Below are 1099078 nucleotides of genomic sequence, written 5' to 3' on the forward strand. Positions count from 1 at the left end.
GCAATACAACATCACTGCCAGAAACTTGGCACTTTTCTAATGTATCCTTCCTTCAGAAACATTGTCTTTATAATAGCTGTAAATGAGATAGACCAAAACACGACACCCTACGCTCAGACATTTGTTTCTAGCGACATATAAAGTAAAATCTTCTTTCAAAGCTATTTATGGTATATTCTCTTTGTGTTTTTGTATTGTTAACCAATTGTATGTCTGCACTTTTTATCCAGTTCTTTTTTATTAAGGTATGGAATTGTTGTCCAAACCAATTCACTTGGCAAGAAAATACTGTAATACCCTATTCTCCGAATTTATCCCTAAAGGAACAAAGGTGTAGTTCAAGGTTTCACCCAGAAGTGTGATTCTTCTACAGACATTTTATGTTTCAGAAAACAATTATTCTTTCTTGTATCCCAGAAGGCTTGATAATATGATGTGAAGTAAACACCGGATTGACAAAACTTCGATCATCCCTTAATGTACGCAAGTTGATTTTCATCTGGCTCTGTGGCGCAATGGATAGCGCGTTGGACTTCTAAGTGAATTGGCAAAGTCATTCAAAGGTTATGGGTTCGAATCCCACCAGAGTCGCTTTTTTTACTTTCTTATTCAAACAAGGAACATTATGCATGTGAGGAATGTTTATTTTTGGCCGATGCTTTAATCTTAGTATTTGACCCAAGTTGAACCTATGTATCTAATATAGCATGCAACTGAATCAAAAGCAGTCTGCCTTCCATTGCAACAGGAACATATTGCTCATAAGCAATACAACATCACTGCCAGAAACTTTGCACTTTTCTAATGTATCCTTCCTTCAGAAACATTGTCTTTATAATAGCTGTAAATGAGATAGACCAAAAACACGACACCCTACACTCAGACATTTGTTTCTAGCGACATATAAAGTAAAATCTTCTTTCAAAGCTATTTATGGTATATTCTCTTTGTGTTTTTGTATTGTTAACCAATTGTATGTCTGCACTTTTTATCCAGTTCTTTTTTATTAAGGTATGGAATTGTTGTCCAAACCAATTCACTTGGCAAGAAAATACTGTAATACCCTATTCTCTGAATTTCTCCCCAAGCGAACAAAGGTGCAGTTCAAGGTTTCACCCCGAACTGTGATTCTTGCTACAGACATTTTATGTTTCAGAAAACAATCATTCTTTCATGTATCCCAGAAGGCTTGATAATATGATGTGAAGTAAACACTGGATTGACAAAACTTCCATCATCCCTTACTGTACGCAAGTGGTTTTTTATCTGCCTCTGTGGCGCAATGGATAGCGCGTTGGACTTCTAAGTGAATTTGCAAAGTCATTCAAAGGTTGTGGGTTTGAATCCCACCAGAGTCGCATTTTTTACTTTCTTATTCAAACAAGGAACATTATGCATGTGAGGAATGTCTATTTTTGGCCGATGCTTTAATCTTAGTATTTGACCCAAGTTGAACCTATGTATCTAATACAGCATGCAACTGAATCAAAAGCAGTCTGCCTTCCATTGCAACAGGAACATATTGCTCATAAGCAATACAACATCACTGCCAGAAACTTTGCACTTTCCTAATGTATCCTTCCTTCAGAAACATTGTCTTTATAATAGCTGTAAATGAGATAGACCAAAAACACGACACCCTACACTCAGACATTTGTTTCTAGCGACATATAAAGTAAAATCTTCTTTCAAAGCTATTTATGGTATATTCTCTTTGTGTTTTTGTATTGTTAACCAATTGTATGTCTGCACTTTTTATCCAGTTCTTTTTTATTAAGGTATGGAATTGTTGTCCAAACCTATTCACTTGGCAAGAAAATACTGTAATACCCTATTCTCTGAATTTCTCCCCAAGCGAACAAAGGTGCAGTTCAAGGTTTTACACAGAAGTGTGATTCTTGCTAGAGACATTTTATGTTTCAGAAAACAATCATTCTTTCATGTATCCCAGAAGGCTTGATAATGTGATGTGAAGTAAACACTGGATTGACAAAACTTCGATCATCCCTTACTGTACGCAAGTGGGTTTGCATCTGGCTCTGTGGTGCAATGGATAGCGCATTGCACTTCTAAGTGAATTGGCAAAGTCATTCAAAGGTTGTCGGTTCGAATCCCACCAGAGTCGCATTTTTTACTTTCTTATTCAAACAAGGAACATTATGCATGTGAGGAATGTTTATTTTTGGCCGATGCTTTAATCTTAGTATTTGACCCAAGTTGAACCTATGTATCTAATATAGCATGCAACTGAATCAAAAGCAGTCTGCCTTCCATTGCAACAGGAACATATTGCTCATAAGCAATACAACATCACTGCCAGAAACTTTGCACTTTCCTAATGTATCCTTCCTTCAGAAACATTGTCTTTATAATAGCTGTAAATGAGATAGACCAAAACACGACACCCTACACTCAGACATTTGTTTCTAGCGACATATAAAGTAAAATCTTCTTTAAAAGCTATTTATGGTATATTCTCTTTGTGTTTTTGTATTGTTAACCAATTGTATGTCTGCACTTTTTATCCAGTTCTTTTTTATTAAGGTATGGAATTGTTGTCCAAACCAATTCACTTGGCAAGAAAATACTGTAATACCCTATTCTCTGAATTTCTCCCCAAGCGAACAAAGGTGCAGTTCAAGGTTTCACACAGAAGTGTGATTCTTGCTACAGACATTTTATGTTTCAGAAAACAATCATTCTTTGATGTATCCCAGAAGGCTTGATAATATGATGTGAAGTAAACACTGGATTGACAAAACTTCGATCATCCCTTAATGTACGCAAGTTAATTTTCATCTGGATCTGTGGCGGAATGGATAGCGCGTTGGACTTCTAAGTGAATTGGCAAAGTCATTCAAAGGTTGTGGGTTTGAATCCCACCAGAGTCGAATTTTTTACTTTCTTATTCAAACAAGGAACATTATGCATGTGAGGAATGTTTATTTTTGGCCGATGCTTTAATCTTAGTATTTGACCCAAGTTGAACCTATGTATCTAATACAGCATGCAACTGAATCAAAAGCAGTCTGCCTTCCATTGCAACAGGAACATATTGCTCATAAGCAATACAACATCACTGCCAGAAACTTTGCACTTTCCTAATGTATCCTTCCTTCAGAAACATTGTCTTTATAATAGCTGTAAATGAGATAGACCAAAAACACGACACCCTACACTCAGACATTTGTTTCTAGCGACATATAAAGTAAAATCTTCTTTCAAAGCTATTTATGGTATATTCTCTTTGTGTTTTTGTATTGTTAACCAATTGTATGTCTGCACTTTTTATCCAGTTCTTTTTTATTAAGGTATGGAATTGTTGTCCAAACCTATTCACTTGGCAAGAAAATACTGTAATACCCTATTCTCTGAATTTCTCCCCAAGCGAACAAAGGTGCAGTTCAAGGTTTCACACAGAAGTGTGATTCTTGCTACAGAAATTTTATGTTTCAGAAAACAATCATTCTTTCATGTATCCCAGAAGGCTTGATAATGTGATGTGAAGTAAACACTGGATTGACAAAACTTCGATCATCCCTTACTGTACGCAAGTGGATTTGCATCTGGCTCTGTGGCGCAATGGATAGCGCGTTGCACTTCTAAGTGAATTGGCAAAGTCATTCAAAGGTTGTGGGTTCAAATCCCACCAGAGTCGCATTTTTTACTTTCTTTTTCAAACAAGGAACATTATGCATGTGAGGAATGTTTATTTTTGGTCGATGCTTTAATCTTAGTATTTGACCCAAGTTGAACCTATGTATCTAATATAGCATGCAACAGAATCAAAAGCAGTCTGCCTTCCATTGCAACAGGAACATATTGCTCATAAGCAATACAACATCACTGCCAGAAACTTTGCACTTTTCTAATGTATCCTTCCTTCAGAAACATTGTCTTTATAATAGCTGTAAATGAGATAGACCAAAAACACGACACCCTACACTCAGACATTTGTTTCTAGCGACATATAAAGTAAAATCTTCTTTCAAAGCTATTTATGGTATATTCTCTTTGTGTTTTTGTATTGTTAACCAATTGTATGTCTGCACTTTTTATCCAGTTCTTTTTTATTAAGGTATGGAATTGTTGTCCAAACCAATTCACTTGGCAAGAAAATACTGTAATACCCTATTCTCTGAATTTCTCCCCAAGCGAACAAAGGTGCAGTTCAAGGTTTCACACAGAAGTGTGATTCTTGCTAGAGACATTTTATGTTTCAGAAAACAATCATTCTTTCATGTATCCCAGAAGGCTTGATAATGTAATGTGAAGTAAACACTGGATTGACAAAACTTCGATCATCCCTTACTGTACGCAAGTGGATTTGCATCTGGCTCTGTGGCGCAATGGATAGCGCGTTGCACTTCTAAGTGAATTGGCAAAGTCATTCAAAGGTTGTGGGTTCGAATCCCACCAGAGTCGCATTTTTTACTTTCTTATTCAAACAAGGAACATTATGCATGTGAGGAATGTCTATTTTTGGCCGATGCTTTAATCTTAGTATTTGACCCAAGTTGAACCTATGTATCTAATATAGCATGCAACTGAATCAAAAGCAGTCTGCCTTCCATTGCAACAGGAACATATTGCTCATAAGCAATACAACATCACTGCCAGAAACTTTGCACTTTCCTAATGTATCCTTCCTTCAGAAACATTGTCTTTATAATAGCTGTAAATGAGATAGACCAAAACACGACACCCTACACTCAGACATTTGTTTCTAGCGACATATAAAGTAAAATCTTCTTTCAAAGCTATTTATGGTATATTCTCTTTGTGTTTTTGTATTGTTAACCAATTGTATGTCTGCACTTTTTATCCAGTTCTTTTTTATTAAGGTATGGAATTGTTGTCCAAACCAATTCACTTGGCAAGAAAATACTGTAATACCCTATTCTCTGAATTTCTCCCCAAGCGAACAAAGGTGCAGTTCAAGGTTTCACACAGAAGTGTGATTCTTGCTACAGACATTTTATGTTTCAGAAAACAATCATTCTTTGATGTATCCCAGAAGGCTTGATAATATGATGTGAAGTAAACACTGGATTGACAAAACTTCGATCATCCCTTAATGTACGCAAGTTAATTTTCATTTGGATCTGTGGCGGAATGGAAAGCCGTTGGACTTCTAAGTGAATTGGCAAAGTCATTCAAAGGTTGTGGGTTCGAATCCCACCAGAGTCGCATTTTTTACTTTCTTATTCAAACAAGGAACATTATGCATGTGAGGAATGTTTATTTTTGGCCGATGCTTTAATCTTAGTATTTGACCCAAGTTGAACCTATGTATCTAATACAGCATGCAACTGAATCAAAAGCAGTCTGCCTTCCATTGCAACAGGAACATATTGCTCATAAGCAATACAACATCACTGCCAGAAACTTGGCACTTTTCTAATGTATCCTTCCTTCAGAAACATTGTCTTTATAATAGCTGTAAATGAGATAGACCAAAAACACGACACCCTACACTCAGACATTTGTTTCTAGCGACATATAAAGTAAAATCTTCTTTCAAAGCTATTTATGGTATATTCTCTTTGTGTTTTTGTATTGTTAACCAATTGTATGTCTGCACTTTTTATCCAGTTCTTTTTTATTAAGGTATGGAATTGTTGTCCAAACCAATTCACTTGGCAAGAAAATACTGTAATACCCTATTCTCTGAATTTCTCCCCAAGGGAACAAAGGTGCAGTTCAAGGTTTCACACAGAAGTGTGATTCTTGCTACAGACATTTTATGTTTCAGAAAACAATCATTCTTTGATGTATCCCAGAAGGCTTGATAATATGATGTGAAGTAAACACTGGATTGACAAAACTTCGATCATCCCTTACTGTACGCAAGTGGATTTTTATCTGCCTCTGTTGCGCAATGGATAGCATGTTGGACTTCTAAGTGAATTTGCAAAGTCATTCAAAGGGTGTGGGTTTGAATCCCACCAGAGTCGCATTTTTTACTTTCTTATTCAAACAAGGAACATTATGCATGTGAGGAATGTCTATTTTTGGCTGATGCTTTAATCTTAGTATTTGACCCAAGTTGAACCTATGTATCTAATACAGCATGCAACTGAATCAAAAGCAGTCTGCCTTCCATTGCAACAGGAACATATTGCTCATAAGCAATACAACATCACTGCCAGAAACTTGGCACTTTTCTAATGTATCCTTCCTTCAGAAACATTGTCTTTATAATAGCTGTAAATGAGATAGACCAAAACACGACACCCTACGCTCAGACATTTGTTTCTAGCGACATATAAAGTAAAATCTTCTTTCAAAGCTATTTATGGTATATTCTCTTTGTGTTTTTGTATTGTTAACCAATTGTATGTCTGCACTTTTTATCCAGTTCTTTTTTATTAAGGTATGGAATTGTTGTCCAAACCAATTCACTTGGCAAGAAAATACTGTAATACCCTATTCTCCGAATTTATCCCTAAAGGAACAAAGGTGTAGTTCAAGGTTTCACCCAGAAGTGTGATTCTTCTACAGACATTTTATGTTTCAGAAAACAATTATTCTTTCTTGTATCCCAGAAGGCTTGATAATATGATGTGAAGTAAACACCGGATTGACAAAACTTCGATCATCCCTTAATGTACGCAAGTTGATTTTCATCTGGCTCTGTGGCACAATGGATAGCGCGTTGGACTTCTAAGTGAATTGGCAAAGTCATTCAAAGGTTGTGGGTTCGAATCCCACCAGAGTCGCTTTTTTTACTTTCTTATTCAAACAAGGAACATTATGCATGTGAGGAATGTTTATTTTTGGCCGATGCTTTAATCTTAGTATTTGACCCAAGTTGAACCTATGTATCTAATATAGCATGCAACTGAATCAAAAGCAGTCTGCCTTCCATTGCAACAGGAACATATTGCTCATAAGCAATACAACATCACTGCCAGAAACTTTGCACTTTCCTAATGTATCCTTCCTTCAGAAACATTGTCTTTATAATAGCTGTAAATGAGATAGACCAAAACACGACACCCTACACTCAGACATTTGTTTCTAGCGACATATAAAGTAAAATTTTCTTTAAAAGCTATTTATGGTATATTCTCTTTGTGTTTTTGTATTGTTAACCAATTGTATGTCTGCACTTTTTATCCAGTTCTTTTTTATTAAGGTATGGAATTGTTGTCCAAACCAATTCACTTGGCAAGAAAATACTGTAATACCCTATTCTCTGAATTTCTCCCCAAGCGAACAAAGGTGCAGTTCAAGGTTTCACACAGAAGTGTGATTTTTGCTACAGACATTTTATGTTTCAGAAAACAATCATTCTTTGATGTATCCCAGAAGGCTTGATAATATGATGTGAAGTAAACACTGGATTGACAAAACTTCGATCATCCCTTAATGTACGCAAGTTAATTTTCATCTGGATCTGTGGCGGAATGGATAGCGCGTTGGACTTCTAAGTGAATTGGCAAAGTCATGCAAAGGTTGTGGGTTTGAATCCCACCAGAGTCGAATTTTTTACTTTCTTATTCAAACAAGGAACATTATGCATGTGAGGAATGTTTATTTTTGGCCGATGCTTTAATCTTAGTATTTGACCCAAGTTGAACCTATGTATCTAATACAGCATGCAACTGAATCAAAAGCAGTCTGCCTTCCATTGCAACAGGAACATATTGCTCATAAGCAATACAACATCACTGCCAGAAACGTTGCACTTTCCTAATGTATCCTTCCTTCAGAAACATTTTCTTTATAATAGCTGTAAATGAGATAGACCAAAAACACGACACCCTACACTCAGACATTTGTTTCTAGCGACATATAAAGTAAAATCTTCTTTCAAAGCTATTTATGGTATATTCTCTTTGTGTTTTTGTATTGTTAACCAATTGTATGTCTGCACTTTTTATCCAGTTCTTTTTTATTAAGGTATGGAATTGTTGTCCAAACCAATTCACTTGGCAAGAAAATACTGTAATACCCTATTCTCTGAATTTCTCCCCAAGGGAACAAAGGTGCAGTTCAAGGTTTCACACAGAAGTGTGATTCTTGCTACAGACATTTTATGTTTCAGAAAACAATCATTCTTTGATGTATCCCAGAAGGCTTGATAATATGATGTGAAGTAAACACTGGATTGACAAAACTTCGATCATCCCTTACTGTACGCAAGTGGATTTTTATCTGCCTCTGTGGCGCAATGGATAGCGCGTTGCACTTCTAAGTGAATTGGCAAAGTCATTCAAAGGTTGTGGGTTCGAATCCCACCAGAGTCGCATTTTTTACTTTCTTATTCAAACAAGGAACATTATGCATGTGAGGAATGTTTATTTTTGGCCGATGCTTTAATCTTAGTATTTGACCCAAGTTGAACCTATGTATCTAATATAGCATGCAACTGAATCAAAAGCAGTCTGCCTTCCATTGCAACAGGAACATATTGCTCATAAGCAATACAACATCACTGCCAGAAACTTTGCACTTTCCTAATGTATCCTTCCTTCAGAAACATTGTCTTTATAATAGCTGTAAATGAGATAGACCAAAACACGACACCCTACACTCAGACATTTGTTTCTAGCGACATATAAAGTAAAATCTTCTTTCAAAGCTATCTATGGTATATTCTCTTTGTGTTTTTGTATTGTTAACCAATTGTATGTCTGCACTTTTTATCCAGTTCTTTTTTATTAAGGTATGGAATTGTTGTCCAAACCAATTCACTTGGCAAGAAAATACTGTAATACCCTATTCTCTGAATTTCTCCCCAAGCGAACAAAGGTGCAGTTCAAGGTTTCACACAGAAGTGTGATTCTTGCTACAGACATTTTATGTTTCAGAAAACAATCATTCTTTGATGTATCCCAGAAGGCTTGATAATATGATGTGAAGTAAACACTGGATTGACAAAACTTCGATCATCCCTTAATGTACGCAAGTTAATTTTCATTTGGATCTGTGGCGGAATGGAAAGCCGTTGGACTTCTAAGTGAATTGGCAAAGTCATTCAAAGGTTGTGGGTTCGAATCCCACCAGAGTCGCATTTTTTACTTTCTTATTCAAACAAGGAACATTATGCATGTGAGGAATGTTTATTTTTGGCCGATGCTTTAATCTTAGTATTTGACCCAAGTTGAACCTATGTATCTAATACAGCATGCAACTGAATCAAAAGCAGTCTGCCTTCCATTGCAACAGGAACATATTGCTCATAAGCAATACAACATCACTGCCAGAAACTTGGCACTTTTCTAATGTATCCTTCCTTCAGAAACATTGTCTTTATAATAGCTGTAAATGAGATAGACCAAAAACACGACACCCTACACTCAGACATTTGTTTCTAGCGACATATAAAGTAAAATCTTCTTTCAAAGCTATTTATGGTATATTCTCTTTGTGTTTTTGTATTGTTAACCAATTGTATGTCTGCACTTTTTATCCAGTTCTTTTTTATTAAGGTATGGAATTGTTGTCCAAACCAATTCACTTGGCAAGAAAATACTGTAATACCCTATTCTCTGAATTTCTCCCCAAGGGAACAAAGGTGCAGTTCAAGGTTTCACACAGAAGTGTGATTCTTGCTACAGACATTTTATGTTTCAGAAAACAATCATTCTTTGATGTATCCCAGAAGGCTTGATAATATGATGTGAAGTAAACACTGGATTGACAAAACTTCGATCATCCCTTACTGTACGCAAGTGGATTTTTATCTGCCTCTGTTGCGCAATGGATAGCATGTTGGACTTCTAAGTGAATTTGCAAAGTCATTCAAAGGGTGTGGGTTTGAATCCCACCAGAGTCGCATTTTTTACTTTCTTATTCAAACAAGGAACATTATGCATGTGAGGAATGTCTATTTTTGGCTGATGCTTTAATCTTAGTATTTGACCCAAGTTGAACCTATGTATCTAATACAGCATGCAACTGAATCAAAAGCAGTCTGCCTTCCATTGCAACAGGAACATATTGCTCATAAGCAATACAACATCACTGCCAGAAACTTGGCACTTTTCTAATGTATCCTTCCTTCAGAAACATTGTCTTTATAATAGCTGTAAATGAGATAGACCAAAAACACGACACCCTACACTCAGACATTTGTTTCTAGCGACATATAAAGTAAAATCTTCTTTAAAAGCTATTTATGGTATATTCTCTTTGTGTTTTTGTATTGTTAACCAATTGTATGTCTGCACTTTTTATCCAGTTCTTTTTTATTAAGGTATGGAATTGTTGTCCAAACCAATTCACTTGGCAAGAAAATACTGTAATACCCTATTCTCTGAATTTCTCCCCAAGCGAACAAAGGTGCAGTTCAAGGTTTCACACAGAAGTGTGATTCTTGCTACAGACATTTTATGTTTCAGAAAACAATCATTCTTTGATGTATCCCAGAAGGCTTGATAATATGATGTGAAGTAAACACTGGATTGACAAAACTTCGATCATCCCTTAATGTACGCAAGTTAATTTTCATCTGGATCTGTGGCGGAATGGATAGCGCGTTGGACTTCTAAGTGAATTGGCAAAGTCATTCAAAGGTTGTGGGTTTGAATCCCACCAGAGTCGAATTTTTTACTTTCTTATTCAAACAAGGAACATTATGCATGTGAGGAATGTTTATTTTTGGCCGATGCTTTAATCTTAGTATTTGACCCAAGTTGAACCTATGTATCTAATACAGCATGCAACTGAATCAAAAGCAGTCTGCCTTCCATTGCAACAGGAACATATTGCTCATAAGCAATACAACATCACTGCCAGAAACTTTGCACTTTCCTAATGTATCCTTCCTTCAGAAACATTGTCTTTATAATAGCTGTAAATGAGATAGACCAAAAACACGACACCCTACACTCAGACATTTGTTTCTAGCGACATATAAAGTAAAATCTTCTTTCAAAGCTATTTATGGTATATTCTCTTTGTGTTTTTGTATTGTTAACCAATTGTATGTCTGCACTTTTTATCTAGTTCTTTTTTATTAAGGTATGGAATTGTTGTCCAAACCTATTCACTTGGCAAGAAAATACTGTAATACCCTATTCTCTGAATTTCTCCCCAAGCGAACAAAGGTGCAGTTCAAGGTTTCACACAGAAGTGTGATTCTTGCTACAGAAATTTTATGTTTCAGAAAACAATCATTCTTTCATGTATCCCAGAAGGCTTGATAATGTGATGTGAAGTAAACACTGGATTGACAAAACTTCGATCATCCCTTACTGTACGCAAGTGGATTTGCATCTGGCTCTGTGGCGCAATGGATAGCGCGTTGCACTTCTAAGTGAATTGGCAAAGTCATTCAAAGGTTGTGGGTTCAAATCCCACCAGAGTCGCATTTTTTACTTTCTTTTTCAAACAAGGAACATTATGCATGTGAGGAATGTTTATTTTTGGTCGATGCTTTAATCTTAGTATTTGACCCAAGTTGAACCTATGTATCTAATATAGCATGCAACTGAATCAAAAGCAGTCTGCCTTCCATTGCAACAGGAACATATTGCTCATAAGCAATACAACATCACTGCCAGAAACTTTGCACTTTTCTAATGTATCCTTCCTTCAGAAACATTGTCTTTATAATAGCTGTAAATGAGATAGACCAAAAACACGACACCCTACACTCAGACATTTGTTTCTAGCGACATATAAAGTAAAATCTTCTTTCAAAGCTATTTATGGTATATTCTCTTTGTGTTTTTGTATTGTTAACCAATTGTATGTCTGCACTTTTTATCCAGTTCTTTTTTATTAAGGTATGGAATTGTTGTCCAAACCAATTCACTTGGCAAGAAAATACTGTAATACCCTATTCTCTGAATTTCTCCCCAAGCGAACAAAGGTGCAGTTCAAGGTTTCACCCCGAACTGTGATTCTTGCTACAGACATTTTATGTTTCAGAAAACAATCATTCTTTCATGTATCCCAGAAGGCTTGATAATGTGATGTGAAGTAAACACTGGTTTGACAAAACTTCCATCATCCCTTACTGTACGCAAGTGGATTTTTATCTGCCTCTGTGGCGCAATGGATAGTGCGTTGGACTTCTAAGTGAATTTGCAAAGTCATTCAAAGGTTGTGGGTTTGAATCCCACCAGAGTCGCATTTTTTACTTTCTTATTCAAACAAGGAACATTATGCATGTGAGGAATGTCTATTTTTGGCCGATGCTTTAATCTTAGTATTTGACCCAAGTTGAACCTATGTATCTAATACAGCATGCAACTGAATCAAAAGCAGTCTGCCTTCCATTGCAACAGGAACATATTGCTCATAAGCAATACAACATCACTGCCAGAAACTTTGCACTTTCCTAATGTATCCTTCCTTCAGAAACATTGTCTTTATAATAGCTGTAAATGAGATAGACCAAAAACACGACACCCTACACTCAGACATTTGTTTCTAGCGACATATAAAGTAAAATCTTCTTTCAAAGCTATTTATGGTATATTCTCTTTGTGTTTTTGTATTGTTAACCAATTGTATGTCTGCACTTTTTATCCAGTTCCTTTTTATTAAGGTATGGAATTGTTGTCCAAACCTATTCACTTGGCAAGAAAATACTGTAATACCCTATTCTCTGAATTTCTCCCCAAGCGAACAAAGGTGCAGTTCAAGGTTTCACACAGAAGTGTGATTCTTGCTAGAGACATTTTATGTTTCAGAAAACAATCATTCTTTCATGTATCCCAGAAGGCTTGATAATGTAATGTGAAGTAAACACTGGATTGACAAAACTTCGATCATCCCTTACTGTACGCAAGTGGATTTGCATCTGGCTCTGTGGCGCAATGGATAGCGCGTTGCACTTCTAAGTGAATTGGCAAAGTCATTCAAAGGTTGTGGGTTCGAATCCCACCAGAGTCGCATTTTTTACTTTCTTATTCAAACAAGGAACATTATGCATGTGAGGAATGTCTATTTTTGGCCGATGCTTTAATCTTAGTATTTGACCCAAGTTGAACCTATGTATCTAATATAGCATGCAACTGAATCAAAAGCAGTCTGCCTTCCATTGCAACAGGAACATATTGCTCATAAGCAATACAACATCACTGCCAGAAACTTTGCACTTTCCTAATGTATCCTTCCTTCAGAAACATTGTCTTTATAATAGCTGTAAATGAGATAGACCAAAACACGACACCCTACACTCAGACATTTGTTTCTAGCGACATATAAAGTAAAATCTTCTTTCAAAGCTATTTATGGTATATTCTCTTTGTGTTTTTGTATTGTTAACCAATTGTATGTCTGCACTTTTTATCCAGTTCTTTTTTATTAAGGTATGGAATTGTTGTCCAAACCAATTCACTTGGCAAGAAAATACTGTAATACCCTATTCTCTGAATTTCTCCCCAAGCGAACAAAGGTGCAGTTCAAGGTTTCACACAGAAGTGTGATTCTTGCTACAGACATTTTATGTTTCAGAAAACAATCATTCTTTGATGTATCCCAGAAGGCTTGATAATATGATGTGAAGTAAACACTGGATTGACAAAACTTCGATCATCCCTTAATGTACGCAAGTTAATTTTCATTTGGATCTGTGGCGGAATGGAAAGCCGTTGGACTTCTAAGTGAATTGGCAAAGTCATTCAAAGGTTGTGGGTTCGAATCCCACCAGAGTCGCATTTTTTACTTTCTTATTCAAACAAGGAACATTATGCATGTGAGGAATGTTTATTTTTGGCCGATGCTTTAATCTTAGTATTTGACCCAAGTTGAACCTATGTATCTAATACAGCATGCAACTGAATCAAAAGCAGTCTGCCTTCCATTGCAACAGGAACATATTGCTCATAAGCAATACAACATCACTGCCAGAAACTTGGCACTTTTCTAATGTATCCTTCCTTCAGAAACATTGTCTTTATAATAGCTGTAAATGAGATAGACCAAAAACACGACACCCTACACTCAGACATTTGTTTCTAGCGACATATAAAGTAAAATCTTCTTTCAAAGCTATTTATGGTATATTCTCTTTGTGTTTTTGTATTGTTAACCAATTGTATGTCTGCACTTTTTATCCAGTTCTTTTTTATTAAGGTATGGAATTGTTGTCCAAACCAATTCACTTGGCAAGAAAATACTGTAATACCCTATTCTCTGAATTTCTCCCCAAGGGAACAAAGGTGCAGTTCAAGGTTTCACACAGAAGTGTGATTCTTGCTACAGACATTTTATGTTTCAGAAAACAATCATTCTTTGATGTATCCCAGAAGGCTTGATAATATGATGTGAAGTAAACACTGGATTGACAAAACTTCGATCATCCCTTACTGTACGCAAGTGGATTTTTATCTGCCTCTGTTGCGCAATGGATAGCATGTTGGACTTCTAAGTGAATTTGCAAAGTCATTCAAAGGGTGTGGGTTTGAATCCCACCAGAGTCGCATTTTTTACTTTCTTATTCAAACAAGGAACATTATGCATGTGAGGAATGTCTATTTTTGGCTGATGCTTTAATCTTAGTATTTGACCCAAGTTGAACCTATGTATCTAATACAGCATGCAACTGAATCAAAAGCAGTCTGCCTTCCATTGCAACAGGAACATATTGCTCATAAGCAATACAACATCACTGCCAGAAACTTGGCACTTTTCTAATGTATCCTTCCTTCAGAAACATTGTCTTTATAATAGCTGTAAATGAGATAGACCAAAACACGACACCCTACGCTCAGACATTTGTTTCTAGCGACATATAAAGTAAAATCTTCTTTCAAAGCTATTTATGGTATATTCTCTTTGTGTTTTTGTATTGTTAACCAATTGTATGTCTGCACTTTTTATCCAGTTCTTTTTTATTAAGGTATGGAATTGTTGTCCAAACCAATTCACTTGGCAAGAAAATACTGTAATACCCTATTCTCCGAATTTATCCCTAAAGGAACAAAGGTGTAGTTCAAGGTTTCACCCAGAAGTGTGATTCTTCTACAGACATTTTATGTTTCAGAAAACAATTATTCTTTCTTGTATCCCAGAAGGCTTGATAATATGATGTGAAGTAAACACCGGATTGACAAAACTTCGATCATCCCTTAATGTACGCAAGTTGATTTTCATCTGGCTCTGTGGCACAATGGATAGCGCGTTGGACTTCTAAGTGAATTGGCAAAGTCATTCAAAGGTTGTGGGTTCGAATCCCACCAGAGTCGCTTTTTTTACTTTCTTATTCAAACAAGGAACATTATGCATGTGAGGAATGTTTATTTTTGGCCGATGCTTTAATCTTAGTATTTGACCCAAGTTGAACCTATGTATCTAATATAGCATGCAACTGAATCAAAAGCAGTCTGCCTTCCATTGCAACAGGAACATATTGCTCATAAGCAATACAACATCACTGCCAGAAACTTTGCACTTTCCTAATGTATCCTTCCTTCAGAAACATTGTCTTTATAATAGCTGTAAATGAGATAGACCAAAACACGACACCCTACACTCAGACATTTGTTTCTAGCGACATATAAAGTAAAATTTTCTTTAAAAGCTATTTATGGTATATTCTCTTTGTGTTTTTGTATTGTTAACCAATTGTATGTCTGCACTTTTTATCCAGTTCTTTTTTATTAAGGTATGGAATTGTTGTCCAAACCAATTCACTTGGCAAGAAAATACTGTAATACCCTATTCTCTGAATTTCTCCCCAAGCGAACAAAGGTGCAGTTCAAGGTTTCACACAGAAGTGTGATTCTTGCTACAGACATTTTATGTTTCAGAAAACAATCATTCTTTGATGTATCCCAGAAGGCTTGATAATATGATGTGAAGTAAACACTGGATTGACAAAACTTCGATCATCCCTTAATGTACACAAGTTAATTTTCATCTGGATCTGTGGCGGAATGGATAGCGCGTTGGACTTCTAAGTGAATTGGCAAAGTCATTCAAAGGTTGTGGGTTTGAATCCCACCAGAGTCGAATTTTTTACTTTCTTATTCAAACAAGGAACATTATGCATGTGAGGAATGTTTATTTTTGGCCGATGCTTTAATCTTAGTATTTGACCCAAGTTGAACCTATGTATCTAATACAGCATGCAACTGAATCAAAAGCAGTCTGCCTTCCATTGCAACAGGAACATATTGCTCATAAGCAATACAACATCACTGCCAGAAACGTTGCACTTTCCTAATGTATCCTTCCTTCAGAAACATTGTCTTTATAATAGCTGTAAATGAGATAGACCAAAAACACGACACCCTACACTCAGACATTTGTTTCTAGCGACATATAAAGTAAAATCTTCTTTCAAAGCTATTTATGGTATATTCTCTTTGTGTTTTTGTATTGTTAACCAATTGTATGTCTGCACTTTTTATCCAGTTCTTTTTTATTAAGGTATGGAATTGTTGTCCAAACCAATTCACTTGGCAAGAAAATACTGTAATACCCTATTCTCTGAATTTCTCCCCAAGGGAACAAAGGTGCAGTTCAAGGTTTCACACAGAAGTGTGATTCTTGCTACAGACATTTTATGTTTCAGAAAACAATCATTCTTTGATGTATCCCAGAAGGCTTGATAATATGATGTGAAGTAAACACTGGATTGACAAAACTTCGATCATCCCTTACTGTACGCAAGTGGATTTTTATCTGCCTCTGTGGCGCAATGGATAGCGCGTTGCACTTCTAAGTGAATTGGCAAAGTCATTCAAAGGTTGTGGGTTCGAATCCCACCAGAGTCGCATTTTTTACTTTCTTATTCAAACAAGGAACATTATGCATGTGAGGAATGTTTATTTTTGGCCGATGCTTTAATCTTAGTATTTGACCCAAGTTGAACCTATGTATCTAATATAGCATGCAACTGAATCAAAAGCAGTCTGCCTTCCATTGCAACAGGAACATATTGCTCATAAGCAATACAACATCACTGCCAGAAACTTTGCACTTTCCTAATGTATCCTTCCTTCAGAAACATTGTCTTTATAATAGCTGTAAATGAGATAGACCAAAACACGACACCCTACACTCAGACATTTGTTTCTAGCGACATATAAAGTAAAATCTTCTTTCAAAGCTATCTATGGTATATTCTCTTTGTGTTTTTGTATTGTTAACCAATTGTATGTCTGCACTTTTTATCCAGTTCTTTTTTATTAAGGTATGGAATTGTTGTCCAAACCAATTCACTTGGCAAGAAAATACTGTAATACCCTATTCTCTGAATTTCTCCCCAAGCGAACAAAGGTGCAGTTCAAGGTTTCACACAGAAGTGTGATTCTTGCTACAGACATTTTATGTTTCAGAAAACAATCATTCTTTGATGTATCCCAGAAGGCTTGATAATATGATGTGAAGTAAACACTGGATTGACAAAACTTCGATCATCCCTTAATGTACGCAAGTTAATTTTCATTTGGATCTGTGGCGGAATGGAAAGCCGTTGGACTTCTAAGTGAATTGGCAAAGTCATTCAAAGGTTGTGGGTTCGAATCCCACCAGAGTCGCATTTTTTACTTTCTTATTCAAACAAGGAACATTATGCATGTGAGGAATGTTTATTTTTGGCCGATGCTTTAATCTTAGTATTTGACCCAAGTTGAACCTATGTATCTAATACAGCATGCAACTGAATCAAAAGCAGTCTGCCTTCCATTGCAACAGGAACATATTGCTCATAAGCAATACAACATCACTGCCAGAAACTTGGCACTTTTCTAATGTATCCTTCCTTCAGAAACATTGTCTTTATAATAGCTGTAAATGAGATAGACCAAAAACACGACACCCTACACTCAGACATTTGTTTCTAGCGACATATAAAGTAAAATCTTCTTTCAAAGCTATTTATGGTATATTCTCTTTGTGTTTTTGTATTGTTAACCAATTGTATGTCTGCACTTTTTATCCAGTTCTTTTTTATTAAGGTACGGAATTGTTGTCCAAACCAATTCACTTGGCAAGAAAATACTGTAATACCCTATTCTCTGAATTTCTCCCCAAGGGAACAAAGGTGCAGTTCAAGGTTTCACACAGAAGTGTGATTCTTGCTACAGACATTTTATGTTTCAGAAAACAATCATTCTTTGATGTATCCCAGAAGGCTTGATAATATGATGTGAAGTAAACACTGGATTGACAAAACTTCGATCATCCCTTACTGTACGCAAGTGGATTTTTATCTGCCTCTGTTGCGCAATGGATAGCATGTTGGACTTCTAAGTGAATTTGCAAAGTCATTCAAAGGGTGTGGGTTTGAATCCCACCAGAGTCGCATTTTTTACTTTCTTATTCAAACAAGGAACATTATGCATGTGAGGAATGTCTATTTTTGGCTGATGCTTTAATCTTAGTATTTGACCCAAGTTGAACCTATGTATCTAATACAGCATGCAACTGAATCAAAAGCAGTCTGCCTTCCATTGCAACAGGAACATATTGCTCATAAGCAATACAACATCACTGCCAGAAACTTGGCACTTTTCTAATGTATCCTTCCTTCAGAAACATTGTCTTTATAATAGCTGTAAATGAGATAGACCAAAAACACGACACCCTACACTCAGACATTTGTTTCTAGCGACATATAAAGTAAAATCTTCTTTCAAAGCTATTTATGGTATATTCTCTTTGTGTTTTTGTATTGTTAACCAATTGTATGTCTGCACTTTTTATCCAGTTCTTTTTTATTAAGGTACGGAATTGTTGTCCAAACCAATTCACTTGGCAAGAAAATACTGTAATACCCTATTCTCTGAATTTCTCCCCAAGGGAACAAAGGTGCAGTTCAAGGTTTCACACAGAAGTGTGATTCTTGCTACAGACATTTTATGTTTCAGAAAACAATCATTCTTTGATGTATCCCAGAAGGCTTGATAATATGATGTGAAGTAAACACTGGATTGACAAAACTTCGATCATCCCTTACTGTACGCAAGTGGATTTTTATCTGCCTCTGTTGCGCAATGGATAGCATGTTGGACTTCTAAGTGAATTTGCAAAGTCATTCAAAGGGTGTGGGTTTGAATCCCACCAGAGTCGCATTTTTTACTTTCTTATTCAAACAAGGAACATTATGCATGTGAGGAATGTCTATTTTTGGCTGATGCTTTAATCTTAGTATTTGACCCAAGTTGAACCTATGTATCTAATACAGCATGCAACTGAATCAAAAGCAGTCTGCCTTCCATTGCAACAGGAACATATTGCTCATAAGCAATACAACATCACTGCCAGAAACTTGGCACTTTTCTAATGTATCCTTCCTTCAGAAACATTGTCTTTATAATAGCTGTAAATGAGATAGACCAAAACACGACACCCTACGCTCAGACATTTGTTTCTAGCGACATATAAAGTAAAATCTTCTTTCAAAGCTATTTATGGTATATTCTCTTTGTGTTTTTGTATTGTTAACCAATTGTATGTCTGCACTTTTTATCCAGTTCTTTTTTATTAAGGTATGGAATTGTTGTCCAAACCAATTCACTTGGCAAGAAAATACTGTAATACCCTATTCTCCGAATTTATCCCTAAAGGAACAAAGGTGTAGTTCAAGGTTTCACCCAGAAGTGTGATTCTTCTACAGACATTTTATGTTTCAGAAAACAATTATTCTTTCTTGTATCCCAGAAGGCTTGATAATATGATGTGAAGTAAACACCGGATTGACAAAACTTCGATCATCCCTTAATGTACGCAAGTTGATTTTCATCTGGCTCTGTGGCACAATGGATAGCGCGTTGGACTTCTAAGTGAATTGGCAAAGTCATTCAAAGGTTGTGGGTTCGAATCCCACCAGAGTCGCTTTTTTTACTTTCTTATTCAAACAAGGAACATTATGCATGTGAGGAATGTTTATTTTTGGCCGATGCTTTAATCTTAGTATTTGACCCAAGTTGAACCTATGTATCTAATATAGCATGCAACTGAATCAAAAGCAGTCTGCCTTCCATTGCAACAGGAACATATTGCTCATAAGCAATACAACATCACTGCCAGAAACTTTGCACTTTCCTAATGTATCCTTCCTTCAGAAACATTGTCTTTATAATAGCTGTAAATGAGATAGACCAAAACACGACACCCTACACTCAGACATTTGTTTCTAGCGACATATAAAGTAAAATTTTCTTTAAAAGCTATTTATGGTATATTCTCTTTGTGTTTTTGTATTGTTAACCAATTGTATGTCTGCACTTTTTATCCAGTTCTTTTTTATTAAGGTATGGAATTGTTGTCCAAACCAATTCACTTGGCAAGAAAATACTGTAATACCCTATTCTCTGAATTTCTCCCCAAGCGAACAAAGGTGCAGTTCAAGGTTTCACACAGAAGTGTGATTCTTGCTACAGACATTTTATGTTTCAGAAAACAATCATTCTTTGATGTATCCCAGAAGGCTTGATAATATGATGTGAAGTAAACACTGGATTGACAAAACTTCGATCATCCCTTAATGTACGCAAGTTAATTTTCATCTGGATCTGTGGCGGAATGGATAGCGCGTTGGACTTCTAAGTGAATTGGCAAAGTCATTCAAAGGTTGTGGGTTTGAATCCCACCAGAGTCGAATTTTTTACTTTCTTATTCAAACAAGGAACATTATGCATGTGAGGAATGTTTATTTTTGGCCGATGCTTTAATCTTAGTATTTGACCCAAGTTGAACCTATGTATCTAATACAGCATGCAACTGAATCAAAAGCAGTCTGCCTTCCATTGCAACAGGAACATATTGCTCATAAGCAATACAACATCACTGCCAGAAACGTTGCACTTTCCTAATGTATCCTTCCTTCAGAAACATTGTCTTTATAATAGCTGTAAATGAGATAGACCAAAAACACGACACCCTACACTTAGACATTTGTTTCTAGCGACATATAAAGTAAAATCTTCTTTCAAAGCTATTTATGGTATATTCTCTTTGTGTTTTTGTATTGTTAACCAATTGTATGTCTGCACTTTTTATCCAGTTCTTTTTTATTAAGGTATGGAATTGTTGTCCAAACCAATTCACTTGGCAAGAAAATACTGTAATACCCTATTCTCTGAATTTCTCCCCAAGGGAACAAAGGTGCAGTTCAAGGTTTCACACAGAAGTGTGATTCTTGCTACAGACATTTTATGTTTCAGAAAACAATCATTCTTTGATGTATCCCAGAAGGCTTGATAATATGATGTGAAGTAAACACTGGATTGACAAAACTTCGATCATCCCTTACTGTACGCAAGTGGATTTTTATCTATCTCTGTGGCGCAATGGATAGCGCGTTGCACTTCTAAGTGAATTGGCAAAGTCATTCAAAGGTTGTGGGTTCGAATCCCACCAGAGTCGCATTTTTTACTTTCTTATTCAAACAAGGAACATTATGCATGTGAGGAATGTTTATTTTTGGCCGATGCTTTAATCTTAGTATTTGACCCAAGTTGAACCTATGTATCTAATATAGCATGCAACTGAATCAAAAGCAGTCTGCCTTCCATTGCAACAGGAACATATTGCTCATAAGCAATACAACATCACTGCCAGAAACTTTGCACTTTCCTAATGTATCCTTCCTTCAGAAACATTGTCTTTATAATAGCTGTAAATGAGATAGACCAAAACACGACACCCTACACTCAGACATTTGTTTCTAGCGACATATAAAGTAAAATCTTCTTTCAAAGCTATCTATGGTATATTCTCTTTGTGTTTTTGTATTGTTAACCAATTGTATGTCTGCACTTTTTATCCAGTTCTTTTTTATTAAGGTATGGAATTGTTGTCCAAACCAATTCACTTGGCAAGAAAATACTGTAATACCCTATTCTCTGAATTTCTCCCCAAGCGAACAAAGGTGCAGTTCAAGGTTTCACACAGAAGTGTGATTCTTGCTACAGACATTTTATGTTTCAGAAAACAATCATTCTTTGATGTATCCCAGAAGGCTTGATAATATGATGTGAAGTAAACACTGGATTGACAAAACTTCGATCATCCCTTAATGTACGCAAGTTAATTTTCATTTGGATCTGTGGCGGAATGCAAAGCCGTTGGACTTCTAAGTGAATTGGCAAAGTCATTCAAAGGTTGTGGGTTCGAATCCCACCAGAGTCGCATTTTTTACTTTCTTATTCAAACAAGGAACATTATGCATGTGAGGAATGTTTATTTTTGGCCGATGCTTTAATCTTAGTATTTGACCCAAGTTGAACCTATGTATCTAATACAGCATGCAACTGAATCAAAAGCAGCCTGCCTTCCATTGCAACAGGAACATATTGCTCATAAGCAATACAACATCACTGCCAGAAACTTGGCACTTTTCTAATGTATCCTTCCTTCAGAAACATTGTCTTTATAATAGCTGTAAATGAGATAGACCAAAAACACGACACCCTACACTCAGACATTTGTTTCTAGCGACATATAAAGTAAAATCTTCTTTCAAAGCTATTTATGGTATATTCTCTTTGTGTTTTTGTATTGTTAACCAATTGTATGTCTGCACTTTTTATCCAGTTCTTTTTTATTAAGGTATGGAATTGTTGTCCAAACCAATTCACTTGGCAAGAAAATACTGTAATACCCTATTCTCTGAATTTCTCCCCAAGGGAACAAAGGTGCAGTTCAAGGTTTCACACAGAAGTGTGATTCTTGCTACAGACATTTTATGTTTCAGAAAACAATCATTCTTTGATGTATCCCAGAAGGCTTGATAATATGATGTGAAGTAAACACTGGATTGACAAAACTTCGATCATCCCTTACTGTACGCAAGTGGATTTTTATCTGCCTCTGTTGCGCAATGGATAGCATGTTGGACTTCTAAGTGAATTTGCAAAGTCATTCAAAGGGTGTGGGTTTGAATCCCACCAGAGTCGCATTTTTTACTTTCTTATTCAAACAAGGAACATTATGCATGTGAGGAATGTCTATTTTTGGCCGATGCTTTAATCTTAGTATTTGACCCAAGTTGAACCTATGTATCTAATACAGCATGCAACTGAATCAAAAGCAGTCTGCCTTCCATTGCAACAGGAACATATTGCTCATAAGCAATACAACATCACTGCCAGAAACTTGGCACTTTTCTAATGTATCCTTCCTTCAGAAACATTGTCTTTATAATAGCTGTAAATGAGATAGACCAAAACACGACACCCTACGCTCAGACATTTGTTTCTAGCGACATATAAAGTAAAATCTTCTTTCAAAGCTATTTATGGTATATTCTCTTTGTGTTTTTGTATTGTTAACCAATTGTATGTCTGCACTTTTTATCCAGTTCTTTTTTATTAAGGTATGGAATTGTTGTCCAAACCAATTCACTTGGCAAGAAAATACTGTAATACCCTATTCTCCGAATTTATCCCTAAAGGAACAAAGGTGTAGTTCAAGGTTTCACCCAGAAGTGTGATTCTTCTACAGACATTTTATGTTTCAGAAAACAATTATTCTTTCTTGTATCCCAGAAGGCTTGATAATATGATGTGAAGTAAACACCGGATTGACAAAACTTCGATCATCCCTTAATGTACGCAAGTTGATTTTCATCTGGCTCTGTGGCGCAATGGATAGCGCGTTGGACTTCTAAGTGAATTGGCAAAGTCATTCAAAGGTTATGGGTTCGAATCCCACCAGAGTCGCTTTTTTTACTTTCTTATTCAAACAAGGAACATTATGCATGTGAGGAATGTTTATTTTTGGCCGATGCTTTAATCTTAGTATTTGACCCAAGTTGAACCTATGTATCTAATATAGCATGCAACTGAATCAAAAGCAGTCTGCCTTCCATTGCAACAGGAACATATTGCTCATAAGCAATACAACATCACTGCCAGAAACATTGCACTTTCCTAATGTATCCTTCCTTCAGAAACATTGTCTTTATAATAGCTGTAAATGAGATAGACCAAAAACACGACACCCTACACTCAGACATTTGTTTCTAGCGACATATAAAGTAAAATCTTCTTTCAAAGCTATTTATGGTATATTCTCTTTGTGTTTTTGTATTGTTAACCAATTGTATATCTGCACTTTTTATCCAGTTCTTTTTTATTAAGGTATGGAATTGTTGTCCAAACCTATTCACTTGGCAAGAAAATACTGTAATACCCTATTCTTTGAATTTCTCCCCAAGCGAACAAAGGTGCAGCTCAAGGTTTCACACAGAAGTGTGATTCTTGCTAGAGACATTTTATGTTTCAGAAAACAATCATTCTTTCATGTATCCCAGAAGGCTTGATAATGTGATGTGAAGTAAACACTGGATTGACAAAACTTCCATCATCCCTTACTGTACGCAAGTGGATTTGCATCTGGCTCTGTGGTGCAATGGATAGCGCATTGCACTTCTAAGTGAATTGGCAAAGTCATTCAAAGGTTGTGGGTTCGAATCCCACCAGAGTCGCATTTTTTACTTTCTTATTCAAACAAGGAACATTATGCATGTGAGGAATGTTTATTTTTGGCCGATGCTTTAATCTTAGTATTTGACCCAAGTTGAACCTATGTATCTAATATAGCATGCAACTGAATCAAAAGCAGTCTGCCTTCCATTGCAACAGGAACATATTGCTCATAAGCAATACAACATCACTGCCAGAAACTTTGCACTTTCCTAATGTATCCTTCCTTCAGAAACATTGTCTTTATAATAGCTGTAAATGAGATAGACCAAAACACGACACCCTACACTCAGACATTTGTTTCTAGCGACATATAAAGTAAAATCTTCTTTCAAAGCTATTTATGGTATATTCTCTTTGTGTTTTTGTATTGTTAACCAATTGTATGTCTGCACTTTTTATCCAGTTCTTTTTTATTAAGGTATGGAATTGTTGTCCAAACCAATTCACTTGGCAAGAAAATACTGTAATACCCTATTCTCTGAATTTCTCCCCAAGCGAACAAAGGTGCAGTTCAAGGTTTCACACAGAAGTGTGATTCTTGCTACAAACATTTTATGTTTCAGAAAACAATCATTCTTTGATGTATCCCAGAAGGCTTGATAATATGATGTGAAGTAAACACTGGATTGACAAAACTTCGATCATCCCTTAATGTACGCAAGTGAATTTTCATTTGGATCTGTGGCGGAATGGAATGCCGTTGGACTTCTAAGTGAATTGGCAAAGTCATTCAAAGGTTGTGGGTTCGAATCCCACCAGAGTCGCATTTTTTACTTTCTTATTCAAACAAGGAACATTATGCATGTGAGGAATGTTTATTTTTGGCCGATGCTTTAATCTTAGTATTTGACCCAAGTTGAACCTATGTATCTAATACAGCATGCAACTGAATCAAAAGCAGTCTGCCTTCCATTGCAACAGGAACATATTGCTCATAAGCAATACAACATCACTGCCAGAAACTTTGCACTTTCCTAATGTATCCTTCCTTCAGAAACATTGTCTTTATAATAGCTGTAAATGAGATAGACCAAAACACGACACCCTACACTCAGACATTTGTTTCTAGCGACATATAAAGTAAAATCTTCTTTCAAAGCTATTTATGGTATATTCTCTTTGTGTTTTTGTATTGTTAACCAATTGTATGTCTGCACTTTTTATCCAGTTCTTTTTTATTAAGGTATGGAATTGTTGTCCAAACCTATTCACTTGGCAAAAAAATACTGTAATACCCTATTCTCTGAATTTCTCCCCAAGCGAACAAAGGTGCAGTTCAAGGTTTCACACAGAAGTGTGATTCTTGCTAGAGACATTTTATGTTTCAGAAAACAATCATTCTTTCATGTATCCCAGAAGGCTTGATAATTTGATGTGAAGTAAACACTGGATTGACAAAACTTCGATCATCCCTTACTGTACGCAAGTTGATTTGCATCTGGCTCTGTGGCGCAATGGATAGCGCGTTGCACTTCTAAGTGAATTGGCAAAGTCATTCAAAGGTTGTGGGTTTGAATCCCACCAGAGTCGCATTTTTTACTTTCTTATTCAAACAAGGAACATTATGCATGTGAGGAATGTTTATTTTTGGCCGATGCTTTAATCTTAGTATTTGACCCAAGTTGAACCTATGTATCTAATATAGCATGCAACTGAATCAAAAGCAGTCTGCCTTCCATTGCAACAGGAACATATTGCTCATAAGCAATACAACATCACTGCCAGAAACTTTGCACTTTCCTAATGTATCCTTCCTTCAGAAACATTGTCTTTATAATAGCTGTAAATGAGATAGACCAAAACACGACACCCTACACTCAGACATTTGTTTCTAGCGACATATAAAGTAAAATCTTCTTTCAAAGCTATTTATGGTATATTCTCTTTGTGTTTTTGTATTGTTAACCAATTGTATGTCTGCACTTTTTATCCAGTTCTTTTTTATTAAGGTATGGAATTGTTGTCCAAACCAATTCACCTGGCAAGAAAATACTGAAATACCCTATTCTCTGAATTTCTCCCCAAGCAAACAAAGGTGCAGTTCAAGGTTTCACACAGAAGTGTGATTCTTGCTACAGACATTTTATGTTTCAGAAAACAATCATTCTTTGATGTATCCCAGAAGGCTTGATAATATGATGTGAAGTAAACACTGGATTGACAAAACTTCGATCATCCCTTAATGTACGCAAGTTAATTTTCATTTGGATCTGTGGCGGAATGGAAAGCCGTTGGACTTCTAAGTGAATTGGCAAAGTCATTCAAAGGTTGTGGGTTCGAATCCCACCAGAGTCGCATTTTTTACTTTCTTATTCAAACAAGGAACATTATGCATGTGAGGAATGTTTATTTTTGGCCGATGCTTTAATCTTAGTATTTGACCCAAGTTGAACCTATGTATCTAATACAGCATGCAACTGAATCAAAAGCAGTCTGCCTTCCATTGCAACAGGAACATATTGCTCATAAGCAATACAACATCACTGCCAGAAACTTTGCACTTTCCTAATGTATCCTTCCTTCAGAAACATTGTCTTTATAATAGCTGTAAATGAGATAGACCAAAACACGACACCCTACACTCAGACATTTGTTTCTAGCGACATATAAAGTAAAATCTTCTTTCAAAGCTATTTATGGTATATTCTCTTTGTGTTTTTGTATTGTTAACCAATTGTATGTCTGCACTTTTTATCCAGTTCTTTTTTATTAAGGTATGGAATTGTTGTCCAAACCTATTCACTTGGCAAGAAAATACTGTAATACCCTATTCTCTGAATTTCTCCCCAAGCGAACAAAGGTGCAGTTCAAGGTTTCACACAGAAGTGTGATTCTTGCTAGAGACATTTTATGTTTCAGAAAACAATCATTCTTTCATGTATCCCAGAAGGCTTGATAATTTGATGTGAAGTAAACACTGGATTGACAAAACTTCGATCATCCCTTACTGTACGCAAGTGGATTTGCATCTGGCTCTGTGGCGCAATGGATAGCGCGTTGCACTTCTAAGTGAATTGGCAAAGTCATTCAAAGGTTGTGGGTTCGAATCCCACCAGAGTCGCATTTTTTACTTTCTTATTCAAACAAGGAACATTATGCATGTGAGGAATGTTTATTTTTGGCCGATGCTTTAATCTTAGTATTTGACCCAAGTTGAACCTATGTATCTAATATAGCATGCAACTGAATCAAAAGCAGTCTGCCTTCCATTGCAACAGGAACATATTGCTCATAAGCAATACAACATCATTGCCAGAAACTTTGCACTTTCCTAATGTATCCTTCCTTCAGAAACATTGTCTTTATAATAGCTGTAAATGAGATAGACCAAAACACGACACCCTACACTCAGACATTTGTTTCTAGCGACATATAAAGTAAAATCTTCTTTCAAAGCTATTTATGGTATATTCTCTTTGTGTTTTTGTATTGTTAACCAATTGTATGTCTGCACTTTTTATCCAGTTCTTTTTTATTAAGGTATGGAATTGTTGTCCAAACCAATTCACTTGGCAAGAAAATACTGTAATACCCTATTCTCTGAATTTCTCCCCAAGCGAACAAAGGTGCAGTTCAAGGTTTCACACAGAAGTGTGATTCTTGCTACAGACATTTTATGTTTCAGAAAACAATCATTCTTTGATGTATCCCAGAAGGCTTGATAATATGATGTGAAGTAAACACTGGATTGACAAAACTTCGATCATCCCTTAATGTACGCAAGTTAATTTTCGTCTGGATCTGTGGCGGAATGGATAGCGCGTTGGACTTCTAAGTGAATTGGCAAAGTCATTCAAAGGTTGTGGGTTCAAATCCCACCAGAGTCGAATCTTTTACTTTCTTATTCAAACAAGGAACATTATGCATGTGAGGAATGTTTATTTTTGGCCGATGCTTTAATCTTAGTATTTGACCCAAGTTGAACCTATGTATCTAATACAGCATGCAACTGAATCAAAAGCAGTCTGCCTTCCATTGCAACAGGAACATATTGCTCATAAGCAATACAACATCACTGCCAGAAACTTTGCACTTTCCTAATGTATCCTTCCTTCAGAAACATTGTCTTTATAATAGCTCTAAATGAGATAGACCAAAAACACGACACCCTACACTCAGACATTTGTTTCTAGCGACATATAAAGTAAAATCTTCTTTCAAAGCTATTTATGGTATATTCTCTTTGTGTTTTTGTATTGTTAACCAATTGTATGTCTGCACTTTTTATCCAGTTCTTTTTTATTAAGGTATGGAATTGTTGTCCAAACCTATTCACTTGGCAAGAAAATACTGTAATACCCTATTCTCTGAATTTCTCCCCAAGCGAACAAAGGTGCAGTTCAAGGTTTCACACAGAAGTGTGATTCTTGCTACAGACATTTTATGTTTCAGAAAACAATAATTCTTTCATGTATCCCAGAAGGCTTGATAATGTGATGTGAAGTAAACACTGGATTGACAAAACTTCGATCATCCCTTACTGTACGCAAGTGGATTTGCATCTGGCTCTGTGGCGCAATGGATAGCGCGTTGGACTTCTAAGTGAATTGGCAAAGTCATTCAAAGCTTGTGGGTTCGAATCCCACCAGAGTCGCGTTTTTTACTTTCTTATTCAAACAAGGAACATTATGCATGTGAGGAATGTTTATTTTTGGCCGATGCTTTAATCTTAGTATTTGACCCAAGTTGAACCTATGTATCTAATACAGCATGCAACTGAATCAAAAGCAGTTTGCCTTCCATTGCAACAGGAACATATTGCTCATAAGCAATACAACATCACTGCCAGAAACTTGGCACTTTTCTAATGTATCCTTCCTTCAGAAACATTGTCTTTATAATAGCTCTAAATGAGATAGACCAAAAACACGACACCCTACACTCAGACATTTGTTTCTAGCGACATATAAAGTAAAATCTTCTTTCAAAGCTATTTATGGTATATTCTCTTTGTGTTTTTGTATTGTTAACCAATTGTATGTCTGCACTTTTTATCCAGTTCTTTTTTATTAAGGTATGGAATTGTTGTCCAAACCAATTCACTTGGCAAGAAAATACTGTAATACCCTATTCTCTGAATTTCTCCCCAAGCGAACAAAGGTGCAGTTCAAGGTTTCACACAGAAGTGTGATTCTTGCTACAGACATTTTATGTTTCAGAAAACAATCATTCTTTGATGTATCCCAGAAGGCTTGATAATATGATGTGAAGTAAACACTGGATTGACAAAACTTCGATCATCCCTTAATGTACGCAAGTGAATTTTCATTTGGATCTGTGGCGGAATGGACTGCCGTTGGACTTCTAAGTGAATTGGCAAAGTCATTCAAAGGTTGTGGGTTCGAATCCCACCAGAGTCGCATTTTTTACTTTCTTATTCAAACAAGGAACATTATGCATGTGAGGAATGTTTATTTTTGGCCGATGCTTTAATCTTAGTATTTGACCCAAGTTGAACCTATGTATCTAATACAGCATGCAACTGAATCAAAAGCAGTCTGCCTTCCATTGCAACAGGAACATATTGCTCATAAGCAATACAACATCACTGCCAGAAACTTTGCACTTTCCTAATGTATCCTTCCTTCAGAAACATTGTCTTTATAATAGCTGTAAATGAGATAGACCAAAACACGACACCCTACACTCAGACATTTGTTTCTAGCGACATATAAAGTAAAATCTTCTTTCAAAGCTATTTATGGTATATTCTCTTTGTGTTTTTGTATTGTTAACCAATTGTATGTCTGCACTTTTTATCCAGTTCTTTTTTATTAAGGTATGGAATTGTTGTCCAAACCTATTCACTTGGCAAGAAAATACTGTAATACCCTATTCTCTGAATTTCTCCCCAAGCGAACAAAGGTGCAGTTCAAGGTTTCACACAGAAGTGTGATTCTTGCTAGAGACATTTTATGTTTCAGAAAACAATCATTCTTTCATGTATCCCAGAAGGCTTGATAATTTGATGTGAAGTAAACACTGGATTGACAAAACTTCGATCATCCCTTACTGTACGCAAGTTGATTTGCTTCTGGCTCTGTGGCGCAATGGATAGCGCGTTGCACTTCTAAGTGAATTGGCAAAGTCATTCAAAGGTTGTGGGTTTGAATCCCACCAGAGTCGCATTTTTTACTTTCTTATTCAAACAAGGAACATTATGCATGTGAGGAATGTTTATTTTTGGCCGATGCTTTAATCTTAGTATTTGACCCAAGTTGAACCTATGTATCTAATATAGCATGCAACTGAATCAAAAGCAGTCTGCCTTCCATTGCAACAGGAACATATTGCTCATAAGCAATACAACATCATTGCCAGAAACTTTGCACTTTCCTAATGTATCCTTCCTTCAGAAACATTGTCTTTATAATAGCTGTAAATGAGATAGACCAAAACACGACACCCTACACTCAGACATTTGTTTCTAGCGACATATAAAGTAAAATCTTCTTTCAAAGCTATTTATGGTATATTCTCTTTGTGTTTTTGTATTGTTAACCAATTGTATGTCTGCACTTTTTATCCAGTTCTTTTTTATTAAGGTATGGAATTGTTGTCCAAACCAATTCACTTGGCAAGAAAATACTGTAATACCCTATTCTCTGAATTTCTCCCCAAGCGAACAAAGGTGCAGTTCAAGGTTTCACACAGAAGTGTGATTCTTGCTACAGACATTTTATGTTTCAGAAAACAATCATTCTTTGATGTATCCCAGAAGGCTTGATAATATGATGTGAAGTAAACACTGGATTGACAAAACTTCGATCATCCCTTAATGTACGCAAGTTAATTTTCGTCTGGATCTGTGGCGGAATGGATAGCGCGTTGGACTTCTAAGTGAATTGGCAAAGTCATTCAAAGGTTGTGGGTTCGAATCCCACCAGAGTTGAATCTTTTACTTTCTTATTCAAACAAGGAACATTATGCATGTGAGGAATGTTTATTTTTGGCCGATGCTTTAATCTTAGTATTTGACCCAAGTTGAACCTATGTATCTAATACAGCATGCAACTGAATCAAAAGCAGTCTGCCTTCCATTGCAACAGGAACATATTGCTCATAAGCAATACAACATCACTGCCAGAAACTTGGCACTTTTCTAATGTATCCTTCCTTCAGAAACATTGTCTTTATAATAGCTCTAAATGAGATAGACCAAAACACGACACCCTACACTCAGACATTTGTTTCTAGCGACATATAAAGTAAAATCTTCTTTCAAAGCTATTTATGGTATATTCTCTTTGTGTTTTTGTATTGTTAACCAATTGTATGTCTGCACTTTTTATCCAGTTCTTTTTTATTAAGGTATGGAATTGTTGTCCAAACCAATTCACTTGGCAAGAAAATACTGTAATACCCTATTCTCTGAATTTCTCCCCAAGCGAACAAAGGTGCAGTTCAAGGTTTCACACAGAAGTGTGATTCTTGCTACAGACATTTTATGTTTCAGAAAACAATCATTCTTTGATGTATCCCAGAAGGCTTGATAATATGATGTGAAGTAAACACTGGATTGACAAAACTTCGATCATCCCTTAATGTACGCAAGTGAATTTTCATTTGGATCTGTGGCGGAATGGACTGCCGTTGGACTTCTAAGTGAATTGGCAAAGTCATTCAAAGGTTGTGGGTTCGAATCCCACCAGAGTCGCATTTTTTACTTTCTTATTCAAACAAGGAACATTATGCATGTGAGGAATGTTTATTTTTGGCCGATGCTTTAATCTTAGTATTTGACCCAAGTTGAACCTATGTATCTAATACAGCATGCAACTGAATCAAAAGCAGTCTGCCTTCCATTGCAACAGGAACATATTGCTCATAAGCAATACAACATCACTGCCAGAAACTTTGCACTTTCCTAATGTATCCTTCCTTCAGAAACATTGTCTTTATAATAGCTGTAAATGAGATAGACCAAAACACGACACCCTACACTCAGACATTTGTTTCTAGCGACATATAAAGTAAAATCTTCTTTCAAAGCTATTTATGGTATATTCTCTTTGTGTTTTTGTATTGTTAACCAATTGTATGTCTGCACTTTTTATCCAGTTCTTTTTTATTAAGGTATGGAATTGTTGTCCAAACCTATTCACTTGGCAAGAAAATACTGTAATACCCTATTCTCTGAATTTCTCCCCAAGCGAACAAAGGTGCAGTTCAAGGTTTCACACAGAAGTGTGATTCTTGCTAGAGACATTTTATGTTTCAGAAAACAATCATTCTTTCATGTATCCCAGAAGGCTTGATAATTTGATGTGAAGTAAACACTGGATTGACAAAACTTCGATCATCCCTTACTGTACGCAAGTTGATTTGCTTCTGGCTCTGTGGCGCAATGGATAGCGCGTTGCACTTCTAAGTGAATTGGCAAAGTCATTCAAAGGTTGTGGGTTTGAATCCCACCAGAGTCGCATTTTTTACTTTCTTATTCAAACAAGGAACATTATGCATGTGAGGAATGTTTATTTTTGGCCGATGCTTTAATCTTAGTATTTGACCCAAGTTGAACCTATGTATCTAATATAGCATGCAACTGAATCAAAAGCAGTCTGCCTTCCATTGCAACAGGAACATATTGCTCATAAGCAATACAACATCATTGCCAGAAACTTTGCACTTTCCTAATGTATCCTTCCTTCAGAAACATTGTCTTTATAATAGCTGTAAATGAGATAGACCAAAACACGACACCCTACACTCAGACATTTGTTTCTAGCGACATATAAAGTAAAATCTTCTTTCAAAGCTATTTATGGTATATTCTCTTTGTGTTTTTGTATTGTTAACCAATTGTATGTCTGCACTTTTTATCCAGTTCTTTTTTATTAAGGTATGGAATTGTTGTCCAAACCAATTCACTTGGCAAGAAAATACTGTAATACCCTATTCTCTGAATTTCTCCCCAAGCGAACAAAGGTGCAGTTCAAGGTTTCACACAGAAGTGTGATTCTTGCTACAGACATTTTATGTTTCAGAAAACAATCATTCTTTGATGTATCCCAGAAGGCTTGATAATATGATGTGAAGTAAACACTGGATTGACAAAACTTCGATCATCCCTTAATGTACGCAAGTTAATTTTCGTCTGGATCTGTGGCGGAATGGATAGCGCGTTGGACTTCTAAGTGAATTGGCAAAGTCATTCAAAGGTTGTGGGTTCGAATCCCACCAGAGTTGAATCTTTTACTTTCTTATTCAAACAAGGAACATTATGCATGTGAGGAATGTTTATTTTTGGCCGATGCTTTAATCTTAGTATTTGACCCAAGTTGAACCTATGTATCTAATACAGCATGCAACTGAATCAAAAGCAGTCTGCCTTCCATTGCAACAGGAACATATTGCTCATAAGCAATACAACATCACTGCCAGAAACTTTGCACTTTCCTAATGTATCCTTCCTTCAGAAACATTGTCTTTATAATAGCTGTAAATGAGATAGACCAAAACACGACACCCTACACTCAGACATTTGTTTCTAGCGACATATAAAGTAAAATCTTCTTTCAAAGCTATTTATGGTATATTCTCTTTGTGTTTTTGTATTGTTAACCAATTGTATGTCTGCACTTTTTATCCAGTTCTTTTTTATTAAGGTATGGAATTGTTGTCCAAACCAATTCACTTGGCAAGAAAATACTGTAATACCCTATTCTCTGAATTTCTCCCCAAGCGAACAAAGGTGCAGTTCAAGGTTTCACACAGAAGTGTGATTCTTGCTACAGACATTTTATGTTTCAGAAAACAATCATTCTTTGATGTATCCCAGAAGGCTTGATAATATGATGTGAAGTAAACACTGGATTGACAAAACTTCGATCATCCCTTAATGTACGCAAGTTAATTTTTGTCTGGATCTGTGGCGGAATGGATAGCGCGTTGGACTTTTAAGTGAATTTGCAAAGTCATTCAAAGGTTGTGGGTTCGAATCCCACCAGAGTCGAATCTTTTACTTTCTTATTCAAACAAGGAACATTATGCATGTGAGGAATGTTTATTTTTGGCCGATGCTTTAATCTTAGTATTTGACCCAAGTTGAACCTATGTATCTAATACAGCATGCAACTGAATCAAAAGCAGTCTCCCTTCCATTGCAACAGGAACATATTGCTCATAAGCAATACAACATCACTGCCAGAAACTTTGCACTTTCCTAATGTATCCTTCCTTCAGAAACATTGTCTTTATAATAGCTCTAAATGAGATAGACCAAAAACACGACACCCTACACTCAGACATTTGTTTCTAGCGACATATAAAGTAAAATCTTCTTTCAAAGCTATTTATGGTATATTCTCTTTGTGTTTTTGTATTGTTAACCAATTGTATGTCTGCACTTTTTATCCAGTTCTTTTTTATTAAGGTATGGAATTGTTGTCCAAACCTATTCACTTGGCAAGAAAATACTGTAATACCCTATTCTCTGAATTTCTCCCCAAGCGAACAAAGGTGCAGTTCAAGGTTTCACACAGAAGTGTGATTCTTGCTACAGACATTTTATGTTTCAGAAAACAATAATTCTTTCATGTATCCCAGAAGGCTTGATAATGTGATGTGAAGTAAACACTGGATTGACAAAACTTCGATCATCCCTTACTGTACGCAAGTGGATTTGCATCTGGCTCTGTGACGCAATGGATAGCGCGTTGGACTTCTAAGTGAATTGGCAAAGTCATTCAAAGCTTGTGAGTTCGAATCCCACCAGAGTCGCGTTTTTTACTTTCTTATTCAAACAAGGAACATTATGCATGTGAGGAATGTTTATTTTTGGCCGATGCTTTAATCTTAGTATTTGACCCAAGTTGAACCTATGTATCTAATACAGCATGCAACTGAATCAAAAGCAGTCTGCCTTCCATTGCAACAGGAACATATTGCTCATAAGCAATACAACATCACTGCCAGAAACTTGGCACTTTTCTAATGTATCCTTCCTTCAGAAACATTGTCTTTATAATAGCTCTAAATGAGATAGACCAAAAACACGACACCCTACACTCAGACATTTGTTTCTAGCGACATATAAAGTAAAATCTTCTTTCAAAGCTATTTATGGTATATTCTCTTTGTGTTTTTGTATTGTTAACCAATTGTATGTCTGCACTTTTTATCCAGTTCTTTTTTATTAAGGTATGGAATTGTTGTCCAAACCAATTCACTTGGCAAGAAAATACTGTAATACCCTATTCTCTGAATTTCTCCCCAAGCGAACAAAGGTGCAGTTCAAGGTTTCACACAGAAGTGTGATTCTTGCTACAGACATTTTATGTTTCAGAAAACAATCATTCTTTGATGTATCCCAGAAGGCTTGATAATATGATGTGAAGTAAACACTGGATTGACAAAACTTCGATCATCCCTTAATGTACGCAAGTGAATTTTCATTTGGATCTGTGGCGGAATGGACTGCCGTTGGACTTCTAAGTGAATTGGCAAAGTCATTCAAAGGGTGTGGGTTCGAATCCCACCAGAGTCGCATTTTTTACTTTCTTATTCAAACAAGGAACATTATGCATGTGAGGAATGTTTATTTTTGGCCGATGCTTTAATCTTAGTATTTGACCCAAGTTGAACCTATGTATCTAATACAGCATGCAACTGAATCAAAAGCAGTCTGCCTTCCATTGCAACAGGAACATATTGCTCATAAGCAATACAACATCACTGCCAGAAACTTTGCACTTTCCTAATGTATCCTTCCTTCAGAAACATTGTCTTTATAATAGCTGTAAATGAGATAGACCAAAACACGACACCCTACACTCAGACATTTGTTTCTAGCGACATATAAAGTAAAATCTTCTTTCAAAGCTATTTATGGTATATTCTCTTTGTGTTTTTGTATTGTTAACCAATTGTATGTCTGCACTTTTTATCCAGTTCTTTTTTATTAAGGTATGGAATTGTTGTCCAAACCTATTCACTTGGCAAGAAAATACTGTAATACCCTATTCTCTGAATTTCTCCCCAAGCGAACAAAGGTGCAGTTCAAGGTTTCACACAGAAGTGTGATTCTTGCTAGAGACATTTTATGTTTCAGAAAACAATCATTCTTTCATGTATCCCAGAAGGCTTGATAATTTGATGTGAAGTAAACACTGGATTGACAAAACTTCGATCATCCCTTACTGTACGCAAGTTGATTTGCTTCTGGCTCTGTGGCGCAATGGATAGCGCGTTGCACTTCTAAGTGAATTGGCAAAGTCATTCAAAGGTTGTGGGTTTGAATCCCACCAGAGTCGCATTTTTTACTTTCTTATTCAAACAAGGAACATTATGCATGTGAGGAATGTTTATTTTTGGCCGATGCTTTAATCTTAGTATTTGACCCAAGTTGAACCTATGTATCTAATATAGCATGCAACTGAATCAAAAGCAGTCTGCCTTCCATTGCAACAGGAACATATTGCTCATAAGCAATACAACATCATTGCCAGAAACTTTGCACTTTCCTAATGTATCCTTCCTTCAGAAACATTGTCTTTATAATAGCTGTAAATGAGATAGACCAAAACACGACACCCTACACTCAGACATTTGTTTCTAGCGACATATAAAGTAAAATCTTCTTTCAAAGCTATTTATGGTATATTCTCTTTGTGTTTTTGTATTGTTAACCAATTGTATGTCTGCACTTTTTATCCAGTTCTTTTTTATTAAGGTATGGAATTGTTGTCCAAACCTATTCACTTGGCAAGAAAATACTGTAATACCCTATTCTCTGAATTTCTCCCCAAGCGAACAAAGGTGCAGTTCAAGGTTTCACACAGAAGTGTGATTCTTGCTACAGACATTTTATGTTTCAGAAAACAATAATTCTTTCATGTATCCCAGAAGGCTTGATAATGTGATGTGAAGTAAACACTGGATTGACAAAACTTCGATCATCCCTTACTGTACGCAAGTGGATTTGCATCTGGCTCTGTGACGCAATGGATAGCGCGTTGGACTTCTAAGTGAATTGGCAAAGTCATTCAAAGCTTGTGAGTTCGAATCCCACCAGAGTCGCGTTTTTTACTTTCTTATTCAAACAAGGAACATTATGCATGTGAGGAATGTTTATTTTTGGCCGATGCTTTAATCTTAGTATTTGACCCAAGTTGAACCTATGTATCTAATACAGCATGCAACTGAATCAAAAGCAGTCTGCCTTCCATTGCAACAGGAACATATTGCTCATAAGCAATACAACATCACTGCCAGAAACTTGGCACTTTTCTAATGTATCCTTCCTTCAGAAACATTGTCTTTATAATAGCTCTAAATGAGATAGACCAAAAACACGACACCCTACACTCAGACATTTGTTTCTAGCGACATATAAAGTAAAATCTTCTTTCAAAGCTATTTATGGTATATTCTCTTTGTGTTTTTGTATTGTTAACCAATTGTATGTCTGCACTTTTTATCCAGTTCTTTTTTATTAAGGTATGGAATTGTTGTCCAAACCAATTCACTTGGCAAGAAAATACTGTAATACCCTATTCTCTGAATTTCTCCCCAAGCGAACAAAGGTGCAGTTCAAGGTTTCACACAGAAGTGTGATTCTTGCTACAGACATTTTATGTTTCAGAAAACAATCATTCTTTGATGTATCCCAGAAGGCTTGATAATATGATGTGAAGTAAACACTGGATTGACAAAACTTCGATCATCCCTTAATGTACGCAAGTGAATTTTCATTTGGATCTGTGGCGGAATGGACTGCCGTTGGACTTCTAAGTGAATTGGCAAAGTCATTCAAAGGGTGTGGGTTCGAATCCCACCAGAGTCGCATTTTTTACTTTCTTATTCAAACAAGGAACATTATGCATGTGAGGAATGTTTATTTTTGGCCGATGCTTTAATCTTAGTATTTGACCCAAGTTGAACCTATGTATCTAATACAGCATGCAACTGAATCAAAAGCAGTCTGCCTTCCATTGCAACAGGAACATATTGCTCATAAGCAATACAACATCACTGCCAGAAACTTTGCACTTTCCTAATGTATCCTTCCTTCAGAAACATTGTCTTTATAATAGCTGTAAATGAGATAGACCAAAACACGACACCCTACACTCAGACATTTGTTTCTAGCGACATATAAAGTAAAATCTTCTTTCAAAGCTATTTATGGTATATTCTCTTTGTGTTTTTGTATTGTTAACCAATTGTATGTCTGCACTTTTTATCCAGTTCTTTTTTATTAAGGTATGGAATTGTTGTCCAAACCTATTCACTTGGCAAGAAAATACTGTAATACCCTATTCTCTGAATTTCTCCCCAAGCGAACAAAGGTGCAGTTCAAGGTTTCACACAGAAGTGTGATTCTTGCTAGAGACATTTTATGTTTCAGAAAACAATCATTCTTTCATGTATCCCAGAAGGCTTGATAATTTGATGTGAAGTAAACACTGGATTGACAAAACTTCGATCATCCCTTACTGTACGCAAGTTGATTTGCTTCTGGCTCTGTGGCGCAATGGATAGCGCGTTGCACTTCTAAGTGAATTGGCAAAGTCATTCAAAGGTTGTGGGTTTGAATCCCACCAGAGTCGCATTTTTTACTTTCTTATTCAAACAAGGAACATTATGCATGTGAGGAATGTTTATTTTTGGCCGATGCTTTAATCTTAGTATTTGACCCAAGTTGAACCTATGTATCTAATATAGCATGCAACTGAATCAAAAGCAGTCTGCCTTCCATTGCAACAGGAACATATTGCTCATAAGCAATACAACATCATTGCCAGAAGCTTTGCACTTTCCTAATGTATCCTTCCTTCAGAAACATTGTCTTTATAATAGCTGTAAATGAGATAGACCAAAACACGACACCCTACACTCAGACATTTGTTTCTAGCGACATATAAAGTAAAATCTTCTTTCAAAGCTATTTATGGTATATTCTCTTTGTGTTTTTGTATTGTTAACCAATTGTATGTCTGCACTTTTTATCCAGTTCTTTTTTATTAAGGTATGGAATTGTTGTCCAAACCAATTCACTTGGCAAGAAAATACTGTAATACCCTATTCTCTGAATTTCTCCCCAAGCGAACAAAGGTGCAGTTCAAGGTTTCACACAGAAGTGTGATTCTTGCTACAGACATTTTATGTTTCAGAAAACAATCATTCTTTGATGTATCCCAGAAGGCTTGATAATATGATGTGAAGTAAACACTGGATTGACAAAACTTCGATCATCCCTTAATGTACGCAAGTTAATTTTCGTCTGGATCTGTGGCGGAATGGATAGCGCGTTGGACTTCTAAGTGAATAGGCAAAGTCATTCAAAGGTTGTGGGTTCGAATCCCACCAGAGTCGAATCTTTTACTTTCTTATTCAAACAAGGAACATTATGCATGTGAGGAATGTTTATTTTTGGCCGATGCTTTAATCTTAGTATTTAACCCAAGTTGAACCTATGTATCTAATACAGCATGCAACTGAATCAAAAGCAGTCTGCCTTCCATTGCAACAGGAACATATTGCTCATAAGCAATACAACATCACTGCCAGAAACTTTGCACTTTCCTAATGTATCCTTCCTTCAGAAACATTGTCTTTATAATAGCTCTAAATGAGATAGACCAAAAACACGACACCCTACACTCAGACATTTGTTTCTAGCGACATATAAAGTAAAATCTTCTTTCAAAGCTATTTATGGTATATTCTCTTTGTGTTTTTGTATTGTTAACCAATTGTATGTCTGCACTTTTTATCCAGTTCTTTTTTATTAAGGTATGGAATTGTTGTCCAAACCTATTCACTTGGCAAGAAAATACTGTAATACCCTATTCTCTGAATTTCTCCCCAAGCGAACAAAGGTGCAGTTCAAGGTTTCACACAGAAGTGTGATTCTTGCTACAGACATTTTATGTTTCAGAAAACAATAATTCTTTCATGTATCCCAGAAGGCTTGATAATGTGATGTGAAGTAAACACTGGATTGACGAAACTTCGATCATCCCTTACTGTACGCAAGTGGATTTGCATCTGGCTCTGTGGCGCAATGGATAGCGCGTTGGACTTCTAAGTGAATTGGCAAAGTCATTCAAAGCTTGTGGGTTCGAATCCCACCAGAGTCGCGTTTTTTACTTTCTTATTCAAACAAGGAACATTATGCATGTGAGGAATGTTTATTTTTGGCCGATGCTTTAATCTTAGTATTTGACCCAAGTTGAACCTATGTATCTAATACAGCATGCAACTGAATCAAAAGCAGTCTGCCTTCCATTGCAACAGGAACATATTGCTCATAAGCAATACAACATCACTGCCAGAAACTTGGCACTTTTCTAATGTATCCTTCCTTCAGAAACATTGTCTTTATAATAGCTCTAAATGAGATAGACCAAAAACACGACACCCTACACTCAGACATTTGTTTCTAGCGACATATAAAGTAAAATCTTCTTTCAAAGCTATTTATGGTATATTCTCTTTGTGTTTTTGTATTGTTAACCAATTGTATGTCTGCACTTTTTATCCAGTTCTTTTTTATTAAGGTATGGAATTGTTGTCCAAACCAATTCACTTGGCAAGAAAATACTGTAATACCCTATTCTCTGAATTTCTCCCCAAGCGAACAAAGGTGCAGTTCAAGGTTTCACACAGAAGTGTGATTCTTGCTACAGACATTTTATGTTTCAGAAAACAATCATTCTTTGATGTATCCCAGAAGGCTTGATAATATGATGTGAAGTAAACACTGGATTGACAAAACTTCGATCATCCCTTAATGTACGCAAGTGAATTTTCATTTGGATCTGTGGCGGAATGGAATGCCGTTGGACTTCTAAGTGAATTGGCAAAGTCATTCAAAGGTTGTGGGTTCGAATCCCACCAGAGTCGCATTTTTTACTTTCTTATTCAAACAAGGAACATTATGCATGTGAGGAATGTTTATTTTTGGCCGATGCTTTAATCTTAGTATTTGACCCAAGTTGAACCTATGTATCTAATACAGCATGCAACTGAATCAAAAGCAGTCTGCCTTCCATTGCAACAGGAACATATTGCTCATAAGCAATACAACATCACTGCCAGAAACTTTGCACTTTCCTAATGTATCCTTCCTTCAGAAACATTGTCTTTATAATAGCTGTAAATGAGATAGACCAAAACACGACACCCTACACTCAGACATTTGTTTCTAGCGACATATAAAGTAAAATCTTCTTTCAAAGCTATTTATGGTATATTCTCTTTGTGTTTTTGTATTGTTAACCAATTGTATGTCTGCACTTTTTATCCAGTTCTTTTTTATTAAGGTATGGAATTGTTGTCCAAACCTATTCACTTGGCAAGAAAATACAGTAATACCCTATTCTCTGAATTTCTCCCCAAGCGAACAAAGGTGCAGTTCAAGGTTTCACACAGAAGTGTGATTCTTGCTACAGACATTTTATGTTTCAGAAAACAATCATTCTTTCATGTATCCCAGAAGGCTTGATAATGTGATGTGAAGTAAACACTGGATTGACAAAACTTCGATCATCCCTTACTGTACGCAAGTGGATTTGCATCTGGCTCTGTGGCGCAATGGATAGCGCGTTGCACTTTTAAGTGAATTGGCAAAGTCATTCAAAGGTTGTGGGTTCGAATCCCACCAGAGTCGCATTTTTTACTTTCTTTTTCAAACAAGGAACATTATGCATGTGAGGAATGTCTATTTATGGCCGATGCTTTAATCTTAGTATTTGACCCAAGTTGAACCTATGTATCTAATACAGCATGCAACTGAATCAAAAGCAGTCTGCCTTCCATTGCAACAGGAACATATTGCTCATAAGCAATACAACATCACTGCCAGAAACTTTGCACTTTCCTAATGTATCCTTCCTTCAGAAACATTGTCTTTATAATAGCTGTAAATGAGATAGACCAAAAACACGACACCCTACACTCAGACATTTGTTTCTAGCGACATATAAAGTAAAATCTTCTTTAAATGCTATTTATGGTATATTCTCTTTGTGTTTTTGTATTGTTAACCAATGGTATGTCTGCACTTTTTATCCAGTTCTTTTTTATTAAGGTATGGAATTGTTGTCCAAACCAATTCACTTGGCAAGAAAATACTGTAATACCCTATTCTCTGAATTTCTCCCCAAGCGAACAAAGGTGCAGTTCAAGGTTTCACACAGAAGTGTGATTCTTGCTACAGACATTTTATGTTTCAGAAAACAATCATTCTTTGATGTATCCCAGAAGGCTTGATAATATGATGTGAAGTAAACACTGGATTGACAAAACTTCGATCATCCCTTACTGTACGCAAGTGGATTTGCATCTGGCTCTGTGGCGCAATGGATAGCGCGTTGGACTTCTAAGTGAATTGGCAAAGTCATTCAAAGCTTGTGGGTTCGAATCCCACCAGAGTCGCGTTTTTTACTTTCTTATTCAAACAAGGAACATTATGCATGTGAGGAATGTTTATTTTTGGCCGATGCTTTAATCTTAGTATTTGACCCAAGTTGAACCTATGTATCTAATACAGCATGCAACTGAATCAAAAGCAGTCTGCCTTCCATTGCAACAGGAACATATTGCTCATAAGCAATACAACATCACTGCCAGAAACTTGGCACTTTTCTAATGTATCCTTCCTTCAGAAACATTGTCTTTATAATAGCTGTAAATGAGATAGACCAAAAACACGACACCCTACACTCAGACATTTGTTTCTAGCAACATATAAAGTAAAATCTTCTTTCAAAGCTATTTATGGTATATTCTCTTTGTGTTTTTGTATTGTTAACCAATTGTATGTCTGCACTTTTTATCCAGTTCTTTTTTATTAAGGTATGGAATTGTTGTCCAAACTTATTCAGTTTGCAAGAAAATACAGTAATACCCTATTCTCCGAATTTATCCCTAAAGGAACAAAGGTGCAGTTCAAGGTTTCACCCCGAACTGCGATTCTTGCTACAGACATTTTATGTTTCAGAAAACAATCATTCTTTCATGTATCCCAGAAGGCTTGATAATATGATGTGAAGTAAACACTGGATTGACAAAACTTCGATCATCCCTTAATGTACGAAAGTTGATTTTCATCTGGCTCTCTGGCGCAATCGATAGCGTGTTGGACTTCTAAGTGAATTGGCAAAGTCATTCAAAGGTTGTGGGTTTGAATCCCACCAGAGTCGCATTTTTTACTTTCTTATTCAAACAAGGAACATTATGCATGTGAGGAATGTCTATTTTTGGCCGATGCTTTAATCTTAGTATTTGACCCAAGTTGAACCTATGTATCTAATACAGCATGCAACTGAATCAAAAGCAGTCTGCCTTCCATTGCAACAGGAACATATTGCTCATAAGCAATACAACATCACTGCCAGAAACTTTGCACTTTCCTAATGTATCCTTCCTTCAGAAACATGGTCTTTATAACAGCTGTAAATGAGATAGACCAAAAACAAGACACCCTACACTCAGACATTTGTTTCTAGCGACATATAAAGTAAAATCTTCTTTCAAAGCTATTTATGGTATATTCTCTTTGTGTTTTTGTATTGTTAACCAATTGTATGGCTGCACTTTTTATCCAGTTCTTTTCTATTAAGGTATGGAATTGTTGTCCAAACGTATTCAGTTTGCAAGAAAATACAGTAATACCCTATTCTCCGAATTTATCCCTAAAGGAACAAAGGTGTAATTCAAGGTTTCACCCAGAAGTGTGATTCTTCTACAGACATTTTATGTTTCAGAAAACAATTATTCTTTCTTGTATCCCAGAAGGCTTGATAATATGATGTGAAGTAAACACTGGATTGACAAAACTTCGATCATCCCTTAATTTACGCAAGTTGATTTTCATCTGGCTCTGTGGCGCAATGGATAGCGCGTTGGACTTCTAAGTGAATTGGCAAAGTCATGCAAAGGTTGTGGGTGTGAATCCCACCAGAGTCGCATTTTTTACTTTCTTATTCAAACAAGGAACATTATGCACGTGAGGAATGTTTATTTTTGGCCGATGCTTTAATCTTAGTATTTGACCCAAGTTGAACCTATGTATCTGATACAGCATGCAACTGAATCAAAAGCAGTCTGCCTTCCATTGCAACAGGAACATATTGCTCATAAGCAATACAACATCACTGCCAGAAACATTGCACTTTCCTAATGTATCCTTCCTTCAGAAACATTGTCTTTATAATAGCTGTAAATGAGATAGACCAAAAACACGACACCCTACACTCAGACATTTGTTTCTAGCGACATATAAATAAAATCTTCTTTCAAAGCTATTTATGGTATATTCTCTTTGTGTTTTTGTATTGTTAACCAATTGTATGGCTGCACTTTTTATCCAGTTCTTTTCTATTAAGGTATGGAATTGTTGTCCAAACGTATTCAGTTTGCAAGAAAATACAGTAATACCCTATTCTCCGAATTTATCCCTAAAGGAACAAAGGTGTAGTTCAAGGTTTCACCCAGAAGTGTGATTCTTCTACAGACATTTTATGTTTCAGAAAACAATTATTCTTTCTTGTATCCCAGAAGGCTTGATAATATGATGTGAAGTAAACACTGGATTGACAAAACTTTGATCATTCCTTAATTTACGCAAGTTGATTTTCATCTAGATCTGTGGCGCAATGCATAGCGCGTTGGACTTCTAAGTGAATTGGCAAAGTCATTCAAAGGTTGTGGGTTCGAATCCCACCAGAGTTGCATTTTTTACTTTCTTATTCAAACAAGGAACATTATGCATGTGAGGAATGTTTATTTTTGGCCGATGCTTTAATCTTAGTATTTGACCCAAGTTGAACCTATGTATCTAATACAGCATGCAACTGAATCAAAAGCAGTCTGCCTTCCATTGCAACAGGAACATATTGCTCATAAGCAATACAACATTACTGCCACAAACTTGGCACTTTTCTAATGTATCCTTCCTTCAGAAACATTGTCTTTATAATAGCTGTAAATGAGATAGACCAAAAACACGACACCCTACACTCAGACTTTTGTTTCTAGCGACATATAAAGTAAAATCTTCTTTCAAAGCTATTTATGGTATATTCTCTTTGTGTTTTTGTATTGTTAACCAATTGTATGTCTGCACTTTTTATCCAGTTCTTTTTTATTAAGGTATGGAATTGTTGTCCAAACCAATTCACTTGGCAAGAAAATACTGTAATACCCTATTCTCTGAATTTCTCCCCAAGCGAACAAAGGTGTAGTTCAAGGTTTCACCCAGAAGTGTGATTCTTCTACAGACATTTTATGTTTCAGAAAACAATTATTCTTTCTTGTATCCCAGAAGGCTTGATAATATGATGTGAAGTAAACATTGGATTGACAAAACTTCGATCATCCCTTACTGTACGCAAGTGGATTTTTATCTGGCTCTGTGGCGCAATGGATAGCGTGTTGGACTTCTAAGTGAACGTGCAAAGTCATTCAAAGGTTGTGGGTTTGAATCCCACCAGAGTCGCATTTTTGACTTTCTTATTCAAACAAGGAACATTATGCATGTGAGGAATGTCTATTTTTGGCCGATGCTTTAATCTTAGTATTTGACCCAAGTTGAACCTATGTATCTAATACAGCATGCAACTGAATCAAAAGCAGTCTGCCTTCCATTGCAACAGGAACATATTGCTCATAAGCAATACAACATCACTGCCAGAAACTTTGCACTTTCCTAATGTATCCTTCCTTCAGAAACATTGTCTTTATAATAGCTGTAAATGAGATAGACCAAAAACACGACACCCTACACTCAGACATTTGTTTCTAGCGACATATAAAGTAAAATCTTCTTTCAAAGCTATTTATGGTATATTCTCTTTGTGTTTTTGTATTGTTAACCAATTGTATGGCTGCACTTTTTATCCAGTTCTTTTCTATTAAGGTATGGAATTGTTGTCCAAACGTATTCAGTTTGCAAGAAAATACAGTAATACCCTATTCTCCGAATTTATCCCTAAAGGAACAAAGGTGTAGTTCAAGGTTTCACCCAGAAGTGTGATTCTTCTACAGACATTTTATGTTTCAGAAAACAATTATTCTTTCTTGTATCCCAGAAGGCTTGATAATATGATGTGAAGTAAACAATGGATTGACAAAACTTCGATCACCCCTTAATTTACGCAAGTTGATTTTCATCTGGCTCTGTGGCGCAATGGATAGCGCGTTGGACTTCTAAGTGAATTGGCAAAGTCATTCAAAGGTTGTGGGTTCGAATCCCACCAGAGTCACATTTTTTACTTTCTTATTCAAACAAGGAACATTATGCATGTGAGGAATGTTTATTTTTGGCCGATGCTTTAATCTTAGTATTTGACCCAAGTTGAACCTATGTATCTAATACAGCATGCAACTGAATCGAAAGCAGTCTGCCTTCCATTGCAACAGGAACATATTGCTCATAAGCAATACAACATCACTGCCAGAAACTTGGCACTTTTCTAATGTATCCTTCCTTCAGAAACATTGTCTTTATAATAGCTGTAAATGAGATAGACCAAAAACACGACACCCTACACTCAGACATTTGTTTCTAGCGACATATAAAGTAAAATCTTCTTTCAAAGCTATTTATGGTATATTCTCTTTTTGTTTTTGTATTGTTAACCAATTGTATGTCTGCACTTTTTATCCAGTTCTTTTTTATTAAGGTATGGAATTGTTGTCCAAACCAATTCACTTGGCAAGAAAATACTGTAATACCCTATTCTCTGAATTTCTCCCCAAGCGAACAAAGGTGCAGTTCAAGGTTTCACACAGAAGTGTGATTCTTGCTACAGACATTTTATGTTTCAGAAAACAATCATTCTTTGATGTATCCCAGAAGGCTTGATAATATGATGTGAAGTAAACACTGGATTGACAAAACTTCGATCATCCCTTAATGTACGCAAGTGAATTTTCATTTGGATCTGTGGCGGAATGGACTGCCGTTGGACTTCTAAGTGAATTGGCAAAGTCATTCAAAGGTTGTGGGTTCGAATCCCACCAGAGTCGCATTTTTTACTTTCTTATTCAAACAAGGAACATTATGCATGTGAGGAATGTTTATTTTTGGCCGATGCTTTAATCTTAGTATTTGACCCAAGTTGAACCTATGTATCTAATACAGCATGCAACTGAATCAAAAGCAGTCTGCCTTCCATTGCAACAGGAACATATTGCTCATAAGCAATACAACATCACTGCCAGAAACTTTGCACTTTCCTAATGTATCCTTCCTTCAGAAACATTGTCTTTATAATAGCTGTAAATGAGATAGACCAAAACACGACACCCTACACTCAGACATTTGTTTCTAGCGACATATAAAGTAAAATCTTCTTTCAAAGCTATTTATGGTATATTCTCTTTGTGTTTTTGTATTGTTAACCAATTGTATGTCCGCACTTTTTATCCAGTTCTTTTTTATTAAGGTATGGAATTGTTGTCCAAACCTATTCACTTGGCAAGAAAATACTGTAATACCCTATTCTCTGAATTTCTCCCCAAGCGAACAAAGGTGCAGTTCAAGGTTTCACACAGAAGTGTGATTCTTGCTAGAGACATTTTATGTTTCAGAAAACAATCATTCTTTCATGTATCCCAGAAGGCTTGATAATTTGATGTGAAGTAAACACTGGATTGACAAAACTTCGATCATCCCTTACTGTACGCAAGTTGATTTGCTTCTGGCTCTGTGGCGCAATGGATAGCGCGTTGCACTTCTAAGTGAATTGGCAAAGTCATTCAAAGGTTGTGGGTTTGAATCCCACCAGAGTCGCATTTTTTACTTTCTTATTCAAACAAGGAACATTATGCATGTGAGGAATGTTTATTTTTGGCCGATGCTTTAATCTTAGTATTTGACCCAAGTTGAACCTATGTATCTAATATAGCATGCAACTGAATCAAAAGCAGTCTGCCTTCCATTGCAACAGGAACATATTGCTCATAAGCAATACAACATCACTGCCAGAAACTTTGCACTTTCCTAATGTATCCTTCCTTCAGAAACATTGTCTTTATAATAGCTGTAAATGAGATAGACCAAAACACGACACCCTACACTCAGACATTTGTTTCTAGCGACATATAAAGTAAAATCTTCTTTCAAAGCTATTTATGGTATATTCTCTTTGTGTTTTTGTATTGTTAACCAATTGTATGTCTGCACTTTTTATCCAGTTCTTTTTTATTAAGGTATGGAATTGTTGTCCAAACCAATTCACTTGGCAAGAAAATACTGTAATACCCTATTCTCTGAATTTCTCCCCAAGCGAACAAAGGTGCAGTTCAAGGTTTCACACAGAAGTGTGATTCTTGCTAGAGACATTTTATGTTTCAGAAAACAATCATTCTTTCATGTATCCCAGAAGGCTTGATAATTTGATGTGAAGTAAACACTGGATTGACAAAACTTCGATCATCCCTTACTGTACGCAAGTGGATTTGCATCTGGCTCTGTGGCGCAATGGATAGCGCGTTGCACTTCTAAGTGAATTGGCAAAGTCATTCAAAGGTTGTGGGTTCGAATCCCACCAGAGTCGCATTTTTTACTTTCTTATTCAAACAAGGAACATTATGCATGTGAGGAATGTTTATTTTTGGCCGATGCTTTAATCTTAGTATTTGACCCAAGTTGAACCTATGTATCTAATATAGCATGCAACTGAATCAAAAGCAGTCTGCCTTCCATTGCAACAGGAACATATTGCTCATAAGCAATACAACATCATTGCCAGAAACTTTGCACTTTCCTAATGTATCCTTCCTTCAGAAACATTGTCTTTATAATAGCTGTAAATGAGATAGACCAAAACACGACACCCTACACTCAGACATTTGTTTCTAGCGACATATAAAGTAAAATCTTCTTTCAAAGCTATTTATGGTATATTCTCTTTGTGTTTTTGTATTGTTAACCAATTGTATGTCTGCACTTTTTATCCAGTTCTTTTTTATTAAGGTATGGAATTGTTGTCCAAACCAATTCACTTGGCAAGAAAATACTGTAATACCCTATTCTCTGAATTTCTCCCCAAGCGAACAAAGGTGCAGTTCAAGGTTTCACACAGAAGTGTGATTCTTGCTACAGACATTTTATGTTTCAGAAAACAATCATTCTTTGATGTATCCCAGAAGGCTTGATAATATGATGTGAAGTAAACACTGGATTGACAAAACTTCGATCATCCCTTAATGTACGCAAGTTAATTTTCGTCTGGATCTGTGGCGGAATGGATAGCGCGTTGGACTTCTAAGTGAATTGGCAAAGTCATTCAAAGGTTGTGGGTTCGAATCCCACCAGAGTCGAATCTTTTACTTTCTTATTCAAACAAGGAACATTATGCATGTGAGGAATGTTTATTTTTGGCCGATGCTTTAATCTTAGTATTTGACCCAAGTTGAACCTATGTATCTAATACAGCATGCAACTGAATCAAAAGCAGTCTGCCTTCCATTGCAACAGGAACATATTGCTCATAAGCAATACAACATCACTGCCAGAAACTTGGCACTTTTCTAATGTATCCTTCCTTCAGAAACATTGTCTTTATAATAGCTGTAAATGAGATAGACCAAAAACACGACACCCTACACTCAGACATTTGTTTCTAGCGACATATAAAGTAAAATCTTCTTTCAAAGCTATTTATGGTATATTCTCTTTGTGTTTTTGTATTGTTAACCAATTGTATGTCTGCACTTTTTATCCAGTTCTTTTTTATTAAGGTATGGAATTGTTGTCCAAACCTATTCACTTGGCAAGAAAATACTGTAATACCCTATTCTCTGAATTTCTCCCCAAGCGAACAAAGGTGCAGTTCAAGGTTTCACACAGAAGTGTGATTCTTGCTACAGACATTTTATGTTTCAGAAAACAATAATTCTTTCATGTATCCCAGAAGGCTTGATAATGTGATGTGAAGTAAACACTGGATTGACAAAACTTCGATCATCCCTTACTGTACGCAAGTGGATTTGCATCTGGCTCTGTGGCGCAATGGATAGCGCGTTGGACTTCTAAGTGAATTGGCAAAGTCATTCAAAGCTTGTGGGTTCGAATCCCACCAGAGTCGCGTTTTTTACTTTCTTATTCAAACAAGGAACATTATGCATGTGAGGAATGTTTATTTTTGGCCGATACTTTAATCTTAGTATTTGACCCAAGTTGAACCTATGTATCTAATACAGCATGCAACTGAATCAAAAGCAGTCTGCCTTCCATTGCAACAGGAACATATTGCTCATAAGCAATACAACATCACTGCCAGAAACTTTGCACTTTCCTAATGTATCCTTCCTTCAGAAACATTGTCTTTATAATAGCTGTAAATGAGATAGACCAAAACACGACACCCTACACTCAGACATTTGTTTCTAGCGACATATAAAGTAAAATCTTCTTTCAAAGCTATTTATGGTATATTCTCTTTGTGTTTTTGTATTGTTAACCAATTGTATGTCTGCATTTTTTATCCAGTTCTTTTTTATTAAGGTATGGAATTGTTGTCCAAACCTATTCACTTGGCAAGAAAATACAGTAATACCCTATTCTCTGAATTTCTCCCCAAGCGAACAAAGGTGCAGTTCAAGGTTTCACACAGAAGTGTGATTCTTGCTACAGACATTTTATGTTTCAGAAAACAATCATTCTTTCATGTATCCCAGAAGGCTTGATAATGTGATGTGAAGTAAACACTGGATTGACAAAACTTCGATCATCCCTTACTGTACGCAAGTGGATTTGCATCTGGCTCTGTGGCGCAATGGATAGCGAGTTGCACTTCTAAGTGAATTGGCAAAGTCATTCAAAGGTTGTGGGTTCGAATCCCACCAGAGTCGCATTTTTTACTTTCTTTTTCAAACAAGGAACATTATGCATGTGAGGAATGTCTATTTTTGGCCGATGCTTTAATCTTAGTATTTGACCCAAGTTGAACCTATGTATCTAATACAGCATGCAACTGAATCAAAAGCAGTCTGCCTTCCATTGCAACAGGAACATATTGCTCATAAGCAATACAACATCACTGCCAGAAACTTTGCACTTTCCTAATGTATCCGTCCTTCAGAAACATTGTCTTTATAATAGCTGTAAATGAGATAGACCAAAAACACGACACCCTACACTCAGACATTTGTTTCTAGCGACATATAAAGTAAAATCTTCTTTAAATGCTATTTATGGTATATTCTCTTTGTGTTTTTGTATTGTTAACCAATGGTATGTCTGCACTTTTTATCCAGTTCTTTTTTATTAAGGTATGGAATTGTTGTCCAAACCAATTCACTTGGCAAGAAAATACTGTAATACCCTATTCTCTGAATTTCTCCCCAAGCGAACAAAGGTGCAGTTCAAGGTTTCACACAGAAGTGTGATTCTTGCTACAGACATTTTATGTTTCAGAAAACAATCATTCTTTGATGTAAATCAGAAGGCTTGATAATATGATGTGAAGTAAACACTGGATTGACAAAACTTCGATCATCCCTTAATGTACGCAAGTTAACTTTCGTCTGGATCTGTGGCGGAATGGATAGCGCGTTGGACTTCTAAGTGAATTTGCAAAGTCATTCAAAGGTTGTGGGTTCGAATCCCACCAGAGTCGAATTTTTTACTTTCTTATTCAAACAAGGAACATTATGCATGTGAGGAATGTTTATTTTTGGCCGATGCTTTAATCTTAGTATTTGACCCAAGTTGAACCTATGTATCTAATACAGCATGCAACTGAATCAAAAGCAGTCTGCCTTCCATTGCAACAGGAACATATTGCTCATAAGCAATACAACATTACTGCCACAAACTTGGCACTTTTCTAATGTATCCTTCCTTCAGAAACATTGTCTTTATAATAGCTGTAAATGAGATAGACCAAAAACACGACACCCTACACTCAGACTTTTGTTTCTAGCGACATATAAAGTAAAATCTTCTTTCAAAGCTATTTATGGTATATTCTCTTTGTGTTTTTGTATTGTTAACCAATTGTATGTCTGCACTTTTTATCCAGTTCTTTTTTATTAAGGTATGGAATTGTTGTCCAAACCAATTCACTTGGCAAGAAAATACTGTAATACCCTATTCTCTGAATTTCTCCCCAAGCGAACAAAGGTGTAGTTCAAGGTTTCACCCAGAAGTGTGATTCTTCTACAGACATTTTATGTTTCAGAAAACAATTATTCTTTCTTGTATCCCAGAAGGCTTGATAATATGATGTGAAGTAAACATTGGATTGACAAAACTTCGATCATCCCTTACTGTACGCAAGTGGATTTTTATCTGGCTCTGTGGCGCAATGGATAGCGTGTTGGACTTCTAAGTGAACGTGCAAAGTCATTCAAAGGTTGTGGGTTTGAATCCCACCAGAGTCGCATTTTTGACTTTCTTATTCAAACAAGGAACATTATGCATGTGAGGAATGTCTATTTTTGGCCGATGCTTTAATCTTAGTATTTGACCCAAGTTGAACCTATGTATCTAATACAGCATGCAACTGAATCAAAAGCAGTCTGCCTTCCATTGCAACAGGAACATATTGCTCATAAGCAATACAACATCACTGCCAGAAACTTTGCACTTTCCTAATGTATCCTTCCTTCAGAAACATTGTCTTTATAATAGCTGTAAATGAGATAGACCAAAAACACGACACCCTACACTCAGACATTTGTTTCTAGCGACATATAAAGTAAAATCTTCTTTCAAAGCTATTTATGGTATATTCTCTTTGTGTTTTTGTATTGTTAACCAATTGTATGGCTGCACTTTTTATCCAGTTCTTTTCTATTAAGGTATGGAATTGTTGTCCAAACGTATTCAGTTTGCAAGAAAATACAGTAATACCCTATTCTCCGAATTTATCCCTAAAGGAACAAAGGTGTAGTTCAAGGTTTCACCCAGAAGTGTGATTCTTCTACAGACATTTTATGTTTCAGAAAACAATTATTCTTTCTTGTATCCCAGAAGGCTTGATAATATGATGTGAAGTAAACAATGGATTGACAAAACTTCGATCACCCCTTAATTTACGCAAGTTGATTTTCATCTGGCTCTGTGGCGCAATGGATAGCGCGTTGGACTTCTAAGTGAATTGGCAAAGTCATTCAAAGGTTGTGGGTTCGAATCCCACCAGAGTCACATTTTTTACTTTCTTATTCAAACAAGGAACATTATGCATGTGAGGAATGTTTATTTTTGGCCGATGCTTTAATCTTAGTATTTGACCCAAGTTGAACCTATGTATCTAATACAGCATGCAACTGAATCGAAAGCAGTCTGCCTTCCATTGCAACAGGAACATATTGCTCATAAGCAATACAACATCACTGCCAGAAACTTGGCACTTTTCTAATGTATCCTTCCTTCAGAAACATTGTCTTTATAATAGCTGTAAATGAGATAGACCAAAAACACGACACCCTACACTCAGACATTTGTTTCTAGCGACATATAAAGTAAAATCTTCTTTCAAAGCTATTTATGGTATATTCTCTTTTTGTTTTTGTATTGTTAACCAATTGTATGTCTGCACTTTTTATCCAGTTCTTTTTTATTAAGGTATGGAATTGTTGTCCAAACCAATTCACTTGGCAAGAAAATACTGTAATACCCTATTCTCTGAATTTCTCCCCAAGCGAACAAAGGTGCAGTTCAAGGTTTCACACAGAAGTGTGATTCTTGCTACAGACATTTTATGTTTCAGAAAACAATCATTCTTTGATGTATCCCAGAAGGCTTGATAATATGATGTGAAGTAAACACTGGATTGACAAAACTTCGATCATCCCTTAATGTACGCAAGTGAATTTTCATTTGGATCTGTGGCGGAATGGACTGCCGTTGGACTTCTAAGTGAATTGGCAAAGTCATTCAAAGGTTGTGGGTTCGAATCCCACCAGAGTCGCATTTTTTACTTTCTTATTCAAACAAGGAACATTATGCATGTGAGGAATGTTTATTTTTGGCCGATGCTTTAATCTTAGTATTTGACCCAAGTTGAACCTATGTATCTAATACAGCATGCAACTGAATCAAAAGCAGTCTGCCTTCCATTGCAACAGGAACATATTGCTCATAAGCAATACAACATCACTGCCAGAAACTTTGCACTTTCCTAATGTATCCTTCCTTCAGAAACATTGTCTTTATAATAGCTGTAAATGAGATAGACCAAAACACGACACCCTACACTCAGACATTTGTTTCTAGCGACATATAAAGTAAAATCTTCTTTCAAAGCTATTTATGGTATATTCTCTTTGTGTTTTTGTATTGTTAACCAATTGTATGTCCGCACTTTTTATCCAGTTCTTTTTTATTAAGGTATGGAATTGTTGTCCAAACCTATTCACTTGGCAAGAAAATACTGTAATACCCTATTCTCTGAATTTCTCCCCAAGCGAACAAAGGTGCAGTTCAAGGTTTCACACAGAAGTGTGATTCTTGCTAGAGACATTTTATGTTTCAGAAAACAATCATTCTTTCATGTATCCCAGAAGGCTTGATAATTTGATGTGAAGTAAACACTGGATTGACAAAACTTCGATCATCCCTTACTGTACGCAAGTTGATTTGCTTCTGGCTCTGTGGCGCAATGGATAGCGCGTTGCACTTCTAAGTGAATTGGCAAAGTCATTCAAAGGTTGTGGGTTTGAATCCCACCAGAGTCGCATTTTTTACTTTCTTATTCAAACAAGGAACATTATGCATGTGAGGAATGTTTATTTTTGGCCGATGCTTTAATCTTAGTATTTGACCCAAGTTGAACCTATGTATCTAATATAGCATGCAACTGAATCAAAAGCAGTCTGCCTTCCATTGCAACAGGAACATATTGCTCATAAGCAATACAACATCACTGCCAGAAACTTTGCACTTTCCTAATGTATCCTTCCTTCAGAAACATTGTCTTTATAATAGCTGTAAATGAGATAGACCAAAACACGACACCCTACACTCAGACATTTGTTTCTAGCGACATATAAAGTAAAATCTTCTTTCAAAGCTATTTATGGTATATTCTCTTTGTGTTTTTGTATTGTTAACCAATTGTATGTCTGCACTTTTTATCCAGTTCTTTTTTATTAAGGTATGGAATTGTTGTCCAAACCAATTCACTTGGCAAGAAAATACTGTAATACCCTATTCTCTGAATTTCTCCCCAAGCGAACAAAGGTGCAGTTCAAGGTTTCACACAGAAGTGTGATTCTTGCTAGAGACATTTTATGTTTCAGAAAACAATCATTCTTTCATGTATCCCAGAAGGCTTGATAATTTGATGTGAAGTAAACACTGGATTGACAAAACTTCGATCATCCCTTACTGTACGCAAGTGGATTTGCATCTGGCTCTGTGGCGCAATGGATAGCGCGTTGCACTTCTAAGTGAATTGGCAAAGTCATTCAAAGGTTGTGGGTTCGAATCCCACCAGAGTCGCATTTTTTACTTTCTTATTCAAACAAGGAACATTATGCATGTGAGGAATGTTTATTTTTGGCCGATGCTTTAATCTTAGTATTTGACCCAAGTTGAACCTATGTATCTAATATAGCATGCAACTGAATCAAAAGCAGTCTGCCTTCCATTGCAACAGGAACATATTGCTCATAAGCAATACAACATCATTGCCAGAAACTTTGCACTTTCCTAATGTATCCTTCCTTCAGAAACATTGTCTTTATAATAGCTGTAAATGAGATAGACCAAAACACGACACCCTACACTCAGACATTTGTTTCTAGCGACATATAAAGTAAAATCTTCTTTCAAAGCTATTTATGGTATATTCTCTTTGTGTTTTTGTATTGTTAACCAATTGTATGTCTGCACTTTTTATCCAGTTCTTTTTTATTAAGGTATGGAATTGTTGTCCAAACCAATTCACTTGGCAAGAAAATACTGTAATACCCTATTCTCTGAATTTCTCCCCAAGCGAACAAAGGTGCAGTTCAAGGTTTCACACAGAAGTGTGATTCTTGCTACAGACATTTTATGTTTCAGAAAACAATCATTCTTTGATGTATCCCAGAAGGCTTGATAATATGATGTGAAGTAAACACTGGATTGACAAAACTTCGATCATCCCTTAATGTACGCAAGTTAATTTTCGTCTGGATCTGTGGCGGAATGGATAGCGCGTTGGACTTCTAAGTGAATTGGCAAAGTCATTCAAAGGTTGTGGGTTCGAATCCCACCAGAGTCGAATCTTTTACTTTCTTATTCAAACAAGGAACATTATGCATGTGAGGAATGTTTATTTTTGGCCGATGCTTTAATCTTAGTATTTGACCCAAGTTGAACCTATGTATCTAATACAGCATGCAACTGAATCAAAAGCAGTCTGCCTTCCATTGCAACAGGAACATATTGCTCATAAGCAATACAACATCACTGCCAGAAACTTGGCACTTTTCTAATGTATCCTTCCTTCAGAAACATTGTCTTTATAATAGCTGTAAATGAGATAGACCAAAAACACGACACCCTACACTCAGACATTTGTTTCTAGCGACATATAAAGTAAAATCTTCTTTCAAAGCTATTTATGGTATATTCTCTTTGTGTTTTTGTATTGTTAACCAATTGTATGTCTGCACTTTTTATCCAGTTCTTTTTTATTAAGGTATGGAATTGTTGTCCAAACCTATTCACTTGGCAAGAAAATACTGTAATACCCTATTCTCTGAATTTCTCCCCAAGCGAACAAAGGTGCAGTTCAAGGTTTCACACAGAAGTGTGATTCTTGCTACAGACATTTTATGTTTCAGAAAACAATAATTCTTTCATGTATCCCAGAAGGCTTGATAATGTGATGTGAAGTAAACACTGGATTGACAAAACTTCGATCATCCCTTACTGTACGCAAGTGGATTTGCATCTGGCTCTGTGGCGCAATGGATAGCGCGTTGGACTTCTAAGTGAATTGGCAAAGTCATTCAAAGCTTGTGGGTTCGAATCCCACCAGAGTCGCGTTTTTTACTTTCTTATTCAAACAAGGAACATTATGCATGTGAGGAATGTTTATTTTTGGCCGATACTTTAATCTTAGTATTTGACCCAAGTTGAACCTATGTATCTAATACAGCATGCAACTGAATCAAAAGCAGTCTGCCTTCCATTGCAACAGGAACATATTGCTCATAAGCAATACAACATCACTGCCAGAAACTTTGCACTTTCCTAATGTATCCTTCCTTCAGAAACATTGTCTTTATAATAGCTGTAAATGAGATAGACCAAAACACGACACCCTACACTCAGACATTTGTTTCTAGCGACATATAAAGTAAAATCTTCTTTCAAAGCTATTTATGGTATATTCTCTTTGTGTTTTTGTATTGTTAACCAATTGTATGTCTGCATTTTTTATCCAGTTCTTTTTTATTAAGGTATGGAATTGTTGTCCAAACCTATTCACTTGGCAAGAAAATACAGTAATACCCTATTCTCTGAATTTCTCCCCAAGCGAACAAAGGTGCAGTTCAAGGTTTCACACAGAAGTGTGATTCTTGCTACAGACATTTTATGTTTCAGAAAACAATCATTCTTTCATGTATCCCAGAAGGCTTGATAATGTGATGTGAAGTAAACACTGGATTGACAAAACTTCGATCATCCCTTACTGTACGCAAGTGGATTTGCATCTGGCTCTGTGGCGCAATGGATAGCGAGTTGCACTTCTAAGTGAATTGGCAAAGTCATTCAAAGGTTGTGGGTTCGAATCCCACCAGAGTCGCATTTTTTACTTTCTTTTTCAAACAAGGAACATTATGCATGTGAGGAATGTCTATTTTTGGCCGATGCTTTAATCTTAGTATTTGACCCAAGTTGAACCTATGTATCTAATACAGCATGCAACTGAATCAAAAGCAGTCTGCCTTCCATTGCAACAGGAACATATTGCTCATAAGCAATACAACATCACTGCCAGAAACTTTGCACTTTCCTAATGTATCCGTCCTTCAGAAACATTGTCTTTATAATAGCTGTAAATGAGATAGACCAAAAACACGACACCCTACACTCAGACATTTGTTTCTAGCGACATATAAAGTAAAATCTTCTTTAAATGCTATTTATGGTATATTCTCTTTGTGTTTTTGTATTGTTAACCAATGGTATGTCTGCACTTTTTATCCAGTTCTTTTTTATTAAGGTATGGAATTGTTGTCCAAACCAATTCACTTGGCAAGAAAATACTGTAATACCCTATTCTCTGAATTTCTCCCCAAGCGAACAAAGGTGCAGTTCAAGGTTTCACACAGAAGTGTGATTCTTGCTACAGACATTTTATGTTTCAGAAAACAATCATTCTTTGATGTAAATCAGAAGGCTTGATAATATGATGTGAAGTAAACACTGGATTGACAAAACTTCGATCATCCCTTAATGTACGCAAGTTAACTTTCGTCTGGATCTGTGGCGGAATGGATAGCGCGTTGGACTTCTAAGTGAATTTGCAAAGTCATTCAAAGGTTGTGGGTTCGAATCCCACCAGAGTCGAATTTTTTACTTTCTTATTCAAACAAGGAACATTATGCATGTGAGGAATGTTTATTTTTGGCCGATGCTTTAATCTTAGTATTTGACCCAAGTTGAACCTATGTATCTAATACAGCATGCAACTGAATCAAAAGCAGTCTGCCTTCCATTGCAACAGGAACATATTGCTCATAAGCAATACAACATCACTGCCAGAAACTTTGCACTTTCCTAATGTATCCTTCCTTCAGAAACATTGTCTTTATAATAGCTGTAAATGAGATAGACCAAAAACACGACACCCTACACTCAGACATTTGTTTCTAGCGACATATAAAGTAAAATCTTCTTTCAAAGCTATTTATGGTATATTCTCTTTGTGTTTTTGTATTGTTAACCAATTGTATGTCTGCACTTTTTATCCAGTTCTTTTTTATTAAGGTATGGAATTGTTGTCCAAACCTATTCACTTGGCAAGAAAATACTGTAATACCCTATTCTCTGAATTTCTCCCCAAGCGAACAAAGGTGCAGTTCAAGGTTTCACACAGAAGTGTGATTCTTGCTACAGACATTTTATGTTTCAGAAAACAATAATTCTTTCATGTATCCCAGAAGGCTTGATAATGTGATGTGAAGTAAACACTGGATTGACAAAACTTCGATCATCCCTTACTGTACGCAAGTGGATTTGTATCTGGCTCTGTGGCGCAATGGATAGCGCGTTGGACTTCTAAGTGAATTGGCAAAGTCATTCAAAGCTTGTGGGTTCGAATCCCACCAGAGTCGCGTTTTTTACTTTCTTATTCAAACAAGGAACATTATGCATGTGAGGAATGTTTATTTTTGGCCGATGCTTTAATCTTAGTATTTGACCCAAGTTGAACCTATGTATCTAATACAGCATGCAACTGAATCAAAAGCAGTCTGCCTTCCATTGCAACAGGAACATATTGCTCATAAGCAATACAACATCACTGCCAGAAACTTGGCACTTTTCTAATGTATCCTTCCTTCAGAAACATTGTCTTTATAATAGCTGTAAATGAGATAGACCAAAAACACGACACCCTACACTCAGACATTTGTTTCTAGCGACATATAAAGTAAAATCTTCTTTCAAAGCTATTTATGGTATATTCTCTTTGTGTTTTTGTATTGTTAACCAATTGTATGTCTGCACTTTTTATCCAGTTCTTTTTTATTAAGGTATGGAATTGTTGTCCAAACTTATTCAGTTTGCAAGAAAATACAGTAATACCCTATTCTCCGAATTTATCCCTAAAGGAACAAAGGTGCAGTTCAAGGTTTCACCCCGAACTGCGATTCTTGCTACAGACATTTTATGTTTCAGAAAACAATCATTCTTTCATGTATCCCAGAAGGCTTGATAATATGATGTGAAGTAAACACTGGATTGACAAAACTTCGATCATCCCTTAATGTACGAAAGTTGATTTTCATCTGGCTCTCTGGCGCAATCGATAGCGTGTTGGACTTCTAAGTGAATTGGCAAAGTCATTCAAAGGTTGTGGGTTTGAATCCCACCAGAGTCGCATTTTTTACTTTCTTATTCAAACAAGGAACATTATGCATGTGAGGAATGTCTATTTTTGGCCGATGCTTTAATCTTAGTATTTGACCCAAGTTGAACCTATGTATCTAATACAGCATGCAACTGAATCAAAAGCAGTCTGCCTTCCATTGCAACAGGAACATATTGCTCATAAGCAATACAACATCACTGCCAGAAACTTTGCACTTTCCTAATGTATCCTTCCTTCAGAAACATGGTCTTTATAACAGCTGTAAATGAGATAGACCAAAAACAAGACACCCTACACTCAGACATTTGTTTCTAGCGACATATAAAGTAAAATCTTCTTTCAAAGCTATTTATGGTATATTCTCTTTGTGTTTTTGTATTGTTAACCAATTGTATGGCTGCACTTTTTATCCAGTTCTTTTCTATTAAGGTATGGAATTGTTGTCCAAACGTATTCAGTTTGCAAGAAAATACAGTAATACCCTATTCTCCGAATTTATCCCTAAAGGAACAAAGGTGTAATTCAAGGTTTCACCCAGAAGTGTGATTCTTCTACAGACATTTTATGTTTCAGAAAACAATTATTCTTTCTTGTATCCCAGAAGGCTTGATAATATGATGTGAAGTAAACACTGGATTGACAAAACTTCGATCATCCCTTAATTTACGCAAGTTGATTTTCATCTGGCTCTGTGGCGCAATGGATAGCGCGTTGGACTTCTAAGTGAATTGGCAAAGTCATGCAAAGGTTGTGGGTGTGAATCCCACCAGAGTCGCATTTTTTACTTTCTTATTCAAACAAGGAACATTATGCACGTGAGGAATGTTTATTTTTGGCCGATGCTTTAATCTTAGTATTTGACCCAAGTTGAACCTATGTATCTGATACAGCATGCAACTGAATCAAAAGCAGTCTGCCTTCCATTGCAACAGGAACATATTGCTCATAAGCAATACAACATCACTGCCAGAAACATTGCACTTTCCTAATGTATCCTTCCTTCAGAAACATTGTCTTTATAATAGCTGTAAATGAGATAGACCAAAAACACGACACCCTACACTCAGACATTTGTTTCTAGCGACATATAAAGTAAAATCTTCTTTCAAAGCTATTTATGGTATATTCTCTTTGTGTTTTTGTATTGTTAACCAATTGTATGTCTGCACTTTTTATCCAGTTCTTTTTTATTAAGGTATGGAATTGTTGTCCAAACTTATTCAGTTTGCAAGAAAATACAGTAATACCCTATTCTCCGAATTTATCCCTAAAGGAACAAAGGTGCAGTTCAAGGTTTCACCCCGAACTGCGATTCTTGCTACAGACATTTTATGTTTCAGAAAACAATCATTCTTTCATGTATCCCAGAAGGCTTGATAATATGATGTGAAGTAAACACTGGATTGACAAAACTTCGATCATCCCTTAATGTACGAAAGTTGATTTTCATCTGGCTCTCTGGCGCAATCGATAGCGTGTTGGACTTCTAAGTGAATTGGCAAAGTCATTCAAAGGTTGTGGGTTCGAATCCCACCAGAGTCGCATTTTTTACTTTCTTATTCAAACAAGGAACATTATGCATGTGAGGAATGTTTATTTTTGGCCGATGCTTTAATCTTAGTATTTGACCCAAGTTGAACCTATGTATCTAATACAGCATGCAACTGAATCAAAAGCAGTCTGCCTTCCATTGCAACAGGAACATATTGCTCATAAGCAATACAACATTACTGCCACAAACTTGGCACTTTTCTAATGTATCCTTCCTTCAGAAACATTGTCTTTATAATAGCTGTAAATGAGATAGACCAAAAACACGACACCCTACACTCAGACTTTTGTTTCTAGCGACATATAAAGTAAAATCTTCTTTCAAAGCTATTTATGGTATATTCTCTTTGTGTTTTTGTATTGTTAACCAATTGTATGGCTGCACTTTTTATCCAGTTCTTTTCTATTAAGGTATGGAATTGTTGTCCAAATGTATTCAGTTTGCAAGAAAATACAGTAATACCCTATTCTCCGAATTTATCCCTAAAGGAACAAAGGTGTAATTCAAGGTTTCACCCAGAAGTGTGATTCTTCTACAGACATTTTATGTTTCAGAAAACAATTATTCTTTCTTGTATCCCAGAAGGCTTGATAATATGATGTGAAGTAAACACTGGATTGACAAAACTTCGATCATCCCTTAATTTACGCAAGTTGATTTTCATCTGGCTCTGTGGCGCAATGGATAGCGCGTTGGACTTCTAAGTGAATTGGCAAAGTCATGCAAAGGTTGTGGGTGTGAATCCCACCAGAGTCGCATTTTTTACTTTCTTATTCAAACAAGGAACATTATGCACGTGAGGAATGTTTATTTTTGGCCGATGCTTTAATCTTAGTATTTGACCCAAGTTGAACCTATGTATCTGATACAGCATGCAACTGAATCAAAAGCAGTCTGCCTTCCATTGCAACAGGAACATATTGCTCATAAGCAATACAACATCACTGCCAGAAACATTGCACTTTCCTAATGTATCCTTCCTTCAGAAACATTGTCTTTATAATAGCTGTAAATGAGATAGACCAAAAACACGACACCCTACACTCAGACATTTGTTTCTAGCGACATATAAATAAAATCTTCTTTCAAAGCTATTTATGGTATATTCTCTTTGTGTTTTTGTATTGTTAACCAATTGTATGGCTGCACTTTTTATCCAGTTCTTTTCTATTAAGGTATGGAATTGTTGTCCAAACGTATTCAGTTTGCAAGAAAATACAGTAATACCCTATTCTCCGAATTTATCCCTAAAGGAACAAAGGTGTAGTTCAAGGTTTCACCCAGAAGTGTGATTCTTCTACAGACATTTTATGTTTCAGAAAACAATTATTCTTTCTTGTATCCCAGAAGGCTTGATAATATGATGTGAAGTAAACACTGGATTGACAAAACTTTGATCATTCCTTAATTTACGCAAGTTGATTTTCATCTGGCTCTGTGGCGCAATGCATAGCGCGTTGGACTTCTAAGTGAATTGGCAAAGTCATTCAAAGGTTGTGGGTTCGAATCCCACCAGAGTCGCATTTTTTACTTTCTTATTCAAACAAGGAACATTATGCATGTGAGGAATGTTTATTTTTGGCCGATGCTTTAATCTTAGTATTTGACCCAAGTTGAACCTATGTATCTAATACAGCATGCAACTGAATCAAAAGCAGTCTGCCTTCCATTGCAACAGGAACATATTGCTCATAAGCAATACAACATTACTGCCACAAACTTGGCACTTTTCTAATGTATCCTTCCTTCAGAAACATTGTCTTTATAATAGCTGTAAATGAGATAGACCAAAAACACGACACCCTACACTCAGACTTTTGTTTCTAGCGACATATAAAGTAAAATCTTCTTTCAAAGCTATTTATGGTATATTCTCTTTGTGTTTTTGTATTGTTAACCAATTGTATGTCTGCACTTTTTATCCAGTTCTTTTTTATTAAGGTATGGAATTGTTGTCCAAACCAATTCATTTGGCAAGAAAATACTGTAATACCCTATTCTCTGAATTTCTCCCCAAGCGAACAAAGGTGTAGTTCAAGGTTTCACCCAGAAGTGTGATTCTTCTACAGACATTTTATGTTTCAGAAAACAATTATTCTTTCTTGTATCCCAGAAGGCTTGATAATATGATGTGAAGTAAACATTGGATTGACAAAACTTCGATCATCCCTTACTGTACGCAAGTGGATTTTTATCTGGCTCTGTGGCGCAATGGATAGTGTGTTGGACTTCTAAGTGAACGTGCAAAGTCATTCAAAGGTTGTGGGTTTGAATCCCACCAGAGTAGCATTTTTGACTTTCTTATTCAAACAAGGAACATTATGCATGTGAGGAATGTCTATTTTTGGCCGATGCTTTAATCTTAGTATTTGACCCAAGTTGAACCTATGTATCTAATACAGCATGCAACTGAATCAAAAGCAGTCTGCCTTCCATTGCAACAGGAACATATTGCTCATAAGCAATACAACATCACTGCCAGAAACTTTGCACTTTCCTAATGTATCCTTCCTTCAGAAACATTGTCTTTATAATAGCTGTAAATGAGATAGACCAAAAACACGACACCCTACACTCAGACATTTGTTTCTAGCGACATATAAAGTAAAATCTTCTTTCAAAGCTATTTATGGTATATTCTCTTTGTGTTTTTGTATTGTTAACCAATTGTATGGCTGCACTTTTTATCCAGTTCTTTTCTATTAAGGTATGGAATTGTTGTCCAAACGTATTCAGTTTGCAAGAAAATACAGTAATACCCTATTCTCCGAATTTATCCCTAAAGGAACAAAGGTGTAGTTCAAGGTTTCACCCAGAAGTGTGATTCTTCTACAGACATTTTATGTTTCAGAAAACAATTATTCTTTCTTGTATCCCAGAAGGCTTGATAATATGATGTGAAGTAAACAATGGATTGACAAAACTTCGATCACCCCTTAATTTACGCAAATTGATTTTCATCTGGCTCTGTGGCGCAATGGATAGCGCGTTGGACTTCTAAGTGAATTGGCAAAGTCATTCAAAGGTTGTGGGTTCGAATCCCACCAGAGTCACATTTTTTACTTTCTTATTCAAACAAGGAACATTATGCATGTGAGGAATGTTTATTTTTGGCCGATGCTTTAATCTTAGTATTTGACCCAAGTTGAACCTATGTATCTAATACAGCATGCAACTGAATCGAAAGCAGTCTGCCTTCCATTGCAACAGGAACATATTGCTCATAAGCAATACAACATCACTGCCAGAAACTTGGCACTTTTCTAATGTATCCTTCCTTCAGAAACATTGTCTTTATAATAGCTGTAAATGAGATAGACCAAAAACACGACACCCTACACTCAGACATTTGTTTCTAGCGACATATAAAGTAAAATCTTCTTTCAAAGCTATTTATGGTATATTCTCTTTTTGTTTTTGTATTGTTAACCAATTGTATGTCTGCACTTTTTATCCAGTTCTTTTTTATTAAGGTATGGAATTGTTGTCCAAACCAATTCACTTGGCAAGAAAATACTGTAATACCCTATTCTCTGAATTTCTCCCCAAGCGAACAAAGGTGCAGTTCAAGGTTTCACACAGAAGTGTGATTCTTGCTACAGACATTTTATGTTTCAGAAAACAATCATTCTTTGATGTATCCCAGAAGGCTTGATAATATGATGTGAAGTAAACACTGGATTGACAAAACTTCGATCATCCCTTAATGTACGCAAGTGAATTTTCATTTGGATCTGTGGCGGAATGGACTGCCGTTGGACTTCTAAGTGAATTGGCAAAGTCATTCAAAGGTTGTGGGTTCGAATCCCACCAGAGTCGCATTTTTTACTTTCTTATTCAAACAAGGAACATTATGCATGTGAGGAATGTTTATTTTTGGCCGATGCTTTAATCTTAGTATTTGACCCAAGTTGAACCTATGTATCTAATACAGCATGCAACTGAATCAAAAGCAGTCTGCCTTCCATTGCAACAGGAACATATTGCTCATAAGCAATACAACATCACTGCCAGAAACTTTGCACTTTCCTAATGTATCCTTCCTTCAGAAACATTGTCTTTATAATAGCTGTAAATGAGATAGACCAAAACACGACACCCTACACTCAGACATTTGTTTCTAGCGACATATAAAGTAAAATCTTCTTTCAAAGCTATTTATGGTATATTCTCTTTGTGTTTTTGTATTGTTAACCAATTGTATGTCCGCACTTTTTATCCAGTTCTTTTTTATTAAGGTATGGAATTGTTGTCCAAACCTATTCACTTGGCAAGAAAATACTGTAATACCCTATTCTCTGAATTTCTCCCCAAGCGAACAAAGGTGCAGTTCAAGGTTTCACACAGAAGTGTGATTCTTGCTAGAGACATTTTATGTTTCAGAAAACAATCATTCTTTCATGTATCCCAGAAGGCTTGATAATTTGATGTGAAGTAAACACTGGATTGACAAAACTTCGATCATCCCTTACTGTACGCAAGTTGATTTGCTTCTGGCTCTGTGGCGCAATGGATAGCGCGTTGCACTTCTAAGTGAATTGGCAAAGTCATTCAAAGGTTGTGGGTTTGAATCCCACCAGAGTCGCATTTTTTACTTTCTTATTCAAACAAGGAACATTATGCATGTGAGGAATGTTTATTTTTGGCCGATGCTTTAATCTTAGTATTTGACCCAAGTTGAACCTATGTATCTAATATAGCATGCAACTGAATCAAAAGCAGTCTGCCTTCCATTGCAACAGGAACATATTGCTCATAAGCAATACAACATCACTGCCAGAAACTTTGCACTTTCCTAATGTATCCTTCCTTCAGAAACATTGTCTTTATAATAGCTGTAAATGAGATAGACCAAAACACGACACCCTACACTCAGACATTTGTTTCTAGCGACATATAAAGTAAAATCTTCTTTCAAAGCTATTTATGGTATATTCTCTTTGTGTTTTTGTATTGTTAACCAATTGTATGTCTGCACTTTTTATCCAGTTCTTTTTTATTAAGGTATGGAATTGTTGTCCAAACCTATTCACTTGGCAAGAAAATACAGTAATACCCTATTCTCTGAATTTCTCCCCAAGCGAACAAAGGTGCAGTTCAAGGTTTCACACAGAAGTGTGATTCTTGCTACAGACATTTTATGTTTCAGAAAACAATCATTCTTTCATGTATCCCAGAAGGCTTGATAATGTGATGTGAAGTAAACACTGGATTGACAAAACTTCGATCATCCCTTACTGTACGCAAGTGGATTTGCATCTGGCTCTGTGGCGCAATGGATAGCGCGTTGCACTTTTAAGTGAATTGGCAAAGTCATTCAAAGGTTGTGGGTTCGAATCCCACCAGAGTCGCATTTTTTACTTTCTTTTTCAAACAAGGAACATTATGCATGTGAGGAATGTCTATTTATGGCCGATGCTTTAATCTTAGTATTTGACCCAAGTTGAACCTATGTATCTAATACAGCATGCAACTGAATCAAAAGCAGTCTGCCTTCCATTGCAACAGGAACATATTGCTCATAAGCAATACAACATCACTGCCAGAAACTTTGCACTTTCCTAATGTATCCTTCCTTCAGAAACATTGTCTTTATAATAGCTGTAAATGAGATAGACCAAAAACACGACACCCTACACTCAGACATTTGTTTCTAGCGACATATAAAGTAAAATCTTCTTTAAATGCTATTTATGGTATATTCTCTTTGTGTTTTTGTATTGTTAACCAATGGTATGTCTGCACTTTTTATCCAGTTCTTTTTTATTAAGGTATGGAATTGTTGTCCAAACCAATTCACTTGGCAAGAAAATACTGTAATACCCTATTCTCTGAATTTCTCCCCAAGCGAACAAAGGTGCAGTTCAAGGTTTCACACAGAAGTGTGATTCTTGCTACAGACATTTTATGTTTCAGAAAACAATCATTCTTTGATGTATCCCAGAAGGCTTGATAATATGATGTGAAGTAAACACTGGATTGACAAAACTTCGATCATCCCTTACTGTACGCAAGTGGATTTGCATCTGGCTCTGTGGCGCAATGGATAGCGCGTTGGACTTCTAAGTGAATTGGCAAAGTCATTCAAAGCTTGTGGGTTCGAATCCCACCAGAGTCGCGTTTTTTACTTTCTTATTCAAACAAGGAACATTATGCATGTGAGGAATGTTTATTTTTGGCCGATGCTTTAATCTTAGTATTTGACCCAAGTTGAACCTATGTATCTAATACAGCATGCAACTGAATCAAAAGCAGTCTGCCTTCCATTGCAACAGGAACATATTGCTCATAAGCAATACAACATCACTGCCAGAAACTTGGCACTTTTCTAATGTATCCTTCCTTCAGAAACATTGTCTTTATAATAGCTGTAAATGAGATAGACCAAAAACACGACACCCTACACTCAGACATTTGTTTCTAGCAACATATAAAGTAAAATCTTCTTTCAAAGCTATTTATGGTATATTCTCTTTGTGTTTTTGTATTGTTAACCAATTGTATGTCTGCACTTTTTATCCAGTTCTTTTTTATTAAGGTATGGAATTGTTGTCCAAACTTATTCAGTTTGCAAGAAAATACAGTAATACCCTATTCTCCGAATTTATCCCTAAAGGAACAAAGGTGCAGTTCAAGGTTTCACCCCGAACTGCGATTCTTGCTACAGACATTTTATGTTTCAGAAAACAATCATTCTTTCATGTATCCCAGAAGGCTTGATAATATGATGTGAAGTAAACACTGGATTGACAAAACTTCGATCATCCCTTAATGTACGAAAGTTGATTTTCATCTGGCTCTCTGGCGCAATCGATAGCGTGTTGGACTTCTAAGTGAATTGGCAAAGTCATTCAAAGGTTGTGGGTTTGAATCCCACCAGAGTCGCATTTTTTACTTTCTTATTCAAACAAGGAACATTATGCATGTGAGGAATGTCTATTTTTGGCCGATGCTTTAATCTTAGTATTTGACCCAAGTTGAACCTATGTATCTAATACAGCATGCAACTGAATCAAAAGCAGTCTGCCTTCCATTGCAACAGGAACATATTGCTCATAAGCAATACAACATCACTGCCAGAAACTTTGCACTTTCCTAATGTATCCTTCCTTCAGAAACATGGTCTTTATAACAGCTGTAAATGAGATAGACCAAAAACAAGACACCCTACACTCAGACATTTGTTTCTAGCGACATATAAAGTAAAATCTTCTTTCAAAGCTATTTATGGTATATTCTCTTTGTGTTTTTGTATTGTTAACCAATTGTATGGCTGCACTTTTTATCCAGTTCTTTTCTATTAAGGTATGGAATTGTTGTCCAAACGTATTCAGTTTGCAAGAAAATACAGTAATACCCTATTCTCCGAATTTATCCCTAAAGGAACAAAGGTGTAATTCAAGGTTTCACCCAGAAGTGTGATTCTTCTACAGACATTTTATGTTTCAGAAAACAATTATTCTTTCTTGTATCCCAGAAGGCTTGATAATATGATGTGAAGTAAACACTGGATTGACAAAACTTCGATCATCCCTTAATTTACGCAAGTTGATTTTCATCTGGCTCTGTGGCGCAATGGATAGCGCGTTGGACTTCTAAGTGAATTGGCAAAGTCATGCAAAGGTTGTGGGTGTGAATCCCACCAGAGTCGCATTTTTTACTTTCTTATTCAAACAAGGAACATTATGCACGTGAGGAATGTTTATTTTTGGCCGATGCTTTAATCTTAGTATTTGACCCAAGTTGAACCTATGTATCTGATACAGCATGCAACTGAATCAAAAGCAGTCTGCCTTCCATTGCAACAGGAACATATTGCTCATAAGCAATACAACATCACTGCCAGAAACATTGCACTTTCCTAATGTATCCTTCCTTCAGAAACATTGTCTTTATAATAGCTGTAAATGAGATAGACCAAAAACACGACACCCTACACTCAGACATTTGTTTCTAGCGACATATAAATAAAATCTTCTTTCAAAGCTATTTATGGTATATTCTCTTTGTGTTTTTGTATTGTTAACCAATTGTATGGCTGCACTTTTTATCCAGTTCTTTTCTATTAAGGTATGGAATTGTTGTCCAAACGTATTCAGTTTGCAAGAAAATACAGTAATACCCTATTCTCCGAATTTATCCCTAAAGGAACAAAGGTGTAGTTCAAGGTTTCACCCAGAAGTGTGATTCTTCTACAGACATTTTATGTTTCAGAAAACAATTATTCTTTCTTGTATCCCAGAAGGCTTGATAATATGATGTGAAGTAAACACTGGATTGACAAAACTTTGATCATTCCTTAATTTACGCAAGTTGATTTTCATCTAGATCTGTGGCGCAATGCATAGCGCGTTGGACTTCTAAGTGAATTGGCAAAGTCATTCAAAGGTTGTGGGTTCGAATCCCACCAGAGTTGCATTTTTTACTTTCTTATTCAAACAAGGAACATTATGCATGTGAGGAATGTTTATTTTTGGCCGATGCTTTAATCTTAGTATTTGACCCAAGTTGAACCTATGTATCTAATACAGCATGCAACTGAATCAAAAGCAGTCTGCCTTCCATTGCAACAGGAACATATTGCTCATAAGCAATACAACATTACTGCCACAAACTTGGCACTTTTCTAATGTATCCTTCCTTCAGAAACATTGTCTTTATAATAGCTGTAAATGAGATAGACCAAAAACACGACACCTTACACTCAGACTTTTGTTTCTAGCGACATATAAAGTAAAATCTTCTTTCAAAGCTATTTATGGTATATTCTCTTTGTGTTTTTGTATTGTTAACCAATTGTATGTCTGCACTTTTTATCCAGTTCTTTTTTATTAAGGTATGGAATTGTTGTCCAAACCAATTCACTTGGCAAGAAAATACTGTAATACCCTATTCTCTGAATTTCTCCCCAAGCGAACAAAGGTGTAGTTCAAGGTTTCACCCAGAAGTGTGATTCTTCTACAGACATTTTATGTTTCAGAAAACAATTATTCTTTCTTGTATCCCAGAAGGCTTGATAATATGATGTGAAGTAAACATTGGATTGACAAAACTTCGATCATCCCTTACTGTACGCAAGTGGATTTTTATCTGGCTCTGTGGCGCAATGGATAGCGTGTTGGACTTCTAAGTGAACGTGCAAAGTCATTCAAAGGTTGTGGGTTTGAATCCCACCAGAGTCGCATTTTTGACTTTCTTATTCAAACAAGGAACATTATGCATGTGAGGAATGTCTATTTTTGGCCGATGCTTTAATCTTAGTATTTGACCCAAGTTGAACCTATGTATCTAATACAGCATGCAACTGAATCAAAAGCAGTCTGCCTTCCATTGCAACAGGAACATATTGCTCATAAGCAATACAACATCACTGCCAGAAACTTTGCACTTTCCTAATGTATCCTTCCTTCAGAAACATTGTCTTTATAATAGCTGTAAATGAGATAGACCAAAAACACGACACCCTACACTCAGACATTTGTTTCTAGCGACATATAAAGTAAAATCTTCTTTCAAAGCTATTTATGGTATATTCTCTTTGTGTTTTTGTATTGTTAACCAATTGTATGGCTGCACTTTTTATCCAGTTCTTTTCTATTAAGGTATGGAATTGTTGTCCAAACGTATTCAGTTTGCAAGAAAATACAGTAATACCCTATTCTCCGAATTTATCCCTAAAGGAACAAAGGTGTAGTTCAAGGTTTCACCCAGAAGTGTGATTCTTCTACAGACATTTTATGTTTCAGAAAACAATTATTCTTTCTTGTATCCCAGAAGGCTTGATAATATGATGTGAAGTAAACAATGGATTGACAAAACTTCGATCACCCCTTAATTTACGCAAATTGATTTTCATCTGGCTCTGTGGCGCAATGGATAGCGCGTTGGACTTCTAAGTGAATTGGCAAAGTCATTCAAAGGTTGTGGGTTCGAATCCCACCAGAGTCACATTTTTTACTTTCTTATTCAAACAAGGAACATTATGCATGTGAGGAATGTTTATTTTTGGCCGATGCTTTAATCTTAGTATTTGACCCAAGTTGAACCTATGTATCTAATACAGCATGCAACTGAATCGAAAGCAGTCTGCCTTCCATTGCAACAGGAACATATTGCTCATAAGCAATACAACATCACTGCCAGAAACTTGGCACTTTTCTAATGTATCCTTCCTTCAGAAACATTGTCTTTATAATAGCTGTAAATGAGATAGACCAAAAACACGACACCCTACACTCAGACATTTGTTTCTAGCGACATATAAAGTAAAATCTTCTTTCAAAGCTATTTATGGTATATTCTCTTTTTGTTTTTGTATTGTTAACCAATTGTATGTCTGCACTTTTTATCCAGTTCTTTTTTATTAAGGTATGGAATTGTTGTCCAAACCAATTCACTTGGCAAGAAAATACTGTAATACCCTATTCTCTGAATTTCTCCCCAAGCGAACAAAGGTGCAGTTCAAGGTTTCACACAGAAGTGTGATTCTTGCTACAGACATTTTATGTTTCAGAAAACAATCATTCTTTGATGTATCCCAGAAGGCTTGATAATATGATGTGAAGTAAACACTGGATTGACAAAACTTCGATCATCCCTTAATGTACGCAAGTGAATTTTCATTTGGATCTGTGGCGGAATGGACTGCCGTTGGACTTCTAAGTGAATTGGCAAAGTCATTCAAAGGTTGTGGGTTCGAATCCCACCAGAGTCGCATTTTTTACTTTCTTATTCAAACAAGGAACATTATGCATGTGAGGAATGTTTATTTTTGGCCGATGCTTTAATCTTAGTATTTGACCCAAGTTGAACCTATGTATCTAATACAGCATGCAACTGAATCAAAAGCAGTCTGCCTTCCATTGCAACAGGAACATATTGCTCATAAGCAATACAACATCACTGCCAGAAACTTTGCACTTTCCTAATGTATCCTTCCTTCAGAAACATTGTCTTTATAATAGCTGTAAATGAGATAGACCAAAACACGACACCCTACACTCAGACATTTGTTTCTAGCGACATATAAAGTAAAATCTTCTTTCAAAGCTATTTATGGTATATTCTCTTTGTGTTTTTGTATTGTTAACCAATTGTATGTCCGCACTTTTTATCCAGTTCTTTTTTATTAAGGTATGGAATTGTTGTCCAAACCTATTCACTTGGCAAGAAAATACTGTAATACCCTATTCTCTGAATTTCTCCCCAAGCGAACAAAGGTGCAGTTCAAGGTTTCACACAGAAGTGTGATTCTTGCTAGAGACATTTTATGTTTCAGAAAACAATCATTCTTTCATGTATCCCAGAAGGCTTGATAATTTGATGTGAAGTAAACACTGGATTGACAAAACTTCGATCATCCCTTACTGTACGCAAGTTGATTTGCTTCTGGCTCTGTGGCGCAATGGATAGCGCGTTGCACTTCTAAGTGAATTGGCAAAGTCATTCAAAGGTTGTGGGTTTGAATCCCACCAGAGTCGCATTTTTTACTTTCTTATTCAAACAAGGAACATTATGCATGTGAGGAATGTTTATTTTTGGCCGATGCTTTAATCTTAGTATTTGACTCAAGTTGAACCTATGTATCTAATATAGCATGCAACTGAATCAAAAGCAGTCTGCCTTCCATTGCAACAGGAACATATTGCTCATAAGCAATACAACATCACTGCCAGAAACTTTGCACTTTCCTAATGTATCCTTCCTTCAGAAACATTGTCTTTATAATAGCTGTAAATGAGATAGACCAAAACACGACACCCTACACTCAGACATTTGTTTCTAGCGACATATAAAGTAAAATCTTCTTTCAAAGCTATTTATGGTATATTCTCTTTGTGTTTTTGTATTGTTAACCAATTGTATGTCCGCACTTTTTATCCAGTTCTTTTTTATTAAGGTATGGAATTGTTGTCCAAACCTATTCACTTGGCAAGAAAATACTGTAATACCCTATTCTCTGAATTTCTCCCCAAGCGAACAAAGGTGCAGTTCAAGGTTTCACACAGAAGTGTGATTCTTGCTAGAGACATTTTATGTTTCAGAAAACAATCATTCTTTCATGTATCCCAGAAGGCTTGATAATTTGATGTGAAGTAAACACTGGATTGACAAAACTTCGATCATCCCTTACTGTACGCAAGTTGATTTGCTTCTGGCTCTGTGGCGCAATGGATAGCGCGTTGCACTTCTAAGTGAATTGGCAAAGTCATTCAAAGGTTGTGGGTTTGAATCCCACCAGAGTCGCATTTTTTACTTTCTTATTCAAACAAGGAACATTATGCATGTGAGGAATGTTTATTTTTGGCCGATGCTTTAATCTTAGTATTTGACTCAAGTTGAACCTATGTATCTAATATAGCATGCAACTGAATCAAAAGCAGTCTGCCTTCCATTGCAACAGGAACATATTGCTCATAAGCAATACAACATCACTGCCAGAAACTTTGCACTTTCCTAATGTATCCTTCCTTCAGAAACATTGTCTTTATAATAGCTGTAAATGAGATAGACCAAAACACGACACCCTACACTCAGACATTTGTTTCTAGCGACATATAAAGTAAAATCTTCTTTCAAAGCTATTTATGGTATATTCTCTTTGTGTTTTTGTATTGTTAACCAATTGTATGTCTGCACTTTTTATCCAGTTCTTTTTTATTAAGGTATGGAATTGTTGTCCAAACCAATTCACTTGGCAAGAAAATACTGTAATACCCTATTCTCTGAATTTCTCCCCAAGCGAACAAAGGTGCAGTTCAAGGTTTCACACAGAAGTGTGATTCTTGCTAGAGACATTTTATGTTTCAGAAAACAATCATTCTTTCATGTATCCCAGAAGGCTTGATAATTTGATGTGAAGTAAACACTGGATTGACAAAACTTCGATCATCCCTTACTGTACGCAAGTGGATTTGCATCTGGCTCTGTGGCGCAATGGATAGCGCGTTGCACTTCTAAGTGAATTGGCAAAGTCATTCAAAGGTTGTGGGTTCGAATCCCACCAGAGTCGCATTTTTTACTTTCTTATTCAAACAAGGAACATTATGCATGTGAGGAATGTTTATTTTTGGCCGATGCTTTAATCTTAGTATTTGACCCAAGTTGAACCTATGTATCTAATATAGCATGCAACTGAATCAAAAGCAGTCTGCCTTCCATTGCAACAGGAACATATTGCTCATAAGCAATACAACATCATTGCCAGAAACTTTGCACTTTCCTAATGTATCCTTCCTTCAGAAACATTGTCTTTATAATAGCTGTAAATGAGATAGACCAAAACACGACACCCTACACTCAGACATTTGTTTCTAGCGACATATAAAGTAAAATCTTCTTTCAAAGCTATTTATGGTATATTCTCTTTGTGTTTTTGTATTGTTAACCAATGGTATGTCTGCACTTTTTATCCAGTTCTTTTTTATTAAGGTATGGAATTGTTGTCCAAACCAATTCACTTGGCAAGAAAATACTGTAATACCCTATTCTCTGAATTTCTCCCCAAGCGAACAAAGGTGCAGTTCAAGGTTTCACACAGAAGTGTGATTCTTGCTACAGACATTTTATGTTTCAGAAAACAATCATTCTTTGATGTATCCCAGAAGGCTTGATAATATGATGTGAAGTAAACACTGGATTGACAAAACTTCGATCATCCCTTAATGTACGCAAGTTAACTTTCGTCTGGATCTGTGGCGGAATGGATAGCGCGTTGGACTTCTAAGTGAATTTGCAAAGTCATTCAAAGGTTGTGGGTTCGAATCCCACCAGAGTCGAATTTTTTACTTTCTTATTCAAACAAGGAACATTATGCATGTGAGGAATGTTTATTTTTGGCCGATGCTTTAATCTTAGTATTTGACCCAAGTTGAACCTATGTATCTAATACAGCATGCAACTGAATCAAAAGCAGTCTGCCTTCCATTGCAACAGGAACATATTGCTCATAAGCAATACAACATCACTGCCAGAAACTTTGCACTTTCCTAATGTATCCTTCCTTCAGAAACATTGTCTTTATAATAGCTGTAAATGAGATAGACCAAAAACACGACACCCTACACTCAGACATTTGTTTCTAGCGACATATAAAGTAAAATCTTCTTTCAAAGCTATTTATGGTATATTCTCTTTGTGTTTTTGTATTGTTAACCAATTGTATGTCTGCACTTTTTATCCAGTTCTTTTTTATTAAGGTATGGAATTGTTGTCCAAACCTATTCACTTGGCAAGAAAATACTGTAATACCCTATTCTCTGAATTTCTCCCCAAGCGAACAAAGGTGCAGTTCAAGGTTTCACACAGAAGTGTGATTCTTGCTACAGACATTTTATGTTTCAGAAAACAATAATTCTTTCATGTATCCCAGAAGGCTTGATAATGTGATGTGAAGTAAACACTGGATTGACAAAACTTCGATCATCCCTTACTGTACGCAAGTGGATTTGTATCTGGCTCTGTGGCGCAATGGATAGCGCGTTGGACTTCTAAGTGAATTGGCAAAGTCATTCAAAGCTTGTGGGTTCGAATCCCACCAGAGTCGCGTTTTTTACTTTCTTATTCAAACAAGGAACATTATGCATGTGAGGAATGTTTATTTTTGGCCGATGCTTTAATCTTAGTATTTGACCCAAGTTGAACCTATGTATCTAATACAGCATGCAACTGAATCAAAAGCAGTCTGCCTTCCATTGCAACAGGAACATATTGCTCATAAGCAATACAACATCACTGCCAGAAACTTGGCACTTTTCTAATGTATCCTTCCTTCAGAAACATTGTCTTTATAATAGCTGTAAATGAGATAGACCAAAAACACGACACCCTACACTCAGACATTTGTTTCTAGCGACATATAAAGTAAAATCTTCTTTCAAAGCTATTTATGGTATATTCTCTTTGTGTTTTTGTATTGTTAACCAATTGTATGTCTGCACTTTTTATCCAGTTCTTTTTTATTAAGGTATGGAATTGTTGTCCAAACTTATTCAGTTTGCAAGAAAATACAGTAATACCCTATTCTCCGAATTTATCCCTAAAGGAACAAAGGTGCAGTTCAAGGTTTCACCCCGAACTGCGATTCTTGCTACAGACATTTTATGTTTCAGAAAACAATCATTCTTTCATGTATCCCAGAAGGCTTGATAATATGATGTGAAGTAAACACTGGATTGACAAAACTTCGATCATCCCTTAATGTACGAAAGTTGATTTTCATCTGGCTCTCTGGCGCAATCGATAGCGTGTTGGACTTCTAAGTGAATTGGCAAAGTCATTCAAAGGTTGTGGGTTTGAATCCCACCAGAGTCGCATTTTTTACTTTCTTATTCAAACAAGGAACATTATGCATGTGAGGAATGTCTATTTTTGGCCGATGCTTTAATCTTAGTATTTGACCCAAGTTGAACCTATGTATCTAATACAGCATGCAACTGAATCAAAAGCAGTCTGCCTTCCATTGCAACAGGAACATATTGCTCATAAGCAATACAACATCACTGCCAGAAACTTTGCACTTTCCTAATGTATCCTTCATTCAGAAACATGGTCTTTATAACAGCTGTAAATGAGATAGACCAAAAACAAGACACCCTACACTCAGACATTTGTTTCTAGCGACATATAAAGTAAAATCTTCTTTCAAAGCTATTTATGGTATATTTGAAGTGGGAGAATGGAAAACCAGACTCCCGTCCTTCACCTCTCGCGCTTGGCCTAGAGGGTCGCGGCCCAGACACCCGCCACGAGAAGAGTTTGCCCATTTACCAGATGACCAAATACCCTGGTACAGAAACATACGGATGTGTCCATCTGCCTGCCCAACAGCCCGCACTGGCCATGCCGACACCTGCGGCACGGACCAACTAGACTGAAATCTACACATCGTTAGAGATGCCATGACGACCTAGATAACGGGAAGCACCGCTGAACTATTATACACGCTGAACATTTCCACACCAATCTACACGAAGAACATACTCAGTGCTCTGACGTAGGCGACAGGCTTATTCACGGACGTGCATCTTTATTATTTTTACATAGGCTTTCAGAATGCAGAAACGCAAGACGCACCATGAGCTCATTTATAACGCTTGCTCACGCTTCTCTTGAAACCCGTTACCATCATGAGAGATATAATGGAAACACGATACTGGCCATGAAACTGTATGCCACTATAACCTAAAGCATCCATGCACTAAATGGATTACCCGTGCACCAGGCCCAAGTAGGCCTCAAGCAAGAGTTCCCGTGAACATTAACAAAGCAAAAGTCAGGTTGCTGAGCCTGCAGAAAGAACCCAGTGGAGCAACCAGCCAAGGTCGTAATGTTGCAAACCCACAGTCAAGAAACAAATCTTCAAAGGCACGATGTTGCAACCTCGCACTCCACGTACCAATGTTAAAATCATATCTGCAAATTAAACCAGACATACAGTGGAAAAACAATATTAATTGTGCAGAATTATGCCTCAAACACGGTCCCTCCCCACGTGACCAAGCCGAACCTGACGAGATGCCAAAACCCAGGAGAGAAAAGGCGTCTGGGTACCTCGCTACGAGACGCAGGCCGACACACTTGAAAGGCTCAATGGACACCTGCTACAGTGGGAACGGTCAGTCTCCCACCTATGAATAAATCCTCACATTGCCTGCACGTACCCATATTGAAACACTGTTGCAACCACAGGTGCACCGTGTGCTGGGAACAACGGTGGTCCCAGGCTGGGGAGCTCACGGATGCACCAATCAGAACATGAGGTTCTTATCTCAGACGTCAGTAACGTTAGCCAATCCTCAGGGGTCTTCATGTAACAATTCTTATGTATCTAATTGTAGGGACAACCCAGATATACCACCTGACTACATCTTAACCACTAATATCATTCTCTATATGCGTACTATACTAACCCCACCACTCGAGCAACCAATCAAGAGTGGCGATAGGTTCTTTTGGTAACTTTTTGGAATGACGCAAGTAGCGCGTCATAATGTAGTAAAAAGGGCCTGCGAGCCCCACTATTGTGTGTGTGTCAGGACGAACGCGTACGCTCCTTGACCCATCCCTGCCGTTTGCATAATAAACGACAGAAGTTGCCTTGCTCCTTGTGTGTGCCTCATACTCTGTCTCGATCCGAGATATACACGGGAGGAGTTGGGGCCTCCCTGCCCGGAGGTCTGCGGACGGCCCGGCCGACCCCGGCAGAATCCCCCCCGACAAGTTGGAGGCACTGCTGAGATCTGTTTAAGATCGACTTTTATTTTTTATTTTTCCAGGCACTCCCGTTGCGGGGAGGCCCGGCGGCGCGGCCCCCTCTGCCGTTGCCCCCTTCTGAGGACTACAGGACCATCGCGGAGCTGCGAGAGGACCGGACAGCGCAATCCGGATATTGGCCCTCGGGAGCCGGTTGAGAAGTATCCCGCCCGCGGTCGGCGAGTGTCCAGACGTGGTCCAGACGAGGGGAGGTGGCGAGCCGCTTGGAGGGGTGCACGCAGTCGAGCGGCCCTGCATCGAGGGAACTTGGTGAGCATGACACGCACAACAAGCAATGCGAAATTGTGAGGGAGGGGGCGGAAGTAAATAAGGGAGGAGGGAGGTATTGTAAAAAGGTGGGGTGAAGGTTTAATTGAGTGATGATAATGGAATGAATGGTAGTGAATTGAGTGCGAGAGAAGGCGGCTAACGTTACGCGAAAGAGGGGGGCAGGGCACGAGAACAACACGTGCAGACGCTCGCAACAAAAAGCTAACGTTACGCGAAAGAGGGGGGCGGGGCACGAAAACATCACGTGCAGCCGCTCGAAAGACACTGATTGGCCTAAATCGCGACTACGTGTGAGGGTGGGTGTGTGTGGTTTCCTACGATTTGACATTTATCATTCAATGAGTAGATGAGGTTCCCTATTGTTCGAGCAAGAAACTCGATAGGTAGATGAGGTTCCCTATTGTTCGAGCAAGAAACTCGATAGGTAGATGACGTTTCCCTGTGGGCGGTGGCTAGTTACGTAGTTGCCCAAAACGGAAGATAATTGGCTGGTTAAGCCCTCCTGTTGAGGGGCGTATCACACGCGAGGCGACGCAGCGTGCGCAGTCCGGTTATAGTATTGATGAGATTACCTTGTTCCAGGAGAGACAGGAAGACAGCTGTAGGGTTAGCGGGGTAGATTGCAAGTGTATTTTGAATTTAAAGAACATAACACGAATATACCAGTAGTTCGAAGAAATAGGTGACGTCACCAGTAGGGATTTAGTAAGATATCGTGAACACAAGAAGCTTTGGGTTTGACATTGGTGGGGAAGAGAAACATGATAAAGGAGCGGACACGGAGATAAACGATAAACGAGTGGATCAAAGAAGAGAAGGGGAAGGGGGCGTGGCTGCGCACGGAGAACGCCGGCCACGGCAAGTGTAAAGGTGGGAGGAGAACGGGGAAAAAGGACGACTGTGTAAGATCGTCGTAAGGGGTACGCAGCTGCAGGGGGCTGCGTGCGCTTCGGCCGCAGGGGGCCGTAGGGGAAGGAATATAATATAACATCATAAATATATTTGTTTTATAATTTTTTTTTTTTGTGATTATTATCATTGCATAATTTGTCAAAGGATTGTCGTAAGTCCCCACACTTGCGGGGCAAGGTAAGCAATAAAAGGTTGTATGTTGCAAACTGGTAGCAAGGGGAAGGGTAAGAAAGGGTGCGCTAGTATGTCATACGGGAGAGGGTTGGGAGGGTGGGGGAATACCCTCACTACCCCACTACAACATATATGCACCACACTGCCACCACATAGGGAGAAGTTAATTAAGTACAGCATAGAGTGGACCCAGGGGACGGACAACAAAATGTTGACACCATGGCCGCCTAATGGTAGCTTTGACCCATATGCCCAACATTCACTATTAAACCATCTGCACAATACATACAAGGGGAAGAAGTTGGCAAACCATGTGGAGGTGTTTAACTTATGGAGGATGTTCCAGGGGTCTAGACCAGGACCAAATGGAATGTTCACTATGGGGGAAACACCGGAAGAAAAGGAGATTAAGAAAGAAGGAACGGATGGGGAAAAGGAGAGTGAAGGAACAAAGAATATGGGGAATGAAAAACTGGGTGGAGGAAAGGTTGATAAATTAGCTGACATAAAACAGGAACCGAGCAATGAGATACCCTTAACACCGGGAGTGAAAACAGAGGGAGGAGGGTTGTACCCTTTAAGAGAATTAGGAGAAATAAAAGGACAGTTAAGGGCGGCTGAAGGATACTCAAACCCGGCATACAGCCCTCCACCATATGTGGCTCATGGAAAGATACCAATGGGGGACGGGAGGAGAGAAGAGCAGACTGTCGAGATAGGAAACGATGAGTGGGTAGCTGCACAGATATTGTTGAAATTACGAGGATCACTAACTGGAGAGGAAAGGGAGACGGTAAAGAGAACAAACGAGGATAGTGAAAGAGAGAGTGAAATGAGGGGAGAGGAGCTGCTACGGCAGAAGGAAGAGATTTTGGAGGAAAGATTAGCTAAACTAAGGGATGAGCAGAATGAACTGATAAAACAACTTGAGGGGGAGGAAAGAGAGAGAGTGAGGAAAAGGAAAGAAGATAAGGACGAATTGGAAAAATTAAGGGAGCAAAGTGAGGAGAGAAAGAGGGAAGCTGTAAGGGTAAAAGCAGCAGCAGAAAGGGTATCAAGAGTAGTGATGAGGGAGAAGAAGAAGGAAGAAGAAGAAAATGAAAAAGAAATGGAAATATGGAGCGACGATTTTTTATATTTTCACATTGCGACTCAGCAGTAATGAAAGCAGTATTGGCCCAAAAGACTAGCATGGGCTATAAACCAGTAGCATTTTACAGCGGTCACTTAGATCCAATAATGTTAGGACAATTCTCTTGCGAACAAGGCCTTGCTGCAGCTGCATTTGCAGTAGAAAAAGCATCATCAATAACTATGGGGTGTCCAACTACACTATTTGTAGAACATGCACTATTTGCGATATTGAATAAACCTAAGTCCACACTGACGACACAGAGGGCAACAGGTTATGAGATTATTTTGTCCAAAGCTGAACTGGCAATTGTTAGATGTAGCACGGTTAACCCTGCAAGGTTCCTAGCAGAAGTAATTGAAGAGGGAGATTACGCCCACGACTGCACCCAAGTAACTGAGATGTACTCATGTACTAGGAAAGTTGAAGAAAACGCACTAGAGGGAGGTGAGCTTTTGTTTATTGATGGGTCATCAACTATTGATCAAGGAGACGGGATAAGGAGGACTGGGGCAGCAGTAGTACAAATGATGGAAGCGCCAGTGTGTGTGGCTATTAAGTGTGTACAATTACCACAGCATTACTCTGCTCAAGCGGCGGAACTGGTTGCACTCATATTGGCACTAAAGGAAAGTTTTGATAAAAAAGTTACTATATATTCCGACAGTGCATATGTTACATCCACTGTCCACTCAGGGCTATCAAAGTGGAGAAGAAGAGGGTTTAGGAGAGCTGACGGCACTCCAGTACAACATGCCCTCTTGTTGGCTGAACTAATTGAAGTAATAAACGATCCCCAAGAACTAGCCCTAGTAAAATGCACAGCACACACCAATGGAGAAGACTATATATCAAAAGGAAATGCAGCAGCAGACGCACATGCAAAATATGCTGCATATTTTGGTGAGATATGGAACCCCACAGACTCACAGAGAGGGAGAGGGAGGGGAATAGCGAGGGAGATGTTAATAAAAGAAGGGTACACCCATCTCCCAGCCACCCAGATTATGGAGTTACAAGCGGCTGCACCAATGGCCGAAAAAGAAGTATGGGTGAAAAGAGGATGCACAATGTCACCAACCGACGCACTATGGCGCCAGGGTGGCACTGGGAAAGTTGTAATACCATTGGCATTGTTAAATACCGCCTTGAACCAATTACATCACCCTGCCCATACAGGCAAAGAAATAATAGCAGCACGAATTAGAGAAGATTGGTTCTGTCCCGAGTTAACATCCCATGTGTCAAATTTTATCAGCAATTGCCTTACATGTCAACAGTTCACGGCCGGTCACACTTTAAAGGTGATAAGAGGTACCATACCCCGACCAGAAGGACCTTTTCGGCACCTCCACATTGACTATGTTGATATGATCAACATTTGTCAAGGCAATAGATACATGATAGTAGTAGTATGCCCATTTTCTAGGTGGATCGAAGCAGGGCCCTGTTCACACCCTGATGCGTTTAGAGCAGCCAAATTTATAGTAAGGGAGGTATTCCCCAGGTGGGGAGTGTGCGAGGTGTTAAGATCAGACAACGGACCCCATTTCGCAAATGAAATGTTCCAGCATATCACATCCCTACTGAACATTAAACACAAATTTGCATGTGCGTACCACCCACAGGCCAATGGTGTATGTGAACGCCTGAATGGCCTATTGAAGGAGGCAATTGCTAAAATACAGCAAACAACAAAGAAAAGTTGGTTGTATTGCCTTCCGTTAGCACTGTTCGAACTTAGAAACAGGCCAGGGTCCGACCACCACCTCACCCCACACGAGGTGGTTACTGGACGCCAAATGCGCCTTCCCCTAACACCAACGTCAAGGGCATTCACCGACCAAGAAAGTTCTGCGAATGTGTTAGGTGATGAAATGTATCAATATGTGTCTTCTTTGATTACTAGCGTTGTGTTTGTGTCTCAACAGCTCGAGCGCACACGGGGCGGGTCCACCAGCAACCAAGAAATAGACGAAAATACAGAATTGGGAAAGGAGAACTTGTGCCAACTTGCCAAAGGTGACCACGTACTACTTCGAAATTTTAATAGAAGGTGGAACCAGCAGAGGTTCACTGGCCCCCATTTAGTAGAGGACGTATCAACAAGAGCAGTAAAACTAAAGGATAAGCGTGCGTGGAACCACCTGCATGATGTAAAAATCTACAAACTGCAGACCCGCCCCAGCGCCAACGACAGGTCCATTGGAAAAACGCCAACAACATCCCCGGCAGCGGAAGAAAACACAACCACAGACAACGACCCAATTGTTCCCTCGGAGAGAATAACGGACGAAGAAGGGGGTGATCCCCACACTGCCCACCCCATGGTCACACGTTCAAAGAGTAAAACTGCTCCCGCCATCTGAGCAAACCCCCCCCCCCATTGACTACTAAATACAATTGTAATAAAAACTAAGGACTTCGCTTGCACCAATACACATGTAAACACGTGAATGTTCTCTTTTTCTCTCGCACATACAGGAGCTGCGTAATATTGTATTGTTAAGAAAAGTTATCTAACAAATTCAGTGTGCAGGCGTAGATGGTGCTGCCAGACGATAGTTACCCAGAAGAATTGTCACACCAATTTGTATACGAAATAAAAAGGCCAACATACTTAAAAAGGAAAAGGGTACGTGTATACTACACGGCCTTCCTCCTGGCCATAGAAAATTACATGCCCCACCTCCGCCCATACTTGCCGGTCTTGAGAGACCGATCACTTAGAGTAGCATGGGAGCAACTCTTCACCTGGGCACTGAATGACTATTTGATAGGGAGAGCTTAATGAAACAAAACTAACATTTAATAACAAGCACTTTTTGAGAATTTTTAGGCGGGCAACTTTAACGTCGCAAGAATACGCTGCCAGGACTGCAGCAAGGTAAGAGCAAAAATGTCGGTGAGGTTAGCATATGTAATAAAAATAATAGGGATTTTTATGATCACCGGAGTTTTGGCTGCCTCTGTATGGCAGTACAGCTATGCTATGAGTTTTTTTGCTGCACCCAAACCTAATGTACCCCACCTCCCTGCTGCAACAGGTGTTACGTCAGGTGGTAACAGTAACAATGAACAAAAGCGAAATAAAGTTAAACGCAGCACATACTCAGACAATAAAGGTATTGATAATTATGTACAAGATTCAGCACACGTCACAAACAACATATGGTACCAGCACATGACCCGCATTGGTAAGCAGACAACTGAGGATAGCTGTTACGTTTGCTCATTAATACCATACGCCATGAGCGCTTCACGAACATTTGTTGCCACAGAAATAGATGAAAAAACAGCACAGTGCATAATATATTTGGCCCTGTTCCAAACGAAAGGAAGATTCCAAGGAACAGTAGTGCACATGACATGGAAAACACGAGACTCATACCCATATGAAAACAACTTCCTCAAGACCTATCTGAGTTATCACAAGACCAGTTTACATGCTGAAGCATTCAGATACATAACAAGTGGCCCTGAAAAAGGAGAAACAAAGAAGGTAACACTGCAGTATCTACCATGTGATTGGTACGCCACGGAAGTTCCGGGTAAACAAGGATGCTGGGAGAGGCCATTACTGACGATAACAGGAAAGGTGTTCCTGGGTACCAGCTGGGAGATAGGAGTGGTTGGCAGCAACATGGTAACAAAAGAAACTATCTCAACCATCGAGACACACAATCATCGATGTTGGACGACATGGATCAAGTATGTACCAATGCTCACGTGGGTAGAAGAAGATGAAGACCCGATAACTATATTACCATTGACTGCGCCCAAAGTATGTTACCAGCATAAAGGAGAGGTGGACGTGGGATATAACACCAATTGTGCAAGTGTGATGGAGTTACCTGAGGGGGGAGCGGGAACAGCAGTAATAATGGACCATTATTGGGCCTGCGGAGAAAAGGCATATCATACACTGCCTCCCCTGTGGAGTGGTGTGTGCACAATGGTACACGTCAATGTACCATCACTAGTGGTACCTAAGAAGCATGTCGATGTGGCGAAATTTCCGAAAATGGATGAAGGAGACAGGAGAAGAAAGAGATCTGCACCACTCCAGAAGGAGCAAGAAAACAGGACCAACAGCAATGATACTGTCCTAAACAGGAGAAAAAGACAAGGAGAGCCATTAACAGGAAATTATCTGTGGGGAAGGTCGGAAACGGAACTAACCTCAATACCGCCAGAACACAGACTATTCAGCAGAGCAGCAATGTTCTTCTCCTCAATAATACATCCGGGACTGCAGGCATACGCAAACGCAAAATGGCTGCAAATAACCAGATGGGAACTAATGATGACCATAAATTCGACAGTAAATGGGTTTAACGCAATTAAAGAGGAGCTGCGAGCTGTAAGGATGGTAGCACTACAGAACAGATATGTATTGGACCTTCTCACAGCAATGGAAGGAGGAGTTTGTGCAAAGATAGGACAATCATGCTGCACGTTCATACCTGCCAACGATGCCGACAATGGTACACTAACAGAAGCAGTTTCACAATTGGCCCAGATGCACTCCAAAATGATGGACGAAAGTAACGGCGTAAACAAGGATAAAAGCTGGTTTTCACTATTATGGTCATGGATGCCATCTTGGCTGTCAGATGGACTGAAAATAATAGTGGGATGTGCTATTTTGGCTGGAGCTGCACTGATAATAATTAGATTTTGGAAAGCCCGGAAGGCGCGCTCAACTGATGAGTTGCTGGAAATGGTGGGAATGCACCCCTTGATGCCAGCGGATGACGGCCAGCACACAGGTGTGATAATACACGAAAGGGAGAAGTTGCGCACCCAAATCATCGCCAATCATCTAGACCCACCATCAGTGAAGATCGAGAACCCAAGGAACCCTAGGAGCTACATAGGAAGATGGGTGTACTGTACTCCTGGAGGAACATGCGAATACATGTATTGGTCATTTGAAGATCACGTAAACCATTATGGACATCTCGGAGGGATAACCAAGATATGGAGAGTAAGAGGAGATAACGAGAAGGATATGTTTGTGGTCGACAAGTCGACCAGAGGGGGGACTGAAGTGGGAGAATGGAAAACCAGACTCCCGTCCTTCACCTCTCGCGCTTGGCCTAGAGGGTCGCGGCCCAGACACCCGCCACGAGAAGAGTTTGCCCATTTACCAGATGACCAAATACCCTGGTACAGAAACATACGGATGTGTCCATCTGCCTGCCCAACAGCCCGCACTGGCCATGCCGACACCTGCGGCACGGACCAACTAGACTGAAATCTACACATCGTTAGAGATGCCATGACGACCTAGATAACGGGAAGCACCGCTGAACTATTATACACGCTGAACATTTCCACACCAATCTACACGAAGAACATACTCAGTGCTCTGACGTAGGCGACAGGCTTATTCACGGACGTGCATCTTTATTATTTTTACATAGGCTTTCAGAATGCAGAAACGCAAGACGCACCATGAGCTCATTTATAACGCTTGCTCACGCTTCTCTTGAAACCCGTTACCATCATGAGAGATATAATGGAAACACGATACTGGCCATGAAACTGTATGCCACTATAACCTAAAGCATCCATGCACTAAATGGATTACCCGTGCACCAGGCCCAAGTAGGCCTCAAGCAAGAGTTCCCGTGAACATTAACAAAGCAAAAGTCAGGTTGCTGAGCCTGCAGAAAGAACCCAGTGGAGCAACCAGCCAAGGTCGTAATGTTGCAAACCCACAGTCAAGAAACAAATCTTCAAAGGCACGATGTTGCAACCTCGCACTCCACGTACCAATGTTAAAATCATATCTGCAAATTAAACCAGACATACAGTGGAAAAACAATATTAATTGTGCAGAATTATGCCTCAAACACGGTCCCTCCCCACGTGACCAAGCCGAACCTGACGAGATGCCAAAACCCAGGAGAGAAAAGGCGTCTGGGTACCTCGCTACGAGACGCAGGCCGACACACTTGAAAGGCTCAATGGACACCTGCTACAGTGGGAACGGTCAGTCTCCCACCTATGAATAAATCCTCACATTGCCTGCACGTACCCATATTGAAACACTGTTGCAACCACAGGTGCACCGTGTGCTGGGAACAACGGTGGTCCCAGGCTGGGGAGCTCACGGATGCACCAATCAGAACATGAGGTTCTTATCTCAGACGTCAGTAACGTTAGCCAATCCTCAGGGGTCTTCATGTAACAATTCTTATGTATCTAATTGTAGGGACAACCCAGATATACCACCTGACTACATCTTAACCACTAATATCATTCTCTATATGCGTACTATACTAACCCCACCACTCGAGCAACCAATCAAGAGTGGCGATAGGTTCTTTTGGTAACTTTTTGGAATGACGCAAGTAGCGCGTCATAATGTAGTAAAAAGGGCCTGCGAGCCCCACTATTGTGTGTGTGTCAGGACGAACGCGTACGCTCCTTGACCCATCCCTGCCGTTTGCATAATAAACGACAGAAGTTGCCTTGCTCCTTGTGTGTGCCTCATACTCTGTCTCGATCCGAGATATACACGGGAGGAGTTGGGGCCTCCCTGCCCGGAGGTCTGCGGACGGCCCGGCCGACCCCGGCAGAATCCCCCCCGACATATTCTCTTTGTGTTTTTGTATTGTTAACCAATTGTATGGCTGCACTTTTTATCCAGTTCTTTTCTATTAAGGTATGGAATTGTTGTCCAAACGTATTCAGTTTGCAAGAAAATACAGTAATACCCTATTCTCCGAATTTATCCCTAAAGGAACAAAGGTGTAATTCAAGGTTTCACCCAGAAGTGTGATTCTTCTACAGACATTTTATGTTTCAGAAAACAATTATTCTTTCTTGTATCCCAGAAGGCTTGATAATATGATGTGAAGTAAACACTGGATTGACAAAACTTCGATCATCCCTTAATTTACGCAAGTTGATTTTCATCTGGCTCTGTGGCGCAATGGATAGCGCGTTGGACTTCTAAGTGAATTGGCAAAGTCATGCAAAGGTTGTGGGTGTGAATCCCACCAGAGTCGCATTTTTTACTTTCTTATTCAAACAAGGAACATTATGCACGTGAGGAATGTTTATTTTTGGCCGATGCTTTAATCTTAGTATTTGACCCAAGTTGAACCTATGTATCTGATACAGCATGCAACTGAATCAAAAGCAGTCTGCCTTCCATTGCAACAGGAACATATTGCTCATAAGCAATACAACATCACTGCCAGAAACATTGCACTTTCCTAATGTATCCTTCCTTCAGAAACATTGTCTTTATAATAGCTGTAAATGAGATAGACCAAAAACACGACACCCTACACTCAGACTTTTGTTTCTAGCGACATATAAATAAAATCTTCTTTCAAAGCTATTTATGGTATATTCTCTTTGTGTTTTTGTATTGTTAACCAATTGTATGGCTGCACTTTTTATCCAGTTCTTTTCTATTAAGGTATGGAATTGTTGTCCAAAAGTATTCAGTTTGCAAGAAAATACAGTAATACCCTATTCTCCGAATTTATCCCTAAAGGAACAAAGGTGTAATTCAAGGTTTCACCCAGAAGTGTGATTCTTCTACAGACATTTTATGTTTCAGAAAACAATTATTCTTTCTTGTATCCCAGAAGGCTTGATAATATGATGTGAAGTAAACACTGGATTGACATAACTTCGATCATCCCTTAATTTACGCAAGTTGATTTTCATCTGGCTCTGTGGCGCAATGGATAGCGCGTTGGACTTCTAAGTGAATTGGCAAAGTCATGCAAAGGTTGTGGGTGTGAATCCCACCAGAGTCGCATTTTTTACTTTCTTATTCAAACAAGGAACATTATGCACGTGAGGAATGTTTATTTTTGGCCGATGCTTTAATCTTAGTATTTGACCCAAGTTGAACCTATGTATCTGATACAGCATGCAACTGAATCAAAAGCAGTCTGCCTTCCATTGCAACAGGAACATATTGCTCATAAGCAATACAACATCACTGCCAGAAACATTGCACTTTCCTAATGTATCCTTCCTTCAGAAACATTGTCTTTATAATAGCTGTAAATGAGATAGACCAAAAACACGACACCCTACACTCAGACATTTGTTTCTAGCGACATATAAATAAAATCTTCTTTCAAAGCTATTTATGGTATATTCTCTTTGTGTTTTTGTATTGTTAACCAATTGTATGGCTGCACTTTTTATCCAGTTCTTTTCTATTAAGGTATGGAATTGTTGTCCAAACGTATTCAGTTTGCAAGAAAATACAGTAATACCCTATTCTCCGAATTTATCCCTAAAGGAACAAAGGTGTAGTTCAAGGTTTCACCCAGAAGTGTGATTCTTCTACAGACATTTTATGTTTCAGAAAACAATTATTCTTTCTTGTATCCCAGAAGGCTTGATAATATGATGTGAAGTAAACACTGGATTGACAAAACTTTGATCATTCCTTAATTTACGCAAGTTGATTTTCATCTGGCTCTGTGGCGCAATGCATAGCGCGTTGGACTTCTAAGTGAATTGGCAAAGTCATTCAAAGGTTGTGGGTTCGAATCCCACCAGAGTCGCATTTTTTACTTTCTTATTCAAACAAGGAACATTATGCATGTGAGGAATGTTTATTTTTGGCCGATGCTTTAATCTTAGTATTTGACCCAAGTTGAACCTATGTATCTAATACAGCATGCAACTGAATCAAAAGCAGTCTGCCTTCCATTGCAACAGGAACATATTGCTCATAAGCAATACAACATTACTGCCACAAACTTGGCACTTTTCTAATGTATCCTTCCTTCAGAAACATTGTCTTTATAATAGCTGTAAATGAGATAGACCAAAAACACGACACCCTACACTCAGACTTTTGTTTCTAGCGACATATAAAGTAAAATCTTCTTTCAAAGCTATTTATGGTATATTCTCTTTGTGTTTTTGTATTGTTAACCAATTGTATGTCTGCACTTTTTATCCAGTTCTTTTTTATTAAGGTATGGAATTGTTGTCCAAACCAATTCATTTGGCAAGAAAATACTGTAATACCCTATTCTCTGAATTTCTCCCCAAGCGAACAAAGGTGTAGTTCAAGGTTTCACCCAGAAGTGTGATTCTTCTACAGACATTTTATGTTTCAGAAAACAATTATTCTTTCTTGTATCCCAGAAGGCTTGATAATATGATGTGAAGTAAACATTGGATTGACAAAACTTCGATCATCCCTTACTGTACGCAAGTGGATTTTTATCTGGCTCTGTGGCGCAATGGATAGTGTGTTGGACTTCTAAGTGAACGTGCAAAGTCATTCAAAGGTTGTGGGTTTGAATCCCACCAGAGTAGCATTTTTGACTTTCTTATTCAAACAAGGAACATTATGCATGTGAGGAATGTCTATTTTTGGCCGATGCTTTAATCTTAGTATTTGACCCAAGTTGAACCTATGTATCTAATACAGCATGCAACTGAATCAAAAGCAGTCTGCCTTCCATTGCAACAGGAACATATTGCTCATAAGCAATACAACATCACTGCCAGAAACTTTGCACTTTCCTAATGTATCCTTCCTTCAGAAACATTGTCTTTATAATAGCTGTAAATGAGATAGACCAAAAACACGACACCCTACACTCAGACATTTGTTTCTAGAGACATATAAAGTAAAATCTTCTTTCAAAGCTATTTATGGTATATTCTCTTTGTGTTTTTGTATTGTTAACCAATTGTATGGCTGCACTTTTTATCCAGTTCTTTTCTATTAAGGTATGGAATTGTTGTCCAAACGTATTCAGTTTGCAAGAAAATACAGTAATACCCTATTCTCCGAATTTATCCCTAAAGGAACAAAGGTGTAGTTCAAGGTTTCACCCAGAAGTGTGATTCTTCTACAGACATTTTATGTTTCAGAAAACAATTATTCTTTCTTGTATCCCAGAAGGCTTGATAATATGATGTGAAGTAAACAATGGATTGACAAAACTTCGATCACCCCTTAATTTACGCAAATTGATTTTCATCTGGCTCTGTGGCGCAATGGATAGCGCGTTGGACTTCTAAGTGAATTGGCAAAGTCATTCAAAGGTTGTGGGTTCGAATCCCACCAGAGTCACATTTTTTACTTTCTTATTCAAACAAGGAACATTATGCATGTGAGGAATGTTTATTTTTGGCCGATGCTTTAATCTTAGTATTTGACCCAAGTTGAACCTATGTATCTAATACAGCATGCAACTGAATCGAAAGCAGTCTGCCTTCCATTGCAACAGGAACATATTGCTCATAAGCAATACAACATCACTGCCAGAAACTTGGCACTTTTCTAATGTATCCTTCCTTCAGAAACATTGTCTTTATAATAGCTGTAAATGAGATAGACCAAAAACACGACACCCTACACTCAGACATTTGTTTCTAGCGACATATAAAGTAAAATCTTCTTTCAAAGCTATTTATGGTATATTCTCTTTGTGTTTTTGTATTGTTAACCAATTGTATGTCTGCACTTTTTATCCAGTTCTTTTTTATTAAGGTATGGAATTGTTGTCCAAACATATTCACTTGGCAAGAAAATACTGTAATACCCTATTCTCTGAATTTCTCCCCAAGCGAACAAAGGTGCAGTTCAAGGTTTCACACAGAAGTGTGATTCTAGCTACAGACATTTTATGTTTCAGAAAACAATCATTCTTTCATGTATCCCAGAAGGCTTGATAATGTGATGTGAAGTAAACACTGGATTGACAAAACTTCGATCATCCCTTACTGTACGCAAGTGGATTTTCATCTGGCTTTGTTGCGCAATGGATGTTGGATTTCTAAGTGAATTGACAAAGTCATTCAAAGGTTGTGGGTTCGAATCCCACCAGAGTCGCATTTTTTACTTTCTTATTCAAACAAGGAACATTATGCATGTGAGGAATGTTTATTTTTGGCCGATGCTTTAATCTTAGTATTTGACCCAAGTTGAACCTATGTATCTAATACAGCATGCAACTGAATCAAAAGCAGTCTGCCTTCCATTGCAACAGGAACATATTGCTCATAAGCAATACAACATCACTGCCAGAAACTTGGCACTTTTCTAATGTATCCTTCGTTCAGAAACATTGTCTTTATAATAGCTGTAAATGAGATAGACCAAAAACACGACACCCTACACTCAGACATTTGTTTCTAGCGACATATAAAGTAAAATCTTCTTTCAAAGCTATTTATGGTATATTCTCTTTGTGTTTTTGTATTGTTAACCAATTGTATGTCTGCACTTTTTATCCAGTTCTTTTTTATTAAGGTATGGAATTGTTGTCCAAACCTATTCACTTGGCAAGAAAATACTGTAATACCCTATTCTCTGAATTTCTCCCCAAGCGAACAAAGGTGCAGTTCAAGGTTTCACACAGAAGTGTGATTCTTGCTACAGACATTTTATGTTTCAGAAAACAATAATTCTTTCATGTATCCCAGAAGGCTTGATAATGTGATGTGAAGTAAACACTGGATTGACAAAACTTCGATCATCCCTTACTGTACGCAAGTGGATTTGCATCTGGCTCTGTGGCGCAATGGATAGCGCGTTGGACTTCTAAGTGAATTGGCAAAGTCATTCAAAGCTTGTGGGTTCGAATCCCACCAGAGTCGCGTTTTTTACTTTCTTATTCAAACAAGGAACATTATGCATGTGAGGAATGTTTATTTTTGGCCGATGCTTTAATCTTAGTATTTGACCCAAGTTGAACCTATGTATCTAATACAGCATGCAACTGAATCAAAAGCAGTCTGCCTTCCATTGCAACAGGAACATATTGCTCATAAGCAATACAACATCACTGCCAGAAACTTTGCACTTTCCTAATGTATCCTTCCTTCAGAAACATTGTCTTTATAATAGCTGTAAATGAGATAGACCAAAAACACGACACCCTACACTCAGACATTTGTTTCTAGAGACATATAAAGTAAAATCTTCTTTCAAAGCTATTTATGGTATATTCTCTTTGTGTTTTTGTATTGTTAACCAATTGTATGGCTGCACTTTTTATCCAGTTCTTTTCTATTAAGGTATGGAATTGTTGTCCAAACGTATTCAGTTTGCAAGAAAATACAGTAATACCCTATTCTCCGAATTTATCCCTAAAGGAACAAAGGTGTAGTTCAAGGTTTCACCCAGAAGTGTGATTCTTCTACAGACATTTTATGTTTCAGAAAACAATTATTCTTTCTTGTATCCCAGAAGGCTTGATAATATGATGTGAAGTAAACAATGGATTGACAAAACTTCGATCACCCCTTAATTTACGCAAATTGATTTTCATCTGGCTCTGTGGCGCAATGGATAGCGCGTTGGACTTCTAAGTGAATTGGCAAAGTCATTCAAAGGTTGTGGGTTCGAATCCCACCAGAGTCACATTTTTTACTTTCTTATTCAAACAAGGAACATTATGCATGTGAGGAATGTTTATTTTTGGCCGATGCTTTAATCTTAGTATTTGACCCAAGTTGAACCTATGTATCTAATACAGCATGCAACTGAATCGAAAGCAGTCTGCCTTCCATTGCAACAGGAACATATTGCTCATAAGCAATACAACATCACTGCCAGAAACTTGGCACTTTTCTAATGTATCCTTCCTTCAGAAACATTGTCTTTATAATAGCTGTAAATGAGATAGACCAAAAACACGACACCCTACACTCAGACATTTGTTTCTAGCGACATATAAAGTAAAATCTTCTTTCAAAGCTATTTATGGTATATTCTCTTTGTGTTTTTGTATTGTTAACCAATTGTATGTCTGCACTTTTTATCCAGTTCTTTTTTATTAAGGTATGGAATTGTTGTCCAAACATATTCACTTGGCAAGAAAATACTGTAATACCCTATTCTCTGAATTTCTCCCCAAGCGAACAAAGGTGCAGTTCAAGGTTTCACACAGAAGTGTGATTCTAGCTACAGACATTTTATGTTTCAGAAAACAATCATTCTTTCATGTATCCCAGAAGGCTTGATAATGTGATGTGAAGTAAACACTGGATTGACAAAACTTCGATCATCCCTTACTGTACGCAAGTGGATTTTCATCTGGCTTTGTTGCGCAATGGATGTTGGATTTCTAAGTGAATTGACAAAGTCATTCAAAGGTTGTGGGTTCGAATCCCACCAGAGTCGCATTTTTTACTTTCTTATTCAAACAAGGAACATTATGCATGTGAGGAATGTTTATTTTTGGCCGATGCTTTAATCTTAGTATTTGACCCAAGTTGAACCTATGTATCTAATACAGCATGCAACTGAATCAAAAGCAGTCTGCCTTCCATTGCAACAGGAACATATTGCTCATAAGCAATACAACATCACTGCCAGAAACTTGGCACTTTTCTAATGTATCCTTCGTTCAGAAACATTGTCTTTATAATAGCTGTAAATGAGATAGACCAAAAACACGACACCCTACACTCAGACATTTGTTTCTAGCGACATATAAAGTAAAATCTTCTTTCAAAGCTATTTATGGTATATTCTCTTTGTGTTTTTGTATTGTTAACCAATTGTATGTCTGCACTTTTTATCCAGTTCTTTTTTATTAAGGTATGGAATTGTTGTCCAAACCTATTCACTTGGCAAGAAAATACTGTAATACCCTATTCTCTGAATTTCTCCCCAAGCGAACAAAGGTGCAGTTCAAGGTTTCACACAGAAGTGTGATTCTTGCTACAGACATTTTATGTTTCAGAAAACAATAATTCTTTCATGTATCCCAGAAGGCTTGATAATGTGATGTGAAGTAAACACTGGATTGACAAAACTTCGATCATCCCTTACTGTACGCAAGTGGATTTGCATCTGGCTCTGTGGCGCAATGGATAGCGCGTTGGACTTCTAAGTGAATTGGCAAAGTCATTCAAAGCTTGTGGGTTCGAATCCCACCAGAGTCGCGTTTTTTACTTTCTTATTCAAACAAGGAACATTATGCATGTGAGGAATGTTTATTTTTGGCCGATGCTTTAATCTTAGTATTTGACCCAAGTTGAACCTATGTATCTAATACAGCATGCAACTGAATCAAAAGCAGTCTGCCTTCCATTGCAACAGGAACATATTGCTCATAAGCAATACAACATCACTGCCAGAAACTTTGCACTTTCCTAATGTATCCTTCCTTCAGAAACATTGTCTTTATAATAGCTGTAAATGAGATAGACCAAAACACGACACCCTACACTCAGACATTTGTTTCTAGCGACATATAAAGTAAAATCTTCTTTCAAAGCTATTTATGGTATATTCTCTTTGTGTTTTTGTATTGTTAACCAATTGTATGTCTGCATTTTTTATCCAGTTCTTTTTTATTAAGGTATGGAATTGTTGTCCAAACCTATTCACTTGGCAAGAAAATACAGTAATACCCTATTCTCTGAATTTCTCCCCAAGCGAACAAAGGTGCAGTTCAAGGTTTCACACAGAAGTGTGATTCTTGCTACAGACATTTTATGTTTCAGAAAACAATCATTCTTTCATGTATCCCAGAAGGCTTGATAATGTGATGTGAAGTAAACACTGGATTGACAAAACTTCGATCATCCCTTACTGTACGCAAGTGGATTTGCATCTGGCTCTGTGGCGCAATGGATAGCGCGTTGCACTTCTAAGTGAATTGGCAAAGTCATTCAAAGGTTGTGGGTTCGAATCCCACCAGAGTCGCATTTTTTACTTTCTTTTTCAAACAAGGAACATTATGCATGTGAGGAATGTCTATTTTTGGCCGATGCTTTAATCTTAGTATTTGACCCAAGTTGAACCTATGTATCTAATACAGCATGCAACTGAATCAAAAGCAGTCTGCCTTCCATTGCAACAGGAACATATTGCTCATAAGCAATACAACATCACTGCCAGAAACTTTGCACTTTCCTAATGTATCCTTCCTTCAGAAACATTGTCTTTATAATAGCTGTAAATGAGATAGACCAAAAACACGACACCCTACACTCAGACATTTGTTTCTAGCGACATATAAAGTAAAATCTTCTTTAAATGCTATTTATGGTATATTCTCTTTGTGTTTTTGTATTGTTAACCAATGGTATGTCTGCACTTTTTATCCAGTTCTTTTTTATTAAGGTATGGAATTGTTGTCCAAACCAATTCACTTGGCAAGAAAATACTGTAATACCCTATTCTCTGAATTTCTCCCCAAGCGAACAAAGGTGCAGTTCAAGGTTTCACACAGAAGTGTGATTCTTGCTACAGACATTTTATGTTTCAGAAAACAATCATTCTTTGATGTATCCCAGAAGGCTTGATAATATGATGTGAAGTAAACACTGGATTGACAAAACTTCGATCATCCCTTAATGTACGCAAGTTAACTTTCGTCTGGATCTGTGGCGGAATGGATAGCGCGTTGGACTTCTAAGTGAATTTGCAAAGTCATTCAAAGGTTGTGGGTTCGAATCCCACCAGAGTCGAATTTTTTACTTTCTTATTCAAACAAGGAACATTATGCATGTGAGGAATGTTTATTTTTGGCCGATGCTTTAATCTTAGTATTTGACCCAAGTTGAACCTATGTATCTAATACAGCATGCAACTGAATCAAAAGCAGTCTGCCTTCCATTGCAACAGGAACATATTGCTCATAAGCAATACAACATCACTGCCAGAAACTTTGCACTTTCCTAATGTATCCTTCCTTCAGAAACATTGTCTTTATAATAGCTGTAAATGAGATAGACCAAAAACACGACACCCTACACTCAGACATTTGTTTCTAGCGACATATAAAGTAAAATCTTCTTTCAAAGCTATTTATGGTATATTCTCTTTGTGTTTTTGTATTGTTAACCAATTGTATGTCTGCACTTTTTATCCAGTTCTTTTTTATTAAGGTATGGAATTGTTGTCCAAACCTATTCACTTGGCAAGAAAATACTGTAATACCCTATTCTCTGAATTTCTCCCCAAGCGAACAAAGGTGCAGTTCAAGGTTTCACACAGAAGTGTGATTCTTGCTACAGACATTTTATGTTTCAGAAAACAATAATTCTTTCATGTATCCCAGAAGGCTTGATAATGTGATGTGAAGTAAACACTGGATTGACAAAACTTCGATCATCCCTTACTGTACGCAAGTGGATTTGCATCTGGCTCTGTGGCGCAATGGATAGCGCGTTGGACTTCTAAGTGAATTGGCAAAGTCATTCAAAGCTTGTGGGTTCGAATCCCACCAGAGTCGCGTTTTTTACTTTCTTATTCAAACAAGGAACATTATGCATGTGAGGAATGTTTATTTTTGGCCGATGCTTTAATCTTAGTATTTGACCCAAGTTGAACCTATGTATCTAATACAGCATGCAACTGAATCAAAAGCAGTCTGCCTTCCATTGCAACAGGAACATATTGCTCATAAGCAATACAACATCACTGCCAGAAACTTGGCACTTTTCTAATGTATCCTTCCTTCAGAAACATTGTCTTTATAATAGCTGTAAATGAGATAGACCAAAAACACGACACCCTACACTCAGACATTTGTTTCTAGCGACATATAAAGTAAAATCTTCTTTCAAAGCTATTTATGGTATATTCTCTTTGTGTTTTTGTATTGTTAACCAATTGTATGTCTGCACTTTTTATCCAGTTCTTTTTTATTAAGGTATGGAATTGTTGTCCAAACTTATTCAGTTTGCAAGAAAATACAGTAATACCCTATTCTCCGAATTTATCCCTAAAGGAACAAAGGTGCAGTTCAAGGTTTCACCCCGAACTGCGATTCTTGCTACAGACATTTTATGTTTCAGAAAACAATCATTCTTTCATGTATCCCAGAAGGCTTGATAATATGATGTGAAGTAAACACTGGATTGACAAAACTTCGATCATCCCTTAATGTACGAAAGTTGATTTTCATCTGGCTCTCTGGCGCAATCGATAGCGTGTTGGACTTCTAAGTGAATTGGCAAAGTCATTCAAAGGTTGTGGGTTTGAATCCCACCAGAGTCGCATTTTTTACTTTCTTATTCAAACAAGGAACATTATGCATGTGAGGAATGTCTATTTTTGGCCGATGCTTTAATCTTAGTATTTGACCCAAGTTGAACCTATGTATCTAATACAGCATGCAACTGAATCAAAAGCAGTCTGCCTTCCATTGCAACAGGAACATATTGCTCATAAGCAATACAACATCACTGCCAGAAACTTTGCACTTTCCTAATGTATCCTTCCTTCAGAAACATGGTCTTTATAACAGCTGTAAATGAGATAGACCAAAAACAAGACACCCTACACTCAGACATTTGTTTCTAGCGACATATAAAGTAAAATCTTCTTTCAAAGCTATTTATGGTATATTCTCTTTGTGTTTTTGTATTGTTAACCAATTGTATGGCTGCACTTTTTATCCAGTTCTTTTCTATTAAGGTATGGAATTGTTGTCCAAACGTATTCAGTTTGCAAGAAAATACAGTAATACCCTATTCTCCGAATTTATCCCTAAAGGAACAAAGGTGTAATTCAAGGTTTCACCCAGAAGTGTGATTCTTCTACAGACATTTTATGTTTCAGAAAACAATTATTCTTTCTTGTATCCCAGAAGGCTTGATAATATGATGTGAAGTAAACACTGGATTGACAAAACTTCGATCATCCCTTAATTTACGCAAGTTGATTTTCATCTGGCTCTGTGGCGCAATGGATAGCGCGTTGGACTTCTAAGTGAATTGGCAAAGTCATGCAAAGGTTGTGGGTGTGAATCCCACCAGAGTCGCATTTTTTACTTTCTTATTCAAACAAGGAACATTATGCACGTGAGGAATGTTTATTTTTGGCCGATGCTTTAATCTTAGTATTTGACCCAAGTTGAACCTATGTATCTGATACAGCATGCAACTGAATCAAAAGCAGTCTGCCTTCCATTGCAACAGGAACATATTGCTCATAAGCAATACAACATCACTGCCAGAAACATTGCACTTTCCTAATGTATCCTTCCTTCAGAAACATTGTCTTTATAATAGCTGTAAATGAGATAGACCAAAAACACGACACCCTACACTCAGACATTTGTTTCTAGCGACATATAAAGTAAAATCTTCTTTCAAAGCTATTTATGGTATATTCTCTTTGTGTTTTTGTATTGTTAACCAATTGTATGTCTGCACTTTTTATCCAGTTCTTTTTTATTAAGGTATGGAATTGTTGTCCAAACTTATTCAGTTTGCAAGAAAATACAGTAATACCCTATTCTCCGAATTTATCCCTAAAGGAACAAAGGTGTAGTTCAAGGTTTCACCCAGAAGTGTGATTCTTCTACAGACAGTTTATGTTTCAGAAAACAATTATTCTTTCTTGTATCCCAGAAGGCTTGATAATATGATGTGAAGTAAACACTGGATCGACAAAACCTCGATCATCCCCTGATGTACGCAAGTTGATTGTCATCTGGCTCTGTGGCGCAATGAATAGCGCGTTGGACTTCTAAGTGAATTGGCAAAGTCATTCAAAGGTTGTGGGTTCGAATCCCACCAGAGTCGCATTTTTTACTTTCTTATTCAAACAAGGAACATTATGCATGTGAGGAATGTTTATTTTTGGCCGATGCTTTAATCTTAGTATTTGACCCAAGTTGAACCTATGTATCTAATACAGCATGCAACTGAATCAAAAGCAGTCTGCCTTCCATTGCAACAGGAACATATTGCTCATAAGCAATACAACTTCACTGCCAGAAACTTTGCACTTTCCTAATGTATCCTTCCTTCAGAAACATTGTCTTTATAATAGCTGTAAATGAGATAGACCAAAAACACGACACCCTACACTCAGACATTTGTTTCTAGTGACATATAAAGTAAAATCTTCTTTCAAAGCTATTTATGGTATATTCTCTTTGTGTTTTTGTATTGTTAACCAATTGTATGGCTGCACTTTTTATCCAGTTCTTTTTTATTAAGGTATGGAATTGTTGTCCAAACGTATTCAGTTTGCAAGAAAATACAGTAATACCCTATTCTCCGAATTTATCCCTAAAGGAACAAAGGTGTAGTTCAAGGTTTCACCCAGAAGTGTGATTCTTCTACAGACATTTTATGTTTCAGAAAACAATTATTCTTTCTTGTATCCCAGAAGGCTTGATAATATGATGTGAAGTAAACACTGGATTGACAAAACTTCGATCATCCCTTAATGTACGCAAGTTGATTTTCATCTGGCTCTGTGGCGCAATGGATAGCGCGTTGGACTTCTAAGTGAATTGGCAAAGTCATGCAAAGGTTGTGGGTGTGAATCCCACCAGAGTCGCATTTTTTACTTTCTTATTCAAACAAGGAACATTATGCATGTGAGGAATGTCTATTTTTGGCCGATGCTTTAATCTTAGTATTTGACCCAAGTTGAACCTATGTATCTAATACAGCATGCAACTGAATCAAAAGCAGTCTGCCTTCCATTGCAACAGGAACATATTGCTCATAAGCAATACAACATCACTGCCAGAAACTTTGCACTTTCCTAATGTATCCTTCCTTCAGAAACATGGTCTTTATAACAGCTGTAAATGAGATAGACCAAAAACAAGACACCCTACACTCAGACATTTGTTTCTAGCGACATATAAATAAAATCTTCTTTCAAAGCTATTTATGGTATATTCTCTTTGTGTTTTTGTATTGTTAACCAATTGTATGGCTGCACTTTTTATCCAGTTCTTTTCTATTAAGGTATGGAATTGTTGTCCAAACGTATTCAGTTTGCAAGAAAATACAGTAATACCCTATTCTCCGAATTTATCCCTAAAGGAACAAAGGTGTAGTTCAAGGTTTCACCCAGAAGTGTGATTCTTCTACAGACATTTTATGTTTCAGAAAACAATTATTCTTTCTTGTATCCCAGAAGGCTTGATAATATGATGTGAAGTAAACACTGGATTGACAAAACTTTGATCATTCCTTAATTTACGCAAGTTGATTTTCATCTGGCTCTGTGGCGCAATGCATAGCGCGTTGGACTTCTAAGTGAATTGGCAAAGTCATTCAAAGGTTGTGGGTTCGAATCCCACCAGAGTCGCATTTTTTACTTTCTTATTCAAACAAGGAACATTATGCATGTGAGGAATGTTTATTTTTGGCCGATGCTTTAATCTTAGTATTTGACCCAAGTTGAACCTATGTATCTAATACAGCATGCAACTGAATCAAAAGCAGTCTGCCTTCCATTGCAACAGGAACATATTGCTCATAAGCAATACAACATTACTGCCACAAACTTGGCACTTTTCTAATGTATCCTTCCTTCAGAAACATTGTCTTTATAATAGCTGTAAATGAGATAGACCAAAAACACGACACCCTACACTCAGACTTTTGTTTCTAGCGACATATAAAGTAAAATCTTCTTTCAAAGCTATTTATGGTATATTCTCTTTGTGTTTTTGTATTGTTAACCAATTGTATGGCTGCACTTTTTATCCAGTTCTTTTCTATTAAGGTATGGAATTGTTGTCCAAACGTATTCAGTTTGCAAGAAAATACAGTAATACCCTATTCTCCGAATTTATCCCTAAAGGAACAAAGGTGTAATTCAAGGTTTCACCCAGAAGTGTGATTCTTCTACAGACATTTTATGTTTCAGAAAACAATTATTCTTTCTTGTATCCCAGAAGGCTTGATAATATGATGTGAAGTAAACACTGGATTGACAAAACTTCGATCATCCCTTAATTTACGCAAGTTGATTTTCATCTGGCTCTGTGGCGCAATGGATAGCGCGTTGGACTTCTAAGTGAATTGGCAAAGTCATGCAAAGGTTGTGGGTGTGAATCCCACCAGAGTCGCATTTTTTACTTTCTTATTCAAACAAGGAACATTATGCACGTGAGGAATGTTTATTTTTGGCCGATGCTTTAATCTTAGTATTTGACCCAAGTTGAACCTATGTATCTGATACAGCATGCAACTGAATCAAAAGCAGTCTGCCTTCCATTGCAACAGGAACATATTGCTCATAAGCAATACAACATCACTGCCAGAAACATTGCACTTTCCTAATGTATCCTTCCTTCAGAAACATTGTCTTTATAATAGCTGTAAATGAGATAGACCAAAAACACGACACCCTACACTCAGACATTTGTTTCTAGCGACATATAAATAAAATCTTCTTTCAAAGCTATTTATGGTATATTCTCTTTGTGTTTTTGTATTGTTAACCAATTGTATGGCTGCACTTTTTATCCAGTTCTTTTCTATTAAGGTATGGAATTGTTGTCCAAACGTATTCAGTTTGCAAGAAAATACAGTAATACCCTATTCTCCGAATTTATCCCTAAAGGAACAAAGGTGTAGTTCAAGGTTTCACCCAGAAGTGTGATTCTTCTACAGACATTTTATGTTTCAGAAAACAATTATTCTTTCTTGTATCCCAGAAGGCTTGATAATATGATGTGAAGTAAACACTGGATTGACAAAACTTTGATCATTCCTTAATTTACGCAAGTTGATTTTCATCTGGCTCTGTGGCGCAATGCATAGCGCGTTGGACTTCTAAGTGAATTGGCAAAGTCATTCAAAGGTTGTGGGTTCGAATCCCACCAGAGTCGCATTTTTTACTTTCTTATTCAAACAAGGAACATTATGCATGTGAGGAATGTTTATTTTTGGCCGATGCTTTAATCTTAGTATTTGACCCAAGTTGAACCTATGTATCTAATACAGCATGCAACTGAATCAAAAGCAGTCTGCCTTCCATTGCAACAGGAACATATTGCTCATAAGCAATACAACATTACTGCCACAAACTTGGCACTTTTCTAATGTATCCTTCCTTCAGAAACATTGTCTTTATAATAGCTGTAAATGAGATAGACCAAAAACACGACACCCTACACTCAGACTTTTGTTTCTAGCGACATATAAAGTAAAATCTTCTTTCAAAGCTATTTATGGTATATTCTCTTTGTGTTTTTGTATTGTTAACCAATTGTATGGCTGCACTTTTTATCCAGTTCTTTTCTATTAAGGTATGGAATTGTTGTCCAAACGTATTCAGTTTGCAAGAAAATACAGTAATACCCTATTCTCCGAATTTATCCCTAAAGGAACAAAGGTGTAATTCAAGGTTTCACCCAGAAGTGTGATTCTTCTACAGACATTTTATGTTTCAGAAAACAATTATTCTTTCTTGTATCCCAGAAGGCTTGATAATATGATGTGAAGTAAACACTGGATTGACAAAACTTCGATCATCCCTTAATTTACGCAAGTTGATTTTCATCTGGCTCTGTGGCGCAATGGATAGCGCGTTGGACTTCTAAGTGAATTGGCAAAGTCATGCAAAGGTTGTGGGTGTGAATCCCACCAGAGTCGCATTTTTTACTTTCTTATTTAAACAAGGAACATTATGCACGTGAGGAATGTTTATTTTTGGCCGATGCTTTAATCTTAGTATTTGACCCAAGTTGAACCTATGTATCTGATACAGCATGCAACTGAATCAAAAGCAGTCTGCCTTCCATTGCAACAGGAACATATTGCTCATAAGCAATACAACATCACTGCCAGAAACATTGCACTTTCCTAATGTATCCTTCCTTCAGAAACATTGTCTTTATAATAGCTGTAAATGAGATAGACCAAAAACACGACACCCTACACTCAGACATTTGTTTCTAGCGACATATAAATAAAATCTTCTTTCAAAGCTATTTATGGTATATTCTCTTTGTGTTTTTGTATTGTTAACCAATTGTATGGCTGCACTTTTTATCCAGTTCTTTTCTATTAAGGTATGGAATTGTTGTCCAAACGTATTCAGTTTGCAAGAAAATACAGTAATACCCTATTCTCCGAATTTATCCCTAAAGGAACAAAGGTGTAGTTCAAGGTTTCACCCAGAAGTGTGATTCTTCTACAGACATTTTATGTTTCAGAAAACAATTATTCTTTCTTGTATCCCAGAAGGCTTGATAATATGATGTGAAGTAAACACTGGATTGACAAAACTTTGATCATTCCTTAATTTACGCAAGTTGATTTTCATCTGGCTCTGTGGCGCAATGCATAGCGCGTTGGACTTCTAAGTGAATTGGCAAAGTCATTCAAAGGTTGTGGGTTCGAATCCCACCAGAGTCGCATTTTTTACTTTCTTATTCAAACAAGGAACATTATGCATGTGAGGAATGTTTATTTTTGGCCGATGCTTTAATCTTAGTATTTGACCCAAGTTGAACCTATGTATCTAATACAGCATGCAACTGAATCAAAAGCAGTCTGCCTTCCATTGCAACAGGAACATATTGCTCATAAGCAATACAACATTACTGCCACAAACTTGGCACTTTTCTAATGTATCCTTCCTTCAGAAACATTGTCTTTATAATAGCTGTAAATGAGATAGACCAAAAACACGACACCCTACACTCAGACTTTTGTTTCTAGCGACATATAAAGTAAAATCTTCTTTCAAAGCTATTTATGGTATATTCTCTTTGTGTTTTTGTATTGTTAACCAATTGTATGTCTGCACTTTTTATCCAGTTCTTTTTTATTAAGGTATGGAATTGTTGTCCAAACCAATTCATTTGGCAAGAAAATACTGTAATACCCTATTCTCTGAATTTCTCCCCAAGCGAACAAAGGTGTAGTTCAAGGTTTCACCCAGAAGTGTGATTCTTCTACAGACATTTTATGTTTCAGAAAACAATTATTCTTTCTTGTATCCCAGAAGGCTTGATAATATGATGTGAAGTAAACATTGGATTGACAAAACTTCGATCATCCCTTACTGTACGCAAGTGGATTTTTATCTGGCTCTGTGGCGCAATGGATAGTGTGTTGGACTTCTAAGTGAACGTGCAAAGTCATTCAAAGGTTGTGGGTTTGAATCCCACCAGAGTAGCATTTTTGACTTTCTTATTCAAACAAGGAACATTATGCATGTGAGGAATGTCTATTTTTGGCCGATGCTTTAATCTTAGTATTTGACCCAAGTTGAACCTATGTATCTAATACAGCATGCAACTGAATCAAAAGCAGTCTGCCTTCCATTGCAACAGGAACATATTGCTCATAAGCAATACAACATCACTGCCAGAAACTTTGCACTTTCCTAATGTATCCTTCCTTCAGAAACATTGTCTTTATAATAGCTGTAAATGAGATAGACCAAAAACACGACACCCTACACTCAGACATTTGTTTCTAGCGACATATAAAGTAAAATCTTCTTTCAAAGCTATTTATGGTATATTCTCTTTGTGTTTTTGTATTGTTAACCAATTGTATGGCTGCACTTTTTATCCAGTTCTTTTCTATTAAGGTATGGAATTGTTGTCCAAACGTATTCAGTTTGCAAGAAAATACAGTAATACCCTATTCTCCGAATTTATCCCTAAAGGAACAAAGGTGTAGTTCAAGGTTTCACCCAGAAGTGTGATTCTTCTACAGACATTTTATGTTTCAGAAAACAATTATTCTTTCTTGTATCCCAGAAGGCTTGATAATATGATGTGAAGTAAACAATGGATTGACAAAACTTCGATCACCCCTTAATTTACGCAAATTGATTTTCATCTGGCTCTGTGGCGCAATGGATAGCGCGTTGGACTTCTAAGTGAATTGGCAAAGTCATTCAAAGGTTGTGGGTTCGAATCCCACCAGAGTCACATTTTTTACTTTCTTATTCAAACAAGGAACATTATGCATGTGAGGAATGTTTATTTTTGGCCGATGCTTTAATCTTAGTATTTGACCCAAGTTGAACCTATGTATCTAATACAGCATGCAACTGAATCGAAAGCAGTCTGCCTTCCATTGCAACAGGAACATATTGCTCATAAGCAATACAACATCACTGCCAGAAACTTGGCACTTTTCTAATGTATCCTTCCTTCAGAAACATTGTCTTTATAATAGCTGTAAATGAGATAGACCAAAAACACGACACCCTACACTCAGACATTTGTTTCTAGCGACATATAAAGTAAAATCTTCTTTCAAAGCTATTTATGGTATATTCTCTTTGTGTTTTTGTATTGTTAACCAATTGTATGTCTGCACTTTTTATCCAGTTCTTTTTTATTAAGGTATGGAATTGTTGTCCAAACATATTCACTTGGCAAGAAAATACTGTAATACCCTATTCTCTGAATTTCTCCCCAAGCGAACAAAGGTGCAGTTCAAGGTTTCACACAGAAGTGTGATTCTAGCTACAGACATTTTATGTTTCAGAAAACAATCATTCTTTCATGTATCCCAGAAGGCTTGATAATGTGATGTGAAGTAAACACTGGATTGACAAAACTTCGATCATCCCTTACTGTACGCAAGTGGATTTTCATCTGGCTTTGTTGCGCAATGGATGTTGGATTTCTAAGTGAATTGACAAAGTCATTCAAAGGTTGTGGGTTCGAATCCCACCAGAGTCGCATTTTTTACTTTCTTATTCAAACAAGGAACATTATGCATGTGAGGAATGTTTATTTTTGGCCGATGCTTTAATCTTAGTATTTGACCCAAGTTGAACCTATGTATCTAATACAGCATGCAACTGAATCAAAAGCAGTCTGCCTTCCATTGCAACAGGAACATATTGCTCATAAGCAATACAACATCACTGCCAGAAACTTGGCACTTTTCTAATGTATCCTTCGTTCAGAAACATTGTCTTTATAATAGCTGTAAATGAGATAGACCAAAAACACGACACCCTACACTCAGACATTTGTTTCTAGCGACATATAAAGTAAAATCTTCTTTCAAAGCTATTTATGGTATATTCTCTTTGTGTTTTTGTATTGTTAACCAATTGTATGGCTGCACTTTTTATCCAGTTCTTTTTTATTAAGGTATGGAATTGTTGTCCAAACGTATTCAGTTTGCAAGAAAATACAGTAATACCCTATTCTCCGAATTTATCCCTAAAGGAAGAAAGGTGTAGTTCAAGGTTTCACCCAGAAGTGTGATTCTTCTACAGACATTTTATGTTTCAGAAAACAATTATTCTTTCTTGTATCGCAGAAGGCTTGATAATATGATGTGAAGTAAACACTGGATTGACAAAACTTCGATCATCCCTTACTGTACTCAAGTGGATTTTCATCTGGCTCTGTGGCGCAATGGATAGCGCGTTGGATTTCTAAGTGAATTGGCAAAGTCATTCAAAGGTTGTGGGTTCGATCCCACCAGAGTTGCATTTTTTACTTTCTTATTCAAACAAGGAACATTATGCATGTGAGGAATGTTTATTTTTGGCCGATGCTTTAATCTTAGTATTTGACCCAAGTTGAACCTATGTATCTAATACAGCATGCAACTGAATCGAAAGCAGTCTGCCTTCCATTGCAACAGGAACATATTGCTCATAAGCAATACAACATCACTGCCAGAAACTTGGCACTTTTCTAATGTATCTTTCCTTCAGAAACATTGTCTTTATAATAGCTGTAAATGAGATAGACCAAAAACACGACACCCTACACTCAGACATTTGTTTCTAGCGACATATAAAGTAAAATCTTCTTTCAAAGCTATTAATGGTATATTCTCTTTGTGTTTTTGTATTGTTAACCAATTGTATGGCTGCACTTTTTATCCAGTTCTTTTCTATTAAGGTATGGAATTGTTGTCCAAACGTATTCAGTTTGCAAGAAAATACAGTAATACCCTATTCTCCGAATTTATCCCTAAAGGAACAAAGGTGTAGTTCAAGGTTTCACCCAGAAGTGTGATTCTTCTACAGACATTTTATGTTTCAGAAAACAATTATTCTTTCTTGTATCCCAGAAGGCTTGATAATATGATGTGAAGTAAACAATGGATTTGCAAAAATTCGATCATCCCTTAATTTACGCAAATTGTTTTTCATCTGGCTCTGTGGCGCAATGGATAGCGCGTTGGACTTCTAAGTGAATTGGCAAAGTCATTCAAAGGTTGTGGGTTCGAATCCCACCAGAGTTGCATTTTTTACTTTCTTATTCAAACAAGGAACATTATGCATGTGAGGAATGTTTATTTTTGGCCGATGCTTTAATCTTAGTATTTGACCCAAGTTGAACCTATGTATCTAATACAGCATGCAACTGAATCAAAAGCAGTCTGCCTTCCATTGCAACAGGAACATATTGCTCATAAGCAATACAACATCACTGCCAGAAACTTTGCACTTTCCTAATGTATCCTTCCTTCAGAAACATTGTCTTTATAATAGCTGTAAATGAGATAGACCAAAAACACGACACCCTACACTCAGACATTTGTTTCTAGCGACATATAAAGTAAAATCTTCTTTCAAAGCTATTTATGGTATATTCTCTTTGTGTTTTTGTATTGTTAACCAATTGTATGGCTGCACTTTTTATCCAGTTCTTTTCTATTAAGGTATGGAATTGTTGTCCAAACGTATTCAGTTTGCAAGAAAATACAGTAATACCCTATTCTCCGAATTTATCCCTAAAGGAACAAAGGTGTAGTTCAAGGTTTCACCCAGAAGTGTGATTCTTCTACAGACATTTTATGTTTCAGAAAACAATTATTCTTTCTTGTATCCCAGAAGGCTTGATAATATGATGTGAAGTAAACAATGGATTGACAAAACTTCGATCACCCCTTAATTTACGCAAATTGATTTTCATCTGGCTCTGTGGCGCAATGGATAGCGCGTTGGACTTCTAAGTGAATTGGCAAAGTCATTCAAAGGTTGTGGGTTCGAATCCCACCAGAGTCACATTTTTTACTTTCTTATTCAAACAAGGAACATTATGCATGTGAGGAATGTTTATTTTTGGCCGATGCTTTAATCTTAGTATTTGACCCAAGTTGAACCTATGTATCTAATACAGCATGCAACTGAATCGAAAGCAGTCTGCCTTCCATTGCAACAGGAACATATTGCTCATAAGCAATACAACATCACTGCCAGAAACTTGGCACTTTTCTAATGTATCCTTCCTTCAGAAACATTGTCTTTATAATAGCTGTAAATGAGATAGACCAAAAACACGACACCCTACACTCAGACATTTGTTTCTAGCGACATATAAAGTAAAATCTTCTTTCAAAGCTATTTATGGTATATTCTCTTTGTGTTTTTGTATTGTTAACCAATTGTATGTCTGCACTTTTTATCCAGTTCTTTTTTATTAAGGTATGGAATTGTTGTCCAAACATATTCACTTGGCAAGAAAATACTGTAATACCCTATTCTCTGAATTTCTCCCCAAGCGAACAAAGGTGCAGTTCAAGGTTTCACACAGAAGTGTGATTCTAGCTACAGACATTTTATGTTTCAGAAAACAATCATTCTTTCATGTATCCCAGAAGGCTTGATAATGTGATGTGAAGTAAACACTGGATTGACAAAACTTCGATCATCCCTTACTGTACGCAAGTGGATTTTCATCTGGCTTTGTTGCGCAATGGATGTTGGATTTCTAAGTGAATTGACAAAGTCATTCAAAGGTTGTGGGTTCGAATCCCACCAGAGTCGCATTTTTTACTTTCTTATTCAAACAAGGAACATTATGCATGTGAGGAATGTTTATTTTTGGCCGATGCTTTAATCTTAGTATTTGACCCAAGTTGAACCTATGTATCTAATACAGCATGCAACTGAATCAAAAGCAGTCTGCCTTCCATTGCAACAGGAACATATTGCTCATAAGCAATACAACATCACTGCCAGAAACTTGGCACTTTTCTAATGTATCCTTCGTTCAGAAACATTGTCTTTATAATAGCTGTAAATGAGATAGACCAAAAACACGACACCCTACACTCAGACATTTGTTTCTAGCGACATATAAAGTAAAATCTTCTTTCAAAGCTATTTATGGTATATTCTCTTTGTGTTTTTGTATTGTTAACCAATTGTATGGCTGCACTTTTTATCCAGTTCTTTTTTATTAAGGTATGGAATTGTTGTCCAAACGTATTCAGTTTGCAAGAAAATACAGTAATACCCTATTCTCCGAATTTATCCCTAAAGGAAGAAAGGTGTAGTTCAAGGTTTCACCCAGAAGTGTGATTCTTCTACAGACATTTTATGTTTCAGAAAACAATTATTCTTTCTTGTATCGCAGAAGGCTTGATAATATGATGTGAAGTAAACACTGGATTGACAAAACTTCGATCATCCCTTACTGTACGCAAGTGGATTTTCATCTGGCTTTGTTGCGCAATGGATGTTGGATTTCTAAGTGAATTGACAAAGTCATTCAAAGGTTGTGGGTTCGAATCCCACCAGAGTCGCATTTTTTACTTTCTTATTCAAACAAGGAACATTATGCATGTGAGGAATGTTTATTTTTGGCCGATGCTTTAATCTTAGTATTTGACCCAAGTTGAACCTATGTATCTAATACAGCATGCAACTGAATCAAAAGCAGTCTGCCTTCCATTGCAACAGGAACATATTGCTCATAAGCAATACAACATCACTGCCAGAAACTTGGCACTTTTCTAATGTATCCTTCCTTCAGAAACATTGTCTTTATAATAGCTGTAAATGAGATAGACCAAAAACACGACACCCTACACTCAGACATTTGTTTCTAGCGACATATAAAGTAAAATCTTCTTTCAAAGCTATTTATGGTATATTCTCTTTGTGTTTTTGTATTGTTAACCAATTGTATGGCTGCACTTTTTATCCAGTTCTTTTTTATTAAGGTATGGAATTGTTGTCCAAACGTATTCAGTTTGCAAGAAAATACAGTAATACCCTATTCTCCGAATTTATCCCTAAAGGAACAAAGGTGTAGTTCAAGGTTTCACCCAGAAGTGTGATTCTTCTACAGACATTTTATGTTTCAGAAAACAATTATTCTTTCTTGTATCCCAGAAGGCTTGATAATATGATGTGAAGTAAACAATGGATTTGCAAAAATTCGATCATCCCTTAATTTACGCAAATTGATTTTCATCTGGCTCTGTGGCGCAATGGATAGCGCGTTGGACTTCTAAGTGAATTGGCAAAGTCATTCAAAGGTTGTGGGTTCGAATCCCACCAGAGTTACATTTTTTACTTTCTTATTCAAACAAGGAACATTATGCATGTGAGGAATGTTTATTTTTGGCCGATGCTTTAATCTTAGTATTTGACCCAAGTTGAACCTATGTATCTAATACAGCATGCAACTGAATCAAAAGCAGTCTGCCTTCCATTGCAACAGGAACATATTGCTCATAAGCAATACAACATCACTGCCAGAAACTTGCCACTTTTCTAATGTATCCTTCCTTCAGAAACATTGTCTTTATAATAGCTGTAAATGAGATAGACCAAAACACGACACCCTACACTCAGACATTTGTTTCTAGCGACATATAAAGTAAAATCTTCTTTCAAAGCTATTTATGGTATATTCTCTTTGTGTTTTTGTATTGTTAACCAATTGTATGGCTGCACTTTTTATCCAGTTCTTTTCTATTAAGGTACGGAATTGTTGTCCAAACGTATTCAGTTTGCAAGAAAATACAGTAATACCCTATTCTCCGAATTTATCCCTAAAGGAACAAAGGTGTAGTTCAAGGTTTCACCCAGAAGTGTGATTCTTCTACAGACATTTTATGTTTCAAAAAACAATTATTCTTTCTTGTATCCCAGAAGGCTTGATAATATGATGTGAAGTAAACAATGGATTGACAAAACTTCGATCACCCCTTAATTTACGCAAATTGATTTTCATCTGGCTCTGTGGCGCAATGGATAGCGCGTTGGACTTCTAAGTGAATTGGCAAAGTCATTCAAAGGTTGTGGGTTCGAATCCCACCAGAGTCACATTTTTTACTTTCTTATTCAAACAAGGAACATTATGCATGTGAGGAATGTTTATTTTTGGCCGATGCTTTAATCTTAGTATTTGACCCAAGTTGAACCTATGTATCTAATACAGCATGCAACTGAATCGAAAGCAGTCTGCCTTCCATTGCAACAGGAACATATTGCTCATAAGCAATACAACATCACTGCCAGAAACTTGGCACTTTTCTAATGTATCCTTCCTTCAGAAACATTGTCTTTATAATAGCTGTAAATGAGATAGACCAAAAACACGACACCCTACACTCAGACATTTGTTTCTAGCGACATATAAAGTAAAATCTTCTTTCAAAGCTATTTATGGTATATTCTCTTTGTGTTTTTGTATTGTTAACCAATTGTATGTCTGCACTTTTTATCCAGTTCTTTTTTATTAAGGTATGGAATTGTTGTCCAAACATATTCACTTGGCAAGAAAATACTGTAATACCCTATTCTCTGAATTTCTCCCCAAGCGAACAAAGGTGCAGTTCAAGGTTTCACACAGAAGTGTGATTCTAGCTACAGACATTTTATGTTTCAGAAAACAATCATTCTTTCATGTATCCCAGAAGGCTTGATAATGTGATGTGAAGTAAACACTGGATTGACAAAACTTCGATCATCCCTTACTGTACGCAAGTGGATTTTCATCTGGCTTTGTTGCGCAATGGATGTTGGATTTCTAAGTGAATTGACAAAGTCATTCAAAGGTTGTGGGTTCGAATCCCACCAGAGTCGCATTTTTTACTTTCTTATTCAAACAAGGAACATTATGCATGTGAGGAATGTTTATTTTTGGCCGATGCTTTAATCTTAGTATTTGACCCAAGTTGAACCTATGTATCTAATACAGCATGCAACTGAATCAAAAGCAGTCTGCCTTCCATTGCAACAGGAACATATTGCTCATAAGCAATACAACATCACTGCCAGAAACTTGGCACTTTTCTAATGTATCCTTCGTTCAGAAACATTGTCTTTATAATAGCTGTAAATGAGATAGACCAAAAACACGACACCCTACACTCAGACATTTGTTTCTAGCGACATATAAAGTAAAATCTTCTTTCAAAGCTATTTATGGTATATTCTCTTTGTGTTTTTGTATTGTTAACCAATTGTATGGCTGCACTTTTTATCCAGTTCTTTTTTATTAAGGTATGGAATTGTTGTCCAAACGTATTCAGTTTGCAAGAAAATACTGTAATACCCTATTCTCTGAATTTCTCCCCAAGCGAACAAAGGTGCAGTTCAAGGTTTCACACAGAAGTGTGATTCTAGCTACAGACATTTTATGTTTCAGAAAACAATCATTCTTTCATGTATCCCAGAAGGCTTGATAATGTGATGTGAAGTAAACACTGGATTGACAAAACTTCGATCATCCCTTACTGTACGCAAGTGGATTTGCATCTGGCTCTGTGGCGCAATGGATAGCGCGTTGGACTTCTAAGTGAATTGGCAAAGTCATTCAAAGCTTGTGGGTTCGAATCCCACCAGAGTCGCGTTTTTTACTTTCTTATTCAAACAAGGAACATTATGCATGTGAGGAATGTTTATTTTTGGCCGATGCTTTAATCTTAGTATTTGACCCAAGTTGAACCTATGTATCTAATACAGCATGCAACTGAATCAAAAGCAGTCTGCCTTCCATTGCAACAGGAACATATTGCTCATAAGCAATACAACATCACTGCCAGAAACTTGGCACTTTTCTAATGTATCCTTCCTTCAGAAACATTGTCTTTATAATAGCTGTAAATGAGATAGACCAAAAACACGACACCCTACACTCAGACATTTGTTTCTAGCGACATATAAAGTAAAATCTTCTTTCAAAGCTATTTATGGTATATTCTCTTTGTGTTTTTGTATTGTTAACCAATTGTATGTCTGCACTTTTTATCCAGTTCTTTTTTATTAAGGTATGGAATTGTTGTCCAAACTTATTCAGTTTGCAAGAAAATACAGTAATACCCTATTCTCCGAATTTATCCCTAAAGGAACAAAGGTGCAGTTCAAGGTTTCACCCCGAACTGCGATTCTTGCTACAGACATTTTATGTTTCAGAAAACAATCATTCTTTCATGTATCCCAGAAGGCTTGATAATATGATGTGAAGTAAACACTGGATTGACAAAACTTCGATCATCCCTTAATGTATGAAAGTTGATTTTCATCTGGCTCTCTGGCGCAATCGATAGCGTGTTGGACTTCTAAGTGAATTGGCAAAGTCATTCAAAGGTTGTGGGTTTGAATCCCACCAGAGTCGCATTTTTTACTTTCTTATTCAAACAAGGAACATTATGCATGTGAGGAATGTCTATTTTTGGCCGATGCTTTAATCTTAGTATTTGACCCAAGTTGAACCTATGTATCTAATACAGCATGCAACTGAATCAAAAGCAGTCTGCCTTCCATTGCAACAGGAACATATTGCTCATAAGCAATACAACATCACTGCCAGAAACTTTGCACTTTCCTAATGTATCCTTCCTTCAGAAACATGGTCTTTATAACAGCTGTAAATGAGATAGACCAAAAACAAGACACCCTACACTCAGACATTTGTTTCTAGCGACATATAAAGTAAAATCTTCTTTCAAAGCTATTTATGGTATATTCTCTTTGTGTTTTTGTATTGTTAACCAATTGTATGGCTGCACTTTTTATCCAGTTCTTTTTTATTAAGGTATGGAATTGTTGTCCAAACGTATTCAGTTTGCAAGAAAATACAGTAATACCCTATTCTCCGAATTTATCCCTAAAGGAACAAAGGTGTAATTCAAGGTTTCACCCAGAAGTGTGATTCTTCTACAGACATTTTATGTTTCAGAAAACAATTATTCTTTCTTGTATCCCAGAAGGCTTGATAATATGATGTGAAGTAAACACTGGATTGACAAAACTTCGATCATCCCTTAATTTACGCAAGTTGATTTTCATCTGGCTCTGTGGCGCAATGGATAGCGCGTTGGACTTCTAAGTGAATTGGCAAAGTCATGCAAAGGTTGTGGGTGTGAATCCCACCAGAGTCGCATTTTTTACTTTCTTATTCAAACAAGGAACATTATGCACGTGAGGAATGTTTATTTTTGGCCGATGCTTTAATCTTAGTATTTGACCCAAGTTGAACCTATGTATCTGATACAGCATGCAACTGAATCAAAAGCAGTCTGCCTTCCATTGCAACAGGAACATATTGCTCATAAGCAATACAACATCACTGCCAGAAACATTGCACTTTCCTAATGTATCCTTCCTTCAGAAACATTGTCTTTTTAATAGCTGTAAATGAGATAGACCAAAAACACGACACCCTACACTCAGACATTTGTTTCTAGCGACATATAAATAAAATCTTCTTTCAAAGCTATTTATGGTATATTCTCTTTGTGTTTTTGTATTGTTAACCAATTGTATGGCTGCACTTTTTATCCAGTTCTTTTCTATTAAGGTATGGAATTGTTGTCCAAACGTATTCAGTTTGCAAGAAAATACAGTAATACCCTATTCTCCGAATTTATCCCTAAAGGAACAAAGGTGTAGTTCAAGGTTTCACCCAGAAGTGTGATTCTTCTACAGACATTTTATGTTTCAGAAAACAATTATTCTTTCTTGTATCCCAGAAGGCTTGATAATATGATGTGAAGTAAACACTGGATTGACAAAACTTTGATCATTCCTTAATTTACGCAAGTTGATTTTCATCTGGCTCTGTGGCGCAATGCATAGCGCGTTGGACTTCTAAGTGAATTGGCAAAGTCATTCAAAGGTTGTGGGTTCGAATCCCACCAGAGTCGCATTTTTTACTTTCTTATTCAAACAAGGAACATTATGCATGTGAGGAATGTTTATTTTTGGCCGATGCTTTAATCTTAGTATTTGACCCAAGTTGAACCTATGTATCTAATACAGCATGCAACTGAATCAAAAGCAGTCTGCCTTCCATTGCAACAGGAACATATTGCTCATAAGCAATACAACATTACTGCCACAAACTTGGCACTTTTCTAATGTATCCTTCCTTCAGAAACATTGTCTTTATAATAGCTGTAAATGAGATAGACCAAAAACACGACACCCTACACTCAGACTTTTGTTTCTAGCGACATATAAAGTAAAATCTTCTTTCAAAGCTATTTATGGTATATTCTCTTTGTGTTTTTGTATTGTTAACCAATTGTATGTCTGCACTTTTTATCCAGTTCTTTTTTATTAAGGTATGGAATTGTTGTCCAAACCAATTCACTTGGCAAGAAAATACTGTAATACCCTATTCTCTGAATTTCTCCCCAAGCGAACAAAGGTGTAGTTCAAGGTTTCACCCAGAAGTGTGATTCTTCTACAGACATTTTATGTTTCAGAAAACAATTATTCTTTCTTGTATCCCAGAAGGCTTGATAATATGATGTGAAGTAAACATTGGATTGACAAAACTTCGATCATCCCTTACTGTACGCAAGTGGATTTTGATCTGGCTCTGTGGCGCAATGGATAGCGTGTTGGACTTCTAAGTGAACGTGCAAAGTCATTCAAAGGTTGTGGGTTTGAATCCCACCAGAGTCGCATTTTTGACTTTCTTATTCAAACAAGGAACATTATGCATGTGAGGAATGTCTATTTTTGGCCGATGCTTTAATCTTAGTATTTGACCCAAGTTGAACCTATGTATCTAATACAGCATGCAACTGAATCAAAAGCAGTCTGCCTTCCATTGCAACAGGAACATATTGCTCATAAGCAATACAACATCACTGCCAGAAACTTTGCACTTTCCTAATGTATCCTTCCTTCAGAAACATTGTCTTTATAATAGCTGTAAATGAGATAGACCAAAAACACGACACCCTACACTCAGACATTTGTTTCTAGCGACATATAAAGTAAAATCTTCTTTCAAAGCTATTTATGGTATATTCTCTTTGTGTTTTTGTATTGTTAACCAATTGTATGGCTGCACTTTTTATCCAGTTCTTTTCTATTAAGGTATGGAATTGTTGTCCAAACGTATTCAGTTTGCAAGAAAATACAGTAATACCCTATTCTCCAAATTTATCCCTAAAGGAACAAAGGTGTAGTTCAAGGTTTCACCCAGAAGTGTGATTCTTCTACAGACATTTTATGTTTCAGAAAACAATTATTCTTTCTTGTATCCCAGAAGGCTTGATAATATGATGTGAAGTAAACAATGGATTGACAAAACTTCGATCACCCCTTAATTTACGCAAATTGATTTTCATCTGGCTCTGTGGCGCAATGGATAGCGCGTTGGACTTCTAAGTGAATTGGCAAAGTCATTCAAAGGTTGTGGGTTCGAATCCCACCAGAGTCACATTTTTTACTTTCTTATTCAAACAAGGAACATTATGCATGTGAGGAATGTTTATTTTTGGCCGATGCTTTAATCTTAGTATTTGACCCAAGTTGAACCTATGTATCTAATACAGCATGCAACTGAATCGAAAGCAGTCTGCCTTCCATTGCAACAGGAACATATTGCTCATAAGCAATACAACATCACTGCCAGAAACTTGGCACTTTTCTAATGTAACCTTCCTTCAGAAACATTGTCTTTATAATAGCTGTAAATGAGATAGACCAAAAACACGACACCCTACACTCAGACATTTGTTTCTAGCGACATATAAAGTAAAATCTTCTTTCAAAGCTATTTATGGTATATTCTCTTTGTGTTTTTGTATTGTTAACCAATTGTATGTCTGCACTTTTTATCCAGTTCTTTTTTATTAAGGTATGGAATTGTTGTCCAAACATATTCACTTGGCAAGAAAATACTGTAATACCCTATTCTCTGAATTTCTCCCCAAGCGAACAAAGGTGCAGTTCAAGGTTTCACACAGAAGTGTGATTCTAGCTACAGACATTTTATGTTTCAGAAAACAATCATTCTTTCATGTATCCCAGAAGGCTTGATAATGTGATGTGAAGTAAACACTGGATTGACAAAACTTCGATCATCCCTTACTGTACGCAAGTGGATTTTCATCTGGCTTTGTTGCGCAATGGATGTTGGATTTCTAAGTGAATTGACAAAGTCATTCAAAGGTTGTGGGTTCGAATCCCACCAGAGTCGCATTTTTTACTTTCTTATTCAAACAAGGAACATTATGCATGTGAGGAATGTTTATTTTTGGCCGATGCTTTAATCTTAGTATTTGACCCAAGTTGAACCTATGTATCTAATACAGCATGCAACTGAATCAAAAGCAGTCTGCCTTCCATTGCAACAGGAACATATTGCTCATAAGCAATACAACATCACTGCCAGAAACTTGGCACTTTTCTAATGTATCCTTCGTTCAGAAACATTGTCTTTATAATAGCTGTAAATGAGATAGACCAAAAACACGACACCCTACACTCAGACATTTGTTTCTAGCGACATATAAAGTAAAATCTTCTTTCAAAGCTATTTATGGTATATTCTCTTTGTGTTTTTGTATTGTTAACCAATTGTATGGCTGCACTTTTTATCCAGTTCTTTTTTATTAAGGTATGGAATTGTTGTCCAAACGTATTCAGTTTGCAAGAAAATACAGTAATACCCTATTCTCCGAATTTATCCCTAAAGGAAGAAAGGTGTAGTTCAAGGTTTCACCCAGAAGTGTGATTCTTCTACAGACATTTTATGTTTCAGAAAACAATTATTCTTTCTTGTATCGCAGAAGGCTTGATAATATGATGTGAAGTAAACACTGGATTGACAAAACTTCGATCATCCCTTACTGTACTCAAGTGGATTTTCATCTGGCTCTGTGGCGCAATGGATAGCGCGTTGGATTTCTAAGTGAATTGGCAAAGTCATTCAAAGGTTGTGGGTTCGATCCCACCAGAGTTGCATTTTTTACTTTCTTATTCAAACAAGGAACATTATGCATGTGAGGAATGTTTATTTTTGGCCGATGCTTTAATCTTAGTATTTGACCCAAGTTGAACCTATGTATCTAATACAGCATGCAACTGAATCGAAAGCAGTCTGCCTTCCATTGCGACAGGAACATATTGCTCATAAGCAATACAACATCACTGCCAGAAACTTGGCACTTTTCTAATGTATCTTTCCTTCAGAAACATTGTCTTTATAATAGCTGTAAATGAGATAGACCAAAAACACGACACCCTACACTCAGACATTTGTTTCTAGCGACATATAAAGTAAAATCTTCTTTCAAAGCTATTTATGGTATATTCTCTTTGTGTTTTTGTATTGTTAACCAATTGTATGGCTGCACTTTTTATCCAGTTCTTTTTTATTAAGGTATGGAATTGTTGTCCAAACGTATTCAGTTTGCAAGAAAATACAGTAATACCCTATTCTCCGAATTTATCCCTAAAGGAACAAAGGTGTAGTTCAAGGTTTCACCCAGAAGTGTGATTCTTCTACAGACATTTTATGTTTCAGAAAACAATTATTCTTTCTTGTATCCCAGAAGGCTTGATAATATGATGTGAAGTAAACAATGGATTTGCAAAAATTCGATCATCCCTTAATTTACGCAAATTGATTTTCATCTGGCTCTGTGGCGCAATGACTTCTAAGTGAATTGGCAAAGTCATTCAAAGGTTGTGGTTTCGAATCCCACCAGAGTTGCATTTTTTACTTTCTTATTCAAACAAGGAACATTATGCATGTGAGGAATGTTTATTTTTGGCCGATGCTTTAATCTTAGTATTTGACCCAAGTTGAACCTATGTATCTAATACAGCATGCAACTGAATCAAAAGCAGTCTGCCTTCCATTGCAACAGGAACATATTGCTCATAAGCAATACAACATCACTGCCAGAAACTTGCCACTTTTCTAATGTATCCTTCCTTCAGAAACATTGTCTTTATAATAGCTGTAAATGAGATAGACCAAAACACGACACCCTACACTCAGACATTTGTTTCTAGCGACATATAAAGTAAAATCTTCTTTCAAAGCTATTTATGGTATATTCTCTTTGTGTTTTTGTATTGTTAACCAATTGTATGGCTGCACTTTTTATCCAGTTCTTTTCTATTAAGGTACGGAATTGTTGTCCAAACGTATTCAGTTTGCAAGAAAATACAGTAATACCCTATTCTCCGAATTTATCCCTAAAGGAACAAAGGTGTAGTTCAAGGTTTCACCCAGAAGTGTGATTCTTCTACAGACATTTTATGTTTCAAAAAACAATTATTCTTTCTTGTATCCCAGAAGGCTTGATAATATGATGTGAAGTAAACAATGGATTGACAAAACTTCGATCACCCCTTAATTTACGCAAATTGATTTTCATCTGGCTCTGTGGCGCAATGGATAGCGCGTTGGACTTCTAAGTGAATTGGCAAAGTCATTCAAAGGTTGTGGGTTCGAATCCCACCAGAGTCACATTTTTTACTTTCTTATTCAAACAAGGAACATTATGCATGTGAGGAATGTTTATTTTTGGCCGATGCTTTAATCTTAGTATTTGACCCAAGTTGAACCTATGTATCTAATACAGCATGCAACTGAATCGAAAGCAGTCTGCCTTCCATTGCAACAGGAACATATTGCTCATAAGCAATACAACATCACTGCCAGAAACTTGGCACTTTTCTAATGTATCCTTCCTTCAGAAACATTGTCTTTATAATAGCTGTAAATGAGATAGACCAAAAACACGACACCCTACACTCAGACATTTGTTTCTAGCGACATATAAAGTAAAATCTTCTTTCAAAGCTATTTATGGTATATTCTCTTTGTGTTTTTGTATTGTTAACCAATTGTATGGCTGCACTTTTTATCCAGTTCTTTTCTATTAAGGTATGGAATTGTTGTCCAAACGTATTCAGTTTGCAAGAAAATACAGTAATACCCTATTCTCCGAATTTATCCCTAAAGGAACAAAGGTGTAGTTCAAGGTTTCACCCAGAAGTGTGATTCTTCTACAGACATTTTATGTTTCAGAAAACAATTATTCTTTCTTGTATCCCAGAAGGCTTGATAATATGATGTGAAGTAAACAATGGATTGACAAAACTTCGATCACCCCTTAATTTACGTAAATTGATTTTCATCTGGCTCTGTGGCGCAATGGATAGCGCGTTGGACTTCTAAGTGAATTGGCAAAGTCATTCAAAGGTTGTGGGTTCGAATCCCACCAGAGTCACATTTTTTACTTTCTTATTCAAACAAGGAACATTATGCATGTGAGGAATGTTTATTTTTGGCCGATGCTTTAATCTTAGTATTTGACCCAAGTTGAACCTATGTATCTAATACAGCATGCAACTGAATCGAAAGCAGTCTGCCTTCCATTGCAACAGGAACATATTGCTCATAAGCAATACAACATCACTGCCAGAAACTTGGCACTTTTCTAATGTATCCTTCCTTCAGAAACATTGTCTTTATAATAGCTGTAAATGAGATAGACCAAAAACACGACACCCTACACTCAGACATTTGTTTCTAGCGACATATAAAGTAAAATCTTCTTTCAAAGCTATTTATGGTATATTCTCTTTGTGTTTTTGTATTGTTAACCAATTGTATGTCTGCACTTTTTATCCAGTTCTTTTTTATTAAGGTATGGAATTGTTGTCCAAACATATTCACTTGGCAAGAAAATACTGTAATACCCTATTCTCTGAATTTCTCCCCAAGCGAACAAAGGTGCAGTTCAAGGTTTCACACAGAAGTGTGATTCTAGCTACAGACATTTTATGTTTCAGAAAACAATCATTCTTTCATGTATCCCAGAAGGCTTGATAATGTGATGTGAAGTAAACACTGGATTGACAAAACTTCGATCATCCCTTACTGTACGCAAGTGGATTTTCATCTGGCTTTGTTGCGCAATGGATGTTGGATTTCTAAGTGAATTGACAAAGTCATTCAAAGGTTGTGGGTTCGAATCCCACCAGAGTCGCATTTTTTACTTTCTTATTCAAACAAGGAACATTATGCATGTGAGGAATGTTTATTTTTGGCCGATGCTTTAATCTTAGTATTTGACCCAAGTTGAACCTATGTATCTAATACAGCATGCAACTGAATCAAAAGCAGTCTGCCTTCCATTGCAACAGGAACATATTGCTCATAAGCAATACAACATTACTGCCACAAACTTGGCACTTTTCTAATGTATCCTTCCTTCAGAAACATTGTCTTTATAATAGCTGTAAATGAGATAGACCAAAAACACGACACCCTACACTCAGACTTTTGTTTCTAGCGACATATAAAGTAAAATCTTCTTTCAAAGCTATTTATGGTATATTCTCTTTGTGTTTTTGTATTGTTAACCAATTGTATGTCTGCACTTTTTATCCAGTTCTTTTTTATTAAGGTATGGAATTGTTGTCCAAACCAATTCATTTGGCAAGAAAATACTGTAATACCCTATTCTCTGAATTTCTCCCCAAGCGAACAAAGGTGTAGTTCAAGGTTTCACCCAGAAGTGTGATTCTTCTACAGACATTTTATGTTTCAGAAAACAATTATTCTTTCTTGTATCCCAGAAGGCTTGATAATATGATGTGAAGTAAACATTGGATTGACAAAACTTCGATCATCCCTTACTGTACGCAAGTGGATTTTTATCTGGCTCTGTGGCGCAATGGATAGTGTGTTGGACTTCTAAGTGAACGTGCAAAGTCATTCAAAGGTTGTGGGTTTGAATCCCACCAGAGTAGCATTTTTGACTTTCTTATTCAAACAAGGAACATTATGCATGTGAGGAATGTCTATTTTTGGCCGATGCTTTAATCTTAGTATTTGACCCAAGTTGAACCTATGTATCTAATACAGCATGCAACTGAATCAAAAGCAGTCTGCCTTCCATTGCAACAGGAACATATTGCTCATAAGCAATACAACATCACTGCCAGAAACTTTGCACTTTCCTAATGTATCCTTCCTTCAGAAACATTGTCTTTATAATAGCTGTAAATGAGATAGACCAAAAACACGACACCCTACACTCAGACATTTGTTTCTAGCGACATATAAAGTAAAATCTTCTTTCAAAGCTATTTATGGTATATTCTCTTTGTGTTTTTGTATTGTTAACCAATTGTATGGCTGCACTTTTTATCCAGTTCTTTTCTATTAAGGTATGGAATTGTTGTCCAAACGTATTCAGTTTGCAAGAAAATACAGTAATACCCTATTCTCCGAATTTATCCCTAAAGGAACAAAGGTGTAGTTCAAGGTTTCACCCAGAAGTGTGATTCTTCTACAGACATTTTATGTTTCAGAAAACAATTATTCTTTCTTGTATCCCAGAAGGCTTGATAATATGATGTGAAGTAAACAATGGATTGACAAAACTTCGATCACCCCTTAATTTACGCAAATTGATTTTCATCTGGCTCTGTGGCGCAATGGATAGCGCGTTGGACTTCTAAGTGAATTGGCAAAGTCATTCAAAGGTTGTGGGTTCGAATCCCACCAGAGTCACATTTTTTACTTTCTTATTCAAACAAGGAACATTATGCATGTGAGGAATGTTTATTTTTGGCCGATGCTTTAATCTTAGTATTTGACCCAAGTTGAACCTATGTATCTAATACAGCATGCAACTGAATCAAAAGCAGTCTGCCTTCCATTGCAACAGGAACATATTGCTCATAAGCAATACAACATCACTGCCAGAAACTTTGCACTTTCCTAATGTATCCTTCCTTCAGAAACATTGTCTTTATAATAGCTGTAAATGAGATAGACCAAAAACACGACACCCTACACTCAGACATTTGTTTCTAGCGACATATAAAGTAAAATCTTCTTTCAAAGCTATTTATGGTATATTCTCTTTGTGTTTTTGTATTGTTAACCAATTGTATGGCTGCACTTTTTATCCAGTTCTTTTCTATTAAGGTATGGAATTGTTGTCCAAACGTATTCAGTTTGCAAGAAAATACAGTAATACCCTATTCTCCGAATTTATCCCTAAAGGAACAAAGGTGTAGTTCAAGGTTTCACCCAGAAGTGTGATTCTTCTACAGACATTTTATGTTTCAGAAAACAATTATTCTTTCTTGTATCCCAGAAGGCTTGATAATATGATGTGAAGTAAACAATGGATTGACAAAACTTCGATCACCCCTTAATTTACGCAAATTGATTTTCATCTGGCTCTGTGGCGCAATGGATAGCGCGTTGGACTTCTAAGTGAATTGGCAAAGTCATTCAAAGGTTGTGGGTTCGAATCCCACCAGAGTCACATTTTTTACTTTCTTATTCAAACAAGGAACATTATGCATGTGAGGAATGTTTATTTTTGGCCGATGCTTTAATCTTAGTATTTGACCCAAGTTGAACCTATGTATCTAATACAGCATGCAACTGAATCGAAAGCAGTCTGCCTTCCATTGCAACAGGAACATATTGCTCATAAGCAATACAACATCACTGCCAGAAACTTGGCACTTTTCTAATGTATCCTTCCTTCAGAAACATTGTCTTTATAATAGCTGTAAATGAGATAGACCAAAAACACGACACCCTACACTCAGACATTTGTTTCTAGCGACATATAAAGTAAAATCTTCTTTCAAAGCTATTTATGGTATATTCTCTTTGTGTTTTTGTATTGTTAACCAATTGTATGTCTGCACTTTTTATCCAGTTCTTTTTTATTAAGGTATGGAATTGTTGTCCAAACATATTCACTTGGCAAGAAAATACTGTAATACCCTATTCTCTGAATTTCTCCCCAAGCGAACAAAGGTGCAGTTCAAGGTTTCACACAGAAGTGTGATTCTAGCTACAGACATTTTATGTTTCAGAAAACAATCATTCTTTCATGTATCCCAGAAGGCTTGATAATGTGATGTGAAGTAAACACTGGATTGACAAAACTTCGATCATCCCTTACTGTACGCAAGTGGATTTTCATCTGGCTTTGTTGCGCAATGGATGTTGGATTTCTAAGTGAATTGACAAAGTCATTCAAAGGTTGTGGGTTCGAATCCCACCAGAGTCGCATTTTTTACTTTCTTATTCAAACAAGGAACATTATGCATGTGAGGAATGTTTATTTTTGGCCGATGCTTTAATCTTAGTATTTGACCCAAGTTGAACCTATGTATCTAATACAGCATGCAACTGAATCAAAAGCAGTCTGCCTTCCATTGCAACAGGAACATATTGCTCATAAGCAATACAACATCACTGCCAGAAACTTGGCACTTTTCTAATGTATCCTTCGTTCAGAAACATTGTCTTTATAATAGCTGTAAATGAGATAGACCAAAAACACGACACCCTACACTCAGACATTTGTTTCTAGCGACATATAAAGTAAAATCTTCTTTCAAAGCTATTTATGGTATATTCTCTTTGTGTTTTTGTATTGTTAACCAATTGTATGTCTGCACTTTTTATCCAGTTCTTTTTTATTAAGGTATGGAATTGTTGTCCAAACCTATTCACTTGGCAAGAAAATACTGTAATACCCTATTCTCTGAATTTCTCCCCAAGCGAACAAAGGTGCAGTTCAAGGTTTCACACAGAAGTGTGATTCTTGCTACAGACATTTTATGTTTCAGAAAACAATAATTCTTTCATGTATCCCAGAAGGCTTGATAATGTGATGTGAAGTAAACACTGGATTGACAAAACTTCGATCATCCCTTACTGTACGCAAGTGGATTTGCATCTGGCTCTGTGGCGCAATGGATAGCGCGTTGGACTTCTAAGTGAATTGGCAAAGTCATTCAAAGCTTGTGGGTTCGAATCCCACCAGAGTCGCGTTTTTTACTTTCTTATTCAAACAAGGAACATTATGCATGTGAGGAATGTTTATTTTTGGCCGATGCTTTAATCTTAGTATTTGACCCAAGTTGAACCTATGTATCTAATACAGCATGCAACTGAATCAAAAGCAGTCTGCCTTCCATTGCAACAGGAACATATTGCTCATAAGCAATACAACATCACTGCCAGAAACTTTGCACTTTCCTAATGTATCCTTCCTTCAGAAACATTGTCTTTATAATAGCTGTAAATGAGATAGACCAAAACACGACACCCTACACTCAGACATTTGTTTCTAGCGACATATAAAGTAAAATCTTCTTTCAAAGCTATTTATGGTATATTCTCTTTGTGTTTTTGTATTGTTAACCAATTGTATGTCTGCATTTTTTATCCAGTTCTTTTTTATTAAGGTATGGAATTGTTGTCCAAACCTATTCACTTGGCAAGAAAATACAGTAATACCCTATTCTCTGAATTTCTCCCCAAGCGAACAAAGGTGCAGTTCAAGGTTTCACACAGAAGTGTGATTCTTGCTACAGACATTTTATGTTTCAGAAAACAATCATTCTTTCATGTATCCCAGAAGGCTTGATAATGTGATGTGAAGTAAACACTGGATTGACAAAACTTCGATCATCCCTTACTGTACGCAAGTGGATTTGCATCTGGCTCTGTGGCGCAATGGATAGCGCGTTGCACTTCTAAGTGAATTGGCAAAGTCATTCAAAGGTTGTGGGTTCGAATCCCACCAGAGTCGCATTTTTTACTTTCTTTTTCAAACAAGGAACATTATGCATGTGAGGAATGTCTATTTTTGGCCGATGCTTTAATCTTAGTATTTGACCCAAGTTGAACCTATGTATCTAATACAGCATGCAACTGAATCAAAAGCAGTCTGCCTTCCATTGCAACAGGAACATATTGCTCATAAGCAATACAACATCACTGCCAGAAACTTTGCACTTTCCTAATGTATCCTTCCTTCAGAAACATTGTCTTTATAATAGCTGTAAATGAGATAGACCAAAAACACGACACCCTACACTCAGACATTTGTTTCTAGCGACATATAAAGTAAAATCTTCTTTAAATGCTATTTATGGTATATTCTCTTTGTGTTTTTGTATTGTTAACCAATGGTATGTCTGCACTTTTTATCCAGTTCTTTTTTATTAAGGTATGGAATTGTTGTCCAAACCAATTCACTTGGCAAGAAAATACTGTAATACCCTATTCTCTGAATTTCTCCCCAAGCGAACAAAGGTGCAGTTCAAGGTTTCACACAGAAGTGTGATTCTTGCTACAGACATTTTATGTTTCAGAAAACAATCATTCTTTGATGTATCCCAGAAGGCTTGATAATATGATGTGAAGTAAACACTGGATTGACAAAACTTCGATCATCCCTTAATGTACGCAAGTTAACTTTCGTCTGGATCTGTGGCGGAATGGATAGCGCGTTGGACTTCTAAGTGAATTTGCAAAGTCATTCAAAGGTTGTGGGTTCGAATCCCACCAGAGTCGAATTTTTTACTTTCTTATTCAAACAAGGAACATTATGCATGTGAGGAATGTTTATTTTTGGCCGATGCTTTAATCTTAGTATTTGACCCAAGTTGAACCTATGTATCTAATACAGCATGCAACTGAATCAAAAGCAGTCTGCCTTCCATTGCAACAGGAACATATTGCTCATAAGCAATACAACATCACTACCAGAAACTTTGCACTTTCCTAATGTATCCTTCCTTCAGAAACATTGTCTTTATAATAGCTGTAAATGAGATAGACCAAAAACACGACACCCTACACTCAGACATTTGTTTCTAGCGACATATAAAGTAAAATCTTCTTTCAAAGCTATTTATGGTATATTCTCTTTGTGTTTTTGTATTGTTAACCAATTGTATGTCTGCACTTTTTATCCAGTTCTTTTTTATTAAGGTATGGAATTGTTGTCCAAACCTATTCACTTGGCAAGAAAATACTGTAATACCCTATTCTCTGAATTTCTCCCCAAGCGAACAAAGGTGCAGTTCAAGGTTTCACACAGAAGTGTGATTCTTGCTACAGACATTTTATGTTTCAGAAAACAATAATTCTTTCATGTATCCCAGAAGGCTTGATAATGTGATGTGAAGTAAACACTGGATTGACAAAACTTCGATCATCCCTTACTGTACGCAAGTGGATTTGCATCTGGCTCTGTGGCGCAATGGATAGCGCGTTGGACTTCTAAGTGAATTGGCAAAATCATTCAAAGCTTGTGGGTTCGAATCCCACCAGAGTCGCGTTTTTTACTTTCTTATTCAAACAAGGAACATTATGCATGTGAGGAATGTTTATTTTTGGCGATGCTTTAATCTTAGTATTTGACCCAAGTTGAACCTATGTATCTAATACAGCATGCAACTGAATCAAAAGCAGTCTGCCTTCCATTGCAACAGGAACATATTGCTCATAAGCAATACAACATCACTGCCAGAAACTTGGCACTTTTCTAATGTATCCTTCCTTCAGAAACATTGTCTTTATAATAGCTGTAAATGAGATAGACCAAAAACACGACACCCTACACTCAGACATTTGTTTCTAGCGACATATAAAGTAAAATCTTCTTTCAAAGCTATTTATGGTATATTCTCTTTGCGTTTTTGTATTGTTAACCAATTGTATGTCTGCACTTTTTATCCAGTTCTTTTTTATTAAGGTATGGAATTGTTGTCCAAACTTATTCAGTTTGCAAGAAAATACAGTAATACCCTATTCTCCGAATTTATCCCTAAAGGAACAAAGGTGCAGTTCAAGGTTTCACCCCGAACTGCGATTCTTGCTACAGACATTTTATGTTTCAGAAAACAATCATTCTTTCATGTATCCCAGAAGGCTTGATAATATGATGTGAAGTAAACACTGGATTGACAAAACTTCGATCATCCCTTAATGTACGAAAGTTGATTTTCATCTGGCTCTCTGGCGCAATCGATAGCGTGTTGGACTTCTAAGTGAATTGGCAAAGTCATTCAAAGGTTGTGGGTTTGAATCCCACCAGAGTCGCATTTTTTACTTTCTTATTCAAACAAGGAACATTATGCATGTGAGGAATGTCTATTTTTGGCCGATGCTTTAATCTTAGTATTTGACCCAAGTTGAACCTATGTATCTAATACAGCATGCAACTGAATCAAAAGCAGTCTGCCTTCCATTGCAACAGGAACATATTGCTCATAAGCAATACAACATCACTGCCAGAAACTTTGCACTTTCCTAATGTATCCTTCCTTCAGAAACATGGTCTTTATAACAGCTGTAAATGAGATAGACCAAAAACAAGACACCCTACACTCAGACATTTGTTTCTAGCGACATATAAAGTAAAATCTTCTTTCAAAGCTATTTATGGTATATTCTCTTTGTGTTTTTGTATTGTTAACCAATTGTATGGCTGCACTTTTTATCCAGTTCTTTTCTATTAAGGTATGGAATTGTTGTCCAAACGTATTCAGTTTGCAAGAAAATACAGTAATACCCTATTCTCCGAATTTATCCCTAAAGGAACAAAGGTGTAATTCAAGGTTTCACCCAGAAGTGTGATTCTTCTACAGACATTTTATGTTTCAGAAAACAATTATTCTTTCTTGTATCCCAGAAGGCTTGATAATATGATGTGAAGTAAACACTGGATTGACAAAACTTCGATCATCCCTTAATTTACGCAAGTTGATTTTCATCTGGCTCTGTGGCGCAATGGATAGCGCGTTGGACTTCTAAGTGAATTGGCAAAGTCATGCAAAGGTTGTGGGTGTGAATCCCACCAGAGTCGCATTTTTTACTTTCTTATTCAAACAAGGAACATTATGCACGTGAGGAATGTTTATTTTTGGCCGATGCTTTAATCTTAGTATTTGACCCAAGTTGAACCTATGTATCTGATACAGCATGCAACTGAATCAAAAGCAGTCTGCCTTCCATTGCAACAGGAACATATTGCTCATAAGCAATACAACATCACTGCCAGAAACATTGCACTTTCCTAATGTATCCTTCCTTCAGAAACATTGTCTTTATAATAGCTGTAAATGAGATAGACCAAAAACACGACACCCTACACTCAGACATTTGTTTCTAGCGACATATAAATAAAATCTTCTTTCAAAGCTATTTATGGTATATTCTCTTTGTGTTTTTGTATTGTTAACCAATTGTATGGCTGCACTTTTTATCCAGTTCTTTTCTATTAAGGTATGGAATTGTTGTCCAAACGTATTCAGTTTGCAAGAAAATACAGTAATACCCTATTCTCCGAATTTATCCCTAAAGGAACAAAGGTGTAGTTCAAGGTTTCACCCAGAAGTGTGATTCTTCTACAGACATTTTATGTTTCAGAAAACAATTATTCTTTCTTGTATCCCAGAAGGCTTGATAATATGATGTGAAGTAAACACTGGATTGACAAAACTTTGATCATTCCTTAATTTACGCAAGTTGATTTTCATCTGGCTCTGTGGCGCAATGCATAGCACGTTGGACTTCTAAGTGAATTGGCAAAGTCATTCAAAGGTTGTGGGTTCGAATCCCACCAGAGTCGCATTTTTTACTTTCTTATTCAAACAAGGAACATTATGCATGTGAGGAATGTTTATTTTTGGCCGATGCTTTAATCTTAGTATTTGACCCAAGTTGAACCTATGTATCTAATACAGCATGCAACTGAATCAAAAGCAGTCTGCCTTCCATTGCAACAGGAACATATTGCTCATAAGCAATACAACATTACTGCCACAAACTTGGCACTTTTCTAATGTATCCTTCCTTCAGAAACATTGTCTTTATAATAGCTGTAAATGAGATAGACCAAAAACACGACACCCTACACTCAGACTTTTGTTTCTAGCGACATATAAAGTAAAATCTTCTTTCAAAGCTATTTATGGTATATTCTCTTTGTGTTTTTGTATTGTTAACCAATTGTATGGCTGCACTTTTTATCCAGTTCTTTTCTATTAAGGTATGGAATTGTTGTCCAAACGTATTCAGTTTGCAAGAAAATACAGTAATACCCTATTCTCCGAATTTATCCCTAAAGGAACAAAGGTGTAATTCAAGGTTTCACCCAGAAGTGTGATTCTTCTACAGACATTTTATGTTTCAGAAAACAATTATTCTTTCTTGTATCCCAGAAGGCTTGATAATATGATGTGAAGTAAACACTGGATTGACAAAACTTCGATCATCCCTTAATTTACGCAAGTTGATTTTCATCTGGCTCTGTGGCGCAATGGATAGCGCGTTGGACTTCTAAGTGAATTGGCAAAGTCATGCAAAGGTTGTGGGTGTGAATCCCACCAGAGTCGCATTTTTTACTTTCATATTTAAACAAGGAACATTATGCACGTGAGGAATGTTTATTTTTGGCCGATGCTTTAATCTTAGTATTTGACCCAAGTTGAACCTATGTATCTGATACAGCATGCAACTGAATCAAAAGCAGTCTGCCTTCCATTGCAACAGGAACATATTGCTCATAAGCAATACAACATCACTGCCAGAAACATTGCACTTTCCTAATGTATCCTTCCTTCAGAAACATTGTCTTTATAATAGCTGTAAATGAGATAGACCAAAAACACGACACCCTACACTCAGACATTTGTTTCTAGCGACATATAAATAAAATCTTCTTTCAAAGCTATTTATGGTATATTCTCTTTGTGTTTTTGTATTGTTAACCAATTGTATGGCTGCACTTTTTATCCAGTTCTTTTCTATTAAGGTATGGAATTGTTGTCCAAACGTATTCAGTTTGCAAGAAAATACAGTAATACCCTATTCTCCGAATTTATCCCTAAAGGAACAAAGGTGTAGTTCAAGGTTTCACCCAGAAGTGTGATTCTTCTACAGACATTTTATGTTTCAGAAAACAATTATTCTTTCTTGTATCCCAGAAGGCTTGATAATATGATGTGAAGTAAACACTGGATTGACAAAACTTTGATCATTCCTTAATTTACGCAAGTTGATTTTCATCTGGCTCTGTGGCGCAATGCATAGCGCGTTGGACTTCTAAGTGAATTGGCAAAGTCATTCAAAGGTTGTGGGTTCGAATCCCACCAGAGTCGCATTTTTTACTTTCTTATTCAAACAAGGAACATTATGCATGTGAGGAATGTTTATTTTTGGCCGATGCTTTAATCTTAGTATTTGACCCAAGTTGAACCTATGTATCTAATACAGCATGCAACTGAATCAAAAGCAGTCTGCCTTCCATTGCAACAGGAACATATTGCTCATAAGCAATACAACATTACTGCCACAAACTTGGCACTTTTCTAATGTATCCTTCCTTCAGAAACATTGTCTTTATAATAGCTGTAAATGAGATAGACCAAAAACACGACACCCTACACTCAGACTTTTGTTTCTAGCGACATATAAAGTAAAATCTTCTTTCAAAGCTATTTATGGTATATTCTCTTTGTGTTTTTGTATTGTTAACCAATTGTATGTCTGCACTTTTTATCCAGTTCTTTTTTATTAAGGTATGGAATTGTTGTCCAAACCAATTCATTTGGCAAGAAAATACTGTAATACCCTATTCTCTGAATTTCTCCCCAAGCGAACAAAGGTGTAGTTCAAGGTTTCACCCAGAAGTGTGATTCTTCTACAGACATTTTATGTTTCAGAAAACAATTATTCTTTCTTGTATCCCAGAAGGCTTGATAATATGATGTGAAGTAAACATTGGATTGACAAAACTTCGATCATCCCTTACTGTACGCAAGTGGATTTTTATCTGGCTCTGTGGCGCAATGGATAGTGTGTTGGACTTCTAAGTGAACGTGCAAAGTCATTCAAAGGTTGTGGGTTTGAATCCCACCAGAGTAGCATTTTTGACTTTCTTATTCAAACAAGGAACATTATGCATGTGAGGAATGTCTATTTTTGGCCGATGCTTTAATCTTAGTATTTGACCCAAGTTGAACCTATGTATCTAATACAGCATGCAACTGAATCAAAAGCAGTCTGCCTTCCATTGCAACAGGAACATATTGCTCATAAGCAATACAACATCACTGCCAGAAACTTTGCACTTTCCTAATGTATCCTTCCTTCAGAAACATTGTCTTTATAATAGCTGTAAATGAGATAGACCAAAAACACGACACCCTACACTCAGACATTTGTTTCTAGCGACATATAAAGTAAAATCTTCTTTCAAAGCTATTTATGGTATATTCTCTTTGTGTTTTTGTATTGTTAACCAATTGTATGGCTGCACTTTTTATCCAGTTCTTTTCTATTAAGGTATGGAATTGTTGTCCAAACGTATTCAGTTTGCAAGAAAATACAGTAATACCCTATTCTCCGAATTTATCCCTAAAGGAACAAAGGTGTAGTTCAAGGTTTCACCCAGAAGTGTGATTCTTCTACAGACATTTTATGTTTCAGAAAACAATTATTCTTTCTTGTATCCCAGAAGGCTTGATAATATGATGTGAAGTAAACAATGGATTGACAAAACTTCGATCACCCCTTAATTTACGCAAATTGATTTTCATCTGGCTCTGTGGCGCAATGGATAGCGCGTTGGACTTCTAAGTGAATTGGCAAAGTCATTCAAAGGTTGTGGGTTCGAATCCCACCAGAGTCGCATTTTTTACTTTCTTTTTCAAACAAGGAACATTATGCATGTGAGGAATGTCTATTTTTGGCCGATGCTTTAATCTTAGTATTTGACCCAAGTTGAACCTATGTATCTAATACAGCATGCAACTGAATCAAAAGCAGTCTGCCTTCCATTGCAACAGGAACATATTGCTCATAAGCAATACAACATCACTGCCAGAAACTTTGCACTTTCCTAATGTATCCTTCCTTCAGAAACATTGTCTTTATAATAGCTGTAAATGAGATAGACCAAAAACACGACACCCTACACTCAGACATTTGTTTCTAGCGACATATAAAGTAAAATCTTCTTTAAATGCTATTTATGGTATATTCTCTTTGTGTTTTTGTATTGTTAACCAATGGTATGTCTGCACTTTTTATCCAGTTCTTTTTTATTAAGGTATGGAATTGTTGTCCAAACCAATTCACTTGGCAAGAAAATACTGTAATACCCTATTCTCTGAATTTCTCCCCAAGCGAACAAAGGTGCAGTTCAAGGTTTCACACAGAAGTGTGATTCTTGCTACAGACATTTTATGTTTCAGAAAACAATCATTCTTTGATGTATCCCAGAAGGCTTGATAATATGATGTGAAGTAAACACTGGATTGACAAAACTTCGATCATCCATTAATGTACGCAAGTTAACTTTCGTCTGGATCTGTGGCGGAATGGATAGCGCGTTGGACTTCTAAATGAATTTGCAAAGTCATTCAAAGGTTGTGGGTTCGAATCCCACCAGAGTCGAATTTTTTACTTTCTTATTCAAACAAGGAACATTATGCATGTGAGGAATGTTTATTTTTGGCCGATGCTTTAATCTTAGTATTTGACCCAAGTTGAACCTATGTATCTAATACAGGATGCAACTGAATCAAAAGCAGTCTGCCTTCCATTGCAACAGGAACATATTGCTCATAAGCAATACAACATCACTGCCAGAAACTTTGCACTTTCCTAATGTATCCTTCCTTCAGAAACATTGTCTTTATAATAGCTGTAAATGAGATAGACCAAAAACACGACACCCTACACTCAGACATTTGTTTCTAGCGACATATAAAGTAAAATCTTCTTTCAAAGCTATTTATGGTATATTCTCTTTGTGTTTTTGTATTGTTAACCAATTGTATGTCTGCACTTTTTATCCAGTTCTTTTTTATTAAGGTATGGAATTGTTGTCCAAACCTATTCACTTGGCAAGAAAATACTGTAATACCCTATTCTCTGAATTTCTCCCCAAGCGAACAAAGGTGCAGTTCAAGGTTTCACACAGAAGTGTGATTCTTGCTACAGACATTTTATGTTTCAGAAAACAATAATTCTTTCATGTATCCCAGAAGGCTTGATAATGTGATGTGAAGTAAACACTGGATTGACAAAACTTCGATCATCCCTTACTGTACGCAAGTGGATTTGCATCTGGCTCTGTGGCGCAATGGATAGCGCGTTGGACTTCTAAGTGAATTGGCAAAATCATTCAAAGCTTGTGGGTTCGAATCCCACCAGAGTCGCGTTTTTTACTTTCTTATTCAAACAAGGAACATTATGCATGTGAGGAATGTTTATTTTTGGCGATGCTTTAATCTTAGTATTTGACCCAAGTTGAACCTATGTATCTAATACAGCATGCAACTGAATCAAAAGCAGTCTGCCTTCCATTGCAACAGGAACATATTGCTCATAAGCAATACAACATCACTGCCAGAAACTTGGCACTTTTCTAATGTATCCTTCCTTCAGAAACATTGTCTTTATAATAGCTGTAAATGAGATAGACCAAAAACACGACACCCTACACTCAGACATTTGTTTCTAGCGACATATAAAGTAAAATCTTCTTTCAAAGCTATTTATGGTATATTCTCTTTGTGTTTTTGTATTGTTAACCAATTGTATGTCTGCACTTTTTATCCAGTTCTTTTTTATTAAGGTATGGAATTGTTGTCCAAACTTATTCAGTTTGCAAGAAAATACAGTAATACCCTATTCTCCGAATTTATCCCTAAAGGAACAAAGGTGCAGTTCAAGGTTTCACCCCGAACTGCGATTCTTGCTACAGACATTTTATGTTTCAGAAAACAATCATTCTTTCATGTATCCCAGAAGGCTTGATAATATGATGTGAAGTAAACACTGGATTGACAAAACTTCGATCATCCCTTAATGTACGAAAGTTGATTTTCATCTGGCTCTCTGGCGCAATCGATAGCGTGTTGGACTTCTAAGTGAATTGGCAAAGTCATTCAAAGGTTGTGGGTTTGAATCCCACCAGAGTCGCATTTTTTACTTTCTTATTCAAACAAGGAACATTATGCATGTGAGGAATGTCTATTTTTGGCCGATGCTTTAATCTTAGTATTTGACCCAAGTTGAACCTATGTATCTAATACAGCATGCAACTGAATCAAAAGCAGTCTGCCTTCCATTGCAACAGGAACATATTGCTCATAAGCAATACAACATCACTGCCAGAAACTTTGCACTTTCCTAATGTATCCTTCCTTCAGAAACATGGTCTTTATAACAGCTGTAAATGAGATAGACCAAAAACAAGACACCCTACACTCAGACATTTGTTTCTAGCGACATATAAAGTAAAATCTTCTTTCAAAGCTATTTATGGTATATTCTCTTTGTGTTTTTGTATTGTTAACCAATTGTATGGCTGCACTTTTTATCCAGTTCTTTTCTATTAAGGTATGGAATTGTTGTCCAAACGTATTCAGTTTGCAAGAAAATACAGTAATACCCTATTCTCCGAATTTATCCCTAAAGGAACAAAGGTGTAATTCAAGGTTTCACCCAGAAGTGTGATTCTTCTACAGACATTTTATGTTTCAGAAAACAATTATTCTTTCTTGTATCCCAGAAGGCTTGATAATATGATGTGAAGTAAACACTGGATTGACAAAACTTCGATCATCCCTTAATTTACGCAAGTTGATTTTCATCTGGCTCTGTGGCGCAATGGATAGCGCGTTGGACTTCTAAGTGAATTGGCAAAGTCATGCAAAGGTTGTGGGTGTGAATCCCACCAGAGTCGCATTTTTTACTTTCTTATTCAAACAAGGAACATTATGCACGTGAGGAATGTTTATTTTTGGCCGATGCTTTAATCTTAGTATTTGACCCAAGTTGAACCTATGTATCTGATACAGCATGCAACTGAATCAAAAGCAGTCTGCCTTCCATTGCAACAGGAACATATTGCTCATAAGCAATACAACATCACTGCCAGAAACATTGCACTTTCCTAATGTATCCTTCCTTCAGAAACATTGTCTTTATAATAGCTGTAAATGAGATAGACCAAAAACACGACACCCTACACTCAGACATTTGTTTCTAGCGACATATAAATAAAATCTTCTTTCAAAGCTATTTATGGTATATTCTCTTTGTGTTTTTGTATTGTTAACCAATTGTATGGCTGCACTTTTTATCCAGTTCTTTTCTATTAAGGTATGGAATTGTTGTCCAAACGTATTCAGTTTGCAAGAAAATACAGTAATACCCTATTCTCCGAATTTATCCCTAAAGGAACAAAGGTGTAGTTCAAGGTTTCACCCAGAAGTGTGATTCTTCTACAGACATTTTATGTTTCAGAAAACAATTATTCTTTCTTGTATCCCAGAAGGCTTGATAATATGATGTGAAGTAAACACTGGATTGACAAAACTTTGATCATTCCTTAATTTACGCAAGTTGATTTTCATCTGGCTCTGTGGCGCAATGCATAGCACGTTGGACTTCTAAGTGAATTGGCAAAGTCATTCAAAGGTTGTGGGTTCGAATCCCACCAGAGTCGCATTTTTTACTTTCTTATTCAAACAAGGAACATTATGCATGTGAGGAATGTTTATTTTTGGCCGATGCTTTAATCTTAGTATTTGACCCAAGTTGAACCTATGTATCTAATACAGCATGCAACTGAATCAAAAGCAGTCTGCCTTCCATTGCAACAGGAACATATTGCTCATAAGCAATACAACATTACTGCCACAAACTTGGCACTTTTCTAATGTATCCTTCCTTCAGAAACATTGTCTTTATAATAGCTGTAAATGAGATAGACCAAAAACACGACACCCTACACTCAGACTTTTGTTTCTAGCGACATATAAAGTAAAATCTTCTTTCAAAGCTATTTATGGTATATTCTCTTTGTGTTTTTGTATTGTTAACCAATTGTATGGCTGCACTTTTTATCCAGTTCTTTTCTATTAAGGTATGGAATTGTTGTCCAAACGTATTCAGTTTGCAAGAAAATACAGTAATACCCTATTCTCCGAATTTATCCCTAAAGGAACAAAGGTGTAATTCAAGGTTTCACCCAGAAGTGTGATTCTTCTACAGACATTTTATGTTTCAGAAAACAATTATTCTTTCTTGTATCCCAGAAGGCTTGATAATATGATGTGAAGTAAACACTGGATTGACAAAACTTCGATCATCCCTTAATTTACGCAAGTTGATTTTCATCTGGCTCTGTGGCGCAATGGATAGCGCGTTGGACTTCTAAGTGAATTGGCAAAGTCATGCAAAGGTTGTGGGTGTGAATCCCACCAGAGTCGCATTTTTTACTTTCATATTTAAACAAGGAACATTATGCACGTGAGGAATGTTTATTTTTGGCCGATGCTTTAATCTTAGTATTTGACCCAAGTTGAACCTATGTATCTGATACAGCATGCAACTGAATCAAAAGCAGTCTGCCTTCCATTGCAACAGGAACATATTGCTCATAAGCAATACAACATCACTGCCAGAAACATTGCACTTTCCTAATGTATCCTTCCTTCAGAAACATTGTCTTTATAATAGCTGTAAATGAGATAGACCAAAAACACGACACCCTACACTCAGACATTTGTTTCTAGCGACATATAAATAAAATCTTCTTTCAAAGCTATTTATGGTATATTCTCTTTGTGTTTTTGTATTGTTAACCAATTGTATGGCTGCACTTTTTATCCAGTTCTTTTCTATTAAGGTATGGAATTGTTGTCCAAACGTATTCAGTTTGCAAGAAAATACAGTAATACCCTATTCTCCGAATTTATCCCTAAAGGAACAAAGGTGTAGTTCAAGGTTTCACCCAGAAGTGTGATTCTTCTACAGACATTTTATGTTTCAGAAAACAATTATTCTTTCTTGTATCCCAGAAGGCTTGATAATATGATGTGAAGTAAACACTGGATTGACAAAACTTTGATCATTCCTTAATTTACGCAAGTTGATTTTCATCTGGCTCTGTGGCGCAATGCATAGCACGTTGGACTTCTAAGTGAATTGGCAAAGTCATTCAAAGGTTGTGGGTTCGAATCCCACCAGAGTCGCATTTTTTACTTTCTTATTCAAACAAGGAACATTATGCATGTGAGGAATGTTTATTTTTGGCCGATGCTTTAATCTTAGTATTTGACCCAAGTTGAACCTATGTATCTAATACAGCATGCAACTGAATCAAAAGCAGTCTGCCTTCCATTGCAACAGGAACATATTGCTCATAAGCAATACAACATTACTGCCACAAACTTGGCACTTTTCTAATGTATCCTTCCTTCAGAAACATTGTCTTTATAATAGCTGTAAATGAGATAGACCAAAAACACGACACCCTACACTCAGACTTTTGTTTCTAGCGACATATAAAGTAAAATCTTCTTTCAAAGCTATTTATGGTATATTCTCTTTGTGTTTTTGTATTGTTAACCAATTGTATGTCTGCACTTTTTATCCAGTTCTTTTTTATTAAGGTATGGAATTGTTGTCCAAACCAATTCATTTGGCAAGAAAATACTGTAATACCCTATTCTCTGAATTTCTCCCCAAGCGAACAAAGGTGTAGTTCAAGGTTTCACCCAGAAGTGTGATTCTTCTACAGACATTTTATGTTTCAGAAAACAATTATTCTTTCTTGTATCCCAGAAGGCTTGATAATATGATGTGAAGTAAACATTGGATTGACAAAACTTCGATCATCCCTTACTGTACGCAAGTGGATTTTTATCTGGCTCTGTGGCGCAATGGATAGTGTGTTGGACTTCTAAGTGAACGTGCAAAGTCATTCAAAGGTTGTGGGTTTGAATCCCACCAGAGTAGCATTTTTGACTTTCTTATTCAAACAAGGAACATTATGCATGTGAGGAATGTCTATTTTTGGCCGATGCTTTAATCTTAGTATTTGACCCAAGTTGAACCTATGTATCTAATACAGCATGCAACTGAATCAAAAGCAGTCTGCCTTCCATTGCAACAGGAACATATTGCTCATAAGCAATACAACATCACTGCCAGAAACTTTGCACTTTCCTAATGTATCCTTCCTTCAGAAACATTGTCTTTATAATAGCTGTAAATGAGATAGACCAAAAACACGACACCCTACACTCAGACATTTGTTTCTAGCGACATATAAAGTAAAATCTTCTTTCAAAGCTATTTATGGTATATTCTCTTTGTGTTTTTGTATTGTTAACCAATTGTATGGCTGCACTTTTTATCCAGTTCTTTTCTATTAAGGTATGGAATTGTTGTCCAAACGTATTCAGTTTGCAAGAAAATACAGTAATACCCTATTCTCCGAATTTATCCCTAAAGGAACAAAGGTGTAGTTCAAGGTTTCACCCAGAAGTGTGATTCTTCTACAGACATTTTATGTTTCAGAAAACAATTATTCTTTCTTGTATCCCAGAAGGCTTGATAATATGATGTGAAGTAAACAATGGATTGACAAAACTTCGATCACCCCTTAATTTACGCAAATTGATTTTCATCTGGCTCTGTGGCGCAATGGATAGCGCGTTGGACTTCTAAGTGAATTGGCAAAGTCATTCAAAGGTTGTGGGTTCGAATCCCACCAGAGTCACATTTTTTACTTTCTTATTCAAACAAGGAACATTATGCATGTGAGGAATGTTTATTTTTGGCCGATGCTTTAATCTTAGTATTTGACCCAAGTTGAACCTATGTATCTAATACAGCATGCAACTGAATCGAAAGCAGTCTGCCTTCCATTGCAACAGGAACATATTGCTCATAAGCAATACAACATCACTGCCAGAAACTTGGCACTTTTCTAATGTATCCTTCCTTCAGAAACATTGTCTTTATAATAGCTGTAAATGAGATAGACCAAAAACACGACACCCTACACTCAGACATTTGTTTCTAGCGACATATAAAGTAAAATCTTCTTTCAAAGCTATTTATGGTATATTCTCTTTGTGTTTTTGTATTGTTAACCAATTGTATGTCTGCACTTTTTATCCAGTTCTTTTTTATTAAGGTATGGAATTGTTGTCCAAACATATTCACTTGGCAAGAAAATACTGTAATACCCTATTCTCTGAATTTCTCCCCAAGCGAACAAAGGTGCAGTTCAAGGTTTCACACAGAAGTGTGATTCTAGCTACAGACATTTTATGTTTCAGAAAACAATCATTCTTTCATGTATCCCAGAAGGCTTGATAATGTGATGTGAAGTAAACACTGGATTGACAAAACTTCGATCATCCCTTACTGTACGCAAGTGGATTTTCATCTGGCTTTGTTGCGCAATGGATGTTGGATTTCTAAGTGAATTGACAAAGTCATTCAAAGGTTGTGGGTTCGAATCCCACCAGAGTCGCATTTTTTACTTTCTTATTCAAACAAGGAACATTATGCATGTGAGGAATGTTTATTTTTGGCCGATGCTTTAATCTTAGTATTTGACCCAAGTTGAACCTATGTATCTAATACAGCATGCAACTGAATCAAAAGCAGTCTGCCTTCCATTGCAACAGGAACATATTGCTCATAAGCAATACAACATCACTGCCAGAAACTTGGCACTTTTCTAATGTATCCTTCGTTCAGAAACATTGTCTTTATAATAGCTGTAAATGAGATAGACCAAAAACACGACACCCTACACTCAGACATTTGTTTCTAGCGACATATAAAGTAAAATCTTCTTTCAAAGCTATTTATGGTATATTCTCTTTGTGTTTTTGTATTGTTAACCAATTGTATGGCTGCACTTTTTATCCAGTTCTTTTTTATTAAGGTATGGAATTGTTGTCCAAACGTATTCAGTTTGCAAGAAAATACAGTAATACCCTATTCTCCGAATTTATCCCTAAAGGAAGAAAGGTGTAGTTCAAGGTTTCACCCAGAAGTGTGATTCTTCTACAGACATTTTATGTTTCAGAAAACAATTATTCTTTCTTGTATCGCAGAAGGCTTGATAATATGATGTGAAGTAAACACTGGATTGACAAAACTTCGATCATCCCTTACTGTACTCAAGTGGATTTTCATCTGGCTCTGTGGCGCAATGGATAGCGCGTTGGATTTCTAAGTGAATTGGCAAAGTCATTCAAAGGTTGTGGGTTCGATCCCACCAGAGTTGCATTTTTTACTTTCTTATTCAAACAAGGAACATTATGCATGTGAGGAATGTTTATTTTTGGCCGATGCTTTAATCTTAGTATTTGACCCAAGTTGAACCTATGTATCTAATACAGCATGCAACTGAATCGAAAGCAGTCTGCCTTCCATTGCAACAGGAACATATTGCTCATAAGCAATACAACATCACTGCCAGAAACTTGGCACTTTTCTAATGTATCTTTCCTTCAGAAACATTGTCTTTATAATAGCTGTAAATGAGATAGACCAAAAACACGACACCCTACACTCAGACATTTGTTTCTAGCGACATATAAAGTAAAATCTTCTTTCAAAGCTATTAATGGTATATTCTCTTTGTGTTTTTGTATTGTTAACCAATTGTATGGCTGCACTTTTTATCCAGTTCTTTTCTATTAAGGTATGGAATTGTTGTCCAAACGTATTCAGTTTGCAAGAAAATACAGTAATACCCTATTCTCCGAATTTATCCCTAAAGGAACAAAGGTGTAGTTCAAGGTTTCACCCAGAAGTGTGATTCTTCTACAGACATTTTATGTTTCAGAAAACAATTATTCTTTCTTGTATCCCAGAAGGCTTGATAATATGATGTGAAGTAAACAATGGATTTGCAAAAATTCGATCATCCCTTAATTTACGCAAATTGTTTTTCATCTGGCTCTGTGGCGCAATGGATAGCGCGTTGGACTTCTAAGTGAATTGGCAAAGTCATTCAAAGGTTGTGGGTTCGAATCCCACCAGAGTTGCATTTTTTACTTTCTTATTCAAACAAGGAACATTATGCATGTGAGGAATGTTTATTTTTGGCCGATGCTTTAATCTTAGTATTTGACCCAAGTTGAACCTATGTATCTAATACAGCATGCAACTGAATCAAAAGCAGTCTGCCTTCCATTGCAACAGGAACATATTGCTCATAAGCAATACAACATCACTGCCAGAAACTTTGCACTTTCCTAATGTATCCTTCCTTCAGAAACATTGTCTTTATAATAGCTGTAAATGAGATAGACCAAAAACACGACACCCTACACTCAGACATTTGTTTCTAGCGACATATAAAGTAAAATCTTCTTTCAAAGCTATTTATGGTATATTCTCTTTGTGTTTTTGTATTGTTAACCAATTGTATGGCTGCACTTTTTATCCAGTTCTTTTCTATTAAGGTATGGAATTGTTGTCCAAACGTATTCAGTTTGCAAGAAAATACAGTAATACCCTATTCTCCGAATTTATCCCTAAAGGAACAAAGGTGTAGTTCAAGGTTTCACCCAGAAGTGTGATTCTTCTACAGACATTTTATGTTTCAGAAAACAATTATTCTTTCTTGTATCCCAGAAGGCTTGATAATATGATGTGAAGTAAACAATGGATTGACAAAACTTCGATCACCCCTTATTTTACGCAAATTGATTTTCATCTGGCTCTGTGGCGCAATGGATAGCGCGTTGGACTTCTAAGTGAATTGGCAAAGTCATTCAAAGGTTGTGGGTTCGAATCCCACCAGAGTCACATTTTTTACTTTCTTATTCAAACAAGGAACATTATGCATGTGAGGAATGTTTATTTTTGGCCGATGCTTTAATCTTAGTATTTGACCCAAGTTGAACCTATGTATCTAATACAGCATGCAACTGAATCGAAAGCAGTCTGCCTTCCATTGCAACAGGAACATATTGCTCATAAGCAATACAACATCACTGCCAGAAACTTGGCACTTTTCTAATGTATCCTTCCTTCAGAAACATTGTCTTTATAATAGCTGTAAATGAGATAGACCAAAAACACGACACCCTACACTCAGACATTTGTTTCTAGCGACATATAAAGTAAAATCTTCTTTCAAAGCTATTTATGGTATATTCTCTTTGTGTTTTTGTATTGTTAACCAATTGTATGTCTGCACTTTTTATCCAGTTCTTTTTTATTAAGGTATGGAATTGTTGTCCAAACATATTCACTTGGCAAGAAAATACTGTAATACCCTATTCTCTGAATTTCTCCCCAAGCGAACAAAGGTGCAGTTCAAGGTTTCACACAGAAGTGTGATTCTAGCTACAGACATTTTATGTTTCAGAAAACAATCATTCTTTCATGTATCCCAGAAGGCTTGATAATGTGATGTGAAGTAAACACTGGATTGACAAAACTTCGATCATCCCTTACTGTACGCAAGTGGATTTTCATCTGGCTTTGTTGCGCAATGGATGTTGGATTTCTAAGTGAATTGACAAAGTCATTCAAAGGTTGTGGGTTCGAATCCCACCAGAGTCGCATTTTTTACTTTCTTATTCAAACAAGGAACATTATGCATGTGAGGAATGTTTATTTTTGGCCGATGCTTTAATCTTAGTATTTGACCCAAGTTGAACCTATGTATCTAATACAGCATGCAACTGAATCAAAAGCAGTCTGCCTTCCATTGCAACAGGAACATATTGCTCATAAGCAATACAACATCACTGCCAGAAACTTGGCACTTTTCTAATGTATCCTTCGTTCAGAAACATTGTCTTTATAATAGCTGTAAATGAGATAGACCAAAAACACGACACCCTACACTCAGACATTTGTTTCTAGCGACATATAAAGTAAAATCTTCTTTCAAAGCTATTTATGGTATATTCTCTTTGTGTTTTTGTATTGTTAACCAATTGTATGGCTGCACTTTTTATCCAGTTCTTTTTTATTAAGGTATGGAATTGTTGTCCAAACGTATTCAGTTTGCAAGAAAATACAGTAATACCCTATTCTCCGAATTTATCCCTAAAGGAAGAAAGGTGTAGTTCAAGGTTTCACCCAGAAGTGTGATTCTTCTACAGACATTTTATGTTTCAGAAAACAATTATTCTTTCTTGTATCGCAGAAGGCTTGATAATATGATGTGAAGTAAACACTGGATTGACAAAACTTCGATCATCCCTTACTGTACTCAAGTGGATTTTCATCTGGCTCTGTGGCGCAATGGATAGCGCGTTGGATTTCTAAGTGAATTGGCAAAGTCATTCAAAGGTTGTGGGTTCGATCCCACCAGAGTTGCATTTTTTACTTTCTTATTCAAACAAGGAACATTATGCATGTGAGGAATGTTTATTTTTGGCCGATGCTTTAATCTTAGTATTTGACCCAAGTTGAACCTATGTATCTAATACAGCATGCAACTGAATCGAAAGCAGTCTGCCTTCCATTGCAACAGGAACATATTGCTCATAAGCAATACAACATCACTGCCAGAAACTTGGCACTTTTCTAATGTATCTTTCCTTCAGAAACATTGTCTTTATAATAGCTGTAAATGAGATAGACCAAAAACACGACACCCTACACTCAGACATTTGTTTCTAGCGACATATAAAGTAAAATCTTCTTTCAAAGCTATTAATGGTATATTCTCTTTGTGTTTTTGTATTGTTAACCAATTGTATGGCTGCACTTTTTATCCAGTTCTTTTCTATTAAGGTATGGAATTGTTGTCCAAACGTATTCAGTTTGCAAGAAAATACAGTAATACCCTATTCTCCGAATTTATCCCTAAAGGAACAAAGGTGTAGTTCAAGGTTTCACCCAGAAGTGTGATTCTTCTACAGACATTTTATGTTTCAGAAAACAATTATTCTTTCTTGTATCCCAGAAGGCTTGATAATATGATGTGAAGTAAACAATGGATTTGCAAAAATTCGATCATCCCTTAATTTACGCAAATTGTTTTTCATCTGGCTCTGTGGCGCAATGGATAGCGCGTTGGACTTCTAAGTGAATTGGCAAAGTCATTCAAAGGTTGTGGGTTCGAATCCCACCAGAGTTGCATTTTTTACTTTCTTATTCAAACAAGGAACATTATGCATGTGAGGAATGTTTATTTTTGGCCGATGCTTTAATCTTAGTATTTGACCCAAGTTGAACCTATGTATCTAATACAGCATGCAACTGAATCAAAAGCAGTCTGCCTTCCATTGCAACAGGAACATATTGCTCATAAGCAATACAACATCACTGCCAGAAACTTTGCACTTTCCTAATGTATCCTTCCTTCAGAAACATTGTCTTTATAATAGCTGTAAATGAGATAGACCAAAAACACGACACCCTACACTCAGACATTTGTTTCTAGCGACATATAAAGTAAAATCTTCTTTCAAAGCTATTTATGGTATATTCTCTTTGTGTTTTTGTATTGTTAACCAATTGTATGGCTGCACTTTTTATCCAGTTCTTTTCTATTAAGGTATGGAATTGTTGTCCAAACGTATTCAGTTTGCAAGAAAATACAGTAATACCCTATTCTCCGAATTTATCCCTAAAGGAACAAAGGTGTAGTTCAAGGTTTCACCCAGAAGTGTGATTCTTCTACAGACATTTTATGTTTCAGAAAACAATTATTCTTTCTTGTATCCCAGAAGGCTTGATAATATGATGTGAAGTAAACAATGGATTGACAAAACTTCGATCACCCCTTAATTTACGCAAATTGATTTTCATCTGGCTCTGTGGCGCAATGGATAGCGCGTTGGACTTCTAAGTGAATTGGCAAAGTCATTCAAAGGTTGTGGGTTCGAATCCCACCAGAGTCACATTTTTTACTTTCTTATTCAAACAAGGAACATTATGCATGTGAGGAATGTTTATTTTTGGCCGATGCTTTAATCTTAGTATTTGACCCAAGTTGAACCTATGTATCTAATACAGCATGCAACTGAATCGAAAGCAGTCTGCCTTCCATTGCAACAGGAACATATTGCTCATAAGCAATACAACATCACTGCCAGAAACTTGGCACTTTTCTAATGTATCCTTCCTTCAGAAACATTGTCTTTATAATAGCTGTAAATGAGATAGACCAAAAACACGACACCCTACACTCAGACATTTGTTTCTAGCGACATATAAAGTAAAATCTTCTTTCAAAGCTATTTATGGTATATTCTCTTTGTGTTTTTGTATTGTTAACCAATTGTATGTCTGCACTTTTTATCCAGTTCTTTTTTATTAAGGTATGGAATTGTTGTCCAAACATATTCACTTGGCAAGAAAATACTGTAATACCCTATTCTCTGAATTTCTCCCCAAGCGAACAAAGGTGCAGTTCAAGGTTTCACACAGAAGTGTGATTCTAGCTACAGACATTTTATGTTTCAGAAAACAATCATTCTTTCATGTATCCCAGAAGGCTTGATAATGTGATGTGAAGTAAACACTGGATTGACAAAACTTCGATCATCCCTTACTGTACGCAAGTGGATTTTCATCTGGCTTTGTTGCGCAATGGATGTTGGATTTCTAAGTGAATTGACAAAGTCATTCAAAGGTTGTGGGTTCGAATCCCACCAGAGTCGCATTTTTTACTTTCTTATTCAAACAAGGAACATTATGCATGTGAGGAATGTTTATTTTTGGCCGATGCTTTAATCTTAGTATTTGACCCAAGTTGAACCTATGTATCTAATACAGCATGCAACTGAATCAAAAGCAGTCTGCCTTCCATTGCAACAGGAACATATTGCTCATAAGCAATACAACATCACTGCCAGAAACTTGGCACTTTTCTAATGTATCCTTCGTTCAGAAACATTGTCTTTATAATAGCTGTAAATGAGATAGACCAAAAACACGACACCCTACACTCAGACATTTGTTTCTAGCGACATATAAAGTAAAATCTTCTTTCAAAGCTATTTATGGTATATTCTCTTTGTGTTTTTGTATTGTTAACCAATTGTATGGCTGCACTTTTTATCCAGTTCTTTTTTATTAAGGTATGGAATTGTTGTCCAAACGTATTCAGTTTGCAAGAAAATACAGTAATACCCTATTCTCCGAATTTATCCCTAAAGGAAGAAAGGTGTAGTTCAAGGTTTCACCCAGAAGTGTGATTCTTCTACAGACATTTTATGTTTCAGAAAACAATTATTCTTTCTTGTATCGCAGAAGGCTTGATAATATGATGTGAAGTAAACACTGGATTGACAAAACTTCGATCATCCCTTACTGTACGCAAGTGGATTTTCATCTGGCTTTGTTGCGCAATGGATGTTGGATTTCTAAGTGAATTGACAAAGTCATTCAAAGGTTGTGGGTTCGAATCCCACCAGAGTCGCATTTTTTACTTTCTTATTCAAACAAGGAACATTATGCATGTGAGGAATGTTTATTTTTGGCCGATGCTTTAATCTTAGTATTTGACCCAAGTTGAACCTATGTATCTAATACAGCATGCAACTGAATCAAAAGCAGTCTGCCTTCCATTGCAACAGGAACATATTGCTCATAAGCAATACAACATCACTGCCAGAAACTTGGCACTTTTCTAATGTATCCTTCCTTCAGAAACATTGTCTTTATAATAGCTGTAAATGAGATAGACCAAAAACACGACACCCTACACTCAGACATTTGTTTCTAGCGACATATAAAGTAAAATCTTCTTTCAAAGCTATTTATGGTATATTCTCTTTGTGTTTTTGTATTGTTAACCAATTGTATGGCTGCACTTTTTATCCAGTTCTTTTTTATTAAGGTATGGAATTGTTGTCCAAACGTATTCAGTTTGCAAGAAAATACAGTAATACCCTATTCTCCGAATTTATCCCTAAAGGAACAAAGGTGTAGTTCAAGGTTTCACCCAGAAGTGTGATTCTTCTACAGACATTTTATGTTTCAGAAAACAATTATTCTTTCTTGTATCCCAGAAGGCTTGATAATATGATGTGAAGTAAACAATGGATTTGCAAAAATTCGATCATCCCTTAATTTACGCAAATTGATTTTCATCTGGCTCTGTGGCGCAATGGATAGCGCGTTGGACTTCTAAGTGAATTGGCAAAGTCATTCAAAGGTTGTGGGTTCGAATCCCACCAGAGTTACATTTTTTACTTTCTTATTCAAACAAGGAACATTATGCATGTGAGGAATGTTTATTTTTGGCCGATGCTTTAATCTTAGTATTTGACCCAAGTTGAACCTATGTATCTAATACAGCATGCAACTGAATCAAAAGCAGTCTGCCTTCCATTGCAACAGGAACATATTGCTCATAAGCAATACAACATCACTGCCAGAAACTTGCCACTTTTCTAATGTATCCTTCCTTCAGAAACATTGTCTTTATAATAGCTGTAAATGAGATAGACCAAAACACGACACCCTACACTCAGACATTTGTTTCTAGCGACATATAAAGTAAAATCTTCTTTCAAAGCTATTTATGGTATATTCTCTTTGTGTTTTTGTATTGTTAACCAATTGTATGGCTGCACTTTTTATCCAGTTCTTTTCTATTAAGGTACGGAATTGTTGTCCAAACGTATTCAGTTTGCAAGAAAATACAGTAATACCCTATTCTCCGAATTTATCCCTAAAGGAACAAAGGTGTAGTTCAAGGTTTCACCCAGAAGTGTGATTCTTCTACAGACATTTTATGTTTCAAAAAACAATTATTCTTTCTTGTATCCCAGAAGGCTTGATAATATGATGTGAAGTAAACAATGGATTGACAAAACTTCGATCACCCCTTAATTTACGCAAATTGATTTTCATCTGGCTCTGTGGCGCAATGGATAGCGCGTTGGACTTCTAAGTGAATTGGCAAAGTCATTCAAAGGTTGTGGGTTCGAATCCCACCAGAGTCACATTTTTTACTTTCTTATTCAAACAAGGAACATTATGCATGTGAGGAATGTTTATTTTTGGCCGATGCTTTAATCTTAGTATTTGACCCAAGTTGAACCTATGTATCTAATACAGCATGCAACTGAATCGAAAGCAGTCTGCCTTCCATTGCAACAGGAACATATTGCTCATAAGCAATACAACATCACTGCCAGAAACTTGGCACTTTTCTAATGTATCCTTCCTTCAGAAACATTGTCTTTATAATAGCTGTAAATGAGATAGACCAAAAACACGACACCCTACACTCAGACATTTGTTTCTAGCGACATATAAAGTAAAATCTTCTTTCAAAGCTATTTATGGTATATTCTCTTTGTGTTTTTGTATTGTTAACCAATTGTATGTCTGCACTTTTTATCCAGTTCTTTTTTATTAAGGTATGGAATTGTTGTCCAAACATATTCACTTGGCAAGAAAATACTGTAATACCCTATTCTCTGAATTTCTCCCCAAGCGAACAAAGGTGCAGTTCAAGGTTTCACACAGAAGTGTGATTCTAGCTACAGACATTTTATGTTTCAGAAAACAATCATTCTTTCATGTATCCCAGAAGGCTTGATAATGTGATGTGAAGTAAACACTGGATTGACAAAACTTCGATCATCCCTTACTGTACGCAAGTGGATTTTCATCTGGCTTTGTTGCGCAATGGATGTTGGATTTCTAAGTGAATTGACAAAGTCATTCAAAGGTTGTGGGTTCGAATCCCACCAGAGTCGCATTTTTTACTTTCTTATTCAAACAAGGAACATTATGCATGTGAGGAATGTTTATTTTTGGCCGATGCTTTAATCTTAGTATTTGACCCAAGTTGAACCTATGTATCTAATACAGCATGCAACTGAATCAAAAGCAGTCTGCCTTCCATTGCAACAGGAACATATTGCTCATAAGCAATACAACATCACTGCCAGAAACTTGGCACTTTTCTAATGTATCCTTCGTTCAGAAACATTGTCTTTATAATAGCTGTAAATGAGATAGACCAAAAACACGACACCCTACACTCAGACATTTGTTTCTAGCGACATATAAAGTAAAATCTTCTTTCAAAGCTATTTATGGTATATTCTCTTTGTGTTTTTGTATTGTTAACCAATTGTATGTCTGCACTTTTTATCCAGTTCTTTTTTATTAAGGTATGGAATTGTTGTCCAAACTTATTCAGTTTGCAAGAAAATACTGTAATACCCTATTCTCTGAATTTCTCCCCAAGCGAACAAAGGTGCAGTTCAAGGTTTCACACAGAAGTGTGATTCTAGCTACAGACATTTTATGTTTCAGAAAACAATCATTCTTTCATGTATCCCAGAAGGCTTGATAATGTGATGTGAAGTAAACACTGGATTGACAAAACTTCGATCATCCCTTACTGTACGCAAGTGGATTTGCATCTGGCTCTGTGGCGCAATGGATAGCGCGTTGGACTTCTAAGTGAATTGGCAAAGTCATTCAAAGCTTGTGGGTTCGAATCCCACCAGAGTCGCGTTTTTTACTTTCTTATTCAAACAAGGAACATTATGCATGTGAGGAATGTTTATTTTTGGCCGATGCTTTAATCTTAGTATTTGACCCAAGTTGAACCTATGTATCTAATACAGCATGCAACTGAATCAAAAGCAGTCTGCCTTCCATTGCAACAGGAACATATTGCTCATAAGCAATACAACATCACTGCCAGAAACTTGGCACTTTTCTAATGTATCCTTCCTTCAGAAACATTGTCTTTATAATAGCTGTAAATGAGATAGACCAAAAACACGACACCCTACACTCAGACATTTGTTTCTAGCGACATATAAAGTAAAATCTTCTTTCAAAGCTATTTATGGTATATTCTCTTTGTGTTTTTGTATTGTTAACCAATTGTATGTCTGCACTTTTTATCCAGTTCTTTTTTATTAAGGTATGGAATTGTTGTCCAAACTTATTCAGTTTGCAAGAAAATACAGTAATACCCTATTCTCCGAATTTATCCCTAAAGGAACAAAGGTGCAGTTCAAGGTTTCACCCCGAACTGCGATTCTTGCTACAGACATTTTATGTTTCAGAAAACAATCATTCTTTCATGTATCCCAGAAGGCTTGATAATATGATGTGAAGTAAACACTGGATTGACAAAACTTCGATCATCCCTTAATGTATGAAAGTTGATTTTCATCTGGCTCTCTGGCGCAATCGATAGCGTGTTGGACTTCTAAGTGAATTGGCAAAGTCATTCAAAGGTTGTGGGTTTGAATCCCACCAGAGTCGCATTTTTTACTTTCTTATTCAAACAAGGAACATTATGCATGTGAGGAATGTCTATTTTTGGCCGATGCTTTAATCTTAGTATTTGACCCAAGTTGAACCTATGTATCTAATACAGCATGCAACTGAATCAAAAGCAGTCTGCCTTCCATTGCAACAGGAACATATTGCTCATAAGCAATACAACATCACTGCCAGAAACTTTGCACTTTCCTAATGTATCCTTCCTTCAGAAACATGGTCTTTATAACAGCTGTAAATGAGATAGACCAAAAACAAGACACCCTACACTCAGACATTTGTTTCTAGCGACATATAAAGTAAAATCTTCTTTCAAAGCTATTTATGGTATATTCTCTTTGTGTTTTTGTATTGTTAACCAATTGTATGGCTGCACTTTTTATCCAGTTCTTTTTTATTAAGGTATGGAATTGTTGTCCAAACGTATTCAGTTTGCAAGAAAATACAGTAATACCCTATTCTCCGAATTTATCCCTAAAGGAACAAAGGTGTAATTCAAGGTTTCACCCAGAAGTGTGATTCTTCTACAGACATTTTATGTTTCAGAAAACAATTATTCTTTCTTGTATCCCAGAAGGCTTGATAATATGATGTGAAGTAAACACTGGATTGACAAAACTTCGATCATCCCTTAATTTACGCAAGTTGATTTTCATCTGGCTCTGTGGCGCAATGGATAGCGCGTTGGACTTCTAAGTGAATTGGCAAAGTCATGCAAAGGTTGTGGGTGTGAATCCCACCAGAGTCGCATTTTTTACTTTCTTATTCAAACAAGGAACATTATGCACGTGAGGAATGTTTATTTTTGGCCGATGCTTTAATCTTAGTATTTGACCCAAGTTGAACCTATGTATCTGATACAGCATGCAACTGAATCAAAAGCAGTCTGCCTTCCATTGCAACAGGAACATATTGCTCATAAGCAATACAACATCACTGCCAGAAACATTGCACTTTCCTAATGTATCCTTCCTTCAGAAACATTGTCTTTATAATAGCTGTAAATGAGATAGACCAAAAACACGACACCCTACACTCAGACATTTGTTTCTAGCGACATATAAATAAAATCTTCTTTCAAAGCTATTTATGGTATATTCTCTTTGTGTTTTTGTATTGTTAACCAATTGTATGGCTGCACTTTTTATCCAGTTCTTTTCTATTAAGGTATGGAATTGTTGTCCAAACGTATTCAGTTTGCAAGAAAATACAGTAATACCCTATTCTCCGAATTTATCCCTAAAGGAACAAAGGTGTAGTTCAAGGTTTCACCCAGAAGTGTGATTCTTCTACAGACATTTTATGTTTCAGAAAACAATTATTCTTTCTTGTATCCCAGAAGGCTTGATAATATGATGTGAAGTAAACACTGGATTGACAAAACTTTGATCATTCCTTAATTTACGCAAGTTGATTTTCATCTGGCTCTGTGGCGCAATGCATAGCGCGTTGGACTTCTAAGTGAATTGGCAAAGTCATTCAAAGGTTGTGGGTTCGAATCCCACCAGAGTCGCATTTTTTACTTTCTTATTCAAACAAGGAACATTATGCATGTGAGGAATGTTTATTTTTGGCCGATGCTTTAATCTTAGTATTTGACCCAAGTTGAACCTATGTATCTAATACAGCATGCAAATGAATCAAAAGCAGTCTGCCTTCCATTGCAACAGGAACATATTGCTCATAAGCAATACAACATTACTGCCACAAACTTGGCACTTTTCTAATGTATCCTTCCTTCAGAAACATTGTCTTTATAATAGCTGTAAATGAGATAGACCAAAAACACGACACCCTACACTCAGACTTTTGTTTCTAGCGACATATAAAGTAAAATCTTCTTTCAAAGCTATTTATGGTATATTCTCTTTGTGTTTTTGTATTGTTAACCAATTGTATGTCTGCACTTTTTATCCAGTTCTTTTTTATTAAGGTATGGAATTGTTGTCCAAACCAATTCACTTGGCAAGAAAATACTGTAATACCCTATTCTCTGAATTTCTCCCCAAGCGAACAAAGGTGTAGTTCAAGGTTTCACCCAGAAGTGTGATTCTTCTACAGACATTTTATGTTTCAGAAAACAATTATTCTTTCTTGTATCCCAGAAGGCTTGATAATATGATGTGAAGTAAACATTGGATTGACAAAACTTCGATCATCCCTTACTGTACGCAAGTGGATTTTGATCTGGCTCTGTGGCGCAATGGATAGCGTGTTGGACTTCTAAGTGAACGTGCAAAGTCATTCAAAGGTTGTGGGTTTGAATCCCACCAGAGTCGCATTTTTGACTTTCTTATTCAAACAAGGAACATTATGCATGTGAGGAATGTCTATTTTTGGCCGATGCTTTAATCTTAGTATTTGACCCAAGTTGAACCTATGTATCTAATACAGCATGCAACTGAATCAAAAGCAGTCTGCCTTCCATTGCAACAGGAACATATTGCTCATAAGCAATACAACATCACTGCCAGAAACTTTGCACTTTCCTAATGTATCCTTCCTTCAGAAACATTGTCTTTATAATAGCTGTAAATGAGATAGACCAAAAACACGACACCCTACACTCAGACATTTGTTTCTAGCGACATATAAAGTAAAATCTTCTTTCAAAGCTATTTATGGTATATTCTCTTTGTGTTTTTGTATTGTTAACCAATTGTATGGCTGCACTTTTTATCCAGTTCTTTTCTATTAAGGTATGGAATTGTTGTCCAAACGTATTCAGTTTGCAAGAAAATACAGTAATACCCTATTCTCCAAATTTATCCCTAAAGGAACAAAGGTGTAGTTCAAGGTTTCACCCAGAAGTGTGATTCTTCTACAGACATTTTATGTTTCAGAAAACAATTATTCTTTCTTGTATCCCAGAAGGCTTGATAATATGATGTGAAGTAAACAATGGATTGACAAAACTTCGATCACCCCTTAATTTACGCAAATTGATTTTCATCTGGCTCTGTGGCGCAATGGATAGCGCGTTGGACTTCTAAGTGAATTGGCAAAGTCATTCAAAGGTTGTGGGTTCGAATCCCACCAGAGTCACATTTTTTACTTTCTTATTCAAACAAGGAACATTATGCATGTGAGGAATGTTTATTTTTGGCCGATGCTTTAATCTTAGTATTTGACCCAAGTTGAACCTATGTATCTAATACAGCATGCAACTGAATCGAAAGCAGTCTGCCTTCCATTGCAACAGGAACATATTGCTCATAAGCAATACAACATCACTGCCAGAAACTTGGCACTTTTCTAATGTAACCTTCCTTCAGAAACATTGTCTTTATAATAGCTGTAAATGAGATAGACCAAAAACACGACACCCTACACTCAGACATTTGTTTCTAGCGACATATAAAGTAAAATCTTCTTTCAAAGCTATTTATGGTATATTCTCTTTGTGTTTTTGTATTGTTAACCAATTGTATGTCTGCACTTTTTATCCAGTTCTTTTTTATTAAGGTATGGAATTGTTGTCCAAACATATTCACTTGGCAAGAAAATACTGTAATACCCTATTCTCTGAATTTCTCCCCAAGCGAACAAAGGTGCAGTTCAAGGTTTCACACAGAAGTGTGATTCTAGCTACAGACATTTTATGTTTCAGAAAACAATCATTCTTTCATGTATCCCAGAAGGCTTGATAATGTGATGTGAAGTAAACACTGGATTGACAAAACTTCGATCATCCCTTACTGTACGCAAGTGGATTTTCATCTGGCTTTGTTGCGCAATGGATGTTGGATTTCTAAGTGAATTGACAAAGTCATTCAAAGGTTGTGGGTTCGAATCCCACCAGAGTCGCATTTTTTACTTTCTTATTCAAACAAGGAACATTATGCATGTGAGGAATGTTTATTTTTGGCCGATGCTTTAATCTTAGTATTTGACCCAAGTTGAACCTATGTATCTAATACAGCATGCAACTGAATCAAAAGCAGTCTGCCTTCCATTGCAACAGGAACATATTGCTCATAAGCAATACAACATCACTGCCAGAAACTTGGCACTTTTCTAATGTATCCTTCGTTCAGAAACATTGTCTTTATAATAGCTGTAAATGAGATAGACCAAAAACACGACACCCTACACTCAGACATTTGTTTCTAGCGACATATAAAGTAAAATCTTCTTTCAAAGCTATTTATGGTATATTCTCTTTGTGTTTTTGTATTGTTAACCAATTGTATGGCTGCACTTTTTATCCAGTTCTTTTTTATTAAGGTATGGAATTGTTGTCCAAACGTATTCAGTTTGCAAGAAAATACAGTAATACCCTATTCTCCGAATTTATCCCTAAAGGAAGAAAGGTGTAGTTCAAGGTTTCACCCAGAAGTGTGATTCTTCTACAGACATTTTATGTTTCAGAAAACAATTATTCTTTCTTGTATCGCAGAAGGCTTGATAATATGATGTGAAGTAAACACTGGATTGACAAAACTTCGATCATCCCTTACTGTACTCAAGTGGATTTTCATCTGGCTCTGTGGCGCAATGGATAGCGCGTTGGATTTCTAAGTGAATTGGCAAAGTCATTCAAAGGTTGTGGGTTCGATCCCACCAGAGTTGCATTTTTTACTTTCTTATTCAAACAAGGAACATTATGCATGTGAGGAATGTTTATTTTTGGCCGATGCTTTAATCTTAGTATTTGACCCAAGTTGAACCTATGTATCTAATACAGCATGCAACTGAATCGAAAGCAGTCTGCCTTCCATTGCAACAGGAACATATTGCTCATAAGCAATACAACATCACTGCCAGAAACTTGGCACTTTTCTAATGTATCTTTCCTTCAGAAACATTGTCTTTATAATAGCTGTAAATGAGATAGACCAAAAACACGACACCCTACACTCAGACATTTGTTTCTAGCGACATATAAAGTAAAATCTTCTTTCAAAGCTATTTATGGTATATTCTCTTTGTGTTTTTGTATTGTTAACCAATTGTATGGCTGCACTTTTTATCCAGTTCTTTTTTATTAAGGTATGGAATTGTTGTCCAAACGTATTCAGTTTGCAAGAAAATACAGTAATACCCTATTCTCCGAATTTATCCCTAAAGGAACAAAGGTGTAGTTCAAGGTTTCACCCAGAAGTGTGATTCTTCTACAGACATTTTATGTTTCAGAAAACAATTATTCTTTCTTGTATCCCAGAAGGCTTGATAATATGATGTGAAGTAAACAATGGATTTGCAAAAATTCGATCATCCCTTAATTTACGCAAATTGATTTTCATCTGGCTCTGTGGCGCAATGACTTCTAAGTGAATTGGCAAAGTCATTCAAAGGTTGTGGGTTCGAATCCCACCAGAGTTGCATTTTTTACTTTCTTATTCAAACAAGGAACATTATGCATGTGAGGAATGTTTATTTTTGGCCGATGCTTTAATCTTAGTATTTGACCCAAGTTGAACCTATGTATCTAATACAGCATGCAACTGAATCAAAAGCAGTCTGCCTTCCATTGCAACAGGAACATATTGCTCATAAGCAATACAACATCACTGCCAGAAACTTGCCACTTTTCTAATGTATCCTTCCTTCAGAAACATTGTCTTTATAATAGCTGTAAATGAGATAGACCAAAACACGACACCCTACACTCAGACATTTGTTTCTAGCGACATATAAAGTAAAATCTTCTTTCAAAGCTATTTATGGTATATTCTCTTTGTGTTTTTGTATTGTTAACCAATTGTATGGCTGCACTTTTTATCCAGTTCTTTTCTATTAAGGTACGGAATTGTTGTCCAAACGTATTCAGTTTGCAAGAAAATACAGTAATACCCTATTCTCCGAATTTATCCCTAAAGGAACAAAGGTGTAGTTCAAGGTTTCACCCAGAAGTGTGATTCTTCTACAGACATTTTATGTTTCAAAAAACAATTATTCTTTCTTGTATCCCAGAAGGCTTGATAATATGATGTGAAGTAAACAATGGATTGACAAAACTTCGATCACCCCTTAATTTACGCAAATTGATTTTCATCTGGCTCTGTGGCGCAATGGATAGCGCGTTGGACTTCTAAGTGAATTGGCAAAGTCATTCAAAGGTTGTGGGTTCGAATCCCACCAGAGTCACATTTTTTACTTTCTTATTCAAACAAGGAACATTATGCATGTGAGGAATGTTTATTTTTGGCCGATGCTTTAATCTTAGTATTTGACCCAAGTTGAACCTATGTATCTAATACAGCATGCAACTGAATCGAAAGCAGTCTGCCTTCCATTGCAACAGGAACATATTGCTCATAAGCAATACAACATCACTGCCAGAAACTTGGCACTTTTCTAATGTATCCTTCCTTCAGAAACATTGTCTTTATAATAGCTGTAAATGAGATAGACCAAAAACACGACACCCTACACTCAGACATTTGTTTCTAGCGACATATAAAGTAAAATCTTCTTTCAAAGCTATTTATGGTATATTCTCTTTGTGTTTTTGTATTGTTAACCAATTGTATGGCTGCACTTTTTATCCTGTTCTTTTCTATTAAGGTATGGAATTGTTGTCCAAACGTATTCAGTTTGCAAGAAAATACAGTAATACCCTATTCTCCGAATTTATCCCTAAAGGAACAAAGGTGTAGTTCAAGGTTTCACCCAGAAGTGTGATTCTTCTACAGACATTTTATGTTTCAGAAAACAATTATTCTTTCTTGTATCCCAGAAGGCTTGATAATATGATGTGAAGTAAACAATGGATTGACAAAACTTCGATCACCCCTTAATTTACGCAAATTGATTTTCATCTGGCTCTGTGGCGCAATGGATAGCGCGTTGGACTTCTAAGTGAATTGGCAAAGTCATTCAAAGGTTGTGGGTTCGAATCCCACCAGAGTCACATTTTTTACTTTCTTATTCAAACAAGGAACATTATGCATGTGAGGAATGTTTATTTTTGGCCGATGCTTTAATCTTAGTATTTGACCCAAGTTGAACCTATGTATCTAATACAGCATGCAACTGAATCGAAAGCAGTCTGCCTTCCATTGCAACAGGAACATATTGCTCATAAGCAATACAACATCACTGCCAGAAACTTGGCACTTTTCTAATGTATCCTTCCTTCAGAAACATTGTCTTTATAATAGCTGTAAATGAGATAGACCAAAAACACGACACCCTACACTCAGACATTTGTTTCTAGCGACATATAAAGTAAAATCTTCTTTCAAAGCTATTTATGGTATATTCTCTTTGTGTTTTTGTATTGTTAACCAATTGTATGTCTGCACTTTTTATCCAGTTCTTTTTTATTAAGGTATGGAATTGTTGTCCAAACATATTCACTTGGCAAGAAAATACTGTAATACCCTATTCTCTGAATTTCTCCCCAAGCGAACAAAGGTGCAGTTCAAGGTTTCACACAGAAGTGTGATTCTAGCTACAGACATTTTATGTTTCAGAAAACAATCATTCTTTCATGTATCCCAGAAGGCTTGATAATGTGATGTGAAGTAAACACTGGATTGACAAAACTTCGATCATCCCTTACTGTACGCAAGTGGATTTTCATCTGGCTTTGTTGCGCAATGGATGTTGGATTTCTAAGTGAATTGACAAAGTCATTCAAAGGTTGTGGGTTCGAATCCCACCAGAGTCGCATTTTTTACTTTCTTATTCAAACAAGGAACATTATGCATGTGAGGAATGTTTATTTTTGGCCGATGCTTTAATCTTAGTATTTGACCCAAGTTGAACCTATGTATCTAATACAGCATGCAACTGAATCAAAAGCAGTCTGCCTTCCATTGCAACAGGAACATATTGCTCATAAGCAATACAACATCACTGCCAGAAACTTGGCACTTTTCTAATGTATCCTTCGTTCAGAAACATTGTCTTTATAATAGCTGTAAATGAGATAGACCAAAAACACGACACCCTACACTCAGACATTTGTTTCTAGCGACATATAAAGTAAAATCTTCTTTCAAAGCTATTTATGGTATATTCTCTTTGTGTTTTTGTATTGTTAACCAATTGTATGGCTGCACTTTTTATCCAGTTCTTTTTTATTAAGGTATGGAATTGTTGTCCAAACGTATTCAGTTTGCAAGAAAATACAGTAATACCCTATTCTCCGAATTTATCCCTAAAGGAAGAAAGGTGTAGTTCAAGGTTTCACCCAGAAGTGTGATTCTTCTACAGACATTTTATGTTTCAGAAAACAATTATTCTTTCTTGTATCGCAGAAGGCTTGATAATATGATGTGAAGTAAACACTGGATTGACAAAACTTCGATCATCCCTTACTGTACTCAAGTGGATTTTCATCTGGCTCTGTGGCGCAATGGATAGCGCGTTGGATTTCTAAGTGAATTGGCAAAGTCATTCAAAGGTTGTGGGTTCGATCCCACCAGAGTTGCATTTTTTACTTTCTTATTCAAACAAGGAACATTATGCATGTGAGGAATGTTTATTTTTGGCCGATGCTTTAATCTTAGTATTTGACCCAAGTTGAACCTATGTATCTAATACAGCATGCAACTGAATCGAAAGCAGTCTGCCTTCCATTGCAACAGGAACATATTGCTCATAAGCAATACAACATCACTGCCAGAAACTTGGCACTTTTCTAATGTATCTTTCCTTCAGAAACATTGTCTTTATAATAGCTGTAAATGAGATAGACCAAAAACACGACACCCTACACTCAGACATTTGTTTCTAGCGACATATAAAGTAAAATCTTCTTTCAAAGCTATTAATGGTATATTCTCTTTGTGTTTTTGTATTGTTAACCAATTGTATGGCTGCACTTTTTATCCAGTTCTTTTCTATTAAGGTATGGAATTGTTGTCCAAACGTATTCAGTTTGCAAGAAAATACAGTAATACCCTATTCTCCGAATTTATCCCTAAAGGAACAAAGGTGTAGTTCAAGGTTTCACCCAGAAGTGTGATTCTTCTACAGACATTTTATGTTTCAGAAAACAATTATTCTTTCTTGTACCCCAGAAGGCTTGATAATATGATGTGAAGTAAACAATGGATTTGCAAAAATTCGATCATCCCTTAATTTACGCAAATTGATTTTCATCTGGCTCTGTGGCGCAATGGATAGCGCGTTGGACTTCTAAGTGAATTGGCAAAGTCATTCAAAGGTTGTGGGTTCGAATCCCACCAGAGTTGCATTTTTTACTTTCTTATTCAAACAAGGAACATTATGCATGTGAGGAATGTTTATTTTTGGCCGATGCTTTAATCTTAGTATTTGACCCAAGTTGAACCTATGTATCTAATACAGCATGCAACTGAATCAAAAGCAGTCTGCCTTCCATTGCAACAGGAACATATTGCTCATAAGCAATACAACATCACTGCCAGAAACTTGCCACTTTTCTAATGTATCCTTCCTTCAGAAACATTGTCTTTATAATAGCTGTAAATGAGATAGACCAAAACACGACACCCTACACTCAGACATTTGTTTCTAGCGACATATAAAGTAAAATCTTCTTTCAAAGCTATTTATGGTATATTCTCTTTGTGTTTTTGTATTGTTAACCAATTGTATGGCTGCACTTTTTATCCAGTTCTTTTCTATTAAGGTACGGAATTGTTGTCCAAACGTATTCAGTTTGCAAGAAAATACAGTAATACCCTATTCTCCGAATTTATCCCTAAAGGAACAAAGGTGTAGTTCAAGGTTTCACCCAGAAGTGTGATTCTTCTACAGACATTTTATGTTTCAAAAAACAATTATTCTTTCTTGTATCCCAGAAGGCTTGATAATATGATGTGAAGTAAACAATGGATTGACAAAACTTCGATCACCCCTTAATTTACGCAAATTGATTTTCATCTCGCTCTGTGGCGCAATGGATAGCGCGTTGGACTTCTAAGTGAATTGGCAAAGTCATTCAAAGGTTGTGGGTTCGAATCCCACCAGAGTCACATTTTTTACTTTCTTATTCAAACAAGGAACATTATGCATGTGAGGAATGTTTATTTTTGGCCGATGCTTTAATCTTAGTATTTGACCCAAGTTGAACCTATGTATCTAATACAGCATGCAACTGAATCGAAAGCAGTCTGCCTTCCATTGCAACAGGAACATATTGCTCATAAGCAATACAACATCACTGCCAGAAACTTGGCACTTTTCTAATGTATCCTTCCTTCAGAAACATTGTCTTTATAATAGCTGTAAATGAGATAGACCAAAAACACGACACCCTACACTCAGACATTTGTTTCTTGCGACATATAAAGTAAAATCTTCTTTCAAAGCTATTTATGGTATATTCTCTTTGTGTTTTTGTATTGTTAACCAATTGTATGTCTGCACTGTTTATCCAGTTCTTTTTTATTAAGGTATGGAATTGTTGTCCAAACATATTCACTTGGCAAGAAAATACTGTAATACCCTATTCTCTGAATTTCTCCCCAAGCGAACAAAGGTGCAGTTCAAGGTTTCACACAGAAGTGTGATTCTAGCTACAGACATTTTATGTTTCAGAAAACAATCATTCTTTCATGTATCCCAGAAGGCTTGATAATGTGATGTGAAGTAAACACTGGATTGACAAAACTTCGATCATCCCTTACTGTACGCATGTGGATTTTCATCTGGCTTTGTGGTGCAATGGATGTTGGACTTCTAAGTGAATTGACAAAGTCATTCAAAGGTTGTGGGTTCGAATCCCACCAGAGTCGCATTTTTTACTTTCTTATTCAAACAAGGAACATTATGCATGTGAGGAATGTTTATTTTTGGCAGATGCTTTAATCTTAGTATTTGACCCAAGTTGAACCTATGTATCTAATACAGCATGCAACTGAATCAAAAGCAGTCTGCCTTCCATTGCAACAGGAACATATTGCTCATAAGCAATACAACATCACTGCCAGAAACTTGGCACTTTTCTAATGTATCCTTCCTTCAGAAACATTGTCTTTATAATAGCTGTAAATGAGATAGACCAAAAACACGACACCCTACACTCAGACATTTGTTTCTAGCGACATATAAAGTAAAATCTTCTTTCAAAGCTATTTATGGTATATTCTCTTTGTGTTTTTGTATTGTTAACCAATTGTATGGCTGCACTTTTTATCCAGTTCTTTTTTATTAAGGTATGGAATTGTTGTCCAAACGTATTCAGTTTGCAAGAAAATACAGTAATACCCTATTCTCCGAATTTATCCCTCAAGGAACAAAGGTGTAGTTCAAGGTTTCACCCAGAAGTGTGATTCTTCTACAGACATTTTATGTTTCAGAAAACAATTATTCTTTCTTGTATCCCAGAAGGCTTGATAATATGATGTGAAGTAAACAATGGATTTGCAAAAATTCGATCATCCCTTAATTTACGCAAATTGATTTTCATCTGGCTCTGTGGCGCAATGGATAGCGCGTTGGACTTCTAAGTGAATTGGCAAAGTCATTCAAAGGTTGTGGGTTCGAATCCCACCAGAGTTGCATTTTTTACTTTCTTATTCAAACAAGGAACATTATGCATGTGAGGAATGTTTATTTTTGGCCGATGCTTTAATCTTAGTATTTGACCCAAGTTGAACCTATGTATCTAATACAGCATGCAACTGAATCAAAAGCAGTCTGCCTTCCATTGCAACAGGAACATATTGCTCATAAGCAATACAACATCACTGCCAGAAACTTGCCACTTTTCTAATGTATCCTTCCTTCAGAAACATTGTCTTTATAATAGCTGTAAATGAGATAGACCAAAACACGACACCCTACACTCAGACATTTGTTTCTAGCGACATATAAAGTAAAATCTTCTTTCAAAGCTATTTATGGTATATTCTCTTTGTGTTTTTGTATTGTTAACCAATTGTATGGCTGCACTTTTTATCCAGTTCTTTTCTATTAAGGTACGGAATTGTTGTCCAAACGTATTCAGTTTGCAAGAAAATACAGTAATACCCTATTCTCCGAATTTATCCCTAAAGGAACAAAGGTGTAGTTCAAGGTTTCACCCAGAAGTGTGATTCTTCTACAGACATTTTATGTTTCAAAAAACAATTATTCTTTCTTGTATCCCAGAAGGCTTGATAATATGATGTGAAGTAAACAATGGATTGACAAAACTTCGATCACCCCTTAATTTACGCAAATTGATTTTCATCTGGCTCTGTGGCGCAATGGATAGCGCGTTGGACTTCTAAGTGAATTGGCAAAGTCATTCAAAGGTTGTGGGTTCGAATCCCACCAGAGTCACATTTTTTACTTTCTTATTCAAACAAGGAACATTATGCATGTGAGGAATGTTTATTTTTGGCCGATGCTTTAATCTTAGTATTTGACCCAAGTTGAACCTATGTATCTAATACAGCATGCAACTGAATCGAAAGCAGTCTGCCTTCCATTGCAACAGGAACATATTGCTCATAAGCAATACAACATCACTGCCAGAAACTTGGCACTTTTCTAATGTATCCTTCCTTCAGAAACATTGTCTTTATAATAGCTGTAAATGAGATAGACCAAAAACACGACACCCTACACTCAGACATTTGTTTCTAGCGACATATAAAGTAAAATCTTCTTTCAAAGCTATTTATGGTATATTCTCTTTGTGTTTTTGTATTGTTAACCAATTGTATGTCTGCACTTTTTATCCAGTTCTTTTTTATTAAGGTATGGAATTGTTGTCCAAACATATTCACTTGGCAAGAAAATACTGTAATACCCTATTCTCTGAATTTCTCCCCAAGCGAACAAAGGTGCAGTTCAAGGTTTCACACAGAAGTGTGATTCTAGCTACAGACATTTTATGTTTCAGAAAACAATCATTCTTTCATGTATCCCAGAAGGCTTGATAATGTGATGTGAAGTAAACACTGGATTGACAAAACTTCGATCATCCCTTACTGTACGCAAGTGGATTTTCATCTGGCTTTGTTGCGCAATGGATGTTGGATTTCTAAGTGAATTGACAAAGTCATTCAAAGGTTGTGGGTTCGAATCCCACCAGAGTCGCATTTTTTACTTTCTTATTCAAACAAGGAACATTATGCATGTGAGGAATGTTTATTTTTGGCCGATGCTTTAATCTTAGTATTTGACCCAAGTTGAACCTATGTATCTAATACAGCATGCAACTGAATCAAAAGCAGTCTGCCTTCCATTGCAACAGGAACATATTGCTCATAAGCAATACAACATCACTGCCAGAAACTTGGCACTTTTCTAATGTATCCTTCGTTCAGAAACATTGTCTTTATAATAGCTGTAAATGAGATAGACCAAAAACACGACACCCTACACTCAGACATTTGTTTCTAGCGACATATAAAGTAAAATCTTCTTTCAAAGCTATTTATGGTATATTCTCTTTGTGTTTTTGTATTGTTAACCAATTGTATGGCTGCACTTTTTATCCAGTTCTTTTTTATTAAGGTATGGAATTGTTGTCCAAACGTATTCAGTTTGCAAGAAAATACAGTAATACCCTATTCTCCGAATTTATCCCTAAAGGAAGAAAGGTGTAGTTCAAGGTTTCACCCAGAAGTGTGATTCTTCTACAGACATTTTATGTTTCAGAAAACAATTATTCTTTCTTGTATCGCAGAAGGCTTGATAATATGATGTGAAGTAAACACTGGATTGACAAAACTTCGATCATCCCTTACTGTACTCAAGTGGATTTTCATCTGGTTCTGTGGCGCAATGGATAGCGCGTTGGATTTCTAAGTGAATTGGCAAAGTCATTCAAAGGTTGTGGGTTCGATCCCACCAGAGTTGCATTTTTTACTTTCTTATTCAAACAAGGAACATTATGCATGTGAGGAATGTTTATTTTTGGCCGATGCTTTAATCTTAGTATTTGACCCAAGTTGAACCTATGTATCTAATACAGCATGCAACTGAATCGAAAGCAGTCTGCCTTCCATTGCAACAGGAACATATTGCTCATAAGCAATACAACATCACTGCCAGAAACTTGGCACTTTTCTAATGTATCTTTCCTTCAGAAACATTGTCTTTATAATAGCTGTAAATGAGATAGACCAAAAACACGACACCCTACACTCAGACATTTGTTTCTAGCGACATATAAAGTAAAATCTTCTTTCAAAGCTATTTATGGTATATTCTCTTTGTGTTTTTGTATTGTTAACCAATTGTATGGCTGCACTTTTTATCCAGTTCTTTTTTATTAAGGTATGGAATTGTTGTCCAAACGTATTCAGTTTGCAAGAAAATACAGTAATACCCTATTCTCCGAATTTATCCCTAAAGGAACAAAGGTGTAGTTCAAGGTTTCACCCAGAAGTGTGATTCTTCTACAGACATTTTATGTTTCAGAAAACAATTATTCTTTCTTGTATCCCAGAAGGCTTGATAATATGATGTGAAGTAAACAATGGATTTGCAAAAATTCGATCATCCCTTAATTTACGCAAATTGATTTTCATCTGGCTCTGTGGCGCAATGGATAGCGCGTTGGACTTCTAAGTGAATTGGCAAAGTCATTCAAAGGTTGTGGGTTCGAATCCCACCAGAGTTGCATTTTTTACTTTCTTATTCAAACAAGGAACATTATGCATGTGAGGAATGTTTATTTTTGGCCGATGCTTTAATCTTAGTATTTGACCCAAGTTGAACCTATGTATCTAATACAGCATGCAACTGAATCAAAAGCAGTCTGCCTTCCATTGCAACAGGAACATATTGCTCATAAGCAATACAACATCACTGCCAGAAACTTGCCACTTTTCTAATGTATCCTTCCTTCAGAAACATTGTCTTTATAATAGCTGTAAATGAGATAGACCAAAACACGACACCCTACACTCAGACATTTGTTTCTAGCGACATATAAAGTAAAATCTTCTTTCAAAGCTATTTATGGTATATTCTCTTTGTGTTTTTGTATTGTTAACCAATTGTATGGCTGCACTTTTTATCCAGTTCTTTTCTATTAAGGTACGGAATTGTTGTCCAAACGTATTCAGTTTGCAAGAAAGTCAGTAATACCCTATTCTCCGAATTTATCCCTAAAGGAACAAAGGTGTAGTTCAAGGTTTCACCCAGAAGTGTGATTCTTCTACAGACATTTTATGTTTCAAAAAACAATTATTCTTTCTTGTATCCCAGAAGGCTTGATAATATGATGTGAAGTAAACAATGGATTGACAAAACTTCGATCACCCCTTAATTTACGCAAATTGATTTTCATCTGGCTCTGTGGCGCAATGGATAGCGCGTTGGACTTCTAAGTGAATTGGCAAAGTCATTCAAAGGTTGTGGGTTCGAATCCCACCAGAGTCACATTTTTTACTTTCTTATTCAAACAAGGAACATTATGCATGTGAGGAATGTTTATTTTTGGCCGATGCTTTAATCTTAGTATTTGACCCAAGTTGAACCTATGTATCTAATACAGCATGCAACTGAATCGAAAGCAGTCTGCCTTCCATTGCAACAGGAACATATTGCTCATAAGCAATACAACATCACTGCCAGAAACTTGGCACTTTTCTAATGTATCCTTCCTTCAGAAACATTGTCTTTATAATAGCTGTAAATGAGATAGACCAAAAACACGACACCCTACACTCAGACATTTGTTTCTAGCGACATATAAAGTAAAATCTTCTTTCAAAGCTATTTATGGTATATTCTCTTTGTGTTTTTGTATTGTTAACCAATTGTATGGCTGCACTTTTTATCCAGTTCTTTTTTATTAAGGTATGGAATTGTTGTCCAAACGTATTCAGTTTGCAAGAAAATACAGTAATACCCTATTCTCCGAATTTATCCCTAAAGGAACAAAGGTGTAGTTCAAGGTTTCACCCAGAAGTGTGATTCTTCTACAGACATTTTATGTTTCAGAAAACAATTATTCTTTCTTGTATCGCAGAAGGCTTGATAATATGATGTGAAGTAAACACTGGATTGACAAAACTTCGATCATCCCTTACTGTACTCAAGTGGATTTTCATCTGGCTCTGTGGCGCAATGGATAGCGCGTTGGATTTCTAAGTGAATTGGCAAAGTCATTCAAAGGTTGTGGGTTCGATCCCACCAGAGTTGCATTTTTTACTTTCTTATTCAAACAAGGAACATTATGCATGTGAGGAATGTTTATTTTTGGCCGATGCTTTAATCTTAGTATTTGACCCAAGTTGAACCTATGTATCTAATACAGCATGCAACTGAATCGAAAGCAGTCTGCCTTCCATTGCAACAGGAACATATTGCTCATAAGCAATACAACATCACTGCCAGAAACTTGGCACTTTTCTAATGTATCTTTCCTTCAGAAACATTGTCTTTATAATAGCTGTAAATGAGATAGACCAAAAACACGACACCCTACACTCAGACATTTGTTTCTAGCGACATATAAAGTAAAATCTTCTTTCAAAGCTATTTATGGTATATTCTCTTTGTGTTTTTGTATTGTTAACCAATTGTATGGCTGCACTTTTTATCCAGTTCTTTTTTATTAAGGTATGGAATTGTTGTCCAAACGTATTCAGTTTGCAAGAAAATACAGTAATACCCTATTCTCCGAATTTATCCCTAAAGGAACAAAGGTGTAGTTCAAGGTTTCACCCAGAAGTGTGATTCTTCTACAGACATTTTATGTTTCAGAAAACAATTATTCTTTCTTGTATCCCAGAAGGCTTGATAATATGATGTGAAGTAAACAATGGATTTGCAAAAATTCGATCATCCCTTAATTTACGCAAATTGATATTCATCTGGCTCTGTGGCGCAATGGATAGCGCGTTGGACTTCTAAGTGAATTGGCAAAGTCATTCAAAGGTTGTGGGTTCGAATCCCACCAGAGTTGCATTTTTTACTTTCTTATTCAAACAAGGAACATTATGCATGTGAGGAATGTTTATTTTTGGCCGATGCTTTAATCTTAGTATTTGACCCAAGTTGAACCTATGTATCTAATACAGCATGCAACTGAATCAAAAGCAGTCTGCCTTCCATTGCAACAGGAACATATTGCTCATAAGCAATACAACATCACTGCCAGAAACTTGCCACTTTTCTAATGTATCCTTCCTTCAGAAACATTGTCTTTATAATAGCTGTAAATGAGATAGACCAAAACACGACACCCTACACTCAGACATTTGTTTCTAGCGACATATAAAGTAAAATCTTCTTTCAAAGCTATTTATGGTATATTCTCTTTGTGTTTTTGTATTGTTAACCAATTGTATGGCTGCACTTTTTATCCAGTTCTTTTCTATTAAGGTACGGAATTGTTGTCCAAACGTATTCAGTTTGCAAGAAAGTCAGTAATACCCTATTCTCCGAATTTATCCCTAAAGGAACAAAGGTGTAGTTCAAGGTTTCACCCAGAAGTGTGATTCTTCTACAGACATTTTATGTTTCAAAAAACAATTATTCTTTCTTGTATCCCAGAAGGCTTGATAATATGATGTGAAGTAAACAATGGATTGACAAAACTTCGATCACCCCTTAATTTACGCAAATTGATTTTCATCTGGCTCTGTGGCGCAATGGATAGCGCGTTGGACTTCTAAGTGAATTGGCAAAGTCATTCAAAGGTTGTGGGTTCGAATCCCACCAGAGTCACATTTTTTACTTTCTTATTCAAACAAGGAACATTATGCATGTGAGGAATGTTTATTTTTGGCCGATGCTTTAATCTTAGTATTTGACCCAAGTTGAACCTATGTATCTAATACAGCATGCAACTGAATCGAAAGCAGTCTGCCTTCCATTGCAACAGGAACATATTGCTCATAAGCAATACAACATCACTGCCAGAAACTTGGCACTTTTCTAATGTATCCTTCCTTCAGAAACATTGTCTTTATAATAGCTGTAAATGAGATAGACCAAAAACACGACACCCTACACTCAGACATTTGTTTCTAGCGACATATAAAGTAAAATCTTCTTTCAAAGCTATTTATGGTATATTCTCTTTGTGTTTTTGTATTGTTAACCAATTGTATGGCTGCACTTTTTATCCAGTTCTTTTTTATTAAGGTATGGAATTGTTGTCCAAACGTATTCAGTTTGCAAGAACATACAGTAATACCCTATTCTCCGAATTTATCCCTAAAGGAACAAAGGTGTAGTTCAAGGTTTCACCCAGAAGTGTGATTCTTCTACAGACATTTTATGTTTCAGAAAACAATTATTCTTTCTTGTATCCCAGAAGGCTTGATAATATGATGTGAAGTAAACAATGGATTTGCAAAAATTCGATCATCCCTTAATTTACGCAAATTGATTTTCATCTGGCTCTGTGGCGCAATGGATAGCGCGTTGGACTTCTAAGTGAATTGGCAAAGTCATTCAAAGGTTGTGGGTTCGAATCCCACCAGAGTTGCATTTTTTACTTTCTTATTCAAACAAGGAACATTATGCATGTGAGGAATGTTTATTTTTGGCCGATGCTTTAATCTTAGTATTTGACCCAAGTTGAACCTATGTATCTAATACAGCATGCAACTGAATCAAAAGCAGTCTGCCTTCCATTGCAACAGGAACATATTGCTCATAAGCAATACAACATCACTGCCAGAAACTTGCCACTTTTCTAATGTATCCTTCCTTCAGAAACATTGTCTTTATAATAGCTGTAAATGAGATAGACCAAAAACACGACACCCTACACTCAGACATTTGTTTCTAGCGACATATAAAGTAAAATCTTCTTTCAAAGCTATTTATGGTATATTCTCTTTGTGTTTTTGTATTGTTAACCAATTGTATGGCTGCACTTTTTATCCAGTTCTTTTTTATTAAGGTATGGAATTGTTGTCCAAACGTATTCAGTTTGCAAGAAAATACAGTAATACCCTATTCTCCGAATTTATCCCTAAAGGAACAAAGGTGTAGTTCAAGGTTTCACCCAGAAGTGTGATTCTTCTACAGACATTTTATGTTTCAGAAAACAATTATTCTTTCTTGTATCCCAGAAGGCTTGATAATATGATGTGAAGTAAACAATGGATTTGCAAAAATTCGATCATCCCTTAATTTACGCAAATTGATTTTCATCTGGCTCTGTGGCGCAATGGATAGCGCGTTGGACTTCTAAGTGAATTGGCGAAGTCATTCAAAGGTTGGGGGTTCGAATCCCACCAGAGTTGCATTTTTTACTTTCTTATTCAAACAAGGAACATTATGCATGTGAGGAATGTTTATTTTTGGCCGATGCTTTAATCTTAGTATTTGACCCAAGTTGAACCTATGTATCTAATACAGCATGCAACTGAATCAAAAGCAGTCTGCCTTCCATTGCAACAGGAACATATTGCTCATAAGCAATACAACATCACTGCCAGAAACTTGCCACTTTTCTAATGTATCCTTCCTTCAGAAACATTGTCTTTATAATAGCTGTAAATGAGATAGACCAAAACACGACACCCTACACTCAGACATTTGTTTCTAGCGACATATAAAGTAAAATCTTCTTTCAAAGCTATTTATGGTATATTCTCTTTGTGTTTTTGTATTGTTAACCAATTGTATGGCTGCACTTTTTATCCAGTTCTTTTCTATTAAGGTACGGAATTGTTGTCCAAACGTATTCAGTTTGCAAGAAAATACAGTAATACCCTATTCTCCGAATTTATCCCTAAAGGAACAAAGGTGTAGTTCAAGGTTTCACCCAGAAGTGTGATTCTTCTACAGACATTTTATGTTTCAAAAAACAATTATTCTTTCTTGTATCCCAGAAGGCTTGATAATATGATGTGAAGTAAACAATGGATTGACAAAACTTCGATCACCCCTTAATTTACGCAAATTGATTTTCATCTGGCTCTGTGGCGCAATGGATAGCGCGTTGGACTTCTAAGTGAATTGGCAAAGTCATTCAAAGGTTGTGGGTTCGAATCCCACCAGAGTCACATTTTTTACTTTCTTATTCAAACAAGGAACATTATGCATGTGAGGAATGTTTATTTTTGGCCGATGCTTTAATCTTAGTATTTGACCCAAGTTGAACCTATGTATCTAATACAGCATGCAACTGAATCGAAAGCAGTCTGCCTTCCATTGCAACAGGAACATATTGCTCATAAGCAATACAACATCACTGCCAGAAACTTGGCACTTTTCTAATGTATCCTTCCTTCAGAAACATTGTCTTTATAATAGCTGTAAATGAGATAGACCAAAAACACGACACCCTACACTCAGACATTTGTTTCTAGCGACATATAAAGTAAAATCTTCTTTCAAAGCTATTTATGGTATATTCTCTTTGTGTTTTTGTATTGTTAACCAATTGTATGTCTGCACTTTTTATCCAGTTCTTTTTTATTAAGGTATGGAATTGTTGTCCAAACATATTCACTTGGCAAGAAAATACTGTAATACCCTATTCTCTGAATTTCTCCCCAAGCGAACAAAGGTGCAGTTCAAGGTTTCACACAGAAGTGTGATTCTAGCTACAGACATTTTATGTTTCAGAAAACAATCATTCTTTCATGTATCCCAGAAGGCTTGATAATGTGATGTGAAGTAAACACTGGATTGACAAAACTTCGATCATCCCTTACTGTACGCAAGTGGATTTTCATCTGGCTTTGTTGCGCAATGGATGTTGGATTTCTAAGTGAATTGACAAAGTCATTCAAAGGTTGTGGGTTCGAATCCCACCAGAGTCGCATTTTTTACTTTCTTATTCAAACAAGGAACATTATGCATGTGAGGAATGTTTATTTTTGGCCGATGCTTTAATCTTAGTATTTGACCCAAGTTGAACCTATGTATCTAATACAGCATGCAACTGAATCAAAAGCAGTCTGCCTTCCATTGCAACAGGAACATATTGCTCATAAGCAATACAACATCACTGCCAGAAACTTGGCACTTTTCTAATGTATCCTTCGTTCAGAAACATTGTCTTTATAATAGCTGTAAATGAGATAGACCAAAAACACGACACCCTACACTCAGACATTTGTTTCTAGCGACATATAAAGTAAAATCTTCTTTCAAAGCTATTTATGGTATATTCTCTTTGTGTTTTTGTATTGTTAACCAATTGTATGGCTGCACTTTTTATCCAGTTCTTTTTTATTAAGGTATGGAATTGTTGTCCAAACGTATTCAGTTTGTAAGAAAATACAGTAATACCCTATTCTCCGAATTTATCCCTAAAGGAAGAAAGGTGTAGTTCAAGGTTTCACCCAGAAGTGTGATTCTTCTACAGACATTTTATGTTTCAGAAAACAATTATTCTTTCTTGTATCGCAGAAGGCTTGATAATATGATGTGAAGTAAACACTGGATTGACAAAACTTCGATCATCCCTTACTGTACTCAAGTGGATTTTCATCTGGCTCTGTGGCGCAATGGATAGCGCGTTGGATTTCTAAGTGAATTGGCAAAGTCATTCAAAGGTTGTGGGTTCGATCCCACCAGAGTTGCTTTTTTTACTTTCTTATTCAAACAAGGAACATTATGCATGTGAGGAATGTTTATTTTTGGCCGATGCTTTAATCTTAGTATTTGACCCAAGTTGAACCTATGTATCTAATACAGCATGCAACTGAATCGAAAGCAGTCTGCCTTCCATTGCAACAGGAACATATTGCTCATAAGCAATACAACATCACTGCCAGAAACTTGGCACTTTTCTAATGTATCTTTCCTTCAGAAACATTGTCTTTATAATAGCTGTAAATGAGATAGACCAAAAACACGACACCCTACACTCAGACATTTGTTTCTAGCGACATATAAAGTAAAATCTTCTTTCAAAGCTATTTATGGTATATTCTCTTTGTGTTTTTGTATTGTTAACCAATTGTATGGCTGCACTTTTTATCCAGTTCTTTTTTATTAAGGTATGGAATTGTTGTCCAAACGTATTCAGTTTGCAAGAAAATACAGTAATACCCTATTCTCCGAATTTATCCCTAAAGGAACAAAGGTGTAGTTCAAGGTTTCACCCAGAAGTGTGATTCTTCTACAGACATTTTATGTTTCAGAAAACAATTATTCTTTCTTGTATCCCAGAAGGCTTGATAATATGATGTGAAGTAAACAATGGATTTGCAAAAATTCGATCATCCCTTAATTTACGCAAATTGATTTTCATCTGGCTCTGTGGCGCAATGGATAGCGCGTTGGACTTCTAAGTGAATTGGCAAAGTCATTCAAAGGTTGTGGGTTCGAATCCCACCAGAGTTGCATTTTTTACTTTCTTATTCAAACAAGGAACATTATGCATGTGAGGAATGTTTATTTTTGGCCGATGCTTTAATCTTAGTATTTGACCCAAGTTGAACCTATGTATCTAATACAGCATGCAACTGAATCAAAAGCAGTCTGCCTTCCATTGCAACAGGAACATATTGCTCATAAGCAATACAACATCACTGCCAGAAACTTGCCACTTTTCTAATGTATCCTTCCTTCAGAAACATTGTCTTTATAATAGCTGTAAATGAGATAGACCAAAACACGACACCCTACACTCAGACATTTGTTTCTAGCGACATATAAAGTAAAATCTTCTTTCAAAGCTATTTATGGTATATTCTCTTTGTGTTTTTGTATTGTTAACCAATTGTATGGCTGCACTTTTTATCCAGTTCTTTTCTATTAAGGTACGGAATTGTTGTCCAAACGTATTCAGTTTGCAAGAAAATACAGTAATACCCTATTCTCCGAATTTATCCCTAAAGGAACAAAGGTGTAGTTCAAGGTTTCACCCAGAAGTGTGATTCTTCTACAGACATTTTATGTTTCAAAAAACAATTATTCTTTCTTGTATCCCAGAAGGCTTGATAATATGATGTGAAGTAAACAATGGATTGACAAAACTTCGATCACCCCTTAATTTACGCAAATTGATTTTCATCTGGCTCTGTGGCGCAATGGATAGCGCGTTGGACTTCTAAGTGAATTGGCAAAGTCATTCAAAGGTTGTGGGTTCGAATCCCACCAGAGTTGCATTTTTTACTTTCTTATTCAAACAAGGAACATTATGCATGTGAGGAATGTTTATTTTTGGCCGATGCTTTAATCTTAGTATTTGACCCAAGTTGAACCTATGTATCTAATACAGCATGCAACTGAATCAAAAGCAGTCTGCCTTCCATTGCAACAGGAACATATTGCTCATAAGCAATACAACATCACTGCCAGAAACTTGCCACTTTTCTAATGTATCCTTCCTTCAGAAACATTGTCTTTATAATAGCTGTAAATGAGATAGACCAAAACACGACACCCTACACTCAGACATTTGTTTCTAGCGACATATAAAGTAAAATCTTCTTTCAAAGCTATTTATGGTATATTCTCTTTGTGTTTTTGTATTGTTAACCAATTGTATGGCTGCACTTTTTATCCAGTTCTTTTTTATTAAGGTATGGAATTGTTGTCCAAACGTATTCAGTTTGCAAGAAAATACAGTAATACCCTATTCTCCGAATTTATCCCTAAAGGAACAAAGGTGTAGTTCAAGGTTTCACCCAGAAGTGTGATTCTTCTACAGACATTTTATGTTTCAGAAAACAATTATTCTTTCTTGTATCCCAGAAGGCTTGATAATATGATGTGAAGTAAACAATGGATTTGCAAAAATTCGATCATCCCTTAATTTACGCAAATTGATTTTCATCTGGCTCTGTGGCGCAATGGATAGCGCGTTGGACTTCTAAGTGAATTGGCAAAGTCATTCAAAGGTTGTGGGTTCGAATCCCACCAGAGTTGCATTTTTTACTTTCTTATTCAAACAAGGAACATTATGCATGTGAGGAATGTTTATTTTTGGCCGATGCTTTAATCTTAGTATTTGACCCAAGTTGAACCTATGTATCTAATACAGCATGCAACTGAATCAAAAGCAGTCTGCCTTCCATTGCAACAGGAACATATTGCTCATAAGCAATACAACATCACTGCCAGAAACTTGCCACTTTTCTAATGTATCCTTCCTTCAGAAACATTGTCTTTATAATATCTGTAAATGAGATAGACCAAAACACGACACCCTACACTCAGACATTTGTTTCTAGCGACATATAAAGTAAAATCTTCTTTCAAAGCTATTTATGGTATATTCTCTTTGTGTTTTTGTATTGTTAACCAATTGTATGGCTGCACTTTTTATCCAGTTCTTTTCTATTAAGGTACGGAATTGTTGTCCAAACGTATTCAGTTTGCAAGAAAATACAGTAATACCCTATTCTCCGAATTTATCCCTAAAGGAACAAAGGTGTAGTTCAAGGTTTCACCCAGAAGTGTGATTCTTCTACAGACATTTTATGTTTCAAAAAACAATTATTCTTTCTTGTATCCCAGAAGGCTTGATAATATGATGTGAAGTAAACAATGGATTGACAAAACTTCGATCACCCCTTAATTTACGCAAATTGATTTTCATCTGGCTCTGTGGCGCAATGGATAGCGCGTTGGACTTCTGAGTGAATTGGCAAAGTCATTCAAAGGTTGTGGGTTCGAATCCCACCAGAGTCACATTTTTTACTTTCTTATTCAAACAAGGAACATTATGCATGTGAGGAATGTTTATTTTTGGCCGATGCTTTAATCTTAGTATTTGACCCAAGTTGAACCTATGTATCTAATACAGCATGCAACTGAATCGAAAGCAGTCTGCCTTCCATTGCAACAGGAACATATTGCTCATAAGCAATACAACATCACTGCCAGAAACTTGGCACTTTTCTAATGTATCCTTCCTTCAGAAACATTGTCTTTATAATAGCTGTAAATGAGATAGACCAAAACACGACACCCTACACTCAGACATTTGTTTCTAGCGACATATAAAGTAAAATCTTCTTTCAAAGCTATTTATGGTATATTCTCTTTGTGTTTTTGTATTGTTAACCAATTGTATGGCTGCACTTTTTATCCAGTTCTTTTCTATTAAGGTACGGAATTGTTGTCCAAACGTATTCAGTTTGCAAGAAAATACAGTAATACCCTATTCTCCGAATTTATCCCTAAAGGAACAAAGGTGTAGTTCTAGGTTTCACCCAGAAGTGTGATTCTTCTACAGACATTTTATGTTTCAAAAAACAATTATTCTTTCTTGTATCCCAGAAGGCTTGATAATATGATGTGAAGTAAACAATGGATTGACAAAACTTCGATCACCCCTTAATTTACGCAAATTGATTTTCATCTGGCTCTGTGGCGCAATGGATAGCGCGTTGGACTTCTAAGTGAATTGGCAAAGTCATTCAAAGGTTGTGGGTTCGAATCCCACCAGAGTAGCATTTTTTACTTTCTTATTCAAACAAGGAACATTATGCATGTGAGGAATGTTTATTTTTGGCCGATGCTTTAATCTTAGTATTTGACCCAAGTTGAACCTATGTATCTAATACAGCATGCAACTGAATCAAAAGCAGTCTGCCTTCCATTGCAACAGGAACATATTGCTCATAAGCAATACAACATCACTGCCAGAAACTTGGCACTTTTCTAATGTATCCTTCCTTCAGAAACATTGTCTTTATAATAGCTGTAAATGAGATAGACCAAAAACACGACACCCTACACTCAGACATTTGTTTCTAGCGACATATAAAGTAAAATCTTCTTTCAAAGCTATTTATGGTATATTCTCTTTGTGTTTTTGTATTGTTAACCAATTGTATGGCTGCACTTTTTATCCAGTTCTTTTTTATTAAGGTATGGAATTGTTGTCCAAACGTATTCAGTTTGCAAGAAAATACAGTAATGCCCTATTCTCCGAATTTATCCCTAAAGGAACAAAGGTGTAGTTAAAGGTTTCACCCAGAAGTGTGATTCTTCTACAGACATTTTATGTTTCAGAAAACAATTATTCTTTCTTGTATCGCAGAAGGCTTGATAATATGATGTGAAGTAAACACTGGATTGACAAAACTTCGATCATCCCTTACTGTACTCAAGTGGATTTTCATCTGGCTCTGTGGCGCAGTGGATAGCGCGTTGGACTTCTAAGTGAATTGGCAAAGTCATTCAAAGGTTGTGGGTTCGATCCCACCAGAGTTGCATTTTTACTTTCTTATTCAAACAAGGAACATTATGCATGTGAGGAATGTTTTTTTTTGGCCGATGCTTTAATCTTAGTATTTGACCCAAGTTGAACCTATGTATCTAATACAGCATGCAACTGAATCGAAAGCAGTCTGACTTCCATTGCAACAGGAACATATTGCTCATAAGCAATACAACATCACTGCCAGAAACTTGGCACTTTTCTAATGTATCCTTCCTTCAGAAACATTGTCTTTATAATAGCTGTAAATGAGATAGACCAAAAACACGACACCCTACACTCAGACATTTGTTTCTAGCTACATATAAAGTAAAATCTTCTTTCAAAGCTATTTATGGTATATTCTCTTTGTGTTTTTGTATTGTTAACCAATTGTATGTCTGCACTTTTTATCCAGTTCTTTTTTATTAAGGTATGGAATTGTTGTCCAAACCAATTCACTTGGCAAGAAAATACTGTAATACCCTATTCTCTGAATTTCTCCCCAAGCGAACAAAGGTGTAGTTCAAGGTTTCACCCAGAAGTGTGATTCTTCTACAGACATTTTATGTTTCAGAAAACAATTATTCTTTCTTGTATCCCAGAAGGCTTGATAATATGATGTGAAGTAAACATTGGATTGACAAAACTTCGATCATCCCTTACTGTACGCAAGTGGTTTTTTATCTGGCTCTGTGGCGCAATGGATAGCGCGTTGGACTTCTAAGTAAACGTGCAAAGTCATTCAAAGGTTGTGGGTTTGAATCCCACCAGAGTCGCATTTTTGTCTTTCTTATTCAAACAAGGAACATTATGCATGTGAGGAATGTCTATTTTTGGCCGATGCTTTAATCTTAGTATTTGACCCAAGTTGAACCTATGTATCTAATACAGCATGCAACTGAATCAAAAGCAGTCTGCCTTCCATTGCAACAGGAACATATTGCTCATAAGCAATACAACATCACTGCCAGAAACTTGCCACTTTTCTAATGTATCCTTCCTTCAGAAACATTGTCTTTATAATAGCTGTAAATGAGATAGACCAAAACACGACACCCTACACTCAGACATTTGTTTCTAGCGACATATAAAGTAAAATCTTCTTTCAAAGCTATTTATGGTATATTCTCTTTGTGTTTTTGTATTGTTAACCAATTGTATGGCTGCACTTTTTATCCAGTTCTTTTCTATTAAGGTACGGAATTGTTGTCCAAACGTATTCAGTTTGCAAGAAAATACAGTAATACCCTATTCTCCGAATTTATCCCTAAAGGAACAAAGGTGTAGTTCAAGGTTTCACCCAGAAGTGTGATTCTTCTACAGACATTTTATGTTTCAAAAAACAATTATTCTTTCTTGTATCCCAGAAGGCTTGATAATATGATGTGAAGTAAACAATGGATTGACAAAACTTCGATCACCCCTTAATTTACGCAAATTGATTTTCATCTGGCTCTGTGGCGCAATGGATAGCGCGTTGGACTTCTAAGTGAATTGGCAAAGTCATTCAAAGGTTGTGGGTTCGAATCCCACCAGAGTCACATTTTTTACTTTCTTATTCAAACAAGGAACATTATGCATGTGAGGAATGTTTATTTTTGGCCGATGCTTTAATCTTAGTATTTGACCCAAGTTGAACCTATGTATCTAATACAGCATGCAACTGAATCGAAAGCAGTCTGCCTTCCATTGCAACAGGAACATATTGCTCATAAGCAATACAACATCACTGCCAGAAACTTGGCACTTTTCTAATGTATCCTTCCTTCAGAAACATTGTCTTTATAATAGCTGTAAATGAGATAGACCAAAACACGACACCCTACACTCAGACATTTGTTTCTAGCGACATATAAAGTAAAATCTTCTTTCAAAGCTATTTATGGTATATTCTCTTTGTGTTTTTGTATTGTTAACCAATTGTATGGCTGCACTTTTTATCCAGTTCTTTTCTATTAAGGTACGGAATTGTTGTCCAAACGTATTCAGTTTGCAAGAAAATACAGTAATACCCTATTCTCCGAATTTATCCCTAAAGGAACAAAGGTGTAGTTCAAGGTTTCACCCAGAAGTGTGATTCTTCTACAGACATTTTATGTTTCAAAAAACAATTATTCTTTCTTGTATCCCAGAAGGCTTGATAATATGATGTGAAGTAAACAATGGATTGACAAAACTTCGATCACCCCTTAATTTACGCAAATTGATTTTCATCTGGCTCTGTGGCGCAATGGATAGCGCGTTGGACTTCTAAGTGAATTGGCAAAGTCATTCAAAGGTTGTGGGTTCGAATCCCACCAGAGTCGCATTTTTTACTTTCTTATTCAAACAAGGAACATTATGCATGTGAGGAATGTTTATTTTTGGCCGATGCTTTAATCTTAGTATTTGACCCAAGTTGAACCTATGTATCTAATACAGCATGCAACTGAATCAAAAGCAGTCTGCCTTCCATTGCAACAGGAACATATTGCTCATAAGCAATACAACATCACTGCCAGAAACTTGGCACTTTTCTAATGTATCCTTCCTTCAGAAACATTGTCTTTATAATAGCTGTAAATGAGATAGACCAAAAACACGACACCCTACACTCAGACATTTGTTTCTAGCGACATATAAAGTAAAATCTTCTTTCAAAGCTATTTATGGTATATTCTCTTTGTGTTTTTGTATTGTTAACCAATTGTATGGCTGCACTTTTTATCCAGTTCTTTTTTATTAAGGTATGGAATTGTTGTCCAAACGTATTCAGTTTGCAAGAAAATACAGTAATGCCCTATTCTCCGAATTTATCCCTAAAGGAACAAAGGTGTAGTTAAAGGTTTCACCCAGAAGTGTGATTCTTCTACAGACATTTTATGTTTCAGAAAACAATTATTCTTTCTTGTATCGCAGAAGGCTTGATAATATGATGTGAAGTAAACACTGGATTGACAAAACTTCGATCATCCCTTACTGTACTCAAGTGGATTTTCATCTGGCTCTGTGGCGCAGTGGATAGCGCGTTGGACTTCTAAGTGAATTGGCAAAGTCATTCAAAGGTTGTGGGTTCGATCCCACCAGAGTTGCATTTTTACTTTCTTATTCAAACAAGGAACATTATGCATGTGAGGAATGTTTTTTTTTGGCCGATGCTTTAATCTTAGTATTTGACCCAAGTTGAACCTATGTATCTAATACAGCATGCAACTGAATCGAAAGCAGTCTGACTTCCATTGCAACAGGAACATATTGCTCATAAGCAATACAACATCACTGCCAGAAACTTGGCACTTTTCTAATGTATCCTTCCTTCAGAAACATTGTCTTTATAATAGCTGTAAATGAGATAGACCAAAAACACGACACCCTACACTCAGACATTTGTTTCTAGCTACATATAAAGTAAAATCTTCTTTCAAAGCTATTTATGGTATATTCTCTTTGTGTTTTTGTATTGTTAACCAATTGTATGTCTGCACTTTTTATCCAGTTCTTTTTTATTAAGGTATGGAATTGTTGTCCAAACCAATTCACTTGGCAAGAAAATACTGTAATACCCTATTCTCTGAATTTCTCCCCAAGCGAACAAAGGTGTAGTTCAAGGTTTCACCCAGAAGTGTGATTCTTCTACAGACATTTTATGTTTCAGAAAACAATTATTCTTTCTTGTATCCCAGAAGGCTTGATAATATGATGTGAAGTAAACATTGGATTGACAAAACTTCGATCATCCCTTACTGTACGCAAGTGGTTTTTTATCTGGCTCTGTGGCGCAATGGATAGCGCGTTGGACTTCTAAGTAAACGTGCAAAGTCATTCAAAGGTTGTGGGTTTGAATCCCACCAGAGTCGCATTTTTGTCTTTCTTATTCAAACAAGGAACATTATGCATGTGAGGAATGTCTATTTTTGGCCGATGCTTTAATCTTAGTATTTGACCCAAGTTGAACCTATGTATCTAATACAGCATGCAACTGAATCAAAAGCAGTCTGCCTTCCATTGCAACAGGAACATATTGCTCATAAGCAATACAACATCACTGCCAGAAACTTGCCACTTTTCTAATGTATCCTTCCTTCAGAAACATTGTCTTTATAATAGCTGTAAATGAGATAGACCAAAACACGACACCCTACACTCAGACATTTGTTTCTAGCGACATATAAAGTAAAATCTTCTTTCAAAGCTATTTATGGTATATTCTCTTTGTGTTTTTGTATTGTTAACCAATTGTATGGCTGCACTTTTTATCCAGTTCTTTTCTATTAAGGTACGGAATTGTTGTCCAAACGTATTCAGTTTGCAAGAAAATACAGTAATACCCTATTCTCCGAATTTATCCCTAAAGGAACAAAGGTGTAGTTCAAGGTTTCACCCAGAAGTGTGATTCTTCTACAGACATTTTATGTTTCAAAAAACAATTATTCTTTCTTGTATCCCAGAAGGCTTGATAATATGATGTGAAGTAAACAATGGATTGACAAAACTTCGATCACCCCTTAATTTACGCAAATTGATTTTCATCTGGCTCTGTGGCGCAATGGATAGCGCGTTGGACTTCTAAGTGAATTGGCAAAGTCATTCAAAGGTTGTGGGTTCGAATCCCACCAGAGTCACATTTTTTACTTTCTTATTCAAACAAGGAACATTATGCATGTGAGGAATGTTTATTTTTGGCCGATGCTTTAATCTTAGTATTTGACCCAAGTTGAACCTATGTATCTAATACAGCATGCAACTGAATCGAAAGCAGTCTGCCTTCCATTGCAACAGGAACATATTGCTCATAAGCAATACAACATCACTGCCAGAAACTTGGCACTTTTCTAATGTATCCTTCCTTCAGAAACATTGTCTTTATAATAGCTGTAAATGAGATAGACCAAAACACGACACCCTACACTCAGACATTTGTTTCTAGCGACATATAAAGTAAAATCTTCTTTCAAAGCTATTTATGGTATATTCTCTTTGTGTTTTTGTATTGTTAACCAATTGTATGGCTGCACTTTTTATCCAGTTCTTTTCTATTAAGGTACGGAATTGTTGTCCAAACGTATTCAGTTTGCAAGAAAATACAGTAATACCCTATTCTCCGAATTTATCCCTAAAGGAACAAAGGTGTAGTTCAAGGTTTCACCCAGAAGTGTGATTCTTCTACAGACATTTTATGTTTCAAAAAACAATTATTCTTTCTTGTATCCCAGAAGGCTTGATAATATGATGTGAAGTAAACAATGGATTGACAAAACTTCGATCACCCCTTAATTTACGCAAATTGATTTTCATCTGGCTCTGTGGCGCAATGGATAGCGCGTTGGACTTCTAAGTGAATTGGCAAAGTCATTCAAAGGTTGTGGGTTCGAATCCCACCAGAGTCGCATTTTTTACTTTCTTATTCAAACAAGGAACATTATGCATGTGAGGAATGTTTATTTTTGGCCGATGCTTTAATCTTAGTATTTGACCCAAGTTGAACCTATGTATCTAATACAGCATGCAACTGAATCAAAAGCAGTCTGCCTTCCATTGCAACAGGAACATATTGCTCATAAGCAATACAACATCACTGCCAGAAACTTGGCACTTTTCTAATGTATCCTTCCTTCAGAAACATTGTCTTTATAATAGCTGTAAATGAGATAGACCAAAAACACGACACCCTACACTCAGACATTTGTTTCTAGCGACATATAAAGTAAAATCTTCTTTCAAAGCTATTTATGGTATATTCTCTTTGTGTTTTTGTATTGTTAACCAATTGTATGGCTGCACTTTTTATCCAGTTCTTTTTTATTAAGGTATGGAATTGTTGTCCAAACGTATTCAGTTTGCAAGAAAATACAGTAATGCCCTATTCTCCGAATTTATCCCTAAAGGAACAAAGGTGTAGTTAAAGGTTTCACCCAGAAGTGTGATTCTTCTACAGACATTTTATGTTTCAGAAAACAATTATTCTTTCTTGTATCGCAGAAGGCTTGATAATATGATGTGAAGTAAACACTGGATTGACAAAACTTCGATCATCCCTTACTGTACGAAAGTCGGTTTTCATATGGCTCTGTGGCGCAGTGGATAGCGCGTTGGACTTCTAAGTGAATTGGCAGTCATTCAAAGGTTGTGGGTTCGAATCCCACCAGAGTTGCATTTTTACTTTCTTATTCAAACAAGGAACATTATGCATGTGAGGAATGTTTATTTTTGGCCGATGCTTTAATCTTAGTATTTGACCCAAGTTGAACCTATGTATCTAATACAGCATGCAACTGAATCAAAAGCAGTCTGCCTTCCATTGCAACAGGAACATATTGCTCATAAGCAATACAACATCACTGCCAGAAACTTGCCACTTTTCTAATGTATCCTTCCTTCAGAAACATTGTCTTTATAATAGCTGTAAATGAGATAGACCAAAACACGACACCCTACACTCAGACATTTGTTTCTAGCGACATATAAAGTAAAATCTTCTTTCAAAGCTATTTATGGTATATTCTCTTTGTGTTTTTGTATTGTTAACCAATTGTATGTCTGCACTTTTTATCCAGTTCTTTTTTATTAAGGTATGGAATTGTTGTCCAAACCAATTCACTTGGCAAGTAATACCCTATTCTCTGAATTTCTCCCCAAGCGAACAAAGGTGTAGTTCAAGGTTTCACCCAGAAGTGTGATTCTTCTACAGACATTTTATGTTTCAGAAAACAATTATTCTTTCTTGTATCCCAGAAGGCTTGATAATATGATGTGAAGTAAACATTGGATTGACAAAACTTCGATCATCCCTTACTGTACGCAAGTGGATTTTTATCTGGCTCTGTGGCGCAATGGATAGCGCGTTGGACTTCTAAGTAAACGTGCAAAGTCATTCAAAGGTTGTGGGTTTGAATCCCACCAGAGTCGCATTTTTGACTTTCTTATTCAAACAAGGAACATTATGCATGTGAGGAATGTCTATTTTTGGCCGATGCTTTAATCTTAGTATTTGACCCAAGTTGAACCTATGTATCTAATACAGCATGCAACTGAATCAAAAGCAGTCTGCCTTCCATTGCAACAGGAACATATTGCTCATAAGCAATACAACATCACTGCCAGAAACTTTGCACTTTCCTAATGTATCCTTCCTTCAGAAACATTGTCTTTATAATAGCTGTAAATGAGATAGACCAAAAACACGACACCCTACACTCAGACATTTGTTTCTAGCGACATATAAAGTAAAATCTTCTTTCAAAGCTATTTATGGTATATTCTCTTTGTTTTTTTGTATTGTTAACCAATTGTATGTATGCACTTTTTATCCAGTTCTTTTTTATTAAGGTATGGAATTGTTGTCCAAACCAATTCACTTGGCAAGAAAATACTGTAATACCCTATTCTCTGAATTTCTCCCCAAGCGAACAAAGGTGTAGTTCAAGGTTTCACCCAGAAGTGTGATTCTTCTACAGACATTTTATGTTTCAGAAAACAATTATTCTTTCTTGTATCCCAGAAGGCTTGATAATATGATGTGAAGTAAACATTGGATTGACAAAACTTCGATCATCCCTTACTGTACGCAAGTGGATTTTTATCTGGCTCTGTGGCGCAATGGATAGCACGTTGGACTTCTAAGTAAACGTGCAAAGTCATTCAAAGGTTGTGGGTTTGAATCCCACCAGAGTCGCATTTTTGACTTTCTTATTCAAACAAGGAACATTATGCATGTGAGGAATGTCTATTTTTGGCCGATGCTTTAATCTTAGTATTTGACCCAAGTTGAATCTATGTATCTAATACAGCATGCAACTGAATCAAAAGCAGTCTGCCTTCCATTGCAACAGGAACATATTGCTCATAAGCAATACAACATCACTGCCAGAAACTTTGCACTTTCCTAATGTATCCTTCCTTCAGAAACATTGTCTTTATAATAGCTGTAAATGAGATAGACCAAAAACACGACACCCTACACTCAGACATTTGTTTCTAGCGACATATAAAGTAAAATCTTCTTTCAAAGCTATTTATGGTATATTCTCTTTGTGTTTTTGTATTGTTAACCAATTGTATGGCTGCACTTTTTATCCAGTTCTTTTCTATTAAGGTATGGAATTGTTGTCCAAACGTATTCAGTTTGCAAGAAAATACAGTAATACCCTATTCTCCGAATTTATCCCTAAAGGAACAAAGGTGTAGTTCAAGGTTTCACCCAGAAGTGTGATTCTTCTACAGACATTTTATGTTTCAGAAAACAATTATTCTTTCTTGTATCCCAGAAGGCTTGATAATATGATGTGAAGTAAACAATGGATTGACAAAACTTCAATCATCCCTTAATTTAAGCAAATTGATTTTCATCTGGCTCTGTGGCGCAATGGGTAGCGCGTTGGACTTCTAAGTGAATTGGCAAAGTCATTCAAAGGTTGTGGGTTCGAATCCCACCAGAGTCGCATTTTTTACTTTCTTATTCAAACAAGGAACATTATGCATGTGAGGAATGTTTATTTTTGGCCGATGCTTTAATCTTAGTATTTGACCCAAGTTGAACCTATGTATCTAATACAGCATGCAACTGAATCAAAAGCAGTCTGCCTTCCATTGCAACAGGAACATATTGCTCATGAGGAATACAACATCACTGCCAGAAACTTTGCACTTTCCTAATGTATCCTTCCTTCAGAAACATTGTCTTTATAATAGCTGTAAATGAGATAGACCAAAAACACGACACCCTACACTCAGACATTTGTTTCTAGCGACATATAAAGTAAAATCTTCTTTCAAAGCTATTTATGGTATATTCTCTTTGTGTTTTTGTATTGTTAACCAATTGTATGGCTGCACTTTTTATCCAGTTCTTTTCTATTAAGGTATGGAATTGTTGTCCAAACGTATTCAGTTTGCAAGAAAATACAGTAATACCCTATTCTCCGAATTTATCCCTAAAGGAACAAAGGTGTAGTTCAAGGTTTCACCCAGAAGTGTGATTCTTCTACAGACATTTTATGTTTCAGAAAACAATTATTCTTTCTTGTATCCCAGAAGGCTTGATAATATGATGTGAAGTAAACATTGGATTGACAAAACTTCGATCATCCCTTACTGTACGCAAGTGGATTTTCATCTGGTTTTGTGGCGCAATGGATGTTGGACTTCTAAGTGAATTGACAAAGTCATTCAAAGGTTGTGGGTTCGAATCCCACCAGAGTCGCATTTTTTACTTTCTTATTCAAACAAGGAACATTATGCATGTGAGGAATGTTTATTTTTGGCCGATGCTTTAATCTTAGTATTTGACCCAAGTTGAACCTATGTATCTAATACAGCATGCAACTGAATCAAAAGCAGTCTGCCTTCCATTGCAACAGGAACATATTGCTCATAAGTAATACAACATTACTGCCACAAACTTGGCACTTTTCTAATGTATCCTTCCTTCAGAAACATTGTCTTTATAATAGCTGTAAATGAGATAGACCAAAAACACGACACCCTACACTCAGACATTTGTTTCTAGCTACATATAAAGTAAAATCTTCTTTCAAAGCTATTTATGGTATATTCTCTTTGTGTTTTTGTATTGTTAACCAATTGTATGTATGCACTTTTTATCCAGTTCTTTTTGTATTAAGGTATGGAATTGTTGTCCAAACCAATTCACTTGGCAAGAAAATACTGTAATACCCTATTCTCTGAATTTCTCCCCAAGCGAACAAAGGTGTAGTTCAAGGTTTCACCCAGAAGTGTGATTCTTCTACAGACATTTTATGTTTCAGAAAACAATTATTCTTTCTTGTATCCCAGAAGGCTTGATAATATGATGTGAAGTAAACACTGGATTGACAAAACTTCGATCATCCCTTACTGTACGCAAGTGGTTTTTTATCTGGCTCTGTGGCGCAATGGATAGCGCGTTGGACTTCTAAGTAAACGTGCAAAGTCATTCAAAGGTTGTGGGTTTGAATCCCACCAGAGTCGCATTTTTGTCTTTCTTATTCAAACAAGGAACATTATGCATGTGAGGAATGTCTATTTTTGGCCGATGCTTTAATCTTAGTATTTGACCCAAGTTGAACCTATGTATCTAATACAGCATGCAACTGAATCAAAAGCAGTCTGCCTTCCATTGCAACAGGAACATATTGCTCATAAGCAATACAACATCACTGCCAGAAACTTTGCACTTTCCTAATGTATCCTTCCTTCAGAAACATTGTCTTTATAATAGCTGTAAATGAGATAGACCAAAAACACGACACCCTACACTCAGACATTTGTTTCTAGCGACATATAAAGTAAAATCTTCTTTCAAAGCTATTTATGGTATATTCTCTTTGTGTTTTTGTATTGTTAACCAATTGTATGGCTGCACTTTTTATCCAGTTCTTTTCTATTAAGGTATGGAATTGTTGTCCAAACGTATTCAGTTTGCAAGAAAATACAGTAATACCCTATTCTCCGAATTTATCCCTAAAGGAACAAAGGTGTAGTTCAAGGTTTCACCCAGAAGTGTGATTCTTCTACAGACATTTTATGTTTCAGAAAACAATTATTCTTTCTTGTATCCCAGAAGGCTTGATAATATGATGTGAAGTAAACATTGGATTGACAAAACTTCGATCATCCCTTACTGTACGCAAGTGGATTTTCATCTGGTTTTGTGGCGCAATGGATGTTGGACTTCTAAGTGAATTGACAAAGTCATTCAAAGGTTGTGGGTTCGAATCCCACCAGAGTCGCATTTTTTACTTTCTTATTCAAACAAGGAACATTATGCATGTGAGGAATGTTTATTTTTGGCCGATGCTTTAATCTTAGTATTTGACCCAAGTTGAACCTATGTATCTAATACAGCATGCAACTGAATCAAAAGCAGTCTGCCTTCCATTGCAACAGGAACATATTGCTCATAAGTAATACAACATTACTGCCACAAACTTGGCACTTTTCTAATGTATCCTTCCTTCAGAAACATTGTCTTTATAATAGCTGTAAATGAGATAGACCAAAAACACGACACCCTACACTCAGACATTTGTTTCTAGCTACATATAAAGTAAAATCTTCTTTCAAAGCTATTTATGGTATATTCTCTTTGTGTTTTTGTATTGTTAACCAATTGTATGTCTGCACTTTTTATCCAGTTCTTTTTTTATTAAGGTATGGAATTGTTGTCCAAACCAATTCACTTGGCAAGAAAATACTGTAATACCCTATTCTCTGAATTTCTCCCCAAGCGAACAAAGGTGTAGTTCAAGGTTTCACCCAGAAGTGTGATTCTTCTACAGACATTTTATGTTTCAGAAAACAATTATTCTTTCTTGTATCCCAGAAGGCTTGATAATATGATGTGAAGTAAACATTGGATTGACAAAACTTCGATCATCCCTTACTGTACGCAAGTGGTTTTTTATCTGGCTCTGTGGCGCAATGGATAGCGCGTTGGACTTCTAAGTAAACGTGCAAAGTCATTCAAAGGTTGTGGGTTTGAATCCCACCAGTCGCATTTTTGTCTTTCTTATTCAAACAAGGAACATTATGCATGTGAGGAATGTCTATTTTTGGCCGATGCTTTAATCTTAGTATTTGACCCAAGTTGAACCTATGTATCTAATACAGCATGCAACTGAATCAAAAGCAGTCTGCCTTCCATTGCAACAGGAACATATTGCTCATAAGCAATACAACATCACTGCCAGAAACTTTGCACTTTCCTAATGTATCCTTCCTTCAGAAACATTGTCTTTATAATAGCTGTAAATGAGATAGACCAAAAACACAACACCCTACACTCAGACATTTGTTTCTAGCGACATATAAAGTAAAATCTTCTTTCAAAGCTATTTATGGTATATTCTCTTTGTGTTTTTGTATTGTTAACCAATTGTATGGCTGCACTTTTTATCCAGTTCTTTTCTATTAAGGTATGGAATTGTTGTCCAAACGTATTCAGTTTGCAAGAAAATACAGTAATACCCTATTCTCCGAATTTATCCCTAAAGGAACAAAGGTGTAGTTCAAGGTTTCACCCAGAAGTGTGATTCTTCTACAGACATTTTATGTTTCAGAAAACAATTATTCTTTCTTGTATCCCAGAAGGCTTGATAATATGATGTGAAGTAAACAATGGATTGACAAAACTTCGATCACCCCTTAATTTACGCAAATTGATTTTCATCTGGCTCTGTGGCGCAATGGATAGCGCGTTGGACTTCTAAGTGAATTGGCAAAGTCATTCAAAGGTTGTGGGTTCGAATCCCACCAGAGTCACATTTTTTACTTTCTTATTCAAACAAGGAACATTATGCATGTGAGGAATGTTTATTTTTGGCCGATGCTTTAATCTTAGTATTTGACCCAAGTTGAACCTATGTATCTAATACAGCATGCAACTGAATCGAAAGCAGTCTGCCTTCCATTGCAACAGGAACATATTGCTCATAAGCAATACAACATCACTGCCAGAAACTTGGCACTTTTCTAATGTATCCTTCCTTCAGAAACATTGTCTTTATAATAGCTGTAAATGAGATAAACCAAAAACACGACACCCTACACTCAGACATTTGTTTCTAGCGACATATAAAGTAAAATCTTCTTTCAAAGCTATTTATGGTATATTCTCTTTGTGTTTTTGTATTGTTAACCAATTGTATGTCTGCACTTTTTATCCAGTTCTTTTTTATTAAGGTATGGAATTGTTGTCCAAACATATTCACTTGGCAAGAAAATACTGTAATACCCTATTCTCTGAATTTCTCCCCAAGCGAACAAAGGTGCAGTTCAAGGTTTCACACAGAAGTGTGATTCTAGCTACAGACATTTTATGTTTCAGAAAACAATCATTCTTTCATGTATCCCAGAAGGCTTGATAATGTGATGTGAAGTAAACACTGGATTGACAAAACTTCGATCATCCCTTACTGTACGCATGTGGATTTTCATCTGGCTTTTTGGTGCAATGGATGTTGGACTTCTAAGTGAATTGACAAAGTCATTCAAAGGTTGTGGGTTCGAATCCCACCAGAGTCGCATTTTTTACTTTCTTATTCAAACAAGGAACATTATGCATGTGAGGAATGTTTATTTTTGGCCGATGCTTTAATCTTAGTATTTGACCCAAGTTGAACCTATGTATCTAATACAGCATGCAACTGAATCAAAAGCAGTCTGCCTTCCATTGCAACAGGAACATATTGCTCATAAGCAATACAACATCACTGCCAGAAACTTGGCACTTTTCTAATGTATCCTTCCTTCAGAAACATTGTCTTTATAATAGCTGTAAATGAGATAGACCAAAAACACGACACCCTACACTCAGACATTTGTTTCTAGCGACATATAAAGTAAAATCTTCTTTCAAAGCTATTTATGGTATATTCTCTTTGTGTTTTTGTATTGTTAACCAATTGTATGGCTGCACTTTTTATCCAGTTCTTTTTTATTAAGGTATGGAATTGTTGTCCAAACGTATTCAGTTTGCAAGAAAATACAGTAATGCCCTATTCTCCGAATTTATCCCTAAAGGAACAAAGGTGTAGTTCAAGGTTTCACCCAGAAGTGTGATTCTTCTACAGACATTTTATGTTTCAGAAAACAATTATTCTTTCTTGTATCGCAGAAGGCTTGATAATATGATGTGAAGTAAACACTGGATTGACAAAACTTCGATCATCCCTTACTGTACTCAAGTGGATTTTCATCTGGCTCTGTGGCGCAGTGGATAGCGCGTTGGACTTCTAAGTGAATTGGCAAAGTCATTCAAAGGTTGTGGGTTCGATCCCACCAGAGTTGCATTTTTTACTTTCTTATTCAAACAAGGAACATTATGCATGTGAGGAATGTTTATTTTTGGCCGATGCTTTAATCTTAGTATTTGACCCAAGTTGAACCTATGTATCTAATACAGCATGCAACTGAATCGAAAGCAGTCTGACTTCCATTGCAACAGGAACATATTGCTCATAAGCAATACAACATCACTGCCAGAAACTTGGCACTTTTCTAATGTATCCTTCCTTCAGAAACATTGTCTTTATAATAGCTGTAAATGAGATAGACCAAAAACACGACACCCTACACTCAGACATTTGTTTCTAGCGACATATAAAGTAAAATCTTCTTTCAAAGCTATTAATGGTATATTCTCTTTGTGTTTTTGTATTGTTAACCAATTGTATGTCTGCACTTTTTATCCAGTTCTTTTTTATTAAGGTATGGAATTGTTGTCCAAACGTATTCAGTTTGCAAGAAAATACAGTAATAACCTATTCTCCGAATTTCTCCCCAAGCGAACAAAGGTGCAGTTCAAGGTTTCACCCCGAACTGCGATTCTTGCTACAGACATTTTATGTTTCAGAAAACAATCATTCTTTCATGTATCCCAGAAGGCTTGATAATATGATGTGAAGTAAACACTGGATTGACAAAACTTCGATCATCCCTTAATGTACGAAAGTCGGTTTTCATATGGCTCTGTGGCGCAATGGATAGCGCGTTGGACTTCTAAGTGAATTGGCAGTCATTCAAAGGTTGTGGGTTCGAATCCCACCAGAGTCGCTTTTTTTACTTTCTTATTCAAACAAGGAACATTATGCATGTGAGGAATGTTTATTTTTGGCCGATGCTTTAATCTTAGTATTTGACCCAAGTTGAACCTATGTATCTAATACAGCATGCAACTGAATCAAAAGCAGTCTGCCTTCCATTGCAACAGGAACATATTGCTCATAAGCAATACAACATCACTGCCAGAAACTTGGCACTTTTCTAATGTATCCTTCCTTCAGAAACATTGTCTTTATAATAGCTGTAAATGAGATAGACCAAAAACACGACACCCTACACTCAGACATTTGTTTCTAGCGACATATAAAGTAAAATCTTCTTTCAAAGCTATTTATGGTATATTCTCTTTGTGTTTTTGTATTGTTAACCAATTGTATGGCTGCACTTTTTATCCAGTTCTTTTTTATTAAGGTATGGAATTGTTGTCCAAACGTATTCAGTTTGCAAGAAAATACAGTAATGCCCTATTCTCCGAATTTATCCCTAAAGGAACAAAGGTGTAGTTCAAGGTTTCACCCAGAAGTGTGATTCTTCTACAGACATTTTATGTTTCAGAAAACAATTATTCTTTCTTGTATCGCAGAAGGCTTGATAATATGATGTGAAGTAAACACTGGATTGACAAAACTTCGATCATCCCTTACTGTACTCAAGTGGATTTTCATCTGGCTCTGTGGCGCAGTGGATAGCGCGTTGGACTTCTAAGTGAATTGGCAAAGTCATTCAAAGGTTGTGGGTTCGATCCCACCAGAGTTGCATTTTTACTTTCTTATTCAAACAAGGAACATTATGCATGTGAGGAATGTTTTTTTTTGGCCGATGCTTTAATCTTAGTATTTGACCCAAGTTGAACCTATGTATCTAATACAGCATGCAACTGAATCGAAAGCAGTCTGACTTCCATTGCAACAGGAACATATTGCTCATAAGCAATACAACATCACTGCCAGAAACTTGGCACTTTTCTAATGTATCCTTCCTTCAGAAACATTGTCTTTATAATAGCTGTAAATGAGATAGACCAAAAACACGACACCCTACACTCAGACATTTGTTTCTAGCGACATATAAAGTAAAATCTTCTTTCAAAGCTATTAATGGTATATTCTCTTTGTGTTTTTGTATTGTTAACCAATTGTATGTCTGCACTTTTTATCCAGTTCTTTTTTATTAAGGTATGGAATTGTTGTCCAAACGTATTCAGTTTGCAAGAAAATACAGTAATAACCTATTCTCCGAATTTCTCCCCAAGCGAACAAAGGTGCAGTTCAAGGTTTCACCCCGAACTGCGATTCTTGCTACAGACATTTTATGTTTCAGAAAACAATCATTCTTTCATGTATCCCAGAAGGCTTGATAATATGATGTGAAGTAAACACTGGATTGACAAAACTTCGATCATCCCTTAATGTACGAAAGTCGGTTTTCATATGGCTCTGTGGCGCAATGGATAGCGCGTTGGACTTCTAAGTGAATTGGCAGTCATTCAAAGGTTGTGGGTTCGAATCCCACCAGAGTCGCATTTTTTACTTTCTTATTCAAACAAGGAACATTATGCATGTGAGGAATGTTTATTTTTGGCCGATGCTTTAATCTTAGTATTTGACCCAAGTTGAACCTATGTATCTAATACAGCATGCAACTGAATCAAAAGCAGTCTGCCTTCCATTGCAACAGGAACATATTGCTCATAAGTAATACAACATTACTGCCACAAACTTGGCACTTTTCTAATGTATCCTTCCTTCAGAAACATTGTCTTTATAATAGCTGTAAATGAGATAGACCAAAAACACGACACCCTACACTCAGACATTTGTTTCTAGCTACATATAAAGTAAAATCTTCTTTCAAAGCTATTTATGGTATATTCTCTTTGTGTTTTTGTATTGTTAACCAATTGTATGTCTGCACTTTTTATCCAGTTCTTTTTTTATTAAGGTATGGAATTGTTGTCCAAACCAATTCACTTGGCAAGAAAATACTGTAATACCCTATTCTCTGAATTTCTCCCCAAGCGAACAAAGGTGTAGTTCAAGGTTTCACCCAGAAGTGTGATTCTTCTACAGACATTTTATGTTTCAGAAAACAATTATTCTTTCTTGTATCCCAGAAGGCTTGATAATATGATGTGAAGTAAACATTGGATTGACAAAACTTCGATCATCCCTTACTGTACGCAAGTGGTTTTTTATCTGGCTCTGTGGCGCAATGGATAGCGCGTTGGACTTCTAAGTAAACGTGCAAAGTCATTCAAAGGTTGTGGGTTTGAATCCCACCAGAGTCGCATTTTTGTCTTTCTTATTCAAACAAGGAACATTATGCATGTGAGGAATGTCTATTTTTGGCCGATGCTTTAATCTTAGTATTTGACCCAAGTTGAACCTATGTATCTAATACAGCATGCAACTGAATCAAAAGCAGTCTGCCTTCCATTGCAACAGGAACATATTGCTCATAAGCAATACAACATCACTGCCAGAAACTTTGCACTTTCCTAATGTATCCTTCCTTCAGAAACATTGTCTTTATAATAGCTGTAAATGAGATAGACCAAAAACACGACACCCTACACTCAGACATTTGTTTCTAGCGACATATAAAGTAAAATCTTCTTTCAAAGCTATTTATGGTATATTCTCTTTGTGTTTTTGTATTGTTAACCAATTGTATGGCTGCACTTTTTATCCAGTTCTTTTCTATTAAGGTATGGAATTGTTGTCCAAACGTATTCAGTTTGCAAGAAAATACAGTAATACCCTATTCTCCGAATTTATCCCTAAAGGAACAAAGGTGTAGTTCAAGGTTTCACCCAGAAGTGTGATTCTTCTACAGACATTTTATGTTTCAGAAAACAATTATTCTTTCTTGTATCCCAGAAGGCTTGATAATATGATGTGAAGTAAACAATGGATTGACAAAACTTCGATCACCCCTTAATTTACGCAAATTGATTTTCATCTGGCTCTGTGGCGCAATGGATAGCGCGTTGGACTTCTAAGTGAATTGGCAAAGTCATTCAAAGGTTGTGGGTTCGAATCCCACCAGAGTCACATTTTTTACTTTCTTATTCAAACAAGGAACATTATGCATGTGAGGAATGTTTATTTTTGGCCGATGCTTTAATCTTAGTATTTGACCCAAGTTGAACCTATGTATCTAATACAGCATGCAACTGAATCGAAAGCAGTCTGCCTTCCATTGCAACAGGAACATATTGCTCATAAGCAATACAACATCACTGCCAGAAACTTGGCACTTTTCTAATGTATCCTTCCTTCAGAAACATTGTCTTTATAATAGCTGTAAATGAGATAGACCAAAAACACGACACCCTACACTCAGACATTTGTTTCTAGCGACATATAAAGTAAAATCTTCTTTCAAAGCTATTTATGGTATATTCTCTTTGTGTTTTTGTATTGTTAACCAATTGTATGTCTGCACTTTTTATCCAGTTCTTTTTTATTAAGGTATGGAATTGTTGTCCAAACATATTCACTTGGCAAGAAAATACTGTAATACCCTATTCTCTGAATTTCTCCCCAAGCGAACAAAGGTGCAGTTCAAGGTTTCACACAGAAGTGTGATTCTAGCTACAGACATTTTATGTTTCAGAAAACAATCATTCTTTCATGTATCCCAGAAGGCTTGATAATGTGATGTGAAGTAAACACTGGATTGACAAAACTTCGATCATCCCTTACTGTACGCATGTGGATTTTCATCTGGCTTTTTGGTGCAATGGATGTTGGACTTCTAAGTGAATTGACAAAGTCATTCAAAGGTTGTGGGTTCGAATCCCACCAGAGTCGCATTTTTTACTTTCTTATTCAAACAAGGAACATTATGCATGTGAGGAATGTTTATTTTTGGCCGATGCTTTAATCTTAGTATTTGACCCAAGTTGAACCTATGTATCTAATACAGCATGCAACTGAATCAAAAGCAGTCTGCCTTCCATTGCAACAGGAACATATTGCTCATAAGCAATACAACATCACTGCCAGAAACTTGGCACTTTTCTAATGTATCCTTCCTTCAGAAACATTGTCTTTATAATAGCTGTAAATGAGATAGACCAAAAACACGACACCCTACACTCAGACATTTGTTTCTAGCGACATATAAAGTAAAATCTTCTTTCAAAGCTATTTATGGTATATTCTCTTTGTGTTTTTGTATTGTTAACCAATTGTATGGCTGCACTTTTTATCCAGTTCTTTTTTATTAAGGTATGGAATTGTTGTCCAAACGTATTCAGTTTGCAAGAAAATACAGTAATGCCCTATTCTCCGAATTTATCCCTAAAGGAACAAAGGTGTAGTTCAAGGTTTCACCCAGAAGTGTGATTCTTCTACAGACATTTTATGTTTCAGAAAACAATTATTCTTTCTTGTATCGCAGAAGGCTTGATAATATGATGTGAAGTAAACACTGGATTGACAAAACTTCGATCATCCCTTACTGTACTCAAGTGGATTTTCATCTGGCTCTGTGGCGCAGTGGATAGCGCGTTGGACTTCTAAGTGAATTGGCAAAGTCATTCAAAGGTTGTGGGTTCGATCCCACCAGAGTTGCATTTTTTACTTTCTTATTCAAACAAGGAACATTATGCATGTGAGGAATGTTTATTTTTGGCCGATGCTTTAATCTTAGTATTTGACCCAAGTTGAACCTATGTATCTAATACAGCATGCAACTGAATCAAAAGCAGTCTGCCTTCCATTGCAACAGGAACATATTGCTCATAAGTAATACAACATTACTGCCACAAACTTGGCACTTTTCTAATGTATCCTTCCTTCAGAAACATTGTCTTTATAATAGCTGTAAATGAGATAGACCAAAAACACGACACCCTACACTCAGACATTTGTTTCTAGCGACATATAAAGTAAAATCTTCTTTCAAAGCTATTTATGGTATATTCTCTTTGTGTTTTTGTATTGTTAACCAATTGTATGTCTGCACTTTTTATCCAGTTCTTTTTTATTAAGGTATGGAATTGTTGTCCAAACCAATTCACTTGGCAAGAAAATACTGTAATACCCTATTCTCTGAATTTCTCCCCAAGCGAACAAAGGTGTAGTTCAAGGTTTCACCCAGAAGTGTGATTCTTCTACAGACATTTTATGTTTCAGAAAACAATTATTCTTTCTTGTATCCCAGAAGGCTTGATAATATGATGTGAAGTAAACATTGGATTGACAAAACTTCGATCATCCCTTACTGTACGCAAGTGGATTTTTATCTGGCTCTGTGGCGCAATGGATAGCACGTTGGACTTCTAAGTAAACGTGCAAAGTCATTCAAAGGTTGTGGGTTTGAATCCCACCAGAGTCGCATTTTTGACTTTCTTATTCAAACAAGGAACATTATGCATGTGAGGAATGTCTATTTTTGGCCGATGCTTTAATCTTAGTATTTGACCCAAGTTGAACCTATGTATCTAATACAGCATGCAACTGAATCAAAAGCAGTCTGCCTTCCATTGCAACAGGAACATATTGCTCATAAGCAATACAACATCACTGCCAGAAACTTTGCACTTTCCTAATGTATCCTTCCTTCAGAAACATTGTCTTTATAATAGCTGTAAATGAGATAGACCAAAAACACGACACCCTACACTCAGACATTTGTTTCTAGCGACATATAAAGTAAAATCTTCTTTCAAAGCTATTTATGGTATATTCTCTTTGTGTTTTTGTATTGTTAACCAATTGTATGGCTGCACTTTTTATCCAGTTCTTTTCTATTAAGGTATGGAATTGTTGTCCAAACGTATTCAGTTTGCAAGAAAATACAGTAATACCCTATTCTCCGAATTTATCCCTAAAGGAACAAAGGTGTAGTTCAAGGTTTCACCCAGAAGTGTGATTCTTCTACAGACATTTTATGTTTCAGAAAACAATTATTCTTTCTTGTATCCCAGAAGTCTTGATAATATGATGTGAAGTAAACAATGGATTGACAAAACTTCGATCATCCCTTAATTTACGCAAATTGATTTTCATCTGGCTCTGTGGCGCAATGGATAGTGCTTTGGACTTCTAAGTGAATTGGCAAAGTCATTCAAAGGTTGTGGGTTCGAATCCCACCAGAGTCACATTTTTTACTTTCTTATTCAAACAAGGAACATTATGCATGTGAGGAATGTTTATTTTTGGCCGATGCTTTAATCTTAGTATTTGACCGAAGTTGAACCTATGTATCTAATACAGCATGCAACTGAATCGAAAGCAGTCTGCCTTCCATTGCAACAGGAACATATTGCTCATAAGCAATACAACATCACTGCCAGAAACTTGGCACTTTTCTAATGTATCCTTCCTTCAGAAACATTGTCTTTATAATAGCTGTAAATGAGATAGACCAAAAACACGACACCCTACACTCAGACATTTGTTTCTAGCGACATATAAAGTAAAATCTTCTTTCAAAGCTATTTATGGTATATTCTCTTTGTGTTTTTGTATTGTTAACCAATTGTATGTCTGCACTTTTTATCCAGTTCTTTTTTATTAAGGTATGGAATTGTTGTCCAAACATATTCACTTGGCAAGAAAATACTGTAATACCCTATTCTCTGAATTTCTCCCCAAGCGAACAAAGGTGCAGTTCAAGGTTTCACACAGAAGTGTGATTCTAGCTACAGACATTTTATGTTTCAGAAAACAATCATTCTTTCATGTATCCCAGAAGGCTTGATAATGTGATGTGAAGTAAACACTGGATTGACAAAACTTCGATCATCCCTTACTGTACGCATGTGGATTTTCATCTGGCTTTTTGGTGCAATGGATGTTGGACTTCTAAGTGAATTGACAAAGTCATTCAAAGGTTGTGGGTTCGAATCCCACCAGAGTCGCATTTTTTACTTTCTTATTCAAACAAGGAACATTATGCATGTGAGGAATGTTTATTTTTGGCCGATGCTTTAATCTTAGTATTTGACCCAAGTTGAACCTATGTATCTAATACAGCATGCAACTGAATCAAAAGCAGTCTGCCTTCCATTGCAACAGGAACATATTGCTCATAAGCAATACAACATCACTGCCAGAAACTTGGCACTTTTCTAATGTATCCTTCCTTCAGAAACATTGTCTTTATAATAGCTGTAAATGAGATAGACCAAAAACACGACACCCTACACTCAGACATTTGTTTCTAGCGACATATAAAGTAAAATCTTCTTTCAAAGCTATTTATGGTATATTCTCTTTGTGTTTTTGTATTGTTAACCAATTGTATGGCTGCACTTTTTATCCAGTTCTTTTTTATTAAGGTATGGAATTGTTGTCCAAACGTATTCAGTTTGCAAGAAAATACAGTAATGCCCTATTCTCCGAATTTATCCCTAAAGGAACAAAGGTGTAGTTCAAGGTTTCACCCAGAAGTGTGATTCTTCTACAGACATTTTATGTTTCAGAAAACAATTATTCTTTCTTGTATCGCAGAAGGCTTGATAATATGATGTGAAGTAAACACTGGATTGACAAAACTTCGATCATCCCTTACTGTACTCAAGTGGATTTTCATCTGGCTCTGTGGCGCAGTGGATAGCGCGTTGGACTTCTAAGTGAATTGGCAAAGTCATTCAAAGGTTGTGGGTTCGATCCCACCAGAGTTGCATTTTTTACTTTCTTATTCAAACAAGGAACATTATGCATGTGAGGAATGTTTATTTTTGGCCGATGCTTTAATCTTAGTATTTGACCCAAGTTGAACCTATGTATCTAATACAGCATGCAACTGAATCGAAAGCAGTCTGACTTCCATTGCAACAGGAACATATTGCTCATAAGCAATACAACATCACTGCCAGAAACTTGGCACTTTTCTAATGTATCCTTCCTTCAGAAACATTGTCTTTATAATAGCTGTAAATGAGATAGACCAAAAACACGACACCCTACACTCAGACATTTGTTTCTAGCGACATATAAAGTAAAATCTTCTTTCAAAGCTATTAATGGTATATTCTCTTTGTGTTTTTGTATTGTTAACCAATTGTATGTCTGCACTTTTTATCCAGTTCTTTTTTATTAAGGTATGGAATTGTTGTCCAAACGTATTCAGTTTGCAAGAAAATACAGTAATAACCTATTCTCCGAATTTCTCCCCAAGCGAACAAAGGTGCAGTTCAAGGTTTCACCCCGAACTGCGATTCTTGCTACAGACATTTTATGTTTCAGAAAACAATCATTCTTTCATGTATCCCAGAAGGCTTGATAATATGATGTGAAGTAAACACTGGATTGACAAAACTTCGATCATCCCTTAATGTACGAAAGTCGGTTTTCATATGGCTCTGTGGCGCAATGGATAGCGCGTTGGACTTCTAAGTGAATTGGCAGTCATTCAAAGGTTGTGGGTTCGAATCCCACCAGAGTCGCTTTTTTTACTTTCTTATTCAAACAAGGAACATTATGCATGTGAGGAATGTTTATTTTTGGCCGATGCTTTAATCTTAGTATTTGACCCAAGTTGAACCTATGTATCTAATACAGCATGCAACTGAATCAAAAGCAGTCTGCCTTCCATTGCAACAGGAACATATTGCTCATAAGCAATACAACATCACTGCCAGAAACTTGGCACTTTTCTAATGTATCCTTCCTTCAGAAACATTGTCTTTATAATAGCTGTAAATGAGATAGACCAAAAACACGACACCCTACACTCAGACATTTGTTTCTAGCGACATATAAAGTAAAATCTTCTTTCAAAGCTATTTATGGTATATTCTCTTTGTGTTTTTGTATTGTTAACCAATTGTATGGCTGCACTTTTTATCCAGTTCTTTTTTATTAAGGTATGGAATTGTTGTCCAAACGTATTCAGTTTGCAAGAAAATACAGTAATGCCCTATTCTCCGAATTTATCCCTAAAGGAACAAAGGTGTAGTTCAAGGTTTCACCCAGAAGTGTGATTCTTCTACAGACATTTTATGTTTCAGAAAACAATTATTCTTTCTTGTATCGCAGAAGGCTTGATAATATGATGTGAAGTAAACACTGGATTGACAAAACTTCGATCATCCCTTACTGTACTCAAGTGGATTTTCATCTGGCTCTGTGGCGCAGTGGATAGCGCGTTGGACTTCTAAGTGAATTGGCAAAGTCATTCAAAGGTTGTGGGTTCGATCCCACCAGAGTTGCATTTTTACTTTCTTATTCAAACAAGGAACATTATGCATGTGAGGAATGTTTTTTTTTGGCCGATGCTTTAATCTTAGTATTTGACCCAAGTTGAACCTATGTATCTAATACAGCATGCAACTGAATCGAAAGCAGTCTGACTTCCATTGCAACAGGAACATATTGCTCATAAGCAATACAACATCACTGCCAGAAACTTGGCACTTTTCTAATGTATCCTTCCTTCAGAAACATTGTCTTTATAATAGCTGTAAATGAGATAGACCAAAAACACGACACCCTACACTCAGACATTTGTTTCTAGCGACATATAAAGTAAAATCTTCTTTCAAAGCTATTAATGGTATATTCTCTTTGTGTTTTTGTATTGTTAACCAATTGTATGTCTGCACTTTTTATCCAGTTCTTTTTTATTAAGGTATGGAATTGTTGTCCAAACGTATTCAGTTTGCAAGAAAATACAGTAATAACCTATTCTCCGAATTTCTCCCCAAGCGAACAAAGGTGCAGTTCAAGGTTTCACCCCGAACTGCGATTCTTGCTACAGACATTTTATGTTTCAGAAAACAATCATTCTTTCATGTATCCCAGAAGGCTTGATAATATGATGTGAAGTAAACACTGGATTGACAAAACTTCGATCATCCCTTAATGTACGAAAGTCGGTTTTCATATGGCTCTGTGGCGCAATGGATAGCGCGTTGGACTTCTAAGTGAATTGGCAGTCATTCAAAGGTTGTGGGTTCGAATCCCACCAGAGTCGCATTTTTTACTTTCTTATTCAAACAAGGAACATTATGCATGTGAGGAATGTTTATTTTTGGCCGATGCTTTAATCTTAGTATTTGACCCAAGTTGAACCTATGTATCTAATACAGCATGCAACTGAATCAAAAGCAGTCTGCCTTCCATTGCAACAGGAACATATTGCTCATAAGTAATACAACATTACTGCCACAAACTTGGCACTTTTCTAATGTATCCTTCCTTCAGAAACATTGTCTTTATAATAGCTGTAAATGAGATAGACCAAAAACACGACACCCTACACTCAGACATTTGTTTCTAGCTACATATAAAGTAAAATCTTCTTTCAAAGCTATTTATGGTATATTCTCTTTGTGTTTTTGTATTGTTAACCAATTGTATGTCTGCACTTTTTATCCAGTTCTTTTTTTATTAAGGTATGGAATTGTTGTCCAAACCAATTCACTTGGCAAGAAAATACTGTAATACCCTATTCTCTGAATTTCTCCCCAAGCGAACAAAGGTGTAGTTCAAGGTTTCACCCAGAAGTGTGATTCTTCTACAGACATTTTATGTTTCAGAAAACAATTATTCTTTCTTGTATCCCAGAAGGCTTGATAATATGATGTGAAGTAAACATTGGATTGACAAAACTTCGATCATCCCTTACTGTACGCAAGTGGTTTTTTATCTGGCTCTGTGGCGCAATGAATAGCGCGTTGGACTTCTAAGTAAACGTGCAAAGTCATTCAAAGGTTGTGGGTTTGAATCCCACCAGAGTCGCATTTTTGTCTTTCTTATTCAAACAAGGAACATTATGCATGTGAGGAATGTCTATTTTTGGCCGATGCTTTAATCTTAGTATTTGACCCAAGTTGAACCTATGTATCTAATACAGCATGCAACTGAATCAAAAGCAGTCTGCCTTCCATTGCAACAGGAACATATTGCTCATAAGCAATACAACATCACTGCCAGAAACTTTGCACTTTCCTAATGTATCCTTCCTTCAGAAACATTGTCTTTATAATAGCTGTAAATGAGATAGACCAAAAACACGACACCCTACACTCAGACATTTGTTTCTAGCGACATATAAAGTAAAATCTTCTTTCAAAGCTATTTATGGTATATTCTCTTTGTGTTTTTGTATTGTTAACCAATTGTATGGCTGCACTTTTTATCCAGTTCTTTTCTATTAAGGTATGGAATTGTTGTCCAAACGTATTCAGTTTGCAAGAAAATACAGTAATACCCTATTCTCCGAATTTATCCCTAAAGGAACAAAGGTGTAGTTCAAGGTTTCACCCAGAAGTGTGATTCTTCTACAGACATTTTATGTTTCAGAAAACAATTATTCTTTCTTGTATCCCAGAAGGCTTGATAATATGATGTGAAGTAAACAATGGATTGACAAAACTTCGATCACCCCTTAATTTACGCAAATTGATTTTCATCTGGCTCTGTGGCGCAATGGATAGCGCGTTGGACTTCTAAGTGAATTGGCAAAGTCATTCAAAGGTTGTGGGTTCGAATCCCACCAGAGTCACATTTTTTACTTTCTTATTCAAACAAGGAACATTATGCATGTGAGGAATGTTTATTTTTGGCCGATGCTTTAATCTTAGTATTTGACCCAAGTTGAACCTATGTATCTAATACAGCATGCAACTGAATCGAAAGCAGTCTGCCTTCCATTGCAACAGGAACATATTGCTCATAAGCAATACAACATCACTGCCAGAAACTTGGCACTTTTCTAATGTATCCTTCCTTCAGAAACATTGTCTTTATAATAGCTGTAAATGAGATAGACCAAAAACACGACACCCTACACTCAGACATTTGTTTCTAGCGACATATAAAGTAAAATCTTCTTTCAAAGCTATTTATGGTATATTCTCTTTGTGTTTTTGTATTGTTAACCAATTGTATGTCTGCACTTTTTATCCAGTTCTTTTTTATTAAGGTATGGAATTGTTGTCCAAACATATTCACTTGGCAAGAAAATACTGTAATACCCTATTCTCTGAATTTCTCCCCAAGCGAACAAAGGTGCAGTTCAAGGTTTCACACAGAAGTGTGATTCTAGCTACAGACATTTTATGTTTCAGAAAACAATCATTCTTTCATGTATCCCAGAAGGCTTGATAATGTGATGTGAAGTAAACACTGGATTGACAAAACTTCGATCATCCCTTACTGTACGCATGTGGATTTTCATCTGGCTTTTTGGTGCAATGGATGTTGGACTTCTAAGTGAATTGACAAAGTCATTCAAAGGTTGTGGGTTCGAATCCCACCAGAGTCGCATTTTTTACTTTCTTATTCAAACAAGGAACATTATGCATGTGAGGAATGTTTATTTTTGGCCGATGCTTTAATCTTAGTATTTGACCCAAGTTGAACCTATGTATCTAATACAGCATGCAACTGAATCAAAAGCAGTCTGCCTTCCATTGCAACAGGAACATATTGCTCATAAGCAATACAACATCACTGCCAGAAACTTGGCACTTTTCTAATGTATCCTTCCTTCAGAAACATTGTCTTTATAATAGCTGTAAATGAGATAGACCAAAAACACGACACCCTACACTCAGACATTTGTTTCTAGCGACATATAAAGTAAAATCTTCTTTCAAAGCTATTTATGGTATATTCTCTTTGTGTTTTTGTATTGTTAACCAATTGTATGGCTGCACTTTTTATCCAGTTCTTTTTTATTAAGGTATGGAATTGTTGTCCAAACGTATTCAGTTTGCAAGAAAATACAGTAATGCCCTATTCTCCGAATTTATCCCTAAAGGAACAAAGGTGTAGTTCAAGGTTTCACCCAGAAGTGTGATTCTTCTACAGACATTTTATGTTTCAGAAAACAATTATTCTTTCTTGTATCGCAGAAGGCTTGATAATATGATGTGAAGTAAACACTGGATTGACAAAACTTCGATCATCCCTTACTGTACTCAAGTGGATTTTCATCTGGCTCTGTGGCGCAGTGGATAGCGCGTTGGACTTCTAAGTGAATTGGCAAAGTCATTCAAAGGTTGTGGGTTCGATCCCACCAGAGTTGCATTTTTTACTTTCTTATTCAAACAAGGAACATTATGCATGTGAGGAATGTTTATTTTTGGCCGATGCTTTAATCTTAGTATTTGACCCAAGTTGAACCTATGTATCTAATACAGCATGCAACTGAATCAAAAGCAGTCTGCCTTCCATTGCAACAGGAACATATTGCTCATAAGTAATACAACATTACTGCCACAAACTTGGCACTTTTCTAATGTATCCTTCCTTCAGAAACATTGTCTTTATAATAGCTGTAAATGAGATAGACCAAAAACACGACACCCTACACTCAGACATTTGTTTCTAGCGACATATAAAGTAAAATCTTCTTTCAAAGCTATTTATGGTATATTCTCTTTGTGTTTTTGTATTGTTAACCAATTGTATGTCTGCACTTTTTATCCAGTTCTTTTTTATTAAGGTATGGAATTGTTGTCCAAACCAATTCACTTGGCAAGAAAATACTGTAATACCCTATTCTCTGAATTTCTCCCCAAGCGAACAAAGGTGTAGTTCAAGGTTTCACCCAGAAGTGTGATTCTTCTACAGACATTTTATGTTTCAGAAAACAATTATTCTTTCTTGTATCCCAGAAGGCTTGATAATATGATGTGAAGTAAACATTGGATTGACAAAACTTCGATCATCCCTTACTGTACGCAAGTGGATTTTTATCTGGCTCTGTGGCGCAATGGATAGCACGTTGGACTTCTAAGTAAACGTGCAAAGTCATTCAAAGGTTGTGGGTTTGAATCCCACCAGAGTCGCATTTTTGACTTTCTTATTCAAACAAGGAACATTATGCATGTGAGGAATGTCTATTTTTGGCCGATGCTTTAATCTTAGTATTTGACCCAAGTTGAACCTATGTATCTAATACAGCATGCAACTGAATCAAAAGCAGTCTGCCTTCCATTGCAACAGGAACATATTGCTCATAAGCAATACAACATCACTGCCAGAAACTTTGCACTTTCCTAATGTATCCTTCCTTCAGAAACATTGTCTTTATAATAGCTGTAAATGAGATAGACCAAAAACACGACACCCTACACTCAGACATTTGTTTCTAGCGACATATAAAGTAAAATCTTCTTTCAAAGCTATTTATGGTATATTCTCTTTGTGTTTTTGTATTGTTAACCAATTGTATGGCTGCACTTTTTATCCAGTTCTTTTCTATTAAGGTATGGAATTGTTGTCCAAACGTATTCAGTTTGCAAGAAAATACAGTAATACCCTATTCTCCGAATTTATCCCTAAAGGAACAAAGGTGTAGTTCAAGGTTTCACCCAGAAGTGTGATTCTTCTACAGACATTTTATGTTTCAGAAAACAATTATTCTTTCTTGTATCCCAGAAGTCTTGATAATATGATGTGAAGTAAACAATGGATTGACAAAACTTCGATCATCCCTTAATTTACGCAAATTGATTTTCATCTGGCTCTGTGGCGCAATGGATAGTGCTTTGGACTTCTAAGTGAATTGGCAAAGTCATTCAAAGGTTGTGGGTTCGAATCCCACCAGAGTCACATTTTTTACTTTCTTATTCAAACAAGGAACATTATGCATGTGAGGAATGTTTATTTTTGGCCGATGCTTTAATCTTAGTATTTGACCGAAGTTGAACCTATGTATCTAATACAGCATGCAACTGAATCGAAAGCAGTCTGCCTTCCTTTGCAACAGGAACATATTGCTCATAAGCAATACAACATTACTGCCACAAACTTGGCACTTTTCTAATGTATCCTTCCTTCAGAAACATTGTCTTTATAATAGCTGTAAATGAGATAGACCAAAAACACGACACCCTACACTCAGACATTTGTTTCTAGCGACATATAAAGTAAAATCTTCTTTCAAAGCTATTTATGGTATATTCTCTTTGTGTTTTTGTATTGTTAACCAATTGTATGGCTGCACTTTTTATCCAGTTCTTTTTTATTAAGGTATGGAATTGTTGTCCAAACGTATTCAGTTTGCAAGAAAATACAGTAATGCCCTATTCTCCGAATTTATCCCTAAAGGAACAAAGGTGTAGTTCAAGGTTTCACCCAGAAGTGTGATTCTTCTACAGACATTTTATGTTTCAGAAAACAATTATTCTTTCTTGTATCGCAGAAGGCTTGATAATATGATGTGAAGTAAACACTGGATTGACAAAACTTCGATCATCCCTTACTGTACTCAAGTGGATTTTCATCTGGCTCTGTGGCGCAGTGGATAGCGCGTTGGACTTCTAAGTGAATTGGCAAAGTCATTCAAAGGTTGTGGGTTCGATCCCACCAGAGTTGCATTTTTACTTTCTTATTCAAACAAGGAACATTATGCATGTGAGGAATGTTTTTTTTTGGCCGATGCTTTAATCTTAGTATTTGACCCAAGTTGAACCTATGTATCTAATACAGCATGCAACTGAATCGAAAGCAGTCTGACTTCCATTGCAACAGGAACATATTGCTCATAAGCAATACAACATCACTGCCAGAAACTTGGCACTTTTCTAATGTATCCTTCCTTCAGAAACATTGTCTTTATAATAGCTGTAAATGAGATAGACCAAAAACACGACACCCTACACTCAGACATTTGTTTCTAGCGACATATAAAGTAAAATCTTCTTTCAAAGCTATTAATGGTATATTCTCTTTGTGTTTTTGTATTGTTAACCAATTGTATGTCTGCACTTTTTATCCAGTTCTTTTTTATTAAGGTATGGAATTGTTGTCCAAACGTATTCAGTTTGCAAGAAAATACAGTAATAACCTATTCTCCGAATTTCTCCCCAAGCGAACAAAGGTGCAGTTCAAGGTTTCACCCCGAACTGCGATTCTTGCTACAGACATTTTATGTTTCAGAAAACAATCATTCTTTCATGTATCCCAGAAGGCTTGATAATATGATGTGAAGTAAACACTGGATTGACAAAACTTCGATCATCCCTTAATGTACGAAAGTCGGTTTTCATATGGCTCTGTGGCGCAATGCATAGCGCGTTGGACTTCTAAGTGAATTGGCAGTCATTCAAAGGTTGTGGGTTCGAATCCCACCAGAGTCGCTTTTTTTACTTTCTTATTCAAACAAGGAACATTATGCATGTGAGGAATGTTTATTTTTGGCCGATGCTTTAATCTTAGTATTTGACCCAAGTTGAACCTATGTATCTAATACAGCATGCAACTGAATCAAAAGCAGTCTGCCTTCCATTGCAACAGGAACATATTGCTCATAAGCAATACAACATCACTGCCAGAAACTTGGCACTTTTCTAATGTATCCTTCCTTCAGAAACATTGTCTTTATAATAGCTGTAAATGAGATAGACCAAAAACACGACACCCTACACTCAGACATTTGTTTCTAGCGACATATAAAGTAAAATCTTCTTTCAAAGCTATTTATGGTATATTCTCTTTGTGTTTTTGTATTGTTAACCAATTGTATGGCTGCACTTTTTATCCAGTTCTTTTTTATTAAGGTATGGAATTGTTGTCCAAACGTATTCAGTTTGCAAGAAAATACAGTAATGCCCTATTCTCCGAATTTATCCCTAAAGGAACAAAGGTGTAGTTCAAGGTTTCACCCAGAAGTGTGATTCTTCTACAGACATTTTATGTTTCAGAAAACAATTATTCTTTCTTGTATCGCAGAAGGCTTGATAATATGATGTGAAGTAAACACTGGATTGACAAAACTTCGATCATCCCTTACTGTACTCAAGTGGATTTTCATCTGGCTCTGTGGCGCAGTGGATAGCGCGTTGGACTTCTAAGTGAATTGGCAAAGTCATTCAAAGGTTGTGGGTTCGATCCCACCAGAGTTGCATTTTTACTTTCTTATTCAAACAAGGAACATTATGCATGTGAGGAATGTTTTTTTTTGGCCGATGCTTTAATCTTAGTATTTGACCCAAGTTGAACCTATGTATCTAATACAGCATGCAACTGAATCGAAAGCAGTCTGACTTCCATTGCAACAGGAACATATTGCTCATAAGCAATACAACATCACTGCCAGAAACTTGGCACTTTTCTAATGTATCCTTCCTTCAGAAACATTGTCTTTATAATAGCTGTAAATGAGATAGACCAAAAACACGACACCCTACACTCAGACATTTGTTTCTAGCGACATATAAAGTAAAATCTTCTTTCAAAGCTATTAATGGTATATTCTCTTTGTGTTTTTGTATTGTTAACCAATTGTATGTCTGCACTTTTTATCCAGTTCTTTTTTATTAAGGTATGGAATTGTTGTCCAAACGTATTCAGTTTGCAAGAAAATACAGTAATAACCTATTCTCCGAATTTCTCCCCAAGCGAACAAAGGTGCAGTTCAAGGTTTCACCCCGAACTGCGATTCTTGCTACAGACATTTTATGTTTCAGAAAACAATCATTCTTTCATGTATCCCAGAAGGCTTGATAATATGATGTGAAGTAAACACTGGATTGACAAAACTTCGATCATCCCTTAATGTACGAAAGTCGGTTTTCATATGGCTCTGTGGCGCAATGGATAGCCCGTTGGACTTCTAAGTGAATTGGCAGTCATTCAAAGGTTGTGGGTTCGAATCCCACCAGAGTCGCTTTTTTTACTTTCTTATTCAAACAAGGAACATTATGCATGTGAGGAATGTTTATTTTTGGCCGATGCTTTAATCTTAGTATTTGACCCAAGTTGAACCTATGTATCTAATACAGCATGCAACTGAATCAAAAGCAGTCTGCCTTCCATTGCAACAGGAACATATTGCTCATAAGTAATACAACATTACTGCCACAAACTTGGCACTTTTCTAATGTATCCTTCCTTCAGAAACATTGTCTTTATAATAGCTGTAAATGAGATAGACCAAAAACACGACACCCTACACTCAGACATTTGTTTCTAGCGACATATAAAGTAAAATCTTCTTTCAAAGCTATTTATGGTATATTCTCTTTGTGTTTTTGTATTGTTAACCAATTGTATGTCTGCACTTTTTATCCAGTTCTTTTTTATTAAGGTATGGAATTGTTGTCCAAACCAATTCACTTGGCAAGAAAATACTGTAATACCCTATTCTCTGAATTTCTCCCCAAGCGAACAAAGGTGTAGTTCAAGGTTTCACCCAGAAGTGTGATTCTTCTACAGACATTTTATGTTTCAGAAAACAATTATTCTTTCTTGTATCCCAGAAGGCTTGATAATATGATGTGAAGTAAACATTGGATTGACAAAACTTCGATCATCCCTTACTGTACGCAAGTGGATTTTTATCTGGCTCTGTGGCGCAATGGATAGCGCGTTGGACTTCTAAGTAAACGTGCAAAGTCATTCAAAGGTTGTGGGTTTGAATCCCACCAGAGTCGCATTTTTGACTTTCTTATTCAAACAAGGAACATTATGCATGTGAGGAATGTCTATTTTTGGCCGATGCTTTAATCTTAGTATTTGACCCAAGTTGAACCTATGTATCTAATACAGCATGCAACTGAATCAAAAGCAGTCTGCCTTCCATTGCAACAGGAACATATTGCTCATAAGCAATACAACATCACTGCCAGAAACTTTGCACTTTCCTAATGTATCCTTCCTTCAGAAACATTGTCTTTATAATAGCTGTAAATGAGATAGACCAAAAACACGACACCCTACACTCAGACATTTGTTTCTAGCGACATATAAAGTAAAATCTTCTTTCAAAGCTATTTATGGTATATTCTCTTTGTGTTTTTGTATTGTTAACCAATTGTATGGCTGCACTTTTTATCCAGTTCTTTTCTATTAAGGTATGGAATTGTTGTCCAAACGTATTCAGTTTGCAAGAAAATACAGTAATACCCTATTCTCCGAATTTATCCCTAAAGGAACAAAGGTGTAGTTCAAGGTTTCACCCAGAAGTGTGATTCTTCTACAGACATTTTATGTTTCAGAAAACAATTATTCTTTCTTGTATCCCAGAAGTCTTGATAATATGATGTGAAGTAAACAATGGATTGACAAAACTTCGATCATCCCTTAATTTACGCAAATTGATTTTCATCTGGCTCTGTGGCGCAATGGATAGTGCTTTGGACTTCTAAGTGAATTGGCAAAGTCATTCAAAGGTTGTGGGTTCGAATCCCACCAGAGTCACATTTTTTACTTTCTTATTCAAACAAGGAACATTATGCATGTGAGGAATGTTTATTTTTGGCCGATGCTTTAATCTTAGTATTTGACCGAAGTTGAACCTATGTATCTAATACAGCATGCAACTGAATCGAAAGCAGTCTGCCTTCCTTTGCAACAGGAACATATTGCTCATAAGCAATACAACATTACTGCCACAAACTTGGCACTTTTCTAATGTATCCTTCCTTCAGAAACATTGTCTTTATAATAGCTGTAAATGAGATAGACCAAAAACACGACACCCTACACTCAGACATTTGTTTCTAGCGACATATAAAGTAAAATCTTCTTTCAAAGCTATTTATGGTATATTCTCTTTGTGTTTTTGTATTGTTAACCAATTGTATGTCTGCACTTTTTATCCAGTTCTTTTTTATTAAGGTATGGAATTGTTGTCCAAACATATTCACTTGGCAAGAAAATACTGTAATACCCTATTCTCTGAATTTCTCCCCAAGCGAACAAAGGTGCAGTTCAAGGTTTCACACAGAAGTGTGATTCTTGCTACAGACATTTTATGTTTCAGAAAACAATCATTCTCTCATGTATCCCAGAAGGCTTGATAATGTGATGTGAAGTAAACACTGGATTGACAAAACTTCGATCATCCCTTACTGTACGCAAGTGGATTTTCATCTGGCTTTGTGGCGCAATGGATGTTGGACTTCTAAGTGAATTGACAAAGTCATTCAAAGGTTGTGGGTTCGAATCCCACCAGAGTCGCATTTTTTACTTTCTTATTCAAACAAGGAACATTATGCATGTGAGGAATGTTTATTTTTGGCCGATGCTTTAATCTTAGTATTTGACCCAAGTTGAACCTATGTATCTAATACAGCATGCAACTGAATCAAAAGCAGTCTGCCTTCCATTGCAACAGGAACATATTGCTCATAAGCAATACAACATCACTGCCAGAAACTTTGCACTTTCCTAATGTATCCTTCCTTCAGAAACATTGTCTTTATAATAGCTGTAAATGAGATAGACCAAAAACACGACACCCTACACTCAGACATTTGTTTCTAGCGACATATAAAGTAAAATCTTCTTTCAAAGCTATTTATGGTATATTCTCTTTGTGTTTTTGTATTGTTAACCAATTGTATGGCTGCACTTTTTATCCAGTTCTTTTCTATTAAGGTATGGAATTGTTGTCCAAACGTATTCAGTTTGCAAGAAAATACAGTAATACCCTATTCTCCGAATTTATCCCTAAAGGAACAAAGTTGTAGTTCAAGGTTTCACCCAGAAGTGTGATTCTTCTACAGACATTTTATGTTTCAGAAAACAATTATTATTTCTTGTATCCCAGAAGGCTTGATAATATGATGTGAAGTAAACACTGGATTGACAAAACTTCGATCATCCCTTAATTTACGCAAGTTGGTTTTCATCTGGCTCTGTGGCGCAATGGATAGCGCGTTGGACTTCTAAGTGAATTGGCAAAGTCATTCAAAGGTTGTGGGTTCGAATCCCACCAGAGTCGCATTTTTTACTTTCTTATTCAAACAAGGAATATTATGCATGTGAGGAATGTTTATTTTTGGCCGATGCTTTAATCTTAGTATTTGACCCAAGTTGGACCTATGTATCTGATACAGCATGCAACTGAATCAAAAGCAGTCTGCCTTCCATTGCAACAGGAACATATTGCTCATAAGCAATACAACATCACTCCCAGAAACATTGCACTTTCCTAATGTATCCTTCCTTCAGAAACATTGTCTTTATAATAGTGTAAATGAGATAGACCAAAAACACGACACCCTACACTCAGACATTTGTTTCTAGCGACATATAAAGTAAAATCTTCTTTCAAAGCTATTTATGGTATATTCTCTTTGTGTTTTTGTATTGTTAACCAATTGTATGGCTGCACTTTTTATCCAGTTCTTTTCTATTAAGGTATGGAATTGTTGTCCAAACGTATTCAGTTTGCAAGAAAATACAGTAATACCCTATTCTCCGAATTTATCCCTAAAGGAACAAAGGTGTAGTTCAAGGTTTCACCCAGAAGTGTGATTCTTCTACAGACATTTTATGTTTCAGAAAACAATTATTCTTTCTTGTATCCCAGAAGGCTTGATAATATGATGTGAAGTAAACACTGGATTGACAAAACTTTGATCATTCCTTAATTTACGCAAGTTGATTTTCATCTGGCTCTGTGGCGCAATGTATAGCGCGTTGGACTTCTAAGTGAATTGGCAAAGTCATTCAAAGGTTGTGGGTTCGAATCCCACCAGAGTCGCATTTTTTACTTTCTTATTCAAACAAGGAACATTATGCATGTGAGGAATGTTTATTTTTGGCCGATGCTTTAATCTTAGTATTTGACCCAAGTTGAATCTATGTATCGAATAAAGCATTCAACTGAATCAAAAGCAGTCTGCCTTCCATTGCAACAGGAACATATTGCTCATAAGCAATACAACATCACTGCCAGAAACTTGGCACTTTTCTAATGTATCCTTCCTTCAGAAACATTGTCTTTATAATAGCTGTAAATGAGATAGACCAAAAACACGACACCCTACACTCAGACATTTGTTTCTAGCGACATATAAAGTAAAATCTTCTTTCAAAGCTATTTATGGTATATTCTCTTTGTGTTTTTGTATTGTTAACCAATTGTATGTCTGCACTTTTTATCCAGTTCTTTTTTATTAAGGTATGGAATTGTTGTCCAAACATATTCACTTGGCAAGAAAATACTGTAATACCCTATTCTCTGAATTTCTCCCCAAGCGAACAAAGGTGCAGTTCAAGGTTTCACACAGAAGTGTGATTCTAGCTACAGACATTTTATGTTTCAGAAAACAATCATTCTTTCATGTATCCCAGAAGGCTTGATAATGTGATGTGAAGTAAACACTGGATTGACAAAACTTCGATCATCCCTTACTGTACGCAAGTGGATTTTCATCTGGCTTTGTGGCGCAATGGATGTTGGACTTCTAAGTGAATTGACAAAGTCATTCAAAGGTTGTGGGTTCGAATCCCACCAGAGTCGCATTTTTTACTTTCTTATTCAAACAAGGAACATTATGCATGTGAGGAATGTTTATTTTTGGCCGATGCTTTAATCTTAGTATTTGACCCAAGTTGAACCTATGTATCTAATACAGCATGCAACTGAATCAAAAGCAGTCTGCCTTCCATTGCAACAGGAACATATTGCTCATAAGCAATACAACATCACTGCCAGAAACTTTGCACTTTCCTAATGTATCCTTCCTTCAGAAACATTGTCTTTATAATAGCTGTAAATGAGATAGACCAAAAACACGACACCCTACACTCAGACATTTGTTTCTAGCGACATATAAAGTAAAATCTTCTTTCAAAGCTATTTATGGTATATTCTCTTTGTGTTTTTGTATTGTTAACCAATTGTATGGCTGCACTTTTTATCCAGTTCTTTTCTATTAAGGTATGGAATTGTTGTCCAAACGTATTCAGTTTGCAAGAAAATACAGTAATACCCTATTCTCCGAATTTATCCCTAAAGGAACAAAGGTGTAGTTCAAGGTTTCACCCAGAAGTGTGATTCTTCTACAGACATTTTATGTTTCAGAAAACAATTATTCTTTCTTGTATCCCAGAAGGCTTGATAATATGATGTGAAGTAAACACTGGATTGACAAAACTTCGATCATTCCTTAATTTACGCAAGTTGATTTTCATCTGGCTCTGTGGCGCAATGTATAGCGCGTTGGACTTCTAAGTGAATTGGCAAAGTCATTCAAAGGTTGTGGGTTCGAATCCCACCAGAGTCGCATTTTTTACTTTCTTATTCAAACAAGGAACATTATGCATGTGAGGAATGTTTATTTTTGGCCGATGCTTTAATCTTAGTATTTGACCCAAGTTGAATCTATGTATCGAATACAGCATGCAACTGAATCAAAAGCAGTCTGCCTTCCATTGCAACAGGAACATATTGCTCATAAGCAATACAACATCACTGCCAGAAACTTGGCACTTTTCTAATGTATCCTTCCTTCAGAAACATTGTCTTTATAATAGCTGTAAATGAGATAGACCAAAAACACGACACCCTACACTCAGACATTTGTTTCTAGCGACATATAAAGTAAAATCTTCTTTCAAAGCTATTTATGGTATATTCTCTTTGTGTTTTTGTATTGTTAACCAATTGTATGGCTGCACTTTTGATCCAGTTCTTTTTTATTAAGGTATGGAATTGTTGTCCAAACGTATTCAGTTTGCAAGAAAATACAGTAATGCCCTATTCTCCGAATTTATCCCTAAAGGAACAAAGGTGTAGTTCAAGGTTTCACCCAGAAGTGTGATTCTTCTACAGACATTTTATGTTTCAGAAAACAATTATTCTTTCTTGTATCGCAGAAGGCTTGATAATATGATGTGAAGTAAACACTGGATTGACAAAACTTCGATCATCCCTTACTGTACTCAAGTGGATTTTCATCTGGCTCTGTGGCGCAGTGGATAGCGCGTTTGACTTCTAAGTGACTTGGCAAAGTCATTCAAAGGTTGTGGGTTCGATCCCACCAGAGTTGCATTTTTTACTTTCTTATTCAAACAAGGAACATTATGCATGTGAGGAATGTTTATTTTTGGCCGATGCTTTAATCTTAGTATTTGACCCAAGATGAACCTATGTATCTAATACAGCATGCAACTGAATCGAAAGCAGTATGACTTCCATTGCAACAGGAACATATTGCTCATAAGCAATACAACATCACTGCCAGAAACTTGGCACTTTTCTAATGTATCCTTCCTTCAGAAACATTGTCTTTATAATAGCTGTAAATGAGATAGACCAAAAACACGACACCCTACACTCAGACATTTGTTTCTAGCGACATATAAAGTAAAATCTTCTTTCAAAGCTATTAATGGTATATTCTCTTTGTGTTTTTGTATTGTTAACCAATTGTATGTCTGCACTTTTTATCCAGTTCTTTTTTATTAAGGTATGGAATTGTTGTCCAAACGTATTCAGTTTGCAAGAAAATACAGTAATAACCTATTCTCCGAATTTCTCCCCAAGCGAACAAAGGTGCAGTTCAAGGTTTCACCCCGAACTGCGATTCTTGCTACAGACATTTTATGTTTCAGAAAACAATCATTCTTTCATGTATCCCAGAAGGCTTGATAATATGATGTGAAGTAAACACTGGATTGACAAAACTTCGATCATCCCTTAATGTACGAAAGTCGGTTTTCATATGGCTCTGTGGCGCAATGGATAGCGCGTTGGACTTCTAAGTGAATTGGCAGTCATTCAAAGGTTGTGGGTTCGAATCCCACCAGAGTCGCTTTTTTACTTTCTTATTCAAACAAGGAACATTATGCATGTGAGGAATGTTTATTTTTGGCCGATGCTTTAATCTTAGTATTTGACCCAAGTTGAACCTATGTATCTAATACAGCATGCAACTGAATCGAAAGCAGTCTGCCTTCCTTTGCAACAGGAACTTATTGCTCATAAGCAATACAACATTACTGCCACAAACTTGGCACTTTTCTAATGTATCCTTCCTTCAGAAACATTGTCTTTATAATAGCTGTAAATGAGATAGACCAAAAACACGACACCCTACACTCAGACATTTGTTTCTAGCGACATATAAAGTAAAATCTTCTTTCAAAGCTATTTATGGTATATTCTCTTTGTGTTTTTGTATTGTTAACCAATTGTATGTCTGCACTTTTTATCCAGTTCTTTTTTATTAAGGTATGGAATTGTTGTCCAAACATATTCACTTGGCAAGAAAATACTGTAATACCCTATTCTCTGAATTTCTCCCCAAGCGAACAAAGGTGCAGTTCAAGGTTTCACACAGAAGTGTGATTCTAGCTACAGACATTTTATGTTTCAGAAAACAATCATTCTTTCATGTATCCCAGAAGGCTTGATAATGTGATGTGAAGTAAACACTGGATTGACAAAACTTCGATCATCCCTTACTGTACGCAAGTGGATTTTCATCTGGCTTTGTGGCGCAATGGATGTTGGACTTCTAAGTGAATTGACAAAGTCATTCAAAGGTTGTGGGTTCGAATCCCACCAGAGTCGCATTTTTTACTTTCTTATTCAAACAAGGAACATTATGCATGTGAGGAATGTTTATTTTTGGCCGATGCTTTAATCTTAGTATTTGACCCAAGTTGAACCTATGTATCTAATACAGCATGCAACTGAATCAAAAGCAGTCTGCCTTCCATTGCAACAGGAACATATTGCTCATAAGTAATACAACATTACTGCCACAAACTTGGCACTTTTCTAATGTATCCTTCCTTCAGAAACATTGTCTTTATAATAGCTGTAAATGAGATAGACCAAAAACACGACACCCTACACTCAGACATTTGTTTCTAGCGACATATAAAGTAAAATCTTCTTTCAAAGCTATTTATGGTATATTCTCTTTGTGTTTTTGTATTGTTAACCAATTGTATGTCTGCACTTTTTATCCAGTTCTTTTTTATTAAGGTATGGAATTGTTGTCCAAACCAATTCACTTGGCAAGAAAATACTGTAATACCCTATTCTCTGAATTTCTCCCCAAGCGAACAAAGGTGTAGTTCAAGGTTTCACCCAGAAGTGTGATTCTTCTACAGACATTTTATGTTTCAGAAAACAATTATTCTTTCTTGTATCCCAGAAGGCTTGATAATATGATGTGAAGTAAACATTGGATTGACAAAACTTCGATCATCCCTTACTGTACGCAAGTGGATTTTTATCTGGCTCTGTGGCGCAATGGATAGCGCGTTGGACTTCTAAGTAAACGTGCAAAGTCATTCAAAGGTTGTGGGTTTGAATCCCACCAGAGTCGCATTTTTGACTTTCTTATTCAAACAAGGAACATTATGCATGTGAGGAATGTCTATTTTTGGCCGATGCTTTAATCTTAGTATTTGACCCAAGTTGAACCTATGTATCTAATACAGCATGCAACTGAATCAAAAGCAGTCTGCCTTCCATTGCAACAGGAACATATTGCTCATAAGCAATACAACATCACTGCCAGAAACTTTGCACTTTCCTAATGTATCCTTCCTTCAGAAACATTGTCTTTATAATAGCTGTAAATGAGATAGACCAAAAACACGACACCCTACACTCAGACATTTGTTTCTAGCGACATATAAAGTAAAATCTTCTTTCAAAGCTATTTATGGTATATTCTCTTTGTGTTTTTGTATTGTTAACCAATTGTATGTCTGCACTTTTTATCCAGTTCTTTTTTATTAAGGTATGGAATTGTTGTCCAAACCAATTCACTTGGCAAGAAAATACTGTAATACCCTATTCTCTGAATTTCTCCCCAAGCGAACAAAGGTGTAGTTCAAGGTTTCACCCAGAAGTGTGATTCTTCTACAGACATTTTATGTTTCAGAAAACAATTATTCTTTCTTGTATCCCAGAAGGCTTGATAATATGATGTGAAGTAAACATTGGATTGACAAAACTTCGATCATCCCTTACTGTACGCAAGTGGATTTTTATCTGGCTCTGTGGCGCAATGGATAGCGCGTTGGACTTCTAAGTAAACGTGCAAAGTCATTCAAAGGTTGTGGGTTTGAATCCCACCAGAGTCGCATTTTTGACTTTCTTATTCAAACAAGGAACATTATGCATGTGAGGAATGTCTATTTTTGGCCGATGCTTTAATCTTAGTATTTTACCCAAGTTGAACCTCTGTATCTAATACAGCATGCAACTGAATCAAAAGCAGTCTGCCTTCCATTGCAACAGGAACATATTGCTCATAAGCAATACAACATCACTGCCAGAAACTTTGCACTTTCCTAATGTATCCTTCCTTCAGAAACATTGTCTTTATAATAGCTGTAAATGAGATAGACCAAAAACACGACACCCTACACTCAGACATTTGTTTCTAGCGACATATAAAGTAAAATCTTCTTTCAAAGCTATTTATGGTATATTCTCTTTGTGTTTTTGTATTGTTAACCAATTGTATGGCTGCACTTTTTATCCAGTTCTTTTCTATTAAGGTATGGAATTGTTGTCCAAACGTATTCAGTTTGCAAGAAAATACAGTAATACCCTATTCTCCTAATTTATCCCTAAAGGAACAAAGGTGTAGTTCAAGGTTTCACCCAGAAGTGTGATTCTTCTACAGACATTTTATGTTTCAGAAAACAATTATTCTTTCTTGTATCGCAGAAGGCTTGATAATATGATGTGAAGTAAACACTGGATTGACAAAACTTCGATCATCCCTTACTGTACTCAAGTGGATTTTCATCTGGCTCTGTGGCGCAGTGGATAGCGCGTTGGACTTCTAATTGACTTGGCAAAGTCATTCAAAGGTTGTGGGTTCGATCCCACCAGAGTTGCATTTTTTACTTTCTTATTCAAACAAGGAACATTATGCATGTGAGGAATGTTTATTTTTGGCCGATGCTTTAATCTTAGTATTTGACCCAAGTTGAACCTATGTATCTAATACAGCATGCAACTGAATCGAAAGCAGTCTGACTTCCATTGCAACAGGAACATATTGCTCATAAGCAATACAACATCACTGCCAGAAACCTGGCACTTTTCTAATGTATCCTTCCTTCAGAAACATTGTCTTTATAATAGCTGTAAATGAGATAGACCAAAAACACGACACCCTACACTCAGACATTTGTTTCTAGCGACATATAAAGTAAAATCTTCTTTCAAAGCTATTAATGGTATATTCTCTTTGTGTTTTTGTATTGTTAACCAATTGTATGTCTGCACTTTTTATCCAGTTCTTTTTATTAAGGTATGGAATTGTTGTCCAAACGTGTTCAGTTTGCAAGAAAATACAGTAATAACCTATTCTCCGAATTTCTCCCCAAGCGAACAAAGGTGCAGTTCAAGGTTTCACCCCGAACTGCGATTCTTGCTACAGACATTTTATGTTTCAGAAAACAATCATTCTTTCATGTATCCCAGAAGGCTTGATAATATGATGTGAAGTAAACACTGGATTGACAAAACTTCGATCATCCCTTAATGTACGAAAGTCGGTTTTCGTATGGCTCTGTGGCGCAATGGATAGCGCGTTGGACTTCTAAGTGAATTGGCAGTCATTCAAAGGTTGTGGGTTCGAATCCCACCAGAGTCGCTTTTTTACTTTCTTATTCAAACAAGGAACATTATGCATGTGAGGAATGTTTATTTTTGGCCGATGCTTTAATCTTAGTATTTGACCCAAGTTGAACCTATGTATCTAATACAGCATGCAACTGAATCAAAAGCAGTCTGCCTTCCATTGCAACAGGAACATATTGCTCATAAGTAATACACCATTACTGCCACAAACTTGGCACTTTTCTAATGTATCCTTCCTTCAGAAACATTGTCTTTATAATAGCTGTAAATGAGATAGACCAAAAACACGACACCCTACACTCAGACATTTGTTTCTAGCGACATATAAAGTAAAATCTTCTTTCAAAGCTATTTATGGTATATTCTCTTTGTGTTTTTGTATTGTTAACCAATTGTATGTCTGCACTTTTTATCCAGTTCTTTTTTATTAAGGTATGGAATTGTTGTCCAAACCAATTCACTTGGCAAGAATATACTGTATTACCCTATTCTCTGAATTTCTCCCCAAGCGAACAAAGGTGTAGTTCAAGGTTTCACCCAGAAGTGTGATTCTTCTACAGACATTTTATGTTTCAGAAAACAATTATTCTTTCTTGTATCCCAGAAGGCTTGATAATATGATGTGAAGTAAACATTGGATTGACAAAACTTCGATCATCCCTTACTGTACGCAAGTGGATTTTTATCTGGCTCTGTGGCGCAATGGATAGCGCGTTGGACTTCTAAATGAACGTGCAAAGTCATTCAAAGGTTGTGGGTTTGAATCCCACCAGAGTCGCATTTTTGACTTTCTTATTCAAACAAGGAACATTATGCATGTGAGGAATGTCTATTTTTGGCCGATGCTTTAATCTTAGTATTTGACCCAAGTTGAACCTATGTATCTAATACAGCATGCAACTGAATCAAAAGCAGTCTGCCTTCCATTGCAACAGGAACATATTGCTCATAAGCAATACAACATTACTGCCAGAAACTTTGCACTTTCCTAATGTATCCTTCCTTCAGAAACATTGTCTTTATAATAGCTGTAAATGAGATAGACCAAAAACACGACACCCTACACTCAGACATTTGTTTCTAGCGACATATAAAGTAAAATCTTCTTTCAAAGCTATTTATGGTATATTCTCTTTGTGTTTTTGTATTGTTAACCAATTGTATGGCTGCACTTTTTATCCAGTTCTTTTCTATTAAGGTATGGAATTGTTGTCCAAACGTATTCAGTTTGCAAGAAAATACAGTAATACCCTATTCTCCGAATTTATCCCTAAAGGAACAAAGGTGTAGTTCAAGGTTTCACCCAGAAGTGTGATTCTTCTACAGACATTTTATGTTTCAGAAAACAATTATTCTTTCTTGTATCCCAGAAGGCTTGATAATATGATGTGAAGTAAACAATGGATTGACAAAACTTCGATCATCCCTTAATTTACGCAAATTGATTTTCATCTGGCTCTGTGGCGCAATGGATAGCGCATTGGACTTCTAAGTGAACTGGCAAAGTCATTGAAAGGTTGTGGGTTCGAATCCCACCAGAGTCGCATTTTTTACTTTCTTATTCAAACAAGGAACATTATGCATGTGAGGAATGTTTATTTTTGGCCGATGCTTTAATCTTAGTATTTGACCCAAGTTGAACCTATGTATCTAATACAGCATGCAACTGAATCGAAAGCAGTCTGCCTTCCTTTGCAACAGGAACATATTGCTCATAAGCAATACAACATTACTGCCACAAACTTGGCACTTTTCTAATGTATCCTTCCTTCAGAAACATTGTCTTTATAATAGCTGTAAATGAGATAGACCAAAAACACGACACCCTACACTCAGACATTTGTTTCTAGCGACATATAAAGTAAAATCTTCTTTCAAAGCTATTTATGGTATATTCTCTTTGTGTTTTTGTATTGTTAACCAATTGTATGTCTGCACTTTTTATCCAGTTCTTTTTTATTAAGGTATGGAATTGTTGTCCAAACGTATTCAGTTTGCAAGAAAATACAGTAATGCCCTATTCTCCGAATTTATCCCTAAAGGAACAAAGGTGTAGTTCAAGGTTTCACCCAGAAGTGTGATTCTTCTACAGACATTTTATGTTTCAGAAAACAATTATTCTTTCTTGTATCGCAGAAGGCTTGATAATATGATGTGAAGTAAACACTGGATTGACAAAACTTCGATCATCCCTTACTGTACTCAAGTGGATTTTCATCTGGCTCTGTGGCGCAGTGGATAGCGCGTTGGACTTCCAATTGACTTGGCAAAGTCATTCAAAGGTTGTGGGTTCGATCCCACCAGAGTTGCATTTTTTACTTTCTTATTCAAACAAGGAACATTATGCATGTGAGGAATGTTTATTTTTGGCCGATGCTTTAATCTTAGTATTTGACCCAAGTTGAACCTATGTATCTAATACAGCATGCAACTGAATCGAAAGCAGTCTGACTTCCATTGCAACAGGAACATATTGCTCATAAGCAATACAACATCACTGCCAGAAACCTGGCACTTTTCTAATGTATCCTTCCTTCAGAAACATTGTCTTTATAATAGCTGTAAATGAGATAGACCAAAAACACGACACCCTACACTCAGACATTTGTTTCTAGCGACATATAAAGTAAAATCTTCTTTCAAAGCTATTAATGGTATATTCTCTTTGTGTTTTTGTATTGTTAACCAATTGTATGTCTGCACTTTTTATCCAGTTCTTTTTTATTAAGGTATGGAATTGTTGTCCAAACGTATTCAGTTTGCAAGAAAATACAGTAATAACCTATTCTCCGAATTTCTCCCCAAGCGAACAAAGGTGCAGTTCAAGGTTTCACCCCGAACTGCGATTCTTGCTACAGACATTTTATGTTTCAGAAAACAATCATTCTTTCATGTATCCCAGAAGGCTTGATAATATGTTGTGAAGTAAACACTGGATTGACAAAACTTCGATCATCCCTTAATGTACGAAAGTCGGTTTTCATATGGCTCTGTGGCGCAATGGATAGCGCGTTGGACTTCTAAGTGAATTGGCAGTCATTCAAAGGTTGTGGGTTCGAATCCCACCAGAGTCGCTTTTTTACTTTCTTATTCAAACAAGGAACATTATGCATGTGAGGAATGTTTATTTTTGGCCGATGCTTTAATCTTAGTATTTGACCCAAGTTGAACCTATGTATCTAATACAGCATGCAACTGAATCAAAAGCAGTCTGCCTTCCATTGCAACAGGAACATATTGCTCATAAGTAATACAACATTACTGCCACAAACTTGGCACTTTTCTAATGTATCCTTCCTTCAGAAACATTGTCTTTATAATAGCTGTAAATGAGATAGACCAAAAACACGACACCCTACACTCAGACATTTGTTTCTAGCGACATATAAAGTAAAATCTTCTTTCAAAGCTATTTATGGTATATTCTCTTTGTGTTTTTGTATTGTTAACCAATTGTATGTCTGCACTTTTTATCCAGTTCTTTTTTATTAAGGTATGGAATTGTTGTCCAAACCAATTCACTTGGCAAGAATATACTGTATTACCCTATTCTCTGAATTTCTCCCCAAGCGAACAAAGGTGTAGTTCAAGGTTTCACCCAGAAGTTTGATTCTTCTACAGACATTTTATGTTTCAGAAAACAATTATTCTTTCTTGTATCCCAGAAGGCTTGATAATATGATGTGAAGTAAACATTGGATTGACAAAACTTCGATCATCCCTTACTGTACGCAAGTGGATTTTTATCTGGCTCTGTGGCGCAATGGATAGCGCGTTGGACTTCTAAGTGAACGTGCAAAGTCATTCAAAGGTTGTGGGTTTGAATCCCACCAGAGTCGCATTTTTGACTTTCTTATTCAAACAAGGAACATTATGCATGTGAGGAATGTCTATTTTTGGCCGATGCTTTAATCTTAGTATTTGACCCAAGTTGAACCTATGTATCTAATACAGCATGCAACTGAATCAAAAGCAGTCTGCCTTCCATTGCAACAGGAACATATTGCTCATAAGCAATGCAACATTACTGCCACAAACTTTGCACTTTCCTAATGTATCCTTCCTTCAGAAACATTGTCTTTATAATAGCTGTAAATGAGATAGACCAAAAACACGACACCCTACACTCAGACATTTGTTTCTAGCGACATATAAAGTAAAATCTTCTTTCAAAGCTATTTATGGTATATTCTCTTTGTGTTTTTGTATTGTTAACCAATTGTATGGCTGCACTTTTTATCCAGTTCTTTTCTATTAAGGTATGGAATTGTTGTCCAAACGTATTCAGTTTGCAAGAAAATACAGTAATACCCTATTCTCCGAATTTATCCCTAAAGGAACAAAGTTGTAGTTCAAGGTTTCACCCAGAAGTGTGATTCTTCTACAGACATTTTATGTTTCAGAAAACAATTATTATTTCTTGTATCCCAGAAGGCTTGATAATATGATGTGAAGTAAACACTGGATTGACAAAACTTCGATCATCCCTTAATTTACGCAAGTTGGTTTTCATCTGGCTCTGTGGCGCAATGGATAGCGCGTTGGACTTCTAAGTGAATTGGCAAAGTCATTCAAAGGTTGTGGGTTCGAATCCCACCAGAGTCGCATTTTTTACTTTCTTATTCAAACAAGGAACATTATGCATGTGAGGAATGTTTATTTTTGGCCGATGCTTTAATCTTAGTATTTGACCCAAGTTGGACCTATGTATCTGATACAGCATGCAACTGAATCAAAAGCAGTCTGCCTTCCATTGCAACAGGAACATATTGCTCATAAGCAATACAACATCACTGCCAGAAACATTGCACTTTCCTAATGTATCCTTCCTTCAGAAACATTGTCTTTATAATAGTGTAAATGAGATAGACCAAAAACACGACACCCTACACTCAGACATTTGTTTCTAGCGACATATAAAGTAAAATCTTCTTTCAAAGCTATTTATGGTATATTCTCTTTGTGTTTTTGTATTGTTAACCAATTGTATGGCTGCACTTTTTATCCAGTTCTTTTCTATTAAGGTATGGAATTGTTGTCCAAACGTATTCAGTTTGCAAGAAAATACAGTAATACCCTATTCTCCGAATTTATCCCTAAAGGAACAAAGGTGTAGTTCAAGGTTTCACCCAGAAGTGTGATTCTTCTACAGACATTTTATGTTTCAGAAAACAATTATTCTTTCTTGTATCCCAGAAGGCTTGATAATATGATGTGAAGTAAACACTGGATTGACAAAACTTCGATCATTCCTTAATTTACGCAAGTTGATTTTCATCTGGCTCTGTGGCGCAATGTATAGCGCGTTGGACTTCTAAGTGAATTGGCAAAGTCATTCAAAGGTTGTGGGTTCGAATCCCACCAGAGTCGCATTTTTTACTTTCTTATTCAAACAAGGAACATTATGCATGTGAGGAATGTTTATTTTTGGCCGATGCTTTAATCTTAGTATTTGACCCAAGTTGAATCTATGTATCGAATACAGCATGCAACTGAATCAAAAGCAGTCTGCCTTCCATTGCAACAGGAACATATTGCTCATAAGCAATACAACATCACTGCCAGAAACTTGGCACTTTTCTAATGTATCCTTCCTTCAGAAACATTGTCTTTATAATAGCTGTAAATGAGATAGACCAAAAACACGACACCCTACACTCAGACATTTGTTTCTAGCGACATATAAAGTAAAATCTTCTTTCAAAGCTATTTATGGTATATTCTCTTTGTGTTTTTGTATTGTTAACCAATTGTATGGCTGCACTTTTGATCCAGTTCTTTTTTATTAAGGTATGGAATTGTTGTCCAAACGTATTCAGTTTGCAAGAAAATACAGTAATGCCCTATTCTCCGAATTTATCCCTAAAGGAACAAAGGTGTAGTTCAAGGTTTCACCCAGAAGTGTGATTCTTCTACAGACATTTTATGTTTCAGAAAACAATTATTCTTTCTTGTATCGCAGAAGGCTTGATAATATGATGTGAAGTAAACACTGGATTGACAAAACTTCGATCATCCCTTACTGTACTCAAGTGGATTTTCATCTGGCTCTGTGGCGCAGTGGATAGCGCGTTTGACTTCTAAGTGACTTGGCAAAGTCATTCAAAGGTTGTGGGTTCGATCCCACCAGAGTTGCATTTTTTACTTTCTTATTCAAACAAGGAACATTATGCATGTGAGGAATGTTTATTTTTGGCCGATGCTTTAATCTTAGTATTTGACCCAAGATGAACCTATGTATCTAATACAGCATGCAACTGAATCGAAAGCAGTCTGACTTCCATTGCAACAGGAACATATTGCTCATAAGCAATACAACATCACTGCCAGAAACCTGGCACTTTTCTAATGTATCCTTCCTTCAGAAACATTGTCTTTATAATAGCTGTAAATGAGATAGACCAAAAACACGACACCCTACACTCAGACATTTGTTTCTAGCGACATATAAAGTAAAATCTTCTTTCAAAGCTATTAATGGTATATTCTCTTTGTGTTTTTGTATTGTTAACCAATTGTATGTCTGCACTTTTTATCCAGTTCTTTTTTATTAAGGTATGGAATTGTTGTCCAAACGTATTCAGTTTGCAAGAAAATACAGTAATAACCTATTCTCCGAATTTCTCCCCAAGCGAACAAAGGTGCAGTTCAAGGTTTCACCCCGAACTGCGATTCTTGCTACAGACATTTTATGTTTCAGAAAACAATCATTCTTTCATGTATCCCAAAAGGCTTGATAATATGATGTGAAGTAAACACTGGATTGACAAAACTTCGATCATCCCTTAATGTACGAAAGTTGGTTTTCATATGGCTCTGTGGCGCAATGGATAGCGCGTTGGACTTCTAAGTGAATTGGCAGTCATTCAAAGGTTGTGGGTTCGAATCCCACCAGAGTCGCTTTTTTACTTTCTTATTCAAACAAGGAACATTATGCATGTGAGGAATGTTTATTTTTGGCCGATGCTTTAATCTTAGTATTTGACCCAAGTTGAACCTATGTATCTAATACAGCATGCAACTGAATCGAAAGCAGTCTGCCTTCCTTTGCAACAGGAACTTATTGCTCATAAGCAATACAACATTACTGCCACAAACTTGGCACTTTTCTAATGTATCCTTCCTTCAGAAACATTGTCTTTATAATAGCTGTAAATGAGATAGACCAAAAACACGACACCCTACACTCAGACATTTGTTTCTAGCGACATATAAAGTAAAATCTTCTTTCAAAGCTATTTATGGTATATTCTCTTTGTGTTTTTGTATTGTTAACCAATTGTATGTCTGCACTTTTTATCCAGTTCTTTTTTATTAAGGTATGGAATTGTTGTCCAAACATATTCACTTGGCAAGAAAATACTGTAATACCCTATTCTCTGAATTTCTCCCCAAGCGAACAAAGGTGCAGTTCAAGGTTTCACACAGAAGTGTGATTCTAGCTACAGACATTTTATGTTTCAGAAAACAATCATTCTTTCATGTATCCCAGAAGGCTTGATAATGTGATGTGAAGTAAACACTGGATTGACAAAACTTCGATCATCCCTTACTGTACGCAAGTGGATTTTCATCTGGCTTTGTGGCGCAATGGATGTTGGACTTCTAAGTGAATTGACAAAGTCATTCAAAGGTTGTGGGTTCGAATCCCACCAGAGTCGCATTTTTTACTTTCTTATTCAAACAAGGAACATTATGCATGTGAGGAATGTTTATTTTTGGCCGATGCTTTAATCTTAGTATTTGACCCAAGTTGAACCTATGTATCTAATACAGCATGCAACTGAATCAAAAGCAGTCTGCCTTCCATTGCAACAGGAACATATTGCTCATAAGTAATACAACATTACTGCCACAAACTTGGCACTTTTCTAATGTATCCTTCCTTCAGAAACATTGTCTTTATAATAGCTGTAAATGAGATAGACCAAAAACACGACACCCTACACTCAGACATTTGTTTCTAGCGACATATAAAGTAAAATCTTCTTTCAAAGCTATTTATGGTATATTCTCTTTGTGTTTTTGTATTGTTAACCAATTGTATGTCTGCACTTTTTATCCAGTTCTTTTTTATTAAGGTATGGAATTGTTGTCCAAACCAATTCACTTGGCAAGAAAATACTGTAATACCCTATTCTCTGAATTTCTCCCCAAGCGAACAAAGGTGTAGTTCAAGGTTTCACCCAGAAGTGTGATTCTTCTACAGACATTTTATGTTTCAGAAAACAATTATTCTTTCTTGTATCCCAGAAGGCTTGATAATATGATGTGAAGTAAACATTGGATTGACAAAACTTCGATCATCCCTTACTGTACGCAAGTGGATTTTTATCTGGCTCTGTGGCGCAATGGATAGCGCGTTGGACTTCTAAGTAAACGTGCAAAGTCATTCAAAGGTTGTGGGTTTGAATCCCACCAGAGTCGCATTTTTGACTTTCTTATTCAAACAAGGAACATTATGCATGTGAGGAATGTCTATTTTTGGCCGATGCTTTAATCTTAGTATTTGACCCAAGTTGAACCTATGTATCTAATACAGCATGCAACTGAATCAAAAGCAGTCTGCCTTCCATTGCAACAGGAACATATTGCTCATAAGCAATACAACATCACTGCCAGAAACTTTGCACTTTCCTAATGTATCCTTCCTTCAGAAACATTGTCTTTATAATAGCTGTAAATGAGATAGACCAAAAACACGACACCCTACACTCAGACATTTGTTTCTAGCGACATATAAAGTAAAATCTTCTTTCAAAGCTATTTATGGTATATTCTCTTTGTGTTTTTGTATTGTTAACCAATTGTATGTCTGCACTTTTTATCCAGTTCTTTTTTATTAAGGTATGGAATTGTTGTCCAAACCAATTCACTTGGCAAGAAAATACTGTAATACCCTATTCTCTGAATTTCTCCCCAAGCGAACAAAGGTGTAGTTCAAGGTTTCACCCAGAAGTGTGATTCTTCTACAGACATTTTATGTTTCAGAAAACAATTATTCTTTCTTGTATCCCAGAAGGCTTGATAATATGATGTGAAGTAAACATTGGATTGACAAAACTTCGATCATCCCTTACTGTACGCAAGTGGATTTTTATCTGGCTCTGTGGCGCAATGGATAGCGCGTTGGACTTCTAAGTAAACGTGCAAAGTCATTCAAAGGTTGTGGGTTTGAATCCCACCAGAGTCGCATTTTTGACTTTCTTATTCAAACAAGGAACATTATGCATGTGAGGAATGTCTATTTTTGGCCGATGCTTTAATCTTAGTATTTTACCCAAGTTGAACCTCTGTATCTAATACAGCATGCAACTGAATCAAAAGCAGTCTGCCTTCCATTGCAACAGGAACATATTGCTCATAAGCAATACAACATCACTGCCAGAAACTTTGCACTTTCCTAATGTATCCTTCCTTCAGAAACATTGTCTTTATAATAGCTGTAAATGAGATAGACCAAAAACACGACACCCTACACTCAGACATTTGTTTCTAGCGACATATAAAGTAAAATCTTCTTTCAAAGCTATTTATGGTATATTCTCTTTGTGTTTTTGTATTGTTAACCAATTGTATGGCTGCACTTTTTATCCAGTTCTTTTCTATTAAGGTATGGAATTGTTGTCCAAACGTATTCAGTTTGCAAGAAAATACAGTAATACCCTATTCTCCTAATTTATCCCTAAAGGAACAAAGGTGTAGTTCAAGGTTTCACCCAGAAGTGTGATTCTTCTACAGACATTTTATGTTTCAGAAAACAATTATTCTTTCTTGTATCGCAGAAGGCTTGATAATATGATGTGAAGTAAACACTGGATTGACAAAACTTCGATCATCCCTTACTGTACTCAAGTGGATTTTCATCTGGCTCTGTGGCGCAGTGGATAGCGCGTTGGACTTCTAATTGACTTGGCAAAGTCATTCAAAGGTTGTGGGTTCGATCCCACCAGAGTTGCATTTTTTACTTTCTTATTCAAACAAGGAACATTATGCATGTGAGGAATGTTTATTTTTGGCCGATGCTTTAATCTTAGTATTTGACCCAAGTTGAACCTATGTATCTAATACAGCATGCAACTGAATCGAAAGCAGTCTGACTTCCATTGCAACAGGAACATATTGCTCATAAGCAATACAACATCACTGCCAGAAACCTGGCACTTTTCTAATGTATCCTTCCTTCAGAAACATTGTCTTTATAATAGCTGTAAATGAGATAGACCAAAAACACGACACCCTACACTCAGACATTTGTTTCTAGCGACATATAAAGTAAAATCTTCTTTCAAAGCTATTAATGGTATATTCTCTTTGTGTTTTTGTATTGTTAACCAATTGTATGTCTGCACTTTTTATCCAGTTCTTTTTATTAAGGTATGGAATTGTTGTCCAAACGTGTTCAGTTTGCAAGAAAATACAGTAATAACCTATTCTCCGAATTTCTCCCCAAGCGAACAAAGGTGCAGTTCAAGGTTTCACCCCGAACTGCGATTCTTGCTACAGACATTTTATGTTTCAGAAAACAATCATTCTTTCATGTATCCCAGAAGGCTTGATAATATGATGTGAAGTAAACACTGGATTGACAAAACTTCGATCATCCCTTAATGTACGAAAGTCGGTTTTCGTATGGCTCTGTGGCGCAATGGATAGCGCGTTGGACTTCTAAGTGAATTGGCAGTCATTCAAAGGTTGTGGGTTCGAATCCCACCAGAGTCGCTTTTTTACTTTCTTATTCAAACAAGGAACATTATGCATGTGAGGAATGTTTATTTTTGGCCGATGCTTTAATCTTAGTATTTGACCCAAGTTGAACCTATGTATCTAATACAGCATGCAACTGAATCAAAAGCAGTCTGCCTTCCATTGCAACAGGAACATATTGCTCATAAGTAATACACCATTACTGCCACAAACTTGGCACTTTTCTAATGTATCCTTCCTTCAGAAACATTGTCTTTATAATAGCTGTAAATGAGATAGACCAAAAACACGACACCCTACACTCAGACATTTGTTTCTAGCGACATATAAAGTAAAATCTTCTTTCAAAGCTATTTATGGTATATTCTCTTTGTGTTTTTGTATTGTTAACCAATTGTATGTCTGCACTTTTTATCCAGTTCTTTTTTATTAAGGTATGGAATTGTTGTCCAAACCAATTCACTTGGCAAGAATATACTGTATTACCCTATTCTCTGAATTTCTCCCCAAGCGAACAAAGGTGTAGTTCAAGGTTTCACCCAGAAGTGTGATTCTTCTACAGACATTTTATGTTTCAGAAAACAATTATTCTTTCTTGTATCCCAGAAGGCTTGATAATATGATGTGAAGTAAACATTGGATTGACAAAACTTCGATCATCCCTTACTGTACGCAAGTGGATTTTTATCTGGCTCTGTGGCGCAATGGATAGCGCGTTGGACTTCTAAATGAACGTGCAAAGTCATTCAAAGGTTGTGGGTTTGAATCCCACCAGAGTCGCATTTTTGACTTTCTTATTCAAACAAGGAACATTATGCATGTGAGGAATGTCTATTTTTGGCCGATGCTTTAATCTTAGTATTTGACCCAAGTTGAACCTATGTATCTAATACAGCATGCAACTGAATCAAAAGCAGTCTGCCTTCCATTGCAACAGGAACATATTGCTCATAAGCAATACAACATTACTGCCAGAAACTTTGCACTTTCCTAATGTATCCTTCCTTCAGAAACATTGTCTTTATAATAGCTGTAAATGAGATAGACCAAAAACACGACACCCTACACTCAGACATTTGTTTCTAGCGACATATAAAGTAAAATCTTCTTTCAAAGCTATTTATGGTATATTCTCTTTGTGTTTTTGTATTGTTAACCAATTGTATGGCTGCACTTTTTATCCAGTTCTTTTCTATTAAGGTATGGAATTGTTGTCCAAACGTATTCAGTTTGCAAGAAAATACAGTAATACCCTATTCTCCGAATTTATCCCTAAAGGAACAAAGGTGTAGTTCAAGGTTTCACCCAGAAGTGTGATTCTTCTACAGACATTTTATGTTTCAGAAAACAATTATTCTTTCTTGTATCCCAGAAGGCTTGATAATATGATGTGAAGTAAACAATGGATTGACAAAACTTCGATCATCCCTTAATTTACGCAAATTGATTTTCATCTGGCTCTGTGGCGCAATGGATAGCGCATTGGACTTCTAAGTGAACTGGCAAAGTCATTGAAAGGTTGTGGGTTCGAATCCCACCAGAGTCGCATTTTTTACTTTCTTATTCAAACAAGGAACATTATGCATGTGAGGAATGTTTATTTTTGGCCGATGCTTTAATCTTAGTATTTGACCCAAGTTGAACCTATGTATCTAATACAGCATGCAACTGAATCGAAAGCAGTCTGCCTTCCTTTGCAACAGGAACATATTGCTCATAAGCAATACAACATTACTGCCACAAACTTGGCACTTTTCTAATGTATCCTTCCTTCAGAAACATTGTCTTTATAATAGCTGTAAATGAGATAGACCAAAAACACGACACCCTACACTCAGACATTTGTTTCTAGCGACATATAAAGTAAAATCTTCTTTCAAAGCTATTTATGGTATATTCTCTTTGTGTTTTTGTATTGTTAACCAATTGTATGTCTGCACTTTTTATCCAGTTCTTTTTTATTAAGGTATGGAATTGTTGTCCAAACGTATTCAGTTTGCAAGAAAATACAGTAATGCCCTATTCTCCGAATTTATCCCTAAAGGAACAAAGGTGTAGTTCAAGGTTTCACCCAGAAGTGTGATTCTTCTACAGACATTTTATGTTTCAGAAAACAATTATTCTTTCTTGTATCGCAGAAGGCTTGATAATATGATGTGAAGTAAACACTGGATTGACAAAACTTCGATCATCCCTTACTGTACGCAAGTGGATTTTCATCTGGCTTTGTGGCGCAATGGATGTTGGACTTCTAAGTGAATTGACAAAGTCATTCAAAGGTTGTGGGTTCGAATCCCACCAGAGTCGCATTTTTTACTTTCTTATTCAAACAAGGAACATTATGCATGTGAGGAATGTTTATTTTTGGCCGATGCTTTAATCTTAGTATTTGACCCAAGTTGAACCTATGTATCTAATACAGCATGCAACTGAATCAAAAGCAGTCTGCCTTCCATTGCAACAGGAACATATTGCTCATAAGTAATACAACATTACTGCCACAAACTTGGCACTTTTCTAATGTATCCTTCCTTCAGAAACATTGTCTTTATAATAGCTGTAAATGAGATAGACCAAAAACACGACACCCTACACTCAGACATTTGTTTCTAGCGACATATAAAGTAAAATCTTCTTTCAAAGCTATTTATGGTATATTCTCTTTGTGTTTTTGTATTGTTAACCAATTGTATGTCTGCACTTTTTATCCAGTTCTTTTTTATTAAGGTATGGAATTGTTGTCCAAACCAATTCACTTGGCAAGAAAATACTGTAATACCCTATTCTCTGAATTTCTCCCCAAGCGAACAAAGGTGTAGTTCAAGGTTTCACCCAGAAGTGTGATTCTTCTACAGACATTTTATGTTTCAGAAAACAATTATTCTTTCTTGTATCCCAGAAGGCTTGATAATATGATGTGAAGTAAACATTGGATTGACAAAACTTCGATCATCCCTTACTGTACGCAAGTGGATTTTTATCTGGCTCTGTGGCGCAATGGATAGCGCGTTGGACTTCTAAGTAAACGTGCAAAGTCATTCAAAGGTTGTGGGTTTGAATCCCACCAGAGTCGCATTTTTGACTTTCTTATTCAAACAAGGAACATTATGCATGTGAGGAATGTCTATTTTTGGCCGATGCTTTAATCTTAGTATTTGACCCAAGTTGAACCTATGTATCTAATACAGCATGCAACTGAATCAAAAGCAGTCTGCCTTCCATTGCAACAGGAACATATTGCTCATAAGCAATACAACATCACTGCCAGAAACTTTGCACTTTCCTAATGTATCCTTCCTTCAGAAACATTGTCTTTATAATAGCTGTAAATGAGATAGACCAAAAACACGACACCCTACACTCAGACATTTGTTTCTAGCGACATATAAAGTAAAATCTTCTTTCAAAGCTATTTATGGTATATTCTCTTTGTGTTTTTGTATTGTTAACCAATTGTATGTCTGCACTTTTTATCCAGTTCTTTTTTATTAAGGTATGGAATTGTTGTCCAAACCAATTCACTTGGCAAGAAAATACTGTAATACCCTATTCTCTGAATTTCTCCCCAAGCGAACAAAGGTGTAGTTCAAGGTTTCACCCAGAAGTGTGATTCTTCTACAGACATTTTATGTTTCAGAAAACAATTATTCTTTCTTGTATCCCAGAAGGCTTGATAATATGATGTGAAGTAAACATTGGATTGACAAAACTTCGATCATCCCTTACTGTACGCAAGTGGATTTTTATCTGGCTCTGTGGCGCAATGGATAGCGCGTTGGACTTCTAAGTAAACGTGCAAAGTCATTCAAAGGTTGTGGGTTTGAATCCCACCAGAGTCGCATTTTTGACTTTCTTATTCAAACAAGGAACATTATGCATGTGAGGAATGTCTATTTTTGGCCGATGCTTTAATCTTAGTATTTTACCCAAGTTGAACCTCTGTATCTAATACAGCATGCAACTGAATCAAAAGCAGTCTGCCTTCCATTGCAACAGGAACATATTGCTCATAAGCAATACAACATCACTGCCAGAAACTTTGCACTTTCCTAATGTATCCTTCCTTCAGAAACATTGTCTTTATAATAGCTGTAAATGAGATAGACCAAAAACACGACACCCTACACTCAGACATTTGTTTCTAGCGACATATAAAGTAAAATCTTCTTTCAAAGCTATTTATGGTATATTCTCTTTGTGTTTTTGTATTGTTAACCAATTGTATGGCTGCACTTTTTATCCAGTTCTTTTCTATTAAGGTATGGAATTGTTGTCCAAACGTATTCAGTTTGCAAGAAAATACAGTAATACCCTATTCTCCTAATTTATCCCTAAAGGAACAAAGGTGTAGTTCAAGGTTTCACCCAGAAGTGTGATTCTTCTACAGACATTTTATGTTTCAGAAAACAATTATTCTTTCTTGTATCGCAGAAGGCTTGATAATATGATGTGAAGTAAACACTGGATTGACAAAACTTCGATCATCCCTTACTGTACTCAAGTGGATTTTCATCTGGCTCTGTGGCGCAGTGGATAGCGCGTTGGACTTCTAATTGACTTGGCAAAGTCATTCAAAGGTTGTGGGTTCGATCCCACCAGAGTTGCATTTTTTACTTTCTTATTCAAACAAGGAACATTATGCATGTGAGGAATGTTTATTTTTGGCCGATGCTTTAATCTTAGTATTTGACCCAAGTTGAACCTATGTATCTAATACAGCATGCAACTGAATCGAAAGCAGTCTGACTTCCATTGCAACAGGAACATATTGCTCATAAGCAATACAACATCACTGCCAGAAACCTGGCACTTTTCTAATGTATCCTTCCTTCAGAAACATTGTCTTTATAATAGCTGTAAATGAGATAGACCAAAAACACGACACCCTACACTCAGACATTTGTTTCTAGCGACATATAAAGTAAAATCTTCTTTCAAAGCTATTAATGGTATATTCTCTTTGTGTTTTTGTATTGTTAACCAATTGTATGTCTGCACTTTTTATCCAGTTCTTTTTATTAAGGTATGGAATTGTTGTCCAAACGTGTTCAGTTTGCAAGAAAATACAGTAATAACCTATTCTCCGAATTTCTCCCCAAGCGAACAAAGGTGCAGTTCAAGGTTTCACCCCGAACTGCGATTCTTGCTACAGACATTTTATGTTTCAGAAAACAATCATTCTTTCATGTATCCCAGAAGGCTTGATAATATGATGTGAAGTAAACACTGGATTGACAAAACTTCGATCATCCCTTAATGTACGAAAGTCGGTTTTCGTATGGCTCTGTGGCGCAATGGATAGCGCGTTGGACTTCTAAGTGAATTGGCAGTCATTCAAAGGTTGTGGGTTCGAATCCCACCAGAGTCGCTTTTTTACTTTCTTATTCAAACAAGGAACATTATGCATGTGAGGAATGTTTATTTTTGGCCGATGCTTTAATCTTAGTATTTGACCCAAGTTGAACCTATGTATCTAATACAGCATGCAACTGAATCAAAAGCAGTCTGCCTTCCATTGCAACAGGAACATATTGCTCATAAGTAATACACCATTACTGCCACAAACTTGGCACTTTTCTAATGTATCCTTCCTTCAGAAACATTGTCTTTATAATAGCTGTAAATGAGATAGACCAAAAACACGACACCCTACACTCAGACATTTGTTTCTAGCGACATATAAAGTAAAATCTTCTTTCAAAGCTATTTATGGTATATTCTCTTTGTGTTTTTGTATTGTTAACCAATTGTATGTCTGCACTTTTTATCCAGTTCTTTTTTATTAAGGTATGGAATTGTTGTCCAAACCAATTCACTTGGCAAGAATATACTGTATTACCCTATTCTCTGAATTTCTCCCCAAGCGAACAAAGGTGTAGTTCAAGGTTTCACCCAGAAGTGTGATTCTTCTACAGACATTTTATGTTTCAGAAAACAATTATTCTTTCTTGTATCCCAGAAGGCTTGATAATATGATGTGAAGTAAACATTGGATTGACAAAACTTCGATCATCCCTTACTGTACGCAAGTGGATTTTTATCTGGCTCTGTGGCGCAATGGATAGCGCGTTGGACTTCTAAATGAACGTGCAAAGTCATTCAAAGGTTGTGGGTTTGAATCCCACCAGAGTCGCATTTTTGACTTTCTTATTCAAACAAGGAACATTATGCATGTGAGGAATGTCTATTTTTGGCCGATGCTTTAATCTTAGTATTTGACCCAAGTTGAACCTATGTATCTAATACAGCATGCAACTGAATCAAAAGCAGTCTGCCTTCCATTGCAACAGGAACATATTGCTCATAAGCAATACAACATTACTGCCAGAAACTTTGCACTTTCCTAATGTATCCTTCCTTCAGAAACATTGTCTTTATAATAGCTGTAAATGAGATAGACCAAAAACACGACACCCTACACTCAGACATTTGTTTCTAGCGACATATAAAGTAAAATCTTCTTTCAAAGCTATTTATGGTATATTCTCTTTGTGTTTTTGTATTGTTAACCAATTGTATGGCTGCACTTTTTATCCAGTTCTTTTCTATTAAGGTATGGAATTGTTGTCCAAACGTATTCAGTTTGCAAGAAAATACAGTAATACCCTATTCTCCGAATTTATCCCTAAAGGAACAAAGGTGTAGTTCAAGGTTTCACCCAGAAGTGTGATTCTTCTACAGACATTTTATGTTTCAGAAAACAATTATTCTTTCTTGTATCCCAGAAGGCTTGATAATATGATGTGAAGTAAACAATGGATTGACAAAACTTCGATCATCCCTTAATTTACGCAAATTGATTTTCATCTGGCTCTGTGGCGCAATGGATAGCGCATTGGACTTCTAAGTGAACTGGCAAAGTCATTGAAAGGTTGTGGGTTCGAATCCCACCAGAGTCGCATTTTTTACTTTCTTATTCAAACAAGGAACATTATGCATGTGAGGAATGTTTATTTTTGGCCGATGCTTTAATCTTAGTATTTGACCCAAGTTGAACCTATGTATCTAATACAGCATGCAACTGAATCGAAAGCAGTCTGCCTTCCTTTGCAACAGGAACATATTGCTCATAAGCAATACAACATTACTGCCACAAACTTGGCACTTTTCTAATGTATCCTTCCTTCAGAAACATTGTCTTTATAATAGCTGTAAATGAGATAGACCAAAAACACGACACCCTACACTCAGACATTTGTTTCTAGCGACATATAAAGTAAAATCTTCTTTCAAAGCTATTTATGGTATATTCTCTTTGTGTTTTTGTATTGTTAACCAATTGTATGTCTGCACTTTTTATCCAGTTCTTTTTTATTAAGGTATGGAATTGTTGTCCAAACGTATTCAGTTTGCAAGAAAATACAGTAATGCCCTATTCTCCGAATTTATCCCTAAAGGAACAAAGGTGTAGTTCAAGGTTTCACCCAGAAGTGTGATTCTTCTACAGACATTTTATGTTTCAGAAAACAATTATTCTTTCTTGTATCGCAGAAGGCTTGATAATATGATGTGAAGTAAACACTGGATTGACAAAACTTCGATCATCCCTTACTGTACTCAAGTGGATTTTCATCTGGCTCTGTGGCGCAGTGGATAGCGCGTTGGACTTCTAATTGACTTGGCAAAGTCATTCAAAGGTTGTGGGTTCGATCCCACCAGAGTTGCATTTTTTACTTTCTTATTCAAACAAGGAACATTATGCATGTGAGGAATGTTTATTTTTGGCCGATGCTTTAATCTTAGTATTTGACCCAAGTTGAACCTATGTATCTAATACAGCATGCAACTGAATCGAAAGCAGTCTGACTTCCATTGCAACAGGAACATATTGCTCATAAGCAATACAACATCACTGCCAGAAACCTGGCACTTTCCTAATGTATCCTTCCTTCAGAAACATTGTCTTTATAATAGTGTAAATGAGATAGACCAAAAACACGACACCCTACACTCAGACATTTGTTTCTAGCGACATATAAAGTAAAATCTTCTTTCAAAGCTATTTATGGTATATTCTCTTTGTGTTTTTGTATTGTTAACCAATTGTATGGCTGCACTTTTTATCCAGTTCTTTTCTATTAAGGTATGGAATTGTTGTCCAAACGTATTCAGTTTGCAAGAAAATACAGTAATACCCTATTCTCCGAATTTATCCCTAAAGGAACAAAGGTGTAGTTCAAGGTTTCACCCAGAAGTGTGATTCTTCTACAGACATTTTATGTTTCAGAAAACAATTATTCTTTCTTGTATCCCAGAAGGCTTGATAATATGATGTGAAGTAAACACTGGATTGACAAAACTTCGATCATTCCTTAATTTACGCAAGTTGATTTTCATCTGGCTCTGTGGCGCAATGTATAGCGCGTTGGACTTCTAAGTGAATTGGCAAAGTCATTCAAAGGTTGTGGGTTCGAATCCCACCAGAGTCGCATTTTTTACTTTCTTATTCAAACAAGGAACATTATGCATGTGAGGAATGTTTATTTTTGGCCGATGCTTTAATCTTAGTATTTGACCCAAGTTGAATCTATGTATCGAATACAGCATGCAACTGAATCAAAAGCAGTCTGCCTTCCATTGCAACAGGAACATATTGCTCATAAGCAATACAACATCACTGCCAGAAACTTGGCACTTTTCTAATGTATCCTTCCTTCAGAAACATTGTCTTTATAATAGCTGTAAATGAGATAGACCAAAAACACGACACCCTACACTCAGACATTTGTTTCTAGCGACATATAAAGTAAAATCTTCTTTCAAAGCTATTTATGGTATATTCTCTTTGTGTTTTTGTATTGTTAACCAATTGTATGGCTGCACTTTTGATCCAGTTCTTTTTTATTAAGGTATGGAATTGTTGTCCAAACGTATTCAGTTTGCAAGAAAATACAGTAATGCCCTATTCTCCGAATTTATCCCTAAAGGAACAAAGGTGTAGTTCAAGGTTTCACCCAGAAGTGTGATTCTTCTACAGACATTTTATGTTTCAGAAAACAATTATTCTTTCTTGTATCGCAGAAGGCTTGATAATATGATGTGAAGTAAACACTGGATTGACAAAACTTCGATCATCCCTTACTGTACTCAAGTGGATTTTCATCTGGCTCTGTGGCGCAGTGGATAGCGCGTTGGACTTCTAATTGACTTGGCAAAGTCATTCAAAGGTTGTGGGTTCGATCCCACCAGAGTTGCATTTTTTACTTTCTTATTCAAACAAGGAACATTATGCATGTGAGGAATGTTTATTTTTGGCCGATGCTTTAATCTTAGTATTTGACCCAAGTTGAACCTATGTATCTAATACAGCATGCAACTGAATCGAAAGCAGTCTGACTTCCATTGCAACAGGAACATATTGCTCATAAGCAATACAACATCACTGCCAGAAACCTGGCACTTTTCTAATGTATCCTTCCTTCAGAAACATTGTCTTTATAATAGCTGTAAATGAGATAGACCAAAAACACGACACCCTACACTCAGACATTTGTTTCTAGCGACATATAAAGTAAAATCTTCTTTCAAAGCTATTAATGGTATATTCTCTTTGTGTTTTTGTATTGTTAACCAATTGTATGTCTGCACTTTTTATCCAGTTCTTTTTTATTAAGGTATGGAATTGTTGTCCAAACGTATTCAGTTTGCAAGAAAATACAGTAATAACCTATTCTCCGAATTTCTCCCCAAGCGAACAAAGGTGCAGTTCAAGGTTTCACCCCGAACTGCGATTCTTGCTACAGACATTTTATGTTTCAGAAAACAATCATTCTTTCATGTATCCCAGAAGGCTTGATAATATGTTGTGAAGTAAACACTGGATTGACAAAACTTCGATCATCCCTTAATGTACGAAAGTCGGTTTTCATATGGCTCTGTGGCGCAATGGATAGCGCGTTGGACTTCTAAGTGAATTGGCAGTCATTCAAAGGTTGTGGGTTCGAATCCCACCAGAGTCGCTTTTTTACTTTCTTATTCAAACAAGGAACATTATGCATGTGAGGAATGTTTATTTTTGGCCGATGCTTTAATCTTAGTATTTGACCCAAGTTGAACCTATGTATCTAATACAGCATGCAACTGAATCAAAAGCAGTCTGCCTTCCATTGCAACAGGAACATATTGCTCATAAGTAATACAACATTACTGCCACAAACTTGGCACTTTTCTAATGTATCCTTCCTTCAGAAACATTGTCTTTATAATAGCTGTAAATGAGATAGACCAAAAACACGACACCCTACACTCAGACATTTGTTTCTAGCGACATATAAAGTAAAATCTTCTTTCAAAGCTATTTATGGTATATTCTCTTTGTGTTTTTGTATTGTTAACCAATTGTATGTCTGCACTTTTTATCCAGTTCTTTTTTATTAAGGTATGGAATTGTTGTCCAAACCAATTCACTTGGCAAGAATATACTGTATTACCCTATTCTCTGAATTTCTCCCCAAGCGAACAAAGGTGTAGTTCAAGGTTTCACCCAGAAGTTTGATTCTTCTACAGACATTTTATGTTTCAGAAAACAATTATTCTTTCTTGTATCCCAGAAGGCTTGATAATATGATGTGAAGTAAACATTGGATTGACAAAACTTCGATCATCCCTTACTGTACGCAAGTGGATTTTTATCTGGCTCTGTGGCGCAATGGATAGCGCGTTGGACTTCTAAGTGAACGTGCAAAGTCATTCAAAGGTTGTGGGTTTGAATCCCACCAGAGTCGCATTTTTGACTTTCTTATTCAAACAAGGAACATTATGCATGTGAGGAATGTCTATTTTTGGCCGATGCTTTAATCTTAGTATTTGACCCAAGTTGAACCTATGTATCTAATACAGCATGCAACTGAATCAAAAGCAGTCTGCCTTCCATTGCAACAGGAACATATTGCTCATAAGCAATACAACATTACTGCCACAAACTTTGCACTTTCCTAATGTATCCTTCCTTCAGAAACATTGTCTTTATAATAGCTGTAAATGAGATAGACCAAAAACACGACACCCTACACTCAGACATTTGTTTCTAGCGACATATAAAGTAAAATCTTCTTTCAAAGCTATTTATGGTATATTCTCTTTGTGTTTTTGTATTGTTAACCAATTGTATGGCTGCACTTTTGATCCAGTTCTTTTTTATTAAGGTATGGAATTGTTGTCCAAACGTATTCAGTTTGCAAGAAAATACAGTAATGCCCTATTCTCCGAATTTATCCCTAAAGGAACAAAGGTGTAGTTCAAGGTTTCACCCAGAAGTGTGATTCTTCTACAGACATTTTATGTTTCAGAAAACAATTATTCTTTCTTGTATCGCAGAAGGCTTGATAATATGATGTGAAGTAAACACTGGATTGACAAAACTTCGATCATCCCTTACTGTACTCAAGTGGATTTTCATCTGGCTCTGTGGCGCAGTGGATAGCGCGTTTGACTTCTAAGTGACTTGGCAAAGTCATTCAAAGGTTGTGGGTTCGATCCCACCAGAGTTGCATTTTTTACTTTCTTATTCAAACAAGGAACATTATGCATGTGAGGAATGTTTATTTTTGGCCGATGCTTTAATCTTAGTATTTGACCCAAGATGAACCTATGTATCTAATACAGCATGCAACTGAATCGAAAGCAGTCTGACTTCCATTGCAACAGGAACATATTGCTCATAAGCAATACAACATCACTGCCAGAAACTTGGCACTTTTCTAATGTATCCTTCCTTCAGAAACATTGTCTTTATAATAGCTGTAAATGAGATAGACCAAAAACACGACACCCTACACTCAGACATTTGTTTCTAGCGACATATAAAGTAAAATCTTCTTTCAAAGCTATTAATGGTATATTCTCTTTGTGTTTTTGTATTGTTAACCAATTGTATGTCTGCACTTTTTATCCAGTTCTTTTTTATTAAGGTATGGAATTGTTGTCCAAACGTATTCAGTTTGCAAGAAAATACAGTAATAACCTATTCTCCGAATTTCTCCCCAAGCGAACAAAGGTGCAGTTCAAGGTTTCACCCCGAACTGCGATTCTTGCTACAGACATTTTATGTTTCAGAAAACAATCATTCTTTCATGTATCCCAGAAGGCTTGATAATATGATGTGAAGTAAACACTGGATTGACAAAACTTCGATCATCCCTTAATGTACGAAAGTCGGTTTTCATATGGCTCTGTGGCGCAATGGATAGCGCGTTGGACTTCTAAGTGAATTGGCAGTCATTCAAAGGTTGTGGGTTCGAATCCCACCAGAGTCGCTTTTTTACTTTCTTATTCAAACAAGGAACATTATGCATGTGAGGAATGTTTATTTTTGGCCGATGCTTTAATCTTAGTATTTGACCCAAGTTGAACCTATGTATCTAATACAGCATGCAACTGAATCGAAAGCAGTCTGCCTTCCTTTGCAACAGGAACTTATTGCTCATAAGCAATACAACATTACTGCCACAAACTTGGCACTTTTCTAATGTATCCTTCCTTCAGAAACATTGTCTTTATAATAGCTGTAAATGAGATAGACCAAAAACACGACACCCTACACTCAGACATTTGTTTCTAGCGACATATAAAGTAAAATCTTCTTTCAAAGCTATTTATGGTATATTCTCTTTGTGTTTTTGTATTGTTAACCAATTGTATGTCTGCACTTTTTATCCAGTTCTTTTTTATTAAGGTATGGAATTGTTGTCCAAACATATTCACTTGGCAAGAAAATACTGTAATACCCTATTCTCTGAATTTCTCCCCAAGCGAACAAAGGTGCAGTTCAAGGTTTCACACAGAAGTGTGATTCTAGCTACAGACATTTTATGTTTCAGAAAACAATCATTCTTTCATGTATCCCAGAAGGCTTGATAATGTGATGTGAAGTAAACACTGGATTGACAAAACTTCGATCATCCCTTACTGTACGCAAGTGGATTTTCATCTGGCTTTGTGGCGCAATGGATGTTGGACTTCTAAGTGAATTGACAAAGTCATTCAAAGGTTGTGGGTTCGAATCCCACCAGAGTCGCATTTTTTACTTTCTTATTCAAACAAGGAACATTATGCATGTGAGGAATGTTTATTTTTGGCCGATGCTTTAATCTTAGTATTTGACCCAAGTTGAACCTATGTATCTAATACAGCATGCAACTGAATCAAAAGCAGTCTGCCTTCCATTGCAACAGGAACATATTGCTCATAAGTAATACAACATTACTGCCACAAACTTGGCACTTTTCTAATGTATCCTTCCTTCAGAAACATTGTCTTTATAATAGCTGTAAATGAGATAGACCAAAAACACGACACCCTACACTCAGACATTTGTTTCTAGCGACATATAAAGTAAAATCTTCTTTCAAAGCTATTTATGGTATATTCTCTTTGTGTTTTTGTATTGTTAACCAATTGTATGTCTGCACTTTTTATCCAGTTCTTTTTTATTAAGGTATGGAATTGTTGTCCAAACCAATTCACTTGGCAAGAAAATACTGTAATACCCTATTCTCTGAATTTCTCCCCAAGCGAACAAAGGTGTAGTTCAAGGTTTCACCCAGAAGTGTGATTCTTCTACAGACATTTTATGTTTCAGAAAACAATTATTCTTTCTTGTATCCCAGAAGGCTTGATAATATGATGTGAAGTAAACATTGGATTGACAAAACTTCGATCATCCCTTACTGTACGCAAGTGGATTTTTATCTGGCTCTGTGGCGCAATGGATAGCGCGTTGGACTTCTAAGTAAACGTGCAAAGTCATTCAAAGGTTGTGGGTTTGAATCCCACCAGAGTCGCATTTTTGACTTTCTTATTCAAACAAGGAACATTATGCATGTGAGGAATGTCTATTTTTGGCCGATGCTTTAATCTTAGTATTTGACCCAAGTTGAACCTATGTATCTAATACAGCATGCAACTGAATCAAAAGCAGTCTGCCTTCCATTGCAACAGGAACATATTGCTCATAAGCAATACAACATCACTGCCAGAAACTTTGCACTTTCCTAATGTATCCTTCCTTCAGAAACATTGTCTTTATAATAGCTGTAAATGAGATAGACCAAAAACACGACACCCTACACTCAGAAATTTGTTTCTAGCGACATATAAAGTAAAATCTTCTTTCAAAGCTATTTATGGTATATTCTCTTTGTGTTTTTGTATTGTTAACCAATTGTATGTCTGCACTTTTTATCCAGTTCTTTTTTATTAAGGTATGGAATTGTTGTCCAAACCAATTCACTTGGCAAGAAAATACTGTAATACCCTATTCTCTGAATTTCTCCCCAAGCGAACAAAGGTGTAGTTCAAGGTTTCACCCAGAAGTGTGATTCTTCTACAGACATTTTATGTTTCAGAAAACAATTATTCTTTCTTGTATCCCAGAAGGCTTGATAATATGATGTGAAGTAAACATTGGATTGACAAAACTTCGATCATCCCTTACTGTACGCAAGTGGATTTTTATCTGGCTCTGTGGCGCAATGGATAGCGCGTTGGACTTCTAAGTAAACGTGCAAAGTCATTCAAAGGTTGTGGGTTTGAATCCCACCAGAGTCGCATTTTTGACTTTCTTATTCAAACAAGGAACATTATGCATGTGAGGAATGTCTATTTTTGGCCGATGCTTTAATCTTAGTATTTTACCCAAGTTGAACCTCTGTATCTAATACAGCATGCAACTGAATCAAAAGCAGTCTGCCTTCCATTGCAACAGGAACATATTGCTCATAAGCAATACAACATCACTGCCAGAAACTTTGCACTTTCCTAATGTATCCTTCCTTCAGAAACATTGTCTTTATAATAGCTGTAAATGAGATAGACCAAAAACACGACACCCTACACTCAGACATTTGTTTCTAGCGACATATAAAGTAAAATCTTCTTTCAAAGCTATTTATGGTATATTCTCTTTGTGTTTTTGTATTGTTAACCAATTGTATGGCTGCACTTTTTATCCAGTTCTTTTCTATTAAGGTATGGAATTGTTGTCCAAACGTATTCAGTTTGCAAGAAAATACAGTAATACCCTATTCTCCTAATTTATCCCTAAAGGAACAAAGGTGTAGTTCAAGGTTTCACCCAGAAGTGTGATTCTTCTACAGACATTTTATGTTTCAGAAAACAATTATTCTTTCTTGTATCGCAGAAGGCTTGATAATATGATGTGAAGTAAACACTGGATTGACAAAACTTCGATCATCCCTTACTGTACTCAAGTGGATTTTCATCTGGCTCTGTGGCGCAGTGGATAGCGCGTTGGACTTCTAATTGACTTGGCAAAGTCATTCAAAGGTTGTGGGTTCGATCCCACCAGAGTTGCATTTTTTACTTTCTTATTCAAACAAGGAACATTATGCATGTGAGGAATGTTTATTTTTGGCCGATGCTTTAATCTTAGTATTTGACCCAAGTTGAACCTATGTATCTAATACAGCATGCAACTGAATCGAAAGCAGTCTGACTTCCATTGCAACAGGAACATATTGCTCATAAGCAATACAACATCACTGCCAGAAACCTGGCACTTTTCTAATGTATCCTTCCTTCAGAAACATTGTCTTTATAATAGCTGTAAATGAGATAGACCAAAAACACGACACCCTACACTCAGACATTTGTTTCTAGCGACATATAAAGTAAAATCTTCTTTCAAAGCTATTAATGGTATATTCTCTTTGTGTTTTTGTATTGTTAACCAATTGTATGTCTGCACTTTTTATCCAGTTCTTTTTATTAAGGTATGGAATTGTTGTCCAAACGTGTTCAGTTTGCAAGAAAATACAGTAATAACCTATTCTCCGAATTTCTCCCCAAGCGAACAAAGGTGCAGTTCAAGGTTTCACCCCGAACTGCGATTCTTGCTACAGACATTTTATGTTTCAGAAAACAATCATTCTTTCATGTATCCCAGAAGGCTTGATAATATGATGTGAAGTAAACACTGGATTGACAAAACTTCGATCATCCCTTAATGTACGAAAGTCGGTTTTCGTATGGCTCTGTGGCGCAATGGATAGCGCGTTGGACTTCTAAGTGAATTGGCAGTCATTCAAAGGTTGTGGGTTCGAATCCCACCAGAGTCGCTTTTTTACTTTCTTATTCAAACAAGGAACATTATGCATGTGAGGAATGTTTATTTTTGGCCGATGCTTTAATCTTAGTATTTGACCCAAGTTGAACCTATGTATCTAATACAGCATGCAACTGAATCAAAAGCAGTCTGCCTTCCATTGCAACAGGAACATATTGCTCATAAGTAATACACCATTACTGCCACAAACTTGGCACTTTTCTAATGTATCCTTCCTTCAGAAACATTGTCTTTATAATAGCTGTAAATGAGATAGACCAAAAACACGACACCCTACACTCAGACATTTGTTTCTAGCGACATATAAAGTAAAATCTTCTTTCAAAGCTATTTATGGTATATTCTCTTTGTGTTTTTGTATTGTTAACCAATTGTATGTCTGCACTTTTTATCCAGTTCTTTTTTATTAAGGTATGGAATTGTTGTCCAAACCAATTCACTTGGCAAGAATATACTGTATTACCCTATTCTCTGAATTTCTCCCCAAGCGAACAAAGGTGTAGTTCAAGGTTTCACCCAGAAGTGTGATTCTTCTACAGACATTTTATGTTTCAGAAAACAATTATTCTTTCTTGTATCCCAGAAGGCTTGATAATATGATGTGAAGTAAACATTGGATTGACAAAACTTCGATCATCCCTTACTGTACGCAAGTGGATTTTTATCTGGCTCTGTGGCGCAATGGATAGCGCGTTGGACTTCTAAATGAACGTGCAAAGTCATTCAAAGGTTGTGGGTTTGAATCCCACCAGAGTCGCATTTTTGACTTTCTTATTCAAACAAGGAACATTATGCATGTGAGGAATGTCTATTTTTGGCCGATGCTTTAATCTTAGTATTTGACCCAAGTTGAACCTATGTATCTAATACAGCATGCAACTGAATCAAAAGCAGTCTGCCTTCCATTGCAACAGGAACATATTGCTCATAAGCAATACAACATTACTGCCAGAAACTTTGCACTTTCCTAATGTATCCTTCCTTCAGAAACATTGTCTTTATAATAGCTGTAAATGAGATAGACCAAAAACACGACACCCTACACTCAGACATTTGTTTCTAGCGACATATAAAGTAAAATCTTCTTTCAAAGCTATTTATGGTATATTCTCTTTGTGTTTTTGTATTGTTAACCAATTGTATGGCTGCACTTTTTATCCAGTTCTTTTCTATTAAGGTATGGAATTGTTGTCCAAACGTATTCAGTTTGCAAGAAAATACAGTAATACCCTATTCTCCGAATTTATCCCTAAAGGAACAAAGGTGTAGTTCAAGGTTTCACCCAGAAGTGTGATTCTTCTACAGACATTTTATGTTTCAGAAAACAATTATTCTTTCTTGTATCCCAGAAGGCTTGATAATATGATGTGAAGTAAACAATGGATTGACAAAACTTCGATCATCCCTTAATTTACGCAAATTGATTTTCATCTGGCTCTGTGGCGCAATGGATAGCACATTGGACTTCTAAGTGAACTGGCAAAGTCATTGAAAGGTTGTGGGTTCGAATCCCACCAGAGTCGCATTTTTTACTTTCTTATTCAAACAAGGAACATTATGCATGTGAGGAATGTTTATTTTTGGCCGATGCTTTAATCTTAGTATTTGACCCAAGTTGAACCTATGTATCTAATACAGCATGCAACTGAATCGAAAGCAGTCTGCCTTCCTTTGCAACAGGAACATATTGCTCATAAGCAATACAACATTACTGCCACAAACTTGGCACTTTTCTAATGTATCCTTCCTTCAGAAACATTGTCTTTATAATAGCTGTAAATGAGATAGACCAAAAACACGACACCCTACACTCAGACATTTGTTTCTAGCGACATATAAAGTAAAATCTTCTTTCAAAGCTATTTATGGTATATTCTCTTTGTGTTTTTGTATTGTTAACCAATTGTATGTCTGCACTTTTTATCCAGTTCTTTTTTATTAAGGTATGGAATTGTTGTCCAAACGTATTCAGTTTGCAAGAAAATACAGTAATGCCCTATTCTCCGAATTTATCCCTAAAGGAACAAAGGTGTAGTTCAAGGTTTCACCCAGAAGTGTGATTCTTCTACAGACATTTTATGTTTCAGAAAACAATTATTCTTTCTTGTATCGCAGAAGGCTTGATAATATGATGTGAAGTAAACACTGGATTGACAAAACTTCGATCATCCCTTACTGTACTCAAGTGGATTTTCATCTGGCTCTGTGGCGCAGTGGATAGCGCGTTGGACTTCTAATTGACTTGGCAAAGTCATTCAAAGGTTGTGGGTTCGATCCCACCAGAGTTGCATTTTTTACTTTCTTATTCAAACAAGGAACATTATGCATGTGAGGAATGTTTATTTTTGGCCGATGCTTTAATCTTAGTATTTGACCCAAGTTGAACCTATGTATCTAATACAGCATGCAACTGAATCGAAAGCAGTCTGACTTCCATTGCAACAGGAACATATTGCTCATAAGCAATACAACATCACTGCCAGAAACCTGGCACTTTTCTAATGTATCCTTCCTTCAGAAACATTGTCTTTATAATAGCTGTAAATGAGATAGACCAAAAACACGACACCCTACACTCAGACATTTGTTTCTAGCGACATATAAAGTAAAATCTTCTTTCAAAGCTATTAATGGTATATTCTCTTTGTGTTTTTGTATTGTTAACCAATTGTATGTCTGCACTTTTTATCCAGTTCTTTTTTATTAAGGTATGGAATTGTTGTCCAAACGTATTCAGTTTGCAAGAAAATACAGTAATAACCTATTCTCCGAATTTCTCCCCAAGCGAACAAAGGTGCAGTTCAAGGTTTCACCCCGAACTGCGATTCTTGCTACAGACATTTTATGTTTCAGAAAACAATCATTCTTTCATGTATCCCAGAAGGCTTGATAATATGTTGTGAAGTAAACACTGGATTGACAAAACTTCGATCATCCCTTAATGTACGAAAGTCGGTTTTCATATGGCTCTGTGGCGCAATGGATAGCGCGTTGGACTTCTAAGTGAATTGGCAGTCATTCAAAGGTTGTGGGTACGAATCCCACCAGAGTCGCTTTTTTACTTTCTTATTCAAACAAGGAACATTATGCATGTGAGGAATGTTTATTTTTGGCCGATGCTTTAATCTTAGTATTTGACCCAAGTTGAACCTATGTATCTAATACAGCATGCAACTGAATCAAAAGCAGTCTGCCTTCCATTGCAACAGGAACATATTGCTCATAAGTAATACAACATTACTGCCACAAACTTGGCACTTTTCTAATGTATCCTTCCTTCAGAAACATTGTCTTTATAATAGCTGTAAATGAGATAGACCAAAAACACGACACCCTACACTCAGACATTTGTTTCTAGCGACATATAAAGTAAAATCTTCTTTCAAAGCTATTTATGGTATATTCTCTTTGTGTTTTTGTATTGTTAACCAATTGTATGTCTGCACTTTTTATCCAGTTCTTTTTTATTAAGGTATGGAATTGTTGTCCAAACCAATTCACTTGGCAAGAATATACTGTATTACCCTATTCTCTGAATTTCTCCCCAAGCGAACAAAGGTGTAGTTCAAGGTTTCACCCAGAAGTTTGATTCTTCTACAGACATTTTATGTTTCAGAAAACAATTATTCTTTCTTGTATCCCAGAAGGCTTGATAATATGATGTGAAGTAAACATTGGATTGACAAAACTTCGATCATCCCTTACTGTACGCAAGTGGATTTTTATCTGGCTCTGTGGCGCAATGGATAGCGCGTTGGACTTCTAAGTGAACGTGCAAAGTCATTCAAAGGTTGTGGGTTTGAATCCCACCAGAGTCGCATTTTTGACTTTCTTATTCAAACAAGGAACATTATGCATGTGAGGAATGTCTATTTTTGGCCGATGCTTTAATCTTAGTATTTGACCCAAGTTGAACCTATGTATCTAATACAGCATGCAACTGAATCAAAAGCAGTCTGCCTTCCATTGCAACAGGAACATATTGCTCATAAGCAATACAACATTACTGCCACAAACTTTGCACTTTCCTAATGTATCCTTCCTTCAGAAACATTGTCTTTATAATAGCTGTAAATGAGATAGACCAAAAACACGACACCCTACACTCAGACATTTGTTTCTAGCGACATATAAAGTAAAATCTTCTTTCAAAGCTATTTATGGTATATTCTCTTTGTGTTTTTGTATTGTTAACCAATTGTATGGCTGCACTTTTTATCCAGTTCTTTTCTATTAAGGTATGGAATTGTTGTCCAAACGTATTCAGTTTGCAAGAAAATACAGTAATACCCTATTCTCCGAATTTATCCCTAAAGGAACAAAGTTGTAGTTCAAGGTTTCACCCAGAAGTGTGATTCTTCTACAGACATTTTATGTTTCAGAAAACAATTATTATTTCTTGTATCCCAGAAGGCTTGATAATATGATGTGAAGTAAACACTGGATTGACAAAACTTCGATCATCCCTTAATTTACGCAAGTTGGTTTTCATCTGGCTCTGTGGCGCAATGGATAGCGCGTTGGACTTCTAAGTGAATTGGCAAAGTCATTCAAAGGTTGTGGGTTCGAATCCCACCAGAGTCGCATTTTTTACTTTCTTATTCAAACAAGGAACATTATGCATGTGAGGAATGTTTATTTTTGGCCGATGCTTTAATCTTAGTATTTGACCCAAGTTGGACCTATGTATCTGATACAGCATGCAACTGAATCAAAAGCAGTCTGCCTTCCATTGCAACAGGAACATATTGCTCATAAGCAATACAACATCACTGCCAGAAACATTGCACTTTCCTAATGTATCCTTCCTTCAGAAACATTGTCTTTATAATAGTGTAAATGAGATAGACCAAAAACACGACACCCTACACTCAGACATTTGTTTCTAGCGACATATAAAGTAAAATCTTCTTTCAAAGCTATTTATGGTATATTCTCTTTGTGTTTTTGTATTGTTAACCAATTGTATGGCTGCACTTTTTATCCAGTTCTTTTCTATTAAGGTATGGAATTGTTGTCCAAACGTATTCAGTTTGCAAGAAAATACAGTAATACCCTATTCTCCGAATTTATCCCTAAAGGAACAAAGGTGTAGTTCAAGGTTTCACCCAGAAGTGTGATTCTTCTACAGACATTTTATGTTTCAGAAAACAATTATTCTTTCTTGTATCCCAGAAGGCTTGATAATATGATGTGAAGTAAACACTGGATTGACAAAACTTCGATCATTCCTTAATTTACGCAAGTTGATTTTCATCTGGCTCTGTGGCGCAATGTATAGCGCGTTGGACTTCTAAGTGAATTGGCAAAGTCATTCAAAGGTTGTGGGTTCGAATCCCACCAGAGTCGCATTTTTTACTTTCTTATTCAAACAAGGAACATTATGCATGTGAGGAATGTTTATTTTTGGCCGATGCTTTAATCTTAGTATTTGACCCAAGTTGAATCTATGTATCGAATACAGCATGCAACTGAATCAAAAGCAGTCTGCCTTCCATTGCAACAGGAACATATTGCTCATAAGCAATACAACATCACTGCCAGAAACTTGGCACTTTTCTAATGTATCCTTCCTTCAGAAACATTGTCTTTATAATAGCTGTAAATGAGATAGACCAAAAACACGACACCCTACACTCAGACATTTGTTTCTAGCGACATATAAAGTAAAATCTTCTTTCAAAGCTATTTATGGTATATTCTCTTTGTGTTTTTGTATTGTTAACCAATTGTATGGCTGCACTTTTGATCCAGTTCTTTTTTATTAAGGTATGGAATTGTTGTCCAAACGTATTCAGTTTGCAAGAAAATACAGTAATGCCCTATTCTCCGAATTTATCCCTAAAGGAACAAAGGTGTAGTTCAAGGTTTCACCCAGAAGTGTGATTCTTCTACAGACATTTTATGTTTCAGAAAACAATTATTCTTTCTTGTATCGCAGAAGGCTTGATAATATGATGTGAAGTAAACACTGGATTGACAAAACTTCGATCATCCCTTACTGTACTCAAGTGGATTTTCATCTGGCTCTGTGGCGCAGTGGATAGCGCGTTGGACTTCTAATTGACTTGGCAAAGTCATTCAAAGGTTGTGGGTTCGATCCCACCAGAGTTGCATTTTTTACTTTCTTATTCAAACAAGGAACATTATGCATGTGAGGAATGTTTATTTTTGGCCGATGCTTTAATCTTAGTATTTGACCCAAGTTGAACCTATGTATCTAATACAGCATGCAACTGAATCGAAAGCAGTCTGACTTCCATTGCAACAGGAACATATTGCTCATAAGCAATACAACATCACTGCCAGAAACCTGGCACTTTTCTAATGTATCCTTCCTTCAGAAACATTGTCTTTATAATAGCTGTAAATGAGATAGACCAAAAACACGACACCCTACACTCAGACATTTGTTTCTAGCGACATATAAAGTAAAATCTTCTTTCAAAGCTATTAATGGTATATTCTCTTTGTGTTTTTGTATTGTTAACCAATTGTATGTCTGCACTTTTTATCCAGTTCTTTTTTATTAAGGTATGGAATTGTTGTCCAAACGTATTCAGTTTGCAAGAAAATACAGTAATAACCTATTCTCCGAATTTCTCCCCAAGCGAACAAAGGTGCAGTTCAAGGTTTCACCCCGAACTGCGATTCTTGCTACAGACATTTTATGTTTCAGAAAACAATCATTCTTTCATGTATCCCAGAAGGCTTGATAATATGTTGTGAAGTAAACACTGGATTGACAAAACTTCGATCATCCCTTAATGTACGAAAGTCGGTTTTCATATGGCTCTGTGGCGCAATGGATAGCGCGTTGGACTTCTAAGTGAATTGGCAGTCATTCAAAGGTTGTGGGTTCGAATCCCACCAGAGTCGCTTTTTTACTTTCTTATTCAAACAAGGAACATTATGCATGTGAGGAATGTTTATTTTTGGCCGATGCTTTAATCTTAGTATTTGACCCAAGTTGAACCTATGTATCTAATACAGCATGCAACTGAATCAAAAGCAGTCTGCCTTCCATTGCAACAGGAACATATTGCTCATAAGTAATACAACATTACTGCCACAAACTTGGCACTTTTCTAATGTATCCTTCCTTCAGAAACATTGTCTTTATAATAGCTGTAAATGAGATAGACCAAAAACACGACACCCTACACTCAGACATTTGTTTCTAGCGACATATAAAGTAAAATCTTCTTTCAAAGCTATTTATGGTATATTCTCTTTGTGTTTTTGTATTGTTAACCAATTGTATGTCTGCACTTTTTATCCAGTTCTTTTTTATTAAGGTATGGAATTGTTGTCCAAACCAATTCACTTGGCAAGAATATACTGTATTACCCTATTCTCTGAATTTCTCCCCAAGCGAACAAAGGTGTAGTTCAAGGTTTCACCCAGAAGTTTGATTCTTCTACAGACATTTTATGTTTCAGAAAACAATTATTCTTTCTTGTATCCCAGAAGGCTTGATAATATGATGTGAAGTAAACATTGGATTGACAAAACTTCGATCATCCCTTACTGTACGCAAGTGGATTTTTATCTGGCTCTGTGGCGCAATGGATAGCGCGTTGGACTTCTAAGTGAACGTGCAAAGTCATTCAAAGGTTGTGGGTTTGAATCCCACCAGAGTCGCATTTTTGACTTTCTTATTCAAACAAGGAACATTATGCATGTGAGGAATGTCTATTTTTGGCCGATGCTTTAATCTTAGTATTTGACCCAAGTTGAACCTATGTATCTAATACAGCATGCAACTGAATCAAAAGCAGTCTGCCTTCCATTGCAACAGGAACATATTGCTCATAAGCAATACAACATTACTGCCACAAACTTTGCACTTTCCTAATGTATCCTTCCTTCAGAAACATTGTCTTTATAATAGCTGTAAATGAGATAGACCAAAAACACGACACCCTACACTCAGACATTTGTTTCTAGCGACATATAAAGTAAAATCTTCTTTCAAAGCTATTTATGGTATATTCTCTTTGTGTTTTTGTATTGTTAACCAATTGTATGGCTGCACTTTTGATCCAGTTCTTTTTTATTAAGGTATGGAATTGTTGTCCAAACGTATTCAGTTTGCAAGAAAATACAGTAATGCCCTATTCTCCGAATTTATCCCTAAAGGAACAAAGGTGTAGTTCAAGGTTTCACCCAGAAGTGTGATTCTTCTACAGACATTTTATGTTTCAGAAAACAATTATTCTTTCTTGTATCGCAGAAGGCTTGATAATATGATGTGAAGTAAACACTGGATTGACAAAACTTCGATCATCCCTTACTGTACTCAAGTGGATTTTCATCTGGCTCTGTGGCGCAGTGGATAGCGCGTTTGACTTCTAAGTGACTTGGCAAAGTCATTCAAAGGTTGTGGGTTCGATCCCACCAGAGTTGCATTTTTTACTTTCTTATTCAAACAAGGAACATTATGCATGTGAGGAATGTTTATTTTTGGCCGATGCTTTAATCTTAGTATTTGACCCAAGATGAACCTATGTATCTAATACAGCATGCAACTGAATCGAAAGCAGTCTGACTTCCATTGCAACAGGAACATATTGCTCATAAGCAATACAACATCACTGCCAGAAACTTGGCACTTTTCTAATGTATCCTTCCTTCAGAAACATTGTCTTTATAATAGCTGTAAATGAGATAGACCAAAAACACGACACCCTACACTCAGACATTTGTTTCTAGCGACATATAAAGTAAAATCTTCTTTCAAAGCTATTAATGGTATATTCTCTTTGTGTTTTTGTATTGTTAACCAATTGTATGTCTGCACTTTTTATCCAGTTCTTTTTTATTAAGGTATGGAATTGTTGTCCAAACGTATTCAGTTTGCAAGAAAATACAGTAATAACCTATTCTCCGAATTTCTCCCCAAGCGAACAAAGGTGCAGTTCAAGGTTTCACCCCGAACTGCGATTCTTGCTACAGACATTTTATGTTTCAGAAAACAATCATTCTTTCATGTATCCCAGAAGGCTTGATAATATGATGTGAAGTAAACACTGGATTGACAAAACTTCGATCATCCCTTAATGTACGAAAGTCGGTTTTCATATGGCTCTGTGGCGCAATGGATAGCGCGTTGGACTTCTAAGTGAATTGGCAGTCATTCAAAGGTTGTGGGTTCGAATCCCACCAGAGTCGCTTTTTTACTTTCTTATTCAAACAAGGAACATTATGCATGTGAGGAATGTTTATTTTTGGCCGATGCTTTAATCTTAGTATTTGACCCAAGTTGAACCTATGTATCTAATACAGCATGCAACTGAATCGAAAGCAGTCTGCCTTCCTTTGCAACAGGAACTTATTGCTCATAAGCAATACAACATTACTGCCACAAACTTGGCACTTTTCTAATGTATCCTTCCTTCAGAAACATTGTCTTTATAATAGCTGTAAATGAGATAGACCAAAAACACGACACCCTACACTCAGACATTTGTTTCTAGCGACATATAAAGTAAAATCTTCTTTCAAAGCTATTTATGGTATATTCTCTTTGTGTTTTTGTATTGTTAACCAATTGTATGTCTGCACTTTTTATCCAGTTCTTTTTTATTAAGGTATGGAATTGTTGTCCAAACATATTCACTTGGCAAGAAAATACTGTAATACCCTATTCTCTGAATTTCTCCCCAAGCGAACAAAGGTGCAGTTCAAGGTTTCACACAGAAGTGTGATTCTAGCTACAGACATTTTATGTTTCAGAAAACAATCATTCTTTCATGTATCCCAGAAGGCTTGATAATGTGATGTGAAGTAAACACTGGATTGACAAAACTTCGATCATCCCTTACTGTACGCAAGTGGATTTTCATCTGGCTTTGTGGCGCAATGGATGTTGGACTTCTAAGTGAATTGACAAAGTCATTCAAAGGTTGTGGGTTCGAATCCCACCAGAGTCGCATTTTTTACTTTCTTATTCAAACAAGGAACATTATGCATGTGAGGAATGTTTATTTTTGGCCGATGCTTTAATCTTAGTATTTGACCCAAGTTGAACCTATGTATCTAATACAGCATGCAACTGAATCAAAAGCAGTCTGCCTTCCATTGCAACAGGAACATATTGCTCATAAGTAATACAACATTACTGCCACAAACTTGGCACTTTTCTAATGTATCCTTCCTTCAGAAACATTGTCTTTATAATAGCTGTAAATGAGATAGACCAAAAACACGACACCCTACACTCAGACATTTGTTTCTAGCGACATATAAAGTAAAATCTTCTTTCAAAGCTATTTATGGTATATTCTCTTTGTGTTTTTGTATTGTTAACCAATTGTATGTCTGCACTTTTTATCCAGTTCTTTTTTATTAAGGTATGGAATTGTTGTCCAAACCAATTCACTTGGCAAGAAAATACTGTAATACCCTATTCTCTGAATTTCTCCCCAAGCGAACAAAGGTGTAGTTCAAGGTTTCACCCAGAAGTGTGATTCTTCTACAGACATTTTATGTTTCAGAAAACAATTATTCTTTCTTGTATCCCAGAAGGCTTGATAATATGATGTGAAGTAAACATTGGATTGACAAAACTTCGATCATCCCTTACTGTACGCAAGTGGATTTTTATCTGGCTCTGTGGCGCAATGGATAGCGCGTTGGACTTCTAAGTAAACGTGCAAAGTCATTCAAAGGTTGTGGGTTTGAATCCCACCAGAGTCGCATTTTTGACTTTCTTATTCAAACAAGGAACATTATGCATGTGAGGAATGTCTATTTTTGGCCGATGCTTTAATCTTAGTATTTGACCCAAGTTGAACCTATGTATCTAATACAGCATGCAACTGAATCAAAAGCAGTCTGCCTTCCATTGCAACAGGAACATATTGCTCATAAGCAATACAACATCACTGCCAGAAACTTTGCACTTTCCTAATGTATCCTTCCTTCAGAAACATTGTCTTTATAATAGCTGTAAATGAGATAGACCAAAAACACGACACCCTACACTCAGAAATTTGTTTCTAGCGACATATAAAGTAAAATCTTCTTTCAAAGCTATTTATGGTATATTCTCTTTGTGTTTTTGTATTGTTAACCAATTGTATGTCTGCACTTTTTATCCAGTTCTTTTTTATTAAGGTATGGAATTGTTGTCCAAACCAATTCACTTGGCAAGAAAATACTGTAATACCCTATTCTCTGAATTTCTCCCCAAGCGAACAAAGGTGTAGTTCAAGGTTTCACCCAGAAGTGTGATTCTTCTACAGACATTTTATGTTTCAGAAAACAATTATTCTTTCTTGTATCCCAGAAGGCTTGATAATATGATGTGAAGTAAACATTGGATTGACAAAACTTCGATCATCCCTTACTGTACGCAAGTGGATTTTTATCTGGCTCTGTGGCGCAATGGATAGCGCGTTGGACTTCTAAGTAAACGTGCAAAGTCATTCAAAGGTTGTGGGTTTGAATCCCACCAGAGTCGCATTTTTGACTTTCTTATTCAAACAAGGAACATTATGCATGTGAGGAATGTCTATTTTTGGCCGATGCTTTAATCTTAGTATTTTACCCAAGTTGAACCTCTGTATCTAATACAGCATGCAACTGAATCAAAAGCAGTCTGCCTTCCATTGCAACAGGAACATATTGCTCATAAGCAATACAACATCACTGCCAGAAACTTTGCACTTTCCTAATGTATCCTTCCTTCAGAAACATTGTCTTTATAATAGCTGTAAATGAGATAGACCAAAAACACGACACCCTACACTCAGACATTTGTTTCTAGCGACATATAAAGTAAAATCTTCTTTCAAAGCTATTTATGGTATATTCTCTTTGTGTTTTTGTATTGTTAACCAATTGTATGGCTGCACTTTTTATCCAGTTCTTTTCTATTAAGGTATGGAATTGTTGTCCAAACGTATTCAGTTTGCAAGAAAATACAGTAATACCCTATTCTCCTAATTTATCCCTAAAGGAACAAAGGTGTAGTTCAAGGTTTCACCCAGAAGTGTGATTCTTCTACAGACATTTTATGTTTCAGAAAACAATTATTCTTTCTTGTATCGCAGAAGGCTTGATAATATGATGTGAAGTAAACACTGGATTGACAAAACTTCGATCATCCCTTACTGTACTCAAGTGGATTTTCATCTGGCTCTGTGGCGCAGTGGATAGCGCGTTGGACTTCTAATTGACTTGGCAAAGTCATTCAAAGGTTGTGGGTTCGATCCCACCAGAGTTGCATTTTTTACTTTCTTATTCAAACAAGGAACATTATGCATGTGAGGAATGTTTATTTTTGGCCGATGCTTTAATCTTAGTATTTGACCCAAGTTGAACCTATGTATCTAATACAGCATGCAACTGAATCGAAAGCAGTCTGACTTCCATTGCAACAGGAACATATTGCTCATAAGCAATACAACATCACTGCCAGAAACCTGGCACTTTTCTAATGTATCCTTCCTTCAGAAACATTGTCTTTATAATAGCTGTAAATGAGATAGACCAAAAACACGACACCCTACACTCAGACATTTGTTTCTAGCGACATATAAAGTAAAATCTTCTTTCAAAGCTATTAATGGTATATTCTCTTTGTGTTTTTGTATTGTTAACCAATTGTATGTCTGCACTTTTTATCCAGTTCTTTTTATTAAGGTATGGAATTGTTGTCCAAACGTGTTCAGTTTGCAAGAAAATACAGTAATAACCTATTCTCCGAATTTCTCCCCAAGCGAACAAAGGTGCAGTTCAAGGTTTCACCCCGAACTGCGATTCTTGCTACAGACATTTTATGTTTCAGAAAACAATCATTCTTTCATGTATCCCAGAAGGCTTGATAATATGATGTGAAGTAAACACTGGATTGACAAAACTTCGATCATCCCTTAATGTACGAAAGTCGGTTTTCGTATGGCTCTGTGGCGCAATGGATAGCGCGTTGGACTTCTAAGTGAATTGGCAGTCATTCAAAGGTTGTGGGTTCGAATCCCACCAGAGTCGCTTTTTTACTTTCTTATTCAAACAAGGAACATTATGCATGTGAGGAATGTTTATTTTTGGCCGATGCTTTAATCTTAGTATTTGACCCAAGTTGAACCTATGTATCTAATACAGCATGCAACTGAATCAAAAGCAGTCTGCCTTCCATTGCAACAGGAACATATTGCTCATAAGTAATACACCATTACTGCCACAAACTTGGCACTTTTCTAATGTATCCTTCCTTCAGAAACATTGTCTTTATAATAGCTGTAAATGAGATAGACCAAAAACACGACACCCTACACTCAGACATTTGTTTCTAGCGACATATAAAGTAAAATCTTCTTTCAAAGCTATTTATGGTATATTCTCTTTGTGTTTTTGTATTGTTAACCAATTGTATGTCTGCACTTTTTATCCAGTTCTTTTTTATTAAGGTATGGAATTGTTGTCCAAACCAATTCACTTGGCAAGAATATACTGTATTACCCTATTCTCTGAATTTCTCCCCAAGCGAACAAAGGTGTAGTTCAAGGTTTCACCCAGAAGTGTGATTCTTCTACAGACATTTTATGTTTCAGAAAACAATTATTCTTTCTTGTATCCCAGAAGGCTTGATAATATGATGTGAAGTAAACATTGGATTGACAAAACTTCGATCATCCCTTACTGTACGCAAGTGGATTTTTATCTGGCTCTGTGGCGCAATGGATAGCGCGTTGGACTTCTAAATGAACGTGCAAAGTCATTCAAAGGTTGTGGGTTTGAATCCCACCAGAGTCGCATTTTTGACTTTCTTATTCAAACAAGGAACATTATGCATGTGAGGAATGTCTATTTTTGGCCGATGCTTTAATCTTAGTATTTGACCCAAGTTGAACCTATGTATCTAATACAGCATGCAACTGAATCAAAAGCAGTCTGCCTTCCATTGCAACAGGAACATATTGCTCATAAGCAATACAACATTACTGCCAGAAACTTTGCACTTTCCTAATGTATCCTTCCTTCAGAAACATTGTCTTTATAATAGCTGTAAATGAGATAGACCAAAAACACGACACCCTACACTCAGACATTTGTTTCTAGCGACATATAAAGTAAAATCTTCTTTCAAAGCTATTTATGGTATATTCTCTTTGTGTTTTTGTATTGTTAACCAATTGTATGGCTGCACTTTTTATCCAGTTCTTTTCTATTAAGGTATGGAATTGTTGTCCAAACGTATTCAGTTTGCAAGAAAATACAGTAATACCCTATTCTCCGAATTTATCCCTAAAGGAACAAAGGTGTAGTTCAAGGTTTCACCCAGAAGTGTGATTCTTCTACAGACATTTTATGTTTCAGAAAACAATTATTCTTTCTTGTATCCCAGAAGGCTTGATAATATGATGTGAAGTAAACAATGGATTGACAAAACTTCGATCATCCCTTAATTTACGCAAATTGATTTTCATCTGGCTCTGTGGCGCAATGGATAGCACATTGGACTTCTAAGTGAACTGGCAAAGTCATTGAAAGGTTGTGGGTTCGAATCCCACCAGAGTCGCATTTTTTACTTTCTTATTCAAACAAGGAACATTATGCATGTGAGGAATGTTTATTTTTGGCCGATGCTTTAATCTTAGTATTTGACCCAAGTTGAACCTATGTATCTAATACAGCATGCAACTGAATCGAAAGCAGTCTGCCTTCCTTTGCAACAGGAACATATTGCTCATAAGCAATACAACATTACTGCCACAAACTTGGCACTTTTCTAATGTATCCTTCCTTCAGAAACATTGTCTTTATAATAGCTGTAAATGAGATAGACCAAAAACACGACACCCTACACTCAGACATTTGTTTCTAGCGACATATAAAGTAAAATCTTCTTTCAAAGCTATTTATGGTATATTCTCTTTGTGTTTTTGTATTGTTAACCAATTGTATGTCTGCACTTTTTATCCAGTTCTTTTTTATTAAGGTATGGAATTGTTGTCCAAACGTATTCAGTTTGCAAGAAAATACAGTAATGCCCTATTCTCCGAATTTATCCCTAAAGGAACAAAGGTGTAGTTCAAGGTTTCACCCAGAAGTGTGATTCTTCTACAGACATTTTATGTTTCAGAAAACAATTATTCTTTCTTGTATCGCAGAAGGCTTGATAATATGATGTGAAGTAAACACTGGATTGACAAAACTTCGATCATCCCTTACTGTACTCAAGTGGATTTTCATCTGGCTCTGTGGCGCAGTGGATAGCGCGTTGGACTTCTAATTGACTTGGCAAAGTCATTCAAAGGTTGTGGGTTCGATCCCACCAGAGTTGCATTTTTTACTTTCTTATTCAAACAAGGAACATTATGCATGTGAGGAATGTTTATTTTTGGCCGATGCTTTAATCTTAGTATTTGACCCAAGTTGAACCTATGTATCTAATACAGCATGCAACTGAATCGAAAGCAGTCTGACTTCCATTGCAACAGGAACATATTGCTCATAAGCAATACAACATCACTGCCAGAAACCTGGCACTTTTCTAATGTATCCTTCCTTCAGAAACATTGTCTTTATAATAGCTGTAAATGAGATAGACCAAAAACACGACACCCTACACTCAGACATTTGTTTCTAGCGACATATAAAGTAAAATCTTCTTTCAAAGCTATTAATGGTATATTCTCTTTGTGTTTTTGTATTGTTAACCAATTGTATGTCTGCACTTTTTATCCAGTTCTTTTTTATTAAGGTATGGAATTGTTGTCCAAACGTATTCAGTTTGCAAGAAAATACAGTAATAACCTATTCTCCGAATTTCTCCCCAAGCGAACAAAGGTGCAGTTCAAGGTTTCACCCCGAACTGCGATTCTTGCTACAGACATTTTATGTTTCAGAAAACAATCATTCTTTCATGTATCCCAGAAGGCTTGATAATATGTTGTGAAGTAAACACTGGATTGACAAAACTTCGATCATCCCTTAATGTACGAAAGTCGGTTTTCATATGGCTCTGTGGCGCAATGGATAGCGCGTTGGACTTCTAAGTGAATTGGCAGTCATTCAAAGGTTGTGGGTACGAATCCCACCAGAGTCGCTTTTTTACTTTCTTATTCAAACAAGGAACATTATGCATGTGAGGAATGTTTATTTTTGGCCGATGCTTTAATCTTAGTATTTGACCCAAGTTGAACCTATGTATCTAATACAGCATGCAACTGAATCAAAAGCAGTCTGCCTTCCATTGCAACAGGAACATATTGCTCATAAGTAATACAACATTACTGCCACAAACTTGGCACTTTTCTAATGTATCCTTCCTTCAGAAACATTGTCTTTATAATAGCTGTAAATGAGATAGACCAAAAACACGACACCCTACACTCAGACATTTGTTTCTAGCGACATATAAAGTAAAATCTTCTTTCAAAGCTATTTATGGTATATTCTCTTTGTGTTTTTGTATTGTTAACCAATTGTATGTCTGCACTTTTTATCCAGTTCTTTTTTATTAAGGTATGGAATTGTTGTCCAAACCAATTCACTTGGCAAGAATATACTGTATTACCCTATTCTCTGAATTTCTCCCCAAGCGAACAAAGGTGTAGTTCAAGGTTTCACCCAGAAGTTTGATTCTTCTACAGACATTTTATGTTTCAGAAAACAATTATTCTTTCTTGTATCCCAGAAGGCTTGATAATATGATGTGAAGTAAACATTGGATTGACAAAACTTCGATCATCCCTTACTGTACGCAAGTGGATTTTTATCTGGCTCTGTGGCGCAATGGATAGCGCGTTGGACTTCTAAGTGAACGTGCAAAGTCATTCAAAGGTTGTGGGTTTGAATCCCACCAGAGTCGCATTTTTGACTTTCTTATTCAAACAAGGAACATTATGCATGTGAGGAATGTCTATTTTTGGCCGATGCTTTAATCTTAGTATTTGACCCAAGTTGAACCTATGTATCTAATACAGCATGCAACTGAATCAAAAGCAGTCTGCCTTCCATTGCAACAGGAACATATTGCTCATAAGCAATACAACATTACTGCCACAAACTTTGCACTTTCCTAATGTATCCTTCCTTCAGAAACATTGTCTTTATAATAGCTGTAAATGAGATAGACCAAAAACACGACACCCTACACTCAGACATTTGTTTCTAGCGACATATAAAGTAAAATCTTCTTTCAAAGCTATTTATGGTATATTCTCTTTGTGTTTTTGTATTGTTAACCAATTGTATGGCTGCACTTTTTATCCAGTTCTTTTCTATTAAGGTATGGAATTGTTGTCCAAACGTATTCAGTTTGCAAGAAAATACAGTAATACCCTATTCTCCGAATTTATCCCTAAAGGAACAAAGTTGTAGTTCAAGGTTTCACCCAGAAGTGTGATTCTTCTACAGACATTTTATGTTTCAGAAAACAATTATTATTTCTTGTATCCCAGAAGGCTTGATAATATGATGTGAAGTAAACACTGGATTGACAAAACTTCGATCATCCCTTAATTTACGCAAGTTGGTTTTCATCTGGCTCTGTGGCGCAATGGATAGCGCGTTGGACTTCTAAGTGAATTGGCAAAGTCATTCAAAGGTTGTGGGTTCGAATCCCACCAGAGTCGCATTTTTTACTTTCTTATTCAAACAAGGAACATTATGCATGTGAGGAATGTTTATTTTTGGCCGATGCTTTAATCTTAGTATTTGACCCAAGTTGGACCTATGTATCTGATACAGCATGCAACTGAATCAAAAGCAGTCTGCCTTCCATTGCAACAGGAACATATTGCTCATAAGCAATACAACATCACTGCCAGAAACATTGCACTTTCCTAATGTATCCTTCCTTCAGAAACATTGTCTTTATAATAGTGTAAATGAGATAGACCAAAAACACGACACCCTACACTCAGACATTTGTTTCTAGCGACATATAAAGTAAAATCTTCTTTCAAAGCTATTTATGGTATATTCTCTTTGTGTTTTTGTATTGTTAACCAATTGTATGGCTGCACTTTTTATCCAGTTCTTTTCTATTAAGGTATGGAATTGTTGTCCAAACGTATTCAGTTTGCAAGAAAATACAGTAATACCCTATTCTCCGAATTTATCCCTAAAGGAACAAAGGTGTAGTTCAAGGTTTCACCCAGAAGTGTGATTCTTCTACAGACATTTTATGTTTCAGAAAACAATTATTCTTTCTTGTATCCCAGAAGGCTTGATAATATGATGTGAAGTAAACACTGGATTGACAAAACTTCGATCATTCCTTAATTTACGCAAGTTGATTTTCATCTGGCTCTGTGGCGCAATGTATAGCGCGTTGGACTTCTAAGTGAATTGGCAAAGTCATTCAAAGGTTGTGGGTTCGAATCCCACCAGAGTCGCATTTTTTACTTTCTTATTCAAACAAGGAACATTATGCATGTGAGGAATGTTTATTTTTGGCCGATGCTTTAATCTCAGTATTTGACCCAAGTTGAATCTATGTATCGAATACAGCATGCAACTGAATCAAAAGCAGTCTGCCTTCCATTGCAACAGGAACATATTGCTCATAAGCAATACAACATCACTGCCAGAAACTTGGCACTTTTCTAATGTATCCTTCCTTCAGAAACATTGTCTTTATAATAGCTGTAAATGAGATAGACCAAAAACACGACACCCTACACTCAGACATTTGTTTCTAGCGACATATAAAGTAAAATCTTCTTTCAAAGCTATTAATGGTATATTCTCTTTGTGTTTTTGTATTGTTAACCAATTGTATGTCTGCACTTTTTATCCAGTTCTTTTTTATTAAGGTATGGAATTGTTGTCCAAACGTATTCAGTTTGCAAGAAAATACAGTAATAACCTATTCTCCGAATTTCTCCCCAAGCGAACAAAGGTGCAGTTCAAGGTTTCACCCCGAACTGCGATTCTTGCTACAGACATTTTATGTTTCAGAAAACAATCATTCTTTCATGTATCCCAGAAGGCTTGATAATATGATGTGAAGTAAACACTGGATTGACAAAACTTCGATCATCCCTTAATGTACGAAAGTCGATTTTCATATGGCTCTGTGGCGCAATGGATAGCGCGTTGGACTTCTAAGTGAATTGGCAGTCATTCAAAGGTTGTGGGTTCGAATCCCACCAGAGTCGCTTTTTTACTTTCTTATTCAAACAAGGAACATTATGCATGTGAGGAATGTTTATTTTTGGCCGATGCTTTAATCTTAGTATTTGACCCAAGTTGAACCTATGTATCTAATACAGCATGCAACTGAATCGAAAGCAGTCTGCCTTCCTTTGCAACAGGAACTTATTGCTCATAAGCAATACAACATTACTGCCACAAACTTGGCACTTTTCTAATGTATCCTTCCTTCAGAAACATTGTCTTTATAATAGCTGTAAATGAGATAGACCAAAAACACGACACCCTACACTCAGACATTTGTTTCTAGCGACATATAAAGTAAAATCTTCTTTCAAAGCTATTTATGGTATATTCTCTTTGTGTTTTTGTATTGTTAACCAATTGTATGTCTGCACTTTTTATCCAGTTCTTTTTTATTAAGGTATGGAATTGTTGTCCAAACATATTCACTTGGCAAGAAAATACTGTAATACCCTATTCTCTGAATTTCTCCCCAAGCGAACAAAGGTGCAGTTCAAGGTTTCACACAGAAGTGTGATTCTAGCTACAGACATTTTATGTTTCAGAAAACAATCATTCTTTCATGTATCCCAGAAGGCTTGATAATGTGATGTGAAGTAAACACTGGATTGACAAAACTTCGATCATCCCTTACTGTACGCAAGTGGATTTTCATCTGGCTTTGTGGCGCAATGGATGTTGGACTTCTAAGTGAATTGACAAAGTCATTCAAAGGTTGTGGGTTCGAATCCCACCAGAGTCGCATTTTTTACTTTCTTATTCAAACAAGGAACATTATGCATGTGAGGAATGTTTATTTTTGGCCGATGCTTTAATCTTAGTATTTGACCCAAGTTGAACCTATGTATCTAATACAGCATGCAACTGAATCAAAAGCAGTCTGCCTTCCATTGCAACAGGAACATATTGCTCATAAGTAATACAACATTACTGCCACAAACTTGGCACTTTTCTAATGTATCCTTCCTTCAGAAACATTGTCTTTATAATAGCTGTAAATGGGATAGACCAAAAACACGACACCCTACACTCAGACATTTGTTTCTAGCGACATATAAAGTAAAATCTTCTTTCAAAGCTATTTATGGTATATTCTCTTTGTGTTTTTGTATTGTTAACCAATTGTATGTCTGCACTTTTTATCCAGTTCTTTTTTATTAAGGTATGGAATTGTTGTCCAAACCAATTCACTTGGCAAGAAAATACTGTAATACCCTATTCTCTGAATTTCTCCCCAAGCGAACAAAGGTGTAGTTCAAGGTTTCACCCAGAAGTGTGATTCTTCTACAGACATTTTATGTTTCAGAAAACAATTATTCTTTCTTGTATCCCAGAAGGCTTGATAATATGATGTGAAGTAAACATTGGATTGACAAAACTTCGATCATCCCTTACTGTACGCAAGTGGATTTTTATCTGGCTCTGTGGCGCAATGGATAGCGCGTTGGACTTCTAAGTAAACGTGCAAAGTCATTCAAAGGTTGTGGGTTTGAATCCCACCAGAGTCGCATTTTTGACTTTCTTATTCAAACAAGGAACATTATGCATGTGAGGAATGTCTATTTTTGGCCGATGCTTTAATCTTAGTATTTGACCCAAGTTGAACCTATGTATCTAATACAGCATGCAACTGAATCAAAAGCAGTCTGCCTTCCATTGCAACAGGAACATATTGCTCATAAGCAATACAACATCACTGCCAGAAACATTGCACTTTCCTAATGTATCCTTCCTTCAGAAACATTGTCTTTATAATAGCTGTAAATGAGATAGACCAAAAACACGACACCCTACACTCAGACATTTGTTTCTAGCGACATATAAAGTAAAATCTTCTTTCAAAGCTATTTATGGTATATTCTCTTTGTGTTTTTGTATTGTTAACCAATTGTATGTCTGCACTTTTTATCCAGTTCTTTTTTATTAAGGTATGGAATTGTTGTCCAAACCAATTCACTTGGCAAGAAAATACTGTAATACCCTATTCTCTGAATTTCTCCCCAAGCGAACAAAGGTGTAGTTCAAGGTTTCACCCAGAAGTGTGATTCTTCTACAGACATTTTATGTTTCAGAAAACAATTATTCTTTCTTGTATCCCAGAAGGCTTGATAATATGATGTGAAGTAAACATTGGATTGACAAAACTTCGATCATCCCTTACTGTACGCAAGTGGATTTTTATCTGGCTCTGTGGCGCAATGGATAGCGCGTTGGACTTCTAAGTAAACGTGCAAAGTCATTCAAAGGTTGTGGGTTTGAATCCCACCAGAGTCGCATTTTTGACTTTCTTATTCAAACAAGGAACATTATGCATGTGAGGAATGTCTATTTTTGGCCGATGCTTTAATCTTAGTATTTTACCCAAGTTGAACCTCTGTATCTAATACAGCATGCAACTGAATCAAAAGCAGTCTGCCTTCCATTGCAACAGGAACATATTGCTCATAAGCAATACAACATCACTGCCAGAAACTTTGCACTTTCCTAATGTATCCTTCCTTCAGAAACATTGTCTTTATAATAGCTGTAAATGAGATAGACCAAAAAAACGACACCCTACACTCAGACATTTGTTTCTAGCGACATATAAAGTAAAATCTTCTTTCAAAGCTATTTATGGTATATTCTCTTTGTGTTTTTGTATTGTTAACCAATTGTATGGCTGCACTTTTTATCCAGTTCTTTTCTATTAAGGTATGGAATTGTTGTCCAAACGTATTCAGTTTGCAAGAAAATACAGTAATACCCTATTCTCCTAATTTATCCCTAAAGGAACAAAGGTGTAGTTCAAGGTTTCACCCAGAAGTGTGATTCTTCTACAGACATTTTATGTTTCAGAAAACAATTATTCTTTCTTGTATCGCAGAAGGCTTGATAATATGATGTGAAGTAAACACTGGATTGACAAAACTTCGATCATCCCTTACTGTACTCAAGTGGATTTTCATCTGGCTCTGTGGCGCAGTGGATAGCGCGTTGGACTTCTAATTGACTTGGCAAAGTCATTCAAAGGTTGTGGGTTCGATCCCACCAGAGTTGCATTTTTTACTTTCTTATTCAAACAAGGAACATTATGCATGTGAGGAATGTTTATTTTTGGCCGATGCTTTAATCTTAGTATTTGACCCAAGTTGAACCTATGTATCTAATACAGCATGCAACTGAATCGAAAGCAGTCTGACTTCCATTGCAACAGGAACATATTGCTCATAAGCAATACAACATCACTGCCAGAAACCTGGCACTTTTCTAATGTATCCTTCCTTCAGAAACATTGTCTTTATAATAGCTGTAAATGAGATAGACCAAAAACACGACACCCTACACTCAGACATTTGTTTCTAGCGACATATAAAGTAAAATCTTCTTTCAAAGCTATTAATGGTATATTCTCTTTGTGTTTTTGTATTGTTAACCAATTGTATGTCTGCACTTTTTATCCAGTTCTTTTTATTAAGGTATGGAATTGTTGTCCAAACGTGTTCAGTTTGCAAGAAAATACAGTAATAACCTATTCTCCGAATTTCTCCCCAAGCGAACAAAGGTGCAGTTCAAGGTTTCACCCCGAACTGCGATTCTTGCTACAGACATTTTATGTTTCAGAAAACAATCATTCTTTCATGTATCCCAGAAGGCTTGATAATATGATGTGAAGTAAACACTGGATTGACAAAACTTCGATCATCCCTTAATGTACGAAAGTCGGTTTTCGTATGGCTCTGTGGCGCAATGGATAGCGCGTTGGACTTCTAAGTGAATTGGCAGTCATTCAAAGGTTGTGGGTTCGAATCCCACCAGAGTCGCTTTTTTACTTTCTTATTCAAACAAGGAACATTATGCATGTGAGGAATGTTTATTTTTGGCCGATGCTTTAATCTTAGTATTTGACCCAAGTTGAACCTATGTATCTAATACAGCATGCAACTGAATCAAAAGCAGTCTGCCTTCCATTGCAACAGGAACATATTGCTCATAAGTAATACACCATTACTGCCACAAACTTGGCACTTTTCTAATGTATCCTTCCTTCAGAAACATTGTCTTTATAATAGCTGTAAATGAGATAGACCAAAAACACGACACCCTACACTCAGACATTTGTTTCTAGCGACATATAAAGTAAAATCTTCTTTCAAAGCTATTTATGGTATATTCTCTTTGTGTTTTTGTATTGTTAACCAATTGTATGTCTGCACTTTTTATCCAGTTCTTTTTTATTAAGGTATGGAATTGTTGTCCAAACCAATTCACTTGGCAAGAATATACTGTATTACCCTATTCTCTGAATTTCTCCCCAAGCGAACAAAGGTGTAGTTCAAGGTTTCACCCAGAAGTGTGATTCTTCTACAGACATTTTATGTTTCAGAAAACAATTATTCTTTCTTGTATCCCAGAAGGCTTGATAATATGATGTGAAGTAAACATTGGATTGACAAAACTTCGATCATCCCTTACTGTACGCAAGTGGATTTTTATCTGGCTCTGTGGCGCAATGGATAGCGCGTTGGACTTCTAAATGAACGTGCAAAGTCATTCAAAGGTTGTGGGTTTGAATCCCACCAGAGTCGCATTTTTGACTTTCTTATTCAAACAAGGAACATTATGCATGTGAGGAATGTCTATTTTTGGCCGATGCTTTAATCTTAGTATTTGACCCAAGTTGAACCTATGTATCTAATACAGCATGCAACTGAATCAAAAGCAGTCTGCCTTCCATTGCAACAGGAACATATTGCTCATAAGCAATACAACATTACTGCCAGAAACTTTGCACTTTCCTAATGTATCCTTCCTTCAGAAACATTGTCTTTATAATAGCTGTAAATGAGATAGACCAAAAACACGACACCCTACACTCAGACATTTGTTTCTAGCGACATATAAAGTAAAATCTTCTTTCAAAGCTATTTATGGTATATTCTCTTTGTGTTTTTGTATTGTTAACCAATTGTATGGCTGCACTTTTTATCCAGTTCTTTTCTATTAAGGTATGGAATTGTTGTCCAAACGTATTCAGTTTGCAAGAAAATACAGTAATACCCTATTCTCCGAATTTATCCCTAAAGGAACAAAGGTGTAGTTCAAGGTTTCACCCAGAAGTGTGATTCTTCTACAGACATTTTATGTTTCAGAAAACAATTATTCTTTCTTGTATCCCAGAAGGCTTGATAATATGATGTGAAGTAAACAATGGATTGACAAAACTTCGATCATCCCTTAATTTACGCAAATTGATTTTCATCTGGCTCTGTGGCGCAATGGATAGCGCATTGGACTTCTAAGTGAACTGGCAAAGTCATTGAAAGGTTGTGGGTTCGAATCCCACCAGAGTCGCATTTTTTACTTTCTTATTCAAACAAGGAACATTATGCATGTGAGGAATGTTTATTTTTGGCCGATGCTTTAATCTTAGTATTTGACCCAAGTTGAACCTATGTATCTAATACAGCATGCAACTGAATCGAAAGCAGTCTGCCTTCCTTTGCAACAGGAACATATTGCTCATAAGCAATACAACATTACTGCCACAAACTTGGCACTTTTCTAATGTATCCTTCCTTCAGAAACATTGTCTTTATAATAGCTGTAAATGAGATAGACCAAAAACACGACACCCTACACTCAGACATTTGTTTCTAGCGACATATAAAGTAAAATCTTCTTTCAAAGCTATTTATGGTATATTCTCTTTGTGTTTTTGTATTGTTAACCAATTGTATGTCTGCACTTTTTATCCAGTTCTTTTTTATTAAGGTATGGAATTGTTGTCCAAACGTATTCAGTTTGCAAGAAAATACAGTAATGCCCTATTCTCCGAATTTATCCCTAAAGGAACAAAGGTGTAGTTCAAGGTTTCACCCAGAAGTGTGATTCTTCTACAGACATTTTATGTTTCAGAAAACAATTATTCTTTCTTGTATCGCAGAAGGCTTGATAATATGATGTGAAGTAAACACTGGATTGACAAAACTTCGATCATCCCTTACTGTACTCAAGTGGATTTTCATCTGGCTCTGTGGCGCAGTGGATAGCGCGTTGGACTTCTAATTGACTTGGCAAAGTCATTCAAAGGTTGTGGGTTCGATCCCACCAGAGTTGCATTTTTTACTTTCTTATTCAAACAAGGAACATTATGCATGTGAGGAATGTTTATTTTTGGCCGATGCTTTAATCTTAGTATTTGACCCAAGTTGAACCTATGTATCTAATACAGCATGCAACTGAATCGAAAGCAGTCTGACTTCCATTGCAACAGGAACATATTGCTCATAAGCAATACAACATCACTGCCAGAAACCTGGCACTTTTCTAATGTATCCTTCCTTCAGAAACATTGTCTTTATAATAGCTGTAAATGAGATAGACCAAAAACACGACACCCTACACTCAGACATTTGTTTCTAGCGACATATAAAGTAAAATCTTCTTTCAAAGCTATTAATGGTATATTCTCTTTGTGTTTTTGTATTGTTAACCAATTGTATGTCTGCACTTTTTATCCAGTTCTTTTTTATTAAGGTATGGAATTGTTGTCCAAACGTATTCAGTTTGCAAGAAAATACAGTAATAACCTATTCTCCGAATTTCTCCCCAAGCGAACAAAGGTGCAGTTCAAGGTTTCACCCCGAACTGCGATTCTTGCTACAGACATTTTATGTTTCAGAAAACAATCATTCTTTCATGTATCCCAGAAGGCTTGATAATATGTTGTGAAGTAAACACTGGATTGACAAAACTTCGATCATCCCTTAATGTACGAAAGTCGGTTTTCATATGGCTCTGTGGCGCAATGGATAGCGCGTTGGACTTCTAAGTGAATTGGCAGTCATTCAAAGGTTGTGGGTACGAATCCCACCAGAGTCGCTTTTTTACTTTCTTATTCAAACAAGGAACATTATGCATGTGAGGAATGTTTATTTTTGGCCGATGCTTTAATCTTAGTATTTGACCCAAGTTGAACCTATGTATCTAATACAGCATGCAACTGAATCAAAAGCAGTCTGCCTTCCATTGCAACAGGAACATATTGCTCATAAGTAATACAACATTACTGCCACAAACTTGGCACTTTTCTAATGTATCCTTCCTTCAGAAACATTGTCTTTATAATAGCTGTAAATGAGATAGACCAAAAACACGACACCCTACACTCAGACATTTGTTTCTAGCGACATATAAAGTAAAATCTTCTTTCAAAGCTATTTATGGTATATTCTCTTTGTGTTTTTGTATTGTTAACCAATTGTATGTCTGCACTTTTTATCCAGTTCTTTTTTATTAAGGTATGGAATTGTTGTCCAAACCAATTCACTTGGCAAGAATATACTGTATTACCCTATTCTCTGAATTTCTCCCCAAGCGAACAAAGGTGTAGTTCAAGGTTTCACCCAGAAGTTTGATTCTTCTACAGACATTTTATGTTTCAGAAAACAATTATTCTTTCTTGTATCCCAGAAGGCTTGATAATATGATGTGAAGTAAACATTGGATTGACAAAACTTCGATCATCCCTTACTGTACGCAAGTGGATTTTTATCTGGCTCTGTGGCGCAATGGATAGCGCGTTGGACTTCTAAGTGAACGTGCAAAGTCATTCAAAGGTTGTGGGTTTGAATCCCACCAGAGTCGCATTTTTGACTTTCTTATTCAAACAAGGAACATTATGCATGTGAGGAATGTCTATTTTTGGCCGATGCTTTAATCTTAGTATTTGACCCAAGTTGAACCTATGTATCTAATACAGCATGCAACTGAATCAAAAGCAGTCTGCCTTCCATTGCAACAGGAACATATTGCTCATAAGCAATACAACATTACTGCCACAAACTTTGCACTTTCCTAATGTATCCTTCCTTCAGAAACATTGTCTTTATAATAGCTGTAAATGAGATAGACCAAAAACACGACACCCTACACTCAGACATTTGTTTCTAGCGACATATAAAGTAAAATCTTCTTTCAAAGCTATTTATGGTATATTCTCTTTGTGTTTTTGTATTGTTAACCAATTGTATGGCTGCACTTTTTATCCAGTTCTTTTCTATTAAGGTATGGAATTGTTGTCCAAACGTATTCAGTTTGCAAGAAAATACAGTAATACCCTATTCTCCGAATTTATCCCTAAAGGAACAAAGTTGTAGTTCAAGGTTTCACCCAGAAGTGTGATTCTTCTACAGACATTTTATGTTTCAGAAAACAATTATTATTTCTTGTATCCCAGAAGGCTTGATAATATGATGTGAAGTAAACACTGGATTGACAAAACTTCGATCATCCCTTAATTTACGCAAGTTGGTTTTCATCTGGCTCTGTGGCGCAATGGATAGCGCGTTGGACTTCTAAGTGAATTGGCAAAGTCATTCAAAGGTTGTGGGTTCGAATCCCACCAGAGTCGCATTTTTTACTTTCTTATTCAAACAAGGAACATTATGCATGTGAGGAATGTTTATTTTTGGCCGATGCTTTAATCTTAGTATTTGACCCAAGTTGGACCTATGTATCTGATACAGCATGCAACTGAATCAAAAGCAGTCTGCCTTCCATTGCAACAGGAACATATTGCTCATAAGCAATACAACATCACTGCCAGAAACATTGCACTTTCCTAATGTATCCTTCCTTCAGAAACATTGTCTTTATAATAGTGTAAATGAGATAGACCAAAAACACGACACCCTACACTCAGACATTTGTTTCTAGCGACATATAAAGTAAAATCTTCTTTCAAAGCTATTTATGGTATATTCTCTTTGTGTTTTTGTATTGTTAACCAATTGTATGGCTGCACTTTTTATCCAGTTCTTTTCTATTAAGGTATGGAATTGTTGTCCAAACGTATTCAGTTTGCAAGAAAATACAGTAATACCCTATTCTCCGAATTTATCCCTAAAGGAACAAAGGTGTAGTTCAAGGTTTCACCCAGAAGTGTGATTCTTCTACAGACATTTTATGTTTCAGAAAACAATTATTCTTTCTTGTATCCCAGAAGGCTTGATAATATGATGTGAAGTAAACACTGGATTGACAAAACTTCGATCATTCCTTAATTTACGCAAGTTGATTTTCATCTGGCTCTGTGGCGCAATGTATAGCGCGTTGGACTTCTAAGTGAATTGGCAAAGTCATTCAAAGGTTGTGGGTTCGAATCCCACCAGAGTCGCATTTTTTACTTTCTTATTCAAACAAGGAACATTATGCATGTGAGGAATGTTTATTTTTGGCCGATGCTTTAATCTCAGTATTTGACCCAAGTTGAATCTATGTATCGAATACAGCATGCAACTGAATCAAAAGCAGTCTGCCTTCCATTGCAACAGGAACATATTGCTCATAAGCAATACAACATCACTGCCAGAAACTTGGCACTTTTCTAATGTATCCTTCCTTCAGAAACATTGTCTTTATAATAGCTGTAAATGAGATAGACCAAAAACACGACACCCTACACTCAGACATTTGTTTCTAGCGACATATAAAGTAAAATCTTCTTTCAAAGCTATTTATGGTATATTCTATTTGTGTTTTTGTATTGTTAACCAATTGTATGGCTGCACTTTTGATCCAGTTCTTTTTTATTAAGGTATGGAATTGTTGTCCAAACGTATTCAGTTTGCAAGAAAATACAGTAATGCCCTATTCTCCGAATTTATCCCTAAAGGAACAAAGGTGTAGTTCAAGGTTTCACCCAGAAGTGTGATTCTTCTACAGACATTTTATGTTTCAGAAAACAATTATTCTTTCTTGTATCGCAGAAGGCTTGATAATATGATGTGAAGTAAACACTGGATTGACAAAACTTCGATCATCCCTTACTGTACTCAAGTGGATTTTCATCTGGCTCTGTGGCGCAGTGGATAGCGCGTTTGACTTCTAAGTGACTTGGCAAAGTCATTCAAAGGTTGTGGGTTCGATCCCACCAGAGTTGCATTTTTTACTTTCTTATTCAAACAAGGAACATTATGCATGTGAGGAATGTTTATTTTTGGCCGATGCTTTAATCTTAGTATTTGACCCAAGATGAACCTATGTATCTAATACAGCATGCAACTGAATCGAAAGCAGTCTGACTTCCATTGCAACAGGAACATATTGCTCATAAGCAATACAACATCACTGCCAGAAACTTGGCACTTTTCTAATGTATCCTTCCTTCAGAAACATTGTCTTTATAATAGCTGTAAATGAGATAGACCAAAAACACGACACCCTACACTCAGACATTTGTTTCTAGCGACATATAAAGTAAAATCTTCTTTCAAAGCTATTAATGGTATATTCTCTTTGTGTTTTTGTATTGTTAACCAATTGTATGTCTGCACTTTTTATCCAGTTCTTTTTTATTAAGGTATGGAATTGTTGTCCAAACGTATTCAGTTTGCAAGAAAATACAGTAATAACCTATTCTCCGAATTTCTCCCCAAGCGAACAAAGGTGCAGTTCAAGGTTTCACCCCGAACTGCGATTCTTGCTACAGACATTTTATGTTTCAGAAAACAATCATTCTTTCATGTATCCCAGAAGGCTTGATAATATGATGTGAAGTAAACACTGGATTGACAAAACTTCGATCATCCCTTAATGTACGAAAGTCGATTTTCATATGGCTCTGTGGCGCAATGGATAGCGCGTTGGACTTCTAAGTGAATTGGCAGTCATTCAAAGGTTGTGGGTTCGAATCCCACCAGAGTCGCTTTTTTACTTTCTTATTCAAACAAGGAACATTATGCATGTGAGGAATGTTTATTTTTGGCCGATGCTTTAATCTTAGTATTTGACCCAAGTTGAACCTATGTATCTAATACAGCATGCAACTGAATCGAAAGCAGTCTGCCTTCCTTTGCAACAGGAACTTATTGCTCATAAGCAATACAACATTACTGCCACAAACTTGGCACTTTTCTAATGTATCCTTCCTTCAGAAACATTGTCTTTATAATAGCTGTAAATGAGATAGACCAAAAACACGACACCCTACACTCAGACATTTGTTTCTAGCGACATATAAAGTAAAATCTTCTTTCAAAGCTATTTATGGTATATTCTCTTTGTGTTTTTGTATTGTTAACCAATTGTATGTCTGCACTTTTTATCCAGTTCTTTTTTATTAAGGTATGGAATTGTTGTCCAAACATATTCACTTGGCAAGAAAATACTGTAATACCCTATTCTCTGAATTTCTCCCCAAGCGAACAAAGGTGCAGTTCAAGGTTTCACACAGAAGTGTGATTCTAGCTACAGACATTTTATGTTTCAGAAAACAATCATTCTTTCATGTATCCCAGAAGGCTTGATAATGTGATGTGAAGTAAACACTGGATTGACAAAACTTCGATCATCCCTTACTGTACGCAAGTGGATTTTCATCTGGCTTTGTGGCGCAATGGATGTTGGACTTCTAAGTGAATTGACAAAGTCATTCAAAGGTTGTGGGTTCGAATCCCACCAGAGTCGCATTTTTTACTTTCTTATTCAAACAAGGAACATTATGCATGTGAGGAATGTTTATTTTTGGCCGATGCTTTAATCTTAGTATTTGACCCAAGTTGAACCTATGTATCTAATACAGCATGCAACTGAATCAAAAGCAGTCTGCCTTCCATTGCAACAGGAACATATTGCTCATAAGTAATACAACATTACTGCCACAAACTTGGCACTTTTCTAATGTATCCTTCCTTCAGAAACATTGTCTTTATAATAGCTGTAAATGGGATAGACCAAAAACACGACACCCTACACTCAGACATTTGTTTCTAGCGACATATAAAGTAAAATCTTCTTTCAAAGCTATTTATGGTATATTCTCTTTGTGTTTTTGTATTGTTAACCAATTGTATGTCTGCACTTTTTATCCAGTTCTTTTTTATTAAGGTATGGAATTGTTGTCCAAACCAATTCACTTGGCAAGAAAATACTGTAATACCCTATTCTCTGAATTTCTCCCCAAGCGAACAAAGGTGTAGTTCAAGGTTTCACCCAGAAGTGTGATTCTTCTACAGACATTTTATGTTTCAGAAAACAATTATTCTTTCTTGTATCCCAGAAGGCTTGATAATATGATGTGAAGTAAACATTGGATTGACAAAACTTCGATCATCCCTTACTGTACGCAAGTGGATTTTTATCTGGCTCTGTGGCGCAATGGATAGCGCGTTGGACTTCTAAGTAAACGTGCAAAGTCATTCAAAGGTTGTGGGTTTGAATCCCACCAGAGTCGCATTTTTGACTTTCTTATTCAAACAAGGAACATTATGCATGTGAGGAATGTCTATTTTTGGCCGATGCTTTAATCTTAGTATTTGACCCAAGTTGAACCTATGTATCTAATACAGCATGCAACTGAATCAAAAGCAGTCTGCCTTCCATTGCAACAGGAACATATTGCTCATAAGCAATACAACATCACTGCCAGAAACATTGCACTTTCCTAATGTATCCTTCCTTCAGAAACATTGTCTTTATAATAGCTGTAAATGAGATAGACCAAAAACACGACACCCTACACTCAGACATTTGTTTCTAGCGACATATAAAGTAAAATCTTCTTTCAAAGCTATTTATGGTATATTCTCTTTGTGTTTTTGTATTGTTAACCAATTGTATGTCTGCACTTTTTATCCAGTTCTTTTTTATTAAGGTATGGAATTGTTGTCCAAACCAATTCACTTGGCAAGAAAATACTGTAATACCCTATTCTCTGAATTTCTCCCCAAGCGAACAAAGGTGTAGTTCAAGGTTTCACCCAGAAGTGTGATTCTTCTACAGACATTTTATGTTTCAGAAAACAATTATTCTTTCTTGTATCCCAGAAGGCTTGATAATATGATGTGAAGTAAACATTGGATTGACAAAACTTCGATCATCCCTTACTGTACGCAAGTGGATTTTTATCTGGCTCTGTGGCGCAATGGATAGCGCGTTGGACTTCTAAGTAAACGTGCAAAGTCATTCAAAGGTTGTGGGTTTGAATCCCACCAGAGTCGCATTTTTGACTTTCTTATTCAAACAAGGAACATTATGCATGTGAGGAATGTCTATTTTTGGCCGATGCTTTAATCTTAGTATTTTACCCAAGTTGAACCTCTGTATCTAATACAGCATGCAACTGAATCAAAAGCAGTCTGCCTTCCATTGCAACAGGAACATATTGCTCATAAGCAATACAACATCACTGCCAGAAACTTTGCACTTTCCTAATGTATCCTTCCTTCAGAAACATTGTCTTTATAATAGCTGTAAATGAGATAGACCAAAAAAACGACACCCTACACTCAGACATTTGTTTCTAGCGACATATAAAGTAAAATCTTCTTTCAAAGCTATTTATGGTATATTCTCTTTGTGTTTTTGTATTGTTAACCAATTGTATGGCTGCACTTTTTATCCAGTTCTTTTCTATTAAGGTATGGAATTGTTGTCCAAACGTATTCAGTTTGCAAGAAAATACAGTAATACCCTATTCTCCTAATTTATCCCTAAAGGAACAAAGGTGTAGTTCAAGGTTTCACCCAGAAGTGTGATTCTTCTACAGACATTTTATGTTTCAGAAAACAATTATTCTTTCTTGTATCGCAGAAGGCTTGATAATATGATGTGAAGTAAACACTGGATTGACAAAACTTCGATCATCCCTTACTGTACTCAAGTGGATTTTCATCTGGCTCTGTGGCGCAGTGGATAGCGCGTTGGACTTCTAATTGACTTGGCAAAGTCATTCAAAGGTTGTGGGTTCGATCCCACCAGAGTTGCATTTTTTACTTTCTTATTCAAACAAGGAACATTATGCATGTGAGGAATGTTTATTTTTGGCCGATGCTTTAATCTTAGTATTTGACCCAAGTTGAACCTATGTATCTAATACAGCATGCAACTGAATCGAAAGCAGTCTGACTTCCATTGCAACAGGAACATATTGCTCATAAGCAATACAACATCACTGCCAGAAACCTGGCACTTTTCTAATGTATCCTTCCTTCAGAAACATTGTCTTTATAATAGCTGTAAATGAGATAGACCAAAAACACGACACCCTACACTCAGACATTTGTTTCTAGCGACATATAAAGTAAAATCTTCTTTCAAAGCTATTAATGGTATATTCTCTTTGTGTTTTTGTATTGTTAACCAATTGTATGTCTGCACTTTTTATCCAGTTCTTTTTATTAAGGTATGGAATTGTTGTCCAAACGTGTTCAGTTTGCAAGAAAATACAGTAATAACCTATTCTCCGAATTTCTCCCCAAGCGAACAAAGGTGCAGTTCAAGGTTTCACCCCGAACTGCGATTCTTGCTACAGACATTTTATGTTTCAGAAAACAATCATTCTTTCATGTATCCCAGAAGGCTTGATAATATGATGTGAAGTAAACACTGGATTGACAAAACTTCGATCATCCCTTAATGTACGAAAGTCGGTTTTCGTATGGCTCTGTGGCGCAATGGATAGCGCGTTGGACTTCTAAGTGAATTGGCAGTCATTCAAAGGTTGTGGGTTCGAATCCCACCAGAGTCGCTTTTTTACTTTCTTATTCAAACAAGGAACATTATGCATGTGAGGAATGTTTATTTTTGGCCGATGCTTTAATCTTAGTATTTGACCCAAGTTGAACCTATGTATCTAATACAGCATGCAACTGAATCAAAAGCAGTCTGCCTTCCATTGCAACAGGAACATATTGCTCATAAGTAATACACCATTACTGCCACAAACTTGGCACTTTTCTAATGTATCCTTCCTTCAGAAACATTGTCTTTATAATAGCTGTAAATGAGATAGACCAAAAACACGACACCCTACACTCAGACATTTGTTTCTAGCGACATATAAAGTAAAATCTTCTTTCAAAGCTATTTATGGTATATTCTCTTTGTGTTTTTGTATTGTTAACCAATTGTATGTCTGCACTTTTTATCCAGTTCTTTTTTATTAAGGTATGGAATTGTTGTCCAAACCAATTCACTTGGCAAGAATATACTGTATTACCCTATTCTCTGAATTTCTCCCCAAGCGAACAAAGGTGTAGTTCAAGGTTTCACCCAGAAGTGTGATTCTTCTACAGACATTTTATGTTTCAGAAAACAATTATTCTTTCTTGTATCCCAGAAGGCTTGATAATATGATGTGAAGTAAACATTGGATTGACAAAACTTCGATCATCCCTTACTGTACGCAAGTGGATTTTTATCTGGCTCTGTGGCGCAATGGATAGCGCGTTGGACTTCTAAATGAACGTGCAAAGTCATTCAAAGGTTGTGGGTTTGAATCCCACCAGAGTCGCATTTTTGACTTTCTTATTCAAACAAGGAACATTATGCATGTGAGGAATGTCTATTTTTGGCCGATGCTTTAATCTTAGTATTTGACCCAAGTTGAACCTATGTATCTAATACAGCATGCAACTGAATCAAAAGCAGTCTGCCTTCCATTGCAACAGGAACATATTGCTCATAAGCAATACAACATTACTGCCAGAAACTTTGCACTTTCCTAATGTATCCTTCCTTCAGAAACATTGTCTTTATAATAGCTGTAAATGAGATAGACCAAAAACACGACACCCTACACTCAGACATTTGTTTCTAGCGACATATAAAGTAAAATCTTCTTTCAAAGCTATTTATGGTATATTCTCTTTGTGTTTTTGTATTGTTAACCAATTGTATGGCTGCACTTTTTATCCAGTTCTTTTCTATTAAGGTATGGAATTGTTGTCCAAACGTATTCAGTTTGCAAGAAAATACAGTAATACCCTATTCTCCGAATTTATCCCTAAAGGAACAAAGGTGTAGTTCAAGGTTTCACCCAGAAGTGTGATTCTTCTACAGACATTTTATGTTTCAGAAAACAATTATTCTTTCTTGTATCCCAGAAGGCTTGATAATATGATGTGAAGTAAACAATGGATTGACAAAACTTCGATCATCCCTTAATTTACGCAAATTGATTTTCATCTGGCTCTGTGGCGCAATGGATAGCGCATTGGACTTCTAAGTGAACTGGCAAAGTCATTGAAAGGTTGTGGGTTCGAATCCCACCAGAGTCGCATTTTTTACTTTCTTATTCAAACAAGGAACATTATGCATGTGAGGAATGTTTATTTTTGGCCGATGCTTTAATCTTAGTATTTGACCCAAGTTGAACCTATGTATCTAATACAGCATGCAACTGAATCGAAAGCAGTCTGCCTTCCTTTGCAACAGGAACATATTGCTCATAAGCAATACAACATTACTGCCACAAACTTGGCACTTTTCTAATGTATCCTTCCTTCAGAAACATTGTCTTTATAATAGCTGTAAATGAGATAGACCAAAAACACGACACCCTACACTCAGACATTTGTTTCTAGCGACATATAAAGTAAAATCTTCTTTCAAAGCTATTTATGGTATATTCTCTTTGTGTTTTTGTATTGTTAACCAATTGTATGTCTGCACTTTTTATCCAGTTCTTTTTTATTAAGGTATGGAATTGTTGTCCAAACGTATTCAGTTTGCAAGAAAATACAGTAATGCCCTATTCTCCGAATTTATCCCTAAAGGAACAAAGGTGTAGTTCAAGGTTTCACCCAGAAGTGTGATTCTTCTACAGACATTTTATGTTTCAGAAAACAATTATTCTTTCTTGTATCGCAGAAGGCTTGATAATATGATGTGAAGTAAACACTGGATTGACAAAACTTCGATCATCCCTTACTGTACTCAAGTGGATTTTCATCTGGCTCTGTGGCGCAGTGGATAGCGCGTTGGACTTCTAATTGACTTGGCAAAGTCATTCAAAGGTTGTGGGTTCGATCCCACCAGAGTTGCATTTTTTACTTTCTTATTCAAACAAGGAACATTATGCATGTGAGGAATGTTTATTTTTGGCCGATGCTTTAATCTTAGTATTTGACCCAAGTTGAACCTATGTATCTAATACAGCATGCAACTGAATCGAAAGCAGTCTGACTTCCATTGCAACAGGAACATATTGCTCATAAGCAATACAACATCACTGCCAGAAACCTGGCACTTTTCTAATGTATCCTTCCTTCAGAAACATTGTCTTTATAATAGCTGTAAATGAGATAGACCAAAAACACGACACCCTACACTCAGACATTTGTTTCTAGCGACATATAAAGTAAAATCTTCTTTCAAAGCTATTAATGGTATATTCTCTTTGTGTTTTTGTATTGTTAACCAATTGTATGTCTGCACTTTTTATCCAGTTCTTTTTTATTAAGGTATGGAATTGTTGTCCAAACGTATTCAGTTTGCAAGAAAATACAGTAATAACCTATTCTCCGAATTTCTCCCCAAGCGAACAAAGGTGCAGTTCAAGGTTTCACCCCGAACTGCGATTCTTGCTACAGACATTTTATGTTTCAGAAAACAATCATTCTTTCATGTATCCCAGAAGGCTTGATAATATGTTGTGAAGTAAACACTGGATTGACAAAACTTCGATCATCCCTTAATGTACGAAAGTCGGTTTTCATATGGCTCTGTGGCGCAATGGATAGCGCGTTGGACTTCTAAGTGAATTGGCAGTCATTCAAAGGTTGTGGGTTCGAATCCCACCAGAGTCGCTTTTTTACTTTCTTATTCAAACAAGGAACATTATGCATGTGAGGAATGTTTATTTTTGGCCGATGCTTTAATCTTAGTATTTGACCCAAGTTGAACCTATGTATCTAATACAGCATGCAACTGAATCAAAAGCAGTCTGCCTTCCATTGCAACAGGAACATATTGCTCATAAGTAATACAACATTACTGCCACAAACTTGGCACTTTTCTAATGTATCCTTCCTTCAGAAACATTGTCTTTATAATAGCTGTAAATGAGATAGACCAAAAACACGACACCCTACACTCAGACATTTGTTTCTAGCGACATATAAAGTAAAATCTTCTTTCAAAGCTATTTATGGTATATTCTCTTTGTGTTTTTGTATTGTTAACCAATTGTATGTCTGCACTTTTTATCCAGTTCTTTTTTATTAAGGTATGGAATTGTTGTCCAAACCAATTCACTTGGCAAGAATATACTGTATTACCCTATTCTCTGAATTTCTCCCCAAGCGAACAAAGGTGTAGTTCAAGGTTTCACCCAGAAGTTTGATTCTTCTACAGACATTTTATGTTTCAGAAAACAATTATTCTTTCTTGTATCCCAGAAGGCTTGATAATATGATGTGAAGTAAACATTGGATTGACAAAACTTCGATCATCCCTTACTGTACGCAAGTGGATTTTTATCTGGCTCTGTGGCGCAATGGATAGCGCGTTGGACTTCTAAGTGAACGTGCAAAGTCATTCAAAGGTTGTGGGTTTGAATCCCACCAGAGTCGCATTTTTGACTTTCTTATTCAAACAAGGAACATTATGCATGTGAGGAATGTCTATTTTTGGCCGATGCTTTAATCTTAGTATTTGACCCAAGTTGAACCTATGTATCTAATACAGCATGCAACTGAATCAAAAGCAGTCTGCCTTCCATTGCAACAGGAACATATTGCTCATAAGCAATACAACATTACTGCCACAAACTTTGCACTTTCCTAATGTATCCTTCCTTCAGAAACATTGTCTTTATAATAGCTGTAAATGAGATAGACCAAAAACACGACACCCTACACTCAGACATTTGTTTCTAGCGACATATAAAGTAAAATCTTCTTTCAAAGCTATTTATGGTATATTCTCTTTGTGTTTTTGTATTGTTAACCAATTGTATGGCTGCACTTTTTATCCAGTTCTTTTCTATTAAGGTATGGAATTGTTGTCCAAACGTATTCAGTTTGCAAGAAAATACAGTAATACCCTATTCTCCGAATTTATCCCTAAAGGAACAAAGTTGTAGTTCAAGGTTTCACCCAGAAGTGTGATTCTTCTACAGACATTTTATGTTTCAGAAAACAATTATTATTTCTTGTATCCCAGAAGGCTTGATAATATGATGTGAAGTAAACACTGGATTGACAAAACTTCGATCATCCCTTAATTTACGCAAGTTGGTTTTCATCTGGCTCTGTGGCGCAATGGATAGCGCGTTGGACTTCTAAGTGAATTGGCAAAGTCATTCAAAGGTTGTGGGTTCGAATCCCACCAGAGTCGCATTTTTTACTTTCTTATTCAAACAAGGAACATTATGCATGTGAGGAATGTTTATTTTTGGCCGATGCTTTAATCTTAGTATTTGACCCAAGTTGGACCTATGTATCTGATACAGCATGCAACTGAATCAAAAGCAGTCTGCCTTCCATTGCAACAGGAACATATTGCTCATAAGCAATACAACATTACTGCCACAAACTTTGCACTTTCCTAATGTATCCTTCCTTCAGAAACATTGTCTTTATAATAGCTGTAAATGAGATAGACCAAAAACACGACACCCTACACTCAGACATTTGTTTCTAGCGACATATAAAGTAAAATCTTCTTTCAAAGCTATTTATGGTATATTCTCTTTGTGTTTTTGTATTGTTAACCAATTGTATGGCTGCACTTTTTATCCAGTTCTTTTCTATTAAGGTATGGAATTGTTGTCCAAACGTATTCAGTTTGCAAGAAAATACAGTAATACCCTATTCTCCGAATTTATCCCTAAAGGAACAAAGGTGTAGTTCAAGGTTTCACCCAGAAGTGTGATTCTTCTACAGACATTTTATGTTTCAGAAAACAATTATTCTTTCTTGTATCCCAGAAGGCTTGATAATATGATGTGAAGTAAACAATGGATTGACAAAACTTCGATCATCCCTTAATTTACGCAAATTGATTTTCATCTGGCTCTGTGGCGCAATGGATAGCGCATTGGACTTCTAAGTGAACTGGCAAAGTCATTGAAAGGTTGTGGGTTCGAATCCCACCAGAGTCGCATTTTTTACTTTCTTATTCAAACAAGGAACATTATGCATGTGAGGAATGTTTATTTTTGGCCGATGCTTTAATCTTAGTATTTGACCCAAGTTGAACCTATGTATCTAATACAGCATGCAACTGAATCGAAAGCAGTCTGCCTTCCTTTGCAACAGGAACATATTGCTCATAAGCAATACAACATTACTGCCACAAACTTGGCACTTTTCTAATGTATCCTTCCTTCAGAAACATTGTCTTTATAATAGCTGTAAATGAGATAGACCAAAAACACGACACCCTACACTCAGACATTTGTTTCTAGCGACATATAAAGTAAAATCTTCTTTCAAAGCTATTTATGGTATATTCTCTTTGTGTTTTTGTATTGTTAACCAATTGTATGTCTGCACTTTTTATCCAGTTCTTTTTTATTAAGGTATGGAATTGTTGTCCAAACGTATTCAGTTTGCAAGAAAATACAGTAATGCCCTATTCTCCGAATTTATCCCTAAAGGAACAAAGGTGTAGTTCAAGGTTTCACCCAGAAGTGTGATTCTTCTACAGACATTTTATGTTTCAGAAAACAATTATTCTTTCTTGTATCGCAGAAGGCTTGATAATATGATGTGAAGTAAACACTGGATTGACAAAACTTCGATCATCCCTTACTGTACTCAAGTGGATTTTCATCTGGCTCTGTGGCGCAGTGGATAGCGCGTTGGACTTCTAATTGACTTGGCAAAGTCATTCAAAGGTTGTGGGTTCGATCCCACCAGAGTTGCATTTTTTACTTTCTTATTCAAACAAGGAACATTATGCATGTGAGGAATGTTTATTTTTGGCCGATGCTTTAATCTTAGTATTTGACCCAAGTTGAACCTATGTATCTAATACAGCATGCAACTGAATCGAAAGCAGTCTGACTTCCATTGCAACAGGAACATATTGCTCATAAGCAATACAACATCACTGCCAGAAACCTGGCACTTTTCTAATGTATCCTTCCTTCAGAAACATTGTCTTTATAATAGCTGTAAATGAGATAGACCAAAAACACGACACCCTACACTCAGACATTTGTTTCTAGCGACATATAAAGTAAAATCTTCTTTCAAAGCTATTAATGGTATATTCTCTTTGTGTTTTTGTATTGTTAACCAATTGTATGTCTGCACTTTTTATCCAGTTCTTTTTTATTAAGGTATGGAATTGTTGTCCAAACGTATTCAGTTTGCAAGAAAATACAGTAATAACCTATTCTCCGAATTTCTCCCCAAGCGAACAAAGGTGCAGTTCAAGGTTTCACCCCGAACTGCGATTCTTGCTACAGACATTTTATGTTTCAGAAAACAATCATTCTTTCATGTATCCCAGAAGGCTTGATAATATGTTGTGAAGTAAACACTGGATTGACAAAACTTCGATCATCCCTTAATGTACGAAAGTCGGTTTTCATATGGCTCTGTGGCGCAATGGATAGCGCGTTGGACTTCTAAGTGAATTGGCAGTCATTCAAAGGTTGTGGGTTCGAATCCCACCAGAGTCGCTTTTTTACTTTCTTATTCAAACAAGGAACATTATGCATGTGAGGAATGTTTATTTTTGGCCGATGCTTTAATCTTAGTATTTGACCCAAGTTGAACCTATGTATCTAATACAGCATGCAACTGAATCAAAAGCAGTCTGCCTTCCATTGCAACAGGAACATATTGCTCATAAGTAATACAACATTACTGCCACAAACTTGGCACTTTTCTAATGTATCCTTCCTTCAGAAACATTGTCTTTATAATAGCTGTAAATGAGATAGACCAAAAACACGACACCCTACACTCAGACATTTGTTTCTAGCGACATATAAAGTAAAATCTTCTTTCAAAGCTATTTATGGTATATTCTCTTTGTGTTTTTGTATTGTTAACCAATTGTATGTCTGCACTTTTTATCCAGTTCTTTTTTATTAAGGTATGGAATTGTTGTCCAAACCAATTCACTTGGCAAGAATATACTGTATTACCCTATTCTCTGAATTTCTCCCCAAGCGAACAAAGGTGTAGTTCAAGGTTTCACCCAGAAGTTTGATTCTTCTACAGACATTTTATGTTTCAGAAAACAATTATTCTTTCTTGTATCCCAGAAGGCTTGATAATATGATGTGAAGTAAACATTGGATTGACAAAACTTCGATCATCCCTTACTGTACGCAAGTGGATTTTTATCTGGCTCTGTGGCGCAATGGATAGCGCGTTGGACTTCTAAGTGAACGTGCAAAGTCATTCAAAGGTTGTGGGTTTGAATCCCACCAGAGTCGCATTTTTGACTTTCTTATTCAAACAAGGAACATTATGCATGTGAGGAATGTCTATTTTTGGCCGATGCTTTAATCTTAGTATTTGACCCAAGTTGAACCTATGTATCTAATACAGCATGCAACTGAATCAAAAGCAGTCTGCCTTCCATTGCAACAGGAACATATTGCTCATAAGCAATACAACATTACTGCCACAAACTTTGCACTTTCCTAATGTATCCTTCCTTCAGAAACATTGTCTTTATAATAGCTGTAAATGAGATAGACCAAAAACACGACACCCTACACTCAGACATTTGTTTCTAGCGACATATAAAGTAAAATCTTCTTTCAAAGCTATTTATGGTATATTCTCTTTGTGTTTTTGTATTGTTAACCAATTGTATGGCTGCACTTTTTATCCAGTTCTTTTCTATTAAGGTATGGAATTGTTGTCCAAACGTATTCAGTTTGCAAGAAAATACAGTAATACCCTATTCTCCGAATTTATCCCTAAAGGAACAAAGTTGTAGTTCAAGGTTTCACCCAGAAGTGTGATTCTTCTACAGACATTTTATGTTTCAGAAAACAATTATTATTTCTTGTATCCCAGAAGGCTTGATAATATGATGTGAAGTAAACACTGGATTGACAAAACTTCGATCATCCCTTAATTTACGCAAGTTGGTTTTCATCTGGCTCTGTGGCGCAATGGATAGCGCGTTGGACTTCTAAGTGAATTGGCAAAGTCATTCAAAGGTTGTGGGTTCGAATCCCACCAGAGTCGCATTTTTTACTTTCTTATTCAAACAAGGAACATTATGCATGTGAGGAATGTTTATTTTTGGCCGATGCTTTAATCTTAGTATTTGACCCAAGTTGGACCTATGTATCTGATACAGCATGCAACTGAATCAAAAGCAGTCTGCCTTCCATTGCAACAGGAACATATTGCTCATAAGCAATACAACATTACTGCCACAAACTTTGCACTTTCCTAATGTATCCTTCCTTCAGAAACATTGTCTTTATAATAGCTGTAAATGAGATAGACCAAAAACACGACACCCTACACTCAGACATTTGTTTCTAGCGACATATAAAGTAAAATCTTCTTTCAAAGCTATTTATGGTATATTCTCTTTGTGTTTTTGTATTGTTAACCAATTGTATGGCTGCACTTTTTATCCAGTTCTTTTCTATTAAGGTATGGAATTGTTGTCCAAACGTATTCAGTTTGCAAGAAAATACAGTAATACCCTATTCTCCGAATTTATCCCTAAAGGAACAAAGTTGTAGTTCAAGGTTTCACCCAGAAGTGTGATTCTTCTACAGACATTTTATGTTTCAGAAAACAATTATTATTTCTTGTATCCCAGAAGGCTTGATAATATGATGTGAAGTAAACACTGGATTGACAAAACTTCGATCATCCCTTAATTTACGCAAGTTGGTTTTCATCTGGCTCTGTGGCGCAATGGATAGCGCGTTGGACTTCTAAGTGAATTGGCAAAGTCATTCAAAGGTTGTGGGTTCGAATCCCACCAGAGTCGCATTTTTTACTTTCTTATTCAAACAAGGAACATTATGCATGTGAGGAATGTTTATTTTTGGCCGATGCTTTAATCTTAGTATTTGACCCAAGTTGGACCTATGTATCTGATACAGCATGCAACTGAATCAAAAGCAGTCTGCCTTCCATTGCAACAGGAACATATTGCTCATAAGCAATACAACATCACTGCCAGAAACATTGCACTTTCCTAATGTATCCTTCCTTCAGAAACATTGTCTTTATAATAGTGTAAATGAGATAGACCAAAAACACGACACCCTACACTCAGACATTTGTTTCTAGCGACATATAAAGTAAAATCTTCTTTCAAAGCTATTTATGGTATATTCTCTTTGTGTTTTTGTATTGTTAACCAATTGTATGGCTGCACTTTTTATCCAGTTCTTTTCTATTAAGGTATGGAATTGTTGTCCAAACGTATTCAGTTTGCAAGAAAATACAGTAATACCCTATTCTCCGAATTTATCCCTAAAGGAACAAAGGTGTAGTTCAAGGTTTCACCCAGAAGTGTGATTCTTCTACAGACATTTTATGTTTCAGAAAACAATTATTCTTTCTTGTATCCCAGAAGGCTTGATAATATGATGTGAAGTAAACACTGGATTGACAAAACTTCGATCATTCCTTAATTTACGCAAGTTGATTTTCATCTGGCTCTGTGGCGCAATGTATAGCGCGTTGGACTTCTAAGTGAATTGGCAAAGTCATTCAAAGGTTGTGGGTTCGAATCCCACCAGAGTCGCATTTTTTACTTTCTTATTCAAACAAGGAACATTATGCATGTGAGGAATGTTTATTTTTGGCCGATGCTTTAATCTCAGTATTTGACCCAAGTTGAATCTATGTATCGAATACAGCATGCAACTGAATCAAAAGCAGTCTGCCTTCCATTGCAACAGGAACATATTGCTCATAAGCAATACAACATCACTGCCAGAAACTTGGCACTTTTCTAATGTATCCTTCCTTCAGAAACATTGTCTTTATAATAGCTGTAAATGAGATAGACCAAAAACACGACACCCTACACTCAGACATTTGTTTCTAGCGACATATAAAGTAAAATCTTCTTTCAAAGCTATTTATGGTATATTCTATTTGTGTTTTTGTATTGTTAACCAATTGTATGGCTGCACTTTTGATCCAGTTCTTTTTTATTAAGGTATGGAATTGTTGTCCAAACGTATTCAGTTTGCAAGAAAATACAGTAATGCCCTATTCTCCGAATTTATCCCTAAAGGAACAAAGGTGTAGTTCAAGGTTTCACCCAGAAGTGTGATTCTTCTACAGACATTTTATGTTTCAGAAAACAATTATTCTTTCTTGTATCGCAGAAGGCTTGATAATATGATGTGAAGTAAACACTGGATTGACAAAACTTCGATCATCCCTTACTGTACTCAAGTGGATTTTCATCTGGCTCTGTGGCGCAGTGGATAGCGCGTTTGACTTCTAAGTGACTTGGCAAAGTCATTCAAAGGTTGTGGGTTCGATCCCACAAGAGTTGCATTTTTTACTTTCTTATTCAAACAAGGAACATTATGCATGTGAGGAATGTTTATTTTTGGCCGATGCTTTAATCTTAGTATTTGACCCAAGATGAACCTATGTATCTAATACAGCATGCAACTGAATCGAAAGCAGTCTGACTTCCATTGCAACAGGAACATATTGCTCATAAGCAATACAACATCACTGCCAGAAACTTGGCACTTTTCTAATGTATCCTTCCTTCAGAAACATTGTCTTTATAATAGCTGTAAATGAGATAGACCAAAAACACGACACCCTACACTCAGACATTTGTTTCTAGCGACATATAAAGTAAAATCTTCTTTCAAAGCTATTAATGGTATATTCTCTTTGTGTTTTTGTATTGTTAACCAATTGTATGTCTGCACTTTTTATCCAGTTCTTTTTTATTAAGGTATGGAATTGTTGTCCAAACGTATTCAGTTTGCAAGAAAATACAGTAATAACCTATTCTCCGAATTTCTCCCCAAGCGAACAAAGGTGCAGTTCAAGGTTTCACCCCGAACTGCGATTCTTGCTACAGACATTTTATGTTTCAGAAAACAATCATTCTTTCATGTATCCCAGAAGGCTTGATAATATGATGTGAAGTAAACACTGGATTGACAAAACTTCGATCATCCCTTAATGTACGAAAGTCGATTTTCATATGGCTCTGTGGCGCAATGGATAGCGCGTTGGACTTCTAAGTGAATTGGCAGTCATTCAAAGGTTGTGGGTTCGAATCCCACCAGAGTCGCTTTTTTACTTTCTTATTCAAACAAGGAACATTATGCATGTGAGGAATGTTTATTTTTGGCCGATGCTTTAATCTTAGTATTTGACCCAAGTTGAACCTATGTATCTAATACAGCATGCAACTGAATCGAAAGCAGTCTGCCTTCCTTTGCAACAGGAACTTATTGCTCATAAGCAATACAACATTACTGCCACAAACTTGGCACTTTTCTAATGTATCCTTCCTTCAGAAACATTGTCTTTATAATAGCTGTAAATGAGATAGACCAAAAACACGACACCCTACACTCAGACATTTGTTTCTAGCGACATATAAAGTAAAATCTTCTTTCAAAGCTATTTATGGTATATTCTCTTTGTGTTTTTGTATTGTTAACCAATTGTATGTCTGCACTTTTTATCCAGTTCTTTTTTATTAAGGTATGGAATTGTTGTCCAAACATATTCACTTGGCAAGAAAATACTGTAATACCCTATTCTCTGAATTTCTCCCCAAGCGAACAAAGGTGCAGTTCAAGGTTTCACACAGAAGTGTGATTCTAGCTACAGACATTTTATGTTTCAGAAAACAATCATTCTTTCATGTATCCCAGAAGGCTTGATAATGTGATGTGAAGTAAACACTGGATTGACAAAACTTCGATCATCCCTTACTGTACGCAAGTGGATTTTCATCTGGCTTTGTGGCGCAATGGATGTTGGACTTCTAAGTGAATTGACAAAGTCATTCAAAGGTTGTGGGTTCGAATCCCACCAGAGTCGCATTTTTTACTTTCTTATTCAAACAAGGAACATTATGCATGTGAGGAATGTTTATTTTTGGCCGATGCTTTAATCTTAGTATTTGACCCAAGTTGAACCTATGTATCTAATACAGCATGCAACTGAATCAAAAGCAGTCTGCCTTCCATTGCAACAGGAACATATTGCTCATAAGTAATACAACATTACTGCCACAAACTTGGCACTTTTCTAATGTATCCTTCCTTCAGAAACATTGTCTTTATAATAGCTGTAAATGGGATAGACCAAAAACACGACACCCTACACTCAGACATTTGTTTCTAGCGACATATAAAGTAAAATCTTCTTTCAAAGCTATTTATGGTATATTCTCTTTGTGTTTTTGTATTGTTAACCAATTGTATGTCTGCACTTTTTATCCAGTTCTTTTTTATTAAGGTATGGAATTGTTGTCCAAACCAATTCACTTGGCAAGAAAATACTGTAATACCCTATTCTCTGAATTTCTCCCCAAGCGAACAAAGGTGTAGTTCAAGGTTTCACCCAGAAGTGTGATTCTTCTACAGACATTTTATGTTTCAGAAAACAATTATTCTTTCATGTATCCCAGAAGGCTTGATAATATGATGTGAAGTAAACATTGGATTGACAAAACTTCGATCATCCCTTACTGTACGCAAGTGGATTTTTATCTGGCTCTGTGGCGCAATGGATAGTGCGTTGGACTTCTAAGTAAACGTGCAAAGTCATTCAAAGGTTGTGGGTTTGAATCCCACCAGAGTCGCATTTTTGACTTTCTTATTCAAACAAGGAACATTATGCATGTGAGGAATGTCTATTTTTGGCCGATGCTTTAATCTTAGTATTTGACCCAAGTTGAACCTATGTATCTAATACAGCATGCAACTGAATCAAAAGCAGTCTGCCTTCCATTGCAACAGGAACATATTGCTCATAAGCAATACAACATCACTGCCAGAAACTTTGCACTTTCCTAATGTATCCTTCCTTCAGAAACATTGTCTTTATAATAGCTGTAAATGAGATAGACCAAAAACACGACACCCTACACTCAGACATTTGTTTCTAGCGACATATAAAGTAAAATCTTCTTTCAAAGCTATTTATGGTATATTCTCTTTGTGTTTTTGTATTGTTAACCAATTGTATGTCTGCACTTTTTATCCAGTTCTTTTTTATTAAGGTATGGAATTGTTGTCCAAACCAATTCACTTGGCAAGAAAATACTGTAATACCCTATTCTCTGAATTTCTCCCCAAGCGAACAAAGGTGTAGTTCAAGGTTTCACCCAGAAGTGTGATTCTTCTACAGACATTTTATGTTTCAGAAAACAATTATTCTTTCTTGTATCCCAGAAGGCTTGATAATATGATGTGAAGTAAACATTGGATTGACAAAACTTCGATCATCCCTTACTGTACGCAAGTGGATTTTTATCTGGCTCTGTGGCGCAATGGATAGCGCGTTGGACTTCTAAGTAAACGTGCAAAGTCATTCAAAGGTTGTGGGTTTGAATCCCACCAGAGTCGCATTTTTGACTTTCTTATTCAAACAAGGAACATTATGCATGTGAGGAATGTCTATTTTTGGCCGATGCTTTAATCTTAGTATTTTACCCAAGTTGAACCTCTGTATCTAATACAGCATGCAACTGAATCAAAAGCAGTCTGCCTTCCATTGCAACAGGAACATATTGCTCATAAGCAATACAACATCACTGCCAGAAACTTTGCACTTTCCTAATGTATCCTTCCTTCAGAAACATTGTCTTTATAATAGCTGTAAATGAGATAGACCAAAAACACGACACCCTACACTCAGACATTTGTTTCTAGCGACATATAAAGTAAAATCTTCTTTCAAAGCTATTTATGGTATATTCTCTTTGTGTTTTTGTATTGTTAACCAATTGTATGGCTGCACTTTTTATCCAGTTCTTTTCTATTAAGGTATGGAATTGTTGTCCAAACGTATTCAGTTTGCAAGAAAATACAGTAATACCCTATTCTCCTAATTTATCCCTAAAGGAACAAAGGTGTAGTTCAAGGTTTCACCCAGAAGTGTGATTCTTCTACAGACATTTTATGTTTCAGAAAACAATTATTCTTTCTTGTATCGCAGAAGGCTTGATAATATGATGTGAAGTAAACACTGGATTGACAAAACTTCGATCATCCCTTACTGTACTCAAGTGGATTTTCATCTGGCTCTGTGGCGCAGTGGATAGCGCGTTGGACTTCTAATTGACTTGGCAAAGTCATTCAAAGGTTGTGGGTTTGATCCCACCAGAGTTGCATTTTTTACTTTCTTATTCAAACAAGGAACATTATGCATGTGAGGAATGTTTATTTTTGGCCGATGCTTTAATCTTAGTATTTGACCCAAGTTGAACCTATGTATCTAATACAGCATGCAACTGAATCGAAAGCAGTCTGACTTCCATTGCAACAGGAACATATTGCTCATAAGCAATACAACATCACTGCCAGAAACCTGGCACTTTTCTAATGTATCCTTCCTTCAGAAACATTGTCTTTATAATAGCTGTAAATGAGATAGACCAAAAACACGACACCCTACACTCAGACATTTGTTTCTAGCGACATATAAAGTAAAATCTTCTTTCAAAGCTATTAATGGTATATTCTCTTTGTGTTTTTGTATTGTTAACCAATTGTATGTCTGCACTTTTTATCCAGTTCTTTTTATTAAGGTATGGAATTGTTGTCCAAACGTGTTCAGTTTGCAAGAAAATACAGTAATAACCTATTCTCCGAATTTCTCCCCAAGCGAACAAAGGTGCAGTTCAAGGTTTCACCCCGAACTGCGATTCTTGCTACAGACATTTTATGTTTCAGAAAACAATCATTCTTTCATGTATCCCAGAAGGCTTGATAATATGATGTGAAGTAAACACTGGATTGACAAAACTTCGATCATCCCTTAATGTACGAAAGTCGGTTTTCGTATGGCTCTGTGGCGCAATGGATAGCGCGTTGGACTTCTAAGTGAATTGGCAGTCATTCAAAGGTTGTGGGTTCGAATCCCACCAGAGTCGCTTTTTTACTTTCTTATTCAAACAAGGAACATTATGCATGTGAGGAATGTTTATTTTTGGCCGATGCTTTAATCTTAGTATTTGACCCAAGTTGAACCTATGTATCTAATACAGCATGCAACTGAATCGAAAGCAGTCTGACTTCCATTGCAACAGGAACATATTGCTCATAAGCAATACAACATCACTGCCAGAAACCTGGCACTTTTCTAATGTATCCTTCCTTCAGAAACATTGTCTTTATAATAGCTGTAAATGAGATAGACCAAAAACACGACACCCTACACTCAGACATTTGTTTCTAGCGACATATAAAGTAAAATCTTCTTTCAAAGCTATTAATGGTATATTCTCTTTGTGTTTTTGTATTGTTAACCAATTGTATGTCTGCACTTTTTATCCAGTTCTTTTTATTAAGGTATGGAATTGTTGTCCAAACGTGTTCAGTTTGCAAGAAAATACAGTAATAACCTATTCTCCGAATTTCTCCCCAAGCGAACAAAGGTGCAGTTCAAGGTTTCACCCCGAACTGCGATTCTTGCTACAGACATTTTATGTTTCAGAAAACAATCATTCTTTCATGTATCCCAGAAGGCTTGATAATATGATGTGAAGTAAACACTGGATTGACAAAACTTCGATCATCCCTTAATGTACGAAAGTCGGTTTTCGTATGGCTCTGTGGCGCAATGGATAGCGCGTTGGACTTCTAAGTGAATTGGCAGTCATTCAAAGGTTGTGGGTTCGAATCCCACCAGAGTCGCTTTTTTACTTTCTTATTCAAACAAGGAACATTATGCATGTGAGGAATGTTTATTTTTGGCCGATGCTTTAATCTTAGTATTTGACCCAAGTTGAACCTATGTATCTAATACAGCATGCAACTGAATCAAAAGCAGTCTGCCTTCCATTGCAACAGGAACATATTGCTCATAAGTAATACACCATTACTGCCACAAACTTGGCACTTTTCTAATGTATCCTTCCTTCAGAAACATTGTCTTTATAATAGCTGTAAATGAGATAGACCAAAAACACGACACCCTACACTCAGACATTTGTTTCTAGCGACATATAAAGTAAAATCTTCTTTCAAAGCTATTTATGGTATATTCTCTTTGTGTTTTTGTATTGTTAACCAATTGTATGTCTGCACTTTTTATCCAGTTCTTTTTTATTAAGGTATGGAATTGTTGTCCAAACCAATTCACTTGGCAAGAATATACTGTATTACCCTATTCTCTGAATTTCTCCCCAAGCGAACAAAGGTGTAGTTCAAGGTTTCACCCAGAAGTGTGATTCTTCTACAGACATTTTATGTTTCAGAAAACAATTATTCTTTCTTGTATCCCAGAAGGCTTGATAATATGATGTGAAGTAAACATTGGATTGACAAAACTTCGATCATCCCTTACTGTACGCAAGTGGATTTTTATCTGGCTCTGTGGCGCAATGGATAGCGCGTTGGACTTCTAAATGAACGTGCAAAGTCATTCAAAGGTTGTGGGTTTGAATCCCACCAGAGTCGCATTTTTGACTTTCTTATTCAAACAAGGAACATTATGCATGTGAGGAATGTCTATTTTTGGCCGATGCTTTAATCTTAGTATTTGACCCAAGTTGAACCTATGTATCTAATACAGCATGCAACTGAATCAAAAGCAGTCTGCCTTCCATTGCAACAGGAACATATTGCTCATAAGCAATACAACATTACTGCCAGAAACTTTGCACTTTCCTAATGTATCCTTCCTTCAGAAACATTGTCTTTATAATAGCTGTAAATGAGATAGACCAAAAACACGACACCCTACACTCAGACATTTGTTTCTAGCGACATATAAAGTAAAATCTTCTTTCAAAGCTATTTATGGTATATTCTCTTTGTGTTTTTGTATTGTTAACCAATTGTATGGCTGCACTTTTTATCCAGTTCTTTTCTATTAAGGTATGGAATTGTTGTCCAAACGTATTCAGTTTGCAAGAAAATACAGTAATACCCTATTCTCCGAATTTATCCCTAAAGGAACAAAGGTGTAGTTCAAGGTTTCACCCAGAAGTGTGATTCTTCTACAGACATTTTATGTTTCAGAAAACAATTATTCTTTCTTGTATCCCAGAAGGCTTGATAATATGATGTGAAGTAAACAATGGATTGACAAAACTTCGATCATCCCTTAATTTACGCAAATTGATTTTCATCTGGCTCTGTGGCGCAATGGATAGCGCATTGGACTTCTAAGTGAACTGGCAAAGTCATTGAAAGGTTGTGGGTTCGAATCCCACCAGAGTCGCATTTTTTACTTTCTTATTCAAACAAGGAACATTATGCATGTGAGGAATGTTTATTTTTGGCCGATGCTTTAATCTTAGTATTTGACCCAAGTTGAACCTATGTATCTAATACAGCATGCAACTGAATCGAAAGCAGTCTGCCTTCCTTTGCAACAGGAACATATTGCTCATAAGCAATACAACATTACTGCCACAAACTTGGCACTTTTCTAATGTATCCTTCCTTCAGAAACATTGTCTTTATAATAGCTGTAAATGAGATAGACCAAAAACACGACACCCTACACTCAGACATTTGTTTCTAGCGACATATAAAGTAAAATCTTCTTTCAAAGCTATTTATGGTATATTCTCTTTGTGTTTTTGTATTGTTAACCAATTGTATGTCTGCACTTTTTATCCAGTTCTTTTTTATTAAGGTATGGAATTGTTGTCCAAACGTATTCAGTTTGCAAGAAAATACAGTAATGCCCTATTCTCCGAATTTATCCCTAAAGGAACAAAGGTGTAGTTCAAGGTTTCACCCAGAAGTGTGATTCTTCTACAGACATTTTATGTTTCAGAAAACAATTATTCTTTCTTGTATCGCAGAAGGCTTGATAATATGATGTGAAGTAAACACTGGATTGACAAAACTTCGATCATCCCTTACTGTACTCAAGTGGATTTTCATCTGGCTCTGTGGCGCAGTGGATAGCGCGTTGGACTTCTAATTGACTTGGCAAAGTCATTCAAAGGTTGTGGGTTCGATCCCACCAGAGTTGCATTTTTTACTTTCTTATTCAAACAAGGAACATTATGCATGTGAGGAATGTTTATTTTTGGCCGATGCTTTAATCTTAGTATTTGACCCAAGTTGAACCTATGTATCTAATACAGCATGCAACTGAATCGAAAGCAGTCTGACTTCCATTGCAACAGGAACATATTGCTCATAAGCAATACAACATCACTGCCAGAAACCTGGCACTTTTCTAATGTATCCTTCCTTCAGAAACATTGTCTTTATAATAGCTGTAAATGAGATAGACCAAAAACACGACACCCTACACTCAGACATTTGTTTCTAGCGACATATAAAGTAAAATCTTCTTTCAAAGCTATTAATGGTATATTCTCTTTGTGTTTTTGTATTGTTAACCAATTGTATGTCTGCACTTTTTATCCAGTTCTTTTTTATTAAGGTATGGAATTGTTGTCCAAACGTATTCAGTTTGCAAGAAAATACAGTAATAACCTATTCTCCGAATTTCTCCCCAAGCGAACAAAGGTGCAGTTCAAGGTTTCACCCCGAACTGCGATTCTTGCTACAGACATTTTATGTTTCAGAAAACAATCATTCTTTCATGTATCCCAGAAGGCTTGATAATATGTTGTGAAGTAAACACTGGATTGACAAAACTTCGATCATCCCTTAATGTACGAAAGTCGGTTTTCATATGGCTCTGTGGCGCAATGGATAGCGCGTTGGACTTCTAAGTGAATTGGCAGTCATTCAAAGGTTGTGGGTTCGAATCCCACCAGAGTCGCTTTTTTACTTTCTTATTCAAACAAGGAACATTATGCATGTGAGGAATGTTTATTTTTGGCCGATGCTTTAATCTTAGTATTTGACCCAAGTTGAACCTATGTATCTAATACAGCATGCAACTGAATCAAAAGCAGTCTGCCTTCCATTGCAACAGGAACATATTGCTCATAAGTAATACAACATTACTGCCACAAACTTGGCACTTTTCTAATGTATCCTTCCTTCAGAAACATTGTCTTTATAATAGCTGTAAATGAGATAGACCAAAAACACGACACCCTACACTCAGACATTTGTTTCTAGCGACATATAAAGTAAAATCTTCTTTCAAAGCTATTTATGGTATATTCTCTTTGTGTTTTTGTATTGTTAACCAATTGTATGTCTGCACTTTTTATCCAGTTCTTTTTTATTAAGGTATGGAATTGTTGTCCAAACCAATTCACTTGGCAAGAATATACTGTATTACCCTATTCTCTGAATTTCTCCCCAAGCGAACAAAGGTGTAGTTCAAGGTTTCACCCAGAAGTTTGATTCTTCTACAGACATTTTATGTTTCAGAAAACAATTATTCTTTCTTGTATCCCAGAAGGCTTGATAATATGATGTGAAGTAAACATTGGATTGACAAAACTTCGATCATCCCTTACTGTACGCAAGTGGATTTTTATCTGGCTCTGTGGCGCAATGGATAGCGCGTTGGACTTCTAAGTGAACGTGCAAAGTCATTCAAAGGTTGTGGGTTTGAATCCCACCAGAGTCGCATTTTTGACTTTCTTATTCAAACAAGGAACATTATGCATGTGAGGAATGTCTATTTTTGGCCGATGCTTTAATCTTAGTATTTGACCCAAGTTGAACCTATGTATCTAATACAGCATGCAACTGAATCAAAAGCAGTCTGCCTTCCATTGCAACAGGAACATATTGCTCATAAGCAATACAACATTACTGCCACAAACTTTGCACTTTCCTAATGTATCCTTCCTTCAGAAACATTGTCTTTATAATAGCTGTAAATGAGATAGACCAAAAACACGACACCCTACACTCAGACATTTGTTTCTAGCGACATATAAAGTAAAATCTTCTTTCAAAGCTATTTATGGTATATTCTCTTTGTGTTTTTGTATTGTTAACCAATTGTATGGCTGCACTTTTTATCCAGTTCTTTTCTATTAAGGTATGGAATTGTTGTCCAAACGTATTCAGTTTGCAAGAAAATACAGTAATACCCTATTCTCCGAATTTATCCCTAAAGGAACAAAGTTGTAGTTCAAGGTTTCACCCAGAAGTGTGATTCTTCTACAGACATTTTATGTTTCAGAAAACAATTATTATTTCTTGTATCCCAGAAGGCTTGATAATATGATGTGAAGTAAACACTGGATTGACAAAACTTCGATCATCCCTTAATTTACGCAAGTTGGTTTTCATCTGGCTCTGTGGCGCAATGGATAGCGCGTTGGACTTCTAAGTGAATTGGCAAAGTCATTCAAAGGTTGTGGGTTCGAATCCCACCAGAGTCGCATTTTTTACTTTCTTATTCAAACAAGGAACATTATGCATGTGAGGAATGTTTATTTTTGGCCGATGCTTTAATCTTAGTATTTGACCCAAGTTGGACCTATGTATCTGATACAGCATGCAACTGAATCAAAAGCAGTCTGCCTTCCATTGCAACAGGAACATATTGCTCATAAGCAATACAACATCACTGCCAGAAACATTGCACTTTCCTAATGTATCCTTCCTTCAGAAACATTGTCTTTATAATAGTGTAAATGAGATAGACCAAAAACACGACACCCTACACTCAGACATTTGTTTCTAGCGACATATAAAGTAAAATCTTCTTTCAAAGCTATTTATGGTATATTCTCTTTGTGTTTTTGTATTGTTAACCAATTGTATGGCTGCACTTTTTATCCAGTTCTTTTCTATTAAGGTATGGAATTGTTGTCCAAACGTATTCAGTTTGCAAGAAAATACAGTAATACCCTATTCTCCGAATTTATCCCTAAAGGAACAAAGGTGTAGTTCAAGGTTTCACCCAGAAGTGTGATTCTTCTACAGACATTTTATGTTTCAGAAAACAATTATTCTTTCTTGTATCCCAGAAGGCTTGATAATATGATGTGAAGTAAACACTGGATTGACAAAACTTCGATCATTCCTTAATTTACGCAAGTTGATTTTCATCTGGCTCTGTGGCGCAATGTATAGCGCGTTGGACTTCTAAGTGAATTGGCAAAGTCATTCAAAGGTTGTGGGTTCGAATCCCACCAGAGTCGCATTTTTTACTTTCTTATTCAAACAAGGAACATTATGCATGTGAGGAATGTTTATTTTTGGCCGATGCTTTAATCTCAGTATTTGACCCAAGTTGAATCTATGTATCGAATACAGCATGCAACTGAATCAAAAGCAGTCTGCCTTCCATTGCAACAGGAACATATTGCTCATAAGCAATACAACATCACTGCCAGAAACTTGGCACTTTTCTAATGTATCCTTCCTTCAGAAACATTGTCTTTATAATAGCTGTAAATGAGATAGACCAAAAACACGACACCCTACACTCAGACATTTGTTTCTAGCGACATATAAAGTAAAATCTTCTTTCAAAGCTATTTATGGTATATTCTATTTGTGTTTTTGTATTGTTAACCAATTGTATGGCTGCACTTTTGATCCAGTTCTTTTTTATTAAGGTATGGAATTGTTGTCCAAACGTATTCAGTTTGCAAGAAAATACAGTAATGCCCTATTCTCCGAATTTATCCCTAAAGGAACAAAGGTGTAGTTCAAGGTTTCACCCAGAAGTGTGATTCTTCTACAGACATTTTATGTTTCAGAAAACAATTATTCTTTCTTGTATCGCAGAAGGCTTGATAATATGATGTGAAGTAAACACTGGATTGACAAAACTTCGATCATCCCTTACTGTACTCAAGTGGATTTTCATCTGGCTCTGTGGCGCAGTGGATAGCGCGTTTGACTTCTAAGTGACTTGGCAAAGTCATTCAAAGGTTGTGGGTTCGATCCCACCAGAGTTGCATTTTTTACTTTCTTATTCAAACAAGGAACATTATGCATGTGAGGAATGTTTATTTTTGGCCGATGCTTTAATCTTAGTATTTGACCCAAGATGAACCTATGTATCTAATACAGCATGCAACTGAATCGAAAGCAGTCTGACTTCCATTGCAACAGGAACATATTGCTCATAAGCAATACAACATCACTGCCAGAAACTTGGCACTTTTCTAATGTATCCTTCCTTCAGAAACATTGTCTTTATAATAGCTGTAAATGAGATAGACCAAAAACACGACACCCTACACTCAGACATTTGTTTCTAGCGACATATAAAGTAAAATCTTCTTTCAAAGCTATTAATGGTATATTCTCTTTGTGTTTTTGTATTGTTAACCAATTGTATGTCTGCACTTTTTATCCAGTTCTTTTTTATTAAGGTATGGAATTGTTGTCCAAACGTATTCAGTTTGCAAGAAAATACAGTAATAACCTATTCTCCGAATTTCTCCCCAAGCGAACAAAGGTGCAGTTCAAGGTTTCACCCCGAACTGCGATTCTTGCTACAGACATTTTATGTTTCAGAAAACAATCATTCTTTCATGTATCCCAGAAGGCTTGATAATATGATGTGAAGTAAACACTGGATTGACAAAACTTCGATCATCCCTTAATGTACGAAAGTCGATTTTCATATGGCTCTGTGGCGCAATGGATAGCGCGTTGGACTTCTAAGTGAATTGGCAGTCATTCAAAGGTTGTGGGTTCGAATCCCACCAGAGTCGCTTTTTTACTTTCTTATTCAAACAAGGAACATTATGCATGTGAGGAATGTTTATTTTTGGCCGATGCTTTAATCTTAGTATTTGACCCAAGTTGAACCTATGTATCTAATACAGCATGCAACTGAATCGAAAGCAGTCTGCCTTCCTTTGCAACAGGAACTTATTGCTCATAAGCAATACAACATTACTGCCACAAACTTGGCACTTTTCTAATGTATCCTTCCTTCAGAAACATTGTCTTTATAATAGCTGTAAATGAGATAGACCAAAAACACGACACCCTACACTCAGACATTTGTTTCTAGCGACATATAAAGTAAAATCTTCTTTCAAAGCTATTTATGGTATATTCTCTTTGTGTTTTTGTATTGTTAACCAATTGTATGTCTGCACTTTTTATCCAGTTCTTTTTTATTAAGGTATGGAATTGTTGTCCAAACATATTCACTTGGCAAGAAAATACTGTAATACCCTATTCTCTGAATTTCTCCCCAAGCGAACAAAGGTGCAGTTCAAGGTTTCACACAGAAGTGTGATTCTAGCTACAGACATTTTATGTTTCAGAAAACAATCATTCTTTCATGTATCCCAGAAGGCTTGATAATGTGATGTGAAGTAAACACTGGATTGACAAAACTTCGATCATCCCTTACTGTACGCAAGTGGATTTTCATCTGGCTTTGTGGCGCAATGGATGTTGGACTTCTAAGTGAATTGACAAAGTCATTCAAAGGTTGTGGGTTCGAATCCCACCAGAGTCGCATTTTTTACTTTCTTATTCAAACAAGGAACATTATGCATGTGAGGAATGTTTATTTTTGGCCGATGCTTTAATCTTAGTATTTGACCCAAGTTGAACCTATGTATCTAATACAGCATGCAACTGAATCAAAAGCAGTCTGCCTTCCATTGCAACAGGAACATATTGCTCATAAGTAATACAACATTACTGCCACAAACTTGGCACTTTTCTAATGTATCCTTCCTTCAGAAACATTGTCTTTATAATAGCTGTAAATGGGATAGACCAAAAACACGACACCCTACACTCAGACATTTGTTTCTAGCGACATATAAAGTAAAATCTTCTTTCAAAGCTATTTATGGTATATTCTCTTTGTGTTTTTGTATTGTTAACCAATTGTATGTCTGCACTTTTTATCCAGTTCTTTTTTATTAAGGTATGGAATTGTTGTCCAAACCAATTCACTTGGCAAGAAAATACTGTAATACCCTATTCTCTGAATTTCTCCCCAAGCGAACAAAGGTGTAGTTCAAGGTTTCACCCAGAAGTGTGATTCTTCTACAGACATTTTATGTTTCAGAAAACAATTATTCTTTCATGTATCCCAGAAGGCTTGATAATATGATGTGAAGTAAACATTGGATTGACAAAACTTCGATCATCCCTTACTGTACGCAAGTGGATTTTTATCTGGCTCTGTGGCGCAATGGATAGTGCGTTGGACTTCTAAGTAAACGTGCAAAGTCATTCAAAGGTTGTGGGTTTGAATCCCACCAGAGTCGCATTTTTGACTTTCTTATTCAAACAAGGAACATTATGCATGTGAGGAATGTCTATTTTTGGCCGATGCTTTAATCTTAGTATTTGACCCAAGTTGAACCTATGTATCTAATACAGCATGCAACTGAATCAAAAGCAGTCTGCCTTCCATTGCAACAGGAACATATTGCTCATAAGCAATACAACATCACTGCCAGAAACTTTGCACTTTCCTAATGTATCCTTCCTTCAGAAACATTGTCTTTATAATAGCTGTAAATGAGATAGACCAAAAACACGACACCCTACACTCAGACATTTGTTTCTAGCGACATATAAAGTAAAATCTTCTTTCAAAGCTATTTATGGTATATTCTCTTTGTGTTTTTGTATTGTTAACCAATTGTATGTCTGCACTTTTTATCCAGTTCTTTTTTATTAAGGTATGGAATTGTTGTCCAAACCAATTCACTTGGCAAGAAAATACTGTAATACCCTATTCTCTGAATTTCTCCCCAAGCGAACAAAGGTGTAGTTCAAGGTTTCACCCAGAAGTGTGATTCTTCTACAGACATTTTATGTTTCAGAAAACAATTATTCTTTCTTGTATCCCAGAAGGCTTGATAATATGATGTGAAGTAAACATTGGATTGACAAAACTTCGATCATCCCTTACTGTACGCAAGTGGATTTTTATCTGGCTCTGTGGCGCAATGGATAGCGCGTTGGACTTCTAAGTAAACGTGCAAAGTCATTCAAAGGTTGTGGGTTTGAATCCCACCAGAGTCGCATTTTTGACTTTCTTATTCAAACAAGGAACATTATGCATGTGAGGAATGTCTATTTTTGGCCGATGCTTTAATCTTAGTATTTTACCCAAGTTGAACCTCTGTATCTAATACAGCATGCAACTGAATCAAAAGCAGTCTGCCTTCCATTGCAACAGGAACATATTGCTCATAAGCAATACAACATCACTGCCAGAAACTTTGCACTTTCCTAATGTATCCTTCCTTCAGAAACATTGTCTTTATAATAGCTGTAAATGAGATAGACCAAAAACACGACACCCTACACTCAGACATTTGTTTCTAGCGACATATAAAGTAAAATCTTCTTTCAAAGCTATTTATGGTATATTCTCTTTGTGTTTTTGTATTGTTAACCAATTGTATGGCTGCACTTTTTATCCAGTTCTTTTCTATTAAGGTATGGAATTGTTGTCCAAACGTATTCAGTTTGCAAGAAAATACAGTAATACCCTATTCTCCTAATTTATCCCTAAAGGAACAAAGGTGTAGTTCAAGGTTTCACCCAGAAGTGTGATTCTTCTACAGACATTTTATGTTTCAGAAAACAATTATTCTTTCTTGTATCGCAGAAGGCTTGATAATATGATGTGAAGTAAACACTGGATTGACAAAACTTCGATCATCCCTTACTGTACTCAAGTGGATTTTCATCTGGCTCTGTGGCGCAGTGGATAGCGCGTTGGACTTCTAATTGACTTGGCAAAGTCATTCAAAGGTTGTGGGTTTGATCCCACCAGAGTTGCATTTTTTACTTTCTTATTCAAACAAGGAACATTATGCATGTGAGGAATGTTTATTTTTGGCCGATGCTTTAATCTTAGTATTTGACCCAAGTTGAACCTATGTATCTAATACAGCATGCAACTGAATCGAAAGCAGTCTGACTTCCATTGCAACAGGAACATATTGCTCATAAGCAATACAACATCACTGCCAGAAACCTGGCACTTTTCTAATGTATCCTTCCTTCAGAAACATTGTCTTTATAATAGCTGTAAATGAGATAGACCAAAAACACGACACCCTACACTCAGACATTTGTTTCTAGCGACATATAAAGTAAAATCTTCTTTCAAAGCTATTAATGGTATATTCTCTTTGTGTTTTTGTATTGTTAACCAATTGTATGTCTGCACTTTTTATCCAGTTCTTTTTATTAAGGTATGGAATTGTTGTCCAAACGTATTCAGTTTGCAAGAAAATACAGTAATAATCTATTCTCCGAATTTCTCCCCAAGCGAACAAAGGTGCAGTTCAAGGTTTCACCCCGAACTGCGATTCTTGCTACAGACATTTTATGTTTCAGAAAACAATCATTCTTTCATGTATCCCAGAAGGCTTGATAATATGATGTGAAGTAAACACTGGATTGACAAAACTTCGATCATCCCTTAATGTACGAAAGTCGGTTTTCATATGGCTCTGTGGCGCAATGGATAGCACGTTGGACTTCTAAGTGAATTTGCAGTCATTCAAAGGTTGTGGGTTCGAATCCCACCAGAGTCGCTTTTTTTACTTTCTTATTCAAACAAGGAACATTATGCATGTGAGGAATGTTTATTTTTGGCCGATGCTTTAATCTTAGTATTTGACCCAAGTTGAACCTATGTATCTAATACAGCATGCAACTGAATGAAAAGCAGTCTGCCTTCCATTGCAACAGGAACATATTGCTCATAAGTAATACACCATTACTGCCACAAACTTGGCACTTTTCTAATGTATCCTTCCTTCAGAAACATTGTCTTTATAATAGCTGTAAATGAGATAGACCAAAAACACGACACCCTACACTCAGACATTTGTTTCTAGCGACATATAAAGTAAAATCTTCTTTCAAAGCTATTTATGGTATATTCTCTTTGTGTTTTTGTATTGTTAACCAATTGTATGTCTGCACTTTTTATCCAGTTCTTTTTTATTAAGGTATGGAATTGTTGTCCAAACCAATTCACTTGGCAAGAATATACTGTATTACCCTATTCTCTGAATTTCTCCCCAAGCGAACAAAGGTGTAGTTCAAGGTTTCACCCAGAAGTGTGATTCTTCTACAGACATTTTATGTTTCAGAAAACAATTATTCTTTCTTGTATCCCAGAAGGCTTGATAATATGATGTGAGGTAAACATTGGATTGACAAAACTTCGATCATCCCTTACTGTACGCAAGTGGATTTTTATCTGGCTCTGTGGCGCAATGGATAGCGCGTTGGACTTCTAAATGAACGTGCAAAGTCATTCAAAGGTTGTGGGTTTGAATCCCACCAGAGTCGCATTTTTGACTTTCTTATTCAAACAAGGAACATTATGCATGTGAGGAATGTTTATTTTTGGCCGATGCTTTAATCTTAGTATTTGACCCAAGTTGAACCTATGTATCTAATACAGCATGCAACTGAATCGAAAGCAGTCTGACTTCCATTGCAACAGGAACATATTGCTCATAAGCAATACAACATCACTGCCAGAAACTTGGCACTTTTCTAATGTATCCTTCCTTCAGAAACATTGTCTTTATAATAGCTGTAAATGAGATAGACCAAAAACACGACACCCTACACTCAGACATTTGTTTCTAGCGACATATAAAGTAAAATCTTCTTTCAAAGCTATTTATGGTATATTCTCTTTGTGTTTTTGTATTGTTAACCAATTGTATGTCTGCACTTTTTATCCAGTTCTTTTTTATTAAGGTATGGAATTGTTGTCCAAACGTATTCAGTTTGCAAGAAAATACAGTAATAACCTATTCTCCGAATTTCTCCCCAAGCGAACAAAGGTGCAGTTCAAGGTTTCACCCCGAACTGCGATTCTTGCTACAGACATTTTATGTTTCAGAAAACAATCATTCTTTCATGTATCCCAGAAGGCTTGATAATATGATGTGAAGTAAACACTGGATTGACAAAACTTCGATCATCCCTTAATGTACGAAAGTCGGTTTTCATATGGCTCTGTGGCGCAATGGATAGCACGTTGGACTTCTAAGTGAATTTGCAGTCATTCAAAGGTTGTGGGTTCGAATCCCACAAGAGTCGCTTTTTTTACTTTCTTATTCAAACAAGGAACATTATGCATGTGAGGAATGTTTATTTTTGGCCGATGCTTTAATCTTAGTATTTGACCCAAGTTGAACCTATGTATCTAATACAGCATGCAACTGAATGAAAAGCAGTCTGCCTTCCATTGCAACAGGAACATATTGCTCATAAGTAATACACCATTACTGCCACAAACTTGGCACTTTTCTAATGTATCCTTCCTTCAGAAACATTGTCTTTATAATAGCTGTAAATGAGATAGACCAAAAACACGACACCCTACACTCAGACATTTGTTTCTAGCGACATATAAAGTAAAATCTTCTTTCAAAGCTATTTATGGTATATTCTCTTTGTGTTTTTGTATTGTTAACCAATTGTATGTCTGCACTTTTTATCCAGTTCTTTTTTATTAAGGTATGGAATTGTTGTCCAAACCAATTCACTTGGCAAGAATATACTGTATTACCCTATTCTCTGAATTTCTCCCCAAGCGAACAAAGGTGTAGTTCAAGGTTTCACCCAGAAGTGTGATTCTTCTACAGACATTTTATGTTTCAGAAAACAATTATTCTTTCTTGTATCCCAGAAGGCTTGATAATATGATGTGAAGTAAACATTGGATTGACAAAACTTCGATCATCCCTTACTGTACGCAAGTGGATTTTTATCTGGCTCTGTGGCGCAATGGATAGCGCGTTGGACTTCTAAGTAAACGTGCAAAGTCATTCAAAGGTTGTGGGTTTGAATCCCACCAGAGTCGCATTTTTGACTTTCTTATTCAAACAAGGAACATTATGCATGTGAGGAATGTCTATTTTTGGCCGATGCTTTAATCTTAGTATTTGACCCAAGTTGAACCTATGTATCTAATACAGCATGCAACTGAATCAAAAGCAGTCTGCCTTCCATTGCAACAGGAACATATTGCTCATAAGCAATACAACATCACTGCCAGAAACTTTGCACTTTCCTAATGTATCCTTCCTTCAGAAACATTGTCTTTATAATAGCTGTAAATGAGATAGACCAAAAACACGACACCCTACACTCAGACATTTGTTTCTAGCGACATATAAAGTAAAATCTTCTTTCAAAGCTATTTATGGTATATTCTCTTTGTGTTTTTGTATTGTTAACCAATTGTATGGCTGCACTTTTTATCCAGTTCTTTTCTATTAAGGTATGGAATTGTTGTCCAAACGTATTCAGTTTGCAAGAAAATACAGTAATACCCTATTCTCCTAATTTATCCCTAAAGGAACAAAGGTGTAGTTCAAGGTTTCACCCAGAAGTGTGATTCTTCTACAGACATTTTATGTTTCAGAAAACAATTATTCTTTCTTGTATCGCAGAAGGCTTGATAATATGATGTGAAGTAAACACTGGATTGACAAAACTTCGATCATCCCTTACTGTACTCAAGTGGATTTTCATCTGGCTCTGTGGCGCAGTGGATAGCGCGTTGGACTTCTAATTGACTTGGCAAAGTCATTCAAAGGTTGTGGGTTCGATCCCACCAGAGTTGCATTTTTTACTTTCTTATTCAAACAAGGAACATTATGCATGTGAGGAATGTTTATTTTTGGCCGATGCTTTAATCTTAGTATTTGACCCAAGTTGAACCTATGTATCTAATACAGCATGCAACTGAATCGAAAGCAGTCTGACTTCCATTGCAACAGGAACATATTGCTCATAAGCAATACAACATCACTGCCAGAAACCTGGCACTTTTCTAATGTATCCTTCCTTCAGAAACATTGTCTTTATAATAGCTGTAAATGAGATAGACCAAAAACACGACACCCTACACTCAGACATTTGTTTCTAGCGACATATAAAGTAAAATCTTCTTTCAAAGCTATTAATGGTATATTCTCTTTGTGTTTTTGTATTGTTAACCAATTGTATGTCTGCACTTTTTATCCAGTTCTTTTTATTAAGGTATGGAATTGTTGTCCAAACGTATTCAGTTTGCAAGAAAATACAGTAATAACCTATTCTCCGAATTTCTCCCCAAGCGAACAAAGGTGCAGTTCAAGGTTTCACCCCGAACTGCGATTCTTGCTACAGACATTTTATGTTTCAGAAAACAATCATTCTTTCATGTATCCCAGAAGGCTTGATAATATGATGTGAAGTAAACACTGGATTGACAAAACTTCGATCATCCCTTAATGTACGAAAGTCTGTTTTCATATGGCTCTGTGGCACAATGGATAGCACGTTGGACTTCTAAGTGAATTTGCAGTCATTCAAAGGTTGTGGGTTCGAATCCCACCAGAGTCGCTTTTTTTACTTTCTTATTCAAACAAGGAACATTATGCATGTGAGGAATGTTTATTTTTGGCCGATGCTTTAATCTTAGTATTTGACCCAAGTTGAACCTATGTATCTAATACAGCATGCAACTGAATGAAAAGCAGTCTGCCTTCCATTGCAACAGGAACATATTGCTCATAAGTAATACACCATTACTGCCACAAACTTGGCACTTTTCTAATGTATCCTTCCTTCAGAAACATTGTCTTTATAATAGCTGTAAATGAGATAGACCAAAAACACGACACCCTACACTCAGACATTTGTTTCTAGCGACATATAAAGTAAAATCTTCTTTCAAAGCTATTTATGGTATATTCTCTTTGTGTTTTTGTATTGTTAACCAATTGTATGTCTGCACTTTTTATCCAGTTCTTTTTTATTAAGGTATGGAATTGTTGTCCAAACCAATTCACTTGGCAAGAATATACTGTATTACCCTATTCTCTGAATTTCTCCCCAAGCGAACAAAGGTGTAGTTCAAGGTTTCACCCAGAAGTGTGATTCTTCTACAGACATTTTATGTTTCAGAAAACAATTATTCTTTCTTGTATCCCAGAAGGCTTGATAATATGATGTGAAGTAAACATTGGATTGACAAAACTTCGATCATCCCTTACTGTACGCAAGTGGATTTTTATCTGGCTCTGTGGCGCAATGGATAGCGCGTTGGACTTCTAAATGAACGTGCAAAGTCATTCAAAGGTTGTGGGTTTGAATCCCACCAGAGTCGCATTTTTGACTTTCTTATTCAAACAAGGAACATTATGCATGTGAGGAATGTTTATTTTTGGCCGATGCTTTAATCTTAGTATTTGACCCAAGTTGAACCTATGTATCTAATACAGCATGCAACTGAATCGAAAGCAGTCTGACTTCCATTGCAACAGGAACATATTGCTCATAAGCAATACAACATCACTGCCAGAAACTTGGCACTTTTCTAATGTATCCTTCCTTCAGAAACATTGTCTTTATAATAGCTGTAAATGAGATAGACCAAAAACACGACACCCTACACTCAGACATTTGTTTCTAGCGACATATAAAGTAAAATCTTCTTTCAAAGCTATTAATGGTATATTCTCTTTGTGTTTTTGTATTGTTAACCAATTGTATGTCTGCACTTTTTATCCAGTTCTTTTTTATTAAGGTATGGAATTGTTGTCCAAACGTATTCAGTTTGCAAGAAAATACAGTAATAACCTATTCTCCGAATTTCTCCCCAAGCGAACAAAGGTGCAGTTCAAGGTTTCACCCCGAACTGCGATTCTTGCTACAGACATTTTATGTTTCAGAAAACAATCATTCTTTCATGTATCCCAGAAGGCTTGATAATATGATGTGAAGTAAACACTGGATTGACAAAACTTCGATCATCCCTTAATGTACGAAAGTCGGTTTTCATATGGCTCTGTGGCGCAATGGATAGCACGTTGGACTTCTAAGTGAATTTGCAGTCATTCAAAGGTTGTGGGTTCGAATCCCACCAGAGTCGCTTTTTTTACTTTCTTATTCAAACAAGGAACATTATGCAGGTGAGGAATGTTTATTTTTGGCCGATGCTTTAATCTTAGTATTTGACCCAAGTTGAACCTATGTATCTAATACAGCATGCAACTGAATGAAAAGCAGTCTGCCTTCCATTGCAACAGGAACATATTGCTCATAAGTAATACACCATTACTGCCACAAACTTGGCACTTTTCTAATGTATCCTTCCTTCAGAAACATTGTCTTTATAATAGCTGTAAATGAGATAGACCAAAAACACGACACCCTACACTCAGACATTTGTTTCTAGCGACATATAAAGTAAAATCTTCTTTCAAAGCTATTTATGGTATATTCTCTTTGTGTTTTTGTATTGTTAACCAATTGTATGTCTGCACTTTTTATCCAGTTCTTTTTTATTAAGGTATGGAATTGTTGTCCAAACCAATTCACTTGGCAAGAATATACTGTATTACCCTATTCTCTGAATTTCTCCCCAAGCGAACAAAGGTGTAGTTCAAGGTTTCACCCAGAAGTGTGATTCTTCTACAGACATTTTATGTTTCAGAAAACAATTATTCTTTCTTGTATCCCAGAAGGCTTGATAATATGATGTGAAGTAAACATTGGATTGACAAAACTTCGATCATCCCTTACTGTACGCAATTGGATTTTTATCTGGCTCTGTGGCGCAATGGATAGCGCGTTGGACTTCTAAATGAACGTGCAAAGTCATTCAAAGGTTGTGGGTTTGAATCCCACCAGAGTCGCATTTTTGACTTTCTTATTCAAACAAGGAACATTATGCATGTGAGGAATGTCTATTTTTGGCCGATGCTTTAATCTTAGTATTTGACCCAAGTTGAACCTATGTATCTAATACAGCATGCAACTGAATCAAAAGCAGTCTGCCTTCCATTGCAACAGGAACATATTGCTCATAAGCAATACAACATTACTGCCAGAAACTTTGCACTTTCCTAATGTATCCTTCCTTCAGAAACATTGTCTTTATAATAGCTGTAAATGAGATAGACCAAAAACACGACACCCTACACTCAGACATTTGTTTCTAGCGACATATAAAGTAAAATCTTCTTTCAAAGCTATTTATGGTATATTCTCTTTGTGTTTTTGTATTGTTAACCAATTGTATGGCTGCACTTTTTATCCAGTTCTTTTCTATTAAGGTATGGAATTGTTGTCCAAACGTATTCAGTTTGCAAGAAAATACAGTAATACCCTATTCTCCGAATTTATCCCTAAAGGAACAAAGGTGTAGTTCAAGGTTTCACCCAGAAGTGTGATTCTTCTACAGACATTTTATGTTTCAGAAAACAATTATTCTTTCTTGTATCCCAGAAGGCTTGATAATATGATGTGAAGTAAACAATGGATTGACAAAACTTCGATCATCCCTTAATTTACGCAAATTGATTTTCATTTGGCTCTGTGGCGCAATGGATAGCGCATTGGACTTCTAAGTGAACTGGCAAAGTCATTGAAAGGTTGTGGGTTCGAATCCCACCAGAGTCGCATTTTTTACTTTCTTATTCAAACAAGGAACATTATGCATGTGAGGAATGTTTATTTTTGGCCGATGCTTTAATCTTAGTATTTGACCCAAGTTGAACCTATGTATCTAATACAGCATGCAACTGAATCGAAAGCAGTCTGCCTTCCTTTGCAACAGGAACATATTGCTCATAAGCAATACAACATTACTGCCACAAACTTGGCACTTTTCTAATGTATCCTTCCTTCAGAAACATTGTCTTTATAATAGCTGTAAATGAGATAGACCAAAAACACGACACCCTACACTCAGACATTTGTTTCTAGCGACATATAAAGTAAAATCTTCTTTCAAAGCTATTTATGGTATATTCTCTTTGTGTTTTTGTATTGTTAACCAATTGTATGTCTGCACTTTTTATCCAGTTCTTTTTTATTAAGGTATGGAATTGTTGTCCAAACGTATTCAGTTTGCAAGAAAATACAGTAATGCCCTATTCTCCGAATTTATCCCTAAAGGAACAAAGGTGTAGTTCAAGGTTTCACCCAGAAGTGTGATTCTTCTACAGACATTTTATGTTTCAGAAAACAATTATTCTTTCTTGTATCGCAGAAGGCTTGATAATATGATGTGAAGTAAACACTGGATTGACAAAACTTCGATCATCCCTTACTGTACTCAAGTGGATTTTCATCTGGCTCTGTGGCGCAGTGGATAGCGCGTTGGACTTCTAATTGACTTGGCAAAGTCATTCAAAGGTTGTGGGTTCGATCCCACCAGAGTTGCATTTTTTACTTTCTTATTCAAACAAGGAACATTATGCATGTGAGGAATGTTTATTTTTGGCCGATGCTTTAATCTTAGTATTTGACCCAAGTTGAACCTATGTATCTAATACAGCATGCAACTGAATCGAAAGCAGTCTGACTTCCATTGCAACAGGAACATATTGCTCATAAGCAATACAACATCACTGCCAGAAACCTGGCACTTTTCTAATGTATCCTTCCTTCAGAAACATTGTCTTTATAATAGCTGTAAATGAGATAGACCAAAAACACGACACCCTACACTCAGACATTTGTTTCTAGCGACATATAAAGTAAAATCTTCTTTCAAAGCTATTAATGGTATATTCTCTTTGTGTTTTTGTATTGTTAACCAATTGTATGTCTGCACTTTTTATCCAGTTCTTTTTTATTAAGGTATGGAATTGTTGTCCAAACGTATTCAGTTTGCAAGAAAATACAGTAATAACCTATTCTCCGAATTTCTCCCCAAGCGAACAAAGGTGCAGTTCAAGGTTTCACCCCGAACTGCGATTCTTGCTACAGACATTTTATGTTTCAGAAAACAATCATTCTTTCATGTATCCCAGAAGGCTTGATAATATGTTGTGAAGTAAACACTGGATTGACAAAACTTCGATCATCCCTTAATGTACGAAAGTCGGTTTTCATATGGCTCTGTGGCGCAATGGATAGCGCGTTGGACTTCTAAGTGAATTGGCAGTCATTCAAAGGTTGTGGGTTCGAATCCCACCAGAGTCGCTTTTTTACTTTCTTATTCAAACAAGGAACATTATGCATGTGAGGAATGTTTATTTTTGGCCGATGCTTTAATCTTAGTATTTGACCCAAGTTGAACCTATGTATCTAATACAGCATGCAACTGAATCGAAAGCAGTCTGCCTTCCTTTGCAACAGGAACATATTGCTCATAAGCAATACAACATTACTGCCACAAACTTGGCACTTTTCTAATGTATCCTTCCTTCAGAAACATTGTCTTTATAATAGCTGTAAATGAGATAGACCAAAAACACGACACCCTACACTCAGACATTTGTTTCTAGCGACATATAAAGTAAAATCTTCTTTCAAAGCTATTTATGGTATATTCTCTTTGTGTTTTTGTATTGTTAACCAATTGTATGTCTGCACTTTTTATCCAGTTCTTTTTTATTAAGGTATGGAATTGTTGTCCAAACGTATTCAGTTTGCAAGAAAATACAGTAATGCCCTATTCTCCGAATTTATCCCTAAAGGAACAAAGGTGTAGTTCAAGGTTTCACCCAGAAGTGTGATTCTTCTACAGACATTTTATGTTTCAGAAAACAATTATTCTTTCTTGTATCGCAGAAGGCTTGATAATATGATGTGAAGTAAACACTGGATTGACAAAACTTCGATCATCCCTTACTGTACTCAAGTGGATTTTCATCTGGCTCTGTGGCGCAGTGGATAGCGCGTTGGACTTCTAATTGACTTGGCAAAGTCATTCAAAGGTTGTGGGTTGGATCCCACCAGAGTTGCATTTTTTACTTTCTTATTCAAACAAGGAACATTATGCATGTGAGGAATGTTTATTTTTGGCCGATGCTTTAATCTTAGTATTTGACCCAAGTTGAACCTATGTATCTAATACAGCATGCAACTGAATCGAAAGCAGTCTGACTTCCATTGCAACAGGAACATATTGCTCATAAGCAATACAACATCACTGCCAGAAACCTGGCACTTTCCTAATGTATCCTTCCTTCAGAAACATTGTCTTTATAATAGTGTAAATGAGATAGACCAAAAACACGACACCCTACACTCAGACATTTGTTTCTAGCGACATATAAAGTAAAATCTTCTTTCAAAGCTATTTATGGTATATTCTCTTTGTGTTTTTGTATTGTTAACCAATTGTATGGCTGCACTTTTTATCCAGTTCTTTTCTATTAAGGTATGGAATTGTTGTCCAAACGTATTCAGTTTGCAAGAAAATACAGTAATACCCTATTCTCCGAATTTATCCCTAAAGGAACAAAGGTGTAGTTCAAGGTTTCACCCAGAAGTGTGATTCTTCTACAGACATTTTATGTTTCAGAAAACAATTATTCTTTCTTGTATCCCAGAAGGCTTGATAATATGATGTGAAGTAAACACTGGATTGACAAAACTTCGATCATTCCTTAATTTACGCAAGTTGATTTTCATCTGGCTCTGTGGCGCAATGTATAGCGCGTTGGACTTCTAAGTGAATTGGCAAAGTCATTCAAAGGTTGTGGGTTCGAATCCCACCAGAGTCGCATTTTTTACTTTCTTATTCAAACAAGGAACATTATGCATGTGAGGAATGTTTATTTTTGGCCGATGCTTTAATCTTAGTATTTGACCCAAGTTGAATCTATGTATCGAATACAGCATGCAACTGAATCAAAAGCAGTCTGCCTTCCATTGCAACAGGAACATATTGCTCATAAGCAATACAACATCACTGCCAGAAACTTGGCACTTTTCTAATGTATCCTTCCTTCAGAAACATTGTCTTTATAATAGCTGTAAATGAGATAGACCAAAAACACGACACCCTACACTCAGACATTTGTTTCTAGCGACATATAAAGTAAAATCTTCTTTCAAAGCTATTTATGGTATATTCTCTTTGTGTTTTTGTATTGTTAACCAATTGTATGTCTGCACTTTTTATCCAGTTCTTTTTTATTAAGGTATGGAATTGTTGTCCAAACCAATTCACTTGGCAAGAATATACTGTATTACCCTATTCTCTGAATTTCTCCCCAAGCGAACAAAGGTGTAGTTCAAGGTTTCACCCAGAAGTGTGATTCTTCTACAGACATTTTATGTTTCAGAAAACAATTATTCTTTCTTGTATCCCAGAAGGCTTGATAATATGATGTGAAGTAAACATTGGATTGACAAAACTTCGATCATCCCTTACTGTACGCAAGTGGATTTTTATCTGGCTCTGTGGCGCAATGGATAGCGCGTTGGACTTCTAAATGAACGTGCAAAGTCATTCAAAGGTTGTGGGTTTGAATCCCACCAGAGTCGCATTTTTGACTTTCTTATTCAAACAAGGAACATTATGCATGTGAGGAATGTTTATTTTTGGCCGATGCTTTAATCTTAGTATTTGACCCAAGTTGAACCTATGTATCTAATACAGCATGCAACTGAATCGAAAGCAGTCTGACTTCCATTGCAACAGGAACATATTGCTCATAAGCAATACAACATCACTGCCAGAAACTTGGCACTTTTCTAATGTATCCTTCCTTCAGAAACATTGTCTTTATAATAGCTGTAAATGAGATAGACCAAAAACACGACACCCTACACTCAGACATTTGTTTCTAGCGACATATAAAGTAAAATCTTCTTTCAAAGCTATTAATGGTATATTCTCTTTGTGTTTTTGTATTGTTAACCAATTGTATGTCTGCACTTTTTATCCAGTTCTTTTTTATTAAGGTATGGAATTGTTGTCCAAACGTATTCAGTTTGCAAGAAAATACAGTAATAACCTATTCTCCGAATTTCTCCCCAAGCGAACAAAGGTGCAGTTCAAGGTTTCACCCCGAACTGCGATTCTTGCTACAGACATTTTATGTTTCAGAAAACAATCATTCTTTCATGTATCCCAGAAGGCTTGATAATATGATGTGAAGTAAACACTGGATTGACAAAACTTCGATCATCCCTTAATGTACGAAAGTCGGTTTTCATATGGCTCTGTGGCGCAATGGATAGCACGTTGGACTTCTAAGTGAATTTGCAGTCATTCAAAGGTTGTGGGTTCGAATCCCACCAGAGTCGCTTTTTTTACTTTCTTATTCAAACAAGGAACATTATGCATGTGAGGAATGTTTATTTTTGGCCGATGCTTTAATCTTAGTATTTGACCCAAGTTGAACCTATGTATCTAATACAGCATGCAACTGAATGAAAAGCAGTCTGCCTTCCATTGCAACAGGAACATATTGCTCATAAGTAATACACCATTACTGCCACAAACTTGGCACTTTTCTAATGTATCCTTCCTTCAGAAACATTGTCTTTATAATAGCTGTAAATGAGATAGACCAAAAACACGACACCCTACACTCAGACATTTGTTTCTAGCGACATATAAAGTAAAATCTTCTTTCAAAGCTATTTATGGTATATTCTCTTTGTGTTTTTGTATTGTTAACCAATTGTATGTCTGCACTTTTTATCCAGTTCTTTTTTATTAAGGTATGGAATTGTTGTCCAAACCAATTCACTTGGCAAGAATATACTGTATTACCCTATTCTCTGAATTTCTCCCCAAGCGAACAAAGGTGTAGTTCAAGGTTTCACCCAGAAGTGTGATTCTTCTACAGACATTTTATGTTTCAGAAAACAATTATTCTTTCTTGTATCCCAGAAGGCTTGATAATATGATGTGAAGTAAACATTGGATTGACAAAACTTCGATCATCCCTTACTGTACGCAATTGGATTTTTATCTGGCTCTGTGGCGCAATGGATAGCGCGTTGGACTTCTAAATGAACGTGCAAAGTCATTCAAAGGTTGTGGGTTTGAATCCCACCAGAGTCGCATTTTTGACTTTCTTATTCAAACAAGGAACATTATGCATGTGAGGAATGTCTATTTTTGGCCGATGCTTTAATCTTAGTATTTGACCCAAGTTGAACCTATGTATCTAATACAGCATGCAACTGAATCAAAAGCAGTCTGCCTTCCATTGCAACAGGAACATATTGCTCATAAGCAATACAACATTACTGCCAGAAACTTTGCACTTTCCTAATGTATCCTTCCTTCAGAAACATTGTCTTTATAATAGCTGTAAATGAGATAGACCAAAAACACGACACCCTACACTCAGACATTTGTTTCTAGCGACATATAAAGTAAAATCTTCTTTCAAAGCTATTTATGGTATATTCTCTTTGTGTTTTTGTATTGTTAACCAATTGTATGGCTGCACTTTTTATCCAGTTCTTTTCTATTAAGGTATGGAATTGTTGTCCAAACGTATTCAGTTTGCAAGAAAATACAGTAATACCCTATTCTCCGAATTTATCCCTAAAGGAACAAAGGTGTAGTTCAAGGTTTCACCCAGAAGTGTGATTCTTCTACAGACATTTTATGTTTCAGAAAACAATTATTCTTTCTTGTATCCCAGAAGGCTTGATAATATGATGTGAAGTAAACAATGGATTGACAAAACTTCGATCATCCCTTAATTTACGCAAATTGATTTTCATTTGGCTCTGTGGCGCAATGGATAGCGCATTGGACTTCTAAGTGAACTGGCAAAGTCATTGAAAGGTTGTGGGTTCGAATCCCACCAGAGTCGCATTTTTTACTTTCTTATTCAAACAAGGAACATTATGCATGTGAGGAATGTTTATTTTTGGCCGATGCTTTAATCTTAGTATTTGACCCAAGTTGAACCTATGTATCTAATACAGCATGCAACTGAATCGAAAGCAGTCTGCCTTCCTTTGCAACAGGAACATATTGCTCATAAGCAATACAACATTACTGCCACAAACTTGGCACTTTTCTAATGTATCCTTCCTTCAGAAACATTGTCTTTATAATAGCTGTAAATGAGATAGACCAAAAACACGACACCCTACACTCAGACATTTGTTTCTAGCGACATATAAAGTAAAATCTTCTTTCAAAGCTATTTATGGTATATTCTCTTTGTGTTTTTGTATTGTTAACCAATTGTATGTCTGCACTTTTTATCCAGTTCTTTTTTATTAAGGTATGGAATTGTTGTCCAAACGTATTCAGTTTGCAAGAAAATACAGTAATGCCCTATTCTCCGAATTTATCCCTAAAGGAACAAAGGTGTAGTTCAAGGTTTCACCCAGAAGTGTGATTCTTCTACAGACATTTTATGTTTCAGAAAACAATTATTCTTTCTTGTATCGCAGAAGGCTTGATAATATGATGTGAAGTAAACACTGGATTGACAAAACTTCGATCATCCCTTACTGTACTCAAGTGGATTTTCATCTGGCTCTGTGGCGCAGTGGATAGCGCGTTGGACTTCTAATTGACTTGGCAAAGTCATTCAAAGGTTGTGGGTTCGATCCCACCAGAGTTGCATTTTTTACTTTCTTATTCAAACAAGGAACATTATGCATGTGAGGAATGTTTATTTTTGGCCGATGCTTTAATCTTAGTATTTGACCCAAGTTGAACCTATGTATCTAATACAGCATGCAACTGAATCGAAAGCAGTCTGACTTCCATTGCAACAGGAACATATTGCTCATAAGCAATACAACATCACTGCCAGAAACCTGGCACTTTTCTAATGTATCCTTCCTTCAGAAACATTGTCTTTATAATAGCTGTAAATGAGATAGACCAAAAACACGACACCCTACACTCAGACATTTGTTTCTAGCGACATATAAAGTAAAATCTTCTTTCAAAGCTATTAATGGTATATTCTCTTTGTGTTTTTGTATTGTTAACCAATTGTATGTCTGCACTTTTTATCCAGTTCTTTTTTATTAAGGTATGGAATTGTTGTCCAAACGTATTCAGTTTGCAAGAAAATACAGTAATAACCTATTCTCCGAATTTCTCCCCAAGCGAACAAAGGTGCAGTTCAAGGTTTCACCCCGAACTGCGATTCTTGCTACAGACATTTTATGTTTCAGAAAACAATCATTCTTTCATGTATCCCAGAAGGCTTGATAATATGTTGTGAAGTAAACACTGGATTGACAAAACTTCGATCATCCCTTAATGTACGAAAGTCGGTTTTCATATGGCTCTGTGGCGCAATGGATAGCGCGTTGGACTTCTAAGTGAATTGGCAGTCATTCAAAGGTTGTGGGTTCGAATCCCACCAGAGTCGCTTTTTTACTTTCTTATTCAAACAAGGAACATTATGCATGTGAGGAATGTTTATTTTTGGCCGATGCTTTAATCTTAGTATTTGACCCAAGTTGAACCTATGTATCTAATACAGCATGCAACTGAATCGAAAGCAGTCTGCCTTCCTTTGCAACAGGAACATATTGCTCATAAGCAATACAACATTACTGCCACAAACTTGGCACTTTTCTAATGTATCCTTCCTTCAGAAACATTGTCTTTATAATAGCTGTAAATGAGATAGACCAAAAACACGACACCCTACACTCAGACATTTGTTTCTAGCGACATATAAAGTAAAATCTTCTTTCAAAGCTATTTATGGTATATTCTCTTTGTGTTTTTGTATTGTTAACCAATTGTATGTCTGCACTTTTTATCCAGTTCTTTTTTATTAAGGTATGGAATTGTTGTCCAAACGTATTCAGTTTGCAAGAAAATACAGTAATGCCCTATTCTCCGAATTTATCCCTAAAGGAACAAAGGTGTAGTTCAAGGTTTCACCCAGAAGTGTGATTCTTCTACAGACATTTTATGTTTCAGAAAACAATTATTCTTTCTTGTATCGCAGAAGGCTTGATAATATGATGTGAAGTAAACACTGGATTGACAAAACTTCGATCATCCCTTACTGTACTCAAGTGGATTTTCATCTGGCTCTGTGGCGCAGTGGATAGCGCGTTGGACTTCTAATTGACTTGGCAAAGTCATTCAAAGGTTGTGGGTTCGATCCCACCAGAGTTGCATTTTTTACTTTCTTATTCAAACAAGGAACATTATGCATGTGAGGAATGTTTATTTTTGGCCGATGCTTTAATCTTAGTATTTGACCCAAGTTGAACCTATGTATCTAATACAGCATGCAACTGAATCGAAAGCAGTCTGACTTCCATTGCAACAGGAACATATTGCTCATAAGCAATACAACATCACTGCCAGAAACCTGGCACTTTCCTAATGTATCCTTCCTTCAGAAACATTGTCTTTATAATAGTGTAAATGAGATAGACCAAAAACACGACACCCTACACTCAGACATTTGTTTCTAGCGACATATAAAGTAAAATCTTCTTTCAAAGCTATTTATGGTATATTCTCTTTGTGTTTTTGTATTGTTAACCAATTGTATGGCTGCACTTTTTATCCAGTTCTTTTCTATTAAGGTATGGAATTGTTGTCCAAACGTATTCAGTTTGCAAGAAAATACAGTAATACCCTATTCTCCGAATTTATCCCTAAAGGAACAAAGGTGTAGTTCAAGGTTTCACCCAGAAGTGTGATTCTTCTACAGACATTTTATGTTTCAGAAAACAATTATTCTTTCTTGTATCCCAGAAGGCTTGATAATATGATGTGAAGTAAACACTGGATTGACAAAACTTCGATCATTCCTTAATTTACGCAAGTTGATTTTCATCTGGCTCTGTGGCGCAATGTATAGCGCGTTGGACTTCTAAGTGAATTGGCAAAGTCATTCAAAGGTTGTGGGTTCGAATCCCACCAGAGTCGCATTTTTTACTTTCTTATTCAAACAAGGAACATTATGCATGTGAGGAATGTTTATTTTTGGCCGATGCTTTAATCTTAGTATTTGACCCAAGTTGAATCTATGTATCGAATACAGCATGCAACTGAATCAAAAGCAGTCTGCCTTCCATTGCAACAGGAACATATTGCTCATAAGCAATACAACATCACTGCCAGAAACTTGGCACTTTTCTAATGTATCCTTCCTTCAGAAACATTGTCTTTATAATAGCTGTAAATGAGATAGACCAAAAACACGACACCCTACACTCAGACATTTGTTTCTAGCGACATATAAAGTAAAATCTTCTTTCAAAGCTATTTATGGTATATTCTCTTTGTGTTTTTGTATTGTTAACCAATTGTATGGCTGCACTTTTGATCCAGTTCTTTTTTATTAAGGTATGGAATTGTTGTCCAAACGTATTCAGTTTGCAAGAAAATACAGTAATGCCCTATTCTCCGAATTTATCCCTAAAGGAACAAAGGTGTAGTTCAAGGTTTCACCCAGAAGTGTGATTCTTCTACAGACATTTTATGTTTCAGAAAACAATTATTCTTTCTTGTATCGCAGAAGGCTTGATAATATGATGTGAAGTAAACACTGGATTGACAAAACTTCGATCATCCCTTACTGTACTCAAGTGGATTTTCATCTGGCTCTGTGGCGCAGTGGATAGCGCGTTGGACTTCTAATTGACTTGGCAAAGTCATTCAAAGGTTGTGGGTTCGATCCCACCAGAGTTGCATTTTTTACTTTCTTATTCAAACAAGGAACATTATGCATGTGAGGAATGTTTATTTTTGGCCGATGCTTTAATCTTAGTATTTGACCCAAGTTGAACCTATGTATCTAATACAGCATGCAACTGAATCGAAAGCAGTCTGACTTCCATTGCAACAGGAACATATTGCTCATAAGCAATACAACATCACTGCCAGAAACCTGGCACTTTTCTAATGTATCCTTCCTTCAGAAACATTGTCTTTATAATAGCTGTAAATGAGATAGACCAAAAACACGACACCCTACACTCAGACATTTGTTTCTAGCGACATATAAAGTAAAATCTTCTTTCAAAGCTATTAATGGTATATTCTCTTTGTGTTTTTGTATTGTTAACCAATTGTATGTCTGCACTTTTTATCCAGTTCTTTTTTATTAAGGTATGGAATTGTTGTCCAAACGTATTCAGTTTGCAAGAAAATACAGTAATAACCTATTCTCCGAATTTCTCCCCAAGCGAACAAAGGTGCAGTTCAAGGTTTCACCCCGAACTGCGATTCTTGCTACAGACATTTTATGTTTCAGAAAACAATCATTCTTTCATGTATCCCAGAAGGCTTGATAATATGTTGTGAAGTAAACACTGGATTGACAAAACTTCGATCATCCCTTAATGTACGAAAGTCGGTTTTCATATGGCTCTGTGGCGCAATGGATAGCGCGTTGGACTTCTAAGTGAATTGGCAGTCATTCAAAGGTTGTGGGTTCGAATCCCACCAGAGTCGCTTTTTTACTTTCTTATTCAAACAAGGAACATTATGCATGTGAGGAATGTTTATTTTTGGCCGATGCTTTAATCTTAGTATTTGACCCAAGTTGAACCTATGTATCTAATACAGCATGCAACTGAATCAAAAGCAGTCTGCCTTCCATTGCAACAGGAACATATTGCTCATAAGTAATACAACATTACTGCCACAAACTTGGCACTTTTCTAATGTATCCTTCCTTCAGAAACATTGTCTTTATAATAGCTGTAAATGAGATAGACCAAAAACACGACACCCTACACTCAGACATTTGTTTCTAGCGACATATAAAGTAAAATCTTCTTTCAAAGCTATTTATGGTATATTCTCTTTGTGTTTTTGTATTGTTAACCAATTGTATGTCTGCACTTTTTATCCAGTTCTTTTTTATTAAGGTATGGAATTGTTGTCCAAACCAATTCACTTGGCAAGAAAATACTGTAATACCCTATTCTCTGAATTTCTCCCCAAGCGAACAAAGGTGTAGTTCAAGGTTTCACCCAGAAGTGTGATTCTTCTACAGACATTTTATGTTTCAGAAAACAATTATTCTTTCTTGTATCCCAGAAGGCTTGATAATATGATGTGAAGTAAACATTGGATTGACAAAACTTCGATCATCCCTTACTGTACGCAAGTGGATTTTTATCTGGCTCTGTGGCGCAATGGATAGCGCGTTGGACTTCTAAGTAAACGTGCAAAGTCATTCAAAGGTTGTGGGTTTGAATCCCACCAGAGTCGCATTTTTGACTTTCTTATTCAAACAAGGAACATTATGCATGTGAGGAATGTCTATTTTTGGCCGATGCTTTAATCTTAGTATTTGACCCAAGTTGAACCTATGTATCTAATACAGCATGCAACTGAATCAAAAGCAGTCTGCCTTCCATTGCAACAGGAACATATTGCTCATAAGCAATACAACATCACTGCCAGAAACTTTGCACTTTCCTAATGTATCCTTCCTTCAGAAACATTGTCTTTATAATAGCTGTAAATGAGATAGACCAAAAACACGACACCCTACACTCAGACATTTGTTTCTAGCGACATATAAAGTAAAATCTTCTTTCAAAGCTATTTATGGTATATTCTCTTTGTGTTTTTGTATTGTTAACCAATTGTATGTCTGCACTTTTTATCCAGTTCTTTTTTATTAAGGTATGGAATTGTTGTCCAAACCAATTCACTTGGCAAGAAAATACTGTAATACCCTATTCTCTGAATTTCTCCCCAAGCGAACAAAGGTGTAGTTCAAGGTTTCACCCAGAAGTGTGATTCTTCTACAGACATTTTATGTTTCAGAAAACAATTATTCTTTCTTGTATCCCAGAAGGCTTGATAATATGATGTGAAGTAAACATTGGATTGACAAAACTTCGATCATCCCTTACTGTACGCAAGTGGATTTTTATCTGGCTCTGTGGCGCAATGGATAGCGCGTTGGACTTCTAAGTAAACGTGCAAAGTCATTCAAAGGTTGTGGGTTTGAATCCCACCAGAGTCGCATTTTTGACTTTCTTATTCAAACAAGGAACATTATGCATGTGAGGAATGTCTATTTTTGGCCGATGCTTTAATCTTAGTATTTTACCCAAGTTGAACCTCTGTATCTAATACAGCATGCAACTGAATCAAAAGCAGTCTGCCTTCCATTGCAACAGGAACATATTGCTCATAAGCAATACAACATCACTGCCAGAAACTTTGCACTTTCCTAATGTATCCTTCCTTCAGAAACATTGTCTTTATAATAGCTGTAAATGAGATAGACCAAAAACACGACACCCTACACTCAGACATTTGTTTCTAGCGACATATAAAGTAAAATCTTCTTTCAAAGCTATTTATGGTATATTCTCTTTGTGTTTTTGTATTGTTAACCAATTGTATGGCTGCACTTTTTATCCAGTTCTTTTCTATTAAGGTATGGAATTGTTGTCCAAACGTATTCAGTTTGCAAGAAAATACAGTAATACCCTATTCTCCTAATTTATCCCTAAAGGAACAAAGGTGTAGTTCAAGGTTTCACCCAGAAGTGTGATTCTTCTACAGACATTTTATGTTTCAGAAAACAATTATTCTTTCTTGTATCGCAGAAGGCTTGATAATATGATGTGAAGTAAACACTGGATTGACAAAACTTCGATCATCCCTTACTGTACTCAAGTGGATTTTCATCTGGCTCTGTGGCGCAGTGGATAGCGCGTTGGACTTCTAATTGACTTGGCAAAGTCATTCAAAGGTTGTGGGTTCGATCCCACCAGAGTTGCATTTTTTACTTTCTTATTCAAACAAGGAACATTATGCATGTGAGGAATGTTTATTTTTGGCCGATGCTTTAATCTTAGTATTTGACCCAAGTTGAACCTATGTATCTAATACAGCATGCAACTGAATCGAAAGCAGTCTGACTTCCATTGCAACAGGAACATATTGCTCATAAGCAATACAACATCACTGCCAGAAACCTGGCACTTTTCTAATGTATCCTTCCTTCAGAAACATTGTCTTTATAATAGCTGTAAATGAGATAGACCAAAAACACGACACCCTACACTCAGACATTTGTTTCTAGCGACATATAAAGTAAAATCTTCTTTCAAAGCTATTAATGGTATATTCTCTTTGTGTTTTTGTATTGTTAACCAATTGTATGTCTGCACTTTTTATCCAGTTCTTTTTATTAAGGTATGGAATTGTTGTCCAAACGTGTTCAGTTTGCAAGAAAATACAGTAATAACCTATTCTCCGAATTTCTCCCCAAGCGAACAAAGGTGCAGTTCAAGGTTTCACCCCGAACTGCGATTCTTGCTACAGACATTTTATGTTTCAGAAAACAATCATTCTTTCATGTATCCCAGAAGGCTTGATAATATGATGTGAAGTAAACACTGGATTGACAAAACTTCGATCATCCCTTAATGTACGAAAGTCGGTTTTCGTATGGCTCTGTGGCGCAATGGATAGCGCGTTGGACTTCTAAGTGAATTGGCAGTCATTCAAAGGTTGTGGGTTCGAATCCCACCAGAGTCGCTTTTTTACTTTCTTATTCAAACAAGGAACATTATGCATGTGAGGAATGTTTATTTTTGGCCGATGCTTTAATCTTAGTATTTGACCCAAGTTGAACCTATGTATCTAATACAGCATGCAACTGAATCAAAAGCAGTCTGCCTTCCATTGCAACAGGAACATATTGCTCATAAGTAATACACCATTACTGCCACAAACTTGGCACTTTTCTAATGTATCCTTCCTTCAGAAACATTGTCTTTATAATAGCTGTAAATGAGATAGACCAAAAACACGACACCCTACACTCAGACATTTGTTTCTAGCGACATATAAAGTAAAATCTTCTTTCAAAGCTATTTATGGTATATTCTCTTTGTGTTTTTGTATTGTTAACCAATTGTATGTCTGCACTTTTTATCCAGTTCTTTTTTATTAAGGTATGGAATTGTTGTCCAAACCAATTCACTTGGCAAGAATATACTGTATTACCCTATTCTCTGAATTTCTCCCCAAGCGAACAAAGGTGTAGTTCAAGGTTTCACCCAGAAGTGTGATTCTTCTACAGACATTTTATGTTTCAGAAAACAATTATTCTTTCTTGTATCCCAGAAGGCTTGATAATATGATGTGAAGTAAACATTGGATTGACAAAACTTCGATCATCCCTTACTGTACGCAAGTGGATTTTTATCTGGCTCTGTGGCGCAATGGATAGCGCGTTGGACTTCTAAATGAACGTGCAAAGTCATTCAAAGGTTGTGGGTTTGAATCCCACCAGAGTCGCATTTTTGACTTTCTTATTCAAACAAGGAACATTATGCATGTGAGGAATGTCTATTTTTGGCCGATGCTTTAATCTTAGTATTTGACCCAAGTTGAACCTATGTATCTAATACAGCATGCAACTGAATCAAAAGCAGTCTGCCTTCCATTGCAACAGGAACATATTGCTCATAAGCAATACAACATTACTGCCAGAAACTTTGCACTTTCCTAATGTATCCTTCCTTCAGAAACATTGTCTTTATAATAGCTGTAAATGAGATAGACCAAAAACACGACACCCTACACTCAGACATTTGTTTCTAGCGACATATAAAGTAAAATCTTCTTTCAAAGCTATTTATGGTATATTCTCTTTGTGTTTTTGTATTGTTAACCAATTGTATGGCTGCACTTTTTATCCAGTTCTTTTCTATTAAGGTATGGAATTGTTGTCCAAACGTATTCAGTTTGCAAGAAAATACAGTAATACCCTATTCTCCGAATTTATCCCTAAAGGAACAAAGGTGTAGTTCAAGGTTTCACCCAGAAGTGTGATTCTTCTACAGACATTTTATGTTTCAGAAAACAATTATTCTTTCTTGTATCCCAGAAGGCTTGATAATATGATGTGAAGTAAACAATGGATTGACAAAACTTCGATCATCCCTTAATTTACGCAAATTGATTTTCATCTGGCTCTGTGGCGCAATGGATAGCGCATTGGACTTCTAAGTGAACTGGCAAAGTCATTGAAAGGTTGTGGGTTCGAATCCCACCAGAGTCGCATTTTTTACTTTCTTATTCAAACAAGGAACATTATGCATGTGAGGAATGTTTATTTTTGGCCGATGCTTTAATCTTAGTATTTGACCCAAGTTGAACCTATGTATCTAATACAGCATGCAACTGAATCGAAAGCAGTCTGCCTTCCTTTGCAACAGGAACATATTGCTCATAAGCAATACAACATTACTGCCACAAACTTGGCACTTTTCTAATGTATCCTTCCTTCAGAAACATTGTCTTTATAATAGCTGTAAATGAGATAGACCAAAAACACGACACCCTACACTCAGACATTTGTTTCTAGCGACATATAAAGTAAAATCTTCTTTCAAAGCTATTTATGGTATATTCTCTTTGTGTTTTTGTATTGTTAACCAATTGTATGTCTGCACTTTTTATCCAGTTCTTTTTTATTAAGGTATGGAATTGTTGTCCAAACGTATTCAGTTTGCAAGAAAATACAGTAATGCCCTATTCTCCGAATTTATCCCTAAAGGAACAAAGGTGTAGTTCAAGGTTTCACCCAGAAGTGTGATTCTTCTACAGACATTTTATGTTTCAGAAAACAATTATTCTTTCTTGTATCGCAGAAGGCTTGATAATATGATGTGAAGTAAACACTGGATTGACAAAACTTCGATCATCCCTTACTGTACTCAAGTGGATTTTCATCTGGCTCTGTGGCGCAGTGGATAGCGCGTTGGACTTCTAATTGACTTGGCAAAGTCATTCAAAGGTTGTGGGTTCGATCCCACCAGAGTTGCATTTTTTACTTTCTTATTCAAACAAGGAACATTATGCATGTGAGGAATGTTTATTTTTGGCCGATGCTTTAATCTTAGTATTTGACCCAAGTTGAACCTATGTATCTAATACAGCATGCAACTGAATCGAAAGCAGTCTGACTTCCATTGCAACAGGAACATATTGCTCATAAGCAATACAACATCACTGCCAGAAACCTGGCACTTTTCTAATGTATCCTTCCTTCAGAAACATTGTCTTTATAATAGCTGTAAATGAGATAGACCAAAAACACGACACCCTACACTCAGACATTTGTTTCTAGCGACATATAAAGTAAAATCTTCTTTCAAAGCTATTAATGGTATATTCTCTTTGTGTTTTTGTATTGTTAACCAATTGTATGTCTGCACTTTTTATCCAGTTCTTTTTTATTAAGGTATGGAATTGTTGTCCAAACGTATTCAGTTTGCAAGAAAATACAGTAATAACCTATTCTCCGAATTTCTCCCCAAGCGAACAAAGGTGCAGTTCAAGGTTTCACCCCGAACTGCGATTCTTGCTACAGACATTTTATGTTTCAGAAAACAATCATTCTTTCATGTATCCCAGAAGGCTTGATAATATGTTGTGAAGTAAACACTGGATTGACAAAACTTCGATCATCCCTTAATGTACGAAAGTCGGTTTTCATATGGCTCTGTGGCGCAATGGATAGCGCGTTGGACTTCTAAGTGAATTGGCAGTCATTCAAAGGTTGTGGGTTCGAATCCCACCAGAGTCGCTTTTTTACTTTCTTATTCAAACAAGGAACATTATGCATGTGAGGAATGTTTATTTTTGGCCGATGCTTTAATCTTAGTATTTGACCCAAGTTGAACCTATGTATCTAATACAGCATGCAACTGAATCAAAAGCAGTCTGCCTTCCATTGCAACAGGAACATATTGCTCATAAGTAATACAACATTACTGCCACAAACTTGGCACTTTTCTAATGTATCCTTCCTTCAGAAACATTGTCTTTATAATAGCTGTAAATGAGATAGACCAAAAACACGACACCCTACACTCAGACATTTGTTTCTAGCGACATATAAAGTAAAATCTTCTTTCAAAGCTATTTATGGTATATTCTCTTTGTGTTTTTGTATTGTTAACCAATTGTATGTCTGCACTTTTTATCCAGTTCTTTTTTATTAAGGTATGGAATTGTTGTCCAAACCAATTCACTTGGCAAGAATATACTGTATTACCCTATTCTCTGAATTTCTCCCCAAGCGAACAAAGGTGTAGTTCAAGGTTTCACCCAGAAGTTTGATTCTTCTACAGACATTTTATGTTTCAGAAAACAATTATTCTTTCTTGTATCCCAGAAGGCTTGATAATATGATGTGAAGTAAACATTGGATTGACAAAACTTCGATCATCCCTTACTGTACGCAAGTGGATTTTTATCTGGCTCTGTGGCGCAATGGATAGCGCGTTGGACTTCTAAGTGAACGTGCAAAGTCATTCAAAGGTTGTGGGTTTGAATCCCACCAGAGTCGCATTTTTGACTTTCTTATTCAAACAAGGAACATTATGCATGTGAGGAATGTCTATTTTTGGCCGATGCTTTAATCTTAGTATTTGACCCAAGTTGAACCTATGTATCTAATACAGCATGCAACTGAATCAAAAGCAGTCTGCCTTCCATTGCAACAGGAACATATTGCTCATAAGCAATACAACATTACTGCCACAAACTTTGCACTTTCCTAATGTATCCTTCCTTCAGAAACATTGTCTTTATAATAGCTGTAAATGAGATAGACCAAAAACACGACACCCTACACTCAGACATTTGTTTCTAGCGACATATAAAGTAAAATCTTCTTTCAAAGCTATTTATGGTATATTCTCTTTGTGTTTTTGTATTGTTAACCAATTGTATGGCTGCACTTTTTATCCAGTTCTTTTCTATTAAGGTATGGAATTGTTGTCCAAACGTATTCAGTTTGCAAGAAAATACAGTAATACCCTATTCTCCGAATTTATCCCTAAAGGAACAAAGTTGTAGTTCAAGGTTTCACCCAGAAGTGTGATTCTTCTACAGACATTTTATGTTTCAGAAAACAATTATTATTTCTTGTATCCCAGAAGGCTTGATAATATGATGTGAAGTAAACACTGGATTGACAAAACTTCGATCATCCCTTAATTTACGCAAGTTGGTTTTCATCTGGCTCTGTGGCGCAATGGATAGCGCGTTGGACTTCTAAGTGAATTGGCAAAGTCATTCAAAGGTTGTGGGTTCGAATCCCACCAGAGTCGCATTTTTTACTTTCTTATTCAAACAAGGAACATTATGCATGTGAGGAATGTTTATTTTTGGCCGATGCTTTAATCTTAGTATTTGACCCAAGTTGGACCTATGTATCTGATACAGCATGCAACTGAATCAAAAGCAGTCTGCCTTCCATTGCAACAGGAACATATTGCTCATAAGCAATACAACATCACTGCCAGAAACATTGCACTTTCCTAATGTATCCTTCCTTCAGAAACATTGTCTTTATAATAGTGTAAATGAGATAGACCAAAAACACGACACCCTACACTCAGACATTTGTTTCTAGCGACATATAAAGTAAAATCTTCTTTCAAAGCTATTTATGGTATATTCTCTTTGTGTTTTTGTATTGTTAACCAATTGTATGGCTGCACTTTTTATCCAGTTCTTTTCTATTAAGGTATGGAATTGTTGTCCAAACGTATTCAGTTTGCAAGAAAATACAGTAATACCCTATTCTCCGAATTTATCCCTAAAGGAACAAAGGTGTAGTTCAAGGTTTCACCCAGAAGTGTGATTCTTCTACAGACATTTTATGTTTCAGAAAACAATTATTCTTTCTTGTATCCCAGAAGGCTTGATAATATGATGTGAAGTAAACACTGGATTGACAAAACTTCGATCATTCCTTAATTTACGCAAGTTGATTTTCATCTGGCTCTGTGGCGCAATGTATAGCGCGTTGGACTTCTAAGTGAATTGGCAAAGTCATTCAAAGGTTGTGGGTTCGAATCCCACCAGAGTCGCATTTTTTACTTTCTTATTCAAACAAGGAACATTATGCATGTGAGGAATGTTTATTTTTGGCCGATGCTTTAATCTCAGTATTTGACCCAAGTTGAATCTATGTATCGAATACAGCATGCAACTGAATCAAAAGCAGTCTGCCTTCCATTGCAACAGGAACATATTGCTCATAAGCAATACAACATCACTGCCAGAAACTTGGCACTTTTCTAATGTATCCTTCCTTCAGAAACATTGTCTTTATAATAGCTGTAAATGAGATAGACCAAAAACACGACACCCTACACTCAGACATTTGTTTCTAGCGACATATAAAGTAAAATCTTCTTTCAAAGCTATTTATGGTATATTCTATTTGTGTTTTTGTATTGTTAACCAATTGTATGGCTGCACTTTTGATCCAGTTCTTTTTTATTAAGGTATGGAATTGTTGTCCAAACGTATTCAGTTTGCAAGAAAATACAGTAATGCCCTATTCTCCGAATTTTTCCCTAAAGGAACAAAGGTGTAGTTCAAGGTTTCACCCAGAAGTGTGATTCTTCTACAGACATTTTATGTTTCAGAAAACAATTATTCTTTCTTGTATCGCAGAAGGCTTGATAATATGATGTGAAGTAAACACTGGATTGACAAAACTTCGATCATCCCTTACTGTACTCAAGTGGATTTTCATCTGGCTCTGTGGCGCAGTGGATAGCGCGTTTGACTTCTAAGTGACTTGGCAAAGTCATTCAAAGGTTGTGGGTTCGATCCCACCAGAGTTGCATTTTTTACTTTCTTATTCAAACAAGGAACATTATGCATGTGAGGAATGTTTATTTTTGGCCGATGCTTTAATCTTAGTATTTGACCCAAGATGAACCTATGTATCTAATACAGCATGCAACTGAATCGAAAGCAGTCTGACTTCCATTGCAACAGGAACATATTGCTCATAAGCAATACAACATCACTGCCAGAAACTTGGCACTTTTCTAATGTATCCTTCCTTCAGAAACATTGTCTTTATAATAGCTGTAAATGAGATAGACCAAAAACACGACACCCTACACTCAGACATTTGTTTCTAGCGACATATAAAGTAAAATCTTCTTTCAAAGCTATTAATGGTATATTCTCTTTGTGTTTTTGTATTGTTAACCAATTGTATGTCTGCACTTTTTATCCAGTTCTTTTTTATTAAGGTATGGAATTGTTGTCCAAACGTATTCAGTTTGCAAGAAAATACAGTAATAACCTATTCTCCGAATTTCTCCCCAAGCGAACAAAGGTGCAGTTCAAGGTTTCACCCCGAACTGCGATTCTTGCTACAGACATTTTATGTTTCAGAAAACAATCATTCTTTCATGTATCCCAGAAGGCTTGATAATATGATGTGAAGTAAACACTGGATTGACAAAACTTCGATCATCCCTTAATGTACGAAAGTCGATTTTCATATGGCTCTGTGGCGCAATGGATAGCGCGTTGGACTTCTAAGTGAATTGGCAGTCATTCAAAGGTTGTGGGTTCGAATCCCACCAGAGTCGCTTTTTTACTTTCTTATTCAAACAAGGAACATTATGCATGTGAGGAATGTTTATTTTTGGCCGATGCTTTAATCTTAGTATTTGACCCAAGTTGAACCTATGTATCTAATACAGCATGCAACTGAATCGAAAGCAGTCTGCCTTCCTTTGCAACAGGAACTTATTGCTCATAAGCAATACAACATTACTGCCACAAACTTGGCACTTTTCTAATGTATCCTTCCTTCAGAAACATTGTCTTTATAATAGCTGTAAATGAGATAGACCAAAAACACGACACCCTACACTCAGACATTTGTTTCTAGCGACATATAAAGTAAAATCTTCTTTCAAAGCTATTTATGGTATATTCTCTTTGTGTTTTTGTATTGTTAACCAATTGTATGTCTGCACTTTTTATCCAGTTCTTTTTTATTAAGGTATGGAATTGTTGTCCAAACATATTCACTTGGCAAGAAAATACTGTAATACCCTATTCTCTGAATTTCTCCCCAAGCGAACAAAGGTGCAGTTCAAGGTTTCACACAGAAGTGTGATTCTAGCTACAGACATTTTATGTTTCAGAAAACAATCATTCTTTCATGTATCCCAGAAGGCTTGATAATGTGATGTGAAGTAAACACTGGATTGACAAAACTTCGATCATCCCTTACTGTACGCAAGTGGATTTTCATCTGGCTTTGTGGCGCAATGGATGTTGGACTTCTAAGTGAATTGACAAAGTCATTCAAAGGTTGTGGGTTCGAATCCCACCAGAGTCGCATTTTTTACTTTCTTATTCAAACAAGGAACATTATGCATGTGAGGAATGTTTATTTTTGGCCGATGCTTTAATCTTAGTATTTGACCCAAGTTGAACCTATGTATCTAATACAGCATGCAACTGAATCAAAAGCAGTCTGCCTTCCATTGCAACAGGAACATATTGCTCATAAGTAATACAACATTACTGCCACAAACTTGGCACTTTTCTAATGTATCCTTCCTTCAGAAACATTGTCTTTATAATAGCTGTAAATGGGATAGACCAAAAACACGACACCCTACACTCAGACATTTGTTTCTAGCGACATATAAAGTAAAATCTTCTTTCAAAGCTATTTATGGTATATTCTCTTTGTGTTTTTGTATTGTTAACCAATTGTATGTCTGCACTTTTTATCCAGTTCTTTTTTATTAAGGTATGGAATTGTTGTCCAAACCAATTCACTTGGCAAGAAAATACTGTAATACCCTATTCTCTGAATTTCTCCCCAAGCGAACAAAGGTGTAGTTCAAGGTTTCACCCAGAAGTGTGATTCTTCTACAGACATTTTATGTTTCAGAAAACAATTATTCTTTCTTGTATCCCAGAAGGCTTGATAATATGATGTGAAGTAAACATTGGATTGACAAAACTTCGATCATCCCTTACTGTACGCAAGTGGATTTTTATCTGGCTCTGTGGCGCAATGGATAGCGCGTTGGACTTCTAAGTAAACGTGCAAAGTCATTCAAAGGTTGTGGGTTTGAATCCCACCAGAGTCGCATTTTTGACTTTCTTATTCAAACAAGGAACATTATGCATGTGAGGAATGTCTATTTTTGGCCGATGCTTTAATCTTAGTATTTGACCCAAGTTGAACCTATGTATCTAATACAGCATGCAACTGAATCAAAAGCAGTCTGCCTTCCATTGCAACAGGAACATATTGCTCATAAGCAATACAACATCACTGCCAGAAACATTGCACTTTCCTAATGTATCCTTCCTTCAGAAACATTGTCTTTATAATAGCTGTAAATGAGATAGACCAAAAACACGACACCCTACACTCAGACATTTGTTTCTAGCGACATATAAAGTAAAATCTTCTTTCAAAGCTATTTATGGTATATTCTCTTTGTGTTTTTGTATTGTTAACCAATTGTATGTCTGCACTTTTTATCCAGTTCTTTTTTATTAAGGTATGGAATTGTTGTCCAAACCAATTCACTTGGCAAGAAAATACTGTAATACCCTATTCTCTGAATTTCTCCCCAAGCGAACAAAGGTGTAGTTCAAGGTTTCACCCAGAAGTGTGATTCTTCTACAGACATTTTATGTTTCAGAAAACAATTATTCTTTCTTGTATCCCAGAAGGCTTGATAATATGATGTGAAGTAAACATTGGATTGACAAAACTTCGATCATCCCTTACTGTACGCAAGTGGATTTTTATCTGGCTCTGTGGCGCAATGGATAGCGCGTTGGACTTCTAAGTAAACGTGCAAAGTCATTCAAAGGTTGTGGGTTTGAATCCCACCAGAGTCGCATTTTTGACTTTCTTATTCAAACAAGGAACATTATGCATGTGAGGAATGTCTATTTTTGGCCGATGCTTTAATCTTAGTATTTTACCCAAGTTGAACCTCTGTATCTAATACAGCATGCAACTGAATCAAAAGCAGTCTGCCTTCCATTGCAACAGGAACATATTGCTCATAAGCAATACAACATCACTGCCAGAAACTTTGCACTTTCCTAATGTATCCTTCCTTCAGAAACATTGTCTTTATAATAGCTGTAAATGAGATAGACCAAAAACACGACACCCTACACTCAGACATTTGTTTCTAGCGACATATAAAGTAAAATCTTCTTTCAAAGCTATTTATGGTATATTCTCTTTGTGTTTTTGTATTGTTAACCAATTGTATGGCTGCACTTTTTATCCAGTTCTTTTCTATTAAGGTATGGAATTGTTGTCCAAACGTATTCAGTTTGCAAGAAAATACAGTAATACCCTATTCTCCTAATTTATCCCTAAAGGAACAAAGGTGTAGTTCAAGGTTTCACCCAGAAGTGTGATTCTTCTACAGACATTTTATGTTTCAGAAAACAATTATTCTTTCTTGTATCGCAGAAGGCTTGATAATATGATGTGAAGTAAACACTGGATTGACAAAACTTCGATCATCCCTTACTGTACTCAAGTGGATTTTCATCTGGCTCTGTGGCGCAGTGGATAGCGCGTTGGACTTCTAATTGACTTGGCAAAGTCATTCAAAGGTTGTGGGTTCGATCCCACCAGAGTTGCATTTTTTACTTTCTTATTCAAACAAGGAACATTATGCATGTGAGGAATGTTTATTTTTGGCCGATGCTTTAATCTTAGTATTTGACCCAAGTTGAACCTATGTATCTAATACAGCATGCAACTGAATCGAAAGCAGTCTGACTTCCATTGCAACAGGAACATATTGCTCATAAGCAATACAACATCACTGCCAGAAACCTGGCACTTTTCTAATGTATCCTTCCTTCAGAAACATTGTCTTTATAATAGCTGTAAATGAGATAGACCAAAAACACGACACCCTACACTCAGACATTTGTTTCTAGCGACATATAAAGTAAAATCTTCTTTCAAAGCTATTAATGGTATATTCTCTTTGTGTTTTTGTATTGTTAACCAATTGTATGTCTGCACTTTTTATCCAGTTCTTTTTATTAAGGTATGGAATTGTTGTCCAAACGTGTTCAGTTTGCAAGAAAATACAGTAATAACCTATTCTCCGAATTTCTCCCCAAGCGAACAAAGGTGCAGTTCAAGGTTTCACCCCGAACTGCGATTCTTGCTACAGACATTTTATGTTTCAGAAAACAATCATTCTTTCATGTATCCCAGAAGGCTTGATAATATGATGTGAAGTAAACACTGGATTGACAAAACTTCGATCATCCCTTAATGTACGAAAGTCGGTTTTCGTATGGCTCTGTGGCGCAATGGATAGCGCGTTGGACTTCTAAGTGAATTGGCAGTCATTCAAAGGTTGTGGGTTCGAATCCCACCAGAGTCGCTTTTTTACTTTCTTATTCAAACAAGGAACATTATGCATGTGAGGAATGTTTATTTTTGGCCGATGCTTTAATCTTAGTATTTGACCCAAGTTGAACCTATGTATCTAATACAGCATGCAACTGAATCAAAAGCAGTCTGCCTTCCATTGCAACAGGAACATATTGCTCATAAGTAATACACCATTACTGCCACAAACTTGGCACTTTTCTAATGTATCCTTCCTTCAGAAACATTGTCTTTATAATAGCTGTAAATGAGATAGACCAAAAACACGACACCCTACACTCAGACATTTGTTTCTAGCGACATATAAAGTAAAATCTTCTTTCAAAGCTATTTATGGTATATTCTCTTTGTGTTTTTGTATTGTTAACCAATTGTATGTCTGCACTTTTTATCCAGTTCTTTTTTATTAAGGTATGGAATTGTTGTCCAAACCAATTCACTTGGCAAGAATATACTGTATTACCCTATTCTCTGAATTTCTCCCCAAGCGAACAAAGGTGTAGTTCAAGGTTTCACCCAGAAGTGTGATTCTTCTACAGACATTTTATGTTTCAGAAAACAATTATTCTTTCTTGTATCCCAGAAGGCTTGATAATATGATGTGAAGTAAACATTGGATTGACAAAACTTCGATCATCCCTTACTGTACGCAAGTGGATTTTTATCTGGCTCTGTGGCGCAATGGATAGCGCGTTGGACTTCTAAATGAACGTGCAAAGTCATTCAAAGGTTGTGGGTTTGAATCCCACCAGAGTCGCATTTTTGACTTTCTTATTCAAACAAGGAACATTATGCATGTGAGGAATGTCTATTTTTGGCCGATGCTTTAATCTTAGTATTTGACCCAAGTTGAACCTATGTATCTAATACAGCATGCAACTGAATCAAAAGCAGTCTGCCTTCCATTGCAACAGGAACATATTGCTCATAAGCAATACAACATTACTGCCACAAACTTTGCACTTTCCTAATGTATCCTTCCTTCAGAAACATTGTCTTTATAATAGCTGTAAATGAGATAGACCAAAAACACGACACCCTACACTCAGACATTTGTTTCTAGCGACATATAAAGTAAAATCTTCTTTCAAAGCTATTTATGGTATATTCTCTTTGTGTTTTTGTATTGTTAACCAATTGTATGGCTGCACTTTTTATCCAGTTCTTTTCTATTAAGGTATGGAATTGTTGTCCAAACGTATTCAGTTTGCAAGAAAATACAGTAATACCCTATTCTCCGAATTTATCCCTAAAGGAACAAAGTTGTAGTTCAAGGTTTCACCCAGAAGTGTGATTCTTCTACAGACATTTTATGTTTCAGAAAACAATTATTATTTCTTGTATCCCAGAAGGCTTGATAATATGATGTGAAGTAAACACTGGATTGACAAAACTTCGATCATCCCTTAATTTACGCAAGTTGGTTTTCATCTGGCTCTGTGGCGCAATGGATAGCGCGTTGGACTTCTAAGTGAATTGGCAAAGTCATTCAAAGGTTGTGGGTTCGAATCCCACCAGAGTCGCATTTTTTACTTTCTTATTCAAACAAGGAACATTATGCATGTGAGGAATGTTTATTTTTGGCCGATGCTTTAATCTTAGTATTTGACCCAAGTTGGACCTATGTATCTGATACAGCATGCAACTGAATCAAAAGCAGTCTGCCTTCCATTGCAACAGGAACATATTGCTCATAAGCAATACAACATCACTGCCAGAAACATTGCACTTTCCTAATGTATCCTTCCTTCAGAAACATTGTCTTTATAATAGTGTAAATGAGATAGACCAAAAACACGACACCCTACACTCAGACATTTGTTTCTAGCGACATATAAAGTAAAATCTTCTTTCAAAGCTATTTATGGTATATTCTCTTTGTGTTTTTGTATTGTTAACCAATTGTATGGCTGCACTTTTTATCCAGTTCTTTTCTATTAAGGTATGGAATTGTTGTCCAAACGTATTCAGTTTGCAAGAAAATACAGTAATACCCTATTCTCCGAATTTATCCCTAAAGGAACAAAGGTGTAGTTCAAGGTTTCACCCAGAAGTGTGATTCTTCTACAGACATTTTATGTTTCAGAAAACAATTATTCTTTCTTGTATCCCAGAAGGCTTGATAATATGATGTGAAGTAAACACTGGATTGACAAAACTTCGATCATTCCTTAATTTACGCAAGTTGATTTTCATCTGGCTCTGTGGCGCAATGTATAGCGCGTTGGACTTCTAAGTGAATTGGCAAAGTCATTCAAAGGTTGTGGGTTCGAATCCCACCAGAGTCGCATTTTTTACTTTCTTATTCAAACAAGGAACATTATGCATGTGAGGAATGTTTATTTTTGGCCGATGCTTTAATCTCAGTATTTGACCCAAGTTGAATCTATGTATCGAATACAGCATGCAACTGAATCAAAAGCAGTCTGCCTTCCATTGCAACAGGAACATATTGCTCATAAGCAATACAACATCACTGCCAGAAACTTGGCACTTTTCTAATGTATCCTTCCTTCAGAAACATTGTCTTTATAATAGCTGTAAATGAGATAGACCAAAAACACGACACCCTACACTCAGACATTTGTTTCTAGCGACATATAAAGTAAAATCTTCTTTCAAAGCTATTTATGGTATATTCTATTTGTGTTTTTGTATTGTTAACCAATTGTATGGCTGCACTTTTGATCCAGTTCTTTTTTATTAAGGTATGGAATTGTTGTCCAAACGTATTCAGTTTGCAAGAAAATACAGTAATGCCCTATTCTCCGAATTTATCCCTAAAGGAACAAAGGTGTAGTTCAAGGTTTCACCCAGAAGTGTGATTCTTCTACAGACATTTTATGTTTCAGAAAACAATTATTCTTTCTTGTATCGCAGAAGGCTTGATAATATGATGTGAAGTAAACACTGGATTGACAAAACTTCGATCATCCCTTACTGTACTCAAGTGGATTTTCATCTGGCTCTGTGGCGCAGTGGATAGCGCGTTTGACTTCTAAGTGACTTGGCAAAGTCATTCAAAGGTTGTGGGTTCGATCCCACCAGAGTTGCATTTTTTACTTTCTTATTCAAACAAGGAACATTATGCATGTGAGGAATGTTTATTTTTGGCCGATGCTTTAATCTTAGTATTTGACCCAAGATGAACCTATGTATCTAATACAGCATGCAACTGAATCGAAAGCAGTCTGACTTCCATTGCAACAGGAACATATTGCTCATAAGCAATACAACATCACTGCCAGAAACTTGGCACTTTTCTAATGTATCCTTCCTTCAGAAACATTGTCTTTATAATAGCTGTAAATGAGATAGACCAAAAACACGACACCCTACACTCAGACATTTGTTTCTAGCGACATATAAAGTAAAATCTTCTTTCAAAGCTATTAATGGTATATTCTCTTTGTGTTTTTGTATTGTTAACCAATTGTATGTCTGCACTTTTTATCCAGTTCTTTTTTATTAAGGTATGGAATTGTTGTCCAAACGTATTCAGTTTGCAAGAAAATACAGTAATAACCTATTCTCCGAATTTCTCCCCAAGCGAACAAAGGTGCAGTTCAAGGTTTCACCCCGAACTGCGATTCTTGCTACAGACATTTTATGTTTCAGAAAACAATCATTCTTTCATGTATCCCAGAAGGCTTGATAATATGATGTGAAGTAAACACTGGATTGACAAAACTTCGATCATCCCTTAATGTACGAAAGTCGATTTTCATATGGCTCTGTGGCGCAATGGATAGCGCGTTGGACTTCTAAGTGAATTGGCAGTCATTCAAAGGTTGTGGGTTCGAATCCCACCAGAGTCGCTTTTTTACTTTCTTATTCAAACAAGGAACATTATGCATGTGAGGAATGTTTATTTTTGGCCGATGCTTTAATCTTAGTATTTGACCCAAGTTGAACCTATGTATCTAATACAGCATGCAACTGAATCGAAAGCAGTCTGCCTTCCTTTGCAACAGGAACTTATTGCTCATAAGCAATACAACATTACTGCCACAAACTTGGCACTTTTCTAATGTATCCTTCCTTCAGAAACATTGTCTTTATAATAGCTGTAAATGAGATAGACCAAAAACACGACACCCTACACTCAGACATTTGTTTCTAGCGACATATAAAGTAAAATCTTCTTTCAAAGCTATTTATGGTATATTCTCTTTGTGTTTTTGTATTGTTAACCAATTGTATGTCTGCACTTTTTATCCAGTTCTTTTTTATTAAGGTATGGAATTGTTGTCCAAACATATTCACTTGGCAAGAAAATACTGTAATACCCTATTCTCTGAATTTCTCCCCAAGCGAACAAAGGTGCAGTTCAAGGTTTCACACAGAAGTGTGATTCTAGCTACAGACATTTTATGTTTCAGAAAACAATCATTCTTTCATGTATCCCAGAAGGCTTGATAATGTGATGTGAAGTAAACACTGGATTGACAAAACTTCGATCATCCCTTACTGTACGCAAGTGGATTTTCATCTGGCTTTGTGGCGCAATGGATGTTGGACTTCTAAGTGAATTGACAAAGTCATTCAAAGGTTGTGGGTTCGAATCCCACCAGAGTCGCATTTTTTACTTTCTTATTCAAACAAGGAACATTATGCATGTGAGGAATGTTTATTTTTGGCCGATGCTTTAATCTTAGTATTTGACCCAAGTTGAACCTATGTATCTAATACAGCATGCAACTGAATCAAAAGCAGTCTGCCTTCCATTGCAACAGGAACATATTGCTCATAAGTAATACAACATTACTGCCACAAACTTGGCACTTTTCTAATGTATCCTTCCTTCAGAAACATTGTCTTTATAATAGCTGTAAATGGGATAGACCAAAAACACGACACCCTACACTCAGACATTTGTTTCTAGCGACATATAAAGTAAAATCTTCTTTCAAAGCTATTTATGGTATATTCTCTTTGTGTTTTTGTATTGTTAACCAATTGTATGTCTGCACTTTTTATCCAGTTCTTTTTTATTAAGGTATGGAATTGTTGTCCAAACCAATTCACTTGGCAAGAAAATACTGTAATACCCTATTCTCTGAATTTCTCCCCAAGCGAACAAAGGTGTAGTTCAAGGTTTCACCCAGAAGTGTGATTCTTCTACAGACATTTTATGTTTCAGAAAACAATTATTCTTTCATGTATCCCAGAAGGCTTGATAATATGATGTGAAGTAAACATTGGATTGACAAAACTTCGATCATCCCTTACTGTACGCAAGTGGATTTTTATCTGGCTCTGTGGCGCAATGGATAGTGCGTTGGACTTCTAAGTAAACGTGCAAAGTCATTCAAAGGTTGTGGGTTTGAATCCCACCAGAGTCGCATTTTTGACTTTCTTATTCAAACAAGGAACATTATGCATGTGAGGAATGTCTATTTTTGGCCGATGCTTTAATCTTAGTATTTGACCCAAGTTGAACCTATGTATCTAATACAGCATGCAACTGAATCAAAAGCAGTCTGCCTTCCATTGCAACAGGAACATATTGCTCATAAGCAATACAACATCACTGCCAGAAACTTTGCACTTTCCTAATGTATCCTTCCTTCAGAAACATTGTCTTTATAATAGCTGTAAATGAGATAGACCAAAAACACGACACCCTACACTCAGACATTTGTTTCTAGCGACATATAAAGTAAAATCTTCTTTCAAAGCTATTTATGGTATATTCTCTTTGTGTTTTTGTATTGTTAACCAATTGTATGTCTGCACTTTTTATCCAGTTCTTTTTTATTAAGGTATGGAATTGTTGTCCAAACCAATTCACTTGGCAAGAAAATACTGTAATACCCTATTCTCTGAATTTCTCCCCAAGCGAACAAAGGTGTAGTTCAAGGTTTCACCCAGAAGTGTGATTCTTCTACAGACATTTTATGTTTCAGAAAACAATTATTCTTTCTTGTATCCCAGAAGGCTTGATAATATGATGTGAAGTAAACATTGGATTGACAAAACTTCGATCATCCCTTACTGTACGCAAGTGGATTTTTATCTGGCTCTGTGGCGCAATGGATAGCGCGTTGGACTTCTAAGTAAACGTGCAAAGTCATTCAAAGGTTGTGGGTTTGAATCCCACCAGAGTCGCATTTTTGACTTTCTTATTCAAACAAGGAACATTATGCATGTGAGGAATGTCTATTTTTGGCCGATGCTTTAATCTTAGTATTTTACCCAAGTTGAACCTCTGTATCTAATACAGCATGCAACTGAATCAAAAGCAGTCTGCCTTCCATTGCAACAGGAACATATTGCTCATAAGCAATACAACATCACTGCCAGAAACTTTGCACTTTCCTAATGTATCCTTCCTTCAGAAACATTGTCTTTATAATAGCTGTAAATGAGATAGACCAAAAACACGACACCCTACACTCAGACATTTGTTTCTAGCGACATATAAAGTAAAATCTTCTTTCAAAGCTATTTATGGTATATTCTCTTTGTGTTTTTGTATTGTTAACCAATTGTATGGCTGCACTTTTTATCCAGTTCTTTTCTATTAAGGTATGGAATTGTTGTCCAAACGTATTCAGTTTGCAAGAAAATACAGTAATACCCTATTCTCCTAATTTATCCCTAAAGGAACAAAGGTGTAGTTCAAGGTTTCACCCAGAAGTGTGATTCTTCTACAGACATTTTATGTTTCAGAAAACAATTATTCTTTCTTGTATCGCAGAAGGCTTGATAATATGATGTGAAGTAAACACTGGATTGACAAAACTTCGATCATCCCTTACTGTACTCAAGTGGATTTTCATCTGGCTCTGTGGCGCAGTGGATAGCGCGTTGGACTTCTAATTGACTTGGCAAAGTCATTCAAAGGTTGTGGGTTTGATCCCACCAGAGTTGCATTTTTTACTTTCTTATTCAAACAAGGAACATTATGCATGTGAGGAATGTTTATTTTTGGCCGATGCTTTAATCTTAGTATTTGACCCAAGTTGAACCTATGTATCTAATACAGCATGCAACTGAATCGAAAGCAGTCTGACTTCCATTGCAACAGGAACATATTGCTCATAAGCAATACAACATCACTGCCAGAAACCTGGCACTTTTCTAATGTATCCTTCCTTCAGAAACATTGTCTTTATAATAGCTGTAAATGAGATAGACCAAAAACACGACACCCTACACTCAGACATTTGTTTCTAGCGACATATAAAGTAAAATCTTCTTTCAAAGCTATTAATGGTATATTCTCTTTGTGTTTTTGTATTGTTAACCAATTGTATGTCTGCACTTTTTATCCAGTTCTTTTTATTAAGGTATGGAATTGTTGTCCAAACGTATTCAGTTTGCAAGAAAATACAGTAATAATCTATTCTCCGAATTTCTCCCCAAGCGAACAAAGGTGCAGTTCAAGGTTTCACCCCGAACTGCGATTCTTGCTACAGACATTTTATGTTTCAGAAAACAATCATTCTTTCATGTATCCCAGAAGGCTTGATAATATGATGTGAAGTAAACACTGGATTGACAAAACTTCGATCATCCCTTAATGTACGAAAGTCGGTTTTCATATGGCTCTGTGGCGCAATGGATAGCACGTTGGACTTCTAAGTGAATTTGCAGTCATTCAAAGGTTGTGGGTTCGAATCCCACCAGAGTCGCTTTTTTTACTTTCTTATTCAAACAAGGAACATTATGCATGTGAGGAATGTTTATTTTTGGCCGATGCTTTAATCTTAGTATTTGACCCAAGTTGAACCTATGTATCTAATACAGCATGCAACTGAATGAAAAGCAGTCTGCCTTCCATTGCAACAGGAACATATTGCTCATAAGTAATACACCATTACTGCCACAAACTTGGCACTTTTCTAATGTATCCTTCCTTCAGAAACATTGTCTTTATAATAGCTGTAAATGAGATAGACCAAAAACACGACACCCTACACTCAGACATTTGTTTCTAGCGACATATAAAGTAAAATCTTCTTTCAAAGCTATTTATGGTATATTCTCTTTGTGTTTTTGTATTGTTAACCAATTGTATGTCTGCACTTTTTATCCAGTTCTTTTTTATTAAGGTATGGAATTGTTGTCCAAACCAATTCACTTGGCAAGAATATACTGTATTACCCTATTCTCTGAATTTCTCCCCAAGCGAACAAAGGTGTAGTTCAAGGTTTCACCCAGAAGTGTGATTCTTCTACAGACATTTTATGTTTCAGAAAACAATTATTCTTTCTTGTATCCCAGAAGGCTTGATAATATGATGTGAGGTAAACATTGGATTGACAAAACTTCGATCATCCCTTACTGTACGCAAGTGGATTTTTATCTGGCTCTGTGGCGCAATGGATAGCGCGTTGGACTTCTAAATGAACGTGCAAAGTCATTCAAAGGTTGTGGGTTTGAATCCCACCAGAGTCGCATTTTTGACTTTCTTATTCAAACAAGGAACATTATGCATGTGAGGAATGTTTATTTTTGGCCGATGCTTTAATCTTAGTATTTGACCCAAGTTGAACCTATGTATCTAATACAGCATGCAACTGAATCGAAAGCAGTCTGACTTCCATTGCAACAGGAACATATTGCTCATAAGCAATACAACATCACTGCCAGAAACTTGGCACTTTTCTAATGTATCCTTCCTTCAGAAACATTGTCTTTATAATAGCTGTAAATGAGATAGACCAAAAACACGACACCCTACACTCAGACATTTGTTTCTAGCGACATATAAAGTAAAATCTTCTTTCAAAGCTATTTATGGTATATTCTCTTTGTGTTTTTGTATTGTTAACCAATTGTATGTCTGCACTTTTTATCCAGTTCTTTTTTATTAAGGTATGGAATTGTTGTCCAAACGTATTCAGTTTGCAAGAAAATACAGTAATAACCTATTCTCCGAATTTCTCCCCAAGCGAACAAAGGTGCAGTTCAAGGTTTCACCCCGAACTGCGATTCTTGCTACAGACATTTTATGTTTCAGAAAACAATCATTCTTTCATGTATCCCAGAAGGCTTGATAATATGATGTGAAGTAAACACTGGATTGACAAAACTTCGATCATCCCTTAATGTACGAAAGTCGGTTTTCATATGGCTCTGTGGCGCAATGGATAGCACGTTGGACTTCTAAGTGAATTTGCAGTCATTCAAAGGTTGTGGGTTCGAATCCCACAAGAGTCGCTTTTTTTACTTTCTTATTCAAACAAGGAACATTATGCATGTGAGGAATGTTTATTTTTGGCCGATGCTTTAATCTTAGTATTTGACCCAAGTTGAACCTATGTATCTAATACAGCATGCAACTGAATGAAAAGCAGTCTGCCTTCCATTGCAACAGGAACATATTGCTCATAAGTAATACACCATTACTGCCACAAACTTGGCACTTTTCTAATGTATCCTTCCTTCAGAAACATTGTCTTTATAATAGCTGTAAATGAGATAGACCAAAAACACGACACCCTACACTCAGACATTTGTTTCTAGCGACATATAAAGTAAAATCTTCTTTCAAAGCTATTTATGGTATATTCTCTTTGTGTTTTTGTATTGTTAACCAATTGTATGTCTGCACTTTTTATCCAGTTCTTTTTTATTAAGGTATGGAATTGTTGTCCAAACCAATTCACTTGGCAAGAATATACTGTATTACCCTATTCTCTGAATTTCTCCCCAAGCGAACAAAGGTGTAGTTCAAGGTTTCACCCAGAAGTGTGATTCTTCTACAGACATTTTATGTTTCAGAAAACAATTATTCTTTCTTGTATCCCAGAAGGCTTGATAATATGATGTGAAGTAAACATTGGATTGACAAAACTTCGATCATCCCTTACTGTACGCAAGTGGATTTTTATCTGGCTCTGTGGCGCAATGGATAGCGCGTTGGACTTCTAAGTAAACGTGCAAAGTCATTCAAAGGTTGTGGGTTTGAATCCCACCAGAGTCGCATTTTTGACTTTCTTATTCAAACAAGGAACATTATGCATGTGAGGAATGTCTATTTTTGGCCGATGCTTTAATCTTAGTATTTGACCCAAGTTGAACCTATGTATCTAATACAGCATGCAACTGAATCAAAAGCAGTCTGCCTTCCATTGCAACAGGAACATATTGCTCATAAGCAATACAACATCACTGCCAGAAACTTTGCACTTTCCTAATGTATCCTTCCTTCAGAAACATTGTCTTTATAATAGCTGTAAATGAGATAGACCAAAAACACGACACCCTACACTCAGACATTTGTTTCTAGCGACATATAAAGTAAAATCTTCTTTCAAAGCTATTTATGGTATATTCTCTTTGTGTTTTTGTATTGTTAACCAATTGTATGTCTGCACTTTTTATCCAGTTCTTTTTTATTAAGGTATGGAATTGTTGTCCAAACCAATTCACTTGGCAAGAAAATACTGTAATACCCTATTCTCTGAATTTCTCCCCAAGCGAACAAAGGTGGAGTTCAAGGTTTCACCCAGAAGTGTGATTCTTCTACAGACATTTTATGTTTCAGAAAACAATTATTCTTTCTTGTATCCCAGAAGGCTTGATAATATGATGTGAAGTAAACATTGGATTGACAAAACTTCGATCATCCCTTACTGTACGCAAGTGGATTTTTATCTGGCTCTGTGGCGCAATGGATAGCGCGTTGGACTTCTAAGTAAACGTGCAAAGTCATTCAAAGGTTGTGGGTTTGAATCCCACCAGAGTCGCATTTTTGACTTTCTTATTCAAACAAGGAACATTATGCATGTGAGGAATGTCTATTTTTGGCCGATGCTTTAATCTTAGTATTTTACCCAAGTTGAACCTCTGTATCTAATACAGCATGCAACTGAATCAAAAGCAGTCTGCCTTCCATTGCAACAGGAACATATTGCTCATAAGCAATACAACATCACTGCCAGAAACTTTGCACTTTCCTAATGTATCCTTCCTTCAGAAACATTGTCTTTATAATAGCTGTAAATGAGATAGACCAAAAACACGACACCCTACACTCAGACATTTGTTTCTAGCGACATATAAAGTAAAATCTTCTTTCAAAGCTATTTATGGTATATTCTCTTTGTGTTTTTGTATTGTTAACCAATTGTATGGCTGCACTTTTTATCCAGTTCTTTTCTATTAAGGTATGGAATTGTTGTCCAAACGTATTCAGTTTGCAAGAAAATACAGTAATACCCTATTCTCCTAATTTATCCCTAAAGGAACAAAGGTGTAGTTCAAGGTTTCACCCAGAAGTGTGATTCTTCTACAGACATTTTATGTTTCAGAAAACAATTATTCTTTCTTGTATCGCAGAAGGCTTGATAATATGATGTGAAGTAAACACTGGATTGACAAAACTTCGATCATCCCTTACTGTACTCAAGTGGATTTTCATCTGGCTCTGTGGCGCAGTGGATAGCGCGTTGGACTTCTAATTGACTTGGCAAAGTCATTCAAAGGTTGTGGGTTCGATCCCACCAGAGTTGCATTTTTTACTTTCTTATTCAAACAAGGAACATTATGCATGTGAGGAATGTTTATTTTTGGCCGATGCTTTAATCTTAGTATTTGACCCAAGTTGAACCTATGTATCTAATACAGCATGCAACTGAATCGAAAGCAGTCTGACTTCCATTGCAACAGGAACATATTGCTCATAAGCAATACAACATCACTGCCAGAAACCTGGCACTTTTCTAATGTATCCTTCCTTCAGAAACATTGTCTTTATAATAGCTGTAAATGAGATAGACCAAAAACACGACACCCTACACTCAGACATTTGTTTCTAGCGACATATAAAGTAAAATCTTCTTTCAAAGCTATTAATGGTATATTCTCTTTGTGTTTTTGTATTGTTAACCAATTGTATGTCTGCACTTTTTATCCAGTTCTTTTTATTAAGGTATGGAATTGTTGTCCAAACGTATTCAGTTTGCAAGAAAATACAGTAATAACCTATTCTCCGAATTTCTCCCCAAGCGAACAAAGGTGCAGTTCAAGGTTTCACCCCGAACTGCGATTCTTGCTACAGACATTTTATGTTTCAGAAAACAATCATTCTTTCATGTATCCCAGAAGGCTTGATAATATGATGTGAAGTAAACACTGGATTGACAAAACTTCGATCATCCCTTAATGTACGAAAGTCTGTTTTCATATGGCTCTGTGGCACAATGGATAGCACGTTGGACTTCTAAGTGAATTTGCAGTCATTCAAAGGTTGTGGGTTCGAATCCCACCAGAGTCGCTTTTTTTACTTTCTTATTCAAACAAGGAACATTATGCATGTGAGGAATGTTTATTTTTGGCCGATGCTTTAATCTTAGTATTTGACCCAAGTTGAACCTATGTATCTAATACAGCATGCAACTGAATGAAAAGCAGTCTGCCTTCCATTGCAACAGGAACATATTGCTCATAAGTAATACACCATTACTGCCACAAACTTGGCACTTTTCTAATGTATCCTTCCTTCAGAAACATTGTCTTTATAATAGCTGTAAATGAGATAGACCAAAAACACGACACCCTACACTCAGACATTTGTTTCTAGCGACATATAAAGTAAAATCTTCTTTCAAAGCTATTTATGGTATATTCTCTTTGTGTTTTTGTATTGTTAACCAATTGTATGTCTGCACTTTTTATCCAGTTCTTTTTTATTAAGGTATGGAATTGTTGTCCAAACCAATTCACTTGGCAAGAATATACTGTATTACCCTATTCTCTGAATTTCTCCCCAAGCGAACAAAGGTGTAGTTCAAGGTTTCACCCAGAAGTGTGATTCTTCTACAGACATTTTATGTTTCAGAAAACAATTATTCTTTCTTGTATCCCAGAAGGCTTGATAATATGATGTGAAGTAAACATTGGATTGACAAAACTTCGATCATCCCTTACTGTACGCAAGTGGATTTTTATCTGGCTCTGTGGCGCAATGGATAGCGCGTTGGACTTCTAAATGAACGTGCAAAGTCATTCAAAGGTTGTGGGTTTGAATCCCACCAGAGTCGCATTTTTGACTTTCTTATTCAAACAAGGAACATTATGCATGTGAGGAATGTTTATTTTTGGCCGATGCTTTAATCTTAGTATTTGACCCAAGTTGAACCTATGTATCTAATACAGCATGCAACTGAATCGAAAGCAGTCTGACTTCCATTGCAACAGGAACATATTGCTCATAAGCAATACAACATCACTGCCAGAAACTTGGCACTTTTCTAATGTATCCTTCCTTCAGAAACATTGTCTTTATAATAGCTGTAAATGAGATAGACCAAAAACACGACACCCTACACTCAGACATTTGTTTCTAGCGACATATAAAGTAAAATCTTCTTTCAAAGCTATTAATGGTATATTCTCTTTGTGTTTTTGTATTGTTAACCAATTGTATGTCTGCACTTTTTATCCAGTTCTTTTTTATTAAGGTATGGAATTGTTGTCCAAACGTATTCAGTTTGCAAGAAAATACAGTAATAACCTATTCTCCGAATTTCTCCCCAAGCGAACAAAGGTGCAGTTCAAGGTTTCACCCCGAACTGCGATTCTTGCTACAGACATTTTATGTTTCAGAAAACAATCATTCTTTCATGTATCCCAGAAGGCTTGATAATATGATGTGAAGTAAACACTGGATTGACAAAACTTCGATCATCCCTTAATGTACGAAAGTCGGTTTTCATATGGCTCTGTGGCGCAATGGATAGCACGTTGGACTTCTAAGTGAATTTGCAGTCATTCAAAGGTTGTGGGTTCGAATCCCACCAGAGTCGCTTTTTTTACTTTCTTATTCAAACAAGGAACATTATGCATGTGAGGAATGTTTATTTTTGGCCGATGCTTTAATCTTAGTATTTGACCCAAGTTGAACCTATGTATCTAATACAGCATGCAACTGAATGAAAAGCAGTCTGCCTTCCATTGCAACAGGAACATATTGCTCATAAGTAATACACCATTACTGCCACAAACTTGGCACTTTTCTAATGTATCCTTCCTTCAGAAACATTGTCTTTATAATAGCTGTAAATGAGATAGACCAAAAACACGACACCCTACACTCAGACATTTGTTTCTAGCGACATATAAAGTAAAATCTTCTTTCAAAGCTATTTATGGTATATTCTCTTTGTGTTTTTGTATTGTTAACCAATTGTATGTCTGCACTTTTTATCCAGTTCTTTTTTATTAAGGTATGGAATTGTTGTCCAAACCAATTCACTTGGCAAGAATATACTGTATTACCCTATTCTCTGAATTTCTCCCCAAGCGAACAAAGGTGTAGTTCAAGGTTTCACCCAGAAGTGTGATTCTTCTACAGACATTTTATGTTTCAGAAAACAATTATTCTTTCTTGTATCCCAGAAGGCTTGATAATATGATGTGAAGTAAACATTGGATTGACAAAACTTCGATCATCCCTTACTGTACGCAATTGGATTTTTATCTGGCTCTGTGGCGCAATGGATAGCGCGTTGGACTTCTAAATGAACGTGCAAAGTCATTCAAAGGTTGTGGGTTTGAATCCCACCAGAGTCGCATTTTTGACTTTCTTATTCAAACAAGGAACATTATGCATGTGAGGAATGTCTATTTTTGGCCGATGCTTTAATCTTAGTATTTGACCCAAGTTGAACCTATGTATCTAATACAGCATGCAACTGAATCAAAAGCAGTCTGCCTTCCATTGCAACAGGAACATATTGCTCATAAGCAATACAACATTACTGCCAGAAACTTTGCACTTTCCTAATGTATCCTTCCTTCAGAAACATTGTCTTTATAATAGCTGTAAATGAGATAGACCAAAAACACGACACCCTACACTCAGACATTTGTTTCTAGCGACATATAAAGTAAAATCTTCTTTCAAAGCTATTTATGGTATATTCTCTTTGTGTTTTTGTATTGTTAACCAATTGTATGGCTGCACTTTTTATCCAGTTCTTTTCTATTAAGGTATGGAATTGTTGTCCAAACGTATTCAGTTTGCAAGAAAATACAGTAATACCCTATTCTCCGAATTTATCCCTAAAGGAACAAAGGTGTAGTTCAAGGTTTCACCCAGAAGTGTGATTCTTCTACAGACATTTTATGTTTCAGAAAACAATTATTCTTTCTTGTATCCCAGAAGGCTTGATAATATGATGTGAAGTAAACAATGGATTGACAAAACTTCGATCATCCCTTAATTTACGCAAATTGATTTTCATTTGGCTCTGTGGCGCAATGGATAGCGCATTGGACTTCTAAGTGAACTGGCAAAGTCATTGAAAGGTTGTGGGTTCGAATCCCACCAGAGTCGCATTTTTTACTTTCTTATTCAAACAAGGAACATTATGCATGTGAGGAATGTTTATTTTTGGCCGATGCTTTAATCTTAGTATTTGACCCAAGTTGAACCTATGTATCTAATACAGCATGCAACTGAATCGAAAGCAGTCTGCCTTCCTTTGCAACAGGAACATATTGCTCATAAGCAATACAACATTACTGCCACAAACTTGGCACTTTTCTAATGTATCCTTCCTTCAGAAACATTGTCTTTATAATAGCTGTAAATGAGATAGACCAAAAACACGACACCCTACACTCAGACATTTGTTTCTAGCGACATATAAAGTAAAATCTTCTTTCAAAGCTATTTATGGTATATTCTCTTTGTGTTTTTGTATTGTTAACCAATTGTATGTCTGCACTTTTTATCCAGTTCTTTTTTATTAAGGTATGGAATTGTTGTCCAAACGTATTCAGTTTGCAAGAAAATACAGTAATGCCCTATTCTCCGAATTTATCCCTAAAGGAACAAAGGTGTAGTTCAAGGTTTCACCCAGAAGTGTGATTCTTCTACAGACATTTTATGTTTCAGAAAACAATTATTCTTTCTTGTATCGCAGAAGGCTTGATAATATGATGTGAAGTAAACACTGGATTGACAAAACTTCGATCATCCCTTACTGTACTCAAGTGGATTTTCATCTGGCTCTGTGGCGCAGTGGATAGCGCGTTGGACTTCTAATTGACTTGGCAAAGTCATTCAAAGGTTGTGGGTTCGATCCCACCAGAGTTGCATTTTTTACTTTCTTATTCAAACAAGGAACATTATGCATGTGAGGAATGTTTATTTTTGGCCGATGCTTTAATCTTAGTATTTGACCCAAGTTGAACCTATGTATCTAATACAGCATGCAACTGAATCGAAAGCAGTCTGACTTCCATTGCAACAGGAACATATTGCTCATAAGCAATACAACATCACTGCCAGAAACCTGGCACTTTTCTAATGTATCCTTCCTTCAGAAACATTGTCTTTATAATAGCTGTAAATGAGATAGACCAAAAACACGACACCCTACACTCAGACATTTGTTTCTAGCGACATATAAAGTAAAATCTTCTTTCAAAGCTATTAATGGTATATTCTCTTTGTGTTTTTGTATTGTTAACCAATTGTATGTCTGCACTTTTTATCCAGTTCTTTTTTATTAAGGTATGGAATTGTTGTCCAAACGTATTCAGTTTGCAAGAAAATACAGTAATAACCTATTCTCCGAATTTCTCCCCAAGCGAACAAAGGTGCAGTTCAAGGTTTCACCCCGAACTGCGATTCTTGCTACAGACATTTTATGTTTCAGAAAACAATCATTCTTTCATGTATCCCAGAAGGCTTGATAATATGTTGTGAAGTAAACACTGGATTGACAAAACTTCGATCATCCCTTAATGTACGAAAGTCGGTTTTCATATGGCTCTGTGGCGCAATGGATAGCGCGTTGGACTTCTAAGTGAATTGGCAGTCATTCAAAGGTTGTGGGTTCGAATCCCACCAGAGTCGCTTTTTTACTTTCTTATTCAAACAAGGAACATTATGCATGTGAGGAATGTTTATTTTTGGCCGATGCTTTAATCTTAGTATTTGACCCAAGTTGAACCTATGTATCTAATACAGCATGCAACTGAATCAAAAGCAGTCTGCCTTCCATTGCAACAGGAACATATTGCTCATAAGTAATACAACATTACTGCCACAAACTTGGCACTTTTCTAATGTATCCTTCCTTCAGAAACATTGTCTTTATAATAGCTGTAAATGAGATAGACCAAAAACACGACACCCTACACTCAGACATTTGTTTCTAGCGACATATAAAGTAAAATCTTCTTTCAAAGCTATTTATGGTATATTCTCTTTGTGTTTTTGTATTGTTAACCAATTGTATGTCTGCACTTTTTATCCAGTTCTTTTTTATTAAGGTATGGAATTGTTGTCCAAACCAATTCACTTGGCAAGAATATACTGTATTACCCTATTCTCTGAATTTCTCCCCAAGCGAACAAAGGTGTAGTTCAAGGTTTCACCCAGAAGTTTGATTCTTCTACAGACATTTTATGTTTCAGAAAACAATTATTCTTTCTTGTATCCCAGAAGGCTTGATAATATGATGTGAAGTAAACATTGGATTGACAAAACTTCGATCATCCCTTACTGTACGCAAGTGGATTTTTATCTGGCTCTGTGGCGCAATGGATAGCGCGTTGGACTTCTAAGTGAACGTGCAAAGTCATTCAAAGGTTGTGGGTTTGAATCCCACCAGAGTCGCATTTTTGACTTTCTTATTCAAACAAGGAACATTATGCATGTGAGGAATGTCTATTTTTGGCCGATGCGTTAATCTTAGTATTTGACCCAAGTTGAACCTATGTATCTAATACAGCATGCAACTGAATCAAAAGCAGTCTGCCTTCCATTGCAACAGGAACATATTGCTCATAAGCAATACAACATTACTGCCACAAACTTGGCACTTTCCTAATGTATCCTTCCTTCAGAAACATTGTCTTTATAATAGCTGTAAATGAGATAGACCAAAAACACGACACCCTACACTCAGACATTTGTTTCTAGCGACATATAAAGTAAAATCTTCTTTCAAAGCTATTTATGGTATATTCTCTTTGTGTTTTTGTATTGTTAACCAATTGTATGGCTGCACTTTTTATCCAGTTCTTTTTTATTAAGGTATGGAATTGTTGTCCAAACGTATTCAGTTTGCAAGAAAATACAGTAATGCCCTATTCTCCGAATGTATCCCTAAAGGAACAAAGGTGTAGTTCAAGGTTTCACCCAGAAGTGTGATTCTTCTACAGACATTTTATGTTTCAGAAAACAATTATTCTTTCTTGTATCGCAGAAGGCTTGATAATATGATGTGAAGTAAACACTGGATTGACAAAACTTCGATCATCCCTTACTGTACTCAAGTGGATTTTCATCTGGCTCTGTGGCGCAGTGGATAGCGCGTTGGACTTCTAAGTGACTTGGCAAAGTCATTCAAAGGTTGTGGGTTCGATCCCACCAGAGTTGCATTTTTTACTTTCTTATTCAAACAAGGAACATTATGCATGTGAGGAATGTTTATTTTTGGCCGATGCTTTAATCTTAGTATTTGACCCAAGTTGAACCTATGTATCTAATACAGCATGCAACTGAATCGAAAGCAGTCTGACTTCCATTGCAACAGGAACATATTGCTCATAAGCAATACAACATCACTGCCAGAAACTTGGCACTTTTCTAATGTATCCTTCCTTCAGAAACATTGTCTTTATAATAGCTGTAAATGAGATAGACCAAAAACACGACACCCTACACTCAGACATTTGTTTCTAGCGACATATAAAGTAAAATCTTCTTTCAAAGCTATTAATGGTATATTCTCTTTGTGTTTTTGTATTGTTAACCAATTGTATGTCTGCACTTTTTATCCAGTTCTTTTTTATTAAGGTATGGAATTGTTGTCCAAACGTATTCAGTTTGCAAGAAAATACAGTAATAACCTATTCTCCGAATTTCTCCCCAAGCGAACAAAGGTGCAGTTCAAGGTTTCACCCCGAACTGCGATTCTTGCTACAGACATTTTATGTTTCAGAAAACAATCATTCTTTCATGTATCCCAGAAGGCTTGATAATATGATGTGAAGTAAACACTGGATTGACAAAACTTCGATCATCCCTTAATGTACGAAAGTCGGTTTTCATATGGCTCTGTGGTGCAATGGATAGCACGTTGGACTTCTAAGTGAATTGGCAGTCATTCAAAGGTTGTGGGTTCGAATCCCACCAGAGTCGCTTTTTTTACTTTCTTATTCAAACAAGGAACATTATGCATGTGAGGAATGTTTATTTTTGGCCGATGCTTTAATCTTAGTATTTGACCCAAGTTGAACCTATGTATCTAATACAGCATGCAACTGAATGAAAAGCAGTCTGCCTTCCATTGCAACAGGAACATATTGCTCATAAGTAATACACCATTACTGCCACAAACTTGGCACTTTTCTAATGTATCCTTCCTTCAGAAACATTGTCTTTATAATAGCTGTAAATGAGATAGACCAAAAACACGACACCCTACACTCAGACATTTGTTTCTAGCGACATATAAAGTAAAATCTTCTTTCAAAGCTATTTATGGTATATTCTCTTTGTGTTTTTGTATTGTTAACCAATTGTATGTCTGCACTTTTTATCCAGTTCTTTTTTATTAAGGTATGGAATTGTTGTCCAAACCAATTCACTTGGCAAGAATATACTGTATTACCCTATTCTCTGAATTTCTCCCCAAGCGAACAAAGGTGTAGTTCAAGGTTTCACCCCGAACTGTGATTCTTGCTACAGACTCTTTGTGTTTTTGTATTGTTAACCAATTGTATGGCTGCACTTTTTATCCAGTTCTTTTCTATTAAGGTATGGAATTGTTGTCCAAACGTATTCAGTTTGCAAGAAAATACAGTAATACCCTATTCTCCGAATTTATCCCTAAAGGAACAAAGGTGTAGTTCAAGGTTTCACCCAGAAGTGTGATTCTTCTACAGACATTTTATGTTTCAGAAAACAATTATTCTTTCTTGTATCCCAGAAGGCTTGATAATATGATGTGAAGTAAACAATGGATTGACAAAACTTCGATCATCCCTTAATTTACGCAAATTGATTTTCATCTGGCTCTGTGGCGCAATGGATAGCGCATTGGACTTCTAAGTGAACTGGCAAAGTCATTGAAAGGTTGTGGGTTCGAATCCCACCAGAGTCGCATTTTTTACTTTCTTATTCAAACAAGGAACATTATGCATGTGAGGAATGTTTATTTTTGGCCGATGCTTTAATCTTAGTATTTGACCCAAGTTGAACCTATGTATCTAATACAGCATGCAACTGAATCGAAAGCAGTCTGCCTTCCTTTGCAACAGGAACATATTGCTCATAAGCAATACAACATTACTGCCACAAACTTGGCACTTTTCTAATGTATCCTTCCTTCAGAAACATTGTCTTTATAATAGCTGTAAATGAGATAGACCAAAAACACGACACCCTACACTCAGACATTTGTTTCTAGCGACATATAAAGTAAAATCTTCTTTCAAAGCTATTTATGGTATATTCTCTTTGTGTTTTTGTATTGTTAACCAATTGTATGTCTGCACTTTTTATCCAGTTCTTTTTTATTAAGGTATGGAATTGTTGTCCAAACATATTCACTTGGCAAGAAAATACTGTAATACCCTATTCTGTGAATTTCTCCCCAAGCGAACAAAGGTGCAGTTCAAGGTTTCACACAGAAGTGTGATTCTAGCTACAGACATTTTATGTTTCAGAAAACAATCATTCTTTCATGTATCCCAGAAGGCTTGATAATGTGATGTGAAGTAAACACTGGATTGACAAAACTTCGATCATCCCTTACTGTACGCAAGTGGATTTTCATCTGGCTTTGTGGCGCAATGGATGTTGGACTTCTAAGTGAATTGACAAAGTCATTCAAAGGTTGTGGGTTCGAATCCCACCAGAGTCGCATTTTTTACTTTCTTATTCAAACAAGGAACATTATGCATGTGAGGAATGTTTATTTTTGGCCGATGCTTTAATCTTAGTATTTGACCCAAGTTGAACCTATGTATCTAATACAGCATGCAACTGAATCAAAAGCAGTCTGCCTTCCATTGCAACAGGAACATATTGCTCATAAGCAATACAACATCACTGCCAGAAACTTTGCACTTTCCTAATGTATCCTTCCTTCAGAAACATTGTCTTTATAATAGCTGTAAATGAGATAGACCAAAAACACGACACCCTACACTCAGACATTTGTTTCTAGCGACATATAAAGTAAAATCTTCTTTCAAAGCTATTTATGGTATATTCTCTTTGTGTTTTTGTATTGTTAACCAATTGTATGGCTGCACTTTTTATCCAGTTCTTTTTTATTAAGGTATGGAATTGTTGTCCAAACATATTCACTTGGCAAGAAAATACTGTAATACCCTATTCTCTGAATTTCTCCCCAAGCGAACAAAGGTGCAGTTCAAGGTTTCACACAGAAGTGTGATTCTAGCTACAGACATTTTATGTTTCAGAAAACAATCATTCTTTCATGTATCCCAGAAGGCTTGATAATGTGATGTGAAGTAAACACTGGATTGATAAAACTTCGATCATCCCTTACTGTACGCAAGTGGATTTTCATCTGGCTCTGTGGCGCAATGGATAGTGCGTTGGACTTCTAAATAAATTGGCAAAGTCATTCAAAGGTTGTGGGTTCGAATCCCACCAGAGTCGCTTTTTTTACTTTCTTATTCAAACAAGGAACATTATGCATGTGAGGAATGTTTATTTTTGGCCGATGCTTTAATCTTAGTATTTGACCCAAGTTGAACCTATGTATCTAATACAGCATGCAACTGAATCAAAAGCAGTCTGCCTTCCATTGCAACAGGAACATATTGCTCATAAGCAATACAACATCACTGCCACAAACTTGGCACTTTCCTAATGTATCCTTCCTTCAGAAACATTGTCTTTATAATAGCTGTAAATGAGATAGACCAAAAACACGACACCCTACACTCAGACATTTGTTTCTAGCGACATATAAAGTAAAATCTTCTTTCAAAGCTATTTATGGTATATTCTCTTTGTGTTTTTGTATTGTTAACCAATTGTATGTCTGCACTTTTTATCCAGTTTTTTTTTTTCAAGGTATGGAATTGTTGTCCAAACCAATTCACTTGGCAAGAAAATACTGTAATACCCTATTCTCTGAATTTCTCCCCAAGCGAACAAAGGTGCAGTTCAAGGTTTCACCCCGAACTGTGATTCTTGCTACAGACATTTTATGTTTCAGAAAACAATCATTCTTTCATGTATCCCAGAAGGCTTGATAATATGATGTGAAGTAAACACTGGATTGACAAAACTTCGATCATCCCTCACTGTACGCAAGTGGATTTTTATCTGGCTCTGTGGCGCAATGGATAGCGCGTTGGACTTCTAAGTGAATTGGCAAAGTCATTCAAATGTTGTGGGTTCGAATCCCACCAGAGTAGCTTTTTTTACTTTCTTATTCAAACAAGGAACATTATGCATGTGAGGAATGTTTATTTTTGGCCGATGCTTTAATCTTAGTATTTGACCCAAGTTGAACCTATGTATCCAATACAGCATGCAACTGAATCAAAAGCAGTCTGCCTTCCATTGCAACAGGAACATATTGCTCATAAGCAATACAACATCACTGCCAGAAACTTTGCACTTTCCTAATGTATGCTTCCTTCAGAAACATTGTCTTTATAATAGCTGTAAATGTGATAGACCAAAAACACGACACCCTACACTCAGACATTTGTTTCTAGCGACATATATAGTAAAATCTTCTTTCAAAGCTATTTATGGTATATTCTCTTTGTGTTTTTGTATTGTTAACCAATTGTATGTCTGCACTTTTTATCCAGTTCTTTTTTATTAAGGTATGGAATTGTGGTCCAAACCTATTCACTTGGCAAGAAAATACTGTAATACCCTATTCTCTGAATTTCTCCCCAAGCGAACAAAGGTGCAGTTCAAGGTTTCACACAGAAGTGTGATTCTTGCTACAGACATTTTAGGTTTCAGAAAACAATCCTTCTTTCATGTATCCCAGAAGGCTTGATAATATGATGTGAAGTAAACACTGGATTGACAAAACTTCGATCATCCCTTACTGTACGCAAGTGGATTTTTATCTGCCTCTGTGGCGCAATGGATAGCGTGTTGGACTTCTAAGTGAATTGGCTAAGTCATTCAAAGGTTGTGGTTTTGAATCCCACCAGAGTCGCATTTTTTTACTTTCTTATTCAAACAAGGAACATTATGCATGTGAGGAATGTCTATTTTTGGCCGATGCTTTAATCTTTGTATTTGACCCAAGTTGAACCTATGTATCTAATACAGCATGCAACTGAATCAAAAGCAGTCTGCCTTCCATTGCAACAGGAACATATTGCTCATAAGCAATACAACATCACTGCCAGAAACTTTGCACTTTCCTAATGTATCCTTCCTTCAGAAACATTGTCTTTATAATAGCTGTAAATGAGATAGACCAAAAACACAACACCCTACACTCAGACATTTGTTTCTAGCGACATATAAAGTAAAATCTTCTTTCAAAGCTATTTATGGTATATTCTCTTTGTGTTTTTGTATTGTTAACCAATTGTATGTCTGCACTTTTTATCCAGTTCTTTTTTATTAAGGTATGGAATTGTTGTCCAAACGTATTCAGTTTGCAAGAAAATACAGTAATACCCTATTCTCCGAATTTATCCCTAAAGGAACAAAGGTGCAGTTCAAGGTTTCACCCCGAACTGCGATTCTTGCTACAGACATTTTATGTTTCAGAAAACAATCATTCTTTCATGTATCCCAGAAGGCTTGATAATATGATGTGAAGTAAACACTGGATTGACAAAACTTCGATCATCCCTTAATGTACGAAAGTTGGTTTTCATCTGGCTCTGTGGCGCAATGGATAGCGTGTTGGACTTCTAAGTGAATTGGCAAAGTCATTCAAAGGTTGTGGGTTTGAATCCCACCAGAGTCGCATTTTTTACTTTCTTATTCAAACAAGGAACATTATGCATGTGAGGAATGTCTATTTTTGGCCGATGCTTTAATCTTTGTATTTGACCCAAGTTGAACCTATGTATCTAATACAGCATGCAACTGAATCAAAAGCAGTCTGCCTTCCATTGCAACAGGAACATATTGCTCATAAGCAATACAACATCACTGCCAGAAACTTTGCACTTTCCTAATGTATCCTTCGTTCAGAAACATTGTCTTTATAATAGCTGTAAATGAGATAGACCAAAAACACGACACCCTACACTCAGACATTTGTTTCTAGCGACATATAAAGTAAAATCTTCTTTCAAAGCTATTTATGGTATATTCTCTTTGTGTTTTTGTATTGTTAACCAATTGTATGGCTGCACTTTTTATCCAGTTCTTTTCTATTAAGGTATGGAATTGTTGTCCAAACGTATTCAGTTTGCAAGAAAATACAGTAATACCCTATTCTCCGAATTTATCCCTAAAGGAACAAAGGTGTAGTTCAAGGTTTCACCCAGAAGTGTGATTCTTCTACAGACATTTTATGTTTCAGAAAACAATTATTCTTTCTTGTATCCCAGAAGGCTTGATAATATGATGTGAAGTAAACACTGGATTGACAAAACTTCGATCATCCCTTAATTTACGCAAGTTGATTTTCATCTGGCTCTGTGGCGCAATGGATAGCGCGTTGGACTTCTAAGTGAATTGGCAAAGTCATTCAAAGGTTGTGGGTTCGAATCCCACCAGAGTCGCATTTTTTACTTTCTTATTCAAACAAGGAACATTATGCATGTGAGGAATGTTTATTTTTGGCCGATGCTTTAATCTTAGTATTTGACCCAAGTTGAACCTATGTATCTGATACAGCATGCAACTGAATCAAAAGCAGTCTGCCTTCCATTGCCACCGGAACATATTGCTCATAAGCAATACAACATCACTGCCAGAAACATTGCACTTTCCTAATGTATCCTTCCTTCAGAAACATTGTCTTTATAATAGCTGTAAATGAGATAGACCAAAAACACGACACCCTACACTCAGACATTTGTTTCTAGCGACATATAAAGTAAAATCTTCTTTCAAAGCTATTTATGGTATATTCTCTTTGTGTTTTTGTATTGTTAACCAATTGTATGTCTGCACTTTTTATCCAGTTCTTTTTTATTAAGGTATGGAATTGTTGTCCAAACGTATTCAGTTTGCAAGAAAATACAGTAATAACCTATTCTCCGAATTTCTCCCCAAGCGAACAAAGGTGCAGTTCAAGGTTTCACCCCGAACTGCGATTCTTGCTACAGACATTTTATGTTTCAGAAAACAATCATTCTTTCATGTATCCCAGAAGGCTTGATAATATGATGTGAAGTAAACACTGGATTGACAAAACTTCCATCATCCCTTAATGTACGAAAGTTGGTTTTCCTATGGCTCTGGCAATGGATAGTGCGTTGGACTTCTAAGTGAATTGACAGTCATTCAAAGGTTGTGGGTTCGAATCCCACCAGAGTCGCTTTTTTTACTTTCTTATTCAAACAAGGAACATTATGCATGTGAGGAATGTTTATTTTTGGCCGATGCTTTAATCTTAGTATTTGACCCAAGTTGAACCTATGTATCTAATACAGCATGCAACTGAATCAAAAGCAGTCTGCCTTCCATTGCAACAGGAACATATTGCTCATAAGCAATATAACATTACGGCCACAAACTTGGCACTTTTCTAATGTATCCTTCCTTCAGAAACATTGTCTTTGTAATAGCTGTAAATGAGATAGACCAAAAACACGACACCCTACACTCAGACATTTGTTTCTAGCGACATATAAAGTAAAATCTTCTTTCAAAGCTATTTATGGTATATTCTCTTTGTGTTTTTGTATTGTTAACCAATTGTATGGCTGCACTTTTTATCCAGTTCTTTTCTATTAAGGTATGGAATTGTTGTCCAAACGTATTCAGTTTGCAAGAAAATACAGTAATACCCTATTCTCCGAATGTATCCCTAAAGGAACAAAGGTGTAGTTCAAGGTTTCACCCAGAAGTGTGATTCTTCTACAGACATTGTATGTTTCAGAAAACAATTATTCTTTCTTGTATCCCAGAAGGCTTGATAATATGATGTGAAGTAAACACTGGATTGACAAAACTTCGATCATTCCTTAATTTACGAAAGTCAATTTTCATCTGGCTCTGTGGCGCAATGGATAGCGCGTTGGACTTCTAAGTGAATTGGCAAAGTCATTCAAAGGTTGTGGGTTCGAATCCCACCAGAGTTGCATTTTTTACTTTCTTATTCAAACAAGGAACATTATGCATGTGAGGAATGTTTATTTAAGGCCGATGCTTTGATCTTAGTATTTGACCCAAGTTGAATCTATGTATCGAATACAGCATGCAACTGAATCAAAAGCAGTCTGCCTTCCATTGCAACAGGAACATATTGCTCATAAGCAATACAACATCACTACCAGAAACTTGGCACTTTTCTAATGTATCCTTCCTTCAGAAACATTGTCTTTATAATAGCTGTAAATGAGATAGACCAAAACACGACACCCTACGCTCAGACATTTGTTTCTAGCGACATATAAAGTAAAATCTTCTTTCAAAGCTATTTATGGTATATTCTCTTTGTGTTTTTGTATTGTTAACCAATTGTATGTCTGCACTTTTTATCCAGTTCTTTTTTATTACGGTATGGAATTGTTGTCCAAACGTATTCAGTATGCAAGAAAATACAGTAATAACCTATTCTCCTAATTTCTCCCCAAGCGAACAAAGGTGCAGTTCAAGGTTTCACCCCGAACTGCGATTCTTGCTACAGACATTTTATGTTTCAGAAAACAATCATTCTTTCATGTATCCCAGAAGGCTTGATAATATGATGTGAAGTAAACACTGGATTGACAAAACTTCGATCATCCCTTAATGTACGAAAGTTGGTTTTCATATGGCTCTGTGGCGCAATGGATAGCGCGTTGGACTTCTAAGTGAAATTGCAAAATCATTCAAAGGTTGTGGGTTCGAATCCCACCAAAGTCGCATTTTTTACTTTCTTATTCAAACAAGGAACATTATGCATGTGAGGAATGTTTATTTTTGGCCGATGCTTTAATCTTAGTATTTGACCCAAGTTGAACCTATGTATCTAATACAGCATGCAACTGAATCAAAAGCAGTCTGCCTTCCATTGCAACAGGAACATATTGCTCATAAGCAATACAACATTACTGCCAGAAACTTGGCACTTTCCTAATGTATCCTTCCTTCAGAAACATTGTCTTTATAATAGCTGTAAATGAGATAGACCAAAAACACGACACCCTACACTCAGACATTTGTTTCTAGCGACATATAAAGTAAAATCTTCTTTCAAAGCTATTTATGGTATATTCTCTTTGTGTTTTTGTATTGTTAACCAATTGTATGTCTGCACTTTTTATCCAGTTCTTTTTTATTAAGGTATGGAATTGTTGTCCAAACCTATTCACTTGGCAAGAAAATACTGTAATACCCTATTCTCTGAATTTCTCCCCAAGCGAACAAAGGTGCAGTTCAAGGTTTCACACAGAAGTGTGATTCTTGCTACAGACATTTTATGTTTCAGAAGCCAATCATTCTTTCTTGTATCCCAGAAGGCTTGATAATATGATGTGAAGTAAATACTGGATTGACAAAACTTCGATCATCCCTTACTGTACGCAAGTTGATTTTCATCTGGCTCTGTGGCGCAATGGATAGTGCATTGGACTTCTAAGTGAATTTGCAAAGTCATTTAAAGGTTGTGGGTTCGAATCTCACCAGAGTAGCATTTTTTACTTTCTTATTCAAACAAGCAACATTATGCATGTGAGGAATGTTTATTTTTGGCCGATGCTTTAATCTTAGTATTTGACTCAAGTTGAACCTATGTATCTAATACAGCATGCAACTGAATCAAAAGCAGTCCGCCTTCCATTGCAACAGGAACATATTGCTCATAAGCAATACAACATTACTGCCAGAAACTTGGCACTTTCCTAATGTATCCTTCCTTCAGAAACATGGTCTTTATAACAGCTGTAAATGAGATAGACCAAAAACACGACACCCTACACTCAGACATTTGTTTCTAGCGACATATAAAGTAAAATCTTCTTTCAAAGCTATTCATGGTATATTCTCTTTGTGTTTTTGTATTGTTAACCAATTGTATGTCTGCACTTTTTATCCAGTTCTTTTTTATTAAGGTATGGAATTGTTGTCCAAACGTATTCAGTTTGCAAGAAAATACAGTAATAACCTATTCTCCTAATTTCTCCCCAAGCGAACAAAGGTGCAGTTCAAGGTTTCACCCCGAACTGCGATTCTTGCTACAGACATTTTATGTTTCAGACACCAATCATTCTTTCATGTATCCCAGAAGGCTTGATAATATGATGTGAAGTAAACACTGGATTGACAAAACTTCGATCATCCCTTCCTGTACTCAAGTGGATTTTCATCTGGCTCTGTGGCGCAATGGATAGCGCGTTGGACTTCTAAGTGAAATTGCAAAATCATTCAAAGGTTTTGGGTTCGAATCCCACCAAAGTCACATTTTTTACTTTCTTATTCAAACAAGGAACATTATGCATGTGAGGAATGTTTATTTTTGGCCGATGCTTTAATCTTAGTATTTGACCCAAGTTGAACCTATGTATCTAATACAGCATGCAACTGAATCAAAAGCAGTCTGCCTTCCATTGCAACAGGAACATATTGCTCATAAGCAATACAACATTACTGCCAGAAACTTGGCACTTTCCTAATGTATCCTTCCTTCAGAAACATTGTCTTTATAATAGCTGTAAATGAGATAGACCAAAAACACGACACCCTACACTCAGACATTTGTTAATAGCGACATATAAAGTAAAATCTTCTTTCAAAGCTATTTATGGTATATTCTCTTTGTGTTTTTGTATTGTTAACCAATTGTATTTCTGCACTTTTTATCCAGTTCTTTTTTATTAAGGTATGGAATTGTTGTCCAAACCTATTCACTTGGCAAGAAAATACTGTAATACCCTATTCTCTGAATTTCTCCCCAAGCGAACAAAGGTGCAGTTCAAGGTTTCACACAGAAGTGTGATTCTTGCTACAGACATTTTATGTTTCAGAAGTCAATCATTCTTTCTTGTATCCCAGAAGGCTTGATAATATGATGTGAAGTAAACACTGGATTGACAAAACTTCGATCATCCCTTACTGTACGCAAGTTGATTTTCATCTGGCTCTGTGGCGCAATGGATAGTGCATTGGACTTCTAAGTGAATTTGCAAAGTCATTCAAAGGTTGTGGGTTCGAATCCCACCAGAGTAGCATTTTTTACTTTCTTATTCAAACAAGCAACATTATGCATGTGAGGAATGTTTATTTTTGGCCGATGCTTTAATCTTAGTATTTGACCCAAGTTGAACCTATGTATCTAATACAGCATGCAACTGAATCAAAAGCAGTCCGCCTTCCTTGCAACAGGAACATATTGCTCATAAGCAATACAACATTACTGCCAGAAACTTGGCACTTTCCTAATGTATCCTTCCTTCAGAAACATGGTCTTTATAACAGCTGTAAATGAGATAGACCAAAAACACGACACCCTACACTCAGACATTTGTTTCTAGCGACATATAAAGTAAAATCTTCTTTCAAAGCTATTTATGGTATATTCTCTTTGTGTTTTTGTATTGTTAACCAATTGTATGTCTGCACTTTTTATCCAGTTCTTTTTTATTAAGGTATGGAATTGTTGTCCAAACGTATTCAGTTTGCAAGAAAATACAGTAATACCCTATTCTCCGAATTTATCCCTAAAGGAACAAAGGTGGAGTTCAAGGTTTCACCCAGAAGTGTGATTCTTCTACAGACATTTTATGTTTCAGAAAATAATTATTCTTTCTTGTATCGCAGAAGGCTTGATAATATGATGTGAAGTAAACACTGGATTGACAAAACTTCGATCATCCCTTACTGTACTCAAGTGGATTTTCATCTGGCTCTGTGGCGCAATGGATAGCGCGTTGGACTTCTAAGTGAATTGGCAAAGTCATTCAAAGGTTGTGGGTTCGAATCCCACCAGAGTCGCATTTTTTACTTTCTTATTCAAACAAGGAACATTATGCATGTGAGGAATGTTTATTTTTGGCCGATGCTTTAATCTTAGTATTTGACCCAAGTTGAACCTATGTATCTAATACAGCATGCAACTGAATCAAAAGCAGTCTGCCTTCCATTGCAAGAGGAACATATTGCTCATGAGCAATACAACATCACTGCCAGAAACTTGGCACTTTTCTAATGTATCCTTCCTTCAGAAACATTGTCTTTATAATAGCTGTAAATGAGATAGACCAAAACACGACACCCTACACTCAGACATTTGTTTCTAGCGACATATAAAGTAAAATCTTCTTTCAAAGCTATTTATGGTATATTCTCTTTGTGTTTTTGTATTGTTAACCAATTGTATGTCTGCACTTTTTATCCAGTTCTTTTTTATTACGGTATGGAATTGTTGTCCAAACGTATTCAGTATGCAAGAAAATACAGTAATAACCTATTCTCCTAATTTCTCCCCAAGCGAACAAAGGTGCAGTTCAAGGTTTCACCCCGAACTGCGATTCTTGCTACAGACATTTTATGTTTCAGAAAACAATCATTCTTTCATGTATCCCAGAAGGCTTGATAATATGATGTGAAGTAAACACTGGATTGACAAAACTTCGATCATCCCTTAATGTACGAAAGTTGGTTTTGATATGGCTCTGTGGCGCAATGGATAGCGCGTTGGACTTCTAAGTGAAATTGCAAAATCATTTAAAGGTTGTGGGTTCGAATCCCACCAAAGTCGCATTTTTTACTTTCTTATTCAAACAAGGAACATTATGCATGTGAGGAATGTTTATTTTTGGCCGATGCTTTAATCTTAGTATTTGACCCAAGTTGAACCTATGTATCTAATACAGCATGCACCTGAATCAAAAGCAGTCTGCCTTCCATTGCAACAGGAACATATTGCTCATAAGCAATACAACATTACTGCCAGAAACTTGACACTTTCCTAATGTATCCTTCCTTCAGAAACATTGTCTTTATAATAGCTGTAAATGAGATAGACCAAAAACACGACACCCTACACTCAGACATTTGTTTCTAGCGACATATAAAGTAAAATCTTCTTTCAAAGCTATTTATGGTATATTCTCTTTGTGTTTTTGTATTGTTAACCAATTGTATGTCTGCACTTTTTATCCAGTTCTTTTTTATTAAGGTATGGAATTGTTGTCCAAACCTATTCACTTGGCAAGAAAATACTGTAATACCCTATTCTCTGAATTTCTCCCCAAGCGAACAAAGGTGCAGTTCAAGGTTTCACACAGAAGTGTGATTCTTGCTACAGACATTTTATGTTTCAGAAGTCAATCATTCTTTCTTGTATCCCAGAAGGCTTGATAATATGATGTGAAGTAAACACTGGATTGACAAAACTTCGATCATCCCTTACTGTACGCAAGTTGATTTTCATCTGGCTCTGTGGCGCAATGGATAGTGCATTGGACTTCTAAGTGAATTTGCAAAGTCATTCAAAGGTTGTGGGTTCGAATCTCACCAGAGTAGCATTTTTTACTTTCTTATTCAAACAAGCAACATTATGCATGTGAGGAATGTTTATTTTTGGCCGATGCTTTAATCTTAGTATTTGACCCAAGTTGAACCTATGTATCTAATACAGCATGCAACTGAATCAAAAGCAGTCCGCCTTCCATTGCAACAGGAACATATTGCTCATAAGCAATACAACATTACTGCCAGAAACTTGGCACTTTCCTAATGTATCCTTCCTTCAAAAACATGGTCTTTATAACAGCTGTAAATGAGATAGACCAAAAACACGACACCCTACACTCAGACATTTGTTTCTAGCGACATATAAAGTAAAATCTTCTTTCAAAGCTATTTATGGTATATTCTCTTTGTGTTTTTGTATTGTTAACCAATTGTATGTCTGCACTTTTTATCCAGTTCTTTTTTATTAAGGTATGGAATTGTTGTCCAAACGTATTCAGTTTGCAAGAAAATACAGTAATACCCTATTCTCCGAATTTATCCCTATAGGAACAAAGGTGGAGTTCAAGGTTTCACCCAGAAGTGTGATTCTTCTACAGACATTTTATGTTTCAGAAAACAATTATTCTTTCTTGTATCGCAGAAGGCTTGATAATATGATGTGAAGTAAACACTGGATTGACAAAACTTCGATCATCCCTTACTGTACTCAAGTGGATTTGCATCTGGCTCTGTGACGCAATGGATAGCGCGTTGGACTTCTAAGTGAATTGGCAAAGTCATTCAAAGGTTGTGGGTTCGAATCCCACCAGAGTCGCATTTTTTACTTTCTTATTCAAACAAGGAACATTATGCATGTGAGGAATGTTTATTTTTGGCCGATGCTTTAATCTTAGTATTTGACCCAAGTTGAACCTATGTATCTAATACAGCATGCAACTGAATCAAAAGCAGTCTGCCTTCCATTGCAACAGGAACATATTGCTCATGAGCAATACAACATCACTGCCAGAAACTTGGCACTTTTCTAATGTATCCTTCCTTCAGAAACATTGTCTTTATAATAGCTGTAAATGAGATAGACCAAAACACGACACCCTACACTCAGACATTTGTTTCTAGCGACATATAAAGTAAAATCTTCTTTCAAAGCTATTTATGGTATATTCTCTTTGTGTTTTTGTATTGTTAACCAATTGTATGTCTGCACTTTTTATCCAGTTCTTTTTTATTAAGGTATGGAATTGTTGTCCAAACCAATTCACTTGGCAAGAAAATACTGTAATACCCTATTCTCTGAATTTCTCCCCAAGCGAACAAAGGTGCAGTTCAAGGTTTCACCCCGAACTGTGATTCTTGCTACAGACATCTTATGTTTCAGAAAACAATCATTCTTTCATGTATCCCAGAAGGCTTGATAATATGATGTGAAGTAAACACTGGATTGACAAAACTTCGATCATCCCTTACTGTACGCAAGTGGATTTTCATCTGGCTCTGTGGCGCAATGGATAGCATGTTGGACTTCTAAGAGAATTGGCAAAGTCATTCAAAGGTTGTGGGTTCGAATCCCACCAGAGTCGCATTTTTTACTTTCTAATTCAAACAAGGAACATTATGCATGTGAGGAATGTTTATTTTTGGCCGATGCTTTAATCTTAGTATTTTACCCAAGTTGAACCTGTGTATCTAATACAGCATGCAACTGAATCAAAAGCAGTCTGCCTTCCATTGCAACAGGAACATATTGCTCATAAGCAATACAACATCACTGCCAGAAACTTGGCACTTTCCTAATGTATCCTTCCTTCAGAAACATTGTCTTTATAATAGTTGTAAATGAGATAGACCAAAAACACGACACCCTACACTGAGACATTTGTTTCTAGCGACATATAAAGTAAAATCTTCTTTCAAAGCTATTTATGGTATATTCTCTTTGTGTTTTTGTATTGTTAACCAATTGTATGTCTGCACTTTTTATCCAGTTCTTTTTTATTAAGGTATGGAATTGTTGTCCAAACCTATTCACTTGGCAAGAAAATACTGTAATACCCTATTCTCTGAATTTCTCCCCAAGCGAACAAAGGTGCAGTTCAAGGTTTCACACAGAAGTGTGATTCTTGCTACAGACATTTTATGTTTCAGAAAACAATCATTCTTTCATGTATCCCAGAAGGCTTGATAATGTGATGTGAAGTAAACACTGGATTGACAAAACTTCGATCATCCCTTACTGTACACAAGTGAATTTTCATCTGGCTCTGTGGCGCAATGGATAGCGCATTGGACTTCTAAGTGAATTGGCAAAGTCATTCAAAGGTTGTGGGTTCGAATCCCACCAGAGTGGCTTTTTTTACTTTCTTATTCAAACAAGGAACATTATGCATGTGAGGAATGTTTATTTTTGGCCGATGCTTTAATCTTAGTATTTGACCCAAGTTGAACCTATGTATCTAATACAGCATGCAACTGAATCAAAAGCAGTCTGCCTTCCATTGCAACAGGAACATATTGCTCATAAGCAATACAACATCACTGCCAGAATCTTTGCACTTTCCTAATGTATCCTTCCTTCAGAAACATTGTCTTTATAATAGCTGTAAATGAGATAGACCAATAACACGACACCCTACACTCAGACATTTGTTTCTAGCGACATATAAAATAAAATCTACTTTCAAAGCTATTTATGGTATATTCTCTTTGTGTTTTTGTATTGTTAACCAATTGTATGGCTGCACTTTTTATCCAGTTCTTTTTTATTAAGGTATGGAATTGTTGTCCAAACATATTCACTTGGCAAGAAAATACTGTAATACCCTCTTCTCTGAATTTCTCCCCAAGCGAACAAAGGTGCAGTTCAAGGTTTCACACAGAAGTGTGATTCTAGCTACAGACATTTTATGTTTCAGAAAACAATCATTCTTTCATGTATCCCAGAAGGCTTGATAATGTGATGTGAAGTAAACACTGGATTGACAAAACTTCGATCATCCCTTACTGTACGCAAGTGGATTTTCATCTGGCTCTGTGGCGCAATGGATAGCGTGTTGGACTTCTAAATAAATTGGCAAAGTCATTCAAAGGTTGTGGGTTCGAATCCCACCAGAGTAGCATTTTTTACTTTCTTATTCAAACAAGCAACATTATGCATGTGAGGAATGTTTATTTTTGGCCGATGCTTTAATCTTAGTATTTGACCCAAGTTGAACCTATGTATCTAATATAGCATGCGACTGAATCAAAAGCAGTCCGCCTTCCATTGCAACAGGAACATATTGCTGATAAGCAATAAAACTTTACTGCCAGAAACTTGGCACTTTCCTAATGTATCCTTCCTTCAGAAACATTGTCTTTATAATAGCTGTAAATGAGATAGACCAAAACACGACACCCTACACTCAGACATTTGTTTCTAGCGACATATAAAGTAAAATCTTCTTGCAAAGCTATTTATGGTATATTCTCTTTGTGTTTTTGTATTGTTAACCAATTATATGTCTGCACTTTTTATCCAGTTCTTTTTTAGTAAGGTATGGAATTGTTGTCCAAACCAATTCACTTGGCAAGAAAATACTGTAATACCCTATTCTCTGAATTTCTCCCCAAGCGAACAAAGGTGCAGTTCAAGGTTTCACAAAGAAGTGTGATTCTTGCTACAGACATTTTATGCTTCAGAAAACAATCATTCTTTCATGTATCCCAGAAGGCTTGATAATGTGATGTGAAGTAAACACTGGATTGACAAAACTTCGATCATCCCTTACTGTACGCAAATGGATTTTTATCTGGCTCTGTGGCGCAATGGGTAGCGCGTTGGACTTCTAAGTGAATTTGCAAAGTCATTCAAAGGTTGTGGGTTTGAATCCCACCAGAGTCGCATTTTTTACTTTCTTATTCAAACAAGGAACATTATGCATGTGAGGAATGTCTATTTTTGGCCGATGCTTTAATCTTAGTATTTGACCCAAGTTGAACCTATGTATCTAATACAGCATGCAACTGAATCAAAAGCAGTCTGCCTTCCATTGCAACAGGAACATATTGCTCATGAGCAATACAACATCACTGCCAGAAACCTTGCACTTTCCTAATGTATCCTTCCTTCAGAAACATTGTCTTTATAATAGCTGTAAATGAGATAGACCAAAACACGACACCCTACACTCAGACATTTGTTTCTAGCGACATATAAAGTAAAATCTTCTTTCAAAGCTATTTATGGTATATTCTCTTTGTGTTTTTGTATTGTTAACCAATTGTATGTCTGCACTTTTTATCCAGTTCTTTTTTATTAAGGTATGGAATTGTTGTCCAAACCAATTCACTTGGCAAGAAAATACTGTAATACCCTATTCTCTGAATTTCTCCCCAAGCGAACAAAGGTGCAGTTCAAGGTTTCACCCCGAACTGTGATTCTTGCTACAGACATCTTATGTTTCAGAAAACAATCATTCTTTCATGTATCCCAGAAGGCTTGATAATATGATGTGAAGTAAACACTGGATTGACAAAACTTCTATCATCCCTTACTGTACGCAAGTGGATTTTCATCTGGCTCTGTGGCGCAATGGATAGCGTGTTGGACTTCTAAGAGAATTGGCAAAGTCATTCAAAGGTTGTGGGTTCGAATCCCACCAGAGTCGCATTTTTTACTTTCTAATTCAAACAAGGAACATTATGCATGTGAGGAATGTTTATTTTTGGCCGATGCTTTAATCTTAGTATTTTACCCAAGTTGAACCTGTGTATCTAATACAGCATGCAACTGAATCAAAAGCAGTCTGCCTTCCATTGCAACAGGAACATATTGCTCATAAGCAATACAACATCACTGCCAGAAACTTGGCACTTTCCTAATGTATCCTTCCTTCAGAAACATTGTCTTTATAATAGTTGTAAATGAGATAGACCAAAAACACGACACCCTACACTGAGACATTTGTTTCTAGCGACATATAAAGTAAAATCTTCTTTCAAAGCTATTTATGGTATATTCTCTTTGTGTTTTTGTATTGTTAACCAATTGTATGTCTGCACTTTTTATCCAGTTCTTTTTTATTAAGGTATGGAATTGTTGTCCAAACCTATTCACTTGGCAAGAAAATACTGTAATACCCTATTCTCTGAATTTCTCCCCAAGCGAACAAAGGTGCAGTTCAAGGTTTCACACAGAAGTGTGATTCTTGCTACAGACATTTTATGTTTCAGAAAACAATCATTCTTTCATGTATCCCAGAAGGCTTGATAATGTGATGTGAAGTAAACACTGGATTGACAAAACTTCGATCATCCCTTACTGTACACAAATGAATTTTCATCTGGCTCTGTGGCGCAATGGATAGCGCATTGGACTTCTAAGTGAATTGGCAAAGTCATTCAAAGGTTGTGGGTTCGAATCCCACCAGAGTGGCTTTTTTTACTTTCTTATTCAAACAAGGAACATTATGCATGTGAGGAATGTTTATTTTTGGCCGATGCTTTAATCTTAGTATTTGACCCAAGTTGAACCTATGTATCTAATACAGCATGCAACTGAATCAAAAGCAGTCTGCCTTCCATTGCAACAGGAACATATTGCTCATAAGCAATACAACATCACTGCCAGAATCTTTGCACTTTCCTAATGTATCCTTCTTTCAGAAACATTGTCTTTATAATAGCTGTAAATGAGATAGACCAATAACACGACACCCTACACTCAGACATTTGTTTCTAGCGACATATAAAATAAAATCTACTTTCAAAGCTATTTATGGTATATTCTCTTTGTGTTTTTGTATTGTTAACCAATTGTATGGCTGCACTTTTTATCCAGTTCTTTTTTATTAAGGTATGGAATTGTTGTCCAAACATATTCACTTGGCAAGAAAATACTGTAATACCCTCTTCTCTGAATTTCTCCCCAAGCGAACATAGGTGCAGTTCAAGGTTTCACACAGAAGTGTGATTCTAGCTACAGACATTTTATGTTTCAGAAAACAATCATTCTTTCATGTATCCCAGAAGGCTTGATAATGTGATGTGAAGTAAACACTGGAGTGACAAAACTTCGATCATCCCTTACTGTACGCAAGTGGATTTTCATCTGGCTCTGTGGCGCAATGGATAGCGTGTTGGACTTCTAAATAAATTGGCAAAGTCATTCAAAGGTTGTGGGTTCGAATCCCACCAGAGTAGCATTTTTTACTTTCTTATTCAAACAAGCAACATTATGCATGTGAGGAATGTTTATTTTTGGCCGATGCTTTAATCTTAGTATTTGACCCAAGTTGAACCTATGTATCTAATATAGCATGCGACTGAATCAAAAGCAGTCCGCCTTCCATTGCAACAGGAACATATTGCTGATAAGCAATAAAACTTTACTGCCAGAAACTTGGCACTTTCCTAATGTATCCTTCCTTCAGAAACATTGTCTTTATAATAGCTGTAAATGAGATAGACCAAAACACGACACCCTACACTCAGACATTTGTTTCTAGCGACATATAAAGTAAAATCTTCTTGCAAAGCTATTTATGGTATATTCTCTTTGTGTTTTTGTATTGTTAACCAATTATATGTCTGCACTTTTTATCCAGTTCTTTTTTAGTAAGGTATGGAATTGTTGTCCAAACCAATTCACTTGGCAAGAAAATACTGTAATACCCTATTCTCTGAATTTCTCCCCAAGCGAACAAAGGTGCAGTTCAAGGTTTCACAAAGAAGTGTGATTCTTGCTACAGACATTTTATGCTTCAGAAAACAATCATTCTTTCATGTATCCCAGAAGGCTTGATAATGTGATGTGAAGTAAACACTGGATTGACAAAACTTCGATCATCCCTTACTGTACGCAAATGGATTTTTATCTGGCTCTGTGGCGCAATGGGTAGCGCGTTGGACTTCTAAGTGAATTTGCAAAGTCATTCAAAGGTTGTGGGTTTGAATCCCACCAGAGTCGCATTTTTTACTTTCTTATTCAAACAAGGAACATTATGCATGTGAGGAATGTTTATTTTTGGCCGATGCTTTAATCTTAGTATTTGACCCAAGTTGAACCTATGTATCTAATACAGCATGCAACTGAATCAAAAGCAGTCTGCCTTCCATTGCAACAGGAACATATTGCTCATAAGCAATACAACATTACTGCCAGAAACTTGGCACTTTCCTAATGTATCCTTCCTTCAGAAACATTGTCTTTATAATAGCTGTAAATGAGATAGACCAAAAACACGACACCCTACACTCAGACATTTGTTTCTAGCGACATATAAAGTAAAATCTTCTTTCAAAGCTATTTATGGTATATTCTCTTTGTGTTTTTGTATTGTTAACCAATTGTATGTCTGCACTTTTTATCCAGTTCTTTTTTATTAAGGTATGGAATTGTTGTCCAAACCTATTCACTTGGCAAGAAAATACTGTAATACCCTATTCTCTGAATTTCTCCCCAAGCGAACAAAGGTGCAGTTCAAGGTTTCACACAGAAGTGTGATTCTTGCTACAGACATTTTATGTTTCAGAAGCCAATCATTCTTTCTTGTATCCCAGAAGGCTTGATAATATGATGTGAAGTAAATACTGGATTGACAAAACTTCGATCATCCCTTACTGTACGCAAGTTGATTTTCATCTGGCTCTGTGGCGCAATGGATAGTGCATTGGACTTCTAAGTGAATTTGCAAAGTCATTTAAAGGTTGTGGGTTCGAATCTCACCAGAGTAGCATTTTTTACTTTCTTATTCAAACAAGCAACATTATGCATGTGAGGAATGTTTATTTTTGGCCGATGCTTTAATCTTAGTATTTGACTCAAGTTGAACCTATGTATCTAATACAGCATGCAACTGAATCAAAAGCAGTCCGCCTTCCATTGCAACAGGAACATATTGCTCATAAGCAATACAACATTACTGCCAGAAACTTGGCACTTTCCTAATGTATCCTTCCTTCAGAAACATGGTCTTTATAACAGCTGTAAATGAGATAGACCAAAAACACGACACCCTACACTCAGACATTTGTTTCTAGCGACATATAAAGTAAAATCTTCTTTCAAAGCTATTCATGGTATATTCTCTTTGTGTTTTTGTATTGTTAACCAATTGTATGTCTGCACTTTTTATCCAGTTCTTTTTTATTAAGGTATGGAATTGTTGTCCAAACGTATTCAGTTTGCAAGAAAATACAGTAATAACCTATTCTCCTAATTTCTCCCCAAGCGAACAAAGGTGCAGTTCAAGGTTTCACCCCGAACTGCGATTCTTGCTACAGACATTTTATGTTTCAGACACCAATCATTCTTTCATGTATCCCAGAAGGCTTGATAATATGATGTGAAGTAAACACTGGATTGACAAAACTTCGATCATCCCTTCCTGTACTCAAGTGGATTTTCATCTGGCTCTGTGGCGCAATGGATAGCGCGTTGGACTTCTAAGTGAAATTGCAAAATCATTCAAAGGTTTTGGGTTCGAATCCCACCAAAGTCACATTTTTTACTTTCTTATTCAAACAAGGAACATTATGCATGTGAGGAATGTTTATTTTTGGCCGATGCTTTAATCTTAGTATTTGACCCAAGTTGAACCTATGTATCTAATACAGCATGCAACTGAATCAAAAGCAGTCTGCCTTCCATTGCAACAGGAACATATTGCTCATAAGCAATACAACATTACTGCCAGAAACTTGGCACTTTCCTAATGTATCCTTCCTTCAGAAACATTGTCTTTATAATAGCTGTAAATGAGATAGACCAAAAACACGACACCCTACACTCAGACATTTGTTAATAGCGACATATAAAGTAAAATCTTCTTTCAAAGCTATTTATGGTATATTCTCTTTGTGTTTTTGTATTGTTAACCAATTGTATTTCTGCACTTTTTATCCAGTTCTTTTTTATTAAGGTATGGAATTGTTGTCCAAACCTATTCACTTGGCAAGAAAATACTGTAATACCCTATTCTCTGAATTTCTCCCCAAGCGAACAAAGGTGCAGTTCAAGGTTTCACACAGAAGTGTGATTCTTGCTACAGACATTTTATGTTTCAGAAGTCAATCATTCTTTCTTGTATCCCAGAAGGCTTGATAATATGATGTGAAGTAAACACTGGATTGACAAAACTTCGATCATCCCTTACTGTACGCAAGTTGATTTTCATCTGGCTCTGTGGCGCAATGGATAGTGCATTGGACTTCTAAGTGAATTTGCAAAGTCATTCAAAGGTTGTGGGTTCGAATCCCACCAGAGTAGCATTTTTTACTTTCTTATTCAAACAAGCAACATTATGCATGTGAGGAATGTTTATTTTTGGCCGATGCTTTAATCTTAGTATTTGACCCAAGTTGAACCTATGTATCTAATACAGCATGCAACTGAATCAAAAGCAGTCCGCCTTCCTTGCAACAGGAACATATTGCTCATAAGCAATACAACATTACTGCCAGAAACTTGGCACTTTCCTAATGTATCCTTCCTTCAGAAACATGGTCTTTATAACAGCTGTAAATGAGATAGACCAAAAACACGACACCCTACACTCAGACATTTGTTTCTAGCGACATATAAAGTAAAATCTTCTTTCAAAGCTATTTATGGTATATTCTCTTTGTGTTTTTGTATTGTTAACCAATTGTATGTCTGCACTTTTTATCCAGTTCTTTTTTATTAAGGTATGGAATTGTTGTCCAAACGTATTCAGTTTGCAAGAAAATACAGTAATACCCTATTCTCCGAATTTATCCCTAAAGGAACAAAGGTGGAGTTCAAGGTTTCACCCAGAAGTGTGATTCTTCTACAGACATTTTATGTTTCAGAAAATAATTATTCTTTCTTGTATCGCAGAAGGCTTGATAATATGATGTGAAGTAAACACTGGATTGACAAAACTTCGATCATCCCTTACTGTACTCAAGTGGATTTTCATCTGGCTCTGTGGCGCAATGGATAGCGCGTTGGACTTCTAAGTGAATTGGCAAAGTCATTCAAAGGTTGTGGGTTCGAATCCCACCAGAGTCGCATTTTTTACTTTCTTATTCAAACAAGGAACATTATGCATGTGAGGAATGTTTATTTTTGGCCGATGCTTTAATCTTAGTATTTGACCCAAGTTGAACCTATGTATCTAATACAGCATGCAACTGAATCAAAAGCAGTCTGCCTTCCATTGCAAGAGGAACATATTGCTCATGAGCAATACAACATCACTGCCAGAAACTTGGCACTTTTCTAATGTATCCTTCCTTCAGAAACATTGTCTTTATAATAGCTGTAAATGAGATAGACCAAAACACGACACCCTACACTCAGACATTTGTTTCTAGCGACATATAAAGTAAAATCTTCTTTCAAAGCTATTTATGGTATATTCTCTTTGTGTTTTTGTATTGTTAACCAATTGTATGTCTGCACTTTTTATCCAGTTCTTTTTTATTACGGTATGGAATTGTTGTCCAAACGTATTCAGTATGCAAGAAAATACAGTAATAACCTATTCTCCTAATTTCTCCCCAAGCGAACAAAGGTGCAGTTCAAGGTTTCACCCCGAACTGCGATTCTTGCTACAGACATTTTATGTTTCAGAAAACAATCATTCTTTCATGTATCCCAGAAGGCTTGATAATATGATGTGAAGTAAACACTGGATTGACAAAACTTCGATCATCCCTTAATGTACGAAAGTTGGTTTTGATATGGCTCTGTGGCGCAATGGATAGCGCGTTGGACTTCTAAGTGAAATTGCAAAATCATTTAAAGGTTGTGGGTTCGAATCCCACCAAAGTCGCATTTTTTACTTTCTTATTCAAACAAGGAACATTATGCATGTGAGGAATGTTTATTTTTGGCCGATGCTTTAATCTTAGTATTTGACCCAAGTTGAACCTATGTATCTAATACAGCATGCACCTGAATCAAAAGCAGTCTGCCTTCCATTGCAACAGGAACATATTGCTCATAAGCAATACAACATTACTGCCAGAAACTTGACACTTTCCTAATGTATCCTTCCTTCAGAAACATTGTCTTTATAATAGCTGTAAATGAGATAGACCAAAAACACGACACCCTACACTCAGACATTTGTTTCTAGCGACATATAAAGTAAAATCTTCTTTCAAAGCTATTTATGGTATATTCTCTTTGTGTTTTTGTATTGTTAACCAATTGTATGTCTGCACTTTTTATCCAGTTCTTTTTTATTAAGGTATGGAATTGTTGTCCAAACCTATTCACTTGGCAAGAAAATACTGTAATACCCTATTCTCTGAATTTCTCCCCAAGCGAACAAAGGTGCAGTTCAAGGTTTCACACAGAAGTGTGATTCTTGCTACAGACATTTTATGTTTCAGAAGTCAATCATTCTTTCTTGTATCCCAGAAGGCTTGATAATATGATGTGAAGTAAACACTGGATTGACAAAACTTCGATCATCCCTTACTGTACGCAAGTTGATTTTCATCTGGCTCTGTGGCGCAATGGATAGTGCATTGGACTTCTAAGTGAATTTGCAAAGTCATTCAAAGGTTGTGGGTTCGAATCTCACCAGAGTAGCATTTTTTACTTTCTTATTCAAACAAGCAACATTATGCATGTGAGGAATGTTTATTTTTGGCCGATGCTTTAATCTTAGTATTTGACCCAAGTTGAACCTATGTATCTAATACAGCATGCAACTGAATCAAAAGCAGTCCGCCTTCCATTGCAACAGGAACATATTGCTCATAAGCAATACAACATTACTGCCAGAAACTTGGCACTTTCCTAATGTATCCTTCCTTCAAAAACATGGTCTTTATAACAGCTGTAAATGAGATAGACCAAAAACACGACACCCTACACTCAGACATTTGTTTCTAGCGACATATAAAGTAAAATCTTCTTTCAAAGCTATTTATGGTATATTCTCTTTGTGTTTTTGTATTGTTAACCAATTGTATGTCTGCACTTTTTATCCAGTTCTTTTTTATTAAGGTATGGAATTGTTGTCCAAACGTATTCAGTTTGCAAGAAAATACAGTAATACCCTATTCTCCGAATTTATCCCTATAGGAACAAAGGTGGAGTTCAAGGTTTCACCCAGAAGTGTGATTCTTCTACAGACATTTTATGTTTCAGAAAACAATTATTCTTTCTTGTATCGCAGAAGGCTTGATAATATGATGTGAAGTAAACACTGGATTGACAAAACTTCGATCATCCCTTACTGTACTCAAGTGGATTTGCATCTGGCTCTGTGACGCAATGGATAGCGCGTTGGACTTCTAAGTGAATTGGCAAAGTCATTCAAAGGTTGTGGGTTCGAATCCCACCAGAGTCGCATTTTTTACTTTCTTATTCAAACAAGGAACATTATGCATGTGAGGAATGTTTATTTTTGGCCGATGCTTTAATCTTAGTATTTGACCCAAGTTGAACCTATGTATCTAATACAGCATGCAACTGAATCAAAAGCAGTCTGCCTTCCATTGCAACAGGAACATATTGCTCATGAGCAATACAACATCACTGCCAGAAACTTGGCACTTTTCTAATGTATCCTTCCTTCAGAAACATTGTCTTTATAATAGCTGTAAATGAGATAGACCAAAACACGACACCCTACACTCAGACATTTGTTTCTAGCGACATATAAAGTAAAATCTTCTTTCAAAGCTATTTATGGTATATTCTCTTTGTGTTTTTGTATTGTTAACCAATTGTATGTCTGCACTTTTTATCCAGTTCTTTTTTATTAAGGTATGGAATTGTTGTCCAAACCAATTCACTTGGCAAGAAAATACTGTAATACCCTATTCTCTGAATTTCTCCCCAAGCGAACAAAGGTGCAGTTCAAGGTTTCACCCCGAACTGTGATTCTTGCTACAGACATCTTATGTTTCAGAAAACAATCATTCTTTCATGTATCCCAGAAGGCTTGATAATATGATGTGAAGTAAACACTGGATTGACAAAACTTCGATCATCCCTTACTGTACGCAAGTGGATTTTCATCTGGCTCTGTGGCGCAATGGATAGCGTGTTGGACTTCTAAGAGAATTGGCAAAGTCATTCAAAGGTTGTGGGTTCGAATCCCACCAGAGTCGCATTTTTTACTTTCTAATTCAAACAAGGAACATTATGCATGTGAGGAATGTTTATTTTTGGCCGATGCTTTAATCTTAGTATTTTACCCAAGTTGAACCTGTGTATCTAATACAGCATGCAACTGAATCAAAAGCAGTCTGCCTTCCATTGCAACAGGAACATATTGCTCATAAGCAATACAACATCACTGCCAGAAACTTGGCACTTTCCTAATGTATCCTTCCTTCAGAAACATTGTCTTTATAATAGTTGTAAATGAGATAGACCAAAAACACGACACCCTACACTGAGACATTTGTTTCTAGCGACATATAAAGTAAAATCTTCTTTCAAAGCTATTTATGGTATATTCTCTTTGTGTTTTTGTATTGTTAACCAATTGTATGTCTGCACTTTTTATCCAGTTCTTTTTTATTAAGGTATGGAATTGTTGTCCAAACCTATTCACTTGGCAAGAAAATACTGTAATACCCTATTCTCTGAATTTCTCCCCAAGCGAACAAAGGTGCAGTTCAAGGTTTCACACAGAAGTGTGATTCTTGCTACAGACATTTTATGTTTCAGAAAACAATCATTCTTTCATGTATCCCAGAAGGCTTGATAATGTGATGTGAAGTAAACACTGGATTGACAAAACTTCGATCATCCCTTACTGTACACAAGTGAATTTTCATCTGGCTCTGTGGCGCAATGGATAGCGCATTGGACTTCTAAGTGAATTGGCAAAGTCATTCAAAGGTTGTGGGTTCGAATCCCACCAGAGTGGCTTTTTTTACTTTCTTATTCAAACAAGGAACATTATGCATGTGAGGAATGTTTATTTTTGGCCGATGCTTTAATCTTAGTATTTGACCCAAGTTGAACCTATGTATCTAATACAGCATGCAACTGAATCAAAAGCAGTCTGCCTTCCATTGCAACAGGAACATATTGCTCATAAGCAATACAACATCACTGCCAGAATCTTTGCACTTTCCTAATGTATCCTTCCTTCAGAAACATTGTCTTTATAATAGCTGTAAATGAGATAGACCAATAACACGACACCCTACACTCAGACATTTGTTTCTAGCGACATATAAAATAAAATCTACTTTCAAAGCTATTTATGGTATATTCTCTTTGTGTTTTTGTATTGTTAACCAATTGTATGGCTGCACTTTTTATCCAGTTCTTTTTTATTAAGGTATGGAATTGTTGTCCAAACATATTCACTTGGCAAGAAAATACTGTAATACCCTCTTCTCTGAATTTCTCCCCAAGCGAACAAAGGTGCAGTTCAAGGTTTCACACAGAAGTGTGATTCTAGCTACAGACATTTTATGTTTCAGAAAACAATCATTCTTTCATGTATCCCAGAAGGCTTGATAATGTGATGTGAAGTAAACACTGGATTGACAAAACTTCGATCATCCCTTACTGTACGCAAGTGGATTTTCATCTGGCTCTGTGGCGCAATGGATAGCGTGTTGGACTTCTAAATAAATTGGCAAAGTCATTCAAAGGTTGTGGGTTCGAATCCCACCAGAGTAGCATTTTTTACTTTCTTATTCAAACAAGCAACATTATGCATGTGAGGAATGTTTATTTTTGGCCGATGCTTTAATCTTAGTATTTGACCCAAGTTGAACCTATGTATCTAATATAGCATGCGACTGAATCAAAAGCAGTCCGCCTTCCATTGCAACAGGAACATATTGCTGATAAGCAATAAAACTTTACTGCCAGAAACTTGGCACTTTCCTAATGTATCCTTCCTTCAGAAACATTGTCTTTATAATAGCTGTAAATGAGATAGACCAAAACACGACACCCTACACTCAGACATTTGTTTCTAGCGACATATAAAGTAAAATCTTCTTGCAAAGCTATTTATGGTATATTCTCTTTGTGTTTTTGTATTGTTAACCAATTATATGTCTGCACTTTTTATCCAGTTCTTTTTTAGTAAGGTATGGAATTGTTGTCCAAACCAATTCACTTGGCAAGAAAATACTGTAATACCCTATTCTCTGAATTTCTCCCCAAGCGAACAAAGGTGCAGTTCAAGGTTTCACAAAGAAGTGTGATTCTTGCTACAGACATTTTATGCTTCAGAAAACAATCATTCTTTCATGTATCCCAGAAGGCTTGATAATGTGATGTGAAGTAAACACTGGATTGACAAAACTTCGATCATCCCTTACTGTACGCAAATGGATTTTTATCTGGCTCTGTGGCGCAATGGGTAGCGCGTTGGACTTCTAAGTGAATTTGCAAAGTCATTCAAAGGTTGTGGGTTTGAATCCCACCAGAGTCGCATTTTTTACTTTCTTATTCAAACAAGGAACATTATGCATGTGAGGAATGTCTATTTTTGGCCGATGCTTTAATCTTAGTATTTGACCCAAGTTGAACCTATGTATCTAATACAGCATGCAACTGAATCAAAAGCAGTCTGCCTTCCATTGCAACAGGAACATATTGCTCATGAGCAATACAACATCACTGCCAGAAACCTTGCACTTTCCTAATGTATCCTTCCTTCAGAAACATTGTCTTTATAATAGCTGTAAATGAGATAGACCAAAACACGACACCCTACACTCAGACATTTGTTTCTAGCGACATATAAAGTAAAATCTTCTTTCAAAGCTATTTATGGTATATTCTCTTTGTGTTTTTGTATTGTTAACCAATTGTATGTCTGCACTTTTTATCCAGTTCTTTTTTATTAAGGTATGGAATTGTTGTCCAAACCAATTCACTTGGCAAGAAAATACTGTAATACCCTATTCTCTGAATTTCTCCCCAAGCGAACAAAGGTGCAGTTCAAGGTTTCACCCCGAACTGTGATTCTTGCTACAGACATCTTATGTTTCAGAAAACAATCATTCTTTCATGTATCCCAGAAGGCTTGATAATATGATGTGAAGTAAACACTGGATTGACAAAACTTCTATCATCCCTTACTGTACGCAAGTGGATTTTCATCTGGCTCTGTGGCGCAATGGATAGCGTGTTGGACTTCTAAGAGAATTGGCAAAGTCATTCAAAGGTTGTGGGTTCGAATCCCACCAGAGTCGCATTTTTTACTTTCTAATTCAAACAAGGAACATTATGCATGTGAGGAATGTTTATTTTTGGCCGATGCTTTAATCTTAGTATTTTACCCAAGTTGAACCTGTGTATCTAATACAGCATGCAACTGAATCAAAAGCAGTCTGCCTTCCATTGCAACAGGAACATATTGCTCATAAGCAATACAACATCACTGCCAGAAACTTGGCACTTTCCTAATGTATCCTTCCTTCAGAAACATTGTCTTTATAATAGTTGTAAATGAGATAGACCAAAAACACGACACCCTACACTGAGACATTTGTTTCTAGCGACATATAAAGTAAAATCTTCTTTCAAAGCTATTTATGGTATATTCTCTTTGTGTTTTTGTATTGTTAACCAATTGTATGTCTGCACTTTTTATCCAGTTCTTTTTTATTAAGGTATGGAATTGTTGTCCAAACCTATTCACTTGGCAAGAAAATACTGTAATACCCTATTCTCTGAATTTCTCCCCAAGCGAACAAAGGTGCAGTTCAAGGTTTCACACAGAAGTGTGATTCTTGCTACAGACATTTTATGTTTCAGAAAACAATCATTCTTTCATGTATCCCAGAAGGCTTGATAATGTGATGTGAAGTAAACACTGGATTGACAAAACTTCGATCATCCCTTACTGTACACAAATGAATTTTCATCTGGCTCTGTGGCGCAATGGATAGCGCATTGGACTTCTAAGTGAATTGGCAAAGTCATTCAAAGGTTGTGGGTTCGAATCCCACCAGAGTGGCTTTTTTTACTTTCTTATTCAAACAAGGAACATTATGCATGTGAGGAATGTTTATTTTTGGCCGATGCTTTAATCTTAGTATTTGACCCAAGTTGAACCTATGTATCTAATACAGCATGCAACTGAATCAAAAGCAGTCTGCCTTCCATTGCAACAGGAACATATTGCTCATAAGCAATACAACATCACTGCCAGAATCTTTGCACTTTCCTAATGTATCCTTCTTTCAGAAACATTGTCTTTATAATAGCTGTAAATGAGATAGACCAATAACACGACACCCTACACTCAGACATTTGTTTCTAGCGACATATAAAATAAAATCTACTTTCAAAGCTATTTATGGTATATTCTCTTTGTGTTTTTGTATTGTTAACCAATTGTATGGCTGCACTTTTTATCCAGTTCTTTTTTATTAAGGTATGGAATTGTTGTCCAAACATATTCACTTGGCAAGAAAATACTGTAATACCCTCTTCTCTGAATTTCTCCCCAAGCGAACAAAGGTGCAGTTCAAGGTTTCACACAGAAGTGTGATTCTAGCTACAGACATTTTATGTTTCAGAAAACAATCATTCTTTCATGTATCCCAGAAGGCTTGATAATGTGATGTGAAGTAAACACTGGATTGACAAAACTTCGATCATCCCTTACTGTACGCAAGTGGATTTTCATCTGGCTCTGTGGCGCAATGGATAGCGTGTTGGACTTCTAAATAAATTGGCAAAGTCATTCAAAGGTTGTGGGTTCGAATCCCACCAGAGTAGCATTTTTTACTTTCTTATTCAAACAAGCAACATTATGCATGTGAGGAATGTTTATTTTTGGCCGATGCTTTAATCTTAGTATTTGACCCAAGTTGAACCTATGTATCTAATATAGCATGCGACTGAATCAAAAGCAGTCCGCCTTCCATTGCAACAGGAACATATTGCTGATAAGCAATAAAACTTTACTGCCAGAAACTTGGCACTTTCCTAATGTATCCTTCCTTCAGAAACATTGTCTTTATAATAGCTGTAAATGAGATAGACCAAAACACGACACCCTACACTCAGACATTTGTTTCTAGCGACATATAAAGTAAAATCTTCTTGCAAAGCTATTTATGGTATATTCTCTTTGTGTTTTTGTATTGTTAACCAATTATATGTCTGCACTTTTTATCCAGTTCTTTTTTAGTAAGGTATGGAATTGTTGTCCAAACCAATTCACTTGGCAAGAAAATACTGTAATACCCTATTCTCTGAATTTCTCCCCAAGCGAACAAAGGTGCAGTTCAAGGTTTCACAAAGAAGTGTGATTCTTGCTACAGACATTTTATGCTTCAGAAAACAATCATTCTTTCATGTATCCCAGAAGGCTTGATAATGTGATGTGAAGTAAACACTGGATTGACAAAACTTCGATCATCCCTTACTGTACGCAAATGGATTTTTATCTGGCTCTGTGGCGCAATGGGTAGCGCGTTGGACTTCTAAGTGAATTTGCAAAGTCATTCAAAGGTTGTGGGTTTGAATCCCACCAGAGTCGCATTTTTTACTTTCTTATTCAAACAAGGAACATTATGCATGTGAGGAATGTCTATTTTTGGCCGATGCTTTAATCTTAGTATTTGACCCAAGTTGAACCTATGTATCTAATACAGCATGCAACTGAATCAAAAGCAGTCTGCCTTCCATTGCAACAGGAACATATTGCTCATGAGCAATACAACATCACTGCCAGAAACCTTGCACTTTCCTAATGTATCCTTCCTTCAGAAACATTGTCTTTATAATAGCTGTAAATGAGATAGACCAAAACACGACACCCTACACTCAGACATTTGTTTCTAGCGACATATAAAGTAAAATCTTCTTTCAAAGCTATTTATGGTATATTCTCTTTGTGTTTTTGTATTGTTAACCAATTGTATGTCTGCACTTTTTATCCAGTTCTTTTTTATTAAGGTATGGAATTGTTGTCCAAACCAATTCACTTGGCAAGAAAATACTGTAATACCCTATTCTCTGAATTTCTCCCCAAGCGAACAAAGGTGCAGTTCAAGGTTTCACCCCGAACTGTGATTCTTGCTACAGACATCTTATGTTTCAGAAAACAATCATTCTTTCATGTATCCCAGAAGGCTTGATAATATGATGTGAAGTAAACACTGGATTGACAAAACTTCTATCATCCCTTACTGTACGCAAGTGGATTTTCATCTGGCTCTGTGGCGCAATGGATAGCGTGTTGGACTTCTAAGAGAATTGGCAAAGTCATTCAAAGGTTGTGGGTTCGAATCCCACCAGAGTCGCATTTTTTACTTTCTAATTCAAACAAGGAACATTATGCATGTGAGGAATGTTTATTTTTGGCCGATGCTTTAATCTTAGTATTTTACCCAAGTTGAACCTGTGTATCTAATACAGCATGCAACTGAATCAAAAGCAGTCTGCCTTCCATTGCAACAGGAACATATTGCTCATAAGCAATACAACATCACTGCCAGAAACTTGGCACTTTCCTAATGTATCCTTCCTTCAGAAACATTGTCTTTATAATAGTTGTAAATGAGATAGACCAAAAACACGACACCCTACACTGAGACATTTGTTTCTAGCGACATATAAAGTAAAATCTTCTTTCAAAGCTATTTATGGTATATTCTCTTTGTGTTTTTGTATTGTTAACCAATTGTATGTCTGCACTTTTTATCCAGTTCTTTTTTATTAAGGTATGGAATTGTTGTCCAAACCTATTCACTTGGCAAGAAAATACTGTAATACCCTATTCTCTGAATTTCTCCCCAAGCGAACAAAGGTGCAGTTCAAGGTTTCACACAGAAGTGTGATTCTTGCTACAGACATTTTATGTTTCAGAAAACAATCATTCTTTCATGTATCCCAGAAGGCTTGATAATGTGATGTGAAGTAAACACTGGATTGACAAAACTTCGATCATCCCTTACTGTACACAAATGAATTTTCATCTGGCTCTGTGGCGCAATGGATAGCGCATTGGACTTCTAAGTGAATTGGCAAAGTCATTCAAAGGTTGTGGGTTCGAATCCCACCAGAGTGGCTTTTTTTACTTTCTTATTCAAACAAGGAACATTATGCATGTGAGGAATGTTTATTTTTGGCCGATGCTTTAATCTTAGTATTTGACCCAAGTTGAACCTATGTATCTAATACAGCATGCAACTGAATCAAAAGCAGTCTGCCTTCCATTGCAACAGGAACATATTGCTCATAAGCAATACAACATCACTGCCAGAATCTTTGCACTTTCCTAATGTATCCTTCTTTCAGAAACATTGTCTTTATAATAGCTGTAAATGAGATAGACCAATAACACGACACCCTACACTCAGACATTTGTTTCTAGCGACATATAAAATAAAATCTACTTTCAAAGCTATTTATGGTATATTCTCTTTGTGTTTTTGTATTGTTAACCAATTGTATGGCTGCACTTTTTATCCAGTTCTTTTTTATTAAGGTATGGAATTGTTGTCCAAACATATTCACTTGGCAAGAAAATACTGTAATACCCTCTTCTCTGAATTTCTCCCCAAGCGAACAAAGGTGCAGTTCAAGGTTTCACACAGAAGTGTGATTCTAGCTACAGACATTTTATGTTTCAGAAAACAATCATTCTTTCATGTATCCCAGAAGGCTTGATAATGTGATGTGAAGTAAACACTGGATTGACAAAACTTCGATCATCCCTTACTGTACGCAAGTGGATTTTCATCTGGCTCTGTGGCGCAATGGATAGCGTGTTGGACTTCTAAATAAATTGGCAAAGTCATTCAAAGGTTGTGGGTTCGAATCCCACCAGAGTAGCATTTTTTACTTTCTTATTCAAACAAGCAACATTATGCATGTGAGGAATGTTTATTTTTGGCCGATGCTTTAATCTTAGTATTTGACCCAAGTTGAACCTATGTATCTAATATAGCATGCGACTGAATCAAAAGCAGTCCGCCTTCCATTGCAACAGGAACATATTGCTGATAAGCAATAAAACTTTACTGCCAGAAACTTGGCACTTTCCTAATGTATCCTTCCTTCAGAAACATTGTCTTTATAATAGCTGTAAATGAGATAGACCAAAACACGACACCCTACACTCAGACATTTGTTTCTAGCGACATATAAAGTAAAATCTTCTTGCAAAGCTATTTATGGTATATTCTCTTTGTGTTTTTGTATTGTTAACCAATTATATGTCTGCACTTTTTATCCAGTTCTTTTTTAGTAAGGTATGGAATTGTTGTCCAAACCAATTCACTTGGCAAGAAAATACTGTAATACCCTATTCTCTGAATTTCTCCCCAAGCGAACAAAGGTGCAGTTCAAGGTTTCACAAAGAAGTGTGATTCTTGCTACAGACATTTTATGCTTCAGAAAACAATCATTCTTTCATGTATCCCAGAAGGCTTGATAATGTGATGTGAAGTAAACACTGGATTGACAAAACTTCGATCATCCCTTACTGTACGCAAATGGATTTTTATCTGGCTCTGTGGCGCAATGGGTAGCGCGTTGGACTTCTAAGTGAATTTGCAAAGTCATTCAAAGGTTGTGGGTTTGAATCCCACCAGAGTCGCATTTTTTACTTTCTTATTCAAACAAGGAACATTATGCATGTGAGGAATGTCTATTTTTGGCCGATGCTTTAATCTTAGTATTTGACCCAAGTTGAACCTATGTATCTAATACAGCATGCAACTGAATCAAAAGCAGTCTGCCTTCCATTGCAACAGGAACATATTGCTCATGAGCAATACAACATCACTGCCAGAAACCTTGCACTTTCCTAATGTATCCTTCCTTCAGAAACATTGTCTTTATAATAGCTGTAAATGAGATAGACCAAAACACGACACCCTACACTCAGACATTTGTTTCTAGCGACATATAAAGTAAAATCTTCTTTCAAAGCTATTTATGGTATATTCTCTTTGTGTTTTTGTATTGTTAACCAATTGTATGTCTGCACTTTTTATCCAGTTCTTTTTTATTAAGGTATGGAATTGTTGTCCAAACCAATTCACTTGGCAAGAAAATACTGTAATACCCTATTCTCTGAATTTCTCCCCAAGCGAACAAAGGTGCAGTTCAAGGTTTCACCCCGAACTGTGATTCTTGCTACAGACATCTTATGTTTCAGAAAACAATCATTCTTTCATGTATCCCAGAAGGCTTGATAATATGATGTGAAGTAAACACTGGATTGACAAAACTTCTATCATCCCTTACTGTACGCAAGTGGATTTTCATCTGGCTCTGTGGCGCAATGGATAGCGTGTTGGACTTCTAAGAGAATTGGCAAAGTCATTCAAAGGTTGTGGGTTCGAATCCCACCAGAGTCGCATTTTTTACTTTCTAATTCAAACAAGGAACATTATGCATGTGAGGAATGTTTATTTTTGGCCGATGCTTTAATCTTAGTATTTTACCCAAGTTGAACCTGTGTATCTAATACAGCATGCAACTGAATCAAAAGCAGTCTGCCTTCCATTGCAACAGGAACATATTGCTCATAAGCAATACAACATCACTGCCAGAAACTTGGCACTTTCCTAATGTATCCTTCCTTCAGAAACATTGTCTTTATAATAGTTGTAAATGAGATAGACCAAAAACACGACACCCTACACTGAGACATTTGTTTCTAGCGACATATAAAGTAAAATCTTCTTTCAAAGCTATTTATGGTATATTCTCTTTGTGTTTTTGTATTGTTAACCAATTGTATGTCTGCACTTTTTATCCAGTTCTTTTTTATTAAGGTATGGAATTGTTGTCCAAACCTATTCACTTGGCAAGAAAATACTGTAATACCCTATTCTCTGAATTTCTCCCCAAGCGAACAAAGGTGCAGTTCAAGGTTTCACACAGAAGTGTGATTCTTGCTACAGACATTTTATGTTTCAGAAAACAATCATTCTTTCATGTATCCCAGAAGGCTTGATAATGTGATGTGAAGTAAACACTGGATTGACAAAACTTCGATCATCCCTTACTGTACACAAATGAATTTTCATCTGGCTCTGTGGCGCAATGGATAGTGCATTGGACTTCTAAGTGAATTGGCAAAGTCATTCAAAGGTTGTGGGTTCGAATCCCACCAGAGTGGCTTTTTTTACTTTCTTATTCAAACAAGGAACATTATGCATGTGAGGAATGTTTATTTTTGGCCGATGCTTTAATCTTAGTATTTGACCCAAGTTGAACCTATGTATCTAATACAGCATGCAACTGAATCAAAAGCAGTCTGCCTTCCATTGCAACAGGAACATATTGCTCATAAGCAATACAACATCACTGCCAGAATCTTTGCACTTTCCTAATGTATCCTTCTTTCAGAAACATTGTCTTTATAATAGCTGTAAATGAGATAGACCAATAACACGACACCCTACACTCAGACATTTGTTTCTAGCGACATATAAAATAAAATCTACTTTCAAAGCTATTTATGGTATATTCTCTTTGTGTTTTTGTATTGTTAACCAATTGTATGGCTGCACTTTTTATCCAGTTCTTTTTTATTAAGGTATGGAATTGTTGTCCAAACATATTCACTTGGCAAGAAAATACTGTAATACCCTCTTCTCTGAATTTCTCCCCAAGCGAACAAAGGTGCAGTTCAAGGTTTCACACAGAAGTGTGATTCTAGCTACAGACATTTTATGTTTCAGAAAACAATCATTCTTTCATGTATCCCAGAAGGCTTGATAATGTGATGTGAAGTAAACACTGGATTGACAAAACTTCGATCATCCCTTACTGTACGCAAGTGGATTTTCATCTGGCTCTGTGGCGCAATGGATAGCGTGTTGGACTTCTAAATAAATTGGCAAAGTCATTCAAAGGTTGTGGGTTCGAATCCCACCAGAGTAGCATTTTTTACTTTCTTATTCAAACAAGCAACATTATGCATGTGAGGAATGTTTATTTTTGGCCGATGCTTTAATCTTAGTATTTGACCCAAGTTGAACCTATGTATCTAATATAGCATGCGACTGAATCAAAAGCAGTCCGCCTTCCATTGCAACAGGAACATATTGCTGATAAGCAATAAAACTTTACTGCCAGAAACTTGGCACTTTCCTAATGTATCCTTCCTTCAGAAACATTGTCTTTATAATAGCTGTAAATGAGATAGACCAAAACACGACACCCTACACTCAGACATTTGTTTCTAGCGACATATAAAGTAAAATCTTCTTGCAAAGCTATTTATGGTATATTCTCTTTGTGTTTTTGTATTGTTAACCAATTGTATGTCTGCACTTTTTATCCAGTTCTTTTTTAGTAAGGTATGGAATTGTTGTCCAAACCAATTCACTTGGCAAGAAAATACTGTAATACCCTATTCTCTGAATTTCTCCCCAAGTGAACAAAGGTGCAGTTCAAGGTTTCACAAAGAAGTGTGATTCTTGCTACAGACATTTTATGCTTCAGAAAACAATCATTCTTTCATGTATCCCAGAAGGCTTGATAATGTGATGTGAAGTAAACACTGGATTGACAAAACTTCGATCATCCCTTACTGTACGCAAATGGATTTTTATCTGGCTCTGTGGCGCAATGGGTAGCGCGTTGGACTTCTAAGTGAATTTGCAAAGTCATTCAAAGGTTGTGGGTTTGAATCCCACCAGAGTCGCATTTTTTACTTTCTTATTCAAACAAGGAACATTATGCATGTGAGGAATGTCTATTTTTGGCCGATGCTTTAATCTTAGTATTTGACCCAAGTTGAACCTATGTATCTAATACAGCATGCAACTGAATCAAAAGCAGTCTGCCTTCCATTGCAACAGGAACATATTGCTCATGAGCAATACAACATCACTGCCAGAAACCTTGCACTTTCCTAATGTATCCTTCCTTCAGAAACATTGTCTTTATAATAGCTGTAAATGAGATAGACCAATAACACGACACCCTACACTCAGACATTTGTTTCTAGCGACATATAAAGTAAAATCTTCTTTCAAAGCTATTTATGGTATATTCTCTTTGTGTTTTTGTATTGTTAACCAATTGTATGGCTGCACTTTTTATCCAGTTCTTTTTTATTAAGGTATGGAATTGTTGTCCAAACCTATTCACTTGGCAAGAAAATACTGTAATACCCTATTCTCTGAATTTCTCCCCAAGCGAACAAAGGTGCAGTTCAAGGTTTCACACAGAAGTGTGATTCTAGCTACAGACATTTTATGTTTCAGAAAACAATCATTCTTTCATGTATCCCAGAAGGCTTGATAATATGATGTGAAGTAAACACTGGATTGACAAAACTTCGATCATCCCTTAATGTACGAAAGTTGGTTTTCATATGGCTCTGTGGCGCAATGGATAGCGCGTTGGACTTCTAAGTGAAATTGCAAAATCATTCAAAGGTTGTGGGTTCGAATCCCACCAAAGTCGCATTTTTTACTTTCTTATTCAAACAAGGAACATTATGCATGTGAGGAATGTTTATTTTTGGCCGATGCTTTAATCTTAGTATTTGACCCAAGTTGAACCTATGTATCTAATACAGCATGCAACTGAATCAAAAGCAGTCTGCCTTCCATTGCAACAGGAACATATTGCTCATAAGCAATACAACATTACTGCCAGAAACTTGGCACTTTCCTAATGTATCCTTCCTTCAGAAACATTGTCTTTATAATAGCTGTAAATGAGATAGACCAAAAACACGACACCCTACACTCAGACATTTGTTTCTAGCGACATATAAAGTAAAATCTTCTTTCAAAGCTATTTATGGTATATTCTCTTTGTGTTTTTGTATTGTTAACCAATTGTATGTCTGCACTTTTTATCCAGTTCTTTTTTATTAAGGTATGGAATTGTTGTCCAAACCTATTCACTTGGCAAGAAAATACTGTAATACCCTATTCTCTGAATTTCTCCCCAAGCGAACAAAGGTGCAGTTCAAGGTTTCACACAGAAGTGTGATTCTTGCTACAGACATTTTATGTTTCAGAAGCCAATCATTCTTTCTTGTATCCCAGAAGGCTTGATAATATGATGTGAAGTAAATACTGGATTGACAAAACTTCGATCATCCCTTACTGTACGCAAGTTGATTTTCATCTGGCTCTGTGGCGCAATGGATAGTGCATTGGACTTCTAAGTGAATTTGCAAAGTCATTCAAAGGTTGTGGGTTCGAATCTCACCAGAGTAGCATTTTTTACTTTCTTATTCAAACAAGCAACATTATGCATGTGAGGAATGTTTATTTTTGGCCGATACTTTAATCTTAGTATTTGACTCAAGTTGAACCTATGTATCTAATACAGCATGCAACTGAATCAAAAGCAGTCCGCCTTCCATTGCAACAGGAACATATTGCTCATAAGCAATACAACATTACTGCCAGAAACTTGGCACTTTCCTAATGTATCCTTCCTTCAGAAACATGGTCTTTATAACAGCTGTAAATGAGATAGACCAAAAACACGACACCCTACACTCAGACATTTGTTTCTAGCGACATATAAAGTAAAATCTTCTTTCAAAGCTATTTATGGTATATTCTCTTTGTGTTTTTGTATTGTTAACCAATTGTATGTCTGCACTTTTTATCCAGTTCTTTTTTATTAAGGTATGGAATTGTTGTCCAAACGTATTCAGTTTGCAAGAAAATACAGTAATACCCTATTCTCCGAATTTATCCCTAAAGGAACAAAGGTGGAGTTCAAGGTTTCACCCAGAAGTGTGATTCTTCTACAGACATTTTATGTTTCAGAAAACAATTATTCTTTCTTGTATCGCAGAAGGCTTGATAATATGATGTGAAGTAAACACTGGATTGACAAAACTTCGATCATCCCTTACTGTACTCAAGTGGATTTGCATCTGGCTCTGTGACGCAATGGATAGCGCGTTGGACTTCTAAGTGAATTGGCAAAGTCATTCAAAGGTTGTGGGTTCGAATCCCACCAGAGTCGCATTTTTTACTTTCTTATTCAAACAAGGAACATTATGCATGTGAGGAATGTTTATTTTTGGCCGATGCTTTAATCTTAGTATTTGACCCAAGTTGAACCTATGTATCTAATACAGCATGCAACTGAATCAAAAGCAGTCTGCCTTCCATTGCAACAGGAACATATTGCTCATGAGCAATACAACATCACTGCCAGAAACTTGGCACTTTTCTAATGTATCCTTCCTTCAGAAACATTGTCTTTATAATAGCTGTAAATGAGATAGACCAAAACACGACACCCTACACTCAGACATTTGTTTCTAGCGACATATAAAGTAAAATCTTCTTTCAAAGCTATTTATGGTATATTCTCTTTGTGTTTTTGTATTGTTAACCAATTGTATGTCTGCACTTTTTATCCAGTTCTTTTTTATTAAGGTATGGAATTGTTGTCCAAACCAATTCACTTGGCAAGAAAATACTGTAATACCCTATTCTCTGAATTTCTCCCCAAGCGAACAAAGGTGCAGTTCAAGGTTTCACCCCGAACTGTGATTCTTGCTACAGACATCTTATGTTTCAGAAAACAATCATTCTTTCATGTATCCCAGAAGGCTTGATAATATGATGTGAAGTAAACACTGGATTGACAAAACTTCGATCATCCCTTACTGTACGCAAGTGGATTTTCATCTGGCTCTGTGGCGCAATGGATAGCGTGTTGGACTTCTAAGAGAATTGGCAAAGTCATTCAAAGGTTGTGGGTTCGAATCCCACCAGAGTCGCATTTTTTACTTTCTAATTCAAACAAGGAACATTATGCATGTGAGGAATGTTTATTTTTGGCCGATGCTTTAATCTTAGTATTTTACCCAAGTTGAACCTGTGTATCTAATACAGCATGCAACTGAATCAAAAGCAGTCTGCCTTCCATTGCAACAGGAACATATTGCTCATAAGCAATACAACATCACTGCCAGAAACTTGGCACTTTCCTAATGTATCCTTCCTTCAGAAACATTGTCTTTATAATAGTTGTAAATGAGATAGACCAAAAACACGACACCCTACACTGAGACATTTGTTTCTAGCGACATATAAAGTAAAATCTTCTTTCAAAGCTATTTATGGTATATTCTCTTTGTGTTTTTGTATTGTTAACCAATTGTATGTCTGCACTTTTTATCCAGTTCTTTTTTATTAAGGTATGGAATTGTTGTCCAAACCTATTCACTTGGCAAGAAAATACTGTAATACCCTATTCTCTGAATTTCTCCCCAAGCGAACAAAGGTGCAGTTCAAGGTTTCACACAGAAGTGTGATTCTTGCTACAGACATTTTATGTTTCAGAAAACAATCATTCTTTCATGTATCCCAGAAGGCTTGATAATGTGATGTGAAGTAAACACTGGATTGACAAAACTTCGATCATCCCTTACTGTACACAAGTGAATTTTCATCTGGCTCTGTGGCGCAATGGATAGCGCATTGGACTTCTAAGTGAATTGGCAAAGTCATTCAAAGGTTGTGGGTTCGAATCCCACCAGAGTGGCTTTTTTTACTTTCTTATTCAAACAAGGAACATTATGCATGTGAGGAATGTTTATTTTTGGCCGATGCTTTAATCTTAGTATTTGACCCAAGTTGAACCTATGTATCTAATACAGCATGCAACTGAATCAAAAGCAGTCTGCCTTCCATTGCAACAGGAACATATTGCTCATAAGCAATACAACATCACTGCCAGAATCTTTGCACTTTCCTAATGTATCCTTCCTTCAGAAACATTGTCTTTATAATAGCTGTAAATGAGATAGACCAATAACACGACACCCTACACTCAGACATTTGTTTCTAGCGACATATAAAATAAAATCTACTTTCAAAGCTATTTATGGTATATTCTCTTTGTGTTTTTGTATTGTTAACCAATTGTATGGCTGCACTTTTTATCCAGTTCTTTTTTATTAAGGTATGGAATTGTTGTCCAAACATATTCACTTGGCAAGAAAATACTGTAATACCCTCTTCTCTGAATTTCTCCCCAAGCGAACAAAGGTGCAGTTCAAGGTTTCACACAGAAGTGTGATTCTAGCTACAGACATTTTATGTTTCAGAAAACAATCATTCTTTCATGTATCCCAGAAGGCTTGATAATGTGATGTGAAGTAAACACTGGATTGACAAAACTTCGATCATCCCTTAATGTACGAAAGTTGGTTTTGATATGGCTCTGTGGTGCAATGGATAGCGCGTTGGACTTCTAAGTGAAATTGCAAAATCATTTAAAGGTTGTGGGTTCGAATCCCACCAAAGTCGCATTTTTTACTTTCTTATTCAAACAAGGAACATTATGCATGTGAGGAATGTTTATTTTTGGCCGATGCTTTAATCTTAGTATTTGACCCAAGTTGAACCTATGTATCTAATACAGCATGCAACTGAATCAAAAGCAGTCTGCCTTCCATTGCAACAGGAACATATTGCTCATAAGCAATACAACATTACTGCCAGAAACTTGGCACTTTCCTAATGTATCCTTCCTTCAGAAACATTGTCTTTATAATAGCTGTAAATGAGATAGACCAAAAACACGACACCCTACACTCAGACATTTGTTTCTAGCGACATATAAAGTAAAATCTTCTTTCAAAGCTATTTATGGTATATTCTCTTTGTGTTTTTGTATTGTTAACCAATTGTATGTCTGCACTTTTTATCCAGTTCTTTTTTATTAAGGTATGGAATTGTTGTCCAAACCTATTCACTTGGCAAGAAAATACTGTAATACCCTATTCTCTGAATTTCTCCCCAAGCGAACAAAGGTGCAGTTCAAGGTTTCACCCCGAACTGCGATTCTTGCTACAGACATTTTATGTTTCAGAAAACAATCATTCTTTCATGTATCCCAGAAGGCTTGATAATATGATGTGAAGTAAACACTGGATTGACAAAACTTCGATCATCCCTTAATGTACGAAAGTTGGTTTTGATATGGCTCTGTGGCGCAATGGATAGCGCGTTGGACTTCTAAGTGAAATTGCAAAATCATTTAAAGGTTGTGGGTTCGAATCCCACCAAAGTCGCATTTTTTACTTTCTTATTCAAACAAGGAACATTATGCATGTGAGGAATGTTTATTTTTGGCCGATGCTTTAATCTTAGTATTTGACCCAAGTTGAACCTATGTATCTAATACAGCATGCAACTGAATCAAAAGCAGTCTGCCTTCCATTGCAACAGGAACATATTGCTCATAAGCAATACAACATTACTGCCAGAAACTTGGCACTTTCCTAATGTATCCTTCCTTCAGAAACATTGTCTTTATAATAGCTGTAAATGAGATAGACCAAAAACACGACACCCTACACTCAGACATTTGTTTCTAGCGACATATAAAGTAAAATCTTCTTTCAAAGCTATTTATGGTATATTCTCTTTGTGTTTTTGTATTGTTAACCAATTGTATGTCTGCACTTTTTATCCAGTTCTTTTTTATTAAGGTATGGAATTGTTGTCCAAACCTATTCACTTGGCAAGAAAATACTGTAATACCCTATTCTCTGAATTTCTCCCCAAGCGAACAAAGGTGCAGTTCAAGGTTTCACACAGAAGTGTGATTCTTGCTACAGACATTTTATGTTTCAGAAGTCAATCATTCTTTCTTGTATCCCAGAAGGCTTGATAATATGATGTGAAGTAAACACTGGATTGACAAAACTTCGATCATCCCTTACTGTACGCAAGTTGATTTTCATCTGGCTCTGTCTGTGGCGCAATGGATAGTGCATTGGACTTCTAAGTGAATTTGCAAAGTCATTCAAAGGTTGTGGGTTCGAATCTCACCAGAGTAGCATTTCTTACTTTCTTATTCAAACAAGCAACATTATGCATGTGAGGAATGTTTATTTTTGGCCGATGCTTTAATCTTAGTATTTGACCCAAGTTGAACCTATGTATCTAATACAGCATGCAACTGAATCAAAAGCAGTCCGCCTTCCATTGCAACAGGAACATATTGCTCATAAGCAATACAACATTACTGCCAGAAACTTGGCACTTTCCTAATGTATCCTTCCTTCAGAAACATTGTCTTTATAATAGCTGTAAATGAGATAGACCAAAACACGACACCCTACACTCAGACATTTGTTTCTAGCGACATATAAAGTAAAATCTTCTTTCAAAGCTATTTATGGTATATTCTCTTTGTGTTTTTGTATTGTTAACCAATTGTATGTCTGCACTTTTTATCCAGTTCTTTTTTATTAAGGTATGGAATTGTTGTCCAAACCAATTCACTTGGCAAGAAAATACTGTAATACCCTATTCTCTGAATTTCTCCCCAAGCGAACAAAGGTGCAGTTCAAGGTTTCACCCCGAACTGTGATTCTTGCTACAGACATCTTATGTTTCAGAAAACAATCATTCTTTCATGTATCCCAGAAGGCTTGATAATATGATGTGAAGTAAACACTGGATTGACAAAACTTCGATCATCCCTTACTGTACTCAAGTGGATTTGCATCTGGCTCTGTGACGCAATGGATAGCGCGCTGGACTTCTAAGTGAATTGGCAAAGTCATTCAAAGGTTGTGGGTTCGAATCCCACCAGAGTCGCATTTTTTACTTTCTTATTCAAACAAGGAACATTATGCATGTGAGGAATGTTTATTTTTGGCCGATGCTTTAATCTTAGTATTTGACCCAAGTTGAACCTATGTATCTAATACAGCATGCAACTGAATCAAAAGCAGTCTGCCTTCCATTGCAACAGGAACATATTGCTCATGAGCAATACAACATCACTGCCAGAAACTTGGCACTTTTCTAATGTATCCTTCCTTCAGAAACATTGTCTTTATAATAGCTGTAAATGAGATAGACCAAAACACGACACCCTACACTCAGACATTTGTTTCTAGCGACATATAAAGTAAAATCTTCTTTCAAAGCTATTTATGGTATATTCTCTTTGTGTTTTTGTATTGTTAACCAATTGTATGTCTGCACTTTTTATCCAGTTCTTTTTTATTAAGGTATGGAATTGTTGTCCAAACCAATTCACTTGGCAAGAAAATACTGTAATACCCTATTCTCTGAATTTCTCCCCAAGCGAACAAAGGTGCAGTTCAAGGTTTCACCCCGAACTGTGATTCTTGCTACAGACATCTTATGTTTCAGAAAACAATCATTCTTTCATGTATCCCAGAAGGCTTGATAATATGATGTGAAGTAAACACTGGATTGACAAAACTTCGATCATCCCTTACTGTACGCAAGTGGATTTTCATCTGGCTCTGTGGCGCAATGGATAGCGTTTTGGACTTCTAAGAGAATTGGCAAAGTCATTCAAAGGTTGTGGGTTCGAATCCCACCAGCGTCGCATTTTTTACTTTCTAATTCAAACAAGGAACATTATGCATGTGAGGAATGTTTATTTTTGGCCGATGCTTTAATCTTAGTATTTTACCCAAGTTGAACCTGTGTATCTAATACAGCATGCAACTGAATCAAAAGCAGTCTGCCTTCCATTGCAACAGGAACATATTGCTCATAAGCAATACAACATCACTGCCAGAAACTTGGCACTTTCCTAATGTATCCTTCCTTCAGAAACATTGTCTTTATAATAGTTGTAAATGAGATAGACCAAAAACACGACACCCTACACTGAGACATTTGTTTCTAGCGACATATAAAGTAAAATCTTCTTTCAAAGCTATTTATGGTATATTCTCTTTGTGTTTTTGTATTGTTAACCAATTGTATGTCTGCACTTTTTATCCAGTTCTTTTTTATTAAGGTATGGAATTGTTGTCCAAACCTATTCACTTGGCAAGAAAATACTGTAATACCCTATTCTCTGAATTTCTCCCCAAGCGAACAAAGGTGCAGTTCAAGGTTTCACACAGAAGTGTGATTCTTGCTACAGACATTTTATGTTTCAGAAAACAATCATTCTTTCATGTATCCCAGAAGGCTTGATAATGTGATGTGAAGTAAACACTGGATTGACAAAACTTCGATCATCCCTTACTGTACACAAGTGAATTTTCATCTGGCTCTGTGGCGCAATGGATAGTGCATTGGACTTCTAAGTGAATTGGCAAAGTCATTCAAAGGTTGTGGGTTCGAATCCCACCAGAGTGGCTTTTTTTACTTTCTTATTCAAACAAGCAACATTATGCATGTGAGGAATGTTTATTTTTGGCCGATGCTTTAATCTTAGTATTTGACCCAAGTTGAACCTATGTATCTAATACAGCATGCAACTGAATCAAAAGCAGTCCGCCTTCCATTGCAACAGGAACATATTTCTGATAAGCAATAAAACTTTACTGCCAGAAACTTGGCACTTTCCTAATGTATCCTTCCTTCAGAAACATTGTCTTTATAATAGCTGTAAATGAGATAGACCAAAACACGACACCCTACACTCAGACATTTGTTTCTAGCGACATATAAAGTAAAATCTTCTTTCAAAGCTATTTATGGTATATTCTCTTTGTGTTTTTGTATTGTTAACCAATTGTATGTCTGCACTTTTTATCCAGTTCTTTTTTATTAAGGTATGGAATTGTTGTCCAAACCAATTCACTTGGCAAGAAAATACTGTAATACCCTATTCTCTGAATTTCTCCCCAAGCGAACAAAGGTGCAGTTCAAGGTTTCACCCCGAACTGTGATTCTTGCTACAGACATCTTATGTTTCAGAAAACAATCATTCTTTCATGTATCCCAGAAGGCTTGATAATATGATGTGAAGTAAACACTGGATTGACAAAACTTCGATCATCCCTTACTGTACTCAAGTGGATTTGCATCTGGCTCTGTGACGCAATGGATAGCGCTAAGTGAATTGGCAAAGTCATTCAAAGGTTGTGGGTTCGAATCCCACCAGAGTCGCATTTTTTACTTTCTAATTCAAACAAGGAACATTATGCATGTGAGGAATGTTTATTTTTGGCCGATGCTTTAATCTTAGTATTTGACCCAAGTTGAACCTGTGTATCTAATACAGCATGCAACTGAATCAAAAGCAGTCTGCCTTCCATTGCAACAGGAACATATTGCTCATAAGCAATACAACATCACTGCCAGAAACTTGGCACTTTCCTAATGTATCCTTCCTTCAGAAACATTGTCTTTATAATAGTTGTAAATGAGATAGACCAAAAACACGACACCCTACACTGAGACATTTGTTTCTAGCGACATATAAAGTAAAATCTTCTTTCAAAGCTATTTATGGTATATTCTCTTTGTGTTTTTGTATTGTTAACCAATTGTATGTCTGCACTTTTTATCCAGTTCTTTTTTATTAAGGTATGGAATTGTTGTCCAAACCTATTCACTTGGCAAGAAAATACTGTAATACCCTATTCTCTGAATTTCTCCCGAAGCGAACAAAGGTGCAGTTCAAGGTTTCACACAGAAGTATGATTCTTGCTACAGACATTTTATGTTTCAGAAAACAATCATTCTTTCATGTATCCCAGAAGGCTTGATAATGTGATGTGAAGTAAACACTGGATTGACAAAACTTCGATCATCCCTTACTGTACACAAGTGAATTTTCATCTGGCTCTGTGGCGCAATGGATAGCGCATTGGACTTCTAAGTGAATTGGCAAAGTCATTCAAAGGTTGTGGGTTCGAATCCCACCAGAGTCGCTTTTTTACTTTCTTATTCAAACAAGGAACATTATGCATGTGAGGAATGTTTATTTTTGGCCGATGCTTTAATCTTAGTATTTGACCCAAGTTGAACCTATGTATCTAATACAGCATGCAACTGAATCAAAAGCAGTCTGCCTTCCATTGCAACAGGAACATATTGCTCATAAGCAATACAACATCACTGCCAGAATCTTTGCACTTTCCTAATGTATCCTTCCTTCAGAAACATTGTCTTTATAATAGCTGTAAATGAGATAGACCAATAACACGACACCCTACACTCAGACATTTGTTTCTAGCGACATATAAAATAAAATCTACTTTCAAAGCTATTTATGGTATATTCTCTTTGTGTTTTTGTATTGTTAACCAATTGTATGGCTGCACTTTTTATCCAGTTCTTTTTTATTAAGGTATGGAATTGTTGTCCAAACATATTCACTTGGCAAGAAAATACTGTAATACCCTCTTCTCTGAATTTCTCCCCAAGCGAACAAAGGTGCAGTTCAAGGTTTCACACAGAAGTGTGATTCTAGCTACAGACATTTTATGTTTCAGAAAACAATCATTCTTTCATGTATCCCAGAAGGCTTGATAATGTGATGTGAAGTAAACACTGGATTGACAAAACTTCGATCATCCCTTACTGTACGCAAGTGGATTTTCATCTGGCTCTGTGGCGCAATGGATAGCGCGTTGGACTTCTAAATAAATTGGCAAAGTCATTCAAAGGTTGTGGGTTCGAATCCCACCAGAGTAGCATTTTTTACTTTCTTATTCAAACAAGCAACATTATGCATGTGAGGAATGTTTATTTTTGGCCGATGCTTTAATCTTAGTATTTGACCCAAGTTGAACCTATGTATCTAATACAGCATGCAACTGAATCAAAAGCAGTCCGCCTTCCATTGTAACAGGAACATATTGCTGATAAGCAATAAAACTTTACTGCCAGAAACTTGGCACTTTCCTAATGTATCCTTCCTTCAGAAACATGGTCTTTATAACAGCTGTAAATGAGATAGACCAAAAACACGACACCCTACACTCAGACATTTGTTTATAGCGACATATAAAGTAAAATCTTCTTTCAAAGCTATTTATGGTATATTATCTTTGTGTTTTTGTATTGTTAACCAATTGTATGTCTGCACTTTTTATCCAGTTCTTTTTTATTAAGGTATGGAATTGTTGTCCAAACCAATTCACTTGGCAAGAAAATACTGTAATACCCTATTCTCTGAATTTCTCCCCAAGCGAACAAAGGTGCAGTTCAAGGTTTCACAAAGAAGTGTGATTCTTGCCACAGACATTTTATGCTTCAGAAAACAATCATTCTTTCATGTATCCCAGAAGGCTTGATAATGTGATGTGAAGTAAACACTGGATTGACAAAACTTCGATCATCCCTTACTGTACGCAAATGGATTTTTATCTGGCTCTGTGGCGCAATGGGTAGCGAGTTGGACTTCTAAGTGAATTTGCAAAGTCATTCAAAGGTTGTGGGTTTGAATCCCACCAGAGTCGCATTTTTTACTTTCTTATTCAAACAAGGAACATTATGCATGTGAGGAATGTCTATTTTTGGCCGATGCTTTAATCTTAGTATTTGACCCAAGTTGAACCTATGTATCTAATACAGCATGCAACTGAATCAAAAGCAGTCTGCCTTCCATTGCAACAGGAACATATTGCTCATGAGCAATACAACATCACTGCCAGAAACCTTGCACTTTCCTAATGTATCCTTCCTTCAGAAACATTGTCTTTATAATAGCTGTAAATGAGATAGACCAAAAACACGACACCCTACACTCAGACATTTGTTTCTAGCGACATATAAAGTAAAATCTTCTTTCAAAGCTATTTATGGTATATTCTCTTTGTGTTTTTGTATTGTTAACCAATTGTATGTCTGCACTTTTTATCCAGTTCTTTTTTATTAAGGTATGGAATTGTTGTCCAAACCAATTCACTTGGCAAGAAAATACTGTAATACCCTATTCTCTGAATTTCTCCCCAAGCGAACAAAGGTGCAGTTCAAGGTTTCACAAAGAAGTGTGATTCTTGCTACAGACATTTTATGTTTCAGAAAACAATCATTCTTTCATGTATCCCAGAAGGCTTGATAATGTGATGTGAAGTAAACACTGGATTGACAAAACTTCGATCATCCCTTACTGTACGCAAGTGGATTTTTATCTGGCTCTGTGGCGCAATGGATAGCGCGTTGGACTTCTAAATGAATTTGCAAAGTCATTCAAAGGTTGTGGGTTTGAATCCCACCAGAGTCGCATTTTTTACTTTCTTATTCAAACAAGGAACATTATGCATGTGAGGAATGTCTATTTTTGGCCGATGCTTTAATCTTAGTATTTGACCCAAGTTGAACCTATGTATCTAATACAGCATGCAACTGAATCAAAAGCAGTCCGCCTTCCATTGCAACAGGAACATATTGCTGATAAGCAATAAAACATTACTGCCAGAAACTTGGCACTTTCCTAATGTATCCTTCCTTCAGAAACATGGTCTTTATAACAGCTGTAAATGAGATAGACCAAAAACACGACACCCTACACTCAGACATTTGTTTCTAGCGACATATAAAGTAAAATCTTCTTTCAAAGCTATTTATGGTATATTCTCTTTGTGTTTTTGTATTGTTAACCAATTGTATGTCTGCACTTTTTATCCAGTTCTTTTTTTATTAAGGTATGGAATTGTTGTCCAAACGTATTCAGTTTGCAAGAAAATACAGTAATACCCTATTCTCCGAATTCATCCCTAAAGGAACAAAGGTGTAGTTCAAGGTTTCACCCAGAAGTGTGATTCTTCTACAGACATTTTATGTTTCAGAAAACAATTATTCTTTCTTGTATCACAGAAGGCTTGATAATATGATGTGAAGTAAACACTGGATTGACAAAACTTCGATCATCCCTTACTGTACTCAAGTGGATTTTCATCTGGCTCTGTGGCGCAATGGATAGCGCGTTGGACTTCTAAGTGAATTGGCAAAGTCATTCAAAGGTTGTGGGTTCAAATCCCACCAGAGTCGCATTTTTTACTTTCTTATTCAAACAAGGAACATTATGCATGTGAGGAATGTTTATTTTTGGCCGATGCTTTAATCTTAGTATTTGACCCAAGTTGAACCTATGTATCTAATACAGCATGCAACTGAATCGAAAGCAGTCTGCCTTCCATTGCAACAGGAACATATTGCTCATAAGCAATACAACATTACTGCCACAAACTTGGCACTTTCCTAATGTATCCTTCCTTCAGAAACATTGTCTTTATAATAGCTGTAAATGAGATAGACCAAAAACACGACACCCTACACTCAGACATTTGTTTCTAGCGACATATAAAGTAAAATCTTCTTTCAAAGCTATTTATGGTATATTCTCTTTGTGCTTTTGTATTGTTAACCAATTGTATGTCTGCACTTTTTATCCAGTTCTTTTTTATTAAGGTATGGAATTGTTGTCCAAACGTATTCAGTATGCAAGAAAATACAGTAATAACCTATTCTCCTAATTTCTCCCCAAGCGAACAAAGGTGCAGTTCAAGGTTTCACCCCGAACTGCGATTCTTGCTACAGACATTTTATGTTTCAGAAAACAATCATTCTTTCATGTATCCCAGAAGGCTTGATAATATGATGTGAAGTAAACACTGGATTGACAAAACTTCGATCATCCCTTAATGTACGAAAGTTGGTTTTCATATGGCTCTGTGGCGCAATGGATAGCGCGTTAGACTTCTAAGTGAAATTGCAAAATCATTCAAAGATTGTGGGTTCGAATCCCACCAAAGTCGCATTTTTTACTTTCTTATTCAAACAAGGAACATTATGCATGTGAGGAATGTTTATTTTTGGCCGATGCTTTAATCTTAGTATTTGACCCAAGTTGAACCTATGTATCTAATACAGCATGCAACTGAATCAAAAGCAGTCTGCCTTCCATTGCAACAGGAGCATATTGCTCATAAGCAATACAACATTACTGCCAGAAACTTGGCACTTTCCTAATGTATCCTTCCTTCAGAAACATTGTCTTTATAATAGCTGTAAATGAGATAGACCAAAAACACGACACCCTACACTCAGACATTTGTTTCTAGCGACATATAAACTAAAATCTTCTTTCAAAGCTATTTATGGTATATTCTCTTTGTGTTTTTGTATTGTTAACCAATTGTATGTCTGCACTTTTTATCCAGTTCTTTTTTATTAAGGTATGGAATTGTTGTCCAAACCTATTCACTTGGCAAGAAAATACGGTAATACCCTATTCTCTGAATTTCTCCCCAAGCGAACAAAGGTGCAGTTCAAGGTTTCACACAGAAGTGTGATTCTTGCTACAGACATTTTATGTTTCAGAAGCCAATCATTCTTTCTTGTATCCCAGAAGGCTTGATAATATGATGTGAAGTAAATACTGGATTGACAAAACTTCGATCATCCCTTACTGTACGCAAGTTGATTTTCATCTGGCTCTGTGGCGCAATGGATAGTGCATTGGACTTCTAAGTGAATTTGCAAAGTCATTCAAAGGTTGTGGGTTCGAATCTCACCAGAGTAGCATTTTTTACTTTCTTATTCAAACAAGCAACATTATGCATGTGAGGAATGTTTATTTTTGGCCGATGCTTTAATCTTAGTATTTGACTCAAGTTGAACCTATGTATCTAATACAGCATGCAACTGAATCAAAAGCAGTCTGCCTTCCATTGCAACAGGAACATATTGCTCATAAGCAATACAACATCACTGCCAGAATCTTTGCACTTTCCTAATGTATCCTTCCTTCAGAAACATTGTCTTTATAATAGCTGTAAATGAGATAGACCAATAACACGACACCCTACACTCAGACATTTGTTTCTAGCGACATATAAAATAAAATCTACTTTCAAAGCTATTTATGGTATATTCTCTTTGTGTTTTTGTATTGTTAACCAATTGTATGGCTGCACTTTTTATCCAGTTCTTTTTTATTAAGGTATGGAATTGTTGTCCAAACATATTCACTTGGCAAGAAAATACTGTAATACCCTCTTCTCTGAATTTCTCCCCAAGCGAACAAAGGTGCAGTTCAAGGTTTCACACAGAAGTGTGATTCTAGCTACAGACATTTTATGTTTCAGAAAACAATCATTCTTTCATGTATCCCAGAAGGCTTGATAATGTGATGTGAAGTAAACACTGGATTGACAAAACTTCGATCATCCCTTACTGTACGCAAGTGGATTTTCATCTGGCTCTGTGGCGCAATGGATAGCGTGTTGGACTTCTAAATAAATTGGCAAAGTCATTCAAAGGTTGTGGGTTTGAATCCCACCAGAGTAGCATTTTTTACTTTCTTATTCAAACAAGCAACATTATGCATGTGAGGAATGTTTATTTTTGGCCGATGCTTTAATCTTAGTATTTGACCCAAGTTGAACCTATGTATCTAATACAGCATGCAACTGAATCAAAAGCAGTCCGCCTTCCATTGCAACAGGAACATATTGCTGATAAGCAATAAATCTTTACTGCCAGAAACTTGGCACTTTCCTAATGTATCCTTCCTTCAGAAACATTGTCTTTATAATAGCTGTAAATGAGATAGACCAAAACACGACACCCTACACTCAGACATTTGTTTCTAGCGACATATAAAGTAAAATCTTCTTTCAAAGCTATTTATGGTATATTCTCTTTGTGTTTTTGTATTGTTAACCAATTGTATGTCTGCACTTTTTATCCAGTTCTTTTTTATTAAGGTATGGAATTGTTGTCCAAACCAATTCACTTGGCAAGAAAATACTGTAATACCCTATTCTCTGAATTTCTCCCCAAGCGAACAAAGGTGCAGTTCAAGGTTTCACCCCGAACTGTGATTCTTGCTACAGACATCTTATGTTTCAGAAAACAATCATTCTTTCATGTATCCCAGAAGGCTTGATAATATGATGTGAAGTAAACACTGGATTGACAAAACTTCGATCATCCCTTACTGTACTCAAGTGGATTTGCATCTGGCTCTGTGACGCAATGGATAGCGCGTTGGACTTCTAAGTGAATTGGCAAAGTCATTCAAAGGTTGTGGGTTCGAATCCCACCAGAGTCGCATTTTTTACTTTCTTATTCAAACAAGGAACATTATGCATGTGAGGAATGTTTATTTTTGGCCGATGCTTTAATCTTAGTATTTGACCCAAGTTGAACCTATGTATCTAATACAGCATGCAACTGAATCAAAAGCAGTCTGCCTTCCATTGCAACAGGAACATATTGCTCATAAGCAATACAACATCACTGCCAGAAACTTTGCACTTTCCTAATGTATCCTTCCTTCAGAAACATTGTCTTTATAATAGCTGTAAATGAGATAGACCAAAAACACGACACCCTACACTCAGACATTTGTTTCTAGCGACATATAAAGTAAAATCTTCTTTCAAAGCTATTTATGGTATATTCTCTTTGTGTTTTTGTATTGTTAACCAATTGTATGTCTGCACTTTTTATCCAGTTCTTTTTTATTAAGGTATGGAATTGTTGTCCAAACCAATTCACTTGGCAAGAAAATACTGTAATACCCTATTCTCTGAATTTCTCCCCAAGCGAACAAAGGTGCAGTTCAAGGTTTCACCCCGAACTGTGATTCTTGCTACAGACATCTTATGTTTCAGAAAACAATCATTCTTTCATGTATCCCAGAAGGCTTGATAATATGATGTGAAGTAAACACTGGATTGACAAAACTTCGATCATCCCTTACTGTACGCAAGTGGATTTTCATCTGGCTCTGTGGCGCAATGGATAGCGTGTTGGACTTCTAAGAGAATTGGCATAGTCATTCAAAGGTTGTGGGTTCGAATCCCACCAGAGTCGCATTTTTTACTTTCTAATTCAAACAAGGAACATTATGCATGTGAGGAATGTTTATTTTTGGCCGATGCTTTAATCTTAGTATTTTACCCAAGTTGAACCTGTGTATCTAATACAGCATGCAACTGAATCAAAAGCAGTCTGCCTTCCATTACAACAGGAACATATTGCTCATAAGCAATACAACATCACTGCCAGAAACTTGGCACTTTCCTAATGTATCCTTCCTTCAGAAACATTGTCTTTATAATAGTTGTAAATGAGATAGACCAAAAACACGACACCCTACACTGAGACATTTGTTTCTAGCGACATATAAAGTAAAATCTTCTTTCAAAGCTATTTATGGTATATTCTCTTTGTGTTTTTGTATTGTTAACCAATTGTATGTCTGCACTTTTTATCCAGTTCTTTTTTATTAAGGTATGGAATTGTTGTCCAAACCTATTCACTTGGCAAGAAAATACTGTAATACCCTATTCTCTGAATTTCTCCCCAAGCGAACAAAGGTGCAGTTCAAGGTTTCACACAGAAGTGTGATTCTTGCTACAGACATTTTATGTTTCAGAAAACAATCATTCTTTCATGTATCCCAGAAGGCTTGATAATGTGATGTGAAGTAAACACTGGATTGACAAAACTTCGATCATCCCTTACTGTCACAAGTGAATTTTCATCTGGCTCTGTGGCGCAATGGATAGCGCATTGGACTTCTAAGTGAATTGGCAAAGTCATTCAAAGGTTGTGGGTTCGAATCCCACCAGAGTGGCTTTTTTTACTTTCTTATTCAAACAAGGAACATTATGCATGTGAGGAATGTTTATTTTTGGCCGATGCTTTAATCTTAGTATTTGACCCAAGTTGAACCTATGTATCTAATACAGCATGCAACTGAATCAAAAGCAGTCTGCCTTCCATTGCAACAGGAACATATTGCTCATAAGCAATACAACATCACTGCCAGAATCTTTGCACTTTCCTAATGTATCCTTCCTTCAGAAACATTGTCTTTATAATAGCTGTAAATGAGATAGACCAATAACACGACACCCTACACTCAGACATTTGATTCTAGCGATATATAAAATAAAATCTACTTTCAAAGCTATTTATGGTATATTCTCTTTGTGTTTTTGTATTGTTAACCAATTGTATGGCTGCACTTTTTATCCAGTTCTTTTTTATTAAGGTATGGAATTGTTGTCCAAACATATTCACTTGGCAAGAAAATACTGTAATACCCTCTTCTCTGAATTTCTCCCCAAGCGAACAAAGGTGCAGTTCAAGGTTTCACACAGAAGTGTGATTCTAGCTACAGACATTTTATGTTTCAGAAAACAATCATTCTTTCATGTATCCCAGAAGGCTTGATAATGTGATGTGAAGTAAACACTGGATTGACAAAACTTCGATCATCCCTTACTGTACGCAAGTGGATTTTCATCTGGCTCTGTGGCGCAATGGATAGCTTGTTGGACTTCTAAATAAATTGGCAAAGTCATTCAAAGGTTGTGGGTTCGAATCCCACCAGAGTAGCATTTTTTACTTTCTTATTCAAACAAGCAACATTATGCATGTGAGGAATGTTTATTTTTGGCCGATGCTTTAATCTTAGTATTTGACCCAAGTTGAACCTATGTATCTAATACAGCATGCAACTGAATCAAAAGCAGTCCGCCTTCCATTGCAACAGGAACATATTTCTGATAAGCAATAAAACTTTACTGCCAGAAACTTGGCACTTTCCTAATGTATCCTTCCTTCAGAAACATTGTCTTTATAATAGCTGTAAATGAGATAGACCAAAAACACGACACCCTACACTCAGACATTTGTTTCTAGCGACATATAAAGTAAAATCTTCTTTCAAAGCTATTTATGGTATATTCTCTTTGTGCTTTTGTATTGTTAACCAATTGTATGTCTGCACTTTTTATCCAGTTCTTTTTTATTAAGGTATGGAATTGTTGTCCAAACGTATTCAGTATGCAAGAAAATACAGTAATAACCTATTCTCCTAATTTCTCCCCAAGCGAACAAAGGTGCAGTTCAAGGTTTCACCCCGAACTGCGATTCTTGCTACAGACATTTTATGTTTCAGAAAACAATCATTCTTTCATGTATCCCAGAAGGCTTGATAATATGATGTGAAGTAAACACTGGATTGACAAAACTTCGATCATCCCTTAATGTACGAAAGTTGGTTTTCATATGGCTCTGTGGCGCAATGGATAGCGCGTTAGACTTCTAAGTGAAATTGCAAAATCATTCAAAGATTGTGGGTTCGAATCCCACCAAAGTCGCATTTTTTACTTTCTTATTCAAACAAGGAACATTATGCATGTGAGGAATGTTTATTTTTGGCCGATGCTTTAATCTTAGTATTTGACCCAAGTTGAACCTATGTATCTAATACAGCATGCAACTGAATCAAAAGCAGTCTGCCTTCCATTGCAACAGGAGCATATTGCTCATAAGCAATACAACATTACTGCCAGAAACTTGGCACTTTCCTAATGTATCCTTCCTTCAGAAACATTGTCTTTATAATAGCTGTAAATGAGATAGACCAAAAACACGACACCCTACACTCAGACATTTGTTTCTAGCGACATATAAACTAAAATCTTCTTTCAAAGCTATTTATGGTATATTCTCTTTGTGTTTTTGTATTGTTAACCAATTGTATGTCTGCACTTTTTATCCAGTTCTTTTTTATTAAGGTATGGAATTGTTGTCCAAACCTATTCACTTGGCAAGAAAATACTGTAATACCCTATTCTCTGAATTTCTCCCCAAGCGAACAAAGGTGCAGTTCAAGGTTTCACACAGAAGTGTGATTCTTGCTACAGACATTTTATGTTTCAGAAGCCAATCATTCTTTCTTGTATCCCAGAAGGCTTGATAATATGATGTGAAGTAAATACTGGATTGACAAAACTTCGATCATCCCTTACTGTACGCAAGTTGATTTTCATCTGGCTCTGTGGCGCAATGGATAGTGCATTGGACTTCTAAGTGAATTTGCAAAGTCATTCAAAGGTTGTGGGTTCGAATCTCACCAGAGTAGCATTTTTTACTTTCTTATTCAAACAAGCAACATTATGCATGTGAGGAATGTTTATTTTTGGCCGATGCTTTAATCTTAGTATTTGACTCAAGTTGAACCTATGTATCTAATACAGCATGCAACTGAATCAAAAGCAGTCTGCCTTCCATTGCAACAGGAACATATTGCTCATAAGCAATACAACATCACTGCCAGAATCTTTGCACTTTCCTAATGTATCCTTCCTTCAGAAACATTGTCTTTATAATAGCTGTAAATGAGATAGACCAATAACACGACACCCTACACTCAGACATTTGTTTCTAGCGACATATAAAATAAAATCTACTTTCAAAGCTATTTATGGTATATTCTCTTTGTGTTTTTGTATTGTTAACCAATTGTATGGCTGCACTTTTTATCCAGTTCTTTTTTATTAAGGTATGGAATTGTTGTCCAAACATATTCACTTGGCAAGAAAATACTGTAATACCCTCTTCTCTGAATTTCTCCCCAAGCGAACAAAGGTGCAGTTCAAGGTTTCACACAGAAGTGTGATTCTAGCTACAGACATTTTATGTTTCAGAAAACAATCATTCTTTCATGTATCCCAGAAGGCTTGATAATGTGATGTGAAGTAAACACTGGATTGACAAAACTTCGATCATCCCTTACTGTACGCAAGTGGATTTTCATCTGGCTCTGTGGCGCAATGGATAGCGTGTTGGACTTCTAAATAAATTGGCAAAGTCATTCAAAGGTTGTGGGTTTGAATCCCACCAGAGTAGCATTTTTTACTTTCTTATTCAAACAAGCAACATTATGCATGTGAGGAATGTTTATTTTTGGCCGATGCTTTAATCTTAGTATTTGACCCAAGTTGAACCTATGTATCTAATACAGCATGCAACTGAATCAAAAGCAGTCCGCCTTCCATTGCAACAGGAACATATTGCTGATAAGCAATAAATCTTTACTGCCAGAAACTTGGCACTTTCCTAATGTATCCTTCCTTCAGAAACATTGTCTTTATAATAGCTGTAAATGAGATAGACCAAAACACGACACCCTACACTCAGACATTTGTTTCTAGCGACATATAAAGTAAAATCTTCTTTCAAAGCTATTTATGGTATATTCTCTTTGTGTTTTTGTATTGTTAACCAATTGTATGTCTGCACTTTTTATCCAGTTCTTTTTTATTAAGGTATGGAATTGTTGTCCAAACCAATTCACTTGGCAAGAAAATACTGTAATACCCTATTCTCTGAATTTCTCCCCAAGCGAACAAAGGTGCAGTTCAAGGTTTCACCCCGAACTGTGATTCTTGCTACAGACATCTTATGTTTCAGAAAACAATCATTCTTTCATGTATCCCAGAAGGCTTGATAATATGATGTGAAGTAAACACTGGATTGACAAAACTTCGATCATCCCTTACTGTACTCAAGTGGATTTGCATCTGGCTCTGTGACGCAATGGATAGCGCGTTGGACTTCTAAGTGAATTGGCAAAGTCATTCAAAGGTTGTGGGTTCGAATCCCACCAGAGTCGCATTTTTTACTTTCTTATTCAAACAAGGAACATTATGCATGTGAGGAATGTTTATTTTTGGCCGATGCTTTAATCTTAGTATTTGACCCAAGTTGAACCTATGTATCTAATACAGCATGCAACTGAATCAAAAGCAGTCTGCCTTCCATTGCAACAGGAACATATTGCTCATGAGCAATACAACATCACTGCCAGAAACTTGGCACTTTTCTAATGTATCCTTCCTTCAGAAACATTGTCTTTATAATAGCTGTAAATGAGATAGACCAAAACACGACACCCTACACTCAGACATTTGTTTCTAGCGACATATAAAGTAAAATCTTCTTTCAAAGCTATTTATGGTATATTCTCTTTGTGTTTTTGTATTGTTAACCAATTGTATGTCTGCACTTTTTATCCAGTTCTTTTTTATTAAGGTATGGAATTGTTGTCCAAACCAATTCACTTGGCAAGAAAATACTGTAATACCCTATTCTCTGAATTTCTCCCCAAGCGAACAAAGGTGCAGTTCAAGGTTTCACCCCGAACTGTGATTCTTGCTACAGACATCTTATGTTTCAGAAAACAATCATTCTTTCATGTATCCCAGAAGGCTTGATAATATGATGTGAAGTAAACACTGGATTGACAAAACTTCGAACAAAGGTGCAGTTCAAGGTTTCACAAAGAAGTGTGATTCTTGCTACAGACATTTTATGTTTCAGAAAACAATCATTCTTTCATGTATCCCAGAAGGCTTGATAATGTGATGTGAAGTAAACACTGGATTGACAAAACTTCGATCATCCCTTACTGTACGCAAGTGGATTTTTATCTGGCTCTGTGGCGCAATGGATAGCGCGTTGGACTTCTAAGTGAATTTGCAAAGTCATTCAAAGGTTGTGGGTTTGAATCCCACCAGAGTCGCATTTTTTACTTTCTTATTCAAACAAGGAACATTATGCATGTGAGGAATGTCTATTTTTGGCCGATGCTTTAATCTTAGTATTTGACCCAAGTTGAACCTATGTATCTAATACAGCATGCAACTGAATCAAAAGCAGTCCGCCTTCCATTGCAACAGGAACATATTGCTGATAAGCAATAAAACATTACTGCCAGAAACTTGGCACTTTCCTAATGTATCCTTCCTTCAGAAACATGGTCTTTATAACAGCTGTAAATGAGATAGACCAAAAACACGACACCCTACACTCAGACATTTGTTTCTAGCGACATATAAAGTAAAATCTTCTTTCAAAGCTATTTATGGTATATTCTCTTTGTGTTTTTGTATTGTTAACCAATTGTATGTCTGCACTTTTTATCCAGTTCTTTTTTATTAAGGTATGGAATTGTTGTCCAAACGTATTCAGTTTGCAAGAAAATACAGTAATAACCTATTCTCCTAATTTCTCCCCAAGCGAACAAAGGTGCAGTTCAAGGTTTCACCCCGAACTGCGATTCTTGCTACAGACATTTTATGTTTCAAAAAACAATCATTCTTTCATGTATCCCAGAAGGCTTGATAATATGATGTGAAGTAAACACTGGATTGACAAAACTTCGATCATCCCTTCCTGTACTCAAGTGGATTTTCATCTGGCTCTGTGGCGCAATGGATAGCGCGTTGGACTTCTAAGTGAAATTGCAAAATCATTCAAAGGTTTTGGGTTCGAATCCCACCAAAGTCGCATTTTTTACTTTCTTATTCAAACAAGGAACATTATGCATGTGAGGAATGTTTATTTTTGGCCGATGCTTTAATCTTAGTATTTGACCCAAGTTGAACCTATGTATCTAATACAGCATGCAACTGAATCAAAAGCAGTCTGCCTTCCATTGCAACAGGAACATATTGCTCATAAGCAATACAACATTACTGCCAGAAACTTGGCACTTTCCTAATGTATCCTTCCTTCAGAAACATTGTCTTTATAATAGCTGTAAATGAGATAGACCAAAAACACGACACCCTACACTCAGACATTTGTTAATAGCGACATATAAAGTAAAATCTTCTTTCAAATCTATTTATGGTATATTCTCTTTGTGTTTTTGTATTGTTAACCAATTGTATTTCTGCACTTTTTATCCAGTTCTTTTTTATTAAGGTATGGAATTGTTGTCCAAACCTATTCACTTGGCAAGAAAATACTGTAATACCCTATTCTCTGAATTTCTCCCCAAGCGAACAAAGGTGCAGTTCAAGGTTTCACACAGAAGTGTGATTCTTGCTACAGACATTTTATGTTTCAGAAGTCAATCATTCTTTCTTGTATCCCAGAAGGCTTGATAATATGATGTGAAGTAAACACTGGATTGACAAAACTTCGATCATCCCTTACTGTACGCAAGTTGATTTTCATCTGGCTCTGTGGCGCAATGGATAGTGCATTGGACTTCTAAGTGAATTTGCAAAGTCATTCAAAGGTTGTGGGTTCGAATCCCACCAGAGTAGCATTTTTTACTTTCTTATTCAAACAAGCAACATTATGCATGTGAGGAATGTTTATTTTTGGCCGATGCTTTAATCTTAGTATTTGACCCAAGTTGAACCTATGTATCTAATACAGCATGCAACTGAATCAAAAGCAGTCCGCCTTCCTTGCAACAGGAACATATTGCTCATAAGCAATACAACATTACTGCCAGAAACTTGGCACTTTCCTAATGTATCCTTCCTTCAGAAACATGGTCTTTATAACAGCTGTAAATGAGATAGACCAAAAACACGACACCCTACACTCAGACATTTGTTTCTAGCGACATATAAAGTAAAATCTTCTTTCAAAGCTATTTATGGTATATTCTCTTTGTGTTTTTGTATTGTTAACCAATTGTATGTCTGCACTTTTTATCCAGTTCTTTTTTATTAAGGTATGGAATTGTTGTCCAAACCAATTCACTTGGCAAGAAAATACTGTAATACCCTATTCTCTGAATTTCTCCCCAAGCGAACAAAGGTGCAGTTCAAGGTTTCACAAAGAAGTGTGATTCTTGCCACAGACATTTTATGCTTCAGAAAACAATCATTCTTTCATGTATCCCAGAAGGCTTGATAATGTGATGTGAAGTAAACACTGGATTGACAAAACTTCGATCATCCCTTACTGTACGCAAATGGATTTTTATCTGGCTCTGTGGCGCAATGGGTAGCGCGTTGGACTTCTAAGTGAATTTGCAAAGTCATTCAAAGGTTGTGGGTTTGAATCCCACCAGAGTCGCATTTTTTACTTTCTTATTCAAACAAGGAACATTATGCATGTGAGGAATGTCTATTTTTGGCCGATGCTTTAATCTTAGTATTTGACCCAAGTTGAACCTATGTATCTAATACAGCATGCAACTGAATCAAAAGCAGTCTGCCTTCCATTGCAACAGGAACATATTGCTCATGAGCAATACAACATCACTGCCAGAAACCTTGCACTTTCCTAATGTATCCTTCCTTCAGAAACATTGTCTTTATAATAGCTGTAAATGAGATAGACCAAAAACACGACACCCTACACTCAGACATTTGTTTCTAGCGACATATAAAGTAAAATCTTCTTTCAAAGCTATTTATGGTATATTCTCTTTGTGTTTTTGTATTGTTAACCAATTGTATGTCTGCACTTTTTATCCAGTTCTTTTTTATTAAGGTATGGAATTGTTGTCCAAACCAATTCACTTGGCAAGAAAATACTGTAATACCCTATTCTCTGAATTTCTCCCCAAGCGAACAAAGGTGCAGTTCAAGGTTTCACAAAGAAGTGTGATTCTTGCTACAGACATTTTATGTTTCAGAAAACAATCATTCTTTCATGTATCCCAGAAGGCTTGATAATGTGATGTGAAGTAAACACTGGATTGACAAAACTTCGATCATCCCTTACTGTACGCAAGTGGATTTTTATCTGGCTCTGTGGCGCAATGGATAGCGCGTTGAACTTCTAAGTGAATTTGCAAAGTCATTCAAAGGTTGTGGGTTTGAATCCCACCAGAGTCGCATTTTTTACTTTCTTATTCAAACAAGGAACATTATGCATGTGAGGAATGTCTATTTTTGGCCGATGCTTTAATCTTAGTATTTGACCCAAGTTGAACCTATGTATCTAATACAGCATGCAACTGAATCAAAAGCAGTCCGCCTTCCATTGCAACAGGAACATATTGCTGATAAGCAATAAAACATTACTGCCAGAAACTTGGCACTTTCCTAATGTATCCTTCCTTCAGAAACATGGTCTTTATAACAGCTGTAAATGAGATAGACCAAAAACACGACACCCTACACTCAGACATTTGTTTCTAGCGACATATAAAGTAAAATCTTCTTTCAAAGCTATTTATGGTATATTCTCTTTGTGTTTTTGTATTGTTAACCAATTGTATGTCTGCACTTTTTATCCAGTTCTTTTTTATTAAGGTATGGAATTGTTGTCCAAACGTATTCAGTTTGCAAGAAAATACAGTAATAACCTATTCTCCTAATTTCTCCCCAAGCGAACAAAGGTGCAGTTCAAGGTTTCACCCCGAACTGCGATTCTTGCTACAGACATTTTATGTTTCAGAAAACAATCATTCTTTCATGTATCCCAGAAGGCTTGATAATATGATGTGAAGTAAACACTGGATTGACAAAACTTCGATCATCCCTTCCTGTACTCAAGTGGATTTTCATCTGGCTCTGTGGCGCAATGGATAGCGCGTTGGACTTCTAAGTGAAATTGCAAAATCATTCAAAGGTTTTGGGTTCGAATCCCACCAAAGTCGCATTTTTTACTTTCTTATTCAAACAAGGAACATTATGCATGTGAGGAATGTTTATTTTTGGCCGATGCTTTAATCTTAGTATTTGACCCAAGTTGAACCTATGTATCTAATACAGCATGCAACTGAATCAAAAGCAGTCTGCCTTCCATTGCAACAGGAACATATTGCTCATAAGCAATACAACATTACTGCCAGAAACTTGGCACTTTCCTAATGTATCCTTCCTTCAGAAACATTGTCTTTATAATAGCTGTAAATGAGATAGACCAAAAACACGACACCCTACACTCAGACATTTGTTAATAGCGACATATAAAGTAAAATCTTCTTTCAAATCTATTTATGGTATATTCTCTTTGTGTTTTTGTATTGTTAACCAATTGTATTTCTGCACTTTTTATCCAGTTCTTTTTTATTAAGGTATGGAATTGTTGTCCAAACCTATTCACTTGGCAAGAAAATACTGTAATACCCTATTCTCTGAATTTCTCCCCAAGCGAACAAAGGTGCAGTTCAAGGTTTCACACAGAAGTGTGATTCTTGCTACAGACATTTTATGTTTCAGAAGTCAATCATTCTTTCTTGTATCCCAGAAGGCTTGATAATATGATGTGAAGTAAACACTGGATTGACAAAACTTCGATCATCCCTTACTGTACGCAAGTTGATTTTCATCTGGCTCTGTGGCGCAATGGATAGTGCATTGGACTTCTAAGTGAATTTGCAAAGTCATTCAAAGGTTGTGGGCTCGAATCCCACCAGAGTAGCATTTTTTACTTTCTTATTCAAACAAGCAACATTATGCATGTGAGGAATGTTTATTTTTGGCCGATGCTTTAATCTTAGTATTTGACCCAAGTTGAACCTATGTATCTAATACAGCATGCAACTGAATCAAAAGCAGTCCGCCTTCCTTGCAACAGGAACATATTGCTCATAAGCAATACAACATTACTGCCAGAAACTTGGCACTTTCCTAATGTATCCTTCCTTCAGAAACATGGTCTTTATAACAGCTGTAAATGAGATAGACCAAAAACACGACACCCTACACTCAGACATTTGTTTCTAGCGACATATAAAGTAAAATCTTCTTTCAAAGCTATTTATGGTATATTCTCTTTGTGTTTTTGTATTGTTAACCAATTGTATGTCTGCACTTTTTATCCAGTTCTTTTTTATTAAGGTATGGAATTGTTGTCCAAACCAATTCACTTGGCAAGAAAATACTGTAATACCCTATTCTCTGAATTTCTCCCCAAGCGAACAAAGGTGCAGTTCAAGGTTTCACAAAGAAGTGTGATTCTTGCCACAGACATTTTATGCTTCAGAAAACAATCATTCTTTCATGTATCCCAGAAGGCTTGATAATGTGATGTGAAGTAAACACTGGATTGACAAAACTTCGATCATCCCTTACTGTACGCAAATGGATTTTTATCTGGCTCTGTGGCGCAATGGGTAGCGCGTTGGACTTCTAAGTGAATTTGCAAAGTCATTCAAAGGTTGTGGGTTTGAATCCCACCAGAGTCGCATTTTTTACTTTCTTATTCAAACAAGGAACATTATGCATGTGAGGAATGTTTATTTTTGGCCGATGCTTTAATCTTAGTATTTGACCCAAGTTGAACCTATGTATCTAATACAGCATGCAACTGAATCAAAAGCAGTCTGCCTTCCATTGCAACAGGAACATATTGCTCATGAGCAATACAACATCACTGCCAGAAACTTGGCACTTTTCTAATGTATCCTTCCTTCAGAAACATTGTCTTTATAATAGCTGTAAATGAGATAGACCAAAACACGACACCCTACACTCAGACATTTGTTTCTAGCGACATATAAAGTAAAATCTTCTTTCAAAGCTATTTATGGTATATTCTCTTTGTGTTTTTGTATTGTTAACCAATTGTATGTCTGCACTTTTTATCCAGTTCTTTTTTATTAAGGTATGGAATTGTTGTCCAAACCAATTCACTTGGCAAGAAAATACTGTAATACCCTATTCTCTGAATTTCTCCCCAAGCGAACAAAGGTGCAGTTCAAGGTTTCACCCCGAACTGTGATTCTTGCTACAGACATCTTATGTTTCAGAAAACAATCATTCTTTCATGTATCCCAGAAGGCTTGATAATATGATGTGAAGTAAACACTGGATTGACAAAACTTCGAACAAAGGTGCAGTTCAAGGTTTCACAAAGAAGTGTGATTCTTGCTACAGACATTTTATGTTTCAGAAAACAATCATTCTTTCATGTATCCCAGAAGGCTTGATAATGTGATGTGAAGTAAACACTGGATTGACAAAACTTCGATCATCCCTTACTGTACGCAAGTGGATTTTTATCTGGCTCTGTGGCGCAATGGATAGCGCGTTGGACTTCTAAGTGAATTTGCAAAGTCATTCAAAGGTTGTGGGTTTGAATCCCACCAGAGTCGCATTTTTTACTTTCTTATTCAAACAAGGAACATTATGCATGTGAGGAATGTCTATTTTTGGCCGATGCTTTAATCTTAGTATTTGACCCAAGTTGAACCTATGTATCTAATACAGCATGCAACTGAATCAAAAGCAGTCCGCCTTCCATTGCAACAGGAACATATTGCTGATAAGCAATAAAACATTACTGCCAGAAACTTGGCACTTTCCTAATGTATCCTTCCTTCAGAAACATGGTCTTTATAACAGCTGTAAATGAGATAGACCAAAAACACGACACCCTACACTCAGACATTTGTTTCTAGCGACATATAAAGTAAAATCTTCTTTCAAAGCTATTTATGGTATATTCTCTTTGTGTTTTTGTATTGTTAACCAATTGTATGTCTGCACTTTTTATCCAGTTCTTTTTTATTAAGGTATGGAATTGTTGTCCAAACGTATTCAGTTTGCAAGAAAATACAGTAATAACCTATTCTCCTAATTTCTCCCCAAGCGAACAAAGGTGCAGTTCAAGGTTTCACCCCGAACTGCGATTCTTGCTACAGACATTTTATGTTTCAGAAAACAATCATTCTTTCATGTATCCCAGAAGGCTTGATAATATGATGTGAAGTAAACACTGGATTGACAAAACTTCGATCATCCCTTCCTGTACTCAAGTGGATTTTCATCTGGCTCTGTGGCGCAATGGATAGCGCGTTGGACTTCTAAGTGAAATTGCAAAATCATTCAAAGGTTTTGGGTTCGAATCCCACCAAAGTCGCATTTTTTACTTTCTTATTCAAACAAGGAACATTATGCATGTGAGGAATGTTTATTTTTGGCCGATGCTTTAATCTTAGTATTTGACCCAAGTTGAACCTATGTATCTAATACAGCATGCAACTGAATCAAAAGCAGTCTGCCTTCCATTGCAACAGGAACATATTGCTCATAAGCAATACAACATTACTGCCAGAAACTTGGCACTTTCCTAATGTATCCTTCCTTCAGAAACATTGTCTTTATAATAGCTGTAAATGAGATAGACCAATAACACGACACCCTACACTCAGACATTTGTTTCTAGCGACATATAAAGTAAAATCTTCTTTCAAAGCTATTTATGGTATATTCTCTTTGTGTTTTTGTATTGTTAACCAATTGTATTTCTGCACTTTTTATCCAGTTCTTTTTTATTAAGGTATGGAATTGTTGTCCAAACCTATTCACTTGGCAAGAAAATACTGTAATACCCTATTCTCTGAATTTCTCCCCAAGCGAACAAAGGTGCAGTTCAAGGTTTCACACAGAAGTGTGATTCTTGCTACAGACATTTTATGTTTCAGAAGTCAATCATTCTTTCTTGTATCCCAGAAGGCTTGATAATATGATGTGAAGTAAACACTGGATTGACAAAACTTCGATCATCCCTTACTGTACGCAAGTTGATTTTCATCTGGCTCTGTGGCGCAATGGATAGTGCATTGGACTTCTAAGTGAATTTGCAAAGTCATTCAAAGGTTGTGGGTTCGAATCCCACCAGAGTAGCATTTTTTACTTTCTTATTCAAACAAGCAACATTATGCATGTGAGGAATGTTTATTTTTGGCCGATGCTTTAATCTTAGTATTTGACCCAAGTTGAACCTATGTATCTAATACAGCATGCAACTGAATCAAAAGCAGTCCGCCTTCCTTGCAACAGGAACATATTGCTCATAAGCAATACAACATTACTGCCAGAAACTTGGCACTTTCCTAATGTATCCTTCCTTCAGAAACATGGTCTTTATAACAGCTGTAAATGAGATAGACCAAAAACACGACACCCTACACTCAGACATTTGTTTCTAGCGACATATAAAGTAAAATCTTCTTTCAAAGCTATTTATGGTATATTCTCTTTGTGTTTTTGTATTGTTAACCAATTGTATGTCTGCACTTTTTATCCAGTTCTTTTTTATTAAGGTATGGAATTGTTGTCCAAACCAATTCACTTGGCAAGAAAATACTGTAATACCCTATTCTCTGAATTTCTCCCCAAGCGAACAAAGGTGCAGTTCAAGGTTTCACAAAGAAGTGTGATTCTTGCCACAGACATTTTATGCTTCAGAAAACAATCATTCTTTCATGTATCCCAGAAGGCTTGATAATGTGATGTGAAGTAAACACTGGATTGACAAAACTTCGATCATCCCTTACTGTACGCAAATGGATTTTTATCTGGCTCTGTGGCGCAATGGGTAGCGCGTTGGACTTCTAAGTGAATTTGCAAAGTCATTCAAAGGTTGTGGGTTTGAATCCCACCAGAGTCGCATTTTTTACTTTCTTATTCAAACAAGGAACATTATGCATGTGAGGAATGTCTATTTTTGGCCGATGCTTTAATCTTAGTATTTGACCCAAGTTGAACCTATGTATCTAATACAGCATGCAACTGAATCAAAAGCAGTCTGCCTTCCATTGCAACAGGAACATATTGCTCATGAGCAATAAAACATCACTGCCAGAAACCTTGCACTTTCCTAATGTATCCTTCCTTCAGAAACATTGTCTTTATAATAGCTGTAAATGAGATAGACCAAAAACACGACACCCTACACTCAGACATTTGTTTCTAGCGACATATAAAGTAAAATCTTCTTTCAAAGCTATTTATGGTATATTCTCTTTGTGTTCTTGTATTGTTAACCAATTGTATGTCTGCACTTTTTATCCAGTTCTTTTTTATTAAGGTATGGAATTGTTGTCCAAACCAATTCACTTGGCAAGAAAATACTGTAATACCCTATTCTCTGAATTTCTCCCCAAGCGAACAAAGGTGCAGTTCAAGGTTTCACAAAGAAGTGTGATTCTTGCTACAGACATTTTATGTTTCAGAAAACAATCATTCTTTCATGTATCCCAGAAGGCTTGATAATGTGATGTGAAGTAAACACTGGATTGACAAAACTTCGATCATCCCTTACTGTACGCAAGTGGATTTTTATCTGGCTCTGTGGCGCAATGGATAGCGCGTTGGACTTCTAAGTGAATTTGCAAAGTCATTCAAAGGTTGTGGGTTTGAATCCCACCAGAGTCGCATTTTTTACTTTCTTATTCAAACAAGGAACATTATGCATGTGAGGAATGTCTATTTTTGGCCGATGCTTTAATCTTAGTATTTGACCCAAGTTGAACCTATGTATCTAATACAGCATGCAACTGAATCAAAAGCAGTCCGCCTTCCATTGCAACAGGAACATATTGCTGATAAGCAATAAAACATTACTGCCAGAAACTTGGCACTTTCCTAATGTATCCTTCCTTCAGAAACATGGTCTTTATAACAGCTGTAAATGAGATAGACCAAAAACACGACACCCTACACTCAGACATTTGTTTCTAGCGACATATAAAGTAAAATCTTCTTTCAAAGCTATTTATGGTATATTCTCTTTGTGTTTTTGTATTGTTAACCAATTGTATGTCTGCACTTTTTATCCAGTTCTTTTTTATTAAGGTATGGAATTGTTGTCCAAACGTATTCAGTTTGCAAGAAAATACAGTAATAACCTATTCTCCTAATTTCTCCCCAAGCGAACAAAGGTGCAGTTCAAGGTTTCACACAGAAGTGTGATTCTTGCTACAGACATTTTATGTTTCAGAAGTCAATCATTCTTTCTTGTATCCCAGAAGGCTTGATAATATGATGTGAAGTAAACACTGGATTGACAAAACTTCGATCATCCCTTACTGTACGCAAGTTGATTTTCATCTGGCTCTGTGGCGCAATGGATAGTGCATTGGACTTCTAAGTGAATTTGCAAAGTCATTCAAAGGTTGTGGGTTCGAATCCCACCAGAGTAGCATTTTTTACTTTCTTATTCAAACAAGCAACATTATGCATGTGAGGAATGTTTATTTTTGGCCGATGCTTTAATCTTAGTATTTGACCCAAGTTGAACCTATGTATCTAATACAGCATGCAACTGAATCAAAAGCAGTCCGCCTTCCTTGCAACAGGAACATATTGCTCATAAGCAATACAACATTACTGCCAGAAACTTGGCACTTTCCTAATGTATCCTTCCTTCAGAAACATGGTCTTTATAACAGCTGTAAATGAGATAGACCAAAAACACGACACCCTACACTCAGACATTTGTTTCTAGCGACATATAAAGTAAAATCTTCTTTCAAAGCTATTTATGGTATATTCTCTTTGTATTTTTGTATTGTTAACCAATTGTATGTCTGCACTTTTTATCCAGTTCTTTTTTATTAAGGTATGGAATTGTTGTCCAAACGTATTCGGTTTTCAAGAAAATACAGTAATACCCTATTCTCCGAATTTATCCCTAAAGGAACAAAGGTGGAGTTCAAGGTTTCACCCAGAAGTGTGATTCTTCTACAGACTTTTTATGTTTCAGAAAATAATTATTCTTTCTTGTATCGCAGAAGGCTTGATAATATGATGTGAAGTAAACACTGGATTGACAAAACTTCGATCATCCCTTACTGTACTCAAGTGGATTTTCATCTGGCTCTGTGGCGCAATGGATAGCGCGTTGGACTTCTAAGTGAATTGGCAAAGTCATTCAAAGGTTGTGGGTTCGAATCCCACCAGAGTAGCATTTTTTACTTTCTTATTCAAACAAGCAACATTATGCATGTGAGGAATGTTTATTTTTGGCCGATGCTTTAATCTTAGTATTTGACCCAAGTTGAACCTATGTATCTAATACAGCATGCAACTGAATCAAAAGCAGTCTGCCTTCCATTGCAACAGGAACATATTGCTCATGAGCAATACAACATCACTGCCAGAAACTTGGCACTTTTCTAATGTATCCTTCCTTCAGAAACATTGTCTTTATAACAGCTGTAAATGAGATAGACCAAAACACGACACCCTACACTCAGACATTTGTTTCTAGCGACATATAAAGTAAAATCTTCTTTCAAAGCTATTTATGGTATATTCTCTTTGTGTTTTTGTATTGTTAACCAATTGTATGTCTGCACTTTTTATCCAGTTCTTTTTTATTACGGTATGGAATTGTTGTCCAAACGTATTCAGTATGCAACTAAATACAGTAATAACCTATTCTCCTAATTTCTCCCCAAGCGAACAAAGGTGCAGTTCAAGGTATCACCCCGAACTGCGATTCTTGCTACAGACATTTTATGTTTCAGAAAACAATCATTCTTTCATGTATCCCAGAAGGCTTGATAATATGATGTGAAGTAAACACTGGATTGACAAAACTTCGATCATCCCTTACTGTACTCAAGTGGATTTTCATCTGGCTCTGTGGCGCAATGGATAGCGCGTTGGACTTCTAAGTGAATTGGCAAAGTCATTCAAAGGTTGTGGGTTCGAATCCCACCAGAGTCGCATTTTTTACTTTCTTATTCAAACAAGGAACATTATGCATGTGAGGAATGTTTATTTTTGGCCGATGCTTTAATCTTAGTATTTGACCCAAGTTGAACCTATGTATCTAATACAGCATGCAACTGAATCAAAAGCAGTCCGCCTTCCTTGCAACAGGAACATATTGCTCATAAGCAATACAACATTACTGCCAGAAACTTGGCACTTTCCTAATGTATCCTTCCTTCAGAAACATGGTCTTTATAACAGCTGTAAATGAGATAGACCAAAAACACGACACCCTACACTCAGACATTTGTTTCTAGCGACATATAAAGTAAAATCTTCTTTCAAAGCTATTTATGGTATATTCTCTTTGTGTTTTTGTATTGTTAACCAATTGTATGTCTGCACTTTTTATCCAGTTCTTTTTTATTAAGGTATGGAATTGTTGTCCAAACGTATTCGGTTTGCAAGAAAATACAGTAATACCCTATTCTCCGAATTTATCCCTAAAGGAACAAAGGTGGAGTTCAAGGTTTCACCCAGAAGTGTGATTCTTCTACAGACTTTTTATGTTTCAGAAAATAATTATTCTTTCTTGTATCGCAGAAGGCTTGATAATATGATGTGAAGTAAACACTGGATTGACAAAACTTCGATCATCCCTTACTGTACTCAAGTGGATTTTCATCTGGCTCTGTGGCGCAATGGATAGCGCGTTGGACTTTTAAGTGAATTGGCAAAGTCATTCAAAGGTTGTGGGTTCGAATCCCACCAGAGTCGCATTTTTTACTTTCTTATTCAAACAAGGAACATTATGCATGTGAGGAATGTTTATTTTTGGCCGATGCTTTAATCTTAGTATTTGACCCAAGTTGAACCTATGTATCTAATACAGCATGCAACTGAATCAAAAGCAGTCTGCCTTCCATTGCAACAGGAACATATTGCTCATAAGCAATACAACATCACTGCCAGAATCTTTGCACTTTCCTAATGTATCCTTCCTTCAGAAACATTGTCTTTATAATAGCTGTAAATGAGATAGACCAATAACACGACACCCTACACTCAGACATTTGTTTCTAGCGACATATAAAATAAAATCTACTTTCAAAGCTATTTATGGTATATTCTCTTTGTGTTTTTGTATTGTTAACCAATTGTATGGCTGCACTTTTTATCCAGTTCTTTTTTATTAAGGTATGGAATTGTTGTCCAAACATATTCACTTGGCAAGAAAATACTGTAATACCCTCTTCTCTGAATTTCTCCCCAAGCGAACAAAGGTGCAGTTCAAGGTTTCACACAGAAGTGTGATTCTAGCTACAGACATTTTATGTTTCAGAAAACAATCATTCTTTCATGTATCCCAGAAGGCTTGATAATGTGATGTGAAGTAAACACTGGATTGACAAAACTTCGATCATCCCTTACTGTACGCAAGTGGATTTTCATCTGGCTCTGTGGCGCAATGGATAGCGCGTTGGACTTCTAAATAAATTGGCAAAGTCATTCAAAGGTTGTGGGTTCGAATCCCACCAGAGTAGCATTTTTTACTTTCTTATTCAAACAAGCAACATTATGCATGTGAGGAATGTTTATTTTTGGCCGATGCTTTAATCTTAGTATTTGACCCAAGTTGAACCTATGTATCTAATACAGCATGCAACTGAATCAAAAGCAGTCCGCCTTCCATTGTAACAGGAACATATTGCTGATAAGCAATAAAACTTTACTGCCAGAAACTTGGCACTTTCCTAATGTATCTTTCCATCAGAAACATGGTCTTTATAACAGCTGTAAATGAGATAGACCAAAAACACGACACCCTACACTCAGACATTTGTTTATAGCGACATATAAAGTAAAATCTTCTTTCAAAGCTATTTATGGTATATTCTCTTTGTGTTTTTGTATTGTTAACCAATTGTATGTCTGCACTTTTTATCCAGTTCTTTTTTATTAAGGTATGGAATTGTTGTCCAAACCAATTCACTTGGCAAGAAAATACTGTAATACCCTATTCTCTGAATTTCTCCCCAAGCGAACAAAGGTGCAGTTCAAGGTTTCACAAAGAAGTGTGATTCTTGCTACAGACATTTTATGCTTCAGAAAACAATCATTCTTTCATGTATCCCAGAAGGCTTGATAATGTGATGTGAAGTAAACACTGGATTGACAAAACTTCGATCATCCCTTACTGTACGCAAATGGATTTTTATCTGGCTCTGTGGCGCAATGGGTAGCGCGTTGGACTTCTAAGTGAATTTGCAAAGTCATTCAAAGGTTGTGGGTTTGAATCCCACCAGAGTCGCATTTTTTACTTTCTTATTCAAACAAGGAACATTATGCATGTGAGGAATGTCTATTTTTGGCCGATGCTTTAATCTTAGTATTTGACCCAAGTTGAACCTATGTATCTAATACAGCATGCAACTGAATCAAAAGCAGTCTGCCTTCCATTGCAACAGGAACATATTGCTCATGAGCAATACAACATCACTGCCAGAAACCTTGCACTTTCCTAATGTATCCTTCCTTCAGAAACATTGTCTTTATAATAGCTGTAAATGAGATAGACCAATAACACGACACCCTACACTCAGACATTTGTTTCTAGCGACATATAAAGTAAAATCTTCTTTCAAAGCTATTTATGGTATATTCTCTTTGTGTTTTTGTATTGTTAACCAATTGTATGGCTGCACTTTTTATCCAGTTCTTTTTTATTAAGGTATGGAATTGTTGTCCAAACCTATTCACTTGGCAAGAAAATACTGTAATACCCTATTCTCTGAATGTCTCCCCAAGCGAACAAAGGTGCAGTTCAAGGTTTCACACAGAAGTGTGATTCTAGCTACAGACATTTTATGTTTCAGAAAACAATCATTCTTTCATGTATCCCAGAAGGCTTGATAATGTGATGTGAAGTAAACACTGGATTGACAAAACTTTGATCATCCCTTACTGTACGCAAGTGGATTTTCATCTGGCTCTGTGGCGCAATGGATAGTGCGTTGGACTTCTAAATAAATTGGCAAAGTCATTCAAAGGTTGTGGGTTCGAATCTCACCAGAGTAGCATTTTTTACTTTCTTATTCAAACAAGCAACATTATGCATGTGAGGAATGTTTATTTTTGGCCGATGCTTTAATCTTAGTATTTGACCCAAGTTGAACCTATGTATCTAATACAGCATGCAACTGAATCAAAAGCAGTCCGCCTTCCATTGCAACAGGAACATATTGCTGATAAGCAATAAAACTTTACTGCCAGAAACTTGGCACTTTCCTAATGTATCCTTCCTTCAGAAACATGGTCTTTATAACAGCTGTAAATGAGATAGACCAAAAACACGACACCCTACACTCAGACATTTGTTTATAGCGACATATAAAGTAAAATCTTCTTTCAAAGCTATTTATGGTATAGTCTCTTTGTGTTTTTGTATTGTTAACCAATTGTATGTCTGCACTTTTTATCCAGTTCTTTTTTATTAAGGTATGGAATTGTTGTCCAAACCAATTCACTTGGCAAGAAAATACTGTAATACCCTATTCTCTGAATTTCTCCCCAAGCGAACAAAGGTGCAGTTCAAGGTTTCACAAAGAAGTGTGATTCTTGCTACAGACATTTTATGCTTCAGAAAACAATCATTCTTTCATGTATCCCAGAAGGCTTGATAATGTGATGTGAAGTAAACACTGGATTGACAAAACTTCGATCATCCCTTACTGTACGCAAATGGATTTTTATCTGGCTCTGTGGAGCAATGGGTAGCGCGTTGGACTTCTAAGTGAATTTGCAAAGTCATTCAAAGGTTGTGGGTTTGAATCCCACCAGAGTCGCATTTTTTACTTTCTTATTCAAACAAGGAACATTATGCATGTGAGGAATGTCTATTTTTGGCCGATGATTTAATCTTAGTATTTGACCCAAGTTGAACCTATGTATCTAATACAGCATGCAACTGAATCAAAAGCAGTCTGCCTTCCATTGCAACAGGAACATATTGCTCATAAGCAATACAACATCACTGCCAGAAACTTTGCACTTTCCTAATGTATCCTTCCTTCAGAAACATTGTCTTTATAATAGCTGTAAATGAGATAGACCAATAACACGACACCCTACACTCAGACATTTGTTTCTAGCGACATATAAAATAAAATCTACTTTCAAAGCTATTTATGGTATATTCTCTTTGTGTTTTTGTATTGTTAACCAATTGTATGGCTGCACTTTTTATCCAGTTCTTTTTTATTAAGGTATGGAATTGTTGTCCAAACATATTCACTTGGCAAGAAAATACTGTAATACCCTCTTCTCTGAATTTCTCCCCAAGCGAACAAAGGTGCAGTTCAAGGTTTCACACAGAAGTGTGATTCTAGCTACAGACATTTTATGTTTCAGAAAACAATCATTCTTTCATGTATCCCAGAAGGCTTGATAATGTGATGTGAAGTAAACACTGGATTGACAAAACTTCGATCATCCCTTACTGTACGCAAGTGGATTTTCATCTGGCTCTGTGGCGCAATGGATAGCGCGTTGGACTTCTAAATAAATTGGCAAAGTCATTCAAAGGTTGTGGGTTCGAATCCCACCAGAGTAGCATTTTTTACTTTCTTATTCAAACAAGCAACATTATGCATGTGAGGAATGTTTATTTTTGGCCGATGCTTTAATCTTAGTATTTGACCCAAGTTGAACCTATGTATCTAATACAGCATGCAACTGAATCAAAAGCAGTCCGCCTTCCATTGTAACAGGAACATATTGCTGATAAGCAATAAAACTTTACTGCCAGAAACTTGGCACTTTCCTAATGTATCTTTCCATCAGAAACATGGTCTTTATAACAGCTGTAAATGAGATAGACCAAAAACACGACACCCTACACTCAGACATTTGTTTATAGCGACATATAAAGTAAAATCTTCTTTCAAAGCTATTTATGGTATATTCTCTTTGTGTTTTTGTATTGTTAACCAATTGTATGTCTGCACTTTTTATCCAGTTCTTTTTTATTAAGGTATGGAATTGTTGTCCAAACCAATTCACTTGGCAAGAAAATACTGTAATACCCTATTCTCTGAATTTCTCCCCAAGCGAACAAAGGTGCAGTTCAAGGTTTCACAAAGAAGTGTGATTCTTGCTACAGACATTTTATGCTTCAGAAAACAATCATTCTTTCATGTATCCCAGAAGGCTTGATAATGTGATGTGAAGTAAACACTGGATTGACAAAACTTCGATCATCCCTTACTGTACGCAAATGGATTTTTATCTGGCTCTGTGGCGCAATGGGTAGCGCGTTGGACTTCTAAGTGAATTTGCAAAGTCATTCAAAGGTTGTGGGTTTGAATCCCACCAGAGTCGCATTTTTTACTTTCTTATTCAAACAAGGAACATTATGCATGTGAGGAATGTCTATTTTTGGCCGATGCTTTAATCTTAGTATTTGACCCAAGTTGAACCTATGTATCTAATACAGCATGCAACTGAATCAAAAGCAGTCTGCCTTCCATTGCAACAGGAACATATTGCTCATGAGCAATACAACATCACTGCCAGAAACCTTGCACTTTCCTAATGTATCCTTCCTTCAGAAACATTGTCTTTATAATAGCTGTAAATGAGATAGACCAATAACACGACACCCTACACTCAGACATTTGTTTCTAGCGACATATAAAGTAAAATCTTCTTTCAAAGCTATTTATGGTATATTCTCTTTGTGTTTTTGTATTGTTAACCAATTGTATGGCTGCACTTTTTATCCAGTTCTTTTTTATTAAGGTATGGAATTGTTGTCCAAACCTATTCACTTGGCAAGAAAATACTGTAATACCCTATTCTCTGAATGTCTCCCCAAGCGAACAAAGGTGCAGTTCAAGGTTTCACACAGAAGTGTGATTCTAGCTACAGACATTTTATGTTTCAGAAAACAATCATTCTTTCATGTATCCCAGAAGGCTTGATAATGTGATGTGAAGTAAACACTGGATTGACAAAACTTTGATCATCCCTTACTGTACGCAAGTGGATTTTCATCTGGCTCTGTGGCGCAATGGATAGTGCGTTGGACTTCTAAATAAATTGGCAAAGTCATTCAAAGGTTGTGGGTTCGAATCTCACCAGAGTAGCATTTTTTACTTTCTTATTCAAACAAGCAACATTATGCATGTGAGGAATGTTTATTTTTGGCCGATGCTTTAATCTTAGTATTTGACCCAAGTTGAACCTATGTATCTAATACAGCATGCAACTGAATCAAAAGCAGTCCGCCTTCCATTGCAACAGGAACATATTGCTGATAAGCAATAAAACTTTACTGCCAGAAACTTGGCACTTTCCTAATGTATCCTTCCTTCAGAAACATGGTCTTTATAACAGCTGTAAATGAGATAGACCAAAAACACGACACCCTACACTCAGACATTTGTTTATAGCGACATATAAAGTAAAATCTTCTTTCAAAGCTATTTATGGTATAGTCTCTTTGTGTTTTTGTATTGTTAACCAATTGTATGTCTGCACTTTTTATCCAGTTCTTTTTTATTAAGGTATGGAATTGTTGTCCAAACCAATTCACTTGGCAAGAAAATACTGTAATACCCTATTCTCTGAATTTCTCCCCAAGCGAACAAAGGTGCAGTTCAAGGTTTCACAAAGAAGTGTGATTCTTGCTACAGACATTTTATGCTTCAGAAAACAATCATTCTTTCATGTATCCCAGAAGGCTTGATAATGTGATGTGAAGTAAACACTGGATTGACAAAACTTCGATCATCCCTTACTGTACGCAAATGGATTTTTATCTGGCTCTGTGGAGCAATGGGTAGCGCGTTGGACTTCTAAGTGAATTTGCAAAGTCATTCAAAGGTTGTGGGTTTGAATCCCACCAGAGTCGCATTTTTTACTTTCTTATTCAAACAAGGAACATTATGCATGTGAGGAATGTCTATTTTTGGCCGATGATTTAATCTTAGTATTTGACCCAAGTTGAACCTATGTATCTAATACAGCATGCAACTGAATCAAAAGCAGTCTGCCTTCCATTGCAACAGGAACATATTGCTCATAAGCAATACAACATCACTGCCAGAAACTTTGCACTTTCCTAATGTATCCTTCCTTCAGAAACATTGTTTTTATAATAGCTGTAAATGAGATAGACCAAAAACACGACACCCTACACTCAGACATATGTTTCTAGCGACATATAAAGTAAAATCTTCTTTCAAAGCTATTTATGGTATATTCTCTTTGTGTTTTTGTATTGTTAACCAATTGTATGGCTGCACTTTTTATCCAGTTCTTTTCTATTAAGGTATGGAATTGTTGTCCAAACCTATTCACTTGGCAAGAAAATACTGTAATACCCTATTCTCTGAATTTCTCCCCAAGCGAACAAAGGTGCAGTTCAAGGTTTCACACAGAAGTGTGATTCTAGCTACAGACATTTTATGTTTCAGAAAACAATCATTCTTTCATGTATCCCAGAAGGCTTGATAATGTGATGTGAAGTAAACACTGGATTGACAAAACTTCGATCATCCCTTACTGTACGCAAGCAGATTTTCATCTGGTTCTGTGGCGCAATGGTTAGCGCGTTGGACTTCTAAATAAATTGGCAAAGTCATTCAAAGGTTGTGGGTTCGAATCCCACCAAAGTCGCATTTTTTACTTTCTTATTCAAACAAGCAACATTATGCATGTGAGGAATGTTTATTTTTGGCCGATGCTTTAATCTTAGTATTTGACCCAAGTTGAACCTATGTATCTAATACAGCATGCAACTGAATCAAAAGCAGTCCGCCTTCCATTGCAACAGGAACATATTGCTGATAAGCAATAAAACTTTACTGCCAGAAACTTGGCACTTTCCTAATGTATCCTTCCTTCAGAAACATGGTCTTTATAACAGCTGTAAATGAGATAGACCAAAAACACGACACCCTACACTCAGACATTTGTTTATAGCGACATATAAAGTAAAATCTTCTTTCAAAGCTATTTATGGTATAGTCTCTTTGTGTTTTTGTATTGTTAACCAATTGTATGTCTGCACTTTTTATCCAGTTCTTTTTTATTAAGGTATGGAATTGTTGTCCAAACCAATTCACTTGGCAAGAAAATACTGTAATACCCTATTCTCTGAATTTCTCCCCAAGCGAACAAAGGTGCAGTTCAAGGTTTCACAAAGAAGTGTGATTCTTGCTACAGACATTTTATGCTTCAGAAAACAATCATTCTTTCATGTATCCCAGAAGGCTTGATAATGTGATGTGAAGTAAACACTGGATTGACAAAACTTCGATCATCCCTTACTGTACGCAAATGGATTTTTATCTGGCTCTGTGGAGCAATGGGTAGCGCGTTGGACTTCTAAGTGAATTTGCAAAGTCATTCAAAGGTTGTGGGTTTGAATCCCACCAGAGTCGCATTTTTTACTTTCTTATTCAAACAAGGAACATTATGCATGTGAGGAATGTCTATTTTTGGCCGATGATTTAATCTTAGTATTTGACCCAAGTTGAACCTATGTATCTAATACAGCATGCAACTGAATCAAAAGCAGTCTGCCTTCCATTGCAACAGGAACATATTGCTCATAAGCAATACAACATCACTGCCAGAAACTTTGCACTTTCCTAATGTATCCTTCCTTCAGAAACATTGTTTTTATAATAGCTGTAAATGAGATAGACCAAAAACACGACACCCTACACTCAGACATATGTTTCTAGCGACATATAAAGTAAAATCTTCTTTCAAAGCTATTTATGGTATATTCTCTTTGTGTTTTTGTATTGTTAACCAATTGTATGGCTGCACTTTTTATCCAGTTCTTTTCTATTAAGGTATGGAATTGTTGTCCAAACCTATTCACTTGGCAAGAAAATACTGTAATACCCTATTCTCTGAATTTCTCCCCAAGCGAACAAAGGTGCAGTTCAAGGTTTCACACAGAAGTGTGATTCTAGCTACAGACATTTTATGTTTCAGAAAACAATCATTCTTTCATGTATCCCAGAAGGCTTGATAATGTGATGTGAAGTAAACACTGGATTGACAAAACTTCGATCATCCCTTACTGTACGCAAGCGGATTTTCATCTGGTTCTGTGGCGCAATGGTTAGCGCGTTGGACTTCTAAATAAATTGGCAAAGTCATTCAAAGGTTGTGGGTTCGAATCCCACCAGAGTATCATTTTTTACTTTCTTATTCAAACAAGCAACATTATGCATGTGAGGAATGTTTATTTTTGGCCAATGCTTTAATCTTAGTATTTGACCCAAGTTGAACCTATGTATCTAATACAGCATGCAACTGAATCAAAAGCAGTCCGCCTTCCATTGCAACAGGAACATATTGCTGATAAGCAATAAAACATTACTGCCAGAAACTTGGCACTTTCCTAATGTATCCTTCCTTCAGAAACATGGTCTTTATAACAGCTGTAAATGAGATAGACCAAAAACACGACACCCTACACTCAGACATTTGTTTCTAGCGACATATAAAGTAAAATCTTCTTTCAAAGCTATTTATGGTATATTCTCTTTGTGTTTTTGTATTGTTAACCAATTGTATGTCTGCACTTTTTATCCAGTTCTTTTTTATTAAGGTATGGAATTGTTGTCCAAACGTATTCAGTTTGCAAGAAAATACAGTAATACCCTATTCTCCGAATTCATCCCTAAAGGAACAAAGGTGTAGTTCAAGGTTTCACCCAGAAGTGTGATTCTTCTACAGACATTTTATGTTTCAGAAAACAATTATTCTTTCTTGTATCAAAGAAGGCTTGATAATATGATGTGAAGTAAACACTGGATTGACAAAACTTCGATCATCCCTTACTGTACTCAAGTGGATTTTCATCTGGCTCTGTGGCGCAATGGATAGCGCATTGGACTTCTAAGTGAATTGGCAAAGTCATTCAAAGGTTGTGGGTTCGAATCCCACCAGAGTCGCATTTTTTACTTTCTTATTCAAACAAGGAACATTATGCATGTGAGGAATGTTTATTTTTGGCCGATGCTTTAATCTTAGTATTTGACCCAAGTTGAACCTATGTATCTAATACAGCATGCAACTGAATCAAAAGCAGTCTGCCTTCCATTGCAACAGGAACATATTGCTCATAAGCAATACAACATCACTGCCAGAAACTTGGCACTTTTCTAATGTATCCTTCCTTCAGAAACATTGTCTTTATAATAGCTGTAAATGAGATAGACCAAAAACACGACACCCTACACTCAGACATTTGTTTCTAGCGACATATAAAGTAAAATCTTCTTTCAAAGCTATTTATGGTATATTCTCTTTGTGTTTTTGTATTGTTAACAATTGTATGTCTGCACTTTTTATCCAGTTCTTTTTTATTAAGGTATGGAATTGTTGTCCAAACCAATTCACTTGGCAAGAAAATACTGTAATACCCTATTCTCTGAATTTCTCCCCAAGCGAACAAAGGTGCAGTTCAAGGTTTCACCCCGAACTGTGATTCTTGCTACAGACATTTTATGTTTCAGAAAACAATCATTCTTTCATGTATCCCAGAAGGCTTGATAATATGATGTGAAGTAAACACTGGATTGACAAAACTTCGATCATCCCTTACTGTACGAAAGTGGATTTTTATCTGGCTCTGTGGCGCAATGGATAGCGCATTGGACTTCTAAGTGAATTGGCAAAGTCATTCAAAGGTTGTGGGTTCGAATCCCACCAGAGTCGAATTTTGTACTTTCTTATTCAAACAAGGAACATTATGCATGTGAGGAATGTTTATTTTTGGCCGATGCTTTAATCTTAGTATTTGACCCAAGTTGAACCTATGTATCTAATACAGCATGCAACTGAATCGAAAGCAGTCTGCCTTCCATTGCAACAGGAACATATTGCTCATAAGCAATACAACATTACTGCCACAAACTTGGCACTTTCCTAATGTATCCTTCCTTCAGAAACATTGTTTTTATAATAGCTGTAAATGAGATAGACCAAAAACACGACACCCTACACTCAGACATTTGTTTCTAGCGACATATAAAGTAAAATCTTCTTTCAAAGCTATTTATGGTATATTCTCTATGTGTTTTTGTATTGTTAACCAATTGTATGTCTGCACTTTTTATCCAGTTCTTTTTTATTAAGGTATGGAATTGTTGTCCAAACCAATTCACTTGGCAAGAAAATACTGTAATACCCTATTCTCTGAATTTCTCCCCAAGCGAACAAAGGTGCAGTTCAAGGTTTCACAAAGAAGTGTGATTCTTGCTACAGACATTTTATGTTTCAGAAAACAATCATTCTTTCATGTATCCCAGAAGGCTTGATAATGTGATGTGAAGTAAACACTGGATTGACAAAACTTCGATCATCCCTTACTGTACGCAAGTGGATTTTTATCTGGCTCTGTGGCGCAATGGATAGCGCGTTGGACTTCTAAGTGAATTTGCAAAGTCATTCAAAGGTTGTGGGTTTGAATCCCACCAGAGTCGCATTTTTTACTTTCTTATTCAAACAAGGAACATTATGCATGTGAGGAATGTCTATTTTTGGCCGATGCTTTAATCTTAGTATTTGACCCAAGTTGAACCTATGTATCTAATACAGCATGCAACTGAATCAAAAGCAGTCCGCCTTCCATTGCAACAGGAACATATTGCTGATAAGCAATAAAACATTACTGCCAGAAACTTGGCACTTTCCTAATGTATCCTTCCTTCAGAAACATGGTCTTTATAACAGCTGTAAATGAGATAGACCAAAAACACGACACCCTACACTCAGACATTTGTTTCTAGCGACATATAAAGTAAAATCTTCTTTCAAAGCTATTTATGGTATATTCTCTTTGTGTTTTTGTATTGTTAACCAATTGTATGTCTGCACTTTTTATCCAGTTCTTTTTTATTAAGGTATGGAATTGTTGTCCAAACGTATTCAGTTTGCAAGAAAATACAGTAATACCCTATTCTCCGAATTCATCCCTAAAGGAACAAAGGTGTAGTTCAAGGTTTCACCCAGAAGTGTGATTCTTCTACAGACATTTTATGTTTCAGAAAACAATTATTCTTTCTTGTATCACAGAAGGCTTGATAATATGATGTGAAGTAAACACTGGATTGACAAAACTTCGATCATCCCTTACTGTACTCAAGTGGATTTTCATCTGGCTCTGTGGCGCAATGGATAGCGCGTTGGACTTCTAAGTGAATTGGCAAAGTCATTCAAAGGTTGTGGGTTCGAATCCCACCAGAGTCGCATGTTTTACTTTCTTATTCAAACAAGGAACATTATGCATGTGAGAAATGTTTATTTTTGGCCGATGCTTTAATCTTAGTATTTGACCCAAGTTGAACCTATGTATCTAATACAGCATGCAACTGAATCAAAAGCAGTCTGCCTTCCATTGCAACAGGAACATATTGCTCATAAGCAATACAACATCACTGCCAGAAACTTGGCACTTTTCTAATGTATCCTTCCTTCAGAAACATTGTCTTTATAATAGCTGTAAATGAGATAGACCAAAAACACGACACCCTACACTCAGACATTTGTTTCTAGCGACATATAAAGTAAAATCTTCTTTCAAAGCTATTTATGGTATATTCTCTTTGTGTTTTTGTATTGTTAACAATTGTATGTCTGCACTTTTTATCCAGTTCTTTTTTATTAAGGTATGGAATTGTTGTCCAAACCAATTCACTTGGCAAGAAAATACTGTAATACCCTATTCTCTGAATTTCTCCCCAAGCAAACAAAGGTGCAGTTCAAGGTTTCACCCCGAACTGTGATTCTTGCTACAGACATTTTATGTTTCAGAAAACAATCATTCTTTCATGTATCCCAGAAGGCTTGACAATATGATGTGAAGTAAACACTGGATTGACAAAACTTCGATCATCCCTTACTGTACGAAAGTGGAATTTTATCTGGCTCTGTGGCGCAATGGATAGCGCATTGGACTTCTAAGTGAATTGGCAAAGTCATTTAAAGGTTGTGGGTTCGAATCCCACCAGAGTCGAATTTTTTACTTTCTTATTCAAACAAGGAACATTATGCATGTGAGGAATGTTTATTTTTGGCCGATGCTTTAATCTTAGTATTTGACCCAAGTTGAACCTATGTATCTAATACAGCATGCAACTGAATCGAAAGCAGTCTGCCTTCCATTGCAACAGGAACATATTGCTCATAAGCAATACAACATTGCTGCCACAAACTTGGCACTTTCCTAATGTATCCTTCCTTCAGAAACATTGTCTTTATAATAGCTGTAAATGAGATAGACCAAAAACACGACACCCTACACTCAGACATTTGTTTCTAGCGACATATAAAGTAAAATCTTCTTTCAAAGCTATTTATGGTATATTCTCTTTGTGTTTTTGTATTGTTAACCAATTGTATGTCTGCACTTTTTATCCAGTTCTTTTTTATTAAGGTATGGAATTGTTGTCCAAACCAATTCACTTGGCAAGAAAATACTGTAATACCCTATTCTCTGAATTTCTCCCCAAGCGAACAAAGGTGCAGTTCAAGGTTTCACAAAGAAGTGTGATTCTTGCTACAGACATTTTATGTTTCAGAAAACAATCATTCTTTCATGTATCCCAGAAGGCTTGATAATGTGATGTGAAGTAAACACTGGATTGACAAAACTTCGATCATCCCTTACTGTACGCAAGTGGATTTTTATCTGGCTCTGTGGCGCAATGGATAGCGCGTTGGACTTCTAAGTGAATTTGCAAAGTCATTCAAAGGTTGTGGGTTTGAATCCCACCAGAGTCGCATTTTTTACTTTCTTATTCAAACAAGGAACATTATGCATGTGAGGAATGTCTATTTTTGGCCGATGCTTTAATCTTAGTATTTGACCCAAGTTGAACCTATGTATCTAATACAGCATGCAACTGAATCAAAAGCAGTCTGCCTTCCATTGCAACAGGAACATATTGCTCATAAGCAATACAACATCACTGCCAGAAACTTTGCACTTTCCTAATGTATCCTTCCTTCAGAAACATTGTCTTTATAATAGCTGTAAATGAGATAGACCAAAAACACGACACCCTACACTCAGACATTTGTTTCTAGCGACATATAAAGTAAAATCTTCTTTCAAAGCTATTTATGGTATATTCTCTTTGTGTTTTTGTATTGTTAACCAATTGTATGGCTGCACTTTTTATCCAGTTCTTTTCTATTAAGGTATGGAATTGTTGTCCAAACGTATTCAGTTTACAAGAAAATACAGTAATACCCTATTCTCCGAATTTATCCCTAAAGGAACAAAGGTGTAGTTCAAGGTTTCACCCAGAAGTGTGATTCTTCTACAGACATTTTATGTTTCAGAAAACAATTATTCTTTCTTGTATTCCAGAAGGCTTGATAATATGATGTGAAGTAAACACTGGATTGACAAAACTTCGATCATCCCTTAATGTATGCAAGTGGATGTTTATCTGGCTCTGTGGCGCAAGGGATAGCGCATTGGACTTCTAAGTGAAGTGGCAAAGTCATTCAAAGGTTGTGGGTTCGAATCCCACCAGAGTCGCTTTTTTTACTTTCTTATTCAAACAAGGAACATTATGCATGTGAGGAATGTTTATTTTTGGCCGATGCTTTAATCTTAGTATTTGACCCAAGTTGAACCTATGTATCTAATACAGCATGCAACTGAATCAAAGGCAGTCTGCCTTCCATTGCAACAGGAACATATTGCTCATAAGCAATACAACATTACTGCCACAAACTTGGCACTTTCCTAATGTATCCTTCCTTCAGAAACATTGTCTTTATAATAGCTGTAAATGAGATAGACCAAAAACACGACACCCTACACTCAGACATTTGTTTCTAGCGACATATAAAATAAAATCTTCTTTCAAAGCTATTTATGATATATTCTCTTTGTGTTTTTGTATTGTTAACCAATTGTATGTCTGCACTTTTTATCCAGTTCTTTTTTATTAAGGTATGGAATTGTTGTCCAAACCTATTCACTTGGCAAGAAAATACTGTAATACCCTATTCTCTGAATTTCTCCCCAAGCGAACAAAGGTGCAGTTCAAGGTTTCACAAAGAAGTGTGATTCTTGCTACAGACATTTTATGTTTCAGAAAACAATCATTCTTTCATGTATCCCAGAAGGCTTGATAATGTGATGTGAAGTAAACACTGGATTGACAAAACTTCGGTCATCCCTTACTGTACGCAAGTGGATTTTTATCTGGCTCTGTGGCGCAATGGATAGCGCGTTGGACTTCTAAGTGAATTTGCAAAGTCATTCAAAGGTTGTGGGTTTGAATCCCACCAGAGTCGCATTTTTTACTTTCTTATTCAAACAAGGAACATTATGCATGTGAGGAATGTCTATTTTTGGCCGATGCTTTAATCTTAGTATTTGACCCAAGTTGAACCTATGTATCTAATACAGCATGCAACTGAATCAAAAGCAGTCTGCCTTCCATTGCAACAGGAACATATTGCTCATAAGCAATACAACATCACTGCCAGAAACTTTGCACTTTCCTAATGTATCCTTCCTTCAGAAACATTGTCTTTATAATAGCTGTAAATGAGATAGACCAAAAACACAACACCCTACACTCAGACATTTGTTTCTAGCGACATATAAAGTAAAATATTCTTTCAAAGCTATTTATGGTATATTCTCTTTGTGTTTTTGTATTGTTAACCAATTGTATGGCTGCACTTTTTATCCAGTTCTTTTTTATTAAGGTATGGAATTGTTGTCCAAATGTATTCAGTTTGCAAGAAAATACAGTAATACCCTATTCTCCGAATTTATCCCTAAAGGAACAAAGGTGTAGTTCAAGGTTTCACCCAGAAGTGTGATTCTTCTACAGACATTTTATGTTTCAGAAAACAATTATTCTTTCTTGTATCCCAGAAGGCTTGATAATATGATGTGAAGTAAACACTGGATTGACAAAACTTCGATCATCCCTTAATGTACGCAAGTTGATTATCATCGGGCTCTGTGGCACAATGGATAGCGCGTTGGACTTCTAAGTGAATTGGCAAAGTCATTCAAAGGTTGTGGGTTCGAATCCCACCAGAGTTGAATTTTTTACTTTCTTATTCAAACAAGGAACATTATGCATGTGAGGAAAGTTTATTTTTGGCCGATGCTTTAATCCTAGTATTTGACCCAAGTTGAACCTATGTATCTAATACAGCATGCAACCGAATCAAAAGCAGTCTGCCTTCCATTGCAACAGGAACATATTGCTCATAAGCAATACAACATTACTGCCAGAAACTTGGCACTTTCCTAATGTAGCCTTCCTTCAGAAACATTGTCTTTATAATAGCTGTAAATGAGATAGACCAAAAACACGACACCCTACACTCAGACATTTGTTTCTAGCGACATATAAAGTAAAATCTTCTTTCAAAGCTATTTATGGTATATTCTCTTTGTGTTTTTGTATTGTTAACCAATTGTATGTCTGCACTTTGTATCCAGTTCTTTTTTATTAAGGTATGGAATTGTTGTCCAAACCTATTCACTTGGCAAGAAAATACTGTAATACCCTATTCTCTGAATTTCTCCCCAAGCGAACAAAGGTGCAGTTCAAGGTTTCACACAGAAGTGTGATTCTTGCTACAGACATTTTATGTTTCAGAAAACAATCATTCTTTCATGTATCCCAGAAGGCTTGATAATGTGATGTGAAGTAAACACTGGATTGACAAAACTTCGATCATCCCTTACTGTACGCAAGTGGATTTTCATCTGGCTCTGTGGCGCAATGGATAGCGTGTTGGACTTCTAAGTACATTGGCAAAGTCCTTCAAAGGTGGTGGGTTCGAATCCCACCAGAGTCGCATTTTTTACTTTCTAATTCAAACAAGGAACATTATGCATGTGAGGAATGTTTATTTTTGGCCGATGCTTTAATCTTAGTATTTGACCCAAGTTGAACCTATGTATCTAATACAGCATGCAACTGTATCAAAAGCAGTCTGCCTTCCATTGCAACAGGAACATATTGCTCATAAGCAATACAACATCACTGCCAGAAACTTGGCACTTTTCTAATGCATCCTTCCTTCAGAAACATTGTCTTTATAATAGCTGTAAAGGAGATAGACCAAAAACACGACACCCTACACTCAGACATTTGTTTCTAGCGACATATAAAGTAAAATCTTCTTTCAAAGCTATTTATGGTATATTCTCTTTGTGTTTTTGTATTGTTAACCAATTGTATGTCGGCACTTTTTATCCAGTTCTTTTTTATTAAGGTATGAAATTGTTGTCCAAACCAATTCACTTGGAAAGAAAATACTGTAATACCCTATTCTCTGAATTTCTCCCCAAGCGAACAAAGGTGCAGTTCAAGGTTTCACCCCGAACTGTGATTCTTGCTACAGACATTTAATGTTTCATAAAACAATCATTCTTTCATGTATCCCAGAAGGCTTGATAATATGATGTGAAGTAAACACTGGATTGACAAAACTTCGATCATCCCTTACTGTAGGCAAGTGGATTTTCATCTGGCTCTGTGGCGCAATGGATAGCGCGTTGGACTTCTAAGTGATTTGGCAAAGTCATTCAAAGGTTGTGGGTTTGAATCCCACCAGAGTCGCATTTTTTACTTTCTTATTCGAACAAGGAACATTATGCATGTGAGGAATGTTTATTTTTGGCCGATGCTTTAATCTTAGTATTTGACCCAAGTTGAACCTATGTATCTAATACAGCATGCAACTGAATCAAAAGCAGTCTGCCTTCCATTGCAACAGGAACATATTGCTCATAAGCAATACAACATCACTGCCAGAAACTTGGCACTTTTCTAATGTATCCTTCCTTCAGAAACATTGTCTTTATAATAGCTGTAAATGAGATAGACCAAAAACACGACACCCTACACTCAGACATTTGTTTCTAGCGACATATAAAGTAAAATCTTCTTTCAAAGCTATTTATGGTATATTCTCTTTGTGTTTTTGTATTGTTAACAATTGTATGTCTGCACTTTTTATCCAGTTCTTTTTTATTAAGGTATGGAATTGTTGTCCAAACCAATTCACTTGGCAAGAAAATACTGTAATACCCTATTCTCTGAATTTCTCCCCAAGCAAACAAAGGTGCAGTTCAAGGTTTCACCCCGAACTGTGATTCTTGCTACAGACATTTTATGTTTCAGAAAACAATCATTCTTTCATGTATCCCAGAAGGCTTGACAATATGATGTGAAGTAAACACTGGATTGACAAAACTTCGATCATCCCTTACTGTACGAAAGTGGAATTTTATCTGGCTCTGTGGCGCAATGGATAGCGCATTGGACTTCTAAGTGAATTGGCAAAGTCATTTAAAGGTTGTGGGTTCGAATCCCACCAGAGTCGAATTTTTTACTTTCTTATTCAAACAAGGAACATTATGCATGTGAGGAATGTTTATTTTTGGCCGATGCTTTAATCTTAGTATTTGACCCAAGTTGAACCTATGTATCTAATACAGCATGCAACTGAATCGAAAGCAGTCTGCCTTCCATTGCAACAGGAACATATTGCTCATAAGCAATACAACATTACTGCCACAAACTTGGCACTTTCCTAATGTATCCTTCCTTCAGAAACATTGTCTTTATAATAGCTGTAAATGAGATAGACCAAAAACACGACACCCTACACTCAGACATTTGTTTCTAGCGACATATAAAGTAAAATCTTCTTTCAAAGCTATTTATGGTATATTCTCTTTGTGTTTTTGTATTGTTAACCAATTGTATGTCTGCACTTTTTATCCAGTTCTTTTTTATTAAGGTATGGAATTGTTGTCCAAACCAATTCACTTGGCAAGAAAATACTGTAATACCCTATTCTCTGAATTTCTCCCCAAGCGAACAAAGGTGCAGTTCAAGGTTTCACAAAGAAGTGTGATTCTTGCTACAGACATTTTATGTTTCAGAAAACAATCATTCTTTCATGTATCCCAGAAGGCTTGATAATGTGATGTGAAGTAAACACTGGATTGACAAAACTTCGATCATCCCTTACTGTACGCAAGTGGATTTTTATCTGGCTCTGTGGCGCAATGGATAGCGCGTTGGACTTCTAAGTGAATTTGCAAAGTCATTCAAAGGTTGTGGGTTTGAATCCCACCAGAGTCGCATTTTTTACTTTCTTATTCAAACACGGAACATTATGCATGTGAGGAATGTCTATTTTTGGCCGATGCTTTAATCTTAGTATTTGACCCAAGTTGAACCTATGTATCTAATACAGCATGCAACTGAATCAAAAGCAGTCTGCCTTCCATTGCAACAGGAACATATTGCTCATAAGCAATACAACATCACTGCCAGAAACTTTGCACTTTCCTAATGTATCCTTCCTTCAGAAACATTGTCTTTATAATAGCTGTAAATGAGATAGACCAAAAACACGACACCCTACACTCAGACATTTGTTTCTAGCGACATATAAAGTAAAATCTTCTTTCAAAGCTATTTATGGTATATTCTCTTTGTGTTTTTGTATTGTTAACAATTGTATGTCTGCACTTTTTATCCAGTTCTTTTTTATTAAGGTATGGAATTGTTGTCCAAACCAATTCACTTGGCAAGAAAATACTGTAATACCCTATTCTCTGAATTTCTCCCCAAGCGAACAAAGGTGCAGTTCAAGGTTTCACCCCGAACTGTGATTCTTGCTACAGACATTTTATGTTTCAGAAAACAATCATTCTTTCATGTATCCCAGAAGGCTTGATAATATGATGTGAAGTAAACACTGGATTGACAAATCTTCGATCATCCCTTATTGTACGAAAGTGGATTTTTATCTGGCTCTGTGGCGCAATGGATAGCGCATTGGACTTCTAAGTGAATTGGCAAAGTCATTCAAAGGTTGTGGGTTCGAATCCCACCAGAGTCGAATTTTGTACTTTCTTATTCAAACAAGGAACATTATGCATGTGAGGAATGTTTATTTTTGGCCGATGCTTTAATCTTAGTATTTGACCCAAGTTGAACCTATGTATCTAATACAGCATGCAACTGAATCGAAAGCAGTCTGCCTTCCATTGCAACAGGAACATATTGCTCATAAGCAATACAACATTACTGCCACAAACTTGGCACTTCCCTAATGTATCCTTCCTTCAGAAACATTGTTTTTATAATAGCTGTAAATGAGATAGACCAAAAACACGACACCCTACACTCAGACATTTGTTTCTAGCGACATATAAAGTAAAATCTTCTTTCAAAGCTATTTATGGTATATTCTCTTTGTGTTTTTGTATTGTTAACCAATTGTATGTCTGCACTTTTTATCCAGTTCTTTTTTATTAAGGTATGGAATTGTTGTCCAAACCAATTCACTTGGCAAGAAAATACTGTAATACCCTATTCTCTGAATTTCTCCCCAAGCGAACAAAGGTGCAGTTCAAGGTTTCACAAAGAAGTGTGATTCTTGCTACAGACATTTTATGTTTCAGAAAACAATCATTCTTTCATGTATCCCAGAAGGCTTGATAATGTGATGTGAAGTAAACACTGGATTGACAAAACTTCGATCATCCCTTACTGTACGCAAGTGGATTTTTATCTGGCTCTGTGGCGCAATGGATAGCGTGTTGGACTTCTAAGTGAATTTGCAAAGTCATTCAAAGGTTGTGGGTTTGAATCCCACCAGAGTCGCATTTTTTACTTTCTTATTCAAACAAGGAACATTATGCATGTGAGGAATGTCTATTTTTGGCCGATGCTTTAATCTTAGTATTTGACCCAAGTTGAACCTATGTATCTAATACAGCATGCAACTGAATCAAAAGCAGTCCGCCTTCCATTGCAACAGGAACATATTGCTGATAAGCAATAAAACATTACTGCCAGAAACTTGGCACTTTCCTAATGTATCCTTCCTTCAGAAACATGGTCTTTATAACAGCTGTAAATGAGATAGACCAAAAACACGACACCCTACACTCAGACATTTGTTTCTAGCGACATATAAAGTAAAATCTTCTTTCAAAGCTATTTATGGTATATTCTCTTTGTGTTTTTGTATTGTTAACCAATTGTATGTCTGCACTTTTTATCCAGTTCTTTTTTATTAAGGTATGGAATTGTTGTCCAAACGTATTCAGTTTGCAAGAAAATACAGTAATACCCTATTCTCCGAATTCATCCCTAAAGGAACAAAGGTGTAGTTCAAGGTTTCACCCAGAAGTGTGATTCTTCTACAGACATTTTATGTTTCAGAAAACAATTATTCTTTCTTGTATCACAGAAGGCTTGATAATATGATGTGAAGTAAACACTGGATTGACAAAACTTCGATCATCCCTTACTGTACTCAAGTGGATTTTCATCTGGCTCTGTGGCGCAATGGATAGCGCGTTGGACTTCTAAGTGAATTGGCAAAGTCATTCAAAGGTTGTGGGTTCGAATCCCACCAGAGTCGCATTTTTTACTTTCTTATTCAAACAAGGAACATTATGCATGTGAGGAATGTTTATTTTTGGCCGATGCTTTAATCTTAGTATTTGACCCAAGTTGAACCTATGTATCTAATACAGCATGCAACTGAATCAAAAGCAGTCTGCCTTCCATTGCAACAGGAACATATTGCTCATAAGCAATACAACATCACTGCCAGAAACTTGGCACTTTTCTAATGTATCCTTCCTTCAGAAACATTGTCTTTATAATAGCTGTAAATGAGATAGACCAAAAACACGACACCCTACACTCAGACATTTGTTTCTAGCGACATATAAAGTAAAATCTTCTTTCAAAGCTATTTATGGTATATTCTCTTTGTGTTTTTGTATTGTTAACAATTGTATGTCTGCACTTTTTATCCAGTTCTTTTTTATTAAGGTATGGAATTGTTGTCCAAACCAATTCACTTGGCAAGAAAATACTGTAATACCCTATTCTCTGAATTTCTCCCCAAGCAAACAAAGGTGCAGTTCAAGGTTTCACCCCGAACTGTGATTCTTGCTACAGACATTTTATGTTTCAGAAAACAATCATTCTTTCATGTATCCCAGAAGGCTTGACAATATGATGTGAAGTAAACACTGGATTGACAAAACTTCGATCATCCCTTACTGTACGAAAGTGGAATTTTATCTGGCTCTGTGGCGCAATGGATAGCGCATTGGACTTCTAAGTGAATTGGCAAAGTCATTTAAAGGTTGTGGGTTCGAATCCCATCTGAGTCGAATTTTTTACTTTCTTATTCAAACAAGGAACATTATGCATGTGAGGAATGTTTATTTTTGGCCGATGCTTTAATCTTAGTATTTGACCCAAGTTGAACCTATGTATCTAATACAGCATGCAACTGAATCGAAAGCAGTCTGCCTTCCATTGCAACAGGAACATATTGCTCATAAGCAATACAACATTACTGCCACAAACTTAGCACTTTCCTAATGTATACTTCCTTCAGAAACATTGTCTTTATAATAGCTGTAAATGAGATAGACCAAAAACACGACACCCTACACTCAGACATTTGTTTCTAGCGACATATAAAGTAAAATCTTCTTTCAAAGCTATTTATGGTATATTCTCTTTGTGTTTTTGTATTGTTAACCAATTGTATGTCTGCACTTTTTATCCAGTTCTTTTTTATTAAGGTATGGAATTGTTGTCCAAACCAATTCACTTGGCAAGAAAATACTGTAATACCCTATTCTCTGAATTTCTCCCCAAGCGAACAAAGGTGCAGTTCAAGGTTTCACAAAGAAGTGTGATTCTTGCTACAGACATTTTATGTTTCAGAAAACAATCATTCTTTCATGTATCCCAGAAGGCTTGATAATGTGATGTGAAGTAAACACTGGATTGACAAAACTTCGATCATCCCTTACTGTACGCAAGTGGATTTTTATCTGGCTCTGTGGCGCAATGGATAGCGCGTTGGACTTCTAAGTGAATTTGCAAAGTCATTCAAAGGTTGTGGGTTTGAATCCCACCAGAGTCGCATTTTTTACTTTCTTATTCAAACAAGGAACATTATGCATGTGAGGAATGTCTATTTTTGGCCGATGCTTTAATCTTAGTATTTGACCCAAGTTGAACCTATGTATCTAATACAGCATGCAACTGAATCAAAAGCAGTCTGCCTTCCATTGCAACAGGAACATATTGCTCATAAGCAATACAACATCACTGCCAGAAACTTTGCACTTTCCTAATGTATCCTTCCTTCAGAAACATTGTCTTTATAATAGCTGTAAATGAGATAGACCAAAAACACAACACCCTACACTCAGACATTTGTTTCTAGCGACATATAAAGTAAAATATTCTTTCAAAGCTATTTATGGTATATTCTCTTTGTGTTTTTGTATTGTTAACCAATTGTATGGCTGCACTTTTTATCCAGTTCTTTTTTATTAAGGTATGGAATTGTTGTCCAAATGTATTCAGTTTGCAAGAAAATACAGTAATACCCTATTCTCCGAATTTATCCCTAAAGGAACAAAGGTGTAGTTCAAGGTTTCACCCAGAAGTGTGATTCTTCTACAGACATTTTATGTTTCAGAAAACAATTATTCTTTCTTGTATCCCAGAAGGCTTGATAATATGATGTGAAGTAAACACTGGATTGACAAAACTTCGATCATCCCTTAATGTACGCAAGTTGATTATCATCGGGCTCTGTGGCACAATGGATAGCGCGTTGGACTTCTAAGTGAATTGGCAAAGTCATTCAAAGGTTGTGGGTTCGAATCCCACCAGAGTTGAATTTTTTACTTTCTTATTCAAACAAGGAACATTATGCATGTGAGGAAAGTTTATTTTTGGCCGATGCTTTAATCCTAGTATTTGACCCAAGTTGAACCTATGTATCTAATACAGCATGCAACCGAATCAAAAGCAGTCTGCCTTCCATTGCAACAGGAACATATTGCTCATAAGCAATACAACATTACTGCCAGAAACTTGGCACTTTCCTAATGTAGCCTTCCTTCAGAAACATTGTCTTTATAATAGCTGTAAATGAGATAGACCAAAAACACGACACCCTACACTCAGACATTTGTTTCTAGCGACATATAAAGTAAAATCTTCTTTCAAAGCTATTTATGGTATATTCTCTTTGTGTTTTTGTATTGTTAACCAATTGTATGTCTGCACTTTGTATCCAGTTCTTTTTTATTAAGGTATGGAATTGTTGTCCAAACCTATTCACTTGGCAAGAAAATACTGTAATACCCTATTCTCTGAATTTCTCCCCAAGCGAACAAAGGTGCAGTTCAAGGTTTCACACAGAAGTGTGATTCTTGCTACAGACATTTTATGTTTCAGAAAACAATCATTCTTTCATGTATCCCAGAAGGCTTGATAATGTGATGTGAAGTAAACACTGGATTGACAAAACTTCGATCATCCCTTACTGTACGCAAGTGGATTTTCATCTGGCTCTGTGGCGCAATGGATAGCGTGTTGGACTTCTAAGTACATTGGCAAAGTCCTTCAAAGGTGGTGGGTTCGAATCCCACCAGAGTCGCATTTTTTACTTTCTAATTCAAACAAGGAACATTATGCATGTGAGGAATGTTTATTTTTGGCCGATGCTTTAATCTTAGTATTTGACCCAAGTTGAACCTATGTATCTAATACAGCATGCAACTGTATCAAAAGCAGTCTGCCTTCCATTGCAACAGGAACATATTGCTCATAAGCAATACAACATCACTGCCAGAAACTTGGCACTTTTCTAATGCATCCTTCCTTCAGAAACATTGTCTTTATAATAGCTGTAAAGGAGATAGACCAAAAACACGACACCCTACACTCAGACATTTGTTTCTAGCGACATATAAAGTAAAATCTTCTTTCAAAGCTATTTATGGTATATTCTCTTTGTGTTTTTGTATTGTTAACCAATTGTATGTCGGCACTTTTTATCCAGTTCTTTTTTATTAAGGTATGAAATTGTTGTCCAAACCAATTCACTTGGAAAGAAAATACTGTAATACCCTATTCTCTGAATTTCTCCCCAAGCGAACAAAGGTGCAGTTCAAGGTTTCACCCCGAACTGTGATTCTTGCTACAGACATTTAATGTTTCATAAAACAATCATTCTTTCATGTATCCCAGAAGGCTTGATAATATGATGTGAAGTAAACACTGGATTGACAAAACTTCGATCATCCCTTACTGTAGGCAAGTGGATTTTCATCTGGCTCTGTGGCGCAATGGATAGCGCGTTGGACTTCTAAGTGATTTGGCAAAGTCATTCAAAGGTTGTGGGTTTGAATCCCACCAGAGTCGCATTTTTTACTTTCTTATTCGAACAAGGAACATTATGCATGTGAGGAATGTTTATTTTTGGCCGATGCTTTAATCTTAGTATTTGACCCAAGTTGAACCTATGTATCTAATACAGCATGCAACTGAATCAAAAGCAGTCTGCCTTCCATTGCAACAGGAACATATTGCTCATAAGCAATACAACATCACTGCCAGAAACTTGGCACTTTTCTAATGTATCCTTCCTTCAGAAACATTGTCTTTATAATAGCTGTAAATGAGATAGACCAAAAACACGACACCCTACACTCAGACATTTGTTTCTAGCGACATATAAAGTAAAATCTTCTTTCAAAGCTATTTATGGTATATTCTCTTTGTGTTTTTGTATTGTTAACAATTGTATGTCTGCACTTTTTATCCAGTTCTTTTTTATTAAGGTATGGAATTGTTGTCCAAACCAATTCACTTGGCAAGAAAATACTGTAATACCCTATTCTCTGAATTTCTCCCCAAGCAAACAAAGGTGCAGTTCAAGGTTTCACCCCGAACTGTGATTCTTGCTACAGACATTTTATGTTTCAGAAAACAATCATTCTTTCATGTATCCCAGAAGGCTTGACAATATGATGTGAAGTAAACACTGGATTGACAAAACTTCGATCATCCCTTACTGTACGAAAGTGGAATTTTATCTGGCTCTGTGGCGCAATGGATAGCGCATTGGACTTCTAAGTGAATTGGCAAAGTCATTTAAAGGTTGTGGGTTCGAATCCCACCAGAGTCGAATTTTTTACTTTCTTATTCAAACAAGGAACATTATGCATGTGAGGAATGTTTATTTTTGGCCGATGCTTTAATCTTAGTATTTGACCCAAGTTGAACCTATGTATCTAATACAGCATGCAACTGAATCGAAAGCAGTCTGCCTTCCATTGCAACAGGAACATATTGCTCATAAGCAATACAACATTACTGCCACAAACTTGGCACTTTCCTAATGTATCCTTCCTTCAGAAACATTGTCTTTATAATAGCTGTAAATGAGATAGACCAAAAACACGACACCCTACACTCAGACATTTGTTTCTAGCGACATATAAAGTAAAATCTTCTTTCAAAGCTATTTATGGTATATTCTCTTTGTGTTTTTGTATTGTTAACCAATTGTATGTCTGCACTTTTTATCCAGTTCTTTTTTATTAAGGTATGGAATTGTTGTCCAAACCAATTCACTTGGCAAGAAAATACTGTAATACCCTATTCTCTGAATTTCTCCCCAAGCGAACAAAGGTGCAGTTCAAGGTTTCACAAAGAAGTGTGATTCTTGCTACAGACATTTTATGTTTCAGAAAACAATCATTCTTTCATGTATCCCAGAAGGCTTGATAATGTGATGTGAAGTAAACACTGGATTGACAAAACTTCGATCATCCCTTACTGTACGCAAGTGGATTTTTATCTGGCTCTGTGGCGCAATGGATAGCGCGTTGGACTTCTAAGTGAATTTGCAAAGTCATTCAAAGGTTGTGGGTTTGAATCCCACCAGAGTCGCATTTTTTACTTTCTTATTCAAACACGGAACATTATGCATGTGAGGAATGTCTATTTTTGGCCGATGCTTTAATCTTAGTATTTGACCCAAGTTGAACCTATGTATCTAATACAGCATGCAACTGAATCAAAAGCAGTCTGCCTTCCATTGCAACAGGAACATATTGCTCATAAGCAATACAACATCACTGCCAGAAACTTTGCACTTTCCTAATGTATCCTTCCTTCAGAAACATTGTCTTTATAATAGCTGTAAATGAGATAGACCAAAAACACGACACCCTACACTCAGACATTTGTTTCTAGCGACATATAAAGTAAAATCTTCTTTCAAAGCTATTTATGGTATATTCTCTTTGTGTTTTTGTATTGTTAACAATTGTATGTCTGCACTTTTTATCCAGTTCTTTTTTATTAAGGTATGGAATTGTTGTCCAAACCAATTCACTTGGCAAGAAAATACTGTAATACCCTATTCTCTGAATTTCTCCCCAAGCGAACAAAGGTGCAGTTCAAGGTTTCACCCCGAACTGTGATTCTTGCTACAGACATTTTATGTTTCAGAAAACAATCATTCTTTCATGTATCCCAGAAGGCTTGATAATATGATGTGAAGTAAACACTGGATTGACAAATCTTCGATCATCCCTTATTGTACGAAAGTGGATTTTTATCTGGCTCTGTGGCGCAATGGATAGCGCATTGGACTTCTAAGTGAATTGGCAAAGTCATTCAAAGGTTGTGGGTTCGAATCCCACCAGAGTCGAATTTTGTACTTTCTTATTCAAACAAGGAACATTATGCATGTGAGGAATGTTTATTTTTGGCCGATGCTTTAATCTTAGTATTTGACCCAAGTTGAACCTATGTATCTAATACAGCATGCAACTGAATCGAAAGCAGTCTGCCTTCCATTGCAACAGGAACATATTGCTCATAAGCAATACAACATTACTGCCACAAACTTGGCACTTCCCTAATGTATCCTTCCTTCAGAAACATTGTTTTTATAATAGCTGTAAATGAGATAGACCAAAAACACGACACCCTACACTCAGACATTTGTTTCTAGCGACATATAAAGTAAAATCTTCTTTCAAAGCTATTTATGGTATATTCTCTTTGTGTTTTTGTATTGTTAACCAATTGTATGTCTGCACTTTTTATCCAGTTCTTTTTTATTAAGGTATGGAATTGTTGTCCAAACCAATTCACTTGGCAAGAAAATACTGTAATACCCTATTCTCTGAATTTCTCCCCAAGCGAACAAAGGTGCAGTTCAAGGTTTCACAAAGAAGTGTGATTCTTGCTACAGACATTTTATGTTTCAGAAAACAATCATTCTTTCATGTATCCCAGAAGGCTTGATAATGTGATGTGAAGTAAACACTGGATTGACAAAACTTCGATCATCCCTTACTGTACGCAAGTGGATTTTTATCTGGCTCTGTGGCGCAATGGATAGCGTGTTGGACTTCTAAGTGAATTTGCAAAGTCATTCAAAGGTTGTGGGTTTGAATCCCACCAGAGTCGCATTTTTTACTTTCTTATTCAAACAAGGAACATTATGCATGTGAGGAATGTCTATTTTTGGCCGATGCTTTAATCTTAGTATTTGACCCAAGTTGAACCTATGTATCTAATACAGCATGCAACTGAATCAAAAGCAGTCCGCCTTCCATTGCAACAGGAACATATTGCTGATAAGCAATAAAACATTACTGCCAGAAACTTGGCACTTTCCTAATGTATCCTTCCTTCAGAAACATGGTCTTTATAACAGCTGTAAATGAGATAGACCAAAAACACGACACCCTACACTCAGACATTTGTTTCTAGCGACATATAAAGTAAAATCTTCTTTCAAAGCTATTTATGGTATATTCTCTTTGTGTTTTTGTATTGTTAACCAATTGTATGTCTGCACTTTTTATCCAGTTCTTTTTTATTAAGGTATGGAATTGTTGTCCAAACGTATTCAGTTTGCAAGAAAATACAGTAATACCCTATTCTCCGAATTCATCCCTAAAGGAACAAAGGTGTAGTTCAAGGTTTCACCCAGAAGTGTGATTCTTCTACAGACATTTTATGTTTCAGAAAACAATTATTCTTTCTTGTATCACAGAAGGCTTGATAATATGATGTGAAGTAAACACTGGATTGACAAAACTTCGATCATCCCTTACTGTACTCAAGTGGATTTTCATCTGGCTCTGTGGCGCAATGGATAGCGCGTTGGACTTCTAAGTGAATTGGCAAAGTCATTCAAAGGTTGTGGGTTCGAATCCCACCAGAGTCGCATTTTTTACTTTCTTATTCAAACAAGGAACATTATGCATGTGAGGAATGTTTATTTTTGGCCGATGCTTTAATCTTAGTATTTGACCCAAGTTGAACCTATGTATCTAATACAGCATGCAACTGAATCAAAAGCAGTCTGCCTTCCATTGCAACAGGAACATATTGCTCATAAGCAATACAACATCACTGCCAGAAACTTGGCACTTTTCTAATGTATCCTTCCTTCAGAAACATTGTCTTTATAATAGCTGTAAATGAGATAGACCAAAAACACGACACCCTACACTCAGACATTTGTTTCTAGCGACATATAAAGTAAAATCTTCTTTCAAAGCTATTTATGGTATATTCTCTTTGTGTTTTTGTATTGTTAACAATTGTATGTCTGCACTTTTTATCCAGTTCTTTTTTATTAAGGTATGGAATTGTTGTCCAAACCAATTCACTTGGCAAGAAAATACTGTAATACCCTATTCTCTGAATTTCTCCCCAAGCAAACAAAGGTGCAGTTCAAGGTTTCACCCCGAACTGTGATTCTTGCTACAGACATTTTATGTTTCAGAAAACAATCATTCTTTCATGTATCCCAGAAGGCTTGACAATATGATGTGAAGTAAACACTGGATTGACAAAACTTCGATCATCCCTTACTGTACGAAAGTGGAATTTTATCTGGCTCTGTGGCGCAATGGATAGCGCATTGGACTTCTAAGTGAATTGGCAAAGTCATTTAAAGGTTGTGGGTTCGAATCCCATCTGAGTCGAATTTTTTACTTTCTTATTCAAACAAGGAACATTATGCATGTGAGGAATGTTTATTTTTGGCCGATGCTTTAATCTTAGTATTTGACCCAAGTTGAACCTATGTATCTAATACAGCATGCAACTGAATCGAAAGCAGTCTGCCTTCCATTGCAACAGGAACATATTGCTCATAAGCAATACAACATTACTGCCACAAACTTAGCACTTTCCTAATGTATACTTCCTTCAGAAACATTGTCTTTATAATAGCTGTAAATGAGATAGACCAAAAACACGACACCCTACACTCAGACATTTGTTTCTAGCGACATATAAAGTAAAATCTTCTTTCAAAGCTATTTATGGTATATTCTCTTTGTGTTTTTGTATTGTTAACCAATTGTATGTCTGCACTTTTTATCCAGTTCTTTTTTATTAAGGTATGGAATTGTTGTCCAAACCAATTCACTTGGCAAGAAAATACTGTAATACCCTATTCTCTGAATTTCTCCCCAAGCGAACAAAGGTGCAGTTCAAGGTTTCACAAAGAAGTGTGATTCTTGCTACAGACATTTTATGTTTCAGAAAACAATCATTCTTTCATGTATCCCAGAAGGCTTGATAATGTGATGTGAAGTAAACACTGGATTGACAAAACTTCGATCATCCCTTACTGTACGCAAGTGGATTTTTATCTGGCTCTGTGGCGCAATGGATAGCGCGTTGGACTTCTAAGTGAATTTGCAAAGTCATTCAAAGGTTGTGGGTTTGAATCCCACCAGAGTCGCATTTTTTACTTTCTTATTCAAACAAGGAACATTATGCATGTGAGGAATGTCTATTTTTGGCCGATGCTTTAATCTTAGTATTTGACCCAAGTTGAACCTATGTATCTAATACAGCATGCAACTGAATCAAAAGCAGTCTGCCTTCCATTGCAACAGGAACATATTGCTCATAAGCAATACAACATCACTGCCAGAAACTTTGCACTTTCCTAATGTATCCTTCCTTCAGAAACATTGTCTTTATAATAGCTGTAAATGAGATAGACCAAAAACACGACACCCTACACTCAGACATTTGTTTCTAGCGACATATAAAGTAAAATCTTCTTTCAAAGCTATTTATGGTATATTCTCTTTGTGTTTTTGTATTGTTAACCAATTGTATGGCTGCACTTTTTATCCAGTTCTTTTCTATTAAGGTATGGAATTGTTGTCCAAACGTATTCAGTTTACAAGAAAATACAGTAATACCCTATTCTCCGAATTTATCCCTAAAGGAACAAAGGTGTAGTTCAAGGTTTCACCCAGAAGTGTGATTCTTCTACAGACATTTTATGTTTCAGAAAACAATTATTCTTTCTTGTATTCCAGAAGGCTTGATAATATGATGTGAAGTAAACACTGGATTGACAAAACTTCGATCATCCCTTAATGTATGCAAGTGGATGTTTATCTGGCTCTGTGGCGCAAGGGATAGCCCATTGGACTTCTAAGTGAAGTGGCAAAGTCATTCAAAGGTTGTGGGTTCGAATCCCACCAGAGTCGCATTTTTTACTTTCTTATTCAAACAAGGAACATTATGCATGTGAGGAATGTTTATTTTTGGCCGATGCTTTAATCTTAGTATTTGACCCAAGTTGAACCTATGTATCTAATACAGCATGCAACTGAATCAAAGGCAGTCTGCCTTCCATTGCAACAGGAACATATTGCTCATAAGCAATACAACATTACTGCCACAAACTTGGCACTTTCCTAATGTATCCTTCCTTCAGAAACATTGTCTTTATAATAGCTGTAAATGAGATAGACCAAAAACACGACACCCTACACTCAGACATTTGTTTCTAGCGACATATAAAATAAAATCTTCTTTCAAAGCTATTTATGGTATATTCTCTTTGTGTTTTTGTATTGTTAACCAATTGTATGTCTGCACTTTTTATCCAGTTCTTTTTTATTAAGGTATGGAATTGTTGTCCAAACCTATTCACTTGGCAAGAAAATACTGTAATACCCTATTCTCTGAATTTCTCCCCAAGCGAACAAAGGTGCAGTTCAAGGTTTCACAAAGAAGTGTGATTCTTGCTACAGACATTTTATGTTTCAGAAAACAATCATTCTTTCATGTATCCCAGAAGGCTTGATAATGTGATGTGAAGTAAACACTGGATTGACAAAACTTCGGTCATCCCTTACTGTACGCAAGTGGATTTTTATCTGGCTCTGTGGCGCAATGGATAGCGCGTTGGACTTCTAAGTGAATTTGCAAAGTCATTCAAAGGTTGTGGGTTTGAATCCCACCAGAGTCGCATTTTTTACTTTCTTATTCAAACAAGGAACATTATGCATGTGAGGAATGTCTATTTTTGGCCGATGCTTTAATCTTAGTATTTGACCCAAGTTGAACCTATGTATCTAATACAGCATGCAACTGAATCAAAAGCAGTCTGCCTTCCATTGCAACAGGAACATATTGCTCATAAGCAATACAACATCACTGCCAGAAACTTTGCACTTTCCTAATGTATCCTTCCTTCAGAAACATTGTCTTTATAATAGCTGTAAATGAGATAGACCAAAAACACAACACCCTACACTCAGACATTTGTTTCTAGCGACATATAAAGTAAAATATTCTTTCAAAGCTATTTATGGTATATTCTCTTTGTGTTTTTGTATTGTTAACCAATTGTATGGCTGCACTTTTTATCCAGTTCTTTTTTTATTAAGGTATGGAATTGTTGTCCAAATGTATTCAGTTTGCAAGAAAATACAGTAATACCCTATTCTCCGAATTTATCCCTAAAGGAACAAAGGTGTAGTTCAAGGTTTCACCCAGAAGTGTGATTCTTCTACAGACATTTTATGTTTCAGAAAACAATTATTCTTTCTTGTATCCCAGAAGGCTTGATAATATGATGTGAAGTAAACACTGGATTGACAAAACTTCGATCATCCCTTAATGTACGCAAGTTGATTATCATCGGGCTCTGTGGCACAATGGATAGCGCATTGGACTTCTAAGTGAATTGGCAAAGTCATTTAAAGGTTGTGGGTTCGAATCCCACCAGAGTCGAATTTTTTACTTTCTTATTCAAACAAGGAACATTATGCATGTGAGGAATGTTTATTTTTGGCCGATGCTTTAATCTTAGTATTTGACCCAAGTTGAACCTATGTATCTAATACAGCATGCAACTGAATCGAAAGCAGTCTGCCTTCCATTGCAACAGGAACATATTGCTCATAAGCAATACAACATTACTGCCACAAACTTGGCACTTTCCTAATGTATCCTTCCTTCAGAAACATTGTCTTTATAATAGCTGTAAATGAGATAGACCAAAAACACGACACCCTACACTCAGACATTTGTTTCTAGCGACATATAAAGTAAAATCTTCTTTCAAAGCTATTTATGGTATATTCTCTTTGTGTTTTTGTATTGTTAACCAATTGTATGTCTGCACTTTTTATCCAGTTCTTTTTTATTAAGGTATGGAATTGTTGTCCAAACCAATTCACTTGGCAAGAAAATACTGTAATACCCTATTCTCTGAATTTCTCCCCAAGCGAACAAAGGTGCAGTTCAAGGTTTCACAAAGAAGTGTGATTCTTGCTACAGACATTTTATGTTTCAGAAAACAATCATTCTTTCATGTATCCCAGAAGGCTTGATAATGTGATGTGAAGTAAACACTGGATTGACAAAACTTCGATCATCCCTTACTGTACGCAAGTGGATTTTTATCTGGCTCTGTGGCGCAATGGATAGCGCGTTGGACTTCTAAGTGAATTTGCAAAGTCATTCAAAGGTTGTGGGTTTGAATCCCACCAGAGTCGCATTTTTTACTTTCTTATTCAAACAAGGAACATTATGCATGTGAGGAATGTCTATTTTTGGCCGATGCTTTAATCTTAGTATTTGACCCAAGTTGAACCTATGTATCTAATACAGCATGCAACTGAATCAAAAGCAGTCTGCCTTCCATTGCAACAGGAACATATTGCTCATAAGCAATACAACATCACTGCCAGAAACTTTGCACTTTCCTAATGTATCCTTCCTTCAGAAACATTGTCTTTATAATAGCTGTAAATGAGATAGACCAAAAACACGACACCCTACACTCAGACATTTGTTTCTAGCGACATATAAAGTAAAATCTTCTTTCAAAGCTATTTATGGTATATTCTCTTTGTGTTTTTGTATTGTTAACCAATTGTATGGCTGCACTTTTTATCCAGTTCTTTTCTATTAAGGTATGGAATTGTTGTCCAAACGTATTCAGTTTACAAGAAAATACAGTAATACCCTATTCTCCGAATTTATCCCTAAAGGAACAAAGGTGTAGTTCAAGGTTTCACCCAGAAGTGTGATTCTTCTACAGACATTTTATGTTTCAGAAAACAATTATTCTTTCTTGTATTCCAGAAGGCTTGATAATATGATGTGAAGTAAACACTGGATTGACAAAACTTCGATCATCCCTTAATGTATGCAAGTGGATGTTTATCTGGCTCTGTGGCGCAAGGGATAGCGCATTGGACTTCTAAGTGAAGTGGCAAAGTCATTCAAAGGTTGTGGGTTCGAATCCCACCAGAGTCGCATTTTTTACTTTCTTATTCAAACAAGGAACATTATGCATGTGAGGAATGTTTATTTTTGGCCGATGCTTTAATCTTAGTATTTGACCCAAGTTGAACCTATGTATCTAATACAGCATGCAACTGAATCAAAGGCAGTCTGCCTTCCATTGCAACAGGAACATATTGCTCATAAGCAATACAACATTACTGCCACAAACTTGGCACTTTCCTAATGTATCCTTCCTTCAGAAACATTGTCTTTATAATAGCTGTAAATGAGATAGACCAAAAACACGACACCCTACACTCAGACATTTGTTTCTAGCGACATATAAAATAAAATCTTCTTTCAAAGCTATTTATGGTATATTCTCTTTGTGTTTTTGTATTGTTAACCAATTGTATGTCTGCACTTTTTATCCAGTTCTTTTTTATTAAGGTATGGAATTGTTGTCCAAACCTATTCACTTGGCAAGAAAATACTGTAATACCCTATTCTCTGAATTTCTCCCCAAGCGAACAAAGGTGCAGTTCAAGGTTTCACAAAGAAGTGTGATTCTTGCTACAGACATTTTATGTTTCAGAAAACAATCATTCTTTCATGTATCCCAGAAGGCTTGATAATGTGATGTGAAGTAAACACTGGATTGACAAAACTTCGGTCATCCCTTACTGTACGCAAGTGGATTTTTATCTGGCTCTGTGGCGCAATGGATAGCGCGTTGGACTTCTAAGTGAATTTGCAAAGTCATTCAAAGGTTGTGGGTTTGAATCCCACCAGAGTCGCATTTTTTACTTTCTTATTCAAACAAGGAACATTATGCATGTGAGGAATGTCTATTTTTGGCCGATGCTTTAATCTTAGTATTTGACCCAAGTTGAACCTATGTATCTAATACAGCATGCAACTGAATCAAAAGCAGTCTGCCTTCCATTGCAACAGGAACATATTGCTCATAAGCAATACAACATCACTGCCAGAAACTTTGCACTTTCCTAATGTATCCTTCCTTCAGAAACATTGTCTTTATAATAGCTGTAAATGAGATAGACCAAAAACACAACACCCTACACTCAGACATTTGTTTCTAGCGACATATAAAGTAAAATATTCTTTCAAAGCTATTTATGGTATATTCTCTTTGTGTTTTTGTATTGTTAACCAATTGTATGGCTGCACTTTTTATCCAGTTCTTTTTTTATTAAGGTATGGAATTGTTGTCCAAATGTATTCAGTTTGCAAGAAAATACAGTAATACCCTATTCTCCGAATTTATCCCTAAAGGAACAAAGGTGTAGTTCAAGGTTTCACCCAGAAGTGTGATTCTTCTACAGACATTTTATGTTTCAGAAAACAATTATTCTTTCTTGTATCCCAGAAGGCTTGATAATATGATGTGAAGTAAACACTGGATTGACAAAACTTCGATCATCCCTTAATGTACGCAAGTTGATTATCATAGGGCTCTGTGGCACAATGGATAGCGCGTTGGACTTCTAAGTGAATTGGCAAAGTCATTCAAAGGTTGTGGGTTCGAATCCCACCAGAGTTGAATTTTTTACTTTCTTATTCAAACAAGGAACATTATGCATGTGAGGAAAGTTTATTTTTGGCCGATGCTTTAATCCTAGTATTTGACCCAAGTTGAACCTATGTATCTAATACAGCATGCAACTGAATCAAAAGCAGTCTGCCTTCCATTGCAACAGGAACATATTGCTCATAAGCAATACAACATTACTGCCAGAAACTTGGCACTTTCCTAATGTAGCCTTCCTTCAGAAACATTGTCTTTATAATAGCTGTAAATGAGATAGACCAAAAACACGACACCCTACACTCAGACATTTGTTTCTAGCGACATATAAAGTAAAATCTTCTTTCAAAGCTATTTATGGTATATTCTCTTTGTGTTTTTGTATTGTTAACCAATTGTATGTCTGCACTTTGTATCCAGTTCTTTTTTATTAAGGTATGGAATTGTTGTCCAAACCTATTCACTTGGCAAGAAAATACTGTAATACCCTATTCTCTGAATTTCTCCCCAAGCGAACAAAGGTGCAGTTCAAGGTTTCACACAGAAGTGTGATTCTTGCTACAGACATTTTATGTTTCAGAAAACAATCATTCTTTCATGTATCCCAGAAGGCTTGATAATGTGATGTGAAGTAAACACTGGATTGACAAAACTTCGATCATCCCTTACTGTACGCAAGTGGATTTTCATCTGGCTCTGTGGCGCAATGGATAGCGTGTTGGACTTCTAAGTACATTGGCAAAGTCCTTCAAAGGTGGTGGGTTCGAATCCCACCAGAGTCGCATTTTTTACTTTCTAATTCAAACAAGGAACATTATGCATGTGAGGAATGTTTATTTTTGGCCGATGCTTTAATCTTAGTATTTGACCCAAGTTGAACCTATGTATCTAATACAGCATGCAACTGTATCAAAAGCAGTCTGCCTTCCATTGCAACAGGAACATATTGCTCATAAGCAATACAACATCACTGCCAGAAACTTGGCACTTTTCTAATGCATCCTTCCTTCAGAAACATTGTCTTTATAATAGCTGTAAAGGAGATAGACCAAAAACACGACACCCTACACTCAGACATTTGTTTCTAGCGACATATAAAGTAAAATCTTCTTTCAAAGCTATTTATGGTATATTCTCTTTGTGTTTTTGTATTGTTAACCAATTGTATGTCGGCACTTTTTATCCAGTTCTTTTTTATTAAGGTATGAAATTGTTGTCCAAACCAATTCACTTGGAAAGAAAATACTGTAATACCCTATTCTCTGAATTTCTCCCCAAGCGAACAAAGGTGCAGTTCAAGGTTTCACCCCGAACTGTGATTCTTGCTACAGACATTTAATGTTTCATAAAACAATCATTCTTTCATGTATCCCAGAAGGCTTGATAATATGATGTGAAGTAAACACTGGATTGACAAAACTTCGATCATCCCTTACTGTAGGCAAGTGGATTTTCATCTGGCTCTGTGGCGCAATGGATAGCGCATTGGACTTCTAAGTGATTTGGCAAAGTCATTCAAAGGTTGTGGGTTTGAATCCCACCAGTGTCGCATTTTTTACTTTCTTATTCGAACAAGGAACATTATGCATGTGAGGAATGTTTATTTTTGGCCGATGCTTTAATCTTAGTATTTGACCCAAGTTGAACCTATGTATCTAATACAGCATGCAACTGAATCAAAAGCAGTCTGCCTTCCATTGCAACAGGAACATATTGCTCATAAGCAATACAACATCACTGCCAGAAACTTGGCACTTTTCTAATGTATCCTTCCTTCAGAAACATTGTCTTTATAATAGCTGTAAATGAGATAGACCAAAAACACGACACCCTACACTCAGACATTTGTTTCTAGCGACATATAAAGTAAAATCTTCTTTCAAAGCTATTTATGGTATATTCTCTTTGTGTTTTTGTATTGTTAACAATTGTATGTCTGCACTTTTTATCCAGTTCTTTTTTATTAAGGTATGGAATTGTTGTCCAAACCAATTCACTTGGCAAGAAAATACTGTAATACCCTATTCTCTGAATTTCTCCCCAAGCAAACAAAGGTGCAGTTCAAGGTTTCACCCCGAACTGTGATTCTTGCTACAGACATTTTATGTTTCAGAAAACAATCATTCTTTCATGTATCCCAGAAGGCTTGACAATATGATGTGAAGTAAACACTGGATTGACAAAACTTCGATCATCCCTTACTGTACGAAAGTGGAATTTTATCTGGCTCTGTGGCGCAATGGATAGCGCATTGGACTTCTAAGTGAATTGGCAAAGTCATTTAAAGGTTGTGGGTTCGAATCCCACCAGAGTCGAATTTTTTACTTTCTTATTCAAACAAGGAACATTATGCATGTGAGGAATGTTTATTTTTGGCCGATGCTTTAATCTTAGTATTTGACCCAAGTTGAACCTATGTATCTAATACAGCATGCAACTGAATCGAAAGCAGTCTGCCTTCCATTGCAACAGGAACATATTGCTCATAAGCAATACAACATTACTGCCACAAACTTGGCACTTTCCTAATGTATCCTTCCTTCAGAAACATTGTCTTTATAATAGCTGTAAATGAGATAGACCAAAAACACGACACCCTACACTCAGACATTTGTTTCTAGCGACATATAAAGTAAAATCTTCTTTCAAAGCTATTTATGGTATATTCTCTTTGTGTTTTTGTATTGTTAACCAATTGTATGTCTGCACTTTTTATCCAGTTCTTTTTTATTAAGGTATGGAATTGTTGTCCAAACCAATTCACTTGGCAGGAAAATACTGTAATACCCTATTCTCTGAATTTCTCCCCAAGCGAACAAAGGTGCAGTTCAAGGTTTCACAAAGAAGTGTGATTCTTGCTACAGACATTTTATGTTTCAGAAAACAATCATTCTTTCATGTATCCCAGAAGGCTTGATAATGTGATGTGAAGTAAACACTGGATTGACAAAACTTCGATCATCCCTTACTGTACGCAAGTGGATTTTTATCTGGCTCTGTGGCGCAATGGATAGCGCGTTGGACTTCTAAGTGAATTTGCAAAGTCATTCAAAGGTTGTGGGTTTGAATCCCACCAGAGTCGCATTTTTTACTTTCTTATTCAAACAAGGAACATTATGCATGTGAGGAATGTCTATTTTTGGCCGATGCTTTAATCTTAGTATTTGACCCAAGTTGAACCTATGTATCTAATACAGCATGCAACTGAATCAAAAGCAGTCTGCCTTCCATTGCAACAGGAACATATTGCTCATAAGCAATACAACATCACTGCCAGAAACTTTGCACTTTCCTAATGTATCCTTCCTTCAGAAACATTGTCTTTATAATAGCTGTAAATGAGATAGACCAAAAACACAACACCCTACACTCAGACATTTGTTTCTAGCGACATATAAAGTAAAATATTCTTTCAAAGCTATTTATGGTATATTCTCTTTGTGTTTTTGTATTGTTAACCAATTGTATGGCTGCACTTTTTATCCAGTTCTTTTTTATTAAGGTATGGAATTGTTGTCCAAATGTATTCAGTTTGCAAGAAAATACAGTAATACCCTATTCTCCGAATTTATCCCTAAAGGAACAAAGGTGTAGTTCAAGGTTTCACCCAGAAGTGTGATTCTTCTACAGACATTTTATGTTTCAGAAAACAATTATTCTTTCTTGTATCCCAGAAGGCTTGATAATATGATGTGAAGTAAACACTGGATTGACAAAACTTCGATCATCCCTTAATGTACGCAAGTTGATTATCATCGGGCTCTGTGGCACAATGGATAGCGCGTTGGACTTCTAAGTGAATTGGCAAAGTCATTCAAAGGTTGTGGGTTCGAATCCCACCAGAGTTGAATTTTTTACTTTCTTATTCAAACAAGGAACATTATGCATGTGAGGAAAGTTTATTTTTGGCCGATGCTTTAATCCTAGTATTTGACCCAAGTTGAACCTATGTATCTAATACAGCATGCAACTGAATCAAAAGCAGTCTGCCTTCCATTGCAACAGGAACATATTGCTCATAAGCAATACAACATTACTGCCAGAAACTTGGCACTTTCCTAATGTAGCCTTCCTTCAGAAACATTGTCTTTATAATAGCTGTAAATGAGATAGACCAAAAACACGACACCCTACACTCAGACATTTGTTTCTAGCGACATATAAAGTAAAATCTTCTTTCAAAGCTATTTATGGTATATTCTCTTTGTGTTTTTGTATTGTTAACCAATTGTATGTCTGCACTTTGTATCCAGTTCTTTTTTATTAAGGTATGGAATTGTTGTCCAAACCTATTCACTTGGCAAGAAAATACTGTAATACCCTATTCTCTGAATTTCTCCCCAAGCGAACAAAGGTGCAGTTCAAGGTTTCACACAGAAGTGTGATTCTTGCTACAGACATTTTATGTTTCAGAAAACAATCATTCTTTCATGTATCCCAGAAGGCTTGATAATGTGATGTGAAGTAAACACTGGATTGACAAAACTTCGATCATCCCTTACTGTACGCAAGTGGATTTTCATCTGGCTCTGTGGCGCAATGGATAGCGTGTTGGACATCTAAGTACATTGGCAAAGTCCTTCAAAGGTGGTGTGTTCGAATCCCACCAGAGTCGCATTTTTTACTTTCTAATTCAAACAAGGAACATTATGCATGTGAGGAATGTTTATTTTTGGCCGATGCTTTAATCTTAGTATTTGACCCAAGTTGAACCTATGTATCTAATACAGCATGCAACTGTATCAAAAGCAGTCTGCCTTCCATTGCAACAGGAACATATTGCTCATAAGCAATACAACATCACTGCCAGAAACTTGGCACTTTTCTAATGCATCCTTCCTTCAGAAACATTGTCTTTATAATAGCTGTAAAGGAGATAGACCAAAAACACGACACCCTACACTCAGACATTTGTTTCTAGCGACATATAAAGTAAAATCTTCTTTCAAAGCTATTTATGGTATATTCTCTTTGTGTTTTTGTATTGTTAACCAATTGTATGTCGGCACTTTTTATCCAGTTCTTTTTTATTAAGGTATGAAATTGTTGTCCAAACCAATTCACTTGGAAAGAAAATACTGTAATACCCTATTCTCTGAATTTCTCCCCAAGCGAACAAAGGTGCAGTTCAAGGTTTCACCCCGAACTGTGATTCTTGCTACAGACATTTAATGTTTCATAAAACAATCATTCTTTCATGTATCCCAGAAGGCTTGATAATATGATGTGAAGTAAACACTGGATTGACAAAACTTCGATCATCCCTTACTGTAGGCAAGGGGATTTTCATCTGGCTCTGTGGCGCAATGGATAGCGCGTTGGACTTCTAAGTGATTTGGCAAAGTCATTCAAAGGTTGTGGGTTTGAATCCCACCAGAGTCGCATTTTTTACTTTCTTATTCGAACAAGGAACATTATGCATGTGAGGAATGTTTATTTTTGGCCGATGCTTTAATCTTAGTATTTGACCCAAGTTGAACCTATGTATCTAATACAGCATGCAACTGAATCAAAAGCAGTCTGCTTCCATTGCAACAGGAACATATTGCTCATAAGCAATAAAACATTACTGCCAGAAACTTGGCACTTTCCTAATGTATCCTTCCTTCAGAAACATTGTCTTTATAATAGCTGTAAATGAGATAGACCAAAAACACGACACTCTACACTCAGACATTTGTTTCTAGCGACATATAAAGTAAAATCTTCTTTCAATGCTATTTATGGTATATTCTCTTTGTGTTTTTGTATTGTTAACCAATTGTATGTCTGCACTTTTTATCCAGTTCTTTTTTATTAAGGTATGGAATTGTTGTCCAAACCAATTCACTTGGCAAGAAAATACTGTAATACCCTATTCTCTGAATTTCTCCCCAAGCGAACAAAGGTGCAGTTCAAGGTTTCACAAAGAAGTGTGATTCTTGCTACAGACATTTTATGTTTCAGAAAACAATCATTCTTTCATGTATCCCAGAAGGCTTGATAATGTGATGTGAAGTAAACACTGGATTGACAAAACTTGGTTCATCCCTTACTGTACGCAAGTGGTTTTTTATCTGGCTCTGTGGCGCAATGGATAGCGTGTTGGACTTCTAAGTGAATTTGCAAAGTCATTCAAAGGTTGTGGGTTTGAATCCCACCTGAGTCGCATTTTTTACTTTCTTATTCAAACAAGTAACATTATGCATGTGAGGAATGTCTATTTTTGGCCGATGCTTTAATCTTAGTATTTGACCCAAGTTGAACCTATGTATCTAATACAGCATGCAACTGAATCAAAAGCAGTCTGCCTTCCATTGCAACAGGAACATATTGCTCATGAGCAATACAACATCACTGCCAGAAACTTGGCACTTTTCTAATGTATCCTTCCTTCAGAAACATTGTCTTTATAATAGCTGTAAATGAGATAGACCAAAACACGACACCCTACACTCAGACATTTGTTTGTAGCGACATATAAAGTAAAATCTTCTTTCAAAGCTATTTATGGTATATTCTCTTTGTGTTTTTGTATTGTTAACCAATTGTATGTCTGCACTTGTTATCCAGTTCTTTTTTATTAAGGTATGGAATTGTTGTCCAAACCAATTCACTTGGCAAGAAAATACTGTAATACCCTATTCTCTGAATTTCTCCCCAAGCGAACAAAGGTGCAGTTCAAGGTTTCACCCCGAACTGTGATTCTTGCTACAGACATCTTATGTTTCAGAAAACAATCATTCTTTCATGTATCCCAGAAGGCTTGATAATATGATGTGAAGTAAACACTGGATTGACAAAACTTCGATCATCCCTTACTGTACGCAAGTGGATTTTCATCTGGCTCTGTGGCGCAATGGATAGCGTGTTGGACTTCTAAGAGAATTGGCAAAGTCATTCAAAGGTTGTGGGTTCGAATCCCACCAGAGTCGCATTTTTTACTTTCTAATTCAAACAAGGAACATTATGCATGTGAGGAATGTTTATTTTTGGCCGATGCTTTAATCTTAGTATTTTACCCAAGTTGAACCTGTGTATCTAATACAGCATGCAACTGAATCAAAAGCAGTCTGCCTTCCATTGCAACAGGAACATATTGCTCATAAGCAATACAACATCACTGCCAGAAACTTGGCACTTTCCTAATGTATCCTTCCTTCAGAAACATTGTCTTTATAATAGTTGTAAATGAGATAGACCAAAAACACGACATCCTACACTGAGACATTTGTTTCTAGCGACATATAAAGTAAAATCTTCTTTCAAAGCTATTTATGGTATATTCTCTTTGTGTTTTTGTATTGTTAACCAATTGTATGTCTGCACTTTTTATCCAGTTCTTTTTTATTAAGGTATGGAATTGTTGTCCAAACCTATTCACTTGGCAAGAAAATACTGTAATACCCTATTCTCTGAATTTCTCCCCAAGCGAACAAAGGTGCAGTTCAAGGTTTCACACAGAAGTGTGATTCTTGCTACAGACATTTTATGTTTCAGAAAACAATCATTCTTTCATGTATCCCAGAAGGCTTGATAATGTGATGTGAAGTAAACACTGGATTGACAAAACTTCGATCATCCCTTACTGTACACAAGTGAATTTTCATCTGGCTCTGTGGCGCAATGGATAGCGCATTGGACTTCTAAGTGAATTGGCAAAGTCATTCAAAGGTTGTGGGTTCGAATCCCACCAGAGTGGCTTTTTTTACTTTCTTATTCAAACAAGGAACATTATGCATGTGAGGAATGTTTATTTTTGGCCGATGCTTTAATCTTAGTATTTGACCCAAGTTGAACCTATGTATCTAATACAGCATGCAACTGAATCAAAAGCAGTCTGCCTTCCATTGCAACAGGAACATATTGCTCATAAGCAATACAACATCACTGCCAGAATCTTTGCACTTTCCTAATGTATCCTTCCTTCAGAAACATTGTCTTTATAATAGCTGTAAATGAGATAGACCAATAACACGACACCCTACACTCAGACATTTGTTTCTAGCGACATATAAAATAAAATCTACTTTCAAAGCTATTTATGGTATATTCTCTTTGTGTTTTTGTATTGTTAACCAATTGTATGGCTGCACTTTTTATCCAGTTCTTTTTTATTAAGGTATGGAATTGTTGTCCAAACATATTCACTTGGCAAGAAAATACTGTAATACCCTCTTCTCTGAATTTCTCCCCAAGCGAACAAAGGTGCAGTTCAAGGTTTCACACAGAAGTGTGATTCTAGCTACAGACATTTTATGTTTCAGAAAACAATCATTCTTTCATGTATCCCAGAAGGCTTGATAATGTGATGTGAAGTAAACACTGGATTGACAAAACTTCGATCATCCCTTACTGTACGCAAGTGGATTTTCATCTGGCTCTGTGGCGCAATGGATAGCGTGTTGGACTTCTAAATAAATTGGCAAAGTCATTCAAAGGTTGTGGGTTCGAATCCCACCAGAGTAGCATTTTTTACTTTCTTATTCAAACAAGCAACATTATGCATGTGAGGAATGTTTATTTTTGGCCGATGCTTTAATCTTAGTATTTGACCCAAGTTGAACCTATGTATCTAATACAGCATGCAACTGAATCAAAAGCAGTCTGCCTTCCATTGCAACAGGAACATATTGCTCATAAGCAATACAACATCACTGCCAGAAACTTGGCACTTTCCTAATGTATCCTTCCTTCAGAAACATTGTCTTTATAATAGTTGTAAATGAGATAGACCAAAAACACGACACCCTACACTGAGACATTTGTTTCTAGCGACATATAAAGTAAAATCTTCTTTCAAAGCTATTTATGGTATATTCTCTTTGTGTTTTTGTATTGTTAACCAATTGTATGTCTGCACTTTTTATCCAGTTCTTTTTTATTAAGGTATGGAATTGTTGTCCAAACCTATTCACTTGGCAAGAAAATACTGTAATACCCTATTCTCTGAATTTCTCCCCAAGCGAACAAAGGTGCAGTTCAAGGTTTCACACAGAAGTGTGATTCTTGCTACAGACATTTTATGTTTCAGAAAACAATCATTCTTTCATGTATCCCAGAAGGCTTGATAATGTGATGTGAAGTAAACACTGGATTGACAAAACTTCGATCATCCCTTACTGTACACAAATGAATTTTCATCTGGCTCTGTGGCGCAATGGATAGCGCATTGGACTTCTAAGTGAATTGGCAAAGTCATTCAAAGGTTGTGGGTTCGAATCCCACCAGAGTCGCTTTTTTTACTTTCTTATTCAAACAAGGAACATTATGCATGTGAGGAATGTTTATTTTTGACCGATGCTTTAATCTTAGTATTTGACCCAAGTTGAACCTATGTATCTAATACAGCATGCAACTGAATCAAAAGCAGTCTGCCTTCCATTGCAACAGGAACATATTGCTCATAAGCAATACAACATCACTGCCAGAATCTTTGCACTTTCCTAATGTATCCTTCCTTCAGAAACATTGTCTTTATAATAGCTGTAAATGAGATAGACCAATAACACGACACCCTACACTCAGACATTTGTTTCTAGCGACATATAAAATAAAATCTACTTTCAAAGCTATTTATGGTATATTCTCTTTGTGTTTTTGTATTGTTAACCAATTGTATGGCTGCACTTTTTATCCAGTTCTTTTTTATTAAGGTATGGAATTGTTGTCCAAACATATTCACTTGGCAAGAAAATACTGTAATACCCTCTTCTCTGAATTTCTCCCCAAGCGAACAAAGGTGCAGTTCAAGGTTTCACACAGAAGTGTGATTCTAGCTACAGACATTTTATGTTTCAGAAAACAATTATTCTTTCTTGTATCCCAGAAGGCTTGATAATATGATGTGAAGTAAACACTGGATTGACAAAACTTCGATCATCCCTTAATGTACGCAAGTTGATTATCATCGGGCTCTGTGGCACAATGGATAGCGCGTTGGACTTCTAAGTGAATTGGCAAAGTCATTCAAAGGTTGTGGGTTCGAATCCCACCAGAGTCGCATTTTTTACTTTCTTATTCAAACAAGGAACATTATGCATGTGAGGAATGTCTATTTTTGGCCGATGCTTTAATCTTAGTATTTGACCCAAGTTGAACCTATGTATCTAATACAGCATGCAACTGAATCAAAAGCAGTCTGCCTTCCATTGCAACAGGAACATATTGCTCATAAGCAATACAACATCACTGCCAGAAACTTTGCACTTTCCTAATGTATCCTTCCTTCAGAAACATTGTTTTTATAATAGCTGTAAATGAGATAGACCAAAAACACGACACCCTACACTCAGACATATGTTTCTAGCGACATATAAAGTAAAATCTTCTTTCAAAGCTATTTATGGTATATTCTCTTTGTGTTTTTGTATTGTTAACCAATTGTATGGCTGCACTTTTTATCCAGTTCTTTTCTATTAAGGTATGGAATTGTTGTCCAAACCTATTCACTTGGCAAGAAAATACTGTAATACCCTATTCTCTGAATTTCTCCCCAAGCGAACAAAGGTGCAGTTCAAGGTTTCACACAGAAGTGTGATTCTAGCTACAGACATTTTATGTTTCAGAAAACAATCATTCTTTCATGTATCCCAGAAGGCTTGATAATGTGATGTGAAGTAAACACTGGATTGACAAAACTTCGATCATCCCTTACTGTACGCAAGCGGATTTTCATCTGGTTCTGTGGCGCAATGGTTAGCGCGTTGGACTTCTAAATAAATTGGCAAAGTCATTCAAAGGTTGTGGGTTAGAATCCCACCAGAGTATCATTTTTTACTTTCTTATTCAAACAAGCAACATTATGCATGTGAGGAATGTTTATTTTTGGCCAATGCTTTAATCTTAGTATTTGACCCAAGTTGAACCTATGTATCTAATACAGCATGCAACTGAATCAAAAGCAGTCCGCCTTCCATTGCAACAGGAACATATTGCTGATAAGCAATAAAACATTACTGCCAGAAACTTGGCACTTTCCTAATGTATCCTTCCTTCAGAAACATGGTCTTTATAACAGCTGTAAATGAGATAGACCAAAAACACGACACCCTACACTCAGACATTTGTTTCTAGCGACATATAAAGTAAAATCTTCTTTCAAAGCTATTTATGGTATATTCTCTTTGTGTTTTTGTATTGTTAACCAATTGTATGTCTGCACTTTTTATCCAGTTCTTTTTTATTAAGGTATGGAATTGTTGTCCAAACGTATTCAGTTTGCAAGAAAATACAGTAATACCCTATTCTCCGAATTCATCCCTAAAGGAACAAAGGTGTAGTTCAAGGTTTCACCCAGAAGTGTGATTCTTCTACAGACATTTTATGTTTCAGAAAACAATTATTCTTTCTTGTATCACAGAAGGCTTGATAATATGATGTGAAGTAAACACTGGATTGACAAAACTTCGATCATCCCTTACTGTACTCAAGTGGATTTTCATCTGGCTCTGTGGCGCAATGGATAGCGCGTTGGACTTCTAAGTGAATTGGCAAAGTCATTCAAAGGTTGTGGGTTTGAATCCCACCAGAGTCGCATTTTTTACTTTCTTATTCAAACAAGGAACATTATGCATGTGAGGAATGTTTATTTTTGGCCGATGCTTTAATCTTAGTATTTGACCCAAGTTGAACCTATGTATCTAATACAGCATGCAACTGAATCAAAAGCAGTCTGCCTTCCATTGCAACAGGAACATATTGCTCATAAGCAATACAACATCACTGCCAGAAACTTGGCACTTTTCTAATGTATCCTTCCTTCAGAAACATTGTCTTTATAATAGCTGTAAATGAGATAGACCAAAAACACGACACCCTACACTCAGACATTTGTTTCTAGCGACATATAAAGTAAAATCTTCTTTCAAAGCTATTTATGGTATATTCTCTTTGTGTTTTTGTATTGTTAACAATTGTATGTCTGCACTTTTTATCCAGTTCTTTTTTATTAAGGTATGGAATTGTTGTCCAAACCAATTCACTTGGCAAGAAAATACTGTAATACCCTATTCTCTGAATTTCTCCCCAAGCAAACAAAGGTGCAGTTCAAGGTTTCACCCCGAACTGTGATTCTTGCTACAGACATTTTATGTTTCAGAAAACAATCATTCTTTCATGTATCCCAGAAGGCTTGACAATATGATGTGAAGTAAACACTGGATTGACAAAACTTCGATCATCCCTTACTGTACGAAAGTGGATTTTCATCTGGCTCTGTGGCGCAATGGATAGCGCATTGGACTTCTAAGTGAATTGGCAAAGTCATTCAAAGGTTGTGGGTTCGAATCCCACCAGAGTGGCTTTTTTTACTTTCTTATTCAAACAAGGAACATTATGCATGTGAGGAATGTTTATTTTTGGCCGATGCTTTAATCTTAGTATTTGACCCAAGTTGAACCTATGTATCTAATACAGCATGCAACTGAATCAAAAGCAGTCTGCCTTCCATTGCAACAGGAACATATTGCTCATAAGCAATACAACATCACTGCCAGAATCTTTGCACTTTCCTAATGTATCCTTCCTTCAGAAACATTGTCTTTATAATAGCTGTAAATGAGATAGACCAATAACACGACACCCTACACTCAGACATTTGTTTCTAGCGACATATAAAATAAAATCTACTTTCAAAGCTATTTATGGTATATTCTCTTTGTGTTTTTGTATTGTTAACCAATTGTATGGCTGCACTTTTTATCCAGTTCTTTTTTATTAAGGTATGGAATTGTTGTCCAAACATATTCACTTGGCAAGAAAATACTGTAATACCCTCTTCTCTGAATTTCTCCCCAAGCGAACAAAGGTGCAGTTCAAGGTTTCACACAGAAGTGTGATTCTAGCTACAGACATTTTATGTTTCAGAAAACAATCATTCTTTCATGTATCCCAGAAGGCTTGATAATGTGATGTGAAGTAAACACTGGATTGACAAAACTTCGATCATCCCTTACTGTACGCAAGTGGATTTTCATCTGGCTCTGTGGCGCAATGGATAGCGTGTTGGACTTCTAAATAAATTGGCAAAGTCATTCAAAGGTTGTGGGTTTGAATCCCACCAGAGTAGCATTTTTTACTTTCTTATTCAAACAAGCAACATTATGCATGTGAGGAATGTTTATTTTTGGCCGATGCTTTAATCTTAGTATTTGACCCAAGTTGAACCTATGTATCTAATACAGCATGCAACTGAATCAAAAGCAGTCTGCCTTCCATTGCAACAGGAACATATTGCTCATAAGCAATACAACATCACTGCCAGAAACTTGGCACTTTCCTAATGTATCCTTCCTTCAGAAACATTGTCTTTATAATAGTTGTAAATGAGATAGACCAAAAACACGACACCCTACACTGAGACATTTGTTTCTAGCGACATATAAAGTAAAATCTTCTTTCAAAGCTATTTATGGTATATTCTCTTTGTGTTTTTGTATTGTTAACCAATTGTATGTCTGCACTTTTTATCCAGTTCTTTTTTATTAAGGTATGGAATTGTTGTCCAAACCTATTCACTTGGCAAGAAAATACTGTAATACCCTATTCTCTGAATTTCTCCCCAAGCGAACAAAGGTGCAGTTCAAGGTTTCACACAGAAGTGTGATTCTTGCTACAGACATTTTATGTTTCAGAAAACAATCATTCTTTCATGTATCCCAGAAGGCTTGATAATGTGACGTGAAGTAAACACTGGATTGACAAAACTTCGATCATCCCTTACTGTACACAAATGAATTTTCATCTGGCTCTGTGGCGCAATGGATAGCGCATTGGACTTCTAAGTGAATTGGCAAAGTCATTCAAAGGTTGTGGGTTCGAATCCCACCAGAGTCGCTTTTTTTACTTTCTTATTCAAACAAGGAACATTATGCATGTGAGGAATGTTTATTTTTGGCCGATGCTTTAATCTTAGTATTTGACCCAAGTTGAACCTATGTATCTAATACAGCATGCAACTGAATCAAAAGCAGTCTGCCTTCCATTGCAACAGGAACATATTGCTCATAAGCAATACAACATCACTGCCAGAATCTTTGCACTTTCCTAATGTATCCTTCCTTCAGAAACATTGTCTTTATAATAGCTGTAAATGAGATAGACCAATAACACGACACCCTACACTCAGACATTTGTTTCTAGCGACATATAAAATAAAATCTACTTTCAAAGCTATTTATGGTATATTCTCTTTGTGTTTTTGTATTGTTAACCAATTGTATGGCTGCACTTTTTATCCAGTTCTTTTTTATTAAGGTATGGAATTGTTGTCCAAACATATTCACTTGGCAAGAAAATACTGTAATACCCTCTTCTCTGAATTTCTCCCCAAGCGAACAAAGGTGCAGTTCAAGGTTTCACACAGAAGTGTGATTCTAGCTACAGACATTTTATGTTTCAGAAAACAATTATTCTTTCTTGTATCCCAGAAGGCTTGATAATATGATGTGAAGTAAACACTGGATTGACAAAACTTCGATCATCCCTTAATGTACGCAAGTTGATTATCATCGGGCTCTGTGGCACAATGGATAGCGCGTTGGACTTCTAAGTGAATTGGCAAAGTCATTCAAAGGTTGTGGGTTCGAATCCCACCAGCGTTGAATTTTTTACTTTCTTATTCAAACAAGGAACATTATGCATGTGAGGAATGTTTATTTTTGGCCGATGCTTTAATCTTAGTATTTGACCCAAGTTGAACCTATGTATCTAATACAGAATGCAACTGAATCAAAAGCAGTCTGCCTTCCATTGCAACAGGAACATATTGCTCATAAGCAATACAACATTACTGCCAGAAACTTGGCACTTTCCTAATGTAGCCTTCCTTCAGAAACATTGTCTTTATAATAGCTGTAAATGAGATAGACCAAAAACACGACATCCTACACTGAGACATTTGTTTCTAGCGACATATAAAGTAAAATCTTCTTTCAAAGCTATTTATGGTATATTCTCTTTGTGTTTTTGTATTGTTAACCAATTGTATGTCTGCACTTTTTATCCAGTTCTTTTTTATTAAGGTATGGAATTGTTGTCCAAACCTATTCACTTGGCAAGAAAATACTGTAATACCCTATTCTCTGAATTTCTCCCCAAGCGAACAAAGGTGCAGTTCAAGGTTTCACACAGAAGTGTGATTCTTGCTACAGACATTTTATGTTTCAGAAAACAATCATTCTTTCATGTATCCCAGAAGGCTTGATAATGTGATGTGAAGTAAACACTGGATTGACAAAACTTCGATCATCCCTTACTGTACACAAGTGAATTTTCATCTGGCTCTGTGGCGCAATGGATAGCGCATTGGACTTCTAAGTGAATTGGCAAAGTCATTCAAAGGTTGTGGGTTCGAATCCCACCAGAGTGGCTTTTTTTACTTTCTTATTCAAACAAGGAACATTATGCATGTGAGGAATGTTTATTTTTGGCCGATGCTTTAATCTTAGTATTTGACCCAAGTTGAACCTATGTATCTAATACAGCATGCAACTGAATCAAAAGCAGTCTGCCTTCCATTGCAACAGGAACATATTGCTCATAAGCAATACAACATCACTGCCAGAATCTTTGCACTTTCCTAATGTATCCTTCCTTCAGAAACATTGTCTTTATAATAGCTGTAAATGAGATAGACCAATAACACGACACCCTACACTCAGACATTTGTTTCTAGCGACATATAAAATAAAATCTACTTTCAAAGCTATTTATGGTATATTCTCTTTGTGTTTTTGTATTGTTAACCAATTGTATGGCTGCACTTTTTATCCAGTTCTTTTTTATTAAGGTATGGAATTGTTGTCCAAACATATTCACTTGGCAAGAAAATACTGTAATACCCTCTTCTCTGAATTTCTCCCCAAGCGAACAAAGGTGCAGTTCAAGGTTTCACACAGAAGTGTGATTCTAGCTACAGACATTTTATGTTTCAGAAAACAATCATTCTTTCATGTATCCCAGAAGGCTTGATAATGTGATGTGAAGTAAACACTGGATTGACAAAACTTCGATCATCCCTTACTGTACGCAAGTGGATTTTCATCTGGCTCTGTGGCGCAATGGATAGCGTGTTGGACTTCTAAATAAATTGGCAAAGTCATTCAAAGGTTGTGGGTTCGAATCCCACCAGAGTAGCATTTTTTACTTTCTTATTCAAACAAGCAACATTATGCATGTGAGGAATGTTTATTTTTGGCCGATGCTTTAATCTTAGTATTTGACCCAAGTTGAACCTATGTATCTAATACAGCATGCAACTGAATCAAAAGCAGTCTGCCTTCCATTGCAACAGGAACATATTGCTCATAAGCAATACAACATCACTGCCAGAAACTTGGCACTTTCCTAATGTATCCTTCCTTCAGAAACATTGTCTTTATAATAGTTGTAAATGAGATAGACCAAAAACACGACACCCTACACTGAGACATTTGTTTCTAGCGACATATAAAGTAAAATCTTCTTTCAAAGCTATTTATGGTATATTCTCTTTGTGTTTTTGTATTGTTAACCAATTGTATGTCTGCACTTTTTATCCAGTTCTTTTTTATTAAGGTATGGAATTGTTGTCCAAACCTATTCACTTGGCAAGAAAATACTGTAATACCCTATTCTCTGAATTTCTCCCCAAGCGAACAAAGGTGCAGTTCAAGGTTTCACACAGAAGTGTGATTCTTGCTACAGACATTTTATGTTTCAGAAAACAATCATTCTTTCATGTATCCCAGAAGGCTTGATAATGTGATGTGAAGTAAACACTGGATTGACAAAACTTCGATCATCCCTTACTGTACACAAATGAATTTTCATCTGGCTCTGTGGCGCAATGGATAGCGCATTGGACTTCTAAGTGAATTGGCAAAGTCATTCAAAGGTTGTGGGTTCGAATCCCACCAGAGTCGCTTTTTTTACTTTCTTATTCAAACAAGGAACATTATGCATGTGAGGAATGTTTATTTTTGGCCGATGCTTTAATCTTAGTATTTGACCCAAGTTGAACCTATGTATCTAATACAGCATGCAACTGAATCAAAAGCAGTCTGCCTTCCATTGCAACAGGAACATATTGCTCATAAGCAATACAACATCACTGCCAGAATCTTTGCACTTTCCTAATGTATCCTTCCTTCAGAAACATTGTCTTTATAATAGCTGTAAATGAGATAGACCAATAACACGACACCCTACACTCAGACATTTGTTTCTAGCGACATATAAAATAAAATCTACTTTCAAAGCTATTTATGGTATATTCTCTTTGTGTTTTTGTATTGTTAACCAATTGTATGGCTGCACTTTTTATCCAGTTCTTTTTTATTAAGGTATGGAATTGTTGTCCAAACATATTCACTTGGCAAGAAAATACTGTAATACCCTCTTCTCTGAATTTCTCCCCAAGCGAACAAAGGTGCAGTTCAAGGTTTCACACAGAAGTGTGATTCTAGCTACAGACATTTTATGTTTCAGAAAACAATTATTCTTTCTTGTATCCCAGAAGGCTTGATAATATGATGTGAAGTAAACACTGGATTGACAAAACTTTGATCATCCCTTAATGTACGCAAGTTGATTATCATCGGGCTCTGTGGCACAATGGATAGCGCGTTGGACTTCTAAGTGAATTGGCAAAGTCATTCAAAGGTTGTGGGTTCGAATCCCACCAGCGTTGAATTTTTTACTTTCTTATTCAAACAAGGAACATTATGCATGTGAGGAATGTTTATTTTTGGCCGATGCTTTAATCTTAGTATTTGACCCAAGTTGAACCTATGTATCTAATACAGAATGCAACTGAATCAAAAGCAGTCTGCCTTCCATTGCAACAGGAACATATTGCTCATAAGCAATACAACATTACTGCCAGAAACTTGGCACTTTCCTAATGTAGCCTTCCTTCAGAAACATTGTCTTTATAATAGCTGTAAATGAGATAGACCAAAAACACGACACCCTACACTCAGACATTTGTTTCTAGCGACATATAAAGTAAAATCTTCTTTCAAAGCTATTTATGGTATATTCTCTTTGTGTTTTTGTATTGTTAACCAATTGTATGTCTGCACTTTTTATCCAGTTCTTTTTTATTAAGGTATGGAATTGTTGTCCAAACCTATTCACTTGGCAAGAAAATACTGTAATACCCTATTCTCTGAATTTCTCCCCAAGCGAACAAAGGTGCAGTTCAAGGTTTCACAAAGAAGTGTGATTCTTGCTACAGACATTTTATGCTTCAGAAAACAATCATTCTTTCATGTATCCCAGAAGGCTTGATAATGTGATGTGAAGTAAACACTGGATTGACAAAACTTCGATCATCCCTTACTGTACGCAAATGGATTTTTATCTGGCTCTGTGGCGCAATGGGTAGCGCGTTGGACTTCTAAGTGAATTTGCAAAGTCATTCAAAGGTTGTGGGTTTGAATCCCACCAGAGTCGCATTTTTTACTTTCTTATTCAAACAAGGAACATTATGCATGTGAGGAATGTCTATTTTTGGCCGATGCTTTAATCTTAGTATTTGACCCAAGTTGAACCTAAGTATCTAATACAGCATGCAACTGAATCAAAAGCAGTCTGCCTTCCATTGCAACAGGAACATATTGCTCATAAGCAATACAACATCACTGCCAGAAACTTTGCACTTTCCTAATGTATCTTTCCTTCAGAAACATTGTCTTTATAATAGCTGTAAATGAGATAGACCAAAAACACGACACCCTACACTCAGACATTTGTTTCTAGCGATATATAAAGTAAAATCTTCTTTCAAAGCTATTTATGGTATATTCTCTTTGTGTTTTTGTATTGTTAACCAATTGTATGTATGCACTTTTTATCCAGTTCTTTTTTATTAAGGTATGGAATTGTTGTCCAAACCTATTCACTTGGCAAGAAAATACTGTAATACCCTATTCTCTGAATTTCTCCCCAAGCGAACAAAGGTGCAGTTCAAGGTTTCACACAGAAGTGTGATTCTTGCTACAGACATTTTATGTTTCAGAAAACAATCATTCTTTCATGTATCCCAGAAGGCTTGATAATGTGATGTGAAGTAAACACTGGATTGACAAAACTTCGATCATCCCTTACTGTACACAAATGAATTTTCATCTGGCTCTGTGGCGCAATGGATAGCGCATTGGACTTCTAAGTGAATTGGCAAAGTCATTCAAAGGTTGTGGGTTCGAATCCCACCAGAGTCGCTTTTTTTACTTTCTTATTCAAACAAGGAACATTATGCATGTGAGGAATGTTTATTTTTGGCCGATGCTTTAATCTTAGTATTTGACCCAAGTTGAACCTATGTATCTAATACAGCATGCAACTGAATCAAAAGCAGTCTGCCTTCCATTGCAACAGGAACATATTGCTCATAAGCAATACAACATCACTGCCAGAATCTTTGCACTTTCCTAATGTATCCTTCCTTCAGAAACATTGTCTTTATAATAGCTGTAAATGAGATAGACCAATAACACGACACCCTACACTCAGACATTTGTTTCTAGCGACATATAAAATAAAATCTACTTTCAAAGCTATTTATGGTATATTCTCTTTGTGTTTTTGTATTGTTAACCAATTGTATGGCTGCACTTTTTATCCAGTTCTTTTTTATTAAGGTATGGAATTGTTGTCCAAACATATTCACTTGGCAAGAAAATACTGTAATACCCTCTTCTCTGAATTTCTCCCCAAGCGAACAAAGGTGCAGTTCAAGGTTTCACACAGAAGTGTGATTCTAGCTACAGACATTTTATGTTTCAGAAAACAATTATTCTTTCTTGTATCCCAGAAGGCTTGATAATATGATGTGAAGTAAACACTGGATTGACAAAACTTCGATCATCCCTTAATGTACGCAAGTTGATTATCATCGGGCTCTGTGGCACAATGGATAGCGCGTTGGACTTCTAAGTGAATTTGCAAAGTCATTCAAAGGTTGTGGGTTTGAATCCCACCAGAGTCGCATTTTTTACTTTCTTATTCAAACAAGGAACATTATGCATGTGAGGAATGTCTATTTTTGGCCGATGCTTTAATCTTAGTATTTGACCCAAGTTGAACCTATGTATCTAATACAGCATGCAACTGAATCAAAAGCAGTCTGCCTTCCATTGCAACAGGAACATATTGCTCATAAGCAATACAACATTACTGCCAGAAACTTGGCACTTTCCTAATGTAGCCTTCCTTCAGAAACATTGTCTTTATAATAGCTGTAAATGAGATAGACCAAAACACGACACCCTACACTCAGACATTTGTTTCTAGCGACATATAAAGTAAAATCTTCTTTCAAAGCTATTTATGGTATATTCTCTTTGTGTTTTTGTATTGTTAACCAATTGTATGGCTGCACTTTTTATCCAGTTCTTTTTTATTAAGGTATGGAATTGTTGTCCAAACCTATTCACTTGGCAAGAAAATACTGTAATACCCTATTCTCTGAATTTCTCCCCAAGCGAACAAAGGTGCAGTTCAAGGTTTCACACAGAAGTGTGATTCTAGCTACAGACATTTTATGTTTCAGAAAACAATCATTCTTTCATGTATCCCAGAAGGCTTGATAATGTGATGTGAAGTAAACACTGGATTGACAAAACTTTGATCATCCCTTACTGTACGCAAGTGGATTTTCATCTGGCTCTGTGGCGCAATGGATAGTGCGTTGGACTTCTAAATAAATTGGCAAAGTCATTCAAAGGTTGTGGGTTCGAATCCCACCAGAGTAGCATTTTTTACTTTCTTATTCAAACAAGCAACATTATGCATGTGAGGAATGTTTATTTTTGGCCGATGCTTTAATCTTAGTATTTGACCCAAGTTGAACCTATGTATCTAATACAGCATGCAACTGAATCAAAAGCAGTCCGCCTTCCATTGCAACAGGAACATATTGCTGATAAGCAATAAAACTTTACTGCCAGAAACTTGGCACTTTCCTAATGTATCCTTCCTTCAGAAACATGGTCTTTATAACAGCTGTAAATGAGACAGACCAAAAACACGACACCCTACACTCAGACATTTGTTTATAGCGACATATAAAGTAAAATCTTCTTTCAAAGCTATTTATGGTATAGTCTCTTTGTGTTTTTGTATTGTTAACCAATTGTATGTCTGCACTTTTTATCCAGTTCTTTTTTATTAAGGTATGGAATTGTTGTCCAAACCAATTCACTTGGCAAGAAAATACTGTAATACCCTATTCTCTGAATTTCTCCCCAAGCGAACAAAGGTGCAGTTCAAGGTTTCACAAAGAAGTGTGATTCTTGCTACAGACATTTTATGCTTCAGAAAACAATCATTCTTTCATGTATCCCAGAAGGCTTGATAATGTGATGTGAAGTAAACACTGGATTGACAAAACTTCGATCATCCCTTACTGTACGCAAATGGATTTTTATCTGGCTCTGTGGAGCAATGGGTAGCGCGTTGGACTTCTACGTGAATTTGCAAAGTCATTCAAAGGTTGTGGGTTTGAATCCCACCAGAGTCGCATTTTTTACTTTCTTATTCAAACAAGGAACATTATGCATGTGAGGAATGTCTATTTTTGGCCGATGCTTTAATCTTAGTATTTGACCCAAGTTGAACCTATGTATCTAATACAGCATGCAACTGAATCAAAAGCAGTCTGCCTTCCATTGCAACAGGAACATATTGCTCATAAGCAATACAACATCACTGCCAGAAACTTTGCACTTTCCTAATGTATCCTTCCTTCAGAAACATTGTTTTTATAATAGCTGTAAATGAGATAGACCAAAAACACGACACCCTACACTCAGACATATGTTTCTAGCGACATATAAAGTAAAATCTTCTTTCAAAGCTATTTATGGTATATTCTCTTTGTGTTTTTGTATTGTTAACCAATTGTATGGCTGCACTTTTTATCCAGTTCTTTTCTATTAAGGTATGGAATTGTTGTCCAAACCTATTCACTTGGCAAGAAAATACTGTAATACCCTATTCTCTGAATTTCTCCCCAAGCGAACAAAGGTGCAGTTCAAGGTTTCACACAGAAGTGTGATTCTAGCTACAGACATTTTATGTTTCAGAAAACAATCATTCTTTCATGTATCCCAGAAGGCTTGATAATGTGATGTGAAGTAAACACTGGATTGACAAAACTTCGATCATCCCTTACTGTACGCAAGCGGATTTTCATCTGGTTCTGTGGCGCAATGGTTAGCGCGTTGGACTTCTAAATAAATTGGCAAAGTCATTCAAAGGTTGTGGGTTAGAATCCCACCAGAGTATCATTTTTTACTTTCTTATTCAAACAAGCAACATTATGCATGTGAGGAATGTTTATTTTTGGCCAATGCTTTAATCTTAGTATTTGACCCAAGTTGAACCTATGTATCTAATACAGCATGCAACTGAATCAAAAGCAGTCCGCCTTCCATTGCAACAGGAACATATTGCTGATAAACAATAAAACATTACTGCCAGAAACTTGGCACTTTCCTAATGTATCCTTCCTTCAGAAACATGGTCTTTATAACAGCTGTAAATGAGATAGACCAAAAACACGACACCCTACACTCAGACATTTGTTTCTAGCGACATATAAAGTAAAATCTTCTTTCAAAGCTATTTATGGTATATTCTCTTTGTGTTTTTGTATTGTTAACCAATTGTATGTCTGCACTTTTTATCCAGTTCTTTTTTATTAAGGTATGGAATTGTTGTCCAAACGTATTCAGTTTGCAAGAAAATACAGTAATACCCTATTCTCCGAATTCATCCCTAAAGGAACAAAGGTGTAGTTCAAGGTTTCACCCAGAAGTGTGATTCTTCTACAGACATTTTATGTTTCAGAAAACAATTATTCTTTCTTGTATCACAGAAGGCTTGATAATATGATGTGAAGTAAACACTGGATTGACAAAACTTCGATCATCCCTTACTGTACTCAAGTGGATTTTCATCTGGCTCTGTGGCGCAATGGATAGCGCGTTGGACTTCTAAGTGAATTGGCAAAGTCATTCAAAGGTTGTGGGTTTGAATCCCACCAGAGTCGCATTTTTTACTTTCTTATTCAAACAAGGAACATTATGCATGTGAGGAATGTTTATTTTTGGCCGATGCTTTAATCTTAGTATTTGACCCAAGTTGAACCTATGTATCTAATACAGCATGCAACTGAATCAAAAGCAGTCTGCCTTCCATTGCAACAGGAACATATTGCTCATAAGCAATACAACATCACTGCCAGAAACTTGGCACTTTTCTAATGTATCCTTCCTTCAGAAACATTGTCTTTATAATAGCTGTAAATGAGATAGACCAAAAACACGACACCCTACACTCAGACATTTGTTTCTAGCGACATATAAAGTAAAATCTTCTTTCAAAGCTATTTATGGTATATTCTCTTTGTGTTTTTGTATTGTTAACAATTGTATGTCTGCACTTTTTATCCAGTTCTTTTTTATTAAGGTATGGAATTGTTGTCCAAACCAATTCACTTGGCAAGAAAATACTGTAATACCCTATTCTCTGAATTTCTCCCCAAGCAAACAAAGGTGCAGTTCAAGGTTTCACCCCGAACTGTGATTCTTGCTACAGACATTTTATGTTTCAGAAAACAATCATTCTTTCATGTATCCCAGAAGGCTTGACAATATGATGTGAAGTAAACACTGGATTGACAAAACTTCGATCATCCCTTACTGTACGCAAGTGGATTTTCATCTGGCTCTGTGGCGCAATGGATAGTGCGTTGGACTTCTAAATAAATTGGCAAAGTCATTCAAAGGTTGTGGGTTCGAATCCCACCAGCGTAGCATTTTTTACTTTCTTATTCAAACAAGCAACATTATGCATGTGAGGAATGTTTATTTTTGGCCGATGCTTTAATCTTAGTATTTGACCCAAGTTGAACCTATGTATCTAATACAGCATGCAACTGAATCAAAAGCAGTACGCCTTCCATTGCAACAGGAACATATTGCTGATAAGCAATAAAACTTTACTGCCAGAAACTTGGCACTTTCCTAATGTATCCTTCCTTCAGAAACATGGTCTTTATAACAGCTGTAAATGAGATAGACCAAAAACACGACACCCTACACTCAGACATTTGTTTATAGCGACATATAAAGTAAAATCTTCTTTCAAAGCTATTTATGGTATAGTCTCTTTGTGTTTTTGTATTGTTAACCAATTGTATGTCTGCACTTTTTATCCAGTTCTTTTTTATTAAGGTATGGAATTGTTGTCCAAACCAATTCACTTGGCAAGAAAATACTGTAATACCCTATTCTCTGAATTTCTCCCCAAGCGAACAAAGGTGCAGTTCAAGGTTTCACAAAGAAGTGTGATTCTTGCTACAGACATTTTATGCTTCAGAAAACAATCATTCTTTCATGTATCCCAGAAGGCTTGATAATGTGATGTGAAGTAAACACTGGATTGACAAAACTTCGATCATCCCTTACTGTACGCAAATGGATTTTTATCTGGCTCTGTGGAGCAATGGGTAGCGCGTTGGACTTCTACGTGAATTTGCAAAGTCATTCAAAGGTTGTGGGTTTGAATCCCACCAGAGTCGCATTTTTTACTTTCTTATTCAAACAAGGAACATTATGCATGTGAGGAATGTCTATTTTTGGCCGATGCTTTAATCTTAGTATTTGACCCAAGTTGAACCTATGTATCTAATACAGCATGCAACTGAATCAAAAGCAGTCTGCCTTCCATTGCAACAGGAACATATTGCTCATAAGCAATACAACATCACTGCCAGAAACTTTGCACTTTCCTAATGTATCCTTCCTTCAGAAACATTGTTTTTATAATAGCTGTAAATGAGATAGACCAAAAACACGACACCCTACACTCAGACATATGTTTCTAGCGACATATAAAGTAAAATCTTCTTTCAAAGCTATTTATGGTATATTCTCTTTGTGTTTTTGTATTGTTAACCAATTGTATGGCTGCACTTTTTATCCAGTTCTTTTCTATTAAGGTATGGAATTGTTGTCCAAACCTATTCACTTGGCAAGAAAATACTGTAATACCCTATTCTCTGAATTTCTCCCCAAGCGAACAAAGGTGCAGTTCAAGGTTTCACACAGAAGTGTGATTCTAGCTACAGACATTTTATGTTTCAGAAAACAATCATTCTTTCATGTATCCCAGAAGGCTTGATAATGTGATGTGAAGTAAACACTGGATTGACAAAACTTCGATCATCCCTTACTGTACGCAAGCGGATTTTCATCTGGTTCTGTGGCGCAATGGTTAGCGCGTTGGACTTCTAAATAAATTGGCAAAGTCATTCAAAGGTTGTGGGTTAGAATCCCACCAGAGTATCATTTTTTACTTTCTTATTCAAACAAGCAACATTATGCATGTGAGGAATGTTTATTTTTGGCCAATGCTTTAATCTTAGTATTTGACCCAAGTTGAACCTATGTATCTAATACAGCATGCAACTGAATCAAAAGCAGTCCGCCTTCCATTGCAACAGGAACATATTGCTGATAAACAATAAAACATTACTGCCAGAAACTTGGCACTTTCCTAATGTATCCTTCCTTCAGAAACATGGTCTTTATAACAGCTGTAAATGAGATAGACCAAAAACACGACACCCTACACTCAGACATTTGTTTCTAGCGACATATAAAGTAAAATCTTCTTTCAAAGCTATTTATGGTATATTCTCTTTGTGTTTTTGTATTGTTAACCAATTGTATGTCTGCACTTTTTATCCAGTTCTTTTTTATTAAGGTATGGAATTGTTGTCCAAACGTATTCAGTTTGCAAGAAAATACAGTAATACCCTATTCTCCGAATTCATCCCTAAAGGAACAAAGGTGTAGTTCAAGGTTTCACCCAGAAGTGTGATTCTTCTACAGACATTTTATGTTTCAGAAAACAATTATTCTTTCTTGTATCACAGAAGGCTTGATAATATGATGTGAAGTAAACACTGGATTGACAAAACTTTGATCATCCCTTACTGTACTCAAGTGGATTTTCATCTGGCTCTGTGGCGCAATGGATAGCGCGTTGGACTTCTAAGTGAATTGGCAAAGTCATTCAAAGGTTGTGGGTTTGAATCCCACCAGAGTCGCATTTTTTACTTTCTTATTCAAACAAGGAACATTATGCATGTGAGGAATGTTTATTTTTGGCCGATGCTTTAATCTTAGTATTTGACCCAAGTTGAACCTATGTATCTAATACAGCATGCAACTGAATCAAAAGCAGTCTGCCTTCCATTGCAACAGGAACATATTGCTCATAAGCAATACAACATCACTGCCAGAAACTTGGCACTTTTCTAATGTATCCTTCCTTCAGAAACATTGTCTTTATAATAGCTGTAAATGAGATAGACCAAAAACACGACACCCTACACTCAGACATTTGTTTCTAGCGACATATAAAGTAAAATCTTCTTTCAAAGCTATTTATGGTATATTCTCTTTGTGTTTTTGTATTGTTAACAATTGTATGTCTGCACTTTTTATCCAGTTCTTTTTTATTAAGGTATGGAATTGTTGTCCAAACCAATTCACTTGGCAAGAAAATACTGTAATACCCTATTCTCTGAATTTCTCCCCAAGCAAACAAAGGTGCAGTTCAAGGTTTCACCCCGAACTGTGATTCTTGCTACAGACATTTTATGTTTCAGAAAACAATCATTCTTTCATGTATCCCAGAAGGCTTGACAATATGATGTGAAGTAAACACTGGATTGACAAAACTTCGATCATCCCTTACTGTACGAAAGTGGATTTTTATCTGGCTCTGTGGCGCAATGGATAGCGCATTGGACTTCTAAGTGAATTGGCAAAGTCATTTAAAGGTTGTGGGGTCGAATCCCACCAGAGTCGAATTTTTTACTTTCTTATTCAAACAAGGAACATTATGCATGTGAGGAATGTTTATTTTTGGCCGATGCTTTAATCTTAGTATTTGACCCAAGTTGAACCTATGTATCTAATACAGCATGCAACTGAATCGAAAGCAGTCTGCCTTCCATTGCAACAGGAATATATTGCTCATAAGCAATACAACATTACTGCCACAAACTTGGCACTTTCCTAATGTATCCTTCCTTCAGAAACATTGTCTTTATAATAGCTGTAAATGAGATAGACCAAAAACACGACACCCTACACTCAGACATTTGTTTCTAGCGACATATAAAGTAAAATCTTTTTTCAAAGCTATTTATGGTATATTCTCTTTGTGTTTTTGTATTGTTAACCAATTGTATGTCTGCACTTTTTATCCAGTTCTTTTTTATTAAGGTATGGAATTGTTGTCCAAACCAATTCACTTGGAAAGAAAATACTGTAATACCCTATTCTCTGAATTTCTCCCCAAGCGAACAAAGGTGCAGTTCAAGGTTTCACCCCGAACTGTGATTCTTGCTACAGACATTTAATGTTTCATAAAACAATCATTCTTTCATGTATCCCAGAAGGCTTGATAATATGATGTGAAGTAAACACTGGATTGACAAAACTTCGATCATCCCTTACTGTACGCAAGTGGTTTTTTATCTGGCTCTGTGGCGCAATGGATAGCTCGTTGGACTTCTAAGTGAATTTGCAAAGTCATTCAAAGGTTGTGGGTTTGAATCCCACCTGAGTCGCATTTTTTACTTTCTTATTCAAACAAGGAACATTATGCATGTGAGGAATGTCTATTTTTGGCCGATGCTTTAATCTTAGTATTTGACCCAAGTTGAACCTATGTATCTAATACAGCATGCAACTGAATCAAAAGCAGTCTGCCTTCCATTGCAACAGGAACATATTGCTCATAAGCAATACAACATCACTGCCAGAAACTTTGCACTTTCCTAATGTATCCTTCCTTCAGAAACATTGTCTTTATAATAGCTGTAAATGAGATAGACCAAAAACACAACACCCTACACTCAGACATTTGTTTCTAGCGACATATAAAGTAAAATATTCTTTCAAAGCTATTTATGGTATATTCTCTTTGTGTTTTTGTATTGTTAAAGAAATTGTATGGCTGCACTTTTTATCCAGTTCTTTTTTATTAAGGTATGGAATTGTTGTCCAAACGTATTCAGTTTGCAAGAAAATACAGTAATACCCTATTCTCCGAATTTATCCCTAAAGGAACAAAGGTGTAGTTCAAGGTTTCACCCAGAAGTGTGATTCTTCTACAGACATTTTATGTTTCAGAAAACAATTATTCTTTCTTGTATCCCAGAAGGCTTGATAATATGATGTGAAGTAAACACTGGATTGACAAAACTTCGATCATCCCTTAATGTACGCAAGTTGATTATCATCGGGCTCTGTGGCACAATGGATAGCGCGTTGGACTTCTAAGTGAATTGGCAAAGTCATTCAAAGGTTGTGGGTTCGAATCCCACCAGCGTTGAATTTTTTACTTTCTTATTCAAACAAGGAACATTATGCATGTGAGGAATGTTTATTTTTGGCCGATGCTTTAATCTTAGTATTTGACCCAAGTTGAACCTATGTATCTAATACAGAATCCAACTGAATCAAAAGCAGTCTGCCTTCCATTGCAACAGGAACATATTGCTCATAAGCAATACAACATTACTGCCAGAAACTTGGCACTTTCCTAATGTAGCCTTCCTTCAGAAACATTGTCTTTATAATAGCTGTAAATGAGATAGACCAAAAACACGACACCCTACACTCAGACATTTGTTTCTAGCGACATATAAAGTAAAATCTTCTTTCAAAGCTATTTATGGTATATTCTCTTTGTGTTTTTGTATTGTTAACCAATTGTATGTCTGCACTTTTTATCCAGTTCTTTTTTATTAAGGTATGGAATTGTTGTCCAAACCTATTCACTTGGCAAGAAAATACTGTAATACCCTATTCTCTGAATTTCTCCCCAAGCGAACAAAGGTGCAGTTCAAGGTTTCACACAGAAGTGTGATTCTTGCTACAGACATTTTATGTTTCAGAAAACAATCATTCTTTCATGTATCCCAGAAGGCTTGATAATGTGATGTGAAGTAAACACTGGATTGACAAAACTTCGATCATCCCTTACTGTACGCAAGTGGATTTTCATCTGGCTCTGTGGCGCAATGGATAGCATGTTGGACTTCTAAGTACATTGGCAAAGTCCTTCAAAGGTTGTGGGTTCGAATCCCACCAGAGTCGCATTTTTTACTTTCTAATTCAAACAAGGAACATTATGCATGTGAGGAATGTTTATTTTTGGCCGATGCTTTAATCTTAGTATTTGACCCAAGTTGAACCTATGTATCTAATACAGCATGCAACTGAATCAAAAGCAGTCCGCCTTCCATTGCAACAGGAACATATTGCTGATAAGCAATAAAACATTACTGCCAGAAACTTGGCACTTTCCTAATGTATCCTTCCTTCAGAAACATGGTCTTTATAACAGCTGTAAATGAGATAGACCAAAAACACGACACCCTACACTCAGACATTTGTTTCTAGCGACATATAAAGTAAAATCTTCTTTCAAAGCTATTTATGGTATATTCTCTTTGTGTTTTTGTATTGTTAACCAATTGTATGTCTGCACTTTTTATCCAGTTCTTTTTTATTAAGGTATGGAATTGTTGTCCAAACCAATTCACTTGGCAAGAAAATACTGTAATACCCTATTCTCTGAATTTCTCCCCAAGCAAACAAAGGTGCAGTTCAAGGTTTCACCCCGAACTGTGATTCTTGCTACAGACATTTTATGTTTCAGAAAACAATCATTCTTTCATGTATCCCAGAAGGCTTGACAATATGATGTGAAGTAAACACTGGATTGACAAAACTTCGATCATCCCTTACTGTACGAAAGTGGATTTTTATCTGGCTCTGTGGCGCAATGGATAGCGCATTGGACTTCTAAGTGAATTGGCAAAGTCATTTAAAGGTTGTGGGTTCGAATCCCACCAGAGTCGAATTTTTTACTTTCTTATTCTAACAAGGAACATTATGCATGTGAGGAATGTTTATTTTTGGCCGATGCTTTAATCTTAGTATTTGACCCAAGTTGAACCTATGTATCTAATACAGCATGCAACTGAATCGAAAGCAGTCTGCCTTCCATTGCAACAGGAATATATTGCTCATAAGCAATACAACATTACTGCCACAAACTTGGCACTTTCCTAATGTATCCTTCCTTCAGAAACATGGTCTTTATAACAGCTGTAAATGAGATAGACCAAAAACACGACACCCTACACTCAGACATTTGTTTATAGCGACATATAAAGTAAAATCTTCTTTCAAAGCTATTTATGGTATATTCTCTTTGTGTTTTTGTATTGTTAACCAATTGTATGTCTGCACTTTTTATCCAGTTCTTTTTTATTAAGGTATGGAATTGTTGTCCAAACCAATTCACTTGGCAAGAAAATACTGTAATACCCTATTCTCTGAATTTCTCCCCAAGCGAACAAAGGTGCAGTTCAAGGTTTCACAAAGAAGTGTGATTCTTGCTACAGACATTTTATGCTTCAGAAAACAATCATTCTTTCATGTATCCCAGAAGGCTTGATAATGTGATGTGAAGTAAACACTGGATTGACAAAACTTCGATCATCCCTTACTGTACGCAAATGGATTTTTATCTGGCTCTGTGGCGCAATGGGTAGCGCGTTGGACTTCTAAGTGAATTTGCAAAGTCATTCAAAGGTTGTGGGTTTGAATCCCACCAGAGTCGCATTTTTTACTTTCTTATTCAAACAAGGAACATTATGCATGTGAGGAATGTCTATTTTTGGCCGATGCTTTAATCTTAGTATTTGACCCAAGTTGAACCTATGTATCTAATACACCATGCAACTGAATCAAAAGCAGTCTGCCTTCCATTGCAACAGGAACATATTGCTCATGAGCAATACAACACCACTGCCAGAAACCTTGCACTTTCCTAATGTATCCTTCCTTCAGAAACATTGTCTTTATAATAGCTGTAAATGAGATAGACCAAAACACGACACCCTACACTCAGACATTTGTTTCTAGCGACATATAAAGTAAAATCTTCTTTCAAAGCTATTTATGGTATATTCTCTTTGTGTTTTTGTATTGTTAACCAATTGTATGGCTGCACTTTTTATCCAGTTCTTTTTTATTAAGGTATGGAATTGTTGTCCAAACCTATTCACTTGGCAAGAAAATACTGTAATACCCTATTCTCTGAATTTCTCCCCAAGCGAACAAAGGTGCAGTTCAAGGTTTCACACAGAAGTGTGATTCTAGCTACAGACATTTTATGTTTCAGAAAACAATCATTCTTTCATGTATCCCAGAAGGCTTGATAATGTGATGTGAAGTAAACACTGGATTGACAAAACTTTGATCATCCCTTACTGTACGCAAGTGGATTTTCATCTGGCTCTGTGGCGCAATGGATAGTGCGTTGGACTTCTAAATAAATTGGCAAAGTCATTCAAAGGTTGTGGGTTCGAATCCCACCAGAGTAGCATTTTTTACTTTCTTATTCAAACAAGCAACATTATGCATGTGAGGAATGTTTATTTTTGGCCGATGCTTTAATCTTAGTATTTGACCCAAGTTGAACCTATGTATCTAATACAGCATGCAACTGAATCAAAAGCAGTCCGCCTTCCATTGCAACAGGAACATATTGCTGATAAGCAATAAAACTTTACTGCCAGAAACTTGGCACTTTCCTAATGTATCCTTCCTTCAGAAACATGGTCTTTATAACAGCTGTAAATGAGATAGACCAAAAACACGACACCCTACACTCAGACATTTGTTTATAGCGACATATAAAGTAAAATCTTCTTTCAAAGCTATTTATGGTATAGTCTCTTTGTGTTTTTGTATTGTTAACCAATTGTATGTCTGCACTTTTTATCCAGTTCTTTTTTATTAAGGTATGGAATTGTTGTCCAAACCAATTCACTTGGCAAGAAAATACTGTAATACCCTATTCTCTGAATTTCTCCCCAAGCGAACAAAGGTGCAGTTCAAGGTTTCACAAAGAAGTGTGATTCTTGCTACAGACATTTTATGCTTCAGAAAACAATCATTCTTTCATGTATCCCAGAAGGCTTGATAATGTGATGTGAAGTAAACACTGGATTGACAAAACTTCGATCATCCCTTACTGTACGCAAATGGATTTTTATCTGGCTCTGTGGAGCAATGGGTAGCGCGTTGGACTTCTACGTGAATTTGCAAAGTCATTCAAAGGTTGTGGGTTTGAATCCCACCAGAGTCGCATTTTTTACTTTCTTATTCAAACAAGGAACATTATGCATGTGAGGAATGTCTATTTTTGGCCGATGCTTTAATCTTAGTATTTGACCCAAGTTGAACCTATGTATCTAATACAGCATGCAACTGAATCAAAAGACGTCTGCCTTCCATTGCAACAGGAACATATTGCTCATAAGCAATACAACATCACTGCCAGAAACTTTGCACTTTCCTAATGTATCCTTCCTTCAGAAACATTGTTTTTATAATAGCTGTAAATGAGATAGACCAAAAACACGACACCCTACACTCAGACATATGTTTCTAGCGACATATAAAGTAAAATCTTCTTTCAAAGCTATTTATGGTATATTCTCTTTGTGTTTTTGTATTGTTAACCAATTGTATGGCTGCACTTTTTATCCAGTTCTTTTCTATTAAGGTATGGAATTGTTGTCCAAACCTATTCACTTGGCAAGAAAATACTGTAATACCCTATTCTCTGAATTTCTCCCCAAGCGAACAAAGGTGCAGTTCAAGGTTTCACACAGAAGTGTGATTCTAGCTACAGACATTTTATGTTTCAGAAAACAATCATTCTTTCATGTATCCCAAAAGGCTTGATAATGTGATGTGAAGTAAACACTGGATTGACAAAACTTCGATCATCCCTTACTGTACGCAAGCGGATTTTCATCTGGTTCTGTGGCGCAATGGTTAGCGCGTTGGACTTCTAAATAAATTGGCAAAGTCATTCAAAGGTTGTGGGTTAGAATCCCACCAGAGTATCATTTTTTACTTTCTTATTCAAACAAGCAACATTATGCATGTGAGGAATGTTTATTTTTGGCCAATGCTTTAATCTTAGTATTTGACCCAAGTTGAACCTATGTATCTAATACAGCATGCAACTGAATCAAAAGCAGTCCGCCTTCCATTGCAACAGGAACATATTGCTGATAAGCAATAAAACATTACTGCCAGAAACTTGGCACTTTCCTAATGTATCCTTCCTTCAGAAACATGGTCTTTATAACAGCTGTAAATGAGATAGACCAAAAACACGACACCCTACACTCAGACATTTGTTTCTAGCGACATATAAAGTAAAATCTTCTTTCAAAGCTATTTATGGTATATTCTCTTTGTGTTTTTGTATTGTTAACCAATTGTATGTCTGCACTTTTTATCCAGTTCTTTTTTATTAAGGTATGGAATTGTTGTCCAAACGTATTCAGTTTGCAAGAAAATACAGTAATACCCTATTCTCCGAATTCATCCCTAAAGGAACAAAGGTGTAGTTCAAGGTTTCACCCAGAAGTGTGATTCTTCTACAGACATTTTATGTTTCAGAAAACAATTATTCTTTCTTGTATCACAGAAGGCTTGATAATATGATGTGAAGTAAACACTGGATTGACAAAACTTCGATCATCCCTTACTGTACTCAAGTGGATTTTCATCTGGCTCTGTGGCGCAATGGATAGCGCGTTGGACTTCTAAGTGAATTGGCAAAGTCATTCAAAGGTTGTGGGTTCGAATCCCACCAGAGTCGCATTTTTTACTTTCTTATTCAAACAAGGAACATTATGCATGTGAGGAATGTTTATTTTTGGCCGATGCTTTAATCTTAGTATTTGACCCAAGTTGAACCTATGTATCTAATACAGCATGCAACTGAATCAAAAGCAGTCTGCCTTCCATTGCAACAGGAACATATTGCTCATAAGCAATACAACATCACTGCCAGAAACTTGGCACTTTTCTAATGTATCCTTCCTTCAGAAACATTGTCTTTATAATAGCTGTAAATGAGATAGACCAAAAACACGACACCCTACACTCAGACATTTGTTTCTAGCGACATATAAAGTAAAATCTTCTTTCAAAGCTATTTATGGTATATTCTCTTTGTGTTTTTGTATTGTTAACAATTGTATGTCTGCACTTTTTATCCAGTTCTTTTTTATTAAGGTATGGAATTGTTGTCCAAACCAATTCACTTGGCAAGAAAATACTGTAATACCCTATTCTCTGAATTTCTCCCCAAGCAAACAAAGGTGCAGTTCAAGGTTTCACCCCGAACTGTGATTCTTGCTACAGACATTTTATGTTTCAGAAAACAATCATTCTTTCATGTATCCCAGAAGGCTTGACAAAATGATGTGAAGTAAACACTGGATTGACAAAACTTCGATCATCCCTTACTGTACGAAAGTGGATTTTTATCTGGCTCTGTGGCGCAATGGATAGCGCATTGGACTTCTAAGTGAATTGGCAAAGTCATTTAAAGGTTGTGGGTTCGAATCCCACCAGAGTCGAATTTTTTACTTTCTTATTCAAACAAGGAACATTATGCATGTGAGGAATGTCTATTTTTGGCCGATGCTTTAATCTTAGTATTTGACCCAAGTTGAACCTATGTATCTAATACAGCATGCAACTGAATCAAAAGCAGTCTGCCTTCCATTGCAACAGGAACATATTGCTCATAAGCAATACAACATCACTGCCAGAAACTTTGCACTTTCCTAATGTATCCTTCCTTCAGAAACATTGTCTTTATAATAGCTGTAAATGAGATAGACCAAAAACACAACACCCTACACTCAGACATTTGTTTCTAGCGACATATAAAGTAAAATATTCTTTCAAAGCTATTTATGGTATATTCTCTTTGTGTTTTTGTATTGTTAAAGAAATTGTATGGCTGCACTTTTTATCCAGTTCTTTTTTATTAAGGTATGGAATTGTTGTCCAAACGTATTCAGTTTGCAAGAAAATACAGTAATACCCTATTCTCCGAATTTATCCCTAAAGGAACAAAGGTGTAGTTCAAGGTTTCACCCAGAAGTGTGATTCTTCTACAGACATTTTATGTTTCAGAAAACAATTATTCTTTCTTGTATCCCAGAAGGCTTGATAATATGATGTGAAGTAAACACTGGATTGACAAAACTTCGATCATCCCTTAATGTACGCAAGTTGATTATCATCGGGCTCTGTGGCACAATGGATAGCGCGTTGGACTTCTAAGTGAATTGGCAAAGTCATTCAAAGGTTGTGGGTTCGAATCCCACCAGCGTTGAATTTTTTACTTTCTTATTCAAACAAGGAACATTATGCATGTGAGGAATGTTTATTTTTGGCCGATGCTTTAATCTTAGTATTTGACCCAAGTTGAACCTATGTATCTAATACAGAATGCAACTGAATCAAAAGCAGTCTGCCTTCCATTGCAACAGGAACATATTGCTCATAAGCAATACAACATTACTGCCAGAAACTTGGCACTTTCCTAATGTAGCCTTCCTTCAGAAACATTGTCTTTATAATAGCTGTAAATGAGATAGACCAAAAACACGACACCCTACACTCAGACATTTGTTTCTAGCGACATATAAAGTAAAATCTTCTTTCAAAGCTATTTATGGTATATTCTCTTTGTGTTTTTGTATTGTTAACCAATTGTATGTCTGCACTTTTTATCCAGTTCTTTTTTATTAAGGTATGGAATTGTTGTCCAAACCAATTCACTTGGAAAGAAAATACTGTAATACCCTATTCTCTGAATTTCTCCCCAAGCGAACAAAGGTGCAGTTCAAGGTTTCACCCCGAACTGTGATTCTTGCTACAGACATTTAATGTTTCATAAAACAATCATTCTTTCATGTATCCCAGAAGGCTTGATAATATGATGTGAAGTAAACACTGGATTGACAAAACTTCGATCATCCCTTACTGTAGGCAAGTGGATTTTCATCTGGCTCTGTGGCGCAATGGATAGCGCGTTGGACTTCTAAGTGAATTGGCAAAGTCATTTAAAGGTTGTGGGGTCGAATCCCACCAGAGTCGAATTTTTTACTTTCTTATTCAAACAAGGAACATTATGCATGTGAGGAATGTTTATTTTTGGCCGATGCTTTAATCTTAGTATTTGACCCAAGTTGAACCTATGTATCTAATACAGCATGCAACTGAATCGAAAGCAGTCTGCCTTCCATTGCAACAGGAATATATTGCTCATAAGCAATACAACATTACTGCCACAAACTTGGCACTTTCCTAATGTATCCTTCCTTCAGAAACATTGTCTTTATAATAGCTGTAAATGAGATAGACCAAAAACACGACACCCTACACTCAGACATTTGTTTCTAGCGACATATAAAGTAAAATCTTTTTTCAAAGCTATTTATGGTATATTCTCTTTGTGTTTTTGTATTGTTAACCAATTGTATGTCTGCACTTTTTATCCAGTTCTTTTTTATTAAGGTATGGAATTGTTGTCCAAACCAATTCACTTGGAAAGAAAATACTGTAATACCCTATTCTCTGAATTTCTCCCCAAGCGAACAAAGGTGCAGTTCAAGGTTTCACCCCGAACTGTGATTCTTGCTACAGACATTTAATGTTTCATAAAACAATCATTCTTTCATGTATCCCAGAAGGCTTGATAATATGATGTGAAGTAAACACTGGATTGACAAAACTTCGATCATCCCTTACTGTACGCAAGTGGTTTTTTATCTGGCTCTGTGGCGCAATGGATAGCTCGTTGGACTTCTAAGTGAATTTGCAAAGTCATTCAAAGGTTGTGGGTTTGAATCCCACCTGAGTCGCATTTTTTACTTTCTTATTCAAACAAGGAACATTATGCATGTGAGGAATGTCTATTTTTGGCCGATGCTTTAATCTTAGTATTTGACCCAAGTTGAACCTATGTATCTAATACAGCATGCAACTGAATCAAAAGCAGTCTGCCTTCCATTGCAACAGGAACATATTGCTCATAAGCAATACAACATCACTGCCAGAAACTTTGCACTTTCCTAATGTATCCTTCCTTCAGAAACATTGTCTTTATAATAGCTGTAAATGAGATAGACCAAAAACACAACACCCTACACTCAGACATTTGTTTCTAGCGACATATAAAGTAAAATATTCTTTCAAAGCTATTTATGGTATATTCTCTTTGTGTTTTTGTATTGTTAAAGAAATTGTATGGCTGCACTTTTTATCCAGTTCTTTTTTATTAAGGTATGGAATTGTTGTCCAAACGTATTCAGTTTGCAAGAAAATACAGTAATACCCTATTCTCCGAATTTATCCCTAAAGGAACAAAGGTGTAGTTCAAGGTTTCACCCAGAAGTGTGATTCTTCTACAGACATTTTATGTTTCAGAAAACAATTATTCTTTCTTGTATCCCAGAAGGCTTGATAATATGATGTGAAGTAAACACTGGATTGACAAAACTTCGATCATCCCTTAATGTACGCAAGTTGATTATCATCGGGCTCTGTGGCACAATGGATAGCGCGTTGGACTTCTAAGTGAATTGGCAAAGTCATTCAAAGGTTGTGGGTTCGAATCCCACCAGCGTTGAATTTTTTACTTTCTTATTCAAACAAGGAACATTATGCATGTGAGGAATGTTTATTTTTGGCCGATGCTTTAATCTTAGTATTTGACCCAAGTTGAACCTATGTATCTAATACAGAATCCAACTGAATCAAAAGCAGTCTGCCTTCCATTGCAACAGGAACATATTGCTCATAAGCAATACAACATTACTGCCAGAAACTTGGCACTTTCCTAATGTAGCCTTCCTTCAGAAACATTGTCTTTATAATAGCTGTAAATGAGATAGACCAAAAACACGACACCCTACACTCAGACATTTGTTTCTAGCGACATATAAAGTAAAATCTTCTTTCAAAGCTATTTATGGTATATTCTCTTTGTGTTTTTGTATTGTTAACCAATTGTATGTCTGCACTTTTTATCCAGTTCTTTTTTATTAAGGTATGGAATTGTTGTCCAAACCTATTCACTTGGCAAGAAAATACTGTAATACCCTATTCTCTGAATTTCTCCCCAAGCGAACAAAGGTGCAGTTCAAGGTTTCACACAGAAGTGTGATTCTTGCTACAGACATTTTATGTTTCAGAAAACAATCATTCTTTCATGTATCCCAGAAGGCTTGATAATGTGATGTGAAGTAAACACTGGATTGACAAAACTTCGATCATCCCTTACTGTACGCAAGTGGATTTTCATCTGGCTCTGTGGCGCAATGGATAGCATGTTGGACTTCTAAGTACATTGGCAAAGTCCTTCAAAGGTTGTGGGTTCGAATCCCACCAGAGTCGCATTTTTTACTTTCTAATTCAAACAAGGAACATTATGCATGTGAGGAATGTTTATTTTTGGCCGATGCTTTAATCTTAGTATTTGACCCAAGTTGAACCTATGTATCTAATACAGCATGCAACTGAATCAAAAGCAGTCCGCCTTCCATTGCAACAGGAACATATTGCTGATAAGCAATAAAACATTACTGCCAGAAACTTGGCACTTTCCTAATGTATCCTTCCTTCAGAAACATGGTCTTTATAACAGCTGTAAATGAGATAGACCAAAAACACGACACCCTACACTCAGACATTTGTTTCTAGCGACATATAAAGTAAAATCTTCTTTCAAAGCTATTTATGGTATATTCTCTTTGTGTTTTTGTATTGTTAACCAATTGTATGTCTGCACTTTTTATCCAGTTCTTTTTTATTAAGGTATGGAATTGTTGTCCAAACCAATTCACTTGGCAAGAAAATACTGTAATACCCTATTCTCTGAATTTCTCCCCAAGCAAACAAAGGTGCAGTTCAAGGTTTCACCCCGAACTGTGATTCTTGCTACAGACATTTTATGTTTCAGAAAACAATCATTCTTTCATGTATCCCAGAAGGCTTGACAATATGATGTGAAGTAAACACTGGATTGACAAAACTTCGATCATCCCTTACTGTACGAAAGTGGATTTTTATCTGGCTCTGTGGCGCAATGGATAGCGCATTGGACTTCTAAGTGAATTGGCAAAGTCATTTAAAGGTTGTGGGTTCGAATCCCACCAGAGTCGAATTTTTTACTTTCTTATTCTAACAAGGAACATTATGCATGTGAGGAATGTTTATTTTTGGCCGATGCTTTAATCTTAGTATTTGACCCAAGTTGAACCTATGTATCTAATACAGCATGCAACTGAATCGAAAGCAGTCTGCCTTCCATTGCAACAGGAATATATTGCTCATAAGCAATACAACATTACTGCCACAAACTTGGCACTTTCCTAATGTATCCTTCCTTCAGAAACATGGTCTTTATAACAGCTGTAAATGAGATAGACCAAAAACACGACACCCTACACTCAGACATTTGTTTATAGCGACATATAAAGTAAAATCTTCTTTCAAAGCTATTTATGGTATATTCTCTTTGTGTTTTTGTATTGTTAACCAATTGTATGTCTGCACTTTTTATCCAGTTCTTTTTTATTAAGGTATGGAATTGTTGTCCAAACCAATTCACTTGGCAAGAAAATACTGTAATACCCTATTCTCTGAATTTCTCCCCAAGCGAACAAAGGTGCAGTTCAAGGTTTCACAAAGAAGTGTGATTCTTGCTACAGACATTTTATGCTTCAGAAAACAATCATTCTTTCATGTATCCCAGAAGGCTTGATAATGTGATGTGAAGTAAACACTGGATTGACAAAACTTCGATCATCCCTTACTGTACGCAAATGGATTTTTATCTGGCTCTGTGGCGCAATGGGTAGCGCGTTGGACTTCTAAGTGAATTTGCAAAGTCATTCAAAGGTTGTGGGTTTGAATCCCACCAGAGTCGCATTTTTTACTTTCTTATTCAAACAAGGAACATTATGCATGTGAGGAATGTCTATTTTTGGCCGATGCTTTAATCTTAGTATTTGACCCAAGTTGAACCTATGTATCTAATACACCATGCAACTGAATCAAAAGCAGTCTGCCTTCCATTGCAACAGGAACATATTGCTCATGAGCAATACAACACCACTGCCAGAAACCTTGCACTTTCCTAATGTATCCTTCCTTCAGAAACATTGTCTTTATAATAGCTGTAAATGAGATAGACCAAAACACGACACCCTACACTCAGACATTTGTTTCTAGCGACATATAAAGTAAAATCTTCTTTCAAAGCTATTTATGGTATATTCTCTTTGTGTTTTTGTATTGTTAACCAATTGTATGGCTGCACTTTTTATCCAGTTCTTTTTTATTAAGGTATGGAATTGTTGTCCAAACCTATTCACTTGGCAAGAAAATACTGTAATACCCTATTCTCTGAATTTCTCCCCAAGCGAACAAAGGTGCAGTTCAAGGTTTCACACAGAAGTGTGATTCTAGCTACAGACATTTTATGTTTCAGAAAACAATCATTCTTTCATGTATCCCAGAAGGCTTGATAATGTGATGTGAAGTAAACACTGGATTGACAAAACTTTGATCATCCCTTACTGTACGCAAGTGGATTTTCATCTGGCTCTGTGGCGCAATGGATAGTGCGTTGGACTTCTAAATAAATTGGCAAAGTCATTCAAAGGTTGTGGGTTCGAATCCCACCAGAGTAGCATTTTTTACTTTCTTATTCAAACAAGCAACATTATGCATGTGAGGAATGTTTATTTTTGGCCGATGCTTTAATCTTAGTATTTGACCCAAGTTGAACCTATGTATCTAATACAGCATGCAACTGAATCAAAAGCAGTCCGCCTTCCATTGCAACAGGAACATATTGCTGATAAGCAATAAAACTTTACTGCCAGAAACTTGGCACTTTCCTAATGTATCCTTCCTTCAGAAACATGGTCTTTATAACAGCTGTAAATGAGATAGACCAAAAACACGACACCCTACACTCAGACATTTGTTTATAGCGACATATAAAGTAAAATCTTCTTTCAAAGCTATTTATGGTATAGTCTCTTTGTGTTTTTGTATTGTTAACCAATTGTATGTCTGCACTTTTTATCCAGTTCTTTTTTATTAAGGTATGGAATTGTTGTCCAAACCAATTCACTTGGCAAGAAAATACTGTAATACCCTATTCTCTGAATTTCTCCCCAAGCGAACAAAGGTGCAGTTCAAGGTTTCACAAAGAAGTGTGATTCTTGCTACAGACATTTTATGCTTCAGAAAACAATCATTCTTTCATGTATCCCAGAAGGCTTGATAATGTGATGTGAAGTAAACACTGGATTGACAAAACTTCGATCATCCCTTACTGTACGCAAATGGATTTTTATCTGGCTCTGTGGAGCAATGGGTAGCGCGTTGGACTTCTACGTGAATTTGCAAAGTCATTCAAAGGTTGTGGGTTTGAATCCCACCAGAGTCGCATTTTTTACTTTCTTATTCAAACAAGGAACATTATGCATGTGAGGAATGTCTATTTTTGGCCGATGCTTTAATCTTAGTATTTGACCCAAGTTGAACCTATGTATCTAATACAGCATGCAACTGAATCAAAAGACGTCTGCCTTCCATTGCAACAGGAACATATTGCTCATAAGCAATACAACATCACTGCCAGAAACTTTGCACTTTCCTAATGTATCCTTCCTTCAGAAACATTGTTTTTATAATAGCTGTAAATGAGATAGACCAAAAACACGACACCCTACACTCAGACATATGTTTCTAGCGACATATAAAGTAAAATCTTCTTTCAAAGCTATTTATGGTATATTCTCTTTGTGTTTTTGTATTGTTAACCAATTGTATGGCTGCACTTTTTATCCAGTTCTTTTCTATTAAGGTATGGAATTGTTGTCCAAACCTATTCACTTGGCAAGAAAATACTGTAATACCCTATTCTCTGAATTTCTCCCCAAGCGAACAAAGGTGCAGTTCAAGGTTTCACACAGAAGTGTGATTCTAGCTACAGACATTTTATGTTTCAGAAAACAATCATTCTTTCATGTATCCCAAAAGGCTTGATAATGTGATGTGAAGTAAACACTGGATTGACAAAACTTCGATCATCCCTTACTGTACGCAAGCGGATTTTCATCTGGTTCTGTGGCGCAATGGTTAGCGCGTTGGACTTCTAAATAAATTGGCAAAGTCATTCAAAGGTTGTGGGTTAGAATCCCACCAGAGTATCATTTTTTACTTTCTTATTCAAACAAGCAACATTATGCATGTGAGGAATGTTTATTTTTGGCCAATGCTTTAATCTTAGTATTTGACCCAAGTTGAACCTATGTATCTAATACAGCATGCAACTGAATCAAAAGCAGTCCGCCTTCCATTGCAACAGGAACATATTGCTGATAAGCAATAAAACATTACTGCCAGAAACTTGGCACTTTCCTAATGTATCCTTCCTTCAGAAACATGGTCTTTATAACAGCTGTAAATGAGATAGACCAAAAACACGACACCCTACACTCAGACATTTGTTTCTAGCGACATATAAAGTAAAATCTTCTTTCAAAGCTATTTATGGTATATTCTCTTTGTGTTTTTGTATTGTTAACCAATTGTATGTCTGCACTTTTTATCCAGTTCTTTTTTATTAAGGTATGGAATTGTTGTCCAAACGTATTCAGTTTGCAAGAAAATACAGTAATACCCTATTCTCCGAATTCATCCCTAAAGGAACAAAGGTGTAGTTCAAGGTTTCACCCAGAAGTGTGATTCTTCTACAGACATTTTATGTTTCAGAAAACAATTATTCTTTCTTGTATCACAGAAGGCTTGATAATATGATGTGAAGTAAACACTGGATTGACAAAACTTCGATCATCCCTTACTGTACTCAAGTGGATTTTCATCTGGCTCTGTGGCGCAATGGATAGCGCGTTGGACTTCTAAGTGAATTGGCAAAGTCATTCAAAGGTTGTGGGTTCGAATCCCACCAGAGTCGCATTTTTTACTTTCTTATTCAAACAAGGAACATTATGCATGTGAGGAATGTTTATTTTTGGCCGATGCTTTAATCTTAGTATTTGACCCAAGTTGAACCTATGTATCTAATACAGCATGCAACTGAATCAAAAGCAGTCTGCCTTCCATTGCAACAGGAACATATTGCTCATAAGCAATACAACATCACTGCCAGAAACTTGGCACTTTTCTAATGTATCCTTCCTTCAGAAACATTGTCTTTATAATAGCTGTAAATGAGATAGACCAAAAACACGACACCCTACACTCAGACATTTGTTTCTAGCGACATATAAAGTAAAATCTTCTTTCAAAGCTATTTATGGTATATTCTCTTTGTGTTTTTGTATTGTTAACAATTGTATGTCTGCACTTTTTATCCAGTTCTTTTTTATTAAGGTATGGAATTGTTGTCCAAACCAATTCACTTGGCAAGAAAATACTGTAATACCCTATTCTCTGAATTTCTCCCCAAGCAAACAAAGGTGCAGTTCAAGGTTTCACCCCGAACTGTGATTCTTGCTACAGACATTTTATGTTTCAGAAAACAATCATTCTTTCATGTATCCCAGAAGGCTTGACAAAATGATGTGAAGTAAACACTGGATTGACAAAACTTCGATCATCCCTTACTGTACGAAAGTGGATTTTTATCTGGCTCTGTGGCGCAATGGATAGCGCATTGGACTTCTAAGTGAATTGGCAAAGTCATTTAAAGGTTGTGGGTTCGAATCCCACCAGAGTCGAATTTTTTACTTTCTTATTCAAACAAGGAACATTATGCATGTGAGGAATGTCTATTTTTGGCCGATGCTTTAATCTTAGTATTTGACCCAAGTTGAACCTATGTATCTAATACAGCATGCAACTGAATCAAAAGCAGTCTGCCTTCCATTGCAACAGGAACATATTGCTCATAAGCAATACAACATCACTGCCAGAAACTTTGCACTTTCCTAATGTATCCTTCCTTCAGAAACATTGTCTTTATAATAGCTGTAAATGAGATAGACCAAAAACACAACACCCTACACTCAGACATTTGTTTCTAGCGACATATAAAGTAAAATATTCTTTCAAAGCTATTTATGGTATATTCTCTTTGTGTTTTTGTATTGTTAAAGAAATTGTATGGCTGCACTTTTTATCCAGTTCTTTTTTATTAAGGTATGGAATTGTTGTCCAAACGTATTCAGTTTGCAAGAAAATACAGTAATACCCTATTCTCCGAATTTATCCCTAAAGGAACAAAGGTGTAGTTCAAGGTTTCACCCAGAAGTGTGATTCTTCTACAGACATTTTATGTTTCAGAAAACAATTATTCTTTCTTGTATCCCAGAAGGCTTGATAATATGATGTGAAGTAAACACTGGATTGACAAAACTTCGATCATCCCTTAATGTACGCAAGTTGATTATCATCGGGCTCTGTGGCACAATGGATAGCGCGTTGGACTTCTAAGTGAATTGGCAAAGTCATTCAAAGGTTGTGGGTTCGAATCCCACCAGCGTTGAATTTTTTACTTTCTTATTCAAACAAGGAACATTATGCATGTGAGGAATGTTTATTTTTGGCCGATGCTTTAATCTTAGTATTTGACCCAAGTTGAACCTATGTATCTAATACAGAATGCAACTGAATCAAAAGCAGTCTGCCTTCCATTGCAACAGGAACATATTGCTCATAAGCAATACAACATTACTGCCAGAAACTTGGCACTTTCCTAATGTAGCCTTCCTTCAGAAACATTGTCTTTATAATAGCTGTAAATGAGATAGACCAAAAACACGACACCCTACACTCAGACATTTGTTTCTAGCGACATATAAAGTAAAATCTTCTTTCAAAGCTATTTATGGTATATTCTCTTTGTGTTTTTGTATTGTTAACCAATTGTATGTCTGCACTTTTTATCCAGTTCTTTTTTATTAAGGTATGGAATTGTTGTCCAAACCAATTCACTTGGAAAGAAAATACTGTAATACCCTATTCTCTGAATTTCTCCCCAAGCGAACAAAGGTGCAGTTCAAGGTTTCACCCCGAACTGTGATTCTTGCTACAGACATTTAATGTTTCATAAAACAATCATTCTTTCATGTATCCCAGAAGGCTTGATAATATGATGTGAAGTAAACACTGGATTGACAAAACTTCGATCATCCCTTACTGTAGGCAAGTGGATTTTCATCTGGCTCTGTGGCGCAATGGATAGCGCGTTGGACTTCTAAGTGATTTGGCAAAGTCATTCAAAGGTTGTGGGTTTGAATCCCACCAGAGTCGCATTTTTTACTTTCTTATTCGAACAAGGAACATTATGCATGTGAGGAATGTTTATTTTTGGCCGATGCTTTAATCTTAGTATTTGACCCAAGTTGAACCTATGTATCTAATACAGCATGCAACTGAATCAAAAGCAGTCTGCCTTCCATTGCAACAGGAACATATTGCTCATAAGCAATAAAACATTACTGCCAGAAACTTGGCACTTTCCTAATGTATCCTTCCTTCAGAAACATTGTCTTTATAATAGCTGTAAATGAGATAGACCAAAAACACGACACTCTACACTCAGACATTTGTTTCTAGCGACATATAAAGTAAAATCTTCTTTCAATGCTATTTATGGTATATTCTCTTTGTGTTTTTGTATTGTTAACCAATTGTATGTCTGCACTTTTTATCCAGTTCTTTTTTATTAAGGTATGGAATTGTTGTCCAAACCAATTCACTTGGCAAGAAAATACTGTAATACCCTATTCTCTGAATTTCTCCCCAAGCGAACAAAGGTGCAGTTCAAGGTTTCACAAAGAAGTGTGATTCTTGCTACAGACATTTTATGTTTCAGAAAACAATCATTCTTTCATGTATCCCAGAAGGCTTGATAATGTGATGTGAAGTAAACACTGGATTGACAAAACTTCGGTCATCCCTTACTGTACGCAAGTGGTTTTTTATCTGGCTCTGTGGCGCAATGGATAGCTCGTTGGACTTCTAAGTGAATTTGCAAAGTCATTCAAAGGTTGTGGGTTTGAATCCCACCTGAGTCGCATTTTTTACTTTCTTATTCAAACAAGGAACATTATGCATGTGAGGAATGTCTATTTTTGGCCGATGCTTTAATCTTAGTATTTGACCCAAGTTGAACCTATGTATCTAATACAGCATGCAACTGAATCAAAAGCAGTCTGCCTTCCATTGCAACAGGAACATATTGCTCATAAGCAATACAACATCACTGCCAGAAACTTTGCACTTTCCTAATGTATCCTTCCTTCAGAAACATTGTTTTTATAATAGCTGTAAATGAGATAGACCAAAAACACGACACCCTACACTCAGACATATGTTTCTAGCGACATATAAAGTAAAATCTTCTTTCAAAGCTATTTATGGTATATTCTCTTTGTGTTTTTGTATTGTTAACCAATTGTATGGCTGCACTTTTTATCCAGTTCTTTTCTATTAAGGTATGGAATTGTTGTCCAAACCTATTCACTTGGCAAGAAAATACTGTAATACCCTATTCTCTGAATTTCTCCCCAAGCGAACAAAGGTGCAGTTCAAGGTTTCACACAGAAGTGTGATTCTAGCTACAGACATTTTATGTTTCAGAAAACAATCATTCTTTCATGTATCCCAGAAGGCTTGATAATGTGATGTGAAGTAAACACTGGATTGACAAAACTTCGATCATCCCTTACTGTACGCAAGCGGATTTTCATCTGGTTCTGTGGCGCAATGGTTAGCGCGTTGGACTTCTAAATAAATTGGCAAAGTCATTCAAAGGTTGTGGGTTAGAATCCCACCAGAGTATCATTTTTTACTTTCTTATTCAAACAAGCAACATTATGCATGTGAGGAATGTTTATTTTTGGCCAATGCTTTAATCTTAGTATTTGACCCAAGTTGAACCTATGTATCTAATACAGCATGCAACTGAATCAAAAGCAGTCCGCCTTCCATTGCAACAGGAACATATTGCTGATAAACAATAAAACATTACTGCCAGAAACTTGGCACTTTCCTAATGTATCCTTCCTTCAGAAACATGGTCTTTATAACAGCTGTAAATGAGATAGACCAAAAACACGACACCCTACACTCAGACATTTGTTTCTAGCGACATATAAAGTAAAATCTTCTTTCAAAGCTATTTATGGTATATTCTCTTTGTGTTTTTGTATTGTTAACCAATTGTATGTCTGCACTTTTTATCCAGTTCTTTTTTATTAAGGTATGGAATTGTTGTCCAAACGTATTCAGTTTGCAAGAAAATACAGTAATACCCTATTCTCCGAATTCATCCCTAAAGGAACAAAGGTGTAGTTCAAGGTTTCACCCAGAAGTGTGATTCTTCTACAGACATTTTATGTTTCAGAAAACAATTATTCTTTCTTGTATCACAGAAGGCTTGATAATATGATGTGAAGTAAACACTGGATTGACAAAACTTTGATCATCCCTTACTGTACTCAAGTGGATTTTCATCTGGCTCTGTGGCGCAATGGATAGCGCGTTGGACTTCTAAGTGAATTGGCAAAGTCATTCAAAGGTTGTGGGTTTGAATCCCACCAGAGTCGCATTTTTTACTTTCTTATTCAAACAAGGAACATTATGCATGTGAGGAATGTTTATTTTTGGCCGATGCTTTAATCTTAGTATTTGACCCAAGTTGAACCTATGTATCTAATACAGCATGCAACTGAATCAAAAGCAGTCTGCCTTCCATTGCAACAGGAACATATTGCTCATAAGCAATACAACATCACTGCCAGAAACTTGGCACTTTTCTAATGTATCCTTCCTTCAGAAACATTGTCTTTATAATAGCTGTAAATGAGATAGACCAAAAACACGACACCCTACACTCAGACATTTGTTTCTAGCGACATATAAAGTAAAATCTTCTTTCAAAGCTATTTATGGTATATTCTCTTTGTGTTTTTGTATTGTTAACAATTGTATGTCTGCACTTTTTATCCAGTTCTTTTTTATTAAGGTATGGAATTGTTGTCCAAACCAATTCACTTGGCAAGAAAATACTGTAATACCCTATTCTCTGAATTTCTCCCCAAGCAAACAAAGGTGCAGTTCAAGGTTTCACCCCGAACTGTGATTCTTGCTACAGACATTTTATGTTTCAGAAAACAATCATTCTTTCATGTATCCCAGAAGGCTTGACAATATGATGTGAAGTAAACACTGGATTGACAAAACTTCGATCATCCCTTACTGTACGAAAGTGGATTTTTATCTGGCTCTGTGGCGCAATGGATAGCGCATTGGACTTCTAAGTGAATTGGCAAAGTCATTTAAAGGTTGTGGGGTCGAATCCCACCAGAGTCGAATTTTTTACTTTCTTATTCAAACAAGGAACATTATGCATGTGAGGAATGTTTATTTTTGGCCGATGCTTTAATCTTAGTATTTGACCCAAGTTGAACCTATGTATCTAATACAGCATGCAACTGAATCGAAAGCAGTCTGCCTTCCATTGCAACAGGAATATATTGCTCATAAGCAATACAACATTACTGCCACAAACTTGGCACTTTCCTAATGTATCCTTCCTTCAGAAACATTGTCTTTATAATAGCTGTAAATGAGATAGACCAAAAACACGACACCCTACACTCAGACATTTGTTTCTAGCGACATATAAAGTAAAATCTTCTTTCAAAGCTATTTATGGTATATTCTCTTTGTGTTTTTGTATTGTTAACCAATTGTATGTCTGCACTTTTTATCCAGTTCTTTTTTATTAAGGTATGGAATTGTTGTCCAAACCAATTCACTTGGAAAGAAAATACTGTAATACCCTATTCTCTGAATTTCTCCCCAAGCGAACAAAGGTGCAGTTCAAGGTTTCACCCCGAACTGTGATTCTTGCTACAGACATTTAATGTTTCATAAAACAATCATTCTTTCATGTATCCCAGAAGGCTTGATAATATGATGTGAAGTAAACACTGGATTGACAAAACTTCGATCATCCCTTACTGTGCGCAAGTGGTTTTTTATCTGGCTCTGTGGCGCAATGGATAGCTCGTTGGACTTCTAAGTGAATTTGCAAAGTCATTCAAAGGTTGTGGGTTTGAATCCCACCTGAGTCGCATTTTTTACTTTCTTATTCAAACAAGGAACATTATGCATGTGAGGAATGTCTATTTTTGGCCGATGCTTTAATCTTAGTATTTGACCCAAGTTGAACCTATGTATCTAATACAGCATGCAACTGAATCAAAAGCAGTCTGCCTTCCATTGCAACAGGAACATATTGCTCATAAGCAATACAACATCACTGCCAGAAACTTTGCACTTTCCTAATGTATCCTTCCTTCAGAAACATTGTCTTTATAATAGCTGTAAATGAGATAGACCAAAAACACAACACCCTACACTCAGACATTTGTTTCTAGCGACATATAAAGTAAAATATTCTTTCAAAGCTATTTATGGTATATTCTCTTTGTGTTTTTGTATTGTTAAAGAAATTGTATGGCTGCACTTTTTATCCAGTTCTTTTTTATTAAGGTATGGAATTGTTGTCCAAACGTATTCAGTTTGCAAGAAAATACAGTAATACCCTATTCTCCGAATTTATCCCTAAAGGAACAAAGGTGTAGTTCAAGGTTTCACCCAGAAGTGTGATTCTTCTACAGACATTTTATGTTTCAGAAAACAATTATTCTTTCTTGTATCCCAGAAGGCTTGATAATATGATGTGAAGTAAACACTGGATTGACAAAACTTCGATCATCCCTTAATGTACGCAAGTTGATTATCATCGGGCTCTGTGGCACAATGGATAGCGCGTTGGACTTCTAAGTGAATTGGCAAAGTCATTCAAAGGTTGTGGGTTCGAATCCCACCAGCGTTGAATTTTTTACTTTCTTATTCAAACAAGGAACATTATGCATGTGAGGAATGTTTATTTTTGGCCGATGCTTTAATCTTAGTATTTGACCCAAGTTGAACCTATGTATCTAATACAGAATCCAACTGAATCAAAAGCAGTCTGCCTTCCATTGCAACAGGAACATATTGCTCATAAGCAATACAACATTACTGCCAGAAACTTGGCACTTTCCTAATGTAGCCTTCCTTCAGAAACATTGTCTTTATAATAGCTGTAAATGAGATAGACCAAAAACACGACACCCTACACTCAGACATTTGTTTCTAGCGACATATAAAGTAAAATCTTCTTTCAAAGCTATTTATGGTATATTCTCTTTGTGTTTTTGTATTGTTAACCAATTGTATGTCTGCACTTTTTATCCAGTTCTTTTTTATTAAGGTATGGAATTGTTGTCCAAACCTATTCACTTGGCAAGAAAATACTGTAATACCCTATTCTCTGAATTTCTCCCCAAGCGAACAAAGGTGCAGTTCAAGGTTTCACACAGAAGTGTGATTCTTGCTACAGACATTTTATGTTTCAGAAAACAATCATTCTTTCATGTATCCCAGAAGGCTTGATAATGTGATGTGAAGTAAACACTGGATTGACAAAACTTCGATCATCCCTTACTGTACGCAAGTGGATTTTCATCTGGCTCTGTGGCGCAATGGATAGCATGTTGGACTTCTAAGTACATTGGCAAAGTCCTTCAAAGGTTGTGGGTTCGAATCCCACCAGAGTCGCATTTTTTACTTTCTAATTCAAACAAGGAACATTATGCATGTGAGGAATGTTTATTTTTGGCCGATGCTTTAATCTTAGTATTTGACCCAAGTTGAACCTATGTATCTAATACAGCATGCAACTGAATCAAAAGCAGTCCGCCTTCCATTGCAACAGGAACATATTGCTGATAAGCAATAAAACATTACTGCCAGAAACTTGGCACTTTCCTAATGTATCCTTCCTTCAGAAACATGGTCTTTATAACAGCTGTAAATGAGATAGACCAAAAACACGACACCCTACACTCAGACATTTGTTTCTAGCGACATATAAAGTAAAATCTTCTTTCAAAGCTATTTATGGTATATTCTCTTTGTGTTTTTGTATTGTTAACCAATTGTATGTCTGCACTTTTTATCCAGTTCTTTTTTATTAAGGTATGGAATTGTTGTCCAAACCAATTCACTTGGCAAGAAAATACTGTAATACCCTATTCTCTGAATTTCTCCCCAAGCAAACAAAGGTGCAGTTCAAGGTTTCACCCCGAACTGTGATTCTTGCTACAGACATTTTATGTTTCAGAAAACAATCATTCTTTCATGTATCCCAGAAGGCTTGACAATATGATGTGAAGTAAACACTGGATTGACAAAACTTCGATCATCCCTTACTGTACGAAAGTGGATTTTTATCTGGCTCTGTGGCGCAATGGATAGCGCATTGGACTTCTAAGTGAATTGGCAAAGTCATTTAAAGGTTGTGGGTTCGAATCCCACCAGAGTCGAATTTTTTACTTTCTTATTCTAACAAGGAACATTATGCATGTGAGGAATGTTTATTTTTGGCCGATGCTTTAATCTTAGTATTTGACCCAAGTTGAACCTATGTATCTAATACAGCATGCAACTGAATCGAAAGCAGTCTGCCTTCCATTGCAACAGGAATATATTGCTCATAAGCAATACAACATTACTGCCACAAACTTGGCACTTTCCTAATGTATCCTTCCTTCAGAAACATGGTCTTTATAACAGCTGTAAATGAGATAGACCAAAAACACGACACCCTACACTCAGACATTTGTTTATAGCGACATATAAAGTAAAATCTTCTTTCAAAGCTATTTATGGTATATTCTCTTTGTGTTTTTGTATTGTTAACCAATTGTATGTCTGCACTTTTTATCCAGTTCTTTTTTATTAAGGTATGGAATTGTTGTCCAAACCAATTCACTTGGCAAGAAAATACTGTAATACCCTATTCTCTGAATTTCTCCCCAAGCGAACAAAGGTGCAGTTCAAGGTTTCACAAAGAAGTGTGATTCTTGCTACAGACATTTTATGCTTCAGAAAACAATCATTCTTTCATGTATCCCAGAAGGCTTGATAATGTGATGTGAAGTAAACACTGGATTGACAAAACTTCGATCATCCCTTACTGTACGCAAATGGATTTTTATCTGGCTCTGTGGCGCAATGGGTAGCGCGTTGGACTTCTAAGTGAATTTGCAAAGTCATTCAAAGGTTGTGGGTTTGAATCCCACCAGAGTCGCATTTTTTACTTTCTTATTCAAACAAGGAACATTATGCATGTGAGGAATGTCTATTTTTGGCCGATGCTTTAATCTTAGTATTTGACCCAAGTTGAACCTATGTATCTAATACAGCATGCAACTGAATCAAAAGCAGTCTGCCTTCCATTGCAACAGGAACATATTGCTCATGAGCAATACAACACCACTGCCAGAAACCTTGCACTTTCCTAATGTATCCTTCCTTCAGAAACATTGTCTTTATAATAGCTGTAAATGAGATAGACCAAAACACGACACCCTACACTCAGACATTTGTTTCTAGCGACATATAAAGTAAAATCTTCTTTCAAAGCTATTTATGGTATATTCTCTTTGTGTTTTTGTATTGTTAACCAATTGTATGGCTGCACTTTTTATCCAGTTCTTTTTTATTAAGGTATGGAATTGTTGTCCAAACCAATTCACTTGGCAAGAAAATACTGTAATACCCTATTCTCTGAATTTCTCCCCAAGCGAACAAAGGTGCAGTTCAAGGTTTCACACAGAAGTGTGATTCTAGCTACAGACATTTTATGTTTCAGAAAACAATCATTCTTTCATGTATCCCAGAAGGCTTGATAATGTGATGTGAAGTAAACACTGGATTGACAAAACTTTGATCATCCCTTACTGTACGCAAGTGGATTTTCATCTGGCTCTGTGGCGCAATGGATAGTGCGTTGGACTTCTAAATAAATTGGCAAAGTCATTCAAAGGTTGTGGGTTCGAATCCCACCAGAGTAGCATTTTTTACTTTCTTATTCAAACAAGCAACATTATGCATGTGAGGAATGTTTATTTTTGGCCGATGCTTTAATCTTAGTATTTGACCCAAGTTGAACCTATGTATCTAATACAGCATGCAACTGAATCAAAAGCAGTCCGCCTTCCATTGCAACAGGAACATATTGCTGATAAGCAATAAAACTTTACTGCCAGAAACTTGGCACTTTCCTAATGTATCCTTCCTTCAGAAACATGGTCTTTATAACAGCTGTAAATGAGATAGACCAAAAACACGACACCCTACACTCAGACATTTGTTTATAGCGACATATAAAGTAAAATCTTCTTTCAAAGCTATTTATGGTATAGTCTCTTTGTGTTTTTGTATTGTTAACCAATTGTATGTCTGCACTTTTTATCCAGTTCTTTTTTATTAAGGTATGGAATTGTTGTCCAAACCAATTCACTTGGCAAGAAAATACTGTAATACCCTATTCTCTGAATTTCTCCCCAAGCGAACAAAGGTGCAGTTCAAGGTTTCACAAAGAAGTGTGATTCTTGCTACAGACATTTTATGCTTCAGAAAACAATCATTCTTTCATGTATCCCAGAAGGCTTGATAATGTGATGTGAAGTAAACACTGGATTGACAAAACTTCGATCATCCCTTACTGTACGCAAATGGATTTTTATCTGGCTCTGTGGAGCAATGGGTAGCGCGTTGGACTTCTACGTGAATTTGCAAAGTCATTCAAAGGTTGTGGGTTTGAATCCCACCAGAGTCGCATTTTTTACTTTCTTATTCAAACAAGGAACATTATGCATGTGAGGAATGTCTATTTTTGGCCGATGCTTTAATCTTAGTATTTGACCCAAGTTGAACCTATGTATCTAATACAGCATGCAACTGAATCAAAAGACGTCTGCCTTCCATTGCAACAGGAACATATTGCTCATAAGCAATACAACATCACTGCCAGAAACTTTGCACTTTCCTAATGTATCCTTCCTTCAGAAACATTGTTTTTATAATAGCTGTAAATGAGATAGACCAAAAACACGACACCCTACACTCAGACATATGTTTCTAGCGACATATAAAGTAAAATCTTCTTTCAAAGCTATTTATGGTATATTCTCTTTGTGTTTTTGTATTGTTAACCAATTGTATGGCTGCACTTTTTATCCAGTTCTTTTCTATTAAGGTATGGAATTGTTGTCCAAACCTATTCACTTGGCAAGAAAATACTGTAATACCCTATTCTCTGAATTTCTCCCCAAGCGAACAAAGGTGCAGTTCAAGGTTTCACACAGAAGTGTGATTCTAGCTACAGACATTTTATGTTTCAGAAAACAATCATTCTTTCATGTATCCCAAAAGGCTTGATAATGTGATGTGAAGTAAACACTGGATTGACAAAACTTCGATCATCCCTTACTGTACGCAAGCGGATTTTCATCTGGTTCTGTGGCGCAATGGTTAGCGCGTTGGACTTCTAAATAAATTGGCAAAGTCATTCAAAGGTTGTGGGTTAGAATCCCACCAGAGTATCATTTTTTACTTTCTTATTCAAACAAGCAACATTATGCATGTGAGGAATGTTTATTTTTGGCCAATGCTTTAATCTTAGTATTTGACCCAAGTTGAACCTATGTATCTAATACAGCATGCAACTGAATCAAAAGCAGTCCGCCTTCCATTGCAACAGGAACATATTGCTGATAAGCAATAAAACATTACTGCCAGAAACTTGGCACTTTCCTAATGTATCCTTCCTTCAGAAACATGGTCTTTATAACAGCTGTAAATGAGATAGACCAAAAACACGACACCCTACACTCAGACATTTGTTTCTAGCGACATATAAAGTAAAATCTTCTTTCAAAGCTATTTATGGTATATTCTCTTTGTGTTTTTGTATTGTTAACCAATTGTATGTCTGCACTTTTTATCCAGTTCTTTTTTATTAAGGTATGGAATTGTTGTCCAAACGTATTCAGTTTGCAAGAAAATACAGTAATACCCTATTCTCCGAATTCATCCCTAAAGGAACAAAGGTGTAGTTCAAGGTTTCACCCAGAAGTGTGATTCTTCTACAGACATTTTATGTTTCAGAAAACAATTATTCTTTCTTGTATCACAGAAGGCTTGATAATATGATGTGAAGTAAACACTGGATTGACAAAACTTCGATCATCCCTTACTGTACTCAAGTGGATTTTCATCTGGCTCTGTGGCGCAATGGATAGCGCGTTGGACTTCTAAGTGAATTGGCAAAGTCATTCAAAGGTTGTGGGTTCGAATCCCACCAGAGTCGCATTTTTTACTTTCTTATTCAAACAAGGAACATTATGCATGTGAGGAATGTTTATTTTTGGCCGATGCTTTAATCTTAGTATTTGACCCAAGTTGAACCTATGTATCTAATACAGCATGCAACTGAATCAAAAGCAGTCTGCCTTCCATTGCAACAGGAACATATTGCTCATAAGCAATACAACATCACTGCCAGAAACTTGGCACTTTTCTAATGTATCCTTCCTTCAGAAACATTGTCTTTATAATAGCTGTAAATGAGATAGACCAAAAACACGACACCCTACACTCAGACATTTGTTTCTAGCGACATATAAAGTAAAATCTTCTTTCAAAGCTATTTATGGTATATTCTCTTTGTGTTTTTGTATTGTTAACAATTGTATGTCTGCACTTTTTATCCAGTTCTTTTTTATTAAGGTATGGAATTGTTGTCCAAACCAATTCACTTGGCAAGAAAATACTGTAATACCCTATTCTCTGAATTTCTCCCCAAGCAAACAAAGGTGCAGTTCAAGGTTTCACCCCGAACTGTGATTCTTGCTACAGACATTTTATGTTTCAGAAAACAATCATTCTTTCATGTATCCCAGAAGGCTTGACAAAATGATGTGAAGTAAACACTGGATTGACAAAACTTCGATCATCCCTTACTGTACGAAAGTGGATTTTTATCTGGCTCTGTGGCGCAATGGATAGCGCATTGGACTTCTAAGTGAATTGGCAAAGTCATTTAAAGGTTGTGGGTTCGAATCCCACCAGAGTCGAATTTTTTACTTTCTTATTGAAACAAGGAACATTATGCATGTGAGGAATGTCTATTTTTGGCCGATGCTTTAATCTTAGTATTTGACCCAAGTTGAACCTATGTATCTAATACAGCATGCAACTGAATCAAAAGCAGTCTGCCTTCCATTGCAACAGGAACATATTGCTCATAAGCAATACAACATCACTGCCAGAAACTTTGCACTTTCCTAATGTATCCTTCCTTCAGAAACATTGTCTTTATAATAGCTGTAAATGAGATAGACCAAAAACACAACACCCTACACTCAGACATTTGTTTCTAGCGACATATAAAGTAAAATATTCTTTCAAAGCTATTTATGGTATATTCTCTTTGTGTTTTTGTATTGTTAAAGAAATTGTATGGCTGCACTTTTTATCCAGTTCTTTTTTATTAAGGTATGGAATTGTTGTCCAAACGTATTCAGTTTGCAAGAAAATACAGTAATACCCTATTCTCCGAATTTATCCCTAAAGGAACAAAGGTGTAGTTCAAGGTTTCACCCAGAAGTGTGATTCTTCTACAGACATTTTATGTTTCAGAAAACAATTATTCTTTCTTGTATCCCAGAAGGCTTGATAATATGATGTGAAGTAAACACTGGATTGACAAAACTTCGATCATCCCTTAATGTACGCAAGTTGATTATCATCGGGCTCTGTGGCACAATGGATAGCGCGTTGGACTTCTAAGTGAATTGGCAAAGTCATTCAAAGGTTGTGGGTTCGAATCCCACCAGCGTTGAATTTTTTACTTTCTTATTCAAACAAGGAACATTATGCATGTGAGGAATGTTTATTTTTGGCCGATGCTTTAATCTTAGTATTTGACCCAAGTTGAACCTATGTATCTAATACAGAATGCAACTGAATCAAAAGCAGTCTGCCTTCCATTGCAACAGGAACATATTGCTCATAAGCAATACAACATTACTGCCAGAAACTTGGCACTTTCCTAATGTAGCCTTCCTTCAGAAACATTGTCTTTATAATAGCTGTAAATGAGATAGACCAAAAACACGACACCCTACACTCAGACATTTGTTTCTAGCGACATATAAAGTAAAATCTTCTTTCAAAGCTATTTATGGTATATTCTCTTTGTGTTTTTGTATTGTTAACCAATTGTATGTCTGCACTTTTTATCCAGTTCTTTTTTATTAAGGTATGGAATTGTTGTCCAAACCAATTCACTTGGAAAGAAAATACTGTAATACCCTATTCTCTGAATTTCTCCCCAAGCGAACAAAGGTGCAGTTCAAGGTTTCACCCCGAACTGTGATTCTTGCTACAGACATTTAATGTTTCATAAAACAATCATTCTTTCATGTATCCCAGAAGGCTTGATAATATGATGTGAAGTAAACACTGGATTGACAAAACTTCGATCATCCCTTACTGTAGGCAAGTGGATTTTCATCTGGCTCTGTGGCGCAATGGATAGCGCGTTGGACTTCTAAGTGATTTGGCAAAGTCATTCAAAGGTTGTGGGTTTGAATCCCACCAGAGTCGCATTTTTTACTTTCTTATTCGAACAAGGAACATTATGCATGTGAGGAATGTTTATTTTTGGCCGATGCTTTAATCTTAGTATTTGACCCAAGTTGAACCTATGTATCTAATACAGCATGCAACTGAATCAAAAGCAGTCTGCCTTCCATTGCAACAGGAACATATTGCTCATAAGCAATAAAACATTACTGCCAGAAACTTGGCACTTTCCTAATGTATCCTTCCTTCAGAAACATTGTCTTTATAATAGCTGTAAATGAGATAGACCAAAAACACGACACTCTACACTCAGACATTTGTTTCTAGCGACATATAAAGTAAAATCTTCTTTCAATGCTATTTATGGTATATTCTCTTTGTGTTTTTGTATTGTTAACCAATTGTATGTCTGCACTTTTTATCCAGTTCTTTTTTATTAAGGTATGGAATTGTGGTCCAAACCAATTCACTTGGCAAGAAAATACTGTAATACCCTATTCTCTGAATTTCTCCCCAAGCGAACAAAGGTGCAGTTCAAGGTTTCACAAAGAAGTGTGATTCTTGCTACAGACATTTTATGTTTCAGAAAACAATCATTCTTTCATGTATCCCAGAAGGCTTGATAATGTGATGTGAAGTAAACACTGGATTGACAAAACTTCGGTCATCCCTTACTGTACGCAAGTGGTTTTTTATCTGGCTCTGTGGCGCAATGGATAGCTCGTTGGACTTCTAAGTGAATTTGCAAAGTCATTCAAAGGTTGTGGGTTTGAATCCCACCTGAGTCGCATTTTTTACTTTCTTATTCAAACAAGGAACATTATGCATGTGAGGAATGTCTATTTTTGGCCGATGCTTTAATCTTAGTATTTGACCCAAGTTGAACCTATGTATCTAATACAGCATGCAACTGAATCAAAAGCAGTCTGCCTTCCATTGCAACAGGAACATATTGCTCATAAGCAATACAACATCACTGCCAGAAACTTTGCACTTTCCTAATGTATCCTTCCTTCAGAAACATTGTCTTTATAATAGCTGTAAATGAGATAGACCAAAAACACAACACCCTACACTCAGACATTTGTTTCTAGCGACATATAAAGTAAAATATTCTTTCAAAGCTATTTATGGTATATTCTCTTTGTGTTTTTGTATTGTTAAAGAAATTGTATGGCTGCACTTTTTATCCAGTTCTTTTTTATTAAGGTATGGAATTGTTGTCCAAACGTATTCAGTTTGCAAGAAAATACAGTAATACCCTATTCTCCGAATTTATCCCTAAAGGAACAAAGGTGTAGTTCAAGGTTTCACCCAGAAGTGTGATTCTTCTACAGACATTTTATGTTTCAGAAAACAATTATTCTTTCTTGTATCCCAGAAGGCTTGATAATATGATGTGAAGTAAACACTGGATTGACAAAACTTCGATCATCCCTTAATGTACGCAAGTTGATTATCATCGGGCTCTGTGGCACAATGGATAGCGCGTTGGACTTCTAAGTGAATTGGCAAAGTCATTCAAAGGTTGTGGGTTCGAATCCCACCAGCGTTGAATTTTTTACTTTCTTATTCAAACAAGGAACATTATGCATGTGAGGAATGTTTATTTTTGGCCGATGCTTTAATCTTAGTATTTGACCCAAGTTGAACCTATGTATCTAATACAGAATGCAACTGAATCAAAAGCAGTCTGCCTTCCATTGCAACAGGAACATATTGCTCATAAGCAATACAACATTACTGCCAGAAACTTGGCACTTTCCTAATGTAGCCTTCCTTCAGAAACATTGTCTTTATAATAGCTGTAAATGAGATAGACCAAAAACACGACACCCTACACTCAGACATTTGTTTCTAGCGACATATAAAGTAAAATCTTCTTTCAAAGCTATTTATGGTATATTCTCTTTGTGTTTTTGTATTGTTAACCAATTGTATGTCTGCACTTTTTATCCAGTTCTTTTTTATTAAGGTATGGAATTGTTGTCCAAACCTATTCACTTGGCAAGAAAATACTGTAATACCCTATTCTCTGAATTTCTCCCCAAGCGAACAAAGGTGCAGTTCAAGGTTTCACACAGAAGTGTGATTCTTGCTACAGACATTTTATGTTTCAGAAAACAATCATTCTTTCATGTATCCCAGAAGGCTTGATAATGTGATGTGAAGTAAACACTGGATTGACAAAACTTCGATCATCCCTTACTGTACGCAAGTGGATTTTCATCTGGCTCTGTGGCGCAATGGATAGCGTGTTGGACTTCTAAGTACATTGGCAAAGTCCTTCAAAGGTTGTGGGTTCGAATCCCACCAGAGTCGCATTTTTTACTTTCTAATTCAAACAAGGAACATTATGCATGTGAGGAATGTTTATTTTTGGCCGATGCTTTAATCTTAGTATTTGACCCAAGTTGAACCTATGTATCTAATACAGCATGCAACTGAATCTAAAAGCAGTCCGCCTTCCATTGCAACAGGAACATATTGCTGATAAGCAATAAAACATTACTGCCAGAAACTTGGCACTTTCCTAATGTATCCTTCCTTCAGAAACATGGTCTTTATAACAGCTGTAAATGAGATAGACCAAAAACACGACACCCTACACTCAGACATTTGTTTCTAGCGACATATAAAGTAAAATCTTCTTTCAAAGCTATTTATGGTATATTCTCTTTGTGTTTTTGTATTGTTAACCAATTGTATGTCTGCACTTTTTATCCAGTTCTTTTTTATTAAGGTATGGAATTGTTGTCCAAACCAATTCACTTGGCAAGAAAATACTGTAATACCCTATTCTCTGAATTTCTCCCCAAGCAAACAAAGGTGCAGTTCAAGGTTTCACCCCGAACTGTGATTCTTGCTACAGACATTTTATGTTTCAGAAAACAATCATTCTTTCATGTATCCCAGAAGGCTTGATAATGTGATGTGAAGTAAACACTGGATTGACAAAACTTCGATCATCCCTTACTGTACGCAAGTGGATTTTCATCTGGCTCTGTGGCGCAATGGATAGCGTGTTGGACTTCTAAGTACATTGGCAAAGTCCTTCAAAGGTTGTGGGTTCGAATCCCACCAGAGTCGCATTTTTTACTTTCTAATTCAAACAAGGAACATTATGCATGTGAGGAATGTTTATTTTTGGCCGATGCTTTAATCTTAGTATTTGACCCAAGTTGAACCTATGTATCTAATACAGCATGCAACTGAATCAAAAGCAGTCTGCCTTCCATTGCAACAGGAACATATTGCTCATAAGCAATCATCACTGCCAGAAACTTGGCACTTTTCTAATGTATCCTTCCTTCAGAAACATTGTCTTTATAATAGCTGTAAAGGAGATAGACCAAAAACACGACACCCTACACTCAGACATTTGTTTCTAGCGACATATAAAGTAAAATCTTCTTTCAAAGCTATTTATGGTATATTCTCTTTGTGTTTTTGTATTGTTAACCAATTGTATGTCGGCACTTTTTATCCAGTTCTTTTTTATTAAGGTATGAAATTGTTGTCCAAACCAATTCACTTGGAAAGAAAATACTGTAATACCCTATTCTCTGAATTTCTCCCCAAGCGAACAAAGGTGCAGTTCAAGGTTTCACCCCGAACTGTGATTCTTGCTACAGACATTTAATGTTTCATAAAACAATCATTCTTTCATGTATCCCAGAAGGCTTGATAATATGATGTGAAGTAAACACTGGATTGACAAAACTTCGATCATCCCTTACTGTAGGCAAGTGGATTTTCATCTGGCTCTGTGGCGCAATGGATAGCGCGTTGGACTTCTAAGTGATTTGGCAAAGTCATTCAAAGGTTGTGGGTTTGAATCCCACCAGAGTCGCATTTTTTACTTTCTTATTCGAACAAGGAACATTATGCATGTGAGGAATGTTTATTTTTGGCCGATGCTTTAATCTTAGTATTTGACCCAAGTTGAACATATGTATCTAATACAGCATGCAACTGAATCAAAAGCAGTCTGCCTTCCATTGCAACAGGAACATATTGCTCATAAGCAATAAAACATTACTGCCAGAAACTTGGCACTTTCCTAATGTATCCTTCCTTCAGAAACATTGTCTTTATAATAGCTGTAAATGAGATAGACCAAAAACACGACACCCTACACTCAGACATTTGTTTCTAGCGACATATAAAGTAAAATCTTCTTTTAATGCTATTTATGGTATATTCTCTTTGTGTTTTTGTATTGTTAACCAATTGTATGTCTGCACTTTTTATCCAGTTCTTTTTTATTAAGGTATGGAATTGTTGTCCAAACCTATTCACTTGGCAAGAAAATACTGTAATACCCTATTCTCTGAATTTCTCCCCAAGCGAACAAAGGTGCAGTTCAAGGTTTCACACAGAAGTGTGATTCTTGCTACAGACATTTTATGTTTCAGAAGTCAATCATTCTTTCTTGTATCCCAGAAGGCTTGATAATATGATGTGAAGTAAACACTGGATTGACAAAACTTCGATCATCCCTTACTGTACGCAAGTTGATTTTCATCTGGGTCTGTGGCGCAATGGATAGTGCATTGGACTTCTAAGTGAATTTGCAAAGTCATTCAAAGGTTGTGGGTTCGAATCCCACCAGAGTAGCATTTTTTACTTTCTTATTCAAACAAGCAACATTATGCATGTGAGGAATGTTTATTTTTGGCCGATGCTTTAATCTTAGTATTTGACCCAAGTTGAACCTATGTATCTAATACAGCATGCAATTGAATCAAAAGCAGTCCGCCTTCCATTGCAACAGGAACATATTGCTCATAAGCAATACAACATTACTGCCAGAAACTTGGCACTTTCCTAATGTATCCTTCCTTCAGAAACATTGTCTTTATAATAGCTGTAAATGAGATAGACCAAAAACACGACACCCTACACTCAGACATTTGTTTATAGCGACATATAAAGTAAAATCTTCTTTCAAAGCTATTTATGGTATATTCTCTTTGTGTTTTGTATTGTTAACCAATTGTATGTCTGCACTTTTTATCCAGTTTTTTTTTATTAAGGTATGGAATTGTTGTCCAAACCTATTCACTTGGCAAGAAAATACTGTAATACCCTATTCTCTGAATTTCTCCCCAAGCGAACAAAGGTGCAGTTCAAGGTTTCACACAGAAGTGTGATTCTTGCTACAGACATTTTATGTTTCAGAAGTCAATCATTCTTTCTTGTATCCCAGAAGGCTTGATAATATGATGTGAAGTAAACACTGGATTGACAAAAATTCGATCATCCCTTACTGTACGCAAGTTGATTTTCATCTGGCTCTGTGGCGCAATGGATAGTGCATTGGACTTCTAAGTGAATTTGCAAAGTCATTCAAAGGTTGTGGGTTCGAATCCCACCAGAGTAGCATTTTTTACTTTCTTATTCAAACAAGCAACATTATGCATGTGAGGAATGTTTATTTTTGGCCGATGCTTTAATCTTAGTATTTGACCCAAGTTGAACCTATGTATCTAATAGAGCATGCAATTGAATCAAAAGCAGTCCGCCTTCCATTGCAACAGGAACATATTGCTCATAAGCAATACAACATTACTGCCAGAAACTTGGCACTTTCCTAATGTATCCTTCCTTCAGAAACATGGTCTTTATAACAGCTGTAAATGAGATAGACCAAAAACACGACACCCTACACTCAGACATTTGTTTCTAGCGACATATAAAGTAAAATCTTCTTTCAAAGCTATTAATGGTATATTCTCTTTGTGTTTTTGTATTGTTAACCAATTGTATGCCTGCACTTTTTATCCAGTTCTTTTTTATTAAGGTATGGGATTGTTGTCCAAACCTATTCACTTGGCAAGAAAATACTGTAATACCCTATTCTCTGAATTTCTCCCCAAGCGAACAAAGGTGCAGTTCAAGGTTTCACACAGAAGTGTGATTCTTGCTACAGACATTTTATGTTTCAGAAAACAATCATTCTTTCATGTATCCCAGAAGGCTTGATAATGTGATGTGAAGTAAACACTGGATTGACAAAACTTCGATCATCCCTTACTGTACGCAAGTGGTTTTCCATCTGGCTCTGTGGCACAATGGATAGCGCGTTGGACTTCTAAGTGAATTTGCAAAGTCATTCAAAGGTTGTGGGTTCGAATCCCACCAGAGTAGCATTTTTTACTTTCTTATTCAAACAAGGAACATTATGCATGTGAGGAATGTTTATTTTTGGCCGATGCTTTAATCTTAGTATTTGACCCAAGTTGAACCTATGTATCTAATACAGCATGCAACTGAATCAAAAGCAGTCTGCCTTCCATTGCAACAGGAACATATTGCTCATAAGCAATACAACATCACTGCCAGAAACTTGGCACTTTTCTAATGTATCCTTCCTTCAGAAACATTGTCTTTATAATAGCTGTAAATGAGATAGACCAAAAACACGACACCCTACACTCAGACATTTGTTTCTAGCGACATATAAAGTAAAATCTTCTTTCAAAGCTATTTATGGTATATTCTCTTTGTGTTTTTGTATTGTTAACAATTGTATGTCTGCACTTTTTATCCAGTTCTTTTTTATTAAGGTATGGAATTGTTGTCCAAACCAATTCACTTGGCAAGAAAATACTGTAATACCCTATTCTCTGAATTTCTCCCCAAGCGAACAAAGGTGCAGTTCAAGGTTTCACCCCGAACTGTGATTCTTGCTACAGACATTTTATGTTTCAGAAAACAATCATTCTTTCATGTATCCCAGAAGGCTTGACAATATGATGTGAAGTAAACACTGGATTGACAAAACTTCGATCATCCCTTACTGTACGAAAGTGGATTTTTATCTGGCTCTGTGGCGCAATGGATAGCGCATTGGACTTCTAAGTGAATTGGCAAAGTCATTCAAAGGTTGTGGGTTCGAATCCCACCAGAGTCGAATTTTTTACTTTCTTATTCAAACAAGGAACATTATGCATGTGAGGAATGTTTATTTTTGGCCGATGCTTTAATCTTAGTATTTGACCCAAGTTGAACCTATGTATCTAATACAGCATGCAACTGAATCGAAAGCAGTCTGCCTTCCATTGCAACAGGAACATATTGCTCATAAGCAATACAACATCACTGCCAGAAACTTGGCACTTTCCTAATGTATCCTTCCTTCAGAAACATTGTCTTTATAATAGCTGTAAATGAGATAGACCAAAAACACGACACCCTACACTCAGACATTTGTTTCTAGCGACATATAAAGTAAAATCTTCTTTCAAAGCTATTTATGGTATATTCTCTTTGTGTTTTTGTATTGTTAACCAATTGTATGTCTGCACTTTTTATCCAGTTCTTTTTTATTAAGGTATGGAATTGTTGTCCAAACCAATTCACTTGGCAAGAAAATACTGTAATACCCTATTCTCTGAATTTCTCCCCAAGCGAACAAAGGTGCAGTTCAAGGTTTCACAAAGAAGTGTGATTCTTGCTACAGACATTTTATGTTTCAGAAAACAATCATTCTTTCATGTATCCCAGAAGGCTTGATAATGTGATGTGAAGTAAACACTGGATTGACAAAACTTCGATCATCCCTTACTGTACGCAAGTGGATTTTTATCTGGCTCTGTGGCGCAATGGATAGCGCGTTGGACTTCTAAGTGAATTTGCAAAGTCATTCAAAGGTTGTGGGTTTGAATCCCACCAGAGTCGCATTTTTTACTTTCTTATTCAAACAAGGAACATTGTGCATGTGAGGAATGTCTATTTTTGGCCGATGCTTTAATCTTAGTATTTGACCCAAGTTGAACCTATGTATCTAATACAGCATGCAACTGAATCAAAAGCAGTCCGCCTTCCATTGCAACAGGAACATATTGCTGATAAGCAATAAAACATTACTGCCAGAAACCTGGCACTTTCCTAATGTATCCTTCCTTCAGAAACATGGTCTTTATAACAGCTGTAAATGAGATAGACCAAAAACACGACACCCTACACTCAGACATTTGTTTCTAGCGACATATAAAGTAAAATCTTCTTTCAAAGCTATTTATGGTATATTCTCTTTGTGTTTTTGTATTGTTAACCAATTGTATGTCTGCACTTTTTATCCAGTTCTTTTTTATTAAGGTATGGAATTGTTGTCCAAACCTATTCACTTGGCAAGAAAATACTGTAATACCCTATTCTCTGAATTTCTCCCCAAGCGAACAAAGGTGCAGTTCAAGGTTTCACACAGAAGTGTGATTCTAGCTACAGACATTTTATGTTTCAGAAAACAATCATTCTTTCATGTATCCCAGAAGGCTTGATAATGTGATGTGAAGTAAACACTGGATTGACAAAACTTTGATCATCCCTTACTGTACGCAAGTGGATTTTCATCTGGCTCTGTGGCGCAATGGATAGTGCGTTGGACTTCTAAATAAATTGGCAAAGTCATTCAAAGGTTGTGGGTTCGAATCCCACCAGAGTAGCATTTTTTACTTTCTTATTCAAACAAGCAACATTATGCATGTGAGGAATGTTTATTTTTGGCCGATGCTTTAATCTTAGTATTTGACCCAAGTTGAACCTATGTATCTAATACAGCATGCAACTGAATCAAAAGCAGTCTGCCTTCCATTGCAACAGGAACATATTGCTGATAAGCAATAAAACTTTACTGCCAGAAACTTGGCACTTTCCTAATGTATCCTGCCTTCAGAAACATGGTCTTTATAACAGCTGTAAATGAGATAGACCAAAAACACGACACCCTACACTCAGACATTTGTTTATAGCGACATATAAAGTAAAATCTTCTTTCAAAGCTATTTATGGTATAGTCTCTTTGTGTTTTTGTATTGTTAACCAATTGTATGTCTGCACTTTTTATCCAGTTCTTTTTTATTAAGGTATGGAATTGTTGTCCAAACCAATTCACTTGGCAAGAAAATACTGTAATACCCTATTCTCTGAATTTCTCCCCAAGCGAACAAAGGTGCAGTTCAAGGTTTCACAAAGAAGTGTGATTCTTGCTACAGACATTTTATGCTTCAGAAAACAATCATTCTTTCATGTATCCCAGAAGGCTTGATAATGTGATGTGAAGTAAACACTGGATTGACAAAACTTCGATCATCCCTTACTGTACGCAAATGGATTTTTATCTGGCTCTGTGGAGCAATGGGTGCGCGTTGGACTTCTACGTGAATTTGCAAAGTCATTCAAAGGTTGTGGGTTTGAATCCCACAAGAGTCGCATTTTTTACTTTCTTATTCAAACAAGGAACATTATGCATGTGAGGAATGTCTATTTTTGGCCGATGCTTTAATCTTAGTATTTGACCCAAGTTGAACCTATGTATCTAATACAGCATGCAACTGAATCAAAAGCAGTCTGCCTTCCATTGCAACAGGAACATATTGCTCATAAGCAATACAACATCACTGCCAGAAACTTTGCACTTTCCTAATGTATCCTTCCTTCAGAAACATTGTTTTTATAATAGCTGTAAATGAGATAGACCAAAAACACGACACCCTACACTCAGACATATGTTTCTAGCGACATATAAAGTAAAATCTTCTTTCAAAGCTATTTATGGTATATTCTCTTTGTGTTTTTGTATTGTTAACCAATTGTATGGCTGCACTTTTTATCCAGTTCTTTTCTATTAAGGTATGGAATTGTTGTCCAAACCTATTCACTTGGCAAGAAAATACTGTAATACCCTATTCTCTGAATTTCTCCCCAAGCGAACAAAGGTGCAGTTCAAGGTTTCACACAGAAGTGTGATTCTAGCTACAGACATTTTATGTTTCAGAAAACAATCATTCTTTCATGTATCCCAGAAGGCTTGATAATGTGATGTGAAGTAAACACTGGATTGACAAAACTTCGATCATCCCTTACTGTACGCAAGCGGATTTTCATCTGGTTCTGTGGCGCAATGGTTAGCGCATTGGACTTCTAAAAAAATTGGCAAAGTCATTCAAAGGTTGTGGGTTAGAATCCCACCAGAGTATCATTTTTTACTTTCTTATTCAAACAAGCAACATTATGCATGTGAGGAATGTTTATTTTTGGCCAATGCTTTAATCTTAGTATTTGACCCAAGTTGAACCTATGTATCTAATACAGCATGCAACTGAATCAAAAGCAGTCCGCCTTCCATTGCAACAGGAACATATTGCTGATAAGCAATAAAACATTACTGCCAGAAACTTGGCACTTTCCTAATGTATCCTTCCTTCAGAAACATGGTCTTTATAACAGCTGTAAATGAGATAGACCAAAAACACGACACCCTACACTCAGACATTTGTTTCTAGCGACATATAAAGTAAAATCTTCTTTCAAAGCTATTTATGGTATATTCTCTTTGTGTTTTTGTATTGTTAACCAATTGTATGTCTGCACTTTTTATCCAGTTCTTTTTTATTAAGGTATGGAATTGTTGTCCAAACGTATTCAGTTTGCAAGAAAATACAGTAATACCCTATTCTCCGAATTCATCCCTAAAGGAACAAAGGTGTAGTTCAAGGTTTCACCCAGAAGTGTGATTCTTCTACAGACATTTTATGTTTCAGAAAACAATTATTCTTTCTTGTATCACAGAAGGCTTGATAATATGATGTGAAGTAAACACTGGATTGACAAAACTTCGATCATCCCTTAATGTACGCAAGTTGATTATCATCGGGCTCTGTGGCACAATGGATAGCGCGTTGGACTTCTAAGTGAATTGGCAAAGTCATTCAAAGGTTGTGGGTTCGAATCCCACCAGCGTTGAATTTTTTACTTTCTTATTCAAACAAGGAACATTATGCATGTGAGGAATGTTTATTTTTGGCCGATGCTTTAATCTTAGTATTTGACCCAAGTTGAACCTATGTATCTAATACAGAATGCAACTGAATCAAAAGCAGTCTGCCTTCCATTGCAACAGGAACATATTGCTCATAAGCAATACAACATTACTGCCAGAAACTTGGCACTTTCCTAATGTAGCCTTCCTTCAGAAACATTGTCTTTATAATAGCTGTAAATGAGATAGACCAAAAACACGACACCCTACACTCAGACATTTGTTTCTAGCGACATATAAAGTAAAATCTTCTTTCAAAGCTATTTATGGTATATTCTCTTTGTGTTTTGTATTGTTAACCAATTGTATGTCTGCACTTTTTATCCAGTTCTTTTTTATTAAGGTATGGAATTGTTGTCCAAACCTATTCACTTGGCAAGAAAATACTGTAATACCCTATTCTCTGAATTTCTCCCCAAGCGAACAAAGGTGCAGTTCAAGGTTTCACACAGAAGTGTGATTCTTGCTACAGACATTTTATGTTTCAGAAAACAATCATTCTTTCATGTATCCCAGAAGGCTTGATAATGTGATGTGAAGTAAACACTGGATTGACAAAACTTCGATCATCCCTTACTGTACGCAAGTGGATTTTCATCTGGCTCTGTGGCGCAATGGATAGCGTGTTGGACTTCTAAGTACATTGGCAAAGTCCTTCAAAGGTTGTGGGTTCGAATCCCACCAGAGTCGCATTTTTTACTTTCTAATTCAAACAAGGAACATTATGCATGTGAGGAATGTTTATTTTTGGCCGATGCTTTAATCTTAGTATTTGACCCAAGTTGAACCTATGTATCTAATACAGCATGCAACTGAATCAAAAGCAGTCCGCCTTCCATTGCAACAGGAACATATTGCTGATAAGCAATAAAACATTACTGCCAGAAACTTGGCACTTTCCTAATGTATCCTTCCTTCAGAAACATGGTCTTTATAACAGCTGTAAATGAGATAGACCAAAAACACGACACCCTACACTCAGACATTTGTTTCTAGCGACATATAAAGTAAAATCTTCTTTCAAAGCTATTTATGGTATATTCTCTTTGTGTTTTTGTATTGTTAACCAATTGTATGTCTGCACTTTTTATCCAGTTCTTTTTTATTAAGGTATGGAATTGTTGTCCAAACCAATTCACTTGGCAAGAAAATACTGTAATACCCTATTCTCTGAATTTCTCCCCAAGCAAACAAAGGTGCAGTTCAAGGTTTCACCCCGAACTGTGATTCTTGCTACAGACATTTTATGTTTCAGAAAACAATCATTCTTTCATGTATCCCAGAAGGCTTGACAATATGATGTGAAGTAAACACTGGATTGACAAAACTTCGATCATCCCTTACTGTACGAAAGTGGATTTTTATCTGGCTCTGTGGCGCAATGGATAGCGCATTGGACTTCTAAGTGAATTGGCAAAGTCATTTAAAGGTTGTGGGTTCGAATCCCACCAGAGTCGAATTTTTTACTTTCTTATTCTAACAAGGAACATTATGCATGTGAGGAATGTTTATTTTTGGCCGATGCTTTAATCTTAGTATTTGACCCAAGTTGAACCTATGTATCTAATACAGCATGCAACTGAATCGAAAGCAGTCTGCCTTCCATTGCAACAGGAATATATTGCTCATAAGCAATACAACATTACTGCCACAAACTTGGCACTTTCCTAATGTATCCTTCCTTCAGAAACATTGTCTTTATAATAGCTGTAAATGAGATAGACCAAAAACACGACACCCTACACTCAGACATTTGTTTCTAGCGACATATAAAGTAAAATCTTCTTTCAAAGCTATTTATGGTATATTCTCTTTGTGTTTTTGTATTGTTAACCAATTGTATGTCTGCACTTTTTATCCAGTTCTTTTTTTATTAAGGTATGGAATTGTTGTCCAAACCAATTCACTTGGAAAGAAAATACTGTAATACCCTATTCTCTGAATTTCTCCCCAAGCGAACAAAGGTGCAGTTCAAGGTTTCACCCCGAACTGTGATTCTTGCTACAGACATTTAATGTTTCATAAAACAATCATTCTTTCATGTATCCCAGAAGGCTTGATAATATGATGTGAAGTAAACACTGGATTGACAAAACTTCGATCATCCCTTACTGTAGGCAAGTGGATTTTCATCTGGCTCTGTGGCGCAATGGATAGCGCGTTGGACTTCTAAGTGATTTGGCAAAGTCATTCAAAGGTTGTGGGTTTGAATCCCACCAGAGTCGCATTTTTTACTTTCTTATTCGAACAAGGAACATTATGCATGTGAGGAATGTTTATTTTTGGCCGATGCTTTAATCTTAGTATTTGACCCAAGTTGAACCTATGTATCTAATACAGCATGCAACTGAATCAAAAGCAGTCTGCCTTCCATTGCAACAGGAACATATTGCTCATAAGCAATAAAACATTACTGCCAGAAACTTGGCACTTTCCTAATGTATCCTTCCTTCAGAAACATTGTCTTTATAATAGCTGTAAATGAGATAGACCAAAAACACGATACTCTACACTCAGACATTTGTTTCTAGCGACATATAAAGTAAAATCTTCTTTCAATGCTATTTATGGTATATTCTCTTTGTGTTTTTGTATTGTTAACCAATTGTATGTCTGCACTTTTTATCCAGTTCTTTTTTATTAAGGTATGGAATTGTTGTCCAAACCAATTCACTTGGCAAGAAAATACTGTAATACCCTATTCTCTGAATTTCTCCCCAAGCGAACAAAGGTGCAGTTCAAGGTTTCACAAAGAAGTGTGATTCTTGCTACAGACATTTTATGTTTCAGAAAACAATCATTCTTTCATGTATCCCAGAAGGCTTGATAATGTGATGTGAAGTAAACACTGGATTGACAAAACTTCGGTCATCCCTTACTGTACGCAAGTGGTTTTTTATCTGGCTCTGTGGCGCAATGGATAGCGCGTTGGACTTCTAAGTGAATTTGCAAAGTCATTCAAAGGTTGTGGGTTTGAATCCCACCTGAGTTGCATTTTTTACTTTCTTATTCAAACAAGGAACATTATGCATGTGAGGAATATCTATTTTTGGCCGATGCTTTAATCTTAGTATTTGACCCAAGTTGAACCTATGTATCTAATACAGCATGCAACTGAATCAAAAGCAGTCTGCCTTCCATTGCAACAGGAACATATTGCTCATAAGCAATACAACATCACTGCCAGAAACTTTGCACTTTCCTAATGTATCCTTCCTTCAGAAACATTGTCTTTATAATAGCTGTAAATGAGATAGACCAAAAACACAACACCCTACACTCAGACATTTGTTTCTAGCGACATATAAAGTAAAATATTCTTTCAAAGCTATTTATGGTATATTCTCTTTGTGTTTTTGTATTGTTAAAGAAATTGTATGGCTGCACTTTTTATCCAGTTCTTTTTTATTAAGGTATGGAATTGTTGTCCAAACGTATTCAGTTTGCAAGAAAATACAGTAATACCTTATTCTCCGAATTTATCCCTAAAGGAACAAAGGTGTAGTTCAAGGTTTCACCCAGAAGTGTGATTCTTCTACAGACATTTTATGTTTCAGAAAACAATTATTCTTTCTTGTATCCCAGAAGGCTTGATAATATGATGTGAAGTAAACACTGGATTGACAAAACTTCGATCATCCCTTAATGTACGCAAGTTGATTATCATCGGGCTCTGTGGCACAATGGATAGCGCGTTGGACTTCTAAGTGAATTGGCAAAGTCATTCAAAGGTTGTGGGTTCGAATCCCACCAGCGTTGAATTTTTTACTTTCTTATTCAAACAAGGAACATTATGCATGTGAGGAATGTTTATTTTTGGCCGATGCTTTAATCTTAGTATTTGACCCAAGTTGAACCTATGTATCTAATACAGCATGCAACTGAATCAAAAGCAGTCTGCCTTCCATTGCAACAGGAACATATTGCTCATAAGCAATACAACATTACTGCCAGAAACTTGGCACTTTCCTAATGTAGCCTTCCTTCAGAAACATTGTCTTTATAATAGCTGTAAATGAGATAGACCAAAAACACGACACCCTACACTCAGACATTTGTTTCTAGCGACATATAAAGTAAAATCTTCTTTCAAAGCTATTTATGGTATATTCTCTTTGTGTTTTTGTATTGTTAACCAATTGTATGTCTGCACTTTTTATCCAGTTCTTTTTTATTAAGGTATGGAATTGTTGTCCAAACCTATTCACTTGGCAAGAAAATACTGTAATACCCTATTCTCTGAATTTCTCCCCAAGCGAACAAAGGTGCAGTTCAAGGTTTCACACAGAAGTGTGATTCTTGCTACAGACATTTTATGTTTCAGAAAACAATCATTCTTTCATGTATCCCAGAAGGCTTGATAATGTGATGTGAAGTAAACACTGGATTGACAAAACTTCGATCATCCCTTACTGTACGCAAGTGGATTTTCATCTGGCTCTGTGGCGCAATGGATAGCGTGTTGGACTTCTAAGTACATTGGCAAAGTCTTTCAAAGGTTGTGGGTTCGAATCCCACCAGAGTCGCATTTTTTACTTTCTAATTCAAACAAGGAACATTATGCATGTGAGGAATGTTTATTTTTGGCCGATGCTTTAATCTTAGTATTTGACCCAAGTTGAACATATGTATCTAATACAGCATGCAACTGAATCAAAAGCAGTCTGCCTTCCATTGCAACAGGAACATATTGCTCATAAGCAATAAAACATTACTGCCAGAAACTTGGCACTTTCCTAATGTATCCTTCCTTCAGAAACATTGTCTTTATAATAGCTGTAAATGAGATAGACCAAAAACACGACACCCTACACTCAGACATTTGTTTCTAGCGACATATAAAGTAAAATCTTCTTTTAATGCTATTTATGGTATATTCTCTTTGTGTTTTTGTATTGTTAACCAATTGTATGTCTGCACTTTTTATCCAGTTCTTTTTTATTAAGGTATGGAATTGTTGTCCAAACCTATTCACTTGGCAAGAAAATACTGTAATACCCTATTCTCTGAATTTCTCCCCAAGCGAACACAGGTGCAGTTCAAGGTTTCACACAGAAGTGTGATTCTTGCTACAGACATTTTATGTTTCAGAAGTCAATCATTCTTTCTTGTATCCCAGAAGGCTTGATAATATGATGTGAAGTAAACACTGGATTGACAAAACTTCGATCATCCCTTACTGTACGCAAGTTGATTTTCATCTGGGTCTGTGGCGCAATGGATAGTGCATTGGACTTCTAAGTGAATTTGCAAAGTCATTCAAAGGTTGTGGGTTCGAATCCCACCAGAGTAGCATTTTTTACTTTCTTATTCAAACAAGCAACATTATGCATGTGAGGAATGTTTATTTTTGGCCGATGCTTTAATCTTAGTATTTGACCCAAGTTGAACCTATGTATCTAATACAGCATGCAATTGAATCAAAAGCAGTCCGCCTTCCATTGCAACAGGAACATATTGCTCATAAGCAATACAACATTACTGCCAGAAACTTGGCACTTTCCTAATGTATCCTTCCTTCAGAAACATTGTCTTTATAATAGCTGTAAATGAGATAGACCAAAAACACGACACCCTACACTCAGACATTTGTTTATAGCGACATATAAAGTAAAATCTTCTTTCAAAGCTATTTATGGTATATTCTCTTTGTGTTTTTGTATTGTTAACCAATTGTATGTCTGCACTTTTTATCCAGTTCTTTTTTATTAAGGTATGGAATTGTTGTCCAAACCTATTCACTTGGCAAGAAAATACTGTAATACCCTATTCTCTGAATTTCTCCCCAAGCGAACAAAGGTGCAGTTCAAGGTTTCACACAGAAGTGTGATTCTTGCTACAGACATTTTATGTTTCAGAAGTCAATCATTCTTTCTTGTATCCCAGAAGGCTTGATAATATGATGTGAAGTAAACACTGGATTGACAAAAATTCGATCATCCCTTACTGTACGCAAGTTGATTTTCATCTGGCTCTGTGGCGCAATGGATAGTGCATTGGACTTCTAAGTGAATTTGCAAAGTCATTCAAAGGTTGTGGGTTCGAATCCCACCAGAGTAGCATTTTTTACTTTCTTATTCAAACAAGCAACATTATGCATGTGAGGAATGTTTATTTTTGGCCGATGCTTTAATCTTAGTATTTGACCCAAGTTGAACCTATGTATCTAATAGAGCATGCAATTGAATCAAAAGCAGTCCGCCTTCCATTGCAACAGGAACATATTGCTCATAAGCAATACAACATTACTGCCAGAAACTTGGCACTTTCCTAATGTATCCTTCCTTCAGAAACATGGTCTTTATAACAGCTGTAAATGAGATAGACCAAAAACACGACACCCTACACTCAGACATTTGTTTCTAGCGACATATAAAGTAAAATCTTCTTTCAAAGCTATTAATGGTATATTCTCTTTGTGTTTTTGTATTGTTAACCAATTGTATGTCTGCACTTTTTATCCAGTTCTTTTTTATTAAGGTATGGGATTGTTGTCCAAACCTATTCACTTGGCAAGAAAATACTGTAATACCCTATTCTCTGAATTTCTCCCCAAGCGAACAAAGGTGCAGTTCAAGGTTTCACACAGAAGTGTGATTCTTGCTACAGACATTTTATGTTTCAGAAAACAATCATTCTTTCATGTATCCCAGAAGGCTTGATAATGTGATGTGAAGTAAACACTGGATTGACAAAACTTCGATCATCCCTTACTGTACGCAAGTGGTTTTCCATCTGGCTCTGTGGCACAATGGATAGCGCGTTGGACTTCTAAGTGAATTTGCAAAGTCATTCAAAGGTTGTGGGTTCGAATCCCACCAGAGTAGCATTTTTTACTTTCTTATTCAAACAAGGAACATTATGCATGTGAGGAATGTTTATTTTTGGCCGATGCTTTAATCTTAGTATTTGACCCAAGTTGAACCTATGTATCTAATACAGCATGCAACTGAATCAAAAGCAGTCTGCCTTCCATTGCAACAGGAACATATTGCTCATAAGCAATACAACATCACTGCCAGAAACTTGGCACTTTTCTAATGTATCCTTCCTTCAGAAACATTGTCTTTATAATAGCTGTAAATGAGATAGACCAAAAACACGACACCCTACACTCAGACATTTGTTTCTAGCGACATATAAAGTAAAATCTTCTTTCAAAGCTATTTATGGTATATTCTCTTTGTGTTTTTGTATTGTTAACAATTGTATGTCTGCACTTTTTATCCAGTTCTTTTTTATTAAGGTATGGAATTGTTGTCCAAACCAATTCACTTGGCAAGAAAATACTGTAATACCCTATTCTCTGAATTTCTCCCCAAGCGAACAAAGGTGCAGTTCAAGGTTTCACCCCGAACTGTGATTCTTGCTACAGACATTTTATGTTTCAGAAAACAATCATTCTTTCATGTATCCCAGAAGGCTTGACAATATGATGTGAAGTAAACACTGGATTGACAAAACTTCGATCATCCCTTACTGTACGAAAGTGGATTTTTATCTGGCTCTGTGGCGCAATGGATAGCGCATTGGACTTCTAAGTGAATTGGCAAAGTCATTCAAAGGTTGTGGGTTCGAATCCCACCAGAGTCGAATTTTTTACTTTCTTATTCAAACAAGGAACATTATGCATGTGAGGAATGTTTATTTTTGGCCGATGCTTTAATCTTAGTATTTGACCCAAGTTGAACCTATGTATCTAATACAGCATGCAACTGAATCGAAAGCAGTCTGCCTTCCATTGCAACAGGAACATATTGCTCATAAGCAATACAACATTACTGCCACAAACTTGGCACTTTCCTAATGTATCCTTCCTTCAGAAACATTGTCTTTATAATAGCTGTAAATGAGATAGACCAAAAACACGACACCCTACACTCAGACATTTGTTTCTAGCGACATATAAAGTAAAATCTTCTTTCAAAGCTATTTATGGTATATTCTCTTTGTGTTTTTGTATTGTTAACCAATTGTATGTCTGCACTTTTTATCCAGTTCTTTTTTATTAAGGTATGGAATTGTTGTCCAAACCAATTCACTTGGCAAGAAAATACTGTAATACCCTATTCTCTGAATTTCTCCCCAAGCGAACAAAGGTGCAGTTCAAGGTTTCACAAAGAAGTGTGATTCTTGCTACAGACATTTTATGTTTCAGAAAACAATCATTCTTTCATGTATCCCAGAAGGCTTGATAATGTGATGTGAAGTAAACACTGGATTGACAAAACTTCGATCATCCCTTACTGTACGCAAGTGGATTTTTATCTGGCTCTGTGGCGCAATGGATAGCGCGTTGGACTTCTAAGTGAATTTGCAAAGTCATTCAAAGGTTGTGGGTTTGAATCCCACCAGAGTCGCATTTTTTACTTTCTTATTCAAACAAGGAACATTATGCATGTGAGGAATGTCTATTTTTGGCCGATGCTTTAATCTTAGTATTTGACCCAAGTTGAACCTATGTATCTAATACAGCATTCAACTGAATCAAAAGCAGTCCGCCTTCCATTGCAACAGGAACATATTGCTGATAAGCAATAAAACATTACTGCCAGAAACCTGGCACTTTCCTAATGTATCCTTCCTTCAGAAACATGGTCTTTATAACAGCTGTAAATGAGATAGACCAAAAACACGACACCCTACACTCAGACATTTGTTTCTAGCGACATATAAAGTAAAATCTTCTTTCAAAGCTATTTATGGTATATTCTCTTTGTGTTTTTGTATTGTTAACCAATTGTATGTCTGCACTTTTTATCCAGTTCTTTTTTATTAAGGTATGGAATTGTTGTCCAAACGTATTCAGTTTGCAAGAAAATACGGTAATACCCTATTCTCCGAATTCATCCCTAAAGGAACAAAGGTGTAGTTCAAGGTTTCACCCAGAAGTGTGATTCTTCTACAGACATTTTATGTTTCAGAAAACAATTATTGTTTCTTGTATCACAGAAGGCTTGATAATATGATGTGAAGTAAACACTGGATTGACAAAACTTCGATCATCCCTTACTGTACTCAAGTGGATTTTCATCTGGCTCTGTGGCGCAATGGATAGCGCGTTGGACTTCTAAGTGAATTGGCAAAGTCATTCAAAGGTTGTGGGTTCGAATCCCACCAGAGTCGCATTTTTTACTTTCTTATTCAAACAAGGAACATTATGCATGTGAGGAATGTTTATTTTTGGCCGATGCTTTAATCTTAGTATTTGACCCAAGTTGAACCTATGTATCTAATACAGCATGCAACTGAATCAAAAGCAGTCCGCCTTCCATTGCAACAGGAACATATTGCTGATAAGCAATAAAACATTACTGCCAGAAACTTTGCACTTTCCTAATGTATCCTTCCTTCAGAAACATGGTCTTTATAACAGCTGTAAATGAGATAGACCAAAAACACGACACCCTACACTCAGACATTTGTTTCTAGCGACATATAAAGTAAAATCTTCTTTCAAAGCTATTTATGGTATATTCTCTTTGTGTTTTTGTATTGTTAACCAATTGTATGTCTGCACTTTTTATCCAGTTCTTTTTTATTAAGGTATGGAATTGTTGTCCAAACGTATTCAGTTTGCAAGAAAATACAGTAATAACCTATTCTCCTAATTTCTCCCCAAGCGAACAAAGGTGCAGTTCAAGGTTTCACCCCGAACTGCGATTCTTGCTACAGACATTTTATGTTTCAGAAAACAATCATTCTTTCATGTATCCCAGAAGGCTTGATAATATGATGTGAAGTAAACACTGGATTGACAAAACTTCGATCATCCCTTCCTGTACTCAAGTGGATTTTCATCTGGCTCTGTGGCACAATGGATAGCGCGTTGGACTTCTAAGTGAAATTGCAAAATCATTCAAAGGTTTTGGGTTCGAATCCCACCAAAGTCGCATTTTTTACTTTCTTATTCAAACAAGGAACATTATGCATGTGAGGAATGTTTATTTTTGGCCGATGCTTTAATCTTAGTATTTGACCCAAGTTGAACCTATGTATCTAATACAGCATGCAACTGAATCAAAAGCAGTCTGCCTTCCATTGCAACAGGAACATATTGCTCATAAGCAATACAACATTACTGCCAGAAACTTGGCACTTTCCTAATGTATCCTTCCTTCAGAAACATTGTCTTTATAATAGCTGTAAATGAGATAGACCAAAAACACGACACCCTACACTCAGACATTTGTTAATAGCGACATATAAAGTAAAATCTTCTTTCAAAGCTATTTATGGTATATTCTCTTTGTGTTTTTGTATTGTTAACCAATTGTATTTCTGCACTTTTTATCCAGTTCTTTTTTATTAAGGTATGGAATTGTTGTCCAAACCTATTCACTTGGCAAGAAAATACTGTAATACCCTATTCTCTGAATTTCTCCCCAAGCGAACAAAGGTGCAGTTCAAGGTTTCACACAGAAGTGTGATTCTTGCTACAGTCATTTTATGTTTCAGAAGTCAATCATTCTTTCTTGTATCCCAGAAGGCTTGATAATATGATGTGAAGTAAACACTGGATTGACAAAACTTCGATCATCCCTTACTGTACGCAAGTTGATTTTCATCTGGCTCTGTGGCGCAATGGATAGTGCATTGGACTTCTAAGTGAATTTGCAAAGTCATTCAAAGGTTGTGGGTTCGAATCCCACCAGAGTAGCATTTTTTACTTTCTTATTCAAACAAGCAACATTATGCATGTGAGGAATGTTTATTTTTGGCCGATGCTTTAATCTTAGTATTTGACCCAAGTTGAACCTATGTATCTAATACAGCATGCAACTGAATCAAAAGCAGTCCGCCTTCCTTGCAACAGGAACATATTGCTCATAAGCAATACAACATTACTGCCAGAAACTTGGCACTTTCCTAATGTATCCTTCCTTCAGAAACATGGTCTTTATAACAGCTGTAAATGAGATAGACCAAAAACACGACACCCTACACTCAGACATTTGTTTCTAGCGACATATAAAGTAAAATCTTCTTTCAAAGCTATTTATGGTATATTCTCTTTGTGTTTTTGTATTGTTAACCAATTGTATGTCTGCACTTTTTATCCAGTTCTTTTTTATTAAGGTATGGAATTGTTGTCCAAACGTATTCAGTTTGCAAGAAAATACAGTAATACCCTATTCTCCGAATTTATCCCTAAAGGAACAAAGGTGGAGTTCAAGGTTTCACCCAGAAGTGTGATTCTTCTACAGACATTTTATGTTTCAGAAAATAATTATTCTTTCTTGTATCGCAGAAGGCTTGATAATATGATGTGAAGTAAACACTGGATTGACAAAACTTCGATCATCCCTTACTGTACTCAAGTGGATTTTCATCTGGCTCTGTGGCGCAATGGATAGCGCGTTGGACTTCTAAGTGAATTGGCAAAGTCATTCAAAGGTTGTGGGTTCGAATCCCACCAGAGTCGCATTTTTTACTTTCTTATTCAAACAAGGAACATTATGCATGTGAGGAATGTTTATTTTTGGCCGATGCTTTAATCTTAGTATTTGACCCAAGTTGAACCTATGTATCTAATACAGCATGCAACTGAATCAAAAGCAGTCTGCCTTCCATTGCAACAGGAACATATTGCTCATGAGCAATACAACATCACTGCCAGAAACTTGGCACTTTTCTAATGTATCCTTCCTTCAGAAACATTGTCTTTATAATAGCTGTAAATGAGATAGACCAAAACACGACACCCTACACTCAGACATTTGTTTCTAGCGACATATAAAGTAAAATCTTCTTTCAAAGCTATTTATGGTATATTCTCTTTGTGTTTTTGTATTGTTAACCAATTGTATGTCTGCACTTTTTATCCAGTTCTTTTTTATTACGGTATGGAATTGTTGTCCAAACGTATTCAGTATGCAAGAAAATACAGTAATAACCTATTCTCCTAATTTCTCCCCAAGCGAACAAAGGTGCAGTTCAAGGTTTCACCCCGAACTGCGATTCTTGCTACAGACATTTTATGTTTCAGAAAACAATCATTCTTTCATGTATCCCAGAAGGCTTGATAATATGATGTGAAGTAAACACTGGATTGACAAAACTTCGATCATCCCTTAATGTACGAAAGTTGGTTTTGATATGGCTCTGTGGCGCAATGGATAGCGCGTTGGACTTCTAAGTGAAATTGCAAAATCATTTAAAGGTTGTGGGTTCGAATCCCACCAAAGTCGCATTTTTTACTTTCTTATTCAAACAAGGAACATTATGCATGTGAGGAATGTTTATTTTTGGCCGATGCTTTAATCTTAGTATTTGACCCAAGTTGAACCTATGTATCTAATACAGCATGCAACTGAATCAAAAGCAGTCTGCCTTCCATTGCAACAGGAACATATTGCTCATAAGCAATACAACATTACTGCCAGAAACTTGGCACTTTCCTAATGTATCCTTCCTTCAGAAACATTGTCTTTATAATAGCTGTAAATGAGATAGACCAAAAACACGACACCCTACACTCAGACATTTGTTTCTAGCGACATATAAAGTAAAATCTTCTTTCAAAGCTATTTATGGTATATTCTCTTTGTGTTTTTGTATTGTTAACCAATTGTATGTCTGCACTTATTATCCAGTTCTTTTTTATTAAGGTATGGAATTGTTGTCCAAACCTATTCACTTGGCAAGAAAATACTGTAATACCCTATTCTCTGAATTTCTCCCCAAGCGAACAAAGGTGCAGTTCAAGGTTTCACACAGAAGTGTGATTCTTGCTACAGACATTTTATGTTTCAGAAGTCAATCATTCTTTCTTGTATCCCAGAAGGCTTGATAATATGATGTGAAGTAAACACTGGATTGACAAAACTTCGATCATCCCTTACTGTACGCAAGTTGATTTTCATCTGGCTCTGTGGCGCAATGGATAGTGCATTGGACTTCTAAGTGAATTTGCAAAGTCATTCAAAGGTTGTGGGTTCGAATCTCACCAGAGTAGCATTTTTTACTTTCTTATTCAAACAAGCAACATTATGCATGTGAGGAATGTTTATTTTTGGCCGATGCTTTAATCTTAGTATTTGACCCAAGTTGAACCTATGTATCTAATACAGCATGCAACTGAATCAAAAGCAGTCCGCCTTCCATTGCAACAGGAACATATTGCTCATAAGCAATACAACATTACTGCCAGAAACTTGGCACTTTCCTAATGTATCCTTCCTTCAGAAACATGGTCTTTATAACAGCTGTAAATGAGATAGACCAAAAACACGACACCCTACACTCAGACATTTGTTTCTAGCGACATATAAAGTAAAATCTTCTTTCAAAGCTATTTATGGTATATTCTCTTTGTGTTTTTGTATTGTTAACCAATTGTATGTCTGCACTTTTTATCCAGTTCTTTTTTATTAAGGTATGGAATTGTTGTCCAAACCAATTCACTTGGCAAGAAAATACTGTAATACCCTATTCTCTGAATTTCTCCCCAAGCGAACAAAGGTGCAGTTCAAGGTTTCACCCCGAACTGTGATTCTTGCTACAGACATCTTATGTTTCAGAAAACAATCATTCTTTCATGTATCCCAGAAGGCTTGATAATATGATGTGAAGTAAACACTGGATTGACAAAACTTCGATCATCCCTTACTGTACGCAAGTGGATTTTCATCTGGCTCTGTGGCGCAATGGATAGCGTGTTGGACTTCTAAGAGAATTGGCAAAGTCATTCAAAGGTTGTGGGTTCGAATCCCACCAGAGTCGCATTTTTTACTTTCTAATTCAAACAAGGAACATTATGCATGTGAGGAATGTTTATTTTTGGCCGATGCTTTAATCTTAGTATTTTACCCAAGTTGAACCTGTGTATCTAATACAGCATGCAACTGAATCAAAAGCAGTCTGCCTTCCATTGCAACAGGAACATATTGCTCATAAGCAATACAACATCACTGCCAGAAACTTGGCACTTTCCTAATGTATCCTTCCTTCAGAAACATTGTCTTTATAATAGTTGTAAATGAGATAGACCAAAAACACGACATCCTACACTGAGACATTTGTTTCTAGCGACATATAAAGTAAAATCTTCTTTCAAAGCTATTTATGGTATATTCTCTTTGTGTTTTTGTATTGTTAACCAATTGTATGTCTGCACTTTTTATCCAGTTCTTTTTTATTAAGGTATGGAATTGTTGTCCAAACCTATTCACTTGGCAAGAAAATACTGTAATACCCTATTCTCTGAATTTCTCCCCAAGCGAACAAAGGTGCAGTTCAAGGTTTCACACAGAAGTGTGATTCTTGCTACAGACATTTTATGTTTCAGAAAACAATCATTCTTTCATGTATCCCAGAAGGCTTGATAATGTGATGTGAAGTAAACACTGGATTGACAAAACTTCGATCATCCCTTACTGTACACAAGTGAATTTTCATCTGGCTCTGTGGCGCAATGGATAGCGCATTGGACTTCTAAGTGAATTGGCAAAGTCATTCAAAGGTTGTGGGTTCGAATCCCACCAGAGTGGCTTTTTTTACTTTCTTATTCAAACAAGGAACATTATGCATGTGAGGAATGTTTATTTTTGGCCGATGCTTTAATCTTAGTATTTGACCCAAGTTGAACCTATGTATCTAATACAGCATGCAACTGAATCAAAAGCAGTCTGCCTTCCATTGCAACAGGAACATATTGCTCATAAGCAATACAACATCACTGCCAGAATCTTTGCACTTTCCTAATGTATCCTTCCTTCAGAAACATTGTCTTTATAATAGCTGTAAATGAGATAGACCAATAACACGACACCCTACACTCAGACATTTGTTTCTAGCGACATATAAAATAAAATCTACTTTCAAAGCTATTTATGGTATATTCTCTTTGTGTTTTTGTATTGTTAACCAATTGTATGGCTGCACTTTTTATCCAGTTCTTTTTTATTAAGGTATGGAATTGTTGTCCAAACATATTCACTTGGCAAGAAAATACTGTAATACCCTCTTCTCTGAATTTCTCCCCAAGCGAACAAAGGTGCAGTTCAAGGTTTCACACAGAAGTGTGATTCTAGCTACAGACATTTTATGTTTCAGAAAACAATCATTCTTTCATGTATCCCAGAAGGCTTGATAATGTGATGTGAAGTAAACACTGGATTGACAAAACTTCGATCATCCCTTACTGTACGCAAGTGGATTTTCATCTGGCTCTGTGGCGCAATGGATAGCGTGTTGGACTTCTAAATAAATTGGCAAAGTCATTCAAAGGTTGTGGGTTCGAATCCCACCAGAGTAGCATTTTTTACTTTCTTATTCAAACAAGCAACATTATGCATGTGAGGAATGTTTATTTTTGGCCGATGCTTTAATCTTAGTATTTGACCCAAGTTGAACCTATGTATCTAATACAGCATGCAACTGAATCAAAAGCAGTCTGCCTTCCATTGCAACAGGAACATATTGCTGATAAGCAATAAAACTTTACTGCCAGAAACTTGGCACTTTCCTAATGTATCCTTCCTTCAGAAACATTGTCTTTATAATAGCTGTAAATGAGATAGACCAAAACACGACACCCTACACTCAGACATTTGTTTCTAGCGACATATAAAGTAAAATCTTCTTTCAAAGCTATTTATGGTATATTCTCTTTGTGTTTTTGTATTGTTAACCAATTGTATGTCTGCACTTTTTATCCAGTTCTTTTTTATTAAGGTATGGAATTGTTGTCCAAACCAATTCACTTGGCAAGAAAATACTGTCATACCCTATTCTCTGAATTTCTCCCCAAGCGAACAAAGGTGCAGTTCAAGGTTTCACCCCGAACTGTGATTCTTGCTACAGACATCTTATGTTTCAGAAAACAATCATTCTTTCATGTATCCCAGAAGGCTTGATAATATGATGTGAAGTAAACACTGGATTGACAAAACTTCGATCATCCCTTACTGTACTCAAGTGGATTTGCATCTGGCTCTGTGACGCAATGGATAGCGCGTTGGACTTCTAAGTGAATTGGCAAAGTCATTCAAAGGTTGTGGGTTCGAATCCCACCAGAGTCGCATTTTTTACTTTCTTATTCAAACAAGGAACATTATGCATGTGAGGAATGTTTATTTTTGGCCGATGCTTTAATCTTAGTATTTGACCCAAGTTGAACCTATGTATCTAATACAGCATGCAACTGAATCAAAAGCAGTCTGCCTTCCATTGCAACAGGAACATATTGCTCATAAGCAATACAACATCACTACCAGAAACTTGGCACTTTCCTAATGTATCCTTCCTTCAGAAACATGGTCTTTATAACAGCTGTAAATGAGATAGACCAAAAACACGACACCCTACACTCAGACATTTGTTTCTAGCGACATATAAAGTAAAATCTTCTTTCAAAGCTATTTATGGTATATTCTCTTTGTGTTTTTGTATTGTTAACCAATTGTATGTCTGCACTTTTTATCCAGTTCTTTTTTATTAAGGTATGGAATTGTTGTCCAAACGTATTCAGTTTGCAAGAAAATACAGTAATACCCTATTCTCCGAATTTATCCCTAAAGGAACAAAGGTGGAGTTCAAGGTTTCACCCCGAACTGTGATTCTTGCTACAGACATTTTATGTTTCAGAAAACAATCATTCTTTCATGTATCCCAGAAGGCTTGACAATATGATGTGAAGTAAACACTGGATTGACAAAACTTCGATCATCCCTTACTGTACGAAAGTGGATTTTTATCTGGCTCTGTGGCGCAATGGATAGCGCATTGGACTTCTAAGTGAATTGGCAAAGTCATTTAAAGGTTGTGGGTTCGAATCCCACCAGAGTCGAATTTTTTACTTTCTTATTCAAACAAGGAACATTATGCATGTGAGGAATGTTTATTTTTGGCCGATGCTTTAATCTTAGTATTTGACCCAAGTTGAACCTATGTATCTAATACAGCATGCAACTGAATCGAAAGCAGTCTGCCTTCCATTGCAACAGGAACATATTGCTCATAAGCAATACAACATTACTGCCACAAACTTGGCACTTTCCTAATGTATCCTTCCTTCAGAAACATTGTCTTTATAATAGCTGTAAATGAGATCGACCAAAAACACGACACCCTACACTCAGACATTTGTTTCTAGCGACATATAAAGTAAAATCTTCTTTCAAAGCTATTTATGGTATATTCTCTTTGTGTTTTTGTATTGTTAACCAATTGTATGTCTGCACTTTTTATCCAGTTCTTTTTTATTAAGGTATGGAATTGTTGTCCAAACCAATTCACTTGGCAAGAAAATACTGTAATACCCTATTCTCTGAATTTCTCCCCAAGCGAACAAAGGTGCAGTTCAAGGTTTCACAAAGAAGTGTGATTCTTGCTACAGACATTTTATGTTTCAGAAAACAATCATTCTTTCATGTATCCCAGAAGGCTTGATAATGTGATGTGAAGTAAACACTGGATTGACAAAACTTCGATCATCCCTTACTGTACGCAAGTGGATTTTTATCTGGCTCTGTGGCGCAATGGATAGCGCGTTGGACTTCTAAGTGAATTTGCAAAGTCATTCAAAGGTTGTGGGTTTGAATCCCACCAGAGTCGCATTTTTTACTTTCTTATTCAAACAAGGAACATTATGCATGTGAGGAATGTCTATTTTTGGCCGATGCTTTAATCTTAGTATTTGACCCAAGTTGAACCTATGTATCTAATACAGCATGCAACTGAATCAAAAGCAGTCTGCCTTCCATTGCAACAGGAACTTATTGCTCATAAGCAATACAACATCACTGCCAGAAACTTTGCACTTTCCTAATGTATCCTTCCTTCAGAAACATTGTCTTTATAATAGCTGTAAATGAGATAGACCAAAAACACGACACCCTACACTCAGACATTTGTTTCTAGCGACATATAAAGTAAAATCTTCTTTCAAAGCTATTTATGGTATATTCTCTTTGTGTTTTTGTATTGTTAACCAATTGTATGGCTGCACTTTTTATCCAGTTCTTTTCTATTAAGGTATGGAATTGTTGTCCAAACGTATTCAGTTTACAAGAAAATACAGTAATACCCTATTCTCCGAATTTATCCCTAAAGGAACAAAGGTGTAGTTCAAGGTTTCACCCAGAAGTGTGATTCTTCTACAGACATTTTATGTTTCAGAAAACAATTATTCTTTCTTGTATTCCAGAAGGCTTGATAATATGATGTGAAGTAAACACTGGATTGACAAAACTTCGATCATCCCTTAATGTATGCAAGTGGATTTTTATCTGGCTCTGTGGCGCAATGGATAGCGCATTGGACTTCTAAGTGAAGTGGCAAAGTCATTCAAAGGTTGTGGGTTCGAATCCCACCAGAGTCGCATTTTTTACTTTCTTATTCAAACAAGGAACATTATGCATGTGAGGAATGTTTATTTTTGGCCGATGCTTTAATCTTAGTATTTGACCCAAGTTGAACCTATGTATCTAATACAGCATGCAACTGAATCAAAGGCAGTCTGCCTTCCATTGCAACAGGAACATATTGCTCATAAGCAATACAACATCACTGCCAGAAACTTTGCACTTTCCTAATGTATCCTTCCTTCAGAAACATTGTCTTTATAATAGCTGTAAATGAGATAGACCAAAACACGACACCCTACACTCAGACATTTGTTTCTAGCGACATATAAAGTAAAATCTTCTTTCAAAGCTATTTATGGTATATTCTCTTTGTGTTTTTGTATTGTTAACCAATTGTATGTCTGCACTTTTTATCCAGTTCTTTTTTATTAAGGTATGGAATTGTTGTCCAAACCAATTCACTTGGCAAGAAAATACTGTAATACCCTATTCTCTGAATTTCTCCCCAAGCGAACAAAGGTGCAGTTCAAGGTTTCACCCCGAACTGTGATTCTTGCTACAGACATCTTATGTTTCAGAAAACAATCATTCTTTCATGTATCCCAGAAGGCTTGATAATATGATGTGAAGTAAACACTGGATTGACAAAACTTCGATCATCCCTTACTGTACGCAAGTGGATTTTCATCTGGCTCTGTGGCGCAATGGATAGCGTGTTGGACTTCTAAGAGAATTGGCAATGTCATTCAAAGGTTGTGGGTTCGAATCCCACCAGAGTCGCATTTTTTACTTTCTAATTCAAACAAGGAACATTATGCATGTGAGGAATGTTTATTTTTGGCCGATGCTTTAATCTTAGTATTTGACCCAAGTTGAACCTGTGTATCTAATACAGCATGCAACTGAATCAAAAGCAGTCTGCCTTCCATTGCAACAGGAACATATTGCTCATAAGCAATACAACATCACTGCCAGAAACTTGGCACTTTCCTAATGTATCCTTCCTTCAGAAACATTGTCTTTATAATAGTTGTAAATGAGATAGACCAAAAACACGACACCCTACACTGAGACATTTGTTTCTAGCGACATATAAAGTAAAATCTTCTTTCAAAGCTATTTATGGTATATTCTCTTTGTGTTTTTGTATTGTTAACCAATTGTATGTCTGCACTTTTTATCCAGTTCTTTTTTATTAAGGTATGGAATTGTTGTCCAAACCTATTCACTTGGCAAGAAAATACTGTAATACCCTATTCTCTGAATTTCTCCCCAAGCGAACAAAGGTGCAGTTCAAGGTTTCACACAGAAGTGTGATTCTTGCTACAGACATTTTATGTTTCAGAAAACAATCATTCTTTCATGTATCCCAGAAGGCTTGATAATGTGATGTGAAGTAAACACTGGATTGACAAAACTTCGATCATCCCTTACTGTACACAAATGAATTTTCATCTGGCTCTGTGGCGCAATGGATAGCGCATTGGACTTCTAAGTGAATTGGCAAAGTCATTCAAAGGTTGTGGGTTCGAATCCCACCAGAGTCGCTTTTTTTACTTTCTTATTCAAACAAGGAACATTATGCATGTGAGGAATGTTTATTTTTGGCCGATGCTTTAATCTTAGTATTTGACCCAAGTTGAACCTATGTATCTAATACAGCATGCAACTGAATCAAAAGCAGTCCGCCTTCCATTGTAACAGGAACATATTGCTGATAAGCAATAAAACTTTACTGCCAGAAACTTGGCACTTTCCTAATGTATCCTTCCTTCAGAAACATGGTCTTTATAACAGCTGTAAATGAGATAGACCAAAAACACGACACCCTACACTCAGACATTTGTTTATAGCGACATATAAAGTAAAATCTTCTTTCAAAGCTATTTATGGTATATTCTCTTTGTGTTTTTGTATTGTTAACCAATTGTATGTCTGCACTTTTTATCCAGTTCTTTTTTATTAAGGTATGGAATTGTTGTCCAAACCTATTCACTTGGCAAGAAAATACTGTAATACCCTATTCTCTGAATTTCTCCCCAAGCGAACAAAGGTGCAGTTAAAGGTTTCACACAGAAGTGTGATTCTTGCTACAGACATTTTATGTTTCAGAAAACAATCATTCTTTGATGTGTCCCAGAAGGCTTGATAATGTGATGTGAAGTAAACACCGGATTGACAAAACTTCGATCATCCCTTAATGTACGCAAGTTGATTTTCATCTGGCTCTGTGGCGCAATGGATAGCGCATTGGACTTCTAAGTGAATTGGCAAAGTCATTCAAAGGTTGTGGGTTCGAATCCCACCAGAGTCACATTTTTTACTTTCTTATTCAAACAAGGAACATTATGCATGTGAGGAATGTTTATTTTTGGCCGATGCTTTAATCTTAGTATTTGACCCAAGTTGAACCTATGTATCTAATACAGCATGCAACTGAATCAAAAGCAGTCTGCCTTCCATTGCAACAGGAACATATTGCTCATAAGGAATACAACATCACTGCCAGAAACTTTGCACTTTCCTAATGTATCCTTCCTTCAGAAACATTGTCTTTATAATAGCTGTAAATGAGATAGACCAAAAACACAACACCCTACACTCAGACATTTGTTTCTAGCGACATATAAAGTAAAATATTCTTTCAAAACTATTTATGGTATATTCTCTTTGTGTTTTTGTATTGTTAACCAATTGTATGTCTGCACTTTTTATCCAGTTCTTTTTTATTAAGGTATGGAATTGTTGTCCAAACCAATTCACTTGGCAAGAAAATACTGTAATACCCTATTCTCTGAATTTCTCCCCAAGCGAACAAAGGTGCAGTTCAAGGTTTCACAAAGAAGTGTGATTCTTGCTACAGACATTTTATGCTTCAGAAAACAATCATTCTTTCATGTATCCCAGAAGGCTTGATAATGTGATGTGAAGTAAACACTGGATTGACAAAACTTCGATCATCCCTTACTGTACGCAAATGGATTTTTATCTGGCTCTGTGGCGCAATGGGTAGCGCGTTGGACTTCTAAGTGAATTTGCAAAGTCATTCAAAGGTTGTGGGTTTGAATCCCACCAGAGTCGCATTTTTTACTTTCTTATTCAAACAAGGAACATTATGCATGTGAGGAATGTCTATTTTTGGCCGATGCTTTAATCTTAGTATTTGACCCAAGTTGAACCTATGTATCTAATACAGCATGCAACTGAATCAAAAGCAGTCTGCCTTCCATTGCAACAGGAACATATTGCTCATGAGCAATACAACATCACTGCCAGAAACCTTGCACTTTCCTAATGTATCCTTCCTTCAGAAACATTGTCTTTATAATAGCTGTAAATGAGATAGACCAATAACACGACACCCTACACTCAGACATTTGTTTCTAGCGACATATAAAGTAAAATCTTCTTTCAAAGCTATTTATGGTAAATTCTCTTTGTGTTTTTGTATTGTTAACCAATTGTATGGCTGCACTTTTTATCCAGTTCTTTCTTATTAAGGTATGGAATTGTTGTCCAAACCTATTCACTTGGCAAGAAAATACTGTAATACCCTATTCTCTGAATTTCTCCCCAAGCGAACAAAGGTGCAGTTCAAGGTTTCACACAGAAGTGTGATTCTAGCTACAGACATTTTATGTTTCAGAAAACAATCATTCTTTCATGTATCCCAGAAGGCTTGATAATGTGATGTGAAGTAAACACTGGATTGACAAAACTTTGATCATCCCTTACTGTACGCAAGTGGATTTTCTTCTGGCTCTGTGGCGCAATGGATAGTGCGTTGGACTTCTAAATAAATTGGCAAACTCATTCAAAGGTGGTGGGTTCGAATCCCACCAGAGTAGCATTTTTTACTTTCTTATTCAAACAAGCAACATTATGCATGTGAGGAATGTTTATTTTTGGCCGATGCTTTAATCTTAGTATTTGACCCAAGTTGAACCTATGTATCTAATACAGCATGCAACTGAATCAAAAGCAGTCCGCCTTCCATTGCAACAGGAACATATTGCTCATGAGCAATACAACATCACTGCCAGAAACCTTGCACTTTCCTAATGTATCCTTCCTTCAGAAACATTGTCTTTATAATAGCTGTAAATGAGATAGACCAAAAACACGACACCCTACACTCAGACATTTGTTTATAGCGACATATAAAGTAAAATCTTCTTTCAAAGCTATTTATGGTATATTCTCTTTGTGTTTTTGTATTGTTAACCAATTGTATGTCTGCACTTTTTATCCAGTTCTTTTTTATTAAGGTATGGAATTGTTGTCCAAACCAATTCACTTGGCAAGAAAATACTGTAATACCCTATTCTCTGAATTTCTCCCCAAGCGAACAAAGGTGCAGTTCAAGGTTTCACAAAGAAGTGTGATTCTTGCTACAGACATTTTATGCTTCAGAAAACAATCATTCTTTCATGTATCCCAGAAGGCTTGATAATGTGATGTGAAGTAAACACTGGATTGACAAAACTTCGATCATCCCTTACTGTACGCAAATGGATTTTTATCTGGCTCTGTGGAGCAATGGGTAGCGCATTGGACTTCTAAGTGAATTTGCAAAGTCATTCAAAGGTTGTGGGTTTGAATCCCACCAGAGTCGCATTTTTTACTTTCTTATTCAAACAAGGAACATTATGCATGTGAGGAATGTCTATTTTTGGCCGATGCTTTAATCTTAGTATTTGACCCAAGTTGAACCTATGTATCTAATACAGCATGCAACTGAATCAAAAGCAGTCTGCCTTCCATTGCAACAGGAACATATTGCTCATAAGCAATACAACATCACTGCCAGAAACTTTGCACTTTCCTAATGTATCCTTCCTTCAGAAACATTGTTTTTATAATAGCTGTAAATGAGATAGACCAAAAACACGACACCCTACACTCAGACATATGTTTCTAGCGACATATAAAGTAAAATCTTCTTTCAAAGCTATTTATGGTATATTCTCTTTGTGTTTTTGTATTGTTAACCAATTGTATGGCTGCACTTTTTATCCAGTTCTTTTCTATTAAGGTATGGAATTGTTGTCCAAACCTATTCACTTGGCAAGAAAATACTGTAATACCCTATTCTCTGAATTTCTCCCCAAGCGAACAAAGGTGCAGTTCAAGGTTTCACACAGAAGTGTGATTCTAGCTACAGACATTTTATGTTTCAGAAAACAATCATTCTTTCATGTATCCCAGAAGGCTTGATAATGTGATGTGAAGTAAACACTGGATTGACAAAACTTCGATCATCCCTTACTGTACGCAAGCGGATTTTCATCTGGCTCTGTGGCGCAATGGTTAGCGCGTTGGACTTCTAAATAAATTGGCAAAGTCATTCAAAGGTTGTGGGTTCGAATCCCACCAGAGTATCATTTTTTACTTTCTTATTCAAACAAGCAACATTATGCATGTGAGGAATGTTTATTTTTGGCCAATGCTTTAATCTTAGTATTTGACCCAAGTTGAACCTATGTATCTAATACAGCATGCAACTGAATCAAAAGCAGTCCGCCTTCCATTGCAACAGGAACATATTGCTGATAAGCAATAAAACATTACTGCCAGAAACTTGGCACTTTCCTAATGTATCCTTCCTTCAGAAACATGGTCTTTATAACAGCTGTAAATGAGATAGACCAAAAACACGACACCCTACACTCAGACATTTGTTTCTAGCGACATATAAAGTAAAATCTTCTTTCAAAGCTATTTATGGTATATTCTCTTTGTGTTTTTGTATTGTTAACCAATTGTATGTCTGCACTTTTTATCCAGTTCTTTTTTATTAAGGTATGGAATTGTTGTCCAAACGTATTCAGTTTGCAAGAAAATACAGTAATACCCTATTCTCCGAATTCATCCCTAAAGGAACAAAGGTGTAGTTCAAGGTTTCACCCAGAAGTGTGATTCTTCTACAGACATTTTATGTTTCAGAAAACAATTATTCTTTCTTGTATCACAGAAGGCTTGATAATATGATGTGAAGTAAACACTGGATTGACAAAACTTCGATCATCCCTTACTGTACTCAAGTGGATTTTCATCTGGCTCTGTGGCGCAATGGATAGCGCATTGGACTTCTAAGTGAATTGGCAAAGTCATTCAAAGGTTGTGGGTTCGAATCCCACCAGAGTCGCATTTTTTACTTTCTTATTCAAACAAGGAACATTATGCATGTGAGGAATGTTTATTTTTGGCCGATGCTTTAATCTTAGTATTTGACACAAGTTGAACCTATGTATCTAATACAGCATGCAACTGAATCAAAAGCAGTCTGCCTTCCATTGCAACAGGAACATATTGCTCATAAGCAATACAACATCACTGCCAGAAACTTGGCACTTTTCTAATGTATCCTTCCTTCAGAAACATTGTCTTTATAATAGCTGTAAATGAGATAGACCAAAAACACGACACCCTACACTCAGACATTTGTTTCTAGCGACATATAAAGTAAAATCTTCTTTCAAAGCTATTTATGGTATATTCTCTTTGTGTTTTTGTATTGTTAACAATTGTATGTCTGCACTTTTTATCCAGTTCTTTTTTATTAAGGTATGGAATTGTTGTCCAAACCAATTCACTTGGCAAGAAAATACTGTAATACCCTATTCTCTGAATTTCTCCCCAAGCGAACAAAGGTGCAGTTCAAGGTTTCACCCCGAACTGTGATTCTTGCTACAGACATTTTATGTTTCAGAAAACAATCATTCTTTCATGTATCCCAGAAGGCTTGATAATATGATGTGAAGTAAACACTGGATTGACAAAACTTCGATCATCCCTTACTGTACGAAAGTGGATTTTTATCTGGCTCTGTGGCGCAATGGATAGCGCATTGGACTTCTAAGTGAATTGGCAAAGTCATTCAAAGGTTGTGGGTTCGAATCCCACCAGAGTCGAATTTTGTACTTTCTTATTCAAACAAGGAACATTATGCATGTGAGGAATGTTTATTTTTGGCCGATGCTTTAATCTTAGTATTTGACCCAAGTTGAACCTATGTATCTAATACAGCATGCAACTGAATCGAAAGCAGTCTGCCTTCCATTGCAACAGGAACATATTGCTCATAAGCAATACAACATTACTGCCACAAACTTGGCACTTTCCTAATGTATCCTTCCTTCAGAAACATTGTCTTTATAATAGCTGTAAATGAGATAGACCAAAAACACGACACCCTACACTCAGACATTTGTTTCTAGCGACATATAAAGTAAAATCTTCTTTCAAAGCTATTTATGGTATATTCTCTTTGTGTTTTTGTATTGTTAACCAATTGTATGTCTGCACTTTTTATCCAGTTCTTTTTTATTAAGGTATGGAATTGTTGTCCAAACCAATTCACTTGGCAAGAAAATACTGTAATACCCTATTCTCTGAATTTCTCCCCAAGCGAACAAAGGTGCAGTTCAAGGTTTCACAAAGAAGTGTGATTCTTGCTACAGACATTTTATGTTTCAGAAAACAATCATTCTTTCATGTATCCCAGAAGGCTTGATAATGTGATGTGAAGTAAACACTGGATTGACAAAACTTCGATCATCCCTTACTGTACGCAAGTGGATTTTTATCTGGCTCTGTGGCGCAATGGATAGCGTGTTGGACTTCTAAGTGAATTTGCAAAGTCATTCAAAGGTTGTGGGCTTGAATCCCACCAGAGTCGCATTTTTTACTTTCTTATTCAAACAAGGAACATTATGCATGTGAGGAATGTTTATTTTTGGCCGATGCTTTAATCTTAGTATTTGACCCAAGTTGAACCTATGTATCTAATACAGCATGCAACTGAATCAAAAGCAGTCCGCCTTCCATTGCAACAGGAACATATTGCTGATAAGCAATAAAACTTTACTGCCAGAAACTTGGCACTTTCCTAATGTATCCTTCCTTCAGAAACATGGTCTTTATAACAGCTGTAAATGAGATAGACCAAAAACACGACACCCTACACTCAGACATTTGTTTATAGCGACATATAAAGTAAAATCTTCTTTCAAAGCTATTTATGGTATATTCTCTTTGTGTTTTTGTATTGTTAACCAATTGTATGTCTGCACTTTTTATCCAGTTCTTTTTTATTAAGGTATGGAATTGTTGTCCAAACCAATTCACTTGGCAAGAAAATACTGTAATACCCTATTCTCTGAATTTCTCCCCAAGCGAACAAAGGTGCAGTTCAAGGTTTCACAAAGAAGTGTGATTCTTGCTACAGACATTTTATGCTTCAGAAAACAATCATTCTTTCATGTATCCCAGAAGGCTTGATAATGTGATGTGAAGTAAACACTGGATTGACAAAACTTCGATCATCCCTTACTGTACGCAAATGGATTTTTATCTGGCTCTGTGGCGCAATGGGTAGCGCGTTGGACTTCTAAGTGAATTTGCAAAGTCATTCAAAGGTTGTGGGTTTGAATCCCACCAGAGTCGCATTTTTTACTTTCTTATTCAAACAAGGAACATTATGCATGTGAGGAATGTCTATTTTTGGCCGATGCTTTAATCTTAGTATTTGACCCAAGTTGAACCTATGTATCTAATACAGCATGCAACTGAATCAAAAGCAGTCTGCCTTCCATTGCAACAGGAACATATTGCTCATGAGCAATACAACATCACTGCCAGAAACCTTGCACTTTCCTAATGTATCCTTCCTTCAGAAACATTGTCTTTATAATAGCTGTAAATGAGATAGACCAATAACACGACACCCTACACTCAGACATTTGTTTCTAGCGACATATAAAGTAAAATCTTCTTTCAAAGCTATTTATGGTATATTCTCTTTGTGTTTTTGTATTGTTAACCAATTGTATGGCTGCACTTTTTATCCAGTTCTTTCTTATTAAGGTATGGAATTGTTGTCCAAACCTATTCACTTGGCAAGAAAATACTGTAATACCCTATTCTCTGAATTTCTCCCCAAGCGAACAAAGGTGCAGTTCAAGGTTTCACACAGAAGTGTGATTCTAGCTACAGACATTTTATGTTTCAGAAAACAATCATTCTTTCATGTATCCCAGAAGGCTTGATAATGTGATGTGAAGTAAACACTGGATTGACAAAACTTTGATCATCCCTTACTGTACGCAAGTGGATTTTCTTCTGGCTCTGTGGCGCAATGGATAGTGCGTTGGACTTCTAAATAAATTGGCAAACTCATTCAAAGGTGGTGGGTTCGAATCCCACCAGAGTAGCATTTTTTACTTTCTTATTCAAACAAGCAACATTATGCATGTGAGGAATGTTTATTTTTGGCCGATGCTTTAATCTTAGTATTTGACCCAAGTTGAACCTATGTATCTAATACAGCATGCAACTGAATCAAAAGCAGTCCGCCTTCCATTGCAACAGGAACATATTGCTCATGAGCAATACAACATCACTGCCAGAAACCTTGCACTTTCCTAATGTATCCTTCCTTCAGAAACATTGTCTTTATAATAGCTGTAAATGAGATAGACCAAAAACACGACACCCTACACTCAGACATTTGTTTATAGCGACATATAAAGTAAAATCTTCTTTCAAAGCTATTTATGGTATATTCTCTTTGTGTTTTTGTATTGTTAACCAATTGTATGTCTGCACTTTTTATCCAGTTCTTTTTTATTAAGGTATGGAATTGTTGTCCAAACCAATTCACTTGGCAAGAAAATACTGTAATACCCTATTCTCTGAATTTCTCCCCAAGCGAACAAAGGTGCAGTTCAAGGTTTCACAAAGAAGTGTGATTCTTGCTACAGACATTTTATGCTTCAGAAAACAATCATTCTTTCATGTATCCCAGAAGGCTTGATAATGTGATGTGAAGTAAACACTGGATTGACAAAACTTCGATCATCCCTTACTGTACGCAAATGGATTTTTATCTGGCTCTGTGGAGCAATGGGTAGCGCATTGGACTTCTAAGTGAATTTGCAAAGTCATTCAAAGGTTGTGGGTTTGAATCCCACCAGAGTCGCATTTTTTACTTTCTTATTCAAACAAGGAACATTATGCATGTGAGGAATGTCTATTTTTGGCCGATGCTTTAATCTTAGTATTTGACCCAAGTTGAACCTATGTATCTAATACAGCATGCAACTGAATCAAAAGCAGTCTGCCTTCCATTGCAACAGGAACATATTGCTCATAAGCAATACAACATCACTGCCAGAAAATTTGCACTTTCCTAATGTATCCTTCCTTCAGAAACATTGTTTTTATAATAGCTGTAAATGAGATAGACCAAAAACACGACACCCTACACTCAGACATATGTTTCTAGCGACATATAAAGTAAAATCTTCTTTCAAAGCTATTTATGGTATATTCTCTTTGTGTTTTTGTATTGTTAACCAATTGTATGGCTGCACTTTTTATCCAGTTCTTTTCTATTAAGGTATGGAATTGTTGTCCAAACCTATTCACTTGGCAAGAAAATACTGTAATACCCTATTCTCTGAATTTCTCCCCAAGCGAACAAAGGTGCAGTTCAAGGTTTCACACAGAAGTGTGATTCTAGCTACAGACATTTTATGTTTCAGAAAACAATCATTCTTTCATGTATCCCAGAAGGCTTGATAATGTGATGTGAAGTAAACACTGGATTGACAAAACTTCGATCATCCCTTACTGTACGCAAGCGGATTTTCATCTGGCTCTGTGGCGCAATGGTTAGCGCGTTGGACTTCTAAATAAATTGGCAAAGTCATTCAAAGGTTGTGGGTTCGAATCCCACCAGAGTATCATTTTTTACTTTCTTATTCAAACAAGCAACATTATGCATGTGAGGAATGTTTATTTTTGGCCAATGCTTTAATCTTAGTATTTGACCCAAGTTGAACCTATGTATCTAATACAGCATGCAACTGAATCAAAAGCAGTCCGCCTTCCATTGCAACAGGAACATATTGCTGATAAGCAATAAAACATTACTGCCAGAAACTTGGCACTTTCCTAATGTATCCTTCCTTCAGAAACATGGTCTTTATAACAGCTGTAAATGAGATAGACCAAAAACACGACACCCTACACTCAGACATTTGTTTCTAGCGACATATAAAGTAAAATCTTCTTTCAAAGCTATTTATGGTATATTCTCTTTGTGTTTTTGTATTGTTAACCAATTGTATGTCTGCACTTTTTATCCAGTTCTTTTTTATTAAGGTATGGAATTGTTGTCCAAACGTATTCAGTTTGCAAGAAAATACAGTAATACCCTATTCTCCGAATTCATCCCTAAAGGAACAAAGGTGTAGTTCAAGGTTTCACCCAGAAGTGTGATTCTTCTACAGACATTTTATGTTTCAGAAAACAATTATTCTTTCTTGTATCACAGAAGGCTTGATAATATGATGTGAAGTAAACACTGGATTGACAAAACTTCGATCATCCCTTACTGTACTCAAGTGGATTTTCATCTGGCTCTGTGGCGCAATGGATAGCGCATTGGACTTCTAAGTGAATTGGCAAAGTCATTCAAAGGTTGTGGGTTCGAATCCCACCAGAGTCGCATTTTTTACTTTCTTATTCAAACAAGGAACATTATGCATGTGAGGAATGTTTATTTTTGGCCGATGCTTTAATCTTAGTATTTGACCCAAGTTGAACCTATGTATCTAATACAGCATGCAACTGAATCAAAAGCAGTCTGCCTTCCATTGCAACAGGAACATATTGCTCATAAGCAATACAACATCACTGCCAGAAACTTGGCACTTTTCTAATGTATCCTTCCTTCAGAAACATTGTCTTTATAATAGCTGTAAATGAGATAGACCAAAAACACGACACCCTACACTCAGACATTTGTTTCTAGCGACATATAAAGTAAAATCTTCTTTCAAAGCTATTTATGGTATATTCTCTTTGTGTTTTTGTATTGTTAACAATTGTATGTCTGCACTTTTTATCCAGTTCTTTTTTATTAAGGTATGGAATTGTTGTCCAAACCAATTCACTTGGCAAGAAAATACTGTAATACCCTATTCTCTGAATTTCTCCCCAAGCGAACAAAGGTGCAGTTCAAGGTTTCACCCCGAACTGTGATTCTTGCTACAGACATTTTATGTTTCAGAAAACAATCATTCTTTCATGTATCCCAGAAGGCTTGATAATATGATGTGAAGTAAACACTGGATTGACAAAACTTCGATCATCCCTTACTGTACGAAAGTGGATTTTTATCTGGCTCTGTGGCGCAATGGATAGCGCATTGGACTTCTAAGTGAATTGGCAAAGTCATTCAAAGGTTGTGGGTTCGAATCCCACCAGAGTCGAATTTTGTACTTTCTTATTCAAACAAGGAACATTATGCATGTGAGGAATGTTTATTTTTGGCCGATGCTTTAATCTTAGTATTTGACCCAAGTTGAACCTATGTATCTAATACAGCATGCAACTGAATCGAAAGCAGTCTGCCTTCCATTGCAACAGGAACATATTGCTCATAAGCAATACAACATTACTGCCACAAACTTGGCACTTTCCTAATGTATCCTTCCTTCAGAAACATTGTCTTTATAATAGCTGTAAATGAGATAGACCAAAAACACGACACCCTACACTCAGACATTTGTTTCTAGCGACATATAAAGTAAAATCTTCTTTCAAAGCTATTTATGGTATATTCTCTTTGTGTTTTTGTATTGTTAACCAATTGTATGTCTGCACTTTTTATCCAGTTCTTTTTTATTAAGGTATGGAATTGTTGTCCAAACCAATTCACTTGGCAAGAAAATACTGTAATACCCTATTCTCTGAATTTCTCCCCAAGCGAACAAAGGTGCAGTTCAAGGTTTCACAAAGAAGTGTGATTCTTGCTACAGACATTTTATGTTTCAGAAAACAATCATTCTTTCATGTATCCCAGAAGGCTTGATAATGTGATGTGAAGTAAACACTGGATTGACAAAACTTCGATCATCCCTTACTGTACGCAAGTGGATTTTTATCTGGCTCTGTGGCGCAATGGATAGCGTGTTGGACTTCTAAGTGAATTTGCAAAGTCATTCAAAGGTTGTGGGCTTGAATCCCACCAGAGTCGCATTTTTTACTTTCTTATTCAAACAAGGAACATTATGCATGTGAGGAATGTTTATTTTTGGCCGATGCTTTAATCTTAGTATTTGACCCAAGTTGAACCTATGTATCTAATACAGCATGCAACTGAATCAAAAGCAGTCCGCCTTCCATTGCAACAGGAACATATTGCTGATAAGCAATAAAACTTTACTGCCAGAAACTTGGCACTTTCCTAATGTATCCTTCCTTCAGAAACATGGTCTTTATAACAGCTGTAAATGAGATAGACCAAAAACACGACACCCTACACTCAGACATTTGTTTATAGCGACATATAAAGTAAAATCTTCTTTCAAAGCTATTTATGGTATATTCTCTTTGTGTTTTTGTATTGTTAACCAATTGTATGTCTGCACTTTTTATCCAGTTCTTTTTTATTAAGGTATGGAATTGTTGTCCAAACCAATTCACTTGGCAAGAAAATACTGTAATACCCTATTCTCTGAATTTCTCCCCAAGCGAACAAAGGTGCAGTTCAAGGTTTCACAAAGAAGTGTGATTCTTGCTACAGACATTTTATGCTTCAGAAAACAATCATTCTTTCATGTATCCCAGAAGGCTTGATAATGTGATGTGAAGTAAACACTGGATTGACAAAACTTCGATCATCCCTTACTGTACGCAAATGGATTTTTATCTGGCTCTGTGGAGCAATGGGTAGCGCGTTGGACTTCTAAGTGAATTTGCAAAGTCATTCAAAGGTTGTGGGTTTGAATCCCACCAGAGTCGCATTTTTTACTTTCTTATTCAAACAAGGAACATTATGCATGTGAGGAATGTCTATTTTTGGCCGATGCTTTAATCTTAGTATTTGACCCAAGTTGAACCTATGTATCTAATACAGCATGCAACTGAATCAAAAGCAGTCTGCCTTCCATTGCAACAGGAACATATTGCTCATAAGCAATACAACATCACTGCCAGAAACTTTGCACTTTCCTAATGTATCCTTCCTTCAGAAACATTGTTTTTATAATAGCTGTAAATGAGATAGACCAAAAACACGACACCCTACACTCAGACATATGTTTCTAGCGACATATAAAGTAAAATCTTCTTTCAAAGCTATTTATGGTATATTCTCTTTGTGTTTTTGTATTGTTAACCAATTGTATGGCTGCACTTTTTATCCAGTTCTTTTCTATTAAGGTATGGAATTGTTGTCCAAACCTATTCACTTGGCAAGAAAATACTGTAATACCCTATTCTCTGAATTTCTCCCCAAGCGAACAAAGGTGCAGTTCAAGGTTTCACACAGAAGTGTGATTCTAGCTACAGACATTTTATGTTTCAGAAAACAATCATTCTTTCATGTATCCCAGAAGGCTTGATAATGTGATGTGAAGTAAACACTGGATTGACAAAACTTCGATCATCCCTTACTGTACGCAAGCGGATTTTCATCTGGCTCTGTGGCGCAATGGTTAGCGCGTTGGACTTCTAAATAAATTGGCAAAGTCATTCAAAGGTTGTGGGTTCGAATCCCACCAGAGTATCATTTTTTACTTTCTTATTCAAACAAGCAACATTATGCATGTGAGGAATGTTTATTTTTGGCCAATGCTTTAATCTTAGTATTTGACCCAAGTTGAACCTATGTATCTAATACAGCATGCAACTGAATCAAAAGCAGTCCGCCTTCCATTGCAACAGGAACATATTGCTGATAAGCAATAAAACATTACTGCCAGAAACTTGGCACTTTCCTAATGTATCCTTCCTTCAGAAACATGGTCTTTATAACAGCTGTAAATGAGATAGACCAAAAACACGACACCCTACACTCAGACATTTGTTTCTAGCGACATATAAAGTAAAATCTTCTTTCAAAGCTATTTATGGTATATTCTCTTTGTGTTTTTGTATTGTTAACCAATTGTATGTCTGCACTTTTTATCCAGTTCTTTTTTATTAAGGTATGGAATTGTTGTCCAAACGTATTCAGTTTGCAAGAAAATACAGTAATACCCTATTCTCCGAATTCATCCCTAAAGGAACAAAGGTGTAGTTCAAGGTTTCACCCAGAAGTGTGATTCTTCTACAGACATTTTATGTTTCAGAAAACAATTATTCTTTCTTGTATCACAGAAGGCTTGATAATATGATGTGAAGTAAACACTGGATTGACAAAACTTCGATCATCCCTTACTGTACTCAAGTGGATTTTCATCTGGCTCTGTGGCGCAATGGATAGCGCATTGGACTTCTAAGTGAATTGGCAAAGTCATTCAAAGGTTGTGGGTTCGAATCCCACCAGAGTCGCATTTTTTACTTTCTTATTCAAACAAGGAACATTATGCATGTGAGGAATGTTTATTTTTGGCCGATGCTTTAATCTTAGTATTTGACCCAAGTTGAACCTATGTATCTAATACAGCATGCAACTGAATCAAAAGCAGTCTGCCTTCCATTGCAACAGGAACATATTGCTCATAAGCAATACAACATCACTGCCAGAAACTTGGCACTTTTCTAATGTATCCTTCCTTCAGAAACATTGTCTTTATAATAGCTGTAAATGAGATAGACCAAAAACACGACACCCTACACTCAGACATTTGTTTCTAGCGACATATAAAGTAAAATCTTCTTTCAAAGCTATTTATGGTATATTCTCTTTGTGTTTTTGTATTGTTAACAATTGTATGTCTGCACTTTTTATCCAGTTCTTTTTTATTAAGGTATGGAATTGTTGTCCAAACCAATTCACTTGGCAAGAAAATACTGTAATACCCTATTCTCTGAATTTCTCCCCAAGCGAACAAAGGTGCAGTTCAAGGTTTCACCCCGAACTGTGATTCTTGCTACAGACATTTTATGTTTCAGAAAACAATCATTCTTTCATGTATCCCAGAAGGCTTGATAATATGATGTGAAGTAAACACTGGATTGACAAAACTTCGATCATCCCTTACTGTACGAAAGTGGATTTTTATCTGGCTCTGTGGCGCAATGGATAGCGCATTGGACTTCTAAGTGAATTGGCAAAGTCATTCAAAGGTTGTGGGTTCGAATCCCACCAGAGTCGAATTTTGTACTTTCTTATTCAAACAAGGAACATTATGCATGTGAGGAATGTTTATTTTTGGCCGATGCTTTAATCTTAGTATTTGACCCAAGTTGAACCTATGTATCTAATACAGCATGCAACTGAATCGAAAGCAGTCTGCCTTCCATTGCAACAGGAACATATTGCTCATAAGCAATACAACATTACTGCCACAAACTTGGCACTTTCCTAATGTATCCTTCCTTCAGAAACATTGTCTTTATAATAGCTGTAAATGAGATAGACCAAAAACACGACACCCTACACTCAGACATTTGTTTCTAGCGACATATAAAGTAAAATCTTCTTTCAAAGCTATTTATGGTATATTCTCTTTGTGTTTTTGTATTGTTAACCAATTGTATGTCTGCACTTTTTATCCAGTTCTTTTTTATTAAGGTATGGAATTGTTGTCCAAACCAATTCACTTGGCAAGAAAATACTGTAATACCCTATTCTCTGAATTTCTCCCCAAGCGAACAAAGGTGCAGTTCAAGGTTTCACAAAGAAGTGTGATTCTTGCTACAGACATTTTATGTTTCAGAAAACAATCATTCTTTCATGTATCCCAGAAGGCTTGATAATGTGATGTGAAGTAAACACTGGATTGACAAAACTTCGATCATCCCTTACTGTACGCAAGTGGATTTTTATCTGGCTCTGTGGCGCAATGGATAGCGCGTTGGACTTCTAAGTGAATTTGCAAAGTCATTCAAAGGTTGTGGGCTTGAATCCCACCAGAGTCGCATTTTTTACTTTCTTATTCAAACAAGGAACATTATGCATGTGAGGAATGTCTATTTTTGGCCGATGCTTTAATCTTAGTATTTGACCCAAGTTGAACCTATGTATCTAATACAGCATGCAACTGAATCAAAAGCAGTCCGCCTTCCATTGCAACAGGAACATATTGCTGATAAGCAATAAAACATTACTGCCAGAAACTTGGCACTTTCCTAATGTATCCTTCCTTCAGAAACATGGTCTTTATAACAGCTGTAAATGAGATAGACCAAAAACACGACACCCTACACTCAGACATTTGTTTCTAGCGACATATAAAGTAAAATCTTCTTTCAAAGCTATTTATGGTATATTCTCTTTGTGTTTTTGTATTGTTAACCAATTGTATGTCTGCACTTTTTATCCAGTTCTTTTTTATTAAGGTATGGAATTGTTGTCCAAACGTATTCAGTTTGCAAGAAAATACAGTAATACCCTATTCTCCGAATTCATCCCTAAAGGAACAAAGGTGTAGTTCAAGGTTTCACCCAGAAGTGTGATTCTTCTACAGACATTTTATGTTTCAGAAAACAATTATTCTTTCTTGTATCCCAGAAGGCTTGATAATATGATGTGAAGTAAACACTGGATTGACAAAACTTCGATCATCCCTTAATGTACGCAAGTTGATTATCATCGGGCTCTGTGGCACAATGGATAGCGCGTTGGACTTCTAAGTGAATTGGCAAAGTCATTCAAAGGTTGTGGGTTCGAATCCCACCAGCGTTGAATTTTTTACTTTCTTATTCAAACAAGGAACATTATGCATGTGAGGAATGTTTATTTTTGGCCGATGCTTTAATCTTAGTATTTGACCCAAGTTGAACCTATGTATCTAATACAGCATGCAACTGAATCAAAAGCAGTCTGCCTTCCATTGCAACAGGAACATATTGCTCATAAGCAATACAACATTACTGCCAGAAACTTGGCACTTTCCTAATGTAGCCTTCCTTCAGAAACATTGTCTTTATAATAGCTGTAAATGAGATAGACCAAAAACACGACACCCTACACTCAGACATTTGTTTCTAGCGACATATAAAGTAAAATCTTCTTTCAAAGCTATTTATGGTATATTCTCTTTGTGTTTTTGTATTGTTAACCAATTGTATGTCTGCACTTTTTATCCAGTTCTTTTTTATTAAGGTATGGAATTGTTGTCCAAACCTATTCACTTGGCAAGAAAATACTGTAATACCCTATTCTCTGAATTTCTCCCCAAGCGAACAAAGGTGCAGTTCAAGGTTTCACACAGAAGTGTGATTCTTGCTACAGACATTTTATGTTTCAGAAAACAATCATTCTTTCATGTATCCCAGAAGGCTTGATAATGTGATGTGAAGTAAACACTGGATTGACAAAACTTCGATCATCCCTTACTGTACGCAAGTGGATTTTCATCTGGCTCTGTGGCGCAATGGATAGCGTGTTGGACTTCTAAGTACATTGGCAAAGTCCTTCAAAGGTTGTGGGTTCGAATCCCACCAGAGTCGCATTTTTTACTTTCTAATTCAAACAAGGAACATTATGCATGTGAGGAATGTTTATTTTTGGCCGATGCTTTAATCTTAGTATTTGACCCAAGTTGAACCTATGTATCTAATATAGCATGCAACTGAACCAAAAGCAGTCTGCCTTCCATTGCAACAGGAACATATTGCTCATAAGCAATACAACATCACTGCCAGAAACTTTGCACTTTCCTAATGTATCCTTCCTTCAGAAACATTGTCTTTATAATAGCTGTAAATGAGATAGACCAAAAACACGACACCCTAAACTCAGACATTTGTTTCTAGCGACATATAAAGTAAAATCTTCTTTCAAAGCTATTTATGGTATATTCTCTTTGTGTTTTTGTATTGTTAACCAATTGTATGTCTGCACTTTTTATCCAGTTCTTTTTTATTAAGGTATGGAATTGTTGTCCAAACGTATTCAGTTTGCAAGAAAATACGGTAATACCCTATTCTCCGAATTCATCCCTAAAGGAACAAAGGTGTAGTTCAAGGTTTCACCCAGAAGTGTGATTCTTCTACAGACATTTTATGTTTCAGAAAACAATTATTGTTTCTTGTATCACAGAAGGCTTGATAATATGATGTGAAGTAAACACTGGATTGACAAAACTTCGATCATCCCTTACTGTACTCAAGTGGATTTTCATCTGGCTCTGTGGCGCAATGGATAGCGCGTTGGACTTCTAAGTGAATTGGCAAAGTCATTCAAAGGTTGTGGGTTCGAATCCCACCAGAGTCGCATTTTTTACTTTCTTATTCAAACAAGGAACATTATGCATGTGAGGAATGTTTATTTTTGGCCGATGCTTTAATCTTAGTATTTGACCCAAGTTGAACCTATGTATCTAATACAGCATGCAACTGAATCAAAAGCAGTCTGCCTTCCATTGCAACAGGAACATATTGCTCATAAGCAATACAACATCACTGCCAGAAACTTGGCACTTTTCTAATGTATCCTTCCTTCAGAAACATTGTCTTTATAATAGCTGTAAATGAGATAGACCAAGAACACGACACCCTACACTCAGACATTTGTTTCTAGCGACATATAAAGTAAAATCTTCTTTCAAAGCTATTTATGGTATATTCTCTTTGTGTTTTTGTATTGTTAACAATTGTATGTCTGCACTTTTTATCCAGTTCTTTTTTATTAAGGTATGGAATTGTTGTCCAAACCAATTCACTTGGCAAGAAAATACTGTAATACCCTATTCTCTGAATTTCTCCCCAAGCGAACAAAGGTGCAGTTCAAGGTTTCACCCCGAACTGTGATTCTTGCTACAGACATTTTATGTTTCAGAAAACAATCATTCTTTCATGTATCCCAGAAGGCTTGACAATATGATGTGAAGTAAACACTGGATTGACAAAACTTCGATCATCCCTTACTGTACGAAAGTGGATTTTTATCTGGCTCTGTGGCGCAATGGATAGCGCATTGGACTTCTAAGTGAATTGGCAAAGTCATTTAAAGGTTGTGGGTTCGAATCCCACCAGAGTCGAATTTTTTACTTTCTTATTCAAACAAGGAACATTATGCATGTGAGGAATGTTTATTTTTGGCCGATGCTTTAATCTTAGTATTTGACCCAAGTTGAACCTATGTATCTAATACAGCATGCAACTGAATCGAAAGCAGTCTGCCTTCCATTGCAACAGGAACATATTGCTCATAAGCAATACAACATTACTGCCACAAACTTGGCACTTTCCTAATGTATCCTTCCTTCAGAAACATTGTCTTTATAATAGCTGTAAATGAGATAGACCAAAAACACGACACCCTACACTCAGACATTTGTTTCTAGCGACATATAAAGTAAAATCTTCTTTCAAAGCTATTTATGGTATATTCTCTTTGTGTTTTTGTATTGTTAACCAATTGTATGTCTGCACTTTTTATCCAGTTCTTTTTTATTAAGGTATGGAATTGTTGTCCAAACCAATTCACTTGGCAAGAAAATACTGTAATACCCTATTCTCTGAATTTCTCCCCAAGCGAACAAAGGTGCAGTTCAAGGTTTCACAAAGAAGTGTGATTCTTGCTACAGACATTTTATGTTTCAGAAAACAATCATTCTTTCATGTATCCCAGAAGGCTTGATAATGTGATGTGAAGTAAACACTGGATTGACAAAACTTCGATCATCCCTTACTGTACGCAAGTGGATTTTTATCTGGCTCTGTGGCGCAATGGATAGCGCGTTGGACTTCTAAGTGAATTTGCAAAGTCATTCAAAGGTTGTGGGTTTGAATCCCACCAGAGTCGCATTTTTTACTTTCTTATTCAAACAAGGAACATTATGCATGTGAGGAATGTCTATTTTTGGCCGATGCTTTAATCTTAGTATTTGACCCAAGTTGAACCTATGTATCTAATACAGCATGCAACTGAATCAAAAGCAGTCTGCCTTCCATTGCAACAGGAACTTATTGCTCATAAGCAATACAACATCACTGCCAGAAACTTTGCACTTTCCTAATGTATCCTTCCTTCAGAAACATTGTCTTTATAATAGCTGTAAATGAGATAGACCAAAAACACGACACCCTACACTCAGACATTTGTTTCTAGCGACATATAAAGTAAAATCTTCTTTCAAAGCTATTTATGGTATATTCTCTTTGTGTTTTTGTATTGTTAACCAATTGTATGGCTGCACTTTTTATCCAGTTCTTTTCTATTAAGGTATGGAATTGTTGTCCAAACGTATTCAGTTTACAAGAAAATACAGTAATACCCTATTCTCCGAATTTATCCCTAAAGGAACAAAGGTGTAGTTCAAGGTTTCACCCAGAAGTGTGATTCTTCTACAGACATTTTATGTTTCAGAAAACAATTATTCTTTCTTGTATTCCAGAAGGCTTGATAATATGATGTGAAGTAAACACTGGATTGACAAAACTTCGATCATCCCTTAATGTATGCAAGTGGATTTTTATCTGGCTCTGTGGCGCAATGGATAGCGCATTGGACTTCTAAGTGAAGTGGCAAAGTCATTCAAAGGTTGTGGGTTCGAATCCCACCAGAGTCGCATTTTTTACTTTCTTATTCAAACAAGGAACATTATGCATGTGAGGAATGTTTATTTTTGGCCGATGCTTTAATCTTAGTATTTGACCCAAGTTGAACCTATGTATCTAATACAGCATGCAACTGAATCAAAGGCAGTCTGCCTTCCATTGCAACAGGAACATATTGCTCATAAGCAATACAACATTACTGCCACAAACTTGGCACTTTCCTAATGTATCCTTCCTTCAGAAACATTGTCTTTATAATAGCTGTAAATGAGATAGACCAAAAACACGACACCCTACACTCAGACATTTGTTTCTAGCGACATATAAAGTAAAATCTTCTTTCAAAGCTATTTATGGTATATTCTCTTTGTGTTTTTGTATTGTTAACCAATTGTATGTCTGCACTTTTTATCCAGTTCTTTTTTATTAAGGTATGGAATTGTTGTCCAAACCTATTCACTTGGCAAGAAAATACTGTAATACCCTATTCTCTGAATTTCTCCCCAAGCGAACAAAGGTGCAGTTCAAGGTTTCACAAAGAAGTGTGATTCTTGCTACAGACATTTTATGTTTCAGAAAACAATCATTCTTTCATGTATCCCAGAAGGCTTGATAATGTGATGTGAAGTAAACACTGGATTGACAAAACTTCGGTCATCCCTTACTGTACGCAAGTGGATTTTTATCTGGCTCTGTGGCGCAATGGATTGCGCGTTGGACTTCTAAGTGAATTTGCAAAGTCATTCAAAGGTTGTGGGTTTGAATCCCACCAGAGTCGCATTTTTTACTTTCTTATTCAAACAAGGAACATTATGCATGTGAGGAATGTCTATTTTTGGCCGATGCTTTAATCTTAGTATTTGACCCAAGTTGAACCTATGTATCTAATACAGCATGCAACTGAATCAAAAGCAGTCTGCCTTCCATTGCAACAGGAACATATTGCTCATAAGCAATACAACATCACTGCCAGAAACTTTGCACTTTCCTAATGTATCCTTCCTTCAGAAACATTGTCTTTATAATAGCTGTAAATGAGATAGACCAAAAACACAACACCCTACACTCAGACATTTGTTTCTAGCGACATATAAAGTAAAATATTCTTTCAAAGCTATTTATGGTATATTCTCTTTGTGTTTTTGTATTGTTAACCAATTGTATGGCTGCACTTTTTATCCAGTTCTTTTTTATTAAGGTATGGAATTGTTGTCCAAACGTATTCAGTTTGCAAGAAAATAAGGTAATACCCTATTCTCCGAATTTATCCCTAAAGGAACAAAGGTGTAGTTCAAGGTTTCACCCAGAAGTGTGATTCTTCTACAGACATTTTATGTTTCAGAAAACAATTATTCTTTCTTGTATCCCAGAAGGCTTGATAATATGATGTGAAGTAAACACTGGATTGACAAAACTTCGATCATCCCTTAATGTACGCAAGTTGATTATCATCGGGCTCTGTGGCACAATGGATAGCGCGTTGGACTTCTAAGTGAATTGGCAAAGTCATTCAAAGGTTATGGGTTCGAATCCCACCAGAGTTGAATTTTTTACTTTCTTATTCAAACAAGGAACATTATGCATGTGAGGAAAGTTTATTTTTGGCCGATGCTTTAATCCTAGTATTTGACCCAAGTTGAACCTATGTATCTAATACAGCATGCAACTGAATCAAAAGCAGTCTGCCTTCCATTGCAATAGGAACATATTGCTCATAAGCAATACAACATTACTGCCAGAAACTTGGCACTTTCCTAATGTAGCCTTCCTTCAGAAACATTGTCTTTATAATAGCTGTAAATGAGATAGACCAAAAACACGACACCCTACACTCAGACATTTGTTTCTAGCGACATATAAAGTAAAATCTTCTTTCAAAGCTATTTATGGTATATTCTCTTTGTGTTTTTGTATTGTTAACCAATTGTATGTCTGCACTTTGTATCCAGTTCTTTTTTATTAAGGTATGGAATTGTTGTCCAAACCTATTCACTTGGCAAGAAAATACTGTAATACCCTATTCTCTGAATTTCTCCCCAAGCGAACAAAGGTGCAGTTCAAGGTTTCACACAGAAGTGTGATTCTTGCTACAGACATTTTATGTTTCAGAAAACAATCATTCTTTCATGTATCCCAGAAGGCTTGATAATGTGATGTGAAGTAAACACTGGATTGACAAAACTTCGATCATCCCTTACTGTACGCAAGTGGATTTTCATCTGGCTCTGTGGCGCAATGGATAGCGTGTTGGACTTCTAAGTACATTGGCAAAGTCCTTCAAAGGTTGTGGGTTCGAATCCCACCAGAGTCGCATTTTTTACTTTCTAATTCAAACAAGGAACATTATGCATGTGAGGAATGTTTATTTTTGGCCGATGCTTTAATCTTAGTATTTGACCCAAGTTGAACCTATGTATCTAATACAGCATGCAACTGAATCAAAAGCAGTCTGCCTTCCATTGCAACAGGAACATATTGCTCATAAGCAATACAACATCACTGCCAGAAACTTGGCACTTTTCTAATGCATCCTTCCTTCAGAAACATTGTCTTTATAATAGCTGTAAAGGAGATAGACCAAAAACACGACACCCTACACTCAGACATTTGTTTCTAGCGACATATAAAGTAAAATCTTCTTTCAAAGCTATTTATGGATATTCTCTTTGTGTTTTTGTATTGTTAACCAATTGTATGTCGGCACTTTTTATCCAGTTCTTTTTTATTAAGGTATGAAATTGTTGTCCAAACCAATTCACTTGGAAAGAAAATACTGTAATACCCTATTCTCTGAATTTCTCCCCAAGCGAACAAAGGTGCAGTTCAAGGTTTCACCCCGAACTGTGATTCTTGCTACAGACATTTAATGTTTCATAAAACAATCATTCTTTCATGTATCCCAGAAGGCTTGATAATATGATGTGAAGTAAACACTGGATTGACAAAACTTCGATCATCCCTTACTGTAGGCAAGTGGATTTTCATCTGGCTCTGTGGCGCACTGGATAGCGCGTTGGACTTCTAAGTGATTTGGCAAAGTCATTCAAAGGTTGTGGGTTTGAATCCCACCAGAGTCGCATTTTTTACTTTCTTATTCGAACAAGGAACATTATGCATGTGAGGAATGTTTATTTTTGGCCGATGCTTTAATCTTAGTATTTGACCCAAGTTGAACCTATGTATCTAATACAGCATGCAACTGAATCAAAAGCAGTCTGCCTTCCATTGCAACAGGAACATATTGCTCATAAGCAATACAACATCACTGCCAGAAACTTGGCACTTTTCTAATGTATCCTTCCTTCAGAAACATTGTCTTTATAATAGCTGTAAATGAGATAGACCAAAAACACGACACCCTACACTCAGACATTTGTTTCTAGCGACATATAAAGTAAAATCTTCTTTCAAAGCTATTTATGGTATATTCTCTTTGTGTTTTTGTATTGTTAACAATTGTATGTCTGCACTTTTTATCCAGTTCTTTTTTATTAAGGTATGGAATTGTTGTCCAAACCAATTCACTTGGCAAGAAAATACTGTAATACCCTATTCTCTGAATTTCTCCCCAAGCGAACAAAGGTGCAGTTCAAGGTTTCACCCCGAACTGTGATTCTTGCTACAGACATTTTATGTTTCAGAAAACAATCATTCTTTCATGTATCCCAGAAGGCTTGATAATATGATGTGAAGTAAACACTGGATTGACAAAACTTCGATCATCCCTTACTGTACGAAAGTGGATTTTTATCTGGCTCTGTGGCGCAATGGATAGCGCATTGGACTTCTAAGTGAATTGGCAAAGTCATTCAAAGGTTGTGGGTTCGAATCCCACCAGAGTCGAATTTTGTACTTTCTTATTCAAACAAGGAACATTATGCATGTGAGGAATGTTTATTTTTGGCCGATGCTTTAATCTTAGTATTTGACCCAAGTTGAACCTATGTATCTAATACAGCATGCAACTGAATCGAAAGCAGTCTGCCTTCCATTGCAACAGGAACATATTGCTCATAAGCAATACAACATTACTGCCACAAACTTGGCACTTTCCTAATGTATCCTTCCTTCAGAAACATTGTCTTTATAATAGCTGTAAATGAGATAGACCAAAAACACGACACCCTACACTCAGACATTTGTTTCTAGCGACATATAAAGTAAAATCTTCTTTCAAAGCTATTTATGGTATATTCTCTTTGTGTTTTTGTATTGTTAACCAATTGTATGTCTACACTTTTTATCCAGTTCTTTTTTATTAAGGTATGGAATTGTTGTCCAAACCAATTCACTTGGCAAGAAAATACTGTAATACCCTATTCTCTGAATTTCTCCCCAAGCGAACAAAGGTGCAGTTCAAGGTTTCACAAAGAAGTGTGATTCTTGCTACAGACATTTTATGTTTCAGAAAACAATCATTCTTTCATGTATCCCAGAAGGCTTGATAATGTGATGTGAAGTAAACACTGGATTGACAAAACTTCGATCATCCCTTACTGTACGCAAGTGGATTTTTATCTGGCTCTGTGGCGCAATGGATAGCGCGTTGGACTTCTAAGTGAATTTGCAAAGTCATTCAAAGGTTGTGGGCTTGAATCCCACCAGAGTCGCATTTTTTACTTTCTTATTCAAACAAGGAACATTATGCATGTGAGGAATGTCTATTTTTGGCCGATGCTTTAATCTTAGTATTTGACCCAAGTTGAACCTATGTATCTAATACAGCATGCAACTGAATCAAAAGCAGTCCGCCTTCCATTGCAACAGGAACATATTGCTGATAAGCAATAAAACATTACTGCCAGAAACTTGGCACTTTCCTAATGTATCCTTCCTTCAGAAACATGGTCTTTATAACAGCTGTAAATGAGATAGACCAAAAACACGACACCCTACACTCAGACATTTGTTTCTAGCGACATATAAAGTAAAATCTTCTTTCAAAGCTATTTATGGTATATTCTCTTTGTGTTTTTGTATTGTTAACCAATTGTATGTCTGCACTTTTTATCCAGTTCTTTTTTATTAAGGTATGGAATTGTTGTCCAAACGTATTCAGTTTGCAAGAAAATACAGTAATACCCTATTCTCCGAATTCATCCCTAAAGGAACAAAGGTGTAGTTCAAGGTTTCACCCAGAAGTGTGATTCTTCTACAGACATTTTATGTTTCAGAAAACAATTATTCTTTCTTGTATCCCAGAAGGCTTGATAATATGATGTGAAGTAAACACTGGATTGACAAAACTTCGATCATCCCTTAATGTACGCAAGTTGATTATCATCGGGCTCTGTGGCACAATGGATAGCGCGTTGGACTTCTAAGTGAATTGGCAAAGTCATTCAAAGGTTGTGGGTTCGAATCCCACCAGCGTTGAATTTTTTACTTTCTTATTCAAACAAGGAACATTATGCATGTGAGGAATGTTTATTTTTGGCCGATGCTTTAATCTTAGTATTTGACCCAAGTTGAACCTATGTATCTAATACAGCATGCAACTGAATCAAAAGCAGTCTGCCTTCCATTGCAACAGGAACATATTGCTCATAAGCAATACAACATTACTGCCAGAAACTTGGCACTTTCCTAATGTAGCCTTCCTTCAGAAACATTGTCTTTATAATAGCTGTAAATGAGATAGACCAAAAACACGACACCCTACACTCAGACATTTGTTTCTAGCGACATATAAAGTAAAATCTTCTTTCAAAGCTATTTATGGTATATTCTCTTTGTGTTTTTGTATTGTTAACCAATTGTATGTCTGCACTTTTTATCCAGTTCTTTTTTATTAAGGTATGGAATTGTTGTCCAAACCTATTCACTTGGCAAGAAAATACTGTAATACCCTATTCTCTGAATTTCTCCCCAAGCGAACAAAGGTGCAGTTCAAGGTTTCACACAGAAGTGTGATTCTTGCTACAGACATTTTATGTTTCAGAAAACAATCATTCTTTCATGTATCCCAGAAGGCTTGATAATGTGATGTGAAGTAAACACTGGATTGACAAAACTTCGATCATCCCTTACTGTACGCAAGTGGATTTTCATCTGGCTCTGTGGCGCAATGGATAGCGTGTTGGACTTCTAAGTACATTGGCAAAGTCCTTCAAAGGTTGTGGGTTCGAATCCCACCAGAGTCGCATTTTTTACTTTCTAATTCAAACAAGGAACATTATGCATGTGAGGAATGTTTATTTTTGGCCGATGCTTTAATCTTAGTATTTGACCCAAGTTGAACCTATGTATCTAATATAGCATGCAACTGAACCAAAAGCAGTCTGCCTTCCATTGCAACAGGAACATATTGCTCATAAGCAATACAACATCACTGCCAGAAACTTTGCACTTTCCTAATGTATCCTTCCTTCAGAAACATTGTCTTTATAATAGCTGTAAATGAGATAGACCAAAAACACGACACCCTAAACTCAGACATTTGTTTCTAGCGACATATAAAGTAAAATCTTCTTTCAAAGCTATTTATGGTATATTCTCTTTGTGTTTTTGTATTGTTAACCAATTGTATGTCTGCACTTTTTATCCAGTTCTTTTTTATTAAGGTATGGAATTGTTGTCCAAACGTATTCAGTTTGCAAGAAAATACGGTAATACCCTATTCTCCGAATTCATCCCTAAAGGAACAAAGGTGTAGTTCAAGGTTTCACCCAGAAGTGTGATTCTTCTACAGACATTTTATGTTTCAGAAAACAATTATTGTTTCTTGTATCACAGAAGGCTTGATAATATGATGTGAAGTAAACACTGGATTGACAAAACTTCGATCATCCCTTACTGTACTCAAGTGGATTTTCATCTGGCTCTGTGGCGCAATGGATAGCGCGTTGGACTTCTAAGTGAATTGGCAAAGTCATTCAAAGGTTGTGGGTTCGAATCCCACCAGAGTCGCATTTTTTACTTTCTTATTCAAACAAGGAACATTATGCATGTGAGGAATGTTTATTTTTGGCCGATGCTTTAATCTTAGTATTTGACCCAAGTTGAACCTATGTATCTAATACAGCATGCAACTGAATCAAAAGCAGTCTGCCTTCCATTGCAACAGGAACATATTGCTCATAAGCAATACAACATCACTGCCAGAAACTTGGCACTTTTCTAATGTATCCTTCCTTCAGAAACATTGTCTTTATAATAGCTGTAAATGAGATAGACCAAGAACACGACACCCTACACTCAGACATTTGTTTCTAGCGACATATAAAGTAAAATCTTCTTTCAAAGCTATTTATGGTATATTCTCTTTGTGTTTTTGTATTGTTAACAATTGTATGTCTGCACTTTTTATCCAGTTCTTTTTTATTAAGGTATGGAATTGTTGTCCAAACCAATTCACTTGGCAAGAAAATACTGTAATACCCTATTCTCTGAATTTCTCCCCAAGCGAACAAAGGTGCAGTTCAAGGTTTCACCCCGAACTGTGATTCTTGCTACAGACATTTTATGTTTCAGAAAACAATCATTCTTTCATGTATCCCAGAAGGCTTGACAATATGATGTGAAGTAAACACTGGATTGACAAAACTTCGATCATCCCTTACTGTACGAAAGTGGATTTTTATCTGGCTCTGTGGCGCAATGGATAGCGCATTGGACTTCTAAGTGAATTGGCAAAGTCATTTAAAGGTTGTGGGTTCGAATCCCACCAGAGTCGAATTTTTTACTTTCTTATTCAAACAAGGAACATTATGCATGTGAGGAATGTTTATTTTTGGCCGATGCTTTAATCTTAGTATTTGACCCAAGTTGAACCTATGTATCTAATACAGCATGCAACTGAATCGAAAGCAGTCTGCCTTCCATTGCAACAGGAACATATTGCTCATAAGCAATACAACATTACTGCCACAAACTTGGCACTTTCCTAATGTATCCTTCCTTCAGAAACATTGTCTTTATAATAGCTGTAAATGAGATAGACCAAAAACACGACACCCTACACTCAGACATTTGTTTCTAGCGACATATAAAGTAAAATCTTCTTTCAAAGCTATTTATGGTATATTCTCTTTGTGTTTTTGTATTGTTAACCAATTGTATGTCTGCACTTTTTATCCAGTTCTTTTTTATTAAGGTATGGAATTGTTGTCCAAACCAATTCACTTGGCAAGAAAATACTGTAATACCCTATTCTCTGAATTTCTCCCCAAGCGAACAAAGGTGCAGTTCAAGGTTTCACAAAGAAGTGTGATTCTTGCTACAGACATTTTATGTTTCAGAAAACAATCATTCTTTCATGTATCCCAGAAGGCTTGATAATGTGATGTGAAGTAAACACTGGATTGACAAAACTTCGATCATCCCTTACTGTACGCAAGTGGATTTTTATCTGGCTCTGTGGCGCAATGGATAGCGCGTTGGACTTCTAAGTGAATTTGCAAAGTCATTCAAAGGTTGTGGGTTTGAATCCCACCAGAGTCGCATTTTTTACTTTCTTATTCAAACAAGGAACATTATGCATGTGAGGAATGTCTATTTTTGGCCGATGCTTTAATCTTAGTATTTGACCCAAGTTGAACCTATGTATCTAATACAGCATGCAACTGAATCAAAAGCAGTCTGCCTTCCATTGCAACAGGAACTTATTGCTCATAAGCAATACAACATCACTGCCAGAAACTTTGCACTTTCCTAATGTATCCTTCCTTCAGAAACATTGTCTTTATAATAGCTGTAAATGAGATAGACCAAAAACACGACACCCTACACTCAGACATTTGTTTCTAGCGACATATAAAGTAAAATCTTCTTTCAAAGCTATTTATGGTATATTCTCTTTGTGTTTTTGTATTGTTAACCAATTGTATGGCTGCACTTTTTATCCAGTTCTTTTCTATTAAGGTATGGAATTGTTGTCCAAACGTATTCAGTTTACAAGAAAATACAGTAATACCCTATTCTCCGAATTTATCCCTAAAGGAACAAAGGTGTAGTTCAAGGTTTCACCCAGAAGTGTGATTCTTCTACAGACATTTTATGTTTCAGAAAACAATTATTCTTTCTTGTATTCCAGAAGGCTTGATAATATGATGTGAAGTAAACACTGGATTGACAAAACTTCGATCATCCCTTAATGTATGCAAGTGGATTTTGATCTGGCTCTGTGGCGCAATGGATAGCGCATTGGACTTCTAAGTGAAGTGGCAAAGTCATTCAAAGGTTGTGGGTTCGAATCCCACCAGAGTCGCATTTTTTACTTTCTTATTCAAACAAGGAACATTATGCATGTGAGGAATGTTTATTTTTGGCCGATGCTTTAATCTTAGTATTTGACCCAAGTTGAACCTATGTATCTAATACAGCATGCAACTGAATCAAAGGCAGTCAGCCTTCCATTGCAACAGGAACATATTGCTCATAAGCAATACAACATTACTGCCACAAACTTGGCACTTTCCTAATGTATCCTTCCTTCAGAAACATTGTCTTTATAATAGCTGTAAATGAGATAGACCAAAAACACGACACCCTACACTCAGACATTTGTTTCTAGCGACATATAAAGTAAAATCTTCTTTCAAAGCTATTTATGGTATATTCTCTTTGTGTTTTTGTATTGTTAACCAATTGTATGTCTGCACTTTTTATCCAGTTCTTTTTTATTAAGGTATGGAATTGTTGTCCAAACCTATTCACTTGGCAAGAAAATACTGTAATACCCTATTCTCTGAATTTCTCCCCAAGCGAACAAAGGTGCAGTTCAAGGTTTCACAAAGAAGTGTGATTCTTGCTACAGACATTTTATGTTTCAGAAAACAATCATTCTTTCATGTATCCCAGAAGGCTTGATAATGTGATGTGAAGTAAACACTGGATTGACAAAACTTCGGTCATCCCTTACTGTACGCAAGTGGATTTTTATCTGGCTCTGTGGCGCAATGGATTGCGCGTTGGACTTCTAAGTGAATTTGCAAAGTCATTCAAAGGTTGTGGGTTTGAATCCCACCAGAGTCGCATTTTTTACTTTCTTATTCAAACAAGGAACATTATGCATGTGAGGAATGTCTATTTTTGGCCGATGCTTTAATCTTAGTATTTGACCCAAGTTGAACCTATGTATCTAATACAGCATGCAACTGAATCAAAAGCAGTCTGCCTTCCATTGCAACAGGAACATATTGCTCATAAGCAATACAACATCACTGCCAGAAACTTTGCACTTTCCTAATGTATCCTTCCTTCAGAAACATTGTCTTTATAATAGCTGTAAATGAGATAGACCAAAAACACAACACCCTACACTCAGACATTTGTTTCTAGCGACATATAAAGTAAAATATTCTTTCAAAGCTATTTATGGTATATTCTCTTTGTGTTTTTGTATTGTTAACCAATTGTATGGCTGCACTTTTTATCCAGTTCTTTTTTATTAAGGTATGGAATTGTTGTCCAAACGTATTCAGTTTGCAAGAAAATAAGGTAATACCCTATTCTCCGAATTTATCCCTAAAGGAACAAAGGTGTAGTTCAAGGTTTCACCCAGAAGTGTGATTCTTCTACAGACATTTTATGTTTCAGAAAACAATTATTCTTTCTTGTATCCCAGAAGGCTTGATAATATGATGTGAAGTAAACACTGGATTGACAAAACTTCGATCATCCCTTAATGTACGCAAGTTGATTATCATCGGGCTCTGTGGCACAATGGATAGCGCGTTGGACTTCTAAGTGAATTGGCAAAGTCATTCAAAGGTTATGGGTTCGAATCCCACCAGAGTTGAATTTTTTACTTTCTTATTCAAACAAGGAACATTATGCATGTGAGGAAAGTTTATTTTTGGCCGATGCTTTAATCCTAGTATTTGACCCAAGTTGAACCTATGTATCTAATACAGCATGCAACTGAATCAAAAGCAGTCTGCCTTCCATTGCAATAGGAACATATTGCTCATAAGCAATACAACATTACTGCCAGAAACTTGGCACTTTCCTAATGTAGCCTTCCTTCAGAAACATTGTCTTTATAATAGCTGTAAATGAGATAGACCAAAAACACGACACCCTACACTCAGACATTTGTTTCTAGCGACATATAAAGTAAAATCTTCTTTCAAAGCTATTTATGGTATATTCTCTTTGTGTTTTTGTATTGTTAACCAATTGTATGTCTGCACTTTGTATCCAGTTCTTTTTTATTAAGGTATGGAATTGTTGTCCAAACCTATTCACTTGGCAAGAAAATACTGTAATACCCTATTCTCTGAATTTCTCCCCAAGCGAACAAAGGTGCAGTTCAAGGTTTCACACAGAAGTGTGATTCTTGCTACAGACATTTTATGTTTCAGAAAACAATCATTCTTTCATGTATCCCAGAAGGCTTGATAATGTGATGTGAAGTAAACACTGGATTGACAAAACTTCGATCATCCCTTACTGTACGCAAGTGGATTTTCATCTGGCTCTGTGGCGCAATGGATAGCGTGTTGGACTTCTAAGTACATTGGCAAAGTCCTTCAAAGGTTGTGGGTTCGAATCCCACCAGAGTCGCATTTTTTACTTTCTAATTCAAACAAGGAACATTATGCATGTGAGGAATGTTTATTTTTGGCCGATGCTTTAATCTTAGTATTTGACCCAAGTTGAACCTATGTATCTAATACAGCATGCAACTGAATCAAAAGCAGTCTGCCTTCCATTGCAACAGGAACATATTGCTCATAAGCAATACAACATCACTGCCAGAAACTTGGCACTTTTCTAATGCATCCTTCCTTCAGAAACATTGTCTTTATAATAGCTGTAAAGGAGATAGACCAAAAACACGACACCCTACACTCAGACATTTGTTTCTAGCGACATATAAAGTAAAATCTTCTTTCAAAGCTATTTATGGATATTCTCTTTGTGTTTTTGTATTGTTAACCAATTGTATGTCGGCACTTTTTATCCAGTTCTTTTTTATTAAGGTATGAAATTGTTGTCCAAACCAATTCACTTGGAAAGAAAATACTGTAATACCCTATTCTCTGAATTTCTCCCCAAGCGAACAAAGGTGCAGTTCAAGGTTTCACCCCGAACTGTGATTCTTGCTACAGACATTTAATGTTTCATAAAACAATCATTCTTTCATGTATCCCAGAAGGCTTGATAATATGATGTGAAGTAAACACTGGATTGACAAAACTTCGATCATCCCTTACTGTAGGCAAGTGGATTTTCATCTGGCTCTGTGGCGCACTGGATAGCGCGTTGGACTTCTAAGTGATTTGGCAAAGTCATTCAAAGGTTGTGGGTTTGAATCCCACCAGAGTCGCATTTTTTACTTTCTTATTCGAACAAGGAACATTATGCATGTGAGGAATGTTTATTTTTGGCCGATGCTTTAATCTTAGTATTTGACCCAAGTTGAACCTATGTATCTAATACAGCATGCAACTGAATCAAAAGCAGTCTGCCTTCCATTGCAACAGGAACATATTGCTCATAAGCAATACAACATCACTGCCAGAAACTTGGCACTTTTCTAATGTATCCTTCCTTCAGAAACATTGTCTTTATAATAGCTGTAAATGAGATAGACCAAAAACACGACACCCTACACTCAGACATTTGTTTCTAGCGACATATAAAGTAAAATCTTCTTTCAAAGCTATTTATGGTATATTCTCTTTGTGTTTTTGTATTGTTAACAATTGTATGTCTGCACTTTTTATCCAGTTCTTTTTTATTAAGGTATGGAATTGTTGTCCAAACCAATTCACTTGGCAAGAAAATACTGTAATACCCTATTCTCTGAATTTCTCCCCAAGCGAACAAAGGTGCAGTTCAAGGTTTCACCCCGAACTGTGATTCTTGCTACAGACATTTTATGTTTCAGAAAACAATCATTCTTTCATGTATCCCAGAAGGCTTGATAATATGATGTGAAGTAAACACTGGATTGACAAAACTTCGATCATCCCTTACTGTACGAAAGTGGATTTTTATCTGGCTCTGTGGCGCAATGGATAGCGCATTGGACTTCTAAGTGAATTGGCAAAGTCATTCAAAGGTTGTGGGTTCGAATCCCACCAGAGTCGAATTTTGTACTTTCTTATTCAAACAAGGAACATTATGCATGTGAGGAATGTTTATTTTTGGCCGATGCTTTAATCTTAGTATTTGACCCAAGTTGAACCTATGTATCTAATACAGCATGCAACTGAATCGAAAGCAGTCTGCCTTCCATTGCAACAGGAACATATTGCTCATAAGCAATACAACATTACTGCCACAAACTTGGCACTTTCCTAATGTATCCTTCCTTCAGAAACATTGTCTTTATAATAGCTGTAAATGAGATAGACCAAAAACACGACACCCTACACTCAGACATTTGTTTCTAGCGACATATAAAGTAAAATCTTCTTTCAAAGCTATTTATGGTATATTCTCTTTGTGTTTTTGTATTGTTAACCAATTGTATGTCTACACTTTTTATCCAGTTCTTTTTTATTAAGGTATGGAATTGTTGTCCAAACCAATTCACTTGGCAAGAAAATACTGTAATACCCTATTCTCTGAATTTCTCCCCAAGCGAACAAAGGTGCAGTTCAAGGTTTCACAAAGAAGTGTGATTCTTGCTACAGACATTTTATGTTTCAGAAAACAATCATTCTTTCATGTATCCCAGAAGGCTTGATAATGTGATGTGAAGTAAACACTGGATTGACAAAACTTCGATCATCCCTTACTGTACGCAAGTGGATTTTTATCTGGCTCTGTGGCGCAATGGATAGCGCGTTGGACTTCTAAGTGAATTTGCAAAGTCATTCAAAGGTTGTGGGCTTGAATCCCACCAGAGTCGCATTTTTTACTTTCTTATTCAAACAAGGAACATTATGCATGTGAGGAATGTCTATTTTTGGCCGATGCTTTAATCTTAGTATTTGACCCAAGTTGAACCTATGTATCTAATACAGCATGCAACTGAATCAAAAGCAGTCCGCCTTCCATTGCAACAGGAACATATTGCTGATAAGCAATAAAACATTACTGCCAGAAACTTGGCACTTTCCTAATGTATCCTTCCTTCAGAAACATGGTCTTTATAACAGCTGTAAATGAGATAGACCAAAAACACGACACCCTACACTCAGACATTTGTTTCTAGCGACATATAAAGTAAAATCTTCTTTCAAAGCTATTTATGGTATATTCTCTTTGTGTTTTTGTATTGTTAACCAATTGTATGTCTGCACTTTTTATCCAGTTCTTTTTTATTAAGGTATGGAATTGTTGTCCAAACGTATTCAGTTTGCAAGAAAATACAGTAATACCCTATTCTCCGAATTCATCCCTAAAGGAACAAAGGTGTAGTTCAAGGTTTCACCCAGAAGTGTGATTCTTCTACAGACATTTTATGTTTCAGAAAACAATTATTCTTTCTTGTATCCCAGAAGGCTTGATAATATGATGTGAAGTAAACACTGGATTGACAAAACTTCGATCATCCCTTAATGTACGCAAGTTGATTATCATCGGGCTCTGTGGCACAATGGATAGCGCGTTGGACTTCTAAGTGAATTGGCAAAGTCATTCAAAGGTTGTGGGTTCGAATCCCACCAGCGTTGAATTTTTTACTTTCTTATTCAAACAAGGAACATTATGCATGTGAGGAATGTTTATTTTTGGCCGATGCTTTAATCTTAGTATTTGACCCAAGTTGAACCTATGTATCTAATACAGCATGCAACTGAATCAAAAGCAGTCTGCCTTCCATTGCAACAGGAACATATTGCTCATAAGCAATACAACATTACTGCCAGAAACTTGGCACTTTCCTAATGTAGCCTTCCTTCAGAAACATTGTCTTTATAATAGCTGTAAATGAGATAGACCAAAAACACGACACCCTACACTCAGACATTTGTTTCTAGCGACATATAAAGTAAAATCTTCTTTCAAAGCTATTTATGGTATATTCTCTTTGTGTTTTTGTATTGTTAACCAATTGTATGTCTGCACTTTTTATCCAGTTCTTTTTTATTAAGGTATGGAATTGTTGTCCAAACCTATTCACTTGGCAAGAAAATACTGTAATACCCTATTCTCTGAATTTCTCCCCAAGCGAACAAAGGTGCAGTTCAAGGTTTCACACAGAAGTGTGATTCTTGCTACAGACATTTTATGTTTCAGAAAACAATCATTCTTTCATGTATCCCAGAAGGCTTGATAATGTGATGTGAAGTAAACACTGGATTGACAAAACTTCGATCATCCCTTACTGTACGCAAGTGGATTTTCATCTGGCTCTGTGGCGCAATGGATAGCGTGTTGGACTTCTAAGTACATTGGCAAAGTCCTTCAAAGGTTGTGGGTTCGAATCCCACCAGAGTCGCATTTTTTACTTTCTAATTCAAACAAGGAACATTATGCATGTGAGGAATGTTTATTTTTGGCCGATGCTTTAATCTTAGTATTTGACCCAAGTTGAACCTATGTATCTAATATAGCATGCAACTGAACCAAAAGCAGTCTGCCTTCCATTGCAACAGGAACATATTGCTCATAAGCAATACAACATCACTGCCAGAAACTTTGCACTTTCCTAATGTATCCTTCCTTCAGAAACATTGTCTTTATAATAGCTGTAAATGAGATAGACCAAAAACACGACACCCTAAACTCAGACATTTGTTTCTAGCGACATATAAAGTAAAATCTTCTTTCAAAGCTATTTATGGTATATTCTCTTTGTGTTTTTGTATTGTTAACCAATTGTATGTCTGCACTTTTTATCCAGTTCTTTTTTATTAAGGTATGGAATTGTTGTCCAAACGTATTCAGTTTGCAAGAAAATACGGTAATACCCTATTCTCCGAATTCATCCCTAAAGGAACAAAGGTGTAGTTCAAGGTTTCACCCAGAAGTGTGATTCTTCTACAGACATTTTATGTTTCAGAAAACAATTATTGTTTCTTGTATCACAGAAGGCTTGATAATATGATGTGAAGTAAACACTGGATTGACAAAACTTCGATCATCCCTTACTGTACTCAAGTGGATTTTCATCTGGCTCTGTGGCGCAATGGATAGCGCGTTGGACTTCTAAGTGAATTGGCAAAGTCATTCAAAGGTTGTGGGTTCGAATCCCACCAGAGTCGCATTTTTTACTTTCTTATTCAAACAAGGAACATTATGCATGTGAGGAATGTTTATTTTTGGCCGATGCTTTAATCTTAGTATTTGACCCAAGTTGAACCTATGTATCTAATACAGCATGCAACTGAATCAAAAGCAGTCTGCCTTCCATTGCAACAGGAACATATTGCTCATAAGCAATACAACATCACTGCCAGAAACTTGGCACTTTTCTAATGTATCCTTCCTTCAGAAACATTGTCTTTATAATAGCTGTAAATGAGATAGACCAAGAACACGACACCCTACACTCAGACATTTGTTTCTAGCGACATATAAAGTAAAATCTTCTTTCAAAGCTATTTATGGTATATTCTCTTTGTGTTTTTGTATTGTTAACAATTGTATGTCTGCACTTTTTATCCAGTTCTTTTTTATTAAGGTATGGAATTGTTGTCCAAACCAATTCACTTGGCAAGAAAATACTGTAATACCCTATTCTCTGAATTTCTCCCCAAGCGAACAAAGGTGCAGTTCAAGGTTTCACCCCGAACTGTGATTCTTGCTACAGACATTTTATGTTTCAGAAAACAATCATTCTTTCATGTATCCCAGAAGGCTTGACAATATGATGTGAAGTAAACACTGGATTGACAAAACTTCGATCATCCCTTACTGTACGAAAGTGGATTTTTATCTGGCTCTGTGGCGCAATGGATAGCGCATTGGACTTCTAAGTGAATTGGCAAAGTCATTTAAAGGTTGTGGGTTCGAATCCCACCAGAGTCGAATTTTTTACTTTCTTATTCAAACAAGGAACATTATGCATGTGAGGAATGTTTATTTTTGGCCGATGCTTTAATCTTAGTATTTGACCCAAGTTGAACCTATGTATCTAATACAGCATGCAACTGAATCGAAAGCAGTCTGCCTTCCATTGCAACAGGAACATATTGCTCATAAGCAATACAACATTACTGCCACAAACTTGGCACTTTCCTAATGTATCCTTCCTTCAGAAACATTGTCTTTATAATAGCTGTAAATGAGATAGACCAAAAACACGACACCCTACACTCAGACATTTGTTTCTAGCGACATATAAAGTAAAATCTTCTTTCAAAGCTATTTATGGTATATTCTCTTTGTGTTTTTGTATTGTTAACCAATTGTATGTCTGCACTTTTTATCCAGTTCTTTTTTATTAAGGTATGGAATTGTTGTCCAAACCAATTCACTTGGCAAGAAAATACTGTAATACCCTATTCTCTGAATTTCTCCCCAAGCGAACAAAGGTGCAGTTCAAGGTTTCACAAAGAAGTGTGATTCTTGCTACAGACATTTTATGTTTCAGAAAACAATCATTCTTTCATGTATCCCAGAAGGCTTGATAATGTGATGTGAAGTAAACACTGGATTGACAAAACTTCGATCATCCCTTACTGTACGCAAGTGGATTTTTATCTGGCTCTGTGGCGCAATGGATAGCGCGTTGGACTTCTAAGTGAATTTGCAAAGTCATTCAAAGGTTGTGGGTTTGAATCCCACCAGAGTCGCATTTTTTACTTTCTTATTCAAACAAGGAACATTATGCATGTGAGGAATGTCTATTTTTGGCCGATGCTTTAATCTTAGTATTTGACCCAAGTTGAACCTATGTATCTAATACAGCATGCAACTGAATCAAAAGCAGTCTGCCTTCCATTGCAACAGGAACTTATTGCTCATAAGCAATACAACATCACTGCCAGAAACTTTGCACTTTCCTAATGTATCCTTCCTTCAGAAACATTGTCTTTATAATAGCTGTAAATGAGATAGACCAAAAACACGACACCCTACACTCAGACATTTGTTTCTAGCGACATATAAAGTAAAATCTTCTTTCAAAGCTATTTATGGTATATTCTCTTTGTGTTTTTGTATTGTTAACCAATTGTATGGCTGCACTTTTTATCCAGTTCTTTTCTATTAAGGTATGGAATTGTTGTCCAAACGTATTCAGTTTACAAGAAAATACAGTAATACCCTATTCTCCGAATTTATCCCTAAAGGAACAAAGGTGTAGTTCAAGGTTTCACCCAGAAGTGTGATTCTTCTACAGACATTTTATGTTTCAGAAAACAATTATTCTTTCTTGTATTCCAGAAGGCTTGATAATATGATGTGAAGTAAACACTGGATTGACAAAACTTCGATCATCCCTTAATGTATGCAAGTGGATTTTGATCTGGCTCTGTGGCGCAATGGATAGCGCATTGGACTTCTAAGTGAAGTGGCAAAGTCATTCAAAGGTTGTGGGTTCGAATCCCACCAGAGTCGCATTTTTTACTTTCTTATTCAAACAAGGAACATTATGCATGTGAGGAATGTTTATTTTTGGCCGATGCTTTAATCTTAGTATTTGACCCAAGTTGAACCTATGTATCTAATACAGCATGCAACTGAATCAAAGGCAGTCAGCCTTCCATTGCAACAGGAACATATTGCTCATAAGCAATACAACATTACTGCCACAAACTTGGCACTTTCCTAATGTATCCTTCCTTCAGAAACATTGTCTTTATAATAGCTGTAAATGAGATAGACCAAAAACACGACACCCTACACTCAGACATTTGTTTCTAGCGACATATAAAGTAAAATCTTCTTTCAAAGCTATTTATGGTATATTCTCTTTGTGTTTTTGTATTGTTAACCAATTGTATGTCTGCACTTTTTATCCAGTTCTTTTTTATTAAGGTATGGAATTGTTGTCCAAACCTATTCACTTGGCAAGAAAATACTGTAATACCCTATTCTCTGAATTTCTCCCCAAGCGAACAAAGGTGCAGTTCAAGGTTTCACAAAGAAGTGTGATTCTTGCTACAGACATTTTATGTTTCAGAAAACAATCATTCTTTCATGTATCCCAGAAGGCTTGATAATGTGATGTGAAGTAAACACTGGATTGACAAAACTTCGGTCATCCCTTACTGTACGCAAGTGGATTTTTATCTGGCTCTGTGGCGCAATGGATTGCGCGTTGGACTTCTAAGTGAATTTGCAAAGTCATTCAAAGGTTGTGGGTTTGAATCCCACCAGAGTCGCATTTTTTACTTTCTTATTCAAACAAGGAACATTATGCATGTGAGGAATGTCTATTTTTGGCCGATGCTTTAATCTTAGTATTTGACCCAAGTTGAACCTATGTATCTAATACAGCATGCAACTGAATCAAAAGCAGTCTGCCTTCCATTGCAACAGGAACATATTGCTCATAAGCAATACAACATCACTGCCAGAAACTTTGCACTTTCCTAATGTATCCTTCCTTCAGAAACATTGTCTTTATAATAGCTGTAAATGAGATAGACCAAAAACACAACACCCTACACTCAGACATTTGTTTCTAGCGACATATAAAGTAAAATATTCTTTCAAAGCTATTTATGGTATATTCTCTTTGTGTTTTTGTATTGTTAACCAATTGTATGGCTGCACTTTTTATCCAGTTCTTTTTTATTAAGGTATGGAATTGTTGTCCAAACCTATTCACTTGGCAAGAAAATACTGTAATACCCTATTCTCTGAATTTCTCCCCAAGCGAACAAAGGTGCAGTTCAAGGTTTCACACAGAAGTGTGATTCTTGCTACAGACATTTTATGTTTCAGAAAACAATCATTCTTTCATGTATCCCAGAAGGCTTGATAATGTGATGTGAAGTAAACACTGGATTGACAAAACTTCGATCATCCCTTAATGTACGCAAGTTGATTATCATCGGGCTCTGTGGCACAATGGATAGCGCGTTGGACTTCTAAGTGAATTGGCAAAGTCATTCAAAGGTTGTGGGTTCGAATCCCACCAGAGTTGAATTTTTTACTTTCTTATTCAAACAAGGAACATTATGCATGTGAGGAAAGTTTATTTTTGGCCGATGCTTTAATCCTAGTATTTGACCCAAGTTGAACCTATGTATCTAATACAGCATGCAACTGAATCAAAAGCAGTCTGCCTTCCATTGCAACAGGAACATATTGCTCATAAGCAATACAACATTACTGCCAGAAACTTGGCACTTTCCTAATGTAGCCTTCCTTCAGAAACATTGTCTTTATAATAGCTGTAAATGAGATAGACCAAAAACACGACACCCTACACTCAGACATTTGTTTCTAGCGACATATAAAGTAAAATCTTCTTTCAAAGCTATTTATGGTATATTCTCTTTGTGTTTTTGTATTGTTAACCAATTGTATGTCTGCACTTTGTATCCAGTTCTTTTTTATTAAGGTATGGAATTGTTGTCCAAACCTATTCACTTGGCAAGAAAATACTGTAATACCCTATTCTCTGAATTTCTCCCCAAGCGAACAAAGGTGCAGTTCAAGGTTTCACACAGAAGTGTGATTCTTGCTACAGACATTTTATGTTTCAGAAAACAATCATTCTTTCATGTATCCCAGAAGGCTTGATAATGTGATGTGAAGTAAACACTGGATTGACAAAACTTCGATCATCCCTTACTGTACGCAAGTGGATTTTCATCTGGCTCTGTGGCGCAATGGATAGCGTGTTGGACTTCTAAGTACATTGGCAAAGTCCTTCAAAGGTTGTGGGTTCGAATCCCACCAGAGTCGCATTTTTTACTTTCTAATTCAAACAAGGAACATTATGCATGTGAGGAATGTTTATTTTTGGCCGATGCTTTAATCTTAGTATTTGACCCAAGTTGAACCTATGTATCTAATACAGCATGCAACTGAATCAAAAGCAGTCTGCCTTCCATTGCAACAGGAACATATTGCTCATAAGCAATACAACATCACTGCCAGAAACTTGGCACTTTTCTAATGCATCCTTCCTTCAGAAACATTGTCTTTATAATAGCTGTAAAGGAGATAGACCAAAAACACGACACCCTACACTCAGACATTTGTTTCTAGCGACATATAAAGTAAAATCTTCTTTCAAAGCTATTTATGGATATTCTCTTTGTGTTTTTGTATTGTTAACCAATTGTATGTCGGCACTTTTTATCCAGTTCTTTTTTATTAAGGTATGAAATTGTTGTCCAAACCAATTCACTTGGAAAGAAAATACTGTAATACCCTATTCTCTGAATTTCTCCCCAAGCGAACAAAGGTGCAGTTCAAGGTTTCACCCCGAACTGTGATTCTTGCTACAGACATTTAATGTTTCATAAAACAATCATTCTTTCATGTATCCCAGAAGGCTTGATAATATGATGTGAAGTAAACACTGGATTGACAAAACTTCGATCATCCCTTACTGTAGGCAAGTGGATTTTCATCTGGCTCTGTGGCGCAATGGATAGCGCGTTGGACTTCTAAGTGATTTGGCAAAGTCATTCAAAGGTTGTGGGTTTGAATCCCACCAGAGTCGCATTTTTTACTTTCTTATTCGAACAAGGAACATTATGCATGTGAGGAATGTTTATTTTTGGCCGATGCTTTAATCTTAGTATTTGACCCAAGTTGAACCTATGTATCTAATACAGCATGCAACTGAATCAAAAGCAGTCTGCCTTCCATTGCAACAGGAACATATTGCTCATAAGCAATAAAACATTACTGCCAGAAACTTGGCACTTTCCTAATGTATCCTTCCTTCAGAAACATTGTCTTTATAATAGCTGTAAATGAGATAGACCAAAAACACGACACTCTACACTCAGACATTTGTTTCTAGCGACATATAAAGTAAAATCTTCTTTCAATGCTATTTATGGTATATTCTCTTTGTGTTTTTGTATTGTTAACCAATTGTATGTCTGCACTTTTTATCCAGTTCTTTTTTATTAAGGTATGGAATTGTTGTCCAAACCAATTCACTTGGCAAGAAAATACTGTAATACCCTATTCTCTGAATTTCTCCCCAAGCGAACAAAGGTGCAGTTCAAGGTTTCACAAAGAAGTGTGATTCTTGCTACAGACATTTTATGTTTCAGAAAACAATCATTCTTTCATGTATCCCAGAAGGCTTGATAATGTGATGTGAAGTAAACACTGGATTGACAAAACTTCGGTCATCCCTTACTGTACGCAAGTGGTTTTTTATCTGGCTCTGTGGCGCAATGGATAGCGCGTTGGACTTCTAAGTGAATTTGCAAAGTCATTCAAAGGTTGCGGGTTTGAATCCCACCTGAGTCGCATTTTTTACTTTCTTATTCAAACAAGGAACATTATGCATGTGAGGAATGTCTATTTTTGGCCGATGCTTTAATCTTAGTATTTGACCCAAGTTGAACCTATGTATCTAATACAGCATGCAACTGAATCAAAAGCAGTCTGCCTTCCATTGCAACAGGAACATATTGCTCATAAGCAATACAACATCACTGCCAGAAACTTTGCACTTTCCTAATGTATCCTTCCTTCAGAAACATTGTCTTTATAATAGCTGTAAATGAGATAGACCAAAAACACAACACCCTACACTCAGACATTTGTTTCTAGCGACATATAAAGTAAAATATTCTTTCAAAGCTATTTATGGTATATTCTCTTTGTGTTTTTGTATTGTTAACCAATTGTATGGCTGCACTTTTTATCCAGTTCTTTTTTATTAAGGTATGGAATTGTTGTCCAAACGTATTCAGTTTGCAAGAAAATACAGTAATACCCTATTCTCCGAATTTATCCCTAAAGGAACAAAGGTGTAGTTCAAGGTTTCACCCAGAAGTGTGATTCTTCTACAGACATTTTATGTTTCAGAAAACAATTATTCTTTCTTGTATCCCAGAAGGCTTGATAATATGATGTGAAGTAAACACTGGATTGACAAAACTTCGATCATCCCTTAATGTACGCAAGTTGATAATAATCGTGCTCTGTGGCACAATGGATAGCGCGTTGGACTTCTAAGTGAATTGGCAAAGTCATTCAAAGGTTGTGGGTTCGAATCCCACCAGCGTTGAATTTTTTACTTTCTTATTCAAACAAGGAACATTATGCAAGTGAGGAATGTTTATTTTTGGCCGATGCTTTAATCTTAGTATTTGACCCAAGTTGAACCTATGTATCTAATACAGCATGCAACTGAATCAAAAGCAGTCTGCCTTCCATTGCAACAGGAACATATTGCTCATAAGCAATACAACATTACTGCCAGAAACTTGGCACTTTCCTAATGTAGCCTTCCTTCAGAAACATTGTCTTTATAATAGCTGTAAATGAGATAGACCAAAAACACGACACCCTACACTCAGACATTTGTTTCTAGCGACATATAAAGTAAAATCTTCTTTCAAAGCTATTTATGGTATATTCTCTTTGTGTTTTTGTATTGTTAACCAATTGTATGTCTGCACTTTTTATCCAGTTCTTTTTTATTAAGGTATGGAATTGTTGTCCAAACCTATTCACTTGGCAAGAAAATACTGTAATACCCTATTCTCTGAATTTCTCCCCAAGCGAACAAAGGTGCAGTTCAAGGTTTCACACAGAAGTGTGATTCTTGCTACAGACATTTTATGTTTCAGAAAACAATCATTCTTTCATGTATCCCAGAAGGCTTGATAATGTGATGTGAAGTAAACACTGGATTGACAAAACTTCGATCATCCCTTACTGTACGCAAGTGGATTTTCATCTGGCTCTGTGGCGCAATGGATAGCGTGTTGGACTTCTAAGTACATTGGCAAAGTCCTTCAAAGGTTGTGGGTTCGAATCCCACCAGAGTCGCATTTTTTACTTTCTAATTCAAACAAGGAACATTATGCATGTGAGGAATGTTTATTTTTGGCCGATGCTTTAATCTTAGTATTTGACCCAAGTTGAACCTATGTATCTAATATAGCATGCAACTGAATCAAAAGCAGTCTGCCTTCCATTGCAACAGGAACATATTGCTCATAAGCAATACAACATCACTGCCAGAAACTTTGCACTTTCCTAATGTATCCTTCCTTCAGAAACATTGTCTTTATAATAGCTGTAAATGAGATAGACCAAAAACACGACACCCTACACTCAGACATTTGTTTCTAGCGACATATAAAGTAAAATCTTCTTTCAAAGCTATTTATGGTATATTCTCTTTGTGTTTTTGTATTGTTAACCAATTGTATGTCTGCACTTTTTATCCAGTTCTTTTTTATTAAGGTATGGAATTGTTGTCCAAACGTATTCAGTTTGCAAGAAAATACGGTAATACCCTATTCTCCGAATTCATCCCTAAAGGAACAAAGGTGTAGTTCAAGGTTTCACCCAGAAGTGTGATTCTTCTACAGACATTTTATGTTTCAGAAAACAATTATTGTTTCTTGTATCACAGAAGGCTTGATAATATGATGTGAAGTAAACACTGGATTGACAAAACTTCGATCATCCCTTACTGTACTCAAGTGGATTTTCATCTGGCTCTGTGGCGCAATGGATAGCGCGTTGGACTTCTAAATGAATTGGCAAAGTCATTCAAAGGTTGTGGGTTCGAATCCCACCAGAGTCGCATTTTTTACTTTCTTATTCAAACAAGGAACATTATGCATGTGAGGAATGTTTATTTTTGGCCGATGCTTTAATCTTAGTATTTGACCCAAGTTGAACCTATGTATCTAATACAGCATGCAACTGAATCAAAAGCAGTCTGCCTTCCATTGCAACAGGAACATATTGCTCATAAGCAATACAACATCACTGCCAGAAACTTGGCACTTTTCTAATGTATCCTTCCTTCAGAAACATTGTCTTTATAATAGCTGTAAATGAGATAGACCAAGAACACGACACCCTACACTCAGACATTTGTTTCTAGCGACATATAAAGTAAAATCTTCTTTCAAAGCTATTTATGGTATATTCTCTTTGTGTTTTTGTATTGTTAACAATTGTATGTCTGCACTTTTTATCCAGTTCTTTTTTATTAAGGTATGGAATTGTTGTCCAAACCAATTCACTTGGCAAGAAAATACTGTAATACCCTATTCTCTGAATTTCTCCCCAAGCGAACAAAGGTGCAGTTCAAGGTTTCACCCCGAACTGTGATTCTTGCTACAGACATTTTATGTTTCAGAAAACAATCATTCTTTCATGTATCCCAGAAGGCTTGACAATATGATGTGAAGTAAACACTGGATTGACAAAACTTCGATCATCCCTTACTGTACGAAAGTGGATTTTTATCTGGCTCTGTGGCGCAATGGATAGCGCATTGGACTTCTAAGTGAATTGGCAAAGTCATTTAAAGGTTGTGGGTTCGAATCCCACCAGAGTCGAATTTTTTACTTTCTTATTCAAACAAGGAACATTATGCATGTGAGGAATGTTTATTTTTGGCCGATGCTTTAATCTTAGTATTTGACCCAAGTTGAACCTATGTATCTAATACAGCATGCAACTGAATCGAAAGCAGTCTGCCTTCCATTGCAACAGGAACATATTGCTCATAAGCAATACAACATTACTGCCACAAACTTGGCACTTTCCTAATGTATCCTTCCTTCAGAAACATTGTCTTTATAATAGCTGTAAATGAGATAGACCAAAAACACGACACCCTACACTCAGACATTTGTTTCTAGCGACATATAAAGTAAAATCTTCTTTCAAAGCTATTTATGGTATATTCTCTTTGTGTTTTTGTATTGTTAACCAATTGTATGTCTGCACTTTTTATCCAGTTCTTTTTTATTAAGGTATGGAATTGTTGTCCAAACCAATTCACTTGGCAAGAAAATACTGTAATACCCTATTCTCTGAATTTCTCCCCAAGCGAACAAAGGTGCAGTTCAAGGTTTCACAAAGAAGTGTGATTCTTGCTACAGACATTTTATGTTTCAGAAAACAATCATTCTTTCATGTATCCCAGAAGGCTTGATAATGTGATGTGAAGTAAACACTGGATTGACAAAACTTCGATCATCCCTTACTGTACGCAAGTGGATTTTTATCTGGCTCTGTGGCGCAATGGATAGCGCGTTGGCCTTCTAAGTGAATTTGCAAAGTCATTCAAAGGTTGTGGGTTTGAATCCCACCAGAGTCGCATTTTTTACTTTCTTATTCAAACAAGTAACATTATGCATGTGAGGAATGTCTATTTTTGGCCGATGCTTTAATCTTAGTATTTGACCCAAGTTGAACCTATGTATCTAATACAGCATGCAACTGAATCAAAAGCAGTCTGCCTTCCATTGCAACAGGAACATATTGCTCATAAGCAATACAACATCACTGCCAGAAACTTTGCACTTTCCTAATGTATCCTTCCTTCAGAAACATTGTCTTTATAATAGCTGTAAATGAGATAGACCAAAAACACGACACCCTACACTCAGACATTTGTTTCTAGCGACATATAAAGTAAAATCTTCTTTCAAAGCTATTTATGGTATATTCTCTTTGTGTTTTTGTATTGTTAACCAATTGTATGGCTGCACTTTTTATCCAGTTCTTTTCTATTAAGGTATGGAATTGTTGTCCAAACGTATTCAGTTTACAAGAAAATACAGTAATACCCTATTCTCCGAATTTATCCCTAAAGGAACAAAGGTGTAGTTCAAGGTTTCACCCAGAAGTGTGATTCTTCTACAGACATTTTATGTTTCAGAAAACAATTATTCTTTCTTGTATTCCAGAAGGCTTGATAATATGATGTGAAGTAAACACTGGATTGACAAAACTTCGATCATCCCTTAATGTATGCAAGTGGATTTTTATCTGGCTCTGTGGCGCAATGGATAGCGCATTGGACTTCTAAGTGAAGTGGCAAAGTCATTCAAAGGTTGTGGGTTCGAATCCCACCAGAGTCGCATTTTTTACTTTCTTATTCAAACAAGGAACATTATGCATGTGAGGAATGTTTATTTTTGGCCGATGCTTTAATCTTAGTATTTGACCCAAGTTGAACCTATGTATCTAATACAGCATGCAACTGAATCAAAGGCAGTCTGCCTTCCATTGCAACAGGAACATATTGCTCATAAGCAATACAACATTACTGCCACAAACTTGGCACTTTCCTAATGTATCCTTCCTTCAGAAACATTGTCTTTATAATAGCTGTAAATGAGATAGACCAAAAACACGACACCCTACACTCAGACATTTGTTTCTAGCGACATATAAAGTAAAATCTTCTTTCAAAGCTATTTATGGTATATTCTCTTTGTGTTTTTGTATTGTTAACCAATTGTATGTCTGCACTTTTTATCCAGTTCTTTTTTATTAAGGTATGGAATTGTTGTCCAAACCTATTCACTTGGCAAGAAAATACTGTAATACCCTATTCTCTGAATTTCTCCCCAAGCGAACAAAGGTGCAGTTCAAGGTTTCACAAAGAAGTGTGATTCTTGCTACAGACATTTTATGTTTCAGAAAACAATCATTCTTTCATGTATCCCAGAAGGCTTGATAATGTGATGTGAAGTAAACACTGGATTGACAAAACTTCGGTCATCCCTTACTGTACGCAAGTGGATTTTTATCTGGCTCTGTGGCGCAATGGATTGCGTGTTGGACTTCTAAGTGAATTTGCAAAGTCATTCAAAGGTTGTGGGTTTGAATCCCACCAGAGTCGCATTTTTTACTTTCTTATTCAAACAAGGAACATTATGCATGTGAGGAATGTCTATTTTTGGCCGATGCTTTAATCTTAGTATTTGACCCAAGTTGAACCTATGTATCTAATACAGCATGCAACTGAATCAAAAGCAGTCTGCCTTCCATTGCAACAGGAACATATTGCTCATAAGCAATACAACATCACTGCCAGAAACTTTGCACTTTCCTAATGTATCCTTCCTTCAGAAACATTGTCTTTATAATAGCTGTAAATGAGATAGACCAAAAACACAACACCCTACACTCAGACATTTGTTTCTAGCGACATATAAAGTAAAATATTCTTTCAAAGCTATTTATGGTATATTCTCTTTGTGTTTTTGTATTGTTAACCAATTGTATGGCTGCACTTTTTATCCAGTTCTTTTTTATTAAGGTATGGAATTGTTGTCCAAACCTATTCACTTGGCAAGAAAATACTGTAATACCCTATTCTCTGAATTTCTCCCCAAGCGAACAAAGGTGCAGTTCAAGGTTTCACACAGAAGTGTGATTCTTGCTACAGACATTTTATGTTTCAGAAAACAATCATTCTTTCATGTATCCCAGAAGGCTTGATAATGTGATGTGAAGTAAACACTGGATTGACAAAACTTCGATCATCCCTTAATGTACGCAAGTTGATTATCATCGGGCTCTGTGGCACAATGGATAGCGCGTTGGACTTCTAAGTGAATTGGCAAAGTCATTCAAAGGTTGTGGGTTCGAATCCCACCAGAGTTGAATTTTTTACTTTCTTATTCAAACAAGGAACATTATGCATGTGAGGAAAGTTTATTTTTGGCCGATGCTTTAATCCTAGTATTTGACCCAAGTTGAACCTATGTATCTAATACAGCATGCAACTGAATCAAAAGCAGTCTGCCTTCCATTGCAACAGGAACATATTGCTCATAAGCAATACAACATCACTGCCAGAAACTTTGCACTTTCCTAATGTATCCTTCCTTCAGAAACATTGTCTTTATAATAGCTGTAAATGAGATAGACCAAAAACACGACACCCTACACTCAGACATTTGTTTCTAGCGACATATAAAGTAAAATCTTCTTTCAAAGCTATTTATGGTATATTCTCTTTGTGTTTTTGTATTGTTAACCAATTGTATGTCTGCACTTTTTATCCAGTTCTTTTTTATTAAGGTATGGAATTGTTGTCCAAACGTATTCAGTTTGCAAGAAAATACGGTAATACCCTATTCTCCGAATTCATCCCTAAAGGAACAAAGGTGTAGTTCAAGGTTTCACCCAGAAGTGTGATTCTTCTACAGACATTTTATGTTTCAGAAAACAATTATTGTTTCTTGTATCACAGAAGGCTTGATAATATGATGTGAAGTAAACACTGGATTGACAAAACTTCGATCATCCCTTACTGTACTCAAGTGGATTTTCATCTGGCTCTGTGGCGCAATGGATAGCGCGTTGGACTTCTAAATGAATTGGCAAAGTCATTCAAAGGTTGTGGGTTCGAATCCCACCAGAGTCGCATTTTTTACTTTCTTATTCAAACAAGGAACATTATGCATGTGAGGAATGTTTATTTTTGGCCGATGCTTTAATCTTAGTATTTGACCCAAGTTGAACCTATGTATCTAATACAGCATGCAACTGAATCAAAAGCAGTCTGCCTTCCATTGCAACAGGAACATATTGCTCATAAGCAATACAACATCACTGCCAGAAACTTGGCACTTTTCTAATGTATCCTTCCTTCAGAAACATTGTCTTTATAATAGCTGTAAATGAGATAGACCAAGAACACGACACCCTACACTCAGACATTTGTTTCTAGCGACATATAAAGTAAAATCTTCTTTCAAAGCTATTTATGGTATATTCTCTTTGTGTTTTTGTATTGTTAACAATTGTATGTCTGCACTTTTTATCCAGTTCTTTTTTATTAAGGTATGGAATTGTTGTCCAAACCAATTCACTTGGCAAGAAAATACTGTAATACCCTATTCTCTGAATTTCTCCCCAAGCGAACAAAGGTGCAGTTCAAGGTTTCACCCCGAACTGTGATTCTTGCTACAGACATTTTATGTTTCAGAAAACAATCATTCTTTCATGTATCCCAGAAGGCTTGACAATATGATGTGAAGTAAACACTGGATTGACAAAACTTCGATCATCCCTTACTGTACGAAAGTGGATTTTTATCTGGCTCTGTGGCGCAATGGATAGCGCATTGGACTTCTAAGTGAATTGGCAAAGTCATTTAAAGGTTGTGGGTTCGAATCCCACCAGAGTCGAATTTTTTACTTTCTTATTCAAACAAGGAACATTATGCATGTGAGGAATGTTTATTTTTGGCCGATGCTTTAATCTTAGTATTTGACCCAAGTTGAACCTATGTATCTAATACAGCATGCAACTGAATCGAAAGCAGTCTGCCTTCCATTGCAACAGGAACATATTGCTCATAAGCAATACAACATTACTGCCACAAACTTGGCACTTTCCTAATGTATCCTTCCTTCAGAAACATTGTCTTTATAATAGCTGTAAATGAGATAGACCAAAAACACGACACCCTACACTCAGACATTTGTTTCTAGCGACATATAAAGTAAAATCTTCTTTCAAAGCTATTTATGGTATATTCTCTTTGTGTTTTTGTATTGTTAACCAATTGTATGTCTGCACTTTTTATCCAGTTCTTTTTTATTAAGGTATGGAATTGTTGTCCAAACCAATTCACTTGGCAAGAAAATACTGTAATACCCTATTCTCTGAATTTCTCCCCAAGCGAACAAAGGTGCAGTTCAAGGTTTCACAAAGAAGTGTGATTCTTGCTACAGACATTTTATGTTTCAGAAAACAATCATTCTTTCATGTATCCCAGAAGGCTTGATAATGTGATGTGAAGTAAACACTGGATTGACAAAACTTCGATCATCCCTTACTGTACGCAAGTGGATTTTTATCTGGCTCTGTGGCGCAATGGATAGCGCGTTGGCCTTCTAAGTGAATTTGCAAAGTCATTCAAAGGTTGTGGGTTTGAATCCCACCAGAGTCGCATTTTTTACTTTCTTATTCAAACAAGTAACATTATGCATGTGAGGAATGTCTATTTTTGGCCGATGCTTTAATCTTAGTATTTGACCCAAGTTGAACCTATGTATCTAATACAGCATGCAACTGAATCAAAAGCAGTCTGCCTTCCATTGCAACAGGAACATATTGCTCATAAGCAATACAACATCACTGCCAGAAACTTTGCACTTTCCTAATGTATCCTTCCTTCAGAAACATTGTCTTTATAATAGCTGTAAATGAGATAGACCAAAAACACGACACCCTACACTCAGACATTTGTTTCTAGCGACATATAAAGTAAAATCTTCTTTCAAAGCTATTTATGGTATATTCTCTTTGTGTTTTTGTATTGTTAACCAATTGTATGGCTGCACTTTTTATCCAGTTCTTTTCTATTAAGGTATGGAATTGTTGTCCAAACGTATTCAGTTTACAAGAAAATACAGTAATACCCTATTCTCCGAATTTATCCCTAAAGGAACAAAGGTGTAGTTCAAGGTTTCACCCAGAAGTGTGATTCTTCTACAGACATTTTATGTTTCAGAAAACAATTATTCTTTCTTGTATTCCAGAAGGCTTGATAATATGATGTGAAGTAAACACTGGATTGACAAAACTTCGATCATCCCTTAATGTATGCAAGTGGATTTTTATCTGGCTCTGTGGCGCAATGGATAGCGCATTGGACTTCTAAGTGAAGTGGCAAAGTCATTCAAAGGTTGTGGGTTCGAATCCCACCAGAGTCGCATTTTTTACTTTCTTATTCAAACAAGGAACATTATGCATGTGAGGAATGTTTATTTTTGGCCGATGCTTTAATCTTAGTATTTGACCCAAGTTGAACCTATGTATCTAATACAGCATGCAACTGAATCAAAGGCAGTCTGCCTTCCATTGCAACAGGAACATATTGCTCATAAGCAATACAACATTACTGCCACAAACTTGGCACTTTCCTAATGTATCCTTCCTTCAGAAACATTGTCTTTATAATAGCTGTAAATGAGATAGACCAAAAACACGACACCCTACACTCAGACATTTGTTTCTAGCGACATATAAAGTAAAATCTTCTTTCAAAGCTATTTATGGTATATTCTCTTTGTGTTTTTGTATTGTTAACCAATTGTATGTCTGCACTTTTTATCCAGTTCTTTTTTATTAAGGTATGGAATTGTTGTCCAAACCTATTCACTTGGCAAGAAAATACTGTAATACCCTATTCTCTGAATTTCTCCCCAAGCGAACAAAGGTGCAGTTCAAGGTTTCACAAAGAAGTGTGATTCTTGCTACAGACATTTTATGTTTCAGAAAACAATCATTCTTTCATGTATCCCAGAAGGCTTGATAATGTGATGTGAAGTAAACACTGGATTGACAAAACTTCGGTCATCCCTTACTGTACGCAAGTGGATTTTTATCTGGCTCTGTGGCGCAATGGATTGCGCGTTGGACTTCTAAGTGAATTTGCAAAGTCATTCAAAGGTTGTGGGTTTGAATCCCACCAGAGTCGCATTTTTTACTTTCTTATTCAAACAAGGAACATTATGCATGTGAGGAATGTCTATTTTTGGCCGATGCTTTAATCTTAGTATTTGACCCAAGTTGAACCTATGTATCTAATACAGCATGCAACTGAATCAAAAGCAGTCTGCCTTCCATTGCAACAGGAACATATTGCTCATAAGCAATACAACATCACTGCCAGAAACTTTGCACTTTCCTAATGTATCCTTCCTTCAGAAACATTGTCTTTATAATAGCTGTAAATGAGATAGACCAAAAACACAACACCCTACACTCAGACATTTGTTTCTAGCGACATATAAAGTAAAATATTCTTTCAAAGCTATTTATGGTATATTCTCTTTGTGTTTTTGTATTGTTAACCAATTGTATGGCTGCACTTTTTATCCAGTTCTTTTTTATTAAGGTATGGAATTGTTGTCCAAACCTATTCACTTGGCAAGAAAATACTGTAATACCCTATTCTCTGAATTTCTCCCCAAGCGAACAAAGGTGCAGTTCAAGGTTTCACACAGAAGTGTGATTCTTGCTACAGACATTTTATGTTTCAGAAAACAATCATTCTTTCATGTATCCCAGAAGGCTTGATAATGTGATGTGAAGTAAACACTGGATTGACAAAACTTCGATCATCCCTTAATGTACGCAAGTTGATTATCATCGGGCTCTGTGGCACAATGGATAGCGCGTTGGACTTCTAAGTGAATTGGCAAAGTCATTCAAAGGTTGTGGGTTCGAATCCCACCAGAGTTGAATTTTTTACTTTCTTATTCAAACAAGGAACATTATGCATGTGAGGAAAGTTTATTTTTGGCCGATGCTTTAATCCTAGTATTTGACCCAAGTTGAACCTATGTATCTAATACAGCATGCAACTGAATCAAAAGCAGTCTGCCTTCCATTGCAACAGGAACATATTGCTCATAAGCAATACAACATTACTGCCAGAAACTTGGCACTTTCCTAATGTAGCCTTCCTTCAGAAACATTGTCTTTATAATAGCTGTAAATGAGATAGACCAAAAACACGACACCCTACACTCAGACATTTGTTTCTAGCGACATATAAAGTAAAATCTTCTTTCAAAGCTATTTATGGTATATTCTCTTTGTGTTTTTGTATTGTTAACCAATTGTATGTCTGCACTTTGTATCCAGTTCTTTTTTATTAAGGTATGGAATTGTTGTCCAAACCTATTCACTTGGCAAGAAAATACTGTAATACCCTATTCTCTGAATTTCTCCCCAAGCGAACAAAGGTGCAGTTCAAGGTTTCACACAGAAGTGTGATTCTTGCTACAGACATTTTATGTTTCAGAAAACAATCATTCTTTCATGTATCCCAGAAGGCTTGATAATGTGATGTGAAGTAAACACTGGATTGACAAAACTTCGATCATCCCTTACTGTACGCAAGTGGATTTTCATCTGGCTCTGTGGCGCAATGGATAGCGTGTTGGACTTCTAAGTACATTGGCAAAGTCCTTCAAAGGTTGTGGGTTCGAATCCCACCAGAGTCGCATTTTTTACTTTCTAATTCAAACAAGGAACATTATGCATGTGAGGAATGTTTATTTTTGGCCGATGCTTTAATCTTAGTATTTGACCCAAGTTGAACCTATGTATCTAATACAGCATGCAACTGAATCAAAAGCAGTCTGCCTTCCATTGCAACAGGAACATATTGCTCATAAGCAATACAACATCACTGCCAGAAACTTGGCACTTTTCTAATGCATCCTTCCTTCAGAAACATTGTCTTTATAATAGCTGTAAAGGAGATAGACCAAAAACACGACACCCTACACTCAGACATTTGTTTCTAGCGACATATAAAGTAAAATCTTCTTTCAAAGCTATTTATGGATATTCTCTTTGTGTTTTTGTATTGTTAACCAATTGTATGTCGGCACTTTTTATCCAGTTCTTTTTTATTAAGGTATGAAATTGTTGTCCAAACCAATTCACTTGGAAAGAAAATACTGTAATACCCTATTCTCTGAATTTCTCCCCAAGCGAACAAAGGTGCAGTTCAAGGTTTCACCCCGAACTGTGATTCTTGCTACAGACATTTAATGTTTCATAAAACAATCATTCTTTCATGTATCCCAGAAGGCTTGATAATATGATGTGAAGTAAACACTGGATTGACAAAACTTCGATCATCCCTTACTGTAGGCAAGTGGATTTTCATCTGGCTCTGTGGCGCAATGGATAGCGCGTTGGACTTCTAAGTGATTTGGCAAAGTCATTCAAAGGTTGTGGGTTTGAATCCCACCAGAGTCGCATTTTTTACTTTCTTATTCGAACAAGGAACATTATGCATGTGAGGAATGTTTATTTTTGGCCGATGCTTTAATCTTAGTATTTGACCCAAGTTGAACCTATGTATCTAATACAGCATGCAACTGAATCAAAAGCAGTCTGCCTTCCATTGCAACAGGAACATATTGCTCATAAGCAATAAAACATTACTGCCAGAAACTTGGCACTTTCCTAATGTATCCTTCCTTCAGAAACATTGTCTTTATAATAGCTGTAAATGAGATAGACCAAAAACACGACACTCTACACTCAGACATTTGTTTCTAGCGACATATAAAGTAAAATCTTCTTTCAATGCTATTTATGGTATATTCTCTTTGTGTTTTTGTATTGTTAACCAATTGTATGTCTGCACTTTTTATCCAGTTCTTTTTTATTAAGGTATGGAATTGTTGTCCAAACCAATTCACTTGGCAAGAAAATACTGTAATACCCTATTCTCTGAATTTCTCCCCAAGCGAACAAAGGTGCAGTTCAAGGTTTCACAAAGAAGTGTGATTCTTGCTACAGACATTTTATGTTTCAGAAAACAATCATTCTTTCATGTATCCCAGAAGGCTTGATAATGTGATGTGAAGTAAACACTGGATTGACAAAACTTCGGTCATCCCTTACTGTACGCAAGTGGTTTTTTATCTGGCTCTGTGGCGCAATGGATAGCGCGTTGGACTTCTAAGTGAATTTGCAAAGTCATTCAAAGGTTGTGGGTTTGAATCCCACCTGAGTCGCATTTTTTACTTTCTTATTCAAACAAGGAACATTATGCATGTGAGGAATGTCTATTTTTGGCCGATGCTTTAATCTTAGTATTTGACCCAAGTTGAACCTATGTATCTAATACAGCATGCAACTGAATCAAAAGCAGTCTGCCTTCCATTGCAACAGGAACATATTGCTCATAAGCAATACAACATCACTGCCAGAAACTTTGCACTTTCCTAATGTATCCTTCCTTCAGAAACATTGTCTTTATAATAGCTGTAAATGAGATAGACCAAAAACACAACACCCTACACTCAGACATTTGTTTCTAGCGACATATAAAGTAAAATATTCTTTCAAAGCTATTTATGGTATATTCTCTTTGTGTTTTTGTATTGTTAACCAATTGTATGGCTGCACTTTTTATCCAGTTCTTTTTTATTAAGGTATGGAATTGTTGTCCAAACGTATTCAGTTTGCAAGAAAATACAGTAATACCCTATTCTCCGAATTTATCCCTAAAGGAACAAAGGTGTAGTTCAAGGTTTCACCCAGAAGTGTGATTCTTCTACAGACATTTTATGTTTCAGAAAACAATTATTCTTTCTTGTATCCCAGAAGGCTTGATAATATGATGTGAAGTAAACACTGGATTGACAAAACTTCGATCATCCCTTAATGTACGCAAGTTGATAATAATCGTGCTCTGTGGCACAATGGATAGCGCGTTGGACTTCTAAGTGAATTGGCAAAGTCATTCAAAGGTTGTGGGTTCGAATCCCACCAGCGTTGAATTTTTTACTTTCTTATTCAAACAAGGAACATTATGCATGTGAGGAATGTTTATTTTTGGCCGATGCTTTAATCTTAGTATTTGACCCAAGTTGAACCTATGTATCTAATACAGCATGCAACTGAATCAAAAGCAGTCTGCCTTCCATTGCAACAGGAACATATTGCTCATAAGCAATACAACATTACTGCCAGAAACTTGGCACTTTCCTAATGTAGCCTTCCTTCAGAAACATTGTCTTTATAATAGCTGTAAATGAGATAGACCAAAAACACGACACCCTACACTCAGACATTTGTTTCTAGCGACATATAAAGTAAAATCTTCTTTCAAAGCTATTTATGGTATATTCTCTTTGTGTTTTTGTATTGTTAACCAATTGTATGTCTGCACTTTTTATCCAGTTCTTTTTTATTAAGGTATGGAATTGTTGTCCAAACCTATTCACTTGGCAAGAAAATACTGTAATACCCTATTCTCTGAATTTCTCCCCAAGCGAACAAAGGTGCAGTTCAAGGTTTCACACAGAAGTGTGATTCTTGCTACAGACATTTTATGTTTCAGAAAACAATCATTCTTTCATGTATCCCAGAAGGCTTGATAATGTGATGTGAAGTAAACACTGGATTGACAAAACTTCGATCATCCCTTACTGTACGCAAGTGGATTTTCATCTGGCTCTGTGGCGCAATGGATAGCGTGTTGGACTTCTAAGTACATTGGCAAAGTCCTTCAAAGGTTGTGGGTTCGAATCCCACCAGAGTCGCATTTTTTACTTTCTAATTCAAACAAGGAACATTATGCATGTGAGGAATGTTTATTTTTGGCCGATGCTTTAATCTTAGTATTTGACCCAAGTTGAACCTATGTATCTAATATAGCATGCAACTGAATCAAAAGCAGTCTGCCTTCCATTGCAACAGGAACATATTGCTCATAAGCAATACAACATCACTGCCAGAAACTTTGCACTTTCCTAATGTATCCTTCCTTCAGAAACATTGTCTTTATAATAGCTGTAAATGAGATAGACCAAAAACACGACACCCTACACTCAGACATTTGTTTCTAGCGACATATAAAGTAAAATCTTCTTTCAAAGCTATTTATGGTATATTCTCTTTGTGTTTTTGTATTGTTAACCAATTGTATGTCTGCACTTTTTATCCAGTTCTTTTTTATTAAGGTATGGAATTGTTGTCCAAACGTATTCAGTTTGCAAGAAAATACGGTAATACCCTATTCTCCGAATTCATCCCTAAAGGAACAAAGGTGTAGTTCAAGGTTTCACCCAGAAGTGTGATTCTTCTACAGACATTTTATGTTTCAGAAAACAATTATTGTTTCTTGTATCACAGAAGGCTTGATAATATGATGTGAAGTAAACACTGGATTGACAAAACTTCGATCATCCCTTACTGTACTCAAGTGGATTTTCATCTGGCTCTGTGGCGCAATGGATAGCGCGTTGGACTTCTAAATGAATTGGCAAAGTCATTCAAAGGTTGTGGGTTCGAATCCCACCAGAGTCGCATTTTTTACTTTCTTATTCAAACAAGGAACATTATGCATGTGAGGAATGTTTATTTTTGGCCGATGCTTTAATCTTAGTATTTGACCCAAGTTGAACCTATGTATCTAATACAGCATGCAACTGAATCAAAAGCAGTCTGCCTTCCATTGCAACAGGAACATATTGCTCATAAGCAATACAACATCACTGCCAGAAACTTGGCACTTTTCTAATGTATCCTTCCTTCAGAAACATTGTCTTTATAATAGCTGTAAATGAGATAGACCAAGAACACGACACCCTACACTCAGACATTTGTTTCTAGCGACATATAAAGTAAAATCTTCTTTCAAAGCTATTTATGGTATATTCTCTTTGTGTTTTTGTATTGTTAACAATTGTATGTCTGCACTTTTTATCCAGTTCTTTTTTATTAAGGTATGGAATTGTTGTCCAAACCAATTCACTTGGCAAGAAAATACTGTAATACCCTATTCTCTGAATTTCTCCCCAAGCGAACAAAGGTGCAGTTCAAGGTTTCACCCCGAACTGTGATTCTTGCTACAGACATTTTATGTTTCAGAAAACAATCATTCTTTCATGTATCCCAGAAGGCTTGACAATATGATGTGAAGTAAACACTGGATTGACAAAACTTCGATCATCCCTTACTGTACGAAAGTGGATTTTTATCTGGCTCTGTGGCGCAATGGATAGCGCATTGGACTTCTAAGTGAATTGGCAAAGTCATTTAAAGGTTGTGGGTTCGAATCCCACCAGAGTCGAATTTTTTACTTTCTTATTCAAACAAGGAACATTATGCATGTGAGGAATGTTTATTTTTGGCCGATGCTTTAATCTTAGTATTTGACCCAAGTTGAACCTATGTATCTAATACAGCATGCAACTGAATCGAAAGCAGTCTGCCTTCCATTGCAACAGGAACATATTGCTCATAAGCAATACAACATTACTGCCACAAACTTGGCACTTTCCTAATGTATCCTTCCTTCAGAAACATTGTCTTTATAATAGCTGTAAATGAGATAGACCAAAAACACGACACCCTACACTCAGACATTTGTTTCTAGCGACATATAAAGTAAAATCTTCTTTCAAAGCTATTTATGGTATATTCTCTTTGTGTTTTTGTATTGTTAACCAATTGTATGTCTGCACTTTTTATCCAGTTCTTTTTTATTAAGGTATGGAATTGTTGTCCAAACCAATTCACTTGGCAAGAAAATACTGTAATACCCTATTCTCTGAATTTCTCCCCAAGCGAACAAAGGTGCAGTTCAAGGTTTCACAAAGAAGTGTGATTCTTGCTACAGACATTTTATGTTTCAGAAAACAATCATTCTTTCATGTATCCCAAAAGGCTTGATAATGTGATGTGAAGTAAACACTGGATTGACAAAACTTCGATCATCCCTTACTGTACGCAAGTGGATTTTTATCTGGCTCTGTGGCGCAATGGATAGCGCGTTGGACTTCTAAGTGAATTTGCAAAGTCATTCAAAGGTTGTGGGTTTGAATCCCACCAGAGTCGCATTTTTTACTTTCTTATTCAAACAAGTAACATTATGCATGTGAGGAATGTCTATTTTTGGCCGATGCTTTAATCTTAGTATTTGACCCAAGTTGAACCTATGTATCTAATACAGCATGCAACTGAATCAAAAGCAGTCTGCCTTCCATTGCAACAGGAACATATTGCTCATAAGCAATACAACATCACTGCCAGAAACTTTGCACTTTCCTAATGTATCCTTCCTTCAGAAACATTGTCTTTATAATAGCTGTAAATGAGATAGACCAAAAACACGACACCCTACACTCAGACATTTGTTTCTAGCGACATATAAAGTAAAATCTTCTTTCAAAGCTATTTATGGTATATTCTCTTTGTGTTTTTGTATTGTTAACCAATTGTATGGCTGCACTTTTTATCCAGTTCTTTTCTATTAAGGTATGGAATTGTTGTCCAAACGTATTCAGTTTACAAGAAAATACAGTAATACCCTATTCTCCGAATTTATCCCTAAAGGAACAAAGGTGTAGTTCAAGGTTTCACCCAGAAGTGTGATTCTTCTACAGACATTTTATGTTTCAGAAAACAATTATTCTTTCTTGTATTCCAGAAGGCTTGATAATATGATGTGAAGTAAACACTGGATTGACAAAACTTCGATCATCCCTTAATGTATGCAAGTGGATTTTTATCTGGCTCTGTGGCGCAATGGATAGCGCATTGGACTTCTAAGTGAAGTGGCAAAGTCATTCAAAGGTTGTGGGTTCGAATCCCACCAGAGTCGCATTTTTTACTTTCTTATTCAAACAAGGAACATTATGCATGTGAGGAATGTTTATTTTTGGCCGATGCTTTAATCTTAGTATTTGACCCAAGTTGAACCTATGTATCTAATACAGCATGCAACTGAATCAAAGGCAGTCTGCCTTCCATTGCAACAGGAACATATTGCTCATAAGCAATAAAACATTACTGCCAGAAACTTGGCACTTTCCTAATGTATCCTTCCTTCAGAAACATTGTCTTTATAATAGCTGTAAATGAGATAGACCAAAAACACGACACTCTACACTCAGACATTTGTTTCTAGCGACATATAAAGTAAAATCTTCTTTCAATGCTATTTATGGTATATTCTCTTTGTGTTTTTGTATTGTTAACCAATTGTATGTCTGCACTTTTTATCCAGTTCTTTTTTATTAAGGTATGGAATTGTTGTCCAAACCAATTCACTTGGCAAGAAAATACTGTAATACCCTATTCTCTGAATTTCTCCCCAAGCGAACAAAGGTGCAGTTCAAGGTTTCACAAAGAAGTGTGATTCTTGCTACAGACATTTTATGTTTCAGAAAACAATCATTCTTTCATGTATCCCAGAAGGCTTGATAATGTGATGTGAAGTAAACACTGGATTGACAAAACTTCGGTCATCCCTTACTGTACGCAAGTGGTTTTTTATCTGGCTCTGTGGCGCAATGGATAGCGCGTTGGACTTCTAAGTGAATTTGCAAAGTCATTCAAAGGTTGTGGGTTTGAATCCCACCTGAGTCGCATTTTTTACTTTCTTATTCAAACAAGGAACATTATGCATGTGAGGAATGTCTATTTTTGGCCGATGCTTTAATCTTAGTATTTGACCCAAGTTGAACCTATGTATCTAATACAGCATGCAACTGAATCAAAAGCAGTCTGCCTTCCATTGCAACAGGAACATATTGCTCATAAGCAATACAACATCACTGCCAGAAACTTTGCACTTTCCTAATGTATCCTTCCTTCAGAAACATTGTCTTTATAATAGCTGTAAATGAGATAGACCAAAACACGACACCCTACACTCAGACATTTGTTTCTAGCGACATATAAAGTAAAATCTTCTTTCAAAGCTATTTATGGTATATTCTCTTTGTGTTTTTGTATTGTTAACCAATTGTATGTCTGCACTTTTTATCCAGTTCTTTTTTATTAAGGTATGGAATTGTTGTCCAAACCAATTCACTTGGCAAGAAAATACTGTAATACCCTATTCTCTGAATTTCTCCCCAAGCGAACAAAGGTGTAGTTCAAGGTTTCACACAGAAGTGTGATTCTTGCTACAGACATTTTATGTTTCAGAAAACAATCATTCTTTGATGTATCCCAGAAGGCTTGATAATATGATGTGAAGTAAACACTGGATTGACAAAACTTCGATCATCCCTTAATGTACGCAAGTTAATTTTCATTTGGATCTGTGGCGGAATGGAAAGCCGTTGGACTTCTAAGTGAATTGGCAAAGTCATTCAAAGGTTGTGGGTTCGAATCCCACCAGAGTCGCATTTTTTACTTTCTTATTCAAACAAGGAACATTATGCATGTGAGGAATGTTTATTTTTGGCCGATGCTTTAATCTTAGTATTTGACCCAAGTTGAACCTATGTATCTAATACAGCATGCAACTGAATCAAAAGCAGTCTGCCTTCCATTGCAACAGGAACATATTGCTCATAAGCAATACAACATTACTGCCAGAAACTTGGCACTTTCCTAATGTAGCCTTCCTTCAGAAACATTGTCTTTATAATAGCTGTAAATGAGATAGACCAAAAACACGACACCCTACACTCAGACATTTGTTTCTAGCGACATATAAAGTAAAATCTTCTTTCAAAGCTATTTATGGTATATTCTCTTTGTGTTTTTGTATTGTTAACCAATTGTATGTCTGCACTTTGTATCCAGTTCTTTTTTATTAAGGTATGGAATTGTTGTCCAAACCTATTCACTTGGCAAGAAAATACTGTAATACCCTATTCTCTGAATTTCTCCCCAAGCGAACAAAGGTGCAGTTCAAGGTTTCACACAGAAGTGTGATTCTTGCTACAGACATTTTATGTTTCAGAAAACAATCATTCTTTCATGTATCCCAGAAGGCTTGATAATGTGATGTGAAGTAAACACTGGATTGACAAAACTTCGATCATCCCTTACTGTACGCAAGTGGATTTTCATCTGGCTCTGTGGCGCAATGGATAGCGTGTTGGACTTCTAAGTACATTGGCAAAGTCCTTCAAAGGTGGTGGGTTCGAATCCCACCAGAGTCGCATTTTTTACTTTCTAATTCAAACAAGGAACATTATGCATGTGAGGAATGTTTATTTTTGGCCGATGCTTTAATCTTAGTATTTGACCCAAGTTGAACCTATGTATCTAATACAGCATGCAACTGAATCAAAAGCAGTCTGCCTTCCATTGCAACAGGAACATATTGCTCATAAGCAATACAACATCACTGCCAGAAACTTGGCACTTTTCTAATGCATCCTTCCTTCAGAAACATTGTCTTTATAATAGCTGTAAAGGAGATAGACCAAAAACACGACACCCTACACTCAGACATTTGTTTCTAGCGACATATAAAGTAAAATCTTCTTTCAAAGCTATTTATGGTATATTCTCTTTGTGTTTTTGTATTGTTAACCAATTGTATGTCGGCACTTTTTATCCAGTTCTTTTTTATTAAGGTATGAAATTGTTGTCCAAACCAATTCACTTGGAAAGAAAATACTGTAATACCCTATTCTCTGAATTTCTCCCCAAGCGAACAAAGGTGCAGTTCAAGGTTTCACCCCGAACTGTGATTCTTGCTACAGACATTTAATGTTTCATAAAACAATCATTCTTTCATGTATCCCAGAAGGCTTGATAATATGATGTGAAGTAAACACTGGATTGACAAAACTTCGATCATCCCTTACTGTAGGCAAGTGGATTTTCATCTGGCTCTGTGGCGCAATGGATAGCGCGTTGGACTTCTAAGTGATTTGGCAAAGTCATTCAAAGGTTGTGGGTTTGAATCCCACCAGAGTCGCATTTTTTACTTTCTTATTCGAACAAGGAACATTATGCATGTGAGGAATGTTTATTTTTGGCCGATGCTTTAATCTTAGTATTTGACCCAAGTTGAACCTATGTATCTAATACAGCATGCAACTGAATCAAAAGCAGTCTGCCTTCCATTGCAACAGGAACATATTGCTCATAAGCAATAAAACATTACTGCCAGAAACTTGGCACTTTCCTAATGTATCCTTCCTTCAGAAACATTGTCTTTATAATAGCTGTAAATGAGATAGACCAAAAACACGACACTCTACACTCAGACATTTGTTTCTAGCGACATATAAAGTAAAATCTTCTTTCAATGCTATTTATGGTATATTCTCTTTGTGTTTTTGTATTGTTAACCAATTGTATGTCTGCACTTTTTATCCAGTTCTTTTTTATTAAGGTATGGAATTGTTGTCCAAACCAATTCACTTGGCAAGAAAATACTGTAATACCCTATTCTCTGAATTTCTCCCCAAGCGAACAAAGGTGCAGTTCAAGGTTTCACAAAGAAGTGTGATTCTTGCTACAGACATTTTATGTTTCAGAAAACAATCATTCTTTCATGTATCCCAGAAGGCTTGATAATGTGATGTGAAGTAAACACTGGATTGACAAAACTTCGGTCATCCCTTACTGTACGCAGGTGGTTTTTTATCTGGCTCTGTGGCGCAATGGATAGCGCGTTGGACTTCTAAGTGAATTTGCAAAGTCATTCAAAGGTTGTGGGTTTGAATCCCACCTGAGTCGCATTTTTTACTTTCTTATTCAAACAAGGAACATTATGCATGTGAGGAATGTCTATTTTTGGCCGATGCTTTAATCTTAGTATTTGACCCAAGTTGAACCTATGTATCTAATACAGCATGCAACTGAATCAAAAGCAGTCTGCCTTCCATTGCAACAGGAACATATTGCTCATAAGCAATACAACATCACTGCCAGAAACTTTGCACTTTCCTAATGTATCCTTCCTTCAGAAACATTGTCTTTATAATAGCTGTAAATGAGATAGACCAAAAACACAACACCCTACACTCAGACATTTGTTTCTAGCGACATATAAAGTAAAATATTCTTTCAAAGCTATTTATGGTATATTCTCTTTGTGTTTTTGTATTGTTAACCAATTGTATGGCTGCACTTTTTATCCAGTTCTTTTTTATTAAGGTATGGAATTGTTGTCCAAACGTATTCAGTTTGCAAGAAAATACAGTAATACCCTATTCTCCGAATTTATCCCTAAAGGAACAAAGGTGTAGTTCAAGGTTTCACCCAGAAGTGTGATTCTTCTACAGACATTTTATGTTTCAGAAAACAATTATTCTTTCTTGTATCCCAGAAGGCTTGATAATATGATGTGAAGTAAACACTGGATTGACAAAACTTCGATCATCCCTTAATGTACGCAAGTTGATAATAATCGTGCTCTGTGGCACAATGGATAGCGCGTTGGACTTCTAAGTGAATTGGCAAAGTCATTCAAAGGTTGTGGGTTCGAATCCCACCAGCGTTGAATTTTTTACTTTCTTATTCAAACAAGGAACATTATGCATGTGAGGAATGTTTATTTTTGGCCGATGCTTTAATCTTAGTATTTGACCCAAGTTGAACCTATGTATCTAATACAGCATGCAACTGAATCAAAAGCAGTCTGCCTTCCATTGCAACAGGAACATATTGCTCATAAGCAATACAACATTACTGCCAGAAACTTGGCACTTTCCTAATGTAGCCTTCCTTCAGAAACATTGTCTTTATAATAGCTGTAAATGAGATAGACCAAAAACACGACACCCTACACTCAGACATTTGTTTCTAGCGACATATAAAGTAAAATCTTCTTTCAAAGCTATTTATGGTATATTCTCTTTGTGTTTTTGTATTGTTAACCAATTGTATGTCTGCACTTTTTATCCAGTTCTTTTTTATTAAGGTATGGAATTGTTGTCCAAACCTATTCACTTGGCAAGAAAATACTGTAATACCCTATTCTCTGAATTTCTCCCCAAGCGAACAAAGGTGCAGTTCAAGGTTTCACACAGAAGTGTGATTCTTGCTACAGACATTTTATGTTTCAGAAAACAATCATTCTTTCATGTATCCCAGAAGGCTTGATAATGTGATGTGAAGTAAACACTGGATTGACAAAACTTCGGTCATCCCTTACTGTACGCAAGTGGTTTTTTATCTGGCTCTGTGGCGCAATGGATAGCGCGTTGGACTTCTAAGTGAATTTGCAAAGTCATTCAAAGGTTGTGGGTTTGAATCCCACCTGAGTCGCATTTTTTACTTTCTTATTCAAACAAGGAACATTATGCATGTGAGGAATGTCTATTTTTGGCCGATGCTTTAATCTTAGTATTTGACCCAAGTTGAACCTATGTATCTAATACAGCATGCAACTGAATCAAAAGCAGTCTGCCTTCCATTGCAACAGGAACATATTGCTCATAAGCAATACAACATCACTGCCAGAAACTTTGCACTTTCCTAATGTATCCTTCCTTCAGAAACATTGTCTTTATAATAGCTGTAAATGAGATAGACCAAAACACGACACCCTACACTCAGACATTTGTTTCTAGCGACATATAAAGTAAAATCTTCTTTCAAAGCTATTTATGGTATATTCTCTTTGTGTTTTTGTATTGTTAACCAATTGTATGTCTGCACTTTTTATCCAGTTCTTTTTTATTAAGGTATGGAATTGTTGTCCAAACCAATTCACTTGGCAAGAAAATACTGTAATACCCTATTCTCTGAATTTCTCCCCAAGCGAACAAAGGTGTAGTTCAAGGTTTCACACAGAAGTGTGATTCTTGCTACAGACATTTTATGTTTCAGAAAACAATCATTCTTTGATGTATCCCAGAAGGCTTGATAATATGATGTGAAGTAAACACTGGATTGACAAAACTTCGATCATCCCTTAATGTACGCAAGTTAATTTTTATTTGGATCTGTGGCGGAATGGAAAGCCGTTGGACTTCTAAGTGAATTGGCAAAGTCATTCAAAGGTTGTGGGTTCGAATCCCACCAGAGTCGCATTTTTTACTTTCTTATTCAAACAAGGAACATTATGCATGTGAGGAATGTTTATTTTTGGCCGATGCTTTAATCTTAGTATTTGACCCAAGTTGAACCTATGTATCTAATACAGCATGCAACTGAATCAAAAGCAGTCTGCCTTCCATTGCAACAGGAACATATTGCTCATAAGCAATACAACATTACTGCCAGAAACTTGGCACTTTCCTAATGTAGCCTTCCTTCAGAAACATTGTCTTTATAATAGCTGTAAATGAGATAGACCAAAAACACGACACCCTACACTCAGACATTTGTTTCTAGCGACATATAAAGTAAAATCTTCTTTCAAAGCTATTTATGGTATATTCTCTTTGTGTTTTTGTATTGTTAACCAATTGTATGTCTGCACTTTGTATCCAGTTCTTTTTTATTAAGGTATGGAATTGTTGTCCAAACCTATTCACTTGGCAAGAAAATACTGTAATACCCTATTCTCTGAATTTCTCCCCAAGCGAACAAAGGTGCAGTTCAAGGTTTCACACAGAAGTGTGATTCTTGCTACAGACATTTTATGTTTCAGAAAACAATCATTCTTTCATGTATCCCAGAAGGCTTGATAATGTGATGTGAAGTAAACACTGGATTGACAAAACTTCGATCATCCCTTACTGTACGCAAGTGGATTTTCATCTGGCTCTGTGGCGCAATGGATAGCGTGTTGGACTTCTAAGTACATTGGCAAAGTCCTTCAAAGGTGGTGGGTTCGAATCCCACCAGAGTCGCATTTTTTACTTTCTAATTCAAACAAGGAACATTATGCATGTGAGGAATGTTTATTTTTGGCCGATGCTTTAATCTTAGTATTTGACCCAAGTTGAACCTATGTATCTAATACAGCATGCAACTGAATCAAAAGCAGTCTGCCTTCCATTGCAACAGGAACATATTGCTCATAAGCAATACAACATCACTGCCAGAAACTTGGCACTTTTCTAATGCATCCTTCCTTCAGAAACATTGTCTTTATAATAGCTGTAAAGGAGATAGACCAAAAACACGACACCCTACACTCAGACATTTGTTTCTAGCGACATATAAAGTAAAATCTTCTTTCAAAGCTATTTATGGTATATTCTCTTTGTGTTTTTGTATTGTTAACCAATTGTATGTCGGCACTTTTTATCCAGTTCTTTTTTATTAAGGTATGAAATTGTTGTCCAAACCAATTCACTTGGAAAGAAAATACTGTAATACCCTATTCTCTGAATTTCTCCCCAAGCGAACAAAGGTGCAGTTCAAGGTTTCACCCCGAACTGTGATTCTTGCTACAGACATTTAATGTTTCATAAAACAATCATTCTTTCATGTATCCCAGAAGGCTTGATAATATGATGTGAAGTAAACACTGGATTGACAAAACTTCGATCATCCCTTACTGTAGGCAAGTGGATTTTCATCTGGCTCTGTGGCGCAATGGATAGCGCGTTGGACTTCTAAGTGATTTGGCAAAGTCATTCAAAGGTTGTGGGTTTGAATCCCACCAGAGTCGCATTTTTTACTTTCTTATTCGAACAAGGAACATTATGCATGTGAGGAATGTTTATTTTTGGCCGATGCTTTAATCTTAGTATTTGACCCAAGTTGAACCTATGTATCTAATACAGCATGCAACTGAATCAAAAGCAGTCTGCCTTCCATTGCAACAGGAACATATTGCTCATAAGCAATAAAACATTACTGCCAGAAACTTGGCACTTTCCTAATGTATCCTTCCTTCAGAAACATTGTCTTTATAATAGCTGTAAATGAGATAGACCAAAAACACGACACTCTACACTCAGACATTTGTTTCTAGCGACATATAAAGTAAAATCTTCTTTCAATGCTATTTATGGTATATTCTCTTTGTGTTTTTGTATTGTTAACCAATTGTATGTCTGCACTTTTTATCCAGTTCTTTTTTATTAAGGTATGGAATTGTTGTCCAAACCAATTCACTTGGCAAGAAAATACTGTAATACCCTATTCTCTGAATTTCTCCCCAAGCGAACAAAGGTGCAGTTCAAGGTTTCACAAAGAAGTGTGATTCTTGCTACAGACATTTTATGTTTCAGAAAACAATCATTCTTTCATGTATCCCAGAAGGCTTGATAATGTGATGTGAAGTAAACACTGGATTGACAAAACTTCGGTCATCCCTTACTGTACGCAGGTGGTTTTTTATCTGGCTCTGTGGCGCAATGGATAGCGCGTTGGACTTCTAAGTGAATTTGCAAAGTCATTCAAAGGTTGTGGGTTTGAATCCCACCTGAGTCGCATTTTTTACTTTCTTATTCAAACAAGGAACATTATGCATGTGAGGAATGTCTATTTTTGGCCGATGCTTTAATCTTAGTATTTGACCCAAGTTGAACCTATGTATCTAATACAGCATGCAACTGAATCAAAAGCAGTCTGCCTTCCATTGCAACAGGAACATATTGCTCATAAGCAATACAACATCACTGCCAGAAACTTTGCACTTTCCTAATGTATCCTTCCTTCAGAAACATTGTCTTTATAATAGCTGTAAATGAGATAGACCAAAAACACAACACCCTACACTCAGACATTTGTTTCTAGCGACATATAAAGTAAAATATTCTTTCAAAGCTATTTATGGTATATTCTCTTTGTGTTTTTGTATTGTTAACCAATTGTATGGCTGCACTTTTTATCCAGTTCTTTTTTATTAAGGTATGGAATTGTTGTCCAAACGTATTCAGTTTGCAAGAAAATACAGTAATACCCTATTCTCCGAATTTATCCCTAAAGGAACAAAGGTGTAGTTCAAGGTTTCACCCAGAAGTGTGATTCTTCTACAGACATTTTATGTTTCAGAAAACAATTATTCTTTCTTGTATCCCAGAAGGCTTGATAATATGATGTGAAGTAAACACTGGATTGACAAAACTTCGATCATCCCTTAATGTACGCAAGTTGATAATAATCGTGCTCTGTGGCACAATGGATAGCGCGTTGGACTTCTAAGTGAATTGGCAAAGTCATTCAAAGGTTGTGGGTTCGAATCCCACCAGCGTTGAATTTTTTACTTTCTTATTCAAACAAGGAACATTATGCATGTGAGGAATGTTTATTTTTGGCCGATGCTTTAATCTTAGTATTTGACCCAAGTTGAACCTATGTATCTAATACAGCATGCAACTGAATCAAAAGCAGTCTGCCTTCCATTGCAACAGGAACATATTGCTCATAAGCAATACAACATTACTGCCAGAAACTTGGCACTTTCCTAATGTAGCCTTCCTTCAGAAACATTGTCTTTATAATAGCTGTAAATGAGATAGACCAAAAACACGACACCCTACACTCAGACATTTGTTTCTAGCGACATATAAAGTAAAATCTTCTTTCAAAGCTATTTATGGTATATTCTCTTTGTGTTTTTGTATTGTTAACCAATTGTATGTCTGCACTTTTTATCCAGTTCTTTTTTATTAAGGTATGGAATTGTTGTCCAAACCTATTCACTTGGCAAGAAAATACTGTAATACCCTATTCTCTGAATTTCTCCCCAAGCGAACAAAGGTGCAGTTCAAGGTTTCACACAGAAGTGTGATTCTTGCTACAGACATTTTATGTTTCAGAAAACAATCATTCTTTCATGTATCCCAGAAGGCTTGATAATGTGATGTGAAGTAAACACTGGATTGACAAAACTTCGATCATCCCTTACTGTACGCAAGTGGATTTTCATCTGGCTCTGTGGCGCAATGGATAGCGTGTTGGACTTCTAAGTACATTGGCAAAGTCCTTCAAAGGTTGTGGGTTCGAATCCCACCAGAGTCGCATTTTTTACTTTCTAATTCAAACAAGGAACATTATGCATGTGAGGAATGTTTATTTTTGGCCGATGCTTTAATCTTAGTATTTGACCCAAGTTGAACCTATGTATCTAATATAGCATGCAACTGAATCAAAAGCAGTCTGCCTTCCATTGCAACAGGAACATATTGCTCATAAGCAATACAACATCACTGCCAGAAACTTTGCACTTTCCTAATGTATCCTTCCTTCAGAAACATTGTCTTTATAATAGCTGTAAATGAGATAGACCAAAAACACGACACCCTACACTCAGACATTTGTTTCTAGCGACATATAAAGTAAAATCTTCTTTCAAAGCTATTTATGGTATATTCTCTTTGTGTTTTTGTATTGTTAACCAATTGTATGTCTGCACTTTTTATCCAGTTCTTTTTTATTAAGGTATGGAATTGTTGTCCAAACGTATTCAGTTTGCAAGAAAATACGGTAATACCCTATTCTCCGAATTCATCCCTAAAGGAACAAAGGTGTAGTTCAAGGTTTCACCCAGAAGTGTGATTCTTCTACAGACATTTTATGTTTCAGAAAACAATTATTGTTTCTTGTATCACAGAAGGCTTGATAATATGATGTGAAGTAAACACTGGATTGACAAAACTTCGATCATCCCTTACTGTACTCAAGTGGATTTTCATCTGGCTCTGTGGCGCAATGGATAGCGCGTTGGACTTCTAAATGAATTGGCAAAGTCATTCAAAGGTTGTGGGTTCGAATCCCACCAGAGTCGCGTTTTTTACTTTCTTATTCAAACAAGGAACATTATGCATGTGAGGAATGTTTATTTTTGGCCGATGCTTTAATCTTAGTATTTGACCCAAGTTGAACCTATGTATCTAATACAGCATGCAACTGAATCAAAAGCAGTCTGCCTTCCATTGCAACAGGAACATATTGCTCATAAGCAATACAACATCACTGCCAGAAACTTGGCACTTTTCTAATGTATCCTTCCTTCAGAAACATTGTCTTTATAATAGCTGTAAATGAGATAGACCAAGAACACGACACCCTACACTCAGACATTTGTTTCTAGCGACATATAAAGTAAAATCTTCTTTCAAAGCTATTTATGGTATATTCTCTTTGTGTTTTTGTATTGTTAACAATTGTATGTCTGCACTTTTTATCCAGTTCTTTTTTATTAAGGTATGGAATTGTTGTCCAAACCAATTCACTTGGCAAGAAAATACTGTAATACCCTATTCTCTGACTTTCTCCCCAAGCGAACAAAGGTGCAGTTCAAGGTTTCACCCCGAACTGTGATTCTTGCTACAGACATTTTATGTTTCAGAAAACAATCATTCTTTCATGTATCCCAGAAGGCTTGACAATATGATGTGAAGTAAACACTGGATTGACAAAACTTCGATCATCCCTTACTGTACGAAAGTGGATTTTTATCTGGCTCTGTGGCGCAATGGATAGCGCATTGGACTTCTAAGTGAATTGGCAAAGTCATTTAAAGGTTGTGGGTTCGAATCCCACCAGAGTCGAATTTTTTACTTTCTTATTCAAACAAGGAACATTATGCATGTGAGGAATGTTTATTTTTGGCCGATGCTTTAATCTTAGTATTTGACCCAAGTTGAACCTATGTATCTAATACAGCATGCAACTGAATCGAAAGCAGTCTGCCTTCCATTGCAACAGGAACATATTGCTCATAAGCAATACAACATTACTGCCACAAACTTGGCACTTTCCTAATGTATCCTTCCTTCAGAAACATTGTCTTTATAATAGCTGTAAATGAGATAGACCAAAAACACGACACCCTACACTCAGACATTTGTTTCTAGCGACATATAAAGTAAAATCTTCTTTCAAAGCTATTTATGGTATATTCTCTTTGTGTTTTTGTATTGTTAACCAATTGTATGTCTGCACTTTTTATCCAGTTCTTTTTTATTAAGGTATGGAATTGTTGTCCAAACCAATTCACTTGGCAAGAAAATACTGTAATACCCTATTCTCTGAATTTCTCCCCAAGCGAACAAAGGTGCAGTTCAAGGTTTCACAAAGAAGTGTGATTCTTGCTACAGACATTTTATGTTTCAGAAAACAATCATTCTTTCATGTATCCCAGAAGGCTTGATAATGTGATGTGAAGTAAACACTGGATTGACAAAACTTCGATCATCCCTTACTGTACGCAAGTGGATTTTTATCTGGCTCTGTGGCGCAATGGATAGCGCGTTGGACTTCTAAGTGAATTTGCAAAGTCATTCAAAGGTTGTGGGTTTGAATCCCACCAGAGTCGCATTTTTTACTTTCTTATTCAAACAAGGAACATTATGCATGTGAGGAATGTCTATTTTTGGCCGATGCTTTAATCTTAGTATTTGACCCAAGTTGAACCTATGTATCTAATACAGCATGCAACTGAATCAAAAGCAGTCTGCCTTCCATTGCAACAGGAACATATTGCTCATAAGCAATACAACATCACTGCCAGAAACTTTGCACTTTCCTAATGTATCCTTCCTTCAGAAACATTGTCTTTATAATAGCTGTAAATGAGATAGACCAAAAACACGACACCCTACACTCAGACATTTGTTTCTAGCGACATATAAAGTAAAATCTTCTTTCAAAGCTATTTATGGTATATTCTCTTTGTGTTTTTGTATTGTTAACCAATTGTATGGCTGCACTTTTTATCCAGTTCTTTTCTATTAAGGTATGGAATTGTTGTCCAAACGTATTCAGTTTACAAGAAAATACAGTAATACCCTATTCTCCGAATTTATCCCTAAAGGAACAAAGGTGTAGTTCAAGGTTTCACCCAGAAGTGTGATTCTTCTACAGACATTTTATGTTTCAGAAAACAATTATTCTTTCTTGTATTCCAGAAGGCTTGATAATATGATGTGAAGTAAACACTGGATTGACAAAACTTCGATCATCCCTTAATGTATGCAAGTGGATTTTTATCTGGCTCTGTGGCGCAATGGATAGCGCATTGGACTTCTAAGTGAAGTGGCAAAGTCATTCAAAGGTCGTGGGTTCGAATCCCACCAGAGTCGCATTTTTTACTTTCTTATTCAAACAAGGAACATTATGCATGTGAGGAATGTTTATTTTTGGCCGATGCTTTAATCTTAGTATTTGACCCAAGTTGAACCTATGTATCTAATACAGCATGCAACTGAATCAAAGGCAGTCTGCCTTCCATTGCAACAGGAACATATTGCTCATAAGCAATACAACATTACTGCCACAAACTTGGCACTTTCCTAATGTATCCTTCCTTCAGAAACATTGTCTTTATAATAGCTGTAAATGAGATAGACCAAAAACACGACACCCTACACTCAGACATTTGTTTCTAGCGACATATAAAGTAAAATCTTCTTTCAAAGCTATTTATGGTATATTCTCTTTGTGTTTTTGTATTGTTAACCAATTGTATGTCTGCACTTTTTATCCAGTTCTTTTTTATTAAGGTATGGAATTGTTGTCCAAACCTATTCACTTGGCAAGAAAATACTGTAATACCCTATTCTCTGAATTTCTCCCCAAGCGAACAAAGGTGCAGTTCAAGGTTTCACAAAGAAGTGTGATTCTTGCTACAGACATTTTATGTTTCAGAAAACAATCATTCTTTCATGTATCCCAGAAGGCTTGATAATGTGATGTGAAGTAAACACTGGATTGACAAAACTTCGGTCATCCCTTACTGTACGCAAGTGGATTTTTATCTGGCTCTGTGGCGCAATGGATAGCGCGTTGGACTTCTAAGTGAATTTGCAAAGTCATTCAAAGGTTGTGGGTTTGAATCCCACCAGAGTCGCATTTTTTACTTTCTTATTCAAACAAGGAACATTATGCATGTGAGGAATGTCTATTTTTGGCCGATGCTTTAATCTTAGTATTTGACCCAAGTTGAACCTATGTATCTAATACAGCATGCAACTGAATCAAAAGCAGTCTGCCTTCCATTGCAACAGGAACATATTGCTCATAAGCAATACAACATCACTGCCAGAAACTTTGCACTTTCCTAATGTATCCTTCCTTCAGAAACATTGTCTTTATAATAGCTGTAAATGAGATGGACCAAAAACACAACACCCTACACTCAGACATTTGTTTCTAGCGACATATAAAGTAAAATATTCTTTCAAAGCTATTTATGGTATATTCTCTTTGTGTTTTTGTATTGTTAACCAATTGTATGGCTGCACTTTTTATCCAGTTCTTTTTTATTAAGGTATGGAATTGTTGTCCAAACGTATTCAGTTTGCAAGAAAATACAGTAATACCCTATTCTCCGAATTTATCCCTAAAGGAACAAAGGTGTAGTTCAAGGTTTCACCCAGAAGTGTGATTCTTCTACAGACATTTTATGTTTCAGAAAACAATTATTCTTTCTTGTATCCCAGAAGGCTTGATAATATGATGTGAAGTAAACACTGGATTGACAAAACTTCGATCATCCCTTAATGTACGCAAGTTGATTATCATTGGGCTCTGTGGCACAATGGATAGCGCGTTGGACTTCTAAGTGAATTGGCAAAGTCATTCAAAGGTTGTGGGTTCGAATCCCACCAGAGTTGAATTTTTTACTTTCTTATTCAAACAAGGAACATTATGCATGTGAGGAAAGTTTATTTTTGGCCGATGCTTTAATCCTAGTATTTGACCCAAGTTGAACCTATGTATCTAATACAGCATGCAACTGAATCAAAAGCAGTCTGCCTTCCATTGCAACAGGAACATATTGCTCATAAGCAATACAACATTACTGCCAGAAACTTGGCACTTTCCTAATGTAGCCTTCCTTCAGAAACATTGTCTTTATAATAGCTGTAAATGAGATAGACCAAAAACACGACACCCTACACTCAGACATTTGTTTCTAGCGACATATAAAGTAAAATCTTCTTTCAAAGCTATTTATGGTATATTCTCTTTGTGTTTTTGTATTGTTAACCAATTGTATGTCTGCACTTTGTATCCAGTTCTTTTTTATTAAGGTATGGAATTGTTGTCCAAACCTATTCACTTGGCAAGAAAATACTGTAATACCCTATTCTCTGAATTTCTCCCCAAGCGAACAAAGGTGCAGTTCAAGGTTTCACACAGAAGTGTGATTCTTGCTACAGACATTTTATGTTTCAGAAAACAATCATTATTTCATGTATCCCAGAAGGCTTGATAATGTGATGTGAAGTAAACACTGGATTGACAAAACTTCGATCATCCCTTACTGTACGCAAGTGGATTTTCATCTGGCTCTGTGGCGCAATGGATAGCGTGTTGGACTTCTAAGTACATTGGCAAAGTCCTTCAAAGGTTGTGGGTTCGAATCCCACCAGAGTCGCATTTTTTACTTTCTAATTCAAACAAGGAACATTATGCATGTGAGGAATGTTTATTTTTGGCCGATGCTTTAATCTTAGTATTTGACCCAAGTTGAACCTATGTATCTAATACAGCATGCAACTGAATCAAAAGCAGTCTGCCTTCCATTGCAACAGGAACATATTGCTCATAAGCAATACAACATCACTGCCAGAAACTTGGCACTTTTCTAATGTATCCTTCCTTCAGAAACATTGTCTTTATAATAGCTGTAAATGAGATAGACCAAGAACACGACACCCTACACTCAGACATTTGTTTCTAGCGACATATAAAATAAAATCTTCTTTCAAAGCTATTTATGGTATATTCTCTTTGTGTTTTTGTATTGTTAACAATTGTATGTCTGCACTTTTTATCCAGTTCTTTTTTATTAAGGTATGGAATTGTTGTCCAAACCAATTCACTTGGCAAGAAAATACTGTAATACCCTATTCTCTGAATTTCTCCCCAAGCGAACAAAGGTGCAGTTCAAGGTTTCACCCCGAACTGTGATTCTTGCTACAGACATTTTATGTTTCAGAAAACAATCATTCTTTCATGTATCCCAGAAGGCTTGACAATATGATGTGAAGTAAACACTGGATTGACAAAACTTCGATCATCCCTTACTGTACGCAAGTGGATTTTTATCTGGCTCTGTGGCGCAATGGATAGCGCGTTGGACTTCTAAGTGAATTTGCAAAGTCATTCAAAGGTTGTGGGTTTGAATCCCACCAGAGTCGCATTTTTTACTTTCTTATTCAAACAAGGAACATTATGCATGTGAGGAATGTCTATTTTTGGCCGATGCTTTAATCTTAGTATTTGACCCAAGTTGAACCTATGTATCTAATACAGCATGCAACTGAATCAAAAGCAGTCTGCCTTCCATTGCAACAGGAACATATTGCTCATAAGCAATACAACATCACTGCCAGAAACTTTGCACTTTCCTAATGTATCCTTCCTTCAGAAACATTGTCTTTATAATAGCTGTAAATGAGATAAACCAAAAACACGACACCCTACACTCAGACATTTGTTTCTAGCGACATATAAAGTAAAATCTTCTTTCAAAGCTATTTATGGTATATTCTCTTTGTGTTTTTGTATTGTTAACCAATTGTATGTCTGCACTTTTTATCCAGTTCTTTTTTATTAAGGTATGGAATTGTTGTTCAAACGTATTCAGTTTGCAAGAAAATACGGTAATACCCTATTCTCCGAATTCATCCCTAAAGGAACAAAGGTGTAGTTCAAGGTTTCACCCAGAAGTGTGATTCTTCTACAGACATTTTATGTTTCAGAAAACAATTATTGTTTCTTGTATCACAGAAGGCTTGATAATATGATGTGAAGTAAACACTGGATTGACAAAACTTCGATCATCCCTTACTGTACTCAAGTGGATTTTCATCTGGCTCTGTGGCGCAATGGATAGCGCGTTGGACTTCTAAATGAATTGGCAAAGTCATTCAAAGGTTGTGGGTTCGAATCCCACCAGAGTCGCGTTTTTTACTTTCTTATTCAAACAAGGAACATTATGCATGTGAGGAATGTTTATTTTTGGCCGATGCTTTAATCTTAGTATTTGACCCAAGTTGAACCTATGTATCTAATACAGCATGCAACTGAATCAAAAGCAGTCTGCCTTCCATTGCAACAGGAACATATTGCTCATAAGCAATACAACATCACTGCCAGAAACTTGGCACTTTTCTAATGTATCCTTCCTTCAGAAACATTGTCTTTATAATAGCTGTAAATGAGATAGACCAAGAACACGACACCCTACACTCAGACATTTGTTTCTAGCGACATATAAAGTAAAATCTTCTTTCAAAGCTATTTATGGTATATTCTCTTTGTGTTTTTGTATTGTTAACAATTGTATGTCTGCACTTTTTATCCAGTTCTTTTTTATTAAGGTATGGAATTGTTGTCCAAACCAATTCACTTGGCAAGAAAATACTGTAATACCCTATTCTCTGACTTTCTCCCCAAGCGAACAAAGGTGCAGTTCAAGGTTTCACCCCGAACTGTGATTCTTGCTACAGACATTTTATGTTTCAGAAAACAATCATTCTTTCATGTATCCCAGAAGGCTTGACAATATGATGTGAAGTAAACACTGGATTGACAAAACTTCGATCATCCCTTACTGTACGAAAGTGGATTTTTATCTGGCTCTGTGGCGCAATGGATAGCGCATTGGACTTCTAAGTGAATTGGCAAAGTCATTTAAAGGTTGTGGGTTCGAATCCCACCAGAGTCGAATTTTTTACTTTCTTATTCAAACAAGGAACATTATGCATGTGAGGAATGTTTATTTTTGGCCGATGCTTTAATCTTAGTATTTGACCCAAGTTGAACCTATGTATCTAATACAGCATGCAACTGAATCGAAAGCAGTCTGCCTTCCATTGCAACAGGAACATATTGCTCATAAGCAATACAACATTACTGCCACAAACTTGGCACTTTCCTAATGTATCCTTCCTTCAGAAACATTGTCTTTATAATAGCTGTAAATGAGATAGACCAAAAACACGACACCCTACACTCAGACATTTGTTTCTAGCGACATATAAAGTAAAATCTTCTTTCAAAGCTATTTATGGTATATTCTCTTTGTGTTTTTGTATTGTTAACCAATTGTATGTCTGCACTTTTTATCCAGTTCTTTTTTATTAAGGTATGGAATTGTTGTCCAAACCAATTCACTTGGCAAGAAAATACTGTAATACCCTATTCTCTGAATTTCTCCCCAAGCGAACAAAGGTGCAGTTCAAGGTTTCACAAAGAAGTGTGATTCTTGCTACAGACATTTTATGTTTCAGAAAACAATCATTCTTTCATGTATCCCAGAAGGCTTGATAATGTGATGTGAAGTAAACACTGGATTGACAAAACTTCGATCATCCCTTACTGTACGCAAGTGGATTTTTATCTGGCTCTGTGGCGCAATGGATAGCGCGTTGGACTTCTAAGTGAATTTGCAAAGTCATTCAAAGGTTGTGGGTTTGAATCCCACCAGAGTCGCATTTTTTACTTTCTTATTCAAACAAGGAACATTATGCATGTGAGGAATGTCTATTTTTGGCCGATGCTTTAATCTTAGTATTTGACCCAAGTTGAACCTATGTATCTAATACAGCATGCAACTGAATCAAAAGCAGTCTGCCTTCCATTGCAACAGGAACATATTGCTCATAAGCAATACAACATCACTGCCAGAAACTTTGCACTTTCCTAATGTATCCTTCCTTCAGAAACATTGTCTTTATAATAGCTGTAAATGAGATAGACCAAAAACACGACACCCTACACTCAGACATTTGTTTCTAGCGACATATAAAGTAAAATCTTCTTTCAAAGCTATTTATGGTATATTCTCTTTGTGTTTTTGTATTGTTAACCAATTGTATGGCTGCACTTTTTATCCAGTTCTTTTCTATTAAGGTATGGAATTGTTGTCCAAACGTATTCAGTTTACAAGAAAATACAGTAATACCCTATTCTCCGAATTTATCCCTAAAGGAACAAAGGTGTAGTTCAAGGTTTCACCCAGAAGTGTGATTCTTCTACAGACATTTTATGTTTCAGAAAACAATTATTCTTTCTTGTATTCCAGAAGGCTTGATAATATGATGTGAAGTAAACACTGGATTGACAAAACTTCGATCATCCCTTAATGTATGCAAGTGGATTTTTATCTGGCTCTGTGGCGCAATGGATAGCGCATTGGACTTCTAAGTGAAGTGGCAAAGTCATTCAAAGGTCGTGGGTTCGAATCCCACCAGAGTCGCATTTTTTACTTTCTTATTCAAACAAGGAACATTATGCATGTGAGGAATGTTTATTTTTGGCCGATGCTTTAATCTTAGTATTTGACCCAAGTTGAACCTATGTATCTAATACAGCATGCAACTGAATCAAAGGCAGTCTGCCTTCCATTGCAACAGGAACATATTGCTCATAAGCAATACAACATTACTGCCACAAACTTGGCACTTTCCTAATGTATCCTTCCTTCAGAAACATTGTCTTTATAATAGCTGTAAATGAGATAGACCAAAAACACGACACCCTACACTCAGACATTTGTTTCTAGCGACATATAAAGTAAAATCTTCTTTCAAAGCTATTTATGGTATATTCTCTTTGTGTTTTTGTATTGTTAACCAATTGTATGTCTGCACTTTTTATCCAGTTCTTTTTTATTAAGGTATGGAATTGTTGTCCAAACCTATTCACTTGGCAAGAAAATACTGTAATACCCTATTCTCTGAATTTCTCCCCAAGCGAACAAAGGTGCAGTTCAAGGTTTCACAAAGAAGTGTGATTCTTGCTACAGACATTTTATGTTTCAGAAAACAATCATTCTTTCATGTATCCCAGAAGGCTTGATAATGTGATGTGAAGTAAACACTGGATTGACAAAACTTCGGTCATCCCTTACTGTACGCAAGTGGATTTTCATCTGGCTCTGTGGCGCAATGGATAGCGTGTTGGACTTCTAAGTACATTGGCAAAGTCCTTCAAAGGTGGTGGGTTCGAATCCCACCAGAGTCGCATTTTTTACTTTCTAATTCAAACAAGGAACATTATGCATGTGAGGAATGTTTATTTTTGGCCGATGCTTTAATCTTAGTATTTGACCCAAGTTGAACCTATGTATCTAATACAGCATGCAACTGAATCAAAAGCAGTCTGCCTTCCATTGCAACAGGAACATATTGCTCATAAGCAATACAACATCACTGCCAGAAACTTGGCACTTTTCTAATGCATCCTTCCTTCAGAAACATTGTCTTTATAATAGCTGTAAAGGAGATAGACCAAAAACACGACACCCTACACTCAGACATTTGTTTCTAGCGACATATAAAGTAAAATCTTCTTTCAAAGCTATTTATGGTATATTCTCTTTGTGTTTTTGTATTGTTAACCAATTGTATGTCGGCACTTTTTATCCAGTTCTTTTTTATTAAGGTATGAAATTGTTGTCCAAACCAATTCACTTGGAAAGAAAATACTGTAATACCCTATTCTCTGAATTTCTCCCCAAGCGAACAAAGGTGCAGTTCAAGGTTTCACCCCGAACTGTGATTCTTGCTACAGACATTTAATGTTTCATAAAACAATCATTCTTTCATGTATCCCAGAAGGCTTGATAATATGATGTGAAGTAAACACTGGATTGACAAAACTTCGATCATCCCTTACTGTAGGCAAGTGGATTTTCATCTGGCTCTGTGGCGCAATGGATAGCGCGTTGGACTTCTAAGTGATTTGGCAAAGTCATTCAAAGGTTGTGGGTTTGAATCCCACCAGAGTCGCATTTTTTACTTTCTTATTCGAACAAGGAACATTATGCATGTGAGGAATGTTTATTTTTGGCCGATGCTTTAATCTTAGTATTTGACCCAAGTTGAACCTATGTATCTAATACAGCATGCAACTGAATCAAAAGCAGTCTGCCTTCCATTGCAACAGGAACATATTGCTCATAAGCAATAAAACATTACTGCCAGAAACTTGGCACTTTCCTAATGTATCCTTCCTTCAGAAACATTGTCTTTATAATAGCTGTAAATGAGATAGACCAAAAACACGACACTCTACACTCAGACATTTGTTTCTAGCGACATATAAAGTAAAATCTTCTTTCAATGCTATTTATGGTATATTCTCTTTGTGTTTTTGTATTGTTAACCAATTGTATGTCTGCACTTTTTATCCAGTTCTTTTTTATTAAGGTATGGAATTGTTGTCCAAACCAATTCACTTGGCAAGAAAATACTGTAATACCCTATTCTCTGAATTTCTCCCCAAGCGAACAAAGGTGCAGTTCAAGGTTTCACAAAGAAGTGTGATTCTTGCTACAGACATTTTATGTTTCAGAAAACAATCATTCTTTCATGTATCCCAGAAGGCTTGATAATGTGATGTGAAGTAAACACTGGATTGACAAAACTTCGGTCATCCCTTACTGTACGCAGGTGGTTTTTTATCTGGCTCTGTGGCGCAATGGATAGCGCGTTGGACTTCTAAGTGAATTTGCAAAGTCATTCAAAGGTTGTGGGTTTGAATCCCACCTGAGTCGCATTTTTTACTTTCTTATTCAAACAAGGAACATTATGCATGTGAGGAATGTCTATTTTTGGCCGATGCTTTAATCTTAGTATTTGACCCAAGTTGAACCTATGTATCTAATACAGCATGCAACTGAATCAAAAGCAGTCTGCCTTCCATTGCAACAGGAACATATTGCTCATAAGCAATACAACATCACTGCCAGAAACTTTGCACTTTCCTAATGTATCCTTCCTTCAGAAACATTGTCTTTATAATAGCTGTAAATGAGATAGACCAAAAACACAACACCCTACACTCAGACATTTGTTTCTAGCGACATATAAAGTAAAATATTCTTTCAAAGCTATTTATGGTATATTCTCTTTGTGTTTTTGTATTGTTAACCAATTGTATGGCTGCACTTTTTATCCAGTTCTTTTTTATTAAGGTATGGAATTGTTGTCCAAACGTATTCAGTTTGCAAGAAAATACAGTAATACCCTATTCTCCGAATTTATCCCTAAAGGAACAAAGGTGTAGTTCAAGGTTTCACCCAGAAGTGTGATTCTTCTACAGACATTTTATGTTTCAGAAAACAATTATTCTTTCTTGTATCCCAGAAGGCTTGATAATATGATGTGAAGTAAACACTGGATTGACAAAACTTCGATCATCCCTTAATGTACGCAAGTTGATAATAATCGTGCTCTGTGGCACAATGGATAGCGCGTTGGACTTCTAAGTGAATTGGCAAAGTCATTCAAAGGTTGTGGGTTCGAATCCCACCAGCGTTGAATTTTTTACTTTCTTATTCAAACAAGGAACATTATGCATGTGAGGAATGTTTATTTTTGGCCGATGCTTTAATCTTAGTATTTGACCCAAGTTGAACCTATGTATCTAATACAGCATGCAACTGAATCAAAAGCAGTCTGCCTTCCATTGCAACAGGAACATATTGCTCATAAGCAATACAACATTACTGCCAGAAACTTGGCACTTTCCTAATGTAGCCTTCCTTCAGAAACATTGTCTTTATAATAGCTGTAAATGAGATAGACCAAAAACACGACACCCTACACTCAGACATTTGTTTCTAGCGACATATAAAGTAAAATCTTCTTTCAAAGCTATTTATGGTATATTCTCTTTGTGTTTTTGTATTGTTAACCAATTGTATGTCTGCACTTTTTATCCAGTTCTTTTTTATTAAGGTATGGAATTGTTGTCCAAACCTATTCACTTGGCAAGAAAATACTGTAATACCCTATTCTCTGAATTTCTCCCCAAGCGAACAAAGGTGCAGTTCAAGGTTTCACACAGAAGTGTGATTCTTGCTACAGACATTTTATGTTTCAGAAAACAATCATTCTTTCATGTATCCCAGAAGGCTTGATAATGTGATGTGAAGTAAACACTGGATTGACAAAACTTCGATCATCCCTTACTGTACGCAAGTGGATTTTCATCTGGCTCTGTGGCGCAATGGATAGCGTGTTGGACTTCTAAGTACATTGGCAAAGTCCTTCAAAGGTTGTGGGTTCGAATCCCACCAGAGTCGCATTTTTTACTTTCTAATTCAAACAAGGAACATTATGCATGTGAGGAATGTTTATTTTTGGCCGATGCTTTAATCTTAGTATTTGACCCAAGTTGAACCTATGTATCTAATATAGCATGCAACTGAATCAAAAGCAGTCTGCCTTCCATTGCAACAGGAACATATTGCTCATAAGCAATACAACATCACTGCCAGAAACTTTGCACTTTCCTAATGTATCCTTCCTTCAGAAACATTGTCTTTATAATAGCTGTAAATGAGATAGACCAAAAACACGACACCCTACACTCAGACATTTGTTTCTAGCGACATATAAAGTAAAATCTTCTTTCAAAGCTATTTATGGTATATTCTCTTTGTGTTTTTGTATTGTTAACCAATTGTATGTCTGCACTTTTTATCCAGTTCTTTTTTATTAAGGTATGGAATTGTTGTCCAAACGTATTCAGTTTGCAAGAAAATACGGTAATACCCTATTCTCCGAATTCATCCCTAAAGGAACAAAGGTGTAGTTCAAGGTTTCACCCAGAAGTGTGATTCTTCTACAGACATTTTATGTTTCAGAAAACAATTATTGTTTCTTGTATCACAGAAGGCTTGATAATATGATGTGAAGTAAACACTGGATTGACAAAACTTCGATCATCCCTTACTGTACTCAAGTGGATTTTCATCTGGCTCTGTGGCGCAATGGATAGCGCGTTGGACTTCTAAATGAATTGGCAAAGTCATTCAAAGGTTGTGGGTTCGAATCCCACCAGAGTCGCGTTTTTTACTTTCTTATTCAAACAAGGAACATTATGCATGTGAGGAATGTTTATTTTTGGCCGATGCTTTAATCTTAGTATTTGACCCAAGTTGAACCTATGTATCTAATACAGCATGCAACTGAATCAAAAGCAGTCTGCCTTCCATTGCAACAGGAACATATTGCTCATAAGCAATACAACATCACTGCCAGAAACTTGGCACTTTTCTAATGTATCCTTCCTTCAGAAACATTGTCTTTATAATAGCTGTAAATGAGATAGACCAAGAACACGACACCCTACACTCAGACATTTGTTTCTAGCGACATATAAAGTAAAATCTTCTTTCAAAGCTATTTATGGTATATTCTCTTTGTGTTTTTGTATTGTTAACAATTGTATGTCTGCACTTTTTATCCAGTTCTTTTTTATTAAGGTATGGAATTGTTGTCCAAACCAATTCACTTGGCAAGAAAATACTGTAATACCCTATTCTCTGACTTTCTCCCCAAGCGAACAAAGGTGCAGTTCAAGGTTTCACCCCGAACTGTGATTCTTGCTACAGACATTTTATGTTTCAGAAAACAATCATTCTTTCATGTATCCCAGAAGGCTTGACAATATGATGTGAAGTAAACACTGGATTGACAAAACTTCGATCATCCCTTACTGTACGAAAGTGGATTTTTATCTGGCTCTGTGGCGCAATGGATAGCGCATTGGACTTCTAAGTGAATTGGCAAAGTCATTTAAAGGTTGTGGGTTCGAATCCCACCAGAGTCGAATTTTTTACTTTCTTATTCAAACAAGGAACATTATGCATGTGAGGAATGTTTATTTTTGGCCGATGCTTTAATCTTAGTATTTGACCCAAGTTGAACCTATGTATCTAATACAGCATGCAACTGAATCGAAAGCAGTCTGCCTTCCATTGCAACAGGAACATATTGCTCATAAGCAATACAACATTACTGCCACAAACTTGGCACTTTCCTAATGTATCCTTCCTTCAGAAACATTGTCTTTATAATAGCTGTAAATGAGATAGACCAAAAACACGACACCCTACACTCAGACATTTGTTTCTAGCGACATATAAAGTAAAATCTTCTTTCAAAGCTATTTATGGTATATTCTCTTTGTGTTTTTGTATTGTTAACCAATTGTATGTCTGCACTTTTTATCCAGTTCTTTTTTATTAAGGTATGGAATTGTTGTCCAAACCAATTCACTTGGCAAGAAAATACTGTAATACCCTATTCTCTGAATTTCTCCCCAAGCGAACAAAGGTGCAGTTCAAGGTTTCACAAAGAAGTGTGATTCTTGCTACAGACATTTTATGTTTCAGAAAACAATCATTCTTTCATGTATCCCAGAAGGCTTGATAATGTGATGTGAAGTAAACACTGGATTGACAAAACTTCGATCATCCCTTACTGTACGCAAGTGGATTTTTATCTGGCTCTGTGGCGCAATGGATAGCGCGTTGGACTTCTAAGTGAATTTGCAAAGTCATTCAAAGGTTGTGGGTTTGAATCCCACCAGAGTCGCATTTTTTACTTTCTTATTCAAACAAGGAACATTATGCATGTGAGGAATGTCTATTTTTGGCCGATGCTTTAATCTTAGTATTTGACCCAAGTTGAACCTATGTATCTAATACAGCATGCAACTGAATCAAAAGCAGTCTGCCTTCCATTGCAACAGGAACATATTGCTCATAAGCAATACAACATCACTGCCAGAAACTTTGCACTTTCCTAATGTATCCTTCCTTCAGAAACATTGTCTTTATAATAGCTGTAAATGAGATAGACCAAAAACACGACACCCTACACTCAGACATTTGTTTCTAGCGACATATAAAGTAAAATCTTCTTTCAAAGCTATTTATGGTATATTCTCTTTGTGTTTTTGTATTGTTAACCAATTGTATGGCTGCACTTTTTATCCAGTTCTTTTCTATTAAGGTATGGAATTGTTGTCCAAACGTATTCAGTTTACAAGAAAATACAGTAATACCCTATTCTCCGAATTTATCCCTAAAGGAACAAAGGTGTAGTTCAAGGTTTCACCCAGAAGTGTGATTCTTCTACAGACATTTTATGTTTCAGAAAACAATTATTCTTTCTTGTATTCCAGAAGGCTTGATAATATGATGTGAAGTAAACACTGGATTGACAAAACTTCGATCATCCCTTAATGTATGCAAGTGGATTTTTATCTGGCTCTGTGGCGCAATGGATAGCGCATTGGACTTCTAAGTGAAGTGGCAAAGTCATTCAAAGGTCGTGGGTTCGAATCCCACCAGAGTCGCATTTTTTACTTTCTTATTCAAACAAGGAACATTATGCATGTGAGGAATGTTTATTTTTGGCCGATGCTTTAATCTTAGTATTTGACCCAAGTTGAACCTATGTATCTAATACAGCATGCAACTGAATCAAAGGCAGTCTGCCTTCCATTGCAACAGGAACATATTGCTCATAAGCAATACAACATTACTGCCACAAACTTGGCACTTTCCTAATGTATCCTTCCTTCAGAAACATTGTCTTTATAATAGCTGTAAATGAGATAGACCAAAAACACGACACCCTACACTCAGACATTTGTTTCTAGCGACATATAAAGTAAAATCTTCTTTCAAAGCTATTTATGGTATATTCTCTTTGTGTTTTTGTATTGTTAACCAATTGTATGTCTGCACTTTTTATCCAGTTCTTTTTTATTAAGGTATGGAATTGTTGTCCAAACCTATTCACTTGGCAAGAAAATACTGTAATACCCTATTCTCTGAATTTCTCCCCAAGCGAACAAAGGTGCAGTTCAAGGTTTCACAAAGAAGTGTGATTCTTGCTACAGACATTTTATGTTTCAGAAAACAATCATTCTTTCATGTATCCCAGAAGGCTTGATAATGTGATGTGAAGTAAACACTGGATTGACAAAACTTCGGTCATCCCTTACTGTACGCAAGTGGATTTTTATCTGGCTCTGTGGCGCAATGGATAGCGCGTTGGACTTCTAAGTGAATTTGCAAAGTCATTCAAAGGTTGTGGGTTTGAATCCCACCAGAGTCGCATTTTTTACTTTCTTATTCAAACAAGGAACATTATGCATGTGAGGAATGTCTATTTTTGGCCGATGCTTTAATCTTAGTATTTGACCCAAGTTGAACCTATGTATCTAATACAGCATGCAACTGAATCAAAAGCAGTCTGCCTTCCATTGCAACAGGAACATATTGCTCATAAGCAATACAACATCACTGCCAGAAACTTTGCACTTTCCTAATGTATCCTTCCTTCAGAAACATTGTCTTTATAATAGCTGTAAATGAGATGGACCAAAAACACAACACCCTACACTCAGACATTTGTTTCTAGCGACATATAAAGTAAAATATTCTTTCAAAGCTATTTATGGTATATTCTCTTTGTGTTTTTGTATTGTTAACCAATTGTATGGCTGCACTTTTTATCCAGTTCTTTTTTATTAAGGTATGGAATTGTTGTCCAAACGTATTCAGTTTGCAAGAAAATACAGTAATACCCTATTCTCCGAATTTATCCCTAAAGGAACAAAGGTGTAGTTCAAGGTTTCACCCAGAAGTGTGATTCTTCTACAGACATTTTATGTTTCAGAAAACAATTATTCTTTCTTGTATCCCAGAAGGCTTGATAATATGATGTGAAGTAAACACTGGATTGACAAAACTTCGATCATCCCTTAATGTACGCAAGTTGATTATCATTGGGCTCTGTGGCACAATGGATAGCGCGTTGGACTTCTAAGTGAATTGGCAAAGTCATTCAAAGGTTGTGGGTTCGAATCCCACCAGAGTTGAATTTTTTACTTTCTTATTCAAACAAGGAACATTATGCATGTGAGGAAAGTTTATTTTTGGCCGATGCTTTAATCCTAGTATTTGACCCAAGTTGAACCTATGTATCTAATACAGCATGCAACTGAATCAAAAGCAGTCTGCCTTCCATTGCAACAGGAACATATTGCTCATAAGCAATACAACATTACTGCCAGAAACTTGGCACTTTCCTAATGTAGCCTTCCTTCAGAAACATTGTCTTTATAATAGCTGTAAATGAGATAGACCAAAAACACGACACCCTACACTCAGACATTTGTTTCTAGCGACATATAAAGTAAAATCTTCTTTCAAAGCTATTTATGGTATATTCTCTTTGTGTTTTTGTATTGTTAACCAATTGTATGTCTGCACTTTGTATCCAGTTCTTTTTTATTAAGGTATGGAATTGTTGTCCAAACCTATTCACTTGGCAAGAAAATACTGTAATACCCTATTCTCTGAATTTCTCCCCAAGCGAACAAAGGTGCAGTTCAAGGTTTCACACAGAAGTGTGATTCTTGCTACAGACATTTTATGTTTCAGAAAACAATCATTATTTCATGTATCCCAGAAGGCTTGATAATGTGATGTGAAGTAAACACTGGATTGACAAAACTTCGATCATCCCTTACTGTACGCAAGTGGATTTTCATCTGGCTCTGTGGCGCAATGGATAGCGTGTTGGACTTCTAAGTACATTGGCAAAGTCCTTCAAAGGTTGTGGGTTCGAATCCCACCAGAGTCGCATTTTTTACTTTCTAATTCAAACAAGGAACATTATGCATGTGAGGAATGTTTATTTTTGGCCGATGCTTTAATCTTAGTATTTGACCCAAGTTGAACCTATGTATCTAATACAGCATGCAACTGAATCAAAAGCAGTCTGCCTTCCATTGCAACAGGAACATATTGCTCATAAGCAATACAACATCACTGCCAGAAACTTGGCACTTTTCTAATGTATCCTTCCTTCAGAAACATTGTCTTTATAATAGCTGTAAATGAGATAGACCAAGAACACGACACCCTACACTCAGACATTTGTTTCTAGCGACATATAAAATAAAATCTTCTTTCAAAGCTATTTATGGTATATTCTCTTTGTGTTTTTGTATTGTTAACAATTGTATGTCTGCACTTTTTATCCAGTTCTTTTTTATTAAGGTATGGAATTGTTGTCCAAACCAATTCACTTGGCAAGAAAATACTGTAATACCCTATTCTCTGAATTTCTCCCCAAGCGAACAAAGGTGCAGTTCAAGGTTTCACCCCGAACTGTGATTCTTGCTACAGACATTTTATGTTTCAGAAAACAATCATTCTTTCATGTATCCCAGAAGGCTTGACAATATGATGTGAAGTAAACACTGGATTGACAAAACTTCGATCATCCCTTACTGTACGCAAGTGGATTTTTATCTGGCTCTGTGGCGCAATGGATAGCGCGTTGGACTTCTAAGTGAATTTGCAAAGTCATTCAAAGGTTGTGGGTTTGAATCCCACCAGATTCGCATTTTTTACTTTCTTATTCAAACAAGGAACATTATGCATGTGAGGAATGTCTATTTTTGGCCGATGCTTTAATCTTAGTATTTGACCCAAGTTGAACCTATGTATCTAATACAGCATGCAACTGAATCAAAAGCAGTCTGCCTTCCATTGCAACAGGAACATATTGCTCATAAGCAATACAACATCACTGCCAGAAACTTTGCACTTTCCTAATGTATCCTTCCTTCAGAAACATTGTCTTTATAATAGCTGTAAATGAGATAAACCAAAAACACGACACCCTACACTCAGACATTTGTTTCTAGCGACATATAAAGTAAAATCTTCTTTCAAAGCTATTTATGGTATATTCTCTTTGTGTTTTTGTATTGTTAACCAATTGTATGTCTGCACTTTTTATCCAGTTCTTTTTTATTAAGGTATGGAATTGTTGTCCAAACGTATTCAGTTTGCAAGAAAATACGGTAATACCCTATTCTCCGAATTCATCCCTAAAGGAACAAAGGTGTAGTTCAAGGTTTCACCCAGAAGTGTGATTCTTCTACAGACATTTTATGTTTCAGAAAACAATTATTGTTTCTTGTATCACAGAAGGCTTGATAATATGATGTGAAGTAAACACTGGATTGACAAAACTTCGATCATCCCTTACTGTACTCAAGTGGATTTTCATCTGGCTCTGTGGCGCAATGGATAGCGCGTTGGACTTCTAAATGAATTGGCAAAGTCATTCAAAGGTTGTGGGTTCGAATCCCACCAGAGTCGCGTTTTTTACTTTCTTATTCAAACAAGGAACATTATGCATGTGAGGAATGTTTATTTTTGGCCGATGCTTTAATCTTAGTATTTGACCCAAGTTGAACCTATGTATCTAATACAGCATGCAACTGAATCAAAAGCAGTCTGCCTTCCATTGCAACAGGAACATATTGCTCATAAGCAATACAACATCACTGCCAGAAACTTGGCACTTTTCTAATGTATCCTTCCTTCAGAAACATTGTCTTTATAATAGCTGTAAATGAGATAGACCAAGAACACGACACCCTACACTCAGACATTTGTTTCTAGCGACATATAAAGTAAAATCTTCTTTCAAAGCTATTTATGGTATATTCTCTTTGTGTTTTTGTATTGTTAACAATTGTATGTCTGCACTTTTTATCCAGTTCTTTTTTATTAAGGTATGGAATTGTTGTCCAAACCAATTCACTTGGCAAGAAAATACTGTAATACCCTATTCTCTGACTTTCTCCCCAAGCGAACAAAGGTGCAGTTCAAGGTTTCACCCCGAACTGTGATTCTTGCTACAGACATTTTATGTTTCAGAAAACAATCATTCTTTCATGTATCCCAGAAGGCTTGACAATATGATGTGAAGTAAACACTGGATTGACAAAACTTCGATCATCCCTTACTGTACGAAAGTGGATTTTTATCTGGCTCTGTGGCGCAATGGATAGCGCATTGGACTTCTAAGTGAATTGGCAAAGTCATTTAAAGGTTGTGGGTTCGAATCCCACCAGAGTCGAATTTTTTACTTTCTTATTCAAACAAGGAACATTATGCATGTGAGGAATGTTTATTTTTGGCCGATGCTTTAATCTTAGTATTTGACCCAAGTTGAACCTATGTATCTAATACAGCATGCAACTGAATCGAAAGCAGTCTGCCTTCCATTGCAACAGGAACATATTGCTCATAAGCAATACAACATTACTGCCACAAACTTGGCACTTTCCTAATGTATCCTTCCTTCAGAAACATTGTCTTTATAATAGCTGTAAATGAGATAGACCAAAAACACGACACCCTACACTCAGACATTTGTTTCTAGCGACATATAAAGTAAAATCTTCTTTCAAAGCTATTTATGGTATATTCTCTTTGTGTTTTTGTATTGTTAACCAATTGTATGTCTGCACTTTTTATCCAGTTCTTTTTTATTAAGGTATGGAATTGTTGTCCAAACCAATTCACTTGGCAAGAAAATACTGTAATACCCTATTCTCTGAATTTCTCCCCAAGCGAACAAAGGTGCAGTTCAAGGTTTCACAAAGAAGTGTGATTCTTGCTACAGACATTTTATGTTTCAGAAAACAATCATTCTTTCATGTATCCCAGAAGGCTTGATAATGTGATGTGAAGTAAACACTGGATTGACAAAACTTCGATCATCCCTTACTGTACGCAAGTGGATTTTTATCTGGCTCTGTGGCGCAATGGATAGCGCGTTGGACTTCTAAGTGAATTTGCAAAGTCATTCAAAGGTTGTGGGTTTGAATCCCACCAGAGTCGCATTTTTTACTTTCTTATTCAAACAAGGAACATTATGCATGTGAGGAATGTCTATTTTTGGCCGATGCTTTAATCTTAGTATTTGACCCAAGTTGAACCTATGTATCTAATACAGCATGCAACTGAATCAAAAGCAGTCTGCCTTCCATTGCAACAGGAACATATTGCTCATAAGCAATACAACATCACTGCCAGAAACTTTGCACTTTCCTAATGTATCCTTCCTTCAGAAACATTGTCTTTATAATAGCTGTAAATGAGATAGACCAAAAACACGACACCCTACACTCAGACATTTGTTTCTAGCGACATATAAAGTAAAATCTTCTTTCAAAGCTATTTATGGTATATTCTCTTTGTGTTTTTGTATTGTTAACCAATTGTATGGCTGCACTTTTTATCCAGTTCTTTTCTATTAAGGTATGGAATTGTTGTCCAAACGTATTCAGTTTACAAGAAAATACAGTAATACCCTATTCTCCGAATTTATCCCTAAAGGAACAAAGGTGTAGTTCAAGGTTTCACCCAGAAGTGTGATTCTTCTACAGACATTTTATGTTTCAGAAAACAATTATTCTTTCTTGTATTCCAGAAGGCTTGATAATATGATGTGAAGTAAACACTGGATTGACAAAACTTCGATCATCCCTTAATGTATGCAAGTGGATTTTTATCTGGCTCTGTGGCGCAATGGATAGCGCATTGGACTTCTAAGTGAAGTGGCAAAGTCATTCAAAGGTCGTGGGTTCGAATCCCACCAGAGTCGCATTTTTTACTTTCTTATTCAAACAAGGAACATTATGCATGTGAGGAATGTTTATTTTTGGCCGATGCTTTAATCTTAGTATTTGACCCAAGTTGAACCTATGTATCTAATACAGCATGCAACTGAATCAAAGGCAGTCTGCCTTCCATTGCAACAGGAACATATTGCTCATAAGCAATACAACATTACTGCCACAAACTTGGCACTTTCCTAATGTATCCTTCCTTCAGAAACATTGTCTTTATAATAGCTGTAAATGAGATAGACCAAAAACACGACACCCTACACTCAGACATTTGTTTCTAGCGACATATAAAGTAAAATCTTCTTTCAAAGCTATTTATGGTATATTCTCTTTGTGTTTTTGTATTGTTAACCAATTGTATGTCTGCACTTTTTATCCAGTTCTTTTTTATTAAGGTATGGAATTGTTGTCCAAACCTATTCACTTGGCAAGAAAATACTGTAATACCCTATTCTCTGAATTTCTCCCCAAGCGAACAAAGGTGCAGTTCAAGGTTTCACAAAGAAGTGTGATTCTTGCTACAGACATTTTATGTTTCAGAAAACAATCATTCTTTCATGTATCCCAGAAGGCTTGATAATGTGATGTGAAGTAAACACTGGATTGACAAAACTTCGGTCATCCCTTACTGTACGCAAGTGGATTTTTATCTGGCTCTGTGGCGCAATGGATAGCGCGTTGGACTTCTAAGTGAATTTGCAAAGTCATTCAAAGGTTGTGGGTTTGAATCCCACCAGAGTCGCATTTTTTACTTTCTTATTCAAACAAGGAACATTATGCATGTGAGGAATGTCTATTTTTGGCCGATGCTTTAATCTTAGTATTTGACCCAAGTTGAACCTATGTATCTAATACAGCATGCAACTGAATCAAAAGCAGTCTGCCTTCCATTGCAACAGGAACATATTGCTCATAAGCAATACAACATCACTGCCAGAAACTTTGCACTTTCCTAATGTATCCTTCCTTCAGAAACATTGTCTTTATAATAGCTGTAAATGAGATGGACCAAAAACACAACACCCTACACTCAGACATTTGTTTCTAGCGACATATAAAGTAAAATATTCTTTCAAAGCTATTTATGGTATATTCTCTTTGTGTTTTTGTATTGTTAACCAATTGTATGGCTGCACTTTTTATCCAGTTCTTTTTTATTAAGGTATGGAATTGTTGTCCAAACGTATTCAGTTTGCAAGAAAATACAGTAATACCCTATTCTCCGAATTTATCCCTAAAGGAACAAAGGTGTAGTTCAAGGTTTCACCCAGAAGTGTGATTCTTCTACAGACATTTTATGTTTCAGAAAACAATTATTCTTTCTTGTATCCCAGAAGGCTTGATAATATGATGTGAAGTAAACACTGGATTGACAAAACTTCGATCATCCCTTAATGTACGCAAGTTGATTATCATTGGGCTCTGTGGCACAATGGATAGCGCGTTGGACTTCTAAGTGAATTGGCAAAGTCATTCAAAGGTTGTGGGTTCGAATCCCACCAGAGTTGAATTTTTTACTTTCTTATTCAAACAAGGAACATTATGCATGTGAGGAAAGTTTATTTTTGGCCGATGCTTTAATCCTAGTATTTGACCCAAGTTGAACCTATGTATCTAATACAGCATGCAACTGAATCAAAAGCAGTCTGCCTTCCATTGCAACAGGAACATATTGCTCATAAGCAATACAACATTACTGCCAGAAACTTGGCACTTTCCTAATGTAGCCTTCCTTCAGAAACATTGTCTTTATAATAGCTGTAAATGAGATAGACCAAAAACACGACACCCTACACTCAGACATTTGTTTCTAGCGACATATAAAGTAAAATCTTCTTTCAAAGCTATTTATGGTATATTCTCTTTGTGTTTTTGTATTGTTAACCAATTGTATGTCTGCACTTTGTATCCAGTTCTTTTTTATTAAGGTATGGAATTGTTGTCCAAACCTATTCACTTGGCAAGAAAATACTGTAATACCCTATTCTCTGAATTTCTCCCCAAGCGAACAAAGGTGCAGTTCAAGGTTTCACACAGAAGTGTGATTCTTGCTACAGACATTTTATGTTTCAGAAAACAATCATTCTTTCATGTATCCCAGAAGGCTTGATAATGTGATGTGAAGTAAACACTGGATTGACAAAACTTCGATCATCCCTTACTGTACGCAAGTGGATTTTCATCTGGCTCTGTGGCGCAATGGATAGCGTGTTGGACTTCTAAGTACATTGGCAAAGTCCTTCAAAGGTTGTGGGTTCGAATCCCACGAGAGTCGCATTTTTTACTTTCTAATTCAAACAAGGAACATTATGCATGTGAGGAATGTTTATTTTTGGCCGATGCTTTAATCTTAGTATTTGACCCAAGTTGAACCTATGTATCTAATACAGCATGCAACTGAATCAAAAGCAGTCTGCCTTCCATTGCAACAGGAACATATTGCTCATAAGCAATACAACATCACTGCCAGAAACTTGGCACTTTTCTAATGTATCCTTCCTTCAGAAACATTGTCTTTATAATAGCTGTAAATGAGATAGACCAAGAACACGACACCCTACACTCAGACATTTGTTTCTAGCGACATATAAAATAAAATCTTCTTTCAAAGCTATTTATGGTATATTCTCTTTGTGTTTTTGTATTGTTAACAATTGTATGTCTGCACTTTTTATCCAGTTCTTTTTTATTAAGGTATGGAATTGTTGTCCAAACCAATTCACTTGGCAAGAAAATACTGTAATACCCTATTCTCTGAATTTCTCCCCAAGCGAACAAAGGTGCAGTTCAAGGTTTCACCCCGAACTGTGATTCTTGCTACAGACATTTTATGTTTCAGAAAACAATCATTCTTTCATGTATCCCAGAAGGCTTGACAATATGATGTGAAGTAAACACTGGATTGACAAAACTTCGATCATCCCTTACTGTACGCAAGTGGATTTTTATCTGGCTCTGTGGCGCAATGGATAGCGCGTTGGACTTCTAAGTGAATTTGCAAAGTCATTCAAAGGTTGTGGGTTTGAATCCCACCAGAGTCGCATTTTTTACTTTCTTATTCAAACAAGGAACATTATGCATGTGAGGAATGTCTATTTTTGGCCGATGCTTTAATCTTAGTATTTGACCCAAGTTGAACCTATGTATCTAATACAGCATGCAACTGAATCAAAAGCAGTCTGCCTTCCATTGCAACAGGAACATATTGCTCATAAGCAATACAACATCACTGCCAGAAACTTTGCACTTTCCTAATGTATCCTTCCTTCAGAAACATTGTCTTTATAATAGCTGTAAATGAGATAAACCAAAAACACGACACCCTACACTCAGACATTTGTTTCTAGCGACATATAAAGTAAAATATTCTTTCAAAGCTATTTATGGTATATTCTCTTTGTGTTTTTGTATTGTTAACCAATTGTATGGCTGCACTTTTTATCCAGTTCTTTTTTATTAAGGTATGGAATTGTTGTCCAAACGTATTCAGTTTGCAAGAAAATACAGTAATACCCTATTCTCCGAATTTATCCCTAAAGGAACAAAGGTGTAGTTCAAGGTTTCACCCAGAAGTGTGATTCTTCTACAGACATTTTATGTTTCAGAAAACAATTATTCTTTCTTGTATTCCAGAAGGCTTGATAATATGATGTGAAGTAAACACTGGATTGACAAAACTTCGATCATCCCTTAATGTATGCAAGTGGATTTTTATCTGGCTCTGTGGCGCAATGGATAGCGCATTGGACTTCTAAGTGAAGTGGCAAAGTCATTCAAAGGTTGTGGGTTCGAATCCCACCAGAGTCGCATTTTTTACTTTCTTATTCAAACAAGGAACATTATGCATGTGAGGAATGTTTATTTTTGGCCGATGCTTTAATCTTAGTATTTGACCCAAGTTGAACCTATGTATCTAATACAGCATGCAACTGAATCAAAGGCAGTCTGCCTTCCATTGCAACAGGAACATATTGCTCATAAGCAATACAACATTACTGCCACAAACTTGGCACTTTCCTAATGTATCCTTCCTTCAGAAACATTGTCTTTATAATAGCTGTAAATGAGATAGACCAAAAACACGACACCCTACACTCAGACATTTGTTTCTAGCGACATATAAAGTAAAATCTTCTTTCAAAGCTATTTATGGTATATTCTCTTTGTGTTTTTGTATTGTTAACCAATTGTATGGCTGCACTTTTTATCCAGTTCTTTTCTATTAAGGTATGGAATTGTTGTCCAAACGTATTCAGTTTGCAAGAAAATACAGTAATACCCTATTCTCCGAATTTATCCCTAAAGGAACAAAGGTGTAGTTCAAGGTTTCACCCAGAAGTGTGATTCTTCTACAGACATTTTATGTTTCAGAAAACAATTATTCTTTCTTGTATCCCAGAAGGCTTGATAATATGATGTGAAGTAAACACTGGATTGACAAAACTTCGATCATCCCTTAATGTACGCAAGTTGATTATCATTGGGCTCTGTGGCACAATGGATAGCGCGTTGGACTTCTAAGTGAATTGGCAAAGTCATTCAAAGGTTGTGGGTTCGAATCCCACCAGAGTTGAATTTTTTACTTTCTTATTCAAACAAGGAACATTATGCATGTGAGGAAAGTTTATTTTTGGCCGATGCTTTAATCCTAGTATTTGACCCAAGTTGAACCTATGTATCTAATACAGCATGCAACTGAATCAAAAGCAGTCTGCCTTCCATTGCAACAGGAACATATTGCTCATAAGCAATACAACATTACTGCCAGAAACTTGGCACTTTCCTAATGTAGCCTTCCTTCAGAAACATTGTCTTTATAATAGCTGTAAATGAGATAGACCAAAAACACGACACCCTACACTCAGACATTTGTTTCTAGCGACATATAAAGTAAAATCTTCTTTCAAAGCTATTTATGGTATATTCTCTTTGTGTTTTTGTATTGTTAACCAATTGTATGTCTGCACTTTGTATCCAGTTCTTTTTTATTAAGGTATGGAATTGTTGTCCAAACCTATTCACTTGGCAAGAAAATACTGTAATACCCTATTCTCTGAATTTCTCCCCAAGCGAACAAAGGTGCAGTTCAAGGTTTCACACAGAAGTGTGATTCTTGCTACAGACATTTTATGTTTCAGAAAACAATCATTCTTTCATGTATCCCAGAAGGCTTGATAATGTGATGTGAAGTAAACACTGGATTGACAAAACTTCGATCATCCCTTACTGTACGCAAGTGGATTTTCATCTGGCTCTGTGGCGCAATGGATAGCGTGTTGGACTTCTAAGTACATTGGCAAAGTCCTTCAAAGGTTGTGGGTTCGAATCCCACGAGAGTCGCATTTTTTACTTTCTAATTCAAACAAGGAACATTATGCATGTGAGGAATGTTTATTTTTGGCCGATGCTTTAATCTTAGTATTTGACCCAAGTTGAACCTATGTATCTAATACAGCATGCAACTGAATCAAAAGCAGTCTGCCTTCCATTGCAACAGGAACATATTGCTCATAAGCAATACAACATCACTGCCAGAAACTTGGCACTTTTCTAATGTATCCTTCCTTCAGAAACATTGTCTTTATAATAGCTGTAAATGAGATAGACCAAGAACACGACACCCTACACTCAGACATTTGTTTCTAGCGACATATAAAATAAAATCTTCTTTCAAAGCTATTTATGGTATATTCTCTTTGTGTTTTTGTATTGTTAACAATTGTATGTCTGCACTTTTTATCCAGTTCTTTTTTATTAAGGTATGGAATTGTTGTCCAAACCAATTCACTTGGCAAGAAAATACTGTAATACCCTATTCTCTGAATTTCTCCCCAAGCGAACAAAGGTGCAGTTCAAGGTTTCACCCCGAACTGTGATTCTTGCTACAGACATTTTATGTTTCAGAAAACAATCATTCTTTCATGTATCCCAGAAGGCTTGACAATATGATGTGAAGTAAACACTGGATTGACAAAACTTCGATCATCCCTTACTGTACGCAAGTGGATTTTTATCTGGCTCTGTGGCGCAATGGATAGCGCGTTGGACTTCTAAGTGAATTTGCAAAGTCATTCAAAGGTTGTGGGTTTGAATCCCACCAGAGTCGCATTTTTTACTTTCTTATTCAAACAAGGAACATTATGCATGTGAGGAATGTCTATTTTTGGCCGATGCTTTAATCTTAGTATTTGACCCAAGTTGAACCTATGTATCTAATACAGCATGCAACTGAATCAAAAGCAGTCTGCCTTCCATTGCAACAGGAACATATTGCTCATAAGCAATACAACATCACTGCCAGAAACTTTGCACTTTCCTAATGTATCCTTCCTTCAGAAACATTGTCTTTATAATAGCTGTAAATGAGATAAACCAAAAACACGACACCCTACACTCAGACATTTGTTTCTAGCGACATATAAAGTAAAATATTCTTTCAAAGCTATTTATGGTATATTCTCTTTGTGTTTTTGTATTGTTAACCAATTGTATGGCTGCACTTTTTATCCAGTTCTTTTTTATTAAGGTATGGAATTGTTGTCCAAACGTATTCAGTTTGCAAGAAAATACAGTAATACCCTATTCTCCGAATTTATCCCTAAAGGAACAAAGGTGTAGTTCAAGGTTTCACCCAGAAGTGTGATTCTTCTACAGACATTTTATGTTTCAGAAAACAATTATTCTTTCTTGTATTCCAGAAGGCTTGATAATATGATGTGAAGTAAACACTGGATTGACAAAACTTCGATCATCCCTTAATGTATGCAAGTGGATTTTTATCTGGCTCTGTGGCGCAATGGATAGCGCATTGGACTTCTAAGTGAAGTGGCAAAGTCATTCAAAGGTTGTGGGTTCGAATCCCACCAGAGTCGCATTTTTTACTTTCTTATTCAAACAAGGAACATTATGCATGTGAGGAATGTTTATTTTTGGCCGATGCTTTAATCTTAGTATTTGACCCAAGTTGAACCTATGTATCTAATACAGCATGCAACTGAATCAAAGGCAGTCTGCCTTCCATTGCAACAGGAACATATTGCTCATAAGCAATACAACATTACTGCCACAAACTTGGCACTTTCCTAATGTATCCTTCCTTCAGAAACATTGTCTTTATAATAGCTGTAAATGAGATAGACCAAAAACACGACACCCTACACTCAGACATTTGTTTCTAGCGACATATAAAGTAAAATCTTCTTTCAAAACTATTTATGGTATATTCTCTTTGTGTTTTTGTATTGTTAACCAATTGTATGTCTGCACTTTTTATCCAGTTCTTTTTTATTAAGGTATGGAATTGTTGTCCAAACCTATTCACTTGGCAAGAAAATACTGTAATACCCTATTCTCTGAATTTCTCCCCAAGCGAACAAAGGTGCAGTTCAAGGTTTCACAAAGAAGTGTGATTCTTGCTACAGACATTTTATGTTTCAGAAAACAATCATTCTTTCATGTATCCCAGAAGGCTTGATAATGTGATGTGAAGTAAACACTGGATTGACAAAACTTCGGTCATCCCTTACTGTACGCAAGTGGATTTTTATCTGGCTCTGTGGCGCAATGGATAGCGCGTTGGACTTCTAAGTGAATTTGCAAAGTCATTCAAAGGTTGTGGGTTTGAATCCCACCAGAGTCGCATTTTTTACTTTCTTATTCAAACAAGGAACATTATGCATGTGAGGAATGTCTATTTTTGGCCGATGCTTTAATCTTAGTATTTGACCCAAGTTGAACCTATGTATCTAATACAGCATGCAACTGAATCAAAAGCAGTCTGCCTTCCATTGCAACAGGAACATATTGCTCATAAGCAATACAACATCACTGCCAGAAACTTTGCACTTTCCTAATGTATCCTTCCTTCAGAAACATTGTCTTTATAATAGCTGTAAATGAGATAGACCAAAAACACAACACCCTACACTCAGACATTTGTTTCTAGCGACATATAAAGTAAAATATTCTTTCAAAGCTATTTATGGTATATTCTCTTTGTGTTTTTGTATTGTTAACCAATTGTATGGCTGCACTTTTTATCCAGTTCTTTTTTATTAAGGTATGGAATTGTTGTCCAAACGTATTCAGTTTGCAAGAAAATACAGTAATACCCTATTCTCCGAATTTATCCCTAAAGGAACAAAGGTGTAGTTCAAGGTTTCACCCAGAAGTGTGATTCTTCTACAGACATTTTATATTTCAGAAAACAATTATTCTTTCTTGTATCCCAGAAGGCTTGATAATATGATGTGAAGTAAACACTGGATTGACAAAACTTCGATCATCCCTTACTGTACTCAAGTGGATTTTCATCTGGCTCTGTGGCGCAATGGATAGCGCGTTGGACTTCTAAATGAATTGGCAAAGTCATTCAAAGGTTGTGGGTTCGAATCCCACCAGAGTCGCGTTTTTTACTTTCTTATTCAAACAAGGAACATTATGCATGTGAGGAATGTTTATTTTTGGCCGATGCTTTAATCTTAGTATTTGACCCAAGTTGAACCTATGTATCTAATACAGCATGCAACTGAATCAAAAGCAGTCTGCCTTCCATTGCAACAGGAACATATTGCTCATAAGCAATACAACATCACTGCCAGAAACTTGGCACTTTTCTAATGTATCCTTCCTTCAGAAACATTGTCTTTATAATAGCTGTAAATGAGATAGACCAAGAACACGACACCCTACACTCAGACATTTGTTTCTAGCGACATATAAAGTAAAATCTTCTTTCAAAGCTATTTATGGTATATTCTCTTTGTGTTTTTGTATTGTTAACAATTGTATGTCTGCACTTTTTATCCAGTTCTTTTTTATTAAGGTATGGAATTGTTGTCCAAACCAATTCACTTGGCAAGAAAATACTGTAATACCCTATTCTCTGACTTTCTCCCCAAGCGAACAAAGGTGCAGTTCAAGGTTTCACCCCGAACTGTGATTCTTGCTACAGACATTTTATGTTTCAGAAAACAATCATTCTTTCATGTATCCCAGAAGGCTTGACAATATGATGTGAAGTAAACACTGGATTGACAAAACTTCGATCATCCCTTACTGTACGAAAGTGGATTTTTATCTGGCTCTGTGGCGCAATGGATAGCGCATTGGACTTCTAAGTGAATTGGCAAAGTCATTTAAAGGTTGTGGGTTCGAATCCCACCAGAGTCGAATTTTTTACTTTCTTATTCAAACAAGGAACATTATGCATGTGAGGAATGTTTATTTTTGGCCGATGCTTTAATCTTAGTATTTGACCCAAGTTGAACCTATGTATCTAATACAGCATGCAACTGAATCGAAAGCAGTCTGCCTTCCATTGCAACAGGAACATATTGCTCATAAGCAATACAACATTACTGCCACAAACTTGGCACTTTCCTAATGTATCCTTCCTTCAGAAACATTGTCTTTATAATAGCTGTAAATGAGATAGACCAAAAACACGACACCCTACACTCAGACATTTGTTTCTAGCGACATATAAAGTAAAATCTTCTTTCAAAGCTATTTATGGTATATTCTCTTTGTGTTTTTGTATTGTTAACCAATTGTATGTCTGCACTTTTTATCCAGTTCTTTTTTATTAAGGTATGGAATTGTTGTCCAAACCAATTCACTTGGCAAGAAAATACTGTAATACCCTATTCTCTGAATTTCTCCCCAAGCGAACAAAGGTGCAGTTCAAGGTTTCACAAAGAAGTGTGATTCTTGCTACAGACATTTTATGTTTCAGAAAACAATCATTCTTTCATGTATCCCAGAAGGCTTGATAATGTGATGTGAAGTAAACACTGGATTGACAAAACTTCGATCATCCCTTACTGTACGCAAGTGGATTTTTATCTGGCTCTGTGGCGCAATGGATAGCGCGTTGGACTTCTAAGTGAATTTGCAAAGTCATTCAAAGGTTGTGGGTTTGAATCCCACCAGAGTCGCATTTTTTACTTTCTTATTCAAACAAGGAACATTATGCATGTGAGGAATGTCTATTTTTGGCCGATGCTTTAATCTTAGTATTTGACCCAAGTTGAACCTATGTATCTAATACAGCATGCAACTGAATCAAAAGCAGTCTGCCTTCCATTGCAACAGGAACATATTGCTCATAAGCAATACAACATCACTGCCAGAAACTTTGCACTTTCCTAATGTATCCTTCCTTCAGAAACATTGTCTTTATAATAGCTGTAAATGAGATAGACCAAAAACACGACACCCTACACTCAGACATTTGTTTCTAGCGACATATAAAGTAAAATCTTCTTTCAAAGCTATTTATGGTATATTCTCTTTGTGTTTTTGTATTGTTAACCAATTGTATGGCTGCACTTTTTATCCAGTTCTTTTCTATTAAGGTATGGAATTGTTGTCCAAACGTATTCAGTTTACAAGAAAATACAGTAATACCCTATTCTCCGAATTTATCCCTAAAGGAACAAAGGTGTAGTTCAAGGTTTCACCCAGAAGTGTGATTCTTCTACAGACATTTTATGTTTCAGAAAACAATTATTCTTTCTTGTATTCCAGAAGGCTTGATAATATGATGTGAAGTAAACACTGGATTGACAAAACTTCGATCATCCCTTAATGTATGCAAGTGGATTTTTATCTGGCTCTGTGGCGCAATGGATAGCGCATTGGACTTCTAAGTGAAGTGGCAAAGTCATTCAAAGGTCGTGGGTTCGAATCCCACCAGAGTCGCATTTTTTACTTTCTTATTCAAACAAGGAACATTATGCATGTGAGGAATGTTTATTTTTGGCCGATGCTTTAATCTTAGTATTTGACCCAAGTTGAACCTATGTATCTAATACAGCATGCAACTGAATCAAAGGCAGTCTGCCTTCCATTGCAACAGGAACATATTGCTCATAAGCAATACAACATTACTGCCACAAACTTGGCACTTTCCTAATGTATCCTTCCTTCAGAAACATTGTCTTTATAATAGCTGTAAATGAGATAGACCAAAAACACGACACCCTACACTCAGACATTTGTTTCTAGCGACATATAAAGTAAAATCTTCTTTCAAAGCTATTTATGGTATATTCTCTTTGTGTTTTTGTATTGTTAACCAATTGTATGTCTGCACTTTTTATCCAGTTCTTTTTTATTAAGGTATGGAATTGTTGTCCAAACCTATTCACTTGGCAAGAAAATACTGTAATACCCTATTCTCTGAATTTCTCCCCAAGCGAACAAAGGTGCAGTTCAAGGTTTCACAAAGAAGTGTGATTCTTGCTACAGACATTTTATGTTTCAGAAAACAATCATTCTTTCATGTATCCCAGAAGGCTTGATAATGTGATGTGAAGTAAACACTGGATTGACAAAACTTCGGTCATCCCTTACTGTACGCAAGTGGATTTTTATCTGGCTCTGTGGCGCAATGGATAGCGCGTTGGACTTCTAAGTGAATTTGCAAAGTCATTCAAAGGTTGTGGGTTTGAATCCCACCAGAGTCGCATTTTTTACTTTCTTATTCAAACAAGGAACATTATGCATGTGAGGAATGTCTATTTTTGGCCGATGCTTTAATCTTAGTATTTGACCCAAGTTGAACCTATGTATCTAATACAGCATGCAACTGAATCAAAAGCAGTCTGCCTTCCATTGCAACAGGAACATATTGCTCATAAGCAATACAACATCACTGCCAGAAACTTTGCACTTTCCTAATGTATCCTTCCTTCAGAAACATTGTCTTTATAATAGCTGTAAATGAGATGGACCAAAAACACAACACCCTACACTCAGACATTTGTTTCTAGCGACATATAAAGTAAAATATTCTTTCAAAGCTATTTATGGTATATTCTCTTTGTGTTTTTGTATTGTTAACCAATTGTATGGCTGCACTTTTTATCCAGTTCTTTTTTATTAAGGTATGGAATTGTTGTCCAAACGTATTCAGTTTGCAAGAAAATACAGTAATACCCTATTCTCCGAATTTATCCCTAAAGGAACAAAGGTGTAGTTCAAGGTTTCACCCAGAAGTGTGATTCTTCTACAGACATTTTATGTTTCAGAAAACAATTATTCTTTCTTGTATCCCAGAAGGCTTGATAATATGATGTGAAGTAAACACTGGATTGACAAAACTTCGATCATCCCTTAATGTACGCAAGTTGATTATCATTGGGCTCTGTGGCACAATGGATAGCGCGTTGGACTTCTAAGTGAATTGGCAAAGTCATTCAAAGGTTGTGGGTTCGAATCCCACCAGAGTTGAATTTTTTACTTTCTTATTCAAACAAGGAACATTATGCATGTGAGGAAAGTTTATTTTTGGCCGATGCTTTAATCCTAGTATTTGACCCAAGTTGAACCTATGTATCTAATACAGCATGCAACTGAATCAAAAGCAGTCTGCCTTCCATTGCAACAGGAACATATTGCTCATAAGCAATACAACATTACTGCCAGAAACTTGGCACTTTCCTAATGTAGCCTTCCTTCAGAAACATTGTCTTTATAATAGCTGTAAATGAGATAGACCAAAAACACGACACCCTACACTCAGACATTTGTTTCTAGCGACATATAAAGTAAAATCTTCTTTCAAAGCTATTTATGGTATATTCTCTTTGTGTTTTTGTATTGTTAACCAATTGTATGTCTGCACTTTGTATCCAGTTCTTTTTTATTAAGGTATGGAATTGTTGTCCAAACCTATTCACTTGGCAAGAAAATACTGTAATACCCTATTCTCTGAATTTCTCCCCAAGCGAACAAAGGTGCAGTTCAAGGTTTCACACAGAAGTGTGATTCTTGCTACAGACATTTTATGTTTCAGAAAACAATCATTCTTTCATGTATCCCAGAAGGCTTGATAATGTGATGTGAAGTAAACACTGGATTGACAAAACTTCGATCATCCCTTACTGTACGCAAGTGGATTTTCATCTGGCTCTGTGGCGCAATGGATAGCGTGTTGGACTTCTAAGTACATTGGCAAAGTCCTTCAAAGGTTGTGGGTTCGAATCCCACGAGAGTCGCATTTTTTACTTTCTAATTCAAACAAGGAACATTATGCATGTGAGGAATGTTTATTTTTGGCCGATGCTTTAATCTTAGTATTTGACCCAAGTTGAACCTATGTATCTAATACAGCATGCAACTGAATCAAAAGCAGTCTGCCTTCCATTGCAACAGGAACATATTGCTCATAAGCAATACAACATCACTGCCAGAAACTTGGCACTTTTCTAATGTATCCTTCCTTCAGAAACATTGTCTTTATAATAGCTGTAAATGAGATAGACCAAGAACACGACACCCTACACTCAGACATTTGTTTCTAGCGACATATAAAATAAAATCTTCTTTCAAAGCTATTTATGGTATATTCTCTTTGTGTTTTTGTATTGTTAACAATTGTATGTCTGCACTTTTTATCCAGTTCTTTTTTATTAAGGTATGGAATTGTTGTCCAAACCAATTCACTTGGCAAGAAAATACTGTAATACCCTATTCTCTGAATTTCTCCCCAAGCGAACAAAGGTGCAGTTCAAGGTTTCACCCCGAACTGTGATTCTTGCTACAGACATTTTATGTTTCAGAAAACAATCATTCTTTCATGTATCCCAGAAGGCTTGACAATATGATGTGAAGTAAACACTGGATTGACAAAACTTCGATCATCCCTTACTGTACGCAAGTGGATTTTTATCTGGCTCTGTGGCGCAATGGATAGCGCGTTGGACTTCTAAGTGAATTTGCAAAGTCATTCAAAGGTTGTGGGTTTGAATCCCACCAGAGTCGCATTTTTTACTTTCTTATTCAAACAAGGAACATTATGCATGTGAGGAATGTCTATTTTTGGCCGATGCTTTAATCTTAGTATTTGACCCAAGTTGAACCTATGTATCTAATACAGCATGCAACTGAATCAAAAGCAGTCTGCCTTCCATTGCAACAGGAACATATTGCTCATAAGCAATACAACATCACTGCCAGAAACTTTGCACTTTCCTAATGTATCCTTCCTTCAGAAACATTGTCTTTATAATAGCTGTAAATGAGATAAACCAAAAACACGACACCCTACACTCAGACATTTGTTTCTAGCGACATATAAAGTAAAATATTCTTTCAAAGCTATTTATGGTATATTCTCTTTGTGTTTTTGTATTGTTAACCAATTGTATGGCTGCACTTTTTATCCAGTTCTTTTTTATTAAGGTATGGAATTGTTGTCCAAACGTATTCAGTTTGCAAGAAAATACAGTAATACCCTATTCTCCGAATTTATCCCTAAAGGAACAAAGGTGTAGTTCAAGGTTTCACCCAGAAGTGTGATTCTTCTACAGACATTTTATGTTTCAGAAAACAATTATTCTTTCTTGTATTCCAGAAGGCTTGATAATATGATGTGAAGTAAACACTGGATTGACAAAACTTCGATCATCCCTTAATGTATGCAAGTGGATTTTTATCTGGCTCTGTGGCGCAATGGATAGCGCATTGGACTTCTAAGTGAAGTGGCAAAGTCATTCAAAGGTTGTGGGTTCGAATCCCACCAGAGTCGCATTTTTTACTTTCTTATTCAAACAAGGAACATTATGCATGTGAGGAATGTTTATTTTTGGCCGATGCTTTAATCTTAGTATTTGACCCAAGTTGAACCTATGTATCTAATACAGCATGCAACTGAATCAAAGGCAGTCTGCCTTCCATTGCAACAGGAACATATTGCTCATAAGCAATACAACATTACTGCCACAAACTTGGCACTTTCCTAATGTATCCTTCCTTCAGAAACATTGTCTTTATAATAGCTGTAAATGAGATAGACCAAAAACACGACACCCTACACTCAGACATTTGTTTCTAGCGACATATAAAGTAAAATCTTCTTTCAAAGCTATTTATGGTATATTCTCTTTGTGTTTTTGTATTGTTAACCAATTGTATGTCTGCACTTTTTATCCAGTTCTTTTTTATTAAGGTATGGAATTGTTGTCCAAACCTATTCACTTGGCAAGAAAATACTGTAATACCCTATTCTCTGAATTTCTCCCCAAGCGAACAAAGGTGCAGTTCAAGGTTTCACAAAGAAGTGTGATTCTTGCTACAGACATTTTATGTTTCAGAAAACAATCATTCTTTCATGTATCCCAGAAGGCTTGATAATGTGATGTGAAGTAAACACTGGATTGACAAAACTTCGGTCATCCCTTACTGTACGCAAGTGGATTTTTATCTGGCTCTGTGGCGCAATGGATAGCGCGTTGGACTTCTAAGTGAATTTGCAAAGTCATTCAAAGGTTGTGGGTTTGAATCCCACCAGAGTCGCATTTTTTACTTTCTTATTCAAACAAGGAACATTATGCATGTGAGGAATGTCTATTTTTGGCCGATGCTTTAATCTTAGTATTTGACCCAAGTTGAACCTATGTATCTAATACAGCATGCAACTGAATCAAAAGCAGTCTGCCTTCCATTGCAACAGGAACATATTGCTCATAAGCAATACAACATCACTGCCAGAAACTTTGCACTTTCCTAATGTATCCTTCCTTCAGAAACATTGTCTTTATAATAGCTGTAAATGAGATAGACCAAAAACACAACACCCTACACTCAGACATTTGTTTCTAGCGACATATAAAGTAAAATATTCTTTCAAAGCTATTTATGGTATATTCTCTTTGTGTTTTTGTATTGTTAACCAATTGTATGGCTGCACTTTTTATCCAGTTCTTTTTTATTAAGGTATGGAATTGTTGTCCAAACGTATTCAGTTTGCAAGAAAATACAGTAATACCCTATTCTCCGAATTTATCCCTAAAGGAACAAAGGTGTAGTTCAAGGTTTCACCCAGAAGTGTGATTCTTCTACAGACATTTTATATTTCAGAAAACAATTATTCTTTCTTGTATCCCAGAAGGCTTGATAATATGATGTGAAGTAAACACTGGATTGACAAAACTTCGATCATCCCTTACTGTACTCAAGTGGATTTTCATCTGGCTCTGTGGCGCAATGGATAGCGCGTTGGACTTCTAAATGAATTGGCAAAGTCATTCAAAGGTTGTGGGTTCGAATCCCACCAGAGTCGCGTTTTTTACTTTCTTATTCAAACAAGGAACATTATGCATGTGAGGAATGTTTATTTTTGGCCGATGCTTTAATCTTAGTATTTGACCCAAGTTGAACCTATGTATCTAATACAGCATGCAACTGAATCAAAAGCAGTCTGCCTTCCATTGCAACAGGAACATATTGCTCATAAGCAATACAACATCACTGCCAGAAACTTGGCACTTTTCTAATGTATCCTTCCTTCAGAAACATTGTCTTTATAATAGCTGTAAATGAGATAGACCAAGAACACGACACCCTACACTCAGACATTTGTTTCTAGCGACATATAAAGTAAAATCTTCTTTCAAAGCTATTTATGGTATATTCTCTTTGTGTTTTTGTATTGTTAACAATTGTATGTCTGCACTTTTTATCCAGTTCTTTTTTATTAAGGTATGGAATTGTTGTCCAAACCAATTCACTTGGCAAGAAAATACTGTAATACCCTATTCTCTGACTTTCTCCCCAAGCGAACAAAGGTGCAGTTCAAGGTTTCACCCCGAACTGTGATTCTTGCTACAGACATTTTATGTTTCAGAAAACAATCATTCTTTCATGTATCCCAGAAGGCTTGACAATATGATGTGAAGTAAACACTGGATTGACAAAACTTCGATCATCCCTTACTGTACGAAAGTGGATTTTTATCTGGCTCTGTGGCGCAATGGATAGCGCATTGGACTTCTAAGTGAATTGGCAAAGTCATTTAAAGGTTGTGGGTTCGAATCCCACCAGAGTCGAATTTTTTACTTTCTTATTCAAACAAGGAACATTATGCATGTGAGGAATGTTTATTTTTGGCCGATGCTTTAATCTTAGTATTTGACCCAAGTTGAACCTATGTATCTAATACAGCATGCAACTGAATCGAAAGCAGTCTGCCTTCCATTGCAACAGGAACATATTGCTCATAAGCAATACAACATTACTGCCACAAACTTGGCACTTTCCTAATGTATCCTTCCTTCAGAAACATTGTCTTTATAATAGCTGTAAATGAGATAGACCAAAAACACGACACCCTACACTCAGACATTTGTTTCTAGCGACATATAAAGTAAAATCTTCTTTCAAAGCTATTTATGGTATATTCTCTTTGTGTTTTTGTATTGTTAACCAATTGTATGTCTGCACTTTTTATCCAGTTCTTTTTTATTAAGGTATGGAATTGTTGTCCAAACCAATTCACTTGGCAAGAAAATACTGTAATACCCTATTCTCTGAATTTCTCCCCAAGCGAACAAAGGTGCAGTTCAAGGTTTCACAAAGAAGTGTGATTCTTGCTACAGACATTTTATGTTTCAGAAAACAATCATTCTTTCATGTATCCCAGAAGGCTTGATAATGTGATGTGAAGTAAACACTGGATTGACAAAACTTCGATCATCCCTTACTGTACGCAAGTGGATTTTTATCTGGCTCTGTGGCGCAATGGATAGCGCGTTGGACTTCTAAGTGAATTTGCAAAGTCATTCAAAGGTTGTGGGTTTGAATCCCACCAGAGTCGCATTTTTTACTTTCTTATTCAAACAAGGAACATTATGCATGTGAGGAATGTCTATTTTTGGCCGATGATTTAATCTTAGTATTTGACCCAAGTTGAACCTATGTATCTAATACAGCATGCAACTGAATCAAAAGCAGTCTGCCTTCCATTGCAACAGGAACATATTGCTCATAAGCAATACAACATCACTGCCAGAAACTTTGCACTTTCCTAATGTATCCTTCCTTCAGAAACATTGTCTTTATAATAGCTGTAAATGAGATAGACCAAAAACACGACACCCTACACTCAGACATTTGTTTCTAGCGACATATAAAGTAAAATCTTCTTTCAAAGCTATTTATGGTATATTCTCTTTGTGTTTTTGTATTGTTAACCAATTGTATGTCTGCACTTTTTATCCAGTTCTTTTTTATTAAGGTATGGAATTGTTGTCCAAACCAATTCACTTGGCAAGAAAATACTGTAATACCCTATTCTCTGAATTTCTCCCCAAGCGAACAAAGGTGCAGTTCAAGGTTTCACAAAGAAGTGTGATTCTTGCTACAGACATTTTATGTTTCAGAAAACAATCATTCTTTCATGTATCCCAGAAGGCTTGATAATGTGATGTGAAGTAAACACTGGATTGACAAAACTTCGATCATCCCTTACTGTACGCAAGTGGATTTTTATCTGGCTCTGTGGCGCAATGGATAGCGCGTTGGACTTCTAAGTGAATTTGCAAAGTCATTCAAAGGTTGTGGGTTTGAATCCCACCAGAGTCGCATTTTTTACTTTCTTATTCAAACAAGGAACATTATGCATGTGAGGAATGTCTATTTTTGGCCGATGATTTAATCTTAGTATTTGACCCAAGTTGAACCTATGTATCTAATACAGCATGCAACTGAATCAAAAGCAGTCTGCCTTCCATTGCAACAGGAACATATTGCTCATAAGCAATACAACATCACTGCCAGAAACTTTGCACTTTCCTAATGTATCCTTCCTTCAGAAACATTGTCTTTATAATAGCTGTAAATGAGATAGACCAAAAACACGACACCCTACACTCAGACATTTGTTTCTAGCGACATATAAAGTAAAATCTTCTTTCAAAGCTATTTATGGTATATTCTCTTTGTGTTTTTGTATTGTTAACCAATTGTATGGCTGCACTTTTTATCCAGTTCTTTTCTATTAAGGTATGGAATTGTTGTCCAAACGTATTCAGTTTACAAGAAAATACAGTAATACCCTATTCTCCGAATTTATCCCTAAAGGAACAAAGGTGTAGTTCAAGGTTTCACCCAGAAGTGTGATTCTTCTACAGACATTTTATGTTTCAGAAAACAATTATTCTTTCTTGTATTCCAGAAGGCTTGATAATATGATGTGAAGTAAACACTGGATTGACAAAACTTCGATCATCCCTTAATGTATGCAAGTGGATTTTTATCTGGCTCTGTGGCGCAATGGATAGCGCATTGGACTTCTAAGTGAAGTGGCAAAGTCATTCAAAGGTTGTGGGTTCGAATCCCACCAGAGTCGCATTTTTTACTTTCTTATTCAAACAAGGAACATTATGCATGTGAGGAATGTTTATTTTTGGCCGATGCTTTAATCTTAGTATTTGACCCAAGTTGAACCTATGTATCTAATACAGCATGCAACTGAATCAAAGGCAGTCTGCCTTCCATTGCAACAGGAACATATTGCTCATAAGCAATACAACATTACTGCCACAAACTTGGCACTTTCCTAATGTATCCTTCCTTCAGAAACATTGTCTTTATAATAGCTGTAAATGAGATAGACCAAAAACACGACACCCTACACTCAGACATTTGTTTCTAGCGACATATAAAGTAAAATCTTCTTTCAAAGCTATTTATGGTATATTCTCTTTGTGTTTTTGTATTGTTAACCAATTGTATGTCTGCACTTTTTATCCAGTTCTTTTTTATTAAGGTATGGAATTGTTGTCCAAACCTATTCACTTGGCAAGAAAATACTGTAATACCCTATTCTCTGAATTTCTCCCCAAGCGAACAAAGGTGCAGTTCAAGGTTTCACAAAGAAGTGTGATTCTTGCTACAGACATTTTATGTTTCAGAAAACAATCATTCTTTCATGTATCCCAGAAGGCTTGATAATGTGATGTGAAGTAAACACTGGATTGACAAAACTTCGGTCATCCCTTACTGTACGCAAGTGGATTTTTATCTGGCTCTGTGGCGCAATGGATAGCGCGTTGGACTTCTAAGTGAATTTGCAAAGTCATTCAAAGGTTGTGGGTTTGAATCCCACCAGAGTCGCATTTTTTACTTTCTTATTCAAACAAGGAACATTATGCATGTGAGGAATGTCTATTTTTGGCCGATGCTTTAATCTTAGTATTTGACCCAAGTTGAACCTATGTATCTAATACAGCATGCAACTGAATCAAAAGCAGTCTGCCTTCCATTGCAACAGGAACATATTGCTCATAAGCAATACAACATCACTGCCAGAAACTTTGCACTTTCCTAATGTATCCTTCCTTCAGAAACATTGTCTTTATAATAGCTGTAAATGAGATGGACCAAAAACACAACACCCTACACTCAGACATTTGTTTCTAGCGACATATAAAGTAAAATATTCTTTCAAAGCTATTTATGGTATATTCTCTTTGTGTTTTTGTATTGTTAACCAATTGTATGGCTGCACTTTTTATCCAGTTCTTTTTTATTAAGGTATGGAATTGTTGTCCAAACGTATTCAGTTTGCAAGAAAATACAGTAATACCCTATTCTCCGAATTTATCCCTAAAGGAACAAAGGTGTAGTTCAAGGTTTCACCCAGAAGTGTGATTCTTCTACAGACATTTTATGTTTCAGAAAACAATTATTCTTTCTTGTATCCCAGAAGGCTTGATAATATGATGTGAAGTAAACACTGGATTGACAAAACTTCGATCATCCCTTAATGTACGCAAGTTGATTATCATTGGGCTCTGTGGCACAATGGATAGCGCGTTGGACTTCTAAGTGAATTGGCAAAGTCATTCAAAGGTTGTGGGTTCGAATCCCACCAGAGTTGAATTTTTTACTTTCTTATTCAAACAAGGAACATTATGCATGTGAGGAAAGTTTATTTTTGGCCGATGCTTTAATCCTAGTATTTGACCCAAGTTGAACCTATGTATCTAATACAGCATGCAACTGAATCAAAAGCAGTCTGCCTTCCATTGCAACAGGAACATATTGCTCATAAGCAATACAACATTACTGCCAGAAACTTGGCACTTTCCTAATGTAGCCTTCCTTCAGAAACATTGTCTTTATAATAGCTGTAAATGAGATAGACCAAAAACACGACACCCTACACTCAGACATTTGTTTCTAGCGACATATAAAGTAAAATCTTCTTTCAAAGCTATTTATGGTATATTCTCTTTGTGTTTTTGTATTGTTAACCAATTGTATGTCTGCACTTTGTATCCAGTTCTTTTTTATTAAGGTATGGAATTGTTGTCCAAACCTATTCACTTGGCAAGAAAATACTGTAATACCCTATTCTCTGAATTTCTCCCCAAGCGAACAAAGGTGCAGTTCAAGGTTTCACACAGAAGTGTGATTCTTGCTACAGACATTTTATGTTTCAGAAAACAATCATTCTTTCATGTATCCCAGAAGGCTTGATAATGTGATGTGAAGTAAACACTGGATTGACAAAACTTCGATCATCCCTTACTGTACGCAAGTGGATTTTCATCTGGCTCTGTGGCGCAATGGATAGCGTGTTGGACTTCTAAGTACATTGGCAAAGTCCTTCAAAGGTTGTGGGTTCGAATCCCACCAGAGTCGCATTTTTTACTTTCTAATTCAAACAAGGAACATTATGCATGTGAGGAATGTTTATTTTTGGCCGATGCTTTAATCTTAGTATTTGACCCAAGTTGAACCTATGTATCTAATACAGCATGCAACTGAATCAAAAGCAGTCTGCCTTCCATTGCAACAGGAACATATTGCTCATAAGCAATACAACATCACTGCCAGAAACTTGGCACTTTTCTAATGTATCCTTCCTTCAGAAACATTGTCTTTATAATAGCTGTAAATGAGATAGACCAAGAACACGACACCCTACACTCAGACATTTGTTTCTAGCGACATATAAAATAAAATCTTCTTTCAAAGCTATTTATGGTATATTCTCTTTGTGTTTTTGTATTGTTAACAATTGTATGTCTGCACTTTTTATCCAGTTCTTTTTTATTAAGGTATGGAATTGTTGTCCAAACCAATTCACTTGGCAAGAAAATACTGTAATACCCTATTCTCTGAATTTCTCCCCAAGCGAACAAAGGTGCAGTTCAAGGTTTCACCCCGAACTGTGATTCTTGCTACAGACATTTTATGTTTCAGAAAACAATCATTCTTTCATGTATCCCAGAAGGCTTGAGAATATGATGTGAAGTAAACACTGGATTGACAAAACTTCGGTCATCCCTTACTGTACGCAAGTGGATTTTTATCTGGCTCTGTGGCGCAATGGATAGCGCGTTGGACTTCTAAGTGAATTTGCAAAGTCATTCAAAGGTTGTGGGTTTGAATCCCACCAGAGTCGCATTTTTTACTTTCTTATTCAAACAAGGAACATTATGCATGTGAGGAATGTCTATTTTTGGCCGATGCTTTAATCTTAGTATTTGACCCAAGTTGAACCTATGTATCTAATACAGCATGCAACTGAATCAAAAGCAGTCTGCCTTCCATTGCAACAGGAACATATTGCTCATAAGCAATACAACATCACTGCCAGAAACTTTGCACTTTCCTAATGTATCCTTCCTTCAGAAACATTGTCTTTATAATAGCTGTAAATGAGATAGACCAAAAACACAACACCCTACACTCAGACATTTGTTTCTAGCGACATATAAAGTAAAATATTCTTTCAAAGCTATTTATGGTATATTCTCTTTGTGTTTTTGTATTGTTAACCAATTGTATGGCTGCACTTTTTATCCAGTTCTTTTTTATTAAGGTATGGAATTGTTGTCCAAACGTATTCAGTTTGCAAGAAAATACAGTAATACCCTATTCTCCGAATTTATCCCTAAAGGAACAAAGGTGTAGTTCAAGGTTTCACCCAGAAGTGTGATTCTTCTACAGACATTTTATATTTCAGAAAACAATTATTCTTTCTTGTATCCCAGAAGGCTTGATAATATGATGTGAAGTAAACACTGGATTGACAAAACTTCGATCATCCCTTAATGTACGCAAGTTGATTATCATCGGGCTCTGTGGCACAATGGATAGCGCGTTGGACTTCTAAGTGAATTGGCAAAGTCATTCAAAGGTTGTGGGTTCGAATCCCACCAGAGTTGAATTCTTTACTTTCTTATTCAAACAAGGAACATTATGCATGTGAGGAAAGTTTATTTTTGGCCGATGCTTTAATCCTAGTATTTGACCCAAGTTGAACCTATGTATCTAATACAGCATGCAACTGAATCAAAAGCAGTCTGCCTTCCATTGCAACAGGAACATATTGCTCATAAGCAATACAACATTACTGCCAGAAACTTGGCACTTTCCTAATGTAGCCTTCCTTCAGAAACATTGTCTTTATAATAGCTGTAAATGAGATAGACCAAAAACACGACACCCTACACTCAGACATTTGTTTCTAGCGACATATAAAGTAAAATCTTCTTTCAAAGCTATTTATGGTATATTCTCTTTGTGTTTTTGTATTGTTAACCAATTGTATGTCTGCACTTTGTATCCAGTTCTTTTTTATTAAGGTATGGAATTGTTGTCCAAACCTATTCACTTGGCAAGAAAATACTGTAATACCCTATTCTCTGAATTTCTGCCCAAGCGAACAAAGGTGCAGTTCAAGGTTTCACACAGAAGTGTGATTCTTGCTACAGACATTTTATGTTTCAGAAAACAATCATTCTTTCATGTATCCCAGAAGGCTTGATAATGTGATGTGAAGTAAACACTGGATTGACAAAACTTCGATCATCCCTTACTGTACGCAAGTGGATTTTCATCTGGCTCTGTGGCGCAATGGATAGCGCGTTGGACTTCTAAGTGAATTTGCAAAGTCATTCAAAGGTTGTGGGTTTGAATCCCACCAGAGTCGCATTTTTTACTTTCTTATTCAAACAAGGAACATTATGCATGTGAGGAATGTCTATTTTTGGCCGATGCTTTAATCTTAGTATTTGACCCAAGTTGAACCTATGTATCTAATACAGCATGCAACTGAATCAAAAGCAGTCTGCCTTCCATTGCAACAGGAACATATTGCTCATAAGCAATACAACATCACTGCCAGAAACTTTGCACTTTCCTAATGTATCCTTCCTTCAGAAACATTGTCTTTATAATAGCTGTAAATGAGATAGACCAAAAACACAACACCCTACACTCAGACATTTGTTTCTAGCGACATATAAAGTAAAATATTCTTTCAAAGCTATTTATGGTATATTCTCTTTGTGTTTTTGTATTGTTAACCAATTGTATGGCTGCACTTTTTATCCAGTTCTTTTTTATTAAGGTATGGAATTGTTGTCCAAACGTATTCAGTTTGCAAGAAAATACAGTAATACCCTATTCTCCGAATTTATCCCTAAAGGAACAAAGGTGTAGTTCAAGGTTTCACCCAGAAGTGTGATTCTTCTACAGACATTTTATGTTTCAGAAAACAATTATTCTTTCTTGTATCCCAGAAGGCTTGATAATATGATGTGAAGTAAACACTGGATTGACAAAACTTCGATCATCCCTTAATGTACGCAAGTTGATTATCATCGGGCTCTGTGGCACAATGGATAGCGCGTTGGACTTCTAAGTGAATTGGCAAAGTCATTCAAAGGTTGTGGGTTCGAATCCCACCAGAGTTGAATTTTTTACTTTCTTATTCAAACAAGGAACATTATGCATGTGAGGAAAGTTTATTTTTGGCCGATGCTTTAATCCTAGTATTTGACCCAAGTTGAACCTATGTATCTAATACAGCATGCAACTGAATCAAAAGCAGTCTGCCTTCCATTGCAACAGGAACATATTGCTCATAAACAATACAACATTACTGCCAGAAACTTGGCACTTTCCTAATGTAGCCTTCCTTCAGAAACATTGTCTTTATAATAGCTGTAAATGAGATAGACCAAAAACACGACACCCTACACTCAGACATTTGTTTCTAGCGACATATAAAGTAAAATCTTCTTTCAAAGCTATTTATGGTATATTCTCTTTGTGTTTTTGTATTGTTAACCAATTGTATGTCTGCACTTTTTATCCAGTTCTTTTTTATTAAGGTATGGAATTGTTGTCCAAACCAATTCACTTGGCAAGAAAATACTGTAATACCCTATTCTCTGAATTTCTCCCCAAGCGAACAAAGGTGCAGTTCAAGGTTTCACAAAGAAGTGTGATTCTTGCTACAGACATTTTATGTTTCAGAAAACAATCATTCTTTCATGTATCCCAGAAGGCTTGATAATGTGATGTGAAGTAAACACTGGATTGACAAAACTTCGATCATCCCTTACTGTACGCAAGTGGATTTTTATCTGGCTCTGTGGCGCAATGGATAGCGCGTTGGACTTCTAAGTGAATTTGCAAAGTCATTCAAAGGTTGTGGGTTTGAATCCCACCAGAGTCGCATTTTTTACTTTCTTATTCAAACAAGGAACATTATGCATGTGAGGAATGTCTATTTTTGGCCGATGCTTTAATCTTAGTATTTGACCCAAGTTGAACCTATGTATCTAATACAGCATGCAACTGAATCAAAAGCAGTCTGCCTTCCATTGCAACAGGAACATATTGCTCATAAGCAATACAACATCACTGCCAGAAACTTTGCACTTTCCTAATGTATCCTTCCTTCAGAAACATTGTCTTTATAATAGCTGTAAATGAGATAAACCAAAAACACGACACCCTACACTCAGACATTTGTTTCTAGCGACATATAAAGTAAAATCTTCTTTCAAAGCTATTTATGGTATATTCTCTTTGTGTTTTTGTATTGTTAACCAATTGTATGGCTGCACTTTTTATCCAGTTCTTTTCTATTAAGGTATGGAATTGTTGTCCAAACGTATTCAGTTTACAAGAAAATACAGTAATACCCTATTCTCCGAATTTATCCCTAAAGGAACAAAGGTGTAGTTCAAGGTTTCACCCAGAAGTGTGATTCTTCTACAGACATTTTATGTTTCAGAAAACAATTATTCTTTCTTGTATTCCAGAAGGCTTGATAATATGATGTGAAGTAAACACTGGATTGACAAAACTTCGATCATCCCTTAATGTATGCAAGTGGATTTTTATCTGGCTCTGTGGCGCAATGGATAGCGCATTGGACTTCTAAGTGAAGTGGCAAAGTCATTCAAAGGTTGTGGGTTCGAATCCCACCAGAGTCGCATTTTTTACTTTCTTATTCAAACAAGGAACATTATGCATGTGAGGAATGTTTATTTTTGGCCGATGCTTTAATCTTAGTATTTGACCCAAGTTGAACCTATGTATCTAATACAGCATGCAACTGAATCAAAGGCAGTCTGCCTTCCATTGCAACAGGAACATATTGCTCATAAGCAATACAACATTACTGCCACAAACTTGGCACTTTCCTAATGTATCCTTCCTTCAGAAACATTGTCTTTATAATAGCTGTAAATGAGATAGACCAAAAACACGACACCCTACACTCAGACATTTGTTTCTAGCGACATATAAAGTAAAATCTTCTTTCAAAGCTATTTATGGTATATTCTCTTTGTGTTTTTGTATTGTTAACCAATTGTATGTCTGCACTTTTTATCCAGTTCTTTTTTATTAAGGTATGGAATTGTTGTCCAAACCTATTCACTTGGCAAGAAAATACTGTAATACCCTATTCTCTGAATTTCTCCCCAAGCGAACAAAGGTGCAGTTCAAGGTTTCACAAAGAAGTGTGATTCTTGCTACAGACATTTTATGTTTCAGAAAACAATCATTCTTTCATGTATCCCAGAAGGCTTGATAATGTGATGTGAAGTAAACACTGGATTGACAAAACTTCGGTCATCCCTTACTGTACGCAAGTGGATTTTTATCTGGCTCTGTGGTGCAATGGATAGCGCTTTGGACTTCTAAGTGAATTTGCAAAGTCATTCAAAGGTTGTGGGTTTGAATCCCACCAGAGTCGCATTTTTTACTTTCTTATTCAAACAAGGAACATTATGCATGTGAGGAATGTCTATTTTTGGCCGATGCTTTAATCTTAGTATTTGACCCAAGTTGAACCTATGTATCTAATACAGCATGCAACTGAATCAAAAGCAGTCTGCCTTCCATTGCAACAGGAACATATTGCTCATAAGCAATACAACATCACTGCCAGAAACTTTGCACTTTCCTAATGTATCCTTCCTTCAGAAACATTGTCTTTATAATAGCTGTAAATGAGATAGACCAAAAACACAACACCCTACACTCAGACATTTGTTTCTAGCGACATATAAAGTAAAATATTCTTTCAAAGCTATTTATGGTATATTCTCTTTGTGTTTTTGTATTGTTAACCAATTGTATGGCTGCACTTTTTATCCAGTTCTTTTTTATTAAGGTATGGAATTGTTGTCCAAACGTATTCAGTTTGCAAGAAAATACAGTAATACCCTATTCTCCGAATTTATCCCTAAAGGAACAAAGGTGTAGTTCAAGGTTTCACCCAGAAGTGTGATTCTTCTACAGACATTTTATATTTCAGAAAACAATTATTCTTTCTTGTATCCCAGAAGGCTTGATAATATGATGTGAAGTAAACACTGGATTGACAAAACTTCGATCATCCCTTAATGTACGCAAGTTGATTATCATCGGGCTCTGTGGCACAATGGATAGCGCGTTGGACTTCTAAGTGAATTGGCAAAGTCATTCAAAGGTTGTGGGTTCGAATCCCACCAGAGTTGAATTCTTTACTTTCTTATTCAAACAAGGAACATTATGCATGTGAGGAAAGTTTATTTTTGGCCGATGCTTTAATCCTAGTATTTGACCCAAGTTGAACCTATGTATCTAATACAGCATGCAACTGAATCAAAAGCAGTCTGCCTTCCATTGCAACAGGAACATATTGCTCATAAGCAATACAACATTACTGCCAGAAACTTGGCACTTTCCTAATGTAGCCTTCCTTCAGAAACATTGTCTTTATAATAGCTGTAAATGAGATAGACCAAAAACACGACACCCTACACTCAGACATTTGTTTCTAGCGACATATAAAGTAAAATCTTCTTTCAAAGCTATTTATGGTATATTCTCTTTGTGTTTTTGTATTGTTAACCAATTGTATGTCTGCACTTTGTATCCAGTTCTTTTTTATTAAGGTATGGAATTGTTGTCCAAACCTATTCACTTGGCAAGAAAATACTGTAATACCCTATTCTCTGAATTTCTGCCCAAGCGAACAAAGGTGCAGTTCAAGGTTTCACACAGAAGTGTGATTCTTGCTACAGACATTTTATGTTTCAGAAAACAATCATTCTTTCATGTATCCCAGAAGGCTTGATAATGTGATGTGAAGTAAACACTGGATTGACAAAACTTCGATCATCCCTTACTGTACGCAAGTGGATTTTCATCTGGCTCTGTGGCGCAATGGATAGCGCGTTGGACTTCTAAGTGAATTTGCAAAGTCATTCAAAGGTTGTGGGTTTGAATCCCACCAGAGTCGCATTTTTTACTTTCTTATTCAAACAAGGAACATTATGCATGTGAGGAATGTCTATTTTTGGCCGATGCTTTAATCTTAGTATTTGACCCAAGTTGAACCTATGTATCTAATACAGCATGCAACTGAATCAAAAGCAGTCTGCCTTCCATTGCAACAGGAACATATTGCTCATAAGCAATACAACATCACTGCCAGAAACTTTGCACTTTCCTAATGTATCCTTCCTTCAGAAACATTGTCTTTATAATAGCTGTAAATGAGATAGACCAAAAACACAACACCCTACACTCAGACATTTGTTTCTAGCGACATATAAAGTAAAATATTCTTTCAAAGCTATTTATGGTATATTCTCTTTGTGTTTTTGTATTGTTAACCAATTGTATGGCTGCACTTTTTATCCAGTTCTTTTTTATTAAGGTATGGAATTGTTGTCCAAACGTATTCAGTTTGCAAGAAAATACAGTAATACCCTATTCTCCGAATTTATCCCTAAAGGAACAAAGGTGTAGTTCAAGGTTTCACCCAGAAGTGTGATTCTTCTACAGACATTTTATGTTTCAGAAAACAATTATTCTTTCTTGTATCCCAGAAGGCTTGATAATATGATGTGAAGTAAACACTGGATTGACAAAACTTCGATCATCCCTTAATGTACGCAAGTTGATTATCATCGGGCTCTGTGGCACAATGGATAGCGCGTTGGACTTCTAAGTGAATTGGCAAAGTCATTCAAAGGTTGTGGGTTCGAATCCCACCAGAGTTGAATTTTTTACTTTCTTATTCAAACAAGGAACATTATGCATGTGAGGAAAGTTTATTTTTGGCCGATGCTTTAATCCTAGTATTTGACCCAAGTTGAACCTATGTATCTAATACAGCATGCAACTGAATCAAAAGCAGTCTGCCTTCCATTGCAACAGGAACATATTGCTCATAAACAATACAACATTACTGCCAGAAACTTGGCACTTTCCTAATGTAGCCTTCCTTCAGAAACATTGTCTTTATAATAGCTGTAAATGAGATAGACCAAAAACACGACACCCTACACTCAGACATTTGTTTCTAGCGACATATAAAGTAAAATCTTCTTTCAAAGCTATTTATGGTATATTCTCTTTGTGTTTTTGTATTGTTAACCAATTGTATGTCTGCACTTTTTATCCAGTTCTTTTTTATTAAGGTATGGAATTGTTGTCCAAACCAATTCACTTGGCAAGAAAATACTGTAATACCCTATTCTCTGAATTTCTCCCCAAGCGAACAAAGGTGCAGTTCAAGGTTTCACAAAGAAGTGTGATTCTTGCTACAGACATTTTATGTTTCAGAAAACAATCATTCTTTCATGTATCCCAGAAGGCTTGATAATGTGATGTGAAGTAAACACTGGATTGACAAAACTTCGATCATCCCTTACTGTACGCAAGTGGATTTTTATCTGGCTCTGTGGCGCAATGGATAGCGCGTTGGACTTCTAAGTGAATTTGCAAAGTCATTCAAAGGTTGTGGGTTTGAATCCCACCAGAGTCGCATTTTTTACTTTCTTATTCAAACAAGGAACATTATGCATGTGAGGAATGTCTATTTTTGGCCGATGCTTTAATCTTAGTATTTGACCCAAGTTGAACCTATGTATCTAATACAGCATGCAACTGAATCAAAAGCAGTCTGCCTTCCATTGCAACAGGAACATATTGCTCATAAGCAATACAACATCACTGCCAGAAACTTTGCACTTTCCTAATGTATCCTTCCTTCAGAAACATTGTCTTTATAATAGCTGTAAATGAGATAAACCAAAAACACGACACCCTACACTCAGACATTTGTTTCTAGCGACATATAAAGTAAAATCTTCTTTCAAAGCTATTTATGGTATATTCTCTTTGTGTTTTTGTATTGTTAACCAATTGTATGGCTGCACTTTTTATCCAGTTCTTTTCTATTAAGGTATGGAATTGTTGTCCAAACGTATTCAGTTTACAAGAAAATACAGTAATACCCTATTCTCCGAATTTATCCCTAAAGGAACAAAGGTGTAGTTCAAGGTTTCACCCAGAAGTGTGATTCTTCTACAGACATTTTATGTTTCAGAAAACAATTATTCTTTCTTGTATTCCAGAAGGCTTGATAATATGATGTGAAGTAAACACTGGATTGACAAAACTTCGATCATCCCTTAATGTATGCAAGTGGATTTTTATCTGGCTCTGTGGCGCAATGGATAGCGCATTGGACTTCTAAGTGAAGTGGCAAAGTCATTCAAAGGTTGTGGGTTCGAATCCCACCAGAGTCGCATTTTTTACTTTCTTATTCAAACAAGGAACATTATGCATGTGAGGAATGTTTATTTTTGGCCGATGCTTTAATCTTAGTATTTGACCCAAGTTGAACCTATGTATCTAATACAGCATGCAACTGAATCAAAGGCAGTCTGCCTTCCATTGCAACAGGAACATATTGCTCATAAGCAATACAACATTACTGCCACAAACTTGGCACTTTCCTAATGTATCCTTCCTTCAGAAACATTGTCTTTATAATAGCTGTAAATGAGATAGACCAAAAACACGACACCCTACACTCAGACATTTGTTTCTAGCGACATATAAAGTAAAATCTTCTTTCAAAGCTATTTATGGTATATTCTCTTTGTGTTTTTGTATTGTTAACCAATTGTATGTCTGCACTTTTTATCCAGTTCTTTTTTATTAAGGTATGGAATTGTTGTCCAAACCTATTCACTTGGCAAGAAAATACTGTAATACCCTATTCTCTGAATTTCTCCCCAAGCGAACAAAGGTGCAGTTCAAGGTTTCACAAAGAAGTGTGATTCTTGCTACAGACATTTTATGTTTCAGAAAACAATCATTCTTTCATGTATCCCAGAAGGCTTGATAATGTGATGTGAAGTAAACACTGGATTGACAAAACTTCGGTCATCCCTTACTGTACGCAAGTGGATTTTTATCTGGCTCTGTGGTGCAATGGATAGCGCGTTGGACTTCTAAGTGAATTTGCAAAGTCATTCAAAGGTTGTGGGTTTGAATCCCACCAGAGTCGCATTTTTTACTTTCTTATTCAAACAAGGAACATTATGCATGTGAGGAATGTCTATTTTTGGCCGATGCTTTAATCTTAGTATTTGACCCAAGTTGAACCTATGTATCTAATACAGCATGCAACTGAATCAAAAGCAGTCTGCCTTCCATTGCAACAGGAACATATTGCTCATAAGCAATACAACATCACTGCCAGAAACTTTGCACTTTCCTAATGTATCCTTCCTTCAGAAACATTGTCTTTATAATAGCTGTAAATGAGATAGACCAAAAACACAACACCCTACACTCAGACATTTGTTTCTAGCGACATATAAAGTAAAATATTCTTTCAAAGCTATTTATGGTATATTCTCTTTGTGTTTTTGTATTGTTAACCAATTGTATGGCTGCACTTTTTATCCAGTTCTTTTTTATTAAGGTATGGAATTGTTGTCCAAACGTATTCAGTTTGCAAGAAAATACAGTAATACCCTATTCTCCGAATTTATCCCTAAAGGAACAAAGGTGTAGTTCAAGGTTTCACCCAGAAGTGTGATTCTTCTACAGACATTTTATGTTTCAGAAAACAATTATTCTTTCTTGTATCCCAGAAGGCTTGATAATATGATGTGAAGTAAACACTGGATTGACAAAACTTCGATCATCCCTTAATGTACGCAAGTTGATTATCATCGGGCTCTGTGGCACAATGGATAGCGCGTTGGACTTCTAAGTGAATTGGCAAAGTCATTCAAAGGTTGTGGGTTCGAATCCCACCAGAGTTGAATTTTTTACTTTCTTATTCAAACAAGGAACATTATGCATGTGAGGAAAGTTTATTTTTGGCCGATGCTTTAATCCTAGTATTTGACCCAAGTTGAACCTATGTATCTAATACAGCATGCAACTGAATCAAAAGCAGTCTGCCTTCCATTGCAACAGGAACATATTGCTCATAAGCAATACAACATTACTGCCAGAAACTTGGCACTTTCCTAATGTAGCCTTCCTTCAGAAACATTGTCTTTATAATAGCTGTAAATGAGATAGACCAAAAACACGACACCCTACACTCAGACATTTGTTTCTAGCGACATATAAAGTAAAATCTTCTTTCAAAGCTATTTATGGTATATTCTCTTTGTGTTTTTGTATTGTTAACCAATTGTATGTCTGCACTTTGTATCCAGTTCTTTTTTATTAAGGTATGGAATTGTTGTCCAAACCTATTCACTTGGCAAGAAAATACTGTAATACCCTATTCTCTGAATTTCTCCCCAAGCGAACAAAGGTGCAGTTCAAGGTTTCACACAGAAGTGTGATTCTTGCTACAGACATTTTATGTTTCAGAAAACAATCATTCTTTCATGTATCCCAGAAGGCTTGATAATGTGATGTGAAGTAAACACTGGATTGACAAAACTTCGATCATCCCTTACTGTACGCAAGTGGATTTTCATCTGGCTCTGTGGCGCAATGGATAGCGCGTTGGACTTCTAAGTGAATTTGCAAAGTCATTCAAAGGTTGTGGGTTTGAATCCCACCAGAGTCGCATTTTTTACTTTCTTATTCAAACAAGGAACATTATGCATGTGAGGAATGTCTATTTTTGGCCGATGCTTTAATCTTAGTATTTGACCCAAGTTGAACCTATGTATCTAATACAGCATGCAACTGAATCAAAAGCAGTCTGCCTTCCATTGCAACAGGAACATATTGCTCATAAGCAATACAACATCACTGCCAGAAACTTTGCACTTTCCTAATGTATCCTTCCTTCAGAAACATTGTCTTTATAATAGCTGTAAATGAGATAGACCAAAAACACAACACCCTACACTCAGACATTTGTTTCTAGCGACATATAAAGTAAAATATTCTTTCAAAGCTATTTATGGTATATTCTCTTTGTGTTTTTGTATTGTTAACCAATTGTATGGCTGCACTTTTTATCCAGTTCTTTTTTATTAAGGTATGGAATTGTTGTCCAAACGTATTCAGTTTGCAAGAAAATACAGTAATACCCTATTCTCCGAATTTATCCCTAAAGGAACAAAGGTGTAGTTCAAGGTTTCACCCAGAAGTGTGATTCTTCTACAGACATTTTATGTTTCAGAAAACAATTATTCTTTCTTGTATCCCAGAAGGCTTGATAATATGATGTGAAGTAAACACTGGATTGACAAAACTTCGATCATCCCTTAATGTACGCAAGTTGATTATCATCGGGCTCTGTGGCACAATGGATAGCGCGTTGGACTTCTAAGTGAATTGGCAAAGTCATTCAAAGGTTGTGGGTTTGAATCCCACCAGAGTCGCATTTTTTACTTTCTTATTCAAACAAGGAACATTATGCATGTGAGGAATGTCTATTTTTGGCCGATGCTTTAATCTTAGTATTTGACCCAAGTTGAACCTATGTATCTAATACAGCATGCAACTGAATCAAAAGCAGTCTGCCTTCCATTGCAACAGGAACATATTGCTCATAAGCAATACAACATCACTGCCAGAAACTTTGCACTTTCCTAATGTATCCTTCCTTCAGAAACATTGTCTTTATAATAGCTGTAAATGAGATAAACCAAAAACACGACACCCTACACTCAGACATTTGTTTCTAGCGACATATAAAGTAAAATCTTCTTTCAAAGCTATTTATGGTATATTCTCTTTGTGTTTTTGTATTGTTAACCAATTGTATGGCTGCACTTTTTATCCAGTTCTTTTCTATTAAGGTATGGAATTGTTGTCCAAACGTATTCAGTTTACAAGAAAATACAGTAATACCCTATTCTCCGAATTTATCCCTAAAGGAACAAAGGTGTAGTTCAAGGTTTCACCCAGAAGTGTGATTCTTCTACAGACATTTTATGTTTCAGAAAACAATTATTCTTTCTTGTATTCCAGAAGGCTTGATAATATGATGTGAAGTAAACACTGGATTGACAAAACTTCGATCATCCCTTAATGTATGCAAGTGGATTTTTATCTGGCTCTGTGGCGCAATGGATAGCGCATTGGACTTCTAAGTGAAGTGGCAAAGTCATTCAAAGGTTGTGGGTTCGAATCCCACCAGAGTCGCATTTTTTACTTTCTTATTCAAACAAGGAACATTATGCATGTGAGGAATGTTTATTTTTGGCCGATGCTTTAATCTTAGTATTTGACCCAAGTTGAACCTATGTATCTAATACAGCATGCAACTGAATCAAAGGCAGTCTGCCTTCCATTGCAACAGGAACATATTGCTCATAAGCAATACAACATTACTGCCACAAACTTGGCACTTTCCTAATGTATCCTTCCTTCAGAAACATTGTCTTTATAATAGCTGTAAATGAGATAGACCAAAAACACGACACCCTACACTCAGACATTTGTTTCTAGCGACATATAAAGTAAAATCTTCTTTCAAAGCTATTTATGGTATATTCTCTTTGTGTTTTTGTATTGTTAACCAATTGTATGTCTGCACTTTTTATCCAGTTCTTTTTTATTAAGGTATGGAATTGTTGTCCAAACCTATTCACTTGGCAAGAAAATACTGTAATACCCTATTCTCTGAATTTCTCCCCAAGCGAACAAAGGTGCAGTTCAAGGTTTCACAAAGAAGTGTGATTCTTGCTACAGACATTTTATGTTTCAGAAAACAATCATTCTTTCATGTATCCCAGAAGGCTTGATAATGTGATGTGAAGTAAACACTGGATTGACAAAACTTCGGTCATCCCTTACTGTACGCAAGTGGATTTTTATCTGGCTCTGTGGTGCAATGGATAGCGCGTTGGACTTCTAAGTGAATTTGCAAAGTCATTCAAAGGTTGTGGGTTTGAATCCCACCAGAGTCGCATTTTTTACTTTCTTATTCAAACAAGGAACATTATGCATGTGAGGAATGTCTATTTTTGGCCGATGCTTTAATCTTAGTATTTGACCCAAGTTGAACCTATGTATCTAATACAGCATGCAACTGAATCAAAAGCAGTCTGCCTTCCATTGCAACAGGAACATATTGCTCATAAGCAATACAACATCACTGCCAGAAACTTTGCACTTTCCTAATGTATCCTTCCTTCAGAAACATTGTCTTTATAATAGCTGTAAATGAGATAGACCAAAAACACAACACCCTACACTCAGACATTTGTTTCTAGCGACATATAAAGTAAAATATTCTTTCAAAGCTATTTATGGTATATTCTCTTTGTGTTTTTGTATTGTTAACCAATTGTATGGCTGCACTTTTTATCCAGTTCTTTTTTATTAAGGTATGGAATTGTTGTCCAAACGTATTCAGTTTGCAAGAAAATACAGTAATACCCTATTCTCCGAATTTATCCCTAAAGGAACAAAGGTGTAGTTCAAGGTTTCACCCAGAAGTGTGATTCTTCTACAGACATTTTATGTTTCAGAAAACAATTATTCTTTCTTGTATCCCAGAAGGCTTGATAATATGATGTGAAGTAAACACTGGATTGACAAAACTTCGATCATCCCTTAATGTACGCAAGTTGATTATCATCGGGCTCTGTGGCACAATGGATAGCGCGTTGGACTTCTAAGTGAATTGGCAAAGTCATTCAAAGGTTGTGGGTTCGAATCCCACCAGAGTTGAATTTTTTACTTTCTTATTCAAACAAGGAACATTATGCATGTGAGGAAAGTTTATTTTTGGCCGATGCTTTAATCCTAGTATTTGACCCAAGTTGAACCTATGTATCTAATACAGCATGCAACTGAATCAAAAGCAGTCTGCCTTCCATTGCAACAGGAACATATTGCTCATAAGCAATACAACATTACTGCCAGAAACTTGGCACTTTCCTAATGTAGCCTTCCTTCAGAAACATTGTCTTTATAATAGCTGTAAATGAGATAGACCAAAAACACGACACCCTACACTCAGACATTTGTTTCTAGCGACATATAAAGTAAAATCTTCTTTCAAAGCTATTTATGGTATATTCTCTTTGTGTTTTTGTATTGTTAACCAATTGTATGTCTGCACTTTGTATCCAGTTCTTTTTTATTAAGGTATGGAATTGTTGTCCAAACCTATTCACTTGGCAAGAAAATACTGTAATACCCTATTCTCTGAATTTCTCCCCAAGCGAACAAAGGTGCAGTTCAAGGTTTCACACAGAAGTGTGATTCTTGCTACAGACATTTTATGTTTCAGAAAACAATCATTCTTTCATGTATCCCAGAAGGCTTGATAATGTGATGTGAAGTAAACACTGGATTGACAAAACTTCGATCATCCCTTACTGTACGCAAGTGGATTTTCATCTGGCTCTGTGGCGCAATGGATAGCGCGTTGGACTTCTAAGTGAATTTGCAAAGTCATTCAAAGGTTGTGGGTTTGAATCCCACCAGAGTCGCATTTTTTACTTTCTTATTCAAACAAGGAACATTATGCATGTGAGGAATGTCTATTTTTGGCCGATGCTTTAATCTTAGTATTTGACCCAAGTTGAACCTATGTATCTAATACAGCATGCAACTGAATCAAAAGCAGTCTGCCTTCCATTGCAACAGGAACATATTGCTCATAAGCAATACAACATCACTGCCAGAAACTTTGCACTTTCCTAATGTATCCTTCCTTCAGAAACATTGTCTTTATAATAGCTGTAAATGAGATAGACCAAAAACACAACACCCTACACTCAGACATTTGTTTCTAGCGACATATAAAGTAAAATATTCTTTCAAAGCTATTTATGGTATATTCTCTTTGTGTTTTTGTATTGTTAACCAATTGTATGGCTGCACTTTTTATCCAGTTCTTTTTTATTAAGGTATGGAATTGTTGTCCAAACGTATTCAGTTTGCAAGAAAATACAGTAATACCCTATTCTCCGAATTTATCCCTAAAGGAACAAAGGTGTAGTTCAAGGTTTCACCCAGAAGTGTGATTCTTCTACAGACATTTTATGTTTCAGAAAACAATTATTCTTTCTTGTATCCCAGAAGGCTTGATAATATGATGTGAAGTAAACACTGGATTGACAAAACTTCGATCATCCCTTAATGTACGCAAGTTGATTATCATCGGGCTCTGTGGCACAATGGATAGCGCGTTGGACTTCTAAGTGAATTGGCAAAGTCATTCAAAGGTTGTGGGTTTGAATCCCACCAGAGTCGCATTTTTTACTTTCTTATTCAAACAAGGAACATTATGCATGTGAGGAATGTCTATTTTTGGCCGATGCTTTAATCTTAGTATTTGACCCAAGTTGAACCTATGTATCTAATACAGCATGCAACTGAATCAAAAGCAGTCTGCCTTCCATTGCAACAGGAACATATTGCTCATAAGCAATACAACATCACTGCCAGAAACTTTGCACTTTCCTAATGTATCCTTCCTTCAGAAACATTGTCTTTATAATAGCTGTAAATGAGATAAACCAAAAACACGACACCCTACACTCAGACATTTGTTTCTAGCGACATATAAAGTAAAATCTTCTTTCAAAGCTATTTATGGTATATTCTCTTTGTGTTTTTGTATTGTTAACCAATTGTATGGCTGCACTTTTTATCCAGTTCTTTTCTATTAAGGTATGGAATTGTTGTCCAAACGTATTCAGTTTACAAGAAAATACAGTAATACCCTATTCTCCGAATTTATCCCTAAAGGAACAAAGGTGTAGTTCAAGGTTTCACCCAGAAGTGTGATTCTTCTACAGACATTTTATGTTTCAGAAAACAATTATTCTTTCTTGTATTCCAGAAGGCTTGATAATATGATGTGAAGTAAACACTGGATTGACAAAACTTCGATCATCCCTTAATGTATGCAAGTGGATTTTTATCTGGCTCTGTGGCGCAATGGATAGCGCATTGGACTTTTAAGTGAAGTGGCAAAGTCATTCAAAGATTGTGGGTTCGAATCCCACCAGAGTCGCATTTTTTACTTTCTTATTCAAACAAGGAACATTATGCATGTGAGGAATGTTTATTTTTGGCCGATGCTTTAATCTTAGTATTTGACCCAAGTTGAACCTATGTATCTAATACAGCATGCAACTGAATCAAAGGCAGTCTGCCTTCCATTGCAACAGGAACATATTGCTCATAAGCAATACAACATTACTGCCACAAACTTGGCACTTTCCTAATGTATCCTTCCTTCAGAAACATTGTCTTTATAATAGCTGTAAATGAGATAGACCAAAAACACGACACCCTACACTCAGACATTTGTTTCTAGCGACATATAAAGTAAAATCTTCTTTCAAAGCTATTTATGGTATATTCTCTTTGTGTTTTTGTATTGTTAACCAATTGTATGTCTGCACTTTTTATCCAGTTCTTTTTTATTAAGGTATGGAATTGTTGTCCAAACCTATTCACTTGGCAAGAAAATACTGTAATACCCTATTCTCTGAATTTCTCCCCAAGCGAACAAAGGTGCAGTTCAAGGTTTCACAAAGAAGTGTGATTCTTGCTACAGACATTTTATGTTTCAGAAAACAATCATTCTTTCATGTATCCCAGAAGGCTTGATAATGTGATGTGAAGTAAACACTGGATTGACAAAACTTCGGTCATCCCTTACTGTACGCAAGTGGATTTTTATCTGGCTCTGTGGTGCAATGGATAGCGCGTTGGACTTCTAAGTGAATTTGCAAAGTCATTCAAAGGTTGTGGGTTTGAATCCCACCAGAGTCGCATTTTTTACTTTCTTATTCAAACAAGGAACATTATGCATGTGAGGAATGTCTATTTTTGGCCGATGCTTTAATCTTAGTATTTGACCCAAGTTGAACCTATGTATCTAATACAGCATGCAACTGAATCAAAAGCAGTCTGCCTTCCATTGCAACAGGAACATATTGCTCATAAGCAATACAACATCACTGCCAGAAACTTTGCACTTTCCTAATGTATCCTTCCTTCAGAAACATTGTCTTTATAATAGCTGTAAATGAGATAGACCAAAAACACAACACCCTACACTCAGACATTTGTTTCTAGCGACATATAAAGTAAAATATTCTTTCAAAGCTATTTATGGTATATTCTCTTTGTGTTTTTGTATTGTTAACCAATTGTATGGCTGCACTTTTTATCCAGTTCTTTTTTATTAAGGTATGGAATTGTTGTCCAAACGTATTCAGTTTGCAAGAAAATACAGTAATACCCTATTCTCCGAATTTATCCCTAAAGGAACAAAGGTGTAGTTCAAGGTTTCACCCAGAAGTGTGATTCTTCTACAGACATTTTATGTTTCAGAAAACAATTATTCTTTCTTGTATCCCAGAAGGCTTGATAATATGATGTGAAGTAAACACTGGATTGACAAAACTTCGATCATCCCTTAATGTACGCAAGTTGATTATCATCGGGCTCTGTGGCACAATGGATAGCGCGTTGGACTTCTAAGTGAATTGGCAAAGTCATTCAAAGGTTGTGGGTTCGAATCCCACCAGAGTTGAATTCTTTACTTTCTTATTCAAACAAGGAACATTATGCATGTGAGGAAAGTTTATTTTTGGCCGATGCTTTAATCCTAGTATTTGACCCAAGTTGAACCTATGTATCTAATACAGCATGCAACTGAATCAAAAGCAGTCTGCCTTCCATTGCAACAGGAACATATTGCTCATAAGCAATACAACATTACTGCCAGAAACTTGGCACTTTCCTAATGTAGCCTTCCTTCAGAAACATTGTCTTTATAATAGCTGTAAATGAGATAGACCAAAAACACGACACCCTACACTCAGACATTTGTTTCTAGCGACATATAAAGTAAAATCTTCTTTCAAAGCTATTTATGGTATATTCTCTTTGTGTTTTTGTATTGTTAACCAATTGTATGTCTGCACTTTGTATCCAGTTCTTTTTTATTAAGGTATGGAATTGTTGTCCAAACCTATTCACTTGGCAAGAAAATACTGTAATACCCTATTCTCTGAATTTCTCCCCAAGCGAACAAAGGTGCAGTTCAAGGTTTCACACAGAAGTGTGATTCTTGCTACAGACATTTTATGTTTCAGAAAACAATCATTCTTTCATGTATCCCAGAAGGCTTGATAATGTGATGTGAAGTAAACACTGGATTGACAAAACTTCGATCATCCCTTACTGTACGCAAGTGGATTTTCATCTGGCTCTGTGGCGCAATGGATAGCGCGTTGGACTTCTAAGTGAATTTGCAAAGTCATTCAAAGGTTGTGGGTTTGAATCCCACCAGAGTCGCATTTTTTACTTTCTTATTCAAACAAGGAACATTATGCATGTGAGGAATGTCTATTTTTGGCCGATGCTTTAATCTTAGTATTTGACCCAAGTTGAACCTATGTATCTAATACAGCATGCAACTGAATCAAAAGCAGTCTGCCTTCCATTGCAACAGGAACATATTGCTCATAAGCAATACAACATCACTGCCAGAAACTTTGCACTTTCCTAATGTATCCTTCCTTCAGAAACATTGTCTTTATAATAGCTGTAAATGAGATAGACCAAAAACACAACACCCTACACTCAGACATTTGTTTCTAGCGACATATAAAGTAAAATATTCTTTCAAAGCTATTTATGGTATATTCTCTTTGTGTTTTTGTATTGTTAACCAATTGTATGGCTGCACTTTTTATCCAGTTCTTTTTTATTAAGGTATGGAATTGTTGTCCAAACGTATTCAGTTTGCAAGAAAATACAGTAATACCCTATTCTCCGAATTTATCCCTAAAGGAACAAAGGTGTAGTTCAAGGTTTCACCCAGAAGTGTGATTCTTCTACAGACATTTTATGTTTCAGAAAACAATTATTCTTTCTTGTATCCCAGAAGGCTTGATAATATGATGTGAAGTAAACACTGGATTGACAAAACTTCGATCATCCCTTAATGTACGCAAGTTGATTATCATCGGGCTCTGTGGCACAATGGATAGCGCGTTGGACTTCTAAGTGAATTGGCAAAGTCATTCAAAGGTTGTGGGTTTGAATCCCACCAGAGTCGCATTTTTTACTTTCTTATTCAAACAAGGAACATTATGCATGTGAGGAATGTCTATTTTTGGCCGATGCTTTAATCTTAGTATTTGACCCAAGTTGAACCTATGTATCTAATACAGCATGCAACTGAATCAAAAGCAGTCTGCCTTCCATTGCAACAGGAACATATTGCTCATAAGCAATACAACATCACTGCCAGAAACTTTGCACTTTCCTAATGTATCCTTCCTTCAGAAACATTGTCTTTATAATAGCTGTAAATGAGATAAACCAAAAACACGACACCCTACACTCAGACATTTGTTTCTAGCGACATATAAAGTAAAATCTTCTTTCAAAGCTATTTATGGTATATTCTCTTTGTGTTTTTGTATTGTTAACCAATTGTATGGCTGCACTTTTTATCCAGTTCTTTTCTATTAAGGTATGGAATTGTTGTCCAAACGTATTCAGTTTACAAGAAAATACAGTAATACCCTATTCTCCGAATTTATCCCTAAAGGAACAAAGGTGTAGTTCAAGGTTTCACCCAGAAGTGTGATTCTTCTACAGACATTTTATGTTTCAGAAAACAATTATTCTTTCTTGTATTCCAGAAGGCTTGATAATATGATGTGAAGTAAACACTGGATTGACAAAACTTCGATCATCCCTTAATGTATGCAAGTAGATTTTTATCTGGCTCTGTGGCGCAATGGATAGCGCATTGGACTTTTAAGTGAAGTGGCAAAGTCATTCAAAGGTTGTGGGTTCGAATCCCACCAGAGTCGCATTTTTTACTTTCTTATTCAAACAAGGAACATTATGCATGTGAGGAATGTTTATTTTTGGCCGATGCTTTAATCTTAGTATTTGACCCAAGTTGAACCTATGTATCTAATACAGCATGCAACTGAATCAAAGGCAGTCTGCCTTCCATTGCAACAGGAACATATTGCTCATAAGCAATACAACATTACTGCCACAAACTTGGCACTTTCCTAATGTATCCTTCCTTCAGAAACATTGTCTTTATAATAGCTGTAAATGAGATAGACCAAAAACACGACACCCTACACTCAGACATTTGTTTCTAGCGACATATAAAGTAAAATCTTCTTTCAAAGCTATTTATGGTATATTCTCTTTGTGTTTTTGTATTGTTAACCAATTGTATGTCTGCACTGTTTATCCAGTTCTTTTTTATTAAGGTATGGAATTGTTGTCCAAACCTATTCACTTGGCAAGAAAATACTGTAATACCCTATTCTCTGAATTTCTCCCCAAGCGAACAAAGGTGCAGTTCAAGGTTTCACAAAGAAGTGTGATTCTTGCTACAGACATTTTATGTTTCAGAAAACAATCATTCTTTCATGTATCCCAGAAGGCTTGATAATGTGATGTGAAGTAAACACTGGATTGACAAAACTTCGGTCATCCCTTACTGTACGCAAGTGGATTTTTATGTGGCTCTGTGGCGCAATGGATAGCGCGTTGGACTTCTAAGTGAATTTGCAAAGTCATTCAAAGGTTGTGGGTTTGAATCCCACCAGAGTCGCATTTTTTACTTTCTTATTCAAACAAGGAACATTATGCATGTGAGGAATGTCTATTTTTGGCCGATGCTTTAATCTTAGTATTTGACCCAAGTTGAACCTATGTATCTAATACAGCATGCAACTGAATCAAAAGCAGTCTGCCTTCCATTGCAACAGGAACATATTGCTCATAAGCAATACAACATCACTGCCAGAAACTTTGCACTTTCCTAATGTATCCTTCCTTCAGAAACATTGTCTTTATAATAGCTGTAAATGAGATAGACCAAAAACACAACACCCTACACTCAGACATTTGTTTCTAGCGACATATAAAGTAAAATATTCTTTCAAAGCTATTTATGGTATATTCTCTTTGTGTTTTTGTATTGTTAACCAATTGTATGGCTGCACTTTTTATCCAGTTCTTTTTTATTAAGGTATGGAATTGTTGTCCAAACGTATTCAGTTTGCAAGAAAATACAGTAATACCCTATTCTCCAAATTTATCCCTAAAGGAACAAAGGTGTAGTTCAAGGTTTCACCCAGAAGTGTGATTCTTCTACAGACATTTTATGTTTCAGAAAACAATTATTCTTTCTTGTATCCCAGAAGGCTTGATAATATGATGTGAAGTAAACACTGGATTGACAAAACTTCGATCATCCCTTAATGTACGCAAGTTGATTATCATCGGGCTCTGTGGCACAATGGATAGCGCGTTGGACTTCTAAGTGAATTGGCAAAGTCATTCAAAGGTTGTGGGTTCGAATCCCACCAGAGTTGAATTTTTTACTTTCTTATTCAAACAAGGAACATTATGCATGTGAGGAAAGTTTATTTTTGGCCGATGCTTTAATCCTAGTATTTGACCCAAGTTGAACCTATGTATCTAATACAGCATGCAACTGAATCAAAAGCAGTCTGCCTTCCATTGCAACAGGAACATATTGCTCATAAGCAATACAACATTACTGCCAGAAACTTGGCACTTTCCTAATGTAGCCTTCCTTCAGAAACATTGTCTTTATAATAGCTGTAAATGAGATAGACCAAAAACACGACACCCTACACTCAGACATTTGTTTCTAGCGACATATAAAGTAAAATCTTCTTTCAAAGCTATTTATGGTATATTCTCTTTGTGTTTTTGTATTGTTAACCAATTGTATGTCTGCACTTTGTATCCAGTTCTTTTTTATTAAGGTATGGAATTGTTGTCCAAACCTATTCACTTGGCAAGAAAATACTGTAATACCCTATTCTCTGAATTTCTCCCCAAGCGAACAAAGGTGCAGTTCAAGGTTTCACAAAGAAGTGTGATTCTTGCTACAGACATTTTATGTTTCAGAAAACAATCATTCTTTCATGTATCCCAGAAGGCTTGATAATGTGATGTGAAGTAAACACTGGATTGACAAAACTTCGGTCATCCCTTACTGTACGCAAGTGGATTTTTATCTGGCTCTGTGGTGCAATGGATAGCGCGTTGGACTTCTAAGTGAATTTGCAAAGTCATTCAAAGGTTGTGGGTTTGAATCCCACCAGAGTCGCATTTTTTACTTTCTTATTCAAACAAGGAACATTATGCATGTGAGGAATGTCTATTTTTGGCCGATGCTTTAATCTTAGTATTTGACCCAAGTTGAACCTATGTATCTAATACAGCATGCAACTGAATCAAAAGCAGTCTGCCTTCCATTGCAACAGGAACATATTGCTCATAAGCAATACAACATCACTGCCAGAAACTTTGCACTTTCCTAATGTATCCTTCCTTCAGAAACATTGTCTTTATAATAGCTGTAAATGAGATAGACCAAAAACACAACACCCTACACTCAGACATTTGTTTCTAGCGACATATAAAGTAAAATATTCTTTCAAAGCTATTTATGGTATATTCTCTTTGTGTTTTTGTATTGTTAACCAATTGTATGGCTGCACTTTTTATCCAGTTCTTTTTTATTAAGGTATGGAATTGTTGTCCAAACGTATTCAGTTTGCAAGAAAATACAGTAATACCCTATTCTCCGAATTTATCCCTAAAGGAACAAAGGTGTAGTTCAAGGTTTCACCCAGAAGTGTGATTCTTCTACAGACATTTTATGTTTCAGAAAACAATTATTCTTTCTTGTATCCCAGAAGGCTTGATAATATGATGTGAAGTAAACACTGGATTGACAAAACTTCGATCATCCCTTAATGTACGCAAGTTGATCATCATCGGGCTCTGTGGCACAATGGATAGCGCGTTGGACTTCTAAGTGAATTGGCAAAGTCATTCAAAGGTTGTGGGTTCGAATCCCACCAGAGTTGAATTCTTTACTTTCTTATTCAAACAAGGAACATTATGCATGTGAGGAAAGTTTATTTTTGGCCGATGCTTTAATCCTAGTATTTGACCCAAGTTGAACCTATGTATCTAATACAGCATGCAACTGAATCAAAAGCAGTCTGCCTTCCATTGCAACAGGAACATATTGCTCATAAGCAATACAACATTACTGCCAGAAACTTGGCACTTTCCTAATGTAGCCTTCCTTCAGAAACATTGTCTTTATAATAGCTGTAAATGAGATAGACCAAAAACACGACACCCTACACTCAGACATTTGTTTCTAGCGACATATAAAGTAAAATCTTCTTTCAAAGCTATTTATGGTATATTCTCTTTGTGTTTTTGTATTGTTAACCAATTGTATGTCTGCACTTTGTATCCAGTTCTTTTTTATTAAGGTATGGAATTGTTGTCCAAACCTATTCACTTGGCAAGAAAATACTGTAATACCCTATTCTCTGAATTTCTCCCCAAGCGAACAAAGGTGCAGTTCAAGGTTTCACACAGAAGTGTGATTCTTGCTACAGACATTTTATGTTTCAGAAAACAATCATTCTTTCATGTATCCCAGAAGGCTTGATAATGTGATGTGAAGTAAACACTGGATTGACAAAACTTCGATCATCCCTTACTGTACGCAAGTGGATTTTCATCTGGCTCTGTGGCGCAATGGATAGCGCGTTGGACTTCTAAGTGAATTTGCAAAGTCATTCAAAGGTTGTGGGTTTGAATCCCACCAGAGTCGCATTTTTTACTTTCTTATTCAAACAAGGAACATTATGCATGTGAGGAATGTCTATTTTTGGCCGATGCTTTAATCTTAGTATTTGACCCAAGTTGAACCTATGTATCTAATACAGCATGCAACTGAATCAAAAGCAGTCTGCCTTCCATTGCAACAGGAACATATTGCTCATAAGCAATACAACATCACTGCCAGAAACTTTGCACTTTCCTAATGTATCCTTCCTTCAGAAACATTGTCTTTATAATAGCTGTAAATGAGATAGACCAAAAACACAACACCCTACACTCAGACATTTGTTTCTAGCGACATATAAAGTAAAATATTCTTTCAAAGCTATTTATGGTATATTCTCTTTGTGTTTTTGTATTGTTAACCAATTGTATGGCTGCACTTTTTATCCAGTTCTTTTTTATTAAGGTATGGAATTGTTGTCCAAACGTATTCAGTTTGCAAGAAAATACAGTAATACCCTATTCTCCGAATTTATCCCTAAAGGAACAAAGGTGTAGTTCAAGGTTTCACCCAGAAGTGTGATTCTTCTACAGACATTTTATGTTTCAGAAAACAATTATTCTTTCTTGTATCCCAGAAGGCTTGATAATATGATGTGAAGTAAACACTGGATTGACAAAACTTCGATCATCCCTTAATGTACGCAAGTTGATTATCATCGGGCTCTGTGGCACAATGGATAGCGCGTTGGACTTCTAAGTGAATTGGCAAAGTCATTCAAAGGTTGTGGGTTTGAATCCCACCAGAGTCGCATTTTTTACTTTCTTATTCAAACAAGGAACATTATGCATGTGAGGAATGTCTATTTTTGGCCGATGCTTTAATCTTAGTATTTGACCCAAGTTGAACCTATGTATCTAATACAGCATGCAACTGAATCAAAAGCAGTCTGCCTTCCATTGCAACAGGAACATATTGCTCATAAGCAATACAACATCACTGCCAGAAACTTTGCACTTTCCTAATGTATCCTTCCTTCAGAAACATTGTCTTTATAATAGCTGTAAATGAGATAAACCAAAAACACGACACCCTACACTCAGACATTTGTTTCTAGCGACATATAAAGTAAAATCTTCTTTCAAAGCTATTTATGGTATATTCTCTTTGTGTTTTTGTATTGTTAACCAATTGTATGGCTGCACTTTTTATCCAGTTCTTTTCTATTAAGGTATGGAATTGTTGTCCAAACGTATTCAGTTTACAAGAAAATACAGTAATACCCTATTCTCCGAATTTATCCCTAAAGGAACAAAGGTGTAGTTCAAGGTTTCACCCAGAAGTGTGATTCTTCTACAGACATTTTATGTTTCAGAAAACAATTATTCTTTCTTGTATTCCAGAAGGCTTGATAATATGATGTGAAGTAAACACTGGATTGACAAAACTTCGATCATCCCTTAATGTATGCAAGTGGATTTTTATCTGGCTCTGTGGCGCAATGGATAGCGCATTGGACTTTTAAGTGAAGTGGCAAAGTCATTCAAAGGTTGTGGGTTCGAATCCCACCAGAGTCGCATTTTTTACTTTCTTATTCAAACAAGGAACATTATGCATGTGAGGAATGTTTATTTTTGGCCGATGCTTTAATCTTAGTATTTGACCCAAGTTGAACCTATGTATCTAATACAGCATGCAACTGAATCAAAGGCAGTCTGCCTTCCATTGCAACAGGAACATATTGCTCATAAGCAATACAACATTACTGCCACAAACTTGGCACTTTCCTAATGTATCCTTCCTTCAGAAACATTGTCTTTATAATAGCTGTAAATGAGATAGACCAAAAACACGACACCCTACACTCAGACATTTGTTTCTAGCGACATATAAAGTAAAATCTTCTTTCAAAGCTATTTATGGTATATTCTCTTTGTGTTTTTGTATTGTTAACCAATTGTATGTCTGCACTTTTTATCCAGTTCTTTTTTATTAAGGTATGGAATTGTTGTCCAAACCTATTCACTTGGCAAGAAAATACTGTAATACCCTATTCTCTGAATTTCTCCCCAAGCGAACAAAGGTGCAGTTCAAGGTTTCACAAAGAAGTGTGATTCTTGCTACAGACATTTTATGTTTCAGAAAACAATCATTCTTTCATGTATCCCAGAAGGCTTGATAATGTGATGTGAAGTAAACACTGGATTGACAAAACTTCGGTCATCCCTTACTGTACGCAAGTGGATTTTTATGTGGCTCTGTGGCGCAATGGATAGCGCGTTGGACTTCTAAGTGAATTTGCAAAGTCATTCAAAGGTTGTGGGTTTGAATCCCACCAGAGTCGCATTTTTTACTTTCTTATTCAAACAAGGAACATTATGCATGTGAGGAATGTCTATTTTTGGCCGATGCTTTAATCTTAGTATTTGACCCAAGTTGAACCTATGTATCTAATACAGCATGCAACTGAATCAAAAGCAGTCTGCCTTCCATTGCAACAGGAACATATTGCTCATAAGCAATACAACATCACTGCCAGAAACTTTGCACTTTCCTAATGTATCCTTCCTTCAGAAACATTGTCTTTATAATAGCTGTAAATGAGATAGACCAAAAACACAACACCCTACACTCAGACATTTGTTTCTAGCGACATATAAAGTAAAATATTCTTTCAAAGCTATTTATGGTATATTCTCTTTGTGTTTTTGTATTGTTAACCAATTGTATGGCTGCACTTTTTATCCAGTTCTTTTTTATTAAGGTATGGAATTGTTGTCCAAACGTATTCAGTTTGCAAGAAAATACAGTAATACCCTATTCTCCAAATTTATCCCTAAAGGAACAAAGGTGTAGTTCAAGGTTTCACCCAGAAGTGTGATTCTTCTACAGACATTTTATGTTTCAGAAAACAATTATTCTTTCTTGTATCCCAGAAGGCTTGATAATATGATGTGAAGTAAACACTGGATTGACAAAACTTCGATCATCCCTTAATGTACGCAAGTTGATTATCATCGGGCTCTGTGGCACAATGGATAGCGCGTTGGACTTCTAAGTGAATTGGCAAAGTCATTCAAAGGTTGTGGGTTCGAATCCCACCAGAGTTGAATTTTTTACTTTCTTATTCAAACAAGGAACATTATGCATGTGAGGAAAGTTTATTTTTGGCCGATGCTTTAATCCTAGTATTTGACCCAAGTTGAACCTATGTATCTAATACAGCATGCAACTGAATCAAAAGCAGTCTGCCTTCCATTGCAACAGGAACATATTGCTCATAAGCAATACAACATTACTGCCAGAAACTTGGCACTTTCCTAATGTAGCCTTCCTTCAGAAACATTGTCTTTATAATAGCTGTAAATGAGATAGACCAAAAACACGACACCCTACACTCAGACATTTGTTTCTAGCGACATATAAAGTAAAATCTTCTTTCAAAGCTATTTATGGTATATTCTCTTTGTGTTTTTGTATTGTTAACCAATTGTATGTCTGCACTTTGTATCCAGTTCTTTTTTATTAAGGTATGGAATTGTTGTCCAAACCTATTCACTTGGCAAGAAAATACTGTAATACCCTATTCTCTGAATTTCTCCCCAAGCGAACAAAGGTGCAGTTCAAGGTTTCACACAGAAGTGTGATTCTTGCTACAGACATTTTATGTTTCAGAAAACAATCATTCTTTCATGTATCCCAGAAGGCTTGATAATGTGATGTGAAGTAAACACTGGATTGACAAAACTTCGATCATCCCTTACTGTACGCAAGTGGATTTTCATCTGGCTCTGTGGCGCAATGGATAGCGCGTTGGACTTCTAAGTGAATTTGCAAAGTCATTCAAAGGTTGTGGGTTTGAATCCCACCAGAGTTGCATTTTTTACTTTCTTATTCAAACAAGGAACATTATGCATGTGAGGAATGTCTATTTTTGGCCGATGCTTTAATCTTAGTATTTGACCCAAGTTGAACCTATGTATCTAATACAGCATGCAACTGAATCAAAAGCAGTCTGCCTTCCATTGCAACAGGAACATATTGCTCATAAGCAATACAACATCACTGCCAGAAACTTTGCACTTTCCTAATGTATCCTTCCTTCAGAAACATTGTCTTTATAATAGCTGTAAATGAGATAGACCAAAAACACAACACCCTACACTCAGACATTTGTTTCTAGCGACATATAAAGTAAAATATTCTTTCAAAGCTATTTATGGTATATTCTCTTTGTGTTTTTGTATTGTTAACCAATTGTATGGCTGCACTTTTTATCCAGTTCTTTTTTATTAAGGTATGGAATTGTTGTCCAAACGTATTCAGTTTGCAAGAAAATACAGTAATACCCTATTCTCCGAATTTATCCCTAAAGGAACAAAGGTGTAGTTCAAGGTTTCACCCAGAAGTGTGATTCTTCTACAGACATTTTATGTTTCAGAAAACAATTATTCTTTCTTGTATCCCAGAAGGCTTGATAATATGATGTGAAGTAAACACTGGATTGACAAAACTTCGATCATCCCTTAATGTACGCAAGTTGATTATCATCGGGCTCTGTGGCACAATGGATAGCGCGTTGGACTTCTAAGTGAATTGGCAAAGTCATTCAAAGGTTGTGGGTTCGAATCCCACCATAGTTGAATTTTTTACTTTCTTATTCAAACAAGGAACATTATGCATGTGAGGAAAGTTTATTTTTGGCCGATGCTTTAATCCTAGTATTTGACCCAAGTTGAACCTATGTATCTAATACAGCATGCAACTGAATCAAAAGCAGTCTGCCTTCCATTGCAACAGGAACATATTGCTCATAAGCAATACAACATTACTGCCAGAAACTTGGCACTTTCCTAATGTAGCCTTCCTTCAGAAACATTGTCTTTATAATAGCTGTAAATGAGATAGACCAAAAACACGACACCCTACACTCAGACATTTGTTTCTAGCGACATATAAAGTAAAATCTTCTTTCAAAGCTATTTATGGTATATTCTCTTTGTGTTTTTGTATTGTTAACCAATTGTATGTCTGCACTTTGTATCCAGTTCTTTTTTATTAAGGTATGGAATTGTTGTCCAAACCTATTCACTTGGCAAGAAAATACTGTAATACCCTATTCTCTGAATTTCTCCCCAAGCGAACAAAGGTGCAGTTCAAGGTTTCACACAGAAGTGTGATTCTTGCTACAGACATTTTATGTTTCAGAAAACAATCATTCTTTCATGTATCCCAGAAGGCTTGATAATGTGATGTGAAGTAAACACTGGATTGACAAAACTTCGATCATCCCTTACTGTACGCAAGTGGATTTTCATCTGGCTCTGTGGCGCAATGGATAGCGTGTTGGACTTCTAAGTACATTGGCAAAGTCCTTCAAAGGTTGTGGGTTCGAATCCCACCAGAGTCGCATTTTTTACTTTCTAATTCAAACAAGGAACATTATGCATGTGAGGAATGTTTATTTTTGGCCGATGCTTTAATCTTAGTATTTGACCCAAGTTGAACCTATGTATCTAATACAGCATGCAACTGAATCAAAAGCAGTCTGCCTTCCATTGCAACAGGAACATATTGCTCATAAGCAATACAACATCACTGCCAGAAACTTGGCACTTTTCTAATGCATCCTTCCTTCAGAAACATTGTCTTTATAATAGCTGTAAAGGAGATAGACCAAAAACACGACACCCTACACTCAGACATTTGTTTCTAGCGACATATAAAGTAAAATCTTCTTTCAAAGCTATTTATGGTATATTCTCTTTGTGTTTTTGTATTGTTAACCAATTGTATGTCGGCACTTTTTATCCAGTTCTTTTTTATTAAGGTATGAAATTGTTGTCCAAACCAATTCACTTGGAAAGAAAATACTGTAATACCCTATTCTCTGAATTTCTCCCCAAGCGAACAAAGGTGCAGTTCAAGGTTTCACCCCGAACTGTGATTCTTGCTACAGACATTTAATGTTTCATAAAACAATCATTCTTTCATGTATCCCAGAAGGCTTGATAATATGATGTGAAGTAAACACTGGATTGACAAAACTTCGATCATCCCTTACTGTAGGCAAGTGGATTTTCATCTGGCTCTGTGGCGCACTGGATAGCGCGTTGGACTTCTAAGTGATTTGGCAAAGTCATTCAAAGGTTGTGGGTTTGAATCCCACCAGAGTCGCATTTTTTACTTTCTTATTCGAACAAGGAACATTATGCATGTGAGGAATGTTTATTTTTGGCCGATGCTTTAATCTTAGTATTTGACCCAAGTTGAACCTATGTATCTAATACAGCATGCAACTGAATCAAAAGCAGTCTGCCTTCCATTGCAACAGGAACATATTGCTCATAAGCAATAAAACATTACTGCCAGAAACTTGGCACTTTCCTAATGTATCCTTCCTTCAGAAACATTGTCTTTATAATAGCTGTAAATGAGATAGACCAAAAACACGACACTCTACACTCAGACATTTGTTTCTAGCGACATATAAAGTAAAATCTTCTTTCAATGCTATTTATGGTATATTCTCTTTGTGTTTTTGTATTGTTAACCAATTGTATGTCTGCACTTTTTATCCAGTTCTTTTTTATTAAGGTATGGAATTGTTGTCCAAACCAATTCACTTGGCAAGAAAATACTGTAATACCCTATTCTCTGAATTTCTCCCCAAGCGAACAAAGGTGCAGTTCAAGGTTTCACAAAGAAGTGTGATTCTTGCTACAGACATTTTATGTTTCAGAAAACAATCATTCTTTCATGTATCCCAGAAGGCTTGATAATGTGACGTGAAGTAAACACTGGATTGACAAAACTTCGGTCATCCCTTACTGTACGCAAGTGGTTTTTTATCTGGCTCTGTGGCGCAATGGATAGCGCGTTGGACTTCTAAGTGAATTTGCAAAGTCATTCAAAGGTTGTGGGTTTGAATCCCACCTGAGTCGCATTTTTTACTTTCTTATTCAAACAAGGAACATTATGCATGTGAGGAATGTCTATTTTTGGCCGATGCTTTAATCTTAGTATTTGACCCAAGTTGAACCTATGTATCTAATACAGCATGCAACTGAATCAAAAGCAGTCTGCCTTCCATTGCAACAGGAACATATTGCTCATAAGCAATACAACATCACTGCCAGAAACTTTGCACTTTCCTAATGTATCCTTCCTTCAGAAACATTGTCTTTATAATAGCTGTAAATGAGATAGACCAAAAACACAACACCCTACACTCAGACATTTGTTTCTAGCGACATATAAAGTAAAATATTCTTTCAAAGCTATTTATGGTATATTCTCTTTGTGTTTTTGTATTGTTAACCAATTGTATGGCTGCACTTTTTATCCAGTTCTTTTTTATTAAGGTATGGAATTGTTGTCCAAACGTATTCAGTTTGCAAGAAAATACAGTAATACCCTATTCTCCGAATTTATCCCTAAAGGAACAAAGGTGTAGTTCAAGGTTTCACCCAGAAGTGTGATTCTTCTACAGACATTTTATGTTTCAGAAAACAATTATTCTTTCTTGTATCCCAGAAGGCTTGATAATATGATGTGAAGTAAACACTGGATTGACAAAACTTCGATCATCCCTTAATGTACGCAAGTTGATTATCATCGGGCTCTGTGGCACAATGGATAGCGCGTTGGACTTCTAAGTGAATTGGCAAAGTCATTCAAAGGTTGTGGGTTCGAATCCCACCAGCGTTGAATTTTTTACTTTCTTATTCAAACAAGGAACATTATGCATGTGAGGAATGTTTATTTTTGGCCGATGCTTTAATCTTAGTATTTGACCCAAGTTGAACCTATGTATCTAATACAGCATGCAACTGAATCAAAAGCAGTCTGCCTTCCATTGCAACAGGAACATATTGCTCATAAGCAATACAACATTACTGCCAGAAACTTGGCACTTTCCTAATGTAGCCTTCCTTCAGAAACATTGTCTTTATAATAGCTGTAAATGAGATAGACCAAAAACACGACACCCTACACTCAGACATTTGTTTCTAGCGACATATAAAGTAAAATCTTCTTTCAAAGCTATTTATGGTATATTCTCTTTGTGTTTTTGTATTGTTAACCAATTGTATGTCTGCACTTTGTATCCAGTTCTTTTTTATTAAGGTATGGAATTGTTGTCCAAACCTATTCACTTGGCAAGAAAATACTGTAATACCCTATTCTCTGAATTTCTCCCCAAGCGAACAAAGGTGCAGTTCAAGGTTTCACACAGAAGTGTGATTCTTGCTACAGACATTTTATGTTTCAGAAAACAATCATTCTTTCATGTATCCCAGAAGGCTTGATAATGTGATGTGAAGTAAACACTGGATTGACAAAACTTCGATCATCCCTTACTGTACGCAAGTGGATTTTCATCTGGCTCTGTGGCGCAATGGATAGCGCGTTGGACTTCTAAGTGAATTTGCAAAGTCATTCAAAGGTTGTGGGTTTGAATCCCACCAGAGTCGCATTTTTTACTTTCTTATTCAAACAAGGAACATTATGCATGTGAGGAATGTCTATTTTTGGCCGATGCTTTAATCTTAGTATTTGACCCAAGTTGAACCTATGTATCTAATACAGCATGCAACTGAATCAAAAGCAGTCTGCCTTCCATTGCAACAGGAACATATTGCTCATAAGCAATACAACATCACTGCCAGAAACTTTGCACTTTCCTAATGTATCCTTCCTTCAGAAACATTGTCTTTATAATAGCTGTAAATGAGATAGACCAAAAACACAACACCCTACACTCAGACATTTGTTTCTAGCGACATATAAAGTAAAATATTCTTTCAAAGCTATTTATGGTATATTCTCTTTGTGTTTTTGTATTGTTAACCAATTGTATGGCTGCACTTTTTATCCAGTTCTTTTTTATTAAGGTATGGAATTGTTGTCCAAACGTATTCAGTTTGCAAGAAAATACAGTAATACCCTATTCTCCGAATTTATCCCTAAAGGAACAAAGGTGTAGTTCAAGGTTTCACCCAGAAGTGTGATTCTTCTACAGACATTTTATGTTTCAGAAAACAATTATTCTTTCTTGTATCCCAGAAGGCTTGATAATATGATGTGAAGTAAACACTGGATTGACAAAACTTCGATCATCCCTTAATGTACGCAAGTTGATTATCATCGGGCTCTGTGGCACAATGGATAGCGCGTTGGACTTCTAAGTGAATTGGCAAAGTCATTCAAAGGTTGTGGGTTCGAATCCCACCAGAGTTGAATTTTTTACTTTCTTATTCAAACAAGGAACATTATGCATGTGAGGAAAGTTTATTTTTGGCCGATGCTTTAATCCTAGTATTTGACCCAAGTTGAACCTATGTATCTAATACAGCATGCAACTGAATCAAAAGCAGTCTGCCTTCCATTGCAACAGGAACATATTGCTCATAAGCAATACAACATCACTGCCAGAAACTTTGCACTTTCCTAATGTATCCTTCCTTCAGAAACATTGTCTTTATAATAGCTGTAAATGAGATAGACCAAAAACACAACACCCTACACTCAGACATTTGTTTCTAGCGACATATAAAGTAAAATATTCTTTCAAAGCTATTTATGGTATATTCTCTTTGTGTTTTTGTATTGTTAACCAATTGTATGGCTGCACTTTTTATCCAGTTCTTTTTTATTAAGGTATGGAATTGTTGTCCAAACGTATTCAGTTTGCAAGAAAATACAGTAATACCCTATTCTCCGAATTTATCCCTAAAGGAACAAAGGTGTAGTTCAAGGTTTCACCCAGAAGTGTGATTCTTCTACAGACATTTTATGTTTCAGAAAACAATTATTCTTTCTTGTATCCCAGAAGGCTTGATAATATGATGTGAAGTAAACACTGGATTGACAAAACTTCGATCATCCCTTAATGTACGCAAGTTGATTATCATCGGGCTCTGTGGCACAATGGATAGCGCGTTGGACTTCTAAGTGAATTGGCAAAGTCATTCAAAGGTTGTGGGTTCGAATCCCACCAGAGTTGAATTTTTTACTTTCTTATTCAAACAAGGAACATTATGCATGTGAGGAAAGTTTATTTTTGGCCGATGCTTTAATCCTAGTATTTGACCCAAGTTGAACCTATGTATCTAATACAGCATGCAACTGAATCAAAAGCAGTCTGCCTTCCATTGCAACAGGAACATATTGCTCATAAGCAATACAACATTACTGCCAGAAACTTGGCACTTTCCTAATGTAGCCTTCCTTCAGAAACATTGTCTTTATAATAGCTGTAAATGAGATAGACCAAAAACACGACACCCTACACTCAGACATTTGTTTCTAGCGACATATAAAGTAAAATCTTCTTTCAAAGCTATTTATGGTATATTCTCTTTGTGTTTTTGTATTGTTAACCAATTGTATGTCTGCACTTTGTATCCAGTTCTTTTTTATTAAGGTATGGAATTGTTGTCCAAACCTATTCACTTGGCAAGAAAATACTGTAATACCCTATTCTCTGAATTTCTCCCCAAGCGAACAAAGGTGCAGTTCAAGGTTTCACACAGAAGTGTGATTCTTGCTACAGACATTTTATGTTTCAGAAAACAATCATTCTTTCATGTATCCCAGAAGGCTTGATAATGTGATGTGAAGTAAACACTGGATTGACAAAACTTCGATCATCCCTTACTGTACGCAAGTGGATTTTCATCTGGCTCTGTGGCGCAATGGATAGCGTGTTGGACTTCTAAGTACATTGGCAAAGTCCTTCAAAGGTTGTGGGTTCGAATCCCACCAGAGTCGCATTTTTTACTTTCTAATTCAAACAAGGAACATTATGCATGTGAGGAATGTTTATTTTTGGCCGATGCTTTAATCTTAGTATTTGACCCAAGTTGAACCTATGTATCTAATACAGCATGCAACTGAATCAAAAGCAGTCTGCCTTCCATTGCAACAGGAACATATTGCTCATAAGCAATACAACATCACTGCCAGAAACTTGGCACTTTTCTAATGCATCCTTCCTTCAGAAACATTGTCTTTATAATAGCTGTAAAGGAGATAGACCAAAAACACGACACCCTACACTCAGACATTTGTTTCTAGCGACATATAAAGTAAAATCTTCTTTCAAAGCTATTTATGGTATATTCTCTTTGTGTTTTTGTATTGTTAACCAATTGTATGTCGGCACTTTTTATCCAGTTCTTTTTTATTAAGGTATGAAATTGTTGTCCAAACCAATTCACTTGGAAAGAAAATACTGTAATACCCTATTCTCTGAATTTCTCCCCAAGCGAACAAAGGTGCAGTTCAAGGTTTCACCCCGAACTGTGATTCTTGCTACAGACATTTAATGTTTCATAAAACAATCATTCTTTCATGTATCCCAGAAGGCTTGATAATATGATGTGAAGTAAACACTGGATTGACAAAACTTCGATCATCCCTTACTGTAGGCAAGTGGATTTTCATCTGGCTCTGTGGCGCACTGGATAGCGCGTTGGACTTCTAAGTGATTTGGCAAAGTCATTCAAAGGTTGTGGGTTTGAATCCCACCAGAGTCGCATTTTTTACTTTCTTATTCGAACAAGGAACATTATGCATGTGAGGAATGTTTATTTTTGGCCGATGCTTTAATCTTAGTATTTGACCCAAGTTGAACCTATGTATCTAATACAGCATGCAACTGAATCAAAAGCAGTCTGCCTTCCATTGCAACAGGAACATATTGCTCATAAGCAATAAAACATTACTGCCAGAAACTTGGCACTTTCCTAATGTATCCTTCCTTCAGAAACATTGTCTTTATAATAGCTGTAAATGAGATAGACCAAAAACACGACACTCTACACTCAGACATTTGTTTCTAGCGACATATAAAGTAAAATCTTCTTTCAATGCTATTTATGGTATATTCTCTTTGTGTTTTTGTATTGTTAACCAATTGTATGTCTGCACTTTTTATCCAGTTCTTTTTTATTAAGGTATGGAATTGTTGTCCAAACCAATTCACTTGGCAAGAAAATACTGTAATACCCTATTCTCTGAATTTCTCCCCAAGCGAACAAAGGTGCAGTTCAAGGTTTCACAAAGAAGTGTGATTCTTGCTACAGACATTTTATGTTTCAGAAAACAATCATTCTTTCATGTATCCCAGAAGGCTTGATAATGTGATGTGAAGTAAACACTGGATTGACAAAACTTCGGTCATCCCTTACTGTACGCAAGTGGTTTTTTATCTGGCTCTGTGGAGCAATGGATAGCGCGTTGGACTTCTAAGTGAATTTGCAAAGTCATTCAAAGGTTGTGGGTTTGAATCCCACCTGAGTCGCATTTTTTACTTTCTTATTCAAACAAGGAACATTATGCATGTGAGGAATGTCTATTTTTGGCCGATGCTTTAATCTTAGTATTTGACCCAAGTTGAACCTATGTATCTAATACAGCATGCAACTGAATCAAAAGCAGTCTGCCTTCCATTGCAACAGGAACATATTGCTCATAAGCAATACAACATCACTGCCAGAAACTTTGCACTTTCCTAATGTATCCTTCCTTCAGAAACATTGTCTTTATAATAGCTGTAAATGAGATAGACCAAAAACACAACACCCTACACTCAGACATTTGTTTCTAGCGACATATAAAGTAAAATATTCTTTCAAAGCTATTTATGGTATATTCTCTTTGTGTTTTTGTATTGTTAACCAATTGTATGGCTGCACTTTTTATCCAGTTCTTTTTTATTAAGGTATGGAATTGTTGTCCAAACGTATTCAGTTTGCAAGAAAATACAGTAATACCCTATTCTCCGAATTTATCCCTAAAGGAACAAAGGTGTAGTTCAAGGTTTCACCCAGAAGTGTGATTCTTCTACAGACATTTTATGTTTCAGAAAACAATTATTCTTTCTTGTATCCCAGAAGGCTTGATAATATGATGTGAAGTAAACACTGGATTGACAAAACTTCGATCATCCCTTAATGTACGCAAGTTGATTATCATCGGGCTCTGTGGCACAATGGATAGCGCGTTGGACTTCTAAGTGAATTGGCAAAGTCATTCAAAGGTTGTGGGTTCGAATCCCACCAGCGTTGAATTTTTTACTTTCTTATTCAAACAAGGAACATTATGCATGTGAGGAATGTTTATTTTTGGCCGATGCTTTAATCTTAGTATTTGACCCAAGTTGAACCTATGTATCTAATACAGCATGCAACTGAATCAAAAGCAGTCTGCCTTCCATTGCAACAGGAACATATTGCTCATAAGCAATACAACATTACTGCCAGAAACTTGGCACTTTCCTAATGTAGCCTTCCTTCAGAAACATTGTCTTTATAATAGCTGTAAATGAGATAGACCAAAAACACGACACCCTACACTCAGACATTTGTTTCTAGCGACATATAAAGTAAAATCTTCTTTCAAAGCTATTTATGGTATATTCTCTTTGTGTTTTTGTATTGTTAACCAATTGTATGTCTGCACTTTTTATCCAGTTCTTTTTTATTAAGGTATGGAATTGTTGTCCAAACCTATTCACTTGGCAAGAAAATACTGTAATACCCTATTCTCTGAATTTCTCCCCAAGCGAACAAAGGTGCAGTTCAAGGTTTCACACAGAAGTGTGATTCTTGCTACAGACATTTTATGTTTCAGAAAACAATCATTCTTTCATGTATCCCAGAAGGCTTGATAATGTGATGTGAAGTAAACACTGGATTGACAAAACTTCGATCATCCCTTACTGTACGCAAGTGGATTTTCATCTGGCTCTGTGGCGCAATGGATAGCTTGTTGGACTTCTAAGTACATTGGCAAAGTCCTTCAAAGGTTGTGGGTTCGAATCCCACCAGAGTCGCATTTTTTACTTTCTAATTCAAACAAGGAACATTATGCATGTGAGGAATGTTTATTTTTGGCCGATGCTTTAATCTTAGTATTTGACCCAAGTTGAACCTATGTATCTAATACAGCATGCAACTGAATCAAAAGCAGTCTGCCTTCCATTGCAACAGGAACATATTGCTCATAAGCAATACAACATCACGGCCAGAAACTTGGCACTTTTCTAATGTATCCTTCCTTCAGAAACATTGTCTTTATAATAGCTGTAAAGGAGATAGACCAAAAACACGACACCCTACACTCAGACATTTGTTTCTAGCGACATATAAAGTAAAATCTTCTTTCAAAGCTATTTATGGTATATTCTCTTTGTGTTTTTGTATTGTTAACCAATTGTATGTCGGCACTTTTTATCCAGTTCTTTTTTATTAAGGTATGAAATTGTTGTCCAAACCAATTCACTTGGAAAGAAAATACTGTAATACCCTATTCTCTGAATTTCTCCCCAAGCGAACAAAGGTGCAGTTCAAGGTTTCACCCCAAACTGTGATTCTTGCTACAGACATTTAATGTTTCATAAAACAATCATTCTTTCATGTATCCCAGAAGGCTTGATAATATGATGTGAAGTAAACACTGGATTGACAAAACTTCGATCATCCCTTACTGTAGGCAAGTGGATTTTCATCTGGCTCTGTGGCGCAATGGATAGCGCGTTGGACTTCTAAGTGATTTGGCAAAGTCATTCAAAGGTTGTGGGTTTGAATCCCACCAGAGTCGCATTTTTTACTTTCTTATTCGAACAAGGAACATTATGCATGTGAGGAATGTTTATTTTTGGCCGATGCTTTAATCTTAGTATTTGACCCAAGTTGAACCTATGTATCTAATACAGCATGCAACTGAATCAAAAGCAGTCTGCCTTCCATTGCAACAGGAACATATTGCTCATAAGCAATAAAACATTACTGCCAGAAACTTGGCACTTTCCTAATGTATCCTTCCTTCAGAAACATTGTCTTTATAATAGCTGTAAATGAGATAGACCAAAAACACGACACCCTACACTCAGACATTTGTTTCTAGCGACATATAAAGTAAAATCTTCTTTTAATGCTATTTATGGTATATTCTCTTTGTGTTTTTGTATTGTTAACCAATTGTATGTCTGCACTTTTTATCCAGTTCTTTTTTATTAAGGTATGGAATTGTTGTCCAAACCTATTCACTTGGCAAGAAAATACTGTAATACCCTATTCTCTGAATTTATCCCCAAGCGAACAAAGGTGCAGTTCAAGGTTTCACACAGAAGTGTGATTCTTGCTACAGACATTTTATGTTTCAGAAGTCAATCATTCTTTCTTGTATCCCAGAAGGCTTGATAATATGATGTGAAGTAAACACTGGATTGACAAAAATTCGATCATCCCTTACTGTACGCAAGTTGATTTTCATCTGGCTCTGTGGCGCAATGGATAGTGCATTGGACTTCTAAGTGAATTTGCAAAGTCATTCAAAGGTTGTGGGTTCGAATCCCACCAGAGTAGCATTTTTTACTTTCTTATTCAAACAAGCAACATTATGCATGTGAGGAATGTTTATTTTTGGCCGATGCTTTAATCTTAGTATTTGACCCAAGTTGAACCTATGTATCTAATAGAGCATGCAATTGAATCAAAAGTAGTCCGCCTTCCATTGCAACAGGAACATATTGCTCATAAGCAATACAACATTACTGCCAGAAACTTGGCACTTTCCTAATGTATCCTTCCTTCAGAAACATGGTCTTTATAACAGCTGTAAATGAGATAGACCAAAAACACGACACCCTACACTCAGACATTTGTTTCTAGCGACATATAAAGTAAAATCTTCTTTCAAAGCTATTTATGGTATATTCTCTTTGTGTTTTTGTATTGTTAACAATTGTATGTCTGCACTTTTTATCCAGTTCTTTTTTATTAAGGTATGGAATTGTTGTCCAAACCAATTCACTTGGCAAGAAAATACTGTAATACCCTATTCTCTGAATTTCTCCCCAAGCGAACAAAGGTGCAGTTCAAGGTTTCACCCCGAACTGTGATTCTTGCTACAGACATTTTATGTTTCAGAAAACAATCATTCTTTCATGTATCCCAGAAGGCTTGACAATATGATGTGAAGTAAACACTGGATTGACAAAACTTCGATCATCCCTTACTGTACGAAAGTGAATTTTTATCTGGCTCTGTGGCGCAATGGATAGCGCATTCGACTTCTAAGTGAATTGGCAAAGTCATTCAAAGGTTGTGGGTTCGAATCCCACCAGAGTCGAATTTTTTACTTTCTTATTCAAACAAGGAACATTATGCATGTGAGGAATGTTTATTTTTGGCCGATGCTTTAATCTTAGTATTTGACCCAAGTTGAACCTATGTATCTAATACAGCATGCAACTGAATCGAAAGCAGTCTGCCTTCCATTGCAACAGGAACATATTGCTCATAAGCAATACAACATTACTGCCAGAAACTTGGCACTTTCCTAATGTATCCTTCCTTCAGAAACATTGTCTTTATAATAGCTGTAAATGAGATAGACCAAAAACACGACACCCTACACTCAGACATTTGTTTCTAGCGACATATAAAGTAAAATCTTCTTTCAAAGCTATTTATGGTATATTCTCTTTGTGTTTTTGTATTGTTAACCAATTGTATGTCTGCACTTTTTATCCAGTTCTTTTTTATTAAGGTATGGAATTGTTTTCCAAACCAATTCACTTGGCAAGAAAATACTGTAATACCCTATTCTCTGAATTTCTCCCCAAGCGAACAAAGGTGCAGTTCAAGGTTTCACAAAGAAGTGTGATTCTTGCTACAGACATTTTATGTTTCAGAAAACAATCATTCTTTCATGTATCCCAGAAGGCTTGATAATGTGATGTGAAGTAAACACTGGATTGACAAAACTTCGATCATCCCTTACTGTACGCAAGTGGATTTTTACCTGGCTCTGTGGCGCAATGGATAGCGCGTTGGACTTCTAAGTGAATTTGCAAAGTCATTCAAAGGTTGTGGGTTTGAATCCCACCAGAGTCGCATTTTTTACTTTCTTATTCAAACAAGGAACATTATGCATGTGAGGAATGTCTATTTTTGGCCGATGCTTTAATCTTAGTATTTGACCCAAGTTGAACCTATGTATCTAATACAGCATGCAACTGAATCAAAAGCAGTCCGCCTTCCATTGCAACAGGAACATATTGCTGATAAGCAATAAAACATTACTGCCAGAAACCTGGCACTTTCCTAATGTATCCTTCCTTCAGAAACATGGTCTTTATAACAGCTGTAAATGAGATAGACCAAAAACACGACACCCTACACTCAGACATTTGTTTCTAGCGACATATAAAGTAAAATCTTCTTTCAAAGCTATTTATGGTATATTCTCTTTGTGTTTTTGTATTGTTAACCAATTGTATGTCTGCACTTTTTATCCAGTTCTTTTTTATTAAGGTATGGAATTGTTGTCCAAACGTATTCAGTTTGCAAGAAAATACGGTAATACCCTATTCTCCGAATTCATCCCTAAAGGAACAAAGGTGTAGTTCAAGGTTTCACCCAGAAGTGTGATTCTTCTACAGACATTTTATGTTTCAGAAAACAATTATTGTTTCTTGTATCACAGAAGGCTTGATAATATGATGTGAAGTAAACACTGGATTGACAAAACTTCGATCATCCCTTACTGTACTCAAGTGGATTTTCATCTGGGTCTGTGGCGCAATGGATAGCGCGTTGGACTTCTAAGTGACTTGGCAAAGTCATTCAAAGGTTGTGGGTTCGAATCCCACCAGAGTCGCATTTTTTACTTTCTTATTCAAACAAGGAACATTATGCATGTGAGGAATGTTTATTTTTGGCCGATGCTTTAATCTTAGTATTTGACCCAAGTTGAACCTATGTATCTAATACAGCATGCAACTGAATCAAAAGCAGTCTGCCTTCCATTGCAACAGGAACATATTGCTCATAAGCAATACAACATCACTGCCAGAAACTTGGCACTTTTCTAATGCATCCTTCCTTCAGAAACATTGTCTTTATAATAGCTGTAAAGGAGATAGACCAAAAACACGACACCCTACACTCAGACATTTGTTTCTAGCGACATATAAAGTAAAATCTTCTTTCAAAGCTATTTATGGTATATTCTCTTTGTGTTTTTGTATTGTTAACCAATTGTATGTCGGCACTTTTTATCCAGTTCTTTTTTATTAAGGTATGAAATTGTTGTCCAAACCAATTCACTTGGAAAGAAAATACTGTAATACCCTATTCTCTGAATTTCTCCCCAAGCGAACAAAGGTGCAGTTCAAGGTTTCACCCCGAACTGTGATTCTTGCTACAGACATTTAATGTTTCATAAAACAATCATTCTTTCATGTATCCCAGAAGGCTTGATAATATGATGTGAAGTAAACACTGGATTGACAAAACTTCGATCATCCCTTACTGTAGGCAAGTGGATTTTCATCTGGCTCTGTGGCGCAATGGATAGCGCGTTGGACTTCTAAGTGATTTTGCAAAGTCATTCAAAGGTTGTGGGTTTGAATCCCACCAGAGTCGCATTTTTTACTTTCTTATTCGAACAAGGAACATTATGCATGTGAGGAATGTTTATTTTTGGCCGATGCTTTAATCTTAGTATTTGACCCAAGTTGAACCTATGTATCTAATACAGCATGCAACTGAATCAAAAGCAGTCTGCCTTCCATTGCAACAGGAACATATTGCTCATAAGCAATAAAACATTACTGCCAGAAACTTGGCACTTTCCTAATGTATCCTTCCTTCAGAAACATTGTCTTTATAATAGCTGTAAATGAGATAGACCAAAAACACGACACCCTAAACTCAGACATTTGTTTCTAGCGACATATAAAGTAAAATCTTCTTTTAATGCTATTTATGGTATATTCTCTTTGTGTTTTTGTATTGTTAACCAATTGTATGTCTGCACTTTTTATCCAGTTCTTTTTTATTAAGGTATGGAATTGTTGTCCAAACCTATTCACTTGGCAAGAAAATACTGTAATACCCTATTCTCTGAATTTCTCCCCAAGCGAACAAAGGTGCAGTTCAAGGTTTCACACAGAAGTGTGATTCTTGCTACAGACATTTTATGTTTCAGAAGTCAATCATTCTTTCTTGTATCCCAGAAGGCTTGATAATATGATGTGAAGTAAACACTGGATTGACAAAACTTCGATCTTCCCTTACTGTACGCAAGTTGATTTTCATCTGGGTCTGTGGCGCAATGGATAGTGCATTGGACTTCTAAGTGAATTTGCAAAGTCATTCAAAGGTTGTGGGTTCGAATCCCACCAGAGTAGCATTTTTTACTTTCTTATTCAAACAAGCAACATTATGCATGTGAGGAATGTTTATTTTTGGCCGATGCTTTAATCTTAGTATTTGACCCAAGTTGAACCTATGTATCTAATACAGCATGCAACTGAATCAAAAGCAGTCTGCCTTCCATTGCAACAGGAACATATTGCTCATAAGCAATACAACATCACTGCCAGAAACTTGGCACTTTTCTAATGCATCCTTCCTTCAGAAACATTGTCTTTATAATAGCTGTAAAGGAGATAGACCAAAAACACGACACCCTACACTCAGACATTTGTTTCTAGCGACATATAAAGTAAAATCTTCTTTCAAAGCTATTTATGGTATATTCTCTTTGTGTTTTTGTATTGTTAACCAATTGTATGTCGGCACTTTTTATCCAGTTCTTTTTTATTAAGGTATGAAATTGTTGTCCAAACCAATTCACTTGGAAAGAAAATACTGTAATACCCTATTCTCTGAATTTCTCCCCAAGCGAACAAAGGTGCAGTTCAAGGTTTCACCCCGAACTGTGATTCTTGCTACAGACATTTAATGTTTCATAAAACAATCATTCTTTCATGTATCCCAGAAGGCTTGATAATATGATGTGAAGTAAACACTGGATTGACAAAACTTCGATCATCCCTTACTGTAGGCAAGTGGATTTTCATCTGGCTCTGTGGCGCAATGGATAGCGTGTTGGACTTCTAAGTGATTTGGCAAAGTCATTCAAAGTTTGTGGGTTTGAATCCCACCAGAGTCGCATTTTTTACTTTCTTATTCGAACAAGGAACATTATGCATGTGAGGAATGTTTATTTTTGGCCGATGCTTTAATCTTAGTATTTGACCCAAGTTGAACCTATGTATCTAATACAGCATGCAACTGAATCAAAAGCAGTCTGCCTTCCATTGCAACAGGAACATATTGCTCATAAGCAATAAAACATTACTGCCAGAAACTTGGCACTTTCCTAATGTATCCTTCCTTCAGAAACATTGTCTTTATAATAGCTGTAAATGAGATAGACCAAAAACACGACACCCTAAACTCAGACATTTGTTTCTAGCGACATATAAAGTAAAATCTTCTTTTAATGCTATTTATGGTATATTCTCTTTGTGTTTTTGTATTGTTAACCAATTGTATGTCTGCACTTTTTATCCAGTTCTTTTTTATTAAGGTATGGAATTGTTGTCCAAACCTATTCACTTGGCAAGAAAATACTGTAATACCCTATTCTCTGAATTTCTCCCCAAGCGAACAAAGGTGCAGTTCAAGGTTTCACACAGAAGTGTGATTCTTGCTACAGACATTTTATGTTTCAGAAGTCAATCATTCTTTCTTGTATCCCAGAAGGCTTGATAATATGATGTGAAGTAAACACTGGATTGACAAAACTTCGATCTTCCCTTACTGTACGCAAGTTGATTTTCATCTGGGTCTGTGGCGCAATGGATAGTGCATTGGACTTCTAAGTGAATTTGCAAAGTCATTCAAAGGTTGTGGGTTCGAATCCCACCAGAGTAGCATTTTTTACTTTCTTATTCAAACAAGCAACATTATGCATGTGAGGAATGTTTATTTTTGGCCGATGCTTTAATCTTAGTATTTGACCCAAGTTGAACCTATGTATCTAATACAGCATGCAATTGAATCAAAAGCAGTCCGCCTTCCATTGCAACAGGAACATTTTGCTCATAAGCAATACAACATTACTGCCAGAAACTTGGCACTTTCCTAATGTATCCTTCCTTCAGAAACATTGTCTTTATAATAGCTGTAAATGAGATAGACCAAAAACACGACACCCTACACTCAGACATTTGTTTCTAGCGACATATAAAGTAAAATCTTCTTTCAAAGCTATTTATGGTATATTCTCTTTGTGTTTTTGTATTGTTAACCAATTGTATGTCTGCACTTTTTATCCAGTTCTTTTTTATTAAGGTATGGAATTGTTGTCCAAACCTATTCACTTGGCAAGAAAATACTGTAATACCCTATTCTCTGAATTTCTCCCCAAGCGAACAAAGGTGCAGTTCAAGGTTTCACACAGAAGTGTGATTCTTGCTACAGACATTTTATGTTTCAGAAGTCAATCATTCTTTCTTGTATCCCAGAAGGCTTGATAATATGATGTGAAGTAAACACTGGATTGACAAAAATTCGATCATCCCTTACTGTACGCAAGTTGATTTTCATCTGGCTCTGTGGCGCAATGGATAGTGCATTGGACTTCTAAGTGAATTTGCAAAGTCATTCAAAGGTTGTGGGTTCGAATCCCACCAGAGTAGCATTTTTTACTTTCTTATTTAAACAAGCAACATTATGCATGTGAGGAATGTTTATTTTTGGCCGATGCTTTAATCTTAGTATTTGACCCAAGTTGAACCTATGTATCTAATAGAGCATGCAATTGAATCAAAAGCAGTCCGCCTTCCATTGCAACAGGAACATATTGCTCATAAGCAATACAACATTACTGCCAGAAACTTGGCACTTTCCTAATGTATCCTTCCTTCAGAAACATGGTCTTTATAACAGCTGTAAATGAGATAGACCAAAAACACGACACCCTACACTCAGACATTTGTTTCTAGCGACATATAAAGTAAAATCTTCTTTCAAAGCTATTTATGGTATATTCTCTTTGTGTTTTTGTATTGTTAACAATTGTATGTCTGCACTTTTTATCCAGTTCTTTTTTATTAAGGTATGGAATTGTTGTCCAAACCAATTCACTTGGCAAGAAAATACTGTAATACCCTATTCTCTGAATTTCTCCCCAAGCGAACAAAGGTGCAGTTCAAGGTTTCACCCCGAACTGTGATTCTTGCTACAGACATTTTATGTTTCAGAAAACAATCATTCTTTCATGTATCCCAGAAGGCTTGACAATATGATGTGAAGTAAACACTGGATTGACAAAACTTCGATCATCCCTTACTGTACGAAAGTGGATTTTTATCTGGCTCTGTGGCGCAATGGATAGCGCATTGGACTTCTAAGTGAATTGGCAAAGTCATTCAAAGGTTGTGGGTTCGAATCCCACCAGAGTCGAATTTTTTACTTTCTTATTCAAACAAGGAACATTATGCATGTGAGGAATGTTTATTTTTGGCCGATGCTTTACTCTTAGTATTTGACCCAAGTTGAACCTATGTATCTAATACAGCATGCAACTGAATCGAAAGCAGTCTGCCTTCCATTGCAACAGGAACATATTGCTCATAAGCAATACAACATTACTGCCACAAACTTGGCACTTTCCTAATGTATCCTTCCTTCAGAAACATTGTCTTTATAATAGCTGTAAATGAGATAGACCAAAAACACGACACCCTACTCTCAGACATTTGTTTCTAGCGACATATAAAGTAAAATCTTCTTTCAAAGCTATTTATGGTATATTCTCTTTGTGTTTTTGTATTGTTAACCAATTGTATGTCTGCACTTTTTATCCAGTTCTTTTTTATTAAGGTATGGAATTGTTGTCCAAACCAATTCACTTGGCAAGAAAATACTGTAATACCCTATTCTCTGAATTTCTCCCCAAGCGAACAAAGGTGCAGTTCAAGGTTTCACAAAGAAGTGTGATTCTTGCTACAGACATTTTATGTTTCAGAAAACAATCATTCTTTCATGTATCCCAGAAGGCTTGATAATGTGATGTGAAGTAAACACTGGATTGACAAAACTTCGATCATCCCTTACTGTACGCAAGTGGATTTTTATCTGGCTCTGTGGCGCAATGGATAGCGCGTTGGACTTCTAAGTGAATTTGCAAAGTCATTCAAAGGTTGTGGGTTTGAATCCCACCAGAGTCGCATTTTTTACTTTCTTATTCAAACAAGGAACATTATGCATGTGAGGAATGTCTATTTTTGGCCGATGCTTTAATCTTAGTATTTGACCCAAGTTGAACCTATGTATCTAATACAGCATGCAACTGAATCAAAAGCAGTCCGCCTTCCATTGCAACAGGAACATATTGCTGATAAGCAATAAAACATTACTGCCAGAAACCTGGCACTTTCCTAATGTATCCTTCCTTCAGAAACATGGTCTTTATAACAGCTGTAAATGAGATAGACCAAAAACACGACACCCTACACTCAGACATTTGTTTCTAGCGACATATAAAGTAAAATCTTCTTTCAAAGCTATTTATGGTATATTCTCTTTGTGTTTTTGTATTGTTAACCAATTGTATGTCTGCACTTTTTATCCAGTTCTTTTTTATTAAGGTATGGAATTGTTGTCCAAACGTATTCAGTTTGCAAGAAAATACGGTAATACCCTATTCTCCGAATTCATCCCTAAAGGAACAAAGGTGTAGTTCAAGGTTTCACCCAGAAGTGTGATTCTTCTACAGACATTTTATGTTTCAGAAAACAATTATTGTTTCTTGTATCACAGAAGGCTTGATAATATGATGTGAAGTAAACACTGGATTGACAAAACTTCGATCATCCCTTACTGTACTCAAGTGGATTTTCATCTGGCTCTGTGGCGCAATGGATAGCGCGTTGGACTTCTAAGTGAATTGGCAAAGTCATTCAAAGGTTGTGGGTTCGAATCCCACCAGAGTCGCATTTTTTACTTTCTTATTCAAACAAGGAACATTATGCATGTGAGGAATGTTTATTTTTGGCCGATGCTTTAATCTTAGTATTTGACCCAAGTTGAACCTATGTATCTAATACAGCATGCAACTGAATCAAAAGCAGTCTGCCTTCCATTGCAACAGGAACATATTGCTCATAAGCAATACAACATCACTGCCAGAAACTTGGCACTTTTCTAATGTATCCTTCCTTCAGAAACCTTGTCTTTATAATAGCTGTAAATGAGATAGACCAAAAACACGACACCCTACACTCAGACATTTGTTTCTAGCGACATATAAAGTAAAATCTTCTTTCCAAGCTATTTATGGTATATTCTCTTTGTGTTTTTGTATTGTTAACAATTGTATGTCTGCACTTTTTATCCAGTTCTTTTTTATTAAGGTATGGAATTGTTGTCCAAACCAATTCACTTGGCAAGAAAATACTGTAATACCCTATTCTCTGAATTTCTCCCCAAGCGAACAAAGGTGCAGTTCAAGGTTTCACCCCGAACTGTGATTCTTGCTACAGACATTTTATGTTTCAGAAAACAATCATTCTTTCATGTATCCCAGAAGGCTTGACAATATGATGTGAAGTAAACACTGGATTGACAAAACTTCGATCATCCCTTACTGTACGAAAGTGGATTTTTATCTGGCTCTGTGGCGCAATGGATAGTGCATTGGACTTCTAAGTGAATTGGCAAAGTCATTTTTAAGGTTGTGGGTTCGAATCCCACCAGAGTCGAATTTTTTACTTTCTTATTCAAACAAGGAACATTATGCATGTGAGGAATGTTTATTTTTGGCCGATGCTTTAATCTTAGTATTTGACCCAAGTTGAACCTATGTATCTAATACAGCATGCAACTGAATCGAAAGCAGTCTGCCTTCCATTGCAACAGGAACATATTGCTCATAAGCAATACAACATTACTGCCACAAACTTGGCACTTTCCTAATGTATCCTTCCGTCAGAAACATTGTCTTTATAATAGCTGTAAATGAGATAGACCAACAACACGACACCCTACACTCAGACATTTGTTTCTAGCGACATATAAAGTAAAATCTTCTTTCAAAGCTATTTATGGTATATTCTCTTTGTGTTTTTGTATTGTTAACCAATTGTATGTCTGCACTTTTTATCCAGTTCTTTTTTATTAAGGTATGGAATTGTTGTCCAAACCTATTCACTTGGCAAGAAAATACTGTAATACCCTATTCTCTGAATTTCTCCCCAAGCGAACAAAGGTGCAGTTCAAGGTTTCACACAGAAGTGTGATTCTTGCTACAGACATTTTATGTTTCAGAAGTCAATCATTCTTTCTTGTATCCCAGAAGGCTTGATAATATGATGTGAAGTAAACACTGGATTGACAAAAATTCGATCATCCCTTACTGTACGCAAGTTGATTTTCATCTGGCTCTGTGGCGCAATGGATAGTGCATTGGACTTCTAAGTGAATTTGCAAAGTCATTCAAAGGTTGTGGGTTTGAATCCCACCAGAGTCGCATTTTTTACTTTCTTATTCAAACAAGGAACATTATGCATGTGAGGAATGTCTATTTTTGGCCGATGCTTTAATCTTAGTATTTGACCCAAGTTGAACCTATGTATCTAATACAGCATGCAACTGAATCAAAAGCAGTCCGCCTTCCATTGCAACAGGAACATATTGCTGATAAGCAATAAAACATTACTGCCAGAAACCTGGCACTTTCCTAATGTATCCTTCCTTCAGAAACATGGTCTTTATAACAGCTGTAAATGAGATAGACCAAAAACACGACACCCTACACTCAGACATTTGTTTCTAGCGACATATAAAGTAAAATCTTCTTTCAAAGCTATTTATGGTATATTCTCTTTGTGTTTTTGTATTGTTAACCAATTGTATGTCTGCACTTTTTATCCAGTTCTTTTTTATTAAGGTATGGAATTGTTGTCCAAACGTATTCAGTTTGCAAGAAAATACGGTAATACCCTATTCTCCGAATTCATCCCTAAAGGAACAAAGGTGTAGTTCAAGGTTTCACCCAGAAGTGTGATTCTTCTACAGACATTTTATGTTTCAGAAAACAATTATTGTTTCTTGTATCACAGAAGGCTTGATAATATGATGTGAAGTAAACACTGGATTGACAAAACTTCGATCATCCCTTACTGTACTCAAGTGGATTTTCATCTGGCTCTGTGGCGCAATGGATAGCGCGTTGGACTTCTAAGTGAATTGGCAAAGTCATTCAAAGGTTGTGGGTTCGAATCCCACCAGAGTCGCATTTTTTACTTTCTTATTCAAACAAGGAACATTATGCATGTGAGGAATGTTTATTTTTGGCCGATGCTTTAATCTTAGTATTTGACCCAAGTTGAACCTATGTATCTAATACAGCATGCAACTGAATCAAAAGCAGTCTGCCTTCCATTGCAACAGGAACATATTGCTCATAAGCAATACAACATCACTGCCAGAAACTTGGCACTTTTCTAATGTATCCTTCCTTCAGAAACCTTGTCTTTATAATAGCTGTAAATGAGATAGACCAAAAACACGACACCCTACACTCAGACATTTGTTTCTAGCGACATATAAAGTAAAATCTTGTTTCAAAGCTATTTATGGTATATTCTCTTTGTGTTTTTGTATTGTTAACCAATTGTATGTCTGCACTTTTTATCCAGTTCTTTTTTATTAAGGTATGGAATTTTTGTCCAAACCAATTCACTTGGCAAGAAAATACTGTAATACCCTATTCTCTGAATTTCTCCCCAAGCGAACAAAGGTGCAGTTCAAGGTTTCACAAAGAAGTGTGATTCTTGCTACAGACATTTTATGTTTCAGAAAACAATCATTCTTTCATGTATCCCAGAAGGCTTGATAATGTGATGTGAAGTAAACACTGGATTGACAAAACTTCGATCATCCCTTACTGTACGCAAGTGGATTTTTATCTGGCTCTGTGGCGCAATGGATAGCGCGTTGGACTTCTAAGTGAATTTGCAAAGTCATTCAAAGGTTGTGGGTTTGAATCCCACCAGAGTCGCATTTTTTACTTTCTTATTCAAACAAGGAACATTATGCATGTGAGGAATGTCTATTTTTGGCCGATGCTTTAATCTTAGTATTTGACCCAAGTTGAACCTATGTATCTAATACAGCATGCAACTGAATCAAAAGCAGTCTGCCTTCCATTGCAACAGGAACATATTGCTCATAAGCAATACAACATCACTGCCAGAAACTTTGCACTTTCCTAATGTATCCTTCCTTCAGAAACATTGTCTTTATAATAGCTGTAAATGAGATAGACCAAAAACACGACACCCTACACTCAGACATTTGTTTCTAGCGACATATAAAGTAAAATCTTCTTTCAAAGCTATTTATGGTATATTCTCTTTGTGTTTTTGTATTGTTAACCAATTGTATGGCTGCACTTTTTATCCAGTTCTTTTCTATTAAGGTATGGAATTGTTGTCCAAACGTATTCAGTTTACAAGAAAATACAGTAATACCCTATTCTCCGAATTTATCCCTAAAGGAACAAAGGTGTAGTTCAAGGTTTCACCCAGAAGTGTGATTCTTCTACAGACATTTTATGTTTCAGAAAACAATTATTCTTTCTTGTATTCCAGAAGGCTTGATAATATGATGTGAAGTAAACACTGGATTGACAAAACTTCGATCATCCCTTAATGTATGCAAGTGGATTTTTATCTGGCTCTGTGGCGCAATGGATAGCGCATTGGACTTCTAAGTGAAGTGGCAAAGTCATTCAAAGGTTGTGGGTTCGAATCCCACCAGAGTCGCATTTTTTACTTTCTTATTCAAACAAGGAACATTATGCATGTGAGGAATGTTTATTTTTGGCCGATGCTTTAATCTTAGTATTTGACCCAAGTTGAACCTATGTATCTAATACAGCATGCAACTGAATCAAAGGCAGTCTGCCTTCCATTGCAACAGGAACATATTGCTCATAAGCAATACAACATTACTGCCACAAACTTGGCACTTTCCTAATGTATCCTTCCTTCAGAAACATTGTCTTTATAATAGCTGTAAATGAGATAGACCAAAAACACGACACCCTACACTCAGACATTTGTTTCTAGCGACATATAAAGTAAAATCTTCTTTCAAAGCTATTTATGGTATATTCTCTTTGTGTTTTTGTATTGTTAACCAATTGTATGTCTGCACTTTTTATCCAGTTCTTTTTTATTAAGGTATGGAATTGTTGTCCAAACCTATTCACTTGGCAAGAAAATACTGTAATACCCTATTCTCTGAATTTCTCCCCAAGCGAACAAAGGTGCAGTTCAAGGTTTCACAAAGAAGTGTGATTCTTGCTACAGACATTTTATGTTTCAGAAAACAATCATTCTTTCATGTATCCCAGAAGGCTTGATAATGTGATGTGAAGTAAACACTGGATTGACAAAACTTCGATCATCCCTTACTGTACGCAAGTGGATTTTCATCTGGCTCTGTGGCGCAATGGATAGCGTGTTGGACTTCTAAGTACATTGGCAAAGTCCTTCAAAGGTTGTGGGTTCGAATCCCACCAGAGTCGCATTTTTTACTTTCTAATTCAAACAAGGAACATTATGCATGTGAGGAATGTTTATTTTTGGCCGATGCTTTAATCTTAGTATTTGACCCAAGTTGAACCTATGTATCTAATACAGCATGCAACTGAATCGAAAGCAGTCTGCCTTCCATTGCAACAGGAACATATTGCTCATAAGCAATACAACATTACTGCCACAAACTTGGCACTTTCCTAATGTATCCTTCCTTCAGAAACATTGTCTTTATAATAGCTGTAAATGAGATAGACCAAAAACACGACACCCTACACTCAGACATTTGTTTCTAGCGACATATAAAGTAAAATCTTGTTTCAAAGCTATTTATGGTATATTCTCTTTGTGTTTTTGTATTGTTAACCAATTGTATGTCTGCACTTTTTATCCAGTTCTTTTTTATTAAGGTATGGAATTGTTGTCCAAACCAATTCACTTGGCAAGAAAATACTGTAATACCCTATTCTCTGAATTTCTCCCCAAGCGAACAAAGGTGCAGTTCAAGGTTTCACAAAGAAGTGTGATTCTTGCTACAGACATTTTATGTTTCAGAAAACAATCATTCTTTCATGTATCCCAGAAGGCTTGATAATGTGATGTGAAGTAAACACTGGATTGACAAAACTTCGATCATCCCTTACTGTACGCAAGTGGATTTTTATCTGGCTCAGTGGCGCAATGGATAGCGCGTTGGACTTCTAAGTGAATTTGCAAAGTCATTCAAAGGTTGTGGGTTTGAATCCCACCAGAGTCGCATTTTTTACTTTCTTATTCAAACAAGGAACATTATGCATGTGAGGAATGTCTATTTTTGGCCGATGCTTTAATCTTAGTATTTGACCCAAGTTGAACCTATGTATCTAATACAGCATGCAACTGAATCAAAAGCAGTCTGCCTTCCATTGCAACAGGAACATATTGCTCATAAGCAATACAACATCACTGCCAGAAACTTTGCACTTTCCTAATGTATCCTTCCTTCAGAAACATTGTCTTTATAATAGCTGTAAATGAGATAGACCAAAAACACGACACCCTACACTCAGACATTTGTTTCTAGCGACATATAAAGTAAAATCTTCTTTCAAAGCTATTTATGGTATATTCTCTTTGTGTTTTTGTATTGTTAACCAATTGTATGGCTGCACTTTTTATCCAGTTCTTTTCTATTAAGGTATGGAATTGTTGTCCAAACGTATTCAGTTTACAAGAAAATACAGTAATACCCTATTCTCCGAATTTATCCCTAAAGGAACAAAGGTGTAGTTCAAGGTTTCACCCAGAAGTGTGATTCTTCTACAGACATTTTATGTTTCAGAAAACAATTATTCTTTCTTGTATTCCAGAAGGCTTGATAATATGATGTGAAGTAAACACTGGATTGACAAAACTTCGATCATCCCTTAATGTATGCAAGTGGATTTTTATCTGGCTCTGTGGCGCAATGGATAGCGCATTGGACTTCTAAGTGAAGTGGCAAAGTCATTCAAAGGTTGTGGGTTCGAATCCCACCAGAGTCGCATTTTTTACTTTCTTATTCAAACAAGGAACATTATGCATGTGAGGAATGTTTATTTTTGGCCGATGCTTTAATCTTAGTATTTGACCCAAGTTGAACCTATGTATCTAATACAGCATGCAACTGAATCAAAGGCAGTCTGCCTTCCATTGCAACAGGAACATATTGCTCATAAGCAATACAACATTACTGCCACAAACTTGGCACTTTCCTAATGTATCCTTCCTTCAGAAACATTGTCTTTATAATAGCTGTAAATGAGATAGACCAAAAACACGACACCCTACACTCAGACATTTGTTTCTAGCGACATATAAAGTAAAATCTTCTTTCAAAGCTATTTATGGTATATTCTCTTTGTGTTTTTGTATTGTTAACCAATTGTATGTCTGCACTTTTTATCCAGTTCTTTTTTATTAAGGTATGGAATTGTTGTCCAAACCTATTCACTTGGCAAGAAAATACTGTAATACCCTATTCTCTGAATTTCTCCCCAAGCGAACAAAGGTGCAGTTCAAGGTTTCACAAAGAAGTGTGATTCTTGCTACAGACATTTTATGTTTCAGAAAACAATCATTCTTTCATGTATCCCAGAAGGCTTGATAATGTGATGTGAAGTAAACACTGGATTGACAAAACTTCGGTCATCCCTTACTGTACGCAAGTGGATTTTTATCTGGCTCTGTGGCGCAATGGATAGCGCGTTGGACTTCTAAGTGAATTTGCAAAGTCATTCAAAGGTTGTGGGTTTGAATCCCACCAGAGTCGCATTTTTTACTTTCTTATTCAAACAAGGAACATTATGCATGTGAGGAATGTCTATTTTTGGCCGATGCTTTAATCTTAGTATTTGACCCAAGTTGAACCTATGTATCTAATACAGCATGCAACTGAATCAAAAGCAGTCTGCCTTCCATTGCAACAGGAACATATTGCTCATAAGCAATACAACATCACTGCCAGAAACTTTGCACTTTCCTAATGTATCCTTCCTTCAGAAACATTGTCTTTATAATAGCTGTAAATGAGATAGACCAAAAACACAACACCCTACACTCAGACATTTGTTTCTAGCGACATATAAAGTAAAATATTCTTTCAAAGCTATTTATGGTATATTCTCTTTGTGTTTTTGTATTGTTAACCAATTGTATGGCTGCACTTTTTATCCAGTTCTTTTTTATTAAGGTATGGAATTGTTGTCCAAACGTATTCAGTTTGCAAGAAAATACAGTAATACCCTATTCTCCGAATTTATCCCTAAAGGAACAAAGGTGTAGTTCAAGGTTTCACCCAGAAGTGTGATTCTTCTACAGACATTTTATGTTTCAGAAAACAATTATTCTTTCTTGTATCCCAGAAGGCTTGATAATATGATGTGAAGTAAACACTGGATTGACAAAACTTCGATCATCCCTTAATGTACGCAAGTTGATTATCATCGGGCTCTGTGGCACAATGGATAGCGCGTTGGACTTCTAAGTGAATTGGCAAAGTCATTCAAAGGTTGTGGGTTCGAATCCCACCAGAGTTGAATTTTTTACTTTCTTATTCAAACAAGGAACATTATGCATGTGAGGAAAGTTTATTTTTGGCCGATGCTTTAATCCTAGTATTTGACCCAAGTTGAACCTATGTATCTAATACAGCATGCAACTGAATCGAAAGCAGTCTGCCTTCCATTGCAACAGGAACATATTGCTCATAAGCAATACAACATTACTGCCACAAACTTGGCACTTTCCTAATGTATCCTTCCTTCAGAAACATTGTCTTTATAATAGCTGTAAATGAGATAGACCAAAAACACGACACCCTACACTCAGACATTTGTTTCTAGCGACATATAAAGTAAAATCTTGTTTCAAAGCTATTTATGGTATATTCTCTTTGTGTTTTTGTATTGTTAACCAATTGTATGTCTGCACTTTTTATCCAGTTCTTTTTTATTAAGGTATGGAATTTTTGTCCAAACCAATTCACTTGGCAAGAAAATACTGTAATACCCTATTCTCTGAATTTCTCCCCAAGCGAACAAAGGTGCAGTTCAAGGTTTCACAAAGAAGTGTGATTCTTGCTACAGACATTTTATGTTTCAGAAAACAATCATTCTTTCATGTATCCCAGAAGGCTTGATAATGTGATGTGAAGTAAACACTGGATTGACAAAACTTCGATCATCCCTTACTGTACGCAAGTGGATTTTTATCTGGCTCTGTGGCGCAATGGATAGCGCGTTGGACTTCTAAGTGAATTTGCAAAGTCATTCAAAGGTTGTGGGTTTGAATCCCACCAGAGTCGCATTTTTTACTTTCTTATTCAAACAAGGAACATTATGCATGTGAGGAATGTCTATTTTTGGCCGATGCTTTAATCTTAGTATTTGACCCAAGTTGAACCTATGTATCTAATACAGCATGCAACTGAATCAAAAGCAGTCTGCCTTCCATTGCAACAGGAACATATTGCTCATAAGCAATACAACATCACTGCCAGAAACTTTGCACTTTCCTAATGTATCCTTCCTTCAGAAACATTGTCTTTATAATAGCTGTAAATGAGATAGACCAAAAACACGACACCCTACACTCAGACATTTGTTTCTAGCGACATATAAAGTAAAATCTTCTTTCAAAGCTATTTATGGTATATTCTCTTTGTGTTTTTGTATTGTTAACCAATTGTATGGCTGCACTTTTTATCCAGTTCTTTTCTATTAAGGTATGGAATTGTTGTCCAAACGTATTCAGTTTACAAGAAAATACAGTAATACCCTATTCTCCGAATTTATCCCTAAAGGAACAAAGGTGTAGTTCAAGGTTTCACCCAGAAGTGTGATTCTTCTACAGACATTTTATGTTTCAGAAAACAATTATTCTTTCTTGTATTCCAGAAGGCTTGATAATATGATGTGAAGTAAACACTGGATTGACAAAACTTCGATCATCCCTTAATGTATGCAAGTGGATTTTTATCTGGCTCTGTGGCGCAATGGATAGCGCATTGGACTTCTAAGTGAAGTGGCAAAGTCATTCAAAGGTTGTGGGTTCGAATCCCACCAGAGTCGCATTTTTTACTTTCTTATTCAAACAAGGAACATTATGCATGTGAGGAATGTTTATTTTTGGCCGATGCTTTAATCTTAGTATTTGACCCAAGTTGAACCTATGTATCTAATACAGCATGCAACTGAATCAAAGGCAGTCTGCCTTCCATTGCAACAGGAACATATTGCTCATAAGCAATACAACATTACTGCCACAAACTTGGCACTTTCCTAATGTATCCTTCCTTCAGAAACATTGTCTTTATAATAGCTGTAAATGAGATAGACCAAAAACACGACACCCTACACTCAGACATTTGTTTCTAGCGACATATAAAGTAAAATCTTCTTTCAAAGCTATTTATGGTATATTCTCTTTGTGTTTTTGTATTGTTAACCAATTGTATGTCTGCACTTTTTATCCAGTTCTTTTTTATTAAGGTATGGAATTGTTGTCCAAACCTATTCACTTGGCAAGAAAATACTGTAATACCCTATTCTCTGAATTTCTCCCCAAGCGAACAAAGGTGCAGTTCAAGGTTTCACAAAGAAGTGTGATTCTTGCTACAGACATTTTATGTTTCAGAAAACAATCATTCTTTCATGTATCCCAGAAGGCTTGATAATGTGATGTGAAGTAAACACTGGATTGACAAAACTTCGATCATCCCTTACTGTACGCAAGTGGATTTTCATCTGGCTCTGTGGCGCAATGGATAGCGTGTTGGACTTCTAAGTACATTGGCAAAGTCCTTCAAAGGTTGTGGGTTCGAATCCCACCAGAGTCGCATTTTTTACTTTCTAATTCAAACAAGGAACATTATGCATGTGAGGAATGTTTATTTTTGGCCGATGCTTTAATCTTAGTATTTGACCCAAGTTGAACCTATGTATCTAATACAGCATGCAACTGAATCAAAAGCAGTCTGCCTTCCATTGCAACAGGAACATATTGCTCATAAGCAATACAACATCACTGCCAGAAACTTGGCACTTTTCTAATGCATCCTTCCTTCAGAAACATTGTCTTTATAATAGCTGTAAAGGAGATAGACCAAAAACACGACACCCTACACTCAGACATTTGTTTCTAGCGACATATAAAGTAAAATCTTCTTTCAAAGCTATTTATGGTATATTCTCTTTGTGTTTTTGTATTGTTAACCAATTGTATGTCGGCACTTTTTATCCAGTTCTTTTTTATTAAGGTATGAAATTGTTGTCCAAACCAATTCACTTGGAAAGAAAATACTGTAATACCCTATTCTCTGAATTTCTCCCCAAGCGAACAAAGGTGCAGTTCAAGGTTTCACCCCGAACTGTGATTCTTGCTACAGACATTTAATGTTTCATAAAACAATCATTCTTTCATGTATCCCAGAAGGCTTGATAATATGATGTGAAGTAAACACTGGATTGACAAAACTTCGATCATCCCTTACTGTAGGCAAGTGGATTTTCATCTGGCTCTGTGGCGCAATGGATAGCGCGTTGGACTTCTAAGTGATTTGGCAAAGTCATTCAAAGGTTGTGGGTTTGAATCCCACCAGAGTCGCATTTTTTACTTTCTTATTCGAACAAGGAACATTATGCATGTGAGGAATGTTTATTTTTGGCCGATGCTTTAATCTTAGTATTTGACCCAAGTTGAACCTATGTATCTAATACAGCATGCAACTGAATCAAAAGCAGTCTGCCTTCCATTGCAACAGGAACATATTGCTCATAAGCAATAAAACATTACTGCCAGAAACTTGGCACTTTCCTAATGTATCCTTCCTTCAGAAACATTGTCTTTATAATAGCTGTAAATGAGATAGACCAAAAACACGACACCCTAAACTCAGACATTTGTTTCTAGCGACATATAAAGTAAAATCTTCTTTTAATGCTATTTATGGTATATTCTCTTTGTGTTTTTGTATTGTTAACCAATTGTATGTCTGCACTTTTTATCCAGTTCTTTTTTATTAAGGTATGGAATTGTTGTCCAAACCTATTCACTTGGCAAGAAAATACTGTAATACCCTATTCTCTGAATTTCTCCCCAAGCGAACAAAGGTGCAGTTCAAGGTTTCACACAGAAGTGTGATTCTTGCTACAGACATTTTATGTTTCAGAAGTCAATCATTCTTTCTTGTATCCCAGAAGGCTTGATAATATGATGTGAAGTAAACACTGGATTGACAAAACTTCGATCATCCCTTACTGTACGCAAGTTGATTTTCATCTGGGTCTGTGGCGCAATGGATAGTGCATTGGACTTCTAAGTGAATTTGCAAAGTCATTCAAAGGTTGTGGGTTCGAATCCCACCAGAGTAGCATTTTTTACTTTCTTATTCAAACAAGCAACATTATGCATGTGAGGAATGTTTATTTTTGGCCGATGCTTTAATCTTAGTATTTGACCCAAGTTGAACCTATGTATCTAATACAGCATGCAATTGAATCAAAAGCAGTCCGCCTTCCATTGCAACAGGAACATATTGCTCATAAGCAATACAACATTACTGCCAGAAACTTGGCACTTTCCTAATGTATCCTTCCTTCAGAAACATTGTCTTTATAATAGCTGTAAATGAGATAGACCAAAAACACGACACCCTACACTCAGACATTTGTTTCTAGCGACATATAAAGTAAAATCTTCTTTCAAAGCTATTTATGGTATATTCTCTTTGTGTTTTTGTATTGTTAACCAATTGTATGTCTGCACTTTTTATACAGTTCTTTTTTATTAAGGTATGGAATTGTTGTCCAAACCTATTCACTTGGCAAGAAAATACTGTAATACCCTATTCTCTGAATTTCTCCCCAAGCGAACAAAGGTGCAGTTCAAGGTTTCACACAGAAGTGTGATTCTTGCTACAGACATTTTATGTTTCAGAAGTCAATCATTCTTTCTTGTATCCCAGAAGGCTTGATAATATGATGTGAAGTAAACACTGGATTGACAAAAATTCGATCATCCCTTACTGTACGCAAGTTGATTTTCATCTGGCTCTGTGGCGCAATGGATAGTGCATTGGACTTCTAAGTGAATTTGCAAAGTCATTCAAAGGTTGTGGGTTCGAATCCCACCAGAGTAGCATTTTTTACTTTCTTATTTAAACAAGCAACATTATGCATGTGAGGAATGTTTATTTTTGGCCGATGCTTTAATCTTAGTATTTGACCCAAGTTGAACCTATGTATCTAATAGAGCATGCAATTGAATCAAAAGCAGTCCGCCTTCCATTGCAACAGGAACATATTGCTCATAAGCAATACAACATTACTGCCAGAAACTTGGCACTTTCCTAATGTATCCTTCCTTCAGAAACATGGTCTTTATAACAGCTGTAAATGAGATAGACCAAAAACACGACACCCTACACTCAGACATTTGTTTCTAGCGACATATAAAGTAAAATCTTCTTTCAAAGCTATTTATGGTATATTCTCTTTGTGTTTTTGTATTGTTAACAATTGTATGTCTGCACTTTTTATCCAGTTCTTTTTTATTAAGGTATGGAATTGTTGTCCAAACCAATTCACTTGGCAAGAAAATACTGTAATACCCTATTCTCTGAATTTCTCCCCAAGCGAACAAAGGTGCAGTTCAAGGTTTCACCCCGAACTGTGATTCTTGCTACAGACATTTTATGTTTCAGAAAACAATCATTCTTTCATGTATCCCAGAAGGCTTGACAATATGATGTGAAGTAAACACTGGATTGACAAAACTTCGATCATCCCTTACTGTACGAAAGTGGATTTTTATCTGGCTCTGTGGCGCAATGGATAGCGCATTGGACTTCTAAGTGAATTGGCAAAGTCATTCAAAGGTTGTGGGTTCGAATCCCACCAGAGTCGAATTTTTTACTTTCTTATTCAAACAAGGAACATTATGCATGTGAGGAATGTCTATTTTTGGCCGATGCTTTAATCTTAGTATTTGACCCAAGTTGAACCTATGTATCTAATACAGCATGCAACTGAATCAAAAGCAGTCCGCCTTCCATTGCAACAGGAACATATTGCTGATAAGCAATAAAACATTACTGCCAGAAACCTGGCACTTTCCTAATGTATCCTTCCTTCAGAAACATGGTCTTTATAACAGCTGTAAATGAGATAGACCAAAAACACGACACCCTACACTCAGACATTTGTTTCTAGCGACATATAAAGTAAAATCTTCTTTCAAAGCTATTTATGGTATATTCTCTTTGTGTTTTTGTATTGTTAACCAATTGTATGTCTGCACTTTTTATCCAGTTCTTTTTTATTAAGGTATGGAATTGTTGTCCAAACGTATTCAGTTTGCAAGAAAATACGGTAATACCCTATTCTCCGAATTCATCCCTAAAGGAACAAAGGTGTAGTTCAAGGTTTCACCCAGAAGTGTGATTCTTCTACAGACATTTTATGTTTCAGAAAACAATTATTGTTTCTTGTATCACAGAAGGCTTGATAATATGATGTGAAGTAAACACTGGATTGACAAAACTTCGATCATCCCTTACTGTACTCAAGTGGATTTTCATCTGGCTCTGTGGCGCAATGGATAGCGCGTTGGACTTCTAAGTGAATTGGCAAAGTCATTCAAAGGTTGTGGGTTCGAATCCCACCAGAGTCGCATTTTTTACTTTCTTATTCAAACAAGGAACATTATGCATGTGAGGAATGTTTATTTTTGGCCGATGCTTTAATCTTAGTATTTGACCCAAGTTGAACCTATGTATCTAATACAGCATGCAACTGAATCAAAAGCAGTCTGCCTTCCATTGCAACAGGAACATATTGCTCATAAGCAATACAACATCACTGCCAGAAACTTGGCACTTTTCTAATGTATCCTTCCTTCAGAAACCTTGTCTTTATAATAGCTGTAAATGAGATAGACCAAAAACACGACACCCTACACTCAGACATTTGTTTCTAGCGACATATAAAGTAAAATCTTCTTTCAAAGCTATTTATGGTATATTCTCTTTGTGTTTTTGTATTGTTAACAATTGTATGTCTGCACTTTTTATCCAGTTCTTTTTTATTAAGGTATGGAATTGTTGTCCAAACCAATTCACTTGGCAAGAAAATACTGTAATACCCTATTCTCTGAATTTCTCCCCAAGCGAACAAAGGTGCAGTTCAAGGTTTCACCCCGAACTGTGATTCTTGCTACAGACATTTTATGTTTCAGAAAACAATCATTCTTTCATGTATCCCAGAAGGCTTGACAATATGATGTGAAGTAAACACTGGATTGACAAAACTTCGATCATCCCTTACTGTACGAAAGTGGATTTTTATCTGGCTCTGTGGCGCAATGGATAGCGCATTGGACTTCTAAGTGAATTGGCAAAGTCATTTTTAAGGTTGTGGGTTCGAATCCCACCAGAGTCGAATTTTTTACTTTCTTATTCAAACAAGGAACATTATGCATGTGAGGAATGTTTATTTTTGGCCGATGCTTTAATCTTAGTATTTGACCCAAGTTGAACCTATGTATCTAATACAGCATGCAACTGAATCGAAAGCAGTCTGCCTTCCATTGCAACAGGAACATATTGCTCATAAGCAATACAACATTACTGCCACAAACTTGGCACTTTCCTAATGTATCCTTCCTTCAGAAACATTGTCTTTATAATAGCTGTAAATGAGATAGACCAAAAACACGACACCCTACACTCAGACATTTGTTTCTAGCGACATATAAAGTAAAATCTTCTTTCAAAGCTATTTATGGTATATTCTCTTTGTGTTTTTGTATTGTTAACCAATTGTATGTCTGCACTTTTTATCCAGTTCTTTTTTATTAAGGTATGGAATTGTTGTCCAAACCAATTCACTTGGCAAGAAAATACTGTAATACCCTATTCTCTGAATTTCTCCCCAAGCGAACAAAGGTGCAGTTCAAGGTTTCACAAAGAAGTGTGATTCTTGCTACAGACATTTTATGTTTCAGAAAACAATCATTCTTTCATGTATCCCAGAAGGCTTGATAATGTGATGTGAAGTAAACACTGGATTGACAAAACTTCGATCATCCCTTACTGTACGCAAGTGGATTTTTATCTGGCTCAGTGGCGCAATGGATAGCGCGTTGGACTTCTAAGTGAATTTGCAAAGTCATTCAAAGGTTGTGGGTTTGAATCCCACCAGAGTCGCATTTTTTACTTTCTTATTCAAACAAGGAACATTATGCATGTGAGGAATGTCTATTTTTGGCCGATGCTTTAATCTTAGTATTTGACCCAAGTTGAACCTATGTATCTAATACAGCATGCAACTGAATCAAAAGCAGTCTGCCTTCCATTGCAACAGGAACATATTGCTCATAAGCAATACAACATCACTGCCAGAAACTTTGCACTTTCCTAATGTATCCTTCCTTCAGAAACATTGTCTTTATAATAGCTGTAAATGAGATAGACCAAAAACACGACACCCTACACTCAGACATTTGTTTCTAGCGACATATAAAGTAAAATCTTCTTTCAAAGCTATTTATGGTATATTCTCTTTGTGTTTTTGTATTGTTAACCAATTGTATGGCTGCACTTTTTATCCAGTTCTTTTCTATTAAGGTATGGAATTGTTGTCCAAACGTATTCAGTTTACAAGAAAATACAGTAATACCCTATTCTCCGAATTTATCCCTAAAGGAACAAAGGTGTAGTTCAAGGTTTCACCCAGAAGTGTGATTCTTCTACAGACATTTTATGTTTCAGAAAACAATTATTCTTTCTTGTATTCCAGAAGGCTTGATAATATGATGTGAAGTAAACACTGGATTGACAAAACTTCGATCATCCCTTAATGTATGCAAGTGGATTTTTATCTGGCTCTGTGGCGCAATGGATAGCGCATTGGACTTCTAAGTGAAGTGGCAAAGTCATTCAAAGGTTGTGGGTTCGAATCCCACCAGAGTCGCATTTTTTACTTTCTTATTCAAACAAGGAACATTATGCATGTGAGGAATGTTTATTTTTGGCCGATGCTTTAATCTTAGTATTTGACCCAAGTTGAACCTATGTATCTAATACAGCATGCAACTGAATCAAAGGCAGTCTGCCTTCCATTGCAACAGGAACATATTGCTCATAAGCAATACAACATTACTGCCACAAACTTGGCACTTTCCTAATGTATCCTTCCTTCAGAAACATTGTCTTTATAATAGCTGTAAATGAGATAGACCAAAAACACGACACCCTACACTCAGACATTTGTTTCTAGCGACATATAAAGTAAAATCTTCTTTCAAAGCTATTTATGGTATATTCTCTTTGTGTTTTTGTATTGTTAACCAATTGTATGTCTGCACTTTTTATCCAGTTCTTTTTTATTAAGGTATGGAATTGTTGTCCAAACCTATTCACTTGGCAAGAAAATACTGTAATACCCTATTCTCTGAATTTCTCCCCAAGCGAACAAAGGTGCAGTCCAAGGTTTCACAAAGAAGTGTGATTCTTGCTACAGACATTTTATGTTTCAGAAAACAATCATTCTTTCATGTATCCCAGAAGGCTTGATAATGTGATGTGAAGTAAACACTGGATTGACAAAACTTCGGTCATCCCTTACTGTACGCAAGTGGATTTTTATCTGGCTCTGTGGCGCAATGGATAGCGCGTTGGACTTCTAAGTGAATTTGCAAAGTCATTCAAAGGTTGTGGGTTTGAATCCCACCAGAGTCGCATTTTTTACTTTCTTATTCAAACAAGGAACATTATGCATGTGAGGAATGTCTATTTTTGGCCGATGCTTTAATCTTAGTATTTGACCCAAGTTGAACCTATGTATCTAATACAGCATGCAACTGAATCAAAAGCAGTCTGCCTTCCATTGCAACAGGAACATATTGCTCATAAGCAATACAACATCACTGCCAGAAACTTTGCACTTTCCTAATGTATCCTTCCTTCAGAAACATTGTCTTTATAATAGCTGTAAATGAGATAGACCAAAAACACAACACCCTACACTCAGACATTTGTTTCTAGCGACATATAAAGTAAAATATTCTTTCAAAGCTATTTATGGTATATTCTCTTTGTGTTTTTGTATTGTTAACCAATTGTATGGCTGCACTTTTTATCCAGTTCTTTTTTATTAAGGTATGGAATTGTTGTCCAAACGTATTCAGTTTGCAAGAAAATACAGTAATACCCTATTCTCCGAATTTATCCCTAAAGGAACAAAGGTGTAGTTCAAGGTTTCACCCAGAAGTGTGATTCTTCTACAGACATTTTATGTTTCAGAAAACAATTATTCTTTCTTGTATCCCAGAAGGCTTGATAATATGATGTGAAGTAAACACTGGATTGACAAAACTTCGATCATCCCTTAATGTACGCAAGTTGATTATCATCGGGCTCTGTGGCACAATGGATAGCGCGTTGGACTTCTAAGTGAATTGGCAAAGTCATTCAAAGGTTGTGGGTTCGAATCCCACCAGAGTTGAATTTTTTACTTTCTTATTCAAACAAGGAACATTATGCATGTGAGGAAAGTTTATTTTTGGCCGATGCTTTAATCCTAGTATTTGACCCAAGTTGAACCTATGTATCTAATACAGCATGCAACTGAATCGAAAGCAGTCTGCCTTCCATTGCAACAGGAACATATTGCTCATAAGCAATACAACATTACTGCCACAAACTTGGCACTTTCCTAATGTATCCTTCCTTCAGAAACATTGTCTTTATAATAGCTGTAAATGAGATAGACCAAAAACACGACACCCTACACTCAGACATTTGTTTCTAGCGACATATAAAGTAAAATCTTCTTTCAAAGCTATTTATGGTATATTCTCTTTGTGTTTTTGTATTGTTAACCAATTGTATGTCTGCACTTTTTATCCAGTTCTTTTTTATTAAGGTATGGAATTGTTGTCCAAACCAATTCACTTGGCAAGAAAATACTGTAATACCCTATTCTCTGAATTTCTCCCCAAGCGAACAAAGGTGCAGTTCAAGGTTTCACAAAGAAGTGTGATTCTTGCTACAGACATTTTATGTTTCAGAAAACAATCATTCTTTCATGTATCCCAGAAGGCTTGATAATGTGATGTGAAGTAAACACTGGATTGACAAAACTTCGATCATCCCTTACTGTACGCAAGTGGATTTTTATCTGGCTCTGTGGCGCAATGGATAGCGCGTTGGACTTCTAAGTGAATTTGCAAAGTCATTCAAAGGCTGTGGGTTTGAATCCCACCAGAGTCGCATTTTTTACTTTCTTATTCAAACAAGGAACATTATGCATGTGAGGAATGTCTATTTTTGGCCGATGCTTTAATCTTAGTATTTGACCCAAGTTGAACCTATGTATCTAATACAGCATGCAACTGAATCAAAAGCAGTCCGCCTTCCATTGCAACAGGAACATATTGCTGATAAGCAATAAAACATTACTGCCAGAAACCTGGCACTTTCCTAATGTATCCTTCCTTCAGAAACATGGTCTTTATAACAGCTGTAAATGAGATAGACCAAAAACACGACACCCTACACTCAGACATTTGTTTCTAGCGACATATAAAGTAAAATCTTCTTTCAAAGCTATTTATGGTATATTCTCTTTGTGTTTTTGTATTGTTAACCAATTGTATGTCTGCACTTTTTATCCAGTTCTTTTTTATTAAGGTATGGAATTGTTGTCCAAACGTATTCAGTTTGCAAGAAAATACGGTAATACCCTATTCTCCGAATTCATCCCTAAAGGAACAAAGGTGTAGTTCAAGGTTTCACCCAGAAGTGTGATTCTTCTACAGACATTTTATGTTTCAGAAAACAATTATTGTTTCTTGTATCACAGAAGGCTTGATAATATGATGTGAAGTAAACACTGGATTGACAAAACTTCGATCATCCCTTACTGTACTCAAGTGGATTTTCATCTGGCTCTGTGGCGCAATGGATAGCGCGTTGGACTTCTAAGTGAATTGGCAAAGTCATTCAAAGGTTGTGGGTTCGAATCCCACCAGAGTCGCATTTTTTACTTTCTTATTCAAACAAGGAACATTATGCATGTGAGGAATGTTTATTTTTGGCCGATGCTTTAATCTTAGTATTTGACCCAAGTTGAACCTATGTATCTAATACAGCATGCAACTGAATCAAAAGCAGTCTGCCTTCCATTGCAACAGGAACATATTGCTCATAAGCAATACAACATCACTGCCAGAAACTTGGCACTTTTCTAATGTATCCTTCCTTCAGAAACCTTGTCTTTATAATAGCTGTAAATGAGATAGACCAAAAACACGACACCCTACACTCAGACATTTGTTTCTAGCGACATATAAAGTAAAATCTTCTTTCAAAGCTATTTATGGTATATTCTCTTTGTGTTTTTGTATTGTTAACAATTGTATGTCTGCACTTTTTATCCAGTTCTTTTTTATTAAGGTATGGAATTGTTGTCCAAACCAATTCACTTGGCAAGAAAATACTGTAATACCCTATTCTCTGAATTTCTCCCCAAGCGAACAAAGGTGCAGTTCAAGGTTTCACCCCGAACTGTGATTCTTGCTACAGACATTTTATGTTTCAGAAAACAATCATTCTTTCATGTATCCCAGAAGGCTTGACAATATGATGTGAAGTAAACACTGGATTGACAAAACTTCGATCATCCCTTACTGTACGAAAGTGGATTTTTATCTGGCTCTGTGGCGCAATGGATAGCGCATTGGACTTCTAAGTGAATTGGCAAAGTCATTTTTAAGGTTGTGGGTTCGAATCCCACCAGAGTCGAATTTTTTACTTTCTTATTCAAACAAGGAACATTATGCATGTGAGGAATGTTTATTTTTGGCCGATGCTTTAATCTTAGTATTTGACCCAAGTTGAACCTATGTATCTAATACAGCATGCAACTGAATCGAAAGCAGTCTGCCTTCCATTGCAACAGGAACATATTGCTCATAAGCAATACAACATTACTGCCACAAACTTGGCACTTTCCTAATGTATCCTTCCTTCAGAAACATTGTCTTTATAATAGCTGTAAATGAGATAGACCAAAAACACGACACCCTACACTCAGACATTTGTTTCTAGCGACATATAAAGTAAAATCTTGTTTCAAAGCTATTTATGGTATATTCTCTTTGTGTTTTTGTATTGTTAACCAATTGTATGTCTGCACTTTTTATCCAGTTCTTTTTTATTAAGGTATGGAATTGTTGTCCAAACCAATTCACTTGGCAAGAAAATACTGTAATACCCTATTCTCTGAATTTCTCCCCAAGCGAACAAAGGTGCAGTTCAAGGTTTCACAAAGAAGTGTGATTCTTGCTACAGACATTTTATGTTTCAGAAAACAATCATTCTTTCATGTATCCCAGAAGGCTTGATAATGTGATGTGAAGTAAACACTGGATTGACAAAACTTCGATCATCCCTTACTGTACGCAAGTGGATTTTTATCTGGCTCAGTGGCGCAATGGATAGCCCGTTGGACTTCTAAGTGAATTTGCAAAGTCATTCAAAGGTTGTGGGTTTGAATCCCACCAGAGTCGCATTTTTTACTTTCTTATTCAAACAAGGAACATTATGCATGTGAGGAATGTCTATTTTTGGCCGATGCTTTAATCTTAGTATTTGACCCAAGTTGAACCTATGTATCTAATACAGCATGCAACTGAATCAAAAGCAGTCTGCCTTCCATTGCAACAGGAACATATTGCTCATAAGCAATACAACATCACTGCCAGAAACTTTGCACTTTCCTAATGTATCCTTCCTTCAGAAACATTGTCTTTATAATAGCTGTAAATGAGATAGACCAAAAACACGACACCCTACACTCAGACATTTGTTTCTAGCGACATATAAAGTAAAATCTTCTTTCAAAGCTATTTATGGTATATTCTCTTTGTGTTTTTGTATTGTTAACCAATTGTATGGCTGCACTTTTTATCCAGTTCTTTTCTATTAAGGTATGGAATTGTTGTCCAAACGTATTCAGTTTACAAGAAAATACAGTAATACCCTATTCTCCGAATTTATCCCTAAAGGAACAAAGGTGTAGTTCAAGGTTTCACCCAGAAGTGTGATTCTTCTACAGACATTTTATGTTTCAGAAAACAATTATTCTTTCTTGTATTCCAGAAGGCTTGATAATATGATGTGAAGTAAACACTGGATTGACAAAACTTCGATCATCCCTTAATGTATGCAAGTGGATTTTTATCTGGCTCTGTGGCGCAATGGATAGCGCATTGGACTTCTAAGTGAAGTGGCAAAGTCATTCAAAGGTTGTGGGTTCGAATCCCACCAGAGTCGCATTTTTTACTTTCTTATTCAAACAAGGAACATTATGCATGTGAGGAATGTTTATTTTTGGCCGATGCTTTAATCTTAGTATTTGACCCAAGTTGAACCTATGTATCTAATACAGCATGCAACTGAATCAAAGGCAGTCTGCCTTCCATTGCAACAGGAACATATTGCTCATAAGCAATACAACATTACTGCCACAAACTTGGCACTTTCCTAATGTATCCTTCCTTCAGAAACATTGTCTTTATAATAGCTGTAAATGAGATAGACCAAAAACACGACACCCTACACTCAGACATTTGTTTCTAGCGACATATAAAGTAAAATCTTCTTTCAAAGCTATTTATGGTATATTCTCTTTGTGTTTTTGTATTGTTAACCAATTGTATGTCTGCACTTTTTATCCAGTTCTTTTTTATTAAGGTATGGAATTGTGGTCCAAACCTATTCACTTGGCAAGAAAATACTGTAATACCCTATTCTCTGAATTTCTCCCCAAGCGAACAAAGGTGCAGTTCAAGGTTTCACAAAGAAGTGTGATTCTTGCTACAGACATTTTATGTTTCAGAAAACAATCATTCTTTCATGTATCCCAGAAGGCTTGATAATGTGATGTGAAGTAAACAATGGATTGACAAAACTTCGGTCATCCCTTACTGTACGCAAGTGAATTTTTATCTGGCTCTGTGGCGCAATGGATAGCGCGTTGGACTTCTAAGTGAATTTGCAAAGTCATTCAAAGGTTGTGGGTTTGAATCCCACCAGAGTCGCATTTTTTACTTTCTTATTCAAACAAGGAACATTATGCATGTGAGGAATGTCTATTTTTGGCCGATGCTTTAATCTTAGTATTTGACCCAAGTTGAACCTATGTATCTAATACAGCATGCAACTGAATCAAAAGCAGTCTGCCTTCCATTGCAACAGGAACATATTGCTCATAAGCAATACAACATCACTGCCAGAAACTTTGCACTTTCCTAATGTATCCTTCCTTCAGAAACATTGTCTTTATAATAGCTGTAAATGAGATAGACCAAAAACACAACACCCTACACTCAGACATTTGTTTCTAGCGACATATAAAGTAAAATATTCTTTCAAAGCTATTTATGGTATATTCTCTTTGTGTTTTTGTATTGTTAACCAATTGTATGGCTGCACTTTTTATCCAGTTCTTTTTTATTAAGGTATGGAATTGTTGTCCAAACGTATTCAGTTTGCAAGAAAATACAGTAATACCCTATTCTCCGAATTTATCCCTAAAGGAACAAAGGTGTAGTTCAAGGTTTCACCCAGAAGTGTGATTCTTCTACAGACATTTTATGTTTCAGAAAACAATTATTCTTTCTTGTATCCCAGAAGGCTTGATAATATGATGTGAAGTAAACACTGGATTGACAAAACTTCGATCATCCCTTAATGTACGCAAGTTGATTATCATCGGGCTCTGTGGCACAATGGACAGCGCGTTGGACTTCTAAGTGAATTGGCAAAGTCATTCAAAGGTTGTGGGTTCGAATCCCACCAGAGTTGAATTTTTTACTTTCTTATTCAAACAAGGAACATTATGCATGTGAGGAAAGTTTATTTTTGGCCGATGCTTTAATCCTAGTATTTGACCCAAGTTGAACCTATGTATCTAATACAGCATGCAACTGAATCGAAAGCAGTCTGCCTTCCATAGCAACAGGAACATATTGCTCATAAGCAATACAACATTACTGCCACAAACTTGGCACTTTCCTAATGTATCCTTCCTTCAGAAACATTGTCTTTATAATAGCTGTAAATGAGATAGACCAAAAACACGACACCCTACACTCAGACATTTGTTTCTAGCGACATATAAAGTAAAATCTTCTTTCAAAGATATTTATGGTATATTCTCTTTGTGTTTTTGTATTGTTAACCAATTGTATGTCTGCACTTTTTATCCAGTTCTTTTTTATTAAGGTATGGAATTGTTGTCCAAACCAATTCACTTGGCAAGAAAATACTGTAACACCCTATTCTCTGAATTTCTCCCCAAGCGAACAAAGGTGCAGTTCAAGGTTTCACAAAGAAGTGTGATTCTTGCTACAGACATTTTATGTTTCAGAAAACAATCATTCTTTCATGTATCCCAGAAGGCTTGATAATGTGATGTGAAGTAAACACTGGATTGACAAAACTTCGATCATCCCTTACTGTACGCAAGTGGATTTTTATCTGGCTCTGTGGCGCAATGGATAGCGCGTTGGACTTCTAAGTGAATTTGCAAAGTCATTCAAAGGTTGTGGGTTTGAATCCCACCAGAGTCGCATTTTTTACTTTCTTATTCAAACAAGGAACATTATGCATGTGAGGAATGTCTATTTTTGGCCGATGCTTTAATCTTAGTATTTGACCCAAGTTGAACCTATGTATCTAATACAGCATGCAACTGAATCAAAAGCAGTCCGCCTTCCATTGCAACAGGAACATATTGCTGATAAGCAATAAAACATTACTGCCAGAAACCTGGCACTTTCCTAATGTATCCTTCCTTCAGAAACATGGTCTTTATAACAGCTGTAAATGAGATAGACCAAAAACACGACACCCTACACTCAGACATTTGTTTCTAGCGACATATAAAGTAAAATCTTCTTTCAAAGCTATTTATGGTATATTCTCTTTGTGTTTTTGTATTGTTAACCAATTGTATGTCTGCACTTTTTATCCAGTTCTTTTTTATTAAGGTATGGAATTGTTGTCCAAACGTATTCAGTTTGCAAGAAAATACGGTAATACCCTATTCTCCGAATTCATCCCTAAAGGAACAAAGGTGTAGTTCAAGGTTTCACCCAGAAGTGTGATTCTTCTACAGACATTTTATGTTTCAGAAAACAATTATTGTTTCTTGTATCACAGAAGGCTTGATAATATGATGTGAAGTAAACACTGGATTGACAAAACTTCGATCATCCCTTACTGTACTCAAGTGGATTTTCATCTGGCTCTGTGGCGCAATGGATAGCGCGTTGGACTTCTAAGTGAATTGGCAAAGTCATTCAAAGGTTGTGGGTTCGAATCCCACCAGAGTCGCATTTTTTACTTTCTTATTCAAACAAGGAACATTATGCATGTGAGGAATGTTTATTTTTGGCCGATGCTTTAATCTTAGTATTTGACCCAAGTTGAACCTATGTATCTAATACAGCATGCAACTGAATCAAAAGCAGTCTGCCTTCCATTGCAACAGGAACATATTGCTCATAAGCAATACAACATCACTGCCAGAAACTTGGCACTTTTCTAATGTATCCTTCCTTCAGAAACATTGTCTTTATAATAGCTGTAAATGAGATAGACCAAAAACACGACACCCTACACTCAGACATTTGTTTCTAGCGACATATAAAGTAAAATCTTCTTTCAAAGCTATTTATGGTATATTCTCTTTGTGTTTTTGTATTGTTAACAATTGTATGTCTGCACTTTTTATCCAGTTCTTTTTTATTAAGGTATGGAATTGTTGTCCAAACCAATTCACTTGGCAAGAAAATACTGTAATACCCTATTCTCTGAATTTCTCCCCAAGCGAACAAAGGTGCAGTTCAAGGTTTCACCCCGAACTGTGATTCTTGCTACAGACATTTTATGTTTCAGAAAACAATCATTCTTTCATGTATCCCAGAAGGCTTGACAATATGATGTGAAGTAAACACTGGATTGACAAAACTTCGATCATCCCTTACTGTACGAAAGTGGATTTTTATCTGGCTCTGTGGCGCAATGGATAGCGCATTGGACTTCTAAGTGAATTGGCAAAGTCATTTAAAGGTTGTGGGTTCGAATCCCACCAGAGTCGAATTTTTTACTTTCTTATTCAAACAAGGAACATTATGCATGTGAGGAATGTTTATTTTTGGCCGATGCTTTAATCTTAGTATTTGACCCAAGTTGAACCTATGTATCTAATACAGCATGCAACTGAATCGAAAGCAGTCTGCCTTCCATTGCAACAGGAACATATTGCTCATAAGCAATACAACATTACTGCCACAAACTTGGCACTTTCCTAAAGTATCCTTCCTTCAGAAACATTGTCTTTATAATAGCTGTAAATGAGATAGACCAAAAACACGACACCCTACACTCAGACATTTGTTTCTAGCGACATATAAAGTAAAATCTTCTTTCAAAGCTATTTATGGTATATTCTCTTTGTGTTTTTGTATTGTTAACCAATTGTATGTCTGCACTTTTTATCCAGTTCTTTTTTATTAAGGTATGGAATTGTTGTCCAAACCAATTCACTTGGCAAGAAAATACTGTAATACCCTATTCTCTGAATTTCTCCCCAAGCGAACAAAGGTGCAGTTCAAGGTTTCACAAAGAAGTGTGATTCTTGCTACAGACATTTTATGTTTCAGAAAACAATCATTCTTTCATGTATCCCAGAAGGCTTGATAATGTGATGTGAAGTAAACACTGGATTGACAAAACTTCGATCATCCCTTACTGTACGCAAGTGGATTTTTATCTGGCTCTGTGGCGCAATGGATAGCGCGTTGGACTTCTAAGTGAATTTGCAAAGTCATTCAAAGGTTGTGGGTTTGAATCCCACCAGAGTCACATTTTTTACTTTCTTATTCAAACAAGGAACATTATGCATGTGAGGAATGTCTATTTTTGGCCGATGCTTTAATCTTAGTATTTGACCCAAGTTGAACCTATGTATCTAATACAGCATGCAACTGAATCAAAAGCAGTCTGCCTTCCATTGCAACAGGAACATATTGCTCATAAGCAATACAACATCACTGCCAGAAACTTTGCACTTTCCTAATGTATCCTTCCTTCAGAAACATTGTCTTTATAATAGCTGTAAATGAGATAGACCAAAAACACGACACCCTACACTCAGACATTTGTTTCTAGCGACATATAAAGTAAAATCTTCTTTCAAAGCTATTTATGGTATATTCTCTTTGTGTTTTTGTATTGTTAACCAATTGTATGGCTGCACTTTTTATCCAGTTCTTTTCTATTAAGGTATGGAATTGTTGTCCAAACGTATTCAGTTTACAAGAAAATACAGTAATACCCTATTCTCCGAATTTATCCCTAAAGGAACAAAGGTGTAGTTCAAGGTTTCACCCAGAAGTGTGATTCTTCTACAGACATTTTATGTTTCAGAAAACAATTATTCTTTCTTGTATTCCAGAAGGCTTGATAATATGATGTGAAGTAAACACTGGATTGACAAAACTTCGATCATCCCTTAATGTATGCAAGTGGATTTTTATCTGGCTCTGTGGCGCAATGGATAGTGCATTGGACTTCTAAGTGAAGTGGCAAAGTCATTCAAAGGTTGTGGGTTCGAATCCCACCAGAGTCGCATTTTTTACTTTCTTATTCAAACAAGGAACATTATGCATGTGAGGAATGTTTATTTTTGGCCGATGCTTTAATCTTAGTATTTGACCCAAGTTGAACCTATGTATCTAATACAGCATGCAACTGAATCAAAGGCAGTCTGCCTTCCATTGCAACAGGAACATATTGCTCATAAGCAATACAACATTACTGCCACAAACTTGGCACTTTCCTAATGTATCCTTCCTTCAGAAACATTGTCTTTATAATAGCTGTAAATGAGATAGACCAAAAACACGACACCCTACACTCAGACATTTGTTTCTAGCGACATATAAAGTAAAATCTTCTTTCAAAGCTATTTATGGTATATTCTCTTTGTGTTTTTGTATTGTTAACCAATTGTATGTCTGCACTTTTTATCCAGTTCTTTTTTATTAAGGTATGGAATTGTTGTCCAAACCTATTCACTTGGCAAGAAAATACTGTAATACCCTATTCTCTGAATTTCTCCCCAAGCGAACAAAGGTGCAGTTCAAGGTTTCACCCAGAAGTGTGATTCTTCTACAGACATTTTATGTTTCAGAAAACAATTATTCTTTCTTGTATCCCAGAAGGCTTGATAATATGATGTGAAGTAAACACTGGATTGACAAAACTTCGATCATCCCTTAATGTACGCAAGTTGATTATCATCGGGCTCTGTGGCACAATGGATAGCGCGTTGGACTTCTAAGTGAATTGGCAAAGTCATTCAAAGGTTGTGGGTTCGAATCCCACCAGAGTTGAATTTTTTACTTTCTTATTCAAACAAGGAACATTATGCATGTGAGGAAAGTTTATTTTTGGCCGATGCTTTAATCCTAGTATTTGACCCAAGTTGAACCTATGTATCTAATACAGCATGCAACTGAATCGAAAGCAGTCTGCCTTCCATTGCAACAGGAACATATTGCTCATAAGCAATACAACATTACTGCCACAAACTTGGCACTTTCCTAATGTATCCTTCCTTCAGAAACATTGTCTTTATAATAGCTGTAAATGAGATAGACCAAAAACACGACACCCTACACTCAGACATTTGTTTCTAGCGACATATAAAGTAAAATCTTCTTTCAAAGCTATTTATGGTATATTCTCTTTGTGTTTTTGTATTGTTAACCAATTGTATGTCTGCACTTTTTATCCAGTTCTTTTTTATTAAGGTATGGAATTGTTGTCCAAACCAATTCACTTGGCAAGAAAATACTGTAATACCCTATTCTCTGAATTTCTCCCCAAGCGAACAAAGGTGCAGTTCAAGGTTTCACAAAGAAGTGTGATTCTTGCTACAGACATTTTATGTTTCAGAAAACAATCATTCTTTCATGTATCCCAGAAGGCTTGATAATGTGATGTGAAGTAAACACTGGATTGACAAAACTTCGATCATCCCTTACTGTACGCAAGTGGATTTTTATCTGGCTCTGTGGCGCAATGGATAGCGCGTTGGACTTCTAAGTGAATTTGCAAAGTCATTCAAAGGTTGTGGGTTTGAATCCCACCAGAGTCGCATTTTTTACTTTCTTATTCAAAAAAGGAACATTATGCATGTGAGGAATGTCTATTTTTGGCCGATGCTTTAATCTTAGTATTTGACCCAAGTTGAACCTATGTATCTAATACAGCATGCAACTGAATCAAAAGCAGTCCGCCTTCCATTGCAACAGGAACATATTGCTGATAAGCAATAAAACATTACTGCCAGAAACCTGGCACTTTCCTAATGTATCCTTCCTTCAGAAACATGGTCTTTATAACAGCTGTAAATGAGATAGACCAAAAACACGACACCCTACACTCAGACATTTGTTTCTAGCGACATATAAAGTAAAATCTTCTTTCAAAGCTATTTATGGTATATTCTCTTTGTGTTTTTGTATTGTTAACCAATTGTATGTCTGCACTTTTTATCCAGTTCTTTTTTATTAAGGTATGGAATTGTTGTCCAAACGTATTCAGTTTGCAAGAAAATACGGTAATACCCTATTCTCCGAATTCATCCCTAAAGGAACAAAGGTGTAGTTCAAGGTTTCACCCAGAAGTGTGATTCTTCTACAGACATTTTATGTTTCAGAAAACAATTATTGTTTCTTGTATCACAGAAGGCTTGATAATATGATGTGAAGTAAACACTGGATTGACAAAACTTCGATCATCCCTTACTGTACTCAAGTGGATTTTCATCTGGCTCTGTGGCGCAATGGATAGCGCGTTGGACTTCTAAGTGAATTGGCAAAGTCATTCAAAGGTTGTGGATTCGAATCCCACCAGAGTCGCATTTTTTACTTTCTTATTCAAACAAGGAACATTATGCATGTGAGGAATGTTTATTTTTGGCCGATGCTTTAATCTTAGTATTTGACCCAAGTTGAACCTATGTATCTAATACAGCATGCAACTGAATCAAAAGCAGTCTGCCTTCCATTGCAACAGGAACATATTGCTCATAAGCAATACAACATCACTGCCAGAAACTTGGCACTTTTCTAATGTATCCTTCCTTCAGAAACCTTGTCTTTATAATAGCTGTAAATGAGATAGACCAAAAACACGACACCCTACACTCAGACATTTGTTTCTAGCGACATATAAAGTAAAATCTTCTTTCAAAGCTATTTATGGTATATTCTCTTTGTGTTTTTGTATTGTTAACAATTGTATGTCTGCACTTTTTATCCAGTTCTTTTTTATTAAGGTATGGAATTGTTGTCCAAACCAATTCACTTGGCAAGAAAATACTGTAATACCCTATTCTCTGAATTTCTCCCCAAGCGAACAAAGGTGCAGTTCAAGGTTTCACCCCGAACTGTGATTCTTGCTACAGACATTTTATGTTTCAGAGAACAATCATTCTTTCATGTATCCCAGAAGGCTTGACAATATGATGTGAAGTAAACACTGGATTGACAAAACTTCGATCATCCCTTACTGTACGAAAGTGGATTTTTATCTGGCTCTGTGGCGCAATGGATAGCGCATTGGACTTCTAAGTGAATTGGCAAAGTCATTTTTAAGGTTGTGGGTTCGAATCCCACCAGAGTCGAATTTTTTACTTTCTTATTCAAACAAGGAACATTATGCATGTGAGGAATGTTTATTTTTGGCCGATGCTTTAATCTTAGTATTTGACCCAAGTTGAACCTATGTATCTAATACAGCATGCAACTGAATCGAAAGCAGTCTGCCTTCCATTGCAACAGGAACATATTGCTCATAAGCAATACAACATTACTGCCACAAACTTGGCACTTTCCTAATGTATCCTTCCTTCAGAAACATTGTCTTTATAATAGCTGTAAATGAGATAGACCAAAAACACGACACCCTACACTCAGACATTTGTTTCTAGCGACATATAAAGTAAAATCTTGTTTCAAAGCTATTTATGGTATATTCTCTTTGTGTTTTTGTATTGTTAACCAATTGTATGTCTGCACTTTTTATCCAGTTCTTTTTTATTAAGGTATGGAATTGTTGTCCAAACCAATTCACTTGGCAAGAAAATACTGTAATACCCTATTCTCTGAATTTCTCCCCAAGCGAACAAAGGTGCAGTTCAAGGTTTCACAAAGAAGTGTGATTCTTGCTACAGACATTTTATGTTTCAGAAAACAATCATTCTTTCATGTATCCCAGAAGGCTTGATAATGTGATGTGAAGTAAACACTGGATTGACAAAACTTCGATCATCCCTTACTGTACGCAAGTGGATTTTTATCTGGCTCAGTGGCGCAATGGATAGCGCGTTGGACTTCTAAGTGAATTTGCAAAGTCATTCAAAGGTTGTGGGTTTGAATCCCACCAGAGTCGCATTTTTTACTTTCTTATTCAAACAAGGAACATTATGCATATGAGGAATGTCTATTTTTGGCCGATGCTTTAATCTTAGTATTTGACCCAAGTTGAACCTATGTATCTAATACAGCATGCAACTGAATCAAAAGCAGTCTGCCTTCCATTGCAACAGGAACATATTGCTCATAAGCAATACAACATCACTGCCAGAAACTTTGCACTTTCCTAATGTATCCTTCCTTCAGAAACATTGTCTTTATAATAGCTGTAAATGAGATAGACCAAAAACACGACACCCTACACTCAGACATTTGTTTCTAGCGACATATAAAGTAAAATCTTCTTTCAAAGCTATTTATGGTATATTCTCTTTGTGTTTTTGTATTGTTAACCAATTGTATGGCTGCACTTTTTATCCAGTTCTTTTCTATTAAGGTATGGAATTGTTGTCCAAACGTATTCAGTTTACAAGAAAATACAGTAATACCCTATTCTCCGAATTTATCCCTAAAGGAACAAAGGTGTAGTTCAAGGTTTCACCCAGAAGTGTGATTCTTCTACAGACATTTTATGTTTCAGAAAACAATTATTCTTTCTTGTATTCCAGAAGGCTTGATAATATGATGTGAAGTAAACACTGGATTGACAAAACTTCGATCATCCCTTAATGTATGCAAGTGGATTTTTATCTGGCTCTGTGGCGCAATGGATAGCGCATTGGACTTCTAAGTGAAGTGGCAAAGTCATTCAAAGGTTGTGGGTTCGAATCCCACCAGAGTCGCATTTTTTACTTTCTTATTCAAACAAGGAACATTATGCATGTGAGGAATGTTTATTTTTGGCCGATGCTTTAATCTTAGTATTTGACCCAAGTTGAACCTATGTATCTAATACAGCATGCAACTGAATCAAAGGCAGTCTGCCTTCCATTGCAACAGGAACATATTGCTCATAAGCAATACAACATTACTGCCACAAACTTGGCACTTTCCTAATGTATCCTTCCTTCAGAAACATTGTCTTTATAATAGCTGTAAATGAGATAGACCAAAAACACGACACCCTACACTCAGACATTTGTTTCTAGCGACATATAAAGTAAAATCTTCTTTCAAAGCTATTTATGGTATATTCTCTTTGTGTTTTTGTATTGTTAACCAATTGTATGTCTGCACTTTTTATCCAGTTCTTTTTTATTAAGGTATGGAATTGTTGTCCAAACCTATTCACTTGGCAAGAAAATACTGTAATACCCTATTCTCTGAATTTCTCCCCAAGCGAACAAAGGTGCAGTTCAAGGTTTCACAAAGAAGTGTGATTCTTGCTACAGACATTTTATGTTTCAGAAAACAATCATTCTTTCATGTATCCCAGAAGGCTTGATAATGTGATGTGAAGTAAACACTGGATTGACAAAACTTCGGTCATCCCTTACTGTACGCAAGTGGATTTTTATCTGGCTCTGTGGCGCAATGGATAGCGCGTTGGACTTCTAAGTGAATTTGCAAAGTCATTCAAAGGTTGTGGGTTTGAATCCCACCAGAGTCGCATTTTTTACTTTCTTATTCAAACAAGGAACATTATGCATGTGAGGAATGTCTATTTTTGGCCGATGCTTTAATCTTAGTATTTGACCCAAGTTGAACCTATGTATCTAATACAGCATGCAACTGAATCAAAAGCAGTCTGCCTTCCATTGCAACAGGAACATATTGCTCATAAGCAATACAACATCACTGCCAGAAACTTTGCACTTTCCTAATGTATCCTTCCTTCAGAAACATTGTCTTTATAATAGCTGTAAATGAGATAGACCAAAAACACAACACCCTACACTCAGACATTTGTTTCTAGCGACATATAAAGTAAAATATTCTTTCAAAGCTATTTATGGTATATTCTCTTTGTGTTTTTGTATTGTTAACCAATTGTATGGCTGCACTTTTTATCCAGTTCTTTTTTATTAAGGTATGGAATTGTTGTCCAAACGTATTCAGTTTGCAAGAAAATACAGTAATACCCTATTCTCCGAATTTATCCCTAAAGGAACAAAGGTGTAGTTCAAGGTTTCACCCAGAAGTGTGATTCTTCTACAGACATTTTATGTTTCAGAAAACAATTATTCTTTCTTGTATCCCAGAAGGCTTGATAATATGATGTGAAGTAAACACTGGATTGACAAAACTTCGATCATCCCTTAATGTACGCAAGTTGATTATCATCGGGCTCTGTGGCACAATGGATAGCGCGTTGGACTTCTAAGTGAATTGGCAAAGTCATTCAAAGGTTGTGGGTTCGAATCCCACCATAGTTGAATTTTTTACTTTCTTATTCAAACAAGGAACATTATGCATGTGAGGAAAGTTTATTTTTGGCCGATGCTTTAATCCTAGTATTTGACCCAAGTTGAACCTATGTATCTAATACAGCATGCAACTGAATCAAAAGCAGTCCGCCTTCCATTGCAACAGGAACATATTGCTGATAAGCAATAAAACTTTACTGCCAGAAACTTGGCACTTTCCTAATGTATCCTTCCTTCAGAAACATGGTCTTTATAACAGCTGTAAATGAGATAGACCAAAAACACGACACCCTACACTCAGACATTTGTTTATAGCGACATATAAAGTAAAATCTTCTTTCAAAGCTATTTATGGTATATTCTCTTTGTGTTTTTGTATTGTTAACCAATTGTATGTCTGCACTTTTTATCCAGTTCTTTTTTATTAAGGTATGGAATTGTTGTCCAAACCAATTCACTTGGCAAGAAAATACTGTAATACCCTATTCTCTGAATTTCTCCCCAAGCGAACAAAGGTGCAGTTCAAGGTTTCACAAAGAAGTGTGATTCTTGCTACAGACATTTTATGTTTCAGAAAACAATCATTCTTTCATGTATCCCAGAAGGCTTGATAATGTGATGTGAAGTAAACACTGGATTGACAAAACTTCGATCATCCCTTACTGTACGCAAGTGGATTTTTATCTGGCTCTGTGGCGCAATGGATAGCGCGTTGGACTTCTAAGTGAATTTGCAAAGTCATTCAAAGGTTGTGGGTTTGAATCCCACCAGAGTCGCATTTTTTACTTTCTTATTCAAACAAGGAACATTATGCATGTGAGGAATGTCTATTTTTGGCCGATGCTTTAATCTTAGTATTTGACCCAAGTTGAACCTATGTATCTAATACAGCATGCAACTGAATCAAAAGCAGTCCGCCTTCCATTGCAACAGGAACATATTGCTGATAAGCAATAAAACATTACTGCCAGAAACCTGGCACTTTCCTAATGTATCCTTCCTTCAGAAACATGGTCTTTATAACAGCTGTAAATGAGATAGACCAAAAACACGACACCCTACACTCAGACATTTGTTTCTAGCGACATATAAAGTAAAATCTTCTTTCAAAGCTATTTATGGTATATTCTCTTTGTGTTTTTGTATTGTTAACCAATTGTATGTCTGCACTTTTTATCCAGTTCTTTTTTATTAAGGTATGGAATTGTTGTCCAAACGTATTCAGTTTGCAAGAAAATACGGTAATACCCTATTCTCCGAATTCATCCCTAAAGGAACAAAGGTGTAGTTCAAGGTTTCACCCAGAAGTGTGATTCTTCTACAGACATTTTATGTTTCAGAAAACAATTATTGTTTCTTGTATCACAGAAGGCTTGATAATATGATGTGAAGTAAACACTGGATTGACAAAACTTCGATCATCCCTTACTGTACTCAAGTGGATTTTCATCTGGCTCTGTGGCGCAATGGATAGCGCGTTGGACTTCTAAGTGAATTGGCAAAGTCATTCAAAGGTTGTGGGTTCGAATCCCACCAGAGTCGCATTTTTTACTTTCTTATTCAAACAAGGAACATTATGCATGTGAGGAATGTTTATTTTTGGCCGATGCTTTAATCTTAGTATTTGACCCAAGTTGAACCTATGTATCTAATACAGCATGCAACTGAATCAAAAGCAGTCTGCCTTCCATTGCAACAGGAACATATTGCTCATAAGCAATACAACATCACTGCCAGAAACTTGGCACTTTTCTAATGTATCCTTCCTTCAGAAACCTTGTCTTTATAATAGCTGTAAATGAGATAGACCAAAAACACGACACCCTACACTCAGACATTTGTTTCTAGCGACATATAAAGTAAAATCTTCTTTCAAAGCTATTTATGGTATATTCTCTTTGTGTTTTTGTATTGTTAACAATTGTATGTCTGCACTTTTTATCCAGTTCTTTTTTATTAAGGTATGGAATTGTTGTCCAAACCAATTCACTTGGCAAGAAAATACTGTAATACCCTATTCTCTGAATTTCTCCCCAAGCGAACAAAGGTGCAGTTCAAGGTTTCACCCCGAACTGTGATTCTTGCTACAGACATTTTATGTTTCAGAAAACAATCATTCTTTCATGTATCCCAGAAGGCTTGACAATATGATGTGAAGTAAACACTGGATTGACAAAACTTCGATCATCCCTTACTGTACGAAAGTGGATTTTTATCTGGCTCTGTGGCGCAATGGATAGCGCATTGGACTTCTAAGTGAATTGGCAAAGTCATTTTTAAGGTTGTGGGTTCGAATCCCACCAGAGTCGAATTTTTTACTTTCTTATTCAAACAAGGAACATTATGCATGTGAGGAATGTTTATTTTTGGCCGATGCTTTAATCTTAGTATTTGACCCAAGTTGAACCTATGTATCTAATACAGCATGCAACTGAATCGAAAGCAGTCTGCCTTCCATTGCAACAGGAACATATTGCTCATAAGCAATACAACATTACTGCCACAAACTTGGCACTTTCCTAATGTATCCTTCCTTCAGAAACATTGTCTTTATAATAGCTGTAAATGAGATAGACCAAAAACACGACACCCTACACTCAGACATTTGTTTCTAGCGACATATAAAGTAAAATCTTCTTTCAAAGCTATTTATGGTATATTCTCTTTGTGTTTTTGTATTGTTAACCAATTGTATGTCTGCACTTTTTATCCAGTTCTTTTTTATTAAGGTATGGAATTGTTGTCCAAACCAATTCACTTGGCAAGAAAATACTGTAATACCCTATTCTCTGAATTTCTCCCCAAGCGAACAAAGGTGCAGTTCAAGGTTTCACAAAGAAGTGTGATTCTTGCTACAGACATTTTATGTTTCAGAAAACAATCATTCTTTCATGTATCCCAGAAGGCTTGATAATGTGATGTGAAGTAAACACTGGATTGACAAAACTTCGATCATCCCTTACTGTACGCAAGTGGATTTTTATCTGGCTCTGTGGCGCAATGGATAGCGCGTTGGACTTCTAAGTGAATTTGCAAAGTCATTCAAAGGTTGTGGGTTTGAATCCCACCAGAGTCGCATTTTTTACTTTCTTATTCAAAAAAGGAACATTATGCATGTGAGGAATGTCTATTTTTGGCCGATGCTTTAATCTTAGTATTTGACCCAAGTTGAACCTATGTATCTAATACAGCATGCAACTGAATCAAAAGCAGTCCGCCTTCCATTGCAACAGGAACATATTGCTGATAAGCAATAAAACATTACTGCCAGAAACCTGGCACTTTCCTAATGTATCCTTCCTTCAGAAACATGGTCTTTATAACAGCTGTAAATGAGATAGACCAAAAACACGACACCCTACACTCAGACATTTGTTTCTAGCGACATATAAAGTAAAATCTTCTTTCAAAGCTATTTATGGTATATTCTCTTTGTGTTTTTGTATTGTTAACCAATTGTATGTCTGCACTTTTTATCCAGTTCTTTTTTATTAAGGTATGGAATTGTTGTCCAAACGTATTCAGTTTGCAAGAAAATACGGTAATACCCTATTCTCCGAATTCATCCCTAAAGGAACAAAGGTGTAGTTCAAGGTTTCACCCAGAAGTGTGATTCTTCTACAGACATTTTATGTTTCAGAAAACAATTATTGTTTCTTGTATCACAGAAGGCTTGATAATATGATGTGAAGTAAACACTGGATTGACAAAACTTCGATCATCCCTTACTGTACTCAAGTGGATTTTCATCTGGCTCTGTGGCGCAATGGATAGCGCGTTGGACTTCTAAGTGAATTGGCAAAGTCATTCAAAGGTTGTGGATTCGAATCCCACCAGAGTCGCATTTTTTACTTTCTTATTCAAACAAGGAACATTATGCATGTGAGGAATGTTTATTTTTGGCCGATGCTTTAATCTTAGTATTTGACCCAAGTTGAACCTATGTATCTAATACAGCATGCAACTGAATCAAAAGCAGTCTGCCTTCCATTGCAACAGGAACATATTGCTCATAAGCAATACAACATCACTGCCAGAAACTTGGCACTTTTCTAATGTATCCTTCCTTCAGAAACCTTGTCTTTATAATAGCTGTAAATGAGATAGACCAAAAACACGACACCCTACACTCAGACATTTGTTTCTAGCGACATATAAAGTAAAATCTTCTTTCAAAGCTATTTATGGTATATTCTCTTTGTGTTTTTGTATTGTTAACAATTGTATGTCTGCACTTTTTATCCAGTTCTTTTTTATTAAGGTATGGAATTGTTGTCCAAACCAATTCACTTGGCAAGAAAATACTGTAATACCCTATTCTCTGAATTTCTCCCCAAGCGAACAAAGGTGCAGTTCAAGGTTTCACCCCGAACTGTGATTCTTGCTACAGACATTTTATGTTTCAGAGAACAATCATTCTTTCATGTATCCCAGAAGGCTTGACAATATGATGTGAAGTAAACACTGGATTGACAAAACTTCGATCATCCCTTACTGTACGAAAGTGGATTTTTATCTGGCTCTGTGGCGCAATGGATAGCGCATTGGACTTCTAAGTGAATTGGCAAAGTCATTTTTAAGGTTGTGGGTTCGAATCCCACCAGAGTCGAATTTTTTACTTTCTTATTCAAACAAGGAACATTATGCATGTGAGGAATGTTTATTTTTGGCCGATGCTTTAATCTTAGTATTTGACCCAAGTTGAACCTATGTATCTAATACAGCATGCAACTGAATCGAAAGCAGTCTGCCTTCCATTGCAACAGGAACATATTGCTCATAAGCAATACAACATTACTGCCACAAACTTGGCACTTTCCTAATGTATCCTTCCTTCAGAAACATTGTCTTTATAATAGCTGTAAATGAGATAGACCAAAAACACGACACCCTACACTCAGACATTTGTTTCTAGCGACATATAAAGTAAAATCTTGTTTCAAAGCTATTTATGGTATATTCTCTTTGTGTTTTTGTATTGTTAACCAATTGTATGTCTGCACTTTTTATCCAGTTCTTTTTTATTAAGGTATGGAATTGTTGTCCAAACCAATTCACTTGGCAAGAAAATACTGTAATACCCTATTCTCTGAATTTCTCCCCAAGCGAACAAAGGTGCAGTTCAAGGTTTCACAAAGAAGTGTGATTCTTGCTACAGACATTTTATGTTTCAGAAAACAATCATTCTTTCATGTATCCCAGAAGGCTTGATAATGTGATGTGAAGTAAACACTGGATTGACAAAACTTCGATCATCCCTTACTGTACGCAAGTGGATTTTTATCTGGCTCAGTGGCGCAATGGATAGCGCGTTGGACTTCTAAGTGAATTTGCAAAGTCATTCAAAGGTTGTGGGTTTGAATCCCACCAGAGTCGCATTTTTTACTTTCTTATTCAAACAAGGAACATTATGCATATGAGGAATGTCTATTTTTGGCCGATGCTTTAATCTTAGTATTTGACCCAAGTTGAACCTATGTATCTAATACAGCATGCAACTGAATCAAAAGCAGTCTGCCTTCCATTGCAACAGGAACATATTGCTCATAAGCAATACAACATCACTGCCAGAAACTTTGCACTTTCCTAATGTATCCTTCCTTCAGAAACATTGTCTTTATAATAGCTGTAAATGAGATAGACCAAAAACACGACACCCTACACTCAGACATTTGTTTCTAGCGACATATAAAGTAAAATCTTCTTTCAAAGCTATTTATGGTATATTCTCTTTGTGTTTTTGTATTGTTAACCAATTGTATGGCTGCACTTTTTATCCAGTTCTTTTCTATTAAGGTATGGAATTGTTGTCCAAACGTATTCAGTTTACAAGAAAATACAGTAATACCCTATTCTCCGAATTTATCCCTAAAGGAACAAAGGTGTAGTTCAAGGTTTCACCCAGAAGTGTGATTCTTCTACAGACATTTTATGTTTCAGAAAACAATTATTCTTTCTTGTATTCCAGAAGGCTTGATAATATGATGTGAAGTAAACACTGGATTGACAAAACTTCGATCATCCCTTAATGTATGCAAGTGGATTTTTATCTGGCTCTGTGGCGCAATGGATAGCGCATTGGACTTCTAAGTGAAGTGGCAAAGTCATTCAAAGGTTGTGGGTTCGAATCCCACCAGAGTCGCATTTTTTACTTTCTTATTCAAACAAGGAACATTATGCATGTGAGGAATGTTTATTTTTGGCCGATGCTTTAATCTTAGTATTTGACCCAAGTTGAACCTATGTATCTAATACAGCATGCAACTGAATCAAAGGCAGTCTGCCTTCCATTGCAACAGGAACATATTGCTCATAAGCAATACAACATTACTGCCACAAACTTGGCACTTTCCTAATGTATCCTTCCTTCAGAAACATTGTCTTTATAATAGCTGTAAATGAGATAGACCAAAAACACGACACCCTACACTCAGACATTTGTTTCTAGCGACATATAAAGTAAAATCTTCTTTCAAAGCTATTTATGGTATATTCTCTTTGTGTTTTTGTATTGTTAACCAATTGTATGTCTGCACTTTTTATCCAGTTCTTTTTTATTAAGGTATGGAATTGTTGTCCAAACCTATTCACTTGGCAAGAAAATACTGTAATACCCTATTCTCTGAATTTCTCCCCAAGCGAACAAAGGTGCAGTTCAAGGTTTCACAAAGAAGTGTGATTCTTGCTACAGACATTTTATGTTTCAGAAAACAATCATTCTTTCATGTATCCCAGAAGGCTTGATAATGTGATGTGAAGTAAACACTGGATTGACAAAACTTCGGTCATCCCTTACTGTACGCAAGTGGATTTTTATCTGGCTCTGTGGCGCAATGGATAGCGCGTTGGACTTCTAAGTGAATTTGCAAAGTCATTCAAAGGTTGTGGGTTTGAATCCCACCAGAGTCGCATTTTTTACTTTCTTATTCAAACAAGGAACATTATGCATGTGAGGAATGTCTATTTTTGGCCGATGCTTTAATCTTAGTATTTGACCCAAGTTGAACCTATGTATCTAATACAGCATGCAACTGAATCAAAAGCAGTCTGCCTTCCATTGCAACAGGAACATATTGCTCATAAGCAATACAACATCACTGCCAGAAACTTTGCACTTTCCTAATGTATCCTTCCTTCAGAAACATTGTCTTTATAATAGCTGTAAATGAGATAGACCAAAAACACAACACCCTACACTCAGACATTTGTTTCTAGCGACATATAAAGTAAAATATTCTTTCAAAGCTATTTATGGTATATTCTCTTTGTGTTTTTGTATTGTTAACCAATTGTATGGCTGCACTTTTTATCCAGTTCTTTTTTATTAAGGTATGGAATTGTTGTCCAAACGTATTCAGTTTGCAAGAAAATACAGTAATACCCTATTCTCCGAATTTATCCCTAAAGGAACAAAGGTGTAGTTCAAGGTTTCACCCAGAAGTGTGATTCTTCTACAGACATTTTATGTTTCAGAAAACAATTATTCTTTCTTGTATCCCAGAAGGCTTGATAATATGATGTGAAGTAAACACTGGATTGACAAAACTTCGATCATCCCTTAATGTACGCAAGTTGATTATCATCGGGCTCTGTGGCACAATGGATAGCGCGTTGGACTTCTAAGTGAATTGGCAAAGTCATTCAAAGGTTGTGGGTTCGAATCCCACCATAGTTGAATTTTTTACTTTCTTATTCAAACAAGGAACATTATGCATGTGAGGAAAGTTTATTTTTGGCCGATGCTTTAATCCTAGTATTTGACCCAAGTTGAACCTATGTATCTAATACAGCATGCAACTGAATCAAAAGCAGTCCGCCTTCCATTGCAACAGGAACATATTGCTGATAAGCAATAAAACTTTACTGCCAGAAACTTGGCACTTTCCTAATGTATCCTTCCTTCAGAAACATGGTCTTTATAACAGCTGTAAATGAGATAGACCAAAAACACGACACCCTACACTCAGACATTTGTTTATAGCGACATATAAAGTAAAATCTTCTTTCAAAGCTATTTATGGTATATTCTCTTTGTGTTTTTGTATTGTTAACCAATTGTATGTCTGCACTTTTTATCCAGTTCTTTTTTATTAAGGTATGGAATTGTTGTCCAAACCAATTCACTTGGCAAGAAAATACTGTAATACCCTATTCTCTGAATTTCTCCCCAAGCGAACAAAGGTGCAGTTCAAGGTTTCACAAAGAAGTGTGATTCTTGCTACAGACATTTTATGTTTCAGAAAACAATCATTCTTTCATGTATCCCAGAAGGCTTGATAATGTGATGTGAAGTAAACACTGGATTGACAAAACTTCGATCATCCCTTACTGTACGCAAGTGGATTTTTATCTGGCTCTGTGGCGCAATGGATAGCGCGTTGGACTTCTAAGTGAATTTGCAAAGTCATTCAAAGGTTGTGGGTTTGAATCCCACCAGAGTCGCATTTTTTACTTTCTTATTCAAACAAGGAACATTATGCATGTGAGGAATGTCTATTTTTGGCCGATGCTTTAATCTTAGTATTTGACCCAAGTTGAACCTATGTATCTAATACAGCATGCAACTGAATCAAAAGCAGTCCGCCTTCCATTGCAACAGGAACATATTGCTGATAAGCAATAAAACATTACTGCCAGAAACCTGGCACTTTCCTAATGTATCCTTCCTTCAGAAACATGGTCTTTATAACAGCTGTAAATGAGATAGACCAAAAACACGACACCCTACACTCAGACATTTGTTTCTAGCGACATATAAAGTAAAATCTTCTTTCAAAGCTATTTATGGTATATTCTCTTTGTGTTTTTGTATTGTTAACCAATTGTATGTCTGCACTTTTTATCCAGTTCTTTTTTATTAAGGTATGGAATTGTTGTCCAAACGTATTCAGTTTGCAAGAAAATACGGTAATACCCTATTCTCCGAATTCATCCCTAAAGGAACAAAGGTGTAGTTCAAGGTTTCACCCAGAAGTGTGATTCTTCTACAGACATTTTATGTTTCAGAAAACAATTATTGTTTCTTGTATCACAGAAGGCTTGATAATATGATGTGAAGTAAACACTGGATTGACAAAACTTCGATCATCCCTTACTGTACTCAAGTGGATTTTCATCTGGCTCTGTGGCGCAATGGATAGCGCGTTGGACTTCTAAGTGAATTGGCAAAGTCATTCAAAGGTTGTGGGTTCGAATCCCACCAGAGTCGCATTTTTTACTTTCTTATTCAAACAAGGAACATTATGCATGTGAGGAATGTTTATTTTTGGCCGATGCTTTAATCTTAGTATTTGACCCAAGTTGAACCTATGTATCTAATACAGCATGCAACTGAATCAAAAGCAGTCTGCCTTCCATTGCAACAGGAACATATTGCTCATAAGCAATACAACATCACTGCCAGAAACTTGGCACTTTTCTAATGTATCCTTCCTTCAGAAACCTTGTCTTTATAATAGCTGTAAATGAGATAGACCAAAAACACGACACCCTACACTCAGACATTTGTTTCTAGCGACATATAAAGTAAAATCTTCTTTCAAAGCTATTTATGGTATATTCTCTTTGTGTTTTTGTATTGTTAACAATTGTATGTCTGCACTTTTTATCCAGTTCTTTTTTATTAAGGTATGGAATTGTTGTCCAAACCAATTCACTTGGCAAGAAAATACTGTAATACCCTATTCTCTGAATTTCTCCCCAAGCGAACAAAGGTGCAGTTCAAGGTTTCACCCCGAACTGTGATTCTTGCTACAGACATTTTATGTTTCAGAAAACAATCATTCTTTCATGTATCCCAGAAGGCTTGACAATATGATGTGAAGTAAACACTGGATTGACAAAACTTCGATCATCCCTTACTGTACGAAAGTGGATTTTTATCTGGCTCTGTGGCGCAATGGATAGCGCATTGGACTTCTAAGTGAATTGGCAAAGTCATTTTTAAGGTTGTGGGTTCGAATCCCACCAGAGTCGAATTTTTTACTTTCTTATTCAAACAAGGAACATTATGCATGTGAGGAATGTTTATTTTTGGCCGATGCTTTAATCTTAGTATTTGACCCAAGTTGAACCTATGTATCTAATACAGCATGCAACTGAATCGAAAGCAGTCTGCCTTCCATTGCAACAGGAACATATTGCTCATAAGCAATACAACATTACTGCCACAAACTTGGCACTTTCCTAATGTATCCTTCCTTCAGAAACATTGTCTTTATAATAGCTGTAAATGAGATAGACCAAAAACACGACACCCTACACTCAGACATTTGTTTCTAGCGACATATAAAGTAAAATCTTGTTTCAAAGCTATTTATGGTATATTCTCTTTGTGTTTTTGTATTGTTAACCAATTGTATGTCTGCACTTTTTATCCAGTTCTTTTTTATTAAGGTATGGAATTGTTGTCCAAACCAATTCACTTGGCAAGAAAATACTGTAATACCCTATTCTCTGAATTTCTCCCCAAGCGAACAAAGGTGCAGTTCAAGGTTTCACAAAGAAGTGTGATTCTTGCTACAGACATTTTATGTTTCAGAAAACAATCATTCTTTCATGTATCCCAGAAGGCTTGATAATGTGATGTGAAGTAAACACTGGATTGACAAAACTTCGATCATCCCTTACTGTACGCAAGTGGATTTTTATCTGGCTCAGTGGCGCAATGGATAGCGCGTTGGACTTCTAAGTGAATTTGCAAAGTCATTCAAAGGTTGTGGGTTTGAATCCCACCAGAGTCGCATTTTTTACTTTCTTATTCAAACAAGGAACATTATGCATATGAGGAATGTCTATTTTTGGCCGATGCTTTAATCTTAGTATTTGACCCAAGTTGAACCTATGTATCTAATACAGCATGCAACTGAATCAAAAGCAGTCTGCCTTCCATTGCAACAGGAACATATTGCTCATAAGCAATACAACATCACTGCCAGAAACTTTGCACTTTCCTAATGTATCCTTCCTTCAGAAACATTGTCTTTATAATAGCTGTAAATGAGATAGACCAAAAACACGACACCCTACACTCAGACATTTGTTTCTAGCGACATATAAAGTAAAATCTTCTTTCAAAGCTATTTATGGTATATTCTCTTTGTGTTTTTGTATTGTTAACCAATTGTATGGCTGCACTTTTTATCCAGTTCTTTTCTATTAAGGTATGGAATTGTTGTCCAAACGTATTCAGTTTACAAGAAAATACAGTAATACCCTATTCTCCGAATTTATCCCTAAAGGAACAAAGGTGTAGTTCAAGGTTTCACCCAGAAGTGTGATTCTTCTACAGACATTTTATGTTTCAGAAAACAATTATTCTTTCTTGTATTCCAGAAGGCTTGATAATATGATGTGAAGTAAACACTGGATTGACAAAACTTCGATCATCCCTTAATGTATGCAAGTGGATTTTTATCTGGCTCTGTGGCGCAATGGATAGCGCATTGGACTTCTAAGTGAAGTGGCAAAGTCATTCAAAGGTTGTGGGTTCGAATCCCACCAGAGTCGCATTTTTTACTTTCTTATTCAAACAAGGAACATTATGCATGTGAGGAATGTTTATTTTTGGCCGATGCTTTAATCTTAGTATTTGACCCAAGTTGAACCTATGTATCTAATACAGCATGCAACTGAATCAAAGGCAGTCTGCCTTCCATTGCAACAGGAACATATTGCTCATAAGCAATACAACATTACTGCCACAAACTTGGCACTTTCCTAATGTATCCTTCCTTCAGAAACATTGTCTTTATAATAGCTGTAAATGAGATAGACCAAAAACACGACACCCTACACTCAGACATTTGTTTCTAGCGACATATAAAGTAAAATCTTCTTTCAAAGCTATTTATGGTATATTCTCTTTGTGTTTTTGTATTGTTAACCAATTGTATGTCTGCACTTTTTATCCAGTTCTTTTTTATTAAGGTATGGAATTGTTGTCCAAACCTATTCACTTGGCAAGAAAATACTGTAATACCCTATTCTCTGAATTTCTCCCCAAGCGAACAAAGGTGCAGTTCAAGGTTTCACAAAGAAGTGTGATTCTTGCTACAGACATTTTATGTTTCAGAAAACAATCATTCTTTCATGTATCCCAGAAGGCTTGATAATGTGATGTGAAGTAAACACTGGATTGACAAAACTTCGGTCATCCCTTACTGTACGCAAGTGGATTTTTATCTGGCTCTGTGGCGCAATGGATAGCGCGTTGGACTTCTAAGTGAATTTGCAAAGTCATTCAAAGGTTGTGGGTTTGAATCCCACCAGAGTCGCATTTTTTACTTTCTTATTCAAACAAGGAACATTATGCATGTGAGGAATGTCTATTTTTGGCCGATGCTTTAATCTTAGTATTTGACCCAAGTTGAACCTATGTATCTAATACAGCATGCAACTGAATCAAAAGCAGTCTGCCTTCCATTGCAACAGGAACATATTGCTCATAAGCAATACAACATCACTGCCAGAAACTTTGCACTTTCCTAATGTATCCTTCCTTCAGAAACATTGTCTTTATAATAGCTGTAAATGAGATAGACCAAAAACACAACACCCTACACTCAGACATTTGTTTCTAGCGACATATAAAGTAAAATATTCTTTCAAAGCTATTTATGGTATATTCTCTTTGTGTTTTTGTATTGTTAACCAATTGTATGGCTGCACTTTTTATCCAGTTCTTTTTTATTAAGGTATGGAATTGTTGTCCAAACGTATTCAGTTTGCAAGAAAATACAGTAATACCCTATTCTCCGAATTTATCCCTAAAGGAACAAAGGTGTAGTTCAAGGTTTCACCCAGAAGTGTGATTCTTCTACAGACATTTTATGTTTCAGAAAACAATTATTCTTTCTTGTATCCCAGAAGGCTTGATAATATGATGTGAAGTAAACACTGGATTGACAAAACTTCGATCATCCCTTAATGTACGCAAGTTGATTATCATCGGGCTCTGTGGCACAATGGATAGCGCGTTGGACTTCTAAGTGAATTGGCAAAGTCATTCAAAGGTTGTGGGTTCGAATCCCACCATAGTTGAATTTTTTACTTTCTTATTCAAACAAGGAACATTATGCATGTGAGGAAAGTTTATTTTTGGCCGATGCTTTAATCCTAGTATTTGACCCAAGTTGAACCTATGTATCTAATACAGCATGCAACTGAATCAAAAGCAGTCCGCCTTCCATTGCAACAGGAACATATTGCTGATAAGCAATAAAACTTTACTGCCAGAAACTTGGCACTTTCCTAATGTATCCTTCCTTCAGAAACATGGTCTTTATAACAGCTGTAAATGAGATAGACCAAAAACACGACACCCTACACTCAGACATTTGTTTATAGCGACATATAAAGTAAAATCTTCTTTCAAAGCTATTTATGGTATATTCTCTTTGTGTTTTTGTATTGTTAACCAATTGTATGTCTGCACTTTTTATCCAGTTCTTTTTTATTAAGGTATGGAATTGTTGTCCAAACCAATTCACTTGGCAAGAAAATACTGTAATACCCTATTCTCTGAATTTCTCCCCAAGCGAACAAAGGTGCAGTTCAAGGTTTCACAAAGAAGTGTGATTCTTGCTACAGACATTTTATGTTTCAGAAAACAATCATTCTTTCATGTATCCCAGAAGGCTTGATAATGTGATGTGAAGTAAACACTGGATTGACAAAACTTCGATCATCCCTTACTGTACGCAAGTGGATTTTTATCTGGCTCTGTGGCGCAATGGATAGCGCGTTGGACTTCTAAGTGAATTTGCAAAGTCATTCAAAGGTTGTGGGTTTGAATCCCACCAGAGTCGCATTTTTTACTTTCTTATTCAAACAAGGAACATTATGCATGTGAGGAATGTCTATTTTTGGCCGATGCTTTAATCTTAGTATTTGACCCAAGTTGAACCTATGTATCTAATACAGCATGCAACTGAATCAAAAGCAGTCCGCCTTCCATTGCAACAGGAACATATTGCTGATAAGCAATAAAACATTACTGCCAGAAACCTGGCACTTTCCTAATGTATCCTTCCTTCAGAAACATGGTCTTTATAACAGCTGTAAATGAGATAGACCAAAAACACGACACCCTACACTCAGACATTTGTTTCTAGCGACATATAAAGTAAAATCTTCTTTCAAAGCTATTTATGGTATATTCTCTTTGTGTTTTTGTATTGTTAACCAATTGTATGTCTGCACTTTTTATCCAGTTCTTTTTTATTAAGGTATGGAATTGTTGTCCAAACGTATTCAGTTTGCAAGAAAATACGGTAATACCCTATTCTCCGAATTCATCCCTAAAGGAACAAAGGTGTAGTTCAAGGTTTCACCCAGAAGTGTGATTCTTCTACAGACATTTTATGTTTCAGAAAACAATTATTGTTTCTTGTATCACAGAAGGCTTGATAATATGATGTGAAGTAAACACTGGATTGACAAAACTTCGATCATCCCTTACTGTACTCAAGTGGATTTTCATCTGGCTCTGTGGCGCAATGGATAGCGCGTTGGACTTCTAAGTGAATTGGCAAAGTCATTCAAAGGTTGTGGGTTCGAATCCCACCAGAGTCGCATTTTTTACTTTCTTATTCAAACAAGGAACATTATGCATGTGAGGAATGTTTATTTTTGGCCGATGCTTTAATCTTAGTATTTGACCCAAGTTGAACCTATGTATCTAATACAGCATGCAACTGAATCAAAAGCAGTCTGCCTTCCATTGCAACAGGAACATATTGCTCATAAGCAATACAACATCACTGCCAGAAACTTGGCACTTTTCTAATGTATCCTTCCTTCAGAAACATTGTCTTTATAATAGCTGTAAATGAGATAGACCAAAAACACGACACCCTACACTCAGACATTTGTTTCTAGCGACATATAAAGTAAAATCTTCTTTCAAAGCTATTTATGGTATATTCTCTTTGTGTTTTTGTATTGTTAACAATTGTATGTCTGCACTTTTTATCCAGTTCTTTTTTATTAAGGTATGGAATTGTTGTCCAAACCAATTCACTTGGCAAGAAAATACTGTAATACCCTATTCTCTGAATTTCTCCCCAAGCGAACAAAGGTGCAGTTCAAGGTTTCACCCCGAACTGTGATTCTTGCTACAGACATTTTATGTTTCAGAAAACAATCATTCTTTCATGTATCCCAGAAGGCTTGACAATATGATGTGAAGTAAACACTGGATTGACAAAACTTCGATCATCCCTTACTGTACGAAAGTGGATTTTTATCTGGCTCTGTGGCGCAATGGATAGCGCATTGGACTTCTAAGTGAATTGGCAAAGTCATTTAAAGGTTGTGGGTTCGAATCCCACCAGAGTCGAATTTTTTACTTTCTTATTCAAACAAGGAACATTATGCATGTGAGGAATGTTTATTTTTGGCCGATGCTTTAATCTTAGTATTTGACCCAAGTTGAACCTATGTATCTAATACAGCATGCAACTGAATCGAAAGCAGTCTGCCTTCCATTGCAACAGGAACATATTGCTCATAAGCAATACAACATTACTGCCACAAACTTGGCACTTTCCTAAAGTATCCTTCCTTCAGAAACATTGTCTTTATAATAGCTGTAAATGAGATAGACCAAAAACACGACACCCTACACTCAGACATTTGTTTCTAGCGACATATAAAGTAAAATCTTCTTTCAAAGCTATTTATGGTATATTCTCTTTGTGTTTTTGTATTGTTAACCAATTGTATGTCTGCACTTTTTATCCAGTTCTTTTTTATTAAGGTATGGAATTGTTGTCCAAACCAATTCACTTGGCAAGAAAATACTGTAATACCCTATTCTCTGAATTTCTCCCCAAGCGAACAAAGGTGCAGTTCAAGGTTTCACAAAGAAGTGTGATTCTTGCTACAGACATTTTATGTTTCAGAAAACAATCATTCTTTCATGTATCCCAGAAGGCTTGATAATGTGATGTGAAGTAAACACTGGATTGACAAAACTTCGATCATCCCTTACTGTACGCAAGTGGATTTTTATCTGGCTCTGTGGCGCAATGGATAGCGCGTTGGACTTCTAAGTGAATTTGCAAAGTCATTCAAAGGTTGTGGGTTTGAATCCCACCAGAGTCGCATTTTTTACTTTCTTATTCAAACAAGGAACATTATGAATGTGAGGAATGTCTATTTTTGGCCGATGCTTTAATCTTAGTATTTGACCCAAGTTGAACCTATGTATCTAATACAGCATGCAACTGAATCAAAAGCAGTCCGCCTTCCATTGCAACAGGAACATATTGCTGATAAGCAATAAAACATTACTGCCAGAAACCTGGCACTTTCCTAATGTATCCTTCCTTCAGAAACATGGTCTTTATAACAGCTGTAAATGAGATAGACCAAAAACACGACACCCTACACTCAGACATTTGTTTCTAGCGACATATAAAGTAAAATCTTCTTTCAAAGCTATTTATGGTATATTCTCTTTGTGTTTTTGTATTGTTAACCAATTGTATGTCTGCACTTTTTATCCAGTTCTTTTTTATTAAGGTATGGAATTGTTGTCCAAACGTATTCAGTTTGCAAGAAAATACGGTAATACCCTATTCTCCGAATTCATCCCTAAAGGAACAAAGGTGTAGTTCAAGGTTTCACCCAGAAGTGTGATTCTTCTACAGACATTTTATGTTTCAGAAAACAATTATTGTTTCTTGTATCACAGAAGGCTTGATAATATGATGTGAAGTAAACACTGGATTGACAAAACTTCGATCATCCCTTACTGTACTCAAGTGGATTTTCATCTGGCTCTGTGGCGCAATGGATAGCGCGTTGGACTTCTAAGTGAATTGGCAAAGTCATTCAAAGGTTGTGGGTTCGAATCCCACCAGAGTCGCATTTTTTACTTTCTTATTCAAACAAGGAACATTATGCATGTGAGGAATGTTTATTTTTGGCCGATGCTTTAATCTTAGTATTTGACCCAAGTTGAACCTATGTATCTAATACAGCATGCAACTGAATCAAAAGCAGTCTGCCTTCCATTGCAACAGGAACATATTGCTCATAAGCAATACAACATCACTGCCAGAAACTTGGCACTTTTCTAATGTATCCTTCCTTCAGAAACATTGTCTTTATAATAGCTGTAAATGAGATAGACCAAAAACACGACACCCTACACTCAGACCTTTGTTTCTAGCGACATATAAAGTAAAATCTTCTTTCAAAGCTATTTATGGTATATTCTCTTTGTGTTTTTGTATTGTTAACAATTGTATGTCTGCACTTTTTATCCAGTTCTTTTTTATTAAGGTATGGAATTGTTGTCCAAACCAATTCACTTGGCAAGAAAATACTGTAATACCCTATTCTCTGAATTTCTCCCCAAGCGAACAAAGGTGCAGTTCAAGGTTTCACCCCGAACTGTGATTCTTGCTACAGACATTTTATGTTTCAGAAAACAATCATTCTTTCATGTATCCCAGAAGGCTTGACAATATGATGTGAAGTAAACACTGGATTGACAAAACTTCGATCATCCCTTACTGTACGAAAGTGGATTTTTATCTGGCTCTGTGGCGCAATGGATAGCGCATTGGACTTCTAAGTGAATTGGCAAAGTCATTTAAAGGTTGTGGGTTCGAATCCCACCAGAGTCGAATTTTTTACTTTCTTATTCAAACAAGGAACATTATGCATGTGAGGAATGTTTATTTTTGGCCGATGCTTTAATCTTAGTATTTGACCCAAGTTGAACCTATGTATCTAATACAGCATGCAACTGAATCAAAAGCAGTCTGCCTTCCATTGCAACAGGAACATATTGCTCATAAGCAATACAACATTACTGCCAGAAACTTGGCACTTTCCTAATGTAGCCTTCCTTCAGAAACATTGTCTTTATAATAGCTGTAAATGAGATAGACCAAAAACACGACACCCTACACTCAGACATTTGTTTCTAGCGACATATAAAGTAAAATCTTCTTTCAAAGCTATTTATGGTATATTCTCTTTGTGTTTTTGTATTGTTAACCAATTGTATGTCTGCACTTTTTATCCAGTTCTTTTTTATTAAGGTATGGAATTGTTGTCCAAACCTATTCACTTGGCAAGAAAATACTGTAATACCCTATTCTCTGAATTTCTCCCCAAGCGAACAAAGGTGCAGTTCAAGGTTTCACACAGAAGTGTGATTCTTGCTACAGACATTTTATGTTTCAGAAAACAATCATTCTTTCATGTATCCCAGAAGGCTTGATAATGTGATGTGAAGTAAACACTGGATTGACAAAACTTTGATCATCCCTTACTGTACGCAAGTGAATTTTCATCTGGCTCTGTGGCGCAATGGATAGCGCGTTGGACTTCTATGTGAATTGGCAAAGTCATTCAAAGGTTGTGGGTTCGAATCCCACCAGAGTCGAATTTTTTACTTTCTTATTCAAACAAGGAACATTATGCATGTGAGGAATGTTTATTTTTGGCCGATGCTTTAATCTTAGTATTTGACCCAAGTTGAACCTATGTATCTAATACAGCATGCAACTGAATCAAAAGCAGTCTGCCTTCCATTGCAACAGGAACATATTGCTCATAAGCAATACAACATCACTGCCAGAAACTTTGCACTTTCCTAATGTATCCTTCCTTCAGAAACATTGTCTTTATAATAGCTGTAAATGAGATAGACCAAAAACACAACACCCTACACTCAGACATTTGTTTCTAGCGACATATAAAGTAAAATATTCTTTCAAAGCTATTTATGGTATATTCTCTTTGTGTTTTTGTATTGTTAACCAATTGTATGGCTGCACTTTTTATCCAGTTCTTTTTTATTAAGGTATGGAATTGTTGTCCAAACGTATTCAGTTTGCAAGAAAATACAGTAATACCCTATTCTCCGAATTTATCCCTAAAGGAACAAAGGTGTAGTTCAAGGTTTCACCCAGAAGTGTGATTCCTCTAGAGACATTTTATGTTTCAGAAAACAATTATTCTTTCTTGTATCCCAGAAGGCTTGATAATATGATGTGAAGTAAACACTGGATTGACAAAACTTCGATCATCCCTTACTGTACGCAAGTTGATTTTCATCTGGCTCTGTGGCGCAATGGATAGTGCATTGGACTTCTAAGTGAATTTGCAAAGTCATTCAAAGGTTGTGGGTTTGAATCCCACCAGAGTAGCATTTTTTACTTTCTTATTCAAACAAGGAACATTATGCATGTGAGGAATGTTTATTTTTGGCCGATGCTTTAATCTTAGTATTTGACCCAAGTTGAACCTATGTATCTAATACAGCATGCAACTGAATCAAAAGCAGTCTGCCTTCCATTGCAACAGGAACATATTGCTCATAAGCAATACAACATCACTGCCAGAAACTTTGCACTTTCCTAATGTATCCTTCCTTCAGAAACATTGTCTTTATAATAGCTGTAAATGAGATAGACCAAAAACACAACACCCTACACTCAGACATTTGTTTCTAGCGACATATAAAGTTAAATATTCTTTCAAAGCTATTTATGGTATATTCTCTTTGTGTTTTTGTATTGTTAACCAACTGTATGGCTGCACTTTTTATCCAGTTCTTTTTTATTAAGGTATGGAATTGTTGTCCAAACGTATTCAGTTTGCAAGAAAATACAGTAATACCCTATTCTCCGAATTTATCCCTAAAGGAACAAAGGTGTAGTTCAAGGTTTCACCCAGAAGTGTGATTCCTCTAGAGACATTTTATGTTTCAGAAAACAAGTATTCTTTCTTGTATCCCAGAAGGCTTGATAATATGATGTGAAGTAAACACTGGATTGACAAAACTTCGATCATCCCTTACTGTACGCAAGTTGATTTTCATCTGGCTCTGTGGCGCAATGGATAGTGCATTGGACTTCTAAGTGAATTTGCAAAGTCATTCAAAGGTTGTGGGTTTGAATCCCACCAGAGTAGCATTTTTTACTTTCTTATTCAAACAAGCAACATTATGCATGTGAGGAATGTTTATTTTTGGCCGATGCTTTAATCTTAGTATTTGACCCAAGTTGAACCTATGTATCTAATACAGCATGCAACTGAATCAAAAGCAGTCCGCCTTCCATTGCAACAGGAACATATTGCTCATAAGCAATACAACATTACTGCCAGAAACTTGGCACTTTCCTAATGTATCCTTCCTTCAGAAACATGGTCTTTATAACAGCTGTAAATGAGATAGACCAAAAACACGACACCCTACACTCAGACATTTGTTTCTAGCGATATATAAAGTAAAATCTTCTTTCAAAGCTATTTATGGTATATTCTCTTTGTGTTTTTGTATTGTTAACCAATTGTATGTCTGCACTTTTTATCCAGTTCTTTTTTATTAAGGTATGGAATTGTTGTCCAAACCTATTCACTTCGCAAGAAAATACTGTAATACCCTATTCTCTGAATTTCTCCCCAAGCGAACAAAGGTGCAGTTCAAGGTTTCACACAGAAGTGTGATTCTTGCTACAGACATTTTATGTTTCAGAAAACAATCATTCTTTCATGTATCCCAGAAGGCTTGATAATGTGATGTGAAGTAAACACTGGATTGACAAAACTTCGATCATCCCTTACTGTACGCAAGTGGATTTGCATCTGGCTCTGTGGCGCAATGGATAGCGCGTTGGACTTCTAAGTGAATTGGCAAAGTCATTCAAAGGTTGTGGGTTCGAATCCCACCAGAGTCGTATTTTTTACTTTCTTATTCAAACAAGGAACATTATGCATGTGAGGAATGTTTATTTTTGGCCGATGCTTTAATCTTAGTATTTGACCCAAGTTGAACCTATGTATCTAATACAGCATGCAACTGAATCAAAAGCAGTCCGCCTTCCATTGCAACAGGAACATATTGCTGATAAGCAATAAAACATTACTGCCAGAAACCTGGCACTTTCCTAATGTATCCTTCCTTCAGAAACATGGTCTTTATAACAGCTGTAAATGAGATAGACCAAAAACACGACACCCTACACTCAGACATTTGTTTCTAGCGACATATAAAGTAAAATCTTCTTTCAAAGCTATTTATGGTATATTCTCTTTGTGTTTTTGTATTGTTAACCAATTGTATGTCTGCACTTTTTATCCAGTTCTTTTTTATTAAGGTATGGAATTGTTGTCCAAACGTATTCAGTTTGCAAGAAAATACGGTAATACCCTATTCTCCGAATTCATCCCTAAAGGAACAAAGGTGTAGTTCAAGGTTTCACCCAGAAGTGTGATTCTTCTACAGACATTTTATGTTTCAGAAAACAATTATTGTTTCTTGTATCACAGAAGGCTTGATAATATGATGTGAAGTAAACACTGGATTGACAAAACTTCGATCATCCCTTACTGTACTCAAGTGGATTTTCATCTGGCTCTGTGGCGCAATGGATAGCGCGTTGGACTTCTAAGTGAATTGGCAAAGTCATTCAAAGGTTGTGGGTTCGAATCCCACCAGAGTCGCATTTTTTACTTTCTTATTCAAACAAGGAACATTATGCATGTGAGGAATGTTTATTTTTGGCCGATGCTTTAATCTTAGTATTTGACCCAAGTTGAACCTATGTATCTAATACAGCATGCAACTGAATCAAAAGCAGTCTGCCTTCCATTGCAACAGGAACATATTGCTCATAAGCAATACAACATCACTGCCAGAAACTTGGCACTTTTCTAATGTATCCTTCCTTCAGAAACATTGTCTTTATAATAGCTGTAAATGAGATAGACCAAAAACACGACACCCTACACTCAGACATTTGTTTCTAGCGACATATAAAGTAAAATCTTCTTTCAAAGCTATTTATGGTATATTCTCTTTGTGTTTTTGTATTGTTAACAATTGTATGTCTGCACTTTTTATCCAGTTCATTTTTATTAAGGTATGGAATTGTTGTCCAAACCAATTCACTTGGCAAGAAAATACTGTAATACCCTATTCTCTGAATTTCTCCCCAAGCGAACAAAGGTGCAGTTCAAGGTTTCACCCCGAACTGTGATTCTTGCTACAGACATTTTATGTTTCAGAAAACAATCATTCTTTCATGTATCCCAGAAGGCTTGACAATATGATGTGAAGTAAACACTGGATTGACAAAACTTCGATCATCCCTTACTGTACGAAAGTGGATTTTTATCTGGCTCTGTGGCGCAATGGATAGCGCATTGGACTTCTAAGTGAATTGGCAAATTCATTTAAAGGTTGTGGGTTCGAATCCCACCAGAGTCGAATTTTTTACTTTCTTATTCAAACAAGGAACATTATGCATGTGAGGAATGTTTATTTTTGGCCGATGCTTTAATCTTAGTATTTGACCCAAGTTGAACCTATGTATCTAATACAGCATGCAACTGAATCAAAAGCAGTCTGCCTTCCATTGCAACAGGAACATATTGCTCATAAGCAATACAACATTACTGCCAGAAACTTGGCACTTTCCTAATGTAGCCTTCCTTCAGAAACATTGTCTTTATAATAGCTGTAAATGAGATAGACCAAAAACACGACACCCTACACTCAGACATTTGTTTCTAGCGACATATAAAGTAAAATCTTCTTTCAAAGCTATTTATGGTATATTCTCTTTGTGTTTTTGTATTGTTAACCAATTGTATGTCTGCACTTTTTATCCAGTTCTTTTTTATTAAGGTATGGAATTGTTGTCCAAACCTATTCACTTGGCAAGAAAATACTGTAATACCCTATTCTCTGAATTTCTCCCCAAGCGAACAAAGGTGCAGTTCAAGGTTTCACACAGAAGTGTGATTCTTGCTACAGACATTTTATGTTTCAGAAAACAATCATTCTTTCATGTATCCCAGAAGGCTTGATAATGTGATGTGAAGTAAACACTGGATTGACAAAACTTTGATCATCCCTTACTGTACGCAAGTGAATTTTCATCTGGCTCTGTGGCGCAATGGATAGCGCGTTGGACTTCTATGTGAATTGGCAAAGTCATTCAAAGGTTGTGGGTTCGAATCCCACCAGAGTCGAATTTTTTACTTTCTTATTCAAACAAGGAACATTATGCATGTGAGGAATGTTTATTTTTGGCCGATGCTTTAATCTTAGTATTTGACCCAAGTTGAACCTATGTATCTAATACAGCATGCAACTGAATCAAAAGCAGTCTGCCTTCCATTGCAACAGGAACATATTGCTCATAAGCAATACAACATCACTGCCAGAAACTTTGCACTTTCCTAATGTATCCTTCCTTCAGAAACATTGTCTTTATAATAGCTGTAAATGAGATAGACCAAAAACACAACACCCTACACTCAGACATTTGTTTCTAGCGACATATAAAGTAAAATATTCTTTCAAAGCTATTTATGGTATATTCTCTTTGTGTTTTTGTATTGTTAACCAATTGTATGGCTGCACTTTTTATCCAGTTCTTTTTTATTAAGGTATGGAATTGTTGTCCAAACGTATTCAGTTTGCAAGAAAATACAGTAATACCCTATTCTCCGAATTTATCCCTAAAGGAACAAAGGTGTAGTTCAAGGTTTCACCCAGAAGTGTGATTCCTCTAGAGACATTTTATGTTTCAGAAAACAATTATTCTTTCTTGTATCCCAGAAGGCTTGATAATATGATGTGAAGTAAACACTGGATTGACAAAACTTCGATCATCCCTTACTGTACGCAAGTTGATTTTCATCTGGCTCTGTGGCGCAATGGATAGTGCATTGGACTTCTAAGTGAATTTGCAAAGTCATTCAAAGGTTGTGGGTTTGAATCCCACCAGAGTAGCATTTTTTACTTTCTTATTCAAACAAGGAACATTATGCATGTGAGGAATGTTTATTTTTGGCCGATGCTTTAATCTTAGTATTTGACCCAAGTTGAACCTATGTATCTAATACAGCATGCAACTGAATCAAAAGCAGTCTGCCTTCCATTGCAACAGGAACATATTGCTCATAAGCAATACAACATCACTGCCAGAAACTTTGCACTTTCCTAATGTATCCTTCCTTCAGAAACATTGTCTTTATAATAGCTGTAAATGAGATAGACCAAAAACACAACACCCTACACTCAGACATTTGTTTCTAGCGACATATAAAGTTAAATATTCTTTCAAAGCTATTTATGGTATATTCTCTTTGTGTTTTTGTATTGTTAACCAACTGTATGGCTGCACTTTTTATCCAGTTCTTTTTTATTAAGGTATGGAATTGTTGTCCAAACGTATTCAGTTTGCAAGAAAATACAGTAATACCCTATTCTCCGAATTTATCCCTAAAGGAACAAAGGTGTAGTTCAAGGTTTCACCCAGAAGTGTGATTCCTCTAGAGACATTTTATGTTTCAGAAAACAAGTATTCTTTCTTGTATCCCAGAAGGCTTGATAATATGATGTGAAGTAAACACTGGATTGACAAAACTTCGATCATCCCTTACTGTACGCAAGTTGATTTTCATCTGGCTCTGTGGCGCAATGGATAGTGCATTGGACTTCTAAGTGAATTTGCAAAGTCATTCAAAGGTTGTGGGTTTGAATCCCACCAGAGTAGCATTTTTTACTTTCTTATTCAAACAAGCAACATTATGCATGTGAGGAATGTTTATTTTTGGCCGATGCTTTAATCTTAGTATTTGACCCAAGTTGAACCTATGTATCTAATACAGCATGCAACTGAATCAAAAGCAGTCCGCCTTCCATTGCAACAGGAACATATTGCTCATAAGCAATACAACATTACTGCCAGAAACTTGGCACTTTCCTAATGTATCCTTCCTTCAGAAACATGGTCTTTATAACAGCTGTAAATGAGATAGACCAAAAACACGACACCCTACACTCAGACATTTGTTTCTAGCGATATATAAAGTAAAATCTTCTTTCAAAGCTATTTATGGTATATTCTCTTTGTGTTTTTGTATTGTTAACCAATTGTATGTCTGCACTTTTTATCCAGTTCTTTTTTATTAAGGTATGGAATTGTTGTCCAAACCTATTCACTTCGCAAGAAAATACTGTAATACCCTATTCTCTGAATTTCTCCCCAAGCGAACAAAGGTGCAGTTCAAGGTTTCACACAGAAGTGTGATTCTTGCTACAGACATTTTATGTTTCAGAAAACAATCATTCTTTCATGTATCCCAGAAGGCTTGATAATGTGATGTGAAGTAAACACTGGATTGACAAAACTTCGATCATCCCTTACTGTACGCAAGTGGATTTGCATCTGGCTCTGTGGCGCAATGGATAGCGCGTTGGACTTCTAAGTGAATTGGCAAAGTCATTCAAAGGTTGTGGGTTCGAATCCCACCAGAGTCGTATTTTTTACTTTCTTATTCAAACAAGGAACATTATGCATGTGAGGAATGTTTATTTTTGGCCGATGCTTTAATCTTAGTATTTGACCCAAGTTGAACCTATGTATCTAATACAGCATGCAACTGAATCAAAAGCAGTCTGCCTTCCATTGCAACAGGAACATATTGCTCATAAGCAATACAACATCACTGCCAGAAACTTTGCACTTTCCTAATGTATCCTTCCTTCAGAAACATTGTCTTTATAATAGCTGTAAATGAGATAGACCAAAAACACAACACCCTACACTCAGACATTTGTTTCTAGCGACATATAAAGTAAAATATTCTTTCAAAGCTATTTATGGTATATTCTCTTTGTGTTTTTGTATTGTTAACCAATTGTATGGCTGCACTTTTTATCCAGTTCTTTTTTATTAAGGTATGGAATTGTTGTCCAAACATATTCAGTTTGCAAGAAAATACAGTAATACCCTATTCTCCGAATTTATCCCTAAAGGAACAAAGGTGTAGTTCAAGGTTTCACCCAGAAGTGTGATTCTTCTACAGACATTTTATGTTTCAGAAAACAATTATTCTTTCTTGTATCGCAGAAGGCTTGATAATATGATGTGAAATAAACACTGGATTGACAAAACTTCGATCATCCCTTAATGCACGCAAGTGGATTTTCATCTGGCTCTGTGGCGCAATGGATAGCGCGTTGGACTTCTAAGTGAATTGGCAAAGTCATTCAAAGGTTGTGGGCTCGAATCCCACCAGAGTCGAATTTTTTACTTTCTTATTCAAACAAGGAACATTATGCATGTGAGGAATGTTTATTTTTGGCCGATGCTTTAATCTTAGTATTTGACCCAAGTTGAACCTATGTATCTAATACAGCATGCAACTGAATCAAAAGCAGTCTGCCTTCCATTGCAACAGGAACATATTGCTCATAAGCAATACAACATTACTGCCAGAAACTTGGCACTTTCCTAATGTATCCTTCCTTCAGAAACATTGTCTTTATAATAGCTGTAAATGAGATAGACCAAAAACACGACACCCTACACTCAGACATTTGTTTCTAGCGACATATAAAGTAAAATCTTCTTTCAAAGCTATTTATGGTATATTCTCTTTGTGTTTTTGTATTGTTAACCAATTGTATGTCTGCACTTTTTATCCAGTTCTTTTTTATTAAGGTATGGAATTGTTGTCCAAACCTATTCACTTGGCAAGAAAATACTGTAATACCCTATTCTCTGAATTTCTCCCCAAGCGAACAAAGGTGCAGTTCAAGGTTTCACACAGAAGTGTGATTCTTGCTACATACATTTTATGTTTCAGAAAACAATCATTCTTTCATGTATCCCAGAAGGCTTGATAATGTGATGTGAAGTAAACACTGGATTGACAAAACTTTGATCATCCCTTACTGTACCCAAGTGGATTTTCATCTGGCTCTGTGGCGCAATGGATAGCGCGTTGGACTTCTATGTGAATTGGCAAAGTCATTCAAAGGTTGTGGGTTCGAATCCCACCAGAGTCGAATTTTTTACTTTCTTATTCAAACAAGGAACATTATGCATGTGAGGAATGTTTATTTTTGGCCGATGCTTTAATCTTAGTATTTGACCCAAGTTGAACCTATGTATCTAATACAGCATGCAACTGAATCAAAAGCAGTCTGCCTTCCATTGCAACAGGAACATATTGCTCATAAGCAATACAACATCACTGCCAGAAACTTTGCACTTTCCTAATGTATCCTTCCTTCAGAAACATTGTCTTTATAATAGCTGTAAATGAGATAGACCAAAAACACAACACCCTACACTCAGACATTTGTTTCTAGCGACATATAAAGTTAAATATTCTTTCAAAGCTATTTATGGTATATTCTCTTTGTGTTTTTGTATTGTTAACCAATTGTATGGCTGCACTTTTTATCCAGTTCTTTTTTATTAAGGTATGGAATTGTTGTCCAAACGTATTCAGTTTGCAAGAAAATACAGTAATACCCTATTCTCCGAATTTATCCCTAAAGGAACAAAGGTGTAGTTCAAGGTTTCACCCAGAAGTGTGATTCCTCTAGAGACATTTTATGTTTCAGAAAACAATTATTCTTTCTTGTATCCCAGAAGGCTTGATAATATGATGTGAAGTAAACACTGGATTGACAAAACTTCGATCATCCCTTACTGTACGCAAGTAGATTTTCATCTGGCTCTGTGGCGCAATGGATAGTGCATTGGACTTCTAAGTGAATTTGCAAAGTCATTCAAAGGTTGTGGGTTTGAATCCCACCAGAGTAGCATTTTTTACTTTCTTATTCAAACAAGCAACATTATGCATGTGAGGAATGTTTATTTTTGGCCGATGCTTTAATCTTATTATTTGACCCAAGTTGAACCTATGTATCTAATACAGCATGCAACTGAATCAAAAGCAGTCCGCCTTCCATTGCAACAGGAACATATTGCTCATAAGCAATACAACATTACTGCCAGAAACTTGGCACTTTCCTAATGTATCCTTCCTTCAGAAACATGGTCTTTATAACAGCTGTAAATGAGATAGACCAAAAACACGACACCCTACACTCAGACATTTGTTTCTAGCGATATATAAAGTAAAATCTTCTTTCAAAGCTATTTATGGTATATTCTCTTTGTGTTTTTGTATTGTTAACCAATTGTATGTCTGCACTTTTTATCCAGTTCTTTTTTATTAAGGTATGGAATTGTTGTCCAAACCTATTCACTTGGCAAGAAAATACTGTAATACCCTATTCTCTGAATTTCTCCCCAAGCGAACAAAGGTGCAGTTCAAGGTTTCACACAGAAGTGTGATTCTTGCTACAGACATTTTATGTTTCAGAAAACAATCATTCTTTCATGTATCCCAGAAGGCTTGATAATGTGATGTGAAGTAAACACTGGATTGACAAAACTTTGATCATCCCTTACTGTACGCAAGTGGATTTTCATCTGGCTCTGTGGCGCAATGGATAGCGCGTTGGACTTCTATGTGAATTGGCAAAGTCATTCAAAGGTTGTGGGTTCGAATCCCACCAGAGTCGAATTTTTTACTTTCTTATTCAAACAAGGAACATTATGCATGTGAGGAATGTTTATTTTTGGCCGATGCTTTAATCTTAGTATTTGACCCAAGTTGAACCTATGTATCTAATACAGCATGCAACTGAATCAAAAGCAGTCTGCCTTCCATTGCAACAGGAACATATTGCTCATAAGCAATACAACATTACTGCCAGAAACTTGGCACTTTCCTAATGTAGCCTTCCTTCAGAAACATTGTCTTTATAAAAGCTGTAAATGAGATAGACCAAAAACACGACACCCTACACTCAGACATTTGTTTCTAGCGACATATAAAGTAAAATCTTCTTTCAAAGCTATTTATGGTATATTCTCTTTGTGTTTTTGTATTGTTAACCAATTGTATGTCTGCACTTTTTATCCAGTTCTTTTTTATTAAGGTATGGAATTGTTGTCCAAACCTATTCACTTCGCAAGAAAATACTGTAATACCCTATTCTCTGAATTTCTCCCCAAGCGAACAAAGGTGCAGTTCAAGGTTTCACACAGAAGTGTGATTCTTGCTACAGACATTTTATGTTTCAGAAAACAATCATTCTTTCATGTATCCCAGAAGGCTTGATAATGTGATGTGAAGTAAACACTGGATTGACAAAACTTCGATCATCCCTTACTGTACGCAAGTGGATTTTCATCTGGCTCTGTGGCGCAATGGATAGCGCGTTGGACTTCTAAGTACATTGGCAAAGTCCTTCAAAGGTTGTGGGTTCGAATCCCACCAGAGTCGCATTTTTTACTTTCTAATTCAAAGAAGGAACATTATGCATGTGAGGAATGTTTATTTTTGGCCGATGCTTTAATCTTAGTATTTGACCCAAGTTGAACCTATGTATCTAATACAGCATGCAACTGAATCAAAAGCAGTCTGCCTTCCATTGCAACAGGAACATATTGCTCATAAGCAATATAACATCACTGCCAGAAACTTTGCACTTTCCTAATGTATCCTTCCTTCAGAAACATTGTCTTTATAATAGCTGTAAATGAGATAGACCAAAAACACAACACCCTACACTCAGACATTTGTTTCTAGCGACATATAAAGTAAAATATTCTTTCAAAGCTATTTATGGTATATTCTCTTTGTGTTTTTGTATTGTTAACCAATTGTATGGCTGCACTTTTTATCCAGTTCTTTTTTATTAAGGTATGGAATTGTTGTTCAAACGTATTCAGTTTGCAAGAAAATACAGTAATACCCTATTCTCCGAATTTATCCCTAAAGGAACAAAGGTGTAGTTCAAGGTTTCACCCAGAAGTGTGATTCTTCTACAGACATTTTATGTTTCAGAAAACAATTATTCTTTCTTGTATCCCAGAAGGCTTGATAATATGATGTGAAGAAAACACTGGATTGACAAAACTTCGATCATCCCTTAATGTACGCAAGTTGATTTTCATCTGGCTCTGTGGCGCAATGGATAGCGCGTTGGACTTCTAAGTGAATTGGCAAAGTCATTCAAAGGTTGTGGGCTCGAATCCCACCAGAGTCGAATTTTTTACTTTCTTATTCAAACAAGGAACATTATGCATGTGAGGAATGTTTATTTTTGGCCGATGCTTTAATCTTAGTATTTGACCCAAGTTGAACCTATGTATCTAATACAGCATGCAACTGAATCAAAAGCAGTCTGCCTTCCATTGCAACAGGAACATATTGCTCATAAGCAATACAACATTACTGCCAGAAACTTGGCAATTTCCTAATGTATCCTTCCTTCAGAAACATGGTCTTTATAACAGCTGTAAATGAGATAGACCAAAAACACGACACCCTACACTCAGACATTTGTTTCTAGCGACATATAAAGTAAAATCTTCTTTCAAAGCTATTTATGGTATATTCTCTTTGTGTTTTTGTATTGTTAACCAATTGTATGTCTGCACTTTTTATCCAGTTCTTTTTTATTAAGGTATGGAATTGTTGTCCAAACCTATTCACTTGGCAAGAAAATACTGTAATACCCTATTCTCTGAATTTCTCCCCAAGCGAACAAAGGTGCAGTTCAAGGTTTCACACAGAAGTGTGATTCTTGCTACAGACATTTTATGTTTCAGAAAACATATCTTACATGTATCCCAGAAGGCTTGATAATGTGATGTGAAGTAAACACTGGATTGACAAAACTTTGATCATCCCTTACTGTACGCAAGTGGATTTGCATCTGGCTCTGTGGCACAATGGATAGCGCTTTGGACTTCTAAGTGAATTGGCAAAGTCATTCAAAGGTTGTGGGTTCGAATCCCACCAGAGTCGTATTTTTTACTTTCTTATTCAAACAAGGAACATTATGCATGTGAGGAATGTTTATTTTTGGCCGATGCTTTAATCTTAGTATTTGACCCAAGTTGAACCTATGTATCTAATACAGCATGCAACTGAATCAAAAGCAGTCTGCCTTCCATTGCAACAGGAACATATTGCTCATAAGCAATACAACATCACTGCCAGAAACTTGGCACTTTCCTAATGTATCCTTCCTTCAGAAACATTGTCTTTATAATAGCTGTAAATGAGATAGACCAAAAACACAACACCCTACACTCAGACATTTGTTTCTAGCGACATATAAAGTAAAATATTCTTTCAAAGCTATTTATGGTATATTCTCTTTGTGTTTTTGTATTGTTAACCAATTGTATGGCTGCACTTTTTATCCAGTTCTTTTTTATTAAGGTATGGAATTGTTGTCCAAACGTATTCAGTTTGCAAGAAAATACAGTAATACCCTATTCTCCGAATTTATCCCTAAAGGAACAAAGGTGTAGTTCAAGGTTTCACCCAGAAGTGTGATTCCTCTAGAGACATTTTATGTTTCAGAAAACAATTATTCTTTCTTGTATCCCAGAAGGCTTGATAATATGATGTGAAGTAAACACTGGATTGACAAAACTTCGATCATCCCTTACTGTACGCAAGTTGATTTTCATCTGGCTCTGTGGCGCAATGGATAGTGCATTGGACTTCTAAGTGAATTTGCAAAGTCATTCAAAGGTTGTGGGTTTGAATCCCACCAGAGTAGCATTTTTTACTTTCTTATTCAAACAAGCAACATTATGCATGTGAGGAATGTTTATTTTTGGCCGATGCTTTAATCTTAGTATTTGACCCAAGTTGAACCTATGTATCTAATACAGCATGCAACTGAATCAAAAGCAGTCTGCCTTCCATTGCAACAGGAACATATTGCTCATAAGCAATACAACATCACTACCAGAAACTTGGCACTTTTCTAATGTATCCTTCCTTCAGAAACATTGTCTTTATAATAGCTGTAAATGAGATAGACCAAAACACGACACCCTACACTCAGACATTTGTTTCTAGCGACATATAAAGTAAAATCTTCTTTCAAAGCTATTTATGGTATATTCTCTTTGTGTTTTTGTATTGTTAACCAATTGTATGTCTGCACTTTTTATCCAGTTCTTTTTTATTAAGGTATGAAATTGTTGTCCAAACCAATTCACTTGGAAAGAAAATACTGTAATACCCTATTCTCTGAATTTCTCCCCAAGCGAACAAAGGTGCAGTTCAACGTTTCACCCCGAACTGTGATTCTCGCTACAGACATTTAATGTTTCAGAAAACAATCATTCTTTCATGTATCCCAGAAGGCTTGATAATATGATGTGAAGTAAACACTGGATTGACAAAACTTCGATCATCCCTTACTGTAGGCAAGTGGATTTTCATCTGGCTCTGTGGCGCAATGGATAGCGCGTTGGACTTCTAAGTGATTTGGCAAAGTCATTCAAAGGTTGTGGGTTTGAATCCCACCAGAGTCGCATTTTTTACTTTCTTATTTGAACAAGGAACATTATGCATGTGAGGAATGTTTATTTTTGGCCGATGCTTTAATCTTAGTATTTGACCCAAGTTGAACCTATGTATCTAATACAGCATGCAACTGAATCGAAAGCAGTCTGCCTTCCATTGCAACAGGAACATATTGCTCATAAGTAATACAACATTACTGCCAGAAACTTGGCACTTTCCTAATGTATCCTTCCTTCAGAAACATTGTCTTTATAATAGCTGTAAATGAGATAGACCAAAAACACGACACCCTACACTCAGACATTTGTTTCTAGCGACATATAAAGTAAAATCTTCTTTCAAAGCTATTTATGGTATATTCTCTTTGTGTTTTTGTATTGTTAACCAATTGTATGTCTGCACTTTTTATCCAGTTCTTTTTTATTAAGGTATGGAATTGTTGTCCAAACCTATTCACTTGGCAAGAAAATACTGTAATACCCTATTCTCTGAATTTCTCCCCAAGCGAACAAAGGTGCAGTTCAAGGTTTCACACAGAAGTGTGATTCTTGCTACAGACATTTTATGTTTCAGAAAACAATCATTCTTTCATGTATCCCAGAAGGCTTGATAATGTGATGTGAAGTAAACACTGGATTGACAAAACTTTGATCATCCCTTACTGTACGCAAGTGGATTTTCATCTGGCTCTGTGGCGCAATGGATAGCGCGTTGGACTTCTATGTGAATTGGCAAAGTCATTCAAAGGTTGTGGGTTCGAATCCCACCAGAGTCGAATTTTTTACTTTCTTATTCAAACAAGGAACATTATGCATGTGAGGAATGTTTATTTTTGGCCGATGCTTTAATCTTAGTATTTGACCCAAGTTGAACCTATGTATCTAATACAGCATGCAACTGAATCAAAAGCAGTCTGCCTTCCATTGCAACAGGAACATATTGCTCATAAGCAATACAACATTACTGCCAGAAACCTGGCACTTTCCTAATGTAGCCTTCCTTCAGAAACATTGTCTTTATAAAAGCTGTAAATGAGATAGACCAAAAACACGACACCCTACACTCAGACATTTGTTTCTAGCGACATATAAAGTAAAATCTTCTTTCAAAGCTATTTATGGTATATTCTCTTTGTGTTTTTGTATTGTTAACCAATTGTATGTCTGCACTTTTTATCCAGTTCTTTTTTATTAAGGTATGGAATTGTTGTCCAAACCTATTCACTTCGCAAGAAAATACTGTAATACCCTATTCTCTGAATTTCTCCCCAAGCGAACAAAGGTGCAGTTCAAGGTTTCACACAGAAGTGTGATTCTTGCTACAGACATTTTATGTTTCAGAAAACAATCATTCTTTCATGTATCCCAGAAGGCTTGATAATGTGATGTGAAGTAAACACTGGATTGACAAAACTTCGATCATCCCTTACTGTACGCAAGTGGATTTTCATCTGGCTCTGTGGCGCAATGGATAGCGCGTTGGACTTCTAAGTACATTGGCAAAGTCCTTCAAAGGTTGTGGGTTCGAATCCCACCAGAGTCGCATTTTTTACTTTCTAATTCAAAGAAGGAACATTATGCATGTGAGGAATGTTTATTTTTGGCCGATGCTTTAATCTTAGTATTTGACCCAAGTTGAACCTATGTATCTAATACAGCATGCAACTGAATCAAAAGCAGTCTGCCTTCCATTGCAACAGGAACATATTGCTCATAAGCAATATAACATCACTGCCAGAAACTTTGCACTTTCCTAATGTATCCTTCCTTCAGAAACATTGTCTTTATAATAGCTGTAAATGAGATAGACCAAAAACACAACACCCTACACTCAGACATTTGTTTCTAGCGACATATAAAGTAAAATATTCTTTCAAAGCTATTTATGGTATATTCTCTTTGTGTTTTTGTATTGTTAACCAATTGTATGGCTGCACTTTTTATCCAGTTCTTTTTTATTAAGGTATGGAATTGTTGTTCAAACGTATTCAGTTTGCAAGAAAATACAGTAATACCCTATTCTCCGAATTTATCCCTAAAGGAACAAAGGTGTAGTTCAAGGTTTCACCCAGAAGTGTGATTCTTCTACAGACATTTTATGTTTCAGAAAACAATTATTCTTTCTTGTATCGCAGAAGGCTTGATAATATGATGTGAAATAAACACTGGATTGACAAAACTTCGATCATCCCTTAATGCACGCAAGTTGAGTTTCATTTGGCTCTGTGGCGCAATGGATAGCGCGTTGGACTTCTAAGTGATTTGGCAAAGTCATTCAAAGGTTGTCGGTTTGAATCCCACCAGAGTCGCATTTTTTACTTTCTTATTCAAACAAGGAACATTATGCATGTGAGGAATGTTTATTTTTGGCCGATGCTTTAATCTTAGTATTTGACCCAAGTTGAACCTATGTATCTAATACAGCATGCAACTGAATCAAAAGCAGTCTGCCTTCCATTGCAACAGGAACATATTGCTCATAAGCAATACAACATTACTGCCAGAAACTTGGCACTTTCCTAATGTAGCCTTCCTTCAGAAACATTGTCTTTATAATAGCTGTAAATGAGATAGACCAAAAACACGACACCCTACACTCAGACATTTGTTTCTAGCGACATATAAAGTAAAATCTTCTTTCAAAGCTATTTATGGTATATTCTCTTTGTGTTTTTGTATTGTTAACCAATTGTATGTCTGCACTTTTTATCCAGTTCTTTTTTATTAAGGTATGGAATTGTTGTCCAAACCTATTCACTTGGCAAGAAAATACTGTAATACCCTATTCTCTGAATTTCTCCCCAAGCGAACAAAGGTGCAGTTCAAGGTTTCACACAGAAGTGTGATTCTTGCTACAGACATTTTATGTTTCAGAAAACAATCATTCTTTCATGTATCCCAGAAGGCTTGATAATGTGATGTGAAGTAAACACTGGATTGACAAAACTTCGATCATCCCTTACTGTACGCAAGTGGATTTTCATCTGGCTCTGTGGCGCAATGGATAGCGCGTTGGACTTCTAAGTACATTGGCAAAGTCCTTCAAAGGTTGTGGGTTCGAATCCCACCAGAGTCGCATTTTTTACTTTCTAATTCAAACAAGGAACATTATGCATGTGAGGAATGTTTATTTTTGGCCGATGCTTTAATCTTAGTATTTGACCCAAGTTGAACATATGTATCTAATACAGCATGCAACTGAATCAAAAGCAGTCTGCCTTCCATTGCAACAGGAACATATTGCTCATAAGCAATACAACATTACTGCCAGAAACTTGGCAATTTCCTAATGTATCCTTCCTTCAGAAACATGGTCTTTATAACAGCTGTAAATGAGATAGACCAAAAACACGACACCCTACACTCAGACATTTGTTTCTAGCGACATATAAAGTAAAATCTTCTTTCAAAGCTATTTATGGTATATTCTCTTTGTGTTTTTGTATTGTTAACCAATTGTATGTCTGCACTTTTTATCCAGTTCTTTTTTATTAAGGTATGGAATTGTTGTCCAAACCTATTCACTTGGCAAGAAAATACTGTAATACCCTATTCTCTGAATTTCTCCCCAAGCGAACAAAGGTGCAGTTCAAGGTTTCACACAGAAGTGTGATTCTTGCTACAGACATTTTATGTTTCAGAAAACAATCATTCTTTCATGTATCCCAGAAGGCTTGATAATGTGATGTGAAGTAAACACTGGATTGACAAAACTTCGATCATCCCTTACTGTACGCAAGTGGATTTGCATCTGGCTCTGTGGCACAATGGATAGCGCGTTGGACTTCTAAGTGAATTGGCAAAGTCATTCAAAGGTTGTGGGTTTGAATCCCACCAGAGTCGTATTTTTTACTTTCTTATTCAAACAAGGAACATTATGCATGTGAGGAATGTTTATTTTTGGCCGATGCTTTAATCTTAGTATTTGACCCAAGTTGAACCTATGTATCTAATACAGCATGCAACTGAATCAAAAGCAGTCTGCCTTCCATTGCAACAGGAACATATTGCTCATAAGCAATACAACATCACTGCCAGAAACTTTGCACTTTCCTAATGTATCCTTCCTTCAGAAACATTGTCTTTATAATAGCTGTAAATGAGATAGACCAAAAACACAACACCCTACACTCAGACATTTGTTTCTAGCGACATATAAAGTAAAATATTCTTTCAAAGCTATTTATGGTATATTCTCTTTGTGTTTTTGTATTGTTAACCAATTGTATGGCTGCACTTTTTATCCAGTTCTTTTTTATTAAGGTATGGAATTGTTGTCCAAACGTATTCAGTTTGCAAGAAAATACAGTAATACCCTATTCTCCGAATTTATCCCTAAAGGAACAAAGGTGTAGTTCAAGGTTTCACCCAGAAGTGTGATTCTTCTACAGACATTTTATGTTTCAGAAAACAATTATTCTTTCTTGTATCCCAGAAGGCTTGATAATATGATGTGAAGTAAACACTGGATTGACAAAACTTCGATCATCCCTTAATGTACGCAAGTTGAATTTCATTTGGCTCTGTGGCACAATGGATAGCGCGTTGGACTTCTATGTGAATTGGCAAAGTCATTCAAAGGTTGTGGGTTCGAATCCCACCAGAGTCGAATTTTTTACTTTCTTATTCAAACAAGGAACATTATGCATGTGAGGAATGTTTATTTTTGGCCGATGCTTTAATCTTAGTATTTGACCCAAGTTGAACCTATGTATCTAATACAGCATGCAACTGAATCAAAAGCAGTCTGCCTTCCATTGCAACAGGAACATATTGCTCATAAGCAATACAACATTACTGCCAGAAACTTGGCACTTTCCTAATGTAGCCTTCCTTCAGAAACATTGTCTTTATAAAAGCTGTAAATGAGATAGACCAAAAACACGACACCCTACACTCAGACATTTGTTTCTAGCGACATATAAAGTAAAATCTTCTTTCAAAGCTATTTATGGTATATTCTCTTTGTGTTTTTGTATTGTTAACCAATTGTATGTCTGCACTTTTTATCCAGTTCTTTTTTATTAAGGTATGGAATTGTTGTCCAAACCTATTCACTTCGCAAGAAAATACTGTAATACCCTATTCTCTGAATTTCTCCCCAAGCGAACAAAGGTGCAGTTCAAGGTTTCACACAGAAGTGTGATTCTTGCTACAGACATTTTATGTTTCAGAAAACAATCATTCTTTCATGTATCCCAGAAGGCTTGATAATGTGATGTGAAGTAAACACTGGATTGACAAAACTTCGATCATCCCTTACTGTACGCAAGTGGATTTTCATCTGGCTCTGTGGCGCAATGGATAGCGCGTTGGACTTCTAAGTACATTGGCAAAGTCCTTCAAAGGTTGTGGGTTCGAATCCCACCAGAGTCGCATTTTTTACTTTCTAATTCAAAGAAGGAACATTATGCATGTGAGGAATGTTTATTTTTGGCCGATGCTTTAATCTTAGTATTTGACCCAAGTTGAACCTATGTATCTAATACAGCATGCAACTGAATCAAAAGCAGTCTGCCTTCCATTGCAACAGGAACATATTGCTCATAAGCAATATAACATCACTGCCAGAAACTTTGCACTTTCCTAATGTATCCTTCCTTCAGAAACATTGTCTTTATAATAGCTGTAAATGAGATAGACCAAAAACACAACACCCTACACTCAGACATTTGTTTCTAGCGACATATAAAGTAAAATATTCTTTCAAAGCTATTTATGGTATATTCTCTTTGTGTTTTTGTATTGTTAACCAATTGTATGGCTGCACTTTTTATCCAGTTCTTTTTTATTAAGGTATGGAATTGTTGTTCAAACGTATTCAGTTTGCAAGAAAATACAGTAATACCCTATTCTCCGAATTTATCCCTAAAGGAACAAAGGTGTAGTTCAAGGTTTCACCCAGAAGTGTGATTCTTCTACAGACATTTTATGTTTCAGAAAACAATTATTCTTTCTTGTATCCCAGAAGGCTTGATAATATGATGTGAAGTAAACACTGGATTGACAAAACTTCGATCATCCCTTAATGTACGCAAGTTGATTTTCATCTGGCTCTGTGGCGCAATGGATAGCGCGTTGGACTTCTAAGTGAATTGGCAAAGTCATTCAAAGGTTGTGGGCTTGAATCCCACCAGAGTCGAATTTTTTACTTTCTTATTCAAACAAGGAACATTATGCATGTGAGGAATGTTTATTTTTGGCCGATGCTTTAATCTTAGTATTTGACCCAAGTTGAACCTATGTATCTAATACAGCATGCAACTGAATCAAAAGCAGTCTGCCTTCCATTGCAACAGGAACATATTGCTCATAAGCAATACAACATCACTACCAGAAACTTGGCACTTTTCTAATGTATCCTTCCTTCAGAAACATTGTCTTTATAATAGCTGTAAATGAGATAGACCAAAACACGACACCCTACACTCAGACATTTGTTTCTAGCGACATATAAAGTAAAATCTTCTTTCAAAGCTATTTATGGTATATTCTCTTTGTGTTTTTGTATTGTTAACCAATTGTATGTCTGCACTTTTTATCCAGTTCTTTTTTATTAAGGTATGGAATTGTTGTCCAAACATATTCAGTTTGCAAGAAAATACAGTAATACCCTATTCTCCGAATTTATCCCTAAAGGAACAAAGGTGTAGTTCAAGGTTTCACCCAGAAGTGTGATTCTTCTACAGACATTTTATGTTTCAGAAAACAATTATTCTTTCTTGTATCGCAGAAGGCTTGATAATATGATGTGAAATAAACACTGGATTGACAAAACTTCGATCATCCCTTAATGCACGCAAGTTGAGTTTCATTTGGCTCTGTGGCGCAATGGATAATTGGACTTCTAAGTGATTTGGCAAAGTCATTCAAAGGTTGTCGGTTTGAATCCCACCAGAGTCGCATTTTTTACTTTCTTATTCAAACAAGGAACATTATGCATGTGAGGAATGTTTATTTTTGGCCGATCCTTTAATCTTAGTATTTGACCCAAGTTGAACCTATGTATCTAATACAGCATGCAACTGAATCAAAAGCAGTCTGCCTTCCATTGCAACAGGAACATATTGCTCATAAGCAATACAACATTACTGCCAGAAACTTGGCACTTTCCTAATGTAGCCTTCCTTCAGAAACATTGTCTTTATAATAGCTGTAAATGAGATAGACCAAAAACACGACACCCTACACTCAGACATTTGTTTCTAGCGACATATAAAGTAAAATCTTCTTTCAAAGCTATTTATGGTATATTCTCTTTGTGTTTTTGTATTGTTAACCAACTGTATGTCTGCACTTTTTATCCAGTTCTTTTTTATTAAGGTATGGAATTGTTGTCCAAACCTATTCACTTGGCAAGAAAATACTGTAATAGCCTATTCTCTGAATTTCTCCCCAAGCGAACAAAGGTGCAGTTCAAGGTTTCACACAGAAGTGTGATTCTTGCTACAGACATTTTATGTTTCAGAAAACAATCATTCTTTCATGTATCCCAGAAGGCTTGATAATGTGATGTGAAGTAAACACTGGATTGACAAAACTTCGATCATCCCTTACTGTACGCAAGTGGATTTTCATCTGGCTCTGTGGCGCAATGGATAGCGCGTTGGACTTCTAAGTACATTGGCAAAGTCCTTCAAAGGTTGTGGGTTCGAATCCCACCAGAGTCGCATTTTTTACTTTCTAATTCAAACAAGGAACATTATGCATGTGAGGAATGTTTATTTTTGGCCGATGCTTTAATCTTAGTATTTGACCCAAGTTGAACATATGTATCTAATACAGCATGCAACTGAATCAAAAGCAGTCTGCCTTCCATTGCAACAGGAACATATTGCTCATAAGCAATACAACATTACTGCCAGAAACTTGGCAATTTCCTAATGTATCCTTCCTTCAGAAACATGGTCTTTATAACAGCTGTAAATGAGATAGACCAAAAACACGACACCCTACACTCAGACATTTGTTTCTAGCGACATATAAAGTAAAATCTTCTTTCAAAGCTATTTATGGTATATTCTCTTTGTGTTTTTGTATTGTTAACCAATTGTATGTCTGCACTTTTTATCCAGTTCTTTTTTATTAAGGTATGGAATTGTTGTCCAAACCTATTCACTTGGCAAGAAAATACTGTAATACCCTATTCTCTGAATTTCTCCCCAAGCGAACAAAGGTGCAGTTCAAGGTTTCACACAGAAGTGTGATTCTTGCTACAGACATTTTATGTTTCAGAAAACAATCATTCTTTCATGTATCCCAGAAGGCTTGATAATGTGATGTGAAGTAAACACTGGATTGACAAAACTTCGATCATCCCTTACTGTACGCAAGTGGATTTGCATCTGGCTCTGTGGCACAATGGATAGCGCGTTGGACTTCTAAGTGAATTGGCAAAGTCATTCAAAGGTTGTGGGTTCGAATCCCACCAGAGTTGTATTTTTTACTTTCTTATTCAAACAAGGAACATTATGCATGTGAGGAATGTTTATTTTTGGCCGATGCTTTAATCTTAGTATTTGACCCAAGTTGAACCTATGTATCTAATACAGCATGCAACTGAATCAAAAGCAGTCTGCCTTCCATTGCAACAGGAACATATTGCTCATAAGCAATACAACATCACTGCCAGAAACTTTGCACTTTCCTAATGTATCCTTCCTTCAGAAACATTGTCTTTATAATAGCTGTAAATGAGATAGACCAAAAACACAACACCCTACACTCAGACATTTGTTTCTAGCGACATATAAAGTAAAATATTCTTTCAAAGCTATTTATGGTATATTCTCTTTGTGTTTTTGTATTGTTAACCAATTGTATGGCTGCACTTTTTATCCAGTTCTTTTTTATTAAGGTATGGAATTGTTGTCCAAACGTATTCAGTTTGCAAGAAAATACAGTAATACCCTATTCTCCGAATTTATCACTGAAGGAACAAAGGTGTAGTTCAAGGTTTCACCCAGAAGTGTGATTCCTCTAGAGACATTTTATGTTTCAGAAAACAATTATTCGAATCCCACCAGAGTCGTATTTTTTACTTTCTTATTCAAACAAGGAACATTATGCATGTGAGGAATGTTTATTTTTGGCCGATGCTTTAATCTTAGTATTTGACCCAAGTTGAACCTATGTATCTAATACAGCATGCAACAGAAACATATTGCTCATAAGCAATACAACATCACTGCCAGAAACTTTGCACTTTCCTAATGTATCCTTCCTTCAGAAACATTGTCTTTATAATAGCTGTAAATGAGATAGACCAAAAACACAACACCCTACACTCAGACATTTGTTTCTAGCGACATATAAAGTAAAATATTCTTTCAAAGCTATTTATGGTATATTCTCTTTGTGTTTTTGTATTGTTAACCAATTGTATGGCTGCACTTTTTATCCAGTTCTTTTTTATTAAGGTATGGAATTGTTGTCCAAACGTATTCAGTTTGCAAGAAAATACAGTAATACCCTATTCTCTGAATTTATCCCTAAAGGAACAAAGGTGTAGTTCAAGGTTTCACCCAGAAGTGTGATTCTTCTACAGACATTTTATGTTTCAGAAAACAATTATTCTTTCTTGTATCCCAGAAGGCTTGATAATATGATGTGAAGTAAACACTGGATTGACAAAACTTCGATCATCCCTTAATGTACGCAAGTTGATTTTTTATCTGGCTCTGTGGCGCAATGGATAGCGCGATGGACTTCTAAGTGAATTGGCAAAGTCATTCAAAGGTTGTGGGGTCGAATTTTTTACTTTCTTATTCAAACAAGGAACATTATGCATGTGAGGAATGTTTATTTTTGGCCTATGCTTTAATCTTAGTATTTGACCCAAGTTGAACCTATGTATCTAATACAGCATGCAACTGAATCAAAAGCAGTCTGCCTTCCATTGCAACAGGAACATATTGCTCATAAGCAATACAACATCACTACCAGAAACTTGGCACTTTTCTAATGTATCCTTCCTTCAGAAACATGGTCTTTATAACAGCTGTAAATGAGATAGACCAAAAACACGACACCCTACACTCAGACATTTGTTTCTAGCGACATATAAAGTAAAATCTTCTTTCAAAGCTATTTATGGTATATTCTCTTTGTGTTTTTGTATTGTTAACCAATTGTATGTCTGCACTTTTTATCCAGTTCTTTTTTATTAAGGTATGGGATTGTTGTCCAAACCTATTCACTTGGCAAGAAAATACTGTAATACCCTATTCTCTGAATTTCTCCCCAAGTGAACAAAGGTGCAGTTCAAGGTTTCACACAGAAGTGTGATTCTTGCTACAGACATTTTATGTTTCAGAAAACAATCATTCTTTCATGTATCCCAGAAGGCTTGATAATGTGATGTGAAGTAAACACTGGATTGACAAAACTTCGATCATCCCTTACTGTACGCAAGTGGTTTTGCATCTGGCTCTGTGGCACAATGGATAGCGCGTTGGACTTCTAAGTGAATTGGCAAAGTCATTCAAAGGTTGTGGGTTCGAATCCCACCAGAGTCGTATTTTTTACTTTCTTATTCAAACAAGGAACATTATGCATGTGAGGAATGTTTATTTTTGGCCGATGCTTTAATCTTAGTATTTGACCCAAGTTGAACCTATGTATCTAATACAGCATGCAACTGAATCAAAAGCAGTCTGCCTTCCATTGCAACAGAAACATATTGCTCATAAGCAATACAACATCACTGCCAGAAACTTTGCACTTTCCTAATGTATCCTTCCTTCAGAAACATTGTCTTTATAATAGCTGTAAATGAGATAGACCAAAAACACAACACCCTACACTCAGACATTTGTTTCTAGCGACATATAAAGTAAAATATTCTTTCAAAGCTATTTATGGTATATTCTCTTTGTGTTTTTGTATTGTTAACCAATTGTATGGCTGCACTTTTTATCCAGTTCTTTTTTATTAAGGTATGGAATTGTTGTCCAAACGTATTCAGTTTGCAAGAAAATAAAGTAATACCCTATTCTCCGAATTTATCACTGAAGGAACAAAGGTGTAGTTCAAGGTTTCACCCAGAAGTGTGATTCCTCTAGAGACATTTTATGTTTCAGAAAACAATTATTCGAATCCCACCAGAGTCGTATTTTTTACTTTCTTATTCAAACAAGGAACATTATGCATGTGAGGAATGTTTATTTTTGGCCGATGCTTTAATCTTAGTATTTGACCCAAGTTGAACCTATGTATCTAATACAGCATGCAACTGAATCAAAAGCAGTCTGCCTTCCATTGCAACAGAAACATATTGCTCATAAGCAATACAACATCACTGCCAGAAACTTTGCACTTTCCTAATGTATCCTTCCTTCAGAAACATTGTCTTTATAATAGCTGTAAATGAGATAGACCAAAAACACAACACCCTACACTCAGACATTTGTTTCTAGCGACATATAAAGTAAAATATTCTTTCAAAGCTATTTATGGTATATTCTCTTTGTGTTTTTGTATTGTTAACCAATTGTATGGCTGCACTTTTTATCCAGTTCTTTTTTATTAAGGTATGGAATTGTTGTCCAAACGTATTCAGTTTGCAAGAAAATACAGTAATACCCTATTCTCTGAATTTATCCCTAAAGGAACAAAGGTGTAGTTCAAGGTTTCACCCAGAAGTGTGATTCTTCTAGAGACATTTTATGTTTCAGAAAACAATTATTCTTTCTTGTATCCCAGAAGGCTTGATAATATGATGTGAAGTAAACACTGGATTGACAAAACTTCGATCATCCCTTAATGTACGCAAGTTGATTTTGTATCTGGCTCTGTGGCGCAATGGATAGCGCGATGGACTTCTAAGTGAATTGGCAAAGTCATTCAAAGGTTGTGGGGTCGAATTTTTTACTTTCTTATTCAAACAAGGAACATTATGCATGTGAGGAATGTTTATTTTTGGCCTATGCTTTAATCTTAGTATTTGACCCAAGTTGAACCTATGTATCTAATACAGCATGCAACTGAATCAAAAGCAGTCTGCCTTCCATTGCAACAGGAACATATTGCTCATAAGCAATACAACATCACTACCAGAAACTTGGCACTTTTCTAATGTATCCTTCCTTCAGAAACATGGTCTTTATAACAGCTGTAAATGAGATAGACCAAAAACACGACACCCTACACTCAGACATTTGTTTCTAGCGACATATAAAGTAAAATCTTCTTTCAAAGCTATTTATGGTATATTCTCTTTGTGTTTTTGTATTGTTAACCAATTGTATGTCTGCACTTTTTATCCAGTTCTTTTTTATTAAGGTATGGGATTGTTGTCCAAACCTATTCACTTGGCAAGAAAATACTGTAATACCCTATTCTCTGAATTTTTCCCCAAGTGAACAAAGGTGCAGTTCAAGGTTTCACACAGAAGTGTGATTCTTGCTACAGACATTTTATGTTTCAGAAAACAATCATTCTTTCATGTATCCCAGAAGGCTTGATAATGTGATGTGAAGTAAACACTGGATTGACAAAACTTCGATCATCCCTTACTGTACGCAAGTGGTTTTGCATCTGGCTCTGTGGCACAATGGATAGCGCGTTGGACTTCTAAGTGAATTGGCAAAGTCATTCAAAGGTTGTGGGTTCGAATCCCACCAGAGTCGTATTTTTTACTTTCTTATTCAAACAAGGAACATTATGCATGTGAGGAATGTTTATTTTTGGCCGATGCTTTAATCTTAGTATTTGACCCAAGTTGAACCTATGTATCTAATACAGCATGCAACTGAATCAAAAGCAGTCTGCCTTCCATTGCAACAGAAACATATTGCTCATAAGCAATACAACATCACTGCCAGAAACTTTGCACTTTCCTAATGTATCCTTCCTTCAGAAACATTGTCTTTATAATAGCTGTAAATGAGATAGACCAAAAACACGACACCCTACACTCAGACATTTGTTTCTAGCGACATATAAAGTAAAATCTTCTTTCAAAGCTATTTATGGTATATTCTCTTTGTGTTTTTGTATTGTTAACCAATTGTATGTCTGCACTTTTTATCCAGTTCTTTTTTATTAAGGTATGGAATTGTTGTCCAAACCTATTCACTTGGCAAGAAAATACTGTAATACCCTATTCTCTGAATTTCTCCCCAAGCGAACAAAGGTGCAGTTCAAGGTTTCACACAGAAGTGTGATTCTTGCTACAGACATTTTATGTTTCAGAAAACAATCATTCTTTCATGTATCCCAGAAGGCTTGATAATGTGATGTGAAGTAAACAGTGGATTGACAAAACTTCGATCATCCCTTACTGTACGCAAGTGGATTTTCATCTGGCTCTGTGGCGCAATGGATAGGGCGTTGGACTTATAAGTACATTGGCAAAGTCCTTCAAAGGTTGTGGGTTTGAATCCCACCAGAGTCGCATTTTTTACTTTCTAATTCAAACAAGGAACATTATGCATGTGAGGAATGTTTATTTTTGGCCGATGCTTTAATCTTAGTATTTGACCCAAGTTGAACCTATGTCTCTAATACAGCATGCAACTGAATTGAAAGCAGTCTGCCTTCCATTGCAACAGGAACATATTGCTCATAAGCAATACAACATCACTGCCAGAAACTTGGCACTTTTCTAATGTATCCTTCCTTCAGAAACATTGTCTTTATAATAGCTGTAAAGGAGATAGACCAAAAACACGACACCCTACACTCAGACATTTGTTTCTAGCGACATATAAAGTAAAATCTTCTTTCAAAGCTATTTATGGTATATTCTCTTTGTGTTTTTGTATTGTTAACCAATTGTGTGTCTGCACTTTTTATCCAGTTCTTTTTTATTAAGGTATGAAATTGTTGTCCAAACCAATTCACTTGGAAAGAAAATACTGTAATACCCTATTCTCTGAATTTCTCCCCAAGCGAACAAAGGTGCAGTTCAAGGTTTCACCCCGAACTGTGATTCTTGCTACAGACATTTAATGTTTCAGAAAACAATCATTCTTTCATGTATCCCAGAAGGCTTGATAATATGATGTGAAGTAAACACTGGATTGACAAAACTTCGATCATCCCTTAATGTACGCAAGTTGATTTTCATCTGCCTCTGTGGCGCAATGGATAGCGCGGTGGACTTCTAAGTGAATTGGCAAAGTCATTCAAAGGTTGTGGGTTCGAATCCCACCAGAGTCGAATTTTTTACTTTCTTATTCAAACAAGGAACATTATGCATGTGAGGAATGTTGATTTTTGGCCGATGCTTTAATCTTAGTATTTGACCCAAGTTGAACCTATGTATCTAATACAGCATGCAACTGTATCAAAAGCAGTCTGCCTTCAATTGCAACAGGAACATATTGCTCATAAGCAATACAACATCAGTACCAGAAACTTGGCACTTTTCTAATGTATCCTTCCTTCAGAAACATTGTCTTTATAATAGCTGTAAATGAGATAGACCAAAAACACGACACCCTACACTCAGACATTTGTTTCTAGCGACATATAAAGTAAAATCTTCTTTCAAAACTATTAATGGTATATTCTCTTTGTGTTTTTGTATTGTTAACCAATTGTATGTCTGCACTTTTTATCCAGTTCTTTTTTATTAAGGTATGGAATTGTTGTCCAAACCTATTCACTTGGCAAGAAAATACTGTAATCCTGTATTCTCTGAATTTCGCCCCAAGCGAACAAAGATGCAGTTCAAGGTTTCACACAGAAGTGTGATTCTTGCTACAGACATTTTATGTTTCAGAAGTCAATCATTCTTTCTTGTATCCCAGAAGGCTTGATAATATGATGTGAAGTAAACACTGGATTGACAAAACTTCGATCATCCCTTACTGTACGCAAGTTGATTTTCATCTGGCTCTGTGGCGCAATGGATAGTGCATTGGACTTCTAAGTGAATTTGCAAAGTCATTCAAAGGTTGTGGGTTTGAATCCCACCAGAGTAGCATTTTTTACTTTCTTATTCAAACAAGCAACATTATGCATGTGAGGAATGTTTATTTTTGGCCGATGCTTTAATCTTAGTATTTGACCCAAGTTGAACCTATGTATCTAATACAGCATGCAACTGAATCAAAAGCAGTCTGCCTTCCATTGCAACAGGAACATATTGCTCATAAGCAATACAACATTACTGCCAGAAACTTGGCACTTTCCTAATGTAGCCTTCCTTCAGAAACATTGTCTTTATAATAGCTGTAAATGAGATAGACCAAAAACACGACACCCTACACTCAGACATTTGTTTCTAGCGACATATAAAGTAAAATCTTCTTTCAAAGCTATTTATGGTATATTCTCTTTGTGTTTTTGTATTGTTAACCAATTGTATGTCTGCACTTTTTATCCAGTTCTTTTTTATTAAGGTATGGAATTGTTGTCCAAACCTATTCACTTGGCAAGAAAATACTGTAATACCGTATTCTCTGAATTTCTCCCCAAGCGAACAAAGGTGCAGTTCAAAGTTTCACACAGAAGTTTGATTCTTGCTACAGACATTTTATGTTTCAGAAAACAATCATTCTTTCATGTATCCCAGAAGGCTTGATAATGTGATGTGAAGTAAACACTGGATTGACAAAACTTCGATCATCCCTTACTGTACGCAAGTGGATTTTTATCTGGCTCTGTGGCGCAATGGATAGCGCGTTGGACTTCTAAGTACATTGGCAAAGTCCTTCAAAGGTTGTGGGTTCGAATCCCACCAGAGTCGCATTTTTTACTTTCTAATTCAAACAAGGAACATTATGCATGTGAGGAATGTTTATTTTTGGCCGATGCTTTAATCTTAGTATTTGACCCAAGTTGAACATATGTATCTAATACAGCATGCAACTGAATCAAAAGCAGTCTGCCTTCCATTGCAACAGGAACATATTGCTCATAAGCAATACAACATCACTGCCAGAAACTTGGCACTTTTCTAATGTATCCTTCCTTCAGAAACATTGTCTTTATAATAGCTGTAAAGGAGATAGACCAAAAACACGACACCCTACACTCAGACATTTGTTTCTACCGACATATAAAGTAAAATATTCTTTCAAAGCTATTTATGGTATATTCTCTTTGTGTTTTTGTATTGTTAACCAATTGTATGGCTGCACTTTTTATCCAGTTCTTTTTTATTAAGGTATGGAATTGTTGTCCAAACGTATTCAGTTTGCAAGAAAATACAGTAATACCCTATTCTCCGAATTTATCCCTAAAGGAACAAAGGTGTAGTTCAAGGTTTCACCCAGAAGTGTGATTCTTCTACAGACATTTTATGTTTCAGAAAACAATTATTCTTTCTTGTATCCCAGAAGGCTTGATAATATGATGTGAAGTAAAACTGGATTGACAAAACTTTGTTCATCCCTTAATGTACGCAAGTTGATTTTCATCTGGCTCTGTGGCGCAATGGATAGCGCGTTGGACTTCTAAGTGAATTGGCAAAGTCATTCAAAGGTTATGGGTTCGAATCCCACCAGAGTCGAATTTTTTACTTTCTTATTCAAACAAGGAACATTATGCATGTGAGGAATGTTTATTTTTGGCCGATGCTTTAATCTTAGTATTTGACCCAAGTTGAACCTATGTATCTAATACAGCATGCAACTGAATCAAAAGCAGTCTGCCTTCCATTGCAACAGGAACATATTGCTCATAAGCAATACAACATCACTACCAGAAACTTGGCACTTTTCTAATGTATCCTTCCTTCAGAAACATTGTCTTTATAATAGCTGTAAATGAGATAGACCAAAAACACGACACCCTACACTCAGACATTTGTTTCTAGCGACATATAAAGTAAAATCTTCTTTCAAAGCTATTTATGGTATATTCTCTTTGTGTTTTTGTATTGTTAACCAATTGTATGTCTGCACTTTTTATCCAGTTCTTTTTTATTAAGGTATGAAATTGTTGTCCAAACCAATTCACTTGGAAAGAAAATACTGTAATACCCTATTCTCTGAATTTCTCCCCAAGCGAACAAAGGTGCAGTTCAAGGTTTCACCCCGAACTGTGATTCTTGCTACAGACATTTAATGTTTCAGAAAACAATTATTCTTTCATGTATCCCAGAAGGCTTGATAATATGATGTGAAGTAAACACTGGATTGACAAAACTTCGATCATCCCTTACTGTAGGCAAGTAGATTATCATCTGGCTCTGTGGCGCAATGGATAGCGCGTTGGACTTCTAAGTGATTTGGCAAAGTCATTCGAAGGTTGTGGGTTTGAATCCCACCAGAGTCGCATTTTTTACTTTCTTATTCGAACAAGGAACATTATGCATGTGAGGAATGTTTATTTTTGGCCGATGCTTTAATCTTAGTATTTGACCCAAGTTGAACCTATGTATCTAATACAGCATGCAACTGAATCAAAAGCAGTCTGCCTTCCATTGCAACAGGAACATATTGCTCATAAGCAATACAACATTACTGCCAGAAACTTGGCACTTTCCTAATGTATCCTTCCTTCAGAAACATTGTCTTTATAATAGCTGTAAATGAGATAGACCAAAAACACGACACCCTACACTCAGACATTTGTTTCTAGCGACATATAAAGTAAAATCTTCTTTCAAAGCTATTTATGGTATATTCTCTTTGTGTTTTTGTATTGTTAACCAATTGTATGTCTGCACTTTTTATCCAGTTCTTTTTTATTAAGGTATGGAATTGTTGTCCAAACCTATTCACTTGGCAAGAAAATACTGTAATACCCTATTCTCTGAATTTCTCCCCAAGCGAACAAAGGTGCAGTTCAAGGTTTCACACAGAAGTGTGATTCTTGCTACAGACATTTTATGTTTCAGAAGTCAATCATTCTTTCTTGTATCCCAGAAGGCTTGATAATATGATGTGAAGTAAACACTGGATTGACAAAACTTCGATCATCCCTTACTGTACGCAAGTTGATTTTCATCTTGCTCTGTGGCGCAATGGATAGTGCATTGGACTTCTAAGTGAATTTGCAAAGTCATTCAAAAGTTGTGGGTTCGAATCCCACCAGAGTAGCATTTTTTACTTTCTTATTCAAACAAGCAACATTATGCATGTGAGGAATGTTTATTTTTGGCCGATGCTTTAATCTTAGTATTTGACCCAAGTTGAACCTATGTATCTAATACAGCATGCAATTGAATCAAAAGCAGTCCGCCTTCCATTGCAACAGGAACATATTGCTCATAAGCAATACAACATTACTGCCAGAAACTTGGCAATTTCCTAATGTATCCTTCCTTCAGAAACATGGTCTTTATAACAGCTGTAAATGAGATAGACCAAAAGCACGACACCCTACACTCAGACATTTGTTTCTAGCGACATATAAAGTAAAATCTTCTTTCAAAGCTATTTATGGTATATTCTCTTTGTGTTTTGTATTGTTAACCAATTGTATGTCTGCACTTTTTATCCAGTTCTTTTTTATTAAGGTATGGAATTGTTGTCCAAACCTATTCACTTGGCAAGAAAATACTGTAATACCCTATTCTCTGAATTTCTCCCCAAGCGAACAAAGGTGCAGTTCAAGGTTTCACACAGAAGTGTGATTCTTGCTACAGACATTTTATGTTTCAGAAAACAATCATTCTTTCATGTATCCCAGAAGGCTTGATAATGTGATGTGAAGTAAACACTGGATTGACAAAACTTCGATCATCCCTTACTGTACGCAAGTGGATTTGCATCTGGCTCTGTGGCACAATGGATAGCGCGTTGGACTTCTAAGTGAATTGGCAAAGTCATTCAAAGGTTGTGGGTTCGAATCCCACCAGAGTCGTATTTTTTACTTTCTTATTCAAACAAGGAACATTATGCATGTGAGGAATGTTTATTTTTGGCCGATGCTTTAATCTTAGTATTTGACCCAAGTTGAACCTATGTATCTAATACAGCATGCAACTGAATCAAAAGCAGTCTGCCTTCCATTGCAACAGGAACATATTGCTCATAAGCAATACAACATCACTGCCAGAAACTTTGCACTTTCCTAATGTATCCTTCCTTCAGAAACATTGTCTTTATAATAGCTGTAAATGAGATAGACCAAAAACACAACACCCTACACTCAGACATTTGTTTCTAGCGACATATAAAGTAAAATATTCTTTCAAAGCTATTTATGGTATATTCTCTTTGTGTTTTTGTATTGTTAACCAATTGTATGGCTGCACTTTTTATCCAGTTCTTTTTTATTAAGGTATGGAATTGTTGTCCAAACGTATTCAGTTTGCAAGAAAATACAGTAATACCCTATTCTCCGAATTTATCCCTAAAGGAACAAAGGTGTAGTTCAAGGTTTCACCCAGAAGTGTGATTCTTCTACAGACATTTTATGTTTCAGAAAACAATTATTCTTTCTTGTATCCCAGAAGGCTTGATAATATGATGTGAAGTAACCACTGGATTGACAAAATTTCGATCATCCCTTAATGTACGCAAGTTGATTTTCATCTGGCTCTGTGGCACAATGGATAGCGCGTTGGACTTCTATGTGAATTGGCAAAATCATTCAAAGGTTGTGGGTTCGAATCCCACCAGAGTCGAATTTTTTACTTTCTTATTCAAACAAGGAACATTATGCATGTGAGGAATGTTTATTTTTGGCCGATGCTTTAATCTTAGTATTTGACCCAAGTTGAACCTATGTATCTAATACAGCATGCAACTGAATCAAAAGCAGTCTGCCTTCCATTGCAACAGGAACATATTGCTCATAAGCAATACAACATTACTGCCAGAAACTTGGCACTTTCCTAATGTAGCCTTCCTTCAGAAACATTGTCTTTATAAAAGCTGTAAATGAGATAGACCAAAAACACGACACCCTACACTCAGACATTTGTTTCTAGCGACATATAAAGTAAAATCTTCTTTCAAAGCTATTTATGGTATATTCTCTTTGTGTTTTTGTATTGTTAACCAATTGTATGTATGCACTTTTTATCCAGTTCTTTTTTATTAAGGTATGGAATTGTTGTCCAAACCTATTCACTTCGCAAGAAAATACTGTAATACCCTATTCTCTGAATTTCTCCCCAAGCGAACAAAGGTGCAGTTCAAGGTTTCACACAGAAGTGTGATTCTTGCTACAGACATTTTATGTTTCAGAAAACAATCATTCTTTCATGTATCCCAGAAGGCTTGATAATGTGATGTGAAGTAAACACTGGATTGACAAAACTTCGATCATCCCTTACTGTACGCAAGTATATTTGCATCTGGCTCTGTGGCACAATGGATAGCGCGTTGGACTTCTAAGTGAATTGGCAAAGTCATTCAAAGGTTGTGGGTTCGAATCCCACCAGAGTCGTATTTTTTACTTTCTTATTCAAACAAGGAACATTATGCATGTGAGGAATGTTTATTTTTGGCCGATGCTTTAATCTTAGTATTTGACCCAAGTTGAACCTATGTATCTAATACAGCATGCAACTGAATCAAAAGCAGTCTGCCTTCCATTGCAACAGGAACATATTGCTCATAAGCAATACAACATCACTGCCAGAAACTTTGCACTTTCCTAATGTATCCTTCCTTCAGAAACATTGTCTTTATAATAGCTGTAAATGAGATAGACCAAAAACACAACACCCTACACTCAGACATTTGTTTCTAGCGACATATAAAGTAAAATATTCTTTCAAAGCTATTTATGGTATATTCTCTTTGTGTTTTTGTATTGTTAACCAATTGTATGGCTGCACTTTTTATCCAGTTCTTTTTTATTAAGGTATGGAATTGTTGTCCAAACGTATTCAGTTTGCAAGAAAATACAGTAATACCCTATTCTCCGAATTTATCCCTAAAGGAACAAAGGTGTAGTTCAAGGTTTCACCCAGAAGTGTGATTCTTCTACAGACATTTTATGTTTCAGAAAACAATTATTCTTTCTTGTATCCCAGAAGGCTTGATAATATGATGTGAAATAAACACTGGATTGACAAAACTTCGATCATCCCTTAATGTACGCAAGTTGATTTTCATCTGGCTCTGTGGCACAATGGATAGCGCGTTGGACTTCTATGTGAATTGGCAAAGTCATTCAAAGGTTGTGGGTTCGAATCCCACCAGAGTCGAATTTTTTACTTTCTTATTCAAACAAGGAACATTATGCATGTGAGGAATGTTTATTTTTGGCCGATGCTTTAATCTTAGTATTTGACCCAAGTTGAACCTATGTATCTAATACAGCATGCAACTGAATCAAAAGCAGTCTGCCTTCCATTGCAACAGGAACATATTGCTCATAAGCAATACAACATTACTGCCAGAAACTTGGCACTTTCCTAATGTAGCCTTCCTTCAGAAACATTGTCTTTATAAAAGCTGTAAATGAGATAGACCAAAAACACGACACCCTACACTCAGACATTTGTTTCTAGCGACATATAAAGTAAAATCTTCTTTCAAAGCTATTTATGGTATATTCTCTTTGTGTTTTTGTATTGTTAACCAATTGTATGTCTGCACTTTTTATCCAGTTCTTTTTTATTAAGGTATGGAATTGTTGTCCAAACCTATTCACTTCGCAAGAAAATACTGTAATACCCTATTCTCTGAATTTCTCCCGAAGCGAACAAAGGTGCAGTTCAAGGTTTCACACAGAAGTGTGATTCTTGCTACAGACATTTTATGTTTCAGAAAACAATCATTCTTTCATGTATCCCAGAAGGCTTGATAATGTGATGTGAAGTAAACACTGGATTGACAAAACTTCGATCATCCCTTACTGTACGCAAGTGGATTTTCATCTGGCTCTGTGGCGCAATGGATAGCGCGTTGGACTTCTAAGTACATTGGCAAAGTCCTTCAAAGGTTGTGGGTTCGAATCCCACCAGAGTCGCATTTTTTACTTTCTAATTCAAAGAAGGAACATTATGCATGTGAGGAATGTTTATTTTTGGCCGATGCTTTAATCTTAGTATTTGACCCAAGTTGAACCTATGTATCTAATACAGCATGCAACTGAATCAAAAGCAGTCTGCCTTCCATTGCAACAGGAACATATTGCTCATAAGCAATATAACATCACTGCCAGAAACTTTGCACTTTCCTAATGTATCCTTCCTTCAGAAACATTGTCTTTATAATAGCTGTAAATGAGATAGACCAAAAACACAACACCCTACACTCAGACATTTGTTTCTAGCGACATATAAAGTAAAATATTCTTTCAAAGCTATTTATGGTATATTCTCTTTGTGTTTTTGTATTGTTAACCAATTGTATGGCTGCACTTTTTATCCAGTTCTTTTTTATTAAGGTATGGAATTGTTGTTCAAACGTATTCAGTTTGCAAGAAAATACAGTAATACCCTATTCTCCGAATTTATCCCTAAAGGAACAAAGGTGTAGTTCAAGGTTTCACCCAGAAGTGTGATTCTTCTACAGACATTTTATGTTTCAGAAAACAATTATTCTTTCTTGTATCCCAGAAGGCTTGATAATATGATGTGAAGTAAACACTGGATTGACAAAACTTCGATCATCCCTTAATGTACGCAAGTTGATTTTCATCTGGCTCTGTGGCGCAATGGATAGCGCGTTGGACTTCTAAGTGAATTGGCAAAGTCATTCAAAGGTTGTGGGCTCGAATCCCACCAGAGTCAAATTTTTTACTTTCTTATTCAAACAAGGAACATTATGCATGTGAGGAATGTTTATTTTTGGCCGATGCTTTAATCTTAGTATTTGACCCAAGTTGAACCTATGTATCTAATACAGCATGCAACTGAATCAAAAGCAGTCTGCCTTCCATTGCAACAGGAACATATTGCTCATAAGCAATACAACATCACTACCAGAAACTTGGCACTTTTCTAATGTATCCTTCCTTCAGAAACATTGTCTTTATAATAGCTGTAAATGAGATAGACCAAAACACGACACCCTACACTCAGACATTTGTTTCTAGCGACATATAAAGTAAAATCTTCTTTCAAAGCTATTTATGGTATATTCTCTTTGTGTTTTTGTATTGTTAACCAATTGTATGTCTGCACTTTTTATCCAGTTCTTTTTTATTAAGGTATGGAATTGTTGTCCAAACATATTCAGTTTGCAAGAAAATACAGTAATACCCTATTCTCCGAATTTATCCCTAAAGGAACAAAGGTGTAGTTCAAGGTTTCACCCAGAAGTGTGATTCTTCTACAGACATTTTATGTTTCAGAAAACAATTATTCTTTCTTGTATCGCAGAAGGCTTGATAATATGATGTGAAATAAACACTGGATTGACAAAACTTCGATCATCCCTTAATGCACGCAAGTTGAGTTTCATTTGGCTCTGTGGCGCAATGGATAGCGCGTTGGACTTCTAAGTGATTTGGCAAAGTCATTCAAAGGTTGTCGGTTTGAATCCCACCAGAGTCGCATTTTTTACTTTCTTATTCAAACAAGGAACATTATGCATGTGAGGAATGTTTATTTTTGGCCGATGCTTTAATCTTAGTATTTGACCCAAGTTGAACCTATGTATCTAATACAGCATGCAACTGAATCAAAAGCAGTCTGCCTTCCATTGCAACAGGAACATATTGCTCATAAGCAATACAACATTACTGCCAGAAACTTGGCACTTTCCTAATGTAGCCTTCCTTCAGAAACATTGTCGTTATAATAGCTGTAAATGAGATAGACCAAAAACACGACACCCTACACTCAGACATTTGTTTCTAGCGACATATAAAGTAAAATCTTCTTTCAAAGCTATTTATGGTATATTCTCTTTGTGTTTTTGTATTGTTAACCAATTGTATGTCTGCACTTTTTATCCAGTTCTTTTTTATTAAGGTATGGAATTGTTGTCCAAACCTATTCACTTGGCAAGAAAATACTGTAATACCGTATTCTCTGAATTTCTCCCCAAGCGAACAAAGGTGCAGTTCAAGGTTTCACACAGAAGTGTGATTCTTGCCACAGACATTTTATGTTTCAGAAAACAATCATTCTTTCATGTATCCCAGAAGGCTTGATAATGTGATGTGAAGTAAACACTGGATTGACAAAACTTCGATCATCCCTTACTGTACGCAAGTGGATTTTCATCTGGCTCTGTGGCGCAATGGATAGCGCGTTGGACTTGTAAGTACATTGGCAAAGTCCTTCAAAGGTTGTGGGTTCGAATCCCACCAGAGTCGCATTTTTTACTTTCTAATTCAAAGAAGGAACATTATGCATGTGAGGAATGTTTATTTTTGGCCGATGCTTTAATCTTAGTATTTGACCCAAGTTGAACCTATGTATCTAATACAGCATGCAACTGAATCAAAAGCAGTCTGCCTTCCATTGCAACAGGAACATATTGCTCATAAGCAATATAACATCACTGCCAGAAACTTTGCACTTTCCTAATGTATCCTTCCTTCAGAAACATTGTCTTTATAATAGCTGTAAATGAGATAGACCAAAAACACAACACCCTACACTCAGACATTTGTTTCTAGCGACATATAAAGTAAAATATTCTTTCAAAGCTATTTATGGTATATTCTCTTTGTGTTTTTGTATTGTTAACCAATTGTATGGCTGCACTTTTTATCCAGTTCTTTTTTATTAAGGTATGGAATTGTTGTTCAAACGTATTCAGTTTGCAAGAAAATACAGTAATACCCTATTCTCCGAATTTATCCCTAAAGGAACAAAGGTGTAGTTCAAGGTTTCACCCAGAAGTGTGATTCTTCTACAGACATTTTATGTTTCAGAAAACAATTATTCTTTCTTGTATCGCAGAAGGCTTGATAATATGATGTGAAATAAACACTGGATTGACAAAACTTCGATCATCCCTTAATGCACGCAAGTTGAGTTTCATTTGGCTCTGTGGCGCAATGGATAGCGCGTTGGACTTCTAAGTGATTTGGCAAAGTCATTCAAAGGTTGTCGGTTTGAATCCCACCAGAGTCGCATTTTTTACTTTCTTATTCAAACAAGGAACATTATGCATGTGAGGAATGTTTATTTTTGGCCGATGCTTTAATCTTAGTATTTGACCCAAGTTGAACCTATGTATCTAATACAGCATGCAACTGAATCAAAAGCAGTCTGCCTTCCATTGCAACAGGAACATATTGCTCATAAGCAATACAACATTACTGCCAGAAACTTGGCACTTTCCTAATGTAGCCTTCCTTCAGAAACATTGTCTTTATAATAGCTGTAAATGAGATAGACCAAAAACACGACACCCTACACTCAGACATTTGTTTCTAGCGACATATAAAGTAAAATCTTCTTTCAAAGCTATTTATGGTATATTCTCTTTGTGTTTTTGTATTGTTAACCAATTGTATGTCTGCACTTTTTATCCAGTTCTTTTTTATTAAGGTATGGAATTGTTGTCCAAACCTATTCACTTGGCAAGAAAATACTGTAATACCGTATTCTCTGAATTTCTCCCCAAGCGAACAAAGGTGCAGTTCAAGGTTTCACACAGAAGTGTGATTCTTGCTACAGACATTTTATGTTTCAGAAAACAATCATTCTTTCATGTATCCCAGAAGGCTTGATAATGTGATGTGAAGTAAACACTGGATTGACAAAACTTCGATCATCCCTTACTGTACGCAAGTGGATTTTCATCTGGCTCTGTGGCGCAATGGATAGCGCGTTGGACTTCTAAGTACATTGGCAAAGTCCTTCAAAGGTTGTGGGTTCGAATCCCACCAGAGTCGCATTTTTTACTTTCTAATTCAAACAAGGAACATTATGCATGTGAGGAATGTTAATTTTTGGCCGATGCTTTAATCTTAGTATTTGACCCAAGTTGAACATATGTATCTAATACAGCATGCAACTGAATCAAAAGCAGTCTGCCTTCCATTGCAACAGGAACATATTGCTCATAAGCAATACAACATCACTGCCAGAAACTTGGCACTTTTCTAATGTATCCTTCCTTCAGAAACATTGTCTTTATAATAGCTGTAAAGGAGATAGACCAAAAACACGACACCCTACACTCAGACATTTGTTTCTACCGACATATAAAGTAAAATATTCTTTCAAAGCTATTTATGGTATATTCTCTTTGTGTTTTTGTATTGTTAACCAATTGTATGGCTGCACTTTTTATCCAGTTATTTTTTATTAAGGTATGGAATTGTTGTCCAAACGTATTCAGTTTGCAAGAAAATACAGTAATACCCTATTCTCCGAATTTATCCCTAAAGGAACAAAGGTGTAGTTCAAGGTTTCACCCAGAAGTGTGATTCTTCTACAGACATTTTATGTTTCAGAAAACAATTATTCTTTCTTGTATCCCAGAAGGCTTGATAATATGATGTGAAGTAAAACTGGATTGACAAAACTTCGATCATCCCTTAATGTACGCAAGTTGATTTTCATCTGGCTCTGTGGCGCAATGGATAGCGCGTTGGACTTCTAAGTGAATTGGCAAAGTCATTCAAAGGTTATGGGTTCGAATCCCACCAGAGTCGAATTTTTTACTTTCTTATTCAAGCAAGGAACATTATGCATGTGAGGAATGTTTATTTTTGGCCGATGCTTTAATCTTAGTATTTGACCCAAGTTGAACCTATGTATCTAATACAGCATGCAACTGAATCAAAAGCAGTCTGCCTTCCATTGCAACAGGAACATATTGCTCATAAGCAATACAACATCACTACCAGAAACTTGGCACTTTTCTAATGTATCCTTCCTTCAGAAACATTGTCTTTATAATAGCTGTAAATGAGATAGACCAAAACACGACACCCTACACTCAGACATTTGTTTCTAGCGACATATAAAGTAAAATCTTCTTTCAAAGCTATTTATGGTATATTCTTTTTGTGTTTTTGTATTGTTAACCAATTGTATGTCTGCACTTTTTATCCAGTTCTTTTTTATTAAGGTATGGAATTGTTGTCCAAACATATTCAGTTTGCAAGAAAATACAGTAATACCCTATTCTCCGAATTTATCCCTAAAGGAACAAAGGTGTAGTTCAAGGTTTCACCCAGAAGTGTGATTCTTCTACAGACATTTTATGTTTCAGAAAACAATTATTCTTTCTTGTATCGCAGAAGGCTTGATAATATGATGTGAAATAAACACTGGATTGACAAAACTTCGATCATCCCTTAATGCACGCAAGTTGAGTTTCATTTGGCTCTGTGGCGCAATGGATAGCGCGTTGGACTTCTAAGTGATTTGGCAAAGTCATTCAAAGGTTGTCGGTTTGAATCCCACCAGAGTCGCATTTTTTACTTTCTTATTCAAACAAGGAACATTATGCATGTGAGGAATGTTTATTTTTGGCCGATGCTTTAATCTTAGTATTTGACCCAAGTTGAACCTATGTATCTAATACAGCATGCAACTGAATCAAAAGCAGTCTGCCTTCCATTGCAACAGGAACATATTGCTCATAAGCAATACAACATTACTGCCAGAAACTTGGCACTTTCCTAATGTAGCCTTCCTTCAGAAACATTGTCGTTATAATAGCTGTAAATGAGATAGACCAAAAACACGACACCCTACACTCAGACATTTGTTTCTAGCGACATATAAAGTAAAATCTTCTTTCAAAGCTATTTATGGTATATTCTCTTTGTGTTTTTGTATTGTTAACCAATTGTATGTCTGCACTTTTTATCCAGTTCTTTTTTATTAAGGTATGGAATTGTTGTCCAAACCTATTCACTTGGCAAGAAAATACTGTAATACCGTATTCTCTGAATTTCTCCCCAAGCGAACAAAGGTGCAGTTCAAGGTTTCACACAGAAGTGTGATTCTTGCTACAGACATTTTATGTTTCAGAAAACAATCATTCTTTCATGTATCCCAGAAGGCTTGATAATGTGATGTGAAGTAAACACTGGATTGACAAAACTTCGATCATCCCTTACTGTACGCAAGTGGATTTTCATCTGGCTCTTTGGCGCAATGGATAGCGCGTTGGACTTGTAAGTACATTGGCAAAGTCCTTCAAAGGTTGTGGGTTCGAATCCCACCAGAGTCGCATTTTTTACTTTCTAATTCAAAGAAGGAACATTATGCATGTGAGGAATGTTTATTTTTGGCCGATGCTTTAATCTTAGTATTTGACCCAAGTTGAACCTATGTATCTAATACAGCATGCAACTGAATCAAAAGCAGTCTGCCTTCCATTGCAACAGGAACATATTGCTCATAAGCAATATAACATCACTGCCAGAAACTTTGCACTTTCCTAATGTATCCTTCCTTCAGAAACATTGTCTTTATAATAGCTGTAAATGAGATAGACCAAAAACACAACACCCTACACTCAGACATTTGTTTCTAGCGACATATAAAGTAAAATATTCTTTCAAAGCTATTTATGGTATATTCTCTTTGTGTTTTTGTATTGTTAACCAATTGTATGGCTGCACTTTTTATCCAGTTCTTTTTTATTAAGGTATGGAATTGTTGTTCAAACGTATTCAGTTTGCAAGAAAATACAGTAATACCCTATTCTCCGAATTTATCCCTAAAGGAACAAAGGTGTAGTTCAAGGTTTCACCCAGAAGTGTGATTCTTCTACAGACATTTTATGTTTCAGAAAACAATTATTCTTTCTTGTATCGCAGAAGGCTTGATAATATGATGTGAAATAAACACTGGATTGACAAAACTTCGATCATCCCTTAATGCACGCAAGTTGAGTTTCATTTGGCTCTGTGGCGCAATGGATAGCGCGTTGGACTTCTAAGTGATTTGGCAAAGTCATTCAAAGGTTGTCGGTTTGAATCCCACCAGAGTCGCATTTTTTACTTTCTTATTCAAACAAGGAACATTATGCATGTGAGGAATGTTTATTTTTGGCCGATGCTTTAATCTTAGTATTTGACCCAAGTTGAACCTATGTATCTAATACAGCATGCAACTGAATCAAAAGCAGTCTGCCTTCCATTGCAACAGGAACATATTGCTCATAAGCAATACAACATTACTGCCAGAAACTTGGCACTTTCCTAATGTAGCCTTCCTTCAGAAACATTGTCTTTATAATAGCTGTAAATGAGATAGACCAAAACACGACACCCTACACTCAGACATTTGTTTCTAGCGACATATAAAGTAAAATCTTCTTTCAAAGCTATTTATGGTATATTCTCTTTGTGTTTTTGTATTGTTAACCAATTGTATGTCTGCACTTTTTATCCAGTTCTTTTTTATTGAGGTATGGAATTGTTGTCCAAACATATTCAGTTTGCAAGAAAATACAGTAATACCCTATTCTCCGAATTTATCCCTAAAGGAACAAAGGTGTAGTTCAAGGTTTCACCCAGAAGTGTGATTCTTCTACAGACATTTTATGTTTCAGAAAACAATTATTCTTTCTTGTATCGCAGAAGGCTTGATAATATGATGTGAAATAAACACTGGATTGACAAAACTTCGATCATCCCTTAATGCACGCAAGTTGAGTTTCATTTGGCTCTGTGGCGCAATGGATAGCGCGTTGGACTTCTAAGTGATTTGGCAAAGTCATTCAAAGGTTGTCGGTTTGAATCCCACCAGAGTCGCATTTTTTACTTTCTTATTCAAACAAGGAACATTATGCATGTGAGGAATGTTTATTTTTGGCCGATGCTTTAATCTTAGTATTTGACCCAAGTTGAACCTATGTATCTAATACAGCATGCAACTGAATCAAAAGCAGTCTGCCTTCCATTGCAACAGGAACATATTGCTCATAAGCAATACAACATTACTGCCAGAAACTTGGCACTTTCCTAATGTAGCCTTCCTTCAGAAACATTGTCGTTATAATAGCTGTAAATGAGATAGACCAAAAACACGACACCCTACACTCAGACATTTGTTTCTAGCGACATATAAAGTAAAATCTTCTTTCAAAGCTATTTATGGTATATTCTCTTTGTGTTTTTGTATTGTTAACCAATTGTATGTCTGCACTTTTTATCCAGTTCTTTTTTATTAAGGTATGGAATTGTTGTCCAAACCTATTCACTTGGCAAGAAAATACTGTAATACCGTATTCTCTGAATTTCTCCCCAAGCGAACAAAGGTGCAGTTCAAGGTTTCACACAGAAGTGTGATTCTTGCTACAGACATTTTATGTTTCAGAAAACAATCATTCTTTCATGTATCCCAGAAGGCTTGATAATGTGATGTGAAGTAAACACTGGATTGACAAAACTTCGATCATCCCTTACTGTACGCAAGTGGATTTTCATCTGGCTCTTTGGCGCAATGGATAGCGCGTTGGACTTGTAAGTACATTGGCAAAGTCCTTCAAAGGTTGTGGGTTCGAATCCCACCAGAGTCGCATTTTTTACTTTCTAATTCAAAGAAGGAACATTATGCATGTGAGGAATGTTTATTTTTGGCCGATGCTTTAATCTTAGTATTTGACCCAAGTTGAACCTATGTATCTAATACAGCATGCAACTGAATCAAAAGCAGTCTGCCTTCCATTGCAACAGGAACATATTGCTCATAAGCAATATAACATCACTGCCAGAAACTTTGCACTTTCCTAATGTATCCTTCCTTCAGAAACATTGTCTTTATAATAGCTGTAAATGAGATAGACCAAAAACACAACACCCTACACTCAGACATTTGTTTCTAGCGACATATAAAGTAAAATATTCTTTCAAAGCTATTTATGGTATATTCTCTTTGTGTTTTTGTATTGTTAACCAATTGTATGGCTGCACTTTTTATCCAGTTCTTTTTTATTAAGGTATGGAATTGTTGTTCAAACGTATTCAGTTTGCAAGAAAATACAGTAATACCCTATTCTCCGAATTTATCCCTAAAGGAACAAAGGTGTAGTTCAAGGTTTCACCCAGAAGTGTGATTCTTCTACAGACATTTTATGTTTCAGAAAACAATTATTCTTTCTTGTATCGCAGAAGGCTTGATAATATGATGTGAAATAAACACTGGATTGACAAAACTTCGATCATCCCTTAATGCACGCAAGTTGAGTTTCATTTGGCTCTGTGGCGCAATGGATAGCGCGTTGGACTTCTAAGTGATTTGGCAAAGTCATTCAAAGGTTGTCGGTTTGAATCCCACCAGAGTCGCATTTTTTACTTTCTTATTCAAACAAGGAACATTATGCATGTGAGGAATGTTTATTTTTGGCCGATGCTTTAATCTTAGTATTTGACCCAAGTTGAACCTATGTATCTAATACAGCATGCAACTGAATCAAAAGCAGTCTGCCTTCCATTGCAACAGGAACATATTGCTCATAAGCAATACAACATTACTGCCAGAAACTTGGCACTTTCCTAATGTAGCCTTCCTTCAGAAACATTGTCTTTATAATAGCTGTAAATGAGATAGACCAAAACACGACACCCTACACTCAGACATTTGTTTCTAGCGACATATAAAGTAAAATCTTCTTTCAAAGCTATTTATGGTATATTCTCTTTGTGTTTTTGTATTGTTAACCAATTGTATGTCTGCACTTTTTATCCAGTTCTTTTTTATTAAGGTATGGAATTGTTGTCCAAACATATTCAGTTTGCAAGAAAATACAGTAATACCCTATTCTCCGAATTTATCCCTAAAGGAACAAAGGTGTAGTTCAAGGTTTCACCCAGAAGTGTGATTCTTCTACAGACATTTTATGTTTCAGAAAACAATTATTCTTTCTTGTATCGCAGAAGGCTTGATAATATGATGTGAAATAAACACTGGATTGACAAAACTTCGATCATCCCTTAATGCACGCAAGTTGAGTTTCATTTGGCTCTGTGGCGCAATGGATAGCGCGTTGGACTTCTAAGTGATTTGGCAAAGTCATTCAAAGGTTGTCGGTTTGAATCCCACCAGAGTCGCATTTTTTACTTTCTTATTCAAACAAGGAACATTATGCATGTGAGGAATGTTTATTTTTGGCCGATGCTTTAATCTTAGTATTTGACCCAAGTTGAACCTATGTATCTAATACAGCATGCAACTGAATCAAAAGCAGTCTGCCTTCCATTGTAACAGGAACATATTGCTCATAAGCAATACAACATTACTGCCAGAAACTTGGCACTTTCCTAATGTAGCCTTCCTTCAGAAACATTGTCGTTATAATAGCTGTAAATGAGATAGACCAAAAACACGACACCCTACACTCAGACATTTGTTTCTAGCGACATATAAAGTAAAATCTTCTTTCAAAGCTATTTATGGTATATTCTCTTTGTGTTTTTGTATTGTTAACCAATTGTATGTCTGTACTTTTTATCCAGTTCTTTTTTATTAAGGTATGGAATTGTTGTCCAAACCTATTCACTTGGCAAGAAAATACTGTAATACCGTATTCTCTGAATTTCTCCCCAAGCGAACAAAGGTGCAGTTCAAGGTTTCACACAGAAGTGTGATTCTTGCCACAGACATTTTATGTTTCAGAAAACAATCATTCTTTCATGTATCCCAGAAGGCTTGATAATGTGATGTGAAGTAAACACTGGATTGACAAAACTTCGATCATCCCTTACTGTACGCAAGTGGATTTTCATCTGGCTCTGTGGCGCAATGGATAGCGCGTTGGACTTGTAAGTACATTGGCAAAGTCCTTCAAAGGTTGTGGGTTCGAATCCCACCAGAGTCGCATTTTTTACTTTCTAATTCAAAGAAGGAACATTATGCATGTGAGGAATGTTTATTTTTGGCCGATGCTTTAATCTTAGTATTTGACCCAAGTTGAACCTATGTATCTAATACAGCATGCAACTGAATCAAAAGCAGTCTGCCTTCCATTGCAACAGGAACATATTGCTCATAAGCAATATAACATCACTGCCAGAAACTTTGCACTTTCCTAATGTATCCTTCCTTCAGAAACATTGTCTTTATAATAGCTGTAAATGAGATAGACCAAAAACACAACACCCTACACTCAGACATTTGTTTCTAGCGACATATAAAGTAAAATATTCTTTCAAAGCTATTTATGGTATATTCTCTTTGTGTTTTTGTATTGTTAACCAATTGTATGGCTGCACTTTTTATCCAGTTCTTTTTTATTAAGGTATGGAATTGTTGTTCAAACGTATTCAGTTTGCAAGAAAATACAGTAATACCCTATTCTCCGAATTTATCCCTAAAGGAACAAAGGTGTAGTTCAAGGTTTCACCCAGAAGTGTGATTCTTCTACAGACATTTTATGTTTCAGAAAACAATTATTCTTTCTTGTATCGCAGAAGGCTTGATAATATGATGTGAAATAAACACTGGATTGACAAAACTTCGATCATCCCTTAATGCACGCAAGTTGAGTTTCATTTGGCTCTGTGGCGCAATGGATAGCGCGTTGGACTTCTAAGTGATTTGGCAAAGTCATTCAAAGGTTGTCGGTTTGAATCCCACCAGAGTCGCATTTTTTACTTTCTTATTCAAACAAGGAACATTATGCATGTGAGGAATGTTTATTTTTGGCCGATGCTTTAATCTTAGTATTTGACCCAAGTTGAACCTATGTATCTAATACAGCATGCAACTGAATCAAAAGCAGTCTGCCTTCCATTGCAACAGGAACATATTGCTCATAAGCAATACAACATTACTGCCAGAAACTTGGCACTTTCCTAATGTAGCCTTCCTTCAGAAACATTGTCTTTATAATAGCTGTAAATGAGATAGACCAAAAACACGACACCCTACACTCAGACATTTGTTTCTAGCGACATATAAAGTAAAATCTTCTTTCAAAGCTATTTATGGTATATTCTCTTTGTGTTTTTGTATTGTTAACCAATTGTATGTCTGCACTTTTTATCCAGTTCTTTTTTATTAAGGTATGGAATTGTTGTCCAAACCTATTCACTTGGCAAGAAAATACTGTAATACCGTATTCTCTGAATTTCTCCCCAAGCGAACAAAGGTGCAGTTCAAGGTTTCACACAGAAGTGTGATTCTTGCTACAGACATTTTATGTTTCAGAAAACAATCATTCTTTCATGTATCCCAGAAGGCTTGATAATGTGATGTGAAGTAAACACTGGATTGACAAAACTTCGATCATCCCTTACTGTACGCAAGTGGATTTTCATCTGGCTCTGTGGCGCAATGGATAGCGCGTTGGACTTCTAAGTACATTGGCAAAGTCCTTCAAAGGTTGTGGGTTCGAATCCCACCAGAGTCGCATTTTTTACTTTCTAATTCAAACAAGGAACATTATGCATGTGAGGAATGTTAATTTTTGGCCGATGCTTTAATCTTAGTATTTGACCCAAGTTGAACATATGTATCTAATACAGCATGCAACTGAATCAAAAGCAGTCTGCCTTCCATTGCAACAGGAACATATTGCTCATAAGCAATACAACATCACTGCCAGAAACTTGGCACTTTTCTAATGTATCCTTCCTTCAGAAACATTGTCTTTATAATAGCTGTAAAGGAGATAGACCAAAAACACGACACCCTACACTCAGACATTTGTTTCTACCGACATATAAAGTAAAATATTCTTTCAAAGCTATTTATGGTATATTCTCTTTGTGTTTTTGTATTGTTAACCAATTGTATGGCTGCACTTTTTATCCAGTTATTTTTTATTAAGGTATGGAATTGTTGTCCAAACGTATTCAGTTTGCAAGAAAATACAGTAATACCCTATTCTCCGAATTTATCCCTAAAGGAACAAAGGTGTAGTTCAAGGTTTCACCCAGAAGTGTGATTCTTCTACAGACATTTTATGTTTCAGAAAACAATTATTCTTTCTTGTATCCCAGAAGGCTTGATAATATGATGTGAAGTAAAACTGGATTGACAAAACTTCGATCATCCCTTAATGTACGCAAGTTGATTTTCATCTGGCTCTGTGGCGCAATGGATAGCGCGTTGGACTTCTAAGTGAATTGGCAAAGTCATTCAAAGGTTATGGGTTCGAATCCCACCAGAGTCGAATTTTTTACTTTCTTATTCAAGCAAGGAACATTATGCATGTGAGGAATGTTTATTTTTGGCCGATGCTTTAATCTTAGTATTTGACCCAAGTTGAACCTATATATCTAATACAGCATGCAACTGAATCAAAAGCAGTCTGCCTTCCATTGCAACAGGAACATATTGCTCATAAGCAATACAACATCACTACCAGAAACTTGGCACTTTTCTAATGTATCCTTCCTTCAGAAACATTGTCTTTATAATAGCTGTAAATGAGATAGACCAAAACACGACACCCTACACTCAGACATTTGTTTCTAGCGACATATAAAGTAAAATCTTCTTTCAAAGCTATTTATGGTATATTCTTTTTGTGTTTTTGTATTGTTAACCAATTGTATGTCTGCACTTTTTATCCAGTTCTTTTTTATTAAGGTATGGAATTGTTGTCCAAACATATTCAGTTTGCAAGAAAATACAGTAATACCCTATTCTCCGAATTTATCCCTAAAGGAACAAAGGTGTAGTTCAAGGTTTCACCCAGAAGTGTGATTCTTCTACAGACATTTTATGTTTCAGAAAACAATTATTCTTTCTTGTATCGCAGAAGGCTTGATAATATGATGTGAAATAAACACTGGATTGACAAAACTTCGATCATCCCTTAATGCACGCAAGTTGAGTTTCATTTGGCTCTGTGGCGCAATGGATAGCGCGTTGGACTTCTAAGTGATTTGGCAAAGTCATTCAAAGGTTGTCGGTTTGAATCCCACCAGAGTCGCATTTTTTACTTTCTTATTCAAACAAGGAACATTATGCATGTGAGGAATGTTTATTTTTGGCCGATGCTTTAATCTTAGTATTTGACCCAAGTTGAACCTATGTATCTAATACAGCATGCAACTGAATCAAAAGCAGTCTGCCTTCCATTGCAACAGGAACATATTGCTCATAAGCAATACAACATTACTGCCAGAAACTTGGCACTTTCCTAATGTAGCCTTCCTTCAGAAACATTGTCGTTATAATAGCTGTAAATGAGATAGACCAAAAACACGACACCCTACACTCAGACATTTGTTTCTAGCGACATATAAAGTAAAATCTTCTTTCAAAGCTATTTATGGTATATTCTCTTTGTGTTTTTGTATTGTTAACCAATTGTATGTCTGCACTTTTTATCCAGTTCTTTTTTATTAAGGTATGGAATTGTTGTCCAAACCTATTCACTTGGCAAGAAAATACTGTAATACCGTATTCTCTGAATTTCTCCCCAAGCGAACAAAGGTGCAGTTCAAGGTTTCACACAGAAGTGTGATTCTTGCTACAGACATTTTATGTTTCAGAAAACAATCATTCTTTCATGTATCCCAGAAGGCTTGATAATGTGATGTGAAGTAAACACTGGATTGACAAAACTTCGATCATCCCTTACTGTACGCAAGTGGATTTTCATCTGGCTCTTTGGCGCAATGGATAGCGCGTTGGACTTGTAAGTACATTGGCAAAGTCCTTCAAAGGTTGTGGGTTCGAATCCCACCAGAGTCGCATTTTTTACTTTCTAATTCAAAGAAGGAACATTATGCATGTGAGGAATGTTTATTTTTGGCCGATGCTTTAATCTTAGTATTTGACCCAAGTTGAACCTATGTATCTAATACAGCATGCAACTGAATCAAAAGCAGTCTGCCTTCCATTGCAACAGGAACATATTGCTCATAAGCAATATAACATCACTGCCAGAAACTTTGCACTTTCCTAATGTATCCTTCCTTCAGAAACATTGTCTTTATAATAGCTGTAAATGAGATAGACCAAAAACACAACACCCTACACTCAGACATTTGTTTCTAGCGACATATAAAGTAAAATATTCTTTCAAAGCTATTTATGGTATATTCTCTTTGTGTTTTTGTATTGTTAACCAATTGTATGGCTGCACTTTTTATCCAGTTCTTTTTTATTAAGGTATGGAATTGTTGTTCAAACGTATTCAGTTTGCAAGAAAATACAGTAATACCCTATTCTCCGAATTTATCCCTAAAGGAACAAAGGTGTAGTTCAAGGTTTCACCCAGAAGTGTGATTCTTCTACAGACATTTTATGTTTCAGAAAACAATTATTCTTTCTTGTATCGCAGAAGGCTTGATAATATGATGTGAAATAAACACTGGATTGACAAAACTTCGATCATCCCTTAATGCACGCAAGTTGAGTTTCATTTGGCTCTGTGGCGCAATGGATAGCGCGTTGGACTTCTAAGTGATTTGGCAAAGTCATTCAAAGGTTGTCGGTTTGAATCCCACCAGAGTCGCATTTTTTACTTTCTTATTCAAACAAGGAACATTATGCATGTGAGGAATGTTTATTTTTGGCCGATGCTTTAATCTTAGTATTTGACCCAAGTTGAACCTATGTATCTAATACAGCATGCAACTGAATCAAAAGCAGTCTGCCTTCCATTGCAACAGGAACATATTGCTCATAAGCAATACAACATCACTACCAGAAACTTGGCACTTTTCTAATGTATCCTTCCTTCAGAAACATTGTCTTTATAATAGCTGTAAATGAGATAGACCAAAACACGACACCCTACACTCAGACATTTGTTTCTAGCGACATATAAAGTAAAATCTTCTTTCAAAGCTATTTATGGTATATTCTTTTTGTGTTTTTGTATTGTTAACCAATTGTATGTCTGCACTTTTTATCCAGTTCTTTTTTATTAAGGTATGGAATTGTTGTCCAAACATATTCAGTTTGCAAGAAAATACAGTAATACCCTATTCTCCGAATTTATCCCTAAAGGAACAAAGGTGTAGTTCAAGGTTTCACCCAGAAGTGTGATTCTTCTACAGACATTTTATGTTTCAGAAAACAATTATTCTTTCTTGTATCGCAGAAGGCTTGATAATATGATGTGAAATAAACACTGGATTGACAAAACTTCGATCATCCCTTAATGCACGCAAGTTGAGTTTCATTTGGCTCTGTGGCGCAATGGATAGCGCGTTGGACTTCTAAGTGATTTGGCAAAGTCATTCAAAGGTTGTCGGTTTGAATCCCACCAGAGTCGCATTTTTTACTTTCTTATTCAAACAAGGAACATTATGCATGTGAGGAATGTTTATTTTTGGCCGATGCTTTAATCTTAGTATTTGACCCAAGTTGAACCTATGTATCTAATACAGCATGCAACTGAATCAAAAGCAGTCTGCCTTCCATTGCAACAGGAACATATTGCTCATAAGCAATACAACATTACTGCCAGAAACTTGGCACTTTCCTAATGTAGCCTTCCTTCAGAAACATTGTCGTTATAATAGCTGTAAATGAGATAGACCAAAAACACGACACCCTACACTCAGACATTTGTTTCTAGCGACATATAAAGTAAAATCTTCTTTCAAAGCTATTTATGGTATATTCTCTTTGTGTTTTTGTATTGTTAACCAATTGTATGTCTGCACTTTTTATCCAGTTCTTTTTTATTAAGGTATGGAATTGTTGTCCAAACCTATTCACTTGGCAAGAAAATACTGTAATACCGTATTCTCTGAATTTCTCCCCAAGCGAACAAAGGTGCAGTTCAAGGTTTCACACAGAAGTGTGATTCTTGCTACAGACATTTTATGTTTCAGAAAACAATCATTCTTTCATGTATCCCAGAAGGCTTGATAATGTGATGTGAAGTAAACACTGGATTGACAAAACTTCGATCATCCCTTACTGTACGCAAGTGGATTTTCATCTGGCTCTTTGGCGCAATGGATAGCGCGTTGGACTTGTAAGTACATTGGCAAAGTCCTTCAAAGGTTGTGGGTTCGAATCCCACCAGAGTCGCATTTTTTACTTTCTAATTCAAAGAAGGAACATTATGCATGTGAGGAATGTTTATTTTTGGCCGATGCTTTAATCTTAGTATTTGACCCAAGTTGAACCTATGTATCTAATACAGCATGCAACTGAATCAAAAGCAGTCTGCCTTCCATTGCAACAGGAACATATTGCTCATAAGCAATATAACATCACTGCCAGAAACTTTGCACTTTCCTAATGTATCCTTCCTTCAGAAACATTGTCTTTATAATAGCTGTAAATGAGATAGACCAAAAACACAACACCCTACACTCAGACATTTGTTTCTAGCGACATATAAAGTAAAATATTCTTTCAAAGCTATTTATGGTATATTCTCTTTGTGTTTTTGTATTGTTAACCAATTGTATGGCTGCACTTTTTATCCAGTTCTTTTTTATTAAGGTATGGAATTGTTGTTCAAACGTATTCAGTTTGCAAGAAAATACAGTAATACCCTATTCTCCGAATTTATCCCTAAAGGAACAAAGGTGTAGTTCAAGGTTTCACCCAGAAGTGTGATTCTTCTACAGACATTTTATGTTTCAGAAAACAATTATTCTTTCTTGTATCGCAGAAGGCTTGATAATATGATGTGAAATAAACACTGGATTGACAAAACTTCGATCATCCCTTAATGCACGCAAGTTGAGTTTCATTTGGCTCTGTGGCGCAATGGATAGCGCGTTGGACTTCTAAGTGATTTGGCAAAGTCATTCAAAGGTTGTCGGTTTGAATCCCACCAGAGTCGCATTTTTTACTTTCTTATTCAAACAAGGAACATTATGCATGTGAGGAATGTTTATTTTTGGCCGATGCTTTAATCTTAGTATTTGACCCACGTTGAACCTATGTATCTAATACAGCATGCAACTGAATCAAAAGCAGTCTGCCTTCCATTGCAACAGGAACATATTGCTCATAAGCAATACAACATTACTGCCAGAAACTTGGCACTTTCCTAATGTAGCCTTCCTTCAGAAACATTGTCTTTATAATAGCTGTAAATGAGATAGACCAAAACACGACACCCTACACTCAGACATTTGTTTCTAGCGACATATAAAGTAAAATCTTCTTTCAAAGCTATTTATGGTATATTCTCTTTGTGTTTTTGTATTGTTAACCAATTGTATGTCTGCACTTTTTATCCAGTTCTTTTTTATTAAGGTATGGAATTGTTGTCCAAACATATTCAGTTTGCAAGAAAATACAGTAATACCCTATTCTCCGAATTTATCCCTAAAGGAACAAAGGTGTAGTTCAAGGTTTCACCCAGAAGTGTGATTCTTCTACAGACATTTTATGTTTCAGAAAACAATTATTCTTTCTTGTATCGCAGAAGGCTTGATAATATGATGTGAAATAAACACTGGATTGACAAAACTTCGATCATCCCTTAATGCACGCAAGTTGAGTTTCATTTGGCTCTGTGGCGCAATGGATAGCGCGTTGGACTTCTAAGTGATTTGGCAAAGTCATTCAAAGGTTGTCGGTTTGAATCCCACCAGAGTCGCATTTTTTACTTTCTTATTCAAACAAGGAACATTATGCATGTGAGGAATGTTTATTTTTGGCCGATGCTTTAATCTTAGTATTTGACCCAAGTTGAACCTATGTATCTAATACAGCATGCAACTGAATCAAAAGCAGTCTGCCTTCCATTGCAACAGGAACATATTGCTCATAAGCAATACAACATTACTGCCAGAAACTTGGCACTTTCCTAATGTAGCCTTCCTTCAGAAACATTGTCGTTATAATAGCTGTAAATGAGATAGACCAAAAACACGACACTCTACACTCAGACATTTGTTTCTAGCGACATATAAAGTAAAATCTTCTTTCAAAGCTATTTATGGTATATTCTCTTTGTGTTTTTGTATTGTTAACCAATTGTATGTCTGCACTTTTTATCCAGTTCTTTTTTATTAAGGTATGGAATTGTTGTCCAAACCTATTCACTTGGCAAGAAAATACTGTAATACCGTATTCTCTGAATTTCTCCCCAAGCGAACAAAGGTGCAGTTCAAGGTTTCACACAGAAGTGTGATTCTTGCTACAGACATTTTATGTTTCAGAAAACAATCATTCTTTCATGTATCCCAGAAGGCTTGATAATGTGATGTGAAGTAAACACTGGATTGACAAAACTTCGATCATCCCTTACTGTACGCAAGTGGATTTTCATCTGGCTCTTTGGCTCAATGGATAGCGCGTTGGACTTGTAAGTACATTGGCAAAGTCCTTCAAAGGTTGTGGGTTCGAATCCCACCAGAGTCGCATTTTTTACTTTCTAATTCAAAGAAGGAACATTATGCATGTGAGGAATGTTTATTTTTGGCCGATGCTTTAATCTTAGTATTTGACCCAAGTTGAACCTATGTATCTAATACAGCATGCAACTGAATCAAAAGCAGTCTGCCTTCCATTGCAACAGGAACATATTGCTCATAAGCAATATAACATCACTGCCAGAAACTTTGCACTTTCCTAATGTATCCTTCCTTCAGAAACATTGTCTTTATAATAGCTGTAAATGAGATAGACCAAAAACACAACACCCTACACTCAGACATTTGTTTCTAGCGACATATAAAGTAAAATATTCTTTCAAAGCTATTTATGGTATATTCTCTTTGTGTTTTTGTATTGTTAACCAATTGTATGGCTGCACTTTTTATCCAGTTCTTTTTTATTAAGGTATGGAATTGTTGTTCAAACGTATTCAGTTTGCAAGAAAATACAGTAATACCCTATTCTCCGAATTTATCCCTAAAGGAACAAAGGTGTAGTTCAAGGTTTCACCCAGAAGTGTGATTCTTCTACAGACATTTTATGTTTCAGAAAACAATTATTCTTTCTTGTATCGCAGAAGGCTTGATAATATGATGTGAAATAAACACTGGATTGACAAAACTTCGATCATCCCTTAATGCACGCAAGTTGAGTTTCATTTGGCTCTGTGGCGCAATGGATAGCGCGTTGGACTTCTAAGTGATTTGGCAAAGTCATTCAAAGGTTGTCGGTTTGAATCCCACCAGAGTCGCATTTTTTACTTTCTTATTCAAACAAGGAACATTATGCATGTGAGGAATGTTTATTTTTGGCCGATGCTTTAATCTTAGTATTTGACCCAAGTTGAACCTATGTATCTAATAGAGCATGCAACTGAATCAAAAGCAGTCTGCCTTCCATTGCAACAGGAACATATTGCTCATAAGCAATACAACATTACTGCCAGAAACTTGGCACTTTCCTAATGTAGCCTTCCTTCAGAAACATTGTCTTTATAATAGCTGTAAATGAGATAGACCAAAAACACGACACCCTACACTCAGACATTTGTTTCTAGCGACATATAAAGTAAAATCTTCTTTCAAAGCTATTTATGGTATATTCTCTTTGTGTTTTTGTATTGTTAACCAATTGTATGTCTGCACTTTTTATCCAGTTCTTTTTTATTAAGGTATGGAATTGTTGTCCAAACCTATTCACCTGGCAAGAAAATACTGTAATACCGTATTCTCTGAATTTCTCCCCAAGCGAACAAAGGTGCAGTTCAAGGTTTCACACAGAAGTGTGATTCTTGCTACAGACATTTTATGTTTCAGAAAACAATCATTCTTTCATGTATCCCAGAAGGCTTGATAATGTGATGTGAAGTAAACACTGGATTGACAAAACTTCGATCATCCCTTACTGTACGCAAGTGGATTTTCATCTGGCTCTGTGGCGCAATGGATAGCGCGTTGGACTTCTAAGTACATTGGCAAAGTCCTTCAAAGGTTGTGGGTTCGAATCCCACCAGAGTCGCATTTTTTACTTTCTAATTCAAACAAGGAACATTATGCATGTGAGGAATGTTAATTTTTGGCCGATGCTTTAATCTTAGTATTTGACCCAAGTTGAACATATGTATCTAATACAGCATGCAACTGAATCAAAAGCAGTCTGCCTTCCATTGCAACAGGAACATATTGCTCATAAGCAATACAACATCACTGCCAGAAACTTGGCACTTTTCTAATGTATCCTTCCTTCAGAAACATTGTCTTTATAATAGCTGTAAAGGAGATAGACCAAAAACACGACACCCTACACTCAGACATTTGTTTCTACCGACATATAAAGTAAAATATTCTTTCAAAGCTATTTATGGTATATATTCTCTTTGTGTTTTTGTATTGTTAACCAATTGTATGTCTGCACTTTTTATCCAGTTATTTTTTATTAAGGTATGGAATTGTTGTCCAAACGTATTCAGTTTGCAAGAAAATACAGTAATACCCTATTCTCCGAATTCATCCCTAAAGGAACAAAGGTGTAGTTCAAGGTTTCACCCAGAAGTGTGATTCTTCTACAGACATTTTATGTTTCAGAAAACAATTATTCTTTCTTGTATCCCAGAAGGCTTGATAATATGATGTGAAGTAAAACTGGATTGACAAAACTTCGATCATCCCTTAATGTACGCAAGTTGATTTTCATCTGGCTCTGTGGCGCAATGGATAGCGCGTTGGACTTCTAAGTGAATTGGCAAAGTCATTCAAAGGTTATGGGTTCGAATCCCACCAGAGTCGAATTTTTTACTTTCTTATTCAAACAAGGAACATTATGCATGTGAGGAATGTTTATTTTTGGCCGATGCTTTAATCTTAGTATTTGACCCAAGTTGAACCTATGTATCTAATACAGCATGCAACTGAATCAAAAGCAGTCTGCCTTCCATTGCAACAGGAACATATTGCTCATAAGCAATACAACATCACTACCAGAAACTTGGCACTTTTCTAATGTATCCTTCCTTCAGAAACATTGTCTTTATAATAGCTGTAAATGAGATAGACCAAAACACGACACCCTACACTCAGACATTTGTTTCTAGCGACATATAAAGTAAAATCTTCTTTCAAAGCTATTTATGGTATATTCTCTTTGTGTTTTTGTATTGTTAACCAATTGTATGTCTGCACTTTTTATCCAGTTCTTTTTTATTAAGGTATGGAATTGTTGTCCAAACATATTCAGTTTGCAAGAAAATACAGTAATACCCTATTCTCCGAATTTATCCCTAAAGGAACAAAGGTGTAGTTCAAGGTTTCACCCAGAAGTGTGATTCTTCTACAGACATTTTATGTTTCAGAAAACAATTATTCTTTCTTGTATCGCAGAAGGCTTGATAATATGATGTGAAATAAACACTGGATTGACAAAACTTCGATCATCCCTTAATGCACGCAAGTTGAGTTTCATTTGGCTCTGTGGCGCAATGGATAGCGCGTTGGACTTCTAAGTGATTTGGCAAAGTCATTCAAAGGTTGTCGGTTTGAATCCCACCAGAGTCGCATTTTTTACTTTCTTATTCAAATAAGGAACATTATGCATGTGAGGAATGTTTATTTTTGGCCGATGATTTAATCTTAGTATTTGACCCAAGTTGAACCTATGTATCTAATACAGCATGCAACTGAATCAAAAGCAGTCTGCCTTCCATTGCAACAGGAACATATTGCTCATAAGCAATACAACATTACTGCCAGAAACTTGGCACTTTCCTAATGTAGCCTTCCTTCAGAAACATTGTCGTTATAATAGCTGTAAATGAGATAGACCAAAAACACGACACCCTACACTCAGACATTTGTTTCTAGCGACATATAAAGTAAAATCTTCTTTCAAAGCTATTTATGGTATATTCTCTTTGTGTTTTTGTATTGTTAACCAATTGTATGTCTGCACTTTTTATCCAGTTCTTTTTTATTAAGGTATGGAATTGTTGTCCAAACCTATTCACTTGGCAAGAAAATACTGTAATACCGTATTCTCTGAATTTCTCCCCAAGCGAACAAAGGTGCAGTTCAAGGTTTCACACAGAAGTGTGATTCTTGCTACAGACATTTTATGTTTCAGAAAACAATCATTCTTTCATGTATCCCAGAAGGCTTGATAATGTGATGTGAAGTAAACACTTGATTGACAAAACTTCGATCATCCCTTACTGTACGCAAGTGGATTTTCATCTGGCTCTGTGGCGCAATGGATAGCGCGTTGGACTTGTAAGTACATTGGCAAAGTCCTTCAAAGGTTGTGGGTTCGAATCCCACCAGAGTCGCATTTTTTACTTTCTAATTCAAAGAAGGAACATTATGCATGTGAGGAATGTTTATTTTTGGCCGATGCTTTAATCTTAGTATTTGACCCAAGTTGAACCTATGTATCTAATACAGCATGCAACTGAATCAAAAGCAGTCTGCCTTCCATTGCAACAGGAACATATTGCTCATAAGCAATATAACATCACTGCCAGAAACTTTGCACTTTCCTAATGTATCCTTCCTTCAGAAACATTGTCTTTATAATAGCTGTAAATGAGATAGACCAAAAACACAACACCCTACACTCAGACATTTGTTTCTAGCGACATATAAAGTAAAATATTCTTTCAAAGCTATTTATGGTATATTCTCTTTGTGTTTTTGTATTGTTAACCAATTGTATGGCTGCACTTTTTATCCAGTTCTTTTTTATTAAGGTATGGAATTGTTGTTCAAACGTATTCAGTTTGCAAGAAAATACAGTAATACCCTATTCTCCGAATTTATCCCTAAAGGAACAAAGGTGTAGTTCAAGGTTTCACCCAGAAGTGTGATTCTTCTACAGACATTTTATGTTTCAGAAAACAATTATTCTTTCTTGTATCGCAGAAGGCTTGATAATATGATGTGAAATAAACACTGGATTGACAAAACTTCGATCATCCCTTAATGCACGCAAGTTGAGTTTCATTTGGCTCTGTGGCGCAATGGATAGCGCGTTGGACTTCTAAGTGATTTGGCAAAGTCATTCAAAGGTTGTCGGTTTGAATCCCACCAGAGTCGCATTTTTTACTTTCTTATTCAAACAAGGAACATTATGCATGTGAGGAATGTTTATTTTTGGCCGATGCTTTAATCTTAGTATTTGACCCAAGTTGAACCTATGTATCTAATACAGCATGCAACTGAATCAAAAGCAGTCTGCCTTCCATTGCAACAGGAACATATTGCTCATAAGCAATACAACATCACTACCAGAAACTTGGCACTTTTCTAATGTATCCTTCCTTCAGAAACATTGTCTTTATAATAGCTGTAAATGAGATAGACCAAAACACGACACCCTACACTCAGACATTTGTTTCTAGCGACATATAAAGTAAAATCTTCTTTCAAAGCTATTTATGGTATATTCTCTTTGTGTTTTTGTATTGTTAACCAATTGTATGTCTGCACTTTTTATCCAGTTCTTTTTTATTAAGGTATGGAATTGTTGTCCAAACATATTCAGTTTGCAAGAAAATACAGTAATACCCTATTCTCCGAATTTATCCCTAAAGGAACAAAGGTGTAGTTCAAGGTTTCACCCAGAAGTGTGATTCTTCTACAGACATTTTATGTTTCAGAAAACAATTATTCTTTCTTGTATCGCAGAAGGCTTGATAATATGATGTGAAATAAACACTGGATTGACAAAACTTCGATCATCCCTTAATGCACGCAAGTTGAGTTTCATTTGGCTCTGTGGCGCAATGGATAGCGCGTTGGACTTCTAAGTGATTTGGCAAAGTCATTCAAAGGTTGTCGGTTTGAATCCCACCAGAGTCGCATTTTTTACTTTCTTATTCAAACAAGGAACATTATGCATGTGAGGAATGTTTATTTTTGGCCGATGATTTAATCTTAGTATTTGACCCAAGTTGAACCTATGTATCTAATACAGCATGCAACTGAATCAAAAGCAGTCTGCCTTCCATTGCAACAGGAACATATTGCTCATAAGCAATACAACATTACTGCCAGAAACTTGGCACTTTCCTAATGTAGCCTTCCTTCAGAAACATTGTCGTTATAATAGCTGTAAATGAGATAGACCAAAAACACGACACCCTACACTCAGACATTTGTTTCTAGCGACATATAAAGTAAAATCTTCTTTCAAAGCTATTTATGGTATATTCTCTTTGTGTTTTTGTATTGTTAACCAATTGTATGTCTGCACTTTTTATCCAGTTCTTTTTTATTAAGGTATGGAATTGTTGTCCAAACCTATTCACTTGGCAAGAAAATACTGTAATACCGTATTCTCTGAATTTCTCCCCAAGCGAACAAAGGTGCAGTTCAAGGTTTCACACAGAAGTGTGATTCTTGCTACAGACATTTTATGTTTCAGAAAACAATCATTCTTTCATGTATCCCAGAAGGCTTGATAATGTGATGTGAAGTAAACACTGGATTGACAAAACTTCGATCATCCCTTACTGTACGCAAGTGGATTTTCATCTGGCTCTTTGGCGCAATGGATAGCGCGTTGGACTTGTAAGTACATTGGCAAAGTCCTTCAAAGGTTGTGGGTTCGAATCCCACCAGAGTCGCATTTTTTACTTTCTAATTCAAAGAAGGAACATTATGCATGTGAGGAATGTTTATTTTTGGCCGATGCTTTAATCTTAGTATTTGACCCAAGTTGAACCTATGTATCTAATACAGCATGCAACTGAATCAAAAGCAGTCTGCCTTCCATTGCAACAGGAACATATTGCTCATAAGCAATATAACATCACTGCCAGAAACTTTGCACTTTCCTAATGTATCCTTCCTTCAGAAACATTGTCTTTATAATAGCTGTAAATGAGATAGACCAAAAACACAACACCCTACACTCAGACATTTGTTTCTAGCGACATATAAAGTAAAATATTCTTTCAAAGCTATTTATGGTATATTCTCTTTGTGTTTTTGTATTGTTAACCAATTGTATGGCTGCACTTTTTATCCAGTTCTTTTTTATTAAGGTATGGAATTGTTGTTCAAACGTATTCAGTTTGCAAGAAAATACAGTAATACCCTATTCTCCGAATTTATCCCTAAAGGAACAAAGGTGTAGTTCAAGGTTTCACCCAGAAGTGTGATTCCTCTACAGACATTTTATGTTTCAGAAAATAATTATTCTTTCTTGTATCGCAGAAGGCTTGATAATATGATGTGAAATAAACACTGGATTGACAAAACTTCGATCATTCCTTAATGCACGCAAGTTGAGTTTCATTTGGCTCTGTGGCGCAATGGATAGCGCGTTGGACTTCTAAGTGATTTGGCAAAGTCATTCAAAGGTTGTCGGTTTGAATCCCACCAGAGTCGCATTTTTTACTTTCTTATTCAAACAAGGAACATTATGCATGTGAGGAATGTTTATTTTTGGCCGATGCTTTAATCTTAGTATTTGACCCAAGTTGAACCTATGTATCTAATACAGCATGCAACTGAATCAAAAGCAGTCTGCCTTCCATTGCAACAGGAACATATTGCTCATAAGCAATACAACATTACTGCCAGAAACTTGGCACTTTCCTAATGTAGCCTTCCTTCAGAAACATTGTCTTTATAATAGCTGTAAATGAGATAGACCAAAACACGACACCCTACACTCAGACATTTGTTTCTAGCGACATATAAAGTAAAATCTTCTTTCAAAGCTATTTATGGTATATTCTCTTTGTGTTTTTGTATTGTTAACCAATTGTATGTCTGCACTTTTTATCCAGTTCTTTTTTATTAAGGTATGGAATTGTTGTCCAAACATATTCAGTTTGCAAGAAAATACAGTAATACCCTATTCTCCGAATTTATCCCTAAAGGAACAAAGGTGTAGTTCAAGGTTTCACCCAGAAGTGTGATTCTTCTACAGACATTTTATGTTTCAGAAAACAATTATTCTTTCTTGTATCGCAGAAGGCTTGATAATATGATGTGAAATAAACACTGGATTGACAAAACTTCGATCATCCCTTAATGCACGCAAGTTGAGTTTCATTTGGCTCTGTGGCGCAATGGATAGCGCGTTGGACTTCTAAGTGATTTGGCAAAGTCATTCAAAGGTTGTCGGTTTGAATCCCACCAGAGTCGCATTTTTTACTTTCTTATTCAAACAAGGAACATTATGCATGTGAGGAATGTTTATTTTTGGCCGATGCTTTAATCTTAGTATTTGACCCAAGTTGAACCTATGTATCTAATACAGCATGCAACTGAATCAAAAGCAGTCTGCCTTCCATTGCAACAGGAACATATTGCTCATAAGCAATACAACATTACTGCCAGAAACTTGGCACTTTCCTAATGTAGCCTTCCTTCAGAAACATTGTCGTTATAATAGCTGTAAATGAGATAGACCAAAAACACGACACCCTACACTCAGACATTTGTTTCTAGCGACATATAAAGTAAAATCTTCTTTCAAAGCTATTTATGGTATATTCTCTTTGTGTTTTTGTATTGTTAACCAATTGTATGTCTGCACTTTTTATCCAGTTCTTTTTTATTAAGGTATGGAATTGTTGTCCAAACCTATTCACTTGGCAAGAAAATACTGTAATACCGTATTCTCTGAATTTCTCCCCAAGCGAACAAAGGTGCAGTTCAAGGTTTCACACAGAAGTGTGATTCTTGCTACAGACATTTTATGTTTCAGAAAACAATCATTCTTTCATGTATCCCAGAAGGCTTGATAATGTGATGTGAAGTAAACACTGGATTGACAAAACTTCGATCATCCCTTACTGTACGCAAGTGGATTTTCATCTGGCTCTTTGGCGCAATGGATAGCGCGTTGGACTTGTAAGTACATTGGCAAAGTCCTTCAAAGGTTGTGGGTTCGAATCCCACCAGAGTCGCATTTTTTACTTTCTAATTCAAAGAAGGAACATTATGCATGTGAGGAATGTTTATTTTTGGCCGATGCTTTAATCTTAGTATTTGACCCAAGTTGAACCTATGTATCTAATACAGCATGCAACTGAATCAAAAGCAGTCTGCCTTCCATTGCAACAGGAACATATTGCTCATAAGCAATATAACATCACTGCCAGAAACTTTGCACTTTCCTAATGTATCCTTCCTTCAGAAACATTGTCTTTATAATAGCTGTAAATGAGATAGACCAAAAACACAACACCCTACACTCAGACATTTGTTTCTAGCGACATATAAAGTAAAATATTCTTTCAAAGCTATTTATGGTATATTCTCTTTGTGTTTTTGTATTGTTAACCAATTGTATGGCTGCACTTTTTATCCAGTTCTTTTTTATTAAGGTATGGAATTGTTGTTCAAACGTATTCAGTTTGCAAGAAAATACAGTAATACCCTATTCTCCGAATTTATCCCTAAAGGAACAAAGGTGTAGTTCAAGGTTTCACCCAGAAGTGTGATTCTTCTACAGACATTTTATGTTTCAGAAAACAATTATTCTTTCTTGTATCGCAGAAGGCTTGATAATATGATGTGAAATAAACACTGGATTGACAAAACTTCGATCATCCCTTAATGCACGCAAGTTGAGTTTCATTTGGCTCTGTGGCGCAATGGATAGCGCGTTGGACTTCTAAGTGATTTGGCAAAGTCATTCAAAGGTTGTCGGTTTGAATCCCACCAGAGTCGCATTTTTTACTTTCTTATTCAAACAAGGAACATTATGCATGTGAGGAATGTTTATTTTTGGCCGATGCTTTAATCTTAGTATTTGACCCAAGTTGAACCTATGTATCTAATACACCATGCAACTGAATCAAAAGCAGTCTGCCTTCCATTGCAACAGGAACATATTGCTCATAAGCAATACAACATCACTGCCAGAAACTTTGCACTTTCCTAATGTATCTTTCCTTCAGAAACATTGTCTTTATAATAGCTGTAAATGAGATAGACCAAAAACACGACACCCTACACTCAGACATTTGTTTCTAGCGACATATAAAGTAAAATCTTCTTTCAAAGCTATTTATGGTATATTCTCTTTGTGTTTTTGTATTGTTAACCAATTGTATGTCTGCACTTTTTATCCAGTTCTTTTTTATTAAGGTATGGAATTGTTGTCCAAACATATTCAGTTTGCAAGAAAATACAGTAATACCCTATTCTCCGAATTTATCCCTAAAGGAACAAAGGTGTAGTTCAAGGTTTCACCCAGAAGTGTGATTCTTCTACAGACATTTTATGTTTCAGAAAACAATTATTCTTTCTTGTATCGCAGAAGGCTTGATAATATGATGTGAAATAAACACTGGATTGACAAAACTTCGATCATCCCTTAATGCACGCAAGTTGAGTTTCATTTGGCTCTGTGGCGCAATGGATAGCGCGTTGGACTTCTAAGTGATTTGGCAAAGTCATTCAAAGGTTGTCGGTTTGAATCCCACCAGAGTCGCATTTTTTACTTTCTTATTCAAACAAGGAACATTATGCATGTGAGGAATGTTTATTTTTGGCCGATGCTTTAATCTTAGTATTTGACCCAAGTTGAACCTATGTATCTAATACAGCATGCAACTGAATCAAAAGCAGTCTGCCTTCCATTGCAACAGGAACATATTGCTCATAAGCAATACAACATTACTGCCAGAAACTTGGCACTTTCCTAATGTAGCCTTCCTTCAGAAACATTGTCGTTATAATAGCTGTAAATGAGATAGACCAAAAACACGACACCCTACACTCAGACATTTGTTTCTAGCGACATATAAAGTAAAATCTTCTTTCAAAGCTATTTATGGTATATTCTCTTTGTGTTTTTGTATTGTTAACCAATTGTATGTCTGCACTTTTTATCCAGTTCTTTTTTATTAAGGTATGGAATTGTTGTCCAAACCTATTCACTTGGCAAGAAAATACTGTAATACCGTATTCTCTGAATTTCTCCCCAAGCGAACAAAGGTGCAGTTCAAGGTTTCACACAGAAGTGTGATTCTTGCTACAGACATTTTATGTTTCAGAAAACAATCATTCTTTCATGTATCCCAGAAGGCTTGATAATGTGATGTGAAGTAAACACTGGATTGACAAAACTTCGATCATCCCTTACTGTACGCAAGTGGATTTTCATCTGGCTCTTTGGCGCAATGGATAGCGCGTTGGACTTGTAAGTACATTGGCAAAGTCCTTCAAAGGTTGTGGGTTCGAATCCCACCAGAGTCGCATTTTTTACTTTCTAATTCAAAGAAGGAACATTATGCATGTGAGGAATGTTTATTTTTGGCCGATGCTTTAATCTTAGTATTTGACCCAAGTTGAACCTATGTATCTAATACAGCATGCAACTGAATCAAAAGCAGTCTGCCTTCCATTGCAACAGGAACATATTGCTCATAAGCAATATAACATCACTGCCAGAAACTTTGCACTTTCCTAATGTATCCTTCCTTCAGAAACATTGTCTTTATAATAGCTGTAAATGAGATAGACCAAAAACACAACACCCTACACTCAGACATTTGTTTCTAGCGACATATAAAGTAAAATATTCTTTCAAAGCTATTTATGGTATATTCTCTTTGTGTTTTTGTATTGTTAACCAATTGTATGGCTGCACTTTTTATCCAGTTCTTTTTTATTAAGGTATGGAATTGTTGTTCAAACGTATTCAGTTTGCAAGAAAATACAGTAATACCCTATTCTCCGAATTTATCCCTAAAGGAACAAAGGTGTAGTTCAAGGTTTCACCCAGAAGTGTGATTCTTCTACAGACATTTTATGTTTCAGAAAACAATTATTCTTTCTTGTATCGCAGAAGGCTTGATAATATGATGTGAAATAAACACTGGATTGACAAAACTTCGATCATCCCTTAATGCACGCAAGTTGAGTTTCATTTGGCTCTGTGGCGCAATGGATAGCGCGTTGGACTTCTAAGTGATTTGGCAAAGTCATTCAAAGGTTGTCGGTTTGAATCCCACCAGAGTCGCATTTTTTACTTTCTTATTCAAACAAGGAACATTATGCATGTGAGGAATGTTTATTTTTGGCCGATGCTTTAATCTTAGTATTTGACCCAAGTTGAACCTATGTATCTAATAGAGCATGCAACTGAATCAAAAGCAGTCTGCCTTCCATTGCAACAGGAACATATTGCTCATAAGCAATACAACATTACTGCCAGAAACTTGGCACTTTCCTAATGTAGCCTTCCTTCAGAAACATTGTCTTTATAATAGCTGTAAATGAGATAGACCAAAAACACGACACCCTACACTCAGACATTTGTTTCTAGCGACATATAAAGTAAAATCTTCTTTCAAAGCTATTTATGGTATATTCTCTTTGTGTTTTTGTATTGTTAACCAATTGTATGTCTGCACTTTTTATCCAGTTCTTTTTTATTAAGGTATGGAATTGTTGTCCAAACCTATTCACTTGGCAAGAAAATACTGTAATACCGTATTCTCTGAATTTCTCCCCAAGCGAACAAAGGTGCAGTTCAAGGTTTCACACAGAAGTGTGATTCTTGCTACAGACATTTTATGTTTCAGAAAACAATCATTCTTTCATGTATCCCAGAAGGCTTGATAATGTGATGTGAAGTAAACACTGGATTGACAAAACTTCGATCATCCCTTACTGTACGCAAGTGGATTTTCATCTGGCTCTGTGGCGCAATGGATAGCGCGTTGGACTTCTAAGTACATTGGCAAAGTCCTTCAAAGGTTGTGGGTTCGAATCCCACCAGAGTCGCATTTTTTACTTTCTAATTCAAACAAGGAACATTATGCATGTGAGGAATGTTAATTTTTGGCCGATGCTTTAATCTTAGTATTTGACCCAAGTTGAACATATGTATCTAATACAGCATGCAACTGAATCAAAAGCAGTCTGCCTTCCATTGCAACAGGAACATATTGCTCATAAGCAATACAACATCACTGCCAGAAACTTGGCACTTTTCTAATGTATCCTTCCTTCAGAAACATTGTCTTTATAATAGCTGTAAAGGAGATAGACCAAAAACACGACACCCTACACTCAGACATTTGTTTCTACCGACATATAAAGTAAAATATTCTTTCAAAGCTATTTATGGTATATATTCTCTTTGTGTTTTTGTATTGTTAACCAATTGTATGGCTGCACTTTTTATCCAGTTATTTTTTATTAAGGTATGGAATTGTTGTCCAAACGTATTCAGTTTGCAAGAAAATACAGTAATACCCTATTCTCCGAATTCATCCCTAAAGGAACAAAGGTGTAGTTCAAGGTTTCACCCAGAAGTGTGATTCTTCTACAGACATTTTATGTTTCAGAAAACAATTATTCTTTCTTGTATCCCAGAAGGCTTGATAATATGATGTGAAGTAAAACTGGATTGACAAAACTTCGATCATCCCTTAATGTACGCAAGTTGATTTTCATCTGGCTCTGTGGCGCAATGGATAGCGCGTTGGACTTCTAAGTGAATTGGCAAAGTCATTCAAAGGTTATGGGTTCGAATCCCACCAGAGTCGAATTTTTTACTTTCTTATTCAAACAAGGAACATTATGCATGTGAGGAATGTTTATTTTTGGCCGATGCTTTAATCTTAGTATTTGACCCAAGTTGAACCTATGTATCTAATACAGCATGCAACTGAATCAAAAGCAGTCTGCCTTCCATTGCAACAGGAACATATTGCTCATAAGCAATACAACATCACTACCAGAAACTTGGCACTTTTCTAATGTATCCTTCCTTCAGAAACATTGTCTTTATAATAGCTGTAAATGAGATAGACCAAAACACGACACCCTACACTCAGACATTTGTTTCTAGCGACATATAAAGTAAAATCTTCTTTCAAAGCTATTTATGGTATATTCTTTTTGTGTTTTTGTATTGTTAACCAATTGTATGTCTGCACTTTTTATCCAGTTCTTTTTTATTAAGGTATGGAATTGTTGTCCAAACATATTCAGTTTGCAAGAAAATACAGTAATACCCTATTCTCCGAATTTATCCCTAAAGGAACAAAGGTGTAGTTCAAGGTTTCACCCAGAAGTGTGATTCTTCTACAGACATTTTATGTTTCAGAAAACAATTATTCTTTCTTGTATCGCAGAAGGCTTGATAATATGATGTGAAATAAACACTGGATTGACAAAACTTCGATCATCCCTTAATGCACGCAAGTTGATTTTCATCTGACTCTGTGGCGCAATGGATAGCGCGTTGGACTTCTAAATGATTTGGCAAAGTCATTCAAAGGTTATGGGTTCGAATCCCACCAGAGTCGAATTTTTTACTTTCTTATTCAAACAAGGAACATTATGCATGTGAGGAATGTTTATTTTTGGCCGATGCTTTAATCTTAGTATTTGACCCAAGTTGAACCTATGTATCTAATACAGCATGCAACTGAATCAAAAGCAGTCTGCCTTCCATTGCAACAGGAACATATTGCTCATAAGCAATACAACATCACTACCAGAAACTTGGCACTTTTCTAATGTATCCTTCCTTCAGAAACATTGTCTTTATAATAGCTGTAAATGAGATAGACCAAAACACGACACCCTACACTCAGACATTTGTTTCTAGCGACATATAAAGTAAAATCTTCTTTCAAAGCTATTTATGGTATATTCTCTTTGTGTTTTTGTATTGTTTACCAATTGTATGTCTGCACTTTTTATCCAGTTCTTTTTTATTAAGGTATGGAATTGTTGTCCAAACATATTCAGTTTGCAAGAAAATACAGTAATACCCTATTCTCCGAATTTATCCCTAAAGGAACAAAGGTGTAGTTCAAGGTTTCACCCAGAAGTGTGATTCTTCTACAGACATTTTATGTTTCAGAAAACAATTATTCTTTCTTGTATCGCAGAAGGCTTGATAATATGATGTGAAATAAACACTGGATTGACAAAACTTCGATCATCCCTTAATGCACGCAAGTGGAGTTTCATTTGGCTCTGTGGCGCAATGGATAGCGCGTTGGACTTCTAAGTGATTTGGCAAAGTCATTCAAAGGTTGTCGGTTTGAATCCCACCAGAGTCGCATTTTTTACTTTCTTATTCAAATAAGGAACATTATGCATGTGAGGAATGTTTATTTTTGGCCGATGATTTAATCTTAGTATTTGACCCAAGTTGAACCTATGTATCTAATACAGCATGCAACTGAATCAAAAGCAGTCTGCCTTCCATTGCAACAGGAACATATTGCTCATAAGCAATACAACATTACTGCCAGAAACTTGGCACTTTCCTAATGTAGCCTTCCTTCAGAAACATTGTCGTTGTAATAGCTGTAAATGAGATAGACCAAAAACACGACACCCTACACTCAGACATTTGTTTCTAGCGACATATAAAGTAAAATCTTCTTTCAAAGCTATTTATGGTATATTCTCTTTGTGTTTTTGTATTGTTAACCAATTGTATGTCTGCACTTTTTATCCAGTTCTTTTTTATTAAGGTATGGAATTGTTGTCCAAACCTATTCACTTGGCAAGAAAATACTGTAATACCGTATTCTCTGAATTTCTCCCCAAGCGAACAAAGGTGCAGTTCAAGGTTTCACACAGAAGTGTGATTCTTGCTACAGACATTTTATGTTTCAGAAAACAATCATTCTTTCATGTATCCCAGAAGGCTTGATAATGTGATGTGAAGTAAACACTTGATTGACAAAACTTCGATCATCCCTTACTGTACGCAAGTGGATTTTCATCTGGCTCTGTGGCGCAATGGATAGCGCGTTGGACTTGTAAGTACATTGGCAAAGTCCTTCAAAGGTTGTGGGTTCGAATCCCACCAGAGTCGCATTTTTTACTTTCTAATTCAAAGAAGGAACATTATGCATGTGAGGAATGTTTATTTTTGGCCGATGCTTTAATCTTAGTATTTGACCCAAGTTGAACCTATGTATCTAATACAGCATGCAACTGAATCAAAAGCAGTCTGCCTTCCATTGCAACAGGAACATATTGCTCATAAGCAATATAACATCACTGCCAGAAACTTTGCACTTTCCTAATGTATCCTTCCTTCAGAAACATTGTCTTTATAATAGCTGTAAATGAGATAGACCAAAAACACAACACCCTACACTCAGACATTTGTTTCTAGCGACATATAAAGTAAAATATTCTTTCAAAGCTATTTATGGTATATTCTCTTTGTGTTTTTGTATTGTTAACCAATTGTATGGCTGCACTTTTTATCCAGTTCTTTTTTATTAAGGTATGGAATTGTTGTTCAAACGTATTCAGTTTGCAAGAAAATACAGTAATACCCTATTCTCCGAATTTATCCCTAAAGGAACAAAGGTGTAGTTCAAGGTTTCACCCAGAAGTGTGATTCTTCTACAGACATTTTATGTTTCAGAAAACAATTATTCTTTCTTGTATCGCAGAAGGCTTGATAATATGATGTGAAATAAACACTGGATTGACAAAACTTCGATCATCCCTTAATGCACGCAAGTTGAGTTTCATTTGGCTCTGTGGCGCAATGGATAGCGCGTTGGACTTCTAAGTGATTTGGCAAAGTCATTCAAAGGTTGTCGGTTTGAATCCCACCAGAGTCGCATTTTTTACTTTCTTATTCAAACAAGGAACATTATGCATGTGAGGAATGTTTATTTTTGGCCGATGCTTTAATCTTAGTATTTGACCCAAGTTGAACCTATGTATCTAATACAGCATGCAACTGAATCAAAAGCAGTCTGCCTTCCATTGCAACAGGAACATATTGCTCATAAGCAATACAACATCACTACCAGAAACTTGGCACTTTTCTAATGTATCCTTCCTTCAGAAACATTGTCTTTATAATAGCTGTAAATGAGATAGACCAAAACACGACACCCTACACTCAGACATTTGTTTCTAGCGACATATAAAGTAAAATCTTCTTTCAAAGCTATTTATGGTATATTCTCTTTGTGTTTTTGTATTGTTAACCAATTGTATGTCTGCACTTTTTATCCAGTTCTTTTTTATTAAGGTATGGAATTGTTGTCCAAACATATTCAGTTTGCAAGAAAATACAGTAATACCCTATTCTCCGAATTTATCCCTAAAGGAACAAAGGTGTAGTTCAAGGTTTCACCCAGAAGTGTGATTCTTCTACAGACATTTTATGTTTCAGAAAACAATTATTCTTTCTTGTATCGCAGAAGGCTTGATAATATGATGTGAAATAAACACTGGATTGACAAAACTTCGATCATCCCTTAATGCACGCAAGTTGAGTTTCATTTGGCTCTGTGGCGCAATGGATAGCGCGTTGGACTTCTAAGTGATTTGGCAAAGTCATTCAAAGGTTGTCGGTTTGAATCCCACCAGAGTCGCATTTTTTACTTTCTTATTCAAACAAGGAACATTATGCATGTGAGGAATGTTTATTTTTGGCCGATGATTTAATCTTAGTATTTGACCCAAGTTGAACCTATGTATCTAATACAGCATGCAACTGAATCAAAAGCAGTCTGCCTTCCATTGCAACAGGAACATATTGCTCATAAGCAATACAACATTACTGCCAGAAACTTGGCACTTTCCTAATGTAGCCTTCCTTCAGAAACATTGTCGTTATAATAGCTGTAAATGAGATAGACCAAAAACACGACACCCTACACTCAGACATTTGTTTCTAGCGACATATAAAGTAAAATCTTCTTTCAAAGCTATTTATGGTATATTCTCTTTGTGTTTTTGTATTGTTAACCAATTGTATGTCTGCACTTTTTATCCAGTTCTTTTTTATTAAGGTATGGAATTGTTGTCCAAACCTATTCACTTGGCAAGAAAATACTGTAATACCGTATTCTCTGAATTTCTCCCCAAGCGAACAAAGGTGCAGTTCAAGGTTTCACACAGAAGTGTGATTCTTGCTACAGACATTTTATGTTTCAGAAAACAATCATTCTTTCATGTATCCCAGAAGGCTTGATAATGTGATGTGAAGTAAACACTTGATTGACAAAACTTCGATCATCCCTTACTGTACGCAAGTGGATTTTCATCTGGCTCTGTGGCGCAATGGATAGCGCGTTGGACTTGTAAGTACATTGGCAAAGTCCTTCAAAGGTTGTGGGTTCGAATCCCACCAGAGTCGCATTTTTTACTTTCTAATTCAAAGAAGGAACATTATGCATGTGAGGAATGTTTATTTTTGGCCGATGCTTTAATCTTAGTATTTGACCCAAGTTGAACCTATGTATCTAATACAGCATGCAACTGAATCAAAAGCAGTCTGCCTTCCATTGCAACAGGAACATATTGCTCATAAGCAATATAACATCACTGCCAGAAACTTTGCACTTTCCTAATGTATCCTTCCTTCAGAAACATTGTCTTTATAATAGCTGTAAATGAGATAGACCAAAAACACAACACCCTACACTCAGACATTTGTTTCTAGCGACATATAAAGTAAAATATTCTTTCAAAGCTATTTATGGTATATTCTCTTTGTGTTTTTGTATTGTTAACCAATTGTATGGCTGCACTTTTTATCCAGTTCTTTTTTATTAAGGTATGGAATTGTTGTTCAAACGTATTCAGTTTGCAAGAAAATACAGTAATACCCTATTCTCCGAATTTATCCCTAAAGGAACAAAGGTGTAGTTCAAGGTTTCACCCAGAAGTGTGATTCTTCTACAGACATTTTATGTTTCAGAAAACAATGATTCTTTCTTGTATCGCAGAAGGCTTGATAATATGATGTGAAATAAACACTGGATTGACAAAACTTCGATCATCCCTTAATGCACGCAAGTTGAGTTTCATTTGGCTCTGTGGCGCAATGGATAGCGCGTTGGACTTCTAAGTGATTTGGCAAAGTCATTCAAAGGTTGTCGGTTTGAATCCCACCAGAGTCGCATTTTTTACTTTCTTATTCAAACAAGGAACATTATGCATGTGAGGAATGTTTATTTTTGGCCGATGCTTTAATCTTAGTATTTGACCCAAGTTGAACCTATGTATCTAATACAGCATGCAACTGAATCAAAAGCAGTCTGCCTTCCATTGCAACAGGAACATATTGCTCATAAGCAATACAACATTACTGCCAGAAACTTGGCACTTTCCTAATGTAGCCTTCCTTCAGAAACATTGTCTTTATAATAGCTGTAAATGAGATAGACCAAAAACACGACACCCTACACTCAGACATTTGTTTCTAGCGACATATAAAGTAAAATCTTCTTTCAAAGCTATTTATGGTATATTCTCTTTGTGTTTTTGTATTGTTAACCAATTGTATGTCTGCACTTTTTATCCAGTTCTTTTTTATTAAGGTATGGAATTGTTGTCCAAACCTATTCACTTGGCAAGAAAATACTGTAATACCGTATTCTCTGAATTTCTCCCCAAGCGAACAAAGGTGCAGTTCAAGGTTTCACACAGAAGTGTGATTCTTGCTACAGACATTTTATGTTTCAGAAAACAATCATTCTTTCATGTATCCCAGAAGGCTTGATAATGTGATGTGAAGTAAACACTGGATTGACAAAACTTCGATCATCCCTTACTGTACGCAAGTGGATTTTCATCTGGCTCTGTGGCGCAATGGATAGCGCGTTGGACTTCTAAGTACATTGGCAAAGTCCTTCAAAGGTTGTGGGTTCGAATCCCACCAGAGTCGCATTTTTTACTTTCTAATTCAAACAAGGAACATTATGCATGTGAGGAATGTTAATTTTTGGCCGATGCTTTAATCTTAGTATTTGACCCAAGTTGAACATATGTATCTAATACAGCATGCAACTGAATCAAAAGCAGTCTGCCTTCCATTGCAACAGGAACATATTGCTCATAAGCAATACAACATCACTGCCAGAAACTTGGCACTTTTCTAATGTATCCTTCCTTCAGAAACATTGTCTTTATAATAGCTGTAAAGGAGATAGACCAAAAACACGACACCCTACACTCAGACATTTGTTTCTACCGACATATAAAGTAAAATATTCTTTCAAAGCTATTTATGGTATATTCTCTTTGTGTTTTTGTATTGTTAACCAATTGTATGGCTGCACTTTTTATCCAGTTATTTTTTATTAAGGTATGGAATTGTTGTCCAAACGTATTCAGTTTGCAAGAAAATACAGTAATACCCTATTCTCCGAATTTATCCCTAAAGGAACAAAGGTGTAGTTCAAGGTTTCACCCAGAAGTGTGATTCTTCTACAGACATTTTATGTTTCAGAAAACAATTATTCTTTCTTGTATCCCAGAAGGCTTGATAATATGATGTGAAGTAAAACTGGATTGACAAAACTTCGATCATCCCTTAATGTACGCAAGTTGATTTTCATCTGGCTCTGTGGCGCAATGGATAGTGCGTTGGACTTCTAAGTGAATTGGCAAAGTCATTCAAAGGTTATGGGTTCGAATCCCACCAGAGTCAAATTTTTTACTTTCTTATTCAAACAAGGAACATTATGCATGTGAGGAATGTTTATTTTTGGCCGATGCTTTAATCTTAGTATTTGACCCAAGTTGAACCTATGTATCTAATACAGCATGCAACTGAATCAAAAGCAGTCTGCCTTCCATTGCAACAGGAACATATTGCTCATAAGCAATACAACATCACTACCAGAAACTTGGCACTTTTCTAATGTATCCTTCCTTCAGAAACATTGTCTTTATAATAGCTGTAAATGAGATAGACCAAAAACACGACACCCTACACTCAGACATTTGTTTCTAGCGACATATAAAGTAAAATCTTCTTTCAAAGCTATTTATGGTATATTCTCTTTGTGTTTTTGTATTGTTAACCAATTGTATGTCTGCACTTTTTATCCAGTTCTTTTTTATTAAGGTATGGAATTGTTGTCCAAACCTATTCACTTGGCAAGAAAATACTGTAATACCGTATTCTCTGAATTTCTCCCCAAGCGAACAAAGGTGCAGTTCAAGGTTTCACACAGAAGTGTGATTCTTGCTACAGACATTTTATGTTTCAGAAAACAATCATTCTTTCATGTATCCCAGAAGGCTTGATAATGTGATGTGAAGTAAACACTGGATTGACAAAACTTCGATCATCCCTTACTGTACGCAAGTGGATTTTCATCTGGCTCTGTGGCGCAATGGATAGCGCGTTGGACTTCTAAGTACATTGGCAAAGTCCTTCAAAGGTTGTGGGTTCGAATCCCACCAGAGTCGCATTTTTTACTTTCTAATTCAAAGAAGGAACATTATGCATGTGAGGAATGTTTATTTTTGGCCGATGCTTTAATCTTAGTATTTGACCCAAGTTGAACCTATGTATCTAATACAGCATGCAACTGAATCAAAAGCAGTCTGCCTTCCATTGCAACAGGAACATATTGCTCATAAGCAATATAACATCACTGCCAGAAACTTTGCACTTTCCTAATGTATCCTTCCTTCAGAAACATTGTCTTTATAATAGCTGTAAATGAGATAGACCAAAAACACAACACCCTACACTCAGACATTTGTTTCTAGCGACATATAAAGTAAAATATTCTTTCAAAGCTATTTATGGTATATTCTCTTTGTGTTTTTGTATTGTTAACCAATTGTATGGCTGCACTTTTTATCCAGTTCTTTTTTATTAAGGTATGGAATTGTTGTTCCAACGTATTCAGTTTGCAAGAAAATACAGTAATACCCTATTCTCCGAATTTATCCCTAAAGGAACAAAGGTGTAGTTCAAGGTTTCACCCAGAAATGTGATTCTTCTACAGACATTTTATGTTTCAGAAAACAATTATTCTTTCTTGTATCGCAGAAGGCTTGATAATATGATGTGAAATAAACACTGGATTGACAAAACTTCGATCATCCCTTAATGCACGCAAGTTGAGTTTCATTTGGCTCTGTGGCGCAATGGATAGCGCGTTGGACTTCTAAGTGATTTGGCAAAGTCATTCAAAGGTTGTCGGTTTGAATCCCACCAGAGTCGCATTTTTTACTTTCTTATTCAAACAAGGAACATTATGCATGTGAGGAATGTTTATTTTTGGCCGATGCTTTAATCTTAGTATTTGACCCAAGTTGAACCTATGTATCTAATACAGCATGCAACTGAATCAAAAGCAGTCTGCCTTCCATTGCAACAGGAACATATTGCTCATAAGCAATACAACATTACTGCCAGAAACTTGGCACTTTCCTAATGTAGCCTTCCTTCAGAAACATTGTCGTTATAATAGCTGTAAATGAGATAGACCAAAAACACGACACCCTACACTCAGACATTTGTTTCTAGCGACATATAAAGTAAAATCTTCTTTCAAAGCTATTTATGGTATATTCTCTTTGTGTTTTTGTATTGTTAACCAATTGTATGTCTGCACTTTTTATCCAGTTCTTTTTTATTAAGGTATGGAATTGTTGTCCAAACATATTCAGTTTGCAAGAAAATACAGTAATACCCTATTCTCCGAATTTTCCCTAAAGGAACAAAGGTGTATTTCAAGGTTTCACCCAGAAGTGTGATTCTTCTACAGACATTTTATGTTTCAGAAAACAATTATTCTTTCTTGTATCGCAGAAGGCTTGATAATATGATGTGAAATAAACACTGGATTGACAAAACTTCGATCATCCCTTAATGCACGCAAGTTGAGTTTCATTTGGCTCTGTGGCGCAATGGATAGCGCGTTGGACTTCTAAGTGATTTGGCAAAGTCATTCAAAGGTTGTCGGTTTGAATCCCACCAGAGTCGCATTTTTTACTTTCTTATTCAAACAAGGAACATTATGCATGTGAGGAATGTTTATTTTTGGCCGATGATTTAATCTTAGTATTTGACCCAAGTTGAACCTATGTATCTAATACAGCATGCAACTGAATCAAAAGCAGTCTGCCTTCCATTGCAACAGGAACATATTGCTCATAAGCAATACAACATTACTGCCAGAAACTTGGCACTTTCCTAATGTAGCCTTCCTTCAGAAACATTGTCGTTATAATAGCTGTAAATGAGATAGACCAAAAACACGACACCCTACACTCAGACATTTGTTTCTAGCGACATATAAAGTAAAATCTTCTTTCAAAGCTATTTATGGTATATTCTCTTTGTGTTTTTGTATTGTTAACCAATTGTATGTCTGCACTTTTTATCCAGTTCTTTTTTATTAAGGTATGGAATTGTTGTCCAAACCTATTCACTTGGCAAGAAAATACTGTAATACCGTATTCTCTGAATTTCTCCCCAAGCGAACAAAGGTGCAGTTCAAGGTTTCACACAGAAGTGTGATTCTTGCTACAGACATTTTATGTTTCAGAAAACAATCATTCTTTCATGTATCCCAGAAGGCTTGATAATGTGATGTGAAGTAAACACTTGATTGACAAAACTTCGATCATCCCTTACTGTACGCAAGTGGATTTTCATCTGGCTCTGTGGCGCAATGGATAGCGCGTTGGACTTGTAAGTACATTGGCAAAGTCCTTCAAAGGTTGTGGGTTCGAATCCCACCAGAGTCGCATTTTTTACTTTCTAATTCAAAGAAGGAACATTATGCATGTGAGGAATGTTTATTTTTGGCCGATGCTTTAATCTTAGTATTTGACCCAAGTTGAACCTATGTATCTAATACAGCATGCAACTGAATCAAAAGCAGTCTGCCTTCCATTGCAACAGGAACATATTGCTCATAAGCAATATAACATCACTGCCAGAAACTTTGCACTTTCCTAATGTATCCTTCCTTCAGAAACATTGTCTTTATAATAGCTGTAAATGAGATAGACCAAAAACACAACACCCTACACTCAGACATTTGTTTCTAGCGACATATAAAGTAAAATATTCTTTCAAAGCTATTTATGGTATATTCTCTTTGTGTTTTTGTATTGTTAACCAATTGGATGGCTGCACTTTTTATCCAGTTCTTTTTTATTAAGGTATGGAATTGTTGTTCAAACGTATTCAGTTTGCAAGAAAATACAGTAATACCCTATTCTCCGAATTTATCCCTAAAGGAACAAAGGTGTAGTTCAAGGTTTCACCCAGAAGTGTGATTCTTCTACAGACATTTTATGTTTCAGAAAACAATTATTCTTTCTTGTATCGCAGAAGGCTTGATAATATGATGTGAAATAAACACTGGATTGACAAAACTTCGATCATCCCTTAATGCACGCAAGTTGAGTTTCATTTGGCTCTGTGGCGCAATGGATAGCGCGTTGGACTTCTAAGTGATTTGGCAAAGTCATTCAAAGGTTGTCGGTTTGAATCCCACCAGAGTCGCATTTTTTACTTTCTTATTCAAACAAGGAACATTATGCATGTGAGGAATGTTTATTTTTGGCCGATGCTTTAATCTTAGTATTTGACCCAAGTTGAACCTATGTATCTAATACAGCATGCAACTGAATCAAAAGCAGTCTGCCTTCCATTGCAACAGGAACATATTGCTCATAAGCAATACAACATCACTGCCAGAAACTTGGCACTTTTCTAACGTATCCTTCCTTCAGAAACATTGTCTTTATAATAGCTGTAAATGAGATAGACCAAAACACGACACCCTACACTCAGACATTTGTTTCTAGCGACATATAAAGTAAAATCTTCTTTCAAAGCTATTTATGGTATATTCTCTTTGTGTTTTTGTATTGTTAACCAATTGTATGTCTGCACTTTTTATCCAGTTCTTTTTTATTAAGGTATGGAATTGTTGTCCAAACCTATTCACTTGGCAAGAAAATACTGTAATACCGTATTCTCTGAATTTCTCCCCAAGCGAACAAAGGTGCAGTTCAAGGTTTCACACAGAAGTGTGATTCTTGCTACAGACATTTTATGTTTCAGAAAACAATCATTCTTTCATGTATCCCAGAAGGCTTGATAATGTGATGTGAAGTAAACACTGGATTGACAAAACTTCGATCATCCCTTACTGTACGCAAGTGGATTTTCATCTGGCTCTGTGGCGCAATGGATAGCGCGTTGGACTTCTAAGTACATTGGCAAAGTCCTTCAAAGGTTGTGGGTTCGAATCCCACCAGAGTCGCATTTTTTACTTTCTAATTCAAACAAGGAACATTATGCATGTGAGGAATGTTAATTTTTGGCCGATGCTTTAATCTTAGTATTTGACCCAAGTTGAACATATGTATCTAATACAGCATGCAACTGAATCAAAAGCAGTCTGCCTTCCATTGCAACAGGAACATATTGCTCATAAGCAATACAACATCACTGCCAGAAACTTGGCACTTTTCTAATGTATCCTTCCTTCAGAAACATTGTCTTTATAATAGCTGTAAAGGAGATAGACCAAAAACACGACACCCTACACTCAGACATTTGTTTCTACCGACATATAAAGTAAAATATTCTTTCAAAGCTATTTATGGTATATTCTCTTTGTGTTTTTGTATTGTTAACCAATTGTATGGCTGCACTTTTTATCCAGTTATTTTTTATTAAGGTATGGAATTGTTGTCCAAACGTATTCAGTTTGCAAGAAAATACAGTAATACCCTATTCTCCGAATTTATCCCTAAAGGAACAAAGGTGTAGTTCAAGGTTTCACCCAGAAGTGTGATTCTTCTACAGACATTTTATGTTTCAGAAAACAATTATTCTTTCTTGTATCCCAGAAGGCTTGATAATATGATGTGAAGTAAAACTGGATTGACAAAACTTCGATCATCCCTTAATGTACGCAAGTTGATTTTCATCTGGCTCTGTGGCGCAATGGATAGTGCGTTGGACTTCTAAGTGAATTGGCAAAGTCATTCAAAGGTTATGGGTTCGAATCCCACCAGAGTCAAATTTTTTACTTTCTTATTCAAACAAGGAACATTATGCATGTGAGGAATGTTTATTTTTGGCCGATGCTTTAATCTTAGTATTTGACCCAAGTTGAACCTATGTATCTAATACAGCATGCAACTGAATCAAAAGCAGTCTGCCTTCCATTGCAACAGGAACATATTGCTCATAAGCAATACAACATCACTACCAGAAACTTGGCACTTTTCTAATGTATCCTTCCTTCAGAAACATTGTCTTTATAATAGCTGTAAATGAGATAGACCAAAAACACGACACCCTACACTCAGACATTTGTTTCTAGCGACATATAAAGTAAAATCTTCTTTCAAAGCTATTTATGGTATATTCTCTTTGTGTTTTTGTATTGTTAACCAATTGTATGTCTGCACTTTTTATCCAGTTCTTTTTTATTAAGGTATGGAATTGTTGTCCAAACCTATTCACTTGGCAAGAAAATACTGTAATACCGTATTCTCTGAATTTCTCCCCAAGCGAACAAAGGTGCAGTTCAAGGTTTCACACAGAAGTGTGATTCTTGCTACAGACATTTTATGTTTCAGAAAACAATCATTCTTTCATGTATCCCAGAAGGCTTGATAATGTGATGTGAAGTAAACACTGGATTGACAAAACTTCGATCATCCCTTACTGTACGCAAGAGGATTTTCATCTGGCTCTGTGGCGCAATGGATAGCGCGTTGGACTTCTAAGTACATTGGCAAAGTCCTTCAAAGGTTGTGGGTTCGAATCCCACCAGAGTCGCATTTTTTACTTTCTAATTCAAAGAAGGAACATTATGCATGTGAGGAATGTTTATTTTTGGCCGATGCTTTAATCTTAGTATTTGACCCAAGTTGAACCTATGTATCTAATACAGCATGCAACTGAATCAAAAGCAGTCTGCCTTCCATTGCAACAGGAACATATTGCTCATAAGCAATATAACATCACTGCCAGAAACTTTGCACTTTCCTAATGTATCCTTCCTTCAGAAACATTGTCTTTATAATAGCTGTAAATGAGATAGACCAAAAACACAACACCCTACACTCAGACATTTGTTTCTAGCGACATATAAAGTAAAATATTCTTTCAAAGCTATTTATGGTATATTCTCTTTGTGTTTTTGTATTGTTAACCAATTGTATGGCTGCACTTTTTATCCAGTTCTTTTTTATTAAGGTATGGAATTGTTGTTCCAACGTATTCAGTTTGCAAGAAAATACAGTAATACCCTATTCTCCGAATTTATCCCTAAAGGAACAAAGGTGTAGTTCAAGGTTTCACCCAGAAATGTGATTCTTCTACAGACATTTTATGTTTCAGAAAACAATTATTCTTTCTTGTATCGCAGAAGGCTTGATAATATGATGTGAAATAAACACTGGATTGACAAAACTTCGATCATCCCTTAATGCACGCAAGTTGAGTTTCATTTGGCTCTGTGGCGCAATGGATAGCGCGTTGGACTTCTAAGTGATTTGGCAAAGTCATTCAAAGGTTGTCGGTTTGAATCCCACCAGAGTCGCATTTTTTACTTTCTTATTCAAACAAGGAACATTATGCATGTGAGGAATGTTTATTTTTGGCCGATGCTTTAATCTTAGTATTTGACCCAAGTTGAACCTATGTATCTAATACAGCATGCAACTGAATCAAAAGCAGTCTGCCTTCCATTGCAACAGGAACATATTGCTCATAAGCAATACAACATTACTGCCAGAAACTTGGCACTTTCCTAATGTAGCCTTCCTTCAGAAACATTGTCGTTATAATAGCTGTAAATGAGATAGACCAAAAACACGACACCCTACACTCAGACATTTGTTTCTAGCGACATATAAAGTAAAATCTTCTTTCAAAGCTATTTATGGTATATTCTCTTTGTGTTTTTGTATTGTTAACCAATTGTATGTCTGCACTTTTTATCCAGTTCTTTTTTATTAAGGTATGGAATTGTTGTCCAAACATATTCAGTTTGCAAGAAAATACAGTAATACCCTATTCTCCGAATTTATCCCTAAAGGAACAAAGGTGTAGTTCAAGGTTTCACCCAGAAGTGTGATTCTTCTACAGACATTTTATGTTTCAGAAAACAATTATTCTTTCTTGTATCGCAGAAGGCTTGATAATATGATGTGAAATAAACACTGGATTGACAAAACTTCGATCATCCCTTAATGCACGCAAGTTGAGTTTCATTTGGCTCTGTGGCGCAATGGATAGCGCGTTGGACTTCTAAGTGATTTGGCAAAGTCATTCAAAGGTTGTCGGTTTGAATCCCACCAGAGTCGCATTTTTTACTTTCTTATTCAAACAAGGAACATTATGCATGTGAGGAATGTTTATTTTTGGCCGGTGATTTAATCTTAGTATTTGACCCAAGTTGAACCTATGCATCTAATACAGCATGCAACTGAATCAAAAGCAGTCTGCCTTCCATTGCAACAGGAACATATTGCTCATAAGCAATACAACATTACTGCCAGAAACTTGGCACTTTCCTAATGTAGCCTTCCTTCAGAAACATTGTCGTTATAATAGCTGTAAATGAGATAGACCAAAAACACGACACCCTACACTCAGACATTTGTTTCTAGCGACATATAAAGTAAAATCTTCTTTCAAAGCTATTTATGGTATATTCTCTTTGTGTTTTTGTATTGTTAACCAATTGTATGTCTGCACTTTTTATCCAGTTCTTTTTTATTAAGGTATGGAATTGTTGTCCAAACCTATTCACTTGGCAAGAAAATACTGTAATACCGTATTCTCTGAATTTCTCCCCAAGCGAACAAAGGTGCAGTTCAAGGTTTCACACAGAAGTGTGATTCTTGCTACAGACATTTTATGTTTCAGAAAACAATCATTCTTTCATGTATCCCAGAAGGCTTGATAATGTGATGTGAAGTAAACACTTGATTGACAAAACTTCGATCATCCCTTACTGTACGCAAGTGGATTTTCATCTGGCTCTGTGGCGCAATGGATAGCGCGTTGGACTTGTAAGTACATTGGCAAAGTCCTTCAAAGGTTGTGGGTTCGAATCCCACCAGAGTCGCATTTTTTACTTTCTAATTCAAAGAAGGAACATTATGCATGTGAGGAATGTTTATTTTTGGCCGATGCTTTAATCTTAGTATTTGACCCAAGTTGAACCTATGTATCTAATACAGCATGCAACTGAATCAAAAGCAGTCTGCCTTCCATTGCAACAGGAACATATTGCTCATAAGCAATATAACATCACTGCCAGAAACTTTGCACTTTCCTAATGTATCCTTCCTTCAGAAACATTGTCTTTATAATAGCTGTAAATGAGATAGACCAAAAACACAACACCCTACACTCAGACATTTGTTTCTAGCGACATATAAAGTAAAATATTCTTTCAAAGCTATTTATGGTATATTCTCTTTGTGTTTTTGTATTGTTAACCAATTGTATGGCTGCACTTTTTATCCAGTTCTTTTTTATTAAGGTATGGAATTGTTGTTCAAACGTATTCAGTTTGCAAGAAAATACAGTAATACCCTATTCTCCGAATTTATCCCTAAAGGAACAAAGGTGTAGTTCAAGGTTTCACCCAGAAGTGTGATTCTTCTACAGACATTTTATGTTTCAGAAAACAATTATTCTTTCTTGTATCGCAGAAGGCTTGATAATATGATGTGAAATAAACACTGGATTGACAAAACTTCGATCATCCCTTAATGCACGCAAGTTGAGTTTCATTTGGCTCTGTGGCGCAATGGATAGCGCGTTGGACTTCTAAGTGATTTGGCAAAGTCATTCAAAGGTTGTCGGTTTGAATCCCACCAGAGTCGCATTTTTTACTTTCTTATTCAAACAAGGAACATTATGCATGTGAGGAATGTTTATTTTTGGCCGATGCTTTAATCTTAGTATTTGACCCAAGTTGAACCTATGTATCTAATACAGCATGCAACTGAATCAAAAGCAGTCTGCCTTCCATTGCAACAGGAACATATTGCTCATAAGCAATACAACATTACTGCCAGAAACTTGGCACTTTCCTAATGTAGCCTTCCTTCAGAAACATTGTCTTTATAATAGCTGTAAATGAGATAGACCAAAAACACGACACCCTACACTCAGACATTTGTTTCTAGCGACATATAAAGTAAAATCTTCTTTCAAAGCTATTTATGGTATATTCTCTTTGTGTTTTTGTATTGTTAACCAATTGTATGTCTGCACTTTTTATCCAGTTCTTTTTTATTAAGGTATGGAATTGTTGTCCAAACCTATTCACTTGGCAAGAAAATACTGTAATACCGTATTCTCTGAATTTCTCCCCAAGCGAACAAAGGTGCAGTTCAAGGTTTCACACAGAAGTGTGATTCTTGCTACAGACATTTTATGTTTCAGAAAACAATCATTCTTTCATGTATCCCAGAAGGCTTGATAATGTGATGTGAAGTAAACACTGGATTGACAAAACTTCGATCATCCCTTACTGTACGCAAGTGGATTTTCATCTGGCTCTGTGGCGCAATGGATAGCGCGTTGGACTTCTAAGTACATTGGCAAAGTCCTTCAAAGGTTGTGGGTTCGAATCCCACCAGAGTCGCATTTTTTACTTTCTAATTCAAACAAGGAACATTATGCATGTGAGGAATGTTAATTTTTGGCCGATGCTTTAATCTTAGTATTTGACCCAAGTTGAACATATGTATCTAATACAGCATGCAACTGAATCAAAAGCAGTCTGCCTTCCATTGCAACAGGAACATATTGCTCATAAGCAATACAACATCACTGCCAGAAACTTGGCACTTTTCTAATGTATCCTTCCTTCAGAAACATTGTCTTTATAATAGCTGTAAAGGAGATAGACCAAAAACACGACACCCTACACTCAGACATTTGTTTCTACCGACATATAAAGTAAAATATTCTTTCAAAGCTATTTATGGTATATTCTCTTTGTGTTTTTGTATTGTTAACCAATTGTATGGCTGCACTTTTTATCCAGTTATTTTTTATTAAGGTATGGAATTGTTGTCCAAACGTATTCAGTTTGCAAGAAAATACAGTAATACCCTATTCTCCGAATTTATCCCTAAAGGAACAAAGGTGTAGTTCAAGGTTTCACCCAGAAGTGTGATTCTTCTACAGACATTTTATGTTTCAGAAAACAATTATTCTTTCTTGTATCCCAGAAGGCTTGATAATATGATGTGAAGTAAAACTGGATTGACAAAACTTCGATCATCCCTTAATGTACGCAAGTTGATTTTCATCTGGCTCTGTGGCGCAATGGATAGCGCGTTGGACTTCTAAGTGAATTGGCAAAGTCATTCAAAGGTTATGGGTTCGAATCCCACCAGAGTCAAATTTTTTACTTTCTTATTCAAACAAGGAACATTATGCATGTGAGGAATGTTTATTTTTGGCCGATGCTTTAATCTTAGTATTTGACCCAAGTTGAACCTATGTATCTAATACAGCATGCAACTGAATCAAAAGCAGTCTGCCTTCCATTGCAACAGGAACATATTGCTCATAAGCAATACAACATCACTACCAGAAACTTGGCACTTTTCTAATGTATCCTTCCTTCAGAAACATTGTCTTTATAATAGCTGTAAATGAGATAGACCAAAAACACGACACCCTACACTCAGACATTTGTTTCTAGCGACATATAAAGTAAAATCTTCTTTCAAAGCTATTTATGGTATATTCTCTTTGTGTTTTTGTATTGTTAACCAATTGTATGTCTGCACTTTTTATCCAGTTCTTTTTTATTAAGGTATGGAATTGTTGTCCAAACCTATTCACTTGGCAAGAAAATACTGTAATACCGTATTCTCTGAATTTCTCCCCAAGCGAACAAAGGTGCAGTTCAAGGTTTCACACAGAAGTGTGATTCTTGCTACAGACATTTTATGTTTCAGAAAACAATCATTCTTTCATGTATCCCAGAAGGCTTGATAATGTGATGTGAAGTAAACACTGGATTGACAAAACTTCGATCATCCCTTACTGTACGCAAGTGGATTTTCATCTGGCTCTGTGGCGCAATGGATAGCGCGTTGGACTTCTAAGTACATTGGCAAAGTCCTTCAAAGGTTGTGGGTTCGAATCCCACCAGAGTCGCATTTTTTACTTTCTAATTCAAAGAAGGAACATTATGCATGTGAGGAATGTTTATTTTTGGCCGATGCTTTAATCTTAGTATTTGACCCAAGTTGAACCTATGTATCTAATACAGCATGCAACTGAATCAAAAGCAGTCTGCCTTCCATTGCAACAGGAACATATTGCTCATAAGCAATATAACATCACTGCCAGAAACTTTGCACTTTCCTAATGTATCCTTCCTTCAGAAACATTGTCTTTATAATAGCTGTAAATGAGATAGACCAAAAACACAACACCCTACACTCAGACATTTGTTTCTAGCGACATATAAAGTAAAATATTCTTTCAAAGCTATTTATGGTATATTCTCTTTGTGTTTTTGTATTGTTAACCAATTGTATGGCTGCACTTTTTATCCAGTTCTTTTTTATTAAGGTATGGAATTGTTGTTCCAACGTATTCAGTTTGCAAGAAAATACAGTAATACCCTATTCTCCGAATTTATCCCTAAAGGAACAAAGGTGTAGTTCAAGGTTTCACCCAGAAATGTGATTCTTCTACAGACATTTTATGTTTCAGAAAACAATTATTCTTTCTTGTATCGCAGAAGGCTTGATAATATGATGTGAAATAAACACTGGATTGACAAAACTTCGATCATCCCTTAATGCACGCAAGTTGAGTTTCATTTGGCTCTGTGGCGCAATGGATAGCGCGTTGGACTTCTAAGTGATTTGGCAAAGTCATTCAAAGGTTGTCGGTTTGAATCCCACCAGAGTCGCATTTTTTACTTTCTTATTCAAACAAGGAACATTATGCATGTGAGGAATGTTTATTTTTGGCCGATGCTTTAATCTTAGTATTTGACCCAAGTTGAACCTATGTATCTAATACAGCATGCAACTGAATCAAAAGCAGTCTGCCTTCCATTGCAACAGGAACATATTGCTCATAAGCAATACAACATCACTGCCAGAAACTTGGCACTTTCCTAATGTAGCCTTCCTTCAGAAACATTGTCGTTATAATAGCTGTAAATGAGATAGACCAAAAACACGACACCCTACACTCAGACATTTGTTTCTAGCGACATATAAAGTAAAATCTTCTTTCAAAGCTATTTATGGTATATTCTCTTTGTGTTTTTGTATTGTTAACCAATTGTATGTCTGCACTTTTTATCCAGTTCTTTTTTATTAAGGTATGGAATTGTTGTCCAAACATATTCAGTTTGCAAGAAAATACAGTAATACCCTATTCTCCGAATTTTCCCTAAAGGAACAAAGGTGTATTTCAAGGTTTCACCCAGAAGTGTGATTCTTCTACAGACATTTTATGTTTCAGAAAACAATTATTCTTTCTTGTATCGCAGAAGGCTTGATAATATGATGTGAAATAAACACTGGATTGACAAAACTTCGATCATCCCTTAATGCACGCAAGTTGAGTTTCATTTGGCTCTGTGGCGCAATGGATAGCGCGTTGGACTTCTAAGTGATTTGGCAAAGTCATTCAAAGGTTGTCGGTTTGAATCCCACCAGAGTCGCATTTTTTACTTTCTTATTCAAACAAGGAACATTATGCATGTGAGGAATGTTTATTTTTGGCCGATGATTTAATCTTAGTATTTGACCCAAGTTGAACCTATGTATCTAATACAGCATGCAACTGAATCAAAAGCAGTCTGCCTTCCATTGCAACAGGAACATATTGCTCATAAGCAATACAACATTACTGCCAGAAACTTGGCACTTTCCTAATGTAGCCTTCCTTCAGAAACATTGTCGTTATAATAGCTGTAAATGAGATAGACCAAAAACACGACACCCTACACTCAGACATTTGTTTCTAGCGACATATAAAGTAAAATCTTCTTTCAAAGCTATTTATGGTATATTCTCTTTGTGTTTTTGTATTGTTAACCAATTGTATGTCTGCACTTTTTATCCAGTTCTTTTTTATTAAGGTATGGAATTGTTGTCCAAACCTATTCACTTGGCAAGAAAATACTGTAATACCGTATTCTCTGAATTTCTCCCCAAGCGAACAAAGGTGCAGTTCAAGGTTTCACACAGAAGTGTGATTCTTGCTACAGACATTTTATGTTTCAGAAAACAATCATTCTTTCATGTATCCCAGAAGGCTTGATAATGTGATGTGAAGTAAACACTTGATTGACAAAACTTCGATCATCCCTTACTGTACGCAAGTGGATTTTCATCTGGCTCTGTGGCGCAATGGATAGCGCGTTGGACTTGTAAGTACATTGGCAAAGTCCTTCAAAGGTTGTGGGTTCGAATCCCACCAGAGTCGCATTTTTTACTTTCTAATTCAAAGAAGGAACATTATGCATGTGAGGAATGTTTATTTTTGGCCGATGCTTTAATCTTAGTATTTGACCCAAGTTGAACCTATGTATCTAATACAGCATGCAACTGAATCAAAAGCAGTCTGCCTTCCATTGCAACAGGAACATATTGCTCATAAGCAATATAACATCACTGCCAGAAACTTTGCACTTTCCTAATGTATCCTTCCTTCAGAAACATTGTCTTTATAATAGCTGTAAATGAGATAGACCAAAAACACAACACCCTACACTCAGACATTTGTTTCTAGCGACATATAAAGTAAAATATTCTTTCAAAGCTATTTATGGTATATTCTCTTTGTGTTTTTGTATTGTTAACCAATTGGATGGCTGCACTTTTTATCCAGTTCTTTTTTATTAAGGTATGGAATTGTTGTTCAAACGTATTCAGTTTGCAAGAAAATACAGTAATACCCTATTCTCCGAATTTATCCCTAAAGGAACAAAGGTGTAGTTCAAGGTTTCACCCAGAAGTGTGATTCTTCTACAGACATTTTATGTTTCAGAAAACAATTATTCTTTCTTGTATCGCAGAAGGCTTGATAATATGATGTGAAATAAACACTGGATTGACAAAACTTCGATCATCCCTTAATGCACGCAAGTTGAGTTTCATTTGGCTCTGTGGCGCAATGGATAGCGCGTTGGACTTCTAAGTGATTTGGCAAAGTCATTCAAAGGTTGTCGGTTTGAATCCCACCAGAGTCGCATTTTTTACTTTCTTATTCAAACAAGGAACATTATGCATGTGAGGAATGTTTATTTTTGGCCGATGCTTTAATCTTAGTATTTGACCCAAGTTGAACCTATGTATCTAATACAGCATGCAACTGAATCAAAAGCAGTCTGCCTTCCATTGCAACAGGAACATATTGCTCATAAGCAATACAACATTACTGCCAGAAACTTGGCACTTTCCTAATGTAGCCTTCCTTCAGAAACATTGTCTTTATAATAGCTGTAAATGAGATAGACCAAAAACACGACACCCTACACTCAGACATTTGTTTCTAGCGACATATAAAGTAAAATCTTCTTTCAAAGCTATTTATGGTATATTCTCTTTGTGTTTTTGTATTGTTAACCAATTGTATGTCTGCACTTTTTATCCAGTTCTTTTTTATTAAGGTATGGAATTGTTGTCCAAACCTATTCACTTGGCAAGAAAATACTGTAATACCGTATTCTCTGAATTTCTCCCCAAGCGAACAAAGGTGCAGTTCAAGGTTTCACACAGAAGTGTGATTCTTGCTACAGACATTTTATGTTTCAGAAAACAATCATTCTTTCATGTATCCCAGAAGGCTTGATAATGTGATGTGAAGTAAACACTGGATTGACAAAACTTCGATCATCCCTTACTGTACGCAAGTGGATTTTCATCTGGCTCTGTGGCGCAATGGATAGCGCGTTGGACTTCTAAGTACATTGGCAAAGTCCTTCAAAGGTTGTGGGTTCGAATCCCACCAGAGTCGCATTTTTTACTTTCTAATTCAAACAAGGAACATTATGCATGTGAGGAATGTTAATTTTTGGCCGATGCTTTAATCTTAGTATTTGACCCAAGTTGAACATATGTATCTAATACAGCATGCAACTGAATCAAAAGCAGTCTGCCTTCCATTGCAACAGGAACATATTGCTCATAAGCAATACAACATCACTGCCAGAAACTTGGCACTTTTCTAATGTATCCTTCCTTCAGAAACATTGTCTTTATAATAGCTGTAAAGGAGATAGACCAAAAACACGACACCCTACACTCAGACATTTGTTTCTACCGACATATAAAGTAAAATATTCTTTCAAAGCTATTTATGGTATATTCTCTTTGTGTTTTTGTATTGTTAACCAATTGTATGGCTGCACTTTTTATCCAGTTATTTTTTATTAAGGTATGGAATTGTTGTCCAAACGTATTCAGTTTGCAAGAAAATACAGTAATACCCTATTCTCCGAATTTATCCCTAAAGGAACAAAGGTGTAGTTCAAGGTTTCACCCAGAAGTGTGATTCTTCTACAGACATTTTATGTTTCAGAAAACAATTATTCTTTCTTGTATCCCAGAAGGCTTGATAATATGATGTGAAGTAAAACTGGATTGACAAAACTTCGATCATCCCTTAATGTACGCAAGTTGATTTTCATCTGGCTCTGTGGCGCAATGGATAGTGCGTTGGACTTCTAAGTGAATTGGCAAAGTCATTCAAAGGTTATGGGTTCGAATCCCACCAGAGTCAAATTTTTTACTTTCTTATTCAAACAAGGAACATTATGCATGTGAGGAATGTTTATTTTTGGCCGATGCTTTAATCTTAGTATTTGACCCAAGTTGAACCTATGTATCTAATACAGCATGCAACTGAATCAAAAGCAGTCTGCCTTCCATTGCAACAGGAACATATTGCTCATAAGCAATACAACATCACTACCAGAAACTTGGCACTTTTCTAATGTATCCTTCCTTCAGAAACATTGTCTTTATAATAGCTGTAAATGAGATAGACCAAAAACACGACACCCTACACTCAGACATTTGTTTCTAGCGACATATAAAGTAAAATCTTCTTTCAAAGCTATTTATGGTATATTCTCTTTGTGTTTTTGTATTGTTAACCAATTGTATGTCTGCACTTTTTATCCAGTTCTTTTTTATTAAGGTATGGAATTGTTGTCCAAACCTATTCACTTGGCAAGAAAATACTGTAATACCGTATTCTCTGAATTTCTCCCCAAGCGAACAAAGGTGCAGTTCAAGGTTTCACACAGAAGTGTGATTCTTGCTACAGACATTTTATGTTTCAGAAAACAATCATTCTTTCATGTATCCCAGAAGGCTTGATAATGTGATGTGAAGTAAACACTGGATTGACAAAACTTCGATCATCCCTTACTGTACGCAAGAGGATTTTCATCTGGCTCTGTGGCGCAATGGATAGCGCGTTGGACTTCTAAGTACATTGGCAAAGTCCTTCAAAGGTTGTGGGTTCGAATCCCACCAGAGTCGCATTTTTTACTTTCTAATTCAAAGAAGGAACATTATGCATGTGAGGAATGTTTATTTTTGGCCGATGCTTTAATCTTAGTATTTGACCCAAGTTGAACCTATGTATCTAATACAGCATGCAACTGAATCAAAAGCAGTCTGCCTTCCATTGCAACAGGAACATATTGCTCATAAGCAATATAACATCACTGCCAGAAACTTTGCACTTTCCTAATGTATCCTTCCTTCAGAAACATTGTCTTTATAATAGCTGTAAATGAGATAGACCAAAAACACAACACCCTACACTCAGACATTTGTTTCTAGCGACATATAAAGTAAAATATTCTTTCAAAGCTATTTATGGTATATTCTCTTTGTGTTTTTGTATTGTTAACCAATTGTATGGCTGCACTTTTTATCCAGTTCTTTTTTATTAAGGTATGGAATTGTTGTTCCAACGTATTCAGTTTGCAAGAAAATACAGTAATACCCTATTCTCCGAATTTATCCCTAAAGGAACAAAGGTGTAGTTCAAGGTTTCACCCAGAAATGTGATTCTTCTACAGACATTTTATGTTTCAGAAAACAATTATTCTTTCTTGTATCGCAGAAGGCTTGATAATATGATGTGAAATAAACACTGGATTGACAAAACTTCGATCATCCCTTAATGCACGCAAGTTGAGTTTCATTTGGCTCTGTGGCGCAATGGATAGCGCGTTGGACTTCTAAGTGATTTGGCAAAGTCATTCAAAGGTTGTCGGTTTGAATCCCACCAGAGTCGCATTTTTTACTTTCTTATTCAAACAAGGAACATTATGCATGTGAGGAATGTTTATTTTTGGCCGATGCTTTAATCTTAGTATTTGACCCAAGTTGAACCTATGTATCTAATACAGCATGCAACTGAATCAAAAGCAGTCTGCCTTCCATTGCAACAGGAACATATTGCTCATAAGCAATACAACATTACTGCCAGAAACTTGGCACTTTCCTAATGTAGCCTTCCTTCAGAAACATTGTCGTTATAATAGCTGTAAATGAGATAGACCAAAAACACGACACCCTACACTCAGACATTTGTTTCTAGCGACATATAAAGTAAAATCTTCTTTCAAAGCTATTTATGGTATATTCTCTTTGTGTTTTTGTATTGTTAACCAATTGTATGTCTGCACTTTTTATCCAGTTCTTTTTTATTAAGGTATGGAATTGTTGTCCAAACATATTCAGTTTGCAAGAAAATACAGTAATACCCTATTCTCCGAATTTATCCCTAAAGGAACAAAGGTGTAGTTCAAGGTTTCACCCAGAAGTGTGATTCTTCTACAGACATTTTATGTTTCAGAAAACAATTATTCTTTCTTGTATCGCAGAAGGCTTGATAATATGATGTGAAATAAACACTGGATTGACAAAACTTCGATCATCCCTTAATGCACGCAAGTTGAGTTTCATTTGGCTCTGTGGCGCAATGGATAGCGCGTTGGACTTCTAAGTGATTTGGCAAAGTCATTCAAAGGTTGTCGGTTTGAATCCCACCAGAGTCGCATTTTTTACTTTCTTATTCAAACAAGGAACATTATGCATGTGAGGAATGTTTATTTTTGGCCGGTGATTTAATCTTAGTATTTGACCCAAGTTGAACCTATGCATCTAATACAGCATGCAACTGAATCAAAAGCAGTCTGCCTTCCATTGCAACAGGAACATATTGCTCATAAGCAATACAACATTACTGCCAGAAACTTGGCACTTTCCTAATGTAGCCTTCCTTCAGAAACATTGTCGTTATAATAGCTGTAAATGAGATAGACCAAAAACACGACACCCTACACTCAGACATTTGTTTCTAGCGACATATAAAGTAAAATCTTCTTTCAAAGCTATTTATGGTATATTCTCTTTGTGTTTTTGTATTGTTAACCAATTGTATGTCTGCACTTTTTATCCAGTTCTTTTTTATTAAGGTATGGAATTGTTGTCCAAACCTATTCACTTGGCAAGAAAATACTGTAATACCGTATTCTCTGAATTTCTCCCCAAGCGAACAAAGGTGCAGTTCAAGGTTTCACACAGAAGTGTGATTCTTGCTACAGACATTTTATGTTTCAGAAAACAATCATTCTTTCATGTATCCCAGAAGGCTTGATAATGTGATGTGAAGTAAACACTTGATTGACAAAACTTCGATCATCCCTTACTGTACGCAAGTGGATTTTCATCTGGCTCTGTGGCGCAATGGATAGCGCGTTGGACTTGTAAGTACATTGGCAAAGTCCTTCAAAGGTTGTGGGTTCGAATCCCACCAGAGTCGCATTTTTTACTTTCTAATTCAAAGAAGGAACATTATGCATGTGAGGAATGTTTATTTTTGGCCGATGCTTTAATCTTAGTATTTGACCCAAGTTGAACCTATGTATCTAATACAGCATGCAACTGAATCAAAAGCAGTCTGCCTTCCATTGCAACAGGAACATATTGCTCATAAGCAATATAACATCACTGCCAGAAACTTTGCACTTTCCTAATGTATCCTTCCTTCAGAAACATTGTCTTTATAATAGCTGTAAATGAGATAGACCAAAAACACAACACCCTACACTCAGACATTTGTTTCTAGCGACATATAAAGTAAAATATTCTTTCAAAGCTATTTATGGTATATTCTCTTTGTGTTTTTGTATTGTTAACCAATTGTATGGCTGCACTTTTTATCCAGTTCTTTTTTATTAAGGTATGGAATTGTTGTTCAAACGTATTCAGTTTGCAAGAAAATACAGTAATACCCTATTCTCCGAATTTATCCCTAAAGGAACAAAGGTGTAGTTCAAGGTTTCACCCAGAAGTGTGATTCTTCTACAGACATTTTATGTTTCAGAAAACAATTATTCTTTCTTGTATCGCAGAAGGCTTGATAATATGATGTGAAATAAACACTGGATTGACAAAACTTCGATCATCCCTTAATGCACGCAAGTTGAGTTTCATTTGGCTCTGTGGCGCAATGGATAGCGCGTTGGACTTCTAAGTGATTTGGCAAAGTCATTCAAAGGTTGTCGGTTTGAATCCCACCAGAGTCGCATTTTTTACTTTCTTATTCAAACAAGGAACATTATGCATGTGAGGAATGTTTATTTTTGGCCGATGCTTTAATCTTAGTATTTGACCCAAGTTGAACCTATGTATCTAATACAGCATGCAACTGAATCAAAAGCAGTCTGCCTTCCATTGCAACAGGAACATATTGCTCATAAGCAATACAACATTACTGCCAGAAACTTGGCACTTTCCTAATGTAGCCTTCCTTCAGAAACATTGTCTTTATAATAGCTGTAAATGAGATAGACCAAAAACACGACACCCTACACTCAGACATTTGTTTCTAGCGACATATAAAGTAAAATCTTCTTTCAAAGCTATTTATGGTATATTCTCTTTGTGTTTTTGTATTGTTAACCAATTGTATGTCTGCACTTTTTATCCAGTTCTTTTTTATTAAGGTATGGAATTGTTGTCCAAACCTATTCACTTGGCAAGAAAATACTGTAATACCGTATTCTCTGAATTTCTCCCCAAGCGAACAAAGGTGCAGTTCAAGGTTTCACACAGAAGTGTGATTCTTGCTACAGACATTTTATGTTTCAGAAAACAATCATTCTTTCATGTATCCCAGAAGGCTTGATAATGTGATGTGAAGTAAACACTGGATTGACAAAACTTCGATCATCCCTTACTGTACGCAAGTGGATTTTCATCTGGCTCTGTGGCGCAATGGATAGCGCGTTGGACTTCTAAGTACATTGGCAAAGTCCTTCAAAGGTTGTGGGTTCGAATCCCACCAGAGTCGCATTTTTTACTTTCTAATTCAAACAAGGAACATTATGCATGTGAGGAATGTTAATTTTTGGCCGATGCTTTAATCTTAGTATTTGACCCAAGTTGAACATATGTATCTAATACAGCATGCAACTGAATCAAAAGCAGTCTGCCTTCCATTGCAACAGGAACATATTGCTCATAAGCAATACAACATCACTGCCAGAAACTTGGCACTTTTCTAATGTATCCTTCCTTCAGAAACATTGTCTTTATAATAGCTGTAAAGGAGATAGACCAAAAACACGACACCCTACACTCAGACATTTGTTTCTACCGACATATAAAGTAAAATATTCTTTCAAAGCTATTTATGGTATATTCTCTTTGTGTTTTTGTATTGTTAACCAATTGTATGGCTGCACTTTTTATCCAGTTATTTTTTATTAAGGTATGGAATTGTTGTCCAAACGTATTCAGTTTGCAAGAAAATACAGTAATACCCTATTCTCCGAATTTATCCCTAAAGGAACAAAGGTGTAGTTCAAGGTTTCACCCAGAAGTGTGATTCTTCTACAGACATTTTATGTTTCAGAAAACAATTATTCTTTCTTGTATCCCAGAAGGCTTGATAATATGATGTGAAGTAAAACTGGATTGACAAAACTTCGATCATCCCTTAATGTACGCAAGTTGATTTTCATCTGGCTCTGTGGCGCAATGGATAGCGCGTTGGACTTCTAAGTGAATTGGCAAAGTCATTCAAAGGTTATGGGTTCGAATCCCACCAGAGTCAAATTTTTTACTTTCTTATTCAAACAAGGAACATTATGCATGTGAGGAATGTTTATTTTTGGCCGATGCTTTAATCTTAGTATTTGACCCAAGTTGAACCTATGTATCTAATACAGCATGCAACTGAATCAAAAGCAGTCTGCCTTCCATTGCAACAGGAACATATTGCTCATAAGCAATACAACATCACTACCAGAAACTTGGCACTTTTCTAATGTATCCTTCCTTCAGAAACATTGTCTTTATAATAGCTGTAAATGAGATAGACCAAAAACACGACACCCTACACTCAGACATTTGTTTCTAGCGACATATAAAGTAAAATCTTCTTTCAAAGCTATTTATGGTATATTCTCTTTGTGTTTTTGTATTGTTAACCAATTGTATGTCTGCACTTTTTATCCAGTTCTTTTTTATTAAGGTATGGAATTGTTGTCCAAACCTATTCACTTGGCAAGAAAATACTGTAATACCGTATTCTCTGAATTTCTCCCCAAGCGAACAAAGGTGCAGTTCAAGGTTTCACACAGAAGTGTGATTCTTGCTACAGACATTTTATGTTTCAGAAAACAATCATTCTTTCATGTATCCCAGAAGGCTTGATAATGTGATGTGAAGTAAACACTGGATTGACAAAACTTCGATCATCCCTTACTGTACGCAAGTGGATTTTCATCTGGCTCTGTGGCGCAATGGATAGCGCGTTGGACTTCTAAGTACATTGGCAAAGTCCTTCAAAGGTTGTGGGTTCGAATCCCACCAGAGTCGCATTTTTTACTTTCTAATTCAAAGAAGGAACATTATGCATGTGAGGAATGTTTATTTTTGGCCGATGCTTTAATCTTAGTATTTGACCCAAGTTGAACCTATGTATCTAATACAGCATGCAACTGAATCAAAAGCAGTCTGCCTTCCATTGCAACAGGAACATATTGCTCATAAGCAATATAACATCACTGCCAGAAACTTTGCACTTTCCTAATGTATCCTTCCTTCAGAAACATTGTCTTTATAATAGCTGTAAATGAGATAGACCAAAAACACAACACCCTACACTCAGACATTTGTTTCTAGCGACATAAAAAGTAAAATATTCTTTCAAAGCTATTTATGGTATATTCTCTTTGTGTTTTTGTATTGTTAACCAATTGTATGGCTGCACTTTTTATCCAGTTCTTTTTTATTAAGGTATGGAATTGTTGTTCAAACGTATTCAGTTTGCAAGAAAATACAGTAATACCCTATTCTCCGAATTTATCCCTAAAGGAACAAAGGTGTAGTTCAAGGTTTCACCCAGAAGTGTGATTCTTCTACAGACATTTTATGTTTCAGAAAACAATTATTCTTTCTTGTATCGCAGAAGGCTTGATAATATGATGTGAAATAAACACTGGATTGACAAAACTTCGATCATCCCTTAATGCACGCAAGTTGAGTTTCATTTGGCTCTGTGGCGCAATGGATAGCGCGTTGGACTTCTAAGTGATTTGGCAAAGTCATTCAAAGGTTGTCGGTTTGAATCCCACCAGAGTCGCATTTTTTACTTTCTTATTCAAACAAGGAACATTATGCATGTGAGGAATGTTTATTTTTGGCCGATGCTTTAATCTTAGTATTTGACCCAAGTTGAACCTATGTATCTAATACAGCATGCAACTGAATCAAAAGCAGTCTGCCTTCCATTGCAACAGGAACATATTGCTCATAAGCAATACAACATTACTGCCAGAAACTTGGCACTTTCCTAATTAGCCTTCCTTCAGAAACATTGTCTTTATAATAGCTGTAAATGAGATAGACCAAAAACACGACACCCTACACTCAGACATTTGTTTCTAGCGACATATAAAGTAAAATCTTCTTTCAAAGCTATTTATGGTATATTCTCTTTGTGTTTTTGTATTGTTAACCAATTGTATGTCTGCACTTTTTATCCAGTTTTTTTTTATTAAGGTATGGAATTGTTGTCCAAACCTATTCACTTGGCAAGAAAATACTGTAATACCGTATTCTCTGAATTTCTCCCCAAGCGAACAAAGGTGCAGTTCAAGGTTTCACACAGAAGTGTGATTCTTGCTACAGACATTTTATGTTTCAGAAAACAATCATTCTTTCATGTATCCCAGAAGGCTTGATAATGTGATGTGAAGTAAACACTGGATTGACAAAACTTCGATCATCCCTTACTGTACGCAAGTGGATTTTCATCTGGCTCTGTGGCGCAATGGATAGCGCCTTGGACTTCTAAGTACATTGGCAAAGTCCTTCAAAGGTTGTGGGTTCGAATCCCACCAGAGTCGCATTTTTTACTTTCTAATTCAAACAAGGAACATTATGCATGTGAGGAATGTTAATTTTTGGCCGATGCTTTAATCTTAGTATTTGACCCAAGTTGAACATATGTATCTAATACAGCATGCAACTGAATCAAAAGCAGTCTGCCTTCCATTGCAACAGGAACATATTGCTCATAAGCAATACAACATCACTGCCAGAAACTTGGCACTTTTCTAATGTATCCTTCCTTCAGAAACATTGTCTTTATAATAGCTGTAAAGGAGATAGACCAAAAACACGACACCCTACACTCAGACATTTGTTTCTACCGACATATAAAGTAAAATATTCTTTCAAAGCTATTTATGGTATATTCTCTTTGTGTTTTTGTATTGTTAACCAATTGTATGGCTGCACTTTTTATCCAGTTATTTTTTATTAAGGTATGGAATTGTTGTCCAAACGTATTCAGTTTGCAAGAAAATACAGTAATACCCTATTCTCCGAATTTATCCCTAAAGGAACAAAGGTGTAGTTCAAGGTTTCACCCAGAAGTGTGATTCTTCTACAGACATTTTATGTTTCAGAAAACAATTATTCTTTCTTGTATCCCAGAAGGCTTGATAATATGATGTGAAGTAAAACTGGATTGACAAAACTTCGATCATCCCTTAATGTACGCAAGTTGATTTTCATCTGGCTCTGTGGCACAATGGATAGCGCGTTGGACTTCTAAGTGAATTGGCAAAGTCATTCAAAGGTTATGGGTTCGAATCCCACCAGAGTCAAATTTTTTACTTTCTTATTCAAACAAGGAACATTATGCATGTGAGGAATGTTTATTTTTGGCCGATGCTTTAATCTTAGTATTTGACCCAAGTTGAACCTGTGTATCTAATACAGCATGCAACTGAATCAAAAGCAGTCTGCCTTCCATTGCAACAGGAACATATTGCTCATAAGCAATACAACATCACTACCAGAAACTTGGCACTTTTCTAATGTATCCTTCCTTCAGAAACATTGTCTTTATAATAGCTGTAAATGAGATAGACCAAAAACACGACACCCTACACTCAGACATTTGTTTCTAGCGACATATAAAGTAAAATCTTCTTTCAAAGCTATTTATGGTATATTCTCTTTGTGTTTTTGTATTGTTAACCAATTGTATGTCTGCACTTTTTATCCAGTTCTTTTTTATTAAGGTATGGAATTGTTGTCCAAACCTATTCACTTGGCAAGAAAATACTGTAATACCGTATTCTCTGAATTTCTCCCCAAGCGAACAAAGGTGCAGTTCAAGGTTTCACACAGAAGTGTGATTCTTGCTACAGACATTTTATGTTTCAGAAAACAATCATTCTTTCATGTATCCCAGAAGGCTTGATAATGTGATGTGAAGTAAACACTGGATTGACAAAACTTCGATCATCCCTTACTGTACGCAAGTGGATTTTCATCTGGCTCTGTGGCGCAATGGATAGCGCATTGGACTTCTAAGTACATTGGCAAAGTCCTTCAAAGGTTGTGGGTTCGAATCCCACCAGAGTCGCATTTTTTACTTTCTAATTCAAAGAAGGAACATTATGCATGTGAGGAATGTTTATTTTTGGCCGATGCTTTAATCTTAGTATTTGACCCAAGTTGAACCTATGTATCTAATACAGCATGCAACTGAATCAAAAGCAGTCTGCCTTCCATTGCAACAGGAACATATTGCTCATAAGCAATATAACATCACTGCCAGAAACTTTGCACTTTCCTAATGTATCCTTCCTTCAGAAACATTGTCTTTATAATAGCTGTAAATGAGATAGACCAAAAACACAACACCCTACACTCAGACATTTGTTTCTAGCGACATATAAAGTAAAATATTCTTTCAAAGCTATTTATGGTATATTCTCTTTGTGTTTTTGTATTGTTAACCAATTGTATGGCTGCACTTTTTATCCAGTTCTTTTTTATTAAGGTATGGAATTGTTGTTCAAACGTATTCAGTTTGCAAGAAAATACAGTAATACCCTATTCTCCGAATTTATCCCTAAAGGAACAAAGGTGTAGTTCAAGGTTTCACCCAGAAATGTGATTCTTCTACAGACATTTTATGTTTCAGAAAACAATTATTCTTTCTTGTATCGCAGAAGGCTTGATAATATGATGTGAAATAAACACTGGATTGACAAAACTTCGATCATCCCTTAATGCACGCAAGTTGAGATTCATTTGGCTCTGTGGCGCAATGGATAGCGCGTTGGACTTCTAAGTGATTTGGCAAAGTCATTCAAAGGTTGTCGGTTTGAATCCCACCAGAGTCGCATTTTTTACTTTCTTATTCAAACAAGGAACATTATGCATGTGAGGAATGTTTATTTTTGGCCGATGCTTTAATCTTAGTATTTGACCCAAGTTGAACCTATGTATCTAATACAGCATGCAACTGAATCAAAAGCAGTCTGCCTTCCATTGCAACAGGAACATATTGCTCATAAGCAATACAACATTACTGCCAGAAACTTGGCACTTTCCTAATGTAGCCTTCCTTCAGAAACATTGTCTTTATAATAGCTGTAAATGAGATAGACCAAAAACACGACACCCTACACTCAGACATTTGTTTCTAGCGACATATAAAGTAAAATCTTCTTTCAAAGCTATTTATGGTATATTCTCTTTGTGTTTTTGTATTGTTAACCAATTGTATGTCTGCACTTTTTATCCAGTTCTTTTTTATTAAGGTATGGAATTGTTGTCCAAACCTATTCACTTGGCAAGAAAATACTGTAATACCGTATTCTCTGAATTTCTCCCCAAGCGAACAAAGGTGCAGTTCAAGGTTTCACACAGAAGTGTGATTCTTGCTACAGACATTTTATGTTTCAGAAAACAATCATTCTTTCATGTATCCCAGAAGGCTTGATAATGTGATGTGAAGTAAACACTGGATTGACAAAACTTCGATCATCCCTTTGTCGGGGGGAAATTCTGCCGGGGTCGGCCGGGCCGTCCGCAGACCTCCGGGCAGGGAGGCCCCAACTCCTCCCGTATATCCCAGGCGAGATAGAGTATGAGACACACACAAGGAGCAAGGTGACTCTGCTGTTTATTTAGACAAAACGGCAGGGATGGGTCAAGGAGCGTACGCGTTCGTCCTGACACACACACAATCGTGGGGCTCGCAGGCCCTTTTTACTGCATTATGACGCGCTACTTGCGTCACTCCAGAAAGTTAACAAAAAACCTATCGCCACTCTTAATTGGTTGCTCGAGTGGTAGGGTTAGTATAGTACACATATAGAGAATGATATTAGTGGACAAGGTGTAGTCAGGTGGTATATCTGGGTTGTCCCTACAATTAGATACATAAGAATTGTTACATGAAGACTCCTGAGGATTGGCTAGTATTACTGACGTCTGAGATAAGAGCCCCATGTTCTGATTGGTGCATCCGTGAGCTTCCCAGCCTGGGACCACCGTTGTTCCCAGCTCTCGGTGTACCTGTGTTTGCAACAATGTTTCAATATGGGTACGTGCAGACAATGTGAGGATTTATTCATAGGTGGAAGGCTGACCGCTCCCACTGTAGCAGATGTCCATTGAGCCTTTCAAGTGTATCGGCCTGTGTCTCGTAGTGAGGGACCCAGACGCCTTTTCTCTCCTGGGTTTTGGCATCTCGTCAGGTTCGGCTTGGTCACGTGGGGAGGGACCGTGAAAGAGGCAGAATTCTGCACAATTAATATTGTTTTTTCTACTGCGCGTCTGGTTTAATTTGCCGGCGTGCCTTTATCATTGAGGCGCGGAGTGCGAGGTTGCAACATCGTGCCTTTGATGATTTGTTCTTGGATGTGGGTTTGCAACATTGCGACCTTGGCTGGTTGCTCCACCGGGTTCTTTCTGCAGGATCAGCAACCTAACTCTTGCTTTGTTAATGTCCACGGGAGCTCTTGTTTGAGGCCTACTCGGGCCTGGTGCTTAAGTAGTCTGTTTGGTGCATAGGTGCTTTTGGGTTATAATGGCATATATTTCCATGACCAGTATCGTGTTTCCATTATACCTCTCATGGTGGTAACGGGTTTCAAGAGAAGCGTGAGCAAGCGTTATAGATGAGTTCATGATGCGTCTTGCGTTTCTGCATTCTGAAAGCCTATGTAAAAATAATAAAGATGCACGTCCGTGAATATGCCTGTCGCCTACGTCAGAGCACTGAGTATGTTCTTCGTGTAGATTGGTGTGGAAATGTTAAGTGTGTATATTTGTACAGATGTGCTTCCCGTTGTCTAGGTCGTCATGGCATCTCTAACGACGTGTGGTTTTTAGTCTAGCTGATCCGAGCCGCAGGTGTCGGCATGGCCAGTGCGGGCTGCTGGGCAGGCAGGTGGACACATCCGTATGTTCCTGTACCAGGGTACCTGGTCGTCTGGTAAATGGACAAACTCTTCTCGCGGCGGGTGTCTGGGCCGTGACCCTCTAGGCCAAGCGCGAGAGGTGAAGGACGGGAGCCTGGTCTTCCATTCTCCCACTTCAGTCCCCCCTCTGGTCGACTTGTCGACCACAAACATATCCTTCTCGTTATCTCCTCTTACCCTCCATATCTTAGTTATCCCTCCGAGATGTCCATAATGGTTTACATGATCTTCAAATGACCAATACATATATTCACATGTTCCTCCAGGAGTACAGTATACCCATCTTCCTATGTAGCTCCTGGGGTTCCTTGGGTTCTCGATCTTCACTGATGGTGGGTCTAGATGATTGGTGATGATTTGGGTGCGCAACTTCTCCCTTTCTTGTATTATCACACCTGTGTGCTGGCCGTCATCTGCTGGCATTAAGGGGTGCATTCCCACCATTTCCAGCAACTCGTCAGTCGTGCGTGCCTTCCGGGCCTTCCAAAATCTAATTATGATCAGGGTAGCTCCAGCCAAAATAGTACACCCCACTATTATTTTCAGTCCATCTGACAGCCAAGATGGCATCCATGACCATAATAGTGAAAACCAGCTCTTATCCTTGTCTACACCGTTACTTTCGTCCATCATTTTGGAGTGCATCTGGGCCAATTGTGAAACTGCTTCTGTCAGTGTACCATTGTCAGCATCGTTGGCAGGTATGAACGTGCAGCAAGATTGTCCTATCTTTGCACAAACTCCTCCTTCCATTGCTGTGAGAAGGTCCAATACATATCTGTTCTGGAGTGCTACCATCCTTACAGCTCGCAGCTCCTCTTTAATTGCGTTGAACCCATTTACTGTTGAATTGATGGTCATCATTAGTTCCCATCTGGTTATTTGGAGCCATTTTGCGTTTGCGTATGCCTGCAGTCCCGGATGTATTATTGAGGAGAAGAACATTGCTGCTCTGCTGAATAGTCTGTGTTCTGGCGGTATTGATGTTAGTTCCGTTTCCGACCTTCCCCACAGGTAATTTCCTGTCAGTGGCTCTCCTTGTCTTTTTCTCCTATTTAGGACAGTATCATTGCTGTTGGTCCTGTTTCCTTGCTCCTTCTGAAGTGGTGCAGATCTCTTTCTTCTCTTATCCCCTTCATCCATTTTAGGAAATTTCGCCACATCGACATGCTTCTTAGGTACCACTAGTGATGGTACATTGACGTGTACCATTGTGCACACACCATTCCACAGGGGAGGCAGTGTATGATATGCCTTTTCTCCGCAGGCCCAATAATGGTCCATTATTACTGCTGTTCCCGCTCCCCCCTCAGGTAACTCCATCACGCTTGCACAATTGGTGTTATATCCTACGTCCACCTCTCCTTTATGCTGGTAGCATACTTTGGGCGCAGTCAATGGTAGTATAGTTATTGGGTCTTCATCTTCTTCTACCCACGTGAGCATTGGTACATACTTGATCCACGTCGTCCAACATCGATGATTGTGTGTCTCGATAGTTGAGATAGTTTCTTTTGTTACCATGTTGCTGCCAATCACTCCTATCTCCCAGCTGTTGCCCAGATACACCTTTCCTGTTATCGTCAGTAGCGGCCTCTCCCAGCATCCTTGTTTACCCGGAACTTCAGTGGCGTACCAATCACATGGTAGATACTGCAGTGTTACCTTCTTTGTTTCTCCTTTTGCAGGGCCACTTGTTATGTACCTGAATGCTTCAGCATGTAAACTGGTCTTGTGATAACTCAGATAGGTCTTGAGGAAGTTGTTTTCATATGGGTATGAGTCTCGTGTTTTCCATGTCATGTGCACTACTGTTCCTTGAAATCTTCCTTTCGTTTGGAACAGGGCCAAATAGATTATGCACTGTGCTGTTTTTTCATCTATTTCTGTGGCAACAAATGTTCGTGAAGCGCTCATGGCGTATGGTATTAATGAGCAAACGTAACAGCTGTCCTCTGTTGTCTGCTTACCAATGCGGGTCATGTGCTGGTACCATATGTTGTTTGTGACGTGTGCTGAATCTTGTACATAATTATCAATACCTTTATTGTCTGAGTATGTGCTGCGTTTAACTCTATTTTGCTTGGGTGCAATGTTACTATTACCACCTGACGTAACACCTGTTGCAGCAGGGAACGGGGGTATATTAGGTTTGGGTGCAGCAATAAAATCGATAGCATAGCTGTACTGCCAGACAGAGGCAGCCAAGAACCCGGTGATCATAAAAATCCCTATTATTTTTATTACATATGCTAATCTCACCGGCATTTTGCTCTTACCTTGCTGCAGTCCTGGCAGCGTATTCTTGCGACGTTAAAGTTGCCCGCCTAAAAATTCTCAAAAGTGCTCGTTATTAAATGTTATTTTTGTTTCCTTTAAGCTCTCCCTATCAAGTAGTCATTCAGTGCCCAGGCGAAGAGCTGCTCCCACGCTACTCTAAGTGATCGGTCTCTTAGGACCGGCAAGTACGGGCGGAGGTGGGGCATGGAATATTCTATGGCCAGGAGGAAGGCTGTGTAGTAGACACGTACCCTTCTCCTTTTTAGGTATGTTGGCCTTTTTATTTCGTATACAAATTGGTGTGACAATTCTTCTGGGTAGTTATCGTCTGGCAGCACCATCTACGCCTGTACACTGAACTTGTTAATTAGCTTTTTCTTAACAATACAATATTACGCAGTTCCTGTATGTGCGAGAGAAAAAAGGAGAACATTCACGTGTTTACATGTGTATTGGTGCAAGCAATGTCCTTCAGTTTTAGTTACAACTGTACTTAGCAGTCAATGGGGGGGGGTTTGCGCTCAGATGGCGGAAGTATTTTTACTCTTTGAGCGTGTGACCATGGGGTGGGCAGTATGGGGATCACCCCCTTCTTCGTCAGTTATCGTCTCCGAGGGAACAATTGGGTCGTTGTCTGTGGTGGAACTTTCTTCCGCTGTCGGGGATGTTGTTGCTGTTCTTCCAATGGACCTGTCGTTGGCGCTGGGGCGGGTCTGCAGTTTGTAGATCTTTACGTCATGTAGGTGGTTCCAGGCACGCTTATCCTTTAGTTTTACTGCTCTTGTTGATACGTCCTCTACCAGATGGGGGCCAGTGAACCTCTTCTCGTTCCACTTTCTATTGAAATTGCGAAGTAGCATGTGGTCACCTTTGGCAAGTTTGCACAAGTTCTCCTTTCCCAATTCTGTACTTGCGCCTTTTTCTTGATTGCTGGTAGACCCGCCCCGTGTGCGCTTGAGCTGTTGAGACACAAACACGACACTAGTAATCAAAGAAGACACATATTGATACATTTCATCACCTAACACACTCGCTGAACTTTCGTGGTCGGTGAATGCCCTTGACGTTGGGGTTAGGGGAAGGCGCATTTGACGTCCAGTAACCACTTCGTGAGGGGTGAGGTGGTGGTCGGACCCTGGCCTATTTCTAAGTTCAAATAAAGCTAACGGAAGGCAATACAACCAACTTTTCTTTGTTGTTTGTTGTATTTTTGCAATTGCCTCCTTCAATAAGCCATTCAGGCGTTCACATACGCCATTAGCCTGTGGGTGGTATGCACATGCAAATTTGTGTTTAATGTTCAGCAGGGATGTGATATGTTGGAACATTTCGTTTGCGAAATGTGGGCCGTTGTCTGATCTTAACACCTCGCACACTCCCCACCTGGGGAAGACCTCCCTTACTATGAATTTGGCTGCTCTAAACGCATCAGGGTGTGAACAGGGCCCTGCTTCAATCCACCTAGAAAATGGGCATACTACTACAATCATATACCTATTACCTTGACATATGTTGATCATATCAACATAGTCAATGTGAAGGTGCCGAAAAGGTCCTTCTGGCCGGGGTATGGTACCTCTTATCACTTTTAAAGTATGACCGGCCGTAAACTGTTGACATGTGAGGCAATTGCTGATAAAATTTGACACATGAGAGTTTAACTCAGGACAAAACCAATCTTCTCTAATTCGTGCTGCGATTATTTCCTTGCCTGTATGGGCAGGGTGATGTAATTGGCTCAGGGCGGTATTTAACAGTGCCAACGGTATTACAACTTTCCCCGTGCCACCCTGGCGCCATAGTGCGTCGGTTGGGGACATTGTACATCCTCTTTTTACCCATACTTCTTTTTCGGCCATTGGTGCAGCCGCTTGTAGTTCCATAATCTGTGTGGCTGGGAGATGGGTGTACCCTTCTTTTATTAACATCTCCCTAGCTATTCCCCTCCCTCTCCCTCTCTGTGAGTCTGTGGGGTTCCATATCTCACCAAAGTATGCAGCATATTTCGCATGTGCGTCTGCTGCTGCATTCCCTTTTGAGACATGGTCTTCACCATTGGTGTGTGCGGTGCATTTTACTAGGGCTAGCTCTTGGGGGTCGTTTATTACTTCAATTAATTCAGCCAACAAGAGGGCATGTTGCACTGGAGTGCCGTCAGCTCTCCTAAACCCTCTTCTCCTCCATTTTGTTAGCCCTGAGTGGACAGTGGATGTAACATATGCACTGTCGGAATATATTGTTACACGTTTGTTAAAACTTTCTTTCAGTGCCAATATTAGTGCAACTAGTTCAGCGGCTTGAGCAGAGTAATGCTGTGGTAACTGTACACATTTCATAGCCACACACACCGGAGCCTCCATCATTTTTACCACTGCTGCCCCAGTTCTCCGTATCCCATCTCCTTGATCAATAGTTGACGACCCATCAATAAACAAAAGCTCACCTCCCTCTAGTGCATTCTCTTCAACTTTTCTAGTACATGAATATATTTCATTTAGTTGGGTGCAGTCGTGGGCGTAATCTCCCTCCTCAATTATTTCTGCTAGAAATCTTGCAGGGTTAACAGTGCTACATCTAACAATCGCTAGTTCAGCCCTAGACAAAATGATCTCATAACCTGATGCCCTTTGTGTCGTTAGTGTGGACTTGGGTTTATTCAATATTGCAAATAATGCATGTTCCACAAACAGTGTAGTTGGACACCCCATAGTTATTGCTGATGCTTTTTCTACTGCAAAGGCAGCTGCAGCGAGACCTTGTTCACAAGGGAAGTGGCCTAACATCACAGGGTCTAAGTGTCCGCTGTAAAATGCTACTGGTTTATATCCCATGCTCGTTTTTTGTGCCAATACTGCCTTCATCACTGCTGAGTCGCAATGTGAAAATATAAAAAAGCGTCGCTCATAGTCTGGGGATGCCAGTACTGGAGCAGTTGATATCGCGTCTTTCAATTCGTCAAATGCCTCCCTCATTTCCATAGTCCATCCCAACTTTTTCTCCCCTTTATTTGCTTCCTTCAAACCCTCAAGCAGGGGTCCTATGTATGAGCTGTAATCAAATACCCATGCTCTACAGTAGTTGCACAGCCCCAGAAATTGCTGCAGTTCTCTCACAGTCTGTGGCACGGGAGTGCTTGAGATGGCCTGTGCTCTTTGTGGTGCAATCCTTCTTCCATGTTGGGATATCAGCTGGCCAATGTAAAGTACCTGTTCCTGACAGTATTGTATCTTTTCCATGTCTACCTTATACCCCTTTTCAGCCAATATTGTCAACATCTTTAAGGAGTCCTCTCTACATTTACTTTCGTTTGTACTGCAAATTATTATGTCATCCACATACTGTAACACTGTGCTTTCCACCTCAACGTTACCCAAATCCATCTGTATTACTCTATTGAAAATTGAGGGTGATTCACAATACCCCTGTGGTAATCTGGTATGTTTCCACTTTGTATTTCGGTAAGTGAAGCTTGTCAAATCTTGTGAGTCTGGGTGTAATGGTATTGAGAAAAAAGCATTTTTAAGGTCAATCACTGTAAATCGTGATGCTTCTGCTGGAATGCCACACAATATTGTGGCCGGGTTTGCTGTTACTGGATACTCTGCTTCTACTATGTTGTTCAAGGGTCTGAGGTCCTGTATGAAGCGCCAAGACCCCCCTTTAGCCTTGCGCACCGGGTACACAGCTGTGTTACATGGTGATTCTGAGGGGACCAATATGCCATTGTTTATAAGGGCCGTTATGGTTTCATATATGCCTTCATCTGCCTCTTTTGACAATGGGTACTGTTTCACTCTTGGTAGTATGGCACCTTTTTTCAATTTTATCCTTACACCCCCTATGCTTTTTATGCATCCCACGTCATAAGGGCTAATAGTCCATAATGATTTGGGCACCTTTGACATATCCTCCTTAAAAAATGGGACTGGGGTGCCTGCGGGTGCCTCAAGTGCCATTGCAATTTTCTGTGCTACTTGTTTGTGAGCCACTCTTAGCCATATTTCTACACTCATCATGAACACCATTTCATCTTCTTCCTTTTCTTCTGAGAACAGCTCTTCATCTGACACCTGGGTCAGCCTACATCCTTCTGCTAGTGCTATCACCGCCCTCCATGCTCTCCCTTCTTTATCTTGGGCGTGCACAGCAACATAATCAGCTGTTGCAATAATGCTCTCAATGTCCATTACAAACACCTTCCCTTCCAGTTCATTAACTGGTGTTTCTGGTCGGAACAGATAGGCTGCTGGTCTCCTCCATATTTTCCCTTCTATCCCTGGCATCCATGCAAATGCCATGTCTGTGCCATACTGGAATAGCTCGCCATCTACTGGCTCCGCCCTAATCGCTGTCTGTCCACAGTATGCTTGCAAAATCTGTCGTGCTGCGAGCATGTTAATCCCTGGAGTAGAGCAAATTATGCCATCCTCTGTAAAGGAGATCGTCATATTCAACCTGTTCATTATGTCTCTCCCCAGTATATTTACTGGTGAGGCACTATAATACAAAAGTGGAACTGACAGATCATAATCTCCAATAGATAAGGGAACGTTATCAGTAAATGGAACCAACCCTTTAGCCCCAGAAAATCCTTGGGTGTTCATGGCTTCGCCTGACATCTTAAATTTACCTTCCCTTATGCAAGACCGGGTTGCCCCGGTGTCAACAAGAAATGATAATTTTTTGTCACCTATCGTTACCTCTATGCGTGGTTCCTCCGCACTATTAGGTGTTACTGACAGGATGGGACACACCAAGGCCGTCTGTGGGCTGGCCTATTGGGGGTACAATGATTGGCCATTCCCTGTGTAAGGGTTGTGTCCCAACACCGTCACCCTACCCAATTGCGTTTGTTGAGTTTGGGGTGGTGGTTGTATTAACGCTACTTGTTGGTGTGGCGATGGCAGTTGCTGTGTTATTTGTTGTTGTGGCAGTGAATAGGTTTGTGGCTGTTGTGTTGTTTGTTGTTGTGGGTCACTCCCTTTTTGTGACATCTGCTGTTGTTGTATGCCCTGCTGTTCTTGTAATGTCCTAGGTTGTGCTTGTTCATTCCATGCTGGTGTTCCTGGCCTGACCCTACATGTACGTGACATGTGTCCTAATAGTCCGCAGCTCCAACACACGGGTGGTTCCCTGCTTTGCCATGGGAAGCTCCCTGTGTTGTCCTGGTATACGGGTTGCCCTGTGGGGTAGTAATTTCTAAGTCCCCCAGCCTGTTGTTGGGTATTATATCCGTATCCTCTCCCCCTCATAAACCCTCCTCTCCCTCTGTTATAACTATAATACCCAGTTCCTTGCATTGGGTACCCTCCTCCCATGTTTGGTGCGTGTAATTGCAGAGGCGGCACTTGCTGTATTACACCTTGTGGAGGCGCTATTTGGGCGGGATCTTGTGCAGCCACTACTTGCGTTGGGCTTTGGGCCATTGGTGTGGGCGTAGTTATTAGTGCCCCTTCCATTGTGTATTTAGTAAGTTTTTTCTGTACTAGTTTGGCCTCTTCTGTTTTCCTATCCTCTTCCTTTTGTTTCATTTTTCCTTGCCATGTCCTGCAGTGATGTACTATAGTCAGTTGTATTTCTGGCCATGGTTTTGCTTCCATCCCCACTACTTTCTTTAGTTGTTTCTGAACCCCTTCTGGGAGCCCTTGTACTAGTATATGATAAAATATGGCTGGTGTTTTGTCCCATTGCTCTCTAGTTTCCATGCGCCACTTCTCTTGAATATCCTGGATATAATCAACAGGGTCCTCATTTTCACCCATCTTACGGGAAGTAATGGCTCCTATGTCTGATGTGTCTGGGTACTGCACTCTCAGTGCCTGCCATAGCGCATGTCTACAGTTTGCAAATGGTGCCCCATCATGCGATGTGTTCGTTATTGTTACCCCATGGAATCCCGCTCTTTTCCAAATGTCATCCGCTCTATCCCCTAATATTGATATTAACAGGCCCTTCACATCTCCTACTGCTAGTTTCTGTCCTGCGGTGTGTTTTTCCATTTCATATATCCACTTACCCGCACCTCCACTTAGTGATGGGAGCCTACATTTTATATTTTCTTTATCCGTATGTTTCCAAGGTACATACTGTGGTCTAACCCCTCCTCTCTCCAACAGTGGCATTAAATTCTGTCTTGTGTCACCCTTTACGCTCCATAATATTGAGTCTTCACACCCCTCCTCTTCCCCCGTTTCCTTTACTACTTCAAATTCATCCTTACTACCTCTGCTCCTACCTCCCTCTTCTGCCTTTCCCTTTTTTTCGTCATTTCCTGTGTTCAATATGGGTATGTCTATTTGTCTGTCTTGCCTGCGACTAGGGAGGTCCCTAAGCCGACATGCATAAGGTGTAATTTCGTTCATGAAGGGCGCGAGCTTTATTCTGTGCAGTGAGCGTGCGGTGGTTGAACATGTATGGTGTGACGTGGGAGGGCGTGATGGAGATGTGGGTGGCGTGGTTTCATGGGTTTGTGTTTCCCCTATTCTTTTCACTCCCTCCTTACTTCTCTCCAGCTCCTCCCATCTTCTACTCATCCAGGGCGAATCTATGTTTGTTCTAGTGAGGTATAGCTTATCTAAGCTTTCCCTTTCACTCTTTCTTCCATCCTTCTCCACTCCTTCTTCCTCCTCACTGCAAAAGTCATTCATAAATGGCACCCCCCACTCTGCCTTTTTTCCTTTTATTGTTACTGTTTTTAAGTCTATTAAGTCTCTTTCTCCCCTTTCGTTGTTACCAACTGTTCCCCCTAGTGCTGATGTTGTTGCTACCTCTCTACTTTTATATACATCTCCCCATCTGTCACTCTCCCTACTCCTCCCTTCTCTTCCCCCTTCACTTCTCTCCTCCATTTCCCTACTATTTTCCTCCCTTTTTCTTTTCAATTCCTCCATTACTTCGTTGCTCATCTGTTCCAATATTCGTTCATCCTCTTTCTTCCTTTCCCATTTCACCCTTTCTCTTTCTACTATACTCTCTATTACCTTCCCCTCTTCATATTTCTTAGCTGTCTCTGATAGTACCCTCCTCCTCCATATTTCCATTTCCTTTTCCTTTTCTTCTTCTTCCTTCTTCTTCTCCCTCAGCACTACTCTTGATACCCTATCTGCTGCTGCTTTTACCCTTTCAGCTTCTCTCTTTTGCTCCTCATTTCGTTCCCTTAATTTTTCCAATTCGTTCTTACCTTCTTTCCTTTTCCTCACTCTCTCTCTTTCCTCCCTCTCAAGTTGTTTGATCAATTCATTCTGCTCATCCCTTAGTTTTGCTAATTTTTCCTCCAAAATCTCTTCCTTCTGCCATAGTAGCTCCTCTCCCCTCATTTCACTCTCTCTGGCACTATCCTCGTCTGTTCTCCTTACCGCCTCCCTTTCTTCTCCAGTTAGTGAGCCTCGTAATTTCAATAATATCTGTGCAGCTACCCACTCATCGTTTCCTATCTCTACAGTCTGCTCTCCTCCAATCCTTTCTTCCCCCATTGGTATCTTCCTATGAGCCACATATGGTGGAGGGCTGTATGCCGGGTTCGAGTATCCTTCAGCCGCCCTGAACTGTCCTTCTATTTCTCCTAATTCTCTTAAAGGGTACAACCCTCCTCCCTCTGTTTTCACTCCCGGTGTTATGGGTGTCTCATTGTTCCGTTCCTTTTTTATGTCGTTTGATTTATCAATCTTTTCTCCTCCCTGTCCTCCGTTCCCCGTATTCTTTGTGCTTTCGCACCCCTTTTCCCCATCCGTTCCTTCTTTCTTAATCTCCTTTTCTTCCGGTGCTTCCCCCATAGTGAACATTCCATTTGGTCCTGGTCGGGACCCCTGGAACATCCTCCATAAGTTAAACACCTCCACATGGTTTGCCAACTTCTTCCCCTTGTATGTATTGTGCAGATGGTTTAGTAGTGAATGTTGGGCATATGGATCGAAACTACCATTAGGCGGCCATGGTGTTAACATTTTGTTGTCCGTCCCCTGGGTCCACTCTATGCTGTACTTAATTAATTTCTCCCTATGTGGTGGCAGTGTGGTGCATATGTGTTGTAATGGAGTAGTGAGGGTGTTCCCCCACCCTCCCGACCCTCTCCCGTATGACATAGTGGCCCTCCCCTTGTTACCCTTCTTTTTACCAGCAGTTTATAATATACAACCTCGTATTGCTTACCTTGCCCCGCAAGTGTGGGGACTTACGACAATCCCTTGACAGATTATGCAATAATACTAAATATGATGTTATATTATATTCCTTCCCCTACGGCCCCCTGCGGCCGAAGCGCACGCAGCCCCCTGCGGCTGCGTACCCCTTACGACGATCTTATACAGTCGTCCTGTTTCTCCGTTCTCTCCCCCTTTTACATTTGCCGTGGCCGGCGTTCTCCGTGCGCAGCCACGCCCCTTTCCCCTTCTCCTTTTCCGATCCTCTAGTCTATCCGTTATCTCCGTGTCTGCTCCCTTATCATCTTTCTCTTCCTCACCACTCTCAACCCAAAGTTCCTTATGCACGCGATATCCTATTAAAACCCTATTGGTGACGTCACCTATTTCTTCGAGCTACTGGTATATTCTTGTTATGTTCTTTAAGTTCAAAATACACTTGCAATCTACCCCGCTAACCCTACAGCTGTCTTCCTGTCTCTCCTGGAACAAGGTAATCTCATCAATAATATAACCGGACTGCGCACGCTGCGTCGCCTCGCGTGTGATACGCCCCTCAACAGGAGGGCTTAACCAGCCAATTATCTTCCGTTTTGGGCAACTATGTAACTAGCTACCGCCCACAGGGAAACGTCATCTACCTATCGAGTTTCTTGCTCGAACAATAGGAAACCTCATCTACTCATTGATCAATAAATGTCAAGTCGTAGGAAACCACACACACCCACCCTCACACGTAGTCGCAATTTAGGCCATCAGTGTCTTACGAGCGGCTGCACGTGATGTTTTCGTGCCCCGCCCCCCTCTTTCGCGTAACGTTAGCCGACTGTTCTCGCACTCGTTTCGCTACCATTCATTCCATTGGCAACACTCAGTTAAACCTTCGCCGCACATCTGTACAATACCTCCCTCCTCCCTTATTTACTTCCTCCCCCTCCCTCACAATTTCGCATTGCTTGTTGTGCGTGTCATGCTCACCAAGTTCTCTCGATGCAGGGCCGCTCGACTGCGTGCACCCCTCCAAGCGGCTCGCCACCTCCCCTCGTCTGGACCACGTCTGGACACTCGCCGACCGCGGGCGGGATACTTCTCAACCGGCTCCCGAGGGCCAATATCCGGATTGCGCTGTCCGGTCTTCTCGCAGCTCCGCGATGGTCCTGTAGTCCTCAGAAGGGGGCAACGGCAGAGGGGGCCGCGCCGCCGGGCCTCCTCGCAACGGGAGTGCCTGGAAAAACTAAAAATAAAAGTCGATCTTAAACAGATCTCAGCAGTGCCTCCAACTTGTCGGGGGGAAATTCTGCCGGGGTCGGCCGGGCCGTCCGCAGACCTCCGGGCAGGGAGGCCCCAACTCCTCCCGTATATCCCAGGCGAGATAGAGTATGAGACACACACAAGGAGCAAGGTGACTCTGCTGTTTATTTAGACAAAACGGCAGGGATGGGTCAAGGAGCGTACGCGTTCGTCCTGACACACACACAATCGTGGGGCTCGCAGGCCCTTTTTACTGCATTATGACGCGCTACTTGCGTCACTCCAGAAAGTTAACAAAAAACCTATCGCCACTCTTAATTGGTTGCTCGAGTGGTAGGGTTAGTATAGTACACATATAGAGAATGATATTAGTGGACAAGGTGTAGTCAGGTGGTATATCTGGGTTGTCCCTACAATTAGATACATAAGAATTGTTACATGAAGACTCCTGAGGATTGGCTAGTATTACTGACGTCTGAGATAAGAGCCCCATGTTCTGATTGGTGCATCCGTGAGCTTCCCAGCCTGGGACCACCGTTGTTCCCAGCTCTCGGTGTACCTGTGTTTGCAACAATGTTTCAATATGGGTACGTGCAGACAATGTGAGGATTTATTCATAGGTGGAAGGCTGACCGCTCCCACTGTAGCAGATGTCCATTGAGCCTTTCAAGTGTATCGGCCTGTGTCTCGTAGTGAGGGACCCAGACGCCTTTTCTCTCCTGGGTTTTGGCATCTCGTCAGGTTCGGCTTGGTCACGTGGGGAGGGACCGTGAAAGAGGCAGAATTCTGCACAATTAATATTGTTTTTTCTACTGCGCGTCTGGTTTAATTTGCCGGCGTGCCTTTATCATTGAGGCGCGGAGTGCGAGGTTGCAACATCGTGCCTTTGATGATTTGTTCTTGGATGTGGGTTTGCAACATTGCGACCTTGGCTGGTTGCTCCACCGGGTTCTTTCTGCAGGATCAGCAACCTGACTCTTGCTTTGTTAATGTCCACGGGAGCTCTTGTTTGAGGCCTACTCGGGCCTGGTGCTTAAGTAGCCTGTTTGGTGCATAGGTGCTTTTGGGTTATAATGGCATATATTTCCATGACCAGTATCGTGTTTCCATTATACCTCTCATGGTGGTAACGGGTTTCAAGAGAAGCGTGAGCAAGCGTTATAGATGAGTTCATGATGCGTCTTGCGTTTCTGCATTCTGAAAGCCTATGTAAAAATAATAAAGATGCACGTCCGTGAATATGCCTGTCGCCTACGTCAGAGCACTGAGTATGTTCTTCGTGTAGATTGGTGTGGAAATGTTAAGTGTGTATATTTGTACAGATGTGCTTCCCGTTGTCTAGGTCGTCATGGCATCTCTAACGACGTGTGGTTTTTAGTCTATCTGATCCGAGCCGCAGGTGTCGGCATGGCCAGTGCGGGCTGCTGGGCAGGCAGGTGGACACATCCGTATGTTCCTGTACCAGGGTACCTGGTCGTCTGGTAAATGGACAAACTCTTCTCGCGGCGGGTGTCTGGGCCGTGACCCTCTAGGCCAAGCGCGAGAGGTGAAGGACGGGAGCCTGGTCTTCCATTCTCCAACTTCACCTTACTGTACGCAAGTGGATTTTTATCTGGCTCTGTGGCGCAATGGATAACGCGTTGGACTTCTAAGTACATTGGCAAAGTCCTTCAAAGGTTGTGGGTTCGAATCCCACCAGAGTCGCATTTTTTACTTTCTAATTCAAACAAGGAACATTATGCATGTGAGGAATGTTAATTTTTGGCCGATGCTTTAATCTTAGTATTTGACCCAAGTTGAACATATGTATCTAATACAGCATGCAACTGAATCAAAAGCAGTCTGCCTTCCATTGCAACAGGAACATATTGCTCATAAGCAATACAACATCACTGCCAGAAACTTGGCACTTTTCTAATGTATCCTTCCTTCAGAAACATTGTCTTTATAATAGCTGTAAAGGAGATAGACCAAAAACACGACACCCTACACTCAGACATTTGTTTCTACCGACATATAAAGTAAAATATTCTTTCAAAGCTATTTATGGTATATTCTCTTTGTGTTTTTGTATTGTTAACCAATTGTATGGCTGCACTTTTTATCCAGTTCTTTTTTATCAAGGTATGGAATTGTTGTCCAAATGTATTCAGTTTGCAAGAAAATACAGTAATACCCTATTCTCCGAATTTATCCCTAAAGGAACAAAGGTGTAGTTCAAGGTTTCACCCAGAAGTGTGATTCTTCTACAGACATTTTATGTTTCAGAAAACAATTATTCTTTCTTGTATCCCAGAAGGCTTGATAATATGATGTGAAGTAAAACTGGATTGACAAAACTTCGATCATCCCTTAATGTACGCAAGTTGATTTTCATCTGGCTCTGTGGCGCAATGGATAGCGCGTTGGACTTCTAAGTGAATTGGCAAAGTCATTCAAAGGTTGTGGATTTGAATCCCACCAGAGTCGCATTTTTTACTTTCTTATTCGAACAAGGAACATTATGCATGTGAGGAATGTTTATTTTTGGCCGATGCTTTAATCTTAGTATTTGACCCAAGTTGAACCTATGTATCTAATACAGCATGCAACTGAATCAAAAGCAGTCTGCCTTCCATTGCAACAGGAACATATTGCTCATAAGCAATACAACATTACTGCCAGAAACTTGGCACTTTCCTAATGTATCCTTCCTTCAGAAACATTGTCTTTATAATAGCTGTAAATGAGATAGACCAAAAACACGACACCCTACACTCAGACATTTGTTTCTAGCGACATATAAAGTAAAATCTTCTTTCAAAGCTATTTATGGTATATTCTCTTTGTGTTTTTGTATTGTTAACCAATTGTATGTCTGCACTTTTTATCCAGTTCTTTTTTATTAAGGTATGGAATTATTATCCAAACCTATTCACTTGGCAAGAAAATACTGTAATACCCTATTCTCTGAATTTCTCCCCAAGCGAACAAAGGTGCAGTTCAAGGTTTCACACAGAAGTGTGATTCTTGCTACAGACATTTTATGTTTCAGAAGTCAATCATTCTTTCTTGTATCCCAGAAGGCTTGATAATATGATGTGAAGTAAACACTGGATTGACAAAACTTCGATCATCCCTTACTGTACGCAAGTTGATTTTCATCTGGCTCTGTGGCGCAATGGATAGTGCATTGGACTTCTAAGTGAATTTGCAAAGTCATTCAAAGGTTGTGGGTTCGAATCCCACCAGAGTAGCATTTTTTACTTTCTTATTCAAACAAGCAACATTATGCATGTGAGGAATGTTTATTTTTGGCCGATGCTTTAATCTTAGTATTTGACCCAAGTTGAACCTATGTATCTAATACAACATGCAATTGAATCAAAAGCAGTCCGCCTTCCATTGCAACAGGAACATATTGCTCATAAGCAATACAACATTACTGCCAGAAACTTGGCACTTTCCTAATGTATCCTTCCTTCAGAAACATGGTCTTTATAACAGCTGTAAATGAGATAGACCAAAAACACGACACCCTACACTCAGACATTTGTTTCTAGCGACATATAAAGTAAAATCTTCTTTCAAAGCTATTTATGGTATATTCTCTTTGTGTTTTTGTATTGTTAACCAATTGTATGTCTGCACTTTTTATCCAGTTCTTTTTTATTAAGGTATGGAATTGTTGTCCAAACCTATTCACTTGGCAAGAAAATACTGTAATACCCTATTCTCTGAATTTCTCCCCAAGCGAACAAAGGTGCAGTTCAAGGTTTCACACAGAAGTGTGATTCTTGCTACAGACATTTTATGTTTCAGAAGTCAATCATTCTTTCTTGTATCCCAGAAGGCTTGATAATATGATGTGAAGTAAACACTGGATTGACAAAACTTCGATCATCCCTTACTGTACGCAAGTTGATTTTCACCTGGCTCTGTGGCGCAATGGATAGTGCATTGGACTTCTAAGTGAATTTGCAAAGTCATTCAAAGGTTGTGGGTTCGAATCCCACCAGAGTAGCATTTTTTACTTTCTTATTCAAACAAGCAACATTATGCATGTGAGGAATGTTTATTTTTGGCCGATGCTTTAATCTTAGTATTTGACCCAAGTTGAACCTATGTATCTAATACAACATGCAATTGAATCAAAAGCAGTCCGCCTTCCATTGCAACAGGAACATATTGCTCATAAGCAATACAACATTACTGCCAGAAACTTGGCACTTTCCTAATGTATCCTTCCTTCAGAAACATGGTCTTTATAACAGCTGTAAATGAGATAGACCAAAAACACGACACCCTACACTCAGACATTTGTTTCTAGCGACATATAAAGTAAAATCTTCTTTCAAAGCTATTTATGGTATATTCTCTTTGTGTTTTTGTATTGTTAACCAATTGTATGTCTGCACTTTTTATCCAGTTCTTTTTTATTAAGGTATGGAATTGTTGTCCAAACCTATTCACTTGGCAAGAAAATACTGTAATACCCTATTCTCTGAATTTCTCCCCAAGCGAACAAAGGTGCAGTTCAAGGTTTCACCCAGAAGTGTGATTCCTCTACAGACATTTTATGTTTCAGAAAACAATTATTCTTTCTTGTATCCCAGAAGGCTTGATAATATGATGTGAAGTAAACACTCGATTGACAAAACTTCGATCATCCCTTAATGTACGCAAGTTGATTTTCATCTGGCTCTGTGGCGCAATGGATAGCGCGATGGACTTTTAAGTGAATTGTCAAAGTCATTCAAAGGTTTGTGGGTTCGAATCCCACCAGAGTCGAATTTTTTACTTTCTTATTCAAACAAGGAACATTATGCATGTGAGGAATGTTTATTTTTGGCCGATGCTTTAATCTTAGTATTTGACCCAAGTTGAACCTATGTATCTAATACAGCATGCAACTGAATCAAAAGCAGTCTGCCTTCCATTGCAACAGGAACATATTGCTCATAAGCAATACAACATCACTACCAGAAACTTGGCACTTTTCTAATGTATCCTTCCTTCAGAAACATTGTCTTTATAATAGCTGTAAATGAGATAGACCAAAAACACGACACCCTACACTCAGACATTTGTTTCTAGCGACATATAAAGTAAAATCTTCTTTCAAAGCTATTTATGGTATATTCTCTTTGTGTTTTTGTATTGTTAACCAATTGGATGTCTGCACTTTTTATCCAGTTCTTTTTTATTAAGGTATGGAATTGTTTTCCAAACCTATTCACTTGGCAAGAAAATACTGTAATACCCTATTCTCTGAATTTCTCCCCAAGCGAATAAAGGTGCAGTTCAAGGTTTCACACAGAAGTGTGATTCTTGCTACAGACATTTTATGTTTCAGAAGTCAATCATTCTTTCTTGTATCCCAGAAGGCTTGATAATATGATGTGAAGTAAACACTGGATTGACAAAACTTCGATCATCCCTTACTGTACGCAAGTTGATTTTCATCAGGCTCTGTGGCGCAATGGATAGTGCATTGGACTTCTAAGTGAATTTGCAAAGTCATTCAAAGGTTGTTGGTTCGAATCCCACCAGAGTAGCATTTTTTACTTTCTTATTCAAACAAGCAACATTATGCATGTGAGGAATGTTTATTTTTGGCCGATGCTTTAATCTTAGTATTTGACCCAAGTTGAACCTATGTATCTAATACAGCATGCAACTGAATCAAAAGCAGTCCGCCTTCCATTGCAACAGGAACATATTGCTCATAAGCAATACAACATTACTGCCAGAAACTTGGCACTTTCCTAATGTATCCATCCTTCAGAAACATGGTCTTTATAACAGCTGTAAATGAGATAGACCATAAACACGACACCCTACACTCAGACATTTGTTTCAAGCGACATATAAAGTAACATCTTCTTTCAAAGCTATTTATGGTATATTCTCTTTGTGTTTTTGTATTGTTAACCAATTGTATGTCTGCACTTTTTATCCAGTTCTTTTTTATTAAGGTATGGAATTGTTGTCCAAACGTATTCAGTTTGCAAGAAAATACAGTAATACCCTATTCTCCGAATTTATCCCTAAAGGAACAAAGGTGGAGTTCAAGGTTTCACCCAGAAGTGTGATTCTTCTACAGACATTTTATGTTTCAGAAAACAATTATTCTTTCTTGTATCGCAGAAGGCTTGATAATATGATGTGAAGTAAACACTGGATTGACAAAACTTCGATCATCCCTTACTGTACGCAAGGGGATTTTCATCTGGCTCTGTGGCGCAATGGATAGTTGGACTTTTAATAGAATTGGCAAAGTCATTCAAAGGTTGTGGGTTCGAATCCCACCAGAGTCGCGTTGTTTACTTTCTGATTCAAACAAGGAACATTATGCATGTGAGGAATGTTTATTTTTGGCCGATGCTTTAATCTTAGTATTTGACCCAAGTTGAACCTATGTATCTAATAGAGCATGCAACTGAATCAAAAGCAGTCTGCCTTCCATTGCAACAGGAACATATTGCTCATAAGCAATACAACATCACTGCCAGAAACTTGGCACTTTTCTAATGTATGCTTCCTTCAGAAACATTGTCTTTATAATAGCTGTAAATGAGATAGACCAAAAACACGACACCCTACACTCAGACATTTGTTTCTAGCGACATATAAAGTAAAATCTTCTTTCAAAGCTATTTATGGTATATTCTCTTTGTGTTTTTGTATTGTTAACCAATTGTATGTCTGCACTTTTTATCCAGTTCTTTTTTATTAAGGTATGGAATTGTTGTCCAAACCAATTCACTTGGCAAGAAAATACTGTAATACCCTATTCTCTGAATTTTTCCCCAAGCGAACAAAGGTGCAGTTCAAGGTTTCACCCTGAACTGTGATTCTTGCTACAGACATTTTATGTTTCAGAAAACAATCATTCTTTCATGTCTCCCAGAAGGCTTGATAATATGATGTGACGCAAACACTGGATTGACAAAACTTCGATCATCCCTTACTGTACACAAGGGGAATGTTATCTGGCTCTGTGGTGCAATGGATAGGGCGTTGGACTTCTAAGTGAATTGGCAAAGTCATTCAAAGGTTGTGGGTTCGAATCCCACCAGAGTCGCATTTTTTACTTTCTTATTCAAACAAGGAACATTATGCATGTGAGGAATGTTTATTTTTGGCCGATGTTTTAATCTTAGTATTTGACCCAAGTTGAACCTATGTATCTAATACAGCATGCAACTGAATCAAAAGCAGTCTGCCTTCCATTGCAACAGGAACGTATTGCTCATAAGCAATACAACATCACGGCCAGAAACTTTGCACTTTCCTAATGTATCCTTCCTTCAGAAACATAGTCTTTATAATAGCTGTAAATGAGATAGACCAAAAACATGACACCCTACTCTCAGACATTTGTTTCTAGCGACATATAAAGTAAAATCTTCTTTCAAAGCTATTCATGGTATATTCTCTTTGTGTTTTTGTATTGTTAACCAATTGTATGTCTGCACTTTTTATCCAGTTCTTTTTTTATTAAGGTATGGAATTGTTGTCCAAACCTATTCACTTGGCAAGAAAATACTGTAATACCCTATTCTCTGAATTTCTCCCCAAGCGAACAAAGGTGCAGTTCAAGGTTTCACACAGAAATGTGATTCTTGCTACAGACATTTTATGTTTCAGAAAACAATCATTCTTTCATGTATCCCAGAAGGCTTGATAATGTGATGTGATGTAAACACTGGATTGACAAAACTTCGATCATCCCTTACTGTACGAAAGTGGATTTTCATCTGGCTCTGTGGCGCAATGGATAGCGCGTTGGACTTCTTAGTGAATTGGCAAAATCATTCAAAGGTTGTGGGTTCGAATCCCACCAGAGCTGCATTTTTTACTTTCTTATTCAAACAAGGAACATTATGCATGTGAGGAATGTTTATTTTTGGCCGATGCTTTAATCTTAGCATTTGACCCAAGTTGAACCTATGTATCTAATACAGCATGCAACTGAATCAAAAGCAGTCTGCCTTCCATTGCAACAGGAACATATTGCTCATAAGCAATACAACATCACTGCCAGAAACTTGGCACTTTTCTAATGTATCCTTCCTTCAGAAACATTGTCTTTATAATAGCTGTAAATGAGATAGACCAAAAACATGACACCCTACACTCAGACATTTGTTTCTAGCGACATATAAAGTAAAATCTTCTTTCAAAGCTATTTATGGTATATTCTCTTTTTGTTTTTGTATTGTTAACCAATTGTATGTCTGCACTTTTTATCCAGTTCTTTTTTATTAAGGTATGGAATTGTTGTCCAAACCAATTCACTTGGCAAGAAAATACTGTAATACCCTATTCTCTGAATTTTTCCCCAAGCGAACAAAGGTGCAGTTCAAGGTTTCACCCCGAACTGTGATTCTTGCTACAGACATTTTATGTTTCAGAAAACAATCATTCTTTCATGTATCCCAGAAGGCTTGATAATGTGATGTGAAGTAAACACTGGATTGACAAAACTTCGATCATCCCTTAGTGTACGTAAGTGGTTTTTTATCTGGTTCTGTGGTGCAATGGATAGGGCTTTGGACTTCTAAGTGAATTGGCAAAGTCATTCAAAGGTTGTGGGTTCGAATCCCACCAGAGTCGCATTTTTTACTTTCTTATTCAAACAAGGAACATTATGCATGTGAGGAATGTTTATTTTTGGCCGATGCTTTAATCTTAGTATTTGACCCAAGTTGAACCTATGTATCTAATAGAGCATGCAACTGAATCAAAAGCAGCCTGCCTTCCATTGCAACAGGAACATATTGCTCATAAGCAATACAACATCACGGCCAGAAACTTGGCACTTTCCTAATGTATCCTTCCTTCAGAAACATTGTCTTTATAATAGCTGTAAATGAGATAGACCAAAAACATGACACCCTACACTCAGACATTTGTTTCTAGCGACATATAAAGTAAAATCTTCTTTCAAAGCTATTTATGGTATATTCTCTTTTTGTTTTTGTATTGTTAACCAATTGTATGTCTGCACTTTTTATCCAGTTCTTTTTTATTAAGGTATGGAATTGTTGTCCAAACCAATTCACTTGGCAAGAAAATACTGTAATACCCTATTCTCTGAATTTCTCCCCAAGCGAACAAAGGTGCAGTTCAATGTTTCACCCCGAACTGTGATTCTTGCTACAGACATTTTATGTTTCAGAAAACAATCATTCTTTCTTGTATCCCAGAAGGCTTGATAATATGATGTGAAGTAAACACTGGATTGACAAAACTTCGATCATCCCTTACTGTACGCAAGTGGATTTTTATCTGGCTCTGTGGCGCAGTGGATAGCGCGTTGGACTTCTTAGTGAATTGGCAAAGTCATTCAAAGGTTGTGGGTTCGAATCCCACCAGAGCTGCATTTTTTACTTTCTTATTCAAACAAGGAACATTATGCATGTGAGGAATGTTTATTTTTGGCCGATGCTTTAATCTTAGCATTTGACCCAAGTTGAACCTATGTATCTAATACAGCATGCAACTGAATCAAAAGCAGTCTGCCTTCCATTGCAACAGGAACATATTGCTCATAAGCAATACAACATCACTGCCAGAAACTTGGCACTTTTCCAATGTATCCTTCCTTCAGAAACATTGTCTTTATAATAGCTGTAAATGAGATAGACCAAAAACATGACACCCTACACTCAGACATTTGTTTCTAGCGACATATTAAGTAAAATCTTCTTTCAAAGCTATTTATGGTATATTCTCTTTGTGTTTTTGTATTGTTAACCAATTGTATGTCTGCACTTTTTATCCAGTTCTTTTTTATTAAGGTATGGAATTGTTGTCCAAACCTATTCACTTGGCAAGAAAATACTGTAATACCCTATTCTCTGAATTTTTCCCCAAGCGAACAAAGGTGCAGTTCAAGGTTTCACCCCGAACTGTGATTCTTGCTACAGACATTTTATGTTTCAGAAAACAATCATTCTTTCATGTCTCCCAGAAGGCTTGATATTGTGATGTGAAGTAAACACTGGATTGACAAAACTTCGATCATCCCTTACTGTACGCAAGTGGAATATTATCTGGCTCTGTGGTGCAATGGATAGGGCTTTGAACTTCTAAGTGAATTGGCAAAGTCATTCAAAGGTTGTGGGTTCGAATCCCACCAGAGTCGCATTTTTTACTTTCTTATTCAAACAAGGAACATTATGCATGTGAGGAATGTTTATTTTTGGCCGATGCTTTAATCTTAGTATTTGACCCAAGTTGAACCTATGTATCTAATAGAGCTTGCAACTGAATCAAAAGCAGCCTGCCTTCCATTGCAACAGGAACATATTGCTCATAAGCAATACAACATCACGGCCAGAAACTTTGCACTTTCCTAATGTATCCTTCCTTCAGAAACATAGTCTTTATAATAGCTGTAAATGAGATAGACCAAAAACACGACACCCTACTCTCAGACATTTGTTTCTAGCGACATATAAAGTAAAATCTTCTTTCAAAGCTATTTATGGTATATTCTCTTTGTGTTTTTGTATTGTTAACCAATTGTATGTCTGCACTTTTTATCCAGTTCTTTTTTTATTAAGGTATGGAATTGTTGTCCAAACCTATTCACTTGGCAAGAAAATACTGTAATACCCTATTCTCTGAATTTCTCCCCAAGCGAACAAAGGTGCAGTTAAAGGTTTCACACAGAAATGTGATTCTTGCTACAGACATTTTATGTTTCAGAAAACAATCATTCTTTCATGTATCCCAGAAGGCTTGATAATGTGATGTGATGTAAACACTGGATTGACAAAACTTCGATCATCCCTTACTGTACGCAAGTGGATTTTTATCTGGCTCTGTGGCGCAGTGGATAGCGCGTTGGACTTCTTAGTGAATTGGCAAAGTCATTCAAAGGTTGTGGGTTCGAATCCCACCAGAGCTGCATTTTTTACTTTCTTATTCAAACAAGGAACATTATGCATGTGAGGAATGTTTATTTTTGGCCGATGCTTTAATCTTAGAATTTGACCCAAGTTGAACCTATGTATCTAATACAGCATGCAACTGAATCAAAAGCAGTCTGCCTTCCATTGCAACAGGAACATATTGCTCATAAGCAATACAACATCACTGCCAGAAACTTGGCACTTTTCCAATGTATCCTTCCTTCAGAAACATTGTCTTTATAATAGCTGTAAATGAGATAGACCAAAAACATGACACCCTACACTCAGACATTTGTTTCTAGCGACATATTAAGTAAAATCTTCTTTCAAAGCTATTTATGGTATATTCTCTTTGTGTTTTTGTATTGTTAACCAATTGTATGTCTGCACTTTTTATCCAGTTCTTTTTTATTAAGGTATGGAATTGTTGTCCAAACCTATTCACTTGGCAAGAAAATACTGTAATACCCTATTCTCTGAATTTTTCCCCAAGCGAACAAAGGTGCAGTTCAAGGTTTCACCCCGAACTGTGATTCTTGCTACAGACATTTTATGTTTCAGAAAACAATCATTCTTTCATGTCTCCCAGAAGGCTTGATAATGTGATGTGAAGTAAACACTGGATTGACAAAACTTCGATCATCCCTTACTGTACGCAAGTGGAATATTATCTGGCTCTGTGGTGCAATGGATAGGGCTTTGGACTTCTAAGTGAATTGGCAAAGTCATTCAAAGGTTGTGGGTTCAAATCCCACCAGAGTCACATTTTTTACTTTCTTATTCAAACAAGGAACATTATGCATGTGAGGAATGTTTATTTTTGGCCGATGCTTTAATCTTAGTATTTGACCCAAGTTGAACCTATGTATCTAATAGAGCATGCAACTGAATCAAAAGCAGCCTGCCTTCCATTGCAACAGGAACATATTGCTCATAAGCAATACAACATCACGGCCAGAAACTTGGCACTTTCCTAATGTATCCTTCCTTCAGAAACATAGTCTTTATAATAGCTGTAAATGAGATAGACCAAAAACACGACACCCTACTCTCAGACATTTGTTTCTAGCGACATATAAAGTAAAATCTTCTTTCAAAGCTATTTATGGTATATTCTCTTTGTGTTTTTGTATTGTTAACCAATTGTATGTCTGCACTTTTTATCCAGTTCTTTTTTATTAAGGTATGGAATTGTTGTCCAAACCTATTCACTTGGCAAGAAAATACTGTAATACCCTATTCTCTGAATTTCTCCCCAAGCGAACAAAGGTGCAGTTCAAGGTTTCACACAGAAGTGTGATTCTTGCTACAGACATTTTATGTTTCAGAAAACAATCATTCTTTCATGTATCCCAGAAGGCTTGATAATGTGATGTGCAGTAAACACTTGATTGACAAAACTTCGATCATCCCTTACTGTACGCAAGTGGATTTTCATCTGGCTCTGTGGCGCAAGGGATAGCGCTTTGGACTTCTAAGTGCATTGGCAAAGTCATTCAAAGGTTGTGGGTTCGAATCCCACCAGAGTTGCATTTTTTACTTTCTTATTCAAACAAGGAACATTATGCATGTGAGGAATGTTTATTTTTGGCCGATGCTTTAATCTTAGTATTTGACCCAAGTTGAACCTATGTATCTAATACAGCATGCAACTGAATCAAAAGCAGTCTGCCTTCCATTGCAACAGGAACATATTGCTCATAAGCAATACAACATTACTGCCAGAAACTTGGCACTTTCCTAATGTAGCCTTCCTTCAGAAACATTGTCTTTATAATAGCTGTAAATGAGATAGACCAAAAACACGACACCCTACACTCAGACATTTGTTTCTAGCGACATATAAAGTAAAATCTTCTTTCAAAGCTATTTATGGTATATTCTCTTTGTGTTTTTGTATTGTTAACCAATTGTATGTCTGCACTTTTTATCCAGTTCTTTTTTATTAAGGTATGGAATTGTTGTCCAAACCTATTCACTTGGCAAGAAAATACTGTAATACCGTATTCTCTGAATTTCTCCCCAAGCGAACAAAGGTGCAGTTCAAGGTTTCACACAGAAGTGTGATTCTTGCTACAGACATTTTATGTTTCAGAAAACAATCATTCTTTCATGTATCCCAGAAGGCTTGATAATGTGATGTGAAGTAAACACTGGATTGACAAAACTTCGATCATCCCTTTGTCGGGGGGAAATTCTGCCGGGGTCGGCCGGGCCGTCCGCAGACCTCCAGGCAGGGAGGCCCCAACTCCTCCCGTATATCCCAGGCGAGATAGAGTATGAGACACACACAAGGAGCAAGGTGACTCTGCTGTTTATTTAGACAAAACGGCAGGGATGGGTCAAGGAGCGTACGCGTTCGTCCTGACACACACACAATCGTGGGGCTCGCAGGCCCTTTTTACTGCATTATGACGCGCTACTTGCGTCACTCCAGAAAGTTAACAAAAAACCTATCGCCACTCTTAATTGGTTGCTCGAGTGGTAGGGTTAGTATAGTACACATATAGAGAATGATATTAGTGGACAAGGTGTAGTCAGGTGGTATATCTGGGTTGTCCCTACAATTAGATACATAAGAATTGTTACATGAAGACTCCTGAGGATTGGCTAGTATTACTGACGTCTGAGATAAGAGCCCCATGTTCTGATTGGTGCATCCGTGAGCTTCCCAGCCTGGGACCACCGTTGTTCCCAGCTCTCGGTGTACCTGTGTTTGCAACAATGTTTCAATATGGGTACGTGCAGACAATGTGAGGATTTATTCATAGGTGGAAGGCTGACCGCTCCCACTGTAGCAGATGTCCATTGAGCCTTTCAAGTGTATCGGCCTGTGTCTCGTAGTGAGGGACCCAGACGCCTTTTCTCTCCTGGGTTTTGGCATCTCGTCAGGTTCGGCTTGGTCACGTGGGGAGGGACCGTGAAAGAGGCAGAATTCTGCACAATTAATATTGTTTTTTCTACTGCGCGTCTGGTTTAATTTGCCGGCGTGCCTTTATCATTGAGGCGCGGAGTGCGAGGTTGCAACATCGTGCCTTTGATGATTTGTTCTTGGATGTGGGTTTGCAACATTGCGACCTTGGCTGGTTGCTCCACCGGGTTCTTTCTGCAGGATCAGCAACCTAACTCTTGCTTTGTTAATGTCCACGGGAGCTCTTGTTTGAGGCCTACTCGGGCCTGGTGCTTAAGTAGTCTGTTTGGTGCATAGGTGCTTTTGGGTTATAATGGCATATATTTCCATGACCAGTATCGTGTTTCCATTATACCTCTCATGGTGGTAACGGGTTTCAAGAGAAGCGTGAGCAAGCGTTATAGATGAGTTCATGATGCGTCTTGCGTTTCTGCATTCTGAAAGCCTATGTAAAAATAATAAAGATGCACGTCCGTGAATATGCCTGTCGCCTACGTCAGAGCACTGAGTATGTTCTTCGTGTAGATTGGTGTGGAAATGTTAAGTGTGTATATTTGTACAGATGTGCTTCCCGTTGTCTAGGTCGTCATGGCATCTCTAACGACGTGTGGTTTTTAGTCTAGCTGATCCGAGCCGCAGGTGTCGGCATGGCCAGTGCGGGCTGCTGGGCAGGCAGGTGGACACATCCGTATGTTCCTGTACCAGGGTACCTGGTCGTCTGGTAAATGGACAAACTCTTCTCGCGGCGGGTGTCTGGGCCGTGACCCTCTAGGCCAAGCGCGAGAGGTGAAGGACGGGAGCCTGGTCTTCCATTCTCCCACTTCAGTCCCCCCTCTGGTCGACTTGTCGACCACAAACATATCCTTCTCGTTATCTCCTCTTACCCTCCATATCTTAGTTATCCCTCCGAGATGTCCATAATGGTTTACATGATCTTCAAATGACCAATACATATATTCACATGTTCCTCCAGGAGTACAGTATACCCATCTTCCTATGTAGCTCCTGGGGTTCCTTGGGTTCTCGATCTTCACTGATGGTGGGTCTAGATGATTGGTGATGATTTGGGTGCGCAACTTCTCCCTTTCTTGTATTATCACACCTGTGTGCTGGCCGTCATCTGCTGGCATTAAGGGGTGCATTCCCACCATTTCCAGCAACTCGTCAGTCGTGCGTGCCTTCCGGGCCTTCCAAAATCTAATTATGATCAGGGTAGCTCCAGCCAAAATAGTACACCCCACTATTATTTTCAGTCCATCTGACAGCCAAGATGGCATCCATGACCATAATAGTGAAAACCAGCTCTTATCCTTGTCTACACCGTTACTTTCGTCCATCATTTTGGAGTGCATCTGGGCCAATTGTGAAACTGCTTCTGTCAGTGTACCATTGTCAGCATCGTTGGCAGGTATGAACGTGCAGCAAGATTGTCCTATCTTTGCACAAACTCCTCCTTCCATTGCTGTGAGAAGGTCCAATACATATCTGTTCTGGAGTGCTACCATCCTTACAGCTCGCAGCTCCTCTTTAATTGCGTTGAACCCATTTACTGTTGAATTGATGGTCATCATTAGTTCCCATCTGGTTATTTGGAGCCATTTTGCGTTTGCGTATGCCTGCAGTCCCGGATGTATTATTGAGGAGAAGAACATTGCTGCTCTGCTGAATAGTCTGTGTTCTGGCGGTATTGATGTTAGTTCCGTTTCCGACCTTCCCCACAGGTAATTTCCTGTCAGTGGCTCTCCTTGTCTTTTTCTCCTATTTAGGACAGTATCATTGCTGTTGGTCCTGTTTCCTTGCTCCTTCTGAAGTGGTGCAGATCTCTTTCTTCTCTTATCCCCTTCATCCATTTTAGGAAATTTCGCCACATCGACATGCTTCTTAGGTACCACTAGTGATGGTACATTGACGTGTACCATTGTGCACACACCATTCCACAGGGGAGGCAGTGTATGATATGCCTTTTCTCCGCAGGCCCAATAATGGTCCATTATTACTGCTGTTCCCGCTCCCCCCTCAGGTAACTCCATCACGCTTGCACAATTGGTGTTATATCCTACGTCCACCTCTCCTTTATGCTGGTAGCATACTTTGGGCGCAGTCAATGGTAGTATAGTTATTGGGTCTTCATCTTCTTCTACCCACGTGAGCATTGGTACATACTTGATCCACGTCGTCCAACATCGATGATTGTGTGTCTCGATAGTTGAGATAGTTTCTTTTGTTACCATGTTGCTGCCAATCACTCCTATCTCCCAGCTGTTGCCCAGATACACCTTTCCTGTTATCGTCAGTAGCGGCCTCTCCCAGCATCCTTGTTTACCCGGAACTTCAGTGGCGTACCAATCACATGGTAGATACTGCAGTGTTACCTTCTTTGTTTCTCCTTTTGCAGGGCCACTTGTTATGTACCTGAATGCTTCAGCATGTAAACTGGTCTTGTGATAACTCAGATAGGTCTTGAGGAAGTTGTTTTCATATGGGTATGAGTCTCGTGTTTTCCATGTCATGTGCACTACTGTTCCTTGAAATCTTCCTTTCGTTTGGAACAGGGCCAAATAGATTATGCACTGTGCTGTTTTTTCATCTATTTCTGTGGCAACAAATGTTCGTGAAGCGCTCATGGCGTATGGTATTAATGAGCAAACGTAACAGCTGTCCTCTGTTGTCTGCTTACCAATGCGGGTCATGTGCTGGTACCATATGTTGTTTGTGACGTGTGCTGAATCTTGTACATAATTATCAATACCTTTATTGTCTGAGTATGTGCTGCGTTTAACTCTATTTTGCTTGGGTGCAATGTTACTATTACCACCTGACGTAACACCTGTTGCAGCAGGGAACGGGGGTATATTAGGTTTGGGTGCAGCAATAAAATCGATAGCATAGCTGTACTGCCAGACAGAGGCAGCCAAGAACCCGGTGATCATAAAAATCCCTATTATTTTTATTACATATGCTAATCTCACCGGCATTTTGCTCTTACCTTGCTGCAGTCCTGGCAGCGTATTCTTGCGACGTTAAAGTTGCCCACCTAAAAATTCTCAAAAGTGCTCGTTATTAAATGTTATTTTTGTTTCCTTTAAGCTCTCCCTATCAAGTAGTCATTCAGTGCCCAGGCGAAGAGCTGCTCCCACGCTACTCTAAGTGATCGGTCTCTTAGGACCGGCAAGTACGGGCGGAGGTGGGGCATGGAATATTCTATGGCCAGGAGGAAGGCTGTGTAGTAGACACGTACCCTTCTCCTTTTTAGGTATGTTGGCCTTTTTATTTCGTATACAAATTGGTGTGACAATTCTTCTGGGTAGTTATCGTCTGGCAGCACCATCTACGCCTGTACACTGAACTTGTTAATTAGCTTTTTCTTAACAATACAATATTACGCAGTTCCTGTATGTGCGAGAGAAAAAAGGAGAACATTCACGTGTTTACATGTGTATTGGTGCAAGCAATGTCCTTCAGTTTTAGTTACAACTGTACTTAGCAGTCAATGGGGGGGGGTTTGCGCTCAGATGGCGGAAGTATTTTTACTCTTTGAGCGTGTGACCATGGGGTGGGCAGTATGGGGATCACCCCCTTCTTCGTCAGTTATCGTCTCCGAGGGAACAATTGGGTCGTTGTCTGTGGTGGAACTTTCTTCCGCTGTCGGGGATGTTGTTGCTGTTCTTCCAATGGACCTGTCGTTGGCGCTGGGGCGGGTCTGCAGTTTGTAGATCTTTACGTCATGTAGGTGGTTCCAGGCACGCTTATCCTTTAGTTTTACTGCTCTTGTTGATACGTCCTCTACCAGATGGGGGCCAGTGAACCTCTTCTCGTTCCACTTTCTATTGAAATTGCGAAGTAGCATGTGGTCACCTTTGGCAAGTTTGCACAAGTTCTCCTTTCCCAATTCTGTACTTGCGCCTTTTTCTTGATTGCTGGTAGACCCGCCCCGTGTGCGCTTGAGCTGTTGAGACACAAACACGACACTAGTAATCAAAGAAGACACATATTGATACATTTCATCACCTAACACACTCGCTGAACTTTCGTGGTCGGTGAATGCCCTTGACGTTGGGGTTAGGGGAAGGCGCATTTGACGTCCAGTAACCACTTCGTGAGGGGTGAGGTGGTGGTCGGACCCTGGCCTATTTCTAAGTTCAAATAAAGCTAACGGAAGGCAATACAACCAACTTTTCTTTGTTGTTTGTTGTATTTTTGCAATTGCCTCCTTCAATAAGCCATTCAGGCGTTCACATACGCCATTAGCCTGTGGGTGGTATGCACATGCAAATTTGTGTTTAATGTTCAGCAGGGATGTGATATGTTGGAACATTTCGTTTGCGAAATGTGGGCCGTTGTCTGATCTTAACACCTCGCACACTCCCCACCTGGGGAAGACCTCCCTTACTATGAATTTGGCTGCTCTAAACGCATCAGGGTGTGAACAGGGCCCTGCTTCAATCCACCTAGAAAATGGGCATACTACTACAATCATATACCTATTACCTTGACATATGTTGATCATATCAACATAGTCAATGTGAAGGTGCCGAAAAGGTCCTTCTGGCCGGGGTATGGTACCTCTTATCACTTTTAAAGTATGACCGGCCGTAAACTGTTGACATGTGAGGCAATTGCTGATAAAATTTGACACATGAGAGTTTAACTCAGGACAAAACCAATCTTCTCTAATTCGTGCTGCGATTATTTCCTTGCCTGTATGGGCAGGGTGATGTAATTGGCTCAGGGCGGTATTTAACAGTGCCAACGGTATTACAACTTTCCCCGTGCCACCCTGGCGCCATAGTGCGTCGGTTGGGGACATTGTACATCCTCTTTTTACCCATACTTCTTTTTCGGCCATTGGTGCAGCCGCTTGTAGTTCCATAATCTGTGTGGCTGGGAGATGGGTGTACCCTTCTTTTATTAACATCTCCCTAGCTATTCCCCTCCCTCTCCCTCTCTGTGAGTCTGTGGGGTTCCATATCTCACCAAAGTATGCAGCATATTTCGCATGTGCGTCTGCTGCTGCATTCCCTTTTGAGACATGGTCTTCACCATTGGTGTGTGCGGTGCATTTTACTAGGGCTAGCTCTTGGGGGTCGTTTATTACTTCAATTAATTCAGCCAACAAGAGGGCATGTTGCACTGGAGTGCCGTCAGCTCTCCTAAACCCTCTTCTCCTCCATTTTGTTAGCCCTGAGTGGACAGTGGATGTAACATATGCACTGTCGGAATATATTGTTACACGTTTGTTAAAACTTTCTTTCAGTGCCAATATTAGTGCAACTAGTTCAGCGGCTTGAGCAGAGTAATGCTGTGGTAACTGTACACATTTCATAGCCACACACACCGGAGCCTCCATCATTTTTACCACTGCTGCCCCAGTTCTCCGTATCCCATCTCCTTGATCAATAGTTGACGACCCATCAATAAACAAAAGCTCACCTCCCTCTAGTGCATTCTCTTCAACTTTTCTAGTACATGAATATATTTCATTTAGTTGGGTGCAGTCGTGGGCGTAATCTCCCTCCTCAATTATTTCTGCTAGAAATCTTGCAGGGTTAACAGTGCTACATCTAACAATCGCTAGTTCAGCCCTAGACAAAATGATCTCATAACCTGATGCCCTTTGTGTCGTTAGTGTGGACTTGGGTTTATTCAATATTGCAAATAATGCATGTTCCACAAACAGTGTAGTTGGACACCCCATAGTTATTGCTGATGCTTTTTCTACTGCAAAGGCAGCTGCAGCGAGACCTTGTTCACAAGGGAAGTGGCCTAACATCACAGGGTCTAAGTGTCCGCTGTAAAATGCTACTGGTTTATATCCCATGCTCGTTTTTTGTGCCAATACTGCCTTCATCACTGCTGAGTCGCAATGTGAAAATATAAAAAAGCGTCGCTCATAGTCTGGGGATGCCAGTACTGGAGCAGTTGATATCGCGTCTTTCAATTCGTCAAATGCCTCCCTCATTTCCATAGTCCATCCCAACTTTTTCTCCCCTTTATTTGCTTCCTTCAAACCCTCAAGCAGGGGTCCTATGTATGAGCTGTAATCAAATACCCATGCTCTACAGTAGTTGCACAGCCCCAGAAATTGCTGCAGTTCTCTCACAGTCTGTGGCACGGGAGTGCTTGAGATGGCCTGTGCTCTTTGTGGTGCAATCCTTCTTCCATGTTGGGATATCAGCTGGCCAATGTAAAGTACCTGTTCCTGACAGTATTGTATCTTTTCCATGTCTACCTTATACCCCTTTTCAGCCAATATTGTCAACATCTTTAAGGAGTCCTCTCTACATTTACTTTCGTTTGTACTGCAAATTATTATGTCATCCACATACTGTAACACTGTGCTTTCCACCTCAACGTTACCCAAATCCATCTGTATTACTCTATTGAAAATTGAGGGTGATTCACAATACCCCTGTGGTAATCTGGTATGTTTCCACTTTGTATTTCGGTAAGTGAAGCTTGTCAAATCTTGTGAGTCTGGGTGTAATGGTATTGAGAAAAAAGCATTTTTAAGGTCAATCACTGTAAATCGTGATGCTTCTGCTGGAATGCCACACAATATTGTGGCCGGGTTTGCTGTTACTGGATACTCTGCTTCTACTATGTTGTTCAAGGGTCTGAGGTCCTGTATGAAGCGCCAAGACCCCCCTTTAGCCTTGCGCACCGGGTACACAGCTGTGTTACATGGTGATTCTGAGGGGACCAATATGCCATTGTTTATAAGGGCCGTTATGGTTTCATATATGCCTTCATCTGCCTCTTTTGACAATGGGTACTGTTTCACTCTTGGTAGTATGGCACCTTTTTTCAATTTTATCCTTACACCCCCTATGCTTTTTATGCATCCCACGTCATAAGGGCTAATAGTCCATAATGATTTGGGCACCTTTGACATATCCTCCTTAAAAAATGGGACTGGGGTGCCTGCGGGTGCCTCAAGTGCCATTGCAATTTTCTGTGCTACTTGTTTGTGAGCCACTCTTAGCCATATTTCTACACTCATCATGAACACCATTTCATCTTCTTCCTTTTCTTCTGAGAACAGCTCTTCATCTGACACCTGGGTCAGCCTACATCCTTCTGCTAGTGCTATCACCGCCCTCCATGCTCTCCCTTCTTTATCTTGGGCGTGCACAGCAACATAATCAGCTGTTGCAATAATGCTCTCAATGTCCATTACAAACACCTTCCCTTCCAGTTCATTAACTGGTGTTTCTGGTCGGAACAGATAGGCTGCTGGTCTCCTCCATATTTTCCCTTCTATCCCTGGCATCCATGCAAATGCCATGTCTGTGCCATACTGGAATAGCTCGCCATCTACTGGCTCCGCCCTAATCGCTGTCTGTCCACAGTATGCTTGCAAAATCTGTCGTGCTGCGAGCATGTTAATCCCTGGAGTAGAGCAAATTATGCCATCCTCTGTAAAGGAGATCGTCATATTCAACCTGTTCATTATGTCTCTCCCCAGTATATTTACTGGTGAGGCACTATAATACAAAAGTGGAACTGACAGATCATAATCTCCAATAGATAAGGGAACGTTATCAGTAAATGGAACCAACCCTTTAGCCCCAGAAAATCCTTGGGTGTTCATGGCTTCGCCTGACATCTTAAATTTACCTTCCCTTATGCAAGACCGGGTTGCCCCGGTGTCAACAAGAAATGATAATTTTTTGTCACCTATCGTTACCTCTATGCGTGGTTCCTCCGCACTATTAGGTGTTACTGACAGGATGGGACACACCAAGGCCGTCTGTGGGCTGGCCTATTGGGGGTACAATGATTGGCCATTCCCTGTGTAAGGGTTGTGTCCCAACACCGTCACCCTACCCAATTGCGTTTGTTGAGTTTGGGGTGGTGGTTGTATTAACGCTACTTGTTGGTGTGGCGATGGCAGTTGCTGTGTTATTTGTTGTTGTGGCAGTGAATAGGTTTGTGGCTGTTGTGTTGTTTGTTGTTGTGGGTCACTCCCTTTTTGTGACATCTGCTGTTGTTGTATGCCCTGCTGTTCTTGTAATGTCCTAGGTTGTGCTTGTTCATTCCATGCTGGTGTTCCTGGCCTGACCCTACATGTACGTGACATGTGTCCTAATAGTCCGCAGCTCCAACACACGGGTGGTTCCCTGCTTTGCCATGGGAAGCTCCCTGTGTTGTCCTGGTATACGGGTTGCCCTGTGGGGTAGTAATTTCTAAGTCCCCCAGCCTGTTGTTGGGTATTATATCCGTATCCTCTCCCCCTCATAAACCCTCCTCTCCCTCTGTTATAACTATAATACCCAGTTCCTTGCATTGGGTACCCTCCTCCCATGTTTGGTGCGTGTAATTGCAGAGGCGGCACTTGCTGTATTACACCTTGTGGAGGCGCTATTTGGGCGGGATCTTGTGCAGCCACTACTTGCGTTGGGCTTTGGGCCATTGGTGTGGGCGTAGTTATTAGTGCCCCTTCCATTGTGTATTTAGTAAGTTTTTTCTGTACTAGTTTGGCCTCTTCTGTTTTCCTATCCTCTTCCTTTTGTTTCATTTTTCCTTGCCATGTCCTGCAGTGATGTACTATAGTCAGTTGTATTTCTGGCCATGGTTTTGCTTCCATCCCCACTACTTTCTTTAGTTGTTTCTGAACCCCTTCTGGGAGCCCTTGTACTAGTATATGATAAAATATGGCTGGTGTTTTGTCCCATTGCTCTCTAGTTTCCATGCGCCACTTCTCTTGAATATCCTGGATATAATCAACAGGGTCCTCATTTTCACCCATCTTACGGGAAGTAATGGCTCCTATGTCTGATGTGTCTGGGTACTGCACTCTCAGTGCCTGCCATAGCGCATGTCTACAGTTTGCAAATGGTGCCCCATCATGCGATGTGTTCGTTATTGTTACCCCATGGAATCCCGCTCTTTTCCAAATGTCATCCGCTCTATCCCCTAATATTGATATTAACAGGCCCTTCACATCTCCTACTGCTAGTTTCTGTCCTGCGGTGTGTTTTTCCATTTCATATATCCACTTACCCGCACCTCCACTTAGTGATGGGAGCCTACATTTTATATTTTCTTTATCCGTATGTTTCCAAGGTACATACTGTGGTCTAACCCCTCCTCTCTCCAACAGTGGCATTAAATTCTGTCTTGTGTCACCCTTTACGCTCCATAATATTGAGTCTTCACACCCCTCCTCTTCCCCCGTTTCCTTTACTACTTCAAATTCATCCTTACTACCTCTGCTCCTACCTCCCTCTTCTGCCTTTCCCTTTTTTTCGTCATTTCCTGTGTTCAATATGGGTATGTCTATTTGTCTGTCTTGCCTGCGACTAGGGAGGTCCCTAAGCCGACATGCATAAGGTGTAATTTCGTTCATGAAGGGCGCGAGCTTTATTCTGTGCAGTGAGCGTGCGGTGGTTGAACATGTATGGTGTGACGTGGGAGGGCGTGATGGAGATGTGGGTGGCGTGGTTTCATGGGTTTGTGTTTCCCCTATTCTTTTCACTCCCTCCTTACTTCTCTCCAGCTCCTCCCATCTTCTACTCATCCAGGGCGAATCTATGTTTGTTCTAGTGAGGTATAGCTTATCTAAGCTTTCCCTTTCACTCTTTCTTCCATCCTTCTCCACTCCTTCTTCCTCCTCACTGCAAAAGTCATTCATAAATGGCACCCCCCACTCTGCCTTTTTTCCTTTTATTGTTACTGTTTTTAAGTCTATTAAGTCTCTTTCTCCCCTTTCGTTGTTACCAACTGTTCCCCCTAGTGCTGATGTTGTTGCTACCTCTCTACTTTTATATACATCTCCCCATCTGTCACTCTCCCTACTCCTCCCTTCTCTTCCCCCTTCACTTCTCTCCTCCATTTCCCTACTATTTTCCTCCCTTTTTCTTTTCAATTCCTCCATTACTTCGTTGCTCATCTGTTCCAATATTCGTTCATCCTCTTTCTTCCTTTCCCATTTCACCCTTTCTCTTTCTACTATACTCTCTATTACCTTCCCCTCTTCATATTTCTTAGCTGTCTCTGATAGTACCCTCCTCCTCCATATTTCCATTTCCTTTTCCTTTTCTTCTTCTTCCTTCTTCTTCTCCCTCAGCACTACTCTTGATACCCTATCTGCTGCTGCTTTTACCCTTTCAGCTTCTCTCTTTTGCTCCTCATTTCGTTCCCTTAATTTTTCCAATTCGTTCTTACCTTCTTTCCTTTTCCTCACTCTCTCTCTTTCCTCCCTCTCAAGTTGTTTGATCAATTCATTCTGCTCATCCCTTAGTTTTGCTAATTTTTCCTCCAAAATCTCTTCCTTCTGCCATAGTAGCTCCTCTCCCCTCATTTCACTCTCTCTGGCACTATCCTCGTCTGTTCTCCTTACCGCCTCCCTTTCTTCTCCAGTTAGTGAGCCTCGTAATTTCAATAATATCTGTGCAGCTACCCACTCATCGTTTCCTATCTCTACAGTCTGCTCTCCTCCAATCCTTTCTTCCCCCATTGGTATCTTCCTATGAGCCACATATGGTGGAGGGCTGTATGCCGGGTTCGAGTATCCTTCAGCCGCCCTGAACTGTCCTTCTATTTCTCCTAATTCTCTTAAAGGGTACAACCCTCCTCCCTCTGTTTTCACTCCCGGTGTTATGGGTGTCTCATTGTTCCGTTCCTTTTTTATGTCGTTTGATTTATCAATCTTTTCTCCTCCCTGTCCTCCGTTCCCCGTATTCTTTGTGCTTTCGCACCCCTTTTCCCCATCCGTTCCTTCTTTCTTAATCTCCTTTTCTTCCGGTGCTTCCCCCATAGTGAACATTCCATTTGGTCCTGGTCGGGACCCCTGGAACATCCTCCATAAGTTAAACACCTCCACATGGTTTGCCAACTTCTTCCCCTTGTATGTATTGTGCAGATGGTTTAGTAGTGAATGTTGGGCATATGGATCGAAACTACCATTAGGCGGCCATGGTGTTAACATTTTGTTGTCCGTCCCCTGGGTCCACTCTATGCTGTACTTAATTAATTTCTCCCTATGTGGTGGCAGTGTGGTGCATATGTGTTGTAATGGAGTAGTGAGGGTGTTCCCCCACCCTCCCGACCCTCTCCCGTATGACATAGTGGCCCTCCCCTTGTTACCCTTCTTTTTACCAGCAGTTTATAATATACAACCTCGTATTGCTTACCTTGCCCCGCAAGTGTGGGGACTTACGACAATCCCTTGACAGATTATGCAATAATACTAAATATGATGTTATATTATATTCCTTCCCCTACGGCCCCCTGCGGCCGAAGCGCACGCAGCCCCCTGCGGCTGCGTACCCCTTACGACGATCTTATACAGTCGTCCTGTTTCTCCGTTCTCTCCCCCTTTTACATTTGCCGTGGCCGGCGTTCTCCGTGCGCAGCCACGCCCCTTTCCCCTTCTCCTTTTCCGATCCTCTAGTCTATCCGTTATCTCCGTGTCTGCTCCCTTATCATCTTTCTCTTCCTCACCACTCTCAACCCAAAGTTCCTTATGCACGCGATATCCTATTAAAACCCTATTGGTGACGTCACCTATTTCTTCGAGCTACTGGTATATTCTTGTTATGTTCTTTAAGTTCAAAATACACTTGCAATCTACCCCGCTAACCCTACAGCTGTCTTCCTGTCTCTCCTGGAACAAGGTAATCTCATCAATAATATAACCGGACTGCGCACGCTGCGTCGCCTCGCGTGTGATACGCCCCTCAACAGGAGGGCTTAACCAGCCAATTATCTTCCGTTTTGGGCAACTATGTAACTAGCTACCGCCCACAGGGAAACGTCATCTACCTATCGAGTTTCTTGCTCGAACAATAGGAAACCTCATCTACTCATTGATCAATAAATGTCAAGTCGTAGGAAACCACACACACCCACCCTCACACGTAGTCGCAATTTAGGCCATCAGTGTCTTACGAGCGGCTGCACGTGATGTTTTCGTGCCCCGCCCCCCTCTTTCGCGTAACGTTAGCCGACTGTTCTCGCACTCGTTTCGCTACCATTCATTCCATTGGCAACACTCAGTTAAACCTTCGCCGCACATCTGTACAATACCTCCCTCCTCCCTTATTTACTTCCTCCCCCTCCCTCACAATTTCGCATTGCTTGTTGTGCGTGTCATGCTCACCAAGTTCTCTCGATGCAGGGCCGCTCGACTGCGTGCACCCCTCCAAGCGGCTCGCCACCTCCCCTCGTCTGGACCACGTCTGGACACTCGCCGACCGCGGGCGGGATACTTCTCAACCGGCTCCCGAGGGCCAATATCCGGATTGCGCTGTCCGGTCTTCTCGCAGCTCCGCGATGGTCCTGTAGTCCTCAGAAGGGGGCAACGGCAGAGGGGGCCGCGCCGCCGGGCCTCCTCGCAACGGGAGTGCCTGGAAAAACTAAAAATAAAAGTCGATCTTAAACAGATCTCAGCAGTGCCTCCAACTTGTCGGGGGGAAATTCTGCCGGGGTCGGCCGGGCCGTCCGCAGACCTCCGGGCAGGGAGGCCCCAACTCCTCCCGTATATCCCAGGCGAGATAGAGTATGAGACACACACAAGGAGCAAGGTGACTCTGCTGTTTATTTAGACAAAACGGCAGGGATGGGTCAAGGAGCGTACGCGTTCGTCCTGACACACACACAATCGTGGGGCTCGCAGGCCCTTTTTACTGCATTATGACGCGCTACTTGCGTCACTCCAGAAAGTTAACAAAAAACCTATCGCCACTCTTAATTGGTTGCTCGAGTGGTAGGGTTAGTATAGTACACATATAGAGAATGATATTAGTGGACAAGGTGTAGTCAGGTGGTATATCTGGGTTGTCCCTACAATTAGATACATAAGAATTGTTACATGAAGACTCCTGAGGATTGGCTAGTATTACTGACGTCTGAGATAAGAGCCCCATGTTCTGATTGGTGCATCCGTGAGCTTCCCAGCCTGGGACCACCGTTGTTCCCAGCTCTCGGTGTACCTGTGTTTGCAACAATGTTTCAATATGGGTACGTGCAGACAATGTGAGGATTTATTCATAGGTGGAAGGCTGACCGCTCCCACTGTAGCAGATGTCCATTGAGCCTTTCAAGTGTATCGGCCTGTGTCTCGTAGTGAGGGACCCAGACGCCTTTTCTCTCCTGGGTTTTGGCATCTCGTCAGGTTCGGCTTGGTCACGTGGGGAGGGACCGTGAAAGAGGCAGAATTCTGCACAATTAATATTGTTTTTTCTACTGCGCGTCTGGTTTAATTTGCCGGCGTGCCTTTATCATTGAGGCGCGGAGTGCGAGGTTGCAACATCGTGCCTTTGATGATTTGTTCTTGGATGTGGGTTTGCAACATTGCGACCTTGGCTGGTTGCTCCACCGGGTTCTTTCTGCAGGATCAGCAACCTGACTCTTGCTTTGTTAATGTCCACGGGAGCTCTTGTTTGAGGCCTACTCGGGCCTGGTGCTTAAGTAGCCTGTTTGGTGCATAGGTGCTTTTGGGTTATAATGGCATATATTTCCATGACCAGTATCGTGTTTCCATTATACCTCTCATGGTGGTAACGGGTTTCAAGAGAAGCGTGAGCAAGCGTTATAGATGAGTTCATGATGCGTCTTGCGTTTCTGCATTCTGAAAGCCTATGTAAAAATAATAAAGATGCACGTCCGTGAATATGCCTGTCGCCTACGTCAGAGCACTGAGTATGTTCTTCGTGTAGATTGGTGTGGAAATGTTAAGTGTGTATATTTGTACAGATGTGCTTCCCGTTGTCTAGGTCGTCATGGCATCTCTAACGACGTGTGGTTTTTAGTCTATCTGATCCGAGCCGCAGGTGTCGGCATGGCCAGTGCGGGCTGCTGGGCAGGCAGGTGGACACATCCGTATGTTCCTGTACCAGGGTACCTGGTCGTCTGGTAAATGGACAAACTCTTCTCGCGGCGGGTGTCTGGGCCGTGACCCTCTAGGCCAAGCGCGAGAGGTGAAGGACGGGAGCCTGGTCTTCCATTCTCCAACTTCACCTTACTGTACGCAAGTGGATTTTTATCTGGCTCTGTGGCGCAATGGATAACGTGTTGGACTTCTAAGTACATTGGCAAAGTCCTTCAAAGGTTGTGGGTTCGAATCCCACCAGAGTCGCATTTTTTACTTTCTAATTCAAACAAGGAACATTATGCATGTGAGGAATGTTAATTTTTGGCCGATGCTTTAATCTTAGTATTTGACCCAAGTTGAACATATGTATCTAATACAGCATGCAACTGAATCAAAAGCAGTCTGCCTTCCATTGCAACAGGAACATATTGCTCATAAGCAATACAACATCACTGCCAGAAACTTGGCACTTTTCTAATGTATCCTTCCTTCAGAAACATTGTCTTTATAATAGCTGTAAAGGAGATAGACCAAAAACACGACACCCTACACTCAGACATTTGTTTCTACCGACATATAAAGTAAAATATTCTTTCAAAGCTATTTATGGTATATTCTCTTTGTGTTTTTGTATTGTTAACCAATTGTATGGCTGCACTTTTTATCCAGTTCTTTTTTATCAAGGTATGGAATTGTTGTCCAAATGTATTCAGTTTGCAAGAAAATACAGTAATACCCTATTCTCCGAATTTATCCCTAAAGGAACAAAGGTGTAGTTCAAGGTTTCACCCAGAAGTGTGATTCTTCTACAGACATTTTATGTTTCAGAAAACAATTATTCTTTCTTGTATCCCAGAAGGCTTGATAATATGATGTGAAGTAAAACTGGATTGACAAAACTTCGATCATCCCTTAATGTACGCAAGTTGATTTTCATCTGGCTCTGTGGCGCAATGGATAGCGCGTTGGACTTCTAAGTGAATTGGCAAAGTCATTCAAAGGTTGTGGGTTTGAATCCCACCAGAGTCGCATTTTTTACTTTCTTATTCGAACAAGGAACATTATGCATGTGAGGAATGTTTATTTTTGGCCGATGCTTTAATCTTAGTATTTGACCCAAGTTGAACCTATGTATCTAATACAGCATGCAACTGAATCAAAAGCAGTCTGCCTTCCATTGCAACAGGAACATATTGCTCATAAGCAATACAACATTACTGCCAGAAACTTGGCACTTTCCTAATGTATCCTTCCTTCAGAAACATTGTCTTTATAATAGCTGTAAATGAGATAGACCAAAAACACGACACCCTACACTCAGACATTTGTTTCTAGCGACATATAAAGTAAAATCTTCTTTCAAAGCTATTTATGGTATATTCTCTTTGTGTTTTTGTATTGTTAACCAATTGTATGTCTGCACTTTTTATCCAGTTCTTTTTTATTAAGGTATGGAATTATTATCCAAACCTATTCACTTGGCAAGAAAATACTGTAATACCCTATTCTCTGAATTTCTCCCCAAGCGAACAAAGGTGCAGTTCAAGGTTTCACACAGAAGTGTGATTCTTGCTACAGACATTTTATGTTTCAGAAGTCAATCATTCTTTCTTGTATCCCAGAAGGCTTGATAATATGATGTGAAGTAAACACTGGATTGACAAAACTTCGATCATCCCTTACTGTACGCAAGTTGATTTTCATCTGGCTCTGTGGCGCAATGGATAGTGCATTGGACTTCTAAGTGAATTTGCAAAGTCATTCAAAGGTTGTGGGTTCGAATCCCACCAGAGTAGCATTTTTTACTTTCTTATTCAAACAAGCAACATTATGCATGTGAGGAATGTTTATTTTTGGCCGATGCTTTAATCTTAGTATTTGACCCAAGTTGAACCTATGTATCTAATACAACATGCAATTGAATCAAAAGCAGTCCGCCTTCCATTGCAACAGGAACATATTGCTCATAAGCAATACAACATTACTGCCAGAAACTTGGCACTTTCCTAATGTATCCTTCCTTCAGAAACATGGTCTTTATAACAGCTGTAAATGAGATAGACCAAAAACACGACACCCTACACTCAGACATTTGTTTCTAGCGACATATAAAGTAAAATCTTCTTTCAAAGCTATTTATGGTATATTCTCTTTGTGTTTTTGTATTGTTAACCAATTGTATGTCTGCACTTTTTATCCAGTTCTTTTTTATTAAGGTATGGAATTGTTGTCCAAACCTATTCACTTGGCAAGAAAATACTGTTATACCCTATTCTCTGAATTTCTCCCCAAGCGAACAAAGGTGCAGTTCAAGGTTTCACACAGAAGTGTGATTCTTGCTACAGACATTTTATGTTTCAGAAGTCAATCATTCTTTCTTGTATCCCAGAAGGCTTGATAATATGATGTGAAGTAAACACTGGATTGACAAAACTTCGATCATCCCTTACTGTACGCAAGTTGATTTTCACCTGGCTCTGTGGCGCAATGGATAGTGCATTGGACTTCTAAGTGAATTTGCAAAGTCATTCAAAGGTTGTGGGTTCGAATCCCACCAGAGTAGCATTTTTTACTTTCTTATTCAAACAAGCAACATTATGCATGTGAGGAATGTTTATTTTTGGCCGATGCTTTAATCTTAGTATTTGACCCAAGTTGAACCTATGTATCTAATACAACATGCAATTGAATCAAAAGCAGTCCGCCTTCCATTGCAACAGGAACATATTGCTCATAAGCAATACAACATTACTGCCAGAAACTTGGCACTTTCCTAATGTATCCTTCCTTCAGAAACATGGTCTTTATAACAGCTGTAAATGAGATAGACCAAAAACACGACACCCTACACTCAGACATTTGTTTCTAGCGACATATAAAGTAAAATCTTCTTTCAAAGCTATTTATGGTATATTCTCTTTGTGTTTTTGTATTGTTAACCAATTGTATGTCTGCACTTTTTATCCAGTTCTTTTTTATTAAGGTATGGAATTGTTGTCCAAACCTATTCACTTGGCAAGAAAATACTGTAATACCCTATTCTCTGAATTTCTCCCCAAGCGAACAAAGGTGCAGTTCAAGGTTTCACCCAGAAGTGTGATTCCTCTACAGACATTTTATGTTTCAGAAAACAATTATTCTTTCTTGTATCCCAGAAGGCTTGATAATATGATGTGAAGTAAACACTCGATTGACAAAACTTCGATCATCCCTTAATGTACGCAAGTTGATTTTCATCTGGCTCTGTGGCGCAATGGATAGCGCGATGGACTTTTAAGTGAATTGTCAAAGTCATTCAAAGGTATGTGGGTTCGAATCCCACCAGAGTCGAATTTTTTACTTTCTTATTCAAACAAGGAACATTATGCATGTGAGGAATGTTTATTTTTGGCCGATGCTTTAATCTTAGTATTTGACCCAAGTTGAACCTATGTATCTAATACAGCATGCAACTGAATCAAAAGCAGTCTGCCTTCCATTGCAACAGGAACATATTGCTCATAAGCAATACAACATCACTACCAGAAACTTGGCACTTTTCTAATGTATCCTTCCTTCAGAAACATTGTCTTTATAATAGCTGTAAATGAGATAGACCAAAAACACGACACCCTACACTCAGACATTTGTTTCTAGCGACATATAAAGTAAAATCTTCTTTCAAAGCTATTTATGGTATATTCTCTTTGTGTTTTTGTATTGTTAACCAATTGGATGTCTGCACTTTTTATCCAGTTCTTTTTTATTAAGGTATGGAATTGTTTTCCAAACCTATTCACTTGGCAAGAAAATACTGTAATACCCTATTCTCTGAATTTCTCCCCAAGCGAATAAAGGTGCAGTTCAAGGTTTCACACAGAAGTGTGATTCTTGCTACAGACATTTTATGTTTCAGAAGTCAATCATTCTTTCTTGTATCCCAGAAGGCTTGATAATATGATGTGAAGTAAACACTGGATTGACAAAACTTCGATCATCCCTTACTGTACGCAAGTTGATTTTCATCAGGCTCTGTGGCGCAATGGATAGTGCATTGGACTTCTAAGTGAATTTGCAAAGTCATTCAAAGGTTGTTGGTTCGAATCCCACCAGAGTAGCATTTTTTACTTTCTTATTCAAACAAGCAACATTATGCATGTGAGGAATGTTTATTTTTGGCCGATGCTTTAATCTTAGTATTTGACCCAAGTTGAACCTATGTATCTAATACAGCATGCAACTGAATCAAAAGCAGTCCGCCTTCCATTGCAACAGGAACATATTGCTCATAAGCAATACAACATTACTGCCAGAAACTTGGCACTTTCCTAATGTATCCATCCTTCAGAAACATGGTCTTTATAACAGCTGTAAATGAGATAGACCATAAACACGACACCCTACACTCAGACATTTGTTTCAAGCGACATATAAAGTAACATCTTCTTTCAAAGCTATTTATGGTATATTCTCTTTGTGTTTTTGTATTGTTAACCAATTGTATGTCTGCACTTTTTATCCAGTTCTTTTTTATTAAGGTATGGAATTGTTGTCCAAACGTATTCAGTTTGCAAGAAAATACAGTAATACCCTATTCTCTGAATTTATCCCTAAAGGAACAAAGGTGGAGTTCAAGGTTTCACCCAGAAGTGTGATTCTTCTACAGACATTTTATGTTTCAGAAAACAATTATTCTTTCTTGTATCGCAGAAGGCTTGATAATATGATGTGAAGTAAACACTGGATTGACAAAACTTCGATCATCCCTTACTGTACGCAAGGGGATTTTCATCTGGCTCTGTGGCGCAATGGATAGTTGGACTTTTAATAGAATTGGCAAAGTCATTCAAAGGTTGTGGGTTCGAATCCCACCAGAGTCGCATTGTTTACTTTCTGATTCAAACAAGGAACATTATGCATGTGAGGAATGTTTATTTTTGGCCGATGCTTTAATCTTAGTATTTGACCCAAGTTGAACCTATGTATCTAATAGAGCATGCAACTGAATCAAAAGCAGTCTGCCTTCCATTGCAACAGGAACATATTGCTCATAAGCAATACAACATCACTGCCAGAAACTTGGCACTTTTCTAATGTATGCTTCCTTCAGAAACATTGTCTTTATAATAGCTGTAAATGAGATAGACCAAAAACACGACACCCTACACTCAGACATTTGTTTCTAGCGACATATAAAGTAAAATCTTCTTTCAAAGCTATTTATGGTATATTCTCTTTGTGTTTTTGTATTGTTAACCAATTGTATGTCTGCACTTTTTATCCAGTTCTTTTTTATTAAGGTATGGAATTGTTGTCCAAACCAATTCACTTGGCAAGAAAATACTGTAATACCCTATTCTCTGAATTTTTCCCCAAGCGAACAAAGGTGCAGTTCAAGGTTTCACCCTGAACTGTGATTCTTGCTACAGACATTTTATGTTTCAGAAAACAATCATTCTTTCATGTCTCCCAGAAGGCTTGATAATATGATGTGACGCAAACACTGGATTGACAAAACTTCGATCATCCCTTACTGTACACAAGGGGAATGTTATCTGGCTCTGTGGTGCAATGGATAGGGCGTTGGACTTCTAAGTGAATTGGCAAAGTCATTCAAAGGTTGTGGGTTCGAATCCCACCAGAGTCGCATTTTTTACTTTCTTATTCAAACAAGGAACATTATGCATGTGAGGAATGTTTATTTTTGGCCGATGTTTTAATCTTAGCATTTGACCCAAGTTGAACCTATGTATCTAATACAGCATGCAACTGAATCAAAAGCAGTCTGCCTTCCATTGCAACAGGAACATATTGCTCATAAGCAATACAACATCACTGCCAGAAACTTGGCACTTTTCTAATGTATCCTTCCTTCAGAAACATTGTCTTTATAATAGCTGTAAATGAGATAGACCAAAAACATGACACCCTACACTCAGACATTTGTTTCTAGCGACATATAAAGTAAAATCTTCTTTCAAAGCTATTTATGGTATATTCTCTTTGTGTTTTTGTATTGTTAACCAATTGTATGTCTGCACTTTTTATCCAGTTCTTTTTTTATTAAGGTATGGAATTGTTGTCCAAACCTATTCACTTGGCAAGAAAATACTGTAATACCCTATTCTCTGAATTTCTCCCCAAGCGAACTAAGGTGCAGTTCAAGGTTTCACACAGAAATGTGATTCTTGCTACAGACATTTTATGTTTCAGAAAACAATCATTCTTTCATGTATCCCAGAAGGCTTGATAATGTGATGTGAAGTAAACACTGGATTGACAAAACTTCGATCATCCCTTAGTGTACGTAAGTGGTTTTTTATCTGGCTCTGTGGCGCAATGGATAGCACATTGGACTTCTAAGTGAATTTACAAAGTCATTCAAAGGTTGTGGGTTCGAATCCCACCAGAGTCTCATTTTTTACTTTCTTATTCAAACAAGGAACATTATGCATGTGAGGAATGTTTATTTTTGGCCGATGCTTTAATCTTAGTATTTGACCCAAGTTGAACCTATGTATCTAATAGAGCATGCAACTGAATCAAAAGCAGCCTGCCTTCCATTGCAACAGGAACATATTGCTCATAAGCAATACAACATCACGGCCAGAAACTTGGCACTTTCCTAATGTATCCTTCCTTCAGAAACATTGTCTTTATAATAGCTGTAAATGAGATAGACCAAAAACATGACACCCTACACTCAGACATTTGTTTCTAGCGACATATAAAGTAAAATCTTCTTTCAAAGCTATTTATGGTATATTCTCTTTTTGTTTTTGTATTGTTAACCAATTGTATGTCTGCACTTTTTATCCAGTTCTTTTTTATTAAGGTATGGAATTGTTGTCCAAACCAATTCACTTGGCAAGAAAATACTGTAATACCCTATTCTCTGAATTTCTCCCCAAGCGAACAAAGGTGCAGTTCAATGTTTCACCCCGAACTGTGATTCTTGCTACAGACATTTTATGTTTCAGAAAACAATCATTCTTTCTTGTATCCCAGAAGGCTTGATAATATGATGTGAAGTAAACACTGGATTGACAAAACTTCGATCATCCCTTAGTGTACGCAAGCGGATTTTTATCTGGCTCTGTGGCGCAATGGATAGCGCATTGGACTTCTAAGTGAATTTGCAAAGTCATTCAAAGGTTGTGGGTTCGAATCCCACCAGAGTCTCATTTTTTACTTTCTTATTCAAACAAGGAACATTATGCATGTGAGGAATGTTTATTTTTGGCCGATGCTTTAATCTTAGTATTTGACCCAAGTTGAACCTATGTATCTAATAGAGCATGCAACTGAATCAAAAGCAGCCTGCCTTCCATTGCAACAGGAACATATTGCTCATAAGCAATACAACATCACGGCCAGAAACTTGGCACTTTCCTAATGTATCCTTCCTTCAGAAAAATAGTCTTTATAATAGCTGTAAATGAGATAGACCAAAAACACGACACCCTACTCTCAGACATTTGTTTCTAGCGACATATAAAGTAAAATCTTCTTTCAAAGCTATTTATGGTATATTCTCTTTGTGTTTTTGTATTGTTAACCAATTGTATGTCTGCACTTTTTATCCAGTTCTTTTTTATTAAGGTATGGAATTGTTGTCCAAACCAATTCACTTGGCAAGAAAATACTGTAATACCCTATTCTCTGAATTTCTCCCCAAGCGAACAAAGGTGCAGTTCAATGTTTCACCCCGAACTGTGATTCTTGCTACAGACATTTTATGTTTCAGAAAACAATCATTCTTTCATGTATCCCAGAAGGCTTGATAATATGATGTGAAGTAAACACTGGATTGACAAAACTTCGATCATCCCTTAGTGTACGCAAGCAGATTTTTATCTGGCTCTGTGGCGCAATGGATAGTGCATTGGACTTCTAAGTGAATTTGCAAAGTCATTCAAAGGTTGTGGGTTCGAATCCCACCAGAGTCTCATTTTTTACATTCTTATTCAAACAAGGAACATTATGCATGTGAGGAATGTTTATTTTTGGCTGATGCTTTAATCTTAGTATTTGACCCAAGTTGAACCTATGTATCTAATACAGCATGCAACTGAATCAAAAGCAGTCTGCCTTCCATTGCAACAGGAACATATTGCTCATAAGCAATACAACATTACTGACAGAAACTTGGCACTTTCCTAATGTGTCCTTCCTTCAGAAACATTGTCTTTATAATAGCTGTAAATGAGATAGACCAAAAACAAGGCACCCTACTCTCAGACATTTGTTTCTAGCGACATATAAAGTAAAATCTTCTTTCAAAGCGATACATGGTATATTCTCTTTGTGTTTTTGTATTGTTAACCAATTGTATGTCTGCACTTTTTATCCAGTTCTTTTTTATTAAGGTATGGAATTGTTGTCCAAACCTATTCACTTGGCAAGAAAATACTGTAATACCCTATTCTCTGAATTTTTCCCCAAGCGAACAAAGGTGCAGTTCAAGGTTTCACCCCGAACTGTGATTCTTGCTACAGACATTTTATGTTTCAGAAAACAATCATTCTTTCATGTCTCCCAGAAGGCTTGATATTGTGATGTGAAGTAAACACTGGATTGAAAAAACTTCGATCATCCCTTACTGTACGCAAGTGGAATATTATCTGGCTCTGTGGTGCAATGGATAGGGCTTTGGACTTCTAAGTGAATTGGCAAAGTCATTCAAAGGTTGTGGGTTCGAATCCCACCAGAGTCGCATTTTTTACTTTCTTATTCAAACAAGGAACATTATGCATGTGAGGAATGTTTATTTTTGGCTGATGCTTTAATCTTAGTATTTGACCCAAGTTGAACCTATGTATCTAATACAGCATGCAACTGAATCAAAAGCAGTCTGCCTTCCATTGCAACAGGAACATATTGCTCATAAGCAATACAACATTACTGACAGAAACTTGGCACTTTCCTAATGTGTCCTTCCTTCAGAAACATTGTCTTTATAATAGCTGTAAATGAGATAGACCAAAAACACGACACCCTACACTCAGACATTTGTTTCTAGCGACATATAAAGTAAAATCTTCTTTCAAAGCTATTTATGGTCTATTCTCTTTGTGTTTTTGTATTGTTAACCAATTGTATGTCTGCACTTTTTATCCAGTTCTTTTTTATTAAGGTATGGAATTGTTGTCCAAACCAATTCACTTGGCAAGAAAATACTGTAATACCCTATTCTCTGAATTTCTCCCCAAGCGAACAAAGGTGCAGTTCAAGGTTTCACCCCGAACTGTGATTCTTGCTACAGACATTTTATGTTTCAGAAAACAATCATTCTTTCATGTATCCCAGAAGGCTTGATAATGTGATGTGAAGTAAACACTGGATTGACAAAACTTCCATCATACCTTGCTGTACGCAAGTGGATTTTCATCTGGCTCTGTGGCGCAATGGATAGCGCTTTGGACTTCTAAGTGCATTGGCAAAGTCATTCAAAGGTTGTGGGTTCGAATCCCACCAGAGTCGCATTTTTTACTTTCTTATTCAAACAAGGAACATTATGCATGTGAGGAATGTTTATTTTTGGCCGATGTTTTAATCTTAGTATTTGACCCAAGTTGAACCTATGTATCTAATACAGCATGCAACTGAATCAAAAGCAGTCTGCCTTCCATTGCAACAGGAACATATTGCTCACAAGCAATACAACATCACTGCCAGAAACTTGGCACTTTTCGAATGTATCCTTCCTTCAGAAACATTGTCTTTATAATAGCGGTAAATGAGATAGACCAAAAACACGACACCCTACACTCAGACATTTGTTTCTAGCGACATATAAAGTAAAATCTTCTTTCAAAGCTATTTATGGTATATTCTCTTTGTGTTTTTGTATTGTTAACCAATTGTATGTCTGCACTTTATATCCAGTTCTTTTTTATTAAGGTATGGAATTGTTGTCCAAACCAATTCACTTGGCAAGAAAATACTGTAATACCCTATTCTCTGAATTTCTCCCCAAGCGAACAAAGGTGCAGTTCAAGGTTTCACACAGAAGTGTGATTCTTGCTACAGACATTTTATGTTTCAGAAAACAATAATTCTTTCATGTATCCCAGAAGGCTTGATAATGTGATGTGAAGTAAACATTGGATTGACAAAACCTTGATCATCCCTGACTGTACGCAAGTTGATTTTCATCTGGCTCTGTGGCGCAATGGATAGTGCATTGGACTTCTAAGTGAATTTGCAAAGTCATTCAAAGGTTGTGGGTTCGAATCCCACCAGAGTAGCATTTTTTTACTTTCTTATTCAAACAAGCAACATTATGCATGTGAGGAATGTTTATTTTGGGCCGATGCCTTAATCTTAGTATTTGACCCAAGTTGAACCTATGTATCTAATACAGCATGCAACTGAATCAAAAGCAGTCTGCCTTCCATTGCAACAGGAACATATTGCTCATAAGCAATACAACATTACTGCCAGAAACTTGGCACTTTCCTAATGTATCCTTCCTTCAGAAACATGGTCTTTATAACAGCTGTAAATGAGATAGACCAAAAACACGACACCCTACTCTCAGACATTTGTTTCTAGCGACATATAAAGTAAAATCTTCTTTCAAAGCTATTTATGGTATATTCTCTTTGTGTTTTTGTATTGTTAACCAATTGTATGTCTGCACTTTTTATCCAGTTCTTTTTTATTAAGGTATGGAATTGTTGTCCAAACCTATTCACTTGGCAAGAAAATACTGTAATACCCTATTCTCTGAATTTCTCCCCAAGCGAACAAAGGTGCAGTTCAAGGTTTCACACAGAAATGTGATTCTTGCTACAGACATTTTATGTTTCAGAAAACAATCATTCTTTCATGTATCCCAGAAGGCTTGATAATGTGATGTGATGTAAACACTGGATTGACAAAACTTCGATCATCCCTTACTGTACGCAAGTGGATTTTCCTCTGGCTCTGTGGCGCAATGGATAGCGCGTTGGACTTCTAAGTGAATTGGCAAAGTCATTCAAAGGTTGTGGGTTCGAATCCCACCAGAGTTGCATTTTTTACTTTCTTATTCAAACAAGGAACATTATGCATGTGAGGAATGTTTATTTTTGGCTGATGCTTTAATATTAGTATTTGACCCAAGTTGAACCTATGTATCTAATACAGCATGCAACTGAATCAAAAGCAGTCTGCCTTCCATTGCAACAGGAACATATTGCTCATAAGCAATACAACATTACTGACAGAAACTTGGCACTTTCCTAATTACATCTTACTACTTACAATGACAAAGTTAAAGCGCCAGGTCGATCTCATCACGTTGGTGCCTGAGACATCACATAATGTGACACGGCCATCTCGGATAGATGCCCCAGATTTGAGAAGGAATCCCTCCAGCCGAAAGCCCACAAATGTTGCTGGATAGACTGACACCTCTTTCGGATGTCCTTCTGTATTTGCTGGCTAGTGGAAAGCAATGTGGACCCACCGCTCTATACCTCTGCCGTCATGAGTGTCCATAGCACACTCGGCAGATTTCGCTTCTCTAGGCAGACAAGCAGTGGAATTCTGCGGAAGGTCAATGGTGCTTCCATTGGTTTTGCCACTAGGCGATCCATTGCAGCCCTAGAAGGAAGCATAGCCCGCTGAATGCATTCAGGGTGTTCTGCGGTGGGAAAGGTCAGAGGGGGTGATAGTTGGTGAGCGTGCACAGCACCTCAGAATGACACCACTGCCTAGCAGGGGGACCGGTGGAGACACTATTCTCAGCCAATGCCCCTCTGTCTGAACGATTCTGCCTTTTGTCATCCCGGTAAGAGATCAGGCTAACGGGCTTCCAATGAAAAAAGCAGACATCAGACTGAAGCATGGTGCACCGTGCATGTCCACAATCATCGGCTCCAAAGAGAAGACGTTCAGCAACAGGATAGTATGGCAAAAGAACACATCATCCTAATTCCCATGTACAGAAAAAAGCCCACACTTGAGGAAGAATATCACATGGAGACGCCGGGGATCGAACCTGTGGCCTCATACTTCCAAAGTATGTGCTCTACCACTGAGTTACATCCCCACTGCCAGCAAGGAACTGTGAAATGTACCAGATGCTGGCTGGCTGCTTGGGACTAACAGCGCCCAGAACTGACGGTAACTGTCGAATTGGAGTTTCCAAATGGCGGACTTCATTTTAGAGCCACCTGTGTCTGGTTGTCCATAGAAACATGCAGAAAGGCTGCCCCCCCATGCAATTCCTCTGACCAACTAATGAAAAATGTCAATATGTTCAAGACTTTTGCTTTTAGAAGCCAGAGATAGGCCCCAGCAGCAGAGCTGGTAGGATATTCCAGCTCAAAACTAACAAGTTACAGAACCTGATCGACTTAGGTTGACAACAGAGGTACATCTGTGGCCACATCCAGTGAAAACAAATTATTTTTAAAGCTAGGCATCATATGCTACAAAGGTACAATGGTGAAGCTATACATTCGAACCAAAACAATCGACTGAAAAGAAACGCAAGGCAATGACAATCCTTTCACGATTCTGCACCGTTAAAACTGTGGTGTGATGGTACTCTCTGTGCATTTCTATTTGTAGTGATTGTGAAGGCATACAGGATGTTGACACTGGCAGGGATGCAAACCTCAGTGATATATTACAGGCAGGTTTGCGATACGGGCACCAGCGTTTTCTCAGACAAATAGATATGAATGTCGATGATCCTATAATCATGGCCCGAGTTGCAGTGTGAAATACAAAATAACCGGGACAAAATCACACTGATGTTTGGCAAATGGAGATGCCAGGGATTGAACCCAGGACCTCATACATGCGAAGAATGTGCTCTACCACTGAGCTACATCCCCACTGTGTGCGGTGAGTCGGTCCTGCAGACATCTTTTCCTGGGAGAATTCTTCCTGTCAAAATATGCTGCCAACTGAAGCACTAGCAAAAGACCAGGGAAAACGGGAGCAAGACTGGAAAAGCACATGGTCACGCTGAAGCAGTGTGCATTATGCTTCTCCATAAGAGATGACTTCCAGGGGAAGTATTCCACCAGAGGATTACCGTGCTCAAAGAGCCATCTAGTGGACAGAGACCATATGACAGTCAAAAAAAGGGAAACAATTGGAGATGCCAGGGATTGGACCCAGGGCCTCATCCATGCAAAGCAAGTGCTCTACCACTGAGCTATATCCCCTCGGTATGCAGTGTGTCTGTCCTGCAGACATAATTTTCAGGGAGAACTCTTCTGGTCAAAACATTCTGCCGAGTGAAGCACTAGCAAAAGAGCAGGGAAAACTGGAGCAAGAATGGAAAACCACATGGTCACACTGAAGCAGTGTGCATTTTGCTTCTCCATAAGAGATGACTTCCAGGGGAAGATTTCCACCAGAGGATTACTGTGCTCAAAGGGCCATCTAGTGGATAGAGATCATATGACAGTCAAAAAGAGAAACAAGTGGAAATGCCCCGGGTCCTCATATATATGCAAAGCATGTGCTCTACCACTGAGCTACATCCCCGCTGAGAGGACACTTCCTCATCACACCTAAAAGCTTCAGGAGGGAGTGGGCTAAGTAAGGAAAGGGGTTTGCAGTAGTGCATATGAAAAGACATGACAACTGCCATATTACATCTTACTACTTACAATGACAAAGGTACAGCGCCAGGTCGATCTCATCACGTTGGTGCCTGAGACATCACATAATGTGACACGGCCATCTCGGATAGATGCCCCACATTTGAGAAATGTAGTTATGGTGAAGTGGGAAAATGGAAAAACAGGCTCCCATCTTCCCCCTCTCGCGCTTGGCCTAAAGGTTCACGGCCCAAGCACCCGCCACGAGAAGAGTTTGCCCATCTACCAGACGACCAGATACCCTGGTTCAGGAACATAAGGATGTGTCCATCTGCCTGCCCAGCAGCCCGCCCTGCCCATGCCGATGCCTGCGGCATGGATCAACTAGACTAAAACCTATACGTTGTTAGAGATGCCATGACGACCTAGCCAACAGATAGCACACCTGTGCCAATATACACACTGGACACTCCCGCACCAATCTACACGAAGAATATACTCAGTGCTATGACGTAGGCGACAGACATACTCACGGACGTGCATCTTTATTATTTTCCACATAGGCTCTCAAAATGCAGAAACGCAAGACGCACCATGAACTCATCTAAAGAGCTTGCTTATGCTTCTTCTAAACCTAGGTGCCATAATGAGAATTATAACGAAGACACGATACTGGTCATAAGACAATATGAGACTATAACCTAAAGCGCCTGTGCACCAAACGGTTCCACCTATACACCAGGCCTAAGTAGGCCGCAAGCAAGAGCTCCCGTGGACGTTAACAGACAAGAGTCAGGTTGCTGATCCTGCAGAATGAGCTTGGCGAAAGCAAACAGCCAAGGTCGTAATGTTGCAAACCCACATTCCAAAAGCAGACCATCAAGGGCACGACGTTGCAACCTCGCACCCCGTGCACCAACATCAAAGTCGCACCTGCAAATTAAACCAGGCACACAGTGGAAAAACAATATTAATTGTGCAGAATTCTGCCTCAAACACGGTCCCACCTCACGTGACCAAGCCGAACCCGACAAGATGCCAAGCTCAGGAGGAAGGAGGCATCTGGATCCCTCGTTACAAGACACAGGCAGATACACTTGAAAGGATCAATGGACATCTGCGACAGTGGGAGTAGTCGGCCGTCCAGCTCATGAATAAGTCTTCACATTGTCTGCATGTACCCATAGTGAAACATTGTTGCAAATTGCAGGTACACCGAGAGCTGGGAACAGCGATGGTCCCAGGCTGGGAAGCTCACGGGCGCAACAATCAGAACATGGGGCTCTTATCACTGACGCCATTAACATTAACCAATCATTAGGAGTCTTCATGTAACAATTCTCATGTATCTAATTGTAGGGACAACCCAGATATATCACCTGACTAACCCTTGTCCACTCATATTATTCTCTATACGTATGCTATACTAACCCTACCACTCGAGCAACCAATTAAGAGTGGCGATAGGTTTTTTGTTAACTTTCTAAAGTGACGCAAGTAGCGCGTCATACTACAGTAAAAAGGGCCTGCGAGCCCCACGATTGTGTGTGTTGTCAGGTCAGACGCGTATGATCCTTGACCCATCCCTGCCGTTTGTGTTTAATAAACAGCAGAGTCACCTTGCTTCTTGTGTGTGTCTCATACTCTATCTCTTTTGGGATATACGGGAGGAGTTGGGGCCTCCCTGCCCGGAGGTCTGCGGACGACCCGGCCGACCCCGGCAGAATTTCCCCCCGACAAGTTGGAGGCACTGCTGAGATCTGTTTAAGATCGGCATTTTTATTTTTTATACTTTTTCCAAGCACTCCACTTGCGAGGAGGCCCGGCGGCGCGGCCCCCTCTGCCGTTGCCCCCTTCTCAGGACTACAGGACCATCGCGGAACTGCGAGAAGACCGGACAGCGCAATCCGGATATTGGCCCTCGGGAGCCGGTTGAGAAGTATCCCGCCCGCGGTTGGCGAGTGTCCAGACGTGGTCCAGACGAGGAAGGTGACGAGCCGCTCGGAGGGGTGCACGCAGTCGAGCGGCCCCGCATCAAGAGAACTTGATGAGCATGCCACGCACAACAAACAATGTGAAATTGTGAGGGAGGGGGGAGGAATTAAATACGGGAGGCGGGAGGTGTTGCACAGGTGAACGGCGAAGGTTTGACAATTTAGTGTTAGAAATAGAATGAATGGTAGTTGAACAAGCGCGAGAGCAGTTGGCTACGTAACGCGAGAGAAGGGGGCGGAGCACGAAAACATCACGTGCGGCCGCTCGTAGACACTGATTGGCCTAGGTCACGACTACGTGTAAGGGTGTGTGTGTGGTTTTCTACGATTTGGCATTTATTGATCAATGAGTAGATGAAGATCCCTATTGTTCGAGCAAGACGCTCGATAGGTAGATGCCGTTTCCCTGTAGGCGGTAGCTAGTCAGTTGCCCAATACGGAAGATAATTGGCTGGTTAAGCCCTCCTGTCGAGGGGCGTATCACACGCGAGCCGACGCAGCGTGCGCAGTCCGATTATATTGTTGATTTGATTACCTTGTTCCAGGAGTGACAGGAAGACAGTTGTGGGGTTAACGGGGGTAGATTGGAGGTGTATTTTGGATTTAAAGAATATATGAAGAACTTACCAGTAGCTCTAACAGATCGGTGACGTCACCAGTAGGGTTTTAATAGGATATCGCAAGCACGAGACATCCTCGTTTTGAGAGTGGTGGGGAAGAGAACTGTGGTAAGGGAGTGGAAACGGCGATAAACGGTAAACGAGTTGATCGAGGAAAGGCGAAACGGGGAACGTGGCTGCGCACGGAGAACGCCGGCCACGGCAAGTGTAGGAGGGGGAGGAGCCCGTGAAAACAGGACGACTGTATAAGAACGTAATAAGGGGTACGCAGCTGCAGGGGGCTGCGTATGCCTCGGCCGCAGGGGGCCGTAAGGGTGTTGTATAAAGGAAGAAAGGCAGTGGAAAATCTACAAATGTAACATACTATATTTTTATAATTTTCCTTAAGCGGACTATCGTAAGTCCCCAACTTACGGGGCCAGGTAACGATATAAGGCTGCATATTGTAAATTATTAGTGGGATAAACTGATACCAGATTAGGGAAGGGTAGCAAGTGGAGCGCTACTATGTCATACGGAACAGGATCGGGAGGGTGGGGGAACACCCTCACCACGCCACTACAATACATATGCACAACACTGCCACCCCATAGGGAGAAACTGATTAAGTATAGCATAGAATGGACCCAGGGGACGGATAACAAAATGCTAACACCGTGGCCGCCTAACGGTAGCTTCGATCCATATGCCCAACATTCACTATTAAATCATCTGCACAATACATATAAAGGGAAGAAGTTGGCAAACCTTGTGGAAGTGTTTAACTTATGGAGGATGTTCCAGGGGTCCCGACCAGGACCAAATGGAATATTCACTATGGGGGAAATACAAGAAGAAACAGAGATTAAGGAGGAAGGAGAGGATGGGAAACAGGGGATGAAATAAAAAAGGAACCGAGCAATGATATACCCATAGCAACGGGAGTGAAAACAGAGGTGAGGGAGGAGAAAAGAATAATAAAGCAGATGAAATAAAAAAGGAACCAAGCAATGATCTACCCATAGCAACGGGAGTGAAAACAGAGGGAGGGGGGTTGTACCCTTTAAGAGAATTGGGACAAATAGAAAGAGGACAGTTAAGGGCAGCTGAGGGATACTCGAACCCGGCATACAGCCCTCCACCATATGTGGCTCATAGGAAAATGCCAGCAGGGGAGGGGAGGACTGGAGAAGACCAGACTGTGGAAATAGGAAATGATGAATGGGCAGCTGCACAGATATTATTAAAATTACGAGGTTCATTAACAGGAGAAGAGAAGGAGGTAGTAAAGAAAACAGACGAGGATAATGCCAGGGAAGTGAATTGAGGGGGGAAGAGCTGTTAAGACAAAAAGAAGAGATTTTGGAGGAACGATTAGCAAAATTAAGGGATGAACAGAATGAATTGATCAAGCAGCTTGAGAGGGAGGAGAGAGAGAGAGAGAGCGAGGAAAAGGAAAGAAGGTAAGAACGAATTGGAAAAAATAAGGGAACGAACTGAGGAGCAAAGGAGAGAAGCTGACAGGGTAAAAGCAGCAGCAGAAAGGGTATCAAGAGTAGTACTGCGGGAAAAGAAAAGGGAAGAAGAAGAAAAAGAAAAAGAAATGGCAATATGGAGGAGGAGGTTACTATCAGAATCAACTAAGAAATACGAAGAAGGGAGGGTGATGGAGAGTATAGTAGAAAAAGAAAGGGCGAAATGGGAAAGGAAGAAAGAGGATGAAAGACTATTAGAACAGATGAGAAGTGAAGTGATGGAGGAATTGAAAAGGAAAAGGGAGGAAAATAGTAAGGAGATGGAGGAAAGGTATGAAGGAGAAAGAGGAGATAGGGGAAGGGAGAGTGGAACGTGGGGGATGTATATGATGACACAGAAGTAGCAACAACATCAGCACAAAGGGGAGCGGTTGATAAAGGAGAAAGAGGAGAACTGGACCTAATAGATTTACAAACAGTAACGATCAAGGGGAAAAAGACCGAGTGGGGGGTGCCGTTTATGACTAGCTTTTGTAGTGAGGAAGAGGGAGTGGAAAATGAAGGAAGAAACAGTGAAAGGGAAAGCTTAGATAAACTATACATCACCCGGACCAACATAGACTCGCCATGGATCAGTAGGAGAAAGGATGAGATGGAGAGAAGTGAGGAGGGAAAGAAAGGAATAGAGGAAAGACAGGCATATGAGGCCGCAACATCCCCATCCCCATCACGCCCTCCCCTATCGCACCCTACATGCTCAACCACCTCACGTTCGTTACGCAAAATAAAACTAGCGCCCTTCACCGATGAACTGACACCCTACACATGGCGGCTTAGAGACCTCCCTAGTCGCAGGCAGGAAAGAGGTATACACATGCCCACATTAAATACAGAGAAAGATGGAAGAAGGGGAAAAGATGGAGAAGAAAGAGGTATGAGCAGGGGAAATACAAACGAAAGTGAAAATGTGGAAGAAAGGGAAGAGGAGGAAGGGTGTGAGGACTCAATATTATGGAACACAAAGGGTGAAACGAGACATAATTTAATGCCACTTTTGGAGAGAGGTGGGGTTAGACCACAGTATGTTCCTTGGAAGCATACCGATAAAGAAAATATAAAATGTAGGCTCCCATCATTAAGTGGAGGTGCGGGTAAATGGATATATGAAATGGAAAAACACACCGCAGGACAGAAGCTGGCAGTAGGAGATGTAAAGGGCCTTTTAATATCAATATTAGGGGATAGAGCGGATGACATCTGGAAGAGAGCGGGATTTCATGGGGTAACAATAACAAATACATCGCACGATGGGGCACCGTTCGCAAACTGCAGACATGCACTATGGCAGGCACTGAGGGTACAGTACCCAGACACATCAGATATAGGAGCAATTACATCCCGCAAGATGCATGAGAATGAAGATCCTGTTGATTATATCCAGGAAATCCAAGAGAAGTGGCGTATGGAAACTAGAGAACAATGGGATAAAACACCAGCAATATTTTACCATATACTGGTACAAGGGCTCCCAGAAGGAGTTCAGAAACAACTAAAGAAAGTAGTGGGAATGGAAGCAAAACCATGGCCCGAAATACAACTGACTATAGTGCATCATTGTAGGACATGGCAAGGAAAAATGAAACAAAAGGAAGAGGACAGGAAAACGGAAGAGGCTAAATTAGTACAGAAAAAGCTTACTAAATACACAATGGAAGGGGCACTAATAACTACACCTACAACAATGACCCAAAGCCCCACACAAGTAGTGGCTGCACAAGATTCCTCCCTAATACCACCTTCACAGACTACAACACAACGGGTGCCGCCACTCCAACCATACACGCCCAACATGGGAGGAGGATACCCAATGCCAGGAGCTGGGTATTATAATTATAACAGGGGGAGAGGAGGAATTATGAGAGGGAGAGGGTACGAATATGGCACCCAACCGCAGGTGGGAGGACTTAGAAATTCCTACCCCTTAGGGCAACCAGTATACCAGGACAACACAGGGAGCTTTCCATGGCAGAATAGGGAACCACTGGTGTGTTGGAGCTGTGGACTATTGGGGCACATGTCACGCACGTGTAGAGTTAGACCAGGAACACCATCATGGATTGATCAGGGACAACTACGGCCCGCACAGGTACAGCAGGGCATACCACATCAGCAAATGTTGCCACAAGGAAATGAACAACAACAATTAACACAACAACAGCCCCAAACACCGCCACAACAACAGGTAGCAATGACACAACAACCACAAATACCACAAACACAACTGGGTAGGGTGACGGTTTTGGGACACAACCCTTATACCGGAAATGGCCAGTCGTTGTACCCCCAATAGGACAGCCCACAGACGGCCTTGGTGTGTCCCATCCTGTCAGTAACACCTAATAGTGCGGAGGAACCACGCATAGAGGTAACGATAGGTGACAAAAAATTATCATTCCTTGTTGACACCGGGGCGACCCGGTCTTGCATAAGGGAAGGTAAATTTAAGATGTCAGGCGAGACCATGAACACCCAAGGATTCTCTGGGGCTAGAGGGTTGGTTCCCTTTACTGATAACATTCCCTTATCTATTGGAGATTACGATCTGTCAGTTCCACTTTTATATTATAGTGCCTCACCAGTAAATATACTGGGGAGAGATATAATGAACAGGTTGAATATGACGATCTCCTTTACTGAGGACGGCATAATTTGCTCTACTCCGGGGATTAACATGCTCACGGCACGACAGATTATGCAAGCATACTGTGGACAGACAGCGATTAGGGCGGAGCCAGTAGATGGTGAACTCTTCCAGTATGGAACGGACATGGCAATTGCATGGATGCCAGGGATAGAAGGGAAAATATGGAGAAGGCCAGCAGCCTATCTGTTCAGACCAGAAACACCTGTTAATGAACAAGAAGGGAAGGTGGTTTCAATGGATATTGAGAGCATTATTGCAACAGCTGATTATATTGCTGTACATGCCAAAGACAGAGAAGGAAGAGCATGGAGGGCAGTGATAGCATTAGCTGAAGGATGTAGGCTCACCCAGGTGTCAGATGAGGAGCTGTTTTCAGATGAAAAGGAGGAAGGTGAAATGGTGTTTATGATGAGTGTGGAAATATGGCTAAGAGTGGCCTACAAACAGGTAGCACAGAAAATTGCAATGGCACTTGAGGCACCCGCATGCACCCCGGTCCCTTTCTTTAAGGACGATATGTCAAAAGTACCCAAATCATTGTGGACTACTGGCCCCTATGACGTGGGCTGCATAAAAAGTATAGGGGGAGTAAAAATAAAATTGAAAAAAGGTGCAATACTCCCCAGAGTAAAACAGTACCCACTATCAAAAGAGGCAGATGAGGGCATATATGAAACCATAACGGCCCTTATAAATAATGGTATATTGGTCCCCTCAGAATCACCATGTAATACGGCTGTGTACCCAGTGCGCAAGGCTAAAGGGGGATCTTGGCGCTTTATACAGGATCTCAGGCCCTTGAACAACATAGTAGAAGCGGAATATCCCGTAGCTGCAAACCCGGCCACAATCTTGTGTGGCATTCCAGCAGAAGCATCACGATTTACAGTGATCGACCTTAAAAATGCTTTTTTCTCAATACCATTACACCCAGACTCTCAAGATCTGACGAGCTTCACTTACAGAAACACTAAGTGGAAGCACACCAGATTGCCACAAGGGTATTGTGAATCACCTTCAATTTTCAATAGAGTGATACAGATGGATTTGGGTAACATTGAAGTAGAAAGCACGGTGTTGCAGTATGTGGATGACATAATAATTTGCAGTAAAAACGAAAAAACATGCAGAGAGGACTCCTTAAAGATGCTGACAATATTGGCTGACAAAGGTTACAAGGTAGACATGGAAAAGATACAGTACTGTCAAGAACAGGTACTTTACATTGGTCAGCTTATATCCCAACATGGAAAAAAGATCGCACCACAAAGAGCACAAGCTATTTTGACCACTCCAATGCCACAAACTGTAAGGGAACTGCAGCAGTTCCTGGGGCTCTGCAACTACTGTAGAGCTTGGGTATTTGATTACAGTTCATACATAGGACCCCTGCTTGAGGCATTACGGGAAGCTAATAAAGGGGAGAAAAAACTGGGGTGGACGATGGAAATGAAAGAAGCTTTTGATGAATTAAAAGATGCGATATCAACTGCTCCGGTACTGGCATCCCCAGACTATGAGCGGCAATTTTTTATATTTTCACATTGCGACTCAGCAGTAATGAAAGCAGTGTTGGCTCAAAAAACAAGCATGGGCTACAAACCCGTAGCATTTTACAGTGGCCACTTAGATCCTGTAATGTTAGGCCACTTCCCCTGCGAACAAGGTCTCGCCGCAGCTGCTTTTGCGGTGGAAAAAGCATCAGCAATCACAATGGAGTGCCCGACTACAGTATTTGTGGAACATGCACTTTTTGCGATATTAAATAAACCTAAATCCACCCTAACCACGCAAAGAGCATCAGGTTATGAGATCATTCTATCCAGACCCGAACTATCAATTGTTAGATGCAGCACGGTCAACCCTGCAAGGTTCCTAGCAGAAGTAATTGAGGAGGGAGATTATGCCCATGACTGTACACAAATAACTGAAATGTACTCATGTACTAGAAAAGTTGAGGAAAACGCACTAGATGGGGGTGAGCTCTTATTTATTGATGGGTCATCAACTATCGATCAGAAGGATGGTGTGAGGAGAACTGGGGCTGCGGTGGTTAAAATGATGGAGGTACTGGTGTGTGTGGCAATGAAATGTGTACAATTACCACAGCATTACTCCGCTAAAGCAGCTGAACTGGTCGCACTGATCTTGGCGTTGAAGGAAAGCTTTGTCAAACGGGTGACCATATATTCCGACAGCGCATATGTTACATCCACTTTCCACTCAGGGTTGTCAAACTGGAGAAGAAGAGGGTTTAGGAGAGCTGATGGCACTCCAGTGCAACATGCCCTCTTATTGGCTGAACTAATTGAAGTAATTAATGACCCCCAAGAATTAGCTTTAGTGAAATGCACCGCACACACCAATGGTGAGGACCACGTCTCGAAGGGAAACGCAGCAGCGGACGCACATGCGAAGTATGCTGCATACTTTGGTGAGATATGGAACCCCCCAGAGTCACAGAGAGGGAGAGGGAGGGGAATGGCTAAGGAGATGTTGATAAGAGAAGGGTACACCCATCTCCCAGCCACACAGATTATGGAGTTACAAGCGGCTGCACCAATGGCCGAAAAAGAAATATGGGTAAAAAGAGGATGTACAATGTCACCAACCAATGCACTATGGCGCCAGGGTGGCACTGGAAAGGTTGTAATACCATTGGAACTTTTGAACACCGCCCTGAACCAACTACATCATCCAGCCCACACAGGCAAGGAAGTAATTGCAGCACGAATTAGGGAAGATTGGTTCTCTCCTGAGTTAAATTCGCATGTGTCAAATTTTATCAGTAATTGTCTCACATGTCAACAGTTTACGGCCGGCCACACTCTAAAGGTGATAAGAGGTACTATACCCCGGCCAGAGGGACCTTTCCGGCATCTCCATATTGACTATGTTGATATGATCAATATATGTCAAGGAAATAGGTATATGATTGTAGTAGTATGCCCATTTTCTAGGTGGATTGAGGCAGGGCCTTGTTCACACCCAGATGCATTTAGAGCAGCTAAATTCCTAGTGAGGGAGGTCTTCCCCAGGTGGGGAGTGTGCGAGGTGTTAAGGTCAGACAATGGCCCACATTTCGCAAACGAGATGTTTCAGCACATTACATCACTGCTGAACATTCAACATAAATTTGCATGTGCATACCACCCACAGGCCAACGGTATATGTGAACGCCTGAATGGCCTATTAAAGGAGGCAATTGCAAAGATACAGCAAACAACAAAGAGGAGTTGGTTATATTGTCTTCCATTAGCCTTATTTGAGCTAAGGAATAGGCCAGGGTCCGACCACCACCTCACTCCCCATGAGGTGGTTACCGGACGTCAAATGCGCCTTCCCCTAACGCCAACGTCAAGAGCATTTACCGACCACGAAAGCACTGCAAGTGTTCTTGGTGATGAAATGTACCAATATGTGTCTTCTTTGATTACTAGTGTAGTGTTTGTGTCTCAACAGCTCGAGCGCACACGGGGCGGGTCTAATAGAAGCCAGCAAGAAGACGCGGATAAAGAACTGGAAAAGGAAGGACTGTGTAAGATTGCTAAAGGTGACCACGTACTACTTCGCAACTTCAATAGGAAGTGGAACAGCCCACGCTTTACTGGTCCCCATCTGGTAGAGGAGGTATCAACAAGAGCAGTAAAGCTATAGGACAAGCGTGCCTGGAACCACCTACACGACGTAAAGATCTACAAACAACAGACCCGCCCCAGCGCCACCGACAGGTCCATTGAGAGAACAGCAACAACATCGACAACGGAGGAAGGAAGTTCTACCACAGCCAGCGGCCCGAGTATTCCCATACCTTGTCACTCCCCAGACTCCCCAGAGACAATAACTGAAGAAGAAAGGGGTGATCCCCATACAGCCCACCCCATGATCACACGCTCAAAGAGTAAAAGCCACGCCCACCAGTTGAGCCCAAAAACCCCCTGCCCACCATCCACTGACCCCTGTCCCCATTACAGTAGTAACTGAACTAAAGGACATTGCCTTGCACAAATACACATGTAAACACGTGAATGCTCTCTTTTTCTTTTCTCTCGCACATGCAGGAACCGCATATTATTGTATTGCTAAGAAAGTAGATAACTAACAAATTCACTGCCCAGGAGTAGATGGTACCCTCAGACGATAATTACCCAGAAGAATTGTCACACCAATTTGTATAAGAAATAAAAAGGCCAACGTACCTGAAAAGGAAAAGGGTACGTGTCTACTACACAGCATTCCTCTTGGCCATAGAATACTCAATGCCCCACCTCCACCCATACTTGCCCGCCCTAAGAGATAGATCGCTTAGATTAGCGTGGGAACAGCTCTTCGCCTGGGCACTGAATGACTATTTGATAGGGAGAGCTTGAGGAACAACAACTAACATTTAATAACCAGCATATTGAGAATTTTCAGGCGGGCAACTCTAACGTCGCAAGAATACGCTGCCGGACTGCAGCAAGGTAAGAGCAGAATGCCGGTGAAATTAGCATATGTAATAAAAGTAATAGGGATTTTGATAATCACCGGGTTTGTAGCTGCCTCTGTATGGCAGTACAGTTGTGCTATCAATATTATTGCTGTACCCAAACCTAACACACCCCCATCCCCAGCTGCAACAGGTGTTACGTCAGGTGATATTAGTAAAATTGTGCACAGCAAAATAGAGTTCAACGCAGCACATACTCAGATAATACAGGTATTGACAATTATATACAAGATTCAGCACACGTCTCAAACAACATATGGTATCAACACATGACCCGCATTGGTAAGCAGACAACAGAAGACAGCTGCTACGTTTGCTCATTAATACCATACACCATGAGCGCTTCTCGAACCTTTGTTGCCACAGAAATAGACGAAAAAACAGCACAATGCATAATATACTTGGCACTGTTCCAAACGAAAGGGAGATTTCAAGGGACAGTGGTGCATATGACGTGGAAAACACGAGACTCATACCCATACGAAAACAACTTCCTCAAGACTTATTTGAGTTACCACAAGAGCAGTTTACCTGCTGAAGCATTCAGATACATAACAAGTGGTCCTGCAAAAGGAGAAACAAAGAAAGTAACACTGCAGTATTTATCATGTGATTGGTACGCCACTGAAGTTCCTGGTAAACTAGGATGCTGGGAGAGGCCACTGGTGACGATAACGGGGAAAGTGTACTTGGACAACAAATGGGAGATAGGAGTGGTTGGCAGCAACTTGGTAACAAAAGAAACGATTTCAACTATCGATGCACACAACCACAGATGTTGGACGACTTGGATCAAATACGTGCCTATAGAAATGGATGAAGACCCGATAACAATACTGCCGCTAACTGCGCCTAAACTTTGCTACCAACATAAAGGAGAGGTGGACGTAGGATACAACACCAATTGTGGAAGCGTGATGGAGTTACCTGAGGGGGGAGTAGGAACAGCAGTGATAATGGATCATTACTGGGCCTGTGGAGAAAAGGCATATCACACACTGCCCCCTCTGTGGAATGGTGTATGCACGATGGTGCACGTCAATGTACCATCGCTAGTGGTACCCCAGAAGCATGTGAATGTGGCGAACTTTCCCAGAATGGATGAAGGGGACAAGAGGAATAAGAGATCTGCACCACCTCAGGAGGAGCCAGGGAACAGGACCAGCGGCAATGATACTGTCCTAAATAGACGGAAAAGACAAGGAGAACCTCTGACAGGAAATTACCTATGGGGAAGGTCGGAAACGGCACTCACTTCAATCCCGCCAGAACACAGACTATTCAGCAGAGCAGCAATGTTCTTCTCCTCAATAATACATCCAGGACTACAGGCTTACGCAAACGCAAAATGGCTCCAGATAACTAGATGGGAACTTATGATGACCATCAATTCTACAGTAAACGGATTCAACGCAATAAAAGAGGAGCTGCGAGCAATAAGGATGGTAGCACTGCAGAACAGATATGTATTGGACCTCCTCACTGCCATGGAAGGAGGAGTTTGCGCAAAGATAGGACAATCATGCTGCACATTCATTCCTGCCAACGATGCTGACAACGGTACACTGACAGAAGCAGTTTTACAATTGGCCCAGTTGCACTCCAAAATGGTGGATGAAAGTAAAGGTGTGAAAAAGGATGAGAGCTGGTTTTCGCTATTATGGTCATGGATGCCATCTTGGCTGTCAGATGGACTGAAAATTATAGTTGGTTGTATTATTTTGGCTGGAGCTACATTGATCATAATAAGATTTTGGAAAGCCCGGAAGGCACGCACCACTGACGAGTTGCTTGAAATGGTCGGTATGCACCCACTGATGCCAGCAGATGACGGCCAACACACAGGCATAATCATACAAGAGAGAGAAAAATTACGCAACCAGATCGTCACCAACCACCTGGACCCACCATCGGTGAAGGTCGAGAACCCAAGAAACCCCAGGAGTTACATAGGGAAATGGGTATACTGTACTCCTGGAGGAACCTGTGAATATATGTATTGGTCATTTGAAGATCATGTAACCATTATGGACATTTAGGAGGAATAACTAAAATATGGAGAGTAAGAGGAGATAACGAAAAGGATATGTTTGTGGTCGACAAGTCGACCAGAGGGGGGACTGAAGTGGGAAAATGGAAAAACAGGCTCCCATCTTCCCCCTCTCGCGCTTGGCCTAAAGGTTCACGGCTCAAGCACCCGCCACGAGAAGAGTTTGCCCATCTACCAGACGACCAGATACCCTGGTACAGGAACATAAGGATGTGTCCATCTGCCTGCCCGGCAGCCCGCCCTGCCCATGCCGATGCCTGCGGCATGGATCAACTAGACTAAAACCTATACGTCGTTAGAGATGCCATGACGACCTAGCCAACAGCTAGCACACCTGTGCCAATATACACACTGGACACTCCCGCACCAATCTACACGAAGAATATACTCAGTGCTATGACGTAGGCGACAGACATACACACGGACGTGCATCTTTATTATTTTCCACATAGGCTCTCAAAATGCAGAAACGCAAGACGCACCATGAACTCATCTAAAGAGCTTGCTTATGCTTCTTCTAAACCTAGGTGCCATAATGAGAATTATAACGAAGACACGATACTGGTCATAAGACAATATGAGACTATAACCTAAAGCGCCTGTGCACCAAACGGTTCCACCTATACACCAGGCCTAAGTAGGCCGCAAGCAAGAGCTCCCATGGACGTTAACAGACAAGAGTCAGGTTGCTGATCCTGCAGAATGAGCTTGGCGAAAGCAGACAGCCAAGGTTGTAATGTTGCAAACCCACATTCCAAAAGCAGACCATCAAGGGCACGATGTTGCAACCTCGCACCCCGTGCACCAACATCAAAGTCGCACCTGCAAATTAAACCAGGCACACAGTGGAAAAACAATATTAATTGTGCAGAATTCTGCCTCAAACACGGTCCCACCTCACGTGACCAAGCCGAACCTGACAAGATGCCAAGCTCAGGAGGAAGGAGGCGTCTGGATCCCTCGTTACAAGACACAGGCAGATACACTTGAAAGGATCAATGGACATCTGCGACAGTGGGAGTAGTCGGCCGTCCAGCTCATGAATAAGTCTTCACATTGTCTGCATGTACCCATAGTGAAACATTGTTGCAAATTGCAGGTACACCGAGAGCTGGGAACAGCGATGGTCCCAGGCTGGGAAGCTCACGGGCGCACCAATCAGAACATGGGGCTCTTATCACTGACGCCATTAACATTAACCAATCATTAGGAGTATTCATGTAACAATTCTCATGTATCTAATTGTAGGGACACCCCAGATATATCACCTGACTAACCCTTGTCCACTCATATTATTATCTATACGTATGCTATACTAACCCTACCACTCGAGCAACCAATTAAGAGTGGCGATAGGTTTTTTGTTAACTTTCTAAAGTGACGCAAGTAGCGCGTCATACTACAGTAAAAAGGGCCTGCGAGCCCCACGATTGTGTGTGTGTCAGGTCAGACGCGTATGATCCTTGACCCATCCCTGCCGTTTGTGTTTAATAAACAGCAGAGTCACCTTGCTTCTTGTGTGTGTCTCATACTCTATCTCTTTTGGGATATACGGGAGGAGTTGGGGCCTCCCTGACCGGAGGTCTGCGGACGGCCCGGCCGACCCCGGCAGAATTTCCCCCCGACAATGGAGAAAAAATAAATATATATATATATATATATATATATATATATGTATGTCTTCAAACACCAAAATTGAGATAGCACCATTTCGCGCAGGAATTCCTCCAGCCGAAAGCCCACAAATGTTGCTGGATAGACTGACACCTCTTTGGATGTCCTTCTGTATTTGCTGGCTAGTGTAAAGCAACGTGGACCCACCACTCTATAGCTCTGCCGTCAAGAGTGTCCATAGCACACTGGGCAGATGTCGCTTCTCTAGGCAGACAAGCAGTGGAATTCTGCGGAAGGTCAATGGTGCTTCCATTGGTTTTGCCACTAGGCGATCCATTGCAGCCCTAGAATGAAGCATAGCCCGCTGAATACATTCAGGGTGTTCTGCGGTGGGAAAGGTCAGAGGGGGTGATAGTTGGTGAGCGTGCACAGCACCTCAGAATGACACCACTGCCTAGCAGGGGGACCGGTGGAGGCACTATTCTCAGCCAATGCCTCTCTGAACGAGTCTGCCTTGTTTCATCCCGGTAAGAGATCAGGCTAACGGGCTTCCAATGAAAAAAGCAGACATCAGACTGAAGCATGGTGCACCGTGCATGTCCACAATCATCGGCTCCAAAGAGAAGACGTTCAGGAACAGGATTTAGTATGGCAAAAGAACACATCATCCTAATTCCTATGTACAGTATAAAAAGCCCACAATTGAGGAAAAATATCACATGGAAATGCCTGGGATCGAACCTGTGGCCTCATACTTCCCAAGTATGTGCTCTACCACTGAATTACATCCCCACTGCCAGCAAGGAACTGTGAAATCTACCAGATGCTGGCTGGCTGCTTGGGACTAACAGCTCCCAGAACTGACGGTAACTGTCGAATTGGAGTTTCCAAATGGCAGACTTCATTTTAGAGCCACCTGTGTCTGGTTGTCCATAGAAACATGCAGAAAGGCTGCCCCCCCCCATGCAATTCCCCTGACCAACTAATGAAAAATATCAATATGTTCAAGACTTTTGCTTTTAGAAGCCAGAGATAGGCCCCAGCAGCATAGCTGGTAGGATATTCCAGCTCAAAACTAACAAGTTACAGAACCTGATCGACTTAGGTTGACAACAGAGGCACATCTGTGGCCACATCCAGTGAAAACAAATTATTTTTAAAGCTAGGCATCATATGCTACAAAGGTACAATGGTGGAGCTATACATTCGGAACCAAAACAATCGACTGAAAAGAAACGCAAGGCAATGCCAATCCTTTCACGATTCTGCACCGTTAAAACTGTGGTGTGATGTTTCTCTCTGTGCATTTCTATTTGTAGTGATTGTGAAGGCATACAGGATGTTGACACTGGCAGGGACGCAAACCTCAGTGATATATTATAGGCAGGTTTGCCATACGGGCACCAGCGTTTTCTCAGACAAATAGATATGAATGTCGATGATCCTATAATCATGGCCCGAGTTGCAGTGTGAAATACAAAATAACCGGGACAAAATCACACTGATGTTTATGCAAATGGAGATGCCGGGGATTGAACCCGGGACCTCATACATGCGAAGCATGCGCTCTACCACTGAGCTACATCCCCTCGGTGTGCGGTGGGCCTGTCCTGCAGACATCTTTTCCTGGGAGAATTCTTCCGGTCAAAATATGCTGCCAACTGAAGCACTAGCAAAAGACCAGGGAAAACGGGAGCAAGACTGGAAAAGCACATGGTCAGCTGAAGCAGTGTGCATTATGCTTCTCCATAAGAGATGACTTCCAGGGGAAGTATTCCACCAGAGGATTACCATGCTCAAAGAGCCATCTAGTGGACCGAGACCATATGACAGTCAAAAAAAGGGAAACAATTGGAGATGCCAGGGATTGGACCCAGGGCCTCATCCATGCAAAGCAAGTGCTCTACCACTGAGCTACATCCCCTCGGTATGCAGTGTGTCTGTCCCGCAGACATAATTTTCAGGGAGAACTCTTCTGGTCAAAACATTCTGCCGAGTGAAGCACTAGCAAAAGAGCAGGGAAAACTGGAGCAAGAATGGAAAACCTCATGGTCACACTGAAGCAGTGTGCATTTTGCTTCTCCATAAGAGATGACTTCCAGGGGAAGATTTCCACCAGAGGATTACTGTGCTCAAAGGGCCATCTAGTGGATAGAGATCATATGACAGTCAAAAAGAGAAACAAGTGGAAATGCCCCAGGTCCTCATACGTGCAAAGCATGCGCTCTACCACTGAGCTACATCCCCGCTGAGAGGACACTTCCTCATCACACCTAAAAGCTTCAGGAGGGAGTGGGCTAAGTAAGGAAAGGGGTTTGCAGTAGTGCATATGAAAAAACATGACAACTGCCAAATTACATCTTACTACTTACAATGACAAAGTTAAAGCGCCAGGTCGATCTCATCACGTTGGTGCCTGAGACATCACATAATGTGACACAGCCATCTCGTATAGATGCCCCAGATTTGAGAAGTGTAGTTATGGAGAAAAAATAAATATATATATATATATATATATATATATATATATATATATATGTATGTCTTCAAACACCAAAATTGAGATAGCACCATTTCGCGCAGGAATTCCTCCAGCCGAAAGCCCACAAATGTTGCTGGATAGACTGACACCTCTTTGGATGTCCTTCTGTATTTGCTGGCTAGTGTAAAGCAACGTGGACCCACCACTCTATAGCTCTGCCGTCAAGAGTGTCCATAGCACACTGGGCAGATGTCGCTTCTCTAGGCAGACAAGCAGTGGAATTCTGCGGAAGGTCAATGGTGCTTCCATTGGTTTTGCCACTAGGCGATCCATTGCAGCCCTAGAATGAAGCATAGCCCGCTGAATACATTCAGGGTGTTCTGCGGTGGGAAAGGTCAGAGGGGGTGATAGTTGGTGAGCGTGCACAGCACCTCAGAATGACACCACTGCCTAGCAGGGGGACCGGTGGAGACACTATTCTCAGCCAATGCCTCTCTGAACGAGTCTGCCTTGTTTCATCCCGGTAAGAGATCAGGCTAACGGGCTTCCAATGAAAAAAGCAGACATCAGACTGAAGCATGGTGCACCGTGCATGTCCACAATCATCGGCTCCAAAGAGAAGACGTTCAGGAACAGGATTTAGTATGGCAAAAGAACACAGCATCCTAATTCCTATGTACAGTATAAAAAGCCCACAATTGAGGAAAAATATCACATGGAAATGCCTGGGATCGAACTTGTGGCCTCATACTTCCCAAGTATGTGCTCTACCACTGAATTACATCCCCACTGCCAGCAAGGAACTGTGAAATCTACCAGATGCTGGCTGGCTGCTTGGGACTAACAGCTCCCAGAACTGACGGTAACTGTCGAATTGGAGTTTCCAAATGGCAGACTTCATTTTAGAGCCACCTGTGTCTGGTTGTCCATAGAAACATGCAGAAAGGCTGCCCCCCCCCCATGCAATTCCCCTGACCAACTAATGAAAAATATCAATATGTTCAAGACTTTTGCTTTTAGAAGCCAGAGATAGGCCCCAGCAGCAGAGCTGGTAGGATATTCCAGCTCAAAACTAACAAGTTACAGAACCTGATCGACTTAGGTTGACAACAGAGGCACATCTGTGGCCACATCCAGTGAAAACAAATTATTTTTAAAGCTAGGCATCATATGCTACAAAGGTACAATGGTGGAGCTATACATTCGGAACCAAAACAATCGACTGAAAAGAAACGCAAGGCAATGCCAATCCTTTCACGATTCTGCACCGTTAAAACTGTGGTGTGATGTTTCTCTCTGTGCATTTCTATTTGTAGTGATTGTGAAGGCATACAGGATGTTGACACTGGCAGGGACGCAAACCTCAGTGATATATTATAGGCAGGTTTGCCATACGGGCACCAGCGTTTTCTCAGACAAATAGATATGAATGTCGATGATCCTATAATCATGGCCCGAGTTGCAGTGTGAAATACAAAATAACCGGGACAAAATCACACTGATGTTTATGCAAATGGAGATGCCGGGGATTGAACCCGGGACCTCATACATGCGAAGCATGCGCTCTACCACTGAGCTACATCCCCTCGGTGTGCGGTGGGCCTGTCCTGCAGACATCTTTTCCTGGGAGAATTCTTCCGGTCAAAATATGCTGCCAACTGAAGCACTAGCAAAAGACCAGGGAAAACGGGAGCAAGACTGGAAAAGCACATGGTCAGCTGAAGCAGTGTGCATTATGCTTCTCCATAAGAGATGACTTCCAGGGGAAGTATTCCACCAGAGGATTACCATGCTCAAAGAGCCATCTAGTGGACCGAGACCATATGACAGTCAAAAAAAGGGAAACAATTGGAGATGCCAGGGATTGGACCCAGGGCCTCATCCATGCAAAGCAAGTGCTCTACCACTGAGCTACATCCCCTCGGTATGCAGTGTGTCTGTCCCGCAGACATAATTTTCAGGGAGAACTCTTCTGGTCAAAACATTCTGCCGAGTGAAGCACTAGCAAAAGAGCAGGGAAAACTGGAGCAAGAATGGAAAACCTCATGGTCACACTGAAGCAGTGTGCATTTTGCTTCTCCATAAGAGATGACTTCCAGGGGAAGATTTCCACCAGAGGATTACTGTGCTCAAAGGGCCATCTAGTGGATAGAGATCATATGACAGTCAAAAAGAGAAACAAGTGGAAATGCCCCAGGTCCTCATACGTGCAAAGCATGCGCTCTACCACTGAGCTACATCCCCGCTGAGAGGACACTTCCTCATCACACCTAAAAGCTTCAGGAGGGAGTGGGCTAAGTAAGGAAAGGGGTTTGCAGTAGTGCATATGAAAAAACATGACAACTGCCAAATTACATCTTACTACTTACAATGACAAAGTTAAAGCGCCAGGTCGATCTCATCACGTTGGTGCCTGAGACATCACATAATGTGACACAGCCATCTCGTATAGATGCCCCAGATTTGAGAAGTGTAGTTATGGAGAAAAAATAAATATATATATATATATATATATATATATATATATATATATATGTATGTCTTCAAACACCAAAATTGAGATAGCACCATTTCGCGCAGGAATTCCTCCAGCCGAAAGCCCACAAATGTTGCTGGATAGACTGACACCTCTTTGGATGTCCTTCTGTATTTGCTGGCTAGTGTAAAGCAACGTGGACCCACCACTCTATAGCTCTGCCGTCAAGAGTGTCCATAGCACACTGGGCAGATGTCGCTTCTCTAGGCAGACAAGCAGTGGAATTCTGCGGAAGGTCAATGGTGCTTCCATTGGTTTTGCCACTAGGCGATCCATTGCAGCCCTAGAATGAAGCATAGCCCGCTGAATACATTCAGGGTGTTCTGCGGTGGGAAAGGTCAGAGGGGGTGATAGTTGGTGAGCGTGCACAGCACCTCAGAATGACACCACTGCCTAGCAGGGGGACCGGTGGAGGCACTATTCTCAGCCAATGCCTCTCTGAACGAGTCTGCCTTGTTTCATCCCGGTAAGAGATCAGGCTAACGGGCTTCCAATGAAAAAAGCAGACATCAGACTGAAGCATGGTGCACCGTGCATGTCCACAATCATCGGCTCCAAAGAGAAGACGTTCAGGAACAGGATTTAGTATGGCAAAAGAACACATCATCCTAATTCCTATGTACAGTATAAAAAGCCCACAATTGAGGAAAAATATCACATGGAAATGCCTGGGATCGAACCTGTGGCCTCATACTTCCCAAGTATGTGCTCTACCACTGAATTACATCCCCACTGCCAGCAAGGAACTGTGAAATCTACCAGATGCTGGCTGGCTGCTTGGGACTAACAGCTCCCAGAACTGACGGTAACTGTCGAATTGGAGTTTCCAAATGGCAGACTTCATTTTAGAGCCACCTGTGTCTGGTTGTCCATAGAAACATGCAGAAAGGCTGCCCCCCCCATGCAATTCCCCTGACCAACTAATGAAAAATATCAATATGTTCAAGACTTTTGCTTTTAGAAGCCAGAGATAGGCCCCAGCAGCAGAGCTGGTAGGATATTCCAGCTCAAAACTAACAAGTTACAGAACCTGATCGACTTAGGTTGACAACAGAGGCACATCTGTGGCCACATCCAGTGAAAACAAATTATTTTTAAAGCTAGGCATCATATGCTACAAAGGTACAATGGTGGAGCTATACATTCGGAACCAAAACAATCGACTGAAAAGAAACGCAAGGCAATGCCAATCCTTTCACGATTCTGCACCGTTAAAACTGTGGTGTGATGTTTCTCTCTGTGCATTTCTATTTGTAGTGATTGTGAAGGCATACAGGATGTTGACACTGGCAGGGACGCAAACCTCAGTGATATATTATAGGCAGGTTTGCCATACGGGCACCAGCGTTTTCTCAGACAAATAGATATGAATGTCGATGATCCTATAATCATGGCCCGAGTTGCAGTGTGAAATACAAAATAACCGGGACAAAATCACACTGATGTTTATGCAAATGGAGATGCCGGGGATTGAACCCGGGACCTCATACATGCGAAGCATGCGCTCTACCACTGAGCTACATCCCCTCGGTGTGCGGTGGGCCTGTCCTGCAGACATCTTTTCCTGGGAGAATTCTTCCGGTCAAAATATGCTGCCAACTGAAGCACTAGCAAAAGACCAGGGAAAACGGGAGCAAGACTGGAAAAGCACATGGTCAGCTGAAGCAGTGTGCATTATGCTTCTCCATAAGAGATGACTTCCAGGGGAAGTATTCCACCAGAGGATTACCATGCTCAAAGAGCCATCTAGTGGACAGAGACCATATGACAGTCAAAAAAAGGGAAACAATTGGAGATGCCAGGGATTGGACCCAGGGCCTCATCCATGCAAAGCAAGTGCTCTACCACTGAGCTACATCCCCTCGGTATGCAGTGTGTCTGTCCCGCAGACATAATTTTCAGGGAGAACTCTTCTGGTCAAAACATTCTGCCGAGTGAAGCACTAGCAAAAGAGCAGGGAAAACTGGAGCAAGAATGGAAAACCTCATGGTCACACTGAAGCAGTGTGCATTTTGCTTCTCCATAAGAGATGACTTCCAGGGGAAGATTTCCACCAGAGGATTACTGTGCTCAAAGGGCCATCTAGTGGATAGAGATCATATGACAGTCAAAAAGAGAAACAAGTGGAAATGCCCCAGGTCCTCATACGTGCAAAGCATGCGCTCTACCACTGAGCTACATCCCCGCTGAGAGGACACTTCCTCATCACACCTAAAAGCTTCAGGAGGGAGTGGGCTAAGTAAGGAAAGGGGTTTGCAGTAGTGCATATGAAAAAACATGACAACTGCCAAATTACATCTTACTACTTACAATGACAAAGTTAAAGCGCCAGGTCGATCTCATCACGTTGGTGCCTGAGACATCACATAATGTGACACAGCCATCTCGTATAGATGCCCCAGATTTGAGAAGTGTAGTTATGGAGAAAAAATAAATATATATATATATATATATATATATGTATGTCTTCAAACACCAAAATTGAGATAGCACCATTTCGCGCAGGAATTCCTCCAGCCGAAAGCCCACAAATGTTGCTGGATAGACTGACACCTCTTTGGATGTCCTTCTGTATTTGCTGGCTAGTGTAAAGCAACGTGGACCCACCACTCTATAGCTCTGCCGTCAAGAGTGTCCATAGCACACTGGGCAGATGTCGCTTCTCTAGGCAGACAAGCAGTGGAATTCTGCGGAAGGTCAATGGTGCTTCCATTGGTTTTGCCACTAGGCGATCCATTGCAGCCCTAGAATGAAGCATAGCCCGCTGAATACATTCAGGGTGTTCTGCGGTGGGAAAGGTCAGAGGGGGTGATAGTTGGTGAGCGTGCACAGCACCTCAGAATGACACCACTGCCTAGCAGGGGGACCGGTGGAGGCACTATTCTCAGCCAATGCCTCTCTGAACGAGTCTGCCTTGTTTCATCCCGGTAAGAGATCAGGCTAACGGGCTTCCAATGAAAAAAGCAGACATCAGACTGAAGCATGGTGCACCGTGCATGTCCACAATCATCGGCTCCAAAGAGAAGACGTTCAGGAACAGGATTTAGTATGGCAAAAGAACACATCATCCTAATTCCTATGTACAGTATAAAAAGCCCACAATTGAGGAAAAATATCACATGGAAATGCCTGGGATCGAACCTGTGGCCTCATACTTCCCAAGTATGTGCTCTACCACTGAATTACATCCCCACTGCCAGCAAGGAACTGTGAAATCAACCAGATGCTGGCTGGCTGCTTGGGACTAACAGCTCCCAGAACTGACGGTAACTGTCGAATTGGAGTTTCCAAATGGCAGACTTCATTTTAGAGCCACCTGTGTCTGGTTGTCCATAGAAACATGCAGAAAGGCTGCCCCCCCCCCCATGCAATTCCCCTGACCAACTAATGAAAAATATCAATATGTTCAAGACTTTTGCTTTTAGAAGCCAGAGATAGGCCCCAGCAGCATAGCTGGTAGGATATTCCAGCTCAAAACTAACAAGTTACAGAACCTGATCGACTTAGGTTGACAACAGAGGCACATCTGTGGCCACATCCAGTGAAAACAAATTATTTTTAAAGCTAGGCATCATATGCTACAAAGGTACAATGGTGGAGCTATACATTCGGAACCAAAACAATCGACTGAAAAGAAACGCAAGGCAATGCCAATCCTTTCACGATTCTGCACCGTTAAAACTGTGGTGTGATGTTTCTCTCTGTGCATTTCTATTTGTAGTGATTGTGAAGGCATACAGGATGTTGACACTGGCAGGGACGCAAACCTCAGTGATATATTATAGGCAGGTTTGCCATACGGGCACCAGCGTTTTCTCAGACAAATAGATATGAATGTCGATGATCCTATAATCATGGCCCGAGTTGCAGTGTGAAATACAAAATAACCGGGACAAAATCACACTGATGTTTATGCAAATGGAGATGCCGGGGATTGAACCCGGGACCTCATACATGCGAAGCATGCGCTCTACCACTGAGCTACATCCCCTCGGTGTGCGGTGGGCCTGTCCTGCAGACATCTTTTCCTGGGAGAATTCTTCCGGTCAAAATATGCTGCCAACTGAAGCACTAGCAAAAGACCAGGGAAAACGGGAGCAAGACTGGAAAAGCACATGGTCAGCTGAAGCAGTGTGCATTATGCTTCTCCATAAGAGATGACTTCCAGGGGAAGTATTCCACCAGAGGATTACCATGCTCAAAGAGCCATCTAGTGGACAGAGACCATATGACAGTCAAAAAAAGGGAAACAATTGGAGATGCCAGGGATTGGACCCAGGGCCTCATCCATGCAAAGCAAGTGCTCTACCACTGAGCTACATCCCCTCGGTATGCAGTGTGTCTGTCCCGCAGACATAATTTTCAGGGAGAACTCTTCTGGTCAAAACATTCTGCCGAGTGAAGCACTAGCAAAAGAGCAGGGAAAACTGGAGCAAGAATGGAAAACCTCATGGTCACACTGAAGCAGTGTGCATTTTGCTTCTCCATAAGAGATGACTTCCAGGGGAAGATTTCCACCAGAGGATTACTGTGCTCAAAGGGCCATCTAGTGGATAGAGATCATATGACAGTCAAAAAGAGAAACAAGTGGAAATGCCCCAGGTCCTCATACGTGCAAAGCATGCGCTCTACCACTGAGCTACATCCCCGCTGAGAGGACACTTCCTCATCACACCTAAAAGCTTCAGGAGGGAGTGGGCTAAGTAAGGAAAGGGGTTTGCAGTAGTGCATATGAAAAAACATGACAACTGCCAAATTACATCTTACTACTTACAATGACAAAGTTAAAGCGCCAGGTCGATCTCATCACGTTGGTGCCTGAGACATCACATAATGTGACACAGCCATCTCGTATAGATGCCCCAGATTTGAGAAGTGTAGTTATGGAGAAAAAATAAATATATATATATATATATATATATATATGTATGTCTTCAAACACCAAAATTGAGATAGCACCATTTCGCGCAGGAATTCCTCCAGCCGAAAGCCCACAAATGTTGCTGGATAGACTGACACCTCTTTGGATGTCCTTCTGTATTTGCTGGCTAGTGTAAAGCAACGTGGACCCACCACTCTATAGCTCTGCCGTCAAGAGTGTCCATAGCACACTGGGCAGATGTCGCTTCTCTAGGCAGACAAGCAGTGGAATTCTGCGGAAGGTCAATGGTGCTTCCATTGGTTTTGCCACTAGGCGATCCATTGCAGCCCTAGAATGAAGCATAGCCCGCTGAATACATTCAGGGTGTTCTGCGGTGGGAAAGGTCAGAGGGGGTGATAGTTGGTGAGCGTGCACAGCACCTCAGAATGACACCACTGCCTAGCAGGGGGACCGGTGGAGGCACTATTCTCAGCCAATGCCTCTCTGAACGAGTCTGCCTTGTTTCATCCCGGTAAGAGATCAGGCTAACGGGCTTCCAATGAAAAAAGCAGACATCAGACTGAAGCATGGTGCACCGTGCATGTCCACAATCATCGGCTCCAAAGAGAAGACGTTCAGGAACAGGATTTAGTATGGCAAAAGAACACATCATCCTAATTCCTATGTACAGTATAAAAAGCCCACAATTGAGGAAAAATATCACATGGAAATGCCTGGGATCGAACCTGTGGCCTCATACTTCCCAAGTATGTGCTCTACCACTGAATTACATCCCCACTGCCAGCAAGGAACTGTGAAATCTACCAGATGCTGGCTGGCTGCTTGGGACTAACAGCTCCCAGAACTGACGGTAACTGTCGAATTGGAGTTTCCAAATGGCAGACTTCATTTTAGAGCCACCTGTGTCTGGTTGTCCATAGAAACATGCAGAAAGGCTGCCCCCCCCATGCAATTCCCCTGACCAACTAATGAAAAATATCAATATGTTCAAGACTTTTGCTTTTAGAAGCCAGAGATAGGCCCCAGCAGCAGAGCTGGTAGGATATTCCAGCTCAAAACTAACAAGTTACAGAACCTGATCGACTTAGGTTGACAACAGAGGCACATCTGTGGCCACATCCAGTGAAAACAAATTATTTTTAAAGCTAGGCATCATATGCTACAAAGGTACAATGGTGGAGCTATACATTCGGAACCAAAACAATCGACTGAAAAGAAACGCAAGGCAATGCCAATCCTTTCACGATTCTGCACCGTTAAAACTGTGGTGTGATGTTTCTCTCTGTGCATTTCTATTTGTAGTGATTGTGAAGGCATACAGGATGTTGACACTGGCAGGGACGCAAACCTCAGTGATATATTATAGGCAGGTTTGCCATACGGGCACCAGCGTTTTCTCAGACAAATAGATATGAATGTCGATGATCCTATAATCATGGCCCGAGTTGCAGTGTGAAATACAAAATAACCGGTACAAAATCACACTGATGTTTATGCAAATGGGGATGCCGGGGATTGAACCCGGGACCTCATACATGCGAAGCATGCGCTCTACCACTGAGCTACATCCCCTCGGTGTGCGGTGGGCCTGTCCTGCAGACATCTTTTCCTGGGAGAATTCTTCCGGTCAAAATATGCTGCCAACTGAAGCACTAGCAAAAGACCAGGGAAAACGGGAGCAAGACTGGAAAAGCACATGGTCAGCTGAAGCAGTGTGCATTATGCTTCTCCATAAGAGATGACTTCCAGGGGAAGTATTCCACCAGAGGATTACCATGCTCAAAGAGCCATCTAGTGGACAGAGACCATATGACAGTCAAAAAAAGGGAAACAATTGGAGATGCCAGGGATTGGACCCAGGGCCTCATCCATGCAAAGCAAGTGCTCTACCACTGAGCTACATCCCCTCGGTATGCAGTGTGTCTGTCCCGCAGACATAATTTTCAGGGAGAACTCTTCTGGTCAAAACATTCTGCCGAGTGAAGCACTAGCAAAAGAGCAGGGAAAACTGGAGCAAGAATGGAAAACCTCATGGTCACACTGAAGCAGTGTGCATTTTGCTTCTCCATAAGAGATGACTTCCAGGGGAAGATTTCCACCAGAGGATTACTGTGCTCAAAGGGCCATCTAGTGGATAGAGATCATATGACAGTCAAAAAGAGAAACAAGTGGAAATGCCCCAGGTCCTCATACGTGCAAAGCATGCGCTCTACCACTGAGCTACATCCCCGCTGAGAGGACACTTCCTCATCACACCTAAAAGCTTCAGGAGGGAGTGGGCTAAGTAAGGAAAGGGGTTTGCAGTAGTGCATATGAAAAAACATGACAACTGCCAAATTACATCTTACTACTTACAATGACAAAGTTAAAGCGCCAGGTCGATCTCATCACGTTGGTGCCTGAGACATCACATAATGTGACACAGCCATCTCGTATAGATGCCCCAGATTTGAGAAGTGTAGTTATGGAGAAAAAATAAATATATATATATATATATATATATATATATATATATATATGTATGTCTTCAAACACCAAAATTGAGATAGCACCATTTCGCGCAGGAATTCCTCCAGCCGAAAGCCCACAAATGTTGCTGGATAGACTGACACCTCTTTGGATGTCCTTCTGTATTTGCTGGCTAGTGTAAAGCAACGTGGACCCACCACTCTATAGCTCTGCCGTCAAGAGTGTCCATAGCACACTGGGCAGATGTCGCTTCTCTAGGCAGACAAGCAGTGGAATTCTGCGGAAGGTCAATGGTGCTTCCATTGGTTTTGCCACTAGGCGATCCATTGCAGCCCTAGAATGAAGCATAGCCCGCTGAATACATTCAGGGTGTTCTGCGGTGGGAAAGGTCAGAGGGGGTGATAGTTGGTGAGCGTGCACAGCACCTCAGAATGACACCACTGCCTAGCAGGGGGACCGGTGGAGACACTATTCTCAGCCAATGCCTCTCTGAACGAGTCTGCCTTGTTTCATCCCGGTAAGAGATCAGGCTAACGGGCTTCCAATGAAAAAAGCAGACATCAGACTGAAGCATGGTGCACCGTGCATGTCCACAATCATCGGCTCCAAAGAGAAGACGTTCAGGAACAGGATTTAGTATGGCAAAAGAACACATCATCCTAATTCCTATGTACAGTATAAAAAGCCCACAATTGAGGAAAAATATCACATGGAAATGCCTGGGATCGAACTTGTGGCCTCATACTTCCCAAGTATGTGCTCTACCACTGAATTACATCCCCACTGCCAGCAAGGAACTGTGAAATCTACCAGATGCTGGCTGGCTGCTTGGGACTAACAGCTCCCAGAACTGACGGTAACTGTCGAATTGGAGTTTCCAAATGGCAGACTTCATTTTAGAGCCACCTGTGTCTGGTTGTCCATAGAAACATGCAGAAAGGCTGCCCCCCCCCATGCAATTCCCCTGACCAACTAATGAAAAATATCAATATGTTCAAGACTTTTGCTTTTAGAAGCCAGAGATAGGCCCCAGCAGCAGAGCTGGTAGGATATTCCAGCTCAAAACTAACAAGTTACAGAACCTGATCGACTTAGGTTGACAACAGAGGCACATCTGTGGCCACATCCAGTGAAAACAAATTATTTTTAAAGCTAGGCATCATATGCTACAAAGGTACAATGGTGGAGCTATACATTCGGAACCAAAACAATCGACTGAAAAGAAACGCAAGGCAATGCCAATCCTTTCACGATTCTGCACCGTTAAAACTGTGGTGTGATGTTTCTCTCTGTGCATTTCTATTTGTAGTGATTGTGAAGGCATACAGGATGTTGACACTGGCAGGGACGCAAACCTCAGTGATATATTATAGGCAGGTTTGCCATACGGGCACCAGCGTTTTCTCAGACAAATAGATATGAATGTCGATGATCCTATAATCATGGCCCGAGTTGCAGTGTGAAATACAAAATAACCGGGACAAAATCACACTGATGTTTATGCAAATGGAGATGCCGGGGATTGAACCCGGGACCTCATACATGCGAAGCATGCGCTCTACCACTGAGCTACATCCCCTCGGTGTGCGGTGGGCCTGTCCTGCAGACATCTTTTCCTGGGAGAATTCTTCCGGTCAAAATATGCTGCCAACTGAAGCACTAGCAAAAGACCAGGGAAAACGGGAGCAAGACTGGAAAAGCACATGGTCAGCTGAAGCAGTGTGCATTATGCTTCTCCATAAGAGATGACTTCCAGGGGAAGTATTCCACCAGAGGATTACCATGCTCAAAGAGCCATCTAGTGGACAGAGACCATATGACAGTCAAAAAAAGGGAAACAATTGGAGATGCCAGGGATTGGACCCAGGGCCTCATCCATGCAAAGCAAGTGCTCTACCACTGAGCTACATCCCCTCGGTATGCAGTGTGTCTGTCCCGCAGACATAATTTTCAGGGAGAACTCTTCTGGTCAAAACATTCTGCCGAGTGAAGCACTAGCAAAAGAGCAGGGAAAACTGGAGCAAGAATGGAAAACCTCATGGTCACACTGAAGCAGTGTGCATTTTGCTTCTCCATAAGAGATGACTTCCAGGGGAAGATTTCCACCAGAGGATTACTGTGCTCAAAGGGCCATCTAGTGGATAGAGATCATATGACAGTCAAAAAGAGAAACAAGTGGAAATGCCCCAGGTCCTCATACGTGCAAAGCATGCACTCTACCACTGAGCTACATCCCCGCTGAGAGGACACTTCCTCATCACACCTAAAAGCTTCAGGAGGGAGTGGGCTAAGTAAGGAAAGGGGTTTGCAGTAGTGCATATGAAAAAACATGACAACTGCCAAATTACATCTTACTACTTACAATGACAAAGTTAAAGCGCCAGGTCGATCTCATCACGTTGGTGCCTGAGACATCACATAATGTGACACAGCCATCTCGTATAGATGCCCCAGATTTGAGAAGTGTAGTTATGGAGAAAAAATAAATATATATATATATATATATATATATATATATATATATATATGTATGTCTTCAAACACCAAAATTGAGATAGCACCATTTCGCGCAGGAATTCCTCCAGCCGAAAGCCCACAAATGTTGCTGGATAGACTGACACCTCTTTGGATGTCCTTCTGTATTTGCTGGCTAGTGTAAAGCAACGTGGACCCACCACTCTATAGCTCTGCCGTCAAGAGTGTCCATAGCACACTGGGCAGATGTCGCTTCTCTAGGCAGACAAGCAGTGGAATTCTGCGGAAGGTCAATGGTGCTTCCATTGGTTTTGCCACTAGGCGATCCATTGCAGCCCTAGAATGAAGCATAGCCCGCTGAATACATTCAGGGTGTTCTGCGGTGGGAAAGGTCAGAGGGGGTGATAGTTGGTGAGCGTGCACAGCACCTCAGAATGACACCACTGCCTAGCAGGGGGACCGGTGGAGGCACTATTCTCAGCCAATGCCTCTCTGAACGAGTCTGCCTTGTTTCATCCCGGTAAGAGATCAGGCTAACGGGCTTCCAATGAAAAAAGCAGACATCAGACTGAAGCATGGTGCACCGTGCATGTCCACAATCATCGGCTCCAAAGAGAAGACGTTCAGGAACAGGATTTAGTATGGCAAAAGAACACATCATCCTAATTCCTATGTACAGTATAAAAAGCCCACAATTGAGGAAAAATATCACATGGAAATGCCTGGGATCGAACCTGTGGCCTCATACTTCCCAAGTATGTGCTCTACCACTGAATTACATCCCCACTGCCAGCAAGGAACTGTGAAATCTACCAGATGCTGGCTGGCTGCTTGGGACTAACAGCTCCCAGAACTGACGGTAACTGTCGAATTGGAGTTTCCAAATGGCAGACTTCATTTTAGAGCCACCTGTGTCTGGTTGTCCATAGAAACATGCAGAAAGGCTGCCCCCCCCATGCAATTCCCCTGACCAACTAATGAAAAATATCAATATGTTCAAGACTTTTGCTTTTAGAAGCCAGAGATAGGCCCCAGCAGCAGAGCTGGTAGGATATTCCAGCTCAAAACTAACAAGTTACAGAACCTGATCGACTTAGGTTGACAACAGAGGCACATCTGTGGCCACATCCAGTGAAAACAAATTATTTTTAAAGCTAGGCATCATATGCTACAAAGGTACAATGGTGGAGCTATACATTCGGAACCAAAACAATCGACTGAAAAGAAACGCAAGGCAATGCCAATCCTTTCACGATTCTGCACCGTTAAAACTGTGGTGTGATGTTTCTCTCTGTGCATTTCTATTTGTAGTGATTGTGAAGGCATACAGGATGTTGACACTGGCAGGGACGCAAACCTCAGTGATATATTATAGGCAGGTTTGCCATACGGGCACCAGCGTTTTCTCAGACAAATAGATATGAATGTCGATGATCCTATAATCATGGCCCGAGTTGCAGTGTGAAATACAAAATAACCGGGACAAAATCACACTGATGTTTATGCAAATGGAGATGCCGGGGATTGAACCCGGGACCTCATACATGCGAAGCATGCGCTCTACCACTGAGCTACATCCCCTCGGTGTGCGGTGGGCCTGTCCTGCAGACATCTTTTCCTGGGAGAATTCTTCCGGTCAAAATATGCTGCCAACTGAAGCACTAGCAAAAGACCAGGGAAAACGGGAGCAAGACTGGAAAAGCACATGGTCAGCTGAAGCAGTGTGCATTATGCTTCTCCATAAGAGATGACTTCCAGGGGAAGTATTCCACCAGAGGATTACCATGCTCAAAGAGCCATCTAGTGGACAGAGACCATATGACAGTCAAAAAAAGGGAAACAATTGGAGATGCCAGGGATTGGACCCAGGGCCTCATCCATGCAAAGCAAGTGCTCTACCACTGAGCTACATCCCCTCGGTATGCAGTGTGTCTGTCCCGCAGACATAATTTTCAGGGAGAACTCTTCTGGTCAAAACATTCTGCCGAGTGAAGCACTAGCAAAAGAGCAGGGAAAACTGGAGCAAGAATGGAAAACCTCATGGTCACACTGAAGCAGTGTGCATTTTGCTTCTCCATAAGAGATGACTTCCAGGGGAAGATTTCCACCAGAGGATTACTGTGCTCAAAGGGCCATCTAGTGGATAGAGATCATATGACAGTCAAAAAGAGAAACAAGTGGAAATGCCCCAGGTCCTCATACGTGCAAAGCATGCGCTCTACCACTGAGCTACATCCCCGCTGAGAGGACACTTCCTCATCACACCTAAAAGCTTCAGGAGGGAGTGGGCTAAGTAAGGAAAGGGGTTTGCAGTAGTGCATATGAAAAAACATGACAACTGCCAAATTACATCTTACTACTTACAATGACAAAGTTAAAGCGCCAGGTCGATCTCATCACGTTGGTGCCTGAGACATCACATAATGTGACACAGCCATCTCGTATAGATGCCCCAGATTTGAGAAGTGTAGTTATGGAGAAAAAATAAATATATATATATATATATATATATATGTATGTCTTCAAACACCAAAATTGAGATAGCACCATTTCGCGCAGGAATTCCTCCAGCCGAAAGCCCACAAATGTTGCTGGATAGACTGACACCTCTTTGGATGTCCTTCTGTATTTGCTGGCTAGTGTAAAGCAACGTGGACCCACCACTCTATAGCTCTGCCGTCAAGAGTGTCCATAGCACACTGGGCAGATGTCGCTTCTCTAGGCAGACAAGCAGTGGAATTCTGCGGAAGGTCAATGGTGCTTCCATTGGTTTTGCCACTAGGCGATCCATTGCAGCCCTAGAATGAAGCATAGCCCGCTGAATACATTCAGGGTGTTCTGCGGTGGGAAAGGTCAGAGGGGGTGATAGTTGGTGAGCGTGCACAGCACCTCAGAATGACACCACTGCCTAGCAGGGGGACCGGTGGAGGCACTATTCTCAGCCAATGCCTCTCTGAACGAGTCTGCCTTGTTTCATCCCGGTAAGAGATCAGGCTAACGGGCTTCCAATGAAAAAAGCAGACATCAGACTGAAGCATGGTGCACCGTGCATGTCCACAATCATCGGCTCCAAAGAGAAGACGTTCAGGAACAGGATTTAGTATGGCAAAAGAACACATCATCCTAATTCCTATGTACAGTATAAAAAGCCCACAATTGAGGAAAAATATCACATGGAAATGCCTGGGATCGAACCTGTGGCCTCATACTTCCCAAGTATGTGCTCTACCACTGAATTACATCCCCACTGCCAGCAAGGAACTGTGAAATCTACCAGATGCTGGCTGGCTGCTTGGGACTAACAGCTCCCAGAACTGACGGTAACTGTCGAATTGGAGTTTCCAAATGGCAGACTTCATTTTAGAGCCACCTGTGTCTGGTTGTCCATAGAAACATGCAGAAAGGCTGCCCCCCCCATGCAATTCCCCTGACCAACTAATGAAAAATATCAATATGTTCAAGACTTTTGCTTTTAGAAGCCAGAGATAGGCCCCAGCAGCAGAGCTGGTAGGATATTCCAGCTCAAAACTAACAAGTTACAGAACCTGATCGACTTAGGTTGACAACAGAGGCACATCTGTGGCCACATCCAGTGAAAACAAATTATTTTTAAAGCTAGGCATCATATGCTACAAAGGTACAATGGTGGAGCTATACATTCGGAACCAAAACAATCGACTGAAAAGAAACGCAAGGCAATGCCAATCCTTTCACGATTCTGCACCGTTAAAACTGTGGTGTGATGTTTCTCTCTGTGCATTTCTATTTGTAGTGATTGTGAAGGCATACAGGATGTTGACACTGGCAGGGACGCAAACCTCAGTGATATATTATAGGCAGGTTTGCCATACGGGCACCAGCGTTTTCTCAGACAAATAGATATGAATGTCGATGATCCTATAATCATGGCCCGAGTTGCAGTGTGAAATACAAAATAACCGGGACAAAATCACACTGATGTTTATGCAAATGGAGATGCCGGGGATTGAACCCGGGACCTCATACATGCGAAGCATGCGCTCTACCACTGAGCTACATCCCCTCGGTGTGCGGTGGGCCTGTCCTGCAGACATCTTTTCCTGGGAGAATTCTTCCGGTCAAAATATGCTGCCAACTGAAGCACTAGCAAAAGACCAGGGAAAACGGGAGCAAGACTGGAAAAGCACATGGTCAGCTGAAGCAGTGTGCATTATGCTTCTCCATAAGAGATGACTTCCAGGGGAAGTATTCCACCAGAGGATTACCATGCTCAAAGAGCCATCTAGTGGACAGAGACCATATGACAGTCAAAAAAAGGGAAACAATTGGAGATGCCAGGGATTGGACCCAGGGCCTCATCCATGCAAAGCAAGTGCTCTACCACTGAGCTACATCCCCTCGGTATGCAGTGTGTCTGTCCCGCAGACATAATTTTCAGGGAGAACTCTTCTGGTCAAAACATTCTGCCGAGTGAAGCACTAGCAAAAGAGCAGGGAAAACTGGAGCAAGAATGGAAAACCTCATGGTCACACTGAAGCAGTGTGCATTTTGCTTCTCCATAAGAGATGACTTCCAGGGGAAGATTTCCACCAGAGGATTACTGTGCTCAAAGGGCCATCTAGTGGATAGAGATCATATGACAGTCAAAAAGAGAAACAAGTGGAAATGCCCCAGGTCCTCATACGTGCAAAGCATGCGCTCTACCACTGAGCTACATCCCCGCTGAGAGGACACTTCCTCATCACACCTAAAAGCTTCAGGAGGGAGTGGGCTAAGTAAGGAAAGGGGTTTGCAGTAGTGCATATGAAAAAACATGACAACTGCCAAATTACATCTTACTACTTACAATGACAAAGTTAAAGCGCCAGGTCGATCTCATCACGTTGGTGCCTGAGACATCACATAATGTGACACAGCCATCTCGTATAGATGCCCCAGATTTGAGAAGTGTAGTTATGGAGAAAAAATAAATATATATATATATATATATATATATGTATGTCTTCAAACACCAAAATTGAGATAGCACCATTTCGCGCAGGAATTCCTCCAGCCGAAAGCCCACAAATGTTGCTGGATAGACTGACACCTCTTTGGATGTCCTTCTGTATTTGCTGGCTAGTGTAAAGCAACGTGGACCCACCACTCTATAGCTCTGCCGTCAAGAGTGTCCATAGCACACTGGGCAGATGTCGCTTCTCTAGGCAGACAAGCAGTGGAATTCTGCGGAAGGTCAATGGTGCTTCCATTGGTTTTGCCACTAGGCGATCCATTGCAGCCCTAGAATGAAGCATAGCCCGCTGAATACATTCAGGGTGTTCTGCGGTGGGAAAGGTCAGAGGGGGTGATAGTTGGTGAGCGTGCACAGCACCTCAGAATGACACCACTGCCTAGCAGGGGGACCGGTGGAGGCACTATTCTCAGCCAATGCCTCTCTGAACGAGTCTGCCTTGTTTCATCCCGGTAAGAGATCAGGCTAACGGGCTTCCAATGAAAAAAGCAGACATCAGACTGAAGCATGGTGCACCGTGCATGTCCACAATCATCGGCTCCAAAGAGAAGACGTTCAGGAACAGGATTTAGTATGGCAAAAGAACACATCATCCTAATTCCTATGTACAGTATAAAAAGCCCACAATTGAGGAAAAATATCACATGGAAATGCCTGGGATCGAACCTGTGGCCTCATACTTCCCAAGTATGTGCTCTACCACTGAATTACATCCCCACTGCCAGCAAGGAACTGTGAAATCTACCAGATGCTGGCTGGCTGCTTGGGACTAACAGCTCCCAGAACTGACGGTAACTGTCGAATTGGAGTTTCCAAATGGCAGACTTCATTTTAGAGCCACCTGTGTCTGGTTGTCCATAGAAACATGCAGAAAGGCTGCCCCCCCCCCCATGCAATTCCCCTGACCAACTAATGAAAAATATCAATATGTTCAAGACTTTTGCTTTTAGAAGCCAGAGATAGGCCCCAGCAGCATAGCTGGTAGGATATTCCAGCTCAAAACTAACAAGTTACAGAACCTGATCGACTTAGGTTGACAACAGAGGCACATCTGTGGCCACATCCAGTGAAAACAAATTATTTTTAAAGCTAGGCATCATATGCTACAAAGGTACAATGGTGGAGCTATACATTCGGAACCAAAACAATCGACTGAAAAGAAACGCAAGGCAATGCCAATCCTTTCACGATTCTGCACCGTTAAAACTGTGGTGTGATGTTTCTCTCTGTGCATTTCTATTTGTAGTGATTGTGAAGGCATACAGGATGTTGACACTGGCAGGGACGCAAACCTCAGTGATATATTATAGGCAGGTTTGCCATACGGGCACCAGCGTTTTCTCAGACAAATAGATATGAATGTCGATGATCCTATAATCATGGCCCGAGTTGCAGTGTGAAATACAAAATAACCGGTACAAAATCACACTGATGTTTATGCAAATGGGGATGCCGGGGATTGAACCCGGGACCTCATACATGCGAAGCATGCGCTCTACCACTGAGCTACATCCCCTCGGTGTGCGGTGGGCCTGTCCTGCAGACATCTTTTCCTGGGAGAATTCTTCCGGTCAAAATATGCTGCCAACTGAAGCACTAGCAAAAGACCAGGGAAAACGGGAGCAAGACTGGAAAAGCACATGGTCAGCTGAAGCAGTGTGCATTATGCTTCTCCATAAGAGATGACTTCCAGGGGAAGTATTCCACCAGAGGATTACCATGCTCAAAGAGCCATCTAGTGGACAGAGACCATATGACAGTCAAAAAAAGGGAAACAATTGGAGATGCCAGGGATTGGACCCAGGGCCTCATCCATGCAAAGCAAGTGCTCTACCACTGAGCTACATCCCCTCGGTATGCAGTGTGTCTGTCCCGCAGACATAATTTTCAGGGAGAACTCTTCTGGTCAAAACATTCTGCCGAGTGAAGCACTAGCAAAAGAGCAGGGAAAACTGGAGCAAGAATGGAAAACCTCATGGTCACACTGAAGCAGTGTGCATTTTGCTTCTCCATAAGAGATGACTTCCAGGGGAAGATTTCCACCAGAGGATTACTGTGCTCAAAGGGCCATCTAGTGGATAGAGATCATATGACAGTCAAAAAGAGAAACAAGTGGAAATGCCCCAGGTCCTCATACGTGCAAAGCATGCGCTCTACCACTGAGCTACATCCCCGCTGAGAGGACACTTCCTCATCACACCTAAAAGCTTCAGGAGGGAGTGGGCTAAGTAAGGAAAGGGGTTTGCAGTAGTGCATATGAAAAAACATGACAACTGCCAAATTACATCTTACTACTTACAATGACAAAGTTAAAGCGCCAGGTCGATCTCATCACGTTGGTGCCTGAGACATCACATAATGTGACACAGCCATCTCGTATAGATGCCCCAGATTTGAGAAGTGTAGTTATGGAGAAAAAATAAATATATATATATATATATATATATATATATATATATGTATGTCTTCAAACACCAAAATTGAGATAGCACCATTTCGCGCAGGAATTCCTCCAGCCGAAAGCCCACAAATGTTGCTGGATAGACTGACACCTCTTTGGATGTCCTTCTGTATTTGCTGGCTAGTGTAAAGCAACGTGGACCCACCACTCTATAGCTCTGCCGTCAAGAGTGTCCATAGCACACTGGGCAGATGTCGCTTCTCTAGGCAGACAAGCAGTGGAATTCTGCGGAAGGTCAATGGTGCTTCCATTGGTTTTGCCACTAGGCGATCCATTGCAGCCCTAGAATGAAGCATAGCCCGCTGAATACATTCAGGGTGTTCTGCGGTGGGAAAGGTCAGAGGGGGTGATAGTTGGTGAGCGTGCACAGCACCTCAGAATGACACCACTGCCTAGCAGGGGGACCGGTGGAGACACTATTCTCAGCCAATGCCTCTCTGAACGAGTCTGCCTTGTTTCATCCCGGTAAGAGATCAGGCTAACGGGCTTCCAATGAAAAAAGCAGACATCAGACTGAAGCATGGTGCACCGTGCATGTCCACAATCATCGGCTCCAAAGAGAAGACGTTCAGGAACAGGATTTAGTATGGCAAAAGAACACATCATCCTAATTCCTATGTACAGTATAAAAAGCCCACAATTGAGGAAAAATATCACATGGAAATGCCTGGGATCGAACTTGTGGCCTCATACTTCCCAAGTATGTGCTCTACCACTGAATTACATCCCCACTGCCAGCAAGGAACTGTGAAATCTACCAGATGCTGGCTGGCTGCTTGGGACTAACAGCTCCCAGAACTGACGGTAACTGTCGAATTGGAGTTTCCAAATGGCAGACTTCATTTTAGAGCCACCTGTGTCTGGTTGTCCATAGAAACATGCAGAAAGGCTGCCCCCCCCCATGCAATTCCCCTGACCAACTAATGAAAAATATCAATATGTTCAAGACTTTTGCTTTTAGAAGCCAGAGATAGGCCCCAGCAGCAGAGCTGGTAGGATATTCCAGCTCAAAACTAACAAGTTACAGAACCTGATCGACTTAGGTTGACAACAGAGGCACATCTGTGGCCACATCCAGTGAAAACAAATTATTTTTAAAGCTAGGCATCATATGCTACAAAGGTACAATGGTGGAGCTATACATTCGGAACCAAAACAATCGACTGAAAAGAAACGCAAGGCAATGCCAATCCTTTCACGATTCTGCACCGTTAAAACTGTGGTGTGATGTTTCTCTCTGTGCATTTCTATTTGTAGTGATTGTGAAGGCATACAGGATGTTGACACTGGCAGGGACGCAAACCTCAGTGATATATTATAGGCAGGTTTGCCATACGGGCACCAGCGTTTTCTCAGACAAATAGATATGAATGTCGATGATCCTATAATCATGGCCCGAGTTGCAGTGTGAAATACAAAATAACCGGGACAAAATCACACTGATGTTTATGCAAATGGAGATGCCGGGGATTGAACCCGGGACCTCATACATGCGAAGCATGCGCTCTACCACTGAGCTACATCCCCTCGGTGTGCGGTGGGCCTGTCCTGCAGACATCTTTTCCTGGGAGAATTCTTCCGGTCAAAATATGCTGCCAACTGAAGCACTAGCAAAAGACCAGGGAAAACGGGAGCAAGACTGGAAAAGCACATGGTCAGCTGAAGCAGTGTGCATTATGCTTCTCCATAAGAGATGACTTCCAGGGGAAGTATTCCACCAGAGGATTACCATGCTCAAAGAGCCATCTAGTGGACAGAGACCATATGACAGTCAAAAAAAGGGAAACAATTGGAGATGCCAGGGATTGGACCCAGGGCCTCATCCATGCAAAGCAAGTGCTCTACCACTGAGCTACATCCCCTCGGTATGCAGTGTGTCTGTCCCGCAGACATAATTTTCAGGGAGAACTCTTCTGGTCAAAACATTCTGCCGAGTGAAGCACTAGCAAAAGAGCAGGGAAAACTGGAGCAAGAATGGAAAACCTCATGGTCACACTGAAGCAGTGTGCATTTTGCTTCTCCATAAGAGATGACTTCCAGGGGAAGATTTCCACCAGAGGATTACTGTGCTCAAAGGGCCATCTAGTGGATAGAGATCATATGACAGTCAAAAAGAGAAACAAGTGGAAATGCCCCAGGTCCTCATACGTGCAAAGCATGCGCTCTACCACTGAGCTACATCCCCGCTGAGAGGACACTTCCTCATCACACCTAAAAGCTTCAGGAGGGAGTGGGCTAAGTAAGGAAAGGGGTTTGCAGTAGTGCATATGAAAAAACATGACAACTGCCAAATTACATCTTACTACTTACAATGACAAAGTTAAAGCGCCAGGTCGATCTCATCACGTTGGTGCCTGAGACATCACATAATGTGACACAGCCATCTCGTATAGATGCCCCAGATTTGAGAAGTGTAGTTATGGAGAAAAAATAAATATATATATATATATATATATATATATATATATATATATATATGTATGTCTTCAAACACCAAAATTGAGATAGCACCATTTCGCGCAGGAATTCCTCCAGCCGAAAGCCCACAAATGTTGCTGGATAGACTGACACCTCTTTGGATGTCCTTCTGTATTTGCTGGCTAGTGTAAAGCAACGTGGACCCACCACTCTATAGCTCTGCCGTCAAGAGTGTCCATAGCACACTGGGCAGATGTCGCTTCTCTAGGCAGACAAGCAGTGGAATTCTGCGGAAGGTCAATGGTGCTTCCATTGGTTTTGCCACTAGGCGATCCATTGCAGCCCTAGAATGAAGCATAGCCCGCTGAATACATTCAGGGTGTTCTGCGGTGGGAAAGGTCAGAGGGGGTGATAGTTGGTGAGCGTGCACAGCACCTCAGAATGACACCACTGCCTAGCAGGGGGACCGGTGGAGACACTATTCTCAGCCAATGCCTCTCTGAACGAGTCTGCCTTGTTTCATCCCGGTAAGAGATCAGGCTAACGGGCTTCCAATGAAAAAAGCAGACATCAGACTGAAGCATGGTGCACCGTGCATGTCCACAATCATCGGCTCCAAAGAGAAGACGTTCAGGAACAGGATTTAGTATGGCAAAAGAACACATCATCCTAATTCCTATGTACAGTATAAAAAGCCCACAATTGAGGAAAAATATCACATGGAAATGCCTGGGATCGAACTTGTGGCCTCATACTTCCCAAGTATGTGCTCTACCACTGAATTACATCCCCACTGCCAGCAAGGAACTGTGAAATCTACCAGATGCTGGCTGGCTGCTTGGGACTAACAGCTCCCAGAACTGACGGTAACTGTCGAATTGGAGTTTCCAAATGGCAGACTTCATTTTAGAGCCACCTGTGTCTGGTTGTCCATAGAAACATGCAGAAAGGCTGCCCCCCCCCATGCAATTCCCCTGACCAACTAATGAAAAATATCAATATGTTCAAGACTTTTGCTTTTAGAAGCCAGAGATAGGCCCCAGCAGCAGAGCTGGTAGGATATTCCAGCTCAAAACTAACAAGTTACAGAACCTGATCGACTTAGGTTGACAACAGAGGCACATCTGTGGCCACATCCAGTGAAAACAAATTATTTTTAAAGCTAGGCATCATATGCTACAAAGGTACAATGGTGGAGCTATACATTCGGAACCAAAACAATCGACTGAAAAGAAACGCAAGGCAATGCCAATCCTTTCACGATTCTGCACCGTTAAAACTGTGGTGTGATGTTTCTCTCTGTGCATTTCTATTTGTAGTGATTGTGAAGGCATACAGGATGTTGACACTGGCAGGGACGCAAACCTCAGTGATATATTATAGGCAGGTTTGCCATACGGGCACCAGCGTTTTCTCAGACAAATAGATATGAATGTCGATGATCCTATAATCATGGCCCGAGTTGCAGTGTGAAATACAAAATAACCGGGACAAAATCACACTGATGTTTATGCAAATGGAGATGCCGGGGATTGAACCCGGGACCTCATACATGCGAAGCATGCGCTCTACCACTGAGCTACATCCCCTCGGTGTGCGGTGGGCCTGTCCTGCAGACATCTTTTCCTGGGAGAATTCTTCCGGTCAAAATATGCTGCCAACTGAAGCACTAGCAAAAGACCAGGGAAAACGGGAGCAAGACTGGAAAAGCACATGGTCAGCTGAAGCAGTGTGCATTATGCTTCTCCATAAGAGATGACTTCCAGGGGAAGTATTCCACCAGAGGATTACCATGCTCAAAGAGCCATCTAGTGGACAGAGACCATATGACAGTCAAAAAAAGGGAAACAATTGGAGATGCCAGGGATTGGACCCAGGGCCTCATCCATGCAAAGCAAGTGCTCTACCACTGAGCTACATCCCCTCGGTATGCAGTGTGTCTGTCCCGCAGACATAATTTTCAGGGAGAACTCTTCTGGTCAAAACATTCTGCCGAGTGAAGCACTAGCAAAAGAGCAGGGAAAACTGGAGCAAGAATGGAAAACCTCATGGTCACACTGAAGCAGTGTGCATTTTGCTTCTCCATAAGAGATGACTTCCAGGGGAAGATTTCCACCAGAGGATTACTGTGCTCAAAGGGCCATCTAGTGGATAGAGATCATATGACAGTCAAAAAGAGAAACAAGTGGAAATGCCCCAGGTCCTCATACGTGCAAAGCATGCGCTCTACCACTGAGCTACATCCCCGCTGAGAGGACACTTCCTCATCACACCTAAAAGCTTCAGGAGGGAGTGGGCTAAGTAAGGAAAGGGGTTTGCAGTAGTGCATATGAAAAAACATGACAACTGCCAAATTACATCTTACTACTTACAATGACAAAGTTAAAGCGCCAGGTCGATCTCATCACGTTGGTGCCTGAGACATCACATAATGTGACACAGCCATCTCGTATAGATGCCCCAGATTTGAGAAGTGTAGTTATGGAGAAAAAATAAATATATATATATATATATATATATATATATATATATATATATGTATGTCTTCAAACACCAAAATTGAGATAGCACCATTTCGCGCAGGAATTCCTCCAGCCGAAAGCCCACAAATGTTGCTGGATAGACTGACACCTCTTTGGATGTCCTTCTGTATTTGCTGGCTAGTGTAAAGCAACGTGGACCCACCACTCTATAGCTCTGCCGTCAAGAGTGTCCATAGCACACTGGGCAGATGTCGCTTCTCTAGGCAGACAAGCAGTGGAATTCTGCGGAAGGTCAATGGTGCTTCCATTGGTTTTGCCACTAGGCGATCCATTGCAGCCCTAGAATGAAGCATAGCCCGCTGAATACATTCAGGGTGTTCTGCGGTGGGAAAGGTCAGAGGGGGTGATAGTTGGTGAGCGTGCACAGCACCTCAGAATGACACCACTGCCTAGCAGGGGGACCGGTGGAGGCACTATTCTCAGCCAATGCCTCTCTGAACGAGTCTGCCTTGTTTCATCCCGGTAAGAGATCAGGCTAACGGGCTTCCAATGAAAAAAGCAGACATCAGACTGAAGCATGGTGCACCGTGCATGTCCACAATCATCGGCTCCAAAGAGAAGACGTTCAGGAACAGGATTTAGTATGGCAAAAGAACACATCATCCTAATTCCTATGTACAGTATAAAAAGCCCACAATTGAGGAAAAATATCACATGGAAATGCCTGGGATCGAACCTGTGGCCTCATACTTCCCAAGTATGTGCTCTACCACTGAATTACATCCCCACTGCCAGCAAGGAACTGTGAAATCTACCAGATGCTGGCTGGCTGCTTGGGACTAACAGCTCCCAGAACTGACGGTAACCGTCGAATTGGAGTTTCCAAATGGCAGACTTCATTTTAGAGCCACCTGTGTCTGGTTGTCCATAGAAACATGCAGAAAGGCTGCCCCCCCCATGCAATTCCCCTGACCAACTAATGAAAAATATCAATATGTTCAAGACTTTTGCTTTTAGAAGCCAGAGATAGGCCCCAGCAGCAGAGCTGGTAGGATATTCCAGCTCAAAACTAACAAGTTACAGAACCTGATCGACTTAGGTTGACAACAGAGGCACATCTGTGGCCACATCCAGTGAAAACAAATTATTTTTAAAGCTAGGCATCATATGCTACAAAGGTACAATGGTGGAGCTATACATTCGGAACCAAAACAATCGACTGAAAAGAAACGCAAGGCAATGCCAATCCTTTCACGATTCTGCACCGTTAAAACTGTGGTGTGATGTTTCTCTCTGTGCATTTCTATTTGTAGTGATTGTGAAGGCATACAGGATGTTGACACTGGCAGGGACGCAAACCTCAGTGATATATTATAGGCAGGTTTGCCATACGGGCACCAGCGTTTTCTCAGACAAATAGATATGAATGTCGATGATCCTATAATCATGGCCCGAGTTGCAGTGTGAAATACAAAATAACCGGGACAAAATCACACTGATGTTTATGCAAATGGAGATGCCGGGGATTGAACCCGGGACCTCATACATGCGAAGCATGCGCTCTACCACTGAGCTACATCCCCTCGGTGTGCGGTGGGCCTGTCCTGCAGACATCTTTTCCTGGGAGAATTCTTCCGGTCAAAATATGCTGCCAACTGAAGCACTAGCAAAAGACCAGGGAAAACGGGAGCAAGACTGGAAAAGCACATGGTCAGCTGAAGCAGTGTGCATTATGCTTCTCCATAAGAGATGACTTCCAGGGGAAGTATTCCACCAGAGGATTACCATGCTCAAAGAGCCATCTAGTGGACAGAGACCATATGACAGTCAAAAAAAGGGAAACAATTGGAGATGCCAGGGATTGGACCCAGGGCCTCATCCATGCAAAGCAAGTGCTCTACCACTGAGCTACATCCCCTCGGTATGCAGTGTGTCTGTCCCGCAGACATAATTTTCAGGGAGAACTCTTCTGGTCAAAACATTCTGCCGAGTGAAGCACTAGCAAAAGAGCAGGGAAAACTGGAGCAAGAATGGAAAACCTCATGGTCACACTGAAGCAGTGTGCATTTTGCTTCTCCATAAGAGATGACTTCCAGGGGAAGATTTCCACCAGAGGATTACTGTGCTCAAAGGGCCATCTAGTGGATAGAGATCATATGACAGTCAAAAAGAGAAACAAGTGGAAATGCCCCAGGTCCTCATACGTGCAAAGCATGCGCTCTACCACTGAGCTACATCCCCGCTGAGAGGACACTTCCTCATCACACCTAAAAGCTTCAGGAGGGAGTGGGCTAAGTAAGGAAAGGGGTTTGCAGTAGTGCATATGAAAAAACATGACAACTGCCAAATTACATCTTACTACTTACAATGACAAAGTTAAAGCGCCAGGTCGATCTCATCACGTTGGTGCCTGAGACATCACATAATGTGACACAGCCATCTCGTATAGATGCCCCAGATTTGAGAAGTGTAGTTATGGAGAAAAAATAAATATATATATATATATATATATATATGTATGTCTTCAAACACCAAAATTGAGATAGCACCATTTCGCGCAGGAATTCCTCCAGCCGAAAGCCCACAAATGTTGCTGGATAGACTGACACCTCTTTGGATGTCCTTCTGTATTTGCTGGCTAGTGTAAAGCAACGTGGACCCACCACTCTATAGCTCTGCCGTCAAGAGTGTCCATAGCACACTGGGCAGATGTCGCTTCTCTAGGCAGACAAGCAGTGGAATTCTGCGGAAGGTCAATGGTGCTTCCATTGGTTTTGCCACTAGGCGATCCATTGCAGCCCTAGAATGAAGCATAGCCCGCTGAATACATTCAGGGTGTTCTGCGGTGGGAAAGGTCAGAGGGGGTGATAGTTGGTGAGCGTGCACAGCACCTCAGAATGACACCACTGCCTAGCAGGGGGACCGGTGGAGGCACTATTCTCAGCCAATGCCTCTCTGAACGAGTCTGCCTTGTTTCATCCCGGTAAGAGATCAGGCTAACGGGCTTCCAATGAAAAAAGCAGACATCAGACTGAAGCATGGTGCACCGTGCATGTCCACAATCATCGGCTCCAAAGAGAAGACGTTCAGGAACAGGATTTAGTATGGCAAAAGAACACATCATCCTAATTCCTATGTACAGTATAAAAAGCCCACAATTGAGGAAAAATATCACATGGAAATGCCTGGGATCGAACCTGTGGCCTCATACTTCCCAAGTATGTGCTCTACCACTGAATTACATCCCCACTGCCAGCAAGGAACTGTGAAATCAACCAGATGCTGGCTGGCTGCTTGGGACTAACAGCTCCCAGAACTGACGGTAACTGTCGAATTGGAGTTTCCAAATGGCAGACTTCATTTTAGAGCCACCTGTGTCTGGTTGTCCATAGAAACATGCAGAAAGGCTGCCCCCCCCCCCATGCAATTCCCCTGACCAACTAATGAAAAATATCAATATGTTCAAGACTTTTGCTTTTAGAAGCCAGAGATAGGCCCCAGCAGCATAGCTGGTAGGATATTCCAGCTCAAAACTAACAAGTTACAGAACCTGATCGACTTAGGTTGACAACAGAGGCACATCTGTGGCCACATCCAGTGAAAACAAATTATTTTTAAAGCTAGGCATCATATGCTACAAAGGTACAATGGTGGAGCTATACATTCGGAACCAAAACAATCGACTGAAAAGAAACGCAAGGCAATGCCAATCCTTTCACGATTCTGCACCGTTAAAACTGTGGTGTGATGTTTCTCTCTGTGCATTTCTATTTGTAGTGATTGTGAAGGCATACAGGATGTTGACACTGGCAGGGACGCAAACCTCAGTGATATATTATAGGCAGGTTTGCCATACGGGCACCAGCGTTTTCTCAGACAAATAGATATGAATGTCGATGATCCTATAATCATGGCCCGAGTTGCAGTGTGAAATACAAAATAACCGGGACAAAATCACACTGATGTTTATGCAAATGGAGATGCCGGGGATTGAACCCGGGACCTCATACATGCGAAGCATGCGCTCTACCACTGAGCTACATCCCCTCGGTGTGCGGTGGGCCTGTCCTGCAGACATCTTTTCCTGGGAGAATTCTTCCGGTCAAAATATGCTGCCAACTGAAGCACTAGCAAAAGACCAGGGAAAACGGGAGCAAGACTGGAAAAGCACATGGTCAGCTGAAGCAGTGTGCATTATGCTTCTCCATAAGAGATGACTTCCAGGGGAAGTATTCCACCAGAGGATTACCATGCTCAAAGAGCCATCTAGTGGACAGAGACCATATGACAGTCAAAAAAAGGGAAACAATTGGAGATGCCAGGGATTGGACCCAGGGCCTCATCCATGCAAAGCAAGTGCTCTACCACTGAGCTACATCCCCTCGGTATGCAGTGTGTCTGTCCCGCAGACATAATTTTCAGGGAGAACTCTTCTGGTCAAAACATTCTGCCGAGTGAAGCACTAGCAAAAGAGCAGGGAAAACTGGAGCAAGAATGGAAAACCTCATGGTCACACTGAAGCAGTGTGCATTTTGCTTCTCCATAAGAGATGACTTCCAGGGGAAGATTTCCACCAGAGGATTACTGTGCTCAAAGGGCCATCTAGTGGATAGAGATCATATGACAGTCAAAAAGAGAAACAAGTGGAAATGCCCCAGGTCCTCATACGTGCAAAGCATGCGCTCTACCACTGAGCTACATCCCCGCTGAGAGGACACTTCCTCATCACACCTAAAAGCTTCAGGAGGGAGTGGGCTAAGTAAGGAAAGGGGTTTGCAGTAGTGCATATGAAAAAACATGACAACTGCCAAATTACATCTTACTACTTACAATGACAAAGTTAAAGCGCCAGGTCGATCTCATCACGTTGGTGCCTGAGACATCACATAATGTGACACAGCCATCTCGTATAGATGCCCCAGATTTGAGAAGTGTAGTTATGGAGAAAAAATAAATATATATATATATATATATATATATATGTATGTCTTCAAACACCAAAATTGAGATAGCACCATTTCGCGCAGGAATTCCTCCAGCCGAAAGCCCACAAATGTTGCTGGATAGACTGACACCTCTTTGGATGTCCTTCTGTATTTGCTGGCTAGTGTAAAGCAACGTGGACCCACCACTCTATAGCTCTGCCGTCAAGAGTGTCCATAGCACACTGGGCAGATGTCGCTTCTCTAGGCAGACAAGCAGTGGAATTCTGCGGAAGGTCAATGGTGCTTCCATTGGTTTTGCCACTAGGCGATCCATTGCAGCCCTAGAATGAAGCATAGCCCGCTGAATACATTCAGGGTGTTCTGCGGTGGGAAAGGTCAGAGGGGGTGATAGTTGGTGAGCGTGCACAGCACCTCAGAATGACACCACTGCCTAGCAGGGGGACCGGTGGAGGCACTATTCTCAGCCAATGCCTCTCTGAACGAGTCTGCCTTGTTTCATCCCGGTAAGAGATCAGGCTAACGGGCTTCCAATGAAAAAAGCAGACATCAGACTGAAGCATGGTGCACCGTGCATGTCCACAATCATCGGCTCCAAAGAGAAGACGTTCAGGAACAGGATTTAGTATGGCAAAAGAACACATCATCCTAATTCCTATGTACAGTATAAAAAGCCCACAATTGAGGAAAAATATCACATGGAAATGCCTGGGATCGAACCTGTGGCCTCATACTTCCCAAGTATGTGCTCTACCACTGAATTACATCCCCACTGCCAGCAAGGAACTGTGAAATCTACCAGATGCTGGCTGGCTGCTTGGGACTAACAGCTCCCAGAACTGACGGTAACTGTCGAATTGGAGTTTCCAAATGGCAGACTTCATTTTAGAGCCACCTGTGTCTGGTTGTCCATAGAAACATGCAGAAAGGCTGCCCCCCCCATGCAATTCCCCTGACCAACTAATGAAAAATATCAATATGTTCAAGACTTTTGCTTTTAGAAGCCAGAGATAGGCCCCAGCAGCAGAGCTGGTAGGATATTCCAGCTCAAAACTAACAAGTTACAGAACCTGATCGACTTAGGTTGACAACAGAGGCACATCTGTGGCCACATCCAGTGAAAACAAATTATTTTTAAAGCTAGGCATCATATGCTACAAAGGTACAATGGTGGAGCTATACATTCGGAACCAAAACAATCGACTGAAAAGAAACGCAAGGCAATGCCAATCCTTTCACGATTCTGCACCGTTAAAACTGTGGTGTGATGTTTCTCTCTGTGCATTTCTATTTGTAGTGATTGTGAAGGCATACAGGATGTTGACACTGGCAGGGACGCAAACCTCAGTGATATATTATAGGCAGGTTTGCCATACGGGCACCAGCGTTTTCTCAGACAAATAGATATGAATGTCGATGATCCTATAATCATGGCCCGAGTTGCAGTGTGAAATACAAAATAACCGGTACAAAATCACACTGATGTTTATGCAAATGGGGATGCCGGGGATTGAACCCGGGACCTCATACATGCGAAGCATGCGCTCTACCACTGAGCTACATCCCCTCGGTGTGCGGTGGGCCTGTCCTGCAGACATCTTTTCCTGGGAGAATTCTTCCGGTCAAAATATGCTGCCAACTGAAGCACTAGCAAAAGACCAGGGAAAACGGGAGCAAGACTGGAAAAGCACATGGTCAGCTGAAGCAGTGTGCATTATGCTTCTCCATAAGAGATGACTTCCAGGGGAAGTATTCCACCAGAGGATTACCATGCTCAAAGAGCCATCTAGTGGACAGAGACCATATGACAGTCAAAAAAAGGGAAACAATTGGAGATGCCAGGGATTGGACCCAGGGCCTCATCCATGCAAAGCAAGTGCTCTACCACTGAGCTACATCCCCTCGGTATGCAGTGTGTCTGTCCCGCAGACATAATTTTCAGGGAGAACTCTTCTGGTCAAAACATTCTGCCGAGTGAAGCACTAGCAAAAGAGCAGGGAAAACTGGAGCAAGAATGGAAAACCTCATGGTCACACTGAAGCAGTGTGCATTTTGCTTCTCCATAAGAGATGACTTCCAGGGGAAGATTTCCACCAGAGGATTACTGTGCTCAAAGGGCCATCTAGTGGATAGAGATCATATGACAGTCAAAAAGAGAAACAAGTGGAAATGCCCCAGGTCCTCATACGTGCAAAGCATGCGCTCTACCACTGAGCTACATCCCCGCTGAGAGGACACTTCCTCATCACACCTAAAAGCTTCAGGAGGGAGTGGGCTAAGTAAGGAAAGGGGTTTGCAGTAGTGCATATGAAAAAACATGACAACTGCCAAATTACATCTTACTACTTACAATGACAAAGTTAAAGCGCCAGGTCGATCTCATCACGTTGGTGCCTGAGACATCACATAATGTGACACAGCCATCTCGTATAGATGCCCCAGATTTGAGAAGTGTAGTTATGGAGAAAAAATAAATATATATATATATATATATATATATATATATATATATATGTATGTCTTCAAACACCAAAATTGAGATAGCACCATTTCGCGCAGGAATTCCTCCAGCCGAAAGCCCACAAATGTTGCTGGATAGACTGACACCTCTTTGGATGTCCTTCTGTATTTGCTGGCTAGTGTAAAGCAACGTGGACCCACCACTCTATAGCTCTGCCGTCAAGAGTGTCCATAGCACACTGGGCAGATGTCGCTTCTCTAGGCAGACAAGCAGTGGAATTCTGCGGAAGGTCAATGGTGCTTCCATTGGTTTTGCCACTAGGCGATCCATTGCAGCCCTAGAATGAAGCATAGCCCGCTGAATACATTCAGGGTGTTCTGCGGTGGGAAAGGTCAGAGGGGGTGATAGTTGGTGAGCGTGCACAGCACCTCAGAATGACACCACTGCCTAGCAGGGGGACCGGTGGAGACACTATTCTCAGCCAATGCCTCTCTGAACGAGTCTGCCTTGTTTCATCCCGGTAAGAGATCAGGCTAACGGGCTTCCAATGAAAAAAGCAGACATCAGACTGAAGCATGGTGCACCGTGCATGTCCACAATCATCGGCTCCAAAGAGAAGACGTTCAGGAACAGGATTTAGTATGGCAAAAGAACACATCATCCTAATTCCTATGTACAGTATAAAAAGCCCACAATTGAGGAAAAATATCACATGGAAATGCCTGGGATCGAACTTGTGGCCTCATACTTCCCAAGTATGTGCTCTACCACTGAATTACATCCCCACTGCCAGCAAGGAACTGTGAAATCTACCAGATGCTGGCTGGCTGCTTGGGACTAACAGCTCCCAGAACTGACGGTAACTGTCGAATTGGAGTTTCCAAATGGCAGACTTCATTTTAGAGCCACCTGTGTCTGGTTGTCCATAGAAACATGCAGAAAGGCTGCCCCCCCCCATGCAATTCCCCTGACCAACTAATGAAAAATATCAATATGTTCAAGACTTTTGCTTTTAGAAGCCAGAGATAGGCCCCAGCAGCAGAGCTGGTAGGATATTCCAGCTCAAAACTAACAAGTTACAGAACCTGATCGACTTAGGTTGACAACAGAGGCACATCTGTGGCCACATCCAGTGAAAACAAATTATTTTTAAAGCTAGGCATCATATGCTACAAAGGTACAATGGTGGAGCTATACATTCGGAACCAAAACAATCGACTGAAAAGAAACGCAAGGCAATGCCAATCCTTTCACGATTCTGCACCGTTAAAACTGTGGTGTGATGTTTCTCTCTGTGCATTTCTATTTGTAGTGATTGTGAAGGCATACAGGATGTTGACACTGGCAGGGACGCAAACCTCAGTGATATATTATAGGCAGGTTTGCCATACGGGCACCAGCGTTTTCTCAGACAAATAGATATGAATGTCGATGATCCTATAATCATGGCCCGAGTTGCAGTGTGAAATACAAAATAACCGGGACAAAATCACACTGATGTTTATGCAAATGGAGATGCCGGGGATTGAACCCGGGACCTCATACATGCGAAGCATGCGCTCTACCACTGAGCTACATCCCCTCGGTGTGCGGTGGGCCTGTCCTGCAGACATCTTTTCCTGGGAGAATTCTTCCGGTCAAAATATGCTGCCAACTGAAGCACTAGCAAAAGACCAGGGAAAACGGGAGCAAGACTGGAAAAGCACATGGTCAGCTGAAGCAGTGTGCATTATGCTTCTCCATAAGAGATGACTTCCAGGGGAAGTATTCCACCAGAGGATTACCATGCTCAAAGAGCCATCTAGTGGACAGAGACCATATGACAGTCAAAAAAAGGGAAACAATTGGAGATGCCAGGGATTGGACCCAGGGCCTCATCCATGCAAAGCAAGTGCTCTACCACTGAGCTACATCCCCTCGGTATGCAGTGTGTCTGTCCCGCAGACATAATTTTCAGGGAGAACTCTTCTGGTCAAAACATTCTGCCGAGTGAAGCACTAGCAAAAGAGCAGGGAAAACTGGAGCAAGAATGGAAAACCTCATGGTCACACTGAAGCAGTGTGCATTTTGCTTCTCCATAAGAGATGACTTCCAGGGGAAGATTTCCACCAGAGGATTACTGTGCTCAAAGGGCCATCTAGTGGATAGAGATCATATGACAGTCAAAAAGAGAAACAAGTGGAAATGCCCCAGGTCCTCATACGTGCAAAGCATGCACTCTACCACTGAGCTACATCCCCGCTGAGAGGACACTTCCTCATCACACCTAAAAGCTTCAGGAGGGAGTGGGCTAAGTAAGGAAAGGGGTTTGCAGTAGTGCATATGAAAAAACATGACAACTGCCAAATTACATCTTACTACTTACAATGACAAAGTTAAAGCGCCAGGTCGATCTCATCACGTTGGTGCCTGAGACATCACATAATGTGACACAGCCATCTCGTATAGATGCCCCAGATTTGAGAAGTGTAGTTATGGAGAAAAAATAAATATATATATATATATATATATATATATATATATATATATATATATGTATGTCTTCAAACACCAAAATTGAGATAGCACCATTTCGCGCAGGAATTCCTCCAGCCGAAAGCCCACAAATGTTGCTGGATAGACTGACACCTCTTTGGATGTCCTTCTGTATTTGCTGGCTAGTGTAAAGCAACGTGGACCCACCACTCTATAGCTCTGCCGTCAAGAGTGTCCATAGCACACTGGGCAGATGTCGCTTCTCTAGGCAGACAAGCAGTGGAATTCTGCGGAAGGTCAATGGTGCTTCCATTGGTTTTGCCACTAGGCGATCCATTGCAGCCCTAGAATGAAGCATAGCCCGCTGAATACATTCAGGGTGTTCTGCGGTGGGAAAGGTCAGAGGGGGTGATAGTTGGTGAGCGTGCACAGCACCTCAGAATGACACCACTGCCTAGCAGGGGGACCGGTGGAGGCACTATTCTCAGCCAATGCCTCTCTGAACGAGTCTGCCTTGTTTCATCCCGGTAAGAGATCAGGCTAACGGGCTTCCAATGAAAAAAGCAGACATCAGACTGAAGCATGGTGCACCGTGCATGTCCACAATCATCGGCTCCAAAGAGAAGACGTTCAGGAACAGGATTTAGTATGGCAAAAGAACACATCATCCTAATTCCTATGTACAGTATAAAAAGCCCACAATTGAGGAAAAATATCACATGGAAATGCCTGGGATCGAACCTGTGGCCTCATACTTCCCAAGTATGTGCTCTACCACTGAATTACATCCCCACTGCCAGCAAGGAACTGTGAAATCTACCAGATGCTGGCTGGCTGCTTGGGACTAACAGCTCCCAGAACTGACGGTAACTGTCGAATTGGAGTTTCCAAATGGCAGACTTCATTTTAGAGCCACCTGTGTCTGGTTGTCCATAGAAACATGCAGAAAGGCTGCCCCCCCCATGCAATTCCCCTGACCAACTAATGAAAAATATCAATATGTTCAAGACTTTTGCTTTTAGAAGCCAGAGATAGGCCCCAGCAGCAGAGCTGGTAGGATATTCCAGCTCAAAACTAACAAGTTACAGAACCTGATCGACTTAGGTTGACAACAGAGGCACATCTGTGGCCACATCCAGTGAAAACAAATTATTTTTAAAGCTAGGCATCATATGCTACAAAGGTACAATGGTGGAGCTATACATTCGGAACCAAAACAATCGACTGAAAAGAAACGCAAGGCAATGCCAATCCTTTCACGATTCTGCACCGTTAAAACTGTGGTGTGATGTTTCTCTCTGTGCATTTCTATTTGTAGTGATTGTGAAGGCATACAGGATGTTGACACTGGCAGGGACGCAAACCTCAGTGATATATTATAGGCAGGTTTGCCATACGGGCACCAGCGTTTTCTCAGACAAATAGATATGAATGTCGATGATCCTATAATCATGGCCCGAGTTGCAGTGTGAAATACAAAATAACCGGGACAAAATCACACTGATGTTTATGCAAATGGAGATGCCGGGGATTGAACCCGGGACCTCATACATGCGAAGCATGCGCTCTACCACTGAGCTACATCCCCTCGGTGTGCGGTGGGCCTGTCCTGCAGACATCTTTTCCTGGGAGAATTCTTCCGGTCAAAATATGCTGCCAACTGAAGCACTAGCAAAAGACCAGGGAAAACGGGAGCAAGACTGGAAAAGCACATGGTCAGCTGAAGCAGTGTGCATTATGCTTCTCCATAAGAGATGACTTCCAGGGGAAGTATTCCACCAGAGGATTACCATGCTCAAAGAGCCATCTAGTGGACAGAGACCATATGACAGTCAAAAAAAGGGAAACAATTGGAGATGCCAGGGATTGGACCCAGGGCCTCATCCATGCAAAGCAAGTGCTCTACCACTGAGCTACATCCCCTCGGTATGCAGTGTGTCTGTCCCGCAGACATAATTTTCAGGGAGAACTCTTCTGGTCAAAACATTCTGCCGAGTGAAGCACTAGCAAAAGAGCAGGGAAAACTGGAGCAAGAATGGAAAACCTCATGGTCACACTGAAGCAGTGTGCATTTTGCTTCTCCATAAGAGATGACTTCCAGGGGAAGATTTCCACCAGAGGATTACTGTGCTCAAAGGGCCATCTAGTGGATAGAGATCATATGACAGTCAAAAAGAGAAACAAGTGGAAATGCCCCAGGTCCTCATACGTGCAAAGCATGCGCTCTACCACTGAGCTACATCCCCGCTGAGAGGACACTTCCTCATCACACCTAAAAGCTTCAGGAGGGAGTGGGCTAAGTAAGGAAAGGGGTTTGCAGTAGTGCATATGAAAAAACATGACAACTGCCAAATTACATCTTACTACTTACAATGACAAAGTTAAAGCGCCAGGTCGATCTCATCACGTTGGTGCCTGAGACATCACATAATGTGACACAGCCATCTCGTATAGATGCCCCAGATTTGAGAAGTGTAGTTATGGAGAAAAAATAAATATATATATATATATATATATATATGTATGTCTTCAAACACCAAAATTGAGATAGCACCATTTCGCGCAGGAATTCCTCCAGCCGAAAGCCCACAAATGTTGCTGGATAGACTGACACCTCTTTGGATGTCCTTCTGTATTTGCTGGCTAGTGTAAAGCAACGTGGACCCACCACTCTATAGCTCTGCCGTCAAGAGTGTCCATAGCACACTGGGCAGATGTCGCTTCTCTAGGCAGACAAGCAGTGGAATTCTGCGGAAGGTCAATGGTGCTTCCATTGGTTTTGCCACTAGGCGATCCATTGCAGCCCTAGAATGAAGCATAGCCCGCTGAATACATTCAGGGTGTTCTGCGGTGGGAAAGGTCAGAGGGGGTGATAGTTGGTGAGCGTGCACAGCACCTCAGAATGACACCACTGCCTAGCAGGGGGACCGGTGGAGGCACTATTCTCAGCCAATGCCTCTCTGAACGAGTCTGCCTTGTTTCATCCCGGTAAGAGATCAGGCTAACGGGCTTCCAATGAAAAAAGCAGACATCAGACTGAAGCATGGTGCACCGTGCATGTCCACAATCATCGGCTCCAAAGAGAAGACGTTCAGGAACAGGATTTAGTATGGCAAAAGAACACATCATCCTAATTCCTATGTACAGTATAAAAAGCCCACAATTGAGGAAAAATATCACATGGAAATGCCTGGGATCGAACCTGTGGCCTCATACTTCCCAAGTATGTGCTCTACCACTGAATTACATCCCCACTGCCAGCAAGGAACTGTGAAATCTACCAGATGCTGGCTGGCTGCTTGGGACTAACAGCTCCCAGAACTGACGGTAACTGTCGAATTGGAGTTTCCAAATGGCAGACTTCATTTTAGAGCCACCTGTGTCTGGTTGTCCATAGAAACATGCAGAAAGGCTGCCCCCCCCATGCAATTCCCCTGACCAACTAATGAAAAATATCAATATGTTCAAGACTTTTGCTTTTAGAAGCCAGAGATAGGCCCCAGCAGCAGAGCTGGTAGGATATTCCAGCTCAAAACTAACAAGTTACAGAACCTGATCGACTTAGGTTGACAACAGAGGCACATCTGTGGCCACATCCAGTGAAAACAAATTATTTTTAAAGCTAGGCATCATATGCTACAAAGGTACAATGGTGGAGCTATACATTCGGAACCAAAACAATCGACTGAAAAGAAACGCAAGGCAATGCCAATCCTTTCACGATTCTGCACCGTTAAAACTGTGGTGTGATGTTTCTCTCTGTGCATTTCTATTTGTAGTGATTGTGAAGGCATACAGGATGTTGACACTGGCAGGGACGCAAACCTCAGTGATATATTATAGGCAGGTTTGCCATACGGGCACCAGCGTTTTCTCAGACAAATAGATATGAATGTCGATGATCCTATAATCATGGCCCGAGTTGCAGTGTGAAATACAAAATAACCGGGACAAAATCACACTGATGTTTATGCAAATGGAGATGCCGGGGATTGAACCCGGGACCTCATACATGCGAAGCATGCGCTCTACCACTGAGCTACATCCCCTCGGTGTGCGGTGGGCCTGTCCTGCAGACATCTTTTCCTGGGAGAATTCTTCCGGTCAAAATATGCTGCCAACTGAAGCACTAGCAAAAGACCAGGGAAAACGGGAGCAAGACTGGAAAAGCACATGGTCAGCTGAAGCAGTGTGCATTATGCTTCTCCATAAGAGATGACTTCCAGGGGAAGTATTCCACCAGAGGATTACCATGCTCAAAGAGCCATCTAGTGGACAGAGACCATATGACAGTCAAAAAAAGGGAAACAATTGGAGATGCCAGGGATTGGACCCAGGGCCTCATCCATGCAAAGCAAGTGCTCTACCACTGAGCTACATCCCCTCGGTATGCAGTGTGTCTGTCCCGCAGACATAATTTTCAGGGAGAACTCTTCTGGTCAAAACATTCTGCCGAGTGAAGCACTAGCAAAAGAGCAGGGAAAACTGGAGCAAGAATGGAAAACCTCATGGTCACACTGAAGCAGTGTGCATTTTGCTTCTCCATAAGAGATGACTTCCAGGGGAAGATTTCCACCAGAGGATTACTGTGCTCAAAGGGCCATCTAGTGGATAGAGATCATATGACAGTCAAAAAGAGAAACAAGTGGAAATGCCCCAGGTCCTCATACGTGCAAAGCATGCGCTCTACCACTGAGCTACATCCCCGCTGAGAGGACACTTCCTCATCACACCTAAAAGCTTCAGGAGGGAGTGGGCTAAGTAAGGAAAGGGGTTTGCAGTAGTGCATATGAAAAAACATGACAACTGCCAAATTACATCTTACTACTTACAATGACAAAGTTAAAGCGCCAGGTCGATCTCATCACGTTGGTGCCTGAGACATCACATAATGTGACACAGCCATCTCGTATAGATGCCCCAGATTTGAGAAGTGTAGTTATGGAGAAAAAATAAATATATATATATATATATATATATATGTATGTCTTCAAACACCAAAATTGAGATAGCACCATTTCGCGCAGGAATTCCTCCAGCCGAAAGCCCACAAATGTTGCTGGATAGACTGACACCTCTTTGGATGTCCTTCTGTATTTGCTGGCTAGTGTAAAGCAACGTGGACCCACCACTCTATAGCTCTGCCGTCAAGAGTGTCCATAGCACACTGGGCAGATGTCGCTTCTCTAGGCAGACAAGCAGTGGAATTCTGCGGAAGGTCAATGGTGCTTCCATTGGTTTTGCCACTAGGCGATCCATTGCAGCCCTAGAATGAAGCATAGCCCGCTGAATACATTCAGGGTGTTCTGCGGTGGGAAAGGTCAGAGGGGGTGATAGTTGGTGAGCGTGCACAGCACCTCAGAATGACACCACTGCCTAGCAGGGGGACCGGTGGAGGCACTATTCTCAGCCAATGCCTCTCTGAACGAGTCTGCCTTGTTTCATCCCGGTAAGAGATCAGGCTAACGGGCTTCCAATGAAAAAAGCAGACATCAGACTGAAGCATGGTGCACCGTGCATGTCCACAATCATCGGCTCCAAAGAGAAGACGTTCAGGAACAGGATTTAGTATGGCAAAAGAACACATCATCCTAATTCCTATGTACAGTATAAAAAGCCCACAATTGAGGAAAAATATCACATGGAAATGCCTGGGATCGAACCTGTGGCCTCATACTTCCCAAGTATGTGCTCTACCACTGAATTACATCCCCACTGCCAGCAAGGAACTGTGAAATCTACCAGATGCTGGCTGGCTGCTTGGGACTAACAGCTCCCAGAACTGACGGTAACTGTCGAATTGGAGTTTCCAAATGGCAGACTTCATTTTAGAGCCACCTGTGTCTGGTTGTCCATAGAAACATGCAGAAAGGCTGCCCCCCCCCCCATGCAATTCCCCTGACCAACTAATGAAAAATATCAATATGTTCAAGACTTTTGCTTTTAGAAGCCAGAGATAGGCCCCAGCAGCATAGCTGGTAGGATATTCCAGCTCAAAACTAACAAGTTACAGAACCTGATCGACTTAGGTTGACAACAGAGGCACATCTGTGGCCACATCCAGTGAAAACAAATTATTTTTAAAGCTAGGCATCATATGCTACAAAGGTACAATGGTGGAGCTATACATTCGGAACCAAAACAATCGACTGAAAAGAAACGCAAGGCAATGCCAATCCTTTCACGATTCTGCACCGTTAAAACTGTGGTGTGATGTTTCTCTCTGTGCATTTCTATTTGTAGTGATTGTGAAGGCATACAGGATGTTGACACTGGCAGGGACGCAAACCTCAGTGATATATTATAGGCAGGTTTGCCATACGGGCACCAGCGTTTTCTCAGACAAATAGATATGAATGTCGATGATCCTATAATCATGGCCCGAGTTGCAGTGTGAAATACAAAATAACCGGTACAAAATCACACTGATGTTTATGCAAATGGGGATGCCGGGGATTGAACCCGGGACCTCATACATGCGAAGCATGCGCTCTACCACTGAGCTACATCCCCTCGGTGTGCGGTGGGCCTGTCCTGCAGACATCTTTTCCTGGGAGAATTCTTCCGGTCAAAATATGCTGCCAACTGAAGCACTAGCAAAAGACCAGGGAAAACGGGAGCAAGACTGGAAAAGCACATGGTCAGCTGAAGCAGTGTGCATTATGCTTCTCCATAAGAGATGACTTCCAGGGGAAGTATTCCACCAGAGGATTACCATGCTCAAAGAGCCATCTAGTGGACAGAGACCATATGACAGTCAAAAAAAGGGAAACAATTGGAGATGCCAGGGATTGGACCCAGGGCCTCATCCATGCAAAGCAAGTGCTCTACCACTGAGCTACATCCCCTCGGTATGCAGTGTGTCTGTCCCGCAGACATAATTTTCAGGGAGAACTCTTCTGGTCAAAACATTCTGCCGAGTGAAGCACTAGCAAAAGAGCAGGGAAAACTGGAGCAAGAATGGAAAACCTCATGGTCACACTGAAGCAGTGTGCATTTTGCTTCTCCATAAGAGATGACTTCCAGGGGAAGATTTCCACCAGAGGATTACTGTGCTCAAAGGGCCATCTAGTGGATAGAGATCATATGACAGTCAAAAAGAGAAACAAGTGGAAATGCCCCAGGTCCTCATACGTGCAAAGCATGCGCTCTACCACTGAGCTACATCCCCGCTGAGAGGACACTTCCTCATCACACCTAAAAGCTTCAGGAGGGAGTGGGCTAAGTAAGGAAAGGGGTTTGCAGTAGTGCATATGAAAAAACATGACAACTGCCAAATTACATCTTACTACTTACAATGACAAAGTTAAAGCGCCAGGTCGATCTCATCACGTTGGTGCCTGAGACATCACATAATGTGACACAGCCATCTCGTATAGATGCCCCAGATTTGAGAAGTGTAGTTATGGAGAAAAAATAAATATATATATATATATATATATATATATATATATATATGTATGTCTTCAAACACCAAAATTGAGATAGCACCATTTCGCGCAGGAATTCCTCCAGCCGAAAGCCCACAAATGTTGCTGGATAGACTGACACCTCTTTGGATGTCCTTCTGTATTTGCTGGCTAGTGTAAAGCAACGTGGACCCACCACTCTATAGCTCTGCCGTCAAGAGTGTCCATAGCACACTGGGCAGATGTCGCTTCTCTAGGCAGACAAGCAGTGGAATTCTGCGGAAGGTCAATGGTGCTTCCATTGGTTTTGCCACTAGGCGATCCATTGCAGCCCTAGAATGAAGCATAGCCCGCTGAATACATTCAGGGTGTTCTGCGGTGGGAAAGGTCAGAGGGGGTGATAGTTGGTGAGCGTGCACAGCACCTCAGAATGACACCACTGCCTAGCAGGGGGACCGGTGGAGACACTATTCTCAGCCAATGCCTCTCTGAACGAGTCTGCCTTGTTTCATCCCGGTAAGAGATCAGGCTAACGGGCTTCCAATGAAAAAAGCAGACATCAGACTGAAGCATGGTGCACCGTGCATGTCCACAATCATCGGCTCCAAAGAGAAGACGTTCAGGAACAGGATTTAGTATGGCAAAAGAACACATCATCCTAATTCCTATGTACAGTATAAAAAGCCCACAATTGAGGAAAAATATCACATGGAAATGCCTGGGATCGAACTTGTGGCCTCATACTTCCCAAGTATGTGCTCTACCACTGAATTACATCCCCACTGCCAGCAAGGAACTGTGAAATCTACCAGATGCTGGCTGGCTGCTTGGGACTAACAGCTCCCAGAACTGACGGTAACTGTCGAATTGGAGTTTCCAAATGGCAGACTTCATTTTAGAGCCACCTGTGTCTGGTTGTCCATAGAAACATGCAGAAAGGCTGCCCCCCCCCATGCAATTCCCCTGACCAACTAATGAAAAATATCAATATGTTCAAGACTTTTGCTTTTAGAAGCCAGAGATAGGCCCCAGCAGCAGAGCTGGTAGGATATTCCAGCTCAAAACTAACAAGTTACAGAACCTGATCGACTTAGGTTGACAACAGAGGCACATCTGTGGCCACATCCAGTGAAAACAAATTATTTTTAAAGCTAGGCATCATATGCTACAAAGGTACAATGGTGGAGCTATACATTCGGAACCAAAACAATCGACTGAAAAGAAACGCAAGGCAATGCCAATCCTTTCACGATTCTGCACCGTTAAAACTGTGGTGTGATGTTTCTCTCTGTGCATTTCTATTTGTAGTGATTGTGAAGGCATACAGGATGTTGACACTGGCAGGGACGCAAACCTCAGTGATATATTATAGGCAGGTTTGCCATACGGGCACCAGCGTTTTCTCAGACAAATAGATATGAATGTCGATGATCCTATAATCATGGCCCGAGTTGCAGTGTGAAATACAAAATAACCGGGACAAAATCACACTGATGTTTATGCAAATGGAGATGCCGGGGATTGAACCCGGGACCTCATACATGCGAAGCATGCGCTCTACCACTGAGCTACATCCCCTCGGTGTGCGGTGGGCCTGTCCTGCAGACATCTTTTCCTGGGAGAATTCTTCCGGTCAAAATATGCTGCCAACTGAAGCACTAGCAAAAGACCAGGGAAAACGGGAGCAAGACTGGAAAAGCACATGGTCAGCTGAAGCAGTGTGCATTATGCTTCTCCATAAGAGATGACTTCCAGGGGAAGTATTCCACCAGAGGATTACCATGCTCAAAGAGCCATCTAGTGGACAGAGACCATATGACAGTCAAAAAAAGGGAAACAATTGGAGATGCCAGGGATTGGACCCAGGGCCTCATCCATGCAAAGCAAGTGCTCTACCACTGAGCTACATCCCCTCGGTATGCAGTGTGTCTGTCCCGCAGACATAATTTTCAGGGAGAACTCTTCTGGTCAAAACATTCTGCCGAGTGAAGCACTAGCAAAAGAGCAGGGAAAACTGGAGCAAGAATGGAAAACCTCATGGTCACACTGAAGCAGTGTGCATTTTGCTTCTCCATAAGAGATGACTTCCAGGGGAAGATTTCCACCAGAGGATTACTGTGCTCAAAGGGCCATCTAGTGGATAGAGATCATATGACAGTCAAAAAGAGAAACAAGTGGAAATGCCCCAGGTCCTCATACGTGCAAAGCATGCGCTCTACCACTGAGCTACATCCCCGCTGAGAGGACACTTCCTCATCACACCTAAAAGCTTCAGGAGGGAGTGGGCTAAGTAAGGAAAGGGGTTTGCAGTAGTGCATATGAAAAAACATGACAACTGCCAAATTACATCTTACTACTTACAATGACAAAGTTAAAGCGCCAGGTCGATCTCATCACGTTGGTGCCTGAGACATCACATAATGTGACACAGCCATCTCGTATAGATGCCCCAGATTTGAGAAGTGTAGTTATGGAGAAAAAATAAATATATATATATATATATATATATATATATATATATATATGTATGTCTTCAAACACCAAAATTGAGATAGCACCATTTCGCGCAGGAATTCCTCCAGCCGAAAGCCCACAAATGTTGCTGGATAGACTGACACCTCTTTGGATGTCCTTCTGTATTTGCTGGCTAGTGTAAAGCAACGTGGACCCACCACTCTATAGCTCTGCCGTCAAGAGTGTCCATAGCACACTGGGCAGATGTCGCTTCTCTAGGCAGACAAGCAGTGGAATTCTGCGGAAGGTCAATGGTGCTTCCATTGGTTTTGCCACTAGGCGATCCATTGCAGCCCTAGAATGAAGCATAGCCCGCTGAATACATTCAGGGTGTTCTGCGGTGGGAAAGGTCAGAGGGGGTGATAGTTGGTGAGCGTGCACAGCACCTCAGAATGACACCACTGCCTAGCAGGGGGACCGGTGGAGGCACTATTCTCAGCCAATGCCTCTCTGAACGAGTCTGCCTTGTTTCATCCCGGTAAGAGATCAGGCTAACGGGCTTCCAATGAAAAAAGCAGACATCAGACTGAAGCATGGTGCACCGTGCATGTCCACAATCATCGGCTCCAAAGAGAAGACGTTCAGGAACAGGATTTAGTATGGCAAAAGAACACATCATCCTAATTCCTATGTACAGTATAAAAAGCCCACAATTGAGGAAAAATATCACATGGAAATGCCTGGGATCGAACCTGTGGCCTCATACTTCCCAAGTATGTGCTCTACCACTGAATTACATCCCCACTGCCAGCAAGGAACTGTGAAATCTACCAGATGCTGGCTGGCTGCTTGGGACTAACAGCTCCCAGAACTGACGGTAACTGTCGAATTGGAGTTTCCAAATGGCAGACTTCATTTTAGAGCCACCTGTGTCTGGTTGTCCATAGAAACATGCAGAAAGGCTGCCCCCCCCATGCAATTCCCCTGACCAACTAATGAAAAATATCAATATGTTCAAGACTTTTGCTTTTAGAAGCCAGAGATAGGCCCCAGCAGCAGAGCTGGTAGGATATTCCAGCTCAAAACTAACAAGTTACAGAACCTGATCGACTTAGGTTGACAACAGAGGCACATCTGTGGCCACATCCAGTGAAAACAAATTATTTTTAAAGCTAGGCATCATATGCTACAAAGGTACAATGGTGGAGCTATACATTCGGAACCAAAACAATCGACTGAAAAGAAACGCAAGGCAATGCCAATCCTTTCACGATTCTGCACCGTTAAAACTGTGGTGTGATGTTTCTCTCTGTGCATTTCTATTTGTAGTGATTGTGAAGGCATACAGGATGTTGACACTGGCAGGGACGCAAACCTCAGTGATATATTATAGGCAGGTTTGCCATACGGGCACCAGCGTTTTCTCAGACAAATAGATATGAATGTCGATGATCCTATAATCATGGCCCGAGTTGCAGTGTGAAATACAAAATAACCGGGACAAAATCACACTGATGTTTATGCAAATGGAGATGCCGGGGATTGAACCCGGGACCTCATACATGCGAAGCATGCGCTCTACCACTGAGCTACATCCCCTCGGTGTGCGGTGGGCCTGTCCTGCAGACATCTTTTCCTGGGAGAATTCTTCCGGTCAAAATATGCTGCCAACTGAAGCACTAGCAAAAGACCAGGGAAAACGGGAGCAAGACTGGAAAAGCACATGGTCAGCTGAAGCAGTGTGCATTATGCTTCTCCATAAGAGATGACTTCCAGGGGAAGTATTCCACCAGAGGATTACCATGCTCAAAGAGCCATCTAGTGGACAGAGACCATATGACAGTCAAAAAAAGGGAAACAATTGGAGATGCCAGGGATTGGACCCAGGGCCTCATCCATGCAAAGCAAGTGCTCTACCACTGAGCTACATCCCCTCGGTATGCAGTGTGTCTGTCCCGCAGACATAATTTTCAGGGAGAACTCTTCTGGTCAAAACATTCTGCCGAGTGAAGCACTAGCAAAAGAGCAGGGAAAACTGGAGCAAGAATGGAAAACCTCATGGTCACACTGAAGCAGTGTGCATTTTGCTTCTCCATAAGAGATGACTTCCAGGGGAAGATTTCCACCAGAGGATTACTGTGCTCAAAGGGCCATCTAGTGGATAGAGATCATATGACAGTCAAAAAGAGAAACAAGTGGAAATGCCCCAGGTCCTCATACGTGCAAAGCATGCGCTCTACCACTGAGCTACATCCCCGCTGAGAGGACACTTCCTCATCACACCTAAAAGCTTCAGGAGGGAGTGGGCTAAGTAAGGAAAGGGGTTTGCAGTAGTGCATATGAAAAAACATGACAACTGCCAAATTACATCTTACTACTTACAATGACAAAGTTAAAGCGCCAGGTCGATCTCATCACGTTGGTGCCTGAGACATCACATAATGTGACACAGCCATCTCGTATAGATGCCCCAGATTTGAGAAGTGTAGTTATGGAGAAAAAATAAATATATATATATATATATATATATATGTATGTCTTCAAACACCAAAATTGAGATAGCACCATTTCGCGCAGGAATTCCTCCAGCCGAAAGCCCACAAATGTTGCTGGATAGACTGACACCTCTTTGGATGTCCTTCTGTATTTGCTGGCTAGTGTAAAGCAACGTGGACCCACCACTCTATAGCTCTGCCGTCAAGAGTGTCCATAGCACACTGGGCAGATGTCGCTTCTCTAGGCAGACAAGCAGTGGAATTCTGCGGAAGGTCAATGGTGCTTCCATTGGTTTTGCCACTAGGCGATCCATTGCAGCCCTAGAATGAAGCATAGCCCGCTGAATACATTCAGGGTGTTCTGCGGTGGGAAAGGTCAGAGGGGGTGATAGTTGGTGAGCGTGCACAGCACCTCAGAATGACACCACTGCCTAGCAGGGGGACCGGTGGAGGCACTATTCTCAGCCAATGCCTCTCTGAACGAGTCTGCCTTGTTTCATCCCGGTAAGAGATCAGGCTAACGGGCTTCCAATGAAAAAAGCAGACATCAGACTGAAGCATGGTGCACCGTGCATGTCCACAATCATCGGCTCCAAAGAGAAGACGTTCAGGAACAGGATTTAGTATGGCAAAAGAACACATCATCCTAATTCCTATGTACAGTATAAAAAGCCCACAATTGAGGAAAAATATCACATGGAAATGCCTGGGATCGAACCTGTGGCCTCATACTTCCCAAGTATGTGCTCTACCACTGAATTACATCCCCACTGCCAGCAAGGAACTGTGAAATCTACCAGATGCTGGCTGGCTGCTTGGGACTAACAGCTCCCAGAACTGACGGTAACTGTCGAATTGGAGTTTCCAAATGGCAGACTTCATTTTAGAGCCACCTGTGTCTGGTTGTCCATAGAAACATGCAGAAAGGCTGCCCCCCCCCCATGCAATTCCCCTGACCAACTAATGAAAAATATCAATATGTTCAAGACTTTTGCTTTTAGAAGCCAGAGATAGGCCCCAGCAGCATAGCTGGTAGGATATTCCAGCTCAAAACTAACAAGTTACAGAACCTGATCGACTTAGGTTGACAACAGAGGCACATCTGTGGCCACATCCAGTGAAAACAAATTATTTTTAAAGCTAGGCATCATATGCTACAAAGGTACAATGGTGGAGCTATACATTCGGAACCAAAACAATCGACTGAAAAGAAACGCAAGGCAATGCCAATCCTTTCACGATTCTGCACCGTTAAAACTGTGGTGTGATGTTTCTCTCTGTGCATTTCTATTTGTAGTGATTGTGAAGGCATACAGGATGTTGACACTGGCAGGGACGCAAACCTCAGTGATATATTATAGGCAGGTTTGCCATACGGGCACCAGCGTTTTCTCAGACAAATAGATATGAATGTCGATGATCCTATAATCATGGCCCGAGTTGCAGTGTGAAATACAAAATAACCGGGACAAAATCACACTGATGTTTATGCAAATGGAGATGCCGGGGATTGAACCCGGGACCTCATACATGCGAAGCATGCGCTCTACCACTGAGCTACATCCCCTCGGTGTGCGGTGGGCCTGTCCTGCAGACATCTTTTCCTGGGAGAATTCTTCCGGTCAAAATATGCTGCCAACTGAAGCACTAGCAAAAGACCAGGGAAAACGGGAGCAAGACTGGAAAAGCACATGGTCAGCTGAAGCAGTGTGCATTATGCTTCTCCATAAGAGATGACTTCCAGGGGAAGTATTCCACCAGAGGATTACCATGCTCAAAGAGCCATCTAGTGGACAGAGACCATATGACAGTCAAAAAAAGGGAAACAATTGGAGATGCCAGGGATTGGACCCAGGGCCTCATCCATGCAAAGCAAGTGCTCTACCACTGAGCTACATCCCCTCGGTATGCAGTGTGTCTGTCCCGCAGACATAATTTTCAGGGAGAACTCTTCTGGTCAAAACATTCTGCCGAGTGAAGCACTAGCAAAAGAGCAGGGAAAACTGGAGCAAGAATGGAAAACCTCATGGTCACACTGAAGCAGTGTGCATTTTGCTTCTCCATAAGAGATGACTTCCAGGGGAAGATTTCCACCAGAGGATTACTGTGCTCAAAGGGCCATCTAGTGGATAGAGATCATATGACAGTCAAAAAGAGAAACAAGTGGAAATGCCCCAGGTCCTCATACGTGCAAAGCATGCGCTCTACCACTGAGCTACATCCCCGCTGAGAGGACACTTCCTCATCACACCTAAAAGCTTCAGGAGGGAGTGGGCTAAGTAAGGAAAGGGGTTTGCAGTAGTGCATATGAAAAAACATGACAACTGCCAAATTACATCTTACTACTTACAATGACAAAGTTAAAGCGCCAGGTCGATCTCATCACGTTGGTGCCTGAGACATCACATAATGTGACACAGCCATCTCGTATAGATGCCCCAGATTTGAGAAGTGTAGTTATGGAGAAAAAATAAATATATATATATATATATATATATATGTATGTCTTCAAACACCAAAATTGAGATAGCACCATTTCGCGCAGGAATTCCTCCAGCCGAAAGCCCACAAATGTTGCTGGATAGACTGACACCTCTTTGGATGTCCTTCTGTATTTGCTGGCTAGTGTAAAGCAACGTGGACCCACCACTCTATAGCTCTGCCGTCAAGAGTGTCCATAGCACACTGGGCAGATGTCGCTTCTCTAGGCAGACAAGCAGTGGAATTCTGCGGAAGGTCAATGGTGCTTCCATTGGTTTTGCCACTAGGCGATCCATTGCAGCCCTAGAATGAAGCATAGCCCGCTGAATACATTCAGGGTGTTCTGCGGTGGGAAAGGTCAGAGGGGGTGATAGTTGGTGAGCGTGCACAGCACCTCAGAATGACACCACTGCCTAGCAGGGGGACCGGTGGAGGCACTATTCTCAGCCAATGCCTCTCTGAACGAGTCTGCCTTGTTTCATCCCGGTAAGAGATCAGGCTAACGGGCTTCCAATGAAAAAAGCAGACATCAGACTGAAGCATGGTGCACCGTGCATGTCCACAATCATCGGCTCCAAAGAGAAGACGTTCAGGAACAGGATTTAGTATGGCAAAAGAACACATCATCCTAATTCCTATGTACAGTATAAAAAGCCCACAATTGAGGAAAAATATCACATGGAAATGCCTGGGATCGAACCTGTGGCCTCATACTTCCCAAGTATGTGCTCTACCACTGAATTACATCCCCACTGCCAGCAAGGAACTGTGAAATCTACCAGATGCTGGCTGGCTGCTTGGGACTAACAGCTCCCAGAACTGACGGTAACTGTCGAATTGGAGTTTCCAAATGGCAGACTTCATTTTAGAGCCACCTGTGTCTGGTTGTCCATAGAAACATGCAGAAAGGCTGCCCCCCCCCCCATGCAATTCCCCTGACCAACTAATGAAAAATATCAATATGTTCAAGACTTTTGCTTTTAGAAGCCAGAGATAGGCCCCAGCAGCAGAGCTGGTAGGATATTCCAGCTCAAAACTAACAAGTTACAGAACCTGATCGACTTAGGTTGACAACAGAGGCACATCTGTGGCCACATCCAGTGAAAACAAATTATTTTTAAAGCTAGGCATCATATGCTACAAAGGTACAATGGTGGAGCTATACATTCGGAACCAAAACAATCGACTGAAAAGAAACGCAAGGCAATGCCAATCCTTTCACGATTCTGCACCGTTAAAACTGTGGTGTGATGTTTCTCTCTGTGCATTTCTATTTGTAGTGATTGTGAAGGCATACAGGATGTTGACACTGGCAGGGACGCAAACCTCAGTGATATATTATAGGCAGGTTTGCCATACGGGCACCAGCGTTTTCTCAGACAAATAGATATGAATGTCGATGATCCTATAATCATGGCCCGAGTTGCAGTGTGAAATACAAAATAACCGGGACAAAATCACACTGATGTTTATGCAAATGGAGATGCCGGGGATTGAACCCGGGACCTCATACATGCGAAGCATGCGCTCTACCACTGAGCTACATCCCCTCGGTGTGCGGTGGGCCTGTCCTGCAGACATCTTTTCCTGGGAGAATTCTTCCGGTCAAAATATGCTGCCAACTGAAGCACTAGCAAAAGACCAGGGAAAACGGGAGCAAGACTGGAAAAGCACATGGTCAGCTGAAGCAGTGTGCATTATGCTTCTCCATAAGAGATGACTTCCAGGGGAAGTATTCCACCAGAGGATTACCATGCTCAAAGAGCCATCTAGTGGACAGAGACCATATGACAGTCAAAAAAAGGGAAACAATTGGAGATGCCAGGGATTGGACCCAGGGCCTCATCCATGCAAAGCAAGTGCTCTACCACTGAGCTACATCCCCTCGGTATGCAGTGTGTCTGTCCCGCAGACATAATTTTCAGGGAGAACTCTTCTGGTCAAAACATTCTGCCGAGTGAAGCACTAGCAAAAGAGCAGGGAAAACTGGAGCAAGAATGGAAAACCTCATGGTCACACTGAAGCAGTGTGCATTTTGCTTCTCCATAAGAGATGACTTCCAGGGGAAGATTTCCACCAGAGGATTACTGTGCTCAAAGGGCCATCTAGTGGATAGAGATCATATGACAGTCAAAAAGAGAAACAAGTGGAAATGCCCCAGGTCCTCATACGTGCAAAGCATGCGCTCTACCACTGAGCTACATCCCCGCTGAGAGGACACTTCCTCATCACACCTAAAAGCTTCAGGAGGGAGTGGGCTAAGTAAGGAAAGGGGTTTGCAGTAGTGCATATGAAAAAACATGACAACTGCCAAATTACATCTTACTACTTACAATGACAAAGTTAAAGCGCCAGGTCGATCTCATCACGTTGGTGCCTGAGACATCACATAATGTGACACAGCCATCTCGTATAGATGCCCCAGATTTGAGAAGTGTAGTTATGGAGAAAAAATAAATATATATATATATATATATATATATGTATGTCTTCAAACACCAAAATTGAGATAGCACCATTTCGCGCAGGAATTCCTCCAGCCGAAAGCCCACAAATGTTGCTGGATAGACTGACACCTCTTTGGATGTCCTTCTGTATTTGCTGGCTAGTGTAAAGCAACGTGGACCCACCACTCTATAGCTCTGCCGTCAAGAGTGTCCATAGCACACTGGGCAGATGTCGCTTCTCTAGGCAGACAAGCAGTGGAATTCTGCGGAAGGTCAATGGTGCTTCCATTGGTTTTGCCACTAGGCGATCCATTGCAGCCCTAGAATGAAGCATAGCCCGCTGAATACATTCAGGGTGTTCTGCGGTGGGAAAGGTCAGAGGGGGTGATAGTTGGTGAGCGTGCACAGCACCTCAGAATGACACCACTGCCTAGCAGGGGGACCGGTGGAGGCACTATTCTCAGCCAATGCCTCTCTGAACGAGTCTGCCTTGTTTCATCCCGGTAAGAGATCAGGCTAACGGGCTTCCAATGAAAAAAGCAGACATCAGACTGAAGCATGGTGCACCGTGCATGTCCACAATCATCGGCTCCAAAGAGAAGACGTTCAGGAACAGGATTTAGTATGGCAAAAGAACACATCATCCTAATTCCTATGTACAGTATAAAAAGCCCACAATTGAGGAAAAATATCACATGGAAATGCCTGGGATCGAACCTGTGGCCTCATACTTCCCAAGTATGTGCTCTACCACTGAATTACATCCCCACTGCCAGCAAGGAACTGTGAAATCTACCAGATGCTGGCTGGCTGCTTGGGACTAACAGCTCCCAGAACTGACGGTAACTGTCGAATTGGAGTTTCCAAATGGCAGACTTCATTTTAGAGCCACCTGTGTCTGGTTGTCCATAGAAACATGCAGAAAGGCTGCCCCCCCCATGCAATTCCCCTGACCAACTAATGAAAAATATCAATATGTTCAAGACTTTTGCTTTTAGAAGCCAGAGATAGGCCCCAGCAGCAGAGCTGGTAGGATATTCCAGCTCAAAACTAACAAGTTACAGAACCTGATCGACTTAGGTTGACAACAGAGGCACATCTGTGGCCACATCCAGTGAAAACAAATTATTTTTAAAGCTAGGCATCATATGCTACAAAGGTACAATGGTGGAGCTATACATTCGGAACCAAAACAATCGACTGAAAAGAAACGCAAGGCAATGCCAATCCTTTCACGATTCTGCACCGTTAAAACTGTGGTGTGATGTTTCTCTCTGTGCATTTCTATTTGTAGTGATTGTGAAGGCATACAGGATGTTGACACTGGCAGGGACGCAAACCTCAGTGATATATTATAGGCAGGTTTGCCATACGGGCACCAGCGTTTTCTCAGACAAATAGATATGAATGTCGATGATCCTATAATCATGGCCCGAGTTGCAGTGTGAAATACAAAATAACCGGGACAAAATCACACTGATGTTTATGCAAATGGAGATGCCGGGGATTGAACCCGGGACCTCATACATGCGAAGCATGCGCTCTACCACTGAGCTACATCCCCTCGGTGTGCGGTGGGCCTGTCCTGCAGACATCTTTTCCTGGGAGAATTCTTCCGGTCAAAATATGCTGCCAACTGAAGCACTAGCAAAAGACCAGGGAAAACGGGAGCAAGACTGGAAAAGCACATGGTCAGCTGAAGCAGTGTGCATTATGCTTCTCCATAAGAGATGACTTCCAGGGGAAGTATTCCACCAGAGGATTACCATGCTCAAAGAGCCATCTAGTGGACAGAGACCATATGACAGTCAAAAAAAGGGAAACAATTGGAGATGCCAGGGATTGGACCCAGGGCCTCATCCATGCAAAGCAAGTGCTCTACCACTGAGCTACATCCCCTCGGTATGCAGTGTGTCTGTCCCGCAGACATAATTTTCAGGGAGAACTCTTCTGGTCAAAACATTCTGCCGAGTGAAGCACTAGCAAAAGAGCAGGGAAAACTGGAGCAAGAATGGAAAACCTCATGGTCACACTGAAGCAGTGTGCATTTTGCTTCTCCATAAGAGATGACTTCCAGGGGAAGATTTCCACCAGAGGATTACTGTGCTCAAAGGGCCATCTAGTGGATAGAGATCATATGACAGTCAAAAAGAGAAACAAGTGGAAATGCCCCAGGTCCTCATACGTGCAAAGCATGCGCTCTACCACTGAGCTACATCCCCGCTGAGAGGACACTTCCTCATCACACCTAAAAGCTTCAGGAGGGAGTGGGCTAAGTAAGGAAAGGGGTTTGCAGTAGTGCATATGAAAAAACATGACAACTGCCAAATTACATCTTACTACTTACAATGACAAAGTTAAAGCGCCAGGTCGATCTCATCACGTTGGTGCCTGAGACATCACATAATGTGACACAGCCATCTCGTATAGATGCCCCAGATTTGAGAAGTGTAGTTATGGAGAAAAAATAAATATATATATATATATATATATATATATATATATATATATATATATGTATGTCTTCAAACACCAAAATTGAGATAGCACCATTTCGCGCAGGAATTCCTCCAGCCGAAAGCCCACAAATGTTGCTGGATAGACTGACACCTCTTTGGATGTCCTTCTGTATTTGCTGGCTAGTGTAAAGCAACGTGGACCCACCACTCTATAGCTCTGCCGTCAAGAGTGTCCATAGCACACTGGGCAGATGTCGCTTCTCTAGGCAGACAAGCAGTGGAATTCTGCGGAAGGTCAATGGTGCTTCCATTGGTTTTGCCACTAGGCGATCCATTGCAGCCCTAGAATGAAGCATAGCCCGCTGAATACATTCAGGGTGTTCTGCGGTGGGAAAGGTCAGAGGGGGTGATAGTTGGTGAGCGTGCACAGCACCTCAGAATGACACCACTGCCTAGCAGGGGGACCGGTGGAGACACTATTCTCAGCCAATGCCTCTCTGAACGAGTCTGCCTTGTTTCATCCCGGTAAGAGATCAGGCTAACGGGCTTCCAATGAAAAAAGCAGACATCAGACTGAAGCATGGTGCACCGTGCATGTCCACAATCATCGGCTCCAAAGAGAAGACGTTCAGGAACAGGATTTAGTATGGCAAAAGAACACATCATCCTAATTCCTATGTACAGTATAAAAAGCCCACAATTGAGGAAAAATATCACATGGAAATGCCTGGGATCGAACCTGTGGCCTCATACTTCCCAAGTATGTGCTCTACCACTGAATTACATCCCCACTGCCAGCAAGGAACTGTGAAATCTACCAGATGCTGGCTGGCTGCTTGGGACTAACAGCTCCCAGAACTGACGGTAACTGTCGAATTGGAGTTTCCAAATGGCAGACTTCATTTTAGAGCCACCTGTGTCTGGTTGTCCATAGAAACATGCAGAAAGGCTGCCCCCCCCCCATGCAATTCCCCTGACCAACTAATGAAAAATATCAATATGTTCAAGACTTTTGCTTTTAGAAGCCAGAGATAGGCCCCAGCAGCAGAGCTGGTAGGATATTCCAGCTCAAAACTAACAAGTTACAGAACCTGATCGACTTAGGTTGACAACAGAGGCACATCTGTGGCCACATCCAGTGAAAACAAATTATTTTTAAAGCTAGGCATCATATGCTACAAAGGTACAATGGTGGAGCTATACATTCGGAACCAAAACAATCGACTGAAAAGAAACGCAAGGCAATGCCAATCCTTTCACGATTCTGCACCGTTAAAACTGTGGTGTGATGTTTCTCTCTGTGCATTTCTATTTGTAGTGATTGTGAAGGCATACAGGATGTTGACACTGGCAGGGACGCAAACCTCAGTGATATATTATAGGCAGGTTTGCCATACGGGCACCAGCGTTTTCTCAGACAAATAGATATGAATGTCGATGATCCTATAATCATGGCCCGAGTTGCAGTGTGAAATACAAAATAACCGGGACAAAATCACACTGATGTTTATGCAAATGGAGATGCCGGGGATTGAACCCGGGACCTCATACATGCGAAGCATGCGCTCTACCACTGAGCTACATCCCCTCGGTGTGCGGTGGGCCTGTCCTGCAGACATCTTTTCCTGGGAGAATTCTTCCGGTCAAAATATGCTGCCAACTGAAGCACTAGCAAAAGACCAGGGAAAACGGGAGCAAGACTGGAAAAGCACATGGTCAGCTGAAGCAGTGTGCATTATGCTTCTCCATAAGAGATGACTTCCAGGGGAAGTATTCCACCAGAGGATTACCATGCTCAAAGAGCCATCTAGTGGACAGAGACCATATGACAGTCAAAAAAAGGGAAACAATTGGAGATGCCAGGGATTGGACCCAGGGCCTCATCCATGCAAAGCAAGTGCTCTACCACTGAGCTACATCCCCTCGGTATGCAGTGTGTCTGTCCCGCAGACATAATTTTCAGGGAGAACTCTTCTGGTCAAAACATTCTGCCGAGTGAAGCACTAGCAAAAGAGCAGGGAAAACTGGAGCAAGAATGGAAAACCTCATGGTCACACTGAAGCAGTGTGCATTTTGCTTCTCCATAAGAGATGACTTCCAGGGGAAGATTTCCACCAGAGGATTACTGTGCTCAAAGGGCCATCTAGTGGATAGAGATCATATGACAGTCAAAAAGAGAAACAAGTGGAAATGCCCCAGGTCCTCATACGTGCAAAGCATGCGCTCTACCACTGAGCTACATCCCCGCTGAGAGGACACTTCCTCATCACACCTAAAAGCTTCAGGAGGGAGTGGGCTAAGTAAGGAAAGGGGTTTGCAGTAGTGCATATGAAAAAACATGACAACTGCCAAATTACATCTTACTACTTACAATGACAAAGTTAAAGCGCCAGGTCGATCTCATCACGTTGGTGCCTGAGACATCACATAATGTGACACAGCCATCTCGTATAGATGCCCCAGATTTGAGAAGTGTAGTTATGGAGAAAAAATAAATATATATATATATATATATATATATATATATATATATATATGTATGTCTTCAAACACCAAAATTGAGATAGCACCATTTCGCGCAGGAATTCCTCCAGCCGAAAGCCCACAAATGTTGCTGGATAGACTGACACCTCTTTGGATGTCCTTCTGTATTTGCTGGCTAGTGTAAAGCAACGTGGACCCACCACTCTATAGCTCTGCCGTCAAGAGTGTCCATAGCACACTGGGCAGATGTCGCTTCTCTAGGCAGACAAGCAGTGGAATTCTGCGGAAGGTCAATGGTGCTTCCATTGGTTTTGCCACTAGGCGATCCATTGCAGCCCTAGAATGAAGCATAGCCCGCTGAATACATTCAGGGTGTTCTGCGGTGGGAAAGGTCAGAGGGGGTGATAGTTGGTGAGCGTGCACAGCACCTCAGAATGACACCACTGCCTAGCAGGGGGACCGGTGGAGGCACTATTCTCAGCCAATGCCTCTCTGAACGAGTCTGCCTTGTTTCATCCCGGTAAGAGATCAGGCTAACGGGCTTCCAATGAAAAAAGCAGACATCAGACTGAAGCATGGTGCACCGTGCATGTCCACAATCATCGGCTCCAAAGAGAAGACGTTCAGGAACAGGATTTAGTATGGCAAAAGAACACATCATCCTAATTCCTATGTACAGTATAAAAAGCCCACAATTGAGGAAAAATATCACATGGAAATGCCTGGGATCGAACCTGTGGCCTCATACTTCCCAAGTATGTGCTCTACCACTGAATTACATCCCCACTGCCAGCAAGGAACTGTGAAATCTACCAGATGCTGGCTGGCTGCTTGGGACTAACAGCTCCCAGAACTGACGGTAACTGTCGAATTGGAGTTTCCAAATGGCAGACTTCATTTTAGAGCCACCTGTGTCTGGTTGTCCATAGAAACATGCAGAAAGGCTGCCCCCCCCCCATGCAATTCCCCTGACCAACTAATGAAAAATATCAATATGTTCAAGACTTTTGCTTTTAGAAGCCAGAGATAGGCCCCAGCAGCAGAGCTGGTAGGATATTCCAGCTCAAAACTAACAAGTTACAGAACCTGATCGACTTAGGTTGACAACAGAGGCACATCTGTGGCCACATCCAGTGAAAACAAATTATTTTTAAAGCTAGGCATCATATGCTACAAAGGTACAATGGTGGAGCTATACATTCGGAACCAAAACAATCGACTGAAAAGAAACGCAAGGCAATGCCAATCCTTTCACGATTCTGCACCGTTAAAACTGTGGTGTGATGTTTCTCTCTGTGCATTTCTATTTGTAGTGATTGTGAAGGCATACAGGATGTTGACACTGGCAGGGACGCAAACCTCAGTGATATATTATAGGCAGGTTTGCCATACGGGCACCAGCGTTTTCTCAGACAAATAGATATGAATGTCGATGATCCTATAATCATGGCCCGAGTTGCAGTGTGAAATACAAAATAACCGGGACAAAATCACACTGATGTTTATGCAAATGGAGACGCCGGGGATTGAACCCGGGACCTCATACATGCGAAGCATGCGCTCTACCACTGAGCTACATCCCCTCGGTGTGCGGTGGGCCTGTCCTGCAGACATCTTTTCCTGGGAGAATTCTTCCGGTCAAAATATGCTGCCAACTGAAGCACTAGCAAAAGACCAGGGAAAACGGGAGCAAGACTGGAAAAGCACATGGTCAGCTGAAGCAGTGTGCATTATGCTTCTCCATAAGAGATGACTTCCAGGGGAAGTATTCCACCAGAGGATTACCATGCTCAAAGAGCCATCTAGTGGACAGAGACCATATGACAGTCAAAAAAAGGGAAACAATTGGAGATGCCAGGGATTGGACCCAGGGCCTCATCCATGCAAAGCAAGTGCTCTACCACTGAGCTACATCCCCTCGGTATGCAGTGTGTCTGTCCCGCAGACATAATTTTCAGGGAGAACTCTTCTGGTCAAAACATTCTGCCGAGTGAAGCACTAGCAAAAGAGCAGGGAAAACTGGAGCAAGAATGGAAAACCTCATGGTCACACTGAAGCAGTGTGCATTTTGCTTCTCCATAAGAGATGACTTCCAGGGGAAGATTTCCACCAGAGGATTACTGTGCTCAAAGGGCCATCTAGTGGATAGAGATCATATGACAGTCAAAAAGAGAAACAAGTGGAAATGCCCCAGGTCCTCATACGTGCAAAGCATGCGCTCTACCACTGAGCTACATCCCCGCTGAGAGGACACTTCCTCATCACACCTAAAAGCTTCAGGAGGGAGTGGGCTAAGTAAGGAAAGGGGTTTGCAGTAGTGCATATGAAAAAACATGACAACTGCCAAATTACATCTTACTACTTACAATGACAAAGTTAAAGCGCCAGGTCGATCTCATCACGTTGGTGCCTGAGACATCACATAATGTGACACAGCCATCTCGTATAGATGCCCCAGATTTGAGAAGTGTAGTTATGGAGAAAAAATAAATATATATATATATATATATATATATATATATATATATATATATATGTATGTCTTCAAACACCAAAATTGAGATAGCACCATTTCGCGCAGGAATTCCTCCAGCCGAAAGCCCACAAATGTTGCTGGATAGACTGACACCTCTTTGGATGTCCTTCTGTATTTGCTGGCTAGTGTAAAGCAACGTGGACCCACCACTCTATAGCTCTGCCGTCAAGAGTGTCCATAGCACACTGGGCAGATGTCGCTTCTCTAGGCAGACAAGCAGTGGAATTCTGCGGAAGGTCAATGGTGCTTCCATTGGTTTTGCCACTAGGCGATCCATTGCAGCCCTAGAATGAAGCATAGCCCGCTGAATACATTCAGGGTGTTCTGCGGTGGGAAAGGTCAGAGGGGGTGATAGTTGGTGAGCGTGCACAGCACCTCAGAATGACACCACTGCCTAGCAGGGGGACCGGTGGAGACACTATTCTCAGCCAATGCCTCTCTGAACGAGTCTGCCTTGTTTCATCCCGGTAAGAGATCAGGCTAACGGGCTTCCAATGAAAAAAGCAGACATCAGACTGAAGCATGGTGCACCGTGCATGTCCACAATCATCGGCTCCAAAGAGAAGACGTTCAGGAACAGGATTTAGTATGGCAAAAGAACACATCATCCTAATTCCTATGTACAGTATAAAAAGCCCACAATTGAGGAAAAATATCACATGGAAATGCCTGGGATCGAACCTGTGGCCTCATACTTCCCAAGTATGTGCTCTACCACTGAATTACATCCCCACTGCCAGCAAGGAACTGTGAAATCTACCAGATGCTGGCTGGCTGCTTGGGACTAACAGCTCCCAGAACTGACGGTAACTGTCGAATTGGAGTTTCCAAATGGCAGACTTCATTTTAGAGCCACCTGTGTCTGGTTGTCCATAGAAACATGCAGAAAGGCTGCCCCCCCCCCCATGCAATTCCCCTGACCAACTAATGAAAAATATCAATATGTTCAAGACTTTTGCTTTTAGAAGCCAGAGATAGGCCCCAGCAGCAGAGCTGGTAGGATATTCCAGCTCAAAACTAACAAGTTACAGAACCTGATCGACTTAGGTTGACAACAGAGGCACATCTGTGGCCACATCCAGTGAAAACAAATTATTTTTAAAGCTAGGCATCATATGCTACAAAGGTACAATGGTGGAGCTATACATTCGGAACCAAAACAATCGACTGAAAAGAAACGCAAGGCAATGCCAATCCTTTCACGATTCTGCACCGTTAAAACTGTGGTGTGATGTTTCTCTCTGTGCATTTCTATTTGTAGTGATTGTGAAGGCATACAGGATGTTGACACTGGCAGGGACGCAAACCTCAGTGATATATTATAGGCAGGTTTGCCATACGGGCACCAGCGTTTTCTCAGACAAATAGATATGAATGTCGATGATCCTATAATCATGGCCCGAGTTGCAGTGTGAAATACAAAATAACCGGGACAAAATCACACTGATGTTTATGCAAATGGAGATGCCGGGGATTGAACCCGGGACCTCATACATGCGAAGCATGCGCTCTACCACTGAGCTACATCCCCTCGGTGTGCGGTGGGCCTGTCCTGCAGACATCTTTTCCTGGGAGAATTCTTCCGGTCAAAATATGCTGCCAACTGAAGCACTAGCAAAAGACCAGGGAAAACGGGAGCAAGACTGGAAAAGCACATGGTCAGCTGAAGCAGTGTGCATTATGCTTCTCCATAAGAGATGACTTCCAGGGGAAGTATTCCACCAGAGGATTACCATGCTCAAAGAGCCATCTAGTGGACAGAGACCATATGACAGTCAAAAAAAGGGAAACAATTGGAGATGCCAGGGATTGGACCCAGGGCCTCATCCATGCAAAGCAAGTGCTCTACCACTGAGCTACATCCCCTCGGTATGCAGTGTGTCTGTCCCGCAGACATAATTTTCAGGGAGAACTCTTCTGGTCAAAACATTCTGCCGAGTGAAGCACTAGCAAAAGAGCAGGGAAAACTGGAGCAAGAATGGAAAACCTCATGGTCACACTGAAGCAGTGTGCATTTTGCTTCTCCATAAGAGATGACTTCCAGGGGAAGATTTCCACCAGAGGATTACTGTGCTCAAAGGGCCATCTAGTGGATAGAGATCATATGACAGTCAAAAAGAGAAACAAGTGGAAATGCCCCAGGTCCTCATACGTGCAAAGCATGCGCTCTACCACTGAGCTACATCCCCGCTGAGAGGACACTTCCTCATCACACCTAAAAGCTTCAGGAGGGAGTGGGCTAAGTAAGGAAAGGGGTTTGCAGTAGTGCATATGAAAAAACATGACAACTGCCAAATTACATCTTACTACTTACAATGACAAAGTTAAAGCGCCAGGTCGATCTCATCACGTTGGTGCCTGAGACATCACATAATGTGACACAGCCATCTCGTATAGATGCCCCAGATTTGAGAAGTGTAGTTATGGAGAAAAAATAAATATATATATATATATATATATATATATATATATATATATATATATGTATGTCTTCAAACACCAAAATTGAGATAGCACCATTTCGCGCAGGAATTCCTCCAGCCGAAAGCCCACAAATGTTGCTGGATAGACTGACACCTCTTTGGATGTCCTTCTGTATTTGCTGGCTAGTGTAAAGCAACGTGGACCCACCACTCTATAGCTCTGCCGTCAAGAGTGTCCATAGCACACTGGGCAGATGTCGCTTCTCTAGGCAGACAAGCAGTGGAATTCTGCGGAAGGTCAATGGTGCTTCCATTGGTTTTGCCACTAGGCGATCCATTGCAGCCCTAGAATGAAGCATAGCCCGCTGAATACATTCAGGGTGTTCTGCGGTGGGAAAGGTCAGAGGGGGTGATAGTTGGTGAGCGTGCACAGCACCTCAGAATGACACCACTGCCTAGCAGGGGGACCGGTGGAGGCACTATTCTCAGCCAATGCCTCTCTGAACGAGTCTGCCTTGTTTCATCCCGGTAAGAGATCAGGCTAACGGGCTTCCAATGAAAAAAGCAGACATCAGACTGAAGCATGGTGCACCGTGCATGTCCACAATCATCGGCTCCAAAGAGAAGACGTTCAGGAACAGGATTTAGTATGGCAAAAGAACACATCATCCTAATTCCTATGTACAGTATAAAAAGCCCACAATTGAGGAAAAATATCACATGGAAATGCCTGGGATCGAACCTGTGGCCTCATACTTCCCAAGTATGTGCTCTACCACTGAATTACATCCCCACTGCCAGCAAGGAACTGTGAAATCTACCAGATGCTGGCTGGCTGCTTGGGACTAACAGCTCCCAGAACTGACGGTAACTGTCGAATTGGAGTTTCCAAATGGCAGACTTCATTTTAGAGCCACCTGTGTCTGGTTGTCCATAGAAACATGCAGAAAGGCTGCCCCCCCCCCATGCAATTCCCCTGACCAACTAATGAAAAATATCAATATGTTCAAGACTTTTGCTTTTAGAAGCCAGAGATAGGCCCCAGCAGCAGAGCTGGTAGGATATTCCAGCTCAAAACTAACAAGTTACAGAACCTGATCGACTTAGGTTGACAACAGAGGCACATCTGTGGCCACATCCAGTGAAAACAAATTATTTTTAAAGCTAGGCATCATATGCTACAAAGGTACAATGGTGGAGCTATACATTCGGAACCAAAACAATCGACTGAAAAGAAACGCAAGGCAATGCCAATCCTTTCACGATTCTGCACCGTTAAAACTGTGGTGTGATGTTTCTCTCTGTGCGTTTCTATTTGTAGTGATTGTGAAGGCATACAGGATGTTGACACTGGCAGGGACGCAAACCTCAGTGATATATTATAGGCAGGTTTGCCATACGGGCACCAGCGTTTTCTCAGACAAATAGATATGAATGTCGATGATCCTATAATCATGGCCCGAGTTGCAGTGTGAAATACAAAATAACCGGGACAAAATCACACTGATGTTTATGCAAATGGAGACGCCGGGGATTGAACCCGGGACCTCATACATGCGAAGCATGCGCTCTACCACTGAGCTACATCCCCTCGGTGTGCGGTGGGCCTGTCCTGCAGACATCTTTTCCTGGGAGAATTCTTCCGGTCAAAATATGCTGCCAACTGAAGCACTAGCAAAAGACCAGGGAAAACGGGAGCAAGACTGGAAAAGCACATGGTCAGCTGAAGCAGTGTGCATTATGCTTCTCCATAAGAGATGACTTCCAGGGGAAGTATTCCACCAGAGGATTACCATGCTCAAAGAGCCATCTAGTGGACAGAGACCATATGACAGTCAAAAAAAGGGAAACAATTGGAGATGCCAGGGATTGGACCCAGGGCCTCATCCATGCAAAGCAAGTGCTCTACCACTGAGCTACATCCCCTCGGTATGCAGTGTGTCTGTCCCGCAGACATAATTTTCAGGGAGAACTCTTCTGGTCAAAACATTCTGCCGAGTGAAGCACTAGCAAAAGAGCAGGGAAAACTGGAGCAAGAATGGAAAACCTCATGGTCACACTGAAGCAGTGTGCATTTTGCTTCTCCATAAGAGATGACTTCCAGGGGAAGATTTCCACCAGAGGATTACTGTGCTCAAAGGGCCATCTAGTGGATAGAGATCATATGACAGTCAAAAAGAGAAACAAGTGGAAATGCCCCAGGTCCTCATACGTGCAAAGCATGCGCTCTACCACTGAGCTACATCCCCGCTGAGAGGACACTTCCTCATCACACCTAAAAGCTTCAGGAGGGAGTGGGCTAAGTAAGGAAAGGGGTTTGCAGTAGTGCATATGAAAAAACATGACAACTGCCAAATTACATCTTACTACTTACAATGACAAAGTTAAAGCGCCAGGTCGATCTCATCACGTTGGTGCCTGAGACATCACATAATGTGACACAGCCATCTCGTATAGATGCCCCAGATTTGAGAAGTGTAGTTATGGAGAAAAAATAAATATATATATATATATATATATATATATATATATATATGTATGTCTTCAAACACCAAAATTGAGATAGCACCATTTCGCGCAGGAATTCCTCCAGCCGAAAGCCCACAAATGTTGCTGGATAGACTGACACCTCTTTGGATGTCCTTCTGTATTTGCTGGCTAGTGTAAAGCAACGTGGACCCACCACTCTATAGCTCTGCCGTCAAGAGTGTCCATAGCACACTGGGCAGATGTCGCTTCTCTAGGCAGACAAGCAGTGGAATTCTGCGGAAGGTCAATGGTGCTTCCATTGGTTTTGCCACTAGGCGATCCATTGCAGCCCTAGAATGAAGCATAGCCCGCTGAATACATTCAGGGTGTTCTGCGGTGGGAAAGGTCAGAGGGGGTGATAGTTGGTGAGCGTGCACAGCACCTCAGAATGACACCACTGCCTAGCAGGGGGACCGGTGGAGGCACTATTCTCAGCCAATGCCTCTCTGAACGAGTCTGCCTTGTTTCATCCCGGTAAGAGATCAGGCTAACGGGCTTCCAATGAAAAAAGCAGACATCAGACTGAAGCATGGTGCACCGTGCATGTCCACAATCATCGGCTCCAAAGAGAAGACGTTCAGGAACAGGATTTAGTATGGCAAAAGAACACATCATCCTAATTCCTATGTACAGTATAAAAAGCCCACAATTGAGGAAAAATATCACATGGAAATGCCTGGGATCGAACCTGTGGCCTCATACTTCCCAAGTATGTGCTCTACCACTGAATTACATCCCCACTGCCAGCAAGGAACTGTGAAATCTACCAGATGCTGGCTGGCTGCTTGGGACTAACAGCTCCCAGAACTGACGGTAACTGTCGAATTGGAGTTTCCAAATGGCAGACTTCATTTTAGAGCCACCTGTGTCTGGTTGTCCATAGAAACATGCAGAAAGGCTGCCCCCCCCCCCATGCAATTCCCCTGACCAACTAATGAAAAATATCAATATGTTCAAGACTTTTGCTTTTAGAAGCCAGAGATAGGCCCCAGCAGCATAGCTGGTAGGATATTCCAGCTCAAAACTAACAAGTTACAGAACCTGATCGACTTAGGTTGACAACAGAGGCACATCTGTGGCCACATCCAGTGAAAACAAATTATTTTTAAAGCTAGGCATCATATGCTACAAAGGTACAATGGTGGAGCTATACATTCGGAACCAAAACAATCGACTGAAAAGAAACGCAAGGCAATGCCAATCCTTTCACGATTCTGCACCGTTAAAACTGTGGTGTGATGTTTCTCTCTGTGCATTTCTATTTGTAGTGATTGTGAAGGCATACAGGATGTTGACACTGGCAGGGACGCAAACCTCAGTGATATATTATAGGCAGGTTTGCCATACGGGCACCAGCGTTTTCTCAGACAAATAGATATGAATGTCGATGATCCTATAATCATGGCCCGAGTTGCAGTGTGAAATACAAAATAACCGGTACAAAATCACACTGATGTTTATGCAAATGGGGATGCCGGGGATTGAACCCGGGACCTCATACATGCGAAGCATGCGCTCTACCACTGAGCTACATCCCCTCGGTGTGCGGTGGGCCTGTCCTGCAGACATCTTTTCCTGGGAGAATTCTTCCGGTCAAAATATGCTGCCAACTGAAGCACTAGCAAAAGACCAGGGAAAACGGGAGCAAGACTGGAAAAGCACATGGTCAGCTGAAGCAGTGTGCATTATGCTTCTCCATAAGAGATGACTTCCAGGGGAAGTATTCCACCAGAGGATTACCATGCTCAAAGAGCCATCTAGTGGACAGAGACCATATGACAGTCAAAAAAAGGGAAACAATTGGAGATGCCAGGGATTGGACCCAGGGCCTCATCCATGCAAAGCAAGTGCTCTACCACTGAGCTACATCCCCTCGGTATGCAGTGTGTCTGTCCCGCAGACATAATTTTCAGGGAGAACTCTTCTGGTCAAAACATTCTGCCGAGTGAAGCACTAGCAAAAGAGCAGGGAAAACTGGAGCAAGAATGGAAAACCTCATGGTCACACTGAAGCAGTGTGCATTTTGCTTCTCCATAAGAGATGACTTCCAGGGGAAGATTTCCACCAGAGGATTACTGTGCTCAAAGGGCCATCTAGTGGATAGAGATCATATGACAGTCAAAAAGAGAAACAAGTGGAAATGCCCCAGGTCCTCATACGTGCAAAGCATGCGCTCTACCACTGAGCTACATCCCCGCTGAGAGGACACTTCCTCATCACACCTAAAAGCTTCAGGAGGGAGTGGGCTAAGTAAGGAAAGGGGTTTGCAGTAGTGCATATGAAAAAACATGACAACTGCCAAATTACATCTTACTACTTACAATGACAAAGTTAAAGCGCCAGGTCGATCTCATCACGTTGGTGCCTGAGACATCACATAATGTGACACAGCCATCTCGTATAGATGCCCCAGATTTGAGAAGTGTAGTTATGGAGAAAAAATAAATATATATATATATATATATATATATATATATATATGTATGTCTTCAAACACCAAAATTGAGATAGCACCATTTCGCGCAGGAATTCCTCCAGCCGAAAGCCCACAAATGTTGCTGGATAGACTGACACCTCTTTGGATGTCCTTCTGTATTTGCTGGCTAGTGTAAAGCAACGTGGACCCACCACTCTATAGCTCTGCCGTCAAGAGTGTCCATAGCACACTGGGCAGATGTCGCTTCTCTAGGCAGACAAGCAGTGGAATTCTGCGGAAGGTCAATGGTGCTTCCATTGGTTTTGCCACTAGGCGATCCATTGCAGCCCTAGAATGAAGCATAGCCCGCTGAATACATTCAGGGTGTTCTGCGGTGGGAAAGGTCAGAGGGGGTGATAGTTGGTGAGCGTGCACAGCACCTCAGAATGACACCACTGCCTAGCAGGGGGACCGGTGGAGACACTATTCTCAGCCAATGCCTCTCTGAACGAGTCTGCCTTGTTTCATCCCGGTAAGAGATCAGGCTAACGGGCTTCCAATGAAAAAAGCAGACATCAGACTGAAGCATGGTGCACCGTGCATGTCCACAATCATCGGCTCCAAAGAGAAGACGTTCAGGAACAGGATTTAGTATGGCAAAAGAACACATCATCCTAATTCCTATGTACAGTATAAAAAGCCCACAATTGAGGAAAAATATCACATGGAAATGCCTGGGATCGAACTTGTGGCCTCATACTTCCCAAGTATGTGCTCTACCACTGAATTACATCCCCACTGCCAGCAAGGAACTGTGAAATCTACCAGATGCTGGCTGGCTGCTTGGGACTAACAGCTCCCAGAACTGACGGTAACTGTCGAATTGGAGTTTCCAAATGGCAGACTTCATTTTAGAGCCACCTGTGTCTGGTTGTCCATAGAAACATGCAGAAAGGCTGCCCCCCCCCATGCAATTCCCCTGACCAACTAATGAAAAATATCAATATGTTCAAGACTTTTGCTTTTAGAAGCCAGAGATAGGCCCCAGCAGCAGAGCTGGTAGGATATTCCAGCTCAAAACTAACAAGTTACAGAACCTGATCGACTTAGGTTGACAACAGAGGCACATCTGTGGCCACATCCAGTGAAAACAAATTATTTTTAAAGCTAGGCATCATATGCTACAAAGGTACAATGGTGGAGCTATACATTCGGAACCAAAACAATCGACTGAAAAGAAACGCAAGGCAATGCCAATCCTTTCACGATTCTGCACCGTTAAAACTGTGGTGTGATGTTTCTCTCTGTGCATTTCTATTTGTAGTGATTGTGAAGGCATACAGGATGTTGACACTGGCAGGGACGCAAACCTCAGTGATATATTATAGGCAGGTTTGCCATACGGGCACCAGCGTTTTCTCAGACAAATAGATATGAATGTCGATGATCCTATAATCATGGCCCGAGTTGCAGTGTGAAATACAAAATAACCGGGACAAAATCACACTGATGTTTATGCAAATGGAGATGCCGGGGATTGAACCCGGGACCTCATACATGCGAAGCATGCGCTCTACCACTGAGCTACATCCCCTCGGTGTGCGGTGGGCCTGTCCTGCAGACATCTTTTCCTGGGAGAATTCTTCCGGTCAAAATATGCTGCCAACTGAAGCACTAGCAAAAGACCAGGGAAAACGGGAGCAAGACTGGAAAAGCACATGGTCAGCTGAAGCAGTGTGCATTATGCTTCTCCATAAGAGATGACTTCCAGGGGAAGTATTCCACCAGAGGATTACCATGCTCAAAGAGCCATCTAGTGGACAGAGACCATATGACAGTCAAAAAAAGGGAAACAATTGGAGATGCCAGGGATTGGACCCAGGGCCTCATCCATGCAAAGCAAGTGCTCTACCACTGAGCTACATCCCCTCGGTATGCAGTGTGTCTGTCCCGCAGACATAATTTTCAGGGAGAACTCTTCTGGTCAAAACATTCTGCCGAGTGAAGCACTAGCAAAAGAGCAGGGAAAACTGGAGCAAGAATGGAAAACCTCATGGTCACACTGAAGCAGTGTGCATTTTGCTTCTCCATAAGAGATGACTTCCAGGGGAAGATTTCCACCAGAGGATTACTGTGCTCAAAGGGCCATCTAGTGGATAGAGATCATATGACAGTCAAAAAGAGAAACAAGTGGAAATGCCCCAGGTCCTCATACGTGCAAAGCATGCGCTCTACCACTGAGCTACATCCCCGCTGAGAGGACACTTCCTCATCACACCTAAAAGCTTCAGGAGGGAGTGGGCTAAGTAAGGAAAGGGGTTTGCAGTAGTGCATATGAAAAAACATGACAACTGCCAAATTACATCTTACTACTTACAATGACAAAGTTAAAGCGCCAGGTCGATCTCATCACGTTGGTGCCTGAGACATCACATAATGTGACACAGCCATCTCGTATAGATGCCCCAGATTTGAGAAGTGTAGTTATGGAGAAAAAATAATATATATATATATATATATATATATATATATATATATATGTATGTCTTCAAACACCAAAATTGAGATAGCACCATTTCGCGCAGGAATTCCTCCAGCCGAAAGCCCACAAATGTTGCTGGATAGACTGACACCTCTTTGGATGTCCTTCTGTATTTGCTGGCTAGTGTAAAGCAACGTGGACCCACCACTCTATAGCTCTGCCGTCAAGAGTGTCCATAGCACACTGGGCAGATGTCGCTTCTCTAGGCAGACAAGCAGTGGAATTCTGCGGAAGGTCAATGGTGCTTCCATTGGTTTTGCCACTAGGCGATCCATTGCAGCCCTAGAATGAAGCATAGCCCGCTGAATACATTCAGGGTGTTCTGCGGTGGGAAAGGTCAGAGGGGGTGATAGTTGGTGAGCGTGCACAGCACCTCAGAATGACACCACTGCCTAGCAGGGGGACCGGTGGAGGCACTATTCTCAGCCAATGCCTCTCTGAACGAGTCTGCCTTGTTTCATCCCGGTAAGAGATCAGGCTAACGGGCTTCCAATGAAAAAAGCAGACATCAGACTGAAGCATGGTGCACCGTGCATGTCCACAATCATCGGCTCCAAAGAGAAGACGTTCAGGAACAGGATTTAGTATGGCAAAAGAACACATCATCCTAATTCCTATGTACAGTATAAAAAGCCCACAATTGAGGAAAAATATCACATGGAAATGCCTGGGATCGAACCTGTGGCCTCATACTTCCCAAGTATGTGCTCTACCACTGAATTACATCCCCACTGCCAGCAAGGAACTGTGAAATCTACCAGATGCTGGCTGGCTGCTTGGGACTAACAGCTCCCAGAACTGACGGTAACTGTCGAATTGGAGTTTCCAAATGGCAGACTTCATTTTAGAGCCACCTGTGTCTGGTTGTCCATAGAAACATGCAGAAAGGCTGCCCCCCCCATGCAATTCCCCTGACCAACTAATGAAAAATATCAATATGTTCAAGACTTTTGCTTTTAGAAGCCAGAGATAGGCCCCAGCAGCAGAGCTGGTAGGATATTCCAGCTCAAAACTAACAAGTTACAGAACCTGATCGACTTAGGTTGACAACAGAGGCACATCTGTGGCCACATCCAGTGAAAACAAATTATTTTTAAAGCTAGGCATCATATGCTACAAAGGTACAATGGTGGAGCTATACATTCGGAACCAAAACAATCGACTGAAAAGAAACGCAAGGCAATGCCAATCCTTTCACGATTCTGCACCGTTAAAACTGTGGTGTGATGTTTCTCTCTGTGCATTTCTATTTGTAGTGATTGTGAAGGCATACAGGATGTTGACACTGGCAGGGACGCAAACCTCAGTGATATATTATAGGCAGGTTTGCCATACGGGCACCAGCGTTTTCTCAGACAAATAGATATGAATGTCGATGATCCTATAATCATGGCCCGAGTTGCAGTGTGAAATACAAAATAACCGGGACAAAATCACACTGATGTTTATGCAAATGGAGATGCCGGGGATTGAACCCGGGACCTCATACATGCGAAGCATGCGCTCTACCACTGAGCTACATCCCCTCGGTGTGCGGTGGGCCTGTCCTGCAGACATCTTTTCCTGGGAGAATTCTTCCGGTCAAAATATGCTGCCAACTGAAGCACTAGCAAAAGACCAGGGAAAACGGGAGCAAGACTGGAAAAGCACATGGTCAGCTGAAGCAGTGTGCATTATGCTTCTCCATAAGAGATGACTTCCAGGGGAAGTATTCCACCAGAGGATTACCATGCTCAAAGAGCCATCTAGTGGACAGAGACCATATGACAGTCAAAAAAAGGGAAACAATTGGAGATGCCAGGGATTGGACCCAGGGCCTCATCCATGCAAAGCAAGTGCTCTACCACTGAGCTACATCCCCTCGGTATGCAGTGTGTCTGTCCCGCAGACATAATTTTCAGGGAGAACTCTTCTGGTCAAAACATTCTGCCGAGTGAAGCACTAGCAAAAGAGCAGGGAAAACTGGAGCAAGAATGGAAAACCTCATGGTCACACTGAAGCAGTGTGCATTTTGCTTCTCCATAAGAGATGACTTCCAGGGGAAGATTTCCACCAGAGGATTACTGTGCTCAAAGGGCCATCTAGTGGATAGAGATCATATGACAGTCAAAAAGAGAAACAAGTGGAAATGCCCCAGGTCCTCATACGTGCAAAGCATGCGCTCTACCACTGAGCTACATCCCCGCTGAGAGGACACTTCCTCATCACACCTAAAAGCTTCAGGAGGGAGTGGGCTAAGTAAGGAAAGGGGTTTGCAGTAGTGCATATGAAAAAACATGACAACTGCCAAATTACATCTTACTACTTACAATGACAAAGTTAAAGCGCCAGGTCGATCTCATCACGTTGGTGCCTGAGACATCACATAATGTGACACAGCCATCTCGTATAGATGCCCCAGATTTGAGAAGTGTAGTTATGGAGAAAAAATAAATATATATATATATATATATATATATGTATGTCTTCAAACACCAAAATTGAGATAGCACCATTTCGCGCAGGAATTCCTCCAGCCGAAAGCCCACAAATGTTGCTGGATAGACTGACACCTCTTTGGATGTCCTTCTGTATTTGCTGGCTAGTGTAAAGCAACGTGGACCCACCACTCTATAGCTCTGCCGTCAAGAGTGTCCATAGCACACTGGGCAGATGTCGCTTCTCTAGGCAGACAAGCAGTGGAATTCTGCGGAAGGTCAATGGTGCTTCCATTGGTTTTGCCACTAGGCGATCCATTGCAGCCCTAGAATGAAGCATAGCCCGCTGAATACATTCAGGGTGTTCTGCGGTGGGAAAGGTCAGAGGGGGTGATAGTTGGTGAGCGTGCACAGCACCTCAGAATGACACCACTGCCTAGCAGGGGGACCGGTGGAGGCACTATTCTCAGCCAATGCCTCTCTGAACGAGTCTGCCTTGTTTCATCCCGGTAAGAGATCAGGCTAACGGGCTTCCAATGAAAAAAGCAGACATCAGACTGAAGCATGGTGCACCGTGCATGTCCACAATCATCGGCTCCAAAGAGAAGACGTTCAGGAACAGGATTTAGTATGGCAAAAGAACACATCATCCTAATTCCTATGTACAGTATAAAAAGCCCACAATTGAGGAAAAATATCACATGGAAATGCCTGGGATCGAACCTGTGGCCTCATACTTCCCAAGTATGTGCTCTACCACTGAATTACATCCCCACTGCCAGCAAGGAACTGTGAAATCTACCAGATGCTGGCTGGCTGCTTGGGACTAACAGCTCCCAGAACTGACGGTAACTGTCGAATTGGAGTTTCCAAATGGCAGACTTCATTTTAGAGCCACCTGTGTCTGGTTGTCCATAGAAACATGCAGAAAGGCTGCCCCCCCCCCATGCAATTCCCCTGACCAACTAATGAAAAATATCAATATGTTCAAGACTTTTGCTTTTAGAAGCCAGAGATAGGCCCCAGCAGCATAGCTGGTAGGATATTCCAGCTCAAAACTAACAAGTTACAGAACCTGATCGACTTAGGTTGACAACAGAGGCACATCTGTGGCCACATCCAGTGAAAACAAATTATTTTTAAAGCTAGGCATCATATGCTACAAAGGTACAATGGTGGAGCTATACATTCGGAACCAAAACAATCGACTGAAAAGAAACGCAAGGCAATGCCAATCCTTTCACGATTCTGCACCGTTAAAACTGTGGTGTGATGTTTCTCTCTGTGCATTTCTATTTGTAGTGATTGTGAAGGCATACAGGATGTTGACACTGGCAGGGACGCAAACCTCAGTGATATATTATAGGCAGGTTTGCCATACGGGCACCAGCGTTTTCTCAGACAAATAGATATGAATGTCGATGATCCTATAATCATGGCCCGAGTTGCAGTGTGAAATACAAAATAACCGGGACAAAATCACACTGATGTTTATGCAAATGGAGATGCCGGGGATTGAACCCGGGACCTCATACATGCGAAGCATGCGCTCTACCACTGAGCTACATCCCCTCGGTGTGCGGTGGGCCTGTCCTGCAGACATCTTTTCCTGGGAGAATTCTTCCGGTCAAAATATGCTGCCAACTGAAGCACTAGCAAAAGACCAGGGAAAACGGGAGCAAGACTGGAAAAGCACATGGTCAGCTGAAGCAGTGTGCATTATGCTTCTCCATAAGAGATGACTTCCAGGGGAAGTATTCCACCAGAGGATTACCATGCTCAAAGAGCCATCTAGTGGACAGAGACCATATGACAGTCAAAAAAAGGGAAACAATTGGAGATGCCAGGGATTGGACCCAGGGCCTCATCCATGCAAAGCAAGTGCTCTACCACTGAGCTACATCCCCTCGGTATGCAGTGTGTCTGTCCCGCAGACATAATTTTCAGGGAGAACTCTTCTGGTCAAAACATTCTGCCGAGTGAAGCACTAGCAAAAGAGCAGGGAAAACTGGAGCAAGAATGGAAAACCTCATGGTCACACTGAAGCAGTGTGCATTTTGCTTCTCCATAAGAGATGACTTCCAGGGGAAGATTTCCACCAGAGGATTACTGTGCTCAAAGGGCCATCTAGTGGATAGAGATCATATGACAGTCAAAAAGAGAAACAAGTGGAAATGCCCCAGGTCCTCATACGTGCAAAGCATGCGCTCTACCACTGAGCTACATCCCCGCTGAGAGGACACTTCCTCATCACACCTAAAAGCTTCAGGAGGGAGTGGGCTAAGTAAGGAAAGGGGTTTGCAGTAGTGCATATGAAAAAACATGACAACTGCCAAATTACATCTTACTACTTACAATGACAAAGTTAAAGCGCCAGGTCGATCTCATCACGTTGGTGCCTGAGACATCACATAATGTGACACAGCCATCTCGTATAGATGCCCCAGATTTGAGAAGTGTAGTTATGGAGAAAAAATAAATATATATATATATATATATATATATGTATGTCTTCAAACACCAAAATTGAGATAGCACCATTTCGCGCAGGAATTCCTCCAGCCGAAAGCCCACAAATGTTGCTGGATAGACTGACACCTCTTTGGATGTCCTTCTGTATTTGCTGGCTAGTGTAAAGCAACGTGGACCCACCACTCTATAGCTCTGCCGTCAAGAGTGTCCATAGCACACTGGGCAGATGTCGCTTCTCTAGGCAGACAAGCAGTGGAATTCTGCGGAAGGTCAATGGTGCTTCCATTGGTTTTGCCACTAGGCGATCCATTGCAGCCCTAGAATGAAGCATAGCCCGCTGAATACATTCAGGGTGTTCTGCGGTGGGAAAGGTCAGAGGGGGTGATAGTTGGTGAGCGTGCACAGCACCTCAGAATGACACCACTGCCTAGCAGGGGGACCGGTGGAGGCACTATTCTCAGCCAATGCCTCTCTGAACGAGTCTGCCTTGTTTCATCCCGGTAAGAGATCAGGCTAACGGGCTTCCAATGAAAAAAGCAGACATCAGACTGAAGCATGGTGCACCGTGCATGTCCACAATCATCGGCTCCAAAGAGAAGACGTTCAGGAACAGGATTTAGTATGGCAAAAGAACACATCATCCTAATTCCTATGTACAGTATAAAAAGCCCACAATTGAGGAAAAATATCACATGGAAATGCCTGGGATCGAACCTGTGGCCTCATACTTCCCAAGTATGTGCTCTACCACTGAATTACATCCCCACTGCCAGCAAGGAACTGTGAAATCTACCAGATGCTGGCTGGCTGCTTGGGACTAACAGCTCCCAGAACTGACGGTAACTGTCGAATTGGAGTTTCCAAATGGCAGACTTCATTTTAGAGCCACCTGTGTCTGGTTGTCCATAGAAACATGCAGAAAGGCTGCCCCCCCCCCCATGCAATTCCCCTGACCAACTAATGAAAAATATCAATATGTTCAAGACTTTTGCTTTTAGAAGCCAGAGATAGGCCCCAGCAGCAGAGCTGGTAGGATATTCCAGCTCAAAACTAACAAGTTACAGAACCTGATCGACTTAGGTTGACAACAGAGGCACATCTGTGGCCACATCCAGTGAAAACAAATTATTTTTAAAGCTAGGCATCATATGCTACAAAGGTACAATGGTGGAGCTATACATTCGGAACCAAAACAATCGACTGAAAAGAAACGCAAGGCAATGCCAATCCTTTCACGATTCTGCACCGTTAAAACTGTGGTGTGATGTTTCTCTCTGTGCATTTCTATTTGTAGTGATTGTGAAGGCATACAGGATGTTGACACTGGCAGGGACGCAAACCTCAGTGATATATTATAGGCAGGTTTGCCATACGGGCACCAGCGTTTTCTCAGACAAATAGATATGAATGTCGATGATCCTATAATCATGGCCCGAGTTGCAGTGTGAAATACAAAATAACCGGGACAAAATCACACTGATGTTTATGCAAATGGAGATGCCGGGGATTGAACCCGGGACCTCATACATGCGAAGCATGCGCTCTACCACTGAGCTACATCCCCTCGGTGTGCGGTGGGCCTGTCCTGCAGACATCTTTTCCTGGGAGAATTCTTCCGGTCAAAATATGCTGCCAACTGAAGCACTAGCAAAAGACCAGGGAAAACGGGAGCAAGACTGGAAAAGCACATGGTCAGCTGAAGCAGTGTGCATTATGCTTCTCCATAAGAGATGACTTCCAGGGGAAGTATTCCACCAGAGGATTACCATGCTCAAAGAGCCATCTAGTGGACAGAGACCATATGACAGTCAAAAAAAGGGAAACAATTGGAGATGCCAGGGATTGGACCCAGGGCCTCATCCATGCAAAGCAAGTGCTCTACCACTGAGCTACATCCCCTCGGTATGCAGTGTGTCTGTCCCGCAGACATAATTTTCAGGGAGAACTCTTCTGGTCAAAACATTCTGCCGAGTGAAGCACTAGCAAAAGAGCAGGGAAAACTGGAGCAAGAATGGAAAACCTCATGGTCACACTGAAGCAGTGTGCATTTTGCTTCTCCATAAGAGATGACTTCCAGGGGAAGATTTCCACCAGAGGATTACTGTGCTCAAAGGGCCATCTAGTGGATAGAGATCATATGACAGTCAAAAAGAGAAACAAGTGGAAATGCCCCAGGTCCTCATACGTGCAAAGCATGCGCTCTACCACTGAGCTACATCCCCGCTGAGAGGACACTTCCTCATCACACCTAAAAGCTTCAGGAGGGAGTGGGCTAAGTAAGGAAAGGGGTTTGCAGTAGTGCATATGAAAAAACATGACAACTGCCAAATTACATCTTACTACTTACAATGACAAAGTTAAAGCGCCAGGTCGATCTCATCACGTTGGTGCCTGAGACATCACATAATGTGACACAGCCATCTCGTATAGATGCCCCAGATTTGAGAAGTGTAGTTATGGAGAAAAAATAAATATATATATATATATATATATATATGTATGTCTTCAAACACCAAAATTGAGATAGCACCATTTCGCGCAGGAATTCCTCCAGCCGAAAGCCCACAAATGTTGCTGGATAGACTGACACCTCTTTGGATGTCCTTCTGTATTTGCTGGCTAGTGTAAAGCAACGTGGACCCACCACTCTATAGCTCTGCCGTCAAGAGTGTCCATAGCACACTGGGCAGATGTCGCTTCTCTAGGCAGACAAGCAGTGGAATTCTGCGGAAGGTCAATGGTGCTTCCATTGGTTTTGCCACTAGGCGATCCATTGCAGCCCTAGAATGAAGCATAGCCCGCTGAATACATTCAGGGTGTTCTGCGGTGGGAAAGGTCAGAGGGGGTGATAGTTGGTGAGCGTGCACAGCACCTCAGAATGACACCACTGCCTAGCAGGGGGACCGGTGGAGGCACTATTCTCAGCCAATGCCTCTCTGAACGAGTCTGCCTTGTTTCATCCCGGTAAGAGATCAGGCTAACGGGCTTCCAATGAAAAAAGCAGACATCAGACTGAAGCATGGTGCACCGTGCATGTCCACAATCATCGGCTCCAAAGAGAAGACGTTCAGGAACAGGATTTAGTATGGCAAAAGAACACATCATCCTAATTCCTATGTACAGTATAAAAAGCCCACAATTGAGGAAAAATATCACATGGAAATGCCTGGGATCGAACCTGTGGCCTCATACTTCCCAAGTATGTGCTCTACCACTGAATTACATCCCCACTGCCAGCAAGGAACTGTGAAATCTACCAGATGCTGGCTGGCTGCTTGGGACTAACAGCTCCCAGAACTGACGGTAACTGTCGAATTGGAGTTTCCAAATGGCAGACTTCATTTTAGAGCCACCTGTGTCTGGTTGTCCATAGAAACATGCAGAAAGGCTGCCCCCCCCATGCAATTCCCCTGACCAACTAATGAAAAATATCAATATGTTCAAGACTTTTGCTTTTAGAAGCCAGAGATAGGCCCCAGCAGCAGAGCTGGTAGGATATTCCAGCTCAAAACTAACAAGTTACAGAACCTGATCGACTTAGGTTGACAACAGAGGCACATCTGTGGCCACATCCAGTGAAAACAAATTATTTTTAAAGCTAGGCATCATATGCTACAAAGGTACAATGGTGGAGCTATACATTCGGAACCAAAACAATCGACTGAAAAGAAACGCAAGGCAATGCCAATCCTTTCACGATTCTGCACCGTTAAAACTGTGGTGTGATGTTTCTCTCTGTGCATTTCTATTTGTAGTGATTGTGAAGGCATACAGGATGTTGACACTGGCAGGGACGCAAACCTCAGTGATATATTATAGGCAGGTTTGCCATACGGGCACCAGCGTTTTCTCAGACAAATAGATATGAATGTCGATGATCCTATAATCATGGCCCGAGTTGCAGTGTGAAATACAAAATAACCGGGACAAAATCACACTGATGTTTATGCAAATGGAGATGCCGGGGATTGAACCCGGGACCTCATACATGCGAAGCATGCGCTCTACCACTGAGCTACATCCCCTCGGTGTGCGGTGGGCCTGTCCTGCAGACATCTTTTCCTGGGAGAATTCTTCCGGTCAAAATATGCTGCCAACTGAAGCACTAGCAAAAGACCAGGGAAAACGGGAGCAAGACTGGAAAAGCACATGGTCAGCTGAAGCAGTGTGCATTATGCTTCTCCATAAGAGATGACTTCCAGGGGAAGTATTCCACCAGAGGATTACCATGCTCAAAGAGCCATCTAGTGGACAGAGACCATATGACAGTCAAAAAAAGGGAAACAATTGGAGATGCCAGGGATTGGACCCAGGGCCTCATCCATGCAAAGCAAGTGCTCTACCACTGAGCTACATCCCCTCGGTATGCAGTGTGTCTGTCCCGCAGACATAATTTTCAGGGAGAACTCTTCTGGTCAAAACATTCTGCCGAGTGAAGCACTAGCAAAAGAGCAGGGAAAACTGGAGCAAGAATGGAAAACCTCATGGTCACACTGAAGCAGTGTGCATTTTGCTTCTCCATAAGAGATGACTTCCAGGGGAAGATTTCCACCAGAGGATTACTGTGCTCAAAGGGCCATCTAGTGGATAGAGATCATATGACAGTCAAAAAGAGAAACAAGTGGAAATGCCCCAGGTCCTCATACGTGCAAAGCATGCGCTCTACCACTGAGCTACATCCCCGCTGAGAGGACACTTCCTCATCACACCTAAAAGCTTCAGGAGGGAGTGGGCTAAGTAAGGAAAGGGGTTTGCAGTAGTGCATATGAAAAAACATGACAACTGCCAAATTACATCTTACTACTTACAATGACAAAGTTAAAGCGCCAGGTCGATCTCATCACGTTGGTGCCTGAGACATCACATAATGTGACACAGCCATCTCGTATAGATGCCCCAGATTTGAGAAGTGTAGTTATGGAGAAAAAATAAATATATATATATATATATATATATATATATATATATATATATATATGTATGTCTTCAAACACCAAAATTGAGATAGCACCATTTCGCGCAGGAATTCCTCCAGCCGAAAGCCCACAAATGTTGCTGGATAGACTGACACCTCTTTGGATGTCCTTCTGTATTTGCTGGCTAGTGTAAAGCAACGTGGACCCACCACTCTATAGCTCTGCCGTCAAGAGTGTCCATAGCACACTGGGCAGATGTCGCTTCTCTAGGCAGACAAGCAGTGGAATTCTGCGGAAGGTCAATGGTGCTTCCATTGGTTTTGCCACTAGGCGATCCATTGCAGCCCTAGAATGAAGCATAGCCCGCTGAATACATTCAGGGTGTTCTGCGGTGGGAAAGGTCAGAGGGGGTGATAGTTGGTGAGCGTGCACAGCACCTCAGAATGACACCACTGCCTAGCAGGGGGACCGGTGGAGACACTATTCTCAGCCAATGCCTCTCTGAACGAGTCTGCCTTGTTTCATCCCGGTAAGAGATCAGGCTAACGGGCTTCCAATGAAAAAAGCAGACATCAGACTGAAGCATGGTGCACCGTGCATGTCCACAATCATCGGCTCCAAAGAGAAGACGTTCAGGAACAGGATTTAGTATGGCAAAAGAACACATCATCCTAATTCCTATGTACAGTATAAAAAGCCCACAATTGAGGAAAAATATCACATGGAAATGCCTGGGATCGAACCTGTGGCCTCATACTTCCCAAGTATGTGCTCTACCACTGAATTACATCCCCACTGCCAGCAAGGAACTGTGAAATCTACCAGATGCTGGCTGGCTGCTTGGGACTAACAGCTCCCAGAACTGACGGTAACTGTCGAATTGGAGTTTCCAAATGGCAGACTTCATTTTAGAGCCACCTGTGTCTGGTTGTCCATAGAAACATGCAGAAAGGCTGCCCCCCCCCCATGCAATTCCCCTGACCAACTAATGAAAAATATCAATATGTTCAAGACTTTTGCTTTTAGAAGCCAGAGATAGGCCCCAGCAGCAGAGCTGGTAGGATATTCCAGCTCAAAACTAACAAGTTACAGAACCTGATCGACTTAGGTTGACAACAGAGGCACATCTGTGGCCACATCCAGTGAAAACAAATTATTTTTAAAGCTAGGCATCATATGCTACAAAGGTACAATGGTGGAGCTATACATTCGGAACCAAAACAATCGACTGAAAAGAAACGCAAGGCAATGCCAATCCTTTCACGATTCTGCACCGTTAAAACTGTGGTGTGATGTTTCTCTCTGTGCATTTCTATTTGTAGTGATTGTGAAGGCATACAGGATGTTGACACTGGCAGGGACGCAAACCTCAGTGATATATTATAGGCAGGTTTGCCATACGGGCACCAGCGTTTTCTCAGACAAATAGATATGAATGTCGATGATCCTATAATCATGGCCCGAGTTGCAGTGTGAAATACAAAATAACCGGGACAAAATCACACTGATGTTTATGCAAATGGAGATGCCGGGGATTGAACCCGGGACCTCATACATGCGAAGCATGCGCTCTACCACTGAGCTACATCCCCTCGGTGTGCGGTGGGCCTGTCCTGCAGACATCTTTTCCTGGGAGAATTCTTCCGGTCAAAATATGCTGCCAACTGAAGCACTAGCAAAAGACCAGGGAAAACGGGAGCAAGACTGGAAAAGCACATGGTCAGCTGAAGCAGTGTGCATTATGCTTCTCCATAAGAGATGACTTCCAGGGGAAGTATTCCACCAGAGGATTACCATGCTCAAAGAGCCATCTAGTGGACAGAGACCATATGACAGTCAAAAAAAGGGAAACAATTGGAGATGCCAGGGATTGGACCCAGGGCCTCATCCATGCAAAGCAAGTGCTCTACCACTGAGCTACATCCCCTCGGTATGCAGTGTGTCTGTCCCGCAGACATAATTTTCAGGGAGAACTCTTCTGGTCAAAACATTCTGCCGAGTGAAGCACTAGCAAAAGAGCAGGGAAAACTGGAGCAAGAATGGAAAACCTCATGGTCACACTGAAGCAGTGTGCATTTTGCTTCTCCATAAGAGATGACTTCCAGGGGAAGATTTCCACCAGAGGATTACTGTGCTCAAAGGGCCATCTAGTGGATAGAGATCATATGACAGTCAAAAAGAGAAACAAGTGGAAATGCCCCAGGTCCTCATACGTGCAAAGCATGCGCTCTACCACTGAGCTACATCCCCGCTGAGAGGACACTTCCTCATCACACCTAAAAGCTTCAGGAGGGAGTGGGCTAAGTAAGGAAAGGGGTTTGCAGTAGTGCATATGAAAAAACATGACAACTGCCAAATTACATCTTACTACTTACAATGACAAAGTTAAAGCGCCAGGTCGATCTCATCACGTTGGTGCCTGAGACATCACATAATGTGACACAGCCATCTCGTATAGATGCCCCAGATTTGAGAAGTGTAGTTATGGAGAAAAAATAAATATATATATATATATATATATATATATATATATATATATATGTATGTCTTCAAACACCAAAATTGAGATAGCACCATTTCGCGCAGGAATTCCTCCAGCCGAAAGCCCACAAATGTTGCTGGATAGACTGACACCTCTTTGGATGTCCTTCTGTATTTGCTGGCTAGTGTAAAGCAACGTGGACCCACCACTCTATAGCTCTGCCGTCAAGAGTGTCCATAGCACACTGGGCAGATGTCGCTTCTCTAGGCAGACAAGCAGTGGAATTCTGCGGAAGGTCAATGGTGCTTCCATTGGTTTTGCCACTAGGCGATCCATTGCAGCCCTAGAATGAAGCATAGCCCGCTGAATACATTCAGGGTGTTCTGCGGTGGGAAAGGTCAGAGGGGGTGATAGTTGGTGAGCGTGCACAGCACCTCAGAATGACACCACTGCCTAGCAGGGGGACCGGTGGAGGCACTATTCTCAGCCAATGCCTCTCTGAACGAGTCTGCCTTGTTTCATCCCGGTAAGAGATCAGGCTAACGGGCTTCCAATGAAAAAAGCAGACATCAGACTGAAGCATGGTGCACCGTGCATGTCCACAATCATCGGCTCCAAAGAGAAGACGTTCAGGAACAGGATTTAGTATGGCAAAAGAACACATCATCCTAATTCCTATGTACAGTATAAAAAGCCCACAATTGAGGAAAAATATCACATGGAAATGCCTGGGATCGAACCTGTGGCCTCATACTTCCCAAGTATGTGCTCTACCACTGAATTACATCCCCACTGCCAGCAAGGAACTGTGAAATCTACCAGATGCTGGCTGGCTGCTTGGGACTAACAGCTCCCAGAACTGACGGTAACTGTCGAATTGGAGTTTCCAAATGGCAGACTTCATTTTAGAGCCACCTGTGTCTGGTTGTCCATAGAAACATGCAGAAAGGCTGCCCCCCCCCCATGCAATTCCCCTGACCAACTAATGAAAAATATCAATATGTTCAAGACTTTTGCTTTTAGAAGCCAGAGATAGGCCCCAGCAGCAGAGCTGGTAGGATATTCCAGCTCAAAACTAACAAGTTACAGAACCTGATCGACTTAGGTTGACAACAGAGGCACATCTGTGGCCACATCCAGTGAAAACAAATTATTTTTAAAGCTAGGCATCATATGCTACAAAGGTACAATGGTGGAGCTATACATTCGGAACCAAAACAATCGACTGAAAAGAAACGCAAGGCAATGCCAATCCTTTCACGATTCTGCACCGTTAAAACTGTGGTGTGATGTTTCTCTCTGTGCATTTCTATTTGTAGTGATTGTGAAGGCATACAGGATGTTGACACTGGCAGGGACGCAAACCTCAGTGATATATTATAGGCAGGTTTGCCATACGGGCACCAGCGTTTTCTCAGACAAATAGATATGAATGTCGATGATCCTATAATCATGGCCCGAGTTGCAGTGTGAAATACAAAATAACCGGGACAAAATCACACTGATGTTTATGCAAATGGAGACGCCGGGGATTGAACCCGGGACCTCATACATGCGAAGCATGCGCTCTACCACTGAGCTACATCCCCTCGGTGTGCGGTGGGCCTGTCCTGCAGACATCTTTTCCTGGGAGAATTCTTCCGGTCAAAATATGCTGCCAACTGAAGCACTAGCAAAAGACCAGGGAAAACGGGAGCAAGACTGGAAAAGCACATGGTCAGCTGAAGCAGTGTGCATTATGCTTCTCCATAAGAGATGACTTCCAGGGGAAGTATTCCACCAGAGGATTACCATGCTCAAAGAGCCATCTAGTGGACAGAGACCATATGACAGTCAAAAAAAGGGAAACAATTGGAGATGCCAGGGATTGGACCCAGGGCCTCATCCATGCAAAGCAAGTGCTCTACCACTGAGCTACATCCCCTCGGTATGCAGTGTGTCTGTCCCGCAGACATAATTTTCAGGGAGAACTCTTCTGGTCAAAACATTCTGCCGAGTGAAGCACTAGCAAAAGAGCAGGGAAAACTGGAGCAAGAATGGAAAACCTCATGGTCACACTGAAGCAGTGTGCATTTTGCTTCTCCATAAGAGATGACTTCCAGGGGAAGATTTCCACCAGAGGATTACTGTGCTCAAAGGGCCATCTAGTGGATAGAGATCATATGACAGTCAAAAAGAGAAACAAGTGGAAATGCCCCAGGTCCTCATACGTGCAAAGCATGCGCTCTACCACTGAGCTACATCCCCGCTGAGAGGACACTTCCTCATCACACCTAAAAGCTTCAGGAGGGAGTGGGCTAAGTAAGGAAAGGGGTTTGCAGTAGTGCATATGAAAAAACATGACAACTGCCAAATTACATCTTACTACTTACAATGACAAAGTTAAAGCGCCAGGTCGATCTCATCACGTTGGTGCCTGAGACATCACATAATGTGACACAGCCATCTCGTATAGATGCCCCAGATTTGAGAAGTGTAGTTATGGAGAAAAAATAAATATATATATATATATATATATATATATATATATATATATATATGTATGTCTTCAAACACCAAAATTGAGATAGCACCATTTCGCGCAGGAATTCCTCCAGCCGAAAGCCCACAAATGTTGCTGGATAGACTGACACCTCTTTGGATGTCCTTCTGTATTTGCTGGCTAGTGTAAAGCAACGTGGACCCACCACTCTATAGCTCTGCCGTCAAGAGTGTCCATAGCACACTGGGCAGATGTCGCTTCTCTAGGCAGACAAGCAGTGGAATTCTGCGGAAGGTCAATGGTGCTTCCATTGGTTTTGCCACTAGGCGATCCATTGCAGCCCTAGAATGAAGCATAGCCCGCTGAATACATTCAGGGTGTTCTGCGGTGGGAAAGGTCAGAGGGGGTGATAGTTGGTGAGCGTGCACAGCACCTCAGAATGACACCACTGCCTAGCAGGGGGACCGGTGGAGACACTATTCTCAGCCAATGCCTCTCTGAACGAGTCTGCCTTGTTTCATCCCGGTAAGAGATCAGGCTAACGGGCTTCCAATGAAAAAAGCAGACATCAGACTGAAGCATGGTGCACCGTGCATGTCCACAATCATCGGCTCCAAAGAGAAGACGTTCAGGAACAGGATTTAGTATGGCAAAAGAACACATCATCCTAATTCCTATGTACAGTATAAAAAGCCCACAATTGAGGAAAAATATCACATGGAAATGCCTGGGATCGAACCTGTGGCCTCATACTTCCCAAGTATGTGCTCTACCACTGAATTACATCCCCACTGCCAGCAAGGAACTGTGAAATCTACCAGATGCTGGCTGGCTGCTTGGGACTAACAGCTCCCAGAACTGACGGTAACTGTCGAATTGGAGTTTCCAAATGGCAGACTTCATTTTAGAGCCACCTGTGTCTGGTTGTCCATAGAAACATGCAGAAAGGCTGCCCCCCCCCCCATGCAATTCCCCTGACCAACTAATGAAAAATATCAATATGTTCAAGACTTTTGCTTTTAGAAGCCAGAGATAGGCCCCAGCAGCAGAGCTGGTAGGATATTCCAGCTCAAAACTAACAAGTTACAGAACCTGATCGACTTAGGTTGACAACAGAGGCACATCTGTGGCCACATCCAGTGAAAACAAATTATTTTTAAAGCTAGGCATCATATGCTACAAAGGTACAATGGTGGAGCTATACATTCGGAACCAAAACAATCGACTGAAAAGAAACGCAAGGCAATGCCAATCCTTTCACGATTCTGCACCGTTAAAACTGTGGTGTGATGTTTCTCTCTGTGCATTTCTATTTGTAGTGATTGTGAAGGCATACAGGATGTTGACACTGGCAGGGACGCAAACCTCAGTGATATATTATAGGCAGGTTTGCCATACGGGCACCAGCGTTTTCTCAGACAAATAGATATGAATGTCGATGATCCTATAATCATGGCCCGAGTTGCAGTGTGAAATACAAAATAACCGGGACAAAATCACACTGATGTTTATGCAAATGGAGATGCCGGGGATTGAACCCGGGACCTCATACATGCGAAGCATGCGCTCTACCACTGAGCTACATCCCCTCGGTGTGCGGTGGGCCTGTCCTGCAGACATCTTTTCCTGGGAGAATTCTTCCGGTCAAAATATGCTGCCAACTGAAGCACTAGCAAAAGACCAGGGAAAACGGGAGCAAGACTGGAAAAGCACATGGTCAGCTGAAGCAGTGTGCATTATGCTTCTCCATAAGAGATGACTTCCAGGGGAAGTATTCCACCAGAGGATTACCATGCTCAAAGAGCCATCTAGTGGACAGAGACCATATGACAGTCAAAAAAAGGGAAACAATTGGAGATGCCAGGGATTGGACCCAGGGCCTCATCCATGCAAAGCAAGTGCTCTACCACTGAGCTACATCCCCTCGGTATGCAGTGTGTCTGTCCCGCAGACATAATTTTCAGGGAGAACTCTTCTGGTCAAAACATTCTGCCGAGTGAAGCACTAGCAAAAGAGCAGGGAAAACTGGAGCAAGAATGGAAAACCTCATGGTCACACTGAAGCAGTGTGCATTTTGCTTCTCCATAAGAGATGACTTCCAGGGGAAGATTTCCACCAGAGGATTACTGTGCTCAAAGGGCCATCTAGTGGATAGAGATCATATGACAGTCAAAAAGAGAAACAAGTGGAAATGCCCCAGGTCCTCATACGTGCAAAGCATGCGCTCTACCACTGAGCTACATCCCCGCTGAGAGGACACTTCCTCATCACACCTAAAAGCTTCAGGAGGGAGTGGGCTAAGTAAGGAAAGGGGTTTGCAGTAGTGCATATGAAAAAACATGACAACTGCCAAATTACATCTTACTACTTACAATGACAAAGTTAAAGCGCCAGGTCGATCTCATCACGTTGGTGCCTGAGACATCACATAATGTGACACAGCCATCTCGTATAGATGCCCCAGATTTGAGAAGTGTAGTTATGGAGAAAAAATAAATATATATATATATATATATATATATATATATATATATATATATATGTATGTCTTCAAACACCAAAATTGAGATAGCACCATTTCGCGCAGGAATTCCTCCAGCCGAAAGCCCACAAATGTTGCTGGATAGACTGACACCTCTTTGGATGTCCTTCTGTATTTGCTGGCTAGTGTAAAGCAACGTGGACCCACCACTCTATAGCTCTGCCGTCAAGAGTGTCCATAGCACACTGGGCAGATGTCGCTTCTCTAGGCAGACAAGCAGTGGAATTCTGCGGAAGGTCAATGGTGCTTCCATTGGTTTTGCCACTAGGCGATCCATTGCAGCCCTAGAATGAAGCATAGCCCGCTGAATACATTCAGGGTGTTCTGCGGTGGGAAAGGTCAGAGGGGGTGATAGTTGGTGAGCGTGCACAGCACCTCAGAATGACACCACTGCCTAGCAGGGGGACCGGTGGAGGCACTATTCTCAGCCAATGCCTCTCTGAACGAGTCTGCCTTGTTTCATCCCGGTAAGAGATCAGGCTAACGGGCTTCCAATGAAAAAAGCAGACATCAGACTGAAGCATGGTGCACCGTGCATGTCCACAATCATCGGCTCCAAAGAGAAGACGTTCAGGAACAGGATTTAGTATGGCAAAAGAACACATCATCCTAATTCCTATGTACAGTATAAAAAGCCCACAATTGAGGAAAAATATCACATGGAAATGCCTGGGATCGAACCTGTGGCCTCATACTTCCCAAGTATGTGCTCTACCACTGAATTACATCCCCACTGCCAGCAAGGAACTGTGAAATCTACCAGATGCTGGCTGGCTGCTTGGGACTAACAGCTCCCAGAACTGACGGTAACTGTCGAATTGGAGTTTCCAAATGGCAGACTTCATTTTAGAGCCACCTGTGTCTGGTTGTCCATAGAAACATGCAGAAAGGCTGCCCCCCCCCCATGCAATTCCCCTGACCAACTAATGAAAAATATCAATATGTTCAAGACTTTTGCTTTTAGAAGCCAGAGATAGGCCCCAGCAGCAGAGCTGGTAGGATATTCCAGCTCAAAACTAACAAGTTACAGAACCTGATCGACTTAGGTTGACAACAGAGGCACATCTGTGGCCACATCCAGTGAAAACAAATTATTTTTAAAGCTAGGCATCATATGCTACAAAGGTACAATGGTGGAGCTATACATTCGGAACCAAAACAATCGACTGAAAAGAAACGCAAGGCAATGCCAATCCTTTCACGATTCTGCACCGTTAAAACTGTGGTGTGATGTTTCTCTCTGTGCGTTTCTATTTGTAGTGATTGTGAAGGCATACAGGATGTTGACACTGGCAGGGACGCAAACCTCAGTGATATATTATAGGCAGGTTTGCCATACGGGCACCAGCGTTTTCTCAGACAAATAGATATGAATGTCGATGATCCTATAATCATGGCCCGAGTTGCAGTGTGAAATACAAAATAACCGGGACAAAATCACACTGATGTTTATGCAAATGGAGACGCCGGGGATTGAACCCGGGACCTCATACATGCGAAGCATGCGCTCTACCACTGAGCTACATCCCCTCGGTGTGCGGTGGGCCTGTCCTGCAGACATCTTTTCCTGGGAGAATTCTTCCGGTCAAAATATGCTGCCAACTGAAGCACTAGCAAAAGACCAGGGAAAACGGGAGCAAGACTGGAAAAGCACATGGTCAGCTGAAGCAGTGTGCATTATGCTTCTCCATAAGAGATGACTTCCAGGGGAAGTATTCCACCAGAGGATTACCATGCTCAAAGAGCCATCTAGTGGACAGAGACCATATGACAGTCAAAAAAAGGGAAACAATTGGAGATGCCAGGGATTGGACCCAGGGCCTCATCCATGCAAAGCAAGTGCTCTACCACTGAGCTACATCCCCTCGGTATGCAGTGTGTCTGTCCCGCAGACATAATTTTCAGGGAGAACTCTTCTGGTCAAAACATTCTGCCGAGTGAAGCACTAGCAAAAGAGCAGGGAAAACTGGAGCAAGAATGGAAAACCTCATGGTCACACTGAAGCAGTGTGCATTTTGCTTCTCCATAAGAGATGACTTCCAGGGGAAGATTTCCACCAGAGGATTACTGTGCTCAAAGGGCCATCTAGTGGATAGAGATCATATGACAGTCAAAAAGAGAAACAAGTGGAAATGCCCCAGGTCCTCATACGTGCAAAGCATGCGCTCTACCACTGAGCTACATCCCCGCTGAGAGGACACTTCCTCATCACACCTAAAAGCTTCAGGAGGGAGTGGGCTAAGTAAGGAAAGGGGTTTGCAGTAGTGCATATGAAAAAACATGACAACTGCCAAATTACATCTTACTACTTACAATGACAAAGTTAAAGCGCCAGGTCGATCTCATCACGTTGGTGCCTGAGACATCACATAATGTGACACAGCCATCTCGTATAGATGCCCCAGATTTGAGAAGTGTAGTTATGGAGAAAAAATAAATATATATATATATATATATATATATATATATATATATGTATGTCTTCAAACACCAAAATTGAGATAGCACCATTTCGCGCAGGAATTCCTCCAGCCGAAAGCCCACAAATGTTGCTGGATAGACTGACACCTCTTTGGATGTCCTTCTGTATTTGCTGGCTAGTGTAAAGCAACGTGGACCCACCACTCTATAGCTCTGCCGTCAAGAGTGTCCATAGCACACTGGGCAGATGTCGCTTCTCTAGGCAGACAAGCAGTGGAATTCTGCGGAAGGTCAATGGTGCTTCCATTGGTTTTGCCACTAGGCGATCCATTGCAGCCCTAGAATGAAGCATAGCCCGCTGAATACATTCAGGGTGTTCTGCGGTGGGAAAGGTCAGAGGGGGTGATAGTTGGTGAGCGTGCACAGCACCTCAGAATGACACCACTGCCTAGCAGGGGGACCGGTGGAGACACTATTCTCAGCCAATGCCTCTCTGAACGAGTCTGCCTTGTTTCATCCCGGTAAGAGATCAGGCTAACGGGCTTCCAATGAAAAAAGCAGACATCAGACTGAAGCATGGTGCACCGTGCATGTCCACAATCATCGGCTCCAAAGAGAAGACGTTCAGGAACAGGATTTAGTATGGCAAAAGAACACATCATCCTAATTCCTATGTACAGTATAAAAAGCCCACAATTGAGGAAAAATATCACATGGAAATGCCTGGGATCGAACCTGTGGCCTCATACTTCCCAAGTATGTGCTCTACCACTGAATTACATCCCCACTGCCAGCAAGGAACTGTGAAATCTACCAGATGCTGGCTGGCTGCTTGGGACTAACAGCTCCCAGAACTGACGGTAACTGTCGAATTGGAGTTTCCAAATGGCAGACTTCATTTTAGAGCCACCTGTGTCTGGTTGTCCATAGAAACATGCAGAAAGGCTGCCCCCCCCCATGCAATTCCCCTGACCAACTAATGAAAAATATCAATATGTTCAAGACTTTTGCTTTTAGAAGCCAGAGATAGGCCCCAGCAGCAGAGCTGGTAGGATATTCCAGCTCAAAACTAACAAGTTACAGAACCTGATCGACTTAGGTTGACAACAGAGGCACATCTGTGGCCACATCCAGTGAAAACAAATTATTTTTAAAGCTAGGCATCATATGCTACAAAGGTACAATGGTGGAGCTATACATTCGGAACCAAAACAATCGACTGAAAAGAAACGCAAGGCAATGCCAATCCTTTCACGATTCTGCACCGTTAAAACTGTGGTGTGATGTTTCTCTCTGTGCATTTCTATTTGTAGTGATTGTGAAGGCATACAGGATGTTGACACTGGCAGGGACGCAAACCTCAGTGATATATTATAGGCAGGTTTGCCATACGGGCACCAGCGTTTTCTCAGACAAATAGATATGAATGTCGATGATCCTATAATCATGGCCCGAGTTGCAGTGTGAAATACAAAATAACCGGGACAAAATCACACTGATGTTTATGCAAATGGAGATGCCGGGGATTGAACCCGGGACCTCATACATGCGAAGCATGCGCTCTACCACTGAGCTACATCCCCTCGGTGTGCGGTGGGCCTGTCCTGCAGACATCTTTTCCTGGGAGAATTCTTCCGGTCAAAATATGCTGCCAACTGAAGCACTAGCAAAAGACCAGGGAAAACGGGAGCAAGACTGGAAAAGCACATGGTCAGCTGAAGCAGTGTGCATTATGCTTCTCCATAAGAGATGACTTCCAGGGGAAGTATTCCACCAGAGGATTACCATGCTCAAAGAGCCATCTAGTGGACAGAGACCATATGACAGTCAAAAAAAGGGAAACAATTGGAGATGCCAGGGATTGGACCCAGGGCCTCATCCATGCAAAGCAAGTGCTCTACCACTGAGCTACATCCCCTCGGTATGCAGTGTGTCTGTCCCGCAGACATAATTTTCAGGGAGAACTCTTCTGGTCAAAACATTCTGCCGAGTGAAGCACTAGCAAAAGAGCAGGGAAAACTGGAGCAAGAATGGAAAACCTCATGGTCACACTGAAGCAGTGTGCATTTTGCTTCTCCATAAGAGATGACTTCCAGGGGAAGATTTCCACCAGAGGATTACTGTGCTCAAAGGGCCATCTAGTGGATAGAGATCATATGACAGTCAAAAAGAGAAACAAGTGGAAATGCCCCAGGTCCTCATACGTGCAAAGCATGCGCTCTACCACTGAGCTACATCCCCGCTGAGAGGACACTTCCTCATCACACCTAAAAGCTTCAGGAGGGAGTGGGCTAAGTAAGGAAAGGGGTTTGCAGTAGTGCATATGAAAAAACATGACAACTGCCAAATTACATCTTACTACTTACAATGACAAAGTTAAAGCGCCAGGTCGATCTCATCACGTTGGTGCCTGAGACATCACATAATGTGACACAGCCATCTCGTATAGATGCCCCAGATTTGAGAAGTGTAGTTATGGAGAAAAAATAAATATATATATATTTATATATATATATATGTATGTCTTCAAACACCAAAATTGAGATAGCACCATTTCGCGCAGGAATTCCTCCAGCCGAAAGCCCACAAATGTTGCTGGATAGACTGACACCTCTTTGGATGTCCTTCTGTATTTGCTGGCTAGTGTAAAGCAACGTGGACCCACCACTCTATAGCTCTGCCGTCAAGAGTGTCCATAGCACACTGGGCAGATGTCGCTTCTCTAGGCAGACAAGCAGTGGAATTCTGCGGAAGGTCAATGGTGCTTCCATTGGTTTTGCCATTAGGCGATCCATTGCAGCCCTAGAATGAAGCATAGCCCGCTGAATACATTCAGGGTGTTCTGCGGTGGGAAAGGTCAGAGGGGGTGATAGTTGGTGAGCGTGCACAGCACCTCAGAATGACACCACTGCCTAGCAGGGGGACCGGTGGAGGCACTATTCTCAGCCAATGCCTCTCTGAACGAGTCTGCCTTGTTTCATCCCGGTAAGAGATCAGGCTAACGGGCTTCCAATGAAAAAAGCAGACATCAGACTGAAGCATGGTGCACCGTGCATGTCCACAATCATCGGCTCCAAAGAGAAGACGTTCAGGAACAGGATTTAGTATGGCAAAAGAACACATCATCCTAATTCCTATGTACAGTATAAAAAGCCCACAATTGAGGAAAAATATCACATGGAAATGCCTGGGATCGAACCTGTGGCCTCATACTTCCCAAGTATGTGCTCTACCACTGAATTACATCCCCACTGCCAGCAAGGAACTGTGAAATCTACCAGATGCTGGCTGGCTGCTTGGGACTAACAGCTCCCAGAACTGACGGTAACTGTCGAATTGGAGTTTCCAAATGGCAGACTTCATTTTAGAGCCACCTGTGTCTGGTTGTCCATAGAAACATGCAGAAAGGCTGCCCCCCCCCCATGCAATTCCCCTGACCAACTAATGAAAAATATCAATATGTTCAAGACTTTTGCTTTTAGAAGCCAGAGATAGGCCCCAGCAGCAGAGCTGGTAGGATATTCCAGCTCAAAACTAACAAGTTACAGAACCTGATCGACTTAGGTTGACAACAGAGGCACATCTGTGGCCACATCCAGTGAAAACAAATTATTTTTAAAGCTAGGCATCATATGCTACAAAGGTACAATGGTGGAGCTATACATTCGGAACCAAAACAATCGACTGAAAAGAAACGCAAGGCAATGCCAATCCTTTCACGATTCTGCACCGTTAAAACTGTGGTGTGATGTTTCTCTCTGTGCATTTCTATTTGTAGTGATTGTGAAGGCATACAGGATGTTGACACTGGCAGGGACGCAAACCTCAGTGATATATTATAGGCAGGTTTGCCATACGGGCACCAGCGTTTTCTCAGACAAATAGATATGAATGTCGATGATCCTATAATCATGGCCCGAGTTGCAGTGTGAAATACAAAATAACCGGGACAAAATCACACTGATGTTTATGCAAATGGAGATGCCGGGGATTGAACCCGGGACCTCATACATGCGAAGCATGCGCTCTACCACTGAGCTACATCCCCTCGGTGTGCGGCGGGCCTGTCCTGCAGACATCTTTTCCTGGGAGAATTCTTCCGGTCAAAATATGCTGCCAACTGAAGCACTAGCAAAAGACCAGGGAAAACGGGAGCAAGACTGGAAAAGCACATGGTCAGCTGAAGCAGTGTGCATTATGCTTCTCCATAAGAGATGACTTCCAGGGGAAGTATTCCACCAGAGGATTACCATGCTCAAAGAGCCATCTAGTGGACAGAGACCATATGACAGTCAAAAAAAGAGAAACAATTGGAGATGCCAGGGATTGGACCCAGGGCCTCATCCATGCAAAGCAAGTGCTCTACCACTGAGCTACATCCCCTCGGTATGCAGTGTGTCTGTCCCGCAGACATAATTTTCAGGGAGAACTCTTCTGGTCAAAACATTCTGCCGAGTGAAGCACTAGCAAAAGAGCAGGGAAAACTGGAGCAAGAATGGAAAACCTCATGGTCACACTGAAGCAGTGTGCATTTTGCTTCTCCATAAGAGATGACTTCCAGGGGAAGATTTCCACCAGAGGATTACTGTGCTCAAAGGGCCATCTAGTGGATAGAGATCATATGACAGTCAAAAAGAGAAACAAGTGGAAATGCCCCAGGTCCTCATACGTGCAAAGCATGCGCTCTACCACTGAGCTACATCCCCGCTGAGAGGACACTTCCTCATCACACCTAAAAGCTTCAGGAGGGAGTGGGCTAAGTAAGGAAAGGGGTTTGCAGTAGTGCATATGAAAAAACATGACAACTGCCAAATTACATCTTACTACTTACAATGACAAAGTTAAAGCGCCAGGTCGATCTCATCACGTTGGTGCCTGAGACATCACATAATGTGACACAGCCATCTCGTATAGATGCCCCAGATTTGAGAAGTGTAGTTATGGAGAAAAAATAAATATATATATATATATATATATATATATATATGTATGTCTTCAAACACCAAAATTGAGATAGCACCATTTCGCGCAGGAATTCCTCCAGCCGAAAGCCCACAAATGTTGCTGGATAGACTGACACCTCTTTGGATGTCCTTCTGTATTTGCTGGCTAGTGTAAAGCAACGTGGACCCACCACTCTATAGCTCTGCCGTCAAGAGTGTCCATAGCACACTGGGCAGATGTCGCTTCTCTAGGCAGACAAGCAGTGGAATTCTGCGGAAGGTCAATGGTGCTTCCATTGGTTTTGCCACTAGGCGATCCATTGCAGCCCTAGAATGAAGCATAGCCCGCTGAATACATTCAGGGTGTTCTGCGGTGGGAAAGGTCAGAGGGGGTGATAGTTGGTGAGCGTGCACAGCACCTCAGAATGACACCACTGCCTAGCAGGGGGACCGGTGGAGACACTATTCTCAGCCAATGCCTCTCTGAACGAGTCTGCCTTGTTTCATCCCGGTAAGAGATCAGGCTAACGGGCTTCCAATGAAAAAAGCAGACATCAGACTGAAGCATGGTGCACCGTGCATGTCCACAATCATCGGCTCCAAAGAGAAGACGTTCAGGAACAGGATTTAGTATGGCAAAAGAACACATCATCCTAATTCCTATGTACAGTATAAAAAGCCCACAATTGAGGAAAAATATCACATGGAAATGCCTGGGATCGAACCTGTGGCCTCATACTTCCCAAGTATGTGCTCTACCACTGAATTACATCCCCACTGCCAGCAAGGAACTGTGAAATCTACCAGATGCTGGCTGGCTGCTTGGGACTAACAGCTCCCAGAACTGACGGTAACTGTCGAATTGGAGTTTCCAAATGGCAGACTTCATTTTAGAGCCACCTGTGTCTGGTTGTCCATAGAAACATGCAGAAAGGCTGCCCCCCCCCATGCAATTCCCCTGACCAACTAATGAAAAATATCAATATGTTCAAGACTTTTGCTTTTAGAAGCCAGAGATAGGCCCCAGCAGCAGAGCTGGTAGGATATTCCAGCTCAAAACTAACAAGTTACAGAACCTGATCGACTTAGGTTGACAACAGAGGCACATCTGTGGCCACATCCAGTGAAAACAAATTATTTTTAAAGCTAGGCATCATATGCTACAAAGGTACAATGGTGGAGCTATACATTCGGAACCAAAACAATCGACTGAAAAGAAACGCAAGGCAATGCCAATCCTTTCACGATTCTGCACCGTTAAAACTGTGGTGTGATGTTTCTCTCTGTGCATTTCTATTTGTAGTGATTGTGAAGGCATACAGGATGTTGACACTGGCAGGGACGCAAACCTCAGTGATATATTATAGGCAGGTTTGCCATACGGGCACCAGCGTTTTCTCAGACAAATAGATATGAATGTCGATGATCCTATAATCATGGCCCGAGTTGCAGTGTGAAATACAAAATAACCGGGACAAAATCACACTGATGTTTATGCAAATGGAGATGCCGGGGATTGAACCCGGGACCTCATACATGCGAAGCATGCGCTCTACCACTGAGCTACATCCCCTCGGTGTGCGGTGGGCCTGTCCTGCAGACATCTTTTCCTGGGAGAATTCTTCCGGTCAAAATATGCTGCCAACTGAAGCACTAGCAAAAGACCAGGGAAAACGGGAGCAAGACTGGAAAAGCACATGGTCAGCTGAAGCAGTGTGCATTATGCTTCTCCATAAGAGATGACTTCCAGGGGAAGTATTCCACCAGAGGATTACCATGCTCAAAGAGCCATCTAGTGGACAGAGACCATATGACAGTCAAAAAAAGGGAAACAATTGGAGATGCCAGGGATTGGACCCAGGGCCTCATCCATGCAAAGCAAGTGCTCTACCACTGAGCTACATCCCCTCGGTATGCAGTGTGTCTGTCCCGCAGACATAATTTTCAGGGAGAACTCTTCTGGTCAAAACATTCTGCCGAGTGAAGCACTAGCAAAAGAGCAGGGAAAACTGGAGCAAGAATGGAAAACCTCATGGTCACACTGAAGCAGTGTGCATTTTGCTTCTCCATAAGAGATGACTTCCAGGGGAAGATTTCCACCAGAGGATTACTGTGCTCAAAGGGCCATCTAGTGGATAGAGATCATATGACAGTCAAAAAGAGAAACAAGTGGAAATGCCCCAGGTCCTCATACGTGCAAAGCATGCGCTCTACCACTGAGCTACATCCCCGCTGAGAGGACACTTCCTCATCACACCTAAAAGCTTCAGGAGGGAGTGGGCTAAGTAAGGAAAGGGGTTTGCAGTAGTGCATATGAAAAAACATGACAACTGCCAAATTACATCTTACTACTTACAATGACAAAGTTAAAGCGCCAGGTCGATCTCATCACGTTGGTGCCTGAGACATCACATAATGTGACACAGCCATCTCGTATAGATGCCCCAGATTTGAGAAGTGTAGTTATGGAGAAAAAATAAATATATATATATTTATATATATATATATGTATGTCTTCAAACACCAAAATTGAGATAGCACCATTTCGCGCAGGAATTCCTCCAGCCGAAAGCCCACAAATGTTGCTGGATAGACTGACACCTCTTTGGATGTCCTTCTGTATTTGCTGGCTAGTGTAAAGCAACGTGGACCCACCACTCTATAGCTCTGCCGTCAAGAGTGTCCATAGCACACTGGGCAGATGTCGCTTCTCTAGGCAGACAAGCAGTGGAATTCTGCGGAAGGTCAATGGTGCTTCCATTGGTTTTGCCATTAGGCGATCCATTGCAGCCCTAGAATGAAGCATAGCCCGCTGAATACATTCAGGGTGTTCTGCGGTGGGAAAGGTCAGAGGGGGTGATAGTTGGTGAGCGTGCACAGCACCTCAGAATGACACCACTGCCTAGCAGGGGGACCGGTGGAGGCACTATTCTCAGCCAATGCCTCTCTGAACGAGTCTGCCTTGTTTCATCCCGGTAAGAGATCAGGCTAACGGGCTTCCAATGAAAAAAGCAGACATCAGACTGAAGCATGGTGCACCGTGCATGTCCACAATCATCGGCTCCAAAGAGAAGACGTTCAGGAACAGGATTTAGTATGGCAAAAGAACACATCATCCTAATTCCTATGTACAGTATAAAAAGCCCACAATTGAGGAAAAATATCACATGGAAATGCCTGGGATCGAACCTGTGGCCTCATACTTCCCAAGTATGTGCTCTACCACTGAATTACATCCCCACTGCCAGCAAGGAACTGTGAAATCTACCAGATGCTGGCTGGCTGCTTGGGACTAACAGCTCCCAGAACTGACGGTAACTGTCGAATTGGAGTTTCCAAATGGCAGACTTCATTTTAGAGCCACCTGTGTCTGGTTGTCCATAGAAACATGCAGAAAGGCTGCCCCCCCCCCATGCAATTCCCCTGACCAACTAATGAAAAATATCAATATGTTCAAGACTTTTGCTTTTAGAAGCCAGAGATAGGCCCCAGCAGCAGAGCTGGTAGGATATTCCAGCTCAAAACTAACAAGTTACAGAACCTGATCGACTTAGGTTGACAACAGAGGCACATCTGTGGCCACATCCAGTGAAAACAAATTATTTTTAAAGCTAGGCATCATATGCTACAAAGGTACAATGGTGGAGCTATACATTCGGAACCAAAACAATCGACTGAAAAGAAACGCAAGGCAATGCCAATCCTTTCACGATTCTGCACCGTTAAAACTGTGGTGTGATGTTTCTCTCTGTGCATTTCTATTTGTAGTGATTGTGAAGGCATACAGGATGTTGACACTGGCAGGGACGCAAACCTCAGTGATATATTATAGGCAGGTTTGCCATACGGGCACCAGCGTTTTCTCAGACAAATAGATATGAATGTCGATGATCCTATAATCATGGCCCGAGTTGCAGTGTGAAATACAAAATAACCGGGACAAAATCACACTGATGTTTATGCAAATGGAGATGCCGGGGATTGAACCCGGGACCTCATACATGCGAAGCATGCGCTCTACCACTGAGCTACATCCCCTCGGTGTGCGGCGGGCCTGTCCTGCAGACATCTTTTCCTGGGAGAATTCTTCCGGTCAAAATATGCTGCCAACTGAAGCACTAGCAAAAGACCAGGGAAAACGGGAGCAAGACTGGAAAAGCACATGGTCAGCTGAAGCAGTGTGCATTATGCTTCTCCATAAGAGATGACTTCCAGGGGAAGTATTCCACCAGAGGATTACCATGCTCAAAGAGCCATCTAGTGGACAGAGACCATATGACAGTCAAAAAAAGAGAAACAATTGGAGATGCCAGGGATTGGACCCAGGGCCTCATCCATGCAAAGCAAGTGCTCTACCACTGAGCTACATCCCCTCGGTATGCAGTGTGTCTGTCCCGCAGACATAATTTTCAGGGAGAACTCTTCTGGTCAAAACATTCTGCCGAGTGAAGCACTAGCAAAAGAGCAGGGAAAACTGGAGCAAGAATGGAAAACCTCATGGTCACACTGAAGCAGTGTGCATTTTGCTTCTCCATAAGAGATGACTTCCAGGGGAAGATTTCCACCAGAGGATTACTGTGCTCAAAGGGCCATCTAGTGGATAGAGATCATATGACAGTCAAAAAGAGAAACAAGTGGAAATGCCCCAGGTCCTCATACGTGCAAAGCATGCGCTCTACCACTGAGCTACATCCCCGCTGAGAGGACACTTCCTCATCACACCTAAAAGCTTCAGGAGGGAGTGGGCTAAGTAAGGAAAGGGGTTTGCAGTAGTGCATATGAAAAAACATGACAACTGCCAAATTACATCTTACTACTTACAATGACAAAGTTAAAGCGCCAGGTCGATCTCATCACGTTGGTGCCTGAGACATCACATAATGTGACACAGCCATCTCGTATAGATGCCCCAGATTTGAGAAGTGTAGTTATGGAGAAAAAATAAATATATATATATATATATATATATATATATATATATGTATGTCTTCAAACACCAAAATTGAGATAGCACCATTTCGCGCAGGAATTCCTCCAGCCGAAAGCCCACAAATGTTGCTGGATAGACTGACACCTCTTTGGATGTCCTTCTGTATTTGCTGGCTAGTGTAAAGCAACGTGGACCCACCACTCTATAGCTCTGCCGTCAAGAGTGTCCATAGCACACTGGGCAGATGTCGCTTCTCTAGGCAGACAAGCAGTGGAATTCTGCGGAAGGTCAATGGTGCTTCCATTGGTTTTGCCACTAGGCGATCCATTGCAGCCCTAGAATGAAGCATAGCCCGCTGAATACATTCAGGGTGTTCTGCGGTGGGAAAGGTCAGAGGGGGTGATAGTTGGTGAGCGTGCACAGCACCTCAGAATGACACCACTGCCTAGCAGGGGGACCGGTGGAGACACTATTCTCAGCCAATGCCTCTCTGAACGAGTCTGCCTTGTTTCATCCCGGTAAGAGATCAGGCTAACGGGCTTCCAATGAAAAAAGCAGACATCAGACTGAAGCATGGTGCACCGTGCATGTCCACAATCATCGGCTCCAAAGAGAAGACGTTCAGGAACAGGATTTAGTATGGCAAAAGAACACATCATCCTAATTCCTATGTACAGTATAAAAAGCCCACAATTGAGGAAAAATATCACATGGAAATGCCTGGGATCGAACCTGTGGCCTCATACTTCCCAAGTATGTGCTCTACCACTGAATTACATCCCCACTGCCAGCAAGGAACTGTGAAATCTACCAGATGCTGGCTGGCTGCTTGGGACTAACAGCTCCCAGAACTGACGGTAACTGTCGAATTGGAGTTTCCAAATGGCAGACTTCATTTTAGAGCCACCTGTGTCTGGTTGTCCATAGAAACATGCAGAAAGGCTGCCCCCCCCCATGCAATTCCCCTGACCAACTAATGAAAAATATCAATATGTTCAAGACTTTTGCTTTTAGAAGCCAGAGATAGGCCCCAGCAGCAGAGCTGGTAGGATATTCCAGCTCAAAACTAACAAGTTACAGAACCTGATCGACTTAGGTTGACAACAGAGGCACATCTGTGGCCACATCCAGTGAAAACAAATTATTTTTAAAGCTAGGCATCATATGCTACAAAGGTACAATGGTGGAGCTATACATTCGGAACCAAAACAATCGACTGAAAAGAAACGCAAGGCAATGCCAATCCTTTCACGATTCTGCACCGTTAAAACTGTGGTGTGATGTTTCTCTCTGTGCATTTCTATTTGTAGTGATTGTGAAGGCATACAGGATGTTGACACTGGCAGGGACGCAAACCTCAGTGATATATTATAGGCAGGTTTGCCATACGGGCACCAGCGTTTTCTCAGACAAATAGATATGAATGTCGATGATCCTATAATCATGGCCCGAGTTGCAGTGTGAAATACAAAATAACCGGGACAAAATCACACTGATGTTTATGCAAATGGAGATGCCGGGGATTGAACCCGGGACCTCATACATGCGAAGCATGCGCTCTACCACTGAGCTACATCCCCTCGGTGTGCGGTGGGCCTGTCCTGCAGACATCTTTTCCTGGGAGAATTCTTCCGGTCAAAATATGCTGCCAACTGAAGCACTAGCAAAAGACCAGGGAAAACGGGAGCAAGACTGGAAAAGCACATGGTCAGCTGAAGCAGTGTGCATTATGCTTCTCCATAAGAGATGACTTCCAGGGGAAGTATTCCACCAGAGGATTACCATGCTCAAAGAGCCATCTAGTGGACAGAGACCATATGACAGTCAAAAAAAGGGAAACAATTGGAGATGCCAGGGATTGGACCCAGGGCCTCATCCATGCAAAGCAAGTGCTCTACCACTGAGCTACATCCCCTCGGTATGCAGTGTGTCTGTCCCGCAGACATAATTTTCAGGGAGAACTCTTCTGGTCAAAACATTCTGCCGAGTGAAGCACTAGCAAAAGAGCAGGGAAAACTGGAGCAAGAATGGAAAACCTCATGGTCACACTGAAGCAGTGTGCATTTTGCTTCTCCATAAGAGATGACTTCCAGGGGAAGATTTCCACCAGAGGATTACTGTGCTCAAAGGGCCATCTAGTGGATAGAGATCATATGACAGTCAAAAAGAGAAACAAGTGGAAATGCCCCAGGTCCTCATACGTGCAAAGCATGCGCTCTACCACTGAGCTACATCCCCGCTGAGAGGACACTTCCTCATCACACCTAAAAGCTTCAGGAGGGAGTGGGCTAAGTAAGGAAAGGGGTTTGCAGTAGTGCATATGAAAAAACATGACAACTGCCAAATTACATCTTACTACTTACAATGACAAAGTTAAAGCGCCAGGTCGATCTCATCACGTTGGTGCCTGAGACATCACATAATGTGACACAGCCATCTCGTATAGATGCCCCAGATTTGAGAAGTGTAGTTATGGAGAAAAAATAAATATATATATATATATATATATATATATATATATATATATGTATGTCTTCAAACACCAAAATTGAGATAGCACCATTTCGCGCAGGAATTCCTCCAGCCGAAAGCCCACAAATGTTGCTGGATAGACTGACACCTCTTTGGATGTCCTTCTGTATTTGCTGGCTAGTGTAAAGCAACGTGGACCCACCACTCTATAGCTCTGCCGTCAAGAGTGTCCATAGCACACTGGGCAGATGTCGCTTCTCTAGGCAGACAAGCAGTGGAATTCTGCGGAAGGTCAATGGTGCTTCCATTGGTTTTGCCACTAGGCGATCCATTGCAGCCCTAGAATGAAGCATAGCCCGCTGAATACATTCAGGGTGTTCTGCGGTGGGAAAGGTCAGAGGGGGTGATAGTTGGTGAGCGTGCACAGCACCTCAGAATGACACCACTGCCTAGCAGGGGGACCGGTGGAGGCACTATTCTCAGCCAATGCCTCTCTGAACGAGTCTGCCTTGTTTCATCCCGGTAAGAGATCAGGCTAACGGGCTTCCAATGAAAAAAGCAGACATCAGACTGAAGCATGGTGCACCGTGCATGTCCACAATCATCGGCTCCAAAGAGAAGACGTTCAGGAACAGGATTTAGTATGGCAAAAGAACACATCATCCTAATTCCTATGTACAGTATAAAAAGCCCACAATTGAGGAAAAATATCACATGGAAATGCCTGGGATCGAACCTGTGGCCTCATACTTCCCAAGTATGTGCTCTACCACTGAATTACATCCCCACTGCCAGCAAGGAACTGTGAAATCTACCAGATGCTGGCTGGCTGCTTGGGACTAACAGCTCCCAGAACTGACGGTAACTGTCGAATTGGAGTTTCCAAATGGCAGACTTCATTTTAGAGCCACCTGTGTCTGGTTGTCCATAGAAACATGCAGAAAGGCTGCCCCCCCCCATGCAATTCCCCTGACCAACTAATGAAAAATATCAATATGTTCAAGACTTTTGCTTTTAGAAGCCAGAGATAGGCCCCAGCAGCAGAGCTGGTAGGATATTCCAGCTCAAAACTAACAAGTTACAGAACCTGATCGACTTAGGTTGACAACAGAGGCACATCTGTGGCCACATCCAGTGAAAACAAATTATTTTTAAAGCTAGGCATCATATGCTACAAAGGTACAATGGTGGAGCTATACATTCGGAACCAAAACAATCGACTGAAAAGAAACGCAAGGCAATGCCAATCCTTTCACGATTCTGCACCGTTAAAACTGTGGTGTGATGTTTCTCTCTGTGCATTTCTATTTGTAGTGATTGTGAAGGCATACAGGATGTTGACACTGGCAGGGACGCAAACCTCAGTGATATATTATAGGCAGGTTTGCCATACGGGCACCAGCGTTTTCTCAGACAAATAGATATGAATGTCGATGATCCTATAATCATGGCCCGAGTTGCAGTGTGAAATACAAAATAACCGGGACAAAATCACACTGATGTTTATGCAAATGGAGATGCCGGGGATTGAACCCGGGACCTCATACATGCGAAACATGCGCTCTACCACTGAGCTACATCCCCTCGGTGTGCGGTGGGCCTGTCCTGCAGACATCTTTTCCTGGGAGAATTCTTCCGGTCAAAATATGCTGCCAACTGAAGCACTAGCAAAAGACCAGGGAAAACGGGAGCAAGACTGGAAAAGCACATGGTCAGCTGAAGCAGTGTGCATTATGCTTCTCCATAAGAGATGACTTCCAGGGGAAGTATTCCACCAGAGGATTACCATGCTCAAAGAGCCATCTAGTGGACAGAGACCATATGACAGTCAAAAAAAGGGAAACAATTGGAGATGCCAGGGATTGGACCCAGGGCCTCATCCATGCAAAGCAAGTGCTCTACCACTGAGCTACATCCCCTCGGTATGCAGTGTGTCTGTCCCGCAGACATAATTTTCAGGGAGAACTCTTCTGGTCAAAACATTCTGCCGAGTGAAGCACTAGCAAAAGAGCAGGGAAAACTGGAGCAAGAATGGAAAACCTCATGGTCACACTGAAGCAGTGTGCATTTTGCTTCTCCATAAGAGATGACTTCCAGGGGAAGATTTCCACCAGAGGATTACTGTGCTCAAAGGGCCATCTAGTGGATAGAGATCATATGACAGTCAAAAAGAGAAACAAGTGGAAATGCCCCAGGTCCTCATACGTGCAAAGCATGCGCTCTACCACTGAGCTACATCCCCGCTGAGAGGACACTTCCTCATCACACCTAAAAGCTTCAGGAGGGAGTGGGCTAAGTAAGGAAAGGGGTTTGCAGTAGTGCATATGAAAAAACATGACAACTGCCAAATTACATCTTACTACTTACAATGACAAAGTTAAAGCGCCAGGTCGATCTCATCACGTTGGTGCCTGAGACATCACATAATGTGACACAGCCATCTCGTATAGATGCCCCAGATTTGAGAAGTGTAGTTATGGAGAAAAAATAATATATATATATATATATATATATATATATATATATATATATATATGTATGTCTTCAAACACCAAAATTGAGATAGCACCATTTCGCGCAGGAATTCCTCCAGCCGAAAGCCCACAAATGTTGCTGGATAGACTGACACCTCTTTGGATGTCCTTCTGTATTTGCTGGCTAGTGTAAAGCAACGTGGACCCACCACTCTATAGCTCTGCCGTCAAGAGTGTCCATAGCACACTGGGCAGATGTCGCTTCTCTAGGCAGACAAGCAGTGGAATTCTGCGGAAGGTCAATGGTGCTTCCATTGGTTTTGCTACTAGGCGATCCATTGCAGCCCTAGAATGAAGCATAGCCCGCTGAATACATTCAGGGTGTTCTGCGGTGGGAAAGGTCAGAGGGGGTGATAGTTGGTGAGCGTGCACAGCACCTCAGAATGACACCACTGCCTAGCAGGGGGACCGGTGGAGACACTATTCTCAGCCAATGCCTCTCTGAACGAGTCTGCCTTGTTTCATCCCGGTAAGAGATCAGGCTAACGGGCTTCCAATGAAAAAAGCAGACATCAGACTGAAGCATGGTGCACCGTGCATGTCCACAATCATCGGCTCCAAAGAGAAGACGTTCAGGAACAGGATTTAGTATGGCAAAAGAACACATCATCCTAATTCCTATGTACAGTATAAAAAGCCCACAATTGAGGAAAAATATCACATGGAAATGCCTGGGATCGAACCTGTGGCCTCATACTTCCCAAGTATGTGCTCTACCACTGAATTACATCCCCACTGCCAGCAAGGAACTGTGAAATCTACCAGATGCTGGCTGGCTGCTTGGGACTAACAGCTCCCAGAACTGACGGTAACTGTCGAATTGGAGTTTCCAAATGGCAGACTTCATTTTAGAGCCACCTGTGTCTGGTTGTCCATAGAAACATGCAGAAAGGCTGCCCCCCCCCATGCAATTCCCCTGACCAACTAATGAAAAATATCAATATGTTCAAGACTTTTGCTTTTAGAAGCCAGAGATAGGCCCCAGCAGCAGAGCTGGTAGGATATTCCAGCTCAAAACTAACAAGTTACAGAACCTGATCGACTTAGGTTGACAACAGAGGCACATCTGTGGCCACATCCAGTGAAAACAAATTATTTTTAAAGCTAGGCATCATATGCTACAAAGGTACAATGGTGGAGCTATACATTCGGAACCAAAACAATCGACTGAAAAGAAACGCAAGGCAATGCCAATCCTTTCACGATTCTGCACCGTTAAAACTGTGGTGTGATGTTTCTCTCTGTGCATTTCTATTTGTAGTGATTGTGAAGGCATACAGGATGTTGACACTGGCAGGGACGCAAACCTCAGTGATATATTATAGGCAGGTTTGCCATACGGGCACCAGCGTTTTCTCAGACAAATAGATATGAATGTCGATGATCCTATAATCATGGCCCGAGTTGCAGTGTGAAATACAAAATAACCGGGACAAAATCACACTGATGTTTATGCAAATGGAGATGCCGGGGATTGAACCCGGGACCTCATACATGCGAAGCATGCGCTCTACCACTGAGCTACATCCCCTCGGTGTGCGGTGGGCCTGTCCTGCAGACATCTTTTCCTGGGAGAATTCTTCCGGTCAAAATATGCTGCCAACTGAAGCACTAGCAAAAGACCAGGGAAAACGGGAGCAAGACTGGAAAAGCACATGGTCAGCTGAAGCAGTGTGCATTATGCTTCTCCATAAGAGATGACTTCCAGGGGAAGTATTCCACCAGAGGATTACCATGCTCAAAGAGCCATCTAGTGGACAGAGACCATATGACAGTCAAAAAAAGGGAAACAATTGGAGATGCCAGGGATTGGACCCAGGGCCTCATCCATGCAAAGCAAGTGCTCTACCACTGAGCTACATCCCCTCGGTATGCAGTGTGTCTGTCCCGCAGACATAATTTTCAGGGAGAACTCTTCTGGTCAAAACATTCTGCCGAGTGAAGCACTAGCAAAAGAGCAGGGAAAACTGGAGCAAGAATGGAAAACCTCATGGTCACACTGAAGCAGTGTGCATTTTGCTTCTCCATAAGAGATGACTTCCAGGGGAAGATTTCCACCAGAGGATTACTGTGCTCAAAGGGCCATCTAGTGGATAGAGATCATATGACAGTCAAAAAGAGAAACAAGTGGAAATGCCCCAGGTCCTCATACGTGCAAAGCATGCGCTCTACCACTGAGCTACATCCCCGCTGAGAGGACACTTCCTCATCACACCTAAAAGCTTCAGGAGGGAGTGGGCTAAGTAAGGAAAGGGGTTTGCAGTAGTGCATATGAAAAAACATGACAACTGCCAAATTACATCTTACTACTTACAATGACAAAGTTAAAGCGCCAGGTCGATCTCATCACGTTGGTGCCTGAGACATCACATAATGTGACACAGCCATCTCGTATAGATGCCCCAGATTTGAGAAGTGTAGTTATGGAGAAAAAATAAATATATATATATATATATATATATATATATATATATATATATGTATGTCTTCAAACACCAAAATTGAGATAGCACCATTTCGCGCAGGAATTCCTCCAGCCGAAAGCACACAAATGTTGCTGGATAGACTGACACCTCTTTGGATGTCCTTCTGTATTTGCTGGCTAGTGTAAAGCAACGTGGACCCACCACTCTATAGCTCTGCCGTCAAGAGTGTCCATAGCACACTGGGCAGATGTCGCTTCTCTAGGCAGACAAGCAGTGGAATTCTGCGGAAGGTCAATGGTGCTTCCATTGGTTTTGCCACTAGGCGATCCATTGCAGCCCTAGAATGAAGCATAGCCCGCTGAATACATTCAGGGTGTTCTGCGGTGGGAAAGGTCAGAGGGGGTGATAGTTGGTGAGCGTGCACAGCACCTCAGAATGACACCACTGCCTAGCAGGGGGACCGGTGGAGGCACTATTCTCAGCCAATGCCTCTCTGAACGAGTCTGCCTTGTTTCATCCCGGTAAGAGATCAGGCTAACGGGCTTCCAATGAAAAAAGCAGACATCAGACTGAAGCATGGTGCACCGTGCATGTCCACAATCATCGGCTCCAAAGAGAAGACGTTCAGGAACAGGATTTAGTATGGCAAAAGAACACATCATCCTAATTCCTATGTACAGTATAAAAAGCCCACAATTGAGGAAAAATATCACATGGAAATGCCTGGGATCGAACCTGTGGCCTCATACTTCCCAAGTATGTGCTCTACCACTGAATTACATCCCCACTGCCAGCAAGGAACTGTGAAATCTACCAGATGCTGGCTGGCTGCTTGGGACTAACAGCTCCCAGAACTGACGGTAACTGTCGAATTGGAGTTTCCAAATGGCAGACTTCATTTTAGAGCCACCTGTGTCTGGTTGTCCATAGAAACATGCAGAAAGGCTGCCCCCCCCCATGCAATTCCCCTGACCAACTAATGAAAAATATCAATATGTTCAAGACTTTTGCTTTTAGAAGCCAGAGATAGGCCCCAGCAGCAGAGCTGGTAGGATATTCCAGCTCAAAACTAACAAGTTACAGAACCTGATCGACTTAGGTTGACAACAGAGGCACATCTGTGGCCACATCCAGTGAAAACAAATTATTTTTAAAGCTAGGCATCATATGCTACAAAGGTACAATGGTGGAGCTATACATTCGGAACCAAAACAATCGACTGAAAAGAAACGCAAGGCAATGCCAATCCTTTCACGATTCTGCACCGTTAAAACTGTGGTGTGATGTTTCTCTCTGTGCATTTCTATTTGTAGTGATTGTGAAGGCATACAGGATGTTGACACTGGCAGGGACGCAAACCTCAGTGATATATTATAGGCAGGTTTGCCATACGGGCACCATCGTTTTCTCAGACAAATAGATATGAATGTCGATGATCCTATAATCATGGCCCGAGTTGCAGTGTGAAATACAAAATAACCGGGACAAAATCACACTGATGTTTATGCAAATGGAGATGCCGGGGATTGAACCCGGGACCTCATACATGCGAAACATGCGCTCTACCACTGAGCTACATCCCCTCGGTGTGCGGTGGGCCTGTCCTGCAGACATCTTTTCCTGGGAGAATTCTTCCGGTCAAAATATGCTGCCAACTGAAGCACTAGCAAAAGACCAGGGAAAACGGGAGCAAGACTGGAAAAGCACATGGTCAGCTGAAGCAGTGTGCATTATGCTTCTCCATAAGAGATGACTTCCAGGGGAAGTATTCCACCAGAGGATTACCATGCTCAAAGAGCCATCTAGTGGACAGAGACCATATGACAGTCAAAAAAAGGGAAACAATTGGAGATGCCAGGGATTGGACCCAGGGCCTCATCCATGCAAAGCAAGTGCTCTACCACTGAGCTACATCCCCTCGGTATGCAGTGTGTCTGTCCCGCAGACATAATTTTCAGGGAGAACTCTTCTGGTCAAAACATTCTGCCGAGTGAAGCACTAGCAAAAGAGCAGGGAAAACTGGATCAAGAATGGAAAACCTCATGGTCACACTGAAGCAGTGTGCATTTTGCTTCTCCATAAGAGATGACTTCCAGGGGAAGATTTCCACCAGAGGATTACTGTGCTCAAAGGGCCATCTAGTGGATAGAGATCATATGACAGTCAAAAAGAGAAACAAGTGGAAATGCCCCAGGTCCTCATACGTGCAAAGCATGCGCTCTACCACTGAGCTACATCCCCGCTGAGAGGACACTTCCTCATCACACCTAAAAGCTTCAGGAGGGAGTGGGCTAAGTAAGGAAAGGGGTTTGCAGTAGTGCATATGAAAAAACATGACAACTGCCAAATTACATCTTACTACTTACAATGACAAAGTTAAAGCGCCAGGTCGATCTCATCACGTTGGTGCCTGAGACATCACATAATGTGACACAGCCATCTCGTATAGATGCCCCAGATTTGAGAAGTGTAGTTATGGAGAAAAAATAAATATATATATATATATATATATATATATATATGTATGTCTTCAAACACCAAAATTGAGATAGCACCATTTCGCGCAGGAATTCCTCCAGCCGAAAGCCCACAAATGTTGCTGGATAGACTGACACCTCTTTGGATGTCCTTCTGTATTTGCTGGCTAGTGTAAAGCAACGTGGACCCACCACTCTATAGCTCTGCCGTCAAGAGTGTCCATAGCACACTGGGCAGATGTCGCTTCTCTAGGCAGACAAGCAGTGGAATTCTGCGGAAGGTCAATGGTGCTTCCATTGGTTTTGCCACTAGGCGATCCATTGCAGCCCTAGAATGAAGCATAGCCCGCTGAATACATTCAGGGTGTTCTGCGGTGGGAAAGGTCAGAGGGGGTGATAGTTGGTGAGCGTGCACAGCACCTCAGAATGACACCACTGCCTAGCAGGGGGACCGGTGGAGACACTATTCTCAGCCAATGCCTCTCTGAACGAGTCTGCCTTGTTTCATCCCGGTAAGAGATCAGGCTAACGGGCTTCCAATGAAAAAAGCAGACATCAGACTGAAGCATGGTGCACCGTGCATGTCCACAATCATCGGCTCCAAAGAGAAGACGTTCAGGAACAGGATTTAGTATGGCAAAAGAACACATCATCCTAATTCCTATGTACAGTATAAAAAGCCCACAATTGAGGAAAAATATCACATGGAAATGCCTGGGATCGAACCTGTGGCCTCATACTTCCCAAGTATGTGCTCTACCACTGAATTACATCCCCACTGCCAGCAAGGAACTGTGAAATCTACCAGATGCTGGCTGGCTGCTTGGGACTAACAGCTTCCAGAACTGACGGTAACTGTCGAATTGGAGTTTCCAAATGGCAGACTTCATTTTAGAGCCACCTGTGTCTGGTTGTCCATAGAAACATGCAGAAAGGCTGCCCCCCCCCATGCAATTCCCCTGACCAACTAATGAAAAATATCAATATGTTCAAGACTTTTGCTTTTAGAAGCCAGAGATAGGCCCCAGCAGCAGAGCTGGTAGGATATTCCAGCTCAAAACTAACAAGTTACAGAACCTGATCGACTTAGGTTGACAACAGAGGCACATCTGTGGCCACATCCAGTGAAAACAAATTATTTTTAAAGCTAGGCATCATATGCTACAAAGGTACAATGGTGGAGCTATACATTCGGAACCAAAACAATCGACTGAAAAGAAACGCAAGGCAATGCCAATCCTTTCACGATTCTGCACCGTTAAAACTGTGGTGTGATGTTTCTCTCTGTGCATTTCTATTTGTAGTGATTGTGAAGGCATACAGGATGTTGACACTGGCAGGGACGCAAACCTCAGTGATATATTATAGGCAGGTTTGCCATACGGGCACCAGCGTTTTCTCAGACAAATAGATATGAATGTCGATGATCCTATAATCATGGCCCGAGTTGCAGTGTGAAATACAAAATAACCGGGACAAAATCACACTGATGTTTATGCAAATGGAGATGCCGGGGATTGAACCCGGGACCTCATACATGCGAAGCATGCGCTCTACCACTGAGCTACATCCCCTCGGTGTGCGGTGGGCCTGTCCTGCAGACATCTTTTCCTGGGAGAATTCTTCCGGTCAAAATATGCTGCCAACTGAAGCACTAGCAAAAGACCAGGGAAAACGGGAGCAAGACTGGAAAAGCACATGGTCAGCTGAAGCAGTGTGCATTATGCTTCTCCATAAGAGATGACTTCCAGGGGAAGTATTCCACCAGAGGATTACCATGCTCAAAGAGCCATCTAGTGGACAGAGACCATATGACAGTCAAAAAAAGGGAAACAATTGGAGATGCCAGGGATTGGACCCAGGGCCTCATCCATGCAAAGCAAGTGCTCTACCACTGAGCTACATCGCCTCGGTATGCAGTGTGTCTGTCCCGCAGACATAATTTTCAGGGAGAACTCTTCTGGTCAAAACATTCTGCCGAGTGAAGCACTAGCAAAAGAGCAGGGAAAACTGGAGCAAGAATGGAAAACCTCATGGTCACACTGAAGCAGTGTGCATTTTGCTTCTCCATAAGAGATGACTTCCAGGGGAAGATTTCCACCAGAGGATTACTGTGCTCAAAGGGCCATCTAGTGGATAGAGATCATATGACAGTCAAAAAGAGAAACAAGTGGAAATGCCCCAGGTCCTCATACGTGCAAAGCATGCGCTCTACCACTGAGCTACATCCCCGCTGAGAGGACACTTCCTCATCACACCTAAAAGCTTCAGGAGGGAGTGGGCTAAGTAAGGAAAGGGGTTTGCAGTAGTGCATATGAAAAAACATGACAACTGCCAAATTACATCTTACTACTTACAATGACAAAGTTAAAGCGCCAGGTCGATCTCATCACGTTGGTGCCTGAGACATCACATAATGTGACACAGCCATCTCGTATAGATGCCCCAGATTTGAGAAGTGTAGTTATGGAGAAAAAATAAATATATATATATATATATATATATATGTATGTCTTCAAACACCAAAATTGAGATAGCACCATTTCGCGCAGGAATTCCTCCAGCCGAAAGCCCACAAATGTTGCTGGATAGACTGACACCTCTTTGGATGTCCTTCTGTATTTGCTGGCTAGTGTAAAGCAACGTGGACCCACCACTCTATAGCTCTGCCGTCAAGAGTGTCCATAGCACACTGGGCAGATGTCGCTTCTCTAGGCAGACAAGCAGTGGAATTCTGCGGAAGGTCAATGGTGCTTCCATTGGTTTTGCCACTAGGCGATCCATTGCAGCCCTAGAATGAAGCATAGCCCGCTGAATACATTCAGGGTGTTCTGCGGTGGGAAAGGTCAGAGGGGGTGATAGTTGGTGAGCGTGCACAGCACCTCAGAATGACACCACTGCCTAGCAGGGGGACCGGTGGAGACACTATTCTCAGCCAATGCCTCTCTGAACGAGTCTGCCTTGTTTCATCCCGGTAAGAGATCAGGCTAACGGGCTTCCAATGAAAAAAGCAGACATCAGACTGAAGCATGGTGCACCGTGCATGTCCACAATCATCGGCTCCAAAGAGAAGACGTTCAGGAACAGGATTTAGTATGGCAAAAGAACACATCATCCTAATTCCTATGTACAGTATAAAAAGCCCACAATTGAGGAAAAATATCACATGGAAATGCCTGGGATCGAACCTGTGGCCTCATACTTCCCAAGTATGTGCTCTACCACTGAATTACATCCCCACTGCCAGCAAGGAACTGTGAAATCTACCAGATGCTGACTGGCTGCTTGGGACTAACAGCTCCCAGAACTGACGGTAACTGTCGAATTGGAGTTTCCAAATGGCAGACTTCAGTTTAGAGCCACCTGTGTCTGGTTGTCCATAGAAACATGCAGAAAGGCTGCCCCCCCCCATGCAATTCCCCTGACCAACTAATGAAAAATATCAATATGTTCAAGACTTTTGCTTTTAGAAGCCAGAGATAGGCCCCAGCAGCAGAGCTGGTAGGATATTCCAGCTCAAAACTAACAAGTTACAGAACCTGATCGACTTAGGTTGACAACAGAGGCACATCTGTGGCCACATCCAGTGAAAACAAATTATTTTTAAAGCTAGGCATCATATGCTACAAAGGTACAATGGTGGAGCTATACATTCGGAACCAAAACAATCGACTGAAAAGAAACGCAAGGCAATGCCAATCCTTTCACGATTCTGCACCGTTAAAACTGTGGTGTGATGTTTCTCTCTGTGCATTTCTATTTGTAGTGATTGTGAAGGCATACAGGATGTTGACACTGGCAGGGACGCAAACCTCAGTGATATATTATAGGCAGGTTTGCCATACGGGCACCAGCGTTTTCTCAGACAAATAGATATGAATGTCGATGATCCTATAATCATGGCCCGAGTTGCAGTGTGAAATACAAAATAACCGGGACAAAATCACACTGATGTTTATGCAAATGGAGATGCCGGGGATTGAACCCGGGACCTCATACATGCGAAGCATGCGCTCTACCACTGAGCTACATCCCCTCGGTGTGCGGTGGGCCTGTCCTGCAGACATCTTTTCCTGGGAGAATTCTTCCGGTCAAAATATGCTGCCAACTGAAGCACTAGCAAAAGACCAGGGAAAACGGGAGCAAGACTGGAAAAGCACATGGTCAGCTGAAGCAGTGTGCATTATGCTTCTCCATAAGAGATGACTTCCAGGGGAAGTATTCCACCAGAGGATTACCATGCTCAAAGAGCCATCTAGTGGACAGAGACCATATGACAGTCAAAAAAAGGGAAACAATTGGAGATGCCAGGGATTGGACCCAGGGCCTCATCCATGCAAAGCAAGTGCTCTACCACTGAGCTACATCCCCTCGGTATGCAGTGTGTCTGTCCCGCAGACATAATTTTCAGGGAGAACTCTTCTGGTCAAAACATTCTGCCGAGTGAAGCACTAGCAAAAGAGCAGGGAAAACTGGAGCAAGAATGGAAAACCTCATGGTCACACTGAAGCAGTGTGCATTTTGCTTCTCCATAAGAGATGACTTCCAGGGGAAGATTTCCACCAGAGGATTACTGTGCTCAAAGGGCCATCTAGTGGATAGAGATCATATGACAGTCAAAAAGAGAAACAAGTGGAAATGCCCCAGGTCCTCATACGTGCAAAGCATGCGCTCTACCACTGAGCTACATCCCCGCTGAGAGGACACTTCCTCATCACACCTAAAAGCTTCAGGAGGGAGTGGGCTAAGTAAGGAAAGGGGTTTGCAGTAGTGCATATGAAAAAACATGACAACTGCCAAATTACATCTTACTACTTACAATGACAAAGTTAAAGCGCCAGGTCGATCTCATCACGTTGGTGCCTGAGACATCACATAATGTGACACAGCCATCTCGTATAGATGCCCCAGATTTGAGAAGTGTAGTTATGGAGAAAAAATAAATATATATATATATATATATATATATGTATGTCTTCAAACACCAAAATTGAGATAGCACCATTTCGCGCAGGAATTCCTCCAGCCGAAAGCCCACAAATGTTGCTGGATAGACTGACACCTCTTTGGATGTCCTTCTGTATTTGCTGGCTAGTGTAAAGCAACGTGGACCCACCACTCTATAGCTCTGCCGTCAAGAGTGTCCATAGCACACTGGGCAGATGTCGCTTCTCTAGGCAGACAAGCAGTGGAATTCTGCGGAAGGTCAATGGTGCTTCCATTGGTTTTGCCACTAGGCGATCCATTGCAGCCCTAGAATGAAGCATAGCCCGCTGAATACATTCAGGGTGTTCTGCGGTGGGAAAGGTCAGAGGGGGTGATAGTTGGTGAGCGTGCACAGCACCTCAGAATGACACCACTGCCTAGCAGGGGGACCGGTGGAGACACTATTCTCAGCCAATGCCTCTCTGAACGAGTCTGCCTTGTTTCATCCCGGTAAGAGATCAGGCTAACGGGCTTCCAATGAAAAAAGCAGACATCAGACTGAAGCATGGTGCACCGTGCATGTCCACAATCATCGGCTCCAAAGAGAAGACGTTCAGGAACAGGATTTAGTATGGCAAAAGAACACATCATCCTAATTCCTATGTACAGTATAAAAAGCCCACAATTGAGGAAAAATATCACATGGAAATGCCTGGGATCGAACCTGTGGCCTCATACTTCCCAAGTATGTGCTCTACCACTGAATTACATCCCCACTGCCAGCAAGGAACTGTGAAATCTACCAGATGCTGGCTGGCTGCTTGGGACTAACAGCTCCCAGAACTGACGGTAACTGTCGAATTGGAGTTTCCAAATGGCAGACTTCATTTTAGAGCCACCTGTGTCTGGTTGTCCATAGAAACATGCAGAAAGGCTGCCCCCCCCCATGCAATTCCCCTGACCAACTAATGAAAAATATCAATATGTTCAAGACTTTTGCTTTTAGAAGCCAGATATAGGCCCCAGCAGCAGAGCTGGTAGGATATTCCAGCTCAAAACTAACAAGTTACAGAACCTGATCGACTTAGGTTGACAACAGAGGCACATCTGTGGCCACATCCAGTGAAAACAAATTATTTTTAAAGCTAGGCATCATATGCTACAAAGGTACAATGGTGGAGCTATACATTCGGAACCAAAACAATCGACTGAAAAGAAACGCAAGGCAATGCCAATCCTTTCACGATTCTGCACCGTTAAAACTGTGGTGTGATGTTTCTCTCTGTGCATTTCTATTTGTAGTGATTGTGAAGGCATACAGGATGTTGACACTGGCAGGGACGCAAACCTCAGTGATATATTATAGGCAGGTTTGCCATACGGGCACCAGCGTTTTCTCAGACAAATAGATATGAATGTCGATGATCCTATAATCATGGCCCGAGTTGCAGTGTGAAATACAAAATAACCGGGACAAAATCACACTGATGTTTATGCAAATGGAGATGCCGGGGATTGAACCCGGGACCTCATACATGCGAAGCATGCGCTCTACCACTGAGCTACATCCCCTCGGTGTGCGGTGGGCCTGTCCTGCAGACATCTTTTCCTGGGAGAATTCTTCCGGTCAAAATATGCTGCCAACTGAAGCACTAGCAAAAGACCAGGGAAAACGGGAGCAAGACTGGAAAAGCACATGGTCAGCTGAAGCAGTGTGCATTATGCTTCTCCATAAGAGATGACTTCCAGGGGAAGTATTCCACCAGAGGATTACCATGCTCAAAGAGCCATCTAGTGGACAGAGACCATATGACAGTCAAAAAAAGGGAAACAATTGGAGATGCCAGGGATTGGACCCAGGGCCTCATCCATGCAAAGCAAGTGCTCTACCACTGAGCTACATCCCCTCGGTATGCAGTGTGTCTGTCCCGCAGACATAATTTTCAGGGAGAACTCTTCTGGTCAAAACATTCTGCCGAGTGAAGCACTAGCAAAAGAGCAGGGAAAACTGGAGCAAGAATGGAAAACCTCATGGTCACACTGAAGCAGTGTGCATTTTGCTTCTCCATAAGAGATGACTTCCAGGGGAAGATTTCCACCAGAGGATTACTGTGCTCAAAGGGCCATCTAGTGGATAGAGATCATATGACAGTCAAAAAGAGAAACAAGTGGAAATGCCCCAGGTCCTCATACGTGCAAAGCATGCGCTCTACCACTGAGCTACATCCCCGCTGAGAGGACACTTCCTCATCACACCTAAAAGCTTCAGGAGGGAGTGGGCTAAGTAAGGAAAGGGGTTTGCAGTAGTGCATATGAAAAAACATGACAACTGCCAAATTACATCTTACTACTTACAATGACAAAGTTAAAGCGCCAGGTCGATCTCATCACGTTGGTGCCTGAGACATCACATAATGTGACACAGCCATCTCGTATAGATGCCCCAGATTTGAGAAGTGTAGTTATGGAGAAAAAATAAATATATATATATATATATATATATATGTATGTCTTCAAACACCAAAATTGAGATAGCACCATTTCGCGCAGGAATTCCTCCAGCCGAAAGCCCACAAATGTTGCTGGATAGACTGACACCTCTTTGGATGTCCTTCTGTATTTGCTGGCTAGTGTAAAGCAACGTGGACCCACCACTCTATAGCTCTGCCGTCAAGAGTGTCCATAGCACACTGGGCAGATGTCGCTTCTCTAGGCAGACAAGCAGTGGAATTCTGCGGAAGGTCAATGGTGCTTCCATTGGTTTTGCCACTAGGCGATCCATTGCAGCCCTAGAATGAAGCATAGCCCGCTGAATACATTCAGGGTGTTCTGCGGTGGGAAAGGTCAGAGGGGGTGATAGTTGGTGAGCGTGCACAGCACCTCAGAATGACACCACTGCCTAGCAGGGGGACCGGTGGAGACACTATTCTCAGCCAATGCCTCTCTGAACGAGTCTGCCTTGTTTCATCCCGGTAAGAGATCAGGCTAACGGGCTTCCAATGAAAAAAGCAGACATCAGACTGAAGCATGGTGCACCGTGCATGTCCACAATCATCGGCTCCAAAGAGAAGACGTTCAGGAACAGGATTTAGTATGGCAAAAGAACACATCATCCTAATTCCTATGTACAGTATAAAAAGCCCACAATTGAGGAAAAATATCACATGGAAATGCCTGGGATCGAACCTGTGGCCTCATACTTCCCAAGTATGTGCTCTACCACTGAATTACATCCCCACTGCCAGCAAGGAACTGTGAAATCTACCAGATGCTGGCTGGCTGCTTGGGACTAACAGCTCCCAGAACTGACGGTAACTGTCGAATTGGAGTTTCCAAATGGCAGACTTCATTTTAGAGCCACCTGTGTCTGGTTGTCCATAGAAACATGCAGAAAGGCTGCCCCCCCCCATGCAATTCCCCTGACCAACTAATGAAAAATATCAATATGTTCAAGACTTTTGCTTTTAGAAGCCAGAGATAGGCCCCAGCAGCAGAGCTGGTAGGATATTCCAGCTCAAAACTAACAAGTTACAGAACCTGATCGACTTAGGTTGACAACAGAGGCACATCTGTGGCCACATCCAGTGAAAACAAATTATTTTTAAAGCTAGGCATCATATGCTACAAAGGTACAATGGTGGAGCTATACATTCGGAACCAAAACAATCGACTGAAAAGAAACGCAAGGCAATGCCAATCCTTTCACGATTCTGCACCGTTAAAACTGTGGTGTGATGTTTCTCTCTGTGCATTTCTATTTGTAGTGATTGTGAAGGCATACAGGATGTTGACACTGGCAGGGACGCAAACCTCAGTGATATATTATAGGCAGGTTTGCCATACGGGCACCAGCGTTTTCTCAGACAAATAGATATGAATGTCGATGATCCTATAATCATGGCCCGAGTTGCAGTGTGAAATACAAAATAACCGGGACAAAATCACACTGATGTTTATGCAAATGGAGATGCCGGGGATTGAACCCGGGACCTCATACATGCGAAGCATGCGCTCTACCACTGAGCTACATCCCCTCGGTGTGCGGTGGGCCTGTCCTGCAGACATCTTTTCCTGGGAGAATTCTTCCGGTCAAAATATGCTGCCAACTGAAGCACTAGCAAAAGACCAGGGAAAACGGGAGCAAGACTGGAAAAGCACATGGTCAGCTGAAGCAGTGTGCATTATGCTTCTCCATAAGAGATGACTTCCAGGGGAAGTATTCCACCAGAGGATTACCATGCTCAAAGAGCCATCTAGTGGACAGAGACCATATGACAGTCAAAAAAAGGGAAACAATTGGAGATGCCAGGGATTGGACCCAGGGCCTCATCCATGCAAAGCAAGTGCTCTACCACTGAGCTACATCCCCTCGGTATGCAGTGTGTCTGTCCCGCAGACATAATTTTCAGGGAGAACTCTTCTGGTCAAAACATTCTGCCGAGTGAAGCACTAGCAAAAGAGCAGGGAAAACTGGAGCAAGAATGGAAAACCTCATGGTCACACTGAAGCAGTGTGCATTTTGCTTCTCCATAAGAGATGACTTCCAGGGGAAGATATCCACCAGAGGATTACTGTGCTCAAAGGGCCATCTAGTGGATAGAGATCATATGACAGTCAAAAAGAGAAACAAGTGGAAATGCCCCAGGTCCTCATACATGCAAAGCATGCGCTCTACCACTGAGCTACATCCCCGCTGAGAGGACACTTCCTCATCACACCTAAAAGCTTCAGGAGGGAGTGGGCTAAGTAAGGAAAGGGGTTTGCAGTAGTGCATATGAAAAAACATGACAACTGCCAAATTACATCTTACTACTTACAATGACAAAGTTAAAGCGCCAGGTCGATCTTATCACGTTGGTGCCTGAGACATCACATAATGTGACACAGCCATCTCGTATAGATGCCCCAGATTTGAGAAGTGTAGTTATGGAGAAAAAATAAATATATATATATATATATATATATATATATATATATATATGTATGTCTTCAAACACCAAAAATGAGATAGCACCATTTCGCACAGGAATTCCTCCAGCCGAAAGCCCACATATGTTGCTAGATAGACTGACACCTCTTTCAGATGTCCTTCTGTATTTGCTGGCTAGTGGAAAGCAACGTGGACCCACCACTCTATAGCTCTGCCGTCATGAGTGTCCATAGCACACTCGGCAGATGTCGCTTCTCTAGGCAGACAAGCAGTGGAATTCTGCGGAAGGTCAATGGTGCTTCCATTGGTTTTGCCACTAGGCGATCCATTGCAGCCCTAGAATGAAGCATAACCCGCTGAATGCATTCAGGGTGTTCTGCGGTGGGAAAGGTCAGAGGGGGTGATAGTTGGTGAGCGTGCACAGCACCTCAGAATGACACCACTGCCTAGCAGGGGGACCGGTGGAGACACTATTCTCAGCCAATGCCCCTCTGTCTGAACGAGTCTGCCTTGTGTCGTCCCGGTAAGAGATCAGGCTAACAGGCTTCCAATGAAAAAAGCAGACATCACACTGAAGCATGGTGCACCGTGCATGTCCACAATCATCGGCTCCAAAGAGAAGACGTTCAGGAACAGGATTTAGTATGGCAAAAGAACACATCATCCTAATTCCTATGTACAGGATAAAAAGCCCACAATTGAGGAAAAATATCACATGGAGATGCCTGGGATCGAACCTGTGGCCTCATATTTCCCAAGTATGTGCTCTACCACTGAGTTACATCCCCACTGCCAGCAAGGAACTGTGAAATCTACCAGATGCTGGCTGGCTGCTTGGGACTAACAGCGCCCAGAACTGATGGTAACTGTCGAATTGGAGTTTCCAAATGGCAGACTTCATTTTAGAGCCACCTGTGTCTGGTTGTCCATAGAAACATGCAGAAAGGCTGCCCCCCCATGCAATTCCCCTGACCAACTAATGAAAAATATCAATATGTTCAAGACTTTTGCTTTTAGAAGCCAGAGATAGGCCCCAGCAGCAGAGCTGGTAGGATATTCCAGCTCAAAACTAACAAGTTACAGAACCTGATCGACTTAGGTTGACAACAGAGGCACATCTGTGGCCACATCCAGTGAAAACAAATTATTTTTAAAGCTAGCCATCATATGCTACAAAGGTACAATGGTGGAGCTATACATTCGGAACCAAAACAATCGACTGAAAAGAAACGCAAGGCAATGCGAATCCTTTCACGATTCTGCACCGTTAAAACTGTGGTGTGAAGGTTCTCTCTGTGCATTTCTATTTGTAGTGATTGTGAAGGCATACAGGATGTTGACACTGGCAGGGACGTAAACCTCAGTGATATATTATAGGCAGGTTTGCCATACGGGCACCAGCGTTTTCTCAGACAAATAGATATGAATGTCGATGATCCTATAATCATGGCCCGAGTTGCAGTGTGAAATACAAAATAACCGGGACAAAATCACACTGATGTTTATGCAAATGGAGATGCCGGGGATTGAACCCGGGACCTCATACATGCGAAGCATGCGCTCTACCACTGAGCTACATCCCCTCGGTGTGCAGTGGGCCTGTCCTGCAGACATCTTTTCCTGGGAGAATTCTTCCGGTTAAAATATGCTGCCAACTGAAGCACTAGCAAAAGACCAGGGAAAACGGGAGCAAGACTGGAAAAGCACATGGTCAGCTGAAGCAGTGTGCATTATGCTTCTCCATAAGAGATGACTTCCAGGGGAAGTATTCCACCAGAGGATTACCGTGCTCAAAGAGCCATCTAGTGGACAGAGACCATATGACAGTCAAAAAAAGGGAAACAATTGGAGATGCCAGGGATTGGACCCAGGGCCTCATCCATGCAAAGCAAGTGCTCTACCACTGAGCTACATCCCCTTGGTATGCAGTGTGTCTGTCCCGCAGACATAATTTTCAGGGAGAACTCTTCTGGTCAAAACATTCTGCCGAGTGAAGCACTAGCAAAAGAGCAGGGAAAACTGGAGCAAGAATGGAAAACCTCATGGTCACACTGAAGCAGTGTGCATTTTGCTTCTCCATAAGAGATGACTTCCAGGGGAAGATTTCCACCAGAGGATTACTGTGCTCAAAGGGCCATCTAGTGGATAGAGATCATATGACAGTCAAAAAGAGAAACAAGTGGAAATGCCCCAGGTCCTCATACATGCAAAGCATGCGCTCTACCACTGAGCTACATCCCCGCTGAGAGGACACTTCCTCATCACACCTAAAAGCTTCAGGAGGGAGTGGGCTAAGTAAGGAAAGGGGTTTGCAGTAGTGCATATGAAAAAACATGACAACTGCCAAATTACATCTTACTACTTACAATGACAAAGTTAAAGCGCCAGGTCGATCTCATCACGTTGGTGCCTGAGACATCACATAATGTGACACAGCCATCTCGGATAGATGCCCCAGATTTGAGAAGTGTAGTTATGGAGAAAAAATAAATATATATATATATATATATGTATGTCTTCAAACACCAAAAATGAGATAGCACCATTTCGCGCAGGAATTCCTCCAGCCGAAAGCCCACAAATGTTGCTGGATAGACTGACACCTCTTTCGGATGTCCTTCTGTATTTGCTGGCTAGTGGAAAGCAACGTGGACCCACCACTCTATAGCTCTGCCGTCATGAGTGTCCATAGCACACTCGGCAGATGTCGCTTCTCTAGGCAGACAAGCAGTGGAATTCTGCGGAAGGTCAATGGTGCTTCCATTGGTTTTGCCACTAGGCGATCCATTGCAGCCCTAGAATGAAGCATAACCCGCTGAATGCATTCAGGGTGTTCTGCGGTGGGAAAGGTCAGAGGGGGTGATAGTTGGTGAGCGTGCACAGCACCTCAGAATGACACCACTGCCTAGCAGGGGGACCGGTGGAGACACTATTCTCAGCCAATGCCCCTCTGTCTGAACGAGTCTGCCTTGTGTCGTCCCGGTAAGAGATCAGGCTAACAGGCTTCCAATGAAAAAAGCAGACATCACACTGAAGCATGGTGCACCGTGCATGTCCACAATCATCGGCTCCAAAGAGAAGACGTTCAGGAACAGGATTTAGTATGGCAAAAGAACACATCATCCTAATTCCTATGTACAGTATAAAAAGCCCACAATTGAGGAAAAATATCACATGGAAATGCCTGGGATCGAACCTGTGGCCTCATACTTCCCAAGTATGTGCTCTACCACTGAATTACATCCCCACTGCCAGCAAGGAACTGTGAAATCTACCAGATGCTGGCTGGCTGCTTGGGACTAACAGCTCCCAGAACTGACGGTAACTGTCGAATTGGAGTTTCCAAATGGCAGACTTCATTTTAGAGCCACCTGTGTCTGGTTGTCCATAGAAACATGCAGAAAGGCTGCCCCCCCCCATGCAATTCCCCTGACCAACTAATGAAAAATATCAATATGTTCAAGACTTTTGCTTTTAGAAGCCAGAGATAGGCCCCAGCAGCAGAGCTGGTAGGATATTCCAGCTCAAAACTAACAAGTTAAAGAACCTGATCGACTTAGGTTGACAACAGAGGCACATCTGTGGCCACATCCAGTGAAAACAAATTATTTTTAAAGCTAGGCATCATATGCTACAAAGGTACAATGGTGGAGCTATACATTCGGAACCAAAACAATCGACTGAAAAGAAACGCAAGGCAATGCCAATCCTTTCACGATTCTGCACCGTTAAAACTGTGGTGTGATGTTTCTCTCTGTGCATTTCTATTTGTAGTGATTGTGAAGGCATACAGGATGTTGACACTGGCAGGGACGCAAACCTCAGTGATATATTATAGGCAGGTTTGCCATACGGGCACCAGCGTTTTCTCAGACAAATAGATATGAATGTCGATGATCCTATAATCATGGCCCGAGTTGCAGTGTGAAATACAAAATAACCGGGACAAAATCACACTGATGTTTATGCAAATGGAGATGCCGGGGATTGAACCCGGGACCTCATACATGCGAAGCATGCGCTCTACCACTGAGCTACATCCCCTCGGTGTGCGGTGGGCCTGTCCTGCAGACATCTTTTCCTGGGAGAATTCTTCCGGTCAAAATATGCTGCCAACTGAAGCACTAGCAAAAGACCAGGGAAAACGGGAGCAAGACTGGAAAAGCACATGGTCAGCTGAAGCAGTGTGCATTATGCTTCTCCATAAGAGATGACTTCCAGGGGAAGTATTCCACCAGAGGATTACCATGCTCAAAGAGCCATCTAGTGGACAGAGACCATATGACAGTCAAAAAAAGGGAAACAATTGGAGATGCCAGGGATTGGACCCAGGGCCTCATCCATGCAAAGCAAGTGCTCTACCACTGAGCTACATCCCCTCGGTATGCAGTGTGTCTGTCCCGCAGACATAATTTTCAGGGAGAACTCTTCTGGTCAAAACATTCTGCCGAGTGAAGCACTAGCAAAAGAGCAGGGAAAACTGGAGCAAGAATGGAAAACCTCATGGTCACACTGAAGCAGTGTGCATTTTGCTTCTCCATAAGAGATGACTTCCAGGGGAAGATTTCCACCAGAGGATTACTGTGCTCAAAGGGCCATCTAGTGGATAGAGATCATATGACAGTCAAAAAGAGAAACAAGTGGAAATGCCCCAGGTCCTCATACGTGCAAAGCATGCGCTCTACCACTGAGCTACATCCCCGCTGAGAGGACACTTCCTCATCACACCTAAAAGCTTCAGGAGGGAGTGGGCTAAGTAAGGAAAGGGGTTTGCAGTAGTGCATATGAAAAAACATGACAACTGCCAAATTACATCTTACTACTTACAATGACAAAGTTAAAGCGCCAGGTCGATCTCATCACGTTGGTGCCTGAGACATCACATAATGTGACACAGCCATCTCGTATAGATGCCCCAGATTTGAGAAGTGTAGTTATGGAGAAAAAATAAATATATATATATATATATATATATATGTATGTCTTCAAACACCAAAATTGAGATAGCACCATTTCGCGCAGGAATTCCTCCAGCCGAAAGCCCACAAATGTTGCTGGATAGACTGACACCTCTTTGGATGTCCTTCTGTATTTGCTGGCTAGTGTAAAGCAACGTGGACCCACCACTCTATAGCTCTGCCGTCAAGAGTGTCCATAGCACACTGGGCAGATGTCGCTTCTCTAGGCAGACAAGCAGTGGAATTCTGCGGAAGGTCAATGGTGCTTCCATTGGTTTTGCCACTAGGCGATCCATTGCAGCCCTAGAATGAAGCATAGCCCGCTGAATACATTCAGGGTGTTCTGCGGTGGGAAAGGTCAGAGGGGGTGATAGTTGGTGAGCGTGCACAGCACCTCAGAATGACACCACTGCCTAGCAGGGGGACCGGTGGAGACACTATTCTCAGCCAATGCCTCTCTGAACGAGTCTGCCTTGTTTCATCCCGGTAAGAGATCAGGCTAACGGGCTTCCAATGAAAAAAGCAGACATCAGACTGAAGCATGGTGCACCGTGCATGTCCACAATCATCGGCTCCAAAGAGAAGACGTTCAGGAACAGGATTTAGTATGGCAAAAGAACACATCATCCTAATTCCTATGTACAGTATAAAAAGCCCACAATTGAGGAAAAATATCACATGGAAATGCCTGGGATCGAACCTGTGGCCTCATACTTCCCAAGTATGTGCTCTACCACTGAATTACATCCCCACTGCCAGCAAGGAACTGTGAAATCTACCAGATGCTGGCTGGCTGCTTGGGACTAACAGCTCCCAGAACTGACGGTAACTGTCGAATTGGAGTTTCCAAATGGCAGACTTCATTTTAGAGCCACCTGTGTCTGGTTGTCCATAGAAACATGCAGAAAGGCTGCCCCCCCCCATGCAATTCCCCTGACCAACTAATGAAAAATATCAATATGTTCAAGACTTTTGCTTTTAGAAGCCAGAGATAGGCCCCAGCAGCAGAGCTGGTAGGATATTCCAGCTCAAAACTAACAAGTTACAGAACCTGATCGACTTAGGTTGACAACAGAGGCACATCTGTGGCCACATCCAGTGAAAACAAATTATTTTTAAAGCTAGGCATCATATGCTACAAAGGTACAATGGTGGAGCTATACATTCGGAACCAAAACAATCGACTGAAAAGAAACGCAAGGCAATGCCAATCCTTTCACGATTCTGCACCGTTAAAACTGTGGTGTGATGTTTCTCTCTGTGCATTTCTATTTGTAGTGATTGTGAAGGCATACAGGATGTTGACACTGGCAGGGACGCAAACCTCAGTGATATATTATAGGCAGGTTTGCCATACGGGCACCAGCGTTTTCTCAGACAAATAGATATGAATGTCGATGATCCTATAATCATGGCCCGAGTTGCAGTGTGAAATACAAAATAACCGGGACAAAATCACACTGATGTTTATGCAAATGGAGATGCCGGGGATTGAACCCGGGACCTCATACATGCGAAGCATGCGCTCTACCACTGAGCTACATCCCCTCGGTGTGCGGTGGGCCTGTCCTGCAGACATCTTTTCCTGGGAGAATTCTTCCGGTCAAAATATGCTGCCAACTGAAGCACTAGCAAAAGACCAGGGAAAACGGGAGCAAGACTGGAAAAGCACATGGTCAGCTGAAGCAGTGTGCATTATGCTTCTCCATAAGAGATGACTTCCAGGGGAAGTATTCCACCAGAGGATTACCATGCTCAAAGAGCCATCTAGTGGACAGAGACCATATGACAGTCAAAAAAAGGGAAACAATTGGAGATGCCAGGGATTGGACCCAGGGCCTCATCCATGCAAAGCAAGTGCTCTACCACTGAGCTACATCCCCTCGGTATGCAGTGTGTCTGTCCCGCAGACATAATTTTCAGGGAGAACTCTTCTGGTCAAAACATTCTGCCGAGTGAAGCACTAGCAAAAGAGCAGGGAAAACTGGAGCAAGAATGGAAAACCTCATGGTCACACTGAAGCAGTGTGCATTTTGCTTCTCCATAAGAGATGACTTCCAGGGGAAGATATCCACCAGAGGATTACTGTGCTCAAAGGGCCATCTAGTGGATAGAGATCATATGACAGTCAAAAAGAGAAACAAGTGGAAATGCCCCAGGTCCTCATACATGCAAAGCATGCGCTCTACCACTGAGCTACATCCCCGCTGAGAGGACACTTCCTCATCACACCTAAAAGCTTCAGGAGGGAGTGGGCTAAGTAAGGAAAGGGGTTTGCAGTAGTGCATATGAAAAAACATGACAACTGCCAAATTACATCTTACTACTTACAATGACAAAGTTAAAGCGCCAGGTCGATCTTATCACGTTGGTGCCTGAGACATCACATAATGTGACACAGCCATCTCGTATAGATGCCCCAGATTTGAGAAGTGTAGTTATGGAGAAAAAATAAATATATATATATATATATATATATATATATATATATGTATGTCTTCAAACACCAAAAATGAGATAGCACCATTTCGCGCAGGAATTCCTCCAGCCGAAAGCCCACATATGTTGCTAGATAGACTGACACCTCTTTCAGATGTCCTTCTGTATTTGCTGGCTAGTGGAAAGCAACGTGGACCCACCACTCTATAGCTCTGCCGTCATGAGTGTCCATAGCACACTCGGCAGATGTCGCTTCTCTAGGCAGACAAGCAGTGGAATTCTGCGGAAGGTCAATGGTGCTTCCATTGGTTTTGCCACTAGGCGATCCATTGCAGCCCTAGAATGAAGCATAACCCGCTGAATGCATTCAGGGTGTTCTGCGGTGGGAAAGGTCAGAGGGGGTGATAGTTGGTGAGCGTGCACAGCACCTCAGAATGACACCACTGCCTAGCAGGGGGACCGGTGGAGACACTATTCTCAGCCAATGCCCCTCTGTCTGAACGAGTCTGCCTTGTGTCGTCCCGGTAAGAGATCAGGCTAACAGGCTTCCAATGAAAAAAGCAGACATCACACTGAAGCATGGTGCACCGTGCATGTCCACAATCATCGGCTCCAAAGAGAAGACGTTCAGGAACAGGATTTAGTATGGCAAAAGAACACATCATCCTAATTCCTATGTACAGGATAAAAAGCCCACAATTGAGGAAAAATATCACATGGAGATGCCTGGGATCGAACCTGTGGCCTCATATTTCCCAAGTATGTGCTCTACCACTGAGTTACATCCCCACTGCCAGCAAGGAACTGTGAAATCTACCAGATGCTGGCTGGCTGCTTGGGACTAACAGCGCCCAGAACTGACGGTAACTGTCGAATTGGAGTTTCCAAATGGCAGACTTCATTTTAGAGCCACCTGTGTCTGGTTGTCCATAGAAACATGCAGAAAGGCTGCCCCCCCATGCAATTCCCCTGACCAACTAATGAAAAATATCAATATGTTCAAGACTTTTGCTTTTAGAAGCCAGAGATAGGCCCCAGCAGCAGAGCTGGTAGGATATTCCAGCTCAAAACTAACAAGTTACAGAACCTGATCGACTTAGGTTGACAACAGAGGCACATCTGTGGCCACATCCAGTGAAAACAAATTATTTTTAAAGCTAGCCATCATATGCTACAAAGGTACAATGGTGGAGCTATACATTCGGAACCAAAACAATCGACTGAAAAGAAACGCAAGGCAATGCGAATCCTTTCACGATTCTGCACCGTTAAAACTGTGGTGTGAAGGTTCTCTCTGTGCATTTCTATTTGTAGTGATTGTGAAGGCATACAGGATGTTGACACTGGCAGGGACGTAAACCTCAGTGATATATTATAGGCAGGTTTGCCATACGGGCACCAGCGTTTTCTCAGACAAATAGATATGAATGTCGATGATCCTATAATCATGGCCCGAGTTGCAGTGTGAAATACAAAATAACCGGGACAAAATCACACTGATGTTTATGCAAATGGAGATTGAACCCGGGACCTCATACATGCGAAGCATGCGCTCTACCACTGAGCTACATCCCCTCGGTGTGCAGTGGGCCTGTCCTGCAGACATCTTTTCCTGGGAGAATTCTTCCGGTTAAAATATGCTGCCAACTGAAGCACTAGCAAAAGACCAGGGAAAACGGGAGCAAGACTGGAAAAGCACATGGTCAGCTGAAGCAGTGTGCATTATGCTTCTCCATAAGAGATGACTTCCAGGGGAAGTATTCCACCAGAGGATTACCGTGCTCAAAGAGCCATCTAGTGGACAGAGACCATATGACAGTCAAAAAAAGGGAAACAATTGGAGATGCCAGGGATTGGACCCAGGGCCTCATCCATGCAAAGCAAGTGCTCTACCACTGAGCTACATCCCCTTGGTATGCAGTGTGTCTGTCCCGCAGACATAATTTTCAGGGAGAACTCTTCTGGTCAAAACATTCTGCCGAGTGAAGCACTAGCAAAAGAGCAGGGAAAACTGGAGCAAGAATGGAAAACCTCATGGTCACACTGAAGCAGTGTGCATTTTGCTTCTCCATAAGAGATGACTTCCAGGGGAAGATTTCCACCAGAGGATTACTGTGCTCAAAGGGCCATCTAGTGGATAGAGATCATATGACAGTCAAAAAGAGAAACAAGTGGAAATGCCCCAGGTCCTCATACATGCAAAGCATGCGCTCTACCACTGAGCTACATCCCCGCTGAGAGGACACTTCCTCATCACACCTAAAAGCTTCAGGAGGGAGTGGGCTAAGTAAGGAAAGGGGTTTGCAGTAGTGCATATGAAAAAACATGACAACTGCCAAATTACATCTTACTACTTACAATGACAAAGTTAAAGCGCCAGGTCGATCTCATCACGTTGGTGCCTGAGACATCACATAATGTGACACAGCCATCTCGTATAGATGCCCCAGATTTGAGAAGTGTAGTTATGGAGAAAAAATAAATATATATATATATATATATATATATGTATGTCTTCAAACACCAAAATTGAGATAGCACCATTTCGCGCAGGAATTCCTCCAGCCGAAAGCCCACAAATGTTGCTGGATAGACTGACACCTCTTTGGATGTCCTTCTGTATTTGCTGGCTAGTGTAAAGCAACGTGGACCCACCACTCTATAGCTCTGCCGTCAAGAGTGTCCATAGCACACTGGGCAGATGTCGCTTCTCTAGGCAGACAAGCAGTGGAATTCTGCGGAAGGTCAATGGTGCTTCCATTGGTTTTGCCACTAGGCGATCCATTGCAGCCCTAGAATGAAGCATAGCCCGCTGAATACATTCAGGGTGTTCTGCGGTGGGAAAGGTCAGAGGGGGTGATAGTTGGTGAGCGTGCACAGCACCTCAGAATGACACCACTGCCTAGCAGGGGGACCGGTGGAGACACTATTCTCAGCCAATGCCTCTCTGAACGAGTCTGCCTTGTTTCATCCCGGTAAGAGATCAGGCTAACGGGCTTCCAATGAAAAAAGCAGACATCAGACTGAAGCATGGTGCACCGTGCATGTCCACAATCATCGGCTCCAAAGAGAAGACGTTCAGGAACAGGATTTAGTATGGCAAAAGAACACATCATCCTAATTCCTATGTACAGTATAAAAAGCCCACAATTGAGGAAAAATATCACATGGAAATGCCTGGGATCGAACCTGTGGCCTCATACTTCCCAAGTATGTGCTCTACCACTGAATTACATCCCCACTGCCAGCAAGGAACTGTGAAATCTACCAGATGCTGGCTGGCTGCTTGGGACTAACAGCTCCCAGAACTGACGGTAACTGTCGAATTGGAGTTTCCAAATGGCAGACTTCATTTTAGAGCCACCTGTGTCTGGTTGTCCATAGAAACATGCAGAAAGGCTGCCCCCCCCCATGCAATTCCCCTGACCAACTAATGAAAAATATCAATATGTTCAAGACTTTTGCTTTTAGAAGCCAGATATAGGCCCCAGCAGCAGAGCTGGTAGGATATTCCAGCTCAAAACTAACAAGTTACAGAACCTGATCGACTTAGGTTGACAACAGAGGCACATCTGTGGCCACATCCAGTGAAAACAAATTATTTTTAAAGCTAGGCATCATATGCTACAAAGGTACAATGGTGGAGCTATACATTCGGAACCAAAACAATCGACTGAAAAGAAACGCAAGGCAATGCCAATCCTTTCACGATTCTGCACCGTTAAAACTGTGGTGTGATGTTTCTCTCTGTGCATTTCTATTTGTAGTGATTGTGAAGGCATACAGGATGTTGACACTGGCAGGGACGCAAACCTCAGTGATATATTATAGGCAGGTTTGCCATACGGGCACCAGCGTTTTCTCAGACAAATAGATATGAATGTCGATGATCCTATAATCATGGCCCGAGTTGCAGTGTGAAATACAAAATAACCGGGACAAAATCACACTGATGTTTATGCAAATGGAGATGCCGGGGATTGAACCCGGGACCTCATACATGCGAAGCATGCGCTCTACCACTGAGCTACATCCCCTCGGTGTGCGGTGGGCCTGTCCTGCAGACATCTTTTCCTGGGAGAATTCTTCCGGTCAAAATATGCTGCCAACTGAAGCACTAGCAAAAGACCAGGGAAAACGGGAGCAAGACTGGAAAAGCACATGGTCAGCTGAAGCAGTGTGCATTATGCTTCTCCATAAGAGATGACTTCCAGGGGAAGTATTCCACCAGAGGATTACCATGCTCAAAGAGCCATCTAGTGGACAGAGACCATATGACAGTCAAAAAAAGGGAAACAATTGGAGATGCCAGGGATTGGACCCAGGGCCTCATCCATGCAAAGCAAGTGCTCTACCACTGAGCTACATCCCCTCGGTATGCAGTGTGTCTGTCCCGCAGACATAATTTTCAGGGAGAACTCTTCTGGTCAAAACATTCTGCCGAGTGAAGCACTAGCAAAAGAGCAGGGAAAACTGGAGCAAGAATGGAAAACCTCATGGTCACACTGAAGCAGTGTGCATTTTGCTTCTCCATAAGAGATGACTTCCAGGGGAAGATTTCCACCAGAGGATTACTGTGCTCAAAGGGCCATCTAGTGGATAGAGATCATATGACAGTCAAAAAGAGAAACAAGTGGAAATGCCCCAGGTCCTCATACGTGCAAAGCATGCGCTCTACCACTGAGCTACATCCCCGCTGAGAGGACACTTCCTCATCACACCTAAAAGCTTCAGGAGGGAGTGGGCTAAGTAAGGAAAGGGGTTTGCAGTAGTGCATATGAAAAAACATGACAACTGCCAAATTACATCTTACTACTTACAATGACAAAGTTAAAGCGCCAGGTCGATCTCATCACGTTGGTGCCTGAGACATCACATAATGTGACACAGCCATCTCGTATAGATGCCCCAGATTTGAGAAGTGTAGTTATGGAGAAAAAATAAATATATATATATATATATATATATATGTATGTCTTCAAACACCAAAATTGAGATAGCACCATTTCGCGCAGGAATTCCTCCAGCCGAAAGCCCACAAATGTTGCTGGATAGACTGACACCTCTTTGGATGTCCTTCTGTATTTGCTGGCTAGTGTAAAGCAACGTGGACCCACCACTCTATAGCTCTGCCGTCAAGAGTGTCCATAGCACACTGGGCAGATGTCGCTTCTCTAGGCAGACAAGCAGTGGAATTCTGCGGAAGGTCAATGGTGCTTCCATTGGTTTTGCCACTAGGCGATCCATTGCAGCCCTAGAATGAAGCATAGCCCGCTGAATACATTCAGGGTGTTCTGCGGTGGGAAAGGTCAGAGGGGGTGATAGTTGGTGAGCGTGCACAGCACCTCAGAATGACACCACTGCCTAGCAGGGGGACCGGTGGAGACACTATTCTCAGCCAATGCCTCTCTGAACGAGTCTGCCTTGTTTCATCCCGGTAAGAGATCAGGCTAACGGGCTTCCAATGAAAAAAGCAGACATCAGACTGAAGCATGGTGCACCGTGCATGTCCACAATCATCGGCTCCAAAGAGAAGACGTTCAGGAACAGGATTTAGTATGGCAAAAGAACACATCATCCTAATTCCTATGTACAGTATAAAAAGCCCACAATTGAGGAAAAATATCACATGGAAATGCCTGGGATCGAACCTGTGGCCTCATACTTCCCAAGTATGTGCTCTACCACTGAATTACATCCCCACTGCCAGCAAGGAACTGTGAAATCTACCAGATGCTGGCTGGCTGCTTGGGACTAACAGCTCCCAGAACTGACGGTAACTGTCGAATTGGAGTTTCCAAATGGCAGACTTCATTTTAGAGCCACCTGTGTCTGGTTGTCCATAGAAACATGCAGAAAGGCTGCCCCCCCCCATGCAATTCCCCTGACCAACTAATGAAAAATATCAATATGTTCAAGACTTTTGCTTTTAGAAGCCAGAGATAGGCCCCAGCAGCAGAGCTGGTAGGATATTCCAGCTCAAAACTAACAAGTTACAGAACCTGATCGACTTAGGTTGACAACAGAGGCACATCTGTGGCCACATCCAGTGAAAACAAATTATTTTTAAAGCTAGGCATCATATGCTACAAAGGTACAATGGTGGAGCTATACATTCGGAACCAAAACAATCGACTGAAAAGAAACGCAAGGCAATGCCAATCCTTTCACGATTCTGCACCGTTAAAACTGTGGTGTGATGTTTCTCTCTGTGCATTTCTATTTGTAGTGATTGTGAAGGCATACAGGATGTTGACACTGGCAGGGACGCAAACCTCAGTGATATATTATAGGCAGGTTTGCCATACGGGCACCAGCGTTTTCTCAGACAAATAGATATGAATGTCGATGATCCTATAATCATGGCCCGAGTTGCAGTGTGAAATACAAAATAACCGGGACAAAATCACACTGATGTTTATGCAAATGGAGATGCCGGGGATTGAACCCGGGACCTCATACATGCGAAGCATGCGCTCTACCACTGAGCTACATCCCCTCGGTGTGCGGTGGGCCTGTCCTGCAGACATCTTTTCCTGGGAGAATTCTTCCGGTCAAAATATGCTGCCAACTGAAGCACTAGCAAAAGACCAGGGAAAACGGGAGCAAGACTGGAAAAGCACATGGTCAGCTGAAGCAGTGTGCATTATGCTTCTCCATAAGAGATGACTTCCAGGGGAAGTATTCCACCAGAGGATTACCATGCTCAAAGAGCCATCTAGTGGACAGAGACCATATGACAGTCAAAAAAAGGGAAACAATTGGAGATGCCAGGGATTGGACCCAGGGCCTCATCCATGCAAAGCAAGTGCTCTACCACTGAGCTACATCCCCTCGGTATGCAGTGTGTCTGTCCCGCAGACATAATTTTCAGGGAGAACTCTTCTGGTCAAAACATTCTGCCGAGTGAAGCACTAGCAAAAGAGCAGGGAAAACTGGAGCAAGAATGGAAAACCTCATGGTCACACTGAAGCAGTGTGCATTTTGCTTCTCCATAAGAGATGACTTCCAGGGGAAGATATCCACCAGAGGATTACTGTGCTCAAAGGGCCATCTAGTGGATAGAGATCATATGACAGTCAAAAAGAGAAACAAGTGGAAATGCCCCAGGTCCTCATACATGCAAAGCATGCGCTCTACCACTGAGCTACATCCCCGCTGAGAGGACACTTCCTCATCACACCTAAAAGCTTCAGGAGGGAGTGGGCTAAGTAAGGAAAGGGGTTTGCAGTAGTGCATATGAAAAAACATGACAACTGCCAAATTACATCTTACTACTTACAATGACAAAGTTAAAGCGCCAGGTCGATCTTATCACGTTGGTGCCTGAGACATCACATAATGTGACACAGCCATCTCGTATAGATGCCCCAGATTTGAGAAGTGTAGTTATGGAGAAAAAATAAATATATATATATATATATATATATATATATATATATATATGTATGTCTTCAAACACCAAAAATGAGATAGCACCATTTCGCACAGGAATTCCTCCAGCCGAAAGCCCACATATGTTGCTAGATAGACTGACACCTCTTTCAGATGTCCTTCTGTATTTGCTGGCTAGTGGAAAGCAACGTGGACCCACCACTCTATAGCTCTGCCGTCATGAGTGTCCATAGCACACTCGGCAGATGTCGCTTCTCTAGGCAGACAAGCAGTGGAATTCTGCGGAAGGTCAATGGTGCTTCCATTGGTTTTGCCACTAGGCGATCCATTGCAGCCCTAGAATGAAGCATAACCCGCTGAATGCATTCAGGGTGTTCTGCGGTGGGAAAGGTCAGAGGGGGTGATAGTTGGTGAGCGTGCACAGCACCTCAGAATGACACCACTGCCTAGCAGGGGGACCGGTGGAGACACTATTCTCAGCCAATGCCCCTCTGTCTGAACGAGTCTGCCTTGTGTCGTCCCGGTAAGAGATCAGGCTAACAGGCTTCCAATGAAAAAAGCAGACATCACACTGAAGCATGGTGCACCGTGCATGTCCACAATCATCGGCTCCAAAGAGAAGACGTTCAGGAACAGGATTTAGTATGGCAAAAGAACACATCATCCTAATTCCTATGTACAGGATAAAAAGCCCACAATTGAGGAAAAATATCACATGGAGATGCCTGGGATCGAACCTGTGGCCTCATATTTCCCAAGTATGTGCTCTACCACTGAGTTACATCCCCACTGCCAGCAAGGAACTGTGAAATCTACCAGATGCTGGCTGGCTGCTTGGGACTAACAGCGCCCAGAACTGATGGTAACTGTCGAATTGGAGTTTCCAAATGGCAGACTTCATTTTAGAGCCACCTGTGTCTGGTTGTCCATAGAAACATGCAGAAAGGCTGCCCCCCCATGCAATTCCCCTGACCAACTAATGAAAAATATCAATATGTTCAAGACTTTTGCTTTTAGAAGCCAGAGATAGGCCCCAGCAGCAGAGCTGGTAGGATATTCCAGCTCAAAACTAACAAGTTACAGAACCTGATCGACTTAGGTTGACAACAGAGGCACATCTGTGGCCACATCCAGTGAAAACAAATTATTTTTAAAGCTAGCCATCATATGCTACAAAGGTACAATGGTGGAGCTATACATTCGGAACCAAAACAATCGACTGAAAAGAAACGCAAGGCAATGCGAATCCTTTCACGATTCTGCACCGTTAAAACTGTGGTGTGAAGGTTCTCTCTGTGCATTTCTATTTGTAGTGATTGTGAAGGCATACAGGATGTTGACACTGGCAGGGACGTAAACCTCAGTGATATATTATAGGCAGGTTTGCCATACGGGCACCAGCGTTTTCTCAGACAAATAGATATGAATGTCGATGATCCTATAATCATGGCCCGAGTTGCAGTGTGAAATACAAAATAACCGGGACAAAATCACACTGATGTTTATGCAAATGGAGATGCCGGGGATTGAACCCGGGACCTCATACATGCGAAGCATGCGCTCTACCACTGAGCTACATCCCCTCGGTGTGCAGTGGGCCTGTCCTGCAGACATCTTTTCCTGGGAGAATTCTTCCGGTTAAAATATGCTGCCAACTGAAGCACTAGCAAAAGACCAGGGAAAACGGGAGCAAGACTGGAAAAGCACATGGTCAGCTGAAGCAGTGTGCATTATGCTTCTCCATAAGAGATGACTTCCAGGGGAAGTATTCCACCAGAGGATTACCGTGCTCAAAGAGCCATCTAGTGGACAGAGACCATATGACAGTCAAAAAAAGGGAAACAATTGGAGATGCCAGGGATTGGACCCAGGGCCTCATCCATGCAAAGCAAGTGCTCTACCACTGAGCTACATCCCCTTGGTATGCAGTGTGTCTGTCCCGCAGACATAATTTTCAGGGAGAACTCTTCTGGTCAAAACATTCTGCCGAGTGAAGCACTAGCAAAAGAGCAGGGAAAACTGGAGCAAGAATGGAAAACCTCATGGTCACACTGAAGCAGTGTGCATTTTGCTTCTCCATAAGAGATGACTTCCAGGGGAAGATTTCCACCAGAGGATTACTGTGCTCAAAGGGCCATCTAGTGGATAGAGATCATATGACAGTCAAAAAGAGAAACAAGTGGAAATGCCCCAGGTCCTCATACATGCAAAGCATGCGCTCTACCACTGAGCTACATCCCCGCTGAGAGGACACTTCCTCATCACACCTAAAAGCTTCAGGAGGGAGTGGGCTAAGTAAGGAAAGGGGTTTGCAGTAGTGCATATGAAAAAACATGACAACTGCCAAATTACATCTTACTACTTACAATGACAAAGTTAAAGCGCCAGGTCGATCTCATCACGTTGGTGCCTGAGACATCACATAATGTGACACAGCCATCTCGGATAGATGCCCCAGATTTGAGAAGTGTAGTTATGGAGAAAAAATAAATATATATATATATATATATGTATGTCTTCAAACACCAAAAATGAGATAGCACCATTTCGCGCAGGAATTCCTCCAGCCGAAAGCCCACAAATGTTGCTGGATAGACTGACACCTCTTTCGGATGTCCTTCTGTATTTGCTGGCTAGTGGAAAGCAACGTGGACCCACCACTCTATAGCTCTGCCGTCATGAGTGTCCATAGCACACTCGGCAGATGTCGCTTCTCTAGGCAGACAAGCAGTGGAATTCTGCGGAAGGTCAATGGTGCTTCCATTGGTTTTGCCACTAGGCGATCCATTGCAGCCCTAGAATGAAGCATAACCCGCTGAATGCATTCAGGGTGTTCTGCGGTGGGAAAGGTCAGAGGGGGTGATAGTTGGTGAGCGTGCACAGCACCTCAGAATGACACCACTGCCTAGCAGGGGGACCGGTGGAGACACTATTCTCAGCCAATGCCCCTCTGTCTGAACGAGTCTGCCTTGTGTCGTCCCGGTAAGAGATCAGGCTAACAGGCTTCCAATGAAAAAAGCAGACATCACACTGAAGCATGGTGCACCGTGCATGTCCACAATCATCGGCTCCAAAGAGAAGACGTTCAGGAACAGGATTTAGTATGGCAAAAGAACACATCATCCTAATTCCTATGTACAGTATAAAAAGCCCACAATTGAGGAAAAATATCACATGGAAATGCCTGGGATCGAACCTGTGGCCTCATACTTCCCAAGTATGTGCTCTACCACTGAATTACATCCCCACTGCCAGCAAGGAACTGTGAAATCTACCAGATGCTGGCTGGCTGCTTGGGACTAACAGCTCCCAGAACTGACGGTAACTGTCGAATTGGAGTTTCCAAATGGCAGACTTCATTTTAGAGCCACCTGTGTCTGGTTGTCCATAGAAACATGCAGAAAGGCTGCCCCCCCCCATGCAATTCCCCTGACCAACTAATGAAAAATATCAATATGTTCAAGACTTTTGCTTTTAGAAGCCAGAGATAGGCCCCAGCAGCAGAGCTGGTAGGATATTCCAGCTCAAAACTAACAAGTTACAGAACCTGATCGACTTAGGTTGACAACAGAGGCACATCTGTGGCCACATCCAGTGAAAACAAATTATTTTTAAAGCTAGGCATCATATGCTACAAAGGTACAATGGTGGAGCTATACATTCGGAACCAAAACAATCGACTGAAAAGAAACGCAAGGCAATGCCAATCCTTTCACGATTCTGCACCGTTAAAACTGTGGTGTGATGTTTCTCTCTGTGCATTTCTATTTGTAGTGATTGTGAAGGCATACAGGATGTTGACACTGGCAGGGACGCAAACCTCAGTGATATATTATAGGCAGGTTTGCCATACGGGCACCAGCGTTTTCTCAGACAAATAGATATGAATGTCGATGATCCTATAATCATGGCCCGAGTTGCAGTGTGAAATACAAAATAACCGGGACAAAATCACACTGATGTTTATGCAAATGGAGATGCCGGGGATTGAACCCGGGACCTCATACATGCGAAGCATGCGCTCTACCACTGAGCTACATCCCCTCGGTGTGCGGTGGGCCTGTCCTGCAGACATCTTTTCCTGGGAGAATTCTTCCGGTCAAAATATGCTGCCAACTGAAGCACTAGCAAAAGACCAGGGAAAACGGGAGCAAGACTGGAAAAGCACATGGTCAGCTGAAGCAGTGTGCATTATGCTTCTCCATAAGAGATGACTTCCAGGGGAAGTATTCCACCAGAGGATTACCATGCTCAAAGAGCCATCTAGTGGACAGAGACCATATGACAGTCAAAAAAAGGGAAACAATTGGAGATGCCAGGGATTGGACCCAGGGCCTCATCCATGCAAAGCAAGTGCTCTACCACTGAGCTACATCCCCTCGGTATGCAGTGTGTCTGTCCCGCAGACATAATTTTCAGGGAGAACTCTTCTGGTCAAAACATTCTGCCGAGTGAAGCACTAGCAAAAGAGCAGGGAAAACTGGAGCAAGAATGGAAAACCTCATGGTCACACTGAAGCAGTGTGCATTTTGCTTCTCCATAAGAGATGACTTCCAGGGGAAGATTTCCACCAGAGGATTACTGTGCTCAAAGGGCCATCTAGTGGATAGAGATCATATGACAGTCAAAAAGAGAAACAAGTGGAAATGCCCCAGGTCCTCATACGTGCAAAGCATGCGCTCTACCACTGAGCTACATCCCCGCTGAGAGGACACTTCCTCATCACACCTAAAAGCTTCAGGAGGGAGTGGGCTAAGTAAGGAAAGGGGTTTGCAGTAGTGCATATGAAAAAACATGACAACTGCCAAATTACATCTTACTACTTACAATGACAAAGTTAAAGCGCCAGGTCGATCTCATCACGTTGGTGCCTGAGACATCACATAATGTGACACAGCCATCTCGTATAGATGCCCCAGATTTGAGAAGTGTAGTTATGGAGAAAAAATAAATATATATATATATATATATATATATGTATGTCTTCAAACACCAAAATTGAGATAGCACCATTTCGCGCAGGAATTCCTCCAGCCGAAAGCCCACAAATGTTGCTGGATAGACTGACACCTCTTTGGATGTCCTTCTGTATTTGCTGGCTAGTGTAAAGCAACGTGGACCCACCACTCTATAGCTCTGCCGTCAAGAGTGTCCATAGCACACTGGGCAGATGTCGCTTCTCTAGGCAGACAAGCAGTGGAATTCTGCGGAAGGTCAATGGTGCTTCCATTGGTTTTGCCACTAGGCGATCCATTGCAGCCCTAGAATGAAGCATAGCCCGCTGAATACATTCAGGGTGTTCTGCGGTGGGAAAGGTCAGAGGGGGTGATAGTTGGTGAGCGTGCACAGCACCTCAGAATGACACCACTGCCTAGCAGGGGGACCGGTGGAGACACTATTCTCAGCCAATGCCTCTCTGAACGAGTCTGCCTTGTTTCATCCCGGTAAGAGATCAGGCTAACGGGCTTCCAATGAAAAAAGCAGACATCAGACTGAAGCATGGTGCACCGTGCATGTCCACAATCATCGGCTCCAAAGAGAAGACGTTCAGGAACAGGATTTAGTATGGCAAAAGAACACATCATCCTAATTCCTATGTACAGTATAAAAAGCCCACAATTGAGGAAAAATATCACATGGAAATGCCTGGGATCGAACCTGTGGCCTCATACTTCCCAAGTATGTGCTCTACCACTGAATTACATCCCCACTGCCAGCAAGGAACTGTGAAATCTACCAGATGCTGGCTGGCTGCTTGGGACTAACAGCTCCCAGAACTGACGGTAACTGTCGAATTGGAGTTTCCAAATGGCAGACTTCATTTTAGAGCCACCTGTGTCTGGTTGTCCATAGAAACATGCAGAAAGGCTGCCCCCCCCCATGCAATTCCCCTGACCAACTAATGAAAAATATCAATATGTTCAAGACTTTTGCTTTTAGAAGCCAGAGATAGGCCCCAGCAGCAGAGCTGGTAGGATATTCCAGCTCAAAACTAACAAGTTACAGAACCTGATCGACTTAGGTTGACAACAGAGGCACATCTGTGGCCACATCCAGTGAAAACAAATTATTTTTAAAGCTAGGCATCATATGCTACAAAGGTACAATGGTGGAGCTATACATTCGGAACCAAAACAATCGACTGAAAAGAAACGCAAGGCAATGCCAATCCTTTCACGATTCTGCACCGTTAAAACTGTGGTGTGATGTTTCTCTCTGTGCATTTCTATTTGTAGTGATTGTGAAGGCATACAGGATGTTGACACTGGCAGGGACGCAAACCTCAGTGATATATTATAGGCAGGTTTGCCATACGGGCACCAGCGTTTTCTCAGACAAATAGATATGAATGTCGATGATCCTATAATCATGGCCCGAGTTGCAGTGTGAAATACAAAATAACCGGGACAAAATCACACTGATGTTTATGCAAATGGAGATGCCGGGGATTGAACCCGGGACCTCATACATGCGAAGCATGCGCTCTACCACTGAGCTACATCCCCTCGGTGTGCGGTGGGCCTGTCCTGCAGACATCTTTTCCTGGGAGAATTCTTCCGGTCAAAATATGCTGCCAACTGAAGCACTAGCAAAAGACCAGGGAAAACGGGAGCAAGACTGGAAAAGCACATGGTCAGCTGAAGCAGTGTGCATTATGCTTCTCCATAAGAGATGACTTCCAGGGGAAGTATTCCACCAGAGGATTACCATGCTCAAAGAGCCATCTAGTGGACAGAGACCATATGACAGTCAAAAAAAGGGAAACAATTGGAGATGCCAGGGATTGGACCCAGGGCCTCATCCATGCAAAGCAAGTGCTCTACCACTGAGCTACATCCCCTCGGTATGCAGTGTGTCTGTCCCGCAGACATAATTTTCAGGGAGAACTCTTCTGGTCAAAACATTCTGCCGAGTGAAGCACTAGCAAAAGAGCAGGGAAAACTGGAGCAAGAATGGAAAACCTCATGGTCACACTGAAGCAGTGTGCATTTTGCTTCTCCATAAGAGATGACTTCCAGGGGAAGATATCCACCAGAGGATTACTGTGCTCAAAGGGCCATCTAGTGGATAGAGATCATATGACAGTCAAAAAGAGAAACAAGTGGAAATGCCCCAGGTCCTCATACATGCAAAGCATGCGCTCTACCACTGAGCTACATCCCCGCTGAGAGGACACTTCCTCATCACACCTAAAAGCTTCAGGAGGGAGTGGGCTAAGTAAGGAAAGGGGTTTGCAGTAGTGCATATGAAAAAACATGACAACTGCCAAATTACATCTTACTACTTACAATGACAAAGTTAAAGCGCCAGGTCGATCTTATCACGTTGGTGCCTGAGACATCACATAATGTGACACAGCCATCTCGTATAGATGCCCCAGATTTGAGAAGTGTAGTTATGGAGAAAAAATAAATATATATATATATATATATATATATATATATATATATGTATGTCTTCAAACACCAAAAATGAGATAGCACCATTTCGCGCAGGAATTCCTCCAGCCGAAAGCCCACATATGTTGCTAGATAGACTGACACCTCTTTCAGATGTCCTTCTGTATTTGCTGGCTAGTGGAAAGCAACGTGGACCCACCACTCTATAGCTCTGCCGTCATGAGTGTCCATAGCACACTCGGCAGATGTCGCTTCTCTAGGCAGACAAGCAGTGGAATTCTGCGGAAGGTCAATGGTGCTTCCATTGGTTTTGCCACTAGGCGATCCATTGCAGCCCTAGAATGAAGCATAACCCGCTGAATGCATTCAGGGTGTTCTGCGGTGGGAAAGGTCAGAGGGGGTGATAGTTGGTGAGCGTGCACAGCACCTCAGAATGACACCACTGCCTAGCAGGGGGACCGGTGGAGACACTATTCTCAGCCAATGCCCCTCTGTCTGAACGAGTCTGCCTTGTGTCGTCCCGGTAAGAGATCAGGCTAACAGGCTTCCAATGAAAAAAGCAGACATCACACTGAAGCATGGTGCACCGTGCATGTCCACAATCATCGGCTCCAAAGAGAAGACGTTCAGGAACAGGATTTAGTATGGCAAAAGAACACATCATCCTAATTCCTATGTACAGGATAAAAAGCCCACAATTGAGGAAAAATATCACATGGAGATGCCTGGGATCGAACCTGTGGCCTCATATTTCCCAAGTATGTGCTCTACCACTGAGTTACATCCCCACTGCCAGCAAGGAACTGTGAAATCTACCAGATGCTGGCTGGCTGCTTGGGACTAACAGCGCCCAGAACTGACGGTAACTGTCGAATTGGAGTTTCCAAATGGCAGACTTCATTTTAGAGCCACCTGTGTCTGGTTGTCCATAGAAACATGCAGAAAGGCTGCCCCCCCATGCAATTCCCCTGACCAACTAATGAAAAATATCAATATGTTCAAGACTTTTGCTTTTAGAAGCCAGAGATAGGCCCCAGCAGCAGAGCTGGTAGGATATTCCAGCTCAAAACTAACAAGTTACAGAACCTGATCGACTTAGGTTGACAACAGAGGCACATCTGTGGCCACATCCAGTGAAAACAAATTATTTTTAAAGCTAGCCATCATATGCTACAAAGGTACAATGGTGGAGCTATACATTCGGAACCAAAACAATCGACTGAAAAGAAACGCAAGGCAATGCGAATCCTTTCACGATTCTGCACCGTTAAAACTGTGGTGTGAAGGTTCTCTCTGTGCATTTCTATTTGTAGTGATTGTGAAGGCATACAGGATGTTGACACTGGCAGGGACGTAAACCTCAGTGATATATTATAGGCAGGTTTGCCATACGGGCACCAGCGTTTTCTCAGACAAATAGATATGAATGTCGATGATCCTATAATCATGGCCCGAGTTGCAGTGTGAAATACAAAATAACCGGGACAAAATCACACTGATGTTTATGCAAATGGAGATTGAACCCGGGACCTCATACATGCGAAGCATGCGCTCTACCACTGAGCTACATCCCCTCGGTGTGCAGTGGGCCTGTCCTGCAGACATCTTTTCCTGGGAGAATTCTTCCGGTTAAAATATGCTGCCAACTGAAGCACTAGCAAAAGACCAGGGAAAACGGGAGCAAGACTGGAAAAGCACATGGTCAGCTGAAGCAGTGTGCATTATGCTTCTCCATAAGAGATGACTTCCAGGGGAAGTATTCCACCAGAGGATTACCGTGCTCAAAGAGCCATCTAGTGGACAGAGACCATATGACAGTCAAAAAAAGGGAAACAATTGGAGATGCCAGGGATTGGACCCAGGGCCTCATCCATGCAAAGCAAGTGCTCTACCACTGAGCTACATCCCCTTGGTATGCAGTGTGTCTGTCCCGCAGACATAATTTTCAGGGAGAACTCTTCTGGTCAAAACATTCTGCCGAGTGAAGCACTAGCAAAAGAGCAGGGAAAACTGGAGCAAGAATGGAAAACCTCATGGTCACACTGAAGCAGTGTGCATTTTGCTTCTCCATAAGAGATGACTTCCAGGGGAAGATTTCCACCAGAGGATTACTGTGCTCAAAGGGCCATCTAGTGGATAGAGATCATATGACAGTCAAAAAGAGAAACAAGTGGAAATGCCCCAGGTCCTCATACATGCAAAGCATGCGCTCTACCACTGAGCTACATCCCCGCTGAGAGGACACTTCCTCATCACACCTAAAAGCTTCAGGAGGGAGTGGGCTAAGTAAGGAAAGGGGTTTGCAGTAGTGCATATGAAAAAACATGACAACTGCCAAATTACATCTTACTACTTACAATGACAAAGTTAAAGCGCCAGGTCGATCTCATCACGTTGGTGCCTGAGACATCACATAATGTGACACAGCCATCTCGGATAGATGCCTCAGATTTGAGAAGTGTAGTTATGGAGAAAAAATAAATATATATATATATATATATGTATGTCTTCAAACACCAAAAATGAGATAGCACCATTTCGCGCAGGAATTCCTCCAGCCGAAAGCCCACAAATGTTGCTGGATAGACTGACACCTCTTTCGGATGTCCTTCTGTATTTGCTGGCTAGTGGAAAGCAACGTGGACCCACCACTCTATAGCTCTGCCGTCATGAGTGTCCATAGCACACTCGGCAGATGTCGCTTCTCTAGGCAGACAAGCAGTGGAATTCTGCGGAAGGTCAATGGTGCTTCCATTGGTTTTGCCACTAGGCGATCCATTGCAGCCCTAGAATGAAGCATAACCCGCTGAATGCATTCAGGGTGTTCTGCGGTGGGAAAGGTCAGAGGGGGTGATAGTTGGTGAGCGTGCACAGCACCTCAGAATGACACCACTGCCTAGCAGGGGGACCGGTGGAGACACTATTCTCAGCCAATGCCCCTCTGTCTGAACGAGTCTGCCTTGTGTCGTCCCGGTAAGAGATCAGGCTAACAGGCTTCCAATGAAAAAAGCAGACGTCACACTGAAGCATGGTGCACCGTGCATGTCCACAATCATCGGCTCCAAAGAGAAGACGTTCAGGAACAGGATTTAGTATGGCAAAAGAACACATCATCCTAATTCCTATGTACAGTATAAAAAGCCCACAATTGAGGAAAAATATCACATGGAAATGCCTGGGATCGAACCTGTGGCCTCATACTTCCCAAGTATGTGCTCTACCACTGAATTACATCCCCACTGCCAGCAAGGAACTGTGAAATCTACCAGATGCTGGCTGGCTGCTTGGGACTAACAGCTCCCAGAACTGACGGTAACTGTCGAATTGGAGTTTCCAAATGGCAGACTTCATTTTAGAGCCACCTGTGTCTGGTTGTCCATAGAAACATGCAGAAAGGCTGCCCCCCCCCATGCAATTCCCCTGACCAACTAATGAAAAATATCAATATGTTCAAGACTTTTGCTTTTAGAAGCCAGAGATAGGCCCCAGCAGCAGAGCTGGTAGGATATTCCAGCTCAAAACTAACAAGTTACAGAACCTGATCGACTTAGGTTGACAACAGAGGCACATCTGTGGCCACATCCAGTGAAAACAAATTATTTTTAAAGCTAGGCATCATATGCTACAAAGGTACAATGGTGGAGCTATACATTCGGAACCAAAACAATCGACTGAAAAGAAACGCAAGGCAATGCCAATCCTTTCACGATTCTGCACCGTTAAAACTGTGGTGTGATGTTTCTCTCTGTGCATTTCTATTTGTAGTGATTGTGAAGGCATACAGGATGTTGACACTGGCAGGGACGCAAACCTCAGTGATATATTATAGGCAGGTTTGCCATACGGGCACCAGCGTTTTCTCAGACAAATAGATATGAATGTCGATGATCCTATAATCATGGCCCGAGTTGCAGTGTGAAATACAAAATAACCGGGACAAAATCACACTGATGTTTATGCAAATGGAGATGCCGGGGATTGAACCCGGGACCTCATACATGCGAAGCATGCGCTCTACCACTGAGCTACATCCCCTCGGTGTGCGGTGGGCCTGTCCTGCAGACATCTTTTCCTGGGAGAATTCTTCCGGTCAAAATATGCTGCCAACTGAAGCACTAGCAAAAGACCAGGGAAAACGGGAGCAAGACTGGAAAAGCACATGGTCAGCTGAAGCAGTGTGCATTATGCTTCTCCATAAGAGATGACTTCCAGGGGAAGTATTCCACCAGAGGATTACCATGCTCAAAGAGCCATCTAGTGGACAGAGACCATATGACAGTCAAAAAAAGGGAAACAATTGGAGATGCCAGGGATTGGACCCAGGGCCTCATCCATGCAAAGCAAGTGCTCTACCACTGAGCTACATCCCCTCGGTATGCAGTGTGTCTGTCCCGCAGACATAATTTTCAGGGAGAACTCTTCTGGTCAAAACATTCTGCCGAGTGAAGCACTAGCAAAAGAGCAGGGAAAACTGGAGCAAGAATGGAAAACCTCATGGTCACACTGAAGCAGTGTGCATTTTGCTTCTCCATAAGAGATGACTTCCAGGGGAAGATTTCCACCAGAGGATTACTGTGCTCAAAGGGCCATCTAGTGGATAGAGATCATATGACAGTCAAAAAGAGAAACAAGTGGAAATGCCCCAGGTCCTCATACGTGCAAAGCATGCGCTCTACCACTGAGCTACATCCCCGCTGAGAGGACACTTCCTCATCACACCTAAAAGCTTCAGGAGGGAGTGGGCTAAGTAAGGAAAGGGGTTTGCAGTAGTGCATATGAAAAAACATGACAACTGCCAAATTACATCTTACTACTTACAATGACAAAGTTAAAGCGCCAGGTCGATCTCATCACGTTGGTGCCTGAGACATCACATAATGTGACACAGCCATCTCGTATAGATGCCCCAGATTTGAGAAGTGTAGTTATGGAGAAAAAATAAATATATATATATATATATATATATATATGTATGTCTTCAAACACCAAAATTGAGATAGCACCATTTCGCGCAGGAATTCCTCCAGCCGAAAGCCCACAAATGTTGCTGGATAGACTGACACCTCTTTGGATGTCCTTCTGTATTTGCTGGCTAGTGTAAAGCAACGTGGACCCACCACTCTATAGCTCTGCCGTCAAGAGTGTCCATAGCACACTGGGCAGATGTCGCTTCTCTAGGCAGACAAGCAGTGGAATTCTGCGGAAGGTCAATGGTGCTTCCATTGGTTTTGCCACTAGGCGATCCATTGCAGCCCTAGAATGAAGCATAGCCCGCTGAATACATTCAGGGTGTTCTGCGGTGGGAAAGGTCAGAGGGGGTGATAGTTGGTGAGCGTGCACAGCACCTCAGAATGACACCACTGCCTAGCAGGGGGACCGGTGGAGACACTATTCTCAGCCAATGCCTCTCTGAACGAGTCTGCCTTGTTTCATCCCGGTAAGAGATCAGGCTAACGGGCTTCCAATGAAAAAAGCAGACATCAGACTGAAGCATGGTGCACCGTGCATGTCCACAATCATCGGCTCCAAAGAGAAGACGTTCAGGAACAGGATTTAGTATGGCAAAAGAACACATCATCCTAATTCCTATGTACAGTATAAAAAGCCCACAATTGAGGAAAAATATCACATGGAAATGCCTGGGATCGAACCTGTGGCCTCATACTTCCCAAGTATGTGCTCTACCACTGAATTACATCCCCACTGCCAGCAAGGAACTGTGAAATCTACCAGATGCTGGCTGGCTGCTTGGGACTAACAGCTCCCAGAACTGACGGTAACTGTCGAATTGGAGTTTCCAAATGGCAGACTTCATTTTAGAGCCACCTGTGTCTGGTTGTCCATAGAAACATGCAGAAAGGCTGCCCCCCCCCATGCAATTCCCCTGACCAACTAATGAAAAATATCAATATGTTCAAGACTTTTGCTTTTAGAAGCCAGAGATAGGCCCCAGCAGCAGAGCTGGTAGGATATTCCAGCTCAAAACTAACAAGTTACAGAACCTGATCGACTTAGGTTGACAACAGAGGCACATCTGTGGCCACATCCAGTGAAAACAAATTATTTTTAAAGCTAGGCATCATATGCTACAAAGGTACAATGGTGGAGCTATACATTCGGAACCAAAACAATCGACTGAAAAGAAACGCAAGGCAATGCCAATCCTTTCACGATTCTGCACCGTTAAAACTGTGGTGTGATGTTTCTCTCTGTGCATTTCTATTTGTAGTGATTGTGAAGGCATACAGGATGTTGACACTGGCAGGGACGCAAACCTCAGTGATATATTATAGGCAGGTTTGCCATACGGGCACCAGCGTTTTCTCAGACAAATAGATATGAATGTCGATGATCCTATAATCATGGCCCGAGTTGCAGTGTGAAATACAAAATAACCGGGACAAAATCACACTGATGTTTATGCAAATGGAGATGCCGGGGATTGAACCCGGGACCTCATACATGCGAAGCATGCGCTCTACCACTGAGCTACATCCCCTCGGTGTGCGGTGGGCCTGTCCTGCAGACATCTTTTCCTGGGAGAATTCTTCCGGTCAAAATATGCTGCCAACTGAAGCACTAGCAAAAGACCAGGGAAAACGGGAGCAAGACTGGAAAAGCACATGGTCAGCTGAAGCAGTGTGCATTATGCTTCTCCATAAGAGATGACTTCCAGGGGAAGTATTCCACCAGAGGATTACCATGCTCAAAGAGCCATCTAGTGGACAGAGACCATATGACAGTCAAAAAAAGGGAAACAATTGGAGATGCCAGGGATTGGACCCAGGGCCTCATCCATGCAAAGCAAGTGCTCTACCACTGAGCTACATCCCCTCGGTATGCAGTGTGTCTGTCCCGCAGACATAATTTTCAGGGAGAACTCTTCTGGTCAAAACATTCTGCCGAGTGAAGCACTAGCAAAAGAGCAGGGAAAACTGGAGCAAGAATGGAAAACCTCATGGTCACACTGAAGCAGTGTGCATTTTGCTTCTCCATAAGAGATGACTTCCAGGGGAAGATTTCCACCAGAGGATTACTGTGCTCAAAGGGCCATCTAGTGGATAGAGATCATATGACAGTCAAAAAGAGAAACAAGTGGAAATGCCCCAGGTCCTCATACGTGCAAAGCATGCGCTCTACCACTGAGCTACATCCCCGCTGAGAGGACACTTCCTCATCACACCTAAAAGCTTCAGGAGGGAGTGGGCTAAGTAAGGAAAGGGGTTTGCAGTAGTGCATATGAAAAAACATGACAACTGCCAAATTACATCTTACTACTTACAATGACAAAGTTAAAGCGCCAGGTCGATCTCATCACGTTGGTGCCTGAGACATCACATAATGTGACACAGCCATCTCGTATAGATGCCCCAGATTTGAGAAGTGTAGTTATGGAGAAAAAATAAATATATATATATATATATATATATATATGTATGTCTTCAAACACCAAAATTGAGATAGCACCATTTCGCGCAGGAATTCCTCCAGCCGAAAGCCCACAAATGTTGCTGGATAGACTGACACCTCTTTGGATGTCCTTCTGTATTTGCTGGCTAGTGTAAAGCAACGTGGACCCACCACTCTATAGCTCTGCCGTCAAGAGTGTCCATAGCACACTGGGCAGATGTCGCTTCTCTAGGCAGACAAGCAGTGGAATTCTGCGGAAGGTCAATGGTGCTTCCATTGGTTTTGCCACTAGGCGATCCATTGCAGCCCTAGAATGAAGCATAGCCCGCTGAATACATTCAGGGTGTTCTGCGGTGGGAAAGGTCAGAGGGGGTGATAGTTGGTGAGCGTGCACAGCACCTCAGAATGACACCACTGCCTAGCAGGGGGACCGGTGGAGACACTATTCTCAGCCAATGCCTCTCTGAACGAGTCTGCCTTGTTTCATCCCGGTAAGAGATCAGGCTAACGGGCTTCCAATGAAAAAAGCAGACATCAGACTGAAGCATGGTGCACCGTGCATGTCCACAATCATCGGCTCCAAAGAGAAGACGTTCAGGAACAGGATTTAGTATGGCAAAAGAACACATCATCCTAATTCCTATGTACAGTATAAAAAGCCCACAATTGAGGAAAAATATCACATGGAAATGCCTGGGATCGAACCTGTGGCCTCATACTTCCCAAGTATGTGCTCTACCACTGAATTACATCCCCACTGCCAGCAAGGAACTGTGAAATCTACCAGATGCTGGCTGGCTGCTTGGGACTAACAGCTCCCAGAACTGACGGTAACTGTCGAATTGGAGTTTCCAAATGGCAGACTTCATTTTAGAGCCACCTGTGTCTGGTTGTCCATAGAAACATGCAGAAAGGCTGCCCCCCCCCATGCAATTCCCCTGACCAACTAATGAAAAATATCAATATGTTCAAGACTTTTGCTTTTAGAAGCCAGAGATAGGCCCCAGCAGCAGAGCTGGTAGGATATTCCAGCTCAAAACTAACAAGTTACAGAACCTGATCGACTTAGGTTGACAACAGAGGCACATCTGTGGCCACATCCAGTGAAAACAAATTATTTTTAAAGCTAGGCATCATATGCTACAAAGGTACAATGGTGGAGCTATACATTCGGAACCAAAACAATCGACTGAAAAGAAACGCAAGGCAATGCCAATCCTTTCACGATTCTGCACCGTTAAAACTGTGGTGTGATGTTTCTCTCTGTGCATTTCTATTTGTAGTGATTGTGAAGGCATACAGGATGTTGACACTGGCAGGGACGCAAACCTCAGTGATATATTATAGGCAGGTTTGCCATACGGGCACCAGCGTTTTCTCAGACAAATAGATATGAATGTCGATGATCCTATAATCATGGCCCGAGTTGCAGTGTGAAATACAAAATAACCGGGACAAAATCACACTGATGTTTATGCAAATGGAGATGCCGGGGATTGAACCCGGGACCTCATACATGCGAAGCATGCGCTCTACCACTGAGCTACATCCCCTCGGTGTGCGGTGGGCCTGTCCTGCAGACATCTTTTCCTGGGAGAATTCTTCCGGTCAAAATATGCTGCCAACTGAAGCACTAGCAAAAGACCAGGGAAAACGGGAGCAAGACTGGAAAAGCACATGGTCAGCTGAAGCAGTGTGCATTATGCTTCTCCATAAGAGATGACTTCCAGGGGAAGTATTCCACCAGAGGATTACCATGCTCAAAGAGCCATCTAGTGGACAGAGACCATATGACAGTCAAAAAAAGGGAAACAATTGGAGATGCCAGGGATTGGACCCAGGGCCTCATCCATGCAAAGCAAGTGCTCTACCACTGAGCTACATCCCCTCGGTATGCAGTGTGTCTGTCCCGCAGACATAATTTTCAGGGAGAACTCTTCTGGTCAAAACATTCTGCCGAGTGAAGCACTAGCAAAAGAGCAGGGAAAACTGGAGCAAGAATGGAAAACCTCATGGTCACACTGAAGCAGTGTGCATTTTGCTTCTCCATAAGAGATGACTTCCAGGGGAAGATTTCCACCAGAGGATTACTGTGCTCAAAGGGCCATCTAGTGGATAGAGATCATATGACAGTCAAAAAGAGAAACAAGTGGAAATGCCCCAGGTCCTCATACGTGCAAAGCATGCGCTCTACCACTGAGCTACATCCCCGCTGAGAGGACACTTCCTCATCACACCTAAAAGCTTCAGGAGGGAGTGGGCTAAGTAAGGAAAGGGGTTTGCAGTAGTGCATATGAAAAAACATGACAACTGCCAAATTACATCTTACTACTTACAATGACAAAGTTAAAGCGCCAGGTCGATCTCATCACGTTGGTGCCTGAGACATCACATAATGTGACACAGCCATCTCGTATAGATGCCCCAGATTTGAGAAGTGTAGTTATGGAGAAAAAATAAATATATATATATTTATATATATATATATGTATGTCTTCAAACACCAAAATTGAGATAGCACCATTTCGCGCAGGAATTCCTCCAGCCGAAAGCCCACGAATGTTGCTGGATAGACTGACACCTCTTTGGATGTCCTTCTGTATTTGCTGGCTAGTGTAAAGCAACGTGGACCCACCACTCTATAGCTCTGCCGTCAAGAGTGTCCATAGCACACTGGGCAGATGTCGCTTCTCTAGGCAGACAAGCAGTGGAATTCTGCGGAAGGTCAATGGTGCTTCCATTGGTTTTGCCACTAGGCGATCCATTGCAGCCCTAGAATGAAGCATAGCCCGCTGAATACATTCAGGGTGTTCTGCGGTGGGAAAGGTCAGAGGGGGTGATAGTTGGTGAGCGTGCACAGCACCTCAGAATGACACCACTGCCTAGCAGGGGGACCGGTGGAGGCACTATTCTCAGCCAATGCCTCTCTGAACGAGTCTGCCTTGTTTCATCCCGGTAAGAGATCAGGCTAACGGGCTTCCAATGAAAAAAGCAGACATCAGACTGAAGCATGGTGCACCGTGCATGTCCACAATCATCGGCTCCAAAGAGAAGACGTTCAGGAACAGGATTTAGTATGGCAAAAGAACACATCATCCTAATTCCTATGTACAGTATAAAAAGCCCACAATTGAGGAAAAATATCACATGGAAATGCCTGGGATCGAACCTGTGGCCTCATACTTCCCAAGTATGTGCTCTACCACTGAATTACATCCCCACTGCCAGCAAGGAACTGTGAAATCTACCAGATGCTGGCTGGCTGCTTGGGACTAACAGCTCCCAGAACTGACGGTAACTGTCGAATTGGAGTTTCCAAATGGCAGACTTCATTTTAGAGCCACCTGTGTCTGGTTGTCCATAGAAACATGCAGAAAGGCTGCCCCCCCCCCATGCAATTCCCCTGACCAACTAATGAAAAATATCAATATGTTCAAGACTTTTGCTTTTAGAAGCCAGAGATAGGCCCCAGCAGCAGAGCTGGTAGGATATTCCAGCTCAAAACTAACAAGTTACAGAACCTGATCGACTTAGGTTGACAACAGAGGCACATCTGTGGCCACATCCAGTGAAAACAAATTATTTTTAAAGCTAGGCATCATATGCTACAAAGGTACAATGGTGGAGCTATACATTCGGAACCAAAACAATCGACTGAAAAGAAACGCAAGGCAATGCCAATCCTTTCACGATTCTGCACCGTTAAAACTGTGGTGTGATGTTTCTCTCTGTGCATTTCTATTTGTAGTGATTGTGAAGGCATACAGGATGTTGACACTGGCAGGGACGCAAACCTCAGTGATATATTATAGGCAGGTTTGCCATACGGGCACCAGCGTTTTCTCAGACAAATAGATATGAATGTCGATGATCCTATAATCATGGCCCGAGTTGCAGTGTGAAATACAAAATAACCGGGACAAAATCACACTGATGTTTATGCAAATGGAGATGCCGGGGATTGAACCCGGGACCTCATACATGCGAAGCATGCGCTCTACCACTGAGCTACATCCCCTCGGTGTGCGGCGGGCCTGTCCTGCAGACATCTTTTCCTGGGAGAATTCTTCCGGTCAAAATATGCTGCCAACTGAAGCACTAGCAAAAGACCAGGGAAAACGGGAGCAAGACTGGAAAAGCACATGGTCAGCTGAAGCAGTGTGCATTATGCTTCTCCATAAGAGATGACTTCCAGGGGAAGTATTCCACCAGAGGATTACCATGCTCAAAGAGCCATCTAGTGGACAGAGACCATATGACAGTCAAAAAAAGAGAAACAATTGGAGATGCCAGGGATTGGACCCAGGGCCTCATCCATGCAAAGCAAGTGCTCTACCACTGAGCTACATCCCCTCGGTATGCAGTGTGTCTGTCCCGCAGACATAATTTTCAGGGAGAACTCTTCTGGTCAAAACATTCTGCCGAGTGAAGCACTAGCAAAAGAGCAGGGAAAACTGGAGCAAGAATGGAAAACCTCATGGTCACACTGAAGCAGTGTGCATTTTGCTTCTCCATAAGAGATGACTTCCAGGGGAAGATTTCCACCAGAGGATTACTGTGCTCAAAGGGCCATCTAGTGGATAGAGATCATATGACAGTCAAAAAGAGAAACAAGTGGAAATGCCCCAGGTCCTCATACGTGCAAAGCATGCGCTCTACCACTGAGCTACATCCCCGCTGAGAGGACACTTCCTCATCACACCTAAAAGCTTCAGGAGGGAGTGGGCTAAGTAAGGAAAGGGGTTTGCAGTAGTGCATATGAAAAAACATGACAACTGCCAAATTACATCTTACTACTTACAATGACAAAGTTAAAGCGCCAGGTCGATCTCATCACGTTGGTGCCTGAGACATCACATAATGTGACACAGCCATCTCGTATAGATGCCCCAGATTTGAGAAGTGTAGTTATGGAGAAAAAATAAATATATATATATATATATATATATATATATATATGTATGTCTTCAAACACCAAAATTGAGATAGCACCATTTCGCGCAGGAATTCCTCCAGCCGAAAGCCCACAAATGTTGCTGGATAGACTGACACCTCTTTGGATGTCCTTCTGTATTTGCTGGCTAGTGTAAAGCAACGTGGACCCACCACTCTATAGCTCTGCCGTCAAGAGTGTCCATAGCACACTGGGCAGATGTCGCTTCTCTAGGCAGACAAGCAGTGGAATTCTGCGGAAGGTCAATGGTGCTTCCATTGGTTTTGCCACTAGCGATCCATTGCAGCCCTAGAATGAAGCATAGCCCGCTGAATACATTCAGGGTGTTCTGCGGTGGGAAAGGTCAGAGGGGGTGATAGTTGGTGAGCGTGCACAGCACCTCAGAATGACACCACTGCCTAGCAGGGGACCGGTGGAGACACTATTCTCAGCCAATGCCTCTCTGAACGAGTCTGCCTTGTTTCATCCCGGTAAGAGATCAGGCTAACGGGCTTCCAATGAAAAAAGCAGACATCAGACTGAAGCATGGTGCACCGTGCATGTCCACAATCATCGGCTCCAAAGAGAAGACGTTCAGGAACAGGATTTAGTATGGCAAAAGAACACATCATCCTAATTCCTATGTACAGTATAAAAAGCCCACAATTGAGGAAAAATATCACATGGAAATGCCTGGGATCGAACCTGTGGCCTCATACTTCCCAAGTATGTGCTCTACCACTGAATTACATCCCCACTGCCAGCAAGGAACTGTGAAATCTACCAGATGCTGGCTGGCTGCTTGGGACTAACAGCTCCCAGAACTGACGGTAACTGTCGAATTGGAGTTTCCAAATGGCAGACTTCATTTTAGAGCCACCTGTGTCTGGTTGTCCATAGAAACATGCAGAAAGGCTGCCCCCCCCCCATGCAATTCCCCTGACCAACTAATGAAAAATATCAATATGTTCAAGACTTTTTGCTTTTAGAAGCCAGAGATAGGCCCCAGCAGCAGAGCTGGTAGGATATTCCAGCTCAAAACTAACAAGTTACAGAACCTGATCGACTTAGGTTGACAACAGAGGCACATCTGTGGCCACATCCAGTGAAAACAAATTATTTTTAAAGCTAGGCATCATATGCTACAAAGGTACAATGGTGGAGCTATACATTCGGAACCAAAACAATCGACTGAAAAGAAACGCAAGGCAATGCCAATCCTTTCACGATTCTGCACCGTTAAAACTGTGGTGTGATGTTTCTCTCTGTGCATTTCTATTTGTAGTGATTGTGAAGGCATACAGGATGTTGACACTGGCAGGGACGCAAACCTCAGTGATATATTATAGGCAGGTTTGCCATACGGGCACCAGCGTTTTCTCAGACAAATAGATATGAATGTCGATGATCCTATAATCATGGCCCGAGTTGCAGTGTGAAATACAAAATAACCGGGACAAAATCACACTGATGTTTATGCAAATGGAGATGCCGGGGATTGAACCCGGGACCTCATACATGCGAAGCATGCGCTCTACCACTGAGCTACATCCCCTCGGTGTGCGGTGGGCCTGTCCTGCAGACATCTTTTCCTGGGAGAATTCTTCCGGTCAAAATATGCTGCCAACTGAAGCACTAGCAAAAGACCAGGGAAAACGGGAGCAAGACTGGAAAAGCACATGGTCAGCTGAAGCAGTGTGCATTATGCTTCTCCATAAGAGATGACTTCCAGGGGAAGTATTCCACCAGAGGATTACCATGCTCAAAGAGCCATCTAGTGGACAGAGACCATATGACAGTCAAAAAAAGGGAAACAATTGGAGATGCCAGGGATTGGACCCAGGGCCTCATCCATGCAAAGCAAGTGCTCTACCACTGAGCTACATCCCCTCGGTATGCAGTGTGTCTGTCCCGCAGACATAATTTTCAGGGAGAACTCTTCTGGTCAAAACATTCTGCCGAGTGAAGCACTAGCAAAAGAGCAGGGAAAACTGGAGCAAGAATGGAAAACCTCATGGTCACACTGAAGCAGTGTGCATTTTGCTTCTCCATAAGAGATGACTTCCAGGGGAAGATTTCCACCAGAGGATTACTGTGCTCAAAGGGCCATCTAGTGGATAGAGATCATATGACAGTCAAAAAGAGAAACAAGTGGAAATGCCCCAGGTCCTCATACGTGCAAAGCATGCGCTCTACCACTGAGCTACATCCCCGCTGAGAGGACACTTCCTCATCACACCTAAAAGCTTCAGGAGGGAGTGGGCTAAGTAAGGAAAGGGGTTTGCAGTAGTGCATATGAAAAAACATGACAACTGCCAAATTACATCTTACTACTTACAATGACAAAGTTAAAGCGCCAGGTCGATCTCATCACGTTGGTGCCTGAGACATCACATAATGTGACACAGCCATCTCGTATAGATGCCCCAGATTTGAGAAGTGTAGTTATGGAGAAAAAATAAATAAATATATATATATATATATATATATATATATATATATATATATATATATATGTATGTCTTCAAACACCAAAATTGAGATAGCACCATTTCGCGCAGGAATTCCTCCAGCCGAAAGCCCACAAATGTTGCTGGATAGACTGACACCTCTTTGGATGTCCTTCTGTATTTGCTGGCTAGTGTAAAGCAACGTGGACCCACCACTCTATAGCTCTGCCGTCAAGAGTGTCCATAGCACACTGGGCAGATGTCGCTTCTCTAGGCAGACAAGCAGTGGAATTCTGCGGAAGGTCAATGGTGCTTCCATTGGTTTTGCCACTAGGCGATCCATTGCAGCCCTAGAATGAAGCATAGCCCGCTGAATACATTCAGGGTGTTCTGCGGTGGGAAAGGTCAGAGGGGGTGATAGTTGGTGAGCGTGCACAGCACCTCAGAATGACACCACTGCCTAGCAGGGGGACCGGTGGAGGCACTATTCTCAGCCAATGCCTCTCTGAACGAGTCTGCCTTGTTTCATCCCGGTAAGAGATCAGGCTAACGGGCTTCCAATGAAAAAAGCAGACATCAGACTGAAGCATGGTGCACCGTGCATGTCCACAATCATCGGCTCCAAAGAGAAGACGTTCAGGAACAGGATTTAGTATGGCAAAAGAACACATCATCCTAATTCCTATGTACAGTATAAAAAGCCCACAATTGAGGAAAAATATCACATGGAAATGCCTGGGATCGAACCTGTGGCCTCATACTTCCCAAGTATGTGCTCTACCACTGAATTACATCCCCACTGCCAGCAAGGAACTGTGAAATCTACCAGATGCTGGCTGGCTGCTTGGGACTAACAGCTCCCAGAACTGACGGTAACTGTCGAATTGGAGTTTCCAAATGGCAGACTTCATTTTAGAGCCACCTGTGTCTGGTTGTCCATAGAAACATGCAGAAAGGCTGCCCCCCCCCATGCAATTCCCCTGACCAACTAATGAAAAATATCAATATGTTCAAGACTTTTGCTTTTAGAAGCCAGAGATAGGCCCCAGCAGCAGAGCTGGTAGGATATTCCAGCTCAAAACTAACAAGTTACAGAACCTGATCGACTTAGGTTGACAACAGAGGCACATCTGTGGCCACATCCAGTGAAAACAAATTATTTTTAAAGCTAGGCATCATATGCTACAAAGGTACAATGGTGGAGCTATACATTCGGAACCAAAACAATCGACTGAAAAGAAACGCAAGGCAATGCCAATCCTTTCACGATTCTGCACCGTTAAAACTGTGGTGTGATGTTTCTCTCTGTGCATTTCTATTTGTAGTGATTGTGAAGGCATACAGGATGTTGACACTGGCAGGGACGCAAACCTCAGTGATATATTATAGGCAGGTTTGCCATACGGGCACCAGCGTTTTCTCAGACAAATAGATATGAATGTCGATGATCCTATAATCATGGCCCGAGTTGCAGTGTGAAATACAAAATAACCGGGACAAAATCACACTGATGTTTATGCAAATGGAGATGCCGGGGATTGAACCCGGGACCTCATACATGCGAAACATGCGCTCTACCACTGAGCTACATCCCCTCGGTGTGCGGTGGGCCTGTCCTGCAGACATCTTTTCCTGGGAGAATTCTTCCGGTCAAAATATGCTGCCAACTGAAGCACTAGCAAAAGACCAGGGAAAACGGGAGCAAGACTGGAAAAGCACATGGTCAGCTGAAGCAGTGTGCATTATGCTTCTCCATAAGAGATGACTTCCAGGGGAAGTATTCCACCAGAGGATTACCATGCTCAAAGAGCCATCTAGTGGACAGAGACCATATGACAGTCAAAAAAAGGGAAACAATTGGAGATGCCAGGGATTGGACCCAGGGCCTCATCCATGCAAAGCAAGTGCTCTACCACTGAGCTACATCCCCTCGGTATGCAGTGTGTCTGTCCCGCAGACATAATTTTCAGGGAGAACTCTTCTGGTCAAAACATTCTGCCGAGTGAAGCACTAGCAAAAGAGCAGGGAAAACTGGAGCAAGAATGGAAAACCTCATGGTCACACTGAAGCAGTGTGCATTTTGCTTCTCCATAAGAGATGACTTCCAGGGGAAGATTTCCACCAGAGGATTACTGTGCTCAAAGGGCCATCTAGTGGATAGAGATCATATGACAGTCAAAAAGAGAAACAAGTGGAAATGCCCCAGGTCCTCATACGTGCAAAGCATGCGCTCTACCACTGAGCTACATCCCCGCTGAGAGGACACTTCCTCATCACACCTAAAAGCTTCAGGAGGGAGTGGGCTAAGTAAGGAAAGGGGTTTGCAGTAGTGCATATGAAAAAACATGACAACTGCCAAATTACATCTTACTACTTACAATGACAAAGTTAAAGCGCCAGGTCGATCTCATCACGTTGGTGCCTGAGACATCACATAATGTGACACAGCCATCTCGTATAGATGCCCCAGATTTGAGAAGTGTAGTTATGGAGAAAAAATAAATATATATATATATATATATATATATATATATATATATGTATGTCTTCAAACACCAAAATTGAGATAGCACCATTTCGCGCAGGAATTCCTCCAGCCGAAAGCCCACAAATGTTGCTGGATAGACTGACACCTCTTTGGATGTCCTTCTGTATTTGCTGGCTAGTGTAAAGCAACGTGGACCCACCACTCTATAGCTCTGCCGTCAAGAGTGTCCATAGCACACTGGGCAGATGTCGCTTCTCTAGGCAGACAAGCAGTGGAATTCTGCGGAAGGTCAATGGTGCTTCCATTGGTTTTGCCACTAGGCGATCCATTGCAGCCCTAGAATGAAGCATAGCCCGCTGAATACATTCAGGGTGTTCTGCGGTGGGAAAGGTCAGAGGGGGTGATAGTTGGTGAGCGTGCACAGCACCTCAGAATGACACCACTGCCTAGCAGGGGGACCGGTGGAGACACTATTCTCAGCCAATGCCTCTCTGAACGAGTCTGCCTTGTTTCATCCCGGTAAGAGATCAGGCTAACGGGCTTCCAATGAAAAAAGCAGACATCAGACTGAAGCATGGTGCACCGTGCATGTCCACAATCATCGGCTCCAAAGAGAAGACGTTCAGGAACAGGATTTAGTATGGCAAAAGAACACATCATCCTAATTCCTATGTACAGTATAAAAAGCCCACAATTGAGGAAAAATATCACATGGAAATGCCTGGGATCGAACCTGTGGCCTCATACTTCCCAAGTATGTGCTCTACCACTGAATTACATCCCCACTGCCAGCAAGGAACTGTGAAATCTACCAGATGCTGGCTGGCTGCTTGGGACTAACAGCTCCCAGAACTGACGGTAACTGTCGAATTGGAGTTTCCAAATGGCAGACTTCATTTTAGAGCCACCTGTGTCTGGTTGTCCATAGAAACATGCAGA

The 1099078-nt window shown here is 38.2% G+C and overlaps 577 non-coding genes across 577 annotated transcripts; 513 read left to right on the forward strand and 64 right to left on the reverse strand.

Moving 5' to 3' along the window:
• The first annotated feature begins 501 nt into the window (after nucleotides 1–501).
• Nucleotides 502–591, forward strand: TRNAR-UCU (transfer RNA arginine (anticodon UCU)). Its single transcript is given in 2 exon segments — nucleotides 502–538; nucleotides 556–591. It is a non-coding gene; the product is annotated as a tRNA-Arg (tRNA).
• Nucleotides 592–6632: 6041 nt separating this feature from the next.
• On the forward strand, nucleotides 6633–6722 carry TRNAR-UCU (transfer RNA arginine (anticodon UCU)). Its single transcript is given in 2 exon segments — nucleotides 6633–6669; nucleotides 6687–6722. It is a non-coding gene; the product is annotated as a tRNA-Arg (tRNA).
• Nucleotides 6723–15062: 8340 nt separating this feature from the next.
• TRNAR-UCU (transfer RNA arginine (anticodon UCU)) lies at nucleotides 15063–15152 on the forward strand. Its single transcript is given in 2 exon segments — nucleotides 15063–15099; nucleotides 15117–15152. It is a non-coding gene; the product is annotated as a tRNA-Arg (tRNA).
• A 4507-nt stretch (nucleotides 15153–19659) lies between these two features.
• On the forward strand, nucleotides 19660–19749 carry TRNAR-UCU (transfer RNA arginine (anticodon UCU)). The gene is given in 2 exon segments: nucleotides 19660–19696; nucleotides 19714–19749. It is a non-coding gene; the product is annotated as a tRNA-Arg (tRNA).
• Nucleotides 19750–23489: 3740 nt separating this feature from the next.
• Nucleotides 23490–23579, forward strand: TRNAR-UCU (transfer RNA arginine (anticodon UCU)). Its single transcript is given in 2 exon segments — nucleotides 23490–23526; nucleotides 23544–23579. It is a non-coding gene; the product is annotated as a tRNA-Arg (tRNA).
• Nucleotides 23580–46471: 22892 nt separating this feature from the next.
• On the forward strand, nucleotides 46472–46561 carry TRNAR-UCU (transfer RNA arginine (anticodon UCU)). The gene is given in 2 exon segments: nucleotides 46472–46508; nucleotides 46526–46561. It is a non-coding gene; the product is annotated as a tRNA-Arg (tRNA).
• A 6806-nt stretch (nucleotides 46562–53367) lies between these two features.
• TRNAR-UCU (transfer RNA arginine (anticodon UCU)) lies at nucleotides 53368–53457 on the forward strand. Its single transcript is given in 2 exon segments — nucleotides 53368–53404; nucleotides 53422–53457. It is a non-coding gene; the product is annotated as a tRNA-Arg (tRNA).
• Nucleotides 53458–64861: 11404 nt separating this feature from the next.
• TRNAR-UCU (transfer RNA arginine (anticodon UCU)) lies at nucleotides 64862–64951 on the forward strand. The gene is given in 2 exon segments: nucleotides 64862–64898; nucleotides 64916–64951. It is a non-coding gene; the product is annotated as a tRNA-Arg (tRNA).
• A 6805-nt stretch (nucleotides 64952–71756) lies between these two features.
• TRNAR-UCU (transfer RNA arginine (anticodon UCU)) lies at nucleotides 71757–71846 on the forward strand. Its single transcript is given in 2 exon segments — nucleotides 71757–71793; nucleotides 71811–71846. It is a non-coding gene; the product is annotated as a tRNA-Arg (tRNA).
• Nucleotides 71847–91654: 19808 nt separating this feature from the next.
• Nucleotides 91655–91744, forward strand: TRNAR-UCU (transfer RNA arginine (anticodon UCU)). The gene is given in 2 exon segments: nucleotides 91655–91691; nucleotides 91709–91744. It is a non-coding gene; the product is annotated as a tRNA-Arg (tRNA).
• A 2205-nt stretch (nucleotides 91745–93949) lies between these two features.
• On the forward strand, nucleotides 93950–94039 carry TRNAR-UCU (transfer RNA arginine (anticodon UCU)). The gene is given in 2 exon segments: nucleotides 93950–93986; nucleotides 94004–94039. It is a non-coding gene; the product is annotated as a tRNA-Arg (tRNA).
• A 6038-nt stretch (nucleotides 94040–100077) lies between these two features.
• TRNAR-UCU (transfer RNA arginine (anticodon UCU)) lies at nucleotides 100078–100167 on the forward strand. Its single transcript is given in 2 exon segments — nucleotides 100078–100114; nucleotides 100132–100167. It is a non-coding gene; the product is annotated as a tRNA-Arg (tRNA).
• Nucleotides 100168–106202: 6035 nt separating this feature from the next.
• Nucleotides 106203–106292, forward strand: TRNAR-UCU (transfer RNA arginine (anticodon UCU)). The gene is given in 2 exon segments: nucleotides 106203–106239; nucleotides 106257–106292. It is a non-coding gene; the product is annotated as a tRNA-Arg (tRNA).
• Nucleotides 106293–108495: 2203 nt separating this feature from the next.
• Nucleotides 108496–108585, forward strand: TRNAR-UCU (transfer RNA arginine (anticodon UCU)). The gene is given in 2 exon segments: nucleotides 108496–108532; nucleotides 108550–108585. It is a non-coding gene; the product is annotated as a tRNA-Arg (tRNA).
• A 676-nt stretch (nucleotides 108586–109261) lies between these two features.
• TRNAR-UCU (transfer RNA arginine (anticodon UCU)) lies at nucleotides 109262–109351 on the forward strand. The gene is given in 2 exon segments: nucleotides 109262–109298; nucleotides 109316–109351. It is a non-coding gene; the product is annotated as a tRNA-Arg (tRNA).
• A 2199-nt stretch (nucleotides 109352–111550) lies between these two features.
• TRNAR-UCU (transfer RNA arginine (anticodon UCU)) lies at nucleotides 111551–111640 on the forward strand. The gene is given in 2 exon segments: nucleotides 111551–111587; nucleotides 111605–111640. It is a non-coding gene; the product is annotated as a tRNA-Arg (tRNA).
• A 675-nt stretch (nucleotides 111641–112315) lies between these two features.
• Nucleotides 112316–112405, forward strand: TRNAR-UCU (transfer RNA arginine (anticodon UCU)). Its single transcript is given in 2 exon segments — nucleotides 112316–112352; nucleotides 112370–112405. It is a non-coding gene; the product is annotated as a tRNA-Arg (tRNA).
• A 5269-nt stretch (nucleotides 112406–117674) lies between these two features.
• Nucleotides 117675–117764, forward strand: TRNAR-UCU (transfer RNA arginine (anticodon UCU)). Its single transcript is given in 2 exon segments — nucleotides 117675–117711; nucleotides 117729–117764. It is a non-coding gene; the product is annotated as a tRNA-Arg (tRNA).
• A 2955-nt stretch (nucleotides 117765–120719) lies between these two features.
• TRNAR-UCU (transfer RNA arginine (anticodon UCU)) lies at nucleotides 120720–120809 on the forward strand. The gene is given in 2 exon segments: nucleotides 120720–120756; nucleotides 120774–120809. It is a non-coding gene; the product is annotated as a tRNA-Arg (tRNA).
• A 676-nt stretch (nucleotides 120810–121485) lies between these two features.
• TRNAR-UCU (transfer RNA arginine (anticodon UCU)) lies at nucleotides 121486–121575 on the forward strand. The gene is given in 2 exon segments: nucleotides 121486–121522; nucleotides 121540–121575. It is a non-coding gene; the product is annotated as a tRNA-Arg (tRNA).
• Nucleotides 121576–123779: 2204 nt separating this feature from the next.
• TRNAR-UCU (transfer RNA arginine (anticodon UCU)) lies at nucleotides 123780–123869 on the forward strand. The gene is given in 2 exon segments: nucleotides 123780–123816; nucleotides 123834–123869. It is a non-coding gene; the product is annotated as a tRNA-Arg (tRNA).
• Nucleotides 123870–124545: 676 nt separating this feature from the next.
• Nucleotides 124546–124635, forward strand: TRNAR-UCU (transfer RNA arginine (anticodon UCU)). Its single transcript is given in 2 exon segments — nucleotides 124546–124582; nucleotides 124600–124635. It is a non-coding gene; the product is annotated as a tRNA-Arg (tRNA).
• A 9099-nt stretch (nucleotides 124636–133734) lies between these two features.
• On the forward strand, nucleotides 133735–133824 carry TRNAR-UCU (transfer RNA arginine (anticodon UCU)). Its single transcript is given in 2 exon segments — nucleotides 133735–133771; nucleotides 133789–133824. It is a non-coding gene; the product is annotated as a tRNA-Arg (tRNA).
• Nucleotides 133825–140628: 6804 nt separating this feature from the next.
• Nucleotides 140629–140718, forward strand: TRNAR-UCU (transfer RNA arginine (anticodon UCU)). Its single transcript is given in 2 exon segments — nucleotides 140629–140665; nucleotides 140683–140718. It is a non-coding gene; the product is annotated as a tRNA-Arg (tRNA).
• Nucleotides 140719–142921: 2203 nt separating this feature from the next.
• TRNAR-UCU (transfer RNA arginine (anticodon UCU)) lies at nucleotides 142922–143011 on the forward strand. Its single transcript is given in 2 exon segments — nucleotides 142922–142958; nucleotides 142976–143011. It is a non-coding gene; the product is annotated as a tRNA-Arg (tRNA).
• Nucleotides 143012–143687: 676 nt separating this feature from the next.
• Nucleotides 143688–143777, forward strand: TRNAR-UCU (transfer RNA arginine (anticodon UCU)). Its single transcript is given in 2 exon segments — nucleotides 143688–143724; nucleotides 143742–143777. It is a non-coding gene; the product is annotated as a tRNA-Arg (tRNA).
• Nucleotides 143778–145980: 2203 nt separating this feature from the next.
• On the forward strand, nucleotides 145981–146070 carry TRNAR-UCU (transfer RNA arginine (anticodon UCU)). The gene is given in 2 exon segments: nucleotides 145981–146017; nucleotides 146035–146070. It is a non-coding gene; the product is annotated as a tRNA-Arg (tRNA).
• Nucleotides 146071–146746: 676 nt separating this feature from the next.
• Nucleotides 146747–146836, forward strand: TRNAR-UCU (transfer RNA arginine (anticodon UCU)). Its single transcript is given in 2 exon segments — nucleotides 146747–146783; nucleotides 146801–146836. It is a non-coding gene; the product is annotated as a tRNA-Arg (tRNA).
• Nucleotides 146837–149035: 2199 nt separating this feature from the next.
• Nucleotides 149036–149125, forward strand: TRNAR-UCU (transfer RNA arginine (anticodon UCU)). Its single transcript is given in 2 exon segments — nucleotides 149036–149072; nucleotides 149090–149125. It is a non-coding gene; the product is annotated as a tRNA-Arg (tRNA).
• Nucleotides 149126–149800: 675 nt separating this feature from the next.
• TRNAR-UCU (transfer RNA arginine (anticodon UCU)) lies at nucleotides 149801–149890 on the forward strand. The gene is given in 2 exon segments: nucleotides 149801–149837; nucleotides 149855–149890. It is a non-coding gene; the product is annotated as a tRNA-Arg (tRNA).
• A 5269-nt stretch (nucleotides 149891–155159) lies between these two features.
• Nucleotides 155160–155249, forward strand: TRNAR-UCU (transfer RNA arginine (anticodon UCU)). Its single transcript is given in 2 exon segments — nucleotides 155160–155196; nucleotides 155214–155249. It is a non-coding gene; the product is annotated as a tRNA-Arg (tRNA).
• A 2955-nt stretch (nucleotides 155250–158204) lies between these two features.
• On the forward strand, nucleotides 158205–158294 carry TRNAR-UCU (transfer RNA arginine (anticodon UCU)). The gene is given in 2 exon segments: nucleotides 158205–158241; nucleotides 158259–158294. It is a non-coding gene; the product is annotated as a tRNA-Arg (tRNA).
• Nucleotides 158295–158970: 676 nt separating this feature from the next.
• TRNAR-UCU (transfer RNA arginine (anticodon UCU)) lies at nucleotides 158971–159060 on the forward strand. The gene is given in 2 exon segments: nucleotides 158971–159007; nucleotides 159025–159060. It is a non-coding gene; the product is annotated as a tRNA-Arg (tRNA).
• A 2203-nt stretch (nucleotides 159061–161263) lies between these two features.
• TRNAR-UCU (transfer RNA arginine (anticodon UCU)) lies at nucleotides 161264–161353 on the forward strand. Its single transcript is given in 2 exon segments — nucleotides 161264–161300; nucleotides 161318–161353. It is a non-coding gene; the product is annotated as a tRNA-Arg (tRNA).
• A 2203-nt stretch (nucleotides 161354–163556) lies between these two features.
• Nucleotides 163557–163646, forward strand: TRNAR-UCU (transfer RNA arginine (anticodon UCU)). Its single transcript is given in 2 exon segments — nucleotides 163557–163593; nucleotides 163611–163646. It is a non-coding gene; the product is annotated as a tRNA-Arg (tRNA).
• Nucleotides 163647–164321: 675 nt separating this feature from the next.
• On the forward strand, nucleotides 164322–164411 carry TRNAR-UCU (transfer RNA arginine (anticodon UCU)). Its single transcript is given in 2 exon segments — nucleotides 164322–164358; nucleotides 164376–164411. It is a non-coding gene; the product is annotated as a tRNA-Arg (tRNA).
• A 2203-nt stretch (nucleotides 164412–166614) lies between these two features.
• On the forward strand, nucleotides 166615–166704 carry TRNAR-UCU (transfer RNA arginine (anticodon UCU)). Its single transcript is given in 2 exon segments — nucleotides 166615–166651; nucleotides 166669–166704. It is a non-coding gene; the product is annotated as a tRNA-Arg (tRNA).
• Nucleotides 166705–167378: 674 nt separating this feature from the next.
• On the forward strand, nucleotides 167379–167468 carry TRNAR-UCU (transfer RNA arginine (anticodon UCU)). The gene is given in 2 exon segments: nucleotides 167379–167415; nucleotides 167433–167468. It is a non-coding gene; the product is annotated as a tRNA-Arg (tRNA).
• Nucleotides 167469–168909: 1441 nt separating this feature from the next.
• TRNAR-UCU (transfer RNA arginine (anticodon UCU)) lies at nucleotides 168910–168999 on the forward strand. Its single transcript is given in 2 exon segments — nucleotides 168910–168946; nucleotides 168964–168999. It is a non-coding gene; the product is annotated as a tRNA-Arg (tRNA).
• Nucleotides 169000–169673: 674 nt separating this feature from the next.
• On the forward strand, nucleotides 169674–169763 carry TRNAR-UCU (transfer RNA arginine (anticodon UCU)). The gene is given in 2 exon segments: nucleotides 169674–169710; nucleotides 169728–169763. It is a non-coding gene; the product is annotated as a tRNA-Arg (tRNA).
• A 676-nt stretch (nucleotides 169764–170439) lies between these two features.
• Nucleotides 170440–170529, forward strand: TRNAR-UCU (transfer RNA arginine (anticodon UCU)). The gene is given in 2 exon segments: nucleotides 170440–170476; nucleotides 170494–170529. It is a non-coding gene; the product is annotated as a tRNA-Arg (tRNA).
• A 1441-nt stretch (nucleotides 170530–171970) lies between these two features.
• Nucleotides 171971–172060, forward strand: TRNAR-UCU (transfer RNA arginine (anticodon UCU)). The gene is given in 2 exon segments: nucleotides 171971–172007; nucleotides 172025–172060. It is a non-coding gene; the product is annotated as a tRNA-Arg (tRNA).
• Nucleotides 172061–174263: 2203 nt separating this feature from the next.
• Nucleotides 174264–174353, forward strand: TRNAR-UCU (transfer RNA arginine (anticodon UCU)). The gene is given in 2 exon segments: nucleotides 174264–174300; nucleotides 174318–174353. It is a non-coding gene; the product is annotated as a tRNA-Arg (tRNA).
• Nucleotides 174354–175028: 675 nt separating this feature from the next.
• TRNAR-UCU (transfer RNA arginine (anticodon UCU)) lies at nucleotides 175029–175118 on the forward strand. The gene is given in 2 exon segments: nucleotides 175029–175065; nucleotides 175083–175118. It is a non-coding gene; the product is annotated as a tRNA-Arg (tRNA).
• Nucleotides 175119–175793: 675 nt separating this feature from the next.
• Nucleotides 175794–175883, forward strand: TRNAR-UCU (transfer RNA arginine (anticodon UCU)). The gene is given in 2 exon segments: nucleotides 175794–175830; nucleotides 175848–175883. It is a non-coding gene; the product is annotated as a tRNA-Arg (tRNA).
• Nucleotides 175884–176558: 675 nt separating this feature from the next.
• TRNAR-UCU (transfer RNA arginine (anticodon UCU)) lies at nucleotides 176559–176648 on the forward strand. Its single transcript is given in 2 exon segments — nucleotides 176559–176595; nucleotides 176613–176648. It is a non-coding gene; the product is annotated as a tRNA-Arg (tRNA).
• A 2205-nt stretch (nucleotides 176649–178853) lies between these two features.
• TRNAR-UCU (transfer RNA arginine (anticodon UCU)) lies at nucleotides 178854–178943 on the forward strand. Its single transcript is given in 2 exon segments — nucleotides 178854–178890; nucleotides 178908–178943. It is a non-coding gene; the product is annotated as a tRNA-Arg (tRNA).
• Nucleotides 178944–179618: 675 nt separating this feature from the next.
• TRNAR-UCU (transfer RNA arginine (anticodon UCU)) lies at nucleotides 179619–179708 on the forward strand. The gene is given in 2 exon segments: nucleotides 179619–179655; nucleotides 179673–179708. It is a non-coding gene; the product is annotated as a tRNA-Arg (tRNA).
• Nucleotides 179709–180383: 675 nt separating this feature from the next.
• TRNAR-UCU (transfer RNA arginine (anticodon UCU)) lies at nucleotides 180384–180473 on the forward strand. The gene is given in 2 exon segments: nucleotides 180384–180420; nucleotides 180438–180473. It is a non-coding gene; the product is annotated as a tRNA-Arg (tRNA).
• Nucleotides 180474–181913: 1440 nt separating this feature from the next.
• Nucleotides 181914–182003, forward strand: TRNAR-UCU (transfer RNA arginine (anticodon UCU)). The gene is given in 2 exon segments: nucleotides 181914–181950; nucleotides 181968–182003. It is a non-coding gene; the product is annotated as a tRNA-Arg (tRNA).
• Nucleotides 182004–182678: 675 nt separating this feature from the next.
• TRNAR-UCU (transfer RNA arginine (anticodon UCU)) lies at nucleotides 182679–182768 on the forward strand. The gene is given in 2 exon segments: nucleotides 182679–182715; nucleotides 182733–182768. It is a non-coding gene; the product is annotated as a tRNA-Arg (tRNA).
• Nucleotides 182769–183443: 675 nt separating this feature from the next.
• TRNAR-UCU (transfer RNA arginine (anticodon UCU)) lies at nucleotides 183444–183533 on the forward strand. The gene is given in 2 exon segments: nucleotides 183444–183480; nucleotides 183498–183533. It is a non-coding gene; the product is annotated as a tRNA-Arg (tRNA).
• Nucleotides 183534–184209: 676 nt separating this feature from the next.
• TRNAR-UCU (transfer RNA arginine (anticodon UCU)) lies at nucleotides 184210–184297 on the forward strand. The gene is given in 2 exon segments: nucleotides 184210–184246; nucleotides 184262–184297. It is a non-coding gene; the product is annotated as a tRNA-Arg (tRNA).
• A 665-nt stretch (nucleotides 184298–184962) lies between these two features.
• On the forward strand, nucleotides 184963–185052 carry TRNAR-UCU (transfer RNA arginine (anticodon UCU)). Its single transcript is given in 2 exon segments — nucleotides 184963–184999; nucleotides 185017–185052. It is a non-coding gene; the product is annotated as a tRNA-Arg (tRNA).
• Nucleotides 185053–186494: 1442 nt separating this feature from the next.
• TRNAR-UCU (transfer RNA arginine (anticodon UCU)) lies at nucleotides 186495–186584 on the forward strand. The gene is given in 2 exon segments: nucleotides 186495–186531; nucleotides 186549–186584. It is a non-coding gene; the product is annotated as a tRNA-Arg (tRNA).
• A 1438-nt stretch (nucleotides 186585–188022) lies between these two features.
• Nucleotides 188023–188112, forward strand: TRNAR-UCU (transfer RNA arginine (anticodon UCU)). Its single transcript is given in 2 exon segments — nucleotides 188023–188059; nucleotides 188077–188112. It is a non-coding gene; the product is annotated as a tRNA-Arg (tRNA).
• Nucleotides 188113–190314: 2202 nt separating this feature from the next.
• Nucleotides 190315–190404, forward strand: TRNAR-UCU (transfer RNA arginine (anticodon UCU)). Its single transcript is given in 2 exon segments — nucleotides 190315–190351; nucleotides 190369–190404. It is a non-coding gene; the product is annotated as a tRNA-Arg (tRNA).
• A 2204-nt stretch (nucleotides 190405–192608) lies between these two features.
• On the forward strand, nucleotides 192609–192696 carry TRNAR-UCU (transfer RNA arginine (anticodon UCU)). The gene is given in 2 exon segments: nucleotides 192609–192645; nucleotides 192661–192696. It is a non-coding gene; the product is annotated as a tRNA-Arg (tRNA).
• A 1441-nt stretch (nucleotides 192697–194137) lies between these two features.
• Nucleotides 194138–194225, forward strand: TRNAR-UCU (transfer RNA arginine (anticodon UCU)). Its single transcript is given in 2 exon segments — nucleotides 194138–194174; nucleotides 194190–194225. It is a non-coding gene; the product is annotated as a tRNA-Arg (tRNA).
• Nucleotides 194226–194902: 677 nt separating this feature from the next.
• Nucleotides 194903–194992, forward strand: TRNAR-UCU (transfer RNA arginine (anticodon UCU)). Its single transcript is given in 2 exon segments — nucleotides 194903–194939; nucleotides 194957–194992. It is a non-coding gene; the product is annotated as a tRNA-Arg (tRNA).
• A 676-nt stretch (nucleotides 194993–195668) lies between these two features.
• Nucleotides 195669–195758, forward strand: TRNAR-UCU (transfer RNA arginine (anticodon UCU)). The gene is given in 2 exon segments: nucleotides 195669–195705; nucleotides 195723–195758. It is a non-coding gene; the product is annotated as a tRNA-Arg (tRNA).
• Nucleotides 195759–198727: 2969 nt separating this feature from the next.
• On the forward strand, nucleotides 198728–198817 carry TRNAR-UCU (transfer RNA arginine (anticodon UCU)). The gene is given in 2 exon segments: nucleotides 198728–198764; nucleotides 198782–198817. It is a non-coding gene; the product is annotated as a tRNA-Arg (tRNA).
• Nucleotides 198818–201021: 2204 nt separating this feature from the next.
• Nucleotides 201022–201109, forward strand: TRNAR-UCU (transfer RNA arginine (anticodon UCU)). Its single transcript is given in 2 exon segments — nucleotides 201022–201058; nucleotides 201074–201109. It is a non-coding gene; the product is annotated as a tRNA-Arg (tRNA).
• A 1441-nt stretch (nucleotides 201110–202550) lies between these two features.
• Nucleotides 202551–202638, forward strand: TRNAR-UCU (transfer RNA arginine (anticodon UCU)). Its single transcript is given in 2 exon segments — nucleotides 202551–202587; nucleotides 202603–202638. It is a non-coding gene; the product is annotated as a tRNA-Arg (tRNA).
• A 1443-nt stretch (nucleotides 202639–204081) lies between these two features.
• Nucleotides 204082–204171, forward strand: TRNAR-UCU (transfer RNA arginine (anticodon UCU)). Its single transcript is given in 2 exon segments — nucleotides 204082–204118; nucleotides 204136–204171. It is a non-coding gene; the product is annotated as a tRNA-Arg (tRNA).
• Nucleotides 204172–207140: 2969 nt separating this feature from the next.
• TRNAR-UCU (transfer RNA arginine (anticodon UCU)) lies at nucleotides 207141–207230 on the forward strand. Its single transcript is given in 2 exon segments — nucleotides 207141–207177; nucleotides 207195–207230. It is a non-coding gene; the product is annotated as a tRNA-Arg (tRNA).
• A 3734-nt stretch (nucleotides 207231–210964) lies between these two features.
• TRNAR-UCU (transfer RNA arginine (anticodon UCU)) lies at nucleotides 210965–211054 on the forward strand. The gene is given in 2 exon segments: nucleotides 210965–211001; nucleotides 211019–211054. It is a non-coding gene; the product is annotated as a tRNA-Arg (tRNA).
• A 676-nt stretch (nucleotides 211055–211730) lies between these two features.
• Nucleotides 211731–211820, forward strand: TRNAR-UCU (transfer RNA arginine (anticodon UCU)). The gene is given in 2 exon segments: nucleotides 211731–211767; nucleotides 211785–211820. It is a non-coding gene; the product is annotated as a tRNA-Arg (tRNA).
• Nucleotides 211821–213258: 1438 nt separating this feature from the next.
• TRNAR-UCU (transfer RNA arginine (anticodon UCU)) lies at nucleotides 213259–213348 on the forward strand. The gene is given in 2 exon segments: nucleotides 213259–213295; nucleotides 213313–213348. It is a non-coding gene; the product is annotated as a tRNA-Arg (tRNA).
• Nucleotides 213349–217083: 3735 nt separating this feature from the next.
• On the forward strand, nucleotides 217084–217171 carry TRNAR-UCU (transfer RNA arginine (anticodon UCU)). Its single transcript is given in 2 exon segments — nucleotides 217084–217120; nucleotides 217136–217171. It is a non-coding gene; the product is annotated as a tRNA-Arg (tRNA).
• A 1437-nt stretch (nucleotides 217172–218608) lies between these two features.
• TRNAR-UCU (transfer RNA arginine (anticodon UCU)) lies at nucleotides 218609–218698 on the forward strand. The gene is given in 2 exon segments: nucleotides 218609–218645; nucleotides 218663–218698. It is a non-coding gene; the product is annotated as a tRNA-Arg (tRNA).
• Nucleotides 218699–219374: 676 nt separating this feature from the next.
• TRNAR-UCU (transfer RNA arginine (anticodon UCU)) lies at nucleotides 219375–219464 on the forward strand. The gene is given in 2 exon segments: nucleotides 219375–219411; nucleotides 219429–219464. It is a non-coding gene; the product is annotated as a tRNA-Arg (tRNA).
• Nucleotides 219465–220905: 1441 nt separating this feature from the next.
• Nucleotides 220906–220993, forward strand: TRNAR-UCU (transfer RNA arginine (anticodon UCU)). Its single transcript is given in 2 exon segments — nucleotides 220906–220942; nucleotides 220958–220993. It is a non-coding gene; the product is annotated as a tRNA-Arg (tRNA).
• A 675-nt stretch (nucleotides 220994–221668) lies between these two features.
• TRNAR-UCU (transfer RNA arginine (anticodon UCU)) lies at nucleotides 221669–221758 on the forward strand. The gene is given in 2 exon segments: nucleotides 221669–221705; nucleotides 221723–221758. It is a non-coding gene; the product is annotated as a tRNA-Arg (tRNA).
• Nucleotides 221759–222434: 676 nt separating this feature from the next.
• TRNAR-UCU (transfer RNA arginine (anticodon UCU)) lies at nucleotides 222435–222524 on the forward strand. The gene is given in 2 exon segments: nucleotides 222435–222471; nucleotides 222489–222524. It is a non-coding gene; the product is annotated as a tRNA-Arg (tRNA).
• A 1442-nt stretch (nucleotides 222525–223966) lies between these two features.
• Nucleotides 223967–224054, forward strand: TRNAR-UCU (transfer RNA arginine (anticodon UCU)). The gene is given in 2 exon segments: nucleotides 223967–224003; nucleotides 224019–224054. It is a non-coding gene; the product is annotated as a tRNA-Arg (tRNA).
• Nucleotides 224055–224729: 675 nt separating this feature from the next.
• On the forward strand, nucleotides 224730–224819 carry TRNAR-UCU (transfer RNA arginine (anticodon UCU)). The gene is given in 2 exon segments: nucleotides 224730–224766; nucleotides 224784–224819. It is a non-coding gene; the product is annotated as a tRNA-Arg (tRNA).
• A 676-nt stretch (nucleotides 224820–225495) lies between these two features.
• TRNAR-UCU (transfer RNA arginine (anticodon UCU)) lies at nucleotides 225496–225585 on the forward strand. The gene is given in 2 exon segments: nucleotides 225496–225532; nucleotides 225550–225585. It is a non-coding gene; the product is annotated as a tRNA-Arg (tRNA).
• A 2207-nt stretch (nucleotides 225586–227792) lies between these two features.
• TRNAR-UCU (transfer RNA arginine (anticodon UCU)) lies at nucleotides 227793–227880 on the forward strand. The gene is given in 2 exon segments: nucleotides 227793–227829; nucleotides 227845–227880. It is a non-coding gene; the product is annotated as a tRNA-Arg (tRNA).
• Nucleotides 227881–229317: 1437 nt separating this feature from the next.
• Nucleotides 229318–229407, forward strand: TRNAR-UCU (transfer RNA arginine (anticodon UCU)). Its single transcript is given in 2 exon segments — nucleotides 229318–229354; nucleotides 229372–229407. It is a non-coding gene; the product is annotated as a tRNA-Arg (tRNA).
• Nucleotides 229408–230083: 676 nt separating this feature from the next.
• TRNAR-UCU (transfer RNA arginine (anticodon UCU)) lies at nucleotides 230084–230173 on the forward strand. Its single transcript is given in 2 exon segments — nucleotides 230084–230120; nucleotides 230138–230173. It is a non-coding gene; the product is annotated as a tRNA-Arg (tRNA).
• A 1441-nt stretch (nucleotides 230174–231614) lies between these two features.
• TRNAR-UCU (transfer RNA arginine (anticodon UCU)) lies at nucleotides 231615–231702 on the forward strand. The gene is given in 2 exon segments: nucleotides 231615–231651; nucleotides 231667–231702. It is a non-coding gene; the product is annotated as a tRNA-Arg (tRNA).
• A 675-nt stretch (nucleotides 231703–232377) lies between these two features.
• On the forward strand, nucleotides 232378–232467 carry TRNAR-UCU (transfer RNA arginine (anticodon UCU)). The gene is given in 2 exon segments: nucleotides 232378–232414; nucleotides 232432–232467. It is a non-coding gene; the product is annotated as a tRNA-Arg (tRNA).
• Nucleotides 232468–233143: 676 nt separating this feature from the next.
• On the forward strand, nucleotides 233144–233233 carry TRNAR-UCU (transfer RNA arginine (anticodon UCU)). Its single transcript is given in 2 exon segments — nucleotides 233144–233180; nucleotides 233198–233233. It is a non-coding gene; the product is annotated as a tRNA-Arg (tRNA).
• Nucleotides 233234–234670: 1437 nt separating this feature from the next.
• TRNAR-UCU (transfer RNA arginine (anticodon UCU)) lies at nucleotides 234671–234760 on the forward strand. Its single transcript is given in 2 exon segments — nucleotides 234671–234707; nucleotides 234725–234760. It is a non-coding gene; the product is annotated as a tRNA-Arg (tRNA).
• A 676-nt stretch (nucleotides 234761–235436) lies between these two features.
• TRNAR-UCU (transfer RNA arginine (anticodon UCU)) lies at nucleotides 235437–235526 on the forward strand. The gene is given in 2 exon segments: nucleotides 235437–235473; nucleotides 235491–235526. It is a non-coding gene; the product is annotated as a tRNA-Arg (tRNA).
• Nucleotides 235527–236967: 1441 nt separating this feature from the next.
• On the forward strand, nucleotides 236968–237055 carry TRNAR-UCU (transfer RNA arginine (anticodon UCU)). Its single transcript is given in 2 exon segments — nucleotides 236968–237004; nucleotides 237020–237055. It is a non-coding gene; the product is annotated as a tRNA-Arg (tRNA).
• Nucleotides 237056–237730: 675 nt separating this feature from the next.
• Nucleotides 237731–237820, forward strand: TRNAR-UCU (transfer RNA arginine (anticodon UCU)). The gene is given in 2 exon segments: nucleotides 237731–237767; nucleotides 237785–237820. It is a non-coding gene; the product is annotated as a tRNA-Arg (tRNA).
• Nucleotides 237821–238496: 676 nt separating this feature from the next.
• TRNAR-UCU (transfer RNA arginine (anticodon UCU)) lies at nucleotides 238497–238586 on the forward strand. Its single transcript is given in 2 exon segments — nucleotides 238497–238533; nucleotides 238551–238586. It is a non-coding gene; the product is annotated as a tRNA-Arg (tRNA).
• Nucleotides 238587–241558: 2972 nt separating this feature from the next.
• Nucleotides 241559–241646, forward strand: TRNAR-UCU (transfer RNA arginine (anticodon UCU)). Its single transcript is given in 2 exon segments — nucleotides 241559–241595; nucleotides 241611–241646. It is a non-coding gene; the product is annotated as a tRNA-Arg (tRNA).
• Nucleotides 241647–242321: 675 nt separating this feature from the next.
• On the forward strand, nucleotides 242322–242411 carry TRNAR-UCU (transfer RNA arginine (anticodon UCU)). Its single transcript is given in 2 exon segments — nucleotides 242322–242358; nucleotides 242376–242411. It is a non-coding gene; the product is annotated as a tRNA-Arg (tRNA).
• Nucleotides 242412–243853: 1442 nt separating this feature from the next.
• TRNAR-UCU (transfer RNA arginine (anticodon UCU)) lies at nucleotides 243854–243941 on the forward strand. Its single transcript is given in 2 exon segments — nucleotides 243854–243890; nucleotides 243906–243941. It is a non-coding gene; the product is annotated as a tRNA-Arg (tRNA).
• A 1437-nt stretch (nucleotides 243942–245378) lies between these two features.
• On the forward strand, nucleotides 245379–245468 carry TRNAR-UCU (transfer RNA arginine (anticodon UCU)). The gene is given in 2 exon segments: nucleotides 245379–245415; nucleotides 245433–245468. It is a non-coding gene; the product is annotated as a tRNA-Arg (tRNA).
• A 676-nt stretch (nucleotides 245469–246144) lies between these two features.
• Nucleotides 246145–246234, forward strand: TRNAR-UCU (transfer RNA arginine (anticodon UCU)). The gene is given in 2 exon segments: nucleotides 246145–246181; nucleotides 246199–246234. It is a non-coding gene; the product is annotated as a tRNA-Arg (tRNA).
• A 1441-nt stretch (nucleotides 246235–247675) lies between these two features.
• TRNAR-UCU (transfer RNA arginine (anticodon UCU)) lies at nucleotides 247676–247763 on the forward strand. The gene is given in 2 exon segments: nucleotides 247676–247712; nucleotides 247728–247763. It is a non-coding gene; the product is annotated as a tRNA-Arg (tRNA).
• A 675-nt stretch (nucleotides 247764–248438) lies between these two features.
• TRNAR-UCU (transfer RNA arginine (anticodon UCU)) lies at nucleotides 248439–248528 on the forward strand. Its single transcript is given in 2 exon segments — nucleotides 248439–248475; nucleotides 248493–248528. It is a non-coding gene; the product is annotated as a tRNA-Arg (tRNA).
• Nucleotides 248529–251499: 2971 nt separating this feature from the next.
• Nucleotides 251500–251589, forward strand: TRNAR-UCU (transfer RNA arginine (anticodon UCU)). The gene is given in 2 exon segments: nucleotides 251500–251536; nucleotides 251554–251589. It is a non-coding gene; the product is annotated as a tRNA-Arg (tRNA).
• A 676-nt stretch (nucleotides 251590–252265) lies between these two features.
• TRNAR-UCU (transfer RNA arginine (anticodon UCU)) lies at nucleotides 252266–252355 on the forward strand. Its single transcript is given in 2 exon segments — nucleotides 252266–252302; nucleotides 252320–252355. It is a non-coding gene; the product is annotated as a tRNA-Arg (tRNA).
• Nucleotides 252356–254562: 2207 nt separating this feature from the next.
• TRNAR-UCU (transfer RNA arginine (anticodon UCU)) lies at nucleotides 254563–254650 on the forward strand. The gene is given in 2 exon segments: nucleotides 254563–254599; nucleotides 254615–254650. It is a non-coding gene; the product is annotated as a tRNA-Arg (tRNA).
• A 675-nt stretch (nucleotides 254651–255325) lies between these two features.
• Nucleotides 255326–255415, forward strand: TRNAR-UCU (transfer RNA arginine (anticodon UCU)). Its single transcript is given in 2 exon segments — nucleotides 255326–255362; nucleotides 255380–255415. It is a non-coding gene; the product is annotated as a tRNA-Arg (tRNA).
• A 1442-nt stretch (nucleotides 255416–256857) lies between these two features.
• Nucleotides 256858–256945, forward strand: TRNAR-UCU (transfer RNA arginine (anticodon UCU)). Its single transcript is given in 2 exon segments — nucleotides 256858–256894; nucleotides 256910–256945. It is a non-coding gene; the product is annotated as a tRNA-Arg (tRNA).
• A 1437-nt stretch (nucleotides 256946–258382) lies between these two features.
• On the forward strand, nucleotides 258383–258472 carry TRNAR-UCU (transfer RNA arginine (anticodon UCU)). The gene is given in 2 exon segments: nucleotides 258383–258419; nucleotides 258437–258472. It is a non-coding gene; the product is annotated as a tRNA-Arg (tRNA).
• Nucleotides 258473–259148: 676 nt separating this feature from the next.
• Nucleotides 259149–259238, forward strand: TRNAR-UCU (transfer RNA arginine (anticodon UCU)). Its single transcript is given in 2 exon segments — nucleotides 259149–259185; nucleotides 259203–259238. It is a non-coding gene; the product is annotated as a tRNA-Arg (tRNA).
• A 1441-nt stretch (nucleotides 259239–260679) lies between these two features.
• On the forward strand, nucleotides 260680–260767 carry TRNAR-UCU (transfer RNA arginine (anticodon UCU)). The gene is given in 2 exon segments: nucleotides 260680–260716; nucleotides 260732–260767. It is a non-coding gene; the product is annotated as a tRNA-Arg (tRNA).
• Nucleotides 260768–261442: 675 nt separating this feature from the next.
• TRNAR-UCU (transfer RNA arginine (anticodon UCU)) lies at nucleotides 261443–261532 on the forward strand. The gene is given in 2 exon segments: nucleotides 261443–261479; nucleotides 261497–261532. It is a non-coding gene; the product is annotated as a tRNA-Arg (tRNA).
• Nucleotides 261533–264503: 2971 nt separating this feature from the next.
• On the forward strand, nucleotides 264504–264593 carry TRNAR-UCU (transfer RNA arginine (anticodon UCU)). Its single transcript is given in 2 exon segments — nucleotides 264504–264540; nucleotides 264558–264593. It is a non-coding gene; the product is annotated as a tRNA-Arg (tRNA).
• Nucleotides 264594–265269: 676 nt separating this feature from the next.
• Nucleotides 265270–265359, forward strand: TRNAR-UCU (transfer RNA arginine (anticodon UCU)). The gene is given in 2 exon segments: nucleotides 265270–265306; nucleotides 265324–265359. It is a non-coding gene; the product is annotated as a tRNA-Arg (tRNA).
• Nucleotides 265360–266801: 1442 nt separating this feature from the next.
• TRNAR-UCU (transfer RNA arginine (anticodon UCU)) lies at nucleotides 266802–266889 on the forward strand. Its single transcript is given in 2 exon segments — nucleotides 266802–266838; nucleotides 266854–266889. It is a non-coding gene; the product is annotated as a tRNA-Arg (tRNA).
• A 1437-nt stretch (nucleotides 266890–268326) lies between these two features.
• Nucleotides 268327–268416, forward strand: TRNAR-UCU (transfer RNA arginine (anticodon UCU)). Its single transcript is given in 2 exon segments — nucleotides 268327–268363; nucleotides 268381–268416. It is a non-coding gene; the product is annotated as a tRNA-Arg (tRNA).
• Nucleotides 268417–269092: 676 nt separating this feature from the next.
• Nucleotides 269093–269182, forward strand: TRNAR-UCU (transfer RNA arginine (anticodon UCU)). The gene is given in 2 exon segments: nucleotides 269093–269129; nucleotides 269147–269182. It is a non-coding gene; the product is annotated as a tRNA-Arg (tRNA).
• A 1441-nt stretch (nucleotides 269183–270623) lies between these two features.
• Nucleotides 270624–270711, forward strand: TRNAR-UCU (transfer RNA arginine (anticodon UCU)). Its single transcript is given in 2 exon segments — nucleotides 270624–270660; nucleotides 270676–270711. It is a non-coding gene; the product is annotated as a tRNA-Arg (tRNA).
• Nucleotides 270712–271386: 675 nt separating this feature from the next.
• Nucleotides 271387–271476, forward strand: TRNAR-UCU (transfer RNA arginine (anticodon UCU)). The gene is given in 2 exon segments: nucleotides 271387–271423; nucleotides 271441–271476. It is a non-coding gene; the product is annotated as a tRNA-Arg (tRNA).
• A 676-nt stretch (nucleotides 271477–272152) lies between these two features.
• TRNAR-UCU (transfer RNA arginine (anticodon UCU)) lies at nucleotides 272153–272242 on the forward strand. Its single transcript is given in 2 exon segments — nucleotides 272153–272189; nucleotides 272207–272242. It is a non-coding gene; the product is annotated as a tRNA-Arg (tRNA).
• Nucleotides 272243–274447: 2205 nt separating this feature from the next.
• Nucleotides 274448–274537, forward strand: TRNAR-UCU (transfer RNA arginine (anticodon UCU)). The gene is given in 2 exon segments: nucleotides 274448–274484; nucleotides 274502–274537. It is a non-coding gene; the product is annotated as a tRNA-Arg (tRNA).
• Nucleotides 274538–275213: 676 nt separating this feature from the next.
• TRNAR-UCU (transfer RNA arginine (anticodon UCU)) lies at nucleotides 275214–275303 on the forward strand. The gene is given in 2 exon segments: nucleotides 275214–275250; nucleotides 275268–275303. It is a non-coding gene; the product is annotated as a tRNA-Arg (tRNA).
• Nucleotides 275304–277510: 2207 nt separating this feature from the next.
• Nucleotides 277511–277598, forward strand: TRNAR-UCU (transfer RNA arginine (anticodon UCU)). Its single transcript is given in 2 exon segments — nucleotides 277511–277547; nucleotides 277563–277598. It is a non-coding gene; the product is annotated as a tRNA-Arg (tRNA).
• Nucleotides 277599–279035: 1437 nt separating this feature from the next.
• On the forward strand, nucleotides 279036–279125 carry TRNAR-UCU (transfer RNA arginine (anticodon UCU)). Its single transcript is given in 2 exon segments — nucleotides 279036–279072; nucleotides 279090–279125. It is a non-coding gene; the product is annotated as a tRNA-Arg (tRNA).
• Nucleotides 279126–279801: 676 nt separating this feature from the next.
• Nucleotides 279802–279891, forward strand: TRNAR-UCU (transfer RNA arginine (anticodon UCU)). The gene is given in 2 exon segments: nucleotides 279802–279838; nucleotides 279856–279891. It is a non-coding gene; the product is annotated as a tRNA-Arg (tRNA).
• Nucleotides 279892–281332: 1441 nt separating this feature from the next.
• TRNAR-UCU (transfer RNA arginine (anticodon UCU)) lies at nucleotides 281333–281420 on the forward strand. Its single transcript is given in 2 exon segments — nucleotides 281333–281369; nucleotides 281385–281420. It is a non-coding gene; the product is annotated as a tRNA-Arg (tRNA).
• Nucleotides 281421–282095: 675 nt separating this feature from the next.
• On the forward strand, nucleotides 282096–282185 carry TRNAR-UCU (transfer RNA arginine (anticodon UCU)). Its single transcript is given in 2 exon segments — nucleotides 282096–282132; nucleotides 282150–282185. It is a non-coding gene; the product is annotated as a tRNA-Arg (tRNA).
• Nucleotides 282186–282861: 676 nt separating this feature from the next.
• On the forward strand, nucleotides 282862–282951 carry TRNAR-UCU (transfer RNA arginine (anticodon UCU)). The gene is given in 2 exon segments: nucleotides 282862–282898; nucleotides 282916–282951. It is a non-coding gene; the product is annotated as a tRNA-Arg (tRNA).
• Nucleotides 282952–284393: 1442 nt separating this feature from the next.
• Nucleotides 284394–284481, forward strand: TRNAR-UCU (transfer RNA arginine (anticodon UCU)). Its single transcript is given in 2 exon segments — nucleotides 284394–284430; nucleotides 284446–284481. It is a non-coding gene; the product is annotated as a tRNA-Arg (tRNA).
• Nucleotides 284482–285156: 675 nt separating this feature from the next.
• On the forward strand, nucleotides 285157–285246 carry TRNAR-UCU (transfer RNA arginine (anticodon UCU)). The gene is given in 2 exon segments: nucleotides 285157–285193; nucleotides 285211–285246. It is a non-coding gene; the product is annotated as a tRNA-Arg (tRNA).
• A 676-nt stretch (nucleotides 285247–285922) lies between these two features.
• Nucleotides 285923–286012, forward strand: TRNAR-UCU (transfer RNA arginine (anticodon UCU)). The gene is given in 2 exon segments: nucleotides 285923–285959; nucleotides 285977–286012. It is a non-coding gene; the product is annotated as a tRNA-Arg (tRNA).
• A 676-nt stretch (nucleotides 286013–286688) lies between these two features.
• TRNAR-UCU (transfer RNA arginine (anticodon UCU)) lies at nucleotides 286689–286778 on the forward strand. The gene is given in 2 exon segments: nucleotides 286689–286725; nucleotides 286743–286778. It is a non-coding gene; the product is annotated as a tRNA-Arg (tRNA).
• A 1442-nt stretch (nucleotides 286779–288220) lies between these two features.
• On the forward strand, nucleotides 288221–288308 carry TRNAR-UCU (transfer RNA arginine (anticodon UCU)). The gene is given in 2 exon segments: nucleotides 288221–288257; nucleotides 288273–288308. It is a non-coding gene; the product is annotated as a tRNA-Arg (tRNA).
• A 675-nt stretch (nucleotides 288309–288983) lies between these two features.
• TRNAR-UCU (transfer RNA arginine (anticodon UCU)) lies at nucleotides 288984–289073 on the forward strand. Its single transcript is given in 2 exon segments — nucleotides 288984–289020; nucleotides 289038–289073. It is a non-coding gene; the product is annotated as a tRNA-Arg (tRNA).
• A 676-nt stretch (nucleotides 289074–289749) lies between these two features.
• On the forward strand, nucleotides 289750–289839 carry TRNAR-UCU (transfer RNA arginine (anticodon UCU)). Its single transcript is given in 2 exon segments — nucleotides 289750–289786; nucleotides 289804–289839. It is a non-coding gene; the product is annotated as a tRNA-Arg (tRNA).
• A 676-nt stretch (nucleotides 289840–290515) lies between these two features.
• Nucleotides 290516–290605, forward strand: TRNAR-UCU (transfer RNA arginine (anticodon UCU)). The gene is given in 2 exon segments: nucleotides 290516–290552; nucleotides 290570–290605. It is a non-coding gene; the product is annotated as a tRNA-Arg (tRNA).
• Nucleotides 290606–292812: 2207 nt separating this feature from the next.
• Nucleotides 292813–292900, forward strand: TRNAR-UCU (transfer RNA arginine (anticodon UCU)). Its single transcript is given in 2 exon segments — nucleotides 292813–292849; nucleotides 292865–292900. It is a non-coding gene; the product is annotated as a tRNA-Arg (tRNA).
• A 2203-nt stretch (nucleotides 292901–295103) lies between these two features.
• TRNAR-UCU (transfer RNA arginine (anticodon UCU)) lies at nucleotides 295104–295193 on the forward strand. Its single transcript is given in 2 exon segments — nucleotides 295104–295140; nucleotides 295158–295193. It is a non-coding gene; the product is annotated as a tRNA-Arg (tRNA).
• Nucleotides 295194–296634: 1441 nt separating this feature from the next.
• Nucleotides 296635–296722, forward strand: TRNAR-UCU (transfer RNA arginine (anticodon UCU)). The gene is given in 2 exon segments: nucleotides 296635–296671; nucleotides 296687–296722. It is a non-coding gene; the product is annotated as a tRNA-Arg (tRNA).
• A 675-nt stretch (nucleotides 296723–297397) lies between these two features.
• On the forward strand, nucleotides 297398–297485 carry TRNAR-UCU (transfer RNA arginine (anticodon UCU)). The gene is given in 2 exon segments: nucleotides 297398–297434; nucleotides 297450–297485. It is a non-coding gene; the product is annotated as a tRNA-Arg (tRNA).
• Nucleotides 297486–298160: 675 nt separating this feature from the next.
• On the forward strand, nucleotides 298161–298250 carry TRNAR-UCU (transfer RNA arginine (anticodon UCU)). Its single transcript is given in 2 exon segments — nucleotides 298161–298197; nucleotides 298215–298250. It is a non-coding gene; the product is annotated as a tRNA-Arg (tRNA).
• A 676-nt stretch (nucleotides 298251–298926) lies between these two features.
• Nucleotides 298927–299016, forward strand: TRNAR-UCU (transfer RNA arginine (anticodon UCU)). The gene is given in 2 exon segments: nucleotides 298927–298963; nucleotides 298981–299016. It is a non-coding gene; the product is annotated as a tRNA-Arg (tRNA).
• A 1442-nt stretch (nucleotides 299017–300458) lies between these two features.
• On the forward strand, nucleotides 300459–300546 carry TRNAR-UCU (transfer RNA arginine (anticodon UCU)). The gene is given in 2 exon segments: nucleotides 300459–300495; nucleotides 300511–300546. It is a non-coding gene; the product is annotated as a tRNA-Arg (tRNA).
• Nucleotides 300547–301221: 675 nt separating this feature from the next.
• On the forward strand, nucleotides 301222–301311 carry TRNAR-UCU (transfer RNA arginine (anticodon UCU)). The gene is given in 2 exon segments: nucleotides 301222–301258; nucleotides 301276–301311. It is a non-coding gene; the product is annotated as a tRNA-Arg (tRNA).
• A 676-nt stretch (nucleotides 301312–301987) lies between these two features.
• On the forward strand, nucleotides 301988–302077 carry TRNAR-UCU (transfer RNA arginine (anticodon UCU)). The gene is given in 2 exon segments: nucleotides 301988–302024; nucleotides 302042–302077. It is a non-coding gene; the product is annotated as a tRNA-Arg (tRNA).
• A 2207-nt stretch (nucleotides 302078–304284) lies between these two features.
• On the forward strand, nucleotides 304285–304372 carry TRNAR-UCU (transfer RNA arginine (anticodon UCU)). The gene is given in 2 exon segments: nucleotides 304285–304321; nucleotides 304337–304372. It is a non-coding gene; the product is annotated as a tRNA-Arg (tRNA).
• Nucleotides 304373–306575: 2203 nt separating this feature from the next.
• On the forward strand, nucleotides 306576–306665 carry TRNAR-UCU (transfer RNA arginine (anticodon UCU)). The gene is given in 2 exon segments: nucleotides 306576–306612; nucleotides 306630–306665. It is a non-coding gene; the product is annotated as a tRNA-Arg (tRNA).
• A 1441-nt stretch (nucleotides 306666–308106) lies between these two features.
• TRNAR-UCU (transfer RNA arginine (anticodon UCU)) lies at nucleotides 308107–308194 on the forward strand. Its single transcript is given in 2 exon segments — nucleotides 308107–308143; nucleotides 308159–308194. It is a non-coding gene; the product is annotated as a tRNA-Arg (tRNA).
• Nucleotides 308195–308870: 676 nt separating this feature from the next.
• Nucleotides 308871–308960, forward strand: TRNAR-UCU (transfer RNA arginine (anticodon UCU)). Its single transcript is given in 2 exon segments — nucleotides 308871–308907; nucleotides 308925–308960. It is a non-coding gene; the product is annotated as a tRNA-Arg (tRNA).
• A 1441-nt stretch (nucleotides 308961–310401) lies between these two features.
• Nucleotides 310402–310491, forward strand: TRNAR-UCU (transfer RNA arginine (anticodon UCU)). The gene is given in 2 exon segments: nucleotides 310402–310438; nucleotides 310456–310491. It is a non-coding gene; the product is annotated as a tRNA-Arg (tRNA).
• A 2205-nt stretch (nucleotides 310492–312696) lies between these two features.
• TRNAR-UCU (transfer RNA arginine (anticodon UCU)) lies at nucleotides 312697–312786 on the forward strand. The gene is given in 2 exon segments: nucleotides 312697–312733; nucleotides 312751–312786. It is a non-coding gene; the product is annotated as a tRNA-Arg (tRNA).
• A 677-nt stretch (nucleotides 312787–313463) lies between these two features.
• TRNAR-UCU (transfer RNA arginine (anticodon UCU)) lies at nucleotides 313464–313551 on the forward strand. The gene is given in 2 exon segments: nucleotides 313464–313500; nucleotides 313516–313551. It is a non-coding gene; the product is annotated as a tRNA-Arg (tRNA).
• A 676-nt stretch (nucleotides 313552–314227) lies between these two features.
• On the forward strand, nucleotides 314228–314317 carry TRNAR-UCU (transfer RNA arginine (anticodon UCU)). Its single transcript is given in 2 exon segments — nucleotides 314228–314264; nucleotides 314282–314317. It is a non-coding gene; the product is annotated as a tRNA-Arg (tRNA).
• A 676-nt stretch (nucleotides 314318–314993) lies between these two features.
• On the forward strand, nucleotides 314994–315083 carry TRNAR-UCU (transfer RNA arginine (anticodon UCU)). Its single transcript is given in 2 exon segments — nucleotides 314994–315030; nucleotides 315048–315083. It is a non-coding gene; the product is annotated as a tRNA-Arg (tRNA).
• Nucleotides 315084–316525: 1442 nt separating this feature from the next.
• Nucleotides 316526–316613, forward strand: TRNAR-UCU (transfer RNA arginine (anticodon UCU)). Its single transcript is given in 2 exon segments — nucleotides 316526–316562; nucleotides 316578–316613. It is a non-coding gene; the product is annotated as a tRNA-Arg (tRNA).
• A 2205-nt stretch (nucleotides 316614–318818) lies between these two features.
• On the forward strand, nucleotides 318819–318908 carry TRNAR-UCU (transfer RNA arginine (anticodon UCU)). The gene is given in 2 exon segments: nucleotides 318819–318855; nucleotides 318873–318908. It is a non-coding gene; the product is annotated as a tRNA-Arg (tRNA).
• A 677-nt stretch (nucleotides 318909–319585) lies between these two features.
• TRNAR-UCU (transfer RNA arginine (anticodon UCU)) lies at nucleotides 319586–319673 on the forward strand. Its single transcript is given in 2 exon segments — nucleotides 319586–319622; nucleotides 319638–319673. It is a non-coding gene; the product is annotated as a tRNA-Arg (tRNA).
• Nucleotides 319674–320349: 676 nt separating this feature from the next.
• On the forward strand, nucleotides 320350–320439 carry TRNAR-UCU (transfer RNA arginine (anticodon UCU)). The gene is given in 2 exon segments: nucleotides 320350–320386; nucleotides 320404–320439. It is a non-coding gene; the product is annotated as a tRNA-Arg (tRNA).
• A 676-nt stretch (nucleotides 320440–321115) lies between these two features.
• On the forward strand, nucleotides 321116–321205 carry TRNAR-UCU (transfer RNA arginine (anticodon UCU)). The gene is given in 2 exon segments: nucleotides 321116–321152; nucleotides 321170–321205. It is a non-coding gene; the product is annotated as a tRNA-Arg (tRNA).
• Nucleotides 321206–322647: 1442 nt separating this feature from the next.
• On the forward strand, nucleotides 322648–322735 carry TRNAR-UCU (transfer RNA arginine (anticodon UCU)). The gene is given in 2 exon segments: nucleotides 322648–322684; nucleotides 322700–322735. It is a non-coding gene; the product is annotated as a tRNA-Arg (tRNA).
• Nucleotides 322736–325706: 2971 nt separating this feature from the next.
• TRNAR-UCU (transfer RNA arginine (anticodon UCU)) lies at nucleotides 325707–325794 on the forward strand. The gene is given in 2 exon segments: nucleotides 325707–325743; nucleotides 325759–325794. It is a non-coding gene; the product is annotated as a tRNA-Arg (tRNA).
• A 675-nt stretch (nucleotides 325795–326469) lies between these two features.
• TRNAR-UCU (transfer RNA arginine (anticodon UCU)) lies at nucleotides 326470–326559 on the forward strand. The gene is given in 2 exon segments: nucleotides 326470–326506; nucleotides 326524–326559. It is a non-coding gene; the product is annotated as a tRNA-Arg (tRNA).
• A 676-nt stretch (nucleotides 326560–327235) lies between these two features.
• TRNAR-UCU (transfer RNA arginine (anticodon UCU)) lies at nucleotides 327236–327325 on the forward strand. Its single transcript is given in 2 exon segments — nucleotides 327236–327272; nucleotides 327290–327325. It is a non-coding gene; the product is annotated as a tRNA-Arg (tRNA).
• A 1441-nt stretch (nucleotides 327326–328766) lies between these two features.
• TRNAR-UCU (transfer RNA arginine (anticodon UCU)) lies at nucleotides 328767–328854 on the forward strand. The gene is given in 2 exon segments: nucleotides 328767–328803; nucleotides 328819–328854. It is a non-coding gene; the product is annotated as a tRNA-Arg (tRNA).
• Nucleotides 328855–329529: 675 nt separating this feature from the next.
• Nucleotides 329530–329619, forward strand: TRNAR-UCU (transfer RNA arginine (anticodon UCU)). The gene is given in 2 exon segments: nucleotides 329530–329566; nucleotides 329584–329619. It is a non-coding gene; the product is annotated as a tRNA-Arg (tRNA).
• A 676-nt stretch (nucleotides 329620–330295) lies between these two features.
• TRNAR-UCU (transfer RNA arginine (anticodon UCU)) lies at nucleotides 330296–330385 on the forward strand. The gene is given in 2 exon segments: nucleotides 330296–330332; nucleotides 330350–330385. It is a non-coding gene; the product is annotated as a tRNA-Arg (tRNA).
• A 1442-nt stretch (nucleotides 330386–331827) lies between these two features.
• On the forward strand, nucleotides 331828–331915 carry TRNAR-UCU (transfer RNA arginine (anticodon UCU)). Its single transcript is given in 2 exon segments — nucleotides 331828–331864; nucleotides 331880–331915. It is a non-coding gene; the product is annotated as a tRNA-Arg (tRNA).
• Nucleotides 331916–332590: 675 nt separating this feature from the next.
• TRNAR-UCU (transfer RNA arginine (anticodon UCU)) lies at nucleotides 332591–332680 on the forward strand. The gene is given in 2 exon segments: nucleotides 332591–332627; nucleotides 332645–332680. It is a non-coding gene; the product is annotated as a tRNA-Arg (tRNA).
• A 676-nt stretch (nucleotides 332681–333356) lies between these two features.
• TRNAR-UCU (transfer RNA arginine (anticodon UCU)) lies at nucleotides 333357–333446 on the forward strand. Its single transcript is given in 2 exon segments — nucleotides 333357–333393; nucleotides 333411–333446. It is a non-coding gene; the product is annotated as a tRNA-Arg (tRNA).
• Nucleotides 333447–335653: 2207 nt separating this feature from the next.
• Nucleotides 335654–335741, forward strand: TRNAR-UCU (transfer RNA arginine (anticodon UCU)). Its single transcript is given in 2 exon segments — nucleotides 335654–335690; nucleotides 335706–335741. It is a non-coding gene; the product is annotated as a tRNA-Arg (tRNA).
• Nucleotides 335742–337178: 1437 nt separating this feature from the next.
• Nucleotides 337179–337268, forward strand: TRNAR-UCU (transfer RNA arginine (anticodon UCU)). The gene is given in 2 exon segments: nucleotides 337179–337215; nucleotides 337233–337268. It is a non-coding gene; the product is annotated as a tRNA-Arg (tRNA).
• A 676-nt stretch (nucleotides 337269–337944) lies between these two features.
• On the forward strand, nucleotides 337945–338034 carry TRNAR-UCU (transfer RNA arginine (anticodon UCU)). Its single transcript is given in 2 exon segments — nucleotides 337945–337981; nucleotides 337999–338034. It is a non-coding gene; the product is annotated as a tRNA-Arg (tRNA).
• A 1441-nt stretch (nucleotides 338035–339475) lies between these two features.
• Nucleotides 339476–339563, forward strand: TRNAR-UCU (transfer RNA arginine (anticodon UCU)). The gene is given in 2 exon segments: nucleotides 339476–339512; nucleotides 339528–339563. It is a non-coding gene; the product is annotated as a tRNA-Arg (tRNA).
• Nucleotides 339564–340238: 675 nt separating this feature from the next.
• On the forward strand, nucleotides 340239–340328 carry TRNAR-UCU (transfer RNA arginine (anticodon UCU)). Its single transcript is given in 2 exon segments — nucleotides 340239–340275; nucleotides 340293–340328. It is a non-coding gene; the product is annotated as a tRNA-Arg (tRNA).
• Nucleotides 340329–341004: 676 nt separating this feature from the next.
• On the forward strand, nucleotides 341005–341094 carry TRNAR-UCU (transfer RNA arginine (anticodon UCU)). The gene is given in 2 exon segments: nucleotides 341005–341041; nucleotides 341059–341094. It is a non-coding gene; the product is annotated as a tRNA-Arg (tRNA).
• A 2207-nt stretch (nucleotides 341095–343301) lies between these two features.
• On the forward strand, nucleotides 343302–343389 carry TRNAR-UCU (transfer RNA arginine (anticodon UCU)). Its single transcript is given in 2 exon segments — nucleotides 343302–343338; nucleotides 343354–343389. It is a non-coding gene; the product is annotated as a tRNA-Arg (tRNA).
• A 2203-nt stretch (nucleotides 343390–345592) lies between these two features.
• On the forward strand, nucleotides 345593–345682 carry TRNAR-UCU (transfer RNA arginine (anticodon UCU)). The gene is given in 2 exon segments: nucleotides 345593–345629; nucleotides 345647–345682. It is a non-coding gene; the product is annotated as a tRNA-Arg (tRNA).
• Nucleotides 345683–347123: 1441 nt separating this feature from the next.
• On the forward strand, nucleotides 347124–347211 carry TRNAR-UCU (transfer RNA arginine (anticodon UCU)). Its single transcript is given in 2 exon segments — nucleotides 347124–347160; nucleotides 347176–347211. It is a non-coding gene; the product is annotated as a tRNA-Arg (tRNA).
• Nucleotides 347212–347887: 676 nt separating this feature from the next.
• TRNAR-UCU (transfer RNA arginine (anticodon UCU)) lies at nucleotides 347888–347977 on the forward strand. The gene is given in 2 exon segments: nucleotides 347888–347924; nucleotides 347942–347977. It is a non-coding gene; the product is annotated as a tRNA-Arg (tRNA).
• Nucleotides 347978–349418: 1441 nt separating this feature from the next.
• On the forward strand, nucleotides 349419–349508 carry TRNAR-UCU (transfer RNA arginine (anticodon UCU)). Its single transcript is given in 2 exon segments — nucleotides 349419–349455; nucleotides 349473–349508. It is a non-coding gene; the product is annotated as a tRNA-Arg (tRNA).
• Nucleotides 349509–350184: 676 nt separating this feature from the next.
• Nucleotides 350185–350274, forward strand: TRNAR-UCU (transfer RNA arginine (anticodon UCU)). The gene is given in 2 exon segments: nucleotides 350185–350221; nucleotides 350239–350274. It is a non-coding gene; the product is annotated as a tRNA-Arg (tRNA).
• Nucleotides 350275–352479: 2205 nt separating this feature from the next.
• Nucleotides 352480–352569, forward strand: TRNAR-UCU (transfer RNA arginine (anticodon UCU)). The gene is given in 2 exon segments: nucleotides 352480–352516; nucleotides 352534–352569. It is a non-coding gene; the product is annotated as a tRNA-Arg (tRNA).
• Nucleotides 352570–353246: 677 nt separating this feature from the next.
• Nucleotides 353247–353334, forward strand: TRNAR-UCU (transfer RNA arginine (anticodon UCU)). Its single transcript is given in 2 exon segments — nucleotides 353247–353283; nucleotides 353299–353334. It is a non-coding gene; the product is annotated as a tRNA-Arg (tRNA).
• Nucleotides 353335–354010: 676 nt separating this feature from the next.
• Nucleotides 354011–354100, forward strand: TRNAR-UCU (transfer RNA arginine (anticodon UCU)). Its single transcript is given in 2 exon segments — nucleotides 354011–354047; nucleotides 354065–354100. It is a non-coding gene; the product is annotated as a tRNA-Arg (tRNA).
• Nucleotides 354101–354776: 676 nt separating this feature from the next.
• TRNAR-UCU (transfer RNA arginine (anticodon UCU)) lies at nucleotides 354777–354866 on the forward strand. The gene is given in 2 exon segments: nucleotides 354777–354813; nucleotides 354831–354866. It is a non-coding gene; the product is annotated as a tRNA-Arg (tRNA).
• A 1442-nt stretch (nucleotides 354867–356308) lies between these two features.
• Nucleotides 356309–356396, forward strand: TRNAR-UCU (transfer RNA arginine (anticodon UCU)). The gene is given in 2 exon segments: nucleotides 356309–356345; nucleotides 356361–356396. It is a non-coding gene; the product is annotated as a tRNA-Arg (tRNA).
• Nucleotides 356397–357071: 675 nt separating this feature from the next.
• On the forward strand, nucleotides 357072–357161 carry TRNAR-UCU (transfer RNA arginine (anticodon UCU)). Its single transcript is given in 2 exon segments — nucleotides 357072–357108; nucleotides 357126–357161. It is a non-coding gene; the product is annotated as a tRNA-Arg (tRNA).
• Nucleotides 357162–358603: 1442 nt separating this feature from the next.
• TRNAR-UCU (transfer RNA arginine (anticodon UCU)) lies at nucleotides 358604–358691 on the forward strand. Its single transcript is given in 2 exon segments — nucleotides 358604–358640; nucleotides 358656–358691. It is a non-coding gene; the product is annotated as a tRNA-Arg (tRNA).
• Nucleotides 358692–359565: 874 nt separating this feature from the next.
• TRNAR-UCU (transfer RNA arginine (anticodon UCU)) lies at nucleotides 359566–359655 on the forward strand. The gene is given in 2 exon segments: nucleotides 359566–359602; nucleotides 359620–359655. It is a non-coding gene; the product is annotated as a tRNA-Arg (tRNA).
• A 1439-nt stretch (nucleotides 359656–361094) lies between these two features.
• Nucleotides 361095–361184, forward strand: TRNAR-UCU (transfer RNA arginine (anticodon UCU)). Its single transcript is given in 2 exon segments — nucleotides 361095–361131; nucleotides 361149–361184. It is a non-coding gene; the product is annotated as a tRNA-Arg (tRNA).
• A 2978-nt stretch (nucleotides 361185–364162) lies between these two features.
• TRNAR-UCU (transfer RNA arginine (anticodon UCU)) lies at nucleotides 364163–364252 on the forward strand. The gene is given in 2 exon segments: nucleotides 364163–364199; nucleotides 364217–364252. It is a non-coding gene; the product is annotated as a tRNA-Arg (tRNA).
• Nucleotides 364253–365689: 1437 nt separating this feature from the next.
• On the forward strand, nucleotides 365690–365779 carry TRNAR-UCU (transfer RNA arginine (anticodon UCU)). The gene is given in 2 exon segments: nucleotides 365690–365726; nucleotides 365744–365779. It is a non-coding gene; the product is annotated as a tRNA-Arg (tRNA).
• Nucleotides 365780–369521: 3742 nt separating this feature from the next.
• Nucleotides 369522–369611, forward strand: TRNAR-UCU (transfer RNA arginine (anticodon UCU)). The gene is given in 2 exon segments: nucleotides 369522–369558; nucleotides 369576–369611. It is a non-coding gene; the product is annotated as a tRNA-Arg (tRNA).
• A 5275-nt stretch (nucleotides 369612–374886) lies between these two features.
• TRNAR-UCU (transfer RNA arginine (anticodon UCU)) lies at nucleotides 374887–374976 on the forward strand. Its single transcript is given in 2 exon segments — nucleotides 374887–374923; nucleotides 374941–374976. It is a non-coding gene; the product is annotated as a tRNA-Arg (tRNA).
• Nucleotides 374977–375652: 676 nt separating this feature from the next.
• TRNAR-UCU (transfer RNA arginine (anticodon UCU)) lies at nucleotides 375653–375742 on the forward strand. The gene is given in 2 exon segments: nucleotides 375653–375689; nucleotides 375707–375742. It is a non-coding gene; the product is annotated as a tRNA-Arg (tRNA).
• A 2210-nt stretch (nucleotides 375743–377952) lies between these two features.
• TRNAR-UCU (transfer RNA arginine (anticodon UCU)) lies at nucleotides 377953–378042 on the forward strand. The gene is given in 2 exon segments: nucleotides 377953–377989; nucleotides 378007–378042. It is a non-coding gene; the product is annotated as a tRNA-Arg (tRNA).
• Nucleotides 378043–381018: 2976 nt separating this feature from the next.
• TRNAR-UCU (transfer RNA arginine (anticodon UCU)) lies at nucleotides 381019–381108 on the forward strand. Its single transcript is given in 2 exon segments — nucleotides 381019–381055; nucleotides 381073–381108. It is a non-coding gene; the product is annotated as a tRNA-Arg (tRNA).
• A 2975-nt stretch (nucleotides 381109–384083) lies between these two features.
• On the forward strand, nucleotides 384084–384173 carry TRNAR-UCU (transfer RNA arginine (anticodon UCU)). Its single transcript is given in 2 exon segments — nucleotides 384084–384120; nucleotides 384138–384173. It is a non-coding gene; the product is annotated as a tRNA-Arg (tRNA).
• A 2210-nt stretch (nucleotides 384174–386383) lies between these two features.
• Nucleotides 386384–386473, forward strand: TRNAR-UCU (transfer RNA arginine (anticodon UCU)). Its single transcript is given in 2 exon segments — nucleotides 386384–386420; nucleotides 386438–386473. It is a non-coding gene; the product is annotated as a tRNA-Arg (tRNA).
• A 676-nt stretch (nucleotides 386474–387149) lies between these two features.
• Nucleotides 387150–387239, forward strand: TRNAR-UCU (transfer RNA arginine (anticodon UCU)). Its single transcript is given in 2 exon segments — nucleotides 387150–387186; nucleotides 387204–387239. It is a non-coding gene; the product is annotated as a tRNA-Arg (tRNA).
• Nucleotides 387240–389449: 2210 nt separating this feature from the next.
• TRNAR-UCU (transfer RNA arginine (anticodon UCU)) lies at nucleotides 389450–389539 on the forward strand. The gene is given in 2 exon segments: nucleotides 389450–389486; nucleotides 389504–389539. It is a non-coding gene; the product is annotated as a tRNA-Arg (tRNA).
• Nucleotides 389540–390215: 676 nt separating this feature from the next.
• On the forward strand, nucleotides 390216–390305 carry TRNAR-UCU (transfer RNA arginine (anticodon UCU)). Its single transcript is given in 2 exon segments — nucleotides 390216–390252; nucleotides 390270–390305. It is a non-coding gene; the product is annotated as a tRNA-Arg (tRNA).
• Nucleotides 390306–392515: 2210 nt separating this feature from the next.
• TRNAR-UCU (transfer RNA arginine (anticodon UCU)) lies at nucleotides 392516–392605 on the forward strand. Its single transcript is given in 2 exon segments — nucleotides 392516–392552; nucleotides 392570–392605. It is a non-coding gene; the product is annotated as a tRNA-Arg (tRNA).
• A 676-nt stretch (nucleotides 392606–393281) lies between these two features.
• On the forward strand, nucleotides 393282–393371 carry TRNAR-UCU (transfer RNA arginine (anticodon UCU)). Its single transcript is given in 2 exon segments — nucleotides 393282–393318; nucleotides 393336–393371. It is a non-coding gene; the product is annotated as a tRNA-Arg (tRNA).
• A 2210-nt stretch (nucleotides 393372–395581) lies between these two features.
• TRNAR-UCU (transfer RNA arginine (anticodon UCU)) lies at nucleotides 395582–395671 on the forward strand. The gene is given in 2 exon segments: nucleotides 395582–395618; nucleotides 395636–395671. It is a non-coding gene; the product is annotated as a tRNA-Arg (tRNA).
• A 2976-nt stretch (nucleotides 395672–398647) lies between these two features.
• On the forward strand, nucleotides 398648–398737 carry TRNAR-UCU (transfer RNA arginine (anticodon UCU)). Its single transcript is given in 2 exon segments — nucleotides 398648–398684; nucleotides 398702–398737. It is a non-coding gene; the product is annotated as a tRNA-Arg (tRNA).
• Nucleotides 398738–405541: 6804 nt separating this feature from the next.
• On the forward strand, nucleotides 405542–405631 carry TRNAR-UCU (transfer RNA arginine (anticodon UCU)). The gene is given in 2 exon segments: nucleotides 405542–405578; nucleotides 405596–405631. It is a non-coding gene; the product is annotated as a tRNA-Arg (tRNA).
• A 2210-nt stretch (nucleotides 405632–407841) lies between these two features.
• Nucleotides 407842–407931, forward strand: TRNAR-UCU (transfer RNA arginine (anticodon UCU)). Its single transcript is given in 2 exon segments — nucleotides 407842–407878; nucleotides 407896–407931. It is a non-coding gene; the product is annotated as a tRNA-Arg (tRNA).
• Nucleotides 407932–408608: 677 nt separating this feature from the next.
• On the forward strand, nucleotides 408609–408698 carry TRNAR-UCU (transfer RNA arginine (anticodon UCU)). The gene is given in 2 exon segments: nucleotides 408609–408645; nucleotides 408663–408698. It is a non-coding gene; the product is annotated as a tRNA-Arg (tRNA).
• A 3744-nt stretch (nucleotides 408699–412442) lies between these two features.
• TRNAR-UCU (transfer RNA arginine (anticodon UCU)) lies at nucleotides 412443–412532 on the forward strand. Its single transcript is given in 2 exon segments — nucleotides 412443–412479; nucleotides 412497–412532. It is a non-coding gene; the product is annotated as a tRNA-Arg (tRNA).
• Nucleotides 412533–417951: 5419 nt separating this feature from the next.
• On the forward strand, nucleotides 417952–418041 carry TRNAR-UCU (transfer RNA arginine (anticodon UCU)). Its single transcript is given in 2 exon segments — nucleotides 417952–417988; nucleotides 418006–418041. It is a non-coding gene; the product is annotated as a tRNA-Arg (tRNA).
• A 2210-nt stretch (nucleotides 418042–420251) lies between these two features.
• TRNAR-UCU (transfer RNA arginine (anticodon UCU)) lies at nucleotides 420252–420341 on the forward strand. The gene is given in 2 exon segments: nucleotides 420252–420288; nucleotides 420306–420341. It is a non-coding gene; the product is annotated as a tRNA-Arg (tRNA).
• A 2977-nt stretch (nucleotides 420342–423318) lies between these two features.
• TRNAR-UCU (transfer RNA arginine (anticodon UCU)) lies at nucleotides 423319–423408 on the forward strand. The gene is given in 2 exon segments: nucleotides 423319–423355; nucleotides 423373–423408. It is a non-coding gene; the product is annotated as a tRNA-Arg (tRNA).
• Nucleotides 423409–424227: 819 nt separating this feature from the next.
• On the forward strand, nucleotides 424228–424317 carry TRNAR-UCU (transfer RNA arginine (anticodon UCU)). Its single transcript is given in 2 exon segments — nucleotides 424228–424264; nucleotides 424282–424317. It is a non-coding gene; the product is annotated as a tRNA-Arg (tRNA).
• Nucleotides 424318–426527: 2210 nt separating this feature from the next.
• TRNAR-UCU (transfer RNA arginine (anticodon UCU)) lies at nucleotides 426528–426617 on the forward strand. The gene is given in 2 exon segments: nucleotides 426528–426564; nucleotides 426582–426617. It is a non-coding gene; the product is annotated as a tRNA-Arg (tRNA).
• Nucleotides 426618–427294: 677 nt separating this feature from the next.
• On the forward strand, nucleotides 427295–427384 carry TRNAR-UCU (transfer RNA arginine (anticodon UCU)). Its single transcript is given in 2 exon segments — nucleotides 427295–427331; nucleotides 427349–427384. It is a non-coding gene; the product is annotated as a tRNA-Arg (tRNA).
• Nucleotides 427385–429592: 2208 nt separating this feature from the next.
• On the forward strand, nucleotides 429593–429682 carry TRNAR-UCU (transfer RNA arginine (anticodon UCU)). Its single transcript is given in 2 exon segments — nucleotides 429593–429629; nucleotides 429647–429682. It is a non-coding gene; the product is annotated as a tRNA-Arg (tRNA).
• A 2209-nt stretch (nucleotides 429683–431891) lies between these two features.
• TRNAR-UCU (transfer RNA arginine (anticodon UCU)) lies at nucleotides 431892–431981 on the forward strand. Its single transcript is given in 2 exon segments — nucleotides 431892–431928; nucleotides 431946–431981. It is a non-coding gene; the product is annotated as a tRNA-Arg (tRNA).
• Nucleotides 431982–434959: 2978 nt separating this feature from the next.
• TRNAR-UCU (transfer RNA arginine (anticodon UCU)) lies at nucleotides 434960–435049 on the forward strand. The gene is given in 2 exon segments: nucleotides 434960–434996; nucleotides 435014–435049. It is a non-coding gene; the product is annotated as a tRNA-Arg (tRNA).
• Nucleotides 435050–439560: 4511 nt separating this feature from the next.
• On the forward strand, nucleotides 439561–439650 carry TRNAR-UCU (transfer RNA arginine (anticodon UCU)). Its single transcript is given in 2 exon segments — nucleotides 439561–439597; nucleotides 439615–439650. It is a non-coding gene; the product is annotated as a tRNA-Arg (tRNA).
• Nucleotides 439651–440326: 676 nt separating this feature from the next.
• On the forward strand, nucleotides 440327–440416 carry TRNAR-UCU (transfer RNA arginine (anticodon UCU)). The gene is given in 2 exon segments: nucleotides 440327–440363; nucleotides 440381–440416. It is a non-coding gene; the product is annotated as a tRNA-Arg (tRNA).
• Nucleotides 440417–441093: 677 nt separating this feature from the next.
• TRNAR-UCU (transfer RNA arginine (anticodon UCU)) lies at nucleotides 441094–441183 on the forward strand. Its single transcript is given in 2 exon segments — nucleotides 441094–441130; nucleotides 441148–441183. It is a non-coding gene; the product is annotated as a tRNA-Arg (tRNA).
• A 676-nt stretch (nucleotides 441184–441859) lies between these two features.
• On the forward strand, nucleotides 441860–441949 carry TRNAR-UCU (transfer RNA arginine (anticodon UCU)). Its single transcript is given in 2 exon segments — nucleotides 441860–441896; nucleotides 441914–441949. It is a non-coding gene; the product is annotated as a tRNA-Arg (tRNA).
• Nucleotides 441950–442625: 676 nt separating this feature from the next.
• TRNAR-UCU (transfer RNA arginine (anticodon UCU)) lies at nucleotides 442626–442715 on the forward strand. Its single transcript is given in 2 exon segments — nucleotides 442626–442662; nucleotides 442680–442715. It is a non-coding gene; the product is annotated as a tRNA-Arg (tRNA).
• A 677-nt stretch (nucleotides 442716–443392) lies between these two features.
• Nucleotides 443393–443482, forward strand: TRNAR-UCU (transfer RNA arginine (anticodon UCU)). The gene is given in 2 exon segments: nucleotides 443393–443429; nucleotides 443447–443482. It is a non-coding gene; the product is annotated as a tRNA-Arg (tRNA).
• Nucleotides 443483–444158: 676 nt separating this feature from the next.
• TRNAR-UCU (transfer RNA arginine (anticodon UCU)) lies at nucleotides 444159–444248 on the forward strand. Its single transcript is given in 2 exon segments — nucleotides 444159–444195; nucleotides 444213–444248. It is a non-coding gene; the product is annotated as a tRNA-Arg (tRNA).
• Nucleotides 444249–444925: 677 nt separating this feature from the next.
• Nucleotides 444926–445015, forward strand: TRNAR-UCU (transfer RNA arginine (anticodon UCU)). The gene is given in 2 exon segments: nucleotides 444926–444962; nucleotides 444980–445015. It is a non-coding gene; the product is annotated as a tRNA-Arg (tRNA).
• Nucleotides 445016–447225: 2210 nt separating this feature from the next.
• Nucleotides 447226–447315, forward strand: TRNAR-UCU (transfer RNA arginine (anticodon UCU)). Its single transcript is given in 2 exon segments — nucleotides 447226–447262; nucleotides 447280–447315. It is a non-coding gene; the product is annotated as a tRNA-Arg (tRNA).
• A 676-nt stretch (nucleotides 447316–447991) lies between these two features.
• On the forward strand, nucleotides 447992–448081 carry TRNAR-UCU (transfer RNA arginine (anticodon UCU)). The gene is given in 2 exon segments: nucleotides 447992–448028; nucleotides 448046–448081. It is a non-coding gene; the product is annotated as a tRNA-Arg (tRNA).
• A 677-nt stretch (nucleotides 448082–448758) lies between these two features.
• TRNAR-UCU (transfer RNA arginine (anticodon UCU)) lies at nucleotides 448759–448848 on the forward strand. The gene is given in 2 exon segments: nucleotides 448759–448795; nucleotides 448813–448848. It is a non-coding gene; the product is annotated as a tRNA-Arg (tRNA).
• Nucleotides 448849–449524: 676 nt separating this feature from the next.
• TRNAR-UCU (transfer RNA arginine (anticodon UCU)) lies at nucleotides 449525–449614 on the forward strand. The gene is given in 2 exon segments: nucleotides 449525–449561; nucleotides 449579–449614. It is a non-coding gene; the product is annotated as a tRNA-Arg (tRNA).
• Nucleotides 449615–451057: 1443 nt separating this feature from the next.
• On the forward strand, nucleotides 451058–451147 carry TRNAR-UCU (transfer RNA arginine (anticodon UCU)). The gene is given in 2 exon segments: nucleotides 451058–451094; nucleotides 451112–451147. It is a non-coding gene; the product is annotated as a tRNA-Arg (tRNA).
• Nucleotides 451148–452590: 1443 nt separating this feature from the next.
• Nucleotides 452591–452680, forward strand: TRNAR-UCU (transfer RNA arginine (anticodon UCU)). Its single transcript is given in 2 exon segments — nucleotides 452591–452627; nucleotides 452645–452680. It is a non-coding gene; the product is annotated as a tRNA-Arg (tRNA).
• A 2210-nt stretch (nucleotides 452681–454890) lies between these two features.
• On the forward strand, nucleotides 454891–454980 carry TRNAR-UCU (transfer RNA arginine (anticodon UCU)). The gene is given in 2 exon segments: nucleotides 454891–454927; nucleotides 454945–454980. It is a non-coding gene; the product is annotated as a tRNA-Arg (tRNA).
• Nucleotides 454981–455656: 676 nt separating this feature from the next.
• On the forward strand, nucleotides 455657–455746 carry TRNAR-UCU (transfer RNA arginine (anticodon UCU)). The gene is given in 2 exon segments: nucleotides 455657–455693; nucleotides 455711–455746. It is a non-coding gene; the product is annotated as a tRNA-Arg (tRNA).
• A 677-nt stretch (nucleotides 455747–456423) lies between these two features.
• TRNAR-UCU (transfer RNA arginine (anticodon UCU)) lies at nucleotides 456424–456513 on the forward strand. The gene is given in 2 exon segments: nucleotides 456424–456460; nucleotides 456478–456513. It is a non-coding gene; the product is annotated as a tRNA-Arg (tRNA).
• Nucleotides 456514–457189: 676 nt separating this feature from the next.
• On the forward strand, nucleotides 457190–457279 carry TRNAR-UCU (transfer RNA arginine (anticodon UCU)). Its single transcript is given in 2 exon segments — nucleotides 457190–457226; nucleotides 457244–457279. It is a non-coding gene; the product is annotated as a tRNA-Arg (tRNA).
• A 1443-nt stretch (nucleotides 457280–458722) lies between these two features.
• On the forward strand, nucleotides 458723–458812 carry TRNAR-UCU (transfer RNA arginine (anticodon UCU)). The gene is given in 2 exon segments: nucleotides 458723–458759; nucleotides 458777–458812. It is a non-coding gene; the product is annotated as a tRNA-Arg (tRNA).
• Nucleotides 458813–460255: 1443 nt separating this feature from the next.
• On the forward strand, nucleotides 460256–460345 carry TRNAR-UCU (transfer RNA arginine (anticodon UCU)). Its single transcript is given in 2 exon segments — nucleotides 460256–460292; nucleotides 460310–460345. It is a non-coding gene; the product is annotated as a tRNA-Arg (tRNA).
• A 1443-nt stretch (nucleotides 460346–461788) lies between these two features.
• Nucleotides 461789–461878, forward strand: TRNAR-UCU (transfer RNA arginine (anticodon UCU)). The gene is given in 2 exon segments: nucleotides 461789–461825; nucleotides 461843–461878. It is a non-coding gene; the product is annotated as a tRNA-Arg (tRNA).
• Nucleotides 461879–463322: 1444 nt separating this feature from the next.
• Nucleotides 463323–463412, forward strand: TRNAR-UCU (transfer RNA arginine (anticodon UCU)). Its single transcript is given in 2 exon segments — nucleotides 463323–463359; nucleotides 463377–463412. It is a non-coding gene; the product is annotated as a tRNA-Arg (tRNA).
• Nucleotides 463413–464088: 676 nt separating this feature from the next.
• TRNAR-UCU (transfer RNA arginine (anticodon UCU)) lies at nucleotides 464089–464178 on the forward strand. The gene is given in 2 exon segments: nucleotides 464089–464125; nucleotides 464143–464178. It is a non-coding gene; the product is annotated as a tRNA-Arg (tRNA).
• A 677-nt stretch (nucleotides 464179–464855) lies between these two features.
• On the forward strand, nucleotides 464856–464945 carry TRNAR-UCU (transfer RNA arginine (anticodon UCU)). Its single transcript is given in 2 exon segments — nucleotides 464856–464892; nucleotides 464910–464945. It is a non-coding gene; the product is annotated as a tRNA-Arg (tRNA).
• A 2977-nt stretch (nucleotides 464946–467922) lies between these two features.
• Nucleotides 467923–468012, forward strand: TRNAR-UCU (transfer RNA arginine (anticodon UCU)). Its single transcript is given in 2 exon segments — nucleotides 467923–467959; nucleotides 467977–468012. It is a non-coding gene; the product is annotated as a tRNA-Arg (tRNA).
• A 677-nt stretch (nucleotides 468013–468689) lies between these two features.
• Nucleotides 468690–468779, forward strand: TRNAR-UCU (transfer RNA arginine (anticodon UCU)). Its single transcript is given in 2 exon segments — nucleotides 468690–468726; nucleotides 468744–468779. It is a non-coding gene; the product is annotated as a tRNA-Arg (tRNA).
• Nucleotides 468780–470989: 2210 nt separating this feature from the next.
• On the forward strand, nucleotides 470990–471079 carry TRNAR-UCU (transfer RNA arginine (anticodon UCU)). The gene is given in 2 exon segments: nucleotides 470990–471026; nucleotides 471044–471079. It is a non-coding gene; the product is annotated as a tRNA-Arg (tRNA).
• Nucleotides 471080–472521: 1442 nt separating this feature from the next.
• On the forward strand, nucleotides 472522–472611 carry TRNAR-UCU (transfer RNA arginine (anticodon UCU)). The gene is given in 2 exon segments: nucleotides 472522–472558; nucleotides 472576–472611. It is a non-coding gene; the product is annotated as a tRNA-Arg (tRNA).
• A 2211-nt stretch (nucleotides 472612–474822) lies between these two features.
• Nucleotides 474823–474912, forward strand: TRNAR-UCU (transfer RNA arginine (anticodon UCU)). Its single transcript is given in 2 exon segments — nucleotides 474823–474859; nucleotides 474877–474912. It is a non-coding gene; the product is annotated as a tRNA-Arg (tRNA).
• A 677-nt stretch (nucleotides 474913–475589) lies between these two features.
• Nucleotides 475590–475679, forward strand: TRNAR-UCU (transfer RNA arginine (anticodon UCU)). The gene is given in 2 exon segments: nucleotides 475590–475626; nucleotides 475644–475679. It is a non-coding gene; the product is annotated as a tRNA-Arg (tRNA).
• Nucleotides 475680–477122: 1443 nt separating this feature from the next.
• TRNAR-UCU (transfer RNA arginine (anticodon UCU)) lies at nucleotides 477123–477212 on the forward strand. Its single transcript is given in 2 exon segments — nucleotides 477123–477159; nucleotides 477177–477212. It is a non-coding gene; the product is annotated as a tRNA-Arg (tRNA).
• Nucleotides 477213–479422: 2210 nt separating this feature from the next.
• Nucleotides 479423–479512, forward strand: TRNAR-UCU (transfer RNA arginine (anticodon UCU)). The gene is given in 2 exon segments: nucleotides 479423–479459; nucleotides 479477–479512. It is a non-coding gene; the product is annotated as a tRNA-Arg (tRNA).
• A 2978-nt stretch (nucleotides 479513–482490) lies between these two features.
• Nucleotides 482491–482580, forward strand: TRNAR-UCU (transfer RNA arginine (anticodon UCU)). Its single transcript is given in 2 exon segments — nucleotides 482491–482527; nucleotides 482545–482580. It is a non-coding gene; the product is annotated as a tRNA-Arg (tRNA).
• Nucleotides 482581–484024: 1444 nt separating this feature from the next.
• On the forward strand, nucleotides 484025–484114 carry TRNAR-UCU (transfer RNA arginine (anticodon UCU)). Its single transcript is given in 2 exon segments — nucleotides 484025–484061; nucleotides 484079–484114. It is a non-coding gene; the product is annotated as a tRNA-Arg (tRNA).
• A 677-nt stretch (nucleotides 484115–484791) lies between these two features.
• On the forward strand, nucleotides 484792–484881 carry TRNAR-UCU (transfer RNA arginine (anticodon UCU)). The gene is given in 2 exon segments: nucleotides 484792–484828; nucleotides 484846–484881. It is a non-coding gene; the product is annotated as a tRNA-Arg (tRNA).
• A 3743-nt stretch (nucleotides 484882–488624) lies between these two features.
• Nucleotides 488625–488714, forward strand: TRNAR-UCU (transfer RNA arginine (anticodon UCU)). The gene is given in 2 exon segments: nucleotides 488625–488661; nucleotides 488679–488714. It is a non-coding gene; the product is annotated as a tRNA-Arg (tRNA).
• A 2976-nt stretch (nucleotides 488715–491690) lies between these two features.
• On the forward strand, nucleotides 491691–491780 carry TRNAR-UCU (transfer RNA arginine (anticodon UCU)). The gene is given in 2 exon segments: nucleotides 491691–491727; nucleotides 491745–491780. It is a non-coding gene; the product is annotated as a tRNA-Arg (tRNA).
• A 3744-nt stretch (nucleotides 491781–495524) lies between these two features.
• On the forward strand, nucleotides 495525–495614 carry TRNAR-UCU (transfer RNA arginine (anticodon UCU)). The gene is given in 2 exon segments: nucleotides 495525–495561; nucleotides 495579–495614. It is a non-coding gene; the product is annotated as a tRNA-Arg (tRNA).
• A 677-nt stretch (nucleotides 495615–496291) lies between these two features.
• Nucleotides 496292–496381, forward strand: TRNAR-UCU (transfer RNA arginine (anticodon UCU)). Its single transcript is given in 2 exon segments — nucleotides 496292–496328; nucleotides 496346–496381. It is a non-coding gene; the product is annotated as a tRNA-Arg (tRNA).
• A 2976-nt stretch (nucleotides 496382–499357) lies between these two features.
• TRNAR-UCU (transfer RNA arginine (anticodon UCU)) lies at nucleotides 499358–499447 on the forward strand. Its single transcript is given in 2 exon segments — nucleotides 499358–499394; nucleotides 499412–499447. It is a non-coding gene; the product is annotated as a tRNA-Arg (tRNA).
• A 676-nt stretch (nucleotides 499448–500123) lies between these two features.
• Nucleotides 500124–500213, forward strand: TRNAR-UCU (transfer RNA arginine (anticodon UCU)). Its single transcript is given in 2 exon segments — nucleotides 500124–500160; nucleotides 500178–500213. It is a non-coding gene; the product is annotated as a tRNA-Arg (tRNA).
• A 4512-nt stretch (nucleotides 500214–504725) lies between these two features.
• TRNAR-UCU (transfer RNA arginine (anticodon UCU)) lies at nucleotides 504726–504815 on the forward strand. The gene is given in 2 exon segments: nucleotides 504726–504762; nucleotides 504780–504815. It is a non-coding gene; the product is annotated as a tRNA-Arg (tRNA).
• Nucleotides 504816–505492: 677 nt separating this feature from the next.
• TRNAR-UCU (transfer RNA arginine (anticodon UCU)) lies at nucleotides 505493–505582 on the forward strand. The gene is given in 2 exon segments: nucleotides 505493–505529; nucleotides 505547–505582. It is a non-coding gene; the product is annotated as a tRNA-Arg (tRNA).
• A 2976-nt stretch (nucleotides 505583–508558) lies between these two features.
• Nucleotides 508559–508648, forward strand: TRNAR-UCU (transfer RNA arginine (anticodon UCU)). The gene is given in 2 exon segments: nucleotides 508559–508595; nucleotides 508613–508648. It is a non-coding gene; the product is annotated as a tRNA-Arg (tRNA).
• Nucleotides 508649–509324: 676 nt separating this feature from the next.
• TRNAR-UCU (transfer RNA arginine (anticodon UCU)) lies at nucleotides 509325–509414 on the forward strand. The gene is given in 2 exon segments: nucleotides 509325–509361; nucleotides 509379–509414. It is a non-coding gene; the product is annotated as a tRNA-Arg (tRNA).
• A 1444-nt stretch (nucleotides 509415–510858) lies between these two features.
• Nucleotides 510859–510948, forward strand: TRNAR-UCU (transfer RNA arginine (anticodon UCU)). Its single transcript is given in 2 exon segments — nucleotides 510859–510895; nucleotides 510913–510948. It is a non-coding gene; the product is annotated as a tRNA-Arg (tRNA).
• A 2210-nt stretch (nucleotides 510949–513158) lies between these two features.
• TRNAR-UCU (transfer RNA arginine (anticodon UCU)) lies at nucleotides 513159–513248 on the forward strand. Its single transcript is given in 2 exon segments — nucleotides 513159–513195; nucleotides 513213–513248. It is a non-coding gene; the product is annotated as a tRNA-Arg (tRNA).
• A 3744-nt stretch (nucleotides 513249–516992) lies between these two features.
• Nucleotides 516993–517082, forward strand: TRNAR-UCU (transfer RNA arginine (anticodon UCU)). Its single transcript is given in 2 exon segments — nucleotides 516993–517029; nucleotides 517047–517082. It is a non-coding gene; the product is annotated as a tRNA-Arg (tRNA).
• A 677-nt stretch (nucleotides 517083–517759) lies between these two features.
• On the forward strand, nucleotides 517760–517849 carry TRNAR-UCU (transfer RNA arginine (anticodon UCU)). Its single transcript is given in 2 exon segments — nucleotides 517760–517796; nucleotides 517814–517849. It is a non-coding gene; the product is annotated as a tRNA-Arg (tRNA).
• Nucleotides 517850–520825: 2976 nt separating this feature from the next.
• Nucleotides 520826–520915, forward strand: TRNAR-UCU (transfer RNA arginine (anticodon UCU)). Its single transcript is given in 2 exon segments — nucleotides 520826–520862; nucleotides 520880–520915. It is a non-coding gene; the product is annotated as a tRNA-Arg (tRNA).
• Nucleotides 520916–521591: 676 nt separating this feature from the next.
• TRNAR-UCU (transfer RNA arginine (anticodon UCU)) lies at nucleotides 521592–521681 on the forward strand. The gene is given in 2 exon segments: nucleotides 521592–521628; nucleotides 521646–521681. It is a non-coding gene; the product is annotated as a tRNA-Arg (tRNA).
• Nucleotides 521682–523125: 1444 nt separating this feature from the next.
• On the forward strand, nucleotides 523126–523215 carry TRNAR-UCU (transfer RNA arginine (anticodon UCU)). Its single transcript is given in 2 exon segments — nucleotides 523126–523162; nucleotides 523180–523215. It is a non-coding gene; the product is annotated as a tRNA-Arg (tRNA).
• Nucleotides 523216–525426: 2211 nt separating this feature from the next.
• On the forward strand, nucleotides 525427–525516 carry TRNAR-UCU (transfer RNA arginine (anticodon UCU)). The gene is given in 2 exon segments: nucleotides 525427–525463; nucleotides 525481–525516. It is a non-coding gene; the product is annotated as a tRNA-Arg (tRNA).
• A 678-nt stretch (nucleotides 525517–526194) lies between these two features.
• TRNAR-UCU (transfer RNA arginine (anticodon UCU)) lies at nucleotides 526195–526284 on the forward strand. Its single transcript is given in 2 exon segments — nucleotides 526195–526231; nucleotides 526249–526284. It is a non-coding gene; the product is annotated as a tRNA-Arg (tRNA).
• Nucleotides 526285–526957: 673 nt separating this feature from the next.
• TRNAR-UCU (transfer RNA arginine (anticodon UCU)) lies at nucleotides 526958–527047 on the forward strand. The gene is given in 2 exon segments: nucleotides 526958–526994; nucleotides 527012–527047. It is a non-coding gene; the product is annotated as a tRNA-Arg (tRNA).
• Nucleotides 527048–530023: 2976 nt separating this feature from the next.
• Nucleotides 530024–530113, forward strand: TRNAR-UCU (transfer RNA arginine (anticodon UCU)). The gene is given in 2 exon segments: nucleotides 530024–530060; nucleotides 530078–530113. It is a non-coding gene; the product is annotated as a tRNA-Arg (tRNA).
• Nucleotides 530114–530790: 677 nt separating this feature from the next.
• TRNAR-UCU (transfer RNA arginine (anticodon UCU)) lies at nucleotides 530791–530880 on the forward strand. Its single transcript is given in 2 exon segments — nucleotides 530791–530827; nucleotides 530845–530880. It is a non-coding gene; the product is annotated as a tRNA-Arg (tRNA).
• Nucleotides 530881–534622: 3742 nt separating this feature from the next.
• On the forward strand, nucleotides 534623–534712 carry TRNAR-UCU (transfer RNA arginine (anticodon UCU)). Its single transcript is given in 2 exon segments — nucleotides 534623–534659; nucleotides 534677–534712. It is a non-coding gene; the product is annotated as a tRNA-Arg (tRNA).
• Nucleotides 534713–535389: 677 nt separating this feature from the next.
• On the forward strand, nucleotides 535390–535479 carry TRNAR-UCU (transfer RNA arginine (anticodon UCU)). The gene is given in 2 exon segments: nucleotides 535390–535426; nucleotides 535444–535479. It is a non-coding gene; the product is annotated as a tRNA-Arg (tRNA).
• Nucleotides 535480–536157: 678 nt separating this feature from the next.
• Nucleotides 536158–536247, forward strand: TRNAR-UCU (transfer RNA arginine (anticodon UCU)). The gene is given in 2 exon segments: nucleotides 536158–536194; nucleotides 536212–536247. It is a non-coding gene; the product is annotated as a tRNA-Arg (tRNA).
• Nucleotides 536248–538458: 2211 nt separating this feature from the next.
• TRNAR-UCU (transfer RNA arginine (anticodon UCU)) lies at nucleotides 538459–538548 on the forward strand. The gene is given in 2 exon segments: nucleotides 538459–538495; nucleotides 538513–538548. It is a non-coding gene; the product is annotated as a tRNA-Arg (tRNA).
• Nucleotides 538549–541525: 2977 nt separating this feature from the next.
• TRNAR-UCU (transfer RNA arginine (anticodon UCU)) lies at nucleotides 541526–541615 on the forward strand. The gene is given in 2 exon segments: nucleotides 541526–541562; nucleotides 541580–541615. It is a non-coding gene; the product is annotated as a tRNA-Arg (tRNA).
• Nucleotides 541616–542292: 677 nt separating this feature from the next.
• TRNAR-UCU (transfer RNA arginine (anticodon UCU)) lies at nucleotides 542293–542382 on the forward strand. Its single transcript is given in 2 exon segments — nucleotides 542293–542329; nucleotides 542347–542382. It is a non-coding gene; the product is annotated as a tRNA-Arg (tRNA).
• Nucleotides 542383–543058: 676 nt separating this feature from the next.
• On the forward strand, nucleotides 543059–543148 carry TRNAR-UCU (transfer RNA arginine (anticodon UCU)). Its single transcript is given in 2 exon segments — nucleotides 543059–543095; nucleotides 543113–543148. It is a non-coding gene; the product is annotated as a tRNA-Arg (tRNA).
• Nucleotides 543149–545357: 2209 nt separating this feature from the next.
• Nucleotides 545358–545447, forward strand: TRNAR-UCU (transfer RNA arginine (anticodon UCU)). The gene is given in 2 exon segments: nucleotides 545358–545394; nucleotides 545412–545447. It is a non-coding gene; the product is annotated as a tRNA-Arg (tRNA).
• Nucleotides 545448–547657: 2210 nt separating this feature from the next.
• TRNAR-UCU (transfer RNA arginine (anticodon UCU)) lies at nucleotides 547658–547747 on the forward strand. The gene is given in 2 exon segments: nucleotides 547658–547694; nucleotides 547712–547747. It is a non-coding gene; the product is annotated as a tRNA-Arg (tRNA).
• A 2977-nt stretch (nucleotides 547748–550724) lies between these two features.
• TRNAR-UCU (transfer RNA arginine (anticodon UCU)) lies at nucleotides 550725–550814 on the forward strand. Its single transcript is given in 2 exon segments — nucleotides 550725–550761; nucleotides 550779–550814. It is a non-coding gene; the product is annotated as a tRNA-Arg (tRNA).
• Nucleotides 550815–551491: 677 nt separating this feature from the next.
• TRNAR-UCU (transfer RNA arginine (anticodon UCU)) lies at nucleotides 551492–551581 on the forward strand. The gene is given in 2 exon segments: nucleotides 551492–551528; nucleotides 551546–551581. It is a non-coding gene; the product is annotated as a tRNA-Arg (tRNA).
• Nucleotides 551582–552257: 676 nt separating this feature from the next.
• Nucleotides 552258–552347, forward strand: TRNAR-UCU (transfer RNA arginine (anticodon UCU)). Its single transcript is given in 2 exon segments — nucleotides 552258–552294; nucleotides 552312–552347. It is a non-coding gene; the product is annotated as a tRNA-Arg (tRNA).
• Nucleotides 552348–553023: 676 nt separating this feature from the next.
• TRNAR-UCU (transfer RNA arginine (anticodon UCU)) lies at nucleotides 553024–553113 on the forward strand. Its single transcript is given in 2 exon segments — nucleotides 553024–553060; nucleotides 553078–553113. It is a non-coding gene; the product is annotated as a tRNA-Arg (tRNA).
• A 677-nt stretch (nucleotides 553114–553790) lies between these two features.
• Nucleotides 553791–553880, forward strand: TRNAR-UCU (transfer RNA arginine (anticodon UCU)). The gene is given in 2 exon segments: nucleotides 553791–553827; nucleotides 553845–553880. It is a non-coding gene; the product is annotated as a tRNA-Arg (tRNA).
• Nucleotides 553881–554557: 677 nt separating this feature from the next.
• On the forward strand, nucleotides 554558–554647 carry TRNAR-UCU (transfer RNA arginine (anticodon UCU)). The gene is given in 2 exon segments: nucleotides 554558–554594; nucleotides 554612–554647. It is a non-coding gene; the product is annotated as a tRNA-Arg (tRNA).
• Nucleotides 554648–555324: 677 nt separating this feature from the next.
• TRNAR-UCU (transfer RNA arginine (anticodon UCU)) lies at nucleotides 555325–555414 on the forward strand. The gene is given in 2 exon segments: nucleotides 555325–555361; nucleotides 555379–555414. It is a non-coding gene; the product is annotated as a tRNA-Arg (tRNA).
• Nucleotides 555415–557625: 2211 nt separating this feature from the next.
• Nucleotides 557626–557717, forward strand: TRNAR-UCU (transfer RNA arginine (anticodon UCU)). Its single transcript is given in 2 exon segments — nucleotides 557626–557662; nucleotides 557680–557717. It is a non-coding gene; the product is annotated as a tRNA-Arg (tRNA).
• A 674-nt stretch (nucleotides 557718–558391) lies between these two features.
• Nucleotides 558392–558481, forward strand: TRNAR-UCU (transfer RNA arginine (anticodon UCU)). Its single transcript is given in 2 exon segments — nucleotides 558392–558428; nucleotides 558446–558481. It is a non-coding gene; the product is annotated as a tRNA-Arg (tRNA).
• A 676-nt stretch (nucleotides 558482–559157) lies between these two features.
• TRNAR-UCU (transfer RNA arginine (anticodon UCU)) lies at nucleotides 559158–559247 on the forward strand. Its single transcript is given in 2 exon segments — nucleotides 559158–559194; nucleotides 559212–559247. It is a non-coding gene; the product is annotated as a tRNA-Arg (tRNA).
• A 1444-nt stretch (nucleotides 559248–560691) lies between these two features.
• Nucleotides 560692–560781, forward strand: TRNAR-UCU (transfer RNA arginine (anticodon UCU)). The gene is given in 2 exon segments: nucleotides 560692–560728; nucleotides 560746–560781. It is a non-coding gene; the product is annotated as a tRNA-Arg (tRNA).
• Nucleotides 560782–562992: 2211 nt separating this feature from the next.
• On the forward strand, nucleotides 562993–563084 carry TRNAR-UCU (transfer RNA arginine (anticodon UCU)). The gene is given in 2 exon segments: nucleotides 562993–563029; nucleotides 563047–563084. It is a non-coding gene; the product is annotated as a tRNA-Arg (tRNA).
• Nucleotides 563085–563758: 674 nt separating this feature from the next.
• On the forward strand, nucleotides 563759–563848 carry TRNAR-UCU (transfer RNA arginine (anticodon UCU)). Its single transcript is given in 2 exon segments — nucleotides 563759–563795; nucleotides 563813–563848. It is a non-coding gene; the product is annotated as a tRNA-Arg (tRNA).
• Nucleotides 563849–564524: 676 nt separating this feature from the next.
• TRNAR-UCU (transfer RNA arginine (anticodon UCU)) lies at nucleotides 564525–564614 on the forward strand. The gene is given in 2 exon segments: nucleotides 564525–564561; nucleotides 564579–564614. It is a non-coding gene; the product is annotated as a tRNA-Arg (tRNA).
• A 2211-nt stretch (nucleotides 564615–566825) lies between these two features.
• On the forward strand, nucleotides 566826–566917 carry TRNAR-UCU (transfer RNA arginine (anticodon UCU)). The gene is given in 2 exon segments: nucleotides 566826–566862; nucleotides 566880–566917. It is a non-coding gene; the product is annotated as a tRNA-Arg (tRNA).
• Nucleotides 566918–567591: 674 nt separating this feature from the next.
• On the forward strand, nucleotides 567592–567681 carry TRNAR-UCU (transfer RNA arginine (anticodon UCU)). The gene is given in 2 exon segments: nucleotides 567592–567628; nucleotides 567646–567681. It is a non-coding gene; the product is annotated as a tRNA-Arg (tRNA).
• A 676-nt stretch (nucleotides 567682–568357) lies between these two features.
• On the forward strand, nucleotides 568358–568447 carry TRNAR-UCU (transfer RNA arginine (anticodon UCU)). The gene is given in 2 exon segments: nucleotides 568358–568394; nucleotides 568412–568447. It is a non-coding gene; the product is annotated as a tRNA-Arg (tRNA).
• A 2210-nt stretch (nucleotides 568448–570657) lies between these two features.
• Nucleotides 570658–570747, forward strand: TRNAR-UCU (transfer RNA arginine (anticodon UCU)). Its single transcript is given in 2 exon segments — nucleotides 570658–570694; nucleotides 570712–570747. It is a non-coding gene; the product is annotated as a tRNA-Arg (tRNA).
• Nucleotides 570748–571423: 676 nt separating this feature from the next.
• TRNAR-UCU (transfer RNA arginine (anticodon UCU)) lies at nucleotides 571424–571513 on the forward strand. Its single transcript is given in 2 exon segments — nucleotides 571424–571460; nucleotides 571478–571513. It is a non-coding gene; the product is annotated as a tRNA-Arg (tRNA).
• Nucleotides 571514–572189: 676 nt separating this feature from the next.
• On the forward strand, nucleotides 572190–572279 carry TRNAR-UCU (transfer RNA arginine (anticodon UCU)). The gene is given in 2 exon segments: nucleotides 572190–572226; nucleotides 572244–572279. It is a non-coding gene; the product is annotated as a tRNA-Arg (tRNA).
• A 677-nt stretch (nucleotides 572280–572956) lies between these two features.
• TRNAR-UCU (transfer RNA arginine (anticodon UCU)) lies at nucleotides 572957–573046 on the forward strand. The gene is given in 2 exon segments: nucleotides 572957–572993; nucleotides 573011–573046. It is a non-coding gene; the product is annotated as a tRNA-Arg (tRNA).
• A 676-nt stretch (nucleotides 573047–573722) lies between these two features.
• On the forward strand, nucleotides 573723–573812 carry TRNAR-UCU (transfer RNA arginine (anticodon UCU)). Its single transcript is given in 2 exon segments — nucleotides 573723–573759; nucleotides 573777–573812. It is a non-coding gene; the product is annotated as a tRNA-Arg (tRNA).
• Nucleotides 573813–576022: 2210 nt separating this feature from the next.
• Nucleotides 576023–576112, forward strand: TRNAR-UCU (transfer RNA arginine (anticodon UCU)). Its single transcript is given in 2 exon segments — nucleotides 576023–576059; nucleotides 576077–576112. It is a non-coding gene; the product is annotated as a tRNA-Arg (tRNA).
• A 1442-nt stretch (nucleotides 576113–577554) lies between these two features.
• Nucleotides 577555–577644, forward strand: TRNAR-UCU (transfer RNA arginine (anticodon UCU)). The gene is given in 2 exon segments: nucleotides 577555–577591; nucleotides 577609–577644. It is a non-coding gene; the product is annotated as a tRNA-Arg (tRNA).
• Nucleotides 577645–579854: 2210 nt separating this feature from the next.
• TRNAR-UCU (transfer RNA arginine (anticodon UCU)) lies at nucleotides 579855–579944 on the forward strand. Its single transcript is given in 2 exon segments — nucleotides 579855–579891; nucleotides 579909–579944. It is a non-coding gene; the product is annotated as a tRNA-Arg (tRNA).
• A 676-nt stretch (nucleotides 579945–580620) lies between these two features.
• Nucleotides 580621–580710, forward strand: TRNAR-UCU (transfer RNA arginine (anticodon UCU)). Its single transcript is given in 2 exon segments — nucleotides 580621–580657; nucleotides 580675–580710. It is a non-coding gene; the product is annotated as a tRNA-Arg (tRNA).
• Nucleotides 580711–581386: 676 nt separating this feature from the next.
• TRNAR-UCU (transfer RNA arginine (anticodon UCU)) lies at nucleotides 581387–581476 on the forward strand. The gene is given in 2 exon segments: nucleotides 581387–581423; nucleotides 581441–581476. It is a non-coding gene; the product is annotated as a tRNA-Arg (tRNA).
• Nucleotides 581477–582153: 677 nt separating this feature from the next.
• Nucleotides 582154–582243, forward strand: TRNAR-UCU (transfer RNA arginine (anticodon UCU)). Its single transcript is given in 2 exon segments — nucleotides 582154–582190; nucleotides 582208–582243. It is a non-coding gene; the product is annotated as a tRNA-Arg (tRNA).
• Nucleotides 582244–582919: 676 nt separating this feature from the next.
• TRNAR-UCU (transfer RNA arginine (anticodon UCU)) lies at nucleotides 582920–583009 on the forward strand. The gene is given in 2 exon segments: nucleotides 582920–582956; nucleotides 582974–583009. It is a non-coding gene; the product is annotated as a tRNA-Arg (tRNA).
• Nucleotides 583010–585219: 2210 nt separating this feature from the next.
• On the forward strand, nucleotides 585220–585309 carry TRNAR-UCU (transfer RNA arginine (anticodon UCU)). Its single transcript is given in 2 exon segments — nucleotides 585220–585256; nucleotides 585274–585309. It is a non-coding gene; the product is annotated as a tRNA-Arg (tRNA).
• A 1442-nt stretch (nucleotides 585310–586751) lies between these two features.
• TRNAR-UCU (transfer RNA arginine (anticodon UCU)) lies at nucleotides 586752–586841 on the forward strand. Its single transcript is given in 2 exon segments — nucleotides 586752–586788; nucleotides 586806–586841. It is a non-coding gene; the product is annotated as a tRNA-Arg (tRNA).
• Nucleotides 586842–589051: 2210 nt separating this feature from the next.
• TRNAR-UCU (transfer RNA arginine (anticodon UCU)) lies at nucleotides 589052–589141 on the forward strand. Its single transcript is given in 2 exon segments — nucleotides 589052–589088; nucleotides 589106–589141. It is a non-coding gene; the product is annotated as a tRNA-Arg (tRNA).
• Nucleotides 589142–589817: 676 nt separating this feature from the next.
• On the forward strand, nucleotides 589818–589907 carry TRNAR-UCU (transfer RNA arginine (anticodon UCU)). Its single transcript is given in 2 exon segments — nucleotides 589818–589854; nucleotides 589872–589907. It is a non-coding gene; the product is annotated as a tRNA-Arg (tRNA).
• A 676-nt stretch (nucleotides 589908–590583) lies between these two features.
• TRNAR-UCU (transfer RNA arginine (anticodon UCU)) lies at nucleotides 590584–590673 on the forward strand. The gene is given in 2 exon segments: nucleotides 590584–590620; nucleotides 590638–590673. It is a non-coding gene; the product is annotated as a tRNA-Arg (tRNA).
• Nucleotides 590674–591350: 677 nt separating this feature from the next.
• Nucleotides 591351–591440, forward strand: TRNAR-UCU (transfer RNA arginine (anticodon UCU)). Its single transcript is given in 2 exon segments — nucleotides 591351–591387; nucleotides 591405–591440. It is a non-coding gene; the product is annotated as a tRNA-Arg (tRNA).
• Nucleotides 591441–592116: 676 nt separating this feature from the next.
• Nucleotides 592117–592206, forward strand: TRNAR-UCU (transfer RNA arginine (anticodon UCU)). Its single transcript is given in 2 exon segments — nucleotides 592117–592153; nucleotides 592171–592206. It is a non-coding gene; the product is annotated as a tRNA-Arg (tRNA).
• A 2211-nt stretch (nucleotides 592207–594417) lies between these two features.
• TRNAR-UCU (transfer RNA arginine (anticodon UCU)) lies at nucleotides 594418–594507 on the forward strand. The gene is given in 2 exon segments: nucleotides 594418–594454; nucleotides 594472–594507. It is a non-coding gene; the product is annotated as a tRNA-Arg (tRNA).
• Nucleotides 594508–595183: 676 nt separating this feature from the next.
• TRNAR-UCU (transfer RNA arginine (anticodon UCU)) lies at nucleotides 595184–595273 on the forward strand. Its single transcript is given in 2 exon segments — nucleotides 595184–595220; nucleotides 595238–595273. It is a non-coding gene; the product is annotated as a tRNA-Arg (tRNA).
• Nucleotides 595274–597483: 2210 nt separating this feature from the next.
• On the forward strand, nucleotides 597484–597573 carry TRNAR-UCU (transfer RNA arginine (anticodon UCU)). Its single transcript is given in 2 exon segments — nucleotides 597484–597520; nucleotides 597538–597573. It is a non-coding gene; the product is annotated as a tRNA-Arg (tRNA).
• Nucleotides 597574–598249: 676 nt separating this feature from the next.
• On the forward strand, nucleotides 598250–598339 carry TRNAR-UCU (transfer RNA arginine (anticodon UCU)). Its single transcript is given in 2 exon segments — nucleotides 598250–598286; nucleotides 598304–598339. It is a non-coding gene; the product is annotated as a tRNA-Arg (tRNA).
• A 676-nt stretch (nucleotides 598340–599015) lies between these two features.
• On the forward strand, nucleotides 599016–599105 carry TRNAR-UCU (transfer RNA arginine (anticodon UCU)). Its single transcript is given in 2 exon segments — nucleotides 599016–599052; nucleotides 599070–599105. It is a non-coding gene; the product is annotated as a tRNA-Arg (tRNA).
• A 1443-nt stretch (nucleotides 599106–600548) lies between these two features.
• Nucleotides 600549–600638, forward strand: TRNAR-UCU (transfer RNA arginine (anticodon UCU)). The gene is given in 2 exon segments: nucleotides 600549–600585; nucleotides 600603–600638. It is a non-coding gene; the product is annotated as a tRNA-Arg (tRNA).
• Nucleotides 600639–602848: 2210 nt separating this feature from the next.
• TRNAR-UCU (transfer RNA arginine (anticodon UCU)) lies at nucleotides 602849–602938 on the forward strand. The gene is given in 2 exon segments: nucleotides 602849–602885; nucleotides 602903–602938. It is a non-coding gene; the product is annotated as a tRNA-Arg (tRNA).
• A 676-nt stretch (nucleotides 602939–603614) lies between these two features.
• On the forward strand, nucleotides 603615–603704 carry TRNAR-UCU (transfer RNA arginine (anticodon UCU)). Its single transcript is given in 2 exon segments — nucleotides 603615–603651; nucleotides 603669–603704. It is a non-coding gene; the product is annotated as a tRNA-Arg (tRNA).
• Nucleotides 603705–605147: 1443 nt separating this feature from the next.
• TRNAR-UCU (transfer RNA arginine (anticodon UCU)) lies at nucleotides 605148–605237 on the forward strand. The gene is given in 2 exon segments: nucleotides 605148–605184; nucleotides 605202–605237. It is a non-coding gene; the product is annotated as a tRNA-Arg (tRNA).
• A 2211-nt stretch (nucleotides 605238–607448) lies between these two features.
• Nucleotides 607449–607538, forward strand: TRNAR-UCU (transfer RNA arginine (anticodon UCU)). The gene is given in 2 exon segments: nucleotides 607449–607485; nucleotides 607503–607538. It is a non-coding gene; the product is annotated as a tRNA-Arg (tRNA).
• A 676-nt stretch (nucleotides 607539–608214) lies between these two features.
• On the forward strand, nucleotides 608215–608304 carry TRNAR-UCU (transfer RNA arginine (anticodon UCU)). The gene is given in 2 exon segments: nucleotides 608215–608251; nucleotides 608269–608304. It is a non-coding gene; the product is annotated as a tRNA-Arg (tRNA).
• Nucleotides 608305–610514: 2210 nt separating this feature from the next.
• Nucleotides 610515–610604, forward strand: TRNAR-UCU (transfer RNA arginine (anticodon UCU)). Its single transcript is given in 2 exon segments — nucleotides 610515–610551; nucleotides 610569–610604. It is a non-coding gene; the product is annotated as a tRNA-Arg (tRNA).
• Nucleotides 610605–611280: 676 nt separating this feature from the next.
• TRNAR-UCU (transfer RNA arginine (anticodon UCU)) lies at nucleotides 611281–611370 on the forward strand. The gene is given in 2 exon segments: nucleotides 611281–611317; nucleotides 611335–611370. It is a non-coding gene; the product is annotated as a tRNA-Arg (tRNA).
• Nucleotides 611371–612046: 676 nt separating this feature from the next.
• TRNAR-UCU (transfer RNA arginine (anticodon UCU)) lies at nucleotides 612047–612136 on the forward strand. Its single transcript is given in 2 exon segments — nucleotides 612047–612083; nucleotides 612101–612136. It is a non-coding gene; the product is annotated as a tRNA-Arg (tRNA).
• A 677-nt stretch (nucleotides 612137–612813) lies between these two features.
• Nucleotides 612814–612903, forward strand: TRNAR-UCU (transfer RNA arginine (anticodon UCU)). The gene is given in 2 exon segments: nucleotides 612814–612850; nucleotides 612868–612903. It is a non-coding gene; the product is annotated as a tRNA-Arg (tRNA).
• A 676-nt stretch (nucleotides 612904–613579) lies between these two features.
• Nucleotides 613580–613669, forward strand: TRNAR-UCU (transfer RNA arginine (anticodon UCU)). The gene is given in 2 exon segments: nucleotides 613580–613616; nucleotides 613634–613669. It is a non-coding gene; the product is annotated as a tRNA-Arg (tRNA).
• A 2976-nt stretch (nucleotides 613670–616645) lies between these two features.
• TRNAR-UCU (transfer RNA arginine (anticodon UCU)) lies at nucleotides 616646–616735 on the forward strand. Its single transcript is given in 2 exon segments — nucleotides 616646–616682; nucleotides 616700–616735. It is a non-coding gene; the product is annotated as a tRNA-Arg (tRNA).
• A 4509-nt stretch (nucleotides 616736–621244) lies between these two features.
• On the forward strand, nucleotides 621245–621334 carry TRNAR-UCU (transfer RNA arginine (anticodon UCU)). Its single transcript is given in 2 exon segments — nucleotides 621245–621281; nucleotides 621299–621334. It is a non-coding gene; the product is annotated as a tRNA-Arg (tRNA).
• A 2210-nt stretch (nucleotides 621335–623544) lies between these two features.
• On the forward strand, nucleotides 623545–623634 carry TRNAR-UCU (transfer RNA arginine (anticodon UCU)). The gene is given in 2 exon segments: nucleotides 623545–623581; nucleotides 623599–623634. It is a non-coding gene; the product is annotated as a tRNA-Arg (tRNA).
• A 676-nt stretch (nucleotides 623635–624310) lies between these two features.
• TRNAR-UCU (transfer RNA arginine (anticodon UCU)) lies at nucleotides 624311–624400 on the forward strand. Its single transcript is given in 2 exon segments — nucleotides 624311–624347; nucleotides 624365–624400. It is a non-coding gene; the product is annotated as a tRNA-Arg (tRNA).
• A 676-nt stretch (nucleotides 624401–625076) lies between these two features.
• TRNAR-UCU (transfer RNA arginine (anticodon UCU)) lies at nucleotides 625077–625166 on the forward strand. The gene is given in 2 exon segments: nucleotides 625077–625113; nucleotides 625131–625166. It is a non-coding gene; the product is annotated as a tRNA-Arg (tRNA).
• Nucleotides 625167–625843: 677 nt separating this feature from the next.
• On the forward strand, nucleotides 625844–625933 carry TRNAR-UCU (transfer RNA arginine (anticodon UCU)). The gene is given in 2 exon segments: nucleotides 625844–625880; nucleotides 625898–625933. It is a non-coding gene; the product is annotated as a tRNA-Arg (tRNA).
• Nucleotides 625934–626609: 676 nt separating this feature from the next.
• On the forward strand, nucleotides 626610–626699 carry TRNAR-UCU (transfer RNA arginine (anticodon UCU)). The gene is given in 2 exon segments: nucleotides 626610–626646; nucleotides 626664–626699. It is a non-coding gene; the product is annotated as a tRNA-Arg (tRNA).
• A 677-nt stretch (nucleotides 626700–627376) lies between these two features.
• TRNAR-UCU (transfer RNA arginine (anticodon UCU)) lies at nucleotides 627377–627466 on the forward strand. Its single transcript is given in 2 exon segments — nucleotides 627377–627413; nucleotides 627431–627466. It is a non-coding gene; the product is annotated as a tRNA-Arg (tRNA).
• A 1443-nt stretch (nucleotides 627467–628909) lies between these two features.
• TRNAR-UCU (transfer RNA arginine (anticodon UCU)) lies at nucleotides 628910–628999 on the forward strand. The gene is given in 2 exon segments: nucleotides 628910–628946; nucleotides 628964–628999. It is a non-coding gene; the product is annotated as a tRNA-Arg (tRNA).
• Nucleotides 629000–629675: 676 nt separating this feature from the next.
• On the forward strand, nucleotides 629676–629765 carry TRNAR-UCU (transfer RNA arginine (anticodon UCU)). Its single transcript is given in 2 exon segments — nucleotides 629676–629712; nucleotides 629730–629765. It is a non-coding gene; the product is annotated as a tRNA-Arg (tRNA).
• A 676-nt stretch (nucleotides 629766–630441) lies between these two features.
• On the forward strand, nucleotides 630442–630531 carry TRNAR-UCU (transfer RNA arginine (anticodon UCU)). The gene is given in 2 exon segments: nucleotides 630442–630478; nucleotides 630496–630531. It is a non-coding gene; the product is annotated as a tRNA-Arg (tRNA).
• A 676-nt stretch (nucleotides 630532–631207) lies between these two features.
• Nucleotides 631208–631297, forward strand: TRNAR-UCU (transfer RNA arginine (anticodon UCU)). The gene is given in 2 exon segments: nucleotides 631208–631244; nucleotides 631262–631297. It is a non-coding gene; the product is annotated as a tRNA-Arg (tRNA).
• A 677-nt stretch (nucleotides 631298–631974) lies between these two features.
• Nucleotides 631975–632064, forward strand: TRNAR-UCU (transfer RNA arginine (anticodon UCU)). Its single transcript is given in 2 exon segments — nucleotides 631975–632011; nucleotides 632029–632064. It is a non-coding gene; the product is annotated as a tRNA-Arg (tRNA).
• Nucleotides 632065–632740: 676 nt separating this feature from the next.
• On the forward strand, nucleotides 632741–632830 carry TRNAR-UCU (transfer RNA arginine (anticodon UCU)). Its single transcript is given in 2 exon segments — nucleotides 632741–632777; nucleotides 632795–632830. It is a non-coding gene; the product is annotated as a tRNA-Arg (tRNA).
• A 1444-nt stretch (nucleotides 632831–634274) lies between these two features.
• On the forward strand, nucleotides 634275–634364 carry TRNAR-UCU (transfer RNA arginine (anticodon UCU)). The gene is given in 2 exon segments: nucleotides 634275–634311; nucleotides 634329–634364. It is a non-coding gene; the product is annotated as a tRNA-Arg (tRNA).
• A 2210-nt stretch (nucleotides 634365–636574) lies between these two features.
• TRNAR-UCU (transfer RNA arginine (anticodon UCU)) lies at nucleotides 636575–636664 on the forward strand. Its single transcript is given in 2 exon segments — nucleotides 636575–636611; nucleotides 636629–636664. It is a non-coding gene; the product is annotated as a tRNA-Arg (tRNA).
• A 676-nt stretch (nucleotides 636665–637340) lies between these two features.
• Nucleotides 637341–637430, forward strand: TRNAR-UCU (transfer RNA arginine (anticodon UCU)). Its single transcript is given in 2 exon segments — nucleotides 637341–637377; nucleotides 637395–637430. It is a non-coding gene; the product is annotated as a tRNA-Arg (tRNA).
• Nucleotides 637431–638106: 676 nt separating this feature from the next.
• On the forward strand, nucleotides 638107–638196 carry TRNAR-UCU (transfer RNA arginine (anticodon UCU)). The gene is given in 2 exon segments: nucleotides 638107–638143; nucleotides 638161–638196. It is a non-coding gene; the product is annotated as a tRNA-Arg (tRNA).
• A 677-nt stretch (nucleotides 638197–638873) lies between these two features.
• Nucleotides 638874–638963, forward strand: TRNAR-UCU (transfer RNA arginine (anticodon UCU)). The gene is given in 2 exon segments: nucleotides 638874–638910; nucleotides 638928–638963. It is a non-coding gene; the product is annotated as a tRNA-Arg (tRNA).
• Nucleotides 638964–639639: 676 nt separating this feature from the next.
• On the forward strand, nucleotides 639640–639729 carry TRNAR-UCU (transfer RNA arginine (anticodon UCU)). Its single transcript is given in 2 exon segments — nucleotides 639640–639676; nucleotides 639694–639729. It is a non-coding gene; the product is annotated as a tRNA-Arg (tRNA).
• A 677-nt stretch (nucleotides 639730–640406) lies between these two features.
• TRNAR-UCU (transfer RNA arginine (anticodon UCU)) lies at nucleotides 640407–640496 on the forward strand. Its single transcript is given in 2 exon segments — nucleotides 640407–640443; nucleotides 640461–640496. It is a non-coding gene; the product is annotated as a tRNA-Arg (tRNA).
• A 1443-nt stretch (nucleotides 640497–641939) lies between these two features.
• On the forward strand, nucleotides 641940–642029 carry TRNAR-UCU (transfer RNA arginine (anticodon UCU)). Its single transcript is given in 2 exon segments — nucleotides 641940–641976; nucleotides 641994–642029. It is a non-coding gene; the product is annotated as a tRNA-Arg (tRNA).
• A 1442-nt stretch (nucleotides 642030–643471) lies between these two features.
• On the forward strand, nucleotides 643472–643561 carry TRNAR-UCU (transfer RNA arginine (anticodon UCU)). The gene is given in 2 exon segments: nucleotides 643472–643508; nucleotides 643526–643561. It is a non-coding gene; the product is annotated as a tRNA-Arg (tRNA).
• Nucleotides 643562–644237: 676 nt separating this feature from the next.
• TRNAR-UCU (transfer RNA arginine (anticodon UCU)) lies at nucleotides 644238–644327 on the forward strand. Its single transcript is given in 2 exon segments — nucleotides 644238–644274; nucleotides 644292–644327. It is a non-coding gene; the product is annotated as a tRNA-Arg (tRNA).
• Nucleotides 644328–645004: 677 nt separating this feature from the next.
• TRNAR-UCU (transfer RNA arginine (anticodon UCU)) lies at nucleotides 645005–645094 on the forward strand. The gene is given in 2 exon segments: nucleotides 645005–645041; nucleotides 645059–645094. It is a non-coding gene; the product is annotated as a tRNA-Arg (tRNA).
• Nucleotides 645095–645770: 676 nt separating this feature from the next.
• On the forward strand, nucleotides 645771–645860 carry TRNAR-UCU (transfer RNA arginine (anticodon UCU)). The gene is given in 2 exon segments: nucleotides 645771–645807; nucleotides 645825–645860. It is a non-coding gene; the product is annotated as a tRNA-Arg (tRNA).
• A 677-nt stretch (nucleotides 645861–646537) lies between these two features.
• Nucleotides 646538–646627, forward strand: TRNAR-UCU (transfer RNA arginine (anticodon UCU)). Its single transcript is given in 2 exon segments — nucleotides 646538–646574; nucleotides 646592–646627. It is a non-coding gene; the product is annotated as a tRNA-Arg (tRNA).
• Nucleotides 646628–648836: 2209 nt separating this feature from the next.
• On the forward strand, nucleotides 648837–648926 carry TRNAR-UCU (transfer RNA arginine (anticodon UCU)). Its single transcript is given in 2 exon segments — nucleotides 648837–648873; nucleotides 648891–648926. It is a non-coding gene; the product is annotated as a tRNA-Arg (tRNA).
• Nucleotides 648927–649602: 676 nt separating this feature from the next.
• TRNAR-UCU (transfer RNA arginine (anticodon UCU)) lies at nucleotides 649603–649692 on the forward strand. The gene is given in 2 exon segments: nucleotides 649603–649639; nucleotides 649657–649692. It is a non-coding gene; the product is annotated as a tRNA-Arg (tRNA).
• Nucleotides 649693–651901: 2209 nt separating this feature from the next.
• Nucleotides 651902–651991, forward strand: TRNAR-UCU (transfer RNA arginine (anticodon UCU)). The gene is given in 2 exon segments: nucleotides 651902–651938; nucleotides 651956–651991. It is a non-coding gene; the product is annotated as a tRNA-Arg (tRNA).
• A 676-nt stretch (nucleotides 651992–652667) lies between these two features.
• On the forward strand, nucleotides 652668–652757 carry TRNAR-UCU (transfer RNA arginine (anticodon UCU)). Its single transcript is given in 2 exon segments — nucleotides 652668–652704; nucleotides 652722–652757. It is a non-coding gene; the product is annotated as a tRNA-Arg (tRNA).
• Nucleotides 652758–653434: 677 nt separating this feature from the next.
• TRNAR-UCU (transfer RNA arginine (anticodon UCU)) lies at nucleotides 653435–653524 on the forward strand. Its single transcript is given in 2 exon segments — nucleotides 653435–653471; nucleotides 653489–653524. It is a non-coding gene; the product is annotated as a tRNA-Arg (tRNA).
• A 676-nt stretch (nucleotides 653525–654200) lies between these two features.
• On the forward strand, nucleotides 654201–654290 carry TRNAR-UCU (transfer RNA arginine (anticodon UCU)). The gene is given in 2 exon segments: nucleotides 654201–654237; nucleotides 654255–654290. It is a non-coding gene; the product is annotated as a tRNA-Arg (tRNA).
• Nucleotides 654291–654966: 676 nt separating this feature from the next.
• On the forward strand, nucleotides 654967–655056 carry TRNAR-UCU (transfer RNA arginine (anticodon UCU)). The gene is given in 2 exon segments: nucleotides 654967–655003; nucleotides 655021–655056. It is a non-coding gene; the product is annotated as a tRNA-Arg (tRNA).
• A 677-nt stretch (nucleotides 655057–655733) lies between these two features.
• On the forward strand, nucleotides 655734–655823 carry TRNAR-UCU (transfer RNA arginine (anticodon UCU)). The gene is given in 2 exon segments: nucleotides 655734–655770; nucleotides 655788–655823. It is a non-coding gene; the product is annotated as a tRNA-Arg (tRNA).
• Nucleotides 655824–656499: 676 nt separating this feature from the next.
• TRNAR-UCU (transfer RNA arginine (anticodon UCU)) lies at nucleotides 656500–656589 on the forward strand. The gene is given in 2 exon segments: nucleotides 656500–656536; nucleotides 656554–656589. It is a non-coding gene; the product is annotated as a tRNA-Arg (tRNA).
• Nucleotides 656590–657266: 677 nt separating this feature from the next.
• TRNAR-UCU (transfer RNA arginine (anticodon UCU)) lies at nucleotides 657267–657356 on the forward strand. The gene is given in 2 exon segments: nucleotides 657267–657303; nucleotides 657321–657356. It is a non-coding gene; the product is annotated as a tRNA-Arg (tRNA).
• Nucleotides 657357–659565: 2209 nt separating this feature from the next.
• On the forward strand, nucleotides 659566–659655 carry TRNAR-UCU (transfer RNA arginine (anticodon UCU)). Its single transcript is given in 2 exon segments — nucleotides 659566–659602; nucleotides 659620–659655. It is a non-coding gene; the product is annotated as a tRNA-Arg (tRNA).
• Nucleotides 659656–660331: 676 nt separating this feature from the next.
• On the forward strand, nucleotides 660332–660421 carry TRNAR-UCU (transfer RNA arginine (anticodon UCU)). The gene is given in 2 exon segments: nucleotides 660332–660368; nucleotides 660386–660421. It is a non-coding gene; the product is annotated as a tRNA-Arg (tRNA).
• Nucleotides 660422–661098: 677 nt separating this feature from the next.
• Nucleotides 661099–661188, forward strand: TRNAR-UCU (transfer RNA arginine (anticodon UCU)). The gene is given in 2 exon segments: nucleotides 661099–661135; nucleotides 661153–661188. It is a non-coding gene; the product is annotated as a tRNA-Arg (tRNA).
• Nucleotides 661189–661864: 676 nt separating this feature from the next.
• Nucleotides 661865–661954, forward strand: TRNAR-UCU (transfer RNA arginine (anticodon UCU)). Its single transcript is given in 2 exon segments — nucleotides 661865–661901; nucleotides 661919–661954. It is a non-coding gene; the product is annotated as a tRNA-Arg (tRNA).
• A 676-nt stretch (nucleotides 661955–662630) lies between these two features.
• TRNAR-UCU (transfer RNA arginine (anticodon UCU)) lies at nucleotides 662631–662720 on the forward strand. The gene is given in 2 exon segments: nucleotides 662631–662667; nucleotides 662685–662720. It is a non-coding gene; the product is annotated as a tRNA-Arg (tRNA).
• A 677-nt stretch (nucleotides 662721–663397) lies between these two features.
• On the forward strand, nucleotides 663398–663487 carry TRNAR-UCU (transfer RNA arginine (anticodon UCU)). Its single transcript is given in 2 exon segments — nucleotides 663398–663434; nucleotides 663452–663487. It is a non-coding gene; the product is annotated as a tRNA-Arg (tRNA).
• Nucleotides 663488–664164: 677 nt separating this feature from the next.
• TRNAR-UCU (transfer RNA arginine (anticodon UCU)) lies at nucleotides 664165–664254 on the forward strand. The gene is given in 2 exon segments: nucleotides 664165–664201; nucleotides 664219–664254. It is a non-coding gene; the product is annotated as a tRNA-Arg (tRNA).
• Nucleotides 664255–664930: 676 nt separating this feature from the next.
• Nucleotides 664931–665020, forward strand: TRNAR-UCU (transfer RNA arginine (anticodon UCU)). The gene is given in 2 exon segments: nucleotides 664931–664967; nucleotides 664985–665020. It is a non-coding gene; the product is annotated as a tRNA-Arg (tRNA).
• Nucleotides 665021–665697: 677 nt separating this feature from the next.
• On the forward strand, nucleotides 665698–665787 carry TRNAR-UCU (transfer RNA arginine (anticodon UCU)). The gene is given in 2 exon segments: nucleotides 665698–665734; nucleotides 665752–665787. It is a non-coding gene; the product is annotated as a tRNA-Arg (tRNA).
• A 1443-nt stretch (nucleotides 665788–667230) lies between these two features.
• TRNAR-UCU (transfer RNA arginine (anticodon UCU)) lies at nucleotides 667231–667320 on the forward strand. The gene is given in 2 exon segments: nucleotides 667231–667267; nucleotides 667285–667320. It is a non-coding gene; the product is annotated as a tRNA-Arg (tRNA).
• A 676-nt stretch (nucleotides 667321–667996) lies between these two features.
• On the forward strand, nucleotides 667997–668086 carry TRNAR-UCU (transfer RNA arginine (anticodon UCU)). The gene is given in 2 exon segments: nucleotides 667997–668033; nucleotides 668051–668086. It is a non-coding gene; the product is annotated as a tRNA-Arg (tRNA).
• A 1443-nt stretch (nucleotides 668087–669529) lies between these two features.
• On the forward strand, nucleotides 669530–669619 carry TRNAR-UCU (transfer RNA arginine (anticodon UCU)). The gene is given in 2 exon segments: nucleotides 669530–669566; nucleotides 669584–669619. It is a non-coding gene; the product is annotated as a tRNA-Arg (tRNA).
• Nucleotides 669620–671062: 1443 nt separating this feature from the next.
• TRNAR-UCU (transfer RNA arginine (anticodon UCU)) lies at nucleotides 671063–671152 on the forward strand. The gene is given in 2 exon segments: nucleotides 671063–671099; nucleotides 671117–671152. It is a non-coding gene; the product is annotated as a tRNA-Arg (tRNA).
• Nucleotides 671153–671828: 676 nt separating this feature from the next.
• On the forward strand, nucleotides 671829–671918 carry TRNAR-UCU (transfer RNA arginine (anticodon UCU)). Its single transcript is given in 2 exon segments — nucleotides 671829–671865; nucleotides 671883–671918. It is a non-coding gene; the product is annotated as a tRNA-Arg (tRNA).
• Nucleotides 671919–674128: 2210 nt separating this feature from the next.
• Nucleotides 674129–674218, forward strand: TRNAR-UCU (transfer RNA arginine (anticodon UCU)). Its single transcript is given in 2 exon segments — nucleotides 674129–674165; nucleotides 674183–674218. It is a non-coding gene; the product is annotated as a tRNA-Arg (tRNA).
• Nucleotides 674219–675661: 1443 nt separating this feature from the next.
• On the forward strand, nucleotides 675662–675751 carry TRNAR-UCU (transfer RNA arginine (anticodon UCU)). The gene is given in 2 exon segments: nucleotides 675662–675698; nucleotides 675716–675751. It is a non-coding gene; the product is annotated as a tRNA-Arg (tRNA).
• Nucleotides 675752–676427: 676 nt separating this feature from the next.
• TRNAR-UCU (transfer RNA arginine (anticodon UCU)) lies at nucleotides 676428–676517 on the forward strand. The gene is given in 2 exon segments: nucleotides 676428–676464; nucleotides 676482–676517. It is a non-coding gene; the product is annotated as a tRNA-Arg (tRNA).
• Nucleotides 676518–678727: 2210 nt separating this feature from the next.
• On the forward strand, nucleotides 678728–678817 carry TRNAR-UCU (transfer RNA arginine (anticodon UCU)). The gene is given in 2 exon segments: nucleotides 678728–678764; nucleotides 678782–678817. It is a non-coding gene; the product is annotated as a tRNA-Arg (tRNA).
• A 1442-nt stretch (nucleotides 678818–680259) lies between these two features.
• On the forward strand, nucleotides 680260–680349 carry TRNAR-UCU (transfer RNA arginine (anticodon UCU)). The gene is given in 2 exon segments: nucleotides 680260–680296; nucleotides 680314–680349. It is a non-coding gene; the product is annotated as a tRNA-Arg (tRNA).
• Nucleotides 680350–682559: 2210 nt separating this feature from the next.
• Nucleotides 682560–682649, forward strand: TRNAR-UCU (transfer RNA arginine (anticodon UCU)). Its single transcript is given in 2 exon segments — nucleotides 682560–682596; nucleotides 682614–682649. It is a non-coding gene; the product is annotated as a tRNA-Arg (tRNA).
• A 3742-nt stretch (nucleotides 682650–686391) lies between these two features.
• TRNAR-UCU (transfer RNA arginine (anticodon UCU)) lies at nucleotides 686392–686481 on the forward strand. The gene is given in 2 exon segments: nucleotides 686392–686428; nucleotides 686446–686481. It is a non-coding gene; the product is annotated as a tRNA-Arg (tRNA).
• A 2209-nt stretch (nucleotides 686482–688690) lies between these two features.
• TRNAR-UCU (transfer RNA arginine (anticodon UCU)) lies at nucleotides 688691–688780 on the forward strand. Its single transcript is given in 2 exon segments — nucleotides 688691–688727; nucleotides 688745–688780. It is a non-coding gene; the product is annotated as a tRNA-Arg (tRNA).
• A 2976-nt stretch (nucleotides 688781–691756) lies between these two features.
• On the forward strand, nucleotides 691757–691846 carry TRNAR-UCU (transfer RNA arginine (anticodon UCU)). The gene is given in 2 exon segments: nucleotides 691757–691793; nucleotides 691811–691846. It is a non-coding gene; the product is annotated as a tRNA-Arg (tRNA).
• A 2209-nt stretch (nucleotides 691847–694055) lies between these two features.
• On the forward strand, nucleotides 694056–694145 carry TRNAR-UCU (transfer RNA arginine (anticodon UCU)). The gene is given in 2 exon segments: nucleotides 694056–694092; nucleotides 694110–694145. It is a non-coding gene; the product is annotated as a tRNA-Arg (tRNA).
• Nucleotides 694146–697121: 2976 nt separating this feature from the next.
• Nucleotides 697122–697211, forward strand: TRNAR-UCU (transfer RNA arginine (anticodon UCU)). The gene is given in 2 exon segments: nucleotides 697122–697158; nucleotides 697176–697211. It is a non-coding gene; the product is annotated as a tRNA-Arg (tRNA).
• A 2977-nt stretch (nucleotides 697212–700188) lies between these two features.
• On the forward strand, nucleotides 700189–700278 carry TRNAR-UCU (transfer RNA arginine (anticodon UCU)). Its single transcript is given in 2 exon segments — nucleotides 700189–700225; nucleotides 700243–700278. It is a non-coding gene; the product is annotated as a tRNA-Arg (tRNA).
• A 2209-nt stretch (nucleotides 700279–702487) lies between these two features.
• TRNAR-UCU (transfer RNA arginine (anticodon UCU)) lies at nucleotides 702488–702577 on the forward strand. Its single transcript is given in 2 exon segments — nucleotides 702488–702524; nucleotides 702542–702577. It is a non-coding gene; the product is annotated as a tRNA-Arg (tRNA).
• Nucleotides 702578–706321: 3744 nt separating this feature from the next.
• Nucleotides 706322–706411, forward strand: TRNAR-UCU (transfer RNA arginine (anticodon UCU)). Its single transcript is given in 2 exon segments — nucleotides 706322–706358; nucleotides 706376–706411. It is a non-coding gene; the product is annotated as a tRNA-Arg (tRNA).
• A 2210-nt stretch (nucleotides 706412–708621) lies between these two features.
• TRNAR-UCU (transfer RNA arginine (anticodon UCU)) lies at nucleotides 708622–708711 on the forward strand. Its single transcript is given in 2 exon segments — nucleotides 708622–708658; nucleotides 708676–708711. It is a non-coding gene; the product is annotated as a tRNA-Arg (tRNA).
• Nucleotides 708712–710154: 1443 nt separating this feature from the next.
• TRNAR-UCU (transfer RNA arginine (anticodon UCU)) lies at nucleotides 710155–710244 on the forward strand. Its single transcript is given in 2 exon segments — nucleotides 710155–710191; nucleotides 710209–710244. It is a non-coding gene; the product is annotated as a tRNA-Arg (tRNA).
• A 3744-nt stretch (nucleotides 710245–713988) lies between these two features.
• TRNAR-UCU (transfer RNA arginine (anticodon UCU)) lies at nucleotides 713989–714078 on the forward strand. The gene is given in 2 exon segments: nucleotides 713989–714025; nucleotides 714043–714078. It is a non-coding gene; the product is annotated as a tRNA-Arg (tRNA).
• A 677-nt stretch (nucleotides 714079–714755) lies between these two features.
• TRNAR-UCU (transfer RNA arginine (anticodon UCU)) lies at nucleotides 714756–714845 on the forward strand. Its single transcript is given in 2 exon segments — nucleotides 714756–714792; nucleotides 714810–714845. It is a non-coding gene; the product is annotated as a tRNA-Arg (tRNA).
• Nucleotides 714846–715521: 676 nt separating this feature from the next.
• TRNAR-UCU (transfer RNA arginine (anticodon UCU)) lies at nucleotides 715522–715611 on the forward strand. Its single transcript is given in 2 exon segments — nucleotides 715522–715558; nucleotides 715576–715611. It is a non-coding gene; the product is annotated as a tRNA-Arg (tRNA).
• Nucleotides 715612–717821: 2210 nt separating this feature from the next.
• TRNAR-UCU (transfer RNA arginine (anticodon UCU)) lies at nucleotides 717822–717911 on the forward strand. The gene is given in 2 exon segments: nucleotides 717822–717858; nucleotides 717876–717911. It is a non-coding gene; the product is annotated as a tRNA-Arg (tRNA).
• A 677-nt stretch (nucleotides 717912–718588) lies between these two features.
• TRNAR-UCU (transfer RNA arginine (anticodon UCU)) lies at nucleotides 718589–718678 on the forward strand. Its single transcript is given in 2 exon segments — nucleotides 718589–718625; nucleotides 718643–718678. It is a non-coding gene; the product is annotated as a tRNA-Arg (tRNA).
• Nucleotides 718679–719354: 676 nt separating this feature from the next.
• On the forward strand, nucleotides 719355–719444 carry TRNAR-UCU (transfer RNA arginine (anticodon UCU)). Its single transcript is given in 2 exon segments — nucleotides 719355–719391; nucleotides 719409–719444. It is a non-coding gene; the product is annotated as a tRNA-Arg (tRNA).
• A 677-nt stretch (nucleotides 719445–720121) lies between these two features.
• Nucleotides 720122–720211, forward strand: TRNAR-UCU (transfer RNA arginine (anticodon UCU)). Its single transcript is given in 2 exon segments — nucleotides 720122–720158; nucleotides 720176–720211. It is a non-coding gene; the product is annotated as a tRNA-Arg (tRNA).
• A 1443-nt stretch (nucleotides 720212–721654) lies between these two features.
• Nucleotides 721655–721744, forward strand: TRNAR-UCU (transfer RNA arginine (anticodon UCU)). Its single transcript is given in 2 exon segments — nucleotides 721655–721691; nucleotides 721709–721744. It is a non-coding gene; the product is annotated as a tRNA-Arg (tRNA).
• A 677-nt stretch (nucleotides 721745–722421) lies between these two features.
• On the forward strand, nucleotides 722422–722511 carry TRNAR-UCU (transfer RNA arginine (anticodon UCU)). Its single transcript is given in 2 exon segments — nucleotides 722422–722458; nucleotides 722476–722511. It is a non-coding gene; the product is annotated as a tRNA-Arg (tRNA).
• Nucleotides 722512–723954: 1443 nt separating this feature from the next.
• TRNAR-UCU (transfer RNA arginine (anticodon UCU)) lies at nucleotides 723955–724044 on the forward strand. Its single transcript is given in 2 exon segments — nucleotides 723955–723991; nucleotides 724009–724044. It is a non-coding gene; the product is annotated as a tRNA-Arg (tRNA).
• A 676-nt stretch (nucleotides 724045–724720) lies between these two features.
• On the forward strand, nucleotides 724721–724810 carry TRNAR-UCU (transfer RNA arginine (anticodon UCU)). Its single transcript is given in 2 exon segments — nucleotides 724721–724757; nucleotides 724775–724810. It is a non-coding gene; the product is annotated as a tRNA-Arg (tRNA).
• A 677-nt stretch (nucleotides 724811–725487) lies between these two features.
• Nucleotides 725488–725577, forward strand: TRNAR-UCU (transfer RNA arginine (anticodon UCU)). Its single transcript is given in 2 exon segments — nucleotides 725488–725524; nucleotides 725542–725577. It is a non-coding gene; the product is annotated as a tRNA-Arg (tRNA).
• Nucleotides 725578–726254: 677 nt separating this feature from the next.
• Nucleotides 726255–726344, forward strand: TRNAR-UCU (transfer RNA arginine (anticodon UCU)). Its single transcript is given in 2 exon segments — nucleotides 726255–726291; nucleotides 726309–726344. It is a non-coding gene; the product is annotated as a tRNA-Arg (tRNA).
• Nucleotides 726345–728554: 2210 nt separating this feature from the next.
• TRNAR-UCU (transfer RNA arginine (anticodon UCU)) lies at nucleotides 728555–728644 on the forward strand. The gene is given in 2 exon segments: nucleotides 728555–728591; nucleotides 728609–728644. It is a non-coding gene; the product is annotated as a tRNA-Arg (tRNA).
• Nucleotides 728645–729320: 676 nt separating this feature from the next.
• On the forward strand, nucleotides 729321–729410 carry TRNAR-UCU (transfer RNA arginine (anticodon UCU)). The gene is given in 2 exon segments: nucleotides 729321–729357; nucleotides 729375–729410. It is a non-coding gene; the product is annotated as a tRNA-Arg (tRNA).
• Nucleotides 729411–731620: 2210 nt separating this feature from the next.
• Nucleotides 731621–731710, forward strand: TRNAR-UCU (transfer RNA arginine (anticodon UCU)). The gene is given in 2 exon segments: nucleotides 731621–731657; nucleotides 731675–731710. It is a non-coding gene; the product is annotated as a tRNA-Arg (tRNA).
• Nucleotides 731711–732387: 677 nt separating this feature from the next.
• Nucleotides 732388–732477, forward strand: TRNAR-UCU (transfer RNA arginine (anticodon UCU)). Its single transcript is given in 2 exon segments — nucleotides 732388–732424; nucleotides 732442–732477. It is a non-coding gene; the product is annotated as a tRNA-Arg (tRNA).
• A 1443-nt stretch (nucleotides 732478–733920) lies between these two features.
• Nucleotides 733921–734010, forward strand: TRNAR-UCU (transfer RNA arginine (anticodon UCU)). The gene is given in 2 exon segments: nucleotides 733921–733957; nucleotides 733975–734010. It is a non-coding gene; the product is annotated as a tRNA-Arg (tRNA).
• Nucleotides 734011–734686: 676 nt separating this feature from the next.
• Nucleotides 734687–734776, forward strand: TRNAR-UCU (transfer RNA arginine (anticodon UCU)). The gene is given in 2 exon segments: nucleotides 734687–734723; nucleotides 734741–734776. It is a non-coding gene; the product is annotated as a tRNA-Arg (tRNA).
• Nucleotides 734777–736986: 2210 nt separating this feature from the next.
• On the forward strand, nucleotides 736987–737076 carry TRNAR-UCU (transfer RNA arginine (anticodon UCU)). Its single transcript is given in 2 exon segments — nucleotides 736987–737023; nucleotides 737041–737076. It is a non-coding gene; the product is annotated as a tRNA-Arg (tRNA).
• Nucleotides 737077–737753: 677 nt separating this feature from the next.
• Nucleotides 737754–737843, forward strand: TRNAR-UCU (transfer RNA arginine (anticodon UCU)). The gene is given in 2 exon segments: nucleotides 737754–737790; nucleotides 737808–737843. It is a non-coding gene; the product is annotated as a tRNA-Arg (tRNA).
• Nucleotides 737844–739286: 1443 nt separating this feature from the next.
• Nucleotides 739287–739376, forward strand: TRNAR-UCU (transfer RNA arginine (anticodon UCU)). The gene is given in 2 exon segments: nucleotides 739287–739323; nucleotides 739341–739376. It is a non-coding gene; the product is annotated as a tRNA-Arg (tRNA).
• Nucleotides 739377–740052: 676 nt separating this feature from the next.
• TRNAR-UCU (transfer RNA arginine (anticodon UCU)) lies at nucleotides 740053–740142 on the forward strand. Its single transcript is given in 2 exon segments — nucleotides 740053–740089; nucleotides 740107–740142. It is a non-coding gene; the product is annotated as a tRNA-Arg (tRNA).
• A 676-nt stretch (nucleotides 740143–740818) lies between these two features.
• Nucleotides 740819–740908, forward strand: TRNAR-UCU (transfer RNA arginine (anticodon UCU)). Its single transcript is given in 2 exon segments — nucleotides 740819–740855; nucleotides 740873–740908. It is a non-coding gene; the product is annotated as a tRNA-Arg (tRNA).
• Nucleotides 740909–741585: 677 nt separating this feature from the next.
• Nucleotides 741586–741675, forward strand: TRNAR-UCU (transfer RNA arginine (anticodon UCU)). Its single transcript is given in 2 exon segments — nucleotides 741586–741622; nucleotides 741640–741675. It is a non-coding gene; the product is annotated as a tRNA-Arg (tRNA).
• A 2209-nt stretch (nucleotides 741676–743884) lies between these two features.
• On the forward strand, nucleotides 743885–743974 carry TRNAR-UCU (transfer RNA arginine (anticodon UCU)). Its single transcript is given in 2 exon segments — nucleotides 743885–743921; nucleotides 743939–743974. It is a non-coding gene; the product is annotated as a tRNA-Arg (tRNA).
• Nucleotides 743975–746950: 2976 nt separating this feature from the next.
• Nucleotides 746951–747040, forward strand: TRNAR-UCU (transfer RNA arginine (anticodon UCU)). Its single transcript is given in 2 exon segments — nucleotides 746951–746987; nucleotides 747005–747040. It is a non-coding gene; the product is annotated as a tRNA-Arg (tRNA).
• A 677-nt stretch (nucleotides 747041–747717) lies between these two features.
• Nucleotides 747718–747807, forward strand: TRNAR-UCU (transfer RNA arginine (anticodon UCU)). Its single transcript is given in 2 exon segments — nucleotides 747718–747754; nucleotides 747772–747807. It is a non-coding gene; the product is annotated as a tRNA-Arg (tRNA).
• A 1443-nt stretch (nucleotides 747808–749250) lies between these two features.
• TRNAR-UCU (transfer RNA arginine (anticodon UCU)) lies at nucleotides 749251–749340 on the forward strand. Its single transcript is given in 2 exon segments — nucleotides 749251–749287; nucleotides 749305–749340. It is a non-coding gene; the product is annotated as a tRNA-Arg (tRNA).
• Nucleotides 749341–750016: 676 nt separating this feature from the next.
• Nucleotides 750017–750106, forward strand: TRNAR-UCU (transfer RNA arginine (anticodon UCU)). The gene is given in 2 exon segments: nucleotides 750017–750053; nucleotides 750071–750106. It is a non-coding gene; the product is annotated as a tRNA-Arg (tRNA).
• A 1444-nt stretch (nucleotides 750107–751550) lies between these two features.
• Nucleotides 751551–751640, forward strand: TRNAR-UCU (transfer RNA arginine (anticodon UCU)). Its single transcript is given in 2 exon segments — nucleotides 751551–751587; nucleotides 751605–751640. It is a non-coding gene; the product is annotated as a tRNA-Arg (tRNA).
• A 2976-nt stretch (nucleotides 751641–754616) lies between these two features.
• On the forward strand, nucleotides 754617–754706 carry TRNAR-UCU (transfer RNA arginine (anticodon UCU)). Its single transcript is given in 2 exon segments — nucleotides 754617–754653; nucleotides 754671–754706. It is a non-coding gene; the product is annotated as a tRNA-Arg (tRNA).
• Nucleotides 754707–755383: 677 nt separating this feature from the next.
• TRNAR-UCU (transfer RNA arginine (anticodon UCU)) lies at nucleotides 755384–755473 on the forward strand. Its single transcript is given in 2 exon segments — nucleotides 755384–755420; nucleotides 755438–755473. It is a non-coding gene; the product is annotated as a tRNA-Arg (tRNA).
• Nucleotides 755474–756916: 1443 nt separating this feature from the next.
• On the forward strand, nucleotides 756917–757006 carry TRNAR-UCU (transfer RNA arginine (anticodon UCU)). Its single transcript is given in 2 exon segments — nucleotides 756917–756953; nucleotides 756971–757006. It is a non-coding gene; the product is annotated as a tRNA-Arg (tRNA).
• Nucleotides 757007–757682: 676 nt separating this feature from the next.
• On the forward strand, nucleotides 757683–757772 carry TRNAR-UCU (transfer RNA arginine (anticodon UCU)). Its single transcript is given in 2 exon segments — nucleotides 757683–757719; nucleotides 757737–757772. It is a non-coding gene; the product is annotated as a tRNA-Arg (tRNA).
• A 2210-nt stretch (nucleotides 757773–759982) lies between these two features.
• Nucleotides 759983–760072, forward strand: TRNAR-UCU (transfer RNA arginine (anticodon UCU)). The gene is given in 2 exon segments: nucleotides 759983–760019; nucleotides 760037–760072. It is a non-coding gene; the product is annotated as a tRNA-Arg (tRNA).
• Nucleotides 760073–760749: 677 nt separating this feature from the next.
• Nucleotides 760750–760839, forward strand: TRNAR-UCU (transfer RNA arginine (anticodon UCU)). The gene is given in 2 exon segments: nucleotides 760750–760786; nucleotides 760804–760839. It is a non-coding gene; the product is annotated as a tRNA-Arg (tRNA).
• Nucleotides 760840–762282: 1443 nt separating this feature from the next.
• TRNAR-UCU (transfer RNA arginine (anticodon UCU)) lies at nucleotides 762283–762372 on the forward strand. Its single transcript is given in 2 exon segments — nucleotides 762283–762319; nucleotides 762337–762372. It is a non-coding gene; the product is annotated as a tRNA-Arg (tRNA).
• A 676-nt stretch (nucleotides 762373–763048) lies between these two features.
• On the forward strand, nucleotides 763049–763138 carry TRNAR-UCU (transfer RNA arginine (anticodon UCU)). Its single transcript is given in 2 exon segments — nucleotides 763049–763085; nucleotides 763103–763138. It is a non-coding gene; the product is annotated as a tRNA-Arg (tRNA).
• Nucleotides 763139–763814: 676 nt separating this feature from the next.
• On the forward strand, nucleotides 763815–763904 carry TRNAR-UCU (transfer RNA arginine (anticodon UCU)). The gene is given in 2 exon segments: nucleotides 763815–763851; nucleotides 763869–763904. It is a non-coding gene; the product is annotated as a tRNA-Arg (tRNA).
• A 677-nt stretch (nucleotides 763905–764581) lies between these two features.
• On the forward strand, nucleotides 764582–764671 carry TRNAR-UCU (transfer RNA arginine (anticodon UCU)). The gene is given in 2 exon segments: nucleotides 764582–764618; nucleotides 764636–764671. It is a non-coding gene; the product is annotated as a tRNA-Arg (tRNA).
• Nucleotides 764672–765347: 676 nt separating this feature from the next.
• On the forward strand, nucleotides 765348–765437 carry TRNAR-UCU (transfer RNA arginine (anticodon UCU)). The gene is given in 2 exon segments: nucleotides 765348–765384; nucleotides 765402–765437. It is a non-coding gene; the product is annotated as a tRNA-Arg (tRNA).
• Nucleotides 765438–766113: 676 nt separating this feature from the next.
• Nucleotides 766114–766203, forward strand: TRNAR-UCU (transfer RNA arginine (anticodon UCU)). The gene is given in 2 exon segments: nucleotides 766114–766150; nucleotides 766168–766203. It is a non-coding gene; the product is annotated as a tRNA-Arg (tRNA).
• A 677-nt stretch (nucleotides 766204–766880) lies between these two features.
• On the forward strand, nucleotides 766881–766970 carry TRNAR-UCU (transfer RNA arginine (anticodon UCU)). The gene is given in 2 exon segments: nucleotides 766881–766917; nucleotides 766935–766970. It is a non-coding gene; the product is annotated as a tRNA-Arg (tRNA).
• A 2209-nt stretch (nucleotides 766971–769179) lies between these two features.
• Nucleotides 769180–769269, forward strand: TRNAR-UCU (transfer RNA arginine (anticodon UCU)). Its single transcript is given in 2 exon segments — nucleotides 769180–769216; nucleotides 769234–769269. It is a non-coding gene; the product is annotated as a tRNA-Arg (tRNA).
• Nucleotides 769270–769945: 676 nt separating this feature from the next.
• Nucleotides 769946–770035, forward strand: TRNAR-UCU (transfer RNA arginine (anticodon UCU)). The gene is given in 2 exon segments: nucleotides 769946–769982; nucleotides 770000–770035. It is a non-coding gene; the product is annotated as a tRNA-Arg (tRNA).
• Nucleotides 770036–770711: 676 nt separating this feature from the next.
• On the forward strand, nucleotides 770712–770801 carry TRNAR-UCU (transfer RNA arginine (anticodon UCU)). Its single transcript is given in 2 exon segments — nucleotides 770712–770748; nucleotides 770766–770801. It is a non-coding gene; the product is annotated as a tRNA-Arg (tRNA).
• Nucleotides 770802–771478: 677 nt separating this feature from the next.
• Nucleotides 771479–771568, forward strand: TRNAR-UCU (transfer RNA arginine (anticodon UCU)). Its single transcript is given in 2 exon segments — nucleotides 771479–771515; nucleotides 771533–771568. It is a non-coding gene; the product is annotated as a tRNA-Arg (tRNA).
• Nucleotides 771569–773777: 2209 nt separating this feature from the next.
• TRNAR-UCU (transfer RNA arginine (anticodon UCU)) lies at nucleotides 773778–773867 on the forward strand. The gene is given in 2 exon segments: nucleotides 773778–773814; nucleotides 773832–773867. It is a non-coding gene; the product is annotated as a tRNA-Arg (tRNA).
• A 1443-nt stretch (nucleotides 773868–775310) lies between these two features.
• On the forward strand, nucleotides 775311–775400 carry TRNAR-UCU (transfer RNA arginine (anticodon UCU)). The gene is given in 2 exon segments: nucleotides 775311–775347; nucleotides 775365–775400. It is a non-coding gene; the product is annotated as a tRNA-Arg (tRNA).
• Nucleotides 775401–776843: 1443 nt separating this feature from the next.
• Nucleotides 776844–776933, forward strand: TRNAR-UCU (transfer RNA arginine (anticodon UCU)). Its single transcript is given in 2 exon segments — nucleotides 776844–776880; nucleotides 776898–776933. It is a non-coding gene; the product is annotated as a tRNA-Arg (tRNA).
• Nucleotides 776934–777610: 677 nt separating this feature from the next.
• Nucleotides 777611–777700, forward strand: TRNAR-UCU (transfer RNA arginine (anticodon UCU)). The gene is given in 2 exon segments: nucleotides 777611–777647; nucleotides 777665–777700. It is a non-coding gene; the product is annotated as a tRNA-Arg (tRNA).
• A 1440-nt stretch (nucleotides 777701–779140) lies between these two features.
• TRNAR-UCU (transfer RNA arginine (anticodon UCU)) lies at nucleotides 779141–779230 on the forward strand. Its single transcript is given in 2 exon segments — nucleotides 779141–779177; nucleotides 779195–779230. It is a non-coding gene; the product is annotated as a tRNA-Arg (tRNA).
• Nucleotides 779231–780672: 1442 nt separating this feature from the next.
• Nucleotides 780673–780762, forward strand: TRNAR-UCU (transfer RNA arginine (anticodon UCU)). Its single transcript is given in 2 exon segments — nucleotides 780673–780709; nucleotides 780727–780762. It is a non-coding gene; the product is annotated as a tRNA-Arg (tRNA).
• Nucleotides 780763–781439: 677 nt separating this feature from the next.
• On the forward strand, nucleotides 781440–781529 carry TRNAR-UCU (transfer RNA arginine (anticodon UCU)). The gene is given in 2 exon segments: nucleotides 781440–781476; nucleotides 781494–781529. It is a non-coding gene; the product is annotated as a tRNA-Arg (tRNA).
• A 677-nt stretch (nucleotides 781530–782206) lies between these two features.
• TRNAR-UCU (transfer RNA arginine (anticodon UCU)) lies at nucleotides 782207–782296 on the forward strand. Its single transcript is given in 2 exon segments — nucleotides 782207–782243; nucleotides 782261–782296. It is a non-coding gene; the product is annotated as a tRNA-Arg (tRNA).
• Nucleotides 782297–783739: 1443 nt separating this feature from the next.
• Nucleotides 783740–783829, forward strand: TRNAR-UCU (transfer RNA arginine (anticodon UCU)). Its single transcript is given in 2 exon segments — nucleotides 783740–783776; nucleotides 783794–783829. It is a non-coding gene; the product is annotated as a tRNA-Arg (tRNA).
• Nucleotides 783830–785272: 1443 nt separating this feature from the next.
• On the forward strand, nucleotides 785273–785362 carry TRNAR-UCU (transfer RNA arginine (anticodon UCU)). Its single transcript is given in 2 exon segments — nucleotides 785273–785309; nucleotides 785327–785362. It is a non-coding gene; the product is annotated as a tRNA-Arg (tRNA).
• Nucleotides 785363–786039: 677 nt separating this feature from the next.
• Nucleotides 786040–786129, forward strand: TRNAR-UCU (transfer RNA arginine (anticodon UCU)). Its single transcript is given in 2 exon segments — nucleotides 786040–786076; nucleotides 786094–786129. It is a non-coding gene; the product is annotated as a tRNA-Arg (tRNA).
• A 2204-nt stretch (nucleotides 786130–788333) lies between these two features.
• TRNAR-UCU (transfer RNA arginine (anticodon UCU)) lies at nucleotides 788334–788423 on the forward strand. Its single transcript is given in 2 exon segments — nucleotides 788334–788370; nucleotides 788388–788423. It is a non-coding gene; the product is annotated as a tRNA-Arg (tRNA).
• Nucleotides 788424–791180: 2757 nt separating this feature from the next.
• Nucleotides 791181–791270, forward strand: TRNAR-UCU (transfer RNA arginine (anticodon UCU)). Its single transcript is given in 2 exon segments — nucleotides 791181–791217; nucleotides 791235–791270. It is a non-coding gene; the product is annotated as a tRNA-Arg (tRNA).
• A 2022-nt stretch (nucleotides 791271–793292) lies between these two features.
• TRNAR-UCU (transfer RNA arginine (anticodon UCU)) lies at nucleotides 793293–793382 on the forward strand. The gene is given in 2 exon segments: nucleotides 793293–793329; nucleotides 793347–793382. It is a non-coding gene; the product is annotated as a tRNA-Arg (tRNA).
• Nucleotides 793383–794059: 677 nt separating this feature from the next.
• Nucleotides 794060–794149, forward strand: TRNAI-UAU (transfer RNA isoleucine (anticodon UAU)). Its single transcript is given in 2 exon segments — nucleotides 794060–794096; nucleotides 794114–794149. It is a non-coding gene; the product is annotated as a tRNA-Ile (tRNA).
• A 2211-nt stretch (nucleotides 794150–796360) lies between these two features.
• On the forward strand, nucleotides 796361–796450 carry TRNAR-UCU (transfer RNA arginine (anticodon UCU)). Its single transcript is given in 2 exon segments — nucleotides 796361–796397; nucleotides 796415–796450. It is a non-coding gene; the product is annotated as a tRNA-Arg (tRNA).
• Nucleotides 796451–797125: 675 nt separating this feature from the next.
• TRNAR-UCU (transfer RNA arginine (anticodon UCU)) lies at nucleotides 797126–797215 on the forward strand. Its single transcript is given in 2 exon segments — nucleotides 797126–797162; nucleotides 797180–797215. It is a non-coding gene; the product is annotated as a tRNA-Arg (tRNA).
• A 2210-nt stretch (nucleotides 797216–799425) lies between these two features.
• TRNAR-UCU (transfer RNA arginine (anticodon UCU)) lies at nucleotides 799426–799515 on the forward strand. The gene is given in 2 exon segments: nucleotides 799426–799462; nucleotides 799480–799515. It is a non-coding gene; the product is annotated as a tRNA-Arg (tRNA).
• Nucleotides 799516–800191: 676 nt separating this feature from the next.
• Nucleotides 800192–800281, forward strand: TRNAR-UCU (transfer RNA arginine (anticodon UCU)). Its single transcript is given in 2 exon segments — nucleotides 800192–800228; nucleotides 800246–800281. It is a non-coding gene; the product is annotated as a tRNA-Arg (tRNA).
• A 677-nt stretch (nucleotides 800282–800958) lies between these two features.
• TRNAR-UCU (transfer RNA arginine (anticodon UCU)) lies at nucleotides 800959–801048 on the forward strand. Its single transcript is given in 2 exon segments — nucleotides 800959–800995; nucleotides 801013–801048. It is a non-coding gene; the product is annotated as a tRNA-Arg (tRNA).
• A 676-nt stretch (nucleotides 801049–801724) lies between these two features.
• TRNAR-UCU (transfer RNA arginine (anticodon UCU)) lies at nucleotides 801725–801814 on the forward strand. The gene is given in 2 exon segments: nucleotides 801725–801761; nucleotides 801779–801814. It is a non-coding gene; the product is annotated as a tRNA-Arg (tRNA).
• A 677-nt stretch (nucleotides 801815–802491) lies between these two features.
• On the forward strand, nucleotides 802492–802581 carry TRNAR-UCU (transfer RNA arginine (anticodon UCU)). Its single transcript is given in 2 exon segments — nucleotides 802492–802528; nucleotides 802546–802581. It is a non-coding gene; the product is annotated as a tRNA-Arg (tRNA).
• A 676-nt stretch (nucleotides 802582–803257) lies between these two features.
• TRNAR-UCU (transfer RNA arginine (anticodon UCU)) lies at nucleotides 803258–803347 on the forward strand. The gene is given in 2 exon segments: nucleotides 803258–803294; nucleotides 803312–803347. It is a non-coding gene; the product is annotated as a tRNA-Arg (tRNA).
• A 1442-nt stretch (nucleotides 803348–804789) lies between these two features.
• TRNAT-UGU (transfer RNA threonine (anticodon UGU)) lies at nucleotides 804790–804879 on the forward strand. The gene is given in 2 exon segments: nucleotides 804790–804826; nucleotides 804844–804879. It is a non-coding gene; the product is annotated as a tRNA-Thr (tRNA).
• A 1443-nt stretch (nucleotides 804880–806322) lies between these two features.
• On the forward strand, nucleotides 806323–806412 carry TRNAR-UCU (transfer RNA arginine (anticodon UCU)). The gene is given in 2 exon segments: nucleotides 806323–806359; nucleotides 806377–806412. It is a non-coding gene; the product is annotated as a tRNA-Arg (tRNA).
• Nucleotides 806413–807087: 675 nt separating this feature from the next.
• On the forward strand, nucleotides 807088–807177 carry TRNAR-UCU (transfer RNA arginine (anticodon UCU)). The gene is given in 2 exon segments: nucleotides 807088–807124; nucleotides 807142–807177. It is a non-coding gene; the product is annotated as a tRNA-Arg (tRNA).
• A 1442-nt stretch (nucleotides 807178–808619) lies between these two features.
• TRNAT-UGU (transfer RNA threonine (anticodon UGU)) lies at nucleotides 808620–808709 on the forward strand. Its single transcript is given in 2 exon segments — nucleotides 808620–808656; nucleotides 808674–808709. It is a non-coding gene; the product is annotated as a tRNA-Thr (tRNA).
• Nucleotides 808710–810917: 2208 nt separating this feature from the next.
• Nucleotides 810918–811007, forward strand: TRNAT-UGU (transfer RNA threonine (anticodon UGU)). Its single transcript is given in 2 exon segments — nucleotides 810918–810954; nucleotides 810972–811007. It is a non-coding gene; the product is annotated as a tRNA-Thr (tRNA).
• A 2208-nt stretch (nucleotides 811008–813215) lies between these two features.
• On the forward strand, nucleotides 813216–813305 carry TRNAT-UGU (transfer RNA threonine (anticodon UGU)). The gene is given in 2 exon segments: nucleotides 813216–813252; nucleotides 813270–813305. It is a non-coding gene; the product is annotated as a tRNA-Thr (tRNA).
• Nucleotides 813306–814748: 1443 nt separating this feature from the next.
• Nucleotides 814749–814838, forward strand: TRNAR-UCU (transfer RNA arginine (anticodon UCU)). The gene is given in 2 exon segments: nucleotides 814749–814785; nucleotides 814803–814838. It is a non-coding gene; the product is annotated as a tRNA-Arg (tRNA).
• A 675-nt stretch (nucleotides 814839–815513) lies between these two features.
• Nucleotides 815514–815603, forward strand: TRNAR-UCU (transfer RNA arginine (anticodon UCU)). The gene is given in 2 exon segments: nucleotides 815514–815550; nucleotides 815568–815603. It is a non-coding gene; the product is annotated as a tRNA-Arg (tRNA).
• Nucleotides 815604–817045: 1442 nt separating this feature from the next.
• On the forward strand, nucleotides 817046–817135 carry TRNAT-UGU (transfer RNA threonine (anticodon UGU)). The gene is given in 2 exon segments: nucleotides 817046–817082; nucleotides 817100–817135. It is a non-coding gene; the product is annotated as a tRNA-Thr (tRNA).
• A 2208-nt stretch (nucleotides 817136–819343) lies between these two features.
• On the forward strand, nucleotides 819344–819433 carry TRNAT-UGU (transfer RNA threonine (anticodon UGU)). The gene is given in 2 exon segments: nucleotides 819344–819380; nucleotides 819398–819433. It is a non-coding gene; the product is annotated as a tRNA-Thr (tRNA).
• A 3741-nt stretch (nucleotides 819434–823174) lies between these two features.
• On the forward strand, nucleotides 823175–823264 carry TRNAR-UCU (transfer RNA arginine (anticodon UCU)). Its single transcript is given in 2 exon segments — nucleotides 823175–823211; nucleotides 823229–823264. It is a non-coding gene; the product is annotated as a tRNA-Arg (tRNA).
• Nucleotides 823265–823941: 677 nt separating this feature from the next.
• Nucleotides 823942–824031, forward strand: TRNAR-UCU (transfer RNA arginine (anticodon UCU)). Its single transcript is given in 2 exon segments — nucleotides 823942–823978; nucleotides 823996–824031. It is a non-coding gene; the product is annotated as a tRNA-Arg (tRNA).
• A 1442-nt stretch (nucleotides 824032–825473) lies between these two features.
• On the forward strand, nucleotides 825474–825563 carry TRNAT-UGU (transfer RNA threonine (anticodon UGU)). The gene is given in 2 exon segments: nucleotides 825474–825510; nucleotides 825528–825563. It is a non-coding gene; the product is annotated as a tRNA-Thr (tRNA).
• Nucleotides 825564–827771: 2208 nt separating this feature from the next.
• TRNAT-UGU (transfer RNA threonine (anticodon UGU)) lies at nucleotides 827772–827861 on the forward strand. The gene is given in 2 exon segments: nucleotides 827772–827808; nucleotides 827826–827861. It is a non-coding gene; the product is annotated as a tRNA-Thr (tRNA).
• A 2208-nt stretch (nucleotides 827862–830069) lies between these two features.
• TRNAT-UGU (transfer RNA threonine (anticodon UGU)) lies at nucleotides 830070–830159 on the forward strand. The gene is given in 2 exon segments: nucleotides 830070–830106; nucleotides 830124–830159. It is a non-coding gene; the product is annotated as a tRNA-Thr (tRNA).
• Nucleotides 830160–832368: 2209 nt separating this feature from the next.
• TRNAT-UGU (transfer RNA threonine (anticodon UGU)) lies at nucleotides 832369–832458 on the forward strand. Its single transcript is given in 2 exon segments — nucleotides 832369–832405; nucleotides 832423–832458. It is a non-coding gene; the product is annotated as a tRNA-Thr (tRNA).
• A 1443-nt stretch (nucleotides 832459–833901) lies between these two features.
• On the forward strand, nucleotides 833902–833991 carry TRNAR-UCU (transfer RNA arginine (anticodon UCU)). Its single transcript is given in 2 exon segments — nucleotides 833902–833938; nucleotides 833956–833991. It is a non-coding gene; the product is annotated as a tRNA-Arg (tRNA).
• A 677-nt stretch (nucleotides 833992–834668) lies between these two features.
• On the forward strand, nucleotides 834669–834758 carry TRNAR-UCU (transfer RNA arginine (anticodon UCU)). The gene is given in 2 exon segments: nucleotides 834669–834705; nucleotides 834723–834758. It is a non-coding gene; the product is annotated as a tRNA-Arg (tRNA).
• A 675-nt stretch (nucleotides 834759–835433) lies between these two features.
• On the forward strand, nucleotides 835434–835523 carry TRNAR-UCU (transfer RNA arginine (anticodon UCU)). The gene is given in 2 exon segments: nucleotides 835434–835470; nucleotides 835488–835523. It is a non-coding gene; the product is annotated as a tRNA-Arg (tRNA).
• A 1442-nt stretch (nucleotides 835524–836965) lies between these two features.
• Nucleotides 836966–837055, forward strand: TRNAT-UGU (transfer RNA threonine (anticodon UGU)). Its single transcript is given in 2 exon segments — nucleotides 836966–837002; nucleotides 837020–837055. It is a non-coding gene; the product is annotated as a tRNA-Thr (tRNA).
• A 2208-nt stretch (nucleotides 837056–839263) lies between these two features.
• TRNAT-UGU (transfer RNA threonine (anticodon UGU)) lies at nucleotides 839264–839353 on the forward strand. Its single transcript is given in 2 exon segments — nucleotides 839264–839300; nucleotides 839318–839353. It is a non-coding gene; the product is annotated as a tRNA-Thr (tRNA).
• A 1443-nt stretch (nucleotides 839354–840796) lies between these two features.
• Nucleotides 840797–840886, forward strand: TRNAR-UCU (transfer RNA arginine (anticodon UCU)). Its single transcript is given in 2 exon segments — nucleotides 840797–840833; nucleotides 840851–840886. It is a non-coding gene; the product is annotated as a tRNA-Arg (tRNA).
• Nucleotides 840887–842328: 1442 nt separating this feature from the next.
• On the forward strand, nucleotides 842329–842418 carry TRNAR-UCU (transfer RNA arginine (anticodon UCU)). Its single transcript is given in 2 exon segments — nucleotides 842329–842365; nucleotides 842383–842418. It is a non-coding gene; the product is annotated as a tRNA-Arg (tRNA).
• A 2208-nt stretch (nucleotides 842419–844626) lies between these two features.
• Nucleotides 844627–844716, forward strand: TRNAT-UGU (transfer RNA threonine (anticodon UGU)). The gene is given in 2 exon segments: nucleotides 844627–844663; nucleotides 844681–844716. It is a non-coding gene; the product is annotated as a tRNA-Thr (tRNA).
• Nucleotides 844717–846158: 1442 nt separating this feature from the next.
• On the forward strand, nucleotides 846159–846248 carry TRNAR-UCU (transfer RNA arginine (anticodon UCU)). The gene is given in 2 exon segments: nucleotides 846159–846195; nucleotides 846213–846248. It is a non-coding gene; the product is annotated as a tRNA-Arg (tRNA).
• A 1442-nt stretch (nucleotides 846249–847690) lies between these two features.
• Nucleotides 847691–847780, forward strand: TRNAR-UCU (transfer RNA arginine (anticodon UCU)). Its single transcript is given in 2 exon segments — nucleotides 847691–847727; nucleotides 847745–847780. It is a non-coding gene; the product is annotated as a tRNA-Arg (tRNA).
• A 2209-nt stretch (nucleotides 847781–849989) lies between these two features.
• TRNAT-UGU (transfer RNA threonine (anticodon UGU)) lies at nucleotides 849990–850079 on the forward strand. Its single transcript is given in 2 exon segments — nucleotides 849990–850026; nucleotides 850044–850079. It is a non-coding gene; the product is annotated as a tRNA-Thr (tRNA).
• A 1443-nt stretch (nucleotides 850080–851522) lies between these two features.
• TRNAR-UCU (transfer RNA arginine (anticodon UCU)) lies at nucleotides 851523–851612 on the forward strand. Its single transcript is given in 2 exon segments — nucleotides 851523–851559; nucleotides 851577–851612. It is a non-coding gene; the product is annotated as a tRNA-Arg (tRNA).
• A 675-nt stretch (nucleotides 851613–852287) lies between these two features.
• On the forward strand, nucleotides 852288–852377 carry TRNAR-UCU (transfer RNA arginine (anticodon UCU)). The gene is given in 2 exon segments: nucleotides 852288–852324; nucleotides 852342–852377. It is a non-coding gene; the product is annotated as a tRNA-Arg (tRNA).
• A 677-nt stretch (nucleotides 852378–853054) lies between these two features.
• TRNAR-UCU (transfer RNA arginine (anticodon UCU)) lies at nucleotides 853055–853144 on the forward strand. The gene is given in 2 exon segments: nucleotides 853055–853091; nucleotides 853109–853144. It is a non-coding gene; the product is annotated as a tRNA-Arg (tRNA).
• A 2208-nt stretch (nucleotides 853145–855352) lies between these two features.
• TRNAT-UGU (transfer RNA threonine (anticodon UGU)) lies at nucleotides 855353–855442 on the forward strand. Its single transcript is given in 2 exon segments — nucleotides 855353–855389; nucleotides 855407–855442. It is a non-coding gene; the product is annotated as a tRNA-Thr (tRNA).
• Nucleotides 855443–856885: 1443 nt separating this feature from the next.
• On the forward strand, nucleotides 856886–856975 carry TRNAR-UCU (transfer RNA arginine (anticodon UCU)). Its single transcript is given in 2 exon segments — nucleotides 856886–856922; nucleotides 856940–856975. It is a non-coding gene; the product is annotated as a tRNA-Arg (tRNA).
• Nucleotides 856976–858417: 1442 nt separating this feature from the next.
• Nucleotides 858418–858507, forward strand: TRNAR-UCU (transfer RNA arginine (anticodon UCU)). The gene is given in 2 exon segments: nucleotides 858418–858454; nucleotides 858472–858507. It is a non-coding gene; the product is annotated as a tRNA-Arg (tRNA).
• Nucleotides 858508–860716: 2209 nt separating this feature from the next.
• On the forward strand, nucleotides 860717–860806 carry TRNAT-UGU (transfer RNA threonine (anticodon UGU)). Its single transcript is given in 2 exon segments — nucleotides 860717–860753; nucleotides 860771–860806. It is a non-coding gene; the product is annotated as a tRNA-Thr (tRNA).
• A 1443-nt stretch (nucleotides 860807–862249) lies between these two features.
• On the forward strand, nucleotides 862250–862339 carry TRNAR-UCU (transfer RNA arginine (anticodon UCU)). Its single transcript is given in 2 exon segments — nucleotides 862250–862286; nucleotides 862304–862339. It is a non-coding gene; the product is annotated as a tRNA-Arg (tRNA).
• A 675-nt stretch (nucleotides 862340–863014) lies between these two features.
• On the forward strand, nucleotides 863015–863104 carry TRNAR-UCU (transfer RNA arginine (anticodon UCU)). Its single transcript is given in 2 exon segments — nucleotides 863015–863051; nucleotides 863069–863104. It is a non-coding gene; the product is annotated as a tRNA-Arg (tRNA).
• A 677-nt stretch (nucleotides 863105–863781) lies between these two features.
• TRNAR-UCU (transfer RNA arginine (anticodon UCU)) lies at nucleotides 863782–863871 on the forward strand. The gene is given in 2 exon segments: nucleotides 863782–863818; nucleotides 863836–863871. It is a non-coding gene; the product is annotated as a tRNA-Arg (tRNA).
• A 2974-nt stretch (nucleotides 863872–866845) lies between these two features.
• TRNAR-UCU (transfer RNA arginine (anticodon UCU)) lies at nucleotides 866846–866935 on the forward strand. The gene is given in 2 exon segments: nucleotides 866846–866882; nucleotides 866900–866935. It is a non-coding gene; the product is annotated as a tRNA-Arg (tRNA).
• Nucleotides 866936–883072: 16137 nt separating this feature from the next.
• Nucleotides 883073–883162, forward strand: TRNAR-UCU (transfer RNA arginine (anticodon UCU)). Its single transcript is given in 2 exon segments — nucleotides 883073–883109; nucleotides 883127–883162. It is a non-coding gene; the product is annotated as a tRNA-Arg (tRNA).
• Nucleotides 883163–890736: 7574 nt separating this feature from the next.
• On the forward strand, nucleotides 890737–890826 carry TRNAR-UCU (transfer RNA arginine (anticodon UCU)). Its single transcript is given in 2 exon segments — nucleotides 890737–890773; nucleotides 890791–890826. It is a non-coding gene; the product is annotated as a tRNA-Arg (tRNA).
• Nucleotides 890827–892271: 1445 nt separating this feature from the next.
• Nucleotides 892272–892361, forward strand: TRNAR-UCU (transfer RNA arginine (anticodon UCU)). The gene is given in 2 exon segments: nucleotides 892272–892308; nucleotides 892326–892361. It is a non-coding gene; the product is annotated as a tRNA-Arg (tRNA).
• A 17670-nt stretch (nucleotides 892362–910031) lies between these two features.
• Nucleotides 910032–910121, forward strand: TRNAR-UCU (transfer RNA arginine (anticodon UCU)). Its single transcript is given in 2 exon segments — nucleotides 910032–910068; nucleotides 910086–910121. It is a non-coding gene; the product is annotated as a tRNA-Arg (tRNA).
• A 6042-nt stretch (nucleotides 910122–916163) lies between these two features.
• TRNAR-UCU (transfer RNA arginine (anticodon UCU)) lies at nucleotides 916164–916253 on the forward strand. The gene is given in 2 exon segments: nucleotides 916164–916200; nucleotides 916218–916253. It is a non-coding gene; the product is annotated as a tRNA-Arg (tRNA).
• Nucleotides 916254–918464: 2211 nt separating this feature from the next.
• TRNAR-UCU (transfer RNA arginine (anticodon UCU)) lies at nucleotides 918465–918554 on the forward strand. Its single transcript is given in 2 exon segments — nucleotides 918465–918501; nucleotides 918519–918554. It is a non-coding gene; the product is annotated as a tRNA-Arg (tRNA).
• A 1445-nt stretch (nucleotides 918555–919999) lies between these two features.
• On the forward strand, nucleotides 920000–920089 carry TRNAR-UCU (transfer RNA arginine (anticodon UCU)). Its single transcript is given in 2 exon segments — nucleotides 920000–920036; nucleotides 920054–920089. It is a non-coding gene; the product is annotated as a tRNA-Arg (tRNA).
• Nucleotides 920090–921832: 1743 nt separating this feature from the next.
• On the reverse strand, nucleotides 921833–921904 carry TRNAA-CGC (transfer RNA alanine (anticodon CGC)). The gene has a single exon. It is a non-coding gene; the product is annotated as a tRNA-Ala (tRNA).
• A 17159-nt stretch (nucleotides 921905–939063) lies between these two features.
• On the reverse strand, nucleotides 939064–939135 carry TRNAA-CGC (transfer RNA alanine (anticodon CGC)). Its single transcript has one exon. It is a non-coding gene; the product is annotated as a tRNA-Ala (tRNA).
• Nucleotides 939136–941542: 2407 nt separating this feature from the next.
• On the reverse strand, nucleotides 941543–941614 carry TRNAA-CGC (transfer RNA alanine (anticodon CGC)). The gene has a single exon. It is a non-coding gene; the product is annotated as a tRNA-Ala (tRNA).
• Nucleotides 941615–944019: 2405 nt separating this feature from the next.
• TRNAA-CGC (transfer RNA alanine (anticodon CGC)) lies at nucleotides 944020–944091 on the reverse strand. The gene has a single exon. It is a non-coding gene; the product is annotated as a tRNA-Ala (tRNA).
• A 2392-nt stretch (nucleotides 944092–946483) lies between these two features.
• On the reverse strand, nucleotides 946484–946555 carry TRNAA-CGC (transfer RNA alanine (anticodon CGC)). Its single transcript has one exon. It is a non-coding gene; the product is annotated as a tRNA-Ala (tRNA).
• Nucleotides 946556–948946: 2391 nt separating this feature from the next.
• On the reverse strand, nucleotides 948947–949018 carry TRNAA-CGC (transfer RNA alanine (anticodon CGC)). Its single transcript has one exon. It is a non-coding gene; the product is annotated as a tRNA-Ala (tRNA).
• Nucleotides 949019–951422: 2404 nt separating this feature from the next.
• TRNAA-CGC (transfer RNA alanine (anticodon CGC)) lies at nucleotides 951423–951494 on the reverse strand. The gene has a single exon. It is a non-coding gene; the product is annotated as a tRNA-Ala (tRNA).
• A 2405-nt stretch (nucleotides 951495–953899) lies between these two features.
• On the reverse strand, nucleotides 953900–953971 carry TRNAA-CGC (transfer RNA alanine (anticodon CGC)). The gene has a single exon. It is a non-coding gene; the product is annotated as a tRNA-Ala (tRNA).
• Nucleotides 953972–956360: 2389 nt separating this feature from the next.
• TRNAA-CGC (transfer RNA alanine (anticodon CGC)) lies at nucleotides 956361–956432 on the reverse strand. Its single transcript has one exon. It is a non-coding gene; the product is annotated as a tRNA-Ala (tRNA).
• A 2392-nt stretch (nucleotides 956433–958824) lies between these two features.
• TRNAA-CGC (transfer RNA alanine (anticodon CGC)) lies at nucleotides 958825–958896 on the reverse strand. The gene has a single exon. It is a non-coding gene; the product is annotated as a tRNA-Ala (tRNA).
• A 2400-nt stretch (nucleotides 958897–961296) lies between these two features.
• Nucleotides 961297–961368, reverse strand: TRNAA-CGC (transfer RNA alanine (anticodon CGC)). Its single transcript has one exon. It is a non-coding gene; the product is annotated as a tRNA-Ala (tRNA).
• Nucleotides 961369–963776: 2408 nt separating this feature from the next.
• On the reverse strand, nucleotides 963777–963848 carry TRNAA-CGC (transfer RNA alanine (anticodon CGC)). Its single transcript has one exon. It is a non-coding gene; the product is annotated as a tRNA-Ala (tRNA).
• Nucleotides 963849–966253: 2405 nt separating this feature from the next.
• Nucleotides 966254–966325, reverse strand: TRNAA-CGC (transfer RNA alanine (anticodon CGC)). Its single transcript has one exon. It is a non-coding gene; the product is annotated as a tRNA-Ala (tRNA).
• Nucleotides 966326–968717: 2392 nt separating this feature from the next.
• TRNAA-CGC (transfer RNA alanine (anticodon CGC)) lies at nucleotides 968718–968789 on the reverse strand. Its single transcript has one exon. It is a non-coding gene; the product is annotated as a tRNA-Ala (tRNA).
• Nucleotides 968790–971180: 2391 nt separating this feature from the next.
• Nucleotides 971181–971252, reverse strand: TRNAA-CGC (transfer RNA alanine (anticodon CGC)). The gene has a single exon. It is a non-coding gene; the product is annotated as a tRNA-Ala (tRNA).
• Nucleotides 971253–973656: 2404 nt separating this feature from the next.
• On the reverse strand, nucleotides 973657–973728 carry TRNAA-CGC (transfer RNA alanine (anticodon CGC)). Its single transcript has one exon. It is a non-coding gene; the product is annotated as a tRNA-Ala (tRNA).
• A 2409-nt stretch (nucleotides 973729–976137) lies between these two features.
• TRNAA-CGC (transfer RNA alanine (anticodon CGC)) lies at nucleotides 976138–976209 on the reverse strand. Its single transcript has one exon. It is a non-coding gene; the product is annotated as a tRNA-Ala (tRNA).
• A 2389-nt stretch (nucleotides 976210–978598) lies between these two features.
• TRNAA-CGC (transfer RNA alanine (anticodon CGC)) lies at nucleotides 978599–978670 on the reverse strand. Its single transcript has one exon. It is a non-coding gene; the product is annotated as a tRNA-Ala (tRNA).
• Nucleotides 978671–981062: 2392 nt separating this feature from the next.
• TRNAA-CGC (transfer RNA alanine (anticodon CGC)) lies at nucleotides 981063–981134 on the reverse strand. Its single transcript has one exon. It is a non-coding gene; the product is annotated as a tRNA-Ala (tRNA).
• A 2402-nt stretch (nucleotides 981135–983536) lies between these two features.
• TRNAA-CGC (transfer RNA alanine (anticodon CGC)) lies at nucleotides 983537–983608 on the reverse strand. Its single transcript has one exon. It is a non-coding gene; the product is annotated as a tRNA-Ala (tRNA).
• Nucleotides 983609–986011: 2403 nt separating this feature from the next.
• Nucleotides 986012–986083, reverse strand: TRNAA-CGC (transfer RNA alanine (anticodon CGC)). Its single transcript has one exon. It is a non-coding gene; the product is annotated as a tRNA-Ala (tRNA).
• A 2391-nt stretch (nucleotides 986084–988474) lies between these two features.
• Nucleotides 988475–988546, reverse strand: TRNAA-CGC (transfer RNA alanine (anticodon CGC)). Its single transcript has one exon. It is a non-coding gene; the product is annotated as a tRNA-Ala (tRNA).
• Nucleotides 988547–990938: 2392 nt separating this feature from the next.
• Nucleotides 990939–991010, reverse strand: TRNAA-CGC (transfer RNA alanine (anticodon CGC)). Its single transcript has one exon. It is a non-coding gene; the product is annotated as a tRNA-Ala (tRNA).
• Nucleotides 991011–993399: 2389 nt separating this feature from the next.
• TRNAA-CGC (transfer RNA alanine (anticodon CGC)) lies at nucleotides 993400–993471 on the reverse strand. Its single transcript has one exon. It is a non-coding gene; the product is annotated as a tRNA-Ala (tRNA).
• Nucleotides 993472–995882: 2411 nt separating this feature from the next.
• On the reverse strand, nucleotides 995883–995954 carry TRNAA-CGC (transfer RNA alanine (anticodon CGC)). Its single transcript has one exon. It is a non-coding gene; the product is annotated as a tRNA-Ala (tRNA).
• Nucleotides 995955–998361: 2407 nt separating this feature from the next.
• Nucleotides 998362–998433, reverse strand: TRNAA-CGC (transfer RNA alanine (anticodon CGC)). The gene has a single exon. It is a non-coding gene; the product is annotated as a tRNA-Ala (tRNA).
• A 2412-nt stretch (nucleotides 998434–1000845) lies between these two features.
• Nucleotides 1000846–1000917, reverse strand: TRNAA-CGC (transfer RNA alanine (anticodon CGC)). Its single transcript has one exon. It is a non-coding gene; the product is annotated as a tRNA-Ala (tRNA).
• A 2411-nt stretch (nucleotides 1000918–1003328) lies between these two features.
• Nucleotides 1003329–1003400, reverse strand: TRNAA-CGC (transfer RNA alanine (anticodon CGC)). Its single transcript has one exon. It is a non-coding gene; the product is annotated as a tRNA-Ala (tRNA).
• Nucleotides 1003401–1005804: 2404 nt separating this feature from the next.
• TRNAA-CGC (transfer RNA alanine (anticodon CGC)) lies at nucleotides 1005805–1005876 on the reverse strand. The gene has a single exon. It is a non-coding gene; the product is annotated as a tRNA-Ala (tRNA).
• A 2400-nt stretch (nucleotides 1005877–1008276) lies between these two features.
• On the reverse strand, nucleotides 1008277–1008348 carry TRNAA-CGC (transfer RNA alanine (anticodon CGC)). The gene has a single exon. It is a non-coding gene; the product is annotated as a tRNA-Ala (tRNA).
• Nucleotides 1008349–1010750: 2402 nt separating this feature from the next.
• On the reverse strand, nucleotides 1010751–1010822 carry TRNAA-CGC (transfer RNA alanine (anticodon CGC)). Its single transcript has one exon. It is a non-coding gene; the product is annotated as a tRNA-Ala (tRNA).
• Nucleotides 1010823–1013213: 2391 nt separating this feature from the next.
• Nucleotides 1013214–1013285, reverse strand: TRNAA-CGC (transfer RNA alanine (anticodon CGC)). The gene has a single exon. It is a non-coding gene; the product is annotated as a tRNA-Ala (tRNA).
• Nucleotides 1013286–1015677: 2392 nt separating this feature from the next.
• TRNAA-CGC (transfer RNA alanine (anticodon CGC)) lies at nucleotides 1015678–1015749 on the reverse strand. Its single transcript has one exon. It is a non-coding gene; the product is annotated as a tRNA-Ala (tRNA).
• Nucleotides 1015750–1018138: 2389 nt separating this feature from the next.
• Nucleotides 1018139–1018210, reverse strand: TRNAA-CGC (transfer RNA alanine (anticodon CGC)). Its single transcript has one exon. It is a non-coding gene; the product is annotated as a tRNA-Ala (tRNA).
• A 2411-nt stretch (nucleotides 1018211–1020621) lies between these two features.
• TRNAA-CGC (transfer RNA alanine (anticodon CGC)) lies at nucleotides 1020622–1020693 on the reverse strand. The gene has a single exon. It is a non-coding gene; the product is annotated as a tRNA-Ala (tRNA).
• A 2407-nt stretch (nucleotides 1020694–1023100) lies between these two features.
• On the reverse strand, nucleotides 1023101–1023172 carry TRNAA-CGC (transfer RNA alanine (anticodon CGC)). The gene has a single exon. It is a non-coding gene; the product is annotated as a tRNA-Ala (tRNA).
• A 2410-nt stretch (nucleotides 1023173–1025582) lies between these two features.
• Nucleotides 1025583–1025654, reverse strand: TRNAA-CGC (transfer RNA alanine (anticodon CGC)). The gene has a single exon. It is a non-coding gene; the product is annotated as a tRNA-Ala (tRNA).
• A 2411-nt stretch (nucleotides 1025655–1028065) lies between these two features.
• TRNAA-CGC (transfer RNA alanine (anticodon CGC)) lies at nucleotides 1028066–1028137 on the reverse strand. The gene has a single exon. It is a non-coding gene; the product is annotated as a tRNA-Ala (tRNA).
• Nucleotides 1028138–1030539: 2402 nt separating this feature from the next.
• TRNAA-CGC (transfer RNA alanine (anticodon CGC)) lies at nucleotides 1030540–1030611 on the reverse strand. Its single transcript has one exon. It is a non-coding gene; the product is annotated as a tRNA-Ala (tRNA).
• Nucleotides 1030612–1033004: 2393 nt separating this feature from the next.
• TRNAA-CGC (transfer RNA alanine (anticodon CGC)) lies at nucleotides 1033005–1033076 on the reverse strand. Its single transcript has one exon. It is a non-coding gene; the product is annotated as a tRNA-Ala (tRNA).
• Nucleotides 1033077–1035472: 2396 nt separating this feature from the next.
• TRNAA-CGC (transfer RNA alanine (anticodon CGC)) lies at nucleotides 1035473–1035544 on the reverse strand. The gene has a single exon. It is a non-coding gene; the product is annotated as a tRNA-Ala (tRNA).
• A 2393-nt stretch (nucleotides 1035545–1037937) lies between these two features.
• TRNAA-CGC (transfer RNA alanine (anticodon CGC)) lies at nucleotides 1037938–1038009 on the reverse strand. Its single transcript has one exon. It is a non-coding gene; the product is annotated as a tRNA-Ala (tRNA).
• Nucleotides 1038010–1040409: 2400 nt separating this feature from the next.
• Nucleotides 1040410–1040481, reverse strand: TRNAA-CGC (transfer RNA alanine (anticodon CGC)). The gene has a single exon. It is a non-coding gene; the product is annotated as a tRNA-Ala (tRNA).
• Nucleotides 1040482–1042885: 2404 nt separating this feature from the next.
• TRNAA-CGC (transfer RNA alanine (anticodon CGC)) lies at nucleotides 1042886–1042957 on the reverse strand. The gene has a single exon. It is a non-coding gene; the product is annotated as a tRNA-Ala (tRNA).
• A 2409-nt stretch (nucleotides 1042958–1045366) lies between these two features.
• Nucleotides 1045367–1045438, reverse strand: TRNAA-CGC (transfer RNA alanine (anticodon CGC)). The gene has a single exon. It is a non-coding gene; the product is annotated as a tRNA-Ala (tRNA).
• Nucleotides 1045439–1047844: 2406 nt separating this feature from the next.
• On the reverse strand, nucleotides 1047845–1047916 carry TRNAA-CGC (transfer RNA alanine (anticodon CGC)). Its single transcript has one exon. It is a non-coding gene; the product is annotated as a tRNA-Ala (tRNA).
• A 2396-nt stretch (nucleotides 1047917–1050312) lies between these two features.
• TRNAA-CGC (transfer RNA alanine (anticodon CGC)) lies at nucleotides 1050313–1050384 on the reverse strand. Its single transcript has one exon. It is a non-coding gene; the product is annotated as a tRNA-Ala (tRNA).
• Nucleotides 1050385–1052774: 2390 nt separating this feature from the next.
• Nucleotides 1052775–1052846, reverse strand: TRNAA-CGC (transfer RNA alanine (anticodon CGC)). The gene has a single exon. It is a non-coding gene; the product is annotated as a tRNA-Ala (tRNA).
• A 2390-nt stretch (nucleotides 1052847–1055236) lies between these two features.
• Nucleotides 1055237–1055308, reverse strand: TRNAA-CGC (transfer RNA alanine (anticodon CGC)). Its single transcript has one exon. It is a non-coding gene; the product is annotated as a tRNA-Ala (tRNA).
• Nucleotides 1055309–1057698: 2390 nt separating this feature from the next.
• TRNAA-CGC (transfer RNA alanine (anticodon CGC)) lies at nucleotides 1057699–1057770 on the reverse strand. Its single transcript has one exon. It is a non-coding gene; the product is annotated as a tRNA-Ala (tRNA).
• Nucleotides 1057771–1060177: 2407 nt separating this feature from the next.
• On the reverse strand, nucleotides 1060178–1060249 carry TRNAA-CGC (transfer RNA alanine (anticodon CGC)). Its single transcript has one exon. It is a non-coding gene; the product is annotated as a tRNA-Ala (tRNA).
• A 2389-nt stretch (nucleotides 1060250–1062638) lies between these two features.
• On the reverse strand, nucleotides 1062639–1062710 carry TRNAA-CGC (transfer RNA alanine (anticodon CGC)). Its single transcript has one exon. It is a non-coding gene; the product is annotated as a tRNA-Ala (tRNA).
• Nucleotides 1062711–1065100: 2390 nt separating this feature from the next.
• Nucleotides 1065101–1065172, reverse strand: TRNAA-CGC (transfer RNA alanine (anticodon CGC)). Its single transcript has one exon. It is a non-coding gene; the product is annotated as a tRNA-Ala (tRNA).
• A 4856-nt stretch (nucleotides 1065173–1070028) lies between these two features.
• TRNAA-CGC (transfer RNA alanine (anticodon CGC)) lies at nucleotides 1070029–1070100 on the reverse strand. Its single transcript has one exon. It is a non-coding gene; the product is annotated as a tRNA-Ala (tRNA).
• Nucleotides 1070101–1072490: 2390 nt separating this feature from the next.
• TRNAA-CGC (transfer RNA alanine (anticodon CGC)) lies at nucleotides 1072491–1072562 on the reverse strand. Its single transcript has one exon. It is a non-coding gene; the product is annotated as a tRNA-Ala (tRNA).
• Nucleotides 1072563–1074969: 2407 nt separating this feature from the next.
• On the reverse strand, nucleotides 1074970–1075041 carry TRNAA-CGC (transfer RNA alanine (anticodon CGC)). Its single transcript has one exon. It is a non-coding gene; the product is annotated as a tRNA-Ala (tRNA).
• Nucleotides 1075042–1077430: 2389 nt separating this feature from the next.
• TRNAA-CGC (transfer RNA alanine (anticodon CGC)) lies at nucleotides 1077431–1077502 on the reverse strand. The gene has a single exon. It is a non-coding gene; the product is annotated as a tRNA-Ala (tRNA).
• A 2390-nt stretch (nucleotides 1077503–1079892) lies between these two features.
• On the reverse strand, nucleotides 1079893–1079964 carry TRNAA-CGC (transfer RNA alanine (anticodon CGC)). The gene has a single exon. It is a non-coding gene; the product is annotated as a tRNA-Ala (tRNA).
• A 4857-nt stretch (nucleotides 1079965–1084821) lies between these two features.
• TRNAA-CGC (transfer RNA alanine (anticodon CGC)) lies at nucleotides 1084822–1084893 on the reverse strand. The gene has a single exon. It is a non-coding gene; the product is annotated as a tRNA-Ala (tRNA).
• A 2392-nt stretch (nucleotides 1084894–1087285) lies between these two features.
• On the reverse strand, nucleotides 1087286–1087357 carry TRNAA-CGC (transfer RNA alanine (anticodon CGC)). Its single transcript has one exon. It is a non-coding gene; the product is annotated as a tRNA-Ala (tRNA).
• Nucleotides 1087358–1089749: 2392 nt separating this feature from the next.
• On the reverse strand, nucleotides 1089750–1089821 carry TRNAA-CGC (transfer RNA alanine (anticodon CGC)). Its single transcript has one exon. It is a non-coding gene; the product is annotated as a tRNA-Ala (tRNA).
• A 2393-nt stretch (nucleotides 1089822–1092214) lies between these two features.
• TRNAA-CGC (transfer RNA alanine (anticodon CGC)) lies at nucleotides 1092215–1092286 on the reverse strand. Its single transcript has one exon. It is a non-coding gene; the product is annotated as a tRNA-Ala (tRNA).
• Nucleotides 1092287–1094684: 2398 nt separating this feature from the next.
• TRNAA-CGC (transfer RNA alanine (anticodon CGC)) lies at nucleotides 1094685–1094756 on the reverse strand. Its single transcript has one exon. It is a non-coding gene; the product is annotated as a tRNA-Ala (tRNA).
• A 2418-nt stretch (nucleotides 1094757–1097174) lies between these two features.
• On the reverse strand, nucleotides 1097175–1097246 carry TRNAA-CGC (transfer RNA alanine (anticodon CGC)). Its single transcript has one exon. It is a non-coding gene; the product is annotated as a tRNA-Ala (tRNA).
• Between the last annotated feature and the right edge of the window lie 1832 nt (nucleotides 1097247–1099078).

The sequence above is a fragment of the Ambystoma mexicanum genome (genome assembly GCF_040938575.1).
Source record: "Ambystoma mexicanum isolate Mex_15411 chromosome 12 unlocalized genomic scaffold, UKY_AmexF1_1 Mex_chr12_unloc.1, whole genome shotgun sequence".
In the NCBI taxonomy this organism is placed as follows: Eukaryota; Metazoa; Chordata; class Amphibia; order Caudata; family Ambystomatidae; genus Ambystoma; species Ambystoma mexicanum.